At 44.1% G+C, this 1,062,644-nt stretch overlaps 3 protein-coding genes, 1 non-coding gene and 1 pseudogene across 6 annotated transcripts; 3 read left to right on the forward strand and 2 right to left on the reverse strand.

Annotated features, from left to right (window-relative positions):
* Positions 1 to 43,909: 43,909 nt before the first annotated feature.
* LOC129147182 (U1 spliceosomal RNA) lies at positions 43,910 to 44,073 on the forward strand. The gene has a single exon (XR_008554508.1). It is a non-coding gene; the product is annotated as a U1 spliceosomal RNA (small nuclear RNA).
* Positions 44,074 to 219,506: 175,433 nt separating this feature from the next.
* On the reverse strand, positions 219,507 to 225,623 carry LOC103290447 (cyclin-Y-like protein 1; annotated as a pseudogene).
* Positions 225,624 to 300,771: 75,148 nt separating this feature from the next.
* PTPRG (protein tyrosine phosphatase receptor type G) lies at positions 300,772 to 950,090 on the forward strand. Of its 2 annotated transcripts, XM_008146280.3 has the most exons (30): positions 300,772 to 301,044; positions 468,149 to 468,253; positions 676,099 to 676,278; positions 689,281 to 689,429; positions 758,499 to 758,594; positions 807,627 to 807,693; positions 824,469 to 824,626; positions 835,333 to 835,525; positions 858,802 to 858,986; positions 861,816 to 861,924; positions 868,219 to 868,268; positions 869,904 to 870,678; positions 880,149 to 880,281; positions 888,835 to 888,921; positions 899,634 to 899,725; positions 913,244 to 913,335; positions 920,328 to 920,424; positions 925,478 to 925,560; positions 925,746 to 925,880; positions 926,832 to 926,966; positions 929,330 to 929,502; positions 930,834 to 930,969; positions 931,522 to 931,668; positions 933,832 to 933,925; positions 934,743 to 934,819; positions 935,312 to 935,440; positions 938,823 to 938,969; positions 939,575 to 939,717; positions 948,526 to 948,661; positions 949,217 to 950,090. In XM_008146280.3, the coding sequence occupies exons 1-30, from the start codon at positions 300,960 to 300,962 to the stop codon at positions 949,361 to 949,363; spliced, it is 4,335 nt and encodes a 1,444-aa protein (XP_008144502.1). In that variant the 5' UTR covers positions 300,772 to 300,959; the 3' UTR covers positions 949,364 to 950,090. The 2 variants fall into 2 exon arrangements, with proteins under 2 accessions (XP_008144502.1, XP_008144503.1); XM_008146281.3 differs by lacking the exon at positions 888,835 to 888,921 and having other exon boundaries at positions 300,850 to 301,044.
* Positions 950,091 to 988,041: 37,951 nt separating this feature from the next.
* CEP15 (centrosomal protein 15) lies at positions 988,042 to 1,000,984 on the forward strand. Of its 2 annotated transcripts, none has more exons than XM_028152707.2 (6): positions 988,042 to 988,210; positions 988,785 to 988,881; positions 989,585 to 989,665; positions 991,321 to 991,444; positions 998,405 to 998,479; positions 1,000,585 to 1,000,984. In XM_028152707.2, exons 3-6 carry the CDS (start codon positions 989,613 to 989,615, stop codon positions 1,000,717 to 1,000,719), a joined length of 387 nt encoding a protein of 128 aa, XP_028008508.2. In that variant the 5' UTR covers positions 988,042 to 988,210; positions 988,785 to 988,881; positions 989,585 to 989,612; the 3' UTR covers positions 1,000,720 to 1,000,984. The 2 variants fall into 2 exon arrangements, with proteins under 2 accessions (XP_028008508.2, XP_028008506.2); XM_028152705.2 differs by having other exon boundaries at positions 988,043 to 988,210; positions 989,582 to 989,665.
* A 35,737-nt stretch (positions 1,000,985 to 1,036,721) lies between these two features.
* Positions 1,036,722 to 1,039,592, reverse strand: FEZF2 (FEZ family zinc finger 2). The gene is made up of 4 exons (XM_054729876.1): positions 1,038,762 to 1,039,592; positions 1,038,293 to 1,038,427; positions 1,037,958 to 1,038,090; positions 1,036,722 to 1,037,077 (listed from the first exon to the last, which is right to left on the reverse strand). The coding sequence occupies exons 1-4, from the start codon at positions 1,039,590 to 1,039,592 to the stop codon at positions 1,036,818 to 1,036,820; spliced, it is 1,359 nt and encodes a 452-aa protein (XP_054585851.1). The 3' UTR covers positions 1,036,722 to 1,036,817.
* Positions 1,039,593 to 1,062,644: the final 23,052 nt, after the last annotated feature.

Genomic DNA, 1,062,644 nt, shown 5'->3' on the forward strand with positions numbered 1-1,062,644 from the left:
TTAGGAGCTAGTGGTCCCAGATTGTGGGATCGGGCCTAAACCAGCTGTCAGACAAAAAAAAAAATTTTAAAGAAAACAAATCTGTATGATAGGTGCCCACTCTGACAGTGGTTCATCTCAAGCTGCATTGAATTAGAATGTAAGAATGTTACAAGTAAAACTGGGCTGTATTTTCTACGAAAAATAGTTTAAAAATTTAAACCTTTTCAATAACATGGACAAGCACAGCTCATGAAAGCATGCAATACATTCAGTTCCTTCTGAACATGTTTTTAATGGGTTAATACTTTTTTCAGCCATGACAAATGGAACAAACTAAATATCAGGAAGAGAAACACAGGTTTAACTCAATATTAAGGAGAATCCTGACTCGGGTAAGTACAGCTAGAGATACAAGGGAGTGGGGTGATCGGGGTCCTTGGTAATTAACCTAAAAGATATAACCCAGGACACAGCCTGTAGCTAGTTCAAATTCCATGAGAGCTTTGAGATGAGGCTTATCATCTCTTTCACTGCCAAAGCCTTCAAAATGCTACTTTCTAGATATCTCGTACACCACCAGGGCTTTCACCTGTTCAACTGTACCTGATTCATTTCATGTTCTGTTTTTAAAATCAGTGATTCTCATTCCTAAATGCACTTCAGAATCACCTGAGAAACTTAAAAAAGAAAATACTAATGACTGCCTCCCACACTCCACTTTTAATTCATCTGGATGGGACCACCCTGAGGTGATTCTAACTTGCAAGAAGGCTGAGAATCACTGGTTGGAAAGCAGTCCAAACAGGTTAAAGTTATGTAAAGAAGGAGGCACTATAATTTGGGCAAGGTGCCTCAAATTCCCATTTTAATCAGATATAATATGGTACTTTAAGGATCCCTGATTGTTTCCCCTCAAATTTAGATTAAATCAATTGCATGGGAGAAATACATCTATTGGCCCATAATACTTAAGTTTTTACAAAGGACTGAAGAAGTTCCAGACTTCACATGTGAGACAGAAACAAAAACCGTAGATGTAAAGGTAATCTGTTTCACCTAGTATTCAAATATGATAAACAAGGAAACAGAGAGGGGTGCATCAAGTTGTGATTTTTATTAATAACAATAAGATTAAAATCAAAGCTACCATTATTGAGTGGCAATTACTGTGTTCAAGCACTTTCCATAGATTACCTCACCGAAAACTTAAAACATCACTACACAATAGGAATTATTACCCCCGTTTCACAGATAAGGAAATTGAGGCTCAAAGAGATTGGGACACTTTTTCCTAGAGTCACACCGCAAGGAAGTCGTAGAACCAAGGTTAGAATCCAGGTCTTTTGCTCTCTTGAGTCCATTCTCTTAACCACATCATTTCTCACCTAGTTATACTCAAGGGTTTCCTAAGTACTTGTTATTCAAAGTAGAGTCCTTGGGCCAGCAGTATCAGCCTGTTAGAAATACTGAAATCTGGCCCATTCCAGATCTACTGAATCAGAATCCCCATTTCAAGAATTTCAAGATAAGCAGGAGATTCATATTTATACTAAAGTTAAAGAAGCACAGTCCTGTATCAACTATTACCTCTCTTTTTCCCATATCAACTATTACCTCTCACAAATTCATCATCCATACTGCATCCGTACTTTTTAGAAGACAAATCCAACCATTTCATTTCTCCACTTAAGATTGTTAAATGGTTTCCCAAATGCCCTTGGAATTAAGTCCAAAATTACTTTACAATACAGATAACTAGACTCTGCATAACATCACCCATGCTTGCCTCTGTAGTCTCATCTCCCCCACTTCCCCGCCCATTGGTTTTTATACCCCAGGCCCAGAGACCTTTTCTGCTTGTCAAATCCCAACACGCCTTTCCTTCTTCCTTTCCTCCCTCCCTTCCTTCCTCCCTTCCTCCCTTCCTCCCTTATTCTTTTCCTTCTTCCCTTCCTTCCATCCTTCCTGTAAGCTCTTCCCCAATTATAATGAACTACCACTAACCACCATTCACTGCTGCCTCTCCCATATGTAATGGCACAGAGCTAGGAGCAGGATAAAAGGAGCTGAACAAATATATTTAGGATACTGAGCACCTCAGCTCTATCTTTTGTCTGTCTACCCACAATTTGCTCTTGCTATGATCCGCATTCCCCTCTCTCCTTCCCTGTCCCCGCATCACCTCTTTTCTGTAACTCACCTCCTTATCAGTAACCTCATGGCTGTTGAAGTTGTCAGCTTTAGAAAGCACTGCCATGCCCACATGGCCACTGCCCTGGGATTAGTCACCATCTGGATGACAACTGCTCTGCTTTAACCCTGAGGCTCCTGGGATAGGCCCAAGCCTTTCTACAAGCGAACAGAAGGCCCCACTGACAGAAGCAGGCTGCTATTCAATCGAGATTTAATATATAGATGGAACTGTAGATCAGGGACCTCTCAGCTGGCAGTGCAGAGCCAAAAGCTTCACTATCTCTCTGCCCACACAAGAGAGTGTCACTGTGCTGACAAGATGGGTTATCAAGAGTGGTGGGTAACTTCATATTTCAAATGTGATGGCCAGGCTTACTATTCTAAGAAAACAAATGGCAAATCCTTTTATAAAATAGATATCTGACTCACGTTTAAATCTTGAGTAAATCTGATATATTTTCAAATATCAAGTTACATTTAATAAAAGTAAGAGCTACTATTCATCTATTGAATACAAGCTATTGAGTGCCTGACAACATGCTGAAAGCTTTAAGCACAGTATCTTATTTAATCTTTATCATCACTATATGAAGTAGAAATACTTATTATCTTATTTTATAGAAGAAACCAAGGGCTAAGTAACCTGCCTAAGAGGCAGGGCTGGGATTTAAATCATAGGCCTCCAGACTATACACACACACACACACACACACACACACACCTGCTACCTCTTATACAGGGTGGGGCAAAAGTAGGTTTATAGTTGCCTGTATGGAAAATGATACAATAATTAATAAATAATAATACAAGAATGAACTCTGTGTTGCCCATACTCACAACTGTAAACCTACTTTTGCCCCACCCTGTATTTCAAAGCGGTATTTGTACATTAAAAGAAAAAACTGAGATTCAAAGAAAAGATGTGGGAACATAGCTCAGGAGTGCTTATGAATGCAATTCCCCAAATATTTTTTCAGTGTCTACTAGTGGTCACGCACCATGCTGGAAGCTGAATGATTAGACAGTCAGTTGGGAGAGTGCTAAAGGGGGCAGGGTGAATAGGGGGTGATGGGAAGAATGTCTCCCATAGTGACTGTCTCAGGAATGTTTAGCCACTAATTTATAAATCTATTACCTTATTATGTAATTAGGTAGAAATTATCTTTCACACACAGATGTGAGAGTTGCCTACTTTATTATCTGTGAATATGTAATTGAAAGGGCCAATGTATCTTCTGAAACAAAACTTTTGTGTAATTCAAACAACTCATGTGGTCATTTCTGATACCCTATGTTATTTAGAGCATTAGATTTTAACATATGTAAATGCAAACAGTGTCATATTTTGTTCTCAAGTGTCTGAAAGAACAAAAGAGAAAAGTGTATTGGGAGCCAAAACAACACTAATTTCCAAAGTAGAAATGAAGCATACTGTAGCTGCATGTACACACAAATAGATGGGGACACAGAACATTTCCTAAAGCACTCCATCAAACATGCACAGGAATAAGGCGAGGACCAGTATCCCAAATAAAAGAAATCATGAGCCTAAAAGGCCACCTACAGTACTACAAGGCCTCCAAAATCCTGCCTGCTTGCAGAAACAGGATGCTTTTGACACAAGGGCTAAGCTGAAGACCACGGAGACTTTGTACCTCACTCCCCTCATTTATAAAATGAGAGTTACATTTGATGATTTCTAAGGCCTTTCCAGCCCTAACTCATTAGCAACTTTTCATCCAGGAGTCCCCTGCACCTAAAGAGAGATAAGTATATAAAAATGCTCAAACAAATCTGTTGAATTAATGAGTATTACAACCTTAGAATAGTAATAAAAGAGAGACTTTACAATTGGTCCTGGTCTGTGGCTTAGAGAGAACAAATTAGGGGAGAAGCCATTATCTAAACAGCTTCACATCTGGTGTTCCTGCTAGCTGACTGCTGGTAAAATGAAAATAACCCTGGACTTGGAAACAAGACATTTGGGTCTAGTCTCATCTCTGACCAACTATGTGACCTTGGGCAAACTGCTTTACCACCTGGGCCAGTTTCCTCATTTCTAACATAAAGGTATTATAAAGCTATATATAACTAACATTTGTAGAACCTTTACTATATGCCAGGATTTAAATGATCTCAAAGGTTTTTGCTGTTCTAATGTTAGTGTCTAACTGCAGAGGCAACATGGTATAATGGAAAAATTCCAAATCCTGAACTCAGAAAGGTTGGGCTCCTGCTCACTCTGTTAAGGTACTAAGATCTCTTTCTAAGCAGAGACAGCAGGTAGACTGGGTTACAATCCCAGTATTCTCTTCAGTAGCTGCCTTAAACTTGGACACGCTGATTAACTTTCCTAGTTTTCTAATATGCAAAATGCATATGAATATGGCTATCTCTTGCATGTAGCTTTTGAGAGGATTAAATTAAACTAGAAAGGCTAAAGTAATATACATTTATTTATATTTATTTGTTTAATATGCTAGATTTTATTACTAGGTGTGTGACCCTGGACAAATCATCTTTTCAAGTTGTTTTCCTCATCTTCAAATGAGAGATACAGTGGTATTAAAAGAGAGAATATGAACACACCCTGTAATCACACTGTTGGCTGTCAGGTGTGTTTGAAAGCATGCACAATCCCTAATACTTGAAAAACCATATACAATAATTCCCCATCTAGTACTTGGAACAGCATATACAATCCATGACGACAACAAAAGACATCTTTCCTGAACATATCTCTGTAGTGCCAGCTCACAGCAGGCGGACGCAAAGGCTGGCAGGCAGGACACAGGCCACAAGGAGTTGTATTTTCCAGGCAAGGACTGCTGCACAAAACCGCAGAGTGGAAACTTCATCTCCCAGGAGGCACCTCGCCCTGAAACGGCCCGCGGGGCGGTGGAGTACCGCCCTCCCGGAAGCAAGAAGCGGGGCTCTAACGCCGCAAGCCTCCCGCCCCGGCTGCCGGCCCTGAGGGGGAGCCGGAAGGGAGAGCTCGGGGACACCTCTCTGAACTGGTGCATATCGGGACGCTACCCAGGCCAGAGCTTTTCTGAAACAAGCACTGGACCCCTGCACATTTCTGAGAGACCCAGATCAACAAAGCAGTAAGCGGCAAGCTTTCACAAGCAGGACCTCATGTAGATTTGGGCTCCAGGTAGCACCCCTGGGCCACCCGGGCTGGGAGCTTTAAGCCCCTTTTCCCCAGATAAGCCCTGTGTGGCTGGTCCAAGGTCATGCAGAAGAGGCAGCTGTAAATCCTGCTCCACTTCCACTAACCTGCCTTCTTCCCCCCCGCAACGCCCCCGATGGATAAACCTTTAAAAACCCTTGCATATTTTCATGTAAAAAACATTCAGCCATAAAATAGGTGTAAAGAGGTCCAACAAAGCACTGATGAGTTCTTCCACCATAACGTTCGATGCTTTTTTGTGTTTTTTGAATATTAAGTGTCAAGTTCTCTCCCCAGATACTGCCTTCCCGGTGCCCTGCTTGGTTCCTGTCCGGACACGTGTTCAAAACCACACTCCCTTTGGGGAACCCAGAGCTGGGTGTTTTACACAGACCGGTTGGGGCAGAGATTCCTGCTACTTGCCTGTGAAACTGACAAGCCACCCAAAAGCGGCCAGTGCCAACGACACCCCCAGGGCCGGGAGCTGAGGCCGCCCGTGCCTCAGTTTACCCAATGACGAAATGGCGCGGAGGAAGGGCGGGTTTGAGTTGGGGGGTGGGGGGTGGGCTCAGTAACTGGCCCTGAAAGGGTCCGAGGGATGGGGGTGAGGGTCTTCCTGACAGACCCCCACCTCCCAACGAGCTGTGTGGGCCCAGTCCCCGCCCCACTGGGCCGCCAGGGTGAAGACTGGACGCGCGTGGAACCCAGACCCGCGTGCCCGAAACACTGTTCGACTAGTGCTTGCCCCCCCCGCCCCTACCTTCCAAGATGTTGGCAGCTGGGAAGTGAAAGGCAAAGGGAGGGAGCGCGGGGCAGGAGCAGCGCCTGCGCGTGTGCCCCCTGGGGTGGCTGCCTGAGGGGCCGGGAACAGAGGGCAACAACTCCCACGACCGGACGGAGCCCGACGGTGACTACAATTCCCAGACGGCCCGGCGGCCGGGGCGGGACCCAAGATGGCCGCTCGTCTGGGGACAGGCGCAGGGGCCAATAGGCACAGAGCACACGCATATGCCGGCCCAATCAAAAGCTATAGTGACAGAGGCGGGAACACGGTATCTCACAGCCGAGAGGCTGAGGTGAGAATCCCCCTGGAGAGGAATTTTTGTCGTAAATCGTACAATCATTTGTGGGGCTGTTTTCCCAGTGAAAAAAAACAACAGAATTCGTTACGCTATGTTACAGTTTTGCTTCCTTCTTTCCTCCCAAGCCAAAACTTCCTCAGTTTGTTTCTCTCAGGACAGGAGCTCACCGGCCCTTACTTGATGCAGGTTACTACTACACGCGGCCTACTTAGAAAGCAATTTTCCCTTGCTTTCTAAGTAAAATGCACCACAGGTTCCCTGCCCTTCCTTTTGATACAGGAATTTCAGGGGAATATAGGCAGGCTTAGGAAATTTTTAGAATTGGGGTCCGTGGAAAAACACGGGGCTACAGACTGGGAGAAAGTACTTCTCCATAACACAAGGAACCCAGGTGCAGTTACATCTCCATAAGACAAGGAAGCCAGGTGCTGGGAGCAGCAACAGTTGCATTTACATAAGACAAGGGAGCTAGAAGTAGCCAAAAAGGTCTATATTTACAAAATAAAGAAGAAGGAAGAAAGCCAGAAAGAAAAGAACAATGAGGGAGGAGGGCATCACATTGTCCCATGTGGTGCTTGACCTTTGAGTTCAGGAGTTACTATAGTAACCAGTCTAAGGGAGTAGTGACCAATCCGAGGGGATATCAAGGCACCAGGGTCTGCAGCCTTTATAAGCCACAGGGAAAAGGAACTCAGTGGGACCCTTTCCCCCTCCCCACGTGGGAGTCCATTCTGTGGGACTCTTCCCTCTCCCCACATGGGGGTCTGTACTTGTTCTTCAATAAATCTCCACCTTTACTATACTACTCTGTCCGTGGATTTATTCTTCGACCCTGGTGGACAAAGAATCCGGGTTGCAGTCCAAAAAATGTTTCACTTTCTCCCTTTTTAATGTAATTTTTCACCTTAGCACTTGTCATTTCCGAGCACTGTCTATAATTTATTTATCTTTCTTTATCCTCTTACCTACTAGAATGAAAGATCTGTGCAGGTGCGGGGATTTTTTGTTCTGGTCACTACAATATTGCTAACACCTAGAATATATAGGGTATCCCAAAAAATGTGCACACACACTTTGAATAATTATAAAGGCACTATTCATTAAAATACATTTCATTTTCAAAATTGAGCTATCAGCTGTTAACGTATATATTCATTTTGGCGGAGACACCCTGTATATTATACAGAGTATAATATATGTACATTTACAACTATATTTAATGTTAGTTTATATAGTAGGCACTCAGTATATCTTTAATAAATGAATGAATTATTCTCTATTCTCCCTTTCTTTGTTGCTACTCAATTAAATCCATCTATGACCACCAAGGGACCCTTGTGCCTCTTTTTTGTTTCAAACTCAAAGTCATTCTCTCAATACTAGTATATTCTATTCCAGATGCCATGTGGGTGCTGGAGAAATCATTGAATCAGACCCAATTTCCTGACCTCAATATGCTCCTGGACTAGGGAATTATGAGAGGTAAACTTAAATTACACAATAAATGCAATTGAAAATTGCAGAGCAGCCATATAATTTTCACAGTCATACAGCTTATGAGCAGGGAATAGAATCCTGCAGATTCTTGATACTACACCATGTTGCTTCTTATAGTGACCTCTCTTCTTCAAGATTGCCTCCTTTCCCTCCAATCCTAGTACCAAGGAAGAAGATACATTTGCCTGTCATCTCTTACTTTAAAAAGAAGAAACAAAGAGCAATTATACTTGAACAAACACTAAGATATGTCCCTACTTTCCATGGCACCATTTCCTTTTTTTGTTTTTTTCCTTACTTTTCTCTTTGGTTTGCTTTATTACCTGCAAGTGATTACATCTTTCTTAGATCTCTCATCCTTTCTGATGTTTGAATCCCACAGAGAGTAGCAAGGTGTCCTACAAAATGCCCTGATGTGAAATGCTGATGTCCTAGGAAGCTTGACTCTCAAAGATTGTCACAGTGGATTATGGTCATTTTATACGTCACCACACAGACACCAGGGCCACATAAAATATCACAGAATTGTGAATAACTAGGTAAAATTGAAAACAATTACAGATGGAACAGCAGGATCAATATGTGTGCAGACTAATTTTGTGCATAGGGATTAAAATTCCTGTTCAGGCTTCCTACTCTAATCTTCTGTCAATTTGGGGTTGTTTCCTATAATACAACAGTTCTTTTCTAGCCTTTACAGATTCAGCTCAGCAGTCCCAGCTTTTCTCAAGCTAATCGGCATGAGAGATTTCAACACATGTGTCAGCAGCCAGACTAAACAAAGAAGAAATCACTGAACCATATGATATTGGAAAGCTCAACAACTAGACTCTCCTGAGAAAGTATCAGCTTATAATCATTATATCTATTATTTATCAACAAAAGGCAAATGTCATGAACATACTCAAAATCTAAACAGTGGTGTGTAATGATTATTAAGCCATTGTTGGGCACCTTAGTCTGAGCATATAGGTGTTGCTTTAGCTGAAAGTCAGCTATGATCATCAGCAATACATACATTCATACTGAGCATTTAGACATGCACTTGCCTTGGACCCAGGATATCCAAGTGCCAAGACAATCAGTGGTGAGATATGACCTACAACTTGATTAATAATCACCTAGAGATAGTATCTTAGTTTGAGTTCTCCCAGACGTATATCCTGAGACAGATATTCCAGTGCAAGTAGTTTATGTGGCAGGTAACTGCAGGAAATATCAGTAAGAGTATAGGAACGTGAAATAGCGAAGGGAAGACAGACAAAAATGGTGCATTATCGTCCTAGCTGGTTTGGCTCAGTGGATAGGACTGAAGGGTCCTGGGTTCGATTCCACTCAAGGGCACATGCCTGGATTGCAGGCCCGATTCCCAGTAGCGGGTATGCAGGAGGCAACCGATCAATAATTCTCATCATTGATGTTTCTCTCTCTCTCTCTCCCTCTCCCTTCCTCTCTGAAATCAATAAAAATATATCTTTAAAAAAATGGTGCACTATCAAACATGTCACTACAAGGGGTGATTAGAGCTTCATCTTCCTGGAGAACATTAGGAAATGACGTGGAACACATGCTTTGGACTGACCTAATCCACCAAAGGGGCAAAACACCTAGGTTGTTTAAACACCAGCTCCCATCCATTTATCCACGATTAGGGGCTCATTTCGGAGGCTGTGAAGTCCCTGGCTCTCCTGGCATGCCATATGAGAGAGCAGAACTGCCATAGTGGCTAGAGATACAGGAGCTGCCGGTGGACGTCAAGCTAGTGCGCACTGAAATAGTAAGGCAATGGCGAGTACTGGCAGGGCACCAATAGTATCTGCTACAGGTGGCCGTGGTTCACCACAAGCTCAGCTCACTGAAACTAGTAGAATAAGTCAAAAATTTGATAAATACATTCCAAAAAAGTAAGCAGCCTACCACCTTATATGACTCATTATGTGAACAAGTAAAATAGACAATGTCTTCCAAATGCTCACTAAGACACACAAACCAAACAAAAGCTAAAACAACAAAAGCCTGTCTTATAGTGGGAAATATGAATGCTCTGGGGACTTAAGGAGAGGCTTCAGTGAGACTGGGGTTTGTTAGAGAGAAGAGCAAGGAGATCAAGAAAAGGGGAAAAGGAAATTTAAAGTAATATTGGTAGAGACAATATGTTGTTCATTTCATGATATTGAAGAAACACAAGTAAAGGTCTTGGGATTTTTGAGAAATGAGCATTAAGTGCATTGTGTTCACAAGACCCTAGAGGATGGTTTTGTGAAAGACCTCTGTGGATTGTGTCATTATAACACTTCATAGCAAATAGCCTTACTTGAAATTACAATCACCATTTATTTGCCTTTCTGTGTATCACCTGTCTTCTCCGAATAAAATGTAAGCTCCATGAAGGCAAGAACTTTTTGTCTTATTCGAAAATAGTTATTAAGTGAATGAATGCCACAAAAAGCAAACAGTAGTAGGAAAGCCTGATATTTGTACCACCCATTACATTCAGCTCAGCCATAAAGAGATAAAAATAACCTCCCATTATTATCACAAAGCTTGGGACCTTCCTGATGTGTGGAAAGCCTTATGGTTATATACTCTTCTGCTTTAGTCACAGACTCCCAACAGCATCCTCTTCAAGCACACAGGGCCTACTTTACCATGGAAACAGAATTTCAAAGCTAGAATGGCCTTACAGGTCAAAGAGTCCAATCCTCTGCATAATTAATCTCTGCTATAGATTACAGGTCATAATCCACACTTTCAGAAAAGAATATTGGGGCATTTATTTAACTGGAAAGAAGTCACTTCTAATATGAAAATATTATATTAGAAAAAAGAAAAATGAGACATTGTTTTTGCAATTCAAGGTATAAAAAGGTTGAGAAACTTAGCTGTACCTGAAAGCTCCAACCTCCTTCACAAGTTTCCCAGCCCATAATCATTCAGTTTTTTGGCTGTTATTGGAGAATTCTAGTTGCTAGTAAGCGCCATTTCACAATATACTGAAACATTTCTAAATGTTTCTCCTGTCCTTTTTTTTATTCTCTCATCTTATTTATCCCTTTGTTGTTCTGTGTTAAATGTAGCCCTTGGGTGGAGTTGTTCATCGGGTATTTAGAGATGGGTCTATTCCCTATAGTTAGTGAGCATATGCATGCTGTCTTCTTTTAACTATGTCTCATAAATAATCACACTTAATCCATCTTACTGCCATCTTTTGCAATCATCTTCCAGTTACCTAGAACATAAGGTGCATAAAACTAAGCTCAGTGTCCAAGCTGTGATCTCACTAGGGTGGCTCAGGGATAAGCTATGCTTTTTCATCACTCTCTTTCAAGAAATTATGCCTCTAAACACATGGCCCTCGTTTCACTGCAGCTCTAAAGGCATTTCATTATTCCAGAGGAAAATAACCATTAAAAGCATTTCTTAAAAATTAAAGAATGTCTTTCTTTAGTAGAGAACTTAGTGCAGAATGGGATGCAATTTCAATTCAGCTCTGTTTTTCATGTATTAAGGGTTACTCTGGACCAGCCACTGTGCTAGGGGCTGGGATTCACCGATGAATCAGACACAGTCCCTGGTATTATTGTACTGTCCTGGAGACCATAAACAAGTAAAAGAAGTGAACAAATCAATGTGATGCCATAGAAGTCAATAACAGAATGAGGCGATTTTACCTACAGTGAAGGAGAAAGGGAGTTCTAGGCAGAGGTACAGCACACAGCAAGTGCCAGAGCACAGACAAGGTAGAGTCATCAGTCCACAACCTAGAGCGCAGTAGGTTGGTGGTGAAAGAGGCTGGAAGTGTTCCAAGGACCACCTTCTGAAGGTTTTGTAGGCATGCTTCTTAGTTTGTCATAAAAGAGCCTTGTAACTATCAACTGATTTGCTTAATTTTGAGGTAAAGGAAAAATGCATTCAACAAAGATTTATGGACACCTACTGTGTGTCAGGCATTATTCAAGTACTAGGGGTATAGCAGTAAATGCCAGTGTGGCTCAGACCTATGAACCTGGAGGTCATGGTTCTATTCCCACTCAGGGCACATGCCTGGGTTGCAGGCTCAATCCCCAGTGTGGGGATGAGATCATATTTCTCATCATTGAAGTTTCTAGCTCTTTCTCCCTCTCCTTTCCTCTCTGAAATCTATAAAAATATATTTTTTTTAAAAAAAGAAAGAAAAATAGTCCTACCCTTCTAGTAGAGAGGACAGACCCAATATATAAGTTTATAATATATCATAGGTGTTAAGGAATGCTATTGGGGGTGGGGGGAGTAAAGTGAGGGGCTAGAAAATGATGGGCGGTCTTCCTTTGGGTAGGGTGCTCAGAAAGGGCTCTTTGAAGAGGTGTCATTAGAACAAAGATCTCAATGAAGTGAGAGGACCACCCATAAGGAAATCTGTGGAAGAATCTCCCAGACAGAGGAAACAGTCAGGTCAAAGGCCTAAAGATAGGAACAAGCTTGGCATGGTGGAAGAATAGCAAGGAGGCCCATGTGGCTGGAGAAGAGTGCGAGGGAAAGTCATGGGAAATGAGGTCAAAGGTAACAAAAAGCCAGATCATGTAGATCCACAGTAAGGTCTGGCGGGAAAATGTTTCATAAATGTACTTGCCAGACAGTATATATAGTATGATCCATTTGTGTAAACATAAAAAGATTGTTACATACATAATATTGAGGGTCATATCACTCATCCAAAATTTTTGGACAGATGTGTTTTGGATATTAATAATTTTTTTGTTCTGTTTTCCAGAAAGGTAATTCATGCCTGCGCCATCGAATGTATAACACTCCTAGAGCAGCCTTGGGAGAGCTCTGCAATCAAACTTCTTAATATTTCTGCAACAAAGTATATATGGGCTAAACAAACACTAAAAAAATAGCCCTGTATCAGGCTAGTCTTTTGGTTTTCAGAGCTTTTTGGATTTCAGAATTGCAGATAAGAGATTGTGGACCTAATCTGCACTTGTGTAGAAACCTGGGAGCCTCCCAAGTGACTGTGCGCCAAGATTGGAGGAATGAGATGGGATGGGTGGTAGGAGTGTCTTTTATTCTACTTTATACCATCCTGGACTTCTGCACTTTTTTTTTTTTTTTTTACCATGTATTAGTTATGTGATTAAAATAACACTAATTTAAATGTAAAAAATAAAATAAAATATGGATACTGATTTTCATTTCTTCATGTAGTCTTTAAGTATTCAACAGTATGGATGGTATTAAGGGAAAATACTTTAAACCAAAAATAAAGTAATAGGAAAGCTTTTGAATATGCATTACAAAATTGCTCCAAAATATAAGTGTTTTATTCATGACATTCAGCTTTTACTGTGTCCTTTGTTTGCTTTTCAGATTTTCATCTTTTAAATATATTTGTGGACTTGAGAGAGTCATAGATAGTATCAAGATTATTGTGTAAGTAGTAGGAAAATTCATTTCTGAAATTCAATATAAAATATATTTTTAAACTAATGGTAAATCATATTTTCATATATATATAATTTATTGTTGAGATTATTACAGTACAGATGTCCTTTTTTTTTCCTCCCATAGCTCCCTTCCACCCGGTTCCCACCCCACCCCTGGCCCTCGCCACCCTATTGTCTGTGTCCATAGGTAATGCATACATGCATATAAGATCTTTGTCTAATCTTTTCCCACACGCTCCCACACACACACCCCTTTCCCTCTGAGAATTTTCAGTCTGTTCCATTTCCATGCCCCTGATTCTATTCCATTCACTAGTTTATTCTGTTCATCAGATTTTTATTCATTTGATTGTTAGATTTACTTGTTGATAGATAAGTATTTGTTGTCACTTTGTTCTTCACAATTTTTTATCTTTAGCTTTTTCTTCTTCTTCCTCTTCTTAAAGAATACCCTTCAGCATTTCATATAATACTGGTTTGGTGGTGATGAACTCCTTTAGCTTTTTCTTGTCTGTGAAGCTCTTTATCTGACCTTCACATTCTAAATGATAGCTTTGCTGGTGGCAGTAATCTTGGTTGTAGGTTCTTGCTATTCATCACTTTGAATATTTCTTGCCACTCCCTTCTGGCCTGCATAGTTTCTGTTGAGAAATCAGCTGACAGTTGTATGGGTACTCCCTTGTAGGTAACTAACTGTTTTTCTCTTGCTCCTTTTAAGATCCTCTCTTTGTCTTTTGCCCTTGGCAGTTTAATTATGATATGTCTTGCTGTGGGCCTCTTTGGATTCCTCTTGTCTGGGGTTCTCTGTGCTTCCTGTACTTGTAAGTCTATTTCTTTCACCAGGTAGTGGAAGTTTTCTGTCATTATTTCTTCAAATAGGTTTTCAATATCTTTCTCTCTCTCTTCGTCTGGCACCCCCATAATTCAGATGTTGGTATGCTTGAAGTTGTCCCAGAGGCTCCTTACACTATCTTCATATATTTTGGATTCTTTTTTGGTTTTGCTCTTCTGGGTTGGGTATTTTTTGCTTCCTCATATTTCAAATCATTGACTTGATTCTTGGGATCCTCTAGTCTACTGTTGAATCCCTGTATATTAGTCTTTATTTCAGTTAATTTCTGACTTGTCTGTTTCCTTTTTTTTTTTTTTTTTTTTTTGGCATTCTCACTAAGATCCTTGAAGTTCTCACTAAGTTCCTTGGATGTTTCTAGAAGATTCTTGAGTAACCTTATAACTGTGGTTTTGAACTCTATATCCAGTAGTTTGCTTTCTTCCATTTATTTCATGACATGTTTCTTTGTTTCCACATTTTGGCTGCTTCCCTGTGTTTGTTTCTATGTATTGGGTAGCTGCTAAGTCTCCCTGAGTTGATAGAGTGGCCTTCTATAGTAGGTGTCATATAGGGCCCAGTGGCTCAGCCTCCCCAACCATCTAAGGTGAACACTCTTGGTGCACCCCTTTATGGGCTGTGTGCACAGTTTTGTTGTATTTGAGCCTTGATTGCTGTTGGTGTCACTGGGAGGAATTGAGCTCCAGGCCAATTGGCTGTGGGGACCAGTTGTGACTACAGTGGGAGAGCTGCTGTGCTGGGCAGGACTTGCTTCAGTGGGGCTTTGATGCTCATTGAGTCTTCCCCTTGAGTGTGTTGCTTATGGATGTGAAGAGTTGTAATCTGGTATGGTCTCACACTGACCACTGGGTACACTGGCTCTTGGGTCTCCAGGGAGTTGCAAAGTCAGCCACTGCCTAGGGCCACCCAGCAGGAACTACAGAGAGATCTGCAGATTCCTCCTCTTTGTATGGGGTTTGGAAATGACCAGACGAGGCCCAGCTGTGAAGCAAGGCAGGCTGGTGCTGGTGCCAGATCTTGGGCCTTTTATTGATAGGTTTGGAGTTCCCTGATCCAGTTGCAGCTTGTTTGACAGAGTTTTAGCATGAGAAAGAACAGACCATTCATATGCAAAACCTGCTGTGCACAGCTTGGGTGGGGTTGCAAATTGTGTGGGGCAGGGTCTCAGGGAATCCCCAAGGAGGAGCAAACAGAAATGGCTGCCAGTCAGCCCTGCACCTGGGAGGTCCCAACATGGGAACAATGACTGCTGCGAGCACCTCTGTCTGGAAGAAAGCCGCCCCCGAGTTCCTACACCAATGCCAGACAGTTCAGTTTCTCCCCATATGTGTCTGGGTCCCCCAGAGCCTCGCCCAGCACTGGAGCTCAGAGCAAGCAGGAGCTTGTAAATTCAGTTCATGGTGCCAGCCTTTTAAGAGGAGCAGCTGGGTCTCCAGCAGCCTGTGTCACTCAGCCCCAATCCGCACTGGTTTTTACAGCCCATAGTTCTTACTGCCAGTACAGACTTCTTTCCCCGGCACTGGAACCCTGGGCTGGGGGTTGGGTGTGGGGCTGGGACCCCTTGTTCCTCTGGGCAACCTCCACAGAGGTGATCTCCCTCCAGATTAAAAAAGCGGCACACCCGGGTGCCGGACCAGCCCGTTCTGTGCCCCCGCACCTCCTACCAGTCTCAATGTGCTTTCTTCTTTACCTCTCTAGTTGTAGTATTTCCACTCAGCCAGCTTTCAGGCAGTTCTGGATGATGGTTGATCTGTATTTTAGTTGTAATTTTGATGTGGTTGTGGGAGGCAGCAAGTACAGGCGTTTACCTATGCCGCCATCTTGGTTCTCTCCAAATCATATTTTCTAATGTTCCCAGAAGTTTCTTCTGTTTCCTTATAGAACGTGGTCCAGTCTCAGGACCTGTGGTTGTTTCTGTTTTGTTTGCTTTTGTTTTGTTGTTAAAGCAAATCTGTGGGGTTGTTGTCTATTTTGATAACAGGATGTCAGGTTTGTGATAAATACTTGCCTGAAAGAGATGTATAATGTACAAGCCCCTAAAATATTTAGACATTTTTAAATTGCAATTTGAAACCTCCCTATTTCCTACCACTCTCCCCTCAAAAAATTCAGAGAGATGTATTTAACAGACACCGTGTTTCATGGTGAATGTTATTGGCTGTGTGGCTGAAAACTGTAATTAGCCATGCCTCACTGATTCACACATGAATCGTTCTGAGGTTTATTATTCCACTGGAATGTTAATGAATATGAATACAAAATACTCTGAGAGATTTTCTTTTTATCTTGGTAAAGTACATATTGTAAGGGAAATTTTATTTAAAATAATTAATGAAAAAATACTCTGTGTATGTAACTAGGTCCTTGAGTTTTTGAATAGTAAATAAGACTATAATTTATTGCAGCCTCTTCTCTATGAAGCACACATTGACTTTACACACATTAATTAATTAAGCTTCAGGCCCCCTACCAGGTAAATGTTATTAAGTCCCAGGAGTCCTAACTTTCTGACCTTTGCTCCAATCTCCAGATAAGAAACCAGCTAAGATGCTACTACATCTTTGAAAACAGAATAGGCATGAAACCAACATTCAGCGTTCAGGTGTCATTTATGAGTAACGTTCTCTTATGAACCTAGTTGAAAATAAAAGTAATTTAGGGGAAATGATATTTCAGCACTGCCTTAATCTAGCAGGGATTTTCTTCATGAGAAAATGAAACCAAACACAAACTGGACATATGACTTAACTGGGCCTACTTCTGTATTTAGGGTCACCGAAGCATACAGTAAATGGAAATCAGATTGCTTTAGAATCCAAGATCAAACTCTACTTTTGACCTTTAGAAAGCTCATGATGTATATGTCCACAAAATAAACAAAATAATTTCAAAGTAAATTCGTTGAGTGCACCTGACCTTTGAAACAGAGCAGATGATGTTAATCAGATTTGTACAACTTTAATCTAGCTCAGCCTCCATCTCTCCGTGTAGTTTTTAAATATCATAAAGAGGAGTCTCACAACAGGGAATCTTTCAGATCGGAATAGATTTAGAAATAGAGCAGAATGTATGACCTTGCTTCAAGCAATGAAGTATAACTCAGACAATGCAAGAGAGCATTATGACTATAAACCAATACACAGTGCTCTTGAGGGAAAGTGACTTTTTAAAAATATTAACTTAAGCACATTGTAGGCAGCTTCTCAATATTACAACAAAATATGGTCTGAGTCCTGATACCAGGAGAGGTACCTTTGGGAAAACTTTGAGTTGAAAATGGCTTGCATGTTATAAAAAGGTGCTCCATCTGAACACTATATCATTTCTGCATTCTGGACTTCAAATATTTAAGACATGGCCTTTCTAGAACAGACTATTAAGTATTTTGATAGATGTCTGCTTGTCTTTCCAGGATCACCTCCTTGGGTAACCAACCCTGACCCCATTCCACAATCATCTTTCTCAATTCAAGTGGCTCTGTGGAGCTGATCACATTTATTCTTGCCTAAAGTGGTGGGGGAGGGGTGCGTTTCACAGGAAAAAGCTTGGCCAAAGCACTCCAAGCCACTTGGCCACACTGGACCCCAGCTGAGCCAGTATCCTCTGGTGTTTTGTCAGAGAGACCAAGAAAGATGATCCCTCTTTTCTATAATCACAAGCTGTAATGATGAGACAAGAGGGGGGGTGGGGGTAGTGGGGGAAGAAGATGGGGGAAGAAATGGTGGGGGTGGGGAAGTTTGCTCCCCAGAGGGAGAACACCAGCTGGGACCTTTGTCTTGAGGCTTTATCTCTTTCTTGTCCATGGGAATCTTAGGGGAGGTCTCAGGGGAGGGTTTTAGCAGAATATTTATCAGGGCCATGGTCAGTGTCAGGGCAGGAGATCATTATTCATCGGAGTTGGTGTCACCCACCTGATTTTGCTGCCTTTCTGGATCTGGGAGCTGAAATATAACCGAGACCTAAATGTTATTTCTAGGGAATGACCTTTGGTATCTGCTATAAATTGCTCTGCTAGTTTGTTCAGTTATCTGCTTCAGTTTCCCTATTCCACTTGTCCTGGCTTACTGGCCTGTCTCAGTACTATAAATAAATTTTTACATTCCCATGTCTTGAGTGTTTTTGTTTGTATATCAGATAGCCAATAAGCATTAGCACAACAATGTATACCAGACACTCCCAGCCAATGAATGTGAGTCCCCATTATTGCAAGTCTACCATTCAACTCTGAGTTGAGAGTGTATATTTTTGCTTCTCTTTCTGCCATTATTTTGTATACTGGTAATTTATTTTTTGTCCTCAAAAGCATTCTTGATACTCAATGCTTAACAAAGAATAACAAAGTGACAACACCATGCTAGGCAATAAATGCAGGTTTTAGAGAAGTTCAGGGAGCCTTTCAAGAAATGTTTGAGAAGAAGGAATCAGGCAAAGGGGGGCCAAAAGACATCCTTTAGCATTTACGAAGGACACTGGAAACACTACTGCAGAGAGAACCAACAAAAAGTATATGACAGCTACTTAAACAAAATTATTGTAAGAGGCACATCATGATATAAGGGGTTATAAAGAAGTGTAGTTGCCCTGTGAAGGGCGGGAACGTTCTGCATGGGCACAATGATAGGAAGAGCCAGTAAAACGCTAGCCACAGTAGTGCTCCTGTTCTCAGGAATGGAGCACCCTATCCACCTTCCGCCTTCTCTGTAAGCAGGCTCCTAGAGCTGTGAAGCAAGAGGGGAAGGCATTCATGGCAGAACAGCACGTGCAAAGGAAAAGAAGTGTAAACCATTTGAAATTGCCTGCTATGGACTGAACTGTGTCCCCTCGACATTCATATGCTGAATCCCTAACCCCCAATGTGATGGTACTTGGAGATGTGTGCGCAAAGAAGAGGTCATGTGAGCACAGCGAGATCGTGGCCATCTACAAGCAGGAAGAGAGTCTCCACAGAACTGTATCATTCTTGCACTTGATCATGCACTCTAGCCGCCAGAACTGAAACACTAAATCTCTGTTGTCGAAGCCACCTAGTCTATGGTGTTTGTTATGACAACCCAAGCTGACCAATACACTGCTCAAATTGACTCCGAAAATAACAATTCCACATGTTCAACCTACTTAAAAGAGAAATAAAACAAGAGACTGTTGTTGAAAATGTCTTTGCAATTAATGCTTAGGGGCAGACCTAAACCAATAATGATAAGATAAGCAGATCAAAGATGCAAAGGATATTAAAAGGGTAGGTTCTGTAACATGGTGATTGACAGGATTGATAGGCTAGTATGAGTGAGTAAGAAAGAGGATCTCAAAAATGAATCCAGTGTTTGCATTTAGAAACTGGGTGATAGTGATGGTACTATTCAAGACAAGGAATGATCAGAAAAACCTGTTTGGTACCTATCCTCTGCAGTGGTCCCCAATAATCCCAGCCTCCTTGTATACACACCCTTGAGTACTTCCCTTCCTCATACATAAGTTGGTCAGTATTCTATGTCATCTATAATGCAGCAGAAGCAGAGTGATGATACACCACGTCAGAGATGAGCACCCACTCTGGGAGGAGCCAGCTACTGGGTTGGAAGGGTACTCAGCCTACGGAGAGTTCCACATGTTGAGAAACTGAGTTCTGACAACAACCACGTGAGAGAGGCTGGAAGTAGATCCTCTAGCCCCAGGGAAGCCTTCAGTTGACTGCAGCCTGGCTGACACCTTACTCTAACCTCATAAGACACCCGGAGCCAAACTACCCTGCTAAGCTGTGCCTGGATTCCTGTCACACAAAAATGTGAGGTAGTAAATATTTGTTATTTTAAGCTACTAAATTATAAAGTAATCTTATTACACAGCAACAGGTAACTAATACAGTTTTGATTAATCTGTTGATTTAAAGAGCTGAATATTTCTTGAGGGCAGGAATCATGGCTCAATATCTACGGCTCTCATTGCATGTAGCATGCAGTCTATGTTCAGTAAATAAATATTGCAAGCTGGAAAGGTAGAAAGGAAACTGGAAAAGCTGGCAAAGTAGTTGGGACACATCTTAGTGGGGACCCACTGAAGGGTTATAAGCTATAACAGCTCAGGATAAAGATTTGTTTGAAAAGTAATTACTTTAGCGCTTGATGCTACTTTAAGGACTTGTATTGATTGCTTGTAGGTATACTTCAATAATCTGATGTGCTGCAGAAGCCCATAAATCCAAAATGACACCAAACTGTAGAACTCTACACCTGCAACTTATTTTTTTTTTAAGAACAAACTTTGGGAAAGTGTGGACTTAAAAATTTTTAACTATAGAAAAAGATTGAGCAAAATATTTTTCTCCAATTTTATTTCAGTACTTTAATTTGTAGGTAGGTAATTTGTAGGTAGCAATTTTCTGCCAGCTTTCCATTTTACTTTGGACTATTTTGACCTTGATTTAAAGCCTAAAGTTGGTGAAATTCAAATTTTATAGGATAAGTTACCAATTATATGATGCAATAGACAATACAAGAAAATTTTATCTCTCATTGCATCCATAACTGTTCTCTATTGTTATAAACAACTGACTGGTCCTCTTAATACTTGGACATGTTAGAGCCTCGGAGAAACAGAGGCAATGGACTGAATGGTTGTGTCACCCTAAAATTCATATGTTGAAATCCTAACTTTCAATGGGATTTATTAGGAAGTGGGGATTTATTTAGGAAGTAATTAGGAACCCTCATGAATGGGATCAGTGTTCTTAAAAAAGGGCCTCCAGAGACCTTCCAGCCCTCTCTGTCACGTGAGGATAAAGAAATCAGCAGTCTGCAACCTACAAGAGAGCCTCACCAGAACCTGACCATCTTGCACCCTGATCTCAGCCCTCCAGCCTCCAGAACAGTGTGAACAAATTTCTATTGTTTGTAAGCCACTGAGCCTATGGTACTTGTTATGGCTGTATGAACTAAGACACAGAAGACATAATAAAGAGGATCAGTCCATTTAAACCTCAGTGTACAGACAACAACATCTGGTCTCTATTTACTTTGAAATAATCCCACAAAAACACATGCATACACATCACAGGTTTTTAAAATCCAACTCATATTCTCTTCACCCCAGAGCTCAATGAAAATTAGAGGGAATTTGTGAATCTCTGGAATACACTGCATGCCTAGTGAGAATGAAAGCAGAAAAATCTCACAGATCCCTTTTGTTAAAAGGTAGAACATAAAAATCTTTCATACTAGCCAAATGTAAGCAAAGATTCACATGAAATTTATGTCTCTGGATAGAACCACAAAAGATGAGAAAGAAGGGCCAGGATGGCCAAGAAGTTAATCCCTCACACATCTGAGGAAGGACTGGATCTTACAATTCTTTCTCATTTACTATATAACCTGGTTTCATTTGACATCCTCTCAACCACCCAGCTGCCATAGCTCTTGCTTCCCAGACTACCGAATTAGGTATGGTAAATAAGAACTTTTTTCCAGAGCATGACCGGCCTTTCTCTATTTTATATCATTCTATAATTTACTTTGATATTCCTTGTACTACTTCCATATAATTTGTAACTTTCAGACATTATAAGATAGCATTACCATGAGATTTTACCTCCTTTAAAAAGAAATGGCAAGAACATCTTTGACCTTACATCTTAACTGTAATTAAGATATCATCTCCAATGTTTTCCTCTAGAAAATCAATAAATATGTATTCATACAACAAATTCATTCATACTGAAAAGCAAACAACAGAGTATTCCTCATCCTTCTGCTGCAGTCAAATGGAAGGATTCCTGGCTGTGTGACCTTTAGAAAAACGTTTAACCTTTCTATGCCTTTGCTTTCTAATATGAACTAGGATAATAGTTCCTACCCTGGGATTGTTGTGAGGACTAAGATAATGTGACCCTTTCCCAACAACATAGGTAGTATTATTTGTAACATCTCCCAGACATGAATAGAATTCTTTGGATTTCCTTTTTCAAAGGAAATAGTGCATAGCACTCAGTAAGCACATTATTTTTTGTGCCTCGCTACCTAAAACAAGCATTATAAAAGGGTTTGGTTGAATTGTTTTTAGATTTTTCATTATAAACAGCTACTGAGTTTAGCATCCCAAGATGCAATGGGCAACACCATGAGAGGAAATATGCAGGGATATTCATATATGTACACATATGTGAAAAATATATTTGTATATACCCACATTGGCATATATGCAAAACACTAACAAATAAAGCATGTGGTAAAGAAAGGAAGAAGTATTTATTCTGAGGCCCATTACTTGTATATTTACATATTTTTGTTATTCTGGTTTGAAGAAGACAATGTTATTCAGATATACAACCATGACTAAGAAAAAAATGGTGAGTCTTAGCACCTAAGAGCTGCCCTTTCTGCTGCCCAAGCAGCTCTTGCTGACAATTTGTTCCTCTGCCTCTTCTCTTTACTTGCTTCCTTCCATTTCCCTGATAGAAAGCTTGAGCTGAATTCATGTGAGACCGAAGAGTGAACTCAAATTGCTTGGGCTCTGAAGCCTTCAAATCCAAACCCTGCTACTTTCTAGCTGTGAAACCCAGGCTAAATTACTTACCTTCTCTGAGCTTCCTTTAACATTTGGCAAAATGGCAATAATGAGGACCTACCTCCATCCAGTTGTAATGAGGATTAAATGAGATAACATGTGTAAAGAACAGTGCCTGGCACTCAGTAAGCACTTAAAAAAAAATGGTGTTGATGGTTTTTGCAAGAGACAGAATATAGACTTTATCTGCTGCAGTGAATAACAAAAACCTAAATATAACAAAGGCTTAAATAAAACAGAATTTTGTTTCTCCTCACTCGGAACTGATATGGCAGCTCTATGGTATCAAGGACCCAGGCTCCTTTTATCTTATTACCTTGCCATAATCAAGTGGTATCTTCCGTGCCTGAGTCCAAGAAGGCTGCTGCCACTTCTGCCATCCCATCCACACGCCAGCCAAAGGGAAGGTAGAAAGAAGTTAGGTAATTATTGTTCATTTGTCATTCTGGCTACCTCTTTTGTGTAATAAACAAAAAGAAACACCTTAGTGACATAAAACAATTAATCATCTCTCATGGTTTCTGTGGCTTATCTTTGTTGTGCAATGTCACGGCGTGGATGAAAAAGAGGTTCTAGCCCTAACTGGTTTGGTTCAGTGGATAGAACATTGGCCTGTAGACTGAAGGGTCCCAGGTTCGATTCCAGTCAAGAACATATACCTTGGTTGCAGGCACATCCCCACTGGGGGATGTGCAGGAGGCAGCTGATCGATGTTTCTCTCTCATCGATGTTTCTAACTCTCTATCCCTCTCCCTTCCTCTCTGTAAAAAATCAATAAAATATATATTTTTTAAAAGAGGTTCTATGAAAAGTAACCTCACAAGGTGATCATAAATTCCTAATTGGGCAGGTCATGGTGGACAGTCATATAACTTCTTTAAAAAATCTTTATTGTTGAGAGTATTACAGATGCTACCCTTCTACCCCCCATTATTCCCCTCTATACAGTTCCTGCCCCAGGCCTTCACCACCCTACAGTTTGCATCCATAGGTATGCATATATGCACATGTTCTTGGCTTCATCTCCTTCTCTTCTACCTCCCCCCACCCCCTCCTCCTCCTTTTCCTTCTCCTTCAAGAATACCCTCAACATTTCATATAATACTGGTTTGGTATTAAATGAAATTCAAATTTTTATAGGATGAACTCCTTTAGATTTTTCTTGTCTGTGAAGCTCTTTATCTGACCTTTAACTCTAAATGATAGCTTTGCTTGGTAGAGTAATCTTGGTTGTAGGTCCTTGCTATTCATCACTTTGGATATTTCTTTCCACTCCCTTCTGGCCTGCAAAGTCTCTGTTGACAGTCCTATGGGTGTTCCCTTGTAGGTAACTAACTGCCTTTCTCTTGCTGCATTTATTAAAATTCTCTCTTTGGCCCAGCTGGTGTGGCTCAGTGGTTGAGCATCAATCTATGAACCAGGAAGTCATGGTTCAATTCCTGGTCAGGGTACATGCCCAGGTTGCGGGCTCGATCCCCAGTAGGGGGCATGCAGGAGGCAGTCGATCAATAATTCTCTCTCATCATTGATGCTTCTATTTCTCTCTCCCTCTCCCTTCCTCTCTGAAATCAATAAAAATATATATTTTTTAAAAAGACTCTTTGTCTTTAACCTTTGGTATTTTAATTATGATATGTCTTTGTGTGGGCCTCTTTAGATTTATCTTGTTTGGGACTCTCTGAGCTTCCTGGAATTGTAAGTCTATTTCTTTCACCAGGTTTGAGAAGTTTTCTGCCATTATTTCTTCAAGTAAGTTCTCAATATCTTCACTCTCTTTTCGCCTTCTGGCATCCCCATGATGCAAATGTCGATACTCTTGAAGTTATCCCAGAAGCTTCTTACACTATCTTCATATTTTTGGATTATTTTTTCTTTTTGCTCTTCTGATTGGGTGTTATTTGCTTCTTCATATTCCAAATCGCTTATTTTATTATCAGTATATTCTATTTTACTGTTGATTCCTTGTAAATTATTTTTCATATCAGTTAGTGTATCCTTCATCTCTTCCTGGTCCTTTTTATGTCTTTTATGTTCTTATTAATTTCCTTGAAATTCTCACTAAGATCCTTGAAAGTCTCACTAAGTCCCTTTAAGCTCTTATTAAGATCCTTGAGTATCCTTATAATCATTGTTTTGAACTCTGTACCTATTAGTTTACTTTCTTCCATTTCCTTTAGTTCTTTTTCTCAAGATTTCTTCTGTTTTTTCATTTTGACATCTTCCTTTATCTCTGCATTTTGGCTGCTTCCCTGTGTTTGTTTCTACATATTAGGTCTTCTGGAATTGGTAGAGTGGCCTTCTGTAGTAGGTGTCTTGTAGGGCCCAATGGCTCAGCCTCCCCAATAAACTGAGCTGGGCACTCTATGTGTGCCTCTGTGTGGGCTATTTACAGAGTCTTGTTGTAGTTGAGGCTTGAGTGTTATTGGAATCACTGGGAGGAATTGATCTCCAGTCCAATTGGCCGAGAGGACCTGCTGCAACTACAGTGGAAGAGATGCTGTGGAGGAGACACCTCTATGGAGCAGGACTTACTTCAGTGAGGCTTTGGTGCTCATTGTGTCTGCCCCTTAAGTGTGTCACTCATGGATGTGTAGAGTTGTAATCTGGAGTGGTCTGAAACTGTCCACCAGGTGCACTGGCTCTGGGGCCCCTCTGGAGGTGCAAAGTCAGCCATTGCCTGTGCCCTTCCTGGGGCCACCTGTCAGGAGCTACAAAGGAATCTGCAGATGGCTACTACTTGTGTTGGGCTTGGAAGTGCCCAGGAGAGGCCAAGCTACGAAACACGGTACGCTATGCTAGTGCCAGGCCTGGGGCCACTTATTGAGAGGAATGGGGCATGCTGACATCAACTGCTGCTTGTTTGAGAGATTTTAGGAATGTCTGAAGCCTGAGCCAGGACAGGCCATTCATATGGAAAAGCCACTGCAAACAGCTTCCATGGGGTTGCAAAATGGTTGGGCAGGATCTCAGGGAATCACTGGGGCAGAGCAAACAGTGTGAGCCAGGCTGATGGAAACTCAGATATGGCACCTACCTGCTGGTCAGGTCTGCAACATGGGTGGGTTTTGGGGAGGTTTCGGCATAGGAACAATGATCTCTGTGAGCACTTTTGTCTGGAAGAAAGCTGCCCAAGTTCTTGCCCTGATGCCAGACAATTTAGTTCCTCCCTGCATATCCCTGGATCCTTTCAAGCTGCTGCCCCAGCACTAAAGCTAGAGGGTGTGAGTCTGAGTAAGTCTGTGTGTGGACCCTCTAAGTCTTAGAGGAACTGCCTAGGTCTCCAGCAGTCTTTGTGTTACTCAGCCACAATCCCTGCTGGTTTTCACAGCCTGAAATTACAGAGGCTTCTCTTCCCAGCACTGGAACCTTGTGCTGAGGGGTCCGGTGTGGGGCTGGGATCCCTTGCTCTTCACAGTAGGTCTCCACAACCTAGATATCCCTCTGATTAAAAGCATGCCACACATGGGTGTCAGACCAGCCCATACCACGTCATATAACTTCTTAAGTGAACAGTTTATTTTTGTTTTAAGCAAGCTTTGTCCATTATTTCTGCACATCTAGGTTAACACACCTTTGAAACAACCACCCTCAAAATAGCACATAGTCTTGTTAACTATACTGTAATCCAACCCCCACCTTGCTTTCTCCTACCTTCATGTAATCTTCCTTCAATTCCCTCCTTAATTCCAAATGCAAAAAAGAAACTGCAAACTCATTCTCTGGAGCATTTGAGATCTAGTTCCCAGCAATGGTGATCAGTTTTGGCTCAAATAAAAGCTTATAAAAATTCTTTACAGGTTTGGATATTTCTTACATCAGCAGGGATCGCATCTGGAAGATTCAAAGGCTGGAGGTCACTCAAAGGCAGAGGGCCGCAGCCATCTCCAAGGATTCCTCACTTATATGTATGAGGGTTTATTTGGATTATTGGCTGGGATCTCAGCTGAGGTGAGGTTAGTCAGAACACCTACAGGTGGTCTCTCCTGTGGCTGCTTGGGATTCATAACTGAATCATGGCTGGACTATAGGAAAGAGTGACCCAAAGAGAACTCAGCGAAAGCTTTTTATGACCTAGCCTCAGTGGTCATAAATAGCGTCAGTTGTACTGCAGTCACAAACCTGCCCAGATTTAAGAGAGGTATTATAAACCCCACCTCTCAATGAGAGAAATTTTAGAGATAGTGTAAAAAGATCATGTGGGATGAAAGAATGTAGTGGGCATTTTTGGAAAGTACAATCTGACAATATAGCAACTTTATAGTAGGAATTATTTTGTTCATTTATGCTTTCAATAGATAATTTTTGAGTGCCCACAATACGTGAGGTACCATTCTAGGTTCTATGGATCAGTGGTGAACAAAACTGAGTCCCTGCCCTCATGGTAATTGTATTCTAGTGGGGAAGACAGACAATAAACAAATTTTAATACCTGATTGGGTAGTGTGACTTTGTAATAAATCAGTGACCAAAAGTAACCTCACAGGGTGAGCTGATCATAAATTGTTAACTTGGCAGGTCATGGTGGGTAGTCATGCCCCAGGGCTATAACTTCTTAATTAAAAGGTTTACCTTTGCCTTAAGTAAGCCCTGTCCATTGCTCTTGTGCATCTAGGAAGAGAGGAGAGAAATATCGGGAAATCTTCTTTTTCAGACCCCCCAGAGAGGTAACAGGGAGCACATAATCTTGCTAGCTATCATGTATAATAGTAAAGATTCCCCCGTCTTGTTTTCTCCCACTTTCTTGTAACCTTCCCGACATTTCCTCCTAATTCCAATGCATAAAAAAACACCTGCAAAACTGTCATTTGCCAGAGCAAGGTCTTGCTTCCTGGCATATCATCAGTTTGGCTCAGATAAACACTTATAAAAGTTCTCTACAGGTTTGGACATTCTTACATTGACAGTAGTTATGAATGTTATGAAGAAATTAAGGCAGAGTAAGGGTTTAGAAAATGACAGCATGTAAATGTTATTTAATAGTGTGGTTTTAAAAAAAGGCCTTTCTTTTTAGGAGGTGACATGTGAACAGAGACCCCAGTAGTCAGATGGACCAGCCACACAAGAGCTGAGAAAAGAGCATTCTAGGCAGACAGACTTGTCCTAGTAAAGATCCGAGGTGTAATATAGCTTGGCTCATTCACAGTCCAGCAACAAACACATAAACACATGTGGCTGGAGTATAAAGATTATGTAAGAGGGAGTCAGAGCCTACTAACAGGAACTATAGGCCAGGTAATTAGTCTTCATTTTTTTCAAGTTCTATTTAAAGCAGTGAGAGTGATGCAGCATATATATTTAAAGCTCATTCTACCCACTGTGTGGTGAACAGTGTGGAAGAGGTTCAAAGTGAAAGTAGAGATTATTCCAATAACCCAGGCAAAAGGTAGGAAATAGGGAGAAGTAGCCAGAATCGGAATCTGTTTGGAAGGTAGAGACAACAGGACCTGCTGATGGGTTGATGTGGGGTGGAAAAGAAAGAGGAACATAAAAGATGACTATTCTGTTTTAGGCTCCGGTTTGCATCAGAAATCTCCCTGACAGAGGTAGGTCAAAGTGTAAAGACTGAGACAACCTTGCAGTGACCTTCAGTACCTCCCATTCCCACCAACCAAGGACAGAACTAGCCCCACACACTGAAGGTTAGCTATCAGGGGGATTAGCTTCTCAGCTAAGGAGAGAAGAAGGAAGCAGCGGGTGGACCAGGAGCGGGAAGATTATTTTTGAAGTAGCAATGGCACAAAGGAATCAGGTACTCCCCCAGCACAAGCACAATGGAACCCTGAGGAAATCAGTCCTAGTAATTCTCTCAAAATCATGGCCTTTCCTTCATTTATGCCAGGCAACCAGTGGGCACTCCCTAAACACCACTGACAACAAAATTGATGTTGTTGGCTGGGCAGCACTGCCACTCATTTGACCAATTACTTATGAGCATTCAGCTGATTTTCCACTCTTGTAATAGTCTTCAATTTTACTGCAAACACAATTAGGGCACGCCAACGCAAATGCTTTACCACCACAAAAATAGATCATACCCCCCCACTGGATGTCTTTATGCATTAAATTTGTGTCTAACAGACCCATTATCGAAGTCCCAGGCAGGGTTCCCCTGCCTGCAGATGAAGACAGTTGTAGGAAAAGTCAATAGACCGAGGTCAATGTAGGATGGAGTCTACCTTTCCCCTCTTAGCAACCTGATTCCACCTGCTTCTTCCCCACCATTTTATTATAACCTCCTGATATATAAATATAAACATAAATATAAATACAAATACAAATATAAATATATTAAAAACAATTAATCCAGAATGGCACTCTTCTTACTATTTTTACTCTCTTAAGTCAAACTGGAGTGGAGGTTGGGGTTGAAATTACATCCTTTTTCAAAGTCATACAATTAAACCTTTTCTCCTTAGAATGTCTATTTTTCCTTTCTAGATATTCCACTAATGTTTATTTCATCATCATGGTTATGGAATACTAGTGGCCCAGTGCATGAAATTTGTGCATGGGGCAGGTGGGGGGTCCAGCCTGCAGAGGGTCTCCAATCATGGACCCCTTGGGGGATGTCTGACCGCCGGTTTAGGCCAGATCCCACAGGGAACAACTGGTCGTTGGACATCCCTCTCGCATTCTGGGACCGTTGGCTCCTAACCACTCACCTGCCTGCCTGCCTGCCTGATTGCCCCTAACTGCCTCTGCCTGCCTGCCTGATGCCCCTAACCCCTCTGCCTGCCTGATCACCCCCAACTGCTCTCCCCTGCTGGCCTGATCTCACCCCCAACTGCTTCTGCCTGCCTGATCACCCCTAACTGCCCTCCCTTGCCTGCCTGATCTCGCCCCCAACTGTCCTCCCCTGCCAGCCTGGTTGCCCCCAACTGCCCTCCCCTGACGGCCTGATCTCACCCCCAATGGCTCTCCCCTGCCAGCCTGATGGCCCCTAACGGCCTCTGCCTCAGCCCCCACCACCATGTTTATGTCCGAAAGAAAGTCAGATGTCCAGAAGCTAGCTAGTCGACCCAGTCTAATTAGCATATTACCCTTTTAGTAGTATAGATAAATTATATAGGATAGGGTTGCTTAAATGGGGGGAGAGCCTTTTTCATCAGGAGGAGATGCTTTGGCAGACAAAAATACATAATCCCTATATCTGTACTGATAGCCAGCCATATGCACTATACTGCCAAACTGGTCATTAAAAAATTGAACTGCTTTCTTACACTTTACACCAAACAGCTGTTGCCCTTAAAACCCCTCTTCAGCCCCTACCTTAGTTCACCCAGATTAGGTTTTGATTGGTCAGTTTCTATGCCAATCAGCATCAAAAGCTCCGCCTCCTAGGCAGCCATTGGCTCCTCACAATTCACCCAGATTTGGTTCTGATTGGTTGGTTTCTATTCCAGTCAGAGTCTCCAGGCCTATTAACGGGCTTGATCAGAGAGGCGGGGTTGATCTGCAGCCCCAGCAGAGGCCAGAGAGAAAGAGAGGCACAGCTGCTGGCCAGGCCCAGAGCGAAAGAGAGAGGCAAGTGCTGATCAACAGCTGCCATGGAGGCTACGGATCAGACCCTGCTTCTCTCTCCCCAGGCCTCTCTCCCAGCCTGATCTGCAGCACCCTCGGCAGTCAGTGCTGGGTCCAGCCTCCCACAGTCGAGGCAGTCAATGATCCAGCACTGACTTCCAGTTGGTTGAGTCTCCAGTTGTTGTGGATGTTATGGACCCTGGGTTTTTATATATTAGGATTGTTTTTTGATGTCAAAGATGTTGTGACTTAGACCCTACACATATTACTATGCTTCTCCACCAACAGCAACTGATGGAAAACAGAATGATAACAAGTGCAAATCCAAGTGAATAGTTTTGGAGTGGAGGTGGATGGCTGTTTCCCTTTGTGCTCCATTGCATCCATCCACCTCCACTTCAACCCCCTTAATTCAAACATAACAACAGAAAGCAAGCTCCTGATAATATTTCCAGAACACGTTTCAAACAAGAAAAAAATGTGCTTTCTCTAAATCGTAATGTCTAGGGCCAAATGGGGGGCTGGAGGGGACCAGGGGATAATCCAAACATCCTCAATTAGTACAGCTAATCAATATTTGATTTGTATTTTTTTGAGACACTTAAACCATTGATTTCCTTTCCTACCTCAGACATCTCTCAAACACAATGTTGCAAACCCATCCTATGTGTGACAGATAATCTCAAGTCTTTCTCCTCGATATGATGGTTTGAGCCTTTCCTTTCTAGGGCTTCACTGGTCCTCACTTAACTGTTTTTGGTTTTATTTTTAGGTCAACAATAAAGAAACATCTTGTCTCATTAAAATTGATTTATTAAATCTTTGTGAGTGAATAATTTACTGATTCTCTAATCTTAGAGACTGAAGGCTTGGTTGTTTTAACAAATTGAAACTCTAGTCCTCACCCTCTTCTTACTTTCCCACTTCCTAAGAAGTAACTCTTACCAGTTCCACTAAATCCTCATTGCCCTTTAAACCTAAATCTCATTTAACTTATTAATTGCATGTCAAAATAACAGTAAACTGAAAGAGAAAACACACAGCACCAAAGTACACTTTCCACAGACTGTTCAGGCTTTAACCTTTTGCACTCGGATGTCGAGTGTGACTCGACATGGTTAGCATCGAGATTAAAATTACTCTTTGAATGTATAAATAATTTGAAATATAAAAAAATCCAAATAAATACGTTTGTATGAAAAGAAACTCCAGTTTTTTATTCTACTGCCACGCTTTGTAAAATCTGGGGTATTTAAAAAATTAAATCCCGAGTAGAATAAAAGAATTGAGAAAAAAGCAAGCGAGTGCAAAGGGTTAAAATGTCCACAATGTCTTGATCTTCCTCCTTTGAATGTGGGTTGGACTTAGTGACTCACTTCTAACACATAAACTATGCAGAAGTGTCTGTAATTTTCAAGGTCAAGTCATGAAGGACATTGCAGCTTCCACTTGGCTCTCTCTTGCACGACTTCCTCTTGGGGAAAACCCAGCTGCCATGTTACAGACACTCAAGAATCCCTTTGGAGAGGTCCACATGAGAAGGAACTGAGGCCTGCTGCCAACAACCATGTAAATGAACCTCTTGGAAGTGGATCTTCCAGCCCTAATCAAGCTTTCAAATGATAGCAGTCCTGGACAATGTCTTGAATGCAACATCATGAGAGACCCTGAGCCAGAGCCACCCAGGTAAGCTGCTCCCTAATCTCGAACCCTCTGAAACTGTGATATGATAAATATTTTTTGTTTTAAGACGTTTTGAGATAATTTCTTAGGCAGCAATAGATAATTAATATACTGATTATTTCTCAGGTGTATTACCCTCTTCTCTACTTGATCTTACATAGGTAATTGCTATTTACACTTACTTTTCTGTAAGTCCCTCTACTCATGACAGTTGATTATTGCACAGAATATCTGTGCAACATATAATTGACTCAAAAATATATAGTAATCTGTGTGTTTTTTAAGAAAGAAAAATATTTGGGGGACTTCCAGTCAAGATAGTGGAGTCATGCCCTCCTTCTATGACCACATTAAGATTACAACTAATTATAGAACAATCACCCTTGAGAGCCACCTGAATACTAGTTTTAAAGAACTCCTATAACTAAGGATATAAAGAATAAGCCATGTTGAGACTAAATCCACAAAAGAAAAATATTTTTTAATTCATTTTAATCCTCACCCAAGGATATGTTGATAGATTTTTAATTTATTTTTTTAGAAAGAGGGAAAGAGAGAGAGAGAGGAAGAAAGACAGACAGAGAGAGAGAGAGGGAGAGAGAGAGAGAGAGAGAGAGAGAGAGAGAGAAACAGCAATGTGAGAGAGAAACATCAATTGGTTGCCTCCTTTCCCAACAAACCCCAACTGGGGATGTAACCCATAGCCTGGGCATGGGCCCTGACTAGGAATCAAACCCACAACCTTTTGGGACAATGTTCCAACCAACTGAACCACATTGGCCAGGGCAAGAAATATATGTTTAAAGTATCATCTCTCTGATGGAAAATATTTATATTAGTAAGTATAATTTACTGACTACCCATATGTATGAGACAATTATATTCATTTGACATACAGCATATACATTACAAACTACATTATATTTATATATATAATATATTATTTTACTTATTATATTACACTAGAAGCCCAGTGCACAAAAATTCATGCACTCGGCGGGAGGGGGGCGGTATTCCTCAGTCTGGCCTGTGCCCTCTCGCAGTCAGGAGGATTAGGCCTAAGCTGGCAGTCAGACATCCCTCTGGCAGCCCAGGAACCCTTGGGGGATGTCCAACTGCAGCTTAGGCCTGGGATGTCCGACTGCGGCTTAGGCCCGCTCCCTGTAGGGAGCGGGCCTAAGCCGCAGTAGGACATCCTTAGTGCTGCCGAGGAGGCAAGAGAGGATCCTGACACTGCCGCTACACTTGCAGCCATCAGCCCAGCTTGTGGCTGAGCGGAGTTCCCCCTGGGGAAGCACACTGACCACCAGGGGGCAGCTCCTGCATTGAGCATCTGCCCCCTGCTGGTCAGTGCACGTCATAGTGACTGGTTGTTCCACCATTAGGGTCAATTTGCACATTATCCTTTTATTATATAGGATTATAAAATTATTTCATTCCATGCACATCCTTTGCAACTCACATCTATATCCCCATTTTATAGAGGAGAAAAGTATCTCTGAGAAGTTGAGTAACTTATTAATAAATGGCAAAGATGGACCTCAAAACCATATCTTGGAAGATTAAATTTATGCTCTTTCTATGTGACCACAAAAGATTCTTTAAAATTTCTACCTCAAAGAATAATCCAGTAAATAGGTATATGTGGACTTTGAATTTAAACATGTATCAGGCAAGGTATCTCACAGTCTTCCAAAACCATATTATTCAAGAGCCTAAATTATTATATTATTGTCTTCATCCAGTTAGGTTATTTTTGCATCCCTTTTTTTTAACACATTAGAACATATCTAACTGATGTGAAAACTGATCATCTCAGATGTGCCTTAAATTTTCCTCCTGTGGTAAAATTCTTTTATGTTATAACTAGAGGCCCAATGCACAAAAATTTGTGTAAGAGTAGGCCTTCCTTCCCCTGGCTGCCTGCACTGGCTTCCCTCCGGCACCCGGGACCTGGGCTTCACTCCAGCTCTGGCTTCGTCTGGAAGGACGTCCGGAATGATGCCCAGAAGGATGTTCGGTCTAATTAGCATATTACCCTTTTATTATTATAGATGAGTTTACTGGTACCATTGCTTACCAATTTCATTCACCATTACTCTCACATCTATATATATAAAAGGCTAATATGCAAAGTGTTCCCTCAGGAGTTCGACCAGGAGACCGGAAGTTCTATCACTCGCTATGATGTCTGCTGACCAACAGGGGGTGACGCAGAACAAAGGAAGGCCCCAGCCAGCAGCTGGAAGCCAGGGGAAGGAAGGCCCTGATCAGCCCTGATCACTGGCCAGGCCTAGGGACCCTACCCATGCATGTATTTTGTACACCGGGCCTCTAGTAGGCTATAAAAATCTTAGTGAGTTGTTGGGGAAAATTAATTCAAACATCTATATCATTAAAGGTAAAATAATGTTTTCATAAAAAACTGTATCAACTTCTGAATAAGCTATGTGGAAGTGCACTCAATCACAGGCTCAATAGATGGTTGGGTGTTTTTCTTCACCATCTAAATGATCTGTCTGATCATTTAGATGAAAATAACAGAATAAAAATTGATTGGTAAAAAATTTTTTTCTCAAACTGCTATAATCTTTTTCATATCAAGACTAATTAGTAGCAATGGTTTTCTACATTCTCAGATGAATAATTTACTCTAATTTTTAAAAGAAGTGACCCAAAATGAATTATTTCCACAGAGGTATATTATTGTGTTTGTTTATGTAACTTTGCATTTTCTTAATTCAATCAAAGCTAAAGGATTTTATATATATTATATATAATTGGTTTCAGAGAGGAAGAGAGAGATAGAAACATCAATGATGAGAAAGAACCATTGATTGGCTGCCTCCTGCATGCCCCACACTGGGGATCAAGCCCACAATGTGGGTATGTGCTCTGACCTCCTGATTCATAGGTTGATGCTCAACCACTGAGCCACACTGGTTAGGCTAAAGGGATTTTTAAATTCCTCAACAATGGGTCTCATTGTCTTAAAATTTTATTGATATGATTCTTCATGGTAGCATTTTTTTTCTTTCTTTTAATTTGATACTCCAGACTGTTCAATTTGTTGAAAGACAGAAGGCTTAAGAAACACATTAATCTGTTTTTCTAAAAGTGTGGCACTCCTAAAATCTTCTCTTAAAATATGCATAATAAAAAGTAAATCTGTACTATTTCTGGGAAATAAAATTTTTCCCCAATTTAGGTATTTGGCAACTTTTTTAAAGATTTTTTTTCTTTATAGAAATTGAAACTGGGAAATCAAACCCAGAAAACCCAATTATTATATATTAAATCTCTCTACCGTTTTGCTTGCAATTGGTCTTTGAAGGACACTTACCATCTTACATGTTGGTATAGAATTAGTTATAGAAATGCCTTATTTTCTTCTCCAGCACATTATAATCAGTGTATAAGAAGGGCTTTTCTTTTAAATGTTTGGTTCTTTTTCAGGTCCTAACTGAATTTCTCAAATTAAATATCTCTAAAATTAAAAAACTTCTTTTATAGAAACTTTAGCCCTATAGAATTTCAAACACAATGTTAACAAAAGAGCAATGACTCTTTTGGTCTCTATATGAAACTTTTGAAATTTACTTTCTCATCCATCTTCAAAGGGATCTATGGTTCCCATTCTTCACTCTCTTGTGGTAGAATTATACATGTAATTTTACAGTTTTCTCCCATTGAGTGAAACATACATATTTCTCTGCCTTGTTGATATCAGACTTGGTCATTGGCATACTTGCTTTGGCCAATGAAATGTTAATGGAGACCATAGATGTTGCCCTCCATTAACATTAAATGGAAGTTTATTCCAAAATACACTTTATTTGCAAAGTGACATATGCATTGAGTGTTATGGATGGAATTGGGTCCCCCTCAAAATTTGTATATTAACATTTCTAAACTCCAGTACCTCAAATTGTGATCTTATTTGGAGATAGGGTTTGTATAAGGTAATCAAGTCAAAATGAAATAATTAGGGTAGACCTAATCCAATATGACTGGTTGCTGGAAGCCAGTTCCAGCATGTCATAATTGCAAGAGTTTCATCAAAAGGTTGATGGAACTTGGGGACTCAACAAGGCTGAGTCACATATGTTATCATCTGTTGGGAATGGCTAAAGGCATTTCCCCAAACCTGAAAAGGATGATTGTTTGCTGCCAGACAGCTCAGAGCATCTTAATCTACATGTTATTGCCTCCTACTGGCCAAACACCTGAAAAGCTGTAGGCTATTCCCCATTCTGACAATGGACTCTGTAGATGAAACCCTACCCTTTGAAGTGTATATCTCCACCTTGCCTTAGGACAATTTGTGTTAATAAAAAGCAAGGGGTCCTGAGACAAGGAGAACTTAGTTTCTTTAGCTAGGCTCCTCTGACCCCCAATGCCTTTCAAAATTATCTTTTGTCTTTGGATTCTTATTTCAGTTACACACAACCTTTCTCCAGATTGCCGAAACCCTTTCTAATGCCGGAACAAGAACCTGGGAACTGGTGTTCTTGTAAAAGGGGGAAATTTAAACACAGAGGCACACACACAAAAGAAAGATGATATGAAGAGACACAGGAAATTCCTGGCTGGTGTGTTCAGTGGTTAGAGCATTGGCCCATGCACCGAAGTGTCTCAGGTTCGATTCCTGGTCAATGGCATGCACCTGGGTTGCAGGTTCCAATCTGGCTCTGATCAGGGAGTGTGTGGGAGGCAACCAATTGGTGTGTCTGTCTCACATCAATGTTTCTCTCTCTCTCTCTCTCTCTCTCTCTCTCTCTCTCTCTCTCTCTCTCTCTTCTCTCTTCTCCTCCTCTTCCCTTCCACTCTTTCTAAAGATCAACAGAAAAAATATCCTCAGGTGAGGATTAGCATAAAAGAATAAGAGAGAGAGAGAGAGAGAGAGAGAGAGAGGATCATCTACAAACCAAGGACAGAAGTGTGGAACTAGAGCCTTCCCTAAAAAGGAACAAATGCTGAAGACACTTCTTTTTAGATTTCTAGCATAAGAACCATGAGACAATACATTTCTGTTGTTTAAGCCACCCAGTCTGTGGTACTTTGTTATAGAAGACCTAGTAAATTTATACACAAGATTGCTAATTATAAAATTGAAAAAACAGAAGATTGAAAACAATCTAAATAACCATTATTAGGAAAATAGGTAAATAAATTAAGATTATAATGAAGTTATTTATATATTTATACATATTGTTTATTTGTACATACTTATATATTAAATGCTATACATCATTTTTTAAAAAGATACATTTTGTATTAATATTGAAATGTTCCCAAGACAGATTTATAATGGAACGAAAAGCACAGAATAGTTTGAATATTAAGCTATGATTTGGGGGGGGGGGCGATGTACATATAATTGTTTGAATTTTCCTAAAATATTTCTGTGAGAAGAGAGAACAGAGAACATTGGGGGACTGTATGGAAAGGAACTGGACAGCTGAGGTCTGAAGTAGAAATATTTTTTATTTTATAACTTCTTTGCCTTTTGAATTTTGAACCATACCTAAGACTGCATGACTTTTTCAAATATAATTAATGTGTATGTATCTGTATGTGTGTATATATATATATATATATATATATATATATATATATATATTAGACAAATTAACCTAAAGCATATAAACATATTATCTTAGGGCAGTGAGATAAGAGTTTATATTTTTATTCTTATCTTTTTATGCTTAAAGTATTACCCTTGCAAGCACAAAAATCACATTTTAAAATTATGTCATTTTTAAAATGGAAACATAAAAACAACAGGGAGAGGACTGCTCTGTTTTGCTTTGCTTTTCAATCAACGTAATAGTAGGAAGCGCGTTAATAGAAGGACCTTAGAAAGAACCTGGCAGCCTTATGTTAGCCTGAGAACCAGAGAGGAAAGGCAATATTAAATAATTCTCATGGTTATCTTAATTTCCATTTGTAGTAAGTCAAGGAGAATTATTTTCTTTCAACAGAGACCAATGCAACAACATACTTTAATTTGCTTGCTTGAAATATAAGGCCCATTATTCATTAGGATGCATTAAAATAAAGCCTATATATGTCTATTCTTAGATTTAGTCCTCTCAGAGCCAGAAACAGTCCACTACTATAATTGTGTAGAAGCAGTTGTCTCACCATCATATGGAGAATAGCATTAACAAACTGTATCATATGTGAAAGACTGTCTCTGAGAGGAGATAAATGAAATTGAGGGCAGGTATTGGAGTCCTTATCAGTTCATTAATGAACTAGCAAACTTTCTGTATAATAAATAACACCACAGGGCCAACCCAGCTAACGCCAGCAATGATACTATTGTATGTGGAGCAAAACAGCTCCTATAGGCATGCTCTCAGATACACCATGAAAAAGAAAGCCCTGAATAATGTGAATTTTAATGTTGACTTTGAAAAGATTTTTCTATAGGATAATCTAGGTCAGCAAGAAACCTTTACAGATTTGCTAATATTAAAGGTCTATAGAAGGAAATTGCTTATTTTTTTAAAAAAAGGCTGCACAATTTGTATTCTCCTGATTTTACAAAGCAGACAACATATCATTCAAGGCTTCATATTTATCTTTAATATGTGGCTATTCAAGAATGAGGTAGTTCAAATGGGCTTTTCATTTGCTGGGTTAAAAATAAAATCTTGTCAAACTCAGCAGAGAATTAACAGAGCTCTGGGTAAGATTGGTTTTGCATTACAGGTGGATTTAACATCCCAATTTCTTGAGTCAGATCCAAATGCTTCTCAGTTTTTCTTCTCCCCCTACAGCAGTTAGGATAAAATTCTTGGCTCTGCTTCAGAAGAGAAATAATACATCAGTATTTGATGCTGGGCTTCAATGAGGAATACTGAGGCAAAATCATGTCTCCGTAATTCCCAGTGTTATAAAGAAAGTTGAAATATCTGGACAGTGGATACTCCTAGAAATTATCTTGGGCAACAAAAGGAAGATATTTCCAAGTATTCACTGAAGACCATTTGAGATCGTTTTAAAACATATGTATCACTTTTTTGGCACTCCTCTCTTGAGAGATGGGGGTCTATGTCCCCTCCCTCTGAATCTGGACTAGTCTTAGTGGCTTGTTTATCCCCAGGAAGGCAGGGGAAGGGATGCTGCATAATTCTGAGGCTAGGTCAGAAAAGGCCACGTAGCTTCCTCTTAACTCTCTTGGGAAGCTCACTCTGGGGAAAGCCAAATGCTGTGTAAGAAAGCTGACTACCCCGAGACCACCATGCTGGAGATGCCCTGCGTAGGCAGTCAGTGCACGGCCTTGCTGAGCTCCCAGCCAACAGTCAGCCATGTGAGTGAGTCATCTTAGATGCCCTGCCCAGTCAAGCCTCCAGATTTCTGTAGCTTCAGCCAACACCTGACTGTAAGCGCATGAGAGACCCTAAATGTGAACTGCCCAACTAAACTCTTCCCTATTTCTTGACCCACTCAATTGTGAACAAAACAAATTGGTTATATTAACCTCTGCAGTTTTGAGGCAATTTGTTATTCTTTAACTCGAATTATGAAAAAAATAGACATAGTGTTTCAGCCTCTTATGTCTATAAAATCAAGATCAGTAACCTACCTTTATTCCTTTAAAAGCCTTTGGTATCTTTCGAATCTGCTCTGATAATTCTGGTTCTCAACAGTCCATTGATACTAAAATCTAGAGTTTAGATTGGGCTAGAAAAGATTGGGCTGAGATGCCAATAACTTCAAGAACAATAGTTGGTCTCTTTACCAGTCAATACAATTGATTATTCATGAAAGCTGAACAAATGCCACTTTAAGGAGAAATCAGGGCAGAAGATGCCATCATTCAAGACACGCTCAAAGATCTGAGAATATTGACTACATACTAGTAGAAATACCTCACTTGAGGACAGAAATTATGCTCATGTCTGTTCTTATCCCTAAACATTTTTCATTCTCTACCTATATTATTCAAGGTCAGAATGAAATCTTGGGTGGTTGTTTTGTGTGTTTTTTGTTTTTTTGTTTTTTGTATTGTCCCCAAAGCACAGCCATTTTTAAGGCTAATAACCCAGGCACATCTGGAGACAGCAGGGTTTATGATAAAACTTAATTAATGGTCCACGTTCATCCATATAACTGATTGTTATAGAACATTTAAAACCCCAAACCTAAATTTATCTGGCATAAATGTGGGATGCTTAGATAGATTCAGTGAGCTTCGGTTCTCACTTGATTTGCCGATGAAGCTAAGAACTTCCCAAGACCGGTGAGCATTTTCAAATGATAAATGACAAAGCACCTTGACCACATCCATTTAGATAACCTCCACATGGCATTAAGGATGAACTCAGGCAAAACAGACTGACTGAATTTTACAGTTCTGGGTCCAGTTCACTCAAGACACTTGTCTCATCATAATGATAAATTTTCAAGTAGATAAGAAGGGGAGCCATACCTGTACCTTGGCTAAGGAGTGATTTTAAGAATCTTTCCTGAGTTGTAATATTCTATATGAATTATGCACTGCTTCAAAAATGTTCTGTTGCAAAGAAAATTCAAATTTCTTTCTTACAGACATTTTAATGATTTTCAATCATCCAACATATTCTTAGATCACTTTGTATATGAAACTAAGTTCAACTTACTGGTTAAGGAGGTTATTCAAAATTATTTAAAAGAAGTTAATCAAATGTATAAATTAGTTAAGGTGGTTGGAGATTTTAATAAGCCCTATATGATGTCTATTACATGCTCATTACCCTTAAATAAGTCATTTCCTGAGTGCCTATTGTATGTCCATGATGGTTGATGAAAGATGGACTGCAACTATGTTTTCCTGACCAGCATCCATTTCCCATTATTCTGGCAAGGGAACCCTTGTTTTCATTGGGGAGAATTACCCTTTCTTCATCTATAAACCCTACATTTTGTGTGAGGTAGACCCATCCCAACCCCCATTTTCAAGTATGGGCACATATTCCCTGTTTTGCCAATCAGAACATTTTAGGAAGGGGTGGGGAATTGCAAGTGGTAGGTAATGAATAAGCAGGTTATTAAAAGGGTTAGACTCCAGTGAGCACAGAATGAATTCCATGGAGTATGAAATTCAGGAGAGGAAATGGGAAAAGGTGAGGAATAGGGGCCTCCTCGATGCCTGCTGAGGAATTTGGGATTTTTCCTGGGAGCCTTCTGAGGGCTTTAAGCAGGGAAAATATGAGATCATATTTGTGTTTTTATAAAGTAACTCAGTCTGCATTGTGGAGAATGGATTTTAGAGACCTAAGATGGAATCAGGGAAACAAGTGGGAAGATAGCTTAGAAATCTCAGCATGTGATCATTATGTCCTGAACCAAGGTTGTGGTGATGGGTGGAAGAGAAGAAATTTAACAAGGTAAAAGCTGATTGCTGATTGACTGAGAAGAGGAGGATAGAGGAGGAGGAGGGAGACTTGGGCTGCCCATGTGCAAACCCTGTATTATGTTGTAAACATCTTGGGGTAGGACTCATGTCTGGTTCATTTCAGTATCTCTCACTTAGGAGGAAGGCTTATTTAAATTAAATATAGTATGATGGTTAAGAGCCGATTCCAAAGCCAAATGTTTGAGTCCCAGCTCTGCCACTTACTGTGTGATTTGGGCACTATAGCAGGCCCTTGGTGCCTCAGTTTCCTCATCTGCAAAATGGAGAAAATACCTGGACCTACCTCACACAGTTGTTGTGAGTACTAAATGAGCTATTCCATGTATAATACCGAGGATAGTTCTGGAACATTTCAAGTACTATATAAGTGATAGCTACTATTACTAATCTATAATAATAAAAGCGTAATATACTACTTAGACCGGATGACCTTCTGGACGACCTTCCGGACTAAGCCACAGCGCCACGGGGGCCGAGGCAAAGGCAGCCACCGTGGCAGCGGGGGGCTGAGCCCCTTGCACGAATTTTGTGCATCAGGCCTCTAATATAATCTCAATAAATATTATAATAATCAATTAGCATTTTTCCCAAATACATATCCCACAGGGACCTTAAAAATGTCTTTTGGCATCATGTATCTTGGTTATCTGCTCCTTGGTGCTGAAAATAAGAAGGGTTACAAGCTATTTTCTGGTGTGTGTTTGTTGCCTTGCTTGTTAATCCTCAGCCAAAGATATTTTTTTCCATTGATTTCTAGAGAGAGTGGAAAGGAGGGAGGGAGGGAGAGAGAGAGAGAGAGAGAGAGAGAGAGAGAGAGAAAGACACATCTATTGGTTGCCTCCTGAATGCTCCCTGACTGGGCCCAGGGATCGAACCTGCAACCCAGGCACATGCCCTTGACTGGAAATTACCCATGACCCTTAGGTGCTCAGGCTGACACTCTAACCACTTAACCACACCAGCCAGGGAAACTACTTTTTGTTTTTAATAAGAGTATATTATAACAGTTTTTTAACAAGAAAAAAACTGACAGAATAAAAAATAAGTATTAACAAGCCAGAGTCAAATTGGGAAAAGCAGGGTGCCGAAAGGCAAACACTGAAGTACATGCTATTTAATATCTTTATTAATGATCTGAAACACAAAGTAAATTGTACATTATTCTGCAGAAAATAATAAAGAGTGAAAAATAGACCAAAGGAATAATCTAGAGACCTTGGAGAGGCACGCAAGTTTAAGTGTGATGAGTTCAATTTACAAGAACATAAAACAATTCTCTTAAGGAAAAATACTATGAAGCATAGTCATAAACTGAGAATTCTCCTAAAGACCAAAAAGGCTTAAGAGGATTTGGGGGTGGAAGTCAATAACAAATTCACAGGAGCTTATAATGTGCTGCTAGTAGCAAAAAAAGGGGGGGGATGTGAATGTTCTAGAGGAGGAGCAATATGAAATTACTGGTACTGAGAGCAGAATTACACATGCAGTAACCTAGGTTATTCCAAGTTACCCCATGATTTTCCAATTTCTCCTTTAGAAAAGCATCTAGCAATATATCCCTCACTATGAAAATGTGTATCTTCATCTCTGAACCCCTGAAATAGCAAGGAAACATAAGAAATAAGCCTGAGCAAATGAAAATAAACAGGACTCTTTTCACAGTGGAAATAGGCTCCCTAATAAAAACTGTCTTTTAGTTTAAGGAATTTGGGTGAACAGTGAAAGCAAAGTTAGAAGCTAGCTAGCTTTTAAAAAGATGATGGCTACTACAGGTATCAGGCTGTGCCATTGTTATCTGTAAGGGAACATCGAGAAAAACTACATTTCAATCACTCATTTACTCTTTCAGCAAAATTTATGGAGAATATCCTACCTAATAAAAAGGTAATATTCAAATTGACCCATCGACACACCCACAAGCCACGCCCACAAGCCACGCCCACAAGCCAATCAGAGCAAGTATGCAAACTAACCCAACCAAGATGGCTACAGACACAGAGAGCAAGGTTTCCCAGGTAACAGAGCAAGCCAAGCTTTCCGCGAGCTCTTGCAGGCCTAAGCCTCCACTCAAGCTACAAAGTTTCAATTATAAAAGGTAAACAAATTCAAACAGAAATGGCGGCAGCACGGAGCTTGAGAGAGCAAGCCAGGGTTGCCGGCAGCAACAGGGGAAGCAAAGCTTTCTGCACACCCTGGCCGGGCCCAGCCTCCACTTAAGGCTACAAAGTTTCAATTATAGAAGGTGAATTAACTGCCACAGAAATGGCTGCCGGCCCCGGAGGGAGCAGCAGGCTTGGCTCTGCTCCAGGCTACAAAGTTTCAATTGTAGAAGGAAAATAAATTCCAGATACCAGGGCCTCCGCTTGGGTTGCCAGGGGGCGTGGCTGGCCTGCAAACCACCACAGGCCCCTCGCTCAGGCCGCCCCACGCCCCAAGGGAACCCCCACCCTGATCCGGGACACCCTTAAGGGCAAACCAGCTGGCCCCCACCTGTGCACCAGGCCTCTATCCTATCTAATAAAAGAGTAATATGCAGATTGATTTACCTGGCAGGGGAGATACCATGATCACGAAGGTGGTTTTCCCAGGGTGAGGCTTATCCATTGCACTCTGGATGTGCTGACCCCTGCGATTTCCCCAAATGTGGGAAACTCGACTGCATAATTTGTGGTAGTGGGGGACTGCGTTCGCGCTCTCCCCTGGGGGAAAAAAAAAAGAGTAATATGCAGATTGACCATCACTCCAACACACAATATGTCTGCCCCCATGTGGTCAAAGATCCTTCCTCCATGTGGACACAGGATGGCCACCACAAGATGGCCAGCAGGGGAGGGCAATTGGGAGGGACCAGGCTTGCAAGGGAGGGCAGTTGAGAGGAACCAGGCTTGCAAGGGAGGGCAGTTGGAGGTGATCAGCCCTGCAGGAGAGGGCAGTTAGGGGTGACCAGGCCGGCAGAGGAGGGAAGTTGGGGGCAAACAGGCTGGCAGGGGAGCAGTTAAGCATCAACCAGGCTGGCAGTGGAGTGGTTAGGGGGTGATCAGGCTGGCAGGCAGAAGCAGTTAGGGGCAATCAGGAAGGCAGGCAGGCAAGCAGTTGGGAGCCAGCAGTCCTGGATTGTGAGAGGGATGTCCAACTGCCCGTTTAGGCCTGATCCCACTGGGCAGTCAGACATCCCTCGAGGGGTCCCAGATTGGAGAGGGTACAGGCTGGGCTGAGGGACAACCCCCCTCCGTGCACAAATTTTGTGCACCGGGCTTCTAGTAAATAATAATGAAGCCAGGTGTTGTGCAATGCCTAAAGACACAAAAATGAATAATTCTCCTGCAAGAAACAGGCGCTTAAGCTGATTGTAAACCCAGGGATGGATGTACATACAGACAAGCACCCAGAGGATGAAAACTCAGACCTCATGGCTGGGAGAGCTAAGGCGGGAGATGCCCTAAGTAGTTTGTGAGGTTGGAGCATCAGGTTTAGGCTGCGAGAGGTGAGAAGTGACACCACAAATCACCAGGTTCTCAAGGAGTCACTGAAGAGTGTTAAGCCAGGAAAGATAAGAGTCAGTTTAAGGTTTTGTTTTATTTTAATCCTCACCTGAGAACATGCTTACAGAGATGAAAGGGGGGAGGGGGAGAGAGAGAGAGAGAGATCAGTTGCCTTCCATAGGTGCCCCAAGCAGGGTTCAAACCTGTGACCTAGGTATGTGCTTTGACCAGGAATTGAACCAGCAATCTTTTGGTGCACAGGACAACGCTCAATCAACTGAGCCTTTCCAACTGGGCATCACTCTGGCAACCAGCGTGGAGATTAAATTTGGAGAAACTGATTGGGAGATGAATGACATCTAAGCATCCAGGTGTAGAGTGCCATAAGTAACATCTGATGTTTTTACTCGGCTGCATCCATGAGTGGTCTCCTGCCTTTGAAAAGCGCACTTGGATTTCAGTTGGAGAAGACCCTTCCCCAATGTCTTCAGGCTTGATGGAAAGATGTGGGCAGGAGACTGGGGCTAGACTAACCATACTCACCCTTTCTCCCTGGATTTGAATCATGAGCCAAAGGACAGACAGACTGAAAACAAATTCATTCTTTATCTCTATGGCAGTGTCCTCAGGGGATCTCACTATTTCCTGTCCCCTGCATCCTCTGAACCCCTTATTACCCTTCTACACCCCTGCTTGCCCCTCATGAGGCTACACTTTTCCCCTGGAGTCTGAGATTCCATCCTCCCCTTTTTTGGCTTAAATTAGCCAAATTCCCATTCTGTTACTTCTTACTAAAGAAGTCAAACTAATAAAGGTCTGAGAAATAATTAGAAGTTAAAATAACTAGGAATAACTAGGGCATAGTTTCCAGGGTTCAAATGTTTTTTTATTAAGAAGTATGGCTAATATATATATATCTATATCTATATCTATATCTATATCTATATCTATATATCTATATATCTATATCTATATCTATATCTATATCTATATCTATATCTATATCTATATATATCTCTAGAGGCCAGTGCACAAAATTCATGCACTCAGGGGAAGGGGTCCCTCAGCCCGGCCTGTGCCCTCTCGCAGTCCGGGAGCCCTTGGGGGATGTCCAACTAACAGCTGAGACCCACTCCCCAGGGGGAGCCGGCCTAAGCCAGCAGTTGGACATCCTTAGTGCTGCCACGGAGGCAGAGAGACTCTCGCCACCACCACTGCGCTTGCCAACCATGAGCCCGGCTTCTGGCGCATTGACCTCCTATGTTGAGCATCTGCCCCCTGGTGGTCAGTGCACATCATAGCAACTGGTCATTCTGCCATTCAGTCAATTTGCATATTAGCCTTTTATTATATAGGATATTTCTGAAAAAGTGTGTACCCAATTGCAAATATTAAAAAGTTCTAAAACTGGCACAAAAAATTAACAATTATTTGTAACTACTTCAAGTGAAATCATTCCAAAAAAATTATTTGTGAAATTATTGTTTTTAAGGCACAAAGTAATTTAACTTTCATAGATACTGGGTTTCTGCCACTGGCATTTGAAGATGTTTAAAGCTCAACTTCAAATCCCTTAAAAACATATTGAAGAGGCATGTAAAATCAAGTCATGACATCAGGAAAACTATTGAAAGGAGGGCTCCCAAGCATTTTCCCTTAGGGGGAAAGGGGGGAGTACTTAAAATGATTTTTTCCATTAGGTATAGCAATGAAATCAATTTGAAATTATTGAGCAGCCTACATTATAGCACAGAGGAATAATGTTCTGGAAGTCTTACTTAAATTACTGAAATTACTGACATCAGATATTTGAAAATGAATGACTATGAAATCTGCCTTCAGGTAAGATACCATGTATGCAATTATTCTTTCAATTTCAACTAGAGAGACGTGCTTTTTAAAGCTTACTACGAAAGGTGTTTTCTTAAAATTACATTACCCATTATACATACCTGGTATAATTATACAATCATGGATGCAGGGCCTTCTTTTTTTCTAATAATTGAGGGTTATAAACTGAGGGTTTCCCCCATCCTGGAGTTAAGTACCAGCAAGATACATAATATCAGGTCATACTCCTGTTCAAAATCTTTAGGGATTCACCATTTCTCTTAGAATGAGTCGCACTCTTTATACGTAACTTTCAGGAACATCCGTCATCAACTTGCAAGGTCTTTCAAGTTTCAAGATGAGATGCTGACAAAAATGTGCTCAGTCTTCTCTACTCTTTTGTCCTTGTATATCTTTCTCCCACTGCCACCATTTCTGTCCCTCTGCCTGTCTGTCCAAATCCAGCCAGTGCTTAAAGATCACCTGAGTTTATTACCTCTACAAAGACCATGGCAGCCACCCAGACCACCCTCTTTCATGCTTCTCCTACCAGTAATCGGCATTGATCAAACATCATTTGTGTCATTACTTTTCTTGGTATATGTTCACCTACTATTTCCATGACTAAGGCATTCATCCATCCATCAAATATTCCCTGAATTCCTACTATGTGCAGACGTGGTTCTCCGTAGAGAGAACTGAATAGTGAGCAAATCAGACATAGATATGGTCTAGTTGGGGAGGAGGATGGGGACGGATCTTTTTGTTAATCAAATAATCATACAGTTTAAAATGAAATCATTGTGTCCATTAAGATAGCTCTAGCTGCTAGTGATAGAAAATCTTCACCTCAAAATGGCAGAAAGAGTATGGGCATTTGCCCCTCTCTCGGTAAGTCCAGCAGTAAGGTGAGACTTGCTTGCAGGTGTCTCAGTGCTGCCGACCACTTCCTGTGGTCTCAGTCCTCAGGCTCGTGGCAGGATGGCTGGAGCTGTTCCAGGCACTCCTCTTGGTCACCAGGGGCAGAAAATGGACTGTGTCCTTCTGAATCCTCATCTCCACAGCAAGAAATACCATCCCCACAGCCACCTGGCACACATCCCTTTTTGTTTCATTGGCCCAACCCCTAACCAGTCGTTGGCGAGGAGATTTACTATGAGATGGAAATATGGCCATCCTCTCCTAAGTCACATAGGGAGGGGCAGCCACCTGAACAAAATTCAGGCTTTGTTACTAAAGAAAAAGGTGGGCATGAATGATGAGCAGGCAATTAGCTGTGCCTAATGCAACTAACTACTAACTACTGACTGGGTGTTATGAAAGAGAAAACACAATTCCATGCAAGTACGTAACAAAGGAAGAGGACATAAAGTGCAGTACGGTGGAGAGAGGCAGTCGGATTTGCGAGGTATTTAGGAGGTAACAGCGACAGGCCCTGATGACGAATTAGACAGAGTCCTGAGGAGGATGGCAGCATCAGCAATGACCTCCAGTGTTCTGGCTTGCATCTGCCTTGAATAAGTCAGACAGATGCTGGGGCCATTTCCCAAGCTAAGAAATATTTGAAGGAGACTAAGTTTGGAAGAAAATGAAATCATAACCCCAGTTCGGTGCCTGTGTTTCTTTACCTTTGAGACAGCCAAGAAGCAATATCCATGGAGCAGTTGGCTATTTGGGTCTGGAGAGAGAGGCGTGATCTGAGCTGAACATGTAAATTTGTGAAAGCTACTTATAAGAGGTCACTGAAGCCATGGGCATGGAGGCAATGTTCCTAGACAGAGAAAGTAAAGACTGAGAAAAGGAGAGGAGTTAAGGAACTCCACCATTTAGTGGTTAAAGATAAAAGCTGAAAGGGGGCTAGAGAAGGAGTTGCAGAAGGTAGTAGTATATGTCCTATACATTGCAAGCATATTGTATCATATTTCATATTTCATGATTGGCTATAATTAGTCTTTCCATTTAAACTCCATTAATTAATCATAATCACAATTAGCACCTTTTAAAATTACCATTATTCTCAAATGATCTCCAACATACAATTTAGCACTTTATTTTATTGAACTATTTAGAATTGCACATCTACTGTACTAGTATACTTTTGTTTGGGTCCCCATTGGCAATGACCAGCTCTTGTATTTCTTTTGTTCTCAAGATCATAGCACAATATTCTTCCCACAGTAGTCAGTCATTCAGTAGATAAGTAAATTGATCCTGACAGTCCCCATTCATTTATTATATCCTTAATTCTAGGCTATGGAATAGGCTTACTGTTCTTGTACTGAGTTGAGTTCTAGGCCTAACCTTAGGCTGCAGTAAAAGGAACTAAGTTGAGGAACCAACAAGACTATTTCAATCCATACCTATTATGTTCCGAAGGTCAAAATTATCAAAAGACATTTTTACTAACTATTCCTTTGCCATTTAATCTGCAGCTCCTAATTATTTTTCTAATAGAATGGTTAATAATTCACAAAGTACAAAAATGAAGATTGTGACTTTGAAGAAACATGCTCCTCTCCCTATTTTAACTAGTTATGAATTGCTAATTACATCAGACTGCTGTCAATCAAGCAATACCATTCTAATTTTATGCTACTAAAATGCATTAGGATTCATTTATTCTCTGTCCCTTTAATGGCCAACATTTCAAATTAATTTTAGAAACTCAATGGATAATGACTGTAGGCTGACCCACTTCTAAGAAGTTGGGACTTAAACACAACCTGTAGTCAACCAGTGGACATCTGTCCACTTGGCATTTACAGTAGAGACATAACAAAAGCAATTGTCATTTGAGCCTATAGAATCATTTCAAGAGGCAAGTAAACCCCTATCCAAATGGGCAACATAAAATATCACTGCCTGAATATTATCAGGGAAGTATTTTCACATCCATCAACAGGAAAACAAAGGCATGGTCCCTAGTGAAGAAGAGAGTTGGTGACCACCAACAGCAAGTCTTGCCATGAAAGACCAGAAATTCCAGAATTCTCCCCACATCTGCCAGAATTTCATGTCAACATCTGTGACATTTCAATGGGAAAAAAAAAACGGCCCACACTTATTATTTGTGAAGACCCCAAAACAAAGGAGCTAGGTGTGTTTCAAGGTGCATTGAACCAATCTATACAAATTACCTGCTTTGTATCCTAAAGCTCTGTGCCCAACAAACAATCAGTTAGGCTGTCAATCAATCCCCAAACCCATATTGAGAAACTTCTGCAAGTCCATGTGGAGAGGAGGCGAAGCTGCAGAAGCAAGCTGCCCAATCTGGTGCCTTTCATTAAATTCTAAAGTCACTTGTCTCTGTCTCTGTATTAAAAGAAATGATTTCACATCCAGTCTCTCCTTTAGAAAGTGACAGAACTAAACCATTCAATATTTATTACTTCTTTTTGGCAATCCCATTTAGCTAATGGAAAATCAGGTACATTCATATATAATTATTAGAGATTGAAAAATTATAAAATCTCCAACTTTTCTTTCTATGGCACACACATACTCCCAGGTTTTACTTTACAGATATGAAATTAACACATGCAGCTGCGACATGTCAATAAACCTCATATAACTGACAAGTTTTCAGTTTGCTCTATCTACGTGTAGTGGGATAAATAGCCAGTTAGAACTTCTTTATTATTTTTAACTCTACCATACGTTGTTCACCAAAGCTATGCACCTACTAACCAGTAATTTACCCAAAGTAAGGAGAGTTTAGGAGGGTGGCCCAAACTGGGAAACCACATACCACTTCTACACTTTTTGGATATACTAGTAGCCACCAAAAGGCAGTGATTGGGAGCGAGATCTGCATTGGTGGTTGGGCTCACTCCAGCATTATCTGGGGTCACTATGTGACGTATAGCCATTAACCTCAAGCATCTGAGCCTCACTTTCTTCATCTGGAAGATGGGAATAATATTAGTACCAAGGCTGGGAGTAGGGAGCAGAATGTGGTAAATGAGGCACTAGCCTAAGAGCAAAATTTAAGAGTGTGCCAAAAACTCAGTAGTCAAGATAAATCAGACTTTAATGCTCTATTTTAGGAAATCAAGTTGACAATCGACATGTATTTTTATAAAGTTTTATTGGAACCAGAGTTTCCAGTTAGGCAAACAGAGTGAATGAGGCAGAGTCATGCAAATACGGGTTGGTTCTCTCTTTATTTAAAATGTTGATATTTGTTTAGCACAGTGTTTTGCATTAATTTTAGGTTTTGAAAGTATTGTATTAAAATATTACTTATCTTGATTACTGAAATTTTTGGCACTCATTCACCTTACCCTGGCCCCAACTCTCATTATACTTACCTTATTGGGAAGATTAAAATGAGACAATGATCTAGATATTGGCCACTGGTCACTCTGTCTATTCACCCTCATTCTGCATTTCCTTGGTCCACCTCAGCTACAGGGCACAGTCCCCTACATGCTGACAGATCCTGCCTCCTGTGCCCAGCCTCTCTACTTCTCTGTTGGTAGTTTTCTCCCACACAGAGGAGCTTCCACAGCCTTGAGCAAGGCGTTCAGAAATGCTGGGAATTTAACATCCTGGGGGGAACCCCCAAACAATGCAGATAGTAGTTGATGGATAAATACGCCCATTTACCACAGGGAGCTTTCTTCCCAAAGGCTGTTAGCAAGCAGAGACACGGTGACATAGGGTTTGGTAAAGGAGGCACTCCTTTCAGGAGCAAAGAAGTGACAAAAAACTCAGTCTAGAGATTGCTAATGTAAGAAACCTGTAGAGAATTGTTATGAGATTATTTGAGCCAAACTGACAACAATTGTCAGGAAGCAAAACCTCAATGCATTGAGAAAATGCTCTGGTAAATGGCAGTTTTGCACCTTATTTTATATATCAGAATTAAAGGAGAAGACATAAGGGGTTAGGGAGCAGGAGGGGTGGTCAATCGGGTCAAAAGAGGGACATCTGTAATACTTTCAACAATAAAGATAACTTTTTAAAAAAGTCATATGGGAGTTACATGAAATCCATTGGTGGATTAGGGAGGTGGGAGAAAGCAAAGTGGGGAAATCTCTGGAACTGGATAGGGTAAACTGGAGAGGCACACATTTCTTTTACATTGGTGGGTACAGAATAGTTAACAATGAGCATTTGCAGCACATAGAAATGGTTCTGTGGTCTCATGCTCAGGTGTGCCCTGATGGGTCTGTGAAAAGGGGCCTACTCTGACATTCCAAAGGAATGTTATTGTAGATGCAAAAAGATAGCAGACAGGCCCAGCCGGCGTGGCTCAGTGGTTGAGCGACCTATGAACCAGGAGGTCACAGTTCAATTCCAGGTCAGGGTATATGCTCTGGTTGCGGGCTCAATTCCCAGTGTGGGGCATGCAAGAGGCAGCCAATCAATGATTCTCTTTCATCATTGATGTTTCTATCTTTCTCCCTCTCCTTCCTCTCTGAAATCAATAAAAAAAATGTATTTTTTAAAGATAACAGACAGGCTTAGTTAAGGTCAATATTAACCTTTGTCAAGGAAGATACTAGCCTAGGACAGGACTCCCCTCTAGTTAGGAAGTTTGGTCTATGTGGTTACATGTGGTCTCTGAGTTTACAAGTCTGCCATGTAGGCCTCCCCTAAGCTTGTCAGGCTTAGTATGTGGCCCCTTTATTCATCCAAAGATAAATGTTGTCTTAAACCAATGCTTAAAAAATAATCAATGGTAAAGTTGAAAAATAGAAACTAAGATTGCTTGATTTGAAGAAAGTGAGTCTTAAGTTCCACATAATATCATCTCCATCCTGAAAGTGGAGATAGAAATTTAGAGTTTCATAATTTAACAGAAGAATGCAGCAGGAAGAAACAATGAGGAAAACGTTCTTCTCACATGAAATGAAGTTCCCACTTGCCAAGATCTCTTCATTTTCCATTCCTAGCATCATAATCCTTTTCCTTACCAACAGATTACTCATTACATATGAAAAGTATGACTACAATGTTATTGCAACACAGACAATGAGGTATAACCAAACACATTTGGCCCAAAACACATTTTTTCCTATAGCCAAAAATCATTTTTTACTTCCTTGTTAATAGAGAAAAACAAATTCATATATGTAAAGCAAACAAAGGATCTCTATGTGTTTTAATTAATTAGTTTCTAAAATTCAACCCAATTTTTAAAGAGAAGCCAACTCGAGTCTGTCAAGAGCACCAATGAGATGCCTAGTTCAGTGTCTGTTGGAAGAGCTATCTCTTTTCTTGTTTGTACTCAATGCTTCATGACTTCAAAAACCTAAACCTAAGATTTTCTTTCATAATCCTTCACTGCAGCACAGAATGCTACTATCTTCCTTGTTCTTGCCAGTTTACCTCCCTCCTTCATTGAGCCAAGTGCTGAGGAAAATCAGTGCTTTTGCTGCCAACAGGGATTGGAAAGGCTGTCTGTTACAGAGATGCATGGCCCCAACAGTTTGTTTTGTATTTAGCGCCAAGGCTTTCATAAAATCATGTTATCCTAAAATAAATAATCCTGGAGGGCTGGGAATGTAAAGTGTATCTTTGCTCTGTCAGAAGTGTGTTGTTTCTTGATCTTCATGCCATTGCCTCGGAGAACCTATATTCATGCCAGTAGCACCTCCTCCAGTTGTTTCTGTTCAACCTGGGACAATCTTCCTGGCTCCTCCACCTGCTTTTCAACACGGCTGGTTCCACCATTAGAACACACACACCAGCCAGCATTTCTTTCAACTCTACCCATAGCCACCAGTCAAGCAAATATTAGCTTCATCCTATTTGCACCTAAAATCTGAAGACCATTCTGAGAAGAGCCCATGCAGAAAATACTGGTGAAAGTCAATAACAAGTAAGAGTAGTCAGGATGGCCCACTACATTCAGCAAGACTCTGGTAACCTTCCTGAAAATAAATTCAGGCTCAAAGGGAGTATTTTTTTTTCCCTCCAAGTAAATTTCAAAGTATTTTGTTGAAACTCCATGCACAGCTCAATAAGAAATTAAAAGATGAGCAAGATTTTTTTTCCTCAGCAAATGTCATATCCCATTAAGCTATATTGATTTAATGTAAAATGAATCCTATTATAATGTTAGACATAAAAGTACATAATTTTTGTCCTGGCCAGCTTTCTCAGTGCTTAGAGTGTTGGCCCATGGACTGAAGGGTCACAGGTTTGATTCCTGGTAAAGGGCAAGTACCTGAGCTGCAGTTCATTCTGGCTCAGTCGGGGCACAGGTGGGAGGTAACCAATCGATGTCTCTCTCACATCAATGTTTCTCTCTCTCTCTCCTCCCTCCCTTTTACTCTCTCTAAAAATCAATGGGAAAATATCCTCACTCCTCAAGTGAGGATTAAAAAAATACATAATTTTTAAGGAGCTAAACAATATATTAGTCTAAGTGCCAACCACACTGTGTAAAACGCAAGTGGGTGGGTGTTGGATTGTTAAAAATGTGTAGAAGTTCAAGAAGCTTACTCAAGAACAAATGTCCCCTCTGAAGAAAATATTAAGCAATTATACACCTTGAAATGCAAGCCATTCCAATGGTGGTTTTAAATTGTTTGTGGAGAAGACAGTCGGAAAATTAGTCTGAAAAGCAAGTGATAGATTAGTGTTATTAGAATAAAATCTGAAATAGAACAAATTGGCCAGAAATTCAATTTTAGAAAATTGAATCAACATGATTATATTGAAAAACTTGTGCTTAGCTTTTATGCTTTAAAATTATATTTTCTTTAAACATTCCCAAAGTCTCTTGTGAATAGTTTTCAAAATATAGGTTGGGGCAAAAGCAGGTTTACAGTTGTGAGTACATGAAGCACAGAGTTTATTCCTGTATTATTACTTATTAATTATTGTATCATTTTCCATAAGAACAACTGTAAACCTACTTTTACCCAACCCTGTATATTAAGGAATGGATTAACCAGATAGCTTCAGAAATGACACATTTTGGTTAATCTAATTTGTTTCAACCCTGGGTCTTAAAATTCTTTCTTGAATGCCTTTTTAAGGGAAGTATACTGAACTTCATCATCCCTTGAGAATCTGTCATCTTGGATGATTGAGCATCCCACACAGCTCTGAAACCAAAGTAAAAATTCAATTGCATGGGTGCAGATAAGAGGCCCTATTTGGGGAAGGGGGTGGAATACAAGCCACACTCATGCCTCATCTCCTCCCTTGCCCAACTGACGTATAAAAAACCTGTCTAACCAAGTTTGGATCAGACTTTTAAAAGGTGGTGGTGGAGCCCTGGACACTGTGGCTAAGTGGTTAGAGCATTGGCCAACTCACCAAAGAGTCACAGGTTCGATTCCCAGTCAAAGGCAAATACCTGGGTTGCAGATTCATTCCCCAGCCCAGTTGGGGCATGTGTGGGAGGCAACCAATTGATGTGTCTCTCTCTTTCTTTCTCCCCCTCTATCCTCCTCTCCCATCTTCTACTCTATCTAAAAGCAATGGGGAAAAAATCCTGGGGTGAGGATTAAAAACAAAAAAGATGGGGGTTACCTCCACCATCTTTTTTGTTTTTAATCCTCACCCCAGGATTAGTCAGGGTTCTCCAGAGAAACAGATAGAATGTGGAGAGAGATTTGTTCTAAGAAATTGGCTCCCGCCGAAACCGGTTTGGCTCAGTGGATAGAGCGTCGGCCTGCGGACTCAAGGGTCCCAGGTTCGATTCCGGTCAAGGGCATGTACCTTGGTTGCGGACACATCCCCAGTGGGGGGTGTGCAAGTGGCAGCTGATCGATGTTTCTCTCTCATCGATGTTTCTAACTCTCTATCCCTCTCTCTTCCTCTCTGTAAAGAATCAATAAAATATATATTTTTTTAAAAAGAAATTGGCTCCCATCATTTTGGGGGCAGGCAAGTACAAAATCTGAGGCTAAGCAGGCATGACCCAGGGAAGACTCTGATGTGGGCCAAAAGTTTTGCCTTTTGGGATTCTGATAGTTAAGCTGGTTAGTAAGAACTAGATTCAGAAACTTTGGCCCTCTCCCCTTTTCTGCTTAGGAGATTCAGAGGGAAACACCTATTTCAGGAAGGAACTCTGAGGATGTCTGCCCCAGCAGCCTAATTTGAATTGAGTATGGTGAATGGGAGGGTGTCTAGCAGGGACCTGTTTACTCGATTACCCCTGTGTCTCATTGCTTCTGGGATGCCAGCAAGTTTACCAGCCATGCATGTCATATTCTTCCTCAACTGCCTGTAAATTGACTACTGCCTTTGAAATCCCATTAGTGCCCCACCTTCTCCTTTGTCCAAAATAACATACCCAATTTTCTCTCACAGTCCTTGGAATTTTCATGCTTATGTGCACATGTATTAAAATTTGATTTTCTCCTGTTAACCTGCCTCTGTTAATTTGATTACTAGCCCAGCTAGAAGAATTTAGAAAAACATAATGTTACACACACACACACACACACACACACACACACACACACACACACACACCTGTCTGAAGGCATTTGGAGGCAAATTTCCCTTTGAGGTCAGTCTTTTTTCTCAAGACCATCACCCAACTGGGTCTGGCCTGTTCACATTTTGGAGGGTAGTCTTCCTCACCCAATGTCTGTTAATGTTAATCTCATCTTTAAAAAAAAAAAAAAATACCTTCACAACAACATTTAGATTAGCATTTGGCCAACTATCTGGGTACTGTGGCCTAGCCAAGTTGACACATAAAATTAACCATCACAGATGGGTGGGACATTTTTGAACAAGTCACAAAATATTCAATAGGGCAATTAAAAATACATGGAAGAGTGATAAAGGGCAACATATCTGCCTTGCCTTAACATGTGAAGGGACCAAAGTCTTGCCACCTTGAAGCTGCCTTTTGGAATATTGATCTTAAGGAAGCTACTAAGAAACAAAAGACTCAGAAAGAACCTTTGACCCTCCCCCTTTCCTGCTCAAGAGATTCAGATAGAAAAACTTGCTTCAGGAAGGAGATCTGAGGATGTTCACCTTAGCATAATTGAATTAGGAATGGTAAATAGGAGGGCTTTGGGCACTGGCCTTTTAGCTGGGTACCCCTTGTGCCCCATGGGTTTCTGAGTTGCCTAGCAAGGGTTTGCCAGCCATGTGTGTTCTGTTCTTCCTCAACTATCTATAAATAGCCCATTCTACTTCTAACATCAAATTCCCATTTCCCCTTTTCTCCTTTTTCCAAAATGTCATATATACCTAATTGTCTCACTGCCTTTAGAATTTTCATGTATATGTGAATTCCCCCTGTAATTTGATTTTCTCCTGTTTACTGTCTCTGTTAATTTGATTTTTAGCCCAGCTAGAAGAACTTAGAAGGTAGGAGGAAAAGTATTAATTTTTTTTAGCCCCTACACATGTCAAGGCAAGAGGCAAGGGCATAAAGATTAATATTATGCATATTAGCTTAGGTCATTTTTCTTTCAATCAGAGAGTTGAAATATCTCCTTATGTGCCCCAAAGCTTCAGGTCCACATTCAATGGTCTAACTCCCATAGCTTTGCTTTAGGAACCTTGTGAAATGTCTGAAAGATATCTTAACAGATAATAATAGCTAATAATGATTGAGCACTAGACATTTTCCATGCATTAACTTATTTCATTCTCCTAACAACCCTCTAATGTAGATAGTAATCTATCATCATTTCACAGATGAGGAAACTGAGGACCAGAGAGGTAAAGTGACCAGTCTACGATCACCCAAAAAGGATGAGGCAGAATAGTAACTCCTAGTCAGGTCCACAGAATCCTGAAGCCCACATTCATACACATTGTGATAGATTGCATCTCTGATTTCCTTCATTAATTCTCAAGCACATATCTATTGTGTGCTACAAATAAATTGTGCTATTTAGGGCACAAATACATAGGAAATGACAAGCTGAGGATTGTTGCTGGTCTGCAACCTACCTCTCTCTCTTCTGCTTTCCCACTTACAAACCCACCTAAGCCATCTACTGCATGCCAATTATATTAAGTCATTTCCTTATATATTTCCTTGAATAGTTACTGAAAATAAAATAGCACAGAAAGGCAATCCTACCTAATAATAGACAAATATGCAAATTGACCGTACCTTCACTATGCCCGCGATTGGCCAGGAGGCGCGGGGGGGCAGGACTCGGGGTGGCTGGGGTAGCCGATTGGGCCGGCGGGACGCTGAGCTCGCGTCACCAGCAGCGGCTCGAGCTCAGCGTCTGCGCCATGGCTGTGCTGCGGCACAGAAGGGGCCTCTGGGGCAGCGAGCTCACGTCCCACCGCGGACCATCAAAAGCGGGGGAGCTGGATGCCTGTCTGCTCCGGCACCAGGCCTTTCAGAAGCCTCCGCCGGGCCAGAGGCTTCTGAAAGGCCTGGTGCACCAGCGGACAGACACCCAGTTCCCCCGGGATCGAAAGCAAAAGCGTAGGAGCTGGGTGCCTGTCCACTCAGGCACCAAGCCTCCGCCGCGCTAGAGGCTTCTGAAAGGCCTGGTGCACCAGCGAACAGGCACCCAGCACCCCTCCTAAATGTGCATAATTCAATCATGCACTGGGCCTCTAGTGTAGGTATAAACAGCCCAAACAGGCAATATTGACCAAATGGGCTAAATGTAACATATCTGATATGGGATACTGTACATGGAAAGGTATAAAAATTGTAATCACAAAAATCTTCTACGTAGCAAAAGAAACCCATCAACAAAATGCTAAGGCAACCAAATGAATGGGCGAAGATTTTGCAAACAATCTCTATATATTTATATATATAAAAGCCCAGCGACTGGAACAGTGCAATGACCAGAATGACCAGAACTACTGGTGGCTATGATGCGCACTACAGCAGCCAACCAGCCTGATCTGGGCCCTGATAGCCCCGCCCCCTGGCCGCCCCTGACACCCAGACTGGGGGCATGGCTGGCCAGCCAACTGCCCATGGTCCCTCTCCAATGCCAGCCTGGCCCAATGGGCCCCCATTGGGGTGGGCTGGCCAGACCTCACCCATGCACGAATTCATGCACCAGGCCTCTAGTACTTTCTGTAAGGGGCTAATATCTAAAATACATAAAGAAGTCATACAATTCAAAAACAATCTGATTAAAAATGGGTAGTGGAACTGATAGACACTTTTCCTAAGAAGACATACAGGTGGCCAACAGATATATGAAAAGATGCTCAATTTCACTAGCTATTAGGGAAATGCAAATCAAAACCACAATGAGATATCACCTCACACCTGTTAGAATGGCTATTATCAATAAGATAAAAAATAACAAGTGTTGAAAAAAATGTGCTGAACCCTTGTATACTTCTGGTGGGAAAGTAAATTGGTGCAGCCTCTATGGGGAACAGTATGGAAGTTCCTCAAAAACTTAAGAGTTGAGCTACCATATGACCCAGCAATCCCTCTTCTGAGTATCTACTTGAAAGTTTTGAAAACACTCATTTTTAAAGATATATATACCACCTTGTTCATTATAGCATTAGTCACAATAGCCAAGATATCAAAACAACCTAAGTGTCTTTTGACTGATGATTGGATAAAGAAGATGTGGTACATATAAAGATGAAATATTGCTATTTGTGGCAAAATAGATGACTCTTGAGTATCATGCTAAGTAAAATAAGTCAGACAGAAAAGGACATTATATGGGATTTAAAAGAAAAAGCAACAAACTAACAAACAAAACACAAAAACTCATACTAGTAGACAGACAACAGTACAGTGGTTACCAGAGGGGAAAGGGATAGGGAGGATGAAGAGGATAAAGGGAGTCAAATATTTAGTGACAGAAGACTAGACTTTGGGTGGTGAGCACACAATACAATATACAGATGATGTGTTATAAAACTGTACACCAGAAATATAAAATGTTATTAACCAATGTTACCCCAATAAACGTAATTTAAAAATTGCAATCACCCAAAGTCTAGATTGAAAATCAATGCAAATAGTTCCACTCCTTAAGCATTCATGTAAGAGTGAATCAAGGACACAATGTGCTCTATGCTCTCCAGAAGCTCAAACACTCATTGGAGAAACACAACTCTCCTGGATGAACCAGGAAGGGCAAAAAAAAATCATTCAAACATAATTAAGCACTGACAAGAAGTGTTTCGGGGGCCTCTGGGTGAGAAAGAAAATGCTGGTTAATAATTGGCTTCATTCTTTGAGCTCCTTCAAGAAAATTGTAAGAAAAGCTGGACTCCTGCCAAGGTAGTGAAAATCAGTTAATGCCACCTTTCAAAAGTAGCATACTTCAGCCAGGAACTTCCAACTCAATAAAGCCCTGACAATAACCTGTTATGACTTTCCAAATGGTTGCCTTCACAAGCTTTGCCTCCACAAGTGGCACCCAAAGAAATGAAAGCAACCACGAGATTCATCAATATAAGTAATAACACAGCCAAGTTGGCAATGGCAGCTGGCTCAGGTCTCCAGCACCTGTGGGATTTGGACACAGTCCAGGGTTATCCTGCCTTGTGCTTCTAAAGGTCCATGGCAGCAGGATCTATGTCTGGTTTGCTCTTGCACCCCCAGTGCCCAACACATTGCCTGGCAGACAGTGAGAGCTCAATAAATCATGCTAATGGATGAAAATCAAGCTAATACGATGAAAAATTAAAGATAATTTTGGGATGTATTGACTTCTGAAGGCTCTTCCTTTAATTTTATGATTCTCATTTCAAATAGAGAGCTAAGCTTTGGGAGACCTTTTTTTTTTTTTTCAGGGGAAGTCTGAAGTCAGCAGCAATTCCTGTCTTGTGTGGAAACCCAAAATCAGTGAGATGATTATTACAGGTTTTCTGAAGCTAGTGGGGAGAGAAGAGTACCTTTAAAGGTCAGAAGAGGGGAGAGGGCAGCATTTTCTCAGGGAATACGGGAAGAGGATAAATATTGGGGATCCTCTGAATAGGCAAGGATTTAAGGCCTAACCATGGCAGCACTCTGCAAGCACCAAAACCTCAGAAGGGACTACTCTGGGATGTTTAAAAAGGATGGAAACCAGGCACCCAAGTTCAACCTCTGCCCCACATCCAGTGTCTCAAGCCTGAGAAGGTCGTTCATGCGACAGAATGGTACCCCATGCTTTCTTGGGGACCATGTGAGACTCAGGAGACTTTTGCACAGCACCCTTGGTGGAGGGTGGGGGAAGAGAACATGGAGAAGAAAAGTGTTCTAATCATGACCAAGGTTGAAATCAGACTCATTTTATCAGAATGAGAAAACTTAAGCAAAGATGTAAGAAAATTAAGAAATGTAATCATTTTTTTCACCTGTAGGATTGTAGGTAGAGAGTCATGCCTGATACAACAGATTGGTTTACAAATTGTAAACAACAAGAATAAAGTCTTCAATCGGTAAATATCATCCAATAAAGCCAGGTGAGTTGGTAAATATCACTTAGCAGGAAGTGCATCCATGCAGAGCTGCGCAAGGGCCTGGGGATGCCATCGCCAACTCCGTCGGATGAGGTTTCTGACCTTGATCACATGGGGCTACCATTTGGAGCCTCCGGGCAGGATACCCCACAGATAGCCACATCCAGCAGTTTCTTCAGCTCCTTCTTACCTGACTACCCAAATTACATGTCAGCACCCCAGGTTTTAGACATTCATTTCAGTGTGGGATTTATGGTTCAGCTTTGTAGCCATCTCACTGCCTAATGACTGGTACCAAATTAGTCTTAATAACAGCAACAAAGCCAATAATAATAATGATGAAAATAATAAAAGCAACAATAGTGATCGCATTACTGACTTCTTACTTCTTAGAGAATGTACTCACCTCTTTACATGGATGAGAAGATTCTCATTTTACAGATGAGAAGATTCATATTATCACAGATGAGGGAATAGAGACAGAATGGTTTTAAAGTTACCCAAGATCCCAAAATAAGTAGGTGGTAAAGGATCAGGCAGGCTATCTCACTCCAGATCCCATGCTTTTCACTGTTACAGAATATCGCCTTAATATGCAGTTGTCAACAAGAAGTTCTAAGTGTTCAAAGATGGTCTCGGGTATGGTGTAACATACTCTCCAAACCACAGAGATCCAGACTGGCCAAACCTTGCCATGCCTTGTGATGTTCCAGTTTCCCACACCGGAGAGAAGACAACCACTATCCACTTCATCTCCCTGTCTGCGGGCAAACGCTCTTCAAGCTAAACACTATTCCCTTTCAGGCACACACCTTCCTCCTATGACCCAGGCCATTCTGCTGCAGTGACTGCCAAGAAGGGCCGGGGTGTGGGGTTGGGACAGCTCCCTAGGAAGAGATATCACACCTGCAGGAAGAAGTAGTTGATATATATAAATTACATAATATTTTTATATTCATATGTAAATAGATATTTTAATTATAGAGGTAGTTTGAAATATATATGTAATATTTTTCTTTGGTGCAGTACAAATTACATATTGTTTTATGATATAACCTATGTGATAGATAATGAAATCATCTAGGGTCCTGGGAAGGTGTGCAAGATGGGTGATTTTCAAAGAGGAGGAGAGTAAGTGTTAACAATGAACTAATTTATTTGCTCCTCAGAACACCTCTATGAGATGAGCCCTTATCTCAGTTTGGGTTCCCAAACTAAGAATTTGTGTGGAAGTGTTCAGACGTGTTCCCATGACAGGTGCGGTGAGGAGAGAAGGGAGAAAGCGGGACAGAGAAGGGAAGTGAAGGAGAGGGCGGCAAATAAGAGGGCCTCATAAGCAGTCTTTTTTAAGAATCTGGCTCAATCCAAGGAAACTCAGGAGGTAGTCAGTGGTTCTCAAAGACCACGAGTATTAGCATCACATGGGAATTTGTTAGCAGTGCAAATTCTCAGGCCCCACCTGCTGAATGAGAAACTCTGGGGTGGGGCCTAGTGTGTTGCATTTTTAATAAACCCTCCCGGGATTCTGATGCACACTAAAGTGTAGGTATAGCACAGAGTTGTTCTAATTGGGCAAGAGAGCCGAAGTATTTAGATCCCACACCTGTCAATCATTGGTTCAAGGCTGGGTGGCGGGGGTGAAGGAATGTGGATTCAGAGATGAAGGTGCTGGGAGAGAAATCTCACTGGCAGCTAGGGAGAGGGGGGAGCAAGGGGGCCTTTGGGAGTACTAACAGTGTCTGCTAGGGACATCACAGGGCATGTCCAAAGAGGTCAGTGAGGCCAGTGTGACTTGCCCAATTCCATACAGTTGATGAGTACCCACGTCAAGGTTTGAATCTAGGTTTGTCTGATTCCAGAAACAATCTCTGAAACCAAAATACAAAACCTTCCCCAAAATACAAAACTCAGAGCCCCTTCCTTTCTCTCATTTCCTCAAGTAAACATTCTCACTGGATGAAACCCTCACTTAGGTTAAAATAACAATCAAATAGGTTAGTGTACCAACCTGCCTATCAGCAATAAAACTTCATTCTACATTTAGAGGGTGTCATGGTCTCTAACTTAACAAATCAGGAAAGCCATAAGAACTTTTCTTAAAATTTTCTATGAGTAATGGATTCTAAATAGAACATAAAAAGTGGAAAAGCTTGCCTTCTAGTCCTATCTGTAGTGGTATCTATTTATATACCGATGAAAGGAAGCATGTAAAATGAAGATTATGTAAGTTTGTTTTGCAAGTAATCCAATATAACTGCTTGGAAAGAAGTTATCTGTGGAAGGTTTTCTAAATAATAACCTTTCTTTCTAATGTAGCAACAGCCAGGGAAACTGGGAGAACAGCTACTTAATGAATGTGGATTATTCAGTGCCATGGATTTACAAACTCCCATGTAACATGTAATGTACCGCTTCTCAATTTGGGTTTCATGAGCACCCCAAGAGTTCACAGACTTTACGTTGCAGTTCATGAGTTATACAACTATTTTATATTTTCAACAAAATTATAACCTAATTTTTTTTACCAATTATAAAAATAAAATTTAACTTTTGTGTGATATTTCCTAATTGAAAGACTGTTAATAGAATCAAACTCTAGTTTATGTCTGCTGTTTCTGCACTTACGGTCCTCAACTGTATTGCTAGGGGTCCACTGCTTTTCCCCGTACAAATAAAATACTCAAGCACAGGAACCATTGTGTAGTGGATCAGACCCTTTGCTACTCAAAGTATGGTCCCTGGACCAGCAGCATGTGGTTTATTAAAAATTTAGACTCTCATATGCTAAGTGAACTAAGCCAGCCAGAGATAGACAAATATCACATCATCTCACTTATATGTGAAATCTAAGGAACACAATAAACTGATGAATAAAATAGAACCAAAAGCATGGAAACATGGAACAGACTGAGAAATCTCAGAGGGAAAGGGGAAGAGGAGCGGGAAGAGATTAACCAAAGAACATATATGCGCGTATACATTGCCCATGGACACAGACAACAGGGGAGCGAAGGGGGAAAAGAAGGGGAAGACATTTGTAATACTCGCAACAATAAAGATAGAAAATTTTAAAAATTTAGACTCTCAGGCTCTACCCTACATCTACTGAATCAGACCCCAACACAGGTAGCAGCTGGTATTAGATCCCAACTCTAAAACTTACCACATGTGTTATTTATTTAACATTTCTGAGCCTCAGGTTCCTCATCTGTAAGTGAAGATAATATAAAATCATACCCCATAGCTTGGCTGTGGGCAATCAAATGAAAAATGCACATAAAATATGTCACCCTTACAGTAAAACCCAAAGCGCTCAATAAATAGTATACTATTTTCCTCAAAACGAATAATAGAAAAATCTTATCATAATGGTTGTTTTCTATTTTAGCCAATAAAATGATGCATCTTCAAAAATGCTCATGACTGACGTTGCCTTCAACATTTGGGGAAGACACACTCAGAAATTCTACTAATTTGTTAATGGACGATAGACTCAATATTGATTTGCTTAATGGCTATGTGTAACCTGATAGTTTATCAAATTGTGTGATGAAAGTAGATTTCCAGAAACAGCATTTAAGCTCTGCTTCTTAGAAAAATACTTCCGTTTGATGGAGAAATGGGGAGTGTAAGTGGGAAAGTCTCCTACTGGCAGACTTGCATGCAGAAGAGAACTCTACATCTTTTCTTCAAAACTTCTACAATATTGACTCATTTTAAAATACGACATCAAGCCCAATTGAATGTGACTGAAATTAAGCCACAGGGACAGCTTCATCATGGTTACAGCAACTTCTCACACAACTGTCTTTTTAGTCATTGAACAATTGCTAATTTTCTCACTTTGCAAGAGAGCCTGGGGTTGCTTTCTCAGAGGGCTTATCTGGTAGCAAAGGAAATTGTGTACGATGGTGATAGAAACATTCACAACAGTAACTTTTGGAAGAAAAACATTTTATTATTAGTCACACTTAGCATTTCAATGTGTTTTCCTGCTCAGCGTGCAGGTGATTTCCCACAGTTCCTCAGACTTTAGCAATAAAGGGACTGGGTAGAACTCTGCTTTCTTCCTAAACCCAGGCTAGCACAGAACATAAAAATGTTCCTTAAAAGGTATTTTACATCCACCTGAGAGGGAAGCTCTCTCTTCTGTGTCCATTCGTCTCACTAGCATGTTTACTAGATGAGTGACAGAGAATCATTGAAGTTCCAAGATGTATTTCATAACTATTTCCATCTTTTCCAAAGTGCATAAGAATTGCTTTAATATTTTACTTTCACAGGACTCGAATGGAATAATCCATGACACAAATCAGGGATTCAATGAGTGACAGTACCTAGAACCATGCTTGGAACTCAGAAGGCTCCATGATGATATCTGAAACAAAGACCTTTATTCATGAAACACTACAAAGTCTGAGGAACTGTTCTAGATTAAAGGGAACCAAAGAGGCATGATAACAATACAATTTGGTATCCTCAATTGAATCCTGGATTGGGGAAAAAAAGTGGTTATAAGGACATTATGGGAATAATTGGAGAAAGTTGAATATTAGAAGAATATTGAATGATCTTAAATTCAGTTTAAACATCCCAAATATAGACATCATATTGTGATTACGCAGAATTTAATTGTTTTCAAGAGATGACTATTAAAGTATTTGTTGCAATGTCTACAACTAATTCTCAAATGGTTCAGAAAAACTATATTTGTATTTATTTACATACATTATACACACATGCATATACAGTTATATACATATGCATATCTAAATAGAGGAAAGCAAATGTGGTAAGATGTTAACAATCGATGGATCTAGATGGAGTATAAAGTTGATTGTACTACTCTTTCAAAACTTATCTGTTATAAATAAAAGGCAGGGGTGTGAAGTCCTTTATGATGAAAAGCTTCAAGCTTCAAATCCTTAGGAAGAGAAAGGGCAAAAAACAAAGATCTGGTATTTGGGTAACAGGAGAATATGATGATCTGAGAGTGTATGAAATTGTACAAAAATTCTTTTGGGACCAAAAGCATACACATAAGATGAGTCTCCATAGAGATAATATTTGACCCTAAATATATAAATAGATTTTATTGCACATAAAAATACCTTTAAAATAATGGAACTGGAATGAAATGATCCAAGATAACTACAGAAGCACCAGGAATAGTTATTAAAGCAAGACAAAAGAGAGGAACAGATATCTTAGACCTGTCTTCTTAAGTGACGAGTCCACAACAGATGAGTGGCAGAACTGGGAACCTCAGCTTTCAAATGCTCGTGTGAGCATCAGCATCAATTGCATGATCTCTTGCAAAAATGCCTAATATCATGCAATTGCTAAACTCAGAAGCTTTCTAAACACCAGAAAGTTCCAATAAGCCAATATTGTTTCTCAAAATCATATTAATAATAGATGCAAATCTGACAAATATTCCTTACACTCGTGTCTGTTGTTCTTGTAAATTGTTTGCGGATTAAAAAAAAAATTGATTGGTCTATTTCTTCTTTCAGTTGCATTCTTCAAAAATCATTAATACACAATATAATGGACCGGTGAAGGGTGTGTGCTCTGAAGTCAGACTACCAGAGGTTGATATTTAGAAGCTATCTGATCTCTTAACTTGAGTTTTAGCATCCTCATCTGTATAGTGGGGAAAGGAATTACTTTGAATCTCACAGACTTCCTGTGCTAATTTAAAGTGATGATTTGGCATAAGACCAGGCACATTCTATACATCCAATAAACATCAGCTAATATTACTTATAACTCATTTAACTGTATCTACTTCACTTATTTCCTTGGGAAAATTATGAACACACAGTACAATATACAGATGCTATACCATATTAAAGAATTGTATACCTGAAACCTATATAATTTTATTCACCAATGTCACCCCAACAAATTCAATGAAAAAAGAAAAAAAGAAAGAAGAAAAAAGAAAACTAAACAAATACATTCGAAGATTTCCTAAAAGAACAGACAGGAATATGTAACAGCTGTGCATAGCAGAGTACTTTGCCTTTAGTAGAAAAGACTAATAAAATTACTAACTCATCATCATTTAGAATATCTGGATGCCACATAGAGAGGAAGAAAGCACATAAGCTCGGGATTTTTAGAAACCTGGGTTTAAAGCTCTAGTTTCTTCTCTTTAGCTATGAGTTCTTTGGCAATTACTTAAGATATTTCTGGCTTCACATGCTCATCTGCAAAGTGGGAATAATGTCACCTTCCCTATATTAGGATGACAAACTGTGGGTACAATGCCACTCACATGCAGGCATTCAGGAAATGGTAACCATGATCTTTCTCATTCTGCCAATCCACTGAACAGGAAAGTTTGTCCAATAACAAATGTATGTGGGTATATATCAAAATCTAAAAATAATCATTTTCAATCGGACATGTACATGCAAAAAAGTGAAACTAGACCACCAACTTACAATATATACAAGAATAAACTAAACACAAAATGGATAAAAGACTTAAATGTAAACTGTGAAGCCATAAAAATCTTAGAAGAAACAATAGGGAGCAAAATATAAGACATCTCTCATAGCAATGTGTTTGCCGAAACATCTCCTAGGGCAAGGCAAACAAAGGAGAAAATAAACAAATGGGACTACAACAAAATAAAAAGCTTCTGCACAGCAAAAGAAACCATCGACAAAACAAGAGAGCCCACTGCATAGGAGAACATATTTGCCAATGATACATCCGATAAGGGGTTTATTTCCAAAATTTAAAGGGAACTTATACAACTTAACAAAAGGAAGACAAACAATCCAATTAAAAAATGGGCAAAGGACCTAAATAGACACTTCTCTAAAGTGGACATAAGATGGCCAAGAGACATATGAAAAAATGCTCAATATCACTGATCATCAGAGAGATGCAAATTAAAATTACAATGAGGTATCACCTCATACCTGTCAGAATGGCTACCATCAACAAATCAACAAATGGCAAGTGTTGGCAGGGATATGAAGAAAAGGGAACCCTTGTACACTGCTGGTGGGAATGCCAACTGGTACAGCCACTGTGGAAAACAGTATGGAGTTTCCTCAAAAAATTAAATATGGAACTACCATTTGACCCGTGATCCGACTTCTAGGAATATATTCTAAGAAACCCAAAACACCAATCAGGAAGAATATATATATGTTCATAGTAGTGTAATTTACTATCGCTAAGATTTGGAAACAGCCCAAGTGCCCGTCAGCAGATGAGTGGATAAAAAAGTTGTGGTACATTTACACAATGGAATACTACACAGTTGTAAAAAAGAAAGAACTCTTAACATTTGCAACAGCATGGATGGTCCTGGAGAGTGTTGTGCTAAGCAAAATAAGCCAGTCAGAGAAAATAAGTATCACATGATCTCACTCATATATGGAATCTAATGAACAAAATAAACTGATGAATAAAATAGAACCAGAAACATAGAAGCATGGAACAGACTGATGAATTTCAGAGGGAAGGTGGGGGTGAGGGGGTAGGATGGAGTGATTAACCAGGAAACTTATGTGCATATATGCATAACCCATGCACACAGACAATAAAGTGGTGAAGGCCTGGGAGGGGCGGGAAAGGGGTGAAAGGAGTCAATGGGGAAAAAACCACAAACAAACAAAGGGGACATCTGTAATACTTTCAACAATAAAGATAAATTTTTTAAATCACAAAAATAAATAAAAATAATTATATTTCAGATAACCTCAGATATAGTCTATAATTACCACAAGTATATATTATATCATGTAGCAACTAGCTTTGTAAATACATTAATTGTTTTGTTTTACTTATTATTGAGGAATAACACAGTAAAGTGTACTAGTTTTTAAGTGCACTAACCACAAGTGTAGAGCTAGCAGAATTTTTACATGTATACATATGTACACATTCCTGTACCCAACACCCAGATCAAGATATAGAACATTTCCAGGATCATTAGACCTTTTCCAGTCAGTACTCGCCCCTAGAGGTAGCCATATCCTGATTTCTATCTTCATAGTTCAGTTTTGCCTAGTCTTGAAACTCACAAAATGGTAGTGTATACACTTTTTAAAAATTGCAGTAAACAGTACGTACTTTTTTTGAAAACACATTAAAACTTCCACTGCACTTCTGTTGAAGTATATTCCCGGACTCTTACCCCTTTGATTTTATTTTTTACTTGTAATTGGAAATCCCTTGTCTGGGTTTCATATTCACTTGTTTGCTTCAGGTCAATTTTCTGGACATGCTCTGAAATTAATGGACTGCATCCAACCATCTTTCAGGAACTAAATGATCACTACTTGTATTATTCCTTTGAAAGGAAAAGCATGGGTGTGGGCACTGCAGAACATCCTGTAGAAAAAGAACACACAAGTGGCTGGTGGAGCTATTATATAACCAACAAGCATATTCTGGTATACAAGGTTTAAAGCATAAATGTTTCCTATTGGAGGGAAATAAAGCAAAAATCCAATTGTGTAGAGTTTGGGGAAAAGATTCCGAAGTATGAAGAAAATACAACTCCAGGATACAGCTCAATGGGCAGAATTAGAGAAGCAACAGAAGCAAGAAATTATGGCAAAGCCTCTCAAAACACAAAAGGATGTTATGCCTAAGAAAACAATGGCTACTTTTGCTAAACCAGGGACTAGAACATATTATGAAAGATGCAGAGAAGAGTGAATATGAAACTCCTATTTTGTTTCTGCCTTTAACACAAAGAAGAAAGGAAGCAGGCGAGTGGTAAGATAAATATTAATGAGTCTCTGGGAATATCAAGAAACAGAATTAATAAGAGGCAGGTAAAAGAATATTTATACAATTTAAATATTTATAAATCACAGGGCTGGATGAGATTCATTTGAACATATTCAACGAGCTGGCTAAGGCCGGACATACCTCCCATACTAGTAGTGTCTGTCACGAAGACTTATGTACCAGGGAAATCTAAGCAGGCTGATTTAGTGTTGGAGATAAAGCAGCCAAAAGCAGATCCGGGAAAAGGTGGGCTAGTTAGCGTATCCAAACTACCAGTCAAGCCCCTAAATGAAATCATAAATCAGTCCATGAGCACCTTGAGGAAAATAACATAGTAAGTAATAGCCAAAGAGGTTTATAAAAAATAGAGCCTGTCAAAGCAACTTAATCCATTTTTGGATATGCTAAGGTATTTGGGGAAGGTAATGAATGTTATAGACATGGTTTAAGGAACCCTGCAGATACCACCAAATGATTCATTTTGGACCCATCTTTTGATGCAATGGCTGTTGTTCTCACCCTTTCCACAGAAAAGGGCAATTTCACTCGCACACTTAATATGTGGGGATAGGACTCTCTATAATAGACACTTCAGCATGAAATCTGACTGTTTGGTAAATGTAGTCAGTGCCCAGAAGTGCAAACTAAATTTTACCCAAATGAGAATGCGAGATATTGATAATATTGGAGCAAACTGGACTGATATGTGTGTGTGTGTGTGTGTGTGTGTGCATGCACACATTTATCTGCAATTATCAGCATAATTCAGGAAAAATGAATGTTTTTGCTTAATTTGCTCATATAATAACATAATAATGCAAAATATAAAAGGATGTGAAAACAAAGGTCCCTTTAATAATATGCAGATGTAAGTATGTCACTGTGCTGACCTGTTCATGACTCCCCACAGTTCTTACACCAGATCCCTTAGCTCACCCAAGAGGCCTGGCTAGTTTGCCTGTGCTCACCTCTGCAGCCTCACTCACCACACTCCTCCACACTCTGTGCAAGCCAGCTCCCCGGGCCTTCCTTCAATTCTTTCAAGGCATCCTGATGTCCTTGCCACCTGGCCTTTACACATGCTGCCTCTCCTTTTATTTACTTATTCATTCTTTAGCTTTCTATTCAAATCCTACTTTTGTGAGGAAACCTACTGTAACCTTCCAGACCGTATGATTTTCATTGTATTTTGCTCTAATAAAATCACATTTCCTTTTCAGAAGTGTTTACTTTAGAATGTGATTTGATGTTCATTTTAAATAACTAGCAAAGTCCTTTCCTAAGATGGTAAGCTCCACAACAGGAGAGACTGACCATGAGTTTTTCCAGGATTGTATCCTTAAGACCTAGCACAGTACCAAGCACAATAAATATTTGTGATCAGATAAAAAATAATTTATGGACTCCCTTCATAAAGGGGTAACTAGAAAGAACAACTCTTCAGCCTGGATATAATAATAATCTCTTCAGTTTTCTTTTCAAGTAGAATAAAATAGGGCAAAGTCTTTAATGGGGGTCTTGTTGACACAGGTGTAAAAACATGAGGCAGCTCAAACTTGAATTGCTGAATTCTACATTTGCACATTATATTTGCCTCTGATGCATCCCCAAATTCCATTTCACGGTGATAATGAAACTGTGGGAAATTAGCATTCTATCATTCTTCACACGAGAGCGTTAGGGAAGGTTTCCCAAGCCAAGTATCACGCAGAATACAAAATACATTGTAACACACCCTACTGCTTCAACAGTGGTATCTTTACACCTCAGAGAGACCAAACCTAGAATTAGAGAGAGCCATGAAGTTAGAGAACAATGTTTTATTCTTAGGTTAGTCATTGTTGGGAAATTTTCTCCTTTTGCAATTGCATTTGGATGTATAAATTTTATTTTTAGTACAAGTTTGTAATTTCCTAAGTAACCAGACCCTTATAGGCAAGGTTTTGATATATTCAAGGTCACACAGAAACTAGGGACTCATCAGGAACTAAAACTCAGAGGTTTCTGGTTTCAGTCTTTCTTCTTTCATTCGTTTCTTTATTCATTCAGTAAATGAGACCTGAAGGGCTCCCATGAGAATGGCACCATGCTAGGCACGGGGGAAACAGAGATGAAGAAGCTGTCCTTGACCTTATGGAATTCATTATGCCATGGAAGAAACCAAGCAAGAAGAAATGGTTACAATACAACTGTAATGAATGCTATTAGTCGCGCTGCTATTGGTGCCCCAGGCTAAAGGCGCCCAGCCTTTCTCTGACTTCAGCTGCAGCTGTAGTGGACAGCTCCCAGGCTACCAACAGCTTCCCTGGGGCCCAGACTTCGTGCCCAGTTCAGGACAGGGCAGACCAGGGGGAGTGGTGAGACTGCCCCTAAGAGTAATCCTCAAGTAAAGGGGGATGAGAGTTGTAGATAAGTGTCCCACGCTCCGATCCTGCAGAAGGACAATTCTGACAGATGTGCTACATAGTTCTCCAGAGTGCCCTGGAGATTGAGCCCAGGCACCCACTGCAATAAGCAGCTCAATAATGTAACTTTACAGGCTTTTTCTCTGACTCACTCTCCTCACTTTGTCACTTCTGTCTTCTAAGATCACCTCCCAAATAGACTCCCAGCACCCAAGCCCTTGTTTCAGGCTCTGCTTTTAGGGGAATTGATACCACTACACAATAAAAGTGAGTGGAAGAATGAACAAATGAGTGCATCAGAGCAGACACTAGGGCCCAGGTAAACTAGAGTGACTTTTGTTGGCTATACACAGGGTCACAGTCTGTAGTGCAATGGTTTGAGGGGTTTTTACCTATTTGAAGATCATATTATTAAATGTTGGGTGTGGGGATGCAAGATTGGAGCATACAGGTCAGAGCTGAATGACTTTCCTAAAGAAACAGAGATAAATGTGTGAGAGGAAGGGAAAATCCAGGAGCCGAGGGGGCCGGACTGGCACACCTGTGATCTAAATAATAAAAGAATGGAGAGGAAAATGGTGAGCAGAGGAGAAGGTGGGAAATATCTGGGTATTGAGAATTACTTTTAGAAAAGGGAATGTTGGGTGATGTGATATAAAATCTCCTGAGCTTTTCCCAGGCATAGAGTGGGCCCCTTTGCCTCCTAAGCTCCTGGGACCATGCACACAGGACCATGGTTCAGAGTCACATCTGTGACTCCAATCTGAGCTCCTACTCCTCGGAACTGTGTCACTCACAATGATCCCTATCAAACAGAGGACAGTAAATGAGAAGTCAAACAGCAGAGGTGGTATAAAATTTCTAGCTAGGGTTTTTCTTGAAAACCACTACTTATTTAGAACTGTGCCTTACAGGCAAGAAGAAAAATTTGGAGTTAGATCTGGTCATATTTAGAAATTCCCATCATATTGGGGTGATATCTGCATTGGAGCCTCAGCACCCAGCATAGTTAGTGCCTGGCACACAGCGGTACTCAATGCATCTATATATATAAAAGCCTAAGTGACTGGCCGACTGGCCAGTAGCTATGATGTGCACTGACCACCAGGGGGAAGACGCTCAGCAAAGGAGCTGCCGAGTGACAGCAACTTTGCAGAGCACCCTCTTGTGCTCCAGGACCCCTTGGGGGATGTCAGACTGCCAGTTTCAGCCCGATCCCCACAGGCCAGGCTGAGGGATCCCACCAGTGCACAAATCCGTGCACCGGGCCTCTAGTATTAATAAAAGAAAATCAGGAAGAAAAGAAGGAAGGGATAGAATTAGATAGATAATTGATCAATACACTATCAATTAAAAGATTTAACAATGGTGTAAAATCAGGATCGATGCACAGAACCCAGTAAATTAAGTATTTATGAGAATGAAGACAATTATGTAATTCAGGATCTCTCCTTTGGATCCTTGGCGGGTATGGACAGAGAGACTGGGGAGTGGGTGGAGAGAACATTATGTTCCCATCAAGGAAGTAGAAAAATTCTTTTTCCCCTTCGGAAACATCAGTGGATAAGAAGATGCTCTCTTATTGGTAATGAGATACGGGCTTCCTTCCAGAGTGACAAAGATGCTTCCAGCAAATCTTGTGGCCTTTGATGTGAGCACTGCTGAGAAAATACCTTCAGTTGAGCAAGTATGGAAGGGGAACTTGAAGAAGGCATTTCATGTACCCTTCTGTTACGTCTTTGATGTACACAAAGGATTTAGTCCTAGAAAATAAGACTTTCCTCTTTTCCTTTTCCTTGAGGATAGCTTTGTTCCACATTTCCCTTTGGGGGCATGATCCTGGTGAGTTTGTGACAGTAACAATAGGGTTCTCTCATGATCCCAGTTTTCATAACCCATCTCCACAGGCAACAGGTTGCATAGAAAAGTAAAAGTCATCGTAACACAAAATATTTTCTAATAATCATACTATTTATAACATTACCCTTGACAATACTTGTCAATTACAGAAACCCATATTGAACTATGAATCCAAAACAAACCAACTGCTGAGATCAATTGAAAATGTTCTAAAGAATACAGAGCTTTTCATGAAGTCAATAAAAGTGATCTGGAAGAAGTGCTCCAAGTACAGGCAAAGCCATTGGCAATGACAAATTGGCCTAGTTAAACTAGTTAACAGCTAAAAAATAAAAAATAAAGATGAAATGGATGGGTCAAGTGGGTCAAAAAATACAAACTTCTGCCCTATCCGGTTTGGCTCAGTGGATAGAGCGGTCAGCTTGTGGACTGAAGGATCCCAGGTTCCATTCCGGTCAAGGGCACATGCCAGGTTGCAGGTTCGATCCCCTGCAGGGGACATGCAGGAAGCAGCCAATCAATGATTCTCTCTCATCATTGATGTTTCTATTTCTCTCTCCCTCTTCCTTCCTCTCTGAAATCAATAAAAATATATTAAAAAAATACAAATTTCCAGTTATAAAATAGATAGGTCATGGGGATGTAATGTATAACATGGTGACTATAGTTAATAATGCTATGTTGCATATATGAAAATTGCTTAAAGGATAGATCTTAAAAGTTCTATCACAGGAAAAAATGTTGTAATCATGTATGGTGACAGTGTTAACCAGACTAATCCTATATAATAAAAGCCCAATATGCTAAGTGTCCAGTTGTCTAGTCGGCCATTCAACCAATCAAAGCATAATATGCTAATGATATGCTAAAGCTGCTCAACTGCTCGCTATGACGTGCACTGATCACCAGGGGGTGGACAGTTGACTGGTCGACCAGAAGCTATGATGTGCCCTGACCACCAGGGGGCAGACGCTCCAACCAGTAGGTTAGCTTGTTGCTGGGGTCCAGCCAATTGGGATTGAGTGAGTTGGGCCAGACATGCTTTGGAGCCCTCCCACAGTCCCTCCCCGGCCCCAATCATGCACTGGTGGGGTCTCTCAGCCTGGCCTGCGCCCTTTTGCAATCCAGGACCCCTTGGGGGATGTTGGAGAACCAGTTTTAGCCGGATAGCAGAATGACTGGTCACTATGATGCTCACTGACCACCAGGGGGCAGACACTCAATGCAGGAGTTTTCCCCTGGTGGTCAGTGTGCTCCCACAGGGGGAGTGCTGCTCAGCCAGAAGCTGGGCTCATGGCTGGTGAGCACAGTGGTGGTGGCGGGAGCCTCTTCTGTCTCCACGGCAGCACTAAGGATGTCCAACTGCTGGCTTGTCGGACATCCCCCGAGGGCTTCCGAACTGAACTGTGAGAGGGCACAGGCCAAGCTGAGGGACCCCCTCCCCCCGAGTGCATGAATTTCGTGCACCAGGCCTCTAGTTGTAATATAAGTAATGATATAATTATTCTTCTTTGTACACCTGAAACTAGTATAATGTGATATATCAATTATACCCATAGGTGGATGACATAACAGCATCCTAAAAGAAAATCATTTGAATGGCAAAATAAGATTCTCTTGGGAAAATTGACAAAGAGCAAATACTTCCAACAAAATGGTTTCTATTATGAACTTGCTAAAAACTTAAACCTGAAGCGAAAAATGTCATTATCATACTATCATAAAATTGTGTTAAAGTGATGTCTCCCAAACTCCTGATTCATTCTTTAATATAAACATTACTTCATAATTGTGGTTATAACTTAAATATTATTTATAATATTAAAATAGGGATTTAAAAACTAATTTTAGTTTAATTTTTCAAGTTAGAATCTTAAGTCTTTTGCCCTCACTATTTACTTGAAAAATTGGCCACTGGATCAAATGGCTGTATTTTCAGTGACTCCTTCCATGTATCAATTATCCTTGAATAAAGAAGACTTCTTTCACCAGCTGGCTGGTGTGGCTCAGTGGTTGAGTGTTGACCTTTGAACTAGGAGGTCACAGATGGATTCCCCATCAGGGCACATGCCTGAGTTGCAGGCTCCATCCCCAGTAAGGGGCATGCAGGAGGCAGCCGGTTGATGATTCTCTCTCATCACTGATGTTTCTATTTCTCTCTCCTTTTCCCTTCCTCTCTCTAAAATCAATTTTAAAAAAAAACATTAAAAAAAAGACTTTTTCCATTCTTGAATCTATCTCCTCCCACTCTCACTGCCACTTCCTTAATCCAGACGACCATCATTTCTCACTTAGGTTATCACAACCACTTCCTATTGTCCCTGCATCGTAGCTCACCCATTCCAGTTCTTCCTCCCTGTTGCAGGCAGATGGAGACTTCTCACACACAAACATGGCAATGTCACTCCCCTCGGTGTTCATTCGTCTTAGCATGTCTTGCAAAGCCATTCATGATTTAATCTCTTTCTTCTTCCTTCCAGTCTCATCCATTCCTCTCCTACATCCTCAGCCCTTGCTGCTATTCAGCTGTGCTCTTCTTTCCATCTTCTCAACATCCCCCAATATGCTATTGGCTACTGTACCAACCTAATGTCTATTCAGCTTTCAGTTCTTAACTAAGAAATCACTTCCTCCAGGAAGTCTTCCAAGATCACCTGGGTTTAGTGTCCCTCCCTTACAGTCCCACAGCATCCTGCACTAATTGACTATAATGAAGCACTTAAGGCACAGTATTATAATCAGCTGTAAGGGATGAGGACACCTGATGTTTCAAGAGTCTCTAGCACCTTCACCGGTGGTACCTGGCCAAGAGCAGGTATCTAGTATAGGCTTAATAAAGGAATGAACAGATGAGTGAATGCAGCTCCAAGCAAACCACAGCAAAATTAGTACTGTTGTGAAAAGAGTGAAACCTTGCAATTAAGCTGAGACTTTTCAAGTCTGGTAGGTAGAGAATATGATACTTAAGATAACAAAACTGTCCCAAGTGATTATTTCTGGGGAGTGGGGCTGGGAAAGTGTAAAAAGGGAATTTCATTTTTTTTTTACTCTATATACCTAATTGTTGGACATTTCTATAAGATTGCATTACTATTACAACAAAAAATTTTGAAAACAATTAATATCTATAAACAAATGTTTACTATTAGTTTTAAGATAGCCTCTAATAACCTTGTTAATTCAAAAAATTGTTTGAAAATAGAAAAATTTTTAAATAAAAGCTATCTTAATGAAACGAAACATTCTGACATTTTCCTTGCATGTTATATGATGTTTACACAGGACCCCAAGGATTTTTGCCTGTCATAAACCTCAGAGTATTCTTAATAATAACATGTCCTGAGAATTAATGTTTCTTCAGGGGAGTGAGGTTGATTTGGAAGGAAGAACAGGGTACATTTGGAGGGAAGATACTTCTAGTTTTTACTATACTGTTCTGTACTATACCCTTCTGTGCTGTTCAAAAATTTATAAGACGCTCATATTACTTTTACAATACAATAAAGACGGATTTAAATGAAAAAACAAATATTGGCAAGCATTTCTGAGTTTTTTAAGTACATATATTAATACTCTTGGTAACTGCATGGGAGATATTATCCTCATTTCGTTTTTTTAAATTTTTATTTAGTTATATATTTTATTGGGATGACATTGGTATTATTATCATTTTAAATATGAAGAAATCGAGACTCCAAGAAGTTCTGTGAATTATCCAAAATAAAAAGTGGCAGAATGAGGACTTAAACACAAATTTGATTTTAAGGTCAAGGTGTAGCTCTTGAAAAACGTAATACACCATGTTTTCCTGTTTTATTAAACAAACAGTGGGTGGTTTGCTTGGAGGATAAGTGTGTCATTTTAAGGATGGAGAGAGATTTGTTTTCTTAGTTTAGGGTAGTAATAAAGCTTAGGGATTCCAAATAAATGCTTTCCTGGATGAAGGTAGACAAAGGGGAATTGTATTAGCTGCCAAAATGAAAAAAAGAAAATTCTAACATCATTAGTCTCTTAAACACTATTTCCTAAATATTCCCTCTCAACTTAAGCAACAATAAAACTTTAGACATACAACCTTATATATAGGAAGCAGTCAATATTTATTTTAACTTTATTAAGTATGAATGTGCTTATAGTTACACACATCTAAATATGTGTTTTTCATTGTAAAGAAAGTGAAAAGGCAAGTCATAAGCAAGGAGAAAATATTGGCAATGATTTAACCACTGTGTTAGTCAGGGTTCTCCAACAGGAAGGAGAAATATATGTGTATGCATTATAGATATGAGATTTAGCACAGGAACCGGCTCACGTGATTGTGGAGGTGAGCCGTCCCACAGCCTGCCCTCTGTCCCAGAGACTGGAAAGCTGGTGGCAGGATTCAGCGGAGCCTGAAGGCCTGACCCGAAGCGCAGGGGGCTGAGCTCAGGAAAAGATGGGTGTCCGGGGTTCCTGTTCCAAACCGCAGCCTGGGAAGATCCTGAACTCACCTCTTCCCACAGACACACCAAATCTAGAGCTAAATATGGAACAGCTAGCTTTCTCTGACACAAAACTAAACCTGGAGGACCGACCCCTTCACATCTGGCCAAGGAGAGAGAACCGCATTTGAGCAAGTAGGGAGGCTGAGACACAATCCACAATCTCGCCATAACACACAGCGACCCACAGCAGGGAAGGAGTCAAAACCCCAGCTTCTCCCCCAGAAGCAAAGCGTCCATGGCCCACCCCGGCTGCCCCAAATTTCAGACCAGCACCTGAGCAAGGAGCCACGCAAGCACCCAGCCTTAAAGACCAACGGGCTCAGGCCCAGGAGACCTGCTGCAGAGATGAAGAGAGAAATGGCTCACAGAGGGACCAGGCACAGACTCCCCGCCTGGCCCAGTGCAGAAGAGCCCTCTGCAAAGCACCCAGATTTTATGTGAATAGGACTTATTTCCTGTGGGCAGGCTTGGAGGCTGGTGGGCCCTGGCTGCCTGGGCTCCCTCTGACTGCAACCGTTTTGTCTTTTTCTTTTCCTCTTTCTTCTTTTTTGATCTTTTTCTATATTTCTTTTTTTCCTCTTCTTTTTTTTTCAGTAAGTACCATTTTTGCACTCCCCTCCTGCCACGCTCCAGAGTGCCAGTGTTTTTCAGGGGGAACTTCTATAGGTCGGGGCCCCAGTTTTATATCTGGTGACTCAGTTTTGTGGCTGCATCTAGGAAACGCCCTTGGACTGCCTGGCTCTGGAGGCCCCGGGAGTATGTGTTCCTGGATCCCAGGATCCCAGGGGACTGGGACAATCAGAGACTTGGCATAGTACCACTCCCAGGGCCAGGAGAAGAAACATGATCAATTCACACACACACACACACACACACAAAAAAAAAAAAATACATCTATGGCCAATTAATATAGAGAGATTATAAATTTCATGAGTAATCAGAGAAATGCAGATCAAGGTCAAAATACCATTTTATATCCATTAATTTAGGCAAAATAAGCATGTCAAATGTAAGGGAGGATGTGGTTCAACAGGAAACTTCACATATTCTGGAGGGAGGATAAATTATAATGCACTTTGGAAAATAATTTCATGTTATCTGGTAAAGTTGAACATTTACATACCTTTAATCCAGTAGTTCTAGTCTCAGGCCAAGGGTCCCAAGAGAAAATCTTGTTCATGTGCATGAAGACATGTTCAAGAAGGGCTTCATAATAGCAAAAATAAATAAATAAATAAAAATTAAACAACTGAAATGCCCATTGACAAGAAGACGAAAATGTCTAAGGTAGTGCCTGGCATATAGTCCACACTCAATAAATGGTTATTAATACGAATACCTACTTTAAAGCACTGTATAAATAATTAAGTGAGAGGCATGTGTGAGCCTTGGCAACTAGAAGTCATGTGACAGAGGATATTGCCTCCTTATAGATCTGCGTGAAGGCTGGGAGTGACCATCAGGTTGGTAATGGAAGTTTGTATTTATGCAATGCTGTCAACCGAGACCTACCCTTTGCAGGCCTCCAAGGCTGGCTGTTTCATTTGGAATCAACATGCTAGTGCTTGTTCTATGCCAGGAAAGCACTAGATGAGGTGGTACTACTATTATCCCCATTTCACACATTTGGAAATCGAGCTCTGAGAGCTGAGATGCCTTGCCCAGGGCCACCCAGCTCAGAAGAATACATCTGGATTTGAACTCAGGTTGCCTGATCCCCTCTGAAAACCAGCACCTCTACTGCTTTCCAAATGCCACCAGAGCTAAACATCAACTCCAAGAGAAAATCAAACATAATCTCAACTGGCAGGAATTCCAGGATCCTCCTTGCATTCCTTATCCCCAACTGAGGAGTGCGTGCGTGTGCATACGTGTGTGTGTGTGTGTGTGTGTGTGTGTGTGTGTGTGTGTGTGTGTAGGGAGGTGGCCCAGTCTTGACAACCAATGGGAGACCTAGGACAAATGCCAGCTTGGAGGAGCAGAAGCCACAAATGGTTAATGGCATTATTCCCCAAAGGGCACCAGAAAGTCAAGTAAGCAATTCCTGACCTTTCGGAAGCTGTTATGGGGAAAACATAAAGAAACCATTCTGCAGGCTTAATGAAGGAACGCTGGGAGAAGTGTAATGGGCTATTTGCCCACATCTCAAAAGCATCATATAATTTGGCACACTTGGCAGCCTGTTCTCCAGCATGACCAAGCAGGGTGTTGCTACCTAAGCCCAAAGTGCCTTGGCACACCAAGTCTCCACCTACATCCCTTCTCTAAAACCCAGGGTGCCCATGATTTAATTTCAGCGGCTTAAACATCAGCTGCTGAAATAAAATGTAGCTCATCCATTTTTTTCCCGAGTGGAAAAATATGTTTTATGCTTCAAAATATGAGCCCTAGTTTGGTTTTGGTTTTTCTTGCTATACATACAGAGTTCTTTTATTTTTAAATTACATTTTCAGGCAATTAGTTCATTACATTGACTCAGCTCTTCATGCTTTTGGCGGGAGCTGGGAGAAGAGTGAGGTGGTAGAGTACTTCATTATTTTTAAAAATGGTTATTGGCTATGTTCAGGTCCCATATTTCATTCCCCATTTCAGAAGGGCATTTAGTATGCAAAGTCTCTGCATAAGATCATCAGCTGCTACATTAGCACAATGGCTCTTTGGAGCCATAACAATCTTCCACAGAAATGATCCATGGATTATATAGGTTTGTAAGGTCTGGTACACTTACAAACAAAGATTTTTTTTCACCCTTTTCTATTATTTATTCCTTATTGGGCTTCCCCTCCCTTTCTTTCTGCTCTTTAATACAAATGTACAAATAACATCCAAACCCAGGCAAATACACTCCGGATCACAGCGGGTCCTTGAATAACACTGTAACATTGATGATGAAAAACAACTGGTTCCCGGCCAGGCCCACTGTGTGAGTGGAGTTTGCACAGGCTCCCCATGTCTGCACAGGCTCCTCCCACATCCGAGAGATGTGCACGTTGGGTTATTTGGTGTGTCTAAATTGTCCCAATCTGAGTGAGTGTGAGTGTGCGTGATGCACCTTGCAATGGAAGGGCTTCCTGTCAGGGTTGAGTCCCACGTGCCTTGAGCTGCTGGGATAGGCTCTAGCCACCTGCAACCATGAACTGGAATCAGCATGTGGGAAAATATTTATCTGATTTGTTTTTATTCATCTAAATGTTTTTCACATTTATTTCATCATTTAATAATTGTGTTTGGGGATTTTATTTTTAAGTTTGGTGATATTTTTGTGACCAAGAATACACCGTGAGCATTAACTCTTATTTATATTAATTAGCCTATGGTGAAAATTGATTTTGTCATCTGTGATTTTGTTTGAAGTCAAAGTTTCCAAGAACATATCGATGATGTTAAGTGAGGGCTTACTATATGTTTCATTGAAACTCAGAGAAGGCTGAGGAATTGATTCCACAAAAGCAATGATTTTCAGTTAATGCTGGGCTTCTGCCTACGTTGTCTTCTTAACAGAGTTTCTGCTCACAGTTCAGACTGCCTCCCAAATAAATGAGTAAGTGTCTGACTGTGGGGGTCAGCATTCTCTAGCTTTTTTGTGGTCGTTCCCACAGTCTGGAGGACTGGCGCTCTGTTGGCTATGAGTGACTTGAATCTATTTCAGTTTCTTGGTTGTTCTAAAACTGAGTGGTAAAAGTTGGAAACAAAACTGTCAACTGTGTATTTGGAAAATGTGGGCATTTTTAATCAACTTAAAGATAGAAAACTTTGTCTTAGGCTGGCAGACATCAGTAGGCAGAGAGCAACTGAAATATCTTCAGTGGCCTGAACTATGCTGGAATTGGAGTCCATATGTGCTCAAGTCATAAACAAAAAAGCAGCAATGAAGTGAATTTAATGATAACAGAAACACCCTGGACAACTGTCACTGCTCATGTTTGATTTAGATAATTACTTACCAGCAGTATTAGCCTTGCCCTTCACTACTTACACCAAAGCATAGATTGTTTTCTAAGGAACTAAATATTCAAGTGAGAAGTATTTTTAGACATCTCCAGTGACTAAAAACAGAGGGCTGGCTATAAGCATTTATTGGGACTTCCTGCCAAAACCCAATAAATGATAGTAAACGGATGAACCCATAACCAAGACAAGCACAAAAGGTAAGTTATCAGTGAACAAGGCACCTCAACACATTTCGGATGGATGGATGGATGGATGGATGGATGGATGGATGGATGGAGGATGGAAGTGTATTGTTGGATGAAGGAGTGGGGGTAAGAAAGTAGCTGCAAAGTATGTAGGAGGAAGGAGACAAGTGGCTTAGGGGAGCCCTGGAGAAACTCTAGTCAGGTTGGGCAAAGTCAGCAGAGGCTAGGAATGAGAATGGAGTTAACTGAAATTTATCATTGAAGGGTAGTCCATCAGTTCCCTGGCTCACTTCCCCTTCCCAATCCTGCTGCAAACACGGCATAATTGGTTTATGGGACACCTGGGCAAGCAAACCTAGGTCTGGCCCTACTGCCACCTCCTTCCAACCCCAGTTTTACCCCTGGGATGGAAAACCATATGACTCTTGTCTAAAGAAGCTGAGTAGCGGCCTACAGAGGAAGGAATTCTGGATGTAGGCTCTCCCTCAGTACACACCTCCACCTCCTGGCATTTGGGAGCCTCCAGCTTAGAATCCAACTCCTTGCATGCTGAATTAATTCCCTCCATGAAGTGAAATCAGCTAAGCAGTAAACCTTGCCCTCATACTCAGAACTCCCAGGCAGCCTACCCAGTCTATGGCTAACAGTATAGAGACCTATCTAGGCCAGAGTCAATTCCACAGTTATCCTTCTAGTTGTCATTGACATTGCTTCCTTCATCATCATCATCATCAAACGTTTACTGAACACTAGCTGACATCACTTCTCAGATGGTTCAAAGGCAATACAAACTCTTACCCCAAACTGGGTTGATTATACTCTCCCCCAACTTTCATCCCCCAAACTCCTCCTCTTCCAATGCCCTCTTTCAGAGAATGGACCTACCAACCATCATAATTAACACTTATATAGCACTTACTCTACACAGGCACTGTTCTAAACACGTTACATATAATAACTCATTAAAACCTCACAACAACCCTAGGTGTTAGGGGAAGCCAGACTGAAATCAGCAAGGACGCCCATAAGCATTTCAGATCAACTGGCTAAAGAGGTCTCAGGAGACAGAAACTTGAATCTCCAAAAACTTTGGTAGTGTGCTGTGATTCTTTTCCCTCTGATTCTAAATAAATTTCATACCAAATTGTGTGTGCGTGCGTGTGTGTGTGTGTGTGTGTGTGTATATCTTGTTTTGTGGTCTTTTTAAAGTTTAGGGTCCTAAATTCTTGGATTCAGTCCTAGGCCATAGGACTAGATAGAACTAGAATCAAACTTATGTGAGAGTTCTCATGGGCAGCACTGATACCTGAAATATGTAGAACCAACATGTATAAATGTACTTAACATGGGCAGGCACTGCCTACAGTACTTTATACATATTAACTCATTTAGCCTCTTTTTCCATTTTACAGATGAGGAAACTGAGGCATAAGATTATTTCAGTGACCTGCCCAAGGTCTCAGGTAGCAAAGTTTAAAGACTCAGTGCAGTCTCTTGAGTTGTTATAAAGACTTGATGGAAAATTTTAGATGTGCAATAGAACTGTGGTTGTGGTTTATAAAATGTATGCTCACCTCAAAAAATTAAGCATAGAATTACCATATGACCCAGCAATTCCACTGCTATGTATATAGCCAAAAGAACTGAATGCAGGGACTCAAACAGATACTGTACACCCATGGTCATTACTCACAATAGCTAAAAGGTGGAAGCAATCCAAATGTCCATCGAGGGATAAATGGATAAATAAGTATAGTATATACACACAGCTTTAAAAAGGAAGGAAATTATGATGCATGCTATAACCTGGGTGACAGTCAAAGACATTCATCAAAGTGAAATACTACAAACATTGTATGATTCAATTTACATGAGGAACCTAGAGTAGTCAAATTCATACAAAAAGTAGAATGGTATTTTCCAGAGACTGGGAATTAGGGGAGATTAGAATTACTGTTTAATGGGCACAGAGTTCCAGTTTTGGAAGATAATGAAGTTCTGAAGATGAATGATGGTGATGTTTACACAACAATGTGAATGCATTTAATGCCACTGAATTATATACTTAAAATGGTTAAAATGGTAAATTTGTTATTTTACTACAATAAAAAACAGCAAACCAACACACCCACCAAAAATAAATAAGTATAATAATTTTTAAATGATGCTCATCTGTTAGAAATAAGACCTGAAGTATCCTACCTAATAATAGACAAATATGCAAATTGACCATACATCCGCTACACCCAAGCCACGCCCACCAGCCAATCAGGGCGAGTATGCAAAAAAACCGAACCAAGATTGCTACAGCGACCGAGAGCAAGGTTTCCCAGGCAACAGAGGGAAACAAGCTTTCTGCCTGCCCTTGACAGGCCTAAGCCTCCACTCAAGCTACAAAGTTTCAATTATAGAAGGTAAACAAATTCAAACAGAATGGCGGCAGCCACAGAGCTGGAGAGACCAGGCCAGGGTTGCCCACGGTAACAGAGAAAGCAAAGCTTTCTGCACACCCTGGCCGGGCTCAGGCCTCTGCTTAAGGCTACAAAGTTTCAATTATAGAAGGTGAATTAACTCAACAGAAATGGCTGCCGGCCCCGGAGGGAGCAGCAGGCTTGGCTCCACTCCAGGCTACAAAGTTTCAATTGTAGAAGGTAAATAAATTCCAGATATCAGTGCCTCAGCTTGGGTCGCCAGGGGGCGTGGCTGGCCTGCAAACCACCACAGGCCCCTTGCTCAGGCTGCCCCATGCCCCAAGGGAACCCCCACCCTTATCTGGGACACCCTTCAGGGCAAACCAGCTGGCCCCCACTCCTGCACCATGCCTCTATCCTATCTAATAAAAGAATAATATGCAGATTGACCACCACTCCAACACATAATATGTCTGCCCCCATGTGGTCAAAGATCCTGCCCCCATGTGGACACAAGATGGCCACTACAAGATGGCCAGCAGGGGAGGGCAGTTGGGAGGCACCCGGCCTGCAAGGGAGGGAAATAGGAGGCGATCAACCCTGCAGGGGAGGGCAGTTAGGGGTGACCAGGCCGGCAGAGGAGGGAAGTTGGGGGCAAACAGGCTGGCAGGGGAGCAATTAGGCATCAATCAGGCTGGCAGCGGAGTGGTTAGGGGGTGATCAGGCTGGCAGGCAGAAGCGGTTAGGGGCAATCAGGAAGGCAGGCAGGCAAGCAGTTGGGAGCCAGCAGTCCTGGATTGTGAGAGGGATAACCAACTGCCCACTGGGATCGGGCCTAAATGGGCAGTCGGACATCCCTCGAGGGGTCCCAGATTGGAGAGGGTACAGGCTGGGCTGAGGGACACCCTGCCCCTCCGTGCACGAATTTTGTGCACCAGGCCTCTAGTTAATAGATGAAAGATATGCTGCCTGAGACTGACTTTAAAAATAATCTAGTGAGGGGAGGGCTTGAGGAATGTAGGGGCAAGGGGAGAGACGGGTTAGAAATGAAACAAGATTGTCCAAATGTAAATAATTGTTAAAGCTAGGCAATGGTATATATGGGTGCACGACACAAATCTTTCTATTTTGTGTATGCTAGAAGTCTTCCATTAAAGAAAAACATTTTGAAAATGTCATCTCAGTAGGCAATGGGACAGCAGCTGCCATCGTAATTATTAATGTTCAGATAGACAGAGCCAGGGCCATGGAGAGGAGCTGCCCCCTCAGCTCACTCCATAAAGCTCCTGAGAAGACCTCCCTTTCCACCTACACAACTGCCACCAGTAAGGGATTCACCCTTTTTGTCCCTTAAAAACTCTCAGAGCCTTTACTGTCAGCAGTGTCACCATGGTGCTCTCCAAGGTGGAGGGAAATGAAAAGCAGCTCTTTCTGGGCCACAATGTACAGAAGTGTTCCATCTGCAATACAAAAATAAAATGCCAGAGAAGGCTCATGTCATCAAGAACCTCACCTACAAGCTGCATCTGCATCACCACACGGGACTTACCAACCCTCCAGCAAAAGAAACATGCATTTTAAATTATAAAATTAAGGAATCCATTTCCTCCAGGGCGATGTACAGATTTTTATCTGAGCTTACACATAAATGATCTCTCTCTCTCTCTCTCTCTCTCTCTCTCTCTCTCTCTCTCTCTCTCTCCACCTCTCCCCACCTGGGTCCAAGCAACCACAATGGAAGGCTGTTCCCTGTGAGCAAATGGTGAGCACTCTACTCACCACTTCATTTATTCGTGTTCCAACAAGGATCTGTTGAGTACCTACTAGGTCAGTGGTCGGCAAACTGCAGCTCGCGAGCCACATGCGGCTCTTTGGCCCCTTGAGTGTGGCTCTTCCACAAAATACCACGTGTGGGCGTGCATGTACAGTGCGATTGAAACTTCGTGGCCCGTGCGCAGAAGTTGGTTTTCGGTTCTCAAAAGAAATTTCAATCATTGTACTGCTGATATTTGGCTCTGTTGACTAATGGGTTTGCCGACCACTGTGCTAGGTGATGCAGGGACCCACTGGGTCTCTCAGAGTTGATATGAAGATTCATTTAAGCTAAAAACATTTGAGATTCACTGGATCCAGAAAGAAGCTTTTTTGGAGCTTCCATTACCTGACTAAAGGCAGAAATTTCTGGGACTGAGGCTGCCATAATTCCCCTCTTTGGGGCAGCCTCACTCCCACGAAGGAAACTGAGAGTAAAACTTCCATTAACTCTCCTCTCAGGGCAGAAAGACGAGGGAGCTAGGACTTGCACCTGCATAAACACCCACAATCACAAACGTCCTCCCCTCCCAATTTGTTCTCCTAAAAGCCCATTTGTCTTTTCTAAAGAAATTCCTTTGTTCTTCCCATAAAAGCCTTTTTTTCCCTCTTCCCTTTCCCCCGATTAAGTAAATATATAAGCCCCTATATTTAGCTATTTGGTGAGCCACATTTTTATATTAACTCTCACATCCATAAGTGAATAAAAATCTGTCTTTTGTCATGATAATCTTTGTCATTTCTAACCCGTCTCTCCCCTTGCCCCTACATTCCTCAACCCCTCCCCTCACTAGATTATTTTTCAAGTAAGTCTCAGGCAGCATATTCTTCCATATTCTAGGCCCTCGATCACTGGACCTAAGAGTATAGAGAAGACTTTTCTTCCCTAAAAGTGACAAACAGAAAAATTCTTGCTCTCATGGAAATTGCATTCTACCAGGGAATATACAAAGAGCAAATAAACAAATCAATATTTACACGTTGTAATTATTTCTGTGAGTCCAATAATCTGGTGGGTCAGCAAGAGCTGGTATTCACCTGGTTAACCCCAGGACAAAGATACTACTTGACAATACTGGAGTCTGATCTGATTTGTAGGTACCTTGGCCTAAGGGTGGTTAAATATGCACAGCATCACACTTGGTGGTTTAGGAGAGCCTCTCTAAGGAGACGACACTTAGGCTGAGTCCAAAAGCACGAGGAAGAACTCCCTCGGCATTGGGAGAATTGGGAGGAACATTCCAGGCAGAGGGAGAAGCACACACAAATGGCCCCTGCTCCTTAGAGCTCAAATTGCTCAAGTGTAAGTGTTACAGAAAACCGGACAAGAACCAAGCAATACTTAGAGAGATGGAGTTACATTTATTACGCGCGGGTCCTGAGGAAAATGTCTCTCAAATTCTGGGCCCCAACATGGAGGAATTTTCCCTACTTATATGTTTTTACCTACTTTGTCTCCCAAATATGGGGTGTTTCCGGCCTCCTTTGCAAGTTCTTAAAGAGCCCTTTGTGCTGGGGCCTTGAGACCTCAACCAAAGGCTTGGCCTGCTGCCAGCACTGATAATTTCATCCTGGGAAGGTTTAATGGCCTCTCTGAAGTGGGAGTAGTCTTATTTTCCTTATTATTTAAGCAAGCAAGCAAGCAAGCATTTACAGAAGCCAAATAGCAGGATTAAAATTTCAAACAGCAGTTTTTATATAAGATGGATGCTTCATAAGTAGAGCAGGAGGAAGGGTGGAGGAGTGGGCAAGACCACGTCTCACAAGACACGGCAATGCTTCCGTTTGTACAGGATTTCAGAACTGTGAGGGTCACCGCCAGACTCAGCTCTCTCCATGATGGCAGTGGGGGGAGAAACCAGTGCTTACAGACAAGGACAGAGAGACTTCAAGTTAAAAGAGTCAAGAGATGAATTAAGCACTATACACCAATTCCAGAGCAAAGACTGGGTGGTAGCCAGAGACATCAATTACAAAGTAGAAGCTCTCTGGCCTTTCAGAAACTGGCGGTGAGTGTGTGTGTGTGTGTGTGTGGGGGGGGGGGGGGCGTTGAAAAAGGGTCCCAATACTTATTTTGGCCACTTCATCCTGGGACCTTACCATTTCATCATGCTTGACTGCTGGGGAGCAGGTGAAGCTGAATCCAGAGGCAGAAATACACAGACCAAGTGTATTTACCAACCCAGGTAATACGGTTCCCAAACACCTGACCCACCATTGTGTTTTGGTTCTTTTTATGGGAAGAGTATAGAAGGGCAGAGTCACACTTAGTTCTGCAGTCAAGGAATGCCATTTAAAGGTCTCATCATTAAAGAAATTAAAAAAAAAAAGATATTTACATTAAAAAAATAAAATAAAATAAATAAATAAAAGGTCTCTTTAGTAAGTAAAGTTTCATCAAGTAAACAATGCCCTGACTTCCCCGGGGACAGGCCTTAACCCCAGAGCCGCCTGGAAGGTAGGCAGGGCTGTTTTAGCTGTATTTATAGGCAGCAACAAAGGGAAGAGCGTCCAAAATTACATGACTCCAATATTCCTAGAATGCTGTCTGGAGTCATTTATTGAAGGCTTGCAATTCTTTTCTCTAAAGGAGAATGAATTTTATGTCATTCTCGAGGAAATGCAGTATTTAAAGTTAACCTTATTATAGGAGGGGTTCCTGGAAAGATATAATAAAATCCAACAGTTGGTGGATTCAAGCTGGAGGTCACTCTAATTAACAAAGTAAAGAGTAAATGGAATGCAAACAATTCTATTTCACATTAAACAATTCAACGTGGGGAATCATTTTAACATAATGATTCAAGGGTAGATTACATTCTTCCATGCACAGGCATGGGGCCCAGAGGCTAGTGAAATAAATTGTGTGAATCAATTTAAAATGCGGCCAGATGTTTCTGACTCAGAAAGATGGGAAAGGGGAGGATCCAGAGATAGCCCATGTGGCAGACGACTGAGACAGGCAGTTTCTAAAAGTCAGCTACAAATCAGCTAACTTGACCTCTTTTCCTAATTGCATATCTTTTCATTCTGTTTAAGGAAGAATGCATGCAAATAAGCTTTTTTATTTGACAAGCATTTCAGAAGGCCTCCTCATTTCCAAGCACTCTGAGGAAACAGACATGGATTGCCCTGAATGCTGACCTCAAGTTCAAAGTTTGGTTAATAGGAGAAATGACTTGTGCGTGTACAAGTTTAAACAAGAGACCCTTTCAGAAAAAAATCACAGATGTGTGAAAAAAGTTGCCTACAGGGATTTCATGGGAGTATTGTCAGTGTAAGAAACATTCAAACTTGTAGAGAATTTTTGTGTTTATTTGATAATTGCCGGGAAGCAAAATCTCAAGGAACTGTGAAAATGCTCCACAGAATGGCAGTTTTGCACCTTATTTTATACATTACAATCAAAAGAGAAGAAATAAGTGGGTTACATGAAATCCATTGGTGTTAGATGAGGGAGAAAGCAAAGCACGGAAACCTCTGGGATTGGATAAAAAGTTAAATGATAGACACATATTATTTTTACACAGGTGGGTGCAGGATCATTAACAGTCAACAATTAATAACAATGAGGGGACTTGTGTTCTCTGGAGAGCTGTGTCTGTGCTTTGAGGGGTCTGGAAAAAGGAAATTACTTTGCCATCCCAGAGGTATTTTATCACAGATGCAGAAAGACAGGTTCTTTAAGGTGAAAATTGAACTTTGTCAGGGAAGATTCTAGCCTAGGACATGACTACCTGCCATAAACTAAAAGTTTTTAGTTTAAAAGTTTTAATTACAGACCATCCTTTGTGGTTACTGTAGGTCTCTGAGTTCGCAAGGTCGCCACACGGGCCTCCCCTGAGCTTGTCAGGTTAGCATGTGGCCCCTTTTCGTCCACAGTATTATTGTAGTGAAAAAATGTCTTAAACAGGGAGTAGTTAAGACTGATACCTTTTAAAAAGTACTTAATAATGATGAATAGTTTGCCATCATTATAAAAGATAAAGAAAATATTTAAGAATTTGGAACACTGTTGAAATATTATTAAATAAAAAACAGCTAACCAAATATTATGTACAGTGTGACTCCGTTTTTTAAATATAGGAGAGTAAAAGTAATTTTCCTCCTCCTTTCAAATTTTTTCTGACTGGACTATAAACAAATTATGAAACAGACTAACAGGAGAAATGCCCAAATTTATTACATATGCACACACATAAGACTGTGAGACCCCCAAGGGTAGAAGGGGCAGTTAAGGCTTCTATGCCATCGGAACTAAGAAGAGGGGGCTGTGGTTTGGGACTTCACAGGGAAGGAAGACAATTCACATGAAGAGAGAAGAGCAAATGTTTGATAAATAAATGTCTACTAGGCCTTCTTTAACAATGGGACACAGGACTCTGATCAAAGGGGCTTGGTGAGGTGCCCCTCTCTATCACCCACTGGTTAATAGTAAGCCACTAGAGGCCCGATGCACAAAATTTCATGCACTGGATGGTGTCCCTCAGCCCAGCCTGCGCCCTCTCGCAGTCCGGGACCCCTCGGGGGATGTCCACCGGCTTAGGGGAGTGGGCCTAAGCCATCAGTCGGACATCCTTAGCATTGCTGCCAAGGCAGGAGAGGCTCCCACCACCGCTGCTGCACTTGCCAGCGTGAACCCAGCTTCTGGCTGAGTGGTGCTCCCCCTGTGGGAGTGCACTGACCACTAGAGGGCAGCTCCTGCATTGAGCGTCTGCCCCCTGGTGGTCAGTGCGTGTCATAGCGACCATCGTTCCACCATCTGGTCGATTTGCATATTAGGGTTTTATTATGTAGGATAGTTACCTGGGATGCTCATTCCCTCTGGGAGCAGGCCCTGTGCCAGTTCTTTTAGGCAGGTAGGGGGAAGGGCATAGCTTCTTTCTGAGGCTTTATTTCCTAAAACACAAACCAAAAAACACTGCTTAAAATAATCAATATGCCAAAAGGCAAAAAAGAGTTTTTTTAAAAGGCAAAAACAGTTTAAAAAGAGAACAGAAAAGCAGTATAGAGAATTTAAAAGAGGGAGAGAATGTTAGTTGAGATGCAAATGGAATTCAGGGGGTGGAGTTGGAGGAGGTGGCATTGAAGCTGGTCAATGAAGGAAGGAGAAAACCAAAGTCAGAACATCCCACACTGATGCCTGTCACCATATTTCCAACTGTAAACTTTTTGTGGCCTTAATGTAGAAGCACACAGGGCCATACCATCACACAACCTGTAGGGGGCACCATTCGTAACGCATGCCATGTAAATGGCCACCCTGGAGTTGTGCAACTACTGCCCTGTGGGCAAAGTTCTCTTCCTCTTAGAACTTAGGGGGCTTGCCTTAAAAAAATAAATAGATAAATAAATGGATGGATAAAAGAAAGGAAGGAAAAAAAAAGAGAAAGAGAGAGAAAGGAAGAGAGAAAGGAAGGCCAGGGAAAAGCCAACCACTTTATTGCTGTAGATCAGTAGAGGCCTAGGATTTCACTGAGATGCTTCATGGGCATCTGACAGAGACAGGCTTAGTAACAGGGATTTGGGACTTTTCTAGCCTCCTCCGGCCCCATTCCGATGGCCAACTACACAGTTTGCAGGGTTCAGTGCAAAATGAAAATGTGAGGCCCCTTGTTAAAAAAGCAGGAAAAACACGCAAGTTATTTGAAAGGACCCAGAATATACCAAAAAGCTGGAAAAACAATCAAGTTATTTGAATGGACCCAGAATATACCACTGCAGCATAAAAATTATTTGGAGCTGAAGACACGTGAGAATCAACAGATGCAGGAAGAGGTATTTTATGTGCTTCCCTTTTCTGTCTAAAATCAGAGCTTTCGAAAGAACTCACCTGCTATAAAGCTCCCTCCAGGGGAGTTTGTGCAGAAGTTGGTGCAGGGGTGAGAGATTGCATAAACAGGCTTTTAGTAAAACAAACCTTAGTTTCCCCTACATATTTCTGTCATTACCCACCATTTATGGTCCCTTGAAATCCTAACCCCCTTCCCTGTTAAGATGGTATATATCCCCAAATTCTAAGCACTTCTTTGAGCCACAATATTCTGAGAACTCTCAAGTAGGCATGAGAATAAAAATGTGTATTTTCTCGTGCTAACCTGTCTATTGTCGGTTTAATTTGAGCCTAATAGTGTAAAGGAAGATTTTCCTCCCTAACAGAACTAAAATATAAAATGCTTCTCTTTCTTCTGAGGTTTCTCTTTTGACTTGTCATAGTGGTTTTTGTTTTTTAGTGCTGTTCTATGTAAAGAAAAAGGAAATAATTAAATTATTAGCATGACTTGTACCACTTGTCTTTATAATGTGCAATGCAGTTTTAGGACAAATATAAGAGCATTTGTGCAAAATCACACAATTTATGTTTTGTAGCTCATACATGCGTATGTAATTTTTTCTTAGAACAAAGGAATAGCTGCACAAAAATTAACATCTGTTTTCTACTTTACTTCTTGATTTGCACATCTTCTACCAATACTACGATTGTTTTATCTTTCCCTTTTTTTCATTTTCAGCATAAGGGGTTGGCTGATACAAAGAAATAACAGGAGCAAAAAAGGATATGACAGGATTCCTTGGTTGTGTGTGTTTCTTACAATTGCCTTCTTTCTATTTTAGCAAGTTCTGTTTTGAATGAAAGCTGTGACTTCAGGCCACATTTACCGAGTCATAGATATAACCCATTGACCTTGCAATGGTCTGAGTCTTGCTGAACTCCCCTGCACCCTGGGTCTACTAGCATTGTGTGCTAACAGAGGATCGCTGGATGCTCTGTGCAAATGAACAGCAAGAAGCTGAGTCTTCAGCCTGTCTCCTCTGCTCCTGGGTGTGCTCCACTGCCCCCTCAGACTCCACGTACAAAACGTAAGTTCAAAAATAAAAATATTAGTAATTTCAAGTTGGTGACAGCAGACCTTTAAACGCTGGGGCTCTTCTGAACACAGCACCTTGTGGGACTGCACAGTCCACACACCCAGGAAGGAGGCCCTGTCCACTTCCACCAGAACAGTTCCACGTGGGCTTCCACTTAGAATGCCATTCGAAAAGGATTTTTAGATAGCACTTAAAATGGTAGTCTAGACTAAGAGGCAGACTCAAACACCCATGGAGCTAGGGAGGCAACAGGAAGGCACAAGCAGACTTTCTCGGTCTCTCCTCCAATGTGGAGAGAGGCAGGGGGCAAGTTATTTCCATTTCCTCTTAACTCTACCTTAAGGAAAACAGCAAAGCACGTGCCATAACAAATGGCAGCCGACTCTCAGCTTCAGTGCCAGGAGCCACTGGGATTGTTGGGGACTGTAGGAGAATGAAGGTCTCCTGCCCTCCCCCTCCAAAGGAATGGCCAGCTGTGGGCTGCCTGAGGGAGCAAGCCCAGGGTTGTCAGGTCCTCCAATTTTTCAAGAGAAACTGAAAATCTAAACTCTGTGTGAGTGCCCATCAATGGATGAGTGGATAAAAAAAGTTGTGGCACATTTACACCATGGAATACTATGCAGCAGTAAGAAAGAAGGATCTCTTATCCTTTGAGAAAGCAGGGAGGGACCTGGAGAGTATTATGCTAAGCGAAATAAGCCAATCAGAGAAAGACAAGTATTACATGATGTCACTCATATGTGGAATCTAATTAACAAAATAAACTGACGAACAAAATAGATCCAGAGACATAGAAGCATAGAACAGACTGTTGAATCTCAGAGGAAAGGTGAGGGTGGGGTGGATAGGAAGAGATCAACCAAACAACTTGTAGCATATATGCATAACAAAACAGTGTGGTGAAGGCCTGGGGCTGGGTTGGGGGAAGGAGGGCTAGAAGGGGTCAATGGGGAAAAAAGAAGGCAAATGTAATACTTTTGACAATAAAGGGGTTTTTTTGTAAAGTAATTGGAGAAAAGGTAGGAAAAGAGCTTTGTGACCTAGGCATGGAAGCCTTGTTTACCAAAACTTAGCCCTGGCTGGTGTAGCTCAGTTGGTTGAGCATCTTCCCGTGCACTGAAAAGTGGACAGTTTGATTCCTGGTCAGGGCACATGCTTGATCCTGGGTAGGGGGCATGTGGGAGGCTGCTGATGGATGTTTTTTGAATTGATGTTTCTCTTTCTCTATCCCTTTTCCTTCCTCTCTAAAATCAATAAGAATATGTTTGAAAAAAAAAATTCCAAAGCACCAACTATAGGGCAAGATCACTGATGAATGTTGTTAAAACAGAATTAGAAAAGTAATGGAAACTGATATTAATTTTAATAATGTATTTTATTTATATTAATTTTTATTGTACAAATTATTGAAATATTATACATATGTATTCTAGGTCTATAAAATCCCTTGTGTATTTAAATTTTCAACATATTTCAAATCAGACCAGCCACAGTGTAACTGCTCAAAAGCCACATGTGGCTAGTAGTTACCATGTTGGACATCACGGGTCTAAAATACACAAGGAATTCCTTTAAATCAATAATAATAACTCCTAATATCAATTCCTATAGGGCAACATGCAAAGGATATGAATATGCAATCTGCAGGAAAGAAAATACTTCTAAGATACAGAGATGCTCAAAATCATTGCTAATAAGGAAAAATATGAAATAAAATCTATGAGTCCAGGGAAAAAAATCATCAAGTTGGATAATGCTAAGAGTTGGTGGAGATACAGGTGTATGGCATCCTCATTTGCCTGGGTAGGAGGGAGGGTAGACAGGTGTAGACATTATGAAGAGTGATTTAGTCAAAGTAAATAGATTACAGAAATTAATTCTGCTCCCAGATGTTTATCAGAAAGAAGTTCTTACACAACGTAGACATTTATTTTTCTGTTGATTGTTTCTTCCCCACTGGACTATAAGCAGGAATTTTATTTTGGTCATTTCTGTATCTCCAATGTTGGGATGAGGGCTGGTACATAGTAGGTGCTCAATAAATATTTGTAGAATGGATGACTGAATGCCATACTCATCACAGAGAGCCAATGAGGAGTGTGTTTTACAGATGAGGAAAATGAAACTTCCTCCAACTTCACATGTCCATCTGCCAGCAGAGCTGATGTTAGCACAAAGTCCAACAGGCCAGACTAACTCCCAGGCACCATTCATTCACTATTTCTTTTTCTTTCTTTTTTTTAACCCTCACCTGATGATATGTTTTTATTGATTTTAGAGTAAGAGAGAGAAACATCAGTGTGAGAGAGAAGCATCAATCGGTTGCCTCCCGAATGCAACCCAACCAGGGATTGAACACACAACCTAGGTATGTGCCCTGACCAGAATCAAACCCGCAATCTTTTTGTGTAGGGGATAATGCTCCAACCAACTGAGCCACTCGGCCAGGGCCCATTCATTTCATATCTCAACATTTCCATTGAGCATGTCATATGGAAAGTGAGCCCGTAAGTTACTGCTAAGAGCACCTACATAGCCACATTTTCAGGTTTTAAATTAGGGCATGTCTAAATACAGAAAGTGTCTGCTAGATAAAGATGCCCTCTAAATGTCTTCATGCATTCTTGGGTCATGTCTTTTCCAGGAGATGTTACTTAAAAAAAAAAAAAAGGAAGGAAAGAAAGAAAGGAAAAAAGGGAAGGAGAAGGAAAGGAGGTGGTCTAATAGATTTAAGGCTTTTGTTAACTACACATTTAACCGTTCAGGAACAGAACAGGCAGTCTCAGAGAAAATGAATTCACAGCTTCAAATTACAGCTTTACTGTTAAAAGGGGTTAACGTTTGCCCACCAGCTTGCATGCTTTTTGGGTTTTTGCCTTTTCTTTTTCTCCATAGCTTTGATGAGTTACCTTCAGAAAATAATTTGAGTACTTGCTTCAGCTTTCTCAGTTCTTTTTGGCCATCCATGCCTTGGCAGGTCTCACCTTATGTGGGTATAAGCATTCACTTTCCATCTCCACCCACTATGTCAGGAATCAAGTGTTAACTCACTTTGTAGCAAAACAAATCCATCTGGAAATTGGCATTTCTATGACATGTTCTCGCAACTGCTGTTCATCATTCCCGGCGTGTGCGCATGTGTGGAAAACTCAGAATTCATTTACAGCAGGACACTGGGCAAATCTTTATTTTATTTTTTAAGTGTATTTTATTGATTTTTTACAGAGAGGAAGGGAGAAGGATAGAGAGTTAAAAACATCAATGAGAGAGAAACATCGATCAGCTGCCTCCTGCACACCCTCTACTGGGGACGTGCCCACAACCAAGGTACATGCTCTTGACTGGAATCGAACCTGGGACCCTTCAGTCCGCAGGCCAATGCTCTATCCACTGAGCCAAACCGGTTAGGGCACTGGGCAAATCTTTAGAAGTCAGATGCATACTACACGGGGAGGGCATACTCTGAGAGCTCTAAAGGTTGACTATCGCTGGCCTCAGGCATGCTAAACATTTGACCATTTTGACTAAACGCTATTATTCTGAACATGTTCCAGCTTCTCTATTTACCAAAAGATGATTTCCCAATTGCAGGAGGGACTGCAATTATACCAAGTCAAAACACATAGCCCCTTTTCTTCATTAGTTCATTTACTTATCCCCAGCCCTGCCTGTAGCTAGGGAATTTGGGGTAGCTCAGACACGACTTGAATGACTGGATTATCCAGGAAGCTTTACTTCCCTATGCTGATTCCTACTTCCAAACGGACAATAGTAGCAAAATTAATAACAACATCAAATGATCCAGAATCACTAACATCCTTCCACTGCCTGCCATGTGCCAGACGCTTTGCCAAGTACTTTGCACGCATTTTCTCATTTAACCCTCAAAACAATTCTATGAGTAGACACTATTTTCCCATTTCACTGATAAGTAAAATGAGGTTTAGAGAAATGGAGTTATACAACAGCATTTAATTAGCGAGGGGTAAAGCTGGGATTGGAATGCAAAGCTTTTCCAGAAAGTTCCCTCCCTACCAACTGCTATTCACTACATTTCTGGTGGGAGGTGTCTGGGCTGGAGGAAAAATCACTTGAGTCCAGGGCACCTTAATAACAAGTTGGAGGAGATGAGTGACTAAGGCTAGAGGTATAGAGTCAAGATATGTGATTATCTCAAACTGCTCATATCCAGTGGAGATTTATAGTATAACGAGTTCCCATATACTGTTGTGCCCAAGGCATCACCCTGGACTTTAAAGCGTTGAAAGTTGACCAGGTCTATCATACTGACCTATCTTTCCCCAGGCTCTGGCACATAGATGTTCCTTGGGTATTTAAGTGAATGAATATACCATTGAGTTTACCAACTCAGAAACCTTCTTAGGAGGAGAGAATGCCTGAAGAGCTATTACCTTCAGGAATTAAATGGAGTAGGAATACAAATGAAATTTCCCTGTAGTAGGCAACCTCTAAGATGACCTGCAAAGATCTTACCTCCTGATCATCATACCCTGTGTAATCCTTCTCATGATTATAGGCTATGCTTATTGGTTTGCTTTTAATAAATAGAATACGACAGACGTGATAGGATGTCACTTCCAAGATTAGATTATAAAAAGACTGTGTCTTCTGGATCTCTCTCTCTCTCTCTCTCTCTCTCTCTCTCTCTCTCTCTCTCTCTCTCTCTCTCTCCCCCCCTCCCTCATTTAGATGACCAAATCCATGTCATGTGAACACTCAGGCAGCATACAGAGAGGCCCACATGGAGAAAAACTGAGGCCTGCCAGTAACTGAAAAGGGGAGCTTAGAAACAGATCTCAGAGGCCTGCCTGCAGCCATATGAGAGAGCTTGGAAACGGATTCTCCAGACCCCCAATTGAGCCTCGAAATGTCTGTTGCTCCAGCTGACAGATGGACCGTAACCTCCTGAGAGACCTGAGCCAGAAGCACCCAGCTAACCCATGCCTGTATTCCTGACCTGCAGAAACTGTGAAATAATAAACATTTATTGTTCTAGGGTGCTTGGTTTTGGGGTAATTTGTTATTCAGCAATAAATAAATGATACATTCCCTGATAACTTCCAATCAATTAAGGACTATAAAGAGGAACTGCAGCTATGAGAATGGTATAACACCACTTACAGCTGTCCTGTTTGTTACTTCCTGACTCCATGGTGATTATCTATAAACATCCACAACAGAAAGGGATCATATGCTTATTTTCAGGTGCAGCAAAGGAGTGCGGAGGACTGGGGACCCTTGGTCCCATGCCACAGTCAGTCCTATGAAGAGAAAACCCTAAAAAACTGAGTGGGTGGTGTTGTGAAGAGTTAACTGTCCAGGAGTAACAGTTAACTCTCTGGAAAATTCATCTTGGTTCCCCAGCACTCATAACACTAACATTGGGTGATGTATCAATTAGGATTAGGTTCAGCTACATAAATCAATAAACCACCAAAAAAACACTGGCATAAAGGAAAATGAGTTTTATTTTTCATGTGGAATTCTTGTGTAGGAGGAAGTCATTTTGAGGACTGGGTTGGCAGCTCTATGATGTCATCCAGGACCAGGCTCCTCCTATCCATCCTCAGGGAGATACCCAGAGGACAGCCCCCCAACCCTACCCCCATATATTCTCATTCTAGCAATAGTATGGAGGAAAGGGCAGGAGGAGCATGCCCATCCTTTTAAATCAATTTCCTAGAATCCCGCATGACTCTTCTGTTTACATCTCATTGACCAGACCTTATTCACATGCACATGAGCTAAAATCAAGGTTCTGTTAATAAATGGAAGGGGAAAACAGATACTAGGGAAGCAGGTAGTAACCTCCACACAGGTAACAAGACGGATAGAGCACCACAGGGTTTGTTAGTCTAAGATTTCATGAACAGACACATCTTACATTGTTGGCTTTATCACTCTTCTTTATCCATCAAACAGGACTAGACACCACTCTTTTTTTTAAATATATATTTTATTAATTTAAGAGAGGAAGGAAGAGGGAGAGAGATAGAAACATCAATGATGAGAGAGAATTATTAATTGGCTGCCTCCTGCATGCCCCCTGCTAGGGATCGAGCCTGCAATCCAGGCATGTGCCCTTGACCAGAATCGAACCTGGAACCCTTCAGTCCACAGGCTGACCCTCTATCCACTGAGCCAAACTGGCTAGGGCTCATAGGTGCAACTTTTGCTGACTGATTTACTTCTATGTCAACAATGTTGTATCAGGTGCCTTCCCTACCATCAAAGATAAAATTTTCAGATATGTTCATGATCCAGAGTGTATAGCAACAACTGGGAATGTTACAGGTTCAGTTACCACATCGCTTCCGCCATAACTTAGCACTGTTCATCCACCCACCATTTCTTTCAGGACTGAAATGTCCAAGGATGTACTTCCTGAGAAGGCTTTCAGTTGGACAGTCGCTATTTAAATATATAAAAGCCTAAGCTACTGTTACGACAGAATGACTGGAACAACCAGTCGCTATGATGCACACTGACCACCAGGGGCCAGATGCTCAATACAGGAGCTGCCCTCAGCCTGCAGGCCCCGATCGCCGATGGGGCCTGCCAGCCAACCTCCCAGTCCCTCCTCCTGGCTGGCAGGTCCCGATCACCTGATTGGGGCCAGGCCTCAGGCTGGAATGGGGAACCAGGGGTGAGTGGCAGCAGATGCAGGCGACGAGTGAAGGAGGAGGGGAGGAGGCAGGAAGGTAGGGAACCTAATTGGCCCTGATTGCTGGCCAGGCCTAGGGACCCCACCCATGCATGTATTTTGTGCACCGGGCCTCTAGTTGGAGAATAAAAATGCTAAAGGTGGTGCAGAAATTGTTCAAGGACCTACAGTCACTGGTAGATTTCCAATCATCAGCCTTGGTCAGGTACATGAATACACAAGTTGTACCACATTCTCTACAACATTGGGATGTATGGAGAGATATACCTCCCACTTTCTTTATTTTAAAGACAAGATCTTTAACCCTTTGCACTCGCTTGCTTTTTTTCTCTATTCCTTTACTCTAATGCTAACCGTGCAGAGTCACACTCGACATCCGAGTGCAAAAGGTTAATGTTGCCATTCCCCAATTCCATGTACATGTCCAACATTCAGGGGGTCAGCAGCTCCACTGGAAATGGGTCCTGATAAATATGAAGAGATGAAAGAGGGAGAAAAGGAGGAGGAAGACAATGATAATGATTCAGCAGAGATGGACAAATCTGAAGATGACGAGACAGGCCAAGGAGACTCTGATGTTCCCATTCACAGACGCTGCTACTCTGGCCTTTTTTAGCAAGCGTCTGTGGTGGAGGCACTGAAATGAATCCAACCTGTTAAACAGATTTCTGAATAATGTAAACAACTAAACTGCCCTAAGCATATAGTCAGAAAACTAGCATGAAATATTGTTCCAGGCCCTGTGTTCTATGTGCCTCTTCATGTGTTTTTGAGGTAGAGGAGAAATGGGGATCTTTTTTCTCTTCTAGAAGTCAATGAGGGAATAGTTCTCTAGCTAAGGAACTGACATCTCTTTGTTTAAAAATATTTAATACTTATACAAATATGAAAGTAGGAGGGAATTGTTTTTGAATGAGGATTTAAAACACAGCAGATACTACCTCAGGGTAGAGAGAAACTATGTGACTGAAAAATTCTGTGAAAAGACCTCTTGCAGTTGCAAGTTATTTAGAACTGAATATAATTTGTAATTAGGTTAATCCATTTAGTAATTCCTATATATTTTGTACTCACAGGGAACTAATTGACTAAACAGCTTGAATGCTAGTTGTTTTGTCCTTTCTTAGACAATCTACCCTTGAATTTAAAGTTTTTATCATGTGACCTTGACTTTAAATTTAGTGTTCAACTCTCCCAACATTAAATTTAATTTAAAATCTTCAACATAACGTTAAACTTAATTTAAAGCCTTCAACACTATGAGTTTTACCATATTGTTCACAGATGCATCATTTTGAAATGTGGAATGTAAAAGTATGTATTGTGTTGCTCATTAACAAAAAAGTCTTCACAATGTCTCATGGAATCTAAATTTGTAAATACCGCTTCTGTTTTGTTTCTTCTGTATGTACTTAACTGTCTAAGTTTGTGATAAATGTCATGAATTTCATGTTAAGACTAGAGGCCCAATGCACAATCGGGGCGGATCGGGGCTGGGCTTGTTGAGAGGAGGAGACAGCAGGAGGTTGGCTGGCCTGCCCACCCTGCTCGGGGCCTGATCAGGACCAGGCCGGCTGTGGGGAGGGGCTGTGGGCGACTGGTCAGCAGGCCCTGCTCCCGATTGGGGTTGGAGACCAATTGGGGGTGGGACCGGCCATGGGGAGGGGCTGTGGTCAGTGGGCTAGCCGGCCCCTCCCCTGAATGGGGTAGGGGGGCAATCAGGGGTGGGGCCAGCCGAGGGGAGGGGCTGCAGGCCAATTGGGGTGGTGGGGGCCCATCGGGGGCTGGACTGGCCGGGATAGTGGTTGCAGGAGGTTGGCTGGCCAGCCCCGCCCCCTATTAGGGTTGGGGGGCGATCAGGGGCAGGGCTGGTGCGGGGGAAGGGCTGCAGGCCAATCAGGGTGGGGCAGGCAGATCAGGGCCTGGGCTGGCCAAGGGAAGGGGCACGAGTTGGGGGAGGTTGGCCGGCCAGCCCCACCCCCCAATTGGGTGGTTCGTTGGCCACAGTGGGCATCATAGTGACCGGTTGTTCCGATTGTTATGGTGTTCCGGCTGCTGGCTTTTTATATACACTGAGTGGCCAGATTATTATGATCTCTGAACACATAATAATCTGGCCACTCAGTGTGTGTGTATATCTAATCTAATAATAGACAAATATGCAAATTGACCGCACCTTCGCTACACCTAAGCCACGCCCACCAGCCAAGCCACGCCCACCAACCAATCAGGACGAGTATGCAAATTGCCCCCAACAAAGATGGCGGCTGATTTGCATATCAAGACAGCGTCCAAAGAAGCCAAGAGCTGCAAAGGGGAGTAAAGCTTCGAAGAAGCAAGCAAGCCAGGGGGGCGGGGGGAGGAGAAGGGAGGAGCGAAGTCAGGGCCGTGGGCGAAGGGAAACGCGGGTGGGCTGGAGGAGAAGGCGGGGCCGGCGGCAAGGGCGGAGCGGAGGCGGGGCCGGGGCGAAGGGAAACGCGGGTGGGCTGGAGGAGAAGGCGGGGCCGGCGGCAAGGGCGGAGCGGAGGCGGGGCCGGGGGCGAAGGGAAACACAGGCGGTCTGGAGGAGAAGGCGGGGCCGGTGACAAGGGCGGGGCGGAGGCGGGGCCGGGGGCGAAGGGAAACGCGGGCGGTCTGGAGGAGAAGGCGAGGTGGGCGGCAAGGGCGGGGCGGAGGCGGGGCCGGGGCCGAAGGGAAACGTGGGCGGGCTGGAGGAGAAGGCGAGGCGGGTGACAAGGGCGGGTCGGAGGCGGGGCCGGGGCCAAAGGGAAACGCGGGCGGGCTGGAGGAGAAGGTGAGGCAGGTGATAAAGGCGGGGCGGAGGCGGGGCTGGGAGCGAAGGGAAACGCGGGCGGGCTGGAGGAGAAGGCGGGGCCGGTGACAAGGGCGGGGCGGAGGCGGGGCCGGGGGCGAAGGGAAACACGGGCGGGCTGGAGGAGAAGGCGAGGCGGGCGGCAAGGGCGGGGCGGAGGCGGGGCCGGGGGCGGAGGCGGGGCCGGGGGGGAAGGGAAAAGCAGGCGGGCCGGAGGAGAAGGTGAGGCGGGTGATAAAGGCGGAGCGGAGGCGGGGCCGGGGGCGAAGGGAAAAGCGGGAGGGCCGGAGGAGAAGGTGAGGCGGGTGATAAAGGCGGAGCGGAGGCGGGGCCGGGGGCGAAGGGAAATGCGGGAGGGCCGGAGGAGAAGGCGAGGCGGGCGGCAAGGGAGGAACGGAGGCGGGGTAGAGTGCAGCAGGAAATCCCATTGCAGGAATTTTCCTGCAACGGGAAAGCTAGTCCTATATAATAAAAGGCTAATATGCAAATTGTCCCCTCAACCAGGAGTTCGACCAGCAGGCAGGCCAGCCAATCACCCATGTCCCCTCCCCCTGGCCAGGCTGGCCAGACCCCACCCATACACAAATTCATGCACCAAGCCTCTAATATATATATATATATATATATATATATATATATGTATATACACACACACACGCGCGCGCGCACACACACACACACACACACACACACACACACACACTGAGTGGCCTGATTATTATGCGTTCAGAGATCATAATAATCTGGCCACTCAGTGTATATAGATTAAGTATTTTTTCCTAAAACATGGATATATTTGAGAGTTTGTAATTAAGTTCTCCAATTGTCAAAAGCTCAATTTTAAAAAATAAATTTTGGTTCTGATGCTATATAAAAGAAAAAGAACAAGGAAAGAAAGACAATTATTGGTTGGCATAATAGAAAAAGTGCAGTGGTAGGAAGGGCTTTGAGTGTAGTTTGAACCAGGCTCCTGTTTGTTGCTGCTACTTTCTATTCTGCTCTGTTCTGCGTAGCTTCACCCTCAGACTGCTTTCCATAGCAGCTTTATGGGGGTCCATCTCACCATCCTGGCATACAGCACAGTGCAGTGCTGTCATAGCTGGGAAAGGGGAGCAATCTACCCTGGGTGTAGACAATAGGAGGCGCATTATCTATAGAGAATTTTAAAACAATAATAAGACCAACAAAAGCAGGTCTATTAATTTCCTTACCATGAAGTCTGAAACAAAGTTAATGATGAAATGCTCATTCCAGCAAGGCTAACTGCAACCACATCCAATGCTTGGCACTCATGCACCTGTACTCCAGAATCTCCAAAGAAAGTCCTGAGAGCCACTCTGATTGGTCTAGATTAAGTCGTGTGCCTACACTTAACCAATCATAACCAGCAAAATCATGGGATGTGCTGATTGGCTTAGCTTAAGTTATAGGCTGATTCCGGAACTGAAATCAGCTTCCCTAAATTCCTACCAATTTCCAGTTGAAACCTGGCACAGAAGAGATAGGGAAAGATGAACCGATGCTGGTGTGCACCACACCTGTGACCTTCAGCAAGTTATTTGACCCAAGTCTCGATATGTGCTAGATACTGTCCTATCAGTTCTACATATGTGTAAATTCCAACCGGAAGCTCCTCTGATTATCCCCATGTGTCATTCAGGATCCTAACAGAAAACAAATAGCCACTCACATTAAAGTGCTCTGAGGAGGGCTTATCTGCAAAGAGGCTATTTACAAAGATGTAGACTGGGTGTGGGGAACGATACAGGAGAGTGCAGGGACCCAGGCTGGGAGCAGCAGAGCTGCCCTCCCCACCCCTCACCCGCCTAGTCCTGCAGGGCCAATGGGAGGGAAGAGCTCCCGGAAGCTGACAGACAGAGGGAGTTGTAGTGAGATAGTGAAGTTTGGCCAAGGGCTCAGTAACCAAAGCAACTTCAAAGAAAGAGAGCTAGGGAAACAAATACCCTAACGCACTCTTTGCCTTCTCGGCTAAGGCGTGGGCTCCCTGCTGACAACCTGAAGAGGAAGTACAGGGCCATCGCCTGCTGATGACATCCCTACAGCTAGCTTCTTGGAGCAGAAATCAGGGTAGAAAGTGTGAAGAGGAAGATTTCCAACACACTCCATTGTTCAGAGGAGGAAACTGAGGCTGGAGAGGTTAAGTCACTTGTCTGGTCCAGAGCATAAACTCTTTTTTTTTTTTCATCAGCTTTATTGAGTTACTAGAGGCCCAGTGTATGAAAATCCGTGCACTTCGGCGGGGAGGGGTGTCCCTCAGCCCAGCCTGCACCCTCTCACAGTCCGGAAGCCCTCGGGGGATGTCCTACTGTCAGACGGACATCCTTAGCGCTGCCACAGAGGCAGTAGAGGCTCCCGCTGCTGCTCTCTCCAGCCATGAGCCCAGCTCCTGGCTGAGCGGCGCTCCCCCTGTGGAAGCACACTAACCACCAGGGGGCAGCTCCTGTGTTGAGCATCTGCCCCCTAGTGGTCAGTGCACATGATAGTGACCAGTCGTTCTGCCATTCGGTCAATTTGCATATTAGGCTTTTATCATATAGGATAATTGCCAAATCAGAGCATATACTTTTAATCACTATACTATACAATATCTCAGAGCAAGTAAAGCACAGGCACATTGCTGTACACTATATTATATATGCTTCACAAATGTTACTTTTTCACTTCAGTTTAGCCGCCACTGATTAAATCAGTGTCCGAATCTTCCCCACGTGGGGCACTCCCACCAGCAAATGGACTAAGGCCCCCTGCCAGGGAGTCAGACCACATCTCTCAGTCGACACAGCTCTGAGCACCCCAAGGGAATACAATATAAATGTAAAAGACATGCTGCTTTTCCTCTCTGCATTTCTAAACTAACTTGAATTGCTGGCAGTACAACGAAAATAAATCAAAATGTGAGAGTCTGTGAACAGCTTCCATTCAAGGTGCAATTGATTTGTTACACAATGCACACGGCGACCAGAGCCACCAACTAAGTGGACAGGGAGCCTGACAATATGCACGCACTCCAGCAAGCAAGGCAAGGAAATCAAAGTGTTCGACTGGCTGCTTCTTAATCCAATTCATGCTCGCCTCACTCTTGTCAGAAAGGTGGGGGTGGCAGATATTATTTGTCACTCCAGTGTCACTGGTGGGCTCAGAAGGGTGACATGATTTACCTATTGTCAAACGAGTTTTCATAACAGCCTAACTCCATTTGACACATTCCTTTCAGCAAGCCAAACATGCTGTTGGTCCATACCTTAAATGTGTCGAAATAATTTGCAAGTAACACCCACATCCCCATTCTATTTGATAGAGTTGAGTTAGTCACTTGGAAGAGTTGCTAGGGAGGTTAGTCAGAAAGGAGGAATGCCAGGAAATTAGTGCTTCGAGGCTTCGCCTCACGTGGAAGAGGCCGATAATTAATTGTGTTACTGACATGTAAGAGAGATGACTGGGGGCAGGCCACTGCTGCTAAGCCTGATGCTTTCATGATCTCATTTAATGCCCACAAGCACCCGATGAGGAGGTTATTACTACCTTTACCATTACACAGAGGAGAAATTTGAGTCTAGAGAGATCATAATTTACCTGGAGGCCAGGTGAGCTTCATGGGCATGCAATTTGAGAAAGGACCTGTACTTGGTTCAATATTCTACTATCATCGTCTTGAAATTCTTAGTAACTTTTGAGCAAGGGGACCTGCATCTTCATTTTGCATTGAGCTTTGCAAATAATGTAGCGGGCCCTGCCTGGAGGCATCTAGCCTACAAATACTTCCACAGTGTGTACTAGGCACTGCATTAGGCCGAGGGGTCAACAATCCCATGATGTTCAAGTCCCCACTCTCATGGAGCTGCATTCCACTAGAGGAGAAGGATCACAATTAAAGATAACAATAAGGTCAGTACAGATTATGACAGAGCTCTGAAGAAAGTAAACGAGATGTACCCTGCTGGCATGTCTCAGTGGCTGAGCACCGACCTATGAACCAGGAGGTCATGGTTTGATTCCCAGTCAGGGCGCATGCCCGGGTTTACAGGCTCGATCCCCAAGTGTGGGGCATGCAGGAGGCAGCCAATCAATGATTCTCTCTCATCATTGATGTTTCTATCTCTCTCTCTCTCTCGCCTTTCCTCTCTGAAATCAATAAAAAATATATTTTTTAAAAGACAGTAAATAGGGTAATATGATAAAGTAAATGGGAGTGAGGGGGCACTACACTGCATAGGGTGGTCACCTCCAAGAAGTGACACTTAAATGAGGCCTGAGGCAGAGAATGAGCCAGGCTGGCAGGACCCTGGAGAGGGGCTCAGGCCCAGGAAGTGGCAACAGACCAAAGGAAATGCCCTGCTGAAGGGCCAGAAAGAGCACGTTACTTCACCTGAGTGATGGGCGCTGAGGGGCAGACAGTGAGAGGACAGGGGCCAGGGAAGTTGAGAGTCAGGTGGAAACCAGGTCACCGGGCCTTTTAGGCCGCGCTCACGATGGATTTGATGCCCCAGCACTGGGTGTGAGGGAACGAGAGGAGCTGAGACATTTCAATACTCAGCTATTGTATGTAGAACAGATAAAAGGCAGGCAGGAGATATGGGAACAAATCACAACTATACCCACCACCACACGTCACAGCCTCCAACAGGGCCAGCTGGATGAATTCCAGGAAGGCCTCCAGAGAATCAACACATAACTGATGCACATTGCATGTGCAGGCACGTGTGTGTGCAAATACATATGTGTACATTCATAAGGCATCTGGAGCACCACCATATAACTGGCTCTCATTTCATATGTGTGTATAAATATAAACATATTTTAAAACAAAATGTAAAAAAAAATATGCACACACAAATGTATCATGTTCCCAACTGACATCCAATGTATTAATTTGTGCAGCTGGATTAATTCATTTTAATATTATAAGCCTGAGATATAAGATTCCTTTGCCATATCTGCTTATTTGAAGAGTCTCTTGAGATTGCATAATGAAATGATTAACGACACCATCACGATTTATTTATTTATTTTAATATTATCTCTTTTTTTTATCCTCACCCAAGGATATGTTTTTATTGATTTTGAGAGAGAGAGAGGAGGGGCGAAGGAAAAGAGAGAAAGAGAGAGAGAAAGACCTCAATATGAGAGAGAAACATCGACTGGTTGTGTCCCATGCGTGCCCCAACTGGGAATTGAACCCAAAACCTAGGTGTGTGCCCTAACTAGGAATCAAACCCACAACCTTTGATGTCTGGTACAACCCTCCAACTAACTGCCAGGGCTATTTATTTTAACACTAGAGGCCCGGTGCACAAAATTTGTGCACAGAGGGAGGGGGGTTCCTCAGCCCGGCCTGCACCCTCTCCCAATCCGGGACCCCTCAGGGGCAATCCAGGACTGCTGGCTTCTAACCGCTTGCCTGCCTGCCTACCTCATTGCCCCTAACTGCTCACCTGCCTGCCTCATCGCCCCTAACCACTGCTGCCTGCCTGCCTCATCACCCCTAACCACTCGCCTGCCTCATCGCCCCTAACTGCCTCTGCCTCGGCCCCCGCCGCCATGGCTTTGTCCGGAAGGACGTCTGGAATGATGTCTGGAAGGTCGTTTGGCTGTCCTGTCTGATTAGCATATTATGTTGTTATTATTATAGATTATCTTTTAAAAAGAATTTTATTTATTTATTTTAGAGAGAAGATGGGAGGGAGGGGGAGAGGGAGAGGGAGAAGCATCTATTTGTTTTTTTACTTATTTATATATGCATTGGTTGATTCCAGTATTTGCCCTGACCAGGGATCAAACCCACATGATGCTCTAACCAACTGACCTACCAAGCCAGGACAATACCATTACTATTAAAACCATTATTAAGTGTTTCCTAACACTGTACAACCGGGACAAAATTAATGGAATGCTGGGGCCAATAGAAAACTAACAATTATCCAACATCTTCAAGTTCACATGTGTTGTTCCCCAGCTTGTCACTCACTCTCTTTAAAGAGAGTAAAATGCTATATAAAGGCATACTGTGTTTTGTATCTTAAGACTAATTTGTCTATTTGTTCTTGATTCAGCAAATAATAATAATAAATATTGACACACAAGGCAAATCTTTGTCCTAAAGCTTCACACCTATTCAGCATGAAACCTGACAACTACTGAAAAACTATTACCCCACTTTTCACAGGTGAAGAAACTGAGCCACAGAGAACTTAACAACTCCTCATATTAATAACTTAGTAGCAAGGTCATGCAGCTAATGGGGGGCAGTGCCAGGATAAAAACAGGCAGTCCAGCTCTAAACTAGAGGTTGGCAGATTGGGACAAATCTGATCCTTCATCTGTTTTTGTAAATAAAGTTTTATTGCAACAGCCACGCCCATTCATTTATGTGTTGTCTATGCTGCATTTGCTACAATAGTAGAGTTGAGTAGTTGTGGCAGAGACCATAAGCCCAAAAACCCTAAAATATTTACTACCTGGTCTTTTATAGAAACGTGTGCTGAGCCTGCTCTACACCACCAACCCATACTGCATCTACCTACTATGTGCCAGCCACTGATGTAGGTGCAAACAGAACCAATAAGGCTCCTGCAGTCATGGTGCTTAAAATTATATGATGGATTTTCCAAGATGGGGTGTGTGTGTGTGTGTGTGTGTGTGTGTGTGTGTGTGTATGTGTGTGTGTACATGCATGCACCTAAAGGGGCACCGAGAGGGGCAATGTTCTGCTGCTAAAAATGTTGACCATCCAAATATATATGCTCCCTTACATCTAGTCCTCTGTTTAACAAAATCGAGTAGCAGAGCCTTGCGTCTCTTAATTGCTTTGAAAGGGAAAACAATTGAGATGATTCTAGGACCTCTGTCACAAAGAGCATGGCTCTGACCCAGCAGGATAGTTCTCATGTATAAAATACACCTGCCTATTAGAATAGAACAGCGGGCTTGTTCTTGAAAAGTATGCCAATATAAGAATAATTAGTAGAAACAAAGATTGCTAACACTGATAAATGTTCATAATAACCAAACCTGAGCTTGCAACTGAAAAGAAAACCTGATTAACACCACATGAATTCAAATTTTTCTGAGTTGAAATCCTACCTGAAATATTTATTTTTTGCTCATGCCATCAATAGTCTCTATTACGAATTTGTGATTGTCAGCATTACCATGGCAACCTGTTTGAAAGGGGCTGCAAAAGATGCACCTCAGGCTTGCCTACAGTTGATACTCATCAATAATGCTCAATTTTAAATAAATGGGTAAAACACAAACTCTTGATGTAACTAGCATCCTACCCCAAAAGATTTCCTTTTTTTTTTTTTTGCAGGCTATCAGATAATTAAGAAACTCAGAAACTCATTGAATTCTTAATATGAGCTGAATTCTGATAGGATTTCACATTTGCAATCAAAATGTGGTGAAAATCCATCAATAGAAAACAGTTTGCCGATCATATTATCATAACTGAGTGATAGATGACATTAACAGTCTAAACACAGATTTTCTTCTCTTTTTAAAAATTCACTCTTAATTCTAACTTGTGGTCTTACCTCCTAAATTGTGAAGCCACTAATTTGGAATTTGTGATTCAAATTCAATCAACATGTATTGAGTAGCTACCAGGTGCCTTCACATGCATCTTTCATTTAATTCTCCAAGCTACACAACCATTCTTGGAAGTAGATATTATCACACCTATTTTGTAGAGAAGTAAACAGAAGATCAGAGAGGTTGAGTAACTTGTCTGAGGTTACCCAATGAGAAAAGGACAGAGCCAAGTGTCAAACATTAGTGTTCATATGATATTTCCAGGCTCAAGCCAATGTCAATCATTGCTTAGCAATATTTCTTCACAGACAGTTGATTATATATTGGTTGGGGAAAGGGCAGGTATTAAGATAAGTGAGGCAATTATTTTCAAGTAGCACAGGCTCTTCAAATTTTAACATTTCTATTCAAATCACTACATGTTTGATGATTACGAATAGCTGTCTTATTAAAGTAAACTAAAGATTTTTCTAGAAAATACTTGGCTTATACTTAAAGTTCTTGGATAACCTTGAAAGAAACTGTGCTGAATATTCTCCACCATTCACCCTATTCTATGTTCTTGGAGGTCCTTATGGAACAAGCCTCCTTTGCCCTCTGTCTTCCTTTTGGATTCAGTCAATGGGCAACACCATCGGAGGTCAGAGGACAGAGAGAGAGAGAAGCCAGGGTATTTATCCCCCTGGCTCCTTTCCCACAGTAGGCAGTGGCTGCATTTCTGTAACAAATGCCAAGTCCCTTCCAGGCTACCGTATCCTAGAGCTGCAGTTCTCACCAGGTTCCAGCAGAAACTCCCTCTTCTTGTGCCTTCAGGCCTAAAGGAGGGGAGTACTTTCCACCACTGCGGAACCTGAGGTGCTTCACCATGCCTTGTTAGTTCCCTTTAACCCTGCCCTCACCTTCAATAGCTACTTCACTGAGCACTCTTCAGCCCAGGCTGTTGAGGGAGAGCTCAGAATATTGATTGAGACCTTTCCCCTTTGCTAATAGAAGCATTAATGTTACAAGTTTTCCTCTCATCACTGTTCTTGCTATGTCCCGTAAATCTGGCATGAAGTACATCATTCACTTCAATTTTTTTGTGTGTGTTTTGTTTTTAATTTCCTTTGAGACTTCCTTTTTGGTTCTTGGATTATTTAGAAGTGTGTTGTTTAGTTTTCAAGTGTGGGGGTTTTTTCTGTTATCTTTCTGATATTCGTTTCTAGACTGATTTGTGGTCAAAGAACAAACTCTGTATGGTTTCAGTTCTTTTAAACATTTGAATCTGTTGAGGTTTGTTTTATGGCCCAATATATATAGCTCTATAAATGCCAATTAGGTTCTGTTGATCTACTTCCTTGCTGCTTTTCTGCCTAGGTGTTCTATCAGTTAAGTTTGCAACTACAGTTGTGGATTCATCCACTTCCTCGTTTCACTCTATCCCTTTTGTTCCACCTGCTTTGCAGCTCTGTTGTTTGGCATCTTAGTTACAGCCTGGCAAGGATGGGCGTGGCTTCCCAATCCATCTCTGCAAGTGGGGATAAGGGTAACACAACAATTTTTTCTGTACAGCAGTTGTTTCCTAAAAATTTTGTGTCTTATTAGGCTGCTATTTCCCTGATCCTGTGGTTAAAGAAAGCAGGCTTTGGTTGAGGTTCATTTTATCTGCACCCATTGGTGGTTTAACCCTGCCCTCACCTTCATCAATAGCTACTTCACTGAGCACTCTTCAGCCCAGGCTGTTGAGGGAGAACAGCCAGTTTCTCAGTAACCAGTTGGAATACCAGAGACAAAAAGAAAACCCAGGGGACTCACTGCCATGTTGTTATTAGAGTCCCGGAATCCTAGCCAATCTGCCTTCTCTCCACCTTGCAGTTTTCTTATATTTGTAAAATACTATAATAACAAGTATACAAAATATAATATTTATAACATATTTATAAATTATACCCTATATAATGGGTATTATATTGTATATTATATATAGTTATGATATTACATATATTATAATTTATTACATTATTTCCAAGGTTCTCATTTATACTCAGCAGAAGGAATAGGATAAAGTTTGTCTACTGCATCTTCTCAGAAGCAGAAGTCTTTGTGTCAGGTAATTTAAAAAAGAAAACTATTATACAGGGAACCAGTTACAAAAAGGTTGGATGAGCTGAAAAGAAACAGGGAACAGTGAGGCCACCCAAAGATTTGCAATAGCAGAAGGTGGCCAATACCCCAGGACAGGCAGCACGCGGAGAGGAGGGATGCTACCAGAGCCCAAGGCTGGAGCAGTTCGATGGGAGGCTGGACCAGAGGGCGGACTGCCCACAGAGTATTAACCCCACAGAGAATATGAACCGCAAGAAGATGCAGTCAGTGATGGAATCCCAATCCCAGGTAGAAAGAGAAAAAATACACTGGTCTCTTCAGTCCTCCCTCCCTCTATTCCCCCTCCATGCCTTCCAATGGCCACACTAGCCAGAAGTCACTTTTCAGGGGACCCAGGGAAATGTCATTTGCAGGGGGCATGACTTGAATTTGGAGTCAACAATCCCTAAAAGAAGTATGGGATGGCAGCAAGAACAGATAAAATATGTTAGAGGCCACAGAAAAATATAATTCCTGGGTGGCCCACTGTCATACCCTAAGACAGTGGTCAGCAAACTCATTAGTCAACAGAGCCAAATATTAACATTACAACGATTGAAATTTCTTTTGAGAGCCAAATTTTTTAAACTTAAACTTCTTCTAACGCCACTTCTTCAAAATAGACTCGCCCAGGCCGTGGTATTTTGTGGAAGAGCCACACTCAAGGGGCCAAAGAGCTGCATGTGGCTTGCGAGCCACCGTTTGCCGACCACGGCCCTAAGACATCCCGGTAATTTCCTTAAAATCCACCTACTTTCCTCTGGCTATAAGCACCTCACTTGAAAGATAATAAATCCCAAACATTTACTAGTATTCTTGTGACTGTTCCATCTTTAAACTCCAATGTTCTGATAATTGGGCCAAAAATGATCCTAAAGGTATTAGGTGCGCCTCCCTCTGCTTCTTCACTGGGCTAAAGTCCTTGTAATGTGTTTTCTTATCATTTGTTAATGAAAAGAACTCCCTGCGTAGTCATTTCCATGCACCTGGGTGATCCAAGTAGAAGTTGGCTACGATTCCCCTTTCAGATGGACCCATGGACTTAAACAGGGAAAAGTCAACACGGCTACAAATACATGCTCCGTGCCTACCAGTCCTGTGAGTAGACCAGTCCACGGGAAAGATCAACAAGCTTCAGACGAACAGCTACCACTGCACCGATGATGTTAAATAGGTGGCAACCCATGTGAAATTTCTTAAGAAAAAAGTAGGAAAAAATTTAATTCAGCAGAATCTGTGATGTGAATAATGAAGAATAATGAACGAAACAACTTAAGCCAAATGTTTTTAAAAATGCTTTTTAAAAATCCATTTTGGTGAACAAATACTGTCCTTGTTAAAATTCTGATCCTTTTACTATAATTTGGAAATGTATTTCTAAACCAGGAAGACAAAATTAACAATTCTTTAAAAATATTTTGTAACTCAGATTTGTTAGCATGTTTCTTTCCATTGTGTGTGTGTGTGGGGGGGGGGGAGTTAGTTCTATGCTATATGAAGGAATTTATATACAAGACAAATAAGCTATGTCTATTCTCACAAGTGAGTAAGTGCCCTGATTGACAGTTTTGTCCTAATTAGTATAGCAAACGATGGCTGACTGTACTAGATGCAGAAGCCCAGCACAATAAATTATCCTGCAATTGTCATTCAAAACAAAGTTCAAGAAAGAACTAAACATCAGGCAGGGAGGGAAAAAAAGCACAGTATGCCTGGTTTATTAATAATGTGCAAGGACGGCCAGCACAGTACTTGAGTGAGATGGGGGTGATAAAAGTCAATTAAAATCTCGAGACAGGTTTTGAGATTTGGAATATTAATTAGAGAAAACAACTACAGCATACTGGCATAACCAGGCACACATTTGAAATCTTGTTGGTAGTTCAAGAAGCCATTTTTAAAAGAGCACTTGAGAGACTGGAAAGATGCATCCAGCAAAGAAAGCAATTAAAATAATTCAGAGCTGGAAGACGGTAGGTCAACTCAGCGAGTGTCGCACAAAAGGAAACTGGTCAGGAGGACTCTCCAGGAGAACTAGCACAGCGCCTTTCATGGGACTCTTCAGTGTTTTTCTATTTTTCCTGGCAAAAGATACTTTAAAAACACAAATATGAGAAAGTCAGTTACAAGTGTGTAGCATTGCAGACTATTATGAATCGCCTCTTTCAAGCATAAGTGAAAGGCCATTTGTGCTCTGGTTAAGCCCATCACGCTTGTCTACAATAGGAGTAGACATGCCACAGACGGTAGCTTGGCTGTGTCTGTGACAGGATGGCTACTCTGCACAGATAAAAATGGCTAACATCTTTCGAGAGCCTTCTGGTGTGCAAGGACTGCAGTGTGCTTCTAAGTGCTTTAGCCCCTCCAGAATGCCCCTCCGGAATGGAAGCTGCAGGAAGGCAGGGCTTGTTTTGAATATTACTGCATCCCTCGTGCCTGGCACATAGTATGTACTCAATACATATTTTATCAGTGAATAGTGTTTCTCAATAGTTGAATTTTTATGTATGTATTACATTTTTAATTTTAAAAAATGAAATCGTGGTTGACTGCCTCTTGCTAGTCATGCCCCTCTGTAAGTAGCTCACTTCTAATAAATTAGAATACAATGAAAGTAATGGAGTGTCACTTGTAAGATTAGGTTATAAAATATCTCGAATTTCTATCGTGCCCTCTATTGCTCTCACATTTGCTCGTTCTGATGGAAACTGGCTGCCATGTTGTGAGCTACTCCTAGAAGGGTCCATGTGGCCAGGAACTGAGGGAGGCCTCTGGCCATAGCCAGGGAGGAACTGAGGCCCATCAGGAATGGGATCCTGCCACCAATCATATGACTGAGCTTAGAAGTAGATTCCCCAGCCTCCAGTGAGTCTAGAGGTAAGCGCATTGCTAACCATGTAATCTGGTGAGATCCTGAGCCAGAGTTACCCACCCAATCCATGCCTGGATTTTTAACACTTAGAAACTATGAGATAAAAATTGTGTGTTGTTTTAAGCTGATGAGTTTGTATAATTTATTACACAGCCATAGATAACAAATACATAAATTTATAGGACGTGGGTTTTTTTTAAGTTGTCAGTTTTTGTTTTGTTTTGTTTTGTTCAAAATATATTTTTATTGATTTCAGAGAGAAAGAGAGAGATAGAAACATCAGTGAGAGAGAATCATTGGTCATCTGTCTCCTGCATGCCCCCTACTGGGGATAGAGCCCACAACCCAGGTATGTGCCCTGATGAGGAATGGAACCATGACCTCCTGGTTCATAGGTTGATGCTCAACCACTAAGCAACACCAGCCAGGCAATTGTCAGGGTTTTTGTTGTTGTTGCTGCTGTTGCTGTTTGTTTTTCTAATGGCATTGTCAATTTTTTCTTTATGCCTTTCATGGAATGTGCTAGTGTCTCTCAAAAATTGACCCTACTTTTTGCCCTGGCTGAGTAGCTCAGTTGGTTAGAGCATCATCCTGATGCACCAAGGTTGTGGGATCAATCCCTGGTGAGAGCACATACAAAAATCAACCAATGGATGCATAAATAAGTGCAACAACAAATCAGTGTTTCTATCTCCCTTTCTCTCTCTCTAAAATCAATCGATAAAATTTTTTAATGACTGCTTTGGCAATGTGGTAGCAGCTGCTCCTCCCATGACCAAATGATAGAGGTAATGTTACAATGGAAAATGTCTTTACCCATTCTACTATGGTACCCTAGCATACTGACAAAGAGAGCTTTAAACAGTTCCTAGAAATTTATAATTAAATCAATGTCTTAAAAATACTTTAAAATCCATTAGATTTATTCAACACAATACTGTACATATCATAATGATACTAATTGCTAAAATTCATCTTTAGACATGTTCCATTGAGGTTAAAATGGGCTCTCTCTATCTAGTTCCATCTCTGGTATAATGACATCCATCTGTTTTTATTCTAAGCCAGACAACAGCTGTACAAACGAGTCCTAAGGATTCACACAACTTCACCATTCCATTCTAAGTATAGTTAACACCCTGTTGTCTGGCCTCCAAATCCCAATGATACCTACCCATGACAGCTTACTTCTGCACTACCAATGTATAAAACTTTAAATTCTGTAAGATATATCTAATACTACAAAGAAACCAAAATAATTTAATTTTTGAAATTGGAAGGGTCTTATGAGTTGCCATTATAAGTATCAAGTATTATTCTATTCAATTAATGTGGACCTCTTACATGTAGCTTTATCATAGCCCTTTTACTTATGTCCCCAGACTGTAGGTATTCTGTTTTAACACTGAGGAATACCTGGCATAGAGTATAAACTTGGAAGTATATGTCTAATGAAATAACACATGGGTGAACTGCACCCTCATTTGTCCATTCAAAGATACTTCAGCATAGTCCTAACCCTCAAAGATTGATGGGCAAAGGGAGGAAATATACAAATAATCATCATGTATGGCATGATAATTGCTTTGAAAAATATTCAAAATGCTAGTGGGAATTTATTTAAAATACATAAATCCCTGGTCCCCAGCCTCCAGTTGAATGTTTAATTTACTATGTGAGGGGTGCTGTAGGCAAACTTTTTCTATAAAGGGCCAAAGAATAAATGTTTTGGTCTTGGAAAGCCATATAATCTCTGTTGCGCTCTTTGACTATAATGCAAAAGCAGCCACAGACAACAAATAAATGAATGGACAAGGCATGTTCCAATAAAACATTACATATGAACAATGAAATTTGAATTTCAAGTAAGTTTCACATGTCACGAAATATTGTTCCTCTTTTCATTTTTTCAACCTCTTAAAAATATAATAATAATTCTTAGCCCTTTGACTGTACAAAACAGCTGGCCAGGTTTGGCCTGCAGGCTGTAGTTGGCCAACCCTTGGCATAGATGAAAGAACACAGACTCTGGAATCTTCTTGACCTAAGTTTGTATACCAGCTCTGCTCTTTACTAGCTGGTGACTTGTCAAGCTACCTACCCCATGTGAATCTGTTTCTTTTTTTTTATTTATTTTTTTAATTTCTTTATTGATTAAGGTGTCACATATTTGTCCTCATCCCCCCATTCCCATCCCACCCCTCTCCCCACGCATGCCCCAATCCCCTGTTGAACTTAACCGTTCAATAGGCTTATATGCATGCATACAGGTCCTTTGGTTGAACTCTCCCCGTCCCCCCACCCTCCCCCTACCCTCCCCTATCCTCCCTCTGAGGCCCGATAGTCCGATCGATGCCTCCTTGCTTCTGGTTCTGTTCTTGTTCCTCAGTCTATGTTGTTCATCATTTCCCCTAGATGAGCGAGATCATATGTCACTAGATAAATACTAATAAGAACTGAATGTGAGACGAGCAATAATAGTTATGCTGACAGGCAAATGAATCAATCTGTAGCGAGCTTCCCCCTGGACCAACAGTTCTTTTGAGACCCAATTTCAATGTCCAGTAGTTCCTTATGTGTACATGTCAGCACTGACCCCTCAGCTCTGGATGGTGGACAAATGGTGGTAATGGAGGTCCGACTCCCTCTGGTTTGGTCTCGGCCGAACCCAGGGGCACGGCGTCACCCAGACTAAGGGGCACGTGGCCTCACCCCTACCCAAGGGGCGCGTGGTCTCACCCGGGCCTGGGACCCAGCCTCACCCGGATGGATCCAGGGGCGCACAGCCTCACCCGGACCCAGGGTGAATCTGTTTCTTCACCAGAGAGATGAGCGACTTCAGTAATACCTACTTTATCCATGACGTGGCAAGAAATTTGAAGCTATAACAACAACAACAAAAGAGGCTAAAAGGCCTATGTGCTAAAACAACAATTGTGCTACTTGAACTATCATAGTAAACATGTTTTCTTTTAACATGCCAATCAGGAAACTAATTTGGACATGGGATTTAATTAAATGCAGTTGGCTGCACTACTAATCTACTCCTCTCTCTTCATCATATTCCATTACACAGTAGTCACTTCTTTTTGGCATTTGTTATTGTAATGTGATAAGACCTCACCATAACATGTCAGGGAGTGCACCAGGCAGCATCTTTTATTTTTATATGACTAGGTTTTAATGGGATTTTACAATTTAGCTCTAGGATGTCTAGCCTGCCAAATCATTCAGAAAATGCTAAGGAAATTGTCTTAACTAGCACACTGCAAGTAAATGGTTCAATTTAATACATCATAAAAATAATAAAAAGAGGAAAATAAAATGGATAGGAAAAAAAAGGATTTTGGAGAAAAGCCTAGCTTTCTCCTGAATTAAGATGTTAAGAAACACAGTTTACCTTTTACTTCTTTTTAAACAGGGACAGGCATTATAGTTACTGTGATCATGATTCCTGGCTCCCCTTCCCCCAAAAAGAGACATGTTCTTAGTTTAATCACATTTATTTCACATCATGCCTGATGAGTTGTCAATCATCTAGCCTCATTTCAGCAATCTGTCCCTGATAAAGGGGAATCTTAAAGCAATAATGCCTTAACCCAAGAGAATGAATATCTAGATAATAGAATATTATGCCATTAAACTAGAGGCAAGTGAGTAATTTTGGGAGTATTGAGGTAGTGGAGGTGTAGATAGAAACTAACTCACCCCTATTACTTGTGGGAGCCAGGAAAAGAATACAAATGGAGACCACATAGCATGTTGAAATATTCAGAAGTTATAAATTGACCTATCTCCAGCCAGGCTCTCTCCCAAAGCCCTGCAGCCTAATATCTTGGACTTGCCCTCCAGCCTGGATTTTAAACGCCCACTGGTAGCACAATATGCTGAGCAGGGCAGGATGGAAGGTAGGCCTTGGCTTTGACTCAGGACCTATGTTCGGTAATTGGACTAAAAAACTGTTAGAGCTCAGGATCAAGTTCAGCAAGGTTGCAGGATACAATATCAATATACAAAAATCAATTGTATTTATAGAAACTAAGACTGAACAATCCAAAATCAAAATTAAGAAAACAATTCCATTCACAGTAGCATCAAAAACAATAAAACACTTAGGCATAAATTTAACGAAAGAAGTATAAAATGTATACACCAAAAAATATAAAACATTTTGAAAGAAATTAAAGAAAACCTAAATAAATGGAAAGACATTTCATATTCATAAATTAGAAGACAATATTATTAAGATGGCAATACTTCCTAAACTGACCAACAGATTCAATGCGATCTATACCAAAATCTCAACTGGCTTTTTGCAGAATTTGACAAGCTGACCCCACAATTCACACGGAAATATAAGGGACTCAGAATAGTCAAAACAAGTTTGAAAAAAAGAGCAAAGTTGGAAGACTAATACTTCCCAATTTCAACAAAGTTATAGAAATCAGCCCTAGCCTGATATCCTCAGCTGGTTGGAGCGTGGTCCTCTACACCAAAAGGTTGTGGGTTTGATTCTGGGTCAGAGCACATACCTAGGTTGCAGATTCAACCCCTGGTCACAAACTGATGTTTCTCTTTTCTCTTTCTCTCTCTCTCTCTCTCTTTCTCTCCCTTCCTTACTCTATAAATCAATAAAAAATACCCTCAGATGAGGATTTTTTTAAAAAGTTGCAGTAATGAAGGTAATGTGCTATCTTACCTTATAATAGACAAATATGCAAATTGACTGCACCTTCGCTACGTCCAAGCCACGCCCAACAACCAAGCCACGCCCAACAACCACGCCCACCAGGAAAACGTTGCAGGGACGTTGGGGTGTGGCGGAGGCTTTCCCGGCCTTGGGCACCAGCGGGGAGCCTGCACGGATCACAGGAAACCACTGGGGGTCGGCTCCTGCGATCCTTAGCAAGGATGTTGGGTGCGGCCGAGCCCAAGGCCACCGCCCAAGGCCAAGCCCCGACCCTGAAAGAAGGCAGAAGGCGGTGGCCACAGCCAAGGCCTGGGTCCCCGGTGCTGGCAGAAAACTGGTGCAGGCAGCCAGGTGAATGAAGGTCTATTGCACGAATCTTCGTGCAAATGGGCTACTAGTATGACCATAAAAATAGACATAGAGTTCAATGAAATATCCTTTAAAATCCACAAATATAATCATAACATTTATGGTCAACTGATTTTCTACAAGATCTCCAAGACAATTTAATGGGGAAACAATAGCCTTTTCAACAAATGGTGTTGCAATCTCTATAAACAAAAGAATGATGTTTAATCTCTACCACATATAGAAACTTTGACTCAAAAATGGATAATGGACCTAAATTTAAGAGGTATAACTATAAAAGTATTAAAAGAAAACATAGGAGTAAATCTTCACAACCGTGGGTTTGGCAAAGCCTTCTTAGATACAACACCAAAAGCACAAATGACCAAAACAAAAAGATAAATTAGACCATCAAAAATTCAGACCTTCTGTGCTTCGAAGGACACCATCAAGAAAATGAAAACCCACAGAACGAAGAAAATATTTTCAAACCTATACCTGATAAGGAACTTGTATCCAGAATATATAAAAAACTCTTACAACTCAATTATAAAAAAAAAACAAACCTAATTTAAAGTGGTCAAAGATTCAAAGAGACACTTTTCCAAAAAAAAGATATACAAATAACCAATAAACACTTGAAAAAAATGCTCAACATTATTACTCATTAGGGAAATGTAAATCAAAGGTACAATGAGATACCACTTCATACGCGCTAGAATGGTTATAACCAAAAAGACTGGCAATAGTAAGTATTGACAAGGATGTGGAGAAATTGAAATTCTCATATATTTCTGGTGTGAATGTAAAATGGAGCAGCCACTTTGGAAAACAGTTTGGAACTTCCTCAAAAACTCAAACATGTAGATAACATATGACCCACAAATTCTACTCCTAGGGAACCAAGGGAAGTGAAAATACATGTCCACACAAAAATTTGTACATAAATGTTCGTATAGCAACATTATTCTTTTTTTTAAATATATTTTATTGATTTTTTACAGAGAGGAAGGGAGAGGGATAGAAAGCTAGAAACATCGATGAGAGAGAAACATCAACCAGCTGCCTCCTGCATGCCCCCTACCGGGGATGTGCCCGCAACCAATGTACATGCCCTTGACCGGAATCGAACCTGGGACCTTTCAGTCCGCAGACCGATGCTCTATCCACAGAGCCAAACCGGTTTCAGCAGCAACATTATTCTTAATAGACAAAAAGTGGAAACAAATCCAATGTTCATCAGCTGATCAGTGGACAATGAAATATTTGACAACAAGGAGTGAAGTACAAATGCATGCCCTGACATTGATGAGCCTTAAAAACACTGTGCTAAGTGAAAGAAGTCATTCACAAAATACCACACATTGTATGATCCATTTATATAAAATGTCTAAAATATGCAAAGCTATAAAAAAGATACAGCTCTAGGAACAGAAATTAGATTAGTGATTGCATAGGCAGAGGAGGTCGGGAGGAAATGGGGAGTGACTGCAAACAGGTATGGACTTCTTTTGGGTGTGATGAAATGTTCTAAAATGGATTGTGGTGTGTACACTTTAAATGAATGATTTGTGTGGTATATGAATATATCTCAAAAAGAAGTTTTTAAAAAGGCCAAAACTATACCACCAGTTTACACGAGGAACCCAGTCTGTCTAGACATCTATATATACATAAAAGGCTAAGTGACCATCGCACGACCAAGCAGCAGACTGCATGGGGTGACCAGGCCGACAGGGGGGTTAGTGAGAGTTGACCAAATGACTGAGCAGCAGCTGCCTGGAGCTACCATGCCCGCAGGCGGGGGGGAGGCAGTTGGGGACGACCAGAGCAGCAAGGGGGGCAGTGAGGGGTGTCCAGACTGGCAGAGGAGGGCAGTGAGGGGTGACCCCACTGGAAGGGGGTGCAGTAAGGGGCAACCAGGCTGGCACGGGGGCGGGGGGTCACTAAGGGGCAACCAGGCCGGCAGGGGGGGAGCAGTTGGGGGCGACCAGGCTGGTGGTGGGGGGCAGTTGAGGTGACTATGCCTGCAGGGGAGAGGGTAGCTAGGTGCGATCAGGCAGGCAGGCGAGCAGTTAGGAGCCAGTGGTCCCGGATTGTGAGAGAGATGTCTGACTGCTGGATCGAGCCTAAACCGGCAGTCGGACATCCCCCAAGAGGTCCCAGATTGGAGAGGGTGCAGCTGGGCTGAGGGGACCCCTCCCCCCATGCACGAATTTCATGCACAGGGCCTCTAGTCTGCTTATAATGACTCAGGACTGCCAACTTGAAACAAAAGCATAGAAGCTGTAATTTTTGCTCCCCATCCCACATGTCCCACACTTACAAGCCTTCAGTCTGGCATCCTCAGGCTTGGGAGAGGGGCACATAAATTCATAGGTCATTCTTCCTTAGTTACTGTACATTCAATTTTTCACTCAACTTTCTATTTTTGTTCATTAATCTATTTATTTTTAAACTAAATTTGTTGGGTGACAATATTAATAAAATTATATTGGTTTTAAGTGTAATCCTATGATACATCACCTGTATATTACATTGTGTGTATACCACCCAAAGTCAAATTTCCATCCATCACCATGTATTTGACCTCCTTTACCCTTTACTGCCCCCACCCACTATCCCTATGGTATCCACCATACTGAAGCCTGTTTCTGAGTTTTTGTTTGTCTTGTTCATTTTTCTTATAAGAGTGGAAAGAAATATTAACCATCTGTGGGGTCCTTTAAAACTCAGATTCTTCTCTTACCTGTGCCTAAGGGCAGAATCAGAAGAAGCTTTTGGGAAGCCCACTACAGCACATGGGCAGGGCAGTCAGGAAGCTCCTGAAATGCAGTCATTTCCTTTTAGCACTCAAAGGACATGAGAAACCTATCAATATCCTCCTCCTGTTTGAAGGATGAGCACTACCAAGTGGATCAGTTCCCACATTACTCACCCAAGCACCTGGGTCAAGATTTCAATGTTCTTAACTTAAACTAAAGACAAAATAAGTGGTCTGGGGTAGGAATCAGCAAACTTTTTCTTAAAGGGATAAATTCGATATTTTAGGCTTATGGGTCATGCATTTATATAGTCTATGGCTGCTTTCAAGCTACAACACAACTTAGACAAATGGGTGTGGCTGTATTCCAATAAAACTTTATTTATAAAATCAGGCAAGGGCCCACCAGCCTCATTTGCCAATTCCTGATTTAGGGCATGCTATATTATCTTAAAACCAAGCCTTCTAATGTGATAGGATAGATGTAGGTGGAGAAATAATCTGTCTTTAATTTTCACGGTATTTTTCTCCTCTTCCCAAGTATGAAACCAAGGCTTTGTACCCTGGAGAACTCAGGTTCTCTTGTTCCAAAGTAGTTAAAATTTTTGTTTTTTAAAACCCCAAATCACAGAGCAATCTATATATATGAAAGTGTAATATGCAAATCAATGGAACGACCAGTCGCTATGACGTGCACTGACCACCAGGGCACAGATGCTCAATGCAGGAGCTGACCCCAGCCCACAGGCCTTGATCGCCTCATCGGGGCCTGCCAGCCAACCTCTCAGTCCCTCCCCTGGCTGGCAGGCTCCGATAGCCCAATGGGGAACGGGGAACTGGAGATGGGTGGTGGTGGCAGACACGGGCAGCGGGGTGCGGGGCCAGCTGCTGGCAGCTGGGGAAGATGGGCCCTGATCACAGGCCAGGTCTAGGGATCCTACCCGTACACAAATTTCATGCACTGGGCCTCTAGTATAATAATAATTATTATAATAGCTGACATTAACTGAAGGTTTACAAATTGCCAGACACAGTGCAAAGCATGCTTTATGACAATTAAATTATTTCATCTTCACACAACCTTATGCAGTAGAATATATTATCATTCCCGTTATCTAGGAAACAGGCTCAGAGAACTGCAAAGCATACATAGCTCTGAAAGGAGTAAGATTTCAATCTGGGCAGAGCCTGCTGTTTTAACCGCTACATGTATTAAAATGCTAGAACCTGGTGGAAGGAAAGTAGACTGACCCCTTAGAAAGCCATGTTCCCATAAAACCAGGGAAATAGAAAGGCTCGATGAAGATGCAGACCCATGCCCCACACCCACACAGAATCCCTGGGTCAGCAAGAACTTTGATGGGGTTTGTGGATTTCTGGGGGACGAAGCACAAGTTAATGGTGTTGAAAGATGGTAATGAAGTACCAATAGCCAAGATTGGCATGAAAAAAAGGGAAGAGAGTGGCTTCAGAACTACCCTCCCTCAAATGAACCCAGGTTCAGGAGAAACAGAATAGCCACCAACTGGTTTTTCTGGACACTCATAAGTCCCTGAGACCATTTCTAGCCCTGGAAGGAGAGGTGCCCAAAAAAATAATGCTGATTAGACCTGGCTGGGTAGCTAAGTTGGTTAGAGTGTCATCCCAATATGCCAAGGTTTCAGGTTCAATCTCCAGTCAGGGCACATACAAGAATCAACCAACGAATGCATAAAAATGTCCAACAACAAATCGATGTTTCTCTCTCTCTCTCTCTCTCTCTCTCTCTCTCTCTCTCTCTCTCTCTCTCTCCCCCCCTTTATCTCACATCAATAAAAAATAATAATAACTCTGATTATACATCATGCCAACTAGATGTTGAGGTCTGGATTGGATGCAGTTTATTTTGGCAAACTAAAGAAATGTTTCCTTGTAACAAAGAAGAACCATAGAACAAATTCAAACTACAAAGTTGAGGGGCATGAGAAAGGATAGCAAAGAAATGCTATCTGGTCTGGTGATGGAACATAAAATAGGAAATTTAATTTCCTCATTTAAAGTAGAGTTGGTCATTGGAGGAACCAGTCTTGAGGAACAAGGCAAGGAGATGATGTAAATGATCTACTGCAACACTGTCCTAAAAATCCAGAACAATCTTGCTTTCCTTTTCTGTGCTAAGCAATTCTGGGACCAAACTATAAATAACTCCAGGGAATACCTGCTCCTAGAAGATAAGACTGTACTAACTACACCGCTTACTCATCAACATTTGCCTCAAAATATCATCTTGTGCCACCAATCCAAAATTAGTATCCCACAAACTCAGCCCAATTCCAATCAGTTTCTGCCTTGCAAGACTTGTCTTAAAATCACCCAAAACTATAAATATCCTTCTCTAACCTCCCCTTTCTGAGAAACTATTAAGATTGTGGGAGATTGTTCTGTCTACTGCAGTAAATCTAATAAACTTAGCTTTGCTTGATCAACAGGTTTTTCTGGTGATCTTTGAGTAGTCTGCAGTCAACAATCTAGAGTGGATAAATTAAAAAGTAGTCGGAAATTAATATCATATAGAGATACTTAAGTGAGCACCTGAATAAAGAAATGCTTAACAGATCTCCCTCTGGTGGTGGTGGTGAGGGCAGGGGGGTCAAGCAGGGGACAATTGCATTTCATGTTAAGTCTAATAAAAATATACTAAAACATTTTTTAAAAATTATTAACAGTTAACACAGTGACTATCCAGCCATTTCCCCAACTTCTGTGTATACCAGGAGGGCTGGCATTCCTCTTTCTGTGTTTAGCCCTGAAAACAACGTAATACTGAGTTAACAAAGAAACGTTACTAATTATGTCGATCCCCATTGCACAAACACAAATGTCACACCTTAATAGGCATATTCTACAGGCAGAGAGATGGTGTTGACAGAATCAAAAACATTTCCAAGATGCATAACACACTCTTCGTCTACTGCTGTAGGACTTTCTAGGTATTTGGTTATGTCTAAGAATTGATCTAAACAAGTTTAGGATTGGGTCCCATTCCCCAGCCTGCTCTCACTACACACATTCCCAGCCAACTCCTACTTTTAACCTTCAATAACAAAACATCACAAAGAAAAAGTCATTTTTCTTGTAGGACAGACCTTTTCCTGAGCCCCAATTATTTTCTAATTTTAAATCACAGAGAGGAAATTAACTTTTCATATAGAAACTGCAGTTTCTGCCTAGCTCCAGCCTGAGTTTACACATGAAGTACTTTGCTATGAGGGCACTGTGTTCCGAGTAAGCACTGGGAAGGCTGATGGGAGAACTTAGAGGTGGGTCATGGAAGTCCTTTGAGAGGTCTCAGCAGACCAAATGCAAAAACACTATAGTTCAAAGAATAAATAATGTATGTGAAGAACTTGCTTGAAGTACTTTTCTAGATACACACGCACAACTGGTATGTGTAAAGAGCCTCTTTCCATAGTCAAAGACCATAGTCAAAGCTGAGTCTGGATCTCAGCATGGCCTCTTTCCCAGACCTTGGAACAGAAAGAAGCCATCCATGAGTCAACCACCCACACTTCTGAATCCAATCCCAGCACTGCCCAAAGACACATTCATGGCAGGAAAGTGGCTTATTTTTCGAACACTTCAACCCTTGGTTGAGGTGGTACTAGTAGAAATACTATTAAGTGTTCACTCAATGATCATTCATCCAATAATACCTACTGAGCTTCTCTACATACCAGGCACAAGTGTAGGCACTAGGAATGGAGGTGAGCAAGACCAAAGTCCCTGTCACAAAAAGTCCCAATAGTGGACTTATGGTGTGCATGTAGTGGGCACATCACACGTATTTGATAATTAAATGAATCAGTAAATACTTTTTAAAAATTAAATCAAAAGATAATAAAATCACAATTCAGTGTTAGACTTCTTTAATTCACCCCAAACATATTTTTATTAATACTTTTTAATATATTTAAGAGAGAGAAAGAAGAAACATCAATTTGTTGTTCCACTTATTTATGACTTCATTGGTTGTCTCTTGTATTTGCCCTGACTAGGGATCAAACCTACAACCTTGGAGTATTGGGACGATGCTCTAACCAATTCAGCTACCTGGCCAGGGCCTTCAAATATATTTTTAAATGCCAATGAAAAGTAACTAAGGTGGGAAAGTATTCAATGATGAGAAATATCTATGATACTACCTTAGAGACAAAGACAATACAAACTCTATATATGATTTTGTTTGTTAACAAGGAAAAAAATATATATAGTTCCATAGGAGAGAAAAAAATATATATGCAATCATCTAAAGTGTTAACTATAATATTTTAAGAATTAGAATATATTTGTTTTTTGTTTTTGTTTGGATTTTTTTAAAGTATTTCTATCCTTTTACTTTTTAAATTTTTTTCTATACTAAATATACATTCTTCATATAAAAGGGGGAAACTATTATCTAAAAAGAAAAAATGTCTGTGGTAATTTTGCACTTAGCACTGGAACTAAGAGATCTTCAGAAAACATACTACATTGACAAGCTAACTGGTTTCTATCAACTTTGTCCTGTATTCCACAAAAGAGGGAGAGAGAAACTTATCATACTGCCCAACATAAAGTAAATGCTCAAAAAATGGTATCTTGCTGATATTAAATTATCATTTTAAAAGGGGAAGCTCCACAGCTCTAAAGCCCCCTGCTGTCATGCTCTCTACTTCTGAATCTCCTCTCAGGAATATTGATTCACCTTCTCATTTTCTCCTAGTTCAATCTTCCATTAGCATTAATCTTACCTTGCTTTGATCATGAGATCCCCAAATTTTGTAAAATCATTATTAGACATTCAAACAGTTATCTCTACATTTCAAAATATTAGAACATCAGGAGAGCCTATTGCCTATTTTGACCTTAGTTGATACAATAATTGTAAGTGGTCTCCCTGGATCCATTCATGTGGTGACTAAAATTAACCCCAAACCACTAATTAATTAATTAGTTATCAAAGTACTGTGCTAATGTTTTCTACTAAGAACATTCTATATATGTTTGATTTTTAAAGGATACACAAACACACATTCAATTATTGACACTAAACTGATTCTTTCCATTGTATACATATTGCTCAAATATTCTATTTCTCTACATTTCTTGTCTGAGAGAGATGTGTTAAAATCTCTCACTATTATGATTATGGATTTGTCTAGATCTCCTTTTATTTATAATCTGCTTTTGTTTTTACCTATTTGAGTTTATGTCATTAGGTGCATAAAATTTAAGATATAAGATATATCTTCCTGTTGCATTGTCCCTTTAATCATTATGAAATGACGCTTTTTATCTCTAGTAATAGTTCTTACATCAAAATTTATTTTGTCTACTACTGGAAGAGACAAACCACCTTTCTTTTGGTTAGTGTTTGCATGCCATATCATTTTCCATCTTTTTAATTTCAAGTTTTCAGTGACCTTATGTTTAAGATATTTCTTTTGTAATCTAGTATATATTTGGTTGTTTTTAAAATTCAGTGTAACAATATTTACCTTTAATTAAAATGTTGCACCATTTACATTTAATATAATTTGAGTTTAAACTTACGCATTACTGTTTTCCATTTGTCCCATATCTTTTATGCTCCTTTTTTCTCCTTTCTTGAATTCTTTTTTATTAATCAAGTAATTATTTTATCATTTCATTTTCTCCTTTTTTATTAGATTCTTATTCATACAGTATTTTGTTCATTTAGCACTAGTATTTACCCTAGATACTGAAACACACATCCAGGACTTATTAATTTGCTTTAAGTTGGTAATTGTACCACTTCTCAGTGCAATTATCTCACAACACTTTAAGTCCAATTACTCCACTCTTGCCGTTTGTGCAATTGTCATGTATTTTAATTCTGCATATAGTTTAAATCCACTCGATATTATTATTATCTTAAAGAGTCAGTATTTATTTAGACTTACCTATATATTCATCTTTTCTGCTGTTCTTCATTCCTTTCTGCATTTCCACACTTTCACTTAAGATCATTAACTTTCTGCTAAAGAACTCCTTTTACTGCTTATTTTAGTGTAGGTTTTCTGTCAACAATTTCTCTTCATTTTTATTTGAATGAAAATGTCTTTTATTTCACCTTTATTTCTGAAGGATATTTTCACTGGGCATAGGATTCGTTGGCAGTTTTTTTCTTTCAGCAGTTTATAGACAGACATTCCATTATCTGCTAGCTTTCATTATTTCTTTTGAAAGGTCAACTGTTTATTGTTGTTCTTTTAAAAAGCAATTTGTCCTTTTTCTCTGCATATGACTCATATTTTCTCATTATGCATTAGCACTTTTTGCTATGATAGTTTGTATTTATTTTGCTTGGGAGCTTCATGAATCTGTGGTTTGTTATCTTTCATTAGTTTTGCAAATTATTGATACCTTTCATTAGTTTTGCAAATTATTTGGCCAGCATATCTTTAAATATTTATTCTGCACTATTTTCTCCTCCTTTCCTTTTTGAATTCCAATTACACATATTAGACATTTTCACCAACTCTTATATGTGCACTATGCTCCTATCTTTGTTTTCCATTTATTTTTTCTCTCTGCACTTCAAACTTAGTATTTTCTACTTAACTACTTTCAGCTCCCTAATTTTCTGTTTTGCTGTGTCTAATCTGCAGTTAAACTCATCTTCTGATTTCATGATTCTTTCTCTCTAGAACTTCCATTTATTATACTTTCATAAATTCTAATTTTTTGGTGATGTTCTCTATTTTTATCTACTTTAACATATTAATCATATTTATTTTTAATTTAATATTTATGTTAACCCCAATATCTATATGACCTATAGCCTATTTTTTATTGTCACTTTTTCTCATAGTTGTGTCATTTGGTCCCATCTGCTGGCACAGCTGGTAATTTTGGATTGTCTGCTCACATTATGCATGGTGATTGTAGAAACTATGAATGATACTATATTTATCCAGGGAATATTTTATTTTCTTCTGCCTGAAAGGAGGAAGCCTTAATTCAATAAGAACTGAAATAACTAGAGGCTATTTTTTTTTCATTTCTTTATTGATTAAGGTATCACATAATTGTCCTCATCCCCCAATTCCCATCCCAAACCCTTCCCCACGTATGCCCCCATCCCCCTGTTGTCTGTGACCACTGGTTAGGCTTATATGCATGCATACAAGTCCTTTGTTTGATCTCTCCCCTTTCCCCCACCCTCCCCTACCTTCCCTCTGAGGTTTGACAGTCTGATCGATGCTTACCTGTCTCCGGTCTGTTTTTGTTCATCAGTTTATGTTGTTCATTATTTCCCTTAGATGCATGAGATCATGTGATAGAAGAAATATACTTATCAAGAACCAAAAATGAGACAAGCCATAATGGTTATGCTGAGAGGCAAATGAATCAGTCTGTAGTGAGTTTCTTTCTGGGCCAACAGTTCTTTTGAGTCCCAATTTCAATGTCAAACAGTTCCTTATATGTACATGTCAGCAATGATATTTCAGTTCTGGATGTGGACAAATGGTGGTGATGCAGGTCCGACCCTCTCTGATTTGGTCCTGGGCAACCTTCAGTGATGCACAGCTGCTGTCTGCTAGTATGGCAAGGCGTCGTCAGCGTCTTCCATCTCTGGACTGTTTCTCTTCTGTCTTCACGGCTAGAGCAGTCCTGTCAATTCCTCTCTGCTGCAGGAATCCACATGGTCTTGGAATTTTTAAGACTAATCTATCACTGATTTATCTGTATCATCAGCATAACACTTCAGAGGTCTATTTTATTTTATTTTTTCCATCACCATTTATCTCCCTTATACCCTCTTCTACCTCCAACCACTCCCTACCCCATGATCACCACATTGTTGACCATGTCCATGAGTTCTTTCTTTTTTGCTCAGTCCCTCTACCCCCTCCCCAACACCACCCCCTAACAGAGCTGTCTACCTACTCTCTTATCTATGAGTCTGTCTCTATTTTGCTTGTTAGTTTGTTCATTAAATTCCATATATAAGTGAAATCATACGGTATTTCTTTTTCTTTGATTAGGCATATTTTAAAAGCCTAGGAAATTTACTGGTATTTCTTGTCCTTGGCAGGAACTAAATTATAATTTTTGTCTCTCCTTAGCACTGTGAGACTGCCAAATGCTCTGATTAGCTTTTTAGCCCCTTAGTAATAACTTTTCTCTGGATTTCCTAACCTCTCACCCTTCTCATGCCCCAACTTAGGAATTTGCTAGTGCCTTAAAGAGAAATTGTATGGAGAACTCTAGGACCACTTTTCTGAAGTTCCCATTTCTTCAGGATCTTGGCCCTTAAGTCTTGGCTGCTTTAATAGCCTTGAAGTGAAATTTAGGTTCCCCATTCTAGTGATTATTGCTGCAAGCCACAGACCTCTGTTTTCTCTTCAGTCTCTATGCCTTGCAAGGTAAATTAGCAAATATCCCACAAGGAAAAGCCCCAGTAAATGAAGGACTCATATTATACTTTTCCCTTCTCTTTGAAATACTGGCCCTTCAACTTTTGCACACCTTGGTTATTGTCTGATGGCTTCAAACAGTTGTTATTTTGTATTTCACTGAAATTTTATAGTTGTTCTCAGTGAAGAAGATTAGTTTAATACTAAAGAATTGGGTTTTAATTTACCTTACTACTTTCTCAACCACTAAGGAAGTTGGAATCAACATTTGAATAGGGTGATACTATATCCCTGTTTGCCTGGGATGGTTCTGATTTATGACTTTTATCCTGGAGTAAATATTACTAGTGCCCCTTTCACTCATAAAAGTGTCCCGTATGTTCAATAAATTATATGATTACTTTACCTATAAAAGTGATTTTATCCTTCTTTGTGCCTTCATTAAAATAACTATTAAATAATTAGTTTTTAAGAATAAAAGATTTCATATGATTAAATAATAAAAAAGAACAGAGACTTCATATATATTATTTATACCTGGAATTACTACGTTTAAAATTCAAGGAGATTTCTACATCTTCAAGTAGATAATCAATTCCAATGTCTAAAAACTCATAATAGTATCATATGAACATGCATATACATATAAGTAAAATATGCTCACTCTCTCTCTCCATTAAATCCATAAATTAAAAATTTGCAAAAGTCAAATGTTTCAGCATACATAGTTTTCATACTCTCTTAGGACTAAAAGAAACCTTAAGGTGATTGAATTCAGCCATATATTCCTTTTACAATAAAGACATTCAGCTCTCAAAAGTTAGTTTAGGGTGACCTAAATTATTTATCCAATGTCACAGGTAGATTCTGAACTCTCTTAACTCCCAACCCAACACCATTCCCTCTCTACATACTACCCAACCCACTTTTTTTTTTTTTTTTTTTTTTTTTTTTTTACTTACAACAACAAACACCTCCTGCTCCTATGTCCTAGTACACAAGGATAAAAAGATCTTGGAATCCTTCCATATTGAGAAGGGCAAGATTCGGACGTTAATACTAGGATATACAGGGTCAGAGATTTCCTCTCTGTGAATTTCATAATGTAACCATTTATATTTTTATGCATTAAAAATTTACCAGAATACCTATTGGGTAGTCCCTAAGGATATGGAGTTGCAGATGGTTCATTAGGATTCCTTGTTTATTTCAAATGGAAGAATTTACAGAGCACACAATTTATTAGGTAGCTGCAGCAGACACATCTGGCGCCCTGAGTCACATCCACCTAGCTTTGCATCTGGTTTTAGCCAGGTTGGAATAGATAATTCAGTGCAAACTTAGATTTGCTTCACCTGATGGCATCCCACCTGCAGCCCACACAGTCTCTTTACTTTCTACCCCACTGCTGTCTTGGATATTAGCATGACTTTTCTGGGCCCTTACAAATGGGCATGGGAAGATCGGGGGACAATCTTGACCAATGAACAGGAGCTAAGGGTAAACATTCCTGCCTCTTAACCAATGAACAAGAGCTAATGGTAAACATTCCTGCCTTTTAACCAAATGAACAGGAGCTAAGGGTAAACATTCCTGCCTCTTAACCATTTACGTGGACAATTCTTAGAGGCATTCTATGTGCTTCTTAGGACATATTCGTAGGCTTTAGCCCTTTTGCCCAGTGATAGTCTTGAAAACATCACCCTTATGTTTCTACTTTCTCCTTTCCAATCTCTATCTTCCTGCTCTCTCATTCCTACCTCCAAAATCACCTCTCAAATCAAACATGTACACATTTCTTGTTTCAGAATATGCTTTTGGAATAATCCAAATCACATAATTCTTGAACATTAAATTCTTCCGCTTGTAAAATGTCCCTATTCCTAACCCATAAAATTTCAGTTTCACAGATGAAGTTGACACCTTAGCTCCCATTTCTATGGCATGTCTTCCTAGATAGTAAAAGACAACTATAACAAATGTGTTCTATTATAGTGCTATCTAGTGGCAAGGATGAATCAAAGCTCATGGCCTTTAATGACCATGTTGTAACTATTAAACTTAAATACTGGTAATTTCACATTACATGAGATAGATGTATTCAATAGCAGGCAATCTTTCCACAGTTCTATCATAGGTCAAAAAGAAAAATGTTTGTGACAAGATATTAAAAGGTTGGAATAATATTATGATATGTAGGTAACACAAGCTAAGACAATGGTAAAGATAATCAAATTTCATGCATGAAAAGGCAAAAGCTAATCACTGACAAGGTCAGGTAGATCTTTACCTCTGTGTTTTGATTTAGCTGAGCACAAAGCCTTATCAAATACACAAAGCTGGCTGACACAGTACAGAAATCTGCCCCAACAATACTAAAAAAACCTCAGGACAGGAATGAGCAGTAACATGAAAAAAATAATAGTAGCAATTACCATTAAATGAGTAGTTATTATTTTTATGTTGTTAATCCTCACCTGAGGATATTTTTCCCATTGATTTTCAGAGAGAGAGTAGAAAGAATGGAAGAGAGGGGGAGAGAAAGAGAGAAACATCAAGGTGAGAGACACATGGATTGGTTGCCTGGCGCAGGTGCCCAGACCAGGGACTGGGACAGAATGTGCAACCCAGGTACATGCCCTTGACCAGGAATTGAACCCGAGATTCTTTGGTGTGCACGCTGACGCTCTAACCACTTAGCAACACTGGCCAGGACTAATGAGCACTTATTATGCCCAGGCCCTGTGCTATACATTTTATGCCTATGATTTCATTTAATTTTCACAACAACTTTATAAGGGAGCTACTAATGATATCGTCATTTTTTCAGATAAAGAAAAAAAACGTAAAAAATTACTGAAGTTCTCAAAGTCACACACCCAGCAAAGAGCAGAGGGAGATTTAAATCCAGGTCTGTTATCTTATCCAGTTCACTATTCATGTTGCATCAGAAATCATGACTAATTTTATGTCAACTACAATTGTTAATGACAGTTATCAATAATGACCCTTCCCATTTCACAGATAGGATGCTGAAACAGTCATGGTTAAATATCTTTCCTCAGGTCACCCAGAAATCACGGGCCTGCCTGAATTAAGACTCCTTGGTCACTGAGCTCTAATCAAAACATATATTTTTTACTCTGGACTGACTTCTGCCAGCAATTAATTTATATCCTTAAGCAACAGATCTGATTGCTATATTATAGAGCATGTAGCTAACAATGCTATTACTAGATAAGATATTCTACAGAACTATGAAAATAATCTATCCTAGGGAATTTAATTCTGTGCCATCTTCTGATAGTGAGTTTCAAGTTTAACCAAGTTTTGGGTGACTCAAGACTCAGAATATATGTCCTAGCAGCAGTTCATACTAACACAAGAATCACGGATTTACAATCAAAGTGCATATGGAGCTTCATTGGGATAAAAAAAAAAAAATACAATCGCCCAGTTGTAGACATATCCCTCTTAAGAGAAAGAAAAAACATCTGGATTCTGTTGAGCAACCATTTGCACAAACTTGGCTGGAATATTTAACACTTTGAGTATTAGTTTTTAATCTTTAAATAAAGCAAAATGGTGGTGAGGATTCATCTACGTAAATAAGCAAGAATAACATGAAGATGTACAACCTTAAGTGATGTTTTTCCTCTTCTAACCTTCTTTGTTTCATAAAGAATTTTAAGTTGCATACGAAAATAGTCTCCAAAAAATGTTATTTCTCTTCTTCCTTCCTCTGGTCCAAAGAAGAAAAGTTCTTGCAGCAAGTAAAACACTACAAAAGACTTGAGAAATGAATACTTTTTAAATAAAATTTCAAGTAAAGATTTTGAAATATCTGAGATTGCCAATCAAGAACAATTTAGCAATATCTAAAAACTTACAAATGCAAATACTGTTTGATGTATCAATTCTACCTGCTGGAATTTATCTTCCAGATGAATGATTTATGTACAAGGCTATTCACTGCAGCATTAATTTTAATAGCAAAGTATTTTTACAAGTCTAAATGTCCATCAATAAAAAATTGGCTACATAAATGATCCATTGGCAACATGGTTCATTTATAAAAGGGACTAATATGCAGCTAGAAACATATTTCAGAATTTTTTAAGTGAGAAAGAAAGGTATAAAACATTATGCATAATTTACTTCTATTGTATAAAAAGGACATAAAATAAATATTAATATTTGGTGTATGTGCATAAGGAAACTCTGGAAAGACACCAAAAAATTGTGGTTTCTGGTGAACAGGATAGGGGAAAACTGGGTTTATGCATAAAATAGGTAGGAAGGTTCTCACTCTGGCAAAATTTTAATAAATTAACTGAATTTTTAAATATATTAACTGGACATGTACCCACTTTTTAAAGGTAAGAAGATCTTGAAATTTGCCATCCTATCTCATAAAGGTTCTAACAAAAAATTGGATGGACTGAGACATAAACAGGCTTTTCCACGTAAATCTCATCACATCCTGGAGATATAGAACTATTCACATCCATGACTGTTTCTATTTTGGTTACTATTTTATTTTTCTGGTGTTCTGCCAGTAACAGAACCATATGGTAGCCATTTGCACGTGGAGGGCAATAACAGCTTCACTACTGTCCTTTCGCATAATTGACAGCACATGCCACGTACCCTTTATTTCCTCTTCAAACAATCATATACACTTAATTGGGCTATGAATTACATCACTGATTTTTGAAAATGTCAAAATCTTGCACTCAGAATCAAACAGAAGTTGAGACCCACATGATAATTTTCTTCTGATGTTGTTATATTCAATGAGCACTTCTTTATTTGAACTCTTAATTTTCTACTTCATAAGTATGCTTTAGCATAACTAAAATAATAAATTTCTTTTAGGATATCAGAGGGTCATCCCCTAAATTTCATTATACACATTCAAAAAAGTGACTTAAATGTCGCAAACTGACTTTGTGATTTCCCATATTAAACATGCTTCTACCCAACATTCCCCATCACAGTACATTTTACTATCTTCACCTAGGTGCTCAAGCCAAAACCCTTACAGTCAACCTAGATTACTTCTTTCTTTCATGCACCACATCCAATCTATCAGCAATTCCTCTTAGCTCTACAATAAAATATAAAATAAAATAAATAAAATAAAATAAAATATATAAAATAAATAAAATAGCAAAATTTGAAATGAAACAATATACTTATTTTTTTTCTTGCATGTGCTCCAACTGGGGATCAAACACACAATGCAAGTATGTGCCCTGACTGGGAATCAAACCCACAGCCCTCTTGATGTACAGGATGATGTTCAAACCATCGAGCCACCTGGCCAGGGCTAAAACAATGCATTCTAAGTAACCCAGGAGTCAAAGAAGATACCTCAAAAGAAATTAGAAAATATTTCAAATAGAGATAATTAAAACATATGAAAGTTCGTTGGATACAACTAAAGCAGTGCTGAGAGGGAAATTTATAGCTTTAAATGATGGTATTGAACAGGAATTTTAGGGGGATATTGGCAGGCTTAGGGATTTTTTATAATTGGGGTCCATGGAAAAAAACTCATGGCCACAGACTGGGAGAAGGTACATTTCCATAACACAAGGAAGCCAGGTGCAGTTACATCTCCATAAGACAAGGAAGCAGCAACAGGTATATTTCCATAAGACAAGGGAACTGGAAGTCCATAAGACAAGGGAACTGGAAGTCCATAAGACAAGGGAACTGGAAGTAGCCAAGAAAGGTCTATATTTACAAAATAAAGAGAAGGAAGCCCTTCATTCATAAGAATAAGATAGCCCAAAGGGAATAGGAAAACAATAAGGAAGGAGAGGGGAGAACCTCACAGGTGTCATGTGAGGTTCAACCTTTGAGCTAAGTAACCAACTCGAAGGGGAATATTGACCAATCAGAGGGGATATCAGGCACCAGGATCTGCAGCCTTTATAAGCCATAGGGAAAGGAACCCAGTGGGACTCTTCCCCCTTCCTATGAGGGAGGCTGTACTTGTTCTTCAATAAATCTCCATCTTTGCTATACCACTTTCTGACTGTGGATTCATTCTTCGATTCCAGTGGACAAAGAATCCAGGTTCTAGTCCAAAAATTCGGTATCAGTATTAATTAAAAAGAAGTCTAATAGCAAAGAGTTACATTTATGTCTTCAGAATGTAAAGAAGAAGCAAGTTAAGTACAAAGTAAATAGAAGGAAGAAAACAATGATAATAAAAGAAAAAAATCAATGGCATAGAAAATGAAAAATAATTTTTAAAAATATTTCAAAAAGTTGGTTATTTGAAGAGATTGACCAGATTAATAAACCTCTTACAAGACTGACCATAAAAAGAAAAAGCCCAGAAACTGTCAATACCAGGAATGAAAAAAAAGAAAAGGTTATAACAGCAGATCCTATAGACATTAAGAGGATAATAAGTATATGTTACCAACTACTTTATGTTCATAACATTAATAAGTATATGAAATAAATAATTTCTCTAAAAATACAATTTAGGGGTGGTGGAAAGAAATCAACAAAAGAACTTGAATGAATATATGCATAGTCCATGAACACAGACAATAGGGTGGTGAATGCCTGGGAAGCAGGTGGGAACGGCCTAGAAGGGGTCAATGGAGAAAAAAAGGGGACATGTATAATACTTTCAACAATTAAAATTTTGAAAAAATAATAAAATAAAATAGTTCACTAAAAAAAAATACAACTTAAAAAATTGATAGAGAAAATTTGAACAGCACAATAAGTAGACACTAAAGCAGTGATGGGCAACCTTCTGAGCTTGGTGTGTCAAACTTCGCCAAAAAAATGAGCATAACTCGGGTAGTGTGTCACTTTGAGGAAAAAAACATTATTTCGCAAATGTTTCATCCTCAGGAGCAGCAAATGTTTCATCCTCGGCATGCGGCCGCCTCAGCGGCCGCGTGTCATCAGAAATGGCTACACGTGTCAGTGCTGACACGCGTGTCATAGGTTCGCCATCAATGCACTAAAGTAAGAGTACAGTCAGATCTTGGCTCTCCCATCTTGAACAATTCAGCACTTTACCACATTGTTCATGGAAAAAATGTCTTGGTTGTCAAACAAAACTTCAATTCTCAACTTGACAACCCTTTCATTCTGATACACCAACATGACAAAAAGCATCTCTCAGGCCTCAAACGAAAAAGAAAATGACCTTTTTTGAGTCAGTTTACCACTAAACCTCCCCTTGTTAACATCTCAGGAAATTGTGCTGTGAATATTGTTATGTTTTCTTTTCTATTCTTTCTTTTTTTTTTTTTCTTTTGTTGCTGGCAAAATGGATGATTAACAGAATTTTATAACATAAAAAGGCCATGAAGAGTGCTGATGTAGCTAAAGTCTTCACAAAACAATGATCATAGGCAATAGAAGAGGCAGAAAAACTGTTGATTTCAATAAACAAAAAGCAGTTAGCCAATGATAGCATTTCAGAGGCAATATGTGAAAAACCAAAGATGCTGCATGCTAACCTCCTGAAAGACACCTCTGGAATGAGTGCTGAAATAGATTTGTTTAAGGCTAGTAAGGGGGCAGGGGGTGACAGGGGTTAATAAATTTAAGAAAAGAAGTATTTGTTTATAGATTAAACAGTATATTTGACATGTATTGTTTATATAAGAAAGGTTAAAATAGGGAATCATTGGAGGTCTGAAAAAGATTAATTCAATTTACATTATTTTTAATAGAGAAAAATGATTCCATTTTTGAACAAATTGCTTCTCAAAGAGCCTTTTGGAATGAATTAATTTTGAGAACCAAGGTTCCACTATATTTATTCAAAGATGACTTGAATGTCTGCATGTAAAATTTTTTTAAAATCTATTTTTTTAAAAACTATTAGAATTAATAAGTAAATTTAGCAAGACTGGGATATAAGATCAATATACAAAAATGAATTACATTTCTCCATAGTATTAACAATAATCAGAATACTAAATTTTAGAGTACCATTTATAATAGCATAAAAACATAAACACTTAGAAATGAGTTTAAGGGAAAAATGTACAACCTATACATTGAAAAAAAAATACAACATTGCTGAGAGAAATTAAAGAAGGCATCTATATAATAAAAAGGTAATATGCAAATTGACCCTAATGGCAGAATGACCAGTAACGACCGGTCACTATGACAGGCACTGACCACCTGGGGGCAGACACTCAACACAGGAGCTGCCCCCTGGTGGTCAGTGGGCTCCCACAGAGAGAGCTCTGCTCAGCCACAAGCTGGGCTGACGGCTGCGAGCAGAGCAGTGGTGGCGGGAGCCTCTCCCGCCTCCTTGGCAGTGCTAAGGATGTCTGACTGTGGCTTAGGACATCCCCCGAGGGTTCCCGGGCTGCCAGAGGAATGTCTGACTGCCAGCTTAGGCCCAATCCCCCAGGAAGTGGGCCTAAGCTGGCAGGTGAACATCCCCCGAGGGTTCCTGGGCTACCAGAGGGATGTCTGACTGCCAGCTTAGGCCCGATCCCCCGGAGAGTGGTCCTAAGCTGGCAGGTGGGCATCCCCCAAGGGGTCTGGGACTGCCAGAGGGCACAGGCCGGGCTGACAGACTCTCCTCCTAAGTGCACTAATTTTCAAGCACCAAGCCTCTAGTACATAAGTAAAAAGGCATACCATCTTCATGGATTAGAAGATCCAATATTATTTAAATGTTAGCTCTTTTCAAATCATTCTGTAGATTCAACAATCCCAATCAAAATTTCATTAGAATTGTTCTTGTAGAAATTCACAAAATAATTATAAAATTTAATTTAAATTTCAAAGGGTTTAGAATAACCAAAATTAAAAAAAAAAAAAAAAACTAAATTGGGAGATTCATATCACCTGACTTCAAGACTTACTATCAGCCTACAGTAATTAAGGCAAATGTAGAAAGATAATTCAATTGGGAACAAACAGGTTTTTTCCCCCAACAAATTGTGCTGGATCAAATGAACATTGTATGGAAAAAAATAAAATGAAATCAACCTCTACAATATACATAAAAATGTAGTTGAAATGAAACACGGACCTAAACATAAAACTAAATTATGATACTTCTAGAAAAAAAACCTTCACAAGGTTTTGAGGCAGGTGAAGACTTCTTAGACAATATTAAAAAGGCATTAATTATAAGGGGGGGAATAAACTAGACTACAACAACATTTAGAACAAAAAGATTTTACAGAAGAATGGAAAAGGCAAGTCTCAGACTGGGTGAAAATATCTGTTAAAAATCTTGAATCAAGAATATCAAAAGTAGCCCTAGTGAGTGTTGCTCACTGGTTAGAGTGTCGGCCCACGCACCAAAGGGTCGCAGGTTTGAATCCTGGTGAAGCGTTCATATTTGGGTTGCATGTTAGCTCCCTGACACAGGTTGCAGCACATTCAGGAGACAACCAGTGATATGTCTCTCTCCTACTAATGTTTCTCTCTCTCTCCCTCTCCCCCCTTCCTCCCTTCCACTCTCACTGCATGGGATTGGAATGTACACCATTTTGGAGGATTTATAAAATCCTAGTCTGGAAGAAGCCACCAGGAGTGGCTATGACACAGAGCCCAGACTTGCCACCATTGCTCTCCACAGCTGGCCAGGCCATGTGGCCCCACTGCCAGAAGTCCTTGTCCCGTGCTGGGAACTGCGGTATTTGCCAGAAAGGGGGCTGTCACCTCCCAGCACCTGGTGCGACTGGACCCATGAGCTGAGAAAGCTGTGGAGAGACGTGGGTGGCCAGGGTGGTGCTGGCTCTGGAGACTGTGGCAGGAGTGCAATGGCGGGAGGCCAAAGCTGAGAATCATGAGGGAGCGGCACGCACTCCACCACCATCCTGCCTGGCAAGTTTACCCCAATCTGTGTCTACTGGAGGGGCCACATGATGGAACTCAGAGCCAGCAGAGGGGTGCACCCAGCAGTTAGTCTGAGGAACCCTTTATTTTCTGGAGGAACTTTGGGCGGAGAGCAGGACAGGGGCTGGACAGTGGAGCCTGGGAAAGAGGATCGATCCTGCCCACCTCCAGTGCAGGGGAGGTGAACCTTCCCCCACCTGTGGAATGGCTGGTTCTGCCCCATCCTGCAGCCAAGTGAGGCAAGGGGGAATAGTCAAGGCTGGGAATCTCCACCCCTGCAACTTGGTCTGGTGGTGCCAGAGTCTCAAACACTTGGCCTGAACCAAGGCGCTGCCCAGTGGGAGCCAGATGTGCTGAATGACTAGAGTGCCAAGAAGGGCTGATTTTTAAACTTGGTTTAGCCCCTTCTTCTTCAGCTGGTGAGAGGGTGCCAGCAAGCCAGGCAGAGCTGAAGCACTGGAAGGAGATAAAGTGCACTCCCCCCACCCCCCGCACACACACACGTTACGAGCACCACCACCAACGTCAGTCTGTTCAAACCATCCTGACCAAGACTAGGATACCCTCACAGAGCCCATGGGGTAAGGGAGAGCATCTCAGAACAGGGACATTCAAAGAATGAGACCCGGGCAGACCCAGCCTTTGAGCAATGGAGGCCCCGCCACCAGAATAATTGGGGCTCCACCCTGCTTTGCTTCAGTCAGGATGTCCAGAGATAAGCAGGGACAGCTACTCACATTGGCTTCAATATTTCAACCAAAAGACATAGGGTGGCTGAAAGCATAAGAAAAAATGACTCATATATATATATATATGGTTTCTTCAAAAGACCCACCTCAGAACAAAAGACTCACACAGGATGAAAGTGAAGGGATAGAAAAAAATTTTCATGCAAATGAAAACGAAAAACAAGTGGGGTCGCAATACTTATATCTGACAAAACAGACTTCAAAACAAAGGCCATACAAGAGACAAAGAAGGTCGCTACATAAAAGCAAAGGGATAGATCCAACTAGAGGATATAACCCTGGTAAACATAAATGCACCCAATATAGGAGCACCTAAATATATTTTTTAAAACTCTTAGAGGACTTTAAGGGAGAGATCAATAGCAATGCAGTCATAGTAAGAACTTTAATACCTACTGATATCACTGGATAGATCTCCTAGACAAAAAAAATCAACAAGGAAACATGACCTTAAATGACACACTAGATCAGATGGATTTAATTGACATTTACAGAATACTTCATCCCAAAGCTGAAGAATATACATTCTTCTCAAGTGCACATGAGACATTCTTAAAGTTAGACTACATGTTGGGATGCAAAATAATTCACTAAAAGTTCAAGAAGATTGAAATCATATCAAGCATCTTCTTGGATCACAATGGCATAAACTAGAAATCAACTACAATAAAAACATACAAAAAACATTCAAACACATGGAGGCTAAATAGCATGTTATTAAATAATGAATGGGTTACCAATGAGAACAAGGAAGAAACCAAAAACTTCCTGGAAACAAATGAAAATGAACACACAATAACCAAAATCTATGGGACACCGTGAAACAGTCCTGAGAGAGAAGTTGATAGCATTACAGACCTACCTGAAGGACCAAGAAAAATCTCAAGTAAACTATATAACCCTACAACTAAAAGAAACAAAACCCTAGAAAGAGAACAACAAGAAAAGCCCAAAGTAAGAGAAGGTAGGGAATAATAAAGATCATAGTGGAAATAAATAAATGACATAAAGACTAAAAATAAAAATACAAAAGCTCTATAAAACCAAGAGCTGGTTCTTTGAAAAGATAAACAAGATTGATGAACCTTTAGCCAGACTCATCAAGAAACTAAGAGGACCCAAATAAATAAAATCAGAAATGAAAGAGGTGAAATAACAACTGACACCACAGAAATACACAGGATTGTAAGAAAATACTATTAGCAATGATATGCCAGCAAATTGGCCAACCTGGGAGAAATGGGCAAATTCCTGGAAACATACAATCTTCCCAAACTGAATCAGGAAGAATCAGAAAATCTGAATAAACTGATAACAACTAAGGAAATTAAAGCATTAATAAAAAAAACTGCCAGCAGCACTGGCTTGTGTGGCTCAGTTGATTGGATGTTGTCCCATGCACGGCAGGGTTGTTGGTTCACTTCCAGGTCAGGACACATGCCCGGTTGTGGGCTCAATCCCTGGTGGGGTGCATGCAGAAAGCAGTTTTACCGAACATTCAAAGAACTAACATCTATCCTCCTTAAACTATTCCAAAAAATTCAAGAGGAAGAAAGGCTTCCAAGTCTATTTATGAGACCAGCATTATCCTAATTCCAAAAGCAGATAAAGATACCACATCAGGCCAATACCCCTGATGAACATAGATGCTAAAATCCCCAACAAAATGTCAGCAAATTGGATCCAGCAATATATTAAAAAGATCACATATCATGACCACTATCACCACTCTTATTCCACATCATTCTGAAAATCCTAACGACAGCGATCAGACAAAAATAAATAAAAGACAAGAAGAAGAAATAAAAGGCATCCAAATTGGAAAGGAGGAAGTAAAACTCTCATTATACGCAGATGACATGATATTGTACATAGAAAACCTAAAAGACTCCACCAAAAAAACTACTAGATTTAATAAATGAATGTGGCAATGTAGCAGGATACAAAAATCAACACCCAAAAATCGATGGCTTCTTTTTTATACACCAATAACAAATTCTCAAAAAGAAAAAACTAAACAAACAATCCCATTTACCATTGCAACAAAGAAATTAAGATAGCTAGGAATAAACTTAACTAAGGAGGTAAAAGACTTATATTTGGTAAACTACAGGACCTTGAAAAAAGAGATAGAGGAAGATAGAGGAAGAGGTAGTGGAAGAATATACTGTGTTCATGGATTGGTAGAATTAACATCATTAAAATATCCATACTATACAAGGCAATCTACAAATTCAATGCAATCCCTATTAAAATACCAAAAGCATATTTCACAGATCTAGAACAAATACTCAAAAATTTAAATGGGACCAAAAAAGACCCTGAATAGCTGCAGCAATCCTGAGAAAGAAGAATAAAGTTGGAGAAATCGCAATACTAGATATCAAATTATATTACAAAACCACTGTGCTCAAAATGGACTGGTACTGGCACAAGAACAGGCATATAGATCAATGGAACAGAACAGAGAACCCAGAAATCGACCCAAGCCATTGCGCTCAATTAATATTTGAGAAAGGAGGCAAGAGCATACAATAGAGTCAAGACAGTCTCTTCAATAAATGGTGTTGGGAAAGTTAGACAGGTACATGCAAAATAATGAAACTAGACCACAAACTTACACCATACACAAGAATAAACTCAAAATGGATAAAAGACTTAAATGTAAGTGGGGAAACCATAAAAATCCTAGAAGAAACTATAGGCAGGAAAATCTCAGACATCTCTCGTAGCAGTATGTTTATGAATACATCTCCTAGGGCAAAGGAAACTACGGAGAAAATACACAAATGGGACTACATCAAAATTAAAAGCTTCTGCACAGCAAGAGAAACGATCAACAAAATGAAAAGGGAGACCACTGTATGGAAGAACATATTTGTCAATGATACATCTGACAAAGGGTTACTATCCAAAATATATGAGGAACTCATACAACTTAACAAAAGGTAAACAAAACAATCCAATTAAAAAATGGCCAAAGGACCTAAATAGACACTTCTCCAAAGTGGACATACAGGCCCAGCTGGCGTGGCTCAGAGGTTAAGCGTTGCCCTATGAACCAGGAGGTCACAGTTTTATTCCAGGTTGGGGCACATGCCTGGGTTGTGGGCTCGATCTCCAGGGTGGGGCATGCAGGAGGCAGCTGATCATTGTTTCTCTCTCATCATTGATGTTTCTATCTCTCTCTCCCTCTCACTTCCTCTCTGAAATAAAAATAGATATGTATTTTTTAAAAGTGGACATACAGATGCCAAGAGACATGAAAAAATGCTCAAAGTCACTGATCATCAGAGAAATGCAAATTAAAACAACAATGACATATCACCTCACACCTTTCAGAATGGCTACCATCAACAAATCAACAAATGACAAGTGCTAGCGAGGATGTAGAGGAAAGGGAACTCTAGTACACTGCTGATGGGAATGCAGACTAGTGCAGCCATTATGGAAAACAGTATGGAGTTTCCTCAAAAAATTAAAAACGGGACTTCCACTTGACCCAGTGATCCCACTTCTAGAAATATACCCTAAGGAACCTGAAACACCAATCAGAGAGAACGTATGCACCCCTATGTTCATAGCAGCACAATTTACAATAGCTAAGATCTTTAAACAGCCCAAACGCCCATCAGTAGATGAGTGGATAAAAAAGCTGTGGTACTGCCGAAACCGGTTTGGCTCAGTGGATAGAGCGTCGGCCTGCGGACTCGGGGGTCCCAGGTTCGATTCCGGTCAAGGGCATGTGCCTTGGTTGCGGGCACATCCCCAGTGGGGGGTGTGCGGGAGGCAGCTGATCGATGTTTCTCTCTCATCGATGTTTCTAGCTCTCTATCCCTCTCTCTTCCTCTCTGTAAAAAATCAATAAAATATATTTAAAAAAAAAAAAAAAAAAAGCTGTGGTACCTTTATACCATGGAATTCTATGCAGCAGTAAAAAAGAAGAATCTCTTGCCGTAACCTGTTTGGCTCAGTGGATAGAGCATCAGCCTGCAGACTGAAGGGTCCCAGGTTCGATTCCAGTCAAGGGTATGTACCTTGGTTGCGGGTACATCCCCAGTAGGGGGTGTGCAGGAGGCAGCTGATCGATGTTTCTTTCTCATTGATGTTTCTAACTCTCTATCCCTCTCCCTTCCTCTCTGTAAAAAATCAATAAAATATTTTTTAAGAAGGAGAAGAGGAGGAGGAGGAGGAGGAGGAGGAGGAGGAGGAGGAGGAGGAGGAGGAGGAGGAGGAGGAGGAGGAGGAGGAGGAGGAGGAGGAGGAGGAGGAGGAGGAGGAGGAAGAAAAGAATCTCTTACTCTGTGGGGCAGCATGGAGGGACCTGGAGAGTATTATGCCTAGTGAAATAAGTCAGAGAAAGACAAGTATCACATGATCTCTCTCACTCATATGTGGAATCTAATGAACAAAATAAACTGATGAATGGAGTGGATCCAGAGACATGGAAGCATGGAACAGAGTGTGGAATCTCAGAGGGAAGGTGGAAGAGGATGGATGGGTGGGAGGTGGTCAACCAAAGAACTTGTATCCATGTATGTATAACCCATGGACACAGACAATAGGGGGTAAATGCCTGGGGTGGGAGGCAGGGTTGGCTGGAGGTGGTCAATTGGGGGAAAAAGGGACATATGTAATACTTTCAACAATAAAGATTTTAAAAAGGGTTTCAAAAGCATCACTAAACTGTACACTTGAAAGTAGTTAAAATTGTAAATTTAATGTTACATATATTTTAACACAATAAAAGAGGCCCCCAAAAAAGAATATTATATAAAGAACCCTCACATCTCTATAATAAAAAGATAAACAAAAAGTGCAAAAGATTTAACCAGATGTTTTACAATAAGGTATACCAATGACCAATAAGTACATTAAAAATGCTCAATTTCATTAGTCAATAAGGAAATGTACATTAAAATCCCAATAAAAATTCTACTCCCTGTAGAATGGCTAAAATTAAAAGCCTGATAATACCAAGAGTTGACAAGGTGTAGAGCAATTGGTACTCTAATCATTATTACAGGGAATGAAAAATTGTAGTTCCATTAGAAAAACAGTTTAGAAGTTGCCTTAAAATTTAAACATATATCTAATCTAAGTTTTTCAACCTCAACACTACTGTCATTTTTGGCCAGAAGGTTCTTTGCTTTGAAGACTATTCTGCGCATTATAGGATTGTTAGCAGTATTCCTAGCCTCTACCCACTAGATGCCAGAAGCATCTTCCCAGTCATTAAAAAGAAATGTCCTGCCCTAACCGGTTTGGCTCAATGGATAGAGCATCGGCCTGCAGACTGAAAGGTCCCAGGTTCAATTCTGGTCAAGGGCATGTACCTTGGTTGTGGGCACATCCCCAGTAGGGGGTGTGCAGGAGGCAGCTGATCAATGATTCTCTCTCATTCATGTTTCTAACTCTCTATCCCTCTTTCTTCCTCTCTGTAAAAAAATCAATAAGATATATATATTTAAAAAGAAATGTCCCCAAACATTGCCCACATCATCTCCAGTTGAGAACCACTTATCTACTCCATGACCCAGCCATTGCACAACTAGTTTCTCAGGAGAAATAAAAACATATGTCCAAAAAGACACTTGTGCACAAAAGTTCATGCTTATTCTTAACAACTAAGAAAAAGGAGAAAAACCCAAATGTCTCAACAGGTAAATGGTTAAACAAATTGTAATATATGCATACAATGAACTAATAATACATATATTTTCTTCTCAGTTCCCACCCCTCACCCTACCCAATCTCATGCCTAAATGAAATCTCCATGAGAAAAGCGATGACCAATTTTGTTCATCATTGTACATCCAGTGCCACAGTAGTGCCTGGAACATGGTAGACACTTATCAATTACTTAATTGAATGAGTAAGTTGTAACCAATTTTGTGGATTTAGTTTATGTTTCCTTTTGGCCTTTATGTATATTTCTTCCTCTCCTAGAACAGTGGCTCTGAAAATATGCAGACTTCTGGCAATCCATAAGGTCAAAAGTATTTTTATTATAGTACTAAAATGTCATGTGCTTTTTTCACTGTATTGACATTTGCACTATGATGCAAAAGCAAGGGTGGGGAGAACTGTCGGTGCCATAGCGTTAATCAAGGTAGTAGTACCAAGCAATTCTAGAAGTGGTTGTATTCTTTACTGCCATGTAATCCCAGTTTAAAAAAAAAAAAAAAGCCAGGTTCATTTAAGAATGTCTCCACTGAAAAAAATATATATAAATGATTAAGGCTTGACTCTTGAATACAAGTCTTTTTTATTTTGTGTGATAAAATGGGAAATATGCGAGTACTTCTGCTGCATAACCATGTTCAATGGCTGTGTCTGAGATGGGGAGCATTTGTGTTTGGGTTTGAATTGCAGGCTGAACTAACTGCTTTTCTCATGGAACAAACTGTGGTTATTTAGATTTAGGTGTTTGGCAGACATTTTGTGAAAACTTATCTCAAGAATGAACAGAGTGAGCCAGTCTCTTCAAAACAACTAACAGTATTTGCTGCCAATAATAAAACTTGTTTTCAAGTGAAAAATTAGAATGTTGGAAAATTTGTATCCTCCACTGTGAGCCAAATGGCTTCCAGTACTTTTCAAATGAGATTGGTGGTGATGGTAATATAGGTAATGTTTTATATATATTATGCAGTGAAACCTGTCAACATTTGGAAGATCTGCAAAAGGCAGTGATCCACTATTTCCCAAATAACCAATGCATGATGTTACAAAATCATGCATAAATAAAAAATCCTTTCAAAGTACAACATAGATCAATGAACTGTAATTAAACCAGATACAGAAAGTTCATTGATACAGGTTTAGATTCGACATTGCCAACACACCTTTAAAAAACTATGGCTTGTCCAGTTTTGATGTAATATGAAATATGAATACCCAAAACTATCTGAACAGGCTGTTAAAAATACCTCTCTTTTCTAATTACATATACTTGTGAAGCTGGATTTTCTTCTTATATTTCAACAAGGACAACATCACAATAAACAATACAGAAGCAGATAATAACCAGTTGTTATCTATTAAGCATAGATATTAAACTTAAAGTAATACAACTCTTGCCATTAATTTTATTGTTTTGGAAACTATAATTATTTTCACGAGAAATGTTATTTAACATGTGATGGGTTTATTATTTTATTTTTAAATGTATTAACAAATGCTTCTTAATTTCTCCATTTTAATTTTGAAATTTGTAAATATAGATAGGTATAATTCACATAAACAAAAGATATTTCGGGTTCTCAACTCTTTCTTCATTGTCGTAAAATACACATAACATGAAATTTACCCTTTTAATAGTTTTTAGGTGTACAATTTAGTGGCAATAAGAATATTCACAAATTTGTGCAACCATCACCACTATCTGTTTCAAGAACATTTTCATCATTCCAAACTAACACTCTATACTCATTAAACAAGAATTCCTCATTCCTCATTCCTCCCTGCCCTCCAACTCCTGGTAATCTCTATTCCACTTTCTGTCTCTATGAATTCGTCTATTCTAGATACACCATGTAAGAAGAACCATACAATATTTGTCCTCTTGTATCTGACTTATTTCACTTAGCATAATGTTTCAATATTCATTCATATTGTCACACATATCAGAATTTCATTCCTTTGTACTAGTAAAGCTGTTTATGCATTCATCTTGTTGATGATGTTCATAATGTTGCTATGAACATTGGTGTACAAGTATCTTTTTGAGACTACTCTCAGTTCCTTTGAAGTAGAATTGCTGGATTATATATTAACTAGAGGCCCAATGCACGAAATTCATGCAAGAGTAGGCCTTCCTTCCCCCGGCTGCTGGCACCGGCTTCCCTCTGGCACCCGGAACCCGGGCTTCCCTCACAGCCCCGGCTTCGTCCAGAAGGATGTCCGGTATAATGAGCATATTATACTTTTATTATTATAGATTCTATGTTTCACTTTTGAGGAATCCTCAATAACATTTAAGATTATAAAGGAATTTATGTCACACAAAAAAGGTTGAGAACAGCTGTCCTAGATCATTCAGCATTGCCTGTATAACTCCTATTCATTATTCAAGATAAAGGCAGGCATCATCTCTTAAGAAAACTATCAGTCCTGCCCTAGCTGGTTTGGCTCAGTGTATAGAGCGTTGGCCTGCAAACTGAAAAGTCCCAGGCTCGATTCCGGTCAAAGGCACATGCCTGGGTCATGGGCTCAAGCCCCAGTGGGGGATTTGCAGGAAGCAGCCGATCCATAATTCTCTCACATCATGGATGTTTCTATCTCTCCCTCTCCCTCTTCCTTCCTCTCTGAAATCAATAAAAATATATTGTTTAAAAAACCAAACACACAAATGTAAAAAAAGAAAAGAAAAATGTCAACTCCCATCCCAGGTTGTGTTATGAGGCTCTCCTATGTGAACCTCCATCTTTGCTCTTAGTACACTATATTTTAATCACCTGCTAACTTCACTTTCCCTCTTTGAGTATATGTCCAATGTCTAGAATATAATAATGCACACAAAATATTTGTGACATGTTTCTGAAGGAAGTTAAAGATTATATGAAATGCTCTGTAGAGGGAGTGATAAAGACTTCACTCATATGCAACCTCTAATTGCCTAGTAATGGCTATGATGTCTATGTTGGGAAGGATTTAGGGTCATCTAATGGTTTAGGACAGTGATGGCGAACCTATGACACGCGTGTCAGCACTGACACACGTAGCCATTTCTGATGACACGCGGCCGCATGCCGAGGATGAAACATTTGCTGCTCCTGAGGATGAAACATTTGTGAAATAATGTTTTTTCCTCAAAGTGACACACTACCCGAGTTATGCTCAGTTTTTTGGCAAAGTTTGACACACCAAGCTCAAAAGGTTGCCCATCACTGGTTTAGGAGGACGGAAAGCAGGGAGTAATTAGCAATATAAGGGGAATGAAGAAAGATCTATACCTAACCTAGATGCTAAGTCTCTTGTAGTTCTAACATTCCATGCAGGGAAATGCAAATAATTTTGTCTGCAAATCTCATTCTTATTACTTTAGTCTAAAAATCTGATACCTCTTTTATTAGCAAATTAAATGCGACTGTGTTGCAAAATCCACTGTATAAAAACACACAAATATTCCCTCTTCAGTTTTCATCTATCCCCCTATATCCTGCCAAGATCAAAAGGTCCTTATAGAATTCTTCAGGGATTTTAACAAATACATCAATGCAATTTTATGATAATATGAGGTTGTTAGATTTGAAATGACTCACACTGCTTTCATCTGGGGACTCATTCCTTACCCGAGTAGCATTCAGAGACAAATATATACAGCTCATATTGTCATTTTATTTCTAGTTTCATGTCTTTCGTTTTATTTATAAAAAGCTACACATTGTTAGATAATAAAAACCATTCAAATATGTATTATTTCTCCAATCTCTATTTTTATAAATGGACAGCTATTGGAGTTAAAGAAATTACTGACTAGGATAAAAAAATTAATGATGCCTTAGAAGAAAGACTAACAAGATACATTTGAATAGGGAGTCTGAAATGGTTATGGCCTCCATTTCAGAAAAAAAAAAAAAAGGGACATCTATAAATTAACTGTGGTTATGTTATTATTCAGGTAGCTGACATAATTATTAACAGTATTAATTTATCAACAGATTGATCCATACATTTCAAATTGGACTGGAGATGTTACTCCTACAGAGATCCTCTCATTTGTGCTGCTTAGATTTAGTCAAAGATTATCAGGCCTCAGAGAAAGAACTATGTCTTATTCTAAACTCACCCTGAATGATGTAAAAACAATAAGACTGAGAATTTCATGAAAATCTAAGTGATGCTAACTCCATAAAGGGACAAAAAAATTCTAATTTCTTGAGGTTAGAGAAAAAGGATCATAAGTGCTCTTTTACCAGTATATGTATATAAGTAGACGAGCTGATAAACAATGAATGTGATAGAAAACAATTTTACAACCAAGGCACAAAAAATACTACCTTGCATTTTATAGCACTCCCACGCCCCCCTCCCTTTTTTTTTTTTTTGGTGCACGCATTCTAATTTTATTACTTTTTTAATTTTTATTGTTGAGAGTATTACAGATGTCCCCTATTTTTTAATTATATATATATTACATATATTTTGTAATAATATATGTAATATATATATGTAATTATAATCTTTGACTAAATCTAAGCAGCACAAATGAGAGGACCTCTGTAGGAGTAACATCTCCAGTCCAATTTGAAATGTATGGATCAATCTGTTGATAAATTAATACTGTTAATAATTATGTCATATATAATTGCATATATATATTACATATATAATTACATATATTTTAATTACATATATATATATATATATATATATATATATATATATTACTTCAGAGACCTAGGAAAAGGTAGAAAGATAGAAACATCAATAATGAGAAGAATCATTGATCAGTAGCCTCTTGCACAACCTATACTGGGGATCAAGCCCACAACCCGTGCATGTGCCCTGACCAGGAATCGAACCATGACCTCCTGTTCATAGGTTGACACTCAACCACTGAGCCACACCACTGGGCCAGATGTCCCTCTTTTTTCCCCCACATTGCCTCCCTCCACCCAGTTCCTGCCCCACTCTAGGCCTTCACCACCCTATTGTCTGTGTCCATAGGTAATGCATATATGCATATAAGAGCTTTGCTTAATCTCTTCCTGCCCTCCCCACCCCCTTCCCTCTGAGATTCGTCAGTCTGTTCCATGTTTCTGGTTCTATTTTATTCATCAGTTTATTTTGTTAATTAGATTCCTTGTTCATTTATTTTGATTATTAAATTCAATTGTTGATATATAAGTCTTTATTGCCATTTTATTGTTCATATTTTTCTTCTTCTTCTTCCTCCTCCTCCTCCTCTTCTTCCTTTTCCTTCTCTTCTTAAAGATTACCCTTCAATATTTCATGTAATACTAGTTTTGTGGTGATAAACTTATTTAGCTTTTTCTTGTCTCTGTGGAGTTCTTTATCCAACCTTCAACTTTAAATGATAGCTTTGATGGGTACAGTAATCTTGGTTGTCAGTCCTTGCTATTCATCACTTTGAATATTTCTTGCCAATCCTTTCTGTCCTGCAAAGTTTCTGTTGAGAAATCAGCTGACAGTCATATGGGCACTCCCTTGTAGGTAACTAACTGCTTTTCTCTTGCTGCTTTTAAGATTCTCTCTTTGCCTATAACACTTAGCATTTTAATTATGATGTGTCTTGATGTGGGCCTCTTTAAGTTCCTCTTGTTTGGGGCTCTCTGTGCTTCCTGGACTTGTAAGTCTATTTCTCTCACCAGGTAGGGGAAATTTTCTGTCATTATGTTTTCAGTATCTTGCTCTCTCTCTTCTCCTTCTGGCACCCCCATAATGAAAATATTGGTACTCTTGAAGTTGTCCCAGAGACTCCTTATACTATCTTCTTTTTTTTTTTCTTTTTGCTGTTCTGATTGGGTACTTTTTCGTTCCTCATATTCCAAATCATTGATTTGATTCTCAGCATCCTCTACTCTACTATTGATTTCCTGTAAATTATTCTTCACTTCAGTTAGTGTATCCTTCATTTCTGACTGGTTCTTTTTCATGTCATTGGCATTCTCACTAAGATCCTTGAAAGTTTCACTAAGTCCCTTGAAGCTCTCATTAAGATCCTTGAGCAACTTTATAACCATTGTTTTGAATTCTGTATCCAGTAATTTGCTTGCTTCCATTTCATTTAGGTCTTTTTCTAGAGATTTCTTCTGTACTTTACTTGTGACATGTTTCTTTGTCTTTGCATTTTGGCTGCTTACCTCTGTTTGTTTCTATGTAATAGGTAGAGCTGCTAGGTCTCCTGGAATTGGTAGAGTGACCTTGTGTAGTAGATGTCCTGTAGGGACCAGGGACTCAGCCTCCCCAGTCACCTGAGCTGGGCAGTGTGGGCTGTGTACACAGTCTTGTTGTAGTTGAGCTTTGATTGCTGTTGATGTCATTGGAAGGAATTGACATCCAGCTGTGACTACAGTGGAAGAGCTGCTGTGCAGGAGACAGCCCTATGGAGCAGGACTTGCTTCAGTGGGGCCTTGGTGCTCACTGAGTCTGCCCCTTTAGTGTGTTGCTTGTGGATGTGTAGAGTTCTAACGTGGTATAGTCTGAAGCTCCACCAGGTGCACTGACTCTAAGGCCTCCCAGGAGGTTCAAAGTCAGCTATTGCCTAGGGCCACCAATCAGGAGCTACAGAGGTATCTGCAGATGGCTGTTACTTGTATTGGGCTTGGAAGTGCCCAGGCAAAGCCAAGCTCTGAAACAAGGCAGGCTGGTGCTAGTGCTGGGTCTTATGCCTCTTATTGATTGGTATGCGCTGACACCAGATGCTACTTGTCTGAGAGATTTTTAGGATTGTCTGAAGCCTGAGCCAGGACATGCCATGCATATGGAAAAGCCACTGTAAGCAGCTTGGGTGGGGCTGCAAACTAGGTGGAGCAGAATCTTCAGGGAATCACCAGGACAAAGTGAACAGTGTGAGACATACTAATGGAAACTCAGATATGACTGCTGGTCAGCTCTGCGAGGGGGGAGGTCTCAGCATAGGAACACTGACCCCTGCTAGCACCCATGTCTGGAAGAAAGCTGTCCCTGAGTCCTTGCTTTAATGCCAGACATCCAATTCCTCCCCAGATGTTCCTGAATCCTCCTCGAGCCATTGCCCCAGTGCTGGAGCTCAGAGGGATCAAGTTCGAGTTAGTCCGTGCACCTCCCCCTTTAAGAGGAACACCTAGGTCTCTAGCAGCCTCTGTGTCACTCAGCCACAATCCCCAATGGTTTTTACAGACTAAAGTTAGGGGAACTTCTCTTCTGAGCTCAGGAACCCGGGGCTGGGGATCTAGTGTGGAGCTAGGCTCCTCACAGGAGGCCTCTACAGTGGAAATATCCTTCCTGATTAAAAACATGCCACATGTGGGTATAGGACCAGCCTGATCTGGGCCTCCACCCCTCCTACCAGTCTTGATGTATCTTCTTCTTTACTTCTCTAGTTGTAGGACTTCCATTCAGACACATTTAAGATGGTTCTGAATGATGGTTATTCTGTATTTTCTTTGTAATTTTTTATGTGGTTGTGGGAAACAGTGAGTACCTGTGTGTTTACCTACATCACCATCTTGGTTCTTCTCCACATTCTAATTTTAAATTGCCTTTATCTAGCACTTTTTACTTTTTAAAAACACATTCACATCCATTATTTCGTTTTATCCTCCCAAGTTACCTATGAAGTTGGTAAGTCAGGTTTCATTATCTCTAAGATTTATCTAACACACTTGCCACTATTATTTTGAGACTAGAGGCCCAGTGCACAGAATCGTGCATGGGTGGGGTCCCTCAGCCTGGCCTGTGCCCCCTTGCAATCCAGGACCCCTCGGGGCCAAAACCAGCAGTCCAAATCCCCGAGGGATGTAGCAGTGCCGAAGTGGCAGGCAGCCAGGGAGGAGCCCCAGCCAGGGCCGGGCGCAGCTCCACTGCCGTTCATCTCCGCCAGCTGCGCTTGCCGCTGCCACTCAGTAGTGCTGCCGGAGGCAGGAGAGGCTCCCGCCACAGCAGCTGCACTAGCCAGCCATGAACAAAGCTTCTGGCTGAGCGATGCTCCCGCTGTGGGAGCGCACTGACCACCAAGGGCAGCTCCTACGTTTAGTGTCTGTCCCCTGGTGGTCAGTGCACATCAAAGCGACCGGTCGACCAGTCGTTCCGGTCTGTTTGGCCTTAACACTCGCTTAGGCTGTTATATGTATAGATAGGGTTCATGGATCTGGAGAGTAGCTTCTTATATTATGGCCATATCTGGTGACTCACAAGAACTGGAAAAATGAATTAATGAGTATGTCTTATGAGGGACAGAGACATTCTTTCTTAACTTGGGAGTTGGCTTTCCCTTATAAATATTCCACCAGCAAAATTAGCAACAAGCACATTTGTTCTGCTGTACTAAAGTGGAGATTTCCAGACAAACCAGTTTTGACTTGGCAGCACAGGGAATAACTATAAAAGACAGACCCCAATGCAATATGCAGCAAAAGCAATGCCTTATAATTTCTTACCCTTTTCTTATCTTCTCTTACTTAACTCTATTTCTGGTATCTTGAGAATCAAAAATTAAGAGGAGGGGGCAGGAACATTTTGGATATGACAAAGTGATAAACAAAAATTGCCCAGTGTAGACAGAGCTCATGTTTCTATTTTATTTAAAGCTAACGTATGCATTGTTTAGTCCATGCCTTATTAAAAGCATAAATGAATAACATTTATTGGATGCTAATAACAGACCAGGCAAATTAAGGAAATTAAAAAAAGTGTTACTTATAAACACACTATCTCAATGTATGTTCCTTTGTCACAGTGAGAGAATCATTTCTTTAGGAGAGGGGGTGGAAAGAGGTGCCATCAGCTGTGTTGATCAGTACAGCCCCTTGCTTATGGCCAACATTCTCCTGACTGCCCGATGACTGCTGCCTGTTATACATTTCACTTACCATCCCTGACATAAACATTTGTTATTACATTCTCTGTACTTTCTTGTATGCTTGAAATTATACACAGACCTGCAAACACACACATATATATAAATATATATAGGGTGTCACAAAAAAATGTATACACACTTAAGAGTTGATAGCTCAATTGATGTTTCTTTCTTTTCAGATTTAACCCATTGGTATTAGTAATTATTCAGAGTGTGAATACTTTTTTGGGACACCCTGTATAAATATATATTACTTATAGGCATATATGTGTATACAGACATACAGTATATAATACATGTATTATACAAATTTTTAAAAGAAAAACAGGTGTCTATAAATCATTTCATCTTGACTTGTAAAGTGGAGAAGACCACTACAACAGGGGTTCCTCTTCCAGGGCCCATTAGGTCCTGACCTCCACAATCTTTCTCACCAAGGTCATATCTTAAACTAACATGGCTGAGAGTCTATACTGAGTCTGAGGACCAAAGTCATTTCTTCTGTCAATGGCTTACATTTATTGGACGCAATGAGAATGTTATATACTATTATATAGTAAGACACAAATTTAAATTTGACAACATTGCAGAAAGCCTCTATTGACTGTTGTTTTACCTGTAGCTAAACAAACCTGGCCCACAGGAACTCTTACTCCTCTGTTACCCCTGCCAGCTCAGTCTGGATGGACAATGCTGTTTGGGGGACACAATGCAGCTGGAACTGGGTTCTAGTTAGCAGTAAGTAACTGTTAAACAATGATGGGAGTGGTCCTCTCCCCCTCCCTCCACCCACTATGTCTGTTGCCTCATGGTTACAGCCTGGGTTCTGAGCCCAGCATTTGTATTCCAGCACCTCTCCTTTCTGAGTACCCTGAGGGGAAAAAATGGTTTAACATGGGCCTTCGTTTCTTGCTTTATAAAATACTAGAGGCCCAGCCCACGAAATCGCATGAGACCCAGACCTGCCGTGCTGCCGCTGGACCCCAGACCCACCACATCGCGAGACCCATCAATGCATCTCCTGGTGACCAGTCATTTGGTTGTTACAGCGTTATGGCCACTGGCCTTTTATAATATAGACTAGAGGCCTGGTGCACAGATTCATGCACCGGTGGGGTCCCTTGGCCTGGCCTGCGGGGATTAGGCCAAAAACAGTTCTCTGACATCCCCCAATTGGTCCCGGATTGCGAGAGGGTGCAGGCCAGGCCGAGGGACCCCACCAGTGGATGATCGGGGCCAGGGAGGAACTGCGGGAGGGCTCCAGGGCGTGTCTGAACCATCTCGCCCAGTCCCAATTGGCTGGACCCCAGCAGCAAGCTAACATACCAGTCGGAGCGTCTGCCCCCTGGTGGTCAGTGCGCATCATAGCGACTGGTCGAACGGTCAAATGAACAGTCAGACACTTAGCATATTAGGCTTTTGTTATATAGGATGGATACTGAAAGAACTTACCTCACGGGGGCTTGTAAGAATTAAATGAGGTAATGCTTCAGATAATGCTCAAAATGTTATCAGTGCTTAATGTTAGTAGGCTATCCTATATAACAAAAGCCTAATATGCAAATTGCCCCTTCAACCGGGAGTTTGACCGGGAGTTTGACCAGGGGACAGGGCCAGCTGGCCAACCACCCATGACCTCTCCCCCAGGCCAGCCCCACCCTGGCTGGCAGCGATAGCAAGCAGCCAGGGGAAGGGAGACCCTGGCCGGCAGCTGGCAGCCGCTAGGAACCATATCCGTGCACAAATTTCGTGCACTGGGCCTCTAGTGGTTATACTAGTACTAGCTTTCCCGTTGCAGGAAAAATCCTGCAATAGGATTTCCTGCTGCACTCTACCCCGCCTCCGTTCCTCCCTTGTCCCCCGCCTCACCTTCTCCTCCAGCCGCCCGCGTTTCCCTTCGCCCCCAGCCCCGCCTCCGCCCCGCCCTTGCCGCCCGCCCCGCCTTCTCCTCCAGCCCGCCCGCATTTCCCTTCGCCCCCGGCCCCGCCTCCGCCCCGCCCTTGCCGCCCGCCCCGCCTTCTCCTCCAGCCCACCCGCGTTTCCCTTCGGCCCCGGCCCCGCCTCCGCTCCGCCCCCGGCCCCGCCTCCGCTCCTCCCTTGCCGCCCGCCCCGCCTTCTCCTCCAGTCCGCCCGCGTTTCCCTTTGCCCCCCGGCCCCGCCTCCGCCCTGCCCTTGTCACCCGCCCCGGCTTGCTTGCTTCTTCGAAGCTTTACTCCCTTCTGCAGTTCTTGGCTTCTTTGGACACTGTCTTGATATGCAAATTAGCCGCCATCTAATTTGCATACTCGTCCTGATTGGTTGGTGGGCGTGGCTTGGCTGGTGGGCGTGGCTTAGGTGTAGCGAAGGTGCGGTCAATTTGTATTTGTCTATTATTAGATTAGAAATTATAAACCATGGTTCTTGACCCCACCAGCAGGCAACTTTATGAAAAGTGAAATACACTACTCTAAAAGTCTTATTATCTGACACTTTTTCAGAGTCCAAGGAGAGTGTATACCTATATAGACTTCTGAAGCCACACTCAAATATAAAATTGCCTTTTTATCCTTTTTATAACTATTTCCAACCTCAGTTCTACCATTGTACCTCACAGTCACCTACACATTGTTTTGCACAGTTATTTGTCCTATCGGTTGTTTTGTCCTATCTCGGAGAATGGCACTAGAGAATGGGGATCTTTTACTTAACATTGGCTCTGCTACTTTAGCTCCACTGAAAGGCTCATACAATGATTGCCTCAGATTTCCACAGTGCCCATAACCAAAATATTCCCCAGACCTGATTTTCCTGGGCCTATTTCTCCATCAGACCCAGTTGATGACTAGGTCCTCTTGAAACGTTCCCTTTCAAGATGCTTCCCTTGGCTAATCTTCCTCCTTCTTACCACTCTATTTCTTCTCCTCCTTCTCTACCCAACTGATCACCAAACGTTGGTATTCCCACTAGGCAGCAGCTTAAAAGAAAGAGGTAATTACGCATGTTGACAGATTTCTAAAATAGCCAATGAAATTAAAAAAACAAGGTGTTTTACGTATAGCTTGTTGTCCTACTATCTTTCTTTATTGTTAAATATCCTAACCATTAGTTTCCTAGGGCAACTATAACAAATGGTCACAAACTAGGTGGCCTAAACAACAATAATTTATTCTCTCACAGTTCTGGAAACTACCACTCCAACATCAAGGTGTCAGCAGGAGTGGTTCCTTTTTGGAGGAGCTGAGGAAGACTCTCTTCCTTGCCTTCTTCCTAGCTTCTGGCCCTTGCTGGCAATCCCTGACATTCTTTGACTCATGGACTCATCACCCCAATCTGTGTCTCTGTTTTCACATGACATTGTCCCTGTGTCTCTATATTCACATGGCATTCCCCTCACTGCGTGTCTGTGTCCAAATTGTACTTATTTTATAAAGTCACAAGTTATTTGTTGCCCTGGCTGGTGTGCTCAGTTGTTAGAGCATTGGCCCACACACTGAAGGGTCACGTGTTTGATTCCCAGTCACAATCGATGTATCTCTATTACATCAATAACTCTCTCTCTCTCTCTCTCTCTCTCTCTCTCTCTCTCTCTCTCTCTCTCTCTTCTCCTTCTCCCTCTCTTTCTCCCTCCCTCCTTTCCATTCTCTCTTAAAAAATCAATGGAAAAACTATCCTCAGATGAGGAGTAACGAAAAAAAGACAACTTATTCGAGCCCTGGCCAGTGTGTTCAGAGGTTAGAGCGTCATCTGTGCACCAAAGGGTCATGCATTTGATTCCAGTCAGGGCATATACCCATGTTGAGGATTTTATCTCTGGTCAGGGCACAGGAGGCATTCAATCAATGTTTCTCTCTCGCATTGCTATTTGTCTCTCTCCCTCTCCTTTTCTCTCTCTCTAGAATCAATGAAAAAAGCATATCCTCCAGTGAGGATTTAAAAAAATAAGAAGACACAAGTTATTTGATTAGGATGCACCCTCCCTAAGCTTGTGTAACCTTTTAACATTTAAAAATAATTAAAATCAAAGTATAACATTAGTTGAATTTTGTCCCTCAGAAAGATATGTTGAAGTCCTAACCCCTAGAAACCTGTGAATGTGACCTTATTTGGAAATAGGGTCTTTGTAGATGCAATAACGTTAAGATGAGGTTGCACAGATCCCAGAGACAACCAAGCTAGAAACCTGAGAGTCCTCTCTGAGTGCTCCTTCTCCCTCGCCTTCAAGTCCAATCAATCACCACACTGATGATTACGTCTCATCGATCTCTCTCCATCCAAGTCCTTCTCTCTAGCCTACTGCTATTGCTTAAGTCCAAGAACTCATTATCTCCTACCTGGACTGTTGCAACAGCTTAGTCAATGGTCCCTCTCGATTCAATCTTGACCCCTTAAAATAATCATTTCCAGGGTAGCTAGAGTTATTTATTTAAGATGCAATCTGATTACATTGCTCTGCTGTTTAAAACCCATACCTTGCTTCCCCTTCCCTCTAGTTCCTCAATCTGCACACAAGAACTTCCATCCCCTGCCCTACCTATCCTTGAGCCTTACTTATCTCCTGCCTCTCCTTGCTTTCAGTGCTACACTACTAATATCCAACAGCTTGCAGATCCTGTTTCCCACTTCTCTTCCTCTGCTGTATTAGTCTCTCTGCCAGGAATGTCCTTTCTTCCTCTTCTCAACCTTCAGTACACATACCAGGTGTCTCAAGTCTTCCATTAAGCAAGCCTCTTTGAATCCCAGGCGAGCTATATGTTTCTCTGACTATGAGCACTCGAAAGTTGAATGCCATGTCTGTTAAACCATGTATCTGTTGTGCTTAGCCCAGTCCCTGGCATGAAGTCATTGCTAAATAAAGGCTGGTTGCATGAACAAAGGAAGATATGTCTTATTATTTAAGGACTAGAGGCCCGGTGCACGAAATTCGTGCACGGAGGGGGGTTGTCCCTCAGCCCAGCCTGTACCCTCTCCAATATGGGACCCCTTGAGGGATGTCCGACTGCCCGTTTAGGCCCGATCCCACCAGGATCGGGCCTAAACAGGCAGTCGGACATCCCTCTCACAATCCAGGACTGCTGGCTCCCAACTGCTTGCCTGCCTGCCTTCCTGATTGCCCCTAACCGCTTCTGCCTGCCAGCCTATCATCCCCTAACCACTCTGCTGCCAGCCTGTTTGCCCCCAACTTCCCTCCTCTGCCGGCCTGGTCACCCCTAACTGCCCTCTCCTGCAGGGTTGATCACCTCCAACTGCCCTCCCTTGCAGGATTGGTCTCTCTCAACTGCCCTCCCTTGCAGGCTGGGTGCCTCCCAACTGCCCTCTCCTGCTGGCCATCTTGTGGTGGCCATCTTGTGTCCACATGGGGGCAGGATCTTTGACCACATGGGGGCAGCTATATTGTGTGTTGCAGTGATGATCAATCTGCATATTACTCTTTTATTAGATAGATAGAGGTCTGGTACAGGGGTGGGGGCCAGCTGGTTTGCCCTGAAGGGCATCCTGGATCAGGTGGGGGTTCCCTTGGGGTGTGGGGCAGCCTGAGAGAGGGGCCTGTGGTGGTTTGCAGGTGGGCGACGGCCCCTGGCAATGCAAGCGGAGGCCCTGGTATCTGGAATTTATTTTCCTTCTACAATTGAAACTTTGTAGCCTGGAGCAGAGCCAAGCCTGGGGCTCCCTCCGAGGCCGGCAGCCATTTGTGTTGGGGTTATAATTGAAACTTTGTTGCCTTAAGCGGGTGGGCCCAGCCAGGGTGTGCGGAAAGCTTTGCTTCCCCTGTTGCTGGTGGCAACCCTGGCCTGCTCTCTCAAGCTCCATTCTGCCGCCATTTGTTTGAATTTGTTTACCTTCTATAACTGAAACTTTGTAGCTTGAGTGGAGGCTTAGGCCTGGCAAGGGCAGGCAGAAATCTTGGCTTCCTCTGTTACCTAGGAAACCTTGCTCTCTGTGACTGTAGCCATCTTGGTTTGGGTTAATTTGCATACTCGCTCTGATTGGATGGTGGGTGTGGCTTGTGGGTGTGTCAGAGGTATGGTCAATTTGCATATTTGTCTATTATTAGATAGGATTTCCACAAACTGTTCACTAACAAAGGAATAAAAGACAATTACCTATTTTTTTAAAACCCTAATTTTAAATAGTCTAGGTCTTCTCAAGCTTGGGCACTACTGGCATTGCGGCTGGATAATTCTTTGTGCAGGGGCTGTCCTGAACATTAGAGGTTGTTTAGCAGCATTGCTGGTCTCTGCCCACTAGACGCCAGTAGCTCCCCAAGTCTCAGTGTGACAACCAAAAATGTTTCCAAACATTGTCAAATACCCCCTGGCAGGGAAGGGGAGACAAAATTACCCTCACTTCAAAGCACTGATATAAATTGATGTTCAGTTTACATTTTGAATTTTGTAACTCCTGTGAAGGCAGGAATTCCCATAACACTTCATTTGGTCCCTCGGGATATCAATTATTCTCTGTAAGAGGAAATCTGCCATAGTTTATCATATGTTTTTAAAGGTACTTAAATCAACTGTATGTAAAACTTTTAAGAGATTTTCTAATATAATTACCTCGTAAAAAGATGATATCATGTCATTTATTGTTCTATTAAAATGTAGGTTTATTTAAAAATATATATATATATATATACTGATTCTCATTTGGAAAGGAGAGAGGTCTATAATTTAATTTGAAAGATGTTCTCCTCTGGCTGTGAGAGAAGCAGGGAGGGAGAGAAGGGGAAGGAAAGGAAAAGGGAGGGAGGGAGGGAGGGAGAGAAAGGAAGAAAGAGAGAGGGCGGGGAAAAAGGAGAGGGTTGTTTTAAAATAAAATTTGGGGAGCTTTTTATGTTAATTCTTCATTTCCTTTGCTCTCTGTATGATTCTAACCCACTGTTATTGACTAGTGTGGTCAACATTAAACAAAGAACAGTGAACTCTATTACACAGTCTGGTCAAAGGTCAATCCAATATTCTGGTTGACAGAGTTTTCAATATTCAAGGTATTCTACTATTCATAAATACACAATACATGAAAACTATATTAAAATATTTTAGAAATACTTTGAAGCAAAGAGAACACCTACTATGGGCCAGGAACTGTGATTTTTTTAAAAAATGAGCCACACAGGCATGATCTATGTTCTCTGAAAGTTTATGGTCTAGTAGGTGGATATAAAAATTAATGAAATAGTCACATTGATGGCAGTATAATTAGAAATTAAATAAATGCTACAAAGGAAAGTAATTAAGAAACATGACCTGAACTTGAGCAAATGACACCTGAGTTGAGTCTAAAAAATTAACTGAAAGAGACAGAAGAGCAGCCGAAGGTGGAGGGGGCAGTGTGGGTAGATGCCTGGGCTGGGCTGTTTTTTGAAAATGCTCTTATGTCTTAGGATAAAACAAATTCTATATTCCTAAGTAAAAATAAGTTTTAGAGCTGACTTTTAAAATTCTAATTTCAAAGTCATGTTCTTTAAAATGCCTCTTACATTGTAAAAGCCAATTAGCTAAAATTTAAGAATTGTATTGAAACAGAGGCATTTAAACAAGAACTGCTGATCAATGATTTAGAAAGAGCATCATAATTCCTAAATCATAGTTTTTGTTAAGAAAAATTATAAAAGCGCCAGCCACTAGAAATGAAATAAATTGTACTTTTACTATTTTGTCAATTCAGTCAAATAGTGGACTTTAACTTCCAGCACGATTTTCATTTTCTACCCAGACAGCCACTTAGCAGATATGTGATATCAATCTTGATTTCCAACCTCAGCTTTCTGTACGAATTTAACAGGGGAAGTAACTGTGCAAGAATGTGCCTTAGAACACAAACCCCAACTACCCCGTTATTACATTTATAGCTGATTGCCATGGGAATTGCTTTGATGCGCTACTAGAATATCCCTGGCACTGTTCTTTCAAGGAGTACAGCATAGAGAATAGGATTTATGGAACAGCCTCTAACAATGACACTGGCTAATATTTATTTTAAAACTCAGGTTTACATTAAAATTATTGCCTAGAAAGCAGGAACTAGTGCATTGGTTCATTTTCTACATCAGGACTCTTTTTGGTGTAAGTGACAGAAAATCTTACTTAAAACAGCACAAGTGAAAAGACAGATTTGGGCTTTTCAACGGTGGCGCTACCTTCAGGCACATCTGGATTCAGGCTCTCAGGCCAGTTTCTGCCAGATTGGTTTCATTTTCAGATTCGAAGTTGTCTCCTGATGGCAAGATGGGAGTCTCTCTCCCCAAAATCTTAGCACAAGACTCACTGTGGCTGTCGTGTGCTAACTGAGTCATGTTCTCAGTCCTGGTCCAACCACCACAGGCAGCAGGATCAAGCATGTTGAGTACCTTGGGTCTGGGTCACATGCTCACCCCGGCAGGGCAGAACCCCACTCAATCGTATAATACCAACAGCAGGGGGCGGTAGAAAAAAAGACAGCGGAGGCTGGCAGGGAAAAGCACTTACGTCCATTGACGTTTCCAATTAAAAGCTGGACCAGGAGATAGGGCAGTAGGTGGGCAAACTGACAAGGAGCTGGGAAGTCGAGTGGACCCTGCTGGGAGTATCTTCTCAGCCGATTACCCTTCTCTGAGAATTTCCCCGTTTTCCTCCTGAGTTGAGCCAAATTCCTTCCAGTTGCCCCTCTAGAGCCACTCTGACCCTTCTAACCCTGCTTTCTACCTAAGAAGGCTGAATTAAATGGATGAGAGGAATAGTTCCTGGGCCCCCTCACTTTTGGCTGGGTTTGGTGAGTAGGGAACACCACTTGGAATCTAAGGGAGAGATAAAGGGGTCCTTTCAGTCTAGTTATGTCCCTCAACCGACCATCACAGCCCCCACATTTCCCCAGCTTTATGGGGATACAACTGACCTGTAACACTGTATCAGTTTAAGGTGTACAACATGGTTTGACATAGTGTATATTGTGAAATATATATTACCACAATAAGGTTAGTTAACATCTTTCACCTCATACAATTACCTTTGTGGTGGTGGTAGTGAGAACATTTAAGATCTATTCCCTTGGCAACTTTCAAGTATACAATACAGTATTGTTAACTACTGTCACCGTGCTGTACAGAGATCCCTTTTACGACGCCCTCTCTACTCGAACTTTCCTTCCTGGCCCTGGTAACCACTCCCTGCTTATCCTTTTAAGCCTAGAGATGGTAAGGACTCCGGGGGTACTACGCTGTTCTTTGAGGGTTTCCATAAACCCTGCCCATATCTTTGAAAATAATTAAACCTTTTTTGTCCCATAATTAAACCTTGACTTATTATCATTTGAGTACATAGTCTGTTCCCTTCTGGAACCCTGGCAGATCTATGTAATGAACATGACAACAATGCACTTACTACATGACCTCACTTTATGTTATTTCTAATCTTCACATTTATTCTATGAAATAGGTATTCTTAATCTCTACAAGACAGATGAGGGAACTGAGGCTCAGAGAAGTTAAATAACTAGACTAAATCCCACAGCAGCAAGGGGCCCAGCTAACACTGGTCTAATTTCTCATTCCGTATGTCCATGCTGCATCATCTCTGACCTGGACTATGGCTTCTACTCTTCCTTCTTGTAGTTTTTCTCCATACAGCAGCCAAACATCATCTGTTCTATAGATGTGCCAAGGTTATTATGAGGAGTCAATGAAATAACAAGCAATAACACTTAGTAAAGAGCCTTAAAGATGTCACACACTAGCTCACTGAATATATATGTAGATCTTCTGGTCACTTTCAGAATTAAATTTCTTGAAGTTGGAGGATCCAGAGGAGACAATGGAGGAATTGAATCTAGGGATCCAATCCCTGTGGACTCAGCTCACCCATCCTCTTCTTCTAGGAAGTGTTTCTGAGCCTGGAGGAAGAGCGAGGTGCCCACTCTGCTCCCATAGTATTTATCCGACCATGGCATCACCCATGTGTTGTAATTATTATTTGCTTTCTCTTTATCTCACATCCTACTCCACTATAGTTGTCTATTTACTTCTCTTTCTAGACTCTTAAGTTTCTGAAAGGCAAGAGTCATATCTATTAGTTCTGTATCTCTCGTGTCTCACACACCTTTAGATAGGTGCTAAATACATATCTGCTGAATGACTGATGACCTAGTTCTGAATGAAAAACCATGCCAAGAGTTCCCAGGATGGAATGGCAGGGACAATGCTGAGAGGATCCCCTCAAGAGGAAGATGAACTGTGACTGCTAAGATTAGCGTCAAACTCTAAAAATCGTGATTCTGGATGATAGAGCTGTGATTTAGTCAGAAAATGTGTTTCTTCAGGGGTATGGGTTAATAATTTTAAAACCACCTTATGTAGTATCTACCAACATTGATCACATAACAAAATATATTGTAAATAATAAAATCCAGGTTTTCCTCTGTTAGAGAAAAGACTAGTGGGAGATCTGATGGAATTTAAGTAAGGTCTTCAATGTAGTTATCATACCATTGTTAATTTTGTGGTTCTGATCACTGCATATGTTTATGTAAGATATTAACATTAGGAGTAGCTGAGAGAGGAATAATGAAACTTCTGGACTATTTTTAAAACTTTTCTGTAAGTCTAAAATTAGTTCAAAGCACAACTATCCTATGGCACATTCTCTTAAAGCTATACTCTTAGAATCTAATAAGGTGATAAAATTTTACCAAGAAGTTCACTAGGCATATGACATTTTAACAGTGTGCTGTGCTGTGCTATTCAGAATCACAGAATTTTACAGTTTGGATGTAATCTTGGCAATCACAATCCATCGTTATACTCTTGAGGGACTGCCCTCAGTATTGTCCCTGACAGCCTAAAGCCTTTGAGGGACGTCTCCAGAGCAACGGTGTGCCACTGTCCCAAAAATGGATCGCTGGAAGAAGAGTTGGGTCGCTGGAAATGCCTTCCTCCTGCTCTCCACCAAGCTGACACCGGGCTCTTGTTGATTCCCTGGACCCACGCGGTGGCCCTTCAGATACATGAAGAGGCAGCAGCCTCTTTTCATGGTGTTTTTCTTCTTCAAGCAAAGTATCCTCAGTCCCTTTCCAGATGTGATCATGATGTTCTAGTATGGAGCTCTGATGCTTTGACGCAGCCATTTCTGAACTGCCTCTTCAGCCACAGAAACGCTTCAACAAAAAGGTTCTCATGTGGAAGGCAGTATGTAAAATAGACAGAAGTAAGACTCCTAGACTGGAGGTGATGAGGGAACCAAGGACCATCTAATCCCCTTCCCTGCGCTAGTGGTTCAAACACATCCTTGGAACTTTAAAAACTCGCAGAAAATGTAACAAAATCTTCCTTAAACCAAAGTTTTGAAGGGACATGGGAACCTTAGATCCCAAGGCAGGTCTGTGGACAAGATGTTTTTGAGAACATGCTTTCTACTGTCCCCAATTATACCACTCAGACAATCCTGTTAGCCCTCTGTACGGCCACACACAACAATTAAGACTTTAAATGGATTAATTTAAGAATGGTATAATGTAGATATGATCATTCCACTTTATAGATGAGGAAACAGAGACGTGGAGGAAAAACCAACTTATTCAAGGTCAACAGAAGTGGTAGAATAGGGCTTTTAACACAGACTTCTTTTTACTGAACCATGCCCTTAACCACTACTCTCCTGCCCCTCTGGAACAGAAATTGAGAAGAATTATGGGACTGAAGCCCTCTCACCTCTCATCCTTACCTGTACACTAGTCACTTTACCACCTGGAAGTCATCCCAGAGGATTCGACAGGGAGTGCACTATAAACAGTCTATTCCTGACATTTATGTAATACAACCTGCACCTCTTCCCTCAAATACACTTAACTTCTCATTCATACAGCATTATCTGGGGATGTAACTACTCTGAGGTCGTGAGAATTAAGCATTCTTAGAATAGCACATCTGCACATGAGAACGGGTCCTCTGCACACATACTCAAGCTAATGCCCATCAGAGCGGTGGTTTGTACCAAGCCCGAGTTCTCACCTGTGGCTGTTCTAGATGCTTTCATACAGGGCAGATCCTTGGAGAGCCTGGGTCAGCAGCCTCTCCTCCCCAAGTGAGGGCTGGGGCACTCATCTGTTGTGACTGACTGTCTGGCACCCACCCGCCTTTTGCTGATAGTAACAAGTCTCCTTCTGGGAGAACCCTTCACCCCGCCCTTCAGTATCTTGGCTTTGGGTCTACAGACCTCACTTCCCCAGCTCTGTTCCGGGGCAGACACCTGGCTGAGCCTGGGTAGTCAGCATCTTCCCAGGTCCACATGATCTAAGCTAGACCAATGAGACCCACTATCAGGACAGTTGTTGGAACCATTGGAGAAGATATCCGTTGGGTGGGTATAAACCTAGCAGCCATTTTGTCACCAGGAGACCACCAGCCAAGAAGAAGAAAGCAAAGACAAGAGATGAAAAGAAACAAATTCTAGAAATCTCCTTAGAAGCTGCATCCAGCTGTGCCTAGGGATGGACTTCCCACACTTCTGTGAAACAATGAATTCCCTTTGAGTATAAACCCATTCAAGTTGGAAGTATGGACTCTCTATAGGCCTCTCCTCTCCATTCTTTATGAAATTTAAATCACGCCATAAACTGGCACTCCTTAAGCTCCTCCCCTATTTATTTTTTTCCTGAGCACTTAACACACTATATATTACACATATTTGTCTTATTTCTTTCTAGACTCCCCAACTAAATGTAAACTCCATAAAGACAGAGGTTTCGCCTATTTGTTCATAGCTATACTTTGAATGGTACCTGGAATGATCCTGAAATAGTTGCTCTATAAATATTATATGTGAAATGAATGAATAAGAGAACTTACAACTACAAGGGTTCCAAATTGTTTATATGGAAATTCTTTTGACCATTATAGAAAAGGCCCAGCTAGAGAGAGCCACAATACAAGTTTTCCCTGTGGCCTAATATGAGGCAATTTCTCTCCCAAATTCACACATTTATTCAATAACCATTTATGAGCATCTACCAATGGTTATCAATGTGCTAAACACAAAGATAAATAAAAACCTAGTCCCTAACCTCCAGTAACTTTCAGTCTTGTACTACCCACACATCTTTACAATAGCCAGTAAACACAGTGGGAGAATAGCCAGCTTTGGAGTATGAACATCCCCTCTCTCCCTCCCTCCCTTCCTTCCTTCCTCTGTCCCTCCCTCCCTTCCTTCCTTCCTCTGTCCCTCCCTCCCTCCTCCTTCCTCTCTCCCTTCCTTCCTTCCTCTGTTCCTCTCTCCCTTCCTTCCTTCCTCTGTCCCTCTGTCCCTCCCTTCCTTCGTCCCTCTCTCCCTTCCTCTGTTCCTCTCTCCCTCCCTTCCTTCCTCTGTCCCTCCCGCCCTTCCTTCCTCCCTCCCTTCCTCTGTCCCTCTCTCCCTCCCTTCCTTCCTCTGTCCCTCCTTCCCTCCCTTCCTTCCTCTGTTCCTCTCTCCCTTCCTTCCTTCCTCTGTTCCTCTCTCCCTTCCTTCCTTCCTCTGTCCCTCTCTCCCTTCCTTCCTTCCTTCCTTCCTCTGTCCCTCCCTCCCTTCCTCTGTCCCTCCCTCTCCCTTCCTTCCTTCCTCTGTCCTTCCCTCCCTCCCTTCCTCTGTCCCTCCCTCTCCCTTCCTTCCTCTGTCCCTCTCTCCCTCCCTTCCTTCCTCTGTCCCTCTCTCCCTTCCTTCCTTCCTCTGTCCCTCTCTCCCTTCCTCTGTCCCTCCCTCTCTCCCTCCCTCCCTCCCTTCCTTCCTCTTCCTCCTTCCCTCCCTTCCTCTTCCTTCCTTCCTCCCTCCCTCTCTCCCTTCCTTCCTTCCTCTGTCCCTCCCTCCCTTCCTTCCTTCCTGTCCCTCTCTCCCTCCCTTCCTTCCTCTGTCCCTCCCTCTCCCTTCCTTCCTTCCTCTCTGTCCCTCTCCCTCCCTTCCTCTGTCCCTCCCTCTTCCTCCCTCCCTCCCTCCCTCCCTTCCTTCCTCTGTCCCTCCCTCCCTCCCTTCCTTCCTCTGTCCCTCCCTCCCTCCCTTCCTTCCTCTGTTCCTCTCCCTCTCTTCCTTCCTCTGTCCCTCCCTTCCTTCCTCTGTCCCTCCCTCCCTCCCTTCCTTCCTCAGTCCCTCCCTCCCTCCCTTCCTTCCTCAGTCCCTCCCTCCCTCCCTTCCTTCCTCTGTCCCTCCCTCCCTCCCTCCCTCCCTCCCTTCCTTCCTCTGTCCCTCCCTCCCTCCCTTCCTTCCTCTGTCCCTCCCTCCCTCCCTTCCTTCCTGTCCCTCCCTCCCTTCCTTCCTTCCTCTGTCCCTCTCTCCCTTCCTTCCTTCCTCTGTCCCTCCCTCCCTTCCTCTGTTCCTCTCTCCCTTCATTCCTTCCTCTGTTCCTCTCCCTCTCTTCCTTCCTCTGTCCCTCCCTTCCTTCCTCTGTCCCTCTCTCCCTTCCTTCCTTCCTCTGTCCCTCTCTCCCTTCCTTCCTTCCTCTGTCCCTCTCTCCCCTCCTTCCTTCCTCTGTCCCTCCCTCCCTTCCTTACTTCCTCTGTCCTTCTCTCCCCTCCTTCCTTCCCTTCCTCCCTCCCTCCCTTCATTGCTTCCCTTCCTCCCTTCCTTCCTCTGTCCCTCCCTTCCTTCCTTTCCTCCCTCCCTACCTTTCTTTCTTCTTTCTTCCTTCCTTCCCTTCGCTGAGGTATAATTGACATGTTTATAATTCACAGTTTGATAAGTTTTACATATGTTCACATCTGTGAATCCATCACTACAATCAAAAGAGTGAACACATCTGTCATCTCTGCCTCTCCCCACTCCCACTCCCTATCTCCAGGCAATTGCTCATATACTTTCTGTCACTAGGTTAGGTTGTATTTCCAAGAAATTTTTATGAATGGAATTATACAATATGTACTTTCTTTTACTCAGCATACATATTTTGAGGTCCATCTATGACATTGTGTGTATCAATACTCCAGCCATTTTTACTGTTAAGCAGTACTCCACTATAGGAATATACCACAATTTGTTTCTCTATTTACCTGTTTATGGCTATTTGGATTGTTTTCCATTTTTAACTAGTACAAATAAAGGTACTATGAGTATTTATGGACAAGTTTCTGTACAGATGTGTGCTTTCTCCTAGTAAGTGCATATTTAAATTTTTAAGAAAACACCAAACTGTTTTTCAAAGTGGTTGTACCATTTTATATTCCCAACAGCAGTGTATAAGGGTTCCTGTTCTTCCACATCCCCACCAACACTTGGTGTGTCCATCTTTTTAACGTTAGCCATTCTAACAGGAGTGATGGCATTTACTTGTGGTTTTAATTTGCATTTCTTGAATGAATAATAATGTATAGTAAATAATAAGAATATTTTCATGTGCTTATTTGCCATCCATACATCTTCTTTGGTGAAGTATTTGTTCAAATCCTTCCCCTCTTTTTTATTAGGTTGTTTGTGGTTCTTATTGTACTTGGAGAATTCTTTATGTATTTTGGATAAAAATAATATTTCTCACATATGTGATTTGCAGATACTTTCTCCAAGTCTCCAAGTCTTATGCTCTTTAACTGTGTTTTTTGATGGCAGGAATTTTTAATTTTGATAAAATCCAGTTTATTGACTTCATTATGGTTTGTGATTTTGATGTTATATCTAAAACATTTTGCTTTACTCAAAGTCACAGAGATTTCCTCCTGTTTACTTATAGAAGCTTTATATTTTGGGGTTTTACATTTAGGCCTATGGTTCATTTTGAGCCAATTTTTATATGGTGTGAAGTATGAATTGAGGTTCATTTTATTGCATATGAATGTACAGTACAGTTATTCTAGCACCATTTGTTGGGAAAACTATTCTTTCTCCACTGAATTGCCTTTGTCAAAAATATATTGACTAGATATGTGTGGGTCAATTTCTGAGCTCTCTATTCTTTTCCAGTAACCTATTGGTCTATCTTGATACCAATACCATGCTGTCTTGACTACTATAGCTTTATAGTATGTAAGTCTTTAAATCAGGGAGTGGTAGTTGTCCAAGTCTCTTTGTGGTTTTCAGCTGTTCTTACTCTCCGCCCCAGGACCAGGCTTAGAACACGTCTCTATTCAGCCGCCATTTTCTCCGTCCTCTTTGTGGTTTTCAAATGTTTGTTTTGATTTGGCTTTTTAAGTCTGTTGGAATTTTTATTGGAATTACATGGACTCCACAGTTTAATTTGGGGAGAAGCAACACTTTGATAGTGGTTTTCAATACTTGAATATCTTTCCATTTATTTGTCTATCTTCAGTTTCTCTCAGTAATGTTATATAGTTTTTCAGTTTACAGGTCTTGAACATCTTTTATCAAATTTCCCCTAAGTACTTTATTTTTCTGATACTATTGTAAATAGCATTGTTTTCATAATTTTAATTGTTTATTGTTTGTTGCTAATGGAGTTTCTTTTGTTTTATTTCTATTTAGGACAGATCTTACAAAGCCAGGCTATCTCTAAGGCACTGGCCTGAGCAGCTGTCCTAGGTGAGGAATCAGCCCAGTCCTGCAGCTGCAGCTGAGTCCAGAGTCATGTGGTGCAGATCATGCCCCTTGCCCACATCAGCATTAGCCTAGGATCGGGAAGCCTGACCCTCAGCAGGGATAACCTTTGACTAACCCACTCCAGACACAGGATGAAATTATCACTTATAAATCAGTAAACTGATATGAACCAAATGTTAGTTTTATGCTTTTAAATTTTATGGAGGATAATTCTGTATAGCTGGGGAGGGGGGTTGTGGGGGGAGGCCAGCAAAAAAAGAATCTTGCACTAGAAGTCAGATATTTATTTCTGCTGGCACCTCTAAATACAACCATATGGTCCTAGAGGCCAGAGTGTTACAAATTCCACCTACTACAAAAAGCTCTCAATTTCTAGGAGACCATATGTCTAATGATGCATCCCAGCCCTTTAATTTACACTTTGGTCTGTCAACAACTCTGCTTTTAACTGGTTTGTTGAGCACAGAAGGCAGTCCAGTCCAGGGGATGCTCAGAGTTAATAACAAGTATGTTTAGTGAACTCCTGTCTTTGAGGGGACTTAGAGCTTTGTGAGTAAGCCATTCACCACCCCCCAGAAAAGACATCTGAAGCCCGGAGCAATTTTAAAGGAAGGTATTTTTTAGATTCAGTTTACTTAATGAATTATAATATTTTTCAGCAAAACTTTGTCTTTTATTGTCATTCATTCAGCAGATATCGCTGAGGAACTACTTTGGATTTCAATGTAGCGTGCTGGTAGGGGTGAAAGAGAACACCAAGATTCATAACACAGGACTCCTGCATATAGGTGGGGAAACACACACACTAATTCAATACGATAAAGATTAAAAATGGAATATTTGGCACTGCGATTTGTAAAATATAAGGCACTATCTCAATTATTATTTAAAGATCAGGAGAGGAGACAGCACTGTAGAGAGTTGCAGAAGGCCTCAGAGGTTGGAGGAGGCTTTGATCTGGTTTCACAGTGAACAGCCATTCCTTCACCAGGTGGGAGAACACAGAAAGTCTCTGGTTTGCCCGCCCACTTCTCCACAGAACTGTGTGTATTACGTTGGAGAAAAGGACGTGGGAGGAGGGTGTGGCAACCTCATTTTCCAAAGACAGCCACATCTCTCATTAAAAGATGGAGTCTAATTACCTCTTCTTGAATGTGAGCTGCCTTTCGTGACTGTTTCAACCAATAGAATATGGCAGACACAATGCTACTTGCAAGATTAGGTGATAAAATTTCATTTCTGCCTCCTTCACCTGCACACTCCTGCTGGATCTACCATGTCAGCAGCCCATTTCCCTGAGGGTGCCATATTGTGAAGAAGCCCAACATAACCCAATAGAGATTGCTGGAGACGCCCTGAGACTACACAAACAGAGCGAGAAACATCCGCTATCCCCAGCCACCTTCTGACTTCAGCTGTATGGGCACCCAAACCAGAACTGCCAGCTGAGCCCTTCTCAAACTAGTGACCCACAGAAACCATGAAAGAAAAGGAAATTTATTGCGCTGTTAAGTCACGAAGTTTCAGCATGATTGGTTATACAGCAATGGATAAGCAGAACAAGGAGATAAGAAGTGGTGTGGCTATTTTCTTTTTTCTCATTTCATGTTAGATTTGGGTTTGATAGAACCAGCCAGACTGAAGCTGACTGGGACCTGGAGATGAGCCTGACCTCACAGTGCAAAAGAGGTAAGTGAGATTACACACAAGAGTAGGAGAAGAATCTAGAAAATTGGTCAAGGATGAAGAGTTGCTAAACTGAGGACCAAAGCAGGGACTCACATGCAGCAGGCAAAGGTAGGGAACTGCTACTCAAACCAGTGACAAGATCACATCAAAATAAACAAGTGAAGCTTGAAGATGAATAAGAAGTGTGGCTCCACACTGAGTTGTAAAGCTTTGACTACAGTGTTTCTCTCAACTAGGGAGTCTAGAATGTTCTCAGAACCTATGATACTACCTGTGTGAATTAGACGGAGGCAAGACCAGGGGCTGGGTGCCAGTCAGGTTATTTTGTTCCCAGCCAGCCCTGATTAACTGCCTGTCCCCCTCCACCCACCCTCCAGCAAAAGGGGGAAAAAGAGAGAGAGAGAGACCACTAAAGAAGTCTAAAAGAAAAAAAGCAAACGAGAAAACTGAAGAGATTATGATAGTATTCTGGAATAGTATGCATCCACTGAAAAATCCAATTAGGTACTTACCCCTAATTTGGCAACATATATTAAAACATGCCTGGCCTGGCTGGTGTGGCTCAGTGGTTGAGCACTGACCTATGAATCAGGAGGTCACCGTTCAATTCTCAGTCAGGGCATATGCCTGGGTTGTGGGCTTGATCCCCAGTGGGGGGTGTGCAGGAGGGAGCTGATCATGATTCTCTCTCATCATTGATATTTCTATCTCTTTCTCTCTCTCCCTCTCTGAAATCAATAGAAATATATATTTTTAAAACACACATGCCTGAAAATAGTTTAAGTCAGAGCAGCAATTAAAATGGGAGGAGGGACCCTAGGAATATTCTTTATTTACATTATGCATTATTTTCACTGGCCAGGAAAAATAGAGAATGGGATAGTGGGGAAACAAATTTGTTGTTAGATAATTTGATATCATGACACGGGAAAGATGTCAGTAAAAACCTTTTAAATCCATTATTCTGAGGTCTTCTACTTCTGGATCCATTTTATCTCTACTTATCTATATGCATTTGTTTCAGCACCTATTACAGGCATAATTTGTCATAAATTAAGTCTGTTCAGAAATTTTAAAGACTCTTCCCATCAAGAATTAAGAGAAACGAGAATAGACAAACAGCTGATAATCCATCCCCAAGAGACTCTCCCAAGCTGGTTTTCAGTTGTTGCTAGGGGCTGGGTAGGACCCCAACTCTGAAACAGGATTAATGCCACATGCACATTTGCTACTTGAAATGGGCACAGGACCAGCAAGCCGTTACTTCCCTCCCACACCTCTCCATTCCTCTGACAGCACTGGGAATTCAGACTGATTTGAAATGTGGGTGGTGGAAGAGTAGGAGGTGTTAAGGAAAAACCCCCACCCCCAACTTCTACACTAGGCCACTCTGCCTGGCTCTACAACGTCCACGGCAGAGCATATGGCGCTTCCAGGCGTGTTTGAGTTCATTCCTCCCTTCATTCTCACGCTCAGAAGGAAATGTGGAAGGTTAGATAAAACTGCTCCTTAATAAGGGGTTACTTTGTGTGTAGTTGCTCCCAGAGTGTTTTCAGAGTGATAGTCCTCTGGTAGGAGCCAAGCTTGCTATAAAGAATCTCACTAAATGGCCCAAAGACTGCAATTCCATTCATTTGTGGTTGAATAAGACACCAAAGATTACGGAGCATCATTTTCTAGAAGCCTTTCCTTCCTACTTCAGCTCAAACAGGTCAGCAAATTTAGAAGTTCAAGGTTCCAACCCCCGAATTGTGGAATGAACAGGTCCTAAAGTTAGCGCTGGGGTGACTCCAGACCCTTCTTTCCCGCTGCAGACTTGACGAGCAAGAAGAGCTCTCTGGCAGGGTTGTAGGCAGAACCACTGCACTATGTGCTTGTTTTAGAGCTCAAGAGACCTTAAGGGCCACAGCTGCATGCACCTGCCCTGTCTCACAAAGGTCGCCCGCTGGGAATGGAGGTTAGTTCTGCTGACCGGCTGCTCTGCCCATTTTTTTCCCAGACACCGGTGTGGCATAACCAGAACAAAATGCATGGTGGCTCAGGAGGGATGGGCACAACAGTCTGACTCAGAAGGTAGGCTCTGCCCAAGCTGATACAGTTCTCACTTAGTATTAGTGTTTCTTTTGATGAAAACTGTGCCAGCTTTCCCTTGTCCCAGAATTGGTGAGGTCTGCCCCCCCCCACCCCCCGCCCCCATCTTTTAGCAATATGTTGGCCAATACATCTCCCTAAGGCCAGGGAAACTAAGGAGAAAATAAATAAATGGGGCTACATCAAAATAAAAAGCTGCTGCAAAAGAAACCATCAACAAAATGAAAAGAGAGCCCACGGCATGGGAGAACATATTTGGCAATGATACATTTGATAAAAGGTTAATATTCAAAATATATAGGGAACTCATACAACTTAACAAAAGGAAGACAAACAACCCAATTACAAAATGGGAAAAGGACCTAAATAGACACTTCTCCAAAGTGGACATACACATGGCCAAGAGATATATGAAAAAAATGCTCAAAGTCACTGATCATCAGAGAAATGCAAATTAAAATGACAATGAGATATCACCTCATACCTTTCAGAATGGCTATCATCAACAAATCAACAAATGACAAGTGCTAGTGAGGATGTGGAGAAAAGGGAACCCTAGTATACTGCTGGTGGGAATGCAGATTGGTGCAGCCACTATGGAAAACAGTATGGAGTTTCCTCAAAAAGTTAAAAAGGAATTGCTATTTGGCTCAGTGATCCCACTTCTAGGAATATATCCTAAGGAACCCAAAATACCAATCAGAAAGAATGTATGCACCCCTATGTCCATAGCAGCACAGTTTCAACTTATATGTTTAATCTCTCTGTGTCACTCAATGTAAGGCTACCATCCAACAGAAAGCTCACTGAGAACCTGGACCACACCTTTCCAGTTATGGACAGTGTGCAGTTATGGACAGTTATGGACAGGTAGGCAGTCAACAACTGTTTGTTGAATGAATAATAGTGAAGTATTTAATAGATACGACTAATTATTTTTTAATCATTACAAAGTATACTATGAAATTTAAGAAGATGTGGCTTATATATTTCACTGTTTATCTTTATTAATATGGATAATTAAGCACTATCTGTGGGTCCATAGTCAGAAAGGAAAAAACAACAAATAATGATGAATTGGAAAGGTCTGTTTGCAAGGACCTAAGAGTGAGAATGTTCACAAAATGATCATGAGTTAGCATTATAGGTGTTCTTCTCAAAGCTCTTTTGATGATAAGCAACAGAAACTTACCCTTAGTAGCACAAGTGAAAATGGGAGGTGGGTTAATTGTAATGCTACAGATAACCTCAGAGAATACAAGAAGAGTTATGCAAACCAGAACATAAAGAGAACAACCAAGACTTTTTTATATGACTTTTCTCATTTCTTCATCTCAGAATTAGCTCCTTCCTCTTCCTCTTGCCTGGCTTCTTCTGCCTACTCATCTTAGGCACAGTCCAGCAGTGATATCCTCAGACTCTACATGATATGACTTGCTTACTCTATTGCTCATCTCATGAGAGGATATCTGAGCAACAAACTCATCTTACTTTTGGTAGTACTTTAGAAGTCACAGCTAGGCGGCCAACCAATAGAGGGGCCACCTTTGAGTCAGGTGTTCATCTCTAGTCTAACCTCTAGTTGCAGAGGACAAGGAAGGAAGATATATCACCTACAAAGCTTCAAGCATGGGGCAGACAATGAAACATATCTAGTACTTTTGTACTTCTAATAGCCTATGAACTATTAGTGTTAACATCAGTGTTAGAGATGTTACTTTATTCTTCACTGTACACTTGACACCTAGAATGGAGGCTGGTAATAGTAGATATTCAGTAATTATCTGATGAATTATTGAATGATTATGCATGAGAATGAATTTCCACCAAACCTTATGAGATACTGTCACACATGCAAGATTATCCTATACTAGAGGCCTGGTACATAAAATTTGTGCACGGGGGGGGGGGGGTAGGGGGGCCGGTATCCCTCAGCCCAGCCTGCACCCTCTCCAATCTGGAACCCCTCAGGGGATGTCGGACTGCCGCTCCCCTGCTGGCCTGATTGACACCTAACTGCTCCCCTGCCAGCCCGATCGCCCCCAACTGCCCTCACCTGCTGGCCATCTTGTGGCGGTCATCTTGTGGCGGCCATCTTGTGATGACGTGGGGGCGGCCATCTTGTGACAATGTGGGGGCAGCCATCATGTGATGATGTGAGGGCGCAAGGGCCACCTAGGCTTTTATTAGTATAGGTAATAAAAGCCTAATATGCTAAGTGTCCAGTTGTTTGGTCATCTGTTCAACCAATCAAAGTGTAATATGCTAATGATATGCTAAGGCTGCTCAACCACTCGCTATGACATGTACTGGCCACCAGGGGGCAGATAGTCGACTGGTCAATCAGTCGCTATGATGTGCACTGACCACCAGGGGGCAGACAGTCAACCAGTCAACCAGTCACTATGATGTGCACTGACTACCAGGGGGCAGAAGCTCTGACTGGTAGGTTAGCTTGCTGCTGGGGTCCAGCCGATTGGGACTGAGCGAGACAGGCCAGACATGCCCTGGAGCCCTCCCACAGTCCTTCCCTGGCTGGCCAACCTCCGTGACCCTCCCCAGCCCCGATCATGCACTGGGTCCCTTGGCCTGGCCTGCACCCTCTCGCAATCCGGGACACCTCAGGGGATGTTGGAAAGCCGGTTTCAGCCCAATACTGCAGGCCAGGCCGAGGGACCCCATTGGTGCATGAACTCGTCCACCGAGCCTCTAGTCTATAATAAAAAAAACACACACAATAACAAGTGTTGACAAGAATGCAGAGAAATTGGAACCATCATACATTGCTAGTGAGAAATGGTGTAACCTCTTTTAAAAATGTGAAATATAAATTTACCATATGACACAGCAAAATGACTCCTAGGTATCTAACCAGGAGAATTGAAAATATACGTCCATATAATTGCTTGCACATAAATATCCATAAGAGCAGGTGTCCTCAAACTACGGCCCACGGGCCACATGTGGGTGTTTTTGTCATTTTGTTTTTTTACTTCACAATAAGATATGTGCAGTGTGCATAGGAATTTGTTCATAGTTTTTTTTTAAACTATAATCCGGCCCTCCAATGGTCTGAGGGACAGTGAACTGGCCCCCTGTTTAAAAAGTTTGAGGACCCCTGCATAAGAGCATTATTTATTATAGCCAAAGAGTAGAAGTAATGCATACTTCTATCAACTGGTGAGTGAATAAACAAAATTTGTTCTATTTATACAAAAGAATAATATAAAAATGAACTAAGTATTGATAATGCTACAATGTGGATGAACCCAAAAAACATGTTGAGTGAAAATACCCAAATACAAAAGATCACATATTGTATGATTTTTTTTTTATGTGAAATGTTCAGAAAAGGCAAATCCATAGGGAACCAAGATGGCGCCATAGGTTAAACAACTAACCTGCAGCCGGGCACAACAATTTCAAAAATACAACTAGAGGTCAGAACGGACATCGTCCAGAACCACAGGAAAGTTGGTGGACTGAAATGCCCACAGCTGGGGGGAAGGAGAAGGCCACGGGGACAGTCGGGGAAGCCGTAAAAGCCTGAGGTATGGAGAAACGGGCGGAGACACGAGCACACGCGCCTGCGGGGAGGATGGAACCGGAGAGGAAGGGGCGGCTGATGACCTGGCCGGCGTTCACTGGCAGGAAGGAGATAAAGGCTCCGGAGTGCGCTGAGCGCCGGCTCCGATTGCACTGAACCCCATTCCGGGCGAAACCCTGGGAAACTCACTCACTTTCGCAACTCCGCCGCCCCCGCAGGCCGCCCGGCCCGGGACTCTGGGGACGCCGCCGCAGCGGCGGCGCCCAGAGCCCGGCGGCATCCCAGCACCCGTCCCCGCCGCACAGCCCCCGCGCACCTGGTGCCGCGGGCCGCGCGCCCCGCACACCGGACGGAGGCCCGGGTGCCCTCTCCGTGCACCTCCCGGCGGCGCTAGACTTCAGTAGAGTTGACTGAATTCAAGAGATTAAGAAGTACAAATTGGGGGGATGCCGCGGCGGCGACGCCCGGAACGCGGCGATGGCGGTGCCTGGAGCTCGGCGGCCGCCCAGCGCCCGTCCCCGCCGCGCGGCCCTCGCGCGCCTGGTTCCGCGGGACGCGCGCACCGCGCACCGGACGGAGGCCTGGGCGCCCTTTCCGTGCACCTCCCGGCGGCGCTAGACCTCAGTAGAGTAGACTGAAATGAAGGGATTAAGAAGTACAAATTGGGAAGTTTGAAAAAGATGGCGGCGGAGGTTAAAGGCTGTTCTGTTGCCTCGCACCCAGCGAAATCGGAGGGGATGAGGTGTGGAGGCGCGTGGGTCTGGCTGGCGGCAGGGGAAAGGGGCTTTTGTTCCAAACCTAGGGGAGATTAGCTCTCCATCACCCTGAAATCCATCTTCTGGCGAACCGCGGGAGACCCAGATGCCTGCGGGGAGAGGCGGGACTCTTGCGGAGGTGCGCCCAGCAATCAGTGTTTGCTGCGCTGGAGTGCGGAACGAGGGGACTTAGATACGTGGAAGGCAGAAGGACCAGGCTCACAGCCATCGCGGCTCGCCGCACCATGGCCTGTTGGCGCCCTGAGACCCCGCCCCGCCCTGGGACCCGCCCTGCACGTCTGGAAGACCTGCCCCGCAAGTCTTGCAGGCACACCTGCGCCCCAAGCAACGGCTTATGCATGTGGGTGGCCTGCCCTCTGGCAGCGGACCAGATGAACTGCTGTTCTAGTCGGACTGCTCCAGGGCCACTCAGACAGGAGGAAGAAACTACAGTTTTTGCTGTAATCCTTGCTGAGTGCCTAAGGCAGTAGCTGATCTACACCCCATTGGAGACCCAGAAACGAGGGCATCTAGTGGTCTGTGGGAGATGACACCAGATTTCAACCACGTGCATAAGGGACACATTCAACGGGAATATTCAGTGAGCACCAAAGCTTTGCTGCACCAAGACCCGGCCCATAAACGTGTCTCCTGCACAGCAACTCTTCCTTTATAGACAAAGAGAGCCCCCCAGTGACACCAACAACAATCAAGACTTAACTATACAAAGGAGGACCAAGATGGAGGCATAGGGCGGAAGCCTGATTGTTGCCTACCACAACAACTTTGAGACTACGACAAGAGAGCAGAGCAGACACCATCCAAGACCACCATAGGGCTGGCTGAGTAGATGCTCTACAACTAGAATAAAAGAGGGGTATGTGGGATGATGCTGATGCCGGTGACCCAAAGACCACACTTTAAGAACTACGGCTCAGGCGACACAAAAGAACTATGGCTCAGGCGATACAACAGTGGCCTAGAACGTGCTCGGCGCAGTTCCCCCGGCGGTCTCCGGCTGAGGGGACGGCTCCACTGGCAGCCAAGCACGGACAGACGAGCCCTTATGAGACATGGGGTGGGAGACTCCGCGCTTGCTGACCTCCGAGTCCGTCAAGAATCTCAACGCCCCGGAAGCAGCCAGGTGCGCATGCTCGGCGACCGGCCACCGATGCAGATCCAAGGGCCGACGCAGCGACGCCAGACCGGCCCACCGCCATGCACCGGGCGCACCGGACCTTCGCCGAGCCGCCGCCCGACGAGTTCTGCAGCAGCCATACTGGAGCTCTGGAAGGATGGCCAGGGGAATTGCTGAGGTGGGATTGACTGGCAGGAATTGGGATCGGGAAGACGGGGCCCCGCTGAGACCCGGGTGCGGGCGGGGTTGCGCGCCTCTGGGCTAGGGTGTGGTCACACGCCTCTGGGTATAAGTGAGGCCTCACGTCCCTGGGTCTAGGTGAGGCCACATGCCCCTGGGTCCAGGTGAGGCCGGACTCCGGGTCCGGGTGAGGCCATGTGCCCCTGGACCCGGATGACACTGGATCCCGTGCCCGGGCGAGGCCAAGCGCCCCTGGGTCTGGGAGAGCCCACACACCCCTGGGTCCAGGCGAGACCATGTGTCCCTGGATCCGGGTGAGACCTCGTGCACCTAGGCCTGGGTGAGGTCACGTGCCCTTGGGTCTGAGAGGCCAAGCGTCCCTGGGTCCGGGTGAGACCATGTGTCCCTGGATCCGGGTGAGGTCGCATGCACCTAGGCCCGGGTGAGCCCAAGTGGCCCTGGGTCTGGGAGAGGCCAAGCGTCCCTGGGTCCGGGTGCGACCATGTGTCCCTGGAGCCGGATGAGGCCTCGTGCACCTAGGCCCGGGTGAGGCCATGTGCCCCTGGGTCTGGGAGAGGCCAAGCGTCCCTGGGTCCGGGTGAGACCATGTGTCCCTGGATCCGGGCGAGGCCTCGTGCACCTAGGCCAGGGTGAGGCCACGTGCCCCTGGGTCTGGGAGAGGCCAAGCGTCCATGGGTCCGGGTGAGACCATGCGTCCCTGGATCCGGATGAGGCCTCGTGCACCTAGGCCCGGGTGAGCCCAAGTGGCCCTGGGTCTGGGAGAGGCCAAGCGTCCCTGGGTCCGGGTGAGACCATGTGTCCCAGGATCCGGGTGAGGCCTCGTGCACCTAGGCCCGGGTGAGCCCAAGTGGCCCTGGGTCTGGGAGAGGCCAAGCGTCCCTGGTCCGGGTGAGACCATGTGTCCCTGGATCCAGATGAGGCCTCGTGCACCTAGGCCCGGGTGAGCCCAAGTGGCCCTGGGTCTGGGAGAGGCCAAGCATCCCTGGGTCCGGGTGAGACCATGCGTCCCAGGATCCGGGTGAGGCCTCGTGCACCTGGGCCCGGGTGAGCCCAAGTGGCCCTGGGTCTGGGAGAGGCCAAGCGTCCCTGGGTCCGGGTGAGACCATGTGTCCCAGGATCCGGATGAGGCCTCGTGCACCTAGGCCCGGGTGAGCCCAAGTGGCCCTGGGTCTGGGAGAGGCCAAGCGTCCCTGGGTCCGGGTGAGACCATGTGTCCCTGGATCCGGGTGAGGCCTTGTGCACCTAGGCCCGGGTGAGCCCAAGTGGCCCTGGGTCTGGGAGAGGCCAAGCGTCCCTGGATCCGGGTGAGACCATGTGTCCCTGGATCCGGGTGAGGCCTCGTACACCTAGGCCCGGGTGAGCCCAAGTGGCCCTGGGTCTGGGAGAGGCCAAGCGTCCCTGGGTCCGGGTGCGACCATGTGTCCCTGGATCCGGATGAGGCCTCGTGCACCTAGGCCCGGGTGAGGCCACGTGCCCCTGGGTCTGGGAGAGGCTAAGCGTCCCTGGGTCCGGGTGAGACCATGTGTCCCTGGATCCGGGTGAGGCCTCGTGCACCTGGGCCCGGGTGAGCCCAAGTGGCCCTGGGTCTGGGAGAGGCCAAACGTTCCTGGGTCTGGGTGAGACCATGTGTCCCTGGATCCGGGTGAGGCCTCATGCACCTAGGCCCAGGTGAGGCCACGTGCCCCTGGGTCTGGGAGAGGCCAAGCGTCCCTGGGTCCAGGTGAGACCATGCGTCCCTGGATCCGGATGAGGCCTCGTGCACCTAGGCCCGGGTGAGCCCAAGTGGCCCTGGGTCTGGGAGAGGCCAAGCGTCCCTGGGTCCGGGAGAGACCATGTGTCCCTGGATCCAGGTGAGGCCTTGTGCAACTAAGCCCGGGTGAGGCCACGTGCCCCTGGGTCTGGGAGAGGCCAAGCGTCCCTGGGTACGGGTGAAGCCAGATCCTGGGTCCGGGTGAGGCCGTGCGCCCCTGGATCCATCCGGGTGAGGCTGGGTCCCAGGCCCGGGTGAGACCACGCGCCCCTTGGGTATGGGTGAGGCCACGTGCCCCTTAGTCCGGGTGACGCCGTGCCCCTGGGTTCGGCCGAGACCAAACCAGAGGGAGTCGGACCTCCATTACCACCATTTGTCCACCATCCAGAGCTGAGGGGTCAGTGCTGACATGTACACATAAGGAACTACTGGACATTGAAATTGGGTCTCAAAAGAACTGTTGGTCCAGGGGGAAGCTCGCTACAGATTGATTCATTTGCCTGTCAGCATAACTATTATTGCTCGTCTCACATTCAGTTCTTATTAGTATATATCTAGTGACATATGATCTCGCTCATCTAGGGGAAATGATGAACAACATAGACTGAGGAACAAGAACAGAACCAGAAGCAAGGAGGCATCGATCGGACTATCGGGCCTCAGAGGGAGGATAGGTGAGGGGAGGGGGAGGGTGGGGGGAGGGGGAGAGTTCAACCAAAGGACCTGTATGCATGCATATAAGCCTATCCAACGGTTAAGTTCAACAGTGGATTGGGGCATGCGTGGGGAGAGGGGTGGGATGGGAATGGGGGGATGAGGACAAATATGTGACACCTTAATCAATAAAGAAATTTAAAAAAAAAAAAAAAAGGCAAATCCATAGAAAGAGGAAGTAGATAAGCAGTTGTCTGAGGGTGTAGTGGGAAACAGGAAGCGACGCAAATGGGCACACACCTGCAAATTTATTAAAAATCATGGTATTATACATTTAAAATGAGTTAATTTTATGGTTTAAATTATACCTCAATAATGCTATTTTTTTTTAAATCTGTGAAACTAAAAATAGTCACGTAGGTTATCTTAGATAAACAAACCCCTTTGACTGATCTTTAATTTTATCCCCTTCTGCTTCTGAACAAATTTGCACCCAATCTACTGTTAGTTCCCCATCCTCTTGCAATCAACTTATACAGAAAACGATCTTAGCAAAATCAGAGTAGTTAACCCATTCATTCTGGGCAATAAAGAGTAACAGAATTGTGTCCAGATAACAGAATTATCTGTCTAAAGCTAAGATAGCATTGATTGTGATAGCCTCTTCTTCCTCTTCATGACCTGAATGACCAGCCAAACCATTCCCTGTCATGCAGACAACTGACTCATCTGGGGAGGTTTCACACACTTCTTTTCCTGTGGACTGTTTGCTCCAGAAAATAGAGCCAGCTGATCATTTCGGTATCCATAAAAACTATAATGTAATTGCTCAATATAGAATATAATATCACTGTTTGGAGAATGCTTAATGTTACATTCTTCACCAATACATATTGTGATGCTTACATTATCTCTTTAACATAATCTTTCCATGTGGTAGGGGTTTAGACTGCAGATGACAGGAAAATATAGGAATAGTCACAATATCTCTCAGCCACCGGTATCATCCTCTCTCCTGAGCGGTAAAGGGAGGATGATGTTCAGTAAATAACAATTTGAAAAATAAAAATATCATAAGTACATATTTTATAATACTTCTGCAATTCAATAAAAAATTAATCTTATACATTCAATTAACCATAACTCCATTCCTGCCATTCACATGATGCTTGGATACATGATTTGAAGTAAGGAATCACCCTGTCCCAAAGAGACTTGTGCTCTAAAAAAAGAAAAGTTAAGTTTTTTACAATCTCTGAAGTAGGATCATAAATCATAAAGTATGATTTAAAGAAAACTGACTTATTTTTGTCAACTACAGTGGGAAGGCAGGGGAGGGTTGGGGAGGGGGTAAGAGATCAACCAAAGGACTTGTATGCATGTATATAAGGATAACCAACGGACATAGACACTGGGGGGCGGGGGGAGGGCATGTGCCGGAGTATAGGAGGCTGGGGGGAGGTCAATGGGGAGAAAAGGAGACATATGTACTACTATTTGTAATATTTTAAACAATAAAAAAGAAAAAAAAACCTGACTTTTTAAAATACATTGTGGGTTCCCTAGATACGCTGATTGGCTCATTTTAAATTTTTTAATGTATAGATAAATATATAAATGGTGTACCTCTAAGATGTTTTTCTCTGATGATAAAATTGCACTAGTAAATATCTGATTTATCCCTACATTAACCCTCACACCACTAAGTACAGTCATAGACAGGAAGGTTAGTGATAGGAGCTGCTAGTTAATGGGATTTTTTAAGGCAATAGAGCAGGGCCCAGTCAGGTAGAAAAGAAAAGAATTAGTGCCAAAAGATAGCAAAAACCCAAAGGTACTAGCTGCATTCTCTAAAAATGCACAGGAAAAAAAAGTATTCTTAAATGCATAGTCAAATGATAAAATGTTTCCTAGTTAACCAGAGCCTTATAGAAGTATTGATTATAACTTAGGAAAATAATAAACTTGTGCAGCATAAATCATGCAGAACATGTTCCTTAAGGCATAATGGAAAACAATGGGTTGAACTTATTAAAAGTTCATTGCAAAAACAAAATGATTTCGATGATAAACTGTTTATAATTCCTGTTTATCATATGATCTTCCTAAATGCAATAGATCTTGAAACACATTTTTCAGAAGCTGAGATACTGATCTTCCTGCAGTAATAGAAAAAATGGGGGAGGGGGGGAACCATCACTCAGTCCAAAACATTACATGACTCAATGTCTCAGGCACATAATGGGATTATAAAAAATGAGATTTTGATGCTGATGTTATTTTGTGGAGGGGAGGAGGGCTGTAAACAAAATAAAGTCTTGAATTGAGGTGTCTATCTTTAAGGGTTTCTATGTACAATATTTATTTATATTTATCTTGGTCCATTTATAAGATACCTGAGCTTAAAATGGAAGAGTTGGAAATAATCACATTTTTTGAAAACTAAAGTAAGAAAATAGCTTTTAAATAGTGTGGAAATGGAAGAATAATTATTAAAGAGTGTGCATATTGTAAAATGGCACTAACTTGAATTAATGAAGACAAAGCCAGTATAAATTAATAAAATATGAACTGGAAAATATTTGGAAATAAAAATAAATGTTTTTCTAGGACAGGCCCCTGAAATTTAAAATAAAAAAGACTAACAAGGTATTGGAGCTGATGTTAGGTTAGTAACTGAGACTCATTTTTAAATGTGCTTTAGCCCTGGCTGGTGTGGCTCTGTTTGTTGGAGTGTCATCCCGTATACTGAAAGGCTGTGGGTTTGATTCCCAGTCAGGGCACATACCTATGTTGCAGGTTTGATCTCTGATTGAGTATGTGCTAAAGGCAACCAATCCATGTTCTCTCTCACCTAGATGTTTCTTTGTCTCTCTCTTTCTCTCTCTCAAATCAGTATGTCCTCATGTGAGGACTAAATAAATAAATATGCTTTAATTGCTTCTTTTTAACCTGTATTAATCTGTTTTAATCAACAAGTATTTATTGAACTCCTTACTTCATGCCCACCCATTTGCAAAATGCTAGGGAGGACACCAAAGATATGCAAGAGGACTTCATAAATCTGGCTTTCTTAGAAGATCCATTAATTTATTGAGCAGCCTACCAAATTATAGGGCCAAATATTTCTAAAATAGTCAGAGACCCCTCCCACATTATAAAATAACATATTTCATAAGGAGTCTTATTTGGGGCATTTGTTGTTAGCTTGTACTACCGTTCAATGACACTTTGAGGAACTGCTAAGGAGCAGGAAGTCCTTGAAGTAACATCAGCCACTCTGACTCAGGCTTCTCCCACTGCTGCTGGCAGGCCTTTGGTAACAACCTGCCCCTCCATTGCAATGGGAAACGGGATCATTTCCCATTTTATTTTCATTTCAGTCATCTTCATTCTTTTAATTTAACCATGATTTGATTTTAATTTATTTTCATTTTAATCATTCTCAAAGTAATAATTATAACAAACATTTCTATGCGCCAGCCTGTGAGTTAACCCTCTGGTGGACTCCTGATTTGCACCCATTTCCCTTTCTTTGGGCAATAGCATTCAGATTTTACTTTGAGGAACTTTTTTCACTCCCCATACCTACACACACACACACACTTATAGTACATTTGGTTTAGGTAAGTGGGCATGTGACCCAGGCAAAACCTCAAAAGATTCCATCTCCTTGTTTATGGTCATTGGTCAGGGATGACCCAAACTGATCCAATGAGAACTTGTCCCAGTTTTGCTGGAACTGGGAGGCCGGTCTCTTTCTGTTGTTGTGGTTATCTATAAGCATAATAGTGTAAAACTGGAGAGGACTTTTGGGGATGAAATAACACAGAGGAGAGCAAAATCCAGAGGTGGAAAAGGAGGCCGACTCTTGATAAAATTAAGTCCCCTGGTTTCAGCTGTACCTGGTATCCACTCCTAGACTTTACAGTTACCAGGTTCATTACAGACTTTTTTTCTTATGAGATTTGGGGTTCTATTTCTGACCCTTGCAACTAGAAATACAGTATCTGCTTAATAGACATATTCTATTTTATTTGATTTATATCTAATTCTCTGTGGAAGATATTATAATCCTCTACATTTTATCCATCAGAAACCTGAGGCTCACAGAGAATAAGAACTTTGCCCAGCGATTCAGCCATTCAATAATATAGTCAGGACTCAAATCCATGTCCCTCTAACATCAATGTTCATTCTCTTAATTCCTGCAGTCATTCGCCTGCATTTCACATTTCTCTCTTAGTCTCCAGCACTTAACATAGGCTATGACACATACTGGGTGTTCTGGCAATAGTCTATGAATTAGTTTGCATTAGAGGAGAGAGGAACAGGTTTTCCTACCTAATGGAAAAAAGCATAAAATAAAATAGCATGGAGGAAAATAAACTGGGTAGTGGGGGGTTGTAGGGGATGGGAGAGAGAAATGAGACAAATTTGACCAGAATAAAGGATTTGGGAGAATTCTTGGAAATTGGTTCAGTAAAATCCTTAAAAACAGCTGATTCTCAATAACAAATTAAACATTTATGTGAACTATCTTATTTCTGTGGTTCATTTACTTTATAACCCTATATTTCATTGCTAGTACAAAGGTAAACTGAATAATGATTAAATTTGCCCAAATTCCTAATGAGTAAAGGCAAATCAACATCTTCTTCATATTTAAGCTTTTCCACTTTGCTACTCAATCATGACAGCTTTTTTTTTTAACTCACACTAGTTTATGAACACAAAAAAAGCCTACATTCTGCTCATGTTCCAAAGGTTGCGATGCTTATCTAAGAACAGACCTCTCACAGAGTTCAAAGGGAACTCTGCCCTCATATATGCTCTGTGAAATGATGTAGTAAGACAAAAACAGCCTCTTAAATGACATGGAATCGTTATCTGTACTACTTAAATAACACCCCACATAGCCTCTGGCTAAATCATTTCACAAAACACACCCCAACAATCATTAGTCCCAATGTACACACAGACATATGAGGGTAAGCACCACTGTACAAGGCAAAAATGTGCAGTATGAAATGGCTATTAAATTATACCCATGTCGTGGATCTCTGCCAAGAATGATTGACAAGCCTCACCTATCTGGATCACTTATCCTTGGGAGGTCTGAGTCTATTAGGCAGATGATGAGGGAGTGAAGCTAAAGCAAACTGAAGATATTAAGACTCCCTAACATCCATGAAAATGAATAATTGCACAGAGATTCCACCCCAAGTGGTAGGCTGGGAGGCAAAGAACTCACTGAGAAATTCCATAAATTGTCCTCATTATTTAGCATATTTAAAATATGTGAAGTCATACTAATAGATTCAACTCTCAAGACTTGCTGTAGTCCAGGCACTTTGCTAAGCATCCTGCATTCTTTATCTCATCCTCATCACCACCCACGGGGTTGTTGCTGTTCTGAATCATGCTGATTCCTGAGCTAGAGAAAGTGAGGAACACAGTGAAGTAAGTAACCTGCCCCAAGTCACACAATGCATACGTGATGAGGCTGGGACTCAATCTATGGCTGGTTGGTTGTCTTGGGAATGTGGTACTTATCCGCCATGTTATACCACCACTACAAGAGACTATGCAGAACATTAAAGATAGCCTCTGGAATGCAATTTGGTTAAACTGCATTCCTTTTAATTTTTTATTGTGGTAAAATATCCTATGTACCTCATATAAGCAAAAATACACAATTATCATTTTGTATCTGGATTATTTATTTAGCATAATGTCTTCAAATTTTGTTCATTTTGCAGCATATATCAGAATTTCATTCCTTTCCCACAGCTGAATGATATTTGACTATACATATATACTACATTATGCTTATCCATTCATCTGTTGATGGACATTCAGGATGTTTCTACCAGTTGGCTATTGTGAATAATGCTATGAATATCTGTGTGTAAATATTTGTTCAAATCTCTGCTTTCCGTTCTTTTGGGTATACACCCAGAAGTGAAATTGCTGAATCATATGTTCTATGTTTAATTTATTTGAAGAACCACCATACTGTTTTCCATTTTATATTCCCACCAGCAGTTCACAAGGGTTCTAATCTCTCTACATGCTCATCAACATTTGTTATTTTCTGAGGGGGAAGGTGGCTTTTTTTATAGCTATCTAATAAATGTGAAGTGGTATCTCATTGGAGTTCTGATTTGCATTCCCCTGATGATTAGCGATGTTGAGCAACTTTTCATGTGCCTATTCACCATCTATATATTTTTGAAGAAATATATATTCAAGTTCATTGTTCATTTTGGAATTGGGTTATTTTGTTGTTGTTGAGTTATAGGACATCTTTATATATTCTTGATATTAATCCTGTATCAGATATGTGACTTGCAAATATTTTCTCCTATTCTGTGGGTTGATTGTATCTTCTTATGTTCAAAGGCTTTTAAGTTCAATTGCATTTTAATAAAAATAAATGTTTATCTTCTGAGTACACAGCATTGTGGTCAGGAAGAAAGGCAAAGATGGGTGACAGAGATCCTCTCCATCAGAGAGTGAAGCAAACAGGAGGCATCATATGATTAAAGCCATATGAGGACATTTTTTAAAAGTGCTGGGAAGAAGGGACAGAGGAAGTGATGGTTCACATCAACAGGGACCGGGAAACACTTCTAAGAGTTAGCGCAAGGGGAAACTATTGCCTGAGAAGGTAAAGACCCTTGAAGATGACCTTTATGTTGCCTTAGAGGAAGAACAGCACCTAGCCAGGGAGACTGAGAAGGATAAGTTAGAGGAAAAGAAAGAGAATGTGTTGATTGATATAAGATATCTACATGTACACTGGGCAAAAAGTTTTGACTTGGTATCAAAAAACCAGCATTCAAGTCCTACCTCTTCCAGATATCAAAGATCTGGAGCAAGTCATTTAATGTTTCTGAATGTCGGTCTCATCTCTAAAGTGGGGGTAAAAGGACCTATCCTTTCTATATTCTTATTTGCTGTAAGGATTAGGTGAGATAATATAATTGTCATAAACTGTCCTTACAGAATTATGAAAAATAAAAAAGGCATCAAGCTGGACATGCTCAAGTATTTAAAATTTGGCACAGTATATAAGAACTTAGAGATGTAGCAATCTAGAGGCCCTCAGAGTCCAAGAAAGCCTCTTTAGTGGTAGAAGAGGAATGGGGGTCAGATTGCCATGGTCTGAAGAGTGACTAGAAGAGGAAGGTGTCAGGCTGCCAAAAATGGAGAATGTTTTCAAGCTATTTGTCAATGGTAATTTATAAGGGAAAGAAGGTCATGAAAGTTGTATGGTTCTAATGGGGATGTCTAATTTATAGGATCCACTCTTCACAACTGCCACAGGAGTGTGGGGCCACAAGATTCTGGACTGGCTGGCTACTCGTTTATCTACAATGGTTGACCCATGATGATTATATATGTCAAACCAACCTAGTTAGACAGGGTTATATTTGTAGATACTGAGAGACAGAGAGGCACTCTTCCCTCTGAGGTAACTAAATTGAGATGGTAAGGCTGGAGTTTTTGTTGATCTCACTCCCCATCCCACTTCCACTCACTTGGTAATGTGGAGGAAGTCCATTCATACTGGGAAAGAATTAGACCAACACCAAAAGAGGAACAGAACCATCTGAGAAATAAACAAACACTTAATAACGCCTTCTGTGTCTAGACATGAGTCATCAAATAAACATCCGAAGGTCAAATCCAGCCCTCCCCCTGTTTTTATATGGCCTGAGAAATAAGTATGACTTACATTATTATATGGTTGGAAAAAAATCAAAGGAAGAATATTCCATGATACATGAAAATCCCATGAACCTGATACATAGTGTCCATAAATAAATTGTTATTGAAAAACTGCAATGCTCATTCATTTACATCTTATCAAACTTTTGAACATGGCCTTCGGATGTTTGTGCTTCAATGACGTTGTTGAATAGTTGTGACAGAGACGATAGGTCTGCTAAACTGAAACTATTGACCTTTGGCTATTTATAGAAAAAGTTCACTGATTCCTGCTCTAGAATAAGGCCAGTGCTAGCCCTGATCTTTTACGTGAGCCCCAAAATTTAAGTTATTAGAAGTTAGATCTCCATCACTTACAGCAAAGGATTTCCCCAAAAATTACCAAAGTAGGGGGGTGGGAATGGCTGGGGAGAGGTCAAGGGGGAAAAAAGGAGACATATGTAATACTTTAAACAATAAAGAATTTAAATTTTAAAAAAGTTACCAAAGTAATACATGTTTATTGTAGGATATTTTAAATATAAAGATAAGAATAAATATGAACACAAAATCACCATCACTTTACTACACAAGATAGCCAAGGCTAATATGAATTTTTGTCACTGATAACATTTATAATTATGATTTCCAATCAATCTTCTATGCACACATAAAACTTTAAAAAATTGAATCTCACTGTATACATGGTTAAGAATTTGTTTGTGAGCATTTCCCCATGTCTTCATTACTCTGTAGAGTCTGTATCATTGTGATGGTTAATTTTATGTCAGCTTGACTAGGCTAAGGGATGCCCACATAGGTGGTAAACACTATATCTGGGTAAACACTATATCTGTGAGGATGTTTCTGGAAGAGATTAACAACATTTGAATCAATAAACTGAGGAAAGAAGATCACCAAGGCAGCTGGGCAACATCCAATCTATTAAGGGCCTGAATAAAACAAAACGGCAGAGGAGGGGCAAACTCTCTCCCTTTCTTCTTAAGCTGACACATCCATCTTCTCCTGCCCAGGACATTAGAGCTCCTGGTTCTTGGACCTTCGGTTTTGGACTGAGAGTTACACCATCATTTCCCCTGGTTCTCAGATCTTCTCCCACAATAAATCTCCTCTTATACATTTATATAGATCCCTTTGATTCTATTTCTCTGGAGAATCCTGACTAACAGAATTATTTATTTATCGGCTGTTGGACATTTCAGTGGTTTCTAATTCCCAGGCATTTAAAACAACACTGTAATGAACATCTTTATAGCTATACTAGAGGCCCGTTGCACAAAATTCATGCACTCAGGGGGGGAGTCCCTCAGCCCGGCTCGGGAGCCCTCAGGGGAGGTCCTACTGCCAGCTTAGGCCTGCTCCCCAGCAGTCGGACATCCTTAGCGCTGCCGTGGAGGCAGGAAAGGGTCCCACCACTGCCACTGCACTTGCTAGCCGTGAGCCTGGATTCTGGCTAAGGGGCGTTCCCCTTGTAAGAGCGCACTGACCACCAGGGGGCAGCTCCTGCATTGAGCACCTGCCCCCTGGTGGTCAGTGCGCATCATAGAGACCGGTTGTTCCGGCATTTGGTTGATTTGCATATTAGCCTTTTATTATATAGGATTGATGAGTACACCTATATTCCTTTTTTTAATTTCACATTAAAGACTAAAAGAAATGATCCTTACCCTCTATGATTATATAGCTTCTCATTTCCATAACACTATTGACAAGGGAGCTTGGATGAAAGTATAATTTCAAACATTTCATAGAACAGTATATACATATAGTCTTGCTCAACAAATGATGACTATTAATATCACCAAGAGAGTATAGCCTCCATGATATCAAATTCAAAAAACAGTTTTCCTTAGATGCCATTTGTAAGCTTTGACGTAGCCTCTTTAAACAATTTATATGTTTGTGTTACATCCCTCAGCAAATGGGTTCCATTAGTTCAGTACTCATGTAAAAGCATAAATATTGCCCGGCTGGTGTGGCTCAGGGATTGAGCATTGATCTATGAACTAGGAGGTCACGGTTCAATTCCAGGTCAGGGTACATGCCCAGGTTGCAGGCTCAATCCCCAGTGTAGGGCATACAGGAGGCAGCTAATCAATGATTCTCTCTCATCACTGATATTTCTATCTCTCTCTCCCTCTCTCTTCCTATCTGAAATCAATAAAAATATACTTTTTAAAAATAGATATCCTTTTGTCCCACTTATATTTCAGTGACTCTCTCATCCCAATACTTCAGGATTAGTTAAATCCATTTAACTCAAAGTACACGTAAAACTTAACAAACTTACAGGGACGTACTGTATGCAAAACAGAGTTCACTACTGTTCTTTTAAAAAACAGATTATGATACTTTTAAAAACAAACACTCATTCACATCAATAAAAATTAATGGGACAAAAGGTTTTTACTCTCTGTTAAATACATCTAAAATATTTATTATAATGGCAGCTAACTTAATTTTTTAAAATAGATTAAATACTATAAGAGGACAAAATTTCTTTCCTACTTTGTTCAATATTCCACAAGGGACTTATGTCTTTTAGACTTTCAAGTAACCAAGCTTCCAACATGGCAAGTCTTCATTTAGATGTCAGCAGAGAATTCCTGTGTATTGCAGGTTTTTGATGAGTGTCTGAAATAATCATCACTTTAGGCACACTAAGGATTACCGTGGAGAGTGCTACAGCGTAGCACTCAGCTTAGGGCCTGGTATATAGGTGACAATTAAAATTGTATTAATAAATAAATGAATGAATCTATGTCATTAGATATTGCCTTTGACCATTAACATCCAGGACAACTTTTATTTCTTCTATTTATTTCTAATCACCATTGATTAATAACTTATCTTTGTTCCCTCATCTGTAAAATGGGAATAGCAACAGTACTTTGTACAATCATCATGAGGACTCAGTAATGTCAAATATGTAAAGCACAGCATCAAGCTCTTGGTAAACCCTCAACAAATAGTAGCTGTTCCCATTAACAGTAGCATAATCATCACCATTATCATCACCACCACCATCATCATTATCATTCTGAAGCACAAATGCCATCTGTCCTGCTCTCTTCTTAAGCAGGAATGAGCCTTATTTTCTCCTTGAGAAAAAGGTTATTCTACTATAGTTGAGTTTCCAATACATTCCCTGCCCGAGGGTATGAGGTAGAAGGGAGTTGAGAATGAGAGCTAGAAGAGAAAAGGAGCCCGTTAATATGGGAAAAGTAGCATGTTCCAGAAAACCTTGGCCAACTGTATGAAAAAAAAGAATTCAGCAATTACAACTGTTATGAAACTGTGTTTTCTGAAGCCAGAGGCTAGAACTGTACAATAAAACAACTCCAAAATATCAAAAGCCCACTTTGGGTGGCCTGCTAGTGGATTATAGACATGACTTTTGTACTGAGAGGGTTTGTCTGGCATTGAATCAGAGAAACTATTGGGTTGAGCAGCAGGATATCAGTAGCTAGTTTGGAATTAAATTTTAAAAAATCAAAAGTGGCAGATCAGTACAGCATAAGCAAAACCTAAGAGATTTGTTACGTGCAATATAATGCAAACACCCCACTCTGGAGACTTTTCTTTAAACCATTTCTCTCTGAGCACTGAAACTTTTCAGGGATTTAGTTGATTTTCAGGAAGACATTTAACATTGCAAACTGTATAGGAACATTCTTCACGTTAATTTAAGAGCAAGTTTATCATAAAAGCTCATTTTTCTAATTATTGAGGGGAGAGTAAAAATGGTTGCAGGTTGGAGCAGGACATGGCAGAGCCCAGGGGGAAAAATCTCTCCAATTTCCTAACACAAAAGGATAAGGGAATTGCATAAATGTCTTCTGTTGAACACCTGCAAAAGCAAATGAGAGCATGGCATGGCTGTGTCTATCAACCACCGATGGTTGATAAGCACCTAGCCTTATAAATGCTACCAGTTCAAAATGGAAACAACAGCATGCATAAGTTTTAGGCCATAATTGGTCAGAAAGACTACTGCTTGCTTCCATAACTCAGCAGCTTGCTGCTCCCTCCTTCAAGACAGATTAGGATCCACGTGCCATTCAAGTTCTAAATTCACTTTTGCAGCACCATGGCTGGCCATTTCTCATCCACTAGAATGCAATATATACAAAATGTACAGGTGGCAAAATGGAGCTGTGTCCTAGGATGCTTAGGAGCCAAGTGGTCTGTAAAAGCAGGTAAATTATGAAATAGAAGAGGATACCAGTGCTAAAACTGAACACAAACAATCTATCATTTCTCCTTGGAAACTTTCAAAAGGATTTTGCCAATGAGTTGCTCCATTCTAACAAAGAAGAGACTTCTGGGCATTGTAAATGATGTTGCTATACCTGCAGAAAACCATCTTTAAGAAATGGATTTTTAGAACATTAACACATTTGAAATATTTATGACTGGAGTCTGGTTCACCTAGGGCAGTGGTCGGCAAACTCATTAGCCAACAGAGCCAAATATCAACAGTACAACGATTGAAATTTCTTTTGAGAGCCAAATTTTTTAAACTTAAACTTCTTCTAAAGCCATTTCTTCAAAATAGACTTGCCCAGGCCGGGGTATTTTGTGGAAGAGCCACACTCAAGGGGCCAAAGAGCCGCATGTGGCTCGTGAGCCGCAGTTTGCCGACCACTGACGTAGGGGATGAAAAATGGAAGGCTTCTTTACATTAGAATCTTTTCCCAATCTTGTACACTAATGTGCTATAGCAAAACCTATTGACTGGTGATGGCACCACTGGCCTTCCAGTCTTCCCAGAAAGAATGTCTGAATGACTCTTGATTGCTACTAATTGTCTCAGCTCCAGTCAGTATGCAGGGTGGGGCAAAAGCAATTTACGGTTGCTCATATGGAAAATAATAAAATAACTAGTAAATAATAATACAAGAATAAACTTTGTGTTTCACACACTCAAACTGAAGTCAACTTTGCCCACCTGTGTATATATACATATCCAGCCCAGACTCCTCTGCTAGCGTCAGGGAAATCAGAACTCTCTTTCTAAACTCGGACTAATCTTGCTGTCAACAACCTCACCTCCTTGGATCAATCCTCCAAAGTACCATCCAAGACACCTTTCTAAAACATAAATCTGATATGGTCAGGACCCTGTTTTAAAAAATCTTCAGTGGCAAACCGCTTTCCTACTGAACTCATAATAACCATTAAGAAAACCTGTATGTCGGGCACTTTGTAAACATTTCATTTAATAGCATTACAATTACGATATTTTGTTAATTATTAAACAAAGATTTTTTTTTCATTTTCTCTTAAATGATGTGCCCTGTGGCTTTTTGTCTGCCGAGTAAATGGTTTCCGTTTTTCCTAAATAGAGCAGATATACAGTAGAATAGTAGCTTCCATCCAGGGGTGATTTGTCCCCCGGGGGACATGTGGCCGTGTCTAGAGACATTTTGACTATCACAACTGGGAAAGGACGACTTTCCCAGTTATCTAGTGGATAGAGGCAAGGATACTGTTCAACATCCTCCAGTGCACAGGACAACCCTGCATATCCAGGAATTATCCAACCCAAAATGTGACTAGTGCCAAGGTTGAGAAGCCCTATGCCAAAACAATAAAAAATAGTGCTCACTTATGACCACAAAATTCGGGTTTGGAGTCTCATGCTATAGGAATGGACCTCAGAGGCTGACGGGTGGGTCCCTCTGGGAATTGGCCTTCGCTTCATACAGGGTACAGTAAACATTAAGGAGGGAGTTGGGACTATATTGTAAAATATAGGGTGTCCCCAAAAATGTATGCACACACTTTAAATAATTATAAAGGCAGTGTTTATTAAAACACATTTCAATTTCAAAATTGAGCTATCAGCTGTTATAGTGAATATACAATTTTTGGGGACACCCTGTATATACGGCACAAGTGGTGGGCCAGAGTCCAAGTCAGACAGGAAAAAAAGTCAGAAGCATTTTTAAAAATTAGAATGATAAAGGAGCATCTCATACCTGGCAGACTCCTTACTCAGCACAGATACTAGTAACAACATTCATGGCTCTAGGTCCTTATGAAGAACTAAAGGGACCTGAGAAGCCATCCCCCTGAGAAGGTGCAGAGACAAATTCTGCTCTAACCAGCAGTCTGTTTCTGTATGCTTTGCCATTTAAGATTCTTACATCCTCCAACTTCATCTGTTGGGCTTCCATGAATCACCATCTCTAGGACAGTGATGCATCAGTGAAACAATAATTTTGGAAACTAGCTTTAGTTGAGAAAGGAAAAGCATTTCTAAAATCTCCCTTGAACATATCAAAAGTAAAGGTTTTTAGGATCTGAATGTACTTTTTTTTCCACCACAAGCCAGAGGAGCCTGAGAATCAAGATATGACATAAGGAACTGTCCCACTGCCCAGACAGGAAGTGGAGGGTATTTGCATGGTAAGGGAGTCTGGAGGGAACACAGAGGAAGAGGAAAAGAGGCCAGATCTGGGTCAGGCACAATGGTACTGACTTCCCTTCCTGATCAAGAGTTTAGGTGGAGCTGAGTGAAAGGCAGTAAAAATGCCGGATAGTATGAGGTGGGAGCTGAAAACCTCAGGGATTTGGGGCCAACTTTTCACTTGAATTCTAGGAGAATACTTTTAGGGTCCCTCTGACAAATGTGCAACAATAGAGGAAAAGGAAGCATGGCATATTTTTAGCAAAAAAAGGCATGGAAGAGCCCTGACCGGTGTGGCTCAGCTGGTTGAGCATCGTCCCATTTACCAAAATATCCCTCCCTGTTCAATTCTGGTCTGGGCACATGTGGGGGTTGCAGGCTCAATACCCAGTAGGCAGCATGCAGGAGGCAGTTGATCAGTGTTTCTCTCTAACATCTCTGTTTCTTTCTCTCTCTCTCCCTCTCTATCTCTCTTTCCCTCCTTCCCTCCCACTCTTCCTTCCACTATTTCTAAAATTAATAGAAAAAAATATCCTCGAGTGAGAATTAACAAAAAAATGAAAATAATTTTTAACAATCAATAAAAACACAGTTTTAAAAAGAAAAGGCACCCGGGTCTGGGTGAGGCCATGTGCCCCTGGGTCTGGGTGAGGCCACGCACCCCTGGGTCTGGGAGAGGCCACGCGCCCCAGGGTCCAGGTGAGGCCATGTGTCCCTGGATCCGGGTGAGGCTGGGTCCCAGGTCCGGGTGAGGCCATGCGCCCCTGGGTCTGGGAGAGGCCACGCGCCCCTGGGTCCAGGTGAGGCCATGTGTCCCTGGATCCGGGTGAGGCCTCGCGCACCTAGGTCCGGGTGAGGCCACGTGCCCCTGGGTCTGGGAGAGGCCACGCGCCCCTGGGTCCGGGTGAGGCCATGTGTCCCTGGATCCAGGTGAGGCTGGGTCCCGGGTCCGGGTGAGGCCTCGCGCACCCAGGTCCGGGTGAGGCCACGCGCCCCTGGGTCTGGGAGAGGCCACACGCCCCTGGGTCCGGGTGAGGCCATGTGTCCCTGGATCCGGGTGAGGCCTCGCGCACCTAGGCCCAGGTGAGGCCACGTGCCCCTGGGTCTGGGAGAGGCCACACGCCCCTGGGTCTGGGTGAGGCCATGTGTCCCTGGATCCAGGTGAGGCCTTGCGCACCCAGGTCCGGGTGAGGCCACGCGCCCCCGGGTCTGGGAGAGGCCACGCGCCCCCGCGTCCGGGTGAGGCCATGTGTCCCTGGATCCGGGTGAGGCTGGGTCCCAGGTCCGGGTGAGGCCACGCGCCCCTGGGTCTGGGAGAGGCCACGCACCCCTGGGTCCGGGAGAGGCCATGTGTCCCTGGATCCGGGTGAGGCCTCACGCACCTAGGTCCTGGTGAGGCCACGCGCCCCTGGGTCTGGGAGAGGCCACGCGCCCCTGGGTCCGGGTGAGGCCACGCGCCCCTGGACCCGGGTGAGACTGGGTCCCTGGGCCCGGGTGAGGCCACACGCCCCTGGGTCCAGGTGAGGCCTTGCGCCACTGGACCCGGATGAGGCTGGGTCCCTGGGCCCGGGTGAGGCCATGTGCCCCTGGGTCCGGGTGAGGCCTTGCGCCCCTGGGTACGGGTGAAGCCGGATCCTGGGTCCGGGTGAGGCCGTGTGCCCCTGGATCCATCCGGGTGAGGCTGGGTCCCGGGCCCAGGTGAGGCCACGCGCCCCTTGGGTCTGGGTGAGGCCACGTTCCCCTTAGTCTGGGTGAAGCTGTGCCCCTGGGTCCGGCCAAGACCAAACCAGAGGGAGTCGGACCTCCGTTACCACCATTTGTCCACCATCCAGAGCTGAGGGGTCAGTGCTGACATGTACACATAAGGAACTGGTGGACATTGAAATTGGGTCTCAAAAGAACTGTTGGTCCAGAAAGAAACTCACTACAGACTGATTCATTTGCCTGTCAGCATAACTATTATTGCTCGTCTCACATTCAGTTCTTATAAGTATATATCTAGTGACATATGATCTCGCTCATCTAGGGGAAATGATGAACAACATAGACTGAGGAACAACAGACCCAGAAACAAGGAGGCATCGATCGGACTACCGGGCCTCAGAGGGAGGATAGGGGAGGTTGGGAGGAGGGGGGAGAGATCAACCAAAGGACTTGTGTGCATGCATATGAGCCTATCCAACGGTTAAGTTCAACAGGGGGTTGGGGCATCTGTGGGGAGGGGTGTGGGATGGGAATGGGGGGATGAGGACAAATATGTGACACCTTAATCAATAAAGAAATTAAAAATAAATAAATAAATAAATAAAAATAAATAAAATAAAAAGAAAAGGCATGGAAGGAATACAGATGTTTCCCTATGCACCCAGTGAGAAATGTAAAAAGATGACTATTAGGATGAGAGTCAGCAGTCCTTTGAGAGGTGACTATGTGGTAGAGGCTAGAGATGGACCAGATCTTGGACTCAGATGCAAGTTATAGCTGAGATTCGGGAATCTGCAGCAAACAGGCCCACATCAGCATGGGAAGGAAGAAAAAGATACCAAAGAAAACAAACCAAGAAAATAGGACCAAAGTTTCACCATCTCTAAAATCCAGTGACAATTACCCAGTAAGATGAAGGATATTTTCATGAGCCAGCAAAGACCCGAGGGACCAGCCTTGTGGACCAGCAGTCCAGACTCCTGTTCATAGCAATGTATGGAATCTGTATACACAGGCTCCAGTTTAGGAGGAAGAAGAAAAGCAAGCCTTTAGGAGCAACAGAACTGAAGATCTACCCCAGGTCTATGCAAGGTTAAGGGAATGGGCACTCAAGATGTTTCGATAAACTATGGGAAATAAAGAAGCTATAATTTTTGGCACATCTAAACTGTACTATTTAAAATGTTGATACTCATTTCAGTAGGAAACCCCTACTTAAGAGTATAATCATGAGGGAACTGAAGCTCAAAAAAGTAATTTAACTCACCCAAGTTCACAGAGCCAGTAGATAGGAGACCTCCGGCCCCAAAGACCAGTACCTTTCCACTCTGCCTCTTGTTATCAGGACATCCCAGAAGACCCTTGGCAGTCTGGCCCACCCAAAATTACTGGCCTCATTTGCCACCACATTCTCCATCTTCTTTGTGTTTCAGTCGTAGGATTATTTCCCTCCTTCATGCTATTGAACAAATTTTTCCTGCTGCTTCAATGCACATCCAAGTTTACCCTTTTCTCTTCTCCCCAACTTAACACCTTTGGGTATGTTCCTTGTTGGTAGCAAAGGTGGGATGTACTGAGAAACACACTGACAACGCCTAGTTACCCCAGCCAGTTCCCAGGAAAGAGTGCTCCTGTCCCAGATGTTTCCTCTGGGCGGAGGCTGCCAGGTCAACAGGCGGGGCAGCCTGGGTTTACAACCTCCTACTTGGTTATTGGTGGCTGTGACCACAGCAACAGAATCACACCGGGTCTGCAATGCCCTCTACGTTCTCAAGCTCAGAGGCTGGATCCAGCCATTCTGTTTACAGCTCCACTGTTCCCTCGACTTTCATCCTTATTCCTCTAGCACACAACCCTCCCAATTTCTCCCCAACTTTCCTCTACAATGAAATCAGCCAGGCTACCCATAATCCCTGTTTATCTTTTTTTCACATAATCTCTTACAGTGTCATTAACATGAGAGGAAAACTCCTTTAGCCAGGACAATCAGAAGGGTCTCCACCAAATCCTCTGCTTCACTTGGTTTATCTCCAACTGACTCATCTCACCCTGGTCAAAAGAATCTAAACCCTCTACAACCTCTTCCCTTACTGATCCTTACCAAGGTCTTCCTATAACTACTCTGATCAATTTGTGTTCTCCTACAGCCAGTTAGGTTAGCACAGCTCTTTCCCACAGAACTTTCTGCGATGGGGTATTCCATATCTGTGCAGTCCAATATGGTACCCACTAGCCACATATGCCTATTGAGCCCTTGAAATGTGGCTCAGTGTTCCTGAGGAACTTTTTTTTTTAATTTTTATCAATTTCAATTAATTTAAATGTAAAAAGCTATGTGTGACTGGTGACTACCACACCGGACAAACACAGGATTAGGACATTTTATTTTGACCAATGTAACATACAGGGTATTTCCTAGCATATATCCAAAGCACACATGATATATTTACATACTTACAAACCAAATACATCTCATATACTTCACACTTAACTTAAAATATTCCTCCAACACAGTAGACTTTCCTTCTCTTCAATAATAGCTATAAACTATTGTAACGAAGCCAGAAATTAACCCCTCAGCAAAGCTTTTCCGGTCCCCTCTGTAGAAGCAATAACCGCTCCTTTTCCAAGCCTCGGGAGTATCTAAACAGCATCCATCACAGTGTATTAGTTCATTGTTGACATTTTGATCTCCACTCCTGTTAGAATGTGCTCTCTCTGAAGAAGGGAAGAGACTCTTTTATTCATATTTGAGTTACCAACACCTAGAACAAGAGTGGTCATAGTAAGCATACACTGTTGGATGAGTAAATGAGTGAAAAACAAAACTGGTAGAAAGGTTACAACTGTGTTGTTTTGCTTTTAACGAACATGGAAAGGATAAAATCTCACTGGGGCAGAGGTAATGAAAGTATCATCTGTTTTATGTTTTTTCCTTTCACATTTCTTTTTGTGGAAGTTGCTGTGATCTATTTGAGAAATAATGTAGAATACTAATTGCTAAGGAGGCCTCTGTGGAAGCCAGCATTAAACAGTATTTGAGTTGTCAGTTATCAGATGTTAGTAATAGATGGGAGACAACATGCCTGGTGGAACAGTTCTCACCACAGTTGTCATCTGCTACACACACCAACCCAAGATATGTCTCTGCAGAGTTGAGTCACAATTAATACACTGGAGTGTTGCCATCACCACTTCAGTAGTCTTTTTTTTTATTTTAATTTTTCAATTACAGTTGACATTCAATATTCTATCAGTTTCAGGTGTACAGCATAATATAACTTAGTAAGTGATCCCCCCATAAGTCTAGTACCCACCTGATCTCATACATAGTTATAATATTATTGACTATATTCCCTGTGCTGTACTTTACATTCCTGTGACTGTTTTGTAACTACCAATTTGTACTTTTAATCCCTTCTCCTTTGTTACCCAGGCCCCCAACCACCCTCCTTTCTGGCTACCATCAATTTGTTCTCTGTATCTATGAGTCTATTTCTGTTTTATTTGTTCATTTATTTTGTTTTAATCCTCACCGAAGGATATGTTTTTATTGATTTTTTTTAGAGAGAGAGGGGAAAGGGAGAGAGAGAGAGAGAAAGAGAGAGAGAGAGAGAGAGAGAGAGAGAGAGACATTGATCAGTTGACTCCTGTACATACTAACCAGGGATTGAGCCCATGACCTAGGTATATGCCCTGACTAGGAATCGAATCCACAGGAGGGCCCTCCAACCAATGAAGCACCCAGCTGGCGCATGGTCTTTTGTTTTTTAGATTCCACATGCAAGTGATATCATATGATATTTGTCTTTCTCTGTCTGACTTATTTCACTTAGCATACCTCTAGATCCATCCATGTTTCACATATAGTAAGATTTCATGCTTTTTTATGGCTGAGTAATATTCCATTGTACATATGGAACATTACCTTTCTTTATCTAATCATCTGTTGATGGGCATTTATGCTGCTACCATATCCTGGCTATCATAAATAATGCTGCAATAAACATAGGGAAACATATCTTTTTGAATTAACATTTTAGACTTCAGTAGTCATTTTAAATGCAAATAGTGTTGGGTCATGATCACGATTAAAATGCATTGCTGACCAAACTCTTTAACTTGACCTGTAAGACCCTATGTGAATTAACGCCCAACCCAACTCTCCAGCCGCAATCTAGAATGTGCTCCCTCAGTTCCCCACTCCAGCCACTCTGGCCTTTCCACCAAGTTCCTTCCGCCCTCCGAGTAAGTGCACTTTCAGCTCCTGCTCCCTGGAACTCTCTTTTCTCTCTCTCTCTTTCTTTCTCTCTCTCTCTCTCTCTCTCTCTCTCTCCAAATTAATGCCAACTCATCCATCAACACTCATCTCAAGCATCACTTAGTGGGGGGAAGATTTTCCTGATGTCCAGAGAAGGCCAGATCCATTTTATAGGCAAAATATATATATATCTCATTAATAACACCCATCACTGATGGTTTTACATGCATTTGTGAATATTTGACACTTACCCCCAAATGCTAAGTTCCAGGTGAGTCTGAGTATGTTTACTTTTTGTTCATTATATAACTCTCTGGCCCTTACCACTATCCATAGTACAAAGTGGACACTCAATAAATATCTGTTGGATGAATGAAGTATGAATAAATGATTGGTACAAAATCTTCTATTAAGACTGTAAGTCTAACAACTAAGTATTATTGAAGATCACAACTGAAGTGCCTAAATATCACAAGGATTAAGTCCCTGATAAAGAATAAACACGTCAAGCCCCAGCCGGTGTGGCTCAGTTGGTTGGAGTGTCATCCCATACACCAAGAGGTGGTGGGTTTGATTCCCAGGCAGGACACATACCCAGGTTTCAGGTCTGATCCCCATTTGGGGCACATGTGGGAAGCAACCTATCAATGTTTCTCTCTCTCTCTCTCTCTCTCTCTCTCTCTCTCTCTCCCCCTCCATCCCTCTCTAATAAATAAATAAATATACCCTTTCATTAAAAAAAGAAAAGAATAAACACATCAATCATGTCCTGACTTCCCTGTAGTAAAAACAATAATGACTCTCAAACAAAGGATAAGTGCCAAGATCATTTAACATATTCTATCTCATGCTAAGAAATAATCCACCTGGAGGTCACTCAGTCAGCACAGAACATCACCATCTGCAGTGACCAGCAGATGCTTCCAGGAGTAATTAGAAGCACTGATGTTAAAATATCAAGAGATTATCATTATGGGATTTACTTCAGAATCATGGATATAGACCTTTTAGCTTACATGTTTCCTTATCTTTAAACAAGCCAAGGGAAATAGTGTTTCACTTTTCACATTTTGTGTCTGGTTTTGGACATAGTATCCTATATAATAAAAGGCTAATATGCAAATCGACTGAATGACAGAACGACCAGTCGCTATGATGCGTACTGACCACCAGGGGGCAGACGCTCAATGCAGGAGCTGTCCCCTGGTGGTCAGTGCACTCCCACAGGGGGAGCGCCACTCAGCCATTAGCCAGGCTCATGGCTGGTGAGCACAGCAGTCATGGCAGGAGCCTTTCCTACCTCCGTGGCAGTACTAAGGATGTCTGACTGCTGGCTTAGGCCCATTCTCCGAGGGCTCGGACATCCCCCAAGGGCTCCCGGACTGTGTGAGGGCGCAGGCCGGGCTGAGGGACCCCCTAAATGCACGAATCTCGTACACCGGGCCTCTAGTGTAATTTATAAACATACAATAAAGCACATTAATTACACATTGATATTAACTCATCTGTTCATTCAACAGCTATCTAGCGACTCACTAACACTGCCCAGCAGCAGTGGACAAACATAGACACAATATCTGGCCTATGGAGCCTACACTCTAGTGAATAAGAGACTGAATATACTCAAGGTATACTCTTGTTCCAAGCACTGTGCTAAGAGCTTGAAATGCGTTATCTCGTTTTAATACTTACAAAATCACGTAAGTTAGCATAATGGGCATTTTTTGTTTGAGAACTTCCCAGATCCACAATTTTTAACAGCTAATGTTTCCCTTGAGAAACTATGTTCCCAGGAGATAGTCTCTATTTGGGCCTCTTAGACATAGGCCCCACCCTCCCCACTAAGTGTCAAGGTGTAACCCAGGCTTCTAGGCCACACAAGTGCTTCTTCCCTGGAATCTGAATAGAGAATGACAGGGACTCCATTCAGACCAGACTCCTCTGACCAGGAAACTGTCTAGGGTTTCCTTCTTCCTAACATTCTATACATGCTATCTTCAAATCCATGAGTCCCTGATATAATTCTAATAAACAATTTTTGCTTCAGCTACAGTTTCTTTGCTTACAACTTAATAATACTGTCATTGAGAAGATGACAAATGGCCCTGGCCAGTGTTGGTCAGTGGCTAGAGCTTTTCACTGCGATCCGAAGGGTCTCAGGTTTTATTCCCAGTCAAAGACATGTGCCTGGGTTGCAGGTTCCATCCTCAGCTCTGGTCAGCGCAAGTCAGGAAGCAACCAATCGATGTGTCTCTGTTTCTGTTTCTCTCCCACACACCCCCTTCCTTCCACTCTCTCTAAAAACTAATGGGGAAAAAATATCCTCAGGTGAGGATTTTAAAATTGAAGAAAAAGATGACAAGATGGGTTGAGAAATGTGCCCAAGGTCATACCACTAGAACACAGTAGAGGTAAGATTAGAACCCATGCAGTCTGATTCTAGAGGTATCCTTACTACTGAAAATGACGATGTGTCCCTGGGTGCCATTGCCCACAGGGTAATCTTCAGCAGGTCCTGTACTATACACCTCAATCAGGGCTTTACCTGTACCTACCACCTTCAGCTCATAATGAGTCCATGCCTCACACCTTTATTTGAAGTGGCTGAAGGGCCTCCTAGAGCAGAAACATGAAGGTTGCCTGTAAGCAGTGGGTTGTGAACAGAACCAGCCAGAGAACCAGGGCACCCTCTAGCACTTTAAGCTGGGCACAGGCAGATGGGCCGGCTACTGGCAGTTAGTGGTTTCCCCTAGATAGCACCCAAACTGACCTTGGAACTGAGAAAGCTTCTAGCCGGAGAGGCTTATCAAGTTTTGGGAAGTAGAATAGTTCACCCCCAAAACATACATCTGAAATCTTTGGGCCAGAAGCCTCTTTCTCGAGGGTGTAAGTCTTTGTTGCAGCTTCTAAAGTGAGTGAGTAAAGCCTGGGGGAGAAAAAGGCCCTCAGAGAACAAGAAAGAAATCACAGGGGAGGCACACCATCAAACTGGAGTTACAATTCTTCCCCATGACCTTGCCCCAAAGGTGCACAGTGTCAAGTAATCCTTGTATACTCACAAGTGAAATGTATATAATACATTATTGGGAGTCCACTGAAGAACCCAAGAGCACTTCTTTGGCTGTGTTGGTTGTGGATTTCTCACACATACAATAACAAGTTTCTGGCTTCCCTGGCACATATGCTTGAGCAATGTGTTGCTGTATTTCTGACAGTTGGTGACATTTCCTTTGCAGTCAGCAAGATTCGTACAGAGGCTGTGTGTCCAATAAAGAAATTAACATCCTGAGTCCCTATCTTTGCTATTAGTCATCATTTGAGCTTTCATCCAAAAAGCATTCAGTGAACACCTACTGTGTACCCAGCCCTAGGGGACAGAAAGATGAATATGAAGCAGTTGCTGCTCCCTCAAGGAGACGACACATGTACTCTAATGACTATATTATCCATTAGAGTACTCTAATGACTATATTATCCATTTAGATATTATTAACTAAAACAATTGCCATTAAAATTTGAAAACTTACATTGTTCCAGGAACTGTTCTAAAATATTTTGCATGTAATAGCTCCTCTAATCCTCATAGTAGCTCTGTTATTATGCCCATTTTATAGAGGAGAAGCATGGAAAAGTTATATAATTTCTCCAGATGACACTAGGACAATAAGAATGAGGGCAAAGTACTTCTGGATTCCAGAAAAGAGATGCCAATCACGCAGAAGAGTACTGGTAAGGTTTGATAGCAGAGATTGTGTGAGCTGGTCAGCTACTCTATTAAGGTGGTATTAAGGAAAGGTGATCATATTTCTCTTGTGATTGTCACCCTCAAGAATCATGGTTAACACACATCCATCATAGGACAGTTGCTTATGAATCTGCAGGGGCTAATAACAGACTTAAGATGAAGACTTTAGGCTTACATCGATCACTTTTCAAAGCTTGAAAAAAATCATTCTATTGGTCTATTGTGTTTGAGATCTGAGAATTCAGTAAATTGATTAAAAAATTAACACAGAGTTAGGAGATCAATTGAAGAAACTGATACGTTTTGGCCAAAAGGCCATTTAACAATCAGAATTTTTCAACTGGGTGAGACCTTCGACATCAGAAACTGATCAATCACTTTCAATTTTAAAGTGAAAGGATGAACTAAAAAAGACTGTCCAAGAGCACACACAGACTTTATATAGGAGCCAGGACTGGCACCCTTGCCTTCTGAATCCTAATCCAATATTCTTGTAATATTAAAACAACAACCTTATCAAGGCATAATTGAAATACACTAAATTATATATATTTAAAGTGTACAATTTGATCCATTTTGACACATGTATTCACCTGTGAAACCATCACTGCAATAAACATAAATATTAGCGCTCCCCATCCTTCCATTCCTAGACAACCACTGACTTGCTTTCTATCACTATAAGTTTGCATTTTCACACTTTTATGTAAATGGAAGCATACAGTATACACTCTTTTTGGCTGGCTTTTTTCATTCACACAATTACTTTGAGATCTATCTGTGTTGTGTGTATCCATAACTCACTCTTTTATTGTTTAATAATATCCTATTGTATGGGTATAAGACAAGTTGTTTAGCCATTCATCTGCTAATGGACACTGAGTTGTTTCCAGTTTTGAGCTAATAGAAGTAAATCTACCCTAAACATTCTTACACAGGTGTTTGTATGGACATATGCTTTTATTCACCGGACTAGATACCTGGGCGTGGACTGGATGGGTTGTATGGTAGGTGTATTATGTTCTTAAGAAATTGCCAAACTACTTTTCAAAATTGTTGTACCTTGTACATCCCCACCAGCAGTCCTTGTGAGTTCTAGCTATTCCACATCCTCTCCAACATTTAGTATCAACTTCCTTTTCTTATTGTTATTAGCTAGTAATGATTCCCATCACAACTAACTGGTAAATTCCTTAATTCCGCTGGTAGAGGAATGCCTCAGATGTCTAGGGCCTGATGTGATTCTCTTACCTCACCCCCATCCTTTTCCTTTCTCCCTGAGTCAGTCTTGTGGGATAGGCTTTGAGAAACAGTAAAAAGTGTAGACATTTTAGAGGAAATGTCAATGTGAAAACCTGGAAGGTCTAACTTTCTTAGAGGAGTTCCCTTTGGTGAACATACAGGAAGAGAGAGCTCCTCACACAGAGCACAGGAAGTACATGGCATTCCCACCTGACTGGAGGGAAACAGCTCTCTCAGAGGCTCCAGGACCTGATGCCACGACTGTGAATGGTCCAATGAAGGGGAAGAGGGAGGGAGACCAATGAGAAGCCTCTCCACCTCCTATTCTGGTGGGCTCTTTACGGATCACAGACTCTGAGAGTACCAACAGGCAACTTCTCTTGGTCACCCCCATAAATACCTGGTATTAGTTATTTAATTATTTAATTCAATTAGCAAGGACCTTATATCAGGAACTGTGCTAAGAATTTTACATGTTATCTCATTTTAATTCTCATAACCACCATGTGAGGTTGGCATTACTAGTCCCATTTTACATGTGAAGAAAGTCAGACGGAGAGAGATGTAACTTGTCCTCGATCACCAAACTAGTAACTGGCAGAGCAGAATTTGAACCTAGTTCTGTCTGACTTTAATCCCAAGCTCTTAACCACTGAACTCCTTTTAAATGACTACGGATGCTGTGAATCTAAGTGTGAAAAGAGAAACCCCTTTCAAACCTAACCCTCAATAAGTCGCTTCTGCCATACTATGCATTGATTGTAGACACGGCATGCTGAATACTCAAGGGATTTTTGCAATTCTTAAATGTTTGCCAAGAGTAGTTCCTTTGTGCTCCCTAGTAAATTTGGAGGAAAGGGGGAATCCATATTTAGAACTTTGATTACTAACTGCATTGGCTTTTCTTTTCTTTTCTGCCCACCCATTCAAGTTAATGTTGCAGTGATTGCTACAGGTTTTTCAGGTATGACACACAGGTATCCCTCTCCATGAGGTCCAGTGGTTCTACACCTTTGGTGTGTGTAATTCTCACCTGGGGAGCTTGTTAAAAACAGAAATGCCAGGGCTTCACATTTTGGGATTCTTATTCAGTAACATTGGTTCTGGCCTTTGCTGGGTAGCTCAGTTGGTTAGAGCATCTTCCCCATAGGCCAAGGATGGGGATTCAATCCCCCGTCAGAGTATATACAAGAATCAACCAATGAATTCATAAATAAGTGGAGCGACAAACTGATCTCTATCTCTCTCCCCCTACTCTCTAAATATCAATTTTTAAAAAAGATTGGTACTGAACCCAGCATCTGTATTTTCAACAAGCATCCTGGGCAGAGAGATCATTGTTACTTCATCCATTCATTCCCTGACCTAGAGCCAACCCAATTTTATTACAGGAGTTGCCTGTCCCCTGCTGGGCTTGGTCCTGGACAATCCATGCACGCACCTTCATACTTTGAAATTGCAGTGAAGGAACAAGTGCAGATAATGCAGCTCAGCAATGATGTCCTGTTCTAGCCATGGGGCAATTGTGTGCTTACTGCTTCTTGGACACAGTGTTTCCTGGGTTCTTATCTTGACCCTCAAGTCTATGAATCCCTATCCAACTTGTCCAAATATCTTTTCAATAAATACATTTTGGCTCAAGCTAGTTGGTCAGATGCCCATGTTTGCAACCAAAGAGATATTCCATGATACCTCAGGCAATTCCAACTCAAGAGATCCAAAGGCCAGCCTTTGAAAATATTGCTCTTGATTTTCAGCACTTCCCTACTTGACCATATGGGGAAAGGACATGTTACCACTATTAGCTATCTCCAGCCATCATTCCTCCATAAACTTGTTAAATCTGTTCAAAAGCCTAAGAAGACCCTGTCTTCATAATACAGGGTGAGGCAAAGTAGGTTTATAGTTGTTCATATGAAAAACACAATAATAAGTAATAACACAAGAATAAACTCTGTTTTGGGTGTTTTGTGTTTACTCACAACTGTAAACCTCCTTTTGCCCCACCCTGTATGTATTCATTCTTCTTTTGCATCCTATGCTAGTAGTCTCTGCATATAATAAGGGCCTTTTTTTTTCTTCACTATTAGAACTCCAAAATGCTGTTCGTAGGCTGGCAAACCGGAATTATCCTCACTAGATTTTCATTATTTGTGCATCTCAGGAGCCTCTGTCAGCCCACAAGTAGAGGGAGAGTTGGTAGAACCAAGTGAACATCTGACAAGCCACTAATGAGCTACCTGGTAGTGTGCTGATGTGGGCCACGACCTCAGGGAACTGATTGCAATGTGAAGATCCATAGGAAAGCAGAAAAACCAAAGAGCGCAATTAGAAACTCCTGATGAAATGCTGACATTCCAGTGATAACAATGGATGCTAACTGTCTCCTCAAAGGGAGTTTCTAAGGTAATAAGCCTTGGTCACAAATTTCTAGCTAAAGAGGTAGTCATTGAAGAACAAATTGTAGCAGAACAGAATAAGGGCTGTGACCATTTTTTCCCCAGCTAAGGCAATCCTCTATAGTGTTGTTAACAAACTAGTTCTAAATGCTACAGTTAGCTTGATCTTCAGAAGAATTAACTTCCAGTGGGGAGTGGCCCTCTGAGACTTTTGACTGACCAGCGTCATTATTATTCCCCTTCTCTGAGGACAGTATTCCAGTCTTCTGAGACCACCATTTCCCATTCCTGATCTGGGTCATTCCAATGGCACCACCTCCTTGGCTCCAGGGGAGACACAGAACCTAGGCCTGGCTAGTCAGGGCATTCAATCTTCCTGGCTACCATGACAGATTTGAAATGGACGTAAGACACAAGCTAGACCAGGGAAACTCAGATCTAGCCTTTTGCTGAATCTATGGGGAAGAATATACTTTCTGCTGAGTTTGTTAAGCTACTTAGATCCAGGCTGTTTTGGCCACCATTAAAGGAGAAGCAATTTAAGAATTGGAGCAACTCAGAGGAAAGCAGAGTCAAGAGACTAAGGAAGACAGATTCCTGATGTCCCTCCGAGAGCCTTTGAATCCAGTCATGACTGAAGGAGCACTAACCACTGAACTTTTCAATATTCCCCCTCTCCCCCCTCCCCCAATAAAGTCCTTTTGGTTTTGCTTAAGTTATTTTTGAATTGGGTTTCTGTCACTTGCAACCACAAAAATCTTGACTAATACACATGGGAAGCAGTAGACTGACCCCCACAAAGATTATTTGAGGTTGTTAGTCCATCCATCTGGAACTACTCTTTCTGTTTGAGGGAAAGTGATACAGCATAAGAGAAGGGCAGGAAGCTCTTGTGATTGAATCCTCCTGCTACAAACACATTCCCACACATTTCCCAAGCTATGCGGCAAAGTGTGTTTCCTTGCCTTCCTTCTGCACAGTGTTTTCAAATTCAGAACATATGCTGAAGCATTCTAAATGAACTTGACTTCTGCTGTTTCGTTTTCTTAAGGAAACCATTTCATTTTGTGTGGCCTCTCCTGTGACCTTGATGCCTTTCTTTCAGCTGTGATTCCTTTAAGAAACAAGAACACCTTCCTAGCACCACCATCCAATAATTCGAGCAAGTTCTCCATCAGAATAAATCACAAAGAAGATTTAAAGAAGACAGGTCAGGGTTGCCTCCTGGACCTCATGCCTATTTACACACTCAGCTTCTTCATGCATCAGCCTTCAGTGAGAGACTCCGGCCCATTAATACTGAATACCTTTCCGATGGGATGGGATGGAACTATGAGTACCCCAACATGCCTCACTAGTGTGAAGGTATAAAGTTGATTTACAGCTTATCACCATCCCCTTGACTCCCCACAAGTAGTTTATTGCCAAACCCTGTGATCTCTGCCCCCATGGAGCTTAAAACTCAGATTGCTTAAAAGAAAACACACAGAGGTTTTCAACACCACTGGACCAGGCTATGGGTAACCTGAAGATCCTCTGCTTTAGATAATATGACAAAAATCAAGTCTAAAACCTTGCAGAGAATGATTAGAGACAAAGAAAAAGGTTGAGGAAACGTGAAAGAAAACATAGTAAAATCTAGCAAAAATTGAATGTAGAAATACAAAGAAAGAGACCAACTGGAAATTGTGCTAGAATTTCTTGCTTAAGAAGTTAGACATGAAGGAGAAAATACCATGGATTAGAGCCGGTAAATGTAAAAGGCTAGAGGGTTCAATGGGGGGGGGGGGGGGGGTAAGACATATGTAATACTTTCAACAATAAAGATTTTTAAAGTATTACTTTTTATAAAAATAATACTGGTTCGCTGTAGCAATAGAAATCACCTGTAATCATACTGCCCAAGGATAAATACAATTAAAAGTTTAATGTGTTACTTCTATGCCGATATATAGACACTGATTTAGAACGTTGGGGTTTTATTAGTATTAGTATACAGCCTGTTTGTTTAAGGGTAATATTTTATTATTATTATTCCACCCCACTAAACATTCTAAACGTAATTTTAAAATCTACTTTTGCAGTTAATTACCCAATATTTCCAGACATACAAGGAGGTATAAGAAATAATATAAATACCCTATACATCACCCCCAGCTTAAGAAATAAACCATCAGGAACACAATTGAAGCTTTCTGATCTACCTCTGGAATAACAGTCTCTTCTTCTCCCCACTTGCTGATTAAGTATAATATTTTTCCTGGCTGCATAATGTTCCCTCAAAGAAATGAATCGTATTATATTTAATTCTTTATTGTTAGGCATGTAGGCTGTTGCACATTTTTCGTTATCCTACATAACACTGCAATGAGCATTAACATATATACATCTTTGCACACACATCTATGGTTATTTCCTTAACACAAACTCCTGGAAGTAAAACTGCTGTTGCCCAAAGGTAAGAACATTTTGCTGCCTATTGCCAAGTTGCCCTCCAGAAAAGTTCCGCTCAAGTGCACCCCACCCCACCCTCCAGCCTTCCAGGGAAGCGCGTGCTGCGCAGCCGCGCACGGAGCCCTGGGAAGCGTGAGAACTTGTTTCCAGTCCACACGTTCAGCGAGCTTACCTACCAGCCCGGGCCGGCCGGGCTCCGTGCGGCCACTGAGGAGCCTCGGCGAGGAACGGAGATCAGCTGGGAGTGGGAGGATCACGCGGGAGTGGGAGGATCACGCGGGAGTGGGAGGATCACGCGGGAGTGGGAGGGTCACGCGAGAGTGGGAGGATCACGCGAGAGTGGGAGGGTCACGCGGGAGTGGGAGAATCGCGCGGGAGTGGGAGGCGGAAGATGGCGACTGGGAAGGTACCCTCGCCCAGTGGTTAGAGAGCTGCTGTGGGTGCCTGACTCTTCCTTGGGCAGTTATTTAACTGTCTGTGCCTGTTTCCTCACCTGGAAAACAGGGGGCCTCAAACTTACTCAGCACACCCCGTAAATCTGAGACAAAAACGACGACGCACAGTGCCCCTCACCCGGACGCGGTGTTACTGACGTCCACACGCACAGCATCTCAGGAAAAAGCTGGGACAGCAGGGAGGGCAAAGGAGCAAGTCCGAAAATAGAAACGAGAAGGGGGGCTGAGCAGGGTGGAGAGCAGCAAGGTTTGGCTCGTAGCACACAAAAATACAATTACCTCTAAGTCAGAGGGCCCAGGCAATGCTGCATGCTGGCTTTGCTGCCTCGCGGCCTGTGGGTCGCCCCTAAATCGGATTAACGAAACGCTTGGAGACTGTGATCCACTCCTCCTGCCTGAGGCTACATCGGAGCCACACGGAGGCGAGTTACTACAAGGGCCTTGGCTCCTGTGCAGAGGGGTGAGTTTTCTGTGGCCAAGGAAGAAGGAAAACGCTCTGTCTCGTCGCATGTCCAATATTGATGTACCCCACATAGCATCATGTAGAGAAAAGCACGTGTAGAGGTGAAGCGGGGCGGCCGCAGTGGAAGTGACTGGCGGGCCAGGCCCCTGCCCACAGCATGCTCCTGTTGTCACTGCTGAAGGCGGCTCAGAATCACTCATGTTAGCGGAGCTTAAACACGGGAGACATACAATGGGCACATGGGGCAGCACCATCCAGTCCCTGCACATCCCTGATTAGGTCATTGACTTGGTCAAAGAGGTGGTGGCCTGCAGCAGCAGCAGCAGCAGCAGAAAGGCCGACCATGGGGGGTGCCGGGCGAGGCTGAGGCGGGATCCCAGGCACAGGCAGAGGGCAGCCATCAAAGAAGTCGGGCAGGCAGGCGGGCAAACAGTGAGCTGGCCCTGGTCCTCCAGAAACTCGAGCCCTCCCCCGACAGGCTGCATGTCTGCTCCAGTCCAGGAGTCTGTTCAGAACAGAAAAAAGAGGCAGGTGTTGGGGAGACCCCCACCTGTGCATTTGTGACCCTTCTCTTTATGTTAAGGCCTTTTTTTAAAATTGACTTTTGAGAGAGGAAGGGAGAAAGAGAGAAACATCAGTGTGAGAGAGAAACATTGATCTGCTGCCTCCCACATGCACCCTGACTGGGGATGGAACCTGCATCCTGGGTATGTGCCCTGACTGGGAATCGAAACAGCAGCCTTTTGGTGTAGGGGACCACGCTCCAACCAACCAAGTCACACTGGCCAGGGCATTAAGTCTTTTATTTTTAAAGCTGGCATTTCTAATTGGAAATGTTATTTGATGTTTTTTATTTTGTGAAGTCGCAGCCAACTTGACTCCTGGAAGGTTCTGTATGTGAATGCATCTGTAGAGCCTTCCCCCTTGTGTTAAGGGGGCGTTTTCCAAACAGGTTTGTTTTATATCTCTTGTTGGATCCCTGTGTGACAAACAGATGGGAGGTTTTCATTTTAAGGTCTTTGCACTGAGATTGACAGTCCAGAGATTTTTCCTGAAATTATCTTTTCAAAATAAATCCTCACAGACATGTGCCTCATGTTGTGGGGATGTGGTTGTGGGGATGTGGTTGGGCCCTGTTCCTTTGCCTCCTTTCTCCCTCTTTGTGTTACAAAAATAAAAACAAAACAACTACCCAAAAAGCACACATAGACAGTATATTACAAATATATAAATTCATAGAATCATTCATTAAAAGGAATTTACTGAGGGCTTACTTGTGCCTGCACTGTGCTGGGAGTGGAAGGAGGAAATGGTCACTCATTTTAAGGTCACTTCACTGTTCTCTGAAGTTTCCATCCCAATAGCAGAGACTAACATCTCTATCGTATATGCTTACATATTGTTTGATTTTTTAAAAGATAATGGCTAAGTACTACCCAACTATTACAAAAAACTAACTTATTTGGTTTTAGTATAATGAATGATCTGCAACAACTAAACAAATGAAAACATGAAACAAAACGAATAAACCAGGTCACCCTGACCCGTGTGGCTCAGTTGGTTGGAGCATCATCCCGTGCACCAAAAGGTTGCGGGTTGGATTCCCAGTCAGGTTTCCAGTTCCATCCCCAGTTAGGGCTCATGAGGGAGGCAACCAATTGATGTTTCTCTGTCTATCTCTCTCTCTTTCCCTCTCTCCCTCCCTCCTGATAGTAAATCTTCTAGGCTTTTTGGACCACACAGTCCCTGCCACAATTACGTTGCCGTGTAAAAGCAGCTGATGACAATACATTGAATTGGCATGGCTGTGTTAAAAACTTTTTTTTAAATATATGGACACAAATTTGAATTTCATAGGATTTTCACATGTTGTGAAATATTCACCTTTTAACTTTTTTTAAACACTTAAAACTATAAAAATCATTCTTAATTCATGGTGCAATTTTGGCCCATGATTTAAAACAGGTACATAATAGTCTATTACATAGATATTTCAAAATATTTTAATGAACCCCCAATTTGTGACCTTTAGATGGTTTCCAGTTTCCCCCCTGTTACACACAGGGCTGGGATGAACTTCCTTAGAGTGTGTCTTTGAATGTGTAAGTAACTGTATTCCATCTATCTCTGAGTCCACGCCCATATTGCCAGCAGGAGCCCATTTGAAAAAATTAAATGGGAGGGATTCTTGAGACAGCCCTGCTGAGCTCCCAATGAGAGGACCATATTGACTTTTTTACTCACCAACCTAATAATTCTGTTTTTTAAAGGGCTGTCAAATTGCCGACATGAGTTACTCTGAACAAACCCTGCTGCTTGTTTTCAGCGATCCATAGTTCTCAGAAGAATTCTCAAGACGGCCTTCGAGGCTTCCTCCAGGAGGCTGTCAGAAGCACTTGACAGCCCCTTGACAGCCACCCCACCTCGCTGAGAGACCCCTCCTCCCAGGGCCTCTGGCAGGATACTCACCCTGTCTTTGTTTTAGACATTCAGTCAACTTGATATAAGATTTCCTTCCTACCTCCACTGAAACTCAAATACTTGGTACATTTGTAGATTTTTTCCTTCCCAAGAATCCTCAACTTCTATATATCCATGGCTATCTCCATACTGTGTACACAATTTCTATTTTTGTTTTTGCTTGTTTCATTTCACTTTTAAAAAAAAAAAAGTTAATTTTAAAATTATCTTTGCAAAAGAAATACAGGCTGTTGTATGAAAAACAAATACAAGCTTATTAAACTCCATAAAATGTACTGTAAAATTCCTCCCTGCTATGTCCCACCAGCAACCCCCACCCCTAGAGGTAGCCTGGGTCTCCAGCTGCAGAACTGCTTGTTTGTGTGACCTTGGATAAGTCACTTAACTTCTCTGAGCCTCACAGTCTTCATCTGTAAAATGAGAGTGGTAATTCCTGTTACCTCAGCTGGAAACCGTGCTTATGAAACATTTAACATTTACTATAATGCCTGATCATAGTAAATGCTCAAGAAACAAGAGCTATGTTAGTATCATTTTTTTTTACAAAAGAATTTTAGTGTAAATATATAGAAGAGTACTTTCTACAGAACCACATCAACTTTTAAAGCTCTTGCATTCACACTGTGTTCCATCTTGTCCTCTGTAATCAGATGGATTTTTTCCCATGTCTTCTCTTGTGAAGGCTTTTTTTTTTTTTGTAAATTATAAGCCATTTTTTTCCTCTAATAGGGCTTCTTTAAATCCTTGACTGTAATGCCCTTGAAGATTCCACAGAATATCGAATTCCATATATCCAGATCCTGCCAGTACTGAAAGCAAGAACAATGGCACCCAAAACACTGCTTTTCCAGTTAGTTAGGCAAATGTCAATTTCAGCATAAATTAAAAGTCTTTCTATGTAAACCAAAGTTGATATTGTGTATCCAGCCATTACATTTATAGCAATAAAAAAAGGGTGAATAAACCAATAAATAAATTCAGGTTCAGGATTGTGTTTAAAGAGTTCCTCCTGAACCGTGTTCTGTGTGAAAGGATGGATCCTCTCATCAAAAATGTCCTTGGATGTATTTGCATCTCTGTTCTTTATGTGGTAATATATTGCTAATGCCAGGCACTGCACGGTGATTCTCAGATCAGACTGATAAATAGTGTTGTCTACAAATATTGTAGCGCATGAGTTATACTTTTCCCTAAGGTGACCAGGAGACACCATCAGTCATTCCCACAGGTCAGGTCAGTAGTTCTGTAGCTCAGCGCCCCCAACACAGGATGACAGGATCATGATCAACCAACTGAGCCACTCCAGCAGAGCTATGTTAATATTATTAAACCTTTGTATTATCATTACTCTGTGTGAATGTAGTCATAATTTTTTAACATAAATGATGTTTAACATCTGGTATCATTCTGTGCATAAGCTTTTATAATATTTTAAGTCACTTAATTTATCTGAAACATCCATCTTTTTTAATGACTTTATAGAATTCTAATGTGTCAGTATCCCATAATTTGTTTAATCATTTCACTATTGATGGTTTTTTAGTTTTCAATGCTGGAGGGAAAATCCATGAACATACAGGTTTGGGAATTTATGGGAGTATCTTCTTAGGATGAATTCACAATGGAATTGTGTGTCAACGATATAAACATTTTTTATTTTTAATAGTTGTGACCCAAAGCAGTCATCTGTTCAGTCCCAGAATATTTCCAGTTTTCGGTCTTCCACGGCCTCATAGGACTGCACCTCCTTGCCTATAGAGGGGCCATGTGACTTGGCCAATAAATTGGGAGTACAAGGGACATATGTCATTGCCATTTAATTGCCAGATTGAAACCTGCCAAATCATTCTTTATCTTCTACCACAGTGACCAGCAATATTCCAGATAGTGGCTGCTCCAAACAGCCTGAGTCCAATAGTGAGGTCAATGCTGGACAGAGCCTCAGCTGACCCACCACACCACATGGTATAAATGAGAAATTAACATTTGTTGTTTTAAGCCACCATCATTTCGGGGTTGTTAGTCACTGTGGTATAACCTGACTGATACACAAAAAAGTTTTCTTTTTATTTAATTTATTGGGGTTACATTGGTTAATAAAATCATATGGTTTCAAGTGTACATTTCTAAAATACATCAACAGTATATTGTATTGTGTGTTCACCACCCAAAGTGTAGTCTCCTTCCATCACCATTTATCCCCTCTTTACCCTCTTCTTCTTCCCCACCTCCTGTTCCCTTTAGTAATCACCATATTATTGTCTGTGTCTATGAGGTTTTTTGTTTGTTAGTTTGCTTAATCCCTTCACCTATTTCGCCCAGTCTCCCAACCCCCAAACACACACCTGTCAGTCTACTTTCTGTATCTATGAGTCTGTTCCAATTTTGTTTATTTTGTTTACTAAATTCCACATATAAGTGAAATCATGGTATTTGTCTTTCTCTGTCTGGCTTATTTAACTTAGCATAATACTCTCCAGGTTCATCCATGCTGTAACAAAAGGTAAGATTTTTCTTTTTTATGGCTGTGTAGTATTTCATTGTGTAAATGTGCCATTTCCTTTTTATCCATTCATCTACTGATTGCTTCCAAATCTTGCCTATTGTAAAAAGTGATGCAGTGAACACAGGGGTGCATATATTCTTTCAAATCAGTGTTTTGGGTTTCTTTGGATATATTCCCAGAAGTGGAATGGCTGGGTCATAAGGCAGCTCCATTTTTAATTTTTTGAGGAAACCCCATACTGTTTTCCACAGTGGCTACACCCGCCTGCATTCCCACCAGCAGTTCACAAGGGTTTTCTTTTCTCCACATCCTCCAACTTGTTTGTTGATTTGTTGATGATAGCCATTCTGACAGGTGTGAGGTGATATTTCATTGTGATTTTAATTTGCATTTCTGTAATGGTTAGTGATATTGACCATCTTTTCATATGTTTACTGGCCATCTCTATGTCCTCTTTGGAGAAGTGTCTATTTAGTTCCTTTGCCCATTTTTTAATTGGATTGTTTGTTTTCTTGGTGTTGAGTTGTTTGAGCTCTTTATAAATTTTAGATATTAACCCCTTACCAGAAGTTTCATTGACAAATATGTTCTCCCATTCAGTGGGTTGTCTTTTACTGTTTATGGTTACCTTTGCTGTGCAAAACCTTTTTAGTTTTCCCAGTCAGCCTGGCTCAGTAGTTGAGCATTGACCTATGAACCAGGAGATCATGGTTCGATTCCCGGTCAGGACACATGCCCAGGTTGCGGCTCGATTTCCATTGGGGAGCATGCAGGAGGCAGCCTATGAATGATTCTCTCTCATCATTGATCTATCTCTCTCCCTTTCTCTCTTAAATCAATAAAAAAATATTTTTTTAAAAAAAAAACGTTTTAGTTTTAGTCCCTTTTGTTCACTTTTTCTTTTGTTCCCTTGCCAGAGAAGATATATCAGAAAAAAATATTGCTACAAGAAATGTGTAAGGTTTTACTGTTTTCTTCTAGGATTTTTGTGGCTTTGAGACTTATAATTAATCCTTCCATCTATTTTGAGTTTATTTTTGTATATGGTATAATGAGGTGGTCTAGTTTCTTTCTTTTTTCTTTTTTTTTTTTTTTTTGCATGTATCAGTCTAATTTTTCCAATACCATTTATTGGATAGACTGTCTTAACCCCATTGTTTGTTCTTGCCTCCTTTGTCAAATACTAATTTGGATTTATTTCTGGGCTCCAGATCTCTTTTATTCCATTGATCTATAGGTCTGTTTTTATCCGGTACCATGGTTTTTGATTACTGTGGTCTTCTAGTATAATTTGATATTAGGTAGTGTGAGCCCTCCAACTTTGTTCTTTCTCAAGGTTGCAGAGGCTATTCAGGGTTTTTTGTGTTCCATATAAATTTTTGGAATATTTGTCCTATTTCTGTGAAATATGCCATTTTTACCAATTTATACTCCTACAAAAAGTGAGTCTACTTCATTGTATACCGTCTGTAATTTTTCCAAATTTTACAGATTTCTCATTTCCATTATTTTATTAGAGTTGAACAGGAAAAAAAGGTATATAATACTTCAGCCACTTACCAAAACTTGATTAATTTCATACTCTTCCTCATTTATTAGCAAATCCCATTTTCTCAAAAATACCCTCCATGCTAACATGCAACTAAAAAGCCCTTCTTATGCTCATGAATTGCTTTCCACCCCACCCCCCAACATTAGCTAATCCCCTTTTTGCTGGTCTCATCTAATGTTCACCATCCTTAACAAGTGCATTGTAATCCCATGCATCGTTTTTCCCGCCATCTTGATTTTCAGAAGAGTTTTTCTTCCTATTTTAGAGAAATGAGCAGTCATTCTATTATATATGTGACTATCTCAAATGGCCCTTTTGATAAAAAGCACATTAACAACTTCATATCTCTTACCTTTTTTTTGTTTGTTTTTGTTAATCCTCACCCGAGGATATTTTTCCATGGATATTTTTTAGATAGAGTGGAAGGGAGGGGGAGAGACAGAGAGAGGAGAAACATCGATGTGAGAGAGAGACACATGGATTGGTTGCCTTCCGCATGGACCCTGACCAGGGCCAGAGATCAAGCCTGCAATTGAGGTGCATGCCCTTGACTGGAATCAAACCCAGTCCGAGGGCCATTGCTCCCAGTGGTCGGCAAACTTCGGCTCTGTTGACTAATGAGTTTGCCGACCACTGCTCTATCCACTGAGCCAAACCAGCTAGGGCCACTTACCTTTTTTATAATAAAGATGAACAAATGTAAGTGTGTATTCAAGTCCTACCCACTGTTTAAGAACCAGCTCAAGGGAGAACCAAGATGGCGGCATAGGTTAAACACCTAACCTGCAGCCGGGCACAACAATTTTAAAAATACAACTAGAGGTCAGAACGGACATCGTCCAGAACCACAGGAAAGTTGGTGGACTGAAATGCCCACAGCTGGGGGGAAGGAGAAGGCCACGGGGACAGTTGGGGAAGCCGTAAAAGCCTGAGGTATGGAGAAACGGGCGGAGACACGAGCACACGCGCCTGCGGGGAGGATGGAACCGGAGAGGAGGGGGCGGCTGATGACCTGGCCGGAGTTCACTGGCAGGAAGGAGATAAAGGCTCCGGAGTGCGCTGAGCACCGGCTCCGATTGCACTAAACCCCATTCCGGGCGAAACCCTGGGAAACTCACTCACTTTCGCAACTCCGCTGCCCCCGCAGGCCGCCCGGCCCGGGACGCTGGGGACGCCGCCACAGCGGCGGCGCCCGGAGCCCAGCGGCCTCCCAGCACCCGTCCCCGCCGCGCAGCCCCCACGCGCCTGGTGCCGTGGGCCGCGCGCCCCACACACCGGACGGAGGCCCGGGCGCCCTCTCCGTGCACCTCCCGGCGGCGCTAGACTTCAGTAGAGTTGACTGAATTCAAGGGATTAAGAAGTATAAATTGGGGGGACGCCGCGGCGGCGACGTCCGGAACACGGCGATGGCGGTGCCTGGAGCTCGGCGGCCGCCCAGCGCCCGTCCCAGCCGTGCGGCCCTCGCGCGCCTGGTTCCGCGGGACGCGCGCACCGCGCACCGGACGGAGGCCCGGGCGCCCTTTCCGTGCACCTCCCGGCGGCGCTAGACTTCAGTAGAGTTGACTGAAATGAAGGGATTAAGAAGTACAAATTGAGAAGTTTGAAAAAGATGGCGGCGGAGGTTAAAGGCTGTTCTGTTGCCTCGCACCCAGCGAAATCGGAGGGGATGAGGTGTGGAGGTGCGTGGGTCTGGCTGGTGGCGGGGGAAAGGGGCTTTTGTTCCAAACCTAAGGAAGATTAGCTCTCCATCACCCTGAAACCCATCTTCTGGCGAACCCCGGGAGACCCAGATGCCTGCGGGGAGAGGCGGGACTCTTGCAGAGGTGCGCCCAGCAATCAGTGTTTGCTGCGCTGGAGTGCGGAACGAGGGGACTTAGATACATGGAAGGCAGAAGGACCAGACTCACAGCCATCGAGGCTCGCCGCACCATGGCCTGTTGGCGCCCTGAGACCCCGCCTCGCCCTGGGACCCGCCCCGCACATTTTGAAGACCTGCCCTGCAAGTCTTGCAGGCACACCTGCGCCCCAAGCAACGGCTTATGCATGTGGGTGGCCTGCCCTCTGGCAGCGGACCAGATGATCTGCTGTTCTAGTCGGACTGCTCCAGGGCCACTCAGACAGGAGGAAGAAACTACAGTTTTTGCTGTAATCCTTGCTGAGTGCCTAAGGCAGTAGCTGATCTACACCCCATTGGAGACTCAGAAACGAGGGCATCTAGTGGTCTGTGGGAGATGACACCAGATTTCAACCACGTGCATAAGGGACACATTCAACGGGAATATTCAGTGAGCGCCAAAGCTTTGCTGCACCAAGACCCGGCCCATAAACGTGTCTCCTGCACAGCAACTCTTCCTTTATAGACAAAGAGAGCCCCCCCAGTGACACCAACAACAATCAAGACTTAACTATACAAAGGAGGACCAAGATGGAGGCATAGGGCGGAAGCCTGATTGTTGCCTACCACAACAACTTTGAGACTACGACAAGAGAGCAGAGCAGACACCATCCAAGACCACCATAGGGCTGGCTGAGTAGATGCTCTACAACTAGAATAAAAGAGGGGTATGTGGGATGATCCTGATGCCAGTGACCCAAAGACCACACTTTAAGAACTACAGCGCAGGCGACACAAAAGAACTATGGCTCAGGCGATACAACAGCGGCCTGGAACGTGCTCGGCGCAGTTCCCCCGGCGGTCTCCGGCTGAGGGGACGGCTCCACTGGCAGCCAAGCACGGACAGACGAGCCCCTATGAGACATGGGGTGGGAGACTCTGCGCTTGCTGACCTCTGAGTCCGTCAAGAATCTCAACGCCCCGGAAGCGGCCAGGTGCGCATGCTTGGCGACCGGCCACCGATGCAGACCCAAGGGCCGACGCAGCGACGCCAGACTGGCCCACCGCCATGCACCGGGTGCACCGGAGCTTCGCCGAGCCGCCGCCCGACGAGTTCTGCAGCAGCCATACTGGAGCTCTGGAAGGATGGCCAGGAGAATTGCTGAGTGGGGATTGACCGGCAGGAATTGGGATCGGGAAGACGGGGCCCCGCTGAGACCCGGGTGCGGGCGGGGTTGCGCGCCTCTGGGCTCGGGTGTGGTCACACGCCTCTGGGTATAAGTGAGGCCTCACGTCCCTGGGTCTAGGTGAGGCCACATGCCCCTGGGTCCAGGTGAGGCCGGACTCCGGGTCCGGGTGAGGCCAAGTGCCCCTGGACCCGGATGACGCTGGATCCCGTGCCCGGGCGAGGCCAAGCGCCCCTGGGTCTGGGAGAGCCCACAGACCCCTGGGTCCAGGCGAGACCATGTGTCCCTGGATCCGGGTGAGGCCTCGTGCACCTAGGCCCGGGTGAGCCCAAGTGGCCCTGGGTCTGGGAGAGGCCAAGCATCCCTGGGTCGGGGTGAGACCATGTGTCCCAGGATCCGGGTGAGGCCTCGTGTACCTAGGCCCGGGTGAGCCCAAGTGGCCCTGGGTCTGGGAGAGGCCAAGCATCCCTGGGTCTGGGTGAGACCATGCGTCCCTGGATCTGGGTGAGGCCTCGTGCACCTAGGCCCGGGTGAGCCCAAGTGGCCCTGGGTCTGGGAGTGGCCAAACGTACCTGGGTCTGGGTGAGACCATGTGTCCCTGGATCCGGGTGAGGCCTCGTGCACCTAGGCCCGGGTGAGCCCAAGTGGCCCTGGGTCTGGGAGAGGCCAAGCGTCCCTGGGTCCGGGTGAGACCATGTGTCCCTGGATCCGGGTGAGGCCTCGTGCACCTAGGCCCGGGTGAGCCCAAGTGGCCCTGGGTCTGAGAGAGGCCAAGCGTCCCTGGGTCCGGGTGAGACCATGTGTCCCTGGATCCGGGTGAGGCCTCGTGCACCTAGGCCCGGGTGAGCCCAAGTGGCCCTGGGTCTGGGAGAGGCCAAGCATCCCTGGGTCCGGGTGAGACCATGTGTCCCAGGATCCGGGTGAGGCCTCGTGCACCTAGGCCCGGGTGAGCCCAAGTGGCCCTGGGTCTGGGAGAGGCCAAGCGTCCCTGGGTCCGGGTGAGACCATGCGTCCCTGGATCCGGATGAGGCCTCGTGCACCTAGGCCCGGGTGAGCCCAAGTGGCCCTGGGTCTGGGAGAGGCCAAGCGTCCCTGGGTCCGGGTGAGACCATGTGTCCCTGGATCCGGATGAGGCCTCGTGCACCTAGGCCCAGGTGAGCCCAAGTGGCCCTGGGTCTGGGAGTGGCCAAACGTTCCTGGGTCTGGGTGAGACCATGTGTCCCTGGATCCGGGTGAGGCCTCGTGAACCTAGGCCCGGGTGAGCCCAAGTGGCCCTGGGTCTGGGAGAGGCCAAGCGCCCCTGGGTCCGGGTCAGACCATGTGTCCCTGGATCCGGGTGAGGCCTCGTGAACCTAGGCCCGGGTGAGGCCACGTGCCCCTGGGTCTGGGAGAGGCCAAGCGTCCCTGGGTCCGGGTGAGACCATGCGTCCCTGGATCCGGATGAGGCCTCGTGCACCTAGGCCCGGGTGAGCCCAAGTGGCCCTGGGTCTGGGAGAGGCCAAGCGTCCCTGGGTCCGGGAGAGACCATATGTCCCTGGATCCAGGTGAGGCCTTGTGCAACTAAGCCCGGGTGAGGCCACGTGCCCCTGGGTCTGGGAGAGGCCAAGTGTCCCTGGGTACGGGTGAAGCCAGATCCTGGGTCCAGGTGAGGCCGTGCGCCCCTGGATCCATCCGGGTGAGGCTGGGTCCCAGGCCCGGGTGAGACCACGCGCCCCTTGGGTATGGGTGAGGCCACGTGCCCCTTAGTCCAGGTGACGCCGTGCCCCTGGGTTCGGCCGAGACCAAACCAGAGGGAGTCGGACCTCCATTACCACCATTTGTCCACCATCCAGAGCTGAGGGGTCAGTGCTGACATGTACACATAAGGAACTACTGGACATCGAAATTGGGTCTCAAAAGAACTGTTGGTCCAGGGGGAAGCTCGCTACAGATTGATTCATTTGCCTGTCAGCATAAATATTATTGCTCGTCTCACATTCAGTTCTTATTAGTATATATCTAGTGACATTTGATCTCGTTCATCTAGAGGAAATGATGAACAACATAGACTGAGGAACAAGAACAGAACCAGAAGCAAGGAGGCATCGATCGGACTATCGGGCCTCAGAGGGAGGATAGGGGAGAGTAGGGGGAGGGTGGGGGGGAGGGGGAGAGTTCACCCAAAGAACCTGTATGCATGCATATAAGCCTATCCAACGGTTAAGTTCAACAGGGGATTGGGGCATGCGTGGGGAGAGGGGTGGGATGGGAATGGGGGGATGAGGACAAATATGTGACACCTTAATCAATAAAGAAATTTAAAAAAAATAAAAAATAAAATAAAATAAAAAAGAACCAGCTCAAAACTTACTTAATGAAGCAGTTCACCATCATTTTCAGCTCAAGGTAATGACTCCCTTGTCTAAATACCCAGGTACTTTTGTAGTATCATTATCACAACCCTCTCTTTGTTGGGTGCAATTAGAGAGGTCTGCTCTGTGAACTGACTTTTCCTGTGTTTCTTTTGCAACGTGTCACTCATTCATTTGCAGCATATTTTGCTATCACTGCATTACAAAGTTATATTATTGGGAGAGAGGAAAGGCATGTGATCAGAGCGCACCAGTGTGAAAGCAAGACCTTCCCAAGAGATTATTTGAAAAAGCCTAGAAGCCTTAAAAATCTGAATGCTCAAATTCTCAAACCTCAAGTGCATTGTTGTATTTTTTTCTACAAGTTAAGCGATTCTTCTGATAAAATCCATGAATAAGGGGAATCAGAGGATGTATTTTATAACCATTGGCATCTGAACAAGCTCTCTGTTGGGATGTACATGTTTCTGCCTTGGAAGGACGGAGTAGGACAGTGTGAACTGACTTAGGCCAGTTTGGTTAAGTACAAACTACTAAGTATTTTTGTAGAATGTAAGTTCCAAGAGGGCATATTTGTTCATTGTTCAGTAAGCAACTGTTTAATGCATAGTTAGAGAAAGGTCAGTATAAACTACCCCTAAATGTTGCGGCAATAAAAGTGAATCTAGTACCAAATTTTGTCACACAGACAAACATTTATTAGAGAAATATTTATAAGCAAGCAGGACCCAAAACAGTCAACCAACCACCAAGCTTGATGACACCCCAGCTCAACTGTCTGTCCTTTCGTGTGCTCCAGCCATTCTTTATTTTATAAATATTTATTGTTGAGAGTATTACAGATGTCATCCATTTTTCCTCCTATTGCCCCCCTCCACCCAGTTCCGATCCCACCCCAGGCCTTCACCACCCTATTGTCTGTGTTCATAGGTAATGCGTACATGCAAATAAGATCTTTGGCAAATCTCTTCCCGCCCCCCTTCCCTCTTTCCCTCTGAGATTCATCAGTCTGTTCCATGTTTCCCTGCCTCTGGTTCTCTTTCATCAGTTTATTTTGTTCTTTGATTACTTGTTCATTTATTTTGATTTTTAGATACAGTTGTTGGTAGATATGTATTTATTGCCATTTTGTTCATATTTTTTTACCTTTTTTTCTTCCTCTTCTTAAAGAATACCCTTCAACATTTCATGTCATTCTAGTTTGGTAATGATGAACTCCTTTAGCTTTTTCTTATCTGTGGAGCTCTTTATTTGACCTTCAATTCTAAATGATAGCTTTACTGGTTAGAGTAATCTTGGTTATAGGTCCTTGCTATTCATCACTTTGAATATTTCTTGCCATTCCCTTCTAGCCTGCAAAGTTTCTGTTGAGAAATCAGCTGACAGTCATATGGGTGCACCCTGGTAGGTAACTAACTGCTTTTCTCTTGCTGCTTTTAAGATTCTCTCTTTGCCTTTAACCCTTGGCATTTCAATTATAATGTATCTTGGTGAGAGTCTCTTTGGGTTCCTCTTATTTGGGACTCTCTGCACTTCCTAGACTTGTAAGTCTATTTCTTTCACCAGGTAGGGGAAGTTTTCTATCATTATTTCTTCATATATGTTTTTAATAACTTGTTCTCTCTCTTCTCCTTCTGGCACCCCCCATAATGCAAATGTTGGTACGCTTGAAGTTGTCCCAGAGGCTCCTTACATGTCTCCATATTTTTGGATTCTTTTTTCATTTTGCTCTTCTGATTGGGTGTTTTTTGCTTCCTCATATTCCAGCTCATTGCTTTGATTCTCGGCATCCTCTACTCTACTATTAATTCCCTGTAAATTATTCTTCATTTCATTTAGTGGATGCTTAATTTCTGACTGGTCTTTTTCATGTCTTTGACATTATCACTAAGATCCTTGAAAGTCTGGGTACTAGTGCCAGGTCTTGGGTCTCTTATTGAGAGGTATGGGCAAGCTGACACCAGCTGCTGCTTCTTTGAGAGATTTTTGGAATGTCTGAAGCCTAAACCAGGACAGGCCATTCATATGGTAAAGCCACTGCAAACAACTTGGGCGGGGCTGCAAATTGGTTGGGGTGTGGTCTCAGGGAATAACCAGGGCCAGATCTCAGGGCACCTTATGAGCCAAGCTGATGGAAACTCAGATATGGCTGCCAGTCATATGGGGGAGATCTCAGCACATGAACACTGACCCCGCGAGCACCCTGTCTGAGAGAAAACTGCCCTTGAGTTCTTGCTCTAATGCCAGACAATCCAGTTCGTCCTCCTATGCCTCTGAATCCCCCCTAAGCTGTTGTCCCAGTGCTGGAGCTCAAAGGAATCAAATCCAAGTAAGTCCATGTGCTAGTCCTTGAAGAGGACTCCAGTAGCCTCAGTTTCACTCAGCCACAATCCCCTCTGGTTTTTACAGCCCAAAATTATGGGAACTTCTCTTCCCAACTCTGGAACCTTGGTTTGGGGCTCTGGTGTGGGACTGGGAACAGTTGCTTCTCACGGGAGGCCCCTGAAGCAGAGATATCCCTCCCAATTAAAGAAACTATTTTAAAAAGTCGCACATGGGTGTCGGACCAGCCCATTCCATGACTCTGCCCCTCCTACCAGTCTTAATGTACTTTCTTCTTTACTTCTCTATTTGTAAGACTTCCATTCAGCCAGATTTCAGGTGGTTCTGAATAATGATTATTTTGTATGTTAGTTGTAATTTTGATGTGGTTGTGGGAGGCAGCAAGTACTGGCGTGTACCTACACCGCCATCTTCTATCCACAGCCACTCTTTATATGACAAATTCTTGTGAGATAGACACAGAGACATCCATGAGGCAGGATTCACTTAGCCTCTTAGAATCTTCAGGCAACCAGAACCATTTAACTTCGTGGAGGTAGGTATCACCATATTAGAATCAAGCCATAGGCACCATCTGAAAGTTGGAGAGTAAAAGGCTCACTGGAGTTAAATGTCCTATTCATATGAGATTAGAAAATACCTCTAAAATATTTTAGCCAATCAACATCTGTTGAACACCATTCATTTCACTAATGAAAACCCACTTCTAACATTTAGTATGCTAATTAACAAGCCCTTTGTTATCCATCAAGGATAAATATAGAAAGGACTTGTAGCTAAATTCATCTGGAGTGTGGTCTTATGAATAAATGCAAACTGGCCATCTTCGGAGCATATTTCCAATCAGAGAGACTGACTGCTCTTAGGGTATAGCATAAAACTAATCAGCCACATGTTTATATCATACTATCTTTCTGGCATAATTTAAAATCAAAGACATCAAGAGGTTGCTCATATAAGTTTCTAAAGCATAAAAATTAGGGTATTTAACTCAGTTCTTGAAACCTGGGGTGGAGGTGAACAATACATAGACTCAGTAGGCACCTCTTTGGGTATCTCTGGTCATATTAACTTTCGTGACAGTATAGCAAAATGGAGAATTTGATTACCAGGAAGACATTTCTCCTGGTAGGTTGCCTGTGCATAGTAGGAACTGCTAAGAGGTGAGCCTCAGCTCTCCATACATGTCAGGAAGACTACCCCATATGCCTTTCTCCATGCCCATTTCATCCCAAGTCTCAGAAGACTTCTAATACACAGCTCTAAAATTGGGCATAAAAAGCAATAGATCCCTTATTCTGTCCTTATTGTCTTTAAGATGGGTATACAGGAGGCAAGACCTTCTCTTGGCCTTTCATTAAATTGTTCCTTCTCACCCCCATCTGCATTTTACCTCCCCAACAAAGACGTGGAGTTGATAGAGATGGAGAGTTGAAAGAGGTGACTTTGGACAGTCCTTATTTTGCTGCCTCCTTCTTCCTCTCATCACTCCTCTCACTGAAGAATAAACTCTTTGTGGCCATGCTATTTTAGGCAGCATCTTAATGTGTCCCTGTAATTTCTCCACCAGCCAAAGGTCGGTATTTGAAGGTATAAACAATTGCACATGGCCTTTTATTATTCCTTCAGTATTTACATAACGCCTTTTAAGTATTTTTTTAAATGTGTTTTAGGTCAGTGTTAATGGATTAAAAGTGTCGAATGGTAAAGCTCTGAGTATTTAGATTCTAGATTTCTTTTACAATAATTCTTATGGAAATATTGCTTGTTATAAGTCTTTGCATTGTACGTTGCATTCTTCCTCAGAGGTAGCCTTGACATATGCTGCAGACTCCCTGTGTTCTTAGGCATGTCTGATCTTCCCATTAGAGTACTCCGAGGGCAAGATCTACACCTCTTTCTTCTTTGCATGTCCAGCCTCTAGCACAGTACAGTGGAATACAATAGGCCTTCAAAGTGGACTTCCTGAGTAGGTGGGTGGGTATTTGAGTGATCATGAGGAGTTGGCAGCTATTTGAGCTTGGTCTGACTGTGATTCTGGTTGCATATAGATTTACCTTTGTTGTTAAATTACTTTAACTGTAAATACAAATACACATAGAAGAAAGTTAGAGTGTAGTTTATTTCATTTCTCCCTAGCACTAATTTTTCATTTTAACAGGAGGATGGTGGGTAGGCATTGTGCCAAGCCTACACATTTTTGCATAAAATTAAGTCAGTAGTTGCAATTTTTAAAACGATTCCTAATTGTGGGGATAATTTGCAGCTAAGTAATTTCATAACTAGAAGAAATATTAGAAATTATTTACTAATACTGTTTTATACAGATTGTGCATTTACTATGTGGAAGGCGTTGTGCTAAGTACCTTACAAGCATGGTCTCATGGTCTTATTTATCTTTTTTTCTCCTTGCCTTGAACTCCAATATGGCATGGCACAGCATTGTTACTGATCCATCCTTATTGAAAATGTTTATATTTTGTTCATCATGAACTTTTTGCATTAATTTTGTTTTTTTTCAATGTTATTAAATATTATTTATCTTGATTGCTGAGTTTTTGGGATCTCCTTAAATTTTGTACCCTATTCCTGGTAACAGCCTTAAAAGGTTAAGACTATTATTTTTCTCCCTTTAGAGATGAGGACACTGAAAATCAGAGTAGTTGCACTTGCCCAAGGCTTACAGGTGCCAGTAATGGTGGAACCAAGACTGGAATCCAGACCACCTGACCTATCAGCCCTCAGCTTAGGCACACAATTTCACAGATGAGGAAACTGAGGAGAAGAGGAGGGTGAGGATGCTGTGAGTCACTCAACAGCTCTGCAGTAGAACCAGTCTAGAACCCAAAATTCCTCACCTGTCACTAAAACAGCACTGTGAGCATTCATTGTAACTGCATCATACTTATTCTCCAGGCTGTACCAGGTTGCCCAATTCATTCATTCAATAACTATTAATCAGGCATCTCTAGGTGCTGTACACTTTGTACATGATATAATTACAGCTGACTTCCTTGGCAAAGAAGCTGAAAAGAGGTAGTCTTGAACAGGTAGTCATTCATTCATTCATTCATTCTAGAATCTGAGATACAGCAGAATAAGATTCCAAGGGGTTCACTGACAAAAGAAGGACACAGATATGCAACTAAAATTTGGCATAAGGTGTAATAAGCTCAACTTTTGAAGGCTCAACAGTTGTGGAGCCTCTGTTCCAGGTTCTGAAAGCTGGGTAGCCTTAGTAGAATGAGCAGCTTCAGAATTTAAAATACAATGATATATGCTGGCAGAGAAAATTCAGAGAAATATAAAATAAGCTTCCTGCCTTTCAGGAGTTTATAGTCGACTTGAAGAAAATTTCATATGCACACTGTATGTCCAGTATGCACCTGACCCCCTTAATAAGGTAGTGACCTTCTAAGGATTCTCATAGCTTACAGCAATTTCCTGTTGTGTAATCATTCCTTCCTTCCTTCATTCATTAAGAATGTATTGCATGCCTACTCTGTGCCAGGCATTTTTGTAGGTGTTGGAGATGTGAGCATGCATAGAATGAGCAGAGCTTCTGTTCTCATGAAGCTATATGAACAAAGAAACAAATGTTGCGTGGTAATGAAGACCTAAAACAGGGTAATGGGACAATGGTCAAGGAAGTTTCCAAGGCATTGGCATGGGAAAAGATCCATCAAGTGATGTTGTGGAGCAAGAGCAGAGGAGGCAGCAAATGCAAAGACCCTCAGTAAAAATGAAATTGACTCTTCTGGTAAGAGCAGGGAGGATGGTTCAAGACAAGGTAAGAGATACAGGGAGGCCAGACCACATGGTGTCTCATAGACCCTGGTAAAAAGTTAAGATTTTCATCAATGTATCCACCTTGTAATTATTTAACATCTGCCTTTCAAACTAGAAAAAAAAATCCACGAGGACAAGGGCTTTGTTCCTTTTGTTCTCCATGGCATTGTCAACACCCTGAATAACATATGGTGTGGAATTGGTGCTCTTTTAGTATTTTTGGAATGATGAAGAATAAACAGAAATAAGACTTTTATGAATTGTGTCATTTTGATTGAAATTTCTGATACATACTCCCTCATCTTTTTCTTAACCTCAGCCCCCAATTTGACTTCAGTAAGGAGGTATATGATTCTTTCCCAGTCTGAAGTTTTAAGCACCTAATAACTATTCAGTTCATGGGTTAATGTAATCCAGTGTAATGAAGCCCAGCTCTGGGAGTCAGGCAGATCTAGATAGATATCCTGGTTCCATCAGTTGGGCCTGTTACTTAACCCCTCTAAGCCACAATTCTTTCAACTGAAAAATGAGAAGATTAACAGTATCCAGCTATAAAGCTGTTGTGCTGATTAAATCCACTATGTATGCCATGGTAAACATGGAGATGGGCCACTTACAGCCCCCTTCAAGGGAGAACTAACTGTCCAGCTGCAGGGGTACAGGCCACAGATACTCCAGCTGTCAGCTCTCTGAGTTAGCCTCAGCATACAGCTCCCATCAATCAAGGACATGCCCTTCTTGAGGCAGCCTACACCTTGTGGCTGAGTGATACAATATAAAGGCTTATCGATTCAGCTTACTGCAGGATACCCTGATGGCCAATACCACAGAATTACCACCCCTGGTTAACTAGAATTTTGGGGGTGTCTTCCCTTGCCCAGTTTTTCTTCCTTCTCCTTCCTTTAAGTGTTGATCCCTAATAAACATCTTGCACCCAACTCCATTTTAGCATCTGCTTCTGAAGAACCCAACATCACATGAATCAAAAGCATTCAAAAATAATAATAGTAATTTTGCCCTTAATGAAGACAAGAGTAAAACTACTTGCTTCTTCTAGGTATGATCTTCTACAATGATACTGAGATTAAAATTTTTCGGTAGAGTTGCAAGGACTTTTGAACCTAATTCTTGCTCTCTTTGTCTCTTTCTCCTCTCTCTCTCTTTCTCTCTCTCTCTTTCTCTCTCTCTCTCTCTCTCTCTCTCTCTCTCTCTCCACACACACACACACACACACATAAATTCATTCATTTATTCTAAATTGTGACTGACTTCTATGTGTCAGGCTCTGAACTATATACTGGGAATGAGAATAATACAACCAGCCTTGCATTTTAACTGGCCCCAACTAGGAACAAAGGTGAGGGTGGGACTTAACTGCCCTCAGTAATGTATATGTAACTGTGAAACTGTTTATCCCTGAAACTGGGGCCCTGATAATGAAAGGGATGGAGGAGACACAGAAAGTAGCAACCGTAAATTATTCTACCTCTCAGCAGAAAGGAACAAGTTATAGTCAGCCAAGATGGGTGCATCTTTATACCACTTCTGTCAGTTTTCTCTCACGCTCATGCATAGATGATAGGGGAAATGCATAGCTCCCTGAGTAGATGGAAACTCTGGCTCCAACTATGGCCAAAATAGAAATAGTCAAGAATATACAAAACATGATAGAGAGATAGAAACAATTCTAAGTCAACCTGTTATTTCATTCAGTCATTTCCTGAGCAAGCTGAATGCTATGAGGCTGGGGGTAAGAGATAGCGAAATAAGTAAGACAGTCCCCAGCCCCAACATACTAAAGGCTTTGAGCAGCGACTAAGACCCATACAGACCAACTCTAAGTGTTTGTGTAAGCACACCTCATATGCATGAATATGAGGTAGGTTTTATTATCAAACATTTATCCACCAAAAAGAAGAGATGTGCCTTATATTTGAGTTTTTATCAAATTACAGGACATGTGCCCAAATATTTTAATTTGAAAAATGAATTACTGAACCAGCACCATCTTCAACAATGCTGATGTGGGATGGTTATGGAAGCTACCTGATATTGTTTTTAAAAATAAAGAGATTTAAGACAGATTTAGAAAGTGTTCCTTAATGTATAACCTCACAAATCCAAGTCATGTTATTTGTAAACAAATCTTATGAAAGACCATTTTAGAAAGCAATTCAGCACTTTCCTTTAGCAGAGCAGACACTAGATAAACAACATTGCTGAATAAAAGAAGTAAAGAGCTGGATTAAAAATATAAAAACATCTGTTTAAGTGCTTCGCTGGGCTGGGATGAAAGGATTCTCTAGAGGCCAGGAACCAAAACCAGGGTTTCTGGAGACATTCTTCTGAGATGAGAGACCTTGAACTATGGCACTGACAGCTGCTCAGAGCTGTGCCTGAAGGGTGGGTTTGGGGGGCGCAGGAGTGTTCTAATTTGGTATTCCCACATAAAGTAGAGACCTAACAAGGCTACTAGGAATCAGGAGAAATAAACCTCGTGTACTGAAAGGAACCACAAGAAAGCAGCTCTAAGTGAAGGGGGAAAAAATCCCCCCTGAGAAATTGTAAGTACAAGCCAGCCTTCACCAGGTTTGTAGTCTGAATTCTACCTGTGTGATCCCACAACACTTCCAGAATAAAATTTAACATAAAGTAGGACAGGATAACCTAAAGGTTGTCTTTCCACTCACAGAATTGCAACAATTTTTTTAAAAAAAACTTTTATTTCTTTATTACATAGGTATACTTAACTATTATATATTTTAAAAAGCTAAAAAGACAAAAAAAATAATAACATGAACAACTTTCCACAAACTCTTTGTATGCATTTGAATGAATAAAAATATCATAGAGAGTTTTAAGGACAGCAAAATGCTTATAAGTGGCTTAATGTAAAGAAATACTTGTTTTAACTATTTGCTTAACTCTGTTTTTCTTTTCACTATTTTGTTTTTTCATATGAAAACAAATGAGATAAAGCTTTTGGAGATACTTTGAAACAAAGTGATATGATGTTCCTTGTTAATTTGCTCAATTACTGAACCAGAACCAACTTCAACAATGCTGGTGTGGGATGGTTATGGAGGCCACCTGCTATTGTTTATAAAAATAAATCAAGAGAGAGAGATTTAAGACAGATTTACAAAGTGTTCCTAAATGCATAACCTCACACTAAAGGCTTCTAATTATATCAATGTCCAAGCTCACCAGAAATGGTATTAGACTTCTGCTGGATACCATGGGATGTAGGCATTTAACACTGAGAAGATCTCAAAAGTCTTTTGAAAGACAAATGGGGAAGAGGAAAAGAAGTTAGATCCTGGTAAGCATTCAGATCACCAGGGAAAAGTAGTGTAAGGAGAACAATTATCTTGATATATCAATGATTCCTGCTGATAATCAACCTCACTCTTCCAGATGTTCAAATTTGCTTTATTTGTTCAAAAGGAACCAATGAAGGCCATAAAGCACATCATTTAAATAGTCAGGCACCAAATTTCATCCAAATTGCTTTCCTCTGCTACAAAATTTGCCCATCCTTCAACATTTCTTTTTGCAGACATCCTACTATATATAATTTCAAGTAATTCTGGCATTGCCATAAATTTAGCTGTTGGCAGACAATGAGATGAGGCTAATGCTCACCAATGCCTAAATAATTAGTAGCTCTATTGTGGGAATTGGGCTTATTCAAGCTGGAACTATTTTAAATCCAAAATCAAGATGTCTCAGCATGATTCCCTTCAAATTATGAAAATAGGTCTACATAGTATTTCATTAGACATAAAGGTGCTTCTTTAATATATAAAAACTAGTCTGATCTTTCTGGTGGATGTTTTCAATAGGAAAAGCCAAAGCACACTCTTATTTCCAAGGCAACCAATAATAAGTGGGTAGATGATTGTTCTCTAACTTAAATCAGTCATCTAGCCACACTCGCCAAAAATTGGCAAAAAAAAAAAAAAAAAAAGATTATATTTCATTGCAACTTAGGGAAGAACATAAAATGAGTATACCTTGAAATAAAAAGAAGCATTTTGGAGACAATATTTGTTGGTTACCTCCCCATAAACCTTCTAGCCTTTCTCTTTTTAATAGGACTTCAAACTTCTCAGTCATAAGCTTTGTCTGGCATTGAACTCTCCCAAGAATCCAAGCGCAGGCCCTGACTGGCTTATGTCAAGCAGGGCCTGACTCTTCCTCCAGTCAGAGTGAATGTCTTTTTGGAAGAATTCTGAGAAAGAAGGGTTCTTTCTTCTCTGTAGAAGCTACCAAAAGAATACTTCCTTCTCTCTGGTCAAACAAACAAAGCAAGGCTCCTATTCCTGCTGTCAGCCTTTTATGGCAAAAAAAAAAAGCCAGTCTTTAAATGAAACTGATAATGGGGAAGGCAATGTGGAGAAACAAATAGAAACTGGAGCCCTAATGATAATGACTGAGCCACTAAATCAATCTATGCCTGGAAGCCTGCCCTACCACTGCTCTGTTCAGTTAAATGAGTTGATTAATTCCCCTTGTTGTCTAAGGTAGTTTAAGCTGGGTTTTCTGTTACTTATAACCAAACGACTGTAAGTAAAAAATACTTGCGACCTAGTTAATTAATAGAGGCTGAAATCAGATTAGAAGATAAACATCCTTTAAAAACCAGACTTGAATAAAATTATCCGGCTATCTTAGCAAATCACAGGTTAGACAATGTAGGGCATCTGACTCGACAAGAAAATGTAGCCTGGTGTTTAGTAAAAGTGCAATCTATTACAATAAAGAGTTTAACGTCAACATGTGGAGAAGTCTATTGCTGATAGAGTGGCAGAGTTTGTTAAAACAGTTCACTGTGGAGAAAGAGCTGAGGCTAATACCTGAGTCCTTCCTTCTCCATAGGCTGTGAAGAAAAAAAGAACAAGCGTATCGTTTTCTCCATGATCTCCAGTTTGCAAAGTCTCCATCATGAAATGTCTTATCCAAGAACATTATTTTTTTGTTGTTGCTTTAGGAAGAAAGGTGAGAATTCACAGAGATACTCTTTATAAAACCAAGATAAAGCAAAGACTGGTGGGTTGTTGTTTTTTGTTTTGTTTCATTTTTCCCTTTTCCTATTGAACACCACCAAGAAGTTGTACTTTTGGAGGTTTTCTTGGTATATTGTATGCTTCTAAGTTTATCTGGCCAATGTCCATGACCTGTCCTTCTTCCTTCTGTCTACGTAGTTACAACATTGGGTTCTTGGCTGTCATGGTTACTTAGTAGGTCCCTGTCGATTGGATTCAGTTTGTTGGATCAGGGATGGTTGCCTATTTCACAAAGCCAAGCAATCTCCTTTAGAAAGTTGGATTTGGAACCAAGAGAATGTCAAGTTAATTTGTTCACTGTGGCTGGACCAGGAACATATAAAATCAGTAGGATGAGTGCATCTTTAAACATGTGGACTAGAAAGTTAAGAAATCAAGTCTGCAGTGACATTATAATAAGAATTCAAACAACTAATAGTTACTGAGTGCTTGCTAAATAGCAAGCCTGTGATAAGTTCCTTACATGCATTAATGCTCAGAACCACCTATGAGAAGGGTAATGTTATACCCATTTAACAGATGAGCACACTGAGTGAGTGGTTAAGTAAATTGTCCAAGATCAGAAGGCTTATGTCAGAGCAAAGATTCAAGCTCATGTCTTCAGAGCATTGGCTCTAAACCACCAAGTCCCATCCCTGGTGCCATTTTGTGTCTAGGGTTCAGTATTTCTGTCATAAATTTTCCCTTTTTCTTTAGTTTAAGTTGGTTTCTGTTTCTTGCAACCGAAAAGTCTTAAGGAGCACCTTAGTGACAATCAAGGATCAACAGTTACAGTTCCCAGGAACTCAATAAGTAGTGAGTAAATGAGTAAATGAACAAATGAATGTCTGGTTACCACAAAGTTCCCTTTGCAGTGAGCTACTGAGCTCTTAATTCATGACAACTTCAGGCTCAGATTCTCTGAGCAATGTCTCTTATGTGTGCCCTGTACACAGCAGATGCTACATCTCTGGGCATTTTGATAGTAGGTGGATGATTTTCTGGAAATGCAGTGTATTCGTCATGTTCCTGAGATGTAGCACAAGACAGTGTCCTCCTCTGCAGTCTTGACATTTTGAAGGACAGATGTAGGACTCAGTCAGTAGTAGAATCTTGGGGGTGGAGAATGTGTTTAGGTTGAATTTTTGAAAAATAAAACCATGTTACTTACAGCAAGATTAACTCAAGGCTGAGAACTGAGGTGTAGATGATTTGCTTTGAACCGCTGCCAGCTCCACCCTTAACAGCTTTGTGACATTGGACAACTTTTCTGATGGTTCTCTAAGTTTTATGAATTTTTAAAATATTACTTTGGTAATTTAAAAAGTACCCCCAAAAGTAGAATAAATGAAATAATGGTTAACCATATTTATTCCAGAATTAATTGCCATTACATTTTGGCTTATTTGCCTTCATATTCTATTTTTGTTTGTTAGGCTAGTTGGTTGACTTAAGAAAAATCACACAATGATGTTCATAAAAATGATATGTGTTCAATATAAAGAAACTGAGCAATGCATAAAAATTAAAAGAAGTTTATTTAAATTACCAGAAATTCCACCATCCAGAGATTATTATTGTTTATATCAGATGAACATTATTATTGAAATTTGTCTATGTATGTACAGAGAGAATTGTAGCCTCATAGATAAGTTGCTTTATAAATAGATTAGATATATGGATAGAAATACTTTAGTAAAATCAGATGTTTTAAGTAAAATATTAAATTTTATTTTATTTTACTTTTATAGAAAAAAATAAATTGAAGGGACACTAAGGGCATTATTCCTGAAGTTTTTAACTTTTGATTTGTTTAACTTACAACCCAAATCTTATCAAATGCTTATGCAAATATCCCCATACTTCCTTGCATCCATGTATCCTAAATTTCAGAAGAAAAAAGATCTTCGTATAATGCCATGTATTTTTTGTGGTAAAATACACATACCATAAAATTTGCTATTTACCATTTTATTTTATTTTTATTACTTTAATCCTCACACAAAGATGTGTTTCTTTATTCATGAGAGAGAGAGACAGAGACAGAGACATTGATCAACTGCCTCCCGTATGTGCCCCAACCAGGAATTGAACACACCCCGTTTTGTTGTACAGGACAGTGCTCCAACCAACTAAGTCACACCAGCGAGGGCCATTTTAACCATTTTAAAGTACAGTTATACAATTCAGTAGCATTTATTACATTCACCATGTTGTACAACCACCACCATTTGAAATGCAAAACACTTTCATAAACTCAAAAGGAAATTCTATACCTCTTAAGTATTAACTCCCTCCGCACTCCTCCCTCTAGTCCCTGGCAACCACTAATCTGCTTTCTGTCTCTATGGATTTGCCTATTATGGACATTTCATATAAATGGAATCATACAATCTGAGGCATTTTATATCTGGCTTCCTTCATTTAGCATGTTTGTGAGGTCCATCCATGTTGTAGCAAGTATCGGTACCTCATTACTTCTTATGGTTGAATGATATCTACTACATGGATATACCACATGTTTTAAATCTGTTCATCAGTTGGGCATGTGGGTTGTTTCTACCTTTTGGCCATTTAGAATAGTGCTGTTATGAATGTTCATGTACAAACTTTTATTTGGAGATCTGCTTTCAATTCTTTGGGGTATTTACTTAGCAGTAGAATTGCTGGGTCATATGCTGTTTATATTCATGTTTAACTTACTGAAAAACCACGAGACTGTTTTCATGCTCAGGTGTGCCATTTTAAATCTGCTGCTATTTTCATCACTCACTCCACATCTTCAAAGGCTTCCTGATGAAAGGTTAAACACCCTAAGACCAGTTTCAATACCTTTCTAATCATATTCTGCCTATTGTTCTCTTTTACTTAGATGACTAGAGGCCCGGTGCACAAAATTCATGCATGGGGAGGTGTGTCCCTCAGCCCAGCCTGCACCCTCTCCAATCTGGGACCCCTCGAGGGATGTCCGACTGCCCGTTTAGGCCCGATCCCGGGATCGGGCCTAAACGGGCAGTCGGACATCCCTCTCACAATCCAGGACTGCTGGCTCCCAACTGCTCGCCTGCCTGCCTTCCTGATTGCCACTAACTGCTTCTGCCTGCCAGCCTGATTGATGCCTAACTGCTCCCCTGCCAGCCCGATTGCCCCTAACTGCCCTCCCCTGCAGGCCTGGTCACCCCTAACTGCCCTCCCCTGCAGGCTTGATCTCCCCCAACTGCCCTCCCTTGCAGGCCTGGTCCCTCCCAACTGCCCTCCCCTGCTGGCCATCTTGTGGTGGCCATCTTGTATCCACATGGGGGCAGCCATCTTTGACCATATGGGGGCAGCCATCTTGTGTGTTGGAGTGATGGTCAATTTGCATATTACTCTTTTATTAGATCGGATAGAGGCCTGGTGCATGGGTGGGGGATGACTGGTTTGTCCCGGATCAGGGTGGGGGTTCCCTTGGGGCATGGGGTGGCCTGGGTGAGGGGCCTGTGGTGGTTTGCAGGCCGACCACACACACCCCGGTGACCCAAGCGGAGGCCCTGGTATCTGGGATTTATTTATCTTCTATAATTGATACTTTGTAGCCTTGAGCGGAGGCCAGGGCCAGCCAGGGTGGGCGGGAAGCTTGGCTTCCTCCATCGCCGGGGGCAACCCAAGCCTCCGGCTGGCTCCAGCTCCATGGCTGCCACCATATTTGTTGGGTTGATTTGCATACTCGCTCCTGATTTGCTGATGGGCGTAGCTTGTGAGTGTAGCGGAGGTACAGTCAATTTGCATGTTTCTCTTTTATTAGATAGGATACCATCTCAGTCATTTAGAAAATTCCCTTTTTTGTTTATTTTTTAATTTTTCAATCACAGTTTATTTCCAATATTATTTTGTGTTAGTGTCAGGTATACAGCATAGCATTTAGACAACCATATACTTTACAAAGTGCCCCCCTTGATATTTTCAATACCCACCTGGCACCATACATAGTTATTGCAATATTATTGACTGTATTCCCTATGCTTTACTTTACATCCTCATTACTATTTTGTAACCACCAATTTGTACTTCTCAATCCCTTCCCCTCTTTCACCCAGTCCCCCAACTTCCCTCCTCTCTGGCAACTGCTAGTCCACTCTCTGTGCCTATGAGTATGTTTCCATTTGTTTGTTTTGTTCTTTAGATTCCACTTGAAAGTGAAATCATACAGTATTTCTTTAACTTATTTCACTTAACATAATTTCCTCTAGTTCCTTCCATGCTGTCACAAATGGTAAGATTTTATTCTTTTTTATGGCTGAATAATATCCCATTGTATATATGTACCAGAGCTTTTTTTCCACTTGTCTATGATGGGCACTTGGGTTGCTTCCACATGTAGCTATTGTAAATAATGCTGCAATGAACATGAGGGTGCATACATTCTTTCTGATCAATGTTTTGGGTTTCTGCAGATAAATACCCAGAAATGAATGCCTGGGTCATAAAGCAGTTCCATTCGTTTAGATAATTCTTAAATAAATGCATAACTTTTTATCTCAGAATTCCCAACCTAGTACCATTACCAATCAACCAATCAAAGAGGAACCATGGAAATTAAATCTTTTGTACCCCTTGCCTTAAGCCTCTTCTCATTCCTTTTTTGCTTAGGATGTCTTGCTAACTTGGAAAACCCTACCCATTTCTTTTTAGTGTCTGTAGGCTACTTGTTTTGAAGACCCAGATTAGATTTTATTTTCCATGAGTATTGCAGGCCCCCTACTGTGAGCTCCTACAGCTGCCATATTGTCTGTGCCCCATAGTTTGTGACCACTTTGTAGTGCTTAGCATTATAGCTTTTATTTATATGATGTAATAGCTTTCAGTCCCATCTCTCACCAACATATTCCAACATGAACAAAACCTGATGTGACTAAGTGGTCTTTTAATCTTTTAACCAACATTCATGGAACATTAGTCTGTGCCAGGCACTGTGCTGGGCAAGTGATACTTTTGAATCTGTTGAAAGAGAATTTATTCCACATATTTAACTATTAGATGTGCTGTATATCTTAGGAAGACCATTGGATATGTTATAGCCATTGCTTTGTTCTTCTGGGCAGCCTGCTAATTATCCACTAGGAATGAGGTTAAAGAGGAACTTGAGTTTGTATTTAAAACTTTGTCAGTATCTCCATCAATATTATTATAATTTAATTAATTCTTATCACTTTTATAATGTTAAAATTAAATGTCAGCTAAGCCTACGAATTTCACATTAGAAAAAAAAAATCATGTCAAGATGGAACAATTCAAGCATGTTATCAGAATGAGACCACACATACTTCATGTTCTTGCACCCTGGCTATGGGAGGCAGAATAATGGCCCGAAAAATCTCCTGAACCTGTGAACAAGGCAAAAGGGCCTTCGCAGATGTTATTACTAGTAAATACATTAAGTGTCCTGAAATGAAGAGGTTGTCCTGGGTACTCAGGTGGGCCCAGAGTAATCACAACTTGTCCTTATTAAGAGGGAGGCGGGCAGGTCAAAGTGAGAAGTAGATACAATGAAGGAAACAGATTGAAGTGGTGCAGGGTGATGGGTCGAGGATGCAGCAGCCTCTAGAAGCGGGAGAGGTAAGGACACAGATTTCCCCTAGCGTCTCCAGAGGGAGCGCAGCCCTGCTGGCACAGAGATTTTTGCCCATGGAGGCTGATTTCGGACCTACAGGACTGTAAGATAATAAGTTTGTATTCTTTTAAGCCACTAAATTGCGGTAATTTGTCACAACAGCAACGAGGAACTTACAGACAGACTTCCTGAATCACATGATAGCTAGATGTTAGATTACCTCTGAATGAAAGATAGGCTGGCACTTAAAAAAAAAAAAAAAAAAAAAAAAAAGGAAGCATCCTTTCATACTAGTGTTTTTTAAATCCTGAAAAAACTAAACATGGTTCCTTTTATGAAGGCAAAGGGGAGAAAGGAGGCAGAATGGTACAATGTGCAAGAGGTCAGGGCATCGTCTGTGAAATGGAAATAATGGGAATTCAAAAGGCTATTATGAGTGTAACTCATATAAAGTCTATGCAAACCTCTACCATGTTCTCAAGTTTCAACAGAGAATTGCATTCAAAGAGAGCAGATAGAAGAGCACAATTCAGATCAACTCAAATCTTGATTCAAGCTTTCATAAAAATGACCTAAGGGAAAATTCACTCTTCATAGTTCCTTCTTTAATATCCTTTGGCACTTCCTTCATTCTCTGCCTGTAGGAGTGGCTCAAAAAAAAATCTTTCTCTGTCCCCCCACACCCCACACCCCACACCTCACCCCCAAATTGTCCTCTACACCCAGCTCCACCACCTCTCTACTCTAGCTGGCCTCTCCGCTCTAAGCCTCAATCCTTTAAACATATGTCTATGATTCTCCAGTGGGGGCCAGGGATGCACAGGCCAGCTCCCAAAACGAAGAATTATTTGGCACGAAATGTCAAGGTGCAGATGATGTAGACCAACTGAGTCTCTCAATCTCTTGGTTTTCTTTCCAGTTAGGACTCCTAGATCCTGTACAACAAAGGTAGCTCCTTGGTGAATGCAGTACAAGACTCCTTCCCCTTTAGAAACAAGGAGAGGAAAATGCCTGCAGTCTCTTATAACTAAATATATTTTCTTTTAACTTTGTCCCATAAGAATTAAATGCAATAACATATACAAAGTGCCCAGCATGGTTTCTCAAACCATGCTAATGGATGCTCAAAAAAAATTAGTCCCCATTCCTTTCTCCAGAAGGGAATGAAGAATCCAATTTACTCTTATTTTGGTGTCCCAAGATAATAGCAGCTCTCCCCACTGTGTCCTCCCACCCCATAGCTGCCTCAAATTCTTGAATATTCAAGTTATAAAAACTATTCAAATTCTATAAGGGAGTAACACATTCCCCAGGAGAATTAGGTTTTAGAAATAAGAACATCAGACAAACAGCAGAGAAGAGGATTATTGAATCCCAGTGTTCAACTGCTGAATATTGCTGGCTCCAATTAATGTTTCAATATTCAAAATAAATAAAAATTTTATTAAGTAGCATTTACAACATGTAAGAAGGAAAATGACTTCTACCTATTTTTAAAAAATAACCTCATTTTTATTGTGATGACCATGAAGCCATTTGTATTTGGTTGAATACATGAATGTCAGCTTTCCTGTATGCATTGTTTTATTTAAAAACTTTAATGTTGACATAATTGCAGGTGTCCCCCATTGCCCCTCCTTTGACCACTTCTACCCCTTCCCTCACCCCCTCTCCCTTGACGTTCACCAAACTATTGTCCGCGTCCATGGGGTATGCATATATGTTCTTCAGCTAATCCCTTCACCTTCTTTATCTAGCCACTGGCATCCCCCTCCCCTCAGGCACTAGCCAGTCTGTTCCATGTATCCATGCTTCTGGTTCCATTTTGTTCATCGGTTTATGTATTCCTTAGACTCCACATAGTAGTGAGATCATACAGTATTTGTCTTTCTCTGACTGGCTATACACATTTTTTTAATTGTGGTAAAATATACATATATATTTTACAATTTCAATCATATTTTAATGTACAATTCAGTGGCATTAAATACATTCATATTGCTGTGTGGCCATCACCATCACCCAGCTCCAGAACTTTTTCATTTGCAGGACTGAAATTTGTGCCCATACAACAGTAACTCCCCATTCCTCACCCTTCAGCCCCTGGCCACCACCATTCTAGGTACAGTCACTATGAAATTGCTCCAGGTACCTCATATAAATTGAATATAGTGTCTGTCCTCTCATGAGTGGTTTAGCATAATGTCCTCAAGGTTCCTTCTTATTGTGGCATGTGATAGGATTGCCTTCCTTTTTAAATCTGAATAATATTCCATTGTGTGTGTAGACCTCATTTTGTTTATCCGTTCATTAGTTAATGGACACTTGGGTTGCTTCCACCTTTTGGCTGTTGTGAATAATGCTGCTATCAGCATAGGAATAGAATATATGTTTTTTTAAATGCTCAAGTCATGGGGATGAAAGAGTTCATCCATGTTTACTTTAGGTTTGTACATGCTTAACATGGAGTTCAAATTTTACTTTTACTAGGAGAGAGAGAGGGAGAGAGAGAGAGAGAAAATATCAATGATGAGAGAGGATCATTGATCAGCTGTCTCCTGCATGCCCCCTCCTGGGGATCAAGAGAGAGAACAATAATGTGAGAGAAAGACATCGACTGGTTGCCTCCCGCATACACTCAACCAGGGACTGGGGATCGAATCTGCAGCCAGGTATGTAACCCACAATCCTTTGGTGCTCAGGCCGACGCTCTAAACACTAAGCAAAACTGGCTAGGGCCCAATAATAGTTTTTATCATTTACTAAATATTAAATAAACACCAATATTGAGATAGGCACTTTACATGTCTTAACATATGAACTGATCATAATTCATTGAGAGATATACCATTATTATCCCAATTGTGCTTAGCCTAACAGCTGATAGTGTGTACTGAAGCCACATTGCCTAAGTTCAAATACTGGCTCCTCCACCTACTGTCTGTGGGACCATGGCCAAGTTAATTAACTGTGCATTAATTACCTCAGATTTAAAATAGAAATGAGAGCATCTATTTCAGAGTGCTGTTATAAGTATTGAAGTGATGTATGTGAACTCTTATCTCAGGACCTTGCATATAGTTAGCAGTCAATAAATATTACACGTCAATATTTGCATCTAATTTTCACTCAATAAATCCTGGTCCTTTTCTTCCCCATTCTTTTTTTTTTTTTTGTAATATATTTTTATTGATTTTAGAGAGGGAAGGAGGGAGGGAGGAAAGGAGAGAGAGAGAGAGAGAGAGAGAGAGAGAGAGAGAGAGGAGAGAGAGAGAGACATCAATGATGAGAGAATCATTGATCAGCTGTCTCCTGCACGCCCCCTACTGGGGATCAAGCCCGAAATCTGGGCATGTGCCCTATACCAGAACTGAACCTTTCAGTCGAAGCCAATACTCTATCCACTGAGCCAAACCAGCTAGGGCTCTTCCCCATTTTTTTTTTTCTCTTCCCCATTCTTAATGGTCATATCTGAAGAGTGAGTACAGAATTTATAAACTAACTGGTAGCCCGGTGCACAAAATTTGTGCACGCCCCCGGTGGGGCGGGGGGAGGGGGAGCGGTGTCCCTCAGCCGGGCCTGCACCCTCTCCAATCTGGGACCCCTTGGGGATGTCTGACTGCCGGTAAGTACAACACAAATGAGTAAGAGCCTATAATCTGATAAATAAAATTATTGGGAGGTACTGTTTTGAGGTATTATTACATATTCCCACACATTCTCCTTTGTTTTCTCTTTTTCCTCTCTCCAAGGTAAGTAGCTGGTTCTGCCTTTATTGCTAATGGAGAAAGATTCAACAGAACATTCTGGATGGTGGCTACCTGGGTGTAGACATAGGTAAACATTTATTGAGCTGTACAGTTGAGTTTTCTGTATTTTACCTGGACATTGGGCTCTTGCGTTTGTATAAACATAAGCATTGGCTTCTAACCCACAGGTTAGAATCATTCAGGGACACTTAAAATTTACTGTTGGCTGGATACTCTCCAAATCAGCAAAATCAGAATCTATGGAAATTGAGCAGAATTGGAACACTAATTTCTGAAGGGGTAAACTTGTTGTTTGGAATATTTTACACACACACACATACACACACACACACACACACACACACACACACACACACTTCTCAAGTAATTCCCATGAACAGCTATCATTGAAAATCAACCCCCAAGGGAATTTAGAGTCCTTATAAGGGGGCAGAAGAATTCAGGCACAATAAATAGACAATTGTGTTGCTAGAAACAGCAGGAAATGAGGGCCTTCCCTCATGCCATACAGCAATCTAAAAAGCCTCGCACTGCCTGCCTCGACTCCCCGGACCCCTGATGGACCGGGACCCGTGGTTGGGGCCTGGCACTGCCCACCCCGCCTCCCCGGGCCCCCGATGAAACAGGACTTTGTGGGCGGGGCCTGGCGCTGCCCGCCCCGCCTCCTCAGGCCCCCGGCCTGCCCCGCCTTCATATGCAAATTTACCCACCATTTTGGTTGGGTTAATTTGCATATCACTCCTGATTGGCTGGTGGAGTAGCAGAGGTACGGTCAATTTACATGTTTGTCTATTATTAGGTAAGATAGCTACTTGTAAGGTCTTTTCCCTCTTCAGAACTAACAGCATTGATTCAGACCCCTCTATTCATTTTTATCATATACTTTTTTTTTTAATATGTATGTCTGTCTCATCACTGGAGTCTTCATAGAGCTTAACCTGGCATGTTACAGATGCTCACTAAACATTGACTGGTTGGATGCTACCTAAAGACTATAGAATTGCCCTAGCCTTGTGTGTGTTTCCCTCAACCATCCTCAGAGTAGACAGTGTTGGACTGACTTATCTGAACAGGTTATTTCTTCTGCATTACCTTCATATTGTTTAAATATTCTTGGTCAGAAAATGTGAGACTGAGAAACCCAGAAAATCAAATAGGAGCATCTTGTTCATTATAGATAGAAAAAGCTTCCTGTATTTGACTTAATGCCATCCTAAATAACCTAATGAAAGGAAAGACAAGCTTTGACTGGGTTCACTTCAATAGTGTGCTATGAAGTTTCCTGAACATGAGCAATCAAATATCAAATGATTTCAAAAGCTCTTATGGATGATATCAATAGACACTAAGCTGGACCAACTATCCTTGCAAGTAAACAACTTTGATCTCTGTACACTGACTTTTAAAAGCTGTTTCATTAATTTCTATTTAAAATGACTGAAATTTAGTTTGAGATTGTGTTGAATCTATAGGTCAGCTTGGAGTAAATTGACATCAATATTTGGTTTCACAACCCATTAACATGGTATATATAAATATATTCATTTATTTGGGTCTTCTTTAAAATCTTGACAATATTTTCAGTGTAAAGTCTTGGACATTACTGGTAGATTTGTTTTAAGTATTTTGTGTTTGGGAGCACCACTGTATGTGAAATTTAAACTTTATTTTCTTACTTGTGGCTAGTGTATAAAAATACATTTCAAATATATTATAAATATGCTTTATATGTACATATATAGTACAGATATACATTATTATTTTTCCCTTGTAGTTTGTTGATATGGTAGATTATATTTACTGATTTCCAAATATTGAGTCAGCCTTGCATAGCTGGAATAAATTCACTAGTCACGGTGCATAATTTTTCACACATTGTTGGATTTGGTTTGGTAATATTTTGTTGAGGATTTTTAAAAGTTTATGAGAGACATTGGTTTGTAGGTTTGGGGGTTTTGTTTTTTGTTTATATTACATTTATCTGATTTTGGTATCATGGTAATACAGACATCATAAATCAGTGTTTCCTCTTCTACTTTCTGAAATACAGTTAATTCTTCTTCAAATGTTTCACAGAATTCTTCAATGAAAACATCTAGGCCTGTAGAGTATTTTTACATTATGAACTCAATTTTTAAAAAGTGCCTACAGGGCTATTCTGATTTTCTATTTCATATTAGTTGGGTTTGGGTAGTTTGTGGTTTTTGAGGAATTGGTCCATTTCTTATAAGTTGCCAAGTTTATAAGGATAAAGTTGTTCATAGTATTCTCTTATCTTTTAAATGGCTGTAGGATCTCTAGTGACATCCCCTCTTTCATTCCTAATGTAGAGAATTCCTTTCCTGTATATTTTTATTTTTGTCAGCCTTACCAAGGTTTATCCATTTTATTGGTTTTTCAAAAGGGCCACCTTTTTAAAAAAAAATTATCTTTGTTCTTGAAAGTATTACAGATGTCCCCTTTATTTTCCCCAATTGACCCCTTCCACCCTGCTCCCTTCCCTTCCCCAGGCCTTCAACACCCTATTGCCTGTCCTTGGACTATGCATATAAATTCACTCGTTAATCTCTTCCTGACTCCTGCCCTCTTCCCTCTGAAATACATCAGTCTGTTGCATGCTTCAATATCTCTGGATTTTGTTTGTTGTTGTTCATAAGTTTATTTTGTTCATTAGATTCCACATATGAGTGAGATCATGTGATACTTGTATTTCTCTCACTGGCTTATTTCACTTAGCCTAATACTCTCTAGGTCCCTCTACTAGTATACTGTCTCAAAGGGTAAAAGATTTTTTTTTTCACTGCTGGATAGTATTCCATGGTGTAAATGTATCACAGCTTTTTTTATTCACTCATTTAATAGGCACTTGGGCTGTTTTCATTGTGATCAAAACAGCCTGGTAATGGCACAAGAACAGGCATATGGATCAATGGAACAGAACAGAGAGCCCAGAAATCAACCCAAGCCATTATTATTAACTAGAGGCCCATTGCAGGAAGAATCCTGCAAGAATAGGGCTTCCTGTGGCCTCACTCCCTCCCATCTCTGTTGCCTCACTTCCCTCCCATCTCCACTGCCTCGCTTCCCTCCTATCTCCGCTGCCTCGCTCCCTTCTCTGTAGCTTCTCTCCCTTCTGCAGTGCTTGGCTTACTTCTATGCTGTCTTCAGTCTTCGCTCCGTGCCTGCGTATGCAAATTAACTGCCATCTTTGTTGGGTTGATTTGCATACTCACTCCTGATTGGCTGTGGGCATAGCAGAGGTACGGTCAATTTACATGTTTCTCTTTTATTAGTGTAGATTAATATTTTTCATGTGTTTCCTCTGGATTCTGTTTTTGTTTCTCTTGTTTTGATTTCTGTGTATTGCTTGATGACTTTTTAGGATTTTATCCTAATTTGTAGTGTTTTTGAATTCATATCTTTGTATAGTTTTTATAATGGTTATTCTGGGTATTTTAATATATATGTGACAGCATTTACTGGTATCAACCTTTTACCTCTTTGTGTGTAGAAATCGCAATTCTATTTAGATTCCTTTATTTTCTCCACTTTTAAATATCATTGCTTTGGACATCAAATGGTATAATTTTTGTTTCAATCATCAAATATTTTTTATAAAACTCCATTGTTTTCCTTCAGCACCTTAAAAATAATCTAATTCTGCCTTCCATGGTTTCTTTCTGCTCTCATTTGAATTGGTGGTCCCCTATACATACTAGGAATGCATTGTTTCTCTATGACTACTTTCAAGATCTTTTTTCTATACCTTTAGTTTGCAAAGTTAAATTATATGTATCATTGTATGGGGGTTTTTTATTTGTTATATTTGGGATTTGCTCAGCTTCTTGGATCTGTAGATTTGTTTCTTTTACCAAATTTGGGAAGTTTTTAACATTATTTCTTCAAATACTCTTTCAGCTCCCCTGCCCTATTGCCTTATCCTCAACTTCTGGGGCTCTGGTGATAAAAATGTTTGATCTTTCAATATTTCCACTGGTCTCTGAAGTGATTTTTATTTATTTTATTCTAGTCCCTCTTTGTTCAGATGGAATTAATTCTGTTGTTCTGTTCTCAAGTTCACTGATCCTATTCTCTCTCATCTCCACACCATTTTTAAGCCCATCCAGCAAGTTTTTTAAATGTCTGTTATTTTTATTTAGTTCTATCATTTTCATTTGGGTTTTTTTTTATAACTTCTATTTTTTTATTGAGATTTCCTATTTTTCCATTTTCATTTGTTTCAAGAGAATTTGTAATTGATTACTGAAAACTTTTATGTTGGATGCTTTAAAATCTGATTTATCTCAGTATTCGTGTCAGTTAATTGTTGTTTCTCATTCAAATTGTGATGTTCTTGGTTCTTGGTATGTTAGGAGATTTTCAATTTTATTCTGCACATTTTGTTCATTTTATTAGGAAACTCTGGGTCCTATGTAAATCTCATTTTAGCAGTCAGTCACCTTGCTTAGGATTAGAGTGTGGATCTTGGCCTACTTGCCTGGTTTCAAAGGCAGTTTAATTTTTAGAGCTATTGTAATGTTATTTTGGTCTGCTCTGTATATCTGATGTCTCTGGTGGTATCTGGGAGGCAGAAGAGGTTTCCCCAGGCAAAGCCACCAGGTGTCTCCTGGTGAGGGAGGGACGCAGCAGGATCTTCCTGTTGCTGACTTGGTGTCCTTGGGTGAGGGAGGAGACTTTTGAGCCCATGGAGACAAAGAATCTTTTGGAACCAGGCCTCCTGCTGTGGTGGATGCTCTCCTGCAAGCTCCACATGCCTGCCTCACATTTCTTGGCAAAAGTGGAGAGTATCAGGGCTGGCAGGAAAAAGGGACATCAGTTGAGTTTATAATGTTAAGTCAATCTTATATTTCTGGAATAAACCCTACTGGAACATGATATCTCATCCTTTTTATATTGTTGCACTTGATTTGCTAATTTTTTTGCTAAGGATTTTGCATCAATGTTTCTGAGGAATATTGATCTGTAACTAACTTTTTTGTAATGTCTGTCTCAGGTTTGGGTTTATGTTAGCCTCGTAAAATGAATGAGGATGTGTTCTCTCCTTTCTTTCCTGATAAAGATTATGTGATAGTGGTTTTAAATCTTACTTAAGGATTTGATAGAATTCACCAGTGAAACTATCTGGACCTGGTGTTTTATTTGTGGTAGAGTTTTTTATAATATAATTAATTTCTCTACTAGATATAGAGCTATTGAGATTTTCTGTTTCACCTGCTGTCAGTTTAGGTAACTTGTATTTTTCAAGAAATTTGTCAGTTTCATCTGGTCTGTTAAATATGCTTATTGCTTTTTGGCATTAAGTTGTTTAAAATATTATATTATACTTTGAATGCCTGTAAAATCTGTAATAAAAGCATCTATTTAACTCCTGATATAGGTGATTTGTGTTTTGTTTTTCCCTTCATCTTTCTAGCTAAGGGTTAGTCAATTTTGTTGGTAATTTCAAAGAACCAACTTTTTGATTGGTTAATTTTCCTTATTGTTTATCAGTTTGCATTTTATTGCTCCTCTCTTATCTTTATTATTTTTCCATTTTTCTTATTTGGGTTTACTTTAGTCCTCTTATTTTAGCTTCTTATGAATTTGCAATCTTTGGTCACTGATATAAGCATTTAAAATTTTATCCTTCCTTCAAAATGCTATTAGAGCTTTATTCCACAAAATTCTGACATATTATGTATTCTTTACCATATTGCTCAAAATACTTTCTAATTCCCCCTGTGATTTCTTCTTTGACTCATGAATTATTTAAAAGTATGTTATGTAAGTTCTAAATATTCAAGGTTTCCTAGATATTGTATTGTTATTAATTTTTAATTTAATTCTTCTATAGTCAGAAAACATACTTTGTGTGATTCTTTTTAAATTTATTGAGACTTGTTTATGACACACTTATTTTTATGATTTATCATGAGACCTTAAAAAGTATGTATTCTGGCCCTGACCGGTTTGGCTCAGTGGATAGAGTGTCGGTCTGCGGACTGAAGGGTCCCGGGTTCGATTCCAGTCAGGGGCATGTACCTTGGTTGCAGGCATATCCCCAGTGCGGGGTGTGCGGGAGGCGGCTGATCGGTGTTTCTCTCTCATTGATGTTTCTAACTCTCTATCCCTCTCCCTTTCTCTGTAAAAAATCAATAAAAATTTTTTTAAAAGTATGTATTCTGGTCATGGTATAGTATCCTATAAATATCAATCAGTCAAGGTGGTTGATAGTACTGTTCAGAATTTTCACATCTAGTTTTTATATTAATTCTTGTGATGGAGTATCAAAATCTAGTATTATAATTGTGCATTTGCTTTCTCCCTCTAATTTTTTCAATTTTTCCTCATGTATTTTGAAGCTGTTACATACTTTTGAAGTAGGAAACAGCAGGATATAGTGAGGAAGCCCACATTCAAACAGAGTAAGGCTGGGCATGAAGTAATGTCGGAGCTATTAATTTTCATCTATATTAAATACTGATTGCATGGTAGTAATAACAGCATTATCATGCTGTTCCAAGCTCAAGCTGTAACACTTTATTACAATAAAAATAGTTTTATCAGAAGAATCTGCAGGCACTTCCAGAACAAAATAGCATTAGATCTTTTAAATGAGATCCTTTATAGAAAATTATCTTAAAATGAATAAACACAAATAGGGGTTATCATAATCATCATCATTATAAAATTATAGAGTCCTCTTCTACCCAATTCCATGCTAAAGAAAGTTGTATTCTATAAAGACAAATATTCCTAAAGTTTATTAGAGCTATTTGTAAAACTCTTTAAATGGTCATTATAGTATTGGTCAAGGGGGAGCTTTTTTTCTATGGAAAAAAAGGAGAGCAAAATAAAAATGTGCTTAAAATTGCAAAAGGTACATTATATGAAATATAATGTGATAAAAACAAACATATGTAAGCATATGGAAAGTTGACTAGGATATATTATTAAATGAAAAAGAAAAGATGTAGAACAATACTGTATGTAATGTATGTGTGGTTTTTAAAAAGCTCACAAGTCTATATGTGCATATGTGTATATGTATATCTGTGTGGGCCTAGATCAAGAATGAAATGAACTATAGACAACTCTGGGGAGGGGTATTTCAGGATAGAGAAATGGTTAAGGGGCAGGAGAGGACAGGAGAGGGACACTTTCCCTTTTTGCTTCCTATAGTTTTATATTATTTGTATCTTATTTTACAACCAATTTACATTGTTAAATAATAATTATTTTTAAAAGCTTAGGAAAAAAAACAGATTAAAAAAATGAAATAAATGCAAAAAAAAGTTAGACTTTCTAATACTGACACAAAGCTAGAAGTAAGACAAAGAGGATCAACTCAGTGAATTTACCACCAAATGCAAGGCTGGATAAGAATACCGGAATATTTTTTCGTAAGTGCATGAAAATAATCTATTCTGAGCTTAACGATAATTATACATTATAATCTATTTGTTTTATTGGATTTTTAACCAAACTTTTAAAAAATAAGCAAATAGAGCTATCTCCTGAGCATTGCAGCACAATAGTAGCTTTCTCTGGTATTGTCCTTTATTAGATTAATTAAATTAAATTGGCTCTTAGGGGATCACAAATTCTACAGAAGCCTAAAGGAAGAAGACACATAGGGCTCCCTAGCCACAGCAATATTGAATCAGGACTCAGTTTGATGAGGGGGTCAGGGAGACACACTGGGATTTGCCTGTAGTCAGTAGCATCCTTAAACAAATCTATTTTGTCCCAACGACATATGTCAGCCTGCTCAAGTCTGTTCATATAACAGAAAGTAGTATTGGGTAGCAGACACTTACAGTTACTAACCTAAAAGCCATTACTACCCTTCTTTCTTGCTAGCAGAACCTTCCAAATGAAGCTGAAAATCCAGATACTCCATTTCTGAGCCTCCTATAAGTTAAGGGTAAACATGAGACCCAATTCTGTTCAATGAAATTTGAGAGGGAAGTTTCCTGGGATACAGAAAGAAATAAATCAGATCAATCTCCTTCTCTCTCCCTTCCTGCTTTTGGACATAGTTGATTTTTGCTGCTGCTGCTGCAGCCAACTTGTAACCTTGAAGGAACACATGTCGTTGATACACTGTGGATGGCAGAGGAGAAAGAAGGAACGAATCTGGGCCCATCAAACAGCTGGCAACCTCACATTGGAATCACTTACTTCTGTACTTCTGTCTTCTTTGCCTCAGTATATGGAAGGGTTGAGCAGCAATTGTGGACAAAGAGGAGGGGTCAGGTTTATCTACATCTTTGGCATAGTGAAGAGAATAGCCACAGTGTTGTAACAGTGGTAGTAGGCATGTAAACAAGGAAAGCTTGTGAGTCAACCACCCTGGCCTGGGAAGTGCTGGAGCCATGGCAACTGAAAACAGAGGATGAAATCCCTTTGGGAGGCCTGTTGTCTCTCTCTGTCCCCCAGACAGAACCACATTTACCAGGAAGAATTGCATCTGCCAGGCCAATCAATAGTGAGATAAAATCTACCTACCTGCTTGTTTAAAGTAGATGCCCGATCCATCCAATCTACCTCCTATGCAAGTCATTATTTGTGCAGAATTTCTCACTGATAGCATCAAGACCACACATCCTCCATGCTTCCTGCATGAACCCACTTTCAGAGATTTCCTCCTCTAGGGCCCTGAAGACTTCACTTCTGTGCCTCCTTGTTACTCCAACTGAGGCCTCTTAACTCCTGAGCACTAATATTACCTAATAATAGACAAACATGTAAATTGACTGTACCTCCACTATGCCACCAGCCAATCAGGGGTGATATGCAAATTAACCCAGCAAAGATGGCGGTTAATTTGCATACACAGGCGCCGAGTGACGGGGACAGGACAGTTGTGTCGTCTCCATGGCGGCGATGCAGGCGTTCTGCCCCACCCCCTGTCTCTCAGGGCCTCTGGGCAGCGAGAAAGGCTGGGCAGGAGCAGAAAGAGGTGGCTCCGGGGCATGAGCAGAAAGGGTCTGGGCCGGAGTGGAAAGGCAGTTCTGGCAGCCAGGGAAAGGAAAGCCCATTCTAGCACGAATCTTCATGCATCGGGCTTCTAGTAACAATATAACAATGAAATTGCTAACATTTACAGAGCACTCATTCTATGCAAGGAGCTATTTTAAGTGCGTTTATGTATTAACGCACAATAATTCTATAAAGAAGATACTATAATTTCCCCCATTTCACAAGTGAGCAAATCAAGGTGATAAGTAACTTTCCCAGAATTCCATATCTAATAGGTAGTGGAACTGGGCTATAATCCCTGGAAGTTTGGCTCCAAAGTCTGTGTGCCCCATCCCTACACAAAACTGCCTCTTAGAAGTAATCTTTTTTCAGAGGCTAAGGGACCAATCAGAGAAGAGGAATTAACCTAAGTGACAGATGTGCAGGAAAAGAGAGAGGCCACAAGTGTAAGAAGGAACACTGGAAAAATGATTAACACTGTGAGAGACTGTCCCTGCATCACCATATCATTCCAAATCCAATCCTCCTGTATCTTCATCTTTTTCTGCAAAAGCAAAGAAGGCATCACTATAGTCCAAATATCTCCCTTGCTAGCCTGCCAAGGCTACCAACCTCTTTGACAAAGCTCCCATTTTTACTCTATATATCCCTTGATTACCTTTTGTTGGTTTAATAACATATTTACCACCTGATGGAGTTGTGCTTTAGGTTGTGTCTTACTTGTCATTGTTTTGGAGACAACAGACTGCGTTATTCTTTTGCAACATATGAGAAGGACTCAGTTTCAGCTTTCTTAGACAGAAAGGAGCCACAGGGACGGGAAGATATATGAGAAAACTGTCCCTTTTTCCTAGTGTTTCTCTGACATAAGGGTACCCACAGTCAACATAAGACATTACATCTTTTCAATGATACCCACTCACAGCCACTTTTCCCAATGAAGATCCTGAAGCACCAGTGAGACTATCTCAGAAGTGGTTTTACTAGAACTTCCACTATGATAGTAATTCTCAACCTGGGTGCAGTTAGAATCATCTGGGAAACTGTAAAAAAAAAAAAAAAAAAAAAAAAATAGCCATGCTGTGCCCCAGATCATTACACCAGAATCTCTGGTGGTGGAACCCAACAGTATTGTGTTAACCTCCCCAAGTTACTCCAAAGTGATTGAACCACTTCCCTAAAATTAGTTATGACCTCATTGCTAAAACATAATTTTCAATGCAATTCCTATAAAAAATCTCTATCTTTTTTGCAGAAATAGAAAACCCGATCCTAAAATTCATATGGAATTGCAAGGAACCCTGAGTAGGCAAAACAATTGTGAAAAAGAAGAACAGAGTTAGAAGACTCTACTTGCTGATTCTAAAGCTTATTATAAAGCTATAGTAATCAAAACAATGTGAGACTAGTGTGCATGCAAGTCTCACGCGCACACACACACACAAATAGAATTGAACAGAGTCCCAGAAATAGACCCATACATTTGTATTTAGGTGATTTTTTACAAGAATGCCAAGGCCATTCAATGAAGTAAAAACAGTCTTTTAAACAAATGGTCCTGGGTAACTGGTTATCCACATGGAAAAGAATGAAGTTGGACCCTTAACTCATATCATATACAAAAATTAACTCAAAATGGATCAGAGACCAAAAGAGCTAAAACTATAAAACTTGGAAGAAAACATAGGAGTAACTCTTCATGACCTTGGATTTCACAATGTTTTTTAGATATGACATCAAGAAGACAAGCAACAAAAGAAAAATAAATAAATACACTGGCCCAAGCTGGTTTGGCTCAGTGGATAGAGGGTCGGCCTACTTACTGAAGGGTCCCAGTTTAATTCTGGTCAAGGGCACATGCCTGAGTTGCAGGATCCATCCCCAGTAGGGGGTGTGCAGGAGGTAGCCGATCAATGATTCTCTCTCATCATAGATGTTTCTATCTCTCTCTCTCCCTCTCCCTTCTTCTCTGAAATCAATTAAAATATATTTTAAATAAATAAATAAACAAACTGGACTTTATCAAGAGAGTGAAAAGACATCCACATAATGAGAGAAAATATTCTGACCACATATCTGATAAAGATTTATTTAATATCCAGAATATATAAAGAATTCATATAACAACATCAAAAAGAAAACCCAATTTAAAAATGGGCAAAGAATTTGAAGAGACATTTCTCCAAAGAAGATATACAAATGACCAACAAGCACATAAAAAGATGCTCAGTGTCATTAGGTAAATGCAAATCAAAACCACAGTAAGATCGCACTCACTAGGTTGGCCAAAACTCCCCAAAAATGGAAAATATATGTTGACAAGGATTAAAGAAATTGGATTCATTATATGTTTCTGTTGGAATGTAAAATAGGGTAGCCACATGAAAACCAGTTTGGCACTTCCTCAAACAGTTAAACATAAAATTACTATATGACCCATCTATTCCACTCCTAAATATATACCCAAAGGAATTAAAAACATATATTCAAACAAATACTTATGACAATGGTCATAGTATCAATTGTTCACAGTGCCCAAAAAGTGGAAACAACCTAAATGTTCATCAACTGGTAATGAATAAACAAATCCTATATAATAAAAGGCTAATATGCAAATCAACTAAACGACTAGTTGCTATGACACGCACTGACCACCAGGGGGAAGATGCTTAGCCAGAAGCCTGGCTCACGGCTGGGTGGTGGGAGCCTCTCCCACCTCCCCAGCAGCGCTAAGGGTGTCAATTGCCAGCTTAGGCCTGCTCCCCACGCCATCAGTCAGACATCCCCCAAGGGCTCCCGGACTATGAGAGGGCACAGGCCAGGCTGAGGGACCCCCCCCCCCCAAATGCAAGAATTGTGTGCACCAGGTCTCTAGTATGGTATATCCATACAGTGGAATATTACTCAGCCATAAAAAGGAATGACGGATCGATACATGCTACAGCATAGATGAACCTCAAAAACATTAAGCTGGCCCTAACTGGTTTGGCTCAGTGGATATAGCATCAGCCTGCGAACTGAAAGGTCCCAGGTTTGATTCCGGTCAAGGGCATATAACTTGGTTGCAGGCACATCCCCAGGAGGAGGTGTGCAGGAGGTAGCTGGTCAATGTTTCTCTCTCATTGATGTTTCCAACTCTCTCTCCCTCTCTGTAAAAAATCAATAAAAAAAACAACAACATTAAGCTAAATAAAAGAAGCCAGATACAAAAGGTCACGTATTGTAAAATTCCACTTACACAAAACATCCAGAAGAAGCAAATCCATAAAGACTGAAAGCAGATTAATGGTTGCCAGGAGCTAGGAGTATGGTGGAATAGGGAGTCGCTGCTTAATGGGTACAGAGTTTCCTTTGAGTTGATGAAAATGTTTTAGAGTAAGCCTACCCAGGTAGCTCAGTTGGTTAGAGTGTTGTCCTGATGCACCAAGGTTGTGAGTTTAATCCCTGGTCAGGACACATACAAGAAGCAACCAATGAATGCATAAATAAGTGGAACAACAAACTGATGTTTCTCTTTCTCTAAAAAAAATAAATAAATGAAAATTTAAAAAAGGTAATATTTTAGAGTAAATAAAAGTGATGGTTATACAACATTCTGAATGTACTAAATGCCAGTAAAGGTTACACTTTAAAATAGTTAATGGTTAATTTTATGTTATGTGAATTTTACCTCAATTTTTGAAAAGGATTTGTTAATGTCCAACATGATCATAAATTTAACCTTTATGGCTATCTGTTCTGCCATATATAATGGAATTTCTTCTGTCTAAAACCCCGTCAGACAAAAACCTGTAAGTTAACCTCTGCCTCCCTTGAGTTATAAAGTGGCCCTGGCAATAGAAAGGCAGCCCAGCACTGCCCTGAAGAACACCCACCAACCGTTTTCCTATTTCTAAGTTTTGGGTATCTTTTTCTGACGTTATATAGAGTCCAAGTTACCAGTTCTGACTTTGCTCTTCCTGGGGGTTCCTTTAACCTTTTGGAGAGGGCTAGCTTTTTTTTCTTTTTCTTTTTCTAGTCAGTTGGCCTCATTCAGGACCTCTCCACCCCATTAGCAATGTTATATTAAACTGGAAAAGGAAAGTACTGGGGCCTAGATTTCTTTCCTCCCTGGAGATTTCTTAGCCTTATGCAAATGTGCCCACCTCTTCCCTGCAACCAACAAGCCATCTGTATGTGTGTCTATCAGCTTGTCTGTAGTGTGTATCTGTCGGTGCCACTAATGGGTAAAGAATAAGTGTGGTGTCTTTTCCTCTGCTTACAGAGCTGGCTTTTCAGCCCCATCAAATCCTTTGGCCAAAAGGATTAGAGAAAGAGACAGAGAACTTTTCTCTAGCACTTCAATTTTTGCTAAACGTTTTGGGGTGATTGCACCCTCTGAAAACTTAAAGAAACCAAAGACTTTTTCCGCAGGAAAACACATAGATACAAACACAAAATTGTGCAGGTGGTTTCTAACTTTCAGGTGGTTTTGTACACCCAGAAAGTTTTCCAGGTAAAGAATTCCTACCCTGGGTGCCCAAAACCATCTGAAATGGCCCAAGTAAAGCATTTGAAAGTGCTCTGTTTGATCTAACTTGTCTGTCTGAGGACAAAGCCTCCAGTCTATAGCTTCCATCTTTTTGCAAAGACCCACAGAGTATCTGAAAGTGCCCCTCCACCTGCAGGCTCCTGAAATGAGGAAATGAAACTGTGAGTAGGGGAAGCATCAAAGAGGAAAACGTCTCCATAGGTTTGCTTGTCCAGTTCTTCTTACTAATTAGCCAACTGCAGTTAAAAGGCCTTTATTTTGAAAAACTTACTTATTTTGCTCCACGACATTTTTTTTGCTCATTGTCATTCTTATGTACATAGATTACTGGCTAATGAAGTCCAGAACAGCCTTATTCAGTATGCATTTCAGTTTTAGGCTGAAAATGCAGCGAGCTCTCTGTATCAGCTTCTACTGAAATAAACCGTCACTTTTTTCTCAGCTTGAGGACTTTTTATAGGTCTTTCTGCCTCTCTCACAAACTCATTATTATAATTTGCTAATTTACTTTTGAATTACTATTTCTACCATGCTATACAATTGTATTCAGTGGTTCTTGATTTAATAAGTCTTGGACTGTTTCAGAAAAAAATGTCAGAATGGTATATTTTCTTTTTGGGTCTAAAGTTAAAAATAAGATTTACTTTACATGCACCATTAAAGGTGATAAATCTCCCAGCTTCAGTTAGAACATAATGGCATCAAATGTCATAGAAATTCTTTCTTTATGCCATTTATTTCATTAAGAAATTTAAAGTAGAATTTAAAATGTCAGAGAATTGATGAACAGTGCTTCTGGAAAGATGAGGAAAGAGCTATAAAACCAGGCTGGTGATCAGTTGCCATGCCCCGGAACCTTGTGTGGTACCTCAAGCATCCCTTCTCTTTGGTCAGGGTTCAGTCTAATCGGTTGGGCAGGGACTGTTTGTATGGGACTTCCCTGGTTTTAACCCTGAAAGTCCAGCATCCTGGGAACCTCTTCAGTTCTGGGGAAACTGGGACAGCTGGTCACTCTAAAGAGCCCTTTCAGCAAAACCCAACATTATTCATTTAAAAACAGCTCAAGTCCACACTTTTAAAACAATTGATTCTCTTCACGTTTGGAATATACACCAGAATTTTTTTTTTAACACTCAACTTAAAACACATTCAAGAGCAGGATGGAAATTACATGAGTATCATGTTAGAGAAGCCTGGTAGCAGAAAGACTAATTTGCATTGGCATTTATAATGAAGATAATTTACATATTATTTGTGAAATTAAAATTATAGAGTTTTTTAAAAAAGACAGATTTGAAAATATGCCTACAGGATGTTAATCTAAGAAGAGTGTAGAATTTCTTCTGCAGCTGAGATTTTTTGTTTTTAAATTTGAATTGTATCGATTGAAATAGGCATTAATGTACATAGTACCAAAGTTCAAAAGGAACAAAAAGTGTATACACAATGAAGCGTATTCCTCCCACTCCTGTCTCCCAGCCATTCTACTGCCCAAGCAAGTGTTATTAATTTCTATTACATTGTCCAGTGATATTCCATGCCAATATAAATACATGAATAGAATTTTAGAGAGTAAAATGTTAATTCCTGAAGATGAGATCAGAGAGGTGTAAAACATATATACAGGTGTGTTCCCAGGGGACCTAACCTAGTGCCGGGTCAGGCCCTGGCCTGGTAGCTCAGTTGGTTAGAGCATCATTCCATACGCCAAGGTTGCAGGTTCGATCCCCAGTCAGGGCACCTATAAGAATCAACTAATGAATGCATAAAGAAGTGGAACAACAAATCCATGTTTCTCTCTCTCCCTTCCTCTCTCTCTCTAAAAATCAATTAAAATTTTTAAAAAATTAAAAAAAAAAAAAACACCTAGTGCCAGGTCAGAAAAGGCCTCCCTGTAGGCTGCCTTTGGAGTTGAAGGGTAGGAATTAACCAAGCCAAAAGGCATGGGAGACCAAAGGAGCAGCAGCATAGGTAAGGCACAGAGTATGGAGTAGCTTGGAGCATTCAAGGAGCTAGTTCAGGTCAGAGCTTACGGTGCAAAAACAGTAAGGGCAGTGAGAGGTCACTTTAGAGAGATAGGCAGGGCCAACACAATTGTTTTAAATGAGTGTGAGCCAGAGAAAAGTAGATTAAATTTCCATGGAAAAGGGGACTATCAAAGGTTTGATAGGCAGTTATCTTAATGCCAAGCTCAATTTGGACCAATCTCTGGATAATATTTTAGGTAGTGTTGGGTAGGGTGCGAGGTGGGGGAAGATATCTACATTCAAGACCAAACTGAGTTTCTTCCAAGACTGATGTCCACCTCTATTAAGTGAACCACAGGTGAGGCTTTGACAAAGGTAGACATTAGGGGAAACTATTCCAGCAATGGCTCTTACTTTTACCCAGATTTCCTTGACAAGCTCTGTGTGTCTTTTGATTGTTGGAAAGTGTTACTTTAATAGCCCTCACCAGTCCTGCCTCCTTCAGTCTTAGCTCAACAGATGCCCCAGCTGCCATCTCTTAGAAGGCGTTCTCTGTGGCTGACGCTCTCTCTTGGGGAAGCTTAAGGAACCCTGTGCTCCCTTGCACATTCCCTCTGCATGTCAATAGACTTCTGGCAACAGTAAACATGTTCTCAGTTGCTGAGCCAATAAATAGGGACACTCCTGTTCTAGAGAAAATGACTTGTACCATTGCATAATAATTTCTAAGAAGAAAAGAGAGAATTTCCAAACAGCGCAAGACAGGAGGAGCTTCCTAAGAAGGCTCTTGAGAATTAAAACAAAATGATTCAGGGCACCAATCTTGACTTATTGGGTCAGAATTGGGAGGAGCAATAGCGTAAGACTCTGACTTGTGTGTGTGTGTGTGTGTGTGTGTGAGAGAGAGAGAGAGAGAGAGAGAGAGAGAGAGAGAGAGAGAGAGAAGCCAGATCTCATACTGATCAACCAGATCAGATTTGGGAGACTCCATCTGCTAAGCTGGAATGGGACAGAGTCCTCGACAATCTTTTGTAATCAGACCTATTTCAAACAAGGCTGATTGCACTGAGGGTGTTGAAAGGTCTCTAATCACTTGGGTTGGGAGACTCTATCTCCCTGGCAATTTTAGTCTCCATAGAAGAGGAAATGGCCAGTGGAGAAGGAAGTCTTTATAGAAACCCATTGGTGATGGGTCATTTAACTGTATTGGTGTATCTTAATGCAGTAAATGTGTCCTAGAAAAAAGAGTGAATAAATCAAATTTTATAAATGGAATGTTTAAAAGTGTTCTAGGAGACCTAGAGATTTCAAGGGATCTTGTAGGGAATTTTTCAAATCAGTATTTTATTTTAAACTAGTAGCCCGTTTGCACGAAGATTCGTGCAATAGACCTTCATTCACCTGGCTGCCTGCACCGGGGACTCAGGCCTTGGCTGTGGCCACTGCCTTCTGCCTTCTTTCAGGTCGGGGCTTGGCCCCGGGCGGTGGCCTTGGGCTCGGCCGCACCCAACGTCCCTGCTACCGATCGCAGGAGCCGACCCCCAGTGGTTTCCTGCGATCGGGCGCAGGCTCCCCGCTGGTGCCCAAGGCTGGGAAAGCCTCGGGCGGCTTTCCCGGCCTTGGGCTCCGCCACACCCCAACATCCCTGCAACGGTTTCCTGGTGGGTGTGGTTGGTGGGCGTGGCTTGGGTGTAGCGAAGGTACGGTCAATTTGCATATTTGTCTATTATAAGGTAAGATGCTATGAGAAATACATGCTCGTGGTTTAAAGTAAACCTGCACATAGTAGAGAGGAAAATAATATGAAAGGTAGAAGTCATTCCTCTCCAATTTAATCCTTCCAGCCATTTTTGTTGTATATTGCAGCATGATTTTAGGTGCCTTTCATTTCTTCACTCATGAATACATGATGGACTCCACTTCGTGCTAGGAGACAGAGAGCTCCCTTTCTCTTGCAATTGCTGAATGGATGTATATATCTATGATCTACAGGGCTATCCCACTACTTATGGAAATTAGGTGATTTTCCACCATCTCACACACACACACACACACACACACACATACACACCAAAGCTCCAATGAACATCTTTGCATATGTATATACAAGTATGTCTATAGAATAATTTCCTAGTGAAATTTCTGAGTGGAAGAATATTTGCATCATAAATTTGGTAAATATTCTCAAAATCAACAAGTATACTAACTTCTATGTTCCCACGTCCTCACCTCCTCTTCATATTATCAAACTGCTTCATTTCATTGGTGAAAAATGGTATCTCAGTCTTACTTTAGCTAGTACTTCTTTTGTTAAAAGGGAGGTGGCCTGCATTTTTTTGTGTTTACTGACCACTTCGATTTTTTTCCAGTCTGTTGAGAATTCTTTTGCAAAACAGAGAATCATTTTTCAAAGTGACTCTTCAGCTGCCATGATTTCTCCCTTTTTACGTTTGAGTCGTCACAAATCAGCCTGAACCAGGCATTTCCAAGGGATAACCATACACAGGTCGCCAATATTCTGAAAAAGCCGCTACTTGATCCTGCTTACATCTCATTTCTCTGCTTTACTCTGCTGCCAAGAGGTTGATCCTTCTCTCCTCTCTCTCCTTACCTTCCGCAGTCCCCGAGGTGTGGGAGCCTCTCTCCCCACCACACTGGTGAGCGTGCTCTCTGGAAGGTCACCTCCTTATAGCCAAACCCACCACCTCTGCTCTGTAATCATTTCTCCTTGATTTGTGGGGGCACTTAGGTCCTCCTCTGTTCCCTGACCTCTCTGGGCCTCAAATTCCTCAGGAGATAGTAATAAGAATACCCTTTCTGCCTTGGGTTTGTTGGGAGGTTTAAAGGAAAACATATGAATGTGCTTTGTAAGCTATAAACTACTGCATAAATACAAAGTGTTATTATTGTTCGCCTGGGCCTCTGCAGTTCCCAGCACAGGCTTAAAGCTTAAGAGGAGATACTTCATTCTTAGCGATCAACAGATGCATTGCCTTCTCTCTCTCTCTCTCTCTCTGAGAGTGACTTTTATTAAGCACCTACTATGTGCCAAGCAGCATGCAGGGTGCTGGGGAAACTGGTAGTTTTGAAAATCTTCAGTGAGTGTTGACAGTGTGCCAGCATGGTGCTTAGAAGCTCTCAGGAATAATGACATTTAATCCTCATACCAATTCTCAGAGGCAGGTATTTATTTTTACCTCTGTTTTAAAGATAGGAATCTGAGCCCAGCCTGTGTGGCTCAGTGGTTGAGTGTCAACCTATAAACCAGGCAGTCGTGATTCTATTCCTGGTCAGGGCATATGCCTGGGTTGTGGGCTCAATCCCCTGTGTGGGGCATGCAGAAGAAAGCTAATCAATGATTCTCTCTCATCATTGATGTTTCTCTCTCTCTCACTCCCTTCCTCTCTCTGAAATCAATAAAAATATATTTAAAAAATAAAAATAAAGATAGGAATCTGAGACCCAAACAAGTTAAATAATTTACCCAAAGCTACACAGCTAGTAAGTGGGGAAGCCAGGGTTTGAACTCGGATCTCTAGGGCTGCTCCATATAATGTTCACTACAATACATCCTGTCTTATACAGCTACTAGTTAAATTTGTGCATATTAAAAGGGAATTAATTAGAGGAAATATTTTAATATTGCTATTTGCCCTTTCTCTATAATAGAAGTGTCAGAGATGAAAGAAAATTAGTAAAATGTATATGAAGCCGAAACCGGTTTGGCTCAGTGGATAGAGCGTCGGCCTGCGGACTCAAAGGTCCCAGGTTCGATTCCGGTCAAGGGCATGTGCCTTGGTTGCGGGCACATCCCCAATAGGGGGTGTGCAGGAGGCGGCTGATCGATGTTTCTCTCTCATCGATGTTTCTAACTCTCTGTCCCTCTCTCTTCCTCTCTGTAAAAAATCAATAAAATATATTTAAAAAAAAAAATGTATATGAAAATCTCCCTCCTGTCAGAGTCTGGGGCGCGCCCCAGGACCTAGAGTCAAGTCCCCGCCCACCACCCGCCCGTGCTTCGAAAACGCAGAAGACCCAGACCCGGCCATTCCCACCCCGTCAAGCCCCTCCAGGCAGGCGAGGAGCACAGCCTCAAGTCCCCTGGCCCGGTGCTGGGTGGGGGGTGCAGTCTCAGGTCCCCTGTCAAGCCCCACCGGGCAGGGGGTGCAGCCTCAGGTCCCCCCGGCCCGTTGGGGGCGGCGGGGGGGAGGGCGCGGGGGGCTGTGCGGCCTGAGGTCCCCCAGCCCAGCACTGGGGCTGGAGGCACAACATGAGGTCTCCCAGCCTGGCACTGGGGCGTGGGGCGTGGCCTGAGGTCCCTGTCAAGCCCTGAGAGCGGTGGGGGGGGGGGGGGGGGGGGCGGTGGTGGCAGGTGTGGCCTGAGGTCCCTCGCCCCAGCCAGGCACCATGCAGCCTCAGGTCCCTGCTGTTTGATCATGACATTACAGCGTCCCTGCTAAATTGCATATTCCTTTATTATATAGATAGATTGGGAGAGTTAATCGAAATCATGTAGATGCTTGATGATATTATGTAAATGGGGATGAGATTAGTAGGTGCTTAGTAAAGGAAGACTCTTACTAAAAACAGGACCAAGAATGCCAACATGGTTAACTCAAGGAAGAGCACATTCCAGACGGGATTGACAGGAACCAGTGCTCAGGCCTTGGGGCACGCCGATTTTCCAGGTGAGCACAGAAGTGGCACTGCACGGGGATCAATCTACGCCACAGTCAATTACCTACTTCCTCCTTCGCCACAGGGCTCCATAACAACTGGCTCTTACTCTTTTATTGGCCTCTTGCTGGCGGGAACAAGGAAACAGGTGTGATGCTACAGTCCTGAAACCCAAGAAAGACTTTGAAATCGGGTCCCTGCGGGCAGAAAGAGCAGTCTGCTTTTTTGAGATAGAAACTTAAGCACTTCAGTGTGTGGAAAGCATTCTCTTGAGAGAGGCACCCAGAATTAGGGACTCTGGGTCATTTTGCAGACTTTCCCGTTAGGTCAAAGAAAAAGTTCATTGGCCAGCCGTCATTCCAAAGGCTGAAAAAAAAAAATCACCTACACATTGCTTAAATGGTTCCATCAGAGAATACATATGGTCCCTGGGAAAATAACCCAAGCACTATTCTGACGACCATGGCCACACAATTTCCCCTCCAACCTAAAACAATATCAACTGTAAATCACACCACCTTTTAATGTGCCACCAAGAAAAAGTACTGTCAATTAAACTGTGACAAGCCACCAACTGTAATACACATCCTCATTTCTGAAGAGGTTAAAATTTGAAAAATTATGTGTACTAAGAATTGATACAATTGGCACTAGTAAGAACAGCTGAAACGTTAGTGTTTTCCACTGCAAAGCATTCCTTCAGGTGCTCTCTGCCCACTCACCTTACTCACTCTTCAGACCCCTTTGAGGGGAGCCCCACGGTCCCTCTTTCACAGGGGAGGAGGCTATGAGACTCGGAAACCCCCCAACACATACACCAGATCACAGGAGAGCCACTGGAGCCCGGATCTACCCGCACCCAAGTGTTCTTTCTATCGCCACCCTCTGTCAGTTTGGAAAAGGTCAGCGTGTCCTTCACAATGCTCAGCAGGCAACGCGGAGTGTCTGAGACCAAGTTCGAGAATGAGTGTTGGTGGGAACGGTGCCCAGAGCTGCCACCTGCCAAATAAGTCTGGGATGTGCTGCAGAAGGCATGTGTGGCTCCCCAAATGGCTTCACCAAGGTCATCTAACATCAAAGAACATAAGCAAAGGTCAAGAATGTAGTTTACCAACAGGCCACTATTAATCTCATTATTAATCTCAAGCAGTGAGCTGACACAGTGAGGGTGACAGCAAGCACAGTGGGTGAAAAGGACTCACTCAGCCCATCCTAACTGCACTTAATGTGGGTTAATTCTGGAATGCTCGTAGCGTTGGCAGACAAGCCTGGCTGGCCAAATCAGAAATGGAAGGAAGTGCTCCTTTAGAACATATTCTCTGAAAAACTGCAATGAATGCCCAAACACACTTATTAAAATCCTTTGCACTGTTATTATTAAACTAGAGGCCCGGTGCACTAAATTCATGCATGGGGGGAGGGGGGGTCCCGGGAGAGTCCCCTCAGCCCAGCCTGCACCCTCTTCAATCCAAGATCCCTCTCACAATCCTGGACTACTGGCTCCTAATTGCTCACCTGCCTGCCTGGTCACCCCCAACTGCCACCCTCTGCTGGCCTGGTTGCCCCTAACTGCCCCCCTACCAGCCTAGTCACCCCTAACTGCCCCCCCCCACCGGCCTGGTTACCCCCAACTGCCCCCAACTTCCCCCTCTGCCAGCCTGGTTGCCCCTAACTGACCCCCCCCCCCCACCAGCCTGGTAGCCCCACGCAGCCTGCTGTTCAGTTGTTTGGTTGTTCCTCACTAACCCCCTGCTGGCCTGGTCATATGCAGCCATCTTGCGAGGGTGTGAGGGTTAATTTGCATATTACCTCTTTATTATATAGGATGCCTACTCCTAGCTCAACTTCCTCACACTCTTGCATGGGGCCATCTTAGCCTCATTTTCACAGCTGAGAAGGGGGTCATCTAAGTAGGGGTCAAAGTCAAATAAAGTCAGCCCCCTGGTTGCTCAATCCCACTCAAGTCAGTTGGTCTCAGAAGAAAACAACTGGATATTTTTACCAAGTAAATCAGGTAGGTTTAAAAAAAAAAAAAAAAAGGACAGCTTTTTATTGATTTTAGAGAGGCAGGGAGAGAGAAAAGAAAACATTAATTTATTGTTCCACTTACTCTTTGTATGTGCTTTGACCCGGGATTGAACCAGTAACCCTGGTGTATAGGGACCAATGCTCTAACCAACTGAGCTACCCAGCCAGCACAGAAATCAGTGATGTGATTAATAAGGACAACAATGTCAGCCTAATCCCATTTTAGGTTTCCCCTGGGGAATCTTATTTAAAATTCTGATGCCTGCATCCTCTCTTCCTAGACATACTAAATTGGATTATCTAAAAATAGATCTAAAATTTGTTTGTTTGTTTTTTAAAAATGCCTTGGGTGATTCTGCTAAGCCTAATAGTTTGAAAAACCTGCCCTTTGGGCAGTTCTTATTTTAATGTTTGGAGAGCCATTAAAATAGGTGTTGCCTGAGTGGCAATTGCTGGAATGCATATTAACCCCTCGAGACAAAAGGATATTCTCTAAAAAACAACCTTCTAGTCATTAGTGAGAATGAGTTGCACCCTTAGTGGCTACAACAAGCATGTCAAACTCGAGGCCCATGGGCCACATGTGGCCCACAATGAATATTTTTGTGGCCCAGCCAATATAACGGTATGTAAGAAATGTTTTAATAAAAATTTTGTAACTTAATTTTTACATAATTATTAATAACAAACTACAATGCTCGCTAATGCCTGATTACTATAATCGTGTTGCTTTCATTGCTCTTGTTCTTTTTTTTATACTATTCTTTTCGAAATAAACCTACGTTTCTATGAAAATTGAAGCTTTTGGGTTTTTTGCGGCCCACATAAACTTAAACCTTGTTTATTTGGCCCGTGTTATCCTCTGAGTTTGACATGCGTGGGCTACAACATTAGAAGGAAATCCAAGACTGCAGATGAGAACAAAGAGAAAAAAAAAAAGACTGCAGATGAGGAACCATGTTTTAGTTGCTAATGATAATCTTCATGAAACAGTAGTTGGACTGCTCTGTTATTTATTCCCATTTTACAGACAAGGATTCCATTGCCCAAATAGATGAATAATTTGGTGAAGAATTAAGTATGAATGAGGCAAATGGGAGTTAAAGAGATAAGGAGTCTAAGCTTGAAATTGGCATTTAAGTAAATCCAACCTTAATTCAGAAATGATATCTCAGGCCTTTTAAAAATCATTAGGCTTTCAGCTAAGAGGAGAAAACCCTGCTCTAAAGAAATTAGCTTCCAGCTTTTTCTGCTATTTAAACTCAACCAAGAAGAGTTATCAAAGCCCAAATATACTCAAATATCATAAGTTTTCTACTGGTGTCACCTGACCAGTTTTTTTAAATTGTTCCACTGTCTTATTATCTTTATTAACAAAATGGAAAAATTTCAATGCACTTCAGCTATACCCATTGTGATTTTAATTGCAAACTTACAAGAAAGGGTTTAACTTCTACACAAATCCAAACAAGACTACTCCAGCCTTGTGAGTGTTGTTAAAATAATTCCTGAGTTCTGTTGATCATAAATCTATGCAGAAGAAACTTTTGTGCCATTTATTAAAAATGCAGATTCCTGGACCCCAGTTCCTGATATTTTAATTCAATAGTTGAGATCTGGGGTGAAGCCAGAAATGTGCAGAATGAACTGCTCAGTTGAATCTCATGAGAACCCATTTATGAGATTCCATATTAATCAAACTTCTTTATAAGTTCTTTCCACTCTTACTGTTCTCTTTCACTCCAAGAGAGACTGTTTTTAGATTCAATTCAGAATTGTCAGAGGTGGCAGAAAAGCTCCGGGTTTCAAGAAAAACAGGTGAATTACCAGCAGAGTGATTTATGAAGTGAAATAACTCACTCACTTAGGCATATCGGCTCCCCCTTGTGGAATGTGTTCTATGGCAGATACAGTCTCATAAATGAACCATACTAGTACATAGGTCGGTCTTGGTGCTGAGCTGACCAACACAACTCTAACAAGAATATTCTTGTTGCGTGAGCTGGAGTTGTGGGAAAGCCATTTGGTTTCCTGAGTCCTGCTTCACTTGATTCCTTGAATCTGATCAGATGCTTGGAGTTCCTGTTTCACTGATGGCATGAATAGAAATTAATTGAATTAGCCAGTCTCTAATTTTCATTTGCACAAACCCACTTAGAATTTAATTCTGCAATCTCTGCTTTCCTCAGAGCCCTCTCTTTTTAGAGGTAAAATCCCTAGATAAACAAACCACCAGCAGAGGGGTCTTCCCCTTGGCTATTTCCAAAGATAGATGAGCTAAATGGATTTTGTATAATAGGTCCCATCATCATTTCTAAAATCAACATTTTTTTCCCCAAAAATCTCTTAATTCTATGATAACCTCTTGTAATGTGTGTTTGCTATGATGTTATTTAAGATTATTCAACTCTGCAAGGCAAATAAGAAAAGCAAATAGAGAGAAGAGATGAAACCAAACATAGAAGCAGGTAGCTTGTGAGATACATTAGACACAGATAAACTAAGCAGAGGAACCCACGTGCCAAGCATAGGTAGGAAGGATGGGAAACCAAGAGGCACAGATAGACCTGCTGCATGTATTAAGACCAAGATTTTTCCTCTTCAGGATGTTGTATAGGAAATTCCATTAATGCAATGGTTACCTCCAAGTATATGAGTCATGCAATAGTCAATCTATGAGGTCTTAAATTGGCTCCTGTTGGTGACACACATCCTGGTTCCAGGGTTTCCTCCCAAGAAACACCAATGGCTTTTCATCTGGCTTTTTGGCAAGCTCAAGTGTTGACCCGGGGTACTGGTAGGCGTCTCAGTAGAGCAAGTGTGTGTGTTGGTCCATGGTACCATCTTTAGGACCTTGTTCAAACCTCACTTTTCGTTTTCATAGACATACCATCACCAGGAATATTGATTGTGTGTGTGTTTGTGGAGAAAGAGAGAGAGAGAGAGAGAGAGACAGAGAGAGAGAGAGTATGTAAACAGCCTCAGAATTCAAACACTGTGGGCCTTTCACCCATTGGTATTCTATGTTAAGTGTATTAACCTATCATCTCTTCCCGCTTGCTTTGCGATGTGTGTTTTAAATTGTTTCAATAACCTGTATGATTTGAACACCTTTTTGGTGTGTGAGCTTTTCAGTTAAGTAATCTCTGAGTTTGACTGGTAGTTATTCTGGAGGCTATCATTGCATCCAGGTCATTTCCCACATAACAGCCCTGTTTTCATATTGTCTATAACTTGTTTCACAATACATTAGAGGAGACATTAAGATACCTGTGCTGTGTATGTGCCCCACCTTAGGTATGGTGAATTAACACTAAAAGTGCCTTAAACAAGAATCCACGCTCAGTCAGCATCTGAAGGCTCTTTTTTAAAAATATATATTTTTATTGATTTCAGAGAGGAAGGGAGAGGGAGAGACAGAAACATCAATGATGAGAGAGAATCATTGATCGGCTGCTTCCTGCACACCCCTTACTGGGGATTGAGCCCGCAGCTGGGGCATGTGCCCTTGACCGGAATTGAGCCTGGGACCCTTCAGTCCGCAGGCCAATGCTCTGTCTACTGAGCCAGACCAGCTAGGGCAGCATATGAAGGCTCTTAATTGGGGACCAACACACCAGAGAAGCCCCTGCCCCAAGAGCTTCAAATGTCCCTATCTGCATCCGGCACCAGAAGTTTTATTAATTAGCATAAGAGATGTTAAAAAAGAAGTTCTCGTGTGAAATGATGTGAAATTGGCAGGAAATTTTGTTCAGTCACCTTCCTTGTGGCATGGATGAGGTGTAATTACCTAGTGAGCCAGAAGCCCAATGCCTCCTGAGTGACAGACACCTAAAGGTCACCACTCAGCTCAGTTCTGTGAGCCTCCTTTCATCTGATCCAAGGAGAAGGCTCGTAGGTCCTGCTGTCACAGCATGGTCACATTTGTCTGGAGTAAACCTTTCATGCAAAATGCCATCGAAGGGGCTAACCTGACAAAGAGCAGGGCTTTCACCGAGGTCACAGACTGGGTGTGTGACAGTTTGATGCCTGCTTGTTTGCATGGCCGAATTAGATCTGAGACTTGCTTTTGTTTCCTCATTCAATCATCTCGCCAGGCAGGAGACCGAGAGTCCTCACCTGTCCTGTCATGGGGGTTCTCAATAACAATGGAAAAGATCACAGGAGTTGTGAAGAGGCACATTTGCTGAGGTTCGCGTGAGGCATGTGTTAGATCTATTGCTGTATAACAAAGTGGCTTAAGAAAATAAGCATTTGTTATCTCACAGTTTCCCTGTCTCAGGAATTCAGGAGTGGCTTCGCTGGGAGGTTCTGGCTCAGAGCTTCTTAGGAGTCAAGATGTCAGAGCTGCAGGCACTTGAAGGCTTGACTGGGCTCGAGGGTCCACTTCGCAGGTAGCTCACTCACATGGCAGGATGGTGCTGGCTGGTGGCAGGAGGCCTCAGTTCATTGCCATATGACTCTCGCCATATGACTGCTTGCTTTGGTGTCCTCAGGATACTGAGGCTGGCTTTCCCCAGAGTGAGTGAGCCAAAAGGCAGCTAGGTGAAAGTGGCAGTATCTTTTATGATCAGCGCTCAAGAATCGCACAAACTTTCACTGCCACGCTCTGTTCTTTAGAAGTGAGTGACTAAGTCTGTCCCACATGGAAAGTAGAGGGGAATTAGTCTCCACCTTTTATGAAAAGAAGTGCAATCCTGGCTGGTTTGGCTCCGTGGATACAGGGTGGGCCTGCAGACTGAAAAGTCCTGGGTTCAATTCCGATCAAGGGTGCATGCCCAGGTTGCAGGCACAATCCCCAGTAGAGGGTGTGCAGGAGGCATTGGATCAATGACTCTCTCTCTCATCACTGATGTTTCTATCTCTGTCTTCCTCTCTCTTCCTCTCTGAAATAAATAATAATATATATCTATACATATTTTTTTAAAAGAAGTGCAAATAAACTGTGGGTATTTAAAACCTCTATAAGGCACTTCCTTGATCCTCATCTTTGCAAGTCAAATGGAATTTGTTCTATCCTCTCCATATTCTTATAATAAGTACAGGGTGGGGCAAAAGTAGGCTTACAGTTGTGAGTACGGGAAACATGGAGTTTATTCTTATATTATTCTATATTAATTATTGTATTACTAGTGGCCCGGTGCACAGATTCATGCACATTGAAAGGTAGTTAATTAGAAGAAATATTTTAATATCGCTATTTGCCCTTAGTTGGTCTTCAGATACATTCTGTCGACGACTACAGCTTCTTTCGTCTTCAGAGGTACGTTGTGCCAATAGTTGGTCTTCAGACATATTCTATCCATGACGCCGCTTTCTTTCAGCTTCAGAATGTCAACAAAAACAACCAAATTCATGATCAACAATGACAGATCGAAACACATGTGTCCAATTGGCGCCAGCAAGAGCTTTATATGTATCATGCATGCGCGAGTTAATGTTTATTTTTAATTTGCCAGTGTGCATCATATGTACCAGCAGGTCAGTCAGTCGGACAGTCGGATGGACGTACAGTGAGTCAGTTAGCCTTTTATAGATATAGATTTTTCATATGTACAACTGTAAACCTACTTTTGCCCCGCCATGCATTTATCAAGCACTTACTAAGTACCAGGCTTTGCTATAGATGTTAGGAATATAGCTCTGAACAAAGCAAATGAGGTGGAGGAAGAGGTGACACAGGATGGAGGAGATGGCCAGTCAACAGCAAACCTAAGTGAACTGAAGGGAGTTGCCAGATGTGAGAATATGGAATAGTGGGCACTCGAGGTGGGTACTTAACCTGTCGGAAGAAGGCATTCACTATCAAGCTGTGTCAGGGAAGATGGACTCAGTATATCCAGACCTTCTGATTTTTCAAGAGAAGGTAGAAATATGTGCATGTGTAAAATTTCCAGAATTTTAAAGTTAGTAATGAATTCAAATGTTAGCAAAAGGCTACAAGAAAAAAAATGACAGTAGGCCTAATTCAACCAAAGATCATCATTTTACAAACTCTATGTTTTTTATAAAAAAACAAAACTCTTACTCTAGCCGTTTTTCTGTGATCAGAGCGTTGGCCCTCGGATCAAAGAGTCGCGGTCCGATTCCCAGTCAAAAGCATGTACCTCCAGTACCTCCAGTCCCGGTTGGGACCCGAGGGGGAGGCAACCAATCGATGTGTCTCTCTCACGTGGATATTTTTTCTCTCTCTCTCCCTCCTCCCTCCCTTCCACTCTTTCTAAAAAAATCAATGGAAAAAAAATGTCCTCAGGTGAGGATTAAAAACAAACCAACAAACAGAAAGCCCGGATGGTTTCAAAATGATGTGAGCAAAAGTAGGGAAAAGATAATCAAGGTCTAAATGCTAGAGTAACACTTCAGTTAAGGGTTGAAAGATCAGACTTTCATATATAAATACCAAATAGACAAAATATTCACAGAAAGCTCTGCTATTTTCTTAGTGTTATCGATAAGCCTATATACTAATAGATACATATATCTTAAAATAATGTTAGTAATTTGTTATGGCTTAAAACAAAATCTCTGAGAAATAGAGTAGAAAAACATTGTATAATGGAGGAAATTGGAATTGCCTGCACTTAAATAAAACAAATTTACAGTCAAGTACACAATACCTTTTTGCCCTTTCCTCTTACTGAAAAGAAAGCAATTATGCTATATTTTTTAAAATAGATAGATAAAGCCTTGGCCAGTGGTTCTCAGTGGTTGGATCGTCAGCCCATGCACCAAAGGGTCTCAGGTTCGATTCCCTATCAGTTACTTGGGTTGCAGGTTTGACCCCCGACCCCCATGGGGCATGTGCAGGAGGCAACCAATCGATGTGTCTCTTTCACATTGATGTTTCTCTCTCCTCTCTCTCTCTCTCTCTCTCTCTCTCTCTCTCTCTCTCTCTCTCTTTCTCTCTCTCCCTCCCTTCTTCTCTCTCTAAAAATCAATGGAAAAAATACCCTCAGGTGAGGATTAACAAAGAAAAAGATAGAAAAGATGTAGAAATTGATAAAGATATACAGATACAGGTATGCCTTGAATTTAGCTTGTTGCTTTTGGTGATTTCAAAATAAGAGCTATCAATACTCTTAAAAAATTTTTTTTGCCATTATTAATCCTCACCTGAGGATTTTTTTTTATTGCTTTTTTAGAGAATGGTAGGGAGGGAGGGAGAGAAAGAGAAGAGGGAGAGAGAGGAAAAGAGAGAAACATTGATGTGAGAGAGACACATCCATTGGTCCAGCACCCACCCAGACCAGGGCGGGGATCGAACCTGCAACCCAAGTGCGTGGACCGAGAATGGAACCTGAGACCCTTTGGTGCCTGGGCTGATGCTCCAACCACTGAGCAACATGGGCCACGGCTTGCTATCAGTGCTCCTAATTAATCAATGCCCTTGTCATTCACTTTATCTCCAAACTGTTTATTCTGTTCTACAATGCAGTTTACCACTGAGAACTAGAAATAATGACGTAGCATGTCTAGATTTAATAATGTGAACTTTGAAGTCAGTAAGGTTCGTTTACCAGTCTTTCAAGCTTAAATAAGTCATTATGACTGACATCCTGTAAATGAAGCAGAGTGGGTGTGGCTATGTGGTTTTAGAAGGTGAATGACTTCTGCAGATTTAATTACAGGGTTAACGTTGGGAGGATATTGGTTAGAGCTTGAGTTTTTAACTTCAGATTCTTGGTTCAAATTTTAGCCTTTGACCTTAGACAAGTTATGACATCTCTCTGAGGTTTTTATTTATTATTTTGTAAAATAGAAATAATAAGATACACACGCCAACATATCGGAGAGATAATAAGATTATACAAGTAAGTTCCTGTGCATATTGTCACTGCTCCAAGAAATGTCAGCTTATCGTTATCACTGGCCCAATTGCCTTTCATATGGCACCTCCTGGGAGAGAAGTCAACCCACCTCATGTAGATCTTCCGGACCCTTAAAATCCACCGGATTCCAGGGGGCCTCCATTTTGGCCAACAGCTGTTTTCTTCAAAGGCAGTTGAACATCACCCGCTAAGTATTTGTGAAGTTCCTCAAAAATTGCCTTAATGGTCTTAGTACAGGCTCAAATCCTGGAATTCCGTCCCTGGCCTCCTCTCTCAGAAAGAGTAAATCACTTAAACTCTTAGCTTGTTTGCCTTGAGAAAAGCATAACAGTCACTTTCCCAGCTGTGATATTAATTGGTAGAAGTAAAGTGTCTTGGAAATGCAGAATATGGGCAATTTTTAAAGGATCAAGTATGAATGTTAAGTGCAGTGGAATTTTGTCACATTGTAGAGGGAATGTACCTGTTATAGCATTAAAAAAATATTTTTTTTTTGCAGGAAAACATTAGGTGGTGATGAAGCTTAGCTTTCAGAGGCCTGGGATCATCTTGAGCTCACGTTTTTAAAAACGGGAAGAAATAGGCACTATAATTTTATATGACTACTTCTCCATGAGATCTCTTTAGTAAAAATAAGTTTGGCCCTAGCTGATTTGGCTCAGTGGATAGAGCGTCAACCTATGGACTGAAGGGTCCCAGGTTCGATTCTGGTCAAGGGCACATGGCCAGTTTGTGGGCTCGTACAATGATCGATGATTCTCTCTCATCATTGATGTTTCTATCTCTCTCTCCCTCTTCCTCTCTGAAATCAATAACAAAAACATTTTTTTCAAAAAAGCGTTTGTTTCCAGTTTCCAAAGATTTCCACTACTGAACATTTCTAGCTTTAATATGGGCATAACAGCACTTAAATTTCCTCTTTGTCATGAAGGGGCTCTTTGTTGAGTATTAAATTGCTAGTTTCACTTGTGGAAGTGAGGGTCCCTGAGTCACCAAATCAAAGAAGTGGATTTTCGACCCAGTTTATATCAGTGAGCTGTTCTAGAACAGTGGTTCTCAACCTTTCTAATGCCATGACCCTTTAATACAGTTCCTCATGTTACGGTGACCCCCAACCATAAAATTATTTTCGTTGCTACTTCATAACTGTAATTTTGCTACTGTTATGAATCGTAATGTAAAATAGCTGTGTTTTCCGATGGTCTTAGGCGACCCTGCTAGCAGTTCTCAACCTGTGGGTCGCGACAGTTATGAAGTAGCAACGAAAATAATTTTATGGTTGGGGGTCACCACAACATGAGGAACTGTATTAAAGGGACGCACATTAGAAAGGTTGAGAACCACTGTTCTAGAAGGACGACTTGCTTAAAGGACTATTTAGCTTTTCAAAATGGAGGTACTATCCATTTGACCACCAAAATACATAGAAATACCAAACGGGGGAATAATTGTCAAGGCTCATGTTGAAGGAAATGTTGCTCATGAACAAGGACACTGGCTTCTTTTTATTTTTTAAAGAGTGCTCATTGTTACTTATTTATTTTGCATCCCAGTCTTTAAAGTTCCCTGTAGGGCCAAGGGAAACGCTGTCCCCATTGACTGGAGGAAATTGGGACCATTGGGCTGGGTGACTTTTCCTGAGTTTGTGATGAAAGCTAATGAAAGAGCCAAAATTAGAATCACTGAGTTCCTCCCGCATCCTCTCCTGCTCCTACAGGCGAATACACTGCACTTTACTGCTTCCTGTTTGGTCTCCCAGGAGCTCAGCCCCTCCCTGTCCTTTTCTTCTTTTGTCTGACCTTCCAAAGGCAGGAACATTTATCCGAGTCCTCTCTCCAAGTGACCTAACTGGCATCAGCCACCTTCAGCTTTCCCAGAAAGAACAAGCTGGTGACACCTGGCATTCAGGGGATTTGTTTGAGGGGGTCAGCGCCTCCGGAAAGGAGCCAACCATGGTTGGAGGGGCTGGGAAATGGGTCCTGTGAGAAACAGGGAATCAGCTGAAGAAAGAAGAACAACCTAAAGAAGGCCTGGAAGAGGAAGTATTAATGCGAAAGAGAGAAAAAAAAGTAACTGGCATGCTATAGTAATTGAGAACAGAGCTGGATATTAAAAGACTTAAATTGCAGGAAAGAGGTTAAAAGAGGCGGAAATTTGGTTTCCTGGCTCTGCACAAAAAGGTGGATAACTTGATGAGGAGGAGGATGTACTTAAGAGAAATTGAATGCAATGCTGTGTGGGACAGGGGAATGGACTAAATGAGTCAGCTGAGCCTCTCTGAGCCACAGGGTTTCAGACAGTGCAAAATGTGAAAGGTGAGAGCGAGCCCGAGAGGCAGGCAGAGGCGGAGGATCTCTGTGGGAGGCAGAGTCTGACGCTACTCCTAAATGGAGCTCAACCCTACATTTCTAACAAGCTCCCAGAGGACACGGTGGCTGCCGGTCAGTGGACTGCATTTTGAGTAGCAAAGCCTTAGAGTTAAGCTGTTAGGTAGAAATACAACACGAGCCACATATGTGATTTAAAATGTCCAGTAGCTATCTTACAAAGAAGAAACAAATCTATTTGAATAAATTTTATTGAACCCAATATATCTGAAATATCATATTTTACCATGTAATCAATATACACTTATTGATGGGACATTCTACTCCCTCCCTCCCCCAGTACTGTCTTTGCAATCTGGTGTCTCTTTTATATCTACAGGACAAAATTCGTGGCTGGTGGCTTCTGTATTGGGCAGTACAGATGTAGACAACCAGAAAAAATGTAGCCAGTCCAAATGCTGTTGGCAAACTGAAAAGAAATGTGTTTTTGCTCTGACCTGTGTGGCTCCGTTGTTTGGAGTGTTATCTGGCACACCCAAAGGTGGCAGTTTTGATTCCTGGTCAAGACAGGTTGCAGGTTCAATCCCCGGTTGGGGTGCCAGCGGGAGAAAACTGATCGATGTCTCTCTCTCTCTCTCTCTCTCTCTCTCTCTCTCTCTCTCTCTCTCTCTCTCTCTCTCCCTCTCTCTCTCTCTCTCTCTCTCTCTCTCTGTCCTCCCTCCCTCCCTTCTTCTCTCTAAAATTAAAAAAAAAAGAACTGTGCTTTTTGTACCAGAACCCACTTGAGTGGGAACAAGAAGCCCAGGGGCAGAGCAGGAGTCTTCAAAGTTTAATTCTACACCAGGAACCCCTGAAGACAGGGTTAAAATGCAGACTCCTGGGCTTCACCCCAGAGATTTTTTTTAACTTATTATTAAAAAGAAAGTGAAGACCTGACTCCAGAATAGAGATAGTACAGTATTAGATGTCTTCTCTTTAAAAAAAAATTATTTATTGTTGAAAGTATTATATATATCACCTTTTTTCCCCCATTGACCCCCTGGCCCCAGGCCCTCACAACCCCACTGTCTGTGGTCATGGGCCATACATATATGCATACAAGGTTCTTGCTTGATTACTTCCCACCCACCCACCCTCCCCCGCCTTCCCTCCGAGATTCCGCACTCTGTTCCATGCTTCCATGTCTCTGGATCCACTCTGTTTATCAGTTTATTTTGTTACTTAAATTCCACATATGAGTGAGATCATGTGATACCTCTCTTTCTCTGACTGACTTATTTCACTTAGCATGATACTCTCCAGGTCCCTCCATGCTGTCTCAAAGGGAACAGATCTTCTTTTTTACAGCTGCATAGTATTCCATGGTATAAATGTACCACAGCTTTTTTTATCCCCTCATCTCCTGACGGGCACTTGGGCTGTTTCCAAATCTTAGCTTTTGTAAATTGTGCTGCTATTAACATAGGGGTGCATATATCCTTTCTGATTGGTGTTTCAGGTTTCTTAGGATATATTCCTAAAAGTGGGATCACTGGGTCAAATGACAGTTCCATATTTAATTTTTTGCGGAAACTCCATACTGTTTTCCATAATGGCTGCACCAGTCTGCATTCCCACCAGCAGTGCACGAGGGTTCCCTTTCCTCCACATCCTCGCCAGCACTTGTCGTTTGTTGATGTGTTGATGGTAGCCATTCTGGGATGCCTTCCCTTTTGTAATGCCGCTGATGTGTTTGTTAGAGAAACTGGGTTGTCACTCCTTCTTGATTTGGCTGATTGCTTCATTTCACTTGTTCTTCTATTCCCCATATTTCATGCAAACTGGCATTTAATTGCTGGAGAGTTGATGAGACTTGGGACCCAGAGCCTAATTGGAGCTCCACATGGGAAACACCTGGGAGCTTTACAAATTACAGATGCCGGGGCCTCTTCCCTCCCCTCCCCCCTCCCCCAGCTTCTGATTTAATCTGTACTGCTAAATATCTGACAACGCACAGGACAGCCCCTCACAACAGAGAGTAATCCCGTCCAAAATGTTAATAGTGCCCAGGCTAAGAAACCCTGAGCCAGAGCAATGGGAAACTGCAAAGACCCTGAGTGGGAATTAAGTGTTAAGCCTGAGAAATAGACAAAAGGCAGGTGTGCATTACATATTCTGAGGCCTGGGAAGTGGACAGTGATGTGAGGCCCAAATCATATGATGGATGATGATGTAATGATTGATTTACCAGGCCTCGTGGCTGTAATGATGAGTGTCCCATTAGAGCAATTAACATAAACCCCTCAGCTGCTACAAGTTATGATTTTAAGTAGATAAAATATTTCCTTTAATAACTTCAAAATAAAGAAGTCATTGTTTGGGGTTGCTTTCCTCAGCTCTCAGCTATTCCAATAAGAGCAAAAAATGATTTCCGTCTGATTTTCTTCTGAGAACTTGTAGAAAAAACTTCCAAACAATTGGCTCCTTCATTCAGTGGATCAACCAAGTTCCTGCAGGGAAGAGGGACCCAGAAAGTGAAATCTTATTTAACTTTGTTTAATCCAATTCTTCAGTCTTCTGTCATACATCTTTATGGCTCTTTTGCTCACCCAAATTGCTAATGTGGAAAGAAAGACACCTTCATTACTGAGAGCTCAGACATGATGGATGATGATGTAATGATTGATTTGCCATTGTTGGGAAACTGAGCTGTACATGTTAAAACCTCCGTGAAGAGAAGCAAGATGGAATGGGAACGTGGCTGTTAATATGGTTGCAGGGAAACATGAAATAATGTGCCTTTCGAGGTTTTGATGTATACACAAATGTGTCGTTTTCTAAACATACTCATAAGCGCATAGTTATCACTCATTCTATCATTCATGCATACTACTAATACTGTTCTCACCTAATGTGTGGACGAAAATGCGCATGGTGTTGGAAGCTAAAAAAATAAATAAATAAGTCAGAGCCCTCGGTTTTAAGGAATTTATGGTTTATAGATAAGCTAGTACATAGTGAACAGGGTATAAAATAATCCAGAATTAAAGTACCAGGTGGGAGCCACAGATATCTATAGTTTCTGCCTGTCTAGCATATATTCTCTTTCTCTTTTAAGAACACACACACACACACACACACACACACACACACACAGAGAGAGAGAGAGAGAGAGAGAGAGAGAGAGATCAGCTGCCTCCTGTACACCCCCTACCAGAGATCAAGCCCCACAACCCGGGCATGTGCCCTGACTGGTACTCAAACGGGCCCGGGGACAACGTGCAACCAACTGAACCACACTGGCCAGAGCTAGCATGTATTCTCTTTATTCCAGTAACAGCAACTTTATTTTCCTTCAAGGAACAACATTTCCCTCATTTTCAGTCCCTGTAGAGAGGATCAGTTTGACCCATAGTCTGCCAGGGGTGCCCAGCTGATCCAATGACAGTAGGTCCCATCAAAGAGAAAACCTAGAATAAAAGAGACAAGAATTGGAGGGGGGCTAACTCTTGCTGACATGGTTTAGGCCCCTGTTCCCTGAACCACCATTTAAAAAAAAATTATATACAATAAAATTGATTTATTTTTTGGTGCATAGTTCTATGAGTTTTAACACATGTATATGAATATGTATATCTACCATCACAATCAGGACACAAAACAATTTCATTACCCTCCCACCCACCCCCTCCCCTGCTGCCTGTTTATAGTCAAACCCTCTCTATAAACCTGGCAACTACTGATCTGTTCTTTATTCCTATAGTTTTATCCTTTCCAGAATGTTACCGAAGTGGGACCATACAAATGTAACTTTTTGAGGCTGGGTTCTTTCACTCAGGATAATGTCTTTGAAATTCATCCAAGTTGTAGTGTGTATTAATAGTTCATACCTTTATATTGCTGAGTAGTATTCCATTGTCTAGATGTACCAGGATTTGTTTCCCATTCCCCACTGGAGGGCATTTGGGTTGTTTCCATTTTGATGGTTATGAATACAACTGCTGTAAACATTCTTATATAGAGTTTTGTGTGAACGTAAGTTTCATTTCACTTGGGTAAATACTAAAGTGGAATTACTGGGCCCTATGGTAAGTATGTGTTGAACTTTATAATATTTTCCATAGTGACTATATAATTTCATATCTTAAACAACAATGAAAGTTCCATATCCCAAACAACCATGCCTCCTACACAGCACTTGGTGTTGTCAGCTTTTTTGAAAAAAAAAGAGCCATTCTAATATGTGTGTAGTGATATTTTATTATAATTTAATTTGTATTTCTATAATGGATTGTGATATTGAACAATTTTCATGTATTTGTCATTCATATACATTCTTTGTTCAACGTTTTTGTCTGTTTTTGCTTGTTTTCTTATTTTGAGCTTTGAGTTCTTTAAATATTCTAGACCCAAGTATTTTATTGGGTATGTGATTTGCAAATATTTGCTCAGAATCTGTAGCTTGCCTTTTTATTCTCTTAACAGTATCTTTTGCAGAGCAAAAATTTTTTATTTTGATATAGTCATATTTATCAGTATTCTTCTTTTATAAATCTTGCTTTGGGTATCTTATTGAAGAACTCTGTCTAACTCAAGATCACAAAGATTTTCTCCTATGACTTATTCTACATTTTTAAATTTTTTTATATTGTACATTCAGATCTGTGATCCATTTGGAGTTAATTGTTGAAAAAACTGTAAGGTATAGGCTGAGCATTATTTTTTTGCATATAAATGCCCAATTGTTCCAATACCATTTGTTGAAAAAACTATCTTACTATATTACATTTGTTTGCACTTTTATAGAAATTGGCCATATTTATGTGTATCAGTTTCTGAGTTTTCTATTTTATTTCATTGCTCTTAGTGTGTCTATATCTCCACTAATAACATATTGACTTGATTAGTGTAGCTTTTTTCTTTTTTAATCCTCATCCAAGGACATGCTGGAAAAAGAAAAACAGGGGAGAGAGAGAGAGAGAGAGAGAGAGAGAGAGAGAGAGAGAGAGAGAGAGAGAGAGAGATGTGAGAGAGAAACATAAATCAGTTGCCTCCTGTACATGCCCCAACCAGGATGGACCACAACCTAGGTCCAGAGAACCCACGACCTTTTTGGTGTACAGAACAACACTGCAACCAACTGAGCCACCGACCGGCCAGGATCTTTGCACTATTTATTGAAGAGACTATCCTTTCCCATTGAGTATTCTTGGCTCCATAGTCAAATATTAGCTGACCAAATATGCAATGGTTTATTTCTGGGTTCTAAATTCTGTTCCATGAGTCTATGTGTCTACTTTTATGCCAGTACCGTGCTGTTTGATTGCTATAGCTGTGTAATACATTTTGAAATCAGGTAGTGTGATATCTCCAGATTTGTTTTCCTTGCTCGGATTGCAGTGACTATTCAGAGTCCTTTTGAGGTGCTATATAAATTTTAGAATTTTTTTTTCTATTTCTATGAAAAATGTTACTGGAATTTTGATAGGGATTGCATTAAATCTCTAGATGGCTTTTAATATAGATATTTTAATAATATTAATTCTTCTGATTCATGAACATGAGATATCTTTGCCTTTGTTTGTGTCTTTAATTTCTTTTATAAAAGTCTTAATAGTTTCACGTACAGATCTTTCACCTCCTTGGTTGAATTTATTCCTAAGTATTTTGTTGTTTGTTATGCTGTTTTGAATGGGATTGTTTTATTTTCTTTTGTATTTTGTTAGTGTATAGAAATGAAATTCTGTATGTTGAATTTGAATCCTGAAACCACTGAAGTAGTTAATTAGTTCTAATAGTTTTTTGGTGTAGTCTTTAGAATTTTCTTATATACAAACATCCCATCTATAAAGAAAGACAATTTTGCTGTTTCATTTCCAGTTTAGGTGCCTTATATTTCCTTTTCTTTCCTGATTGCTCTGGCTAGGACTTCCAGTACTATGTTGAATAGGAGTGAGGATGGGCACCTTCGTCTTGTTCCTGATCTTAGAAGGAAAGCTTTTAACCTCACCGTTGAGTCTGATGTTAACTGTGGGCCTGTTATATATGGCCTTCATTTGTTGATGTATGTTGCTTCTATGCACAATTTGTTGAGGGTTTTTATCATGAAAGAATATTGTATTTTGTCAAATGCTTTTTCTGCATCTATAGGGATGTCGCATATAATTTTTTACCTTTCATTCTATTAATGTGGTATAACACATTTATTAATTTGTGTATGTTGAACCACCCTTGCATCCTAGGGGTAAATCTCACTTGATCATACTGTATAATCCTTTTAATGTGTTGTTGAATTTAGTTAAGAATTTTCAAGCATCTGTATTCATCAGGAATATTAGCCTGTTTATTTTCTTGTAGTGTCCTTATCTGTCTTTGGTATCAGGATAATAGCTGGCCTCATAAAATGAGTTTGGGAGTTTTTCTTCCTCTTCATTTTTTAAAATATATATTTTTATTGATTTCAGAGAGAAAGGAAGAGGGAGAGAGAGATAGAAACATCAATGATGGGAGAGAATAATTGATTGGTTGCCTCCTGCACAAGACGAAGGTGCCCATCCACTGGGGATCAAGCCCACAACCCAGGCATGTGCCCTTGACTGGAATTGAACCTGGGACCCTTCAGTCCGCAGGCTGACGCTCTATCCACCGAGCCACACTGGCTAGGGCTTCCTCTTCATTTTTGGGGAAGAGTTTGTATTAATGCTTCTTTAAATGTTTGGTATAATTCATCAGGCAAACCATCTACTCATGGCTTTTCTTTGTTGGAAGGTTTTTTGGTGTTTTTTGTTGTTCATCCTCACCCAAGGATATTTTTCCATTGATTTTTTTACGGAGAGTAGGAGAGGAAAAGACAGAGAGAAACATCGATGTGAGAGAAACACATCAACTAGTTGCCTCCTGCACAAGCCCTGACCAGGGCCTGGGCCGGGGAGTTGCCTGCAATGGGCCCTTGAACGGAATCAAACCCGGGACCCTTTGGTCCACAGGCTGACACTCTATCCAGTGAGCCAAACTGGCTAGGGCTGTTGGGAGGTTTTTAATTACTGATTAATCTCCTTACTTGTTATAGGTCTGTTCATGTTTTCTATTTTTTGTGTGATTCAATCTTAGCAGGTTGCATGTTTCTAGAAATTTGTCCTTTTCTTCTAGGTTATCCAATTTGTCAGCCTGTAGTAGTTTCTTATACTTTGTATGTCTGATATTATTTGTTTGAGACTTCCTCTATTTTTCTTAGTCTAGGTAAAATAAAGGTTTGTCAATTTTGTTTATCTGTTCAAAATAAATAGCTCTTACTTTCATTGATCTTTTCTATTGTTTTTCTGTCTCTGTTTCATTTATTCCTACTCTGATCTTTGTTATTTCCTTCTTTTTGCTAACTTCGGGTTTAATTTGGGCTTCTTTTTATTGTTCCTTGAGGTGTTTGTTTATTTGAGATCTTTCTTTTTTCTAAATGTAGGTATTTATCACAGTTCTACCTTCTTAGAGCTGTTTTTGCAGCATCCTATAGGTTTTGGTATGTTGTTTTTCCATTTTTTTAAAGATTATTTTTATTTCTCTTTTTATTTATTCTTGGACCCATTGGTTGTTCAGAATGTGATGTTAAATTTCCACATATTTGTGAATTTTCCAGCTTTCCTCCTCTTACTGATCTCTTGTTTTATTTTTTTTTTCATTATTTAGAGAATACTTTATTAGTTTCTGTAATCAAACCCATGTAGATTAAGAACTTACATATTTAATACAGTGCGTTACCCCTGTACAAATGGAAAAAATTATGTTGAACGTTTCTAGACCAATATGGCTGTTAATTTCTGTACAATGCCAACCCAACACTGTACAACTGGGATAGTTTTTCCAAAGTTGACAGCACAGCTAAAGTTTCCAAAAATTCAAATTATATATATATTTATATAAAAAGACCAATAGCGGTATGTTATGCATCAATAGCAGCAACAGCCTTTCCAGGTTCTGCAGTCATCTGAACAAAATTATAGACATCCAGCACACTCCAATAAAAAAAAAAAAAAAAAGTAAAAAACAAATCTCCAGAAAACAGCAAAGTTCTGTTACTGTTGTGGTACCTGGCACCATTTTTTTTTAAGCTTCTCCATCATCATCTGGTGATCTCTTGTTTTATATCATTGTGGTCAGAAAAGATACTTGGTATAATTTCAATCTTCTTAAATTTGCCAAGACTTGTTTTAAGACCTATTGTATAACCTATCATGGATCATGTACAACGAGCGCTTGAGAAGAATATGTTTTCTGCTGCTGTTTGAATGTTCAAATGTTCTATATATGTCTTTTAGGTCCATTTGATTTAAAGTATGGTTCAAGTCCAATGTTTCCTTGTTGATTTTCCTGTGTGGATGATCTATTGATTGTTGGAATTTGGGCATTAAAGTGCTCTATCCTATATAATAAAGAGGTAATATGCAAATTTACCCTCACACCCTCGCACCACAAGATGGCTATCCCCACATTGTCACAAGATGGCTGCCACAAGATGGCCGCCCCCATGTCATCACAAGATGGCTGGCAGGGGAGGGCAGTTGGGGGGTACCAGACCTGCAGGGGAGGGCAGTTGGGGGGGACCAGGCCTGCAGAAGAGGGCATTTGGGGTGGACCAGACCTGCAGGGGAGGGCAGTTGGGAGTGATCGGGCCAGCAGGGGAGGGCAGTTGGGGGTGACCGGGCCTGCAGGGGAGGGCAGTTGGGGGTGATCAGGCCAGCAGGGGAGTGGTTAGGTGTCAATCAGGCTGGCAGGGGAGCATTAGGGGGCTATCAGGCTGGCAGGAAGAGTAGTTAGGGGCAATCAGGCAGCCAGGCAGGCAAGTGGTTAGGAGCCAGCAGTCCCGGATTGTGAAAGGGATGTCCGACTGTGGGATTGGGCCTAAACCGGCAGTTGGACATCCCCAAGGGGGTCCCAGATTGGAGAGGGTGCAGGCTGGGCTGAGGGACACCACTCCAGTGCACAAATTTCGTGCACTGGGCCTCCAGTTATTGTATAGTTGTCCATTTCTCCATTCAGATCTGTTCTTATTTCTTTAACCTATTTACATGCTCTGATGTAGGGTGTATATACACTGAGTGGCCAGATTATTATGATCTCTGAACGCATAGTAATCTGGCCACTCAGTGTAATGTATAGCATGTTTATGCTAGGTTTATATATGTATTATATATGTCACATATATATTACCTCTAATACTATTTGCATTAAGGTCTACTTTATTGGCTGATATATTGATATACTAACATACAAGCTTTATCAGTTTTTTTGTCCAGTGTTTGCATTATATATACACTGAGTGGCCAGATTATTATGCATTCAGAGATCATAATAATCTGGCCACTCAGTGTATATTTACAATTGTCATATTTTCTTAATGAATTGAGCCCTTTGTCATAATATAATGACTTTCTTTGTCTCTCGTTATCATTTTTGGCTTAAAGTCCATTTTGCCTGATATACATATAGCTACCCTTATTCTCTTTTCGTTTCCACTTGCACAGAATAATTTTTTCTACTCCTTCACTTTTAGCCTACTTATGTCCTTAGAGGTAAAGTGAGTTTCTTGTAGGCAGCATATAGTTGTCCTGTTTTTTGTTTGTTTGTTTGTTTGTTTAACCCATCCAGCCATTATATGTCTTTTGATTGAAGAATTTAATCCATTTACACAAGTCTAAGTAGTGATTAGTAAAGACTTATTAGTGCCTCTTACTCTTTTTGGCTGTCTTGTAGTTCTTTTGTTCCTTGCTTATTTTCTTGCTGCCTTTCTTTGTGATTTGATTATTTTCTCTGGTGGTATGTATGTTTTGATTCCCTTCTCTTTGTCTTTTGTGACTCTACTGTATGTTTTTGCTTTGTGTTCACCATGAGACATATAGAAAACATAGCTATAGCAGTTGATTTCATGCTTGATAACAACTTAAATTCAATCCCATACTAAAACTCTCCCCTTTTATTCCCTTTTATGTCTTTGATTTGAATTATGAATTTATCTCTTTTATACTGTACATCATTAACAAATTATTGTAGCTATAGTTATTTTTATACTAGTGTTAAATGATTAATACTCCACCAGATGACAATGTTATAGTATTCTGAATTTGACTATGCACTTATTTTTACCAATGTGTTGTATATTTTCATGTTACTAATTAGCACCCTTTCATGTCAGCTTGAAGAACTCCTTTCAGCATTTCTTGTGAAGCAGGTCTAGTGGTGATGAATTGCTTCAGCTTTTATTTGTCTGGGAAAGTCTTTATCTCTCTTATTTCTAGACAGCTTTTTTTGGATAAAATATTCTTGGTTGGCAGTTTTTTCTTTCATGACTTCAAATATATCATCCCACCCTCTCCTGGCCTGTAAGTTTTCTGCTGAAAATTTTGCTGATAACCTTATGGTGGTTCCTTGTAAGTTATAAGCTTTATTTTTCTTGTTGCTTTTGGAAATTCTCTGTTTATCTTTGATTTTTTGAAATTTTTATTAAATTATCTTGGAGAAGACCTCTTTAAGTTGATTTTGTTTGGTGACCTATGAACTTTATCAACTTGCATATCTAAATCCATCCCCAAATTTGGGAAGTTCTCAGACATTATTTCTCTAAATAAGCTTTTCTTGCTCCTTTCCCCTCTTTTATTCTGGAACTCCAATAATTTGCAATGTGATTTTTTTTTTTTTTAAATTTCAGAGAGGAAGGGAAAGGGAGAGAGAGATAGAAACATCAATGATGAGACAGAATCATAGATCGGCTGCCTCCTGCACACACCCCACTGGGGATCGAGCCCAGGCATGTGCCCTTGACCGGAATAGAACCCAGGACCCTTCAGTCCACAGGCCGACACTCTATCCACTGAGCCAAACCAGCAAAGGCTGCAATTTGATTCTTTTGTTGGTATCTCATAGATCACTCTTTTTCATTCTTTTTCCTTTGCATGTCTATGACTGGATAATGTCAGAGTTCCTATCTCCTATCTCACAGATTTTTTCTTCTGCTCGATCCAGTTGATGTTGGTGCTCTCTACTACTTTTTCTTTTTCATTTTATTCGTTGTGTTATTTAGCTCCAGAAATTATTTTTGATTCATTGTTATGATTTCTATCTCTTTGTTAGTTTTTGTTTTCCTGATTTTCTTGAATTTTCTTTGAGTTTTCTTGTAGCTCATAGATTGTCATTAAAACAGCTATTTTGAATTCTTTATCTGGTAAATTGCAGACCTCCATGTCTGTGGGCTTGGTTAGGGAAGATTATTGTGATCCTTTGGTAGTATGGTTATGTTGATTTTTCACATTCCTTGAAGTTTTGCATTGCTGTTTTTGCATTTGAAGTAGTAGTCACCACCTGTAGTCTTTACTTACTGCCCAGTCTAGTGTGTCCAAACTTCTATGTTTTTACTCCAATGGTATGCTGCAAATTCTCCTCTGGATACCTGGACTTCCACAAAGACTCTCATCCATGGGTTATGGTCTAAACCAGTGTTTGTTGGGGGCTCCTAGACTGTGTTGGAGAGGCACTGGAGCCAGTTCACAGGCCACTGCAGTCCACAGCCAGGAATGAGGTCTGTCTGCCTATCACCTGATGCACGGCTGGGCAAGACTCCTTCCAGTTATTTGGTGTATGGTGCTGGATCCCACAGCTTCTTAAATGACTTTTGTGTGTGTGTGTGTGTGTGTGTGTGTGTGGATGTGGATGAATGCCAAATTTTTGTCGTTGAAATGGGGGGGACAAAAACAAGGGACATATTATGCTACCATTTCCATAAATGTTTGTTTTAAAAAGTAAGTTAATTGTAGAAAGAAAATTTTAAAAGAAAATTAAAATAAATAAAAATTTAAGGAAGAAAATCACCATTTCAAGATAATCATTTTAAATATTTTAGTGTATTTCTTTCCAATTACTTCAATAAGTATATATTTTTATAAAGTTGAGCTAAGAGAATGTATTTAATTTTATGTTCTTATTTTTACATTACAAAATAAGGTAAGCATTTTTCTCATGTCTTCATAAACATCATTTAAATGGTTATTCTATTTCAGTAATAACCTACCTAATCAATGGTAGGTGTTTCATCATATTGTTTTGTTTGTTTTATTAGCTATTATAAATGTTACTAGAGGCCCAGTGCACGAATTTGTACATGGGTGGGGTCCCTCGGCCTGGCTGGTGATAGAAACCTATTGGGGACCTGCTGGCCGGGGGGAGGGACCAGGAGGTTGGGGGACCAGCCTCCTGATAGGGGCTATTGGAGGAAGGGACCACAGGAGATTGGCGGGCTGTGGGGGGAGCGACTGTGGGGAGGGGCTGCAGGAGATTGGCTGTGGGAGCGCACTGATCACCAGGGAGCAAATCCTGTGTTGAGCATCTGCCCCCTGGTGATCAGTGCGCATCATAGTGACTGGTTGACTGGTTGTTCCGGTCATTCGGTCATAATGGTCACTTAGACTTTTATAGATATAGATTGCAAGAAACAACTTCATAGATATTTTTGAGGGATTTCAATTTCTGATGGTCTTTGGTGAGAGACTACACAAAGTTTAATTTCTAGGCTAAAAGATACAGATGTCTTTGAGGTTCTTGATACATACTGACAAATTGTTTTTCAGAGCATTTATATCAATTTGTATTCCACTGGCAGCAAATGAGTACCCAGGTTTACCAGCAGTTAGTATTATCAAGGGATATTTTACATGTGAATTTTCTTCTTTTATTTTTAGTTTGCTTTTTAGGGAATTAGGTTGTAAATGAAAAATCAGCCATTTCAGCAAATTCTGAAGTCTTCTTCACTAGCAGAAAATCATAAACAGAAACTGTAACTCCATTGCTTTCACATATTTTATATTTATTTGAAGTCTTCTTGTTTTCTGAAATTGTGGAACACATTATTATAGCTGCATGAAATGATTTTAGGTTTTAACATGTTCAATTTCAGAAACATCACTGTGAATAACAGTATAATATTCCACTTAATGGCTATATAATTATTTAATTGATCCTTTATCTTTGAACATTTAATTTTTTTTTCACATGTTATCTGGAAAGATTGGGATGAAGGCTCTTGTTCATGAATTATTGTCACCATCTCTGACTACTATGGACCTACAACGTAAGTTATGTTATGATGCTCTGACTTTCGAACTTAGGTCTTGTAACTAGGTTTCAGGACTTATTTCTGAGCCTAGGGTACTTTATCAACTGAGCCCCTGCCTTATTCTCTATTCCTTCCCAGCAGGGACATGAATCAGTAACTTCCCCTCTTTGCTCCAGTTGGTTTATTTTGGGTTTCTGTCACATGCCACTAATATGTAATCCTACTTTTTATTATTACTACTAGATGCCCGGTGCATGAATTCATGCATAGGTGGGGTCCCTCGGCCTGGCCAGCAATCGGGGCTGATCAGGAGGTTGGCTGTGGGAGCACACTGACCACCAGGGGGCAGCTCCTGCACTGAGCATCTGCCCCCTGGTGATCAGTGTGTGTCATAGTGACCATTTGTCGGGTCATTTGGTCGCTTAGGTATATATATATATTTGTTAATCCCCATCCAAGGATATTTTTTTGCATTGCTTTTCAGAGAGTGGAGGTGGGGGATGGCGGTAGGGAAGTATGAAGGGGGAGAGAGAGAGAAACATCAATGTGAGAGAGACACATTGATAGGTTGCCTCCTGCATGACCCCTATTGGGGGCCGGGAGCAAACCTGCAACTCAGGTACATGCCCTTAACTGGGAATCAGACCTGAGATCCTTAGATATGCTGACTGAAGCTCTAACCACTGAGCTTACCGGCCAGGGCTTATCCTACTTTTTAAAAAGTATATTTACTTGTTCATTCTCTTAAGGCCACTGGATATAGGGTTTCATGTAATGACAAACATCATTATTTGGACGTTCAGGTTTTTCTTTGTTACATTTTTCAGAATAAAGGTGTTTTGCTAGTCTTAATTTCATTTACTCTAAAATAAACATTGCCCCAAACTGACAGTCAGAATGACTAGGAAAGCTTTGCTGTTGTTACTGTTTTGCAAGCATTCACTTGTGAGGTTGAAAACAGTCACAAGTGTGGTCTGTCTACACATTAAAACCATGTAGGGCAAAAGGTTAATGAGGTCTCTCTTAGTTTCCTAGGGTTGCTTAAGCAAAGTCCCACAGACTGGGTAGCTTGGAACAACAGAAATTTATTATCTCATACTTCTGGAGCCTAGGAGTCAAAAATCAAAGTGTTGGCTGGGCCACCCTTCCTCTGAAACGGGGAGGGGAACTCTTCCTTGCCTCTGCTGGTGTTTGCCATCAATCCTTGGTGTCCCTTGGCTTGTAGATGCTTCACTCCTATCACATGGCCATCTTCTTCCCACTGTGCTTATCTGTATCTATGTCCGAATTTCCCCTTTTTATAAGGACACCGATTTTATGGAGCTAGGACCCACCCTAATAACCTCATTTTAACTTGATTACCTCTGCAAAGACCCTGTTTCCCAATTAGGTCACTTATTGAGGTACTAAAGATTGGTACTTCAACATATCTTTTTTGGGGGACACCATTCCATCCATACAGGCATTGTTTAATTTTAATATGAAGTAGATTGTTTGCAAAGGCCACAATTTGTCCCACCCTTGTTTTAATGCTCCTTTGCAATGTAACTTTTCTGCTCCTCCCCTCAAGAACTAAAGTCTATTTCCCCATCCCCTTGAATCTGGCACATACAAGAAACAACCAATGAATGCATAAATAAGTGGAACAACAAATCTATGTTTCTCTATCTAAAATCAGTAAAATAATAATTTAAAAAAAGAATTAAAAAAAAAAAAAGAATATCTATTTAAGCCCAGCCCAAACTGCTGGTCTACAGAATCAAGAACAAATGAGTGGTTGTTGTTTGAAGCTACTAAGTTTTGGAATGATTTGTTACATGACAATAAATTATTGCATAATAAGTCATTGGCACAGTGGATCTGGCGTTAGAAGCTGGAGTCTTCTGTTGCTTACTATCTCAATTATCCCAGCTAATTCACTAATTCAAAGAGCTCCTGCTTCTTTCTTTGTAAAATATGAATACAGTATTTTACTTATCTTTCACCATCGGTTGTAGGTTTCAAGTTTTTAATTTCAACCTAATAAAAACCCAACTCAAAGAACCAAAAGGAATAAAAGGAATTTATCAGCTTAAGTAACTGAAAACTTCAGGGTCTGGTCTGGCTTCAGGTACGACATAATCCAAGGACTCAAGTGATGGTATCCGATGCTGCCTCCACTCTCTCCTCGGTTTTCCTCTGTGTGTCAACTTCATCCTCAAGCAGGCTCTTCCCAAGGGGAACTCCCCTTGCTTCTCAAGTCTCAAGTTTATCCAGCATAGCAAACCCAAGAAGAAGTTTGACTCATTGAATCGTGTGGAAACAAGTGGCCATCCCTAAGTCAAGCCGGCCAGAAGGCTGAGAGGCTCCAATTCGTCAGGGCTGGGACACATGTCCATTCGAAGCCAGGGAGGTGGAGAGGAAGAGGCAGAGGGTAGTGATGGAGGAACAAGGGGTCAAGTTCACCAAGACCATCTGGGGAGATTAGCACAAAGCAAAACTGGTCTGCTGTCACCAGAAGAAAAGAAATGGAAGCGGAGCAGGTAGAAAACAACAGATGTTCACTCCACATTGCATGGGCTTTTGGAGCAGATAATAGTAATAGCTTATGTTTATTAAATGCTTATGAGGTGTGGCTCTGCTCGAAGTACTTTACTCTTTTTAACTCCTTTGAATCTTCTCAAGTGAGGAGTAGACACAGCTACGATTCCTTCCTTACAAATTAGAAAACTGAGGCACAAAATGGGTAAGTTTCTGCAGTCAAGCAGGTATAAGTAACATCAGAACCCGACTATATTGGCTTTTACCCACCAGTCTATCCTCAAAATAGATCACCAGAGCTATGGTAGGCAGAATTCTAAGATTCCTACTCCCGGTATATAATCCCCTCTTCTGAGAGTGGGTAAGACCTGTGAATGTGATAAGACAGGCACTCTCTTCCGAGGGTTACATTATATGACAGAAGGGATGAGATGGTCACTCCCAAGACTCCTTTGTAGCTGACTACAGGGAGCCATTTGTTGGCTTTGGAGAGGTAAGTTGCCGTGTTGTGAGGGGGCCACGTGGCCTCCACTTGAGGCTGGCCTCTAGCTGAGATGGTCCCCTGGCCAACAGTTGGCAAGAGAATAGGGATCTGTCCTACAGCTACAAAGGACTCCATTCTGTCAGGAATCTGAAGGAGCTCTGAAGAGGACCCCAAGCTCTAGAATCTTAGGTGACCCTGCTAGCGGTTCTCAACCTGTGGGTCTCGACCCACAGGTTGAGAACCACTGCTGTAGAGCCTAAGACCATCGGAAAACACAGATATTTGCATTATGATTCATTAACAGTAGCAAAATTACAGTTATGAAGTAGCAACGAAAATAATTTTATGGTTGGGGGTCACCACAACATGAGGAACTGTATTAAAGGGTCGCGGCATTAGAAAGGTTGAGAACCACTGCTCTAGATGAGGATGTCTTGATTTCAGCCTAGGGAGGCCCAGAGCAGAGGACCCAGACACACCAAGCCCCGACGTCTGACTGACCCACGGAGCTGTGAGACTGTAAATGTGTATTGTTGTAAGCCACTGAGCTTGGGGGTAATGTTTTACACCAGAACCTCCCCTTTGTAGTCTTATCTTCCCATCACTCCCAGGCCCCTCACACCAACTCTCCTGGGGTGCTCACTGTGTTGTGCAGCCTGACATCCCCTGGGGGGTTGTAAGCATGACAGGTACCCGGCTGGCTCATTTTGTGCAGCAAAGACTTGACACAGTGTCTAATGTGTATGAGCTGTTCGGTAATTGGTTGTAGAATGAATGAAAAGGCCTCCAGTGCCGCGTGCCTATAAAATCTTACTTGGCTATGTGAACTGGTAGGCCTCGGTGGTGGGAGGGTGCTTGCAAGAACAGTTTGCCTTAAAGATCAGCCTAGGGCCCTAGGGCAGTGTCCAGGCCAGACCTAATTTGGTGTTCATTTTTAGTGTGGGCCTCCTGTACTATAAGAGTAGTAATTCACTCTCCAAACCCAGGTGAGGTTTCCCCCTCCTAAGCCATTTCCCCCCTCCCACAGTTCACTGTCTTTTCAAACCATCACTCCTTTCCCATCTGGGGAGGCAGACAGGCCTCAGAATCCTAACTCTGCTTACTCACCAGCTGGGGATCCATTATTTTGCTTCTCAGAGCAGGTTTCCTTGTCTATAAAACGGGGTTAATAATTCTTATGGCTGAGAGAATGTGTCCTTTATTTTGGGAGGTAAGCTCCACAAATGTCACAGGCCTTGTCCCTTTTATTTATACCTGTGTTCCCAGTATGCTCTGCACACAGTAAGTGCTCAGTAAATTCGCTGAATGAACACTTTATGAAAAGGATTCAGCACAATGCCCGGCAGAGAGTAAACATTCACAAATGTCAGTTTTTGTGATGTGCATTTTGCAAAGGAAGAAACTCACCTGGGGATATCTACCCAGGTGTTCTGTTCTGATTCAAATTCCACGGATTTCCCCATTTTATCCCTCAATTTCAATAAGGTAGTCAGACACACAGCGGTCATTCTAACCTCACTCAAAGCTCCCATTGAGGATGGACATCCCTTAAATACACTCCCCAAGAAAACTGACCCTGGCAAGCATTTAAGCGGGAGTAAGGATTTCAACAAAACCAGGAAGGGCCAAATTCCAAAGCAAACAAAGTCGACTCATTCCCCACCCTGGGGGAGGGTGTTCACTCCGGTCTGCTAAAGATAGAGGAGGGCCCTCCCCGGGAACTTCCTGGCTTTTATTAGTTTGTAATCCCAAAGGTAACTTTTCAAAGGCGTTTCTTTCGAAAGCGTGGGTGTGAAACTGCTTCCCTAATCACATCTTGCAGGAGGATCGCCGAACATCTGTATATTATTTGAAAATTTAGCATCCGGTTGGGATGTTTGGGTGGGTGGGGGACCCTGCATGGTGAGATGAAACAGCAGGCGCCGTTAAAAACACGTCAAGATGGTTTTAAATAGTGGCAGAAAAATTAGGCAAAAATTATAAATGGCTAATTACCTTGGCTCAATTACACGTTTAATCAAAAGCCCGCCTCCCCCACTTTTTGCACTAGAGTAAAAGAAAAATAGGGCGCATAAAAGTCTAAGCGATAAGAATCTTCTCACCAAGAGCCAAGGGACAAAACTCATTACAGATAAGCCCAGTTCCTCCCATTTCCCCCGGTCGCCTCTCTACGATGGCTAGAGGCTGCCGCTCCCCGGGTAGCTGCCAGGAAATCGGTGCTGCCCCGCGGGGCAGCTTTCACCTAGCCGGGGGTAGGAGGCGCACAGCCCGCGCCCTCGCCAGCGCCAGGCCGGAGTGCGGGAACCTTTCTTCCTCCCGTGGAGCGGCGAGTTGGAAAACTCTGCCACCGATCCACCGCGGCGCGGGGAAATGGGGGGCTGGATTTTGCCAGTCAAGGATCAATATCCTTCTCCCCCACCCCCACTCACCAGCTGTGGACCCGGCCAATGGAAGCCCGAAAATAAAATTTAAAAAAATCCTCTCGCAGCTCGAGTGCAAAGGCCGCTCGGCTTTGTTTCCAGGCGGGGGAATGGACCGGGCTGGGGGCGCGAGCAGGGAGTGAGCCGGGCGCGCCCCGCCGCGGTGCTGCCAGGGCGATGGAACACAAAAGGATACCCTGGAGCCCTAAAAAAAGGCAGCCTACCGCCCTCCTCCTCTCCTCAGACCCGAGCTACGGTCCCCCAAGTCCCGGATCCGCGAGCAACGAGGACAGGGGGAGACCTCGCCAAGCCCGCGCAAAGCACGGCGTCTTTAAGAGCTTGCAGAACGGGAATCTGGCAAAGCCTCGCCAGTCCCGGAAGGCAGCCTCCCTTCTCTCTTTCTCCAAGACCGGGCCAGAGCCGCCCCTCGCCTGCCCCGGGGAGCGCGCGGGAAGAACGGGGCTGTGGGACCCTTCCGAGGTGGTAGCAGAGCGCGGCTGCTTTAAGAACGTGGAGGGCGCGCGCCCGCCTCCTCTGGCAGCGCGCCCCCGCCGCCGCCGCCGCCGCGCGCCCTGCTCGCGCGCCCCCGCCCCCACCGCCGCCGCGCGCCCCCTGCTCGCTCTCTCACTCGCCGGCTTTAAAGTCTCTGCCAGGATCCATGCTCACATGTTACTTCCTGTATGGAGGCATGGCCAGTTTCCAGCCCCGCGCTCTCCGTTCCTCCCCAGCTTGCACCGGAGCCACAACTTTCAGGAGCATGGACTGAAGGCGCCCTGGCCCCAGCGTTCCTCTGAGATCCTTTGTGTTTTCCTCCTGCCGTTTCTGTTTTGGGGGGGCTCTTCGCTCCCCCCTCCTCTCTCCTCCCCTTCCCCGTTCGCAAACATGCCTCCTTCCTTCCCGGGGCCCTGGAAGGAGCTGCCTGCCTGAAGCCCGGAGACGCCGAGCCGCGCTCAGCCCTGCCGCCGCCCGCCGGCTCTCGGGCTGCGCTGCGCTGCCGACTCAACTTGGGGATCCTCGGCTGCTCGCCGCTGCCGCCTGCGGTCCCTGCCTGCCCCGGGCCCCAGGCATCGCCGCCGCCCGCCGACTCCTCGCCTGGCTCGCTCGCTTCTCTCCTTCTTGAACGGAAAGCAGCCCTTCTCCGCCGAGGATCGTCCCCAGCGTGGCTCCGCGTTCCGGTCACTTTTTGAGTTTTTTTTTTTTCCTGGGGACACTTGGCTTCCCGGATTCCAGAGGGACTCGGACCGCCGAGCGTAGAACGGGCGAGCAGGGGAAGAGCCCGGGTTTAGTGGAGGCTCACACGGAGGCGAGAACTTATTCAACAAGTTTACCCCCCTGCCATCCTCTTTTCGATGTGCGTTTTCGGACATGCGGAGGTTACTGGAACCGTGTTGGTGGATTTTGTTCCTGAAAATCACCAGTTCCGTGCTCCATTATGTCGTGTGCTTCCCGGGTGAGTGCCGGCCGCCGGGGGGACGCGGCCCTGGCCGGCGCGCGCGGGGGATGCGGAGTTGTCGCGGGGGCATGGAGCTCGGGCGCCGGTCCCGGGGACCCCGGAGACAGTGGAGGGTGGGGGGCGGACGCCCGGGGAGGAGAGAGGGATCTCCTCCGCTTGTTCTAATGGCGCAGGGAGGCTTGTGGTTGCGGAGGGTGGAAGAAGGGGCTGGCCGGGAAAGGGGGACAGGGGCAGTTAGGGGGTCTGCTCTCGCTCGGGTTTGGGAGGCCTGGGGAGCCAGAGTCGGGAGAGAAAAGGGACTTGTTCTGCTGATCCGCCGCCGTTCGTGAGAGCTCGATCTTTGGGGCTGTTGGGGGAGACTGGGACCATGGGAGAATGCCTCTGTGGGTTTGAGGGGTCCAGGGTGCGCCCCTCGCTCAGGCGGGTCTTAAAGGAGCTCAGAAAGGGGGGGTGGGAGGGACTTGCTTTGCTGCCCACCAACCCTTTGGGAAGGCTGGGTCCCAGGGGAGGGAAGCCGGAGGCTGGCCGTGGACGATGGGGAATGTTGGGAGCAGTCTGCATTCTAGTCTCGCGGGCCAGCGGCGACCCCCGCTCGGCACTGGAGCGCGGGCAGCCTCCCCGGGAGCGGGGGCCTGAGCACGGTGGGAGGGCAGGGAGCAGGCGGTTTGGGGAGATCTCTGGCTTCCCCAGCCCCGGCGCGCGGCCCCTTCACCCCGAAACTCTGCTCGGCGGGGCTGCTCCGGTCCGGGCGCGGGGGTCGGGGGGGCGTCGGCAACTCGGTTGCTGTTGGAGCCGGGGCGGATTTCTTTCCTTTCGCGCGCCTGCCTACCTTCATCTTTGCCCTTTTGCAGGCTGCTGGCGGCAGGCAGACCCGGACCCGCTCCTCTCTGGCCGGGTTAAGACAGGGACGTTATTGGCCGCTGTTGAGGATAATAAGGAACCGCATGTAGCAGTGTGCCCACTTCCAGCCCTCCACCAGCAGACTGCCCCCAGCCCGCCTGACTCTTTACCCTCGAGGAGGGCAGAGGCCAGCCGCCTCCCTCTACCCCCCTGCAGGCCCTCCGGGCTGCAGCCCCGAGCTCCCTTGAATCCGTCCAGCCGCCTCCTCCGGGGCGGAGGCCACGGTCTGTGCCCTAGCTGGGGAAGGGGTGGGGAGAAGGGGGCGATTCGCTTTTTTTTTTTTTGCCTTTTTGTCCCTAGGAGGCTTTTTATGCCCCTAAGAACAGAGAATCCCCTGTCTTTCTGCCTTCTCATCCACCAGCTCCACGATACCCGGAGGCGGGGGTTATCTGGGGGAAAAAAAAAAAAAAAAAAGGAAACGTGACTCGATGTTTTTTGCTCTCCCTGGTCACAGCCGCCTGCCCCCGGGCGTCCCGAGCGCTCGGTTTTGGTGCAGAGGGTCCCTCAGCTCCGTGGTGCGCCCTACAGAGGGCACGGGCGCGTTTGCTGCCCCCCGGGGACCAGTAGCGAGTGTCTCCTTGGCAGGCACCGGGGCGGCCTCGAGGGGCAGAGCGGCAGAGCATCGTCCTCTCCGGCACCCGCTGCTCCTGTGCGCATTCTCCTGCCCCTGGAGCTGCCCTGAGCCTCAGCCACAGCCCAGAGACCCAGCTCGAGGCCGAGAGGACGAGCGTCCACACGCGCCCTGAGGCCTGGGGTCTGCCCACTAGAGCCTGCCTCCATGGGGCTGGGCGGTGTGGACATGGCCCCCGAATGATGCCCTCTCCCCCTTCAAAGACCACTGCTTAGTGGCGCCGTTAGCCCTCTGCTCTTTCTAGACTTCTTTGCCGTGGGCCTGCCGGCTGAGTGAGCTCAGGTGCACACTGGGGTCGAGCCTTGTGCGGGTCACGCGGTCCTGGGGGCGGCGGGAGGCAGCAGGTGAGCAGCCTTGCGAATTAGGAGGAATTTTTAATTCCGCTCTGGCTTCTCCTTACGCTCGGCAGGCAGTCAGTGAGTGGGCCGGCCGTGATGTTCTTGTTCCTGCCCTGAGGACGCTTGAAATCCAAAATGGGACTCTCAGTCATGCCGCCTTCGTGGGCTGGCACAGTTTTCGTCGTCCACATTTTCTTTCCGTGCCCACGTTGCGAGGTAAATGGCCCATGGCCCGTTCCCCGCCCCGGAGCCGAACGGTGTCGAGTAGGGACAGGGCAGTGGTGTGAGTCGCGCGGAAGCGGAGCGGGGTGGGGGGGCGGGAGCGGGGTGTCGTGGTTTGGAAAAGTGCAGCCGGCAGTGGGAACCGGGCAAAGTTAAAATGTCAGAGCCTTGGGGGACTCCGGCTTTGCGTTTTCCGAAGGTGCGGTGACGCCGCTGGACCTCAGGGGGCGCCCCCGAACCACTGGTCGGGCTCCGCCACCTCCGTGCGGTAGGCCCCGGTGGGAGCGGGAATGGGGCGCTCGCGGCCGAGTCCCAGGCTCCGAGGTGCAGGGGCGCCTTCGCGGGGACCCGGCCTCACCTCTGCGCTGCTGCTTCTGGTCCGCTGTCAACCCCGTGGAGGCTGGAGCTCGTTTTGGGGCACCCTCTTTGCCCCCCTTACTTGCCGTAATCTGGGAGGCGTTTACCTGCTTGACACGAGGGATAAAAATGCTTCTGGTATTGGATTAGGGTTCTTGTGAGATTTTAACCAAAATCCCTTGTTAGTTGTTTTGTTTCTCAGAAACTCACTAACTTTTCAGTTGCATTTGAGCTCTCGGCTGCCGTCCTCAGGGGCTGTAACTCGGGAGGGTCTGGAACAGCCCTGGCTTGGTTTTGTCCCAGCAGACCTGAAACAGTGGCGTGTAGTCTCTCCACCAAAAAGTATGGCAGGTGTGGGACGCGCGTGGCTGTTAGTGTTTCAAGTGATAATTCCGCTTTCCAGAACAGAAGTGTTATTAAACACGATATAGTGCATACATAGTACATTCTTTTCATGCATCCCTGAAAAATACTCTATTATGGAAAAATATAGGAAAATGTAATGGACCCCGAAGGACCCCCACCTAGCTACAATGATCAACTCAGCCTTCCCTCTTTCACACCCCCACATCCTTCCCTGCACCGCCTCATTTTACAGCACATCTTACACCTAGTTCATTTAAGCGTTTGGTATTTTTTCGATAATCACTGAGAATGTAAGTGCCTCCTACAGGATATAAAATATAGATCCTGAGAGGGTTAACATTTTATGTATTTTACATTCTTAAGCTCTTCAGCAGAAAGTAAAAAAAAAATAAAATAAATATTTTTTATTGATTTCTTCTCTCTTTCGGTCCTCAGAGTGAAAGCCTTCTCTTTGACTCTGATACGTTTTGTGCCCTAATTAGATTACATCCAGGAGGCTGACGGTGGAAACACTTCAGATGGATAAGCTCTGCTGTGTGCTTTTGGAGATGTCAGAATCGGAGGATCCATGATTGATGTCTGGTGCCTCTCCCTCTAAGCTGTGTCTGTGTATTTGCATGTACATGCTTCAGTCCTGATGGGCATCCTTTATGGCCTTCTTAGAAAAATGTGAAAGTAATATTTGTAAGTCAGCTGTCTTAGGAATGGGGTGCGGGGGGGGGGGGGGGGGGAGAAATCATGCAGTACCCCCCCCACCCCCTTAAGAGTCTTGTTTGAAAATAAAGAATCTTCATTCAGTCATGAAACTGGTTCTTCTGACACAGTTAAGTAATAAAATCTTTGATGTTCCCCTCTAAACATTACCGAGTTGATGAAATTAGCACATTGCTACCTAACGGGGCTTTTTGGAAGTCGAGGAAGCTGCTGTGGCTGGAGGCAGAGGCGTTACAGGAAAGGGTGGCTGAAATGAGAAAAGAATGAGCCAATCGTGAAGCTGTGAGCATCTCCCCTTAATTATGGACCTGTTTTCACGGAGTGAAAACTGTTGTTTATATGAAGTGGTACGGGACAGGGAATGCTGATGATTTTACGCAGCCAAACAGAACAAAAACCCTTTCAGATATACTCATCCTTCTTTTCTGGAAAACTCCCAAGTTAATGTACTATAATCAGGTACGTATCCGTACACCAGTGGGAATGAACTTTCTTGCCATTCATGTAAGATCATTTAAGATGCCCGGGAGCCATTGTTACTAAGGCCCTCCTCTTCCCCCCTTCCCTCCCCCGTTTTCCTGGAAACTCCATGATCAGAAGGACAGTCTGGATCCTTACCTGAGCCGAATCTATATGGAGAAAGCAAATGAAGTGTTGCTTAGTGCTTGCTTGCTTTAACCTCTTCCCTTCTATGGTGAAAGGTTTCTCTCTCTTTTTTTTTAAAATCTGAATTTCCATTCAGCATTTAACTTGGAGCCTGAAGTGTGGGTGTGCATTCTGAGTTGACAGTGTAAAAAATTGACGACTGACTCTTTGATCCTGGGGCATATTTTTCATGTGGTCAATTTCACAAGTCAGAGCTTGTGGCAGAAATTCACAATGCCGAAAATCATCCCAAAAGTGCTTGCTGTCCTCCCCAATAAGCTCTCCGTATGCTTTGGTTACAGGTTGACCACTATCAGCTGACAGGTTGTAATCACTGCAACTGCATTTTTGACTGGATCTGTGTAGAGAATAAAAGGTCTGCCTGTCTAATGATAAAGGAGGCCAAGGGAGTGTGCCCCGCTCCCATTTGTAGGTCTCCTTGGGAGCCCGATCCAGGCAAAGCTGGTAGCTGCTGCCGAGGGGCTCAGGAAGGTGGGAGAGCCTGCCCCCCACAGGCACTGAGAGAGCTTATGTGGAATTCCGCAGCAGTCACTGAGTTTGCTCCGGAACGAGGTTGCCTGGGCACACTGTGAGGCCTTCAGTAAATATTTGCAAGTGATTAAAACATCTGATATCTGGGTTTCCCTGAGAATTGGGAGTGACCCGCTCACTTGCAAAGAACCAAACACATGGCGATGGCCGTATTCTGTGTGCTTACAAGATCAAATGCACATCTGACTAGAACTATTTTTTATTTTTTTTTGGTATTGTGTTTATGTGGAGTTGTGACCAAAAATTCCACTCCAAAAAAGATGTGTTTTAAAAACCCTTATTTGCCCCTACAATTCCTCTGTCTCAAATTTCCAATACCACAGAATTGTCTCTTAAAACAGGTCTGGAAGTAATGTAGGTGAATTTCATTTTCAGAAGTGGTTTGCTCCTATTAAGAAAAGGACTAAGGTTTATAGTGATGGCTGTGCAAGATTGTTTGAAGTAGCTAGAGGGCTCTGTGTGCTATTGTCTCCTTCTGTAGGGACACCTATAATTGGAGGGGCTGTTTCACCTGGCATCATTCATAGCAAAATGCTTGGTGTTTTGACTGACAGAAAACAGATCTATGTGAGATGACTTGCCAGGACTATGCAGGCTCCAAGTTTTAATGACTACACTTGATAAGACCATTTTAAAAATTGTACAAAGTGCCTTAGCTGGTTTGTTTAGTGGTTAGAACATCAGCCCGAAGACTGAAGGGTCTAGGGTTCGATTCTGGTCAAGGGCACATATCGGTTGCAGGTTCCATCCCTGCCTGGTTCAGGCACGGTGCCTGCGGGAGGCAACAAGTTGATGCGTCTCTCACATCAATGTTTCTCTCTCTGCCTCTACCCCTCCCTTCCACTCTCTCTAAAAAAAATCAATGGAAAACATACCCTCTGGTGAGGATTAACAAAACAGCAACAACAACAAAAATTATGACAAAACAAAAAAACCGTACAAAGTGCTTTTTAGGGCCAGCTGACCATGTTCCAGATGAGCCTGGTTTCTCTTTCGAAGCCCCCCCCTAACTGAATTGGGTAGTGTTACTGATGTACTTGGGGTGGGAGGTGGGAGGCGACTTTCACATTGAAGAAATTCAGTATCTGTCAACCAGTTTATGAGTGACTGTACTGGTTTATCTATACTAATAAAAGGGTAATATGCTAATTAGACCTGGAGACCTTCGGACGTCCTTCCAGACAAAGCCATGGTGGCGGGGCGGAGGCAGAGGTGGTTAGGGGTGATCAGGCCAGGAGGGGAGGGCAGTTGGGGGTGATCAGGCCAGCAGGAGGGACAGTGGGGGGCGATCTGGCTGGTGGGGGGGGCAGTTAGGGACGAGCAGACCTGCAGGCAGAGTGTTTAGGGGTGATCAGGCAGGCAGGCAGGTGAGTGGTTAGGAGCCAGAGGTCCCAGATTGCAAGCGGGTGCAGGCCAGGCTGAGGAATCCCCCTGCCCCCCGCACAAATTTTGTGCACTGGGCCACTAGTAAGTATATAACAAGGAGAAGACTTTTAGGAGCCTAGAACTTGTTAGTGCTTTTCATTTTCTCTCTCTGTGAAATGGCCTAGTGATTGTACCCTGATTCCTAAAGTCTTTGTGAGGGTTGATGAGAATGCCTGCTAAAGGACTTAGCACTGTGCGTGGTAAATAGTAAGTGCTCCATAAATTAACTGTTTTTGTTTTATGTGTACTAAAGAGATTTGAACAGGAGTATGTGGAAAGAAGAAAAGGAAAAGGACAACTGTATGCAAAGCAAAAACACTTACATTTTTTAATATAGACTCAAATGAAGGTTTTTGTAGGTAGCTTTGCTATTGAGGCGGAGGGGGAATAAGGACTGGCCTGAGGGCATCCCACGTAAAATTAGAAAGTTGGTTGCTTTTTGAGGCTTAAAGAAATGAGAAAGCCATGGTGAAGCCCACTTTTCCAGCTTGAAATGGGAGAGATGTTTTCCGCAGGTTAAAACGCTCGCGGGAGCCTCAAGCCTTTGTGACGGGTGAACACGCGAATATCCCTGTCTCCACATCGTCCTGGAATCAGACTGGCAGAGCATAGGAGAGAACCGCACACGTGCAGAGTACCTGCCCTCTAATCAGTTTTTTGCAAACTGAAATCAGCATGATGGTATTCTGGCCAAACGACAAAGTGCGATTTTAAATTACTCGACTTAGCTATTTTTGTAGCGAAGTGACACAGTTGGCTACAGAATCTAGCAACTGAAACCGAAGAAATGAAAGCACAGTTCATGGACTATGTGACACTTCCATGTAAGAAAAGAGGACAACTGGTCTTATTTTTGGGTCTGTGATACTATTTTTCTTTTTAAATTTAAATTTTTCCCTTCACCATTTACCCCCCCTCCCAATACCCTCTCCTACTCCTGTTTCCCTGCAATCACCACACTGTTGTCTACGTCCATGAATTCCTTTTATTTATTTATTATTTTTTGCTTAATCCCTCCACCCTCCCCAACACCCCTATGTAATACTATTTTCCTAATGAGAAGAGTGAAGCAGGTTGTTGATTAATATTGCCGAGGGTATACTTTTGTGGAATGTATTTATACCAGTTTTATATGAATCCAAGAGGTATTTGAGCTTTCACACTGCTGCAGCCCCATAAATTCCACAATGCACTTACATCAGATAAACTCAGCCCTTGCTGGTTTTGCTCAGTGGATAGAGCGCCGGCCTGCGGACTGAAGGGTCCCCAGGTTTGATTCTGGTCAAGGGCACATGCCCAGGTTGCCGGCTCGATCCCCAGTAGGGGGCATGCAGAAGGCAGCTGATCAATGATTCTCTCTCATCATTGATATTTCTCTCTCTCCCTCTCCCTTCCTCTCTGAAACCAATAAAAAAATATAAAAATAATCAGATAAGCTCATCCATTTGGAATGATTTGGATAAGGGGTACAGCCATAGGCAATTTACCGAATACAACAGCATAGCCTAAATGAGTGAGGAAACATCATTGACTTTTAAAGAGTCAAGTTTTAAGAGTCAAGTTAGTTCTGAATCGCCAAAGGATTTCTTTACAAAGCAGTGGTTATTTGTAAATGGGTTCTGTTAATTTTAAAAAATATGTCACTTGTCCTGAAGTTTTTGGATTTAGCGAGTGGGGAAGCTCTGAACCAGCCTAGGGCTTGGCTGTGTCACTGGCTAGCTGGGCTGCCTTGGACAAATGACCCAGCATCTTGTGGAAGTGGGGTTGGGTGGTGTTGGGGTCCTGGCAGTCCCAGATATACGCGTGTTATTCAGGGACCGCACTAGGACCCCAGGGTCCCAGGTTGAAACTCTTGATCTGTTGCAGCAGTGTTACCTGGGAAAAGTGGGCCTTGGTTTTTTAATCTCTAAAATGGGAACAATGGTTCTGATAGCCCACACTTACCAAGTGCTGTGCCTAAACCATGGCTGAGGCAGCTAAGGCTGAAGGAGGTGCTCACCGTGCAAGGTCACCCCTGTAATCAGTGGGGGTGGCTATAACATACCTCCCTCAGGATCACTTTGAATTTCAGACTGGTTGCTGTTTGATTGGAAGCTTTTTTTCCTACTTGCACAGGAAGGCCAATTAAAAGACCGACCCATGTAAGTATGTACCGTAAGCACTGGGTGAAGTAAAGGTGTCTTCCTGCTTGCTACAATTAAATAAGAGTAATGCAATTAGTATAGGATTTTATTTGATTATATTGAAGAGATGACCTTTCAGCAAACTACGTTAGCTTCTGAATAGGATGATAATAACTGTGGATAGAGTGAGTTTGTTGGTGGTGAGTTCTTCTGACTCCTCTTTAAAATGATCTAAATTGATTTAGTTTATAATTTGAGAACTTAGTTTGGGGCATTGAAAATGGTTTATAATAATGTGGTGTTATTATCACATATATCATTTAAGTGTGGTGTGGGCTGCAGGCTCTGAATCACGATTCGGGAAAAGATCTGAGGTAGTTGTACTTGCCGGAGTGGTTTGGGCTCTGGATTTTTCCTCTGGACTTTAGATCCAGCCATGGGAGCCAGCCAAGCCGGTGTGGGATCTGGCTGGGCAAGACCCTGGGTTCCTTTGGGGTTGTTTTCTTTACCCTGAACTAAACACTTCTGAAATTCTGCTGGAATTTTGGGATTGTTGATTCCAGGCGGGGCAGTTGGGAAGGCTTGTGATCTTCCTGCAACATGCAAGTCAAGGGCCCAGTGCATGTTCCGTTCTGATCTGTGAGTCTACTTCTCCTTGACTTTCCTCCGGGAGGTTTTGCCTCCTGAGGCGCTGTCTGAAACCCTTTGATGATCTTGCTAAGTTGGCTACAGAATAGCCTCAGGGAGCAGCCAACTGGGCTGTGAGTGGATCTTGGTTAATGGGATGCCTTTAAGTTCTTTTCCTTTTTTTTTTTAACATTAAACCTTGTTTCACCTGGAGTGCAGGTAAAAATCGGAGGTTTGCTCATGCCAACAAAGTTACTGTGTGGCCTTTAAAAATAATGTGGTGTATGAACAGGATAGCGGTGGCAGAATTTGTTACCTACAAAGAGAACAGGAGGCTGATTTTGGATCTTGGTCTTACACGGGTCGTGAGAAATGGGGAAGTAGTCATTTGACTTGCCTGGGGTTCTGCAGGGGCATCTGGCCAGCAGAGGCTGTCCGGGCCATATTGTGTTGAAAAGAAAACATTGAATTAAAAATTGGGGCAGTTCACATTCTTGCTCTCAACTGGCGTGGCACACTCTGGGTGGACAGTGACGACCCAAACAGATGGAAATTCCTGCCCTGGTCCGGGCTCACGTAGAAGTCTGAGCTACTCCTGAAGCAGCTGGAAGGCATTGCAGCTGAGGCCCTGTGTTCTTGCTTGGCAACAACAGTGACCTGGAATTAAATGGTGGCTTCCCCCTGAGACGGGGCACTCGCCTGGCCCACAGCGGTTATTTACAACACTCAGCTGGTCCCTGGAGGTGTTTGCCTCCCGCATGCAGGTGATTTCTAGATTTGCACCTGAGGGCCAGGTTATTTATTTATTTATTTATTTGCTTATTTGGGGTTTTGTATTACCTGAGTTGGGTGTGTGCAAATGTGTCTGTGTGTCCATGTGCTAGTGCGAGCAGGTGCATCAGTGGTTGATGAAATGACTTAATTCCTCTCAGTCTGATCTCAGTTATCCTGATTGTGTCTTTTTTTTTTTTTTTTGCTTTGCAAATGCTTGCTATTTGGATATTTCACAGTAATGCGGTGACTTCTATATGGCTGTTGGCTGTGCTTTGGAAAATCTCTTATTTAAGAAATAGCTGCCTTGGTCACTTTCTTGTTTTCAAATCACCTAAGAAGAAGGTGATATGGGGTGGGGATGGGAAGAGAGAAAAGGACACTGACCAATGTAGTAGGATTTGAGTAGATTAATATTCGAGATATCATCATATTAGTTGATCCCTCGGCAAAGATCTTAAATTTTTTCACATAACATTCCTGACCCACTAATTTTTTTGCACATGAAACCTATGGATTTCTCACATATGATAAAAACATCACATATCTTTTTAATATGCTTTTATTGATTTTTTTAGAGAGGCAGGAAGGGAGAGGGGACAGAGAGAGAAACATCATCTCCTGCTTCATCGGCACCTCCTGCCTGCCTCCTATTGGGGATCAAGTCCCAAACCCGGGCATGTGCCCTAATTGGGAATCAAAACATGGCCTCCTGCTTCATAGGTCGATGCTCAACCACTGAGCCACGCCGGCTGGGCAAGATATATTCTAATTAGAGTTCAGATGTTTATGAGGCAGTTGGGTTATGTTTTTATGGTTCAAACGTTTCTGTTTTTTTTTTTTTGTCTTATGAAATAATTTAGGCTACATTTTGTGAATATGGTTTTCATTGCATTAGAAGTGGCTTGGCTTTAGGGTTGACCCTGGAGAAGTAGGCATTCTCACTTGTGCTTTGGTTGTTATAGATATGAGGCGTTGTAGAGGGCAGCAGAGCTTGCATGAGCTGATTGTAGAACAAGAAGATGAATATTGATCTATTCCCTACTAAAGGCTTTGGGTAGGTTGGTTTACGACAGGGGCGGGGAATGTGCCATATGACACCTGCGAAATCATTTGGTCTGGCCCCGCCAAGGCATTAGGGGTGACTTAATTAAATGTTTGACCAAATAGAGCAGGCTGATTTTTAAGTGGATAATTTTGCATGGCCCTCGAATGATGTTAAAAATATCCAAATGGTTCTTGGCAGAAAAAGGCTCCCCACCCCTGCTCTAGGAGAAGGGCTTGCCTGGACTGGCTGTTTGTGCTTGCTTGACAAATGTTGGTTGACCACCTTGTCTAATGACCTCAATTAGACACATGTTGGCTGGTGCATCATGGAGCTAAGTTTTCTAGAACATGTCGCTAGTCGATGCCTGCCCTATTTTATTTCTCTCCCATCCAGTTGTTTTCTCTTTGAACCTAGTCATTTTCTCTGCTTATATGTGTACAAAGACTATGAGTGAAGGTTGCAGAAAATCACTTGACAGTTTTAGGCCCTCGTTTTCTCAGTTGGTCAGTTTGCACAGAAGTTGCTGAAATTATTGCATGCGATAGAGGGTGGATAACTTGGCATTCTAGTTCTTTCGTGACTTGTTGTTGTTAATCCTCACGCAAGGGTATTTTTCCATTGATTTTTTGTTTTGTTTTGTTTTGTTTTTTTAGAGAGATTGGAAGGAAGGGTGACAGAGAGAGAAACATTGACTGGTTGCTTCCTGCACGTGCCCCGACTGGGTCAGGGGATTGAGCGTGCCATCGAGGTACGTGCCCTTGACCAGAACTGAACCTGAGACTCTTCAGTCTGCAAGCAGATACTCTAACCACTAAGCCAAACGGGCTAGGATGTGGTTTAAAAATGTATTTTTATTTAAAAACATACATTTTTGTTGATTTCAGAGAAGAAGGGAGAAGGAGAGAGAGAAACAATGATGAGAGAGAATCAGTGATTGGTTGCCTCCTCCACGCCCCACATTGCGGATTGAGTCCACAACTGCGCATGTGCCCTGGTTGTGACCTCCTCAGTCTTAGGTCGATGCCCAACCACTGAGCCACACCAGCTGGGCTAGGTTGTGATTTTTAAAAGGAAAACTCTGTTGTTATTGAAGCATCTTAACGGATGTAAGGGAATTGCTTTGCTGGTTCTTGAGATTTCTGCCTTCACTCATTATGCTAAGTGGAAGGAAAATTGATTTCTGGAGAATCTGAGCGAATTGTAAGCACTCTGACTAGCTAAACAAAGGAGTTTGTGGAAATCACTCTTTTATGCCTTGGGACTTTAATAGGGTTTTGAGGAAATGAGACTTGAGACAGGTGGATTTTGATGAAAGAGGCTGTGGCAAATGCATGTTTTTTGAATTGCAAAGATCTGTCAATCAAGTTAAGTACCTGACCCAAGTTAATGAATCCTAGCTTTGTTCTTTACTAACTTGGGCCAGTTACTTAACTTTATTGGTTTTCTCATCTGTAAAATGGGGCGTTTAAACCCCCTAGAGTCCTTGGGAAGATTAAATGAAATGGCGCCTGCAGAGCATCAGACTAGCATTAGGTACACGGGATGTTACAAATGGTGCCTGTTTTTGTTTGTGTGTGTGTTTTTTAATATCCTCTCCTGAGGATATTTTTCCCATTGCTTAGCAGAGTGGATGGAAAGCTGGAGGTAGTGGGGAGGGAGAAGAGGAGAGAGAAACATTGATGTGAGAGAGATACATTGACCAGTTGCCTCCTGGACGCACCCCACCAGAGGTGGGAAGCAAACCCGAAACCCAGATACGTGCCCTTAACAGGGAATCCAACCTGCAACCCTTTGGTGTGTGAGGTGACGCTCTAACCACTGAACCACCGGCCAGGGCATGCTACCTGTTTTTAACAGCTGTTGCTTAAAGTTTATGAAATCAGTACTTGCATAAGTATGCTCTCAGTTAATGCCATGCAACTCTATGAAGACATAGGAGAGCTGGAGCTCAGGGAGAGTGGCGATCCCACAGTTAAAGAAGTGGTGGAATTGAAATTTGAATTTGGCTTTCTGGATGCTGTCATGTTTCTCAGATAGCAGAGCAGGTGGTGGATGAATTTAAGGTGTACATGGTTACTTAGGAACATTTTTTTTTTATGTTTCTTTTACCTTCATTTATAAAAAATTGTTTTTATTGATTTTAGAGATAGAGGAAGGGAGAGGAGAGATAGAAACATCAGTGATGAGAGAGAATCATTGATGGGCTGCCTTCTGCATGTCCCCCACCAGGGATCAAGCCCGGGTCAACCCGGGCACATGCCCTGACGGGGAATCGAAGTGGCGACCTCTTTGGTGGATGGGTCAACACTTAACCGCTGAGCAACACCGGCTGAGTATGGAATATGTTCTATTATCAGAGTTTTTTTTTTTTTAATGTATTTTTTAATTTTTGTTAATCCTCACCTGAGGATACCTTTCCATTGATTTTTAGAAAGGGTGGGAGGAAGAGGGAGAAACAGAGAGAAACATCGATGTGAGAGAGACACATCGATTGGTTGCCTCCTGTACACACCCAACCAGGGCTGGGAACCTGCAACCAAAGTACATGCCCTTGACCGGAATCGAACCCAGGACCCTTCAGTCCGTGGGCCAACACTCTAGCCATAGAGCCAAACCGGCTAGGGCTTGTCAGAGACTTCTTAAAGATGGTTATTAGGTTTTAATTTGCTCTCTATGGCCCAGCTTGAAGGAATAGGTTTAGAGCTACTTTTGGTATTTTCATTATTGCAATTAGTTGTGTGGGTATGATGTATATGCCTTGCTTTATATTTCTGTGTTAACGTGGGACCTGTCATGTCCCCTGTGTGCATGAAGACATTCAGTGAACATCTGCAGCACAGAGTTTGTCTTCTTGTCTCTGTGTTCTTTATATTTTTTCTACATAGGGATTGGAGATTGACATTTGAAGGTTCCCATGCCTATAGCTGTGGCAGACATTGCTAATGGATTACAGATTTCTTCCCCTCCTAACACCGGATCTGTGTCTTAGAATGTTTTGCAAGAGTTGGCCTGGGAGAGGACTTTTGTGCCATCTCTTGCTATACTGAGACACGTTAGCCAGTCTTCGAAAATATAAGGAGAAGCTATCCATGGGGGTTTTATATCCTTGCAAATAGGTTTGCTGCTACGTGGACAATTTTTAAGCCATAGAGCTATTTTGAAATTGACCTGAAAGAGCAGGTATCAATAGCAAGTACCATGCACAAAGGTTTCCTGATCCATGAAATTGATTTGGGCTCATATTAGACTCACATCCTATATAATAAAAGCCTAATATGCAAATTGTCCTCTCAGGCGGCCATTCAACAGGGAGTTCCACCATTTGCTATGACGTGTGCTCACCATCAGGGGGCGGGGCGGAACATGGTGGGCTTCGGTGACACAGTGCTGTCAGTGGGCGGCAGTGGAGGCGCTGCCAGTCCTGATGGGCCCCAATGAGAGCGGGACCATGGCGGGATGGTGGAGCAGGTGAGCGGGCGGTGCCAGGACAAGGCAGGGTGCCAGGCTGGGCTGTGGGGCTGCGAGGCTGGGGGCACGAGCTGGGGCCCAATCTCCGCAGGCTGCCCGGAGGGACCCCACCCTTGCACGAATTCGTCCACCCGGCCTCTAGTTCATTTATAAGGGGGGGTGGTGGGGGGAGAAATCCAGTCTTTTCATGGTGGTTGCATCATCGTCTAATAGGTGAGCTCTGTTAATGGCGGTTTAGGGATCTAAAATTAGTGGTTTATTTTTCCTTTCTTCAAAGCCCAGAGGTTTTGCATCAGATTATAGCTCTTGTAGGACTGTTTGCATTCCAAAGTGACACCTTTCTGAATTCTTAGCTATTTAAGTAGAAGCTTCAACCACTCATTGGTTGTGACTCAGGGTTGAGCCTCCTGGCTGCATGGCCAATAAAGGGCATCCCGGGCCTTGCAATTTTTCTTCTTTGAGCCCCAAGTTTTCATTTTTAGTTAATAATCAAGCCCATACCAGATCCAAGCGCTGGACTGCAGGTTATTCCCAGCGGGGCAGGCTTTCACACACTGGATTTGGTGAGGCGTGTTGGGCGGCAGTCTCTGCATCCCTACAGCCGAGCGATGTCCTTTTGGGATGTTTGGTTTCTTTGTCCAACGGAATGTCAAAAGGGTGGCTCTTCCAAGTGGAGTAAATACTCTGTTCTCCAACCTGCTACTTAATTTGAAATGGAAAATAAGGAGAAAGTGAGACAGACAAAACATTTTACCAGAAAGGTCAGGTCTGCCCAGAGGGATTCTAGCATTGGGTCCCGGTTGTCTGTTTGCAGCTGCAGGCGGAGAACTTGGGCCAGGGAGGCTGATGCTGGGGAGGGAAGCGGCAGGCCGGCTGGGAAGACCTGCCCCCCGGGAATTGTTTTCAGGTTCTGGATGGGAATGCTTCCTTGGCAGGCTGGACACATGCCTTTTGTTCGGTGCAGGTGATAAGAATCTGGGTTCTCTGAGGGATAAACAAGGATGTTGAAGTCTTCAAGTTAGGGTATTGAAGCCGCCTTCCTGGGTCCTCAGGCCCCACCCCACGCCTGCCTTGGAACCCAGGGGAGAGGTCAGGAGGGCAGCTGCGCCAGGACCACGTGGGAAAGGGGAGAAAAGGAGTTCTCCGAGGGCTTTCTCATAGTCTTCAGCTCAGGCAGATTTCAGCGTGACTCTTACAGGAAAGTAGTCTCCAGACCTATCCGTCCACAGCGCTTTAGCATTCCCCTTGCCAAGTTGTCAAGGCAAACTCCCTTTTAGGGATGGTGTGATCACCTGATTGACACCTGTGTCGGCCATTCCTGACAGCTGCCCCCTCCCCATCCTTCCATTGGATCTGGGGTTTCAATCCTGTGTAGTGTTTTCCACTGTGAGCCCTGATAGCGAGGAGGAACACCCCGCTCCCCAGCCAGCCCTGCAGGGGTGAGGCAGGGTATCCAGAAATTCTGCTGCTACTCCTTCTCCAGGCGTTTTTACAATGTGGCGTGGCTTACCTAAAGCACCGTTTATTGAGTACCTACTATGAGCACGGCAGGCCTCATGCTAGGGGCTGGACACGCCTTATCTGAAATCCATCCTTGTATTTCCCAGGTGTGCAAATACAATTTTTGCTCAGTTTAAGAGACTTGCCCAGCTGGGGTAGTTTTGAAAGTGGTAGAATCGGGCTTCTGACCCCAAAGCCAATGATCTTTTCCTTAACCTGGCGCTCCTGCTGATACACAGATGACCAGCTCTGTGCGCCTTGTGAAATGCCCTTAGTGGACTGGACTCTGGGTACTTTAAGGCTGATGGCTGGGTTCTGAAAAGGGCAAAGGCCGGGTACGTGAGGCCTGAAGTCTAACTTGAAGAGATCTCTTAATTTTTCCCTACTTGACCATTGTAGGGAAACGTAGAATAGGGTCAGTTCTTTTTTTGTATTCTGACACAGGGTTGATGAAATGCTAGAATGATTTTAAACCCAATAAATGCAACGTTAATAAAGGCAAGAGAGAAACAGCCTCCCTGGGTAAGAGTAAAGTAAAATGACTTAAAGATTATTACAGCAGTACCTCCCTATCTGAGGTTTTGCTTTCTGTGGTTTCAGTTACCCACCGTCAACTGCGGTTCGAAAAAATTAAATGGAAAATTCCAGAAACAATTGGTCAGTTTAACACTGTGCGGTTCTGAGTAGTGTGATGAAATCTCACACCATCTCGTGTGAATCATCCCTTTGTCCAGCCTATGAACACTGTGTACATGACCCACCTGTTAGTCACTGTAGCTGTCTCAGTTATCAGATTAGTTATCAGACTAGAGGCCCGGTACACGAATTTGTGCACAGATGGGGTCCCTCGGCCTGGCTGATGATCGGGGCCAATGGGGGGAGGGGCAGCCTGCTGAGGGGAGGGACAGTGGGAGGTTGGGTGGCCACGGGAGGTTGGCTATGGGAGTGCACTGACCACCAGGGGGCAGCTCCTGTGTTGAGCATCTGCCCCCTGGTGGTCAGTGCGTGTCATAGCAACCAGTCAACTGGTTGTTCGGTCGTTTGGTCGCTTAGGCTTTTATATATATAGATATTTTGAGAGAGACCACATTCACATAACTTGTGTTACAGTATATTTTTATAATTGTTTTATTATTAGTTACTGTTGTTAATCTCTTATTGTGCCTAATTTATAAATTAAACTTGATCATAGGTGTGTATGTATAGGAAAAAAAAATACTATATATGGGGTTCAGTACTGTCTGCGATTTCAGGCATCCACTAGGGGTCTTGGAACGGATTTCCCGTGGATAAGGAGGGACTACTATATTTCCTTTTGGCTTCAGAAGCCTTTCAGGAGCACTTCATGAATTACCTTGGGTAACAGGATATAATCCAGAGGACTTGTTTTCAAGGTACTGTGTGGTTTCTACTGGTTTATGGAGGTTTCTGGGTAGTTACAGAGAAGTGGTGTCTTTGATGTGGGGGAAATATTTGTGTTTCTCTGCTGTCTTGGTCCCAGAGCACAGCAAACACACGCTCTCTACCTCTGACTTTTCCAAGGCTTTGGGGCTCAGTCCACTCGTGTGTTTTTGTTGATGATGTTTTGGGCGCCATCTACAGCCAAGGAAGAAACCAGGTAGTTGGGGCTGAATTTGTACCTTTTCTTCCTTGGTGGTGGATATGTCTAAAGGCTGGGGAGTGGGACACTCTTGGAGGATCGAGCCCACCTCTCTGAGCTCTCGGTTAGTTCTGTCCTAGAGGATCTGCTGTAAATCTCGAGTCATCAGTTCCCTGCGAGAAAGCTGCCAAGGTTTGTTTTCTTTTTTTTCTTTCTTGCTATGCCAGCTAATTAGTTCCAGACACTAGCTAATCAGACAACAAGCGCAGGAGCTCAGGGGTGACAAGGAAGGTCAAATCGGTTGTCTTTCTCCACACAACCAAAGCCCCAGTTTTAAAGGCAAGTAATGGATCCCAGGCAAATATTAGTGGAAATTCTATGTGTTTAGTACTTTGCTTGATGCATGGGGGTTCTAAAAATGTGTGTGAATTGGGGAAATAAGATAAAGCCCCCTAAAACAGCTTGCCTAGATGTGTAAGACTGGAGATACACTAAAATGCTGAAATACTGATTCAGTTACTAAGTACTCAGGAACGACAGCGTATTGAGAAACATGCCTTCCTGGGAGTGGTTGCTTTATAAACCTTTGGAAGCCTCACTGGTATTTTCTACTAGAGGCCAGTGCCTGAGATTCGTGCACTGTGGCGGGGGCGGTCCCCTCAGCCTGGCCTGCACCCTCTCCAATCCAGGACCCCTCTGGGGATGTCTGACAGCCAGATGGCAGCAGTCAGACATCCCTCTCGCAATCCGGGACCGCTGGCTCCTAACCACCTCTGCCTGCCAGTCTGATTGCCCCTACCTGCTCCCCTGCTGGCCTGGTTGCCCCTACCTGCCCTCCCTATGCCGGCCTGATTGCCCCTAACTGCCTCTGCCTCAGCCCCTGCCACCGTGCCTTTGTCCAGAAGGACGTTCAGATGGATGTCCTGAAGACGTCTGGTCTAATTAGCATATTACCCTTTTATTAGTATAGATGTGCACATGGAATAGGGGGAACTAGTAAGCAGAGGCAATAATGAGCCTATTAAAGTGGTTGCCCCGTGGGTAAATGGGCTCATTCCAAAGGGGAGAAGTCATGCGGTTTCTGAGACTTGGACCCATGTCTGCCTTGTATCTTAGCTGCTTCCTCATGGCATCAAGCCGTTAGGGACCATCAGCTTGCAGATGGACACTGCAGAGGTTTGAGAGGCGTGGGAATCAATGGTGGATGCTTTGGCTGGCCCTTGAATGCCAGACAGAGGCATTTGGGCTTGATTTTGTTGTCAGGTAGCGCAGGGCAAGGTTGAATGACCTTTTCACGGTAGTCTTGTACTAGTGTCTTCTTGCTTTGTCAGGGACTAGCTTTGTGACCTCAGTCCCCAGTTCCTCATCCATAAGATGAGATAATGGTCGTTATCTCTTAGAGTTGCTGCGAAATGAAATGCCAGTGTAAGAAGGCACTGGTCCCTAGCAAGCACACAGCTGTTGGTATTGTTTTTACTATCTCGCTCTTGTTCTGCCTGCCCAGCACCCCATTACCATGTACTGCTAAGAGCATCTTTGCTACTCTTTGGGTGGCGATGCCTCATCCATGGTCTTAATGGGGCCTTTTACTGGTCTGTGCACCCCCATTTAAGGTACAAAATCCAGGCAAAGCTGTTCATACCTTTTCTCCCTGGAATTGGAGGCTCGAGCCCAGGGACACAAGGATTGACATTTCTCTCAGTTCCTGCTGCCTGAATCCCCAGAGCCGCTCTGATCCTTGCCCTTTCAGAAGCTGGACTGCTTGGCCGTTGATTGGATTCTTTGAAATGTCCAAGATTGGATTCTTTGAAATGTCCAAGATCCTTTCAGCGCTTTCTTTCTCTGCCCGTGTTAACCAAGGGCTGACTCAGTCATTTTCAATCAAAGGGCACCAGGATCATCTGGAAGCACATGAAAGATAGGTAACCAGGGGTATTGAGAAGGACAGGAGTCGTCTCCCCTGCCTGCCCAAAATAGTCCGTTGTTAATGGTTTGGTTTTTTTCGAGTTCATTCATTTTGAGCTTTTTAGCTGAAGAAATAACAGGACTTTTATTTTGGAGCTAGGGACAGCCTCTCTTGAGGAGACACGCTGATAATGCTTAGCCTTAATGGCTGCTCTTGATTTTATTTGTAAACGAGAATCCTAAGGATCTGTAAGGAAAGAAGTAAAACTTAATTGAACAACATTTAGAGCTGGAATAATAATAATTAAAAAAAAAAAGTCCATAATGGTAAGAGGCCCTGGAGGATGAGTTGAATGCAAAGCCGTGCGTCTGGCTGTATATTTTGCCCACCCCTGATCCTGCCTATCACTTTAACTACGGCTTCGACTGGAGGTCGGCGGAGTGTCTGATGGCTTCCAGAGTTCGTCTCTCTTATCATGTCCTGTCCCCACTCACAGCTTCCTTTGCTGGCATTATTGGACAGCAAGTGTTCCAACCTAAATTAAAATCAATAAGAAGCAATTTCATTTGTTTTTAACTGTGAAGATAAGAGCTTCCAACAGAGCACTGTACTTTCAAGTAAAGTTCAGTGTTGTTTTGTTTTTTCCTTTTTCTGTCTGGATCCCAAAATGCATTAATTTTTTCCAGTGTAAGACTTTGTTGATGTTGCCTTGTTTTGATTTAAGACCTTGTTACCATCATCACCTTCTTAGAACTGGGGTTGTGGGCATGTGAATTACTTGTGTTTTATAGGTATCTGGCAGGCAAAACGTCACTGGAATTGTCCAGCTGTCAGAGATGGAGTCACATGTCCAGCTGTCAGAGATGGAGTCACATGTCCAGCTGTCAGAGATGGAGTCCCTCGCCTCCCCCAGGCCAGTGGAACCAGACTTTGCCTTTCCGCAGGTGATCTGGAGCACCTTGACGTTTGAAGACTGCTCTGTGTGTTTGACTGGGGATGCTATTTTCATCTCCTTGTTTTTCACATTTTTGTTTTTCTAATTGAAGTGTAACAAATGTTTGTTGTAAAAAATAGAGGAGTTATAAAAGGTACGTAGAGGAAGGTAAAATCATCTGTAATGTCAACAGCAGACAGAACTAATGACTTACCATGTTGGTCTGTAGCTTTTTGGTGTGTCGTTGGAACATTAAAAAAAAATTTATTAAGTTGATGTTGTGAAATATATTAAAACATCTTTATTCAGCATAAAGCTTAATTCTTGGGAGATGAAAGATTAAGGTCAAAGATTTTTTTGGGGGGAGGGTGGTTAGTGACAGAAGATTCTTGAGGAAGACACCCCCCTTTCTTCCAAGCCCGTATCATTTGTTAGGGATCTGTTATGTGCCAGGTGCTGACCTGCCTGTGGGGCCCTAACGTCTGTAATCGCAGAGGAAGATGAAAGTTAAGGCACTGGGCTTTTGAATCCTAATATGCACTTTCTGGACAGTTGAGACAAAGGGAATTAATTATTAACATGGCTTGTTTTTTTGCTTAATTTTCCTCTTATTTTTTGTCTTGCTTTGCTAATATGAATTTTGAGTAATTGCTACTTTAATTGCTTTCATTAGGTGATAGATTCCTCTGATTAAACAGACCTTTCCATCTGAAAATTTCTGGGATTTGAAAGTTAAGGTCAGGAAGGACAGCTTCTTCAGCTGGGGGAAAAGGTGGTTGTCTTGGCAGCGGAAGCTTGCTAATTACACTGCCAGTTGTAGTATCTATTTATGATGGAGGCACTGGGGACCCAATTAGCAGGTCATTTTCATCTAAGCGTTTTGGGATTGGACTCTGGTGTGTGAAGCTGATATGGCAACCAGTGAGCACCTTCTCAGTGCAGGGAAATTGGGGATGGTGTTAGATCTTGTCTTGATTACCACAGGTCACTGGTAGGCAACTACACCTCTCCTGGTACTGAATTTCTGTTGTTCCTTCTGTTCATTGGAACTAACAGTTTCTAAAGTTAACCTGTCTACAGGGTGAATAGTACTAAAAATTGGTTCCTTCCTGGGAAGGAACTGCCACAGAGATGAGGCCAGGAGGGCTGTGACCGTGAGCAAATGGATGGGAGAGGTATGGTGTCGCCTCTTGACCATCCCTTTGGCCTGGATGCCCCCTCTGTCTTGGGGGCCTCTCCCTCCCTGGAAAGAGTCTACTTGGATTCTTTCACTAATGTTGATATAGAAGTGGCAGAACATCAAGAAACAGACTGGGCAACCGGTTTCTTTCTGTTTCTCCCTTAGTATTTGTAGGAGAAAGCATCGCCCCAGTGTGTCTGTACCAGGTGTCAGTCCTCTGCCCATAGGAGGGTTGTAGAGGGAATGTAATTCACCACTTGGGCGCCAAGGGCCAAGAGGCTGCCTGTTAACGGATGGGGCCACGGTTTCGTGGGTGGGGGAAGTGTTTTGACTCCTTTTGATGTTAGGTCCTTTAGTGACATCAGACATAATCTTGATTGTAGCTTACTATATCACCTTACACTATTTTGTAAAATAGAAACAGAAAGCAAATAGGCACACTTTCTAAGTAAGAGCTTTTTTTTTTTTTTTTTAAATATATTTTATTGATTTTTCACAGAGAGAAAGGGAGAGGGATAGAGAGCTAGAAACATCGATGAGAGAGATACATCGACCAGCTGCCTCCTGCACACCCCCCACCAGGGATGTGCCCGCAACCAAGGTACATGCCCTTGACCGGAATCGAACCTGGGACCTTTCAGTCCGCAGACCGACGCTCTATCCACTGAGCCAAACTGGTTTCGGCTAAGTAAGAGCTTTTAACACAGAACTTGTAGCTGTCATTTATTCTTGGTCCTTAAATTTTAAAAATTTTAAATACTTTCAAATTTCCAGAGAGGTTGCAAAAATAGTACAAAGACTTTCTGTCGAGATTCTCCAAATATTGTTTGCCACATTTGTTTTCTCTTTCTCTCTGTACACACCCACCCATCCATCCCCACACACCATTTTTTTTTTTTTTGGACAGTTTGAAAGAAAGTTGCAAACATGATGCTTCTTTACTTTTAATTACATCAAGGTGTACTTCCTCAAAATAAAGATGCTCTTACATAGGCATAATGCAATCATCAACAGAAAATGAACATATAGTTCTATTATATATAGACCTTATTCAAATTTAGTTAATTATCCCTCTAGTGTCCTTTATAGGAAAGTAAAACATTTTAAGTATTTAAAACGTTTCCCCTAGTCAGGATCCCAATACATGATCACATGTTGCATGGGGTTTCCCTGTCTCTGTAGCCTTCCTAAGTCTGGAACTTTCTTGGTCTTTCATGAGCTTGCCCTTTGAAGAGTATAGGCCACTTACTTTGTAAAATTTCTCTCACCTTGGATTTGTGTGATGTTTTCTCATGAGTCCCACAGCCTTAGCGGGGACTCTGAGGCAAGAAGTTCAGGAGTGAAGAATAAGAGGAGAGGCGTGAGTTCTCAGGTTTCCCAGATCTGCTGGTGAGTGGTAACTGAGGAGCGCATAGTCCTTCAGGAATGCCTGGGCTGTCTCCACGTCCCATGGGCTTCTGTCTTCTCGGGATGACATCATCTGCTTTTGATAGAGATGATGGGCCAGGAGCAAAGGAGCACCTACTGTTGGGGTAGGCACCACTGGCATTTTTTTCTTTAATTAACAAAATGCTGCATATAAAATATGCATTTGTTCTTTTTAAAATTATACTTTTTTTTGAATTTTTATTTTTTAAATATATTTTTATTGATTTCAGAGAGGAAGGAAGAGGGAGAGAGAGATAGAAACATCCATGATGAGTGAGAATCATGGATCGGCTGCCTCCTGTAAGTCCCTCACTGGGGATCGAGCCCACAACCCGGGCATGTGCCCTTGACCGGAATCGAACCTGGGACCCCTCAGTTCACAGGCCGACGCTCTATCCAGTGAGCCAAACCAGCTAGGGCTGAATTTGTTCTTTTTTAGGACAGACACTTCAGTTATAGCTTAAATCTACTGACTCTTTTTCCTCATCCTGCCTTCCCAGTATATGAACCTATTTTAATAGGTCTGCCATGTATATTTATATAAATACATAGATTATTTTTATATAAACAATATACTGTATATATTATTCTGCTTTTTTCATTCAACAGTAGTTTTCAAAATTATTGATACCTAATACATTTAACACATCCTTTTAGTTTCAATATAGTAGTCCATTGTTATGCATATCCTGCAGAGGCAATTGGCTGTTTTCCTGCTGATGGTTGTTACGGTCACTTCACAGAGAACAGTCTTTACCTGTACCTCCTTGCCCACAGTTGCCAGTATTTGTTTAGGGTCGGCACAGAGAAGGGGAACTGCTGGGTCAGAGGCAATCAGGTCTTGGCTTCCCTGTGCCTCCCTCTGGTCCTGGACACCCTAGGGTGTGCTTCCCTTTCCCTAGCTGGCCTGCTGGCCTGCCTTCTAGTGGGTATTGTTTCTGTTCTTTCTTTTTTGGGGTTGAGAGGGCAGGAGGAAAGCTTGCTCTGATAGCTGCAGGCCAGGTTCCTGACTTAAGGATGGTTTGACTTAATGATGGTTCGAGTTACAGTTTTTTGACTTGACTATGGTGAGAAGAAATCATACTTCCAATTTGATCTTTCCCAGGCTTGTGACATTTAGCCCAAAACGCTTCTGATGCTGGGCAGCGGCAGCGGGATTTTTGCCCAACTGTAGGCTAATGTAGGTGTCCTGAGCATGTGTAAGGTAGGCTGGGTGGAGCTGTGACGTTCGGTATGAAAACGATTTTCAACTTAATCGTTCATGGGAACGTAACCTCCTCGTAAGTTGAGGAGCATCTGTACGTCAATCCAAGGATGTCCCACGGGTTTTATTCCCTTGGTTTGTTGTGGAGTGACAGGGCGTCCTTGCCTTCATGCTAAACTGTGGTAGCAGGAGGGGCCAGTGGCATCCACCTCCAGGCACACGTTGTGGAAACTAACTGGAGAGGCAGTAGGGAGAAGGGAGGGTAGTGATGCTTGTGTGGGGGAACTAGAAAGAACCTGTGGGCGGTAGGTTTTGAACTTGGCAGTGAAAGTGAGATTTGTTCCTGTTTAGAAATACTCACTGAAGCATCATGAAATATGGGGGACGGGGGTGGGGGGGGGCAATAGGCTTTAGAACTGGGCCGAATCCAGCTAGGTTAGTCAGCCTGCTGTGAACACGGCTTTCTGTGAGGATCCTTGAGGTTCCGTCTTCAAAAGTGAGATTCTAGAAGATGATGGATGTGAAGGGCCACACACAGGGCCTGGCACTCACTAGGCACTAATTGTTCAGTCTCTACTGAGTCTCAGTTACTGAGGTTGGTGCCGAGACTAGAAAAGATGACTAAGACCAGGTCTTGTTTTCAGAGCAAGACGGGCATGCAAGTAAATGAGCATCAACAAAATGTTGAATGAGGCCCTAACCGGCTTGGCTCAGTGGATAGAGCGTCGGACTGCGGACTAAAGGGTCCCGGGTTCGATTCCGGTCAAGGGCATGTGCCTTGGTTGCGGGCACATCCCCAGTAAGGGGGTGTGCAGGAGGCAACTGATCAATGTTTCTCTCTCATCCACGTTTCTAACTCTCTCTCCCTCTCTCTCCCTCTCTGTAAAAAAATCAATAAAATAAAAAAAGAGAAAAATGTCGAATGAGCCCAAAGGAGGCAGGAGAAACCGCGTGGTTTCCTCAGTAAGAGGGACTGGGGGAGTGAAAACGTGGCTGACGCTCCCCTTTCTCTGGAGCTTAAACCGTGCTCGAGCTGGTGGGTATTGCAACATACCATTTTTGTTTTTATGTAAAGTCTGTGCCTAACAAATGATTTCTAATTGTTTTCGTAGTAGTCATTGTAAGAAATACCCATTTTTGGGGAAAGGGTGTGGCTCTCCTGACTTGTGTACTCGATACTCATGCCGCCTTTGAAAATCACTGCCTCTTTCTTCCTCAGCCCAGTAAAGCTGGGGAACAAAGGGAAAAATCACCCTCTGACCTCCCTGCAGTCTGGTTGGTCCTCTGCAGTCCCCCAGTGGATGCTGGGCCGGCAGAAGCAGCACATCTCTGAGTGGGTCCAGGGTTTCATGGTAGGATACTACATTTTACTATTCCAAGTGTCATCCTCTGACCAGCAGCATCCGCAACACCTGGGTTGTTGGGAATTCAGAATCTTAGAATTGCAGACATTACCCTGGATCTGTACTAAACAATACCCCAGTGATTCCAAATTTTGAGAAGTGACAAATCCAGGCAACTTGGTCTATATCTGTACACCCCTCTCTACAGCATTTCTCCACATACCTGGTACACCCCAGGCACTGCTGTCCCCATCAGTTCAGACACTTTTGGAACCCCAAAACAGTGTATGTGAGGAAAGGCCCCATTGTGGTGAATTGCTTATGAACCCTGAGAAAGAAGATACCTACTGGAAAGGGTTCCCAATGGCTAACTGGGCTCAAGTTAACAAAACAAAACAAAACACAGAGCCCGGCAGCCATTTCTACACAGGGACCTTTCATGCAAACTGCACTTCTGGGGGAAGCCTGCACTGAACTACCCACCTGTGCACCGAACTGCCTGCCTGCACTGTGTTGCTGCCATCTGAGCCAGCCCTCATAAAGGAGTTCCTGGAATCATATTTCAACCAATAGGACTGAGGCTTTCCGCATCCAATCAGAGCTGCACAAGGATAGCCCCATCGATAGCTTCACTGGCCAATCAGAGCAGCCCCATTCTGACCAATCAGGATTGTGCCTTTTGGATCAATCACACTAGAGGATTTGGAGTCCCTCTTTGCATGAGAACAGACCAACCAGGAACCAGGGGCAGGGACTTAATGTCTATAAATTAGCTACCCTCTGGCTGTGGGAGCACACTTTCCCTTTTCACCCAAAACTGTGTAGCTGAAACCAAAGATGTCTCACAGGAGCAGAGTGGAGCAGGCCTGAGCCGACTGGCACAGAGGGGAGCTGACCAATGCAGGCCAGAGCAGACTGGCCCAGAGGGGAGCAGGCCAGAGGGGGGCAAAGTCGACTGCCAAGGAGCAGACAGAGCTGTCTGGCCGGAGGGCCTGCTGTGTCACTGTTGAGCTGTTCCGAAGCTGTACTGCATGACACTGTTTTGCACTGAGTAAAGTTTTCTTCTTCACCACACCCAAATTGGGGATTCCTGTTGCTGTTGAATTGCTGCCAGTGACCATCGGTAGACAGCTTTTAGCGAGGCCTCTTACTTTCAGCCCAGGAATCAGCATTTCCTTTGTTAACTAGGTGAAGGTAGTCAGGTTAAAAAAGAGGGAGGACGGGGGTCCCCATTTTCCTCACGGTCAAAACAGCTGTGGTGTCCTGGCTGGGAAGTCATTCTTAAAAGTAAGCTGTGTATACAGCTTTCCTTTTCTTAGCTAAACAAAATGAAATGGGTTCTGGAAATTGGAGATAGATGAATGAGGCTTTTTATAATCACCACTTTTACTCATCAGCTCTTGTTCTTGTTCTGTTCATTTCCTCTTAGATCGAGGCATTTTTAATGAGGAGCGGAATTAAAAAGGGGGTCAGGGAAACCAAAACACACAGAGAAAAATTCTGCTGAGCTCTAGGATTTCTCAGTTCTTTAAAGTGCTTGGAAAGTAATATTTTGTTGTGACTAAATCTAATTAATAGCTAGCTGGTACTCATCAAAACCTCATTTCTTTCAACCTTGAAGGCAGTTGGAACGAGGCACAGATCTGTGTATTATCACAGCAAACGAATTCCCCTTTTTCCTTAATCACTTAGAGCTTTATCAGCAGTGTAAGCAGCAGATGGACAGCTGTGTTTAAAAAAATTAAACGCAGCTCAGAGTGTTCACTGTGGCATGTAATGAATGTGTATTGATTGATAGAATTACGTTAAATATATATATATGATTTTGGAAACAGTCTGAGCTAGGTAGTAGGTAGGCATGGTTCTTAACTGAGCGTCCAGCCTGTCCCTGAGTATTTGGAGGGAATCAACAAGCCTCTTCTCTCCCCAGCACAGACTCGTCGGCATGCCGCAGACCGAACGGATTTGAACACACCGAGAGGATGGGAGGATTACAGCGCAGGGGCTGCCTCTCTGCCTGTGCGGGGTGCAGCCGTGGGCCGTTAGTTACATGGGCATCTCTTCCATTCTGAGCAGACCACGTACGAATGGACCTGGTGGCCGAGGTGCTGATAGGCTTCAGTAAATTCGTCAGGACTTCGTTGTAACTGGCAGATGTTGGGCGTCCCAGGAGAAGGGAGGCCGTGATGGCGAATGCTGCTTATTTAGGGCAAGGGCTGCCTCCCAGGGCTGCCGAGCATATCCCCTCTCCGCCCCACCCCTCCTTCCCAGCCCCCGTCCAAATAAGCGATTTCTCTTGACGATGGACTTGATGATGTTTTGTGTGTGCTAGGTAGAGTGTTACTCAACTTGGCAAGTATTTATCAAGTATCTACTTTGCGCCAGGTCCTTGGTACAGCAGTTTAAGCCTCAAATCTGCGCTTTGATTGCTTGTGCGAGCAGAGCCAACAACCATCAGCACTTTGTATGTCCGTAACTTATACTATGCTAATAATCTGGCAGCCCCGCTTTCAAGCCTGACTTTCATCAAGAAAGCATGACAGAGAAATCTGCACAGTGTGTTTGGGGAAATAGCTTACAGGAAGAAACACGATGTTACAACAAAATTGGCCTGATTTGTGCATAGCTGAGGTCTGAGATTGACAGGGGATTGTTACAATTACTTAAGCCATTCTTAATCTGTTGTGGGAAAATGAAGGAGTTTTTCTTAATCAGGTGAAAAGTGAGAAAGCCTGTCTGTTTACTGATGTGGTCATTTAGTCAAAACACCCAGATGCCAGCCCAGGTTTTTTTTTTTTTTTGCTTTCCATCTGGACATGCTGCACGTGGTTGAGCCTGATCACCTCCCACCTCCCTGGACAGAGCCTTTGTGCCCAAGTGTAACAGCTTTGCCGTCAGTCCATGAACCATGTGCTTCCATCTTGGGTGGGTGTGGGACCAGTTTTTCAGATGGAGAGAAAAATCTGATTATATCGTGTTCCTGAGCCGCTTAAACAAGTTAATTAAAGTAAAACTATGGAAACTCCAAGGTGTCTTTACTTACAGCTGGGATGTGTCCTCAAAGTTTGGGTGTTCCCCAAAATGCGTCAACAGCATTGCAGATCCAGGAAAGGGGCTAGATGTCATTTGGGTAAAGAGGTATTTCCTATGGCTACTGGAGGGGAAGGTGTAAGAGAATTTCGTTTAACATCTGGAGGGCGTTGACCCTTCTACTAAATGAAATAAATAACGTCATACTCCTAAGCTGGTAGGCATAGTACCATTTACATAGACACTGCAGCTGTCAAGCTCTGGGTTTTAGAGCCTTGATTTGGGTTTTAGAGCCTTGATGGTTTTTGTGGGTTTGGGTAACTGGTTTATATAATGGGCAACAAGTCGTATTTCTTTTTATACTTCCTTTAAACAAAGTTTGAGGCAGCTACAAACATGTTAGCAGAGTTTTATTATTAATTTTTTAAGCAGTATTGGTCATGAGAGATTTACTTTCAGAAACAAAAGATAGATCAATCTTTTCTGATCCCCTTGAATTTTAGTAGACCGATGTATGGAAAATCTTCCTGACAGGGAAGCATGAAGAACCTGTCCAGCTAGGCTCACCCTGAGCACGGGTGTGCTGGTGTTCAGAGCGCCGGCCATTGCTTACTCGGCGTGTTCAGAAATGCAAAAAAGAAGTCGATCTAACATGTTAGGAACGGCTGATCCTGCCCACAAGAGGCAGATTCCAGGCTCTTCTCCAACTGCAGACAGGAGTGCCCTGACGGCAGAAGGTGCATCGGGCCTGTTCAGGGCCGCCTGTCCCTCTCCAGGCCCATGGGATGGAGGCAGAAAGGAAGAAAGGACACCAGAGCGACTTCGGGGCTCTGGCGGTCCCGCACGGTGGCCGCAGGAGCACAGGCTCAGTCCTCCTGCTTTTCTCCTCCTCCTCTGTGAAGTGACACTGCTTTTCCCTCCTGTCCCATGCAGATAGCGGTGACTCCCAGGGTCTCAGATGCAGATGGAGGGCGTGGGTAGCAAGACGTAGTGATGTTGATGCTCTCTCCTTGGCGGAGTGCTTGTCTCTTCCGTCAGTTGAAGGACACCCACCCAGTGTTTCTGGCTTCCGGTGACAGCATGATCTTGAGCTCATCCCCGGTGGGGACCACAGCGAGCAGGAATGACAGCGAGCTGGGGTAGATGGGCATCATCGTGATGGCCAACATGTTGAGTGGCTCATGGAGGCTCTAGCTGTGGCCGCATACACCGTGCTGCCCGTTGGGTGGAGATGATCACGTTGTTGCCATGCACCATGGTGATGAGATGCCAGTCTAGGTAGACGTCCATGTTGGATAGGTACGAGGCGGGGACCTCTGACCATCACCACCTCCTTCATGACATCGTACTGCATGACCTGCTTCCCGACCTCCTTGCCTGGGTCTGCAGCCAGCACCCTGTCCCGCTGATCTCGTTGGGTACAGCCACCTTCTTCTCTCCGAGCGCCTTCATGGCCCTGACTTCAGCTGGCTCCGAAGAACAGGAGCCGCATTTCCCTGTGACACGTGAATAACTTGGGACTGAAAGTTCTCAAAGTGGAAGGGGTCACGGAGCGGGAGTCCAGGTGGAGGGCGTGCTGCCCTGGGAAAGCAGGGCCCCGTCTCCTCCCCAGCATATGACAAAATTGATCTGATTGGACATGTCATCATAATGTTCTTCCTTTTCAGTGGTCCCAAGTTGTCATCACTCCGTATGGGGTCTTCGAGAACTTCCTTCTTCACAAACAATCATATTGTTCCCCCTCGTGTGCTTGCAGAGCTCCTTGAGGGCTGGAGCTGGCTGGATCTTCTTGATGACAAGAACACCGTGGGAACTTAATTCCAGGCCGCTGCTGGCTGGCAGGGCCTGATGTGCATGATGTCTGGGCTTCTGGAGCACACAGGCCCCTGGTTCAGAAGCGGGCTCTGGGCCCGCCTTGATGGGGGTGGCCGAGCCCCCAGTCCAAGACTGTGCTCAACTTCTTACTCTAATTGACTTTTTCTTGCTCCATTTCCATAGTTGATAAATGAGGACTTATGCCATTTGCTGCCAAAGCGGCCGCCAGGGTCGTCTCCTGACCCTGCCTCCCCGGCTGCCACTGAGTCACTAGCCTGCCTCCAGTGCCCTGGCCACACCCCTCCCCCACCCCTCTTTGCCACAGGGGCCATGGTGCTGGCCCACCCAGCAGCAATCAGCACCATCGTATTCTTTAGCAAAACTTGATCATATTTTTGAAAAGAAAGCTTTTTTCTACATAATTTATGCATAGATCACCTTCAAGGCAAAAGCTATTTAGGCAGGGGGCCAATGAGATTTGAAAATAAATAGGAACACTATCCATTTGTATTTTGTTTCAGCAGGTATGGAAAATAGATGCTTTTTAGATTCGTTTTCAGTAGTTTTGGCCAAAGATATCTTAAGACAAAGTATTCTTCAATAGTTGCTTATTTTGAAAAACTTAGATTAAGGCAAAAAATATGTGGTCAACTCCATATTCTTAAACCACCTAAAATTAGTCTCAACTTTGTTTTCCTTTGTATATGCTGGAATCCACATTGAGCTTAAAAATAAGTTCCATTTCATTTGACGTTTACATCACGTTTCTTGTGTGAGTGTGAAACAATGTAGATGTTCATTTCTACATGTAATGGGATTATTTTGAAAAACAAAACAAAAGACCAGATTTTACCAGTGGTTTTGAAACTTTCTTTAAACACAGAATCCTTTCTTCAAATTTGATTTTTCTGGTTGAGGCACAGAATGTGAAACATAGAATACCTTATTTATGTGACAAATGATTGGGAGGGGGTACATGAGGCCCTTGCCTGAGGCTTTGAAACAAGGTGTTTTGTTTTTTTTAATGGCGTCCATCCAACTCTTCTCTCATTCCTGATGCGAATCCTGAGGTCTGGGAGCCTGAGACCTCTTCAGGATGACAGGGAGTTAGTGGTAGAAGTGGGCTTGAAATCTACTTCTCTCGGTTGCTAGTTACTGATTTTTTCCTTTCTGATAGATAGAAAGAATGGTGAACAAAAATGATAATTGCATGCACGCGTTTGGAGTCTTAGCTGTTTTTCAGAATTGAATAATTTTCTCAAGATTTTTATTCCATTTAACCCAACTTTAGGTAACTCTATATATGATTAAAATAAATGGTATAGAACACTTAATGTCAAATTTCACTTTCCCCAGTCTTTTAGCCAAACTGCCCACCTTGTTAAAATGGCCAAGTGAATTTGTTAAAGGGTCTGATTTAATCTTTTTTTAAAAATCCTCACCCCAGGATATTTTTCCCATTGATTTTCAGAGAGAGTGGGAGGGAGGGAGGATGGAGAGAGGGAGAGAGAGGGAGAGAAGGAGAAGGAGATGGAGAGGTGGAGGGAGAAAGAGAAACATCGATATGAGAGAGAGAGAGAGAGAGCGAGAGAGAGAGGGAAACATCAATGAGTGTGTGTGAGAGAGAGAGAGACATCGATTGGTTGCCTCTCATATGCGCTCCAGTGGGGGCTGGGGATTGAGCCTGCAACCCAGGTATGTGCCCTTGACCGGAATAGAACTTGGGACCTTTTTGCTCTAACTACTTAGCACACTGGCCAGGGCTGATTTAATGTTGAATTTGGTGTTAGGTCATTGTCCTAAACTTAAAAAAAATTTGTTTTAACATTCTATTTGTTTGCTTATTTCATCTTTAGCCAATTAAAATGGATAAATTTTCAAGGACCTTGAAGATCCTGTATTTCTTAGATGGGTTTTGTGCATCATTTTATTTTTGCTACGTATTGATATTTATATGAAATGGATAGACACAGTGATTGTTTTAGTTGTAATTAGACTCTTTTTACTAATAGGAAGTTTATCCCCTTAAAGCACTTGGAACCATTATTGTGGAGTATAAAACAAAACAACACATTATTCTAGCATGCAAAAGCCACTTAAAGGGCATAGTCATTGCCACAGTTTGTTTTTCTAACAGCTAACATAGGGCTTTGAAATCAAGGGACATTGGCCATGGAAAGGAGCTGTTGGCATGGAATGAATAGGAATTTTGCTCAGGCTTATTTTGAAACTCAGCTACTTCTGTTGAGGGTTGACTGGTGTCAGTGGTAACAAGCTTAAAATGAAATAATGCCTTTTTGCCAACACCATCTCGATTCTTCCTGTATGGACTCCTCGAGCCAACGTAACACATAATGCAGAGCAAAACAAGGGATCGATAAAGCCATTAAGCAGCTGGCTGTCTGGCTAGGAATGTTGATGAAGAAGTCCGCATTTCCCCTTGGGCGTTTTTATTCACCAGGGAAGAAAAAGGAGTGGGCCAACAAAGTAGAGAAATTGCAAACAGCTTTTCTTGCTTGAGTGAGACGGCGCAGCTAGTGTCTCTGTCTTTTTACCGTGGAGACTCCCTTTCTTATCCATGAACCAGGACATGTGGCTGGTCATCCTTGCTGCCCCCTCCCCGTCTCTCAGTTTAGGGTGTATTAGGTGATGAGAGAGTGGAGAACTATGAGACACACTCATTAAACTTAGGAATCAGTTAAGTTGTAACTGCACTTAGAGTCGTGAGCCCAGGGCCAAGAGCCCTGGGTGCAATGGCCTGTAAAGGGCAGGTGGGGGGGGTGCATAGGAGAACATGTGAGCTTGGGTGTGGTATTAGTTTGCTAGTGCTGCTGTAACAAGGTACCACAGTCTGAGCAGCTTAAGCAACAGGAATTTGTCTCATAATTCTGGTGCCACAAGGCTGAGCTTATGGTGTGGACAGGGTTGGTTCCCCGAGGGCTCTGTGCGAGACTCTGACCCATGCCTCTCCTCGCTTCTGGTGGTTTGCTGCCAGTCTTTGGTGTTAACACTCTTGGCTTGTAGAAGCATCACCCTGATCTCGGCCTTCATCTTCACATGATGCTTTCCCTGTGTGCATGTCTATGTGCAAATTTCCCCTTTTGATAAGGATATTAGCCATATTGCATTAGGGTCAACCCTAATGACTTATCTTAAGTAATTACTTCTGCGATGACCCTATTGCTCATTAAGGTCACATTCTGGGGTTAGGATGTAAGGTTTTGGGGACACAATTCAACTCGTAATAGATGGTTAAGATGGCTGGTTTTGTGTCTCTAAAATCTCAACGAGGAGTGGTTTCAATCAAGCAGTCTACACAGATGAGTAAACATCTGTGTTTTACAGTTTTTCTCTAGGTACTTTCACATATCCTGTGTTCCTTACACAACAAAGGGATTCACGCTTATGAAGGTTGTAAGGCTTTATAATATAGAGTAAAATCGAGTAAGCCCTGTAGACGAGCAGGAACGCTTAGAGTCTTCTACTCATATTCTGTGTTCTTCTGGATGTGGAAGGGCATAGCAATTCTGATCCCCACACACCTGCATGAAGACTTTAATCAAGCTCAGTGGGTGGCAGATGTTGCCATCACACAATACATGTACTGAATCAGGAGACAACATGTTCTGTACTTTTTGGGTGATTCAGGGATTTGTCAAGGGTAATTGTGATTCTTGCTAAAACCTTGTACACTGACTATGGAATTTAAATCTTCTCACTACTCCAGATGGTAATCTACTCATTAAATGAAAGTTTGGACATGATATTGGTTTGAATTTTTTTTTTTTGCAAAAAGAAAATGTCTTGAGGTTAGGTGTTCTTGAATCCACCTTTACCAATGGAAACTATTTTGCAAATAAAATCTAACTTAATGAGAACTTTTAGATTTATTCTCTTAGCAGTCTTCAAATACAAAGTACAGTATTACTTTTGTTGCCATGCTGTACATTACATCTTCCTGACTCATCTACACTAATAAAAGAGTAAGATGCAAATTGATCGTATCTTCACAACGCCCACCAGCCAATCAAGAGTGAGTATTCAAATTAACTCAACAAAGATGGTGGGTTAAATTGCATACGCAGGTGCCAAGTGGCTGGGGGCGGTCCGCATCGCCCCAGCTGCTCCGGGCCTCTGGGCAGCACGGGAAAGCGGAAAGGCGGCTCCGGGCCAGAGTGAAAAGGTGGCTCCGGCCAGAGTGAAGGCGGTGCTGGCAGCCAGGGTAAGGAAGGCCCATTCTTGCACGAATCTTCGTGCATTGGGCCTCTAGTGTATTTCATAACTGTGAGTTTGTATCTTTTGTTCCCCTTCACCCATTTTGCTCACCCTCTGCCTCTGGCAAACACCAATCTGCTCTCTGTATCTATGAGCTTGATTTTTTTTGGAGGGAGAGTTTTTTTGTTTTTTTATAAAGACCTAACATGTAAGTATGTCAGTTATACCCCAACTAGAGGCCTGGTGCATAAAATTGGTGCACTGGGGAGGGGGCAGAGGGGTCCCTCAGCCTGGCCTGCGCCCTCTTGGGAGATGTCTGACTGCCAGCTTAGGCCCGCTTCCCTGGAGGAGGGGGCCTAAGCCGGCAGTCGGACATCCTTAGCGCTGCCATAGAGGCGGGAGAGGCTTTCACCGCTGCGCTCGCCAGCCGTGAGCCCGGCTTCTGGCTGAGCAGCGCACACTGACTACCAGGAGACAGCTCCTACATTGAGTATCTGCCCCCTGGTGGACAGTGCATGTCATAGCGACTGGTCGTTCTGATGTTCGGTCTATTTGCATATTAGCTTTTTATTATATAGGATTTAAAAAAGCATGTAGAGCCCTGGCCGGCTGGGTGGTTCAATTGGTTGTAGCATCATCATGTACACCAAAACACATTTCTGGTCAAGGCGTGTATGGGAGGCAACTAACTGATCCATGTTTCTCTGTCTGTCTGTCTCTCCCTCCCTCCCCGTCTCTTCCTTCCTGTCTCTCTGAAATCAATAAATATATCCACGGGTGAGGATTAAAAAAAAAAAAAGACATAAATACTTTTAAAAAGTATGTAGAAAAAAAAAGGTTCTCCTGTGCAAAAACAACAACAAAATCTTCCTTGAATTCTTAATATTGTACAAATTGGAAAAATAGATTTTAAAAAAGATCTCATTGAATAAGGATAGAGGCTTTGGTCAACCCTCCCCTCCCCCCCCGCCCCCTTCCTTGCTTGAGTTCTCTCCACTAGAGCACAGTTGGAAAGACACTGAAAAATGTCTGTAAATTGGCCATGTGATGAGAGTTTTTTTCATGTAGAGGGAAACTGGAAAATGTAAGGATATTCTATCCTTTGGGTAACGTCAGGTTATTTGTGGGCTCAAATCAGTGTTCATGGTTTATTCAACAAAAATTGGGAGTGATTTGTATTAGATGTTGGGAGATTCAAAGATCACTGAGATAAAGCCTCTTCCATAAGAATTTAATTTCCCTCCATGCATCCATCCAACCCTCATATTTATTGAGTACCTCCTGTTTGCTATACTCTGTTAAGGTGTTTGAAACAGTACAAAACTAACAAATGACACCTGACTTTTGGGGGCTTGTGTTTTCTTGTGTGTGGTGGCAGGGGTGGTGGTGGGGAACTAACATGTAAGAAGATAATGAGTGTCAGGAAAATGGAAAGAAGGTGAAGGGACATGGGGAGTTGGGTAGGAGTCACCTATTTAAAATAGACCTCATTGGGCCCTAGCTGGTTTGGCTCAGTGGATAGAGCATCGGCCTTCGGACTGAAGAGTCCCAGGTTCGATTCTGGGGGCGTGCGGAGGCAGCTGATCAATGATCCTCTCTCATCATTGATGTTTCTATCTCTCTCTGCCTTTACCTTCCTCTCTGAAATCAATAAAAATATATTTTAAAAAATAAAAAATAAATAAAATAGACCTCATTGGGGAAAGTTGCCATTGGGTAAAGGTGTGCAGGAGGTACAGTTTAGCATGTGGTACCAGAAGACAGACAACTCCCTCTCCTGTGCAATCTCCTTTGGACCCCACAGTAATGCTGCTAGAGGAGGTACTGTGGAGATCAGCATTAAGCTCAGGCTGCAGTTGTCCAGGATCAAGTGTAGGCAGTAGTGGTGGGATTCCAGCCTTTGGCTGTGGGATGCAGCTGGCTAATTGGACAAATGTCTCTCTGTGACTGTGTTTAATGGGGATCTTCTTAAGCTTCTCTTTCAGGCCTCCTAGCTTCTGCCCGGCTGTGTGTGCCAGAAGGGCCAAGGCTATATTATATCTGCCTTGCTCACGGAGCTCTCCAGAGCGCCTAGCTCATAGGTGTTGCTCATTATACCTGCTGATTGAATAAAAAGGATAAAATATGGTCTCTGCCCTCTTGTAATTAAGAGAGAGGATCACACACCACAGCTCAGAGAGGAACAAACAGCGTCCTCATGGTGCCAGCCAGGCATCAGCTTTGGGTTGGAATTGGGAAGCAGCCTTCAGCTTGGGCTCCAGTTAGCTGCCTCACGCACACGGCTTCTAATTTTCTCTGTGGGTCACGCTAAATAGTCCATTGTTCATCAAGGAGAGGAGAAATTGATTTCAAATTACTCCTGTATTGCTTAAAAACCAAACTGCCACGGATGCTTTATGGGAACAGGGAGAAGATCTGCCCAGGGTTTTAGCAGCACTAAAGCCTGCGTAATTAACTGGACACTGTCTGTTGCCATGTGACAGCAGGCGTGACCCCTCTCTGCAGAGGGGCTTGGTTTTGGAGACCACACTCCCAGACCGGGAGTGGCTGAGACCCGAGGCCAGAGGATTTATGCTTTGTGTGCGTTTTCTGCTGCACGCACCCTTTCCTGGGCCAGGGAGCTGCTTGTGCAGACTTAGGAGAACTGATGGTTTGATTTTCAGGAATTGTGTGAGCTGGTTATTAAAACAATCTTTTAAAGCACAAGATCATGTAAATTTACAATTAAATTGTATTCAAGAAGTAGTAAGTACCCCAAATGCATCACTTCTTAATTATTTTAATCCATTTCACTGTTATCTATGCTCTTGATCCACTGTCCTATTGTGTTTGTGTGGTGGAAATGCTGTGTGAGGATGAGCTACTATGATACAGCCTTTCCTACTTCGCATGTTGTGATAGCACATTGGGAGTTTGAAGTTAGCTGTGGTCGGACTGTTTACTCCATGGTAGTCAAATGATGCAGTTCTAGGGCTGAATGGTAAACATTTACAAATACATCACTGACTAGGACTGACATAACAAAGTTCCACAAACTACGTGGTTTAAAACAATAGAACTGTATTGTCTGATAGTTTTGAGGTCTAGCCTGGAGTCTGGAAGCCCAAGATCAAGTTGCTGGCAGAGTTGGTTTCTTTTTGGAGGCTGAGGGAGAATCTGTTCCTTACCACTTCCTAGGTTCTGGCCTTGCCTTCAGTCCTCGCTGTTCTTGGCTAGTAGGTACACCACTGCAATTTCTGCCTTCATCTTCACGTGGTGTCTCCCTGTTTCCATGTCTTCACAGGGCCGTCTTCCTGTCTGAGTAGATGAGAAGACGGAACTGTAGGTGAACTTTGTTCCCTGGGCAGGATCACAGAGCTGGTAAAATAGACAGCCAAGAGAGGGGTACAGGTCTCTCTGGACCAAAGACCCTTCTTGTTGTGCCCTACCATACTTTGTTCTTCAGCAAATCCCACATCTGGTAAATGGGCACATCCCATTCCTGATCCTTCTTGTTGGCTGCGGTGTTTAATAATGCAGACATTTATTTTCTCATTCAGTTAGTAAGTATTGAGAGAGCCCTGACGGTGCGCCAAGGACTATGATAAGGGATGGGTTGTGACCTGTAAGTAGATATTAACAGTTCAGGTCTCAGAACTAGACCTAGGGAAATACTGCATTCAATTTTCAGTTTAAAGGGGGAGAAATCAACACAAAGTAGCTGAAGCAGATAGAAGAACTGGATGGTGTTAAAATGCAAGTGTGTGGGGTTAGTCATGGCTAGATCCAGGTCATTCTCACTTCCCTAACACCTGCGGTACAGACTTATAGGGTATACAGATCTCCTACTTTTAAGGAAAGAAACTCTCCTTGAGTCTAGATATTATGCCTTACTCTTTTTATTTTATTTATTTATTAAAATATATTTTATCGATTTTTTTTTACAGAGAGGAAGGGAGAGGGATAGAGAGTTAGAAACATCGATGGGATGTGCCTGCAACTAAGGTACATGCCCTTGACCAGAATCGAACCTGGGACCTTTCAGTCTGCAGGCCAACGCTCTGTCCACTGAGCCAAACCAGTTAGGGCATGCCTTACTCTTATCAAGACTTGGGTCACAGGTGCCTGGACCAATAAGTGGACAGGCTCAGATAATGTTCCCATCACTGTCATTGATACAGGAGTGAAAGCCCCTACCATAGCCTCGTGGAATGGCTTTCTTTTAGGAAAGAGGGGTCTTTGACAAGATCATTGAACAGATGGAAATAACAGATAGCCACTTTGGAACCTGGAGTGGCAGGCAAATCCTAAATGGATCATCCTAGTATAATTTCGGGGGTTTAGAATTGGTATTTCTTATCCCTCCTTCCTCAACACCATAGCTGGTGAAACAGAACTGCTGTGGACAGCCATCTGTGAAATAAAAGCTTTGGGTAAGCGGCGGTCCTTACTTTGGGTAAGTAGGTTTTCATTTTAGTGTAAATCCCCTGTCTTCTTGAAATGGTCTCCTTTAAAGACTTATGGATATTGTCTTGAGAGAATGCCTCAAGAATTCAGAAGTCGTATCAAACTACGTTCTTTGGGATTCATTAAAACTGAAATGCCTGGGGCCAGATGCGCGCCAGATGCATCAAACGCCGCACTGAATCTGAGGCTGCACCAAGCTGATCTCTGTGATGCTCTCTCGCATTTGATAGTTTTTTCTTTACCATAAAAAGGCAGCTCCACACACTCTTCAAATCTTACATGACTTTTCTGGGGTGTGGGGAGGGGCACACTCTGAGAATATAGCTAGAAAATTTTGATTATTAACCTGACTCCCTTCTGTTGTTTCTCCTTGGAATTAAATTCTCTGAAAACACCTAGAGGTGGATGTGCCCCTGTTGGGTTTTCCCAGTTTGCAGGCCCACTTTCTTCAGCTGGTTTCTGTGATGACCAATACTGAGGTTGTAAACGAAATGCCCTCTGGGCTCAGCAACTGAAGGAAGGGAGTGAGGCGCAGGGAGTGGCCGGATTGGAGAACTGGTCACCTGGCCTCTCCTCCAGGAGGCCAGCTCTGTTTGGCTTGGCTGATGGTTGCACTGGGGGACTTGAGTCAGTGTTACATCATTCCAGTATTTCAAGAGAAAGTAGAGTTCTTAGATTTCACCTAACTACTCCCAATTTAAAAATTTTGCTAATGACTTCTGTTACTCTTGTACCATGAGGGCTGAAGTAATTGTCTTTGGCTAGGCTTGTCCTCTGGGTGTCCAATTTTCATCTCTGGTCTGCATCTTGCTCAGGTTGGAAGGCTGTCGAGGATGCTCTTCGATGCCTTGGCAGCATCCATCTCCTTCCGAAGAGAGCCTCAGTTTTACTTAGAGGCCACCCTCCTCTATGAAGCCAAACCTTCGCTTCAGGGACGGGTTTATTTGGTTTACATTCCCTCGTAGTGAGTGGTTCAGGACTGGCCATGTGATCTGACTCTGTCCAATAGAGTGAGAGGACGTGTGAGCAGGGCCCTCCCTGGAGAGCTGCATGTTTCCTTGAAGCCGGGGAAGCTGTGGTCTTCCTCCCTGCTCTGGGTGCTGTCGGGGTGTGCCACCACCGCTGCCCTCTCTCTCTGCCAGCTGAGGATGCAGTCAGATTGGAGGAGGGCCAGCCTGGAAAGGAAGGGAAGAATCGGAATTCCTGTTGCACGTGCTTGTGTGTGAGATCATTCATTCTTTATTGGTTAACACAGCATGAATCGGCCTGAGACGCAGACGAGGGGAGAAACCCCAGTCCGTTTCTAGACCCCATGAACTATTGGTGATAAAGAAGGTCTTTAAGCAATGAAAGGATTTCATCTTATGTCTTTACTCAGATCTATTGCTATTGGTCCCTTGAGTAATACTCCATCTTCCTGCTGAGAAGGGTGGACTCCATGGGGAAGAGGAGTATCATCCATTCCATCTGCCATGGGGCCTCAGACTGATTGGCAAGTGTACCATATGCTTACCATCAAGGGCTGTGGTCAGGGTCAGCCTGACATGTACTGAGGCCTCTGGTCTCTGTAAAGGGCTAGATATTGAATCCATAATAATTAAACTATTAAAGCATAGCATTAAAAAAAAAAGCATAGCATTTATGGAAATTATTCTTCAGGTTGATGCCTTCATTATAGAAAGAGCCTCATCCTTCAGCCAAAGACTGAATTGTGTTGAATAGAATTCAAAAAGTTTCAGAACCTTAGGGGCGTATGAAACAGAAAGGGGTCCCTGCCTGACCTTTGCTGTGAAGATACAGAAACTGGAATCACCCCACCATCTCTAAACATCACAGATGTTTCTTCTTCCTCCTTTTTAAAAAACAAGAAATAGCATTGCATTAAAAAATTCTCCCTCCCTCCCTCCCTCCCTCTCTCCCTCCTTCCCTTCCTCCCTCCCTTCCTTTTTGGTTGTTGTTAATCCTCACCCAAGGATATTTTTTTATTGATTTTTAGAGAGAGTGGAAGGGAAAGGGAGAGGCAGAGAGAGAGAGAAACATTGATGTGAGAGAGACATATCAATTGGTTGCCTCCTGCACGTGCCCTGACTGGGGCCAGAGATTGAGCCTGCAACCTAGGTACGTGCCGTTGACTAGAATCAAACCCGGGACCCTTCAGTCCACAGGCTGACACTCTATCCACTGAGCTAGATTGGCAAGGGCTAAAAATTTTTTATTTCTATCCATTTATGCAGGTTATTCTTCCCAACCTTTTTCAATTGTTAAAAATTAAAGGCTGCCCTTTGACTATTAATAGCACAGATAGGCTTGCTCATTGCTTTTCACATTTAAATGTTTGGATTTAATCTTGTGTGGAGAGGCAGGGAGATGTGTGGTAAGGAGTATGAACTCTGATGCCACGCTGCCTGGGTGTGGATCCCAGCTCTGCAACCGCCTGGCAATTAGATCTTGGCAAATTGCTTAATTTATTTGTGCCTCAATTTCCTGATCTGTAAAATAAAAGTAATTATAGTGCTGACCTTGTAGGGACGTGAGGTTTAACGATTTAATACACAAGTCCATTCAAAGTGCTCGGAACAGTGTCTGGCACATGGTGAATGCTGTGTGTGTTCCCTACGAGGCCTGGTCAGAACCACGGCAATAAAGTCCGCAATGCTACTACTGGCTGTGGCATCAGGCTCTGCTAAGAGGTTTTGAAAGACTTGAATCATTTGGTCGATGTAGTGTCACTGTCTCTGAGATTACAAGTGATTTATTGCTGGATGTAAAAAATTGCCCTGGGAGGTAAGCGTGGGGGAAGGAGTGTCCGTGGGGCAAGGCTGCTGGGCTGCAGCCAGCCGTCTTCACAGCAGATGGATAAAGAGATTATATAGTGTGTTTGCCTAGATGGATTGGCTGTACGCTGGGTGACAGTAAGTACCGGAGCCGGTTGTTACTTAAGAGCTCAACACCAAAGCATGCAGCATTTAATAAGACAAACATTCCCTGTTGGTGACCATTCCCTTCAGGGGTAGGTGGTTCCCTCAGGCCATTCACTTAAATGTTATTTATTCTCTTACGGCCTCAGTTCTCTTTTTCCGAGTGGCAAAAGCAGCATGAGTTTTTGAACAGGGGTCCTAATCGTCTTGTAATAGTTAAAAGTGTAGGGTTCGCGCCCATGAAACCTGGGCTTGAGCTCTGAAGAAACCACGTGCTGCTGTGATTTGTGAGGACCTTAGACAACCTCTCTGGGGCTCAGTCTCCTCATCTGTAAAATGGGGATAACCATTCTCAGAACATCAAATGGAATCATGCAGGTAAGGTGACCAGCACAGGCCTTCCTCATCACGTTTTACTGTCATCTTTTTCCGACTTTATTTGTAAGCACCATCTTGGCTACCAGGGCGACAAACTTGAAAGCTTTGTTGGGGACTTTGTGTACATTGTGCCATTTCTGCTGAGTTTTCAGAGAAGGAAGCCTTGCAGAAAAGGTAAACAAATTTCTCTCATCAGTCACTGCACTTTTCTAGTGGGCTTCCAGTTTATTTGGAGCCGCGTTCCTGGAATCTGTGGCTGAAGTAAGACAGGGATTGGCGCTTGGCTGGGTGGTTGGGTCCCCGGTTGGTTTGTGTACCGGAGGCAACCTCTCCATCTCTCTCTCTCTCTCTCTCTCCCTCTCTCTCTCTCCTTTCTCTCTCTCTCCCTTTCTTTCTCTCTAAAGTCAGTAAACATATCTTCAGCTGAGGATTAAAAAATTTAAAAAAGAAGAAGAGAAGAATAGACAGGAATTGGCAAACCTTTTCTGTGAAGAGCCAAATGGAGAATTGACCTTGTTGGCTTTGCGGGCCGGATATGGCAGGTGTAACTTCTCGCTGTGTTTGTTGTAGCTTGGAAGTAGCCCTACACAGTAGCCAGTGAACGGGCATAGCTGTGTTCCCATGAGACTTTGTTTATGGACCCTGAACTTGGAATTGCATATACTTTTCATTTGTCTCAAGATATTCTTCTTTTGATTTTTTTTTATAGTCATTTAAAAGAATAAAAACCATCCTTACAGTGAAGACCATACTACAAAGAGACAGCGGGCGGAGTTTGCCAACCCCAGCATTAAGGTCGTGATAAACCTTACGTTACGAATAATCCCCGCCACGGAGAAGGCTCTTATTGACGGAGCTGGTCCGGCCAGTGTCTGGGGATCCGGAGCATCTTCCTGCGACATTTGTAGTGACTCTGCGTTTTCATCAGGTCCAGGCACTTCCCCTGGGCTCTTTCCAGTTAGAGCTGTTAGCGCCGTGAGCCCCGGTCGGTCGCTGCTGGGCACGCGTTTTGCCTGATGGGCTCCCTGGGAGGCTGTTAACTTCTCCAGTGCTGTGGAGAGGAGCGTCGGCTTTCCGCACCGGCCAGCCCATTTTGTTCCTTGCGCGTTTCCCTGCCTTCTCTGCATTAAAGGTGCATTAGTGTATTCTCAGAGCAACACTTTCAGAGTTCTTGGAATGGGCAGAGAGCAGTTAAATCCCATAATGGCAGGATAATAAATGGACACAGATAGATTGCCAGGTTGTAAATCATGTGAGCAGTATTGATGATATCAGCTTGGGGGGAATGGGATCCTATTACTCCCATTCTGAATTCTCCGGTTCCTGGAATTACTTTTTTTTTTCTTTTTTGTACTTGTATTCATTGGACGGAACAGCCTTTGCGATGAATGAGAAGATGACAAAGAGCAGGTCAGCTGTGTCCCTCTCACTCCCTCCGGTCCTTGCTGTCTGCCTCACCCTGGATAATTTCAGACCCATGGTGTGGAACACTTTCTGTAGCCATAGTCAGCACTGCAGAATGAAATACACTTAGACGGGCAAAGAGTTGAAAGAACATTTATTCCATATTCAGAAGTGAAGAATATCACACCCGTTAGACGACACTCAAAAACCTAGCAGCATTCTTAGCAAATGCAATTATTGGCAATAGAAAGCAAAGAGCCTTAAAAAATTTTTTTTAAGAGAAATAAACTGTGCCTTATACTTTCTGACTTATTGCAGAGAGATAAAATATGCTAATTACATGTTTTTTTGAAAGCATAGACCAGAGACATTTGAAACCTTTTCATCTAGCGAATTCAGCTTCCCTTTAAGCAAAGCATCAGGATTGCTTCAATATTTAGGTATTAATGTTCCCTTGTGGCTCAATCAGCTCTTTGAAATGAAATTCTCGGCACTGCTGTCACAATTAAAGCAAGACATGCTGAGGTGAAAGGGAATTTGTGTGTTTCTTAGATTGGAAAGATGTGTTGAGTCGAATGAACATCCTCTCAAGGTTAAATTATCTATTTTAAGCCGTCTCAATTACAGTGCCAGGTACAATCTTTGATGAGATTCAGGGAGGACAAATGACTTAATCGGTAGGAGAGACATTCTCTTCGTATGAAGAAAAGCTGTGAAATCAGAATGAAGTGGACATTGTTTATTATTGTGGGAAAATGCTTATAAGTTGAACATGGTGTCGTCTCGGTAAAACATGAGCCAATATTGGGTTACTGAAGGACTTATAAGGAAGAGGAGAGAAGTGTGTTTTTTGCTGTTTGTGAGACTTATGAGGCGAACAAAATGGAAAACCACCAAACAATATACTACGACCTCTCCCCGTATGCAGTCTGATCCAAGGGATTTAGATGGTGAATACAGCTTTACTTAAAAGGTGGTTTCATGGCCTGGCTTTCTAGAGTAATCACCCAAGTTGTTAGGGTTACCTTGTTGGGGTAGTAGTTGAACACAGACCCTGGAGCCAGACTGGTAGGTTCAAACCCTGGCTGTACCGGTAACCAGCCTTGTGACCTGGGTGACTTACTGAAACCTTTCTGTTTTTCAGTGTCCTCGTTTTTAAGTTGGGCCTAGTAACAAGTCTGCTTGAGAATACCTAATAATAATTCTGCCTAAGGTGGTCGTGGGGAATAAATGAGTTGAAATACGGAAAGCACCTAGGCCATTGCTTTGCACTCAGTAAGTATTGCATACGCGTTAGATGGTGGTGCTATTTGTTTTAAAACCAGCATCACGAGTCTCTCCACCCTTTGGGTTTTTGCATGGCAGCTTCCTCTTTTGTACATCTCAGCTCAGGTATCTTTTCTGAGGGACCTTGCCCACCCACCTTCTGAAAGGGCCCACGCCTTCCACAGCCAACCTTCACTGTACCCATTACAAGTTAATTTTTTTTTTTAGACATAGAAAAGATTACAACGACCAGTAAAGGGAGTCCCCCTCTCCCCAGCCAGTTTGAATTCATTGCCAACCTGATGCCTGTCATCTCTGCCCATTTGTGTGTGTGCTTCCTACAAACAAGGCCATTCTCCTGTACTATCACGGCACTTCCAGCCAAACTGGGAAGTGAACTGCGATACAACACTACTCTCTAGTTCTCAGACGCCATTCACATTTCTCCTGATTGTCTCCTCTTTCCTCCCCCCGCCGCCCCCTGCCCCCCCCAAAAAGAAATAAAAAGCTGTTTGGGATCATGTGCTATTTTTTAGTCTCCTCCTTTTCTGGAGAAATTTCTTAGGCTTTCCTGGATTTTTATGACCTTGATAATTTTGAGGATAACAGACCAGTTATTTTGTAGACTATCGATTTGGGTTTGTCCGAGGCTTCCTCACGATTAGATTCAGGCTGTGCATCAGGGCAGAAATATCAGAAGTGACTCTGTTCCTTTCATCGCATCGGATCACCTGGTTCCCTGAGTGCCATTGCTGGCCGTGTTAACTTGGTTGGAGGAAGCGTCTGCCAGGCTTCTCCATGGTGAAGTTACTCTTTTCCCCCTCGTCGTATTTTGTGGGTAGGTACTTGAAGACCATTCTTAAACTTTCGTATTGTTTATTACATCAGATGGGACTCATGGATTTCTCTTTTATTTATTGAGTTATAAACTGTTACTACCATTATTTTGATGCTCAAATTCCCCCCACGTTTAGATAGTGGGATTCCTTCCAGCTAGTTCCTGCATCCTTTTGACATGTGTCACCATCATCATTTTACCATGTTCTTACTTTTTTAAACAATTCCAAACATTTCAACACCATGTAGTTCAATTTAGTTTTCTCCTTTCTGTATTTTTAACTCCCTTGTCTGACAGGAAGTAACCTGGCTTCCACTATCTCGAATGTATGTATTTATTCAGTCAGTTCCACCCGCTGTTGGGCCACTGTTCCGTGTAGACACCATCTTCAACTCTTCTAAGATGCCAACACTCCACACCACGCCCTTCTCCCTGCCAGATACAGAAGCCCGCCTCACTGTGCTTGGGTGCCCCTTCTGAACAAATGACACTTCTGTGCAAAGAAAACGGTACCTCTTCCTCCTGCCGGAGAGCCGCCCTATGCCAAGGTTCTCAGCTTGGCAAGATGGTTGGATGGGCTGGGTTTCACTTCTCTTGATTGACCTACATGCTGTGTATCAAGGACCCAATTTTTTTTTTTTTTTTTTGAAATGAATCTTTATTGTTCAGATTACAATTGTTTCTCCTTTTTCCCCACATATCTCCCCACCACCCAGTTCCCACCCCCCTCTGCCCTTATCTCCCCCCCTCCCCCCGACTGTCCTTATCCATAGGTGTATGATTTTTGTCCAGTCTCTTCCCATACTCCCCACACAGACACCCCTTTCCCCCTGAGAATTATCAATCCACTCCCATTCTAGGCCTCTGATTCTATTAAGTTCACCAGTTTATTCTGTTCCTCAGATTTTTAATTCACTTGACTTTTAGATTCACTTGTTGATAGATATGTATTTGTTGTTCATAATTTTTATCTTTCTTCTTCTTTTTCCTCTTTTTAAAGAATACCTTTCAGCATTTCATATAATGCTGGTTTGGTGGTGATGAACTCCTTTAGCTTTTTCTTATCTGTGAAGGTCTTTATCTGCCCTTCAATTCTGAATGATAACTTTGCTGGGTAGAGTAGTCTTGGTTGTAGGTTCCTGCTATTCATCACTTTGAATATTTCTTGCCACTCCCGTCTGGCCTGCATGGTTTCTGTTGAGAAATTAGCTGATAATCGTATGGGAGCTCCCTTGTAGGTAACTAACTGTTTTTCTCTTGCTGCTTGTAAGATTCTCTCTTTGTCTTTTGCTCTTGGCATTTTAATTATGATGTGTCTTGGTGTGGTCCTCTTTGGATTCCTTTTGTTTGGGGTTCTGTGCGCTTCCTGGACTTGTAAGTCTATTTCTTTCATCAGGTGGGGGAAGTTTTCGTTCATTATTTCTTCAAATAGGTTTTCAGCATCTTGCTCTCTCTCTTCTTCTGGTACCCCCATAATTCTGATGTTGGTTCGCTTGAAGTTGTCCCAGAGGCTTCTTACACTATCTTCAACTTTCTGAATTCTCTTCTCTTCATGCTTCTCTGGAGGAGTGTCCTTGGCCTCTTTGTATTCCAAATCTTTGAGTTGATTCTTGCAATCCTCTAGTCTGCTGTTGGGTCTCTGTATAATATTTTTTATCTCAGTCAGTGTATGTTTAATTTCTAGTTGGTCCTCATGGAATTTATTGGCCTTTTCCATGAAATTCTTGAAAAACCTTATAACCGTGGTTTTGAACTCTATGTCCAGTCGCTTGTTCTCCTCCATTTCTTTGGTTTGGGATCTGTTTCCTTGCCTTCTCATTTTCGCTGCTTCCCTGAGTTGGTAGGGTAGCTTTGTGTACTAGGTGTCCTATTGGTTCAACGGGTCAGCCTCCCAGTTACTTGAGGTGGACACTCTTGGTGTACCCTTGTGTACTGTGTGTCCCCCAGCAGGAGCTACAGCAAGGGCTAGATTTCTCCTCCTTTGCTTGGGCGGATTTGGAGCTACAGTTAATTTGGTTGAGCTGTCACAGAACAGGCCATTTATATGCAAAAGCCGCTGTGTGGAGCCTGGGCGGGTTTGTAGAATGTGCGGGGCGGGGCCTCAGGGCGGGGCGGGGTCTCAGGGCGTCACTAGGCTGGGGCGTGGCCAACGGCGATGGCTGCCGTCAGCCGTCTCTGCCTTTCCACGTTTCCAAGTCCCTGCGCCCCGCGCTCCAGCGCAGTAAACAATGATTGCTGGGCGCACCTCTGCAAAAAAGTCACTCTCACTTTCCGACCCGATGGCCGAGAGTCCAGCTTCTCCCCGTAGGTGTCTGGGTCCCCCGAGTGTCCCCAGAAACTGGATTTCAGAGTGATCGGGAGCTTGTCTCCCTGCGGGTTGAAGAAAAGCCGCGCACCCAGCCGCCCGCCGCCGGCCCGATTCGCGTGCCTCCGTACCTCAGCTTTTCAGCGTTTGTGCTCCTTTCTCTTCTTAGCTGTAAATCTTCCACTCAGCCAGCTTTCCCGTGGTTCTGCGTGGTAGATGTTTTGTCTTTTAGTTGTATTTTTGAAATTGTTGTGTGAGGCAGCAGATTAGTTGTTTAACTATGCCGCCATCTTGGTTCCTCTCTCCCAAGGACCCAATTTTATGTGACAGCCCTGGTGACTGCCCCTGACTGCACTGGATGGGTTGATGGTAGACTCCTCAGCTGCCCATGACCCACCGTGGGACGGAGGGCTGCTGCTCCTGGAGGTTGCTGCTGTGTGAACCACGGCGAGCTGACGTCAGGCTACCAAGTTAGCAGGTCACATGGCCACACCCCAAATCAAGGGACAGAGAAGTACACTTGGGAGCAGTTGCAGGTTGACTGGCAAAGGACTTGGATACAGGGACAATGATCCAGTTTACTATGGAGAAGGTCAAATTGTTTGCCAGAGACTAACCCGATGATAAGTGGCAGAGCTAGGAATCAAATGAGGTCTGTTCAGTTAGGGTGTTGGTATTTAGTCACTGTTCTATTGTTTTGGGATAAAATAGGCAGGGTCTTGATCCCCTTGTGGGTTTATCAGGGTCTATGGGCACTTTAAAAGGGTGTTCTTCTTGCTTTCTCCTGCCCTCTTGTACATAGAAAGTTTGCTTTCAAGAACATAGTGTTAATCAGATAAAGAACTACTTTCAAGAACCAGATGGCCTTCATTTCTTTCTTCCTGACTAGCTGTAGAAAGCTAATTGTCCAACTGAGAGAGGCTTAATTTTAGGGCTTACATGGGAGGCACACTCATTGTTTACAGCTTTCCACCCCCTCTCGCCTTCCTTGCCAGAGGCTCCGTTCCAGCAGCGCAACCTGCATCTAATACCAGCGAATTTTGGAAGAAGTGGATTTTTATAAGGAGTCCCACATAGTGGATACATAGGAGAACGCTTCTCTTTAATCTCGCAGGTTAAAGGCGTGCTTTTGTTGTTCTTAGCTCCTCTATTCTAGGTCTTCTTTGTATTTGTCTTATTTTAAAGGTTTTGACTGACAGCAGGAGTTTGTATAGTGGTTTTCAGGTAATGTCTGCATGCAAAGGGCTGATTGTACTGGAGACCATATTAAGGAATTGTAATGTGAAAATTAGACTGAATTATAAACATGCAGGGACACATTATTATAACTAACAATTAGGTTTACGAAGAGGTCAAGTGGTACTTGGTAAGTCTTATTATTTAGTGTGGTGGAAAAACTATTTTGCATCGGTGGAAATATTAGACTGAAGCGCTGTGCTTTTCACGCAGAGTAAACATGATAGTGGCTGGAACACTGGGTCAGCTGCACGCTATGTGAAAGGTGGCAGGCTAAAAAAAAATCCATTTGCATTTTTGGCAAATTATCTTAACATAATCCACACGCTTTTCTAATTTAAAATACTGAAGATTTTAAAATTTCTATTAAGAACTGGTAAAATCAAGTCTCCCAAGCCTAGACTCCAGTGTTAGGGGTGTGTGTGTGTGTGTGTGTGTGTGTGTGTGAGTGAGAGAGAGAGAGAGAGAGAGAGAGAGAGAGAGAGAGAGACTATACGTTGTGCTCACCTTTGAGTTTTGCATTCACAAATGCATTCCCTCGCAAGGATGTACCATTTTTAATTAAGACTAAAACATGGTGGGGTATTCTAAATTAGGCCTGATTATAATTGCAGATGGCAATTGAGCTTTTGGAAGCTGTTTATTTAACTGTTAAAGAAAAATTGTCTTTTTAAGTACTGGTTTGCAGAAGCTCAGTGGTGGTTATTTAGGAACAACACACACACCCTTTTACCTCTTTATTTCCATTGAACTAAATATCACAGCATATCCATTAAGGGGTTTTGACATTGAAGATATTTTTCTTAAGGCTTTTTTTGACAATAGATTAAATGAAAAATTTTGGCCCATAAAACTGAGCTTCCTGGAGGCTTTCTATTGATGAATATTGAAAACCCATGACAGGTATTTCCCAGGTGTTCTTCTTTGGATAGTTATTGAGCAGATGCAATAATAAAGTGGCAGAATTTATAAATATTATTTTATTATGTTGTTAGTAGGCTTTAAAAAGATATATATTTTTATTGATTTCAGAGACAAAGGGAGGGTGGGGGAGAGAGAGAGAGAGAGAGAGAGAGAGAGAGAGAGAGAAAGAGAAACGTCAATGATGAGAGAGAACCATTGATCAGCTGCCTCTTGCATGCCCCACACTGGGGAACAGAGTCTGCAACCCGGGCATGTGCCCTGACTGGGAATTGAACCATGACCTCTTGTTCACAGGTCGACACTCAAGCACTGAGCCACGCCGGCTGGGCAATTATTAGTAGACTTTTAATGATCCAAATTAGGACCTCAGCATAGCCTTCTCCTGTTTGGTAGGCAAACTTGACTTTGTTCAGTGTCCCATAGGTTTGTGGGCATGATTGACGATTGCCTGGGTGTGCAGTGCATTTATGCACGTTGTTCCCTGCTTAGATGAACCATATACATAAACCCACCAGACCAGTGGTTTGCCACTCCAGGCTCACCCCCTGCACCTGCTCCCACGACGTTTGGCAGTCTCTGGAAACAGTTTTGATTGTCAGGACTGGGAGGTGGTGCTGTCACTTGGTTGGTACAGGTCAGGGATGCTGCTGAATATCCTACCACACAGGACAGCCGCCCACAGGAAAGAATTAATCTGGTCCAAAATGTCAGTAGTGAGGCTATTGAGAAATCCAGCCCTCCGCAGTGACCTCATTGTGCCTCCCTTTGGCTCCCGCTGTAAAGATGCGCATGGATCCACCACGGATCTCCTGTATTTTATCCTCCCATCGCAGTACCAGTGGGTAGTATATTAAATTAACACGGAAGAATTCAACAAAAAGTCAGAGGTGAGCGATGGACCCGCCATGTGTTAGGTGGGTGATGTCTTGGACAGACCCAGAATTTGCAACAGGCCAGGTAGTGGATTTGCTTTGGGCTTTGGGGAAATTGAATTGCTTTATGTCCCCCCGCCCCTCCCTGGGAAGTTTACCTTTGTTAGCGTAGATGTTGTCCTGAAATATTAGCTCTAGGAGGTGATGGCTTCATAAAAAGTTGGTGGAAAAAGCCTCTTAATAAGCAACATCACACAGTTGTGTTACTCTTTCCCGCTGCTTCTGCCTAATGAAGATCGGCTGTGTACAGCCACCACTGCTTAATCTTGTTGCATTTTGTGTACACAGCTCAGAAATTTAAGAGACCAGGGAACTAGAATTGAGTAGAATAACAAAAGGACTTTCTTGAATGGAGGCACTTGTGATTTTTTTTTTTCCCTGCCTTATGTGACTGGGGGAACCGGGGGATGTCATGGGGCTTACAAACAGCTGATAACAACAGGCTGCATTTACATTTTGTGGCTTGTGTAGCCCCCCCTCCTTCAGGCACATGTGTAGGGAATTGAAATTGCAGTTTGCCTATTATGTGTTGGCAGTAATCTTTCAAAAAAATTTTTATGTTTCAAAATCAGGCAGCCAACAGCAGCAGCCAGTGATATATGGTGCTATTGATGGGAATTGAATTTGCAGAGGGAAAATGGGATTTGGTTGCAGTATGAACTCGTAATGAGGTGGCCCCACAGATTTGTAATGCTCAAACATTGTTTGTGCCCAGAATCAGCTAGGAATCAAATACCTTTCAAAGACAGACAGAAATGAAGCTTGATTTTGTTTGTTTTTTCCTCTCTAGCTAATGCAGTGCTTCCAAAGTGATGTCATTTCGTTTGGCTATTGAAGGTACTGGAAGTTAACTGATGACCCTTTTAATAAGTGTGGATCAGTGGTCTTCACTGTTCTCACTCATGTCTTATCAGTAAAGTTTGGACTTGTGCTCCCAATATATGTATATGTTTTTTAATCAATTTGGTATATGTGGTCTTATATGAAAATATTATCTACCTAATAAAAGAGTAACATGCTAATTGACCATACCTTTGTGACGCCCACCAGCTAATCAGGAGTGAGTATGCAAATTAACCCAACAAAGATGGTGGGCTAATTTGCATGCACAGGGCGCTGAGCAGCTGGCGGTGGGGCAGGATGCTTGCGTTGTCGCCATGGCGATGACACAGGCATTCCACACCACCCCAGCGGCTCCGGGCCTCTGGACAGCGCGGGAAGGCGGAAAGGCGGCTCTGGCCAGTGCGAAGGTGCTGCTGGCAGCCAGGGGAAGGGAGGCCCATTCTTGCACGAATCTTTGTGCATCGGGCCTCTAGTGTAAATTATAAAACATAAGAAATGCAAAGCATGAGGGAAAAACTATTACGATGGAAGGTTGAATATTTTTTCTCATCCCTGAGGAATCATCCTATGCACCTGTGGGTGCTCAGTGCTGGAAAAGACAGTTGTCGCTTTAGGTGACATTGTCAGGTTATGGGCAGTGTCAGGTGATGGAGAAAATTGGGCTTCTTTCCTTTCATATTGCAGGCATCTCAGTAAAATCGTTGTTCTTAATCTTGAACCTTGACTGTGTGTGGTGTGAGCTGCAAATGGGATTGGATTAATACGAACCATTGAGAAGTGGTTCTCTGCCCAAGGTGTGAAGTGCAGGAAAGAAATAGAGTGAGTCAAGTGACACCGACATCTAAGCTTTCTCTGGATGCTGTGCCTTAGAAGTTTTACTTCCTGATTTATCTTTGCTTCTTCCCCTCCCTCCATCCCTGCTTCCTTTCCTCCCTTCCTCCCTCCTTCCCTCCCTTTTTCTTTTATTGTTTTTCTGTGCCATGGGAAACTGGAACACAGTATTTTCCATGTATGTTTCTTCTCTGAGGTCTTTCAGTATGGGGTTTGAAGTTAGAATAATGATAGTATTTGAATGAGTGAATGAAAGGACCAATAGATTTAACTCTTAGTAAACTGTTCGGGTTAGGCAATCATGGTGGGCAAGTAAGTTTCTTGTTTTGTTTTCTTATCTGTGAAATGGGGATCACTGCTAACCATGAAGTTCTCTGTCAGATTAAGGAGGGTGCTTGTGAAGCATCAGCACAGGGCCCGGCATCAGGTCAGTGCCCTTTCAGTTATGGTATAATTACTATCTCAGCAGTCCCTGCCCTTCTTGGAATTCTTGAATGCATTTCTTGAAAGTCTTCACTGACTCTGGCCAGCACTGTTTTCCCCAACCTCAGAGCTCTTAGATACCGAAATGGCAAGTGGTACAGTATGTGCTGGGCACGGTTATATGCTTATTCACCAGTCCATTTGGTTTTTGAAGGGCGGAAACCAAGTCTTACCTTTGTTTTGTGGTTGGTTGCCTTTTTGCCTCCCTCCCCAATACCAAGCTGAGTGAGTTTAGAATCCAAGAACTAACTCTTAGTTGTTAGGTTAAAAGACATTTTTGTGTCAGATCAGAAGACAGCTTTCGGTTGAATCAGAATACTTGCTTTGGAATTAGAGGTGAACAAGGAAGGGGAGCTGGAAGGAATTCATAAAGGAGATTTTGCTAATTGTAATTAGTGCTGAACAGAAGTTAGTACATTTCTGTAGTTTTCCGTTGTCAATCACATTGGATGATAATTATTTTTGCTATTATTTTTAAGTGACAGATTGCAGAACATATTTTAAGAACTGCCACCCGTTTTGATTTGAAAGATTATGTTGTCGGAATCTTAAGACGTTGCAGGTAAAAGACCTAATTTTACTAAATAACAGGGGCTTATGAATCTTGTAAATTACTTTCCTCTTGCTACTGCAAGTGTTTTTCTCAGATTTATTATGCAAATAATTGTAAATCCTATAACTGAGCAAAGTAAAACTTTTCATGTCTTTTAGAATCTGTTTCCTGGCTTAGTTTATTCTGTAACAGGCTTACCTTAATAGGCAAGAAGTACAAATTGGCTTACTGAGCTAAGATGAAGGGCAGTCTATTTTGGTTATTTCAAGTTAGCAAACTGCCTCTTAATGAATCAGATTAAGTGCCTTAGTCGCTTCCTTGATAATTTGTTTCTAGGAAGGCATATTTGCACCCTAAGAACAACGAAGGGAGACTTATTTTACTACTTTAACTAAAAGTAATAATATCCTTATTTTTCTGATGCAGAATTTTAAGCATCACCCCTAAGGCTGAAGGAGAGGCTAGTTTTCCACTGTGTGTCTTAAAATTAGGGAAATATCTCGCATGTATGTCAAACTGATGCAGGAGGGTGTTCTTGATGGCTAGCAATGGGATGGATTCTGATTTCAGTCAGACCTCGGCTTTGGAAGGGTACTGTAGGTTTATTCTCAGGTTGGAGGAAAAGGGGGGTAGGAATCGGGACAGTGGGAGCTAACGGCCAAGTGGTGTTGGAATGAGTTGACCCCTTCCATGTCTTTGTTTTTAGGGATGACACTCCACTCAGGAACTGGAGCTGTCAATGGGGGAGATTCTGATTGGCTGGGCTGGGGAAGACTGGATGCCTGAATGGATAATGCAGAGGAAAATTGGAGGGTTATGACCTGGAGGAGCGGGAGGAAAGGACCTTGAGGTGAACTGCAGCCAGAGAGATCATTCTCTTCAGGCTATCTGTTACGTGGCTTCCATCAGAGAGCAGATTACCAAATGCTGGAGCAGGAAGGGGCTCCGAATGCTTCAAGAAAGCCCTGGTGAATGAGGGACTTGCTCAGGGGGTGCTGCCCCTGTGTGTGTGGCTGCTCAGGCTAGTTTTCCGCACCTTAGCATCAGGCTAGAGAATTTGGTTCCTGAGTGATGGTCATACCGTTTTAATTAGCTGGTTACTAATAATAGGAAAGGAGCCAAAGGAAGGCCAGACATTCTAGGCCTGTCATTCGGGCAGCTTCACCAGGAAGCTGCAACTTCACACTCCCCCGGGGAAGGGACTGAACGAAGGGAAAGATGGGCACATGTGCAGTGAGGCCAGGGGACGATGGGAAGATGCTTGCTGCCAGTCAAACTTGGGAACAGAGATCATTGGCTAGAGGGAGCAGGGCACTTCCCCCCAAATTTGGGAATACATAATCGCCTAGAGTCTAGGGCCTAGACAAAAGATCTCACTCTCTTGGCTCTCTGTTGGCTCTTTGGTTCCTTTGGCTTTGCTTCTGCCCAGCGTTCTCTCCTTTGCCAGGTGACCATGCAGACCCCACAGGCAGTGGGCTGATGGACCGCAGCTGGAAACGCAAGCTAAGCTAGCCTGATGCTGGATTGGACTCCGCCTTAACATGGAGTGAAAAACTCTGGACACTGGCTTTGATCTTAGCTCTGCTGAAAGCAAAATGGGACTTCTTCCTTGGCAGGACAAAGGGAAATGGGACTTTGGAAACTCAGGGGTGCCAGTCCACAGAAATAAAGCTTTCTACAATACCTCATCCTCCCGGGGGGGCGGGGGGGGGGGCGTTGAGGGTGCCTCCAGAAATTTTTATTCCAGCGGCACATCAGGAACCCCACGTCCTCCTATAACAGTGCTCTCTGACGCTGGGGGAAGAAAATCTCTTTCACTTAGCAGAGACTGTACTGACAATGGAGTGGAGCTGATGCCTATAGATACAGGCTTTCTATACTAGTAATAGGGAAGGAGCAATTAAAGACAAGGTGCATAAAAACAGCTGCTGTTGGTAGAAGCCAAGTAAAGGACTACCTGTGAAAGGCTTCATGAACTGTTTGGGAATTATAAGTATCATGCGAACAAACAAACATCTGGGGGGATAGATGTGAAATACAGATGTGAAGTGGGAACCTACAGCAGCCATATTGGGACCATGAGGGAAAGGCCAGGAGAACTGCAGAGACCGAGGTATCGGAGCTGCCGCGTGTCTACTTGTAGCCACCGACCTCCAGCCTTCTTGTTATTGGAAAGAAATCAACCCTTATCCGTTTAAGCCCTTGTAATGGGTCTCTGATAGCATCAGAACGCAGTTCCTGATACCAAGTTTTAGATTCGCCACCTACAAAATGCAGATTTAATGATCTCATGACTGGCAGCTGCTACTTTTCTTTTGAAATTACTGTCACCATGATCACATATTATATTTAGTTGGATGCGTTAGTTCCCTAGATTGCTGTACCACAAACGGGGTGGCTCAAACAGCAGAAATTTCCATCTCAGTTCTGGCGGCCGGAGTCCTAGATGAAGATGTTGGCAGGTGTGGTTCCTTCTGAGAGGGGTTGGGAGGTATTTTCCAGGCCTCTCTTCTTGGCTTATGGAAGGCCATCTTCCCTCTGCGTCTTCACAGCATCTTCCCTCTATGTCTGTGTGTCTGCTTTTCCCCTTTTTGTAAGGACAGCAGTCAAATCAGTGACACCGGGTTAGGGCTCACTCTAAGGAGGTCGCTGTAACTTGATTGTCTCTGTAAAGACTATCTCCAAATCTGGTCACATTCCGAGGTACCAGGAATTAGGACTTCAATACATCCTTTTGGTGGGTTACAGTTCAACCCATAACCACACATAACCAACTGGTGGGCGGAGTATGACATAACCTGCAGCCTGGAAATACCTGAGTGACTAACCATGTACCTTATATGGACTATACATTGAACCACCAGTCAGTACTGCCAAATACCCTAAGCCCTTGTTCTTATATGGACCATACATTAAGCCACCAATCAGTGTGTGCTGAGTACACAAAGCCCCCATTCCTTCCCATTCCTCCCCTCAAAAGGCGTGTTCACCTCTGCCTGGGTTGCTGTTCTCCCCTTGCGAGACAGCCCGGCAGGTCTCTTTCCCCTCATAAAGCCTGTAAGCCTGGTTTTCGGCTCCTGATTGGTCTCTCAATCATGTATTATCAATGAAGTTTTAGTCTCTCACCCTTTTTCTGACAAAACATTTTTTACAAAAATCAAATACTACGTCTTTTAAAAAAATATTTTTACTTACTTCAGAGAGGAAGGGAGAAGGAGAGAGAGAAACATCAACGATGAGAGAGAATCATTGATCGACTGCCTCCTACACACCCCTAACTGGGGATTGCACCCCCAAACAGGCATGTGCCCTGATCAGGAATCGAACCAAAACCACTGAGCCACACCGGCCGGACTTGACTGTACTTCTTTATGAAAAATTGTCTCCCCCCTTCCCCCCCTGCAAAGAACAGTGTTCTGTTTTACAAATGACTTCTAACTTACACTTCTGGATTCCAGAATCGGTCAGGCTGTGAAGGGGCCACCAGCTGTAGTTGCAGGGGGGCAACCATCAGGTTTCACGGCACACTTCCTAGTAGATTTAGGAGTTCACTTGGGTCGGTTTCAAGGCCATGACTGAGAAATACAAGGGCGCACTGTTTGTTATTCCACAGCCTTTAGAATGCAGTGTCAGTTGTGGGCCCTTTGCTGTTCGTGCTGAATGCACAGGACAGTGATGTCCGGAGGGTCCTCCCAGCTGTGCCCCCAGGACACCGCCTCATGCTGCGACAATAGAATTTCTGCATACCTCAGCCTCCCCAGCCAGTTCAGGAGGGTGGAACTGGTCACACCACATTCCAAGTAAAACATTTAAAAATGCTGAAATTTCCACTGTTTTCAACTCTTTTTAAATCTGGGCGGGGGGAGGAGATGTTAACCCAGTGTTTGTATAGCTGCTTTCCTTGTCTTTGCAAATATTTTATGCATTGAGACCATGATCTCCCAAATGAAGCAGAGTAGTTTCTGCATTAAATAATAACTAACCTGTCCCGACAGGGTTTTTTGATGATCACTTTTAGGTGACATTATGTGTTTGTAGGGACTTGTCTTCAAATAAAAGGCATAATTGAAATACAGCTGAGTAGGAATCAAGAGTGTGATTCGAGTGTAAGGTAAAATTGATGACATCCCTGAGAGCTTTATAGATGAATTACTTTATGGTGGCCTAGTTCCTGATAAAGCTTTTTTAAAACCTAAAAAATGTATTTTCCGACACTCTGATTGTCCATCCTCGACAGCGGCAAAAAAGAAAGGCTGTTCCCCCGCCCCCCTCCCTTAGCAGTGATAATGGAAATTGCTTATTGCTTGGAAATCTATATTTGCCTACTGGTGTGCCATTAAAAGGGGATTTTGTAGCGTGAATTCCATTTTTTATTTCACATAAGCCACAAGGGGTTATTTTCCATATTGGCAGGTGGTGGGATGGGCAGGTGACTTGAATGTGGTCTTTTTCATTTGGAGCGTTAACTTACTGTTCAAAACCTGTGTATGCCAAGGGATCGGAAATGTTTACATGTGAGACAGAAAGCGGATGGTGTTAGGGTTAGTTCTTTCCTCCACCAAGTTATTAGCTTTCCAGAGTCAGGAGCTCGGCCAAGGAACGAAGAAGCCCACTCTGACTGGTGCGCTTGTAGCCTGCGCTGGCTGCTGGCCTCCCAGCCATGTCAGGAATAAACCCCGGGGGTGGGGGACAGGGCGAGGGAGTCTGGTTGGCAAATCATTCAGCTGTCATCCAGTTTAATTTACGTGGCCCATCTCATCACCTATGATGTATTTTTGGGAAAAAGAACACTAATTCGAATCAGATCAAGCCTCTCCATCAAATGCTGGCGATGGTGCGTGATGTAAAGCGCCGCTGGGAGGGCGGTCAGCAGCGCCCAGAGTGAGGGGAGCTTCATTTCTACCCATTCATTCAGCAAATGTATGAAACCGTTTAAAGAGGCAAGGAGGAAGTTTTGGATTAAAAGATTAGAGACATCAACTAAATGCAATGTGTGGGCTGTAGATCCTTATTTGATCCAAATCACTGTTCTACTTTTTTTTTTTTTTTTTGAGGTGGGGGAATTTGGATACTGGATGCTACCTGATTTATGGCATTATTGTTACTTTTCAGGGATAGACAAGATAATCGTGTTGGGATTATATTTTAAAAAGAGCCCTTATCTTTTAGTGATAGATACTGATTTAGTTAAGGGGGAAATTATGTCTGGGGTTTGCTTTAAGCTAATCCAGTCGAGAGTGGGTGAAGGTAAAAAGAAATAAGATCGGAAACAGGTATGTGGGGTCTCTTCTATTTTTGACTGTTTGACATTTTCATAACAGAAAATTTAAAAATAATAATGACCTACCTGTGTCCTCTTCTTTATGATGACTGCTAACTTTATAAGTCCTACTTTTTAAATATTCTTGGGATAATAAATATTTTAATATGCTGAATAGCCTTTTACCTCGAAGTAAGCTAAATATAAGTACAGTCACTAACTACAGCAACCAAGCCTCAAAGAATTGACAAGTTTTGTTTAACGACCCATTTTTCTGTATTTGAACTCAACGCTGTGGAATAACGGGGATGTTTTATTCATCAGACTCCTCTTTCATTCTCGATTGCTGCCTGTGTAGGAATTAGCAGGTGTTTAATGAGCAATGGGAGGATTCTTTATTTGCTGAATGCAGTGGAAAGTCTTTAAGAGAAGTTGAAAATATGAAAGAGAGAAATGGGAGAACTTGGAGAAAATGAATGAATCTGTTCTCTTGTGTCCTGAGTTTATTAAGTTCAAATGAGGTGCAGTTTAATGTTTTGCAGTTTTATTGTACACTGAGCCAAAGGAAAACCTTTCTGCCCTTTGCTCAGACATTCCTGTGTGAAGGCAACACCAGCACGTGGACCACGGCCAAGGTGTTTCTGGGTCAGACCTTAGACCTCAAGTTTCGATAGTTGAGATAAGCCAGGATTTACCGACAAACCTCTTCAGCGTTGAGCCATTACTTCCATTATTGCATTTTATTTCAAGCTGCAAGGATTTCTCTGGAATGCATACTGTGTATTCAGCTCTGTGTTAGGCACTGAGGAGCAAGGCAACCCAGATTGACGGTTTTTACTCTTTTGTTTAACTTGACTATAAACTGTCTCCTGCTCCCACTTGAAAATCAGCCCCCTCCTACCCCCTAGTTCTCCTGTCTTTGTTACCTTTCTCTTTTTCTAGCAGCGTGGCCCTCTCGGCTTCTAATGATGTAATGCCCATGGTGATGGTAAATTATTTGGATCTGGGAGAAAGGTGTAATTACGTTGAAGCAGTTTGGAAGTGGGGTGAGGGAGGGTGGGGTGAATAGCTGCTATTAATGTGCACGAAGAAATGTCTAACCTAGTCCACTAAAAAATCCTGCCAGGTAAGAATCATTCCCATTTTAAATATATAGAAACATCAGTGCTGAGAGAGAATCACTGATGGGCTGCCTCCTGCACGCCCTTTACTGGGGATCGAGCACACAACCTAGGCATGTGCCCTTGACCGGAATTGAACCTGGGACCCTTCAGTCCGCAGGCCGACGCTCTATCCACTGAGCCAAACCAGCTAGGGCCATTCCCATTTTACAAGGAAGGAAGGAAGCCCAGAGAGCTTGAGTAACTTGATCAGGGTCTCGTGGCTCCTAAGCATCCTTGTTGGTCAGTGCACCCATGTCTATGGAACGTAAGATTGTAACTCACTGGCCATGTACATTTTCCAGGGTGTAGGTAATGAAGGCAGTTTCCAACGAACCATGGCCATCTATTTTGACTTTGATGTTGCTTCGTGTTTTTTTTTTTTCTTCAAGAATTTATTTTTCAAATATGTTTTTATTGATTTCAGAGAGGGAGAGGGAGAGAGATAGAAACATCAATGCCGAGAGAGAATCATTGATGGGCTTCCTCCTGCATACCCCCCACTGAGAATCGAGCCTGCCACTCAGGCATGTGACCTTGACTGGAACTGAACCTGGACCCTTCAGTCTGCAGGCTGATGCTCTACCCACTAAGCCAAACAGGCTAGGGCGATGTTGCTTCTTATTGGTTCCATATGGGAAGTTGAGGGACAGGGAGGAGGGACACTTGGGAGCCGGGCATTTGTGCTTTTAAGCAGTTCACGAACTTCAAGGTTGCCTAAATTAGACCGAGAGCTCAGGTATTTTCTGTATAAAAGAGGCACAGGAAGGACAGACAGCCCCTGGTAGGTTTGGTTACTCTGAAATGGCTTTGCTGGCTTTTTGTCTGCATTGCTGCTTTGAGCTTTGAGTTAAAACGGTCTCCATGATGTTATATATAGAGAGATCTTTGCGAACAAAGCTGCTATGAGCCCTGTGCATGGCAGGAAAGCTCTGTCTTCCCAAAGCTTGCAGCTGATGGCACTTTTGTGGTCTCAGATGAGAAGGAGATAAAAAGGGTAAAGGTTTACTGTAGATTCTTTTGAAGGCACATAGAATTTGTGAAGTAATAACGGCGGGCTCCAGTTGATCTGGAGGCTCTTTGGGTTAACCAGTGTTGTGTGTGTGTCCATCTTTGTCGGGTTCCTGGTTCCTCTTCTGTGAGGAGCACCATGCCAGGAAGGAAGTGTGGGGTTGGAGCAAACGTTTGAAAATAGAAGGTGGATGGAGAACAGCCTTTTTAAGTAATGGACAGTTACTCGGGCTGCGGTAATGTGCCCAAAGACTGAGCATGGGCTAATGACGGCGATGAGCATTTAAGTGGTATTTCTTGGCCATAGGGAGTCAGGAATTGGTCAACTGGATGTGATTTATTTATTTATTTATTAAATAAATTTTTATTTATTTATTTGAGAGAGAGAGAGAGAGAGAGATTTGAGAGAGAGAGAGAGAGAGAGAGGAAGGGGGAGAGAAAGAAAGAGAGAAACATTGGTTTGTTGTTCCACATATTTATGTATTCATTGGTTGATTATTGTATGTGCCCTGACCAGGGATCAAACCCTGCAATCTTGGCATATTGGAACGATGCTCTAACCAACTGAGCTACCTGGCCAGGGCTGGATGTGCGCTTTAAATGGACGATCTTATTGGTAGGATATGAAATGATTGGGAGAGAACCTAAGTTGGCTTCCTGGACCTTACTTCTGATCTTTTATATAGTTGTTGGTCAGAGCAGCTATAATATAAGTATTCATTTAAAGAGGTTTTCATGAACTTCATTCTGAAGTAGTTTACTTGAGCTAACTTGCTTAATATGGACAAATTCCACTGTCCTTCTTATGTGAATACAAAAGCCACATAGAAATAAAACCTTTAAGTTTCCTTCAGTGTTTTAGGTACTGCACTTTAGTATTTTATGCTTTCTTATTAGTAGCAAGTTTTTTTGAGTCAAAGATGTTTTGTCCTGACACCTACCCCACTCAGAAAAAGTTACTGTCTCTTTTTGGAGAGCCCATTGGAGGATCTTTCTAAAGCCAAAGGAATTTTCCAGCTCAGTTGACATTTTTTGCAGTGTGTTTGTTGTTTTGGCATGATTCAAATATTTATCATCTCAAGTTTCTTTGATAAGGGCAGAAAGAAATATTAGTGTAGTTTCCCTGAAGTACCATAGTAATTGTCAACCATTTAGAACATGTATCTTTAATGAGAAAAGAGGATATCTTGCCATTTGTGACAACATAGATGGATCTTGAGCACCTTAAGTCAGGCAAAGACAAGTATTGTATTATATCACTTACTAGAGGCCTGGTGCACGAATTTGTGTACTGGGGGTTGGGGGTGGTCCCTCAGCCTGGCCTGTACCCTCTTGCAGTCTGGGAACCCTCACTCCTTACTGCCCACCTGCTTGCTGCTCCTTAGCGCTGCCACTGAGGCAGGAGAGGCTCCTGCCACTGCCGCTGTGCTCGCCAGCTGTGAGCCCAGCTTCTGGCTGAGCGGCACTCCCCCTGTGTGAGCGCACTGACCACCAGGGGGTAGCTCCTACATTGAGTGTCTGCTCCCTGATGGTCAGTGCGCATCATAACGACCGGTCATTCTGCTGTTTGGTTGATTTGCATATTAGGGTTTTATAATATGGGATACTAGAGGCCTGGTACACAAATTTGTGCACAAGTGGGGTCCCTCAGACTGGCTGGTGATCGGGGCCGATGGGGTGGGGGGCCCGCCTGCAGGAGGGAGGGACTGCGGGAGGTTGGCTGGCCGTGGGAGGTTGGCTGTGGGAGTGCACTGACCACCAGGGGGCAGCTCCTGCATTAAGCATCTGCCCTCTGGTGGTCAGTGCACGGCATAGCTACTTGTCGTTCAGTCATTTGGTGGCTTAGGCTTTTATTTTTATATCCTACCTAATAAAAGAGTAATATGCAAATTGACCGCACCTTTGCTACGCCTAAGCCACGCCCGCCAGCCAATCAGGGTGCGTATGCAAATCAACCCAACCAAGATGGTGGTTAATTTGCATATCAAGACAGCCTAGGAAGAAGCCAAGTGCTGCAGAAGGGAGCGAAGCTTCGAAGAAGCAAGCAGGCGGGGCTGGCCGGCGGAGAAGGGAGGCAAGCAGGCGGGGCAGGGGAGAGCGCAGCAGGAAGCCCTATTGCAGGAATCTTCCTGCAAGGGGCTACTAATATATATATATATGGAATCTAAAAAAGCCAAACTCTTTATCTTAATTAATCATCCCAACAAGCAACAGCCCTATGGTATAGGGACTGTCATCTCTACTTATATGTAACTAACTAATAGAAATGATGCAACATGGTTGTGGACACAGAACTATTAACCATATCCAAGTATGAAGAACCAAGTACACAAAAATTACCATTTGTGCCAGTTCTTTCTCTGACTCAAACCTTGAACCCCTGTATTATATACTTCTGTCCTGTGGATTGTGGCTTCCTGCTTTGTTTTCTGGATATTCCCCAGTGTATTTTGTCAGATTTGATAAGTACTTAACTGTGAAGTTATGAAAACCAGATCAAGAGCAAAGGATTCTATAGAAGATTTAAAACATCAATTACCACAAAAGCTGTGCCCGATTATGATTTGAATCTTCTCATCCTGGTTTGGCCTAGAATGCCTGTTCCACTTGTTTTTTTTTTTTTTTGAAAACTACTCTCTTAGGTCTTAATGGAAGTGTTCGGAGGCTTCTCTTTTTTTGAAGTCTTTCTTATCTCTTGAGAAAAACAAGTTCGTTTTTCCCCTTAGGACCCTTGTATCTTGCACTTGGCTCCACTAAACATAAATGTTTTCACAATTATTTCAAAGTCTCTAAGTTCTGTGTGGAGTGTTTACGATGTCTTTTTAAGAGTTTTTGTAGCATAGTGGTTCTCTAACTTGGGAAGCACCTGGGACTCTCAGCCGAGCCCCACCCCCAGGTCTGGGGTGGGGCCCATGAATTTGCATTTCTAATGAGATCAAGTTGATATTGATACTTCTGGCCTGGTCCACAATTTGAGAAACACTCATGTATCAGCTGACACATTCACATGTTAAATGAACTCCTTCCTATAGACTGTTTATTCCTCAGGACAAGTTGCTCATAATTTTAAGTATGAAGAGAGATGAACTAGTGATCATCAGGTAGAGATTATAGAAATTACTGTGGGCTGTGTCTTCCCCGCCAGGATTGCTAACCAGCTATTTTGAATTGAGAGGAGGAAGCAGAAAGGCAGACTTTTAACTGTGAAAATGCAAAAGCTGATTTCAGTTTGTATTATTCCTGTGGGGTAGAGATCACACAATAAGAATTCTAGTTGGATTTTAAGCACTTTATGGAAAAAAAGCAAAAAAAAAAAAAAAAAAAGGAGATTTTAAAATAGTTGTCCGGTCCTATATGAAATCAAATTAATTGGTGTTCTTAAATAAAATAATTTCACATATTGTATTATTTAAAAAAATAAATAACCCAAACTCAAACTCGGAAAGTAACATGATGGTTACCCAGGGGCTGTGGGGTGGGTAATAGGACAGATGTTGTTTAAGGGTACAAATTTATGAGTTGTAAATAAACCCAATGCACAGTACAGTAAATGCAGACAATATTGTATTATAATCAATAAACTTTCTAAGAAACTAGAAGTTAATTATTCTAACCACTAAAAAAAAAAAGCATAGTTATGTAGTATCTGATACAGGTGCTAATTATTGTCTCAATCGCAATGGATATATTACAACATATTAATATAACATGTACACCTTAAATCTGCACAATGTTTATGTCAAATATATTGCAGTAATAAAAGGAAAATGCATCTTTAAGATAATCTAAAATCTAATCTTGAGACTATTTGAGGGCTGGAACTGTTATTGGGACTGAGGAATCCAAGCTAATGTTGTAGTTGTACTGCATTGAAATTGTACAGTAGAATAAAGACTAGCAACTGTTTGCCAAATATAAATATCTTCCCAGGTTTGTTAAATGAGTATGTTGTTTTCTAAAATTTTCATTTGTTACGTACAAATACATGTTGTGAAAGTCTTTAAATTATTAAGCCATTTGTTTTTGTGAATATTACAATGAAAGTGTTTATTCTACTCACATGTTGATACCATTTCTCTTTTTGTTGTTGTTAATCCTCATCTGAGGATATTTTTCCATTGATTGTTTTAGAGTTAGTGGAAGGGAGGGGGAGACACAGAAACTTCGATGTGAGAGAGACACATTGATTGGTTGCCTCCTGCACACGTCCCTGACCAGGCCTGGAATCGAACCTGGGACCCTTTAGTCTGCAGGCTGATGCTCTATCCCCTGAGCCAAACCAGCTAGGCCCTGGCGTGATACCATTCCTTGATCAATAGAGGAAGGAAATTGCAAACATTCAAAGCTTTCCCTTGATTTTTCTGTGATGTAATCACTGGAGGTACAGCTGTGGAACCCCCTTTTCAGGAATTTATGATCTAGTGACAAAGGTGGACATTTAACAGATCAGTTGCAATAAAACAAGGTAGATGGTGTGATTATAGTCTGGGTGGGGGCAGGGGAAGCCAGTGATAGAGTGGTCAGTTCTTCCGAGGTGAGATTGGCATCAACAGTCTAAATTCTAGAAGTGATAAGATACACAGATAATGTTTATAATGCTGGATAGGCAGTGATGTGTTAAAGGAAGCAGACAGATAAAGTGCTTTTTGTTTCTCGAGAAAGAAATTACGTGTTTTAGGAGACCAAGGAAGTCCTCGGTAAGGATGACGCAAAGCCCCGCCTGATCACCTCCTGTTCCCCACAGGACTAGGCCCCCTTGCTTACCCTGTGTGCTGGCTGTTTCAGGAACACACCAAACTTATTTCCACCCCGGGCTTCTTACATGCCAGTTGCATAGGAAGCCATCCCTAACCTCCTTCTTGATTTGGTTCATTGTCAGAATATCCCTCCTCAGGGAGGCTTTGCTGACCTCTGCATCTAAAGCATATACCCCTCCTCCCCATGAGTCTCCATTTCTCTTCTCTGTGTTATTTTTGTTATGACACTTAGCACTGTAAAGAAGTTAGGATGTTTTTGTTCATCTGTTGGTTGTCTTGTATTCCCAACTAGAATGTTAGTTTCATGATGGGAGGTGGCAGGGATTTTTTTTGTTTTGTTTTTTTGTTCACTACTGTTTTCCTAGTGCCTGTAATATGGGAAATTAATTGACAAATATTTATTAAATGAACAAATGAACCTTTAATTGCTTAAGGCATGAGTTCCCAAGAGCCAGAAAAGAGAATGATTGGAATGATTTTATAATTTCCAGCTTGGAGATTGGAAATCTAGAATTTATTTGGAACAGCCTAATGTGAAACACTAACTTCAAAAATATTTCTTTATTAAAACATAAAACTAATATTATATTAGTTTCAGGTGTGCCACATAATGATTTGATATTTATATACCATATGATTGTGAGACACAAACTTTTGACTTCATTTTTGGATTGCTCCTGCTAATGTATACTAGTAGAAATGTGTTCGATTTTTGTGTATTCATCATTCAACCGTGCTGAATTCCTTTATTAGCTCTACGAGGTTTTTCTTTTGTGTGTGAATAAATTCCTTAGACTCTTCTGTATACCAGCTCATGACACCTGCAAAGGAAGAAGAAATGGTTTTACTTCTTCCTTTCAAATTTGGATGTCTTTTATTTCTTTTTCTTGCCCAGTTGACCTGGCTAGAACTTTGAGCGCAGAAGTGAATAGAAGTGGTGAGAGCAGAGCCTTGATCTTGATCTTGATCTTAATCTTAGTGGGAAAGCATGCAGCCTTTTACCCTTGAGCATGATGTTAGCTGTGTGTTTTTCATAGATGCCCTTTATCAGGCTGAGGGAGTTCCTTTTATTCCTAGTTTGTTGAGTGTCTTTATTACCAAAGGATGTGGGATTTTGTCAAATGCCTTTTCTGTGGAAAATGAAACTTTTAGATTTGATTTCTTCTTTCTAGAGCACGGATTGCAAGACCAAACTCTCCTTCTGACCCCCACTGAGCAGGGGTTTGGGACTTTCCCACTTTCCTCCCTGAGCTCTCTGACTGCCTGGAGCTGTCTGTCCCAGGGTGAACTGCCCCAGATGCCTGCGATTGTCCTCAGGGAACAACTGATGACGGGTGTTCCCCTGTAAGTCTCAAACGGACTGCTGGAATGTGATGCCGTGTCTGATGTGCACACCATCGCCGTGTTTGCTTGGGGGTGTAATACTGTCAAAGCACTGTTGAATGAGCTGATTGCGAGCTGTTGATATAGTTCAGACCTTGGCAGTTCTCTAATCTCCTTGAAGCTTTAGTGTTTGATTGCATTCGTTTGCCCTGCAAATAGTCAATGATGTAAGTGATCTCAAAGTGAGAATATATCTAAAGCTGGTATTTATAATAGACAAGGTTCTATGGAGTGCTGAGACCTTGTAAAATACACAAATGGACTTCCTGAGCGTGTAATAAAGACTTCTACTCGTTGGGGCCTTGTCAAGCACAGCCATATTGCAGGCATGATTTGGTTGCATAGGACTTCTATTTTTGATGTTAAAATAACATCCCGTAAAGTGAGTTGGTGAAAAATATTAGCTATCAAGCATGAGAGGTGAAGGAAAAGGTAGGATATCTAAAAATTGTGTTGTGTTAATTAGTAAGTTCATTTTCCCTTGAACTTTGTTGGGAGAGTTCTACTGTCCAATATTACACCATGCCTTCATTAAGGTATTACAATAGCACTAATATTTCGTAGAACTTTTGGATATTTATTGGAAAACCACATACATGTTTGGATCTCTTTTTAGGAGGTGGTCCTATCCCTTTTAATCACTGAGTGCTGTTGGATGGTATTTTAGTTTTAGCTTGAAATTTTTATATTATAGTTCATCTAGTTACCAACAATGCTGAGAATCTATGGCTATGCTCATATGGCTCAAACTCCACTGAGATACTATGAAAAGGGCGTCATCATAATGTTGTTTGATTCTTACCAATTAGCCTGTAAAGTATTGATTTATGTTATTATTAATGACTTCATTTTATAAAAAAAAAAAATGGAGTCTTGGGCTGATTGCTCCCTAAAGCTATACTGTTAAATGGGGAGTATGGATTTCATTCCAGGCAGTCCACCTCCACATTTTGTACTTGTAAGCACATTCTAATTCAACGACTAATTCTTCAGTCACATTCATGACAAATACTAGGATTTTAGTATCTTAGAGATGGTTTTCTCAAGCTTTCAGCTCACAATTGAAATAAATCCCTTTGGTTATGTTCTTGACCAAAAAGACAGGTAGTCTGAGCTTGAATGTTTCCAGCACTGAAGAGCTTATTGCTTCACGTTGGCAATCTTTTCCTTTGTTGGGTAAGTTCTTCCTTATTTTGAGGCAATCTGAAGGTCAAGTTAGCTTTTCCAGTAATTATAGTATATTGCTATCTTTATTTAAACATGCAGGCAATTAAATGCCATACATATATGTGTATATATGTGTGTGTGTGTATATATATGTAACAGCTTTATTGATCTAGAATTCATATACCATGCAGTTTACCCATCTAAAGTGTTTTTCTTACATTCATTGAGTTGAGCAACCATCACAATCAATTTCAGAACGTTTTCATTACCCTGAAAAGAAGCCCATACCTTTTAGTAGTTACCTCCCCATTTTCCATCAACACCCCCTCGCTGTAGGCAACTACTACTCTTTTTTATTTTTATTTTTTAAAATGAATTTGCCTAATTAGGACACTATAGAAATGAAATGTTACAATATGTGGCCTTTTGTCACTGGCTTCTTTTACTTAACATAATGGTTTCAAGATTCATTTATCTTGTTGCATGTGTCAAAACTTCATTCCTTTTGATGGGCAAAAATAGTCCATTTATGAATATATACCACATTATGTTTATCCATTCATCATTTAATGGACATTTGAGTAGATTCTGCTTTTTGGCTGTTATGGATAATGCTGGGATAAACATTTGTTTTGCTCCAAATGCTTTGTTGACTGAACAGTCTGGTTTCTCTCTGCCCCTGTACTACCCTTTTTGCTTGTTGATTAATCTGAATGTAGTATTTTACATGGTAAAATCTTAGATAATTGGTTTCAGTTTGGTTCCACTTTGCTGGATGTTTGAAAAAAAATTTTTTTGATAGATTGTGTGATCTGTTCATTCCAACCGTTGTATATCTTGCCAATTGGTTAAATCTCCCGTCTCTGTCTTCAGCCACATCTTAGTTCGTAATACTGTACAGGTTGGGGGTGTCTTCTCTACCACAAGGCACCCCCTATGGAAGAGGCAGGGCCATCTCCTCCGAGCCACTGCTCTGTGTACAGTTAGGGGACTCACACATTTGTGTGTGTTATGAAGTTGTTCATATGAAGTATTTCAGGTTCTGAACACATCCTTTTATTTCTGCCAACGCCAGGGTGGTCTGGGATTACGGGATTATCCATGCCAATCTCTGTTTAGGTGAATTAGTTGTTTCATGTTCCAACGCAGATCAGAATTTGAATGGTGGCTCTTGCACCGCTTACTCTCAGATTGACCTTGGGCAAGTTAGCGGAAGCCCAACCTGGTTAATTTTCTCATGTGGAAAATGGGGGTAATAGAGGCACACGCTTCACGAAGTTATTGAGAGACTGAATGAAGGAATTCACGCAGACTGCTCATCGAGTGCAGGGCGTGCGGTTAAGGCTGCCTTTCAAGGAAGAGACTTCCTTGGTGCCAGAGCTGGAGCTCCACAGATCAAGTGCAGCCCTTCCTGTTCCTTCCAAGCTCCTTCCCTGGCGGTACCCGTTTCCCAAGGAAATGAAGCTGTGACGTTGCAGCACACACCTGTGGAACGTTAGATATCTTTGCGTTTGACCAGGTTCCTCAGCTGTGTAATCCAGCATTTTCGTGTGCACTCATCATTGTTGGCCAGGCACCGCAAGACAGATGTCAGTCACCGCTGAAACTGCTGGTCACCCTGCAGGGGACACTCCTGCCCAGGAACACAGCCCAGCCCTTTGGGGATCTGCCTACCTAGTGACGGTGATGAGGATAGCCATCTTATCATGCAAGTCTGTGGGTTCTTAGTTATCCGGACTGGAATCATCTTAAAGAGAACTGTGTGTAATCTCCACATCATAATCAGATTTCAGTTACCACTCAGAGCTATGACTCAGTCTTGTGGAACTTCAAGGACACAATTTAAATAAAACATTCCTGTTGCCTTTTAAAAGTTTTGTGTTTTTGTGTGTGTGTGTGTCTTTTGATTTGTCAAACTTTTTATTTTTAGTTTATCATGGATATAAAAGACCTTAAACTTGTTGACTTTGGAGAATGCCCTAGTGTTTTTCTAATCCCATTTTGAGAAACCTTGCCCAAAAGGTGAGCCAACTTGGTAGAAAGTGAGGGCTCTGATAGTTTCCAGAAGGTTGCAGTTGTATATTCATGAAGTTCTGGGTCAGGCTAAGAGATGCGATCTCTACTTCCGAGATTTTTGTTTGGTTGCAAGTTTGCAGGTAATTTTGTTTAAAAAAATTATGTCTACCGGTATATGTATATATAACTTAAATATACTGTATATATGAGATTTATCAGCTTTAAATATCAGGCAATCTTTTGTTTACAGCTGACATCCACGTTTTCCTTACACAGTTGATAACTGTGCTGTACTGTCCCTGCATTCTTTTTTAAAAAAATATATATTTTATTGATTTTTTACAGAGAGGAAGGGAGAAGGATAGAGAGCTAGAAACATCGATGAGAGAGAAACATCGATCAGCTGCCTCCTGCACATGTGCCCGCAACCAAGGTACATGCCCTTGACCAGAATCGAACCTGGTACCTTTCAGTCCGCAGGCTGACACTCTATCCACTGAGCCAAACCGGTTTTGGCTGTCCCTGCGTTCTTGCCTCGCTCCTGCTGCCTTGAGCTGCACTGTTGGTTCATTAGTTTCTGACATGGCTTCTTACTTGGTTCCATTTGTGGCTCCTGGACCACTTAAGCAGGAGGAGATGCTGACTCAACTCTGTTACCTGGGCCTGTGCTTACCTGTGAATGAGGTAAGTTTCCTAGGGCTGCCACAGCAAAACGTAAAACTACAGACATTGATTCTTTCACGGCCCTGGAACTCAGCCGTCAGAAATCCGGCAGGCCGTGATCTCTCTGAAGGCGCTAAAGGAAAATCTGTTCCTTTGCCTTTTCTAGCTTCCGGTGGCTGTGGGCATTCCTTGACTTGTGGCTCCATCTTGGTCTCTGTGGTCCCACTGCCTCTTCTGCCTGTCAAATCTCCCCGAGCCTCACCCTTGTAAGGATGCTTGTCATTGGATTTGGGATCCACCTGGATAATGTAGGATAAATATCTCCTCTCAAAATCCTTAAGTTAATAACATCTTTCGCCATGTTAAGTAATATTTACTCTTTGATCATATTAGATGATATTTACAAGTTCTGTGCATTAGGATATAGACGTATCTCTTTGGGCATTGGGGGCGCCATTCAGTCCACTACTGTAACCTAAAGCCCTTGATTGCTTCAGCTGACAAGAGCATGAATGTAAAATTCAGGATGCTAACTATGCAGAAGAAAATCACTCACTCTCGAGAGCTGGCACTTTTCCTTCCATTGAACTAGGTGATGTGTTGCATCATTCTCTGTTTTTCATTCAGTGAAAACTTAGCACGTACTAGGCACAGGGTAGGCAGGGGGGATAGATACCCTTCAAACATTAGGGTGCTAGGTCTGTCTTTACTTGGGTTTGCATGCCCCTGGAGACTCTCAGTGCGTGGCCTTCTACTTTGAGCACTGACCACCCACTAACCTAGATGTTTCCCTCGCTTGTCTGCCCTCGGAGATTCCTGCCCACAGTCCACATTTGAAAGCTTCATTTCCTGGTTGAGCGCTTTCTGTGAACATGAATATGCACCGTGGCCTTCTGGGAGGAAACGAAGCTAATGCAGTTGGTGGGCGAGGAACAAGCCATCCTTGTCTTCTCTTTCCCCAAAGCGAAAGCTACCCTCTGGAGAAATCAGAGTGGGACACGGGTGTGTAAACTGGCTACTCTCAACCCTAAAATGGGCTTCCTCTTCAGTGTGTGATGCATTGAACATCTTCATTAATCTCTCTCTCTCTCTCTGTCTCTCTCTCTCTCTCTCTCTTCCTCTTTCTTTCTCTCTCTCTCTCCTCATGTATACAACCTGTTGAGCATATACAAAGGACCTGACCCTGTGCCAGGTTTAGTCCTCATACAACCCCCAAAGGGAGCTACATACTATTATCATCCCATGTAACAGATGAGGCAAACGAGTCTCTGAGGAAAGAAGTTACCTGCTTAAATCCTGTGGCAAGCATGTATCTGATTGTCTGATCCAGAGCCCGAGTTTCACTGTTAAACCATCCTGCCCCTTTACTCAACCTACAAAATGGGGTTTCAGGTTTTGAGGAAACTGCAGTTACTTTAAAGGCCGTTAGTGACTGACTCAAGGTCCGTTGTCTTTGGTATCTCTGGCTCTTCTGGTTTCTTGTTCACTCACAGAGTATAATGGACCTGGAATGAACAGGTCCCCAGTCTTTTGAGTTTCTGTTCTTTTTCGCCATTGCTTTAAGCAGGAATGTGTTGGCAGAGGTTTGAGAGGTCTCCGAAGAACTCAGCGTGGAGATGTGGGGAGACCAGGAAAAGCCCCCCAGCTTTGGCCCCAGGAGATCCAGGCAGGCTGTTTTCCGCTGGTGCGGAATCAGGGGCATGTTTACCAAGAAGAGTCTGACACTTCAGTCTGCTCATCCCTTTGGAGTGTCCTGTCGCTCTGAGGCATCCAAGGTTCTAGAAAGTTCCTTTCTCTTTTTTTTCTCCTTCTCTCCCTTCCTCAAATACATATAGAGCCCTTACCATGAAACAGTATTCTTGGTGTTGGAGATACAGTGTGAACAGAAACCAGTGAAAACCCTTGTCCCTGGGGGTGCTTATATGTGGGACACAGGAAACCTCAGGAGAGCAAGAGGCCACAGCACGTGGTCATCATCTCATGGGCTACAGGTACCGGTGGGTAGGTCGTTAGGCAATAATTATTTTTATTAATCTGGGGAGAGAAATTTTGCAGATGTTTATTTCTCCTTGCTTTCTTCTGAGCCATCCTTTTTAATTAATGTACAGGGCCGGGTAAAAGTAGGTTTACAGTTGTGCGTACATGAAAGTTTATTGTTATATCATTATTTATTAATGTACTAGAGGCCCAGTGCAGGAAAATTTGTGCACGGAGCTGGGGGGGGGGGGTGGTGCCCCTCAGCCCAGCCTGCACCCTCTCACAGTCCAGGACCCCTCGGGGGATGTCCACCTAAGCTGGCAGTCAGGCATCCCTCTCATGTCCGGGAGACCTCGCTCCTTACCGCCTGCCTGCTCTCTGCTCCTTAGCGCTGCCTCAGAGGCCGGGGAGGCTCCTGCCAGCGTGGCTGCACTCACCCTGCTTCTGGCTGAGCGACGCTCCCCCTGTGGGAGTGCACTGACCACCAGGGGGCAGCTCCTGCATTGAGCGTCTGCCCCTTGGTGGTCAGTGCGAGTCATAGCAACCGTTCTGCCGTTCAGTCGATTTGCATATTACCCTTTTATTATATAGGATTATTTTCCATCTGAACAAGGGGCAAAAGTAGGTTTACAGTTGTTCAGATGGAAAATAATACATTAATAAATAATAGTATAACAACACTAGTAAACTGTTTCACATACTCACAACTGTAAACCGACTTTTGCGTTACCCTGCATTTTAAATGGGAAATCAATGAGTTAATGGTGACTCTCATTTAGGTACTGTTTCTAATTCATTTAAGGCTTATCAGCTTTTGTGTTTTGTCTCACCACAGATGGGCTGTGCTTCTGTTTAAAAGAGGGGCCATTAGTACTTGCAGAGAAACTTAATCCAGGTTTAGGACTGTCAACAGATGCTTTATGAAATCTGACAGCGATTAAGAAAAGAACTAATTCCTTTGTTTGGTTTGGGAGGGTTGGGGCCCAAATGCAGAAGCATAGTCACTGGCAGTCATTTCAGTGCTGATGCCTTTTAGGAAAATTAAAAGCCGGAAACCTTGCCTTCTGCAGAGATCGGAGATTTAGGATGGATGGGTCTAATTTGGATTTGCATTAGTATTTAATGGCCCAGGGCCCTTCCCTGTGGCCTGGTGCACATTTAGCTAATGAATCCCTCCAGAGGGGACCTTTTTGGCCACCGGAGGGCATGTCCAGCCTCCCAGTCTGCAAGTGCCAGAAGGAAATCGGGCTCAGCCATCGCAGGGCTCACCTGCGGGGCTGTGTTTGTGCTCCCCATTCCCCGGGATTGTTAGTTTATAGAAATCAAAGGGCTGAGGCAGAAGCCCTGGTGCAGAGCCCGAGTTATTAACTCTGCTCCTCTGGCCATTTTTCACAGCCTGCAGCCACCTTCCAGCCAGACCCTGCGCCCTGCTGCGGTGGGCGCCTTTCTCACCGCTGCCTGCAGGTCTGCCTGCATGTCTGCCTGCAAAGCCCTCGTTAAATTGAGTTCAGACTGTTGGTTCCACTTGCCCGTGTACAGCTTGTCAGTTCTCTCTGCTCTGCTGCCCTCGAGTGAGGACCTTTCTTGGCTGGCCTTGGGGGATCATCTCTTGGGTTCACAGATGCTGCTTTGTTTGGGGGTGGGGAGTGGCAGCCCTGGGGCCTCTGACCATTCTGGAAAGTAACTGAGGAGTGGTCTGGATCCCAGAGCCCGCTGGGCCGGAGCAGAGTGGTGGCCTGCTAACCCAGGACAGGGCCGCCTGGTGCGCAGGGAACTGCGGAGCCAGAGCGAGACCCGAGTTCCACGTGTGGACCCTGCGTGTGTGCTCTGTGCTCTCCTTTGTAACTGAGTGGATGTTAACCCAGCTGCACCATCCTGACCTTTTGGAGAACCCCCATACTCCAGATTTGACTTGACAATAATGAAGCTTTGATTGTGACTTCTGGTGATTTTATATGTGATGGAGGCTTAGATGTTTAAATGTGTATGGATTTTAAAAATTAAGAGTAGCTTTCAATACTTGAGTGACAGAGTAGAAGAGAAGGGTGGTTTTTTCCCTCTTTGAATTATAGCTAAAATTGAGGACTGAGTGATGAAAATAAAAGAAGGTTATTTTGCAGCTTGCTAATGAATCAAGGCATGTGGGCATCAACACTTAAATTTAATAACCTCACAAAAAGGGCCAGTCAGATGTTCGGAGCCCTGGTGGTAAAGCGTGTTACCTCTCAGGAAGTAGCCTTGCAACTCCCACCCTCCTCCCCCAAATGAAAACAAAACCAAAAAGACCTGAGTTTCTTCACGCGTCTAAGAACCAATTTTCAGGAATGACAAAGAAATAAAGCACATGATAAATAGCACCCATGGGAATAGCATAGGTAAATTCTAGACTGGCCAAAGATCTGGAGTTTTTAGTGAAAAATTTGCGAGCGGGAAGTAAAGAGAAATGGGAGGAGAACCTATAGATTAAAGATTTTAAAAGACCTGCCATCGAATCTCTGTATTGACGGTATTTGAGTCCTGATTCCATTTGGAAATTTTTACCTTTGATTGGAAATGGGACAGAATTAGGGAACTATTTTAAAATTTTTTAGGAGTGATAATAGTTTTATGGATGTTAAAAAAAAATAGCCCTACATTTAAAAATATTTGTGAATGAACTAATGTAATTAAGATTGGTTTCAAATAACAGGCCAGGGCATTGTGAAGTAATACTGGCCCTAGGCAGGCGGAGGGTCTCTGTTTATTTTAATGCTTGTTGGAAATTTTCCATAATTAGAAATAAAAGGGAGAGATATGTTAAGGTATCTCTGAAAATGCCTTTTCTAATATAAAAGCCACATATGTTCATCATAATAAATATAGGCAAAGTAATTCTGTCTTTGAGTTAGTTACCTTGAATATCTGTTTATATATGTGTATGTATATATGTCAGATTTTTTTGGATAAGAATGAATACTATTGTACTCTGTTGGAACTGTTGATTATTTAGCATGTTGTTCTAGGCGATTAAATACTCTTCTGAAGCCTTTAGAATTGACAGTAGAGAAATGTTTGATTTAATGCTTACATTAAATGTGATTTTTATTTAACTCTTTCCTTATTGTTAAATGGGTCCTTACAATTTTGGATCTTATGATGAATGCTATGATGAAAATACTTCTCACTAAATCTTAACACATATCCTTCTTTAAATGAATTCCTTGTGAGTGTTAAGGCACTATCCATCTCCAGTATTTTAGTTAGCTTTTGCTTATAGATATACTTAGTATAGTATACATATAGTAGAGATGCCATCTTTTTAACTTAGGTTTGGCCATGTAGCATCTGTAAAATACAATGACTATTCAGCATTTTCATCAAGCTAAAAACTGATCCCACCCTATGCTCTGACATTTATTAGTCTGAACGTAAAAATTCCTTGTAAGCAAGGAGCACTGAAATTGCAATAGAAGATGACTGTCAGTGCTCATATTCCATACAAGTTTGGAAAATAACGTGATTTTGTCCTCACCAGTGTTTTAAGATGCGTTGGGTTGGGAGTGTTGGGTGTAGCCATCTGCTAGGGTTGCTAAGGACCTCATAGAAACATGTATTTTGTAATTAGAGTGAAGGAGACTATAGGGGCCACCTGGGGGAGGGGGTGGGGCTAGCAACCTGAATCTGTGCCAGTGACCAGTACCCTCATGCACATTCTTGTTAGCCTATAATTAAGTCACTGCCCCTTCCTTAGGCAATAATCTGTTTTCCTAAGTACTCCCAGTTTACAAGGGCCACAAACCAAGAATTTAACAGCTTAGCCAGAGGGGAGGTCACTGGCACCACCCAGGCCAGGCCTTAGCTGTAATCTTACTTCCCCACTCTAACTAACTTGGGTAGGGCTGCAAAAGCCCACCACAAAAGTCCGGTAGTAAGGAAGCAAAGAATTTGGGAATATATATAAGGAGTAATATCATTGTATGGGCAGTGGTCGGCAAACTTATTAGTCAACAGAGCGGCAAACCATGGCTCGCGAGCCGCAGTTTGCTGACCACTGGTATAGGGGTTCAGGCTTTGTATCTTTGAATCTCCTGAGCCAGCAGTGCTGTTTTAAATAAAGGTTTCTTTTTTTCCCCCTGAATCTTCTGAGTACCCTTGTGTTTTTTCCGGTCGCCAGGTAAATTCTGCAACAAGAGGGTGGATTCTCCCTCTCCCATATTTCCATCCTCCTTCTTCTTTCCTTACTCCCACCAGCAGTGAGGGACTGGATCATCCTTGAAAGGATGGACAGGAAATTGATTTGTGTTTCCAAATTCCACACAAGAGCCTATACATTTCACATCTCTGGATAAGGGAACTTTTAGTAACTACAGAGTGAGATGTTTGATATTGGAGCAGGTAGGGGGTGTTGGGAGAGGTCTCTGTGCCTACAGATAACAGAAATATAAGTTTTATTCTTTTAATTTTATTTATTGTCTAAAGTTTTACATATGTCTCCTTTTCCCCCAATTGTCCCCTCTCCTCCCCGCCAGCCATTCCCACCCCAGGCAAGTCCCCACCGCCCCAGTGTCTGTGTCCATTGGTTATGCTAATATGCATGCATACAATCCTTTGGTTGCTTTCTAACCCCCCCACCCCCACACCCACCTCCCCTGCCATTTGTCTCTGAATCTATTTTGTTCATCAAATTATGTTGATCATTATATTCCACATATGAGTGAGATCATGTGCTATTTATCTTTCTCTGACTGGCTTTGCTTAGCATAATACTCTCCAGTTCCATCCCTGCTGTTGCAAATGGTAAGAATTCCTTCTTTTTTTACCGCGGCGTAGTATTCCATTGTGTGGATGTACCACAGTTTTTTAATCCACTCATCTGCTGAGGTTGTTTCCAAATCTTAGCTATGGTAAATTGTGCTGCTATGAACATAGGGGTGCATATATCCTTTCTGACTGGTGTTTCTGGTTTCTTGGGATATAGTCCTAGAAGTGGTATTACTGGGTCAAATGGGAGTTCCATTTTTAACTTTTTGAGATAAGTTTCATTCTTAAAATGAGAAACAATATGATGCAGAAATGAAGTAGCTCATCTAAAGTCAGTGCTAATGATGAAAACGAGACTCCCACCAGGCCCTGTGAAGCCAGCCCCAGGAACAGAAGTACCCTGGACCCCTCCTTTAGCCTTAGACCCACTGATGTGGAGTGTTGCACAAAGCCTTAGAGGACAGTTGTGAACTCCAGCTTAGTGGTTTAAAAGCCACGGCTGTACTGTGGCAGAACTGTGTTTGAAAACCACTGTGCTACATGTGGTTTTGTGATCTTTGGCAAATTACATGAACTTGTGTCTCCGTTCCCCCATTTGTAAAATGGTGGCTAGTAATTGGACCTACCTCATAAGGAGTAAATAATATAGGTAATAAATGAAATAATACATGGGTTTAAAGTGATTAGAGCAGTTCCTGGTGTGTAATAATGGCTTTATAAATAATTATTGGTATGTTAGCCTTCTTAGCAGCATTTTATTTTATTTATTTTTTTTTAAAATATATTTTATTGTTTTTTTTACAGAGAGGAAATGAGAGGGATAGAGAGTTAGAAACATCTATGAGAGAGAAGCATCGATCAGCTGCCTCCTGCACACTCCCTACTGGGTATGTGCCCCCAACCAAGGCACATGCCCTTGACCGGAATCAAACCCGGGATGCTTGAGTCCGCAGGCCGATGCTCTATCCACTGAGCCAAACCGGTCAGGGCCTTAGCAGCATTTTAAGGCATCTGTCTAATCTAGCACAGTGATTGCATTAATAGGCAGTCAGCAAATGCTTATTACCTGGCCGGTAGGATACCCTTTTTGCTGAGTTGACCACACCCTATAGTAGAGGACAGATTAGGCTTCTGATTTTCCCCCTCTTTGGGCGCTGCAGAATCAGATCCATTATGTATAGAGCCCCTACTCTGACACAGTCACATTTAAATCATACTGCGCACCTACAGAGTTTCAGCAGATGTGTTGGTATTAAGTTATTAATAACTAATTGGGTGCTAACTACGTGCCCTGGAGTTCTTGGAGCTGATAAAGAGGCGTCACCTACTGTGCCAGGCCTCTGTTCAGCTCTGGAAAATCATTTGTGGCAGCTGTGCCGAAGCTCACGTTTGAGCGTTAGGTTTCAAACATTGTCTCCCACAAGTCTTGGCTTTATTTTTGGTGCATTGTGAAACCTTTCTGTGAAACCGATGTGACTTGATGTAAGTAGAAATCCCATGTACTATTTCCAAAGAAAGGGGTGGCCAATATTTGACCATAGGTTTTCATCTCTGAGGGGGTAGAACTAAGTGAACTGTGTAATTCAGGGAGGACCTAAAAGCTGCTGAAGGGAAGTCAAAAGCGGCTCTAAAGCCCAGTGAGATTTTGGGAAGTGACTGTTGCTGATGGGCCTTTAACTGGGGTCTTACAAGATTTAGCTTCAGCACTAAGGATCTTCCCCCTCTCATACCCCCAATTGTTCAAACTCTATCCCAGTTAGTAATGGTTTGGCCTTCTTTAACTGTAAGAAATCTTGGAGTTGGAAATCCTGGGTGCAAGTTAGCATGCCAGGAATGATCCATGATATCCAAGATTTATGGAATATATAAAATCAAAAGAGATATTTTTGAATGAGATAATGATTGAAAATTTCCCCCTTTTATCTCTTATTGCTTGTAAGCTTTAGATTGCTGGAACTTTCTGCCTCCTGCTTTGAACAGGTAGGATACTCATTTGTCTTCAAGTCAACCCACGGAGAGAAGGTGGTGTTGCTTTATGGTTGACAGAATCCATTTTCTGCTAGGAAGTTGTTAGAACATTAGGGCTGCCTGGTTTGCTTTGTGTTTTAAAATTAGCTTCATAAATGCACACAGTTGAAGAGGATCCTGAGCTTGAGTATTTCATTTCCTCTACCAAACTAAGAGCATTAAAAAAAATTGAAGCATTTCCAGACCAGGCATAAAAATACTAGTATAGTATCAAAGATACAAGGGAAAACTGAAGATGAAAATAAATAAATAGAAGCCCAGGCTTAGCAAATATTGACAACGATTAACACCTCTTTTTGGTTAAGTTGGCAGAAAACCCAGTGTTTGGGTTGAACCACAGAAAATAAAAACTATCCAGTTGTGGTTGATGGCTTTGTCCACACTCCACATGTCCCTCCTATGCAGTGTTTGACTGCCAGCTGTCTGAAGCACCTTTCTGGGTTGGGCCTTTCTGCTCTGAGTCCTGGTGGAGACAGTCTGTCTGATGTACAGGTTTCCAGCTTCCCTTGCAGCTAGTGCCTGGAGCATGTGACCTGAACTCCATCAGTCACATACATCTGCGGCAGACTTTGTATCTGTTGCTGGTTTTGCAAAGACACAGGGACCATGGAAAAGCCATTTTGGCAGTGGCTACAGCTTCCTGTTGATAAGGACAGTGGTGGCAGTGGAGGGCTCTCAGCGCCTTAACTGGCTTAGTTCCTGAACTTGGTTATCTAGCCAGGTGCTGGCTAATTTTTTTATGTAAAAGGCCTGCTGGTAAATAGTACAGGCTCTATGGGACATACGTTCTTCTTTTGGAATTGCTCAACTCTGCTGAAAGCAGCCCTAGGCAATATGTGGTTTGGACTAGAGTTTGCCAATCTCTGATCTATCCTATGTAGTGATTTTGGGAGCTGAGCTACCTAATACTTTTCAATAATTTTTTTTTTCTTAAATCAGGCAAAGTAGGTTTATATTGGTTGCCTCTAGGATACTCACTCCTACTTCCAGACTCCTTAGTCCTAAATTACAGTGTGTAGGGGCTGTAAAATCCCACCTGGTTTATACAGACACAGGTAGGGATTGCATCTGTCTCCAAAGGAGAGGACAGCTCTTTTGGGGTAAATATGGCTTACTCCTGATTATCTGCAGTAGATCATTTAATTCTTAACTGAACTTAGCCTCTTTGTTCAAAACTCCTCTTAGCATTACACATCCCAAAACACTTCCATTTGAAACATTTTTTTTTTTTTTCCTCCAGGGGGATGCCGTATACCCTTTAACCAGTCTTTCCCAATGGTGCATTCTATAGGACCATATCAAAACCAGGAAATTGATGTTGTCAAATTCACAAACTTTATTCAGATTTCATCAGTTTTACACATACTCACTTATATATGTGGTGTTTGTATGTGTGTGTAGTTCTGTGCATTTTTATCATATGTGTCGATTCATGTAATCATCACCATAATCAAGACACAGGACTGTTCCATCACCACCAAGATCCCATGTGCTACCCCTTGATAGCCATAGGGAGCCCTCGACCTCCTCCCTTAGCCCTGGCTATCACGGATCCATTGTCATTTCAGGAATGTTACATGCTTGGTATATAACTTTTTGGGATTGGCTTTCTTTACTCATCCCCCCAACTCATCCAAGTTGTTGGCACCTTCTCATCGCTGAGCAGCATTCCATGGCATGGATGTAGCTGTTTGACCATTCATCTGTTGAAGGACATTTGGGTTTTTCCACTCTTGGGGGCTTTTACATATAAAGCTTCTGTGAATAATCATGTACAAGTTTCTGAGTGAACCTGAGTTTTCGTTTTTCTGAGATAAATGCCCAAGAGTGCAATTGCTGGGCCATGTGGTAAATGTGTGCTTTGTTTGATAGGAATCAGCTGAACTATTTTCCTTAACTAGACACAGACAACTTGGAATGGTAGCTTTTGGACAGTTCTCCAGCTTTCATTTTACTCTCATTCAAACCATAATGGGTATTAATTTTCCCCAAACAGTAATTGCAGTTCTCCTACATGCCAGGTATACCAAACACCATACTTTTTTATGTAATCCTCAGAACTCCCCAAAGGAAGGTCAACACCATTATTTCTGTAGAGAGGGAAACTGAGCCACAAAGTGTGTAATTAACTTGTTGAGTTCATCCAGGTCTTTAAGAGGCAGATACAGCAATTCAAACTCTTGACCGCTTTGGAGCTAGCGCTGTTAGCCACCCTGCTAGACTGCCTTTTAAGTACTGTTGTATGGCCGGTGTTGCTGAGTGGTTGGCTCTTGGGACCCATGCACTAAGGGTTGCTGGTTTGAATCCAATCAGGGCACATGCCTGGGTTGCGAGCTTGATCCCCAGGGGGGCATGCAGGAGGCAGCTGATCAATGTTTCCCCTCTCATCGATGTTTCTCTCTCTCTCTCTCCCTTCATCTCTCTGTAAATATCAATGAAATAAAAACAACAACACCCCACTGTATGTTTGATGCACTCGATGCCTTGAGGTGTTCCCTTACCAAGTGACCCAATTCTGATCATGGCTTTTTTTTTTTTTTTTAAGTGCCTGAGGAGCTCAATGTATGACTGAACTGATCTGTGCCTGGTCACCTGAGAATATTCTAACAGTGGAAGTAGTAAAGGAAACTGTTGTAGGGTATAATGAACCACAGTGGGAATGAAAACTTTCTGAGATTAAAGCAATCCCAACAGATACACGTAGCAGTGGGTTTATTACCCATGCCAACCTTGTCCCATGGCCAGGCCTTCATACTGGATCTTAGTTGGACTCAACAGCAACTACGCATTACAGATTCCCTGGCATCTGCAAGGAACCCATCCTTTCCATCCTCGAATGCCTTCATGTGTTCCAGGCACAGCCCTAGGCTCCAAGGTTGCAGATATAAGACACTTAGCCGGCCCCTATCAGGGTCCCTACGGTGCCCACAAGAAGGGGGGAAGGGTTTGACACTGGGCAGCAAGAGAGTATCCAGGGAAAGAATGACATACTCCCAACTTATTGTGGTGTAAGAGAAATTTTCTTCTGGAATACACATCTTGAAATTCCTAAATTCTTCCGTCCTGAAACAAAAAGCATTTCATTTTGTGCCAATAGCTAAGTGCAGGGTGCTTGCTTGGGTTGAGCCCAGGCTCATGTCCCAAGGGGATGCCTGCACCTCCTCGGCTTTCTGGTGCAGAGCCCGCCCTCCTGACACACCCACTTGGCTGCCATCTGGAATACACTTCTACAGAGAGGGGGAAGGAATTGTTCTATTAGGGCCCATTACCCTCTGTCGGAAGAATAATGGCATATTGCGTGAATGTTTCCCAAGAGAATGTTTTCATGTGCTCTTTGTGTATTTCAAACTCCAAATGAGAAGACGAGTAATGGTTGGCAGTAGGGGGTGGGGTGGGATTGGGCAGTGAAGTTCCACTTTGAAATTCTGATCTTTGCTGAAGCAATTATTTATTTAAACGAGAAAATAAAGGATGTTTTCCTTGAACTGCCTCAGCAAGCCCACAAGTTAAGAACTGCATACAGGTTCAACATAGCATATTGATGTACTGGTTCAATATAGCATAGTGAAGGAGCACCCAGATGTGAGTTTAAAAGAAACTAGTGCCAATTTTGGGGTTCTATCAGAATCACAACAAGGCTTTATTATGTTAAGTGTAGTGCAAGGTTCTTTGTATCTTGACTCCTCAGAAGTAGGTCGTCCTATTTTATATATGAGCAAAGTGACACTTCAAGTTTTACTTTTTTCTCAAGATCATATGGCTGGTGACAGCTTGTAATTGGTAGAGCCTGGGTTTGGTGTTTGGGTCCTGCTTTATGTCCCTAAGCCCGCTATTTTAGCCAGCGCGCTCTGTTCTGCTTGTCAGATCAGACTATGAATAAAGGACACCCTTTGTAAATAGTAGCCTGAAGGTCCTAATAGACAGGGCACTGGGTTTTACTACCAAACTTAATAAGGTTTCTCTCGATTTCTTCTTGTCCTTAGTTCTCCTCTCTTTCCAACCAAAAGGGAAAATAAAACCTGGACGCACCAGGGGTTTCGATACCTGCTGATTTTGTTTTTCCCTGTAGAAATGCGGTGTTACACAGTGAACGTATGAAACACAGTTGTACACGGCTGCTGAGAAATGTGATGCATGAGAGTGACAAAGCTGAGTCAAGGAAGCCAAGGGTGGGGACTGCGTCTACCGTAACCCTCAGTCACTGAGTGCCAGCGAAGTCTTCCGGAAATGGCCATCGCCACGTACCCCGGAACACGAGCGGGAATGTGTAATACAAGATTTTTGTGGAATGAGACTCATGTTTGAAGGGCAGAGTGGGGAGTTCTGCATAAAACTCCTGAGAAGCAGCCAAAAAAGAGCTGAGGAATGATTGAGCCCTGGCCAGGAGAAGGGGAATTTGGCGCCTGACTTAATAGGATGCAATAGTTATCCAACCCTGGGCTGCATCTGCCTTCTCCAGAGGAAGACCATGAGCCTGGGGGTGATGACTGAGTGAGGAAGAAGTTTTGTGTTGGAGTCCATGTGTTTCTAACCAGCAGTGTCCTTTTCTGAGGAATAAATATTTCTGAGCACTAGTGTGAACATTTATTCAAATTAAATAAACGTTTCATCATCAAACGCACCATCGAGTTTTATTTGGAAATTTACTAATGCAGTCATTGCGACTGCTTTGTGTTGTTTTAACTCTTGGTTTGCAAATGAGCATCTTTGTCAGATGTGAGCATTTGGAACGGGCTTTTACCGTTGGATTTATGGTTTGCTTTTCTTGTTTACTTTATGTTGTAAACTAATTTTAACTACCAATAAAAGTTTTAGGAATCCTATTTACATCTGAACAATGATTCAGCAACTTGAACCTGTATTTTTGGCTGTGGAGTTGTCTAGTAAAAAGTTTATATGATTCCATTGACTACTAATGGCTCACACAAATTATACATGTATCTGTGTGAATGTTTATATTTCTTTCCGCATTGCCCACATTTTTAGAACCGTACTCACCAATCTCAATTGCATGGGTGCATTTGGACAGTCTCTGTCTCCTTTTTTTTAAAAGAAAAACATAAATTTCTATACACTACCAGATGGGTGTGTTGCCCATAAGACAAAAATCCCAAAATACTTAACAGACCATCTGGTGTCTTGGTTCAGGGTTTAGCTGATTAAGTTCTTGCATCCTGATTTCCAGTCTCAGCAGAGGTAATCTAACCCCCTTTGGATTTCTACTAAAAAAGTGTTTGTACTTTGTCTTATTGTTAGATGGCACCAGCTATTCATTTCTGTGCCCATGCAGTTACCAGTTGACTGGTGCTGGCATGTCCCGAACAGGCCTGATGAGACGGGAGGACTAGGCGTCCCTGGGACACAGCTTTCTCCAGGAGATGGTAACTGGTGCACATGGGCATTGGCCTTCCCTGGATTCACTGGCAGTGAACTTGAAGCTTAAACAATAGCCACGAAACAACATGTCAGGAGTTTCTGAGTGTTCACGTTGTACTTAGCAGGTCACCTCGTGTGTGTCTGGGGCAGTGTTAAAAGCTTCATATACGTTGTCCTGTGTAAGTCATAGAACCATTAAATAAATAGCACCATAAACTTCATTTTGCAGGTGCCAAGAGTTAGCCATTGGCAGGGTTGATCTTCATGACGATCCGTGCCTGACTCTGCAGTTGGCATTTCCTCCCTGGGTTGGCTCTGTGTTCCCTCATGGACAGGGCACTTACTAACTCCTGCTCTGTGTCTGGGCAGTGCTGGGGTGAGGGGTCCCCAGAAGAACAGATGTTTCGCATCTCTGTGCTTGGTAACGAAACATTTTATGTGCTGCTAATTCTTCTCTTCGCTTTATATTTAGGATAGGCTTTGTGGCTCCTCACATGATGATTTTTATCCATAATACTCTAAAGCGGGGTTTCTCAACCTCATCACCATTGATATTTTGGGGCCAGATAATTCTGTGTTGTGGATGCTGGCCTGTGCGTTGTAGGGTGTTTAGCAGCCTCCCTGACCTCTACTCAATAGATTACACTGCACCCCGCCTCGTTGGGACAACAAAAAGTGTCTCCAGACATTGCCAGATGTTTCCTGGGGGACAAATTCCTGCACTCCTCACCCCACCCCAGTGGAGAACCACTGTTCTAAAGGAACTGCTAGCTCTGTCACTGGGTAAGGGGTCAGAAGCCTGGCGGGCCGCTGCAGAATCACCTTCTCAAAGGAAGGGAGGTTTACAGTACAAACTACCCCATGTCACAGAGTTAGAACGTAGGTTAACCAACAAATTCCTGTTGTAGAATATTTTATGAATACACGTAAGATAGGGAAGAGGCAGTTTCTAAAAAGTACTGATATGCCCTGGCTAGTGTGGCTTGCAACTTCGTCCCATGCATTGGAGGGTCATGGGTTCCATCCCTGGTCAGGGTGCATGGAGGAGGCAACCGATTGATGTTTCTCTCTCACATCAATGTTTCCCTCTCTCCCTCTTCCTTACCCTCTCTCTTTCTAAAAAAACACACACACACAACACACACACACACACACACACACACACTGGTAGGTTGTTGAATTATAATATCATGTACCTGAAACATATAATGAAAAAGTAATTTACAAACAAAGAAGAACATTAAAAAATTCATCTTATAATGTAAAAGAGAACAGACTGATGAAGGCCAAAGGGGTGGGGATGAGTCTCGGGGCTGGTGTAAAAGGTGAAGGGATTGAGAAGTACAAGCTGGTAGTTACAAAATAGTCACGGGCATGTCGAGTACAGCATAGGGAATATAGTCAATAATATCGTAATAACTATGGAGGGTGCCAGGTGGTATGAGACTTATCTGGGGGATGACTTTGTAAAGCATATGACAGTCTAACCAACATGTTGTACACCTGAGATCAATATGAAATAATATTGAATGTAAACTGTAATTGAAAAATAAAAGTTAAAGAAAAGGGGGAAAAATCACCTCATAATCTCGAGATAACTATGACTTGACATTTTTCTCTTCACCCTTGTAGATTTTTTTAAAAATTTATACATATTATATATAGGAAAGACAAGGCATACATCCAGGGGTAGAAAAAACATACTACTGTCTATGATGTTTCGTAGTCTACTATTTCACTTTATATTGTGAACGTTTCCCATTTCTTTAGGCCCCCTTTTCCATCATGTTTCATAATGGACAGTACCTCTTGTCTGCTATTCTACATAATTTTTTAACAACTGCAATAGTAGCCCTCAATTAATGGAACAATGTTTATTTTTCTATTATTTGGATGTTGCACATTTAACTTCTTTTCATTTTTCAATGCGTTGTTGTATTCTTCAAATATTTATTTATAATGTATTCTGTTTCAAACACTCATGTCTCTGGTAGCCAGGGTAGAACAAGTGAATAAAAAAGACCCCGGCCCTCATGGATCTCAGTCTGGCTCCATCCTTGAAGCTACATCATTGTATACGTCTTTGGTTTGCTTTTTTGGGACTCATTCTGCCCTGCTGTCATATGTGTTGTCTCCTCTACTTCAATTTTCTTCGTTCATCCAGGCAACCTCTTCCCAGTGTAAGGAGCCACTGGAGTCTGCTTGCCTATGAAACTAGAATTAACCTGAGGAGTCTGGCTCAGACTCCAACCAGTTTTCCGGTGAAATCAGCATGACCCAGAATCTTCTAGAAATAGCATGTGTGTGCTTTGTTAACTGGGGAAACTGTCAAGGAACATATAAGGCTAATTAAGGAATTGAATCTGTTACACAGAGAGTTGACAGAATGGTCTCTTTCTTGTCCTGTTTTTCATGGCTGGCCTTGTGGGAAGCCGGGTGCAGCACCGGGGGAGGCATAAAGGGGGTATGTACGAGATTGTGTACCTTTCCTAAGTCTTTGATCTTGGCAAATTACTAATATCTTTGGACCTCACTTTACTCTTGTGCCTCATAGAGTTGTGAGAAGTGGATCTGATGTGTGAGCAGATCATAGGATCTGGGAAGTGGTGGCCACGCAAGAGAATGGAGACTGCTCTTGTTCCCACCCCACCTTCAGACAGCCCTTTGAGTCATTCTGTAAGTGCCCGCTGTATGCCAGATACTTGACATGTGTTCTCAGGTCTTTAGCGCAGTTGGAGATAGAGGCAGGTAGAATTTTGTAGTTTTTGTTTTGTATATTTTGAGGTTTGGTCGTTAAATGAATATTGTATATAATAAAAGGCTAATATGCAAATTGTCCCCTTGACCGGGAGTTGCCTGCAGCCCCTCCCCCCGACCAGCCCTGCCCCTGACACCCCCCACCCCCAATCGGGGCAGGCCGGCTGGACCCCACCCGTGCACAAATTCGTGCACCAGGCCTCTAGTACATTTATAATATCTTTCAGGTCGATTCACCAGTCTGTTCTGGGTTCTTGCATTGGTTTAAACTTCCTGCTAGTGACTTCATGGAGGGTTCTTCCATACTTTCTTATCAGCTTATCAAGATGTGGTCACAAGATACTCATCCTGCAAGTGGGATGGTTGAATATTTGTCCCATGCCAGGTCCGTCCAGAGTTGCACATGGACACAGCACTGCTTCTCACTGACAGGAACTAGATATTATCTCTCCCTCCATTTCTCTTTATTTCATCATTGATTACTGCCTTCCTAGCATTCAACCACATTTGCAAATTACATTTTCATTTGTTTGTTGATCTGTTCATGATCTTCCTTTACTCTGTAGATTAAAGTGAGATTGACAGGGACTCTTTCAGTTTTATTCATCCTTATGTTATACGGTCCTAGAACAATGCTGGCACTTGGTAGGTGCTTTGAGATACGGGTTGAACGAATTTTATTATTGAAACACCTCAGTCAAGAAGGAATGTCAGTTATATGCAATTGTTTTTCTTGAAGGTATATCCAAGCTGGTAAGTGCTAATGAATAATTGCATAACTTGGCAATTTCACTTTAAATATATCATTTATTTCATGAACCGGGGTTCTTCCTTTTGAGTTTGTGTTTTCTGCTAAAAAGTTGAGGTGACACAGAAGTGGCCTTAGTCTTTGTTACTGGCAAATGTAGAACTGAAATGTTACTGTAGCCCACAATTTACATGTGCATAACTAAGAGCGGACTGTCTCACAAAGTAGGAGGTGGGATGGCTGAGTCTTGTCCAAAATTCTTGAATATTGAAGACACTTGTTTCTTTTCTTTAAATTTTCCACCCTCCCTTTGTCAACTATCAGCTTGTTCTCTGTATTTATTTATTCATTTGTTTAATCATTTGTTGTCTTTTTAGATTCCACATGTAAGTGAAATCATATGGTATTCATCTTTGTCTGACTTATTTCACTGAGCATAATATCCTCTTGCCAGGTTTTGTCACAAATGGCAAAACTTCTTTTTCTAACTTTATTCCACTTGATTATTATGTTTTCTCCATCAGAATGAAAGCTCCCCGAGGCAGGGACTGTCAGATCTTGGGGGCTTCTGCGGAAGCTGGTACAGGAAAGAGGGGGCGAGAGAGGAGCCCTGCTCCCTGCAACCTCCCATTTTCACCTTTCAGTGTTTTTTTTTTTTATTTTTTAATTTTTTATTAAGGAATTATATGTGTACATATCTTACCATTGTCCTCCCCACCCCACTCCCATACATGCCCTCACCCCCCAGAGTTTTGCGTCCATTGGTTATGCTTATATGTATGCATACAAGTCCTTCGGTTGATCTCTTATCTCCCCCACCTCTCCCTAACCTTCCCGCTGTAATTTGAAAGTCTGTTTGATGCTTTACTGTCTCTGTATCTATCTTTTTGTTCATCAGTTTATAATGTTCTTTATTATCCATGAATGAGTGAGATCATGTGGTATTTTTCTTCATTGACTGGCTTATTTCACTTAGCATAATATTCTCCAGTTCCATCCAGGTTGCTGCAAATGATGAGAATTCCTTCTTTTTTATGGCAGCATAGTATTCCATTGTGTAGATGTACCATAGTTTTCTGATCTAGTCATCTGCTGATGGGCACCTAGGCTGTTTCCAGATCTTAGCTATTGTAAATTGTGCTGCTATGAACATAGGGGTGCATATATCCTTTCTGATTGGTGTTCCCAGTTTCTTAGGATATACGTATTCCCAGGAGTGGGATTACTGGGTCAAATGGGAGTTCCATTTTTAGTTTTTTGAGGAAACTCCATACTGTTTTCCACAGTGGCTGCACCAGTCTGCATTCCCACCAGCAGTGCACGAGGGTTCCTTTTTCTCCGCATCCTCGCCAACACTTGTCGTTTGTTGATTTGTTGATGATAGCCATTCTGACAGGTGTGAGATGGTACCGCATTGTCGTTTTGATTTGCATCTCTCGGAGGATTAGTGACTTGGAGCATGTTTTCATGTGTCCCTTGGCCTTCCTTCTGTCTTCTTTTGCACCTTTCAGTGTTGAAAAGTGAATGGAGCTGGATTCGGTGGGAGTCAGTGGGGTCAGAGGTACCCAATGCAGCCTTTAGGAGGGTATGGGGAGCTGGACTCCTCCTGGTCTGGGATGGACCCAGAACCTTGAGATAGAACAAATACATTTGGGGGTCACCCTTCAGTTAGCAGCTCCCTGAGGAACCAGAAGAATTGACCCTCCTTGGTTTGAAGGCACTTAGAGAAGGAGGGAGAAGGAGAGAGGAGGGAGCTGAACCTCTTCTCTGCTCCCAGCCCCTAATCTCTGCCGGGCCCTGGCTCTGAGCTTCTGTCTTACAAGAACCTAAGAGCCCGCATAGGCTCACAGCCCCATCCAGAGTGGGTCCCTCATTTGGAGCCAGAGTGGGAGTGCGGGGTCCGGCCGTGACCGGTGGCCCCAGGTGCCGTGTGGTACTCGGTGGTTGGCTCCAGGTGGCCTCCGGGCTGTCCTGAGCTCAGACCTTGGCCGCCCCTGAGGCCGCAGCGGGGCCGGGCGTCCCGCTAGACTAGAGCTTGGGTTTCGGGTCACCTGCGCTCTCTGCTCGCGCTCGTTCCGTTCTCCAGCCGGCGTTTCAGGTTCCTGGCTCTGCCCTGTTCCTCCTGCTGCGCCTCTCCTCCTCCAGGCGCCGGGCAGTCCTCGGCCAGCTTCCTCCCCGCCGCTCCTGCTCCTCAGCTTCCGCTGCCAGGTGTGCGCAGGGGCTTGTCCGGAACCACCTGGGAGAACCTCTTCTTGGGGCGGCTTCCACACCCGCCGATTTGGGCTTTCCCTTCGGGATTAGAGGAACTTCACCTTCTCCGACTTCTTGGGCGCTGGGCCAGGGCTGAATGGAGATCCTTTTCGCTCTTTTGGCCAGAGGCCATCTCTCTCCACGCCCGGGCGGGAGGTGGCTTGCCGGGCTCATGCCGACCTGGGGGAGCCAGGCGACAGGTGTCAGCTCCTGCAGTGGCGAGGGCTCCACACCTGGGCTCTGGACTTGGGCTCTGGACCTGCGCTTGCTGACTAGGGTAAGGCTCTGGGGATCCTGGGCCCGGCTGCAGCTGATGTCGGAGGGACCCCCCACCAGCGCCGCCCTACTCTGGGCCAACTCTGCATTGGGTTCTTCTGGCTTTGGAGGACTTTGGTGAGCCCCCACTTGGCTTTGGCTGACGTTCGTGGAGGATGGGGGGGGGGAGATTCATGACTCAACTCTGGCTGCCTTCCGGGAGACTCCTGGGGGACCCTGGGCCCGGCTTGCCCCCTGCCCTAGACAGGGTGATTCCTGGCATGTCTCTGGCTGACGTGGGGTGGGGAGTGGGGGGACCCCAGGCCAGGCTCCCTCCTTTCTTCTGAGTTCGATTGGAACTCCACAAGGGCTCGTCTGGGGGCAAAGTTGAGGTGGGGCTCTGGTAGACGCAGGCTTTAGGCCTTCCAGCCCGGGGCTGGGCCTCAGCGGTGTTCCCATGGCCCAGCCTCAAGATTTCTTTTTTGTTGCTGAAAGACCCCATTGCATATATGCACCCCATCCTTATCCATTCATCTATTGATTGACACCCAGGTTGCTTCATATCTTGGCTATTCCTAGTAATGCTGCAGTGCACACAGAGGGGGCATATATCTTTTCAAATTAGTGCTTTTGTTTTCTTCAGATAAATCCCCACAAGTGGAATTGCTGGGTTGTATGGCAGCTGTAGTTTTTAATTTGTTGAGTGGCCTCCATCTTGTTTTTCCTTAGTTTCTTGATCTTTGCTTTCTGGTCTCAAAGCCTTTACTTTGTTTTACTTTTTTTGCTACTGTACAGAATTTTTATTTATCCCCCAAATACTATTCACAACCTACTACATTCTAGGCACCTCTGCTCACTGAGACTAGAACGGTGAGCAAAACAGATCCCTGGCCTCAGGGAGCTTACATTGTAGTTCACGCTTGCAGGGAACTCATTGCGTATGTCTTTGACTTATTTTGTTAGTGTTTCTCTAGTGTTCCTTGTATGTGCTGTGTCCCACCCCTCCAGCTTCCTAGCTCAAAGTGAGCTCAGTTGATTAAAAAGGAAATGACCACCGGAGGCTTTCAGGCAGTTATTCACAAAGAGCATTTGGACTTTCCCTTTGAAAATCAGTTGGCCCGGCTGCTGAGTGCTGTGCGTCTTTGTCTTTAAGTTGATTGATAACAGGCATCAGCTGGGAAGGTGCATGCACTTTGCTTGTTGAAAAGTGGGCTGCTGAGCAGCTGGGGTCCATGTGGCCTGGCCTTGCTGCTGCTGGTGAGTGTGCACTTACACAGCGGTTCCTGGGCTTTCCTGGGCACGCCCACTGCGTGCTCGCCCACGGACAGATACCCCATGGATAGGATGTTGGGGAAATACAGGCGTTTCAGGCCCTGCGGTGGGATGGAAAGAGGACCTAACGTTCAGGGGCTTCAGGACAGGAGTGTTCCAGCCTGGACCAAGCAGGTATCAGTGCCTCGAATCCATATGCCCCTGACAAGACGGTGTCCCAGGAGAGAGAGTAGGTGAGGTCTCAGGAGCAGGGCCCGGCATTAGTGGGGGGCGACGCGCCATCATGATCAAGAGCTTGGTTTGGCCCTACAGCCAAGTAGCTGTGGGTTCACATTCCAGCTCTGCCATTAACTCTTCCGCGTGACATTGGCAAAGTCGGATGACAATTCACCGTATTTTCCGGCGTATAAGACGACTGAGCATATAAGATTTTCCTGGGTTAAAAAGTCATCTTATATGTTGGAAAATACGGTAAATATCTATGCAGCTTTTAGCACAAGTCACTTCACCTCTAAGATGGAAATACCGTATTTTCCGGCGTATAAGACGACTTTTTAACCCAGGAAAATCTTATACGCCGGAAAATATGGTAAATGTATTTCTCCATCTCTAAAATAGGGGTCAGACGTCAACCTGAGCTACCCTGGTTTCTATTCCCCCTGCATCACCCTCATCACAAGAGAGTTTTCAAATATTGTTTTCCTTATATCACTTATGATGAGATGTGTTTTTCCTTCTTTTTATTTCCCAATCTAGCATACTAATTCTTTGAGAGTCAGGAACTTGATTCTTTTTTTTTTTTTTTTTGTCGTCACTGTTTTATCCCAGCACCCAGCACCTAAGAGATGAAATGTTTGCAGAATGAAAGAATAAATTTGCTAGAGGCTCATGGCCATTATCTTTTGTTCTTTGCTGCTTCCAAGAAAAGATCTCTGAGTAGGAACCCAGTAGGTGTGTTTTAGACATCCTGGATTCTGCCCACTGTGCCCGTGGCACTCAACTTCTGAGTCCTTTTCAGACCAGGAATTACACATTTGGTCCGTGGCTGTCTTTGGGGGTGTCTTTGGGAATTGCTGCTGACAGTCCTGTACTCAGGAGCATGAGCTCTGCTGTGCTTTCTCCTGCCTCTGCCCTGCTCCCTGGTCCCCTTTCTCTGACAGTGCCCAGTGCCTGGCAGGGGCACCTGGGGCTCCTGCAGCCTGAGAGACCGCTGATCTCTGCTTTTCTGGTTCCTGAGCCACGGCCTGATGAACATCAAAGACAGGATGCTGGCTGCTTTATTTATTTTTTAGCTCCACAACTAACTGTTGGTTTGAATAGATGTTCTCGGGGCTTTGTATAGGCATATAAAATGTATGTCTTCTTTCATCAACAAAGGCTATGATTGTGCAAGTCTAAACAGTGCTGCTTAGTTGAGTATTTTCTAGTTCAATTTTCGGTAGCTCTTGAGGGAGATTGCATTGTGCTTCATCGGAGAGGAAGATGGTTTGATGGTGCTGTGTGTGCTTCTTTTTTAATTTATTGATTTCAAGGGAGGAAAGGAGAGAGAGAGAAGAGAGAGAGAGAGAGAGAGAGAGAGAGAGAGAGAGAAAGAGAAATCCTCACCCAAGGACATGCTTAGAGAGAGAGATTGAGGGAGAGGGGGAAAGAGAAAGAAACATTGCCCCAGCTGGGGATCTAACCCAGAACTCAGGTATGTGCCCTGACTGGGAATCGAACTGGCAAGCTTTTGGTGCATAGAAAGACACTCCGACTAACTGAGCCACTCCAACTGGGCTTTTCCTATATATATATATATTTAAAAAAATAGAAGTTATTTCTGATGGAGGAGTAGCAAATCTTGACTTTGGTGAGTATGTTACTTCTCCCCTAGTTCTGTATGCTCTTTCTTGTGCTTGTGTATATCTTATTTATCTGGCTGCCTGAGGCAGTTTAAAATATGTAAGCATTTATGCAACTGACTATTTCTTAGAATTATGGCATCTTTGGTGAATGACTTTCTAGCCTGAGACATTTTATCATGCTATAAATATCAGAAACACCAGAAATTAAATAATAAGTTTGTTTCACTTTTGTTTATAAATTCTACTCTCTTTATTTTGCAGTGGATAAAGGACTTTATTTGTTTGTAAATCACCTAGTTGTTTTTTTTTTTTTTTTTGTATAGAGTAAGTAAAGGATAGATATTCATTTTTGCATAGATATCAACATTCTCATAGAAAGAATGCAGCCCTGGACACATGAAAACCAAGCACCTATGAGACAGTTTGGAAATGTTATTGTGGAAAAGAGAATAGTAATTTAGGAACACTGTGCATCAGAAAACCCAATCTCTTATAGTTCCTTTTCAAATATAATTTAAATTAGAATTAGTACCAGGCCTCATATCTCATCAAGTATGCTTTTGCAACTTCTGTGTTGCTGACCTGTTAACTAGATCCGTTAGCAGACCAACCAGTAGAAACCACCTTTAAACTTATTTTCTGGGTCTAGAGTTGTAGTTAATAAACCTGAGTTCTCCTGAGGATCTGATTTCTTCTCATCTTAAAGGACTGTAGGGGCTAAAGATGTAGACTACAGAAAATTGCTTCTGATTCATCTCCAAGTTGAGTAACTTTCGATGTGACTCATTTACTTAGTTTTCAAAGCCATTGGGAAGAGCAAAGACATTGGAATTCCACTCAGCTTTGGGTTTGAAATCCAACTTTGCCACTTTTAAGTCTGTAACCTCTACAAAGGCCAAGTTGTGTCTGTCATTCACTTCTGAATGCCTGGTGTCGTGGGACATGAAAGGTTCTTAGTAGATGCTGGCTGAGTCAGTGAATGAACATCATCATGTGATTTTGAGCCACAGTATCCTGCTCTGTATAATGGGGATAAATAACCCCTATATTACAAGGTTACTGTAAAGCTTGGAGGTGGTGTGTTTAAAGCACATGCTAGATTGTCTGGCCTATACGAGGTGGGCATGTATTTCTCAGAATCCTTCGATTTAATTCTGATTTTATTGGTTAGAGAATAAACGTGAAGTTCTGTTCATGTTGCACTTTCTGTTTTGGCAGAATTGGTCTGGGTAGTTCAGTTTCTAAATTGTCAGGGATGAATTCAGGAAGTGAACTGTTGGGTTGGGCTTCATTTCTGGATCATCTCTATTAAATGGATTTTCTCCAAGTCCCCACTCTCCATGCTCCTTATTGTCAAGCTGATGTCACACCTCCCTCCTTTCCAAGATGACGCTGCTGCAGTTGTGAGTCATAGTGATCCAGGAGGAAGCCACATTCCTGGGACTCACTCACACGGTGCTGGGTGGCAGAGCCCTGGGCACTGATGCCCATCCCTTCTTGTCTTGTAATCTTCAGTCCAGGAGTGTTTCAGAGTACCTTTCTTTTCACGGAGATTGTTTCACTGGTGTAAATCTGGATATTCATTAAACACAATTCCACCTTTGTGCTGTAAATAATACTTACGAATGATAGTTTGGGGCTTAACCGGGGCATTATGGGAAGATATTGAGTAGCAGTTTTCTGTCTGAAGGGTAGTATGAACTTAAACCAATTGGACATACCCTGTTTTTTCGTTACGCAAATGGAGTTTTCTGATAAATTTTAGTGCTACTATTAATATGACTCCTGTTTGAATGGAGGCTGTCACGAGGGAGGTCATATTTAATGTCAGGTTCTGTTTTTGAGTCGCTGTGCTGTTGTTGGGGGATGAGATTCTGGGGACGGGAAATCTTGTGTGGGAGGTTGGGGCAATCTTGACCATGTGAGCTCCCCCCACCTTTGCACCTTTCAGAACCTGAGACCTAGAAGAGCTGAGAAATAAACTGCCTGGCCTTCTGAAATACTTGCCTGTATGTACTTACACATATAAAGGACTTTATTTTTCAAAAAATGAAATATGCAGATGAAGCTCTTTTAGTGGGAATTGGGTATGTGAATTTGAGAAGTCCTGAAAATTAAATAAAATTAGATTATGATTTGACTGTGGGTGCTGGACACATAATGCAATATACAGGTCATGTATCATAGAGGTGTACACTTCAAATGTATAAGATCTCATTAACCAATATCACCTTGATAAATGTAGTTTTAAAAAAGGGGAAAAAAAAGATTATATTGGGAAGAGCTGAGGTCTAGCTCTTAAAGCCTTACTTTTTTTTTTTTTTGGCAAAAGAAAACGGCTAATTACACTGGGAGCCGGAGACAGGTGCCTGTGAGTGTTACTGGGTAAGTAAAGAATGATGTTAACCTCTCCAGAATGCTGGTGGCTGTAGTCTGGGTAGAAAATCCTATAAAGGAGAAAGCGCTGCCTCGTGTAATGAACTCCCAGGTGCTCAGTAAAACCCGCTCCCCTTCTGCTGGCCGGCCACGATCAAGGGCGCTGCTGCCCCGGGAGCGGGAGGCTCCTCGCTGGTGCGCAGGAGATGAGATTCTGCCTCTCCTGCTGTCTGTCTGAATTACTTCGGGGCCGACGGAGGTGGGCCTCTCGTCTGATAGCAGCTCAGAGACACGGATGTCTTATTTTCTTTAAGTTAAGCCTACCAGTCTTCATTTGCCAGATAATTTCCACTTCTGGGGAAGCCTGTGTGTGAAACCCGACGAGATTGCGTTCAGTTCATGGAGGCCCCGTGCCATCTTTTTTGTCGTCTGTCAGTGGACAGAGGAAGTGCAGCTTTAGAGACTTGTTTGAAGGCGAAACGAAATGAGAAACACGATGGACCTGCCGGGTGGCTTTACGGTTGCTGCGTTTCTCTCAGTCTAAGGCGGGGTTTCTCCATCTTGGCGCTATTGTTCTTTGGTTGTGGTGGGGACTGCCCTGCTCATTGTGGGATGTTTAGCAACGTTGCTGATCTCTGTCCCTAGATGCCAATAGCACCCCAGCCCCCCCTCCTTGTGACACCAAGTATGCCTCCAAATTTGCCCCTGACCATGATAGAAAGGTACTTAATGAAGCCTGACATCAGGTTTCTCCTTTGATCAGAAAGGTGTGGAATAGTACTTGGAATGAATGACCTCAATTTAACATGATCTCTTTTATGTAATAAAGAAATTATATGATGGTAGTGACTGTCCCTCCTTTTTCTTTCTCATTCATTGAATGGATGATTAAAATGGCGTTTTTGACATTTAGGCTCAGCCCTCTGCTCCTTCCTGTTGCCTTAAATCAGCACTAATCGCTTTAGAATGGCATGGAAAACAAGAGCAGAAGTGGTGTCCTGTGACATAAAAGGACTTGGATCCTAAGAGAACCACAAACGGTTCTTACAAATAAGCTCAAAACTTAAATGGGTCTTCAACAACCTAAATTTGATTGTATAGATTATGTATTTGATTTGACATTTTAACTTATATAAACCCCATTAAGTAGAACTGTGTTTCTAATATGCAAAGACATGGATGAAGGGATGAAGAGAAAATGTCTTTATAACTTTTCCTAGAATGTCTGGCATTTCTGACATAAGTATACTAGAAATAAAAATATGTATATTGGTACTGGATCTGGGATAATGATATTAGTCCTATTAAAAATAATATTTACTGTAAACTTTATGGTACTTAATATGTGCCAGCTACCGTTCCCATTTTAATTCACTTGCTCCTCAGAACAGTTTTGTGCATTCGGTTCTTTTCATGCCCACAACTCCCTCTGCATGTTGCAGACAGGACACTGGAGTGGAAAGTTAAGTAACTTGCCTAGAATAACCCAGCTAATGAGTGGTTGTCTGGTCTACTACTTGTCTCTAACTTCATTTCTGCAGATTCTAAGACTTGATCCTGAAGACAAGTACCAGCGGTTGGCAAACTAGAGCCCATGGGCAAACATCTGGCTCACTGCCTCCTTTTGTACATAAGTTTTTTTTGAGCACAGCCATGCTGTTTGTTAACGTACTGTCCATGGCTGTTTTCTTGATACAATGGCAGAGTTGAGTGGCTGCAACAGTTGAGTGGTTGCCAGCCAAGCCTAAAATGTTGACTATCTGCCCACCCCTGCATAAGTCCATTCTCACCCACATGTGTGGTCCAGAAAGGGAGGGAAATAAAAGGAATTATAATTCCATAAACTTCCAAATATGATTCACTTAACATTCATTCATGCATTGCATTTTTATTATTGATACCTCTTTCCAGCTACTCGTGAGTGAAGGATACCTGCACCTGCTGGGATGGGTTATTGAAAATGTTGATGTTAGGTTGAGAGTGGACTGGGCTTGTGTAGATCAAAACAGAAAGTATGAGCAGAAGTATTTGTTTCTGGCTGAGATTTCGCAGTGCCTCATTTCCTGTGGGGTGGGTGGATGACTTTTGCGGCTTAGGCTTCAGATGGTATGACTTACTTATTGAGACCCAGCATTGGGTTGGCAGGACCAATTCCAAACAATGTGGCGTGCCCGGATGCTGGTCTGAGTGAAGCTGGAAGGAACACGGAGCACACTCACAGCATAGTCACACCCATGGCTTCCGGTGTCTGTAGGAGCAGCTACTCCTGTCCTTCCTTTCTGCTCTTCACAGACTTACCGATACAGTTAACTACACTTCTGTGGCTATTTCAGATATAGTGTTAGTTTACAGTGGGACCCCAGTGCCTAGAATATATTGTTGAATGAATAAAAGTTTTGCTTTTTGCTTCTTTGAAGCAAGGAATTCCCTGCTTGGAACCACATCACTCAGGCTCATCTTAACATTCTGTGGGACACACATTACTCTTTGAGGTGTGTGTTCTCTCCCCTGCCACCAAAAAATCAGTTGTACTCGAGATAGACGGGCATAGGTTGAGAAGGGACCGTGGCATATCCCGGCATTGTGGATGACTAGTTGGGCAGCAAGGAGGTGGCAGGTGGGACTGGCGGTCCCACAGGCTAGAAGGTGTGCTGTCAGTGAGGTGGGGCTGCTCCTTTTGGGGAAGAGGCAGCTTGGTAAGGGAGTCCAGCTGACCTAGACTTCTGTTGGAATCCTGGCTTACTGGCTGTGTGATCTTGGATAACTTTATTCAACCCGTTTTAGTCTCTTGTTTTAGTCCTTTCAGGCTGCTATTAACAAAAATACCATAAACTAGGTGGCTGATAATTTTATATTTCATAGGTCTGGAGGCTAGGGAGTCTAAGATCAAAGTGCTGGCAGATTTGGTATTCGGTGAGGGCCATTTTCTAGGTCATAGATGGTGCCTTCTTGTTGTCTTCTCATATGATGGAAGGGACGAGTTAGCTCTGTGGGGTCTTTTTTGTAAGGGCACTTATCCCAATCTTGAGGGCCCCATCCTCATGACTTAATCACCTCCCAAGGCCTATCTCTTAATATCATCACCTTAAAGGTTAGGATTTCAATATAAGAATTTTGGGGGCACCAAAAATTTAGACCACAGCAGTCTCCTTGTCTCTTTGATGGGGATAAATACCAGCTTCATATATAATAGCCTCTTGGGAAGGTGTTGAAATGATCAACAGTTAGCATGGTATACAGGAAATTCTCTGTAATTGTTAACATTTTTTTGGTCACTTGAATCTGAATGAATTGAGTTGCATTGGGATTTAGTCAGTGTGGTTAATGTTCAAAATCTTGGGAAGATACAGAAGGGGTTTGACAAGCCGTAAGGGGTCATCTAAAGATGTTAGAGAATTAACTCTAGTTTCTAGGGCTCTTTAAATGTCACCGTGCCTTTCAGACATACCCAAGTTATTCTTAAAGAGCTCCTTGCCTGGTAGGAGTCCATTTTGTAATATTTGTTTAAATTATATTACAGAACATTGCAGACTTGTAATTTGTGCTCGGAATAGCATTATCTGCCCCATTGTTGATCAGCGCCACATCTTTTTACTTGTTTATCTCTGCTTCCCATATGGTCAGACTCCAAAGCTGGACCTAGAGGAGACCCACTAACTCATTAACCTCTGCGACATGAAATAGAAACCCTCCAGAAGGGAACTGGCCGTGGGAGGCATTGTGTTTAAGATCTCTCGGAGCCCCACTGCATTCACTTGCCCTAGTACACATTTTCATAGCGTGCAGGATTTGTCATGGTCCAGTCTGTGCTGTCATTTGAAAATTATTACCTAGTTCTCTGAGAAGTAATTAAGTAGAACGGTAGAAAAGACCTCATTAGTATTTAAAAAAAAATTATATGTTTTTATTGATTTTTTAAAGAGAGAGAGGAAGGGAGAGGGAGAGAAGGTAGAAATATCGATGAGCTGCCTCTATTGGGGATTGAGCCTGCAACCCAGGCATGATCCCTGACTGGGAATCGAACTAGCAACTTCTTGGTGCATCAGACATTGTTTAATCCACTGAGCCACACTGGCTGGGCTCATTTGTGTTGTTTTTTTAAAAAAGATGTTTTTATTCATTTCAGAGAGCAGAAGATAGAGGGAGAGAGAGAGAAACAACTAAGGATGAGAGAGAATCATGGATCAGCTGCCTCCTGCATGCCCCCTCCTGGGGATCAAGCCTGTAACCTGCTTGCATGTGCCCAGACTAGGGATCGAACCATGTCCTCCTGGTTCCTGGGTCGATGATGCTCAACCATCGTTTTTGAATTTTACTGTCACCTAACATAGAGCCATAAGGAACTCTATAAATGCCCTATTTTTTTTTAAAGGAAAGTAGGAGAAGTGTCCTCAGTTCTCCAAAAAGTTATTTTGATGTGCTTGCTTTAGTTTGATGTAGCAAATGTTATTGAGCAACTGTTGGTTGAATTTGTTGAAAATGAATTTAAAATAATTTCATCTGACCTTTCCTTTTTGCATTTTTTTGTTGTTGTTGTTAATCCTCACTGGAGGATATTTTTTCCATTGATTTTTTTTTTTTTTTTTAAGAGGGAGAGGAAGGGAGGAAGGGAGAGAGAAAGAGAGAGAGAAACAAGACATGAGAGAGGTTGCTGCTTCCTGCACCCACTCTGACCAGGGCCCCCAGGGCCCGGGATTGAACTTGCAACCAGGTAAGTGCCCTTGACCAGGAATCTAACCTGCCAACCCTTTCGTGCATGTGCTGATGCTCCAACCACTGAGAAACACCAGTCAGGGCCCTTTTTTTGCAATTTTTATATCACCTTAGGCGGTAGCTGGAGAAGTTCTGGAATGCCGTTAAACACTGGATGGGAATTAATGTTTATAAATTGTCAGATAGTGCCACTAGGTGATAATTCCCCTCTGTGTGAATGTCATGGTTACAGTCTGCTTTTTTGGCCTCTAAAAGAACAATTATATTCAAGAAATTTCTTAGTGCATTTAAAAACAGCTGGGTGAAAGTCATTTTAAATCCCCAAATCCAACACATTAGTTCTTTTATGCATTTAATTAAGCAGAAGTTAAAATAAATTAGAACAGAAGACATTCAGTGCTGATTGTTGAATCAACAAAGCAAGAAACAGCCTAGCATTACCCTACCGCAGATGTCTGTCACTCAGCACTGTTGCCCTAGAAATTTGCATCAACAAATTTTAACATTTTTTGAATAACTATTTCTTTTGTAGTAAAAACTGGCATGTGATGTATAGCAAGTAGTGTTCTTATATAACGTTTACTTCGCACGTACATGTCTGTGTGTGCATATGTGTGTTTGCGTAATTTTTTTCCTTTTATACCTTTATATTGTTGACTTGGATAAATTTTTTTGGGGGGAGGGGACTAGCCTAGAATGACAAAGTATAGGAAAATACAGGAAACAGTAAAATAAGGTTTAGCAATAAATTTGAATATTATTAGTAAAAATGACTTGAGATTGTTTCATTTTTAGTACTAAGATATTCTTAAGGATAGGGTGAGTTTGAGTTTTTTTTTTTTAACGAATATTCCATAAAAGCTGTGTTCATGTCTCACATTAAATGTATTGGTGCAACATTGGTTAATGACATGATACAGATTTCAGGTGTACATCATTATATCTGACATCTGTGTGTGCTCACCACCCAAGTCTAGTTTTCTTCCGTTTCTATATTTGACCTCCTTTACCCACTTCCCCTAGTTTGTCTTTATAATGCAAATAATGTATGCTTGGTTCATTGTTGAAATAGTTGATTAAAAACACAGCAGCCGGAAATGTACCCCTGTATTCTCATCATCTACAGACATTACTGCTACCTTTTGGGTGTTATAGACTTTTCCCTAATATGTATGTATGTATGTGTGTGTGTGTGTGTGTGTGTGTGTGTGTGTATATGTGTGTGTGTGTGTGTGTATATATATATATATATATATATATATATATATATATTTGGTTTTGTTTTCATAAACAGGATTCTGCCTTATAGGCAGTCTTGTAGTACCTTTCCCCCTCACATAATAGAATATCATGATTGATACAGTGTCTGGTATTGGTTCCAGATAACTGAGGGGGGAGAGGTGAGGTCAAGATTTAGTCTTAAATTTTTGAAAGTTTTGCCCCAGCTGGCTTGGCTCAGTGGATAGAGCGTCAGCCCGTGTTCGGTTCCAGTCAAGAGCACATACTGGTTGGGGCTTGATCCCAGCCCTGGTCAAGGGTGCATATGGGAGGCAACCAGTCGATGCGTCTCACATCAATGTTTTTCTCTTTTGCTCCACCTCCTTTCCACTTTCTCTAAAAATCAATTGAAAAATATCCTCAGGTGAGGATTAAATAAAAATAAAAATTTTGAAAGTTTCTGCTGGGTTATGGATACATGAAGATTCACGTTACTTGTAGTTTTGCATAATTTTTAAATTTTCCTTAATAAAAAGTTTACATATGTGTCAGTGAGTCCATAAAGATTGTCTCAGTTTTCCGGGTCAGCATCAATGTAATCATTCGTAGGAGTCACATATAGTGCCATTGTAGCATGGGCCCTAATTTATAGCATGGCCATAAAGTAACCAAGACCCTATTGTTGGATACCTTTGCTCTCAGTATTTTAGACCATTTTTGCAAATGGATGCAAACTTGTTTGGTCGTCTTCTTAGGTCTTTGTCATTTAAATTTTTTACTTCTGTAATGATTCAACAAGGAATGTTGAATTATAACCGAAGAGATGAGAATCAGAAATCTTTAATTAGAAAAGTTATTAAAGTACAATTAGTGTGTTCTTTGAATGCAGCATTGTAATTCAATGAATCTTACACACACACACACACACACACACACCCTTTAATCCACCAAATAACTTTTATTGCCAGAAGTCTTAGTGCACTGATATAGTTTAACTTGTGACATAGCTGCATTTGCTCTTCTGGACACATGTGTATTGTACATGAAGATTGAGTAGTTTATGTGTGTTCTATCATCTTTGTGTTGTTTATTCATCACAAGCTGCTGATTCCCATTCCTCGGCTGAGGGCTGTTCTAGGCCTTTCCCTGGTTAGGGGCAGACTCACTGGAAACTGGGTAACTGTGAACATGATCAACACTTTCTTTCTTACCTGCATCCACAGTTCATTCGATTGAGAATCCTGAGTGAGGAGGATCATCCGTTCTCTGAGCCTCCAGTTAATTTGAGTAAGAAGAATACATTTAATGCCCATCACCTCCTCTTTTGTGAGTGAAGTATGGGGCAGGTTCTGTAATATTATACCTGGTACCTACTTAATCTGATTGAATCCTTACAGCAACATACAAAGAGATTCTATTCTTCCCGTTTTATGAGTGAAGGAATGAGGTCTAGAGAGATCAAGTCACCAGCTAGTGAAAGTCCCACTGCTGGCTTCAGATTTTTGGACACCATCGTCAACCCATTGAGTAACTTGGATCAAGATCCCAAAGGATCATTGGTGAGATTTTGGTGAATGTGTATTCACTTATTAATCATAATGTATGCAAATGGAAAGCCCTAGGATATAGGCCTGTGACTAAAATCTGCCCGTTGTTATGTGTCTAAGAAGATGACCATGCCTCAGGGGGTACATTTTACCACCTTTCCATTTTCAGTCCATCTTACTTTGACTTGGAATAAACCCAGTTTCCAGTGTGCAGCGTTCCAGAGCGGTGGAGTGGCTTGCTTGTTTGATATATTTTTTTAAGTTAGCAATTTTTGGAAGCTGGCAGCCCCTTTGATGTGGAACACCATGAGCCGGTTAAGAAGAGTGTTCGTGAGGACTGGGCCTGGCCGGGAGGGTCGGGAAGGGACTGGCGGAGTTTGGAGAGGTAGCTTCTGTACAGCTCTTGCTCATGAATTACAGTTTATGAAAACTGTTAGGGAAACTCGAGACCCAGAGGTCCAGACACCTGTTTGGAAGGAAACACAACGTGCTCTGCGCAGAGCCCGAGCAGAGAGCCATCGGATGCCTAGTGGTTTTGGGTGCTTTACCATCCTTAGACAGGGGTGCCCCCAGGTGGTAAGGAGGGGCTGTGGCTGGGATCCAGGGCTCACTCTGTCAGCTCCTAGCTCTGTAGTCTCACAAGCAAGTCAAGGGCCTGGGTGCAGATGCGCTGCCCAAGCTAAAGGGACATGGATGATGGATGTAAGTGATTATCTTTTTGAAAGACACCTCCCCCCCCCCCCCCCCAACCAGAAGCTGAGGAAGCCATTTGGAATATCTAAAAGAGGTAGCCTGGTCAGTTTTCAAAAATGAAGGAAGGGGTAGACGTTAATGTGTGGCCTGGGAAAGCAATAGTCTACTTGTGTTTTAAATCGTCTGCTTAGAGCCTAATCTTCACAAATAATACCGACTGCAAACCTGGAGTGAGTGTCAAGAACAGGGAGGGGCAGGAGGGGTTGGAATTGATAGGTACCACCCGATGGTATTTCTCTTCTCATTTAGAAAGACGTGCAGTCCAGTGTAGCCTTTTCCTGTGTCTGCATCTTGGTCTCTCCAGCTTGGAGCATCGCCAGAGAAGGTGGTCACCTCCCTGATAAAACTGTCCTGGCTGAGAACCCAAAGCGAGTTTCCCATCCTGGCTTCCAGGTTTCTCAGCTTGGCATCTGCGTTGCTAGAACAGGATTACCTGCTAGAACAGGATTACCTGCTAGAACAGGATTACCTGCTAGAACAGGATTACCTGCGCTATTTCACAGTCCTGTTATAGCCATGTCTTGTGTTGATAACTACTGCGAATAACCCCAAACTCGCCCACTTTCCATTGGTTGGTTGACTGCAATGTTCTTTTTGTTCTCCAGAAGTAAATGCCCATTGCAATACCTAATATACTTTCCCAGGCTGCATCCCCATCCCTAAATTTTGGGGTGCCTTGGAATGCCCACCCCTCAGTAAGGATCTCTGTAGTGAATACATCCCTTTAAACTTTTCTGGAGTGGTGGTTTTTAAATTTTCTTCTTTTTCTTAAGACAATTATCCCTAAATTACGTTCACTTGACTAAGAAGGAGAGGCTGTTCGCTAGCGCACCAGCCCCCTGTGATGTGGAGACCGAGGGGAACGCTGCGAGACTCTGCCCCAGTCCAATGGGATGGTTTGGGAAGCTGCTGCCTCGGGTGTGGATATAAGTACAAAGTCCCAAACGGTAGATTAATTGATTTTGATTATGTGACTCCAAAGCTTGAGCATTTCATACTGTTTTCAAACTAATGGCTGCCACATTTGGCAACGAGCCCAGCTGCACACTGGGCTCATTTTAAACGCAGATCGTGACAGCGCACCAGGAGGAGGGGAAGCAGGGAGGCGTCTGGGTAGTTGCTCGTTCAGAGGAACTTGTATTGTTTTCCCTAAGAAGTACCGTAAATTAAGCACCTCCACCACCAGCCAGGCCGCAGTGCCTCTGGTCAGCCCTGGGAAAACCTTGTCAGTGTGGTCTCAAGGTCTCCTCGTTCGATGCCCGCTAACAAAACCTCTGGTGAGCAGAGAGTTCACGGGGTTCCATGAAATGCAGTGGGGCCCTGGCCGGTTTGGCTCAGTGGATAGAGCGTCGGCCTGCGGACTCAAGGGTCCCAGGTTCGATTCCGGTTAAGGGCATGTACCTTGGTTGCGGGCACATCCCCGGTGCGGGGTGTGCAGGAGGCAGCTGATAGATGTTTCTCTCTCATCGATGTTTCTGACTCTCTCTCCTTCTCCCTTCCTCTCTGTAAAAAAAGTCAATAAAATATACTTTAAAAAAATGCAGTGGGAAGTAGGGATGATCCCCAGGAGAAGTAAAATCCCTGACACCTTGCCCCCTTCAACTTGTCCTACTTTTCCTCAAATGCCCGCGCCTGGAACATTTTCTCTTTCTCGATTTTGATTGTCCCCTTAAGCAATTTACTAATTAGACATTAAAATTTCCCAGCCCCTCAATCCCAAGGCAAAACTGGTGAACACAGCAAACCAAAGCAGTTGGGCTAGAAAAGAACAAAGACGTACCTGCAGAGACTTGAAGCTGAGCCAAGGCTGGTACCCACACGTCCCGCTAATGCCATTTGTCCTGATGTATTATTAACGGTGCCCCCTGCACTCTCAGAAAGGCCCGTTTTAGGCATTTAGTTCTGAGGACACACAGCAGTGAGTGATGCGGGGGCGGGGGGGGGGGGTGGTGGAGGTGTGGGGAATGGGCAGGCCCTGGTCTCAGGGGGTGGCTGGTTCTCTGATCCACCAGCAATGCCTTGGGTGAATGTGCACCCACTATTGCCATAAGTGAGTCTCAAGAGAAACCAGAAATAGGGATTTTTAGCTGAATGTCCCAATTTAAAAATGTTGGCTTTATAATGAATATGTGGGAGCAAAACATGTGGGTGATCTGTTGGCTACTTTTGAAGGAATTCCTCTATTCTCTTTATTTTTTTAAACTCCAGGTGATAAGGAGGGATAAAGGGAAGACATGGAGATATGAGCCTCAAGTGTGGGCCGGGGGGATACATTGCTGAGCAAACTTTTCCTCTGGCTGTTCCCATCCAGGTTGCTGGGCAGGGATGACTAGGGATAGAGGATGCAATAGAAATTCGGTGTCTACACTGTGTAGCTTGGTGGGTAATGGAAATCTGTACATGACATATGTCTAGTGCAACATGGGATGCGTTTAATGGGGAACGAGTAGAATAGGACTTATTTCCAAATGTGGTCCTGGCTTTTAGGTCATGAATTTTGTTCCCTTCCATAACCAGTTTAGACGAATGGCTTTGGTTTTGAATCAGGTTGAGTTCATCTTATAGCTCTACATTCTCCTAAAAACAAGTAATAATGTCGGAGCTTCCCTTCAGCCACTTCTGTCTCTGTGAAATAGGCGATTTAAGGTCCGTCCCACCACGAAAGCTTTTAGCCCGTGAAAAGCTGCTTTTCTTGCTTTTAAAACCTCCCCTCTGTGTTTCGGATAAATGGCATTCCTGGATCTGTTAAATGGGCAGTTAATAACGCCAGGGAAGCTGCCCTCTGTACTGTCAACCCTAAAACTTGTTCAGGGGACAAGGCGTGTGTTGGAATATTCTGCAGTGATCCAAAGCTGAAGGGTCAGTCTGCCGTGGCCTGTGATCTGCGTGCTCAGGGGCATTGTCACACACGGGGAGTATTGATCTGCTTTCGGTTTGTCCTGAGGTTGACTGGGTATTGGTAGTCTATTCATGGTAGACTGCCCGCCAGGACCAGCTGGAATCAGGGTCATTAGAGGAAGCATTGTCATGGGGAGAAGTCTGGGATGTGTGTTTCCCCTTGACGTCGTTTTCAACGCGTCATTGTCCGGGACGGGTTTTCATGCCTCTTTTAGAAAATGTGGATGATGGGGACTCCCACTCCATGGAGTTTTTATGAGGCTTGAATGAGATTAATTCATGTCAGAAGCTTGATGAGAACATAGCACCAAATACATGATGGCCCTTACGATTTTTCTTACTCTGGATTTAAATTTTTTAAAAGTCTTGAATTTTGGAGTAGTCATTTTGTTGACCATTGAAGAGAGTTGAAAAAATATATTGCCTTTGTTTTCTTGATTATAGTAAAGCAAGCTAGTAATGAAAACAAATGACAGAATTTTTTTGGGGGGGGGGGGTAATTGCTGTAATTTGAATATGGACTGTAAGTTTGATTATGCTATAGCAATGTTAAGTTTCCTGAATTTGATCATCGTCCTATAGGTAGGTAAGAGAATGTCCTTGTTCTTAAGGAGGTTAAAGGGGCATGATATCTGCAACTTTCTCTCAGATGGTTGAGGAAAAAATGTGTACCCAGAGAATCATAAAGCACATGCAGCTAGCTGTTGCCAGTGATGGGTGTGGGTGAAGGATAAATAGGAATCTCTGTACTATTCAAAATAATTTTTTTAAAATAAAAGTGGGCTGGTGAGAAAAAAGGTAGCTAGTCAATGTTTTGTGAATCCAGGTAAAACTACTGGTGGAGTTCTCTTACTTTCCCACCCAAAGATCTTTCTCCCCCGTTAGAGAGCGCCGCCCTCACCTACTCTCTGTTCCCACGCTCCAGTTCCTGATGGCTGGGTATGGGTAGTTGAAAAGAGGAGCTTCCTGCCTACCAGTTAGTACTCCTGCTGTTTCCTTTCCAACTCCCTCTCATAATCCTTTGTTCATGACATTATAATCATCACCACAAGTGGCTAATTGTGATGTCACAATCATGACTCAATGAGGAATAAATAGCAGGGGTGGATGAATTTCTAAGCAAAGAAGAAGATTCTGTTTGGTGCAAATGCCCCAGGGCCGTGGTCGGCAAACTGTGGCCACATGCGGCTCTTTGGCCCCTTGAGTGTGGCTCTTCCACAAAATACCACAGCCTGGGCGAGTCTATTTTGAAGAAGTGGCGTTAGAAGAAGTTTAAGTTTAAAAAATTTGGCTCTCAAAAGAAATTTCAATCATTGTACTGTTGATATTTGGCTCTGTTGACTAATGAGTTTGCCGACCACTGCCCCAGGGTAATGAAACTGAAAACCCGAAAAAGGCAGCAGGAAGGCCAAGCTGAACATATGTGATCTATTAGCCAAATTGTCTTCAAGTGGAAAACTTTTTTCTCTCTCCTTCTTACTAAATCTTCCATGTGGCACGAATAGCTCCTCTATGGCAGATAAATGGACTTGGTTTTAGGTATAACAAAGCTCAAGGAGTCTGGCTGACTAATTACAGGGATGTCACACCTGGACTGAAGAGTGAGTCATTAGGGAGCCATGGATGTGGTTTTATTTTCCGTAAAGTTGAATTGCTCTTTGCAGCCTGCATTGCAAAAGTCAGGCTGTAAAGATCAGCACAGTGGCTGCGGACAGCTGTGCTGATTGACAGCTGCTCCATCCTGGAGCCCTGGGTAAGGCCGGGCAGAATGGGAATGGCATGGGTCGCTCAGGCCCAGGACAGTTTCTGAATGGGTTACATGTAAATGAAGCAGTGGTGACAGCTGTTGCTAGGGATTGGCCTAGAATTAGTAGTCAATTCTCCGCGGAACTGTAATTTTCAATTCCAAGTCAAGGATGTATTTTTTTCCCTTTTAGGAAATGTGTGGTTCCCATGCTATTTGGTTAACCAGATATCCAAATTCTCCCTTGCAAATGGCACTAACAGCGCCTGTATCCCTGGGTTATTTGGCTGTCTCAGGAGTACTTTTGAATTTGTGGCCTTTTCTAAAACCCTGGTTTCGGTAGCCAAACTAAACTGGAAATCCCTTTGAATTGTTTTCCTCCTCGCAGGACACAGTGTTCCCTTCTCCCGTGGCGTATATTTAGTTCTCTCGTGTGTGGCTGTGGGAGCCGGAGCCCTCTCCGGATGAACTTAACCCTCACTTCAATTTTGGAGGCCTCCATGAAAAACATGGGAGAAAGATTTGAGGCTACAGTTTGGCATTAGGAGCAAGCAAAGCCACATTTTAAAAACACGGTAAATTTAGTTATACTGGAGACTTCCCATTTGAGTCTAGGCATTTAATAATAGCCTTTATGCACAAAGTAGAAATTACGTGATTATCATCTCGGGGCTGTGATTAGAATGTGTTGCTCTATTGGTAGCATTCAGAAACGTGTAAGTTCATCCGTGGCTCAGGCGGCTCCGTGGTACCAGCAGGCGGGACAGCACGTGGCCTCGCAGTTGCACACCAGTTTGCAGTTCCCTGGAGACCACACAGCGACGAGAAAGTCGTGCCTCCATTTGCCACCGTTTTCTCCCTTGTTTCCTGAGGTGACGAGCGATGTTTTCTGTGTTTTAAGAGGAGCTCCGACCGAAGCGTTGCCCTGTTTCACACGGGGTGTGTGTGGTGGTGGTGGTGGGGGGGGGGTGTTTTTCCGGTTGTGTCCCTGCTCCTGCATGGCAGCGAGCCTTCTGCAGGAAGTGTTGTCTGGGTGCTGGGGTGTGCCTCTGTGTTCTTGCAGGAATGGCCCGCTCTTTCTTTTCTTTATTATTTTTTATTTATTGACAGTCAGCTCATCTTTCAAAGTGGGGGCACGTTGGGTTTAGTTTGTCCTTTGAGTGCCTTGCGTGAGCGTTTAAGGCCCTTCAGAAATGCAGTCATTTTTGTGTGTGTTTTCTCCGGGCCAGCATCTGCCACACACCAGTGGCCCTGGGAGAGGCACGGGTGCGACAGGCTCTGGAACCTGCTGTTGCCGTTCCCGAGTGCTGCCGCGGGAAGCACAGAAGCTGTGGAAGTGGTGGCCTCTGCTCCTGGCCTTCACGGCTCCGACTGGGAGCCAGACTGGGCCGCGTGAAATCACTCAGCAGTTCCCAAACCAGTCGGTGCATACGGACTAAAGCTGCTTCTGCTAGTCCAAGGGACCAGGAGAGTTACGTTTTATAATTTAGGGGAGAGGGATTCCTGGGGTAGTTGAGTTTGGGAACCAGGTTTAAAAAGAATCACTATAGCGTGGGGAACACCGATTTATGATAACAGAGGCACCTGGGTGAGTCCCTTCCCTGGCATTGACTGACGTTGGGACCAGTTATTTTACTAAGTCTAGTCTCTTGGCGATGACACCCCTTCCCCCCCCGCCTCTCGCCTTTTTTCTCTTAAATACAAGGGTACCTATCTACCCTGTAAGGTAACAGTCCTCCCTTTATTAATTGAGAATATGGAATTATCGGTGGAGGCAGAAAGTGTGCGAGCAACCTAGGGAGGTTGGCAGGTGAAGGCTCACTAATCCCTCTTGTGGAGGGCAGGTTAGTGAGTTTAGAAAGGAAGGTCTGATGAGGGAGGTGATGGAGTCGGTTAGGGTTAGGAATGCCCTTGATGATCCCAATAGGGTACCCTGCCCATCAGTTCAGGGATACAGACGCTGAATTAGCAGTGCACGGAGCTTGAGGGTTAATGCCTGTGACAAGTAAGGGGGAAGAGGCAGGACTGGACACTGGAACCTCAGACACGCTGCAGCTCTGACTCGGTCTCAGCCAAGACAGTGGGCAGCTGCAGAGCAAAGGTTGCCCGCTTTTAGCTTTGGGCAGAAATGGCCAGGCCCCAGGCCCCCACACCTTTTGCAGCCCTTGTCTGGGGGCTGTTGGAAGAGAGCCTCGCCTTGGCCCCAAAGCGGGTGGGATCCTGAAGGCTCCTTGCAGCTGAGCATCAAGATCTGACTCGCCACCTCCCAGCCAGGCTCCTCTACCATCTAAATGGGGCCCCCTGTCCTGTCTTATTTTCCATCTTGTTTATTTCCTTCGTGGTGTTGTATCATCAACTGTAATAAAAAGTGTGTACACTTTAATTGGCTGCCAGCATGCCAGTGGGCCAGAGGAGGGCATTTCCTGGCAGCCTGGCATACAGGGAATCAGGTGTCTCATTGCTGTGATCTCTCGTTTGGCCTTGGAAAGGGAGTGGGAATGCAGTCTTTGTGAACATTTGCTTAAGCATTCACAGGAAATGCATTGTGGATATCTCCGTTACTCTTTCCTGCGTTTCTGCATGGGGAGGGAGTAGCTTGTATTTTTTAATTTCTTAAACAAAGTTAAGCTTTTTATTGAATCCTAGAGGCCCGGTGCATGAAATTTCGTGCACGGGTAGGGTCCCTAGGCCTGTCCAGCGATCAGGGCCAATCTGTGGGGCGACCGGTGGGGCCTGGGGCCTGCGAGCTGGGGGAAGCTCCTGCGTTGAATGTCTGCCCCCTGGTAGTCAGTGCGCATCACAGCGACCATTTGTTTCACCTACCAGTTGTTCTTCCATTCGATCTGTTTGCATATTGGGCTTTTATTATATAGGATGTTACAAAAGAGGTTTATGCAAAAAGACCAAAGCCCATGTCATCATCAGATTCTTCTTTCTTCGCTTCCGCTGTCCTCTCCTCAGCTGGGCCACGGGTGGAGGGGCAGGACCTCCTGTTGGGGCAGCGCCAGCTGCTGGAGCAGGTCCACCAGCCCCTACATTGCAGGTGAGGCTCCCGATGTTGACATTGACCAGAGCCTTTGCAAACAAGCTGGCCAGAAAGTTCAACATTTACACTAGCAGCTTTAACAAGGGCATTGATACTATCCTCTGTCACTGTCACTTTGTCACTGTGTGAGCTCCGAGGCAGAGGCCATGGCGTGGGTGAGTGCTGGGCCAGCACTGCTGGGAGCATTGCTCATTGCTGGATGAAGTGAGGGCCTCACCCCAACGCGGCCCGAGCTTTCCCCGAAGGACTGAACACCTTCCCGGTCGCTGGGGGGAGGGGGCGCTTGTATTTTTTCAGTAGAAGAAGGCATGCATGCAGTCCACTTTATGGATGAGGAAACTGAGCTTAGGGACCTTAGATGTTAGGACTCTGCAGGGTCATTGAACTCAGGAGTAGCAGAGTTGGGGCAGCTCTTCTGCTCACCAAGCCTGTGATCTTCATTGCACCGCTACCACAGGGCAGAGAGAGGGGAGCTGGGAGTACTTGGCCCACTCCAGCCCCCTGATGCCTCATTGTTCAAGGTGCCAAGGGCAAGGGCCTTTAGAAATTGGCCTGTGCTGTAAATAGTTGGTAAGACTGGGGGAAATTGGCTAATCTTAGACCTCACTCTTGGGACTTGAAGTTGTTGCAGCTTCTATGAAATCTCAGGCTACTCCCTCACAATCACACACACACATGACCTTTGATCCTGCAGCTCTGCCCCCAGATGTGCATCCTACAGATGCACCTCCACAAGGCAGATGACCTGTGTCAGGGTTATTCATCACTGCAGAGTTTGGGTTTGGGAAGGATCGGAAACAACCCCGTGGTCCATGAACAGGGTTGTTGTAATAAATGACAATATGCTAAGTAATGGCGTGTGTACATTTGTTAAATGTGGTGTGTAAGTGAAACAACTCTGAACTGATAGATGTGCTTAATTCTACCTGCACCTGTATTTCCCTGGATATCTACTAGTGTATCCTGTTTATTAGGGGAAAAGCAAGGTGCACAACAGTATCTAGAGTAGGCCACCTTTTTCTGGGACATGCACAGGAGTGTCACTAGCATCGTGGTAATAGTGCTGCATTGGGAGGGTTCAGGAAGAGGTGAGGGAAGATGTAGTTTTCACTGTCCATCCTCTTGTACCTTTGACTTTGTTATAATAATATGCATTGTCATGTCAGGAAATTCAATAAAGAAGTCCCCCAAACCAATGAATCAAAAATGAATTATGGCCCTGGTTTGTGTGTTCAGTGGTTAGAGCGCCAGCCCTTGATCTGAAGGGTCTCGGGTTTGATTCCTGGTCAAGGACACGTACCTGGGTTGCAGGTTCGATCTCTTGCCCTGTTTGGGGCGTGTGCAGGAGGCAATCAGTCCATGGCTATCTCATCTATGTTTCTCTCTTTCTCTCTTTCCCTCTCTTTCCTTCTCCCTCTCTCACACCTTCCTCCTTCCCTACCTTCCACCCTCAAAATCAATGGAAAAAATATCCTTGGGTGAGGATTAACAAAAACAACAACAACAACAAGAACAAAAGAATTATGCATTGGCCATTAGGAACAGGAAGGAGAGATCTTATAAAGTTTACCAGTTAGACAATATCTATATTGAAATAAGACAAATATCTTTCTTATTGAGGGGAAACCACTAAAGAGATTTTCACTGAGTTTGGAGGAGATGTTGTAGAAGACCAGAGAAAAACCAAGCAACGCTTAGAGAAATGGAGTTACACAGCTTTATTACGCCGGCAGACTCAGAGGAGGTTGCCTCTCAAATTCTGAGCAAACCAGTATGGTGGAAGCCCCTCTTTTATCCCCTTTTGGTGTCTTTATCCCAAAAATATGGATTATACTTCCGGACCTTTTGCAGGCTTTGCAAAAAGCCCCAGGTGTTGGGGGTCTTGAGACCATACCTAAGGGCCTGGCCTGGCGCCAGCGCTGATAACCCCCCTCCTTGGGCCGTGTCATGGTTTATGGCCTTTGTAAGATGTGAGCATTTAGGTAACAGGTCTTGCAAGACCAGTTTGTGGAGAAAGGGGCAATGACTTAATTATAGGTTATCAAGAATGTACACTGGGCTTGCTGGCACAGATTCAGATTGCTAGCCCTCCCCCCTCCCCAAATATCAGGGTTATATTGAAATTAGCCTTTTAGCCTTCTCAGAAATGTTGGAAATACTTTGACTTGAAAATCTTACTATCTGCCTTATCTGGAATTTGCATTGGGGGACCTTCAGTGATACCTAAATTGGTACTTAGCCATTTATTGTCCAGAGCCCCCACAAACTGAGATTTGAAGTTATGGGGGGGCACATGTGCTGTCTGTGTTAGGTTTGCTTAGGGTAACAGCCAACATCTATTCATGAAAGGAAGGTTGATGATTCTTGTGGGCAGTGTGGGGGAGTCCACCATCCAATGTATTTGTCAAGGCTTTAAGTGGACCCCATCTTCTCCCGGGGTGGACATTAGGGGACCTGGCCGGACTTGACTAAATGTGGCTCTGGAACCTTTTTGGAAGTTCCTGGTTAATATTCTTTTTTTTCTTCCAAAGTGATTATAATGATAAGAAAATGAATCTGTTAACTTTAATACTTATACAAACACTAGAGGTCCGGTGCACAAATTTGTGCATGGGTGGGGTCCCTCTGGGTGGCCTGCAGGATTGGGCTGAAACTGGCTCTCCGACATCCCCTGAGGAGTCCCGGATTGTGAGAGGGTGTAGGCCAGGTTGAGGGACCCCACTGGTGCACAATTGGGCCGGGGAGAGACCGCAGGAGGGCTCCAGGGCGTGTCTGGCCAATCTCGCTCAGTCCCAATCAGCTGGACCCCAGCAGCAAGCTAACCTACTGGTCTGAGCATCTGCCCCCTGGTGGTCAGTGCACGTCATAATTGCTGGTCAACCAGTCGACTCTCTGCCCCCTGGTGGTCAGTGCACGTCATAATTGCTGGTCAACCAGTCGACTCTCTGCCCCCTAGTGGTCAGTGCACTTCTTCGTGAGCGGTTGAGAGGCCTTAGCATATCATTAGCATATTATGCTTTGATTGGTTGAACAGTTGACCAGTCACCGGACGACTGGGCACTTAGCATATTAGGCTTTCATTATATAGGATAGGAAAAAGAGTAAGTTAGGAGAGCATGAATTATTTCTTAAGTAGGACTTTGTAGCTTCAATAGTGGTCTTAGGAATCTTTATTCAACACATTAGACACATTCTTTAGAGGCCAATTTGCATTCACGTGCAAATTGAAACGTTTGTGGGGGTGGTGTATAATGTGCGACCATACCTGCTTCTTTTCGGGAAATCAGTATGTTAAATAGCCCTCAAATTATGGCAGTTTTATGGTAGGTGGGATTAGGACTTTTTTTGTTTCCAGGTCTGCTAAAGGGGTAACAGAATAAGACAGCTTAAATCACACCCCACTGTGTTGATAGGGGTGGGGGAAGCTCACGCCAGCTTCCAGAGGTGGAACTGGGTTACGGGTTTTTTAAAAGCAGCTTTGTAGCAGAAATCATTTAAGTGCGGCTCCTGGGTAAGTACGTGGTGCAGGGATGTGTCTACTGACCCTCTTCTTCTAAGGGCGTCTGACCTTCTTGGGGGGAGGCTGACATTCTTTCTCTACCTTGGCCCATTGAGGTGGTTGTCGGGGAAGGTGTGTTCCCAGATAGGGATGTTGTCTCCAGAGAGGGACGGAGAGAGAGGCCTCCCTGGAGTGACCCATGTTTCCAGCCAGATTTATGTTATGGACATGGGACTAGGCAGGGGCGGGATTTAGACCAGTGCTGCTCTGGAAAACTGTTTTCTGTCCTCAAATCACGCCAGTGGCTGTATGCAGCCAACCCGGAGAGCAGGTTCCCAGTGGCAGCCTCGCCTCGGGAGCCAGGCATTTGCCATCCCAGCTGGGGATCTTTGAGGAATCAGAGCTAGATAAAGCCCGAGCTCATCAGAGGCCCTCTTTCCTGGCTGCCACCATCTTTCCAGAGAGACTCCGAGGCCACCAGCCGGGGAAGCCGGGCTTGAGCTTTGTCAGTGATTAGCTGCGCGGCGGGAAGGCTCTTAGCGTCTTCCTGGTCCTGGAGCCCTTCGGTGGGTCGGAACAGCCTAGTCTGGCCCCGCGGGGAGCGGATGTGGCAACTCAGAGCAGAAGAGAGGCGCCCATTCTCCAGCCTTGTGCTTTTCATACCGAAGGATTTAGCGCTTATGTTTGCAAAGTTCAATCCTGAGTGCCCTGGTCCACTGCTGCTGACATTCCCTGTCCTTTTCCTGTTTCTGGGTCTTTGGCTGTAAACGGTGAGCATGGCCCTATCCATCCAGCTTTCTTTTCCTAGGTCCTCTGTCCGAGGCTGGCCAGTAGCAGAGTCTTAGATGGGGGAGGGGTGACGTTGACTTGTCTGCTGAGTTCCTGGACTGTGCTCTTGTCAGGGCCCCGGGAACTGGCCTGTGTCTGCTTATAATCTTCTCTTGACAGGGAGGGCGGAGCTTGAGCTTTGGCGATGGAATTGCAATTGGTTACCGTGCTGGCTGGCTGGTCGGACCTGACTTAGCCCAAGCATGATGACTTCGGTTGGAGGCCTCCTTTTACCATAATAACCCATCACTCTGGGTTTTATTTCTGGGAATGAGGATTATATTTACCATTAGCCTAAGGAGAGCATTTTGCAATTCATATTTGGGACTGCTATCACAAGGCCCCTAATGCCAGCAAGAAGCGACTTGGTGATTGGAGTGACCTATTCGGGGCAATGATTCATATACCCAACCACTCCCTATTGTCACCCATAATAAAAAGTTGAGATTATATGTATGAATTCACACATGTGTACACACACAATAGTATGTTTACTGGATTTGCAGAAACTCTAGGATTTTCAACAAGACTAGAGGCATATGTATGATGGTCTGACTTAAATGTAGACTGTATGGCATAAAAGAAATTCACTTTAGAGGGGGCCTTGGGGGAGCGCCTCAAATAGATGAATGGATACGTAATCATCCTCTCCTAGGGCAGCTGGAACGGAGCGAGACCCCGTGAGAGGCGATGAGGCTGCCTAGTCTCTGTTACAGGATGCCGAGCACCGGGGTGGCCTTGGAAATTTAGGCGCCGAAGGTGACATGGCAAGGGCCAAAGTGAACGGCAAGCATTGATTTGCATCAGATCTGCTTCTCTCGGGCACTGCTTAGCATCAGAAACCCCAGTCTTTCTGTGTGTTTACTTATTTTCTGTTAATCTCACCCGAGGATATTTTTCCATTGCTTTTAGATGGAGTGGGAGGGCGGGGGAGGGGGGTGATGCGTTAGTTGCCTTTCCCAAGTGCCCTGACCATGGTGGGGGTGGACCAGCAACCCAGGTACATGCCCTTGTCCAGGAATCAAACCCGAGCCCCTTCAGTGCATGGGCTGATGCTCTAACCATCGATCACACCGGCCAGGGCAGGTCTTTCTGTTTATTGATGGTAAATAATTTTCTTAAGACATGGAGGCAAACAAAATGGTATGATAATCATAAAGATGACAAAGTAGAAGTCTCTCATTATGTAGAGTGTGCTTATTCCATCACAAATTAGTTGGTCAGAGAAATTGAGGATTTAACCTGCGTTGTTTTCTCTTATCCTGAAGCGTTTTGGGAATCCCGGTTTGTTGTCTGAAAAGTCTCCAGCTGCTGAGCTTTGGTGCTCCTCTCAATGACAGCCCAGCAGAGGAAGGCCCCTCAGTAAGGCCAGGGGCGGACCCAGCAGGCGTCATTGTTCTCCCATAGGATTGTTCTGCTCCATCTCCCCCCTTCCTCTGGGCACAGTCCAGGTTCTCCCTGCAGGCCATGGGGGAGAGCTTTGCCAGACTTTGTTCTGGGTTAGCCCCAACCAGGCAGTGGTCCTCACCAGCTCTCATTGTACAGAGCAGAGGGCTTGGAATGCAAACCCTGTAGTCCCAGTGGCTGCTATCACTTCGAAATGTGCAGGGCTTCCTGGTTCTGTGAGACCATTAAACCCCGGAGGGAGGGAGACCCACCAAGGGGCAGAGTCACATCCCTTTCTGAGTGTTTGTTGCAGGCTAACTTATTAACTGGTTCTCTCCAGGATAAAAGGCAAACGCTTAATTGTCCCTATGCCCGATGGGGACATGTGTTACATACAGCACCTGTCTGCCTTGTTTTCCATCTCATTGACATCTGATACATGCAAAGCAGAAAGAATGTGCAAAAGAGTCGAAGACAGGTTGAAGAAACACACAACATCAGGGAAAGACTGGGACCCTTAAACACTTTTTGCTTTTGTTTTTAAATTCTCACCTGAGGATATGTTTTTATTCAATTTTGGGGAGGGAAGGGAGAGAGAGAGAGAGAGAAAGAGAGAGAGAGAGAGAGAGAGAGAGAGGGGAGAGAGAGAGAAACACGATTGATCGGTTGCCTCCTGTACTCACCCTTTCTGGGGATGAAACCCACAACCAGGCTTTGTCCTGACCAGGAATCGAACCTGAAACCTTTTGGTGTATGGGGGTGACGTTCCAACCATTTGAGCCACCCAGTTAGTGTGTTTTTACCCTGAAGGTCTCTGAAGGGATACATTCATCCTCCTTCCCCATCATCGCATATTAAGGCCAACATTGTGCCTTGTGCAGATTCCACATCCTAAGAGAAAACCATTTGCTCATACGGTTTCTGGTAGCTGACTTCTGTTCTTTGAAATGCCCTTCTAACTCTTTGACAAGAACAAAGCTCTTTGAATAACAGCAATTCTCTGTTGGCTTTTCAGTTTGTATCAGGCTTTTGCTAGAGAGTATCTTTTCTTCTTTTTTTTCCCCCCAAAGAAATTAATAGAATGAATGATACATGCAATGCCAGGCACTTTTAGATCTCCGCTATCTTCCTGGAAGGCACGTTAGATTATCTCTACATCTCTCAGATGAATCTGCTTTTAGAGAACGATTGATTTTTGGGCGAGAATTGCTGTGTTTTTACATAGACAAAATAAAATCACATTCTCTGTCAATAGAGGGAACGGTTGACTAAAATATGGCACAGCAAAACTATGGATCATTGGGCCCCTCAAATGATGTACGTCCATGTACACTGATGTGAAACATGTTTGCTGTATTGTTGGGTGATAAAAGCAAGATGCAGGACAGTATGGGGTGTTCTCCTACCTGTGTTTTTTAAAGGAGTGTATGGGCCAGCCTGTGGTATATGTGTGTCTTTGTGAATGTACATGTATCCACATCGAAACATGACTAAAAAGCTATAGACAAAACTGTGTTCCTTAGGGGCATGTAGTGGTATTGGGTGGCAGGGGGCAAAGGCTGACCATCGTGTTTTGTTTGGACCTACAGCCTGTCCTGACCTCGCACGAGAGTATGTTTGTACAACATGACGTACAAGTTCTGGAAAATATCCCAACAAGATCAGTGCAGACAGTATGTTGCCGGAGGTCACCATGGGAATTCCCAGCAGGAACATACATATAGCATCAAGTATTTCAGTAAAATTTTAATACCAAGAAAGGCAGGTGGGGCTTTTCCAAGGGCTGGTAGATATGGTACAGTGGAGTCACATAAAGTATGGAGGTCTTATGTTTCAACCCTGACTAATAAGGAACGTATTGATGGGGGCATGGACAGAGGATGATATGTCATGTATAGGTGGAAGATAAATACAGTTTAGGTTATGGAGGGTGTGTAAGGTAAGTAGGATGAAAAATGGGCATTTCATGCTGTATTTCGCTGTATTCTTCTTTGTATACATTCCAGTGCTAAACTGTGCCCACTATCTGATAAATAATGAATTTTCCTCTACCACCCTTGTGTCCTCCCATCCTTAAGGACTCAGCTGCCCTATAATATGTGTGGTGCTAGTTAATGGCTTGATGAAGAGTAGTTTTGAGTTGCACATAAGTTGCAAATGACATTTTTTTGAAATTTAAAACAGAGACATTGGTAATTTATAAGACACATGGAGTAGAAATGTACATAGTGATTAAAAAGCCTGCCCCATGGACCTGGACAACCCAGTGTTTAAGTTTCCACGGTACCACTTGGCAGTAACACATCCTCGTGTCATAAAATGGGACTAACACAATTAGTTCACTTCCTACAGTTGGTGTCAGGATTACGTGAAGCGGTGATAAAAACAGCCTAACTGCAGCTTGTGGTGCACATTTGGGAGCTATTACCTGCTGTTGCTGCATCCTACATAGCGGGAGTGATCAGAAGTGAAAAATTCTGCGTAAGCACATGTGAAACTTTTTAGTATGTTGTACATTTTATTCAATATCTTCCCAGCCTTTTTATTAACAATTGTTTTTATAGCTATTGGATATGATGTGAGACTAAGAATTTATATTAATTGGTTGCTGTTCCTTAGAATAAAATGAAAAAAAGATTAACAATGGAAGAATATTAAAAAATGCAATTTGGCCATTCATTACATCAGACAATTCATTTTTATGGAGAGGTAGGCGTAATTTTAACATCTAACTATTTAGCAAGATGTATAAATGATTAATGTATGAGAAATTTTGAATTTAATACCTGTTCAAAACTTGTTAAAATAAATGATTTCGATGTTTCTATTAGGTTTTGTGATAGGAAATAATGTATTTTACGTAAGGGAATATTGAGATGCTTCTACTTACTACCCATGAGCTGTCCTTAAACTAGGCATTGTATATATATATTTCCTAGTGCACTCCGAACACTTATGGTTAAATGCCCAGGTAATGTGTTATAATTGAGTAAATTCCTATCTGTAGTGTCTGTCAGGGGGAAGATAGTGAATGTTTTAGGCAGGTCGTGCCATCTCTGTCACAACTTACTCAACTCTGCCCTTAGGTAGCAGGAAAGCAGCCATAGATAATATGTAAATGAATGGTGTGACTTTGTCTTAGTAAAATTTTATTACTAAAACCATTTACAAAAGCTGGAATTGGCTGAGACACAATATGCAAACAAACATAGCTGTGTGTGCCAACAAAACCTGACTTACAAAACCAGGCAGGTTGGACTTAGCCGTGGGATGGTGCCTGCTGGTGTTTTTCCTGTGGTAGTGGTTCTCCAGCCTTTTAATCACAGGCCTCCTTTACACTCTTAAAAACGAGGGAGGACCCCTTAAGATATTTACACTTGTATGAAAATTTTAAACAGACATTAAAAAGCTATTAGTTAATTAGAAAGAACACTAATAAAACCATAGCATGTTAACATAACACTTCAGTGAAAATGAACTATTTTTCAAAATGCGAAATGCTAGTGGGAAGAGGGGCATTGCTTTACCCTTTTGCAAATCTCTTTAATGTCAGGCTCCACAGAAAACAGCTGGATTGTTGTAACTGCCTTTGCATCCAATCTGGTGTGTTGTTCCACGTCATGTCTCAGGGAAGCTGTCGCTGTTGGCAGTGGGTTCTTGGGGTGCTGCTGGAATAAGCATTTCTGGAGGCCCCCACGGGAGGTTGAGATAAGGCAGGAAGCTGTATTTTCATGGAATTCCATCCTGGTGTGTCATTTCCCTTTGTCTCGTCATGGGAGTGGAGCTGGGGTTCAGTAAAGCTAGAAGCAAAGCCAGTGTCCAGAGTTTCCTTTCCGGAGCTGGGTCCAGGTCAGCATCAGGCTGGTTACAGCCATTAATCCATTGAGGGCGAATGCAGGAGAGCGTGTCCCCAGCAACAAGAGTCCCAAGGGCCCTAGCCGTTTTGGTGCAGTTGACAGAGCATTGGCCTACGGACCAGAGGGTCCCGGGTTCGATTTCGGTCAAGGGGCATGTACCTTGGTTGCAGGTTCCTCTCCTGCCCGGGCCCTGGTTGGGTGTGTGCAGGAGGCAACATCTCACCTTGATGTTTCTATCTTTCCCTCTCTCTTCCACTCTCCCTACAAATCAATGGGAAAATATCCTTGGGTGAGGATTAACAACAACAACAACAACAACAACAACAACAACAGAAAAGCAGAGTCCCGGGGTCCAGAAAGTACAAGAGGGCTGAATTCCTTTGTTCAGGGGATTAAATATCTCCAACGGCCTCAAGCTCGCAGTGGCCATAGCCATTATGGCCAACCAGCTCTGTCCCCTGGTGTGGCTGACAGCAAGCACCTTCCCTAGTCTTACCAGCTTTACCAGGAAGCCTAAGAGAACGATTTGCATAAAACGGAAACACTTGAAAACTCCAGGAAGATAAGATTAAATATAAAAGGAGACTCAACTTTAGTGTGGCTGCTTTTGAAATAACATCTCAGGGTTTTGAAGAACAAATGTTTCATCCTTTCGTGTTGAGGGCCCTTGAACTCTAGGGCAGAAATACCTGGAACTCTGGATTCCTTGGTGGGGGAGGCTGTCTCCCTTGGAATCGATCATTACTCCGTGAACGGGTGGTTCAGGAAACCCTGGGAGCTTTGATACCCACTGAGTCCTGCTTCCTCTGTGCACTCTCTACCCCCCAGGGGTTTCCATATGCTTCTAAGACTTGACTTTTCAAGCAAGAAAAAAATTGAGTCACACATTGCTAAAACCATGCTGTGAGATCCTAATAAAAATACATATATGTGAGATTTTCCTCATTAAAAAAAAAGGCAAAACAACTTACCCAGATCTGTTTTGTTCAAAGACACCTGTGAATGAATAGATGGGGGGATAAAACTGCAATAAGCTGAGAATGTTCAGCAGTAAGATTTCTTGTAGCCCTGACTAGGTAGAAATGAATATTAAAATAATTCAGCATAGTGCTAAAAGCTTGTACCTAATTGCCTTTTCTTTATATTTAGCTTAACTTTAGGGGGGATTTATAACTAAATTGGGCTCAATGAATTCCCTGGTTGCATACTTTTATTACCCATTATAACATATTTCTGTTTAATTTACCTCTTAATAGCAGGGATAACTTTGGTGAGGATGTAACTACGTATTTGAAAGACGGTGACGTGAACTTGACTGCCTTTGTGTTAGCTGAGAAAATGGCGAGTCCTCTTCCCCACTGTGTGCTGGGGGTGGGGTCCTTGGGGTATCTTGAGGAAAAGAAACATGGGAGGATGAGCGATTTTTATTTGCTTGGAATTACATCCCTGGGCTTCCAGTCAAAGAAGAAGTGTCGCTGGGGGTTCAGCAGAGCTAAGAGCAAAGCCACTGTGCAGAGTTTGTGATCCATGTTGCAGCCAGGTCCAGCTCAGCATCAGGCTGGTTGCAGTCCATTAGTCCATTGTGTGTGTATGTGTGGGGGGGCATGTGGGCTAATGCAGGGGAGACAAGAGGCGTGCCCCCTGCAACAAGAGTTCCAACAGTACATTGCCCTAACCAGTTTGGCTCAGTGGATAGAGCGTCGGCCTGCAGACTCAGGGGTCCCGGGTTCAATTCCGGTCAAGGGCGTGTACCTTGGTTTCGGCCACATCCCCGGTGGGGTATGTGCAGGAGGCAGCTGATCTATGTTTCTCTCTCATCGATGTTTCTAACTCTCTATCCCTCTCCCTTCCTCTCTGTAAAAAATCAATAAAATATATATTAAAAAAAAAGAGTTCCAACAGTACAAGAGGAGCCAAGGGCATAAGAGAGTGAGTTCCTTTGTTTAGGGAATTAAGTATCCCAGATTTCCTCGTGCTTGCAGTGGCCACGCCCATTCTGGCCAATGACCTGCTCCCAGGTGTGACTGACAAGTACCTTCCTGAGGCCACCCTCATTTCACTGGGCATGTGTCTGTTCTGCCTGTCCAGCCCCTTCCCCCAGTGATCTGGGCCAATAGACTCGGTAGCTCCTTGGGGAATGTAAAGCCGCAGTTTCCTCGCAAAGCTGCCCAACTGACATGCCCAGATTTGGTCTTCCCTTTGCCCCTTTCCTGTTATTAATAACTAGTTAATTACAATGGTATCATTTGGAAGTTGAACTCCAAGGTTTCTCCCCAAACCCCAAACACACAAAAAACAAACAAAACCCAAAACAAATAAATAAAAAACCGGGCAGTGAAACAGTTTACCTCATTATCGAATGTTCACATTTTGGGTTTTCTCTTCTGAGTGTGGAAGGATGAATCACCCCATTTCTCAGAATCACGTTCTGCTGGGAGCATCCTATGTACTCCCCGTTAGCATGCCTGCCCCATGGCCTCTGTGAATCTGGAACTGCATGTGTCTGTACTGCACAGGAAATACATGTAAACATCCTGACAACTCTGATAGAAGTACATGCGTGTCCCTACCATTAAAGCTACCGCTGTAAGGAAGCTTTGCCTCTGTCCAGGTCAAAAGGCCCTGCCAGGTAAGGAGCCCCAGCAATTAGCAACCAAGTGCAAACAGTCCTGGAGGGTAAGGCTCCTGATTTCTGAAAACATGTGTAGTGGGAGATTCAGTAGTTGCTATTCGCCCACTCCAACCCCTCGCTTGACCCTCTGTTCTGTTTCCTGCCGGCTACATATATCTTTCTGCGTGTTCATAAGCACTGCACCATCACACCATATGGGCTTTTTCCTCTGGTGATTAATCAGGCGGCACGCTGGGCTCTCTGATTCCTTGGGGACTGTTTCCTCCTGGTCTTGTCAGAACATGCAGAGGAGCACTGTGATACTTCTCACAATCGCACCCGCTGCTAACAAGATCCCTGACAACTCCACCGGCACCTTGGAGGCGAGAGGCGGGATGCAGGTTGCAACGGGCCGAGTGCTGTTTCATTTTCAGATCTCCGGTAGGTCTGAGTTTGAGGAAGCCCAGGTCACATTTTCTAATTTATGTTGCAACCCTAGTTGCAGGTTTATTATCCTACGGGGTGGGCAAAAGTAGGCTTATAGTTGTTCATGTGGAAAAATAATACAATAATTAATAAGTAATAGTACAGGAATAAACTGTGTTTCGTGTATTCACAATTGTAAAGTTGCTTTTGCTTACCCCTTTAATACTATTCATTCTGTTTTTGTGGGGCTTTCGTGGGCTAAAAGGTGGGGGTTAAAAACAACCTAAGCCTGTCCTGGCTGGTGTGGCTCAGTTGGTTGGAGTGTTGTCCCATAGACAGACCTAAAGGTTGTGGCTTTGATTCCTGGTCAGGGCACATGTGGGTTTGAATCCCCAGTTGGGGCCTGCACAGGAGGCATCTGATCTACGTTTCTCTCTCTCTCTCTTCCTTCATCTCTCTCTAAAGTCAATACACACACACACGTATATCACAGCCCACACTCAGTGGCTAGTTCTTCCCTCTATAACATATGAATGAAGAGAACAAAGTGCAGACACATTTTTAAGAATTATTATCATCATAATGATGATGACAGAAATCATAGCAGCCTACGGGTTTTGAAGCATCGTGCTAAAATTGCACCCATCCTAACCTTGTTTCCTATTTTACTACAACTTGAGGAGAATAGGGATTATTTTATCTCCATTTTAGAGAAGAGGAATTTGAGGCCCAGGAAGTGAAATATCTGGCCTTCAGTACCTCATCTAATAAGTGGCAGAGTTGGAATTTTTAAATTTACTTTTTTAAAAAACAATTGAAAGCTTTTTGGTAATTAAGTTATATACAAATCAATACATAAGTTAGTTTATATATTAATTAACATGTAGTTTAATTATAACAATAATTACTACATTAAAATACTATACATAGATATACAATGTATTATAAATACATTTATAAATGTATCATAAATGCACTATTAAATATAATTATTTCATGGTCTAAATATATCTTGCACATATATTAATTGTAATACTTAATATTTTGTGCACATATATTAATTGTAATGTTTAATATATGTGCACAAATCTTAACTGTGTGGTTGGATATATTTACATAGGTGTGTTACTGTTTTCATCTGCGTGATCCCCTTCCGGATCAAGCCATAAGCTATCAGCATCCCATCCACATCAGCCATTTCTTCCTACTCCCAGTAAGATAACAACTATTATGATTTCACTCACCATACTCTTGCCTGTTTTGGAACTTCAGATAAATGGAACCATGCAGTTATATACTCTTTTGTGTCTGACTTGTCTACTTGTTCTTTAGTTTTCCTTGATTATATGAAACGTAACCACAGTTGATCCTCTTTCATATTGGTATATCTTGGGGTTCTTTCCAGTTTTAGGATTTCAGCTTTTTAGGAATAAAATCTCAAGAATATTCTTGTAAATACATGTTGGTGCACATTTGTAGGCAATTCTCTTGGGTCCCTACCAGGAAGGAATCATAGGTGGGTGCAGAGCTTGGATTTGAACCTTGGTCCTTTATCTGTCAAATGAAAAATCTAGGAGGCAATAATCAAACAAAAAGCTTTTATTTGGGATCAAATAATTGTAATTCAGGGAATACAGATTCGGGCAGTGGCCCAAATAGTGTCCCTCCCTGCAGGAGGGACTCATGCTTTTAAGGGAAAAGAGGAGGTAAGAAGAGTTATAATTGGTGCTAGGCAAGGTAGGGATAGATCTGTACTTCAAAGACTGGCTTGAGAGTTGAAAGGTTGGGTTTGTAATTGATTGATTTAACGATTTGGCCATCGGCAAAGTCCACATTTCATCAGCCCTTACAGGATATTCTTGTTCTTACTGACTGGGAGTGTTGGTGGTTTGGTCCAGTTAGGAAGATAAAGAAAACAAGGTGTGCAGAGCTGAAATGGCTCCTCCGGCCCCCTTGTAAGGCGGCTCCACTCATGTCACCCCTCACACCTCAGAGCTTGGGACTGTACCACTGCCCTTTCTTGCTGCCTCTACTTTAATAATCTCAGGTGATGAAGTTGTAGGTTTCCTGTGAAAGTTCAGTGAGCTGGTCCTTGGACTTGTGGAAAGATAAAGCTGTATTTCTTCCTCTAATCTCAGCTATTACCACACTTGTAGAACACCCCGACACAAGAGGAGTAGGTTTCCCACACCAGCCATTCTGCAGTTCTCTGCACACAATGCCTGGGTGTCCTCCAGGTTAGTCCCACCAGACTTCACCCCTGCACTTCTCTCTCTCTCTCTCTCTCTCTCTCTCTCTCTCTCTCTCTCTCTCTCTCTCTCTCCCCAGATGACAGTTGCATGGTAAGTCTCCAGGTTTACCCAGAACTGTCCAATTTGGCCACAACCCCTTCCTCAGATTCAGTCATTTGCTAGAATGGCTCACAGAACGGAGAAAACTAGATTGCTTCCTGGTTCATTACAAAGGACATATTACAGGACACACGTGAACAGCAGATAAGGGGATCAGAGGACGAGGTCGGGGTCTTGAGCAAGGGGGCTGCTGTCCCTGTGGAGCTTGGGGGGCTTTCTGGCTCCCCACCTGGAAGACGCTCTGCACCTGGCTTTCCCTGGAGGCTTTCTTTTCAAAAGCCACCTCATCACCACAATCTGAGGTGTGGGGGAAGGGGCATGCTTTCAGTAATGAAAGACCCTCCTTTGCTTTTAGGGGTTGAGTGTCAGGAACCTGGACAGTGTCTTATTCCAGGTCACAGTATCACAAGATGTTTCTCGGCCCCTTGTGTGTGGCCCACATATCCAGGTGCCAGACCATGACACTGCCCATCAGTTTCAGTTTGTTTTCAGCCCCGGGCCTTTTTGGAAAGTAGGTAAAGGACAGATGTCATTATTGCTTGCTTCACAAGTTTGTGAAGAAGCTCCCGTTAGAATAATGTCCGAGTCCACAGGATTGGGATTGAGAGGAGCCATGTTACCTGTCTGACACTTTTCCTGTTTGGACTTTATTTTACTTAATGTTACGCCTTGGCTCTAAAGGGTGAGTGATCCAAATTCAGAAACCAGGTGTATGTTTCTAAGAAGTTCCATAGTTGGGGGAATTGACATCTTTCACAGGCTTCCTTTGTGGCCTTGGGAAAGCCACATTCTCATGCCTTAATTCAGTTTAAGGGGGAGAGGGGATGCATGTGGGGATTGCATTAAGGGTTCTTAACCTTTTTGGGGTTTTTCAATCCCTTTGGTACTTGGAAGAATGACTCTCTCAGATTTGTGTCAAATTTTATATGGGTTGTTCATGCACATTTGCTCAGGTTTCCTTGATTATAAAGGTGTTTCCAATTTTAATATTAGATAAAAGTTCATCTCTCTGCATTTTGGAGGAGATAACTTTTATTGCATCAGGTTTATTGTCTGGATGCCAGTATATACTGTCATAGCCAAAAAAAAAAAAAAAAGATACTCTGAGGTCACCCTGTAATAAAAGTGGGCTGGATGCATGGTTGATCACAAGTTAAGTAATGTCTTTGTGGACAAGTCCCTAATATTATCTCCTCATCTGAGGCAGCCCTGTGCCCTGCGGGTGGAGAAGCCTCCTGGGCGTGCAGTGAGGGAACTGGGTGTGACTTGGTGGAGCGGAGAGGCACACATTGGTTGTGTGGGAGGCCAGGTAGTGTAACGATGGTGAAGAGGGCAGGTTCGGGAGGGAGACAGGGAGGCCAGATTGGAGTCTCAGATCTGCATGGGCCAGTTAACCTCTCTGTGCCCCACTTTGTCCATCTGCAAAAAGCGTGTAGTAACCGAATCCACCCTTGAGGATTGGTGGGGCTTTACGTGAGTCAATGCAGGCTTACTCAGCCTTGGAACTGTTGACTCTGGACCAGATAGATCATTGTTTGGGCGGACCGTCTTGTGCATTATAGGATGTTAGCAGCATCCTTGGCCTCTCCCCCGCAGATTCCTACAGTTTTATCAGCCAGAATGTCTTCTAGGGGTTGCCAGCTGTCGCATGGAGGAGGCCAAGCTTCCCCTTTCCCCCAGGGGTCTTACATGAAATCCAGTTTTATAAATGCTGTGGAAAAGCCCTCGGTGGCTGTTGTTGCTTTGAAGAAAAACTCCTGTGAATAAGCCATAATTCTCCAACCTGATGCCCTTAAGGTAGAAACAAAAAGAAAAAGCTAACAAAGCCCAGGTAACAAAAGTCTGTTCCCTGCTTGCTGAATTATTGATGCAGCTCTTTGAGATGAACTGCATTCATTCCGGTAGGATTAGCACCCACCTGCTTCGTGAGGAACTGCCCCTGGCCCCTGCAAAGTGATGGTTTCTCTCCCGGACCATTTGCAGCCCAGCTTCCTGGCATCCTGCAAACAGGCTGTTTATGGTCCTTGATCAGAGCAGACCTGTTAAGTCATGATAAAGCCAGGCATCCCTGCCAAGAGCAATAGCCGGCTGGGCGTGTGGGGACAGGTGCCAGGCAGTGGTGAGCTTGGCTGATGGTGATAAAAGATATGCAGGGAGGGCTTTGGGTGACTGAGACACAAGTCCTCCTCACCTGTCAATGACCACACACCTTAGAGGTCAACTAAGAAGAAGCTGTGTTTGGGGCACCTGAGGCTTAGAGTTGAGTTGATGAAGATGCCTGTGATGGGCGTGAAGAACAGGTGGAAATAACGCTGCTGAAACAGCACTTGGAAACTGGGGAGTGAAATAGCAGTGACTGACAGGTTTTGGGTGTTAGGGGAGGGAGTGGAGGTTGGAAAAAAGGGTAAATAGAGTCTCTTAAAAAAAAGGTATATTTTTATTGATTTCAGAGAGGAAGGAGAGAGATAGAAACATCAATGATGAGAGAATCATTGGTCGGCTGCCTTCTGCATGCCCCCTACTGGGGATTGAGCCCACAACCCAGGCATGTGCCCTTGACCGGAATTGAATCGAAGACCCTTCTGTCTGCAGGCCAGCGCTCTATCCACTGAGCCAAACCAGCTAGGACGATTCTTTTTTTTTTTTTTTTTAATATGTTTTTATTGATTTCAGAGAGAGGAAAGCAGAGGGAGAGAGAGATTGAAACAGCCATGATGACAGAGAATCATTGATTGACTGCCTCCTGTACTCCCCCTACTGGGGATGGAGCCCGCAACCTGGGCATGTGCCCTGACCAGGAAATGAACTGTGACCTCCTGGTTCATGGGTCAATGCTCAACCACTGAACCACAACAGCCAGGTGATTAGCTAGATTCTGGTTATTCTCCATTTATTTGTTCAGGGATGGATGTCATTTGCTTTCCGGCTTTGGATTTTTTATGCTATTGTAAAATAAGACGGGAGGGTTGATATAAAGTAGTTCCCTATAAAGTTGTCCAATAGGGTGTTTAAAGAAAATAGAAAGATATTTACTGTCACTTCCATTGCAAAAAATAAAAGGTGTTTTGTCACCAAAGAAGTAGGAGGAACACAAGCAGAGAACAAAGAGGAGTTGCTCATGTGGAATAAATTTGGGGTTACGGAAGGGTGCCCCTGGTCCTTATTTTCTCTTCTTTCTCCAGGGTCAGGAGCAGATGTTATCTTAGGCCACCACATTTGTTTTACTGCGCATAGTAGGGGTTTGATGCACATTGTTGAGTGACAACCGAATTCACGAATGGTGGTGTCTCACATTTGCCATTCTTGGTGAGGATGGTGGTGGAGCCAGAGGCCTTGTGGTGCCTTACGTTTGAGGTCAGGGGACTCATCTCTCATTTTCCCTACTCTTCTCTTCCCACCCTCTGCTTCTGACCTTCCCCTAAGTGGCTGGCTAGACTGCAGGAACACACAGTGTATTCCCACTTGCCAAGATGTTGCCCCTCTCTCTGCTTTTTGTTTTTTGTTTCATATTGTTTGTTTGCCTCCTAAGGGACAGTTCTGTTGTAGAAGAGCGAGTCCCCCAGTGACCTCCCCACCCCAAGTCTGAAGAGGGCTGGCTGATTGAAGGAGTGGGATGTGATCCCTGCTCATGCAGACTAGATTTTTAAGTGCTTGCAATCCACGGACATCCTGAAATTCTTTGGGCACTAAGTTTTAAAGAGAGCTTTTAGAATTGGGGACTACCTTTTCACTAAAACACACACACACACACACACACACACACACACACACACACACCTTTCTTAAAATATAAAACCTGGGAGAATACATAGGATGCAGCTGGGAGCCATCTCACTGAATAAGTATTCAATATGAGCTCCGTCTTCAATCTTACGGCCCTGACCTGTTTCTTTGACTGATAATTGCACAGTATATAGTGATATAGTATCTGTAAAGCTATCAGCGAAGGGAGACCTTAATTTCTTGCTTTGGAGAATGAGTGTAAAACTACATTAACTCAATATCTTTAATTTTTATCTTACTCTGCCATTGTATTGATATTTTAAATTTTCTTTTGTTAAAAAAATATGAATTCCAGACCCCTCTGAAAGATAAATGTTGTGAGTTTTGTGCATTTGCTGCACTTTTACATATGGAAAATAACTAATTTTCATATTACATAAAAGATATGTGTACTGTTAGATAACCTATATTTTCTCTATTAATATATCTTGGAGATCTGTACAGATCATTCCAGAAATAATGTCCTCATCCTTCTGAACTGCTGCATAGTATTCCATAGTAGAGCTCTTCCATAGTTTATAGAGCACATAGCTATTCATAGTTGTATGCTATTGCCAAAAAAAGCTGCAGTAAAGAAATAAAACAGCACATACATCTTCAAGCACATGTGTAAGCAGACTGGTAATATTTATATGTAGCAAAACTACAAACACATGCCTGGGAAATTATATAGCAACTTCAGAAATTATAATCAATCGTGTTGTGACCGATTATTGACTAAATTTTTCCAGGGAAAATGAGATTAGAGAATGATGTTCCTTGATATTCCTGGGGTTTTTGTATGCTCTGTATTAATAACATTTTATCAACTTTAGGAATTCCGATCCAGTACCCCAAGCCCTGCCTTTCATCCTCCAGGCATTTTGTTGTTTTGTTTTGATTTTCTATTTTCTTGCAAATTCTTTGAATGCTTGTCCTCCGAACTTTAAGTTCCTATCAGAATTTTGACAGATTCTTTGAAGCAACAAATACATTTTAAGTCCCTGTAGGTACTCCGCAAATACTTGGTAGGCCAGAGGGGTGGGTACAACAGAGAATGAGATACATAAATAACCTTCCCCATCGAACTTATATTCATAATCTATTTCTCATCCCCCCCTCCCATTTAGTATACTACGACTTTGAAAGTGATATTTGTAGTTCTATAGAGTCAGGTTTTACATGCTGGCCTCAGTGTTCAGCTGTGGTTACCGTCCACCCTGTGTGTGGCAGGCAGTGTGTCCCAGTGTTTGGTTTGTAGAAGGTGGTCACCTTATCTATTATGTGGCAATGAGGCATCCCCGCTCTTTTTCAATGGCCTGCGAAAGTTATGTGCCTCTTTTCACTTGCTATTAGACATTGTGCTAATTGCATGGGTGATTTAAATGTTAAAAAGGCATTAAAGCATTTGTTGTAATAATTAACAAAGGACTGGCAGGTTACAAATGAATGCATAATGCCATATTTTTAAAATACAGCATTAGATGTCTGTGCAAAGTGGTGTATGTTATGAAACATTAATATTCAAATGAGAGATTTGAGCGGAATGATCTCTAATATCCTTTCTAGTCAGTTCTTTCTGATTTTTCCAAAGTGTTAGCTCTCCCCCTACTAATATATTTTGTGAGGCTTCAACTGTGCCACACTTCTGGGAACCTCAAGGAGAGGCCGTGGCCTACCTTTTGTCATACAGCGGTGTGTTAATGGAGCCTTGGATCACGGGCCGGGGATTTCTGATTTTCTTCTTTTCTCAATAATAGAGGCTCTGTTTTCCTAGGTGGATGCAAAGCGGCATGGCATGAAGACCAGCTCTCAGCCTCTGAGTGAGGTGTGATTTAAATTTAGGCTGATGGGATATAAATGGAAATGACATGCGATTTCTAGGAAGTGTCCTTAAAGGGAAAGAGTCTGTTCTTCCTCGCTCTGGGCTGGAAGGTGGACACGGTGGTCGAGTCTGAGCAGTTGGCATTGTGTGCGGAAGAGGGCAGAGCCACACGGTGGAGGCAGTCTGGGCCGCACTGTAGATAGAGTTGTGCCGATTGTTTCTTAGAGAAGGGCCTCTGCCTGAGAGGTTAAGGGCCTGGAATTTGAATCTGGGCTCTGCCTCCCAAGTTATGTACCTGGGGAAAGGTTGGGCCTTTTACTTCCCATAAAAGGGTTATCTGTGTACTAAGCCACGTACCTACAAGGCTGCTTTCACCTGGAGGAGGGGGTACCTTTCCTAATTTATTCAAAGGTACCACATGAGCCCTGTTACTATGGAGGACGTCACCATCCCCAGACCTCCCTACCTCTGAATTTCATCAATGGCAGAGAGAAGTAACCCTTAATCTTTTTTTTTATTCTTTATCCAAGGATATGTTTATTATTTATTTATTTTACTTTTGAGAGAGAGAGAGAGAGAGAGAGAGAGAGAGAGAGAGAGAGAGAGAGAGAAAGAGAAAGAGAAATATCAATTCGTTGCCTCCTACGTATGCCCAAACTACCTGTCTGGGCAGTAACCCTCAATCCCTATGACCTACCCTGATAAATACTCACTGTGTTTTTCTTTGCAGGGCTCCCTTGGGGTTTGTTTGTTTGCACAGGAGATCCTTACTGCCCGCCCGCTGTGCACAGGGCCTGTGCTGGATAGGACAGGGGCCCAGTGACGTTGGCGGAGAGGGTCCTCCCCGTGGCGACGTAGCCCCGACGGCTGTGATTTGGTCTGTGCAGTGGCATCCAGAGTCCCATGGCAGCTGCAGAAATGGCTTTGCAGGCCCAGCCCACTGCCACCTGTCAGCCCGCTCTTGTGGAACTCTCTAGGAGTGGGGGGTCTGCTTTTTCTCCAGAGCTGGGGCTTACGCCTCAACTCTGAGGGCCTGATGTCATCCTGAGCCCTGCGGAGGCATGTTTCCGCCTCTGAAGTGCTATCTGGGGGTAATTTTATGGTTTTTCCCTACGAATAATTAATCTGTAGGGCCCCAATATCTTTGTGTGACAGTGAGTTTTCGTATTTATCACGGACATGTCTTCACTGGAGGAGAGAAATCAATTTCTTATTAGAAAGCACAGCAAAACATGAGCCCGTCTACCGTATGGGGAAGCAGCATGTTTTATGAGGCTTCTGGATTATTATTATTTACATCAGAAACCCGTGGGTATGCAAACAAAGTGTTGTCCCTTCTCATGAAGAAAATGGTGTATTTATTCTCTTTGTAGGTTTTCTCTATCTTGTTGTTGGGTTATGAAGTATCCTATATTCGCATTGCTTGAGGGCTAAAAAACACTCCTGTGCTTAAACCATCTTGTAAAAATGTTTGCCTAATCCCAGGGACATTGACTCCATAACCTACGTTGTTGGCTTATTTCTTTTTCTTAAGCTCTTCTAGCTCTTATTGCAAGAAATATATTGAGGCTCTGGTTCAATTTTCATAAATATTTCTTGGAGTCACACGTTGTAAAAAGTTTTTGTGCCTCTTAAGTCGAACAGTCCATACCAGCTGTTTCTGCGCCTCCTGTGAATAGTTGCCGAATGCCCAGCGGAAAGTAGGACAGTGGTAATGATGGTGATGCTCACAATTTACTAAGTGCTTCCTGAGTGCAGTGTATAATCCTGTCCACAACCCACTGAGGTGTATATTTCCATTCCCATTTTACAGATGAGGAAATCAAAACCCAAATTCTCAAGGCCAGAGGCAAACAGACCCAACACTTGGGAGATGGCTGCCTCAAAACTTGTTCTTTGGGAAATCAAAACCGCTTTTCTTTTTTCCCCCCACAAATAGTAAATTGATAAATACTCGACTTTTAAGCTTGATGGAGAAGCAGTAGGTGTAATTGTATGGGATGGCTTGCGTTTTATTATATGTATTAGAATATATTAAGCTCCTGTATGGCCCAAAGACAGCTTGTGAAAAGTATAAGACTCAGGGCCGTAACAGACTTAGAAACTCCAACTGCCTTCTCTTCCTGCTGACCTGGTACATTCAGGGAGGAATTTGTTAGATTAATGCTATTAGTTACTTTATTAAGAGATTTTTTCCCATATCCTGGGCTTCTTTTCACTTGAGCCCACAGGCTGTGGTAATGAATGGGAAATGCGGGTGGATTTGTGCTGCCTGCTGGAGAAGGCATGAATCCACATGAGGTATCCACTTGAATGCGTTTTTGGCTTTAGTGAACGAAAATGGTATGGTGTCTTTTTGTGTGTTTTTTTAAGAAATATTTTTTGTTGATTTCAGAGAAGAAGGGAGAGGAAGAGAGAGACAGAAACATCAATGATGAGAGAGAATCATTCATCCGCTGCCTCCTGCACTCCCTACACTGGGGATCAAGTCCACAACCTGGGCATGTGCCCCGACCAAGAATTGAGCCATGGCCTCCTGGTTCATAGGTCTATGCTCAACCACTGAGCCACACTGGCTGAGCTAAATGGTCTGATGTTTTGATGCCGTCTTTTAGTTTTAAAATCTGGACTCTTTTTTTAATTTGTTATTGGGGTTGAGGAACAAGCAGGGAATATGGAAATGTTGCCAGTATCTCTGTCGCTTTGAAACAAATCATGAAAATTCTTTGTGTCCTGAACAGCATCTTGGGAACTGAGTTGAGTGTCCATGCTCCTTGGATGCTTCTCTTGGGCAATTAGATTACCAGGGCGTTTGGAAGCAGAGGACACTGAAGGGACCCGGAGGCTCACACAACATGCTGATGAGTGAGCCATGGAGAGCCAGATGTTCAGCAAGGTTCTCATAGCCTTTGGTCCGGTGTCCTGTCCCCTCTCATCCTTTCCCATGTGTAATAGAAGCCTGTTGATTTCATGCAGTCATTGAATTGTGATGCCACAGTGCATTTGAAGTTTGGGTCTTAAATTGAAAGGGGATAAACAATCTACATTGAATTCTTACCTGTCACAGCTTTGTTGGCTTCATAAATTCTCCCCAACGACCCCTCAAGAATGGCACAGATACCAGCCATTACTGGCTTATTCAAAGCCATAGAATTCCCTGGACCTCGGTTTAGGCAAGGATTTCCACTTCTCCTCTGCTGAAGCTCTCATAAACAACAGGGATTTCATATATGAAACATTGCGTTGCTTTGCCTGCTACCGAGCCATAAAACCTTAACCTTGGAGAGAGAAAAAGGACAGGTAAGTGTGAACTGCAGAAATTTTGGGGAAAGAGTTTGTTTGTTGACTTGAGTTGTACATGAGGATGTAATTGAGCACTGGCCCTGGGATCAGTTTCTTTACCTAATCCCTTTATAAAAATACTTGACTTTTTTTTATAAAAAGAGATTAGGTAAAGAAAGACTACAGGTCTTTATCAAGGCCCCATGACCTTGGACATGAGAGCATGACTGAGGTATGGAGACCTTTTCCTACAGAAGTGCCTGGGGAGTGGCATCCTCAGAGCTCAGGACCTTCCTCTGGGTTCTTCCTCGAGCAGTGATGGCGAACCTATGACACGCGTGTCAGCACTGACACACGTAGCCGTTTCTGATGACACGCGGCCGCATGCCGAGGATGAAACATTTGCTGCTCCTGAGGATGAAACATTTGCGAAATAATGTTTTTTCCTCAAAGTGACACACTACCCGGGTTATGCTCAGTTTTTTGGCGAAGTTTGACACACCAAGCTCAGAAGGTTGCCCATCACTGCCCTATATGCTGTAAGGTCTCCTGGGCCTCCAAGCCTACAGTGCAGCCTGACGCAGGGTCTTTGGTGGCAGGCTCAGTAGTAGCAAAGAAAGGGAACCTGGATGAAGTGGAATAGACCTGCGTGGTGGCCCATGCTTACCCATTTTGATTCCCACCTTATTTTCCCTCCTCTCCACCCCCCATCCCATTTCCTCCTGGTAGCAGTTATCTCTCCCTCACCTCCAACCTGAAGTCTTGTCTGCGTTGACTCTGTGTTGTGTAAGACTTGGGGCTGACAGTGGGTTGGTTTTCTCTGACATCACCAACCCCACTGGCCGACCCAGAAGTGTCCCGGGTCAGGCAGGAGCAGCTGCTTCTCTCCGTTCTTGCTTCTGCTCTCCCGAGTGTTCCCTCAAACTCCCAGAGGCCTGTGGTTTCCTGTCTATTGCCGTGTTTCTCAACTGGAGGGCGGTTTTGCTACTCCCGGGACGTTTGGCAGTGTCTGGAGACATTTCGGGCTGTCACGTCTCTGGGGAAGGGTCTTGCTAATGGTATGTAGTGGGTACAGGCCAGCATCCTACAATGCACAGCCCCCATGAACATAATTATCCTGGCCCAGATGTCACTCATGTTCAGGGGCAGAAACCCTGCTCTCCTGAGACACCCCCCGGCCAGCATAGGAGCCTGCTTGCCTGGCCCATGCATCATTTGCTGATTTGTCTGTCTGAAGTGAATCAACCTGGTTTCCTCAACCAGTTAATCATGTTTCTTTTAATTTGGGTTGCAAACTGTTTTTCTAGACAAGATCAAACTAATTGCTGCCCCAAAGGATCACACGTTACAAAGCAGTGAAATCAGAATTAGAGATTTTATTTCGTGGGAGATGTGCCAGTTATAAATCATGTAGAGAAAGATGTTTGGATCATCCACGTAGTTTGACAGCATTCTATGGGATGGTGAGCAAGAGCAGGGATTTTGAAGTTACCTGGTGGTCCAGCTAGTAACTGTGATCACTGAGGTTGATCACTTAGTTTGGTCTGTTACTTTGCACCCAGCCATTTTTCCCTGTGGGAGGCCTCCCCTTGGCTGTCACTTTTTCCAGGAAGCCTTCAGGCCTCAAGGTCAGAGTCACAGGCCCCTCCCATGTACCTATCGATCTGGATCTGGTAACTTAACTCCCAGAATCACAGTGGTTTGTTGTTGACTTTGAGGGTCAGCCCCTCCCATCTAATAATTCACTTCTGCTGGGCCTCTGTAAATATAGGGTGTCCCCAAAAATATATATACACACACTTTGAATAATTGTAAAGGCAGTGTTTATTAAAATACATTTCATTTTCAAAATTGAACTATCAGCTATTAAAGTGCATACACATTTTTGGGGGGGAATACCCCGTACTTGGGAAATGACTGACTCAAGGAAAACGGAAAGTCAGCACTTTGCTTAATTACAAAAGGCATTTTAGTGGAAAAAATAGGAACTCAGAGTGAGAAAACGTGTCTTGGTGTTGGTTCTCTGACTTTCATTCATCAAACAAGTGGGTTGAATGAATGATTCTGAATGGGAAGCCTCTGTGTTTTTTGTAAGCATGGCGTGTGCACCGAGCTATCACTATGAAAGTTGAACTGCTTTTCTTCTTTAAAGGATTTCTGTGTATCTGGCGTGAGTAGCAGGCTGCGTATGAAGGCCTTAACTCAGATCTTGCCACTCCCGGTAGACACCCTCTTCCCAAGTGGAGTTCTGCCAGGAGCGCGGGTCCATCCCCTCTGACTTTTCCGCCCCTCGCTTCCTCTGCTCCGGCCACGCTGGCCTTCTTGCTGCTCCTCACACTTTCCCAGGCACCCTCGGGCCTCAGAGTTTTGTAAAGGCTTTTCCCTTTGCCTGGAATGTTCTTCCCCCAGAGACATTTGCATGTCCCCGACGGCCTGTGGCTCTCTGCTCAGATGCCCCATTTTTGTGAGGCTCCTCTGGCCACTCTGTCTCAGCCCACTCCTGACCTGCTCTGTCTCCTCTCCTTGATTTAGTTATTTTTCTCCTGAGCACCATTTGGCATTCTGTATATTTATTTTACTTTAATTGATCTCGCTTATGGTCTCTTCTCCTCATCCCCACCCCTCTTGGATTGCAGGCACCATGAAGGGAGAGGAATTTTTCCTTCATTTTCATTGAAGGGTAACTTGCTTGCGGAAAGGTGCACGCACACATTGCAGGGAACAGCTGGAGGAGTGATCACAATCTGAGTGTGTCCATGGAAACAGCTCCAGGTCAAGAAACAACATCACTAGCACTTCAGAAGGCCCCTTAATGTCCCCTTCCAGTCACTTTTCCCACTTGAAGGGCGTGAGTTCTGACATCATGGTGGAGATCCCGATGATAGGGACTTACATTTGTTTCTTTCACTGTTGTATCCAGAGCCCACCATACGCATGAAGTAAACACTGGTTGAGTGAATGAAAACAATATGATCTCTCTCTCTCTCTCTCTCTCTCTCTAATTGGTTTTAGAGAGAGGGAGGGAGAGAGAGAGAAACATTGATGTGAGAAACATTGATGTAGAAACATCAATCAGTTGCCTCCCGGATGTGGCCCAACAGGGAATCGAACCCGAAACCTTTCGGTGTACCAGACTAAGTTCCAACCAACTGAGCTCCCAGGCAAGGTTAAAGCTGATCTCTTTTGTGGATTAATCTCAGTCAATGGCAAATGCAATTAAGAGGCTTTTGAAGTATCTGGTTGTAAGACACTGGTTGCTATCACTTAGCCAATTTGATTTGTCACTTGTTTCTGCTGTGTTGGCCTTGATTATTTAAGCATTTTACCTGTGCTCTCTTTAAGTCCACCGTTCCTGCTTGTAATTTTAATTTATTGTCTACTAGAGGCCTGGTGCACGGATTTGTGCACCTGTGGGGGCCCTCAGCCTGGCCTGCGCCCTCTCGCAATCTGGGATCCCGGCATCCGGGACCCCGAAACTGGCAGTATGACATCCCCCGAGGGATGTAGTGGTGCGCAAAGTGGAAGGTGGCTGGGGAGGAGCCCGAGCCCGGGCCAGGTGCCGCGCCGCTCCCACTCATCCTGGCCCCGCTGCGCCTGGTGCTGCCACATCCAATCGCTTGGTAGCGCTGCCACAAAGGCGGGAGAGGCTCGTGCCACCACAGCTGCGCTCGCCAGCCTTGAGCCCGGCCTCTGGCGCCTGTTGGTCAGCTGAGTGGTGCTCCCGCTGTGGGAGCGCACTCACCACTAGGGGGCAGCTCCTGCACTGAGCGACTGCCCCCTGGTGGTCAGTGTGCATCATAGCGATCGGTTGAACGATTCTATTATGAATTCTATTTGCTAGGCACTTAGATATTTCTCTGGTGATGGCTTACAGGATTATTTAACTTCTTCTTATTTTGTGAAGTCTTTCCATTTATTTAGAGCTTTAATTTCCTTCAAGACTGTTTTTGCAATTTCCCCCCTTTGAATACAATTTATTAAATGCATTTAAACATGAAATAATCCTGCAATAATTTGATTTTCATGGGATAAAGTTTTTTAAAAAATACAAACATACAATTTTTATTAAAAAAGTCACATGTTCTTTGCATGATGCTTAACCCTTTGCACTCGCTTGCTTTTTTCTCTATTCCTTTATTCTAATGCTAACCGTGTCGAGTCACACTCGACATCCGAGTGCAAAAGGTTAAACTTGAACTGAAGGGCCACCTTGAAAACATTATGACATTATGTAACGCTGATAAAGCTCCTATTTAAACACAGAAACTATGAGGAATACATATGTTTTCTTTTTTCAAATTGAATTTATTGGGGTGACATTGGTTATTAACATTATATAGGTTTCAGGTGTACAGTTCTATAATACATCATCTGTATATGGTATTGTGTGTTCTACCACCCCAAGTCTTCTTCCATCACCATTTATCCTACCTTTACCCTCTTCTATCTCCCCATCCCCCTTTTCCTCTGGTAATCATACTATTGTCTGAGTCTGTGAGTTTTTTGTTTGTTCGTTTGCTTAATCCCTTCACCTGTTTCACCCACACCTGTCAGTCTGTTTTCTGTATCTATGAGTCTGTTCCTATTTTGATTATTTGTTTATTTTGTTCATTAGATCCCACATGTAAATGAAATAATATGGTATGTGTCTTTCTCTGTCTGGCTTATTTCACTTATGATAATATTCTCCAGGTCCATCCTTGCTGTCACAAAGGTAAGATTTTCTTCTTTTTAATAGCCAAATAGTATTCCCTTATGTAACTGTACCACAGCTTCTTTATTCACTCATCTACTAATGGACACGTGGGCTGCATACTTTTTTCTTTTTTTTTTTTTTGAATCAGTGTTTCGGGTTTTTTCAGGTAATTCCCCGAAGTGGAATCACTAAGTCATAAGGCAGTTCCATTTTTTAATTTTTGAGAAAACTCCATACTGTTTTCCATAGTGGCCGTACCAATCTGCATTCCCTCCAACAGTGCACGAGGGCTCCCTTTTCTCACATCCTCTCCAATGCTTGTTGTTTGTTGACTTTTTGATGATAGCCATTCTGACAGGTGTGAAGTGATATGTCATTGTGGTTTTAACTTGCATTTCTCTGATGGTTAATGATGTTGAGCACATTTTCATATGTCTATTGGCCATCTGTATATCCTCTTTGGAGAAGTGTCTGTTCAGGTCCTTTGCCCATTTTTTGATCAGATTGTTTTTTTGGTGTTGCGTTGTTTGAGTTCTTTATAAATTTTTGATATTAATCCCTTATCAGATATATCATTGGCAAATATGTTCTCCCATTCAGTGGGCTGTCTTTTCATTTTGTTGATGGTTTTGTTTGCCATACAAAAGCCTTTCAGTTTGATGTAGTACCATTTGTTTATTGTTTCCCTTGCCCGAGGAGATATAGCAGAAAAAATATTGCTACGAAAAATGCCTAAGATTTTACTGCCTATGTTTTCTTCTAGGATTTTTATGATTTTCTAACATTTTAGTCTTTAATCCATTTTGAGTTTATTCTTATGTATTGTATAAGAAGATTGTTTACTTTCACTTTTTTTGCATGTATCTGTCCAATTTTCTGAACACCATTTATTGAGTAAACTGTTTTTACCCCATTGTATGTTTTTGCCTCCTTTGTCAAATATTAATTGAACATAAAGGTGTGGGTTTATTTCTGGGCTCTCTATTCTGTTCTATTGAGCTATATGTCTGTTTTTATGTCAATATCATGCTGTTTTGATTACTATGGTCTTGTAGTTTGATATTAGGTAGCGTGATTCTTCCAACTTTATTCTTTCTCGAGATCGGTGTGGCTATTTGGTTATTATTTTTTTTTTAGTTCCATATACATTTTTGGAATATTTGTTCTAGAATTGTGAAATATGCAATTAGTATTTTGATAGGAATTTTGTTGAATATATAGATTGCTTTAGGTAGTATGGACATTTTAATGATGTTAATTCTTCCTATCTATGAACATGGTATATGCTTCTACTTATTTGTGTCTTCTTCAGTTTCTTTCTTCAATGTCTTTTAACTTTCTGTGTATAGGTTTTATACATCCTTGGTTAAGTTTATTCTTAGGTATTTTATTTTATTTTTTTGATGCAATTGTAAATAAGATTGTTTTCTTAGTTTCCCTTTCTAATAGTTCATTATTGGTATATAAAAATGAAACTCATTTATCATTGCTAGTAGTTTTCTGGTGAATCTTTAGGGTTCTCTGTATACAGAGTATTATGCCATCTGCTTAACTTATTTAAAAAATTTTTTTCTATTGTTTTCAGAGAGGAAGGGAGAGGGAGAGAGAGCTAGAAACATCAATGATGAGAAAGAATCACTGATGGGCTGCCTCCTGCACACCACCTACTGGGGATCGAGACCACAACCCGGGCATGTGTCCTTGACCGGAATCGAACACAGGACCCTTCAGTACACAGACTGATGCTCTACCCATTGAGCCAAACCGTAGAAACCTAAGGGGCCATCCCCTGGATCAGGCTAAGGCTGCTTAACTTCTTCTTGCCTTTCAGTTACATTGCAAATTAGCCAAGCATAATGCATTTGCACCAAATATTACCCTTAGGTCTTGATTCTTTCCTCGCGGGAATTGTACATTTTTGTTCCTGGTCACTGGCTACTCTCTGGGACTCCTGGCGCTTTGGTTACTGTTCCAGTTGGATGCCCACATTAGAAGTGCAGCCTGAATTATTTGGGGCTTTAAGTAATAGAGTGCCCTCAGATTTGATTGTTCGCTAATCATTTGAGATTTGATGAGTTTAAGGAGGCAGGTGCTTCCTAGAAGTTTGGTTTAGAGTTGTTTTCAGCTGTAGAGATGTCTACAAACTCAAGGATGTGCCATGTACTACAGAAGCTCTATGTGATTGATGAGTAAAGTTATTAGCTCTTTATTCTGGCAGATTGCCAAGAAATGTGGCGAGGAAGAGACGCGTTCTCTAACTCACACAAAGTAACCATGTCAGCTGATGGTAGTGCTCAGCTATCTATATGATGGAATATTATGCAATCATTAAAAATAAAGATGATGAGCATTTTATTTTAGGACAAATTTTGTGTTTTATTTCTCATGTCTAACACCACGTCCTAAATGCTTTCTAAATCAGGAATTGCTTGGAGGAATTGATTTCCTTAGAAGCCTAAGGGGCCATCCCCTGGGTCAGGCTGTCATATGAGTAACATCCATGTATCACTTAAGATGCTCTGAGCTGCGAGTGAGGATAGACACATGTCTGAGCAATGAGGAAAAAGAAGTGTTAGAGTCTCTAATAGAGATCCAGAGGTAGTGGACTTTCAGGTGATCAGTGGCCAACCAACTTTATTGGGAACTTTGGCTGTTTGCAATTGTCTGCTCTGCCATCTGTGTGTCAGATTTGTCATTGTAGTTCTCCTCAAGGTGGTAAAATGGAGCTACATAAAGTGTCAGGTCCAGACCAGCAGAAAGGTGGTTAGACCAGTCTGGACCACTTAGTGGGTGCTGTGAATTGAGGCACAGCCCGATTGAGGCTCACAGCTGGGTGGTGGAGGGAGAATCCGCAGAGTGTGGGTTCCCATGGGGAGGAGGAAGCAGCTGGTGAGGGTGGAGAACAGATTCAGTCTCATCACCACTTGCTGGACTTTGAACTGGGCTTTTGGAGATCTGTCCATGCAGAAATATCCCCTGTAAGTTTCAAATTCTAAGCAAATATTTGAAATACGAAAATCAATATCAAATTTATATTCCCGTTTTCCCTTAATTTTGTTACTACAACTTCAAAGTGTAACTATGAGTATAATTGGGGAATTAATAATGGTCAATTTTTAAATGTTAAGTCTGTTAATTTTGGTTAAAATTTTAAACTTAAAACAGATTGCTTTTATTAAAAAAAATATTTATTATACTGTGTGACACAACAGATGCCTAATACACAATTATTTGATCCTGAGTATATGAATAAATGTTTTCTTTTCTGGTCTTAAAAATTGTTTAAAAGTGCCAGCGCACTTTGTACAGTTATGACAGTAATGCTTCATTTGGAATGATTTGAGAGAACGAAATGGAACTTGGGTAGTGGGCTTGTGGGGAGGACATATGTGGATGATTAATTTGAAGGAAATGGTTTTATAACTTGTCTCTGGGTTAGAACTATTTGGTATTCAACCTAGGCCAAATATTTAGGAATGTGCTTAGTAGTATTATTTCCTTTCTCCTTTCTTTTCAGAAAATGTCTTTGTTTCAGAAATTACATAATCCGTCCCTTAATTGCTACATTGTCTAAAGGCCTGGTAATGCGTTAACAAACTTTTGTTTTATTTCCCAGTATTTTATCAGATGATAGACAGGAAATGACGAATTTAAATTAATGGTGGCTTTTCTATTTTTTTTTTTTCTTGATACAACACCATTAACTTTCATGGTCATATTGTCTGTGAGATACCTTCCCAAGAAGTTGCTAAGATTCTTGTACTGTGCACCCCCTCCCCAATATTGCTATTGTTAAATTTGGGGGAGAACAAGAAAAGGGAAGCCGAAACGGGTTTGGCTCAGTGGATAGAGCGTCGGCCTGCGGACTGAAAGGTCCCAGGTTCGATTCCGGTCAAGGGCATGTACCTTGGTTGCGGGCACATCCCCGGTAGGGGGTGTGCAGGAGGCAGCTGGTTGATGTTTCTCTCTCATCGATGTTTCTAGCTCTCTATCCCTCTCCCTTCCTCTCTGTAAGAAATCAATAAAATATATTTAAAAAGAAAGAAAGAAAAAAAAAAGAAAAGAAAAGGGAAGACTCTAATGGTCTTATTGTTTTTAAAGAAGCATTTTTCCCGTTATGATTTCCTAATTTTTATGTGGAGTTTCCAAAATGAATTGGCTAGAAAGCAAAAACAAAAACAAAAACCACGTGGCCATTGTTAGGGTGTCAGAGGTTCTCCCATTTTAACTTATAATTCTAAAATAATTGTAGCTTCACAGAAAGGTGCAAAATAGTACAGAGAGGTCCAAGTACCGTTTACCCAGTTTTCTTCACTGCTTTCGCCTTCCGTTCTTATCGTGCTGTTTCAAAGCCAGGAGTTTGACTTCGGTCCAAGGTGTCTGTACAGGTCTCGGCCATTGCATCACATGTGCAGACTGGTGTGGCCACCGCTGAAATCAAGGTACAGCCTGATCTCATCACCACAGAGATTGCCCACATTCTGCCCCTTTTCAGCCACACGCCTCCCCCCACCTTCCTCAGTTCTGGACATCCACTAGTCTGTTGTACGCCTGTACACCTGTGTCATTTCGAGAATGTTCCATGCATGGAATAACACAGTGCGTGACCTTTCGAGGCTGGCTTTTGTCCTGGTGTCCTCCAGGTGGCTGTGTCGCCGGCAGCTCGCTCACCCTCCCTGCGGAGTCGTGTTCCAGGGCCTGGCTGCCCCAGGGTTCCTTCACATTCACCTACTGAGCGAGGTTTTGTTTTTTTCCCAGTTCCTGGTTGCTTCAAAACAGTCAATTATTAACAGTCGTGTACAGGTTTTTGTGTGGACATTAGTTTGTACTTTTCTGGGATAAATACCTTGGAGCAGTGGTTCTCAACCTTCCTAATGCCGCGACCCTTTAATACAGTTCCTCATGTTGTGGTGACCCCCAACCATAAAGTTATTTTCGTTGCTACTTCATAACTGTAATTTTGCTACTGTTATGAATCGTAATGTAAATACCTGTGTTTTCCGATGGTCTTAGGCGACCCTGCTAGCAGTTCTCAACCTGTGGGTCGCGGCCCACAGGTTGAGAACTGCTGCCCACAGGTTGAGAACCACTGCTGTAGAGCCTAAGACCATCGGAAAACACAGCTATTTACATTATGATTCATTAACAGTAGCAAAATTACAGTTATGAAGTAGCAACGAAAATAATTTTATGGTTGGGGGTCACCACAACATGAGGAACTGTATTAAAGGGTCGCGGCATTAGGAAGGTTGAGAACCACTGCCTTGGAGTATGCTTACTGTGTCATATGGTAAATGTTTGTTTGATTTTCTTAAGAAACTGCCGAACTGTCTTCCAGAATTCTCATGCCATTTCCAGAATTCCCGTCTCCACCGCCATGCGGGAGACCCAGCCTCTCTGCGTCCCCATGCTCTGGGTGGCTGCTTTTGGAGCCGTTCTGACAGGCGTGCGGTGGTGCTCATCGTGGGGCAGGTGCACCTCCCTCCTGGCTGACGGTGATGAGTGGCCTCCCTGGCAGTCCTCGCTGGTAAAATGGCTCTTCTCGTCCCCAGCTCACTTTCTAATTAGAGTGTGTGTTTTTTTTACTGTTGAGTTTTGAGAGTTCTTCACGCAATCTAGATAGTAGTCCCCTATCGGATATGCGCTTTGCAGATGTTTTCTTATTCTGTAGTTTGCCCCCTCATCCTCCCAGCAAGGCCCCTTATAAAAAGTTCTTAATTTCCATGAAGTCTCATTTATTCACTTCTTTCCTGTGATGTCAGGGCTAAGAACCCTTGACCAAGCCTCCGGTCCAGCAGATTTTCTCCTTTTCTATTCCCTAAAAGTTTTATAGCTTCCCATTTTACATTTAAATTTATGAGCCATTTTGCATTGATATTTGTATAAGGCATGAGTTATAAGTGAAGATTCTGTTTCTTCCTCCCCCCCCCCCCCTTTTGAAGATTTGATTCTCACCCACCCCCCACCCCCCACTTTATGATTTGCGGTGGTGGTTGTTCGGAGTGTTCGGTGCAAACGAACTCAGTGCCCCTGAGAAGTCTTCACTTTAATGTTGCACATTTTATCCCGAGGATCAGTTCCACAGCCTGGTGATGTCTGCTTGTAATCTGTTTTATTTTATCCTCTTTCTGGAATCCAAGTTTGAGCAGCATTGAGCGGACAAGGCCTGGCTCAGCAGGAGAGTGCTGTGAAATTGGGCAGATATCTGCCTTGGATTTAGGATAAGCACATGGTGGCAACATGCTGGGTGCTTTTCTATTTTTTTTTTTTTTTAATTCCCACCTGAGGAGGATATGTTTTTTTTTTTATTAATTTGATAGAAAAAGAGAGAGAGAAAGAAACATTGATGTGAGAGAGAAACATCGATTGGTTGCCTCCCCTAGCATCCCGACCAAGGATTGAACCCGCAACCTTGGAGTGTGCCCTGACCAGGAATCGAATCGCACCCACAACCTTTTGGTATATGGGACGATGCTCCAACCAACTGAGCAACCGGGCCAGGACTGGGTGTTTTTCTTCCTGGCTTCAAATCGGCCCTGTTGCGTTTTCGTTTTAGCTGGAGAAGAGCCAGAGGTTTATGACGGGTTGGGATGGGTGGAGGACGGACCTTGCCCACACATGTAATCTATAACCTCTCTAGTTTAAACATGTCCAGTGAATCATCACGCTGTGTGACCTTGCAACGTAAATCTGAGAGGAGCTTCTGTTCTTATCTTCCAGCTTTCGCTGAGTGTCATGACTGTGGTTTCCTTGTAACCACATTGTCTTCTGGGCTCCGGGCCTCCTGCTGTCGGCTGTTACTCTCCCTTTCAGTGCGAGGATATCTTGATCTGTGATTTGGTGGATGTTTTTTCACCATGGGTGGAAATGTGCATGGGTTAATGGCTGAAAACATATGGGTTCAGATGTTAGAGTGTAACTGGGAGAATTGAATGAATAATGTTTGGGGAATATATTACTAAATCTTCTGTACTAAGGATTTTTATAATGGGAATATACTATCATTAAATGGAAAGCCCCATAAGCAGGTCCTTTCCTATCGAGGATGCGGCCATTCGGTAATCCACTAGAGACTGATGGTTGTATTGTATCTCCTTTAACACCTGCCTTTAACGCCTGCCTTCTGAACGGCCTGTTTAGATGCCTGAAGTTTCAGCATTAACGGTTGTTATTATTGTATATTGGCAACCCCAGAAATCTTCTGTATCAGATTGCTCCCCTGAGTTTGTGATGCGTTAAGCTTTTCCCATTCATTAAGATTGAGCTATAGGATTCAGGTTTGATTTTCTGTGCATGTTTCTTAGTGCAGTAATTTGAAAATGGGAAAGAGGGGAGGGGTAGGCCTGGAGCCCAATGTTCAGGAGAGGGGTTCAAGTCATTGTAGGCAAAATCGTAATTTTCACAAAATTAGTGACTCTTACACAAACAATACATATCAAATTCAAATCATTAAAGAGGCAAATAATAGCAATATGGCAAAGCTGGTTTGAAGAACTGGGTGTTTGTAGCTAATAAGGTATGCCAGAATATGATTGCTAGGTTAGAGCCAACACTGGTTAATATCCTGCAGAGTTGTGAAAAAGTAACCCATTTTTCTTTTTTGAAACTGGACACAAGTATACAGGTTAACGATTAATTTCTCTAAAGTCTGGCATTTAATCTTAGGGAATAACAAGTCAAACTATGGTGCCTTGCTCTAGGCAATTAAATAATTTTTGGTTGACTTTGTTAAATTTGACCCCAATATGGTGTTGAAAGGAAATGCTGCGTTCTCTTGACCTTATTTCTTGCTTGGGATCATTTTTCTTATCAGCTGTCTGTGAAGTTTCATGGAGACTGATAATTGCTGCTTTTTATCTACTGTATAGTATTGCTTTCGGCTAATGTCGACAGCTGATCTACCTGTCTCCAAGGAGAATCATTTTACAAACTTGTAATTGAACTATTGGTGATATTTTCTTTGCTTTTCTTCTCTATTGACATTTGGCACTTTTGGTCCCACCCCAGTCCTCACTTCTTTTCATCCTGTTGGCGTGCATGCCTGTCTAAGCTGTCTAGGGATGGATGACTGGAGAAGAAGGAATTATATACCTAGTCCTGACCTACGTACTGACTTGGATGCTCTGAGCTTGGACAAGACTCCCTATGTGACATTGAGCAAAGCAGTGAACCTCGAAACCCCCATTTTCATCTCCTAAAATGGGTCAAACAATGGTATTTGCTTTGTAGGGATGTAGTGAAGATTAAAAGATTAAATTAAAGGATTAAAATGGTGACCAGCATATAGTAAGTTTTCAATTAAGATTATTTCTAGGGTATATATAGTATATATACACATATACATATACACACATATATATACATATATACATATCTATATATATAAAAGCCAAGTGACCTGAATGACCGGAACAACTGTAATGACTGGTCGCTATGACTGGATGGGGGTGGGGATGGCCAGCCAACCTCCCATGGCCCCTCCCCCCAACTGGCCCAGCCCCTGATCAGTCTCCCCCACCCCCAATCAGGGGCAAGGCTGGCTGGCCCACCTCCCACGGCCCCTCCCTCAGGCCGGACCCCACCCGTGCACGAATTCGTGCACTGGGCCTCTAGCACGCACACACACACACACACACACACCCACACACGCACACACAATCTTGTTATTTTACTTAGCAGATGTTTACTTATGTTTTCTAGAGGATTTGCAAACCCTCTTATTTAAGAGGAACAGGGGGCACACTTTAAATAACTGAGACATCTGCCGAAACCGGTTTGGCTCAGTGGATAGAGCGTCGGTCTGCGGACTGGAAGGTCCCAGGTTCGATTCCGGTCGAGGGCATGTACATTGGTTGCGGGCACATCCCCGGTAGGGGGCGTGCAGGAGGCAGCCGGTCGATGTTTCTCTCTCATCGATGTTTCTAGGTCTCTATCCCTCTCCCTTCCTCTCTGTGAAAAATCAATAAAATATTATTAAAAAAATAAATAAATAAATAACTGAGACATCTTATAAAGTTAAGCATAGGAGCAGGGACAGCTGACAACTGTTACCTGGCATCTCAGCTGGGGACAGATTAGTGGCTGGTAGGGACAGTGGTAAAGTTTATATTGAGTGAAGGTGACCCAAACTGTGCATCTGGAGCAAATTGTTGCCATATGGTTCTGTATGGCTTGATATTAGAATTTTTTAAAGAGACTACTAAAGTCTGGATGGTCACATGTTGTCAGATGCTGGCGACTGATTGCCATGCTATGCCATGTTTATGGGGTCCTGGCTGATTTAGAATGCTCAATGTGAGATGCAGAGTTGTTCACATTAGAACACGTCAGAACTGGAAGTGACCGTGCAGTCATTTCCCCAGCCCCTGATTTTTACAAACAGTTGGACTTGGGCAAAGTCCCATGGCCTGTTAGTGATGGCAGTTTTTAATTTTTATGGAAAATGAGCTTTACTCTTGCATGATCTTCCACTTTGAGAGTTAATGCAGTTAAACACAGACTCCTTTTTGAAAGATTCACCATCCATTAAAAAAAAGACCCCATTGATTATTGGAACAGAGGAAGAAAATACACCCACATTTTAACAGTGCTTATGGTTATTTTTATTTTCTTTTTTATGCTTGTTATGTACTCTCCTGTCTGCTTAATGTACTCCGCTCATTAATGTACTTTACCTAATGGACTTGTACCACGAATATTTATTGCTTTTATAATCAGAAAAAGCAGTAAATGCTATTAAAAAAAGAATTTATAGTGGAAATGTGTACATGTGTGATATGATTATTGATCAGCTTCATGGCCCCAAGATTGTTGCCAGCACAGTAATGGTTCATTATTCATTTGTTCCAGCAAAATGATGGTGCATCTTGTTGTGCTGTTTAAATATGTTTAGATGGCTCTTCCTTAGGTCTGCAGTGGCTTCTTGGATGGAATGGGGTTTGCAACCACCAGGGGGTGGGGTGGGGGTGGGGGTATGGAAGTTGCTGGTCCCACCCCTGGGCAGCTGGCCTGCCAGGGATACAGTCTGTTTTGGCGGAGCCTGGGGCTTATCCCGCTGGGCTGGAGCCCACCAACTGTTGCAGCCACAGCGCCTCAGCTGTTAGGCTTTTACACTGACTGTTATTAGCCACGCAGACCTTTGTGGTTCAAACAAGGCCACATCTGTTGTGAGTCCCGTGACCTTCAAAACCCCGAGCAGAAAGAAATGCAAAACACACCTTCTTATCTCCAGTCTTTCTGCAGACGCATCAGTTTAGAGGGCTTAATTAAAATATTTTCTAAACTTGTTCTATAAAAGATTTTTATTTTCCTTGTCCTCCATTACCTGTGGATTTTCATTATTGATGATTTGAGCAAATCAGTGTTGCTCAGAATGTGGCCTGTTGACCACCTGCATCTGATCCCAGAAGGAGTTTTAAAAAAATGTGAGCGGGAGCCGCACTGTAGACGAAAAAGTCACGATCTCAGGGTGAACTGCTGCACCAGCTCGGTGTCAGTCATTTGGGTCCGGGGCCTTGTGCTCCTAGCCTGTCCTGTCCTCTCAGAGAGCAGGCCCGGGGTTAGAAAGAGTGGTTGTGGGGAACTGCGCACCCCCAGAATGCCTAGACCTCTTCGAATGGTTGCCATTGGATATAAAATTCGGGAAAGGTCCTAAAGTCATGTTACCTGGAAAATGTTCACGGTCATTGCGAGAAGGGGAACTGTATTTTCAGGTTCAACACAGTGATTTATTTGGTTTTGTTTTCCAGAGATAGTAATGTCTAAAATCAAACTGTTCTCTGCATGTGCTGTGGCCCCTGAACTTGGTCCCCTCTGAAGAATAGAATGGCCCGCATGCTGAACACTGTGATGTCGTTCCTGCATTCTTCAGTGCCCAGCCATTAGGCCTCCTGTTGATTTATGAGCCTTCCATTTCCATAGCTGAAGCAATGAAGAGATGAGACCAGCGGGCCATATGCCTCCATTAAAGTACCAACCCCTCCGCCCCCCACCTCCACACACACACCCCCTCTCCCTGCTGCTTTTGTCTCTTGTATAGAAGAGGGAAAACAACAGCAGTTGAGCCCCTAGTTTGTGGGAAGGGGTAGACAGACGGAAGAGGGAGGGTTTCACTGAAGTATTCTAGGTCACATTTTGTACTTGGGCCAGAGCATGATGGGAAATATGTCACAAAAAAAGACAAAGAAGCTGACTTCATAGTGCTAATGTAACGTGTTTCAGACGGGAACCTGGAGATTCCGGTTTTTATTTCATCCGGTATGTCCAAAATATCATTTTAACATGGAATTCAAGTGAAAAATGTTAATGAGCTACTTTACACTCACGTTTCTTGCTAAGAATTGAAATCCTGTGTGTATTTTACACTCACAGCACATCTCGGCTCAGGGTGGACCTGTGGCTGGAGGCCCTGCATTGGCCAGCAGTTCTTCTAAAGGCTCTGATCTCCCCAGTTCTCAGCTCAGATGTGAACATGTGTCTGCGTGGAACATTCTTTCCCTCTGTGTAGAGAAAGTATATTGTTTTCTCAGCAGTTAGCTGGTGTTAGTGTAATGCCTTCCTGTGTAGGCTGTAGTGTTAGGATTCTCTTTTGCAAGCCATATAATAATTTTCAGGAAGTATCACTTTTTGTTGTAGTATTTTTAGTTGCAACTAGAGAGGTTTAACAGTGGGAATCCTTCCAGTGTGAAATCTCCTTAAAGGACCATCGAAAGCACCCTGTTTCTTTTGGGGACACAGGATTGGACATCTAAGTGCCTAGTGGGGTCCCTGAGACGGAATAAGTGAAGTTAAAATCATCCATGGGAGTCCTGGTGCAAAGGTCCCTTTGAACCAGTGCAAATATATTCTGTGGTAACATTTTTATATTTGGGCCTTTGTGTATGTTTTTAAAAGAACCTATATTACGCCACCCATTTCCATATTGCAGACTCTGGATGTTCTATAGCCTTCTTTTCTCTGTCATGTACCGGGGAGCGGGACTGGGACAGGTGCTCCGTTACCTGCTCTGCCTGGGGAACCGGGAGTGCTGCGAGGACTTGCTTACCCCTCAGCATTCTGGTGAGGACGAAATGAGATAATCCCGCCGGAGAGCTCTGCACATAGTAAGCGCTAGAGAAATACTAGCTGTCTTCAGCATCGTTATCAATTTTCTTTGTTAAATGTGGAAACTAACGCAGGGCAGGAGGAATTTTCAGAATGAATTTATTTCTTTGACATTGAGAGAGAGAGTTTGAAAAGTATCCCTACTTCTTCCTGAAACATTTATTTAAAAAAACACACAACTTTGTTTCTGCCACAATTTCTTTAGCTCCATTTCTTTATCCCATCCACTGTTTTGTCTGGGGTTTGAGCATTTCTATTCGAGTCCTCTCCCCTGCAGAGTGAAGGGACATTTCTAAGTGAATTTCACAGAGTGCGTTTTCTTTTTCCGAAATATTGATTCCCAAATAAGCCTCAAATATCATGCATGATTTCTAACACACCTAAAATCTGCAGCAAATTTTTTTTTTAAAAGAACAGTTTATTGATTTTTAGAGAGAGAGGAAGGGAGAGAGAGAGAGAAATATCCACGTGAGAGCAAAACATCGATCCGCTGCCTCCTCCACCACCCCCAGGATCGAGCCCACAACCCGGCATGTGTCCTGATCAGGAATAGAATCAACAACCTTTGGGGCAGGAGACGATGCCCAACCAACCGAGCCACAGTGGCCAGGGCATAGCTGCAGCCTTTTTGGTTCCATCGTGTTAAGGATCAAAGAATGGATTGGCCTGAACACGGCCACGCCCGAAAGGAAGACTGAGGTTCCCCCCGCTTCCAAAGCCCTTCCTATTTCCCACCTTCCCACCTACCACGCACTGATTACAGAGTTGATCTGTCAGAGCAAGTGCGTTTAATAAGCCTTTGTACCTAATATGTTAAGAGTGTATTTTTCAGAATTCGCTCAGGATTTCTGCAGTCCGTGGTCCTATAGCTTGGTACGCAGGTTGTACCGATTTGTTCCTGAGGATGCACTGCAGATGCTGTGTCTCTCTCATCCGCTGTTTAAAAACCAGACCAACAATTTGTTTCATTCAATTTCACCTGAGAGGGAAGCTTCGAAAAATACAGAATTTCCTTTCAGCAGTCACTATATTTATAAAAGTAAAGGCAAGTCTTTTCATTCCTCTTCTGATCCCCACTTTGCGCTGTAGTCATAAAAGGAGTTAAATTCAGAGTTGAAATGTCTCTTTGCAGTTGATTTCATTCAGATTCTTGTAAACAAACAGTGAGAGGAACAAAAGGGAAAATTGAACGGAAACTTCCAATTTTGGATTTGCGCTTTCTAAAGTCATAAAACTGCTTTTCCATTTGACTCTTCAAATGTGTTTTTCGGTGTAATTGGTCAGAGTCAGAGAAGGTTTTAGAAAAAGCACAACCAAAAATGGAAAAAGAAGTCAACTCTTCGTATTTAATAGCTGCCATTTCTTTGTCAGGAGAAGACTTTTGGTTAAATAGCTCTTTTTCCAAAAAAGAACCCCCCCACCCCCAACACACAAACACACACACACATCCCCAATAATTAGTTCAATTTGGCCATCTTGATGTGACCTGGTGAACGTTTGTGTGCAGTTAGAGTTTTTAATTACATCATTGTGGTTAAGAGTCTAACAGCCCTTTTAAGTGATTCTGGTTGAGACAGGAGAATAATTCCTCTTCAAGGCAGAGTGCAAGCTCTTTCTTCTGAAGGAAGGTCTCTGTCTACAACCCAAGAGAACCAAGCAAACCTCATGCTTTCCGGAAAGGAAGGGAAACTGGCACCCAATGAAAACGGAGATAACAGAAATGAACTTGGAGCCCTGGGGTATTCTCACCAGCAACATGGAAGTGGTGGCCTGGGCAGTGCTACCCAATTCCTTGGGTTATTATTACTTTTTTCTTTCAGATTTCGGACAGGTCTACACTGATTGAATCAGACAAAGCCTATGGGAGGCCTGTTTTCCGAGTGTCAGGAGGGAGAATTGGTCCTATGGACATGGAATTACAGAGAGAGGGATATTTGGCAATTTATTTCCCTACCAGCCACAAAGCATATTTGTTTCTGAATATATTTTCATGACTAGAGACAGCTCTGAAGAGTTACTAAAGACAAACTCTTTGTCATCATTCAGACATGAATTGCCGTAGATTTCATTTATTAATTCCCCTTTACTTAGTTCACTTACTGTTCCATTGCTCACAGCTACCTGTGGAAGAGTTTCTTTTTCTTTATTTAAATAAAATATTATTTAGGGAGGCAATGAAAAACCAAGTTGAGTTTAAAGCCATCCACATGTATGTCTATATTTAAACAATGAAAAAATTGTTATTAAAATAATCCCTTACCTAATCTCCTCCAACATCCATAGTAGGTATTATACAGGTAGGTAGTTTTTTTCTCATATAATATTGAGGGTATAATTTTATGCACTGCATAGATCTAACAGAAAGTATAGTGATAATGTGTGGTGTTTTTTTTTTTTTTTTTGGAAGTTTTTCTCCTCATTTTGTTTGCCAATAGTTGTATCTTGCTTGCCTCTCACCAACTGTTGTTTTTTTTTTTTTTTAATTTTTATTGACATATATAAGCAATTAATTGCCTGGTATAATTAGTACAAATCCTAATTCAGGAGATAAAGGGCAAAGGGAAATGGCAGAAAATAATAGCAAATAAAACTAAAAAGCGAGATGGGTAGGCAGTTAGGTGAATGTCTGGAGACTGCTCTCCACAATTTGCATCCAGGAGCACGGGCTGCCTGCACACAGTTGCAAGTACACATTTCATGAATGATTGGTCTGGCCTCCCCCTGCGGCCACAGTTTTTGGCTCTCGCCTGCCTCCCTCCAGTCTGTTGCCTTCGTTAGCAGATCACCTTTTTAAAGCATACTTGGATACAAGTGTCCTAAAATTAGATTGCTGTTACGGTTGCACAACTCTGTAATTATACGACAAACCATTACATCTCAATAAAGCGGTTTTAAAGGAAAGCAGAAACTGGACCTGACTCCTCTTGGAGTCCTCCAAGTTCATGTCAAAGCCTGAAAGTCCTGCAGGATCCAGCCCCTGTTCCTTTTCAGCCCCTCTTCTCCACCAGGCAGCTCCCCACGCCCCCCAGGTGGCCTCCTGATGCCACGCCTTTCCTCACCTGCTGTCCTCACACCTGCTGTCCTCTCGTTTTGCACTCACTCTGTTGTCTCATCCTGCCAGTGCTTCCAACCAAAATGACATCTCCTGCCCTGTCTGCTGTCTCCAAGTACATTTCTTCCTTACTGCGTTCTCTGTGGCTCTGTCATGTTTGCTTCATTTACTGGTAATTGTCATGTTTGTTTCACCATGTGTACAAATGGTAATTTATGTAGTTATTGGGTGACGCACCTCGTGGCCTGATGGTCTGAGAGGACAGGAGCGATGTGGGGTGAAGGCTTCTGAATGCCTTTGTGCAGTAACGTCCGACCTTGGAGAGACCATGAATACTTGCGTACATTTTACCAAACTCCCTCGGAATTCTTCTGGCCAGGAGTTAGGAACTACTATGTGTGAAGGTGTAGATGCTTTGCTGACCAAACCCACAGAGTTTTGGGGAATAAATAGACAATTATAGGTCACCAGGTTGCCAGGATTTAACCTAAAAATCTAGGAGGCAATAATTGAACAAAAAGAGTTTATTTGAAATCAAAGGAATTGCAATTCAGAAAGTACAGATTCAGGCAGAAGCCCCAATAGTGGTACCTCACATTCCCCACAGGAGAGGGACTCAGGGTTTTTCTGGAAAAAGAGGAGGAAGATGACATAAGTTTTTTAACGAAGAGTTCATTGGTGTTGCCCTAGCTGGTTTGGCTCAGTAGATAAAGTGTCGGTCTGGGGACTGAAGGGTCCTGGGTTTGATTTGGGTCAAGGGCACATGCCCAGGTTACGAGATCCCCCTCAGTAGGGGGCGTGCAGGAGGCAGACAATCAATGATTCTCTTTCATCATTGATATTTCTATCTCATTCTCCCTCTCCCTTCCTCTCTGAAATAAAAAAATATATATGTATACATATATATGTGTGTGTGTATATATATATGTATATATATACACACACATATATGTATATATACAATTTTTTTTAAAGAGTTCATTGGTGCTAGATGAGTTAAGGATAGATCTGTACTTCATAGACTGCCTTGAGATTCCAAAGGCTACACTTGCACTTCATTGATTGGTTAACAACAATTTGGTCATCAGCAAAGTCCACTTTCTTACAGACACTATGTTGTCATTTTTACTGACTGGGCGTGTTGGTGGTTTGGTCCAGTTAGGAAGGTAAAGAAAACAAGGTGTGCAGGGCAGCCCCTCTGAAACGGCTCCTTCGGCCCTATTGTAACGTGGCTCCACTCATGTCACCCCTCACAGTGGTGTCCCTACTCGGGCCTGGAAGTCTCAGGTTTATGGGTTCACTAAGCCACTCAGCTCTATCCACAGTTGTGCTTGGTATCTTGAGCCAAGGAAGGGGTGTGATGGTTGGAGTGCTCTTTGTTTGTGACCCCAAACCAGGGCTTACAGCTTGTGACTCTGGTTTGGGAATTATCTTGGTGAGTATTTTTGTCACCAAGATGTTCACTACATCCAAGTTCTGAAACGTGAATCCTGTGCTCAGTGCTGGCACATTTTGCTGGGGTTGGTAGATGAGCCATGGTTTTAAAATGGGCACCCAGCAACATTTAAGTGGGGTTTTTTTGGTCCATTTCTTTTTGTTCTGTAAAAAAAAAAAATACTCATTTTATTAAATATTTTTATGCAGTATTTCACAGGGACTATGTGTATGCAAATGTCTTAACTGTAGTATAAGAAGCCCAAGTTATAAAGCTTATTCTTTATTTCTCAGGTATAAAAATTTATTGGGCAGTCACGATTACAAACCTTAAAGAGAAGACAAAGAGAATTTATTAATCAATGTGTCACTTTGTTTCTCTAACTCCAGTTGTAAGTTAATAATTTGTCTTGAAGTTACTTTCTTTTTTATAGACAATAACCAATGTTTGTATCATTGTAATTGGGTATTCTCCACATCATGTTAGAAAAATCACTCTCTATTTTTCTGTTAGGACTATTATAACATGGGTTTATATTAGACAATTGCCAATAGTGTTGGGAAGAGTAGACTTGAATTTGTTATATTATTAGTTTTCTGAGGCCTACGTATAAACTGGTTTTCACTTGTGATGGTTACTTTAGAGCAGGTGGAGTAGCTATTAACACAGATATTTTTATAATTCCTAAAATTGAAGTTCATGAAGAATAGTTTTACTATGGTGTCAATTATATAGGTTTGAGAGTAATATACATGGTTCCGCCTGTGTATTCTTGGGCAGGTTATACACCATTTCTGAATAATTGTACCTAACCCACAAGATTATTGGGAGAATTATATGAGCCTTTGTATTGATGATATGTTAATAGTGCCTACCTCATAGGCAATACTTGATTTAGTAAGCAATTTGTTATTGAGCCAGGTCATGGGTGGCAAACTTAGATGGCCATAAGGACTAGACAGGAAATAAAAAGGATCAAATGTGACTGGGTGGGGCCATGATTCTTCTGTAAAAAGCTAGTCGTTATTCACCTGGCATCTTGGTGCTATTTGGGAACAAAGTACAGCTCCTATTAAAAAAAAATACAGATATTGGAGCTCCCGCCTGGATTTTTTCATGTTGGCAATTAATTAAACACACGTGCAGACACGTACAGTGGGTGAAACAAAACTTCTGGGTTAATGGCTGAATTGAGCCTGGTGGCCACCAGAATGCAGTCGGGGAGCCGTATGATATGTATTTGCCCGTTCAGTTGATTATTAAGGATTCAAATGGTGCAACTCTCAGATTGAAAGTAAGACTTTGTGACAGTCGACATTAGCAGAACAATCCCCATGACTAACCCTCATTTTCGCAGGAATTTTATAAAATCGAGAGAGATGATTCTTTGAAAACCAAACAGTATTAAAATGGATTGGAAGAGTTGGTTGATTTATTTCTACCGGATGTTATAAAATATTTGAAGTCAGACATATAATTCTTTTTTAGGAGGGTGCCTCTGAGCTCCCGTATAAATCTGCTTTCTAGTGTACCTTTTCTGGGACCTGTTGGGAAACATGTGTTTGCGTGTCTGAAGTGTTAAAACTGTGATGCAGTGAAAATTGTGGAGGCATGGCTCTAGTTTTTTGTCCCTTTTAGTCCTGTCTGATTAAAAAAAAAAATGGTTTCCACCTTTTGGAGTCAGTACTTTAGAGGAAAACAACAAGGAGAAAATTACAGTGTTTTGCGTCTCCCCCTGACCCAAGTCCTTTTTACGAGCCTGTTGTGTGTTCTTTGCCCACTAGCATACTACACTGCGTGCGCTCCCCCTCCCCCTGGAGTGTCAATTACCTGTTTTACTTGAAAGAGTCGTGGCTCCGTGTGAGGTCTCTTTATCACTTCAGATGATGAAAAAATATATTTTTGTAGTTGGGACAATAAGTGCCTTTGAGTGTGATAAAATAGGCAATTTACTGTAATATAATCTATTATATCTGAGGTCAGTTCAGTATCACAAATATCTGAGGGACTATTTGTAAATGAAGTAGTTACAAAGGAATGAACCTTTTGATTCTGCTTTTATTTTTTGGGGACCCTAAGTACGTTTTACTACAATTAATTGAAAGCCAGGCACAAAGGAGATGAGGGGCTGATTGGAATATTGAATTACTTTGACTATAATTTGATACTTTTGCTCATTGTAGGCACAAAAAAGATAAAGATTTATTCATTTTAGACTATTGTGTGGTTTTAATGTTCTTAAATGCTCTTCAAAATGCAGAGAAAATTATGCTTGGTAGCGATTTCGCCATCCTTGAGGGATCTTTAATTAGTTTGTTGTATGAGCTGTTATAATAGAGACAAACAGCCTGCTTCACGGGTTGCCCGCCACTCTGGAAGCAGGCATCCTGGATTTGAAAGCTGGGGTGCTCTTACTGCTTTTCAGTGGGCAGGTTCCTGGCAGTGGCTCTGGTAGTGAACTAGGACTCTGTGTGGGAACCATCCATCCATCGTCCGAAGTAATTTCCATTCTGGCACCAGGGAACCAGAATTTCTTAGTTTTGAGGTTTTCAAGTTTGAATGGAAGCTGGCCAATTCTCCCAGGCGTCTAAGTCCTTTGGAATGACCTAGAATTGGACATGCAGTTGAAAGTAGAAATACCCTCAAGGGCCACTACACTGTTTTGCTTTGAGTATAAAGATGTGTGACCATGTTATGGATGGAACTTCGGGTGTTCTCATCTCAAACTTACTGGTTTCACCTCTCCATAACCTCTGCCATCGAATCACTTGATCCGGTGGCAGATCGGTGGGAGATCATGACATAGCGGGGGTCAATGGGCATTGCCGGTTCCACACGGCGAGATGACACCTCAGGTGGAGGAATGCCGTGGGTACATTGACATGCTTGTAGGGACCACGTCTTCCTTTCTTGGTGGGCACCTCAGACTCCCATTCGTTTTCAGGTGCACAAGTGCATATACCTGTATGTAAATATCCCACCTTTGTTAAAAGCAATAAGACATTAGTTCCACTCTGCAGTTTCAATTTCTACATTTGGAATTGTGGGCGAAATATGTTTATTTTCACCCCATGTGGATTCAGCGACCCTTGTCTCTGACAGTTAAACCGAAAAGCCATTTTTATCAGGAACGTTATCTAATGTAGTGCTTCCAGAGGAGCAGGTTTCTTTGCATGGAGAATGTTCAGCCTGCACATGAACACACACGAGTTACCACAACGGGAAACTCTTCCCCCCCTGCCCTCCCAGGTCAGTATTTCTGTGAAACCCAGAGTAAGGGTGATAGAGAGAACCCTCCTGAAGATTACGGTGGCGACAGATGGAGTACACATCTGCTTTTATACTCCCAGCATAAAAACATTTCTTCTTGGAAACTGTGTCCGCTGCTCTGGGAGATTAAGTCATGCACTTAGGAATCAGTTTCATTGACGTCTTCAGTGGAGGTAACTCTTAGGATGTTTTTGTAGGAAAGAATTGAGACTTTGGGTCTGGAAACTTTTGTCTTTTTCGCTCCAGGAAGGAAATGAGGGATGCTCGGTGGAAGTTTTCAGAGGTGGTGGTAGAGTTGATGAAAACTCCCTGACGAAAATACCCGCCACTGGCTTAGCTCTCTGCACAGGGACCAGATGCCTCCTGCTGAGTGAGATAGGAGCAGCAGCGGCTGCTTCATGCTCTTGGTTTTGTGATCTCCACTGTCACCCTGTCAGAACTGAGAGACTCAGATGGTCCTGGATGGTGGGAGTCGCTGGGGTTTTCCTTTCTAAACTCACTTTATGATTATAGTATCCAGACCTTTGAAGGCAGCCCAAGTTAGCTATTCCTCATGCCCAGGTTAGTCAACATGCGGGTGTGTGTACCTGTGGGTGTGCATGTGTGAGTGCGCTCCTGCTGGTTAAACTCACACTAGACAGGACCTCTTTGAGGAGGAGTCCACCTCAGTGTACAGGCTTGAACGGCCTCTGCCCTCTATCCTTGTCACATGACTGTGGCCCCAGTTCTTCGAAGCGTGGTGACCCCACTTAAGAGCCCCTCTGTGCTTTCTGCTGACCGACACTTTCAGCTCCTGCAGTGGCTTGGTGCTGTAGAACCTGGTAGTTTGTATAACAGCAGCTCCTCCTTCTTGTTAGACACACGATAATTAAGGGCAGATTTACACTTATTGTCTGTTCTGAAGAATGAAACTACATCTTTTCATAAGCATTCTCCATTTCTAATTGTGTAATTAAGTTGCTGACATAAACAGGGATGCAATTTTACATTAAGGTAAGGACCCGTAAAGGCATGCATTTGCATAATTTAATTTTCTGCAGAGAAGATATTGAAAATCAATAGCATGATTCATAGCCTTACCATACATATCATCGCCATGCCGCCGTTGGTTGGCTGTTGGAGTTTAGAAGATACAAAGAGTATTAAAATTGATTGAGTTTGGTGTGCTGAGTCTGTATCTTGGGAACCACGGATTGTTTCTCTTTGCAAATCTCTGCTCCTTGCCAGGAAAGTATTAAGTGCTTTAAGATACTAGATATATCTTTTTGAGTGCTGTTCAAATAATAATTTTAAAAAGTTTTTTAAAAGAAAAACTTTGTTATGCGATTAACATACATTTGGGAACTAAGAGTTTGTTTTGTTTTAAATGCAAGTGCCAGTCGTCCATGATTATGTTCTTATTCAGGGAAAAAGAAATCACACATTACTGACATAGAGGAAATGACAGGGAACGCTAAATATAGTCATCTCTATCGCATAGTTTACGTGCCAGGGGATAAAGTCCCCTGCTACCCTCTTCATTTCGGAGTTGCCGCCCCAAAGAACTGCTCTGAGGTCCTGGGGTCATTCCTTCCAGCTTCTCTTGTAGAAGTTTGTTGTTTCTGAGAGGGGGGGGAGTGTCTAGAAAGTGAGACAGTGGAGGAGAAGGCGGTGGTTCTGCTTGTGGTTTATATAAACACAGCATATACACATAATCTTACCCCCGACACACACAACCACCAGCCTCCCCACTTTTCATGTATTTATTAATGTAGTCACTCACAATTGAACAGCTGTCATCTGCAAGTTTCCACCGTGGGTGGTAGGTTGTGAGTTCCTAATCTCTAGGGAGCTCAGAGACTAGGCAGCATGCTCTTCAGAAGCAAGCTTTTTTTTGCCTGAGGACATGCAGAGAGAGAATGAGAGAGAGAGAGAGAGAGAGAGAGGAGAGAGAGAGAGAGAGAGAGAGAGCGCTATCAGTGTGAGAGAGAAACATCATTGGTTGCCTTCCCTACTGGCCCCAACTAGGGGTCTAACATGACGCTCAACCACCTGAGCTACTCCAGCCGGCTTCCTGCCCATTCCGACCCCACATTCTACCTCCGTACTCTGGGGAGTGAGATTAAGACAGGGGACCCACCTTCCTCGAGATGGCTCTGCCCCGGATGTTACTGCTTGTTCTTTGGTCCGTACACAGCAAAACCACACCTCTTACTTCTGTTCCGAGTTGAACTACCTGTAGACCGGCGGTTCCCCTGCTCACACCAGTGCGATGTGTGCAGCTGGCTGGGAAGGGGTCTGCTCTTGGGACATGGGTGCATTGATTTGCAGAGTCAGGGGAGGACCTCCTGATATGTAACCCCCTTGTTTCTTGGATGAAACAGATCTTTGTAGTTTTGCTTTTTCACTAATATTTAGTGGGTTGGGGAGCTGGCAGGTATTGGAGCCCCAAACCTACGGCCTCTGTCTAGTCCAGGTAAAGACTTTTGGCATCAGGGTCTGCTTCTCAGGACTGGCGGGTGGCGCGCTTACCTGATGCAGCTCCGGCCCTGTCTTTGCTGTCCAGCAGGATGGGTAATCCAGCTGCCAGTGTGGAAGCCACACAAATGGGAGACAGCCTGGCTGCCTGCATCCTACTCTGCCCCCGCCTGACATTCTCCAAGGTTCTGGGAAATGGAAAGCATCTCCTTTGCAGAAAAAAAAAAAAAAAAAGGAAAAGAAAAAAGGACGACTGGCTGTGGAGATTGTGATACTAGAGAACATCTCCTGTAAAAGGCATAGGAGTTAATATCCTTGAGTTTAACCTCATTCCCTTTACTGTGATACCTGGTTCATTTGTTTGTCAGTTTCCTGGCTAGAACTCTGGCTCCGTTCAGGTTTGTTGGTCTAAATTCTGAGGTTAACACCACACCCCGGTGATTTCTGCAGCATGTTGTTAGTTTCTGCGTGGCCAGCTCTTTACTCGTGTTATACTTAACATGTGAAGTTACAGGTTGCAGGGTAGAAGCTGAGAATGGACAGGACCCTAGGTCTGGCTTATCCAGGGAGGTTTGTGCTTCTTATCTCTGGATAACTTAAAAAAATACTGATATCTGTCTCCCCTCCCCCCAATTAAATTCCACTATCTGCAGGTAGGTCCAGGGTATAGGGTTCTTTATTATTATTGTTACTAGAGGCCCAATGCATGAAATTTGTGCAAGAGTAGGCCCTTGCAGCCCCGCCCCCCACCCAGTGGTCATTCCGTAAGGTCACTCAGGAAGGTCGTTCTGCTGTCGGTCTAATTAGCATATTAGCTCTTTATTATATAGGATTGTTGTTGTTGTTGTTGTTGTTATTATTAAAGCATCCAGAGTTGAGAGCCAGAGCTGGAGTTTAACATGGCCTTTATGGATGGAGAACTTGATGATCAGGAGTTGAAGTGCCTTGTTTGAAGGTCACCAGGTCACAATTTGTATCATTTGGGGATCTTTTGCATATAAGAGACAGAAAAGTAAACTTTGGCAGGTAGTTGGTTCATGTAGATTTAAAGCTTCCATGGGGTTGGTTTTAAATTGGCTTTGTCCCTGGCTTAAAATTTGGCAACAGAAATCATCCACAGATTTTGCTTCCTCTGGCTTGGTTCCATCATTGAGCTCCTCTGCTGACTCCTTGCTGGATCCTCAGCCCTCCCCCCCGCCCCCCCCCTCGCCCCCCAGGTTTCCAGCTCATGCCATAAGAGCTCAGGAAGAGAGGAGAATCTCTCTGATTGGTGGATGTCCCCATTTCTAAACACATTGTTGGGAGGCAGGGACATGGTCTGACTGGCTTAAGCCAAAGTAGTGTCATTCTGTTGTCTTGTCCTCGCCCCCCCCCCCCCCCCACACCCCCCATTACGCACACACGCGCACGCGCACATACATAGCTGGCAGGGAGACAGGAGAGGTAAGGGGGCAAGGCTCTCCAATGTCTGACTCTGGCTAAGGAAGTGGGGGCTATGGTGGTTTCACAAACGGTGACAGCCACAAATTGCCACTGTGTTATCAGGCATTTAAAAGCACCATATGCCCCATGCTCAGTTAGGTGCTCTGCTCACAATAACTTGTATTTCTAAATAACTATCCTATGGGGTTGGATTTTTTAGCTCTATGTTACAGATAAGGAAACTGAGGCTCAATCACATGCCCTAATGGAAGCCACATGGATTACTCCCAAGGTCAAGACACTCTTACTCATTGTCCTGATACTAAGAAGAAGAATTATTTGGGAATAATTAGAGTGAACTAGCTCTAAGATACACAGCAAACAGATACATTTAAAAAGCTTCCCCTATACATGGACAATTAACAGCTATTCACTTGGTGTGCTTTAGTATATGGACAAAAAGTAGATTAGGAAATGAGACATTTAATTTTGATCCCTAGAAGCTTAGAATGATCAACTTCCTGGGGCTTTGTATGGCTCATCTGCAAAAACTAGGATGGAGTAGATGGTAGGTACCTAAAACTTCAGCATACTTTAAAAATGAAAAGTGACTTAGATTTTTACTCTGTCATTCAGGACCAGTGAGCAGGTATAAATGACACCAATTTTGACACCAATTTTGCTTTTTCGATGTGTTTCCGGATTTTCAAAGATTCTTCTTTCCCTCGGAAGGGTTCATCTTGCTGGAATATCTTTGTTCTTTGTTTAAGCATGAAAGCCGGTCTTTGCAATTGACATGTATGCATAAAGTATTTTATATGTTTCCTCATTTACTTCACAACTGTCTCAGTGTCTGCATTGCTAATGCCATCATGGTGTGATTATTATTATTATTCCTTTGACTAATTTGGAATAGAAAATGTATTATGCTTTCCTGGTGCCATCTTAATTTTTAATTGACTGTACAGTTTCCCTAACCGCTTTCTTTGCTTTTTAAAAGCACATTCGATTTTGTTTGGATGCGTTTAAATGTTAACATAGACAGCTGGGATGTATTGTTTGAAGTGTAATTCCATTTCATTTTGGATTCTGGGCACCTGTGATATTTGTCTTTTTACACATCAGTGCACTCAGGTGTGGGCTCACAACAAAAGAGATTTGCATCCATGATGGGATGTGGGGGGGAGCTTTGAACACAAGAGCTGGCAGATGGCAGCCTCCACCATGGGGTCGAAGATCGGATTCAGTTTGAGTTTTCAAAAAATACATCATGAAGCAGTGTTTCTTTCTTTTTTTATTTTTTAAATCCTCACCTGAGAATATTTTTATTGGTTTTTTAAGGAGAGAGGGAGAGAAAAACTGATGTGAGAGAAACATCGATCAGTTGCTTCTCCTACACACCCTGACCAGGGACTGAACCCACAACCTAGGTATGTGCCCTGACTGGGATTCGAACCTGCAGCTTTTCGGTGTACAGGACGACGCCCCAGCCAGCGGAGCCCCCTGGCCAGGGCAGTGCTTTTTTTCTGTTGTCCTTGGAGGGTTTTACCTTTCATATTCGCACGTACAATGGGTGACTGGCTCCTTGGGGCCCGAAGGATGTGGAAGTCTGCTGCTCTGCCTTGGCAGCCTCCGAGGCTCAGGCGTGCTGCATGGGGGTGGCAGCAGCCCTGGCTGTGATGTAGGTGCTTAAGTTCGGGTCCGTGACCTGCTGCACACTTAACCTCAGTGACCTGGGCTCTGAGCCTCACTTGCTCCATCTGTACAAGAGATGGAGTGACCCTTGCCCTCTGAAGATCAACTGAGGCGAGAGGCCCTTTGCACCCACCACATAGGCTTGATGCAGGCTCCAGGTCTTCTAGCCGTACGTACGACCTTGAGCACGTTCGAGAACTTCTCTAAGGGCCAGTTGGACTGCCGTGCAGACTAACGAAGATAATGTATATAAAGTGCCTAGAGCATTGAGCTTCTTGGCTTGTTGTAAGCTGTGATTGATGTTAATAGTAACCACGGTAACGTCTCTAGAGTCTCCCGTAGCTGTTTTTCTGTAAAACCAATAGGTTCTATTCGTTATTCCAAGGCCTGCGCTTCCAAGAAGTCACTTACTGGTGTGCCTTTGACACCTTCCTGGGCTCAGTGGTGCTGCCTTTGTCTCACTGTGGCTCTCCTGTCTTCCTTCCAGCACTGACCGAAGGCTACGTCGGCTCCCTTCAGGACAGCAGACACAGCAGCTCCTCGCAGATCCGTAGGCGCAAGGCCTCTGGGGACCCGTACTGGGCCTACTCCGGTAAGTGACCGTTCTGAGCGGGATCTCACAGGTCAGTGGCCTCTCATTAAACTCACCGGAAGGTTCACTTGGAATCACCTTCATGCCAGGCTTCTGTCTGTTCATACCTTTTGTGATTCCCTAAAAGTTCAAATATTCTATCCTGTTTTGCCTCGAGGTTATTAAAGTGCCTTAAATGATCCCTCTTGCCTGTGTTCTCAATCTGTTTCCCCCTGAATTTATTTCCTGAACTTCACTTGTTAACGAGTTATTGCGCCAAACTTGTCATTTTCCAAAAGACGCAGCCTTTCCTTCCCTGTCTTTCCAGTGGCTGGGATTCCAGAGGCTAGTCTGGAGCTGCTAAATGTCTGCTGAATATCATAGAGCATCACATATCAAAATGATCATTTATGCTTTAATCTAAGAGATGCAACTTTAGTTTCAAGTCAGATCTTAGTCGAATAGACTTCAGCCCTCTCTACTATATAGTATTTTGCAGTTCTTTTTCCTTTTGGCCTTTGAGCCAGTGAAGAGAGCACTACAGGGCAGGTAGGTTTACAGTTGTAAACACAGTTTATTCTTTATTAATTACTAGAGGCCCGGTGCACGAAAATTCTAGTGTGGGGCAGGGGGGGGGGGGTCCCTCAGCCTGTCCTATGCCCTCTCCCAGTCTGGGAGCCCTCAGGGGATGTCTGACGGATGGGAGCGGGCCTAAGCCGTCAGTCTGGCCTTCCTCTGTGGGAGGCTACTGGCGGGCCGATCGGGGGACAGCGCTGGCCAGCGAGTGGCTGGTACCTCCTCCCCCCATCCCCATCACCCCTCCGCTGTCGCTGGTTGCTGCTGCTGCCCCTCTGATCGCCGTCTCCTCCCTCTTCCTGCTGGTACCCGCCTTGGCTGGCCTGGCGCAGCCCGCTCACCGGCCCTGCCCCCCACCGACGGGGCGTTCCACTGTTCTGTTCGGTCTATTTGCATATTAGGCTTTTATTATATAGGATTGTATTATGTCCTATACAGACAACTATAGACCTACTTTTGCCCCACCCTGTATTATAACCATCTTGAATATTCTATTGGAAGTAATTTTATTACATTATGGCGGGGGGGATGAAAACCTATAAGAATACACAAAACTTTCTAAATTAATGCCTCTAACAACTAACAGAGATATGATAGGTGATTGCTGTTTCTAAAACAGATTTAGATGCTCAATACATGGAACATGTAGCTAATTAAGGAGGAATACTTGAAGAAAATAGGCCACTTTGGAAATTTCTTTGGCACTGAATAATTTAAATTCTTTGTATGAAAGGGCTGGAAGGCACAGAGTATTAGTCTTAATAATAAACCTATATATTATAGAATGTGGTTGCATACAGAACTGAACGGTATTATTTTCATAATGATACTCAGGTTTTAAATCCTGAATTTCTACCTGCAAATCCTCTTAAATCTATGTCAGTGTAAAATTTATAGGCCTGATCTTTAATTACACCTTATCTATTGGCTTTTTGCATCCTTTTGTCTCTTGATAAATCTCCTGCCCCTACAGGGAGAATAGCCTATCTGTTTTGTTTTGCAAAGAACAGATAGTGATTCTGAAGTCTTCCATCACACCCAGTTTCTTGTGATTAGAATGATCTAATTAGAGCCTTTTTGTCAACATTTTTGATAAATGAAGGAAATTTGGAGACAAAAGCCAAAATTACATATATAGAGAGCTCCTTGCCAAGAAACCCAAAGAAAATTTATCTTTTTGTACTCTGTGGCTGCAGTTCAGTTAAGAAGCAGCAAAAAGTGGCCTGCTATTTACGGTTCATCAATCTAGGATACTAATGGTGCTAGTCGAGAGTTGGAAGTTACGTCTCATCTGCATCTCCAGTTGAAAATGGAGTGAAGGAACGCAAGGCTTATGCTCTCCTCATTGCTTAGCTAGGAGTGGACACAGTGTATGATCTCTCTTGGATGGTGTCATTGTGGATATCTGGTGGACTTAATGCGTCTCCATTTTGTATTTCTGGAGTGCCTTGTCTGGATTGGGAACGTCTTCTACTGATGGGAAGTCGAATAGTTCAACCTCAGGGGTTTCATGCTTTTCTGGAAAGATGCAGATAGTGAATATCTTAGGCTTTGCCGGGCGTTTGGTGTTTATTGCAACCACTCAGCTCTGCCATTTTAGTGCAAAAGCACCCATAGGTAATATGGACAGACTGGCTGTGTTCCCATAAAATTGTATTTATGAACACTGAAATTTTAATTCTATTTAATTTCCATGTGTCAGGAAATATTATACTTCTTTTTCTTTTTAAATATATTTTCTATTGTGGATAGTATTACAGGTATGTCCCATTTCCTCTCCCTTACCCTCTCCTCTTCCCAGCTCCTACTCATTCTCCCAGGATACTTCTTATTAATTTTTTTCCCCCTCAACCATTTAAAAAGATAGAAACCACTCCTGGCAGGTATGTTCAATGGTTTGAGCATCAGCCTGTGTACTAGAGGGTCTCAGGTTTGATTCCTGGTCAAGGGCATGTTACCTGGTTTGCAGATTTGATCCCTGTCCCAGTCAGTGCTCGTGTGCGAGGCAATCGATGTGTCTTTCTCACATTGATGTATCTCTCTCTCTCCTTCTCCCCATTACTCCCTCTCTGCTTCCTTCCCTCCCCCCCTCTAAAAATCAATGGGAAAAATATTCTCAGGTGAGGATGAACCAAAAATAACTAACTAACTAACTAACTAACTAAATAAATAACAATAATACGGAAATCATTCTTATTTGTAGGCCATATTCACATAGCTGGCCAGCTGGATAGGGCCCACAGGCTATAGTTTTTGTCAGTTCCTATTGTGTTTTCTTTTCTGAAATTGAGATAGGACAGTCATGGAAGGATGCCCAGAGAGATATGGACTGGTTTGGAAGAACCAGGGAGGTCACTTGTTGGCCCCAATTCAGCAAATAGAAGGAGAAGAAGAGAATGGAAAAGATATCCGTTAATGGTGTGCATTCCTTATGCTTTAAACAGTTCTTCCTGAAAAGTATACTGAGGTTCCTCCATCAGCAGTTGCTTCATAGCCTTAGAAAGTTCTCCTGGCCGGACAAGTAATCAAAATGACATAGGCAGATTAACAGGAGAAAATCAGGTTTTAATTCCATGTACAAGGGGAATTTACATCGACATAAAAATGTTAAAGACAATATGACAAAATGCGGTATACGTGTAGATTAGGACTAAGGAAGCGGGGAATTAGGGGTCTAGGACTTCAGAAGGAAGTAAGGAGATGAAAAGAGTTAATGTTTAGTAAACACATGTTTGTTGGGCCATCTTGAAACAATGGGCATAGGAAGGACTTTGCTCTCATGGGCCTTGCTAGGCTCCTCCCTGTCTATCCGTCTGCTTCATATTAAACTGTAGTTATCTATGATAGTATCTTTTTTTTTCATGGGGAAGGTCAAAGGTTTTTCCTGTCTTCTGTTTCTTAAAAAATAACCACCTTAAAGTAATCAATATCCCCAAAGACATATTTTGGGGAAGCAAATTCTGCTTCCCCTCATACTAAAGTGGTGGAATATTGGTTCTCATGTCCAGAAGACTTGGGGTCCATCAAAGACATTCCTTAGCAGATGGCAAATGGACAAAGAAAGGGCAGGAAGGAGAAAGAGTTGTCTATTACTTTTGGCACATCAGACCAAGGCCTTTATTTTATTAAAAATTTTAAAAATATTTCTTGATTTGAGAGAGAGAGAGAGAGAGAGAGAGAGAGAGAGAGAGAGAGAGAGAGAAACATTGATTTGTTCCATTTTTTTATGCACTCATTAGTTGATTTCTGTATGTGCCCTGACTGGAGATTGAACCCGCATCCTTGCTGTATCAGGACAATACTCGAACCAACTGAGCTACCCAGGCTGGGTCAGCCCTGGGCCTTGAAACTACAGTAAACCAGATGTTGTGAAAGTGGATAACGAATGGCTCCGGGCTGCCTGTCACTATTTGAGCCAATTAAGCAGAGACAGGGTGAATCCTACATGAGCATTTTACTTTCCAATATAGCCAGCAACATGGGAGAGCTGCAGGTCATCCACAAAAATATGCTCTAACTACCCCTCATTCTCCTCCCCTCCCCAGCCAGCTGCATATATTAGATAGAAGGCAAAGATTACATGAGGAAGTATGCAAAAGGAATTACAGGCTTGGGGGGTAGGCAAAAGGAATAAGAATAGGTATAATGATTACAGGTTACAGGCAATTCAGGCTGGGGGTTGCAAAGAGCAGGATTCCATTGTTTTGACAACAAGGTTGTTAATCTTTCTGTGATAATAGGCAGTTCTAGGACACTATAAGGAGAATGGACCACATTTCTAGGTTAACTCCCAGGTCCAGGACATAACTCCCAGCCAGGTCAGAATGTGCTTTTTTGTTTTTTGTTTTGTTAATCCTCATCTGAGAATATTTTTTTCCATTGATTTGTAGAGAGAGTGGAAGAGAGGGAATGAGAGAGAGAAACATCAATGTGAGAGAGCCACGTGCAACCTAGGTATGTGCCCTGACCGAGAATTGAACCCGGGACCCTTCAGTGACGGGGCCCACTTTCTAACCACTGAGCCACGCCGGTCAGGGCAGAGTGTGCTTTCTTTAATCAGAAAATTTAACAAGTTCCTGGCATAAAGTACCTAATATTACTTCGTGCTCTGTTTGCCACCTTTATTATTGTTGTGATTGGAACTCTCAGTGGGTAACTGGGATTGACAGTGGGTGGGGGTCACCAGGTAATACTGAGAGCTAAGCAAGCTAAATTCAATTATTTGTATTTCACCAGAATTTCCCATTTTGGATTTGAGAATAAGGGTTATGAAAACTACCCTCAAGTTCAGGAGTTGGTTGGTAAACTCTAAACCTCCTCCTATTTTTGAGAGTAAAGTTTTATTGGAACACAATAAACCATGCCTATTCTTTTGTGTATATTCTTTGGCTGGTTTCAGGCTACAGCTGAAGAGTTGAGTAGCTCACATAGACCTTTGACCAAAAAGTTTAGAATATTATTATCTGGTCCTTGATAGAAAAAGCTTGCCAACTTCTGCTCACACTGATACAGCTCGGGTTTTGGAGCAGATGTTAGCCTGGCTCACACAGAAGTGTTCAGAGATTTGGAACATATCTTTTTTCCTTTTCTCCCCCTTGGGTCCTGCATTTTCCCCTTAGCTGGAATATCCCTGGCAAGTGTTCAGTTGGCATTCCTTGTGATTCTGGTGGTCCTGTTTTGGAGAGGACTTGGCAGGAACAAAGATGAGGGAGTGGGATGGTGAGGAGATGGAGCAGGGAGATGAGTGGGTATTGGCCATTCTGGGCCCCCGGGTTACTATGCCCTGCTCCTTAGATCGCCCTCCTGTGGGGGTTTGGTGAATGATGCTGATCGGGTTATTCCAGTGGCATTCCATCCCGGTCACTTGAGGAGAGTTGTAAGTATTTAAGCTGTGTATGGCTTGCTTTTAGGATATTGTCATAACAGCAATTCGTTCATGTTAGTGTAACTTGGCACTTTAGAACTAGCCAAGTAGCATCATTCTGGATAATGCATTCATCCTATTTGTATTTGAAGAGCCAAAAACCTTCACTTCTGTAGGCTTATTAAACAGTGCCATTGTGAACACTCAGTTTTAGCATAGAGGGCTGGAGGAGCCTGGAGATGCGTGTTCTAGTCCCGTTGTGATCATCTGAAGACTGGTTATCTCTCTGGTTCTTAATTTGTCTGCTGTAAAAGGTGGGTCTTAATAGCTGAGTTCAATGGGGGAAATACCATGTATCAGAGACATGAAGCAGAATATAAATGTAAGATATTATTATTGTTAACTGGTAATAATAACAATGTAATTTCAAGATTGCTTTGTGTCTTTGGATTTATATTCTTTATACCAAGATAGGGAAAGAAGGGGAATGACCTTTTTATGTATTTTATGAAGAATTACACTAAAAAAAGCAGGCAGGGGAGGGGGGTAGTTCAAGTAAGAGTATCTTAATGGAAATATTAAACCAGTTTCTTTCCTATTAATTTTACTCAACTAACATACAGATACTTTTCTGTGTTACTTGAGGTGATGATAACATATGAATTTTGGAGTTTGCCCAGAACTTCTGTAGTTATTACACAGAAACGAACACATGTTAGGTAGGTCATCATTGTTGGAAAGGGAAATGAGAAACAAATCTGGACCAAGTTCAAGTGGAAATTTGAGGCATTTTCATAAAACTCTCTGTTCTCTCTCCTCCCCCTCAAAGACTTGGGAGAAAAACAGGCAGTGGTTTCTCCTCCCACCCCTTTTTTACGTATCCAATTTGGTGCTCTGCAGGTTCTATCTCTTGTTCCTTCTGTGTAGAAAGACTTCATGATTCAAAACAAGGGTAACGTTTCTCATGGTTAGAGGAATACAAAACTGAGACATGCAATGACCGAAATGTCTTATAAGAAGCACCTGGTGTTACGCTGGGTGAAGGTCAAGTAGGATTATTCTAGGAGGCATTCATGCTGTGGCCAGGAAATTGTGGGAGGAGATATATGCAAGGTCCTTTCTCATTGTCCCGGCGTTTGATGACTTGCCCAGCTGTAGAATGGAGATAAAAGGACAAACCTTGCAGGGTGGCTTTGAAGAGTAGAGGTGATGTATGTAATCACCTGGTATAATTCTTAGCCTCTATTCTGGAGTGGAATAGGTATTTACTCAGTTGGCTCTTAACTATATGTCACTGCACTACCCTATTCATATAAGCATCTGGCTTTATAACACACACCTGTGTTGTGTGTGTGGGTAGGTGTATGTCTCATTTCCCCAGCTAAATGTGGAATCCTTGGGGACAAGGATTGGTATAGCTTATAATTTTTTTTCCCTACTGTGCGCCAGCATATTTCATTTTGTGCATATTTGATGCATATTTTTCAAGTGGATGAGTGGATGGATGGATAAATGGACTCGTGCCAGAGTCTGTTCTTAGGAACTCACTCAGGGGATCCTGCCATGAAATTCAGATAAATTAGTGGGTGATTTACAAAAGGTTTCGCCGTTGGATCCTTTTAAGTAATGAGCTCCTCTGGTGAACTTAAGATATAATTAAGTTCCTAAAATAACATTTCCATGCCTATTTTTAATAATGTTTATACAGGGTAAAGCAAAATATACATGCCTGCAGAAGGCTGCTTTTGTCGTTAGAACCATGGAAGGCACTGTAGAACCTCAAAGTTTAGTATTAATATTGTATTATTTGCCCCCCCACCCCCCTCCTATGCCTTCTCCAAAGTCTCAAGGGAATCATTTTCCCAGAGACATTTCCTTTGCAACAGAGACCTTCTGATCTGATGGAACCACGCGGTTGGGGATGAATCAGCCTTGAGATTCATCTTCCCAAGCCCCAGTTTAAAGGTACTCCGCCTTCATGCTTAGCTTGGCCTTTCTCTCCCCAGCTCATTAGTCTCCCCTTTATTTTTTACAATTAAATTTTATCTTGACTCTATAGTTCCCTGTTAGCTTATTTACAGTTTATTAACAGTAGCTATTTACTTACTCATCCAACATAGTTATTAATGTGCTGTGCTATAATGTAATGGGAAGGGCCAGAAAAGCTCCTCAGAATTGCTATTGCCAGATCTCAGACCTTAAAGGTGGGCAGGTCTGGGAGGCCTTGGGGCATGAAGTGATCTGGCAGGGACCAGGGACCTGGGAGCAGCTCAGTGGGTCTAAGGGCATTTGGGAGGGTGGAGAGAGTTAGGAGAATAATAAAGAGTATTGGAGTTGGACCATGAAGGGCCCTGACAGGATCCTGCTCGTGTCCTAGACCATCTTTCTGAGGATGATAGGGAGTGGTTAAGGGTTTCACGGTGGAAGTGAACAAAGTTGGTTTTATGTTTGAGTGAAACCATTGGTTGTAGGCTCGGGAATGGTCAGTGAGGAAGAGGGTAGGATGAAAAATGATGTGGTTGTTTGTCAAGGATTTGAGAGGTGAAAGGAAAGAGCCCAGGGGAATTCATTACCACTAGTACACGGAAGAGAAAGCAGAATGTATTGCCTAGAATGATCCCAAGGTTGACAGGAGGTGGCATTGCTCTCAATTTAAAATGAGTGAGTGAGAAATGGTGGTGGGGTTCATACAGATAAAAAATATTTGGACTTGGTCCTATGAAGATGTGGCGTAATGTTTTATTCATATATTTGACACCTTTTAAACTTTATGTTCCTTTGTGTGTAATTAATCTTTGCATTCTCTGTTGTTACTTACATGTTTTGGAATAGGAGGGCCTCGGGTAGTGGATGTATTGTGGAACAACTGTTTTTTTCCTGTAGGTATGCTTTTTTTCTTTACACTTGATCGGTGATTACAAGGATAGATAGTGTGAGAAAAAACACATATGGTCACACACGAATCAGGACTTTATGTATAAAAGAGAAAAATGCGTTGCCATATGCTTAGGGCACCGTGAGCATTTTTCAGTACTTGGCTGAATCTGTTTTCCTTTCCGTACACTGTTTGAAATAAATTATTTGTACATTTTAGAGATGTCTTTTTTCTTTTAAAACTTTTATTTTAATCCTGGCTGCCTGAGTTCTAATGTTTCTTGGCATCTTCTCTCTGGAGATGGTTTCACAAGTGTTTGTGATGGTAATGGATGCCATTGTGCGTTTTAGGAGGACAGCAGTACATTTCCTAGGGCCCTTGAGACCTTTGAGAAAGCATATTAGGAAGGAAGACGGAATAGTATTCAACGCTGGGTTGATATCAAGTAATGGATATCCGTGATAACAATTTCAGTTGTTGCTATGATGGGACATTTAAAACTTGGGTAAATGGAAGCCTAAGAGGTAGGATTTAAAATTGGCTCTGGTGGTAGTGAGTTGATGGAGACTTTTTGATTTTTTAAAAAATTATTTTTAAATTATAGTTGATGTACAACATTATAATAGTTTCACGTATTCGGCTCAGTGATTAGACATTTATATGCCTTATGAAGTGAGCCCCATGATCAGCCCAGTCCTCACCTGGCACCATTCATAGTTATTAGGACATTGTTGACCGTATTCCCTATGCTGTACCTGACATCCCCATGGCTCATTTTATGACTGGCCCTTCATACTTCTTAATCCCCTTCACCTTTTTCACCCATCTCCGCCCCCCAACCCCCATCTGTCAACCATCAGTTTATGGGTTTGTTTTCTGTTTTGTTTGTTTATTTATTATGTTTCTTAGATTCTATATATAAGCCAAATCATATGGTATTTGTCAATACCCTAGAGCCGTGGTCAGCAAACTGCGGCTCGCGAGCCACATGCGGCTCTTTGGCCCCTTGAGTGTGGCTCTTCCACAAAATACCACGGCCTGGGCGAGTCTATTTTGAAGAAGTGGCGTTAGAAGAAGTTTAAGTTTAAAAACTTGGGCTCTCAAAAGAAATTTCAATCGTTGTACTGTTGATATTTGGCTCTGTTGACTAATGAGTTTGCCGAACACTGCCCTAGAGGGCCATCCATGTTGTCGCAAGTGGCAAGATTTCATTCCTTTTTTTAGGGCTGAGTAATATTTCATTGTATATCTGTACCACATCATCTTTACTGATGGAGCCTTTTTGGAGGACTCCTTTCCAATATGTGAGAAAATGTTAAATATCGATGGTCTTCCATCCAATATTTCTGCTTCTAGGACTCTGTCTTTCAGAAACTCTTGTGCATAGCCCCAAAGTGGTCTTGTAGCCACAGCCTAAATAACCAGCACTAGGTACTTGGGTAAATATAGTGCATCTTTATAATGGAATGCTTACTAAATACCTACCAAAGTGAAACAGGCTGAGCTGTAGATATAATAAAATAATAGGGGTAAGGAGGTCCCATTAATGAAGAGAGATTAGAAGTCTGGAACCTCTACACAAATGTTCATTGTGTTTCTCATTGAGAAATGAGAGCTACTGCCTTATATTTCCAAAATATTTTAATATCAGATAGAATTATATCGAGGATATTTCAATTTCTTATGCCAGTACCTTAACAATATTTTCTAAAATATTTTTGTTGTTGTTTAGTTTTGAATAGATGGCTGAATTGTATAGAATTCATGCAGTTTTCTTTGTAACCATTTTGAGGGAAGAGAAAGCCAGAAGGAAAGCAAAAGCCTTTATGTTTCTGTAATTGGCTGTATCTAAACTATTTTAGGTAAAACATTTTCCCTGGCATTTCAAATTTTATAAAATGCTGATATGAACCATGCAGAAGTTAATGAACTGCTATTGACTAAGTTTGAAAATGAACACCACGATTTATTGAACCAAGCAGTCAGTAAACAGGGACCTAGGCAGAGATGAGGTCAATATTTGCTTTGATATAACATAAATCCTAATATTCAGTAACCTATAAATTTAGTGGGTCTACAGAAGGCATACAGACATATCTATGAGTATATATTTTTCATATCTGTGATGGAACTGAAACATTTTTTTCCCCCTGGTCATAAATTTTGAAGGATGATTCTCTCTCCTTTGAAGCTATCTTCTTGGGGGCAGGGGTGGTGGAGGGAGTGTGGGTTAGTGGAGGGGCATGATTAATTTAAAGGTTTAAAAGGAAAATACACCCAGCCTCATACATGCCTGACAATTGGAGAGCATGATTTGCATGTGCTTTTTGATTTACTTAGAGGCTATTCATCTTCCTTCCTAACCTAACAAAATGTACTCATTCGTTATATCTGACTTGGTTCATAAAACCCACTCTCTGACTGTATGAAATGGGAACATTCTATCTTTCCCTTTGGTTATTGTTAAGCTGTTATGTGGAATTTTTTTTTGTTTTGGCAAATACAATACCATTGGTATGTATCATGTTCAGTAACACTTTATTGGCCTTTCCTTTGTTGAAAATATTAAGTTGAGTGTGGACTCTTATCGCTTATCCTGTCTCTTCTCTTGGTGGGATGAGCTAGGGAGCAATGCAAGCTAAGGGAGAGCTGTGTCTCTGGACTGTGAAGTTTTAGTAATGGGCGTACAAAGCAGGAGTAAGTGTCTAATGCGTGTGTAAACACTGAATTTCCTCTCGGTTTAAATGTAGAGGGGAACTCAGTTCACAAGGTTAAGTGTAATCTTGTACCTGAACAACAGTGTATGTCTCATATGGTCCCCCTGTGGTCAGTTCACCTTGAGTGTTCTTAGGTCAGGGGACAGTGTAGAGAGGAGATGTTAGTTGTCAGTGCTTCAAGTGAACTGAAATTAACCCCATCTCCATCTCCCAGCTGCTAATCTCCCAGGGCTCTGTTTGAGGTCAGCATCACTAAGGGTAGTGTGTCTTCTTGGTCATCTCTTTGGCTACTAAAACCTTTTGCGACTAGGACCTTGTTTAGGTTAAAAAAACAAAGCAGTGGTACGTATGTAATGTAGAACTATGCCTTCTCTAGAGATTCTTTCTAGCAACTGTAGAAACTTTATTAGATGCTTTCTAGTAATTTTACTTTTCACTAATAATACTATAGTGTATAATAACTCATGTTTTCCCCAAATGTAGTATTGAATATGATTTTATGTCATATAAAAAAACGACATAAAGGACTTGACTTTAACATAATAAAGTCATTTCTTGCTCAGATATTTATTAAGGAGAAACTCCAAATTTGGTGCTAATAGATTTGTAATACTCCTGTCACTTGACAGTATCTCTTTTAATGGAGGTAGATCTTGCCCAGAGACTTTAGCTGATAGAGTATTCATTCATTGATGGAGAATTTGATCTTGTGGTTTCATTGTTTCTTGGTAACTTTCATATCTGGCAGCCATGCTAATTTTCTATTTTAGTGTGTTAAGCTTCTTATTAATTCTTTGTTTAAGATTTTATAAAAACCAAGTCAGTTTAAAGGAAAAAAGTTAGCTCCGCATTTGTACAGCAGTGTTCCAGTGTGGAAAAATAAGTCTTCATCTCCTGGAGGTGTGATCACCACCTCAGAAGAATTGAAAGGCTTCTTCCATGCCGTACAGTTATCCTACATAAAGGGCACAGCGCTTCCTTGAACGGCTTAAGAATTAAGGAAATTATTCTGTGTCCTAATTTTAAAAAGCATAGCTCTTTATATGTCCTGTCTCTGTGACAGCCGTATAGATTATTACAAATCATCAAAGTAGACACTGGCCCAAATCCTGGACTTTCCTCCCCTCGCCTCCCTGGCTACTCCTCCCACTTTGGGACCTCCCCAGGATGCAACAGTGGCCTCTAACTCATCCTCCACCATCCACTGTTAGTGGCTGTTGCCTCTGACTTGTTAACTTTTTTTTTCTTTAATATATTTTATTGATTTTTTACAGAGAGGAAGAGAGAGGGATAGAGAGTCAGAAACATCGATGAGAGAGAAACATCGATCAGCTGCCTCTTGCACACCCCCTACTGGGGATGTGCCCGCAACCAAGGTACATGCCCTTGACCGGAATCGAACCTGGGACCCTTGAGTCCCCAGGCCGATGCTCTATCCACTGAGCCAAACCGGTTTCGGCAAATGTTTTAAACATTATCTCTGCTTAGCACAATGGAGGGGATTTTGCAGCGTACAAGGGCGGGCTGTGGCAGTATTGCAGGTCATGTCCTGTGCTCTGTGGCCCACTTGGTGGGTTTAGTTGACCTTGAGATCATCCTTGGGCCTGGGAAGCCACTTGGTCCAGATTTTCCGTTTTTGCTGATCCACATTCTTCCAGTTTGGAGGCCATTGTCTGGGAGGAAAACAAGCTCCTTCTTGAAGTTGCATGGAGATTTGCTGCTCCCGAAGGGATCATTTCGTTGCTCTGCCCCAATTATTGTTGGCCTCTTTCCCTCCTGGAGTCCGTTTTTCTCTGTCCCACCCTTCCCCCTCGTTCCAGGAGCGAGGCCTGTGTTCTTCCCTCGGCAGGGAGTGCACGCCATCGCTGCATTTGGTATTGATTGGGCGCCTGAGACATTTTAGCAGGGAGATGAAATATGAACCTGCGCTCGGCCGTCTGCGAAAAAGCGAGGAGCCGCTTCCAGCGGGTTTCTGCTTCTGGGGCCCGCTGTGACGATGGCAGGTATTTTCTCCTCGCAGCCGTGAACTGCGGAGTCCACGCTCTCCCGTTGGGGAGTGATTTTGACACCTTTGAAGGCCCTGTGGCTTTGATATTTTTACACCACCGCCTAATGCGCTATCTTACAACGTTTCCTTCTGGGGAAAGATTGCCCTTTCTCTCACCGTCCACTGGGGTGTGAAAAGGAAGTTTCCACACGCGGGGCCCGTTGGACCAAGTACCTGCTGTGCCAGAAGGAAGGACTCAAGGCTTGCGTCCCTTTGTGGTAACAATACCCCCGGTTGACAGTAATACCAGGACCCCCTCCCCTGTCCCCCCTCCCCCCCAAATTCACACCGAAGTCATTTCCAGGAGCTTGTTTGGGTGTGAGGATTGGTTTTTGTGTCAGTTGCCATGTTTTGTCTCTGGAAGAGACCTCCCGGCCCTCCTGGCGTGAGCATGAGGGCAGTTTACCCCTTTGCAGAGGCGTCCAGAGGCAGGCACCTCCGGGCAGCACCTTGGCGCCTCTGCCCTCTTTAGGGAACATTCCTGTTTCCGCGTTACCGTCCGTACTCAGGAGGCTGGGTGTGAGAACCACTTTCCCTGCGGCTTTCATGTTTCAGCAGTTCCAGAAGTCGGTGCTGAGGTATAACGCCCAGAGAAAGAAGAGAACGTCTCCCTTCCCTTTCCTGTATCTCTATTTAAGAACAAGAAAAACGTTACTCAGAGGACCCTACCTCGGGCCAATCAACCCTTCTGTTTCATTGGTCAGAGCTGGATCTCCTGTTCTTGCTTAATCCAGTCACTGGCAAGAGAAATGGGATTAGCCTGATGGGCTTAGGTCGATCAGGATTTACCCCGAAGTAGCAGGGGAATGGCGTTTGGATAAGTAGCCATGGTGCCCGCAGCCTGGTTACCTTTCTCAGGTATTAAAAGCTAAGCAACCTCATGGCTTAATAATAATACAAGAAGTTACAGGAAAGAAATTACGTTTGAAATGAAAATTTAATTTCAGAAGCCTGACATGGTTGCAAATAGAATGGGAAAGCTCCATGAATTTGGGGTTCTCTAGAGTACTCGGGGTTGCACTGTCCTGTTCTGTCGCCACTGGTCACACGTGGCTATTGACATTGAAATGATGAAAATTAGATAAAAATTACATTAGCCAGACTTCAAGTGTTTGGTAGCCGCAGATGGCTAATGGCCACCCTTTCATACAGCACAGAACTTCCCGGACTTAGACGCTCCAGGGAAGTCAGCAGGGAACATTTTCTGAGCGCCGAGACTCTGTCTGGGCTCAGGGCTTTGTCCGTCTTAATTGCCCTGCACACTCGCCCTCTGAGCGAGGCTGCTTTTGTCGGAAGGGAAACCTTCCTTCTGGGGAAGCGGCTCCCCAGTCAGAAACCTCTCCTGAGTGTTGACACCTGTCTGTGTGCTGCGCTCTCCAAGCCGCGGGCACTGAGTGTGGAAGGGAGACAACCAGGTATTTGCAAACAGTCTTCCAAGTGGAGAGCCTGCGGTGCAGGTGTGAGATCTCTGGGGAAAAACTTGCATGTGCTCCAGGTGTATTAGCTCCTCAAATCCGGGGAGACCCCGTGGAGGCCCCTCTTCCCTGTGGTGGTTCCAGAAGTTGTGCTGCGCTAGCTACTGAGCAACATTCTGGCCAAGGTTCTGTATCTTTGGCTACGTAGATCGGGGACTTAGAGGAGTGAGGTGTGCGTGTGCGTTTGCATGTGTGTTTGTTTGTGTGCCTCTCTCTAGTCTTCAGGACGTTGATCATTCACGGAAAGAGTATTTATCAGACACTGGCCACGAGCCGGGCTCAGTTCTAGACACAGGAGCTACAAAAAGAGAGCACAACGAACAAAATTCCCCTCCTGCCTGGTGGAGACCCACAGTGAGGCATGCTCACAGTAATAGGAAATCTCACTGGATAAAGCTATGGGGAAAGGAAGGTACGGTAAGGCAACCCAGAGGGATGAAGCCCGGTGAGGTACTATTTTGGGGTGGGGGTGGGGGCAGAAAAGGCCTCTCTGATGAGATGATATTTGAGGGGAGACCTGGATCTAATGCGAGACTGAGCCCTGTGGAGTGGGGGTAGGCCTTCCAGTCATAGGGAAGGGAGGAGATGGTGGAACTTGGAAAGACTTAAATCATGAACTGAACCTAAAATCACTCTGCTAATTTTAGTTGGTCTTATTCTAGGACAGTGATGGGCAACCTTTTGAGCTTGGTGTGTCAAACTTTGCCAAAAAACTGAGCATAACTCGGGTAGTGTGTCACTTTGAGGAAAAAAACATTATTTCATAAATGTTTCATCCTCGGCATGTGGCCGCCTCAGCGGCCGCATGTCATCAGAAATGGCTACGTGTGTCAGTGCTGACACGCGTGTCATAGGTTCGCCATCACTGATCTAGAACCTTGATTGGCCCGGGATGCGGTGCTACCTCTTACAGTGCACAGAACAGTGCTCCCAGTAAAGAATCATCGGACCCCAAATGTCAGCAGTGTCCAGGCTGAGAAAACCCAGTGCCAGAGGCTCAGCAGAGTTCGTTGCTTTGGCACTCTGTCACCATGATGCCGTGGGAGTCCCACCTTTCTAGCAGTTATTGATCCGAATTCTTAATTGAGCGAGCATCCCGTGGCAGGAACACGGCGGGCGGGGTGCGCAGGGTGGCTCAGGCATTACAGAGTCAAGCGAGTGGCATGGTGTTCGGCTCTCTGGGGACTGGGGAGGAGAAAGGGGCAGCGTGGCTACGTGCCCATCCCAGGTGTCTGTGCACGAAATCACAGAATCTCTGGTTGTGGTGAGCAGCCTGCCTCTCAGGTTGTGTGAAGGTGATGCGTGAGCCACGAAAGAGGTGGCGAGGTTGCTTTTATTATTGTTTTATTTTTGAGGTCCCTGCTGGCTACTCCACGTGTCCAACCTTTGGTCTAAGAGGCTGCTATGAAATCATATTTGTCTTAGTGTTGCTAACCATGAAGGACTCTCTAGAATGGTGGATCAAGCCACGGCAGCACCATGGAAAAGCCAGTTACCTGGTGTGAACCCTGACAAGTCACTTGAAAGCTGGGCAGAGCCCAGCACTCTTTCTTAAGTGGTCATTTTAAACAAAGCGAGTGGGAAGGAAAATAGAGGTGTGGATGGTGACTGACAGGTCATCATGATCCAGCTTTCTGTCAAGTGTTAGCCGCTTAGTATTTGATACGAGTTATGTAAATGTTGTAATAATGGTCACAGGTTTCACTTCTTTCTGGGTAGGGATTAAACCAAAATAACATTGTGTTGGGGTGTAAATGCGTATGTATTCACGCATGCTCTTAGCACTGGAGAGCAGGCGGTTGGTTATTCTGTGCTTGCTCTCGCCAAGACCTCTTGGACGCGTGTAGATGTAAAGACAAGTTCATGTGGGCCCTGCCCCCAGTAGGCAATTTTCCTCTTTCGCTTTTGAAAACAATTCCATTATTCCAGTGACTTTGAAGGTTAAATATGCCAAGATCTAATATATTTATCCTGACACACCTATTGTAGGCCTACTGAGAGTTTGAAAAGCCTGGCTCAGAAATACTCTTTGAAATCGGAATGATAACATCTTACCAAAGTATTGACATATCTACTTAAAGTCTTCCGACGTGTGTTATTCCAGTTCCCTTGGTCCCTATCGTATTGGAGCTCCAATCCAGACACCTCTTGATGGTGATGGTCATGTGAGACCCACTTTCTCCCCAAAGCGATGTTGGAATTATTGTAGCATCTTTTTTTTTTTTTTTTACATTCCAGACTAATTCCAAAGGACTTTCTTCAGTCATTGCTGTTGACAAGAGACTATTTAGTTTTTTTCCTTGGAGTTTAAGTCTGACATCTCTGATTGATAACACATTTTGCAGATCTCCATCTGTATATAAAAGTAGATTTGGGATTTCAAATCTCTCTGGTAGAAATACAGACTGCATTACAAAAAGAAGTATGTTCCTATCACAAATGATTTAACACCATTCCATTAAAATAGGCTTTCCTAATTAAAAGTGCTTAGTATAAAACACATTCATTATTAAAATATGTTACTTAGAAGAGGAGGATTGCCACACTCCATTTTTTAATACGTTTTATTTTAGTGGTATAAAGGTTACACCAGGCTCATTTACTTTATTTTATTTACTTATTCAAATATATAATGATTTCACTGTAGGAAACACTTTTCCCTAATTTTCCTCTTGTAGACAACTCCAAAATACATAGGTTCTCATTTAAGTCATTTGTCTCAAGGTAGCTCCAACTAAGTGCTGCCCTTTGCAGAAGATGTTTCACAGCTTATTAAGAGCTTTTAAAGTATTCTTTCATGTTAATTGCTTGGCATTTAGATGTCTTAGGTAATTAATAAATTAGGTACAGTTGTAATAGAAAAGGTGGAAAATACATGCATTCGGGGTCCAAAGGCACTGTAGTGGGTTGCAGAATTCTTAAAATACAAGTTCAGATAAATACTTGATACTTGATTTCTCATCACAGAACCGAATAGATTTATACATGCAGAGGACAGGAAATATAATAATTAAAAATATATCAATTGATTTCAGATTTTTGTCTGTAAAATACTAGTCATGAATACGGTTGTTAGAATCCATATTTATGATATTAGAATTTGATAGAGAGAGAGAGAGAAAGTTATTTATTCATCAGAAAAGCACTAGCCCTTCCATTGTTTATCGCAAGGAATTGTGAACTATATCTCTCTAACTCACAGGTGTGATGTCTGTCTTTTTTTTTTTAGGGGCATTTACTACAGGGACTAATTTTAGACATTGGGAGACTTTTGCAGCCATTTTAACTGTTAGTGACTTAAAGATTTAAATAATTTTACTGATTTCTCGATGTTAGCCTCTGGGAGTAGAGTTTCTGTGAGCAGAAACAGCATGATCTATCCAGAACTGATTATTTCTGTGTTCACCTCTGCCGAGTCTCAGTGTAAGAAGTCCTTGGCAAGGGGCTGTGTAAAAGATGGTTGCTGAGAGAGTGTTGTCCCAAAGTCGACCTGGAACACCTTGTAAAAAGTGCCTTTTAAAAAGTCAGAACAAATAGGCTGTTAAGAGGCTTTTTATGGCAGTAGATCCTGTGGCCAGGGAAAACTGGGAATTGCTGAGATAAACATAGTATTGCAGATTTCTTTACTGCGGGACTTTTAGAGCCTTTAACATTCCACTCTTAATATCGAATTGGACATCTCACCTTCACTGAGCACTCACACTGCATTAGGGAGGGAGGGGAAAGAAAAGAGGAAAGGGAGGAGTGTGTCGGCATGTGGGTAGGAGAGTGGTTCTGTTGTCTTCTGTCATCATTCTTTTCTAACAGCCTTGGGAGTTCTCTGCTGGTGTTGCAGAGTGTGGGTATAGGGAAATTTCACTCTGAAACGATGAGTTTCACACGATTCACATGTCAACGATGAAGTAAAATGTAGAGATATGCTTCATTAAAAGGGAAAGCCCTGCCAGCGTACATCAGAAATAGTTTCCTCTTCCTCACTTATTAGACATGGAACATTTGCATATGAAAGAATTCCTTGGGGGATATAACGCCATTTAGTTTAATGTGATAAAAATATGTATTTAAGTTACCATAAATGAACATATTTACTAGAAGTGACTACATTTAAATTGATGGACATTTGTTTTGTAGAATATCTTCCTAAAGAAGTATGGGATGGTTTTACATCATATTGAATTTGGGAATGATATAATTGTCACCAACAAATGGTTAGATGAAAGGAAGAAACCCACCAAGAACAATTGCCACAATAAAGAAGATTTTAGTCAAGCCAGACTACACATGCTTGGGCCTCGGCCATGAAGGTACTTAAAAAGGTTAAGGATGGAAATTAAGTTTTTAGAGAGAAGAGGGAATGACCTTGCCTGGAGAGTTTGGAGTTGTAACTGAAATCAAGGTTCTGCTGCCTGCTGCCACGAAACTCAAACTCCTGAGGTAGGTGCTGGTGAAAAAGGAAGGAGGTTCATTCAAGTGCCAGTCACCTGAGAAGATGGGGGACTCTTGTTGCAAGGCCCATCTTCACATCAGAGTGCAGACAGAGGTTTTCATAAGGAGGGAGAGGGAAAGTAGAACAAAGAGATCAAGTGGAAGGGGCTGAAAAGCTCTCTACGTGCCAGGCAGGCCAATACAGTCCATTCCGATAAGGACCTCGAAACTGGTCAAGTGATGGTCTAGTGTGTGTCATCCTGGTTCTATGGTTGAAGGTCAGCAATTCTAGAGCTGGGATGACTGAAGGTCAAAGTCTGTATCTTCTGAAGTTAGGTCCTAGGATCCTTATACAAACAAGCTGTTGATATACAAGCTACAGATTAGTCAGAGTCAGCATTTACAGAAACAATGTCAAAAGAATGGTGGGGTGGGTTACAATCACCACTGTTAGAGAGAAAGAAAGATGGTGGATGATTTTCTCACTGTCCTTTTGTTCTTTCTGACTGGAAAGAGTGACACCAATCAGGACAACCAGACAGTGCCATGTGTTTCCTCAGGGAGGCAGGAAAAATCGCGCTTGGTTGGAAATTACTGCTATAGAGCATGCAAGACGTATAATAATAGGTAGTAACAGTACATAATCGTGTAGATGTATTAGACAGTAAGGTTGTCCACGGTGTTTGAACTAACAGGTTTATTTAGGTAATTGTAAAAGGTTCCTTATTGCAAGTGGGTGGTTTTCAGTGTTTTTTTATTTTTTTACTATGTGTTGTAACAAATGGGCTTGTATGGAATTTGTCATTCTTTGAATGATTTTCTTAACTTCACATATACTTTTCCCCCTGAATTTAATTTTGTTTCATTCAGATGGTCTCTAATTTCTGTGTAAATGGCTTCACAAAAATATTTAAAATGAGCTGTGATTTGAGATCTTCTTTTAAAAAATGGAAATTGCATTTCTGCCGGTTAGAATTTTACCTAGACTTATAGCTTAAAAACTCTTAATATTAACTCAAATTCATATGTTAATCCAATCAAAGTTGCTTTTTTAAGTTTGGTGCAGAAAGGATGCTTTTTTTTAAAATCTGTCTCGTATCTGCGAAACAATTTATATATATATATTTGTGTGTGTGGACAGCTCTTTTTACCTTCTACCTTTCTGTCCTGAGCTTTTAAATACTATTTGGCAGAATTTTCTCCCTTCCCCCTTGACCTCCCATTGGAGCTAGACTAGGCATTTTTCCTCTGGCCCTTGTTTCTGGGACAGCTGAGCTCACCCCTTGCCTTGGCCTCCTCCATTTCTCCTTTGTTTGTGATTCATATTTGGCGAGGTTGGTCGGGTGGGGGTGGATTCAAGTTCAGTGAAAAGAAGTGGACTCATCGCTTTTTACACTGCACAGTGCCTTTAAAAAAGTCAGAACAAGGAGGAAATAAGATGCATTATGATGAAACTTTGACACTAGACCATAATGAAGCTTTTAATTTCCATGATGTTGAGTGGAGCCCAGAAAATGTGCCAAAACTCTGATTCTGTGTTCAGCTCAAGTTTTCTCTGCACCTAAAAGAGAGAAAAGGGGCTGTAGAAACCTGAGTGCTTTATCTTTTTTTCTTTTTACTTTCTACATAAGTTGAAAGTCTTTTTTAATTTCATAGTCTGGTAGTTCTTTGAGTTTCATTTTGACCATAAGAGCTGACCTTTACATGTGACTTTGGTCTATATGTTAACTTACATGTAAAGGTCATTAAGAAGCTTAGGGTTATTATTTGAATCCTTTAGCTTCCTTTCTTATTTTTGTTTTGAATTTTAATTACTATGGAGATGAGATGTAAATCCAGTACCAAAAGTAATTATTATGCATATAAAGTTTGTATTTTATACCTTGGCTTAGTGTGTCCCTATTTCAGAGAATTGTCTTTGGAACAATGTTAAAATGATACTCCCTTCCCTGGCCACCTTCTCTTTTCTTTCCTGAACTATTGGTAGTGTTGGGGTAGTTTGAACAGATATGAAAACTGCGACAACTATTCTAACCTTTGTTCATAAACAGACATGTGCACACACACACACACACACACACACACACCACTTATGTAGCATTCTTTTTTTAACCATTTTGTTTTTGATAATGTCATTCCTTTAACAATGTAGAGTAGCTATTCATCTGAGTTAATACATACAGATCCAAGATATTTTAATAACTGCATGTCATCCACAGTATAGGTACTCCATAAGTTATTCAAACATTTCTTATTGATGGGCATTTGCATTGTACCCAGCTTTTGACACTTCCAAAGTTCTCCAGTATTCATGCTTGTGTTCTGGTGCTTTTATTTTTGTAGAAGAGATTGTCAAAAATTGGGCTGGTAGATCAAAGAACATGGTGTTTCTTTTTCCTATGCCCTTTAGTTTAAGGCTTTTCAGCTTTGATTATTTCTCCATTACAAATGGGAGACATGAAAGAAACAACTCCATAATATATAGACTGAAAATAAGTGAATTGATCAACCGTAAAGGGATTGCTTTTATAGGCAAAGACAACATTTCAAACATCAGATATCGGCTTGCCGACTTTAAAATCAAAACATGCAGATGCATTTTCATGTGTTTTCTCTTAGTCTCTCATGGTGTAGGAGGAGAAGGTTCAGGAGTGAAAAACGTTAAAACTTCTACCTGTCACCTTGCTCATTTATCCCAGTCTTCGAGAGCAGTAAGTGATTGCAATCCTTCTGCAAACTTGACCACACAGAGCACAGTAGAGCGTGCTACCGGAGGAAGATTTTTCTCTAAAACCTAGTTAATTCACCAGGGCAAAGTCTAAACGAGCCTGGTGATGGAGGGTCTCCATAAAGTGAGAACTCACGCTGGTCTGGCCAGTACACTGGGAAAGTGCCCAGGACCAGATTGCGTAGTTATTCTTTTACATGCTTCAGCTATTTATTTGTTGCAGAAATTAGTAGGGATATAAATACCCCATTTGGAGTTGGCCTCCTGGCACTTGGAAATCTGGCTTTTCAAATGAGCGATGTGAGTTGGTCTTGGCACCGTTGCACGAGGACATGGGAGCAGGCAGATTCTGGCAGCTCACACTGATGCAGGTCTCAAGTCTGTTTCCGTTTGTTTCTGCTCATAAGGTTGAACGTGTCGTGACCACTCTTTTGGGAGACTTTAAAGTTGAAATTGGTTTATAATTAGCATGTATATAACCGACGCAGAAATGAATGGATTTGTGCATGCAGGCGGCTGAGAGTGCAGGACGCGTGCCTGCTCTTGCCTCTGCCTCACTCCCTGTCTGCGTGTGGCTGTTGCAGCTTCTGAGGTTATTATGAAAGCACAACCCTAGCCCTAACCGGTTTGGCTCAGTGGCTAGAGCGTCAGCCTGCGGACTGAAGGGTCCCAGGTTCGATTCCAGTCAAGGGCATGTACCTTGGTTGCAGGCACATCCCCAGTCGGGGGTGTGCAAGAGTCAGCTGATAGATGTCTCTCTCTCATCGATGTTTCTAACTCTCTATCCCTCTCCCTTCTTCTCTGTGAAAAATTAATAAAATATATTTAAAAAAAGAAAAAAGAAAAAAAAAGAAAGCACAACCCTGAAAAGGTTGTTGAAAACAAGATTGAAATGGATGCCTAGGTGACCAGGGACATCCCTGTGTCCGAACATCCCTGTGTCCGACCTGGCCCTTCTCCCTCCGGTTGCAGGTTGGGCCACTTTCCGTGCCTTCTATAGTTCTCAGCTCCCTGGGTATTCTCTTCCCTGACCACCAATTAATGGCGTTTACCAGCATGCGAGTGTGCATGACATTTTAGTCCTTAAAGAAAAGTCTTTCAATATTTGAAATTTGCAAGAGTATAGGAAAGCTCACAAAACAACATGACCTGCCCTGTTTGCTGAATATGGGGGTATCTTTTTAATAGTATTGATATAATGTTGCAAGAGAAATGTTTGCCTCTTAAAGAAAATCTTCCTTTTGATGATTTAGTGGATGTAAAAAAGATAAACGGTCTTATCAGGTGTTCAGCACGCTTCACATAATAAGAGGCTCATCTGTAACTAAAGCAAACGCTGAGGTCCTGGCTGAGAGTTGAGGGTCCTCATACCCGGACGAGGTTAGCCTGATAACTCCGCACCTCCTGATTTTTGTCTTTGACATGGGGAGTGATTTTGGGGCCAAGGGGTACTCTTTGTTAAGGGACTGGAACTGCTGTCCAGTCTAGAAGTGTTTTGCCAGTGTTTCCTTGGATGAATAAGGGCCATGAAGTTGACTTCCTTACTTACAAGGTTTAGATGATTTTTGGGGGTCCCCAAGTTCCCATCATTATTGGAATTTTAAATTTAGTTTTATCGAACAGATTAAGGCCAACACAGGTGGTTTCCCCTTTGCCAAACATGACTAGAAACCCCAAGTTTCGCTGGATGGTTATGGGAAGGACCAGCTTGCGTGTGTTTTCTCTTAGTCTCTCTGGATCAGACTCGTCCTCAGCCTGAAGCGCCCCTCACAGTGCGATGGGAAGGTGTCTTCTACTCTTGGGCCTTCCTGGGACCGTTCTGTGTTTTCCACACAAGAAATTCCTCCCTTGAACTGGAGGCTGCAGGTGCTTGATGTTCTCCGGTTGCCATGATCTCTGACTGTATATTTTTCCATTTTCTGTCTTCTACTTCATACTTCAGCACCAACAACATTTGTCATTCCCAAACTTTCTCTGATTTCTCCTGCGGCTGAATCCTAATTTACACAGATTGTGAACCTGGGATGGCCTCTTGTTGTCTGTTAAAATCCCCCCGTCTTCAAGATGTATCTCAAAAATCCCTTCTTTGCCCAACTGTTGCCAGGTTTTTAATTTTGCTCCACCCTCCCAACTTGGATTAATTATTGTGTGCCCCTATAACTTCCCTGGAGTATTATTTTTGCACTGATTTTCAGCTAACTATTGTATTGACTCATCTGCTTTGCTTTGCATACTGGTTTGTGAAATTATTTTTTAATTTTTTTTACTTTATTGACTTTTAGAGCGGGGGGAGAGATAGAGATAGATAGATAGATAGAAACATCAATGTGAGAGAGAAACATTAATTGGCTGCCACATGCGCCGGACTGAGAATAGAAGCCACAGCCTGGGTATGTGCCCCGAATGGGAATCGGATCCACCACCTTTTGGGGACGAGGCTCCACCCACCCGAGCCACCCAGCCAGGGCCTGGTTTGTGAGATTCTTGAGGGGCCAGCTGTGTGTGTCATTCCTCTTTGAATCTCTACTGGGCCTAACTTGGTACCACAGATACAGAGAAGGTCCTAAATAAATATTTGATGTATTTTATTGAATTACATGTCTCTGCGGAACACAGAAATAGCATTTCTTCTAGTCAATACGTAATAAAGTGTTTACTTTATAGCTTTATTTTGTAAAGAGCCATACTAGCGCTGTCCAGTCGAGTTCTTTATGATGATGGAAATGTCCCGTCCTGTGCTATCAATCACAGTAGCCATTAGGCACAAGTGGCCTTTGAGGACTTGAAATATGGCCAGTGTGGCCGAGGAACGGAATTTTAAATTAAATTTAATTTTAATTAGTTTAATCCACAATAGCCACCACTATTGTATTGGACAACACAGGCAGGGAAATAAGTTGCTTTAACCTCGATCTTTTCCTCTTTCATTTCAGCAGTCTTTATTAAGCACCTATTAGGTGACTGCATTTTCTAGGCCTGGGGATACCAGGAAGCATTTGTTAATTCCGGGACTCGAAAGCTTTCACAGTGCTGCAGAGAGACTAATAACCACGCATTAATCCAGGACGCCAAGTGTGATGCTGTCGGGTAATCAGAGGATTGGCCACAAGTGGAAAAGGGAGGTACAGAGCCAAGGACTGTTTGTAGCCAAAACCATGGAATCAGGGGTAAGACTGGGGAGGTCAAAGGTCCCTTGAGGTGAGCATATTTTGTGGGACATAGTGGGAGGGCATTAACAAAGATATGTTTCTGGATATGTGAAACATGGTAAAAGTAATCAAGTGATGTGTTAACCCAGTGGTTGGCAAACTGCGGCTTGTGAGCCGCGGTTTGCCGCTCTGTTGACGAATGAGTTTGCCAACCACTGTGTTAACCGAAGAAAGTCTCCCATAAAGGATAACACTCTTAAGTTCTGTTACTTTGTCAATTTTTTTTTTTTTTACTCTCAACCTTGACACTTAAATATCCAGGCTTTTAGGTACCAGGTGAAAAATTTAGCTTAAAGTTGACTCTCCACTGCCTAGCACAGTACCTGTCATGTGCGGAAGGTGTGCAGGAAACTTCCAGTCATTCGTTCATTGATTTATTCGTATAGCAAGTGTTTGGTGGCCTGCTCCATGCCAGGCACTGTGACCCTTTTAGTCCTTGTTCCCATGAGATCCCTCTAGTGGGGCAGTCAGGCAAGACATACCTAAAACTGATCTATTGTAGCCAGGAAGAAAGGAAGTGAATGGGCCAGTGATAGCTAGCAGAGGTAGGGATCTATTTTCAGTGGATGGTGAGTGTCTTCCAGTCATGTGATCATCAGGGGGCTGCATCATGGGGGGAGATCCCAGGCTGAAGGAATAGCAAGTACAATAAGGAGCATGGAGTGACGAAAGAACATGGCTTGCTCTGGCAACTGGCTGAAGGCCATGGAGCTCGGAGTAAAGTGAGACAGATGGGAGTCATGTGACATGAGGCCATGGAAGGAAGGAAGGAAGAAGGAAGGAGGAAGGAGGAAGAAGGAAGGAAGGGAGAAAAGAAGGGAGGGAGGGAGGGAGGAGGAGGAGGAGCAGGAAAGTGGGAACTAGATTCTACAAAGTAATGTAGGATGCCTCAAAGGTCCTCAGGATCATGAGCAATCACTAAAGATGGGCAATATTTATATTTATGAATGATTTATTTGCGCGCGCACACACACACACACACATACACTCACACTCTAAGGGAGGGAAATGTGTAAAGTTTTAGTCCGTCTTACGCATTACTGAACACTTCTTATGGTCAATCAGAATGCTATTTTGAGATTCTCTCCTTTTGGCCATAGATTAAAATCCATTAAGAGACTGCACGGAGTTCTATATTCTCCTGGGAGTGCTTGGAGCTAAGTAAACGGGGGGAACATCTGATGAATCCTTGGAGAGACGAAAGTGGAGAACTTAATGCTGCACAAGTAGGTTTCAACTCCAGGTCTAATTTTGAGAGTGAGCCTGCTGCGAGAGGCAGTAATTGGCCAGAAGAGTGTGATTGCTCCTAATTGCCTTCCTAATTACACACGCTGGTGTTGGGGGCTGACGGCCTGGTGCTTGGCACTGTACATCACAGATGACTTACCCCTGGAGAGGTGAGACTGAAATAGCTCCCAAGGATGAGCCTCTTTTTGTACCCCTCCAGGCAGTGGAGATGCAGATAGGAGAGGCTGAGGGGTGTGGGTTATATAAAGGGTCTTTTGTAGGCAGATTGGCATGAGCCAGCTCAGAGTGTCCAATTCCCACCAAACCTTGTAGCTTTAAGAAGGCTGATTTAATTAACTTTTCTTGTTTAAGCTTTTGCTCATTATCGGTATGCCAAGTGTTGTGGTAGCATAGATGCGGTTAGTACTCTGCCCATTATTTGCTTTTCTCCTTTTCAAGGACTTTTTAAAATTTTTGGCTCACTGGCCTGTTGTCCACCTGCTGGCTCTTGCAGGTCTTTGCTGGAAGATTCTCTATGGCCATGAGAACTTGCACTTGGAAAGGTGCGGTCAAGTTCATGTAGCTTAGCCAGCAGCGTTCAGCCGCGAATTGATCGTTTGAGTCATACTTTTTGTCTCTTCTCCCTTCCTTATTGTCCCTGGGTCACCTCCCAAATAAAGTACTAGTGCAGCTGGCCCTTGAACAGCCTGGGGGTAGGGGCACCGACCCCCAGCACAGCTGAAAATCCATGTAGAATTTCTGACTCCCCCTAAAACTTAACTACTAATAGCCCACTGTTGGCCTTGCTGATCATATAAACAGTTGATTGATACTTCATATTTTGTATATTTTATTCTTACAATAAAGCAAGCTTAGAGAAAGAAAATGTTACTAACTAAATCATAAAGAAAATACATTTACATTACTTATTGAACAAAAAAAATGTGTATAAGTGGACCCACACAGCTTAAACACATTTTGATCAAGGGCCGGCTGTTCTTAAGTCTTTGCCTCAGTATCTGTTTCTGGGTAACTCCAAACTAAGACACTCTTACCTTAAGAAAAGTTGGCATAACCAGTTAATGGCCAAAAAGCTTCTTTACCAGACATGGAAGTCACATATAAAACCCAAGTGTGTTTCCCTGAATGAGACCAAGTCAGGGCTATTAATAAGTGTAACAAGTGATGCTAACTAAGTTGCTTGAAATTAGTCACTTAATCTTCAGACGCTCTAGGTAATGACAGCCAGACCTGGTTTTGTTGTTTTGCAGAAGGACCTCATCTGAAGCTGGCCAATATCAGAATCTTGAGTGGTGGGCAGGCACACACTTAGGCCCTGAGTAAAAATGTTGGGAATGCTTAATGGAGACTATTGAGTGTTCCCTGCATCTGGCTAAATCAGCGACCAACTCGATTTGTCTCGATTTGGGCTACATTTCTAATACAGATATTTTGTTTGTTTACATGGTGTTTGTAATGTCTTTGAATTAGTTTCCAACACTTGAAAACTGGGGATTTTAATTTAAAAGATCAATGTATATACCTTCCTTAAATTAAAATCACAGTTCACACCTCTAATTGAAACTGTGGAATCGGGCTGTCTGGCAAAGCTGGGCCGGATGCCTGCTGAGAACAGAGCTTCCTTCGACCCTGCTGCTTGGTGATTCCTCGCACTCACTCGCCATTTATATTATGTGCCTGACCCACGAGACCGTTGGGTTTGCATCCACGATCTAAGAATTTGTTTTCAGTTCATTAACCATTTGAAAAACGTAATTCTTAGGCCCTCCTGCCAGTTAGCTTTAAATGTGAAGATAAAGGATCTATGAAATTAAAATGTGTGCTCGTGTCCATCCTCTGCTTTAGACAGGGGCGGACTTGATGGCGTGATATTGTAAGTTAATGGGATTTTGTTAACAAAAGCATTGATTAGCTCCGAGGTCTCCCAGAACGTGCCTCCAGGGGAACGGGAGGAGTTTTTGTAATTAATGTAGCTCTTAGAGTATCTGACTTGGGTCTCTGTAGTTATGTTAGCTGATTTCAGATGGCTTCGGAGTGTCTGCCAAAAGGTTGAGGGAACATGTGGATATTAAAAGGATTTGGGTAGGAAATTCTCAGCAATGACCTCTGTAGGCCGAAGGATGCCCTGTGACTATTGGGATATTCGCGATCGATTCGCTCCTTCCACCTACATTTAAAAAGTTCATACACCTTTAGGAGTAGAGGAAGCAGTGAAATGGAACTTGTAAAATAGGATTACTTGTGTGTGCTTTTCAGAGTAAACATTGAAGGATGAGGAGGTATTTGATTCCAGGTCTTTTTCCAGGAATAGATGGTAGGGAAAACCTGTAACTTCCGTTTGATGACTATCACTGGAAGAGAATTATTTGAGATCTGTTATGTCTTTTTGAAACGAATGAGGAAGATACTCGGTGGAACAATGAATTTGGGACATGTCATCTCTTCCATCTCCTGACCCCTCCACTGAGGACAGGTTTATCCATGATCAAGGCAGGCTTTTTCTCAGCACAGTTGAACCATCCAGCTTTAAATGTAGACAAACAGTATATTTTCAATTGCATTATTATGATAATTTTGATTACTTGAAATAACTGAATTTTTAAAATAATAATTACTCTTCCCATTTTTCTTACTAAGTGTGATTTAAACCTTTCTGAGGTTTCTGCCCAGCAGAAGCTGACTAATGTGCAATCTTATTGAATGGCTATAATTACAGTCGTAAGCAAAGACACCCACTAGGTAGGTAGTTTGTATAGGGTGTCTGTAATACTGGGAAGCAGCATCCCCACTATGACTTTCAGACTTCTAAGGCCAATGAGCAAGGTACTTCATGTTTCCATCTTCCTTTGACTTTCATTAAAATACTTTTTTAAAGAATTTTGAGAGAGAGAGAGAGAGAGAGAGAGAGAGAGAGAGAGAGAGAGAGACATATCCTGTATGCCTCCTCCTGGAGATCAGGGATTGACAACCTTTGGGTGCCTGGAACGATGCCCAAGCAACTGAGCCACACCGTCCAGGTCTAAAACTTGTTTTAATGAAACACATGTACCTGTCTCATTTACCATCTCCTCAATGTCTGGTGCTGTTTATTTTCCAGATATCACTAGGCTTACTTGACAGTCCAATCAGTGCTAATTTAGTGATAGATGAGGACAGTGCTTTACTCATCAATTGAGTCGTGTTAAATCAGTCCATAACTGAGTGTGAACTGTCAGCCAGCCCGATGATCCCTGCTTTCACACTTAGCTGGTATGAAAGACAGACATGAGACAAATAATTTCACCACTCATTGAGTTAAAAGTATGATGTATGCAAAGAAGAAGAAGTTAGTGTGCACGGAAGAAGGCTGTTGAGTGAGCTCGAGCTGTGAAGTTTGGGAGGGGAGTGATGGATGGTGTTCATTGAGGCAGTAGTCTGGAGAGACAAGGGCCAGAGAGGTTTAGGAGGAATTTGTAACTGGTTGCTCTGGGGGCATCATTGAGCTCTTCCTTGCTAATGTGATATTTAGGCTGAGGGTTATAGCCAGGAACTGCTCTTTTTTCCAAGGTAATAATTATGTGAGTGTTGTTGTTTATTTAATTTTGTAATTCCCCTTTTTGAGTATATTGATTGATAATCTACTTTGTGCTGAACACTGTCCTGAGTACTAAAGCACTTAAAGGCTGTTCATTGTAGTTGTGGTGGGAGAGACACATGACAATTCACGTGATGACCATGTGAGAACTGCAACGATGGGGAGTCTCGGTGTGCTCATGGGACTTAGCTGTAATCGTCCTAAGACGGGGTTTGGTGGACAGGTAGCTTTTATGGGTGGTGGTGTGATACTTGTGCTGAATCATAGGAATGCAGAGAGACCATCGGATGAGGAAGGTGTATTGAAGGTAGAGACTGAGATTGTTTGGGTGGGGTGGAGGCCCCTGGGGGCAGGTTGGTGCAGTGGACAGAGTGCCAGCCAGGTGTGGAATCAGTACTGGCCTGGCTCCTGCCAGAGCCACAGGCAGAGCCTGAGCCCTGGAAGGAAACTGAGGGCTGGGAGTGGGGATAGATGAGCTTGGATCGCCAGGCAGGGGCCTCATCATTTAGATCCTTTGTACCATGTTTTGAACTTGGAAATGGAGAGCCATTAGAGGGATCTGTGCCGGGGATGTCCTGTTGGTAAAGTGTAGTGGTTGTTGACTTTTTGAGTCTCCAGTTTGGGGTTAGCTGAGATCAATGTGCAGAGCAACATCCCCTTGAGAAACAACAGTTTTTACAGTAAAGTGGATCCAGTAAGGGAGAGGAACCCAGAAAGGGAAGGCTAGGAATGGTGGGAAGTATGCAGTGAAGTTAGCGTGTGCGATGAACCAAAAACTGCTTCCGAAGATTTCAGAACGATCGATCGTGTCAATGGGGCTTCACTCCCAGGAGCTTGACAGCCTATTCTTAGCAGCTTATCTGAACAGGGAAGCCGCATGCTGGTTGTGGTGAGAGGTTTGACTGGGCAAGAAGCAGCGTCCTTCAGCTAATGGTTTTCTTAATGTGTTCCATAACATGTCAACAACTTTGAAGACATATCTGCAAAGACATATTTATAACCTCGGGGTGTGTGTGTGTGTGTGTGTGTGTGTGTGTGTGTGTGTAAGGAATGGTGTAAGTTATTCCTGGGAGGGTACTGAGAAGGAGGCAGCTGAGACTGACTTAGAAGCTGACATCTGTGTTTCACTCTCATCTTCTATGAGGCGCACACTACATCCAGTTAGTCGATCTTCTGAGTAGTTAAGCTTTTTCAAGTTCTTGTGGATTGTACTGGGGAATTAGGAGCGTGATAATTTCATTCAGGGACCATGATCTGTTTCTTCGGCCTTCCCATTTTCCACGTAGAAGCAAACACCATTAACAACCAAAATGACCCATTTGCTCTCATTATGAGATACAATTCTTTTAAAGAATTTAGTATGCATATCCTTGACCTTTTTTGGAATTAAAAATTATCTTGAAAATTTACCTCTACATCTGTAATTTCTGTGGTGTGCTCAAGAACAGCTTAATAGTCTGAAAACGGATGAGTTTAAAATTAGAGAGTTGAAGGTCACAACCCAGCAGTGATAACCCGGCTAATGAAATATTCATTTCCAAGTACGGAGTGGCACTGTATATCAATATGTTGTCACTGTCTGCCATTGTTACGTAAAGCACGGGTATGTTTACGCATTTATAAATAGTTGAGGGGGGAAAAGAGGTTAATTACATGCAGAAATGAGACAGAAATTTTCATGGCTGTGCTCCTCATGGCAACTGCTAACCGTTTTTTCAAGCCACGTTTGTGAGTTAAGTATAGGTTCCACATATTAACCTCCGTGTTTGGATTTTAGAATGATGTAATTAGAGGGGGGCAATTCAGGGGATAGGCATGCTTTTTAGGTCATGTTCACACCAGGGGTTTGTTTATACAAATGTAAAATTAAGTGTAGAGTTTATTACTTAGCAAGAAAAATTAAATGAAAACCCCTTTTGTTTGAAAAAAATCTAGAAGAGAGACATATTTATATCATTCATGTTACCAATTAAGAATGAATGTACTTTAGCAAAAATCAATGTAATTATCCAGATAATTCGAGCTAATTAAAGTCCTTCCCAAATCCTCAGAGCTTCATTAGCTGCATGTATCTGGTAAAAGCATTTTTTGGTGTTCATTTAGCTTTATAATTCATGTTGGTCTTGCTCTGTTTTGCTGGTATAGACCTGGCTTCAGTTGGCAGTGCCCACTTGATAAACTGGTGTTCCTCAGGCAGAAAATGAAATGGGAAATATAAAACATGGCACTTCAAATTGAAAGCATGCGGGCATTCCTGGAGACCGATCTTGGAATCAGCATCTTTATATTCAGAAATACATGGATGACGGTAGAGAAATTATTAGAAATCATGTGAACTGTGTTGAACACATATGTAGGATCATGGTAATGATACTCTAGTGAACACCCTGTTTCACACACACACACACACACACACGTACACACACACACACACACACACCAAGCAGAGCCAGTCTGTGAAACCCCTTCCCTTCTTTTCATTTTTATACTTCCCTGGCCTATAAGGAACCCCTCCTTCTCCCCATTTCCACTATCCATTGCCCCTTTCCTCTAGAGCCTTTTTAAACAAAGTGACAGCCATTAATTAGATTTATAGCTAAATGTAGGTTCCCCAAATCCTATTTGCTTTTTTTAAATATTTTATTGATTTTTTACAGAGAGGAAGAGAGAGGGATAGAGAGTTAGAAACATCGATGAGAGAGAAACATCGATCAATTGCCTCCTGCACACCCCCTACTGGGGATGTGCCCGCAACCAAGGTACATGCCCTTGACCGGAATCGAACCTGGGACCTTTGAGTCCGCAGGCCGACGCTCTATCCACTGAGCCAAACCGGTTTCGGCTGGACTGTTTATATGGAAGAGTAAAACAATACATTCTTTAACTTGAGAAACTTGCTTGTTAAATTGCACTTCTCAGTGTGCTCACTTCCCGCCATTCACCTCCAATAATATGATTGCTACAGAAGGAATCGCAGTGATGAATAATTCTTAGTGGCTTTTCAGTGTTCATTTAGATTTCCTGTTGATGATGTAAGTTAAGGTAAGTTACTTGGGGAAGAATCCAGAAACAAGAACACCTTCCTACAAAGAATTATTTAACTTATGCTGTTGTTCCCTTTTCCGCCTTGTTCGTGACGGACCTCAGGCAGTGTTGATAGAACCATTTTCTCTTTGTTTGAGAAAACTGTCCTGCGTTTAGTTTTAGTGGATGGGTTATCTCACTGGTGTGCGAAACCGGAGGGGTTCCGGTGGTATCATTCCTGCTTTGATTTTCAGTGCACTGGGTAATCAGAGGTCGCTGTGCAGAGCAGGACAGCGAGGCAGTAACCCGCCTGCTTTTCAGGCCTTCTGGGAGCTCGTTCGTGATGCTTCATCACTGACCCCACGGACCATAACTGTCTCCCTTTGCCGGTTCTGGACCTTAATGTTCATTGCTTATTAGAAGCCTTTAATTTAGGTGTGATGGACACAATTAGATCACAATGGTTCCTATGGAGTTGTTAAAGTCAATTTGTTCTTAGAAACTTCTTAAAGGTCAATTTATTGACTTGATGGGCTGTAAAACGGTTTCCGTCTATTACAAGAAGTACCTTTTTTGGGTAGGCATTCGTACCCACGATGGTTGTAGTAATGCTCCTCGCTACTCTGTTAAGCCTTGAAATTGGGCCATTTGTTCCCCAGGAACATTGTCTCCACTGTTGTACTTTTGTCTTGAAGATGACGCCTGCTGTGAGCCTGTCTGAGAACATGTGAGCGTGTCTGAGAAAAAGAAAGGCTCTGTGGCAATGACCAAAGGCAGCAGCTCCCAGGTCCAGAACCTCCTAGTGCTAACTTCTAACTGTCCTCAGACTTGCCTTTGTTCACCAACTTCTTTCTCTTTCCCAGTTTAATAGCAGCTATTTATTTTCAGGTCACGTTTTGCACCCAGGATTACTGTATTTGTAGTCTGTATTTTAAATGGCATAAATCAGGCACATTGGATTACAGAGGGAACTAATTGTATTGATTGGGTAGGCTAAATCAGTTAAATATTATTAAAATTTGTGATTTGCAATACATGAACATTTTATTAACATACTAGTGGACTGGTGTATAAAATTTGTGCATGGAGGGGCGTTTCCCTCAGCCCAGCCTGCACCCTCTCCAATTGGACATCCCTCTCGCAATCTGGGACCGCTGGCTCCTAACTACTCGCCTGCCTGCCTGCCTGCCTGATTGCCCCTAACTGCCTCTGTCAGCCTGCCTGATCACCCCTAACTGCCCTCCCCTACCAGCCAATTTGGTTCTGATTGGTCGGTTTCTATGCCAGTCAGCGTCAAAAGCTCTGCCTCCTAGGCAGCCTGGCTCCTCACAGTTCACCCAGATTTGGTTCTGATTGGTTGGTTTCTATGCCAGTCCATGTCTCCGGGCCTATCAGCGGGCCTGATCAGAAAGGCAGGGCTGATCAGCAGCCCCTGCAGAGGCTGTGGCTCAGACCCTGACTCTCTTTTCGGGCCTCTCTCTGGGCCTGATCCACAGCCTCCTTGGCAGTCAGTGCTGGATCACCGTACCCACACTTGCGACAGTCACGTCAACCCAGCACTGATTGCAGGACTGACTTCTGGTGTTCGGTCAAGCCTTTGGTCAGTCGTTACGGACCCTGGGTTTTTATATATTAGGATTCCATAATAAGATCTAGTAGGCGGAACAACTTTTGTAATAATGAAGTTGTCATGAATGCATAGGACATTTTGAGATACTTGCAGCAACTGTCATGTGAGTGAATTCTGATGATTACATATTGTCAGGTACTGTTAATAGTACTGTGGTTTTGCCCATGTTTTTAAATTGAAGAAAATGCTGGATGCTGAATTCAGCAACCAGTTGACATTGTTGAATAGAAATATATATTTTTTTCTATTTCAAGTTTATAGATCGCTGGAATTTTAGCTACAGGTTGTTCTAAACCGAGGGCGGGGCGGGGGGAGGAGGGAGGTGTCACAAATTTTTTTCTGTAAAGAGCCACGTAATAAATAATTTTGGCTCTGTAGGGTGTATATAGTTCCTGTTGCAAGTATTCAGCTCTGCCACAGGAAAGCAGCCATAGACCATATCCAAAGAAATTGTCAGAGCTGTCTGTGTTCCGGTGAAGCTTTAGGTAAACAGAGAGCTGGGGTTGGCCCAGGGGCCTTCGTGTGCTGACCTCGTTCCTAGAAGACGGCTCTTCATGCCAAGACTCACTCCCCACCCTGGGAGACAAATGCTCACTTTGGGGCTTAATCACGAAAACCATTCTTTGTGATTCTGCATGTGTCTTTCTTATTCCTCATGTCCGGGTGCTGTGTCTTATATTACTTATATATTTGATTCAACCTAGTTAGTATATGTTTTGAGCACTAGTATGTCTGGTTTCTTATAATATAAATAATGACTTTTAAAGAATTTTTATTTTTCAAATGCAGTTTGCACTCAGTATTATTTTGTATTGGTCTCAGCAATAGTGGTTAGAAAATCATACCCTTTACAGAGTGGTCAAGACAAAGGTGAATAACACCTACTCTCTGCCCTTACAGAACCCCATTCTAGTTGGGGAAAGCAACACCTAAATCAGTCACTTTACCAGTGAATATAATGTTATCATTGTTACAGAAGTTAAGCATAAAATGTATTATAATAAAAATATCATTTCCCCCCTTCAGGAGACCTCTAAGTTTGCTTTGCACTCAGTCCTTTATGTAAATGTTTTTAGTTCTTTTCATGGCCTGCTATATCTGCAAATCACAGTGTCTATGTTTAAGTATTTTATTTGTATAGGGTAGAGAGTTCCTAAGTGTTTGATTATGGCAATAAAAGTTGGTTTCAGAGATAGTGAGAACATATTACTTCGGATGTACTTTTTTCAAGAGTTGCTTTTTATTTTAGGCTTCTGTTTTTTTTTTTAAAAATGTGTCTATATATTTATTTCATTAAAATTACAGTAATTTATTATATGTTAACATAAATGCTTATCACAAAAACATTTAGTGAGAGTTGTGGCATTATATTACATTCTTGCAAATAAATCTCTCCAATTTTTAGTTTAGGGGAAACTAGCTGGATTCTCATTTTTTTTTTTTTTTTGCATTCAATCTATTACAATAGGCTTTTTAAAAATTAAGATAACATTGGTTATTAACATTATGTAACTTTCAAGTGTACAACATTGTAATTCAGTACACACTATAGTGGTCTCACCACTCAGACTGGGGTGACAATACCCATCGTTACCCATCTGTCATGAGCAGTCAGGCACTGAGGGTGGCTGCCCTCTCCCTTCTCACACCTGCACTGGGCGAAGCCTGAGGACAGATTATTTCTCTATTAACTAATTAATGATCTAATTAATGAAAAAATATTTTTATTGATTTTACAGAGAAGAAAGGAGGGGGAGAGAGAGATAGAAACATAAATGAAGAGAGAGAATCATCCATCTGCTGCCTACTTCACACCCCCTACTGGGGATCGAGCTGAAACCCCCGTTACGTGCCCTGACCAGGAATCCAGTCATGACCTCCAGGTTCATAGGCTGGTGCTCAACCACTGAGCCACACCGGCTGGGCTCTCTTAATTTAGAAAGTCCTCCTCCTCTAAAATCCTGGACTTGCTGCTGGGTGGTGGACCCCGAGGGTTGGTGGCGTCCTCCCTGCGCTCTCCTTGTCTCCTCCTCAAGCACAGGGTGCCTGCCTGAGCCATCTCGTCCCCACAGCTCTCCCAAGAGCCTGTTTCTCATGAACCTGCAGCTGAATGAAAAGGGTTTTAGTTCAGCGATTTAGATTAAATCACACTTGATGACAAAACTCAGACCGTGCAATTTTACTGAAAACATCTACGCTCAGTGTATTTCAGCCTGTGCAGTTAGAATAAGAAGTTGCGTGAAGAACAGAATTGCGCCTGGTGTGTTATGGACCTGAATGGATAAAATATTCTTTTGTAAGTTCGTGCATGTGCACTTTCCTTTCATTACATGTGATGGAGTTTGGAACAGAAGCACCTTTATAGCTATTTACCCTGCTGTTGGTTTGACTTTAGCTTCACAAAGACAACTTCTTAGTTCAGAATCTCTTCCATCTCTAGAGTTCTTAGGCTTCTCTGATTTTTTTTTTTTTGGGGGGGGGAGATTTTTTCTTCTTCTGAAATTCATATTGTGATTTAATTATTTTTTTCTAGGTAAGTAGGTCTGAATAACTCATTCATCTCTGCCATAAGTAGGTACCATGATTGATTTGTGGAGTCTGTGTATGTCAATAAGATAAAGTATACGTGAAATCTGATCATTTGATCTGTTATATATTACCTAAGGAATGCTTGGCTGAAACACATTATAAATCAACACCTCTGTTTTTTCTCTTACCGTGTTAAGATGAGACATGGGTCATCAGTTTAAAACAACAACAATGCAATCAGTTGTTGCCCTGTTGCGAAATTATTTATGAAACGGGAAGAAATATGATGTAATTTTTATTTGACTTTACTTCCCTGTATATCTTTGTATATAATTAATCCTGAGCTGTTGCATTTGAAACACAGGATAGTTTCGGGCAGTCAGGAAGCGTCATTGGTGCGGGCAGGACAGAGGAAGTCAGCGTTTACGGAGTGTATTGGGCTGTTTTGTTTCTTAGGTTGGTATTCAGGCGGCTTTCGGAGGCTGGGGGTCCTTTCACGTTGTAATGCAGAACTCCTTGCCACACATCCCAGCCTTTGCTTTAGCATCATCACCAAGGAAGTCGAGGAACTGAAATGATCCTGTTATGAAGATAATTTGCTTGAGGCAGAGATTGGGCAGGAGTTTAACAGTTTCAGGTGCCCAGGCTGCTGTAGTTATACCAAATTTATTTGCAATCCTTATTCAATGATTTTTCTACAAACTGCACATCTCTGTGGTTGTTGGGGCATTTTTTAAGGTGCTGTCCGTGTTCAGAGGTCTTATTATTAACAAATTACGTTAATCTCATCGCACTTTTTTGACTTCATTAGCTATTTGCAGAGCTTTGAGAGGACACGAGGCAGAAGGGTACATATTTAATGCATCATCATGAATAATAAGTGGGGTCTTCATTTCCGGAGGCTGGAATTCCTCAATTATTAGAGCTCACCTTTCTGATGAGGTTGCTGTGACCTCAGAGATCGGAGGTTGTTTTGGGGAGAAGGGTGGGTGAAAGGGTCGGTGATCAACTCGTTGTTACAGTGTCACCAAAGGGGGCTCCGGCAAGCACATGGCTGCGTTCTCAGCACATAGTCCTTAAGGCCTCCTGTTGGCACACGCCATATTTCTCTTAGTTCTTGGCCTCTTCCCACCAATGAATTCAGGAATATGAGTTCAAATCTCAGGTGTGCTTCTCATATTTTCCTCAATCTTTTCCCCCCATGGTGTATTTTTCTCTCTTTTTCTCCCAGCACATAGCTTATCATTCATTTATAATATAAAAAAATGAAAGAGAGGCTTTGAGGTTGGCCCAAGAAATAGAAACAAGTGGAGAAAAGGTCTATGAGAATGAGTGGTTATCGTATTGGGGACATCTCAAGCTTAGTCTCCCTTGATCCCCTCCCATCCCTTCCCCGGGTCCCCTCCATCCCTTCCCCCGGGTCCTCTCCCATCCTGCCTCTGCACAGTTCTTGGGGGCAGTTCATCACAGTCATTCGAACAGGCCTGGGCCAACCTCCCTGGCTGGGCCTCTGTCACATGGATGGGTATGTCAACCTGGCTGTCAGAGTGCCTAGCCAGAGAATGGCTTCAGGAATGGTCCTGTGTCCTAAGCAAGACTAAGGAGTGTCTTCCCTTAGTTTACGAGACGAACCCCTCATCAACAGAGAGTTTCTCTTCTGGACGTGTTTCTCATCCAGAGGGAGGGTGTTGCAGATTCGGCCTTGTGATGGCAACTTGTTGGCTGAAAATTGAAGAGAGAATCAGAGACTTGATAACCTGCAGCGCCTGGAACCCGCTGTACCTAAAGCCTCATGCTTTAAACCTTCTAATTATTTAAGTCATTTACTTTCTTACCTCTTTATTCACTTGAGGGGCACAACAAGTCACTGATGGAAAAAAACAAAACAAAACAAAACAGCAAGCTCTGTCGGCCTGTGGACTGAAAGGTCCCAGGTTTGATTCCGGTCAAGGGCATGTACCTTGGTTTCGGGCACATCCCCAGTGGGGAGTGTGCAGGAGGCAGGTGATCAATGTTTCTCTCTCACTGATGTTTCTCTCTATCCCTCTCCCTTCCTCTCTATAAAAAATTAATAAAATATATTTTTTTAAAAAGAAAAAAAAAAACACAAAAAAACAGCAAGCTCTTTTTCCCAGCACTGGGCCTTCACCTGCAGGTTGACAGGAGCCCAGGGGCAGCTTTCTGGATGCTGTCTACTTGCCTCCTCTGTGCCCCTTGCCCGCCCTCCTGCACTCCTCACCCACCTTCCACCCCAGTTTCCTTTCAGGTGAAAGGATCGAAATTAATCCCAAAATTTGGTTGTAAAAAAGAAACCGTGCATATTCATCTACTCTCTGTTTCTATATGTCAGAAAGAGACATCTTTTCTTGACTCTTCAGTTATAGCAACACTGAAGCTTCCCATGCACGCTGACGTTTTCACCAGCTGTCTTGTTGGGGTGAACTGATTTCCGTGGAGGAGGTGACATCCTGAAGGTGGAGAGAGATGGCTTTGGTCGATTACTCCATGCTGAAGGCTCCCTTTTCTGTTTGGTTTGCTCACGTGTCTCAAGACTGTATGAGCACAGCCGATGCTTTTGGATAAATGCTGTGACCTAAATCCTATCTTTCCCACTACGTGCCCCTGTTTTCTACCCCTACCCCCATTTTACTTTTAAAAAACTCAGCATGCAATTTAGTCTCCTTAATTATTATGGACTTGCGTTTGGGATATCTCTTTTTTTTTAAAGGATGTGTTAGATTTACTATTATTTTAAAATTCTCCGTGTCTTCATTTTCCTGTTGCCATCTGTCCACTTACATCTCCTCAGCTGGTTCCTGGTTTCCGTCCTCCATGCATTCTCTGGCAGGCGGTTCTCCGTTTCTGACACGGTAGGTCAGGCTTTCAGAAATCTGGCCCCTATGCAATTTCACTTGCTCCGTAGTCAACACACCGCCTATGCTTTTCGTCTCTTAGGTCTCTGAGCAGATGTTAACTGTTTAAATATTTGGTTGTTTGGGTGTAAAGAAAATGGAAATGTAATACGTCAGAGAGCATGTTTTGCTTATACCAGAGCAGATTGCTGCCTGCAAACTGAATATGCAAAAGTCTGTAAAACATGGAGTGTTCGTTCCCCTTTTGCATCTGAACCATAATCTGCAGGTTGTGTACTCTGAAAAATGCTGCACTCATCAGGTTATAATGAAGGTTTTTGTGGCATCTGGAGCATATCTAACCACTGGTGTTATTCTCTGAATTAGTTTACAACAGTGGGACCTTAGTCTTCTCCATGGGAATGAAAAATGAATGGGGCGTGTTTTTATACTCCATAATTGTTGGTTCATGTTGTATTGATGATGGTATTTTGATTCATTTTGTTGTGATGTGAATGGCTAAAATAAATGATAGTAAGTTATTGGTATTTTAAAGTCAGGAATGTGAACTTGCTCTTAGTAGTAGTAGTGGCTTAAGTAGCATCAGTGACCGGCATTCATTGTATGCTTACTGTGTTCCTGACAGCGTGCCAGGAACATTTAGTCCTTCACCCCCCTCTATATGTTCATCCCTATGATGACCCATTTTACAGATGAGGGAACTGAGGCTGAGGAATGGTTAACTAGCTTTTCTAGGTCATGCAATGAATAAGTAGTGGAGCTGGAATTCCAGCCGTGATGGTCTGAGTCCTTTGCTCACAAATTGCCCTCTGAATTGCATTTCTTTGTGGTGTAGGCCTTAGGAGCACAGGCTGTGTAGGTCAAGAGGACTTAAAGTCACTAAATTTAGTTTCTTTCCTCAGTAGAAAGTAGGTGGGAACTGTATCTACATTCAAAGTGTTGACAAGTTCAGTGACAAAGGAAAAAAGCCTGGTTGGTAAGTGCTCAGTAAATACTAACTTTGATTATTATTAAGGCTGTTGATTAGTGTTATACTGTAGGATTTCTTGTATATTTTCTGTGTCCTCTTTCCTACCCCCTTCCCCCCGCCCCCGCCCCATGAACTAGCCTGAGGATAGTAAAGTTCATTATGGCTTTGAGTGTAATCATATCTGTAGGTCGATCATGCATCACTACTTCTGTCTTACATGATATAGTAAAAAACTTGAACAGCAGCAGATTTCCCCTTAACTTTATTCAGATTTCATCCTTGGCTCGTTCCTCACCAGCCAACATGAGGAGAAATTTGTAGCTCAGGCCCTCAAGTTGAAAGTGGGCATTAATATGAGCACATTCCCTTTAATAATCACCACATTAAATTTGATGACCAGAGGGGACGTCCCCATAGCTTATAACTGAAAATAATGTCTCTTGGAGACAAGGGAGAGTTTCCCAAATGTTAACCGCTGAGCAAGATGAAAGCGCCGGAGGACTCGCAGGCCGATGGCCGATGTTAATAATCCGATAGTCTGCACTCAGGTAACTCGCATTGGGTTTTCTGAGCATGTGTGGCCCTTTCATCTTAGCTGCAGAAATGAAGAAGATTGTAGAAACCTGTCCTAGGGCAAATATTAGTAATATTTTTTCCTCTTACATGATTCAAAACAAAAGAGGACAGTACTAAGTAATGGCTCTGCTCCTCGGTTATTGAAAAGGAATCGTTAAACCCAGCAGCCAGGAGACCTGAAGACCTGGTCGTTGCCAGTACAAGAGCCTGAAAGGGCAGAACTTGGTTCCTGGGGCAAATCAAGCTGTGTAGTCGCTTCGAGAGGACAAACGCCTGCATAGCCTCTGTGTGCGAGATGCACATTTGGGCAAGAATTAGAGGGCAGTGGAGGGTGGCTCCCACACGCTCTTGACCCAGCTTTGGACCCCTGGGTGCATGGTTCCCTCTGCCCTTTTCTTTTCATGGCTGAATCCTCTCTGTCCAGGTCACAGGTTCAATGTTGGTTCTTACGCGTGGCCCCTGCACAGCACTCGTATCTTAACACATCACCTTCTTTGTGTTCTTGCTCTGAGCTTGTGTATTGGTTTTGTCTCTCTTACTAGACACCAAGGCGAGGATTTTGTTCTCCACCATCTACTGAGGCTCAGCACAGGGCCCTGGGACACATACTAAGAACTCAAAACTTGTTAGCAAGCAAATGTCTTTGGCTTGGTTTATTCCATATAGCCATTGGTTTATCCCAGGTGACAGGGTAGATTTTGGACCCAACTTTATATGTGTGGAAATAAGAAATAAAGTTAAAGACTGACGGGAAAGGTAGAAAACACGTCCCGGATCTGTCAGGTATTGAAGGTCAGGGTCGTGGGCATGTTCCATCCCAGGGGCTAAGACGTCCATCATCCACTCTTTAAGTCTGGTTTCCATTTCGTCTGAGAACTGCAGAGGTGGTGTAGACTGTGTGGTTGGCTTCCCCTGAGGATTAAATGATGTAGATTTCATTTTTGTTGAGGTATTTTTTCTTCACCTTTTAACATGTCTGAAATCGGGATGTAATTTTCATTTTGTAGTGTTTAGAAACTAGTTCATCCTTTTGGTCAGTTCAGAAGAGTTCTTTGGGTGTTGAAAGTAATGTCAGGCATGAAATTACTTCTTCGGGGTAATTAATGCTGGTCAGCATCCTTTGCAACTTACTGCTCTTCCTCCGAGACTGTGCAAAAATATTTCCCAGAAAGGAATACAATTTTTTAGTCACTTTGCATTTTATAAAGCCCTTTTTTTTTTTTTACCACCCTCTTAAGGCCTTCTAAGTGTTGTTGCTATTTTTTTGTTTAACTTTTGCATGATTTTGAATGTTTTCATTTTTACCTTTGGAAGAGGCTTCTTAATGAAGTTTTTTTTTTTTTAATTTGTAAAATGTTTTCAGTTAATAATTGGTTCAAAAATAGCTAGTCTGATATCTCAAGAGTGGCATAACACAAGGATTTGCCTAGTGAATGAAATAATCTGCTTTTATGGATGAGTAGCAACTAGGGGATGGGGGTGTGTGTGAATGGACACACTAGAGGCATGTTGAGGGTTGGGTGCCTGTCCGGAGGCGGGGTTTCACAGCACACACAGACCAGCCTTCCGGTCCTGACCCCGCTCTCCTCATTGCAAGCTTTGAGGGTTCTTGGTCTTTTATACCTTGCCTCCAACTCTTAGGGGCATAAACACTTTTAAAAACAAGCCATTTATATTAAATAAACCCTTTTTTTGTTAAAAAAAATTATGTTCCCATAATTCCATACCCAGTTTTAAAAATACAGTGTTCCCATAATCCTATATCCAGTTTTTAAAAAAATATTTTTATTGATTTCAGAGATGAAGGGAGAGGGAGGGAGAGATAGAAACATCGATGATGAGAGAGAATCATTGATCGGCTGCCTCCTGCACGCCCTCCACAGGGAATCGAGCCTGCAATCCGGGCCTGTGCTCTGATTGGAAAGCGAACCATGAGCTCCTGGTTCATAGGTTGACGGCAGGCCCATAGCCAGTTTTCGTTGTTCCTGACCTTTTACATTGGTTTGGGAAATGTGTCACAACTAATGAGCCAAACTGATAGGTTGTTGCTCCAGTCCATACTTACTCAGCTTTGCTCGGGTTTTACCCAACATCCTTTCCTGTCCCAGGATCACATCCGGTTACATTTAGTTGTGTCGTCCCCTTGGGTTCTCCTGGGCTGGGACAGTTTCTCAGTCTTGGCTTATTTCTGATGATCGTGACAGTTTTGAGGAGTATTCACCGGGTACTTTGTAGAATGGCCTACAGGATCGGTTTGTGTGTTGTTTTCCTCAGGATTAGACTTGGGTTTCAGGTTCTGGGTAGGCGATACCAGAAGGAGAGTGCCATTTTCATCATATCTATCAAGGTACCAGGTTTCAGGTTCTGGGTAGGCGATACCAGAAGGAGAGTGCCATTTTCATCATATCTATCATGCCACCAGCACAATTTGTGACCACCTGGCTTGTGAGCTTTTGTTAGGTTTCTCCCTTGGCAAGTGCCCGCCCACCACACCTTCCCCACTGCGCTCATTGGAGGGAATTCACGCTGAGTAGCCCACACCTGAGGGCTAAGGAGGTAGGTAAGCTCTACCCCCATTGAGCAGGAGAGAACCTTCTCTCCCCAGGAGGGTAAGTGTGTTTATTATCAATGAATTGAATTCCTAATTTGAGAGATTGCACACTTTTTAATCTGCAAGATTGTATACTATCACAGTTAAAAGTGCAGACACTGAGGCCAGACCAACTCTGCTGCTTCCAAGCTGTGTGCCCTGGAGAAGTTACAATGGCCGGTCAATTCTAATTGTCCAATGAATATTGCTGGGATTATGTAAACAAACTAGTTCGTGTGTGGGGGACAAAGAATTGGTTTTCAATTTGGTGTTGTTTTCATAGATCCAGCTGTGTAGGAGGTGGTAGGGTTCCAGGTGAGGTCCGCCACAGGACCAACTTCAGCGATAAGAACAAACATGGTTAACGGCGATCCTGGGCCCCGGTAGAGGAAGAGGTTTCATTAGAAGCGGAGACGGTGTAGACTTGGGGATGTTCTTGGGGCCGCGTCTCGGTGGCGCTGCTGCTGGGAGGTTGGCTGCGCTTTGGGATGATGTCTGGGTCGCTGTGTGGCCATTGCACCCCTGTGTCTCAGGACTGGTGTGTCAAGCTGAAGGGAGAAGGAAGCGCTGTCCTGGGCCGCGTTAGGAGTGGAGAAAGGAGAGGGGCTTGTGGTGTGGACAGAGCTGCACAGTTCTCAGCGTCCCTCGGGGAAGTGGCTTCCTGGTGAGGCAAAAAGTGTGGAACCAGCTGCTTCTACAAAACAGATGCCCTGGCAGCTCCAGGAGTGTTTGCGAGGTGGGGGTGGCGGCTACTGCCTAGTTTAGCCTCCATGTCTCCTCCCCCGGGGTCTATACCTGGAGGGTAGATGGTGCGTGCTTGCCTGTGTGTGTGTGTGTGTGTACATGTGTGTGTACATGTGTGTACACACCCATATACCCTCCAGGCGAGGGCAGTAACGTATATTATATGTATTATTATTTTTGCACAGAGAAAGAGAAAAGAGGGAAAGAGGGGAGGAGGGGGAGGAGGTGGCTGAGGAAGGAGAAGGCAGGTGATGGTTAAAGGAATAACCATGTCAGGTGCAAGTAGCAGAAACTCAAGTTGGTTTCAACAGAAAAGGAAAAGAAAAAAGTGTGTGTTGTCCTCAGATTTGCTTTGGTTCTGCAGCCCAAGACAGAGGTCAAGGTTGCTGTTTATTTCTGTCCCTGGTTTCCGCCACCCACAGTATCAGCATTATCCTAATGCTGGCTGCCCACCGCAGTGGCGATGCCATGTCTGTGTCCGCAGCGAGGGGGCAGGGGGTGCTGGGGGAAGAACTGCCTCAGATCCCGGGAGCTCAGTGTTTCTGGCGGTGTCAGGTGCCTCCAGGCTCCACTGTTCATGCAGCTGGTTAGTAGGCTAACCGAGGTGCATGCTGTCACCCCGAGTCCCAGTATAACCTTTAAAAACATTTCTTAAACTCTGGAAATGATCCGTGATTCACAGAAGTAGAGGCAGTAGTATAATAAGCCCCAGGTACTGTACTCACTACCCAGCCTGGGTGGGACCTTTAAAAATCATTAGTCCGTGACTTGGATAGGGAAGGTGTGGACTGTTTTAGAGTCTAGACTCTAGACTAAGCCAGGATTGTTACTAGGGATGCGGAACTAGAGCGTGGGACGCGAGCAGAGAGCAGGGGAAGCCCACCGGTGTTCATTCCACAGACAGCGAGGGAGGCAGCCCTTACGCATGATCGACAGGGCTCGGTTAATTCAGTGTACTTCAGGGGAAGCGCCACCAACTCTTCCCATCCTTGTTTATGTCTGCATTTTGGAGAAAGTTGACCCAGTTTTTATTGTAGGCCTTGGTTCCTTATCAGTAGGATAACTGTACATTCTGGTGCACGCCTGCTGTCCAGATATAATTATTAATTATGTCTCCTTTCATTCTCAGAATTGATTTTGTTTGGATGATAAATTATATGGTCAACTAACTTGGCCCCCGATAGAAACTCCCATTATCTGATTCCATTACTGTCTGGCTCCTTGTATGACACCAGCTTTACAGCAGGAATGTAAATGCACTCAGCCATTGCACGGAGAAGGCCAGTTCTCTCGGGGAGTGATGGGGGCACTGGGGAGCGGATCACTCATGCCCAGTCTGAATGCATTCACGTTCAGATTTGCTTAAAGCCCCTGCCGGGTCCCAAAACATTATCTCCAGGCTGAATCCACCCCCGGGCCCCTGGTATTTGTCTTCCTCTCCTAGGAACTGCTAATGACCCGGACCTGAGGAGGTAAACCAGGGCTCACAGACCACATTCATCTGCCCTCTGGTAAATAAAATGCTGCTGGAATGCAGCCACACCGTGTGTTTTTATATTGTCTGTGGCTGCTTTGGCACCAGAGACAGAGCCCAAAATATGGACTGTCAGGCCCTTCCAGAAAGTTTGCTGACTCCTCTTCTAGAACAGCGCTGCCATTAGAAATATCCCGTGAGTCCTCAATGTGATTTACATATGTAATTTAAATGTTCTAGTGGCCACATTAAAAAAGTAAAAAAGAAGCAGGTGAAATGAAATTTAATAGTATCTTTTATTCAACTCAATATCTCCAAAATATTATTTCAGCATCTAATCAATAAAAAATTATTAGTGTGATATTTTACATCCTCTGTTCTTGCTAAGTCTTTGAAATCCAGTGTGTGTTATATACTGTAAGCACGTCTCAATTCTCAGCCACATTTCACGCGTCTCATTGGCCACACGTGGCGAGTGGCCACTGTACTGGACAACGTGGTTCTAGAAGGTGTGCCTGCAGCACTTCTCGGAGAATACTGCAACTCTCGGTACCGTGCTCTTTCCACTTACGTGCACGCTTTGTCACACACCCGGCATCTTTTTGCCCGAAGGATTTTCTTTGTTGCCTCCTGAATGTTGGAGTATGAACATCTCATCGGCTAGGCTCTCTCACCGGGTGGCATGTTTTGATGCTCCAGCTTCCAGGTCCTTGCGAGTTGTCCCTTTCTCAAGGGATTTCCAAACCTGTGCCGTCATCACCTGGGTCTGCTAGAACAACCGCCGAGCGTTTGGAAAGTTAAAAGTTGCAATGCCGGGGTCCTTTGCACTTCCTCTAGGACATAGCTGTCAGGTATGACAAATCTACTGTGGCTAAACCCATTCGTTGTATTAATCACTACCTTTCCCTTAGAGTTGATTTACGGTTCAGTGGGAAGTTATGGAAAATGCTTGGTGCAAACATGACCACGTTTATTCATGGAGAAAGAGTGGAATGCAGGTTTGAAGGAAAGAAAAATGACACTCTCCAAGGCCCCTGGGAGAAAGCGGTTGGTCACTTAAATTCCCGTGAGCTTCCTTTCCTGTAAGGAACATCAAACCACTGGCCTGCGGGTGGGTTTTCCAACACAGTCCTTACAACAGCAGGGGAGGAGTGTTAATTACCCCGGGCCAATCACTGTTGAAAGTAATTTTGGATTAGTCCCACGTTTCCACGGTCTGAGATTTCATGTAAGACTGACTGTCCAGGGTACCCCACAACTCCTGTTAGAAAGTTGCTAACTTCGTGGGCAATCTGGGGGCTCATGGCTCGACCTAGCTCAGCACCCTCTTTACTGTGGCGTGAGGAACCCAATTTCTTGGGCAAGGAATGGAATCTCAGGTTTTCGTGTTCAAGCTGCCACACTTGGTTTTGCTTTGATATCCCCAAGCAGTATGGAACCTTCTATAGCCCAAGGGAACCTTGTGACAGATAGACTGCATTCGGCAACCTCCTCCTGCCAAGGGGTTAAAATAAATCAGTCTCATCAGAGTCATTTTGTTTAAGGGCAGCTTGAAAGTGCTGATGGTTAGCTTTTCTTCTTCATATGCTCATTCTTTATTTTTATTCCAGGAGTTACTTTTTTTTCTGTCTCTCTAAAAAAAAAAAAACACCCTTCATTGATATGTCAAAAAGATTAAAAGATGTTATAAACATACTTTGACTTTCTTTGCTTCAACATGCCCCCCCCCCCCCCACCCACACACACACACACACACTTTTAAAAATAGGTCTCAAAGCATCAGGCATTTGCCAAAGCAGCAGTTTGGACGCGTAGGATTTTTTCCCTTCCCTGATGTATAAATAAATGCTAATTCTCCTCCCCCCTTTGCAGACACAGGCATTTTTCCTTCTGGGTTTTAGTTTTATGACAGCACATTATGAAGGGCTGACAGATCCCTCGAGACAAAGGTCTGTAGAAATAGGAGCAGGTGATCTTGGCTCCCAGCTTCATTGGTGATGGGGACACAGGCGCTGGAAACGCATGGAGGCTGGACAGGCCCACCGCCCTCCTACGCCAACGATGCCAGGTCTAACCTTAGTCATTGGCGATGGGCCATCTCTTTGCCTCTAAAGCCGTGGTTCTCAGCGGGGCAGTTTTATCTTCAAGGGGACATTTGACCATGTCTGGCGATATTTTTGGTTTTTACGGTAGGCCTGGAGCTCCCGGTCTCTACAGGATCGGGGCCAGGGATGTTGCTAAACATCCTACAATGTATAGGACAGCCTCCACAACAAAGAATTCTCCAGCTCACATTATCACTAGTGTCCAGAACCCTGCATTGAGGGATGCTTTCTAGGATTGAGCTGTGGCCTGTGTGTTCCTTTCTTCTCTCTTCCCCCCGGCCCCCCTTAGAAAATATGCAGTAAATGAAAAGCCACCAACTATATTCATAACAAATTGCCTCGTAAAGACAATCCCGTCTATTCTTTCTGCAAAAAGAAAAGAAAATCAGAGTGGTCCCCTGGTACGCGTTCCCCACTGATGATACCTCCCTCGGAGGACTGTTTTCTGGGCTGGGGTAATTAACAGGCCCAAGGTTGTGAAGTCTGTGCTAAAGGGTGTCTTAGAGCCAGTCCCCAGATGGGCCACCCCGCTGGGATGTATGACAGTATGAACTGCAGTTAAGGCTCATAGAGTTTTCACTTAGAAATGGGAAGAAGATAAAGGCGTGCTCTTTAGTTATTCTTTACCAGAGGAAAACGTGCATTTTTCATTTTGTTGTGATCTCTTATGAGGGATAGAGGCTGGGTAGTGGGGGAAGGGGGAAATGAATTTACAAATCTTGTACTTGGCAAAGTGTGACGTGACCTTTTGTTTTTATATTGTGAATTATGTTTTCTATTAAGGCGTCGATCGTATTTCCTCTTTGCCATTTAAGAAAAAGAAAACCCAGACCTTTTTGTGGACTCCAGTTCACGGTGGCAGCGTTTGGTGGGATGATTGCGTGAGATCCGGGGCAGGCCTTTGGAGCTAGTTTCTTTTGAATTGACAGGAATCACACGTACTGAAGACAATCTTGTGTGAGCCTAGGTCTCTTCTGGAGCTTGCATGCCATTTTCAGCCCTTGCTCATGGGGCAGGGGTAACGGAAATGCTATTTCAGCATGATCATTTCGGTCTTTCAGAATGAAGGGGGTGGGGAAGGGGACGACACAGAATCAATTACGGCAAGCCTGCTTGATTGGATAATCTTAGAATGGACTTTGTGAGCAGTAATGGTGTTGGTGAGAAACGAAGTTGGGTTTTGAAAGTGAGTGAGCCCTCGTACGAGTGCATCCGTCTAGACAAGGTCTCCCCAGGGTAACTGAAAGGGTATTGTGATGGGTGGGTGGAGATTCTGCTTCGCCATCCTCCTCATCCAAGTTCTACACACATATGCCCTCTCTGCTTCGGCACTCTTTTTAGATGCAACGAGTGGAAAATTGAGCTTAATGATTAAGGCCCTTTGATTTCCGAGTCGTGGAAATCCTTGTGCTAATTTTTGTACTGCTGGATTTACAGTGCATCTTAATGAATATCATTTTTTTTCTTCTTAAAGTATCTTACGGATGTGCTGGAGGAGTGAGGAGGTTGTGCTGGTTTACATCTGCAGGGGAAGGAAGGGAAAGGAGACAGCGTAGGTTCCCGAAGGCCCGGGGTAAACCACAGAGGGGTAGTTATTCTGTAAACACTAAAAGAGGGTTTTCCCCGTCAGAAGCCGCATAAAACCAGTGTCCACCCTCTATCTGATTTTTCTGTTGATGCAATTTTAGGAAATCGAATGAACCGAGATGGAAATTAGGTTTGGTTCGGGTGGCTTGTGTCCCCGGTACGTTCTATTAGATTTAATAGGGTTTTGCAGGTGGGGACACAGCAGGGCCGCAGCTTTCATCACTTCAGAGCGCAGGCCCTTCGGAGACACAGATTCAAAGTCTTGCCTTTTATCTTGCCTTTTAAAAATTCTTCATTTTCTGCGCCCGGGTTATTTATCACATGCATGGAGAGGACAATTCAGGATATTGTATTTCGAAAAAGGGAAAGAGAAGCCATTCAAATTCCTATTAAAGTGAATTGCATGAGCTGTACATCACTTTCTAATTTCTGATGCTGTTTGTAAATCATAGGGGAGAGGACATTCTACCACTGGTCAGGGGGGGAATGGGAAATTTAATACTTTGGCAGAGATTAATAAGAAAGGATTACTGCTTGGAAGAGACTGACTTGGTTTTGAACAAGTATGTTTTGAACTTCATTAAGCTTATAAGCAGATGGAGAGTTTAATTAAAGTTACTTGTCATTACTCAAGTTTGCCAATTTCACTGTGTCCTGGGGACAGAAGTTATGCCAGTGACATTGTCAAAACTTAGATTTGACCTTGAGAACTATGGATTGTTCTTTCACTCTCTTCCCATTTCTCTTTCATCATTTAGGAACTGACACATATCTTCCAGTTGTGGTCAGTTCTGTGTCACAGATCCTGAGCGTTTAAGTCCCAGTGGTTAACTTTATTTCTTTATTTTATTACTTTACTAGAGGCCCCGTGCACAATTTGGGATCTGGTTGCCCACCCAGATGGGGGCCTATTGAGGCTGGGCTGCTGGGGGCGGGGGCTGCTGCGGGGAGAGGACCACAGGAGGTTGGGAGGGGCCAGTTGGGCCAGTTGGCCACTGCAGTATGCATCATAGCTACTGGTCTTATGGTTGCTTGGCTTTTATATATATAGATGTTTTCATTACAATTTTTAAAAAATATATATTTTATTGATTTTTTTTAACAGAGAGGAAGGGAGAGGGATAGAGAGTTAGAAACATCGATGAGAGAGAAACATCAATCAGCTGCCTCTTGCACACCTCCTACTGGGGATGTGCCCACAACCAAGGTACATGCCCTTGACCGGAATCGAACCTGGGACCTTTCAGTCTGCAGGCCAATGCTCTATCCACTGAGCCAAACCAGTTAGGGCTGTTTTCATTAAATTTTTTAGCTGATGCTGATTCAAGTTGAAGTAGTCTTTAAGACTGCCAGAAAATAACTATTATATGTATGTATGCATGTATGTAAATCCTATAAGCACACACGTACACACATGTAAATACCATATTGATAAAAACCATATTGTAAACAGAATCAAATATGTGTGTACATATATATGTGAGTGTATGTGTGCATATGTGTGTGTGTGTGTGTGTGTGTGTATTATTGAATGTTACCAGGCTGTTTCTTCTTTTAAACTCTGAACTGCGTATTGAGATGTTTCATTCTCATAAGCAAAGCCCGTTCTTTCCCTGGGGTTCCGGGGAAGCTCAGGGAATCCTGCCTCGGGGAGGCTGCATTTGATCTTGCGGAGCTGGAGCGCCCTGATAGGGTTTGACAGCGGCGCGTGGGCTCCGGCGCCTTGCCCCTGTGGTGCTTCTGTTAATGCCTGTTTATCAGATTATTGAGAGGCAAGCTGCTTTCCTTGGAACACGCTTCCTCCTCCAGGGTTTGTGTAATCCTGCCCGGAAACCGTCCTCACCTCGCTGCACAAGCAGAACTCAGCAGGCACCGCCCAAAACCCGGGGTGGGCTCTGTGGGACCAGGCCTTTGTGTGGATGTCACCAAACAGGGAGGAGACGCCACAAGCGCAGCCAGGAGCACCTCAAAATCACAGTCAGTGGAGACTCAGGCCAAACACGACGAGAAAACCCACTGACTTTTTGTTGGGTTATTTTTAAACTACGTCCAGAGTGTTGGCACTTGAGGTGTGGACTGCACTTGAGTTCAGTGGTTCTCAAGTTTTACAGAAACCCGTGGGGGACCGTTCTAAGTCCCCCTCACCCTATTCGCTAACTGTGATATCGGGTATCCTTTTCAAGCACCCCAGACAATTCTTATTCAAGGGGTCCCTTGGTCCACTTTGGAAACTCCTAAAATAGGTTGTCTACGTACGGCATCATCACCTTCCCAAGGAGGAATCGGTTTCTTTGAATGTAAGTCATTTAAATTCCGCAATGTGATATTGGATGTTAAGGCAGGTTTAATTATGCAAGACAGACGGTCCTTTTCACAAAACACAGGATTTTAAGGGAGGCCTAAAGTCTGTGGAGCACATGTGCATCGGGCGCAGACCCGCTGCCTAGGTAGCACTAATTAAATGCCTCCCTCTCCTGCCCTCCCACGTACCCATCGGCCAGGGTGCCCCGAAGGTCCTCACACCCAGGCCTGTTGTTCAGATCTGGCCGTGAAAAGGGCTTTGAAACGTGGGTCCACGCCTGATGGAGACTTGATCCAAGCACTTTTGAGTTAGACCTTTTGAACTTCAGTGGATGAAAACTGAGGTGTAGCATCACATTTAAATTTTGTTCATGATTTCTTACTGAACTTCTTGGGTTTGAATCTGTTTTTGCTGCCTGTGAGGTGTGTGCCCTTAGGCAGGTGACTCAGTCTGGCCGCACGTTTTTCCTATCCTGGAAAACGAGGGTCATAGAATCCGTAACGTTACTGCAGGAATAACTATGAGACTGTGGAGTAGCATCAGCTCACCGACCTCCATGTAGTCAAGGCTCCATAACTGTGGTCGGTTATTATTACCATGGCGGGTGGAGAAAGTTACAAACGAATGAGCAGCAGATCTTACCTTAGTCAAGAGCTTGCAGCCTCAACTTCTGCAGGTGTGATTGCATTACCAGAGTACAAGTAGGGAGGACTGGCAGTCATAAGGGAAGAAGAAGGAAAAAACGATGGCACTGTTTTTGGGAGGAGAATGGGATTGCTTATGGCCTGTCTAGTCCTGCCTGCGCCCAGTGCTGTAAATGACCGCCTTCCACAGAGCAGCTTGGGCTTCCGTGTTCTGGCTGACAAAGGCGATATGCATTGTTAGACTTCATTTGAAGGTGTGATGGCTGTGTCAGTCAGATAAGGAAGAAATCGTACCATGGGCAGATTTAATTATGCAAGACAGACCGTCCTTTTCACAAAACACAGGATTTTAAGGGAGGCCTAACGTCTGGGAATGCCTGCCTCGGGGCCTTTTCCGAATTCCCACAGGCTTAAAGTACCCCCACCGCCTCACGCGCTGGCCCACGCCTTGCCCGGTGCCGGAGCTCACGCCGGTTTGCTCCTGTGCCGATGGGTGCCGGAAAAGCGCAGGTTATAGATCAGATCTATCGCTCATCATGCGCTTGGCACTTTCTCTCCATCAGTTGTGTCATAACAGAAATAATTTCATTTATTAGTGGGCCCATCTTCCAAAGGAGCTTTTATTTTAAAACGTGCTTGAGGCCACAGTGGGGACACTGCCGGCCTGCCCAGAGGTTTCAGAAGGTAAGCTTGTTCCGATGGCACAGGCTTGGAGTGCACATGGTTTTACAGCTGGAGAGGTGCCTGCACCCTGACACGGCACAACTTGGCTGCAAAGAACAGATTTCTGGCAACTTCTTTTGAGTATTTTAGTGTTTTTTTGTTTTTTGTTTTTTTAGGGTGTCATAACCATGATTTTAGATTTCCTGTCTGAGAGGTAATTGAGCAATGGTTCTGACATTCTTCACTCACTTTGTCAATCCATCTGTCATCCATTCAGCACATATTTATTCTCTGCTTTCTTTTCGGGTACGATCAATTTTCCTTTTGTACATAATAATTTTTCATACAAGGTTGAAGATTATTCAAAATGGATATGTACATTTTATAACACAATGAGAAATCATCATTTAAAACCCAGACGTGTTATTAAATTTCCTGTTTCCACCTGGTGCCTCAGTTAGCAGCCTTCTACATTAGAGTGAGGATTATTCTAAACAGACGTACACCTTTGCTTACCAATGTAAACTCCGAGTCATCACTCAGTTCCCAGGTTCCCAGGTAGCTCCACAATTAGCTGCTTTCCACAGTGGAGATTCTGTCAGCAAAATGGTTCTGGGTCTTAAACAATTCCTGTGCCCCGAGGGTTCCTCGAAAAGCCACGCTCAGTCCCGCCCATGTTGGTCCAGCCCCCAGGGACATCCAGTGATGGGGACAGGAGTGGAGGAAGTGTTTGATAGCAGTGAGGCAGATAAAAATGCTGTCAACAACTGTTTTGCTGGTTTGAGGACTATTTATTGTACTGGTTCAGGATGCTGGATTCAATTGTGCATACCTGCCTTAGGGTCTTAAATGCCCCATACTTTATGGGCACATTTAAATTTTAAATCCTATGATCAGCTTTGTTGTATGCAATGAATAATTGCTTAGAGCACCTTAAACGGCTTCCCATCCATTATTGTTTAGCAAAGAGCAGGGTCTTGACGTACCTGGTCAGGTAGTGAGGAAGAACATAGTAAAAACCTTCAGCATGAAGTATTGCACGGGCTCAACTTAATGGCAGAGGATGGGGTCCGAGACTTTGGAGAGAGTGAGGAATATAAGAACTAAAATCTGCCCGTGTGTGTGTGTGTGTGTGTGTGTGTGTGTGTGTGAGAAGGCATGCTGTATTCCTGGCCCAATACTATAATCGCTACATGAAATAACTTGTTCATTTATCCCTACAATCCTGCGATGAAGGAGCTGTCAATATTTTCACATCACAAAAGAAACAAGGTGGTGTCCCAAACATGTATGTAGTGTTTTTATCTGTGCCTCTTAGACATGAATCCTTACAGAACTCTTAAGAGATCACGTTCTTACAGGTGAGGACATTGAAGTGGAGCAAGTTAAGGCACCTGTCCAAAGGTCACATTCAGTAAGTGGTGGGGGAGGATTTGAACTTGGGCCTCCATCTCCTGCTGTGGGCTTCTTAACCGTGCCGGTGTTACCCAGCCTACCTGGTGGTGGGCTTCGGATGTGCGGTTGGACCATCTTGCTTATGAGTCCGTGCTTAGTAGCCATGACATTATTCCATGTCTTGTATAGAAGAACAGATTTAAAGACAAGCTATGCATGTTCTTAACAGAGAGCAGATCTGAATTCCACGGGAGAACTGTGCCTGGTGGTAAGTTGCTTTGTTGAGGTTCAGCCTCTTTCTAGAAGCCTCGCGTGTTTTCTACTTGTTGTTGTTTATAATTTAGGGTCTGGTCTTAAGTCTTCTCCCACCTCAGGGGACTGTGAGTTCCATGGAAGGCTGCATGCAGTTAGGATTAGCTTACCTAGGAGAAAGAACCTATATAAAAAATTGGATGCCCTTATGGGGTATCTCTCTCTTGGTCTCTCTCTCTCTCTCTCTCTCTCTCTCTCTCTCTCTCTCTCGACTGGGAGAGGCTCTGGAGAATAAATTTTATTGCTTTGCTGCTTTGTGCCTAGTTCTTTGCATGCCTGATCTCATTTACCCGAGCAGCAACTCTAGCAGAGAAGTCCCATTCTTATCCCTATTGTGCAAGTGAAGATGCTGAGGCTCAGGGTGGCCAGTCGTGGAGACAGGATTCCCATTCACATCTGCCTGGTTCGGAATCCAGTACTTGCCCCTCTGCAGGGCTGTCTCAGATTCAGGCTCTCTGTGACCTGCCTGCTAGTTTGGTTGTTAACAGCAGCCGCTTTCTCAGATTTGCTTTCATTTACTATTAAAAGAAATCCCATTTTGCTGGCTGTAATCCTGTTTCCAATGCAGCCTAGAGATGGAATACGTTATAATGAGGATAACCATTTTCCAGTGTCACCTCTCATTTGAGCTAATAGGAGAAAACGAGCTTATATATTGGCAAGATTGTAGGGACCCAGATGATGGGCTGCATTGTTTTGCTGAGCCAAAGTGGTTTATGCCTCCTTTATTGCCAGTGCTTATTGAGAACCGTATTGCTGTGGGTTCTCAGACATTACCAGGCGAGATGAAAGATACAGTGGCTGTATACAAGGTTAAGGGAGGCCCATGCATCCATACGACACATGTGTATAAAGTCCCTGTCACATGCCAGGCGCTGTCATAGGCACTGGGTGACCGCAGTGCACAGAGCAGGTCGGTTTCCTGGTTTTCCCTGGAAACAGAACTAGTGCTTAGAAATTCTAGAAGAGACCTGCCATTATTTTCATTGTTATTTAGTTGTAGGCTACATTACTTCATAAAATCACTGCTTACTGGCCATCGTTAACCCCTGGAAATATCACTGCAAGTGAAGATTTTTCTATAGCAAAACATGCCTTTAGTTTAACTTTGTTATGAAATCTGTAAGATAACGTCAGGGTCTCATATGCATTAGATGAGGAAATGGAGGCCCAGGGAGGTGAAGTTCAAATAGCCAGGTGACTTAGTTCAGAGTAGGACTTTAGACTTGCTGCTATTTTGTGTCTTGGCGTTCCTGAAGAGAATTCATGAACACAGAAAACCATGGTGGGCTGTTCACTGTATCCCGTCTACTAGTGTCTACTAGACTCTATAGCTCTATTGGTCCTTAAGGTTTTGGGGTCAAGGACACCTTGGACTCCTTTTCCCTAGAAAAATACCCATGGTCGCATATATTCAGGTTGTTTATACATTATTTGAAAATGGACTCATGAGGGACATCCATGGCCATGTTCGCAGTGGCCTCGGTAAGAGATGACAAAAGTTTGGTTGAGAATGATAATGGGGGAATGCAGAGAAGTGACCAGATCTGAAGGCTTTGCTGAGACAGCTCCCGAGTGGATTATATATCACTATTAGAGAAACTCAGAAAGGAAGATTAGAAATAATCAGGAAAAAATATAGAAATAAAACTGTGAATCTAGAGATTAAGAGTAAAAGTAGAAAAAATGTAAGGAAATGCAAGTGTTAATACTTAAAAGTAGAGGAGTAGATGGAACATTTTAATAATCAAAGACAAATGCAGAAATGAAAAAATGTTTGAGGAAAAGTTTTATCGAAACTGTCTAAAAGTGAACCAAACATATATATTAAGAGTCCTACAAGAAAAAATGGAAGGTTAAACAGAAAGAAACAATATAAAAGTCATAAACATTTACTGGAATAAGAGTCCTTGAAGCTACATATTGAAAGGACCTCTTTGTTCCTCACTGTATGGTCTTTAATGAAAGGAAAAAAAAACAAACAAAACACCTTTGAGCATCCAGGAAAAAGAACTTTATCACGATATAAGGGAAAAGACAATTAGATACTCATGAGATTTTTGGACAGCAATGCTTTATGCAAAAAAAAAAAAAAAAGAGTATCATATTTAAGATAGTCATGGAAAGAAAATGTTAGCCATGAAAGTTATAACTAGCTAAACTGATCCTTCAAAAATAAACCAGCAGGCAAATTGTTGTGAATGTTGCAGAAATCAGGAAATGTTTTTCCTGTGAGCTCTTCTTGAAGAATTCAATAGAGAATAAGCTTCAGACAACTTTAAAACTTGGGGAGGAAGCGTTGACGATCAGAGTACAGGCAGGTAACTAAATGGTTGATGAAGGACCTTTCTCTGTGTAGAAGTGTTTCAGCTTTATTAGCTTCATTCAGGTTTACCTTCGTGATCATAATTGCAGTTTCTGGCAAATTCAGGGACGCTTACACCAGTGGTGATGGTGGATTTACCACCGCGGGTAAATTCGTGGATCTAGGCTGTGATCCTTAATGGCCACTCGCATTACAGATACAGAGACACCTGGACACAATGTACTTCTTCATGGGTGTGCACAGCACTGCCTATGAAGTAGTCTTGTCAGAAAGATATGGAGCTTTACGTCTGATCAAGCTTCTAGATCTATATGTCACATACAGAACATTTTGGGGGGCTGTCATCAGCAAAACGGGTGAAATCAGACCACAGGAACCTTTAGAATACAAAAGATTTAGTTTTAAAACAAAAGGGGTAAAGGAAATGAAACGGGAACCTGTAGATTAAAAGGTTAACTTATCGTAACGTGTGGACCTTTTTTGGAACCTGAATCAAGCAACTAAATTGTAAAATAGAAAAATATATAATGTAATTGGGAAAATGTGAATACTGGATGTTTAGGACTTGACAATTCATATTTTAAGTGTCTTATGATATTTTGGCTTTGTTAGTAATAATTAAAAATAATAAATTAAGGGGAAAGCGTTTTGAGTAACAAAATAGAGAACATGGGATGCTGAATAACTCATTTGAAATTGTAGTATGTGTTAGAGTTCACCGGAGAAGCAGAACCAATAGTATACAGATAAATCAAACTAAAGCAAACCAAGCAAATCAAAATGAGAGATGTGTTATGTGGAGTTGGCTCAGGTGATTTCGGAGGCTGAAGAGTCCCAGGAGACGCAGAAGAGCAGGTGGTGTAAGTCCCATCTGAGTCCGAAGGCCTCAGAAGGCCAGTGTCTAAGCCCCCCACTCAGACAGAGGTTGACTTTATTCCTCTGCCTTTTTGTTCTGTCCAGGCCCTCAACAGATTGCAGGATGCTCACCCACCATGGGGAAGGCTGTCTGCTCTCCGAAGTCTATCCATTTAAATGCTAATCTCCTCTAGAAACACCTTAACAGACACACACACCTGGAAATAATGTTTCACCAAAATCTATGCAGTCACGTTGACACATAAAATTAATCATCACCCGTAGAAAGCACATTTTTTATTTTCCATCCCTGTGCCTTTGTCCCGTTGGCCGTAGGTGATCCAACAGTAATTCATTGGTGTTGAATCACTGTGGTCATCAAAATGGAAAACGCAGGTTTCCTGTTCTGTGCAGGGAGGCTCCTGGTCGCTGGGGATTGTGCAAATAACATCTACAGTATTCATCCGCAGGGGTTCCTTTTTTGCACTTCTTCTGTTAGGGTAGTGAGAAATTGTATGTGAGTGTGATTTCCTAGGGTTCGCGGGCCCTTTGAAGAACTTGATTACTTGTTACCTCTAACACCTTTATAAGACACAGATTTTCTTTCTTTTTTTTTAATTTTTTATTCACTGACTGTGAACACTTATGGGCTTATTCCTTTTTGTACACCAAAATTTAAAAAAAAATTTGCTTCTCTTAGTCAGATTTTTAAAATGCCGTGTTTCTTATGGAATCTGTCTACATTTTCTAGGGTCCATCTCAATGCAGATTTACTCTCAGCCTTAAGACTCTTAATTTTAAACATATATTAACAATGATAACAACAAGGAAATCATCCTTGTTTTGTCCTCATTTGTTTTCCATCAGTTCTCCTGTGTATGCTCTTCTCAGGTTGAAGGAAAACCAGAGCAGTTTTACATTTTCTGCATTTTTTAATCCTATTTCTTTCGTTTTGAATGTGCCAGAAAACTGATGCTTAGAAGATAACTGACTTGTTGTGAATCAAAAGATAAAGAGAGGAAAATTCAATGACTCCGGGGGTACAAGAAAGAGGCATAAGAAGGGGGAGAGACAGGAAGATTCTAGAGGTGTAAACAGTCGGGGGCAGTGAGCTGTGAGGTATTCTGACAACAGTAGGCGTGATGATGCTCTTAACGAACCTGCTGATAGAGAACATTCTCCCAGGAAGTGTGCTAAGAGCTTTGTAGTTTTGTGCCACTAGATTTCATAGCGCTTTTATGAGGGCATCATCATCATGTTCTCCATTTGACAGATGAGCAAACAGAGCCCCTAGGACATTGCACTGGGCAGGCTTAGCCAGTAATAATCACCTGCCTCCCACCCGTCCTAGGAATGCCTGACTCCCTCTCCCAGGGCTCAGCAACCCGGCCAGGCTGAGGAACGGCCCTAAGCACTTGCGTTTCAGTCAGTGGCAGAGCCAAGAAAAGAACCTCTGTTTTCTGACGGGGAAGCCTTGCGAGTTTGTTCAGTGAGTTTGTTTTTGGAATAGCTCCTCGAAGGCAGCATTCTTGTCTTTTCTGTCCTGTCTCTGTGACTTCCTTGCCCGGTTCTTATTGTTCACCTCTTCACTTGCCATCCACGTTCCCAAGTGTGAAGTGCGTCCCCGTTGGGGTTCACATTATAATTGGGGAAGATAGAAGGCGGCCTGAAAATCATCTGGCCCGTTGGGAATCTTGGCTTGATGCTTAGAGAATTTCTTTCTTGTCCCTGGCTTTCGACTTAACTTTCCCGCTAATGAGGAGTCACACGGTAATGTTGTCCCTGAACTTTATTCACTAATAATTCACCCATGGAAGCACTCACAGCCAGCTCTGGTAATGAATGTAGAACGGCGACCTTCTGTAGAAAAGGAAAGAAAAGAATCTTTTCTGTTCTCACAGGGATCCTTCCTGTGTGGAAAAACCAAACAGAACAAGAAAAATAAATCAGGCACTTGAAGGAAAGGAGCTACATCTTGAGAAAGTTACATTTGTAAAAATTCGAATAGCCCAGAGGTTACTTCCCAGTTTAAGCAATGAGGAATTTTCCAGTGTGAGATTATTTTTCACATGGCCTCTGAGAGGGTATTTTTGGTGCTAAAATAATTGCTGGTTCTTGGTGTAGTGATCTTGACCCTTCCAGCCACATGTAGTAGGCGGATTTTCTCTGAAACTGTGTCCTCAGACCTCCCGCCTTCCCCAAAAAAGACACAGGAAAAGCTATAGAGGGGAAAAAAACACCATAAAAAATACCATATTTAATGGTATTTGTTTTAGACAGATCCCTAACAAGGCGAGGCTGTTTGAGAACAACTTTGCTCTGTTTCTCTTCAAGGGAAAGAGGAGAGAGAACAAGGGTGAGTATCCATTCTCTCTGACAGTTAAGGGTCAACATCCCGGAGATACTCTGTGTTGTATTTCCAATCGGGAGTTCTTGAGGCATTTGATGAATATTTTCCACCTTCTCCCATTTGGTGCACTTGGCACCTGAAAGTTTGGGCACCCGGGGAGATTGATGGAGCTGCAGCTAGTGAGCCAGTTGCCCCAGGGTTATTAATTAGTGAAACGATGCTACTCAGTGCAAAGGAGTAAGTAGAGGTTAGCCGTGCTATGCATTTTTGGTGTAAGATATCTGTAATTAAAATGAAAAACGATTTTAACTGTACAGAAGTGATGGGAAAACAAAGCTATTGTGGTTGTTTATATTATTTTTATTTTGTTAGCTAGATATTAGGCGAAACAAAGGAAAACAAAAGAAAACCCACCCAAAAAATGCTGTTCCTCTTGGAGATAAAATTCACAATCCAAGTAGAAGTCGATAAAGTAGAACAACAGAGAAGTATCTTCAATTCTTCGGCTTGTGTATATCCAACAAATTTAAAATCTGTGTGACTTAAAAATTTTTATTCTTTAATTTCAGCTTTATTGAGGTATCACTGAAAAATAAAATCACAAGACATTTAAAATATATGTCATGATGATTTGGTATTTGATATACACATACTATATCAGTGTTTTAATGATTTTGGAAAATTTGTGACATTAGGAGATTGGGGTCAGAGAACTTGAATAGTTTCACAAACCAAACTATAGCAAGTATTCCTGTTGAATTATTTTAGACTATTTTGTAGCCTTCCCAGAGAAAATACTTGTTATATTTATAGGTGAGCATGTTCATTCTGCCTGGGAAGCCAGGTTGGATTTTCACTCGCTTGCTCCCTTGGCTGGTAAGATTGTACTGCACAAAACGGAGAGCCAGCCCATGGCAGGGCGGTGCTCCGCAGGTCAGTGATGCAGAAGCAAACCGAAATTCACAGCGGAGATGGCTCCCCTGCAGCACGGATACACAGCTGCCCGGTCATTCTCACTTTCTGCGAGATGTTGACGTAAAACGATGATTTTGTTGATTTTACACAATCAAGAACATTTTGCAGGAGGTAGACTAAAACCCCTTAACTAGCTGCTTCCCATGTTCAGAAGCCATAAAGCGTTCAGCTGGCTTCCTAGGTTTCGGGACCCACGGAAGACAGAGCCCGGGCAGAGGGGGAAATGCACTTGACCTCCAGGTGATGGATCAGGCGTGGCTCGGGCCTGTCCGGAGAGGTGGCAGCGACAAGCTGAAGGAGACAGTCTGGACTAGAGAGGGGGACTGTCTTCCCAGGCTGGCTCCTGTGTCTGCTCGGAGGGGGATTTGTGAGGAGGGTCAGGACAGGAAGATGCACCGGGAAACTGGAGAGACTTTCTGGGCTTTGTCAGAACTTGGTGACGTCACACATCACACAGGTCACCAGTTCAGGAGCCCAAAGGGCTTGCATCCTCTCAGCTTTCACTTTGAAACCTGTAAGTTAAAGGCTTCAAGTAGAAGATTGGTCATATTGAACACAATCATTAAAACGACAACAGAAAAGTGCAGGTTAGTGAAGAGATGAGTTTGCTTCTGGTCATAATCTGTGGAAATAGTAAGAACCAGAACATACAGAGGGGAAATGTGGGCATTTAAGTATTCCATATCTGCTGATTTGGTGATTTTATAATATGCATTATAGTTAATTTAAAAAACAACAACAACCAGATAACATTGTGTGGTAGCTAAATTTTACAGAATTGAAGTCAGACTATGATTTGATTATGGTTCTATTATTGCAGATTCCATGATCTTGTTAATAAAATGAGAATAATAATAACACTTTCATAAGATTCATAGAAATAATCCATGTAAATTACCAGCAGTGTGCCTGGCACATGGACAGTACTCACATTTTTGGGCCCTAATTGTTATTACCAACTGTCTGTATAGTTTTGAGAGGATTAAATAGATTTCTGAAAATTGAAAATTAAAAATATTGGTGAGTGTGGGTTTTGGAAAAGCCCCTTCCTTTGTTTTTCTTCTGGAGATTCAGTGTCTGTCTGCTAAAACATTCATCCTTTTTCTGTCAGAGGGACCTCTCTCCCCCATGGTGTCCTGCATCTGGGGCTATCACTGCAAGTACATTGTAATCATGGAGGCGCCGGGGGACGGCCCTGTGGTGTTGCTAAGTGGATGCAACATGACGGTGAGGTTATTGGTGATTAATGCCGGTCACTGGGGGTCACTGGGCAATGCATTTGTCCTTTCACTTGACCCTCTCACCATCACAGACATGTCTGGCAGTAATCCCGATGTCACCTCGTCCATTTCTCCCCACATTCCAGAACCTAAAGCGAATATCTGTACTGTTTTCCCCTTCCCACTTTTGCTGGCTGCTAATTTGTTAAAAACAGAAGAAACGTTAGATGTTTAATGTTTATGTTAGTGGCAACCTGGAATTAAGTACGGCATTTTTTTTTTTATGGTGATAAAAATAGTTGCCTCTCACCCTACCACTGATTGATTATTCCTCCAGCCTGCTTAACTTTTTCTAAGCAAAGACGAGTGACTCTTCTATTCTCCACCTGTTAAGTTCTGTAGGTCTAAAGTCTCTGAGATGCTCAAATATAAAATTTTCTGAAAATGGAAACTTTTTTTTTTTAATTGGTCAAATGATGGAGAAATCTAACGTGTCCTGAAATCATTTGGAGACTGAAGTAGTAATTACTGGGTTCAAAAAATAGTTTTAGCTGCACTCCGGTAGGCCGATGGTGGCATCACACTTCCCTGCTTTCTTCTCAGCTGGGCGTGGCCCTGAGACCTGGGCGGGCAGCTGGACTGTGAGCGGGTGTGAGCAGTGCTACCTGTAGGTGAGGCTCTAAGAGTGGCGCATGCTTTGCTGTGTCCTCCGTTTTCAGTTCTCTGCAGTCTGGCAGGTGGAAGGTCAAGCTTCCCTCAGCCCGAGCACCTGAGGGAGGGAGATGCTGAACCCAGACTCCTGGAGGGTGCATTCACAGCATTCGCAAGAAGACACCTGTTTTAGGTTTCTGCTTTGGAGGACTGATTGTTTGTAAATTAATAACTTAATTTACCATGAGAAATAGGGGTCAACAAAAAGGCTTCCATCTTTAGTCTTTAATATAATTCAGTCTACATTTTGGAGAAAAGGTTCAATTCCTGGTTCCCGGTGTGATCTTTCTACCCTTTGTTCCTAATTGGGCTCCATCATCTCCCTCCCCCACCAGCAGAGCAGCCCACGTCCCGTGGGAGGACAGAACCCGGGGATGCCAGTCTCACCCATAGATTCAAGGGCAGACGTTCTCTAGGTCCTGTCTAGCCACTGAGGACTCTCTCCTGGCTTCTTGGCATCCCGTGACAGCCCTGATCGTCCTTCAGTCCATGGAAATGTCCCTGGCTGTCGGGATAGTTTCTTAACATGTATATGTGTACAGTATATGTATGTGCTTATATATAAAAATTCTTCATAGATCTATATATCTAGAAGGACCTATCTAACCATTCATCTACTTCTTAGTATTAGATTGTACAATTATGAAAGGATATAAATATTAATACCAAGTACATAAAATGCAAAGATTTTCTATTCTAAAGTATAGGTTGTCACTGGTAGTCTTTTATATAGCTAGCTTAGCGATCCAAGGAAATATTATGTACATGGTAGGATTAGTTCAAGAATGGAGTATGTGCTGTGCCCATTTTGAGTACCTTAATAATGTCTATGTTAAGAGATAATAAAACATCATATTATCTCATGTGTACTATTTGAGGAGCTACTAGTATTGGTCTTATTTTACTTATTTGGACATGTTAGGTACTGTTCTTAACATTACAGTATATTTTTTCTTAAATCAACTCATGATTATTAAATCAAGGTAATTATGCATTTTTGGCTTAAGTTCCATGGACAAAACTTACTTTTTGTTTTGCCATTGTACTGAGTCATTGCTACATTTTTGTGGTAAGTATATGCTTTTACCCTCTACATGGCCTTTCTTCTCAGTGTATCAACTCAGGTTATATGAATTGTACACTCCAAGCGTTTCTATGAAGTAAAATATTTGTCAGTCTCATTTTAAAGGTTTAAAATCCTAGGCTGGAAAAGTGGTAAGTCAGGTTCTCACATGCAGTAATCAAACCTGGCGACACAGCAGGGACGGTATTTAAGGTCTGTGTGTACCTGCGTACAGCCTTTTGTATAGTTACATAGTCATGTGCGCCCCTACCATGGAGGCGGAGGCGGTAGCATCTGGGAATACACAGAGGAAGGAGTCAAAAGTCCTCCCTGCTCCAGGGGAGAATGGCACCAGACTGGGACACGGTGGACAGGGTCTGCTTGGACGTGGTGTGACCTCTCCTTTATGTGCACAGTGCCTGGCATCTGGTTAACAGCAAGTGGTGATTGAGTGAGTGCGTGGACCTGTCACCCACAACTGCCATGCGCCCAGCAGGTGCTGGAGCTAGTCTCTCAAGGAGCCATGCTGTGTGGTGGACCCAGAGGAGGGGTGGCAAAATGTGCATGGTTGGGTGGGGTGTGTTGGGAAGGTTTCAAGTTGGGTGCTGTTGGACTCGGGCCCGTGGGAGCTGGCTTGGTGAGGACTGGGGGAGGGGGCGTGGAGGGGGCGGAAGGGCATGCCTGGCCCACAGTGACAGCAGTTTGTGTGCAGAAGGCACCGTGGCAGGGACTCAGTGAATAGAGGCGAGCTGTGGTTGTCTTTTCCCTGAGAGATCTCTTTATTTGGGCCAACTTCTTTTGTGTTTCCTTTTTTTTCTTGTTTAATGTACTTACCTACACGACCAATCCTCTACTCAGAAGTGGATAAAGCCTGGAACGGACCATGTCTCCAGTATTTTCCGTGTTATATTGTGTTCGTATCAGCCTGCATTGATACAGATATACAGCCTTAGCACACGGAGTGTGTGTGTGATGCACGTGTGCGTACACGTGAGAGGAGGGAGAGACTCGGTGTGTATTATGAGAAATGAAGACATTAGCGTTTGCTCAGACCTGCGTCCCAACGAAGGAAGTAAATGTCTCTGGAATCCCACCCAAAACACAAGCCCTAAAGGATGCTGAGAGAGCCTCGCCGGGCCCTCCACCAGCAGCACATTCATGCTGAGCAAGTGTTGAGGAATTCCCAGAGAGCACTGCGGTTCTGGAAGGACCGTTCTCAGTCACACCTGCGCAATCTGTCCGCGTTGGGTGGTGAACGCCCTTCCTGTTTCCGTGGCCAAGGCCAGAGGACCTGCGTCGCCTCTGGTGCAGGCTGGGGTCGTTCAGTGAGCCGATCACTGCCTTAAAGGACACCACAGGGGTACACTCCCGCTTAAGGGATCAGTTACAAAGAAAGGCTTCGTGGCATAACTATCAAAAGCAAATACTGTCTGATCCTCCCTGCTTCGCCCCCTCCCCCGCATTTGACTCGACCAGAGTTTGAATGGAATCACTTAACCAGGAGAGTGTATTAAGCCACAAGTATGGGTTTTTCCAATGTTGATGACTGGCAGGGTTTCGTTGTCCTGTTTTGCAAACCTACCTTTTTTTAAAATTTTTAATACCAAAAATTTCCATCAGCCTTCAAGTAAGAGGCCTGCAGCCCACCGACTCACTGAGTAATTTTAATTCACTGGTCCTGAAGGTGGAGCGAAGGATTGTCATGCCCGCGATCGGTTTGGCTGTTGGTTCAGCCTGCACCTGAGGAAGACCATGTCATCCATTGTGGTTGGTGATGCCACGGGGCTCTCGCACCCTCCAGATGGTGCGTGTCCTATGGGAGGGCAGACAACACCTTTGTGTGGGACGATTATGATACTGCAGCGTGAAGAAGGTACCTTTGTTCAACACAGTAGTTGTTCAGAAAAGTTCGATCTACATCAAAGGCTGGTCAAATTTATCCTCTTAAAAATGTATTTCACAGTTGGCTCTGAGAAATGCTGTGATGTCACCTGGCGTAACCCTAGGAGCACTGCCAGTTCTGAAAACCTGTGTAGCAAATCAGAGTTGCAGTATTTCTGGAAACGTCACTGTGAATTTTCCTGTGCTTTGGAATTACACGGTGTGAGCCGTCTCACTGTCCTGGACTGAAGGATGCTGTTGTCTTTTAAGTTGATCCTGGTTTAGTTGTGTGTTTGTATATCAAACATAAAACCTATTTTCTCAATATATATACAAACATACACGTATGAAACACGAACCACATATGTTACATATACACATATGTATATTAATTTTTTAATGAAAAAACATACTTAGTGTCTTTTCTAGGTTAGCTGGCCCTTGTCAGGTTTGTTGACAGTTTTCTCTCCATTTTGACTGCATTGGTGAAAATTGGTGATGGGCCCAGCCGTCGTGGCTCAGTGGTTGAGCATCAACCTATGAACCAGGAGGTCAGGGTTCGATTCCCGGATGGGGCATATGCTGGGTGGCAGGCTCCGTCCCCAGTGTGGGGTGTGCAGGAGACAGCCAGTCAATGATTCTCCTCATTGATGTTTCTACCTCCCTCTCCCTCTCCCTTCCTCTCTGAAATCAATAACAAACAAACAAACAAACAAAACAACAACTGGTGATGGTTCTCTCCTCTTCAGGAGCAAACAGCACACCATGATTTATGGAGCCAAAGTGAAGTTTGGGCTTTGTCTTATTTTTAAAAAAATAAATATATTTTTTATTGGTTTCCTGGAGGCAGGGAGAGGGAGAGAGACATAAAAACATCAATGATGAGAGAGAATCATTGATCGGCTGCCACCTGCACACCCCACACTGGGGATCAAGCCCACAACCAGGGCATGTGCCCTTGACTGGAATCAAACCCAGGACCCTTCAGTCCGAAGGCCAATGCTCTATCCACTGAGCGAAGCCAGCTAGGGCTGGGCTTTGTCTTTGCTTAGTGGCTTCCTGTCATTATGACCCATTGGCCATGTGTAAGTAACAAACACTCCTGTTTGCCCTTTAAAGCCTTAACTTGCACAGCCTGGTGTCCTCAAGTTTTTGAGACATAGTAGGAGAGGGATGGACATTTTGCTGTGAAGTGTATTTCTTCGGTGATCTGTATACTTAAAGCTGAGGGAAGGCCATATGGTTTTCTATCATATTTTTATGGAGGGATCAAATTCAGGCACAGCTCAGCAAGCTCCTAGCTTTTGTTGCAAACTTTTTCACTGAAGTATATTAATAATGTGTGTAAACATCTGTCTCCCAAAACTTGTGTGAGAACACAAGATCCATTTATGGTGAAGAGAAGGAAGAAGCTGTTAAATAAAGCAGCTATGTGAACAATTTTAAGTCATGTAATTTTCAAAAAATCATAGGGTAATTTTTGCCCAATATAAATATGTCACAAATCGAACAAACGTTTTGCTCCATTTTTTAATTCTGGCAACGCCTGTCTTTTTTTACCCCATATCACTTCCTTTGCTGGACGGTTGACCCAGGTGAACGTGAAATCGGACTCAAGCTGCCATTCATTCTTCTTCTTGGCTCTCCATTTTCTCTCAAGGATTCCATCCACCTGTTACCTTTTTAATATGTTAATTTACTTGCTCCATCTATAAGTGTTTCTCACTTGGGGATTTCAAGAATGGATGAGTTGGGATAATGCCAGTAACCATCAAAACAGACAAGGTACTACCAAATTCTGGGTGTTTTCACTTCTCTCTTATGGGTGATGATTTTTTGGTGATGTTTTCCCCATTGAAAAAAGGAAATAATACAACTTTAGTAGTAATTATTGGTTCAAACATTGTGTGTGTATATACATATAGCTATACACAGACATACAATATACACACACACACACACATATATATATATATATATCCATATGAAGCATATTTATGTTGGTAAATTTTGTTAATTGCTTCAGAAAGGAGACTAAAAAAGTACTTATTAAATAAGAAAAGAGGATAAACTTACATCTTGTTTATAACTATTCTAGATAGAATGGTTTTTAAAAATTCAATATTTAAAAATATTCCCAGATGAAGAATTTTATTTATACATTGATTTCTACAGTTGTATCTTATAAAATACCCCAAGAAAGAGTCAATCATGAAATTATATCAGCCAAAATAAGTGTAATCATGTTTCCCAGCTTAACAAGAAGGAGGAGGTACTTTGCATGCACAATTCCATGCAAATGAATTCAATTTCCATCTAGCTGTAACAGGCATATTCTCTCCACAGCTGTGCTTTTCGTTTTGATGTGGTGATAGAAGCTCCACTTTCAAAATTACTGGATTTGGAAATAGGATTTGGAATATTGAATTTGCTGCCGAAAATAATGATGATATCTTTCTCCCTTTATTTTTCAAAAAATGTTCCTACCTAGAAGACATTGCTCGAAACCTTTTGCCTTTGCTAACTCATTTAATTCTAACAACAGCCCCATGAGTTAGGTACTGGTACAGTCTCATTTTTGATGGAAATCTTGAGGCACAGAGAGGTTAAGCCTTTGGCCCAGGGTCACACAGCTGGTAGGAGACTGAGTGGACTTTGAACCCAGGCCCTTTGGCTTCAGAGCTATCCCTGTGAACCACTGTGACTAACACGCAGCCTTCAGGGGATCAGCCCCTTACTTCACACTCTAGCCTCTTTCCGCCAGGCCTAATAGCTATTATCTTCACTTTACAGCTGAGAAAACTGAGACTCGGATGAATTCACTGGGACTAGAATACTCTTTTTTTAAAAAAATATGTTTTTATTTATTTCAAAGAGAGGAAGGGAGAGGGGGAGAGAGATAGAAACATCAAAGATAAGAGAATCATTGACCGGCTGCCTCCTGCACACCCTTACTGGGAATCGAGCCGGCAACCCAGGCATGTGCCTTGACCGGAAATGGAACCGTGACCTCCTGGTTCATGGATGGACACTCAACCACTGAGCCACACCAGTCGGGCAAGAGAGTTGGTACTCTTATCCTCCATTTTCTTGCTCTTTTTGTTGTTGTTGGACAGATGGAGTAGAATTGGTCTTAGGTGTAGGTGGAGTCTCTTGATGGGGAGTTTTTAAGTGAGTTCTACAGGAGTTCCTACATGTTCTACAGGCATGTACTTTCATACAATTTTTCAGGGCAGCTTGCTACACCTATTAAAATTTGGCATGCAGACTTCTGATTTTGAAAATCTACTTAGAAACTCACAAAAGAAATCATAAGAGCTTTTACTGGTTAAGTTCTGGTTAATTTCAGCAGTTTAGATTTTATGTCTGAGGTAGTGTTTGCACTTATTTATACCTAATACGAAGAGAGATCTGCTGGGTTATACCGATCACGTGTACCCTTTCCGAGATGTGTCCTTCATCAGATGTGTATTTGGTGACTTCAGTGCTGAGGTGCTCTCCAGGCAAGCTCCCCTGTGAAAGGAGAGCTCTGACTGAATGTTGGGTATTATTGTCCTCAAGGTTATGGGGTTCCTTTGTTTCTTATCTGCATGGCTGCTTCAGCTGGTCCCACCTCAGTAACAGGATGATTAATGAAATGAAGGTCAGCTTTAGGACTTCAGAGGGTGTTTTTCTTGGGCAGATAAACATTTCAGATAGTTTATTCTTATGTTCTTTCTTTTAGCTTATTTGTCAAAAAAGAGATTTGCCTTGAAAGGAAATGTTTGTTATAGCATCTTCTTTTGACAGGTTGCCTCTCTCAAGTCATTTCTGTCTGTCTGTCTGTCTCTCTCTCTCTCTCTCTCTCTCTCTCTCTCTCTCTCTCTCTCTCTCTCACACACACACACACACACACACACACACACCCCTACTGTGGTTACAATTGTTGGAATGAGCTTTGATAAAAATTGGTAAGAACCATCTGGGAGACTTATATTGTCAAGTTTGTTCATAAAGATTTTTTTATTTTGGCTTTCAGATTATTTTTCTCTCAAAAATATTCTCCCTAGTAAGGGGGCAGTTTATAGTACAAAGCTTTCTTTTCTGTTGGGTTTAATTTATTTAAAAATCCGGTTCTGACGTGTGATGCTGATTTTGGTTTCTCATCCTGAAACTTGTTCTAAAGTGGACATGCCAGCAGTGCCAGGCTCAGGGCGGCTCACACAGGTGGCTTTCATTTTAGGCAGACTGTCATTCCTAGCAATGAAGCCTTTATTTGTATATTTAGGGCTTTGTTTCATGTTGACATGTCCTTTGACTGCTTTCCATCTTTGATTCAGCTAAATAGAGAAGTACATCCTAAATGTCAGCTTGACTGAAAGATTATGTGCATTTGTATTCAGAATTCTGCTGTCACCTTCGGGCGTTTCCAGGTCTGTCTGGCTTGGGGGGAGAGGCAGGCTGTGCTGCCTTTGGTGGCTCTTTTACAGTGACTCTTCCTTAAAGCCTTCTTCCAAGAGAAGGGCTCAGGTTGTTGCATCAGCTTCTGGCCAGCCCTTCCCGTGACTAGTGTTCGGTGGTGGAGTCAGTTTTCTTCCTCCGTAGGGTCATGTCATTGTCACCATGCAAGTCACTGCCGGTCTGGCTTTGTTGGCAGCCCACATCAGTGGCTCTCACCCCTGGCTTTCCACCCCCGGGCCCCACTGCAGATGAATGGCCTTGTTCTTAGAGCGGTGACCGGGAACCACTGCCGAGTCTCCACCCTCACAGCCGCTTCTGCTGACACTCTTGTTCTTTGCGTGTGGCTCCGTGATGGCACGCACCTCTCACCTGTCTCATCCACCAGCCCCTGGCCTCTCTGGTACAGGCACACCTCCGCGCCGCCTGGGAAACAGTGGTTGAGATGAGTGCATTTGCGAGGGTGATATTCTGGGGCCTGCTGGTGGTGTAAAGGGAGGGAGGCTCAGTTCCAGAAAGAGCTGCTAGGTTTCCTCTCGCCTGCCTTTACGTGGTGTACTTAGTGGTACTATTTGCTGTGCTCTCTCTTCCAGTCACCCCGCTCCATGCCTTTACAAATATGTATATTGATTTCAGAGAGGAAGGGAGAGGGAGAGAGAGACAGAAACATCAGTGACGAGAGAGAATCACTGATTGTCTTCCTCCGGCGTGCCCCCTCCCGGGGATCGAGTCTGCAACCTGGGCAGGTGCCCTGACTGGGAATCGAACTGTGACCTCCTGGTTCATAGGTTGATGCTCAACCACGGAGCCACACCGGCCAGGCATGCTTCATGCCTTTTTAATTTTCAACGACGCGGTGCTTTCTGTGTTCCATTTTGAGGGATCATCCAAAATACATGAAGAAACCGAAGGCAGGTGTATTAACCTGCTAGGGCTGCAGTAACAAAACACAGCCGACCTAAACAACCAATTGTGTTTTTCCAGTTTGGGAGGCTGGAGTCCGAGGTCAGTTTGTGGGAAGGTTTGCGTTCTCCTGAGGCCTTCCTGCTAGGCTGGCAGACTGCCACCTTCACGCTGTGTCCTCATGTGTCCTCTTTCTATAGGGACACGAGTCCTATTGGATTAGGGCTGCACCCATTTGCCCTCATTTATCCTTCATTACCCCTTTAAGGGCCCTGTCTTCAAGTACTGTCACATTGGGAATTAGGGCTTCAATAGGTGAATTTGGGGGGACACAGATCAGTCCATAGCAGGAGGGGAGGTTAAATGATTGACCTGAGATTCCATATATGGTGAGCGGGAGGGAGGCAGACAGCAGAGAACTTGTCTTGAGCATGGTAAGTGAGGAGCAGCTCACAAGGAGGGGTGTGCTGTTGTGTTGGGTGGCCTACCTCAGATCAATTGCAGGGTTACTTTTATTTTAAATGATTAATTCTAGAGGTCGGTTCTGAATATAAATAAAGGCCACCAAATCTACACAGGAATATATACTTTTTTTTTTTTTTTCTTGGAAAGGACCATTTTAGATTTAATTACAAAATAAGGTCACCAGATTTAACCTCTAGTAAGTTGTAGCATGCCTTTGAATTTTCTACATTTTCGATTCAGTTAGCTTGACTGCCTCTGTCAGCCTGGTCTAAAAGGGACAGCAGAGTGCCTGCAATGCATATGCTGGCTTCCTGGTGATAAAAACAAGTCTTTCTCTTTAAACCTCTACCTAGCAGTTTATGGCTGTGAATTTCTATAGTAAAGATGATTCCTTAAGTAAGTGATGACTTACATTTGCTTGTGTGGACTGGACCTTTAGAATCAAATACCAACTAAGAAAAACTTAAAAAAATAGTTGACTAAGTTTTTTTTTTTCCCTTCTTTTTTTCCAATCATACCATAATATTCTATGTCAAACTATGTCCAATGACTGGTCAAAATTGAGTGTTTTTACGGTTCTCCATAAGCTTTTTCTTCATTTGCTTTCTCTTGCTAAAATTGTCATTTGGAATTAGTTCTTGTTTTGTGTTTCTGTAAATAAAATAGATAGCATGTTATCAGTGTCTTTGTTTCCAGGATTCTGAGAGATTGCACTTAAAAGGAGCTGTATAAAATCTAAGCTTTTCATGCTTCATGGGCTGGTCTTTAAGTGAACAGTAGTGTGAAGTTAGCACATATTCATTAAAATGTCTGGGAAACGGGTGCTTTATGTATTCAGTAATGGTTGAGGGAAGAACGCAGGGTTCTGATTTATGTGTTTTTATCAGAGAATTTTTAATGTTGTAAGCAAATCTAAAACCAACAGCATATATCTTCGGTAAGATAATAAGTACTTTTCATTTATGGGTTTTAAGAAGCTGAATTGTAAAATAAGGATGTTGGTTTCACAGAAAATTTTCATTTTTATTGGTGACAGGAAAAGCTTACAGGGTGTCCCTCCCAAAATGTATACACACGTAGCAGCTGAAAGCTCAATCGATGGTCCTTTCTTTTCAGATTTAACTCATTGGAGTGAATAATTATTCAAAGTGTGAATACATTTTTTGGGGACACCTTGTATTTGATGCGTTAACTATATTAGCTTGTGAGTTGATTACACCTGGAAATATTTATTGTTAGATAGATAGGCGTTTGGCCTCTGCAGAAAGTAGGACTGCTTTCAGATGTACAGACAGCAATGGACAGGCGAGTGTTCTACGGTATTGTTCTGTTTCTTTAAAAATGTGTCCAGCTGCTCCTGGACACCCGAGGTTATCAAGGAGCATAAAGGCAAAAACAAGCTAATGTAAAATGGCAAATATTCTCCAGCTGCCAGAACAGTGGAATTTCTAGGATGGACCAGCTCCAAAAGCTTGGCCTGAAATGTTTCAAACCGCCGATGACTGAATTGAGGCTTGAGCTGAAAAGATAGGAATTTGCCTAACGCAGCTTTATATAGCAACGTTGCTTTCTTGTTTGAAAGAAAAACTTCAGAAATGGTTGTGTTGACGTTCAAGATTATAGAGGCAATGTGTGCCCAATATAGAGAAGTTGCAAAATTTAAAAAAAGCAAGAAATAAAAATTGTTAATTATATTGAGGAAAAAGAATGACTTTTGACATTTTGTGTATTTTATTCCAGTACTGTTCTCCTACTGCGTTTTCTCTCAGCTCTCACCCTTGTACTCTGGCTTACACATTTTATTCATTATAAGATTCATCCTTCTCACACATTTGGGTTATTTTGTGGTCCTAGTGCATCTTGGAGTTATGTGTTTTTTCTGTGGTGCTATTTCTTTTTCCTCCAAAAAAGGTGCTGTTTAAATGACTGTATTTTAGAATTCATGCAGTCTTAGAATTTAGGGAATATAGCAAATATATATTTATGTATACATTTCTAAATCATATGCACATGTATGTTAGATGTGTGCTTGCATCACCCCTTGGATATTGAATTGTAAGCATTTCCTAGTTGTATCAAGGGGTTGGCACACATAATGGCTAAATCATATCACTTTGTACAATTGTGCCTTCATTGATATGATTTTGCTTTTGTTGTTTAGGTTGCCCTTAATATTTTGATTAAATATGATTGACTGTCTTAAGAATATTCTTTGTTAATTTTCTGCCTTAATATCTAGGACCTATTTTGATTTGTATTTTTCCAGTTATTAAATCTTCAAAGTTTAAAGTATTGAGGGGTTAAACCCATATTATCTAAAAAGTGACTGTCTTACATGTTGAATTATGATTTGGGCAAATGAATGTAATTATTCCAAGGAGACAAAACACTAGGCTTTTATCTCTTAAACTAAGTGATTTAATAAGCAGCGTATAGGGGGGGAAGGAGGATGATTTAGGTTTTATAATAAATGGTGTCAGAGTATTAATTGTGTATCTATTTTTTGCTTTGGTCATGATGATTTAAGCCTGAGGTAAGTAATCTTTTATTAATCAAAGAATCATTGAGTGCCTACACATTCTGGATGCAGGTGAATGGGACAGAGAAGATGTATTATTATTTGGAGCTTACATTGGAGGAGGGAGGGATGGCATTGAGATACTACATAAGTAAACAGATATACAAGACATAGTTAATTTCAGAGAGATATCTCTAAGTTTTCTATAATACCTTTGATACTTCCATTGATTATTTTTCCAACTACAAGGAAGAGAAAAAATAGAAAGACATCAACTCATACAGTGTTGCTGATATAGAAATTAAAACGAAACCTGTTCAGGAGATGTTTTATATATATTTAAGATAACCATATTACAGTGAGCTGGGAAACACATTTTATTTGGTTTCCCAAGTGAAATGCGTGTTGAAAAGACAGGAGTTAAAGTGAGGATTTCAGTGCATGCTCTACGGGGAGAAATTTAGAGCTTTTTTATAGTGATTTTAGTTTTGTGAGGTTAATTTTTTTATTTTTAAAGAAAGAGAAAAATAATCTTTGTCTTGTAAGTATAAAGTCATTACTCGGACTAATGGGCATTGAACTAACGAGAGGTACAAGATGGACTCTTTTTAAACCTTTTTATTGAATGCTTTTGACTGTTGGGTGGGATGGAAGGAGATGTGAGTAAAGTTAGACTCCCTCCCCTATCCTTTTGTTCCCAAGAAATGTTTTCATGGCTTAAGCAATGGCACCAAAAAGCAACAATTATGTGGTTCCATCCATTGGCAATATACTGAGTGAAATTAACTGAAAGTAAGAGACAAAGAGAATACCATGGAATGGTCAAGTTGCTTGGGTACAGGTAAGTGGGTGAACAAGGACTGTAAATGGATGTGCCACGTGGTGAGGGGAGCTCCGTGTAAGTTTGACTTAGGAGCTCTGATCTCCCTAAGAATCTACCCTGAGATGCTAGAGGCAAAGGAAGCCGGACCCCATGGAGCTTTCTTGAGGCACAGTTGGGGTAAATCAAGTATTCATTTTTGTGGAATCAAGAAGGGAGTGTGGGCTGCCAAGGGCTGTGCAGCTGGGGAGGTGCAGGAGTCCTGGGGAAGGCTGGGACCAACAGTGGGAACTGGAAGAGAAGGCTGTAGCCTTCTGGGATGCTCAAGGCTAATCTTCCCACATGTGGCGAGCAGGCATGGCCATGGCATACTTAGCCCCACGTTGGGCGCCTTATGTGCCGCGCCAGCTCAGCCAGGTTCAGTGACCCTGAGAGGGGGCAGTGACGGATTGAGAAAAGACAGACAAGAGAAGAAAGCTGGGTCTGGGTGGGACACTGTCCTCTCTGATGGAGAGCCTCTGATGGAGAGCTAGCGACAATGCCACGGACTACAAGCCGTATCTTTATTTTATAGCCAGATGCCAAGAGGCAAAGTAAGGGCGTGGTCAAGATGTTTACAACATTCTCGTGGGTTTCAATCCTACTCAATTACATGCACCTGAACTCTATCAAGCCCACATCGCTCAGACACGTGGGATCACGTGTTCGGACCATAGGTTCAAGCTTACTACTATAGCTCTGCCCTTCAAGCTGGGACTTGCACGTGGCCATGAGAGGACTGTGCCCTCTCATTAGACCGAGGCTTGAACTTGTCCAAACACTGTAGCCGCTCTCCACAACCACATGCTGGTTCGGTGGTGTAGGAGCCTCACCTCAATGTAGTGTCAGAGTGGACAGAGGCATGAGATGGAAGACAGGTTAGATTGGGAACCCACATATTGGAATCTCTTAAAATTATAGTTAGAAATTGGTATATACACTGAGTGGCCAGATTATTATGATGTCTGAACGCATAATAATCTGGCCACTGAGTGTGTGTGTGTGTGTGTGTGTGTGTGTGTGTGTGTGTGTGTGTGTGTGTTAATTAGAGGCCCGGTGCATGAATTCGTGCATGGGTGGGGTCCGGTTAGCCTGGCCAGGGGGAGGGGACATGGGCGGTTGGCCCGCCTGCCTGCTGGTCGAACTCCTGGTCGAGGGGACAATTTGTAAATTAGCCTTTTATTATATAGGATATATATATTCAGAGATCATAATAATCTGGCCACTCAGTAGATTTTAGGCAAACCCAGTCAAAATACTGCCAGGCTTTTTAAATAGAAATTGGCAACCCAGTTCTAAAATGCTTTGGAAGTATACAGAACCTAGGATAGCCAAACAAATTGGAAAAAGAGTTCGGGGACTGTAATGACCTGATTTCAAGACTTACTGTAAGGCTACAGTAATCACAACAGTGAGGTCTACAAAAAAATTTGAGTGTTTATCATTGCCAAAAACTGGAAGCGACTCAAATGTACATCAACTGCTGATAAATTTATACAGTGAAATTCAAGTCAGCGGTAGAACAAAACGTACTACAAGTACATGCAACAAATTGGATGAGCCTCAGAAACATGATGTTGAGTGAAAGAAGCCAGGCATAAAAGATGATGTAATGTATGATTCCATTTTTGCAAAATTCTGGAAAACATAACTAATGATGGAAATCACATGGGTAGTCTATAAGCACAGTGTTAGGGAAGAAATTGACTAAAAGTGGCTTGAAGGAACATGTTGGGGTTATGTAAATGTTATATAACTTGATTGTGGTGCCAATTATTTTGTAGTAAATAACCAAACTGTACACTTAAAATGAGTGGATTTTATTTTACATAAATTATACCTTAATTAAGTTGATTGGAAATTACAATGAGGAGTACTTAGATCTCCTACCTTCTCCTTTGAAGTTGTGCCTGAAAGGAAGGTTTGGAAAGGTATTCCTTTTAGTAGCTGTAGATATGAATTTCGCAAGCTATACAGGACATGAGCATAAACTACAGTGTTATTTTACTATGCCTGAGTTTGGTAGCATTTTACCTGCAAGGAATTGTTAACTTGGAGAACTTTATTTTTTTTTAAGAAGCATTCAATTTTTAAGAGATTTTTCTGCTCCAGTACCTTGGGTATCAGGTGTTGGTATCAACTAATAATGTATTTCACTTTATCCCTGTTAGAGGAGGATTCGAACTAACATTTCAGAGTTGTAAAGGAAAACTCTTTTCTAGTCAATGGAATCCTGCTGATAAAATAAATATTTTGGGGATGCTAGTTTAAAAAAAGAGAGGAAAATTGCCTCAAGATATATGCCTCTTGGATTTGGGAAGGACTGAAGAATTTGGGAACGGCCAAAGTTATTAAAATACATTAGATATAAGCTTAATCAGCATTTTAGCTTCTTCAATAAAATGTTTCAATTAATTTTTCCTACTGTGAGTTGTCTCAAAATACTCTCTGAGGACAGGTGCTATTTTATATTCATTTATATCTCTCTTAGTTTCCATTTGTACAGGGTCTGTTTTGAGGCCCTGCATGTATATTTTATTTTTCTCTATCATTTTGGTAGTACCACAATGGAGGGCATGCTTTTCTTGTAATGCAAACCCTTCGTCTTTATTTTTCTCCTTTCAAATTTTTCCTGGTGATTCTCATTCCAGATGAACTTTGTAAGCTTAACTTAGCCACTTCCACATACGATGATAACATAGCTTATGAAAGTTTAAATTGACATATTCAGCACAACTGGATTTTCTTTGCATAATGAGTCAACATAAAACTGAGATAAAGGATTTTTTCTAAAGTAGGGAAGTATTATAAATCAGGCTGGAGTGACACAGTTATAGAGATATTTCATTAAATTCCATTTCATTAAATATAATTGGGATTTCCATTTGCATTGCAGTGGCTTGGGTCCATATTAATAGAAATGTTAGCTGAAACATGATAAAATAGTTTGCTTTATGCTCATGCTAAGTTAGCCATTCAGGTCCAGGCTGTCCTTCATGGAGCCAGGCTCCTTCTGTCTTGTAGCTCTGCATCCCCGTCTAGCTTGGGTTGGGCCTAGAATTGCTGTACATCACTTGCCACATTCCATTGATCTACATGATTTCTGTGGTGCACTCCTGCCCTGGGATGAGGTTCTTTGGGAATTTCATTATAGTTGTGTCATCAGGAAGAAAGAGAAACAAGTTTTATTGTAGCAATGTAAGTCTTTGCTGCAGCATTTAAGGAAGTGCCCTGCACATATTAAATACAAACCTGGCTGCTTTAATGTGGGCCCTCCGAATATAGCCTTTGGAATACAGATGGCATGTAGTGAACGTGAACTTGGACCACCCTCCCATGGGGGCATTTCTGGTGCTTTCGAGGGTCAAGATTGAAGACTTGAGTCAAGAAATGATGCTTATCAGACTGATGAGAGGATGTGTTTGTGTCTGTGTATGCATGTATGTGCCACAATGAATCCACCACCTTTCAAATACCTGGCATTCCCTCTAGAAACAAGAAATGTTACTGCTGCTGAGTGATGGGTGCACGTAGAATTGATGGATGCTTGGAGGGGCAGGTTGCTAGCCTTGACTTTTTTGGATTAAATGTGATACAGGGTGTGATAGCATACGCGAAGACATGTTATTTATCTCTGGCCCTGTTCAACACTGCATTGTTTCCTGTAACTGTTTATCAGGTAAATCCAGAAGCCACAATCTCATAAGCCGAACTTTAGCTAAACCTTCCATTTTCTGTTCACTTAGGGGGTGCCATTCACAACTGTCCTGGAGTTGCATGGTGACCCAGGTTCTCTTCGTTGACACACTTTAACCCGAGGGTTGGAATGTGGTACTTAGCCGTAAGTTAGCAACTCTTAGAGCTCTGGTACAAAAAATCAACATTTCATATTTGTTCTGCAACTTAATATTAATGACCAGACCATATGCTATGTTTGCCAGGTAAAATAGAAGACCTACTTGTACTCAAAAATTAATTGTTTACCTGAAGTTCAAATTTAACTGGCCATTTGAATTTCATGTGCTAAATCTGGCAACTGTAGTTTCTGGAACTGTATCGTTATGTAACTAAAATAGGTATTAAGTGGTTCGATAGTTTGGGGATAACTACATTAAATAGTATAACATTGAAAGATTTTCAAGTCTCTATGTACTGGGTGAGGCTATAGCTGACTTATTTGTTGCTCTATTCCTAGTCTTATGAGTGATCGTCACCTAGAAAGTGCCCAGTATCCATTTCTTATTGGATTGTGTGTGAATAAAGGGAAAATTGATCCATTCATTCTGTGTGTGGTTTTGTTTTTTAGGTTTGTCACACTTTCCCTAAGCTCCCCCTTTTAAGCATCTTGCCTTTGGAGATTGTTTCATGTTCTTCTTTTGTGTTTTCGTATTAATGATTTGAAAGGCACCTTGTAGGTAACTGTTAGGGGCCCTGTGAAGGAACACATACCGATCCAGGGTTTTCAGTGGGTGCACGACGGTGAGGGAGGGCGGTTATTTGGGGGAGCAGCTTGTGGCTACCCTGTTGGAATTTAGCAGAAAGAATTTGCGACTATGGATGAGGCCGAAAAACCTGACAGTGAGGATGATTAAGCTGCAGGGTGGCCTCTTGAGGCAAACGGCAGAGACTGTTGCTTTAGTCAGGCGAAGGCAAATGCCTCCACTGGGAAGTTGTCTATTGATCTTATTATCTGGGGACTTGAAATAACATTTCAATTTTCCCCTTGAAAAGCCATGATGTTGTTATTTAAAATCACATGCTTCATCCTTAAACTCTCATGCAAACCTATTACTTGTGCCAAACCTTTGTCACCAGGAATCTCTACAAGGAACACACTTGGTGTAAGGCTGTAGCTCGTGGAATATTAGGAAAGAAAGGGTTTGCGTTTACGTGTTAACATGGCATGGAGTCTGTGAAAATCTTCATGTCACGTAACGTGTTTGCCATTATTTTTATTGGTACATAAGCATATGTATTAATAAGTTGCATGTACTCATATGGCAGAGTGGGTCAGGGAGAGAGGTTGGAATCCAGGCAGATGTGAGTTGGGGTCCATTCATTTGCTTTGTTATCTGAAGCCAATCGCTTAACCTTTCAAAGCCTCAGTTTGCTCGTCTATTAAATAGGGGTAATAACAGTAATTAGTGTCAGGATTGAAGACTATCTGCATAAAATGCGCATGTCAGTGTCTAACATCTGATAAACGCTGTAAAAATTTGAATTGTTATATTATTTATACATGTACTCTTTAAGAGATAATTATTGTTACATTACTAAGAGCCAACGTGGTACAATAGCAAGTAATTAATCCCTGTAATAGCAATTAATATCTGAGTGGTGAATTGTCTTCGCATAGAGGCAGCTAGGAATGCAATCATCTCTGGCACTGTGGCCTGTCCCAGGACAGGTCCGGAAGTTCAATCGTAAGGGAAGCGCTGCTGGGGAGGCTTTGAAGTGAGAAATCTCCAGGCCCTGATGCATGTCCTGACTTAGAGGCTCTCTTACCTTGAACAGATTACAAGTACTTACTCTGTGAACTGAGACTTCCTCCGTGGGTTACTGATGGTGACAGTACCTTCCCTGCGCAGAGCTGCAACCAGAGCCTGAGCCCCGGGTGCAGGAGGGCAGTCCAAGGGGAAGTGTTTTGGTGGCTGTGTTGTCCAGTGCAGTAGCTGCTAGCCACTTGGGCCATTTAAGTTCAAATTAATCTGCATGAGGTAAAAATGAGATCCTCAGTCTTTTATTTTGAATTCTGTTCTCCCCCAAATTTATATGTTGGGGTCCTAACCCCCAGTAGTGCAGAACGTAATCTTATTTGGAAATAGCACCATTGCGGATGTCATTAGTTAAGAGGAGATCATATTGGAGTACGGTGAGCCCCTAACACAGTTTGGCTAGCAGCTGTATAAAAGGGGAAATTTGGACACAGACGCACACACAGGGAGAACATTGGAACATGAAGGCGGAGGTTAGGGTGACGCTTCCATAAGCCCAGGAGTGCCAGAGATTGCCTGCAAGCCACCGGAGACGAGGAAAGAGGCCTGGGGCAGATCTCCTCTGGGTCCTCAGAAGAGCCAGCCCTGCCCACACCCTGAGCTGGGACTGCTAGGCCTGCAGAATTGTGCGGCAGTAGATTTCAGTTCTGTGAGTCCCCCACGTTGTACTTGTGTCATGCAGCCCTCGCAGTGAGTGCACAGAGTCCCGCCAGCTGTGTTGCTGGCCTTGCTCCCAAGTTCTGAGAGAACGGCCACACGTGGCTGGCGCTGCCGCATTGCATGGCTCTCCCTGCAGGCACTTCCACCGGACAGTACTTTTGGGGGCATTTCAGGCTGCTCATAGCTTTAAGAGCTTCAGCTAAAAACAGGACGAAAGGTTGGATGGGTTATATGAAGTATGTTCTTTGTCCTGAAATCCAGAGCAAAACACATAAATGATTTAAAGGAAAGAAGAAAAAAAGCTCTGCATTAACACTGGGCTGGTCAGCCAGCCAGATTTTGGCAGGACTTCCTGTTCTGGAGGCGATGGAGCACGTGGCCCAGAGCCTGGTCCTCTGTGCAGGAAGACGGTCTGCCCTGCTCTGCAGTCCAGTATCCAGCGCTGCTTTCCCGTTTGCTTCTGCAGAACGCAAAGTGTTTGCAGCGACTCCTTGCCCACTCCGTGAGCTGCACACAGACGGGCAGAGGAGGGTTTGCTGCTCGACTTTCCCAGCTGTTGCGGTGTGCACAACACCCTGGAGCCTTTTCGAGTTCCCAGCCATGGCCAAGGGCGCATTACCAAACTCTCTGTACCCCTTTTTTTTTTGGCTGGAGAGCGGGTGCCAGGGAAGCTGTCTGGGGTGGCTCAGGACTGGCTGCCAGTGCAAAGCCTTGCAGGCTGGCGGAGAGAGGTGAGCACCTCCCTGTGCGGGTGGGGATGTGGACTTGCCGGAGGCTGTTGCGACCTCTGATGGGGGACGTTACCATCCTCTCTGCAGTCTTTGCCCTTTTTTCAAGAGGCAGTGCCTTGGATGCGAGGCGGGCTCTCCCTGTCCCCGGTCAAGACAGAACTGTGTGCACCTGACCCCCAGCCGCTCCTCTCACTGAAATGCCTCCGTTGGCGAACGTGGCCTTCAGTGAGTCAGGGTGAAAGGGAAAATGCTGAAGGAATGTTGGCATTTTATACCTTTTATTTTTTTTAAATACTTTATCTTTATTGTTGAAAGTATTACAGATGTCCCCTTTATTTGTATTTTTTTTCCAATCGACCCCCCTTTACTCCGTACCCCATTTTTTTACCTTTTCAAATCAAGGATGTTCTTTTGAAAGTAGAGTTATACTTTAGAATATCTGTAGTATATATTTTATAGCAACTAATAGGATCTTGAACAATTATGTTATCTTTTCATATTAGAATTATTTCAGATTTTTTTTATTCATTAGGCACTCTAGTAAGCTGAAGTCATTGCTGTAGTGAATATGGAACAGAAAGCTGCTCTTTCCTACATAGCTCAGTGTACTGTGTCTTGAGCTGTGTTTGACTCAACCTAGTATCTATTTTTGAAAAATTATCTGTGTGTGTTATATATAAAACCATTATGGTGCCCTACTGTGTGCAGGGCACCTGCTAAGCACAGGGCATTCATTTTAATGCTTATAATACATCTTATGAAGAGGCAGATATAATCCCATTTTCTAGCCAACGTGAGGAGGAATCTGAGGAACTGATCTACTGACCAGCGAAGAACATGAAGCTCATCTGACGTCACCGCACAGGCCCCTGCTAGAGAGCTTGAGAAAGGGCGAGTTTGTGAAACACGGTTAAAAGCAAAGTTGTGTTTGTTCTTGCAGTCTTGGGAGCACACGGGGCCTTGTGCAGCCTGGACAAGCCCATTTCCTTTCTCAGCGGGAAACACTCCAATATTCCTCTGGAAACAAAACGCCACGGATTATTTTTGCAGACTTCTGTGGAGTCGTTTCTTGGACAACACCCTGGAACAGGAAACCACAGTTTCTCCTAAGTGTGTACAGGATGGAAGCAGATAACATTCTCCATGAAACCACTGCCACAATTAGTGCCTTCAAATCAGCTTAACGGCAGATGGTTTGATTTGTGTATTTCTCAACTGAATAAATTATTGGAACCTGCCACATAGGAAGTTCATGAATAATTTTACAGGGCTTTCCTTTATTAACTAGAAATGTAGCAAAAAGACATGTGCAGTTGAGGGAAAAGAGCACTCCATGATTTAAACTATTTGAGAACTTGGCCTGGAAAATGGATTTGAAATAAAATGAGGTATTGCACCATCCGTGCTGAGAACGCACTTGGCGGTGGCTTCCCGAGGCCCAGGTACTGCTCACTGTTAGCGGAGCGAATGCGATGTGCTCATAGGACACGAGGATGTGTGAGGGAAGCCTACACCTAGTCACAAGGTGACTGCGCTCAGCCAGAGCTCTTTCTAGAACAGTCCCAGGTTTACTTACCTCAGGACTGGGGCACGAGGGGCACCGTAGGCTTTGTGCCTGGACTCTGATGCTCTTTTAGTAGTTTCTTCCGCTTCCTGAAAAGTTCCAATAGCTGAGTTAACTTAAGCGGAATTAAACATGCTCAGGCTCAAAAAAAAAAAAAAAGTTTTTTTCTGGCTGTAATATTTTTAGGACTAATTTTTAATTATTGTAAGCAATACATGGTTCTATTCTCCTGGCTAAAAAAGAAACGTTTTGTACAAATCTCATTCCCTACTTGTTCCCTATCCCAGACCCTTCTCCTTGTTCCCTCTCCCAGGTGAAAACATCGCTGATTTTATGAATGTAGTTTGCTTTTAATGTGCATACAAAGTATCTTCATATCCCCTGGGGAAATATTTACATTGTTGTTCTTTTATTTTTAAAGATAGAAGGTATAACACGTGTGTGTGTATATATGTGTGTGTATAAATATCCTACTTTAAAAAACTGATGTCTGGCCCATTTGTGCCTTGTGTATGTTGTGTGCTTAGTTCTCATGTCTTTATTTTGAAAGTACTGCGACGTGGTACGTTGTCATTGTGGCTGTTCTGTGGCTGTGTATTTGCTTCTCCATCATTAGAGGTTTGGATTTTTTTTATATATTCTTGACATTAAGGTTGAGCCTTGACTGAACATCTGTCTGCAATGTTTCCTTGTACAGTTCAAACGTTAACAGACACTGCAGATGTTCCAGGAACCCTTTTTGCAAAGCAAAACCTTTGTATGAAATAGGACAGAAGGGAAAGTGGGTGCCATTTTGGGTTCCCTGTGATGGGCCGGTACACGGAAGCTGACGTGGGTGCGTGCTGTCAGTTGGTATCCAGAGGGCAGAGCACCGAGGCCTCGGTGCCACGTAGGGGCTCCTCTCAGCCTGGGAACAAGCAGGCCCCCTTCCTGCCGCTCACCCACAGCTCGGTGCCCGGCTGCTGGACAGCTGCTGCCTGGGACCCCACCGAGCCCACAGGTAATACCAGGTCATCTCAGCGCCGTGCCAGTCGGTGTCGCAGACAACCTGGCTAAGCATAAGCAGAGACGGACTTTGGTGCAGGAAGTCGGGGGAGCTGGTGAAATCTCGAGGAAAGCTGAAAACCCAGCTCAGAAAGGGCTCGATTCGGGGAACGGTCTGCTCCGAAGCTATTTTCACTGCTGGCCTTTAAAGGTCCCCGGGTTGTATGATGGGCCTGGTGAAGGGAAACGGGAATGCATACCTTGCTTAAATGGTCCATTAGGAAAAGGTCTCGTCGGGAAAACCTGGTACCGCCCAAGGAAACCCACCCGCTTTGAGCAGGAGGAGGGACACAGCTGCCCGCGGCCAGAAACCTGGTATCCGCCGCCCCTGACTGGTTTCCCCTCGCACCGCACAGCTGGTTTCATCGGCACCTGTCCTTTGCAGATTGGTTTTCCCATCTAACGCATGTTCACTCACGTGGTGGGGAACTGGGTTGTTTGAATTAAGTATGATACCCAGTTTGAAAAAAATTAGATTAAGGTGAAGTGTGTATAAATCACATTGGAATTTCAAAGTACCCGAGAACTGGCACCGGGCGGCCTGGCACCGGGAGGCTGTTCTTGATGGGTTCCTGGCCACGTCCTTCCGGTGACAGAGACGGATTCTGACGGGGGTTCTGGTTTGGCTCCACAACCAGTTTGTTCTCTTCTCTTTGGCTTTCGATGGCATCATTTTGAAAGTAAAAAATTGGAAGGTGTGCTTAAGAAATGATAACCTCGCATTATTTACTCATGTTTCCTGATTACGGTTATTTAGATTGGCTGGCGCTCAAAACATGGTGTAGCGCCCTAGCCGGTCTGGCTCAGTAGATTAGAGCATCAGCCTATGGACTGAAGGGTCCCAGGTTCGATTTCAGTCAAGGGCACGTACCTAAGTTGCAGACTCAGTAACCTGCCCTGGTCAGGGCACGTGCATGAGGCAACCAGTCGATGTGTTTCTCTCACATTGATGTCTCTCTCTCTCTCTCTCTCTCTCTCTCTCTCTCTCTCTCTCTCTCTCTGCCTCTCTCCCTCCCTTCCACTCTTTCTAAAAATCAATGGAAAAATATTCTCCAGTGAGGATTAACAACAAAACCGGGGGGGGGGGGGGAGGGGGAGAAAGAAACGTGTTGTAACAAATGTTAGTGGTTTTAAGCCACTCAATTTGAAGTAATTTGTTATGTAATAATTGATAACAAATACAGGACGGACACAATTGGACTGCATTTTTGGTCGATGGAAAAGACTTCTGATAAGCTTCTGACTAGATTTTGGAGAGTTTAGCAAAGCCCTCTGCACTGACAGCCTTCCTCCTACGACGTGTAAAGACAATGCTGGGTCCTGTCTTACTCTCTCTGCCTCCGCCCGGCGCTGAGCAAAACCTTGGCGAGGGCGGCTCTTTGCTGGTTGCTTACTTGCTTTTCCAAGGCTCCGACTTTCTCTTTTTGGGGCGAGTTCTAACATTGCACCGGGGTTCCCTTGACCTCTCCTGGGTGTCTGTCCTGGTGGGTGTTATTTCGAGCAGGTTGTACCGTGAGTAGAAGATGGGCCGAGTGCCCAGGAAAAGAATTTGAAAACGGAATCTGGCGTTCAGATGCAGGCCTATGTGCCGATGCAGCCACTTGCACAATTAGGATTTCCTCACCTGAACAGACTTCCCAAAAACCCAGTCAGATGCTGTCACCTCCAGCTTCGGCGATGCTATAATAGAGCTGAGTTCCTTGGTATAAATACGTTGCTTCTCATGAGCACTGACAGCGCAGTCCCACAGAGGGGAGGGGAAGGGCCTTCGGGTCACCCTGTTGGAAGTCACACGCTGTCACTCCTGCCATGTTCTGCCGGTCACACCGCCCAGCGGGGACTCTCGGTGGGAAGACACCAGGGCAGCGTGTGAATACTGGGAAGTGAGGATCAGCGCTGGCACACACCTCATTCAAAATTTCCCTTGTCTCGTAACTTCTGCTTTACTGTTTTCTCGGTTGAACTCAGCACTCATTTACTTACTCCTTCGTTTCCCTCAGTGGAATGTAAGCGGCAGGGACAGGGACTTGCGTGTGTTTTGTTCACTGTGCTGGCCCTTCTGAGACCAGGCCGGAGAGCGTGTGGCCACTCTCACTGGTTCTTTGCTCTGGAGCCAGCTGACCACCCATCAGGGCCCGTGGGAAGAAGTGAGGCTGCCGCCAGCGACCAGCACCGGTTTGCCAGCAGGTGACTGAGCCACTTCGGAGATGGATGGTCCGGTCCACGTTGAGCCTCAGGGGGTGGCAGGCCCAGCTGACATCTTGGTTGCAGCCTCATTAGAAACCCGGAGCCAGAAACAGCCAACTGAGCCGTTGCCAAATACCGACCTTACGGAGACGGTGACAGACAATAAACGTGCACTGACGTTTTAAGCTGCTGAGTTTGGGCGGATTTTGTTGCCCAGCAATTGAGAGCAATGGAGGGCGCCAGGCAGGCTGTGGCATGAAAAGGCTTTGAGAAACACCTGTGCCCTCCTGCCCTTTCCCTGGTCGCTGCGTCCTGGGTGAGCCGTTTCTTCTCTGGGGCTCGAATGGGTGAGGGACCCAGGCCTGGGCGTTCAGGGTCTTAGTGCTTTGACTGGAGACTCAGTTCTCTACTTTTCATCAAGTGACCGGGAGCCCTCTCTGCTGCGGGTCCTGTGACTGTTGGAGCGTCAGCTGGAGCTCTGGGGCTGCTCGCAGGGAAGGCCTGCCTACCAGCGCCTGGAAGCAGAAGTGAGGGGCAGGAGGAGGGCGCTGTGACGGGAGCCCAGCGGGATGGCGCAGTGCCAGGCTCACGCTGCTGGGGAGCCAGGCAGCCTTTGCCCCTTAGTTTTGTCTGCTTTAAGCCACTTTGAGGTGGATTTGTTGCATTTTTTTTCTCTTCTATAAAAAGGGTCTGATTTTACCTACTTCAGTCTATGTGTTGTGAGAAGTTAATGAGGGAAGGTGTATAAGACATTTCTCTGTTCCCTCTATTAATTCATTTCCCTTCCCCAACCCTATACTCCATTTCAGAACACGGAGATTTTTTTTCTCCTAAGGTTCATAACTTCATGAATGTGTGTGTGTGTGTGTGTGTGTGTGTGTGTGTGTGTGTGTCTCCCTATATATAGATAGAGATCTATAAATACATCTATGTCTATACACTTTTTTTAACGTGTTCTATTAGGAAGACTTCAGTGCACTGTTATGTAGCAATCTGCAGGCTTATGAAGAGCTGGTCTAGTGGACAGCTAATGGTCAGACACAGCTGTAATCCGAGCTATCTGAGTGGTCAGCACCCGACCAGCTTTAATCAGGTGTCAGGTACCGCTCCCTGGAGGAGCGCGCGTCCTGACAGGCAGTGATGTGGGGTGTGCAGAGGAAGAGAATGCGGCCAGGGCCACAGGGAGGGGTGGTTGACATTTCTGGCCTACCGAGAAAGCTGAAGCTGTGTCTGCATGCTACACTTGTGAATGTAAGATTAAACATTCCATCTGTTTTAGGTTTTTTTTTTCCTTTTTTCTGACAGAATTAAATATTTGCATTAATTTCTGTAGCGAAGCTGGGGAGATGCTGGTTTGTAGAGGTATGACGTGTTTTGGAGACGGCTGCGGCTGTTTTTGCCTATTTTCATGGTGCGGGAAGGAGCATGGTTACGGTACGGTTCTCACTTTGACAGTAAGCCTTGTCGTGTGTGTTCCTTGCCTCGATCTGTTTTTAGGGCCCTCGACAGATTGCTGAACTCTCTTGTCGTCATAGCTGCTGACCTCACTCCATGAACCCCGGGGCGGGGAGGGGGGACCGCAGTAGGATACAAAGATTTCACAGCTGGACAGTTGGACTCCATTCTTTCATCTCTGCCCTTCTTTTTCCTGTTAGAATTTCCCGAAGTGATTCCCTGAGAACCATGGGTTTTGAGGTCAACTCACTGCAACGCAGACCTTCAGTCTTTGGTAAACACGCCCCCTGCGCTGTCCTGGGGCCCGCGGAGGTGCTGTCACCCCCCTTCTAAACAGCAGGGCTCTTCCCGGGCCTGTTGGCTTTCAAAGTGTGTTCTAGAATTCTGTGGTTCCCCGGAGCCTTACAAATGTCACTTCTCTGTATTTTGGTCTTCCACGTGAAACTTCAAAACCCAGTCTGAAGAAAGACTTGAAATAGCTTTAAAAAGTTTGTCACGTACTCTTTATAGTTCTGTAATGCTTCAGATAGGGATATAAAATAATGTAATAGGGTAGACCTTTTAAAATAAAAGCACGTTTGCCATTACAGCAATTTCACACTTTTACTTCCCGAGTTCTTGGTTTGAAAAGTGCTCCAGGCCTCACGACAGGGAGCTCGCTGAGGCTGAAAGCTGCAGGTGGATTGAACCCTGTCTCGCTGGGGGTCCTGGGGACCTTGGGTTTGCCAGACATGAAACCAGGGAAGCTCGGGGCGAGACAGCTGCTGCACATCAGGTGGCGTGGCACCTGGGCTCGGGGTTCCCGTGAGTTAGGGAGGAGCTGATGTCCGTATCTCCCCGGGCACCCCTCCCCGTCGCATTCCTAGACGCTCGCAGAGTTCCCTTCCTTCTGTTCCAGCCGTTTCCTCTATTGCTGTGATATCCACGGGTGGAGGGCTGGCGCTGTTGGTCTCAGTCTCTCTGCCCATATAGAGCATTCAGAACAAGAATTTTTAAAATGGTCAAGTACACATAACATGAACTTTAACATTGTAACCATTCTACACTGTACAATTCAGTGGCACTCAGGACATGCACAGGCTGATGCACCGGCACCACTACCTAGCTCCAGATACTTCTTCATCCCCCACGTGGGAACTCCATGCTCATGAGCAGCCACTCCCCACTGCCTACTCCCCCACTCCCTGGCAGTCTCTAATCTAAGACCAAGAATTTTTGAAAATATTTTTAAAAGGATAAGATTGGTCTTCTAAGCTGTAGCATAAGAATAAGCCAAAAGGGTGAGTTATGCTGAAATGCACCCCCCAGTCTAATACACAATTTCATTCTTCTTTTTGCCACTCCTGCTGTTCCATTCAACCTCGGTGCTGAGCATTTTGGGGTGCGTCCTTCCACACTTTTTTCTCATTTCATGCGCACTTATGCGTTCACATGTCTTTGGTTCACTCCCTTATTGCTTATTACTATGGGGTTATGGTGTATCCTTCCCTCTGCAGCTAGCTTCCTGTGAACATGCTCTGAGCAGTACTGCGGGTTGTTGCCAACCCCTGGAACTCGCTTTGTAGCTCTGTGATACTTTGTAGTGCGGGGAATCCATCAATTACTCAGTCAGGCTGCCCTTGGGGCCGGTGAAGGTTTAGTAATTAATCTAGAGGAAGTCCTGTGAGGATGGTCAGGCAGGAGGAATCAGCCACTTTGTATGTTAGGACACTGACCCTCAGAGAGAGGTTAAATCACTTAAATCACAGACTCGGTACTGCTCCATGACAGTGTGATGCACGCTGAGGCCTTACGAAGCGAATTCCAGTGCATTTTCTCTATTATGCTACTAGAGGCCCGGTGTACTAATTTGTGCACCAGTGGGGTCCCTCAGCCTGACCTGCAGGATCGGGCCCAAACCGGCTCTCCAACATCCCAACATCCCCCCGAGGGGTCCCAGATTGCGAGAGGGTGCAGGCCAGGCCAAGGGACCCCACCGGTGCATGATCGGGGCCAGGGAGGGAAGCATGAGGTTGGCCAGCCGGGGAGGGACCACGGGAGGGCTCCAGGGTGTGTGTGGTCCTTCTCACTCAGTCCCGATTGGCCAGACCCCAGCAGCAAGCTAACCTACTGGTCGGAGTGTCTGCCCCCCTGGTGGTCAGTGCACGTCATAGCAACTGGTCGACCGGTCGACTGTCTGCCCCCTGGTGGCCAGTGCACATCATAGTGAGCGGTTGAGCGACCTTAGCATATCATTAGCATATTACTCTTTGATTGGTTGAACAGACGACTGGACACTTAGCATATTAGGCTTTTATTATATAGGATTCCTTTATTTCTAAAGATAAAACGCCTCTCCCTCTTTTTGTTGGCCATTTCTTTTTCCGGTCAATTCCCACCCTACTCTCATATTCCTGTGTGTGTCTAATAGTTCTTCTTCACTCCCTTCACATAGCTTCATACATTGAGCATTTGGCGGTTTGGCAGTTCATTACTCAAAAGGCTCTTAGTACAACATCTTGTTTGGAATTAGAATTAAAAGACCCTTACTGAGTGTTATGTAATGAGGGACATAGACCCAGAGGAGATTAAGTGACTTGCTTACATTGACACAGCCCTCCAGTGGCTAAGGCAGGACTTGAACCCATCCCTCCTGAAATCACATGTCATCACGAAGGCCAGATAAGACTGCATCTCCCACGCCAGTTCCATGGCCTGGAACACCATGGGAGGAAGATTCTGACTTTGATTAATGATGTCTGCTATCAATGGGAGGGAGGAGATGACCGAATGGTGATACAGATGCCCCATCACACCATGCTCACAGTGACAGTTCTTGAGTGTGGCTAAGGAATTCTGCTTCAAGAGTCAGCCTGGGAGCAGTCACAAATTCAGGTTGAGGTCTTATGGGTTGTAAAGCTGGGAGACTACTTACCCAGTGTTGCTTTATTTTCTCTAAGTGGTTGAATTCTAAGTTGCTAATTGGTGCTGCGCTGGTGTCTTCATACTAATCTCGGGAAGATTGATGTAGTCCCTAATGTTTTATGCACTTTGAATCAGTATATTGCTGGGGAATGTTGGGTTTCTGAAATTGGCTTTATGTTTTCTGCAGTCAAATATGGCTTTCTCTTTCCAGGAGAAGAGATGATACTGGTTTTGGTTAAACCTGGCTGCCTCAGCCTCAGCACTTGGGACCCTGGGCTGGATAGTCTTTGGGGGTGGGGCGGGGGGCTGTCCTGTGCATTGTAGGATGTTTAGCAGCATCTCTGACCTCTATCTGTTAGAATTCAGTAGCACACACACCTCAGTCTTGACAACTGCGAGTTCCTCCAGACTTTGCCAGATGCCTCAGGGGCAAAATCACCAATGTGTCAAGTCCAGTGGGTGAACTGGTGCAAGCTTTAAGTGGGTTGTAATACATTTTTAAAGGTCATGTTCTCTGTGGTCCATTTGTATTTTGGTGTGAGAAGTGCCAAGACAGCAGGAAGGAAAGTAAACACTCTGTCTTTGGGAAGACAGTGGGACGCTTGGCTTCCCTGCAGGACTGAGCAGGAAAACCACACACACAGATGCTGCTGTGCAACAATAGGTGGCACTGCTCTCAGGCGCTCCTGCAGGACTGGCCGGGGAGGTGCTTTTAGGAGACAATGCATTGCTGTCCATTTTTATTAACCGTATCACCAACTCTTTTATGTATTGTAAAAGGATATTCTGCTGTAACACTGCTTCTACCGCCAATTTTATTCTTAAAAGCGAGTACAAATTTGCTACTTAGTGTAAAAAACAAACCTATAATCAATACAGTGTTTTTAATACAAAGAGCCTAGCCTAGTTGGAGTAAACCAAGTAACATTATTTAATGTGTCGATTCCTTTCTCAGTGCAGTACAGAATAATGCCTTTTTTTTTTTTTTTTACATTTCCTAGGGTATTAGGTGTTACATGTGTGGTTTTTTTTTTGAAGAGGTACATGCTTTATTATTCTGGTTAAGAAGCTCACTGTTATTATCTGTGGCTTCTGTTGGAAATAGGTCATGAGATGCCCATTGTGGGAGCTGAAATTATGGCAGGCCAGTTCCTACTTTTACCAGGAAAAGTAAATACCCTACACTTTCAATTCTGATGCCTTCATGTGCCACTGGAGAAGACTGTAAGTTGAATTTTAAAGGTGATAACGACAGTGCTTATATCTAGCATGGAAAACTAGTTCATTACAAACTCCTTTTAATATGTTGTTCACTAGCATAAAAACTGTCCTTTGCTTTTCCTGAGTTAGGAAACATCACTTCCGGTGATTTGCATATGCAGGTTGTGATGAAAAAATTAGAAGATGGGGTCAAAAATTTCCCGAATGACTATTTATATTTTTATTGTTGTGTCTCTATAACTTTTTTAGGGGTTGGTTTGAAAAACAAAACTTTAAGTGGAATAAAGTCTAATCTATTGAAGAAAAAAAGAATGATAATCTACTTATTCAAAATAATTCTATTTTTAAATACATTTTAATAGTAATGCTTTTAAAAAATATTTAAAGATGCATAGGTTCTTTATTATCAGAATACTAGAGGCCCGATGCACAAAATGCATGCAAGAGTAGGCCTTCCTTTCCCCTGGCTGCCGGCACCAACTTCCCTCTGGCATCGGAATCCAGGCTTCCCTCCGGCCGCCAGCAGGCACCCGGGACCTGGGCTCTCCTCCGGCCACCAGCACCCGGGACCTGGGACCTGGCTTCCCCGCAGCCTGCTGGGGCAGCTTGCCTTGGCCCTCAGAGCCCTGGCTTTGTCCAGAAGGTCGTCCGGAAGGACGTCTGGTCTACCAGTAATTAGCATATTATGCTTTTATTATTATAGATTTTTATCATTTATACTTTTGATCATTGAGTACAGCGCTTGCCAACCTTTCAGACCTCACGGACCACCAGTGTTCTGCAGACCACCGGTTGGCGACCGCTGATTTAGTACATGCCGATTATGTGCCAGGCATTGTTTAACAAGGGTGGGGAACCTTTTTTCTGCCAAGGGCCATCTGGATATTTATAACATCATTCTCGGGCCATACAAAATTACCAACTTAAAAATTATGTTGCTATGAAAAAAGCTCCTAGGTTTATTGTATTGCGAGTCCCGCCTGCGGTTGCCTTGGCAGAACCAGACCAAATGACACGGCCTGCCGGATGGATGTTCCCACCCCTGGCTTAAGACCTGAAGGAGATTTTCCTCATTGTAATTAATAATCTATGTAAATTGGTAGGAATGAGGAAATGGAGTCCCAAGGATGATTATTAAGTAGCTCATGTCACAGTGTTACTACATCACAGAGTGGAGGTTTAAATCCAGGTCTGATTTTAAGTGATCCTTTACCTCAAATCATAGGATGTCACCTCCAGGACACATCAGAGCCGTCATGAAATAAGCCTTACCTATTCCCACACGCCTGTTCCCCTTCGCCTCCTTCCTTTAGGAATGCAGACCTTTGTTCAAGTAAAAGTCATAAGGGAGCCGGGAACACGGACACAGGAGAGCTTGTTGGTCCAGGCCGCGGTGGACAGCCCAGAGTGGCTGCTAGGTCCTGAGGAGTCTGGTTTGTCAACTACTGAACTGGTCAAGATTCTTGATTTTTTTTTTTTTTAAAGCACACAAGAAAATTTAGGAACGGAAAATTTGGTAAATGAGAAGCATATGGAACAGTGGTAGAACTGATGACCTGGACTCCGTAACTGCTCTTGTCTTGTGTCCTCAGTTTTGATCACAGGACACATTATCTGTTAACTATCATTTCCTTTTAAAACTCAGTAAACTCTGGAAAAACACTCAGGGATTCCAGTTTGGATATCAATGCATAAACTCAGGTGTGATTGTTTTGTCATGTTACTAAATATGCTGAGATACAGAGAAGGAAACATTCTATGCATATTTCAGACTAAAAAGCTCTGCCTCAAGGTAGGATGTGAAATTGAGACAGTTGATAAGAATGCTAGACTGAGAAGGAATCCTTTCCCTAAATGTTAATGTCCTTAATCACCATATTCCATCTCTTGACAGTTGGGCTTGTCTTTTCAGCTGTCATAGATTCTTAGATTATTCTTTTTCTGCTATTAGGGGAAAAATGCCCCCCCACCCCCCAGGGCATAGAAATGTAGCTCATTTTTTAAATTAAAACTTTTGAGATAACTGATGCTTTATGTGTAGTTGTATACCTTTGCTAGTTAACCGGGGAGTGCCTCCAGTGGAAACATTTGCAGAAGTATAGTGTAATATCACAACCAGGATAATTGACATTGATACAATCCAGCTGTTTTACTCAGATTCACATTTTCCCCGTTTTCTTATACCTGTGTGTGTGTGTGTGTGTGCGCGCGCTCATCTATACAGTTTTATCACCCCCCTTTCTTTTCTTTTCTTCTTTTTTTTTTTTTTTTTACCACTGTGGTCACGATACTGAATAGAATAGAATCATACAGTAAGTAACCTTTTGGAATTGCCTTTTTTTCATTCAGTCTGATTTTTCTGGTGAATCATCCAGATTGTTGAGTATATCATGTGTGTGTGTGTGTGTGTGTGTGTGTGTGTTGTGTGTTTGTTTTAATTACCAGCTATGCATGGTCATATTAAGACAGTCCTTTAGGAACCAAGCTTTAGTTATTGTATTTTTAGTGACCTAAGGTGCTGAAGGCAGAGTGTTTGCAAAAACTGTTGTTCTCCAGAGTTTCCACTAAGTAGCTTTATTTTTCCTTTTAGTAAAAAAAATAAAATAAATTGTCACAGACATTTGCTCCTAAAAGCTTTTGTCAAACTGTAGACTGAAAACAGAATCCAGGAAGACTGAGATCAAAGATATCTTTGTAGGCGGAGTCCTGGGGCAGAGAAGCGCTGTCTGCCTTTTGTGGCCCTGGCTGTCCCTGGAGTCCTGTCCTTTGTCTTCCAAGCCCAGGAGAAATGCTCCACATGAAAGAAATGACACGGGGCCACCATGGGGGCAGCCTTTGCTGTTGTTTAGTGGGACGTATTGTTCTGTGCTATTGGCAAAGTAATTTCCAGCTCAGGGCGAACCCACGGCAGCCACAGTGGTTTTCACAAGCCGGGGGGCAGGCCTGGAGTGGTGCTAATTGGGATGGGCAGGGGGGACATTGTTGGCATAATCACTGCGGCCCCCCAGGCTGGGCATCCTCAGTGCTTGCTACAGGAGCTCAGCCAGTGCTGTGGATTCCCATGGGTTTTACCAGTTACCAAAGTTTCCTGCCGCGCACGGTAGGCCTGCACTGCCTCTCAGACCTGCTTCCGAGTTGTGAAATTAGACTGAAAAAAACTTACGGGGCAGAATTACTTTATGGCACAAGCAGAGGCTAAGAGGGTAAAAGTTGTTATACTTTGAAGCTGTATCATCATGTGTTGAAACTTTTTGATATTGTCACCTACAAGAATGGTCTCCCTGGAACTTTGGCCAAGGAACCATTCTCAGTATTAGAAGGTAACGCGGGTGTTTCCCAGATTCAAAGAATGAAGGAATACAGCTACCCTTTACTCATCTGGACTCTGTTTTCTAGGCCTGCTTGGAACAATCAGTTTCAAGGGATTCCCTTCCTGATTTTCCTAGTTTCTGTCGGTCATCGACCAAAAAAGTATTGCTGGGGAGACTCAAGGTGGTTTATTGGAAGGTTCTACGCTCCCTGCTAACATGTGACTCTGGACATGGCATTTAGCGTCTTGGGTTTCACTCGCCTCAAGTGAAAAAATAAAAGATCACATTTCACTGGATGACCCCCAGGCTCCCCTCCGGTTCAGCAGTCAGTGAAATCCGTGGGCCTAAAGTCTAAACCTGGTGCCCGTTTCTGAAGCGAGATTGCAGAGACTGTGCGGGCCTGGGGCCGCCGGGGCCGCCTCGCAGCTGCCTGTGTAATGAACGGAGCCGAGTCCCAGGGTCCCCGCGCGCGGGGCCCAGCACAGCAAGGACTTCCCACGCTGTGAGGAACCGGTGGCCGTGGACTGGTGCTGTGGCCACAGTGCCGTGCCTCACCCTTCTCCTTTGGTGAGGAAGTTTCGCCTGCCTCACCCGTGTGCCTGCTGGTGATGGCAGTGAAAGCATTTAGGCGGTGAGCGTGCAGGTGTTGACTGTAAAATTCGTTTAACTTTATTGTACATTTGAACATTTTCTTAGTAAGATATAAGGAAAAAAAATCTAGTGGGAATTTACTGGTTAAACCTTGAGAGCAAATCAGAGTTGTGTGTTTAGCTGCAGGTTCCAGTAGCATAGACTTAATTTCAGCCCCCCTCAGGCCCATCAGGTATTCCTCCGGAGAGACCAGTGTCTACAGCAAGCATGTCAAACTCGCGGCCCACAACGAATATTTTTGCAGCCCAGCCAATATAACCGCAGTTATTTACAATTATGAAAGGAAATAAGTTTCCTGTCAGACCCAGAATTACTGACATTCACCGTGGGTCAGTTTTGAAAGTAATCGCTGTGAACAAGATTTCCCCCGAAGTAGGAAAGATAGAAGCAGAGAAGAGATGCCGCGTGTCAGGAAGAAAACATTATCCTCCTATATAAATAATAAAAGGCTAATATGCAAATTGTCCCTTCGACCAGGAGTTCAACCAGGAGTTCCACTGGGAGTTCGACCAGGGGGCAGGGCCAGCCAACCGCCTGTGGCCCCTCCCTCTGGCCGGCCCCCCCCCAATCAGGGCAGGACAGCCCAACCCCACCTGTGCACGAATTCATGCACCAGGCCTCTAGTAGTTTCTATGAAAATTGAAGCTTTTGTTTTTTGTGGCCCACATAAACTTTTAAACCTTGTTTATTTGGCCCATGTTAGCCTTTGAGTTTGATATGCTTGGTTTACAGGGCAGGAATGTGATGGGTCTTTGCCCATGTCCCCTCTCTCTGCTCTGCGTGCTTGCTGTGCAAGGGCCGGCATCCCAGCTTTCCATCCTGGGCTCGGGAGTTTCTGTGATTCCTGGGGCAGCGGGACACTGGGTTCCTAAGACAGGACTCCGATGCCGCCTGCTCTTTCCACACCCTGGATGCGTGCAGTTTTTCACGTAGGTTGCCTGACATTCAGAACGTGGCATTTAAGGCCAGCTTTGCATGAGTAGTGAATATGCAGTTCACCTTTTTTTTCGCTTTCACTGGAAAAGCCGCAGTGCAGCAGATTGGGAATTACCTGACATGAACCTCAGAGCTTTCTTCTGTGGTCAGCAGAGTTGACTCTGAGCAGGCTGCTCTAGGTCAGGTTCAAGCTGGTTAAGGAAAATGGCAGTTGAACTGGAGCTCTGGGTCCTGATCTTAGACTTGCCCTCTCCTCAGTGATGGACTTTAGCAAGTCATGTGACTTCTTTGAATCCCCAACTTCTCTTTGTAAGTCAGGGACAATAAAATTATCTACCACATGGGAATTATTATGAGAACAAAATCAGACCGTCATTTTAGTATTTCTTTGCACCTGCCATTGGTAATACCCAGTAAATGTTACCTGGGGTGGTAGAATTCATCCTGCTGCCTAATTAATTGAGACCTTTTGTATAATTTTAGCCCTTTAGTTGTTCACCCAGGTTTTACTCAATACCCCAGGAGATGAAGGTTTTCCATTCTCACAGCAACATAGGGACTATGTCTTGTGACAGAGCTCTCTAAAGACGTCCCTCTTTGTCTGGTAAATAGGTAAGAGGAGAGTGTTTCCCTGGACCCCTGGTCCCTGGGTGTGGAGGTTCCAAACCTTCTAATGCTGCTCAGTTGTAAGCAAAGCAGCCGAGGTTTCTGGGAGAATTAAGACACGTCCCAGGGGCATTGGGGAACCAGAGTCATTTGCTTGTCACTTGATCTTTCTCTAATGAACGATCAGGTTCAGCTCTGCGTGGTGAACCGCATTTGTTTCAGCTCCTGATTTGGCACCTTGAGCTCGGCTCCTCCGGCTGCCTTTGCTGTCTTTAGCTCTGGTTCACCAGCCGCCTAGAGCGTTCAGTAACCCAGGCGTTTTAAGGTTTCCCTCCAACATCTGTGCTCGGCGTGTTGCGAGGAGGCCACGGTGTTGGAATACACTGCGGAAGAGGCAGGGACGCCACGGGGCCCATCTCGTAATGTGCAGGGTCTGTTTTCTCAGGCTCCTCTCTGCCCTGAGATCTACATGGTTCTGCGGCAGCTCTGTGCTGAGGCTTACGTGTCTAGAAGGATCGCCTTGTAGCATGCCACTGTTACATGGGCGCACTCAGTCATTCTCTTGCTCGCATGCTTTGAGGCTGTTCCCTCCCTCGCTCCCTTGGGCTGCAAGCTTGAGCATTTTTTTAAAAATATATTTTTATTGATTTCAGAGAGGAAGGGAGAGGGAGAGAGAGATAGAAACATCAGTGATAAGAGAGAATCATTGATCGGCTGCCTCCTGCAGGCCCTCCACTGGGGATCGAGCCAGCAACCCCGGCATGTGCCCTTGACCGGAATCGAACCTGGGACCTTTCAGTCCACAGGCCGATGCTCTAGCCACTGAGCCAAACCGGCTAGGGCAGCTAGAGCATTTGGCAATGTCTGGGTGCGGATGATGGTGCTTTTGTCCAGGGGCAGACTGGGGAGCTGCTTTGTGTATGTGGCCAGCGTCTTTGTGGGGTCAGGACAGTGCAGAGGAGGGTGCACCATCATCGTGATAGTAACGAATGAAAGCAGAGCTCCCAGGGAGAGAGCTGCGTTGTTTCGTCGTCTCTTTCCTTCCCTAAAGAGTCCCGTGGGAAAGTACTCTTGTTTCTCCATGTTCTAGATGAGGAACCCCAGTGCTAGAGGTCTCCGTCCCAAACACATGACTAGTACGTGGTAAAGCCAGGACTTGAACCCAGACCTACGTTTGTGCCCCCGGTGCTTGGTTCCCTGACTACTATTCTCAGGGGTGGCGCCCGTGGGGGAGGGCTTGCTGACCTAATATGGATGGTCTCATGCTCCGTCATAATAAAATCATCCTGTTTGGGGCTCGGGCCCCCGCACACTGGCTGGGCAAGTGGCCGCTGCGGGAGCATGGCAGAACCCATTGGCCTCCTCACTGACTCAGTCCTCCTTTTCTGCCCGATTTCCGAGCCCACTGCCCCCAGGATCCAGTGTACTTCCTGTGAAGGTCCTGGAGCCAGAGCAGCCACAGGAGGCCTGGGTGCTGTCCACCTCGGCTTCCCTGTGTTCTTCTCGGCTGCTCAGAGGCCCAGCAGCTGTTCAAAGGCCCTGACATCTGACTATCTTCCTCTGGGCTGTTGCCATAACAAGTCTGCAGAGGTGAGTCCGTCCCGGGCTCTGTTTGTACGTAAGGACATTGGGAAGGCTCCCAGGACAGTTTTATACAAGAACCGGGAAACTCCTCTGGGCCTGCTTAACGGTGGCGTGGACGGTGCATGCACATGGCATTCCCCCTGCTTCCGGGAAGGGGCTGCCTTACATCTGTCCACTACTTAGGGACACTGCCTGCAGCTACTGCCACTGGATGTCATCTGGTTACTGTGCTGCCTGTTGAACACCTGTACGTCCCTTCTTAGCACACAGGGAGGAAAGCTCTTCACTTTGCCCACAGTGACACACGTCTATCTGCACTTGACCACGATCTCTGTCCTTAACTCACGAAGGAGCGGAAGGTGATGTTGGTCAGGAACTGAGAAGCTTCTGAGACTGTGCCCAGGTGGTGGGGCTGTGGCTGTGGCTGAGGACCAGCAGGAAAAGGAGGAACATGCCCCCGCTGTAGATCCCCTGGCAGGGAGGTGGGGGAGCGAGGGAGCTCCTTTCTATAAAAATTAACAGCTGTGCTCTTTTATCCCAGCAGAGACTGTTTGTACGGGAGAGAGGTGGGAGCGATCACGGTCAGAGAAGGGTTTGACAGGAGAATCCGGGTTCCTGTTGACGGGGTAGAACATCAGCCTCGGAGCCAGGATTGGAAAGGGAGCCGCAGCAGATGGCCTCCTGGCTCTGGGAGTTTGCTTGTCGCTGTGATTCAGCAGCAGTAAGCTCTGACGGCGCCCCTGCTGGGGGCCTGGCAGCCCTCCCACCTGCTGCTTCCCATTCTGCAGCCGTCCCCTGTGGCCAAGGAGTGACTGGGTGTGGAGACACACCAGCAGCCCCCACTGAGCTGACTTGGTGGCCTGAAGTGAGAATGGCAAATGGATGGAAGCAGAAAGCCAAGAGAAGGGCGCCCTGTTGGGTAACTGGTTAGTGACGAGGCTGTGAATAGATGGCGAGGCTGACGGCGGTGACATTTCCAGAAGCAGAAGTTCGTGAGTCTTCCCTCTTCTCTTCTTTCTCCCAGAGTGCTTTTGTTCCTCTGCGGCTCTCCTGTTGACGTGGTTGATGAGCAGGATCTGTGCTTAAAGGAAGGTCTCTGTTTACATAAGCCTCTTCCCTCCGCCTCTGGATTCTCCCTTAACCAGTGAAAAAGGGCAAAGAAGAGAGGGGACATGTCTTGAGACCTGGCTTTGTTCCAGGCTCTGGACTGTGCATTTCAGATCTTAGTAATCTCTTTCCACTCTCACTAAACCTCTGCAGTGGTTCGTGTTCAGTCTAATCTTGCGGGAGAAGAGCCCCAAGATCGAGAGTGTGAAGTATCTGTTGTTACTTCTCTGCTCACGACCCGCTGGTGATGCTGTGCCTCTCTGAAAATCCATTTCAGAATCCCTGCGTTCCAGGAGAAAGGCCTTCTAGAACCTTGCCCCTGGTTAGCTCCCTGACTTCACTTGCTGCCACTCTGCCGGCACCTGGCCTCTCTGCTGCCCCTCGACATGCTGTGGACTTCCCACGGGGGCCCCGGCTTTCCATGTCCTCTCCCCCTCTGGTTTCTCCTCCTTCTGTGACTTTGATTTTGAAGGTTTTGGTGGGCAAAGGGAACACATTTGGTTTATAGAATTACCCTGAGGTTAATTTGTAACAGAAAATTGTTTGTAAAGTGATGTTCTTTTTGGTTGAGTAAGCACAAGTAAGGCAAATAACCCAGGGTCAAGGTCAAATACAGTTTCTTACAGATTTTAGGTTTCTAGGGATAGGTACCCCGAGTGAAGATTGGGCCAGCCGAGAGAGACAGTAAGGTCCCATTGAGGCCATGTCCTTTTTGGGCCAGCCGAGAGAGACAGTAAGGTCCCATTGAGGCCATGTCCTTTTCCTCTGAGCTTGCACCAAGAACCGGCTGGCTCTGAATCTACCCGCTAGCCGTCTGCTGGCTGCATAGAAGGGCGATCTGAAGGCAATGTTGGTCCTGCCCCTGTCAGGACCCCTTGGCAGGCCCCACCCCAGCTGCCTGTCTAACTTCCTATCTAACAATGCTACACTAACTGATCGGGAAGGACTCGCTTGTCAATATTATGAATGAGCTTGAGAAGAAATAACTAAATGCGATATGGGATCCTGGAATTGGGTAAGGACATTAAAGGAAAAGCTGGTACAATTCAAATAAGCTCTGTCTTTCAGTTCAGTAATGCCCTGCCAGTGTGAATGCCCTAGTTTTAATCTTTGTATTGTGTTTATGTAAGATGACAGCATTTTGGGATGCTGAGGGATATATGGAAACTATATAATTTTACAACTTTCCTGTAATTCTAAAATATGTTCTATCCAAATTGGTTGTTTTAAAAAGCAGTATGTAGTAAGTATAACAAAACAAACAGATTCTGTTGTTTTTCCAATCTACATAGCAATTTCAATAGCATTTCACATAAATAGTTCACAAATGTGTTTTATGGATTACAAAACCATGAGTGTTGGATCCAAATATTAAATGGAAAATTAATGTATTAAATTGAAGGGATTTACATTAGTAAGCTTTTTGAGGTTAATGCTTAACATTTTAAAATATTATTCTGGCCCAGCTTACGTGGCTCAGTGGTTGAGCGTCCACCTATGAACCAGGAGGTCACAGTTCGATTCCCGGTAGGGCAATGCCTGGGACGTGCAGGAAGCAGCCGATCAATGATTCTCTTTTATCATTAATGTTTCTATCTATCTTTCCCTCTCCCTTCCTCTCTGAAATCAATAAAATATATTAAAAACATTATTCTGAAAGTAATAGACTTACAAAAGTCTATTTTGTAAGTGAAAAATTGAGTAATATAAAGTAGAAAAGAATATTTTCCTCCTAGTAAAATCCTATCTTCACTCCCTCTGACATTATCACCGTACCACCCCACTCTCCAGGAATTCAAGTTCACAAACCCGTGTCTTAGTAATATTTATTAATCAGAATGTGATCATTCTGTATAAGCCTTTCTAAAACTTGCCTCCTTCCTTCCCACTAATCAGTGACTCATGGCTTTCTTCAGTGCACAGATTTCTACCTATGTAATTTACCTGCTGTAAAACATTACATTTTTAATCTGTCATGATGTATTTATGGGAATTTCGGCTGTCTCAGAAATCATTCATAAAGTGTTGAACATGTCCTCTTCTCTGTGTATTCCCCCTTTTTTTGATATTAACAAATGTAGCTCTTAATTCGGGCCTACTTTTTTTTTTTAAAGATATTTTTATTGATTTCAGAGAGGAAGGGAGAGGGAGAGAGAGATAGAAACATCAATGATGAGAGAGAATTCTTGATTGGCTGCTTCCTGCACATCCCCTGCTCGGGATCGAGCCCACAACCCAGGCATATGCCCTTGACCGGAATCAAACTTGGGACCTTTCAGTTCGCAGGCCGACACTCTATCCATTGAGCCAAACCGGCTAGGGCGGGGCCTACATTTTTGTATCAGAAAGAGAATATGTAGTCTTTGCCTTTTGCAATCCTTTTAAATTATTTTATATCTAAAGTATAATTTCCAAGATATCAACTGTCTGGGTTCACATATGAAAACGTTTTACGTTTAACCTGCTAAGAAGAAAAGTCATCTTTTTTTTTCCTTCAATCTTTAATTTCTTTATTGATTAAGGTATTACATGTGTGTCCTCATCCCCCTCTTAACCCCCCAACACGCCCCCCTCACCTCATGCCCTCACCTCCCTGTTGTCTGTGTCCATTGGTTGGACTTATATGCATGCATACAAGTCCTTTGGTTGATCTCTCCCCCTTACAAGTCATCTTTAAATTCTGCAATTTTCAACTTTTATGCCATTTTTCGAAGTACTTTTATTTTTTAAATAGGTTTTATTTTATTTTATTTTTTTGAGAAAAAGAAGGGAGACAGGTAGAGAGACAGAAATACTGATCAGCTGCCTCCTGCAGACCCCCTACTGGGGATTGAGCATGTGACCTGGAATGGAACTGTGACCTCCTGGTTCATAGGTCAACACTCAACCACTGAGCACTCTGGCCAGGCTCCAGCTTTTATGCAATTTTTAGACCAGCAGGGAGCCCAGAAGCTGCCTTAAGTGTTTGGATACTTGCTCCCTGAGTGTTGAGACTGTGAGTGTCTGCCGCGGTGGAGAGGTGTATGGGAATGGAGGCCCATCCATCAGAAGTTAATTTTGTGTTTTTAAACTTTGCTACAAATGCTTAGGCCCCCAGCAGGGGGTTAGTAAGTCAACCACAGAGAAGCCACACGGGTGCCTAGTTTTGGTTTCTTTGTAGTTTATAGACCAGAACCAGGGATGGGGGTGGGATGGGGGGGGGGGGGGCTGCTTGAACACTTTGCAGAAATTTATCATATTTAAGTGGCTAGTAAAACTATTCTAAACAGAATAAACTTCAGTGGTTGTGTGCAGGCCTTGGTAGAAAAAGCAGTAACTATTTAATTGCGTGTCAGAAACACGCTCATGGGATGCTAAGGTATTTACACAGATAAATGTCTGCTGCAGTGGGACTGAAATAATGAAAATGCTGCCACTACGGAGAATATCTAATAGGAATGAATGCTTGTTGGTGAAAGAAAATTGTCTTTTTAGTTCCAAAATATTTAAACTCCGAACAAGCTGTGTGTGTTGTGCAATTTATTGGGTTATTGGTGACACCTTTCAAAATTACGAAGAAGTTGTGTTCTTGAATGTTAGAAGGACTGCATAATTACTGAGAGTACAGTAAATGTCCCCATCATTCCTTGGGTTTCATCTTAAGTAGCTCCTTGCACAATAGAGTATTTAATTTGAAATGCCGCCAACGCTTATTAAGTGAGAGAAGTACTTCCTGAGACCTCCGTTGTTAAATGTGGAACTTGCTGTATGAGATCATTTTCACGAGAAATGTCAGGGTATCAGAATTGTTGAGCATATTCTGGCATTTATCACTAAAACTCAGCAAAACACTTAACATTTTCTGTTTTATGGATGGGGCCTTTTATGAAGATTGGGAATGTACTGCATCACACGGACAGAAAGGAACTGGCGAGGCCTGACAAGTCTTCTGAGTGAGAGATCCATTTGCCCGTAGAGCTGCCTCGTTCAGTGACTGGGGTGGTAAACTGAGCCAGTTGGATTTAATTCTTTTATCTCTGGTTGTTGGTTTTCTATCATTGCTAATTGCTGAGTCAGGGTAGGAAATACAAAATGTGAACACCGGTTTTCTGCGGCTTGCATTTCTGTTTTGGTTGTGACTTGACATTTCCCTGAGTTTGTAACATACAATAGCCTTTCTACAACCTTTGGAGTTGGAGTGCAGGATGTTTTAATATGGTTTGACAGTTTGTAGATGTATCAGTGACATGGTTTAGCCGGTAATGCATGTTATGCCATAAGATCACTAACCTGTGTATATTAGGGTTCCTTGGTCTTTTCAACTATGTCCGTATAGTAATAGAAAGAAAATGAAAATCTAATCAAGAGTATCAAAGACTGAATAGCAGTCATCAAAAATCAACCTAAGTTCAGCAGAATAAATCCGGTGGAATTTATCTTATTTCCTTTTTTGATAAGAAATAAATTAAAGTTCTAAAATTTCTTTTACAAAAGTGATTGGGAAGTGGGAGCTGTATGTCCATAAGGCTGTTTACTTTCCACGGTGATCACACCTGAATGTTGATTAATACGGCAGTGAAAACCAAGATGGATGGGCAGCATTTTTGTTGGCTTCCAGCCTGCTTATCTGTGAGTCCTCAGGATCAGTTAGCTCCGACTGGAAGACTGGAACCATTTTAAGTCTTCTGATAGCTAAGCATGTGATGTCCTTCCATTTATTTAGGTCTAATTTCTTTCCATTAAACTTTGTAGTTTTCAGCATGCAAGTCTTAAACTTTTTAAATAAAATTTATTCTCATATATATATATATTTTTAACAGAATGTTTTTCTTAATTTCATTTTTTTGGATTATTTATTGCTTGTGTATAGAAAAACCACTGAGCTCTGTGTATTGATGTAACCTGCAAACTGCTGAATTTGTTTTTTAGCTCTCACTTGTGTTTTGATGGTTTTCTGTAGGATTTTCTATATATAAGATCACGCCATCTGCTAGCGGAGATAGATTGACTTACACATTTCTAGTCTGGATGCTTTTTATTTCTCCCTGTTGCCTAATTGCCCTGGTTAGAACTTCCAGTTCGGGGTTGACTAGAAGTGTTGAGACCGGGCCTCCTTGGCCTCTTACTGTTTTTCAGGGTGTATTTTCTTCTTCTTGGACTGTGTGTACAATCTTAGGTGCCTCTCCAAGTCTCTACATTATAACGAAACCAACTGCGATTCCTTCTACAGTTGAGGGAGGCTGAGGCGGAGGTTTCTCCCGCAGCAGCCTGACCTTTTCCGGACGGGGCTTGTTATGTTTACGGGAAAAGTGGTTCTGGTGGCGGTTTCTCTTCTGCATCTTCACTGCACTGCAGCGTGAAAAGGAGCTTCACATTCTCTGGCTCTATCAGGTGAACTAATAAGATATTTTAATTCATTTCTTCCCCAGATAGTTTTTGATTGCTTACCAAATACCAGGCCTAATTGATGTTCTGGAGAAATAGCAGCTCACAAGAAATTTAGAGTCTAGTTGCTAGAGGCAGACAAATTAACAGCTAAATTAATAAATATATAGTTTGTCTAGAATTCCTGTTTTATAATGCATTCAGCGACAGCCATGTGGCAGGGCGAGCAGGCCTGAAACCATGTGATATGAGAAGCGCCAGGAGGAGTGATTGTATGATGTCGAGCCAAGAATCTTGGGATATGGAAGAGGAAGGAAGGAAATTACAGGGTAGTAATTGCAAATATTTGTCCTCTGGACACAGTAGCATTTTGATCCGCATGTAGACTGATGGCCAGTAGGAGATGTCCGATGATTCTTTCACTGGAACAGGTTGAACTGGGTAGCCACTAACCTCTTTATTGCCACAGCCCTTTGAAACAAATGATCGATTTAAAGTTTTAATCACCTCTCATGGCACCCAGTGCTATGAAGCATATTCTTGCAAACCTCTACCGTCACCCACATGACCACAGACATAACACACAGGTATAACAACTGCTGCTTTCCCCTGGAGTCTCGTATTGGGCGTCAGACCTCTGCGGGATGGGAATTCCATGTTTGATTAACTCCCACTTACATGGCATCGGTCCTGACAGTGTCCCTCCTTCTCAATAAAGGACATGCCAGTCCAGATCTTTCATTTCCTGAGAACATAAGCTGGGAACAATTTTCCGAATGGAAAAACCATTTGGCATTTTGAAACATAATTAAAGAGCATCTGGGCAACTCATAAATTGTGGGTCAGTCACTGCATGTGCTTTTTACACAACGCCAGTAACGAGACGGAAAGCTGTTCTCCCTGAACTGAACGGCTTGCTCAGATGGATTTACTTCTGAAAGACTAAGTTTCGTAAAATAAGTTGATACACGTTGGGAGCCATAATGCCCTGCCTGGAACCGTACTTTCCTGATATGACATACTTTGAAGTTACATGAAAGCACTTACTATGGAGTTCTCCCAAGTGCATTAGGGAGATGAGTCAGCGATCTTGGAGGTGAGGATTGGGCTTGGCGCAATCTTGGTGACACGGTGAGCAGGAGGTACTCTGGGTTTTAAGCTTTGTGCCATTTCACTTATCTAGATTTTCCCAGAGAAGTTTAGACGTTCCACACACTCCTATGAATGTTAAAACTTAGATTTATGCATCTAAATACCTTCTACCTCATGCCAGTTGATATCTTAATTTTATTTTTTTAAAAGACTTTATTGATTTTTGGAGAGAGAGAGAGAGAGAGAGAGAGAGAGAGAGAGAGAGAGAGAGAGAGAGAGAGAAACATTAATGTGAGAGCAAAACATTAATACATTAATGGGGCCCTACTGGGCATGGAGCCACAACCCAGGCATGTACCCTGACTAGGAATCCAACCTGTGACCTTTAGATGCATGGGATGACACCCAACAAACTGAGCCACACTGGCCAGGGTGACATCTTAGTTTTTAGAGTATTTCTCTCTGAATTCAGGGTGTTCCGGGTTTACCTCTGTAAGAATCCCTGTTACACTGTGTTGCAATCGCCTGTTCACTTGTTCGTCTTTTCTACCAGATTGTGTTCTGCTAAGCACTTGTTTTTGTTTATTTCTATATCGTGCATGACCCTGCTAGCGGTTCTCAACCGCTGCTGTAGAGCCTAAGACCATCGGAAAACACAGCTATTTACATTACGATTCATTAACAGTAGCAAAATTACAGTTATGAAGTAGCAACGAAAATAATTTTATGGTTGGGGGTCACCACAACATGAGGAACTGTAGAAAGGTTGAGAACCACTGCCCTAAAGGAAGTACACACACAGGAAATGGTTGCTGATGCCATGAGCGCCCTGGTTCTTCCTTCTAAACCTCTTTCAGTACTTCCCCACCGTCTTCCTTTGCATCTGCTGCCAGCTCAGGTCTCTGCCATCCTGGCTGGGCAGTTCTAGTAGGTGCTGGATGGTCACCCTAATGCCAGTCTTCCTCTTAGCAGACACTTTACAACCTTCAACTCCAGTGTTCTGAGCTACTCGGGAAGGCTGTCCATGCCCACAGGTGGCCCCCAGCAGTTGAATGCTGTGGCTATTCATATGGACAGGTTTCTGAGGCTGGGCCACCAGGTTGTATATCCTTGTTAGGGATTTCCAAAAGGATTTCAATAATCACTGTAAAGGAATATGTGCCGTGGAGAAGAAAAGAAAAACTACATAAACCTTACATGCTGACCTACATATCTTGTCTTTTTACTAAATCACCCCTCCACTCTTTTCTGTTCCCATGAATTAGTACATCAGGGGCTTTTACACCCGTGTGCATGTGAGGGTCCTGTGTTCCCCTCTCTGTGTGTCCTTCCCTGTGGTTCTCCATCCGGGGAGCGCCAGCCCATTCCAAAGGTCCGACATCTGGAAAGCTCTTCATGATTCTCCAGGCATTTAGTAATGCAGAACTCACGTTGTTCCAGAAAATAAATTAAGGTTAACTTATAGGGATATGTAAGAGTCAGTAAGAATTCCTTGGGGACAAAAACCAGTAGTATTGTTGAGGATTAAGATCTGAAACATAGCCAGAAATGAGTTTACTATAAAAATGCATGTTTAAGTTTTCCGTTTTATTGAGATGGAATCCACATTCAGCACTCTGTAAGTTTAGGTTGTACAGCCTAACAATTTGACTTACGTGCAATAAGTACCGCAATATGTTTAGTTAACATCTGTCACTTCATATAAAAAAGAAACACTTTTCCCCTTAGGATGTGAACACTTTGGATCTATTCTCTTCACAACGTTCCCATATCACACGGTAGTATCGGCTATCATCATCATTTTGAAGCTGACACCCTTAGCGCTTTTTAAGCACACAACTGAAAGTTTGTTCCTTTTGACCACCTTTATCCATCTTAGTTGTATTCTTATTGTTTTCCCTCAGAAGCTTTTGGTGATTAAAATGGCAGAAAACACTAAAACATGTGGGCCAGCTTTGGGACATTTGTAGCCCTTTTCTCTTGCCTCTAAAATATTTTCTGGATTTTCACATCTTTTTCTCCTGCCGTTTCTCTCAACTGCCTTTTGGAACTTACCTGCATGGTCGCTAAGTTGATACCTACGTTCCTTCCCACCATCAAGTGCTGTAGGAGACAGAATATTGATTTAGTCACTGCAGCGAAGTTGGTGTTGTTCACCAGCGAAGTGTAATGAGTGTTAAAATAATGAGTCCAGTCAGAGAAACAAGGGCATTAAATGGTTAGAAACTGTGATAAGCCCTTTGGAGGACAGGAAGGTCTGAGACTGTTGATCTGTCGTGAATAGACGTTGTGAGAGAGATTCTTAGGATTGCGTTTAGGCTGCATCATGAACAAGTGAGACAACGTGAGGTTTTCTTTGGTTGTTGAGGTGGGGGGTGTTGTCTCAGGGGCCAGTTTACCCAAAGCCTCAGGGCTGGCATTACCTGCTGTGTTTGAAGAAGTGAGGAATATCTGTGAATTTGGGCTAATAATTAGAACTTTTTCTTGGGAATGTTGAAATTCTTCAAAGGCATGAACTTCGTTGCTTTGAAGATGCTCATCTCTTTTTGATTTGAAAGAGCAGGTGTGGTATACAAGGCTACATGGGGCTTCGAGGTTCCCACACGCCACTTCTACTAAACACTAAGGGAGCGAACCTCAAATCTGATTCTTGACAGATTTAAAATGCCCCTAGCAAGTGAAAACCCCAGAGAAAAACATGGTTAGAGCTTGGGAAAGTGGATGCTTCAGGTTTAATCAGAATGCCTGTGCCTCTGCCCAGGGCCGCGCAGAGATCTGTCCTGCATGTGTAGTCGGTAAATAATCTTGACATGTGGTGTTGGCTTTCATTGTTGGCTGGAGCAAAATGTCACTTATTTCACTCTGCCAATTTGAAACCCATGTTCTTTTATGAAAATACAAGTAGACGGGGTGTGGAGGTGGGGTTTTTGCTGTCTCTTCAACCAATTTGCAAATTTCATAGATCATATAACAGGCTAAACTCTGACAGTTTTGCTTAGACCGAGACACTGGGTAAAATTGGTTGTGAGTTTTTGCCTATAAATCTCCATTCTGCTGTTTGTCTCAAAAAAACACCTGTGTGAGTTTTTTTTCTTTTTAATACTATGGAATATTTGGAAAATACAATAAAGCATAAAGAAGCAAAAAAATGACTCCTCATTCTTTTGACTCTAAAAGCTAGCTATTATTCGAAGAATCTTTTTCACGTTTTTTCTATATGTGCACATTCACACTAATTGGTGCAGGAACTGGTGTGTGTGCAGCCTTATTATCCCTTTGTTAGGCTCACACCCTTCTCCCAGTCAATCTCCACAGTTGAGATGGAGACCAGGTGTCAGATCAGACTCTCCAGGTCATCAGTGGCGATGCTGAATTGGACAGCACCACTGCGATCACCAGACACACTGGAGCACCTTTCTACTTCTTCCTCGAGCCTGAGTTCTGGGACCTATCCATGGGGAGACAGGGTATGCAAGGCAGACCTAGAGCAGTTAGCTAGCAAGAACACTGCCCTACATGTCACATACTGGGGGATAGGGAGATGGGAGGGGGGTGTAGAGGGGCAGGGAGTAGATATTAGAACTTATCATGGACAAGCTATCCCTAAATTTAGAGAACCTGTAAGATACTTCAATATACCTATTAGGTCCCTCCTTCCAGTTACAAATCAGAAAAAGAATCTCCTTCCTTGGGCGAGAGGATGGAAATGGAGAAATTGTTACTTTCCTCTTATAGGGGACGGAGTATAAAAGCAATTCCTCCCGTGGCCCTTTAATGATACACATAAAAGTAGGCATTTCCTCTTTGAATTTTCAAATCTTAATGTTTGGTCGAATGGCTATCTAATTCATAGTTTTGTGCCTTTTTATGGTGAGTTATTTTTGTTTGTTTTATTTGGTTTGAGATGACAAGGGAACCATTGCAAAAATAGGTGAACTGGATATGTAGGATAGTGTTCAAGGACATCGATATCTGATGCTGGTTGTTCTACATCTGGTTCTACGTGTCTGCTAGAGCCCACGGTAGCTGTGAGGATGCGCGGAAGTCTAAGAGGGAAAGGTGGACCATTCCAATCAGGTAATCAGCAGGCTGAAGGGAAGGGGTATTTGACACAAGACATGCTGCTGGACAAATACTTTCTGGTGAGTCATGGCCCAAGACCATTTTGAGCTACATTCACTAGCCCTTCCTTTTTCCGTTTCTTTTCAGATTTGTGTTTTATAGATAATCTTCTTTCAAATAGAAGTGTTTTTATTTCCTGCTTAATTGAGTGTAAACAATTGATTACATGTTTGCTTCACAGGGTCTGAGTGTTGTGGCCTTTTTCTGTTGTTGGATAATTGATCAGTAAGAGGACTGGATTTCTCCTTTTTAAATTGGAAGTTTTTTGTGTTTTTTAAACATTTATTTTATTTTTTAATTCTTTATTGTTTAAAGTATTACATATGTCTCTTCCTACCCGTCCCCCACTCCCCCATTGACTTCTCCCCGGCCGTTCCTACCCCCCAGCACATGCCCTCATCCCCCCTACTGTCTGTGTCCATGGGTTGTGCTTATAGCATGCATACAAGTCCTTTGGTTGCTCTCTTCCCCCCCCACCCTCCCAAACCCCCCGCCTCTCCTCATAGAAGCATCAAACAGACCTTCCAACTTAAGTGAGGTTTTGATTAGGGATGAAGTCCAACAGCGTTCAGCGTCCATGGACGATCAAGCAAAGCAACGAAGCATCTGTGTGCTCCACTAATAAGAGGAAAAACTCTCTGGTTCCAATTTTCTGATTGTCTTCCTCTTCAACATTGTCTGTAAATACTATTTTTCAAGTATAAATAACTCTAGCATCTTATTTTTAAGTGCCTTCATTAAAGACTCATTTCAGCTGAGTAAAACAAATTCAGCCCTTCCTGAGGAGAGGAAGGAATGCTGGAAGCCAATCTACAGGATGAGACTCCGCTGTGATTTCTAAACCCCTGTTAGTCATTTTGTATTTCTAACCAAGAGCCATTAAACCAATTTTAACAAGACCTCTAGACATGGTGAAAAGCACATGCTAAGAATAAAGAGTCCAGCAAAACTTTAAAGATTTTCTCACTTAGAGATTTCCCAGTGCACTATTTACAAGTGTGTCCTCTCTCGATGAGTATTTAGATTATCTTAAGGCTAGTGGGGAAGCATGACATACACACACCAGAAGGGAAATTGATTTACCAATTAATGAAATTCTTGGAACTCTGGATGGGAACTGCTGTTCACCATTTTGTTGCTGTGTGGTGGCTTCGAGCAGTGACCACAGTATATGGTTGGACTGCTGTTGTTTTGCAAATTCTAAGCCATATGCTAACAGGCTTTAATTATAGATGATGGCTTTCAGTAGGCAAAAAAAAAAAAAAAAAAAGGAGGGGGGAATTAAAAAGAGCTGACTGGTAAATCATCTATATTTATTTAGGGCAAAAAAGAGGACTTCTGAGTATATTTGCATTTATTCTTTACTCCTAAACAAAAATGAATACATCACTTACCTAAATATTGCTGAGGTCACATTCCTGGAAATGTGAAGATATTAGAGGAAGATTACTCAAAATCTAATTTTTCATAGGAACAATGCTATAGATTCAGAGAGTTCTGGAGAATACTAAAATGGATTAAGGTGATATCAAATAAGTGAGATGTGTTAGGAAAAAAATAGAACCAAACAGAGTGAAAGAGATAGAAGGTACTTAAATAATGTGTTTTATGACCAAGTAAATTATTCATGTCTTTCTCTAGACTCAAGAATATTTTTGGGTACCTTTGCATTTTTACATAATTTCAAACTTAAAATTGAAAGAATAGTACAAAACCATCTCTGTACCTTTGATCCAGGTTCACCAATTTTATCATCAGGTTTTTTCCCTCTGTGTGTGTATTTATTTTATAAAGCTTTAAGCATTATCCCCCACTACTTATAAATATTTCACTGTCTATATCCTAGGACAGTGGTCGGCAAACTCATTAGTCAACAGAGCCAAATATCAACAGTACAACAATTGAAATTTCTTTTTCTGTGATTACCTGTCTTAGCCTTTTGGATTAGCCAAATTTTTTAAACTTAAACTTCTTCTAACGCCACTTCTTCAAAATAGACTCGCCCAGGCCGTGGTATTTTGTGGAAGAGCCACACTCAAGGGGCCAAAGAGCCGCATGTGGCTCGCGAGCTGCAGTTTGCTGACCACGGTCCTAGGAAAAGGATATTTTCTTACACAACATAAAAGTTTCTAAATTAGGAAGTCCAGTCTTTGCCTGATTCCATTATCTAAGTCCACATTCCATATTCACATTCTACCAGTCGCTTCTATTATGTCCTTCATGGCGGTTTTCATTCCAATCCAAGATGACTTACTGCATTTAGTTGTCACGCGTTTTTAGTCTTCTGTAATTTGAACAGTTTCTCAATCTGTCTTTGCATTTTATGAAATTGGCATCTTGCGAAGTAAAGGCTAGTTTGTTTTTTTGATTGTTTGCCTTTCTGTAGGATGTTTGCTTTTCTACAATGTCCCTTAAATTAGGCTTCTCTGATATTTCCTTGTAAGTAGATTTAAGTTATGCATTTTTTACTGGAATTATCACAGCTGATGTGTGTTTTTCAGTGCCTTGGATGTCAGGTGAAATCCATCAGGTTTCTCAGTTGTAAAGCTACCATTTTCCCGAGTTATTAATATGTATTTGTTGATGATGCTTTGCATCTGTGTAAATATGCCTTTTTTAGTCAAACCTCTACCCACTAGTTTTAACACCAATTGATAATTGTTGATGATACTATGATGGTTGCCAAAAGGTGACTTTCTAACTCTGTGATTCCTTTACACTATTTCTCCACATTGGCTGGCATGCTATTGGGAGGAAGTACTGCCCCCCTCCTCCCAATTATATATTTATTAACTCATTGATAAGCATGAATTCACTCACTGATGTTTATCATTAGGACTCATTACTCTCATTATTTTGGTGTTCAAATAGATTGTCCCCAATTTGCCTAGTGGGATCTCTTCCAGCTGATTCCTGGGTCATTAGTACATGTCCCCATCATGTCTAACATGATTAGGCAAGTTAAATCTTAACACAGTAGCGTAATATTTCTATGTGAAAATTTAAGGGCTGTAATGTTGTTGCTCTGTTCCCTCTACCAGTATTATTATGTCACTTGTACCAAAGGTTGTTATTATTTCTGGTGCATATATGCGAATTGTTAGCTGGTCTAGACATTATAGTTTACTTAAAGTTAATTAATCTTGTCTTAAAATGGAATCTTCCAATAAGTGGATGATTCTTGGGGGGATGGCATCCCAATCTACCCCAAATTAGCCATGCCGTCCTAAACTATGTGCGTAATGAACTGCAGATAAGATTTAGTGAGAATTTTCTTGTCATTTTAATATTTAGCTTATTTCCCTTGTCACTTCTGCAGCAGCCCATATTGATAATCTGGGCTTAATTAAAAACAGAGACTTACAGCCATACCTGCACTCAAGTCAAGAATAATGTCAGAGAAACAGAGGGAGGGTAGGGAGGAGTCTCGATGAAACATCTGGAATCGTTTTAGCAAGTGTTCTGTCAAGAGACCGCCAAATCTTGAGGTTTTGCACCTAAGTTTTCTCATACGTTTGGAAGAAAGTTATTTTCAGCTTTCCCACTTAAAGCTTTTCTGCCGGGTGCATGGGGACAGCTGTTGCATTCTTTTACTAGCAGAATAGGATGCCTATTGCTATCTGAAGTTCAGACTGGAAACTCAATTACTATCCTTAAGGTGTTTGTTGGATGGAAAATAATCCATAGCTTGGGATTTAAGATTAACTGCATTGCCTAATTTAACTGCAGGAACAATTTAGCAGAGGATGTTGTCCTTTCTACCCTCTTGATTCTATCTGTCTCCTTTTTCTGTGATTACCTGTCTTAGCCTTTTGGATTAACCAGCATTTTCCCACACAAGGTGCTTGGGGACGGAAATGTTTACGACGTTTTTGTTTTGTCTTTGTTCTTTTTAGCCTTTTCTTAGTCAGATTTTGTCAATGTTCTTTTCAGGTTCTAACTCAATAGCTCTGCAGTCTTTGAGCGAAGACATCTGGCCGCTCTAGCAGCAGTGAAATTACAGGCATTCCTTGAAATAGCTATGCTACTGCGCTCCATCCCTTTTTAGTTCCGAAGGTGCAGAGGGTTGAAATCCAGTCTCCATCTTGAACTCTTGAATTTGAGAAAGGGAATTTGGTATAAAAATTTGCTTTTTAAATCCAAACCCAACCTGAGTCCTATCAACCATTGAGATTCTAACAAAAGACATTGCTTATGTCTGTGTGAGAGAAGATGAGGAATGTTCTACAAATAGTGTTAAAACTGTTAAATCAGTATAAAAAGATAGCTCTTTGTTTGCTAATTAGTAATGTGCTTTCACAGACTTTGACCAGTTTAATATCATTTCATTGGTTCTTGAAAATCCACTGTTTTCATGGATAGAGAGCTGTTGCTTTTAGGTGTCCGTTTTATCTTTTTAAAATTTGATGTTACAGTGACCTTTCTCTTCCTTTGGCCCACCCTGCATTGGATCTCAGCTGACTCACATCTACGCCCTGAGAGACCTTTCCCTGAGTCCTCTGAATGACAGGAGGCCACATGGAGGTCCTATGTGCAATCCGTTTAATTGTGTCTAGTAGTGGAAACAGCTCCAGACTTAAAGTATTCTTTCAGTCTTATACATTTTTTGTGAATTGACCTGGTGATTGTCTAATGTTGGTGAATAAATACATGATTCAGAGAATAAAGTTATAGATCAAGATGTGCTTTTATGTAGACACTTGCCTTCTGGAAGGCAAAGGCAGTAGCGATGACTAGAAAAGACTATCATCTAAAGCAAGCATGTCAAACTTGTGGCCTGCGTGCCACATGTCTCGTTTATTTGGCCCGTGTTTACCTTTGAGTTTGACATGCTTGATCTAAAGTCTTTAAAGAGATGGCTTTAGTACAAGCCAGAGTGACTGGAAAATAAACGTGTATTTGCTTACTGATTGTTTTTGACCCTTTAACTTGCTATGGGAAGACACTTAGATCTCAATTTCATGGAATGTGTTCACCCACACGGTGTCCGTCCTTCTGGAAGTTAGCACTTTGCAGAGAACAGTTGTGTGATTTCACTAAGTTGTTAGCACAAACCAATCATTCATTTTCCATATACATGAATTTGGCTGATTTAAAAAATAATTTTCTAGCTGTCACTATGAAAATGATAATAGCTTAGTTTTACTGAGTGATGATAATGTGCCGAGGCATTGTGCTAGTTTTAAGAAGTTTCATTCATTGTTCTCAGTAGCTTTGTGCAGGAGTTAATATTGTGATCTCCATTTTATGGATGAGAAGGGTGTATCTCAGCTTGAGGAACATTCCCTGATCCATCTAGCTGAAGTTAAAGTAGTAGAAAGAAATTCACTGTATGTAGGTAGGTATCTGGACCCCCTAGCTTATGATCAATATCTACAGGTATTAATTAACGGGATAATATATCAGGGACACTTTGTTCAGTTTTTAATTACATGGCCTTAAGGTTGTAGACTGGCTAGTAACTAAGGAGAAGTTGTAATGCAGAATAAGAATCAACCTTGATGTGTTCAAAGCCTCCACTCCCAGTTTCCAGCCCAGGGACGTAACAGATGCTACTGTGTTTAGACTGTTATCTTGATAGGTGGCACGTCGTTATGGGCAACTGCTGATGAGGAGCAGATGAATGCTCCCAGGAGCCACGCGCAGCCGGGGAGGGCGTTCTAATTGGAGTGCTCAGAGTTCGGAAAATGTAAGAACTTAGGAGGTTTTAGGAGGTAGCATAGGGGGTCTGCAAGCTCCTGAAAGATGTTATAGTAGACACGTTGGAGAATCCAGAACTCTGAGACGCAAGGTTGCAGAATTCAAATTCCTTTGCTAATAAGGGTAATGGTAGCACCAGGCACCGTTCAACTGCATGGAACTCATTTAATCTTCCTAAGAACCCCATGAAGTAGGTACTGCTTTATCTCTTATTAGCATTCTGAGCAAATAAGACCCAGCGTGGTTAGGGTGTATGGATTGTAGGTGGAGGAGCCATTCAGTGTTTGAATTCTTAACTCCTATACTATAGTTCAGCTGGCACCGTGGCTTGATGGCTCCTGCAAAGATCCATTTGAAGATTGGATAATATTTCTTTTATCAGAAAGCGTTTCCTTCAGCTCTCTGATTAGACTACGGTGTGTTTTGGCGTCTTTAGGTACAAACAATTCCTTTTGAACCTTGAAGTGGTGCCTGTGTGTTCACTACTTTCTTCTGAGTGCCCAGCACAGCCAGGCCTCAGTGATGTGCAATGAGTATTTGTTGGCCAGACTCGCGTGCTTGAGCTAAGGCGTCTAGTTGATGTGGTTAGGAACCAAAGGAAACACTTTGATTATGCAAATACCCCTTAAGGAATAGATCTGCCAAACCTTTCTTTGGTGTCAGTCTCGTGAACTGCTGCGTGGATCACAGGAAAGGCGCTTTCCTCCGAATGCGGGTTACCCCCGCATGAGAGGAGTGGGAAGTGAATTAAGGGGCTGATGAGGATGCGGGGCAGGTTGTCCACAGAGAGAGCAGCTGGCACCGGGCACTGAGTTTATAGATCACTTAGAAATGGGCAGCCCTTGTCCAGTGCCAGAGGAGAGGAAACCAGTTTACAGATTAATGAAATTGAACCTGAGAAAGATGTAGAATCAGAAATGGTTCACCTCATTGGCAGTTAAAAAATAATAAAGATGGGGGTGATTAAGGGTGAGAGGTCATTGACAACAATAAAACACATTTATGCCTGGGGTCTATGCAGAGTCTCCGAGACAGCCATATCGTACTTATTTTCATTCTCCCACCAGCTCTTAGAGGGAAGAGCAGTTATGAATTCCCCTTTCAGATAATAAACGGATACCCACCAAAGGTAATTACCTACTTTAATGTCACCCAGATATTAAGCGGCAAAACGGAGATTCTGGCTTGGACTTTGTGGCTCTGGAATTGATGCTCTTAAATCTCAGTGGCCACCAAGAGAACCCTCTTCCTTGGACCAAATTGCCCGAAGAGGGTGAAGGGAGTAAGAACTACCTGTGCCCTTGGAGGGTGACCGCCACTTAGTAGCTCTGAGTTACTAAGCTTGTTGCACAGGTTTATAGTACATGAGTCTTCCTCTTGTTAAAGCCAATGCAAGTGTCCTCTGTGTCGGGAGTTTCAACCTCAGCACGAGTGGTTCTATGTCGTGACCGTCCTGTGCCTGTAGGACGGTTAGCAGCGCCCTGGCGTCCACCCACTGGCGGCCAGGAGCACAGCCACCTCACTCCACTCCCCAGTTGCGCCGACCAGAGTGTCTGCAGACTGCTCTGTGTGATGAAGAAAGCAATAAGCTGTAAGCGAGCCGTTATTTGAACAGGGGCTCTGAAACTTGCCGAGTGTGAAGTCACTCGATGTCTGGTGGCCAGCGTTTCTTTTCTAGCATTGCTCTGCCTTAGAAGGTCTGGGCAGGAGCCACGGAAACCTGCGGGGCGGTTGACCCGGCTTGTGTTGGAGCACACCTTCAGAGGAAGTGACCACAGGAGAGGGAGCTCCCGCGCTTCCCTAAAGGCCCGCTGTGCTTTCTGCTTGGCAACACAGGGGAGTGCCTTTGCGGGATTTATTTGCTTTTCTCTCTGTCCTTTTAATCTTCCTCTGATCTCCTGGCCTGTTTTGCCAGTGATTAAGTTTACAGTTCATCTAACGATGCGCTCTCCGTTTCCCAGCTTGTAAAATTGTATGCCGTGCATATAAATGTGTAGGATTTTGACCTTATAAACCAAGAAGCAATTATCTGCATATCTTTTGACTTTGAAAATATCACCAAGAAGGCATTTTATTTTAGGAAGTCAAGTTTTGTGTTCTTAAGTATCTGTTTATTGGACTTCTTGGTAGCAGTTTAAGGCAACGTTTTATTGCGAAGAGAGGCTCAAACCGTGGGTGAAAACGAACTTTGGGATTAAGCGATGCGACTTAGTTTTTAGGTGTCCTTCGTTCCTGTTGCTGCAGATAAGCAGGCCTGGTTCTCTGCGTGAGTTCTCCTGTTCAGTCTTCAGTGTGTTCTTATCAAAACCTCATTAGAAGGCATTGCCTTGGGAGGTGATCCTTCACCTTAAAAAGGTATCGTTTGCGCCCTGGCCGGGTAGCTCAGTTGGTTAAAGTGTCGTCAGGATACCCAAGGTTGCAGGTTCAATCCTGCATCTTTTAAGAAAATATATTTTATTGAGATATTAGATTCATATGTAATTGTACAAAATAATACAGAATAATCTCTTATATATAACCTCGTAATAAACTTTGCCCAGTTACCCCATCTTAACCTTTAATAAAACTTTATTATATTATAGGATCTATTACATATATATATTACATATATATGTTACATATATATCCCACTGATCTTATCTAGCTTTCTTGAGGTTAATTTATATTTAGTTGTGTGTGTGTGTGTGTGTTAAGTTCTATACAATTATATCGCCTGTGTACGGTCATGTACCCACCCGCATAATAGTCAAGATGCTCAGTAGTTCCAGCACCATGAGGATCCCTCATGATTCCTTTCTATACTCATACCCACCTCTCTTACCGCCATCCCCAACTCCTAGAAGCTTCTAATATGCCCTCCATTTCTAAAAGTGCTGTCACTTCAAAAATGTTGTGTACATGGAATCATACAGTATATATCTGAGGAATTGACTTTTTTCATCAGTAATTTGGGAGGATTCATCTAAGTTGTATTGTCACTCGTTTTGCTCTCTTTAGGGCTGAGTAATATTCCCAGGTCTGGCTATGCCGCAGTGTAGCCTTTTCCCTGTGGGAGGACATCTGGCTGACTTCAGCGTGGCTGTTACACATAAAGCTGCCGGGGACATTCCGGTGCAGGCTTCTGCCTGAGGCTGTTTCCATTCCGGGGATAAATGTCCAAGAGTGCAGCTGCCGGGTTGTGTGGTAGCTGCATGTGTCCGTGGTAAGAAACTGGGGCGTGGTTTTCCAGAGTAGCTGTTCTCTTTCACATTCTCACAGCTTTATGTGGGATCCAGTTGCTTTGCCTCTTTTCCAGTTTTTCTTTTGCCACTGTTTCTTTATTTTACCGTTTTGTTAGGAATATAGTGATAATCTCATTGTGATTTTAATTTTCATTGTGATGGCTAATGATATTGGTCTTCTTGTTATGTGCTTAATTGTATTTTTTCTGTGTTTTTTTTTTAAATTATTAAATTGATTTTAGAGAGAGAGGGATAAAGAGATAAAAACATCAGTGGGAAAGAGACATTAATCTGCTGCATCCTGCACGCCCCCCTACTGGGGATCAAGCCTGAAACCTGGGCATGTGCCCTGATTGGGAATGGAACCAGTGACCTCTTGGTTCATGTGTTGAGAACCACTGAGCCACACTGGCTGGGTTCATCTGTATATTCTTTTTTAGTGTAATATCTTTTCTTGTCTTCTTCCCATTTTCTCTTCTAATTGGACTATGTTTTTTCTTCTAAATTTTGAGTATATATATATATATATATATATATTCAGATTTTTGGTTTGGAGGTGATTTCCCTAGTCTGTAAGTTGTCTTTTTATCCTTTTCCTGTGGGCTTCCAAAGAGCAAAAGCTTTTAATTCTGATTATCTTCAATTTACCAGCTTTTCCTTTATAGATCACGCTGTTGGTTCAAGTCTGACAACTCCTTTCTCATGTGCTAGATCCCAAGACATTTCTCCCATGTGTGTTTTTTTTTTTAAGTGTTAGAGTTTTGCATTTTACCTTTAAATCCGTGATCCCTTTAGTGTTGATTTTTGTGTAAGGTCGATGTTTGTTTATTTCCTTTTCTTTGGCCTATGGATGTCTGGTTACTTTAGCACCATCTGTTGAAAAGGCTGTCCTTCCTGCATTAATTTTAAATCTTCATTAAAGAGTTGAGCATATTTGTGCTGGTCTCTTTCTGGGTTCTCTTTCCTGTTCCATTGAATTATGTGTCTGTCCCTCCTCCAATACCACGCCGTCTTGATTACTGTGACTCTATGGTAAGTGTTAATACCAGGCAGAGTCACGCCTCCCTCTTTATTCTTCAGTGTCAAGATTGTTTTAGCTGTGCTGTTTTAGTTGTGCCTTACCATATAAATTTTATAAGAAGCTACTTTACGTCCACAAAAACTTGGCTGAGATTTTTATGAGGATTTCATTAACACTATAGATCAGTTTGTGGGGCATCGGCATTTTTACTATCTTGTGTCACACTGTCCATGAACACTGTGTGTCTCCATTTATTGGGATCTTTTATTTCTGTCAACACCATTGGAATTTTCAGCATACAGATCCTGTACGTGTTTTGTTTAGTGTGTGCCTAAGTATTATTTCGTTTTCCTTGGAGCAATTGTAAACGGCATCATTTTTGTCTTGTTTGTTCACTGTTAGTGTGTAGAAATGTGAATTATTTTCATGTGCTGATCTGATACCTTACTGAACTCACTAGCTCTAGGAGGTTTTCCTTTGTAGATTCCTTGGGATTTTCTGTGTGGACAATCGTGTCTGCACATAGAGATCGTTTTACTTCTTTTTCTTTCGGTATGCTTTTAGTTCTTTTTCATGCTTTATTTTTGGGGCTAAAACTTCAGTACTATGTTGAAGGAGAGTGAAGGGAGCAGCCCTCCCTGCCTTGTGTCGTATCTTAGAGGGAAGACATTCAGTTCTTTGTGAGATGTGGTGCTAGCTGTAGGTTTTTCACAGGTGTGTTTTTAGATGCTTTTTATCACATTGAGGTAGTTCCTCTTTATTTGTAAGTTCCTGAGAATTCTTATCGTGAATGAATATTGGATTTTGTCATATGCTTTTTCTAAGGCCCTGATAAGATCATATGATTTTTCTTATTTAGGTTGTTGGTCTGTAGGGCTGCATAGCCTACATCGTTTTCTTTCTTTTTTACTCCTTCAATTTTATCTTTTATTTTCATGACATGGGGTCTGGGGAAGGAAAGGAGTCTTGAAGCCTCCCTCTTTTTAAACATCGCACGAGGTGCACATGCTCATGTTTGCCCTCGTGCCCTTCTATTTCTCTTGTCTCCCTCTTGCTCTGACTTTATCTTTCACGGCTTTACAGGTTCTGCCTCAGATAGTCCAGGCTGTACCTGCTGGAGCAGGTGCTATTGTCTGATGCATCGGATCGTCTGAGTTCATATTTAGACCTAGATTTTCCGATTTGGCAGCGGAAATAGCTGCTGCATGTGGCATATGCGTGGCTTTCCCAGGCATAGGCCCTCCTCATCCTATGAGTTTGCAATGGGTTCTCTTTTGTCATTGGCTGAAGCCTATGGGGAGGGACTTTACACGCAAAGAGGGCCGTTTCTTAATGGGTCACTTGCTGCTGAAGTGATTGAGTCAGAGAAATAAAGAGGAAAGGGTTAATTTAAATAAGAATACAAAAGAAAATGATTATTCATTCCGAGGTCAGAGGAACATATCTTGGACCTTGGTTCTGGGAATGAGTTTGTCCCTGGGCAACTTTCTCAGTCCCTTACAAAATTTTTAAATCTGTGAAATGGGGCATCGCTCTCAAGGTGGGTTAATGCAGGTCGCCCGCCCTGCCAGGTGCCTAGGAACCTGCGTGTCTCCAGAAATGGTGGTCAGCTCTGGCCCTGGGTGCTGTCCGCACGTGGATGGAATGGCTGAATGAAGAATCTTAACAGGGAAGAAGAATGACGCCTAGAAGGTGGTTGTGAAATGCTGACATGGAATTGTTGCTGTTTTGGGGTAAAAAGAACCCACAGGAACATTTTTCAGGGAAAAAAAGGCTAAAATGCCTGAAACTGCTGTGTTTGAGAGGGAACATGGTGGGCACTCTGAAAGGAACGTGGTTCCAAATGGTTTGTTAAGGCTGCTTCTTGAGAGAGAGCCGCCAGGGTCTGCTGTGCTGAGGTCACGCCTGGGTGCAGACTGCTGCCTGCTCTTCTGCCTGTTGTCAGCTGCCTGTTCTGCCTGTTGTCAGCTGCCTGTTCTGCCTGTTGTCAGCTGCCTGCTCTTCTGCCTGTTGTCAGCTGCCTGTTCTCCCTGTTGTCAGCTGCCTGTTCTGCCTGTTGTCAGCTGCCTGTTCTTCTGCCTGTTGTCAGCTGCCTGTTCTGCCTGTTGTCAGCTGCCTGCTCTTCTGCCTGTTGTCAGCTGCCTGTTCTGCCTGTTGTCAGCTGCCTGTTCTGCCTGTTGTCAGCTGCCTGTTCTGCCTGTTGTCAGCTGCCTGCTCTTCTGCCTGTTGTCAGCTGCCTGTTCTGCCTGTTGTCGGCTGCCTGCTCTTCCGCCTGTTGTCAGCTGCCTGCTCTTCTGCCTGTTGTCGGCTGCCTGCTCTTCTGCCTGTTGTCAGCTGCCTGTTCTGCCTGTTGTCAGCTGCCTGCTCTTCTGCCTGTTGTCAGCTGCCTGTTCTGCCTGTTGTCAGCTGCCTGTTCTGCCTGTTGTCAGCTGCTTGCTCTTCTGCCTGTTGTCAGCTGCCTGGAGGAGTGGGCTGAGCCTCAGGAAGACTCCCCAGCCCCGCGTCCAGCTGGAGAGCCCCGCAGGCTCCGCTGGGAAGAGCTGTTATAGGAGTAGATTTAGGGCCTGTTTCTTGGATCCTAAGTCAGCAGGTTTGGGGAGGGCTCAGAACTCTGTATATGTTCATCCTAAGTCAGCAGGTTTGGGGAGGGCCCAGAACTCTGTATATGTTCATTGAGACAAAGATCCCAGGAAATTCTGAAATGGAGTCAAAAGAGGAATGAGGACCAGCGGGATGAAGTCGCCGTCTGAGGTTTAACAGTGGTAGGAGCATTTGAAGTTCTGCTACCGATTGTGTGTGCACGCCCAGGAAAATCACTTCACCTTTTGGTACTTTCCTCGACTCAGCCTTTTGAGAAGGGAGGCATAAGGGGAAAAAACTCTGACCTACTTTACGTGGTTGTTGTTAAGATTTACTTTTATAAAAATAACTGGAAAGCATTTTGCAAATAGGAATTGCTCTGTAAATGCCTTTTTTAAAGAAATGTAATTTTCCAACACAGTTTTAAACACAAATAGTTTTGTTGGGTGCATCAGCTCAAATTACAAGCATCCGATGACCTGGTAGCATGATGCCTGGAACCCAGAGTTGGAGGCATTAAGCAAACGACGCAAGGTTGTAGTGTTTTCTTTTATCTGTATCATCGTTAAAAACATAGTGCTGACACTAACCTCTAAAATGCACATTTTCCCATTTGGTTTGTTCTGTATTTTTAATAGGATACTCCCACCAATTTGAGAATTTAATTAGAAAAATAAATGACGTTCTACCCTGGCTACTGTGATGTTTGTCCTCCCTCCCTCCCCCCGATCTCTCAATTAAAGGCCCGCTCCTTCTGTCCCAGACACGCCTGTGATCTGCCAGAGGGCTGGGAATTGGTGCCCACCTGCAGAGCTGGCGAGGACACTGTTAGTCTGGCCTCTGACGCCAGGTGTTCTGTCCTTCATCCATCCCAGCAGGTACGTGGCCTGCAGCGCCCAGACCGCCCTTCCTCCGACGTTAACACGATGAGGCCCATGCATGCAGAGGTACATGAGTTAAGTTTAAGATTTACAGCTTATAAACTCACTTTTAAAAAATACATATTTTTATGGATTTCAGAGAGGAAGGGAGAGGGAGAGAGAGAGAAACGGAAACATCAATGATGAGAGAGAACCATTGATCGCTGCCTTCTGTGCGCCCCACACCAGGGATTAAGCCCGCCACTCAGGCATGCGCCCTGACCGGGAATCGAGCCGTGACCTTCTGGTTCATGGGTCAGTGCTCAACCATTGAGCCATGCTGGCCGGGCTATAAACTCATTTTCCACCTCAAAAATTGATGACAGGATTGTTGAGTGGTAACAACTATCCGACAGGTTAGGGGGTAGAGTCCATGGGCATTCTGAATGCATTATTTTAGCAGCTGTTGGTATATTCATGTCCTGTAGTTTAACCCCTTGCACTCGCTTGCTTTTTTCTCGATTCCTTTATTCTACTCGGGATTTAATTTTTTAAATACCCCAGATTTTACAAAGCGCGGCAGTAGAATAAAAAAACTGAGTTTCTTTTCATACAAACTTATTTATTTGGATTTTTTAATATTTCAAATTATTGATACATTCTAAGAGTATAAAAAGTGCTGCTACCGATGCTACCCGTGTCGAGTCACACTCGACATCCGAGTGCAAAAGGTTAAAAAAATGAAGGTGGCAGTTCTGACTAATTGTTCTGGAGTTGGTCTGGCCTGTCCAAGTCTGCAGTCCGTTGTGGCCTTAGGCAAGGGAGCGGACCTCAGCAGTCTTCATCTTCAGCCTGAGGATGCTGTGCAGGGCGATGGAAATTGGCACAGAGAATCCCTAGCTGGGGCTTGGCTCATGTGCTGTGCTCCACCTCGCTGAGCAGCCTCCTCTGCTGATAAAGGCCACGGTGCCTTGTAGAAACCGAAAGCAAAGCAGGTGAATAAATGTGGATCTCAGAGGTTGTAGTAGCCTGCATTTAAATATTGTTAAGTCCAGAAACCAGTAAATTTGTCTATATGTGGTGTATACATGTTGTGGGATTTTCTCTTCAGTTATATTTTGCTACCATGTCGGTGTATGTTTGCAGTTCTTTGGTGTAGGTAAAACCACAGGAAGTGATGCTCGGTGGTTTTTCACAGTGTGTTTTTATAGGATAATGAGCTTGAACCTCGGTTTGGTAAGCAGAGAGCTGCCTCTGTCTTTGAGTTTTGTGCACAAAATTATTGGATGGCTTTCTACTCCTAATTGGTGGCTATGTCTGTGGACTGCTGATGATGGCAAAGTGAATTAATTGCCCAATCTGGGTAATACACCAGGAGGTTAGGTTGAATTGAAAATAAATAAGAAAAACGTTCAAGATCGTGTTTTAGGTTCCTTGGAAGCTGTAAATTGGGAGGTAAAGCTGCATGATGTGTACATGGTTTTTATGCTCCCCAACTTCAGCTGGAGAGCCCTCACCCCCAAAGAAGCGGCCCCCTGAGCACTGACAACGGAGATTGCAGAGTGCTAACAGCTTCCCGGGGCCTGCGGTCCCGGAGCTGAGATCAGCGGCAGGCCTTTCACACTGCCTGCGATAAGCCAACTGCTTTCCTAGGGTGCCCACCTGTTCCTGGGCCCGCTCCATCCTGTTTTAGCCCATTTCAGTATCCTTGTTTTGTGGAATGCCTTTTCTCTGTTTTCAGCATCGATATCCTTGCCCCATATTTGCACCAATAAAAAGGCAAAAGGAATTTTTATCTAGTAAAACTGACATTTTCAAGTAACATTACCTCATAGTTCTGATCGCCTGTTTTTATGCCTTTTTACTCCTCAGTGAAGATTGTTATCTTGGAATGAAACGTGGCAATAGGAGCAGATTGGATGAGAAGGTACTTTACCTCCCTACCAGCTCAGCGTGGAGAGAATGAAACGTTGAGTGTACCCGGATTGGTTGGTTATGACCCAGTGTGGGCTGTCCGTCTGTCCCTCTGTGCAGAGGTTCACATGCAGACCAGTTAGCCTGCCCGGAGGCCCGGGGAGACCCCCTCTGCTCTGTCTCCAGGCTGATGGGGACTGAGGAGGGGTCACGTGGCTCTCATGGGGCCTCACAGCCTTCCTGCCTGGTTGTGAGGAAAGGATTAGGTGGACAACATCCGGAGAGCAACTTTCCGAGGCGTGCTGCTAGCACTGTGGAGCTGAGCAGTGCTTGGAGACAGGTGCGTGGGGCCCAAGGGAGCAACCTTAAGTTCATGGAGCCTTAGTTTCCATCACCTGCACCCTGAGATTTCTAATTCTTTTCTTTTATCAAATTGAGTATTGCTCATATTTTTATTTCACTGTCGTTTGTAAAACTTACCACTTTTTTATGTACCAGTAGGGAAGAAATTTCATGTATTGCTAAGGATACCATCAACTATAAGCTCTCTCCTGATTTCAGAGAGATAAAGATATGAGTCGTAAAATAAGGAAGCAATCACAGGTTTTTATAATGACTGTAATAGCTAATACTTGTAAAATATGAGCCGTGTATTAACATATAGTGAGTGTTCAGTTATCATTACCTTCTTTCCTCCTCTCTCCCAGTGCTGTTTTCTTCCAAATCAATCAATAAATCTTTTTTTAAAAAGATTTTTTATTGATTTTTAAAGAAAGAGGAAGGGAGAGGAGGAGAGAGAGAAACCTTGATGTGAGAGTGGAACATCAATTGGCTGCCTCCTGCACACACCTCAGCGGGATCGAGCCCTCAACCCGGGCATGTACCCCCAACCAGGAATCTAACCATCAATCCTTCAGTGCATGGGACGCCGCCCAACCAACTGAGCCACATGGGCCATGTCTTTGGGACTTGAATATGTGTGTCAGTAGCATATACATACTAAAAGATCTACCAAACTCCTTAGAGTTCATTACCCTCCAGCATTTTTTTCTATGTACCTTGCACTCTGGCTAAGCTAATGGCTCATCTCAAATCTCAAACCATGCCATGCCATGCCTCCCTCTTCTCCCTTTTTTTTTTTTCTTTCTTTCCCTCTGGTATTTCCTTCCCTCAGCCATGAACATGCAGCTTCCCCAGCAATCCCAGAAGCCACCTCCTTCCTGATGCCTTTCCTAGGCCTACCATCTGAATATCATTTATCTCCTTACGTCTTTCCCACTGTGCGCTTGCGCATTTGCTGCTAATACAGTGCTGTACTGGAGATAGGCTCCCTAAGGGAAACTGAGTCAACAGCAATTGCCGGCCAGAGATACATGTTTTACTAATGCGCATCAGCAAGTCGGGTTGAATTACACAAATGCAGATTCTCTATTTTAAAGGAATTAAGTGCAAGGCCTTCTAGTTGGGCCATATGGCAGTCCTGCTCTTAATTATTTTTACATTTTATTAACGGGAAGCCTGTCATTAAAATCTGAAGGCTCTCCCCACCCCTTTCCTTCTAATATGTGTCTTTTCTATCCTTCTCGCATTTCTGGATCCACTTAAACTTGTCAGCCAGAAAGATGGATGTCACTCAGGTATTGGCAGGAGGCGATGCTTCTGTAAATAGTCTTTTTCACATCTGGGTGTTCAGTCCTCCGGCCCGGGCTGCGGGATCTGACGAGCTTTGTATGTTTTTTTCCGTCCCCGGGACAGACGGAGCCTGTGCTGCTCGGTGCCTCCGCTCTATAACCTCATCCTGTTCTTGCTCGTTTTCAACACCCAAGTGCAGCTGTGGGGCCCTGCATCCGCCCCAGCCTTGCCAGAACCCACCACTTGAAACTGGGCCCTGCTGTGATTCTATGTCTCCTTCCAGAAGGAGCTGGGTTTTTTTTTTTTTTTTCCTCAGGACTCAAGAGACTGTGAACGTCTCCTGAAAAGGAAAACTTCTGTGCCAAGAGAAGGAAGTGCAAACACCCTCTGTTTTCTGCCTTTAAAGCAGGGCCAGTGGTTTCCACTCCGTGTTTTTTTATGTCATTTGACTAACCATCTCCTTACCGGCCTGAGCACATGTGGGCAGTGCTGGCCCAGCCCCCAGGCCCCCTGGGAGTGACTGTGATACGGTATTTTACTGGATCATGGCTGTGGAGTTCCTCTTTACAGGATTTAAAACCTTCCTGTCCATGCCCACAGGCTTCCAGCTGGCTCATATCTCCCTACTTCTGTGGCCAGCTTTCTAACTCTTACATAATCTGCAAGCATACAGCTGCATTTTTCACTGCATTTAAATTCTTCCTCAGAATTTAATGTCATCTTTTCAAAAAGTCATCCCCCAGGTGGTTTCAAAAGGTGTAAATCCAGTCTATAAAAGCCTCGAAAGGCATGTATGTGAGTACAGTTAGCATTTATACACGTATATATTTATATTGGCAAGTCACATATTTTTTTCCCAGTTGACAAAATTCACCCCAGTACTTTTACACTGGGTTTTCCTCCCAGGAAAGGAAATTGTTAGGTATTACCAAAGTGTCCAGTGGTCTTTGATTTTAATCAGAAAGATGGTCTTTTTGATGCTCGAGCAAATTTGGGCAAAGCAGTTTACGTCGGTTCCTCTGTCTGCCTTCCCCACGCTGTGCCGAGGGGAGGGCTTTTCTCAGCACATGGAAGGCCTCAAAGAAGCTCTTTTTTTTTTTGTTTTTGTTTTTATGGTAAAGGAACAGGCTCCTCCGTGCTCAAAAAATTGCCGCACTATGTATAATTAGATAATTAAAAACCAGATGTAATAATTTAGGTTATTCTAATAATCTCACGGCATTGCCCCATGTCGTTTATATTAGACTCGTATGCATGTTACCCCATGAGAGCCAGGCAGGGAGGTAAACTGAGGTTAGAGAGGGCCCGTGATCTTATGATCAGTGTGTCATAAGATCTAGTTCCCCTCCTTTAGGGGCCTTGCCCCACACTTTCCAGGAGTCACGTCGAATCTGGTGGCTCAGACCAGATCTAGGGCTGGGCAGTCTTCTCAAGATCACCTCCCCGCCTTGACTCTTGACACTGTTTATCTGCTGCTCAGGATTCTGTGCCGCCCAGACTCCATTCCCGGGATTGGACGTTCCTCTTCTCAGGGTGTACATGCTCGTTCAACAGTTGCTGGGCATCGTTTACTAGTCCTGCCTTCCGTTTGTTAAACGCTTAACACAAATCCCGGGACTCCAGGGACGTCAGTGCACCTCCCAGAAGGCTCTCAGGCTTTGCTGGTCTCTGAGTGAAAGATCACATTCAAAGGAGGGCGCCTGGAAGTACACCAGGCGGGTCAGAGATCTGCCTGACTTGGCTGATTGTCAGTCTTGCTCTGCTGGAATAAACCGTGGTCAGGTTGGAAGTAATAAACCGTGGTCAGATTGGAAAACTTGGAACTGAGTTAATAACAATTAAAGCAAGGACCAAAGTGTATTCCCTCTTCATCTTTGTCCATTTGATTTTCCAAATACTTCTTCTACAGAGGAAATAGAACATATATGCTATTTAACACTCACTTAGATTCATTGTGTATCTAGGAAGGAGGTCCTTTGTGTTTTTCAGAAATAATTTTGGAATTATTAATGTTTTTCTTTTAACGTGTTTCATGTTGGAGGGTCATGAATGTATTAACCTTATTTTTAGGTTTTCATTTAGCTCCAGAGTAGCAAATGCAATGATTAAAGTTGGACACATTCTTTTTTGCCATGGAGAAAGTGAAGTCATATTTGAAGAAAACATTTGAACACCTGCTACGTAAAAGCTATGGGGTTGTATTTTTGTTGCAGACTTCTAACATATTTGAGTTTTCTTTCTAAAGTTCTATCTGGCTACTGTTGCTCCTAGCTAAAGATTTTAGAAAAAAATGTAGCTTTCTCCATTGCAAAGAGCTCGATTTTTCTTCCTTTATAGAACATGGAATTAATTGAGCCATTAAATGAAATTATTGCAGTTTTCATTTGGACAACTTAAAACATACAATATTGAAATTGTAAAGAATTTTCTTGGGGTAACATTTAGTTTCCCTCCTTTTTTACATTTAATAGCTATTATTTTACAGTATGCCTGCTTTGTACTGTTGCTAAGAAAAGCGTAAGGGTGGCTCTCAAATCTAAGACTACTTAAAAACCCAACGATTAGAAAGCCTTCATCTGGCGCAGCTGGTGTGGCTCAGTGGATTGAGGCTAATCCCATTGACCAAGCGGTCCCGGGTTCAGTTCTCAGTCAGGTCACATGCCCGGGTTGTGGGCTCGATCCTCAGTAGGGGGCATGCGGGAGGCAGCAGATCTATGTGTCTCTCTCATAGATGTTTCTATCTCTCCTCACTTCTTCTCTATCTACAAATAAATAAAAACATTAAAAAAAAAAAAAAAGAAGAAGAAAGCCTTTGTCTGGATCACAGGCACTTCCCCTGTGTCCACGCTCCTGGGAGACATCTCCCTGTCAGCCTCCCTGGCAGAGGCCAGAGGGGCCCCTGATCCCTTCCCCCAGGGCTCTGCCCGCTGCCTGCCTCCGCCAGGCCAGCGTACAATTTCTCTCCCGTCTTCGAATGAGAGTGTCTTTATTGAAGGTCCTTTTGCGGGCAACACCCTGTGCTGAAGGGAGGTACAGAAGACATTTTTTTTTTCTAGAAATTTATATTTCTGGTTGGGAAGGTTATTCCAACAACGGACAGAACCATAAGTGAAGCTCCTGTAATTGAGAGACACCGATGACCACTGTCTGCCCAGGAAAGTCCTGAGTTGCTATGATTTTATCCACAAACTGTGCTTTCTCAATTGTGGTCAGATGGAAAACCTGTTTTTGCTATAAGTTTTGGAGCAAGCACCAAGGTACAGGTTTGAACCAACATTTGGAATCAATATTTTAGAAATGGAAATTCTAGTTGTGATATAGACAGGGTGGGGCAAAAGTAGGTTTATAACTGTGAATACGCGAAACAGTTTATTCTTGTTTTACTTATTAGTTTTTGCATTTATTTTTCCATGTGAATAGCTGTAATCCTACTTTCGCCCCTTCCCTGTGTCTGTTGGGAGGCCACTGGCTGCATTTGGCTCCGGCTCTACACAGACACCGTGGTTGGAGTTTTCAATGGTTTAGGATCCACAGCTCACTCCTGTAGTCTTTAGTGACAGCACAGTAATAAAACCTGGAACCTCTGCTTCTGTGTCTCTTCTCTGCAGGAATTAAGGGCAGGCAGGAAGAAGGCAAACACAAGTTAATTTTATTTCATGTGCCTCAGCAGGCACGACGAGAATCTGTTGGTGTGGCAGAAGCTACCACCAGTCTGCATAAAAATGAAAAATACTGACATTCGATGAAAGAGCACTGGTTATGTTGTGATTGCAGACTGACAGCATTTCAGGGGCAGGGCGGGCACCGCAGGTGTCAGGTCCCCGGATTGGTTGGACATTACATGGCAGCCAGCCTTCTGGAGCATCTGAACATTGCCCTGCCTCTCGCGAGTGAAACTTCCTTCCACTTTGTTACCCTTCTCGAAATAATGCCATCTTTTCTCAGAAAGGCTAAAAGGGCTTTTGTGTTTTAAAGAATAGGAATAAACTGGGTTTTCCCACCCCTTGAATAACCAGGTGCTTTTAATAGTAAGGCTATTTTTGGCTTCATTTCTTGGCCAATATTGTGATTTTTTTTTTATTTTTGTAGCACGTTGGCACCCCCATGCTCAGTAGCAGCTCTTGACTAGAAAATTCAAAGATGAGTTACCAAGAATTCCAGATTTCCTGTTGCAAGAGGTCAATGATACAAGTTACCCAAGTATTTCTTGGAGAGAAAGGAGCTGTTCTCCAAGGCTCATGTGCCCTTCCAGCTAGCTGGCATGAATCTCTGTCCGCTCAGGTTCTAATCTGTAGTGCACTTCAGATGAAAGACGGCAAAATCACTAAAAAATACCCAGCTAGCCCAGCCGGCCTGACTCAGTGGTTGAGAGTTGACCTATTAACCAGGAAGATCATGGTTCGATTCCTGCTCAGGGCACATGCCCAGGTTGCTGGCTTGATCCCCAGTAGTGGGTGTGCAGGAGGGAGCCGATCAATGATTCTCTCATCATCGATGTTTACTCTCTCTCCCTCCCTCTCCCTTCCTCTCTGAAATCAATAAAAATATGTTAAAAATTTTAAAAATACCCAGCTAGAAATGATATTTGTTAGAAAATATAATTGCTAATATTGCTGCCATGAAATTTGTATATGATAAAATATCAAGTGAGGTTTTTTTTAAAAATCACTGATTGAGATTAAAGTTTGTTTCAAAATCATTTAGAAATTTTATTATAAAAATTTGGGTGTTAGATTCAAAGGGTATCATATACTTTCTGGTATATTATCATTTTTGGTTTGTGTAGAGGCCACTTGTGGCTTGTTTTATCTTTATTATTTTTCTCCTTCACTCTGCTTTCATTCCTTTTCCTCTAAAGATTGTTGCTTGTAATGTTTTTAATTCAGCTGAATGTCTTTGTACTATAGACCTCATTCTATTATTATGCATTTTTAATCAATGTAATCTTTGAAAATCTACTCACTTTGTTTCATGTACATCTTGTTAATTGCTTTTGGTTGCTATGTAGATTTCCAGGCATCCATCAGTCCCATTTCACTTATTCCCCCAGGGAAGAACACCTTGGTTGTCTGTAACCTGTTGCCTTTAGCATCCTTATACTAGGTGTACCAGTTAATAATGCAGATTTTTTCCAATAGATGGAGTTACACATATGTTGATATACTATATATAAATATGTGTATATATGTATATGTACCCATCCATACAAAAGTTAGTTTCTTGTATTTTTGGTGAATTGATGAATTTTGCACATTTAGTGAATTTGGTTACTGATACATTTCACCAAAATCTGCTCTCTCACCTGCTAGAATGACTTTTATTCTACACCACCATTGTTTGTATAAGGATTCACCAATAACTTGCATTATCTGAAATTCTAATTTTGCCAACCCAGTGGATAACTCACTCAGTTAAAAAGTGGATAACTCACTCTTCTAAAAAATATACATATATTTTTTATTGATTTCAGAGAGGAAGAGAGAGATAGAAATAGAAACATCAACGATGAGAGAGAATCATTGATCTGCTGCCTCCTGCACGCCTCACCTCGGGGATCGAGCCCGCAACCCCGGCATGTGCCCTGTGACATCTTGGTTCATAGGTCAACGCTCAACCACTCAGCCACCCGGCTGGACATACACTCTTTTAATTCTGCTTTTCTCTTATTGCGGTTGAACAATATTTTATATCTTTAACCTCCTAGAAATTGCCTATTCAAGTCTGTTTCTGTTCTACACTTTGTTTCCTTTTCTGTACTTGGAGTGGTTACTGTTTGCTTAACTGTTGAAGAAGTTGAGCATGAAGTGCTTCTTGCGGCCCTTGGGGCAGAGCCCGTGACTGAAATACCCCCGCGTTTACTCCTTCCGTTTCCTTTGCCTTTTAACGGCTCCAGTCTTGCCGGTCCCTGTGCACTGGTCCCCACCTGCTTTCCCAGAAGCTCCAGCCGCCCTGCAGTGCAGCCAAGGAAACACAAGCCGAATGACCCCTGTGGGCCCATTGCTTTGCTTAAAGCCTTCCGGGGGCTTCGTTGGCGTTTGGGAGAAAGGCCTGGATCTTTGCTGGGCCTCAGGCTCCCCTCGAGTTAATCCTTGACTCTGGGCACCCCTGTGCTGTGTCCCGCCTCTCTGGCCCAGCACATGCGGTTGGTCCCCTCTGCTCTCAGGGCTGCCTTTATCTACCGGGTAATGTTTACTCGCCAAGTTTCTCATGGCATCGTCACACTGTGTTAGAGCTCTCTGTGCCCCCCAGGACACCCCCTGCTTCCTTCCTTGGAACGCTTTCTGCACTTCAGTATTTAATACATTTTTGTTTAATGAAAGGGTGGGGGCGGAGGCATTTGGGGACTCCATAAGGTCAGGAACTGCATCTTTGTTTCTCTCTACTGTACCCCAAACATATAACCTAGCAGTTTAGACACGGAAGTGCCATTAATATTTGTTGACAGAGGGATAAACATGTATGCACATTAAATGCTAATTCTATGACTTCTGCTGTGCATCTCATTTTTACTAAAATATTGGGATCATTAGTCCATTTGGACCTACGTTTGATTCTGCCTTTTACATTCACAATATAAATACATTTAATTGCATTTTCTTGTTGATCAGATACTTATATTTAAATACATTTCTCCCTGTTCGCATTGTCTACAGGTTTATTTTTAATAGTGATGTGTGTGCTTCTTACTGGCTTACATATCCTATACTGTGCTGCTCTCTCATGGTTTGTACAATCGTTTCCTTATTTTGAAGCATTAGGTTGTTTCCAATTTCATTACTTTATAATGAAATATAATATTTCTTGGCATAAATTAATTTCCTTTTCCCGCAAGTTATTTCTTTGGAATTACTGCTTTCGAACAGCTCTTATTAAAGGCTGATAGATTGTTTGGAAAGATTGAAGTCAGTTTAATTGCGAGGCAGTCTATACCTGTTTACCCATAGTTCCACCAAAATTGAGTTTTAGAATTTCTTTGTATTTTAATAGCTCTGAATTATAACTTTAAAGCTGTTTCAGTTTGCATTCCTTTCTCTGCTAGTACGGCTGTGCATTTACACTGTGATGATTTACACCCTCAATTTCCTCTCGGAGCGCATCCTCGATGTCCTCCAATGTAATCAAATGTTGTCTCTCTGTGAGTGGCATAGAGACCAGGTAGCCAGGATCCAGCTAACTACTTTTTGGAGATTCAAATGATTTGCTTGTAAGAATATTATTTGATAGCCTTAGAAAATATGCAACAATGCAGAGTCACCTTCAGAAATACTTCGTTGTAAGTAATTCCCATTTAAATGTCCTTATGGCCCCTTAGCACTCTTAAAATCAAACCAGGACAGTAACACTTTTCTTCGTTTGGGTGAGAAATACTCCATTGAAAAGATAGGAATTCATATAATGGAGAGTGTTTTCTTGGTTCCCTTTAAAATGTGAAAGTTATGTATGGATTTGCATTCCATAATGTCCCACCATCATTTAGAATTAGACTTTGCTTTCTGAACTCAAACGCCACTTAAGCATGACTCAATTACCCTTTAATGTACAAAAAATAAAAAATCCATCAGCATTTGTGTCATTATGATTGATTCTTGTGCACAGAAGACTGGCAATCTTTCCCCAAACTTTCACGGTTGTTTTTTTGATCTTTTGCCTTTTTGTTTGATATACTTGAATAATCTACATGGTTTTGATATTTAATTCCCCTTGTTCTTGATCAGTGGGGAGCTAGGATTGGGAGACTGGCATTTATCCTCCATGCAGTTAGGGGTTTTCTCTAACATATTTAAATTATGCAGAGCCTAGAATTATTTCACGAGTGGTTTGACAAGGGTATTTGGATTTACTGGGAGGAATCAGACTTCATGATTTAAAGCAAGTCATAGCTTGATGTTTAGGTTTTAAGGTTTTTTTTTGTACCATTTAAAAATATTTTCTCTTCCAGGTTCTCTTCTTGCTGTTTTTTCTCAGGCAGCCCTTCAGGTGACCTTTCACACATGAAGGGCTGCTATGGAGGGCACTGGCCAAGGGCAAATGGCGGCTGCGTTCCCCAGCACACGTGGCCATCGCTGGAGACCTATGATGTTACTAGTTGCTGAGAGTTTTCTAGGTTTTGTGTTTCTATTTGAGTTTCTTTCCTTTGTCTTTGTCTGGCTTTGCTTTTGTGAGCTTCAGGTGTCTGGGCCTTTTATTCTTTCCTCTTATTTATAGCATGTTCCTCAAGAAGTGAGCACCGCGGCTGGATCACTGTTACCTGTTCATTTAACCTCAGGGGGGTGTGCCCCGTTGTGTTCACAAAGCTCCGAGGGAATGCTCCCCAGCGTTCCCTTCTCTCTGCGGCTTTCTTCTCACCAGTGGAAATGTCTGATTTTCCAAAGCCAGGTAAACTGAGAGGCACAGTTTTAGCAAAAAGCTCAGTTCTCAGATTAGCACACATATCCTAAAGAGTTTTCTTTTGTGTCTGCGCTGTAACAAAAGGAACACTCCCTTGCTTTTCAGCCTAATTGAGTGTATTTCACAGTGGGATCGCTGTGAATGAAGCGCTGGTTTATTTCCCATGGAGTGGGACACCTTGGGTCATGGAGTTGTCTTTCTTCTCGCCGAAGCTCTTGCGTTCCTCTCTGGAGTGGAACCGGAAGGACGGCAGGGCGGTGGTCCTGTAATTGACTTCCCAGTTAGAAATCAGATGAAGTCAAGGTAGAGAAACCACTGGCCCCTGTCTTTTTTACTTCCTTGGCCCACTTTCCCTGTGTTGGAAATGGTTAATTTTTCAGTGGCAAAGCATTTCTTTATGATCCCATGCTGGTTGCTGGCATCACATAGAAAGTTCATTGTTCTTGGAGACCTAGATCAAATCAACGCCCTCTGGGGACTTCACCTGTGTGCCTGCCGCCTGCTCAGTGTGCGGGAAATGTGCCGGGACGCAGCCACACCGGGCAGCTCTTTGCCGGCTGGTGGCCGTCACTGTCTACGTCCCCTCCATGCTGTGAAGACAGCTGTGGAGAAGGGGATGTTTGCCCCCCTCTGGTTTGCCTGTTCCACATTTAAGCATCTGAAAGCATTCTTCATGAGCAAGTCAGAATAGTCTTGGTCTTTATGAATAGAGATGTTGTTCGCAGATGACACTGTTTTTTGTTTTCTTTTTGGAATGCCATGTCTACCTGGTTTCATCAGATCCATTTTCTTCTTAGCGTATAACCAAGGAAATAAAAGGTTGTCCCTAAAGAGAAGGTCTGAGGGCCTCAGTATGTTAGTCAGTTACAGAAAGAGAACTGAAAGGGTATACATAGACCTGGAATTCACAAAGAGGAGGCATACCAGCTTTATCAGGGAAGTATTTTATTTCACCAAAATTACTGTATTGTTCGACTCATTGAAAATGAGAATCTAACTTACAAAATAAGTTTTTACATGGGCAAAAATTTTTAAAAAATCATTTTAATTTTAGCATCTCCTGCATTCCCTCTCTTTCGGGCATGTTCGCAGCAAGGCAGTACCTCCTAGCCACTCTGCCCACTGTTTCCGAATATTCCAGGACCCCTCTCCCTTCCTGGTGGCGTCAGCGTGGCAGAGGGGGAGCGGTGCCGGAGTCCTGGCTAATGTGGACGTATTGCTGTTTCTGTACCGCTTTTAACAAGGGAACATTGTAGGATGGCGGCGTTGTTCTGTAAATAGAGCTGCGGAATCTGTCTTATTTGTCAGCATCTTATTCCTGGGCCTGTTTCTGCGGATCGGTGGGATCAAGAGTGTGACTCCTTCTTCAGACGCTGCAGTGTGAGCCTCTGCTGATTGTGACGGGGCCTTACCGGAGTGTGCCTGTCCCCATCACCACACCCGATATTCAGGAAATGCTTGTGTCCGATTATCTGATTATTTTTCAGATATCCTATGTAAATGGGGATTACATTTTCAACAAGAGCTAAATCTTACGGGGTATTATTAGAGAACAAAGCATCATACCATCACTTGATTTAAAGTCAAATACCTGACCAGAATCATCTAGAAAATCCCAAACAGTGACAGTGTCCTAAGGCAGCCTGGGCTGCATTCAGGAGCAGCACGAATTGCAGGTCCTTGCTGAATGGATGTGTCTGGGCCCGTGTGCCTTAGCACAGAGGAGGGAAAAGTCGGCAAGGAACCGATCCCCCTGCTGTTGATTCTCTTGGACAGGAAATGTACAGAGCGCTGCGAAAGAAGCCAGGCAGGGCGCCACGGCACTAATTCCTCCGCCCAAACGGAGCGCCTGCACTTGACGCGGGAGAAATTTTAATTTACCTTTTAGTCGGGAAGCTGAAGAAACAGTCTCCTCTGGAGCCATTAAAACTTGGCTCACTATTTTTCTTCGCTGGCATTTGTAAATGGAGGTTTGCCTAGCATCCTGGACTGATTTTAGGCTTTATACAGAGAGCACTAATATCTAATGAAAATATAATTTGATTTAGAATCAGAGCAATGTTGAAAATTATTTTAGTAATAAGGTTATCACAGTTATAAATTAATCTTGAAAATCCTCATTTGAGTGCTAGATGGCACCCAAGAGACCATCTATTTGAACCCCTCTGTGTTTTTTAAAATTGATTTCTGGAAGCGGGGCTGGGGTAGAACTGTGCCGCGAGTAAAATCTCACTCTCAAACCAGGCACCTCTGTATGGGACTCTCATATGCGATGGTGGCCATTAGGTCACACATGGAGTTCCGTGGAAGCCTGTGTAATTAACTCTCTTTAAACCTGTTTGGGGAGAAAAGTGATAAGTATACATTATTATTATGTTTATCTATACATTTCAGTTATTATACATTTTTAGTCTTGAACTTGTATTGGGCTCCATACATATCCCAAATCCCAATTAAATTACATATATATTTAATTGTCATAATAGTCATGTGACATAGGCACTGAGATCAAGCCCATTTTAAAAACGAAGATACTGAGTTATAGGAATATTAAGTAACTTGCCTTGGGGTCAGTGAACTGCGGTTGAATGTGGTAAATGCATTTCCATTCCAGGTCTCAAGCTTTTAATCACTATTTATGAAACTTTGGCCGCTAGCAGTGTCTTTATATTTTAAAGATGATAACATTCTGAAAGTGTCAAAATAGGGGAATCAAAGCAGTGGTGAGTGATGCCCTTTCCTGTGGGTGAATTTCTCTGGTGTGCTGAGCCCTTCATTCCCCCATGCAGCCTTGGACCTGTCTTTGTCCCAGTGATGTGGGGACTGGGACTCCATGGAGTCAGTTGTACTGGCTGGTTGGTGGCAGTTGCATCTTGGGTCAAGGTGGCAGCCAATGCTTTTGGGGTCCCCACAGCGGTTGAGACGATATGAGTCTGTGCTGTGGAGGTCTGCCAAGTTGGACTCCCGGCTCCTCATTACGGCTCGGGAACTCACACTTTGCGCAAGCCTCCTGCCCTGCAGCGGCTCACATCAGTGCATTGCTATGTCAGGCTGAATAATTCGCAGCATTTAGCACTTAAATTGGCTCATTGCAGACAATCCAATTAGAATAAAGTCTATTATCGTTTTGGTACCTTGGAATGAAATGGAGTGTTTAAGCGATGAACATGCCACGTTGCCTGGCAGTCTCTCCACGTCTAACTCATCTTCGTCTTGCAGGTTCTTCGCGTCTTGCTAAAATGACGCCCTGCCTTGGTGCGAGCCAAGCATGAAGTTCGGTGACACGCCTTTCTCACCCAGGCTTCCTTTTGATGTGTCAGTTTTTGGAGGCTCCTCAGAGCTCGACAAACACCTCTCAGGAGCTCCATTCCATGTCTTGCTAACAAGGGACATTCAATTAAGGTTTATTTTCAGATTGAAGTCAAGAACCCAAACAGGCACTGATAAAAGAGGTAGCGCATCCGGCGACAAGGATGTCATGCTGCATCGAGATCACTAAAACAAAAGTTTAAAGTAGGAAGCAGTAGTGTAGACGCTTGTACTGTCTTTTCCCCTCTGTGACTTGGCCAGTAATAAATGAGAGAGGGGAGGAAGCGGGAGGAAGGGCAAGTGTGGTGGAGAGATGATCCAAGAAAGATGCTAAACAAAAAGCACCTGCATTTGGGTTCAGGATAGAACGCTGGTCTCTGGATGTGGTGGTCGGCTTAGGAGCAGAAATTCTGATGTCTTCATGAAAGTGTGGCTTTCTTGGGAGACTCACCCAGAAAGGAACAATCAGCTGTTCTAGTAAAGCGATGTCGTAAGGACACAGGGACATTTGGACTCATAAGGCCATAAATAAGAAAAGTAACCAATTATTGACTGGAGATATATTTTTATTTATTTATTTTTAATTGCCCTAAGAAGCATCACAGTACTCCGGAAAAGGATTGGGTTCCAGAACTGGATTTGACATTCATCTCCGTTGTTCTCTAGTTGGGTGACAGACCAGCTAGAGAGAGGCGTGCCAATGAACCCTTCAGACTTGATCTCCAAAGGAGTATGGCATCCCCCTGTACAACAGTAGTGAGGGTAGGAGGTGGTATGTAAATGCCACTTGCATTTAGTAGAATCCATAAATGTTGTCTGTTTATTTCAGCTGCAAGCTCAGAAATCACATCGACAGGAAGGTGCCGGGAATAGCTTCCTCTATCCTTTTAGGATTTTGAAAGGGCTGTATTTTAATCAGACACCCAGATCGGATTGGAGGGGGGAGGAGGGAAATGCCCTCGACATTCACTGAATGTGGCAGTGATTGGAACCATCTCTCTGTGCCTCCTTTTCCTTTTCGTCTGACATACGTTTTCTATCGCCGGCCAGCGGATCCTCATTGATTTCTTTGGCACTGAGTCGGAAAGGCCACCTCATTTCCTGGGGAGAGCCTGGTTCTGTAAATACCCTTTTATTTCTCTGTAAATGCTCTTAATGGCTTCTCGAGGAGAGTCCAGTGGTTGTGACCGGGGAGCTGGGAATCTGCAGTCAGCTCCCACACTGCAGCGGGCGAGCTGGTTGCTAACTTGGTTCTCGGTGGTGCAAAAGCCCCCCAAAAGGTCGGGACAGTGGTGCCCGAATTCTTGTGATCGCCTGCATTTGAAGTCAGAGGCCTCAACTGCCGTAGGCTGGGGCTGCCCTGGGGAGGCACAGCTCTGGGGTTGCAAAAGCGGGGGTTGCTTTTATGGAGCCTCTAAAAGGAGTGCTGCTTTGGGAAAGCCTGTTCTGGCTTCATTTCAGATGATGCTCGGAGGGCTGGAGGTGCACACGTGGTCATTTGTGCATGGATGAATTCGGGGAGTGTTTTGGGTCTTTCCAAAATAGGGATGCTACAGAAATACAGGACATTAAGAGAATGGTCAAATGGCTCCTTTCCGTCTATGTTGCAACAAGCAGAAAGCAAATGAAAAGCCAGACATTACCCATTTCCACTTGCCCACGGACCTACTTTTCCACTAATCCCGCTGTGGATTAAACCAGGAGGCCATGACCCTGAGGTGGCTCTAAGGCCTTGGCAGCCTGAGGACCGGCCCAAAGGAAAGGCGGTAAATGCCTCAAGGTTACAAACAAAGCACAGCCAATCACAACCGTGAAGGCCAACTAGCCGAGTAACTTTCCTGACTTTGCCTCCGCCTTTTCTCTATAAAAGTCTCTCCCAGCTTCTGTTGGTGGGTTGCTGGTAACCAGTATTCAGTTCGGTGCTGACCTGTTTAAAAATCTACCTTTGCTCAAATAAACCCTTAACATTTTTAACACGCTCCAGTCTATCTTTGAACACTCCCTGTCCACTGTGGGTGAGAAAGCAGCATTTTAAAAAAGAAATGCTTCACATTTTGGCTAAAATATTATTACCCCTGCTTTCCTTCACCCATCCCCATCAGCTCCGCTGCCTGGCCTGAGGGGACAGTCATCCTCACAGAGCCGGCCCTGAGAGCAGTCCCCATGGTGACTCTCTGTTAATCAGGTACCCCCGAGAAGAAGAAGGAATGGTGACTCTCTGTTAATCAGGTACCCCCGAGAAGAAGAAGGAATGGTGACTCTCTGTTAATCAGGTACCCCCGAGAAGAAGAAGGAATGGTGACTCTCTGTTAATCAGGTACCCCCGAGAAGAAGAAGGAAGGGTCCCATGGAGGTGCTGGGATCCAGGCCCGCTTAGGGAATTCTCTTGGTTTTTGCTCATAACAGGAGGGGTTGTGAGTGTGAAACTCCACTGCCCAGCCCAGAGGCGGCCTCAGAGTGTGAGGACCTCTGTGGGAAGGGGGGGGGGGGGTCCCCACATGAGTGGTTTTTCTCAGAAGGAGACGGAGCATGCCTGCGCTTGTCCCCCACATGTCAGTCCTGGAACAAACCCATCCTCACTTGACAAATGTGCTTTCCAGAGTATTTCCAACTCCGTGTAGGGGAGGACGTGTCCAGAAATCTTCTATATCCTCCGTCATTTGCAAGCTCCTCTCAAATGTGTGAATGTACATGGGTGAGTTTCTGCTGAGTATTTTAAAAATATTTCCCAAATACCACCTGTTCCGGCATACACATAGCCTCCCTCGTTCTGCACATCCCCCACCGGAGTGGAATGTTGGTTATAAATGGTGAGCCTACATTGATACATCATAATCACCCCAAGTCCACCGTTACATCAGGGCTCACTCTGGGTGTTGTCCATTCTGTGGATTTCTACAAATGGTAATGACATATATTCACCCTCACAGGGCCATACAGAGTGCTTTCACGGCCCTAAGTCATCTGTGCTCCTCCCGCTCACCCTCCCTGCCTCCCAAGCCCTAGCAAACTCTGACCATTTTTCCAGTCTCCATAGTTTTGCCTTTTCCAGAATGTCAGATAGTTGGAATTGTACACTATATTGCCTTTTCTGAGTGGCTTCTTTCACTTAGTAATATGCGTTAAAAGTTCCTCCATATCTCTTCATGGCTTGATAGTTCATTTCTGGTTAGTGCTGACTATTATTTCATTGTCTGAATGTATTACAGTGTATCTGTCCGTTCACCCACTGAAGGACATCCTGGTTGCTTTCAGGTTTTGGCAGTTACGAATAAAGTTGTTATAGACATTTGTGTGCAGGCTTTGGTGTGGACATAAGCTTTCAAATTTTGGGTGGAATATCAGTTAGTGTGATAGTTGGATGTTATGATAAGAGTATGTTTAGTTTTGTAAGAAACTGCCAACATGCCTTCCAGAGTGGCTGTATCCATTTGCCATTCCCACCGGCAATGAAGGAGAGTTCCTAGCTCCACATCTGTGTCAGCATTTGTTGTTATCAGGGTTTCAATTTAGGCTATTTTAATAGGTGTATTTGCTGAGTGTTTTGCTAGATGTATTCCATTTTAAGTTAGACATATTAAGATAATTACGGCATTTTAAGATGGAATTAGGGAGAGGTTGGTAAAGGGTACAAACTTTCAGCTAGAAGATGAATAACAATAAACAATTAGATGTACATTTTAACATTTAAAAAATAAGTGCATTTTTTAAACATTGGGGTGCTATTTATTAAAGAATTGGTAATACTTTAAGAATTATAATGATACAGTTAATAAAGGTGAATTTTGAACTGATGGCATTTTTTAGATTTGGTGAATTATGATGTTTTTCTTTGGCTTCTTCTGTTCAATTATAAGCCCCCTTCCACATCCCCACTGCCCTGAAAAAAAAAAAAAGTGCTCTTTTATTCCATTGAACACCACAAACCTCGGCTTACAGCAGGCAACTTTATGTCGCAGCACACTGAGAGGGTCTTGTTACAATAAAATAATTAAGAGTTGATTTCTTCTTCCTCCCTCTCTCCCTCCCTCCCACCCTCCCTCCCTCCCTCTCTCCTCTCCCTCCCTCCCACCCTCCCTCCCTCCCTCTCTCCTCTCCCTCCCTCTCTCCCCTCCTTCCAGTTAGTGCCTTATGAGAACAGATTAGAGGAAAAGCATTGGACAGTGTTCTCATTTGGTTTCAGGAAAGTGTCATTTTCTTTTGTGCTTTTAATTTAACCATAGGATCCTGATAAAGGTAAACCTGGATGAAAATAAAATCTGATGGAAATAAAGTAGTGAAGGAATGAGAAGGTACGTAGGTATAGTAGGTGATAGTAGAAACAGATCTGAAATGGCAAATGGCACATTGGAAGATCATGCCTCGCCGAGGGATATTCCTAGATTCTGTAATTATAGGTCAGAAAACTGGCTTCCTTCCATGAAGTCTTTATGTAAAGTGGAAAGCAGAGTGCCCGGGCACTGAGCTTAATTAAAACCTACCTTAACTTTCACATGTGACTTCACTTTGCCTCTGTGTGTTTAGCATGATAAATTAAACATTCAGACCTATTTTAAATTGTATCAAGCATGAATCTAGATTCATTATAAAAAAATCTCTTTCTAAAATGCAAACTGCACGTAATTAGACACCATGTCTGAGTTAGTAGGCGTGGTCTGCTACTGAGCGACTTCGTCCAGTGCATGGGATCTGCCTCTAGGGTGCTTCCCAGCATGCTGCCTGCCAGCCAGGGTTACACCGTCACCGTGATGGACTGGACTGGGGTAAAATTTACTTTACACATAGTTATTAAAAACATTCCTTTCCTGGACCACTCTCCTGCATATTCATCTGGAAAATTTTCTGTTATTCAACCAACATTTCATGTATGTTTGTGTCAGAATGCGAGGCAAACAAGCTTTGGGCTTTACGGGGTACATGGGCTGGAGTGGGAGATGGGGGAGAGCTCTGGGCACAGTAGAGGGGTTCCCAGGGAGGGAAACAGGGGCACGGAGGTAAAGATCCTCCCTGGTGAAGGAGTGAGTGTGTGTGTGTGTGTGTGTGTGTGTGTGAGAGAGAGAGGGGGGGGGGGAGGAGAGGAGTGTGTGTGTGTGTGAGTGTGAGTGGCTTTGAGTATTAGTGGATGTGAGTGAGTGTGTGTGTGTGTGTTAGTGTGAGTGGTTATGGGTGTGAGTGAGTGAGTGAGTGTGTGTGTGTGTGAGTGGTTATGGGTGTGAGTGTGTGTGTGTGAGTGTGAGTGGTTATGGGTGTGAGTGAGTGTGTGTGTGAGTGTGAGTGGTTATGGGTGTGAGTGAGTGAGTGAGTGTGTGAGTGTGAGTGTGAGTGGCTATGGGTGTGAGTGAGTGTGTGTGTGTGTGTGAGTGTGAGTGGTTATGGGTGTGAGTGTGTGCGTGTGAGTGGCTATGGGTGTGAGAGTGTGTGTGTGTGTGTGTGTGTGTGTGTGTGTGTGTGAGTGTGTTTGAGTGAGTGAGTGTGTGTGTGTGTGTGATGTTTTGGGACCGAAGGTAGGCCCTCCTTTGACACAGGCTCAGGGGCGTGCATGCCCTATTTTCTGCCTGGGACATGATTTTCTCTTTACCCCTCCTCCCCCACTCCACCCCCAGGCACATAACTTGCTCCTTCACTCCATTCTATGTTCAAACCTCACCTTCCCAGAGAGACCCACCAATACGCCCTTGTAAGTGCTCTCTCATGCCCGTTCCTTTCTCCCCACTTCCTGTAATTTTCTTCAGAAAACGTGTCCCACCAGCCATGTTGTCAGACTCCTCCAATAGACCTTAACCCTTTGAAGCCTGCTGTTTTCCCACTGCCTACAGCTTGGTAGGAACTGATTAAAATTTAAGTTACTTAATCCTGAGATGTCAGTTCAGTCTTCTTCATAAATCTGAGCCCTTCAACTATTTGTGTGTCTTTTCTGCATATATCACAAAACTAAGCTGTGTTTTGCAGGTGTGTAGGTGGAGGCCCTGGGCTACATAATGATAAATAACGATTTTACTGGTGGAATTGTGCTAAGGGTGGATTTAAAAGTACATTGTATTTCCTTACTTGCTGAGTGAAGTCACCTGGGTTTCCCAGAAGGAAAGGCCTCATATTGCACCTTTTTCTTATTCATGTTCCTTTGAGGAGCCTGCAATGGATTATTAATGATCAGCTTATATATTACTTGTAATATTTTTTTTCAGGCACAGGTAAATAGTATGGGATGGGAGGGGGTTGCAATATAGAAAATGAAGGGTTTGATGTCAAAATAGTGTAAGAGGAAAGGCACTCAGGTTTTTAAAAGGGTAAAAGATTGTTAGGTAATGTATTTGCATGATTTTCTACATTTTTACTTTAAAAATGAAACAGCAACCACAATATCTTTTTATCACCTAAGAAGTATTCATCTCACAAATATATAATAGAGGTCTTAGTATTATACCTATGTCATGGACTAGAAACGGAGGCTCAGAAAGTAAAAATAATGCCCCCAGGTCCCCATGCAGGAACTCCAGCAGGTTCTGACTCCACGGCCATGTGGTTTGTTTTGTCACTGTGCTCTTGTGCTATAAAATATAGTAGAAAGAATATGTATCAACTGCTTTTTTTTTTTTAATCCTCACCTGCGGTCATGCTTAGAGAAAGGAAGAGAGAAAGAGAAAGAGAGAAACAGCGATCAGTCGCCTTCTGTATGTGCCTCAAATGGGGGATCGAACCTGCAACCAGGTATGTACCATGACCAGATTCGAAATGGCAGCCTTTTGATGCACAGGATGACACTCAACCAACTGAGCCACACCAGCCAGGCTCAACTGCTGATTTTATCGAGGGCATTATTTCTCTTTGAAAATAACTAGTAAGCCATAACCGGTTTGGCTCAGTGGATAGAATATCGGCCTGCGGACTGAAGGGTCTCAGGTTCGATTCTGGTCAAGGGCATGTACCTTAGTTGGTGTGCAGGAGGCAGCTGATCAATGTTTCTCTCTCATCGATGTTTCTAACTTTCTACTCCTCTCTGTAAAAAATTAATAAAATGTATTTTTAAAAAAGGAAGAAAATAACTAGTAAACATAGTCTCCATCATACTAGTCTGCTCTAAGACAATTAGAGGTCTCTTTAAGATACTGTGTTGTAGCTCCAATGCTGTAGGATAGTAATTTTCAACTGGTTGCTGCAAGGATTTTTAAAACATGCAATAACCAACTATTTAATCAACTGGCCTCTTTTCCCTTAGATTGTCAAATAAATCAGTGACAACAGCCAACACAACCATAGCCATCTGGTGTGAATGCATCAAAATTATACTTATATTTTTGTGTCAGATTGACAAAAATATATTTTCTGGTGTGCGGCAGAGTTTTAGTAATTCGTTTATGTGTGCCATGAGATGTGAAAGGTTGAAAATCGCTGCTGTAGGAAGTTGAGGCTTTTATCATGGTTGGATCTTTGACTTCTTTTTTCTCTTCTTCCTTTATTCAAAGTTTATGTTTCCTCTTGGGCTCATAAAAAGCCACCCGCTGCTGTGCGTTGTCTCTGGTGTGCACTCAAGTTGGCCAGGGGCCTGGTGGTCATGCGACCTCCGACCTGGACTTCCAGGTCTCGGGGTGCCCTGCTGCTGGATGCAGGCAGTCCACATTTGGAAACTCCAGACTGTCCTGCCCGAAGAAGGAAGGAAACGGAGTTTGTGGAGGCTGAAGAGTGGGTTATTGTTAGTAATGGGGGTTATATGAAGAACTGTCATTTTTAGCATATTCTAAACGCCTTAAATTGAAGTGCCAGGTAAGGAAATGGAAACTTTAAGACATCTTGATTAAAAAGCATAGGCTTGATTATAATTTGTTCAACTTCCTGAGCATCTCCTATGTGCCTGGGACTGTGCTGAAGGCTGATGTATAGTAGTAAGCAAAGTAGCTAAGGAGTTTCCTCTGCAACAGGGAGGACAGCTCCTGAAGAAGAAATGCTGCTGCTGGATTGCTCCAAGGTGGGATGGAGGGTGGACTAAAGCACAGGGACGGCGGTGTAATGATCTTGGCTAAGGGTCAGCGAAGTTCGGAAGAGGGCCAGTGAGTACATATTTTAGGCTTCTAGAGCCATATGGTCTCTACCGCAGATACTCATTTTTGCAACCAAAGCACAACCACAACCACATACAGTCAGTAAGCAGATGAATGTGGCCCTGCTCCAATAAAACTTTATTTACAAAAGCACCTGGCAGTCTTCATTTGGCTTGTGGCTCACGGCTTGCTGTCCCCTGATCTTGGCTCTTTTTTTACTTTCACTCTGTTGTCCTCTGCTAGTATGTGTGCCCTTTCTCCCTCGTTCTCGTCACCTTGTGGTTCCAAGATCACTCGTAGAGCCTCTTTTAGCCCAGCCTCCCATGGCACCTCCCATGGCAGAGGCGAAGCAGGAGCTAAGGAAGGAGGGAATGGGACTTTTGCATCACAGGAACTCCAGTTGGCTTCTTTACAAGTCATTGGCCCAATGCTAGTGTGGAGCAGAGGGGACTCCCAGGACTGGTTGGTGCCAGATGAGTCATCCTGGGGTGGAATACATTGCCGTTCCAGTGGAATAAGGATCTCTGATGGAGGAGAAAGGAGAAAGCTGTTGGTTTGGTAGCCCGTCGCGTTTCCGTCTGAACCAGCTCCTGTCTGCTCTCAGCTTGACCCTCTGATGAGCGGAATCACATCCCTGGGAGCTTGTTAGAAGTGCACAGCCTCACAACCTGCCCACGGCCACCGAATCAGAGCCCAGCCTGCATTCTCACAAAATCCTCAGGTGATTTGCAGAGACATCCAAGTGTCAGAAGTGCCTCCGGGAGCATGCAAGGCCACCGTGAGGATGGCTGAACCGAGACTTGGAGAGAGTGGACTGGTAGCCCCTTCCTGACTCTTATTCGTATAATGCCGTTATAAATTCCAGTCTGTGGTGGTATTTCACAATTACCATCTTAACTTCATTTCATGGTGTTCAGTGTTCACAGTGGACCATGATTATTTAGGGCAGTGGTCGGCAAACTCATTAGTCAACAGAGCCAAATATCAACAGTACAACGATTGAAATTTCTCTTGAGAGCCAAATTTTTTAAACTTAAACTTCTTCTAACACCAATTCTTCAAAATAGACTCGCCCAGGCCATGGTATTTTGTGGAAGAGCCACACTCAAGGGGCCAAAGAGCTGCATGTGGCTCGCGAGCCGCAGTTTGCGGACCACGGATTTAGAGGACCCACCCCATTGCTCCCTCTCCCCGCCCCCTCAACAGGTCCTAGCAGTGTTCATGGTGTTATTAGGTTGGGGCGGGGTGGGGGAGTGGAACAAAGTCTAGGGGAGTAAGGCAAAGTCTGTAAACGTCCTTTTTACCCGTTTTCATATTATAGTGCACACAGGTGACCTGGCCCTTCCTTATTTGAGCAAAACTCGCCATCATCAGTGATAGGCAACTGCAAGAATGCACATGACTGTCAGGTGTCTGGATTCTATTTTTGACCACAGGAAACTCCACAGTTAAGCAACCCAATTCCATTTCAGAATTCTGTTTCTATTTTTTGTTCTGTTCATTTGATCTTTTCCTTCGGCAGACACATTAGCTTCCAAAGCAGGAGTATTTTTTTTCTACTCAAAACTCTGAGGGCTTTTCCAAGAACTAAAAGCCTGGCTAACAGGAAGTGTGGTTGGTCTCATGGTACATGTTTAGGTCCCAAACAACAGGTCTGTGCCAGGAGTTATCTTTGCAAGACTTGCTACACATTCTAAGGCAGAGCTCTCAGCGGTCCCTTGGAATTTCAATAACCGTGTGCTCTTGTGAGCTAAGTACGGGGAGAGGCCTATGGAAGACTGTCCTTGCCAGCTGGGCAGGTCTCCCACTTGGCTGTTCTGAGAATGGTTATATCCTGTCCTGTTGAAACAGGATGAACTTGGCCATGAGTGTCGGCCAAAAGCCCTCTATCCCATTTATGCGGCTGTGCTGGCTGGGTTCTGAGAAGTGCATGATTTCATTTGGGAACTCGCTGTGGTTTGCTGCTAACCTTCTGAGTCTGCAAAATGATGCCTTTTGAGCATGACCGGGACAAAATAACCCTGGGGCTGTGTTTGGTGTGGTTTGTCGCAGGGTTTAAAAGCTCGCTATAGGATTTTCTTGCTTTATAAAATTGAGGCCTTCTTTAAAGTTGTGTCCTTTCTATGGTTTATAAATCAGATTATCTTCCTTTTGTAATGGTGGTAGTCGAATGTTTAGTAGAAATTGGAGATAAGATGCCCCTGTAATTATTTCATAATTGTTTGGTGAAGTTGGATGTTGTCCCCACTCCAAGGGAAGCCACGTCCATTCAGTTAGCCTTGGGCTGGGGTCATTGGGAGGGAAAAGCGGTGTCAGGAAGCCATCTGTAACTCGGGGCATTTTTGTGTCTATTGGCCACCATCTGAATCTGAAGGAGAGTTTTCCGGGACGTTGTGGAGGAAGATAAGTTAGCCAGGTGATGGATTGTCCGCCATCTCCCTGCAGCTGTAAGGAATAGGAGGCGAGAGGTTAATTGACCAGCACGCAGTCACTTCATTTGTCAGGGGGAGGACACAGCGGCTCCCATGGCCCATCGGGGCTCCTCGTGCCCACACCCAGCTGCTCACCGTGTCCCCACCGGTTCCTTCTCTGTCTTGGCCTGGGAACTTGCCTGAGACACCTGAGCGGCAGGCAACAGATGCCCCCGATGAAGGCATCCCCACCCCAGAACTCACGGGACACCGAGGACCCCCAGTGTGTGTGTGAACCACACGAGTGTGACAGTTTCCCGTCTCCAGTGAATGTGGCATGGAACCCAACCCCATTTTCAAATCAGGCTTGTTACCTGGCCTCCCTGCTCATTTTTGTATCCCCTGCTTTCCACCGAAGGACTTGATTACATGAATTTACTGAAAGAAAATCAGAGCAGTTGTCACACTGCGCGAGGAGGGGTGTATGTATCTTTCATGGGTGGGGCCAATATTTTCTAGGATCGGTTTCTGAAATTTATGAGCTTTTAAATTATAGGCTGTTGTTTGGGAGTCTCTATAAACCTTAACGTTTCTACCCTGGGACTCTGAGAAGACCGAGGCAATGGTGGCTTAATTTTTTCCCCATTTTAGTTTTTACTCACATTTAAAAGTTTTAGGTTTATTTTTAAAATTACAAACATGTTGGAGTTAAGGAGGCTGAAAGGGTCTTACCTCTTTTCAGGTTTGATATGCTTATATAAAGGCGTCTCTGGTAGCGTAGCGATTCTCTCTGAAGGTGGGTTTTGTGTCCCCTCCTGGAACATTAGGCCATGTCTGGAGACTTCCGTGCTGTCACACAGGAGAAATGCTGCTGCTGGCATCTAGTGGGCAGAGGCCAGGGATGCTGCTAAAGTAAACATCCCACCTGGCACAGGGCGCCCGCATGCCAGTGAACTGCGTGGCCCGAAATGTCAGCAGGCCTGCTATTGAGAACCTGGCGTAACCAAACCCAAATGTGCTGTTATTTCATGTGGCCTTTCAGACAGTACCATGAACTTGTCTGAAGCGTTTCACCCATTCAGCCCATGCAAAAAGCATTGCTTTTTAAGAAGAACAAATGTGAGCCTTCGAGCTCAACTTTTTCCTAGAGATTGTTCGTACTTTAGGAATAGAGCCCGAGGAGTTATTTTCACAGGACAAAATCCTGGTTTTCGAAGGAGTGTTCTCTTTTAATTCAGTGATTTTCAAAGGATGCCATATTTAGTCCTATGGTTTCTTTCCGAGACTGGAACTCAACGTTCCATTGTAAAATGAATGGGCCGTTGTGCTTCTGTATGGTTTTCCTTGTGAGCTTCCTTTGAGACAAGCCCATTAATTGAGCCAGAGTGCCCTTTGTATGTGAGTTTTCCCTTGTGGATCACTGCCCAAAAGGTGACGAATTAATCGTTCTAGTTTTGACTGAGCTGAACACAGATGCATGGGATCAATGAAACACAGGTTGCTTACCAGCCCACGTGAGCCTCACCCTCAGGCTCCCTGCAGACCTCGCTGCATCCTCGCCCCTCCGGCCTGTGCCCATTGAGTAGAAGGAGCTGTTGCTGGGCTCTTTGCAAGGTGACCTCCTTTTGACCTTGAACTGCATTAAAGGTTTTTTGTGTACAGTTCCAGCTCTTTGATTTTTATTTTCCTCTGGTGCGTATCACATGAGTACAGATTCATATATACCAGTTTGTACTAAATAAAAGGCATTGAATTGTCAGTAATGATCTCTCAGGCTTTAAAGTTAGTAACCATGCCCTTTCTTGCTCTGGGTACTTAGCTATTGGAAATATTCTCAATGATGGAATAACAGCATGTGGTCTTACTTGAGTCGTACAAATGGCTTTCAATTCTTCATGATCAGGCTGACAAATGCCAGTGTACTTATGTATAGGCACAGAGGAAGATGGAGCTACCTACACTGCATCTGTAAATACAGCCGGATGTACAAAACGTGATGGCGGCAGTCTCCTTACTGTGTCAGATGCGCGTGTCTTTAGGATGTCTGAATATGAAACATTTATGTTTATATAAATTCATTTTTGTACTTTGTGTGGCTTTTTACTTTGAAGGGTGACTTTGAAAGACATTTTGACCCAAGGACACCAGAGAATTTGTCCCAATGAATTTCACCCTGAAGAATAAGAATGTTGGTGATTTTTTGATGATCGGAGTTGTGACTTGTTCTCTCCCTCTCTCTCTCCTCCTCCCCTCCCCTCCCCCTCCCCCTCCCCTCTCCCTCTCCCTCTCCCTCTTTTTTCTCTCCTGCTTCACAGTGTTCTCACCTTCCTTTTCGTTCTCTGCTTCTTGTGGCTGGGAGGCTCAGCTCCTGGCTTCTGTTCACCCTCAGTGCCTCTGCTTAAGGTTCATGCCTTTTTGGGACTAACTCCAAGTTATCTTGTTGACTTCTGAATTGGTTTTAGAATTATTCAGTACAGTTTCCACCTCGGGAATGTAAATCCTGAATGGAGAGAGCTTATCCCTCCCCACTCCCCTGTGCTCTACCCTCGCCCACCCCATGGAGTGAGTGCTCAGTAAATATTTGTTGAATGGGTGAAATATTTTGTACCCCAAATAATTTATGTGATTGCAAATGTAATGTTTAAAGGAGCAGACACCCATTTTCTGGAATTCTGCCTGACAGTGTTTGAGAAATGGACTGTGGTTTAGCACAGATTGCTTTTCCATTGCTTATGCTAACCAGGTGATGGCCTGTACCCAGTCAGTAGATTCCTTCCTTCCCAAGTTGTGACCACTCTGTCCTCCATGCTACCTCCGGAGATAAGCTAACGTTACTGGATCTTCTGGCCCCAACTGGGTTATTGCTCAGAGCACAAGCCCTCTGTCCCCTAGCCCCAGCTCGGGGAGCGAGCCACCCTGAGTGCATGGTTTGACGACAGCCAAACTAGCAATGGACTCCAGTCTGTTTACTTGTGGAAGCTTAAACACACAAGAGTATGCCCTCCATCAAGAACAAACAAACAAAGACAATGCCAGTAGATTGTTCAAGAGTGATGGTCACGTTAACCTTTTTCAGTGTTTAGTCCGTGAGAGTTGCTGGAGCATAGCATCTTTACTAACAACATCTGTCCTGTCCTTAGCGCCAAAGGGAGACCTTTGGGCCTGGAGGATTTTCTAAGATTGCCTTCGAAACATTACTCTTCCGTGCTGTCTCCCTTTCTCCTCAACCAGCACCATTTATTTTTCGCCCATTTTTTGCCATACAGTAAATATGGCAGTTTTTCTTTATTTGTATTTTTACTTTTTCACTTACATTTTTGTTATTTAAGACATATTCTCCCCACCCAAACCTGTTTGCTTTTAAAAATGAATAAGATCAGATTTCCCCACCAAGTGCATGTGAGAGGAGGTCTGAGGTTGTGGGGCTGGGGCCCTTCCCGAAGCCGCTATTTCGTAGAGCTTTGCCGGCCTGGGTGCTGCATCTTTGGGCTGGCTGTTGCATAAATTCTTGTTGCCAGTTCTGCATGGAATTACCCCCGTGTGGGCATCAGTGTTGAACACAGCAGACCATAAAATTCCATTTCGTTTCTGCTGCATAAACATAGGATCACAAATAGTGTGATTATTTCTGGCAGCCTCGGGCATCTTCGCTGGGAGGGAGATGTAGGAAAATATGAATACTTAAATGCATTAAGAGTTTCCCAGCATGAGCCGACAAAGTGCCTTTGGCACTCCCAGCCTTTAGGGGTCAAATATAAAAACGTCTAATTCCGTCATTTGCTGGGTTCTTAACCGTGTCAAGGCATGCTTTCATGGCTGCATGTGCCTTATCACAGCTTGCCTTCCACATTGTAGTATCTTCAGTTTCCTTTTGCAGCCGAGGGCGTGGAGGCCCACAGAGGTCGTGAGACTTGGCTCAGTGGCACAGGATCAGGAGGAGGTGGGATTTGAATCCATATCCGCTGACCCCCAAACTTGTAACCACAGAGTCAGAAATAGTCCACTGCCTCACTGTTTCTCTGACTGCATTGGCGCTCCCATGCAGACTTGCAGGGATTCCGTGTCCCAACTCTTCCTCGTCCCAGGTTCTCTCGAGAGGCAGGCCGCCCCTCAGAGGCATGTCCCGACGAAAATCAGAACTGGAAGAAACCAGTGAAAGCCCCCACCTGCTACTTGGAGCTCAAGAAGCTCAAGTCCAGAAAAGTTACTATGTTGGCCGTCTGGAGAGGCGACTGCCAATGAGGAAACCCATGTGGCTAAGACTTTGCGGTCAGACAAGCAAACCTCTTTGAGAAACCTCCCCCCCCCCCCAAAAAAAAAAAAAAAAAAACCACTATCTGCAGGAAACCAGTCAGGGGTTATGAATATGTCAAAGGGAGGTAGGAGATAGGAGATAATGGTGGCACTTGCGCTACTTGCTCCCTACATACCTTGGCCACCCGGTGCCACCCAGAGAGAAGCTGCGGGCAAATGTGTGGTGAAGACAAGGGGTTGATCAGAAGCTCATGCTCTCATCCGCTTCAGGTTAAGAAAGGAACAACAATGCATCTTAAAAACTTGGTGGCAATCAGAATGTTGCGGGGGTACGAGCTGTGCCTCTGCAGCTACAACGCTAGTCTGTAAGGCCTGTTTTTCACCTCCGTTAGTCCTTGCACACAGTATCCATAGGCACTGCATAAATTGTCAGCTGTAGTTGTCTCTCCTGAAAAATGGCCATGATAACACTTCACAGCTCAGATTTTTGAGGGATGAACTGAGATTCTCCAAGTGCACTTTGCTTATAGTGTCTGGTCAAGGGTACATGGTAACTAAAATGGTTGCTGTTAATTGTGTCCAGTGGTTGATTAATTGATTTCTGCCATGTTGCTTCCTTGCTTATTTGGCAGCGATAAAGCTTGGAAATGATCATCTAAGGTCCTTTCACATTCACAGTGGTGACTGTCTCCCATCTTCTGCTGCTCTTTTTTTTAAATTAAAACTTTTTTTAACAATTACACTTTGCATTTAATATTATTTTGTATTAGTTTCAGGTGTACAGCATAGTGGTCAATCACATCCTATATAATAAAAGGCTAATATTATGCAAATGACTGAATGGTGGGATGACCTGTTGCTATGATGCGCACTGATCAGCAGGGTGTGGACACTCAATGCAGGGGCTGCCCCCTGGTGGTCAGTGCACTCCCACAGGGGGAGCGCCGTTCAGCTAGAAGCTGGGCTCATGGCTGGCGAGCACAGCAGCAGTGGCAGGAGCCCCTCCCGCCTGAGTGGCAATGCTAAAGATGTCCAACTGATGACTTAGGCCCACTAAGCCTACAGTCAGACATCCCCCCAGGGCTCCCGGACTGCAAGAGGGCACAGGCCAGGCTGAGGACCCCCCACCCCCAAGTGCACGAATTTCGTGCACCGGGCCTCTAGTATCCTATAACATGTTCTCGCCAAAATCTCCAGTACCTAACTCACACCATACATAGTTATTTCAATATTACTGACTGTATTCCTTATGCTGTATTATACATCCTCATGACTGTTTTGTAACCACCAATCTGTATTTCTTAAAACCCTTGACCTTTTCCACCCAATTCCTCAATGTCTCTCCCCTCCCCTATGGCAACCACCAGTCTGTTCTCTGTATCTATGAGTCTGTTTCTATTTTGTTTATTTGTTTATATTGTCCTTTAGATTGTACATATAAGTGAAATCATATGGTATTTGTAGGTTTCTGACTGACTTATTTCACTGAGCATAATACCCTGTAGGTCCATCCATACTGTCACAAATGGAAAGATTTTGTTCTTTTTTATGGCTGAGTAATATTCCATTGTATGCATGTACCACAGCTTTTTAATCCACTCTTCTATTGATGGGCACTTGGGCTGCTTCCATAACATGGCTATTGTAAACAACACTGCAATGAACATAGGGATGCACCTATTCTTTCGAATTAGAGTTGTGGGCCGGCGCTCTATCCACTGAGCCAAACCCACCAGGGCTGTCTGTTTGATGAAGTTGTAAAAAGGGATTGTTTTCTTAGTTTCCCTTTCTGATAGTTCATTACTGGTTTATAAAAATGCAACTGGCTTCTGGGTATTTATTTTGTTTTGTGCTATTTATTGAATTTATTTATCAGTTCCAGTAGGTTTTTTTTTTTTTGGTGGAATCTTTAGGATTCTCTATGTACAGTATCATGTCATCTCCAAATAATGACAGTCTTACTTCTTCCTTTTCAATTTGGATGCCTTTTATTTCTTCTTTGTTGATTGCTGAGGCTAGGGCTTCTAGTACTATGTTGACTAAGAGTGGTGAAAGTGGGCATCCCTGTTTTGTTCCTGATCTTAAGGTAGGGTGAGGCTATTGCATTCCCCCATGCTGATGCTGTACGGAGGGTAGTGCTCCACCCAGAAAGGTGGCATCTGCCGTGTGGAGGAGGGACTCAGCACAGGGATCCTGGTGGCTGTCCCTTCAGCTCTCTCCTGAGAGCTACGAATTCCAATCTCTCCTCACAGGACTCTAGTCCACGCACCCTTTCTCCACCGGATCCAGGGTGAGTTGCTCTGAATGACATTCAAGAGGGGGCCTGTCTCTATTCTGGAAGACAGCATCCCTGCTGATTTTCACAGCCAGATGTTGTATAGGCACCCTTTCCTGACTGTGGGGCTCCCAGCTGGGTAGCTAGGTGTGGGGCTAAGACCCCACACTTCTCAGGTGGAAACTTTCAGCTGAGAGAGATATCCGTCCAAAATCTCAGCTGCAGCCCCTGGGTACAGACCCAGCCCTTTTTGTCTCTTTGCCCTTCTTACCAGTCTCATTATGGCTTCTTGTGTACATCCTTGGTTATGAGACTTCTGTTCAGCTGCTATTCAGTTGGTTATTCTGGTTGGTCGACTTATATTTTAGTTGTAAGTTTAGTTTGGTCCTGAAGGAGGTGAGTGCAACATTTCCTTACTCCCCTGCCATCTCGGGTCTCCTGCTGCTGCTCTTTTAATCCCATTGTTTCTGTACATTTTCTGGAGTGCTTTTCAGACTTATATCTCGCCTGTAGCAATGAGATAATCTCATAGGTTTTCCCCTTGTCTCCTCATTGAAACCAGTCTTTTCTTTATTGGCATTTATATTCTAGCATGTAATCAGTTGATCAGCCAGTTTGAAAATAGCCTCCATTTCTAAATTCACCCCATTAGATAGCTGAGCCATCACGCCCAGGGCAAGCAAATTTCCTCTCTCCAAGTGAGCCCCATGTGGATCAGGCTGGGGGGCCTGGCTTTCACTCCTGCACCTGTGTTTTCGTTCCTGAATATTTTATGGACTCAAAGATGCAGTTATATTATAGTTGCCTCGCTTTGTGAACACATTAGCTTGTTTTCTTGGGTGTTTTGAGTCTTAGTGTGTTCAAGTTATACAATATATCCTAGTTAGAGTAAAAGGAATGATGTCAGTCTTATACACAACTCTCATGACATATAACATATGAATTAGAACAGAATCACTGACATTGCTTATTCTGATGAATGTCAGATTGCCCCTGGAGGTGCCTGCTTAAGTGATCTACAAAGTGGAATATTCCCGCATTTGCTTTGAGACTTGGACTTTCTAATACTGATCTGCCATTCACAAAATCAACGTTTTTTTTTTGTAGGCACATGTATTTGGAATCCTGTTCATCTGCTACAATAATAGCCCAAGTAATAGTGGCCTAAACAATTTGGTGAATTTAATTCTCATGTAATAGTCTATACCCAAGTAATTTACCAAGTAATTTAGTGCCAATGTGGTAGCAATATAGAGTCCCAGGCTCCTTCTGTCCTATTACTCACCACCCACAGCATGTCTGATGATCTGAGGTGAGAACCCTAGCACCAGCTATTATAGTTGCTCTCTAGCCAGCTGGAAGGTGTGTGTAAAGGGGAAGTGGAGGGTATGTCCCACTCTCTTTAAGTATTACTACTTTGAGCTGTACATGCTGCTCCCACTCTTGTCCTATTGGTTAGAATTTATTCACATTTGCATACATAGCTGCAAGGGAAGCTGGGAAAAGTCAATTGGGTGGCCATTGGGGTTCTATTACTCACTTTTTTTTTTTCAGTTGAGTAAACATCGTCTATTATCTCACTATGAGTAGCCTGTTTGTTCTTTTGAATTCTCAGCTCAGTGGCTGGCACATCAGCAGTGCATTGCTTGAAGGAGTGAATAAAATGGACCCCATCTCATCTTTGGAACTTTCTGAATTCCACGTCATTCTCTTTCACCTCCCTCTCGTTGCTCTTCTTTGTGCTCCAGGGGTGCACAGAACAACCCCATTCCAAGTACTGTGCCTCTATTGCTTTGAAGACAACTGTCAGCTGCAGCCTCCCCCACCACCAGGCTCAGAAGGCTCTGGGGTGAGAACCCTAGCACCAGCTATTATTGGCATTTATATTGGCACCAGCTATTTATTGGCATTTATAAATAAATGGGCCCACCACCAGGCTCAGAAGGCTCTGGGCCCAAATTTCTTTTTAACTGTTGCATGTTTTCATAAACTGAGGCTCTTCCCCATACTTGTCTCTCACCTCCAAGCACCTTCCAGCTTTGCTCATTTCTCATTTAATGGTGTGATTGATCTACAGCATGGAGCACAGCTTCTCAGTTTTGCACGGAACAGATGGACAGAAAGCAGTCTGCTTCATGAGCTTTCGATGGGCACCCTGTCTTCTCCAAATTCTTATCCGCGGCTTCTTTTCTGTGTGGCACAGGTTGGCAAATATATGCACGTGCATACATACCCACCGACATGCTGCCTGACCAGAAGTACACATGAAATGAGGAATGAACTTTCCTGATCCTTCTCCAGAAGCTGGGAGAAGCCCATGCAGCACAGAGTCCAGGCACATTGCCTAGCTGGGTCAGGGATGTATTTGCACCACTCTCAGTGTGGTAGCACCAATGTAGGGGTTCATTTTGACCACTCTGTTTGCCGCTGTTAACTCTTTTTGCCTGCCCTCATTTTCAGATGCCCTCACCCCCCTTTTTTAATATGATGTTTTCTACATATTTGCAAGATGTTTCAATTTTATGAAGACACTGATTATATTAAGTGTGTATATTTAAAAATCATATTAGCCGAAACCGGTTTGGCTCAGTGGATAGAGCGTAGGTCTGCGGACTCAAGGGTCCCAGGTTCAATTCCGGTCAAAGGCATGTACCTTGGTTGCAGGCACATCCCCGGTAGGGGGTTGTGCAGGAGGCAGCTGGTCGATGTTTCTCTCTCATCGGTGTTTCTAGCTCTCTATCCCTCTCCCTTTCTCTCTGTAAAAAATCAATAAAATATATTTTTAAAAAATCATATTAAAATTAGCCACCCTCGCCTAATCCTTGTTCTGACCTGAGCATTGTTCTCTAAGCACTTTATTTAGAATATTTAATAACTCTTTGGAGTATTTTCCTCCTCCTCAAGAATATTGAGGTTGAGTTACTCAAGTAACTTGTCCCATTTTCCTAGTGGGAGATGAGACTCACTCCAGGTCTGATTCCAGATGTCTTACTCTTGAGCCATCATTAAGCTCTACTGTTTTCACTGTGACTCTGAAGCTTGGCTTTTACCAGGGCAACCTGTGGCTTGCATCACAGTTTAGTTTGCATTAAATAAATGATAAATAAAGCCAGAAAATAAATGCAGTCTCCCTTCCCCCCGCCACCCCTCCCCTCGTGCACACAGGGGCATGTATATACAAACACACTGGTCAAAACAGAATCATGTCCAATCTGCTGAGGTACAAATGCAGTCCCAGCGGGTTTGTTTTGATCCAAGGGTCTGTGTGGAAAAGGCCTTATTTCCATTGCAGCTATGTCGCTCAAATCATGCTTTTTTGCTTTTTCTTCGTGTGTCTTCAGCAAAGTGGGGATAATCACACTCGACTTCTGCCAACACAGTGAGGGCTCTGGGTTACATCTCAGTCCCTTAAGTTCTGGATGTGGGGATTGTGTCTTATTTTCAGCTGGCACGTGAAGAGAATGATCAGAAGTGATAATAGGGAAGGAATACCTTCTGTGGCTTTTCTTTATAAAAGGCAACTGCAAAAACATCCCCTTAACAAACTCATACAAAGGAGTAGGATTTTGCCTCAGAAGCCAAACTTGATCCTTGAAGAAGTTCAGAAAAGTAAGGCACACTCACTCAGAATTTCTTGCTTAAGCCTCTCAGGTATCTTGCAAATCCAGTGGCCAGGCGGGTTGAGGCTTTCTTTTTAGACATCCCTCTGCGTGTTCTGAGCTATAATAAGAAGCTTCTTCTCTGAAGACAGTGCATCAACCTGGCCAATGTGGCTCAGTTGGTTGGATGCCACTCTGTGCACGAAAGGTTGCTGGTTTGATTCCTGGTCAGGAAACATGACTAGGTTGTGGGCTTGATCCCTGGTAGGGGATGTGCAGGAGGCAGCAGACAGATGCTTCTCCCACATCGGTGGATCTCTCTCTCTTCTAAAAATCAATTACTTAATTTTTTTTTTAAAGGAATGCAGCACTGCCCAGTCACTTAACTTAGAAATAGGATCAATAGAAAGCACTCAGGACATTTCAGTTGCAAACGTCTTTCCTTAAAATACCTTGGTCTTGGAGGGAGACCTAACCTGGGAGAATCAGTCAGAAAGTAGAGGGCTTGAGTTTGCCCAAAAGACATGGCTCCTTTGCCAGTTCCTTCTCATGGAAAATTACCGGCCATTCATTTTCACCCTCCTCTCTCACTGCTGCAGGCTGGCCTTCTGCAAGGCTGGCTCATTCTCCCATCATGGCCATGCTGGGCCCCAGTCCCTGGAATTTACACTTGGATTCTGGGCCAGACCATCCTCAGATTGGTGATCAGATCCAGGGTCTTGGAAGCCGTTTGAAAAACCCTTATCCTCACGAAGGAGGTAAAGCTCATCATATGTCCATTATTCTGAGCAAACACTTACAAAGGCAAAACCAACTTGCCTCTGATGCAGGCAGCTGAAGCAGCCTCGCTTTCTGAGTTCTCTGTTCTCCTCTTTGAGGCCTGGAAACTTGGAACCATTTTCACAGCTTCTTGCTTATTTTAGAGGCAAGAAACATGCAGTCGGAGCGATCACATTTTTAGATTTATGACAGGTGACGGCAAAAGGACAACACTGTGCTCATCGAGCCTCCGCTGCCGCTCCCAACCAGCAGCCCCGGTATATTTATTAACATCTTCTGAGTAAAGTCTTAAAATTATCTATCAGGCATAATTTTTCACCCTTTCTGACAGATTACTGGTGCTGCCAAGAAGCTTTTAAGCTGTAAATGAAAAGGAAAAACAATCCTGCATTTGATCTTGGTTTCTTTTTCCCCCTCCTGTGAATTATCTGAGAATAGAATTTTGCTCTGGGTGCTTTTATTGGAATTTTTAACTATAATGCCACCTTTCCTTCTGTCTGGAATTAAGGTTTCCCACTGTTCTAAGACTGCGTGTGTTTGAAGTTATCTATCTTATCTTAGTAACGGCTTTAAAAATGCTCTTGCTTTTAATCTAAATTTCTCTTCTCTGTCGTTAACCAAACCTGAAGGGCTCATTTTAACAAAGCTTTAATATATATTTTTTTCTGGGCTTTTTTTTTGTCCCCCTCCCTTTTCCAATCTTTTTATTTTTTTGACATTTAAATTTTCTTTCCAGATTGGCTTGGATAACCACATGGTATGGGTGTAGAAACTTTTTTGTGTGGCCATAAAATTTGAAAATGGGTTTAAAGAAAGTATTTGCACCATCTTACTCTGCAAATTAGAGACTTTCTGATCTGGAAAAAGACTTTTGGTATGCCTCATATATTTCCCTGGAGTTTTATGCAAATTGAAATTTATTATGAATCAAGTTCTATTTTAGGTGTTCTTGAGGAATCTGTAAATGCCAGGAGAGAAGGGAAATTGATTTAGCTCTCAGCACTCTATGGTGAATATTGTGTTTGAAATGTGTAAAGGTTCCACTTCTATTAGTTATTTATTTTTAAATAACCTTTCAGACGAGCCTGCTAATGAAAAAGCTGTTACCAGTTTTTCATTTAGGGTGTGGTCATTCCCAGTATTTACTGTTGCTCTATACTTTGTACAAAATTGAGTATAAAATAAAAAAATAACAATGACTATGATATTGGTCTATTTTTTCTAGAAGAAATTCACAGTTAGATCTTCTGGAATGAGAATAGGTACCAGCATTAGTTAACCTTTTCATCACTCAGTGTCCAGGGTGATCAGTGTCCAGATTTTTGGTTTGTGTGTCAAAAATTTTATAAGGAGTTTTTAATGTTCAGTCATTAATGCAAAAACAGCTCTTTTTCTATGAATGGAAGCTAAATTCAGACATCAATAATAATTCCTTGAGATGGCCTGCTTATGTTGACTGTGAGGGTGTCATTCCAGTCATTCTATGTAGGAATCACCGAAGCCTGTGGCAAAACCCAAGCTGTTGGTTACAGCGGCGGGTCCACACTCTTGGTTTGGACAGTTGTTTGGATCCTGTGCCGATGAGGCCAAACATTTGCAGTGTGTTTGGAAGCATTTTTTTTTTTTTTTTGGTACAAATTGAGGAAACTTTTAAAAATAAAATGTTTACTGAGGCAGAGCAGCTCTGTTTACTCACTCTGGGCTTGCAAATCTCAGTGGGATAACTTGTCATAACGTGCCTCCAAGCTCACCTCAAACATGCTCCTTACCTGCAGTCAGTTTAGAGCGAGGAGGCTCGCATCTCCACACGGAGGAAACACCTGCAGAGCTCACGCAAAGTCATACGTGATTGGACCTAAGAAAAAGCCAGTGCTTGAGGAGGGCACCATGTGGATGGAGATACATGGCTACGTGTATTGTCAGAGCAAATTCCAAGGAAACGCAGGGAATTTGCCTACGATTTTTTGCGGCGTGGGCATTAACAGAAGTGAGGTGCTGCATTTTGGAGAAAGTAAATTACGCTCTGGTTCTGAAATCATGGGCTTCCATTTTGTTAGTAGTTCGTGAAAAGTTGGAGAGGTGTGTGTAGTCTCCTGTTTTGATCCGAGGGTCCAAATGGTGCTGACGTGTGTTTATGAAATAATAATGATCTCTTTTGGAAAGCCAAAGGAAACTCTAGCTTCCCCTCTCATGAAGAGAAGGAGTTTCTGAGGCTGTCCACCATGGTAGATGGAGACACGGAGCAAAAGAAAATGCGGAGACCTTTTGAATTGAAGGGGAAGGAGTCTGGGCCGGGTTCAAGTCTTGTCTTCGTCACTTTTTTTTTTTTTTTTAACAGAGGTCCACACCCATCTCCTGTGCATTGTGCCAGTAGAGTGTGTGTGCTGCTGAAGTGAGCACGTCGCTAATTTGGATTTGATGTCCTCTGATGTGTTGCTTATTTCCTCTGTGCACTCTTTAACTGTAAAAGAGAAAAGTTATGTATTTCATAGGCAGATACTGACTACATAGTTATCCAGGTCACAGGTTGATGTGGGGCAGTTTGGCTGACACTTTGTTGGTTTACGTTTCGTTTTTAAAGAAATGTTTGGTGTGCTGACATGTCAAAACCTATTTTGTGTTCTGGAAAAATCAGAACACGGTGCCTCATGACAAATATTAGCTAAAGCCAAGTCGGGGTTGTCCCCTCTCTTCATCTGGACGCGCGCGTTCGTGTTAGCCTTGCTCTGTTCCTGTCCCCCTCCCTGCCTTCCCACTCGGAGATCAGATGGGAGTGGCTTTGTCACCACCATTTGCTCTAGCTTTCCAAAAAGCAGAGCTAAGAAGCGAAATACCTGTTTTATTTATTTAGTAAGGGAGCTCAAAAATGAGACCAGGATCAGTTAGTATTTTCCTTGACCCTCTTACTGCCTGGCCTCTCTGGTCATTTTCAGTTTGCAGACTGCATTGGTAGAGGTCCAGTCAGGCCCAACAAATGTTTACTGTCCACCTTCTGCTAAGCACTGTGCTCGGTTCACTCACATATCTCCTTTAATTCTCCCAACCTGTCTTTGAGATAGTAATGATGATTTATCTTTGTTTCAGCTTTTTAACTTACTGCAAATATATTTTTATTGATTTCAGAGAGGAAGTAGAGAGGGAGAAAGAGATAGAAACACCAGTGATGAGAGGGAATAATTGATCGGCTGCCTCCTGCAGGCCCCCACTGGGGATCCAGCCTGCAACCTGGGCATGTGCCCTCACTGGGAAGCTAACCGTGACCTCCTGGTTCATAGGTTGACGCTCAATCACTGAGCCATGCCAGCTGGGCTTCAGTGTGTTTTTTTTTAGGAAATGAAGAAATTGAGCCTCAGAAAGGTTTGTGGATTAGCCTCAGTCCTCAGCTGTTAAGTAGGAGAGCCCGGCCTCTCAGCCAGCCATGGGCAGTTCCTGGTTATGGTTATCTCTGCTGCGCCATAGAAACTCTACCCCACATCTTGAAATGAAGATATGGTCGGTTTTCATTTAAATATGGAAAATAACCAGGAAAGTATTACTTCTCCATTAAATATCTTTTTAAATCTTTTTCTGTGTATAGAAAGTGTAATTTAAAAAATAAAACCCAGAGTAAGCTTTCTTCCCAAACGTAATTTATGATAAGAAGTGAAGAGTGGCATTTCCTTCAGGTGGCCAGGCCAGACTCTGGAGCACTGCTCACCAGGAGTAAGAAAGGCAGGGCTCAGACTTGGAACACGGGATCGGTGTGACCGATGTGTGTCCTGTGGCCGAGCAGGTCTGCTCTCCACGTGCATAGGGTTGGCTTTCCCTGCAGCATCCAATGGTCCAGCTATGCCAGTGGGTCATGGCGGGGTTCAAGTGCTTTGGGTATAAGTCACTGTGTTTCCATGACAGTTTTTGTGCCTGGTGTTCAGGTGCCAGACGCAGAAATTCCCTCCCGTAAAAAGCGGATACATTAAAAGTGATTATTTGTGGTATGAAGAAGTTGAATTGCGGCCCGATTTGGGTTTTTTTGGCCTAACCATAGTCTTAAGTTGGGAACGTGAGTATATCCTTTCATTATTCTGAGCCTTCTTTCTGAGAATGCTGATATATAGATATTGGTAAAAATACATATAATCTGCCCAGCCAGGGTGGCTCAGTGGTTGAGCGTTGACCTATGAATCCAAAGGTCAGGTTCAACTTCTGGTCAGGGCACATGTCTGGTTTTCGGCTCTATCCCCAGTAGGGGGCATGCAGGAGGCAGCCCATCACTGATTCTCTCTCATCATTGATGTTTCTCTCTCTTTCTCCCTCTCCCTTCCTTTCTGAAAAGAAGAAGAAGAAAGAGAATATATATATATATATATATGAAACATATAACCTAATAGTTTTTACCTTGTAGGGTTACAATGCCTGTGCAGTTCTGAAGAACACAGAACAGTTAATAAATTTTCAAGGAGTAGATTTCATCATGTCATTGATTTGCCACTGTCATCATCATGCCCTGAAATATTTTATTCTCTTGATGGGATCGTTCAAATTGTCAGTTTCTTAGAGTGGCCTTTTTAAAGAAAGCATGTAAAGAAACAAAGAAAGAAAAAAGAGAGCGTGGATGAAATGAGAGGAGCTAGGCTTTCAGAGGACTAACGTTCCACTGATCTGGGAGTCCTCACCAGTCCCAGGCCCGGAGGATAGAGCAAACCAGAAGCCGGCTTCAGTGGCAGGTTCCTATCTGGGGCCACCTCTGCTTCCTTTAGTTCCTTACACTAGAAGTTATTTTACAGGAGATACATATCGAGCAAGTACGATCTGCCTGGGCTACAATAGCAAACAAAATAACCACATTTCACGAGTAATGTGAGGGCTTCTCAGCCTCAGCCCCGCTGACATCTTGTGGGCTGTCCTGTGCATTGTCGGGGTTCAGCCACCGTCCTTGGCCTCCGCCCGCTAGATGCCAGGAGTCTCACCTCCCAGCTGTGACAGTCTGTGCGGACCTTGTACATAGGTGCCCTGGGGAACAAAATCACTCCGGGTGGAGAGCCACTGAGCTTAATGATGCGCAGTTTTCATGTATGAGGGTCCCTGTAATTAGGATGCATCTTATAACTGATGACCTTCTGTACTTAGGATTGGCAGTTGATTCTTTCTGATGTGTGGGTGGCACTGTAGGTTAGCTGGCGATGGGACTTCTGCCGTCGTCACCATTCCCTCCTCTCAGTTCTCAGAGCCCAGGGCCCTGGCTGCGGCGAGTCTGAGACCACACAGCAAGGGGGAGGTAAGTCCCTCTCAGGTTGACTCTCTGACAGACGGACTCTCCTTTTTCCAAGGGCCAGACCCCTCAGGCCTCACTGTAATCCGGTTGTCTGTGATTCCAGCCTTTTGAATTCATCAGCGAATGGCCGGGGTAGTTGTCAGGCTTTGTCTTCCCAAAATATAGTCTTGAAAAAAATTTTTTCCCAATTTTAATCGAAAATTTTTCTTCTGGAATGTGCTATTACCTGCGATAGACTGGCTCTGTGTTTTAAAAAAGTGGTTTTCCTTGCTTGGTCTAACCTGCATCTGCTGCTGTAGCTGCGGACGCAGGCGGCGCCTTTGCCAGCTGGCTCCCCACCCCTCTCTGAAGTTCCCTGGGGTTAAAGGTGGTGTTTGGTGAAGTTCGCGGAGATGTGTCCGGTAGATGGCAGTGGTTTTGCTGAGGAAGACGGGGATTGGATTACGTCACAGTGTGTGCTGCGAGGACCTGGCCGTTCTGAGAAGTGTGCCGCTGTGGACAGCCAAGCAGCTTGTGTTTTACGGTACACAGTCGTGGTCAACACAGTGTAAACCAAGCACTAGCAGCATCTTAGTCTCGAAGGGAGCTTGGTCTGCTCTCACAGACACCCATTGAGGCGCCTGATCCAGCTGACATTGAAGTCCTGAGGGAAATGTTACACTGAGGCCCTTCTGGGAGACCTCGGGACTCATCTGAGCCCCCAGGCTTTCATCCGCAGGCTTCTCTGGGCTACCTTGGTCAGACCCTATAACCGTACACTTGTTTCCTCTGTTCAAGTAATTTTGCTAATTTCGTAGAGTTAAAAAGGGCGACCTTTTATTGAGCACGTACTGTGTGTCCTGGCACTGTCCTGAGAATTCTGAATGTAGAATTAAAACTGCCAGGGACCATGAGGGTGGGCCCAGCAGTTGACATGGTTACTGTTTCTATCCCGGGTGATCAGGTAATTAATCATCGATCAGGTCATCAGTCATCACTAGCCAGGTCTTTTTGATTGACTCAGTCATTCATTGTTTTTTTTTTTAGGATCGTTTCTTCCCTTGTATGAACTATAAGTTGTCACTTAGAGCAGTGGACTTGTGGTTTAGTTACTAAATATTCAGACAGCACAAAATCCCAAACTCCTTTTGCTGGGAGGCCCTTAAGGGTCGGCTGGGGGTTAGTATTTTGTGTCCTCCTCTTGTAATTCCAAAAGCAGCCCCACCCTCACTCGTGGTAAATGAGAGCACACAGGATGAGTTTCAGATCCTCTGTCTACCAGATGCATAATCAGGGCTGGGCTCTGAGACTGACTCCACAACTGGCAGAAGCTACGAAGCAAAAGACATGTCTCAATGCGACAAAAATGTTAATTCCTACTGTGTTCGAGAGGTTTGGAATGAGGAACAGAAAGGGAATTAATGTAGGGAGCAGAGGAAGGTTTAGTTTGATTTCACAGAGACTTAGGTTATAATTAAGAAGAACGAAGGCCCACAACCCCACGCTGTTCTCTGGGGCCTTTAATAGCGGGTCTGCGGCTGCCTTCAGAAGTACCCTCCCTACCACACGAGTCGCGCTGAGATCTCATTCCCAATGGGACGCCAGTTTGCAGATATGCCAAGCGCAGGTATATTCCATCACCATGGATTTCGCTCTGTCTTGATTTTGTAAACAGGAGGCCAAAAACACCCGTGCTCAGCAATTAGTACCGCCTAGTGCATCCACACACTCCTCTGTTGCAGAAATTTGAAGACATCTGTTTACCTTCAACTCTGAAAGACCTTTGCAAGCATCCTCCATATGTAGGACACGAGCAGGTTCTGCCATTAGATTTCCTTTCGGTTTCTTATCTCTTCTAGAACGTTTCCCCCAAATTATTAGAAATTAGTGAAAACATTTGAACAGATTTAGACACGGTCTGATGAGAAATGACAGCTCCTCATAAAAGAACGGTGTTCTGCCAACATCTGTTCTTGGGGAGCGTGAGCCCTGGCTCCGTCGGGACGAGGTTCAGAGGTTTCCAGCAGAGATTCGTTTATAGAAAAGGCCCAGGTTCCTTTTAAAAATCACCAAAGCGAGCTGACCGGAATGACGGTGCTTTTATGAACTGGGATAATTAGTCCAGCTTAAGTATGTCAGCCTTTGGGCTTTTGATCCCATGCTTATCTGTGGGCCTGCAGATGGAGATTAGCTTTTGTGGACTAAAGGTCACTTCTGTGGTTGGCCTGTGTAATGAGCATCTCTTCAAAGTACATAGAATGACTGTGCAAAATTCACATCAGCTTTCAAAACTACCTCGCGATGGAATGGACATGGGTTGATTTATGCCTGAGGGATTACACGTATGAAATGCCTGATACTGGGGTGGATTAATTTCAGCAGCAGTGCTTCTGAGCAGTCCCTGGGCAATGTGGGAAGGACAGATTGAGACAGAACGCAACGAGGTATGCCGTGAAGGCATGCTGGTGACATTTAGGAAGGCTTCAGATTGGGGGTTGTCCAGATGAAGGTAAGGAGTTACATGAATCCTGTAGGCCTTGTTCGGGAGCATGTAACAGAACATCCAGAACAAACTGGACTGAAGCAAACATTGGAATTTATGGGCTGAAATGACATAAAAGTCTGGGGCTGGCCCTGGGTCTCAGCTTGACTGGGTCTTTGTGCATCTGGCCGCGGTGGCCCCCTTTCTGAGTGGGTTGTTTCAGTTCCATAGGTTGACTGAGACTATCCTTAGGGCTTGCAACCCTAATGCACCAGTAGCTCCTTTCCCTAACATTTCCTGTGAAGTTCTGATCCTTGGACTAGTCTCTCTGCAACCTAACGTGTGTCTAATTGTTCGGTCCGGATTTCTGTCTGCCTCTTTATTCAGAGGTCCTGACAGCTTGCTTGCCTTTTTCAGAAAGACTGGGTATGGATTGAGGCCATGGTTCCCCAAAAGGAAATGTGCGTGTGATCAATGCTGGCTAGGCAAGAGCTGTACCTCTTATGTAAGTACCTAGGATGGAAACTGTGGTTCATTCATTCATTCGTTTGTTCGTTTACTCTTCCTTTCAACCGAGAATTATTGAGCACCTACTCTATCTAGGCATCATTCTAGGTGCTGGGAGTTCAACAGTGCAGAGAACAACCCCAAATCTCTTTCTTCATTGAGCTTGTTACATCTTCATGCTATTGTTGGAGGCGTCAAGAATGGGGTATGTTCTTTAGATATGGAGTGATGGTTGCTGTAGATACAATAAAGAGCAGAGGGATTGACTGGTTCTGGGGTAGCAAAAACAATCCAGGGGAAAGTAGGCTGGGTGTATTCGACAAACAGAAATGATGGCGCGAGGTTTGACTACCTCTGAAGAGGAGGCTGATCCTAGATGCCTGGAGCAGTTCATACAGCACAGAGGGCGGTAGCTGATGTGTGAGGAGCCTTTTTGTTAATTGGTAGCGAGATTTAATGTATTTACCTTTGAGAATGCAGTCATGATACTGTGTTATTTTCGATGCTTTGCCCGCCCTGGGAGAAGCACCGAGTTGATGATCTAATAGCTTGTTACCACTGTTAATGTCTGTGATTATCTTTGTCACGGAGTAGGAATATAGCTGTCAGGGAAAGAAAAAGGCATTGCTTTTTCACTCTCAGTAACAGAGCTCAACTTGCGAACGCTCCAGAGACTCAAAGGCGCACTCAACAACAACAAAATAATAAGGAAAGTAATGCCATGAGATCGTAACGGGAATCTCAAATGGTCTCGCCAAAGGCCCGATTTTTTTCTCCCGAGGGCCTTTCTTGTGTAGAGTATTATTACCTGATGACTTTAAAAACAACAATAAAAAAGGTGTGATAGGGCTTTTTATCACTGAGGAAAAAATGGGACTTAAATGAGGAGGTGGAAAATTAAAGTAACACACTTTTTCTTACTGGTAGTAAAGCAATGAGGATTCTGTCGCTATTTATTTTTTGAGGGTACAGCTATGAAGGGGAGGATCTGAATCAGGCTGTCTGATGAAGCCTAGCAGCTTCAGGAATTAAGGATCTGCAAGACAACCAGGGTCTGGGCATTGTTGGGGGAGAATCTGTAATTCAGCAGAGACTTTGTGTACATTTACCACATGCTACTCGCTCGCAACGGTCCAGTATCTCCCCTTTCGCACAGCTCATGCTGCCTGGGAACCAATGTTGTCCTAAATTTACAAGTGCGGAGTTTGTGACAGAGAGGTGAAGGAAGGAAGTTTCCTAAGCCTTCTGTTTTTAACCACCCCCTGGACTATCTCAGATCGTCTGATAAACCTGGGAAAGGTGGTCAGGACCCTGCCTCCTGGATTCCCTGAGTGGCTGTGCATGTCTGCTAAGATAAAGCCTTAAATTCCTTTGCATGGATTACACAGTTCTTTCTGACCCTCAGCTCCTGCTCCTGCAGGCAGTCCCCTGGCCTGCAGGGAATTGGGCTGTCTGTCCTGACACTCATTTGGCTCCCTCCTCTCCTGCCCCTGAACTGCCCCACCTTGATTCCTGTGCGGTCTTCTCATACCTCTGGGGGGAGAATTATGCCTCCAGTTCTTTTTCCCTAATGCTTGACTGTGGGAACTTCTGGGAGTTTCAGTCTTGCAGAAGTTGTATCGTGTGATTTTTTTTTTCCCCTCCAGAGAGTAGGTGTTCAATGTAGTGAATGCTGAAAGAAAAAGTGTAAATGGTAGGTTTGCAAGAGCAGATAATTCTTTTCAGATTTGAGCCTGAAGAAGAACTTTAGAAGCAGCAATCATGTCTTAAATGGTTATTACTAATGAACTTAAAATCACTGACTACAGGGTTTTGTTTGTTTCATTTTGTATGGTTGGTTGTGTTAGGAACAGATTGCATTTGCTTTCTTATTCCCTAAGTATGGGAGTCCCCCTCCCCCCATTTATCCAGGGGTTCATGGTTTTAGTTATCCATGGTCCACCTTGGTCCAAAAATGTTAAATGGGAAAAAATTCTAGAAATAAACAATTCTTAAGTTTTAAATGGTTCACCGTTCTTAGTAGCATGATGGGATCTCATGCTCTCCTGCTCTGGCCCGCCTGGGGCGGGCAGCTCCAAGCCATTATATTCACCGCCCGCCTGCGGCACTTGGTGGCTATGTCCGTTATCAGATCTGCTGTCACGGATCACAGTGCTTGTGTTCAAGTGAGCCTTACTTTACTTAACAACGGCCTTAACGGGCAAGAGTAGGGATGCTGGCAATTCAGACGTGCCAGAGAGAAGCCGTAAAGTGCTTCCTCTCAAGTGAAAGGAAAGTTCTCAACTTAATAAGGAAAGAAGAAATATCGTAAGTAGAGCTTGTGACATCTATGGCAAGAACAGATCTTCTATCCATGAGATTGCCTAATGTATAAGTTAAACTTTAGCACAGGTATGTACGGATAGGAAACACCATAGACAGTAAATAGCGGCTTCGGTAATATCCGTAGTTTTAGGCACCCACTTTGGAACGTGTCCACAGACGATAAGGGGGTGCTGCTGTAATTGGGTGAAAAAGTCTTCACTCACCTGGGAAATCTTGGTTCATACCTGAACTGGCTGATGATGCAACCCTCATATTTATTTCACTGTATTTATATGTCTGCCACAGGAAATGTGAAATTGTTTAATTTTAGACTCAAAGGTTTAAATTATTAATAGAAGGAGTCACACATGGCAAGGGCTCAGTTGCTACTAGTATGCTATATTTGGAAACATCCTCATATTGAACAATGGAGTGTGGGATGAGCCCGGGCAAGCTGTGCAGCGGGCCCTGGGCCTGGGGTGGGGGTACGGCTCTCTGTGCAGGGACCCCCAGCTCCCAGCCATGCCACCTCTCCCTTCCAGGCCACTGTCCTGCAGGACTTGCATTGAGGAAACCTGGAACGTGGATAACAAGTCCTTTTCCTGAGGAGTGCAGGAGGCTACGGATGGCCCTGTGCTCTGGGGACAGCAGTCGCTGTCAGAGGCGATAATGCACGCCCACGCGGGAGGGGCCAATGCCTGGGCCTCTTTCAGCTCCTGAGCTTTTCTGTGACGAGTCTTCTCCCCTCCCAGCCGGGCTCCCTGTCCTAGCTCCTAGGATCGGAGGGGACAGTCATTGCTAATCGAGTCTGTCCCGTGCTTTTCATGAGGCCTCTTTTATAGCTATTTAGAAGTGTGATGCCCTTTTCTATTGGTTTCTTATGGGGCGCCTCAAACGGTAGTTTTTAGTGTTGTCTCATAATCTCTCTTTTCAGAATTTGCTTGGAATTCCTGTTTCTTTAACTTATTTTAGAAACATATCCTTTCACCCAGTGCTCGGTTTCCATCAAGGCTGCGTACTTTCTTCAAGCAGCCTTTCTGGACACATTTTTCCTCCGTGTCTGGTGGCAGGAATTCAAGTGCTGGTGTGTGGACCGTGCAGCAGCAGGATGCACCCCACTCTGCCATCTCTGGCCCTGGGAGCGTGGGGGGCCCTGCGGATTTCCTGTCTGGCCCCAGCGCCCGTTCCAGTGCCTGGCTCAGAGGCACCCTCAGGAAATGTTTGCGGGGATTGTGCGAGGATTTCTTCTTGGCAACAGCTTACTGACTGCTGGCTTCCCCCTAAGCGCAGAACGTGCGTGCTGTGTTACCCAGGGAGGTGTTTATTTGTTCCTAAGAAGTTCCCTTTGTCTCACTGTGACTGCTCAACCCAAATCAAAAGCAGTAGAATCAGAATCCCACTATTTTTTCAGCTCATTCTTAGCAGCCCGAGAGAGCACTTCAAGCCTGGGGCCCCAGAAAGCCAGCACTGACCTCAGGGTACCCCCTTTGGCCCCTGACCTGTCAGCCAGGATTTAAAAGTTTTTGCTTTGAGTGGTCAGGGGGGATTCTTTGCAGTTTTGTGATCTGTGAGTGACAAGCCATCATTTCAACCACATCAAGGCTCTGCATGATGAAAGGGTTGAATCGTTGTCATTCATGTAACTGTTGGAATTCCTCTAAGGATCCCTCCGGGGGCCCCTTCTCATCTCACTCTGTACACTCTTACCCAGCAGCCTCAGGATGGCCTGTTGCCATCTATTCTAAGAGCACTCTCAAGTTGGTATGTTTGGCTGAGCTCTCCCTTTTGATCCTAAGGCCTGGATAGCCTTCTTCCTTCTTGACATGGGACCATTGGGGTTCCTCGGGGGACCTTAAAGCTGAGCTCACACCCTCCGCTATTCTACCTCCAGCCTGTTGCTCACCCTGTGCTTCCTGTCCCAAGCATTAGCTCCAAACCTGGGGTTCCTTTGTCCCTCCATGTACATGAACCGTTGGCTGGCCATGCCAGTGCTGCCTCTGGATGTCTCCTGAATCCGGTTTTGCCCCTCCTCACTGCCACGGCTCTGTAAGTTCTTGCCTACGTGACTGTGGGAGCCTCAGGACGTCCCTCCAGGTTTACTTTTTTTGTGACGTCACTCGTTTGCACAGAAATCTGGGGCATCTTTTAAAATAGAAATATCACTGTGTTACTCCTTTGCTGACACCCTCCTCTTTGGTGGCTTTCCATTGGTCTGAGGATGCAATCCAGGGTCCAGAGTGGCTTTTCTTCTTGATCTCACCCTGCTTTCCTCCCTTGCCCCACACCACGCCCACACTTTTCCCAGCAAGCTCTAGTTCCACAGCCACATCTACTTGAACATCTTCTGCTCCCCAGCCTTACCTTTCACCCTCACTGGTTATCCTAACTCACGCAAGAGACCTGAACTTAAACTACTTCCGTTAGGAGGCTTCTCTCCCACGGAAGCCAGAGCCTTGCTTGACCTCCCAGCACCCTGTACCACCTTTGTTAGGATGGTTAAGGATTACTGGAGAGAGGCAAAAATACAGAGCAAAGAGGTGCCGGTGTAGGCATTCAGGCAAAAGGAATGGTGAGAGAAGGAATTGAGGGTAAGCCTTTCTTTAATGCATTTGTCTTTTGGTATTTAAAAACCTGGGCGTAACCTAAAGGACAACATACTACCTGACATTCTAGAACTCTTAGAGACAGTACAAAGACAGCTCAGTGGTTGACAGGTTGGGGGGAGGGGGGTGATGAATAGGCAGAGCACAGGGGATTTTTAGGGCAGTAAAGATACCCTGTGCTGCTATTATTGCCTGTGATTGCACCAAACCCATACACTGTGCAGCACTAAGAGGGAACCCTAAGGTGAACTGTGGCTTTTGGGTGATAATGATGAGTTGATATATGCTCAGCAGCTGTAACAAAGTCACCACCCTTGTGTGGGAGGTTGATGTTCGGAGAGGCTATGCACCTGTGGGACAGGGTGTATATGGGAAATCTCTGTATCTTCCTTACTTTCTTCTCTGTTTTGCTATGAACCTAAAACTGCTCTAAAAACCCCCACACAAAACAACAATAACAACTCTAAATCCAGGTAGAATCCCTAGTCTAACTCTGCAGGAGCCTGAACACTGCTGGTCCCAGGCAGCACTTCTAAGGGTTTTCATAAGGCTCCCTAGTAACCTATATTGGATATGGCCACGGCAGTTCGGCAGTGTAATAAGTAAAGCTGTTGTGGTTGTTCTGTAGGGGAGGGGAGACTCATCCTGCAGGCTGTGCTGGGCATATTCCCTCCTGCTCTTCTAATTAACATAACCTCTGCCCCAGGGCTCACTGCTGTGCTTTCACCTATGTAGGAGGACTATGGAGATAACATTTTTTTTAAACTTAAATGTATTGGGGTGACATTGGTTAATGCAGTTATATAGGTTTTCACTATACCAATTCTATACTGCATCATCTGCCTATTGTATTGTCTGTTTACTACCCAAAGTGAAATCTTCTATCACCATATATTTGACCCCCTTTACTAATCCCAAACCCCTTTCCTCCTGTGTCTGTGAAGTTCTGTCTGTCGTGTTGTTCATTTGTTGCTTTCAGTTTTATATCCCACATATCAATGAAATCATATGGTTCTTGACATTTTCTGTCCGACTTATTTCTCTTAGCATGGCATTTTATTTATTTATTTTTTATTTATTTTATTTATTTATTTTTATTGACTTTTTACAGAGAGGAAGGGAGAGGGATAGAGAGCTAGAAACATCGATGAGAGAGAAACATCGACCAGCTGCCTCCTGCACACCTCCTACCGGGGATGTGCCCGCAACCAATGTACATGCCCTTGACCGGAATCGAACCTGGGACCCTTCAGTCTGCAGGCCGACGCTCTATCCACTGAGCCAAACCGGTTTCGGCAGCATGGCATTTTAAGATCCAGCCATGTTGTGGCAAATGGCAATATTTCATATTTTCTTATGGTGCCATAGAAATCCATTGTATATATGTACCACATCTTCCTTATCCAATCATCTATCTAAGGACACTTGTGTTGTTTCTATGTCTTGGCCACCATGAATCATGCTGCATTGAACATAGGGGTGCATATAGCTTTACGGATAAATGTTTTCCAATTTTTAGGGTAGCTACCCAGAAGAGGGGTTTCTGGGTCATGTGGTAGCTCTGTTCTGAATTTTTTGAGGAACCCCCATACTGTTTTCCCCAGTGGCTGGTCCAGCATACCTTTTTTAAATCATGACATTCAGCTACACTGAGTGAGAGGCAGGGGAGAGGAAACAAAGGCCCTTGCATGTAAATAGTGCAAGTGGTTGAACCAACCACTCACCTCTGAAGCACATTGGTCTGAGGATACAATTTTCCGGAGAAGATCTGAGGGGCGATGTGTGAATCTGCTGCTCCCAGATAGTGCAACGTCTTCATACAGTGACTCTCACATGATTCTGAATTTAAAGACATGTCTAGTTCCTACACAAGGCCAACTTGTATTTAGTGCTCCCTGGACAAACAGTGATGGGTTGGATCACTGGGGAAAGCAAACCTTGTAGAGATTTTCTATTAATGAAGTAAGCAATAGGGTCCCGCAGAGATTCATGGGGAGAGTGATTCTTACGACCCTGAAAAATGGCACAGCTTGGGCAGGCGAGATTGGAGAGGGGAGACTGGACTCGAGATGCAGGCAGAAAATTTAAGGCAAAGATTTCTTGGATGCTGACACTCGTAACATACCTTCCTTTATTCTTTACGAAATCCCAACTACATCCATTTTTCTTTCTTGAGCTAAGTTATAGCAGAGGTCTGCTGGAAATATCTTGTGGTGAAATGATGGGAATTCTGCAGCATAAATTAGAAAGATCAGGAGATGTGCAGGAAAGAACATCTCAATGACACGAGGAGCAGAGGGCTTAACAAATCAGATGGGCCAGGGGACGCTTGCACGGAAATCAATTCAGGTGAAAGGGAGGCCTGCATCCAAGATTGATTGAACAACACCCACATGTCCTGGGAAACTCATCATAATGGTCTGATCGAATCTCCTTGATACACTGTTATAATCACAGGATTATTTCAATTTAATGACCATACATAATAGCATCTCCCAGCAATTAATCTAACATTAACCCCCACCTTAGTCCATGGATATAAACTATAGTTTGGGCTGAAAACATGATGGACAAGAATTACTGGCAGCTCTAGACCTGTGCACTGTCTGTCATCTCCTTCAACTTGATTGTTTTTTTCTACTTCAGTCTTTTTCAGACCTTCATCTTCTTTATTATTTGTGGCCCGCTGGGATGTTAGATGTTTTTAACTGAGAAAAAAAATGTTAATGATCATTTTTTATGAGAAGTAAATGTTTAGTATAAATTGAATTTTAATGCTTTTACTGTCCCAGAGAAAGATAAAAACCATTAGCTAATGACGATGTTAATGTCCAAATTGTTTTTAATTTTAAAATAATATTTATACCCTGTAATACTGTGCTGTTTCATTTTAGACTTAGGAAACACTTATGAACATCTACATAAATGTATGTGAATTAGGCATCAGGAAAAAATGGCTTCAAAAATGCAACCATGGCTTCAGTATATTTATGTGCATATTTGGAATCTGAGCGGCATAGGTAGTTATCTGGCTAGAAATCTGCCTGCTCAATTATAACTAAATGTCACATTTCCCTACAGTAACCCATTATTAAAAATATCTTTGTCTTAAATTTACTTTGGCAGGGACTGTGCTTGGTGATGAACATACTGTGTTACTCTGGGGAATTAAAGATTTATATAATGTTTCCGTTCCACTGAAGTAATAGCATTCCCAGGCACACACGTGTCTATGTGTATCTACAGATGGACTTGAGAAAGCTCTCCTTTAACAGAAGATGATTTAAATGTTGTCTGAAATTTAAAAAAAAAAAATTCTGTGGAATGTCCCAGAATTTTATTTTTTCTTCTCTCCTAAAATAGGTAACACAACATAATATGTTGTGCTCAATTAAAGAACAGAATTTTAGATTCAGAGAGAGGGTTGCCAAGCTTATTACTTCTGGGGAAAGGAGCAAATCTCAGCCCCTTAGTTTAACCTGAACAAATGAAATGTGTTTATTAAGAGATGGATTTAAAAAAATGGAATTTTTCTGTCTTAGAATTGTCTCGTCTGTCTTTATTTCTAGCAGACATGTGATTACCATCCTCCAAACAGGGCCTGGAGGAGTTATCTTATATTTTTGTTCCCTTGATTATTTGTATTGCATGCATCACCGTTTAACACCCATCCTTCATACACATACGCACATGCTCACTGCACACTGACACATTTATTTTATAGGGAGAGTAATGGAAGACACAATTACTGATACTAATATTCCAGCATATGCAGAGCCATTTCAGAATTTTCTTACTGAACAGACTTACTATTATTGCCTCTCAGTGTCGCTTTTTATTAAAAAAATTATTAATGAGGATCTCATACTTCAAGATCTGGTTAGTTTAGAGAGAACTAGAAAGACTGATCATTGACCAATCCCTTTTCTAAAATTGAGTTCAACATTAAACCCAGTGGATATACCAGACACTGGATCTAGAGTCCGAGGAGGGAAATTGAAAGCTAACGATGTGAGGAGGGTGAAGCCAAGCAAGAAGGGTTGCTATTGGTAGGTTAAAATGAAGGCATCTACTAAGACTCCCATACCCACATGTGGAGATTTTTCACTTGTCCACAACAGAAGGGTATAATTGCATACCTTTATTTTCAGAGCCATTTCCGGATGTTGCAACATTTCTGACCTGACTAGTTATGTGACATTCCGGAGGGGTTTTTAGTCATTGTCTACACAGCTATCGTTGTCTTCAGTAGTACCTCAGCGTGCCTCTCCCTCCTTAGGGAAACTGCGTCATGTCACACCAGCCCTCGGATTTGCTTCTTTTCATTCTGTGGACTTGCTTAAGGAAGTTGGGTTGAAAACTTGTTAGTATTCCACATTAATGTCAACTGCTCGGCGTCTCGCCCCTGTATCACTAAATCACCACAAATGAAAACTGGCTCTGTGACGCGTGTTGTTTGCCTATAAACATCACCTGAAACAGAGAGCAAATAAAGCCGTGTATGTTTAACGTGGAAGAGCTGAGAATTAATGCTAAATTAAAATATTGTCACACAGCTTAGTAGAGGCATCCTCACAGCCAGTCTCCGATGTCTCTCTCTCTCTACTGCGAACCCTGAATAATAATTATCTCATGAAGGTAGTGCATTGTAAATATTTATAAACAGAAATGTAAAACAGTGAGAACACAGTGAATAAATTATTTTGAAATATTTTAAAATCCAGTTTTTATATGCTTTTTTGTCAAAATTATTCATGGTGATCAATATTTCTTTCTCGCGTGCCATCTGCTCCGATGTGTGGCCGCGCCGCTCGAGGCGGATGAGGCACTGTGCTGCATAATGCCCTCCCCACACTCACTGACTCGGCTGCAGCGCTTTCATGGGGAGCACGCAGGCGCGCCATCACCGAACATGGGTCCTCTGGTGTAGGTAGTTGCCAATTCTTTGCATCTCATTTGGCTTGCAGCCGGATGCCTGGCCTCCTCCCTTCTGCCTGCAGGTGTGGTTGTGTAGGTCCTCTATCAGCAAGTGGAAGAAGTTCATTCATTCCACGCCGTCCTGGAGTGCCTGGTCAAAGGGAATTCATCCTGCCTCTCGCAGGCCATTTCCGTGTTTCTCCTTGGCGTCTGTTAGTGAAGAGCCCCTATTTGCATGCAACTCCATTTTAATGGGCTTTTCAGCAGCCAGTTGTGCACGATTGAATCGACCCACCTGCAAGCCGCAGAGAGGGTCTCTGGGCTGAAACAATGGCACTTAGGTGGGTAGGCCACCCCTTTCTTAATCTGAAAGCAGATGTCTGTAGCCAGTTAATAATCTGTGACTCTTGTACTTCCTCTCCTTATCGGGCTTGGAGGATTTTCCTTAATGAGGTTTATGTCTTTTGCTGGTTTATTGGATACACTTTCCATTTCCCCCAAGCAAACCGTGGCAGACCTTATTATTACCGCTTTTATTCTGCACGTCATTGGGCTGGCTGCAAATATTTAAGGAATTTTCTTGAGTCAGGTAAAATAATAGTAACCTAGCGATATTGCTGTGTCTGAGGACAGATGCGGGTCCAGGGTCCTTAATGCTGCCCCTCCTCTGAAGCCGCCTTTGATTCTCGTAGTCTAAGCGAATGGCCCTCTTTAGTATGCTCCCATAGTTCCGGGTTTTCGTTGGTTGTTTTCCTTTATGAGCCCACTCGGCGTAAGTTGCCTTAATGATTGTCTGTGTACCGGATGGCAGAGTCTTGGGAGACAGGAACTGAGTCTTACTCATCCTTGCTTTGCTCTGCTGATCACAGAATATGCACTTGATAATGACTTGTTAAATCGGAGATAGCCACATTTTCTAGACTAAATGCCCTCGGAACCCTCCTTGTATCAGTCAGGGATCATTGGGTAGGAGAATGGAAATCCACGTAAACTTTCTTTAGGCAAAGGCAGTTTATGTGGAAAATGCAGGTGTGTCTCTTAAGACTGGAGGCTGGGAACACCTCCAGCCAGGACTCAGGGCTGGAAGGGGCCACTGATGGGAATGTCCTGGGGAACCCCCCTCCACTCTGGAACTGATGGTGCCCCTGTGCCAGGGTCCCAGCATCTGTCTGTCTCTGTCAATAGATTTTTTTCTCTTCCTGGGCCACTAAAGCCCAGAGTGAGCTTGCTTTTCTTTATACTTTTTAAAGAGTCCTACATTCCGTTCATTTCACGTCTACTTGGGCCCAGCCCTGCCCTGCTCCCCTGCTGTCTGTGCTATGCTATTCTTACCCTTGTCTTCGGTGGTACAGCTTTTGTTCATGCTGTCCCATGGGCCTGCAATGCCTCCGCTCACCTTTTGTATCCATCAGGGCTGAGCTTAAATGTTCCCTCCTCAAGAGACCCTATATTTTGTAGAACTCCTGATCATTTTACTTTACATTTCGTTATTTCATATTCTTTTTCGCAAGTTGCATACATTTGTTCTTGTTTACTTTTTCATGCCTTTCTCTCCCACTAGAGTACAAGCTCCCCGCGGTTTGGGCCCTCTCTGCTTTGTTCACCTTGGTCCCTGGTGCTTGGTATTCAGTGGGAGCGCCATAGATGTCTCTTCCACGTGCAGTTTTCTGGCTGTCATACTCCTCCCAGAGGTGTGGTGCAACCGCTTCTTAAATGACTGACCCGGAGCCCTGCGTCAGGCCATCTGTATCAGGGTGATCAACTCCCTGTTTGTGTAGTCAGCTGCCCTGCCATGAACATGGCCTCTGCAATGTGCATAATAGAATCGTTCAGCTTTTGGGGTTGTTTTTCTGCATCATTTGATCAAGTCAAGTTATGAAGTCAACTGTAGAGACTCAGTCTAAGGAATACAAACCAATGAGATCTGTCTCAGGAAGAAGTAGACTCTGCTTGACAGCTGACAGGGGTCATTGTTTTTGCTTCCCCGTGCAGGACTAATCGTCCAGATGTGACAAAAGGTGGTTTGAGTTTGGTTTTGATGAACAAGGTAGGCAGTTTTGCCCCCTCTACTTCTGAATCAGAGGACAGGATGGGTTTTAGCTGGTTACGTTGCTGTAGTGCGCAATTACAGCTTTATTGTGACACATGGGAGGGGGGTCTTACATCCCTGTGTTCCGACTAGTGCCCCTTATCCTTAGGTCTGAAATTCCTACAATTAAGGTCAGCTAATGGTAGGGGTCCAAGCTTGCATACTACAGACTGAGTTCAAATACCAGCTCCTTCACTGGTCAGCTCCACCACATGGCTCAGTGGTATTACAGGGTTGGGTCTAGCCCTCTGCAGTAAAGCAAGTCACAGTCTTTTTGCTGGGGGAGGGTCTTGCCTTCAATTTGTAAGAAATGCAATATTTGTGAGGTGCAGTGAAGCGAAGCACAATGAAACAGGTGTGCCTGTATTATCTTGAGCAAGTTAATCCATTAGCTTCCACTTTTCATTTGTAATGTGGGCACAATAATAGTATTGTCTATGCTGGGATCTAGTAAGGATTCATTAGGATGATCTGTATTCTCAGCACAAAGCCAAACCGACAGTTAAGTGTGGTGTAAACTGTGTCATCACCATTGTCTTCATCATCTTCATCTCTCTAGGAGACCCTGAAGAGGTGCCACAGGTGTGACCTGGAAGGAGGCCGGGAAGGGAGAAAGGAGTTACTTAACACATGACCTTGGGCAAGATAAACACTTATCAACATGTGTTCATTGGTTATTTCTTGCTTTGAATTTAGCTTGCCTCCTTGTTTCCGAATGGCATCTTTAGGGGCTGAGTGTGGAGATGGGCCTGCACACAAGCTTCCCTCAGCAGTGGGAAGGCACCTATGGGCTGAGGTACATATGAGCATCTTAAAATTCTACACTTTGCTTGACGGAGTTCATTTCACTTCATTTTATTGCCCACATCAAATTGCGTTCTGTTTCTTGGGGAAAATGTGGCGTAATGCTTTGTTTCTGCCCCTAAATAATAAAGGTTGGACTAACTGGTCTTGATCTATTTGATTTACATACTATCCTAAAAATAGAATGGGAAAATCTAGCCTCAGTTGAAAAGTATTAGGGTTTCTGTGGATCTAAGTTTCTCCACTGCAACCATGGGCTGGAGCTGAGTGGAAATTACTCCCCTTAGACCAGCTGTTCTCAAAGTGTGGTCTCTGGACCTGCAGGCTCAGCATCGCCTGGGAGCTTGGAGGAGATGTAGATTTCCAGGTCCCACCCAAGGCCTCTACGTGAGGGAGTCTGAGGCTGGGCCAGAGGCCTCTATGGGTCCCTCTGCAGATGCTCCTTTAGTCTGAGGCTGAAGAGCAGGTCTGGGGCAGAGCTCGTGCCTTCCCTGTCATCATACCCCCATCTCCCCTCACTGAGTGAGGTTACCTCCCTGCTACCTGAGACTTTTTGTCTGGGAACTGGTGTGGATTTCAGGGTTGGGTTGAATGTGTGTTGATTTGTGTTCTGCCTCAGATAGATCTGACACTTTAAGCTTTTAAGTCCCCTAAGCTTCTGTAAGCCTGAGTAAGAAATTCACTTGGAGAGGATGTGCCTCTCAGAGTATGTTTAACATTATGGACAACTGTTGACAGCTGTGTTGACTCTCAAGACAAGATCTGGATAATAGACTGTCTAAAAGGAGAATGTTTTATTTTATTCCTTAAGATATAAGGGAATTAGCTCTAGTGACTAGAAAACCGGTTGCAGTTTTAGAATCGGGTGCCCCGGGTTGCAAAACCTCATCTTTGCTCCTGAAACTGACTGGCATGAACAAACATCTTTAACCTCTCTGAACACAGCTTTCCTCACCTGTGAAATGGGTTTAATACAACCCTGCTCAAAAAGTAATGGTGAGAGTTGTGTGATATGCATACAGGAAACTTGTTCTTCAAGATTCATTTTTCATATAATCAAGTTTATCAAGCTTTTCTGAAGAAAGAACACAGACTTTAGGAATATAGTCCAAATTGGTGAACTTATTTGTTGGTTAATGTCATTTATTTAACTATATTAGAGGCCTGGTGCATGAAAATTCATGGAGGGCAGGGGACATCCCTCTGCCCGGCCTGCCCCCTCTCACAATCTGGGAGCCCTCAGGGGTGGGAGGCGACCCGGTGATCAGGGGAAGGCGACGTCCCCATCACACCTCTGCTGCGGCCACTGCTGGCAGCACAAGCCACGGCCAGCCCTGGTTACCTGAGCCTCGGGTGGCCCTGGGCATCTGGGCAGCCACCATCCAAGGCTTGCTTGCACCTTGGATTGGCCCTGGGGGGCTGGACAGCCACCATCTGAGGCTTGCCTGAGCCTCAGGCTGGCCCTGGGCGGCTGGGGGCGCTGAGGGGGTTGGGGGACTCTGGAGGCAGGCCCGTGGCAGGGCTGAGGGAACTGGGCGCTGCCATCTTGTGGCTGTGGGCGCCACCATCTTTGAGGGTGTGGCAGTCAATTAGCATATTCCCTCCTTATTGGCTGTGGGTGCCACCATCTTTGAGGGTGGGGCAGTCAATTAGCATATTCCCTCCTTATTGGCTGTGGGTGCCACCATCTTTGAGGGTGGGGACAGTCAATTAGCATATTCCCTTCTTATTGGCTGTGGGTGCCGCCATCTTTGCGACAGTCTGAGGGCCAATTAGCATATTCCCTCTTTATTAGATAGGATTATTAGATAGGATGTTTATGTGTATGTAATAAATATAAAAATTATAAATCATATCAAATAATAATAAATGATGTGAGTCCTTTTTAGTTAGTTTTTCTAATGCTTAATATATGGAATAGGCACTGGTCTAGAATCTGGGACACAGAGAGCTCTCCAGATAAGATCCCTGTGTTTATGGTCATGTAGAGAGGAGACAGTAAACAGCATCTGAATAAAGGAATGTTGTGGTTTCACTGATTCTTCCAAATAGCATTCTATCTGGTACTTTAGTAACTGTAGCTTATTTAATGCTGCCAGGAACTAGCTGGAAAGCAGATTTTAGTATAAATAGAATTGCAAGTATCACGTAGAGTCCCCTTTAGGAGGTGTACACCACAGCGATTAACACACTATCTTTTCAGGAACGTAAAGCTAAGTTGATGGGACAGAGAGGACAATTTCATTCTATAATCACTAACGTGGTTTGGAGACTTTCCCAAAGGTATTGGCAGGATGGCTGTATAACATAAACCATGACTTGGAGAGGATAAAATCAATCAGCTCTTTCTGCTGAGGTAGAAAATGGTGATTGAGGTGGGAAATGTCATGGAAAGATCCTTTCGTGAACATTTGGGGAATTTTTTTGGATGGTTCTGCCATGGTGTCCAGTCCTGGGCAGCATTGCACCTGTATGTATTTACTGTGGGTTATGAGTTAACCCCCAACTCCAAGGCCTCTGCCACAGCAAAATTTACTTGGAGATCAAACCCCATGCCCGCCCTTGCTGGTTTGGCTCAGTGGATAGAGCATAGTCCTGTAGACCAAAAAGGTTCCGGGTTCAATTCCGGTCAAGGGCTTGTACCTTGGTTGCGGGGTCCACCTCCGTCCTGGGCCCTAGTCGGGGCGCGTGCTGGAAGCTACCAATCAATGTGTTTCTCTTTCATAGATGTTTCTTTCTAACTTTCCCTCTCTCTTCCACTCTCTCTAAAAGATCAATGGAAAAATATCCTCAGGTGAGGATTTAAAAAAAAAAAAGAACGCATACCCAATGTTGTTGAATTCCAAACCATGCGGCCTGTCCCGTGTTTCTCCATTTTCTCCACGTGCTCATAAAGCCAACGATCCTCCATCCTGTGCATCTCCTCTTGTCTTTCTGACCTCAGCCCCTTTCCACTCTTTACTGTACTAGTTGCTTTGTCCGTCCTTGCTGTTTAGTGGTGTGGCTCAGCCTAAGCGCCAGGCTGTGTTCCTTTTAATGCCTTTTTGGTGAGTTGCTGGGTCATTCCAACCCAGTATTGTCATTTGATTGCATGTTGTCTCATTGACCTTGAATTGTAGAAGAAAATGCAGTCTAGAGTAGCGTCTCTGAATTATTCAGCTTTTTAAAAAAATCCTACAAAAATGAAATGATTGTGTAGTTAGTAAGGAGCTGGGGATGAGTTGAAGCTTTTAGGAGCGGCCACCTTCATGAGTAGAGAATGTCTGAGTTGTTTGTAAGTGCCCCTCCTCCTAATGTATCTGCAGAAATCGCGTTTTCGGTGTGTCTGCAGTCGGCCAGTCATCCCGTGGGCCTTCCATGTGCTCAGTTTCGGGGAATAACAACGCACAGAGTGCTAACAGCTACTGTTTCATATGCAGCGTGCTCATTATTGGCAAGGCTTTGCTTTGAGCACTTTATTTCATCCCAGTGCTATGAGTTAGACACTGTCACTATCCCTATTGTTCCAAGACGGAGAATGAAGTGCAGAGGGTTCAGGTCATCTGCCCAGGGCGGCTCACCTACCAAATGGCCCAGGTGAGATTCAGAGTCCGGTTCTGGAGCTCCCGGCTTTTATCTCTGGGCTGTGTGTGCACGTGTGGCGTCCTTCCTTATGGAACTTGTCGTCTAGGCACACGTGACCCACACAGCTTTATTTTCGGGACTCTGAAAGCAAGCCTGTTTTCCACAGAAAAAGCAAGTCTTTCTCTTGTTCTGTCTACATGAACGCAGGACCCGAATGAATGGCGTTCAGAGGAGTGAGATTTAACTATAGTCACGGTGCCTCCGCACCTGACATGTGACTTGTATGTCAACAAGGCCTTCCATATTGACTTGGCACTTACATGTGATATTTGATTATTGAGTTCAACTTGGGACTCGGCTTGCTTGCTTTATCCCTGCCTGGGAATGTTCCGATGCCATGGAACGTGTCAGGGCCAGTGGAGCAGTGCGAGTTCATTACTCGTGTGCACAGCAGAAGGTGCCGCCAGCACGTAGCCACCTGCAATAGGAGGGCAGGGCATTGCTTGAGACCCTGAGATTGGGCTGTCAGTGAGTCATCCTGGTCAGGAGGCAGTGGGGATGTCAAGATGGCTCTGTTCTGATGGGGTGTTTAGCCAGGGAGCCAAACCATTGCTTTAGGGATGTGTGTTGATGTGAGGTTGCCTTCCGGTGGCACCAGTGGAGTTATATGACAGGGATTCAGAATTTATAATGCCACATCCGCTGCTTAGGGACAACATGCATTAAGATGTATGGAGCCACCAACTTAGTTCCCATTCATTTGTTAGTTCGTTCCTCACTTTACTCACTCAGGAAAGATAGTCTGGGTGCTGTTATGTGCCAGATGCTTTTTCTGCACTCTGTGGGAACAGTGGAGACCAAAACAGATAGGTGGGCTCTAGAATTTCTATGGAAGATTCAGCCACTGTAGTCTGGGTGCATGTTGGAGCTGTTGGGATCTGTATTGCAGCAATACTTGTGCAGCAAGCATGTTGCTTTTCCTTAACTTGTATGTTTAGTTAGGTGACTTCGGGAGCTCCATGGCCCAAGTTCTGGCCTAGCTCCTTGCTGGAGTGGCCATGAGACTTATTCTTGGGCTGGTGGACAAGCAACATAGGCTCAGATTCTTTGAAGCAAATGAAGAAAAGTGAGATGAGTGGTCCCAAAGGACAGCAGTGTGGTTGTCTGAAGCTTATGACAAAGTAAACTGACCTTAGAATGGGGGAAAAGGACCGATTTCTTGAAAAAAGTGGCTTTTCTGCTGCAATTTGTATGTGGCACTAACCTCAGCCTGACCTGGCCATTATGACACCACACCCAAGGCCTGCGCGGGTGTCAGGGGGCTTCTGCTGGTCTGTGATTTGATCTCTCACGTGGAGTTGTAAAGCCTTTCTAACAAAGTAGGCAGAATGAAGAGTTAACAACCTCCATTAGAAAAATATCATTACTCATTTTATCAGCAAGATCTTCAGTTCATCTCAGCGTTTTCAACTCCCTAATCTCTGCTCTACTTGTCAAAAGTAGTAAGAAATATTAGCCTGCCATAGGAATGCTCTCAGGCCTCAATTCAAATGTTAGTAATGCATCAAAACCCTTGGTCTTATATTAGCTGCCTTTCAGATGTCTACATTTATCCCCTTACAGAGAAGAAAAGGAATATAGCTAAAAGCAGAAAACGGCTAATGGCAATAACTGATAGTCATGGCATTCTGATCAGAAAAGAGTGGCATTCCCCCAGATTTAGTACACATGACTGTCATTGAACACTGATTATTCATCTATTTAATTTAAACAAATGCTTTCCATGTTGGTTAAGACAGCTATGTCTATCTCTGACTATTGCTGTAGGAAAACATTCTTTGAAAAGTAATTCTTACTCAAAGTAAGTGGATGTTTTTAAAGATGTATAATAAAAGGTTGTGTTTTGTGCATACATGTATATATATATATATATATATATTTTTTTTTTTTTTTTTTTAATACATTTTATTGATTTTTTACAGAGGAAGGGAGAGGGATAGAGAGTTAGAAACATCGATGAGAGAGAAACATCGATCAGCTGCCTCCTGCACACCCCGTACTGGGGATGTGCCCGCAACCAAGGTCCATGCCCTTGGCCGGAATCAAACCTGGCACCCTTCAGTCGGCAGGCAGACACTCTATCCACTGAGCCAAACCGGTTAGGGCCCTTGCAATGATACCTTATTTTTCCATGAAATAATTGCTTCCTACATTAAGGTAAATGCCATTCTGTCATGATCAAGTTCTACATTTCGCTAACAAAATGATCTGAATTTTTAAATGTAAAGAATTTATATCTACCCTTTGTGGTTGTTATAATCATGGTGGATTTTCAAATTTATTTATTTATTTGTTTATTTGTTTATTTATTTATTTATTTATTTATTTCCTCACCCAAGGATATATTTATTGATTTTAGAAAGAGTAAGGGAGGGAAGGAGAGAGAGGGAGAGGGATGTGGGAGAAGAGACAGAGAGGAGGATCAGGGATTGAACCCGTGACCTAGGTATGTGCTTTGACTGGAAATTGAACCTGCAACCTTTTGGTGTACAGGACAGTGCTTCAACCAACTGAGCCACCCAACCGGGCAAATCTGCATTTCGTAATCATTTCCTTTGTGGAATTGTCTTAACTGTTACGTTTCAGAGCTATGCTATCTTCCACCTGGTGAATGTACCTGCCCACTGTTGGGCCAGGAAGTGTGTCCTTCTTTTCTGGCCTAAGGAATAAGGATGTGAAGCCAATCTGTGCACAACTCTCTGCTTTCACTAAATTGGGCTTTCTTAGGTTCTGAGATCTTCACCTATAGACTCACTGGTTTTTTATGTGCAAATTGTTAACCCTTTTATACATATTGTGAGCATTCTCCCCCCAAAACAACATTGAACGAATTAGCAATATATCAATATAGGATTATCAGTATGTTACAATGAATTAATTCTTCTTCTTGGGGAATATTAATTAAATACATGAATTCAAAAATAGCAGTTGGCTCACTGTAGTCCAATACTGAATTGTGGGATGCAAATGATCTTTCTCAGAAAAGGATTGAAGAGGAGGGAAGGCTTCATATAGAGGAGCAGGATGTGGGCAGTTGGTTAGTGAGGGTGCTCAGGGAACAAGTTGAGGAGGTGGGGTGGATCTGGGCTTTCCAAAGCCCTCCTCTTAGAACGACTTTCCTGTCATGCCCTGCAGTCTCAGTGTCCTTCATTTCTTCCATTTTGCACGTGATTTGTGGACCCTGGTGAGGACATTGACCTCTCAGGACTACGCATGTGGCATCTTTCAGCTGCACACAGCCAACCTGGGTAGCAAGCCATGGGCCCAGCATGCCTCAGGGCTGTGATGGGGGAGGAGGAACAGGGGATGCAGGCTTCCCCCTCGGAAAGCTGCAGTGGGAGGTGGAACACGCCCTGTGCTCTGGCAGTTCTATCTGCAGGACAGATTTATTTACACTCGTGTGCAAATTAATCTGAAATCTCTGAGGTTGTTTTTAAGATTACCTTTCAAAATAAGGTTGAGGTAATGTTGAGGCAGATCTGTCTCCAGCTATGAGCTCCTGTTATTTCTTTTTAGCACGGATAATTGTTCACTTGACTTCAGTCATAAATATTCGTAAGCAGTGTAATGAAATGCCAATTTCTGGAGCCACGTGAAATATTTCTTCTGGTTGTTTGCATTAATAATGTCAATTCAGGTTAGTTTGTTTCACCAGCATGGAGTATCTGGGAGACTTCTGGACTGGGTTGAGAACCTCCAGCTCTCAAGAGGAAAAGAAAAACTGATTTATAATTCCTCTGTCATCTCCTGATTTCTGTCTGTGTTTTAGTGTTAGGAAAAAAATCATTTTTAAGGCGTTTTTCTTCTTTTATTTTAAAAATTACCATGAAATTCAAAATATAGAAACAAATTTGGTGTTGATGTTTGCAACTTTTGGAAGCTAATTTAATAGCTTTGTCTGCAAACTTAAGTAATATTTGAAAGGACAGATAGCCAAAGTGTGCTTTGCTTTGAGATTCTATTTGTTAATGTGTAACAGATTATCCATAATTTTGGAATTTGAAAAAATACCTTTGGGATTAGTAGTTTTTTGTTTTGTGGTTGTTGTTTTTTTAACATAATTAACAGTAAAGGCTGATTAGTAGTGGTGTCTTAATTGTGATTTTTTAGGGTGGATGTTCAGAATTTATTTTGAACTCTAAATGAAAATTTTTGGATCTGGTTCTGCATCTTAAAGTCATATTGAACTCTTGGCTTTGAACTCGGCAAGTTAGGAAAAAAACACCCACAAGGGAATTTGAGCCAGTTTGCTCATACATGGGAAGTTACACCTGCCACTTAGTCTAAGTTTCCTGAAAACTTGGGAAACCTAAGGTTAACAATGAGAGGTTGAGTCGCTTTTTTGTATTTTCTGTTCTGCCATTAATGTTAAAGGGTGGTTTAAATATTAGTGAATGGTAGTTTCAGAAAGTGCAGGTTGCTATTGTAGGCTCACCTGGAAGGACATGACTGGGACTCTATCACGCCATTCAAGTGGAGAAAATCCTTCCCCCCTGTGGTAGAGCTAGTGCCAGGAAATCAGAAATCAGTATTTGTATGTTGATTTCCTGTGTAGGTTACTTAATGTTTCTGGAGAAAGAACAGAATTCAAATTCCACTCATCTTATTTCAATTGCTCTCACAGTGCTGAGTACTGTGTATGAACTAAAAAAATGTTTGAATCAAAAGGAAATCATAGATGGATGATTAACAGGGGTCTAGGAGCAAGTACTTCACAAAAACGTGTTTCTAGACGTTTGATTGCATTGTACCACAAGAGAGGGGATGTAACGTAGATACGTTTCGACTTAAAAATTCCTCTCTGGACCAGTTGGTGGAGTGGAAGTGTTCTGAAACTGAATTGCCGGGATGGTTGTACAGCTTTATCAATTTACTAAAGAACATTCAATTGTACACTTGAGGTGATTAGATTTAAGCATGCATGTTATATATCAGGGAAGGTGTTGAAAGCCTCTCTTTCACACTGAGACTTCCTGGTCGTGTGTGGTGTTTGGAGTATTTGTGGGGCTCTGTGTATACAGCAGCAGGTCGGGGAGCATCGCTGTCCTTGGGAGCTCGCAATCTGGTGGGTGCCGTGGACAGACAACAGACGGTATACAAAACACGTCCGTGTGTAAAATTTTAGAAGGTGAGCGCCGTGGAGGAAAAAACATAAAGAGGAAGAAAGCACATTGAGATGAGGGGCCTTGCATAGAGAGAGGGGGCTGACCCTCGTTTGACCTTCTATACGGCAAATTCAGAATGAAATAGTAAGAGCAGTGCTGTCAGTGAGTCTCGGAGCCAGTGGTTAGACGCCTGTTCATGTGTCCCGTAGGCATGGCTAAGAGCCTGCGGTTTAAAGAAATGTTTGTTCTTTATCAAATGGGGCTTTTCGTCCTTGTCTTTCTGAGTTTGGTGTTTTGGGAGGGAGTTGGGACAACATTTAATGCTAATAAATGAAAAGAACCTCTCGCACCTGGAAAGGTCCGCAGTGGCCCCGGGGTGAGCACAAAGGCTGCAGAAAGAACGGAAGCGGGTGGGTGACAGCCGCCTCCTCCCCTTCGTCCAGTGTCTTCCGAAAAGGATTATTTTATGTTGAGGCTTTGTCTGCATTAGCGGTGTTACCTTCAAGGAAGAGCCTTCTAATTTGCTAATTACAGAGCCTGTTTTCCACAACCAGGATCCCGCTGACTGGGAAATCACAAACGCTTTCTGTGGGACGGGAGCTCCTGCACGGAAAAGCTGCAGCCAAGTTCATGGATGCGGCGAACCCTTCAGATCTGTCCTCTAGAACCCAGAGGGGAAAGTGCGACGTTCTGTCTTCTGCTCAGTCACAAGCTATGGGTCCGGACTTTTGTTTCTTATTAATTCTGTTCCTTTATGCATTTTGCTATATAGGGTTCTTCATTGTATTGTCTAAAAAAATGAGTACTTTCTTCTTCTCCCCCCCGCAGAGTTCCAGACCTTTTGGAGCCCGCCATGTAACTGTCTTCTTAGTGATGCATGGCGCATGTGGTCTGGGCTATTTTCCCCTCGTGGTATGAGTGATAGTTGATCAGCTGGTTGAATTATTTCTGAACCAGCACCACACAGCCCCACCTTCAGCCAGAGAGTTTTCTTTTCATCTCAGCGTGTCCTGGGCTTGTCTCCCCTGCTGCCCAGCCAGGGTTATCTTTAGCGTGAGTTGGCATTGTTTTAAAAACTTTTAAATCTTTTGTTACCTTAGTTGGGACAGACCCTCTTAAGAACACAAAGTTGTGTGATTGGAATTCGGTGTACATGTAGTTTCCCCACCAGTTTCTCCTTCCATCTTAGTCTCGCAAGGTGTATGGCACGGGTCTTCCCAAATGCAGTGTGGTGATTACGGGGCATTGTGTCTTCCTGTGAAAGGCTGCCTTCAGACAACAAAAGCACATGGCTACTCACTTCATTTTCCTTTATCTGCCCACTTAGCTTTGTGCCCCACCAGGCTGTTTTCCCTGCTTATCACCGTGGCCGAGAGATTCAGTTCTTTGTGGAACAGCATTTTGGACGTAGACATGCAATCCGAATCGATATTGATTTCCAGATTTGGCTAATATTAGAACTGCCCAGAAGTATCCAGCCATTTAGACTTTACTCTAGCGGGATGTTTCATCGGGTGTTTCTGGAGCCAACTATCTTGAGTTTGAATCCTGCCTCACTACGTGCTTAAATTAAAGGTGTGAGCTAAATACCAGATCATTAACCTTCCTAGGCTGCAGTATCTTCATCCTTAAAACAGGGATAGCATTGTCAGGAGCAAATAGCACCGCCCATGGACATTGGTTCATTGTCAGTGGCCTGGAACCGTTAGCTGTGTGTAAAGAATGGGCCGTCAACTGAGGGTTAAAAGCTGCTTGCTTGGAGGGCGATCGTGGACAGGTTACCCTCGGACCCTAAGCATTCCTCGTCTGTTTAACAGGGATGAAGTTTATAGCTTCCGCTGAAGTGAGAATTATGTGAGGTGATTCCTGTAAAGCGCTGAGCACCTCACTGTCACCTCTTAGTACTTACTCTTCATGGCTGTTTTCATTGTTCCCAAAGCGCACTTTCCCGGACCCCACTCTTGGAGATGCTGACAGGGGGGCTCAGAATGTTCATTTTTAATGCTGGTCTTTGGCTCAGCCTTTGGGAGCCATTGTTTTCATTGTTCACAGCCACATCTTGCCACTTAAATCCTGACACGAAAGCTTGCCTCACTTACAAAAACCATCCTGCTATCTTTAGATAGGAGGCCTTTTTCAAAATTATTTTTATGGTGACCACCTTCTTTGCTGTCAATGTAAATAGATCCCATCTACAACTCTTACAGTGGCGTTTGTTTCTTCTCCATCCAAGATCAGTCAAGTCCCTAAAAATATAATAGTGATCCTTTAATGAGGAGTTTTATCAAACATTTTATTTGACCCCGAATAAATGAATGAAAAAGAAGAAAGCTGGCCATTCTCGTGCTTTCACAGATTCGTATTTCCATATTTCCCTTGCATGCCTCATTTATTGCATGCAGCCCTTATTCATGCAGGGCCTGCTCTGCCGGGTGTGGGTAAGAAGGGTGAGGAGGTCCAGGTGTGCCTTGCCCTCAAAGCCCCGTGTGCTGGTGTTCTGCGAGGGGGCTCTTTGCTATCCCCGCCCCGTTTTAGAGTTCTGCCATGAGTTGAAAACATTATAAGATTTTCCAGTGCAACCAAGGTGGGCGTCTGGGTTTCAGAGAGAGCCTTGACACAGTGTGTCTTGAGATTCTCAGAGCTGAGGTGAGGAAAAGAGGATTTGCAGGAGATTGAAAAACTCTTCCCAGGGAGTCCTGACGCAGCCCGGTAATGATGGAGAGGTCTGTCACTGGCCCGGGCCTTTTGAGCCTTTTTATCCACCGCTGGACAAAGGAGATGGCTTTATTAGGTTTGTGAATGGCAGGTGGCTGGGAGGCAGAGGTGTGAAATTAGGTGACAAAAACGGGATCTCCCCAGTTCCCGAGTGGCAGGAATAATGGGTGAAAATTAAATATGACTTAGTGGAGAAGCAACAGGAGGGGCAGCCAAATGGAAGAGCTGTGCAGACTGGTGCAGATCCCAGCCGTGTTTGCTCAGCTAGTAAGCTGAGCCTCAGTTTTCCGTCGGTAACAATGGGTGTATTACTAACTTTTACAGGGTTTTCATATGGGGCAAAATATAAAATTCCAGTGAGAACCACAATGACTTCTGTAATATTGGCTTTCTAAAATACTTGTCTCATTTTAAGGTTAAAATAGACAATCTGCTTTAATATGGATCTGCCTGAACAGTCACATGAAAAAGACCAGAGGATCTTCGTGGCCCACATAATTCCAGAATCCTTTTTCCGCAAACTTGTTTTCTCCCCCAAATGCCTTTTTAGACGTATTTTTCCCCCTGGTCATCCCCTAGCCCATGAACTTTTAAGACCAGAGATCGGCTGTATATCTGATCACGGACTCTGCGCATATCTGTGCTTTAGAGTTAGGAAATGGTAACAAAGACCCCACTTCCACTCTCGGGGCACTGTTGCTCTGTTGAGAGTGCTGCCATGATTCACAGCCTCAGCGGTCCAGAGTTTATCCAGAAGGTGTTCAGGTCAAGGCTTTAAAAGGATTGTATGTGTCCACTTTTTAAAAATTAGTTGTTGTTGTTGCTGTTAATTACGGAAGTGCTACATGTATGTATTCACAAAAGAAAAATCTTTGAACCTCCCATCCCAAAGTAACCACCAGAAGCAGTTCAGCAAGTTTCCTCGTAATCTTTGTGTCCTTCCAGGCACTGGTTTGATTTGTATATAATTTTTCTTTACGTGACACCGTGTAATTTCGTAATAATCCCTTTGCCGCTAGCTTTCCCCCCACTGAAGGTGTCAGATACTTCTTCCTCCATTTAAAATGTCTATGAATTTTTGAAATGTCACTTTTAAATAACTATTAATATGGCTTAAGTTCGAAGAGTAAAAGGAAGGAAGTAGTGAAAAATCTCCCCCTTTCTCCATCATCTGCTGGCGTTATGGCTTCTTTTATGTGTATTATGGCCGTACAATAAATACATACGGGCATTTATCTTGTCATTGTTTAAACAGATGGTAGCATATTATTATGTATATTAGGTTTTACACTATAAAGTATAACTTTTAAGTTTTACCACTTTAGCTTAAGGAGGTTTCTTTTTCTTTTCCAGTTTTACACTGTTCTATTACACTAGTTTGCCAAAATGTAGCTGATTAGCCCATTGGTGATGGACATTAATCTTGTTTCCAACGTTGGAAGTTACCAACGATGCTGCCTTGACTAGCCTTATCCTTGCATGAATGCAAGTGTGTCTGTGTAATTAACACCAGGGGCACGGGAGTGCACATTTGTCATTTCAATAGTTGATGCCAAATTTTCTATTATAAAGATTGTATCAGTCTCTCAGGAGCCATAAATGGAAGTGCTCATATGAATACATCCTTGCTGACAGTGTGTATGGCATCAGACATCTTGATGTTTACATTTAGCATGTGAAAGAACACATCTACACAACTTTAATTTGTGTTTCTCATTACTAGTGACAACTCTTCCTGCATCAAGGGACCACTTGTATTTTTATTTTTTTTTTTGAACTGTTGGTTCATATCCCTTGCCCATTTTTAAGCAGTATTTTGGGCTTATCAATTACTAGAATCTCTTGATATATTAAAGAACTTTCCCTTTTGTGTTCTGAATTGCAAATGTTTTTGCTGTTTTTATTTGATGTTTTTGATGGTGCTTTCTGTAATCAGAAAATTAAATATTTCTTTAATGTATTTGATGTTGTCAGTAATTTCTGCCTTTGGGATATAGAGATACTTAAAAATGCTTTCCCAACTCCAAACTTTTTCACAACTGCTTATGTTACCACTCTGAAGGGGTCCGTTTGCCAGCAGGCATCTAAGCCCAATAAGACAGTAACAGGAGTTTGCACCCAGAAAGTAAGGATTTATTAAGGACAGAGCGCCTTGCCTGGAGTGACAGGTGAGCTCCTGCTCAAAGACGGGCTCCCTATTGGCTTCCAGGGGATGGGTGTCTAGGGGAAAACCATTAATCATGGGAACTAATGAAGTCTGGGGCCTGGCCTCTACGGGTTGGTTGGTACAGGGGTAATTGATCATTGCATCTGGTCCTGATGTCAGCCATGGAGTTGTTCTGTCCAATTTCAGAAGGATTTACTCTGTGGGCTCTTTTTGCTTTCCTGGGTCTGGATCTAAAACACAACTGAGTCAAAGACACTAAGTTTAGTTGTTTGAAAACTCAATGATCAGTAGACCCAGGACCTTGTTTCCAAGACTTCTGGGTGCTGACCAGAACCTCATTGTGCTGAGAGTTCAGTGATTAAGCAAGAGACTGGGAGATGGGTGGGCCAGGGTGCTAGGCGGGGCTGGTTGAGTCAAAGGGAAAAAAAAATCAAAATGAAAAGGCAGATTAAAGAAAATAAGGTTTCTGTGTGGTTACACTTTTTGTACTTTTATTTATTTATTCTAAATATTTACATTTGGATTCACTTGGAATTTATTCTCATGTAGGATTATCTACTATTTTTTATAGCTTTTGAACATATGTTTATATTGATTCTAGAGAGAGAAGAAGGGAGAGGGAGGGAGAGAAACATCAATGTGATATGAGAGAGAAACATTGATCAGTTGCCTCCTGTACCCACCCCAATCTGGACCAAACCCACAACCTGGGCTTGTGCCCTGGTGGGAATCGAACTGGTGAGCTTTAGGTGCTCAGGAGATGCTCAACCAATGGAGCCAGGGTTTAGGACTATCTACTTTTGAACCGTTGTATAGTATTAGGTAATGGATATTTTTTTGTTTAGCAAGTTCCTACTGATAGATATTTACGTTATTGCCAATGCTTTGATACTATAATATTGTAGGTTTTGTTTTCTCTTTCACAGCTGTTCAAGTATGGTGTTATAGCATGAAAGCAACCATAGATTATACTTGAATGGAGGAGTTGGTGTTTCAATAAAACTTTATTTGCAAGACAGGTGGTGGGCTTGGTTTGGCCCACATTGCCATAGTTTGGAATTTCTGTCTTAGAGGTTTCATATGTCTGGAATTCCCTTTTTTAAAAATATATTTTTATTGATTTCAGAGAGGAAGGGAGAAGGATAGACAGATAGAAACATCAATAATGAGAGAGAGTTATTGATCAGTTGCCTCCTACATACCCCCCACTGGGGATCAAGCCAGAAACCCAGGCATGTGCTCTTGGCCAGAATCGAGCCTGGGACCCTTCAGTCCACATGATGATGCTCTATCCACTGAGCCAAACCGGCTAGGGCCACTTTTTATCTTTTACTGTATGAGGGCATGTTTCTTGCTTCAGAACCTCAATTTATTCATGTGTGAAAGGGGAAACTAGTAAATTCTTGATATAAGTTGTTGGAAAGATTAAAGAAGATACAATGTGGTAAATTTTCATCTCAATGCCTGGCACATCGTGAGTTTTCTCCTAGTGGATGATGCCTTATTGGTGTCATTTTCTTGATGTGTGCTATTAAATGTCCCTCTCGCCCTAACCGGTTGGGCTCAGTGGCTAGAGCGTCAGCTTGCGGACTCAAGGGTCCCAGGTTTGATTCCGGTCAAGGGCATGTACCTTGGTTGCAGGCACATACCCAGTAGGGAGTTTGCAGGAGGCAGCTGATCGATGTTTCTAACTCTCTATCCCTCTCCCTTCCTCTCTGTAAAATTCAATAAAATATATATTTTTTTAAATGTCCCTCTCGTTTATAGTAGGGCTGGGACTAGGGTGTCAAAAAACTCATCAATCAAGATAAATTATATTTTAATGCAATATTTTTCATTACTGATTTTTCCTTTTGCCTGAGATTTCCATATGACTTTATACAAAACTGTTACTGGTATTAACTTTGTTTAAATTTTTAATGTTTTGTTTGTCATGGATTTTTTTTCTTTTGCATTCATTTTAAACTTTAGAATATTGCATTAAAGTCTTATTTGTCTTGATAACTGAATATTTGGTGAATGCCTCCCCTAACCCTAGACCCCAGGAAGAGATGTGACTGAGGTGAAGGACAGAGATGGGGGGTTGTGTTGGGTGGGTCAGTGGAGCCTCCTGGGTGAGTGGAATGGAGTTCTTTTGTCCTGTTACTTCTGCTCAGTCTCTCCAATCTTCCTGCAGATCCGCTTTATTGGGAGTTACTTACACTACACATTTATTGCCATAGAGAAACGTACGAGCGAAACACAGGCTCCATCCTGTGGTTTTGGCCCCACCTCGTAAATGTGGCGCTTTATGTCTAGACATTTCCGCAGAGAGCATTTAATAGTTAATACATTTTGGAGCATGCATTCCTCCTTTTATAGTTGTCTAGGGAGGGTGTTAATCATCCTGTCTGCACCCTCTGAAGTGTGCTCCAGCCCACGCCCTCCACGCCAGGCACCCTCAGCTGTTGAGTGAGTGCCTCATAAAACTGCCTTTAATATTTTTGTTCTTTTCCCTCAGCCCTTATGTCAGTAGGTTGGTATACAGACCATCATCCTCCCAAAGAGCAAACTCCCCAGTTCTGTCTCTGGGAATTTCCCCCTTTTCCTGCTTGTGACTGGAATTTCTCACGAGCTGGAGACTTTACCTTGTGGGGCATGACGCTGAAGACGGAGAGCGGTGGTGTGGGACAAGCCTTCCATGCAGAGACCGGAAATCCCAGCTGAGGGCCAGTTTTGTTTCCCTGCCTGGGGTGCAGCTGTGACCTTGGGGAATAAAGCGTGGCCCCCTCAGCGAGTCTTCCCTGCGCAAAAGCAGGTGCTGTGGCTCTGCTCAGAGGCAGGCCTGGTGCGAGGCCGAGGCAGCGGTTCCCATGAAGCCTTTTAGGGATTCTGAGCCTGTGACTCCGGTGTTACCTAGAGTAAGACTTTGCAGCCAGGGACTTGAGAGCCTGTTCTCTCTCCTTTTGTCTAAATGAGATCTTTAAACCCTTACCCAAGTTCATTCCTCTTCTATAGGGAGAAAGTAGGAAGAAAAAGAGGGGAGGGGAGAGGAATCGGGAGATGTTATCCTTATATATTTCATCCAGCATGCAGTCTTGATTTTTATCTTTATAATTTGACATTTTCGTCTAAGTGATGAATGTAGAAAGAATTGAATAATTTAATGTTGGTATTTTTAAACCAACATTCTGATTATATCATATATTTTTTAGTTGCAAATAGCAGAAGGCCTACTGGAGCTATTTTAAATACAAAGACAGGTCAAATTGAAAAGTCTAGAGATTAAATTTCAGGAATGGTTTGATCAGGTCCTACCTGTATGGTTTTTTTTTCCCTTTTTTTCCTACAGCCTCTTTACTTGTCAGCTTTAGCCTCCAGCTGCTTCCCTCTTGGTTTCTCCCCAGTCCACTTTCTTCCTCTTTCTTTACCTTCAGGGAGGAAGGTGGGGTCTTGCCTCAGGCTCTGAACAAGAGTCTGCTGTTTGGTTTTGCTTGTACCAACCTAATTGGCTTGTCCTGGCTTAACATCCCTTCCCAGCCTATCTCTTTGTCAAGGAGGGGAGGATTAAACTAATTGCCGAATACCAAGTGAGAGCTATTTCTGGGTACCAGGAGCAGGGTCACACCATCCAGAACTTAGGGTTTGATTGTGGTTCTCAAAAGAAAGTGTAGATAATCATATTTATTGAACAGTTAGTATGTGCCAAGTACTGTTGGGCGTGCTCTGTATGTAATAATTTACTTATTCCTCATCACGTCCCTGTGGTTACTTTTAGGGATGTATCCAGTGGGGTTGAATGTTGGCTAGACTATTAACAAGTGTTTTCTGTGCCTTTTGGGTTCTTCCAGGTGTTGTAAGAAGTGTTTCATAAAATTTAGAACTCTTCTGAATTTTAGAGATGTGATACAATCTTAGAATTTGTGTGGAAGGAATTTGAATCATTGTAAGACTTGTCACTGCCTCTTTCAACTCCACTTTCCGGAGCTGAAACTGGAATGGACAAGCTTTTTGTTTTTTGTGACGTGGCAGTCACCACTTGGCCTCTGGTATCCTTGACGGACATTGCCAGTCATCTTGTCTTTGTGGATCATATAGTCACTTAGCACTAGCGTGTCAGTAACAGTTTATTTACATGCTTGAACTAGAATTCAAGTCGCCAGTCTGGTGACCCAGTGTTCTTTCTACTATGCCATGTGACCCTCTTAGTCCCTGGGGGATAGTGTATGTCAGGTTTCGTGGGGACAGTCCATATTCTGAAGGAACAGGTCTTTGTCACATGGAGAGTGCTGACCACCTGAAGACAAACTTGACTTGAAGGTTGGAAACTTGAGGTCTGGAACAAACTCACCAACATTTTATAAACACTTAAGATGTTTGGCATTGGACAATAATTGTGACTTTTTTGTTTATAGCTCAGAAGATTTTTGTAACCAATTCCATGAACTATATGCACAAGGAAGCAAAAATAAAGTTGGCCCCACTTTAAACAGTATGTTAGATTTTGAGTGAAAAAATGATTCCAATTAGTAGTAGACATTTTGATTGCATGGTTGGAGCTGGGTAGATTCAACTTGAGAGAGATAACTTTTTAAACTCAAGATACATCCAAACATGGACAGGACTTTGTCTTTGAAGGATCTTTAGGATCCTCCAGACTGTGAATTGCATGCATGGGCAGGGTGCCTGCTTTACTATTGTCATCTCACTCGACCATGCAGACATTACTAATCAATCAGCCTCACCGTCTATGGCTCTATTTTTTTACTTTTTTTTTTTTTTTTTAACACAGTAAACTAAGCTCTAGAGAGATCTTCAGCATCAAGGTTAGAATCTGAGAATCCCTATTTAGAGATTTGCGCTGTTTCACATTTGACCTATAATTAATTTGAACATTCAGTCCTAAAATAGCGACCCTGGGAAATAAAACAAACAATAGTTGGTATTTAAAAAAATGAATAAAATGGTTCCCATTTCTGGTGTTATTCTATGATACATTTCTAGTATTATGGTTAGGTAATGTAACACACCATTTTTGTGAAATGGGGAAATTAAGTTTTTTTACCTAAAATTTAGAAATGAAAAATTTGCCAAACTATTTTATTATTTGGAAAATAAATTTACCTCCTTAACTGGCTTAAAAATTTGAATATTCCTATCAACAACATTGAGAAACTTCATAATTATACATGAATAAAATGAAAACAGTAGACATTAGCAATATGGATGCTTTTTAGCACTTTTTCTTTTCATATATGCAACAATTAGTACACAAAAGTTAATTAAGTTAGCAGTAATGGAAAATGCAAAAGAATTTTAAGCTAAATCCAATAAAGCTTTTTAATTAAGAAATGGAATAGTTTAAAGATGCATTTTTGATTTGGGAGAAAAAGCATTAATTGTGCTATTAAGTAACAAAATGAATACACATATTTTTGGACTGTTACTGTTGGTAAAGAGTAGACAACAAGATGCAGAGTAATAACCCTGAATCTAGGTAATATTTTCTATATAAATTCCTTAAGGAAGGCATTAATAGGCATATTTGACTAGAAACAGCACATAACATGTATATTAGTTTTGTTTTTAATTAGATTTAGACAGAATTCATTATTTTTAATGGCTTTTCATTAGTGAATAGAAACCATTATTTAAATGTATTATGACAAAATAAATTCAAGGTGTATGCATATTTTCTGCAAAGAACCTCTTATGTATTTAAAGAAACCATTGTTTGGGACACAAATCATAGGTCGACATTCGAAATTCCTTGCTTTTAGACAAAAGTGTGATTTATATGCTCTAAAAGTAGTCCTTTTATCTTTTTTCTCAGGTTAGGTATTAATAGCAAACTATATTAAAGTGAGACAGTTAAATTGTAAAGAAGTCTTTTACTAACCAGTTATATTTGTTCATATTTGGGTTTTTCATATAATATTGCTGAAGGTGGTAGGCAAAATGAACTGTTTCCCTCAGATTTTTATTTGAACAAAATAAATAGTTTGGCTCAAAATGTATGTCTGGCAATCAAGTTCTTTGGGTTAAATCTGCCTTAAAGAAGCAGGAACATCAAGTGGGGTCTCAGATGCGAGCCCAGATTTACAGTATTTGCCATTATTTGCACGTGGGGAATTCCGCCGCCCGAAACAGGCCAGTTAGAATCAATCTTCAGTTGCGTGATTTATTCACCCTCCTGTAGAAATATGTCTTCCTGTGGCTGGTCCACTGAGTTGGAACATCCGAAAATGGGAAAAATACAAGTGACTTGTTAATGGTGCACCAAGGAGGTAGAATTGGGTTCTTTTAATGGACAAATGAGCCATAAATTAAGGTAACAGCGTTGTTCCTTAAGTATAATTTTTAAAGGTGAATTTCTCCAACTTTATAAGGTGTTTATATGACCTTACCTAATGAAATGTCGGCCACAAGCGTGTTGTGTATTCCAGGCCAGCCTCACGTTTCCTTTGGCTTTGCTCTGTGCAACTGTTTTTATGAAAGAGGGTAGGACAACAGTCCCGGCGTTATCTGTAAATCGGTGCCATCTCCTTCATGTGTGAGGCTTTAGATCTGCCCCCAAGTGTGTAACAGTAAGTCCAGCAAAATCTGGATATTAAAATATAACCCACTTAACAAAACTCACAGTGTAGTAGGCTTCTGTATGGCTTTACAAACATTTCTTCATCTTGCTGTCAAAGTAACCACCAAAAATGACCATATAGACCAGGGTCAATGAGGAAACTAACAATGCTGTGTTCCCATTAACTGAATGAACTTCAAACTTTATTCAGGGCTCTTGAGTTTTCCCGCCAATTTCCATTTTGGTTCCACCGATCTAGAATACCACATTGCGTTTTGTTGCGACTCCTTAGCCTTCTTTGGTCTGGGACAGTTTTTTTGTTTTGTTCTGTTTTGTTTTTGGTTTTTTACTTGTTTTTCATGACCTTGGCATTTTGGAGGAGTGTCGGCCAAGCATTTTGTAGAACGTTCCTCCGTTGGGGTTTGTCTGCTGGTTCCCTCGTGATTGGACTAGGATTACGGATTTGGAGACAGAATCCCACAGGGGCCGTGAGCCTTCTTATCACTCCCTGCCAGGACGTGCGCGATGATCCACATTGCAAGTGCCCTCACCCTTCACCGCTTGGCGAGGCTGGCACGTATCCACTTCCTCCCCCAGAAGATGCTGATAGTCTGTTTCTCTGCTTTGGAAGCTGGTCTCTAAAGCAGCTGATGCTGGATCAGGTCCACCTCACAGGGGCCCAGTTGTATTGTTGATTCTTGTCCCCTGCCCAAGTGGGAAGCACCGGGGCCTGGTACACTTCTCCGCGCCTCAGGGAGTGAGTGCCCACAAGTGTCACCTCCTCTCTAAGTCCTGTCCTCTCTCTTTGCATGTCACCAGATGCCTGCCTCCTCCTGCCTCAGCCCCAGGTTGGACTGCACGTTTGCTCCCTCCATTGTGTAGCCAGGTGTGTAGCCAGGTTCGCCTGGGCTGAGCTCAGCTGTTCACAGTCACAGTGGCATGAACTGCAGCAGCAGCACGTTAGAGTTCCGTTGCTAAACGTCCTTTACGTGGATCAGCTCCTGTCACTCCAGCCACCCCCGAGGCAGTCACCTTAGTGCTCCCTGTTGTACCGATGAGAGGCCTGAGCCGCAGGCAGCGATCATTGCCCAAGGGAACTGGGACGGCCCTGCTCCCGAGCGCCCATTTCTCAGCCACGTGTCTGGTAACCAGCACGTGTGGACTCGGTATTTAAATGAATACAGTGATGAATTGATTAGCAGGACTGATTTTCCTCTTTGATTGACCTTGTTTGATTAGGGAACTCCGTTAAAACATAGAAAAAAAATAGAACTTTAAAAATAGTCATGCTTCATGAAAGGCACTGAAAGCAAACTTCTATCACATTCCTCTCCTTTAAACACTGCGGTCAGCCTTGGCGGGCTTGTTAAAGTGGCACGCTGGTTCCAGCATGCACGTAGCATATTTGCAGCTTATTTTACCTTATCACCGTTCAGACGAATTTAATGTATTAATAAATCGGGACAGGAAGATTTAGTTTTGAATTTAACATCCTGATTCTTGAGGTGAAGGGAATGAGCAAGAGTCGGTAAGAAGTCAGAAGGCAGTCTTAAAACCAAAATAATGCACAGGTAACATGCTATAGTATCATTAGAGGACAGAACTATACAATTCTTTAATTCCATCTTCTAATTCATTTATTTGTGCCAAAAAAAAATATCTTTATGCAAGGCCATGTGCTAGACTAGAATAAATGTGAACAAGATGGAGAAGGAACCTGTTCTCATAAAGTAACCACCTAGTGGGGAGACAGACACTAAGGGATAGAAGTAAATTGCATAGTAATAAGCTGTCCAGAGGAAACCAGCACTCATTGCCAGGATGGTGCAGACCCGCTGCAGCTGTGCGTTTCTCCCAGAAGCCTCCCCGACGGGGGGTCAAACCTTGATCCGGGGGTTTCAGATGCATTTGTTGAATTAAATACAAACAAAATATTTCTCAACATAGTTGAATGAGAAACTCAACCTAAACTGTTAGACTCTTAGTACTGATATGTTGGCCGTATGTCTCCATCAAGATCTCCTTCCGGCACGAGTCCCAACATGGGAAATTGCTTCAGGCCGTCCAAACTGCCTGTGGTTTCTATCCGGGGCCTCGCTGCCCCTGCCTTGTCGATTCGGTTGCCACGTCAAGAGTCGACGAGCTGTTCAAAATGGGTCCAGCTGCCAAAATGTGAATTTCCTGCTCCTTCAAGCAAGTCAGCGAGGAGAAGCTAAAGTGCAAACGCCTTTTCCTTCTCCTATTAGACGGGCAGAGTCATTCCTGAGAGAGGAAGGCTTCTTGCTGATTTGTGTCCCTCCCCCCCCAAAAAAAATCTAGGTTTAAGTTAACCACAATCTTTATTTAGTGTCATGTTTTTAACTTAAAAGCATTTATTCAAAGTTTTGAAAAACAAAGCATTCAATACTCTGAGACTTGTGCAACAGCAAATGATTAATGACACACTCCCCAGTCCTTTGTAAAGTGTCTTAACACTGAAGAGATTTATACAGTGTGGACTGGCCGGGGAGCTCCGATGTGAGAGTAGATAATCAATACCCACAAGCCTGGGAAAGGTGTTCTATTTCCTCCACTAATGACATTGGGGTTCTGCAAGGCAAGGGTGTCTGGAGCATGAAGCACTGCAAAGAAGAATTAATTTAAAATCTGAAGTGGAAGATCAGTTTCAATTAAAATTGCATTTGAACGTATATTGGGTGGAAGTGTGAAAGCAAGCATGCAGTCGGCTAAATCTCCAGATTGTTACCAGTGAATAAATGAAGCCACTGGTAGGAGCCCCGATTACGGTTTTATAGAGTGCTGAGGTGTATTTCACCCACGCTGGAAGGTGAGGAGAAGCAATATGGACAGCAAGTTCTTCTCAGAGGCTGCACGGGATCTTTTTTTTATTTGTTTGTTAATTATCAGATGTCTGTGTTTCTATAAGTGATAGGTTCCATGCTTTTTTTTTCCCCATTGCTTCTAATTTTATTGGACTAGTGAGTTTCCAAAAGGCACTACTCTCTCTCACATACACACACGATATGAAAACATTAGTTTCCATATTTCGAAAGTACAGGCCCAATTGTAGCTAACCACCATTTTGGTTAGCCACCAAATATATAAACTTTACATAGTTTTCCATTGTTGTGGGTTTTATTTCGTTTTTCAGTGTTGTGGGTTTTTTTGGCATCCGGAAGAAAACGTAAAGAGTGGTCAGGACAGTTGGAGCCATTCATTAAGGCCCTGTTTCCCCTCCTTTTTTCCTTCAAATATGTTGATGCAACATGAAAGGGAAGTTTTCTGGAACACATACAAATGCACTCAGTTCCTTTATGCCTCATCACAGTCTTCAGGGAATTGGACCAAGAAGCTAAGTGACATGAGTGAGAAGACCTTGATCATTCCAAATTTAGTGGAGTCTTGCAGTAACTACACGGTGCAGTTAGCTTTTGCTAGAGAGTGTTATGGCACTTGTAAATGATTTTGAAAAGTGCCCCAAGGTTGATAAGGCTTTGCCAATCATTGAACAAGTCTTTCTCTGATGGTGTCCTTTATCTTACTGTTTGGATGAGGATTAGGGAAAGGACCCAGGCATAGAATGAGACCAGAGTTACCGTATTTTCCAGCGTATAAGACGACTTTTTAACCCAGGAAAATTTTCTATACGCCCAGTCGTCTTATACGCCGGAAAATACGGGTAATTGCCAGATAGCAAGACTGAATCATATTTAGGGAGCTACTTCAATTGTTCTTGCAGCCATGAAGCTTCCATTAGCATGACCAAAAAGATTTTCTGTGTCTGTCCCTTTTTACATGGTTCCACTGTTTATATCACTTGTGAGCTCAATCAGACTTCTGGGGATGGGGAAACCCATCGCAAATAAGTATGTGGTGGTGGGTTGGGCACAGGTTTGGGCTCTTATTTAGTAGCTGAGAGACTTACCATGAGGTATTTTTGTGGTCCATCGTGCACGGCTAGGTATAGAGCAAGACTCAAAAATATGGGTTGTTGGATGGGTTGGTCTCATCTCCTAAAATCACTTTGGCCATTACCCTCTTCTGTCTGAGATGTGAAGAAATGTAAGGCTAAAGAACCCAGGAGCACATGTGCGTGTACCTGTATGTGTATACACACAGTACACTTCATTGAGTTGGGCAGCCTAATGCGATCTTCTAAATATTGTAAAGTTTAGACTTCACTTTGTATTAAACTCTGAAGAGATTTATTGTGATCTTTCTAGCAAAGGGATTTTTCTTTTTTTTTTTCCAACAAGGTACTCCTGGTTTGTCATGACAAGAAAGTTAAAGATCGGAGACAGAAAAATCTCAGAGCTAGTAATCAACTTAATAGACATCGCCGCCAGCATGGTTCATTTGCTCATGGGGCAGAGAAGCATGTGCAGTGTGTTTTCCTGTTCCTCACTGGTACCCATCAGGGCCAGCGTTAGAGTTGCATTCTCTTCCTTTATTTCTGAGTCTTTATCCGAGTGCTGAGTCTAACCTGAAGGGAACCTCAGCCCCATCTCCCGTGATGGAGGGGGATTGAGGAGAGTGCATGCCTTAATCCAGCAGTGCACAAACTCGGGCCAAAGTGAGCAATCTTTCAGTTAGCCAAGGGAAACCCTGTCATTGCCTACATTGTTCGTGATGCTTCTTGTCCAGTATTGTGTTCCTTTCACTTTTAATGTTTTCCTTTTCCAGTTCAGTAACTCCCAGAAACTAAGAAGAGAATTGTGTTTTGTGTTTTCTGGTGAATAACTCTGACAGCCTTTCTGTTCAACTCTTTTAATCTGATTACCGATAAACTTAGCAAATATTTGATGACAAATCACAAACCCAGCTATCTTAAGTCACTTATCTTTTCTGAAGTCTTCCTACCCCATCGAGCAAAGGACTTGGATCCACAGTTTCCAATGCACTGACGTCTTGGGAGCGGGGACATGTAGGAAAATGTACCGTGAGAGATGCAGGACCTGGCTCCCTATTTCCTATTTGTTCCATCACTGACCATTGAGCCCTGAGGATTGAAGTATTGTTTTCTTTCACAGGTGCCTATGGGCCTGAGCACTGGGTGACGTCCAGTGTCAGCTGCGGGGGCCATCACCAGTCTCCCATAGACATTTTAGACCAGCATGCTCGAGTCGGCGAGGAGTACCAGGAGCTGCAACTTGATGGCTTCGACAATGAGTCTTCTAACAAAACCTGGATGAAAAACACAGGGAAAACAGGTAGAACATGTCTTTACCTGTCCACAAACAACATGAAATGTTGCTGGATGTCTCCCTGAAGTACTGCACAGAGCTATAGAGAACGCATAGCTTAGCGAGAGCTTTACAAGCAGCCCTTAGTTAGAGAAACAGCCTCTTGCTTTACTAGCTGTGTGATTTGGGCAAATTCATTGACCACTTTGTGCCTCAGATTTTAAAAATATGATACATGTGGATAATAAAATTGTATCAGCCTCATAGGGTTGTAAGGATTAAATGAGTCAATATATGTAAAAAATATAGAATGGACTTTCAAAAATCTGTCCTGTCCAATATGGTGGCCATTGGCCACATGTGGATATTTAATTTTAAATTTTAATTCATTTAAAATAAGTAAGATTAAAATTCACTACTCCAGTTTTATTAGCCTAATATTGCCTCTCCCTACCAAGTTTTCTTAGGTTGTCCATTTGCAATGTTTTAAAGCAGAGATGATACACATTTAAATTTTTGTGGGTGTTTTTTTTTTTTAGGTGAATTCACTTCACTTATTTATTTTTTCCAGGCTTATTGAAATATAACTGACATATAACATTATGCCTATTTATTTATTTGTGGGTTGTTGTTGTTTTTTGTTTGTTTGTTTGTTTTTTATTGTTTTTTTTGCTGTTGTTAATCCTCACCTGAGGATATTTTTCCATTGATTTTTAGAGAGAATAGAAGAGAGGGTGAGAGACAGAGAGATAGAAACATTGATATGAGAGAAACCTATCTTTTTTACCCAGCCCCCCAACCCTAAGCCTTTACCCTAAGGCTTTAATCCATTTCAAATTAATTTTTGTGAGTGGTATAGGTAGGGGTTCATATTCATTCCTTGCATGTGAGTATCCCATTTTCCCATCATCTTTTATTAAAGAAACTATCCTGTCCACATTGAATATTCTTGGCTCCTTTGTCAAATATTAGTTGACTATTTATGTGAGGGTTCATTTCTGGCCTCTAGATTCTGTTCTGTTGGTCTGTTTGATTACCATACTATTTGATTACTGTAGCTTTTTAGTATAGTTTGAAATTAGGAAGTATAATACTTCCAGCTCTGTTCTTTTTTGTCAGGATTGTTTTGGCTATTTGGGATCATTTGTGATTCTATAGGAATTTTAGGATTGTTTTTACTATTTCTGTGAGAAATGCTGTTAGGATTTTGATAGGGATTGCATTGAATCTGTATAGCCCTGTGAATAGTATTTCACTAGCCACTTTTCAGGTGCTCAGTGGCCACATAGCTACTTTAATCATATCATGCAGCACAGATAGAGAGCATTCTATCATTGCAGAAATTTCTACTGGACAGTGCTGTGCAAGTGCACAAATTAAAATAAAATTCTTGGCCCGGCCAGTGTGACTCAGTGTTGACCCAGGAACCATGAGGTCATGGCTCAATTCCCAAGTTGTGGGCTCGATCCCCAATAGGGGGGGTGCAGGAGGCAGATGACCTATGATATTTCTCTCTCATCGATGTTTCCATCTTTCTATCTCTCTTCCTTCCTCTCTCTATAAAAATCAATATAAACATTTTTTTAAAAATTCTTATGTTCCTTGAGATTTTGCTTTATTGGTATTTCTTACCACATTAGAACGCATATGAACATTTCTTCATCCCCTTGGTGGTCTCATCCTTCAGACCAGCAATTTGATTCTCTTGTTTCTTTTACCCACCTCTGTGAATTGGGCTTTGGGCTCTGTGAATATGAAACATCATATTTTCACCATTTCTAATGCAAAGAGCTGGCTCCCTCTTAGTCACTATTATACAACTACTAGAGGCCCGGTGCATGAAATTCGTGCATGGGTGGGGTCCCTAGGCCTGGCCAGTGATCAGGGCCAATCAGGGCCTTCCTTCCGGCTGCTGGCTGCTGGCTGGGGCCTGCCGGATGGAGGGGTGGAGGGGACTGTAGGAGGTTGGCTGGCTGGGGGAAGGGACCAGGAGAGGTTGGACGACCATGGAAGGTTGGCTGTGGGAGCGCACTGACCACCAGGGGGTAGCTCCTGCATTGAGTGTCTGCCCCCTGGTGGTCAGTGCATGTCATAGTGACCGGTCATTCCAGTTGCTTAGGCTTTTACATATATAGATTATAGGTTGAAGTAGCAGAGTATGCTTTGCTGTGCCCCACTGTCTGGGCTGAAAACAAACATTGGGATCTTAAGATACATCTCTGCCTAGTGCTACCTAGGCTTTTGTTGGTGCTTAAGATATGCTTCATATCTTAATTCTGAACTCTTATAACCCTAACTCCTTAAAACAAACATGTGTGCTCTCGCTCTCTCTCCCTCATTCCCTCTCCGTCTCCCTCCCTCCCTCCCTCTCTCTCTCTCTCTCTCTCTCTCTCTCTCTCTCTCTCTCTCTCTCTCTCTCTGATTCCTTTGTTCTTACCCCTTTAGGAGCCCTGGCTGCCGGAAGCCCTTCTGCCTGGCTAAAGTGACTTCACCATCAGCCCCTTGGTCCCATTCATGTTGTGGATCACAGCATTACTTTTTCCTTTAACCTAACTGGCTACATGTGCAACTTTTAGGGTCCATTTTCTTTCTCCAAAGCAGCATTTGTCTGAGATTATCCGTGGTTGGTTGCTTTAGGTTGGCCTGATCTGCTCATAGAATTGCTCCCCAATCACTCAGCACAATGGTTCCTAGCTCTGGGCACTTTTTCATAATGTCCCCATAAACAGTTCCCATTCCTGCTTTTTGAGCAGGCCACCCTGTCATGTCCTTGTTTCGCCCATTTGAGTAGCTTTTCAGCACAAACATGTGAACTTGTATGTTATTTGTGCACAACTTTTCATGCCGCACCCTCCACTCTCCCAATGGAGATGCGTGCCTGTTGTTACAATTTGGAATTTCTCTACCAGTGGTCCTGCTTTGTATTTCACATAGGAGTGTCCTTTGGAGAACTGTGATGGGAGAGTGACCCCTCAGACTACCTGAATGCGGTAGATGGGAGCTTGGCCACATGATATAATCAGATCTTGGAGCTGAGCGCCACCTCAGTGCCACATCTTGGAAGCCTGCCAAGGCCAATTCACTGGGCTCTCTGATCTGGTTTTCTACTTGACTTGCGATGCTTGACAGCCTTCTGCAAAGATAACACATTCCTCTTACAGCTTTCAGCTTGGGATCTCCGGTGACAGGTTTTAGCCGAGTAGAGGGCTCCCTCAATGCAAGTTGATTCATGACCTTGGTCTTCCAGGGGCTGATGATCAATCAGTCTGTCACTCTGCTGGCTTCCTGGAGTGATCCACAACTTGTTGCGTGTCTACGAGTGCCGGTGCTTGATCTGATTTTAGACTCAGCTGTCCAAAAAGAGCAAACTCAGTCTCAGAAACGTCAGAAGCACGGCGCTGAGAAGTAGAAAGAAATTCTTGTTTCTTCCCAAACAGTACTTACTCCTATGAAATTCATGACCTCCAACTAGATGGGCCAATATCTCATAAATAATCTATGGGGGTGGCCTTTTTAAAGTGGCAGCCATTAAAAGGCAATTTTGAACAGGGACATGGAATTGTTTTCCCAGAAAGATTTCAGCATATGGTGGTTTAGAAACTTGGGTGCAGAGATCAACCTGCTTTGTTCTTTGTATTTATTTGATAAGCACAAACCTGAAAATCTTTTCTCATTTTGTAAACTTTAAAGAGTCAAGTGAGTTCATAAATTTTCCAGTATTTTAGAGAAATGACGATTCATTTGCTTTGTCTGTTAGGCACGGATTGCGTAAGTTCAGGTGAATGACTAGCCACATGTGGTTCAAGGTGCGGTGTGTCTAAATTAAAGGGGGAGGTTGCGCCCTAGCTGGTTTGGCTCAGTGGATAGAGCATTGGCGTATGGACTTAAGGGTCCCGAGTTCAATTCCGGTCAAAGGCACATGCCAGGGTTGCATGCTCGATCCCCAGTAGGAGGGGGTATGCAGGAATCAGCCGATCAATGATTCTCTCTCATCATTAATGTTTCTATCTCTCTCCCCCTCTCCCTTCTTCTCTCTGAAATCATAAAAATGTATTTAAAAACCAAAAATAAAATAAAGGGGGAGATTGCTAATATTACAGTGGGTAGTATTGACAGGCTGCCTGGAGAATATCAGTTTAAAAACACAACTGTTATTGTACTGTAGTTTTGTAAGATGTTACCATTTGTAGAAACGAGATAAGGAGACACAGGTCCTCTGTATTATTTCTTACAACTGCATGTGAATCTACAGTTATCAGAAAAATTAAGACTTTAATGAATAAAACCCCATGTCATAAGCCACATGGCCTGTCTTTGTTACAGTCATTGATTTTATATCTAAGTTGCCTGCTTAGATGAAGAAAAAACTTTAATCATTAATTTTTAAGCAACACATTTTTCTTCTCCAAATGTCTTTTCTTGAAACTTGTACTTTTAGAAAATAAATTAAGGAAGTAGTATTTGTTTCTTCTGATGGAAATTTACAGGCCACTTATCTGTAAAATAGACTGTCTTTTGGATATTAAAATAGGAAGTTAGAAAGTTAATATTTAAAGCGGCCTAGTGCATGCAGACAGTAACCCGCCCATCAAACAGCTTGAGGGCTCCTATCTGTCCTCCCGGGGCGGGTGCTCTATATCCGGTCCAGCATCATCAGTGGAGCGAGTTGGATGCAGGTAGCCCACTTCTCAAAAGCCGTCTAAAATGTCTTTACAAGACAGACAGCATCTCTCTGCTTCTTCCCGAGGAGCCATCACTGTCTCCTGTGCCAGTTCCCATTCGATTTCATCTGAAGTTATTTTCCTTTCATTTTTGTGGAATGAAAAAGATAATGCATTCATCAAGAACATTTCAAGATAATCTTGCTGTCTCTAGCATTAGCTTATAGCCAAGGATCACAACTCAAGACTTAGACGATGTTTCTGATGTATTTCATAAGCCATGGCCTCCTAGGCATTTTAACCATTTGAGGGCTTTTTGGGTTTGTTTGTTTTGGGGTTTTTTTACTGCTTTTTCTTTCATCCCACACAAAGAGCAAATAGTAAATGCATTTGTCATAATGCATGTTACTTCTACTTTCCCACTTTCTATTTGTCCTCTCTCTCTTTCTCTCCCTCTCTCTCTCTCTCTTCCTCTCCCTCTCTCTCTCTCCCTCTCCCTCTCACTCTCTCTCTCTCCCTCTCCTGCATTTTCTCCTGTTAGACAAATGCCATTACCACAGTGACTGGCTTACATGGATCAAGAAATAGTTGCTGACATTAATACAGTAGATCTGTGGTGTGGAAACTGGGTGTGGATTAATAGGTCAGGAACCATGTCCTAGACAGTGGTCGGCAAACTCATTAGTCAACAGAGCCAAATATCAACAGTACAACGATTGAAATTTCTTTTGAGAGCCAATTTTTTTATACTTAAACTTCTTCTAATGCCACTTCTTCAAAATAGACTCACCCAGGCCGTGGTATTTTGTGGAAGAGCCACACTCAAGGGGCCAAAGAGCCGCATGTGGCTCTCAAGCCACAGTTTGCCGACCACGGTCCTAGTATGTTAATGAGCCCAGAAAATGTAGACAAGGTTTAGAGGCCTGTCCCATTCACTTTATTTTACCTGGCCTTTGGAACTTTTTTTTTTTTTAAATCCTAACTCAAGGATATGGTTCTCCTTGATTCGGGAGAGAGAGGAAAGGAGAGGGAGAGGAAGGGATAATAGGAGAAAGGGAGAGAGAGAAAGAAACATCAATTGGTTGCCTCCCACTCACCCCCCCGGGATTGAATCTGCAACCTGGGTATGTGCCTTGACTGGGAATCAACCCCGCTACTTTTTGGTGCAGAGGACAATGCATCAACCAACTGAGCCACACTGGCCAGGGATGGCCCTTGGAACTGTTATCATACAGTAGCACCTAAGACCCCACGGACTTAACCTAAGAAATGCAAGCCATTTTTGGCTGGCATAAAGATAATTATAAGATCTTAACCTCAGTTTCCATGTGCTACTGCCCTAATTCAGCATGTGACCCCTGCCCTTGTGCAAGGAGCTTTTGGCCCTGTGCCTCTGCCCGTCCACAGGGCAAGGTTCCTCCAGGGCACGTAAAGGCCGGGCCTTCAAGGAAACCGTTGCGGGTCCCTGAGGTTCGCAGCTGAAGCTCACAGTGGCCTCTGCTGCCCTGGAGGTCAGTGTTCTGCCCCCAGGTGGGGACACTGATGCAGGTCTGAGGGTCAGCGCTGAAGGCCACTGCGAGCACCTTCCAGGGCAGTCAGTGGCCGTCTCCGTGAGGCCTGATTTCGCCCAAGTTGATGCACCTGAATGCTTAGCTCTCACTCAAGATGCAACTGCCCGAGGGTAACGCACGGAAAAGCCGTTAGCAATCTTGAAATTGGTAAGGAGGGAGTCTAGGACAGCGATTTCCAATGGGTGTGCCACAGGCAGTTTTAAAACATGCGGTTCCTTACTATTTAGTTAGGGGCACTTCCCTCTTTTCCCTTGGATTATCAAATAACAAAATGACCACAGCCAACACAATAATAGCCATTCGATGTGAATGAGTCAACAGTATACCAATTGGGGGGAGGGGCAGGAGTAGGGGGGAGGGAGTCAATGGGGGAGGGGGTGGGGACATCTATAATACATTTAACAATAAAGATTAAAAATAAAAATTTAAACAAAAATAGGGAAAAAAGAAAAAGTATACCCTTTTTGTGTCAGATGCGCAAAAAATAGACTATATTTTCTGTTTTGCTACAGAATGTTAGTAATTAGGTGCTGCGTGCCACGAGACGCGAAAGGGGTGCCGCTCACTGGTGGGAAAGTCTCTGGGTGGCGTGTTTGTCTTCCCATTGGGTTGCTCTTTCTGTTCCTATTCTGTTGATGGTGGAGATGTGGGTCTCTCCTTGTATCTCTCCACGAGCGTCCACTTCTTGGCTGTTTCCTTCTCTTGTCCTTCCTCCTGTGTCTCTCGAATGTCCCTCCCCTGTCCATCTCCTGTTCTCACTCTTTACTCCTGTCTTTGGTCCCTTCTCTCTCTGTTTCCTGTCCTCCTCCCTTCCATCTGGCAACTAATGAGAACCAGAGTTGTAAAAGCGTCTTTACTTACTATATTTATGGACTGGAGATTGTGATGTTGCTGGGGAGTATGTTCTCCTTTCAGTAAAACCTCTCTATCCCTGGCGTATTGATGGGGAGGGCCTGGGTGGTTGAAATGCACATGAGTCCCCAAGTATATGTTCTTGGAGTTTCCAAATATGTTTGATATCAAACCATGGAATTAGTTTCATCCTGTTGTTCTCCCCCCGCCCCCCTCGGCCCAGTTCTGAATGATCCTTCATAGGTGTAAATGTGGGCACTGAGGTTGGACTTGAACATCTAAATTCAATTTTAAAAGACTCGTTCTTCTTTGGGGGCATGCTAAGTGTGCTTGGCTCTTCACTTTTCAGATTTTCCTATTTTAAATGTCTTAATTTTTAGGTCTCTTCATCCTGTTACTGTTCAGTCTTGCCTGAACCCCGGATTTTAAATCAGAGCTATTTCACGGGGCCTCTTTTTGGCGAGGCACACTCTGAGGTTTGTTTCATGTTTGCTAAGCTCATGTCCTTCCTCTCATTCCCACAGCGCCAGGCCCTGCATTCACATGATAGAAACTAATTTCTGGGTAAACAGAAGTCTCATTTACCAATTACATCATGGGAAGACAAGTGCTATATTGCACAGATAGACTTTGGTAAGTTTAGAATTTTGAGGGTTATTTCTAAAGCCCATCTTCCTTTGTGGGGCACAGAACCCTCTGCCAGACTGTCATCTGTCTTATCTTCTATGATTAAAGGGTCACTTTGTTCATCTTGCTCCGTTTAGTATTGAGTTCACCCAGACCCAGGATAACCCTGCGATGTGACCTCGCTTGGGATCTGAGCTTGTTCCAACGCCCCAGGCCCAGCCTCTCTACCAAATGACTGCGGTAACTTACATCCAGGGCTGCTTTCCACAGGCCTGCTGCACCAGGCCGCCAGAATACTCTCCTTAATTTTAATCTAATCACATCTGTCTCTCGCTCCCTATCATATCAAGGCTTTTCTCTCAGCCATTTCTCTTGGGGATAAAGACAGACTGCTCACTGTTCCCACCTCATTCTCTAGTCTCTAGTTTATTCTCTGGGCAGTATTCACCCTGATCTCCTACTTACTTCCCCTGCCACAGGGCCTTTGCATGAGCTCCCGTCTGGTCAGCACTGCCCAACGTGGCTCCTTTAATTCTCAGGGGATTCCGTCAGTCCTTCTCCTGTTTGGGGTTGGAAGTTCGCCTGTTACCAACCTGTGCCACTTGCAGGTCTGCATCTGTTGGTTGAGCCGTTGGGTCCTATCCTTCCTACAAACACATACTTCCTGAGGCAGGTGCTGGGTCTGACTTACTTACCTTTGGTTCCCTAGTAATTACTTGGTCAGCACTTGGAAAAGTAAATATCTGTGCCCCCAGGGAAGTGAGGAGAAGGCTGGAGTTAGAGCTCATGTGTCTTGACATCCAAGTCAGCGTGTTTCCCTTTTCACCAGGGACCCAACGTGTCCCCTGGCGGACACTGGTATTGCGGGTGGTCTGGGCCCCACTGGTCAGGTCCGATAATGGTAGTCTCTTCCCACCTTAGTGTTAAAACCCGGTCGGAGACGGTGGAGAAGGTATTAAGCAGCTCGTTTTCTGTCTCATGAATTTTTATTTAACTTCTGACACCTGCTGCTGTTGACTGAGATTTTGTTGTGAACATGTGTTTAGCCCACATTACATAGACATGTTGAGCTAAATTTGTAAGCGGTTGGTGGATGCCCTGCAAAGCATGCCACGAATGCCAGGTCCTCATCCTCCCTTAAAGCTCAGGAGGCAACTAAATTCTTTTCCATGGTGAAACGCTACCTGACACTGCCCCTGCCCCTGTCCCTGTCCCTGCTCCTGCCCCTGCCCCTGTCCCTGTCCCTGCTCCTGCCCCTGCCCCGCCCCTGCCCCGCCCCTACCCTGCCCCTGTCCCTGTCCCTGCCACGCCCCTGCCCCTGCCCCTGTCCCTGTCCCTGCCCCGCCCCTGCCCTGCCCCTGCCCCTGTCCCTGGCCCTGCCCTGGCCCTGCCCCTGTCCCTACCCCTGCCCTGCCCCTGCCCTGCCCCTGTCCCTGCTCCTACCCCTGTCCCTGTCCCTGCCCCGCCCCTGCCCTGCCCCTGCCTCTACCCCTACCCCAACCCCTACCCCTGTCCTGCCCCTGCCCCTGCCCCTGGGCACAGCAGTTTCACATGATAAGGGCCTAGACACGGGCATGTGTAGAAGCTACAGCTCCTCTCCCCGGGGTGATAACCTTTCTGAGCAGCACAGCAAATGCAATCTTTATGCCATGAAGTCCCGTGTGAATTACTGTTCTGAACAGTCTGCCTAAGTCAACCCTTGCGATCTCATGGCAGATGGATGAGTGAGGTTACTACTGTACTTTTTCCGTTTTGTGGACCTAGACCGAGGCACCAAGGACTGCAGCGCGTTTTCCACAACCGGACAGTGGTCAGTCTAGACTGAAGATCACACTCGCTGGGTCTAGAGTCTCTCTCTCTCTCTCCCTCTCCCCCCTCTCTCCCCCCTTCTCTCCCCCTCTCTCCCCCTTCTCTCTCTCTCTCTCTCCATATATATATATCCATGCTCAGAATTTTACCTTCTGGGTCAGGAGAGTGCAGCCTGAGTCCGTGGGTGGCTATGAGATGGGCTTGGCCTCTGGGTTAAGGAATCCTGAATTTGAAGTCCAAGCTCTTCCCTCGCCCTCCATCCTTCTGGTTTGGTGTCATCACAACCCATGCCAGCAGTTTAAGAGCTGGAGGGCCTAGTTCTAGAAAGTTCACTCCCAGGTACCTTTCCTTCCCCCGCTCCTATCCCATTGTTCTTCAGTCTTTAGCTGTTGCCTGTTAGCTTCCCAATCGTCACCTTATCCAAATTCAACTCTTACTGCTGTTTTAAAATTTGAATGTTCCCTTCAGTTCACTCACAGTATTTTAAATGAACAAATTGGTTTTAAGAGAAAACTTTTGATCAGCACCATAAAGGGAAAACCTATGCTATATGGCATGGATAGACTTACGTAAAAAATGTCTATAATCAATGAAAATAAGTCATATTTACGACAGTTAGTAAGTTCTAGCATAATATCTACTCTTCGGTGGAAGGCGGAAATGAGTGAGCATCAGGGGAGTGAGGAGGACATATTAGCACCACATTAGGATGTTATTTTCTTGATGTGACTCTTGGCTAGGAGTAACAAAGAAAAGGAAAACCACTTTTCTCTGGGTTTTACTGATCTCAGAACATCTCCTCAGCACTGAAGATCTCCTCCCAGAGTGTGGGCCCCTCCTCCCTGGTGTGCCCCCGCCCGGCACACTGCTCACCGCATGGCTTTACCATTTCGCTCCCCGAACATGGAGCGGATTCCTGTGTGGTCATGCCCTGCTGGGCTTGAGCTCGTCCACATCTCGAGAAATGAGCTCGACAGTCACCGCCATGGAGTGTGTGCACGCCGAGTGTCTGTCACTGTGCTACATGCTTCCCGCGTGGGATTTCTCGGCGTGATTTCCTTCCGGTCTGATTGCCAGAGAGGCGCTGTTGGGACAGTCTCCGAAGCCGAGGCCAGAGGACTGGGGCAGCTTCCCAAGGTCACACCACTTCCGTGACAGGATTGGACTCCAGCCCAGGCCGATCCATCCCCTGAGCTCATGGTGCCCAGTACCCCTGTGCTCTGAGGTGACTGCCTCTGGTGCATTTGGTGTGGAAACAGAGCCCTGTCATCAGAAAGTTGTTCCACAGCAGCTGGGAAAGTTCTCTGTTCCCAGTTTCATTTGTGAACAAAAATATAAGCCACTTTCCGAGCGGGGTGTGTGCATGTAGCATGCCGTGTGCTCCAGTGAGAAGTACTGTGAAATGAAAAATGAGATTAATGTTTCAGATTGTACGGTTTCCTAATTATGCTTTAATTATTCATATAAAACAAGGAAAATGACCCCTGACAGAGACATAAATGATTTAGGTAAAATCAAATATTAATAAGATGCTGCGTGTCCCTGGGTGTATTGTAACAGATGCACTCAAAATGCTTTACCTTCGTCCTTCAGATGTAAAATATGATCTATAGGATTTATAGCAGACTGAGAGTAATCAATGGTATTGAAGACACTGCTGAGCTAATTCCTAGGCATTTTGGCTTTGAAACTAAAGGTGTATGACTAGTTTAATATTATATTTTATTTTCTAAAATATCATATTGTATTTTAGAGATCACCAAGTGACACCCCCCCTCCCGTTTTTGTTTCTGCATTTTTTTTAGTGGTTGAAAAAACAATCAAAAGGATGATAATATTTCATGACACATGAAAATATATCCAAATTTCAGTGTGGATAAATAAAGTTTTATTCAGCATATCCTGACCCATTCACTTATGTAGTATGTTTGGCTACAAAGATGAGGTTGAGTAGTTGCAACAGGAACCATAGAGCCCAGAAAGCCTTAAATATTTCCCATCCCACCCTTTACAGGAACAGTTTTCCAGCTCTTGATCTAAAGCTCACATAGCGTGCCCTAAAGGGGGAGCAGTCCCTTGGCGTGTTAAATCAGCATAAGAAACACTTGCATTTTATTCTTTAATTTGCAATCCCACTAACTGAACAGTCATTGTATATTTTTCAGAAGTTCGAGAAATACTGCCTTTTGAAATGCCATAAAAAAGGGGTTTATATGAGCAGGGTTCCTGCACTTGCATTTAATGCTTCCTTTATATGGAGAAGTGCTGAAAATAATTGCATTGTTTCAGAAATAGGTTCCTAGTCTAGTTTCTATCTTTCATGAAGACCTAATTTTCATGCAGGATTGGTCTTTAGAGAGGAAGGGAGAGGGATAGAGAGATAGAAACATCAATGAGAGGGAATCATTGATTGGCTGCCTCCTGCATGCCTCCTACTGGGGATCAAGCCCAAAACCTAGGCATGTGCCCTTGGCCGGAATCTAACCTGGGACTCTTAGGAAGAGGGGACCGTGAGGCTATGAGAGCGTCTCCTGGGCTTCAGCAGGCTTGGCCTTTGATCATAAACCATTCGATATTGGTTGGCATCTTACATGTAGTTAGCAGCCAGTAAGTGTTTGAATGAATGAATGAATGAATTCACCTTAGAAATCAAGAAAGGGGGAGATGTATCACTTACAAAATAAAACCTGTCTTTTATGCATTTGGATATCACATTCCTTTTGGAAAACATAATTTTTTGTTAGTGTAAGTCCAAGTTGTTTGGTTTTGAATTCTCTTTCCCATGTTTCAAGGAAGAGTTTTTCAGGTTGAAGTTGATTGCGGCTCCCTGTGGACGTGGACATTCATATGTGTTCTTCTAGGTGGGCGAAGGGAATTTTCTTATACTTGGAATGAATAGAAACGGTAAAGTAAGCCTAATCTGCAGTGATTTCAGTGACTTAATGAGTAGTTTGCGCTATACTTTTCTGAGCACAGTTATCAAATGCAATGAATGCTTTACCCAACCCCGCTCCCTTTTCACTGTTGTTGCCGTAATAATTGGAAGAACCTGCACATTTTTTTTTCTGATATCTTGCCTCTTTCTGATTAAAGAAATGTGCCTCTCGCCTTCAGCTTATCAGATATATTTCCCATCTCATTCCAGATCTTGAATCTTGGGGTAGACCCAGGAATCTCACTCTCCACATCATTTTGATCATCAATCAGTTTTAGGAGACGCTGATTCAGAGTGACTTACTCTGTCATTGTCTCAAATTTTCCGTCTGTTAAATGGATAAGACATTTTGAGACCATTCCCTGGGAATTTCCATGATTTAGAGTCAACTGGTGCTTGAGAGCAGTCTGCAGCTACAATGTGGTAATTTATTCAGATGGCCTGTTTTTTGTTGTTGTTTTTAAACGGGCACACGAGGAACGGTAATCATAAACTTTATTTGAAGCAACAGAAGAAACCTATTGAATTTGCTTTGGAAACTCACTTTGTCTCTCTCCCCTTTCATTTTCTACAGTTGCCATCCTTCTGAAAGACGACTATTTCGTCAGCGGCGCCGGCCTGCCAGGCAGATTCAAAGCGGAGAAGGTGGAGTTTCACTGGGGCCACAGCAATGGCTCTGCGGGCTCGGAGCACAGCATCAATGGCAGGCGCTTCCCTGTGGAGGTGAGAGAACGGGAACCTCCAGGCGGCGAAGGGCAGCTGTGCCTGGAGCCTTTCCATTAGTGAGAGGCTGTGTCTGTACTCCCAGTCACTTTGCAAACCAAACGTGTACTGTCTCTCCCTTTGTCTGTGGAACTCCTTCCTGTACGCATGACAGGTGACTCTCCATCCTCACGTTTCCCACCCTGTCTAACCAGAGATGCATGTAGACGTCACGGACATCTGGATTGAGTAGGTTCAGGTCTGGGCGATGATTTGCAAGCATTTGTTTCATCTGACACAGTCTTTTCCCTGTCCATTTCAGAAACCCTGCTTTTTAAAAATATATGTTTTTATTGATTTTTTTAGAGGGAAAGGAAGGGTGAGGGAGAGACAGAAACATCGATGATGAGAGAGAATTATCTATTGGCTACCTCCTGCACACCCTCTAGTGGGTATGGTGCCTACAACCCAGGCGTGTGTCCTGCCTGGGAATCGAACCAGTGACCTCCTGGTCCCTGGGTCGATGCCCAACCTCTGAGCTGAAACCCTGCTTTCTAAAGGTGCAATTTTGTAGGAAACTCAGATGACTCCATGTTTGCCCTTTGGAATATAGAAAAGCTGGTTGCTCTGTGAAGAACAGTCTCAGAAGCTTCTCTCCGTAGGGAAGCTGTTTGAAGGTTTGCTTGCTCCTATCAGCTGTTAAGACAAGGCTGTGGCTATTGGTGGCCTGACAGCCGGTTAACTCTGCTGGGATCGATGGTGACATTTTGCCTCCCCGTGTCAGTTTTCTGAAAGATCCCTGCTGCTAGGCAGGAAAAACGCCTGGGTGCAGTGGGTCATGTGTGTCTTTTTGGTGAAGTTTGGAGGGGAAAGAGCAAATCTCCAAACCTTTTTTCGTGTTGGAGGGAGGACAGGACACCTGCCCGTGGCTAACCTTATTTTTGCTTTTAATAATGGTCAGGCTGATAGTCTTGTGTTGGACAAACATGTTTGTGGGTCGTTTGGTTCCCGTGCTGTAAGCTCTACAGGTTTGTGGGAGAGCTGAACGGCTGTGCATCCAAGCCTGTGGCGGGATGCAAACATGGGACAGCTCTTAGTGTGTTGTAACTTCTCTTAAGTCGTGACCTACTTTGATAATCTGATGAATGCTGGAGACCCCTCCCTCCATAGAGAAAATACACGTGTGTACACACAGATTTGCATATAATTTGTAGGATTTCATCACTCACCTTAGCTCCTCAAGCCCTTTAAATATCCTTAACCTGAGGTGAAAATCCCTACAAGATGAGAAAATCTGTATTATTTCTTTATAGATACGTGTGTGTGTGTGTGTGTGTGTGTGTGTGTGTATGTGTGTGTGTGTGTTTGTTTCTTATCCATGATTCCTGGAGAAACCAGATATAGCTACTTCTGTGAATGCTTCATACTTTTTCTGGTTTAGCTGAGAAATTCTCACTATCAACATTTTCCAGTACTAGGATGCATCTGTCTGTGGGTCTTCTTGTCCTACTCACACTAATTATAATTCTCATGAGTAGGGTTTCTGCTTAATGGGCTCTCCTCTCCCCTTTAAATTGAGTGAATCATTTCTTAGAAGTCTTAGCTTTATTTCTGCGTGGAAGGCTTGATTCCTAGAAACAAGATTGCATCATATTTTTCAGCTTGGGTTTTCTCTTGTGCTCCTGCTGAACATTTCCCATGAGTGGTTTGAGTGGAAGGGATAGTTTGTACCCAACCAGGTTTGCTCCAAAGCTTCTTTATCTTAGAATCGGGTTGCAATTTGTTCAGTTAATGTTGTTCCAGACAAGAGACTTGTGCTGAAAAGTTTGAAAACTTATTTTGGCATCTGCTGTGGAAAGGAAGAACTCTGGAGCTGGCAACTACAACTTCTTCCTTTTCCCTAATCACATCCACTCATGCCAAGATGGGCCTGTCTTCTCATCGAATTTGCTTCTGGAAAAATGCATAGACTAGATGCATGTTCTTTAGGAAACATTACTTTAAATGAATATTTTGGTTTTCTTTTGCTCAAAGAGTGCCATGAAGTTTAAAACTAATTAGCAATGGAAGCTGCAACGCCCAGACTTACTGTTTGACCAAGTTGTTTCAATTTATGTCTTTCAAGTAATGTCAGATGCTCAGGCTGCCGGTATTAATTGGGTTTCTCATCCAGTCCCATCTAGTTCATAGTTTGCTTTATAAATATGATAAACATGTTAAATTACTTAGTGGATATGCTTAGAGGAACTTGAATTTCAGAGATCAAAGGTAATGGGATCAAATTTAACTTCAAAATATGCAAAGAAAAATAGCTCACTTTTGCCCAAAACATGTCTGTAATATTTAATGTTATACTAGAGGCCTGGTGCATGGATTCTTGCACATTGAAAGTAAATTAAGTAGAAGGTGGCTGGCGGGGAGGGACTGGGTGAGATGGGCCGGACACGCCCTGGAGCCAACTTCCGCAAGTCTCTCCCCAGCCGGCCGCACCGGGGGCAACGCCGGGGCTCACAGGGCGTCTGCAGAGTGAGCGGGGTCCCTCCTGCAGGTGGGGTCATTCGACCTGGCCTGTGGGGATTGGGCCCAAACCGGCAGTCCCACAATCCTTGAGGGGTCCCTGAGTGCGAGAGGGCACTCTGCAAAGTTGCTGTTGCTTGGCAGCTCCTGTGTTGAGCATATGCCCCTGGTGGTCAGTGTGCATCATAGCTACTGGCCGGTTGGCTGGTCAGCTGGTCACTTAGGCTTTTATATATATAGATTGCTTTTTTTGAGCTCTTTATTAATACCAGCGTTCCCTGAGATGTTCCCACTCTTTGAACATCTCAGACTTGATTTGTTTCTCTCCATATAACTACATTTTTAATGGAATTAAAATAAAAGTGTGAAAAATTGTAATGTATCAAGTAGTAATTTATCAGCTTTGGGGACATTATTTCTTTGTCTTGTATGTGGTGTCAGAGAAGAGTCATTGTTGAGGGTTGCACTGGGATTGGCAGAATACAGCATTGTTCCTAACAGAGTTGTCACTATTGTGGGCAATGGTAAGGTACTCACATTTACTGGGTAATGGCCAGGGACACGGCTAAAAATTTCAGTTCATAGGACAGCCCCCACAGTGAGTCTGGAGCATAGGAAGCTTTGCGTTCAGTGGAATCGAACCTTCCTTTATGTGTGTGGCATTGTTTTAAGTACAATTGAATCATGAGGACTCCCAGCTTGAGAAGTGTCCCATCCTCTCGTGGTTTTGCGGGAGGAAATGGTGCTTGTCTTGTGGGGACACGCACCGCTGGGCCAGGTTCCTCTCCGTTCCTCCCAGATAGTCAGGGTGCGGTTTTCAGCTGCTGCCCTGGCTGTGCTCTGCAGGTGGAATTTGAAGCATCTGCCCCACAAGAATCTGGATCTGCTCCCCGAGGGTAAATTGCAACAAACCCAATTTTGTAGGTTTTGCTGCTTCCCAGGAATTCTTTGAGGTCATCCACAACTTTGTCCACATCCAGAAATTAGACCTCTCCACATTTTCCTGGCCGAAATCCTAGACTTGTTCTCCTAGTTCCTACACTTAAAAATGTCCAGTCTAATAGAAAAATAATGTCCTTGTAAAAATGAAATCAAAGCCCTTCAATAGCCAACATTCTTTACAGCTCAATTAATGCTAGAAAAGAAATTAGGAATTAAATTACCAGCCATACCTAGGAGACTAGACCCAGTTTGGATTCTCAGATGTCCCCACCTCCTCTTATTCAGCTTTATTCCTTGCCCTGCAGCAATTTTCCCCTAAGTGCCTTTTGTTCTGAAGGTGCTGGGTTGGGTTACAAAGGTAAACCAGAAGGACTGAGTCCCTACCCTTAAGGTATTTACAGTCTAGTCATGACACAGAAACCGAACAAGCAGTAGTGTAAGTAGCTGTGTAATATCAGTAGTGATCTCTGAACGAGGGACATTTGTCACAAGCTGGAAGACCTCTGTGGAGGCAGATGTTTATTAAGATAAAAGATTTTTACTGAACGATTTTGACTCAGATAGAAGAGATGAATTGGAGCCTGCCTGTCGAACAAGGATAAGCAAAGGCAAGTTAATGCTTGACAAATTTAAGGAATAAAAATCAGTGGCGGGTTTTGGTGGGCAGGATAATGGTCCCCCCAAAAACCGTCCACCCCAAAATCCCAGGAGCTGTGGATGTATTCGTTTACATGATAAAAGAACCATTGAATATGTCATTCCGGATCCTGAAGTCAGAAGGCTCAGGATAAGCCAGGGGTTAAAACAGTGAGGTCAGAGTGTCCAGTTCCAGTTCTTGCTTGGCTTGGTGTTACCTGTCTAATCACAGTTATCTAGTGTGCCTTCCAGGCTGTCCTAAGTCTTCTCCCTACCCCATACTCATTCCCTGTCCTGTGGTTGGTAACTTAAGTAAATGTTCATGTGACACTAATAGGGATTGAATCATGTGGTGTTTCCACTAATAGCTCAAGTTGGAGTTAATGCAAAGAGAAATCTCCAGGTAAAGCCTCTGAGAGCTCCATTAAAGTGCAGGTTCATTGCATGCTTGTTGTCTGAGGTAATTAAAATCTTGTTTATTACAATAAGAGATCACAGGAGTTGTTGATTTAGACTTATTGGTGCTTTATGAGTTGAAGTCTTCAATAAGCTTAAATGATCCAAATTGATTGTGTGTGCCCTTTCCAGTGAAACTCACAGCTGGTTCATTTCAGCTCTGTTTAGAGCATCGCAGTAAGTGAACAGAGGCAACGACTTTTTTCCTAATAACATACCAAGTACACATTACCATCTGGCACAAGTCTGCAGTCCCTTCGCTGAGAGCCTTGAGGCCAGATGTTTTAGACTTCAGAATCTCTTTTCCAGAAAGGTTTTATGTGCTTATGCCCTGTATATTACAGAGGACACATAGTAGGGTCTGGTATTATACCCCTTGAATACATTAATATTTCTGCAACATGCAGGTGAATGTTTACACTAAGTAGGAAATATCAATATTTGAAATAGCTTCATATCTCTTCACATCAGGTTTTATCCCCGGATTACTTTTTGCACCAAAATCATAAATAACAACAGTAACAAAACAAACACCTTCGGTATTAGAAGCTTTTGAGATTCATAATTGCTGATAAAGGGTTTGTGGACCTGTGTTTTAAAAACTGTTTCCCTAGCACGGCACCACCGATTTATGTCCCAAAGAGCCCGGGTTAGTTGCAGCCATGACACCAGCACGTTAAATTACTTGTCTACCTGGTAGGTGAGGCGTGTCCAGGTTTGTTCAGAGGCAAGAAGTCGCTAGTCTGAGGCGGGCCTTTGCTGTGCTTTCCGTTGTGGCATCCGTTTGGGGCTGCGGTTGTCTTCAGTAACCGCAGCCTTGCTATGCTTCCTTGACCTGCTCCTGTATTCTTCCTTCCCCCAGCTCCTACCTTCCTGCCCAGATCACACTAATGATGTGTCTTGTGTTTTGTGAAATGGATCTTGGTTCTGCTTCTGTTACAATTTGGTTAGAAGATAATCTTGCACTGGAGTTCCAGGTTGTGTCTCAGTGACCTACATCTGCCTTCCTTCTCCCAGGTGAGCTCACGCACTTGTGACACACGCTAGGGTGTCACACAGCGTCCCCCTGGCTACACTGATGCAAGCATGGCAGGTAGATCTGCCAGAGACTGAGCTCCCACACTGGTCCCTGTTTCTGTGGCCTCAGCTTCTAGAGCAGGGACTGAATGTTCAGTTTGTCCAGCACTTCTTATGTATCTCTTCTGTTTTGCAGGAGATAAATTTAGACTTGTTAAGTGCCTTCTTGGAGATTTATTTTGTACATATTATAAAAAAGCTTTGAAGAATCCTCCATGGAAGGATTCAGTTTATCTTGGTCTAACTCAGAGTGTTTCCAAACGTATTTGGCCACGCCCCCTCTCCTATTTTCATGGAAGTTAGTGATACCAGTCATTTGGAAACAAGGCTTATAACTTTCTTCTCTCCTCCCTTAGTCCATATTCCTTGCAAGACATGGAGTCCTGTTCAAGTAAATGTTTCCAGGGGACACGGATGATGATTTGGGTTTTCATTATCTTGAAAATTATAGCACCTGCTTGTCTTGTTCACAGGAAAGTTGTCCAGTGTCTGTGGACTGGATACCATGTTGCTTTGTCAGTAGAGAGAACTGTCATAAAAGGGAGGCTGAGCACTTTGTATTAAAAATAGATTTTGCAGTATCACACATTTTCTTTGGCCCTGCCTTGCCCTTTCCTTAAAGTCCTGGGATTTATGTCACATGTTCTTTGAAGCATTGCTTTGTTCATGCAGAGGCCTGGGCCCATGGCTCTCACGGCAGAGTCTGGTTTCCTGGCCCTGCCCCTCCCGGAAGGGGGGGAGGTTGTCCCCTGGTTTTGTGGTGTGTTATTCTGTGGGGCAGTCGATCATGTTTACCTCCGCAGTGATTTCCATCAAGTGGCAAGGGAATTGGTTGAAATTTGCTTAATGGCTTTATTGAAATAATGATTCCATTTTAGAGCAGAACGTTTCACCCTTTACTCGTGAGATATTTAATTTCCATCTGGCTGATGTTTTATGGGTCTGTCCTGTGTCAGTTAAGAACACGTGAGGAGGCCCCGTCTTTTGGAGTGCGAGGCCGGAGAAGTTGGTGCCTGACTGTGCAAAGCTGAAGAACTGGTCTGTGAGTTCAAAGCAGCCCTGGCCCCTGGTGGGGTGCGTCTCTGTGAGGTCAGAGGGTCCTCTGCACACGCCACCGTCCTTAGGTGTGAACTTGGCTCGGGCTGTTCGTTGTTGTGTCACTGACATGTGTGTGCGGATAACTGATCAGCACTGAGAACTGCAGACAAGCAGATGACATACATTCTCTAAAATGAAAACCGGTTAAATTCGAGATATTCCCGATAGAGAAACAGGGAGCCCTCAGACAGCCAAAGGGGTGCAGGGATGTGTTGGAGCAGTGCTGGTGGTGTGACTGTACGGACAGTACTGTGGACACCAGGTGATAAGCATTACCTGTGTCAGGAACGTGCCAGATGTGACCTCACTGATTTTCTCACCAGCCTGATGAGAGAGGTGTTCTGGGAAGGTGATTAGTTTGGCTGAGGTGGCTGCTAAGTCCCACGGGACCTAAGCTCCAGTGTCTCCAAAACCTGAACCAGGTTGCTTTTTATTTGAGAGGTGATTTCGTTGCTTTTCTTGTCCTGGGTCTAAGTTGCTTTTCGAATCACTGATGTAGCGGAAATAATTTTGTTGGAAGCCTAACTGTTGACTATTGTATAGCGGGAAAGAAAAAAACATTAAAGAGCTGCAGTTGTTCAGAGATGGTTGAACCAGCAGTAAAACGCAGAGAGAGGCGAGGGCAGGGAACAGAAGATGCTCTGGCTCTTGGCCTAGAGATATCTATGGTCCCAAGTAGATCCCAGGAAAGGATCGGGGGTGTTTATCTAAGGCGTCCCTTTTGATAAACTTTAACCGTGCAGGTGTTGGGACATTCAAGTAGTTGCTAGCGAAGAGGCTACTCTACGCAAGCAGGACCAAGGGCAGGCCTAGGACCGAAAAGGCCCGAAGCTTTAATTTCAGTTTTAAGCGTACGCAAAATGATTCACCTAACTGCCGGAGGAATTACACCACATGAAACATATGCAGTCACAAATCGCACAGCACTTGATCACTCACACAAGTTCCTGATGCTGTGGGTATAGGCTTAACGGGATCCTGGTGATGTTGGTCTCTGGGGTCCAGCAGCTGGGCTGGGCTGGTCCAGATGCAGGGGGCTGGCGTTCCTCACCCGAGAGCTCGGTCGCCTCTCGATCGGGAGTATTAGCCGTTCTTCTGTCGTCTGGCAGGGAGAGGAGTGTGGAGCGGCGTTGCTTGTGGGACTGACAAAAGGACGTGCCTTTGTGGCTGTCTCCACAGGCGAGCACTGTTGGCTGGCCAGGACCCATTTTTAAAGCCTGTTTCGTACCCGCAGCAGTTCAGGCGGCTGTCAATGAATTACGTCAATGCACACATGTTGATCTCAAACAGGGCGAGGGGCTGCATGTGGTTATCCAGGGAGAGTACATCACTCACACCAATGGTTACCTTAGCAAGTCACTCTGAGTCAGTAATCCAAGTTCAAATCCTTACCAATGGGGGGTACACACGCTTCAGGGCAGATGGGAATGTGTCCTTAATATCACACTTTAAGTTTCAAGAAAGTTAACTCAAACATTTTAAAACCTTTTTAACATTTTTTAGACATTTTTAAACTTTTTTAAACATTTCTATATTTTACTACAGCATCCGTGGAAAATGCGGCACACTTGTCGGGACGGAGCACTGCAGCCTGTTGTTAATGACACAGAGAACACTGTCTGATAGCAAATCTAATGTGAGCCATACGTGGTCATCTTAAATTTTTGGTAGCCACATTAAAAGATGTGAAAAGAAACAAGTCATTCTATTTGACTTGAATAATTTATTTTATACAATTTATAGTATATAATAATTATTATAAAATCAATTTAAATTTAATTAATTTTAATGATCTGTTTTTACCCTAATACACTAAATGTTAGTATGTCAACATGTAATCAATCTAAAAAGTTATTACCAAGACATTTCTTTTTTTTTTTTAAATATATTTTTATTGATTTCAGAGAGGAGAGGAAGAGAGAGAAACATCAATGATGAGAGAGAATCATGAATCGGCTGCCTCCTGCACACCCCCTACTGGGGATCGAGCCTCAAGCCAGGCAGGTGCCCTGACTGGGAATCAAATCCTGACTCCTGCTTCATAGGTCTATGCTCATCCCCTGAGCCATGCCCGCCAAGCTGGAGACAGTTTATTCTTCGGTTGTACTGTCTTTGAATCAGATATGGATCTTACAGCGTATCTCAGCTGAAACTGGCCACATTGCCCATGCTCCAGCCATGCAGCCCATGGTTACTTTACCGAAACACGCAGACGCACTCTAACTGGGTTTAGAGAATAAACTCGCCTAAAGACTAACAAATTCTTTAGGGGGAATTTTTTTGCTGAGTTTGTGGTAATTATCACACTTTTTCACTATCAACAAAGAAACACATAGAATACTTCAGTTTTGTATTGGGATCTGACTTGCTTATTGAAAAGCCTTCACTGGATTGGGTACAGATTTTATTCTTTATAAATAACTAAGTTCTTTCTATCTCTCTATCTCTCTATCTATCTATCTATCTATCTATCTATCAATCATCTATTGAACATTTGTTCCCGGGGCTTTGAACACTGTTCTTCTTCGAATCCATTTCCAAGCTGTGGGACTCACACAAAGCTGGCTGGGGAGCCCTTTGTGCACAGAACTAGAGACCTCAGGTGGCCAAAGCAGATGTATTGTAAGATGGTCGGGGGCTTTATGGGCATATGGCTCAGGACTGCCCCTCCTCCCACTTTTTTTTGTCCTGTCAAAATTTGAGCAGGAAGGTTTCAAACCATCTTAAATCTAAAGCCTTTCGCAAGTACTTTTGTGTCATCGTCACTCAGAAAGGACAGTCAGAAAGATTTATAAGGAATAGAAAGAAGTCAAGATTGAATGAAAGTCTATTTCCTGGCTCCCCTTTCAATCCCCGGCTTAGTATGTCACAGTGCCCCCCACTTACGGGGATGTGGGAGGAATTCTTAAAGCGGACCTCCGGATGCGTGGCTTGGCACTGTCTGGACCACAGCTATTGCTCTGGGTCCCTTTAACTGTGATATCACAGACCAGCTGGGCAAATTCACCAAGACCCTATTTTATTTAAAGATAAAAATTTCATCTCATGGATGTTAGAAAAAAGGGCTTTCAAACCCTGGTTAATACATGAAAGATATTTGGGTTAATAGTAAAATAACTTCTAAATCCCAGCTTTTGCTACACGGGTAGAGCTTACAGTTCTGAATCTCCCCATTAACACCTTCACGGCATTGCTTTATAAAGTCCAGTATTTCAGGAACTTTTCCTGATTTATGCCTCAGTGTTCACCCCAAGGTTTGCGGTGAAAGAAAATTCACCCCAGGATCTTCTGATATTTCTGCCTTTGAATTTGCTTCTCTCTCCCTCTTTCTCTTTTTCACCACTTTATTTATTTAAATTAATTTATTGTCAGGGTGAGTGTGGGTGGAGATATCATAACCATACATAGGCAGCACCCTTAGAAAATTATGCTCCCAGTATATTTTTCTGGATTCTTGTTAGTTGGTCAAAATGTTCTGCATAAAAAAGTGACCTGTGGTCAGATACGTTTAAGAAATGCTGTATAATATGTCTTCCTCTTACAGCTTGATATTGGGCTAACAGTAAAATTTTAAAGGAATATCTCATCAGAGCAGCGACGTAATTGCCATTTAACCAGGAATCTCCCAAACTCAGCTGGCCACGGAAATCTTCTTATTTGCATATCCTGAGAGGCTACTGATGAGGTGAATACATAGTGATTTCCAATCGCATGTTGAATAAATGCATGAATACACTACAGTGCTGCCCCAGTAGTTCAGTGGAGAGCCTTCTTCAATGCTGGTGCTCTGAAGAATATTTAAATTACTTCCTTACACCTCTCCAGTTTCTGAGTTATCAACAGTGTTTGCTCATTCAGTGGATTAACAGAGCCTTGATGCAAACTGCCCCGGTCTCAAGGAACTTTTATTTGAGCAGGTGCTAAGGCAGAAGCCCTGAGGCAGAAGCCTGCCTGGCCTGTTAGCGCAAGGGAAGGGCAGAGTGATGGGAATGCAGTGCCTTGTGGACCATGGGAAGCTCTGTGCTTTTACTCCAGGAGAGATAGGAAGCCCTTGGAAGAGTGATGTAATATCTCCCTAATATGCAAATAGACCGAACAACTGGTCACTATAACGAGTGCTGACCACCAGGGGGAACGCCCACGGAACGTGGTGGGCGTTGGCCACGGTGGGATGGTGGAGCAGGTGAGCGGGGGTGCCAGACCAAGGTGGGGCGCCCGTCACTGTCATCGCTGCGAGCCTCCGGTGGTTACTGAAAATTCTTTGCTCCTGCGCGCCGTGGTCCTGCCGGGCGCTCGCACCCACTGACAGCACCCGCCCCAATCGCTCTGTGCTGTCAGTGGGTGGAGTGGGGCTTCTGGCCGACGGGATCAGGGCGCGGCAGGAGGGGCCCGGCAGGGGCGTGGAGGATGGGCTGAGACCTGCCCCTGTACCCACCACAGCCTCATGGCCCACAGTTCCTTTCAAGTTGCACGAATTCGTGCACTGGGCCCCTAGTATATATATAAAATGTATTATATATATTATTTTTATTTCTTTTCCTCACCAGAGGTGATGTGTGGTTTTTAAATTATTATTATTGATTTTAAAGAAAGAGGAAGGGAGGGAGAGAAAGAGAAAAATATTGATGTGAGAGAGAAATATTGATCGGTTGTGTCATGCACACACCCTGACCAGGGATCAAACCCACAACCTGGGTATGTGCCCTGACTGGTAATGGGACCCATGACCCTTGGATGCACGGGGTAACCCTCCAACCAAGTGAGCCATACCAACCACTTGGTATATTTCTATATTTTAGAAGGATCCCATTGGCTGCACTCGAGCCATAGGAAGGCCTGTGGGCACTGAAGTCAGAGAATGATGGCAATATTTCAAGAGATGATGGTGGCTGGGACCAGGGTTAGTGCAGTGGGAAGAGGTTGAATTCTGATTGTTTAAGGGAAGAACATGCTAATCGAGGTAGAAATGATAGTGATGTTATCTCAGGTGATAAATTTTGTATTTCTTCATTTTTAACAAATCAAGGGGAGAAAGTCATAGATAACTGATCTGTAATATTTTATAGAAATATTTCATTCAGTTTTAAAATTTTCTTTTAAATTTTTGATTATGTCATATTCAAAATTTATTGTGTAATATGTATTACATATCAATTTTCCTTACATAATGATACACACTAAAGGAGAATGTAACATAGATAAATGATTAAACACAATGATGATAAACCTCCCTGAATGCTTATTTGTGTAAATAGACGTAGAGTGCTTTGAGCATCTTCCAAGTTCATCAGTGTTGCTCATTAATATTGTGTCCACATCCTCTCGTTCCATTAGATAGCAGATCCTGGATCCATCCCTCCTTCTGTTTCTTTCTTTCCCACTATTTCCATCCTGGTTCCTTTCTTTCCCACTATTTCCATTCTGTTTCTTTCTTTCCCACTTTTTCCATCCTGGTCCGAGCCTTCAGCATCAGGTAGAGTCCTAAACCGTTTCTGTTGACCCCACAATTTACTTCTTACCCAGGAACCAAAGTTTGAAGTACTCGAATTGCGTTACACTTTCCCTTTGCTTAAAATCTTCCCGTGATTTCCAGTCACATGTTGAATAACTGCAAAGATCCTCGCTCTATAAGGCCCCCTTGGTCTTGCTCCTAAATCTCCCCACACCCATGCTCCCCCCCTCATTTTCACTGGCTGTTTCCTCAATCCAGAATGTTCTCCCCTGCTTATTCCTCCTTGTGGCTCGTTCCTTTCCAAATCCCATTAGAACATTGCACGCTCTCTCCCTTTCCAGCTGTCACATTCCTTCCTGTTACCCAGTTTCATTTTCTTCAGAGCACCCATCACTTTTAGAAATTACTTATTGATTTGTTTACTTGTTTATTAACTCGCCTCCTCCTCCCACGCACATACACTGCATGTAATCTTCTGGAGGAGAGAGGCGTCCGTCTGTCTTGTTCACTGCTGCATCTCGGCTGCTGATGGATGCGGTCCCATAAAAGGGAAAGCCGTGGTACGTGTTAGGGACCGACTTGCTCGTATTCCATCTTCATCTTGTTGTCTCGGTGTAGAAGGCAAGGAGCTCTAATCCCTGAGATGGAAAAACCTGTCATTCGTTCATGAAAGAGTCGCTTAACGAAGCAAGTCCTCCCCCAAAACTACCTCTTATATTAAGGATGCGAAAGACCCAAATAAATTAGTTACTCCCAAATAAACACATTCATCCTGAGGCTGAGGGTTGGCTGTGCAGCTAGCAAAGTGATCTTTTAAAGGTGTCTTCTTCCAGCGTGCAGCTAGTATTAACTACCATTACATCTGCATATCAAGACAGATGATTGCAATTAGTTGATGAGGCCCACGTTGTTTGAGAGCCGCTAACATGTGCATGAGCAATTCCTGGAGCAGAGTTAAAAGGCTCGCCTGTGGGGATTTTACGTTGAGATGATCAGTTTCCTCCATAGGCCCTGCGAATTGGAATTGTTTGCCGCATTTCTCTGCAGGTCCATTCACCAGAAGGTGCTCCAGCGCCCATCCATGGAGAGTGAGGACATTCCAGGCCTGTGCCCCACCCTCACCTTAGCCAGACTTCACCTGTGCTCACTGAAAACGAGGCATTGTGATCAGCGTTTCGGAGTTTCAGAGTGAACAAGAAAAACAAGCTTGTTGACTTGATGGCACCTGAGAGGCCAGCAGAGTGAATCTTAGCGAGAATTTATGTCAAAATTAAGTGAGCATTTTTCCCCCCAAAACCAAATTCAAGTAATTTTGACTCGTTCCTTATTAAGTGGAAAACAAAACTAAACTTTGTAAACAAACAAACAAAGAAGCTCTCACGTGATAGTCTGTTTTCCACATTCAGGTAAAATGCTGTCCGTCCTCAAGGTGAACACCCTGCCTCTCCACTGTGCTCACTCTCCCTGTTCTCTCCATCAGTTCATAGAACTCATGATGTAAGCAGCAGCTGGATGGAGTCAGGCAATAGGTTTATAGACTGTGGGGTGTTGCCCCCCACCCCCTTTTTAAAAAATATATCTTTATTGATTTCAGAGAGGAAGGGAGAGGGAAAGAGAGATAGAAACATCAATGATGAGAGAGAATCACCGATCATCTGCCTCCTGCACGTCCCCCGCCAGGAATCAAGCCCACAACCTAGGCACATGCCCTTGATCAGAATCGAACCTGGCCGACGCTCTATCCACTGAGCTAAACCAGCCAGGGCAGCCCCCTTTTTTTAGTAGGTCAATATCTTTGAATGCTTCATTTAGGGCAGCCAAATTGATCTCAAAGATGCCTGAAATTCCACCAGTTGAGTTCAGGTATTGCTGCCTCATCCAGTGCTAACAGAAGGGAAAGAGCAAAATGAAAAAGTTCCGTCTTTATTGAACACGCTGATAAAACTCCTCAGATCCTGCTCCAGGGGGAGCTTGTGAAGAGCACGCATCACTAGAACAAGATGCATAGGAGTACACTGTGGGAGGACGCAGGTGGGATGGCGGAGACGCTTCCCGGGAAGGAGGAGGGCCGGACACCACGCGAAGGAGGGTGTGGGCCAGGGAGAGGAAGTGTTAGAGCAGGAGGCGCCCTGGTGTGTACCTTGTCTGGGGAGCACGTGATTGGGGTGAGCAGTGGTGTGCAGAGAGAGTGGTAGTGGGTCTGGATAGTTTTGAAGGGGTGCTTGTGGAAGAAGGTATCAACTTGGTCTTTGGGGACCCAGCATGGAACTAGGACCTATAAAAGCAGACTCTATACGGAAACTGGTAACCACTGGGGCACAGCTCCCAGGTGCTTATCAGGGCCTTGTCCCTTTCAGGTAATTCAGGGGAGATTTTTCAAAATCTCACTTTTTTTTCAGTTCCCTTGGGGACCTCCTGAATCAGGTGTCCGGAAATAAACAACATTCCCCCATAGTTCTTCTATCAACAACAACTCCTGGGACAACAATAATAGTTATGTTTTCAAAAAGTACTTACTATGTGAACTTAGAGCACTCAACACATTGTGTCATTCAGCCATCACTTATAAATACATCTCTTTATGAAACCAGCAGGTAATAACCAGTGTCTCTATTTGTCAGACAAAACTGAGGTAAGAAGGAGAGTCCCTCTGATGGGAATCTCAGTAGCGCCTAATGTTTGTTGACTTGGCAGAAATCACTGAAGAGCCTGAGTGTGAGCTCTGCTGGCGCAGTGAGCCCTGTTAGCATTTTCTGACCGCATTGTACTGATCGCAGTGAGCCCTGTTAGTGTTTTCATCTATTTTCTCCCCAGGCGTGGCCGGGGGTAAGGGAAAGATGAAAATATACTTAGTATCAAAGTGAATATGATCGTACCTGCTGTATCACTATGCAGATTATGAATATTTTCCATATTTAGCAATACTCTTCACTTCAAAAATGAAACCTAATTTTCTCTCTTGCGTCTTGCTTCATTCTACAATTGTTTTTACAATTAATACATTTTACTTTAGGGTTAGAGAAGAGCCCTGGCCGGTGGCTCAGTTGGTTGGAGCATCGTTCCGTACACCAAAAGGTTGCACATACAACTGATGGATGTTTCACATCAATGTTTCTCGCGCTCTAAAATCTGTAAAAATATATTTGAAAAAAAGATTAGGGAAGAAATAATAGAATAATGAGCCTAACTTAATGTCATTTCTGAGACCTTAATTTTCTAAGCAGAAAGAAGTACAAAGTTAGCATATGAAAGCATAAAAAATAATTTTCTTCAAAATGCAAATGGTTTCATAGCCTTTTGATTATTAAAGTAATATATGTTTATTATGTAGTTGTGAGTTACCAAATACTTACTACATAGTGAGATTATGAATTATGCAATAATTCAAACAGTGTATGAACTAAGAAGAAAGTATGTGTTTTTTCTGCAAAGTATGTGTTATTACTGCAAATATGTAGCACTCTATAGAAATGTCAGTTTGCTGCATATAGTTTTATAGGCTCATTTTCACATCCTAGAGGATAGAATCTTCCATTGTCAATAAGCAGTTATCTACACTCTGAGCCAGAGTATAAGGGTCCAAATTTCATTATTAACTATGAGATTTGGGGCATCTATTTAACCTGTTTCTTTATCTATAGACTTATGTTTAATATCCACCTGATGAGAGTTTTTATATCTATAATAATAAGAGCATAATATGCTAATTAGACTGGACATCCATCCTTCCGGATGAAGCCAGGGCTGTGACCGACCAGCAGGCTGTGGTGGGTGGACGGGGCCTCCCTCTGCAAGGGAAACCTGGGTCCTGGGTGCTAGAGGGAAGCTGGAGGAGGCAGCCGGGGAAAGGAAGGCCTACTCTTGCAGGAATTTGGTGCATTGGGCCTGTAGTTTGTGTGTGTGTGTGTGTGTGTGTGTGTGTACATATACATATATATGTATATATGTGTGTGTGCGTGTGTGTGTATTGATTGAGGAGAGGAGAGGGAGAGAGAGATAGAAAAAATAATGATGAAAGAGAATCATTGATTGGCTGCCTCCTGCACGCTGCATGCCAGGAATCGAGCCTGCAACCCTGGTATGTGCCCTGACCGGGAATCAAACTGTGACCTCCTCATTCCTAGGTCGACACTTAACCACTGTGCCACACTGGCTGGGCGAGAGTTTTTAGATGAGTTAAAAGTTTAATGTTTATAAAATGCCTAGTTTCGCATCACTTAGTAGGTGATCAGTACATTTTTGCTTCTCCTTATGATGTGGATATGACAATTTATTTTAGCAATGCCTTGTTGATGGACATTTTGGCTCCTTCTGTTTTCCCTGGTTTCCCCTGTTATAAATGTCACAGCTATGTGCAGTATGTATTTGGGATAAACTCGGATTCTCTAGGGACCAGCCAGATGACATGAAGGTGAAAGGTAGGAATTATTTCAATTGCTATTTGGTTTGTTGACATTTGGGAAAATAAGCCAATATTAGTCAGGAGTTCTGGCTTTTTCAGAAGAACCTGGAAATCTCTGTTTGAAAAAGCCCAAGTCTCTGTATTTATGTGTATACTACACACTTTATGTCAAACACACGGTCTTGGCCTTCACAAGTGATGGTGGCCTAGGATTGGTGATCAGTTAGCCAGTATGTTCCATCTCAAAGCCAAAGGCATTTGGGTTACAGCTCCCTATGTTTGTTTTTACTTCATGAATTAAGAATGTTCCGGATGCCATATGGAGTTAATTGGTTTTGTATTCTATATAATATAATTTGGTGGCTTTGTATATAAATTCTGCAGCTGTCTGCAATAATAATTACTTTTCCCCACCAGGTAGCAAAGTTACTAATCTGAGGTTAATAAACCTCCTGAAATTGCATGTGAAATTTTGTATATTTAGGAGTCTTTTTATTTTTTGCATTTAATGCTTCATTCAGACTCTAGTATTATGTTCTGATACTCCTTGTCCCATCCCACTCCCCAAATAGGAAAGAATCTGGAGAGAAAGAAACCGTTTTTTTCTATAGCAGTAATTTGTCTTTTACTACCTAATGTACAGAAAATATAAAATGTACATAAAGTTTTATTCAGTCCCTCGTGACTAGTCTCAGGAATTTTCTAGAATTCTGAAAGCCCACAGTGCAGGCTGCCGGAAGTGACCGTCCTCCCAGCCTCAGTGGTCAGGGACAAAGCCGGTCTCCCGTTAGCTTCTAAGGCCTCAGAGTCAAGCGCAGCTGCTGGAACCTTGTAGGTGACATATTTAAATTTTTGGTAAAGTAAAAGAATGAATCTGCTGCTCTTAGTTAATTTGGACATATAAGGGTTCTTTGAGCTTAGGTTTATAAGAGCTAGCTCACAAACTGTCCATCTTTTAGTCAAATCTGGTTCTAATGCCAGCCCTGGGCAGACCAGAAGCAGTATTGATGGGCATTTTGCTTTGACATACTGACTGGCAGACACAATGCTTGTCACCTCCCCTTGGCTTAGGAGAGGGTAGAAAGTTCAGCAGGTTTTACCCAACAGGCTTTGTTCAATTTAAGTAGATTATGGTGTGAACGATGGAGTTGGAGATCAGAGCTGGCAGGGAGCTGGGGTTTGAATAGGACCCTCAATTTGTTTGACATGTCTAATGTTCTTATGAATGGGATGGAACCCTCGTTTTCGGTGATTGGTAGAAAGATTGGCTCCAGGATTGATAAGAGTCTTGGGTGGATTAGTCAATTGATTTGCTAAGAGCTAGAATGATACGCCCTTTGAATCTGACATTCGCCCAGCAACAGCTTAAGATAAAAAACCTAGTGGCACTAGTGTTTCAAAGGTATTTTGCACATAAACTACAAGAGGTTTTTCTGTAGGACTGTTATTCCTGCAAAAATGAAAACCATTATTTTAGTTAGTAAAAACAGGTAGTTAATTGCTCGGTGATAAGTTGTTTATTTGAAGCCTGTTATTTTTTGGCTGTTCTCTTTTAAAATTTGTTCTTCAACCTTATTGCATGTTTATTAAAACAATGTGATCAATAAACTCAAAACAAAACGAACATATTACTTAGGAAGATGCTTCATTAATGAATTAAATGTAACCTCAAAAGGCTGCAGTTTAATTGTATTGCTTACATGTGTAACCTCTTCTAAATAGTTTAATTAAATAGAAAAAATGACAACAGTGCCTATTTTCTGTTCAGTAAATTATACCTCTGTGTTGTACTTACACATAATCCCGAATCAACCTCAAATATAAACATGTTAATAAACAGACATTGAGGTTTTTGTCTTCATAGTCCTGATGGAAACATCAGGAAATCAGGACGTTCCCTGACTAAAGATGGATTTGATTGAAAACAGAGTGGGATGGCGTTGCCCTGGCTGGCCGTGAGCACTGCTAATAGGAATGTGTATGTCCCCAGTGCAGCCATTTGGACATTCAGCCAAAGCCCTGCCTCGCCCACTTCTTACAGCGTCTTGCTGGCTTTCTGCAGCATTTTTTCTCCTACTTATTAGACAGTGCTTCATTTGGTTTGGACTATTTCTTCTTGCTATGCATGTCTCCAAGTGTTATCTTTGAATGTATTTCTTTTGTCACTCTTCATCATTCTTGTTTATTTACATGTAAGTAAACAAACAAAATTACAATTCTCAGGCACAGTTACCAAAAATGACTAAACTTTCTGGAATTTAGATGTGTTTAACATCGTCTCTTTTACACTGACATGGAAACCCAGAGAGACGGATTGTTCTGAATCCGGGTCCAACGTTGGCAATGCCAGGGCTGAATATGAAGAGATTAAAAATCTGCTTTCCTGGCCTATGGCAAACGTTACAGAATGTACTGGTTGTCACGGTGTCTTAGAACATAGTAAACCCAGGAATGTAAGGTTTTTAAAAAATACTAACAAATTAGAACATACTGGGCAAAAATCAATAATGCTGTTACTAACCACATTTCTACTGGGGAATAATTGAATCTGAGGTTTCTCTTAGGACATAGAGTTGCTTTCTCAGTCAGCAAGAGGTTCAAAGAAGTCTAACTTCGGTCATTATTAGAAAGACAGATGAAATAAGGGTGTTTGGAGAGTGTCTCTTTCGTGGTTACCAACTCAGTTTCATCCTTCTCCAAGTCCTCTTTGCCTTGATTCAAATAGGTACTTTATTTTAACTCGGCCTGGTGGTAGTAATGAATGAATTCCTGCTTCTATCAAGACGCTGTTCCTCTTTCCCCACTTTTCCAGCATGAACTTTATTGTTATTTTAGCCATAGCTATAATGAAAATCCACTGCTTTATCTTTGTGGTATATTTACTAGGAAAAACTGTATAGAACTTGTGCTGTTTGAATGCCAAGCAACTTCAGGAGAACATTTGGTGGCCTGCACTGCCTGCCTTTACGCAGTGATGGGATGGGATGGATACTCAACTCGGAGCAGAGCTGCTCTGGGTTCCATTCGCTGTGTGTGGATTTTCCAGGGGAATCATTTTGGCCATTTCACCACTTACTACTCTCGATCAAGTGGGTATCTGAAGAAAGAAAGGAAAAGTTTTTGGACACAAATCATCCTTCTCTAACGCGTTATCTGATAAAGATTGATCGACTTATGAATAAATTTAAACTCAGTAAATCTGATACATGTTTTAGACTTTAATTTACATTTCTGGCCGTGGGACCTTGCATAGGGCTTTGCTTTGTGTTTTGTGACATGAGACTTTCCAGTTTGCCAGCATGGGATAATAGGAAGTTATTCCTCATTTTCAGCAAGCACCGGTCTGTAAAAGTAAGTCCTGTGTTGTTTTCACCTACGCTCCACAATTTCCCTGTTGTTTATTAGCGTGAGCATTATCTTCCTGGCGTGTGTGAACTTTGTTGTGAGGTCAGTTAGAAGGAAGATGCTTAGGTAGTAGGCTCGGAGTTAGACCAGAGGTTTTCATAGGTGGGCAGTGAGGTCAGAGTTAGACACCAACAGGTAGAGGGATGAAGCACTAAGAAATTTTAATACGTGGTGTCTTAGCTGTCACTACCCGCCTCTGTGCTTAAGAACTTAATTGTAAAAAACAAACAAAAAAACCCCACAAAAATTAGAGGTCTGGCCCTGGCTGGTGTGGCTCATTTGGTTGGAGTGTCGTCCTGGGCACTGAAGGGATGTATGTTTGATTTCCCAGTCGGGGCACATACCCATGTTACGAGGAGGCAACCAATGGGTGTTTCTCGCTCTCTCTCTCTCTCTCTCTAAAAATCAATTAAAACATATCTTTGAGTGAGGATTAGGCAAAAAATATTTTAAATGATTTTAAAATAATTATAGGTCTGAATATTATATATATATATATATATATATATATATATATATATATATATATATAGCAACACATATGTTCTTGATGCAGACGCACTAATCTTACTGTGGGGAGCCTTGCTTTTCATTTTTGCTTTGGCATTTGAGAGCTTAGTTCTGCAACCTCGGCAGAAGGACCTGGAAGGACTGAGAATGTTTGGTGCCTGTGTTCCTCTATAATTAATTTTTTATGAATTCTCCATTCAATACTATGGAAAATTATTTTTCTAGTTCTTTTGATACTGTTTTTCCTTTATCTCACTAACCAATCCATGCTTTTTTTAATTGACACCACCTGGCTTTAAGTTATTAGAGCTTCCAAAGGGATCCAGGATTTTGTCTTGTTGACAAGTATAAAATGTAACCATTCTGGAGTAATATTTTCCCCTTTGAATTCTTTTCATGACTCCAGGTATTCTAGTGGTTTTTCCCTTGAGTTTCTCTCTATCCTTCAAATTCACCACGTTTCAGAATAACTCTCTTTTGAACTAATGTAAAACACCCATGTGTTAGCATAAAGACACAATGAAAATTAATCTGATTGGAAATAGTGGCTGGGATAGGTTATGTAGAGTCTTCAGTGTTGACCTGGCTGTCATCAGAGTTCCAAGAGCAAACCTCAAGTGGTGTCTTCCGCAGGTGTTGGCTTTTAGGAGGCAAAACCATTTTTATATTCATTCTCGGATTTTACTGATGCATTTCTAATCACAAGTTTTTCAAAAGGTTAATAGAACTTGCCATGCTTTATTGTCATGATGTTTAAATGATTTCTTTTTCAATAAAGGGTACGCTATTAAAGAGAGAAATGATTTTGCAGCCCATGCATTAAACTATGCAATGCCATTTGTCTTAAGTCTTGGTAATCAATGGTGCGAGTGGGGCTGGTTTATTTCCCTTAGTTACTAGCATCGCTGCATAAATAGCCACAATGGAATTGATCTCTGAGGCTGACGCAGATTTTACCACATACAAGGGTTTGATGATGACTGTATTAAACGTTGGGCTTGGATTAGTGTTAGTTGTCATTGAACACAGAGGTTTTAGAAACTTCATACTTACAGATTGAAAATACAATATTATGGGCATGACAATTCTTTTACATTAACTACTTGTCCATGTATTTTACTTCCTAGACAAGTCCTTGTGCTGCATGTATCTTGACTTTTCTGAAGCTCAGTAAAGTATTGTGGTTACCATAGGCACTCCCTTTGTGCACATCTCAGAGGCACGAAGAATGATGTGGTCAGTGAGTGAGTAAGATGTGAACTCAGACATGTGCCTGGGTTTGGATGCAGCTCCTTCACCCCCACCTGCAGGGTGCCTGATAGATGGCCAAATAAGTGGTAACAGTGACTAGATCTGTTCTTATTGTCACGACTGCTGAGTCAAAACGAGACTCATTCCAGTCGTCATTTGGAATGAGCATAGGTATTGAGGAAAAGGGGCCCCTTACTGTTTAAATTTTGTTTCTTTTTCCTTTTTTTCATATTGTTTATTTCTCAGTGGCTCTTTTATAGGGTAATTGGGGAATGAAGCTTAGTATATTCATTCAAAATTGTTTTCCTGCAGAAGATTAAAAATCGGTAATTAATAGGGCAGAGGAGATAAGACCTCCCTTGTGGGCCTGGGGAACATTTGAGGGCAGAAAGGTCTGCGTTCCATGCAGCGCCCTCGCTCTCTCCAGAGCAGTCCCCCTTAAACCGGCCTCCACTGCCTATTACTCCCTTCTGATTGTGGTGATAGAGGTGACTGGCTGCTTCACCTCTGCTGGAGAGCCACAGCCTGCTTATACTCCTCCCCCTCCCCAGGAAAATGCGGTTTCCACCCAGGGGGCTTGTGTCAGAGTAAACCAGTTCCTCAGACACCCATCCCACAACCAGGGTCTTAGATGTGCAGAACCGAGGCTGAAAGCAAGTGTCTGCTTACAAATAATTTGTCCCTTGCCTGAAAAGGCCTCGACGCCATGCTAAATCGAATTTCTCCAAATATTTTCCAGGGCCGACTCATATTTTAAGCCAAGCAGCTGACAGAAAATTTACCTGTAGGCTAGTTCAGTCAGATTTTAACCTAGTCAGAGGCTGCACCGAAGAAATAAACTTACTTCGTGAGCACAGATTTTCAAATCCATCAGAAAAAACACGCCCCGGAGCCAATGTGATTTTTAAAGAAAGGATTTTCTAAACGGTCATCTGGGAAATGTGTGCTCATCTATCGGACAAGGCCCGGGTGAGAAGGCAGGCACGTTTTTGTGTTTCAGTAAGTCATTTCCTTGTTACAATAACAAGTCACATCCGTTGTTGGGAACCTGGTTGGTGCCCAAATGCTCCGCACAGTGTTTGCGACTCGTGATTACTTATGCCCCGGTCTTTTTAGATGTGCTCTCTGTGAATCAGCCCAGCCTGCATTTAAGCTTGAAAAATGTTCCTTAGGAGTCCTTGCTATCAAAGCATCCATTAATTACCGAACGGATAAAAGATAGTGGTTTACTGGAAGTCAGGATCTGCACGGCTCCTTGTTCTGAAGGGGAGGAGAGAAGTCCCTGTAGAAAGGAGATCCACTTTTAAAGGTACCCTTTTAATGTCCTTTTGAAAGATCATCAGCATTTTAAAACTTTTTATAGATAGTTCTTTCAAAATGATCTTTCTCTGGTGACATCCACATTCTACTGGAAAGCATTCTTGCGTTTCTAGCAATGATACATTAATTACTGCCTATACATTTTAATAGTTTAATCTGTCATATTCTATGAGAGAAGTGTTTCTGATTCCAAACAAAAATGGAAATGCATGCGCAAACACATTATGAAATGCGTGGTTTCATTAAATCCTGTTGTTAATTCGGTCAGGAGAAAATTGTTTCATTCAAACAGAGAACAGGAGGCTGAGGTATTGTGATTGCATTTCCAAATCTGCACACACCTTACTGTTCGTAGTCAAGCCTCGCTGCCATATTAGGTTTTGTTGTCTGGTAGCCATCAAACGAGGATGTCACGTCAGGATCCGAGAGCAGAATGCTGTTGTGTGCCGTAGCTTTGTTAGCACTCACGGGGTGCATTGAACAGAAACCAACTCAAGTCAGCTTAAACATAAAAGGACAGTTTCTTATAAAGATATAGGGGTGTCTCGTGCAACTCAAGGGCACACATGTGGCTAGAAAGGGCTGGCGGGCAGATAGAAAGCTTCCTTTGCATCCGCAGTTTCTGTTTGTCTTCAGGTTGCTTCTGTTGTATCTTGTCCATCAGCAGGTTCTCGCAGTAAGCGTGATGCATTCTGGTTCCCGATACTTTTTGTATTTGTAGGTTATAAGTTAAGATTCCAAAGACCCAGGAAAGACACCTGATTGGTCCAGTGATCAAGTGGCCCATATCTGGTCCAGATGGCTCTGCTCATGTTATAGAGAACTAATATGGCCGACCAGGGCCTACTCCAGTGATTCTCTGTATGGGTGTTTCCAGTGAGATGGGAGCTGGCTAAGTCCCTAAAATGATTTTTCTCTCACATACTAAGAACCTATTCATTTTTTCCTTTGCAAGACTATTTGCATCAAATCTCAAGAGTGGTGGTCTTGCAAGAGCTCTCTGTTATCTTCTGGACATGGCTTAGAAGCGTACTCACGGGTCTGCATGAGACTCTATTTGGACACACTTCTTGTCACTTCATTCTCCTAGATCTCCCATCTTCAGAAGTTTCAACTTTGCCTCCCACAACGGGAGAGATCGGTGTCTATTATTTAACAACAGGCTCATTATCAAAAGGTGACCAGAGGTGTCTCAGCTACAATTCACATTCCTAGCACGCCCTTAAAAACGGCTAAAACACCAGGTATTATTTATGAACGAGTCACTTTAGCAGCATGTCCTCTGAAGGGATGCCTGGGTTATTTATTTATTAATTTACCCATCTCCGTTGGAAAACGTACCATCTGGATGCTGTCCACATTTTAAAATCACATAAATTAAAATCCAAGGCAAATTGACTACAACGTGGGTGACCTTCAAACCGCCTCTTGTCCCAGCCAGCTAGTTCCCATTCTGATTGTTCTGAAAGGCGGGGTAGGGGGTAGTGTGAAAAAGGGAAGATGCACACACACACACACACACACATATATATATATATACCCTCCCGTTTACTTGGTGAGATTAGGTCTTCTTTCATAAGACCTTGCATTTTAGACTTTATTATAGGTGATGATAAAATGTGAACTATGAATCTCGTGCAAGGGTAACATTTATTAAATAACACAGTGCATGCCTCTTGCCTTCCACCTTCCACCTGTCACAAGGCACTGTCCATTCTGATTTTCCAGCTTGCCTTTTCTGGCTCTGGTTGAGTGACTTTATAAATTGCTTTCATGATAATTCTTACATTACTTTTAAAGGATATAGGTTTGATGAGTAAATATATTGTTTACAATTTACCTCAATCATCCGTGTATTCTGAGTGACTTCAGTTTTAAATTGCAGGAGGCTTTTAATGAAATCATGTGTATCCAAACACATATATGTGTTCTAAATATATTCACAGTTCTAAAAAGATAGAAAAATTCTCCCTGTATTTTTCTAACTTAAGTCACTTTTTTACACTTATGTAAGTCCATTTTGATGCGTTACCAAAAAAGTTTATTAAAATTTTTTTGTTGTTACTGATATTTTACATGGTAACCTAATGTTAACCAGTCAAAATCCTCATAAATTACTTGTAAAGACAGTCTAATTGAAATATTGCCTTAGGGAATTATTAGAGGTAGGTATGAGGACAAAATATACAGAAGATGAATTAGTATTTTTAATGAATGGTACAACATTTCTATAAGTAAAGACTTTAGCCGAGGGATTTATTGTAGAGTTGTGGTTAAATGGGTATTAGCTTGAGCATGTTTCATAATTACGGGTAAAGGGAATCGGGCTTTTACTGGAAATGCCATCATTGGTCAGTCAGTTGACTTTCAAATGAATGCTGAGGAGGCGTAGGTCTTGGAGTGGTGGGGGATTCATAAATCATAAAATCCGGTTTGGGATGTGAGATGCGTTCGTGAACCGTCAAAAAACAGCAAACATGAAATGAAAAATGTTGAGTTACAGACAAACCCAAGGATATGGTGTGAGTGTCTATAATGGAATTAACTGCAAAATCTGAACAAGACAAGGAGTTGTCATTGGCTGCATTGGGGATGAAGGCTGATTCGCCTCTGGAATGGGGCAGGAATTTAGACAGAGCTTCACTGCCTTTGTAACAGTTAACAAAGGGGTATTGAGCGCTGAGCTTATCCTGGTCTCCATGCTAGGTGCATGAGGCAGAGCAGGAACCCTAAATACAGTTAGAGGGACACAGTGGACCTACAGGCGACATTGGCAGAAAATGAGCTAAGTGGTTTACCTAGCCTGGAAGCTTCCTGAGAGGAGTTACATGTTCTGTGAAACCTAAAGAATGTAGAAGAGTTGGATAAGAGGACCTGGGGGAGGTGTGTTCCAGGGACAGGGAACAGCATATCAAGGCCCAGAGTTTAGGGAGTGAATGGCACTTTGAGGAGACGTTCAGGATAGTGAATGGGCCAAGTAAAAGCATAATAAGATAGTGCTGGCCAGGTGGCTCATTTGATTTGAGCCTAGTCCCAATACTCCAAGGTGGTGGGTTTGATCCTCAGTCAGAGCACATACAAGAATCATCCGTTGAATACATGAATAAGTGGAACAACAAATTGATGTTTCTCTCTCTCACTCTCTCTCTCCCTTCTCCCCAAAACCAGTCAATCAATAATTTTTTAAATAAAGCATAATAAGAGGGAAGACTACTGATGGTGTCAGAGGATATGGCAGTACTGAGTTAGGATTTTATCCTGAGGGAAATGAGAATCCTTGAAAGTGATTTGTAGAGGGCGAGTGATGTGAACAGTTACCTACCAGGCAGTGACTAGGACTGTGGTGGGGACGGGCGAATGGACTGAGAAGGCCTACAATTTGAGGTTACCTACAATTTGAGGTCACCTCGGGAGGCTCATGAAGTTATACAGTAAGTGATGATGGTTACTTACCTAGATCTGACAGGGGCAGGGACCAGGGGAAGTAGTGAGCTGATGTGAGGGATATTTGGGACATGAGGGTGACAACTCTTAGTCCTGGAGTGGAGAGAAGATCGAGATGACGTGAAGGTTTGGGCTTGCACAGCTGGGTCCCAGGCCTTGCTCCCTTGAGTCAGTGAGCCCAGTGAGGGGCGGGATGCATTCTGTAGGAGACACACAAGTAATATCCATTGAAGATGTCTAACAAACCAATTGGTTTGATGGAGCTGCCTCTCAGGAGACATCTGAACTGGAAATAATGATGTGAGAGGCGTTGCATGCATGCAGAAATCAAATGCCTTTGTGATGAGAGTGTCTGGGGACAGTTGGGTTGAGTGAGGACTGGTCATCCTGAGCTGGGACTCACAGCCTTGAGGAGGCTCCGAGGAGAAGAGGGGCCTACGGTGAAGACACAAGTGAAATAGCCAGAGAAGTGGACAGAGACCTGTGCTCACACAGCGAGAGGCACGTTTGTTTTGAGAGATGCAGGAGCAGTCAGCAGCCTCAGGTGTTCCCTCAAAGTCACGTGAGGATAAGGTCTGTAAGGGAATTCAGCTATGAGAAAACTTACTGATGGCCTTCCCACAATCAGTTGCTTTATTCAGATTTCATAGATATAAATTTAAATAGAAATATCCAACATCCATTTGCTGAACAATCCTGAATACTGATATACCATGACAGGAAATTCTGAAGTCTCCAATGGCTAAATTGGCAACACTAATAGACCTTTTGTGGCCCAGGAAGGAATGAAACAACTGGCTTTTATGAAGAGCATTTCCATTTTACAAAAGTATTGAAGGAAGGAGGGAAGCAACAAATCTGATTTAGTGAAGACATTTTCCTTGACAGCAAGATTTACTCCTGGGTTATAAATTCGCTATGATCGAGACTCAAATGCAGCGAAAGTTAAATTCCACCTATATCTCACTCAACGCCTAACATGATTTAAATGACAAGATTTTAGAAGTGACATGTAGCCTTGGATCTAAATATATTTTTTATGGCTGGAAATTTTAATTTCAGATCAGTGAAAAATCATGACGCCTCTCCATGTGTGAGAGACTTAGAGTGGAGTGGTCCCGGGCGTTGGCCAGTCAGGCAGAGCCACGCGCGCTGAGGCCAGTGGATGGCAGACTTTGCACGGGCTCATCTGCAGACTCCTCCTGCAAGATAATGTGGAGATGGTTGGATGACCCACCTAGTTCTGAGACAGACGTGAGGAGTTCATCTTGTTTTAATTTCACAGTGCATGTTCGGTTTGCCAGTGATGCGCTGGCGTAGGACCCTATAAAGCATCAGATGCGCACGCCCGGCCCCTGCCTTCTGCCCCGGCTGCCTCTAGAAACACTCCTTCCCAGTTCGGGTCACTCCAGTGTCCCTGTTACTCTCATTGCCCCCTGTACTTTTTTGAGGAAATGCAAATTAGGGAGGGAGGGGCAAAGGGAGACAATTTGGTAACAGCCACCTTGACTGCCCTTGAGGCTTCCAGAGACCCTTCTTGTTAATTAATTGGTGATTCTCTCTGAGAAAATGAGAATACTAGTTAGTGTGTCTGGGTGCTCCTTGGATTATTTTAATTCTCACAGGCACCGGTGATGACACTGTTATCTTCATGTACCTTTTATGTGAGGAAACTGAGGTACAAAGAGGTTCCGTCACCAGCCCCGGATCACCCAGCCAGGAAGTGCCCCCGAGTGGCTCCCTGAGGTCTGAGGGTGGGGTCTCTTGGGAGGGTGTCTCTCGGGCCCCTCTTCCAGTCTCCCCGTTTGTCAGTTACACTCGCTAAGCAGTAGGTGCGTATTGAGAGTCCTCCCAGCTGGTGTAGGTTTCTGTTGTGATGGTGACCAGTCTAGTCAGGTGATTGAGAGAAAGGAATTAGGGCCAAGTCAGCACCCCTACCCCCAAAAGCAAGTTGAAAAATAGCCTTTCCAGCAGAATAAAACTATGAGCAACTTAAAAATACATATAATCAACACCATGGCTTTGCTGTGTTTCCCCGATGGTGGTCTGCGGTGGGCGTGGCCTCCACAGCAGCCAGTCCTTGGAGGGGCTGGTTCCATAAAAGCAATGCGAGCATCCTCGCCTGTTCCTTTTAAATTAGTTTGGTCCCTATGGCTGACCTTGTCCATGGCTCCTTCGTGGGGAGCGGGACTGTGCTGTCCTGACTCAGGTGATGGGTGAGAATGTTAAACGTTCTGAGGCAGGACAGGAGCCCCGTGTCCTGGGCTTCACCCCCTGGCCTCCGAGTAAGTTAGTGTCCTCAGGTGGGAACAGCACAATCCTGGGGTCGATTTAAAGTTGGCATCTGAACATCGGGGCTCTGCTTGGAGCTTGAAAATGGCCCTGTTTCGACACCGCATCTGAAGACTTGTTCTCAGTCCAAGGCCAAGCCCCAGCCAGAAGAGGGTGGCGTGCATTCCCGTCTGCCAGGCCAGCCTGCTCTTTCCAAAGCTCAGCAGCACCTCAACACAGAGGCGGCTCCCTCCAACCTGAACCCAGCAGAAAGGTTGCAGCTCCGAGTTCTTGCCCTGAAAATGGATGGGGTGGGGTGGGGTGAGAACATGGAAGGATCCTCCCAGGTCATTTCAGAGTAATTGTAACAATAGTGCATTAAAGTGTCAGTAGGGGAATGACTGATGGAATTTGCCTTCATTTTTCTCGTTTATTTGCTTTCGGTCCTGTCTTCACCATCCTCCATTTAAAAAATACAGGCAGCGCTGCCCTGCCCCATCCCCAGCGCTTTCTCTGAAGTCCTTTATTACTGCAAAGTGACATGTGAAACCTTGCCACTGACATTCATAGACTCGGAATCCGACTCCTTCAATTGCTTTATTAATGCATTGGCTTTCAGCAGAAAAGCCAGCACATTGCAACGCACGGGACATTTCTGATTATGACAATGACATTTATCATTCTCTAATGGAAGAGCTGTGGCTTCTAGGCGGAAAGTTGGCGGGTGCATCCAGTGCGAAATTCTCATTTTAGATGCAGTCCTTGCTGAGTAGCTGTTCTCTCGGGCCCTAGAAAACTGCAGCCTCGCACCGTCTGTAAGTGCACGCCCAGCAGTGGGTGGGGGCTCTGTTACTGCTCTTTAACTGCACCCTTCATGAGTGAAGGATTCATGCCGTATGGATTCGGTGATATGTTCAACACACCACCTTTGCTCTCTGTAAGTCAGACACTGTCTGTGCCCTTGAGATGATAGATCAGCGAATAGATAAAAATTCTTGGCATCATGGCGCTTACATTCTAGCAAGGGGTAGGCAAACCAAAAAACATCACAAATACCATATGTTAGAAAGGTGCGAAATACTTGGGAAAAATAAGGTAGGTGAAGGGGGATCAGTTTGGCCATGGATTTGTTGGGGGTCGGGGTTGAGCTTTAAGGGGCCTCACTGGAAAGTGACTTTGACGCAAAGCCTGGAAGGTGAGTCTGCTCTGGAACATCTCAGAGCTCACAGGAACTCCAGACTAGCTTGGCAAGAAATCCACATTGGAGGAGAAGAGATCCTGAGTTAGTGGAAACTAAAAATGCTTCTTCTTTTTTTCTGTTCAACTTCTGAGTCTTGTTTCCTTCTGTCCATAGCCTGGCACTGCTCAGGGACCAAGACTGACCCTCCTTCCATTCCTCACTCCACTGGGAATTGGATTGAATTGGGGGAATTCAGAATGTGGCACCTATGTGTGGGTGACATTTACAGTGTATCATGAAATCCATTCGAGAGTTAAGCAAAGGGAGGGTGTTGGCTTCCGGCAGGCTTTGCCTCGCTTTTATGCCGTCAGTGTGATTCACTGGCCTAATTCAGTTCTAATGGTTCACTTATATATGCAACTTCTTGGGAAGGAAAGAGATAAAGATGTCCCCAGAGCAGTTTTACTGAGATGTTGGTCCAAAAAGAAACAGGGTAAATAAACAGCAAGAATAGCAGTCGCGAAGGCAGCATGCTCAGAACGAGCCGGAAGACAAATGCTGGGTCCTTTGACCATCCTCTGATTACGTGGCCATGAGCAAGTCCGAGCCTCCGGGCTCGCTCCATTCCTCTTGGCTGTGGCTGTGGGACGACACAGGCAAGCGCAGAGCCCTGCACCTGCACTCCGATAACTCCGCCTGCATTTGCCAACCCTTCCCACCACCCTCGCTCAGTGCTGCCCCACAGTGTCCCTCAGGTACAGGAGCTGGAAATGGTGATTATCTAGTGATAATATTGTTCCACTGCATTGCCTCATCTCATCCGATTAGAGAACTGCTTTTTATCTTCAGTTTACGGCTGTAGAAACCGAGGCCATGGGTGGTTACCTCAGTGAGCCCTGGTGCTTACAGCTAATTAGGTGATGACATGAGGGTGGGAGGCAGGCAGTCTGGCTGCAGAGGGCAAGAATTATATACAGTTCCATCTAGATAGGTCCTTACTGGCATGATGCCAGATTATGGAGTTGATGCAGTTTGTTTCTTGATGTTCAAGTTAACAACATCTCCAATCCTCACCTCTTACCTTAATCTCTCCTTGCCCATGTGCCCTTCTGCTAGGATGTCCCCTCTCTAAAAACCTGGAGAGTTTATGCCTGTTTATAAAATAGGTCACCTTTCCTGCCGTAATTTTCTCAGTGTTTCTGGGAAATTTATGTCCTTTTGTTGAATATGAACGCATCTGGAGAAGGACCAGTAACCTGATTTTTTCTTTGTAGACACCGCAGTATCTGGCCAAGGGGGAGCTCAGTAAGTACTTATGGAATTCATCCAGGCATTTATTCAACAGCATTTATTGAGGACCTATTATATGCCAGGCAGTGCTCCAGGTTCACAAACTCAGCAACACTGACCTTTTGGGTGGGGTAATTCTGTGTTGTGGGGCACAGTCCTGTGATTGTGGGGTGTCTAGTGGCATCCCTGGCCTCTACTCACTGGATGCCAATAGCACCCCCTCTAAGTTTTGACAATCAAACGTGTCTCCAGATACTACTATCTGTCCCTTGGGGGTGACATCACTCCTGTTTGAGAACCTCTGGTTGAGATGCTCAGGCTGCACAGACCTGCCCTCCCTCATGTGCCAAAATCTAAGTCTTCATCTCTGGTCAAAATTCTGGTCCATCTAGGAACTGTGCAGCGTGACTGAGTGTATTAGTCAGCTCGGTTGCCATAACAGAATACCAGAGACCAAAAGGCTTCACCAGCAGAAATTTACTTCTCACAGATTGGCAGGCTTGTGGTTGTGAGAATTAAATGAACCGATGCTGAAGTTTTCTGCTCAGCATGCACAGGTATTAAGTATTCATTAAGTACTTACTGTCCATATTTGGTATGTGTGCAGTTGAATAGCAGAGTTAAGGTACCTATCGGCAAGATGAGTTTCCTTCCGACGCCTCTTCTCGTGGCTTCTGGTAGCATCCATGTCCGTTTGCTCACGTGAGCTCTTCTCCAGGCCCTTGGATGGAGCGAGCAAGCTGGCTGTCTTATACGGGCGTCTGAGAGCCTTACCCTCATGACATCGATCCTAATTACCCCTCCAAAGATGCCACCTCCAAGTGCCATCTCTCTGGGTGTTAGGGATTCAACATAGGAATTTAAGGGGGGACACAGACATTCATTCTGAATGTGAGCATGAGTCAGGCAGACGAGATGACTCATGTTCCAGCTTATTATATGGACACATTAGTTAGCCTAATTCCTGACCTGCTAAATGACAATAATTGCCTTATGGGTTTGTTTTGGAGAGTAAATGAAACAATCTGTCTTAAGAAGTGTAATTTTTAACAGGAAAGAGGTTTTTGTTTTTCCTTTTTTCTCCAGAAGTCTCTCCATACATACCCTTGGGTGGTTGATACAGGCCTCCCTCCCTTCAAGATTAGGAAAACACGTTAAAGTAAGTTTGTAGCACTTGGTGTAGTGTTTTCCAGAGCATTTGATTAAATGTATTATAATTTATCCAGCGAATAATGATGTTTATTTCTTAGTTGCCAAAATTATCACAATTGAAATGAGGGAGAGGTGTGTGTGTGAGAGAGGGGGGGGGGAGGAGGGAGGGAGGAAGAGAGAGAAAGAGGAGAAAAAAAGGGAAGTGTTTATTTGAACTACTGAAGTAAAAGAAAAAAAATTAAGTTAGAAACTTCTGGAAAGTTCCTCACCATATCTGGTAAGAATCAGTGTGTTCATGCAATTTTCCTCTAATAAAATTGTGGAAACAAGATGAGTAATAGCAACATGAAAGCAGAAAATGTTTTTCCAAAGACTCTGCTGTTTGTCCCACATTTCCCTTCACTTGGGGCACAGCGTGGCCTTGACACAAACTTGAACTTCAGATGGGTTTTTGGTAGAGCTGAAGTGTGTCCTTGTACAGACTGTCATTTGCCATCCTGGCCAGTGAATTTCATAGATGATGGTTAAACCAGTGTGGCTGTGTGTTAAATTGATTTCAGAATCCGTGTGGGGTCATCAGCCACGTGGGGACCCCTGCGGCTGGTGGTGGCCCTAACTCTGCTGCACGGAGACCCGTCCACACCCGAGCAGCTGTAAACACTTGGCGCCTGGGCTTGTGGTAGCTGCCGCACTCGCCTTCCCCCCCCCCCCCCCCCCGGCCCCCGCGTCAGAGCGTCGCGTTAAATATTTTAAAACGTTGTTTTACTCAGTGAGACGCGCTTGACGTTAAACAGATTAAATAAGAAATTGTTGGTTTCTGGTGGTTTTCAGCGTTAAGTATTTTTTATAGGTAGTTACTTTTCCAGCTGACAACCAGCTTCACGTCGTTAATATTTAAAAAGTTGCTTTTATAGCTGCTTGGCGCATCTGTGTATAAACCATAATGTGAGGATTGCCTCTACATTTTGAAAGACTCCTCCTAATGAACACGAGAAGAAAGTGTTTTTATTTTCTAAGCATATTTATATTTCATCCACCAAAGTGGATTCTGAGTTTCACAAATTGGAGACAGTTTCCCCCCAAAATCAGTTTTAATGTCTTGTAAGATGCCAGGCACAAAGGCACACTTGGAGAGAGATGTTTATTTCGCATTGAGCAACTACAAGGAATGCGCTGTGGGTGATGATTAAGACATCATTCTGTTTCCCTCGGAAGCTCTCTGAGACATTAGCGATGAGTCGATCTGCCTTCACAGTTTATTTGTAGTTGTGCATGGCTCCCATGAGTAGAGTTTTAAAGGGGAACGTAGGGTAGGGAAGTACCGCCATTCAGCCCCTGCTCAGTGACGTCAGGTGGAGCCCGGTCCACACATGGGCTTCAGTTCTGGGAGCGCTTCATTCAGGCCGCTGCAGTGTAGAGCTCGTAACCCGGGGTGTGTGCTCTGTACATTTACCAGTTTCAGTCGTTTTGCAGACTCTGATTGGGAGGCCTCCTTAGGCAAGCGCTGGGGTTGCCAGGATGCAGGAGACGGATGCAGAGGTGAGGCGGAGGGGATGATGCTGGACAGACCAAGCCTGGCTCTGTCCTTTTGGCTAAGCCTGAGTCAAAACACTTCAGCTCTCAGTGTGTCAGTCTCTTCCTGTAAAGCGTGGATAGGAACATCTCATTCGTGTCTTGGTTATGAGAATTAAATGAGCTGAGGCATATTGGAGCTTTCTGCTCAGCACCCACCGATCTTGAGTATTCATTAAATACTCACTGTCTTTATTTTGTGTGTGTGCAGTTGAATAGCAGAGTTAACTCCTTGCAGCAATGGTGCAGAGAAGGGTTGACTTGGAAACCTAGAAGCCTCTTCGGATGCCACGTTTGATAAATCTGGAACGCAGAATGTTGTTTCTTCTCTTCTGGCACTCGAAGAACGCCAGCATAGTCCCCACGTGTGAGTGGGTTGGTGTCAGAAGGTGGAGATGATGCCATTCATGAACTCTGGAATAGTCCGGTTTCTATCACTGTGTTTAGAAACCACCTTTTGGCCTGTATTCTCCCTCCTACACCCTCCCCCCCATCTGAAATTCTGAGAGATTCTCTTGGATGAAAGTGGTGAGCTGCAAGGAACTTCTGATTTCTGCCTGCAAAACCTTCCACTGGACCTTGGTGCCCAGATATGATGGGGGTGGTGATGGTTGCTATGGTGATGGTTGTGACTGGATGGAGACCGTGGTGATGGTGATGGTGATGGTGATGGCAGTGGTGGTAGTGATGAGGATTTTTATGATGACGACTTTGGTGATGGTGGTGGTTTTGGTGATGCTGGTGAATGTGAGGGTGGTCCTTCCTTTGAGCTGACTGTTACCGTGTCAGTGGCACAGTGCTAAGGACTTAGCCTGCGTTATCTCATTTCACCTTCAGAGCCTCTTCTTAATTCGGCACCGTCATCATCATCCCTCTCAGGACAGGCTTTCGTTTACCCAAAGCTTTACCCCGGGAAATGGGGAACCGAGGTCGGAACCAGACCTGCCCTAGCTCTGGGCGGCTGAGTGTGCTGCCTCTAAGTGTCACTGGGATCGGGCACAGCTGGCCGCCAGTTATTTCCGGGACTCCCAGGATTTGAGGTCAACCCGGAGATGAGCCAATTTGGGCTGCAGTTTCCCCTCCAGGTGTGGAGGCTGAGGTGCGAACAGTGTCTCCAGCACGAGCGCGGCCTCTCCAGGGACTGGTGAGGGTAAACCTAGACTTGGAGGGTCGGATCCCATGACCATTTGCCTTCAGAACAAGTCCCAGGCTGGTTCACTGTCCATGTTTTAAAGACATGATCTCTACAGTATGCCCTTGTGCTGGAACCCTTTCTGCATTTAAGCCGTTCTGGTGTCTTCCTCTATAACGTCATGAAGCATGATGTTTCTTTGCCTGAAACTTTCTTCCTTCTACTCCCCTACACAACATGGCTGGTCTTGACTGTTGATTATCCTCGGGTGTCATCCTAATTGCTTTGTGCCAGAAGCCTTTAGACTTCCGACTTCCCACTCTGTGCCTAGTCCTAGGGGTAATCCCGGCAGCTTCCCCTCGTCCGAGCCCCTTTTCCCCTTTCCTAGCCACACTGTTGGGGGAGGGCTTGTTTTCTTCTGTCTTTCTCTTGAGACCATGAGCTTCCAGAGATGGGAACTCTTCCCGGAGATGCTCCCCCTTTCTGCTCCGCCTCAGCCACAGGCCTCGGCACGGGATAGGTGCTCTGTAAATATTAGTGGCCTTGCTTGAATGAATTCCTGTCATATTTGCACATCAGAACCGCGTCAGGGATCACAGGATAGGAGTTAGGGGTATGACCTTTTTACCGTTTGACCTGCATCTTAACCTTTTGCACTCGGATGTCGAGTGTGACTCAACACGGTTAGCATCGATAGCAGCTCTTTTTATACTCTTTGAATGTATCAATAATTTGAAATATAAAAAAATCCAAATGAATAAGTTTATATGAAAAGAAACTCCAGTTTTTTATTCTATTGCCTCACTTTGTAAAATCTGGGGTATTTAAAAAATTAAATCCCGAGTAGAATAAAGGAATCGAGAAAAAAGTGAGTGCAAAGGGTTAAAAGGGTCAGATCCTTTACTTACGTATAATTAACCACCTTGTAGTAAATATAAACTTCCTTATAGATAGTACTCTTTAGGGTACACTTTGTTGTTGTTGGGCGACATGTGTCAGGGAGGTTGTTAGGCAGGTGGGGTAATGAGTTCATCAGTTTGAAATTTTTGTTCACAGAGAGAAGGCTTTCATAAAGAAAGGCAAAACTCCTTTCCCTATTCTGTTTAATTTGACCTCATAAAATTACATCAACAAATAGAAGGAAGCCCAATATGTCTCTTCATAAGGCTTCAATATTTATTTTGTAGAATCCAGACTATAGGTATCCCTCCATCGTCCTGTCTGCCAAAACACAGAATTGTTTATTTTCATATGCCGTTTCCTTCTCTCCGGTAGCACACATCAAGATTTTCAATTCAGCATGCATTTATCACCAAATGACTTCTCTGCCTACTTCAGAATGATGTTCATGTGGCGGTATTTACTTTATTAAAGAATTTTTTTATCTGCCTTGGGATAATGCAATTAGAATTGTTCCCTATGCCATCACTTAGAACCCTTTGCACCAGAGAATGAAGACAACAGTGAGGGAAAGCCTTTATTTTTAAAGGGCATTGTTCTCTGTTTTAAAAGGTCTTTTTTGGCCCTGTGTTGAAAATTTAGTCAAACAGGGCAGTACATTATACGTTTAAAATTCAGGGCATCTTGATTAAGGTGTAGAAAAAGGAGCTTTAGTCACGGCACAATTTTTTCCCTCAAGTTCTGTCGGTTTTACTATTGGAATTGGGATAGCTTCTCGTGGGTTTCAAAAAAGTAAAAGACCCACCCCTTGCCCAAGTGTGGTGTAATTTACTCAGGAAGAAAATGCAAGAAAGAGGATGGAACATTGTCAGTGAAAGTTCTGACATCTCCATCAGAGGCCGTTAGAACACAGGGCAGCCTTTCCACAAATTGTCATGGCTTGGTGCAGACAGTTGTATGTACAAAAAGCTAGAGGCAGCATGGAAGGTGAGGGTGGAAATTTTCTGTTTTCTTGGGTAAGGCATTTGGAGAATAATTTGTTCCCAGTGATAATGGAGCCAGCACCTGCTTGCCTGGCCATGAGCCCCTCTTACCTTTCTTCGCATCTCTCTCTGGAACCTTTCTATTCTATGGCCACATTTCAGATGCTTGCCATTTTCAGAGGCAGAATGGCCAGCATCTTATTATGAATGTGGATTCTCAGCTTTGCGCCTTACTAGCTGTGCAGTATTGAGCAAGTCGCATAACCTCTCTGCACTTTCTGCCCGTCTTTAAAAATGAGTTAATAGTGATGCTTAGCTTTTGAGATTATTGTGAGGTTAAATGACTATTGCATTTAAAGCAATTAGTTCAGGGTGTCAGTAAATATTCCTGAAATCTTAGCTGTGGCTATTAATAAAAAAGAAAGAGAATCAGTAACATATATTATGCAGCCAAATTGTCATCATTGTTAACCTTTTGCACTCGGATGTTGAGTGTGACTCGACATGGTTAGCATTAGAATAAAGGAATCGAGAAAAAAGCAAGAGAGTGCAAAGGGTTAATATCCTTCTAATCTTAGATATGTCAGCCCTTCTATTAAGCTTTCCCTCTTCACCCATTGGATTAATTGCCGTCCTGTATTTTTATTTACTTATTCCTGTATGTTTATTGTAGCCCTTAATATTTAATGCATTTTATTATGTATGCCCTGGAAACTTGGGACCATTTCTTACTCATCCTTTTAATCAAGCCTGAACATAACGATTATTTTACATTGAACTGCATTGTAGAGCAGAGGATAAAGGAGTGTGACCAGAGTGAGTGATTTAACTTGCAAGAATGGTGGAGGGGCGTTTCCAGATGAAAGGAGCCATTTGGTGAACTCACAGGAGTTGCCTCAGAATGCTACCTTGACTCTTAGCTGTGTGTTTGGATGTTAGCTTAGATTCCTTGTTGCTTTTCAAATGATGCAAACTCTGCCTTTGGTCCGGGGAATATTCGTTATCCAATTCAGGAAGAAGTTTCCCCAGATGGGGAGCCTTGAATTATTTATGCAGTGTTTATCTCTGCGTTTACTTCCCATCACAACCAATTAAGGCTATTTGGTTTCATTAAAAATAGCATTTTCTCAGTTGGGAAAACATTTATCTAAAGGAAATTTAAATTTACCCACTTGGAGGCTCCAAAGCTGGTGTTGAGTTAGCTATACAGCCCTTAGCCAAGAAACAGAAAACGGATGCATTTTTTTGCTTGCTGGACTTCTTTTTTAAAAAAAAATTCTTGCAATGACATGAATTATGTGGAGTCCAACCTCATTTTGTCCAACATTTAGATTTAAAACCCTACAAATCGGAAGCATACACATTGCACACGTAAGTAGATTGCCTTACCCTGGAAGCTCTTGTTTCCTGTACACGTCAGTGCCCTTAGCAGTGAGTTACAATGCCTTAATACGTGTGGAGTAGGACCCGTCACTCAGCGCTTGCCATCATTCTGCAGTCATTACCGTGAATGAAATATGCTAGGTCTTGTCTTAGTAGGCCGAGGCCTCTGTCAGTCATGGTTCTGCGCTCCTCCCTCCCCCAGGCCTAGTGGTATACCATTGAAAATTGTTTTCAAAATTTACCTGTATTTATGCAAGCTGTGCATTAATTCGTAAACAGAATTTTTTAAATGAGGCTGAGTTTTAACAAGACCAAGCCATAGGGCCAGAGGCTGAGTGCCTCCTCAGCCAGGGCATCTCAAGGACAGTGCTCTCAAGATGTGGTCTGCCCCCTCACCTCTCACAGGATACAATGACATAAAGCAGCATTCACCCCTCCAGGTTACTGAAGGCCATAGTTACCAACTGTGGGGTGCTCCAGTGACCTCATCAGGCACCCTCTCCCCTCTGTAAACCTACAGAAGGCCAGTTATAACCTGTTAGGTAAGAATGGAATTGGAGCAAGACATACATTGGCTGATGACTGGTGACACCCGGTGGTCTCCCCCAAAGGACATCCTTGTGTGCTCTCATCCACCCTGCCACATCCATGCTGTGAAGGTGCACGTGGGGATAGGCCCTGCCGGGTTTCTACTGCTCTTCTGCCTGCCATGTGATTGTCCATCTGCCATTGACCTTTTCTTTCCTTAGGGAAAATGACAGCATTATCTATACTAATAAAAGGGTAATATGCTAATTAGACCGGGAGAACTTCTGGACGTCCTTCTGGACAAAGCCATGGTGGTGGGGCCCAGGCAGAGGCGGTTAGGGGCAATCAGGCCGGGAGGGGAGGGTGGTTGGGGGTGATCAGGTTGGCAGGGGGGGCATTTGGGGGTGAGCAGGCTGGCAGGAGGGGTCAGTTGGGGGCATGCAGGCCAGCAGTGGGGGGCAGTTGGTGGTGATCAGGCCGGCAGGGGTGGGCAGTTGAGGGCAAGCAGGCTGGTGTGGGGGGGCAGTTGGGGACAATCAGGCTGGTGGGGGGGGTAGTTGGGGGTGAGCAGGCCAGCAAGGGGGGGCAGTTGGGGGCAAGAAGGCCAGCGGGGGGAGCAGTTGGGGGCGAGCAGGCCAGTAGGCAGAGTGGTTAGGGCTATCAGGCAGGCAGACAGGTGAGCGGTTAGGAGCCAGCAGTCCCGGATTGCGAGAGGGATGTCCAACTGCCGGTTTAGGCCCGATCCCTAAACCGGCAGTCGGACCTTCCCCAGGGGTCCCAGATTGGAGAGGGTGCAGGCTGGGCTGAGGGACACCCCTCCACCCCATGCACGAATTTTGTGCACCATGTCACTAGTACTAGTATAATGAAGGAATAACAAGCACCATATGAGTGCACCTTCTGGGCCCATGCTAGACCTCACTAATTGACTATAGGATCCTCTGCTCTGAGACTGATGGGATTTCCTAATGCCTCATAGATTGGAGCCAAGCAGCCACCACCAATTAGGCAGCTTTCAATGCTACATTAAACCTATTTGCTACCTTCAGTTTAAGTTCAAGTCTTTCTTCTCATTCAGCCTGGGGAAGTTTCTTTCTCTTCCCATTATGTGCTGATTTTTTTTAAATCAAACTTTCAAAATTCATGTCTGAACTAGACACATTTTCTCATGCAAAAATCTTTGTATGACTTCCTTCAAAGGAAAAATATTTTTTAAAAATCTTTTGGGAAGTTACCCTTACGTTTAGTGGTAGATGTTTATTTATCTGGATTGTTTTGACCCTCCCTTAAAGGATGTTTTAGACCTGCTGTATGCATTGGGAAAATATGCTAATAATTGCTCTAGCCAGTTTGGCTGAGTGGATAGTGTTGGCCTATGGACCAAAGGGTCCTGGGTTCAATTCCAGTCAAAGACATGTACCTCGGTTGCAGGCTCCTCCTCCCCTGCCAGGGCCCTGATCAGGGCTCATGCAGGAGGCAACCAATCGATGTGTTTCTATCACATCAATATTTCTGTCTTCCCCTCTCTCTTCCACTCTCTCTAAAAATCAATGGAAAAATATCCTCAGGTGAGGATTTTTAAAAATGCTAATAATTTATTGGGCACTTACCTGGGTGCAAGGTGATGTGCTGAGCTAATTATGAACATTATGTCATTTAATTCTCATAAATGTGCTAAGTTGGTATTATTACCACCATCCCATATTATGGATGCTGTAGGTGGGTTGGACAGGGTTATTTGCCCATGTGTGTTAAGTGCCAGAGTCACAAACAGAGCTCAGAAGTAGAACCCATTTCTGCTGAATTTGTAAGCTTTATCTCAAACTTAAATCATACTCCTTCTGTTTAAAATATGCTGCCTGATATGACCCCAAGTACTTCTATATAATTGCCCTATGCTGCTTTAAAAGTAGCTTCGGGAATGTAGGGAATATTTGGATCCCTTGGTTCACATGCCCAACTTCCTGTTTTTAAAATCGTTTCCCTGAATGCCTTGCTCACCGTTTGGCTTGCATGGAGTCCCAGTTTTATAGGAGACTTTGTGACCCCACTCAGCTGTCTCCTTCTGTAACATGCATTTCCTCCTCTCTATAATGCTGGATGTCAATGAGGAGTTCCTCGGAGATAGCAAGTGCCCCAGGATGGTGGGACCACTTCATCCTAGATTGAAATCACCCAGAGGCCTTTGTGTTCACAAATGCAGTAAGCTTTTCTCTTTTCCTGACCCCACCAATCCCTCCACCACCTTTGAAAAGTGGATTTCAGGTTTAGATTTACATGAATGCAAAGAAGCCAGCACAGTTTTTTAGCTCCAGTCTGCACTTAAAACAGTGGGATACAAGGCTAATTTCACTCATATTTTTTCACATGTGCATTAGTGACCTGACACTCCACTAATTACTGTATTTCATATTGAGAAGCTAAGCTTGCTTTTCTTAGAAGCCTGCTGAAAGGAAGACCATTTACCTCTGCAAGCCACCTCTGAGCGTTTCATATTTAATGTAACATGTTAACATAATAACGCTGTTTTATGGAGAAAAAGGATGAATTTATATGCTGATGATAGAAAGCCTGCTCTGAAGTTTTCTTTTTTTAAAAGAAAAGAAGGCAATTTGAGATTACACAGGATTAAAGCAAACACACCCACGTGAGACAGGATCTACACACATGCCCCCCAAAAAACCAAAGAACTAAGCAGGTGCAAGTGGGTAATGCATTTTATAACCTACTTGTTTGTCATTTTATAAAGTCTCTGCTCCTTGCCTTTGGCTCTGAGGGAGTGCAGGTGAGAGGAGCAAAACGGCCTAGAGCAGCGGTCACCAACCTCTCTAGAGGGCACCCTTATTTCTCCCAAGGTGCAGGTCTTGAGATGGCTCGGTGTAGACGAGAAGGTGGAAAGTAAGTCCCCCTGTCTGAGTGGGAAACTGCCATAGCTGGGAATCACCTCTCGGAAAGTGGAGACAGGGGAAGGCACGGTGGCGCTGCCAGTGGGAAGGACAGCCTCTTATGAAAACGTTTGTAGACGGAGATGGAAGGAAAAGGGTGCGGCTTAATGCTCCCCCTAGAATCGTGACATGATTGCTGTGTCATCACATTTCACCTGAGCTGCAAAGGTGAATGTGGGCGAATGTGTTCTTCTCCCCCTCCTGCAAGGAATAGAGCTGGAGGGTATGTATAACTCAAAAATAGATCCCACGAAGGCACATAGCTTTCATTTAATTAAAGGCTCCCAGCAAAGGAAGTCTGAGATAAGCGTGAACCAGTGGCCTGCTGCCCGTTCCTCTCTGGCCTTTTCAAAGGGGATACAATGTACAGCTGAATACTCTGTGAGGTGAATGAGGAAATATCAAAAAGGAGAAATGGCTCTAACACGAATTTGAAGTTGATAACCTTGAAAGTGAGTGAGAAGGTGAAGAGCCTAAGAAAGGAGTTCTTTAAAACAAACCAGAATCTGGGAAAAGAAAATTCTCTCGTTGTTCCCCTTTGTACCTGCGGCTAACTCGGTGCTCAGGCTGTTACCTGCCCATCTGAGAGCCAGGCAGTGTGAGCAAGCACCTGTGCCATTTTTAGGTTTTTTCCCTGGGTTATGTGAGCCTCGTGTCACTTTGAAAATGAGTGTTTGGTTATAGAATTTCTCCATTTCCAAATGCAGTAAGTCAATGAGGTGTTTGTTCAGAAGTAATTTTCAAGTCCCGGTGTGATAAAACGGTCTCTCCCGGTTGGTACATTGACATGGAAGTGCGTGTATAATGGAAGTTGACTTTGGAGGTGATCGCTGTTTTGCATAATCGGCTGTTTCTTTCCTCAGTAACTTTCCAAGTGATGTGTAGGATTTTCATTGTTTTGTGCCCATTAAAACCATCTATTGGAGTGGAACGGCTAGATAAGTCCCAGAAGATGCTGGGAGATAATTTGTTCTTGAACTTGCATAGGTTTTGAGTATCACAACATGTTGATGGGAAAACTTCTGGGGAAACTTACAAGGGAACATTTTGTGAATTCCACAGCCCTCAGCCTTCATGATAAGCCAGGGAATTCAGAGCAGCGAAGGAATATATCTGAGCTGTTCGGATAAACTCTGAGGAAAGCCAGTATTTGTTAGTTGAAGTGAAATGGTGTTAGGGAGTAATTTTCATGTGGCTTTCTATGGAATTATTTCTCCTGGACCCTGAAAAACATCAAAAATTAAGTGTTAAATTTGGAGAAATATTAGAAATAATTGAATATCTGCTTAAAGTGATACCAAGGAGTTTTTTGAAGCTGTCAATTGATTGGAAAAATTAAGCTTGTTGAGGTCTTAGTGAATGTCAACAGTATCAGAAAAAAGATAATATCTAAATAGGGAAATTGTTAAAAAGGAGGTAAAGCAATAAATCTGTCATATGAAAAAAAATTGTATATAGAGGCTCTTGACTTATGTAGAACGTAATAGAAACACAGGCTTGACCGGTTTTGCTGGACAGCCCAGCGGCCTTGGTTTTTACAGAAGCAAAGGGAGAAGTAGGTGGTTTGCGCAGGTGTGTCGTTCTGTTTTGATTGGGAACTTCAGAATCTGTCTCCATCTAACTGAAGAACGGTGTGCAGATTTAGTGGCTCAGCTCTGAAAAGGGTGGGGGTCGGGCTGATTTATGGTAATAAACACAAGTTATCCGGACCCCTCTCCTTGGCCTGGCTCCTCTTTCTGAAGCTGCCTGTCTTCTGGGTTCCCTCCTGTACCTCCAGCCTCCATCCTCCCGGGTTCAATCCCAAAGGAAAAGAGTACTTGTCCACTGTCCCCTGGAAAATCACCCCTTAATTGCTCCTGTGTCTGAATGGATCACATTTCCATCCCTGTAGCCCAGGCTTCACAGGAAGCTTTTCTTCTAAGGATGGGGAAGGAGTTGTTATCCAAAGAAAACTGGGATTTGGTTCCCAGAGGTGGGTGGTCAAACCCACAGGTGTCCCGTAGGCAGCACGTAGAGGCCGGCAGCGCACGGAGGCCGGCGAGTGCTTGCGCAGGACTGGGACTCCCCTCCAGGCTCCTGACTCCACAGCAGCTGCCCTTCCTTCCATTGGTCCCTTTAACCCAGCAGCTAAGTATTTATTGTCACCCAGGAGCCAGACAGAGAAAGTAGCAACAGTGCCCAGTCAGTGTGGCTCAGTGGTTGAGCACTGACCTATGAACAAGAAGGTCAGGGTTCGATTCCTGGTCAGGGCATATGCCCGGGTTACTGGCTCGATCCCCAGTGTGGGGCATGAAGGAGGCAGATGATCGATGACTCTCTCTCTTCATTGATGTTTCTATCTCTCCCCCCCTCTCCATTTCTCTCTGAAATCAATAAAAAAATTTTAAAAAAAAAAAAAGAAAGTAGCAACGGTTTCACTCCAAATGGATTCCAGGTTGAACTGGAGTGGCAGTAGGGCACTTGGTCCTACTGGGTGCCTTGGAATTTGTGGGCTCCACTGCTGTGGACCCACTTGATCAGGATTTCTGGCCTGAGAGCCCAGGCCCTGACGTGCAGCCAGGTGAGGACCCACTGTGCCAGGAAGGAGTGCTCTGACTGAGCAGGCGCCTTCCTACTAGGCATGTGCCTATGATTTCTGTCATACCTGCAAGCCAAGGTGAAATTCCTCAAAGCTCGGGGCACGGAGCGCCTGGTGTGGGGTTCCTCAGAGCTAGGGGCACGGAGCGCCTGGTGTGGGATTCCTCAGAGCTAGGGGCACGGAGCGCCTGGTGTGGGGTTCCTCAAAGCTAGGGGCACGGAGCGCCTGGTGTGGGGTTCCTCAAAGCTCGGGGCACGGAGCGCCTGGTGTGGGGTTCCTCAAAGCTAGGGGCACGGAGCGCCTGGTGTGGGATCATGATGTTAAACTCTTCAGACTCAAGGGCCCACTGTGGACCTATTGGAATTTCCGATCTTGGGCCAAGGAATCTGTATTTACTTTAAACTACCCCAGGGGGTTTCTGACCTGTGATAAAATTATTCTCCAGAATGGGTTGCATAGCATTGAACCATTGGGGTCAAGGAAGAGTGTTTGTTAGAGTGTTACTTTTATGTTTTGTCAGTTACAGAAAGCATCATTAATATTTGGTAGATATGTGACAGCTGGCACCTTCACCTGGTCTGTGTGCCAGGAGGTCACACGTCTTCTGTGCGAGTATCCAGTAGAGAGAATGGGAATGGCATTCGGTAGCTTTCAGCATATTGCAATCAGTTGCATTTTATGTTTGCCTAAATAAGTGAGTGTATATGTTAATATTATGTTTTAACTAAACCACCGCTCCCAAAATAGACAATGACTTCATCAACATGCCTCTGGCAGCCACCTTATGGGTAAAAATGAATGAGGATCTAATCAGTTCTGACACGAAAATTATAAATGATCAAGATAATTTTGTTGTGTGCTTTTAAGTTCCTTGTCATTAACCATCAAACTCACCTGAAATATATTTTGTAAATTATTATCAAATGGTAAAGATATAGCATGCTATTTTAAAATAATGTTTATCTTTCCCTCACTGCATCCATTTTTTATTTCTACTTTTGTATATTTTAGAAGCATGTATTGTGTTATTTAGTACTGCAACCCAAATATATAATTTATCAGTAAACAAAAGCAGTGGGAATGCATGCGCACACAAAGGCACTTGATCTGAAAAAATAGAGAGTGCTTTTCTGCAAAAGAAGACATGGGCAAGCTTTGGAACTCTGGCTCCCGCATCTATAATAATAAAAGTGTAATATGCTAATTAGACCGGATGTCCTTCCAGACGACCTTCTGGGTGAAGCTGGGGCTGTGAGGGAAGCCCGGGTCCCAGGTGTCTGCCGGCAGACAGAGGGAAGCCCGGGTCCTGGGTGCCAGAGGGAAGCCGGTGCCGGCAGCCAGGGGAAGGAAAGCCTACTCTTGCATGAATTTCATGCATCGGGCCTCTAGTTATGGTATATTTGATTTGCCTTTCATTTCCTTATTGCTTGATTTTTCAAAAGACAAAACAGCCTAACTGGTGTGGCGTTCAGGAAGCAGTTGATCAATGATTCTGTCTCATCATTGATGTTTCTATCTCTCTTCCTCTCCCTTCCTCTCTTTGAAATCAATAAAAACATATTTTTAAAAATTTTTAAAGGACAAAAGAGAAGAAGAAATAAATTGTCATTTAGTGTTAGATTTAAGACATAAGGAAAATACCTCACCTGTATTTACACCTTCGTAAGTTGCCTTCATCCTCTCAGATTTACATATTGTTTTGTTGATAGCATAGGCAGGGGTCGGCAAACTCATTAGTCAACAGAGCGGCAAACCGCGGCTCATGAGCCGCAGTTTGCCAACCACTGGCATAGAGGGCGATACCCAGAGTAGCCAATAAGCTCTGCTTATGCCACACATTAATTTTAAACTATTCCTTAGATCAGAATCTCTTCAATCCATGTGCATTTGCAGTTTCAATAGCTATTGACAGAAGGAGATGTTAGTGTGCTTTCTCTGGCTTCGAAAAATTTGTTCTAAGGCTACATCAAACTTGACAGCTACTTGAGTGTCATTTTTCATGGTTTAATATAGACTGTATTCATATTTATAAATGTAATTGCTCTCTAAAGGAAATCAGTAATTTGTAAGCGATTATCTGTATTTTGAATTTCACTGCTTGCGTTTAAATATTTGAAACTTCTCTAGCTGTTGCTTAATATTCTGAAGGCGTGACTTTGTTTGCCATAAGAAAGATAAGCATGACATCGGGTTCACAGCTGCCGTGTTGGGATCAGAGGTGTCGCAGTGTCTCCAGGGAATGGTCTCTGTTCTGAGGTTCCGTCTCATCTAAACGTAAACGAAAATATAGACACCCCTGTGTTCTCCCTCACCCCCAGGGCTTCTAAAAGGGTGGTAATTTGATGAAGAGGACAGAATCAGGAGAGTCCTGCTTCTTCTGGTGTCTCTTGACTTCACCTGATCTCCAGAGAAGACTCTGTCGGGAGGACGAGGCAACATTAACAGTGAAGGTCAAGGCCTGGTCACCATATCCTTGGGACTTTTGAATTATTTCAGGTTTATGGAAATGGAAATAAATGTGGGAATTCCTAGTATGTTTGTACCTTTTAAAAATCACATTTAACAGCCTAAACAACCCGCATTATTCCTTCCTGTACTGAGCGCACGGCAGCATGTGACAGGCTTTGTGGCTCTGACTAGCCAGTGCCCACCACACAGGAGAGGCCTGAGTGCTGCCCTTCAGGGTCACAGACGAGTTATTAAGGCTGAATAACTGCCGATATTGGGAGCAGAAAGTAGTCCCTGCCTCTGGGGGTCAGGTCGTGGGAATGATTGCTCATTGCTCAGGAGATGCTTCACAGAGCAGCTGATACTTAGAGTCCTGAAAGATGAGTAGGAGTTGCCCAGGTAGATGAAGCTCTCCTGTTTCTGGTTGTTCTGAAATGATACACTCACATCATACATTGCTATTGTGGCTAATACTGTAATTAAGGCCCAATTATGTTTCAAGTATTAGTGGAATTGAGTCCATACTTTTACAGCATTGCAAAATTTAAAGCTGTAATTAATATAGGGCTATTATTTAGCACTAGAGGCCCAATGCATGAATTCATGCACACGTGGGGTCCCTCGGCCTGGCTGATCAGGGCATCTCACCCAGTCTTGATCAGGCGATTGGGGCTGGCCAGCTGGGGGGTAGGGGAGGGCCATGGGAGGTTGGCCACTGGCTGGGGGGTGGGGGGATGGCAGGAGGTTGGCTGTGGGAGCACACTGACCACCAGGGGGCAGCTCCTGCATTGATCATCTGCCCCCCGGTAGTGAGTGCAGGTCATAGTGACTGGTCGTTCCAGTTGTTCCCATCGTTCGGTTGTAATGGTCGCTTAGGCTTTTATATCTATAGATTACACTCATTTTCAAGATGACGCTGTACTTACATTTTTACATTTTCTATTAGATCTGGGAAATGTGTTAGGAAAAAAGGTGAAGTTGCAGCAGACGTAGCCCTAAAAGCACTCAGAGCACTGAGGCCGGATGTCCTTATGGGAGGGCAGCTGTTGCTTGTTGAGCATCTAAGGCAGGTAATCACTCTGATTCGCTTTGTCGCATCTGCTTTCCAAAGCAACCGTAAGAAGTACATATTATTGTGTTTCATTTCATTTCATATAGAAAATTAGGCACTTATGGAGTTGCCTGTGTTGGTTTGCTAGGCTGCCATAGCAAAGTGCCATCAGCAGGAGAGCTTAAAACCACAGGAATGCATTATCTCTCAGTCCTGGAGGCTGGAAGTTAGAGATCCCAGGTGTCCGCAGGGGTGGTTTTTCCTGAGTGTTGTGGGGGAAAATCTGATTGGGCTCCTCTCTCAGCTTCTGCTGATTTTCTGGAAATCATTGGCATTCCCCTGCTGGTGGTTGCATCATCTGCCTTCCTCTTCACATAGCGTGCTCCCTGTGTCTTTGTGTCTACTTTTCTTCTTTCGGAAAGAATTGGGTTAGAGCCATCCTAATGACCCGTCATTACTTGATCATCTGCAAAGACCCTATTTCTAAATAAAGTCACATTGACAAGCACTGGTGTGTAGGATTACAATATCTTTCTTAGGGGGGACAGTTCAAACCATAACATTGCATAAGCTCACCCAGCTCATAAGCAGTAGAGACGGAATTCAAACTCAACTCCATGTGACATCACAGCCCAAGGCTCTTACAGCGAGGCCTTCACCCATAGGGAATGTGTCCATATCCAAGTATGTGTGCAGTCTTAACCCAACAGTCCGTAGGCAGACTTCATGATCTGAACATCTTGTTCAGACAGGTGGGAATGTGTCCTGGGGAGAAGTGTGAGACTGTTCCTCCAGCTGTCATGGGACTGGAGGTGTGTGATCTGCACTGAGACAGGAGTTCCATGCCCTGTGTTGATATGCCCTGTGTTGTGTCCAGAAGCATATCCATCATCGTCTCTTTAGTCTAAGTAGAACATGGTACCTCAGCCTTGGCACCCACGGGCTGGATAATTCTTCATTGTGTCATGTACACTGGAATGTGTTTACTGCCAGCCTGGACCTCTATTACTACATGCCAGTAGCACCCCTGCCACAGTTATGATGACCAGAAATGTCTCCAAACTTTGCCAAATCCTCCAGAGTGCCAGGGTGGGTGAGGGCACCATTTGAGAACCACTGGTTGGAAAGGTAGGAATGGCATCGTGGCTACACCGCTGGCCTGGCCCTTGCTGAGCTTTGCTTAGACTTCCTGTTTATGTAGGCTGGCTGCGGTGATGTGTGTGCGGAGGACAAGCCATCCTTGTGGGATTTGCTGGAGGCTCTGTGACATCTGTGGACACGGGGCGGACAACGGAGAAAATGGAGAGTTAAAGACCAAAGCATCTTCTACATGCTTTCTGTCCAGTTTGCGATTTTTCAAAGCATGCTAGTGGTTTGGGCATAAATGTGAAATATAAGTAAAGATATTTCATCAGGTCAGCAAGGGATTACCCGTGTTTCCAGAAAAAAGCAAGTGATTCTTATGGAAGACCAGAACGTAATGTTTTTATTTACTGTTTTCGGAGATATTTGCCATTAAGATCAGGGTTTTAATGGGCCTTCCGTTTTAGGGAGAAGGGGCGGGGAACCCTGGTTACACCTGTGGGACAGCTTGTGAGGTTTTTATCCCGCTCTTCATGGTGAGAAGCTCTAGCCATTGTCAGCTGGACCTGGGAGCGTTGCCCAGGAATCCTGACTTAAGGCTCCCCCGCAGCCTGCAGCCTTCAGCTCCTGCTGTTTCCCTTTCTACTGCGCAAGGAGCTGGAGAAGTATTGAGCTTCCGTTCGGAAAAATGTTTCTGTGTGGGCTGATTTGCCAGGGCACCCACGGGACTGTTTCCTGCAACGTGTTGGTGGATCTACACCTTGGGGTATCCTCATGCCCCCACACCAGTCAGTCCTTTTCTCCTGTTCCCGACCCTAACGTGGTTGGGGAGCACTGCTAACACCCCACAAAACGAAACTGCACTCTCTACTGCAGGGGAATGCCAACCAACAGAGAAAACTGCCCACGCAGCGTCCGGACATGTGCCCGGCTCTGGTCCCGCTGACAGCCTGGGAGTCCAGTAGAATGGGCTTGAAAAAGGAAGAAATGCATGCCCTGTGCTGTTAACGTTCCAAGCAGATAATGCCCACAAACTCCAGGGTCGTGATGTGCTGCTTAAGACCCGGGAATCTCCACCCTGCGCTCTCAGGCAGGGACAAGAAATAGATCTCCGCGAGCACAAATCCAGGGTCATGTGGAGGGATCCGTGGGCAGAACTATTGAGCCAGCACGTTAAAAGCACTCGCGGTGTAGGCGTCTGAAGAAATAATAAAGCTCAGTACTCCAACCTTCAGACCAGGACCTGGGGCTGTATTAAGATGGAATACAATGCTCTGAATAAAAATAAAACCCCTACGGAAGACCCCTTTGAAAATTCAACAATGTGTGTGCGGATGCATTTCCCCTGCATGCACATCCCAGGGGCCCAGCCTTTCCCTCTGCAGCTCAGAGTGGGGATGGGAAAGTGTTCACCCGCCCTAGTTCCTCACGGAAGCTGTGTCTTTATTGTGCTGTGTCGGTGCAACCCCATTCCTAACTTCCACTTAGGGACTTTAGATGTTCAGTTTAAATAAGTCTGTTCTTTTATTCTAAAGCCCCCCCCCGCGCCCCCCCCCCCCCCCATTTGTTAAGGTTTAGGGCAGGCGTCCTCAAACTACGGCCCGCCGGCCACATGCGGGTGTTTTTGTCGTTTTGTTTTTTTACTTCAAAATAAAAGTTTGAGGACCCCTGGTCTAGGTAATATCTCCTAGGGAATCTGCTGGCCCTTGTTCTTGCCCTGTGTGTATGCCCCTGGGGAGTGTGTTTGCCAGGTCTGTGGGCAGTGGGTCTGTGCTGGGCTGCAGAGCATGCCTTGGTGCTGCTGGTTGGCGTGACCCTAATAGAGGGTAGGGACCAGAGTCGCTAACTGCATCTGGCAGATGGGACAAGCTTGAAGTCTGACCGTAGATGTTGTGAGACAAACCAGGTCCAAGCTCCGTAAAGAAAGGAAACAGCCCCGGTGATCAGAAATTGTCTGCCTGGTGTGTCCTGCCATTTGCAGGCTTCCTGGTAGCATGCTGCTCTTGATGGGCCAAGTTAATAATCCTCTGATGGAGCACATCCCCAGGTGTCTGATCTGTTGAGGAGGAGCAATCTGGAGCATTAATGGGGGATGTGCAAGTCCATGGGGCTGTGCATGCAGGGGAAACACATCTGTACACGCATTGTTGAATTTTCAAAGGTGTCTCCTGCACACAGTTCCTGCAGTTTTCTAAGCCTCCCTTTCCCAGTCTGTAAAATGGGGATAACATCACACCACCCCCATGAATTGTCATAAAGATAAAATTCCTTTATCTTTGGGAAGCCCATGGCCTGGCAACTATTTCATGAATGGAGCTCACAAAGACTTGCAATTTTTCAAATTCTGGTTCCTTGGAACCCCATTCCATCTGCCTTACCAGCAGTCACCTTGGAAATAGCTGTATAGGTTGCCCTCTGAAGACTCTGATGCCACTTCCTACAGAGCCCCCAACATCCATAAAACAAGCCAGGGCGCAAGAGATAACTGGTCAACCTTGTCACGTTGGTCAGAATGTGGGCGGAGGCCTGCTAGGAAAATAGGATGTACTTGAAAGCATTGTAGAATCTCTGGCTTAGAATGAGGTCAGGAGAATGAATCTTGGCTGGTGGAAGTAAGAAGATGGTTACTCCTGGTTGAGGATAGTGACCAGATAGGAGCGCGTGAGCTTCTGGGCCACATGAGTATGGCCCCTCTGAAACTCCATCAAGATTACTTACCTTGAGCGTCCCTGGGTCCGGGTGAGACCATGTGTCCCAGGATCCGGGTGAGGCCTCGTGCACCTAGGCCCGGGTGAGCCCAAGTGGCCCTGGGTCTGGGAGAGGCCAAGCGTCCCTGGATCCGGGTGAGACCATGTGTCCCTGGATCCGGGTGAGGCCTCGTGCACCTAGGCCCAGGTGAGCCCAAGTGGCCCTGGGTCTGGGAGAGGCCAAGCGTCCCTGGGTCCGGGTGAGACCATGTGTCCCAGGATCCGGGTGAGGCCTCGTGAACCTAAGCCCGGGTGAGCCCAAGTGGCCCTGGGTCTGGGAGAGGCCAAGCGTCCCTGGATCCGGATGAGACCATGTGTCCCTGGATCCGGGTGAGGCCTCGTGCACCTAGGCCCGGGTGAGCCCAAGTGGCCCTGGGTCTGGGAGAGGCCAAGCGTCCCTGGGTCCGGGTGAGACCATGTGTCCCAGGATCCGGGTGAGGCCTCGTGCACCTAGGCCCGGGTGAGCCCAAGTGGCCCTGGGTCTGGGAGAGGCCAAGCGTCCCTCGGTCCGGGTGAGACCATGTGTCCCTGGATCCGGGTGAGGCCGCGTGCACCTAGGCCCGGGTGAGCCCAAGTGGCCCTGGGTCTGGGAGAGGCCAAGCGTCCCTGGATCCGGGTGAGACCATGTGTCCCTGGATCCAGGTGAGGCCTCGTGCACCTAGGCCCGGGTGAGCCCAAGTGGCCCTGGGTCTGGGAGAGGCCAAGCGTCCCTCGGTCCGGGTGAGACCATGTGTCCCAGGATCCGGGTGAGGCCTCGTGAACCTAAGCCCGGGTGAGCCCAAGTGGCCCTGGGTCTGGGAGAGGCCAAGCGTCCCTGGATCCGGGTGAGACCATGTGTCCCTGGATCCGGGTGAGGCCTCGTGCACCTAGGCCCGGGTGAGCCCAAGTGGCCCTGGGTCTGGGAGAGGCCAAGCGTCCCTGGGTCCGGGTGAGACCATGTGTCCCAGGATCCGGGTGAGGCCTCGTGCACCTAGGCCCGGGTGAGCCCAAGTGGCCCTGGGTCTGGGAGAGGCCAAGCGTCCCTCGGTCCGGGTGAGACCATGTGTCCCTGGATCCGGGTGAGGCCGCGTGCACCTAGGCCCGGGTGAGCCCAAGTGGCCCTGGGTCTGGGAGAGGCCAAGCGTCCCTCGGTCCGGGTGCGACCATGTGTCCCTGGATCCGGGTGAGGCCTCGTGCACCTAGGCCCGGGTGAGCCCAAGTGGCCCTGGGTCTGGGAGAAGCCAAGCGTCCCTGGGTCCGGGTGCGACCATGTGTCCCTGGATCCGGATGAGGCCTCGTGCACCTAGGCCCGGGTGAGGCCACGTGCCCCTGGGTCTGGGAGAGGCCAAGCATCCCTGGGTACGGGTGAAGCCAGATCCTGGGTCCGGGTGAGGCCGTGCGCCCCTGGATCCATCCGGATGAGGCTGGGTCCCAGGCCCGGGTGAGACCACGCGCCCCTTGGGTATGGGTGAGGCCACGTGCCCCTTAGTCCGGGTGACGCCGTGCCCCTGGGTTCGGCCGAGACCAAACCAGAGGGAGTCGGACCTCCATTACCACCATTTGTCCACCATCCAGAGCTGAGGGGTCAGTTCTGACATGTACACATAAGGAACTACTGGACATTGAAATTGGGTCTCAAAAGAACTGTTGGTCCAGGGGGAAGCTCGCTACAGATTGATTCATTTGCCTGTCAGCATAACTATTATTGCTCTTCTCACATTCATTTCTTATTAGTATATATCTAGTGACATATGATCTCGCTCATCTAGGGGAAATGATGAACAACATAGACTGAGGAACAAGAACAGAACCAGAAGCAAGGAGGCATCGATCGGACTATCAGGCCTCAGAGGGAGGATAGGGGAGGGTAGGGGGGGGGTGGGGGGGAGGGGGAAGAGTTCAACCAAAGGACCTGTATGCATGCATATAAGCCTATCCAACGGTTAAGTTCAACAGGGGATTGGGGCATGCGTGGGGAGAGGGGTGGGATGGGAATGGGGGGATGAGGACAAATATGTGACACCTTAATCAATAAAGAAATTAAAAAAATAATAAAAAAAAATAAAATAAAAAATAAAAATAATAATAAAAACACGGGAAAGAGCATGGTTGGAGAGAATTGCTGTCCCAGCAAGAAGACAGGCAAGGTTTACAACGGCCTGAGGGTACTTCTGTGCCCCCTTGTAACTTCTTTACTGTGATGGATTTGTTTGTTGACACCTTTAGAAGATAAATTCTTACTTTTTTTTTTTTTCAATACAGATGCTTTTGATGACTGTGAAAAAAAAAAAAAAGATTACTTACCTTGTGTGCTTACGATGTGCATTGTCCTGTATGTACGTCAGTACTTTGTAAAGTTTGATATCAAATCTTGTCATCCATGTGCTGTTTGGTTCCGTTTTAATCTTTCTTTGAGGTTGTTCTCATTTACTGATTATTTCAAGTATTTACAATAGAAATTCTTCTCCTTGAAAAATCCTTAAATAGTACTGATGGTATGACGTAAAAGTTGAAGCCATTGATTCACCCCTCTCTCTTCGTTTCCGGAGCTCACCACATTTTAATTTCCTGTGGATTGTCCCAGTTCTTTTCCTCCCTATGTCTTTCTGTATTTTTTCCCCTTTACTTGAAAATCGAGATGATCATGTTCATAGTGTTTCATAACTTGCCTTTTAAACTCAATAATATATTGTGGGCTTAATCCTTGCATATCAGATCTAGAACTCACATCATTCTTTTTTAAGAGTTGCGTGATATTCCACAGTATGGATGCACCCAGTTTATTTAGTCATTCTATTGATTGACAGTGAACTTGTCTACAGTACTTTGCTATTATAAATAATGCCTCTTGAACGCCATGAATCTTCCTAGTAACACTTCGAATTCCAGCTAAGGCCACCAATTTTAACCTAAAATATCTTCATTTAGACGATTTTGGGGCTGGAGTTTAGTGGGGGTGACTATGGTGGCTGAATCTCAAATTTAGAGATAATGAACCAGGCTCACTGGGTAGACTTTTGGTGTGTTCACTGTTACATTATATTCTGTAGGTTCCAGACAAATAAAACAAACAAGTATTAGAGCACAATTATATTTAATGTATAGTTTCTCTGAATGTGTTCTGATATTAGCTAATCAAGATGAGATGTGAATGGAGCCAATCAATAACATGATTATTAGTTGACACTTTCTCCTGTAGACTCTTGGTTTCATAAAGCCATCGCTTTGATATTTTGTTGTTTTTAATCCCCTACCTTAAACTCTGTCTTTATTCCAAATTATTAACAATTTCCCGCTGAGCTGTAGCTATCAGAATCTCAAGATGTTCTCATTAATAGAGTTATTAACCCACTTGCAAACCAGCAAGGCTTTCTCTGGCTTGGACTCAAAGCCTGAAACACATTGCTTGGCCTTCTCTTCATGCTGAGGTTACTAGTTTGACAATGGCTTCCTGTCAGAGTTTTTTTCTTTAAAACTCAGTATCAGATTAAATGGAAGGATAGAAAAATGGACTGTTGTTAGATAAAGCAAGCATATTAAAATATAAATGGTGATGATATATAGGTGTTCAAAGTAATATTTTTTCAACTTTGATCTTATATTTAAGATTTTTCACAATGTTGGGGCAGAGGAAAAATACGAAACAGGATGGGAAATAGAAAAATCTAATCAACAAAGCACTTGATCTAAAGTCATACAATCAGTGAAGTCAGTACCAACTAATGTATTGACAGAGACACTTAATTCTTTGAAAAGGAGGTTTATATAATAATTGTAATAGTTATAGGAATAATGAGGGAGCAAATATTGATAATATCTCATGGTTTTGTGGCATTCTTATTTTCCTGTGGTGTTTAATCCTAACACCAAACCTGTAAGGTTATATTCGATCATCAAACCTTTTTTTAATTCATCATCATCCAAACTAACCTAGTAACATTGTCTCAAATTTCCATCTTTGGAAATGGGAACTTAGAATTACATATATTTTAAACATATTATTGATTTCAGAGAGAAGAAGGGAGCGGGAGAGAGAGATAGGAACATCTATGAGAGAGAAACATCGATCAACTGCCTCCTGCACACCCACTACTGGGGATTGAGTCCCCAATCCAGGCATATATGCCCTGACTTGCAGTAACCTCCAAGCAATAACCTCCTAATGCATGGGTCAACACCCAACCACTGAGCCAAATGTACCTAGAAATATTAAGTGATTTGTCTAAGGTCTTAATACCAGATGAGGCAGAGCTTGAACTTGAACTTACATTTTCTAATCATATCTTTGCTACTCCATCATGTGTTTGCTCTAATTGTAAGGTTCTAACATTTAAAATCATACTCTGGGGAATTCATGAAGAGGAGGATCTCTTAGCCAAGAGTGTTTTGAACTATGGTCAAAGCAATGCTGGTGGCAGATTCTCCCCCCTCTTTACCCGGGGGGTCTTCAGCCCTAAACCCTTCCTTTCAGATTGTGCCCAGTCATCATCAAAATTGCTGCTTTGCCCAGCTTTGCGCAGCCTTATTTTACTCCCTAATTGGCTGGTGTTTTCTGACCAAAGGTGTATGGTCTGGGAGAATTCGCAATTTGTGTTTACTAGGTGTGCACATTGTAATTTTATGGCTAGGTAGTCTAAATAAATATATTTTGAAACAGATTGGTTGGTGGTTGCATTACCAGTAAATGAGTTGAGTAGTCTGTGTAGATCAGAAACAGTAGCTCAGTCTTTTGTGTTTGTCCTCCCTCATTTGGAGTGTTAGTGAGCTTGAGTCATTGCAGCAGAAATATAGGTGGAGAGTGAATTGTGTCAATGTGAGGTCAGGAGTGGGGAGGATCCTAGCCTGTGTGATGTTGGGCTGTCTGTTGCTTTGGAGCACTTGGCTGATGGACCCGCCTTCTGAGTTGGGTCCCCAAATGAACCCATTACCTTCACTTTCTCCCTCTGCAGCGGTGGTGGGGATTTTGGTTTTGTTCGTTTCTTTTTCAGTTTTTCTCATTTTAAAGGAGATTCCTACCCCCACTCCCCCCCCCCCCCCCCCCAAGAGGAGTTATTATTTAGAACCAGCAATTACTTATTTTATTTTTTGTTAATCTTCACCCAAGGATATTTTTTCCATTGATTTTTAGAGAGAGTGGAAGGGAGGGGAAGAGACCGGAAGAAAGAAACCTGGATGTGAGAGAGACAGATTGATTGGTTGCCTCCTGCACATGTCCCAATCGGGGGCTGGGATCAAGCCTGCAACCGAGGTGAATGCCCTTGACTGGAACTGAAATCGTAATCCTTCAGTCCACAGGCTGACGCTCTATCCACTGAGCCAAACTGGCCAGGGCAGAATCAGCAAATATTTTAAACAGTTGAGATAAGACAAACCAGCTTTCTTGGCCCCAAAGCAATCCAAATCCCCTCCCTAGAGAGAACCACTCTTAGAGTTATGTTCCTTTCAGAGCCTTCTTTCCCTCCCTTAGTTCTGTGTTTCTGTGTGGCTGCGTATATCGCATGTACAGTGCTTTGTTGTAGGGCTTCTTTTCTCATTCAAATGTGTATTTACTTTGCATCCTCACTTTCTTCATTAACAATATATCTTCGAGAACTTTCCTTCATCGCTGCTTTTTTTGTCAATTTCTTTTCTCCCCTCTATAGGTTATTTTACCAGTTCACCTCTATACCACTTGTGACTTTTTTTTTTCCTGATACTGACAATGGTGGGGCAAATGTACTTGTATGTTTGTCTTTGTATTTGCAACACTTGTGACAAAGCTTTAATTTTCTGAATAATGAGCCTCCTTAAATTATAAAAAAAGAAAATAATTAGAAAAATTAAGCACAGATCCTCGATTCTTTATTGGTTACTAGAAAAATTAAAAGAGAGAATGTAGGTATCCATCCAGTGGGTAAAAAAGAAGGATCCATAAACCCATGGGTAGCGATGGTGTGGGAAGATTGGTTCTCAGACTGTGCAGTCTAGAGTGCAAACGGTGTGGACCCTTTCGGGGCAGGGCTGGAACCAGGTCTAGCATCTGTCTCAGCCAAGCATTTTGTGCTCCGAGAGGCATATTCTCACATGTTCTCTGTAGCAATGATTCCTAACCTTCCTGGCTTGCAGAGCCCTTGAAGGGTTTGATGGAAGCCACAGACCGTGGCTCAGGGCTGACGATCTGTCGCGAGGAGCCGTCAGCCTGCGGTAATAGATGGGCCGTGAGAGTTCACCTGGTGCCAAGTGATAGACACTGTCCAGTGCACACCTGCACGCCCTTGGCAGATTACAGATGTGCAGTCCTTCTGGACGCCAAGTCCATGGCTCCATGACGCTTCCCCCTCTACCTGTCAGCTCCCAGAGCTGTGGTCTATACGGGAGACTTAGTAATGAGAGACGTTCCAAATGGAGGTTATGTGATGCATTTCCTCCCTTGATGCAGAGGAGATATAACTTCCACCTATTTATTCCACAGCCATTTAATGAGTGTCCCTCTACTATATGCTTGGTCCCAGGGCCAGCCCCGCCCAGTGGGAGAGGGCCCTGCATACTGTACCTGGACGGAAGGGTGCATCGTAAGGGAGTTCCCTCCAGAATGAAACACCTGACGGGCAGAGAGCTGTTTGAAGAACAGATATTCTGGCTCAGTAGGCCCAGCTCGTTTTACAAAGGCTGCGCAGGGAAGCTCATCCTGAGAACAGGGCAGGGTGTGGTTTTGATGTATAGAACTCCAAAGCATTTGGCAGCAACTAATACTGCCATTAATTTGGAAATGTGGGTGTTTTGTGTGGTTTTTTTTTCTCGTTTTTTTTTTTTTTTTTTAAGAAGCATCTGGGAAGTGTCCAGGTTGTCTTGCAGATGTGTTCTCAGAAATGTTTTGCATAAGCCTTTTCTTATGGCGCCCCAGATTTGGCAACATTCGGCTGTGCAGGGAAAATGCAGTTTTCTGGGTAAAACTACCTATCTTGGTGCACAAGCCTTCTTGTGGGCTCCAGGCCGGGAGAAGGGGAGGAATGCAACCGACTCTACCTGTGCTCATTTTATGTAGCTTAATTGCAAATTCTTGGCATCATCATTTCCCCAAAGCCTATTATGGGCTAGAAATACAATACCAGAAGTGAGAAAAGGAACTCTAATGGGAACTTTGGGTGAGTTAGGAACAAATAAACTGCATTTCAGGTTCCTTGTATTTTAAAACGGGAGACATATTGCTGATTCCTAGTTGGTTTTGAATGATTTATCACCTTTTATTTGTGGTTGAGTGTCGCAGTCTATGTTGTCATGGAAATTCTATTGAATTTATAGGTCCATTTATCCAAAATGATTTTCCAGACTTCATTTCATGGTGAATCATGTGGCTGTTACTCCCAAGTACAAAGCAATTTCTAAAAAGTTTCATATTACAAAGAGCACAAACACCGCGGTGGTTATTTTCGTGTTTTTGAAATACAAATGAGTTCCAGAGGCACCTGGGGACCCTCCCTCTCCACTGTGTCCAAGGTGTTCAGCTCCACTGCGTTTCAGAAACAACCGGATGTATAAAATCGCTATGCAAGCAAGGAAAGCTTGTTTTAATAGAAGAGATGGTTATTACAGTAACTGTGGAAAGAAGGAAAGTGGTCTGGAAGTTACTGTTTTATGGGAGGGGGCCGTCTGCGCTCCCAGGCTTTGGGCCCCAATTACAGCTTTGTACCTGTCCCCGTAAAGTTCAGGAGCGAGAATGAGAAAGAAAAACGAAGTGCTTTACCAGTCCCATCGACTAGATTTCATGTGACAGAGGGTGTAGACAAGGTTTCTACACCTCGGCTCTATAGGCAGTTTGGGCGGGATAATTGTTTGTTTGGGGGGAGAGGGTCTGCCCTGCGCACTGTAGGGTGTTTAGCTGCCTCCCTGACCTCTACCCACTAGATACCAGTGGCATCTCCTGCCCAGTTATGATAACCAAAAATGTCTCCAGATCGTCCAAATCGTCCCTGGTTGAGAACCTTGGGTCTGCAAGCCCTGCGCTAAGGCCTAGAGATAATGGATGGGGAGTTCCCATGGCCCGTGGGCATTCTGGGCAGGATGCTGTGCGGAGAGGATTTTAAAGGTGTGGGCTCTGCAGTCAGATGCCTGAGTTGAGTCCCAGCTTTATTACTTCAGAGACAAGACCTAGTAATCTCAGCCTTAACTCCCTTTTGTATAAAATGAGGAAAAGACTAGTAACGACCCCAAAAGGTGATGATAAGGATTGAAGGAATTCATGAAAGTATTGTAAGGGTGGGACGCAGCCCTCCTGGGACATTTCGTGGAGGAGGCTGCCTGCCTCGTGGCTGCATTTGCAGTGTCTGCCTGCAGGTACCGCCTGGAGGAAGCAGGGCTTGGTCCGTGATTGCTGTTAGGTCCTGGGCCAGCGAGATCCCCCACCCCAGATGCAGTCCCCTTCATTTCCGCCAACAGATTGCCTCTTGGACCCTGCCCTGTGGTTCCGAGCGGCCTGGATGGCATCCAGTGGTGCAGGGCCCAGAAGCAGCCTCAGCCTGCCCTACCTCAGGAGACCTGGCACTTTCGTTTATCCCAGTTTTAAAGCGCAGCTATTTCACCAAGTTTATTTATTATTAAAGTGCAATATGCCAAGAGGAAAATTCACACATATTGAGTGTACAACTGAACGAACTTCTATACTCTTGCAGCCAGGCCCCAGATCGAGAAAGAGCACTCACTGGCAGCCCCAGAACCCACTTCCCGTACTGCCCCCCAGGGGTGACCACTGTGTGGGCTGCTGGCTGCAGGAGTTCCCGGTTTTGTGGGTCATTCCAGGGGACTCATATGGTGTATCTTTTTTCTTTTTTTTTAACTAGCTTTTAGGCTCCACATTGAGATATGTGTGTATCGTCACCTGTACCAAGTTGGGGCTACTGCAAATAGCCCTTTCACTGATTTATTCATGTTTTTTCCTTTCTTTTTCCCCTTTAACTAATTTTTAAAGACGTGAATTGGACCTACAGTGTGTAGGCCTAGGAGGTGTTTATTTGAGTATTTTTGGTTTACACTTGCTGTAACCAGCGGCATAGTTCTTTTTGTTTGTTTGTTTGTTTGTTGTTGTTGTTAATCCTCACCGGAGGATATATTTTTCCATTGATTTTTAGGAAAAGTGGAAGAGAGAGGGAAAGACAGAGAGAAACATCAGTGTGAGAGAGACAGATCGATTGGTTGCCTCCTGCACACACCCTGGCCAGAGCCAGGGATCGAGCCTGCAACCGAAGTATGTGCCCTTGAGCGGAATTGAACCGGCACCCTTTGGTCCGCAGGCTGACGCTCTATCCACTGAGCCAAACTGGCGAGGAGGGCACCAGCGATGTATTTCTTATCCTCACTTTACTCATGGGACTACTAAGGCTCAGGGTGACCAACTAAACCTGATCACACAGCAGTTAGGTTCAACCGGATACTGAACCTACGTGGCTTGTGTCCAAACTTCCGCTGAACTGTTAGAAATAACTCATGAATTACACATAGACCCTGACAAACTCAAGCTACTGTGAGCAAAGGCCCGAAGTCTTCCCCACCAAGGAGAAATTCCAAAGATTCGACGTCCATTTGAGTAATCAGATGGCATCTCCGAACCAGAAATTCCAAAAATCAACTAATTAATAGACTTACAGTGGCATAAAGAAGCTACACACAAAGGCCTCTAAAAGGGCTCCCCAAACTTCGCCACGCCTGAGTGTGTATGAGCCCTAGCCCTGCTGTGCACGTGGGTCTTCCTCCAAAATGCCCGGCTCCGGCCGGAGGGAGTTGGAGACAATTCCATGGTGTCGGTGAAGTGAAAAGGGGAAATGATGAAGGAGTAGTGTGCTCTGGGATTCCTGAGGTTGTATAAAGCAGACACTTCAGCATGTTCATCTCAGTGCTACCTTGCCTGCACAGGTGCTAAATCCCGGCTATTCTTCTCAGAAGCTTCTTCCGGTGAAGGCTGCGTGGAGCCCACACACAGGCTTCTTGGCTACACCTTGTGGCATGACTCACACTGGGATGTTGGCTGGCCCGTGAAACAATTTGTTTGCATCTGGTCATGAAGAAAGTAACAAAGATACGTAATAATAAAAAGTGAGAGCTGTTTAGTTGGTTCTTACTTTTCCAGAGCATGTGAGTAGGGAACCTGTATTGCAGCGATGCCATGAGGTAAGCATTGCCTCTGTGTACAGAAGAGGACACTGAGCCTTGGAGATCTGCAGTGTCTTCAGTGGACAAACCAGGTCTCCTGCTGTAGCCCACATTGCTTGGTCTTCATTTAATATCACCCAGCCGCGTTGGCCACCAACTTCATGGACATTTCCTATGAGTGGCAAGAGGGTGAAGTGGGTTGTCACAGGGGCTCCATTCTCTAGGGGGAAGTCTGTTAGAGGAAGTGAATGAGAAGGACAGAGCTCAAAGGAGCTCAAAAAGTAACGGTGCAAAATGGTTTTATATTGTGATGCACAGACACATATACATCTATCTGGGTATGTTTGCTTCAAATCAGCAGTGACCTTGGGAGTGTACTGGTCAGGGTTATAGACACATAGTTATATAGACCTAAAGGAGGCTGGTGCTGAGAGCTGTATATCTTGTGTGGGATAGGGGATGACGAGAAAGAGAGATTGGGATTGTAAAGGATCGGCTAACTCGTTTGTGGAGGTGGGCAAGAATGAAATTTGCAGAAGAGGCTGAGAATTCTAGAAAGGGTTTGATTTCCATTGCAGTCGTAAGTCCAAAGGCTGGAAACTCAGGGATAATTTCTGTGTTGCAGGAATAACCTTTACAAATCACCTTTACAACATCTATTCAAACATCTAGAATAATGCTTGACTAAACAACTGGGCACGATGGCCTAGCCAAGTTGACACATAAAATTAACTATCAAGCTAACCATCATGGGGGTAAAAGTATAATAATGATCTTGTAAATAGAAAACTAGGAGTAAAAAATGTTCAGAATACCAGTATTATCATTCTAAATTGTGTTATATGTTTTTATATAATACATATGTGTTTTTATCCTTTTCCTCCATAATATAAATCAAAAGATTTTCTTTTGTTGGAGCATTAAAATTTCAGGCTGGAGTTGCTTGGATAGGAAATTATTTAAACTGCCTGCAGATTAAAGAGAAAGTAATATAACCTGTGTTTAGCATAACCACACCTGGGGCCACTTAGCCATTTCACAGTGACTTTGGCGTATATGAGCATTTTCTCTTTAAATCCACCTGTTCACTTCATATTCTGATCTGTCCTTGCTGCTCACCTTGTTCTGTATTCCTAGAGGTAGCAAGAACCTCATTATAGTGTTTGGGCTTTATCATTTGCCAGTCCTTGCTTCCAGTCACTCAGGGCCCCCACTCATTTTATTGACTCCAAATATAAGTGACTAGTGTTTACAATGAGCATCACTGTTCAAGACCAGCCTTGAACTAGGAAGATAGATGTCCTGCCTGCATTGATCTTCCTGTCTGATGGCAATGGCAGAACTAAATGATTAGAGCAGGCTGCGTTAAGTATGTGATCTGGTCAATAGCAGTAAAGGTACACCGTAATCCAAAACTCAAGTAATATTAACAACCTTTACCAAAACCTTCATTCTGGCTTTATCCTGTACAAATCCCCCAGCAAAGTGGCACCTGCAGGTCCCTAACTGTGTTGGATTTCCACTGTGCCTTCACGACACATCTTTATTCTTAGGCAACTATTTCTCGTCCACCTCCACGTGCCCAACTGGCCTTCTGCAGGTGAGTGCCAAGTATGATTAGAAAAACACATCTCACCCCTTTCTTTTCTTATCTGCTGCCTCCGATGTGATAGGCAAGCCTTGCTGTTGCCTTTTTAGTGACCACCTTCACTTTATGCTATTCACATCTCATCTGTTACTTTCCTGTGGCTTTTCCTTGGGGTTCTTTCACTCTTATTATAGGCACCCAAAGTATGCTGGAAATGTCTTGTGAATTATCAGTAGATTGCTGTTTCCTTACTTACTTCATCATGAGTTTTTCTTGGGCCATGTATGGGGGGGGGGATGCATGTGAGGAAGTATACGTTTTTTGAGAGGAAATGAAAATGTAGGATCTTCTAAATCACAAAAGAAGGTCCCGTTGGATTGTCCATTGTGCTGGGATAGTTCCTCTTGCCACCATTGTCACAGAGATGTGAGAGCTGACAATATGTGCAGGTGTCACAATGCAGAATAGGAAGTCCACCTTCAATGAAATGTCCCCTCTTGCCCATTGCCATTAATATTTTAGTATTCATTTAACATATGCTTCACTTGACCATGAGCCATTTTTGCCTTATGCTTTTTTTCTGATGCATTTGCCTATGACTCAGCTTTGGCATTCAAGGGGGGAAAAGTTAACCTTGTCTTCTTATTGATATTTTGGTCTTCCTAAGAGCAATCATGTCTTAATCTGCCATAGCTCCCTATGCATAATACACAGTAAGTAAAAGTTTGCCTTTTGGAAGGAAGCACAGTGATGAAGGTCTTGATCAACTAGGATTGGAGAGATGAGGTTTCTCTCACAATCCCACCCTCTATCCTTATGAGCCTGTCAAGTTAGAAATTCTTGGCTCCTTTGGCTGTGAAGTGAGGATCGTGGTGGTACCCACCTCAGTGAGTGTTAAAGGATAATAGTACAGTGCCTGGCATGCAGTGGGAACTCACTAACTGTTTGAAAACTAGCATTAATAAAAATATAGAAGACTTCAGTGCACAGATTTGTTGTTTTCTATTCATTCAGCTCAATACAGAGAGAGATACAAATTGGAAACCAGGGATATACATGGTTTTTAAATCAAGTTACAACTAGAGTTATTTTACAGTAAGACAGATGAAAGGGGAAACTAAGCAGACATTTTGTCATGACTCTATATGTATCATATTAGTACCCAAACCAATAAAACATTGACCGCCAACAACCCTAGGCTCACAGTACCCATTTCATCTCCTTCCCATTACTTGGTAATGTTACCATTTGTTTAGGCATTTTCCATATCTGTATTTTAGCACATGCTTCCTGCTCTGTCGTAGGGCTTTTCCCACTGTAAATTTGGTTTTCCAACGGTCAGGTTAGGCCATATTATACTCTACGTTATCTGCCACCTTGATCTGGCTGGAGAAATGCCTGGAGTTTTTTCCTTTGCAGCCATTTCATCAGGTAGAAATGAATGATGTATCCAGGCCTGTGATTCTTGCTCCTGTATTTGAAAGGTTGCTTAGAACTCGTCCCTTGATTGTGGCCTGGTACACAACCGTCTGCAGTGCCTTTGTAGTTGAGTTTCATGCAGTGTGTTTGTGGTGATGGGAGATTTACATACTCCACAGCACTGTGCCTGGTGAGGGACACACACTCATTAAACAAAGTTGATCCCACTTTCTTTCCTTGCAAAAAAGGGTCCTGCTTGGAATAGACTCGCACAGCCTCAAGGTATATAGTTATCTTGAAGAACTGAAGTATTCTAATCTCAAAAATATTTGGAAAGCACTGAATTAATGATATTTGGTCTTTAAATACCATTCCTCATTAAAAGGGACCAGGGTTCATTCCAGAAATGACCAATTTTAGGACCAAAGCAGGGAAAATACATAATGAGCTGATGAGGAGGTCTTAACTAATGGAAACGGTAAGAACGTGGCAGTATGATCAAGGAATCTGTTTGAAGTCTCCTACTGGGCAAATCTGAGACAGTTTGGGCATCAGCAATACTGATAGTGATGGATTATAACCCGCTGAATACAATAAAAACAAAAACAAATGATTCCTTATTGATATAGACCAGTGGTCGGCAAACTCATTAGTCAACAGAGCCAAATAGCAACAGTACAACGATTAAAATTTCTTTTGAGAGCCAAATTTTTTAAACTTAAACTTCTTCTAACGCCACTTCTTCAAAATAGACTTGCCCAGGCCGTGGTATTTTGTGGAAGAGCCGCACTCAAGGGGTCAAAGAGCCGCATGTGGCTCGCGAGCCGCAGTTTTCCGACCATGGATATAGACGAATGAAGGAGTAAATAAACTGGAGAAGGAAAGGTGATTTCTTACACTAGAATGCCATGAATGGATATAGGAAAATGGCCGAGTGAGAAAATCATCAATGGATACTAAAGTTGGTAGGTTAAGGTTGGCTGAGGAAGAGGATATTTATGTAATCTCAAAATATCTCCCTACAAAGTACTTTTTAATTACAAAAGGAGAATTAATAACCTGATAGTAATCACCTTAACCAGGTGATTAAGTTCAACACCCAGTTACTGTGCTACCTGGCATCTATAATCTACCCTGTAATCTAATCCTAAAAACTATGAGACAGGCCTCAATTCTGCATGATAACGGCCTGTACACTTCACACTACCAGAGTGAAAAAAGGCTGAGGGGCTGCTCCAGATGACGGTAGGGGGTGGGAGGGGTCAGTATAGAGACATGACAGCTAATGCAAAGTTTGATCATAGATTGGATTCCTGGGCTGAGAACCCATATAATGACCCACAATGGGCTTATTAGGGCACTTGCCAGAAAAATGCACTATAATGAGATAATAGTGTTGCATCAAAGTGAAATTTTCTAATTTTATAATTATGCTGTAGTTATATTTAAGAGAACATCCTTATTCTTAGAAATGATGCACTTAAGTATTTATAGGTGAAGGGGTATATTATCTCCCATTTAGTATGAAATTACTCAGAAAAAGTCTTGCATGTGAGGAGATAGGGAGGATGCAAGTGGAGTAAAATGTGAATAGTTGGTTGCAGTGGGTGAAAAATATGTGTGTGCAACAGTTAATCGATCTCTTTATTGCTGCGTTTTCCACATCCTTGCAGCTTATGTGCACCATGGTTTTTCAGGAGGATGATTGCTGGGCAGTGGGCGTCACTTACATTCACACCATTAGGAAGAACGCACTTTGGAGAATGCTCTGAGTGTGGCTCTTGAGAGCAGGTACAGAATGTTGATGGACTACTCAAGGTATTTAGTAGCCACCCAGCTCCTTCCAAAGGTATTTTTGGAAAATTGGTTTCTAGCCTCTTCTCAAATATGTCTCATCAAGAATAAAACTAAGATAACTTAAAGGCCATTTCACTCAGCAAAACTCCATCTACTTATTTATTCTCCTATTTAAGATAGCTTCAAACGTTAGCATAATTCAGTAGACTACAGCTCGAGAGAACTAGCCAGGAAAATTGATATTTCCGACTTGTGCTCCTTTCTTTTTATGAGACATTGCATTATCCTGATGGGTGGAGCCATGACTCAAAGACATTTTCTAAAAAATGAATTTTCTCACCCAGTTGTAAATGAAAGTGCCCTTGAAGAAGACTTAAAGTATTTTGTATCACACACTATTCAGGTGATGCATTACACAATGCCCCCTTGCTCATATGCTGAAGAAGAAGAAAACCTTCTGCGAACTTACTTAATTTGAGGGCCTGAGTTTTAAAAGGAAAGTGAAGTGTGATTTTTCTGAATATACTTCTGTGGAGTATCTTCCTTGGGATAGTAGCCATGTACCCAAAGCAATTCACCCAGTATTAAACTGTTTTAATCTTCACCTCATTGAATGGATTTTTCTCAGTATAAATTCATGATGTCTAAAGCTGTCCAAACCTACACACAACACATTTGTAAGAAGCTGCAGTCTCAGTGGGAATTCACAGTCTGAGAAAAATAATTCACTGTAAGAAAGAAAATCCCGGAAAAGAATCTACCCGTTCTTCTACCATCCATCGGGTACCTGTGTTCTTCTAGACAATGTCTTAATTTAGATACCAGATTTCACCCTTCAGAAAAGAAATGTCACCTTGTTCTTATTGGTGAACTCAATTAACATATTGGTTAAATCAGTCGACAGGACTCTGTTTACCTTTGACCTGTACTTCTGCTAGTCTCTATGATTACGCTTTCCCCACTGGGAATTTATCATTATTCAAGGTAACTCTCCAAACTCCATCTGGGGTGTGGTTGTTCAGTCTGTTAGAGAAAATAGCATCATGTCATTTGGAAAAATGGGGAAAAGAGGTCATGGAAGAGATCCAATGATATAGGAGATTTGGTTTACTGTAAGGAGCAGGGTCAATCTGTAAGATTCAGTGGAATCACATTCTTGCTAGAAATTTTAAGATGTCTACCAATCATTAACTTTACAATATGTGGTGGTGGTAGTAGTGACGATGATGATGGTAGTGATCATGGTGGTGGTGGTGGTGGTGGTGATGGTGATGTTAGTGATAGTGGTGGTGGTTTAGAGAGTGGTGGTAGTGGTGATGACGGTGATGGTAGTGATGATGATAACGGTGGTTATGGTAATGGTGGTGGTAGTGATGGTGATGTTGGTGGTGCTGATAGTGGTAGTGGTGGTGGTGATAATGACTTGTTAAGCACTGATGAGGTCTAGGTGTGGTGCTACATGTGCTAACTTGTTTGGTCCCCATACCCATCCTACCAAGGATAAATACTTGATTCTGTACATGAGGAAGCTGATGCTCAGAAATTAGCTGGCTTACCTGAGGTCTCACAGGCAGGTAATTGAGGAAACTGGAATAGAAACCCAGATCTGTTATTTTTATCATAAGTGAGTTCTCAGGAGAATACTCTGTGGTCTCTTTTTGTTCTCTGACTTGTGTGAATTATCAGAGTGTTCAAGCATTAAAATTTCATAATGATTTAAGTTGATTTATCTCTATTCTGCTTTTTGAATAAGAAATCCTAGCCAAATGTAAGAGAAATTATCTAAGGTTGGGCTGAGAGCATCTGGATTTTACATTCTTCCTCTGATGTTTAATCTTAGCCAAGATAACATCAACTTTCTGAAGCCCTAGTTCCTCATTTATAACTGAGTGCAGTAATTTCTGCTCTATCTTCACAGGCATTGTTAGATGAATTGAGTGAAATAATGAATGAGATGGCTTTTCCCAAACTGTGAAGGCATCATTATTATCATTACCATTATTTTTTTTTTCAGTCCCTGAAATTTAGGCTATTTCTCAAGGTTGCTGAGAGACCCCTTCAAATTCTCATCGTTAGAACGGGTGGTGTTTATACAGATGTGCCCATTTGAGCATTTATAATTTTAACATGTGGACTGAATCTCACAGCTTAGTTTTTTACTTCAAGATGTATAACTCCATTAAAAATTTGCTTCTCAATCAGGAACTTCCACCATAACATGAGCATCAGATAAGAAGGTGCCGGTGTTTTTATGTTGTCGTTATGTGAGAAGATGTGTGTTTTGGTGGTGCCTGCTGAAGTAATTTTGTAATGAACAAACATGGGTAGACGAATAATCTTAGTAAGTGGGGAACTGATTCATTGTATTGTTCTCTCTACTTTGGTGTAGGTGTGGAAATGTTACTAATCCACTTTTAATTGTTCTTTTTCAGATGCAGCTTTTCTTTTACAATCCAGACGACTTTGACAGCTTTCAAACTGCCATTTCTGAAAACAGAATAATCGGAGCCATGGCCATATTTTTCCAAGTAAGTTAACAGTGGCCCAAGTACTTCATCCAGAGAATTCTCTGAGTATTTTTTTTTAATTCACCGAATTGTTCTGTGTATAATGAACGCATCTGTTTTCTAGTTCACACCTGTCTAAATGAAAGATATTTCATATTGTCTAATGTGTGATTTAAAATGTAAATAAGTATGTTTAGAAACATAATGAAAATTTTTGCATGAATTATCCTGATTTTATTGCCACTTGACTGGTACACAGATTGAAGAACACATTTATCATCTAAGTTACTTTCCCTGCTGAAGCGTTTTGAACAGGTTCCTTCAGCATATTAAGAGGCCGATGCAAAGAAAAAAAGTGGTTTTCTTTGGAACAACTTCAAAATTTGACATTACGTGCAAGTAGATTAATAAACAGCATCAGTCACTTCTCTGAAGAAACCCCACTTCATTCCCTCCCAGAAATCCCCAACTGAAGTATATATTGAGACCATTCCACTTATGATTTGCCATCGTTTCTTTCTCTTTTTAAATGTGGGCTGTGTTGGCATTAAGGAGTGTCCTGGCCCCTGTATGGATTTTGTACCTAGAAGCCAAACTTTTCATCCTTCCGTAGGTAATGTTGTCGAGACTAGTTAATGTCAAATCAAATCAGAATTGACCAAGTAGCCTGGAGAGACCTGGTGCTTTGTTGTGTGGAAGGTAACCTGAGTAGTAGGTATGTGACTTGTCTTTCAGTCTTAAAATTTGCCAAAGACTACATACAGGTGTTCCTTTTACCAGTGACTAATTCTATCTTCCTGACAAGTCAAAGGAACATCAAAGACATCAGAACCTTCCCTGGCCTGGTCCTTTAACCTCTGCCTTTTGGGGCAAGCTCCTTTGTCATCGAGATGGAGCTATTCTTGTTTCCAGTGTGTTCATTTCACTACTCTTTTTCGTATAAAAATAAAATGATGGAAAATTCTCTCCACTGCTTCTCTCTCCCTCTTAACTACCCTCTCTCCCTTTCCTTCTTTTGAATAAAGACACAAATTGGAGGAGACTATATGTAAAAAATTGAAAAGCCTAGTATTCTACTCAAACATCAAAAACAATAACCGTGGTTGGTGGTCATGAACTTGGTCATGGTACTTGTTTTCAGACTGGGTTCTGACCTTCTGGTGGGCTGTGAAGTCATGTACGTGAGACCTGACCAGCATTTTAAAAGTACTGACAAAGAATAGAAAAACATCAGAAAATATTAGTATGTCACACATAGTAAGGTTAAGTATGTTTGTAACACTTTTCTTTAGTTGTTTATATCCAGAGCGATGCAGTGACTATGTACTGGATTGTGTTATGAAATGTGTGTGTTATGGTGGTTAATCCACAGATGTTTTGGAAATCATCTTTTTTATTGTACATTGGGCTGATCTCCCCCGTCCCCATTGTTCTCCCCACATACTTTTTCCCTGTACTTTTCATGAACCGTAGTAGAGTGTAGCGTTTTAAGAGTTTATTCACTGGAGGAAAAACTGTTTGCTTTGAATCCCGTCTCTTCTACTTAACATCTGTACAATGGCGACTTAGTAATTTAAACTTTCCAACCTCAGTATCCTTATCTGTGAGGTAGGGGTGGCAATTTCTACAGAATCAAGATTGTAAAAGTCATTACATGGAGTCCATAGTATTGGTCCTGGCACATAGTCAACACTGGGACATGAAAAATACTCTGTGTCCATGTCCATCCATCTCTGTCACTAAGGGATAGAGACCCCATGGTGTGCGAGTCTTCTTTGCATGAACAGAAGACTGTTCTGGACCCTGTCCTGTTGGCAGCTCATTTGGGTTCTGGCAGGTCCCCTTCTGCTTCTAAGCCATGATTAGGTTGCCTTTGACAATACTGGGGTCACTTGAAACATTCCTAAACAGTGCCCAGCTACGTGGTTAATCCCTTGTTTTCTGTTACTGTCTTCTTGGCATGGTGCTTTGCAGGTAGTTGGAACTCTACTCCCCTAGCCTTGCCCTCAAATCTAAACCTCTCCTCCCCTGTCATGCCCACCATGACCAGCTCAGACAGGACCTGGGTCATCTTTCTTGTGGGAAAATGCATTTTTAAAATGTTTTTAGGACCACTAACAGGGCTGGTTCACACATGCTCTACCCCAAAGCATTTTATTTTTCTAGTTCTGTAAACTCTTGTTAAATATAAGACCAATTAGTCTCAGGCAGGGAAAGCACATTGGTATACAAACCGAAAAACACCTCCGTGGGAAATCCAGGCTTTGAATTTTAAAGGATTTGTAGGGCAGGACTACTAGCTCACATGCAAAGAAATTTAAATGCATTTTATCTAGTAAGTTCTTCTCTGAATTTTGGCTTCCTGTCCTCTAGACACAAAATAGCGGGCAGATAACCTGGAATGGGGCAGAATTGCTGTGGTGAGCTGCCCCCATAGTTTCCCTTAGAAATGCAGTGGTACCTCAGTTCATTTGTACATCTGAGTTCAGACTGTGACATGCAGTGGAAAGGGAAACTTTGTTTTTGTTATTTTAATTTCACAGTCCAGTTAGATCCCATTCTGTGAGGTCTTTGTATTTTGAGTCTTTCCATAGGAATGATAAATTTGGGAGTTTGCTATTTCTCCCCCAAGTAGTCAGTTAAATCTTGGCATATATTTCCCTATTCAAACCTGGCATCGCACATTTTGGCATTGAAGGAGTATTTACCATCCCCTCAGCCCTGATTCCGGAGCCAGGAACACTACCAGGTACGCCATTAGGTAAAATAAATGTGATCAGCACCTGCCCACTAGGACCCCACAGTCCCACGTGGTCATGGCCAGAAAGAGGGGCGTGGAGAAGCTTCCCCACTTGTGACGAGGCTGTGCTCTGACTTGGTGCTCAGGAGCCCACCTGTTCATTATCCCGAGGGCCATGATGCCAGCGGCCCGAGCTCATGCCTAGGCAAGGCTAGGCCCACGCAGATGTAGCCTTGATGCTGACTCACATTAGAATAATTTTTTTTACATTCATTTTTTCAGTATATTTGTTTCTTTTTCCTTCCTCATCATGTGCCCATTATTCCATGTCATTTTAGCTCTCTCGCTGCCTTTGCTATGATGAGATAGGATGGAGCTCATGTTTCCAAAACACCAAAACAAACACAAACCGAAGGGGCACATAGTTGACCAAACCATATGGTGACCTAGAGTCGAGGTGGTCTGCAGGCAGGCCTCTTGTGGCTCACGGGAGTAAGGACCGAACAGACATAGCATTTACAATTCTTTTCTCTAGTTAAACATGGAAGGTTTCACACAGGACACCCAGATGACATAGCAGCCAGCAGAATCTGAGTAGAGGCTGTTGGTCTACTTTGAAGGGGCCTTGCTTTCCCATTGCAGCAGTCTTCCTCATGCCTTCATGTCAGCATGACCTTCCGATCAGGATCCCAACCTGGACCCCAGTAACTCTGAGTGGCAGTGGACATCTTTCAGTTGCAGGCAGAGTTGAAGGTCAGTGTCAATGCTGAACGGTGAGCCAGGTCTTTCCTGAGTGCTTAGTGTGAACACCAGTGAAGGAAGGTATGACCTCCTTCATGTATGGAAGATAGCGAACCTTGGCAGCCATAAATGATTGTGTGCATTTGGGCCCACAGAGCTCTCCAAGGTGCATTCACTCCATAGCCACTGCGGGGTGGAATATTTATTATAATTTTCCCACTCCTGTTAGTAGTGTGTCTGAAAGAAAGAATGCCTTGTTTTCCAGTTCATATACACCTTTGGGCCAGCAACCCACTGGAAGATACAGTGGAAAAGTAAGCATAGCATTTGATTTTAAAGGATTGTTAAATTAATTATGTTAAGAAATTGGCAAGGGATGACATTTGTAGTTAATCCACTGAAGAAATGATTAAATGCTTGTTTAACTAAGTTATGTAAGGCAAAAATTAAAATGATTATTTTCTGTTTGTTAAAGTAGAATCTCCAGTATTCTTTACCATTAGTCTGATTTGAATTCCTGTAAAAATGTAAAATACCAAATATCATTAAAATGCTCTTTTAAAATATTGTATTATTCTGACAATACATGGGTTTAAAGAAGTAAAAAATAAGAAAACAATGTTTACAGGAAAGCTAAATATAGCAGTGGAATGATTAGACAATTTGTTAAGGATACTTCACTTTGAAAATAACTGAAAATATTGCATTAGTTCTGATTTAAGATTATGGAGTAAAAAGTACCAGTACTCCCAATGACCTTACTTTTAAGTAGGCCTATGTGTTTTAGACCAAGAATCTTCCCTCATAACTCTCTGAATTGGATTCTGATTTGTTTTTCTTCTCCATTCCTCATGAACACTTCCCTCCATTTATGCACCAGAACTGAAATGCCTTCAAACCATGCAACTGTTTTACTGGCTTTTCAGTCTGATGCTCATAGATGCTGGGTAACCCCAAACTTCTTATCGTTTTGATTATTGTAGTTTTTTCAAGAAGTTCATAATCATCTTTGAATTTTAGTTTGGAGGGAACGTCTCATTACTGTTATGGCTCAGTTGGCATTATTATTTGAAGACCTAAATTTTTATTTCTATTTCCTCATTCCATTGAACTCCGAGTTATAAATGCATGATTCTTTAAGAGCACCTACATTTAGAAACTTTTCTTTTGTGATATTCTTTGCGGCTTCCTTGTTAGACGTGTTTGGGTGTAGTCACTTCTGAAAATTTGCATCAGACTCAAAGATAAAATATTTTCGTCATGTCTCCATCCAGAGGTCCAGTCATTGGCATCGTTCTTGTACATTTCAGAAATAAATAAATTGCATCCTGCTTTATTTAAAGGTTGTCTGAAAGGATATCTTTTGAAGACTCAACAGTTCTATTGAGGTTTCTTCATTCAATGTTAACAGCTTTTCTTCTACTGGGAGAGTTGAGCCCCTTTGCACCAGTATTTTTTTTTTTTTTTAATATCTTTTTAAATTTTTACCCAGAATCTGCCTGTGGTCATTTGGTCTTCCCTAAGGTCCGTAACTCAGTCATTTGCCCCCTGTTCATTTCTGCCCTTATTTCAGAGTTGAAAGCAAACTTAAAAACTGAAATGTTTCTCAAGTTGCTGCCACATTCTTTATGTCATGTCGGTCCAGACTGCTTAATTATTTCCCTCCATCTGGAGCAGCTTCGTAATTAAATGAAATGGCAGCACCTGGGATTATTTATAGACACTGAGAAGGCAAGGGGAGTTCTTGATGACTCATCCATCCAGGGCTGGCCAGGAACCCTTCTCTCCACCTCCCTGCATTTCACCTTCCCTCTACCCACCCCCGCCCACCCTAGGTAGATGTGATTTGTCCTTCCTTTAACCCCTGTTTCTCTTAGCTGCCATTGTGCACTAAGCCTATAGTTTTACGTGCCTTCTTCTGCCCTTGTACTGTGCGCTCATTGAGGACTTGGGGTCTTAACTTACTCCTCACTTTCGTTCTCTTACAGGAGGCTAACTCTGGGGCTTGGTTGTGCAAATACTGAACTGAATTTTGTGAAAACATATTTAGATTCTATAGTCTTGATTACAAAGGAACAACTTGACAAGCTAGCAGCTAAGGCGTGTGAGAAGTAGGCACTAGGAGCTGTGGGGTTGGCAGTCTGAGTCTTGTTTCTCTTCTCTTTGTATCCCATCACCAACCTTCCCCTAGCCCTCACATCAGTATCTCAACCTAAATTACACCTCAGGGCTGAGTTATAGGGAACTTCTCAGGATGCTTACCACAACATTAATGATCTGAATCTTGGAAAAGCATATCTAGGTGGATATATCAGCATCGTCTAAAAACGAGGTTATATCAGACGGATAAGACCCTTGAGATGGCCAAGGAAGGACATGAACCTGAGGAGCATAGGTCCGCTGATTTACTGAGGATGGTAACTTTCTGACATGGTTCCATTGGGTGTAACATGCTGTTAAAGGGATGTGTCTTCTTTTATGCTTGTAGTTGTGAAAAAGCAACAGAGCCTTAAAAATCTGAAAGTAGTAGTGTCATTCAGAGACTTTATTTCCAAGACTATCTGGGTATGTCTGTGATCTGGATGTTTTAATAAAGTTTTCTATCAAAATGCTTTTATCTTAGTACATAGCGGCTGGAGAGACACTGATTTTTTGCTCTTTGTCTTTCTAGCTTGCCTCTGTCTCTAGTATTTCCTTCCTAGGGTCTGTCTGTGAAGGTTAATGGAGTAGTTTCTGTGTGCTTCAGCAAACATGTATGTATGTTCCTTGGTATTGGTATTCTTTACATGTCTATGTTTTTCTCCCCCCCTTTTTCCCATCAGATTCTCTAAGTAAACAAAATGTAATATTTTCTTATCTATTTATTCATGTTCTCATTTGCTAACTCATTTGTTCATTCTGCAATATTTATAAAGCATCTTCTTTCTACCATTCTCCATGAACATTACAAATGTAGCCTCAGATTTGTAGCCTGACCTCAGAGTTTATGAGAAACTTTGAGTCGGCTTTTGAGTTCTTTCATTGACAGTAGCATTATTTTGTCATTGGGAGGTAGGGGAAGATGAAATGTCAAGAAATTAATACAAGAATTGTATCTTGTGTATAATTTCAAAGTGATAAATATTTTATTTTGTTAGTATGAAGTTCCTATTTGTAAATTTTAGATATGGACTCTCCTTTCTCTATTTGTCTTCACCTTCTTCCATTTTTTTTTTTACATAGCAAACCACTATTAAAGTATCAATTGTCCCATGGTGACCTAAATTGACCTCGTTGATTTTTTTTAACCATCCTGAGGAATCTTTTTCTTTTTTAAATGAAGAATAATTTAATTCTATCCTTACTATAGGTTTACTTATTTTATTTTATTTTTATTATTTTACTTTTGACTGATCCTCTTGGCAAGGTGAAACAAGGATCACTACTCCATAGGACGGAGGGGAAGAAAGGACACAGAGATAAGAAGGAGGGAGGGCCTTGACCAGTGTTTCTAAGTGGCCCACACACCAGAAGGTCTCAGATTCAATTCCTGGTCAAGGACACATACCTGGGTTGCAGGCTCAATCCCTGGCCCTGGTCAGGGCTTGTGGAGGAGGCAACCAATTGATGGGTCTCTCTCACATGGATTTTTTTTTCTTTCTCTCTCTCATACTCTCCCTTAAAAAAAAAAAAATCAATGGAAAAATATCCTTGGGTGAGGATTAAGAAAAAAGAGGGAGGGAAGGAAGAAAGAAAAAAAAAAAAAGTAATTATACTCATCTACCCACCACCCACCACAGAAAAACGAATAATTATTTCAAATTGGAAAACATATGAATTGATGCCAGAGAGTAGTGATAGGCTGTTAAAACCTCCTTCTTACACTGCTTTTCAGGATAATTGCAATAAACTAATATGATTCTTAATTTATTCCTTCCCAGTTGCTGCTGTTTGAATATCATCTTTCTCACATTTTCCACATCCTTGGTTTTATCCAGTTATAAGTTCAATTCTTTCACTACATTACCTAAAAGTGTAATTTCAGAATGTTTTGGGTTGATTAAGAAGACTTTTTTAATACACACACAAAAATTAAAATACATATGTTCCAATTAAACTATTTTAACAGCTAATTGGTTTCATAGGACTTGTCATTAAGTGAAGGTCTGAGTCATTTTTAATGTTCAGATGCAATTTTGGAGCAGATTTGTGGATGTACAACATTGAATTTATAGTCTATCAGGTGTTTTCAGTGCATCTCCTGGCTGCAAATGGCCTGTAATTCAAACTTCCTCTTAACGAACATTACCGAAGACTATTTAATAATTGGCGAAGCATTACATAGTTAAGAAGCTTTGAGTTCTTTGAATGTGACCATGTGAAAATCTTCTTTAATTAAATCATTGCACTTCAAGGACAGTTAGCAAGTACTTTGCCTTCATCATAACCAGACAGTAGTTTAGTATCTTCATTTAATTTAGAATTTACTTGTTTTGACCATTAGTTTTGATACACGTCCTATAATTTTTCATAGTCTCAGAGAAAATATTAGGAACTCCATGGTGATCTCCCTAAAATGAAGTGAGATACCTGGCTTCTAAGGGGTTAAGTGGTTGACCATGATCCCGTAGCTCTGGAATATACCAAGCTGAGGATTCTAGTTTCATGACTGTCAATCCAGTTGTCTTGTTTTTCCTAAGTGTGTCCTCTCTGGAATGTGAACTAGTAGATTCCTTAGTTGATTAGACCTCTTGGGAGAACTCTACCCATAAAGCACTTTGCATCCCAAGAGTAGAAGCGATTGGCAACTCTCCTCTCCCCACTCTTCCTCTCCAAGATAAACTAGTTGGGAAAAATGCTTCTAGATAGAATACAAATAGTGTTAATAACCATTAGCATTTATTGTGGACTTATTTTATGTAAAATGCTAAAATGAAGTCCCTACATTAAGTACCATCTGATTTAATCTTCTCTTCAGACCCTCTCAAGGTGTTATTACGCCCATTTCACAGGTGCAGAAGCTAAGGCAGGGAGCTTTTTCAGTGTAAATTCCTTAAGATTCCACAGCCAAATAAATGTTGGAGCCAGTATTGAACAGAAGCAGTATATCTCCAGGGTCTGTGCTCTTAGAGTAGTACCATATGGGAAACGTTGGGTATTCAGTTGAAGAGGATAAAGAAGGAAGTCTGTATCACTTGGTCCCTGTTATTATCATCTATATATAGAAAAGCCCAGCGACCCTATGACACGCACTGTGGCAGCCAACCAGCCTGACCTGGGGCCAGATCAGCCCCCACACCCTGCCCCCAATCAGCCCCCGACAACCTGATCGGGGGCGGGGCAGGCCTGCCAACCACCCTCGGCCCCTCCCCCTTGCTGTCCCAGCCCGATGGGTTCCATTGGGGAAGGCCAGCAGGACCCCACCTGTGCACAAATTCATGCACCGGGCTTATAGTGTGTATGTAAGTGCTTTAGGGACTTGTCAATTATGCTGGAACCTGAAGAGCTATTTTCTTGTAACCTAAAATTGTGTTCTTATTCTTTTCCCCCATAATTAAATCCTTTGATCCTATTCTAAATTCTCTCTGGCTCTGCACCTGTAATTATTTTATAGATCTTAAAACAAGTTTGTTGGTTTGGTTTTTCTTTTTCTTTTTTTCATGAAAAGGCTATGAAGAATATTTAATGGATTGCGTGGTTAGATAAGGGCAGTGTGAATGAATGGGGTAAAGCTTTAAACAGTGATTTAAGTACTTTTTAAATGGAAGTAGTTCTTATGGAGAGGAGGAGAAGGGAGGAGAGAACAGAGGATTTTGCCCCCCGAGGGACATGTGGCCATGCCTGAAGACACTTGTCACACTGGGGTGGTCATTGTTATGGTGGTGGAGACTGGAAATTCTGCTCAGCACCCTACAATGGGCAGGATGCCCCACAGTGGAAAACTAACTGTCTGGCCTAAAATGTCCCTGGTGAGGTTGATACACCCTGCTTTAAGGTACTTAACTGTTTGAGGGCACCTGAATGTTTTAATCTCAGTAGATTGGGGAGCGGGAGGGGGCATAGTGGTGGCTATTTGGGTTATGTATAGGCTGCTAGGAATAACTAATAATAATAATAACTACAGTATCATGTCTGAGAAGCCCCTAGGCCCTGGCCAACCAAGGTTTAGTCAACTGGAATCTAAGATCAGGTGTAAAGATTTAAATGCAATTTAAATGGATGTCCCCCACAGTTGTATGGAGGACAGTTTGGAGGAGGTGAAAGAGAAGGGCAGAGGCGCAGAACAAGCAGAGCCAGAAAACCACTTAGGATTCTGGCTCAGCATCCCTAGCAAGAATGGCGGATGAGGCAATAGGAACTATAGCAATAGCGGATTCAAGACGTATTTAGCAAATAAAATCGGCCAGGTTTGGTGACCGCTTGGCTATGGATGTCAGAGTGGAGAAGGATCCCTGGGTGAAGTGAGGGGCACAGGAGCAGCAGCTGTGCAGGAAAGAATGACCTGAGATGCTGGGGAGGTTTCTAAATACAGATGCTCTGTAGATATGTGCAGGTGTGAATTTTAATCTCGGGGGGGGGGGGGGAAATCAGGGCTAGAAAATAATACGGAATCATTAGCCTATCTGTATGTGTCAGCTGAGATCAGGAGAATTTTTGAAGTCAAACAAAACAGGTTTAAGTCTAGAACATTCTGGAACAGCAATATTATGGGACAGAATTCAGTTAAATTGTAAGGAGATTTTGCTAGCCTGTTGCTAAATGCGGCCATTATAAAATATCAAATTGTACAAACTTAAAACTATAACTTAATTTTTTTAAAAAGATAATAAGTAGGGGGAAAATTAAATTTACATGCCAAAATGCTGAAGTTGGCATTTTCTGGGTATTCCAGCTTCATCTTGGTGCCCTTCAATTAAACTCATATGGGTGTTCATTCCCCAGACACTGCAACGATTTGTGAAATAAGCACCAATTTCGTAGAACACTCATCTAGTCATAAAAATGGTAAACAAAGATAAGAACATGTGCAGATGCCTTTGAACTCCATATCAGAGGGAGCTGGTGGGAAAAACTGGAAGATCAATGCAACTCCCTTTGGCAGTGGTAGGAAAATCTGCCCCGACACCCACATCTCTGCACTGCCCGGTTCCCGTGGCATCACAGAAGTCGTTCGTTCCCCAGGGCAGACTTTTAAAGCTATTCCTGCTGGTTTTACTTCAGAGGTTTGTGACTGTGTCTTTCGAGATCTGTTTTCTCTCTGGCCATGTAGGCATTGTCTCAGAAATGATTGACCACCTTTCACTGCGTGAAGCTTGCTGCTCCGCACTCGGGGTGCTGCTTCGTGGGGCTGCCCTTACTGCAAGAAGCTTGCCAGCTCTCTTATATTGAGGGTTTACACTGACGGCTGCTGTTTGTTTTTTCTGTCTGTAGTATCTTAAAGTCTGTGCTGCGTTTGCACCACCCGAAGCCCCGTGCTCTTGCTCAGTATATTCTGGATGATGCCTGCCTGTTTCTTGCGTGGACCTCTGACCTCCCAAAGCACTTGTCACGTGCACCACGTGGCCTAACTATAAAGACGGAGAGCAGTTTGTGTGCACAGATCTCTCCTGGGTGGTGGACCGATTCAATCACTCATTCACGACTTGGCAGCAGACTGGGAAGAAACTTAATTTGTCCATCTATGTGGAACCTTTTGTGATTTACCCAGTACCCCTTTCTTCTCTAACACCTTGATCGTGGTAAGGCTGCTTGGCCAACTGTGCTATTTTTCAGGAGTGAGATTCCTGTGTTTGTGAGGGATTAGGAAACAGAGACTGTGGGAGAAATTCCATAATAGAAATATTTTATCCTTCATGCCTTTTCACTTGCAACAAATGTGATACCGTGAAAGGCACAGTAGTTGGGACTCGTACTGTTTCTTTATGTTGCCTGCCCAGGTGTCTTTTGAGAAAAGTATTAGCACAGGATCTTCCTGTTTGGGGTTTTCTAGGGGCTGAGAAGTGTACCTAGGCACCGACTGGCATGGCACATTTGGGCATTAGATTCTGTGCCCAGCCCTTCTTGTTCTCTGAATATGCACTACATTACGTGATTTTGGTGTTTGTTTGCAAATTCCTATGTAGCTATGTATACAATGATGAGTGAAGCTAAGTAACTTTATATCTTGCTTGTTCGGAATTTGGGTTTGTCCAAAATTGAAATAAGCCAGGACTTACTTAAGAAAGTGTTAATTGGGTACATCAATACTATAAATCACTTTGCAATGGAAGGGATTTGCTCAATTTTTGTGTATCAGTTGGGTATTATCAACTGATTTCATTTGATATTAGTCCTTTGGTTATAACAGAGAACTCATATCACACATATGGATTTGGTGAGGGACCTCCTAGAATTACAGTGCTAGTGTGAACCACATATAATCCTATCTAATAAAGAGGGAATATGCAAATTGACTGTCATGCCATAACAAAAATGGCTGCTCCCACAGTGGAGGCAGGGATTCTGTAACACAAGATGGCTGAGCCCACAGCAGAGGCTGAGTTCCTGTAACAAGGCTTAATGAGCAATCAGCAGGGACCTGAGACTGCTTGGAGCTGGGTGGGGCAGGGGACCTGAGGCTGCGCCCCCTGCCTGGTGGGGCTTGATAGGGAGCCTCAGGCCATGCCCCCCACCCCGGCGCTAGGCTGGGGGACCTCAGGCCATACCCCCCGCCCTGGTGCCAGGCCGTGGGACCTCAGGCCGCGCCCCTTGCCATGCGGGGCTTGATGGGGGACCTCGGGCCGCGCCTCCCCCCACCCCCCGCCCAGCAGGGCTTGACAGGGGACCTCAGGCTGTGTCCACCGCCTGGCAGAGCTTGACAGGGGACCTCAAGGTGTGCCCTTTGCCCAGGCCCAGGATGGGGACCTGAGGCTGTGACCCCCCACCTGGCGGGGCTTGACGGGGGCCCTCAGACCATACCCTGACAGGGTTTGATGGCGGTGGGGCCAGCCGGGTCTGGATCTAGCCCAATGGGGGTGGGGCCGGCCGGGTCTGGGTGTCACACGATTTCGAGGCACACGTGGGTGGGCGGGGACTTGACTCTGGGTCCCATGGTGCGCCCCAGACTCTGACAGGAGGAAGATTTTCATATATATTTTACTAATTTCCTTTCATCTCTAACACTTCTATTATAGAGAAAGGGCAAACAGCAATATTAAAATATTTCCTCTAATTAATTCCCTTTTAATGTGCAAGAATTTTTGTGCACCGGAAAATATAATTGCTTATCTCAAAAGCGATAACCAGTTCTGACTCTGATCATTTAATTCTGGGATTTCTCAATCCGTATTATTGTGGTCTAGGCATCCTTGGGCACCATTCTAATGTGGTTTCAACCAATTATTTCTATTTTTAGGCACTTTCCAAAGGTGGCTGCCAGGCACTGGTTCAATTTTTTATTTTACAGGCACACCTCACTGTATGGCATTTCGCTGAGAATGCATTTTCATCAATATTGAGGCAAAAGGCCCCACCAACAAAAAGATTACAACTCACTGAAGGCTCAGATGATGTTTAGAATTTTTTAGCAAGAAAGCATTTTCAGTTGAGGTACATATATTGTGTTTTTAGACATAATGCTGTTGCACATTTAATAGTACCGTCTAGTGTACCTATAACTTTGATATGTACTGAAAAAACAAAAACTTTGTGACGTGCTTTGTCGCGATACTCACTTTGTTGCGGTGGCCTGAGACCACATTCACAATATCTCTGAGGTATGTCAGTGTAGGGCTACCACCAGATGGCTTAGCAATGTTAGCAGCTAGCGGACACAACGCCAGTTCCTAAATCTTTCAAGACAGGAAGGGAATGGTTAGGGCCACATCTGAACTTTTTTTTTTCTTTCTTTTTCATGGAAATCAGCCTAACGCTAAGGTTCCTCCATATTTTGAGTTGAACAGGCCAAACATGTCCTCATCCCAGTGAACACTGCAGACAGGTGAACCCCAGGCCTTCTAACAAAAGAGTTCCAGTTTCTGATTTTCTTTGAATATAAACAATAATTTTTTAAAAAAGCAATAGGTGATAGTTACGGACGTTGGTCATGTATCAAGCCTGCTGCCCGTTTTGCCAAGCGCCCCACATGCATTCTCCTACCTGATGCTCATGGCACTTCTCTGAGAAGGAGCATCTGCTCCCAGTTCTTCCCAGAGGCTGTGATGCCCTGTAGTACGAAATCACTGCCTAGAGAGCCAGGAAAGGCTTGAGGTTTGGACTGAGAAGGTCTGTGCTAAAATCCTGTCTTTCTGCTTACTGCCTTCGTTCCTTTGTGTATCGCATGGAAATGTTGATATCTGCCTGCTTTGCTGTGGACTTGGGGTGGAAGTGTGTATGTGAGAACACTATAGAGCAGACTGAAGCACTAAACATTTGTCAAAATAATAAGTCTGATAATGATGATAATTACTCACAGGTGGAGGTGAAATGCTGCAATAAAAGGGGTTAGTTTGAATGGTTGCTTTCCCAGAAGCCTGGCCTGGAATGGGCATGTTAAGGTAAACACATTGTGTTGGTGCATCGAGTATGTGCACCTTCTCCATCCGCCTGCGTTGTGGTTCCGTTGCTTCAGCTCCCTGGTCGCCTGGCTGGGGGACGAGGTTCTAAAGTGTTGTTGGTGGTGCTGTGACCCATGTCTCTCTTGGCTTTGCAGAGGAGCTCAAGTAATTGGTCATAACACCCTGGATGGTGAGATAAATAGTCACTTAATTGGAGGGGCTGGTCAGCTGGAGAGAAGAAGGTAACACATTGACATGGGCCCAGAGGCCGCACATGGTGGGGACACCATTTGGAAGGAAGGGTCCCCATCACCGTTTTTTCTGGCCCCCAAGTGCCTGCCTACTTCTTAGTAGTGAATCCCTTTCCAGTGGTGAAGTTGTAAGCCAGGCGGCCTTTTTGTGGCCTTGCTGGTGCTGGGAACGCGTTCTCTTTTATGCGTGTCTTCTTGGTTACAGGTGATGCCAGCCATAACGCTGTGGTCGGCAGAGGTTTTACCTCCTGTGGTGTGTGAGGTATTGCCTGACCTGGCGATTCATCCCACTCGTCCCCTTGTTAATGTGGACCGATGGTCGGGGTTGTAAGTGGGAGGTGCATTCCCTTCTGCACTTCGGCAGCTGTGACTGTTCCCCTTATCTGAAGGGATGAGATCACCCCATGTGCACACCCCTCCCGCCTTCGCTCTTGATGCCCTTCCATTGCCTTCTGTGTTCATTCCTTTTGCAAAGTCCCTGTGGTGTCCCGTACACAATGGTCAGCACAGTGTCCAGAGGATAACTAATGAATACAGCACGATCCCTGTCATCCAGGAGGTTTCTTCCTACACACACACACACACACACACACACACACACACCCTGTAAGCTCTCTGAGACCAGGGCCTGTGCTTGTGGGACGCTGTAATCTCAGTGCTTACAGAGACCGAATGAAAGCAGAGATCACGTGAGAGTCTGCGGAGTGAAGAAGAGCCTCTAGCTCCACACGGTTTGATTAAGTCCCAGTTTTCCCCATTGGGAGTAGCAGTCGTCAGCCACGTGCACCTCACCTTCCCATCCCTCAGTTCTCACCTGGAGAATGGAGAAAGCCAGGAAAGACCAGCCTTGGAGAGCTGGCGTGCGGCTTGTATCCGTTCATGCAGGTGAAGTGGACATGTCCCTGGCCCGTAGTACTGTTAGCGCTCATAACGTACACACTAGCAGGCACTGTCATGGATGCTGGCGAGCAGCAGCCACCAGGTGCAGCGAAGGTCGGTCGTGTGGAAGTTCGTGTGAGGAACCTGCCTGTGTGAGAGGCAAGGCGTTCCCGCCTCAGTATTGTGTCACCTGGCATTTGGGCTGAGAGCGCCTGGAGCAGTCGTCCTCAACAGTGGCTGCTGTTGGGGTCACGGAGCCAGCTTTAAGTCGTTCTCACGCTGGAGGCACACCCCAGAATCAGGGTAGAGCTGCTCAGGAAATTCTTCAGGGCAGCGCAGGCTGAGATCTGCTAGTGCGGCCAGGCCCACCCCTCCCCACCAGCTCTCTGCCTGGACAGTCCGTTCATTTGGGTCTTACTCTCTGGGGTTCCAGTCTGCCTGTGAGGGGGGACGCTGATGCCCCTCCCTGCCTCCACATCTCAGGGGCCCCCCAGTCCCGCTTGGATCCTGTTCCTATTTTGTAAGGAAGGGTTTCAGGACATGCCCTTGTCTGTCGCTGACTTGGCCTTGCTGTATTATGCAAATAGCAACATTCTCCTAGGTGTCAGGGAGCCTCATCATTTGTCCCACCTCCTCGTTTGAGCCAGGAGAAAGCCAAGGGTGAGATCTGTGGGCGATGAGGGGGATGGAGGAGGACCGCTGGCCCCAGAGCTCACCTGAGTCTCCGAATTTCTCCCCTGCGGAGGATGAGCCAGCAGAGGACGGCCAAGCCCTTTACTAACCCCAGGACAGGGGCCCTGCCGGGGGTCTTGGGCTGGCCCTGCATGTGCTCAATGCTGGCGGCGGAAGCCAGGGCATCCTCTCCGTAGGCTGCGGCTGGGAGCTGGGCAGGCACAGGGCTGGGCTTGCTTTCCTTTGAGAGGCCTGGGTGTAAGGGCTCCCCCTTCCTTGGGGGGGTGGGGGGGGTGGAGCAGAGCTGGGAGCTGGAGGGGGGAGAACTTCTTCCCAAAAGCTGTTACTAAGTGTGTGTTGGTCCGAATTCCTGCTTCTGTGAGCCCAGGAGGCAATGTGGAGGGAGGGGAGCAGGTTTGTACAACCCCCGCCCTGCTCCTTCTGTCTCTCCTATTAGTTAGAGAGGAGACTTATGCATCTGTGGGCCCGTTTACACCCATTCCCGCCTTCCATGCCTCAGACTTGTGTGCCAGGAACTCCTGTTTCTAACTGATGAATGGGGAAACCAAGTCACAGACCTACTCAGAATTGCCCAAAGTCACAGGACTCAAAAATGGCATCATTTGAACCCACGTCTTTCTTTCTCTGGTCCTCTTCCCCTCCTCCTAACCTCAGTCTTGCATTGCTCCCCGGAGTATGACCTGGGGTGGTGCCCTAGTAGCAGTACTTGGGACCTGAGGCAATTGGGCCTTTAAGGAAAAGTCTATTGGGGAAACCTGTATTGTTGAACTACTTTTCCTGTCAGCAGATCTCTTAAAATGTGGAGGTTCTGGGAGTTTCATGTTCTCACCAGCCTGCCTAGGGAACCTGGCGTCAAGCTTATCACACTTGGCTTTTTATGGTTTTGGCCATGCTGCTCCCCCAGTCCTGCTGCTTCAGTAAAAGATGTGCTAGAATGTTCCAAGTCCAGGCAGCATCTGCTAGAGGTCTCAGTGGCAAAGCCAGGCCTCCCCCAGCCTGAGGTCCCACCGAGGCCATCCAGGGGCCGTGCTGGGGACCCACCAATGGCCTGGGCCAAGGGGGCATTTGCCTGGTGAGACCGGGAGGCTCAGGGGGTTCTCCGTTGGCTGGCACACCCCTTGGCTGCCGCTGAAACGTTCTGGAAGCTCAGGAGCAGTTCCGCGCACATCTGGCTGTGTTCTACCGGAGTATGTTGGACCTTCCCAGACCGGGAAGGCAGGACCTGCGCACCGGAGCGCGTCTATCCACCCGCCGCTTATGGAGCAAAATGATCACCACCTTCCCTGCGGCCTCCTCCAGAGCCGGCGGCGCAGTCATCCTCTCCTCTCCCGCGTTATAAATGATGAAACGTCGCACAGCGCTCTTCTGTCGGGCAAATGTGTAAAATCAGCCTGGGTACCCGGCAAAGTACCGTCACTTACATCCTTGTTATGAAAGCTTCATTTACAAAGCCCTGGGCCATAAAGCAACGCGAGAGCAGTTGTTAGGCAGGCAGTCTGTGTCAGAGGGGGCCCTTCTAGGCAGCGTGGCTATCAGTTATCCGGGAGGTCAAAGCTATGGCCGCGCCCCATCTCCCCCCCACCCCGGGGGCCTGGAGTGAGGCCACCAGCGGCCGTCCAAGAGGAAATTTTGCGACTTGGTTTAGGTGCCACCTGCCCAAGGCTCTCTGGATACACATGACAGTGGTTGGACATTACAGCTGTGCCGCGGCCTTGGGAGAAGAATGTAGCTATCCAGCCCTTCCCACTTTACGCAGAGAATGCTCTGGCCTCTCGGTAGTCATTCACCAAATGGTCCTGGTAGCCCAGTTTGTGCCCGGCGCTCTGCCAGGCTCCCGGCTGCCCTGCTGGGACAGCCACGTGGCCTTGGTCCTTCTGGAACCACAGTCGGCCAGGGGACTTGGTGCTGATCACATAGAGGTGCCGATGGACCTGTGATTTCACATGTTGTGTCACTGCCCAGAGAGCATGTGGCGGGGGTCACGCCCAGTTTGGGGTCACGAAAGGCTACAGAGACACGAGTGAGCAGCATTTAGCTGGATGGAGATGTTCTCAGCACAGGAGACAGCGTGTGAGATGCCCCAAGGCAGGAGAACTGAGCGTCCAGGGACCTGAAAGATGCCAGTAGGGCTGCAGCTGGACCCCACGGGGCCTTGAAGGCCATCGGCTCTGGACTCTTATGGGGGAGCCAATGCAGGACTGGCTGGGTGGGGACTAACTTGGCCAGCATTTGGGAGCAGATCAGGAAGGATGTGGTAAGCAGACTGAGCTGGAAAGAAGCTGGGAGGTTGCACTGCCATCCGTTTGTCATAAAGAAAAGAGATGGTGGGAGCTGGGACCTGGGGAAAAATGATCTCTTTCTATTACCGAGATTGTAGGAATTTTATGTTCTTATGTAGGAGGAAGAAAATTAGTTTCAGGCTCTGGGAACATGCATTTTGAAGCAACTTGGTGACTAATGAAAATAATACTCTGGGGTAAGAAAGCTGGTCAGACCGGGTTTTATAAATGCCGCTCACGATCGAGTTTGTAGGAACATCCTCATTTTTGTTTTGATACTGGCAATTTTTCTGCGCTCACTTTTTGCAGCTTTTTACATTTGCTGTTTTCTCCTCTTGTGTTTATTTCCTTACGTGTTTTGTGTGCGGTGTGTGAGTGTATTGAGTGGGCCTACTGTCTTCTTCGGGTTCCATTTTAATTTTGGAAAGTTGGGTAGGAGTGTGATGAGGATTGTTGGGGAACTGGACAGGAGGGTGATCAGGATTGTTGGGGAGCCGGATAGGAGGGTGGTCAGGATTGTTGGGGAGCCGGACAGGAGGGTGATCAGGATTGTTGGGGAGCCGGATAGGAGGGTGGTCAGGATTGTTGGGGAGCCGGGCAGAAGGGTGGTCAGGATTGTTGGGGAGCTGGACAGGAGGGTGGTCAGGATTGTTGGGGAGCCGGACAGGAGGGTGGTCAGGATTGTTGGGGAGCCGGGCAGGAGGGTGAGAAGGACTGTCCGTTCCTGTGCACATTTTGCTGTTTGTGGTCTCTGCAAATGTATCTGGCTGTTTCCACTGCGGAAGTTAATTTTGCAGCCATATTGTAAGATCTGTAAACCTATAGATCAAACTTCTTGGGGATTTCATTAGTGTGTTTGCAAGTAGTCCTAGGATGTCTAATATATAAAAATTACAGCCATCATTTATAGAATCGCATCATGTCTCCACTCTGTGTGTTTCACGACAGATTGACGATGACCAGGCAGAAGCCTGCTTATCCTATATAATAATAGACAAATATGCAAATTGACCATACCTCCGACACACCCACAAGCCACGCCCACAAGCCACGCCCACCATCCAATCAGAGCGAGTATGCAAATTAACCCAAACCAAGATGGCTACAGCCACAGAGAGCAAGGTTTCCTAGGTAACAGAGGAAGCCAAGCTTTCTGCCAGCCGTTGCAGGCCTAAGCCTCCACTCAAGCTACAAAGTTTCAATTATAGAAGGTAAACAAATTCAAACAAATGGCGGCAGAATGGAGCTTGAGAGAGCAGGCCAGGGTTGTCGCCGGCAACAGGGGAAGCAAAGCTTTCCGCACACCCTGGCCAGGCCCACCCGCTTAAGGCAACAAAGTTTCAATTATAACCCCAATATAAATGCCTGCAGGCCTTGGAGGGAGCCCCAGGCTTGGCTCTGCTCCAGGCTACAAAGTTTCAATTGTAGAAGGAAAATAAATTCCAGATACCAGGGCATCCGCTTGCGTTGCCAGGGGGCGTGGCCCGCCTGCAAACCACCACAGGCCCCTCACTCAGGCCGACCCATGCCCCAAGGGTACCCCACCCTGATCAGGGACACCCTTCAGGGGAAACCAGCTGTCCTGCCCCCATGTGGACACAGGATGGCCACCATAAGATGGCCAGCAGGAGAGGGCAGTTGGGAGGCACCTGGCCTGCAAGGGAGGGCAGTTGAGAGGGACCAAGCCTGCAAGGGAGGGCAGTTGGAGGTGGTCAACCCTGCAGGAGAGGGCAGTTAGGAGTGACCAGGCTGGCAGAGGAGGGAAGTTGGGGGCAAACAGGCTGGCAGCAGAGTGGTTAGGGGGTGATCAGGCTGGCAGGCAGAAGCGGTTAGGGGCAATCAGGAACAGGCAGGCAAGCAGTTGGGAGCCAGCAGTCCTGAATTGTGAGAGGGATGTCTGACTGCCCGTTCAGGGATCGGGCCTAAACGGGCAGTCGGACATCCCTTGAGGGGTCCCAGATTGGAGAGGGTACAGGCTGGGCTGAGGGACAACCCCCCTCCGTGCACGAATTTCGTGCACCGGGCCTCTAGTAATCTATAATGATAAAAGCGTAACATGCTAATTAGACCAGACAGCCAAACGACCTCCAGACATCATTCCGAACGAAGCTGCGGTGGCAGGGGCTGAGGCAGAGGTGGTTAGGGGCGATCAGGCAAGCAGGTAGGCAGAGGGGTTAGGGGCAATCAGGCAGGCAGGCAGGCAAGCGGTTAGGAGCCAGTGGTCCCGAATTGCAAGAGGGTGCAGGCCTGGCTGAGAAACACTCCCCCACACACACACCTCACTCCGCTGTGCACGAATTTCGTGCACCGGGCCTCTAGTTATTAGAATAAAAGAACAAATTGAGTGGATGGTCCCCAGCTGGAGGGCCCTTTACTGCTGATCACATTTTATTTCCATTTACAGTTTACAGTTCAGAGACCTTCCATGTAGGTTTCATTGATAGTACACAAGAAAACACAGTTTACCAGCTCATCTTAAAAACACAAAGAAAAAAGCCATTCATCTTCAATGTGAAATCCTCGGGCCAATCCAGCGTACGATTAGGAACCTACTGTCAAACAGAAAAGCCCCCAGCTGGCCCTTACGATCACTGTGCATTTACGCAAAGGGTGAACTCAGATCCTCTCTGTTACTGATTGCCTTGTTCCACTTAGAACTGTAAAAACCCAATGGTGTGAAACAGACTTGGTAAAGGGTGGCCTTCCCGGGTCCGGTAGCTCTTCCAGCTGAGAAGTGAGAATAGGATTCCTGTAAAGTGCAGGCCGGGATGTTCAGCCAAAGGCGATGTCGCTCCAGATCTGAGACTGTTTCAGCAAATGGAAACCCAGGTAAACCCACAACAGTACCTGGTGTTCTCTCAAGGACTCCTGGCTGAGCATGTCCACAGAAACCAACTCTCGGGAGTAATGGTGCGTTTTTACACGCTCATGTTACTGGTAGGTAAGTGTGGACGGGGTGCACACCTCTTTTAGAGGCAGAATTCCTCTACACCCCTTCCCCAAGTTAGAAAACACCCAAGCATAGTAGGGATCTGTTAAAAAAAAAACACACAAATTGCTAGAGGGTATCCCTTGCATGAAATTAAGTTCACTCCATCTTTTTGTACTATCTGTATCTAGAATGCTCAGGAAACAGAATTTCCAAGAATCTCCACATCCCATAGTTAAATTCACTGCGTATGTGTATTAAATAATAATGAAAATATTTAAGTTATATATTTAGTAAATAATAAATATTGAATAACGTGATCAGAAAATACCTAAAAAGTAGAAATTCATTTTCCTAAAGAATCTCTCCTGTGGGATTTTTATTGTACCATAGTCTTTTCTGGTTTGAAACCTGGGTTAAATGAAATGATGCATTTTTAATACAGAGATATGGTATTAATTTTCTTCTCTAGTTCTCTTTCAGTTTTCCATTATTTTATAAGGTGCACCAAGCATATCATTGGTGTTTTTAGAAAGATTTTAATGGGATGACCAGCATGGCCAAACATATGCCCTCACAAAACACTCTCCGAAAGAGGAGGCATTTTAGATCCTCAGAAACACATTTTTTGCAAAACACTTTCAAATCCACAGTATAATGCTAGGAAATTAACTCCACTCATTAAAGTGAGGTATAAATATCTCAGAATATTAATTACCACCATCCTAGTTTCCCAGGTTTGAATGGTTGCTGTCTTAGAGATTTACTAATTCTAATTAGAGATTATCTTCATTATGAATATTAAGCTTTTGAAAGATTACATGGCTAATTGATAAAAGAACTAGAACAAATATTTTAATATCAATTTACCTTTGTACAAGGCTTGGCAATTTATCCCATGCCTTTACGTACATATTTGAGCTGTAAGACAAGTAGACAGATAGGCTCTGTGCATCCCATTCCATCCTGCATCCTGGCCCCAACTTTCTCCTGGTCAGTTTTCCTAACAGACTTGGGGAAAGGAAAGAACAGAAGTCACGTGACTTGCTCAGGTTCACCATGCTGGAGTTAGCACCCAGACCTCTCGTTTTTATGTGTGTTCTTTACTGCCTTCCAGGAAAGCTTTTGGCCTTCTCTTAGGTGTCACGGGTGGACAGGTCAGGGGAACATGAGGCCCTTGTCTTGGATTTGACTGGATAAGGAGGATTTGCTTGTACTTGTGACTAGAACTCAAGGCTGGATTAGCGTGGGATTTTCATAAGCATCTTTCATCTTTCAACATAGATTGTGGTCTAAGCAAACACTTATTGTAGAATCTAATTTTTTGAAATCTTATCATCCATCACTACTTACCTTAGTCTTTCAAAATGGTATTTTAGGCCTGAAATGTAATCCTAAAAGAATAATTCAAATATTGGAAAAGTTTTCGGCACAGAAGTGTTGATTAGACTATTGTTTATGGTAGCGCAATAGATGGAACAAACCCAAATTCCCACCATTTGAGGAAGGGTAAGTGAATTAGGCGAATCCTGAAACTGGAATATCATGTAGCCATTAAAAGTTATGCTTATGGAGACTTTTAATGACTTAAGGCACATTATTAATTAATACTATTATGATAAAATGTTAATACTATACGTGAACAAAGCAATTCGGAATCACAAGCACATACATGGTGACTGTCACCAGGCAGTCATCCCTGCACTTGACATGTATCAAGTAACTTTGAGGTGCGTGCTCATCGTACTTACAGGGGAAGTACTTTTTTTGGTAACTTCGTGTTCAGATGCAGAAAAGGGAGTCCAGATACCAGGTCACACATCTAGTAAGTGGAGAAGGGGGCATTTGAACCCCTGACCTTAGCCACTACTGCTGTTCTGCCCCGTGGAGCACACAGGCTGTGAAATACGTTCATGAGGGGAAAGTTTGGAAGGGCATATGACCCAGTTTCTAGCACTGGTGACCTATGTTCTAGACTTCCCTGTATCTTATATAGAGTGTGTGATATGTGTGTTACAGAACAAAAGGCAGGTTTAAATAAATTGATAGGTGGGAGGCTTCTTTATACCTCCCAGCATTTCCTTGTCACTGAGTGAAAACCCACTGTAGGTGACATTTCTGTGACTTCCAGCTTCTGCGCAGTCAAACCACAGCGGCCGGGCTTCCTCCCGCTCCGACTTGGCATCGCTTTAGTGAGAAAGGGGATGCGGACACATACCAAACGGGCCTGGACCCTTTCCTGCTCGCCAGCCATAAAGCAAACGCCCAGGAGACGCACAGAAATGTATGATCTGAATTCCTCACCCCTCAGTTCTCATCTCATAAGTTTTTAGCTGGTTTGGCTACGTGCTTGGGCATTTTAGCTGTGGAATAAATACCCGTAAAGGCTTTATGGAATAAACAGTGGGAAGCATTTTCAAATGGTGCACGCTTTTTATTGAGCTGTGGACAGATGGGTTGTTTATGCTGTTGCAAATAGTTTTCTGTATTTTTTGTTTGTTTGTTTGTTTGTTTGGGGTGGGGGGATGTCTTTTGCTGTTGAAAGTAGAACCAGAGGACCAGGGTTCTTTAGGGGTTTTTCCATACCTCCCTGCTAAAGCATATTAAAACGTTTGCCTCTATACACTATAATTTGGAACGGTAAAGTAGTATTTCAAATGTTAAAGGAATCTGTTTCTTTTAAAAATACATATATGAAAGTGTTTACCAATAAAATAATGATTGACAATTTACTTCAACATAATCGAAGGAGTGTGAAGCTACAGACGGAAAGAAGAATGGTCATGGAGCTGGGTGATGGGTACATGGAGGCCAGCAGGCCATTCTTTCTGCTTCGTTTATGTTGAAAAATTATCACAAGAAACTGAAGCAGACACCTAACTGCTATCTCAGTGATTCTATTGCATCATGAAAAGAAACAAATTTGATTTGAATGGGAAATTTTCAGAGAAGTTTCATAGGACTTTATAGAATCACAAAACAAGCAGTTGACACGTGAGAACTTCTGACAGTCTATCACATTTTTGCATACAGGGCTGAGACCAGGCCAGAGAACAATTTGACTGTTTTGTTCAATCTTACAATAATAAGATTAATGGGTTGGGACATGTGTAAGTCTGGCTTTGAGCTGGAAGCCTTACTATCTTATCTCTGGACTTTGGTAAAGTGTCTGAAATGTTCGCTTTGACTTCAGACTCAGCCTTCCAAGTCCCATCCTAAATGGTCCCTCAAAACTGGTAGCTCTTGGCCTTGATGCTTCTCCTCGTCTAGAACTTCGCAGGGGATCTGGGCACCTGTGAAGGAAATCCATAGGTTTTCGTCTGGCCCAGACCTGCAGCTGATTTCTTCTCCTACAAACCACTTCCCAGAGATGGGACCACATAGTCAAGGAGAATGAGCTACTTAAACATTCTTGAGACTTATTTCCAAACCATCTTCTGAAAGAGTTGTGTCAGTCTGTGCTCCCACCACGTGTGTAACAGCCCCTTTCACCCTAAGCAAGTAAAGAGTGGGGCATTAGTAGTTTTCAAAAATGTCTCCTTATATGACAGGCAAAAAAAAAAAAATCTTTTAAAAAGTATCGCTGAGGGTGGACATTTTTCAAATTTCTATTGGCATGTATTGTTTTTTATTTAAAATGTATTTGTTCATACCTCCTTCTATTTTATCATTACCATACTCTACACTAACATTTCACAGCAGGATACAGGTTCATCCTTCATTCTCAAGTGTAAACCTCCTCAGGGGAACTGTTATCTGACGTATTTTTGCATCCTCGGTACCTGGTCTAGTGCCTAATGCAGGGTAGGTCCTGAAATATCTGTCCTTAGCTTTTAACACCTCCTTTAAAAATGAAAAGAATGGAATCGTGGCCGTCTTGAGTAGGAATTTCTGTAATACTCGTTGCTAGGAAACCTTTTATTTTTCATTTCGACTCCCGAGAGGTGGCCTCTGGAGAAGTCTGAGCGGGCAGGGCAGTGGCTGTGCCTCCGAGTGATTGCTCCTCTCATTTGTAAGCTCGCTCCCCATCCGGGGTGTGTTATGTGGGAGGAGGAAGTGTGTGGGGCTGAGATGTGGGAATCAGTCGGTCATACTTCGTGGCCATCATCTATATTGAAGGCTCAGTGTGATTGGCACGTTTTCAGACTTTTTATAGCTTGTTGCTCTGGATGGTTTCAGTGGCATTGTTTTTTCCATTTCTCGATTTTGGTACTAAAAATTAGGGATTAAATTGCAGCCTTTCTCTTGCATCCTGCTGGCCATCTTTTGTGGTACCCTGCTTCCCTGCTTTCCTCCAGGACTTTTGGTCCCATAAAATCACTTTAAAAATAGGCATTGTTTCATAAATCCTGTTTCTCGGCTATTTCCCATCAAATTTTCTTGGTTTTATATTTCCAGTCGTTACATACTTACCCTGAAGACTGTGGTCTCCCTGCGGTGTGCTTGGGCTCCCACCACACGGGGAAGCCAGTCTTTTGCGTCTGATTGTTCTGGGTAGACGTCCATTAGCTCCACCTCCGAGTGAGATTGAGGCTCTCGGCTCTCACAGTTCACTGCCAGTTACAGTGCCCAGCAGAGTTTTGCCTTCTCTTCCCACACATGTCTACAATGAATCCTAAAGGAGGAAAATAAGATGGATACACCTAAAACACCCGAGATTCCAATCTCAACTTTTAAAAGGTATCTTTCCTGTTTCCATAGTCTGAAATGTACCTGGAAAGGCCATCCCCAGAAAGGAATATTTAATACCCCCAATTTGTTCCATCTCCTCGGTCCCCATGAAGAAATTCAAGCCTAAGGTGCTTTCTCCTTTTTATTCTGGTGTCATTCTGTGACAGATGGTCAGTGAAAGCAGCAAGCCCAGGCCAGGTGGCAGAGTATCTGTGTCTGCATGTTGATGTCACCTGTCACTGGAGAATCCAGGCACACAGACTGAGATAGTGTTCAGGGACAAGGCAGAGGAAGTGGGCAGCTGAGTTGTATTAGGGCCCTGCCCAGGTGGCTCAGTTGGTCGGAGCATCGTCCCATACACTGAAAGGCTGTAGCTTCAATTACCAGCCAGGGCATATACCTAGGTTGCAGGTTTGATCCCCGGTCAGGTGAGGATGGGAAGAGGCAAATGATCAATGTTTCTCTCTCCCTTCCTGTCTCTCTTAAAAAAAAAAAAAAAAAAATCAAAGAAAACATATCTTCAGGTGAGGATAAAAATAAATCAAAAAATAATTTTGAAAATTAAAAAAATAAGCTTATGTTATTTTTAAAATCAGACCCAAACGTTTAATTAAGCAACCTGCATTTTGCAAGAGTTAGTCATAATTTGAGTCATGTTTTCTCTCACTTGACTTGTTCACCATCAGGTGCAGGATCTACTGCAGTACAATCATCAGTGCATTAAAGGTGCCATCAGCATCCTTCCAATTGCCCAGTGTGGTTAGCTCGGGTTCTAGAGGACTAGGTGTACTTGTGATTCTCCAGCACAGCTGCTCAGGACTCTGCTTTGGTAGAGAGTTGGTTGAAATTTCCCCCTAGATCTGTTAGCAAATCCACATGGTATTTTCAAGTCCTTTGGACTAGCCAACCTAGACTGATCCACCAGCAAAGTTCTGCCCTTAACTGCTTGCCAAGCTAACATTCAGGGGGGGAGGGGCGTGCAAAAATAGAACAGCTGATAATTAATTTTGACCTTTTGACATTATAGGCTTTTCTGACACAAGGCAAAGAAGGAAGAGTATGCTTCAGTGTTCTCTGTGATCAGCTGTGTCTTTCTGTTGGCCTCCTGGTACTCTCTCCCTCTCCCTGTCTCTCTCCACTCCCTTCTCTCATAATTGTATGTATATATTATTTAGCTACTCAAAGTCTCTTGAATGTCACCAATAATCCATTCTAAGATGCTCAGATTACAGCAACGATCTTCCAGCTCTGCCCAGTAAAACGGACATGGTGTGGCTGCTGTACCCTGACCATCTGGGCAGAGAGTGAGCTTTGCCCGGTTGGGACTAGGAAGGAAGCTATGTGGCATGTTGGTCTCACTCGGGTTATCATTTGCATGTCGCCGTTGGCTTCAGGGCACACACCATACCACAGCCTATACTCTTGGGTGCATTGCTTTTTTCCTGCCAAACACAAAGTGCACTTTATGACAAACCTAGGTTGGAATCTTGCAGGGATTTTCTTATTATTATAAATGCCAGAAGGACATTGTCATGGTGCTGTTTCAGCAGCTCCTGGACTCGGGTGCCGTGTCATGGTGGAGCACCGTTCTTCTCCATCCTGTGCTGCCTTGTTTTGTGAGCCAGATGTGAGACTTGGACATGAAGTCCCATAGCTTTGGAAATTCCAGATTCCCTCTCTAATAGCCAAATTAAGTTGCAATCTACATGATGCCGAGAAGTCTGACCTAAAGGGCTTTCAGGCCGTTGCCTTGTTAGCTGGAAATTGTCTTTCTCTTGGTAATTGCCTTGGCTTTCCTCATTTGTGATTTGTTTATTCACTAAGTAAATTCTGATGACATGCCGGGTGTGCACCAGGCATGCTAAACTGTCTCACAGTGTCCGTGCCCAGCGGAGAAGTGCGGATGGTGTGTGTGTTTATGCTCCGAGGACCATTTGAAATCGGGGACATCAGCATGATTCTCGGTGACTTCTTTAGGTTGCTTTTGGTAAGGAGCAGAGGTCACGCGAACAAACGCTTCATTAGGATGGACCTCCCGTACACAGCTCACGGGAGTGGAATCAGGAACAGAGTGGGTGTGTGCCAGTGTGGCCATCTGAGTCCAAAACTGTAGAGCTTTGCAGATGTTTTTGAATCTAAAAAATCTAACTCTAAGAAATTTATTCTAAGGAAATTAATATGAATGTGCACATAGCTGTACAGCTGTTCACTCAAACTCTAAAAATTAATAGTGAAAACTTATAAATAATCTATGTATTCCAACAGTGGGATGAGCTACATACATTTGGTCCATCTATGCAGTGGAATCATAAGCAACTACTAAAAGTGACATTGAAAAATATTTAATAACCTGAAAATGAAATGTTTATGCACATACTTTTAATACATCTGGGAAACAGGATAATGTAGGGGACTCTTGGGAATCTGACTTTTCTGTTGACCCTTGGCAAGTCTTAACATCCATACACCTGAATTTCCTTATCCATAAAATGGCAATACTTTATCAATTGCCTAGGGTCATTGTGAAAATTAATGAGATAATTCTTATAAAGAGCTTAGCATAGTAGTTGCCACACAATGATTGGATGTTGCATTGAATAAAGACTGGAAGTCTATATATCAAAATATTAATGTTGTTTATATCTAGAGGATAGGATAAACTTAGATTTTGATATTTTTCTTATTTACCTATAAGTAGTTTCTAAATTTTTTGCAATTAACACGTCTTAGTTAATGATGATTATTATAAAGAAATGATTCTTTTAACTATAGTTTAGGGGGAAACACCTCAGTTAGAGAAGCATGGTCATTTTGGAGTTAAGAGTACCTGTATTTTTTATTGATAAATGTAGGAATGTTAGTATTGTAGTGGAACTGGAGGGCTGAAACCATTGTCCACTGAAATTTATGGCTAGAGTTTCACTAAGACAAATAACATGCCTTAGTCATTGTCGGTGGGAAAATTCATTGTATTTCTGGGGCATCTGTATTAGCATTGGCCGAAGAGCTACGTTAATGTTCTGGTGTGTGAGTTGGGTTAATTACTGTCATAGTTTTATTAGGCTTTGACATGACTTTAGTTTTCAGCAAATAAAACTTGAGGAAATTCAAGATTAGCATTAACTATCATACTGCAAATGAATTTCTAATAGGGACACCTAAAACCAACAGCTATAAAACTGCACTGCCAATGGAAGAGGGAAGAGTTCCTGGTACAGACTCAGCATAGAAAGCCTCATTTTGATGTTGACTTCCCTTTGGAAATGTGTGAGTTCACTTGCCTAGAGTGGCATGTAAGACCAGAAGGTTCTGGGAAGACCATCTGGAGAAGGGACTGGTGGAGTTATGTCCAGGTGGATAAGAAACCAGCTTAAGGGAGCACCTGGTAGCGACTTAATTTGGGTGGATTCAATATTTTCAGTTTGGCAGTAGAGGGTCTACAGTTACAAATACACTGAGTGGCCAGATTATTATGATTTCTGAAAGCATAATAATCTGGCCACTCAGTGTATATCCTATATAATAAAAGGCTAATATGCAAATTGTCCCCTCGACCAGGAGTTCAACCAACAGGCATGCTGGCCAACCGCCCATGTCCCCTCCCCCTGGCCAGGCTGGCTGGACCCCATCCATGCACGAATTCATGCACTGGGCCTGTAATATATATACACACACTGAGTGTCCAGATTATTATGCATTCAGAGATCATAATAATCTGGCCACTCAGTGTATTATGACTTTTAGAGATAACATGGAACTACTCAATCACTTCGTAGCAAGTCGTCCATCATTCGCACATCAGCTTGGAACTGGGTCTCTTCTGAGGTTTATTAATTCATTCATTTAATAATCGTTCCATGAACACTACACGATCTGCTAATTATACAGCAGTGAACATGGCGGGTGCAATTTCTGCTTCAATGTGAGTGTTTCTGGTACAATGACTTTCTGAAGTAATAGTCACAAATTTAGAGATTATTGCTACTTTTCTTATAGATGTCAAGGCTGTGTCACAGTAACCGATCTTTGTCATCATGTATCTAAAATAGAATTCCCAGATTTTTCCAATCAATTGAGGCTAATTATATTCCTTATAGATATGCATTTATTTTTTATCCAGGTAAAATCACATTCTCTATTTAAAAACTGAAAAGGAGGTGATATGGGCACATTTTCTACCACCTCTATGCTTTTGTCATTATGGGCACAGAAATGGAATCTAGAGAGGGGCAGGGACGAGCCACTGGCTCGTGTGGGTGTTCTGCTTAAATGTTAGGTGGACTCTAGCATCGGCGTTAGGTAGCAGGTTTGAGGACCATTTCAGTGGATACCACACACTAGACAGAGAAGCACTGACAGCCCACCTCAGGCAGGAACGTGAGACCAGGCAGGGGAGACTCCGTGAGGTGTCTAGGACCGAGTGTGGTCTCGCTTGGGGTGTCGGTGTGATTCCCTTCCAGTCCTAGTTCTGACTTTACCTGGTCCCCTGCAATGCCTTTAGTAAAACGGCTGTGCCCTGAGACAGATACTGATGTTTCAGGCCGCATGGTTCTGGGATGTGGAAGTTTCATAAGGAAAAGATCTTTTTAATTTGATCTGTTTGTTGCACTGAATTTTGGGCGGGTATACAACTTATGCCCGGTCTCCCTTCTAAGGGTCCATGTGGTTTTCTGAGAAGAATTTAATAATTGATATTAATATTTGAATGTTGTTGAAAAGAGAACTGTCAGCTGTCTCTATTCTTGGTTATCTTCACTAGAAATAATCGATGTTAGACTCCTCTCAGCATTTAGTACTTAATTTCCTATACAGTATTAAACCATGATCTCTCTTACCTATAAATGAACGGTGTTCTAATTAATTTTGAGAATAGGAGTAGTGTGAAACAGCTAGTGGTAGAAATAGAAATTCCAGGCGTTGGTTGCTTATATCTCACCTTTCACGTGGACATGCCTGAGCTGGATTATGTCTCAATAAAAATTTTGTCAATAGAATTAGATTCTTAGGTGCATCATGGGAGTCTGCTGTTCCAATGATTTGTATAGTAGAGCATTTGTACAAGGAAGCATACTTCTGTAAAATGATTACTCGCTTCCAAACTTCAGTGGAGATTTTTGTGTCCCCTTGTTTTCATAAAAAGGAGGTTTCTGGACCACTGAAGATGTACTGACATGCTTATACCATAAAGGCACGTGTATGAAATACTGCTGCAGCACATATGGTGATACAGAACAGCCTTTTAACATTGCACCAAAATGTATCTCAGTTCCAAGCGATAACCTATATTAACGTGAAGAAATGTTTATTTTGGCTATCCATTTTTAAAAAATGGGTCAAAACCTCTAGAGATTTTTTCCATGTGTATTGAGTTTTGAGTAATATGTTACATGTTAAGAAAACTTGCTCTTGTAACAAAGAAAGTGTGCAAAATACAATTTCTTGGATTGGAGTCCTGACATTCCCTCCAGAATCTGGCAGACTAATCAGAGTCATGGTCAAAGGTAAGACACTAAGAACATTTACTCATTTGTTGACTACATACTTACTGAGCACCTGCTCGTATCAGGCATTGTACTAAGTACTTACTGTTTCTTACTTCTCCTGTTACAGAGAAAACACTTTGAGTCGGTGTCTTGCAGAATTTTTGGCATCTGTTGATGATAAATCAATGGCAATCCCCACCTTCTCACTCAAGCTCTAATGGGAAGCGTGCCACTTAGCCATTTATTGCCTCTCAGCTTCAGATCTACCTTTCTTTGCCCATTGTTGTGATATTTGAGCCCTATAAACACATTTCCTTTGGTAACTGGCACAGTGGTAAGCTCTGTCGATGGAGGGCACTGCCAGGGCGAGGGTTCTCCTGCGTCTGTGGGCATGTGGCATGGCAGGCAGCTGATCAGCAGTAGGGAGGCCTGATGGCAATGCTCACGACAGCGGCAGCCGCATACTCCAGCAGATTTTTTCCATGTGTATTGAGTTTTGAGTAATATGTTACCAAAGAATGTAGGCTGCTACCTACATTCTTAGCATTTTATGCGTAAATCTCTCCACCACCCACACACCCGTCTTCCAGGGTGGCCAGGCCAGTCCCCTGGGTCATTGTCAGCCCATGCCCTCTGGCAGGTTCCTTGGCCTGGACTGCATGTCCCGTCATACCCATGTCCTCCCTAAAGAGGTCTGAATGCCAACCTCATGGGCAGGGTCCTCTTTCCTGAGTTCTTAATTTCATTCTTGCTCACTCCCTCTCTGTTCCTGAGCAAGTGGCCTTTGCTTTTCCTATTCCCCTTACACCCTCTTTATTTTCCATTGTGCTAGCCCCCTTTTACATGCTCACAATTCTTAACATTCAAACTGCTGATGTGATTTCTGTCTCCTGACTGGACTCTGGCTGAAAGAGAAGGGACGAGAAAGGAGCCACTTGCAAAAAGAATTACTTGCCACTGAACTGCCAACTCGTGACCAACACCCTGTTTCCTTCGGCGTGCTCAGTGACTGATTTTATTTCACTATGGATTGCATCTGACATTCCAGAATCAGGTGCTGAATATTCCCCCCAAGCGTTACTGCATCGAGAGCAGAATGAGTACACACTCCTTTATGCCTCCATCATATGAAGCCATTTATCCACTCAGCAGAGATTTATTCAGCACCGTCAGCGGGCTGGGCACTGGAGTGGGTGCTAAAAATAGAACCATGCCTCGGCCCTGCCTCACAAGGGTGTCGGGGAGATAGGACCTGGGTGTGTGCAAAGTGGACCAACAGTGCGTCGCGTTTGCACAGCCCATTAGCATTTGTATAGCTTCCTATTTCTAGACTCTCAGTGATGCTGCAGAACACGGGTTTCTGTTCTGTGCAGTCCGGCCACACTTCTAAGGGCATGGGCGTTCATTTGTCTTCTCAGTTGTTTCCCGTTTTCTGTATGTACACAGTACTTGCTGGTGGGAATTTCAGGGGCTGCAAATTGGCAGGTCCTCTGTAATCAGTGAAAATAGTTTATGCACAGTCTTTGGAATGGTGTCTGAATATGCACACTTTGGGCTTGCGGAGGCATGTCTTTTACCCAGTGAATTGCTGGGGGCCAGCTGTGCGGATGGAGTGCGGTGCTTTGTGCAATGTCATTGGTTCGGAGATTGTAAGGCTCCCTGTGAGGAGGTTCTAGTTTTGGGAGCTTTACACAGGCGACATTCACGGAGCCAGAGTGAGAGCCTGGCCCCTTCATACAGGTATATGCAGAATAATATTGAAGGCGTTATCCTTCCAGATTGTTCTAGAGAGGCCCTCCAGTGGAATTGTGTGCCTTGCCTTGGAGGGACATTAAATCCCACTGACAGACATTGCCCTTGCCTTCTAGAATTCTGTATGTTGCTCTGAATCCTTTAGACCAGCCTTTCCCACAGTGACCTCTGAGGGAACCTGTCATTTTTCACCATGGAATTCCTGAAATATTGTTCACCCTGGTTACTGTTTCCCCTTAAATATCTGTTGTTCTACCGAAATATTGTTTCCCCTACAATAATTAGGACACCTGTTGTTTGTGCAGATCTGTCTGTAAAGCCTTCGTGTGTGTGTGTGTGTGTGTGTGTGTGTGTGTGTGTGAACCTGTATGGCTTTTTAAAGGATTTTTGGTGGTTCCCGCCATCCTTAAGAATGAGAAGGATTGGATACCTGGTCATGGGGCCTGGGAGGGGGACAGTGCACCTGCGGTGTCGCAGTTATGATGTAGGCAATGACTTAGGTCAGTGGTCGCCAACCTTTCGGACCCCGCGGACCACCGGTTGGTGACTGCTGGCTTAGGTTGAAACAGAAAGTCCATGACCTTGAGTTTGAAACCTACACTGCCACTTTCTAGCTGTGGCTTTTGGCAATTTACTTGTTCTCACAAAAACTTCGTTGCCAGATCTGTGCTATGAGAATAATTACTTGATCTTACCTCCTAGGGTTGTTGCAAGCAAAATGAAAGAGTGAATGGAAAGCACGTGGTGTAGTGTGTGGCACATTATAACTCCCCAGTGGGTACTACGATACTAACTGATCCTATTTTGAAGAAGATTAGATTGTGGTCAGCACTTGGGACGGTCCTCTGCGGATCTTGCCTGGGTGTGCAGAGCCAATGATGGAAATCAGTTTGAACTTGGTTTGCCCAGGGCCTGCTGGGGAATTGGGAGAGACTGTAACTGACACCAGAGAAAGCCAGAAACATTGCTATGTCCCTGCGATGTGTGTGTGTTCATGTCGGCAATGAGGGATCCTTGGGGACACGGAGAAACGACTCACATTGAGGTTGCTCCTCCAGTTTGGGGTCACTTGTCAACTCGTCATCCGCTGCTCTGACTCTCCTGACACCCACTTTGAGCGTCGCTCTTCAGGTCTTCCCTGCCTGTAGTGGACCCTGTCTCCTTAAACCCCTCTCCAGTATAAAGGACCACATGCATCTCAATACAGGATGAGCATTGATTTCAGCCTGGGCCTGTTTGGGAAAACATTTTCTGCTCTCCTTGCCCAGGTCACGGGGCGACCAGGCTCCCTAATGTCTACAGAGCTCTTCAGTGTGGGCATTTTCTTCCCCATCCAGGCCCACGTGGAGGAGAGGGGATTAGAGATCAGTGGCGTGGGACTGTGGTCTGTTCCCGGCCACGGAGAAGGCATGCTCCGGTTTGACAACCTCTGGCCTGTCAGACAGATAGCAACACAGTGGGAACCACGGAGCCTGTTGCCCTCACTGGCCCTGGGTTGTCTTTGCCAGGTGCTTGCTGTAATACAGGCGTGTGTTGCTTAATTCCTTTATCATTTATAGATTTGATACAAATATGCCAAATTTGAAAAATACATAAATCAAAATCACAAAATATACACATCAAGTTGGATGTGTATACAAGTATTATCATAACTTATATATACAGGTCTATCAGCATTTGAATACAATGTTTTTGCAAAATGCAATTAATTTTTTTTTCTGGTTCTAAACATAATTATATTGTACAAATTTCAAGCAGCATGGGGGTCCATTAAGAAGAAGGGAAAAGTAAGATGCCTTGATCCCAACCTCCAGAGGGAACCAGCGATGTTTGTGCAGATCTCATACGTTTTAAAATCTTTCATTCATTGCATCACCTAAATAGGATGAAACTACTATAAAGTGGTTTTGACCCTAATAATGTGTCCTAGTCATGTCTTGATGCTGGTAGATATAGCTTTTCCTTATCCTTTTAGCCATTTTATAGTGTTACAATGAACAGATGATACCATAATTTGTTTAACTTCTTAGCTATTAATGGGGTGTTTTTATTTTTATTTTGTTGTTCTTTCTAATCTTTTCCGGTAATGAATTATACCAAAGTGTTGTATTCACATGTGTGTGCCTTTTTTCATTTACCCAAGGTTTTTCTCCACATAAACTTTTTTAAGTAAATTTCCCGGGTCAATGAGCATGCCCAGTATTAATTTTGATAGGCTGTTCCAGAAGAATACTACTCTAGCCAAGTATGCCTGTACGCCTTTGACAAGTGGCTCATCAGCACGGGGCAGCTTGATTTGGAGTCACTATTTTAACTCAGGAGGTTTTGTGCTATTATTGAGTCTTATTCTCCTCCTTCCAATCTGCAGCAGCCGAATGATTCCAAGCACTTCAACTGTTTGTTATATAAGAAAGTCAGTAGGAAACAAAACAGAAATGTTGAACTCTAAGGATACTGAGTTAATTTAAAAGCTAACTATTTTTTAAACAGAAAGTAAATATGGCCATTTATACTCTTGGGCAGGTAGTAGTGGATATATCCTTGCTAAAATGGCACTCAACCGAATGCTTCAGTTATGCACAGCATTTTCAGAGCCAGTAGAGTTTTAGGCCATCATCACATAGTATGTCTCTTCTTTTATTGTCCTACCTCCTCATTATTCTGTCTCCCAGTGGCCTGACCTCCAACCAGGGAGGATTTGAATCTCCCTCTGGTTTCAGGGAGGTTGTAGACAGAGTATCTAAAGTTCATAGATAAGCCTTCTGCTGGTTTATCTTCTGCACACTTGCAAATGACTGGAAGTCACAAACAAGCCCTTTCCCTTTCCCTCAGGAGACTGAAAAGAGTCATTCCCAACTAAAACTTTGTTCTCTAGTTTTGAGAAATATCAACAGATTTTCAGGGGGTTGGGGATATAAGCAGGTGGGTTACTGCTCTGTGAAAAGTCGTTGATAGTGGAGGAAAGACTCTGAAACTCAGTTTGGGCTTCACTGATAGGTAAGCTCAAAGGAAAGAATTAGCATGTCACTTACATATGTGCTTGAAGTCAGTGATACTGTTTATCTTTATTATCTGAGAAAGCACCTTAGATTATAGAGTGTTACTGTACCAGGCACAGTATTGAGTGACCCAAGGTATTTTCTAATAGTGGGAGGGAATGTAAGCAAGGGGATTGTTCACCTAGAAGCTTACTGTGATGTTTTTAATTAGCCAATCATGGTTTGCATGTATTGAAATAAATTTTCTGAGCATATTATATTATATACACTGAGTGGCCAGATTATTATGATCTCTGAATGCATAATTATCTGGCCACTCAGTGTATATTCTATATAATAAAAGGCTAATATGCAAATTGTCCCCTCGACCAGGAGTTCGACCAGCAGGCAGGCCGGCTGGCCAACCACCCATGTCCCCTCCCCCTGGCCAGGCTAGCCAGATCCCACCCATGCACGAATTCATGCACTGGGCCTCTAATATATATATACATACATACATATATATATCCTACCTAATAAAATGGTAATATGTAAATTACCATCACTCCGCTACGCCCACGATTGGGCCAGAGGGAGGCGCAGGGGGCAGGACTCGGGGTGGCCGGGGTAGCCAATTGGGCCTGCAGGACGCTGAGCTCGTGTCGCCAGTGGCGGCGCGAGCTCAGCGTCTGTGCCATGGCTGTGCTGCGGAACAGAAGGGGCCTCTGGGGCAGCGAGCTCACGTCCCGCCGCGGACCATCAAAAGCGGGGGAGCTGGGTGCCTGTCCTGTCTGCTCTGGCACCAGGCGACAGGTACCCAGTTCCCCCGCGACCGAAAGTGAAAGCGTGGGAGCTGGGTGCCTGTCCGCTCCTGCACCAGGCCTTTTGGAAGCCGCGGCGGAGGCTTCCAAAAGGCCTGGTGCACCAGCGGACAGGCACCCAGCTCCACCACGATCGAAAGCAAAAGCGTGTAGGGGACCCTACACGTGCATGATTCAATCATGCACTGGGCCTCTAGTATACACACACACACACACACACACACACACACACACACACAGTGGCCAGATAATTATGCATTCAGAGATCATAATAATCTGGCCACTCAGTGTATATTGCAGTGTTATAACACAGTAATAACTAGTGTGTTGGGGTGTTATTCAGTGTGTGGGTCATTGTATCAGTTTTCATGGCTATGATAAGAGGTGATTGATGCTGTCTTTATTTCAAAGTTGAAGGAATTGAATCTCAAGGAGGTTAAGTGACTTGCCCAAAAGTCTATCAGGCAGGTAGATAGAACTCAAACCTGAAGGTCTGCTGGATTCTTAAAGTCCTTGCACTTGACCATAATGCTCTGCTGATTCCTCTGGTCATGGGACAGAATGAGAGTCTATCAGGGTATTGGCCGTGCCTTTTTGGTACCATTTGAATGAAATTCAACTTCAGTGTCATTTCTGTACGTCCTGCATTCCTGAAACGTGGCATCCTTTCTGATGTGCTGTATTGGCTGTGGACCTTCCCATAACTGCATCATGTTGGTGATAGTTTATATGACAGGAAGAGAAATAATTTCTCAATAAAACAACAAATCGATGGATAAAAAGAACAAACCACTGCTACCTGGAACATTGATGACTCTCAGAGATGCAGTGGTAAGTGAAAGCAGATAAAACAGGAGACTGGTGTAGGGTTCCATTATTATTTATATGGAGATATCAGCTGGGGGCGGGGCATACGGGAGGCTTCTGGGGTACTTCCAGTGTTTTCCATCTGGACTGAGGTTGCATCTGAGCAAATTCATACAGCTGTACACTTAAGATGTGTGCACTTTACTATTTTATGGTATTCTTGAATTAAAAATGAGCATAATAAGTAAATAACAACTCATTTCATCCAGGGCCTCAGTGTCTATAGGAGGGTCCTTTTAATTTAAGGACCTGCATCTTAGAGTTGATGCTTAATGAAACTAACTTACATGTCAGCCAGTTACCTGGCAATCTTGAGAAGGTCATACACAGGCAGTAACTTAAAAATAACTTTGAGGCCCTGGCTGGTGTGGCTCATGTGGTTGGGGCATCTTCCTGGGCACCGAAGAGTTGCTGATTGGATTCCTGATCGGGGTACATCCCCATGAGCACACAGCTGTCCAGTTTACCAGCCTGGTTTCCGGAACTCTGCACTTCCCCACCACACTGGTCTTTCCTACCCAAGTGGCTGTTCCAAACGAGCTCATCACACCGAACTCCAGGAGCTCGTTTCCGAAGGAGCGACTTCCTCTCGATTGCCTTCGCCGGCAGCTTTCGTAAGATAAGCTTCTGCCTGCTTAAGTGCTACCTACACCTCCCGCGCGGGGGCCGTTTTCTTCCAACCGAGCTGCTAAAAGGAATTGAACGCTGCCGAGCACAAGTTAGTAGACTACATGCTCTATGAAGAAATCATACTATTTTCTCAAAGGAGAGAAAGTTGGCCCAGTGAGCCAATGATGGCTGGGAACAAACTTTTCTGGCTTTCCATTTTGTTCCGCTACAAGTGGCACATTCTATCAATCAGGGCCTGCTGGGAAAGATTTTGTCTTTCTTCCTTGCAATTTAATTTTACCCTCTGTTGAACTCAGGTGCATTTTAAATGCAAAGCCGAGCCGTTCAGTTAGCATTAATCTGTATCCTCCTGGAGGTGGCCTGGCATTTGTTTAGACTGCCACTTGCTTGCAAGGAATGTCCCTAATTCGTGTATTTGAAGACATTTGTCCACTTTAAGCTTTTTGTGTCCCCCACCTCTCCTCCCCGCCACCCCCCACCCCCCGACCTTGCTTTCCAAAGGCTCTTAAATCAGCTGCTCGGATGGCTCTAAGGCTGTCGAGAGAAAACATTGCTCATTGCTTTGTCAGTGGATGAAGTGGAATGTTTCGGTGAGGTAATGGGTTGATTTCAGAAGGACAGTGACAGGGACCTGAAGTCCCCCTTATAGTAATAGGATCAGGCACCGGAGTCCTCACGTGAGCGTGGTTTGGGATAGAGGAAGCCCTGTGAGGTATTGCCTGGGAGAGCGGATTGATACGTAGTCATCAATCTTCAGAGGCGATCGTGCGGTAGCTAGCGGTCATGCGGTACTCCGGCAAACACAGAGCAAAGAGCCCCTCCCAAAAAGGCATTGGGGTGTGTAATTAGTTGGCACTCAGCTTGGTTGCTATGAATTAGAAACCACAGCTGCTCACGCCAGTGCATTTTGCTACACACCTTGCCCAGGGACATCTTTCATTAAGAAGGTTTGATGCTGTAATTTATTGTCTTTTTATGTTTGTTTAAACACAGAAGCTACTAAAGCTCTTTGTCCCTGAATTATCGATGTCTGTTTGCATCATTTGGGGTTTGCACATTATTTTTGCCAGGTTTTCCCAGTTGGAACTTGGATTCTGAACCTATCATGTCCCTTCAAACTCTAGAAACTGTGAATTAACATAGCAGCTCAGGTTTGTGAGGGGAAAGCGTTTATTCACAAGGATTGGAATCGACTTTTAATAGCTGATCCACCAGAGTAAGGAAAATGGTGGGGCGTGGACTCTTCATCCCTCTGTGGGAGCTAAAACTGCCCTTTCAGCTCTGAAGGAGGAACGCTGATTTGTTTGGTATATCCTGGTGCCCAGTTTTTGGCACGTGGTTATCTATTGCTGTGCAGCATATTTCTGCAGGCTTAGCAGCTAAAACAACACACATTTACCATCCCATGTTTATTGTGGGCCCTCTGCCTCCTGGTTTCTCACGAGGCTGCAGGCCAGGTTTCAGCCGGGTGGGGTCTCATCTGAAAGTCAAGTGGGGAAGGGCCCGCTTCCATGCTCACTCGGGTTGTTGGCAGAATTCAGTTGCTCAAGGACCTCAGTTTCCCTTCAGTTCCCAGATGGGCTTTTCTAGCATGGCCATTTGCTTCACCATGGTGTGTAAGCTGAGTAGACAGTGAAATGGAGATTAGACTCTCCTGTAACCTAATCACTGAAGTGATTTCCCTCTGCCTTTGCCACGTTCTGCGGGCTAAAAGTTAGCTACTCGATCAGCCCACCCTCCAGGGGAGGAGCTTACATGGGGCTTGAATACCTGGAGTAAGGGATCCTGGGAGACTTCTTTAGTCGGCCCGCCACAGCATATGGTGGGCCCCCTGTGAATATTGGTTGTGAGTGGGTGCTAAGACTAGGTTCATGTGATTTGAACTAAGGACACCATACCATTTTCTCCCTGTCACCTCTTTATACAACTATCAGAAAAAGCAAGGTTGTAATATTTTATATACTAGAGGCCTGGTGCATGAAATTTATGCATGGGTAGGATTCCTAGGCCTGGCTGGTGATCAAGGCGGATTGGGGCCTTCCTTCCCCCGGATGCCAGCTGCCGGCCGGGGCCTGCTTTCGTTATGTGCTGCCCCCTGGTGGTCAGCACACGTCATAGTGGGTGGTTGAACTCTCGGTCAGTCGAACTCCCGAGGGGACAATTTGCATAGTGGCCTTTTATTATATAGGACTAGAGGCTTAGTGCATGAATTCATGCACCTTGAAAGGAACCGTGGGCCACGAGGCTGCGGTAGGCACAGGGGCGGGTCTTGACCCATCCTCTGTGCCCCCGTCAGGCCTCTCCCACCACGGCCCCCGGTCCCCTATCTGCTGACAGCTGTTGCCCCTATTGCCCCTCAGGAGCAAGGGGAGGTGGAAAAGCCCTCAGGGGCGATCAGGACCAGTAGCTGCTGCTCGCACCTGCTGATGGTGCCGGGCAGTTGGGACCAGTGCCAGGCACTGGCAGCGAGTGCGAGTGGCAGCTCCGGCACTGGCTGCGGGTGCAAGAGGGGCTGGCACTGGCAGTGGGTGTGAGCGGCAGCTCAGGCACCAGCAACGGGTGCGAGAGGTGGGTGCCGGCCCTTATCTCCCCTCAGGAACAGGGGGAGGTTGAGAAGCCCAGAGGGGCAACTGGGGCTGGTAGTTGCTGTTCACACCCATTGACGGCACCAAGCGATCATGGCTGTCGCTGGCCACTGGCAATGGGTGCAAGTGGCTGCTCTGGCAGCGGTAGCAGGTCTGAGGGGGGCCAGCTCTGGCATCGGCAGCAGGTGCAAGCGCTGGGCAGGACTGCGGCGTGCGGGAGCAAAGAATTTTCAGTAACCACCAGAGGCTCACCCCAATGGCAGTGACCAGCGCCCCGCCTTGGTCTGGTGCCCCTGCTCACCTGCTCCACCATCCCACTGTGGCCAATGCCCGCCATGTTCTGCACACACCCCCTGGTGGTCAGCGCATGTCATAGCGACCGGTTATGTGGTTGTTTTGGTTGTTCTGCTGTTCAGTCTATTTGTGTATTAGCCTTTTATTATATAGGACTAGAGGCCCAGTGCATGGTTAAATCATGCACATGTAGGGTCCCCTACACGCTTTTGCTTTCGATCACGGGGAAGCTGGGTGCCTGTCCGCTCAGGCAACAGGCCTTTCAGAAGCCTCCGCCGCCAGAGGCTTCTGAAAGGCCTGTTGCCAGAGCGGACAGGCACCCAGCTCCCCCGCTTTTGATGGTCCGCGGCGGGACGTGAGCTCGCTGCCCCAGAGGCTCCTTCTGTGCCGCAGCACAGCCATGGCACAGACGCTGAGCTCGGGCCGCTGCTGGCAACGCAGCTCAGCATCCCGCCAGCCCAATCGGCCACCCTGGCCCTCCCGTGTCCCACCCCCCCGCCCCCGCGCCTACTGGCCAATCGTGAGCATAGCGAAGGTACAGTCAATTTGCATATTTTTCTATTATTAGGTAGGATGATACTACATGATATTTACATAGTCCTCCCCATCCCTCATAATGACATCTGGATGCTTGGTTACTGAACTTCAGTTGTAACCTAAGTGATGACCCAACTGCTGCTAAGAGAAAATTTTTTTTCAAGAGAAGGATCAATCCAGTGACCCCTTTGATGCTATACGCCTGGTCTCTTGATATTTTTCTTACTGCATACCTGGTGGAGATTTAAAACAGTCCTCACACAGTGCTTTTTTTGATTCTCAGTCTGTTGTAAACGGAGTGCCCTGAGCAGCTTTTTGCTTGGGGGGAATGAAAAGGCAAGGGTGAGAGTTCACGTCTAATGTGTTTTGGTTGAAGTCACTTGCTACGTGTGGCCAAGCAGCTCTGCTTTCTCCCCTAAGCCTTTGATACTGTTGGGGCTTTTCAGTGCACGGCCGGATTATTAAGGAGAGAAAGCCAGAGCTGTCCACATCACCACACAGATCGAGAGAAACTCAGGCGAGTCGCGGAACCTGAAATAAGCTTCTCTTGCCCCCGGCTCCCCCAGATGGCGTGCTTTTTTATATTATTATTCAAAGGTCATGACAATATCTGTGTGAAATGGTTTGCACTGTAGCTTAAGACTCTAGGTTGTAGTTTGCTAAGTTAGAATTTCCTTTTTGCTTCTTCACGTGGAGTGGCCTGGCAGGGGTGTGCAGGTGGGGTCTGAGACGCTCTTGAACTGCTGTGACAAGGCTTCCCGCTAGCTGCCTGGCCCTCAGCACGACGCCTTAGAAAGACAACGGAGGATGGAAATCGCCAGGTGGGCCCCTGGGAGAGTTCCATTTGCCAGGTGCCCCAGCCTGCCCACCCCGCTTCCTGCTTTGGCTTTGAAAGTGAGGGCTGGGACAAAGCCAGGGGAAACAGCCTTGTACACCCAGCCCGGGACAGTTCGATCCTGGTGAACATGAGAATGGCCTGTATTGACAGTAGGTGAGCCCAGTGCTGGCAGGTGGGCCTCACTGTCACCCCGTGGCTTGTTTTTTTTTTTTTTTTTTTTTGTTCAGCAATAGGCTCTTCCCAGCCGAGTCTGAGGATTAAATAATAAATACCCTCGTGGGCTGGAGATGTGGGGGCAGAGGGCTAGAGAATGGTCGGTTTAGGTAAACCAAGAGCATTAAATTCATTTCCTCCGTGGCCTTCTCTGACTACGAATCTCGATTCTCTGGAGATGAGTAACTTGTGCATTGACTAGTTTCCACTGATATTATGAGTTAACTAGAGGCCCGGTGCACAAAATTCGTGCACGGAGGGGGGTTGTCCCTCAGCCCAGCCTGTACCCTATCCAATCTGGGACCCCTCAAGGGATGTCCGACTGCCCGTTTAGGCCCGATCCCTGGGCAGTCGGACATCCCTCTCACAATCCAGGACTGCTGGCTCCCAACTGCTTGCCTGCCTGCCTTCCTGATTGCCCCTAACCGCTTCTGCCTGCCAGCCTGATCACCCCCTAACCACTCTGCTGCCAGCCTGTTTGCCCCCAACTTCCCTCCTCTGCCGGCCTGGTCACCCCTAACTGCCCTCTCCTGCAGGGTTGATCACCTCCAACTGCCCTCCCTTGCAGGCTTGGTCCCTCTCAACTGCCCTCCCTTGCAGGCCGGGTGCCTCCCAACTGCCCTCTCCTGCTGGCCATCTTGTGGTGGCCATCTTGTGTCCACATGGGGGCAGGATCTTTGACCACATGGGGGCAGACATATTGTGTGTTGGAGTGGTGGTCAATCTGCATATTACTCTTTTATTAGATAGGATAGAGGCCTGGTACAGGGGTGGGGGCCAGCTGGTTTGCCCTGAAGGGTGTCCCTGATCAGGGTGGGGTTCCCTTGGGGCGTGGGGCGGCCTGAGCAAGGGGCCTGTGGTGGTTTGCAGGCAGGCCACGCCCCCTGGCAACGAAAGCGGAGGCCCTGGTATCTGGAATTTATTTTCCTTCTACAATTGAAACTTTGTAGCCTGGAGCAGAGCCAAGCCTGGGGCTCCCTCCGAGGCCCGCAGCCATTTGTGTTGGGGTTATAATTGAAACTTTGTTGCCTTAAGCGGGTGGGCCTGGCCAGGGTGTGTGGAAAGCTTTGCTTCCCCTGTTGCTGGCAGCAACCCTGGCCTGCTCTCTCAAGCTCCATTCTGCCACCATTTGTTTGAATTTGTTTACCTTCTAAAATTGAAACTTTGTAGCTTGAGTGGAGGCTTAGGCCTGCAACGGCTGGCGGAAAGCTTGGCTTCCTCTGTTACCTAGGAAACCTTGCTCTCTGTGGCTGTAGCCATCTTGGTTTGGGTTAATTTGCATACTCGCTCTGATGGGATGATAGGCGTGGCTTGTGGGCGTGGCTTGTGGGTGTGTCAGAGGTATGGTCAATTTGCATATTTGTCTATTATTAGATAGGATTGTTAGTAAGCGTGACCTTACTCAAGCTCCATGGGAAGGGGGGAAGGATGAATGCTGTTAGCAGTTACAATCGTGTTGCCTTTTCATATGAATCGCGTCCCGTGGCTGAGGAATTTGGAGTTTTCTCGTCTGTGGGCGGAAACCAGCCCCAGAGAGTGTGTGTCAAGTGCCTGGGATGGATGAGGATCGCCGTACCCAGTCTTCTGACAGGCTCTCTGTCTCCTGTGAGCTGCCTCTGGCGTGCTTTGCATATCTCTGGACCAGGCTGAAAGCGCGTGCTGGAAGTTGATTAGTGGAAGTTAGACCAAGCCTCCTGGCCAGGAGTCCACACTTGGTCGCTTGCCTTTAGCTGATTGGGAGACCTCAGTCCTTCATTTCCTGAGACGGCCCAGCTTCCCGGGCCGCGCCCCACTCTAGGCACAGCTCGCTCTTCTCTGAGTTTATTCCGGGCGGTTTGCGATGCTTAGTGCCCCAACCCCTCTGATTCCGCTTTATGTCATCCCTCTGCAGCAGTGACAGGAGAGAAGAGAAAATGTTGTCGGGTGTCCAAAAGGACAAAAAGAAACTTATGCTTCAGAAATAGTGAGACAAGAAGGAAAATCATATTTGTGAGTATTAAAAAAAAAAAAAGGAAATTAGGAAAAGAACAATGCTGTCAGTATAGGTCAATGGTTGGTGGTTTATGCTATTATTGCCTTCTTGTACATAGGCACCTTCCCTAAATGATTGACAAGTGTTTAATTTATGAACAAAGGAATCTGTGCTCTGTCTCAAGTAAGGTCTGACTGAAATGCAGGGGTGTGAACATAGCCAAGTTGTAAATGGTTTGTGCCAGGAAGTTCTTGACAGCAACTTGAACCCAGGTCTGGTGAATGGTAGCCGAGGTGTTAAAGTGAGAATGGGGGAGGATGCAGCATCCTGGCCACGTGGCTCTCGAGGGAGGAGCAGGTTCAGGAGGGGAGCATCAGATCTGAAATCCGATCTGATGAGAAGTGCTGGCCCTTGTCCTGATCAGACACTTAGCTTCTAAACGCACAGTGACCTGCTAACCATCAGCGAGGACAGATCGTCGGCTCTGCCATTCTGGAAGGCCGTACTGAGTCTCCGGTCCTGCTGTTTGTCCCTATCCTCTGCAGCCATGGCTAATGGTGCAGCCATCACCCGCAGCAGGCATAAATCCTTCCTCCCACAAGAGGGTCTTGGCTGGATGTGACGTTTATAGGACTACAGGAGCAGCTGGCGATGTCGGATTCAAGGCAAGTAGGTTGTCTTGGATGGCCTATTTAGCAGATGGCCAGGACTTGATAGATTGAAGATTATTAGGATCCCAGTCAAGGGCCAAATGGCACCGTGGGCAGGAAAAGTAAATGGCAGTGCGTATCTGAGCCCAGGCACGGGCAGTCTGCGAGGGCTCTCGGCCTCCCTTTCATTTTGCTTCAAGCATGAATAAGCACAGGCCCTCCTAGAGCCTGGATTATAGACACATCTTCAGAGATTACTGATAACTTGGTTATTAATGTGATCGTTGGTTGGACCCTTCTGGTGAGCTATTATTTGGAAAGAAAATTTTATGAAGTTTAGATTTCATCAGCCTTTATATACACTTGACCTTTTACCAAACCTGCGTGTCATGGTTTCCTGTATGGCTGATGTCCGTATGGATTTGGGTTCTATCTAAACATACTTTAAAGCTTTAACTCAAGCCCTAGGTTGCATTTGTGTGCCGTCCTTTTTGAAGATGACAAGTGTCATGGAAGCTGCGCCGAAATGGGAGTTTTGCAGCGAGAGCACCCGACTGCCGGGAAAGGGGTGTCCATTTCTCCTCGTCCATCCGAAGCTCATTTGTGCAATCGCTGCCTCCTCGGCATTGCTACATAACTCCTTTGATCTTAAAGTGGGAGGAAGCAAATTTCAAGAGCCAGGAACATGCCTCATGTGGCTTGAAAAGGAGTAGCATAATAGGACATTGAGCGGATGTCAAATAAAACATAACTTTGGATTTTATTTTTTTTTTTAATTTGAACTCAAGTAGGTACTACTTCTAGAGCTAAGTGCACTGAGAAGTCCAGGGATAAAATTGCTGTTGTTTGACATTGATTCAAATTTGAGTGTTTGGGTCAAGTTGTTTCCCAATCATATCTACCCCTATTGAATGTTGCATCTGTACTCAGCTTTATGCCCTTTGCTTTACACATTTACTCTCAGTTAGGGTCGTGCCTTACTGGAACAGATCCACTTATGAGCATGCTATTTGGGTCCTCACCCTGAGTTTTGCAACCAAGACATCAACTAGAGAATGAGCTTAGTATTATTACTAAGTTACCTTCACCGGCCAATAATCTCCATTTTCCTCACCCATTTTCTCAACCCCAGCCACATAAATTAGCAATGGAGGTAGTGGAGGTGAATGGGCATTGCAGGAGGCATTCCATGTATGGGCTTGTTTTGAATCTGGGGTCAGGCCCTTGAGCTTGAATGAGACTAGGCCTGAGTAATCAGGCACAAGGATACTGTAGTCAGAAGTGACCAGAAATTGAACTTGGATTTGGTGGTCTGCTTATTTCCCTCTTGCATGAGCTACAGATTTGATCGGTGGGTGTAGTCATGGAGGATTGGGAACACTATTTTTGAGCTTTCACATTATCATATAAGACTAAATGCACTTAAGGGTCCCCATAAATACAAAATATTCCCCTGCAGATGGGATGGGAAATCAGAGTATCTCTGAAATGTTCCCATTGGAGAGGGGGATGACTCAGTTTTAGAGAAGTACATGAGTTGATCAGGTTGACAGCAGATGCTCTGTCTTGTGACATTGAATTCCACTGAGAAACCTTGAGGACAAACCATAAGCAAAGTGTATTGGTTATAAAAATTAATTGATATCTTAGCCTGTCCCCTATCCTCTAACTCTACATATTCATAGAAACTCTAACAGCTAAGTTTTGCTCTGTAACAAATGATCCCAAATAATTAAAACAATAATTATGTAATGACTCTATGATTCCCATTTGGCTGGTCAGGTCTTCCTGTCGGGGTCAGCTTGACTGGTGTCTGCAGACTGAAGTTCTTCTGAGGCTGGGTGGTCTCGGATGGACTGGTGGGTCTAGAACCACCTTGGCTGAGTCTGCCTGTGTCTGCTCCATGTGGTCTCTCATCCTCCAGTAGGCTGGCCTGGGATTGTTCACCTGGCGGTCTCAGGATTTCAAAGAGTAACAAGAGAGTATAAACCCCTTCACTTAAGTCCTATAGAAACCTCTTCCTGTATCATGTTTGCTAACATTCACAATGGCCAAAACAAGTCGTGTGATCAAGCCCACTTTCAGAGAGAGATTTACTATGTAGGACCAAATCCCACATCATTTTATTAGTCTATAAACATAACACCCTACATAATGACACCCAAAGATCCAGACATTAATAATCACTGTTAACTTATAGAGCATCTAACCCGGTTCCTGCACCCCAGCTTCCACACTGTTATCTGGAATACCGCTATTGGGGGTGGGGGGCCCCTTCTCAGCATTATGGGATGTTTAGCAGCAGCCCTGCCTCTACCCACTTGATGCTAGTAGCCCCTCCTCACCCACTGCTGCTTGTGACAACCAGCAGTGTTTGTGGACATGGCCCAGTGTCCCCCGTAGGGATGGGGAGTGGGAGATAGGTAAGAGTGCCTCCAGTTGAGAACCACTGCTCTAACCCGGAGATGCTGAAGCGGAAGAAAAAGAGAAACGTGTGAAGTACAGGTTATTATCAAAGAGCAAACCGGGAGCAGCAGCCCAGCAGGGAGACTGTAAGTGGGGGAGGAGAGGAGACACTTTTCAGTTACCTTAAAGTTTAACCTAAGATGGCCCTGGGTTCCTCTGGATAACTAGGAAACATCACGTTGGGTCTTGCTGCACATTGAAAGGTTCATCAATATCTCCACTTCATTATGTTAAAAGTGGATTAAAAGTACATACCTTCCCTGAAAAAAAATTCCGGAGCTATGCTGGCCGCAGATAATGGATTTTGAAAAACTCTTTATTTGGGAGAAGCTAAACATACACAAAAGTAGAGAAAATTGTATCATGATCCATCCAATACTCACCACCCAAGGTCATAAATGATGGATGGGTGGCCAGTCTTGTTATATCTATATTCTGCTCACTTCCCCTACTATTCACTCCTGCATTATTTTGAAGTAAATTCCAGTCATTTCATTTCACTGGTAAATATTCAATGTGTCTTAAAGAAAATACCTAAAACCCAGAATTATAATATGCTGGTGGAATTTTAATCTTCTAAAAAGGGCAGGAATGAGAATTTATACTGAATAATATCAGAAAATTAAGGGAAAGAGTGGGTGAGGGTCAAGATCAAGAGGCTTGGCTTATGGGGAGATTAAAAACCCTGGAAGGAAATGAAGGTGGGAGACACTGTCTCTTCGAACTCTTCTGTCCTCTCCTCTCCTCTCACCTCTCCTACTCGGAGTGACTCTTAGAAATGCCCTTTGTAGGATGTGATAAGACACAGGAGACCTGGGTTCTTAGAAGGAGAGTAAGCTGGCAGGGAACAGATCATTTTCTTAAAAGAAAAGAAATAAACACAATCACAATAAGGCATTGAAATATTCGTCAGTGATGGATTACTCTCTGACGACTTTCAATGACTTTAGCCCATCAGGGTCTATCTACTTTTAATAAACAAAGGAGGAGGACAAAGTCTTGCTGTTGCTTTTTTACATTTTGCTAGGACTATGGTATTTCTCTCCTGTTCTCATGTATTCTGAGAAGTTTCTTTCTTTTGATTTAGACTTCCTCACTTGATTTTATTATGCCATAAATCTATGCTTGGCGAGAGCCAGGGTATATGTGAGACCTAAGCAGCTTGCTAGATAACATCTATTTCCCCCTCCTTCTCTTTAGAAGATTAAACTGAGACTGTTGTGTCTGATGCCAGAATAGATTTAACCAATCATGTTTCCTTTACATGTAGGTCAGTCCAAGGGACAATTCTGCGCTGGATCCTATTATCCATGGGTTGAAGGGCGTCGTACATCATGGTAAGTAAGCCACGTACACTTCCTTTTGCTGGGAGGTGAAGGGCTAAGATCTTCCTACAGAAATGGGTTATCTTGCAGAGGACAGAGGGTGACACTCATTCCTCATCCCCCGATGTTGAAGGGCATTAGAGCCATTATTTGATGGGTAAGGAGCACGCCCATTTATTACCTACAAATGGATCTGGGTTAACAGTAAGCAATTTATTTCTTTTCAGGTATCACTCTGAATGCCTGTGTCATAAATCAAAATGCCCTGAGATGTACCTACCATTCCTATGCTTTGAGCCCGCCACTTGTCTCATATGTCTTCAAAAAGTAGTCTTCTTTCAAGTATCTTTTAATTTATAAATTTCTTGATTTGCCTCTCAGATTGAGGGGGAAAATTTAAGTAGCTGTGACAAGTCATTAAACTTTGCCGCATGTGAGCAGGCACCATCAGCTCCTCGAATGGAGAGAGCCCGGCCGTAGTTCTGTGCTGCAGACGTCTTATCCTGGGGCATAAAACGGGGAGAGAAAGTAAGATAAATGGGTTCTGTCTTTCCCAACTGGTTTTTATTGGAGAGATTTTCCTGCAACTTTATTATCGGTAATACATCATTACCTGTGACATCAGGATCCTCTAATTTCAAAAGTACCCCTGTCGCAGGGAGGGGCGGAGTCTGGATGTAATGTAATGATTTTCAAAGGTTTAATAATCTAAGTAGAATTTCCAAGACATTGACGGAAATAGCATTAGTAATCATAATAAATCTCCCCTTATCTCCACGCTGTGATAAAATGTCTTGCACCTCTGGGAGGATTGTCTTTAGACATTAGCCACCTCTGCAGAATTTAACAAGTCCCCCCCACCCCCTTTTTAAGGGAAATTAAAACCAGTTGTCAGTGTTTGGATGGAGCAGGTGACATGTTGGATCAATCTGCTCCTGTATCACACAGCAGGTGACAAGAGTAAACCTCATCGCAGTAGTGAAAAGACCCCATAGAGGCTTTCATTGTAGGAAGTGTCCAGGGCTTCTTCTCAGTTTCAGTTTGTTGTGTCTTTGAAGCAGACCTCACAGAGCTGCGAAGTAGGTCGTATGACAGGCCCCCTAGGGAACAAGGCACCGTTGCCAAAACTGCTTCTGTCTGCACATTTGTGTGTGAGGTTGGTCGCGGAGTGGAGTGTGGGCAGCTTGGGCGGTGCAGAGAAGGCTGGTGCGTGGGCAACACGTTGTGTATTCTGAGCTCCTTTCCTTTATTAGTACACACGCCAATGATCACACGCCATTGATCAGACTCCTTCTTGACATTCCGGTCCATAGTGTAGATTCTGAGTTTGGGTGTTTGAGAAACATAGTAAATGATAGATTACATAGTAAATGATAGATTAGGTCTTCCTTCCCCAGATTAGTCTTCCTTTTTTTAAACAAACACAGTGGAAAGAGTTCTGGAAACTTCAAAACAGGTACCTGTTCTTCAGCCAGAGAGGACGCACTCCACCTGCTGTAGCTTCTGAGTAGCCCTGGCAGATAACGGAAGGAAATCCCCTATGTTACCCCCAGCAGTGGGCTCCCTTGAACTCTCAGATCCCCAAATCTCAGCACACTCACTGCACGGTCACCCTTCAGTTCATCAGCTGCGTCCTGGCACAATCCTGGCGTCTTTCCTCCTTACCCACCATGGCCTCCAAGGGGCTGTCATTTGTAGGGAGACTCTCCCGGGCAGCAGGAGGCCGGCAGGCGCCTGGGCTGCAGTTTCTGCCGTAGCTTCGGATTGACAGCCCAGAGGAGACCTGCAAAAAAGCAATGACCTGCAAAGGCCGTCGCTGACTTTTTCAGTGAGAGTGTGCACGTCTCCTCTGAGATCGCAGGGCTGGCCCTTGCCTAGGACCCACACAGGCCAGCCCGCGGGGACCTGGCAGGGAGGCCAAGTGCTGCCTTCCCGGGGCCCAGTTCACCCCTTTCAGCCTGTGCACTGGCTGTTTGTTTCCTCTGTCAGGAAGGTTCTAGAAGCCCCTTAGCTCACAGCAAGGGGGTCACCCTCTTACTATTTCAGTTCTCAGTTCAGACCTTGCCTCCTCAGAAAGTTCTTAACCACCTTGTCAAATTACCCACCCTCTCCCCGCTCCCTGTCACATCATCCTAGGTTTCTTTCCTCAAAGCACTTAAAGGTATCTGTAATTACCTTGTTTGCTCATCACGCACAGATTACCTACTAAAGCACACGCTTCATGAGGGCGAGAACCCGTGCATGTGCGGCAAATAGTGGATGCTCAGCAAATATTACCCAAATGAGCGAATCAAGTAAGCATACACATAAGAGAAAATATCAAAACGTAAAACTGGAAGAAGGGGAGGAGACACCAGAGGGCTCTTGGGTTTGGCTTCGATTGGGAAGCAAAGGAGTGGAGATTCTGCCCTCGGTTCTCAGGCTGTTGCTGACTTCCGGGGTGACAGCCCTCATCACTTCTGTCATTCTTGCGAAGGAGAATGGGCTTCAGACGGCTAAAAAGGGATGTTGTCGTTGTGGGAACTAGAAGCATTTTCAGGTGCAGGCCCAGTGAGGGATTGGAATGCTCTGCTAATTTGATGGGACATGAGTAATCGTGCCGTTCCCAGAATCTCTGGCTTGGGAATGATGACAGAGATGTGTAAAGAAGAAAAAGTCAATATGGATTTTTGTTGTAGTTCAGGATTGGCTTTGATTTCTTCAGCTCGGGGAGTCATATCGTAGAATATTGATGTCTCATTAAGTGAATGTTTTATTAATAGGAGGAGTCTTCTGTTCCTTCACTGAGATGGGAATGAGGAATCTGGTCCCTCCAGCCAGTCACCCCTGGCACTCGGTCACTCGGGTTCTCTGTGAAGCAGACACCGAGGCGGAGTTTTAAAGGCAGGAGGGTGTTTGTGGGGAGGGACCTCCTGCAAAGGATGAAGAGGAGAGGGAGCAGGGGCAGGTGGGGCGAGTGTGGGAGCACGGCGCAGGTCTGGCACCTCTGAGAGGGGTCAGGGAGCCAGGAGGATGGCTGAGCAAGTCCTGGCCAGGCTGTTGGAGAACCGCAGGGCAAGGCTGCGGGAAGGAGCTGTACGTTGGGCGGGAGCGGCCCAGCCCTGGTCCCCAGCGAGTTGTCATTGGCTGAAGCACCCAGCGGCGTGGTGTCCACGTGGGCGCAGTGGTGGGTCCCCAGGCCCGGCCTACAGGCACTCGGCGGGCAAGCTCCTCCGGCTCTCTGCCCCGGGAAGGAGGGTCTGCGGGGAGCATTCCACACCTGGCACGAGGTTCCCGTCCTTCCCAAGACATTTTCCTAATCACCTCCTGGTCCTCTCTCTCGCTTTTAAAAGACTCCGTGGTTGCCCTAGCTGGCTTGCCATATCTGTAATATTATCAACAATAGAAAATATATTAAGAAGAATAAAACATAAAAAATGTATGTAAATAAATAAAAGGCTCCGAGGTTCGTACAGCAGCGCTACTCCCAGGAGAAATACCCACACGGGACTTGTACCTGGGAGCTTTGTTCCTCGCCGCCCCACAGTGGAAATGTGGCCAGGGCTAAGAAATGGACATGATCTCCCATGTCAATTAAAAAGTGTTTACTTTTTTCTTTCCAGTTTTTGGATTCCCTACTCTCGTTCTTTGTCATGGTGGCCACCCAAACAGCAGGCATCGAAACACTAGCCACTCCCCCTGTCCGTTATGTCAGAAAGACCAGTTTTTTATTTTTGAAAGGAAACTTGCTGTTGAGCTTTGACTACCTGTCCTCTTTTCCTGTCTCCCTCCTTGCCATCACTTCCCACTTCCCCAACGGACCACTTTGTGGTGCATGGGGGCGGGGGGGCAGTTAGAAATGGCCTCAGGTACTGGCCAAAGTGAGATGACTCGGCGTCCTGTCCTTGCTTCTGAGAAAGCCATCAGTGAGAGCACAAGTAAATGATTACCTGAGAACACTCTTGTGAATGTCAGAAAATGAGGCTCTTGGAAGCTTCTGTTAACACTCTGTGCAAGTTGGGGCTATGACAAGATCAAAAGTTTCTTTGTAGCTTGGCCTGTGTCCTCAGTGGTTGAGTGCCGGACCCCATGAACCAGGAGGTCAAGGTTCGATTCCCAGTCTGGGCACATGCCTGGGCTGTGGGCTCTATCCCCAGTAGGGGGCGTGCAGGAGGCAGCCCATCAACGATTTTCTCTCATCATTGATGTTTCTATCCCTCTCTTCCTCTCCCTTCCTCTTTCTGAAATCATCAATGGAGACATATTTAAAAAAATGTTTTTTCTTTGCAAAATAGCTTCCCTAACTGACGGGTTTATTCCCTGGGCTCACTTCTGTGGTGTTTTCCACCCATTTTCTCGCCTGCCCCGGGTGCTTATCATCAACTCCCCACACCTATGGACAAGGTCATGGCACAGCTGGAGTCAGTCCAGGCATCTGGCAGGCAGGGAAGAGAGGGAGTAAATCTGCCAAGTGCCTACCTGGCCAAGCGGTTTCGTGTGGTGTCAGAGCTGGTGCCGCCTCGCCTGTCCCACCTGCTGGCGTGGAGGTTCCTACAACCAGGCACGTCCTGTGAGCGTCTCTAGACCCGGAGCAATCTGCAGTCCTTCTAACGCGGTGGGTGGGCTTTACCTATCCAGCTGCCCTGCCTCACCGGCCACCAGCCCCAGGGTGTGGGCTCCTGGCACCCCACCCTGCTGTGCGGATGCAGGTGGTGCCGCCACTCAAGGGCCACGTGGGCCTTTTCTGCCAGAGTCACACATGTCGTACCCGCCGAGCCAACAATGGCACATGTACTAGTAGGTAGATATCCAGGAGAAATACCCACACGAGACTTGTACAGGGGAGCTTTGTTCCTAACCGGCCCACAATGGAAACAGCCCAGATGTCTACCAGTGGGGGCTGGGTATACAGGTTGTAGTGTAGTCATTCCGGGGAATGTTATCACCCAGCAATCCTATATAATAAAGAGTTAATATGCTAATTAGACTGGATGGCAGAACGACTTCCAGAATGACCAATGGGTGAGGGGCGGGGCCATGAGGCAGCCGGGGCAGCAAGGCAGCCGGGGCCACAAAGGCCTACTCTTGCACGAATTTCGTGCATTGGGCCTCTAGTTAAAACTAATGAACTATGTGATTTACACAAGTGCAAATAACACATGCTGCATAGTTCATTTATGTCAAGTTCAGGAACAGGCAAAACTAATCTATGGTGACAAAAGTCAGAAAGTGGGATGAAGGGGTATATGGAATGAGAAAGGGATATGAGGGAACCTTTTTAGGTGATAAAAATAGTATATATCTTGATCTGGACTATGGCTACCTAGGTAGAATATAAAAATATATAAAATATCCCCTTAGATTTGTGCATTTGACTATTTGTAAATTAAAGAATAGCCTATATGTATTATACATGAATTTCTCAATGATATTTCATGCCAGAGCTCAAAAATAATCTAGCAGCCCACACCACATAGTTAACTATGGAAAGTCCTGACAGTGGCAAGTGTTGGCAGGGTATGAATGCCAGGATCTCTAACACTTGCTGGAAACAGTGTGGCAGGATCTGGCCAACTTCATTCAGCAGTGCCCTCCCGTGTGTGTCCCCTAGAGCAGCGGTCAGTTGGCGACCGCTGCCCTAGAGAAACCCAGACCGGAGTGTGCCAGGGGAAGTGTACAGAGATGTCTGTGGCATTGTGTTGCCTAACTGCCCAAACCTGGAAACGCCCCACGTGGCTGTGGTTAGCAAGCTGGACAGACACAGCACAGTGCCATCGTACAAGAACATTTCACCGATGGATGGAAAGGGCGAGAATCTGCCTCCCCGCCACATGGGCACCTCCGAGAGCACAGAGTGAAGGCGAGTCTGAAGGCCACATCGAGTGTTCAAAAAATGAGAAACCCTCTCCTGTGTGGTTGAAGGGTGCACCTGTAGGTGTAAAACTAAAAGATACGCTAAGCACTGAGGATTTAAAGAGAGGCCAGTGGTTACTTCTTAGGGTGGGATGGGATGAGGAAGAGTTGAGGGTCTGGACTGGCCCAGGGCTCCCCCTGTTCTGAGTGGAGGTCACACTGGGCTTCACTTGGTCATTTGTCCCCAGTGCATTTGTTTTGTGCAGCTTTCTGCACGTGTGTTGAGTTTCACCATCAAAGACGACAGTGAGTATTAGCCTTGCAAAGTAGGAGATTCAGACAGTGCTTTCCTCTGGGACAGGCAAGTACCGAGTGGCCCACCAACAAGCAGAGGGGAGCGACAGGACTTCTTAATGAACGTTCGCCCACAAGCAGCCTCGGCAGGCCGTTTGTTCTCTCTACGACTTGACTGCAGCCCAAAGAAGGACCTGCTGCTGCCTCGGGATTGTGTCGTTAAGAGGTGAATTGGGGAGCCAATACCTCCTTTCAGACTTAGAAAAAGGGAGTCAGAAGCCAAGGGGGTGGGATGTTGGGTGACGGGACCGAAGACAAAGGCCTCTCGCTGCTGCTGTGCTGGTGGCTGGCTCTGCTGAGTGAGGGTCTAGTTAGCCCGGAAGGCATCAGAGTCCTCCTGCAACCCTCTGAGATACTGTCACACCCCCCCCCCCCCAATACAGAACGAGGAAAGCAGGCCGCCCCTGGGGGCTTGAACCAGAGTCTTTGTGATGTCAGACCGGCCCTCACGACTCCCACACCACCTCCTCTGTTCCCTGCCAGTCACTCCGCATCTTTCGGCCTCGATGGAGGCTCACCATATAGACTGTTGACGGGCCAGTGGGGAAATACGTGGACCGGGTCTGTCCTCACTCCAGCACCAGCGGGATTACCCCTGGGCTCGAACATCTTGGCATCCACTTTCTGTCTGAGGCTAAATGGCTCAAGTCTCTAAAAAAGATCTTACCTGGACTTCAGGAGAAGAGGACAAATCCTAGAATAAGGGGCTTCTGGGGAAAAAATGAACCACTGGGCAGAAATAGGGGTCTGCATCTGCACAGGCTGGCAACAAGAAGAGGGGGCGGAGCTGAATTAGGGGTTTGAGCGTTTCTGGCCTGTTTTGCGCTTGTGAACTTGAGGCTCCTTTAATCACGGCGTCTGTTCTTCCTCCCGTCCATCCGGTGCCTGATAAGTGCTGGTCAGGGTGTTGAAGGAAAGCTGTGAACAAGATTGCCCCTCCCTTTGGGAAATTTTTAATCTCATGAATTTTTTTTGGGGGGGGGGGGCCTTGCTATTCTTGGTGCTAAAGGTCAAAAAGACTAATATTATTTGCCTGCAGAGTAATCTTGTGTGCACATGAATAAGCAGGTGGGACTTCGGAATGAGTTTTTATAAAAAGCCTGCATTATGGAGTACTCGTAAAGAAATGGAATTTGTTAACACCACTAAACAAGGAATCTGGGACCGGCTGCCTGGGGTTTGACTCCCAGCTCGGGAGCTGTGTGATCCTGTACAAACTGCTGCACCTCTCTGTCCCCGAGGTCCCACCTTGGGGATAACGAAAGTACCTGCCTCGTGGGTATTCGTGCTGAATGAATAGGACAAGGACAGTACCTACAGGAAGGGGGCCTGGCATGTGTTCACTGTCCTTCAAATCACAGGTCAGCAAGCACAATCTGCAGTCTATTGTGGTAAATAAAGTTTTATTGGAACTCAACCACACTCATTTATTTACATATGTCTATGACTGCTTTCACGCTACAAGGGCAGAGTGCTTGCGAAAGTACTCCGACACTATCTGGCCTGAAAAGCCTTAAATATTTACTTTCCTACTTTTTTTTTTATGATAAAGGGTTTTTTTGTTGTTGTTGTTTTAATGTTTTTATTGATTTTTTTAGAGAGAGAAGAAGGGAGAAGGAGAGATAGATGCACTGATGAGAGAGAAATAACGATCAGCTGCCTCCTCTATGCCTTCTACTGGGGGGTTGAGCCAGCAACTTGGGCCTGTGGCCTGACTGGGAATCCATCTGGTGGCCTCCTGGTTCAGGGGCCAGTGCTGCACCACTGAGCCACACCAGCAGGCTACTCTCTGACTCTTTACACAAAATGTTTGTCCACCTGCCTTGTCTGTGTAGAAGCTGTTATAGTAGCTCTGCTGTCACTGTTGTCTCCACACAGTGGCTTGTTAATGCCGGGACAGTGTGAACACCCTCTCAGGTCCTCCGTACCATTCGATAGACTTGACAGAGATGGATTTGATTTTGCCCAAATCACCATGTGATCAAAATGTGTTTCAACGAACTCAGGAGGATTCTATTTTAGTGTTTACCTTAAAGAGAGAAATCATTCAAACTCCTGTCTCCCTTTTGAGTGGGGAAGGTCATGCTGCATTATCTACAGCCCACCGGTAGTGTTGAACATCTTATCACGTGACCGTTTCCCATGTGAAGTTTATGTTTGCCTCATTGAATTATATGGAACTTTCCTGAAGTGTGCTAAAAATATGAGCTCCGTGGTCTTGACTAATTGGCTCATGTCTGTTATGGATTCAGGAAGGGCAGATGCTTATCTGGACACTTTTGATCTCAGAATCTTCTAGAAACAGGCGCACTTAGGCCATTTCCACAGTTTCCTGGGTTTCGGTGAGTCCAAACCTTCCACCGTAGCTATTAAGTATTTCCATTTCTTTTCTTAGCCACAGACAGGAAACGGGATGCTGGGAGGCTTCTGTTCTATCATTAATAGTGTTGCTAACAATAGTGTTAAGACAGAAAAATACTTCAAAAGTGACTCCTTTGGGGCTTCATTTGAATTCGAGGCTGGTGCTCGTTTGGCCAGCCTTCTCTGTCAATAGTTTGTCTTTGCACAAAGTTACAAGAGCCCGGGGAAATGTGCTTTTCCTGGCCGTTTCGATGGGATGTGGAGAGCAGAGAGAGTGGGAACATAGGTGCCCAGTTGCCTTTGCAGGAGTGCTTGCTGGAGCACTCGAGGCTGCCGCGTGACGCTCTGACCCGCTGCCCGCGGACCCCGAGGTGTAGGAGACCTGCTGTGTAGCGGCCAAGAGCACAGACTCCGGGTTTGAATGTCAGCTCTGCTTTTCACTAGTTGTACAACCTGCTCTTTGTGGCTCAGTTTTCTCAACTGTATCATGAGGTAATAATAATAATAATATAATAATAATAATAATAATGCCAAACCTATTGGTTTGTCCTGAGGAGCCAGTGACTCACTGTATGTACTTGTGCCTGGGCAGGTCAGCCCTCCCACCACCACCAGCATTGCTCCTGTTTCTTGTTGACCTGACTAGAGAGGCCGTGTGGCGGCAGGAGATGACGGTGGAGCTCCGAGTTCTGTCTCCATCGCTGCCTGGCTATTGAAATAGAATGTGTGCTGCTTGACTCACTTGGGTCAGACAAAAATGAAATGACATGATGGAGACAATGGTGAGAAAGATGGTTTGAGGTTTGGTGAAGGTCAGGAGAAAAAGGGTAGGGGATACGGAACCAGAAAGTGGGAGGAAGGAAGAAGCAGAGGCCTCTGCGGGTCACCCCTGGCCCGGCTGGGTGCCTGGCCAGGCCGGGAGGGTCTGTACATGCAGTCTTGTTCAGTCCACAGCAGCACAGTGAGAGAAGAGTTTTTAATCCCATAGGAAGGATGGGTAAACTGATGTTCAGAGAGATTGGCTCATTTGTCCCTGCTCATGCCGCAGAGCGATGATTTGAGCCCAGTGTTACTGGACTCCAGCATGCCCTCTCACATTGACGTAACTTCCTAATCATTGTCAAAATCACTGAACTGTTGTGTGCCTCAGTTTCCCCTCTGTGAATTAAGTCATTGAACCGAGCATCAGAAGGAAGCTACAAGAATGCACACACCATGTCAGTTATGCCACGAGAGAGAGGCAAAGAATGGAACTGTTCAGGGATAACATTGATTTTGTCACTAGATGACTCTGTATCAGGCCAGCCCTACCCAGTAATTTTAAGTGTTTAAAGAAAAATTGATAGTTTTTTCTTATAAGAAGTTTTGGGGAGTCCTGAAGAGCTAAACAATCATGGGGCTAATAGCAAGTTTGAGCTTTCTATTGTTAGTTTAGCTTATACACTTCACTAAAACTGGTTGATTCCTTATTTTTGGTGTTTTCCTCTAACGACCACCACGTTCCAAGTTTGGCTCAGTGGATAGAGCATCGGCCTGCGGACTCAAGGGTCCCCGGGTTCGATTCCGGTCAAGGGCATGTACCTTGGTTGCAGGCACATTCCCGGTGGGGGGTGTGCAGGAGGCAGCTGATCGATGTTTCTCTCTCATCGGTGTTTCTGACTCTCTATCCCTCTCTCTTCCTCTCTGTAAAAAAATCAATAAAATATATTTAAAAAAAAAAAGATTAAAGACCACCACGTTCTGACCATACACCTTCCCGTGTAATACTTTGTTCATTGGTGTGTGTGTGTGTGTGTGTGTGCATGTTTTCAGGGTAATTCCATAATCTTTAGTTACTGCTGCATAGTCTTGTCTATATGTTGATTGTTCATCATATCTTATAAAGGGTTTTCTTTTTTTCCTATATAACTAAAGCATTGAAAATATTAGGTTATTAACACACTGAAAATGCAATCAATCAGATGATTATCATCTAATGTTTTAATGATCACATTTTTAATCCAATTATGCATGTTTGAATCTTTCAAATTTTCTTTAATTAAAGATTGCCTCCTGGCACTGCTATCAGAAATAAGAAATTGAACAGAATTGAGCCAGATATAATTGAATGTTGAAAGGAAGCTGCCAGGATAACTGGGCTGCGCTGGGCTTAATGGCTGACCATGACTTGAAAGCCCTCATACAAAATTTTCTAATTGATAAGAAAAATTTAATCATCTTCGGATAGACTCCGTTTGCATTCAAATAGCTATTTCTTGTTCTAAATAAACCTCCCTTAACTGATTATTCATATTGTCGTTTAGAATGCTTAAAAGTGAAAGACAGAGTTGGGTGAAATGTAGACTCCTTAATACAGTGTGTATTTAATATAAAAGTCATACATTATTCATTTTTGCAATTTGAATAACTTTGAATTTAGCATCCCTGTTCCTCATCTTTCTCTTTGATGAACAATTAATTATTAAAATATAATATTGTCTGCACACGGCACTGGGATCCTTGAGAGGGGGATATGAGATGCACTTCTCTTCAGTTCTTTTATCTAGTAACACACAGCACCTGCTCATCATGATATCGTGGAACGAGTGTAGTATAAGTAGAGCGTTTCAGATATTTTTCTCTAGTTAAGTGGCTGGGATAGGAATGTTTTGACTTCAAATTACTAATTAGGATAGAAATTGAAAGCAGAAGGCTCTGATCAGGATGGGTTTGAAGTCAAACTGGCCTTTTATAGTGAGACTAGTAGCCCTGCGCACGAATCCGTGCGCCAGTAGCTCTCTGCTGCCCTCCTGTAGCTCCCCTCTTCCCCCTCCCCACCTCATAGCTTGCTGCCCTGCCTCCTCCTGTAGCTTTTCGCCGCCTGCTTGTAGTTCAATGACCCACCCTCCTGCAGACCCCTCATCTGGTCATTATGTGATTGGTCGTTACGCTCAAGGCGTAACGAATAATTAGCATATTCCTCTCTTATTATATAGGATTCCTTTAACAAGCACTTATATGTGCTATTCCTGTGCCTCAGCCTGGAACTACTGTTAATTCATTCAATATTCAGAATCTCCTTATGAAGTTGATAATATGAGAATCCCAGTTTACAGATGAGGGTTCAGTTACAGGGAGGTTCGGTAACTTGTCTTAGGTCAGACCTTTAAGTAGACAAGTTAGGATTCAAACCTGGGGACCTGGTTCTAGCACTTCTCTCCATTTTACAATATCTACATTTATTACAACTTTCTGGAGTTTTTAAGGGGAAAGTGCATTCCTTCTTCTTCCCATGAGCTGTATGTCTGGAACTCTCCGTTTGGGGTCCAGCCGTTGAGCACCGTGGCTTAGGTGAGCTTTGTGGACAGCGCCGGAAATGCGGGCCACCGTGTCTGAAACTGTGTCTGACTTAGAATGGAGCACCATGGGCACCCCATCTGTCAGCGGACACCGTCTGTGGCACTGAGCAGGAAATGGCATTTTGAGGCAGATCAGTAAAAATTGACGTTAAATTTGAACTTTAAATCTCAAGGGGGAAAGAAAGCAACCCAAGATTTAATTCTCTAATGTTTGTTCACAAAAGAAATTCTCATTAGTGATGGAGGCACCTGAACATGTTGTAGTTATGATATCTAGGTGGCTTTCTAACATTTACCCCCAGCCCCCAGCAGGGCTTAAAATAAGGGAGGTGCCCCGGCCGGGTGGCTCAGTTAGTTGACGTGTCGTCTCATGCACCACAGGGTTTCCAGTTCAATCCCTGGTTGGGGTGGGGAGTGGGGCAGTCAATCTATGTCTCTCACTCACATCAGTGTTCTCTCTCTCTTTCTCCTCTCTTTCTTATCAGTGAACATACCCTTGGGAGAGGATAATAATAATAATAATAATAATAACGAGCGTAAAATATGCTCTGGGGGCCAAATCAGTTCTACTGCCTGTTTCTATATGGCCCTAAACTCAGGATGGTTCTTATATTTGAACCCTAATTAAATGAAATGGCGTTTCTCCCCAAAAGAATTCCATTTTTATTATAGAAGACCCAGATTTTAAAAACTGTCCTCAGTGATTATTAGCATTTTGAATAATGTTAATAAAGTTGCGGAAATGTTGGTTATATAAGTATCCCCTTGGCCTGCAAAACCTAAAGTACTTATTACCTGGCACTTCACAGAAAACATGTGCTAATCCCTGGGGTCAGACAGGGTGAGCCGGCCTGCTCTCAGCCAAGTGCTGGCCTTGATAAGTCGGGGTGTACAGGGCACGGTGCCAGGCCTCTCACATTGATTAGCTTGCTTAATTTTCACAGCCACCCTGAGCAGTAAATGCTCTCAGTGTCCCCATTTTGCAGATAAGGGAACTACCGGCGAGGTTAAGCTCTTTCCCTGAAGTCACACACAGCTGTTTCCAAAACTATGCTAGAGCTTCGGCAAAGAAAACTCGAAAATTCCACCCTGGACTCCTGAGGTGGATGAAGAATGTGGCAGGTGGGAGGTGCCTTTAAGGCACTCGTCATCCAGTACTTTAAAAAGTAAGACACGTGCGCAAGCACTTAAAGGAAACACAGGGTTATGGTTATGTAAGATGTACGTGGGTAGGCTTCGGTAGTTTAGAGGAGTAATAATAACAATACAAGTAGTAATTAAAATAAGAATGATATTAATTGTTTACGACATGTTTGCTATGTCCCACGCTCTTCCTGAACCCCTTTCTGGTAATGATTTATTTAATTTTCTCGACAGCCTGGGAAGGTTTGGTAACAGATCACGCGGCTCCCAGGTAGAAGAGCCGGGACTTGAACCGGGGGACTGAGACGCTGCTCCCTTCTCCAGCCCCTGGAGGGATGGAGTGAAGCGCCAAGGAGGGCAGTGGTGCGACTGGGGTTTTCAGCCCTCGGTGGCTTTCCCTGCTCCCAGGCTCACTGCTCCAGATTCTCAGGGGTTTCCCTGAAGAAAGAATCCCATCCGAGTGTCTGTCTTCTCCCCCAGTTTTAACTTTGGCTCCATGACTTCACCCTGGTCTTCCACTTCCCTAGCAGTAAAATTAAAGAATTAGACCAACGTGGTGCTTTCCAGTATCCTGGGCTCCCAGCTCAGCTTCAGCCCGGGTGGCTGCTCGTTCAGCCGTGGGAGGTGCCCAGCTCCTGCGTGGATTTTGTTTGTAAAAAGGGGCTCTTTCAAAAGGGGTTCTTTCGCTCCTGAAGCCACTGAACTGGGGACCTTCCGGGTCTCAGAGCTCCGAGATCCAAGTGGATGACGGTAGTGGAAGGAACAAGAACAAAGCCACCTCTCTGTGCCCCTTCGCCAGGTCTGCCCCCCCTCCCCCCATCTGATGCACCTTCTAACCAGTAAAGCCAGCACCTGCCCTTGTCGGTCAAGGACAGAGAAGCCCTCGCATCTGTAGCAGTGGTCACGGCAGCAGTTTCCACGTGTCCCTGTTGAAGTCACGGGCCTCTACGGGAACAGTTCCCTTTGAAATCTGGCCTCTGAGCTGGCAGCACAGGCCTTTCTGCCATAGCTTTTATGTTCCTTAAAGCCCGGCCTCTTCCTCGCGTGGGTGCTTCGTGGGGCTTTGCCTCGCCGTGGCTTGCAGGGACTTCTGCTCACTCCCTGTCTGCCTGCAGCGTTCTCAACTGCAGCCCTAACGTAGGGTCAGGCCCCCGGGAAAACTAAAGATTTTCTGCTCCTTCCGTCCCAAGCCCTTGATCCTGAGGAAGGCTGTGTGCTGTGCTGGGAAGCCAAGTTCACCTTCAGCATGAGGGAGAAATGAAGGTGGTGATTTTCTGGCCTCCAGTGTCAAGCCCTACGCACCCTCAGTTGCTTACACGGCTCAGGAGGTACAAGCAGAGGCCAGAATAGTTCCTGCTCTTAGGCCGGCAGGCCCAGCCAAGCGCGCTTGCAGGGATCCCCCATCATTAGGCGGCGGGAACCAGGTTTAAATGAAAGCCCAGACTTGCCAGAGGGCACAGGGACAATCCCATTGTGTCGGCCTTTTGTCGAACAGAAACCGCTTTTGTCGTTTTGATTATGGAGCCCTGTAACTTGGAGGACTTTTGCCTTGATTGTTAATATTTAATATTTCCTTCAGAAAAGCGAATGGAAAACCCATGTCAGAAACCAGCCAAGGTTTCTGAGCCTCATGGATAACTGCAGCCCCCTCGCTGTTCCCCGGTGACCTTGGCTTTAGTTATTGAACCTCTAGGTGCCTTGTTTCCATGGGTGTGAAATGGTCGGACTAAAAGTATGTATTTTACAGGGTCGTGAAGCGAGAGAGTGCAGTGATGGTTCGTTAGAACGGAAGCCTGCCCGGTGGTGTGGCTCAGTTGGATGGGCATCATTCCATGCACCGAAAAGTTGCGGGTTTGATTCCTGGTCAGGGCATGTGCCCGGGCTGCGGACTTAATCCCCAGTAGGGGGCGTGCAGGAGGTAGCCCATAGATGTTCCCTTCCTCTCTCTCTAAAAATCAATTAAAAATCTTTTCAGAAGAAGAAGAATGGAAGCCTGGATTCTGAACTGCCTGGTTCTGCAATCCAGCTGTGTAAATCGTTAGTAATAATAGGACCCACTTCACAGGGCTATTTTGAGTATTAGATAAATTAGTCTTTATAAAGGTCTCAGACCAATGCCTGGCACATATAGTAAGTGCTATTTAAATGTGTTCAACATATAAAAACTCAGACTAGAGCCTGGCATATAGTAAATGTTTTGTTCGACTAATTTCTGCCAAGAGGAAATGCAATTTTAATTATTCTAATGTAATCTATTTCTGTTGGGGGTTTTGTATCATTCCCAGTTACCTATGCCTCTTTTTTAAAAGTATATATTTTTATTGATTTTTTTACAGAGAGGAAGGGAGAGGGAGAGGGATAGAGAGTTAGAAACATCGATGAGAGAGAAACATCGATCAACTGCCTCCCGCACACTCCCCACTGGGGATGTGCCCGCAACCAAGGTACATGCCCTTGACCAGAAACGAACCTTCAGTTCGCAGGCTAACGCTCTAACCACTTAGCAAAACCGGTTAGGGCTACCTATGCCTCCTGAGTTTAGGGATACACATTTGCCCAAAAACCTGCACTATTTGTTCTGTAAGAAAGAAGAAGGAGGAGGCATGAGGCTTGGGACAAATGTTCCTGTAGGCACAGGTGTGTCCATGAAGTAACCTGGGTCCCTGAAGTCCCCCAGGAATGTGCTGGGGTCCAGGGATGGAGTTAAGGCAAGACGTTAGCAGATGCAGTAGCCTAAAAGGGATGAGGAAGAAACCCCAGACTTAACCTCAGGTCAGGGCTAGACCTTTGGAGCCCCAGGTAGAGACTAGAACTTTCTCTGATTGTGAAAGAAGCTGGATGACCTGGGAGCCTGATTGGGAGAATTACAACCCTGAGCCCTCGCCCATGTTGCACTGTTCCTTCCTGCCTCAGGACCTTCGCACATGCTGTTCCCAGGCCTAAAATGCTCTTCTTCTCTCCCGCCCCCTCCCTTCAACACGCCCCTAGCTCACTTCAACTCCTTTGGCTGAGTCAGACCGTGCAAGCTCCGGGGTCCCCCTGCCTCTGCTCTTACCCCAGCTCTGCCACCTGGAAGCTCTGTGACCTTGGGAAGGTACTCGCCCCTTCGGCGCCTGTTTCCTCGTAGAGTGACTGTGAGGGATCGGTGCTGGGTCCCAGCTGAGATGCCATTTCTTCCACATCAGGGAAGACCCTTCCCCTCCCCTTTTATAAAAGAAAGAAGCCTGTTGTCAGGGCGACCACTTCGTAAGTTCAGGGTCGTTCCTAGTTAGGTTTCACTTCCGTCTCCCCAGGCCCTGGGTGAAAGCAAAGTGATGTAACCGACGCTGGAGCTGCACCTTGACCCACGGTTCCTTCTCCACCCGGTTCTCTCATGGGTGCCCCCACGTGGGCTCCTGTGGTTATTCGTCCTGAAGTATTGTATAGGGAAGGGCTCTCTGGTGAAATGAGATTGTGAGGGTTTGGATTAAACAAAGTCAAGCCCATTGCTCCTCTCAGGGCTGCTCAGGGACTTGACTGTACCATTTCCTGGGGAACATCGCTCACCGTGGAACCTGTTTTCATGAGACGCAGCGCAGCCCTCAGAACATGCCCTGGGCCCCGCTGCTCTGTTTCCTGTGGCTTTCCCACCAGGCTGTGCCTCCCGGGATGTGAGCAGACAAGCGTGTGATGTGGCACCAGCATGCAGGGGTTTGCCTGTGGGTCTGCGGTATGCTACGACTGACAGTTGTCTTCTCTTTTGCCTCTTCCCCCAAACAGAGAAGGAGACCTTTCTGGATCCTTTCATCCTCCGGGACCTCCTGCCGGCATCCCTGGGCAGCTATTACCGGTACACAGGTTCTCTGACCACCCCTCCGTGTAGCGAAATTGTGGAATGGATAGTCTTCCGGAAGCCCGTGCCCATCTCCTACCACCAGGTAGACACCCAGTCCCCAAAGGGGCTTCTGTGTTTGTTGGTTTGCTTTGTATTGTCTTAACTAGCTAACGTGGCTAGATAGGGTTTGTTTTTTTAATATTTTGGACCTTCTGATCCTCATTGATTCACTTTCCAACCAACATGTTTTTGAAACTAAGAATTGTAAAATATAAAACACAGTTTTTCAGCTATAAATTAACTAGCTAGAGAGACTTGCAGGCATGAAATTGGATGGTATTTCGACTGCAAGCAGCTAACAGCTCTCCTCAGTGGTGATAGGATCTTGTGCCAGGAACTCGTCTACGCCCCTGACATGTGGTAACACACTTCATCCTCATGAACAACAGCCTCATGAGGGAGCTACTGTTGGTACCCCTACTCCACAGAGGAGAGACACAGAAGTGCAGTTACTTGCCCAAGGTCACACACCGATTACCCAGCCATGGTGGCAAAGATCATGCTCAGAACCACTAACCCTACCCAACATTCAGAAAAGGGAGAGATTTGTATACATGAAGAAAGAAAAGGAAAACACCCTTGATGGAGTTCTCTGTGTGCCAAGCACGCCACTAAATACATTATATATGTTCAATCTAATTGCAAAACAATGTTGAGAGATGGTTTTGACACTAAGATTGGACACATAAGGCCATCAAGGTGTGGAAAGTCTGGGTAACATGCCCCAGTATTCATGGTTCGTGAATGTTGAAGCCAGAAACCAAGCCTGGCTTTGTCTGATTTCAAAACCCGTGCTGCTAACCTCGACACTGAACTGCTTATCTCTGAGTGTGGCCTGGGCAGTTTTCATAGGAAGCTGAATTTAGGCTGAGCCGATAACTGTGGGCAGGAATTGCTGAAATGGACATGGGGCTGGGGGCAATGTCAGAGGAAGTGGAGCCTCCAGGGGAGGCTGGGGTCTTGCAATCACCTCATCAGGAATAAGAGATGAATGAAGAAAGCTCTCAGAGGGATTATCTTAGTTGCCAAAGAAAGCAGCATACACTGAGGTAGCAGAAGCATCGGCTTCTTCTCCATAATTCTAGGAATAATGGGAAGGATTTGTAAGAAAGGCATTTGAGCCATTAACCAGCAATGTCTAAAAATGGGACGTTCCCATCTGGCTGTTCCTAGAAAGGCCTCCCCAGAGCCTGACAGCAGGGGTAGGGATGTAGCACAGGGAATCGCGAGGTTTGGGAATGATGTGATAATTCAGTAATATAACTGAAGACACCAGCAACAAGATTATGAACCTGACTGGCCTGGAAAAGAGTCCAAAGATGTTCCAAGAGCAGAGGATGGAATAGGGAGTAGGGGCAGTTGGTGGATGGTGTGCTGGTCAGGTCTCTTATGGAGTAAGAAACAGAAACCCCTTTCAGGGGTAGCTCAGTGCGGGGGAGTATTTTCAGGAAACAATGGTGCGGGGGATCCTGAAGCCATCCTGACCAGGAATATAACTAGCAAGTGAGGTTCATGCTTCACTCTCTCTGGGGCCACGCAGGCTCTTACATCTCGGAGTTTCTGCTATGGCTTTGTGATTCGGTACTTTTGCAAAATTCTGGTCTCTTCTCTCCCAGGATTTTGTTTGAAAAAAGGGGCTCTTTCGCTTTTGAAGCCACTGAACTGGGATTATATTTTGTTTTTTTTCTTTTCCAATATGGTTAGTGTAGTACCTATTGACCTTTCACCTCAAGGTTAGTTACCAGCCGACAACAGTCTTGATCTTATGTCAGACTAGTAGCCCTGCGCACGAATCCGTGCACCAGTAGCTCTCTGCGGGGCCTGGCCGCTCCGCGCCCGCTGCCCAGAGGCCCATCCGCAGCTGGGCGCAGAACACTTGCCTTGTCACCAGGGCGATGACACAAGCGTTCTACGCCCTGGCCTGGCCAGAGGCCCTCCGTGGCCAGGGTGGAATGCTTGCCTCATCACCGCGGCGATGAAGCAAGCATTCCGCCAGGCCGCTTGCGCTGCCCACTCTCAGCGGCCGCCCCCCCAGGACTGGGGGACTCCGTCAAGGCTGAGAGGACTGGGCGCCACCATCTTGTTGCTATGGGCGCCGCCACCTTTGTGACGGTTAATTTGCATATTACCCTTTTATTAGATAGGATAGTATTCAAGAAGATAGGTCCAATAGACATTGGCCAACCAACGAGTTGGTGGGTCTTGGGTCATATGCCCGATTTGAATAAGTCAGCAGTCACTTCCTGAGACATGAGGGTTGCCCCTGGGGATAAAAGGAGCAGTTTGTTCAGGAGCTTCGTGCAGGAGAGACACCACGTCTCAGTAAAGAAGTTAGGTGGCGTGGACCCAGGCCAAGCAGATGTATTTGGCCTCACTGCTGTTGGCTAACATTTGACTTACAGAGTTTTTTCTTTTAATTCTGCCCTTATCAAAAACGAAGGACTAGTGCCCTGGCCATTGTGGCTCAGTTGGTTGAGCGTCATCCCATGCACCGAAAGGTCGCCGATTCAATTTCCCGGTCAGGGCACATGCCCAGGTTGTGGGTTCCATCCCAGGTCGGGGTGCGTACTGGAGGCAGCCGATCGATGCTTCTCTCTATCTAAAATAAATAAAAGCATACTGCAGGAAAGAAGGACTAGCAATTTGGTTTCCGAACAGGATCTGCCAGCCTCAAGGAGATAATGAACTATGAAGCGAATTTTCTTCCTAATGGTGAAGCCAGCATCGTTTTATCAAAATGAAATTCCAGTCCATGTGTTTGCATCCTCAGGACTGGGGGAGGAGCTTTGTGGATTAAGATACATGCTTTGTCTTCAGAGATAAAAAGGCTTGGGATAAGGAGGTTAAGAAAGCCAAGCCTGGCCGTGTGAGGGGCAGAGGCAGAGCGCGGTGGTTGCCAGGTTGGGAAGCCATCGGACGCAGGCTGGGTTTTACTGCGGTCTCTGGGTTTCGGCTTGCGTCTTGCCAAGTGTGTGTCGGGTAGAAGCATTTTGACATTTGGTAACTGGGCCTTCGTCTTTGTTAAGACTGGTTTACCCTCAAACTCCCTGCCACCCATGCACTCGAAGAGAAGACATGAGGGCAGAGTTTTCCTCTCTGACTTTCAATAGATGACTTCTCTGTAGCTATTAATTATTGTTTCAAGAAAATAGTGAAGAAATAAATTAATCATATCGGCTCCCTTGTGTCTTTACTATAAACCATCTTCAGATAAGACTTGACTTGATCAGGCACAGCTTCGTAGATCCCTGTCTGTCTCCCAGGGGAGGAAACAGCTCGTTTCTATGTGGCCACGCTGGGTCCCTGCTGGCCCGCTGCATGAGGTCACAGCGTGTCTGCCCTGGGAAGGAAGGCATTCGCCGTCGCAGTGGTAGCGCGGCAGACCTCCCGGCCCTGCCAACATTCTTTCTGAAGTTAGCACAACATGTTCATTTCAGAAGGGCAGCTGGCCAATTTGGAGGAGCCAGGCAGACAATTCCATGTCTGCGTCTGTCGGAAAGGGGACGTCCCCAATCCTTCATCCTTCTCGCTGTCTCCTCTCCTCTCTCACACAGTGCGTGCCTGAAGCAGCAAAAATGAGAGCATGTTCACCATGAAGTATTGTGGTTGGCGCAGACTGTTGGCTGGTAGGATGTGGGTTTCTTTGAAATCTTCCAGAGCAAATAGGAGCAATTACTTATTTTTTTTTCTCCTTTGTGAGTCTACTTGGACCTTCAAACCAGGCTCGGAGCCAGTGAACCCTGACTCTGCCTCGTGTGACCGCCTAGAACTGAACACGGTGTTGCCGATGAAATCACACGCGGGCTTCGGTGGCCAGCACACAGGGTAGCTTGTGTGGCTCCATTAAACATCCACCGTTAATACCAGGCAGAAACGGTGCCACGGCTCAGTCACCCAGACACTGTGGTGACACTCAGTCCTGGTGTCGAAGGTCAGAGAGCAGGCCTGGCACGTTGGGAAGGTGCCAGCTGTGTCCTGACCAGGCAGAGGACGTGGTGCGGATGTGCTTTATTCTAGGACAGTGGCTCTCAAATGCTGGTGCTTGGGCCTTTGAAGACCATCCCAGCCTTCCCTTTCCAGGACTGTTTGCTTCCTGTAGTTTAAAATATGACGCCACCTGTCATTTTCCTGAGCGTGCATTTTATCTTAGTGCTTTTTGGGGACACTATCAGAAAGGCAGTAAATGTCTAAATATGTCCAGTTTGTTTACTTTTATTGTGTGTTTTTTAATATATTTTTATTATTCTCAGAGAGGAAAGGAGAGGGAGAGAGAGATAGAAACATCAATGATGAGAGAGAATCATTGATCAGCTGCCTCCTGTACACCCCACACCAGGGATTGAGCCCACAACCCAGGCATATGCCCGGACCAGGAATGGAACCATGACCTCCTGGTTCGTAAATCGATGCTCAATCACTGAGGCAAGCCAGTCGGGCAAGTTTGTTTACTTTTGGATGCTTGATTTTTTTTCCCCCCTAAGAATAAGTTGGAGTGGATAGGGAAGGTTTATTTGCATGACTTTTTTTTTTTTAAATCAGTGTTGTCTCTTTCATAAACAATGGAGCAACTCTTTTGAATTAACACCATTTACCATTTGGAGGCAAACTGCGTGGGGTTCCACTCCTGGCGCTAGTCCTCAGACTCTCTGCCTCGGTTTCCGCCTGTAAAAGGGGAGTGACAATAATGCCCATGATGGAGTCATTCCAAAGCTTCCGTGGTGGAATGTGTGTGGAGCGCTGGGCCCGGCCCTGGCACCGCAGGAGGGGCTCGGGAGACACTGGGCGGGGCTTGTGGCTGTTCCCACCTGCTCACCAAGGCTCTAGGGCAGCACTGTCGGTATAAATAAAACAAAAACCATGTACATCATTCAAAATTTTCTAGTAACCACCACAAAAATGTAAAGAGAAACAGGTGAAATTCATTTTACTGTATTTTATTTAGCCCAATTTTCCCCAGTTATTATTATTATTATTGCAACATGTAGGGCTAGCCCCATTCCTGGCGGAATAGCCACATGTGGTTACTGGCTGTGAGGCTCTTAATATTTATCTCAAGGCCATAATCACCAACGAATCGCTTCCTTCAGAACGTTTCTATTCCAGCACTCCATGATGGGCAGTGCGAGTGCATAAAGGTTCTTTTAAATAGTGGGTGACGGGGTCATTATTAATCCACAGCACATGGCTTTCTTTGTTCATTGTGGTTCAGTCCTTCCCCGTCTGCAAGGATTTCTATAATCACCTTCATGAAAAGCTGTCTGGAGCTATGGGGTCGGGAGGGGGTAGGCGGTGGTCCCGTGGTTAGCTGGCTATTCTTGGATTTTATTTTGCAGCCATGTTTCAGTAAGTAAATGTTTGGATGCTCCAGGCTATTGAGAATTTAATATTCCATCATGACTTGTTTAGTAATGAGCCAACAACACAGCACCTCCCCGTCACCTCTCAAATGCATGGTGAAAAGCGTTTCCGTGACCCTAGGCGTGACATTTCAGTTCCCGGTACATGTCCTGGGGGTTCTTCTTCTGCTTATAGTGGCCGCTGGCATTGTTTCATTGCCATCACCTACCCGTTCCGTGAAATACTGTGCGCCTCGCCTCTCCACGGCTCAGAATGTCGCTCAGGCTTTCCCTCACGTCCCCCTTCAGCCACAATGGTCCGCTCCCACGTCCCGTGGACCAGCGCTCTGGCTGCGCACGGCGGCATGAATACATTTCAGCTTTCCTTTCATTCGAACCAACAGATTAAAAACTAATTATTCTCTGTAATATTTTTATAATAAAAACTAAGCTGAAATGATTTATATACACTTCCAGCTAAGACATTTGCAATTCAAGGTTAAAATTGTTCTTGAAACAGCACCAGTTAAAATGCAATTACAGCTCCCCGAGCAGGGATAAAAGGAAGAGATGTTTTACATGGTCACTTCCAAAGTTAAAAAGTCCATTTAATGTTACAGAAATAAAAACTTTCATTTAGCTTTGCTCCATGATAAAGGCTTCATTAGTTTTAGTAAAGATAAACTCAAGCATGTTTGTTAGCTGTGCCTGGCAAAGAGCGAGTGACTAAAACGCAGGCTTGGTGAGGGGGGCGGCATCTTCGCCTGGTGCCGCCGTCCTGGCCACACAGCCGGCCTCCTGTGCTGGCCGGAGGCTGGCCTCCCAGAGCTCCCCGAGTACAGTCAGTGTCCTGCAGAAGCGGTATTTGGGGATTAGCTAAGGGGAATTGTTGGGGGGGGTCTCTGATCACCACCTCAGTTTCCCCCACAGTGTGACCCCGTGAGGAATGCTGTGGGCCCAAATGCGTTTGGCATGAAGCCGCTGAGAGCAAGAAAAAGAGTCACCCCTTGGTTCCTGGGTGACCTTGGGCAGGTGATTTCATGTCTCTAAGCCCAGTTTCCTCACCAGTCAAGAATCATAACGATACGATAGTACCCCAACCCTATGGGTGGGATTTCTGTGAGGAGTAAAGAAGAGAAAGCACATGACCCGCTTAGCACAAAGCCTTGCTCGTAATAAACACTCAACAAGTATAAGAGGCTAGTGTTAATGATGTCATAATGCTATTAATAACGTCACTTTAATGTTAATTAAACTAAAAATAAGTTAAGCACCAAAATAGTGATTGTAAAGTACTAGTAACCAAGTACTAGTACATGTCACATAATGGGTGTGACGGCCACACCTGATAAAGAGGAAGAGAAGGGAGAAGCAGATGGCACTAGGTTGTTGGGAGCTTAGAGTACAATCATGATGACCACATTCCCATAAAGCAGTAATAATAGTAATCATAGCAGTGATAATAGTTATTTAGTATCTACTGTGAGCCAGGAATTGTGCCAAAACCACCAGGTAGGTCATGATGTTGTCTCCATTATCCAAGTAAGAGAACTGAAGCTCAGAAACACCACATACTTGGACCAGGGTCACCCATTAGCAAGTAGGGGTTACAAACAGGGTTTCGAACCCAGGCAGCATAGTAGGAGTTTTGCGGTTGGAGATTAGAGTCAGGCCAGATCCTTAGGGCCCCACAGTGCGAATGGGAGGTGGCTGAGAAGCACTGGTCGGGTAATATGATCTCCTGTGCATGCTACAAGGACCATCGGGTGGCTGCTGACTGGGTCTAGAAGACTTGAAACACGGCTTTGTATAGTTTGCGCTGTGGCCCCAGCCTTATGCGGGGCTGCTGTGTTGCACACCCCCAGTCGGCACCCTCTCATTACAGTCTCTGTAGATGGCATCCCTGGGAATCAAAAACTGCAGTGGAGGCCCAGGTGGTGGTCACTTGCACCTTTAGTGAGTGAGTATGTTTCTAAGGGTAATACGGACCAGGGAAAACCTGAAGCATCTGTGTGGTGACATACAGCAGTCGCCCCTTACCTGCGGGGGTATGCTCCAAGACCCCGGTGGGTGCCTAAGGCCGCGGATAGCACCAAACCCTACATACACTATGGTGTGTTTTTTTCTATCTATGCATACCTTTCACATAAAGGATGCACTTTACGGCCTCTCTTTGGCATGTCTGAGTTGCCAGCATCGCTCCTCCTGTGCTTAGGGCCATTATTAAGTAAAGTAAGGGTGACGTGAACAAAGGGCAGCTCTGTATGCAGCGTGGAGACGCGGACAAAGGGATGACTCGTGCCCCGAGCTGGACAGCAGGGTGCCACATGATTTCATCCCACAACTCAGAATATACACAAGTCAAAACTCACAAATTGTTTACTTCTGGGATTTTTTATTTCGGGTTTTCAGACTGCAGTTGACCACAAGTAACTGAAACCTCAGAAAGCGAAACTGCTGGTCAGGCGGAGGCACTGTTTCAGCAGGTTTCTGGCCCAGATGGTCGCTGCTTCCCTGCCAGAGTGGAAAATACGGGCTCCCCTCGCCAACCCAGGGACCAGGGGCGGGTTTCCAGTCCCTACTCAGGCGTGCCAGTTACCAACGAGAGGCCACTGCAGTTTTCACTCACCGTACAGGAATGAGAGGGTTTTCCTGAACGCTGCCCACCTACCGAAGGACCGTGGCTGAGTCTGCTAAGTCTTTTGTGTGACCGTGGAGCGAAGGTGTGATCCAGTTGACAATATAATATCGTTCAGGTCAGTAGTTCACTCTGCGAGAACCATCGCATCCTGCCTTTGAAATCTTAGGGCAAGTTGAGTTAATGACAAGGAAGTGGCCGAGCTTTTAAGCCATAGCATGCCATTAAGCTGTGAGAAGCAATTTAAGCAAAAGCATTTTTGTGTTAAGTTCAGAACCTGCCTGTTTTCATAGTTCTATGACATATTCTTTCCTGAGGCATCAGAAATAAACTTTTTAGGAGAACTAAATGCTGTCTTGTGAAAGAAGCAACTATTCTAGAGAAGGAACACACCTCAGATCGAATTGCTGAGACATCTCGCAGGCCATCCTGTCCTGGCATCTCGATGATTACACTATTTCAGGACAGATGGCTGTCTTTTCCAGAAAATTTCCGGTCTAATGTGCTATGTATGGCCGCCCAGTCTATTTTCTTTGAAAATCACTCTGAAAGTTAAGGAATTCCTTCCTCTATTCAACTCGCATCTCTAAGGCTGTAATTTAAACCAATTCCCTCTTATTCGGCCTTCTCTGGCCACGGAGAAGAGCTGGTCAGCATCTTCCACATTCAAGGGCCTTTAATCAAATTCCTCCTTATTCCCGGTTCTGCAGGCTACACTATCCCACTTCCTCTGACCTTTGACACAGGACTTACTCTCCGTCCCTTTAATCATTTTGGTTAGTCTTTCCCTAGACTGTCTCCAAGAGGGTCTTTACTTCCCTTTATGTAATTTTAAGAAGCTATTTTCTCTAAGAAAATCTGAAACCTTCTCTCATTTTGGGGTGCATTCAGTCCGGATTTTGGTCGTCCCGACGTGGGTGTACCGTGCCTGGGGATTTTCTTTCCAGCACCTCCCGTCATCTTGCATCTGAGAGGGTCACATTTGGACAGAGTAAGCCATCTGATCTTTGATTGCCTCTCTCCCTTCACTATAAACACAGAAGGAACATCTGAAGGGAGGGTTGGGGGGAGGGGAGGCACATTCTGCCTGGCAACGCTGGGAGTTGTTAGAGGAGACGCTGTGTGAATAGCAGAGAATTGGAGTAACTCGAGAATAATGTGCTACTTTTACGTTGAGGCTGGTTGAGAGCCCGTCTGGTTCTATTACTTTGATGAAAAAGCAGAGAGGTTTCACGGTTTATTATCACTTCACATTTGCAGAATTGGAGGGAAGGTGGCATGATAGGTGAACCCATATACTTGAATGATTCTTGGCTAAAATCACTCTGTACTGCACTTACGTATTCATTACTTTCTGATGCAAAGAGAGGGAGTTTCAGAAGGAAGCAGGCTATTCTCGGCCTACTTCTGCGAGGCTGTTTGAGAAACACTGGGGTTAGTTCCGGGCTTCAGTATGACCATCCGGAAACCGAGGTGGTAATTCTCTTGTTTGTTTATGCACTGGTGGTAGCCACCTCCTGGCCCCGAGGCCGCGGGCAGCCACTCTGTGTGCCAGGGAGGCATCGTCTACCCCATCACACCTGGGCTCTCCTGCAGACAGCGTTCTGACGGCATTCAAGGGGCCAGGTGGGCCAGGAAGAGTTGGTTCGATTTCTCTCTTCTTCACCCCATTCCTTCCCCCACATCAAGGAGTTAGTATTTTCGGTGGCTGGTGATGTTTGGCTACGGTCCATTTCTTTGGTGACAAGAATAGCTCCGTGGCCCGTTGGGAGCTAACCTCTGCCACCCAACCCCTGCCCTTCCTGCGACCTGCTTCCATGAGTGGAATGCTGAGGGCCAGTGGGGATGCTTTTTGTCATAGAAATAGGATCCTGGAGTTCAGAGTGGTTTTTTTTTCCCTTTGCTTTCCCATCAAAGTTTGGTCAGCAGTCTTATGGGAAATGTTCCTTAATAATGTTAGTAATGATGATAGCTGCGGATCTTGACTGAGGGCTCTCCGGGGGCTAAGTGATTAACATCGATTTTAATCTTTTCCATCACCTGGTAAGATAGATGCTAGTATTGTGTCTGTTTTACAGATGAGGAAACTTGAGGTGCAGAAAGCTTGAATATCTGACTGTGCTGGCCCGCCTGGTGACTGCTGACCTCGGAGGGCAGTTTAACTGGCAAGCCATGCACTTAGCATCATTGTGACTTAGCGACTCGGATGCCCTGGATCCCCCGGATATAAGGAGAAGCTTAGGACGAATTAGATCATTGACATTTATTGAGGCCTATGTGCCAGGAACCTGGCACTGTACATGGATGATCTCATTTGATGTGAACTTGAACCCTGTCACGTGGATGAGGATGCTGCTGTAATTATCGCCACTTTATTGAGGAAATTTTGAGGCTCAGAGAAGTTGAGCATCTTTCTCGGCGTCACAGAGTGGTGGAGCCATGGAGCTAGAATTCCCACCCAAGCAGTCTGGCTCCAGAGCCTCCCGGTTTCACCAAAACTCAATGTTCCCATAATATTGAAGGCCGTGGCCGGGGACCAGGGCTGCAGAAAACGTGGGACTCTGAGACATGGACTAAGAGTTCTCTACACCCTCCGATGAAGGGTTTTCCTGGTTAGTTGGTGGGACCGAAGCCTCAGCCCGATGAGCCAGAGCCTGTGTCCCTCGAGTGTGTCAGGCTTGGCCTATCATCATTGTGTTCTTGTCACCCCCACCCGCTTTGGACCACGGAGCTTTTCTAACCGATGTTCTTTTTTTCCTCCCCTCTCCGGTGCAGCTCGAGGCTTTCTATTCTATCTTCACCACGGAGCAGCAAGACCACGTGAAGTCAGTGGAGTATCTGAGAAATAACTTCCGACCACAGCAGGGTCTGAACGGCAGGGTGGTGTCCAAGTCCGCCGTCCGCGACGCCTGGAACCATGACATGACAGACTTCCTCGATAACCCGCTGGGGACGGAGGCCTCTAAAGGTACCTTCGGGCAAAGTGCCCTTGCCCCGGGGAGATTCCTGATCCTCAACTACTTCAAATGAAAAGGAGTTCAAAACCAGCCCAGACCTGGGATTTGGTGTTAAGAGTATGCCTCTCTGCTGGAGGGACCGGGTCATTGCTTAGGAGAAACAGGTGTGGGAATAGCTTCAGGTAACTAGATGTGTTCAAAACTGCCCTTTGACTAGGAATATAGTAGTCCTTCTCTCGGATTCTGTACCTCGCGACATCAGCACCAGTCCGGTCATGTCTAAAGAAAGCGTTGGGGTGTCTTACTCTGTCCCTGTTTCCCTGTCGGGATCAGGAGTTTGTCTCGGGGCCTGGACTTGCTCCCAGGACCCCTGTCTGCAGCGTCCTTACCAACGTGCAGCCCAGGCCAGGACTCCAGGCGGCTCTGCCCCTCTAGGCACCACCTGGCCTTTTGAAACTAGCACTTCGCAGTTTAGTGTCTGTGTCCGATAAACCTAAGTTCGTAATTATCAGCCGTCGAATCTTTTCCCTTTCTGCTTTCTCAGTGTGACATGAGCATGAGTTTCTCTCCCAGGAAACGAGAAAGTCGACTCTACCCTGGCAGCCCGCCCTCCCCGCTCTGTGACTTGTCGTAATGGTGGCTCAGAGACTGGGAAACGCTTAGCGGAGTAAGGCTGATCACAGCCCGAGTGCCTGGAAGGGAGGAAGGAATAACAGTGCGCTCCTTCTTCAAAACTGTGAACTTGGGTAACGCAGGGTGAGCTTGGATCGTCAGTGCGGGGAGTTACATGGAGAAGTTTGACACGCGTGCCCCCACCCCCAGAGAAGGGGGCCTGGCTAGTGGCCCACGGCCTTTGTGGGAACAGGGGGGCTGAGATTCCGTCCACAAATAACCGCATTGTCTCGCACTTTGATGGTCAGAATGAGCCCATTTTCCAGGCACGTAGCTTGAAAGGGAGCTAAAAGGAGAGGCGAGGATGTTTAAGAGTGTGACCCTCTCCCTCCTGTCTGGTTTGTGTGGGGATGGTGAGGAGGAGCTGGTCTGGCCAGGTTCTGTCAAGAACCGCTGGAGATGACGGTCATACGGGGCTGACACCTCGTCAAGGGCATCATTTGTCAGCTTGGAACAATGGGAGAGCTAAGAAGCACACAAACCTTAAAATACCTTCAGCTGGGCCGCCATAGAAAACCACGCGGGCTCATTTTTTTTTCCACCAAGCTAAAAATAAAAGAAAACCACTGAACTCCAGCGCTTTCTCCCGAGGGAACTGGCTTGGGAAATAGCTCGTGGAGGCTGACTGTCTTGTGAGACGTGAATGTGGAGGACGAGTGGGGGGTGAGGAATTTATATCCCAAGGGAGCTCCGGATCTGGGAGCTCGGAGCTGCTAAGGATGTGACAGTTGCAAAGTCCTTTCCTTAAAAACGGGCTGAGGATGCGACGTTTGTCAGCCGTGCAAAGAGAATGCATGGCCCTTCATGCCCAGGAAGTGGAGATCGAGGTTTCCCCTTGCACTAAATTGTCGAAGCGGGCAAGAGCCTCCGCTGAAAGGACTTCCGCTGAATTTGAGCGGAGCCCTGGACCCGTCCCTCCATGTAAGGGCCAGTTCTTCATTCTGCAGGTTGGTGGCAATTATCACAGTGTCCATTGCTGACTCCTAAGGTGTGTGAATGTGAAGATGAGATGTTGGTGATCTTTCGAGAAGCAGAGAGAGATGTAGGTGCAGTCCTATATCTTCTTTTTTAATCCTTACCCAAGGATATTTTTCCATTGATTTTTTTTAATGTTCCCATGTTTTTAACAGTTTTTTCTTTTTTTAAAAAACAAATAATGTTTTTAATATATTTTATTGATTTTTAACAGAGAGGAAGGGAGAGGAATAGAGAGTTAGAAACATCGATGAGAGAGAAACATTGATCAGCTGCCTCCCGCACACCTCCTACAGGGGATGTGCCCGCAACCAAGGTACATGCCCTTGACCTTTCAGTCCGCAGGCCGACACTCTGTCCACTGAGCCAAACCGGTTAGGGCTTCCCATTGATTTTTAGAGAGAGTGGGAGAGAGAAAGACAGAGAAATATCAATGTAAGAGAAACACATCGATTGGTTGCCTCCTGCACGAACCCCAACCATGGCCCAGGCCAGTGAGGAGCCTGCAACCGAAGTACACACCCTTGACTGGAATCGAACCCAGGACTCTTTGGTCTGCAGGCCAACACTCTATCCAATGAGCCAAAATGGCTAGGACCCTACATCTTTTTAAACAGAGTATCAGTGTTAACACACAGAAAAACCCGCATATAATACGTGGACAGCTTGATGAGTTTTCACAAACTGGATGCACTTGAGTCACAAACACCCAGATCCAGAAGCTCACACCACCAGCTTCCCAGGAGCACCCGCGCCTCTTGTTCCTGGTCATGGACTGTGCCCAAGGGCAGCCATGGCCGTCAGCTAGCCTTTCCTGCTGGTCGGTTTCATGGCAACAGCCATGCAGGTGACCTTTTTGTGTCTCGCCCCTTGTGCTCTTCTGGTTTTGAGTGTCATCTATGCTGTCACATGCAGTTCTAGTTTGTTCTTTCTTATTGCTGAATTCATAGTGTGACTGTACCTGACTTATTTCTCTTTTTCAATAGACATGGGTGTATGGATTATTCCTGCACTTTGGTGATTATGAAAATTCTTGAACATGTTTTGTAATGAGGGTATGGACACATCTCTGCAGGATATGCACCCAGGAGTAAAGGCTGCACTCAGCGTACACATACATGTTCCGGTTTGGTTACTTATGGCCAGACAGTTCCCCAAAGGGATTGTATGTGCCAACAGTGTATGAAGTTCCTGTTTTACAGCTTTTGGGTGTCTTTTATTTTTAAGGCATAATCTACATACCATAAAATTTAGCAATTGAACAAGTCAATAATTTTTAGCAAATTTATAGCTTTACAGCCATTTTTATCGCCCCAGAAAGATCGTCATGTCCACGTGCAGCCAATTCTTCCTCCTGTGGTCTCTTCCAGCCACCGCTGATGTGCTTCATCTTTCCCTTGGTGTTAGGAGCTTAAGATTTATCCAGGATGTATATGCATGTATCGTAGCTTATTGCTTTTTATTGCTAATAGTCTATTTGTTTTATATTTTTAATAACAGCTTTATTGAGATTTAATCCACATACCATAAAGTTCATTCTTTTTAAGTGTACACTTCATTGGTTTTTAGTATTTTCACAAAGTTGTACAGTCATCCAGTCATCACAACTCTATCTGCTTTCAGAACATTTTCATCACCTCATGAAGAAACCCCGTGCCCACCAGCTGTCACTCCTGTTCTCCATCCTCTCCTTTTCCCCGCCTCCCCTCAAGTTCCCCAGCCCCAGCCAACCACTATTGTGCTTTCTGTCTGTCTGGACTCGGCTATTCTGGGTCATTCATATAAATGAAATCATGCAATATATGGCTTTTTCTTCTCGAGCCTACTTCACTTAGCATCATATTTTCAAGGTTCGCCCATATTCAAGCACGTATCAGAATTGCATTTCATTTTACTACTAAATACTGTACCATTGTATAGATATGCCACATTTTTTATCCATTTATCAATCGATAGACATTTGAGTTTTTTCCACTTCTTGGCCATTATGAACAGTGCTGTTCGGAGCATTCATATTTAAGTTTTTGTAAGGACACAGTTATTCTCCTGGATATAACCCAGGAGTAGAGTTGCTGAGTCATACTCTGTGCTTACTGTTTTGAAGAACTGACAAACTGTCCCAAGTGGCTGCCCCTGCTGCCTTTCCCATCAGCAGTGCAGGAGGCTCTGACTTCTCCACATCCTCACCAGATCTTCCACCTCTCATTTTGCCATCCTACAGGAGGGGGAGTAGTCTCTCTTTGGGGTTTTGATTTGCACTGCCCTAATGACTCATGATGTCCTATTTGCTATTCAGTGCACATACCATGGAACCATGGTCCCCGTGCCCAATGTTTCTGCTTCCTTCCGCCCCAGAAGACTCGGTTCCAGGGCAACACAGGCCAAAGGCCACCCGCAGGTGCTGGCATCACCAGGCAGGGGGAGGACTGAGATTGTTGACTTTAGAGAATAAATAGCCAAGACAGGAAGAGTTCCTTCTCTTCAATCTTCTGCGCAAAAAAAAAAAAAAAAAAAAAAGATTTCAAAGAGAGAAGGATGGTATTTTGTAATTTTCAGGTAATTCAAAAGGAACCGATCCTGTCTGATTGACAGTCTCTATCTGGTCATTACGGGGAAGCTCTCAGTGCCTGGGAGAGCCATGATGTTGAGCATGGAGCTATGCTTTTATTGGGCTATTGTCACAGAAGAAAGAAAAATCAACTAATCACATAGGACAAGAGTCAGTGAACGTCTTTGTCTGAGTACCAGACAGTGGGTCCTGTGGTCTCTGTTGCAACTACTTAGTTCTGCCGCTGCAGCATGAAGGCAGCCAGCGTCAGTATATAAAAACGGCTGGATGTAGAAATAAAAAACTTAACTGTGCCCTGGCTGATTTGGTTCAGTGGATAGAGCATTGGCCAGTGGACTGAAGGGTCCCGGGTTCGATTCCGGTCAAGGGCACATATTCGGGTTGTGGGCTCCATCCCCAGTAAGGGGCGTGCAGGAGGCAGACGATGAATGATTCTCTCTCATCATTGATGTTTCTATCTATCTCTTCCTCTCCCTTACTCTCTGAAATCAATAACAATATATATATTTATATATATATATTTTTTTTATTTTTTTTAAAAAAAAACACCTTAACTTACAAAAAATAGGTGACAGGCTGGATTTGGCTTGGGAACCACAGTTTAGTGACCCCTGCTCTAATGGATGGCTTTAAATTTGCTTTAAAGTAACCATTTTCTTGAAGATGATAGTAGCTGTGACTGTGAGTGCCCATCGGTTGGTTTTATTCTTCCATCCCCCTACAAGACCCTAGGACTAATGTTAACTTGGTAACCAACCACCCAGCAGTTCGCCTTAGCACCTGGTCACCTTTGCCACCAGAAGTGTAAGCAGAGCCGCAGCAGGCCGAGTACAGCACCCACCTCCTCGTTCCCCTGCTGCGATGTTCAGTTCGTGTGCACTGAGCAGCCTGGGGGGACTGCCTGCGCTTACGCGCCCGTCCTGCCCTCTGTCAGGGTGATTGGATGTACTGGAATAGAGAAAGCGGAATCAAGCCTTTTGATGCCAAGAATGAGACACATTGGTCGTGTGAGACACCAAAGACAAGGGGGCAAAGTCATCTTAACATTGTATTCTTGCCGAAGAAGGACTTCTAATGGATGTCACCCAAAAAACGTCTAAAGCTTTCGTTCCAGTAAATGGAAACAGTATTTAGGCTTGTTTAAGGGCCATGGAGTTGGCCAGCCTGCCCTGTATCGGTAAATAACGTGGGCAGACTTTAGGATTTAATGGGCTGTCATTTCTGTTATTCTGCAACACACCCGGGGCACACGGAAGAGCATTTGGTGATTAAGTGCCGAGTACTGCCCATTGTGAAGACGCTTGGAACAGCGAACAGAGAGAAATAGCTTTCCTCCCAACAACATGAAACATATGGTTTATTAATTTAATGAAGCCTGTTCGAATCACAGTGGGATCAAAACCACTTGATGTGATAAATTGATTGGATGAATTAATTCAAGTGACACCGAATGACGTAATGAAAGCAGAGGAAGTGGCGGGGGCACTGGGCTGCCTGTGGACCCCCGTTCTCCTAAGCCAGTGCCGCGCTTTTGGGAAAATGGTCTTTGCTTCTGTCGATGGAGGCATCCCTTTTTTAGCCACACTTCCGGTTCGTGTTTTGGTTAGCAGCAGTGTGAGAATGCTGAGGGTCTAGCCTGCTCCCAGTCGGCACACACTGAGAGCGAGCGTTACACTTCCACCCAAATTAACGAAGCAGTAAATCCGCAATTGCTTTTCCAGACGTGGACATTGAAATCGAGGTTGTCTGCAGTTTGGGGAGAACATATTAACGTTGTTCTATTTTCGGTTTGATCATTTCCACTCCTCGTGCTAATGAGCTTGCGTTACTTGCCCTCACTAAGAGAAGCTCTGATAGGGGCACTTAATTCCTTGGGAGGAGCTGCCCGCCCAAAACTCGTCCCTGCGTTGGCTCGCTCCTTGCAGACACTTTCACACGGAAAAGTGCAGGGAAGCTCGTGGTAGTGCCGCCGATGCCATGTTTTATGCCTCCTCCTTTTACAAATAACGGTCATTTAGCTGTTACCTTTTCCCCTTAGGAGTGATCAGGAAGGAAGGCAGAAAGTAGGGCTGGTTTTAAGGCTGTCCACACTTCTGGGTCCCCCCCAGTTTTGAAGGTCATGCCGTGTTACATCAAACGTTTGTACATGCTCGGACATCCCGTGAGTTACTATAATTTTATGTTCTTCTTATTTTGTTTATTTTTATTTTTATGCAAGCCATACGTAGCAGTTTATTCTGAATTGAACAGCATTTGGCACTATGAACATCGTTTTATTCCTTGAGATATGTTCCTTATGAAAAACGGGATTCTAGAGAATGTGCATTCTAAACTATTGCAGACTTTTCTTTTTTAAGATCTTTATTGTTGGAAGTGTTACAAATGTCCCCTTATAAAGGAAGGTGCCTTTGATGATTGGCATAAAGTTGATATTCCACAGACACCTCATGGAGCATTAACTGCTTCGGCTTCCTGTTTGTAGCCAGTGCGTTTCTTTTCAGCTGTTGGGCATCTCCGTTCCCGACTCCAGGCTGTGCCCGAAGCACCTGCAGCTAACGGGCTGTGGGAGGGGTGCGTGTGCCTGATGCTGTGCCAGCCTCCTTCGCGCTAGTGTTTCATTTACTCCCCCAAACAACCTCTGGCAGGACTCAGTTTCCTTTTTTTAAATTTCCTAATTCTCACCTGAAGATATGTTTATTGATTTTTATTTCTTTATAGACAGAGAGACAGAGAGACTGACTGGGGATCGAACCTACAACCTAGTTTTGTGCCCTGACCGGGAATTAAACCTGCAACCTTTTGGTGTACTGGATGACGCTGGCCAGGGCAGAACTCACTTTCCATTTACCAAGTATTTGTTGAGCATCTCCTATGGCACTAGAAATGAGGGAGAGGAGTTCCTCATCTTGAGAGGACATTTTAGTGGCGAGAAAGAAATGCACACGTCAACCAATGAAAGAACTTCATGTTGTTGCGAGATGACGTCAGGTGGTGTACTAAGAGTGATAGGAGTGGGGAGGCCGTGGGAAAGGGACCAGGGATCTGCCCTGGACAGGACAGGTGGTGCCAGGGAGCCAGCCCTGCAACGTTCTTAGAGGGAGAGGTCATTTGCAAAGGCCCTGGGGCATGGGAAGCAGCGTGGAGAGGTGGGCGAGTGAGGGCAAAGGGTGGGAAAGACTTTCCTTGCTAAGGATCTAAGGTGGTATTCTTACAGCAGTGGGAGGCCTTGGGAGGGTCCATAGCAGAACTACAGAATGATCTGAACAGGTTTGTGAGCCCTCACTCTGGGATGTGAGGAGTGTTGGCAGAGGACGTGGGGTGGAGTCTGATAGAAATATTCCGGGCAGGATGCCAGTGGTTGGATGCCGGCGATCCTGGCGAAGGTAGAAGTGATCCTTAGGGATGGGTTTTGGACTAGAGCCTCTGAGGTTTCTAACAGTTTGGATGGAAGGTTGTGGGGGTGCAAAGAGAGGAATGCAGTGTTATTGTTTCTCTTTAATAGATGCGGGGACTGGGACTCAGAGAGAGCAAGCGATTGTCCAGAGCCTTTCAGCCAGGAAGTGACAGAGCTGCGATGTGCGCCGAGATCCTCTCCTGTGCAAAGGCAGCATCCGCTCAGCTTCCAGGGCCTGCCAGGTTCCGATGAACCCACAGCGGCGGCCTCTTTGTTCTGGCTTCAGCAGTGGCTCCAACAGCAGTTGACTCCTCCTTCCCCGCACGAAGGAGCTTCACAACTACGTGTGCTTGTGGGGAGAGGGTGCTCTTCCTAAAGGCCCAGTGTATCTTCAAAGGAATCGGTCTTTATTTGCCTGGCGTGCTTTTGGCACCGATGTTGGGTGCTCAGGGCACAGGCTACTGAGGCCTTATCATAGGCTCAGTCACTGGGAGGGCCGGTGCACGGCCGTGGGGCCTTCTAGGCTGACGACCTTGTGCATCCATGACTCAGCAGAGCATAACACAGTGCCTAGGGCCGTGGTCGGCAAACTGCGGCTCGCGAGCCACATGCGGCTCTTTGGCCCCTTGAGTGTGGCTCTTCCACAAAATACCACAGCCTGGGCGAGTCTATTTTGAAGAAGTGGCGTTAGAAGAAGTTTAAGTTTTAAAAATTTGGCTCTCAAAAGAAATTTCAATCTGTTGTACTGTTGATATTTGGCTCTGTTGACTAATGAGTTTGCTGACCACTGGCCTAGGGCATAGTAGGTGAACAGTCATTGTTCATTGAATGAATAAATGAGTGAGTGAATGAGTTGAATTAATGATGAGACAATATAAGATACTGGGTAAGAATATAGATTTTGTAGTCAAGCATACCTGGACTCAAGTCAACCATTAACTTTTAAGTCTTTTTTGCCCTAGTTAATATCTAAGTCTTGGTTTCCTTGTCTGTAAATGAAGATCATAATTACAGTTCCCTCCTTGGCTTGTGGCCCTTTAAGTGAATCAGTGTAGGGAACATATATGATAGAGCCTGGGGTATGGGAAGTACTCTGCAAATAATTGTACTTTCTTTTTTATTGTTGTTAATCCTCACTCGAGGATATTTTTTCCATTGATTTTCAAAGAGATTGGAAGGGAGGGGGAGAGACGCACACAGAGAAACATCAGTGTGAGAGAGACACATCTATTGGTTGCCTCCCAACCAGGGCCAGAGATCGAACCCACCATTGAGGTACGTGCCCTTGACTAGAATCAAACCCTCAGTCCAAGGGCCGATGCTCAATCCACTGAGCCAACACCAGCGAGGGCTAATTGTACTCTCTCGTTTGTAGGTCAGCAGTGGCTTCTTTGTATGTTTCAGAACAACCTGCTACATGTGACATGGTCACTGGAGAATAACTTTCAGAACAGGGGACCATGCTCTCTTCCTGGTGGAAGTGCACAGCCAGGTTGTTGGAAATTGCTAAAACCTTTCCAGTGAAATCCACAGTCATCCATGTGGCCTCCACACCCTGTCTCCCTCCCCAGCCCCATCTTGCACTTGACTCGCCTTGGCACCCAACCCTTCAGTCCACCAGCTGTTTCTTCTGCCTGGAAGGCCCTGCCCGTCTCTGTGCCTAAGCAGCCCCTCCTCAGCCTCCATAGCTCAGCTCCAGGGTCCCGTCCCAGGGAGGTTTCCTGGCGGCCTTCGCCCAGCCCTTGTGTCTAAACGCCAGTGCTTTTCTCTTTCAGCACTCATGTACATGCATGTGTGTGATTGTCCCTAACATCTAGCTCTCCCATTACCACATAAGCTCCATGCGGGGTGAGACTGTCTTTTTGTCTTTTTTTGTTGGAAGCCAGTGCAGTGTTCACTATTAGCTTCTCAGTAAATATTGGATGGATGGAAGGAAGGATGAATGCAGGGAGGAAGGAAGGTGTGGAGGGAGGGAAGGGGGGACAGATGGACTGAGCTAACCCACATGTGCCACGTGGCCAGGAGTAAAAAGATTCCTTTCACAAGAGGAGACAGAGTGGGGCATTGGATCTCGCCGGGCTGCGTGCTCCCATGGGAAAAGGCTGGCCAGGCGTTTGGAGTAGGATTCCACGTCCCTTCCCGGAAAGGCTCCTAGGACTGGGGAAGCCATCTTCCCTCTTACCATAAGCCACTTGGATGGGAGCGTTCATCTCAAAAACCATGGAGAGAGGGCGTTCCTCTCCATCCCAGGGAGCACCGCGCTGCCCTCCTCACAGTGAGGATGAGGCATTTAGAGCTGCAGGCGCCAAGGCAGGCCGCCCCCCCCCCCCACCCCCCGGCAGCCCTGATCGTGGCTGGGAGCCGTTGCACTGATATCTGTAACAGGTGCCAAGGGCGTCTGTCGTCTTCGCACTATAAATATTACCTAACTAGAGGCCCGGTGCACGAAATTCGTGCACGGAGGGGGGTTGTCCCTCAGCCCAGCCTGTACCCTCTCCAATCTGGGGCCCCTTGAGGGATGTCCGACGCCCGTTTAGGCCCGATCCCAGGGATCCCTCTCACAATCCAGGACTGCTGGCTCCCAACTGCTTGCCTGCCTGCCTTCCTGATTGCCCCTAACCACTTCTGCCTGCCAGCCTGATCACCCCCTAACCACGCTGCTGCCAGCCTGTTTGCCCCCAACTTCCCTCCTCTGCCGACCTGGTTACCCCTAACTGCCCTCTCCTGCAGGGTTGATCACTTCCAACTGCCCTGCCTTGCAGGCCGGGTGCCTCCCAACTGCCCTCTCCTGCTGGCCATCTTGTGGTGGCCATCTTGTGTCCACATGGGGGCAGGATCTTTGACCACATGGGGGCAGCAATATTGTGTGTTGCAGTGATGATCAATCTGCATAGTACTCTTTTATTAGATAGGATAGAGGCCTGGGTACAGGGGTGGGGGCCAGCTGGTTTGCCCTGAAGGGTGTCCCTGATCAGGGTGGGGTTCCCTTGGGGTGTGGGGCGGCCTGAGCGAGGGGCCTGTGGTGGTTTGCAGGCCGGCCACGCCCCCTGGCAACGCAAGCTGAGGCCCTGGTATCTGGAATTTATTTTCCTTCTATAATTGAAACTTTGTAGCCTGGAGCAGAGCCAAGCCTGGGGCTCCCTCCGAGGCCAGCAGCCATTCATTTGTGTTGGGGTTATAATTGAAACTTTGTTGCCTTAAGCGGGTGGGCCCGGCCAGGGTGTGCGGAAAGCTTTGCTTCCCCTGTTGCCGGTGGCAACCCTGGCCTGCTCTCTCAAGCTCCATTCTGCCACCTTTTGTTTGAATTTGTTTACCTTCTATAATTGAAACTTTGTAGCTTGAGTGGAGGCTTAGGCCTGCAACAGCTGGCAGAAAGCTTGGCTTCCTCTGTTACCTAGGAAACCTTGCTCTCTGTGGCTGTAGCCATCTTGGTTTGGGTTAATTTGCATACTCGCTCTGATTGGATGGTGGGCGTGGCTTGTGGCCGTGGCTTGTGGGTGTGTCAGGTATGGTCAATTTGCATATTTGTCTATTATTAGATAGGGTTACTTAAGCCTCTGTCTCCAGGCAGGTGTGGCAGTTTGATCTTCCAGGCCGACTTAGCCACCCTCCCACGGCTTCAGCTTTTCTTTGCTCCAGAAGAATCTTCCATAGCATTGGCTTGGTGTGGGCGCCGTGGTGCTCCCGGGCAGCAGTCTGGAAATGAACCAAGGCCACCAGCACTCTTTCCCACGGTGACTCACTTCCCGTCTCGCTAACTAGGGGGCATGAGGCCCGAGGTGTGTGTGCGTCTCCTGGGAATCGCAGGAGGAGCCCCGCGGGAGACGAGTCTGTCCTCCCCCCTCTCCCGCTCACTCCACAGACACCCGCTGGTCCAGGTTGTTTTCCTTCAGGGACAGTCACTTGGACAGAACCCTGGCCTTCTCCTGTCACAAGAAAGTCTCACCCTGGCCAGCGGCTGGTTTGAGCAAGCATCGTCCCATACACTGAAAGGTTGCGGATTCGATCCCTGTCAGGGCACATACGGGAGGCAGCTGATCCATGTTTCTCTCTCACATCGATGTTTCTCTCTCTCTTCCTCTCCCTCTGAAAATCAGTGAACATATCCTCGGGTGAGGATAAAAAAAAGAAAAAAAAGAAAGAAAGAAACTGTCTCACCTCATCAGCCCTGAGGCCTGAGATTCAAAGACCATCTGTAAATTGGAAGCCTGCATCGAGTCCTCCCAAGTCATCCTTTCTTCTCAGCACAGCTAGTGGTTGTCATGGTTGCCACATCACTCTTGGGCCCTCTCCGGACTGGTCGTGTGATTCCCAAGCACTGGCGTGGACCAGAATGAGTGTCTTGGCTGTTTTGTTTACCATCTATGCCTGTGTTCCGAAAGCGCTGTCTGTATGTCTGACACTAAGTGCTAACAGGGGTTCTTTATCGTGCACGGTGCCTGCAATATCCTTCCCCCCGAGCTGGCCCCTGCAGAGGCTTCCCGGGAGAGAGAGGAGGAGAGACCCTTCTCAGAGAAGAGAGCGGTAGCCACTGAGAGCTGGGCACTCCAGCCAGCCAGAGCCCAGGCTCCTCGGAGCACAGGGACCCTGATTCCGGAGGGTGAGTGGCCGGTCCCGCCCAGATGCTGCACATGTGAGTCCCCATGAGGGGCGCTGCCTGCGCATAGCCTGGTCTGTCCATGCAGTGGCAGCCTCCCCCCCACCCCCCATTTTCCTCTGGGTCCTCTTCACCAAGCCCAAGCGGAGCCGCTTGACGCCAGTTCCCAGGTGAGGGAGACCCTGGAGCTATATATACACCATTGAGGGCATCCTTACCACATGGCCATTGGGGGGCAGGTGCCACATCTAGGCGTCAGACCCCGGCTGGATTCCCAACAATCAGGCTCATCCTGCGGCCTCCCTGAGCCAGAACTGATAACCGAGGCAGGTGCCAAAGCTTATTAGTCGAATGTCAGGCAAGACCCAGGACGCTCTTTTTAAATGTATTAGGTAGCAGGCCTCAGTGATACCCAATTCTAAGAGAGAAATTATTTTAGAGCCAAATAAGAAACAGACGAGGGCACCCTGGCCTCTGTCTCATAATCACCTAACGTCAGTGGTTTAATGAAGCCTGGCCACCCCGTCCGTGCGGATCACTGATGATCGCTCGCCATGGCCATGGGGATTGCGGACAGACAGCTCCTGAGGCCGTCGATCTGGGGTGGGGTGTAGGTGACAGTCTCGAGTTCCCGAGGGCAGCTGTGGGGCCCTAAGTGTCCCAGGTGTTTCTTCAGGAGAAACGGGCCATAACCTCATCTCAGTGGTGGGAAATGGGAGACTCAGCTAGAGAAAACCCAGCTCCGGTGCAGGGCGCCGGCATGTGCCCGCCCAGCCTGCACCAGTCTCTGGCACAGACTCTCGGTAGCTCAGACTACCTCAAGGCAGTGGGGAGCCTTGGCAATTAAAAGGCATCACGTGGCGAGGATGCTGTGTTCAGTGAGAGAGGGAGACGTCTACTTGGCCCTTTCAGCAGGAAATCACAGCACCTTCAAGTGAAAGGAGGGAAGTGCCCTCGGGTACATGGGACCCAGCCCTCCACCCAGGATTCCAGAGGCAGCTGTCGTCAGGTGGAGCCGGGAAGACACATCATTCTGAACTTTGCCACCTCCCTTAGCGTCAAGCTGAACAATGCATTTTCCTGCACAGGACATGGACACCTCCCCTGGCCATTGGCTCGCAGAGGAAGAGGGAGATGGCGTAGGAAAGAAGACTTTATGGAGGTGGGAGAGGTCAGGAATAGTGTCATGTGGGAGAGTCAGCCACGAGTCCACCTCTGCCTCCCCACACAGGCTGTTGCTGTGGGATTGAACGTGTGGCTCTGTTACGTGCACAGCAGACACAGTGCCCAGTGCCCTGACGGGATAAGGAAGTTTTCGGACTTGCTGTCTTCCATGGCAGTTGCTACACAGAGCTCGAATATCCAGTCATTGGCTGGGAAGCAGAATTGCACACCAGGGCTTGTTCCTGGAATGGAGCGGGTGCTGTTGGTGGTGTGGAGGAAACTCCACAATGTTCTTCCTCCTGAGAAGGGAAATCGCAGCTGTCCATCTCCTGTGTCTTCTTCACTTTCACACAGAACACTGCACTTCTGACACTTCTGGTCACCACATGTGACCAGCAATTCTCTGCGACACCAGCTGGGGGTCCTACAGTTCATCTCAGTTCTGACCCCATCTGCCTGGAGATAGTGTCAGATCCCACAAGGTTCTGTGTGAGGTTGAGGCCTCAGTCCCACAAGACTCCTCCCACCCACGTCAGATGCCAATCACAAGTAACAGATCCCCAGGTTACCCACAACTTCTGTCTCACTTGGGTAATGTTAACATAAAAAAAACCATTGAAACCTGTAAAGAATTTTTGTGAGTTTATTTGAGCCAAACTGTCGACATATGCCAGGAAGCAGAACCTCAACGAATTGAGATAATGCTCCGGAGAATGGCGGGTTACGTTTGTATTTATACATTGCCATCAAAGGAGGGACATAGGTGGGCTACATGAAATTCATTGGTGATAGATTAAGGAGGTGGGATAAAGTAAAGCGGTGGGAAACCCCTGGGATTGGATAAAAAGTAAAATGATGGACACATAGTTAGGTGGGTGCAGGAACAATTAACATGATAATGAAGGAATTTGTGGTATCTGTCCTGGCGCCCACCACATTTGGTTGTGCCCCAGGGGCTCCAGACAAAGGGAAGTTACAAGTTACCCAGACATTTCAAGGGTATGTTATCATAGATGCAAAAAGACAGATGGGCTCAGTTAAGGTAAAGGTTGACCTTGTCAGTGGAGATACCGGCCTAGGGTGTAACTGCCCACCATAACTGCGTTTAGTTAAAGTTTAATTTCAGACCATCCTTTGTGGTTCCTTTAGGTCTCTGAGTTTGCAAGACCGCCATGCAGGCCTCCCCTGAGCTTGTCAGGTCAGCATGTGGCCCCTTTCGTCCACAGTACACATCAGAGGTTCCCACAAGACCCTCTTTGGGTTCCATTAATTTGTTAGAGTGGCTCACAGAACTCAGGGAAACGCCATCACCAGTTCATTAAAGGATATGATAAAGGAAACAGATGAACAGCCAGATTGGAAGCTCCCTGAACCCCATACTTTTGGGATTATTATGGAGGCTTTGTCACATAAGCATATCAATTATTACCTATTTCCAGAGCCCCTGCCCTCTCTGGAAAAGGAGGGAGGGGCTGAAAATGTCCAGTTTCTAACCATGGCTTGGTTTGTCCAGTGACAGCCTTAACCCAGAAGGTATCCAAGCCCCCGCCGTCAGCTCCATGGAACAAAAGATGCTTCTAGTGCTCTGATCACTGGGAATTCACAAGGGGTTTGGGAGCCCTGTGTCAGGGACTGGGGACAAAGACCAAGTATTAGAACAAGAGAAGGCATGCAAATAGCCGACAGGTACATGGAAAGAAGATACGCAGCATCATTAATCATCAGGAAATGCAAATCAAAACGACAATGAGCTATCACCTCAGGCCTGTTTGAATGGCCATCATCAGAAAGACAAGAAATAGCCCTAGCTGGTTTGGCTCCGTGGATAGAGTGGTTTCCTTTGGACTAAAACAGTGATGGGCAACCTTTTGAGCTTGGTATGTCAAACTTCGCCAAAAAAACTGAGCCTAACTTGGGTAGTGTGTCACTTTGAGGAAAAAACATTATTTCGCAAATGTTTCATCCTCAGGAGCAGCAAATGTTTCATCCTCGGCATGCGGCCGCCTTAGCGGCCGCGTGTCATCAGAAATGGCTACGTGTGTCAGTGCTGACACGCGTGTCATAGGTTTGCCATCACTGGACTAAAAGGTCCTCCAGTCAAGGGCACATTCCTGGGTTACCGGCCCAATCCCCAGGAGCAGGTGGGCCAGAGGCAGCCGATCAATGATTCTCTCTCATCATTAATGTTTCTCTCTCTCCCTCTCCCTTCCTCTCTGAAATCAATAAAAATAAAAAAAAGACACAAGAAATAACAAGTACTGGCAAGGATGCAGGTGGCAATGCAAATTGATGCATCCTCTGTGGAAAACAGTATGGAGGTTCCTCAAAAAAGTAAAAGTAGAACTACCATATGATCCAGCACTCCCACTTCTGGGTACTTACTAGAAGGAAACTAAAATCCTGACAATGAAAGATACCTGCACTCCAGTGTTCACTGCACAATTAGTTAAAATTAGCAAGACCTGGAAACAACCTAAGTGTCCATGGATGGATGGAAGGATAAAGACATTGTGGCATATGTACAGTAGCCTATTATTCAGCCATGAAAAAAGAATGAAATCGTGCGACAACACGGATGGACCAGAGGGTATTGTGCTAAGTGAAATAAGTTAGACAGAGAAGATCCATACTATAAGAGTTCTCTTACATGTGGAATCTAACAAGAAACACATTTATAGATACAGAACTGATTGGCGGGGGTTGAGTGGTGGGTGCGTTTCCCCCACGGGCCGTAATCTCCAGAAGGTCAAGAGCCATGTCAACTTGTGTTCACCTTTGTGGCTAGTTCCTGGGCAGGGTCCTGGCGTATAGTAGGTGCTCACTAACTGTTTAACAATAGCTACTCCTTACACTTCCTACACGGCGGCCAGCAGTTGCTTGGGCATGTCACGCATTTATCCAAGACCACGTAGCTGGCACTTCCAGAACTGAAGTAGTCTGACTCCCGAGTGATTACGAGGATGAGTGACCCCCTTGAATCTCGGTCTCTAAAACAGATGTGAGCAGACGTGATGATGGAGCCAGCAGCCCCACTGAATTGCAGTGAGGACTTGATGACATAATTGGTGAAATGCGCTAACTCAGCCCGGAGCCAGGCTTGGACTTGGTGCTATTGCTGTGTCAGCGCAGACTGGCACCGAGGGAAGGCCTGGGGCGTGGTCAGCCTGTAGGCTGCCTGTATTTCCAGTCTCCCTGTGAGAGCTTGAGGGACCTGGAACTTAGTTGGCATTTCTGATGGGGGAGGATGGTGAGTGGGCCGCAGCCGGTGTTGGAGGAAGGCCTTGGAGGAGGTGAGGGCTGGAAATTGCAGACCCTGCACTGTCCTCTGTCACTGAGAACAGAGAAGCTGGGAAGACCCAGAGGAGGAGTGGGAAGGAAGCTTTTTTCGAAAAGCGTTGTTAACCCGCAGAAGAAGCCATGGACCTGGGGCTACAACAGGTGCATAGCCCGTGGTGGGGCCGTGTTCGTCCTTTAAGCACTTTGACTAACCCTCCTGACATCTTTATTCCCACCTGCAGGTAGGAAGGCAGATGTGGGAGGTGTCTGAGGCTGGAATGCACATGACCCTCCGGTGTGGGATGTGACAGATGGGGTCCCCGCTCTGAACCCTCCTCCCCACTGTGTCCTTGGCCAGCCTGGGACCCCAGTGTTCTCACTCATCTTGAGTGGGGAGAGAAATTGAAGGCGCCTCCTGGATCACCTGAGAGGAACCCCCGGCTCGGTCCATGGGTGTCCTGGGCAGCTGGCAGCTTCAGCCAGATCCTGTTGGGAGCTGAAACTCCCCGGATGCTGGAGCGGTCCCGCTGCGATCTCCTCCCTCTGGATCTGGCACCTGGCCCTGCACAGTCCCTCTCGGGAGACCTCGGGCAGGAGGGGAGGGAGGGGACCAGATTCCAGGTTTGCAGTTCTGCGTGGCCGGCTGGAGGATTTCGTGTTCACGGAGCCCTCTTTATACAGCCCTGCAAAAGGGACGTCCTTCCTGGAGGCCATTTCTTTGGAAGCTTCCCCTAACCGGCTCCATATTCAAGGGTTCGAGCTGAGCTGGGGCGAGAAAGGAAACACAGGCATTTGAGCTGTGGGAGGGGCTGAGCGCTGTTCCATTGGAATGGTCCCTCTGCCTGAGAAGGGACAGTGCCCGCTCTCTCCCTGCCTGGTCCCCTCCCCTGGCTCAGGCCAGGCTGGCTGGACAACACCCTCGGGGTGTATGATCTCACACCCCACCCCCAGTTCCATTCTGCTGACAGGCTTGGTGGAATAGTGGCACCGCGTGGCTGGGTTTGAGCTGTGCTATCTCTCTCTCGGACTCTGACCAATAATTGGCCTGTTGCCTCAGGAGAGAAAAGGAGGAGGCAGGGCGCCTGGGAGGACCTTCAACTCAATAGTTTAAGGCACTTGGAAATTACACCGACGTCACACCACGGATCACAGTGGGGTATCTAACACCCCAAATGAAGAGGGGTGGGGTGGGGTGGGGTGGGCACCTCCCATGCACTTGTGGAGCCGCTGAGAAAACACCCTTGACGTTGCTTTAGAGCCAGGGGATCATGGGCTCTGCTAGAAGCCTCTTCACCATTTAGGAAAGTCTAGGATCACAGTCAAAGATGGTACAGAATGAAGGCAGACCTTCTCAGGGCTGGCGTGGGCATCGTCCGAGGGCTGTGGGAAGCAGGCAGACACCAGCGGGAATGGAAGCAGCCCGGAGGGGAGGCTGGTGCAGGGAGCACCTCTCGGGGGATGGGGGGGGGGAGGGGACGTGTGTTTAGAGAGGCTGCCAGGTGTGCTGGGGACAGAGGTCAGTGCTGAGGACACACGTTTCAGGCAAAGGTGTGGCCTCCCTGTACCTTTGAGGCCTGGGATCAGCAAACCCAGACTCACCACCACCGTTTGTACGGCTGTAAGCTGGGAATGGTTTTCATGTTTTAAACGGTTGAAAGGTCACAGGCAGTGGAAGACTTAATAACACGTGACCAGGATGTGAAATTGACATGCAGCGTCCATGGGAGAAGTTTGAATGGCGCACAGCCTCACTCATCCCCATGCCTGTCGCCTGGGCTGCTTTGTGCTTCGAAGGCACAGTTGCATATTTGTGACAGCGACTGTTTGGCCCGAAAAATGAAAATATTTACTACCGATTTACTACCGGCTCTTGACAGAACCACTTGGCCAGGCCAGCTCCGAGTCCTCCTGGTGCTCTGCAAATGCCTCCTCCAAGTCTGGCCGCACGGCTCCTCCCCCTCGGCGAGGTGGTGGAGGGAGACTGACAGCAGGAGGGAAATTTCTGTTCCACCTGCCCGCCCTACAGATCTGGATGCCACTCCCCCACCTGCAGACCCCCTGCCCGCAGCTCAGAAGTGGTCTGTGCGGCCAATGGGGAACTGAATTCCTGCCCTGGTCGGTGGTCCTGTCAGAGGGAGAACAGACCTGCCTCCTTCCTGGGCTCAGCGCAGTGCGTTCTGGTACATGGAGATGGTGGAGTTCTGTCTCTTCATTCGAAGCAGGGATACCAGGCTCCATTCGCTGACCAGGAAGCATCTGCATGACTTACGGAGCAGAGCGCACAGCAGCAATGAAAACCCAGCTGCGATGCTGTAACACAGCATCCCCCTTTACATCAGATCGTGCGTCTGCTTTTCCACGGCCACGGGTCGGAAGAGATACCTGTGCGCCGACTCCCCAGCTAGCTAACAATACTCATCTCTGGGCGCTGGGATTTGGGGTGATTTTTAAAAAAAAAAACTTTCTTCTTACTTTTTTTATACTACTTGGGTTTCTTTTTAAAAACATTACCATGATCATCTTAATAGCAAAGAGAACCCAGCTATTTTGATTTTAAGGAATAAATAACAGTGGTTGCATCTGCTTTGTGTGGGTGATGGAATTATTTAGGTGGTGATGATGTAACCCTTAGACGCGCAGCCCATGCAGCCCACTGCTGATCAGAATAAGGGGGTGAATGGGAATCCGGCAGGAGCTGAGAGGAGGTGCCGAAGTCAGGGAGTCTGACATGGTCGTCACTGCATGGAACCGGAGCTCCCAGCGTATAAATCTTGGTTCGTTATTGGCGTGTGGAAGGACGGGGTGCGGGTCTCCTGACTTTCCCCTGCTCTGCCTTCCGGAGAAACTTAAGGCCGGGGTGTTTTAACTTTTTAACGGTGTGTCAGTGCCACCTAGTGTCCACACTGTCACTCAGCCTCGTCTCTGTGGAGCCTTCGTTCACACTCTTTGTTTGATGTCCCGGCTCTGGTGGCATTTGTGTGGCAGGCGGCGCGATGCCCCCGGGGCTCTCTGGGGCAGTGGGGATGCCTCATTAATTTATCCTTCCTCCTGTCGCAGCCACAAAGCAGAGCCCTCGGCTGCAGCGCGATTTGGCAGTTGAAGAGCGCGCGGATGCCGCCCTGTCAGAACCGATGTCCTCTTTTCTCGGGCGGCCAGCGCCTTACGGCAGGGCCCGTGCCTCCGGGGGGACGGGGACGCCGTCCTGCTCCCCGGGGCGGCCTGCGGCTCGGAGTTCTTGGGAAAGCTGCTATGGTGGGCTCCTGGGAGACACCACAGCCACGCCACGGTCCCCTGGCTTACCTCCTCCCCTCCACCACCCCTCCCCTGCCCCCAGTGCCGTCCTCGCTCTAACCGTTCACTCTAGAACCGCAGTTCTTCGTCCCCCCCTCCCTGGCCTCCAGCAGTGAGCAGCCGGCAGCACCTGCCCCCCGGCCCCCTCCTCACTCCAGTCCCCCCAGGTTCCGGCTCAGATGGAGCTCGAGGGATCTGTGCAGAGGGCAAACCCGTCCTTCTCGGCTCCGGTCTTTCCCGTGGCTTCCGGGTACCCTTAGGATGAAGGCCGGACGTCTCAGCTGGGCCTCTGCAGCTCCCACTGAGCTGCACGGTTTCCTCCCGCCTCTCTCTCTGAGCCTTGGCCCAGGCCTGGCTTCCCTCAGCCCCTCAGGCCCCTCCCTCCTGCGGTCCCTGGGCCTGCCCTCCTCTCTCCCGCTGCCTCTGCTCCCAGGGTGCCTTCCGCAGTCTTCCCAGGCCCAGAGCTGGGTCCACGCCTTCTATGCTGTGCCTGGACAGTACTGAGTGCCTCTCTCCGCCCGTCCTCCCATCCAGGCAGTAACATCAGCTCCACGTGTGGGATCCTTTGGTGAACCCCCATCTCCCCATTTAGACCCCTGGTTCTCAGCTGGGGGCAATTGCCTCCACCCTCACCCCCCCCCCCCACCGGGGACATTTGGCATTACTGGGGCATTATTGATTGTTATAATTTGGGGGGGAGGTGCTAATGGCATCTAATGAGTGGAGGCTAAGGATGCTGCTAAACACCCTACAATGTCAGCCCCCCAAGAGCAAACAGTGGTCTGGCCCAAAATATCAATAGTATCATCAAGGTGAGAAACCCAGCCCAGACTCTGAGCCCAGTGGCGGCAGGAACCCCAGCCGCGGGGAAAGCGCACACTTGGAACTAAAATGTCGCTATCAAAGGCTGACTTGATAGCTCAGCGCTTTCGCAGGTGGATGTAGAGCCCATGTCCCTTCAAACCTGCCGCCACAGGAAGAGGAAGGAGGGTGGGCCTGCCTTCCCTATGCCCACGTCGGGCAATTATTCCATGAGGTCCTGCTGGGCCAGCCCTTTTGTGTGTGTGTGTGCGTGCGTGTGTGTGTGTGTGTGTGTGTGTGTGTACATGTGTGTGTGTTTGCTTTAAACTTACTTAAGGTCTCATTTTAAACTTATTTCCTCTGATCTGTTTACAGTGGTGTTTGAGCAACAATTTTAGTTTGTTGGGGTACCCCACAGGTCCAATGGCCTGGTTTCTACAAAAAGTCATCAAGGGAAAAAGGTCAGATGACTATGCTAGATTAAAAGAGGCTAAAGCTGCCCTGGCCGGTGGCTCAGGGGGTCGAAGCATCGTCCCATACACCGGAAGGTCGTGGATTTGACTCCTGGTCAGAGCATATACCTAGGTTGTAGGTTCAGTCCAGGCAACCTATCAATGTTTCTCTCTCACATACATGTTTCTCTCTCTCTCTCTCCCTTTCTCTCTCTAAATAATCAATGAAAATGTCCTCAGGTGAGGGTAAAACAATAAATAAATAAATACAATTTTTAAAAAGAGACTAAAGCCTTATATAATGAAACTAGAGGCCTGGTGCACAAAATTCATGCACGCGGGGGAGGGAAGTGTCCCTCAGCCCAGCCTGCACCCTCTCCAATCTGGGACATCCCTCTCACAATCCAGGACTGCTGACTCCCAACTGCTCACCTGTCTGCCTTCCTGATTGCCCCTAACCGCTTCTGCCTGCCAGCCTGATCACCCCCTAACCACTCCGCTGCCAGCCTGATTGATGCCTAACTGCTCCCCTGCCAGCCTGTTTGCCCCTAACTGCCCTCCCCTGCAGGCCTGGGTCCCCCCCAACTGCCCTTCCCTGTAGGTCCGGTCACCCCCAACTTCCCTCCTCTGCCAGTCTGGTCATCCCTAACTGTTCTCCCCTGCAGGCTTGATCGCCCCCAACTGTCCTCCCTTGCAGGCCTGGTTCCCCCCAAATGCTCTCTCCTCCTGGCCTGATTGCACACAAGTGCCCTCCCTTGCAGGCCTGGTCCCTCCCAAGTGCCCTCCCATGCTGGCCTGATCGCCCACAACTGCCCTCCCTTGCAGGCCTGGTCCCTCCCAACTGCCCTCCCCTCCTGGCCATCTTATGGCGGCCATCTTGTGTCCACATGGGGGCAGCCATCTTTGACCACATGGGGTCAGCCATCTTGTGTGTTGGAGTGATGGTCAGTTTGCATATTACTCTTTTATTAGATAGGATGCAACTCTGGTAAGTGGGGACATGGCTATAAACAATCTTTAAACAATCTTTTGGAGACAATTGGGGAAATTTGAATATTGGACTGTGCATCAGATAGTACTATTGAATTAATGTTTATTTTCTTAGGCATGATCACGGTTTTAGGGTTTTTGTCTTCGCTCGGGTTTGTAACAAACTCCTGTAGGCTGGGTGGCTTACAAACAACAGAAGTTTGTTTCTTGGGTCCTGGAGGCTGGCAAGTCCAAGATCAAGCCCCGCAGGTACCCTGCCTGGTGAGAGCCCACCTCCTGGTGCACAGTGCTGCGTCCTCACTGTGTCCTCCCTGAGAAGGGCAGGGAGCTCTCTGGGACCTCTTTTATAAGGACACTAATCCCACTCATGAGGGCTCCACCCTCATGACCTAATCGATTTCCAAAGCCCCACCTCCAAATGCCATCACATTTGGGATTAGGTTTCAACATGAATTTGGGGGCACAAAACCTTCGGTCTCTTGCAGTCAGACGGGAGAATGTCCTTAGTCTTAGCAGGGGCAGGGTGGGCTATGGAGGAGTGAAGTGTCAGGGGATCTGCAACTTGCTTATGATGCCTTCGCAGGAAAACAGTTGTATGTGTGATTGTGTGTGTGTGTGTGTGTGATCGTGTGTGTGTGTGATTGTGTGTGTGTGTGTGTGTGTGATTGTGTGTGTAGAAAGAGGGAGGGAGCCCTAGCCGGTTTGGCTCAGTGGATAGAGCGTCGGCCTGCAGACCAAAGGGTCCTGGGTTCGATTCCAGTCAAGGGCACGTTGCAGGCACCTCCCCAGTCCAGGCCCTGGTCAGGGCTCATGCAGAAAGCAACCAATCAATGTGTTTCTCTCACATCAATATTTCCGTCTTTCCCTCTCTCTTCCACTCTCTAAAAATAAATCAATGGCAAAATATCCTTGGGTGAGGATTTAAAAATAATAATAATTTTTTAAAAAGAAAGAGAGAGGGAGGAGAGAGGTGGCAAAATGTTGAGGGCAGGTTCAGGTGACGGGAGTTGCTCTGTGGGGTTTTCGGGGCTGGGCTCTGGGACACAGGGCGGGCCAGTGAGGGTGTGGTGTCGAGGGAGCCCACTGAGTTTGCCGTCTGTCTTCAGTCTGCAGCTCCCCGCCCGTCCACATGAAGGTGCAGCCCCTGAACCAGACGGCGCTGCAGGTGTCCTGGAGCCAGCCCGAGACCATCTACCACCCGCCCATCATGAACTACATGATCTCCTACAGCTGGACCAAGAACGAAGACGAGAAGGAGAAGACCTTCACGAAGGACAGCGACAAAGACTTGGTAAAAGTCGGGGCGCCTGCTGCCCTTGCAGTTAGGAGAGGGACCCCCGCCGCATCTCTGCCAGGCACTGCAGGCAGGCCCCCACCTCACGCTGCCGCCGGGCAGCAGCTCCCCGGTGTGGACTGTGGCCGAGCCTGCCTGGGCCCCATCCGCCCTCACACTTACCCCCCAATGCCACCCAGAAAAGCTAGTTCCTTTTTTTATAATCGGGCCCTTTAAACTGACTCCTCTGTCTTTTGTTAGTATAGAAACAGAAAGCTGCTGTTAAGGCCTTTTCGTCTGACAGGGTTATTGTGGAGACGAGATGCCGTGTGCATGGGCAACAGACTCTGGCCCTGGAAGCAGTGTGTAAGGACCCGCTGTTACTGCTGCAGCTATTCCTCCTCTTGCTCTTTCCTGCTGTCCCCGCCACCGTGCAGCCGTCCACTGCCCGCACTTCCTTTCACGTCGGATCCCCTCACATTCCTACCGGGAGGATCCCTGGGACCATGTCATTTTTAGCCACTGTTCTCAGTCTCTCAGACACTATGGCATCGGACCTCACCGATGCACAATTCCGCAGCTCTCCTTAAAATGGCATAAGTGTCTAGTGGCCGACACCCAAAACAGCCCTTCCGAACAGATGTTTGTGGCAGCTCTTCCTCCCCTGTGAAAGCAAACCCTCCAGCGAGCACTAGTCTTCACGTCTCTGCAGAGAAACTCAACGTGACACAGTCGGAGGGGAGCGCCTCTGCTTTCATTGTTAATCAAAGGGAGGCTTTGGAATAATGAAATCCGTAATCGGATGTGCACGTGGCAAATGCCGTCGCACAGAGTGGGATTCTTAATGATCGTTACCACCTTTTCTCTCCCAGCAGAGTCCCCGGGGCCCATTCAATCAGTGACAGAATAAAACTTGGCGTATTCCTTTAGATGAAGATTCTTTTTCTTCATTCTCATTTATATCTTCAATTTCCCCACTAGACATAGTTAGCTGGGTCCCATTAGGGAACGAGGAGCTTCACGAAATCAGAGAGGAACCTACCGAGAATTCCCCGAGGTTGTGATGTGTTTTGACCTTTCTCTTGTCGCCGCTGGGAGCCCACGAGGGGTTTTCTCTCTGAAGTAAAGATGGCTGCATTAATCAGCAGAGGCTGTGTAGGCGCTTAGGCAGGTCTTGTTCTAAGTGAAAAATAATTAAACACACAAAGATGAATAGATACTGGCTTGGAGTGAATCCAATCAATCTCTGTGTCGGTGGAGCGGAGACTTTGCCCTGAACAGGAGACGGGGTCAGAGGTTTGGAGAAAGAGGCGTGAATTGGGTTCAGAGAACGAGAGCGATGCAGAGAAAAATATGCTCTGATAGCGAGGTGTTTTTTTCCGAGAATTTCTAGGGGTGGCTAGTTTCTTTTGGGACACACAAGATTAATTTTCTTAATTCCTCCGGAAGTCAAGTGTGCTGACTTGGCAGCAACAAAACTATTCTCCAACGGATGGTTGCTGTGGCCTGGAAACCTCAGAGGAATATTTAAGGTCAGTGCAGCCTTTTCCAGGTCACGTGCCCCTTCCCCATCCTCTTACAGACCTGGGGGCGGATGTTACCATTACCTTCTCCAAAAGAGATAAATGAGGCTCACAGTTCACTAACGTGATGTCACCTGCTGCCCTAACCAGGAGCCGGTTTCTAGGCCACAGCAGCAGGTGTGGCCACGGTGCCACTTAACGCCCGATCAGAGGTTTCGGTGGCTGCCACGGGGTTAAGGCTGCTTTTGATACTTGGCCCAGAATCCACGTTTCAGTGGCAAGACATTCATCCATTAGGGAAGTCTTTGAAATCAGTTGCTTTTTTTGTTTCTTCACAAAGCAAGCTCTGCCTGCTTTTCAGGTACTTTTTCTCTTTTCTCATTTTTAAAGGCCCTTGGAATAAATCTCTGAGGAATGGGGACCTGGAGTTGGCAGGTGTCTAATGACTAGGGATTGGCAAACTTTTTCTAGAAAGTCCCAGGTAGTAAAGATTTTATGGGACATGGGATCTCAGGTTGCTGTGGCAACAACTCAGCCCTGCCATTGTAGATACCATAGGTACATGTAAAGGAATGGGCGTGGCTGTGTGCCAATAAAACTTTATTGACAAAAACAGACAGGGGGCCGGATTTGGCCTGTGGGCTACCTATGAACAGGTTTCCCTGGCTTTCACAAGGACCCTGTGAGGTAGCTGTTTCTCTCCCCATTTTACCCGGGAGGGCAGCAGAGGCCAAAGACTGAACACCTGGCCCAGGATCAGCCTGTAAGTGGGTGGAAAGGCCGCATCGCACCTTTCCTGACCTTTAGCCAGGTGTCCTTCCTGGCATCTTGCCCCATATTCCCCATGGAGAATGTATGACAAGACCTTAACACTGCAAAGACAGACATGCAGAGATCTTGTTGCGGATGTTTAAACTCGGCGTGGCTCTGGAAAGCAGTCCACTTGGTAATTTGAGAGGCCATCTCGGGTACATAATTGCAGTCTATAAGGGATATTAGTGATGAAAGGAGTCCAAGACTCGTGAGTATAAAGGGGGCCTAAGACACAGTCCAAGCCTCAGTTAAGCATCGGAGTCCAGACTGATTTGGTCCCGTCTTATCCTGCCGATTTCAGTGTTGAAAGCAGATTCCCAGGCCAGGTTATCTCTGAGCACTCTTTCCTTCCAGAGGGAGCCTTTGGTCCGTGGGAGCATTGTGTCCAGCAGCTGTTGCTGTGGCAGCACAGACCTGGACGTGGTTCTTAGCATGACTTTAGGTTTGGCTTAGACGGTGGGCGTGTGCTGGCCTCCACACCTGCTCACTGCTTTTCTTTCTTCACCTACAGAAAGCCACCATTAGCCATGTCTCACCTGATAGCCTTTACCTGTTCCGCGTCCAGGCCGTGTGCCGGAACGACATGCGCAGCGACTTCAGCCAGACGATGCTCTTTCAAGGTAAGGCGGCTGCCCTGAGCCCCGCCCCTGGTGCTTGGTTTTTCCTGCTCAGGTGCTTGGGCGGAAGGACACAAGCCTGGCCTAGGAACCCGTGGGGCTTTAAGTCCCACCTTTTAGAGCTTCATAGGCCCGAAGAGGGAAGAAGAGCAAAGTGGTGATTTTTACTATCCTTGCGTGTCTGGCTGTGTCAGGTCACAGAATCCCTCTTGGATCTAGCGTGACCCTAGGACCAGAGCCCAGACACACACCGCTCACCTTCCAGCTGGCGAGCCACACTCGGGCCCTGCTTGTGGGACCTTTGAGCATCTTGAGAAATAGGTGTTTGTTCCTGTGGATTTGGGGGACTGGCAGAAAGTTCTAGGGTGAGGCAAGGGAGGCATTCATGTAGGTGCAAAATTTAAAGGGCTGCAAAAAAACGCAGTAATTAAGACACATGATATTTTAATGGAGTATTTTTTAAAAGCAAAGTCAATAAAAAAAATGCATGAGCAACGTATCAGAATTTTATGTTGGACCCGCACACCTCCCACAGGATCCACTCTGACTTACTCGCCCTAACCCGGTTATTTTCAACCCGTGTGCTAGGAGAAATTTTAAAACAACGCAATACCTGAGGAATTAGTCAGGGGCACTGACCTCCTTTTCCTTAGATTGTCAAATAAAAAGATGAAAACAGCCAACACAACCATGGCCGTCCTGTGTGAATGAATCAAAATTATACCTATTTTTTTTTTTGTCAGATTGGTAAAAATATAGTTTTTGGTGGCCTGCAGAATTTTAGCAATTAGCTTGTGTGTGCCAGGAGATGAAAAAGGTAGAAAATCACTGCCCTAACCCCATTCTAGTCCTAGTTCCAATAAAACTTTATTTACAAAGCCGGCTGCCAGCCTGTGGGCCATGGTTGAGGACTTGGGCTTAGGCCAGCATGGAGGGACCAGGGTGTGGGCTTCGCTCGGCCAGACCGAGGTCCTCCCCATGAGGCCCTCCTCTCGGGTCCTCAGTTTCAGGGAACCCTCCTACCAGGCCAGTGGTCCTTCACCGTTTTGAGTCCTGTATCTGGTGAAGGCTTTTCCCTGGAAAATGCCAACACTGAGCATTTTCAGGGGCCCTGGAAAGCCTGTAGGACCGGCTGCAACCTTGGCTGAAGCCTGTGAGAAATGCCCATTCGGGACCCTCCCAGATCAGTCCCCTCGGCCTTTCTGGGGGAGTGGGGTTGGTCTGAGTCCTAACCAGACGTCTGGGTGACTGGCAGGCACACTGAAGGCGGGAGTCCTGGTTGAGAACTGGGGCCCTGGAGGGAGGGCCCCAAGTTTGAGTTCCAGCTGCACTTTGTATTTCTGCAATCCTGAGCATGTTAGCTTTTCTAAGCTTCAGTTTCACAGTCCAACACGTGGTTGTGTTAATAGTACCGACCTCACAGCATCCTTACGGAATGCCACGGGCTGATGCCTGTTAAGTAGTTTGCATAGTGTCTCTGGTACCAACTCTAAATATCCCCTTAGTGTTAGGTTTGACTTAAAGAGTACTAAATGCTAAACCCCGGGTAAGCAGCCCTCCAGCCTAGATGCCCTCCACGGATCCCTTCCAGCCCTACAATTTTGCATTTAGTATTTAGATGTTCTTTGCTAAGGTTTGCATTATCTCATCCTTCTGTTTAAACTAATTGAAGTTAGCATGCTGTGTTTTTTCACAAATAACTCATGCTCACGTGTCCACCTGGGCTCTGAACACATTGGCCCCTTGCCTATGCTGAGGAGGGAGCTCAGGCCATGGCCATGCTTGTGCTGGCCCTGGGGAGAGAGAGCAGGCCGGAGTGGGTACCTGCTGCAGGCAGGGCGGGAACCTTGGACGCATACATCGTGATCGGGTTGCATGCATCTGGATGTGGTCTCTGTGGGCTCCGGCTGGGCACTGGGATCCGCAGAGCTGCCTTTCCTGACTAATAGGCCCCCTGAGCTTGCTGGCTTCTGTGTGGACTTTGAAAAATCAAGTGTTTGTAATCTACACTAATAAAAGAAATATGCAAATTGACCATACCTCCGCGACACCCACCAGCCTCAGGAGCAAGTATGCAAATTAACCCAACAAAAAATGGCAGGTTAATTTGCATATGCAGGCTTGGAGTGGCTGGGCGGGGCAGGACACCTGCTATGAGGGGGAGGGCTGGAGGCAGAGAGAACTACAGGAGCGGCACTCTGGCTGTAAGCGAGGACTTGCAGGCTCCCAGGAGGCAGCCAGGAGCGAAGACTTGCAAAGGCTCCCGGGCGGCCAGGAGCGAAGTCAGGGGAAAGAAGGCCTATTCTTGCACAAATCTTTGTGCAACAGGCCTCTAGTGTAATATAATTCCAAAAGGCCTGGTCAGCTATAAGCTGTAAGTGTGGAGTATTTAAAACGTCAGCTCACTAGGCTTGTTGAAATGGCTGCTGTCTCGAGTGTCTGTGGACTCCTTTGTTCAGCAATGGACAGGAGCTCGCTGCCTCTCTGTGCTGTGTTTGTCCCCACTGGGGGACGAGGGCCGCGGACCCTCACTCCTCCCACAGCGGCTTCACATGTGCCCCACAGCATCCCGGGGAAAGTTCATGAAAATGAAGTCTTAGGGGAACCAGCAGGCTCACCTTTCCTGATGGGCCGGGGAGGTGCTGTGGGCAGTAGAGGCCAGTGCAGAAAACTAACTCGCAGGACGTAAGCTTTAACAGGGAAAGGGAAAAGCTTAGAGGATTTATGGATGCCTTCTTTGGGTAAATTTTACCTGTGGGTTGGTAAGAATACATTTTTTTACATGAGGAAGCCATATGGAATGTTTTTCTTATGATAGTAAATATACCAACACTTAAGTTCTAAATATGTTACATTTACCTTACTGTGGTCAATATAATAGTAACAATAGCAAGCAGCAGCTACAGAATGAGTCACAGTTAGAGCGTTTGCCCATAAGTTATGTCATCTGACCTCATGGCAGGTGTAACGCAGGTGGTATTGTTCAGAAGGGGAATGGTGCTGGGGCAGGTGAGTAACCTGTGAAAAATCACTTGGCTGCTACACCAGGGCTGGATTCCTTTTTCCAAAGCCGATTATTTCTGCACAGCAATGAACCATCCCCAAAGAGTAAGCATCATCTACGTGCCCCAGACTCCAACAAACACGTAACGTCCTGATTTATTGTTCAAAGCCTCTCTGTAACTCTCCACAGTCATGGAAAATAGGGGTTCCTGAGATTCTGTGTGAGCCACGGGCCTGTAGGCAGCCTGCTGCAAAGCTGACGGATTCTCTCTTAAGATGATCCTACATAATAAAAACCTAATATGCTAAGTGTTCGGTCGTCCAGTTGGCTGTTCAACCAATCAAAGCGTAATATGCTAATGAAATGCTAAGGCTGCTCAACTGCTCGCTATGACATGCACTGACCACCAGGGGGCAAACTCTCCAACCGGTAGCTTGCTGCTGGGGTCTGGCTGATCAGGACTGAGCAAGAGGGGCCGGACACACCCTGTAGCCCTCCTGCGATCCCTCCCTGGCTGGCCAACCTCCCACGTACCTTCCCGGCCTCAATCGTGCACTAGTGGGGTCCCTCAGCCTGGCCTACACCCTCTTGCAATCTGGGACCCCTCAGGGGATGTCGGAGAGCCGGTTTCAGCCCCACGGTGGAATGACCGGTTGCTATGACACACGCTGACCACCAGGGGGCAGACATTCAATGCAGGATCTGCCCCCTGGTGGCCAGTGCGCTCCCACAGGGGGAGCGCCGCTCAGCCACAAGCCGAGCTCATGGCTGGCGAGGGCAGCGGCGGTGGCAGAAGTGGAAGCAGGACTAAGCCATCAATCAGACATCCCCTGAGGGCTCCTGGCCTGCGAGAGGGCACAGGCTGGGCAGAGGGACCCCCCACACACACACTGAGTGCACGAATTTCATGCACTGGGCCTCTAGTTTTAAATTAAAAAGTAAAATACACAGCAGCACAAAAATCTCCACTTTCAGTCAGAGACAGAGTCCCAGGTCCTGCCGTGCCGCTGAGGTCCGCGGCTCTGTTCACAGGGAAGGAAGGGCTGCGTCTGAGGAGAGCTTAGGGACAGTGCCGTGTCAGTGTCCCCGCCCTGAGTTCCCTGAGGTCTGTGGACCGGGTGAAGGGAAAAGGACTGTAGGAATGTCCTGGTCACCACGGCCAGAGCTGTCCCCGCTGGAAATTGTTCAGGATTAATGAGAAGCGGGCTGCTGGTGGAGTGGCTGCGGAGTTGGTCGGCCTTAATCCAAGCCTTTGGGAAGGGCAGGCAAGCAGGTCTCCTGGGAACTTGCGTTCTGTCCTAAAGGGAGGTGCACGTGCAGGCCTGTCTGAGGCCCCCGTGCAGCACCATGAGGGGCAGCATAAAGGAAGGTGGGAGGTCGGCTTGTCCTGGCCAGGCCCGTTGCTTCCTGGGCTGCCTCGTGTGACCTGGTGGTGGTGACTTCTCCAGTCTGTTCTCCAGCTGTCCCTTTGCACCTTTCACGTTCAGCTATGCAAAAGGAATGGATGGTTAGGTCAGGGGCTGCAAACTCGGGTGCCCGGGGCCAGGCAGGGCACATGGACAGAGGAGGGCAGGCTGTGGGTGAGAAAGGGGAGGTCCTGTGCCCACTGAGCAGGGGTGATGGACACTCAGCTCCGGTTGAATGTTGCTTCTCAGGACGGCGGGCTCAGTTTTGACACATTTTGTGATTTTGCAGGATAAGCCAGAATTTAGGATTTCTTTTTTTAGATGAAAGCAGCAGTTCAGTGCTTACAAACTTACTGTAAACAGTGGCAACAAAGTTAGTTGTTTTTTTTAAATAGCTTGCAGGCCAAACAGAAGTTGTGTTGGTCATCTGCTACTTCTGGTTTAGATACAAATAACAGCAGGTTCAAATGTTTTTTATCGTGGTATTTAGCGTGTTTTTTGCTAATTCCTCAGGGCCATGTATGGTATAGGAAGCAGACTTTTAGTATATATAGCCCTATTGGTTTTTTGAGATAAAGACAAAGACACAGTTTGATATGTTCTTTTAAAAAAAAAAAAAAAGTTACATTGTTTAGCATTATTTACCATAGCGAAAAGGTGGAAATAGCCCCAACGCTCAACAGTAAAGAATGAGTAAATTAAATGTGGTACACGTACCGTGCAATGTTGTTCAGCCTTAAAAAGGGATGGGGTTCTGACACTTGGAGGCACCGTGAGGATACTGTGCTAAGTGCAATAAGCCAGCCACCAAAAGGCAACCCTGTAGGACTCCCTTTCTGGGAGGCACTAGAGCAGTCAGACTTCCAGAAACAGTACAATGGGCGTTTCCGGGCTCTGGGGACAGGGGACGGGGATGTTTCATGGGGGCAGAGTTTCAGGTTTACAAGATGAGAAGTCTGCACAGCAGTGTGGACCCACTTAACGCTACTGAACTGGGCACCCAACGGGGGTTAAGGTGGTAAGTTTTGTGTTGTGGTAAAGTCATCGTGTTACATTGTTCAACAATAGTCACACACGGGCGAACAGAACTTCAGGAAGGAACGAACACCAGGGAGAGTAATGCGTGGTTCGTATAAAAGAATTTGACCACTTAAAGCAACGACAGGTTTTAAAACTTACGTGGAAATAAAATACGTGACGATACACAAAACGTGAGGTAGGCCAATGGAGTTTAAAAATTGTATATTTCTTCCATTCTTAGGAGGTATTAAAAGTGCTCATTTAAGGTAAACTATAATAAATTTAGGATGTATATTGTAATCACTGAAAGGATCGTGTAAGAAATTATAAACAAAAAACAAATAGAGCGGAACAATGAAATAATATGATTCCACTTCTATGACGTTCTAAACTAGAATTCTGACCTAGGTCAGAGTGTGGGTGCCTTTGGGAAAGGGGGTGGGTGTTGAGTGGGTGGGGCACAGGCAGACCGGCTGGGGGCGGGGGCGTGCCTGTACTCAGTGTGGGTGTAAGCACACAGGTGTTTACAGGGGTAAACATTAATTGGACTATACACTTAAGACTTGTACATTTTTCTCTATGTAAGCTTTACCTCAGTAAGTCAGAAATCAGTAACAACTTTAAAAATTTTCAAAACAAGATTCAGCAAACTATGGCCCACAGGCCAAATGCAGCCCTCTGTGTGTTTTTTAATGACTCAGAGTCTGAGAAGGGTTTGTCGTTCTTAAGTGGTTGGGAGAAAAATTTTAAAAGGAATGATATTTCATTCCATGCAAATTATATGTAATTCACATTTATGTCTGTAAGTAAGGTTGTTTAGAACCAAAAAAAAAAAATGGTTTATAATGTAATTTCTTTGTTTCTCAGCTAATACCACTCGAATATTCCAAGGGACCAGAATTGTGAAAACAGGAGTGGTAAGTAGAGAATGTTTTGTAAGTAGTTAATTGTTTTGTCCTGGTTGCTCATTTGCATGCAGTTGAAACTGTCACCACGAGGTGGCAGTATGATGTTGTGAAACTGCTTAATGGGAAAAAGTGAAGATACAGAAAAATTTACATTATTCACTGTTTATAATTCAATCCATTAGGAAAACAAGTTGTGCAGCACAATTAAAGCAGTAGTATTATACAGTATAATTTTTGTCAAGGTGAAAAATTCTCCGGTTTTTAATTCTTTATTATCTGTAGGTTCATAGGATGTAGAGATTGCACAGACGCTGGAATTCCCAGCGGTTGTCATTTGTCCAAAGTTATGTGGATTTTCAAATTTCCGGAGCCTCGATCAATATCTGAGTTTTCCCATTTCTAGTGCAACTAATAATCACAATTGTGATCACATTGTTGACGATAACAACAATAGCCTAACATTGACTAAGCATTTCCTGGGTTTCAAGCACAGGTTATTTTATTATTTTATTTACTCCTCACAGCCTCCCACAAGATTAGTGTTACCATTATTCCCCTTTTATGGTTCAGGAAACCGAGGCTCAGAGCGCGCGAGGGGTCTTCGCTCAGCCCGAGCTGCCTGACTTCATTGATTGAGTGCTCCATCGTGTGTGGCATCGGGCATTTCATTAACCAACTTAAGAACTCAACATTTGCTAACTTGATCCTCTTTAAATTACAAAGTTTTCGAATTAAAACCTCGCGATAAAACGCTAAAATCTAAGGTGTCCTGGCCATATTGCTTTGAACGGATTTCTGGCTGTCAGAACCGACAGTAAGCTCAGAGCTCAGCGGCCCCGGCTGTTTCCTGAGCGCCCGCCCATAGTGCAGGCCCAATGTTGAGCACCAGGTTAGCACGGCGGGGAGCGTGAGCTGCGGCTTGGACACAAGCTGCCCTTGACATCTCTGAGCCTCAGTTTCCCCCTCTGTAAAACTGGGTGATGACCATCCCGGAGAGTGTGGGAAGCCCTGGCACGTTGCTGGCAGCGGTTAAACGGAGCAGTGATTGTTGTCGTGTCCGTGGGCAAAGTTTTTGCCCTGGAGAGGCCCAGAGACTCTGAAGGGTGCAGGACGCGGGCTGCGGGCTGTGCAGAGGTCCCAGAGCCTGCAGAGTGGCCCCGCCCTGTGGGCGTGGACGGGACACTCCCCTGTCCCTCTACTTCCTCCCTGTCAGATGGCGGGACCAGATCCCGGAGGGCCTTCTGGACCCAAGCACGGGGTCTTGTCCACAGACGCCGGAGACATAAGAAAGCGAGGCCTCCCGCCGCGTCCGGGGCCACCCAAGAGCAGCTGACCAGCTGGTGTTGCCAACGGACCGCTCATTTGATATTTGTCTTTCAGCCTAATTTAATGCTCCTCCCTTTGGGGCCACTTAGCTGGGCTTGCTCTGTGTGAGAAGGGACCAAAAGCCATCAAAGCAGCGGTGGCCATCCATGGTCACCTGAGTCAGCTTTGGTGCCGAGCTTTGGGAAAGCCCACGGGTAAAATAAAAACCCGTAAAACCCTCTGCAGGTCAGAACCAGGACCTCCCTCCCAACCCAATGACTGACGCTTCTCTGCTCTCTCTTCTTTGTTCCTCCCCCGACCCCCTGTGGCCCTTTCAAGCCCACAGCGTCTCCTGCCTCTTCGGCCGACATGGCCCCCATCAGCTCGGGGTCTTCGACCTGGACCTCCTCGGGCATCCCCTTCTCATTCGTTTCCATGGCGACTGGGATGGGCCCATCCTCCAGCGGCAGCCAGGCGACGGTGGCCTCGGTGGTCACCAGCACGCTCCTGGCCGGCCTGGGCTTCGGCGGCGGCGGCATCTCCTCCTTCCCCAGCACCGTGTGGCCCACGCGCCTCCCCACGGCCGCAGCGGCCAGCAAGCAGGCCGGCAGGCCGGTCCTGGCCACCACCGAGGCCGTGGCTTCTCCGGCCCCGGATGGCGACTCTGCACCGAGCAAGGACGGCGAGGGCGCCGAGGAAGGGGCAAAGGATGAGAAAAGTGAGAGCGAGGACGGGGAGCGGGAGCACGAGGAGGAGGGGGAGAAGGACTCCGAGAAGAAGGAGAAGAGCGGGGTGACCCACGCCGCCCAGGGCCGGAGCCAGGCCGAGCCCACCCCCGCGCCCTCGTCTCCCGGTAGAACTGCCCAGGACGGGGGGCATCAGACTATACCTGGGCCCCAGCAAGACCGCACTGCCGTCCCCACTGACCAGCCCGATGACACGAGGGGTGCCCGCCTGGACTCCGAGTCGGTCACCTCCACCCAAGTGCCCCCCACAGCCACCGAGGAACCACATGAAGGGAGTGATCACAAGAGTCCTGAACTGCCGTCTAAAAAGCCCGGGTCCCGAGGGGACCGCTTTTCCGAGGATAGCAAGTTTATCACTGTCAACCCAGGTAGGTGGCATCCCCATCCGGGCCCCGGGCTCTGGGAAGAGTCTTGCCCTTTAAAAATAATTGGGTTAGGAGTGCAGATCGAGAACGTGCCCGTGTTCCCGAATGCTGTGCCAGGGACGGAAGGTGTGTGTGTGTGTGTGTGTGTGTGTGTGTGTGTGTCTGTCTGTGTTTTACTCCAGTAAGAGTAACCTGCTTCTTCACTGTTGCTGGAATAAGTCTTGCCTTGATCTTTGTTCCTGGTAAAATCTCCTTTCCTCAAAGTAACTCCCAAGGATTTCAACTGCGCAAGGAAGTAAATGACTAAAGATGACGTCAATATTAAATTTATCTATTAAGATTTAATTCCTTATTCACTTATTCAACCTGTGATGACGGACTGCCTGCTCGGTGGCAGACACGGGGCTGGGGGCTAACCCAGGTGAGCCTGGCCCCGCCCCGTGAAGTTCCCGGTGCAGACGGGGAGACGGAGGTGCAGCAGGTAGCCGGGGTGCACGCCAGGAAGCGGGAAGCGGGATGGTAGAGAGCAAGAAGGGCGGCTGGCTGAGGGTGGAGGTTGTGAAGTGGGAACAGAGGGAAGAGGGTGCTGTGGGAGAGGATAGTGAGCAGGGCAGGGGCTGTGGGGAAGTGACATTCACCTGGAACCTAACGGATGAGAGACTCACGTCGGGAGAGCTGGTACCCACGGTCCCACCCCGAGAAACAGGGCTCTCCACCCAGAGCCCCAGGTTCTGGAGGGTGAGGCGAGGGCGTGGCCGGTCAGCCCTCCGCGTGCGGATGTGATCTGTCACCCTGACCGGTGGCAGTTCTGCTTGGTCATGTGTTCAAATGTTAATGAACCCTCCACGGGTGTCTCTGAGGAAGCCTTGAGCATCAGGGGTTGTTATTGTTGTGAGGTGTTTTCTTAATAAGAAACCCTTCCTTTTGCCAGACTACAAGATGTTTAACAACAATTTTTTGCATCTAAGCTGTTTGGGAGTTATAAGAGTGCAAAAAAAAAAAAAAAGCAACTGGTAAATATTTATTTGCTTTTGCACTTGTAAACATTAAAATTCATCTAAAGCTGAGATCTCGTATGTTAAGATACAACTTAGAATAAATTTTCATGTTTTGGATTGCGTGCTCCCGAAAGCTGGGCTGGCCTCCTTTCTGGAAGCGGCTTCCTGTGGGGGCCGCGCAGTGGGTCCCGGTGGAGGGGACGGTGCCGAGCAGCTTCTGCGGAGGTGAGCGCAGGAGAGACCAGGCCACACGTGAGGCTGTTTGAAGCCATGCCTACACGAGCGGTGACATTCCCTCTAGGAATCGCTGCGAAGAAGCCGAATTTCTTAGACTGGAAGGTATTACAGAAATATTTACCAGGCACTGAACTAGGCGGTGGGAATAGAACACAGATCAGAACGGGCCTCTGCTCTTGTGGCGTTTAGGTCCTGGCGAGGGAGCTTGAATATTCCAGTCAACAAATGCATAACTTCACAGAGTGGTAAGAGCCAGAGTGGGCACAGCGGCCGTGGAGCCTCGAGTGGTGAAGGAGAGACGTTTGAGCAGAGACCCCAAGTGATGAGAAGGAGCTGGCCATGCAGAGATCCATGTAGGAACCTTCCAGAGACCCCACAGCGCGGGCTACTTGGAGCAGTCGGGGAGCCGTCAGAAGGCCAGTGTGGCCACCAGTCAGGAGGGGGATATGGGATGGCTCAGAGCGGGAAGGGGCTCGTCAGCCAGGCTGAGGACCGGACTCTAAGGGATGGAAAACTAGCGGTGGGTTTCCGTAGAAGACAGTCATCTGTGAGCTTTTGGGGGAGATGACTCAGGCCTCCGTGTGGAGATTATACGGGAGGGGGTGGTGCACAAAAGTGGACACAGGAATCCCAGTTCAGAGGTGATGGTGATGGTGACGGTGACGGTGATGGTGATGGTGATGACGGTGGCTGGCCAGCGTGGTTCTCCGAAGACGAGTGGTGGCCCTGGAACGGATGCTCGAGCTTGAGCGGTTCAGGCTCTGCACCGAGGGCTGGCAGAGCATGATCTGGGCGGCTCCTCGTAAGCACTGCTCGCCCGCATCCTGAGACAGGTGACTGCCGAGGGCGTCGGTGGAGTGCTCACACTGAGAGGCTGCGGCGGGGCGCGTCCCAGGTGAGGGAACGAGTCACTGCAGCTGGACTCCAATCCCAGCTCCCAGGGAGAGTGGCGAAGGAACAGATGTACGCCCGGGGGGGTCCCAGCTCCAGGTGCGGGCGTCTGGGTCCCCAGCTTCCACCATCAGGAGTCGGAGCGTCTGCGATCTTGGCAGATTCGCTTTTGGAGTCAGATCACCCGGAAGGCTCTGTCCCTTGTCCACTCAGGGTCCTCGGGCCAGTCTTCGCTCAGTGTCCTGTGCAGAGGGGGGTCCTAACAGCCGTTAGTGCAGGAGGAGGTGTAGCTAAACGGAGTCTCCTGTCTGTGACGAGGCGGGAGGAGCCCAGTCGAGATGGTGGCTACGAGGAGGCCCCAGCGGGTCTGCGTTTCACGGGCGAACTGGACCTTAGGGAGCATGAGAAGACTGGTCCCCAGCGAACCGGCATTGAAAACGACATCCAAGAACTCGACTCCGTCCCCAGCACTGCCGCTCAGAGCGCCTCCCCGGACACCCTCCTTTCAGTGGGAAGGTTCGCTGCTTCGAGCGGAAAGCCATCTTGCCTTAGAATTCCAGGCAATTCAAACTTCAGAGTGGGGTGGTGATTGCGTAAGCCAGAGGCCGGCCAGCTTTTCCTGCAAAGGGCCGGGCAGTCACATTTTCAGGTTTGAGGGCCATGGGTCTGTGTTGCGCCCACTCCACGCCTCCGTGGGGCCCAGAAGTAACCGAACAGCACTGAGCAGGGGCGGTCAGTTCCACCCGAACTGCTCACAAAAACAGACGGCGGGCCAGGTTTGACCTGCGAGCCGTCCGTTGCTGACCGACCCCCATTTAAGCAGCAATGTCTGTGCCTGTTTGTCAGGAAAGGGTGTAAGTTGAGGGTAAAACCCACAAATCCCCCTCAGTTCGCTTCCATCCATCCCACCCTTTTCCCTGTCTACCTCCTCCCGCTTGGTACTTATTTTTGAAATGAAATCACTGTCCTTCTTATCTTAGTTGTGACTTATTTTAAAGACCTTTTGCAAGTACATTTTAAAAAATCTCTTCCACATGTTTTTCTTCACGTTAAGTAAAAACAACTATTGCGATCAATATTTACTATGTGAAAAAAAAGTGTTAACATTTAAAGTTACAAACTATGTTTTTACCAGAATCTCCAAGAGACTTGTCTAAATTCACTTGAGGTTTGGTAGCATCTTTTCAAGGCCTGTGAGTAGTAGCTTTACTATATTAATTCACAAGGAAAGAGGGGAGGAGGAATTTTTCTGTTGATGAAATGGCACAAACTTAGGCACCTACAGAAATCAGACAGGTGATATCCATGAGAGAAGAGGGCCAGGTGCTAGACATTAGGGAGTGGTGAGGACTACGGCAAACTAGCCAGCACATGCCCTTCCTAAAGAGGGCCACCTCGCTCGGTTCCAGCCGGTTGTAGTCAGTGGGAATGCCTAGTGAGCCAGAAACCCAGGTCTTTGTGCAGCGTCTCCCAGTGTTTCAGTGAGTTCAAATTTTTAAAACAATGTCATTTTTGTCTTTCTTATTTTTCCCCCCTCACGTGTGCCAACAGGTAGGAACCGTGGTGCTTGGCCTCTGCTGTAGCGTTGATTGCTATAGTTGCACCGGCCCTAGAAGCTGATCAGACGGATTGGATGGAGGCCTCCATGCCGTCACTCTGCCTCTCACCAAGCGTTTTGTCAGCATCTGTTTAGTGTGATGCCTTCAGTGGGATGCGTGCTGCATGGAAATCCAACATGGTCCCTCTGTCTGCAGCCACAGCCTGAATGTGGTAGAGACACCCCCAAAATTCACTAGACATGGGAAGACGTTCTTGGGTTGGGGTGCCCTGCAGGAGCCGTCTGCACACCCACCACTTAGTGCCAGGGTTTCCTTTCTGGTCTCTACAAATCAAGGAAACCAGACTGAATCCTGCTCAGAACCCCAGTTTCAACAGCCCCTCCCCGAAAGCTCCTCCGGGCCATCCCTGAGCCAGTGCTGAAGGAGGGGTCCGGTTCAGGGGTCAGCAAACAGTCTCCGGGGCACACCTGGCCCATGGGAGATGTTGTCCGGCTCAGGAGCTAAGACCGGACAGAGCTGGTCAGAGCCTGGGGCTGCTGCGCTGCCCTCAGCCCGAGTGGGGGGCCCTGAGCCCCAGCCACCCCTCCGCTCTGCTGGGCAAAGCCTGAGTACCTCTGGAGCTCTCCAGCTCTGGGGAACCCCGCTGAGAACCTCTGATTATGGAAACAGTGACACCCCAGGTAGCATTTGTTCCGGGCTGTACCAGTTACCCTACAGCGCCCCCGCCAGGGCTGTGCTGGCATTGCTGCCGTTGGGCCAGTGAGGAAACAGGCCCAGAGGCTAAGGAAGGTGCCCTGGACGACACAGCCCGTGGCAGACGGGGCTCAAACAGGCCGAGTCCACGGGTCCAGGAGGCCACATGGTGCTCCTTCCCCGTGCTTTCGGCTTTTCCCCGAGGGGGCAACACGGGACGATTGCAGATGAAATGCTCGTTATTTAGTGAACATTTGAATGTGTGCTTTACAAAACCATCGCAGTTTCCCATTTATGGCAGAGGTTCTCAACCACCTATGATCCCCCGCCCGCCCCCTCAGGACATGTGGCAACATCTGTGAACGTTTGGGGGGTCCTCACGGGAGGGGTGGCTGCACCCTACGGTGCGCAGGGCAGTCCCCACGGCACAGACTCCCTCGTCCTGAATGTCGGCGGGGCTGTGGTTCAGAGCCTGACTCACAGGATTAACAGGAAGTTTCCTTTGCCGAGAAGCTGATGTGAGGGAAAACGAGGAGTTCATGCAAGGACAAAGACAGGTAGTGGTCCAGGTCCCTGGAGATAGGGGAGAAACCAACAGCCTCCTTTACCTGAACCCCCGCAAACCCTTGTGTGATCACCGCCTGAAGCAGTTTCAGCCGGGCTAGTGCTGTTGGCCAGCTCCCTTGGTGGGAGATGCTTCCTGGGAGTGCGAGGAGGAGCCAGCCTGGAGTGTTTTGGGGGCCCCTCGGGGCCAGTGTGGCTCGGTTTCCTCCCAGAAGGTAGCTGGGTCCTTGGAAGTTCGCACCCCTGCTGGGGGCTCTTCGACGGAGGGCAGATTGCGTGTCTCACTGTGTGGGAACCCAGGCGCGTGCAGAGTTCGGGGTCTCGGAGCGCACAGTCAGGAGCGCTTAGTCAGGAGCGCGCAGTCAGGAGCCAGGGTGAAGGGGTGTTTGACCTGCGGCGTTAGGCACGCAGCTTCCGTCAGGCTGATGGCAGAGCATCTGCGTCTGCGGTGCCGGGTGGGTCGGGACCAGCCTGGAAGTCACCGGACACCCTGGTTTTCCAGCACCCCGTCAAAGTAGACATGCCAGGCTGCGGTTGATTGTCCGAGTGTGATGAGGTGGCTCCGTGGGATGTCAGGAATGGGGTTCACGGGAACTCCAGGGGTGGTGGGGATGGGAACGCGGGGCTCTGATCCCGCGTAGGGGACGAGAACCCGGAACCAGGGCCCCGTCACAGGGGAGTGTGTGCATTTGTCACTGGCAGTCGTGTCGCTGCAGCAGTGGTTTAGAGAATGTCGGGGCCCGAGAGTAACCCGGACAAAGGCCACGGCCCCTGAAAGAAGCAGCCGCCTCTTTACCTCACACCCGTTGGGGGGGCTACTATCAAAACGCAAAACAGGAAGGAACAAGTGCTGGCGAGGACGTGGAGAACGGAGCCCTGGGCGCTGTGGGCGGGGAGGCAGGGTGGTGCAGTCACTATGGAAAACAGCATGGTGGTTCCTCAAAACATCAAAACTAGAACTACCCTGTGATCCAACTTCAGGGTCCCCTCCCGAAAGAACGGCAGGCGGGGTCCTGAGACACTGGTGCTCGTGTTCCTAGCAGCAGTCTTTACAGGAGCCAAGGGGTAGAAGCAACCCAGAGGCCCACCGACGGATGAATGGATAGACACAGTGTGGGATGTACGTCTAATGGATATTACTCTGCCTTTAAAAAGCACATGCTACAGTGTGGGTGAGCCGCAAGGAAATCACGCTAAGTGACACGAGCCGGTCACAAAAAGACAAGTGCATGTGATTCCACTTACCCGAGGTGCCCAGAGCAGCCCAGAGCAGCGACAGGAAGTAGAGTGGTGGCTGGGGTGGGGAGCGGGGGAGATAATGGGGACAGACTTTCAGTTTTTCGATTAAAACAGATGCTGGAGACTGGTTGCACAGCAGTGTGGATATACGCCACACCACTAAGCTGGCCTCTTAGAAAGGGCTCGAATGGGAACTGTTACGTGTTTTTACCACCGTTGTAGTAAAAAGCAGCCGCCTTCCTTCACGGGTGAGGGTGGTTTTTCACTCAGAACAGATGCGGTCAAATTGCCCGCCATCCAGCCAGGCTAGAGAGTTACGCGTGGGCAGCTTGTCCGTCTCTGGATCTTTCTGGAAAAGGGGAGGAATCCTGCGTCCTGCACCGGGTCAGTGGCCCGCGGGCGCCAAGCTGCTTCAGTCCTGCGGCCGTCTGGGTGGCTGTCCTGCCGCGGAGGCCCGCCTCCCTGCGGCGCGGGCAGCGTGCAGAGGGTCCATCCGACGCCCCCGCCCGCAGCACCCACGGTGCAGTGCACTCGCTTTCATGTGCTGCTACTGGGCCGACAGCCAAGCCAGGAAAAGGCAAGCAGCATTAATTCAGCGGTGACATATGCCACTGAAAACTGTTTTTCTTTTCTTTTTTTTTTAATTTTTTTAAAAGGCAGAGTGGAGGCACTTGACTGGGTTCTGAAATGGAACCTGGAGGAAGGAGAGCTGTCTGCCGCGGGGGTGCCACTTCCCTCGCCCCTGCAGGTGCTCTCGGGGGTTAGCCTGCCCCTTCCTCACTGGGAAGGCGTTTCGGACGCAGGCTCTCTCTCTGAGTCCCGGCCCCTCTGGCCCACCAGCAGCCCTTCATCTGCACCCCACAGAGATGTGCACCCCACAGAGAGAGATGTCCGCGTGAAGGGACTGTTTGGGCCAAGAGCCCTTGTCAGTGGTAAGATGAGTAGGACGTGGGGTTTGCATTCGGCCCCCTGCCCACCGTCTACCCTGTAGTGTAAGGAGGTGGGGAGGAGATGTGACACTGGGGGTCCTTCCGGGACGCAAGGCCCTCCCCGGGTGGAATCTGAGGTCACTGGATGCGTGGCCTATAGCGTCAGCCTCCTGCCCTATTTTCCTTGCACAGGAGCTCCGGTCTTTGAGAGACTTGCCTGTCTGTCTGGCTCCCCCTGCTGGGGCCCCGCAAAGTCTTCCCATTTGCAGCTGATTCTCTGGCCCGTCCCCAGAGCTTTGCTCTGAGAGGGTTACCTGGAGGGAGGGTGAACGCTTCCATTGCCCTGGGACTAAACCCTGTTCTTATTTCAGCCAGCAAAGCCCTGGCTGACGTGGCCTCCGACTCTCCAGCTGGCCCCTTCTCCTCGTTCCCATACTCCCACCCCTTTAGTTCTCTGTCCGGACCCTGTCCTTCCTGCCCTCGGCCTGGCTCACGCCCAGATCTCACCCTCACGTCCGGGAGCCCCCTCCAGAGTCCCTGGCCTGGAACAGCTGTTCCCCCTTCCCTTTCTTCTAATTGCTCGCTCCTGTGTCTGCCTCTCCCCCTTTAAATGATTTGCACTCCTCCCCCTGCCCCCCTGGGTCTTTCTGCTGCTTCTGCAGCCCTGAGCACCAGGCCCTGCACACAGTAGGACTTGGCAAATACAGGCAGGCGTCATTTCGTGCGATTCGCTTTATTGCTCTTCAGGGTTACTACTGTGTCTTTTACAAGTTGAAGGCAAGACTCTGCACCAGCAGGAAGACTGCGACTCGCTTTATTGTGATGCTTCCTTAGTTTGGGGGTCTGGACCGAACCCGTAGTGCCTGCAGCTGTCTAAAAAACGTGTGCAGCTGTGGGTCCGGAGGACGGCCTGCCCCTCTGGGAAGGCAGGTAGGAACGTGGAGGGCTCTCTGTGGTTTCATCGGGTGTGCCCACCCGCCTGGCCTCCTCCCCGTGAGCTGGGCAGAAACGGGGCGCTGCGTGCGCACAGGGCCCTGCAGGAGACGAAGGAGGGGACCCGGGCCAGCCGCGCTCCAGGGAACCCCGTGGAGGCTATGACACACTCCCGTACTCCGGAGCCTGACCTCTTTAAAACTGTGCGCCCCAGGCCACTGCCCCTCTCTGCCCGGCCCACCTTCTCTCGCCCGGAAACCCGGCCTGATGAGCCCTCCCTCCAGTCCGTCCCGAGAGGGACTCCGCTGGCGGGGGCTGGCCTCGTTTTTCCGGCGCAGGAGTCCTGGCCGAGCGGCCTTGGGTCTGTCCGGCGGCTTCTCCGCGGTCACAGTTAAGCTTTGCTTTCTCGCCACCCGCCTCCCACCGTCGCCTCTGCTCCCTGCGCGCCCCCCCCCCAGCCCCGCACCACACCTGCGCTCCATTCGGGCCCCCTGGAGGCTTCCAGGCACCTGCCCTCGCCACGCGGGAGCCGGCTCTCGCCGAGGCTCCCGGGCCTGAGACGGGCAGGCGCTGCCGGTAAGAGCAGGCTCAGCTCCCCTGTGCACCCCTCGCCTGGCTGCTGCTCCGAGGCAGGCTTGCTGGGCAGCGTGGGGCGTCCTCCAGGTTAGAGCTCTCGGGCGGGTGGGGGAGGGTGCTGCAATCAAAGGCAACGCCGGAGAACCTGGTCTGAGGAGAGACGGGAGCTCCAGGCTCTGGGTGCTGAGGACCGAGGGCCACCCGGGGTGGGGGCTCCTGCCGGGCTGGGTGCTGTGCAGACCCAGTGGCTGAGGTTCCAGGGCGGGTGCACCCTTGTCCTCGCTGCAGCCACGCTCGCCTCGGCTGGGACACTGGGGGCCTCTCCATGACTGTGAGGGAGAAGCTGCTCCCCACCGCAGAATTGGGGTGCTCTTATTAGGGGAAGGGTGAGGGCTGCTGAGCTCCCAGAGAATATTCATAACCATTGTCTTCAGAGCCAGTTCCCTGTAGCAAAGCCGTCCCGCCCTGCGCCAGCGAGCCCCGAGGCGCCGGCCCCGCCAGAGGTGAGGGTGGTGCTGCCTTCAGGCGCCTCGCCTCCTCAGTGTCCGGGCCGCTCTGGCTCAGCGACGTCCTTGCAGCAAAGCGGGGTGCCTGTCTCCACCGCTCCCTTTACCACCACCTTGAACTCTACCTGCAAACCCATCCCACTGGTGGTGCAGGTGCCGCCCGCACAAAAGGCCGGGTTTGGTTGGACTCGGTAGGACCTGGTGTGGGCTGCAGGTGCCCCTCCTGTCACCGGGCCGTCCGCGCGGGAGCCCAGGCCTGTGTGGGCACCCGCCCCGGAGCGGAACTCGGCCACACTGGCGCCCCTCTCTGCCGGCCTGTCCTCCAACTGGCATGGTCTCTCTTTGCAGCAGAAAAGAACACCTCGGGGATGATAAGCCGCCCTTCCCCGGGGAGGATGGAGTGGATCATCCCCCTGATTGTGGTGTCGGCCTTGACCTTCGTGTGCCTCATCCTTCTCATCGCTGTGCTGGTTTACTGGAGGTGAGTGAGCTGGGAAGCACCTGTGTGTAGGGAGGGGTGGGGGGTGGGGGGGAGGGGGGTGTCTGCTGGAAGCGCGCTGCCCTGGGGGTGGGGGTGGGGGAGGAGCAGAAGCCCGTGGCCCCTTCACTCTGAAAGGAGAGGCATCTGGAGAGCTGCTCCCGCCAACACCTGGGAGAGCGGCTGGTGGCAGGAGGAAGCCAGGGGCAGAGCCGCTCTGAGGTCAGGGCACTTAGGGGGAGCTTCTGGGATTTAGTGCCCAAGGGGCCGAGCTTGGGAACCAGGGGGAGGCAGGCCCGGATCCCAGCCCTGCTACCTCCTGGTGCTCCCGTCCCCACGTGGAGCTTTCGTGTCTAACCCCGCCACACGAGCTGATAAGCTCCCTGGCGTTTCTGGTTCCCCTGAGGCCGTGACTCACTGTCACACCCGCATAAGACCTCCGCACCTTGATTTTCCGATAGCTGTTGCTGAAATTGAGTGATAGGAACACGTTGAGCATATTCTGTGGCACTTACGACGTGTAAGATAAAAATGGCTGATGGTGAGCCATCCTTGTACACCATTGTCCTGGACCAGGTCTCACTGCTTCCCCGGGGGAGCCTGCTGGCAGCTTCCACGTGGAAGGTGGGTGTTTCTCAGCTACCCCCTCAGCCAGGTGAGGTGCAGCTGCGGGAGGAGGCGGCCCACGTGGTTGCCTGGCTGCTTTCACCTCTCAGACAAGGTGGAGGCTCCTGCCCTTTATCGAACGGCTCCCTCAGTGAGGAGCAGGTGTCTCCCTCCCTCCCTCCCTCCCTCCCTCCCCTTCATTCATCCATTGTGAGCCCCCACTGTGTGCAGGCGCTCTTCTGGGCCCTGGTGATACCAAATGAGCCAAACCAGACAAAAATCCCTGCTCTCGTGGAGCTTACGTTCCAGTGAGGGAGACAGGCTAAACTACACTAGTGCGTAAAGTCTGTAACACCCAAGATGGTGTTGCACTTGATGGAGAAAATGAAATATGGAAAGGGAGGGGCATGTGGGCCTCAGGGACCAGTGTTCAGAGCAGATAAGGGAGGTGTGACTGGCGGGTGGTATTTGAGCAGAGACCTAAAGGGGGAGGGAAATGTGCTCCAAATGGGACACGTTCCAAGCAGGGAAACGGCATGTGCAAAGGCCCTGAGGCAGGAGCGTGCCTGGCATGTTATGGGAAGAGCAAGGGACCTCCTGCCACTCTCCCCGTACTCCCTGTGGTAGGAGAGGGTGTCAGGAAGAAAGAGTAGAGAGGAGTCAGGTTGAGTGTGGCCTTGTGGGCCATGGTAAACGCATTGCCTTTCGCTCCAAGATGAGTAGGGTTTGGTACCCAAGAATGTTGCCATCTGGCTTCAGGATTCCTTGGTTGCTGTGTTGCGAAGAGACTGAGTTGGATCAAGGGCAGAAGGGGAGAGGCCAGCGAGGAGACCACTACACTAGTCCAAGAAGGAAGTGATGGCGGCTTAGATGAGGGTCGCAGGCCAGGTGATGGGAACTGGTTAAAGGTCAACAGAAACTGCTGGCAGACTGACCGTGCATCCTCGGTCTGCTCTCAGTGGGTAGAACAAGGGAACAGGCTTCGCAGTGTCCAGCAGCAGCCCCAGCACAGGTAATGCTACAGGCCAGCCAGGTTAGGCGGGACACCGTGTTTCGGGGTGAGCCTGGGAACACTCGGTTCACCTCTGGGTCCTCCTCCTCCAGAACAAAGCGGTTTGCAGGCCAGCCTGGGGAGCCCGTTGGTGAGCGGGAGGCTGCTGGCGTGGGTGTGACTGAGCACGTGCCGTGGAGGCAGGTCCGCAGGAGCAGCTCTGCTCTGTGCCGCGGCGCGTGGTTTCCTCTCAGACTCCCACGCAGGACGGAGAGGCCGCAGCTGCCACAGGCTGCGTGACCCTCACTTAGCAGCCTCAGCATGAAAAACTCACGGTCCAAGCAAATCTAGCCAAAACCTCAGGCTTGTTTCTGATGGGCCCACCTGGTCCTTTGCCCACCCCAGAACAGATCTCCGCGGCCGAGCAGACGAAACCAGGCTGCCCCAGCGTGCATGCTGACTGCAGGCTGCTCGTGGGAAGGGCTGTGAAATGGACGACAGAGAGGTCTTAGAGCCGTCCACTCAAGATGTGCTTTTCTCATTAGAAAGTGACAACTGTTTGTATTTTGTTATATATATATACATACATATGCACACACATACATATATACATACATACACACACACACACACACACGTGTCAATCTGTTCATACATTCAGAGCTTGGTTTCAAGGAACCAGAGCTTTAAACATCATCCAATAGATGCGGCCTCTGAGCTCTCCCCGAATTCCTCAGGCCGGTGCTCAGTGAGTGTGAAGGAGGACCTTCTCAGAGGATGGGAAGCAGAGCGGAACTGCCACTGGGCCGGACGAGGGGCTCAGCGTGAGAACAGCCTCGGGGGACAGGGACCTGTTTCTGTCCCTTTTCTCATTGATGTGAAGGAAGGGAGTGTTGGGGGCTCACCCAGAAAATCGGTAAACGCGGACGAGCTGGGCGCTTCCCCTTGGCGGTGCAGTTTGGACGGGACGGCGACGGCGCGTCTCTTCACCATGGGAGGCCCAGGGAGAGCGGGTGACCGACGGACAGACTTGCCAGAGCAGGGCACTGAGGCGGGTCAAAGCCTCCTGGCGTGTCCTCGGTGGGCAGGCCTGGCACCCGGGGGGTTGAAACCAGGTCGCGGTGGTGCCAGTCCCTGCAACCAAGGCCTGACCCTGGGCAGCTCTTGTCCTGGTCCTGAGTGCGTTCGCGCAGAAGTGTCTGTACTGCCGTTTCACGGGGTCAGGAGAGAGGAAAACGAAACCCCACGTCGCCGAGTTCTGGGCCTCCACTGGGCCTCCACGGCACGACGGTGCTAGTGCTTGCGAGTGTCCCCCGAGCTCTCGGTTAGTGCCAGGCACCGTGCCACGCCTCTGGGTGGCACCATCTCGTGTGGTCCTTCCCACAGGCCTGTGTGGGGGGACGGTGGCTGTCCCCCCGTGCAATGTGCGGTGGGTGCTGGGAGAAGCGCCATGTGCAGGGTGTCCATTCCGCACGGAAGGACACGCAGCTCGTTTACTTGGTAACCTGTCCCGGAGAACAGCGGCGTCCCCTTAGGTTGGGAGCGCTGCGAAGGCGTTTGTAAGCCGGTGGGCTTCTCTGTCGTCTGGAGGAACACGCTGTGAGTGTCGCGCTCTCTCTGGTCGCAGTCTCACCCCTGGAGAGGTTTTGCGTACCTGAAGGCCTACCAGCCAGCAATCTTTTATTGGATATTTGTCATACGAGACACGTGCTGAGCTGACTGGTTCCTACCTGATCCGCATTCAGATTCTAGGGCAGGCGTCCTCAAACTACGGCCCGCGGGCCACATGCGGGTGTTTTTGCCGTTTTGTTTTTTTTACTTCAAAATAAGATGCAGTGTGCATAGGAATTTGTTCATAGTTTTTTTTTAAACTATAGTCCGGCCCTCCAGCGGTCTGAGGGACAGTGAACTGGCCCCCTGTTTAAAAAGTTTGAGGATCCCTGTTCTAGGGATTCTGGCTCCACTGGGCAGGTCAGAAAACAGGCTTGGTGCCATGCCCACGTCAGAGGCTGCTCTCTGGTGGGTCCCGATTCGAAGCCAGCCAGTCTGACAGCACAGCCCCCGCCTTCCTCTTGACGTGGCTCTGCCTGGATGGGGCGTGGCCTGCCGAAGGCACGTGCCTCCTCCCACAGCCCGTGTTTGTGGTGCTTGTGTTTGCGTGTCTCAAGCTCCCATGGTTTGGAATTTCTGGAAGAAAACGTCAGAGGACCCACTGTATGTCCGGTGTTCTAGAAGCTGAATAGATTTTTTTTAATGTATTTTATTGATTTTTTTACAGAGAGGAAGAGAGAGGGATAGAGAGTTAGAAACATCGATGAGAGAGAAACATCGATCAGCTGCCTCTTGCACACCCCCTACTGGGGATGTGCCCGTAACCAAGGTACATGCCCTTGACCGGAATCGAACCCTGGACCCTTGAGTCCGCAGGCCGACGCTCTATCCACTGAGCCAAACCGGTGAGGGCAGTGGTCGGCAAACTCATTAGTCAACAGAGCCAAATATCAACAGTACAACCATTGAAATTTCTTTTGAGAGCCAAATTTTTTAAACTTCTTCTAACGCCACTTCTTCAAAATAGACTCGCCCAGGCCGTGGTATTTTGTGGAAGAGCCACACTCAAGGGGCCAAAGAGCCTCATGTGGCTCTCGAGCCGCAGTTTGCCGACCACAGGGTTAGGGCGAAGCTGAGTAGATTTTGATGTTAAATAATATAACCTGTTTGTTTTATCTTAGCCCCAGCTGTTCCGTGCTGGTTCCCTGGGTGACACAGATTGAGCGCCTCATGGACCATAATGCTAGCCTAGGAAAGAACTTTCTGGAAGGGTAGAGACTCGATAGGGCTGATCGAACTGCACAGACTCAGGAACAGGAAACTAGAAGCTCCTAAGTGGGAGTTGTGACATCTGACCTAGGTTTGTTGACGTTTGGAGCCAGAGGAAGCTCGGACTGAGACATTCATGTCCCGCTCAGCGCATGACGGAGCCCCCTGTAAATTCCCTAGTACGTTGGTCCATACCAATTTAGCTTCAGAGGCAGAGAGAAAAAGGTGTCTCTTTACTCCATCTTCAGACTCTCAGAAGTGCTGCCATGTGTTGGTGTTGCCTCATTAAGGATGCTGCTCATGGAAACAAGTGGGTTCTGTTGACGTTGCCATTTTTCCTCCCCTGGCTGTTCAGGGGGAGCCGGCAGCAGACACACGAAGGGTGCGGACTGCGGGTGTGGGCGGGCTGTGTCCTGGCGGAGGCTCCAGCCAACAGACGGACGCCCGTGGAGGGTGGGCACGTGCTCACACCCCTCCCGCTCACGGAATGCCTGGCCACGCGGGCCCCCGTGGAGCGCGGGCCCCGCCTGTGTTCCCGGGGAGGCAGCAGTGACCCGGAGCTGCTGCGGCCGGCCGGGGCACGCCCTCCGCCATCCGCTCCGGCCGCCGACACTCAGTTCGCTCGGGGAGCCTGGGTTAGTGCGGACACCTGCTCCTCTTCCCCCAGCGAAGCCACGGAGGAGACAAGTGCAGCTGGAAGGGTTCTCCGTGCAGGTGACTGAACACTCGGCCCAGGGGAAACGCCGCTAATCACAGCAACCCACAGGGTAGAATGAATACAAAGCACGGGTCACACACACACAGTAACACCAAGCCCGCACACGCACATCACATGGTTTTAACAGCCAGGTGTGAGAGCCGAGGCGGCGGGACCGCGCCCCCTTCGTCCCCACGGAGGGAGATCCCCGCGGGGACGTGGCGTGCCCAGGCTCACACGGCTGGTGTGCTTTGGAGGTGCGCACACCTCGAGTTTTGTTGTGTGTGTTGACCTAAGGCCCTTTCTGGCTGCCCCAGGTATGCCTCCTCTGCTCAGTCATTCGGAGACATTTCTCGGCCATCAGTGTGTGGCAGGCACGGGGGGGGGGGGGAGGTTCGGTGAGGAGACGGACCTCCTGTCTTCAGGGAGCTTGTAGCTCCTGGAGGAGACGAGCAGGTAACAGAAGTTATCCCAAATGGGGGTGAGACTCTGGGGGCCTCCAGACCTGTTGCTTTGGCTGGCATTAAAAATCTGGATTGATAGGATTTTACATAGAACCTCAGCTGTCTGGGTGTGATAGTGGGAGAGCTGGCAGCATTGTTCTCCCATCCTGTGGCACTGGGGGGCGGGCCGAGTGCCCCGTGGTGGCCCTTTTCCGGGCACCCCCTCTGTGGACAGTCTGCCTCCTCTGCCCCCCCCCCCCCCACCACACACACACACACCGACCCCGGCCGGCCCGGCCTCCCTCTGTGGGTAGTTAAGTTCTCGAGTCGCCGTGGTGGGTGGTGACAACCAGAGACACTGCTCTGGGAGGGACTCTGGCCACCACCAGGGTGGGGTGGGAGGAGACCGAGCCAGGAAAGGCTTGGGGGAGGGAAGGTCTGGCTGTGATTTTCACAGAACAAAGGACAAATGCTCTGGGCAGAGGGCACTGTGCCGGGACTGACCACGAGGCACACAGTCGTGGGTGTTCAGGATGGTCAGAGAGAACACGCCCTCAAACTGCCCTTCTCTATGCGAAATGAAGTCCCGTCCTGGGCAGAACCAGACCCTCTCCTAGGATTCCGCCTGCGCTGGCTCAGTCCCAGCCGCTCCTGCGAGGGCGGGAATAGGAAAGGGAAGGTAGGCTCGTATGCAACTTTGCTCAGGTCTAGAAAAGTCCGAGCATTCAATCATACTTTCTGTGGTTTTGTGTGATCACCTTTATTTTTTCTGCAAACAGACTATTCACAGAACCACAGGTATTCCGGCACCGTTTTTTTCTGTTAAAGCTGGTGAGGGACCTGACACTCCTCTCTTTAGGGAACCCCTCTTCCTGTGGCCCCATTTCAGTAATTTCTTCATCATTAGGAGTCATTTTTATAATCCAGCTCTCCCAAACCTGACAGTGTGTGAAGCCCGTGGGGACAGCTAAGGTGCCTTTTCATGATGTCAGAGCCGGGCTTGCCCGGGGTCTGAGTTCAGCACGGTTACCCTGCCTTCCTCCGAGACCTGGCGGCTGGGGGGCGGAGCCTGGGTTTGCCCAGCTGCGCCTGGAGGTGGGCACCTCCCTCTTCTTCCTCCCGCAGCCCCGCCGGGCGATCCGGGCCACGTGGCAGCTCATGCCGCCGATCCGGCAACTTTTTGTTCAATAACTGCCTCGCAAATGGCTACTCGGGGGGCCTTTCAGTTTTCAAGAGAACTGCCCGTTGTTATAGTAACCGGCCCCCTGCTGCCGCCGTGGCCCTGAGATACAGTCACCGCTCTTGGAGCCGCTGACACGTGGTCACTAGACAAAAGCAGGGAGAGAGTCGCCGCGAAGGTTTCCACTTAAACCTAATCGTGATGTTTGAAAGTCGGGCTGATCCTGGGCAGGAGAAGTGGAGGGCATGTTTGTAACCCCGGCTCGCTCTCCCGGAGAGGCAAACCCCGTGCATGCTCGTTGGATGCCCAGAACCAACACCTTTCCTGGGATTTCTCAGAGTGAAACTTCCTCTCTCCCGGGACTGACGGTGTCGGCGGTGGGTTTGCTCAGGTAGCCCCCGCGATTGTTCGCGGTATTAGTTACCGGTTGGCTGGCAGTTGCTTCGCAGCGAAGTGTTGTCAGTTGCCGGTGGGAGTTTTGAGCCTGTGATTGTGTGTGAGGGAAACTGCGGAGATGCCGGCGCCGCTCCAAACTCCCGCAACAGCGAGTCTGGCAGGATTCGGAGGAGGCTAAGGGTTGCGAAGAAGTCTAAATATTTTAGGAAGCTGCAGATTTCAAGTTTTTATGAAAATTTGCAAAAACACTCCAACAACACACTCGTGATTTCTTCAGATTAGTGTTTGTAGCCGCACGGAGTATGGAGTGTGGTCCTGGTGTGTGGGGACAGCTGTAGTTCCAGAATGTGCTCAGTAGAGGGAGACAAGAGTTCTGAATTACACCCCCCCCACCCCCCCCCACCCCCTCCAATTCATCAGATTCCCAAGTTTTTATTTTCCCCAACTTGGGTTCCTTTGCCAAGCACTTTTATCCAACATGGAGCCTAATAATTATCAAAATAAAGGAACGCTTGTGTCAAGGGAGAATAAACTCCCAACACTTGAGAATCAGAGGAGCCTCATTCCGGAAGTAAAAAGCCACCAGGTCCATCAGAAGGTAGCCGTGTTCTTTGGAATTCACACCTGAACTCAGAGTTGTGCAGGGGATTCATCAGAGCGGCCCAAAAAGAGAACCTGCAAGAGACCCCAGTCTGTCTTTGCTGGTCTCGTGCTGGAGATTAGGAGTCATGGGAATGCTATCAGTGGTGGTTAGGGGTTCAAATGAAATGAAAGAAGTGCTTTCCAGTGTTCTTGCAACAAAGAGGCGTCTCTCCAACACTAGAGCCAAGTCTCGGGGCTACGTTAGTGCATCGTTGTGATAAGGTAGCAGCTGCTTACCCCCTTCCCTGAGTGCCGCCAGGCCTCCCGGTCGGTGTTGGGAGTCAGGAACCACTTTGTCCAGCAGGGAGAGGGCTGCCTGGGGAAAAGACATCAAACCCGGGGAAATCTGTGCCGGCCGGGAGGTCAGATGGTGCCGCCTGGATGCCTGCTACGTCCTGTTCATTCCCGGGGTGTTTGACGCCGCCCGGTTTGCCAGGACAGCATGTCTAAGGTGGAAAGACAGGAATACGAGTTAGAAAGGGCATTATTGGGTTTGTGATGGTCTACCCTTCTGTGAACCCGGGGGGTGGGGGGAGGATGCAGGTTTCTAACATGTGACGATGGCTTTTTAAGAGCAAAGCTCCCACTTTGTGTTTCTTAACCTCAGCGTAAAAAAAGTAAAATAAACCCAGCCCCCTAGTGTACGCTTTCTTTACACGGGAGGCCTGATGCGGGGGGTGCCCGTGTTAGAAGGCGGGAGGGCATTTGTGTGGAACTCTTGGTGGTCAATTGAAAATGCTGTCTTCTACACCTGTTCTTTTTTTTTTTTTTGTCCATTTAGAGGGTGTAACAAAATAAAGTCGAAGGGCTTTCCCAGACGCTTCCGAGAAGTGCCTTCTTCTGGGGAGAGAGGAGAGAAGGGGAGCAGGTGAGGGGCGGTCAAGCTTCCGGGGGCTCTCTGTGCTGGGACTGGCTTGCTGGATTTTTGTTTTGTTGCCATGGCGATTAAAGTCCTCTTGACAGCACATGCTCAAACTCACCTGTTTCTAACCCACCCAGCCCCAAAGTAAGACTTGCAAACACCGTTGCAGCTTTGCGGGCAGCTGGTACCAATTCACGTGTGTGCTGTGCGGGCTTGCTTTGCTTTGTTGTGCTGTTTTATGGGGCGTTTTTTGTTTCTAAGATGGTACATAATGGGGGTGTTCTTTGTTTGTGTGTCTGTGTGTCTATTGCATCCATTTTCTTTCCAGAATTTCAGATGTTTGCATGTTTTGCGAGTTAAAAAATAACCCAATGCATGCATTTAGCTGTACAAGTGAAAAATGCCTTTTAGAAACCTAAATGTATAGATAAGTCAGGGAAGAAGAGTAGGAAGGGGAGAGTGAAGTGAGCAAATGGGGACATATCATGTGTTTTTCCATAAGGCTGAAATGTAAAAATGAAATAAAGGCTTAAATAACTGAGGAAATGCGTGTCCTGGAAAATTTATAGGAAAACCTTTAGAAGTCGTGATTATGCAATCTTAGTCACCACACACGAGCCTCTTGAGGGGATTTCTATAGGGCTTATCACTATTAATACTGCAATTAATACTTTCCTTATCTTAATTGGCAATTTAATATTAATCAATATTGTGAGTAATCCCTTATAACTGTCAATGAACCAGTTGGTAGAATTTATATTAGAATTCTTACATGGAATGGTTTGTCTCCATGTGAAATCTGTAGGTAAATCAGATTATTGGTGAAGTGTTTGCTATCCACGCTCTAATCGGGTCTGCCTCTGAGATCTGAGGGGTACCGTACAGAACTATGGAAGGTGGACGGGAAACTCTGCTCTGCCTACTGTTAGGCTACATGGGGCCGGGCCGGCCTTGCAGGGCGAGGCCGCAGCCGCTGACACTGACACCACTCTCTTCCTATGACCTCTTTTCACTTACTGAAGTCTTCAATGTCTAATCCATTCTCAAAGCTCTAGGGGTGAAAACAGAAATAGAAGCCCCTCGGTATAGCTTTAGAGTCAGAGATCTAATCTTCACAGAGAGAACCTTGGACATCTCGTCGGTGCCTAACTTTCGTGCTTAGTCCGTTACGAATATAACGAGCTTTTTACTGTAACTCAAAAAGGCCCGCGTCACCTCCCGCACGGCACAAGGATGAGCGCACGCCCGATTGCTACGTCCGCTCCGGAAATGATGCCATGGCCGGGGACTGGATTCACTCCCACGTACGTGCTGGCCCAGGAGCAGGAGCGCACCTGTTATAGTAGCTGTGCTTGCGGTCCTGAGGGGCTGTACTTTGTTACAGCCGCTCAGTCCCTCTGGCATCGTTCCTCAGAGGCTTGGAGGAAGCACCTTTCTTGTAGGTCTAGCAATTGAGAACCCTCTCGGGAACCAGAGTGTCTCTAGAACCCACCAGGCTGTGAGCATGTAACTTCCTTCTTTAATGTAGTAGCTTGGAAGCACAGGCTTCAGCTTCAGAGACATGGGATCTAACTGCAGTTCTCCCTGGCTCTGTGACCTTGAGCAGCTTACCAAAGCCCTCCGGGTCTCAATTTTCTCATCTCGAAAATGGGTCTAATGATAGTTCCTTCTCTGAGTGCGGTCATGAACATAGAATGCTTTGTGTGTGGAATAGATGACCCCCCCTGAGAAGACGAGGAAGCTGAGGCTCTGAGAAGTCCTCGGCTGGGCCTCCCCACTTAGGTGGCCTGTCCTGAGCCGTGCCCCTCCGCACAGCGCCACGCTCTGTGACCACTCCAGATCCTGCCCTCCGTCTCCGCGCTTCCTTAGGGGGCTACCCGGCCGGCCGTGCTGTCTTCCTCCAGGGCCACAGCCCGCGTTCCTCCTGAGGGCTCTGTGCACTGAGCACCACCCACCCACCTCCCCCTGGCCGCTCCCACCGTGCCCAGGAGCTTCCGTGGCAGCCTCCTGACCAGTTCCATCCTCCACTGCTCTGGGAAAAGCCTTCAGACGGGCCGTTTCCTCCTCCACCAGGCCGTGCAGGAGGCTGGGGTGCTGGAGGCTGGGGTGCGGGAGGGAGGCATTCCCGTGTCCACTCCCCCTTCCTCTCCAGGCCTGTGGCTCCCTCCACAAAGTGGCAGGGAACCAGGGGAAGAGCCTCAAGAGCCGCCTAAATGACAACCCTGCAAACATTTAAAATAGCTGTTGGCAAGCCCATGCCCATGTCCCCAAGGGCAGTGCCCACTTGCTCGTTTGTCGAATCTCACGTGCCTAACCCTCTCCCACTCGGAGGACGGGCTGCAAGAAGTAGTAGCCGATGATCCCCAGGAGGGAGAAGAAAGCAGACCCAAGTATTTAATTTTTCAAAAAGTTGTTACATTTTGAATAGTTAGTATTAGACACAGCTCAGAAAGGAAGAAGTTTAAAATTATATGTATGTCCCTAGATCTCCACCGTCACCCACCGCCCTGCCCCACCTCCTCGCAGACAGGTGACCTCTCCTACTAGTTTGCTGTCTGTCCTTCCAGCCACTGTGTGTGCGCCCAGTCGGGGCGGGGCAGAAGTTGGCTTACAGTTGTGAGTGCTCGAAACAGTATATTCTTATATTATTATTATTTTTTTAATATATTTTTATTGATTTCAGAGAGGAAGGGAGAGAGAAAGAGAGATAGAAACATCAATGATGAGAGAGAATCATGGATTGGCCGCCCCCTGCCAGTCCCCCACTGGGGATCGAGCCCGCAACCCAGGCACGTGCCCTTGACCAGAATCAAACCTGGGATGCCTCAGTCCGCAGGCTGACGCTCCATCCACTGAGCCAAACCAGCTAGGGCTCTTGTATTATTATTTATTAATTATTGTATTACTGTCCACCAAACAACTGTAACCCTATTGTGCCCTGCCCTGTATGAACCCGTATCCCCTTCTCTACGCGGCACAACACTCACTCACTGCCACAGACCTTTCCCGTCCGTCCGCATGGAGTTCTCCTCCGGGCGCGGGTGGTTTTGCATTCGTTTCTACAGACGCGTGCCATCCCTCTGCGCAGAGGTGTGGTGACCCACTTAACCCGTCCCCGGTGGCTGTCACTGTGGTGGTTGGCAGTCGTTTGTTATTGCAGACAGCACCCTGGTGGATAACTTGACGTGTCATTTCCAAATAGGTAAGTTCAACTGTCGGATAAATTCAAGACATTGGCGGTGTCACGAGCCACACGCATTTTACTTCTTTTTTTTCCCTTAACGTAAGCATTTTTAATACTTTTTAAAATTTATTTCAGAGAGGAAGGGAGCAGGGAGAGAAAGATAGAAACATCAACGATGAGAGAGAATGATTGATTAGCTGCCTCCTGCACACCCCCTACTGGGGATTGACCCCCTGCAACCCGGGCATGTGCCCTTGACCGGAATCGAACCTGAGACCCTTCAGCCTGCAGGCCGACGCTGTATCCACTGAGCCAAACCGGCTAGGGCCGTTTTACTTTGGATGGATGGTGCCACACTGCCCCGGGGTGGGTTACCGAGGCGGCCTCTACCAGAGACGCAGGAGCCTGCCTGTTTCCGTGCAGCTTCCCCCGCGCCGTGCATTGTCGGGCTTTGGTGCTCTTGCTCACCTCGGTGGTGAGAACAGTGGGGTCTCAGTGTAGTTCCCATGGGTTTGCTCTTGGTGATGCGTGAGGTCGAGCAGCTCTCACGTGTGGGTCATTTGTCTTTCTTTCGCTGTAAACCGTTTGTCTTTTGCTCATTCTTCTTTTGCGTTGTTGGTCTTTTTCTAATAGCGAGAGAGATCCATCGTCAGCAATATGGTTGCAAAAGTTCTTTCCTAATCTGTGCTTTCCCTTTAACTGTGTTTATGCTGCTGCTTTCATGGAGTCGGATGTCGCCATAAATTTCTCTTCTGGTTTCTGAGTCATCATTAGAAAGTTAGAGGTTACTTTTTGTTTTAGGTACTTTTATGGTTTCCAATGTTAATATTAACTTCTTAAACCATTTGGAATATAACCTGGTTGATGGTGTGATGTCTGAATCAACTTTTTCCCCCAGATGGTCCCGAGTATTTAAAAAGTACTACAATCTGGGGCTGCCGAAGGAGGAGGCCCGTAAATCCTCCTCAAAATAGCACTCAGCGCGCACGTCTGACTGACTTATCTCAGTCAGTATGCTAATGAAATACGTAGTTGCCAACGGTTTTTTACCAGGCCATTCTCAGCTATAGATACGGAATCATCTGTGCAGTACAGAAAACGTGCATTTCCATTTCCCACCGCCTGCCTAAAAGGAGTGGGACCATCAGGCCCCCATTACCTCCCCAGTTAGAGGGGGGTTGTGTCCATGCCCTCACATAGTGGCAGGATGCACTGGAGGAGCCTTCAAGCCTCAGTCAGAAAGTCAGAGCACTCCAGGGTCTGACTGAGTGTGTGAGGCTCCCGAAGGTCCCCCCACCCCCGAAGCCCCGCCTGCAAGTGTCTTTTCTGCTCACAGCTGGGCACACTGGGACAGCTGTCCAGAGCTCACTGCTCAAAGCCAGCTGTCACGTCAGAACTTCCTGCTCGGGCGCTTGGTCTTTGAATCCCTGGAAAGTATGACCAGTACTTCAGTCACTCCCAGGTGCCTGCAAGGACTTCTTGGCAAGCTTAATGCTTAGCAAGAATGTTGCCCAAGACCTCTTATGCGTATATGATTTGTTCATTTTCTCCCACTTTCCTGAGATGTTCCTTGCAGACAGTTTGTATCCTCCTATGAGACTGTCACTGCAGAAATCCGATTGTTGTCACTTCCAGGGGTAACGCAATGGACTGGGGCGTCTCTCCTCCCCATGTGAGATCCGGCATTTTGAAGTGTTTTCTCCTCATCTGGTATCTGTGTCCTCTCACACCCCATGCATCTCATTTTGTTCGCTTCCCCTTCCCTTCCCCCTCATCTCCTCACATCTGACGAGCCCCGTGTGTCCAAGGTATGACAACCAGATGTCCCAGGGCCTCCAGCTCAGCCCTCCCGTGAAAGATGTCGTTTGATTATCCCCGAACGCACCTTCGTAGTTGTCAGCTCACATGTCCCTTGAATGGCTTGGGCAGTAAGCAGATGCGAAGAGCAGCTCTGCTTTCTCTTTGTGGACGATTCCTTCCGGAAAAAGACCCTGCAAGTGCACACCGAGCCTGTGAAGCCATTTAACCAACAGGAAGGAGACGGAACAGCACGCGCATGGGGCTGCGCGTGAAAAATCTCAGCTCGGAACTCACTTTCCAAGCGGGACCCGAGTTATTTCGAGCAGTGACTCCTCTTCGAGGAAAAGCCCAAGCCGCAAGGTGGCGGGTTCCATTCCCGGTCAGGGCGCATTCCCAGGTGGTAGGTTCATTCCCCAGCCGGGAGGCAACCTATCGATGTTTCTCTCTCCCTTCCTCGCTCTAAAATCAATTAAACGAGAGGAAAGGAAAGCCCAACAACGCCCACAGCCTTTTCCTCCGATGGTTGTCTTCGGCGCTTCAGTTTCTGGAAACGTTTTGCCCTCGTAAGCAATCCGCGTCTCCCTAACTCGGCACTGTCGTCCTCCTCGAAGGCATGAGGGCGGCTTCAGCGTCTGTTTGCAGGTGGCTCTTGTGCATCCATGGTTTACTACAGCAGATCCCCTTACAAAAGTAAATATTAATGTGATTCCTGTGCTCGACAGCCTGGGAGTAAATGGGAGTATTAGCGGGTGTGCCACGGCACACTTAAATGAGGGCAGTCTATAAATCAGTTAAGATTGCTTAATTAAGATTCAGCAGCCGCTCCGCCAACTGCCCGTCCTAGCCTGCAATTAGCATTTTGAGCTGCACAGCCCTGACAAACACCTTGTCACCCTGCTGCGACTCCAGACCCACTGAGCTGAATGTGAGGACGGTGACTTGGTCCCTAATCCGTATGTCCTCACTTGGGTCTTTGGTCGTCGTGGGCTTCCGTAGGAGCTTGGGCATGGTGTTGGGATCCTGCTCTCGTCACGCCCAGCAGTCACGGTGACGTCGAGGGCAGTGCTGTTAAGCCATGGACCCTGGCGGAGGACACTGGCCTCTCAGGCTCGCCAGAGGGATGTGCGTGTTGACCCGCACGTCTGTAAGACCTCGAACCCCCCTCCTGTCCGCAGGATGGGATGCCCCCGCTGGGGGAGCCGCGGGGCAGCCCAGGCATTCCGAATACTGGTTTTCTGGACTCAAGATCAGCACTTTTTGATTTTGAAAAGTATCAGCCACCGGAATTGTTCCCAGATTCTTGTGGGAGGGGCCGGAAGGGATAGAAGGAGGAAATCGTTAGGACATTCCAGGGGGCATCTGAGCAGTTACCTGGAAAACAGGAGCAGCAGCAGGAAAGTCTGCAGAAGCTTAAGCTTGTTCACTCCTGAGGGGGTGCCGGTTCCTGGGGACTCGAGGAGGCTGCAGGTCTGGAGGTTCCTGCTTGTCTTTGCAGTTTGCTGCATTTCGTGCGACTCGGAAGCCTCTGTAACTTGAGTATTTACAATGCTTAGGAAGCACTGTCCGCAGCTGCGGGTGTGCGTGTGCGGGTGTGTGTGTGTGTGTGCGGGTGCGGTGTGTGTGTGTGTGTGTGTGATCAGTCATCAGGGCCTGTCACGTGCTGGCAGAGTGCGTGACCCAGTGCGGAGCCCGGGGAATTGACGCTGACGGCTTTACTGGTTTGGGCCGCTGTTTACTGCATCCCAACTAGAGGATGCACGCTGGTGTGTGCTGTGCTTTCTCAGGTGCAGAGTTTCTTATTTTTGAGAAAGGATCTCTCTTCAGAATACCTCCCTAGTGAAAGAATGAAAAAAATTACTTTTAGAAATTTCAGTCGAAGACCAAATACTCACTACTGTAAGCATAAAGCGTCCGTGGGCTTTATAGAAGCCAGACTGGTCCATGGACCACACCCCGCCCTCAAGGCCCTCAGGCACCCTGTGGTCTGGGCCTTCGGTCGAGGGGCGTAGACTGGTGACCAGGGAGCTGTGAGCACAGTGCACGTTGCCTTGATCAGCTACTGGAGAGGATATCGCACATGACCCTCCTGACTCCCAGCAAGCTGTCTCAGAAATCGTAAAATACGGAGCCCATGAGGTTTTCTTAGAAGGGATGAATGAATGGAGAGTAATTGGAAAGCTGGTTTCCGTCTTGCTGCTTAGAGCATTCTGTGGGATGCACATAGATTTAATATGTTGGCCAAATGTGGTCAAGCACCAGAGCATTTGGCCCTGCACAGGTTACCATATTATGTGCTGCAGTCTGCATCTCAGTGATTATTCTGTAACTACCAATGTGAACTGCTTGGTCCCTTCACATTTGGATTTTTAAAGCTCCCCAAACCAAAGAGTTAAGCACTGCTGGTCGATAACCACAACTTAATTGAAACTTTACGTGTGTGTGTGTGTGTGTGTGTGTGTGTGAGAGAGAGAGAGAGAGAGAGAGAGAGAGAGAGAGAGAGAGAGAGAGAGAGAAGGAGAAGGAAGGCACATATGCACCATGTGGGCAGGGACCTTTTGCACCTCATCGTCAGTGATCAAGAAATAGTAATAAATAAGGAAAAGGGTGGAGCAATATATCCCAAAATGTTAATATGATGATCACAGTGAAGAGGATTTAGGATAATTTCAATAGACCTTTTTCGTTGTGTTCGTCTGTATTTCTTGGTTTCTCTGCACAGATCATGTATGATGCAGAGAACTCTTTCTAAATTGCTTGTTTTAGGAAGTGGCTTTAAGGCTCCTGGGCCGCTGCTGTGCAGTGGGCGCTGAATGAATGTTTCCCGAGTCCGCGGACACCTTTCTCTAAGGGAGGACGCTTCCCCGAGGCTGTGGAGTTAGGTGCCCGCACCAGCCCTGCGGGTCCCGGGAGGCGGGCGTGTGGGGCATGAGGTGCCGCTGCGGAGAGCCGGCTGCCTCTGCCCTCATCCCCAGGCCGTGCTCCTCTCTGCAGGCACATCCTGCTGCTCCAGGAGAGTCCAGGACTGGCAGCACCTGGGCACAGAGTGGGCCTGGCTTTTGTACACACAGGTTTTTTCCAAAGAGGAGGAGATGGAGCCTGTGGTTCCACCAGTGACCGCGACCCGAGGACTGCCTGCCGTCCTCTTCCAGAGAGAGATGGACGGGCCCGGTGGCCTTCCTAAGCCACACGACGCCCAAGTTCCCTGGCCAGTACCGGTCCTTTGGACTTCTCGCTTTATGTTTTAGAAATTTAGGTCCTGAAACGGAAGACTTACTTTTTGTGGGATTTTTTTTTCCAGTTAGTTGAAGTGTGACCTGGTAAACTGGGAGGTGTTCATTTCAGGGGCGTAGAACATTCCTTTGGGTCAGTAAATACTTTTGAGTGGTCCAGTAGCTCAATAAGAGCAGGTTGTTCTTAGCTCTGACTCTGAGTCGTTCAAGTTCTAGTTCATTGATGAAGTCCATAGGCTGTGTTTTAACTGTAATGTTACATTCTGGAAACTGGTGCAAATTGGGTTGCGAGGGAGTACTCAAGAATAGAAAACTTCATTACTAATTTAGAAACAGAAGATTTACCTCAAACATCAAAATGATGGGATTTTTTTTTTCTCGTGGCTTTCTATACTTTCACATTCAGCAGATTACCACTGGAAACAACATATTTTGTGCATTTCATATCCTGGAGCTTAAGTTAGCCTGACTGATTTTCCAAATTTAGGTAAAGGCAGCTAAACAAGTGATGAACACTTGTTATTTATATTACCAATTCCAGGTAATTCATAGAAATATATTACTGTTCAGTGCTATGCAAGAGCAGTCCTCTGAGACATGTGCCAAGAGTGGGAGGATGTATGTTAGAGCCCGGGTGTCATGGACCAGCATCCAGGTGCTTCCAGAGCAGGGCCCGAGGGGAGTGGACCAGCATCCAGGTGCTTCCAGAGCAGGGCCTGAGGGGAGTGGACCAGGGTCCCGGGCTTCCAGAGCAGGGCCTGAGGGGAGTGGACCAGGGTCCAGGTGCTTCCAGAGCAGGGCCCGAGGGGAGTGGACCAGGGTCCAGGTGTTTCCAGAGCAGGGCCTGAGGGGAGTGGACCAGGGTCCAGGTGCTTCCAGAGCAGGGCCTGAGGGGAGTGGACCAGGGTCCAGGTGTTTCCAGAGCAGGGCCTGAGGGGTGTGGACCAGGGTCCAGGTGCTTCCAGAGCAGGGCCCGAGGGGAGTGGACCAGCATCCAGGTGCTTCCAGAGCAGGGCCTGAGGGGAGTGGACCAGGGTCCAGGTGTTTCCAGAGCAGGGCCTGAGGGGAGTGGACCAGGGTCCAGGTGCTTCCAGAGCAGGGCCTGGGGGGAGTGGATTAGAGTCCAGGTGCTTCCAGAGCAGGGCCTGAGGGGTGTGGACCAGGGTCCAGGTGCCTCCAGAGCAGAGCCTGATGTACAGTCGCTCAGAGCTTTCTTCCATCTGAGACGAGGCACCGCTCACAGAAAACCACTGCACAGTGAGACGTGATTCTTTCTGACGGCGCGTGGGATGACAGCTAAGGTGTGACACCTGTGTGGCCTGGAGGCTCCCCTCCCACCTGTGCAGCTCAGAGATGTTGGGTTTTCCAGCTCCCCGAACCCCACCCCCCCTGGCGTCATAGAAACACAATGTACCCGACAGAGCATCCCAGGCCACCTCTGGTTAGATGAGCAGAGACGACTCGGGAGACGAGTTGACTTAGGCCCGTGGCTGGAGTACGGGAAGCGAAGCGTGGTGCTGTGCGCCTGGGCTGGGTGTGCGATGCTGGGGTGGACGCATCCCAGTGACAGGGCACCAGACGGAGGCCGCCTGCTGGGCTGAAAGGCCCGGCAGTCGGCCCGCTATTGTGCAGCCCCTCCGCCAGATGAACGGGGACCCTTCCCTGGTCACAATAGCCATTCACGCTGAGCAGCCTCATTAAATATTCAGCCCGTGCTTCCGGCAGCTCATTAGGGCCGCAGTGAGCAGTGACGTGGGTGCTGGGAAGCCCAGGCCGCGGCTTCGGAGCGGAGGCTGAGTGAGCGGCGGTGGCTTCTCCGTGCGCAGCCTGTCCCGTGATGACCGGAGTGTGCTCCCTGCTGTGCCTGAAGTACAGGTAAAGACCGAGCAGACCCAGCCAAGCAGATGACATTCGGGGGCTGGGTCCTCATCTCCGATGGTCTCAGGGGCCTCGGATTTTGAGCATTTGCGCACCGGCCCCCCCCCCCCTCCCCCCCCCCAAGCCCTCTGACCCCTTAGGGAACTGTCTGCAGCTTTGGGAGTCTTTGCGGAGCCCCGACAATGTGGTGCTATTGTGTTCTCGGCTGTGTGATGACTGTGTTCCAAGTGTGGTTTTGAACTTGGTGCTGGGGGTTTCGAATAGCAAATTCTTCCTCTGTAACACGTCAGATTTAGACATGTGGTGGGGTATAAATCCTAGCAGTTTGTGGAGCAAGTTGACTCCATCCGAGCCAAGTTTTCCTGCATCTGAGGGGTTCCTTACTAAGCCTCTCCCTTTGGACGATCAGGATAGGTAGGCATCCTACAAAGTAAATACTCATCAGCTGCTCGGGCTCTTCCAATGGGCGAGTGTTGTCCTTCTGTGGAGCCCGTTACTTTGTTGCTCGGAGCTGTGCGGCATTGGAAGCTGGAAGGTCTGCGAGGGGAGCGCTGAACAATGACGAACTCGGACAAAGTGCATTTCTTTGGTCTCACTGTGGGCATGTGTTTCTCTTTCCTGCACAGAAAATGCTTCCAGACGGCTCACTTCTACGTGGAAGACAGCAGCTCCCCGCGGGTGGTCCCCAACGAGAGCATCCCTATTATCCCCATCCCGGGTGAGTGAGGCCCTGCGCTTCTGTCCAGGGGCTAATTGTTCCTCTCTTTTGTTCGCTGCCGTGGTGACAGCCATGACAAGTTATTATTTGCACAGCCTTGTGAGGCTTGCCCAGTTTCAGAGATCTTAACTCGGGGCAAGTTAATGAAATCTCTGCTCCTTTCCCTGTCTGCTAAGGAATGAAATCCTCCTTCCGAGGAGCAAGCGACTCTGACCAGCTGCGTAGCAGGGAGGGAGGCAACGGCAGAAAAAGGGAGAAACGTGTACTTTTGCGATCTACTTGGACTGCATCTCATTTCATAGGTGGTTGTGTTTAGATTTTTCTTTTTAATCATTATGTGCAGTACATTTTTAACATCGACTTTCCTCCCCTGATTCCTTACTCCGAAAGTCATGTGTGTCAGAGTTGGACGTTTGGGTTCTTAAGGTGTTCGCGTGGAGGTCGAGGGCTATGTGCTTGGTCTGGATGTATTTCATTTGTCCTCCGGTAGAAAGAGCGAGCACTCGGTCAGGGCGAGGGGTGGAGGGGGTGGTGGGGAGCCCTGTGGTAAATGCGTGGCCTTCAGGAGTTCCGCGGGGGCTGAGCCGGGATGGTCAGCCTGTGGGATTTGAAGGCGTCCCCACTCTAGGAGAGCTTCATAAAGGCACGTGGGGCCTCCCTCGTGTAGAAGAATACCTGGCACATAGTAGGCATTCTTTATCTCTGTGAGAGAGAGGAGAGAAAGAGGGGGGGAAGGGAGGGAGGGAGAGAGAGAGAGAGAGAGAGGGAGGGAGGAAGGGAGAGAGAAAGAGAGAGAGAGAGAGAGAGAGAGAGAGAGAGAGAGAGAGAGAAAGTCAGAAAACCTTCCTGAAAGGCCACAGCTGCGAAGCTCCGAGGCAGTCGGCCGTTCTGCGAGCGCCAGGGAGGAGGCTGCTATTGTCTGCAAACCCTCACCAGGTGCAGTTACAGCCGGGGCCTTCCCTGCCCTGTATGTGTCTGCGTGTGTTTACTCACTAGATGTTGTTGGAATTGGCCATGTGCTCCCCATCTAGTCAGCTTCTCTCACTAAAGCCTGTCCCCCAGAAACAAGTGGGGAGCAGAAAGTCTCTGATTACTTCTCCATGGACCATTTTGTGGCCTCGGGATCTGTCTTGTGTTAGCCCGGGACTTCTCTGCTCACCCTGCCCCTCCTCCTTGGTGGAGGGAACTGCACTCTGGCATTGGGAGGAGAGGGAGCGGGCAGGAGGCGCCAGGCTCCCACCTGCCAGGAGGAAGTCGTTCTGTCGGGTCTGCGAGTCTGCGCAGTCGTGTGTGGATAAGCCTTTCCTCCTGCATCACCTGGAATATCTGTTGACCTGGGGAAATTGCCCGGGAGCCTCTCTCCCCTGAACTGATTCATGTGGCAAGCAGCTGTTGGGTAGCTGTGCAGTTGAAACCCGTTTTCAAAGGTTAAATGGTGAGATACTTCCCGTGCTGTCTTCGTTTTTCTTTTCTTCTCCCGCGGGGTTAGGAATTAGAAAACGGAGGATCTCGCCCTGTGTCCACCGTGAGGCCTTTGGTCTCAGGATCTGTGAAGTGAGCAGCTGCCTGCCCGATGCACCGGGGCAGCGTCAAAGCTCACCTGGGGGGTGGCGAAGCACTTGGGCGCAGCGTGAGCCGTGTCCGCTGGACCCTGTGCTGTCATCCCGCAGCCCTGCAGGGCCAGCTCTCACGGGTTCTCAGGTTGGGATCCCCCTCCCACGGGCCACCCCCACTGGGTGTGCCCACCGTGCCACGCTCTTCGGCTTGGGCTTTAGACTTCCGAACCCCCAGGATCCTAGGACATGCCATCAGTCATGCCAGCCTTGCCACCCACACCTCGGAGGAGTCTTAGACCAGAGACACTTTTGAATCTTTCCTGATTCATGTCCCAGCTCCCTATTCATGACCAAGTAAAATCCAACCCAAAGGCCTTCCTTAAACACGACTTTCTGCCAGTTCTTACTCATGGTAGCACATGGGAATACATGTCTTCAAATTCTCCACTGGCCGAGGAACCCATGTGCCTGGCGGTACCTCAGTTGGCATCGTAGATGCATCCTTGACAAGTTGTTGCCCGTTTGTGAAACTGAATGACCTTAGCTTTAATGCGTGTGGTGGTCAAGGACTTACCTAGGTCAGTGGTCGGCAAACTCATTAGTCAACAGAGCGGCAAACCACGGCTCGCAAGCCGCATGTGGCTCGCGAGCCGCAGTTTGCCGACCACTGACCTAGTGAAACCAAGAGAGATTCCTCTCTGTTTTCCCAGGTAGGATAGCCTTCCTAACTGTGAAGAGATGCCTGGGTAAACTCATTTCACCCTCGACTGGGAAGGAGTTACCCTCTATGACCTTTCTTTAAAGAGTTTTCAACTTGATCCCAATTTCTTATTTTTCTTAAATAAAACCCCACCATCCTATTCAATGATTAAATTTGTAGGCCAGCTGGTGTGGTACAGAAGGTGAGCGTTGACCTATGAACCAGGAGGTCACAGGTTCCATTCCCCGTCAGGGCACAAGCCTGGGTTGTGGGCTCGATCCCCAGTAGGGGGCGTGCAGGAGGCAGCCCATCAGTGATCCTCTCTCATCATTGATGATTCTATCTCTGACTCCCTCTCCCTTCCTCTCTGAAATCAATATATTATATCTTACCTTATAATAGACAAATATGCAAATTGCCTGCACCTTCGCTACGCCCAAGCCACGCCCACCAACCAAGCCACGCCCATCAACCACGCCCACCAGGAAACCGTTGCAGGCACCCCGATCGCAGGAGCGAGCCGACCTGGGGGTCGGCTCGCTCCTGCGATCGGGTCACAGGGACGCTGGGGTGCGGCGGAGCCCAAGGCCGGGAAAGCCGCCCTAGGCTTTCCCGGCCTTGGGAGCCAGCGGGGTGCCTTCGCAGATACTCGGAGCGAGCCGACCTGGGGGTCGGCTCGCTCCTGAGATCGGGTAGCCGGGACGCTGGGTGCAGCCGAGCCCAAGGCCACCGCCCAGGGCCAAGCCGGGACCCTGAAAGAAGGCAGAAGGCGGTGGCCACAGCCAAGGTCTGGGTCCCCGGTGCCGGCAGAAAACTGGTGCAGGCAGCCAGGTGAATGAAGATCTATTGCACAAATCTTCGTGCAAACGGGCTACTAGTTAAATAATAATAACAATTAAATTTGTTAAATGTAATTTATGAAGCACTTTAACCATCGTTATTCTCTTTATTCTTGTGGTTTCTTTTAGTTATTACAGTACAAACTCTCTCTTACGTGAGGAAATTAATTATAAGAAAAACACAATTTAAATAAATTTCTGAGTTATTTTCATTCTGTTTAAATCTCGGTCCAACTTTTTTCTACTGGAGACCTCCTTGGGATGATTTTAAGTCATTTACCTTGGGAATTTTCTAATTGTTCTTGTTTCTAAAAACAATAGGATATTTATAGAGATCACATAGAATACTTATTTTGCCCATTGGATCTCAGTTACATCTCATCCTTATCCAAAACCTAATAATGGGTCTACAGGCCCAGATTTATCAACTTATTGTATCACTGGAATGCCTCATATTTATAATTGACTTTTAAAAATATATTTATAGACAACTACCTGGACACTGAATCACCGTGCTGGTTAAAAATGTGTGCAACAGGGTAAGATGGAAAATTCAGGTGCCAAACTGTTACAAAATAGAGCTCCTGAGCCAGCAATGTGGAATGTGGAATATACAGGACCATACATATACAGCAATGTGGAATGTGGAATATACTCTGTTCCTAGAACTTATTTTACATTTAACCTTTTTTTAGAAAACATCATCATCACCATCTAATATGTGAGCATTTACCAACTTCATGCTTTGTGTTTATTTCCACTGTACTCCTGTAGAGACTGGTGCAGTTGATATCCCCATTTCACAGGTGAAGAAACTGAGGCTCAGAGTTGTTACTTAATTTGCCCATGGTGACACTGATAAATGGTGGAGAGAGCGCTATAATTCTGTGAGACTTCGGGGCACAGATGCTTAGAAATGGCCCTGCCCCCTCTTGGGGTGCTGTTTTGGCAGTTCTCAGATCTCAGGTCTTGGGGCTCCTCATTTGGATATTGCTTCATTCAAGCAAGGCCTCTTCAAATTCAAAATGTGAATATTCTCTAGGTTTTTTTTCTGAGTTGTTCTTTGTCATTACTTTCACTAACTATTAGCTTCGGCACTAAATTCTCGCTCATTGTCTTGGAATTCATCATCCTGCTGTTAACCATTTGTACGCCATAAGTGTCTATAGACACAAGCGGCGAACCTTTTTTAATTAAATTCAAAATATGCTGGCAGTCAGCTGGTTAAAGTTTCCTCCATATCAAAGACCCTCTCCCCTTACCTTTGTTCTCTGGTCATTTTTATTCTCTTCCTTCCTAAGGAAGAGACTCAGCCCACTAGTACTTTTATTCCCTGTGTGATTTAAATGACTCCAGGAGGATTCATAAACATGTTGAATGTTGACTAAATTTATACATTAAATCAGCAATTTTGGGATGATTCTGCTGTGGTTAAAATTCATAAATAAATAGTTCTGATCTTTCTATTCCAAAGCATAAGGAGAATCAGTAAGTTATGCTGACTTCAGAGAAGTTATATAAAATAGACAAATGGTTAAGGAAAGCTTTGGTAACCTTTCTAGAGTAAGCAGTTCTTACTCATGGTAGCACATGGGAATATGGGTTTATGGGTTGTTTATGGGTTGTTTTTTTAAATATATTTTTATTGATTTCAGAGAGGAAGGGAGAGGGAGAGGGAGGAAGGGAGAGAGAGAGAGAGAGAGAGAGAGAGAGAGAGAGAGAGAGAAACATCAATGATGAGAGATAATCATTGATTGACTGCCTCCTGCACGCCCCCCTACCCCCCCCCCCCCCGCCACTGGGTATTAAGCCTGCAACCCGGGTATGTGCCCTTGACCAGAATCGAACCCGGGACCCTTCAGTCCCCAGGCTGACGCTCTATCCACTGAGCCAAACTGGCTAGGGCTATAGGTATTTTTGAGAATTTTAAGTTGATCCATTATACAAAGTTTAACATATTTAGGAATTTAGACTCTGCAGTGTACACAGTCTTATAAGAGCATAGATAGTTTTTCCTGGTCTCACCTACACTTAAGTAAAATGTGGTGGCTAATGCAACAGGATTTATCCAACATGAAAGAAGTGCTTTTGAGGTCACGTTCCAATCACTGTAGAAATGACATCAATTCTTTATCACAAAAATTGTGAATTGCAGTGTCTGCTCCCTCCCTATATGATGTTTGGGGAAAGTGGGCCTCCCCCTCCCCCAGATAAGTTAAATTGTACATGGGAATATTGTTTTGAAACAAAAAAATTGAATAATATTTTTGCTGCAGTTATTAATGAAGCCTTGTGTACATATGTCATCTACAAATTATATTCACTGTATTTTCAAAAAATATTATGTTTTTATTGACTTCAGAGAGAGGAAGGGAGAGGGATAGAGAGATAAAAACATCAATGATGAGAATCATCGATCAGCTGCCTCCTGCACACCCCCTACTAGTGATCGAGCCCACAACCTGGGCATGTGCCCTGACCAGGAATCGTACCGTGACCTCCTGGTTCATGGGTCGACACTCAACCACTGAGCCACACTGGTGGGGCTATTCACTATACTGTATTACTTATTCTTTTATACTTTCGTTATATATAGCTTTTTAAAGTCAGAACTTAGCTATGCTTTTCTCTGGAAGTTAGAAAATCTCACTTTCTAATGAGAGTATTACAATACAAAATGTTGTTGCTAACCAGTAGCTTAGAAATCCAGAAGTGGTTCATGCCTCCGGTAGTTAAACAGACCTTAGTGGAAGGTCCCCAGCTTCAGCAGGTGCCAGCGTATGAAAGGGTTTTAAAGGTGCTGTTTAAAGCAATCTTGTTGGCATATTTTATTTATGCAGAGATTATCTCCAAAGAAGATTTATTGGTCTTTTGACTATAATGAAACCCTTTCTTTATTGACTTCACTGTGTCACAAATGAAAAGAGATTTCTTTTGATGGCAGGAAATAAAATGTTCCAATCTCCCCAACACTCCTTGCCTCCTCAGAGTCCGGACAAAACTCCGCTGTTGTGTCCCGACTCGGGGACTGAAATCTCGGTATTGTCCTCGTGTTTCATAGTTGCCTAAATGTATCTTCCTAAGTGGATACAGAGGTATTACCGGCACAGAGAGGCCTGAGCGTGGCCTTGGGGCCCCGGGGCAGGCAAGAAGGACATTGCGTTCCACACTGTCTGCTCACAGCCCAGTCCTGGGACGTGGCGCTGGGGAGGGTCTGAGCAGGAGTGACCTCAGCCACGCATTGTGCTGGGACTTTGTAGGTTCTCTTTGCCCACGGACAGGTCTGGCTGGAATCTGGAACAGGGCTGAGGGAACCACTACGGGCTAAATGAACTTGACAGATTGATCACAGAGTGAGTGACTTAGCCCCTTGGACTCTTAACGGTAATGATGGACCCTCACACTGCCCGAGTAAGCAAGCAGGAGTGTGTGTTCAGCAGCCCTGCAGCCGGCAGCCCAGGCAGCTAACTGATGGGTTCTCTGCTCTCTCTAACCCCGTATTTCCTTTTTCTGTTGTTTTGTTACTCCTCACCCAAGGATACTTTTTCCATTGGTTTTTAGAGAAAGTGGAAGGGAGGGAGAGGGAGAGAGAGAGGGAGAGAGAAAGAAACATCGATGTGGGAGAGACACATTGATCGGTTGCCTCCCGCACGCACCCCATGGGGCCAGGGATTGAACCTGCAACCATGTATGTGTCCTTGACCGGGAATCAAACCTTCGACCCTTTGGTGCACAGGCCAACGCTCAACCACTGCTCAGGGCTAACCATGTATTTTCAGTTGAAGGTCTAGAGAGGTCCTATCACGGGAAGAAGCCAGCCTTGGGGTCAGCTTTGACCCCATCCGTGATAATGACAGTGGACCTTGGTCTCTGAGCCCATGTTCCCATCTATTAAATGAAGGTGATGACAGCCTCTAGATCTCAGAGGGATCATATGCATAAGCAGTTAGCACCGGACAGTAAGTCACAGTCATTACGTATTTGCTAAAGGCCAAGCGCTCTTACAAGGACTTGTGTTATCTAGTTTACTTTTCATAACACTCTGTTAGGTCCTGTCATCACCCCCATGTTAGAGATGCCGAAGGGGAGTCGCACAGAGGGGGGCACACCATGCTCGGGTGCCCGGCACTCGGGCGTGTCCGTCACCGTGGCTGGCAGCCAGACAGCTGCACAATATCCCGGACTCGCAGGCTGGAGCGCCTCCCGGAGGTGTCCCGGGCTGGGCCTCGGCAGTGCCCCCTGGTGGCTGATTTTTCCTTTCGGATATTGCCGACAAGAAAGCTGTTTTTCCACGTGTGTTTGATGACCAGCAAATTCAGCACCCGCGAGCGGGTTAGAAGCGTAGACCGAGTCCGGGCGCTCCCCGCATGGCCTTGAACGTGTGAGCACAGCAGAGACATGGCCGCAGGTTTTGGAACCGCTTTCTTTGTGTGTTCAAACCCACTTCCCCGTATCTCCCCCGGTGCTGCCTTTGCGGTCACGCTGCTCCGCTCCTTTCCCTCCTGAGAAGCCTTGGCCTCGGCACCTTCTCTGAGGGGGTGCTCACCTCTGCCTCCGGTGCCTCCGGTGCCTGCGAACCAGAGGTTAATCTCAACTTCCTCGGAAGTGGTCCACGGGGCGTTTTGTTGCCGACTGGCCAAAATAAACGGCCTCTTCCTACAGAGTTTAGTTCCAGCCACAAAGGGCTAAAGTCTGGGGGAAAGTATAAATAGTGTCATTTAACAGCAAGCCCACGTTGCAGGTGCTGATTTGCAACAGACTCTCAAACATTTTATAATGGGGTGCTTGCGTGATGACAGTAGCAGCCCCGTTTTTGCCCAATGGAGTATACCTTTGTGATGTGAAAACCCAGCAAGTAACATTTTTGGCACAAAATGAGGAAGTGCCCTTTCATCGGGTTGCTGAGCTGTTCTCGTGCCTTGCTCTTCCTGACGCCGTGGGGCTTGGAGAGTGCATCTCGGCGCACAGGAGCGCAGGTTTGGGCTCAGTGCACCTGATTCGAATCTCGGCTCTACCACTGAGGAATGGTGTCACTAGAGACAAGTCCCCTCGGTTTCCTTGTGTGTGATGGGGGATAGAAAGGTCCCCTTTGCCTAGTTCTTACAAAGATAAGTCTGTGAAAAAGCATGAGGCACAGTCCCTAGAAGCCAGTGAGGGCTTAATAAATGGTGGCTGCCTTCTCTTTATACCGACTGCCCTCAGACCGTAACCATCTCCTGTGTGGCAGGGGGCTAGTGCGAGCATCCTCGCTGGGATTCCACTCAGCTCTTGGTCTCTGTTTCTCCCCCATCACCACTGCATCAGGGACAGGTGCCCTCACCTGATGGAGTCACCACTGCATCAGGGACAGGCGCCCTCACCTGACTGAGCCACCACTGCATCAGGGACCGGTACCCTCACCTGACTGAGCCACCACTGCATCAGGGACAGGCGCCCTCACCTGGCTGAGCCACCACTGCATCAGGGACAGGCGCCCTCACCTGGCTGAGCCACCACTGCATCAGGGACAGGCGCCCTCACCTGACTGAGCCACCACTGCATCAGGGACAGGCGCCCTCACCTGATGGAGCCCCCACTGCATCAGGGACCAGTACTCTCACCTGATGGAGCCCCCACTGCATCAGGGACAGGCGCCCTCACCTGGCTGAGCCACCACGGCTTCAGGGACAGGCGCCCTCACCTGGCTGAGCCCCCACTGCATCAGGGACAGGCGCCCTCACCTGGCTGAGCCACCACTGCATCAGGGACAGGCGCCCTCACCTGACTGAGCCCCCACTGCATCAGGGACAGGTGCCCTCACCTGACTGAGCCCCCACTGCATCAGGGACAGGCGCCCTCACCTGACTGAGCCACCACGGCTTCAGGGACAGGTACCCTCACCTGACTGAGCCACCACTGCATCAGGGACAGGTACCCTCACCTGACTGAGCCACCACTGCATCAGGGACAGGTGCCCTCACCTGATGGAGCCACCACGGCTTCAGGGACAGGTGCCCTCACCTGACTGAGCCCCCACTGCATCAGGGACCGGTACCCTCACCTGACTGAGCCCCCACTGCATCAGGGACAGGCGCCCTCACCTGACGGAGCCCCCACTGCATCAGGGACAGGCGCCCTCACCTGGCTGAGCCACCACTGCATCAGGGACAGGCGCCCTCACCTGATGGAGCGACCACTGCATCAGGGACAGGTACCCTCACCTGACTGAGCCACCACTGCATCAGGGACCGGTACCCTCACCTGACTGAGCCCCCACTGCATCAGGGACAGGCGCCCTCACCTGGCTGAGCCACCACTGCATCAGGGACAGGTGCCCTCACCTGATGGAGTCACCACTGCATCAGGGACAGGCGCCCTCACCTGATGGAGTCACCACTGCATCAGGGACAGGTGCCCTCACCTGATGGAGCCCCCACTGCATCAGGGACAGGTGCCCTCACCTGACTGAGCCACCACGGCTTCAGGGACAGGTGCCCTCACCTGACTGAGCCACCACTGCATCAGGGACCGGTACCCTCACCTGACTGAGCCACCACTGCATCAGGGACAGGCGCCCTCACCTGACTGAGCCACCACTGCATCAGGGACAGGCGCCCTCACCTGACTGAGCCACCACTGCATCAGGGACAGGCGCCCTCACCTGGCTGAGCCACCACTGCATCAGGGACAGGCGCCCTCACCTGGCTGAGCCACCACGGCTTCAGGGACAGGTGCCCTCACCTGACTGAGCCACCACTGCATCAGGGACAGGCGCCCTCACCTGACTGAGCCACCACGGCTTCAGGGACAGGTGCCCTCACCTGACTGAGCCACCACTGCATCAGGGACAGGTGCCCTCACCTGCCTGAGCCACCACGGCTTCAGGGACAGGTGCCCTCACCTGCCTGAGCCACCACGGCTTCAGGGACAGGTGCCCTCACCTGCCTGAGCCACCACGGCTTCAGGGACAGGTGCCCTCACCTGACTGAGCCACCACTGCATCAGGGACAGGCGCCCTCACCTGCCTGAGCCACCACTGCATCAGGGACAGGTGCCCTCACCTGATGGAGCCCCCACTGCATCAGGGACCGGTGCCCTCACCTGCCTGAGCCCCCACTGCATCAGGGACAGGTGCCCTCACCTGACTGAGCCACCACTGCATCAGGGACAGGCGCCCTCACCTGACTGAGCCACCACTGCATCAGGGACCGGTGCCCTCACCTGGCTGAGCCACCACTGCATCAGGGACAGGTGCCCTCACCTGACTGAGCCACCACTGCATCAGGGACAGGCGCCCTCACCTGACTGAGCCACCACTGCATCAGGGACAGGTGCCCTCACCTGATGGAGTCACCACTGCATCAGGGACAGGCGCCCTCACCTGGCTGAGCCACCACTGCATCAGGGACAGGCGCCCTCACCTGGCTGAGCCACCACGGCTTCAGGGACAGGTGCCCTCACCTGAGTCACAGCTCCATCCCTTGGATGGCACTTCTCGTCCTCACCATGTGCTTGAATGCAGTCCCCGCGTTCACTTTCCCACACACAGGCTCCATTGGGCAGAGGCCTCCTCACTCCCTCTGGCTGGGTCCTGGGTGCTCAGTCAGTGCCTCATCCAGGGGTTCCCATTCACTCTGCCCCGACATACCCGGTCTCTGAGCCGGAGCGTCTGGACCTTGGGTCGGTGGCCAGCTTTTGCAGCCATACTGCAGCCTTCAGTTAATCTTTCTGAGCTTGTCTCTCCACTCTAAGATGAGTATGAAAATCATACATGTTCATGCATGCGCTACATAAAAGGGCACAGAAAGCACCTGGTCCGTGGTTTTGCCTAATATGCGCTGCACTCGTTAATGAGACTCCGATGTTTCGTGGAAATAACATCTTTCAGGTGGACGTGCTCCTGTAACAGAGGGTCCGTCCAGATGAAAATCGAGCAGCTCAGGTCTGGGATGGTGCCCTAATTGCCTGGCCTTCTGCTGGATACAGCAATTTTATAATTATCTGGCTCATGCTGACAGACATTTAATAGAAAAACTGTATAAGAGGAAAACTATTAGGACTTCTAATTAGTCATAGCCTTATATTCATCTTCATATCGAGAAAAAAGATTTATGGCCCCTCAGTTTCATTTATCTTGATTAAAAGACAAATAATGTGTAATCTGTGTAGCTGATGGTGGCCAGTACAGCGTGCATGTGGGGCGTGTGTGTGTGTGTGTGTGTGTGTGTGTGTGTCTGTGTCTGGCTGGCTGGCTGCCAGTTTCATGGCGTTTCCAGTGATGCCTGGTAACCCAAGGGGAGTGATTAGACTTCCTTGGATAAAGAAGAGAATTGGAGAGGCTAGTGAGTCATCTCTTGCCAGGATGAGCCTGCTGAGCCCTGCTGGGTTTCTGCTGCATCTAGCCCTGGAGCAGCGGGTAGCCCGGTTCCTGGGCATGTATGGCATTAGCCTGGGTGTTACAGATGAGCACTTTCCAGGGGAAAAAAGAGGACTGTTAACATTAAAGCATGGTTTTAATGACCTGAGGTAGGCTGTGACCTCTAAAATGCTGTGGCTTGTCCCTTGCGGAGAAAAAGAGCTTTAAAGCGAACATGTCTTTTTCTTATTTTGAACTAGAGTCCATGTGCTCACCATACCTTTATTAGGAATCTACAGTTCTCACCTGTCATTGTCCTCCACCTCTGACACTGTTAACGATGACACTCTGCCCTTGCAAACAGGAATGTCTCATTTGACAGTGAACAGGAGAGAAAGGCTGCCGTCGGTATCCGGGAGCGTTTGAGGGGCTAACTTATTGCCATCTCTCTTATTTTGCCTCTTGTCTGAAGATGAGCCTATTCTTGGGTTCCTCTTTTAGAGACTCTCCAATTTTGTACATAATTAACCCCTTTTCCAGCCCAAGCTGATGTATTTGCCATTTGATCATTATTTTAGAATTTGCTTACTTCTGAACATTTTAAGTGAACTGATCAGATAATGTGGGGAACGTTTTTTTTAAACTGTGCATTCTGCTAAATATTCTGGGGAAACGTTTTGGCTCTGCTTACTTAGTTAATGCCGGTTACATCATCACGGAGCTATAGATTTCTTGGGCGTGCAGCGTGATTGCATATTCATGAACAGCTTCAATCCTGGAATATTGGTAAATAACTTGGCAATTTTTTCATAAGGTGGCCAATTAAAATGATCAGGTCTTTAATTGTTCGCACAGAAAGGATGTGCGCTTACAGAGCAGCACCTGTTTCACAAGGAGCGTGTCTCGTGCTAAGCAGTTTGGATTATGAGCACATAAATCACCTTCCTTAAACGAAATATAAGAGATGCTATTTTCCGCTTAAGAATGATTCAAGTTTGAAAATGTCAATAGATGCAAAAAGCCACCCTGGAGCTTTGCTCTCTCGAAAGAAAGTAGAGGAGGAATGACATAGTCAATGTTAGCTGTCACCAGCTGAAGGGGAATCAGATTGTCAGGCCTGGATCTCTAACATTCTTGCCAAAGTAGGACCTCATTTACACATACAGATCTTCATACCCTTTGCTAAGAAAAGCATCTGTGGCAGTTTAGATGTTTGTGCGTTTGCCAAAGATCTTTCACTCTGAATAAAGTAAATGTCATGTCTGTTGTTTATCTCAAATTCAGCGGAGTCTTTTTTAAAGGAAATATTGGTGGGGGAGGGGAGAGGTTGGGGCTCTCCGGTTAGCGGGGCGTGGCCGTTTCTCCAGGGCCCTCAAGCATCGGCTGGGATCTGGGTGGAGCAGCTTGAGGCACGTGTGGGTCAGGAACTGAGAGCGGCCTCGTGGAGTGACAACATAACAAATTGGAACGGGGTGTCTTCCTGAATCCATACCTAGGCTGTCGGCACCAAAAAAACTCCCGTTACTTCAGCCAAACTGATTACTTGGCATCATGCGGACACAGCTGTCTTGAACTAAAATCTTGAATACTTTACATAGATGGCATTGAACCCTAAGGCGGCTTGTACGTGGCATCTATCTGTAATGGTGTATATAGATTGCTTAGCCTGCAGAGATTGCAAGGAGAACTTAATCGCCCCAACTTCAAGCTGGGCCCCATTGAGTAGCAATTTAAAAAAGCCAACGAGGTTGTGATAAAATGTATTGACAAATGGGTACCCTTGATAAGATCAGACTTTTAGTTAAGAGTATGTGGCAATTTGACTAGGTAAATTGCCTTGAATATAAAAATAGAGGTAATTTTTATGATGTACCTTTTTTTAAAACCACGTTTAACCCTAAACATTCAAAATCGTAATGAGACCCCAACGTAAAGTGAACCCCGATGCTTGTCTCGGGGACGTCTATTTCAGGGGGCACGTGGTGTCCCTCCTTCCGAGAACCACGCGTTTGTCTTCCGTCCCCCTCACCGGAGCTGCTTGTTCTGTGGAGACAGACTGTGTGACTCTGAGTGTCGTTCTCTTCCCAGATGACATGGAGGCCATCCCGGTGAAACAGTTTGTGAAACACATCGGGGAGCTCTATTCCAATAACCAGCATGGCTTCTCCGAGGATTTTGAGGTATGTTTCAGAGGGAACTGTCCAGGGACCTCGTTCGCGTTTGACAGGGGTTTTTTTAAGCCTGAAATGAATGGACTTCAAGCATAACCATGAGGAAAGCGGAGATTGTGTATCATTGTCTTTTTTTTCCTTACACTTCCCATTTTCACAGGCATTTTTGTCTGAATGAAAATTAGGCGTCACATGCCCCCAGCATGCACTTCCGTGAAAGAACGGGCTGAGAGGTGGAGAGGCGAACTCGGGCTCTGTCTTCACTTTAATCCTAAGTGGGCTGCAGCCATCACGAGGACAGGGCTCATTGTCTCCGTCCCCCCCGACCCCCATGTCCAGGGTGCGCAGCTGTGGCGGGGCCTGCAGATTTGGAATCTGAGGATGGCGATGCTGGCTCCGCCCTAATGAGCTGTGCCACCCTTGGGCCAGTCACTGCGTCTCTGGGCCCAGTATCCTCGTTTCTAAAATGGCCCCAGCGTCACTGACATCCTCAAATTGGGGAAAATGAATGATGAACTTTCATCTTTGAAAGTGCTGGGGTCATGGCGAGGGAGGCCTGCGCAGGTCGATGCTGCCTGGACTAGGAATCCTGGGAGAGGAGACGGGCTCCCAGCCGCCTGGCTCCCAGCACTGGGTACGGGAAGGAAGGTAGTGCGCAGCTCGCAGCAGCCTGCCAGCTCTGGGGTCCCTGCCAGTTCACAGTGACAGGGTGGCGATGGGAGCGATTAAACAGACTAGACTGCCCTTTTCCCCACCGAGGCGCCGCGCTAGGCACATCCCTGGCAGCGGGAGCCGTGCCGCGGAGGCCAAGTGTGCACGGCAGCTCAGCTGTCTGCTGGCGTTCTGGGCAAGTCGGCTCCTCCCTCTGTCTCATTTCTGCTTGAAAACGGAAAGGACGATGAGGATGCTAACCTGCCCACCTCTTGTCCCAAATGGAAAAAGTGATGGAAGGCAAGCCCTGTGACATTCTCTCGGGCCGCACAGCTGGGGGGTGCGGCGATTCCGCGTGGAGGATGAGCAATGGCAGGAGGGCCAGAGCCCGTCTCTGTGCAGATTCCGAGTCCGAAGGCCGTCCCCAGGCCGTGACAGCGACAACTCGTGTGAAAGAAAGCCTTTCTCTTAGTGTCTGTTTAGCTTTGTTTTTTTGAGGGGTATCAAAGCAGAGGTGGTAGAGCGATTTTTACCCTGCCCAGCCCTGTGTTTCATGGAACAAATAAAAACATGTCAAGTATGTAATGTGCCTGACGCTTACCCCAAAAGGAGCCTATTCAACTGCAGAGAACATGGTTTAAAGTCAAACGTTTTGTATTCATGAGGACAGCAACTGTGTGTGGTGTTAGAGTGATTGAGTTCAATTGCCTGCTGGCTGGATGACTGAGCGAGAATATTGAGGCATTTAACAATGCGGATGGTATTCAGCACAAACATTTATCCTCCGGAGAACAGAATTTGATCAGGATGATCAAATGCAACTCCAGTTTCTCAATTATTTATGATTTGAGACCCCAGTGCTATTCATCACAGCTGGTTTCGACACCATTTAATTATTCAAAATAATCAGCTACACCTCTGTAAACTTGATGGGACTTAAAATGGCTTTGCTGCAGCACCAAAACCATGCCTCTTATCAAATCCTGGGCATCTGCACCCTATTTCTAGCCTGAAAAAAAGGCGGAGGCCAGCAGCTTTTGGAGCCTGTATTGAACTTTAGAGCTTAAATCTTATGAGCAGGTCGTGGGGGAGGGAGGGGGTAGGCGTTGTTCTGCTGGTGTCATTTCACAGTCTGTCCGGTTTGAAAGGTTGAAAACCAGAGCTGCTCAGAACAGGAGGCATCTCCTTCCTTCTCAAGAGAACAGTAAGGGAGCCACGCGAAGGGGAATGAGACACAGCACGAGAACTCACGGATACACTGTCAGCTTGTAACGTAGGGGCAATGGGCAGTATTTAAAAACAGTAATAGTATTGCTTTTGGCTGGCTCTGCTGAAAAGGAAAACTGGTAACAGGCTATGGAAGGAGATACTGAGGCTGGTTTAGAAACAGGAGATCATAATGGGCTATAAAAGGAAGGTCAGAAAAGGAGATCGTGTGTGATTTTAAAAACACAACACAAAACCCTCCTCGTGGTAAGGGAGCAGTAACCTCACCCCGGATTGCCAGGTCTTCTCACGTGGCACGACGCCGGCCGGCCTGTGCCTCCCTCGTTAGGACCACCCAGGAGGGGGCTGCTTTATTGTCCCCGTTTTACAGATGAGGACACTTGGCCCAGGAGAAAACGAAGGCTTTGGGAGGCTTCGTTTTGAAATGACAGCCTTAGGTGTTAAGTCCCGGCTTTCTGAAGCGAGCCCACAGGCTGAACCTCGACACCCTCCAGACTTCCCTCAGTGTCTGCCATGAGCTGACGTCAGCGGAGAAAAACCAGGAATGCCAGCGATTGTCTGAGACCCGTCATGCCGCTGAGGGGCCAGCCATCGCCTTGGCGATTGAAGACGGGGCAGGGGCAGGAGCCAGAATTCAGGGGCCCCCACCGAGAATGCCAGCAGCCCACGACATGGTCTTTTTGGTCTAGAGCCTTCCCAGATTTCTGGGAAGGTGACTTATAAAAATCTTATGTAACATCTGAATAAAGCCCTAAAATCAAAGAACTAATCTTAAGATTATAGAGAAATATCTCAATGGCTATTTGGCCATTGAGAATAGAACAGCTCATGTATCAGGGACGAGTGCCTGGTAATCTCTGCCACAATGTAAAGTACAAGGGGGAGTTAAAGAGCGGCCCTGCCCTCAAGTTCAATGTGCTGGGCGCGGGCCAAGCAACGTACATGCTCACACAGACACGGCGTCCCGGGGAGCGCGGAAGAGCGGATCCCTGTGGAATGATTGGGTATTTCACCGGAAGTTCTGTTTGCCCCATCTTCTTAAAAAATCATGGATGGCAGTGGGGGGAAAATAGTGGAGAATAGCTGTTACATTCTCATACTGTGCTGCTTGGAGGAGGAGGAGAAAAACGGTTCAGTGGTCATTCTGCTGATGCTGAACGCAAGCTTTTTGTCTAGTCGGGTAAATTTTGGAGCCTGTGAGAAGCTGGCCACATTATACCTCTAGCGGCTTTTGCAGTCACTGGGCATAACATCAGTCATTGTCTCGGGAGGCCGTCAGTGACTCTGTTCCCTTGGCTGCCTGAACCGGCTTCAGCCTCAGTCCCCAGGCCCCACCGTCATCATCCAGGGGCTCCCTCGGGCGCAGTGCTCGCGTGACCCTTCCTAAAGGGGAGCTCGGGCCCTGGGGTCGTCAGGATTAATTGGCCGGGGCAGGAGAGTGCAGGATGGGGCCAGAGGTCCAGGACCCTGGACCAGATCCTTGGGGGCATTGCCTCGGTTACAATTAACTCCAGCTGAGCTAAATTTGGGCCCGTTGCTCATCTTGAATCCAGAGAACAAAGCCGTGTCCACCTGAGCCCCTGCGCTGAGGGACCGGCGGCCCCAGTCACTTTATGTGAGATGCGGAGTGCGTGTGGCCGGGGCCATCGGGGGAACAGGGGTGATGCTGCGTGCAGACCGCCCCCTGCAGGGAAAGACCCTGTCGAGTTTCCTGAGCCTCAGGGACAAAATGCCAGTTTGGATCTTCAAGGTCCTGAAGAAAAGCATTTTTAAACCCTTATTATGAAGAAAATCATAGTTGACTAAGTTGAGGTTCATACGAAGGGTGAGACGAAAGTGAGTGAGCCAAGTTCCACAAATTGCGTAGAAAAGATCATTTTATCTTACGATGACACTCAAAGACGGGCTGGCTTTCTGGAGCCGTGAGGCGGTGCCTTTCCTTAGACATCTGGGTGGCGGGGGCAGAGGACGGCCTGGGGAGCTAGGGGCGAGGGAAGTGGCAGGAAACTGAGCACAGGAGTCAGAGGAGAACAGGAGTCAGAGGGCACAGAGCTAACACTATCTGGGAATGGGAAGGGGTTGGTGAGGGGCGGGATGGGCCCTGGGGAGGCTGGCTAGGAATGTGGAAACCACCCCCCGCCCCCCCGTCCTCCGGGGGTTCTGAGGGCGAGGATGCAATGTCAGGGCAGCGTTGGAAGGAAATCGTGGGCAGCAGTTTGCGGCCTGAGCGGAGTCCAGGCGGGACGCGGCAGTGTGACCAGCAGCTGGCTGAGCCCGGCCCCGAGAATGGTACACACTCGGTCTCACACGGGTCAGCAGGCCCCGATATTCTCCTCGGCCTGCTTGTGACGCGGAGGCAGCCGAGAGAAGTCCAGATGTGTTTTCGTCCAGTCATTTGTTCCAATTGTGCCTCCGATGGCAGGACAGCAGGCCTCCACGCAGAGGGGGATTGTGCTGCTTCACCTCCCAGCAATCCTGAGACTGTCAGCTCTTAGTGTGTGTGTTTGTTCATTTTTGAAGTTTCACCGTATTTTAAATCTCTCGTCTTCTGTGGCTGTGTACCTCTTAGTACTAAGGATGTCGTTTTGAGAATTCCAGCTTTGTTATGTAGACAGTAAAATACTTACAAGCTCAAATCCTAAACTATTTGTCAGAGGGCTAAGTAGGTAACTCTCCTACACACACTCCATCCGCCACTGTCACTGGAAGGTTTCAGCACCTATTAAAATCGCACTGAGTTTGAAACGCCCGTTCTGATGGGGAAAGCCGCTCTCCGAGATCAGACGATGTTATCATCTGAGTGAGGCAGGCAGCACTGCAAGGAATTACAGATGACATCACTATCAACAAGACAAAGTCGCAAGGCCTTGGGCAAACGCCCTGGTTTCTAATAAAATCAGATTTCACATGGTTTATGACTATTCTTTGTTTTCTGTCATTCACATAATTGGAAAAGTGAAATAGAGGCAACAGATCCGATGGAGGGTTTTAGACAACCACGAGTCTGATTGGCCATATCGGATGACTGCTGTAAGCGGTGCAGACAGCTGCTCCCAAGCAGGCTCGGTCAATTGCATTACATTATAATAGAGGCTCAACCTCAGTGCATGGCTGGGGTGGTCAGACTTACACAGTGGGGGGAACACCAGCAAATGAAGCACATCCCAGACTACAGCACTGGAAGCTGGGGTCTCTCGGCACACTATTTCAGCAGCTCAGCCCTGCAGAGGTACATGCCAGCCCATGACCTTCAAAACCCAGAAGCAAAGGGTGTCATGTTTTTCAGGGATTTGTGCATAGATTGAATTCATGTTTTCTGGAAGACAGATCCATTTTCAAAGGCTCTCTGCCCTGATACTGTTCAGAAGAGTATTCCCCGGGCTTTCTAGGCCATTCTGAAGGCCCAGCTCCCCAGGTGCGCGGAGTATGGCGAGCATTGCTGTGCTCTTGACCATGTTGAGATCTCAAGACTCATCGCTCTGTGCCCAACACTTTATCTTGTTTTAGAGGAAAGAGCCGAAGGCAGCCTTAGGCCTCTTTAAACCAGCATTTGCCAAGCCATAGGATATAAACCACGAGAATAGAAATGATCAGAGTTTATCACACTTAGTAAGAGTAAGGAAAGGGTAAGCATTGTCATGAAACACACAGAGGAGTGTTGAATTCATGCCTGTGGGCTTTTCTTCTCTTTTTAATGGACAACTGGGAGGGCCCATAATTATGAAAAATTCCATTTACAGCGCCCCAGAACCAGGAGCCACGAATGTGGTTTCTTTCACTAGATGGCGCCCCTTTGTACACCTGGGCTGCTTTGACTAAAGTGGGTTCCTCCTCGAGAAGAGAGGAGAGGCCTCGTCACCGGAAGTCCTCTGTGAATGTGCAAGTCGTGTGTTTGTGATGCCCGACGTGAACACTGGAAAACATCCACAATGCTCTGCAGCTCCTCTGTGACAGAAAGCCTGCGCGCTCCTACACGCCGCTACAGCTGCCGCGTGGAAAACTGCCTCCCGATTATCCGGCCACTGCTCCTGCTCCGGAGCAGCTGCGCGCTGCCAAGGACTTCCCTTACTAGTTAGCTCCCGCACTTTCTTGGGTTTGAAGCATGACAGTGCAGAAAAATTTGACTTTACAGCAACCTGGTTTAGGCTAATGGATGATGTTTAGACCCATGGCACAGGTAGCCAATGAGAATTGCTGCTTCTGCTGTTTTTCTAAAGAAGGGTGATTTAAATAGAGTTCACAAATAATTATCAGAGACATATATTTGAGCCAGATATGACGATTGGGCTATATATCAGTGTCATTTCAGGACTGAGTCATTATAGTCCATTTGCAATCTGATAGTTACAAAATGAGGCTATGTAGCCCTGACCAGGTAGCTCAGTTGGTTAGACCGTCGTCCTAATACGCCAAGGTTGTGGATTTGATCCCTGGTCAGGGCACATCCAAGAAGCTACCAATGAATGTATAAATAAGTGAAACAACAAATCAATGTCTCTCTCTCTCTCTCTCTCTCTCTCTCTCTCTCAACAAATCAATTTCTCTCTCTCCCTCCTCCTCTCTCTCTCCCTATCCCTCTCCCTCCCTCCTTCTACCGTTTCCTCCCCCCTCTCTCAAATAAATAAATAATTTTTTAAATGAGACTATATAATTGATAAGCATATTGCAGCTCATGGTGGGGCTTTATACATCTGCCTGGAAAATGCTGGCTCATTCTTCAGGACCCGTGAATGATCTCCCATCTGACATTCCTCTATGTTCCGACCCTAATTTCTTCAGGCCTCTTTTCTGTGAATCAGGCTTGATTATCATTATCTTTTTGCATGGTTTTCTCCCCCGTGAGACTGTGACAGACTTAAAAAGAGATACTCTTTTGTAATCCCCATGTCTAGGGACAAATCTGTATTAAAGAAGATGATTGATGAATTAGTAAAGAATGAAATCCTTTTATCTTGTTCACATCCCTCCTACCTTTGTTAGGAATATGTCAGTACTAATTATTTCTGAAGTTGTTTGGGGAGGTAACAGTGACAGTGGCTAGGGACTGAGTGAATACTTTGTGCTTGTTGTTCAACGTCTCAGGTGTGTCTAAAACCTCTGAAATCTTGCGCTTTCTTCACTAGGAAGTCCAACGCTGTACGGCTGACATGAACATCACCGCAGAACATTCCAATCATCCAGATAACAAGCACAAAAACAGATACATCAACATTTTAGCATGTGAGTAATCAACTTCAAGCTCTCTTCGACTGCGAGGAGATTAAATCTTCATGCCGGGTATAAGCTGAAAGCCAAGCAGTCAGATTCAGGGTGCCAACAAAGAACTACCCTTGCAAGTTATCTGTCATTCACCCGTCTTCAGCAGGACCCAGGAAAAAATGGGGACATTTTCTGCCCCCTTAGTCTTCCATTAGCTGTAGGATCGCTTTTATTAATCTTAATAATAAGATGATTAAAAGAAAATGTTCTGAGCTTCACTGTTTTCACATGTGACTCCATATGTGAAACCAAAAAATTTTAATGTCATGTGGCTATCTTGACATGATTTTAACCTGTGAGAGCCAAATCTTTTAATACAAATAGAAATTCTGAAATTGAATCAAGTAAGTTGACTTTCAAAGCCATCTTTCTAAGACGAGGTAATTGGTCTCTGCCCTAAGTGGTGAGCCTCCAGTCCTTGTGGCCCACGTGTTTAATCCTAGCCAACATATTTCCGGGGTCAAGAGTATCCTGAAGATCCCAGACTCAAATATGTGTTATTCTTTTTTTTTTAAATATATTTTTATTGATTTCAGAAAGGAAGGGAGAGGGAGATAGAAACATCAATGCTGAGAGAGAATCATTGATCGGCTGCCTCCTGCATGCCCCCCACTGGAGATTGAGCCTGCAATCCGGCATGTGCCCTTGACTGGAATCGAACCTGAGACCCTTCAATCCGCAGGCCGACACTCTATCCACTGAGCCAAACCGGCTAGGACAATTAAGTGTTATTCTTATGGAGCCCAGGAATACCTAGGAGCACAGGCCACTTCTATGGCCAGATCACCACTTTTCGTAGACATCGGTGCTTGGGTCACTGGCAGATAATATATGCTGTGCTATTAATGGCAGGAGCACAGGTGTTTATGGTTAACATACATGATGGTAAGGAACACATTATAGAGTTTTATGTAATAGTGCATTTAAATTGGACCACTTAAATTTGAACAGTGCTGGAGTCTGTAATACTTCAGTGAGATATAATTCACATACCATTAAATTCACCCATTTAGAGCTAGTTTACATTCCATTGCTTTTTAGTGGAGTCAGAGTTGTACGACCATCACCACTATCTAGCTATAGAACATTCTTAGCACCCAACAAGAAACCCATTACCCAGCCACGCCCAGTTCATCCCTTTCCCCCTAAATCCCTAGAAACCATGTACCTACTTTCTGTCTCTCTGGGTTTGCCTATGTTGACATTTTATATAAAGGCATTCAGACAACATGTAGCCCTCTGTGTCTGGCTTCTTCTACATAGCATGATGTTTTCAAGATTTATCCATGTTGTAGCTGTATCAGTATTTAAGTCCTTCTTATAAATAATACCCTGTGCTATAGATATACCACATTTTGCTTACTCATTTATCATTTAATGGACATTTGTATTATTTCAAATTTTTTATTGTGAATAATGCTGCTATGAACATTTGTATATATGGCTTTGAGTAGACATATATCTTTAATTCTCTTGGGATTACACTTAGGAATGCAATAGCTAGGTCATGTGGTAAGTGTATGTTTAAAATGTTTAAGAACTCCCAAACTGTTTTGCAAAGTGGCTGCACCACTTTACATTCCAGCCAGCAATATGTTAGGGTTTCAGTGTCTCCACACCCTCATCAACACTTGTTACTTTTTTTTTTTTTTAAGAGCCATCCTAATGCATGTGAAGTGGTGTCTCACCGTGATTTTGACTTCCATTTCCCTAGTGATTAGTGATGTTGGCCATCTTTTCATGTACTTATTGGCCATTTGTATATTTCTTTTGGAGAAATATCTATTCACATTCTTTATCCGTTTTTAAAATGATTACTTATCCTTTTTTTTTTTTTCCAGTTTGAGTTCTTTAGACATTCTGGATACAAATCCCTGATCGGACAGATTTGCAAGCATTTTCTCATTCTGTGCATTGCCTTCTTTCTTAATGGTGTCCTCCTTTGATGCACATACAAGAGTGTCCCCAAAAAATGTATACACACTGTAACAGCTGGTAGCTCAATTCTGAGAATGTACTTTAATAAACAGTTAAAGTACATTTAACTGCCTTTATAATTATTTAAAGTGTGTGTATACATTTATGGGTCACACTAGTTTTTTAAAATTATGGTGAAATCCTATGTATTTTTTTTATTTTGTTGCCTATGCTTTTGGTGTCATACCTAAGAAATCATTGCCTAATCCACAGTCATGAATATGGTTTTAGCTTTTACATTTAGTCTTTGATCAATTTTAAATTAATATTTGTATACGGTTTGACGTAGGGATCAACTTCATTCTTTGTATATTGATATCCAGTTGTCCCAGTACTCTGTTGAAAAGACTCTTCTTTTCCCCCATTGAATTGTCTTAGGACCTTTAATGCAAATTAACTGACCATAGGTGTAAGGGTTTATTTCTGGACTCTCAATTCTATTCCATTAACGTCTATCCTTATGTCGGTACTACACTGTCTTGATTACTGATTATAGCTTTGTAACAAGCTTTTGAAGTTGGGGAAGTGTGAGTCTTCCAACTTTGTTCTTCTTCAAGATTTTGTCCCCGGCTAATCTGGGTCCCTTGTGTTTCCACATGACTTGGCTAAAGGATCAGCTTATTCCTGTAAGAAAAAGCGTAGCTGGGATTTTGATATGGATTGCATCAAATCTGTAGATTAATTTGGGAAGCACTGCCATCTTAACAATAGTCTTTCAATTCATTAAGATGGGATGTCTTTCCATTTTACTTAAGTCATCTTTCATTTCTTTCAACAATGTTTTATAGTCTGCATTTTAAAGGTGCTACATTTTTATGCAATATATTGCTGGGTATTTTATTCTTTTTCATGCTATTATAAATGGAATTGTCTACTTTTATGTTCAGATTGTTCACTGAATATATAGAAAGAGTTGATTTTTGTATGTTTATATGGTGTCTTACAACCGTGGCTGAACTAATTTATTCTAATAGTTATTTTTGTGTGGATTCCTTAGAATTTCTAAACACAAGATTGTGTCATCTATGAAAGTAGTTTTACTTCTTCCTCTAGATAAAGTTTTAAAAGAACCACAGTCATTTTTTTGATAAAGAGTGTCTGTGTCAGCTATCTGAGAGAAGGAGCAGGTAAACAAGAGAATAAGGAAGAAGAGTCAGACTTTTCTTTTCTCTCCATCCTGGAGCGAATTGGCTCTGGTAGTATTTGTTGGCCAATCCAGTCAAGGCTCATTGTGCTGAGATTGTGAGGATTTGTAGCTCATATGACTGCTCTCCACCACAGCAACCTTTACTTCTAGTGACTTCACTGTCTTGGCTAAACATTTGTGGCAAAGCAAAGGGAGGAAATCAAAGCAACTTCTGTGTGACGTGAGCAAGGGTCCTGGTTTTGCTGGGAAACCACCGTCTCCAGGTAGATGTGGTTATGCTTTCACAGGTCCATTGTGATTTTATTTGCACAAATTCAAATCATGCGGTTCCATTGTCTTGAGTTCAGAGAGTTGGGTTTTGGTGGCCTCCTGGCCATTTGGCCAGGTTCTGGGCATATTACTTATCAGCTTGGTCTACCCCTATGTTAATACCTCTGCATAGCAGAGGTAAGCATGGAAATGTCATGGAACAAGTAAAATTTGTCCTTGAATGTGCTGGAAAAACAACTTTCTCACAAAGCATCACAACTTTTAAGGTAAATGTGGATGCCAGCTCGTGCATTGATCTGCTTAACCATTCTATTACCTTATTAATTAAATGTGAAATTGCCACTTGAAGGATTTTTTTTTTCATTTGTCCCTCTGAAAAATAATTGACAATATAATGCTAAGAACCCAGAACAGGTTGTATCCAGGTGCCTTATTGAATTTTTTCATTCGGGGCCTATTTCTATCAGGCAGTCCTGTTCATGTCAACTATAGTCTGAGTTTGTCAGAACAAGCAATTCACGGTTCCCAGAAGGTAGACGGCTATCAAAAGGTGTTTGATACAGTCAGTCAGTCGTGTCTGGGCTAATCCATTCATTGGACTTCTTTTTGAACTAGCCTTGGATGGCCATGACTATAAACAGAAATGTAAATTTTGCCCATTTCTAGCTAGGGAAAATAAAATTTTGACCTCAGCTTTATTTTATTTAGTTTGTTATCCTAAAAATCACAAGCTCACTCTTTTGGGCAACTAGAGGCACATAGCATCACCCCCTTTTGGTCACAGCTAAAGTTAAGTGGATCCTAAAATCTGGTCATTGACTTCAGGGCTGTGCAAGGACAGTGCCCTTTCAGGCAGCTCTAGCTCCCTCAATGGCGTAAGCTCTGTTGGGGTGGCAGGGACTCCAATTTAATTTAGCCGTAAAAACTGCTGAAAATAGATGCTATGGACTTGATAGAACAAAAAATCACTGTATACAAAAATATTGCAAAGACAATATTCTATCCAATAAGAGGGTTTTTCCCCCCAGTTTTAAAATAACTGCATTTTGATACCACACTTAACAATTAAATAATTCAACAGTACCTGGGAACTTTTAAAAATTAGCATAGCAAAAAAATGTAATAGTGGATTCATCAAAATCAAAAGCATTCCCAAGTACATTATTTTAAAACAGAGGTCATTTCTAAAGTGTGCCTGTGGTCTGAGCCATGCATTTAAGAAGGCCCATTACCCAAAAACTTGGTTGTGTTTCTAACAATCACTTTTTAATATTTGTAGTAATGGGGAGGGGATGGGGGCGTGGGTTAATCAAAGGCCTTGGAAGTTGGTTTTAAAGTGTCGGACCAGGAAATTTTGGAGGGTCGCAACTTGCAGGGGGTTAGATGAACTAACAAGGCCCTCAGTCTGCCTTGTGGGGCGCTCACAGGTCAGAGCATGAGGCTGTGTTTTTCCCCTGAGGTTCAGATGCTGGGTCTTTCAATGTTTGTTCTTCTGACAGAGATTTCAGGGGTCTTCTGGGAGATGCCACAGAACCTGTTGGCCTGTTTTGTGCTTCAAAATGCTGCTGCTTTCGGAATTGTACATTTTGGTTTGCTCTTCTGTCTTCTTATCCTCCACAGATGATCACAGCAGGGTGAAGTTAAGACCTCTGCCGGGAAAAGACTCTAAGCACAGCGACTACATTAATGCGAACTATGTCGATGTAAGTCCAGCTGTTTTTATACGCCTGTTTCTGACCATCGGAGAGGGCCGGGGAGGGGTGCGGGGGTGTTGTCATGCTGCACAGAGCTTTCCCTAGAAGCACAGCCTGTCCTGCATGGCTGGCACTTGAAGTAACTGCTCTGTGACACCGCTTCCATCTGACTTGGTGCTGTGTCGTCTTCGAAGGGTTACAACAAAGCAAAAGCCTACATCGCCACCCAGGGACCTTTAAAGTCTACATTTGAAGATTTCTGGAGGATGATTTGGGAACAAAACACTGGAATCATCATCATGATTACAAACCTTGTGGAAAAAGGAAGAGTAAGAGCCTCTTAATCATATATCCTTGTTCAAAAACCATATTTATGGAGCACCTGCTTGGGGGGGTGGGGAGTGTGGAGCTTGACCAGGCGCAGAGTTACAGGAACGAGTAGCGTCCCTGCCCTCACCTGGCTTCACCTGTGCTCTGGTGCAGAGTGAGGTGCACTGGTAGGCATGGGTCACCTGGGATACGAGAGGAGCAGGTATTGGGGCGATGTTGGAAATGGATGGCTGTCTTCTCGCACAGACATTTTGTAAGGAAACCAGTATTTGAAGTGAGATTTGAACAGTGAGTGAGGAGGAGAGTTGCACAGGCTGAAAAGGACAGGAGGGGCGGCCACGTGTCGGGGTGGAGAGAACAAAAGCTGGGGAGTTGGAGGAACGGTGTAGCCAGAGAACTAGTAACAGTTCAGACGGGAGGTGAAGAGACCGCCTTAGCACCGGGTCGGCATAAAGGGACCTTGTGAAAGATGATGGTCAGTGTTCTAGCGCGTTAGATGATGAACTCACAACCGATGGTGCTGATCTGGGCTGGAGTGAGGGCTAAGTTGCAGGCTCGGTGCTTGAATCACTGCAGCTTCGCTTTGGCTGCTGGAGTCCCCGTTAAGCCTTTGGCGGCCCCAGCTGTGCGTGCGTCGGCGCCTTCCTCCAGCTCCTTTATAACGTCCCACCCACATTTCTCACGGTCCGACATGCAGATCTCTTCTTAAGCCCGCATGGTAGTACATCATGTGTTGAAAGATGATCGTTTCTCTAGTGATCTTGTCCGAGAGGAACCTCTTCAGAGGTCCTGCCGGCCCGTGGCTTGCAGCCCGTGAGTTCCTTTTCTGTCGGCTGCATGCGATACTACCTGCGCTTTAACGCCGTCTCTTGAAGTTACATTATCAACAGTACAATTGTGGCAAAAATGGCATATGCCATTTACAACTCCTTTTTTTTTTTTTTTTGCAGCGAAAATGTGATCAGTATTGGCCGACAGAGAACAGTGAGGAGTATGGAAACATTATCGTCACACTGAAGAGCACAAAAGTCCACGCCTGCTACACTGTCCGTCGCTTCTCAGTCAGAAACGCAAAAGTGAAGAAGGTATCAAGGCGGAGGGGGGGAGGGGGGGGCTGCCAGGCGGCTCTTTATAAACTTGCATGGAAATGACCACACAACCAAGGCCAGTTCTCAGAACCAGCTTGGGGTTTTCACAACTCTTTTGATTGTCACCACTGTGTGGTGTGAAAGATGTTGGCAAAGCACAGAATAGGGTTTAACTGGCCTGAGTTCTTAACCTCTCTCTGAAGGCGGCTTCATTTTAGAAAAGGCCCTCTTAGGTTTTGTACCCGGCAGATACGTCAGCGTCTGTGTTGAGTTAGCTTTTGTTTTGTTTTGTTGTTGTTGTTAATCCTCACCAGAAAGAGTGGGAGGGGAAAAGAGAGAAAGAAACATCGATGTGAGAGAGACGCATCTATCGGTTGCCTCCCGCACCTGCCCCCACCAGGCCTGGGGCCTGAGCCTGCAGCCGGCACCTGCCCTGGACCGGAATCAAACCCGGGATCCTTCAGTCCGCAGGCTGACACTCCAGCCACTGAGCCAGTCCGGCCAGGGCTTGCGTTAGCTTTTTAATTCCAATTTTCTGACAGCTTTCAAGGAACACTAAGCCTACAGGATGCTACTAATAAGTGTGGAAAACGAATGCTACATAACCCAAACCCCCCCTTAGAAAGGTGCAGCGGCACGAGTGGTCAGAGGGCTGGAGTGAAGAAACCGCCTCACTTGGTTTTGCCCCGCGGAGTTTGGGCAAGAGGAACAGATTACCTGAAGGCAGGCTTTCCACGGGCTGGGAGTCTTCGGATGTTCAAACTCCACGGTCCCAGCGAGACTCCGATCAGGACGGCAGCACTGGGTCCTCTGGACCGATGCCCATCGCGAATGTGGACTAGTTACTCTGTGGAGACTTGGAGTGTTGGCTGTTTGTAGCAGTGGGTCTTGACCGGTTTTTGTTTTTTTTTTTTTTGAGTCTTGGGCATCGTTGAGAATGTGATAGAGCTGTAGCCCCCTTACTCCAAAAGAATTTATTTATTCAAATTATTATATACAATTTGTTGCTCTGAAGACCATCTGGGGTCCAAGGTTATTGAGTCCTTTCTTCGTTTAGTTTTTTCCCCCAAGAATGGCAGAGTATATAAAAGTGAGCAGCACTGCATTATCTGTGTTCTCTCTAATAGAACTGAGCTGGTGCAAGCCAACAATCGATTTATACTTGCAAAGCCCATTACTCAGGGAAACCCTTCCGGTATTTAAACATGGCCCACTTACTCTTAATTTTAGAAACAGCGTAAGGCAGAGGAGGACGTACATAAGAACTTGAGATGTTTTGCACACTGATAAGAGGATAAAGTAGTAATTGAAAATGAGGACGAGACAGGAAAATGAGAGTTCACAGGAGAATGAAGAAATCAGAGCCATCGGGGGCCTTGGAGCGCAGGGCCGAGTACCCCGCAGGCCGCAGTGCTGATTTAGTGATGACCCTGAGCCAGCAAACCTTTTTGTTTTGTTTTGTTCGTTTGTTTTTTAGTTTTTGGAGGTATATAAGAAAAGCAGTATCATAGTAAGTAATCTGTTTGGGGAAATTTTTTATCTAAAGTAGTTAAAATGTAAAAAGTTCAACCACTTAAAGGAAAAGTACTCTGAAAAATCCTATATCATAAAAGGGTAATATGCAAATTGACCAAACAGCGGAAGGGTGGGGCCAGGCCAGCCAAGGCAGGTGCCAGCAGGCAGAGGGAGGGGATGGCACCGTCCCCCAATTGGCCTGCCCAGTCGCCACCCACAGAGGGAGGCCAGACTGCAGCTTAGGCCCGCTCCCCGGGGGATAGCGCTGGCTGGTGAGCAGGCCTAAGCTGTCAGTTGGACATCCCCTGAGGGTTCCCAGACTGCAAGAGGGTACAGGCCGGGCTGAGGGACCCACCCGAGGGCATGAATTTTTGTGCACCGGGCCTCTAGTTAATTTATAAAATGATAAATTTATAGAGATTGAGACTCAGTTGTCACTCAGGGTCCACCTGCACTTGGGCTCCTGAAGGTCCCCCTGGGCGTGGAGCGAAAGGGGGGGTCCTGGTCACTGTCAGCGAACAGCAAGGCACGAGGAGGCCTCTGGAGGTGGAGCAGGAAGTCAGGAATGAGGCCAGTGGGCAAATTACAAAGTGCTTTGTATGGTTCCAAGTCCAAAAAACGGATTTTAAGCATTCATTCTTGGTACCCGCCTTAACCATTCTTTCTCCTAAGCGATGTCTGATACTTCTCATCCAGCCGGGAAAATGTCTCCATTTCCGGCATGAGATGCCACAGAGAGGAAATAACCTGGCCAGGAGCAGCAGCTGGGGCGAGCGAGGCCAGAGGTCCTGTTGCCCAGAATGCTCACACTCAGTGTAAAGATGTGTGTGTTCACCTTTCTCTAGGGTCAGAAGGGAAATCCCAAGGGCCGCCAGAACGAGAGGGTGGTGATCCAGTACCACTACACGCAGTGGCCTGACATGGGCGTCCCCGAGTACGCCCTCCCCGTCCTGACCTTCGTGCGGAGGTCCTCGGCCGCCCGCACGCCGGAGATGGGCCCGGTGCTGGTGCACTGCAGGTAGGCCGGGGCTTCCTTTCTCCTGCCTGGATGCCCTGCGAAGAGGGCAGAGCGGGGCTGTGGGCTTGGGAATCCGGACCGCTGTGGTCCTGCTGCTGTTTGATTTAGAAACTGAGTCTTCGTTGAAGACGGGGACCAGTAAGAACTGTTACATAAAACAACCATATTCCCACGATATTAAGAAAGCATCTGCTGCTTTTAAGGTTAAAACTAAATCTACTCTTACATACTCTGATTTGTATCACATGATTGTATTAATAAAATCTCCATTATGTATAGGGAAGCTGCAGGCTGCTCATATGTAAAAATCTGACCTTAAACACAGTTTTACAGCTTCCCACCCTAGAGATTTTGAGTTTCTGTCTGTGGCTTTTCTTGTGTGTTCCAGGAAATAATTACAGTGTATGAAAGGATTATATTTTCAAAACTTCTCTCCTGCACTACCTTAAACGGCCTTAGTTGGTTGTTTAGAAAGTGCTCTTGCTGAGTTTTGTTTGTGATTGTATTCTTGGCCTTTTTTTCACTTTGGTATTCAGGTGGATGTTGCTTACTCTGGGATTTATCTTCCTAGCTGCACAGCATTTTCTCAGTACTTGTTCGGGCTGATCTCAGGCTCTGCAACGTCCTCTGCAGAAGTTGGAACCCATCTTCTGTTTAAAATCCCATGAGAACTCTGCATGTTTGCTAACCAAGTTAGGAATCACTAAAATAGAGATGAATGGCTGTCGAGGGCTTGGGGGTCACACACCAGTGTGAGATGGGGACCTGCTGTGGGGGTACTGCCTAAAGATGCTTGCTACTCAGGACACAGGGCTTAGATCTTCCCATTTTTGTTTAAATGTGAAGAGGAGGCTGGATTTTCCAGATGTGACATTCTTACTCTATACCTGGCTTATTAAAGGAAAGCACCCCTTTAAATAGGAGCTTTCTAATACTGGCAGGGAGCGTTGGGCAGAAAGGGGATTTACTGAAAGGACAGTGGGCACCCCCAGAATAACAGGGAGTGTTGGGGGTACCAGGCACAGGCCGAACCAGCAAGGGAAACTCCCCCGTCCTGCTGCAGCAGCTGTGGAGCTGACTGCCGGGGAGGCTGAGAGAGCCAGGTCGCCACTTCCTGGGGCTCCTGTGGTAGGAAGGCAGGCTGGGCCCCCATCGAGACTCGGGACGTGGGGCCTGTCCTCAGAAACTGTTTGGATGCCATGCGGGATGAACAACGTGTCTAAACAACAGGGTGATTCTATGCTCATTGGCACCTGAGGTGGTAATTTTTCCCGTCGCGCTTCATGACATGAGAAAGCAAGAGGTCCTACCGAGTGCCCCCTCTCTTCCAGCGCCGGCGTGGGCAGGACGGGCACCTACATAGTGATAGACAGCATGCTGCAGCAGATCAAGGACAAAAGCACAGTGAACGTCCTGGGCTTCCTGAAGCATATCAGGACGCAGCGCAACTACCTCGTCCAAACGGAGGTAAGCCGGCTGCCGGGCTCCGCAAGCGGAATGGTGTTGAGGAGACAGATTCATTCTCTCAGGGCCTGGAAGAATTCACTGGTTTGTATTAGAAGGTATCCTGGCCGTGATACCATCCTTGGGCTCCCCCCGTTTTCCATTTCTGTGTGGAACTTAAATGTGGAATTCTCCGTAACTACACAAGCACTTATGTAGCCAATTCAGTTGGATCTAGGGCTGTGGAGAGTGAAAAATAGATGTATAGTATGTGAAAGAACGGTTCTAAAGTCCATCATTGAACTCCCATTTCTCCATCGCGTGTACATTGAACCTGTCGTTTGGGGCACGGTAGGGAGTATAGAACTACACTCAGCACAGTCTTACCCTAAACTAAGTTACAGTGGGTAAGCAAGTACGTATGGGGGCAAACCAGATTGGGGTAAGTGCTTGAGAAATCCAGGGGGAGGTCCCTGCTAGGGGAAGAGCTCATCCAAGGTGGGTTTTAGGGATGGGGTAGAGGTGCCCACCCCTTGGCGGCCCTGCTCAGTGACTGCCATATATTGTGTCTGTTAGGAGCAGTACATTTTCATCCATGATGCCTTGTTGGAAGCCATTCTTGGAAAAGAGACTGAAGTATCTTCAAATCAACTGCATAGCTATGTAAACAGCATCCTCATACCAGGAGTAGGAGGAAAGACACGACTGGAAAAACAGTTCAAGGTAGCCTTTTCATACATTTCTTTGGTTAAAAAAGCAAGGAATTAAGAAATGCCACGAGTTTGGGGTCATGTCTTTTTTTGCATGAACATACACACTAAAATGGATTACTGTTTATACTCCTCAAGTGTAATGCAAAGAAATAGAAAGTTCGACCTCTGTATGCATTGTTGGGGCCCAAGTAGATAGTGCGGTGCTGTATTTTCTTCTGCACTATTTACAGCTTTATCTGAACATGGGCATCAGCCCCTGACCACAATGACATAATGCTTTGGAATCAGTCCTCACTGTCTAAAAAATACCCTACCATATCTTATCCTTATTAAGAACAGTTATTGAAGACTATCCTAGCAGATAATTTAGAAACTAGGAAAGAGCTGCTCAAGAACACTAGAGAAAAGTTAACTTTTCCTAAACGGTTGTTCTTTTTTCTTTGAAAGGGACATGAAATTTAAAGGCAGTTAAGGTTTATATGGAATTGACTTGGAGTAAAGGTAGAAAAAGAGACTATAAGGGCTGTTAACATAATTAAGACCAGAAAAGCTGTTATCTCAAAGGATTTATTATAACTTTCCAATGTTGTCTGTCTCTCTAATCTCTAAGTGCTTTTCTGTTTCCTAGTCTCTCAGTCTTTTAAATTCTCTTTTTTTGCACACTGTTCCATGTGTAATTTCTCATTTTGTATCAAGGTGGAAAGAATGAGATGAATCTGTACAGTTTTGGTTTTCATGGTAAAACTTTGATAGACTCTGAAACCTTCATTTGACTCTCCCCAAAATAAATGAGACAGCCAGGCAAATTATAGCACGTGATGTGAAGTGAGGAAGATGAATTTCAGAGTTCAGTCATGACAATTTCATATTTCTAGCTCTCCTTCCATAACATCCAAAGTTCTCTAAAAACCATTTGAGGTAATTAGTGTCTCACTTTAAATGTTTAAAATGAATTCCTGAAAAATAATTAAATACCAACATTTCTTAAATGCTGCCTTTTCTATTTCTGTAATATTTTACATGTACTTTTTTTTTTTTTTTTTGCAAACCATATTTCTGGCAAAGGACTTGTGTCCAGAATGTACAAAGAGCTTTCACAACTCAACAATAAGATAAACAACTCAGTCAAAAATGGGCAAAAGTTTTGAATACACATTTTATCAAAGAAAATATACAAATGACCAATAAGCACATGAAAAGATGCTCTACCTCGTTCATCTTTAGGGAAATGGAAATAAAAACCACAGGAAACCATTTCATACCTATTACAGTGTTGGTGCAGTACATGTACTTTTTAAAAAATTCATCAAAGAAATCCGTTCATTCCATTGGGAACCAGGTAATTGGACCTTTTACAGGCACTAACCACTTTAGAACTTGAAGGGGAAAAAAATAAGAATCAGAAACTTAACGACATCCAGGGCCTTTGACATTAGTATTTGGAGGAGGCCATTCCCATATATTCTATTAACATGAGCCAGAGTGTTTGTGTGTGTATAAACATATATATATGATAAAGTGGTTCAACCAATTTTTATATATATATATATGTGTGTGTGTGTGTATGTGTATATATATATATATATATATATACATATATATGATTGATAAAGTGGTTCAACCAATTTATATAAACAGGAAGAATAACCAAACTACTGGGGCTAATTATTTATAACAATCTTACAAAAATGTCAGTTCTTTGAGAAATTGATTAGCGCTTTCTAGCATAGCTCTTGTACCTGAAAAATTCCAAGAAAAAATTTCACAAAACCAATGACATCAACAGGAAAAAAATCCACATTCATTCGGTAATTATCTATTACCTAGTACCTGTCACAAAGGAGCCAAACCCCTGGTAGAAGAAATAAGCATACAGACAACCAAGATAATATAGAGAAACTCATGAAACAAAAAATAGTCTCCTACTTTCTAAATTATCTGCTAGGTAATAATCTGATTATTGGTATTTTTTTCCCAGATCATCAGGCAAATGCTATCAATTATATTTGGTTGTTTGTTTTATTTTTTTTTACCTTTATTGATAAAATTTAACATTGTAGTTCAAGGTATTTTGATGAACATATGTATTGCGAAATGATTATCACAACAAGGTTAGTTTGCATGTCTACAACTCTGCCCTTGAATGAAGACTGAAATGTGGTTTTTCTTTCAGCTGGTTACACAGTGTAATGCAAAATATGTGGAATGCTTCAGTGCTCAGAAAGAGTGCAACAAAGAAAAGAACAGAAACTCTTCGGTAGTGCCATGTAAGATCTTACAGTCAGTTTGACTTGGTTGGGTGTGTTATGTCTTTTCCAGTGGATATTACGTAGCACTACTATGTAATCGGATACTCCCCGGGGGAAGGTTATGCACAGGACAACAAAGGCAATTGGGTCAAATTGGGGAGGGCTGGCTCTCAGTGCCAGCAAGTCACTGCAGCTGCATGACATGAAGCCTAGTTTCAGTTCACCTCAAAATGCAAGAACTGGGTCACTTCTACCGTAGGGTAACTATAAACAAGTGAAGCTGTTATCACTGTGGCATTAACACTCCTTTAAAACTTGGATTCCCAGATGAGCCTGCACAGTGGTGACTGTACCCCTGAAGTAGTCTGCCTCTTGAGATCAAAGCGCTGTTGCTGGGCGGTGACCTTTGTATAAATAACTCAGGACACAGGCACAGGCGCTCACTGGAGAGATGATCTCCACTGGGAAAGGCCACTGAGTTTTAAGCCCTTCATAGGGAGAGCGGTATGGATAAGCGAATGGCAAAAGAGCGAAGTGAGATAGAGTGGTGCACTTGTGGGACTATGAAGCCAGAAAAAACTTGATCTGAAACCTGTCATCTCTGCCAGAGTATCAGTGATGTGCTGTGAAAATGCCTCCCACAGTAAAACTGTTCCCACACTGCCCGTGTCCTGGGAATGTGGAGCACATTTTACATGCTGCTAAGCTGATAACTCTTTAGCTTGGCCGAAAAGAAAGGGCAGCCAGGAGGATGTTACCAGGTAAATTTTAGGACGTGCTGTTGGTTCCATGTGTGTAAGAGGCAAATGTGGCGTTTTGTTTTCTCATGTGACAGCTGAGCGCGCTCGAGTGGGCCTTGCACCGTTGCCTGGAATGAAAGGAACAGATTACATTAATGCTTCTTATATCATGGTGAGAGTCAACCATTAATTATAAATAAAGTCAATTAAACTGAAAGGTGCTAAAGAGCAGATACCACCTATGTAACTGATTTCATTTTTCAAAGAATTTCTCAGTGTGTAATATCAAAATTATAGAGATTTCCGTGTCTTGGAACCTCTAACAAAAGACCCCTAATCGTTGGGAGTACAAAAATGCTTACACTAAGAAAAGCGCTTGTTAAGGAATTAATTTTATTGTTAATTCCACCCATCTCGTCTTGAAATAAATGTTGAAATTACTTTTAAGTAAAAACAGCAGGGGCAACTAGAAGTGAATTGTACATGGAGAGAAAATTGTCTACACGTGTTAGCAGAAGTGCATCTAAAAATTAGCCAAATGCACTGAATGCCTTTTTTCAATTATTTCAGTGCAGTGCTACCTTGTTTCATGAATATGTTTTACTTCTGCAAAGTTAGAATAAAATACTCATAAATCAATAACTGTTTGTCTTCCTAACCGAAGGGCTATTACAGGAGTAATGAATTTATTATAACCCAGCATCCTCTGCCACATACTACGAAAGATTTCTGGCGAATGATTTGGGATCACAATGCACAGATCATTGTCATGCTGCCAGACAACCAGAGCTTGGTAAGTGAAGCACATCTGCTATATGTTAACGAGCCGGTGTGGCCAGAAGCATGAATTCCTTTGGTGCCTTGCCACAGGGCTGTATAGTGTCTATAGATGCTAGGGAGGGAACCCAGACCTTTCATCGTTAATATTCCTTTTGCAGCCTCAGTTACCCTCCCTGTCAGTTCATTACCTGATTCTCTAATGCTGGTGGTATCGCCCCTCAGTTACACTGTGCATGGCAGCGCAGCAGCAGGTTTTGAAAAAGGCCTTTTTATTAACCTCATTAATGCATAACCTTCACTGACCTCTATAAATAATAGCAGCTAACATTTGAGAATGTAGCTGTACTTACCACTCTACACGTATTTTTTTTAACTTATTGGGGTGGCACTGGTTATTAACTCATTCATTCTCCTCTACAATTGCATAACATGGGTACTACTATCTCATTTAATAGCTGGGGAAACTGAGGGAAGTAAGTTGCTCAAGGGCATACATGAATGATCAATCAGAGTCAAGATTTAAACCCGAGTCGCCTGAGCTCATGCTTTCAATCATTTTTGCTGTAGTGTGAGTCCCACCCACATCATAGAAGTATCTCCCAGCCACCCCCCAAAAAATTGTATAAAAAGTAATAACATGTGGCTTTTCCCTGCCATCGGTAAGGCAGAGCCATTACAGGGAAGGAGGTAAGGCAAGGCTCTCCCATTCCCACTTAAAGGTGTTTAAGAACTTCACCAAACTATTACCTCTTTCTCCTCTCTTTAGTCCTTCCCTGTTGAGCTCTCTAAACTACATAAGAGAAGGGTCAGCAAGTATGCATAGATAAGCTTAAATTTCTGTGCTTAGATCTCTACATTTCAAAATTACTTGGGTTCAAAAGTTACTGTAAGGACACGTGAGCACATGAAGTCAAAACAAAAACACGATGAGGATCTGCCTCATGAGTGTCAGATTAGTGAGGTTTTCAGTCAGGAAAGAACAGTGTGATTGAACCCTAGTCTGGGTGACATGCATTTGACTGTGTGCCCAGTCAGTGGGAACTTCGCTGTCGCATTCTGCTCCAGCTCCAGAATACCAAGACTGCTTCTGCACCAGAGAGTGGCAACCAAGTTGAGAAGCTGAAGCCGAAAACCGAGTGTAAATTTTCAAATTAGCTGGCAGTAGGGGGTCTGTTCTGTTGGCATGAGGCATTTGGAGGCATTTAGGGCTGTTAAGACATTCATTTGTTGGATGAATTAGTATTTTATTTTCACTTAACAGAGGACAGTCACCAAAAGCATGTACCCACAAGCTCATTGGTATGGGGAGGCTGGACCAAATGAGTGGACACATGGACTGCAGACAGTGAGGCTATAGGAACTGCCCTGGACCATGTCATCTCAGTGTCGCTGAGGCGTAGGGGGGCTGCAGTAGCATCACACTTGTCTGTACTCTCAGCTCCAGTGCCCCAAGTCAGATTCATTTATTGTAGTTTTTCCTAAAAACAGTGTCTCTGGCCAGTGCTCTCAGTGGTTAGGGCATCAGCCAAAGGGCCTTGGGTTCAATCCCCAGCCCTGGTCAAGGTGTGTGCAGGAGGCAACCAATCTAGGCATCTTTCTCACATTGATGTTTCTCTCTCTCTCTCTCTCACTCCCCCTTCCACTCTTTCTATCCTTGGGTGAGGATTAACAACAAAAAATTTAAAAATGTTTCTGGACTCCTGTTTACTCTATTGTTTCTTACTAGTATAATTTTACAAGACTACAATTCTGTGACTAGCCCGGAAGTCACTGGTTCCTGATGCAGAAAGCTCTGTTAGAGGTGCCTAGACATCGCTGACCTCTGCAAATATATTTGTCACAAAATAAGCAGGAGGCCAGGGTGCCTACTGAATTAATGAGTAGCATTTGTTTTTCTCAGTCTTTCAAGATGACCCATTATTCCCGTTTACTACCTGTATTCAAACGTTTCTCTCTGCCTTTCTGTCACCATAACTACATCCCTCTGGCAGCCTTTAGACCAACTCCGTAATTTACTCTTCATGTTGCCCTCATACGAGTTCTCTGAGATAGGGAGTGATACTATTCCCACTTCGCAGCCATGGAGTGTAAGGCTCGGCGACAAGGATTGGATTCAGGATCACATCCACCCTAAATCCTATGCACAGTCTGTGCATATTGGTTAGTGGCCTTGTCCATCATCAGTGACCTTGTTTTTAATATCTGTTAAAAGGGCCCTACTTCCGTCTCCTTTGGATGAAGTTTTCTGAAACACTGACAGTTACAGACTTCTTTTGTATAGCCTGAACCCCATCGCTAATCTGCTTCCCCTTATGCCGAGCTTTAAAAATAAAAACGTACTTGGCAATAGCTGTATTGAAACTTGAAAGGGTGATAAGTCTTATTGGACTGTTGGCTCATTTCTAATGCAACATTGTAATATTAAACAAAACCCTCTTTGTTTTGAACACTATTCAGAATTATTTCTGACTTCACTAGCAGTATCTTAGCATTTTCAGGAAAATGCCCAAAGAAAGTTTAGTTGGCCTTAGGAACTGATTAGGGAAGGGAGGAGGGCTTATTGTCAAAATCATTGTATTTCTCAGTCTCCAACCTCTGCAACAATTAACTTTTTTTTAGGTCTCCATAGTTTTCAAGGATAGAATTCAAGTATGAAGCCTGAATGTTTACTTTTAATTTTAAAATAGATGAACGTTTTAAAGCTTGCCTGATTCAAGGCTAAAAGGCTTTCTATGTTATCCCCTTTTGAAACCTAACATCATGTACTAACTTTTCTTTTAAAGAACACCTTGTAACTACAGCCAAATGCTTATCTATGTACAGCCTCTTTCCCTTAACATTTATCAGAGATTTTGGACAACTCATGGACCTCTCTTGAGTCCTGGTGTTGTCCTGTAAAGGCCGATGAGAAAAATCCCTTCCCTCACTAGTATACTGTAATCATTAAATAAGATAGATAATGTTAACCAACTGTAAACTATTATTAACATAATCCACAGGAAATGACAATTAGCCTGTCTTAGTTGCTTAAACAATTATGAATAATAGCTTAGAATTAACTGACCTAAATCCCGTCTCCTTTTCCATGACAATATATTACAGACCACTTCTCAGCTGCGGCCAATGCATCCCCCATAGATGCATTTTGGTTGTTACAGTGACATAGGTGAGAATTGGTAGAAATGGTTATGATCACATATGCTTTACAGTAGAATACAATAAATAACCAATGAACTCAGCATGATTAGGTAAGGATATAATTCTATGAACCTAATTTAAAAGATGACGTGAGAGGTACGGCAAACGTAAGAAATCATTTTGCAAGAAAATTCATAAACAAATGTTTGACAGCACTGCAGAGGATTTTATCTACGTATGTATTTTGGTTCCCATAGGCAGAAGATGAGTTTGTGTACTGGCCAAGTCGAGAAGAATCCATGAACTGTGAGGCCTTTACCGTCACCCTTATCAGCAAAGACAGACTGTGCCTCTCCAATGAAGAACAGATTATCATCCACGACTTTATTCTGGAAGCCACACAGGTAACCTAACCCTCAGTGCTGAGGAATAGCTATATCTGGGCAGATTGGCCTGAGTAACTGAAGTAATTGACCACCCTCCAGGCAGGTCCAGGCCTGTGAGTATGACTTCATTTTAAATATGTATACTCCCCTTTTTCCACCTGCCAGTATTTGCTTTCCCAGCTGGGTGGATGAAACGTAACCAGCGCCTCTGAGTGGCACATACAAATGGGTCTGCTGACATAATTGGAACAAACAGTATTCTAGAGCTCAGTGTTTTCTTTGCCATCAGAAATGGAAAGCTTGTGGTGTGTTGCAGGTTTGATAAGAATTTTGGTTACACAGTATTTTGATGTGTAGTAACTGCCTTCTTAAGGGGCAGGTAAGAGGGAACCTGGCTTATATTAGTAACTGAAATGATCTCCTAACCTCTTCCTCTTCTTTAATTTTAAAGATGAGAAAAGTTGTCACATGAAATTTTTGCCTGAACAAAATAGGATTCTACTGTTTCACTGTCATGAGGGGCTCGCTCTGGATTCTTTAGCTGTCTGTCTGCAAGAAGTGCTTTCTCGGGAGCAGGTTCAGGCCACTGGATGGCAGAGATGAACTCTGTTGTCTCGTTGTAGGATGACTACGTCCTGGAAGTCCGGCACTTTCAGTGTCCCAAGTGGCCTAACCCAGACGCCCCCATCAGCAGTACCTTTGAACTTGTCAACGTCATCAAGGAAGAGGCCTTGACAAGGGATGGCCCCACCATTGTCCACGATGAGTATGTATCTGCTTCTTAAGTTCCAAGTTCACACGGTTTCCTGTTGCATTGCTCCGGAAAGGGAAGGCATTTTAGAAACCTGTCCCCTCTCAGGACGATTCTGTGTCATTTCTAACTTGTACCTGTGCAGGGTGTTGTGGTCCTGTCTGCATTTTAACGTGTCGAACCCTTCAAGGCTTCAGGTTCTAGAATGTGTGCTCTAGAAAGGGGAAAGTCCTGTATCTGAGCCCAGAAAAATAGATTTGCATGCTTGCCAAGGTTTTATGTTTCAGTAATGCAAATAATCAGTTAAATTACTAATTATCTATGTCGATTGGATAGTTATCTTTATTTTAACACTCCTACACTGAATTTTCAAAAACACCTATTAGGGAAGAAACCTTTTTAAATTTAGCTGATTAGCAGTAAAGTTGAACTACTAGAGTTTACAGTGTGCTTTGAAGTTTAGAGTTCTGTCTTTGGGGTTTTAAAGGTAAAGAATGTAGGTCTCAAAGAGAAGAAGTTGCTCCTGGCTCAGAGATTTTAAGGTACAAACAGTGTTCAAACCCAGCTCCGTCCACTTTCCTAAGAGGGAAAGGGCCACAGACAGGCCTCATGGTGTATGGGTCTCTGGCCAAACCTGCGAGTCAGCTGTATCGAACCTCACCAACCTTTAGCCAGCATGGCACTAGTTACACCTCCTCATCTCTAGTTTAGTTCCCAGGGATCTAGCTTTCTTGGCCAGTGCATCCATCATGCTCATTAAATTACCAACTACTTCAACAGCATAGGTATTAGTCCATTTGAAAGTAAAGCTTATGTTGTCTTTCCCCACACCACCCCCTTGAACTTATAATTGAAAGTGCACAAAGATTTTTGGCCTAGATCAATACCTTTACCTCAAATCCAGAGTTCTCTTCTATTTGAAGGAAGCCAATTTACTGGCTGCTTCCTTAGGAAATAGTGACTATTGCAGAACGTTGGCCTTAGATTAAGAATTAAGATTAGAAGAGCATTATAGTCCAAACTTCAGTTAATGTGAAAACCACCAACAGTGTATAAAAACAGCACACAGACAGCCTCAAAATTACTGGGTATGAAACTTTAGGGTAGGCAGTTATACATAAATTTAGGGCTGATTCTAGAGGGGTTCTCCCCTCCCCCCCTAAAGTGAATAATTTTTAAATTACTACTAGGTGTTACCATCTCCTATTAATTCAGGCCAAATCCTAATGTTGCTGCCCAAGTTCGAAGACTCACTTGGATGGTATGGTAATACTCCAAGGAATTTTGTCCTAAAATCAGTAAAACACTTCATCTTATAGTTTTATGGTAAGGGAAGGAGAAAAGAAAAAAACACCACCGCCTAGTTAAACAGTATTAGTATTAGCAGAACTGTTTCATTCACTTACTTATATTCAGCTTTTGAGTGTATTATTCAATGATTTTTATTTTATTCCACCTCTGAAATTATCAAAGGTAGCTGTTCCTAGGCCTAAATAAGAAAAGATAAAGTTAACCCTAAACCAATGGGTCTACAAATATCATAGCGGGATGAAAACCACCTAAAGCAGTGTGTTCATTCATTTCTCCATCCACCATCATTAGGCGATAAGCGATTCCATAGAAATTCCTTTTCCACATTACTCAGGGACAACTTTAAACTTTTAAACAGCTGCTAGCTCTAGTGCAATACTCTGAATGCCAGTGACCTTTCAGTACCTATAAATATCCCTTCATGATGGCCTACAAACCCCTTATATGTAGCTTATCTAAAACCAAACCTGTCCTCTTCCAGCTGGCCCCATCTACCACCTCTTGTTGCTGCTCCCCACTCTTCCAGCACACTTTCCAAATTCTTCGCAATCTGGCCTGCTTCCTTTTCCAGCTGCCAGCCCATCCTCCTACTGGCCACTTTCCCTGCAAAGACTTTCCTCTGAGTGCCCCTTCATTCAACACACTGTTCAAAATGTCTATAACTCATTTCAGAGGTTTCAAAAGTCATTTATAAACATCACATCCTTACCAGAGCCATTCCTATTTATCATAAACTAGAGGCCTGGTGCATGAATTCGTACACCAGTGGGGTCCCTCAGCCTGGCTTGCAGGATCAGGCTGAAATTGGCTCTCTGACATCCCCCAAGGGGTCCCGGATTGCAAGAGGGTGCAGGCCAGGCCAAGGGACCCCCACCAGTGCACTATCGGGGCCCGGGAGGGCTCCAGGGTGTGCCCAGCCCATCTCGCTCAGTTCTAATCGGCTGGACCCCAGCAGCAAGCTAACCTACCAGTCAGAGCACCTGCCCATAGCGACCGGTCAACTATCTGCCTCCTGGTGGTCAGTACATGTCATAGTGAGCGGTTGAGTGGCCTTAGCATATCATTAGCATTACCAGACACCTGGACACTCAGCATATTAGGCTTTTATTATATATGATTGTAACTATCTGTCCACATGACTGTTGAGACCAGCAGTGGTAACTTTCTCATCCCAGTCTCCACAGGGTGAAGCCCAGTGCCTGGCACATAGTGGGTGCTCGGCAAGTATTGGCATTAGTGGGCACTATGCTTCAGACTGTGATGACCTACAAAAATTCAAGGTTATGTACCCCGATAGGAATTTTCCCCAGAGAGCCTTGCACCTTGTTTTTTTGTTGCGTTTGTCAATTCTTCTGTGAACAGTAAAGCCAATTTACAAAGTGTTTTAAGCTCAAAATTAGAAGTGAGCAGACCTGAGCGCTTCCACTGTAAGTCGAGTTCAGCTCTCAGTGCACAGACTCCACAATATCTCTGGTCTTCACAGCGATCTTTTAACACCTGCTTTCAGGGTCCTCAGCTGTGAGCCAGGTAGATGACATTTCTAGATAAATGACAAAATTCCTCACCAAAAAGTAAACTGATGCTCTTCGAGGGCAGGCTGATTAATGAAGAATTTCTACACGGCTACAACAGAGCACTAAACTTAAGCATCCTGTATTCATCTGTTTCAGTCAGTTCTGTTCAGAGCTGAGCCGTATCATTACTGTCACGTTTTTACAAGGGCGTCTGTGTCTACAGAAGTTGGAAGATAGGCCTGGTTCTTACACAGTCTTGTGAGACAATAGATGAGGCCCTCACTCACAGCACATTCACTCTGGGGGTGTATCTGTCACCCTGTTGGATATCACAGTAGCCTAATTCCACTGAACAGTTCTCGAAGTGTGTTCTAAGGACACTTGATTGGGGGATTGGAGGGGAAAGGGAAGCAGTCTTCAAGGCCCTTCCATCCTTCTGCCCCGAGCGTCCAGTACAGCGCTCCTGGGCTGTGTGACCTGGGAGGCATCCTCGCTCTGATGCTTAATGGAATGTTGTGCTTGCATGGTTTTCCTCAGTTCTGATTTCTGATATTGACAGATATAGCCCAAGTAAGCAAAAGCTCTCCCTGGCCCCGATCGTGCACCGGGTTTTCAATAACTTACTTTAATTTGGTCCTGAGATAGTCTCCTAAGAGCAAAGCTGTAACAATTGTGAGTAGTTATATGAAATAGTAGAAAGTAATTAAATGGCCATATAGATGTTATTATATACACTGACTATGCACGGAACTCCGGTGTGTTATAAAATGTGTATCAGCAGAGCACCTACAAACATGGCATTGGTTGGTAACTTAAAGTGCTTGCATTTCTTTTGATGTCTTTGTGGCCTAGGAAGGGAAAGATGAAAATGTTTTGTTAACAGCACTAATTAAACAAGCATTGCTTTGAGGGAGTGCAGACTGACTGCCAGAGCCGGGACTTTGTATACTATTCTTACTGCTCTAGCTTATAAATGACCTGCCTCATTTTTTACCACGGCCCTATAATTTTAAATGCAGATCCAGGAAACTTGACAAACATCCTTTAATCCTACTTAACTCCTAAACTGCTTTAAAAAAATGGCCTTTCAATCTTTATTCTTTCATATTCATGCTTGGTTTATAGAAGGTACTTAAAAATATCTGTGCGTTTGATTGATTTGACTTAGTTTTTAGTCATGTTCAATGTCTTCTTGCATAGATACTTCATTTTAATTTAGATACTGATTTAAGAGTGGCTAAATATAGGCAAGGCCAGAGCAACCCCACTTGGTTTGGATAACTTTAAGAAAGAACAAAGGAAGAGGAAAGGGATCCCCAAGTTTAACAGTTTCTCTAGAACCGTGGTCGTCAAATTGTGGCTCGCGAGCCACATGCGGCTCTTTGGCCCCTTGAGTGTGGCTCTTCCACAAAATACCACGGCCTGGGCAAGTCTATTTTGAAGAAGTGGCGTTAGAAGAAGTTTAAGTTGAAAAAATTTGGCTCTCAAAAGAAATTTCAATCGTTGTACTGTTGATATTTGGCTCTGTTGACTAAGGAGTTTGCCGACCACTACTCTAGAACAGACTAGCAAAGGTTAAATTCTCCCCCTGGAAAACATTGGTATCATGCTAAAATGAGAAAGTAGTAAACTCAGTACAACTTAGCATCTGAGGAAAGAGCAATCATAATAGGATTATAAAATATGCTCATAAAATATGCTCAGAGATCTGAAGGAAGACTCTGTGAAATGAATTAAAAACCTGTGTTGTGTGTCAGGAACAAATTAGAGTCTAGGAAATGGAAAGATGTGCTGGTAGTAAAATGGACAAAGCTGAAATCAAATTCAAACTGGATACAAAAGTTTCAACGTATGTCTAAGAGGTGATCCCATGGAGAGATGCAAGAGGAAGAAATAATGGCTGAGGTTTTTCCGAGAACTGAATAAAGAGATAAATTCTTAACATGGAATGATCAGGATACATTGGAACAATAAGAGACCTGAATACCACAATTAACAATGACATTTAATTGTTAATTTACATATCACTGATCTAATAGTGATATGTAAAAGTTTACCTAAGAGACTGTATCGAGAGACCATATAGTCTCTTCACATGCAAATAGTTTATTTAGATAAATTGACCATAAATGGAATTTCAGTACATTAAAAAAAATGATGCCACTTCCTTGATCACAATGCATTAATATTAAAAACCAATAATGAAATGAGACCCCAAATCTTTAAGACACTGAAGTCCTTATATCTAGAATTGTAGATAACTGATGGGTTAAAGAGGTATTGAAAATAGAAATTACAAAATACTTAAAATTAAATGTAGCCAAACTACACTGAGAAAAAAAAATTCTAGCCTAAGCTGTTATTTATTGCAGAAAAGATTAAAAATAAGGCTGTTTCATATCAAGAAAATAGGAAAAAATAGGTAAATTTTTAAAAAGTTCAAGGAATTAAAAGATAAAAGCCAGCAGTAATGAAATGGGGTCAGGGAGGAGATATAAGTCTAATGATAAAGATAGAACTTTGAAAAATGGTGAGGAAAAAAATCTACCATATATCTGTAATTACATGAAAACATTTGAGAATTGTTAATATCCTTAGGTGTGATGATAATGTTTATTTTTTTCAAATCCTTATAAGAAAATATTAATGAATAAAATACTTGGGATTTCCTTCAATGTACATGGGGGAGGAAGTAAGAGATAAAACAAGATTTCCCTTGAGCTGGTGACTGTTGTGATTTATTGATGGCTACAGTACTATTGCACTTTTATGTAGGTTTGATATTTTCTATAATAAAAGGCTAAAAGAAGTATTTTAAAGGACATAAATATTTAAAATTATTTATAATTCCATACTAGTCAACTCTTTTATAACTTACCTTTATTGTTGAAAGTACGGCCGATATACCACCCTTTTTTCCCTGTTGACCTCCTCCACCCCGCTTCCTACCCCCAGGCTTTCACTGCACTGTTGTCGGCATCCACGGGTTATGCATGTGCATATAAGTTCTTTGGTTAATCTCTTCCTGACCCTCTCCCTTCAAGCATAAGCATACTAAATAATACTTTTTGAACATATGGTAGATGTGCTAGTCTCTGTTCCTAGCCATTTACATGTATCAGCTCAAATCTAGGCTCTAGTCACCAGCTATGAGGCTTTGGCCAGTTAATTCACCTGAATGTGCCTTGTTCTTCAACCTCAAAATGTGGATAATAACAGTACCTGAAAATAGGTTATTGTGAAGGTTAAGTTGATGCATGTAAAATATCTAAAAAAGAGCCTAGCAACATAGTAAGAGCACACCACACATTAGGGATCTAGACCAAGAACTGAATAAAAGGATGAGTTCTCAAAACTGTTAAGGCCACTAAGTTCTGACAGGCTGCATTTAACACACAGAACAGACATTAGAATGTGGATAAAAATGTCTAAATACTGTTAAATAAAACCAGTGTGTTATATTCAAAGAATTATACATCATGAAAAAGGTTGATTCTGGGAATGAAGAGCTGGTTAAATATTACCAAAAAACTCAGTGAATTCAGAGCATTATTATTAAAGGTATTGCTAAAAAAACAATAGATGTTACAAAGCCAAAATAGCACCTATTCATAATCCCCATCCCCCAAAGAAAAACTCAGCAAACTAAAAGTATAAAGCATCCTCTTTAACTTGATCAATGTTATTTATCAGAAACCTATACCATTTTTATTTAATGTTAAAAACTTAGAAGCTTTACCATTAAAGAATACAGCATGATGTATCCTTGTAGTGCTAGAGTACAAAACTATGGAGGCCCTGACCAACACAGTAAAGCAAAATACATAAGAGTTGAAAAGAGGCAAAACTGGCATTACTAGCAGATGAAGATGTAGCCAACCTCGAGAAATGTTTCACAGATTATTAGACCTTAAAGAGTTCTGCCGTGTAGCCGGATACAAGTTCACCATGTGAAAATGAACTTTCTATCAACTGAAACCAAACAGAAAATGTCGTGAGTCCTTTCTCAGTAACAAACTCTAAAACACCTAGGAGTTAAACCCAGAATGAAATTAGCCAAGACTATGAAGAAAACTATAAACTCTAATTGAAAGCATTAAAAATAAGCTGGAGCAATTAGTTACCCATAGAAAAAATAACTAAAATCAGACCTTACCTTACACCAAAACCAGAATAAAATTCAGATGAATTCATTAAATGTGAAAACAATGTAAAATACTGGACTAGAGAAAGCATTCTCAAACAAGATTCCAAAAAAGCCAAAAATGAGAATATGATAAACTTGATTACATCTAAACTTCAGTACAACATAAACAACCACAATGTGAACAGAAACTAGAGATTGGACAAAACTACTTGCAACATGTGCCACAGGTAATATAAAATAACTAATATGAATCCATTTCAAAGAGACAAAACTATTAGAGAAATGTCCAAAGTATATTAATAGTCAGTTTCCGAAGAGGAAATATAGATGGTCAATAAGCAAAAAGATATTCAACTTCCCTGATAATCAAGAAATACAAATGAAAACAATAGTAAGATACAGTTTTTCACCCACCAGATTGGCAAAAGAATTGAACTTTAAATTGATGAGGAAAGCCCTGGCTGGTGTTGCTCGATGGTTATAGCGTAGGGTCCGCACATCAAAGGGTCTGATTCCTGGTCAAGGGCATGTGCCTGGGTTGCAAGTTCGACCCCCAACCTGGTGGGGTTGGTATGGGAGGCAACCAATCGATGTGTCTCTCTCACATCGATGTTTTTCTCTCTTTCTTTCTCCCCTCCCCCTTCCATTCTCTCTAATCGGGTGAGGATTAACCAAAAAATAAATTAAATTAATTAAATGATGAGGAAAAACAAATATTCTCATGCTGGGAGAAGTGTAAATCGGTAACAACCACTCGCGAGAGAAACGGGCAGTATGTTGAAACCGGAAACAGGCATACCTGTGACCCGGCGCTTCTCCACAGGGCTCCTCTGGCGATGCACACAAGACACACACGTCACCTAAATGCCTGTCCTTGGGCGATGAGCGAGTCTGGTACGCCTGTGGCGGATGAAAGAATGAGCTGGTTGAAATGCACTGACATACTGACATCTGGAAGGCTGCATCCAAAATTGCAGCCGTTTTTATCTGTGGATACTATACCTCTAAAGTTGGAGTGATGGTTAAGAGGACATTGGTCTTACTTGTATTCAAGATGTAAAAATCTGTAATGTTTTAATTTCATGTAAGAATAATGCAGAAACTGCGTATTTAATAGTTTGTAACAGGACAGTAAACACAGGGCATCTAAGTTCTAGTCTCATTTCTACCAGAAACACCACCTTGAACAATTGTATTTAAGCCTCTGTTTGCTCATCGTCAGTGTGGAAACTGTGCGTCACGGTTCATAGAGAAATGGAGCCGCCAGCCTGGTGAAAAGTCTTCTTCTTCCAAGACTTTAAGCAAAGAGAACCATATATTTCAAAGAATTTTATAGAAGATGCCCTTATTTAGAAAGTTTAGTGCCAAAAATAATTACTTAATATAGAACTTGTTTTGAGAATTCTGATTGCATTTGAGCATTGTATTTCCATTTTTATTCATATTTTGTAAGTTCAATTTAGCTGTTTGGGATTGTTAAAAAAACATACACTTGTAGAGCCTTTCACCTTTCTACTTGTTGAAGGGCTTACAGTTAAACTTCTCATATTATTGTTCCTACCATATTACCTAACCCATCCCGACATCAGGTCTTCTCTCTCTCTCCAAAGTCTAATTTTGAACGTCTCCTTTCGTCTTAAACATCAAGCTAAGTATCTGATAAAACCAGTTTGGGAGGTTTCACACTCATAAACAACTGTCATCTTTAAATGTCTTCCCCTGTCCAGTATTTCATTCATTTTTTGTGTTCTAGAGTAAGTGTCAATACCGTCTGCTTAGCTTCTATGAAAATATGTGAGGGTCATTCCAGCCCCTCAGTAGATCTGAACTAGCCTTTTCTTTCTTCCCGAGGTATGGAGCGGTTTCCGCAGGAATGCTGTGTGCCCTCACCACCCTGTCCCAGCAGCTGGAGAACGAAAACGCCGTGGATGTTTTCCAGGTTGCAAAAATGATCAACCTTATGAGGCCTGGCGTCTTCACAGACATTGTAAGTACTCGGCTTATGTATGAAGGCTACACAACATCAGTCACAACTCAGGCTGTGGAGCAGAGGTTCTCAGCCGGGGGTGATTTGGGCCCCCTCCTCACCCCCAGGGGACATTGGCAATGTCGAGAGACTTTTTGGGTTGTCGCCACTGGAGTTGGAGAGAAGTGCTCTGGCGTCTAGTGAGTCCAGGGATGCTGCAGTGAAGAAGCAGACCTCCAAGACAAAGAATCGTCTGGCCCAGACTGTCCGTGGTGCGGGGCTGGAGAAACCCTGCTTTCTAGGGTGCAGGGTTCTCTAGTTACAATAGGCGGATACCCTGTTATCTTAACTGACTCTCAGCAGTGGGAATTAGTTCCAAGCTAGCAGAAATCTAAAGGATGTGAAGAAAGCACATGTCTTGTTTATAAAGGATTCATGTGATTTTTTTAGACAGCATAAATGTCCATTCCTGTTTCTCGAGTATGTTTTCCAGTTACATTTCTAATTAGTATTCCTGCCTTAGATGAAATGCCTAAGCTGCCCTCTGGCTCACGCCGTCTTCCTCTTGTTTTTCAGGAACAATACCAGTTTGTCTACAAAGCAATGCTCAGCCTGGTCAGCACTAAAGAAAATGGAAACGGTCCCATGGCAGTGGACAAAAATGGTGCTGTTCTCATTGCAGATGAATCGGACCCTGCCGAGAGCATGGAATCTCTGGTGTGACTGCGACCCTGCCAGGGCACCTAATTTGTAAAACTTCTGAAGACTGAGAACTTTTTTGAGGCCTTTTTTGCCAGACTCTAGGTTATACGATAACCCAGTTACTTTTTTACACTGATAAAAGTTTTGATATTTATTTTTTGCCATTTTATGTCTTAATGGTATCCTACTGAGCATTTGCACCTCTGTTCATCCCCCCCCCTCCACCCCCGTGAAACGCAATTTGACCTAGTTTGCACTATCTGATCAGTGTTACTGCCTATAACCTAATACTAAAGCAAACCCTGGTGTGACATTCCGTAACAACATACATGCTACTTTTTTAGTTCAGTACAGTGAAGGTCTTTGTTCTGACAGTGAATCTTGGTTCTATTATTATTATTGCTAAAGCAGTTACATTCTACTAGCAGGCAATGCTGTATTTTTCCTCAGCCCTCCTCTGCTATTTTTTAGACATTGTTCAGTACTGTATGCCTTCTATATTTTAGTGGATGAGCATTGTTTTCTTTTAAAGAATAGTAGGTTGTTGGGAGCTACTAAGAAGGTTGGTCGACCTCATGGCCTTGAAACAGTTCCATGTATGATGGGGAAGACATCCATTAAGAAACTAGAAGGTTTCAAAGTTGCTCCATGTGAACATCACCTATTAGTTACGAACGTATATTCATAGCTTAAAAATGCCCAACTGTGTCAAAATAAAGGATATCTCTGTATTACAGTTTTCACAATAGCTATGTGGACAGTGTGTGTTATTTCCATTTGACTCTGCAATAGCTCCACCCTAAAAGCAGGGCTATCTTTTACAATAGAGGGATGGCAATATTTTACACAACTCCATTAAGAAACCCTTTAGTGAATCTCCGTTAATGTTTCTTGGTTTATAATACCATACCTCACGGCAAGTGGAATATGAACATCTTTGCAGGTGTGTCATTTTGAAACTAGTCCTCTAAAATTCCTATTACCCATCTAGCAACCTAATAAAAACTACCTATCTAGCTAACATTCTTTTCTTTCCTTTTTTTGCCAGACGTTTCATGATAAATCTCATAATTACATACATTCTTCTACTTAGAATTAGAATGAAAATACTGTATTAGCATAAATCTTAGGACTATCTAGACTCCCACATGTGGACAAATTAGATTTGGAGAGAGGAAAATAGAATCTTGAATAAAACATGATATCTACGTTTTCAAATAGCTTTTAAAAGAGAGAGATGGCTTTGTATGTTTTTGTGTAGTTTAGCCTCAAGAACAGACATATGTCAGTAAAAGAGGCGGCTGGTCATCACACGGAGCCCAGGGCCTAGCCTCGAGCCACATTCACCCCACTGTACATAATGGGAAAATTAGGAACATGAGGAGGAATTTCAGTTCCGTTAGAAAAAAAATAACCTACCTACTGAGATCTGTTTCTCCTAGTGCTTATTCGCTTTCGAGGGACAACTTCTGTCCGGAGTGAAATCGTGGCCAGAACTGGACCTGTTAAGAAAAAAAGTGGGTTTTGATTATTTTTATGTCAATAAACTTCAACAAAAAGTCCCCACTGGCAATTTTACTGTCTTGGTAGGCAGTCGAACATGAATGATCATCGGCACTGAGGCCCTATTTCTCTTGCACTGGCTTTCCATGAAGTTTGTCAGAACGGAGCTGAGCGGCCAAAGCCCCTAAGCAGAGAGAGGTCACAGGCCACGCCCAGGAGTTCTAATGCACAGGCCCAGTCAATGGAGGGCTCAGGAACTACGACGTAATTTTCAGGGCTAGGTTAATCTCATCTATCACATAGATTCAGCAACATAGGACAGTCCTTGAGAAAAGATGTGAAAATGAGCCACGTTTGCTAACTTTGCATGTGCTAGATGATTAAGACCCCGTTACAGTCCCCCTGCTCCCATCAGAGGTGATACAAGGGAGCTCTACCTAGCACTCAAGAACAAAGCTTGAACACTGAAGCACTACCACTGCCCGGAGGCCACAGGTTTCATGTCTTTACGAGCTAGATCATTGTAGTCAATTAAGTAGGTCACTGGCTGTATAGACTAGAGCGGGGGTCGGCAAACTGCGGCTCGAGAGCCACATGCAGCTCGCAAGCCGCAGTTTGCCGCTCTGTTGACTAATGAGTTTGCTGACCACTGGGATAGGGGCTTAATCACAAGGAACAATAGCCTGTAATTATTGGAATCGAGAGTCTAGGTCAGTGGTCAGCAAACTCATTAGTCAACAGTGGCAAACTGCGGCTCACGAGCCACATGTGGCTCTCGAGCCGCAGTTTGCCGACCACTGGACTAGAGTATTGACATGAGTTAACGACAGTAGTTGGCACAGTGGACTTTACTTTCAGAAGTAATGTCCAAGTTGGGGCTCATGATCCCTCAGTAATTTTTTCTTAATATAAAAGTAAGCATTGGTTAGGAGACACACAGCAAGTATTCCCTTCTGTGCTATTTACAGAGGCCTCAATTCATGGAACTGCACACCCTCCAACACAACTCTGTGACCCTCTCTTCTATGGCCACCAGAATCACGATGAAAGAGGTAGCTAGGAAATAGAAGAGAAACATTACAAGGATGGTTTAGAAGTTCTCTGTGAGCCAGTTGTTGATTTACAGAGGGCTTGAACCAAAGTCTACAAATCCTGACCCACTGAACTAGGAGCAGTTGCTATTTGCCAGTCTTGCCAAAGCCATCCAAGCATACTTCACCGAGGACAGTGATGCAGCAGATCCTCACTTGCACCACAGAGTGTACCCGCCTAGTCTTCATTTGTTTGGGGCAGAAGCATGCTTGCAGCTTTTCCGGGGCAGAGCTTCAAAGATGGCATTTTCTTTGAAACATAAGCACATTGCTTAACGAGGTCATCACCACTGCACTCGGGGGAAGGAAATAGCCTTTGCAAATTAGGGTGTGCTATTTTGTAAAATAAGCGTATTGGGTACTTGACTTCAGCTCTAGGTAAACAGAATGCGCACATCATACAAAATTGAATTGCAATGACCAGGCCCAGTGTCCGTGCTGGACATCAGAGAAAAGACACCTTATTTCCATCAGGAGAACTCTCTTGCATCCAAAAGCCACAATATCTTTTTTATATACAAAAAAGTTAACGTCTGAATTTCAGGAAGAATAAGATCAATTGAATTGGTTTTCTGAATTTTTATTCATTGTAGCTTTTAGTCTATTTCAAGTTGGAGAGTCCAGCAAGGTCAGAGAAAGGTAATGGTATTCAAGGTCTGGCTGTTGGGAGTTTTTAGCCCAGAGTGACATATTTAAATCAACTAACCTTAATTATTTCTTAATGACACAGCACAACTGCCTTGTTATGAATTTTTTTCTTGAATGCTTACATACTGTATTTAAAAATTAAAATATAGTACCAATTTACCAAAGATACATAGTACTAATTCAAAGCAAAAAAATAAAAAAAAATAAAACAAACCCAAACTCATCATAATTTAAGAAATAATAATAAAAATGTAGTTTGTCTTAAGAATTTAGCAGTTATATTGGAAAATGCATTTCAACTCCTTATGTTCCAAAGTTCATGTTCCAATGGTGTCAGTGAATTTTTATATGAAGGGAAATGCCTGCTTTTTTTTTTTTTTTTAACAGCTGTAATTTCACTTACCCCTTTGCACTTTCCCTGAACATGTTGCCACTTAACATCCGATATTGGCTTTACTTATCTCTAGAAAGAAGGCATGCTACAAATAGGAAGGAATTGTAATAATGATATTTGGCCTCTACTTTGTCGTAGCTGTTAAACTGTTTTTAGTATTTTTGTTAAATATTTGCAAAGGGAAGAATTTTCTACAGAGGATAATTAATTTCGAGAAAAATATCTTGAGTTTTAAGAAATAAACATCTCCAGAAAAGGAGACCGCCGATTTTATAAAATGTCGCAACTCTCCAACATTTGGGGTAGTGACTCTTTTGTTAAAGACATTTGAAACTAGCAAGCAGCCATTGTTTCTAAAAACTAAAAACAAACAAAAAAAATCACTTAGCCTTCATGTTGATTCGTGTTTCTTTCACTTCGTTTTGAAATAGCTAAACACATTAAGACTGTAAATATTTTGTTGCTTGGATAAGCATCTTCTGGGAACTTTGTATCTATGGTATATAATCATAGAATTTTATATTTTCATATAAAGCTAATTTTTTTCTAGTTTCAACTCCGTCATAGTTTTGGTTTTGATTTTTCTTTTTTGGTTTTTTTTTTGTGTGTGTGTGGTGGATATGTGAATTCAATTTTCTGTGTATTGAAGTAGAAAGAATCATCTTTGCATTCCAAAAGAATCTAACATGTGTTATTTCTTTGAGGCAGTGATTGTGACAGTTGGGTTTTTTTTTTTTAATTCCATTGACCATTTGTGCAAAGGAATTAGACATAGTCACTGAAGACATTTGCTGCATTGACCCATTTGGAAAAAGTGTTTTGGGGTTTTTTTAATTTGTTCCAGGGGGAGGGGTTTTGTAACCTGAAATTTTTCCCTTTTACCTTCTGTTTAAAACTATATCAAATCATTCTATTATAGTGTTATTTAATATGTAAATTGTATTGCTATACATAAAATAAAGTATGGTTTTTGATGTATTCATTAGTGACGAGCATTTCTATGAAAATATATCAAATAAAAAATCAGGTTGCTAGTCTGATTTACACCCACTGACCCTTCATCGTAGTTTCCATGTCAGTACAATGAATATTAGGAGTCTTTACACAGCCAGAAAGCCAAAAAGAAACATCCTTTCTGAGTTTTTCCTCCTTTAAAGACTAAAATGACAAAGCTTTAGCTGCATATTGAATTAAACTGTTTTCACTTTATGAGTCTGCTAAGAAGTGCTATTTTCCCCAGTGTATTGACTACCGTTGTAGCAACTTCTCCCTCTTAACCTTTTGCACTCGGATGTCAAGTGTGACTCGACACGGTTAGCATTAGAATAAAGGAATCAAGAAAAAAAGCAAGCGAGTGCAAAGGGTTAATATTTACTGTGAGGATGAAGACTGGAAAGACTTGGAGAATCTGAAATATATAGGATCAGTACAATTGCTTCTACTTACAAGGAATTTTGACATTTCCAAATAGGGGGACCCGAAACTGGCAGCTTTAAACCACCATTCTTTTTTAACCTTAGGTGGCCCCACATTCAGGAATTCAACTCTTAATACCACAGTTCCAATTTTTCTTTCCATGGAGATTAAAGAGCTGATATTTCATTCCCCCTAAGTAATGGAACTTAAGAAATAATGTGTTAATAGTTTCCAGTACTATCTGGAAGAAAGACCAATTTCAGCACACACAAAAATGAATCTCTGATTATATAACCCTAGTCTTCCTCCAATTACACTCATTGGGACTCCATATGTGCTGAAACTGGAGTAACAGCTGGAGAGGAGTAGCAGTTAGTTGCCTTTTTCAGGTGAGGCATGTACTCTCCAGTTCACTGGAGTCTGCATCTCTTCCATCACCTGTGTCTGCCCATCATCAGTCGTTTAAACCTGCTTGGATCCTACGAGCAGTTGCTTAAGAATTTTGAGACCATTTTCCACCACCAACAACCAAGAGCAGCAGAAGAATTTATATTGATCTTGCATCAAAATCCTGGGAAGAAGCATGGGGCGTACAGGGTTCCCACATTCCTAATTACTTCTTTAAAATATACAGAAAAAATAAATATATATGTGTATGTGTGTGTGTGTGTGTGTGTGTGTGTGTGTGTGTGTATTACGTGTGTCCCTCAGCCCAGCCTGCACCCTCTTCAATCTGGGACCCCTTGAGGGATGTCCGACTGCCCGTTTAGGCCCGATCCCGGTCCGAGCCTAAACAGGCAGTTGGACATCCCTCTCACAATCCAGGACTGCTGGCTCCCAACTGCTCGCCTGCCTGCCTGCCTGCCTGATTACCCCTAATCGCTTCTGCCTGCCAGATGGATCAACCCCTAACCACTCCCCTGCCAACCTGATCGACACCTAACTGTCCTCCCCTGCCGGTCACCCCCAACTGCCCTCCTTTGCTGTCCCGGTCACCCCTAACTGCCTTCCCTTGCCAGCCTGGTCGCCCCAAATTGCCCTCCCCTGCAGGCCTGGTCACCCCTAACTGCCCTCCCCTGCAGGCCTGGTCCCCCCTAACTGCCCTCCCCTGCTGGCCATCTTGTGGCAGCCATCTTGTGTCCACATCAGGGCAGCCATCTTTGACCACATGGTGGTGGCCATCTTGTGTGTTGGAGTGATGGTCAATTTGCATATTACCTCTTTATTATATAGGAATATATAGAGATTTCAGAGAGAAAGGAGAGGGAGAGAGATAGAATCATCAATGGTGAGAGAGAATCATTGGCTGCCTCCTACATACCCCACTCTGGTGATCTAGCTCGCAACCTGGGCATGTGCCCTGACCAGGAATCAAATCGTGACCTGGTTCATAGGTCAATGCTCAACCACTGAGCCATGCCAACTGGGCCCTAATTACTTCTAAGTCCACCCAAGATGGTTCCATGAAGCAGCAGCTCTGAATGTTCAAAATAACTAACAAATCCATTCTCTACTCCATGGCTTTTTCTGTCCAGAATATAACCCTAGACTAGGAAGCTTCATTTCTGTTACCAAGAACGGGGCAAAGAAACAAGAGTGCAAAGAGCCACTAACCCAAAACTCCATTTTCTGACAGTGAATTTAGACTGTTGAGAACTTGTAGGAACAAGTCATTATTCATCATGCCTGGATTCAAAGACATGCTTCATTTCTGCCTGTGTTGGTGAAACAGCGTAAGTCACCAGAAGGTAGGAACTAGGAGTCAGGTACCAGCACGGTAAAATTGACTTTTGTGATTATGAAGTTTGCCAGAAAGGTAGACCAGCAGTTTATCTAATTTAATAATCATGTTGTTTCAACATTGAAATATAGGAAATTGACTGATTTGTGGTAATTTGAAATAATTGGTATCTTTTCTTCCCTTCCCCATACTATTTCTGCATGGTGTAAAGTCGGGCTTGGAGGCAACAACCTTGCGGAGCTCAGGAGAATGTTCTAAATAGCAGATATCTTGAGCTTGTCATTAGAACTCACTCCACAAGCATTTGCTGAATGTCTACCACAGGCCACATGTTAGCTATGCTCTATACAGAATGTGAACTTGTTGGCAAAGGCACTTCAAAAGTCAGATGAGGCAAAGATTACAATTGAATCTTAAAAATTAATTTATGCAAAAATATTTATTTGGTACAATAGTAGAGATAAGCAAACAAGTAAAGGCTATAACCATGGATGTTACCTAACTTATAGACTGTGCTCCCCAAATTCTGCATTAAATTTGTTAACACCTGGAATTCATTTCCCCATAGTGAAAAAAAAAAAAATGTTGAAGAATGAGGACTATGGGATCAAGCAGCCAAGTGTTCCAGTCAGTTCTGCCACTTTCTGGGCAGAATTGCCCAGTAATTTACTGGGTGATTTGGGATAAGTTACTTCACTGCTTTATGTGTGATTTGCATCAGCTTGAAAATAGAGAAATTAATGTTTACCGAATTGGATTGCTGTGACCAGTGAATGAGAAGATGCATGCAAAGCTCTTGGGAGAGTCAATATTAGCCATTATAATTATCCTATAATCTTTATTTTTTAATTGCTTAGCAGACCTCTTGTCAATCATGAAACAAAAAGTCAACTACCTTAGTGTGCCCAATTGAATAGTAATATTGAGATATTCCCTTCACTGATGAGGAAACTCACTGCATCAAATTAGATGCAAGGCAGGTGAATGGGGATGAATCCATATATTCTGCTGTCCAGAAACAAGTGTGGCAGAAGCACAAATGGACAACCATACACAGTGCCCAAAGCTTTAGTATTTCTCTTTTAATGGTTTAAATATCTCAGTGTATTAAAAAAAAAAAAGCTTCATAATTTCAGAAAAGTGAAACAGTTATATTTGCTACTGTCAAACACCAAACACAGAGTATTGTAGAGTACTATGAAAGAGATGAACTTCGTTTCTATTGCTAGCTATACTGCCCTATCTCAACCCCCAAACTCTATAAACTAATATAAACAGTGATTATTCCTTTTCTTCAGACAATTTTTTTATTTTTATTTATTTATTTATTTATTTTTACAGAGAGGAAGGGAGAGGGATAGAGAGTTAGAAACTCAATGAGAGAAACACCAATCAGCTGCCTCCTACACACCTCCTATTGGGGATGTGCCCACAACCAAGGTACATGCCCTTGACCGGAATTGAATCTGGGACCTTTCAGTTCACAGGCCGACACTCTATCCACTGAGCCAAACCGGGTAGGACTCCAGACAATTTTTATATCCTGCATCATCTCTCACTGCGTGCAATATATCGCTGTTATTATCAACCATCACCTTTCCTCCCCCTAGAGGTCTATTTGGCCTCTTTAGCTATTGCGAAGAAGGATGTGCCATAATACTCTCTAATAAAAGAGAAATACGCAAATTGACCATACCTTCTCTACACCCACAAGCCATGCCCACCAGCCAATCAGGGCGAGTATGCAAATTAACCCAACCAAGATGGCGGTTAATTTGCATATCCAGGCCAGAGCGAAGACTGAAGACAGCGTAGAAAGAAACCAAGCGCTGCAGAAGGAAGCGAAGCTATGGAGAAGCAAGCAAGTGGGGCGGGGGAGAAGGAAAGGAAGCAGGCGGGGCCGGGAGAAGGGAGAGAAGCCAGCGGGGCTGCGGAGAAGGGAGGGAAGCAGGCGGGGCAGCGGAGACTGCAGCAGGAAGCCCTATTGCAGGAATCTTCCTGCAAGGGGCCTCTAGTTAGAAATATATCCTGTTGGTAAAGCCCATAAAGAACATTATTTCAGAGTATCTCACTACATAAGTAAGATCATCTGTTCCCTCTGCCAAAGCTTTATTGATTGTTGAAGAAAGAAAAAATTAGAATAAATAAATTAAGGTTACTTATCTTAGAACCCTTGGTACTTTAACAATAAATTAAAATATATATTCCAATATTTAACATGTTTATGACTCATGAATCCTATAAATGTTTCAAAATTGATCATTTAAAAATAATATGGGATGGGCAATTAGAATACTAGATTTTAAAAATAATTTTTCATGGAAAGATGGACAATAAAACTGAACTTATCAATATGGCTTATTAAGACACCTCTTGTTGACACAAAATTCTCACATTGCTTAAGAATATGTAAACTGGATTCTGTGTCAGAACATCCCAGCACGTGGTATAATATTCTTTACTTTTAAGCTTTCACCATACTAATAATCAGATATCTTCCATTAGATAGAGAAAGCATTTCCTGTTTCTTCCCTTCATTTCACTTCTTAAATGCCTCGTGGATGCATGCATGTGAGCACCCAGATTACACAGTTCCAAAATCATCCCTTGGCTTTTAAAAATTCCCCCAGTCTTTAAAAAATGATAAGGAGTCCTTGCTCTTCTTAAAAGGATTTAGGCCTGAGGATTTGAAGATGACGACATAGGTAAATACCTATACTCGCTGCCTCTCACAACCACATCAAAATTACAACTAAAAGGCAAAACAACTACCTCCTAGAACCTTGGGAAGGCTGGCTGAGTGGAAGTTCCACAACTAGAGAGGTGAAGAAAGCGCATTGAGACTGGTAAGATATGCGGAGGCACAGAAAGTGCTGACACCTGGATGTGCTGCTCTTTTAATCGGGAGGGAGATACAAGCTCCCACTTGCTCTGAACTCCAGTTCTGGGCAAGACTCTGGGGGACCCAGGCACATATGGGGAGAAACTGGACTGTCTGGCATCGGGACAGGAACACGAGGGTGGCTTTCTCTCAAGAGGTACATGCAGCGATCATTGTTCCTACACGGAGGTGTGGGACGGGAGACCTGGGGACCTCTCAGGTGCAGGGTTGACTGGCAGCCATTGCTGTTTGCTCTGCCCTGGTGATTCCCAGAGTCCCTGCCCCACCCAATTTACAACCCCACCCAAGCTGTGCCCAGTGGCTTTTGCATATGAATGGCCTGTCCATTCTCCGCCTAAAACCTGTCAAACTGCAGCTGGGTCAGAGAGCTCCAGAGCTTCCAAAAAAATGCCCAAGGCCTGGCAGCGGCAGCAGCAGCAACCTGCATTGCTTCACAGCTGGGCCTTATCTGGGCACTTCCAAACCCCATACAAAGAGGAGGAATCTGCAGATGTCTCTGTAGCTCCTGCTGGGTGGCCCTAGACAGTGGCTGACCTTGCACCTCCTTGGAGATCCAAGAGCCAGTGTACCCAGTGGTCAGAGTGAGAACATACCAGATTACAACTCTTCACATCCATAAGAGACACACTCAAGGGACAGACTCAGTGAGCACCAAAGCCCCACTGAAGCAAGTCCTGCCCCATAAGGGTGTCTCCTGCGCAACAGATCTTCCAGTGTAGACACAGCTGGTCATCACAGCCAATTGGCCTGGATGTCAATTCCTCCCAGTGATACCAACAGCAATCAAGGGTTAACTACAACAAGACTGTGCAAACAGCCCACAAAGGGGTGTACAAAGAGTGTCTACTTCAGGTGACTGGGGATGCTGAGCCACTGGACCCTATAGGACACCTACCACACAAGGCCACTCTATCAACTCAAGGAGACTTAGCAGCTACCCAGTACATAGAAACAAACACAGGGCAGCAGCCAAAATGCGGAAACAAAGAAACGAGTCACAAATGAAAGAAATGAATGAAAGCAAAATACTGGATACAGAGTTCAAAACCATGGTTATAAGGTTTCTCAAGAATCTTCTAGAAACCTCTAAGAAATTTAGTGAGACCCTCAAGGATATGAAAAAGGACCAATCAGAAATTGAGAATACACTAACTGAAATAAAGAATAATATACAGAGATTCAACAGCAGACTAGAGAATCCCAAGAATCAAGTCAAAGATTTAAAATACAAAGAAGCAAAAAACACCCAACTGGAAAAGAAAAAAGAATCCAAAAATATGAAGACAGTGTAAGGAGCCTCTGGGACAACTTCAAGTGTACCAACATCCAAATTATGGGGGTGCCAAAAGAAGAGAGAGAGAAAGATATTGAAAACCTATTTGAAGAAATAATGACAGAAAACTTCCCCTACCTGGTGAAAGAAATAGACTTACAAGTCCAGGAAGTGCAGAGAACTCCAAACAAGAGGAATCCAAAGAGGCCCACACTAAGACACATCATAATTAAAATGCCAAGGGCAAAAGACAAAGAGAGAATCTTGAAAGCAGCAAGAGAAAAACAGTTAGTTACCTACAAGGGAGTACCCATACGACTGTCAGCTGATTTCTCAACAGAAACTATGCAGGCCAGAAGGGAGTGGCAAGAAATATTCAAAGTGATGAATAGCAAGAACCTATAACCAAGATTACTCTACCCAGAAAAGCTATCATTTAGAATTGAAGGTCAGATAAAGAGCTTCACAGACAAGAAAAAGCTAAAGGAGTTCATCACCACTAAACCAGTATTATATGAAATGCTGAAGGGTATTCTCTAAGAAGAGAAAGAAGAAAAAGGTAAAGTTAAAAAATTTTGAACAAAGTGACAACAAATACATATCTATTAACAAGTGAACCTAAAAATCAAATGAATAAAAAACTTGATGAACAGAACAGACTGGTGAATGTAATAGAACCAGGGGCATGGAAAGGGAGCAGAATGACAATTCTAGGGGGGAGGGGTTGTGTGGAGTGTGGGAAAAGATTGGACAAAGAGCTTACACCTATGGACAAGGTCAGTTGGGGGCGGGGGGAAGGCCTGGAGTGGGGTAGGAACCAGGTGGAGGGGAGCTATGGCGGGGAAAAAAGAGGAACATCTGTAATAATCTGAAAGAAGAAGAAAGAAGAAGAAAGAAGAGGGAGGAGGAGGAGGAGGAGGAGGAGGAGGAGGAGGAGGAGGGGGAGGAGGAGGAGAAGGAGGAGGAGGAGAAGAAGAAGAAGAAGAAGAAAATGATGATTTAGGGCTAAATATCTCCTCAAATTCAGAACACTGACACCCTGGCTGGTATGGCTTGGTTGGCTGGAGCATCGTCCCCTACACCAAAGGTTGGTGGGTTCAGTTCCCAGTCAGGACACATACCCAGGTTGCAGGTTCAATCCCCAGTTGGGGTGTGCATGCAGGAGGCAACCAATCAATGTCTGTCTGTCTCTCTCTCTCTCTCTCTCTCTCTCTCTCTCTTTCTCCCTCCCTCTCTCTAAAATAAAAATAATAAAATTAAAATTCTGAACACTGAGGAAAACATAAAACACTGTAGCAGCTAACCTCACCCTCATCTCCCTCAAGAGCTCCCCTTTTGCTCAGTGTTATAAAATTTGTCTGTGTTAGATTCATAAGTTAGCCAAGTCTTAAAAGAAGAGTATGCATCAAAGCGAGTGGATTATGATTACCCCGCTGGCAGTGGCTGTAGTCTACCTTTAGCATCCCTATCATATTTTCTACTTATTAAACACTAGAGGTCCAATGCACGAAATTCATGCAAGAGTAGGCCTTCCTTCCCTCGGCTGCTGGCACTGGCTTCCAGAACTCTGGCACCCAGGACCCGGGCTTCCCTCACAGCCCCGGCTTCGTCCGGAAGGTCGTCTGGTCTAATTAGCATATTGTGCTTCTATTATTATAGACTAGAGACCCAATGCACAGGATTTGTGCATGGCAGGGGGGAGGGGAGGTCCTTCAGCCTGGACTGTGCCCTCTTGCAATCCAGAACCCCTCGCAGGATGTCCACCTGCTGGATTAGGCCCACAGTTGGACATCCCTCTCGCAATCCAGGACCCCTCGCTCCTAACCGTTGGCTGCTCACTCCTTATGGCTTGGCTTGCCGCTCCTTTGTGCTGCAGTGGAGGTGGGAGAGGCTCCCGCCACTGCCGCTGCACTCGCCAGCCTTGAGCCTGGCTTCTGGCTGTGTGGTGGCTCCAGCTGTGGGAGCACACTGACCACCAGGGGGCAGCTCCTGCATTGAGCGTCTGCCCCTGGTGGTCAGTGCAAGTCATAGTGACCAGTCATTCTGGTTGTTCTGCTGGGCTTTTATTATATAGATAACCCCCAATGGAAGGCATGGTTTTGTACACTGTAAAAACATTCCAAATAGGAATGCAGACAGCCTCTAGAACTTTATGATTTACTGTGACACCTTCTCTGACAACTAAGGTGTTTACATAAGAAAACTTCAAGGATTTGGGGTTGCCCTATTCTAATAATTCAGGAAAAAGTCAATAATCTTTGACATCTGAAACTCACACTCTTTACCTACCCCTTGTTACAGCAAAAGTGTCCTTGCTCCTATGTAAGGCCAACCATTCTATCTCCCATTACTTATAGATGGCTCATGCCTTCTTGTCCTCCTGAGAACTTTATTTGTGTAACTAGCCCTCCTCTCATTTGAATGAAAAACTTATCTTTCTCTACTGAATCATTCATTTTGGTATATAAATATGCTCTACTATCACCAACTTAGAAAAATCTCTTGATACCAAGACACCTTTGACTCCCATCTCATTTTGGCGTTTTACTCTGACTATAAATCTTCTTGATAGAGTTGTCTATAGTCACAAGATCCATTCCTTTCTTCCATTCTCTCAATCTGTTTAAGTTGGGGTTTCATCATCATTATCCACATTTTTTTAAATATGTTTTTATTGATTTCAGAGAGAAAAGGAGAGGGAGAGAGAAATAAACATCAATGATGAGAGAGAACCATCGATCAGCTGCCTCCTGCAAACCCCTCACTGGGGACCTAGCCTGCAACCCAGGCATGTGCCCCTGACCAGAATCGAACCCGGGACCCTTCAGCCCGAAGGCCAACGCTCCATCCACTGATCCAGACCAGCGAGGGCTTATCCAGCACCTCCTCCTTTCAGCACAAAATAAGTATTTACACACCAACCACTATGTACAAGAAGGAGTTCTAGGTGCTAGGGATAAATAAAGTAGCTCACAAAACAAAGTCCTTGACCTCATGAAACTTACAGTTGATAGACAACCAATACATAAATAATATTTAATCTAATGTCAAGTAAAAAGGCAAAGAAGAAAAGCAAAAATCAGAGAGGGGGACAGAGAGTAATGGGGGATGGCAGATAAAGTGGTCAGGCCTAACTACTGAGCAAAAAAAAACCAAAATGTAGAAGTTGAAACAGCTCTTCATTTCTGTGATTTTCCTTGTGATGTTTCCCTTACCTCACTGGTAAAAAGGTTCTGAGAACAACTTGGGGTCACAGAACTGTGGCTCCTTTAGGTACTTCTGGAAAGTGAAAATTACTCAGGGTGTGAAGGCAGGATTTTTCTCCTACCTCAACATCTTCTATTTCTCAAGCCTCCATTGTTGCATTTACTTCCTATGTACAACCTCTAAATGCTGGCATGCCCAGGCTTCCATTAACCCTTTGCACTTGCTTGCTTTTTTCTTGATTCCTTTATTCTACTAGGGATTTAATTTTTTTAAATACCCCAGATTTTACAAAGTGCGGCAGTAGAATAAAAAACTGGAGTTTCTTTTCATACAAACGTATTTATTTGGATTTTTTAATATTTCAAATTATTGATACATTCAAAGAGTAATTTTAATCTCTATAATTGTTCATGGTGTGATATTTTTTGAAACATTCACCCACATGAAGACCTGGTTTACATTCACATGTTTCGCAAATATAAATCGTCTCTCTTCTTCCTCCTTTGATTTTTCTGTTAGAACAAACAACACAATCTTTGTGTTTTTTGTTAGGGTGAGGTGTGATTATATGGAGCTTTCCATCTAAACGTTGCTCTAAGTTAGTGGATAATAATCTACCCCTGGAAGTTACTGTGCCATCTCTGAATTCTCCAACAAGATCATGTACTAGTTTCCTAATAAATTTCACATGCGTTATCAGTTTTTCATTTTTTCTTTTTTGGCATCAGTTGAGACGGCATTTACATTTTATTTGTCCTTTCATGCTAATGAAAACAAGAAAAGATACTGGAAAAATAGACAAAAATCCCCCTTCCCCCCCGCGGTGAAACTACGTGTCGAGTGTGGCTCGACATATGAGCTGCTACCGATGCTAACCGTGTCGAGTCACACTCGACATCCAAGTGCAAAAGGTTAAAGTAGCTCCTTTTTCTTCATTTACAGCCTCTGTCATTCCACCCAACCCCAAGGAATTAAATATTTTATATGCTAATAACTACCTCTATATATCTCTAGTCCCAACCTATAACTGAACTAGAGATTAATACCCAATTGAATATTTAACATCTCAATTTGTATGCCTAATAAGGATCCCAAACTTAACATGATAAAAGCACAACTCTGATTTTTTCCGCCTAACCTACTCCTTCCTCAGTCTTCTACCATCTCAGGGGTGGGGAACCTTTTTTTCTGCCAAGGGCCATTTGGATATTTATATCATCATTTGCAGGACATACAAAATTATCAACTTAAAAATTAGCCTGCTCTATTTGGTCAAACATTTAATTAACTCACCTCTAGTGCTTTGGCAGGGCCAGACCAAATGATTTCTGCGGGCCAGACATTCCCAACCTCTGATGTAAATAAACAGCAATAGCATCTACTCAGTAAGACAAGCTAAAAACCTAGCTAGATATCTTGATTTCTGTTTATTTCCTGCCATTTAATAATAGGAAACAATCCAACTTTAAACACAGGCAAAATGCTGAACAGGTTCTTCATCAAAGATGTTTGGTATCATTAGTCATTTATATGCAACTAAAACCACAATGCAATATACTTATTAGAATCAGTGAACTTGAAGACAGGTTAATAGATGTGACCCCAAAAGAGAAAAAGAATGAACAAAAATGCTACAAAAATAATCCAAGTGCTATGGGCAATATCAAATACTGTAACATATATATTCTTGCAATTACAGAAGGAGAAGAAAGAGAGAAAGAAGTTTAAAAAGTATTTCAGGAAATAAATGCCAAGATTTTCCTATATTGGTAACACTGAACTACAGATCCTAATGGCATAGAGAACACCAAGCAAAATCAATTTAAAAAAATTTTAAAAATCAAACCAATCACACCTAGGCATATCCTATTCAAAGTGCTAGAAAACCAGTTAAAGAAGAAACCCAACACACACATTACCCGAGAGGGAGGGAGATAGGAATTACAGCTACCTTCTGGTCAGAAACCATATAACAGAGTGACATATATAAAGTGATGAAAGAAAAAAAAACTGTCAACCTACAATTCAATATCCATAAATAGGTTATTCTTGCCAAATGATTTATGTAAATGGGTAGAATACATTTCTATTTAGAACCCTACCCTTTTTTTATTTTCCAAAATTTTTCAAAATCAACACTTGCTGTATGTAAGTATGTTTTCCTGGTGACATTCCACAAATATGAGTTAATGATAACCTAGTTAAGAGTTGTTAATGAATTTTGTTTAGGGAAAAGTTTAGGAGATTAGTACAATCCCTATGTAAAATCACTGAACAAAAACTGAGTCAGCCCAGCCGGAGTGGCTCAGGTGGTTAAGTGTCGTCTTATGCACCAGAACCATTGCTGGTTTGATTCCTGGTCAACCCAGTCGGGGCATGTGCGGAAGGCAACAAATCAATGTTTCTCATCGATGTTTCTCTCCTCTCCCCCCTCTCTCTTTCTCTTTCTCCACCTCCCCTCTGCCGCCGCCGCCCCCCCCCCCCGCCCCTGCCAACCCCTGTCCTCTCTCTTTTTTTAAATCTTTGGTGAGGATTTTAAAAAAACTGAGTTAAAATTATCAAGCATGATAATTATATTATCATATATATCTCTTAGATAAGATTATGTTGCTTTGTTGAAGAGTCCAATAAACCACAGAACACTACACTCAGATTCACATCTACATTATGCAACAACAGAAACAGAAATCAAAAAGGAAAAATTAAATCTATTACTGGAGAATAACCAGTGTGTCTACAAAAACTGACTTTAGAGTGTCCAAAGAAATCAAACTACTGTACATTGTTGAGTTTGCATCACGCAGACTATGTACAAACCACATGTGATATGGAGCAAAAGGGGTAAAAGAGAATATGTTTAACGACTGTATTCAAAAACATTTTTAAAGAATGCAAGTACAAAGCTCTGTTAATTAAGCTCTCTTAAAAATCAGCCACATCTTCCTTAGGACACTTAATGGTCCTCTTTCTGAATCACAAAATGTCAACTCTTGGTTTAAAGATATCTTCATCCCTCCCTTGACTACTACCATTTATCTAACCTTATACTTCTCTTCAACTCACACCTTTGCTCCAGGCAACCCAATCTATTCACTCACTTAGACTGTCACTCCCCTCACCTGAATGCCCTCTCCTTTACTCCTATGCAAAGCTCAGATGGTGACTTTCTCCTGGAAACGGTTTCTGACTAGCTAAGCTATAACTTTTAATAGTAAGATGAACCACTTTGCTTTTATACTCTTGTTATGACAACTTATCAAAAATCTGTTCTTTATCTGATTAAGCTGGAGTTCTTCCTGAGAAAATAAAGGCGGTGGATAAAGATAAAGTTGATGGAAGACATGAGATCCATGTTCCCCGGTAAGGAGAAATCAGCACTAGAAAAGAAAATGGCCAACACCCCCCAACAGCCTCAGATGCAGTGGTGTTCCTTTAACATAATTAAGTTGGCTGGTAGATAACCTCTCATAATTAACTCTGAGGTGGGGGCTTTCAGAAACTGAGAGCCTTAAAAGAAGAATACATAATGGCTAAAGATTGTTTCCTACAGAGTCTGTTTAACACTGTTATTTTTTTTAGTCAGAGTTTTTTGAAAATGAGAGTATTATTCTGCATAGAGACTACTCAAGCTCCAAGAGTCTATGCCCCAGTTTCTAGGAGTGGATTGGGGGTCAGTCCATCTTTAAATGTTAAGTCAGACTTCAAACCAAGAACTGTAATAAGGGAAAGCAACCAGCATAAGCATTTTAGCATTTACTGAGCATATGTCTATGCCTGTCTCTGTATTCTAAGCCCTACAGAAGAAGAAATCATGTAAAAAATATGTAGTCTCTCTACATACAGACTAATGTGCCAAAAATATAACAACACATGACAGTATACCATTAGGTCCCACATAGATTAGTATTATTAACATAAATAAGTGCCACAGGAGTTCAGAGCAAAAGTTCAAGAAGGAAATGAAAATTCAGTTGAAGCTTGAGAGATGGATAGATTTGGAGTGACAAAGTAGGTAATAAAGGCAATGCTGTTTATGTCAATGTTGTAGAAATTCCTGCATAAACAAAATTTTCATCTTAGAAAATTAGATGAAAAGATGAGAGCTATAACATGGACGACCTTAAACATCAAGCTAAAGAGTTTGTTTTTTTACTTTGCCACCTCAGGTATAGTTATATTAATAATGTTACTGCCAAAGGAAGATTACAAAACAGGCTACTTGTCTGAATCCAGGTGTGTTTTTTTTTCAGTTTTCCTAAAAACATATATCTCTTCTCCAAGACAGATAAGATTTTCTTGCACAGCTTTGATAAGGCTCACTCTTACTTGAAGTGTCCCTAAGAATAATTACAAAGTTTAAATACAAATAGTACAACTCTCTTTTAAATAGTCACTTAGTAATAACCAAATCTTTTTCACATATCTGGGGATTCAATAGGATTATAATTTTGTGCTTCCAAGGAATACTTCAAATTCCGATTGATTTGTTAATTCTACTTTCCTGAGAACCTTTACTCTGTGGGTTTAAAAACATTTTTAAATTAACTTTAAATTATTTACTTATCAGTGACTTTTGAGAATTAATTTTTGGAAGTTTCAGAATGAAAAATGGAGAGAAACCAAGATGGCGGCATAGGTTAAACACCTAACCTGCAGCCGGGCACAACAATTTCAAAAATACAACTAGAGGTCAGAACGGACATCGTCCAGAACCACAGGAGAGCTGGCGGACTGAAATGCCCACAGCTGGGGGGAAGGAGAAGGCCACGGGGACAGTCGGGGAAGCCGTAAAAGCCTGAGGTATGGAGAAACGGGCGGAGACACGAGCACACGCGCCTGCGGGGAGGATGGAACCGGAGAGGAGGGGGCGGCTGATGACCTGGCCGGAGTTCACTGGCAGGAAGGAGATAAAGGCTCCGGAGTGCGCTGAGCACCGGCTCCGATTGCACTGAACCCCATTCCGGGCGAAACCCTGGGAAACTCACTCACTTTCGCAACTCCGCCGCCCCCGCAGGCTGCCCGGCCCGGGACGCTGGGGACGCCGCCGCAGCGGCGGCGCCCGGAGCCCGGCGGCCTCCCAGCACCCGTCCCCGCCGCGCAGCCCCCGCGCGCCTGGTGCCGCGGGCCGCGCGCCCCGCACACCGGACGGAGGCCCGGGCGCCCTCTCCGTGCACCTCCCGGCGGCGCTAGACTTCAGTAGAGTTGACTGAATTCAAGGGGTTAAGAAGTATAAATTGGGGGGACGCCGCGGCGGCGACGTCCGGAACAAGGCGATGGCGGTGCCTGGAGCTCGGCGGCCGCCCAGCGCCCGTCCCAGCCGCGCGGCCCTCGCGCGCCTGGTTTCGCGGGACGCGCGCACCGCGCACCGGACGGAGGCCCGGGCGCCCTTTCCGTGCACCTCCCGGCGGCGCTAGACTTCAGTAAAGTTGACTGAAATGAAGGGATTAAGAAGTACAAATTGAGAAGTTTGAAAAAGATGGCGGCGGAGGTTAAAGGCTGTTCTGTTGCCTCGCACCCAGCGAAATCGGAGGGGATGAGGTGTGGAGGTGCGTGGGTCTGGCTGGTGGCGGGGGAAAGGGGCTTTTGTTCCAAACCTAAGGGAGATTAGCTCTCCATCACCCTGAAACCCATCTTCTGGCGAACCCCGGGAGACCCAGATGCCTGCGGGGAGAGGCGGGACTCTTGCAGAGGTGCGCCCAGCAATCAGTGTTTGCTGCGCTGGAGTGCGGAACGAGGGGACTTAGATACATGGAAGGCAGAAGGACCAGACTCACAGCCATCGAGGCTCGCCGCACCATGGCCTGTTGGCGCCCTGAGACCCCGCCCCGCCCTGGGACCCGCCCCGCACGTCTTGAAGACCTGCCCCGCAAGTCTTGCAGGCACACCTGCGCCCCAAGCAACGGCTTATGCATGTGGGTGGACTGCCCTCTGGCAGCGGACCAGATGATCTGCTGTTCTAGTCGGACTGCTCCAGGGCCACTCAGACAGGAGGAAGAAACTACAGTTTTTGCTGTAATCCTTGCTGAGTGCCTAAGGCAGTAGCTGATCTACACCCCATTGGAGACCCAGAAACGAGGGCATCTAGTGGTCTGTGGGAGATGACACCAGATTTCAACCACGTGCATAAGGGACACATTCAACGGGAATATTCAGTGAGCGCCAAAGCTTTGCTGCACCAAGACCCGGCCCATAAACGTGTCTCCTGCACAGCAACTCTTCCTTTATAGACAAAGAGAGCCCCCCCAGTGACACCAACAACAATCAAGACTTAACTATACAAAGGAGGACCAAGATGGAGGCATAGGGCGGAAGCCTGATTGTTGCCTACCACAACAACTTTGAGACTACGACAAGAGAGCAGAGCAGACACCATCCAAGACCACCATAGGGCTGGCTGAGTAGATGCTCTACAACTAGAATAAAAGAGGGGGATGTGGGATGATGCTGATGCCGGTGACCCAAAGACCACACTTTAAGAACTACAGCTCAGGCGACACAAAAGAACTATGGCTCAGGCGATACAACAGCGGCCTGGAACGTGCCCGGCGCAGTTCCCCCGGCGGTCTCCGGCTGAGGGGACGGCTCCACTGGCAGCCAAGCACGGACAGACGAGCCCCTATGAGACATGGGGTGGGAGACTCCGCGCTTGCTGACCTCTGAGTCCGTCAAGAATCTCAACGCCCCGGAAGCGGCCAGGTGCGCATGCTCGGCGACCGGCCACCGATGCAGACCCAAGGGCCGACACAGCGACGCCAGACTGGCCCACCGCCATGCACCGGGTGCACCGGAGCTTCGCCGAGCCGCCGCCCGACGAGTTCTGCAGCAGCCATACTGGAGCTCCGGAAGGATGGCCAGGGGAATTGCTGAGGGGGGATTGACCGGCAGGAATTGGGATCGGGAAGACGGGGCCCCGCTGAGACCCGGGTGCGGGCGGGGTTGCGCGCCTCTGGGCTCGGGTGTGGTCACACGCCTCTGGGTATAAGTGAGGCCTCACGTCCCTGGGTCTAGGTGAGGCCACATGCCCCTGGGTCCAGGTGAGGCCGGACTCCGGGTCTGGGTGAGGCCAAGTGCCCCTGGACCCGGATTATGCTGGATCCCGTGCCCGGGCGAGGCCAAGCGCCCCTGGGTCTGGGAGAGCCCACACACCCCTGGGTCCAGGCGAGACCATGTGTCCCTGGATCCGGGTGAGGCCGCGTGCACCTAGGCCCGGGTGAGCCCAAGTGGCCCTGGGTCTGGGAGAGGCCAAGCATCCCTGGGTCCGGGTGAGACCATGTGTCCCTGGATCCGGGTGAGGCCTCGGGCACCTAGGCCCGGGTGAGGCCACGTGCCCCTGGGTCTGGGAGAGGCCAAGCGTCCCTGGGTCCGGGTGAGACCATGTGTCCCTGGATCCGGATGAGGCCTCGTGCACCTAGGCCCGGGTGAGCCCAAGTGGCCCTGGGTCTGGGAGAGGCCAAGCGTCCCTGGATCCGGGTGAGACCATGTGTCCCAGGATCTGGGTGAAGCCTCGTGCACCTAGGCCCGGGTGAGCCCAAGTGGCCCTGGGTCGGGGAGAGGCCAAGCGTCCCTGGATCCGGGTGAGACCATGTGTCCCTGGATCCGGGTGAGGCCTCGTGCACCTAGGCCCGGGTGAGCCCAAGTGGCCCTGGGTCTGGGAGAGGCCAAGCATCCCTGGGTCCGGGTGAGACAATGTGTCCCAGTATCCGGGTGAGGCCTCGTGCACCTAGGCCCGGGTGAGCCCAAGTGGCCCTGGGTCTGGGAGAGGCCAAGCGTCCCTGGGTCCGGGTGAGACCATGTGTCCCTGGATCCGGGTGAGGCCTCGTGCACCTAGGCCCGGGTGAGCCCAAGTGGCCCTGGGTCTGGGAGAGGCCAAGCATCCCTGGGTCCGGGTGAGACCATGTGTCCCAGGATCCGGGTGAGGCCTCGTGCACCTAGGCCCGGGTGAGCCCAAGTGGCCCTGGGTCTGGGAGAGGCCAAGCGTCCCTGGGTCCGGGTGAGACCATGTGTCCCTGGATCCGGGTGAGGCCTCGGGCACCTAGGCCCGGGTGAGGCCACGTGCCCCTGGGTCGGGGAGAGGCCAAGCGTCCCTGGGTCCGGGTGAGACCATGTGTCCCTGGATCCGGGTGAGGCCTCGTGCACCTAGGCCCGGGTGAGGCCACATGCCCCTGGGGCTGGGAGAGGCCAAGCGTCCCTGGGTCCGGGTGAGACCATATGTCCCTGGATCCGGGTGAGGCCTCGTGCACCTAGGCCCGGGTGAGCCCAAGTGGCCCTGGGTCTGGGAGTGGCCAAACGTTCCTGGGTCTGGGTGAGACCATGTGTCCCTGGATCCAGGTGAGGCCTTGTGCAACTAAGCCCGGGTGAGGCCACGTGCCCCTGGGTCTGGGAGAGGCCAAGCATCCCTGGGTACGGGTGAAGCCAGATCCTGGGTCCGGGTGAGGCCGTGCGCCCCTGGATCCATCCGGGTGAGGCTGGGTCCCAGGCCCGGGTGAGACCACGCGCCCCTTGGGTATGGGTGAGGCCACGTGCCCCTTAGTCCAGGTGACGCCGTGCCCCTGGGTTCGGCCGAGACCAAACCAGAGGGAGTCGGACCTCCATTACCACCATTTGTCCACCATCCAGAGCTGAGGGGTCAGTGCTGACATGTACACATAAGGAACTACTGGACATCGAAATTGGGTCTCAAAAGAACTGTTGGTCCAGGGGGAAGCTCGCTACAGATTGATTCATTTGCCTGTCAGCATAAATATTATTGCTCGTCTCACATTCAGTTCTTATTAGTATATATCTAGTGACATTTGATCTCATTCATCTAGAGGAAATGATGAACAACATAAACTGAGGAACAAGAACAGAACCAGAATCAAGGAGGCATCGATCGGACTATCGGGCCTCAGAGGGAGGATAGGGGAGGGTAGGGGGAGGGTGGGGGGAGGGGGAGAGTTCAACCAAAGGACCTGTATGCATGCATATAAGCCTATCCAACGGTTAAGTTCAACAGGGGATTGGGGCATGCGTGGGGAGAGGGGTGGGATGGGAATGGGGGGATGAGGACAAATATGTGACACCTTAATCAATAAAGAAATTAAAAAAAAAAAAAAAGAAATAGCACCTACTAAAAAAAAAAAAAAAAAAAAAAAGAATGAAAAATGAAGACTCAGTTCTTTGAGTCTAAAAAGCCTGAGGACATTAATTCATAATGCCTAATAAAAAAAAAAAGATGTAGAGCTAAGGATAAGGTTTCAAGATTTGCTGTAAAAAAATCAACCTTTATTTTCATGTTAAATACATGCATAAATACCTTTATTCACATGCTAAATACTAGTAAATTTAGCAATTATCAGTCTATTCAGCTCATGTTATTTCAGAGATGAGAAAAAATACTATCTTTGAAAAGATATGAACTGGAGCCCTGGCCAGTGTTGCTCAGTAGTAGAGCATAGGCCTGCGTAATGAATGGTTGTGGGTTCGATTCCCCGTTAAGGGCAGGTACCTTGGTTGCAGGTTCATCCCTGGCCTCTGTCAAGGCTCATGCGGGAGGCAACCAATTGATGTGAGAGAAATACATTGATTTCTCCCTCACCCTCCCTTTCCCTCTCTTTCATCCTCTCTCTCTCCCTCCCTTTCTCCCTTTCTCCCTTCTTCCCTACTTTGCCTCTGCTGCCCTTTCTAAACTTGTGACCTCTCTTTCTCCCTTCCTCCCTCCCTTCTATTCCACTCCCTTCCACTCTCTGAGCATCAATCAGGAAAAATAGCCTCGGGTGAGGATTAAAAAAAAAAGATATGAACTGGAAATTTATAGAATAAACTAGAACTAAAATACAGTAGGTTCTCAGGTTACGTCGGAGATCTATTCCTACCAAGCAACATAACACGATTTTTGCCATAATTCAGAACCCACCTACATAAGCACCCATGTCACTCAACATGGAACACATACACAGCAGTAATGAAGTGAAACAGTAAAAAAAAAAATTAAAAAGAATAATAATCCCTGACCTTTACTTGTGGTAAATAAATAATAAAGAACATAAAGCACATATGTACATATGTCAAAATGATGGAACTTTTCTTTTTATAAATAAACTAGAGGCCCGGTGCATGAAATTTGTGCACAGGGATGTGTGTCCCTCAGCCCAGCCTGCACCCTCTCCAATCCAGGACTGCTGGCTCCCAACTGCTTGCCTGCCTTCCTGATTGCCCCTAACTGCTTCTGCCTGCCAGCCTGATCACCCCCTAACCACTCTCCTGCTAGCCTGTTTGCCCTAACTGCCCTCCCCTGCCAGCCTGTTTGCCCCTAACTGCCCTCCCTTGCAGGCCTGGTCCCTCCCAACTGCCCTCCCCTGCTGGCCTGATCGCCCACAACTCTCCTCCCTTGCAGGCCTGGTCCCTCCTGACTACCCTTCCCTGCTGGCCATCTTTTGGCGGCCATCTTGTGTCCACATGGGGGCAGCCATCTTTGACCATATGGGGGTGGCCATCTTGTGTGTTGGAGTGATGGTCAATTTGCATATTACTCTTTTATTAGATAGAATGGGAAATGGCGACATAACCACAAAACGACGTACGTCGAGTCCGACGTAACCCGAGGACTGCCTGTACACCAGAGCCGTGTTATCAAGGAAACTGAGTCCACGAGATAGAACCATGTCCCAAGTTAAACAATCCTATCTAAGAAAGATAGAATATGCTAATTGACTGCCATGCCCTCAAAAATGGCGGCGCCCACAGACACAAGATGGCGGCGCCCAGTCCCCTCAGCCCCGCTGGGGTGGCAGGTGCGCGGCACGGCCGTGCCTGCCCCTAGGCTGGTCCGGCCACTCCGTGCACCTACCTCCAGAGTCCCCCAATTCCCTCAGCCCCCCAGCCACCCAGGGCCAGCCTGAGGCACAGGCAAGCCTCAGATGGCGGCTGCCCGGCCGCCCGAGGCTCAGGTAACCAAGGCCAGCCGAGGCAGCAGCAGAGGTGTGATGGGGGCGTCGCCTTCCCCTGATCACCGGTCGCCTCCCACCCCTGAGGTCTCCTGGACTATGAGAAGGGGCAGGCTGGGCTGAGGGATCCCCCACTCCAATGCATGAATTTTCATGCACCGGTACTGTAGTTAGTTTATAATAAGGATATTAACTCACTTAACAAGACTGTGTAATACAGTCTAATAAAAATAGGTCTACTTTATCATTAATGCTGCTCAGAAGTGAAAATCATACTTTTTATCGTGTATATCAATTCTGAAACCATGTCATATGCATTATTTTATTTGGCCCTCACAAGTATCCTGTGAAATAAAGAAGGCAATATTTCCCCTTTCTTGTCAATATGAAACTGCATTCTCAGGTAGGAAATTTGGAGCTAGAATCCATGTGCTGTAACTTGGCAACAGCACCACCTCACCACACTGCCCCTCCAGCCAATCGGGGCACAGCACCACTTCACCACACTGCCCCTCCAGCCAATCGGGGCAACAGCACCACTTCACCACACTGCCCCTCCAGCCAATCAGTGCAACAGTACCATTTCACCACACTGCCCCTCCAGCCAATCAGGGCACAGCACCACTTCACCACACTGCCCCTCCAGCCAATCGGGGCACAGCACCACTTCACCACACTGCCCCTCCAGCCAATCGGGGCAACAGCACCACTTCACCACACTGCCCCTCCTGCCAATCGGGGCAACAGCACCGCTTCACCACACTGCCCCTCCAGCCAATCAGCGCAAGCTCCAGTGCCTTCAGTTGTAAAGGTCAGAGGGCTTACCATTATTCCCAGCATAAACTGCGTTAAAATATCTAATTAGGTCTCGGATAGGAAGATGAACTTACTACTTTGTATTTCTTTTTCTATGTATGCTAAGCATGGTCTACTTTTAATCAAGGTGGACATTTTATATGGATATATATATCTTACCTAATAAAAGAGAAAATGCTAATTGACCATATCTTCGCTACACCCACAGCCAATCAGAGCGAGTATGCAAATTAACCCAACAAAGATGGCGGTTATTTGCATACACAGGTGCAGAGTGGAGTGAAGCCTGCTATGAGGGGAAGGGGGGCGGCAGAGGGAGCTACTCAAGTGGTGCTTCAGACAGAAGTGAGGGTGTGCCGGCTCTGGGCGGCCCAGAGCGGGGAGCGGGGACTTGCTGGCTCTGGGCGGCCAGGGAGCGGGGTCGTGCTGGCTCCCAAGCACTGGGGAGCGGGGACTTGCCGGCTCCGGGGCGGCTGGGAGTGAAGCCAGGGGCCTATTCTTGCATGAATATCGTGCAATGGGCCTCTAGTATGTGTGTGTGTGTGTGTGTGTATGTATGTATATATGTGTGTGTGTGTGTGTGTGTGTGTGTGTATGTATGTATATATATATATATATATAGGCAGATAAATGAATTCATATAAAATAAGGTGCTTTTTTCACAGAACTTTCCATAAACTCACATTAAGTCTCAACAGACTATATTTACCCTATCAATGGAAACAAAATAATGATCTTAAAGGGAATTTGAAAGTATTCAACAGCCGTAATTCATTTGAACCAAAAAAGTCATCTAGCTTTGGGAAATAATATAATGTTCATTGTCATACTTCTAAGTCATCTTTTTAGAAAAGTTATCTTACACAAATAGATTAAAAGTTCACATGCAAAACAAAATTACTTAAGAAAAACTACTCAAAAAATCCTTGATCTCAACAATGCTAGAATACTTTTAACAAGTTAACATATTTTCTGTTGTCTCTACTGTGAATTACTTCTCTCCCAAGAAATTCTATACGCTAAGGATATACAAAAAGAAAATACTACTTAGTCATTATTTAATTTTATTTCTTTGAATCGGTAGTCATTTGATAGCAATTTGAAGCATTATTATGAGGCACATCTGCAGGATTATTTTTGCAAACTTCAGATTTAACATTATAGTGTAGATTCAGAAACAACAACTTTCTAATAGATTTTATATTATTATAGTACTAGAGGCCCGGTGCACGAAATTTGTGCACGGAGGGGAGTTGTCCCTCAGCCCAGCCTGTACCCTCCTCAATCTCGGACCCCTCAAGGGATGTCCGACCGCCCGTTTAGGCCCAATCCCACTGGGATCGGGCCTAAACGGGCGGTCAGACATCCCTCTCACAATCCAGGAATGCTGGCTCCCAACTGCTTGCCTGCCTGCCTTCCTGATTGCCCCTAACTGCTTCTGCCTGCTAGCCTGATCACCCCCTAACCACTCCCCTGCCAGCCTGTTTGCCCCCAACTTCCCTCCTCTGCCGGCCTGGTCACTCCTAACTGCCCTCTCCTGCAGGGTTGATCACCTCCAACTGCCCTCCCTTGCAGGCCTGGTCCCTCTCAACTGCCCTCCCTTGCAGGCCTGGTCCCTCTCAACTGCCCTCCCTTGCAGGCCTGGTCCTTCTCAACTGCCCTCCCTTGCAGGCCGGGTGCCTCCCAACTGCCCTCTCCTGCTGGCCATCTGTGGTGGCCATCTTGTGTCCACATGGGGGCAGGATCTTTGACCACATGGGGACAGCTATATTGTGTGTTGCAGTGATAATCAATCTGCATATTACTCTTTTATTAGATAGGATAGAGTCCTGGTACAGGTGTGGGGGCCAGCTGGTTTGCCCTGAAGGGTGTCCTAGATTAGGGTGGGGTTCCCTTGGGGCATGGGGCGGCCTGAGCGAGGGGCCTGTGGTGGTTTGCAGGCTGGCCACGCCCCCTGGCAACCCAAGCGGAGGCCCTGGTATCTGGAATTTATTTTCCTTCTACAATTGAAACTTTGTAGCCTGGAGCAGAGCCAAGCCTGGGGCTCCCTCCGAGGCTGGCAGCCATTTGTGTTGAGGTTATAATTGAAACTTTGTTGCCTTAAGCGGGTGGGCCCGGCCACGATGTGCGGAAAGCTTTGCTTCCCCTGTTGCTGGCGGCAACCCTGGCCTGCTCTCTCAAGCTCCATTCTGCCACCATTTGTTTGAATTTATTTACCTTCTATAATTGAAACTTTGTAGCTTGAGTGGAGGCTTAGGCCTGGCAAGGGCAGGCTGAAAGCTTGGCTTCCTCTGTTACCTAGGAAACCTTACTCTCTGTGGCTGTAGCCATCTTGGTTTGGGTTAATTTGCATACTCGCCCTGATTGGATGGTGGGCATGGTTTGTGGGCGTGGCTTGTGGGTGTGTCAGAGGTATGGTCAATTTGCATATTTGTCTATTATTAGATAGGATTAGAGGCCCAGTGCACAAAATTCATGCACGAATAGGGTCCCTAGTGGCTGCCGGCTGCCAGCCGGGGCCTCCCTTCCCCCGGCTGCTGGCTGGGGCTTCCCTTCTCACCTGCCTTGGCCTGGCACTGCCTGCTCACCTGCTCCACCATCCTGCCACGGTCCTGCTCTCATCAGGGCCCATTGGGGCTGGTAGCGCCTCCACTGCCGCCCGCTGCCAGCACCACGTCTCCAATGCCCGCCATGTTCCACACCGCCCCCGATGGACAGCGCACGTCTAATTCCTGGTTGGTCAAACTCCCGCCCATAGGGACAATTTGCATATTAGCCTTTTATTATATAGGATAGTCCATATGCAAAAATCACACCATGAATTTAGTAAGTCATTTATATGAATGTAGTTCTACAAAGCATGTTTAACATATCCTTTTTAATTCTACCATACAATATAGAAAGTCAAATTTCTAAAACTGAAAAAAAAAAAGTGATTGGGGTCATAGGCTACAATGAAGAGCACATATATCAAATGTACTGTACTGAGGAACCTGATACATAACTTCCCTACTTTGCCTCTGCTGCCCTTTCTAAACTTGAGATCTCTCTTCTACCACTGAATACCACAGTGGCTACTAGGTCTTATTTATTCATTTATTTTACAGTTCTGTTATAAAGAATAGGGCTAGGTGCTATTTTAGGTATTTAAGGATACAGCAATCAGCAAGATAGATAGGGTTCCTGCCATCATGAAATTTATATTTTAGTGGGAGAGAAAGATAATAAACAAGTAAGCAAATATACCAGATATGTATGCATGTATATATGTGTATACACACACATGCAAATATATACTAGGTAGAGGTAAGTACTATAAAAAATAAGGTGAAAAAATAGAAAGTGATGGTGAAAGGGATTATTTTTGATAAGGTGAGCAAGAAAGGACTGTCTCAGAGAATGACAGGTGAGAAATATGTGAAGCTATGTGGAAGATGCTCGGGGAGGGGCAACATCAAATGCAAAAGTTTTTGAGACAGGACTGTGCTTGGTGTGCATGAGCAAACCTGACTGGACGAGGGGACCTGGTAAGGATGAGATGGGAGAGGGAAGCAGTGCCTGATCAAGCAGGACCATGTGAAGGAGTGTGGGTTTTACTCTAATGGTAGTGGGAAGCCACCACAGGGTTTGAGGAGGGGGAGTTACAAGTTCTGATTTATGTTTTGAAAAAAATCACTCTGACTGTAAAGAAGATTGTAGAAAGGAAGAAAGCAGAAGAAAAATTAGTGAAGAGGCTATCATACATTTCTTTATTATTTTCATTTTTAGACCCCAAGTAAGTGCCACAAAGTACCTATAGCAACTTACTCCCAAAACTAAATTTAAGGTTATTCTTCAAGAATAAAATTAGGAAGGATCAAAATGCAAAAGATAGGAGCACGTATCTGTAGATATCACCTAAGAGACTGATGGTGCATACGAAATTAAAGACTTTGAGATAGAACCCAAAATCTAATTTTAAGATAACTAAAGTATAACCTCAAGAAAAGTATAATTGGATTACAACCATAAATAAAAGATTCAAGTTAACATGTTAACCGCCCAGCCTGTTTTGTCTTCCAGACAGAAAGTATAGTGTCAGTCACCTGTGACTGACTGGGCACTTAAAGTGTTAATCAAATTTGTAACATGTAAAATATAATGAGCTAAATATGACAGTGGTATAATTGAAGATAGCAAGCCATTCATCTGCTGGTGTATCTATATATATATAAAACCCTAATATGCAAATAGACCGAACAACCAAACAACCCGTCGGTATGATGTGTGCTGACCACCAGGGGGTGCACGTGGAACATGGCAGGCATTGGCCACGGTGGGATGGTTGAGCAGGTGAGTGGGGGCACCAGACCAAGGTTGGAGCACTGGTTGCTGTCATTGGGGTGAGCCTTTGGTGGTTACTGAAAATTCTTTGCTCCCACACACTGCGGTACCGCCCGGCGCTCGCACCTGCTGCTGGCGCTGTCCCCGCTCGCACCCGCTGCCGGTGCCTGGCGGTGGCCCCGATTGCTTGGCACCGTCAGCAGCGGCTGCCAGCCCTGATTATCCCTGAGGGCTTCTCCACCTCCCACTGCTCCTGAGGGGCGATCAGGGCAGCAGCCACCACTAGCACCCACTGCTGGCGCCAGCCCCAATCACTCCATGCTGTCAGCTGGTGCAAGCAGGGAGTGGTAGCAGCAGGAGCAAGGGCTGCCGGCAGACAGGGCACTGGGGCCATGGCGGGAGTGGCATGGAGGATGGCCCGAGACCCACCCCTATGCCCACAGCAGCCTTGTGGCCCACAGTTCCTTTCAAGGTGCACGAATTCATGCACTGGGCCCCTAGTATGTATATATTTTGCATTGTTTTTTTTTTATTTGAATTAGTTGCTAAAACTGAAAAAATCAGAAGATTTTATGTGAAAATCCAAATTTCTGTCTTCACTTAAAAAATCAGAAGCTCTGGCAACTTTGTATTCATGCAAAGCAACAATCTGTTAGAGATGAGTGGCAAGTACATTAATCATTATAAAATTCTAGCAGAAACTTCTCTAAAATAAATGGATAAATTCTTTTACTTCAGTTTTTTTAGTGACATGGGACTTCTTTTATGTTGCTTAAAAAACAAAGCATTTATCCTGTTGCCAACTTATATTCAATGAGCATTTATCAAGAACCTATCATAAACCAACACCTGCTATTCGGAGTTTGAAGTCTAGGGAATTACTCCAAAGACACAGTAACTCCACAGCGTGATTCCACCTCTTGGAACATTTATTGCACCAACTCAAAGGTAAATGCTTCTTCCAGGATCTGCAGTATTCAAAGTTCACCTTCCAGTAGGCTGCCCTGACTCTCCACCTCTGTGGCTGAGAGGCACACCATCAAGTGCAAGGCCTACAAAGTTTTGGAACAACAGGCGGCTCCCTCATCCTGGTATTCAGCCAACCCCAGATACAAAACAGTATTTTCAATCCACATTTAGGAATCCAAGGTTGCAGAGGGCCAACTCCAAGCACTGTTTTACACCAATTTACAGAGGAACTTGAGCACCCGCAGATTTCGGTATCCGTGGGGGTCCTGGAACCAATTCCCTGCAGATACTGAGGAAACAAGATAAACCTATAAACCCTAGTGAGGCTCCTGTGCAGGGCCTTTGCCCGGGGCATTAGCTGCTGCCTATGCAATAATCCATTGTTTGGAAATGGACTCAGTGCATAAATTGCTAAATACGAGAAAAAAAAGTCTATCAAATAAGTCCTCTCCAAAGGATTTCATTATTTTATATAAAATCTACAATCAATTATTTAAAAATATTGCATCCTTTCCTTTTCTAAGCCACCTGACAAATCAGAAGAGCCTAATTAGGTATACTTTCAGTTCTTCTTGTCCTGCCAAACATCATATCAATGTAGATTATAAACCAGAGTGAGTTGCCCTCTACAAATCTATAGAAAGACAGACTATTCAAGCAGCTGAGGCCATGAGATGAGAACACAGTACGATCTGACAAGCTTTTCCTTTCCCTCATAAATATTATCAGAAACATAATTGGTACTTTAAAAAGCAACAAGCTAACAGTGTGAATTAAATGCTTATATGTAAAAGTATTTTTTAATGTACAGCAAAGTAACGTAAAAGCAATCTCAACTGTACATGCATCAATATCTATCCCAGACTTTGGAGTGGATTTAATATATATATATATATTTCAGAGAAAGGAAAGGAGAGGAAGAGAGAAATAGAAACATCAATGAAGAGAGAGAATCATTGATTGGCTGCTTCCTGCAAGCACCACACTGGGAATCAAGCCTGCAACCCAGGCATATGCCCTGATCAGGAATTGAACCATGACCTCCTGGTTCATAGGTCGAAGCTCAACTACTGAGCCATGCCAGCAGGCAGAGTGGATTTTTATAGAACACATTTCTTCACGAAAATAGGCTTTGCTTGTATTTAAAATTTTCAAGACATTAAACATGTAATAGTTTTCCCAACGGCATATGGTTTGAATTGATATTGGTAAATAATTGTGTATAAAATGAAACTACACTGAATTAAATGTTAGTAAAAATGACAAAATAAAATATGAGCAATATAAACCATTGCACAGGTGTATGCCATATTACTAGCTGAAAAAAATCTTGCAATTACAGGCCTACACTATTTATTCCACTTGTGTGTAATTACACTTTATATATGTTTGTTTAGTAATATCAATCCAAGACATCATTTTGAGAATATAATTAACTGGATGGTAGAACAGAATGTGTGTGTGTTTTACTATTTTTGTGTTTCTGTATTTCAAACAAGTTGATCTTTGTTAGCTGTGTTTAACTGCCATCTAGAGTTAAAATGAATCCATTTCTTTTCCCCTCCACTCCCTTTCTTCAAAATTTAAACAAATAAGCCAACATGTTTAACTCCTATTTCATATCAAACAAAAATTCTTCAGACAAAGAAATTGTAAAAGAATAATTTATCCAATTTTTCAAAGTACAATTAACATTTCCATTTAAATGAGGTCATTTAAAGTTGACTAAAAAAATGAGGCTCACATTTAATCTAATGAAAACATTATTTTTGAATGTATAAACAAGCCAATGAGCAAACCAATACACGTTTGGACTTGGGGAAATACATTAAAGTTTAAATAAAATTAATCTGCCATTTATTTCTATGGCCATCTATTTGTATTTTTCTTATAGCTTAAGAAAAGCTGACCCATACATAAAGATACTAAAATATTCTTTTTTTACCTCTACAAAACATGATTATTGAAATTAGCCAAATCCCAAATATATATTTAACTAAAGGTTTTAATAGTCTTACATTAAAAATGCCATTTTATCCAAATTTGAGGCTTGTAAAAATAAACCACCAGTACAATAGCTCAGATTTTGATTTAAGAAAGTCATTACTGAAAAGCAATACCAAAGGGATGCTTGAGAAAAATAAAATCAGATTTGAAAACAAGACCTGATGCTCTAGCCCAGTGGTTCTCAACCTTCCTAATGCCGTGACCCTTTAATACAGTTCCTCATGTTGTGGTGACCTCCAACCATAAAATTATTTTCGTTGCTACTTCATAACTGTAATTTTGCTACTGTTAATGAATCATAATGTAAATATCTGTGTTTTCCGATAGTCGCGACCCACAGGTGGAGAACCGCTGCTGTAGAGCCTAAGACCATCAGAAAACACAGATATTTACATTACGATTCATTAACAGTAGCAAAATTACAGTTATGAAGTAGCAACGAAAATAATTTTATGGTTGGAGGTCACCACAACATGAGGAACTGTATTAAAGGGTCGCGGCATTAGAAAGGTTGAGAACCACTGCTCTAGCCAAAGAAGAAATGTATTCACATGAAATGTTAAAAAGAAAGTTAGGTTAAAACATTTTCTCATGCTATTCTCATGTAAGTGAAGGATATGGATTTTTTAAAAATTATCCGTCCCAAAAGCATCAAATCACACAATATTTTACATTAGATCCTGAAACAAAGAAGTTGCAATACAGTAAAACTGCAACTCTTGTTCTTTCAAAGGAAATTATATAAGTTTTCAAATGGATGGATATAGCAAACAATAATGATAAAAAATGGCTGCTGCAAAGTCTTCAGTGGCAGAGCATTACAAAAAGATGAGAACAGCAGAATGCAATGCTCACCAGTAGTCAAGGATGCATTTAAGGTTTTTATTTTATTTTTTATTTTAATTTAAATTCTTTATTGTTTAAAGTATTACATGTCTCCTTCTTCCCCCATTGACCTCTCCTTGGTCACTCCCACTCCCTAGCACATGCCCTCACCCCCTACTGTCTGTGTCCGTTGGTGATGCTTACATGCATGCATACAAGTCCTTTGGTTGATCTCACCCCATCCCCTGTCTTCCCTCTGAGGTTTGGCAGTCTGTTCAATGCTTCTGTGTCTCTGGATTTATTTTTGTTCATCAGTTTATGTTGTTCATTATATTCCACAAATGAGTGAGATCATGTGATATTATCTGCATTTAAGGTTTTTAATTGCTTACTCAATAGTAAACTAAGGATAAGGTTATTACAGTTCTCTAAAGGCAAAAGGGAAAAAATCATGAAGAAATAAAGAATCAGCAGGAAGGCTATGAAAGAGAAAATTCTTACTTCAAGAAAAGCCTGAGTTAAAGAGTTAGAGAGAGACCAGTGAGTGTGATGAGAGCTGCTGGGAAATCGAGAAGATGGTGCTGGGGGAAAAAAAAAAAAAAAAAGCCTTTATAAATTATACACAAAAGGGTGTCAGTTAAAAAAAAAAAAAGGATCTGTGAGCTTTAAATTAGTGATATTATGGAAGTAAAAAAGTATACATATTTACTGTGTATACAACATACAAATGATTTGCTAAGAATTACCAGTATGTGACCTCAATTTTAAAATGCTAATGTTCTCTCAATGATTTTTAGAACTAGTGAGGTTTTTAATTTGCTCTCTCAAGAAGGAAAGGCATATGCAAATTCTCACTGGAAATGTCTAAGATTGGCAGGTTATCAGTATGGCCTTGTTCTCTCAGCCAAGAGTATCTACAATATAGGTACCAGCTGTGATAATGATTTCTCTATTGCAGAGTTTTATCTGATTGGACCTAGATTGATAGCTGATTCATTGACAAAGGATCCTAAAGAGGCATCTGGTTGTAAATTCTCTCTGGTCAAAATCCATCAAGGGCCAATTTAAAGCATTTCAGATATATTTTCAGTGTAGAATATTTTTCCATAGCAAAATAGACAGTCTACAATTATGGAAAAAGGTAAAATTCTAATGATTTTATTTCAAAGTGAAGAAAAGCAGAAGTGCAGGCAATTGGATCCACTTTACCAAATTTCTTCTGGGATTTCCTGCAACAGGAAGATAAACGAACTCCATTTCAGGCATGAGTTTTTTATTTTCTTAGTAATTGTCTGTCCAAAGTAAACCCAAAGGAGGTATAAAAAGACTATAAACTATAACAGAGTTTTCTGATAGTAATTTGGAGTCATTGAAATTGTCAAAGATTCTGAGATTCTTTTATATCTTACTCTTACTCTATAAAGCTTGTCTTTCCTTTTCCATCCTCAAGCCTTCCTTCTCTGTCCTCATTCTATTCTCTACTTACCAGTCTCACCTCCAATAACTCCTTCTCCTTATTACTGTCAAACCTCTATTTTAAAGTTCTCTGACACCAGAAATGAAATCTTCAAAACTGGGGGAAATGAGGAGAACACATTCTTCTCAATGCTCCCTTTCCACTGGCCCTCTCCCCAGATGGGGTCTCATCGCACACCTCTGTACACACTGCCTCCTTCACTTGGAAGACTTCACCCTCCCTTCGCCTGCCCTCTGATACAAGGGATTACAAAACCAGGCCTCCAAATCCTATCCAGTTTTCAAAATCCACCTCCCAGTCTTTTAAGCTGTCTAGACAATTCCAACTCATAGTGCTCTCTTTCTTCTCCAGCACCCTTATTGTCTGCATGATACTTTTTCATTGCACCTTCTCAATATTACATACATAATTACTTGACTACTAACAGCAAACAAACTGGGGTTCATTTACTAGCAGTGTGATCTTAAGTCATTTCTCTAAGTCTCAGTGTTCTCAGTTATAAAAATAGGGTTAGTAAGAGTTCAGTACCCTTGCTCACAGGGTTGCTAGAGGATTAGGTGAGGTAATTCATGCAAAGTGCCTAGTACAGAATGAACACGCAATAAATATTAGTCATTTTTGTTTTCAGCAGTCATCCTCTAGGGTTTTTTTTTTTTTTAATACCTTAAGAGCCTAGACAGGTTCTAGGCTCTTGAGGACAGAGACTACATCTTATAGATTTTTAATAAACATATCCTTATAGAATTTATGACTAAACTAGAGGCCCAGTGCACGAAATTCCTGCAAGGGTAGGGTCCCTAGGCCTAGCCGGCAACCAGGGCCGATCAGGGCCTTTGGCTGCCGGCTGGGGCCTCCCTTCATTCCGAACCGCCCCCTGGTGGTCAGGGCAAGTCATAGCGAGTGATCGAACTCCCAGTCTCCTGGTTGAACTCCTGAGGGGACACTTTGCATATTAGCCTTTTATATATATAGAAGAGGACAGTACTTTCTCAATAATGAGGCTAAGGGGACAATGATATCAAGCTGATGAACAGAACTAGTCCAAGGTTAGGAAATATAAACCTCACGACACATTTAAGAATGCCCCATTATGGGCCGGGCATTACTCAGAAGGTTGCAATGATTCACAGAATAGACCATGAATATCTCACCCAGGAAGTACCCAAATTTATCTAATAAATACAGAAGTGGTACAGTAATAGATAGCCTGCAATTGCCAGAGTCTTCACTAACTCTGTGTCTCACAGAAAGTCTTAGCTGTGGCCTATGACCTGAGGAGGGGCAACCTATATAATATTATTAGCCAATGTCAACCCAATAGGTTTAATTTAAACAAATAAAGTGAAGATAGTGATCCAAATTTCCTCCTATCACCACAGACCTTTAAGTAGAGCGTAAGTACTTTTCTGGAGGCTGGAAATTATCACTGTCTATGTAGATAACCTCTAAGTGTCTGTGAGACACTAAGAATATTTCAACTACTATTCTCCTAAAACCTGCATGAAAATTTCTAAGGCAGGTAGGTGAGCAAAGCTTGTTTTAAGCAACATACAAATATTTAATGTACACTCTCAGTTCTCTATTTCATGCAACCCATTACCAACTTAAGAAAATCCTTAAATTAGGTAAAAGATAAACAAGAATGCCTTGTAACCTCTATTTCAGTCCTAGAACACAGGGCCAATCAAGGGTCTATTTTTCATGTTTACTAAGTAATACTATGGAAGAGCTAAGTCAAAGGTCCTATTACCTGAAGACAGACCACTATGACTTATGATGGAATTTCATTTGGGGAATTATTTCATCTGTTCATTCAAAAAATATTTGCTGAGCACTTACATGTCAGGCAGTTCAAGTTGCTAAGAACAGGACAGCAAATAAAAGGTAAAAATATCTGTTCTTTAAAAACTCAAAGACACAGACCATAGTATGGTGGTTACCAGAAGGAAGGGAGTTCAGAGTAGTAAAGGGTAAAGGAGGGTCAAATATAGGGTGATGGGCTCATAATCTAATCTATAGATGACCTATCATAGAATTGTACACTTGAAACCTATATAATATTAACCAATGTCACCCCACTAGATTTAATCGAAGTGAAAATGAAGATCCAGATTTCCTCCTAAGAAAATACTTGTTCTTAGGGCATTCACATTCTAGTAGGGGGTACACTGGTAAACGAATGAACAAGTGACTATAAGATATGCAGGGGCCGGTGGGGGCCAGCAAAGGGGGAGAAGTGGAGACATCTGTAACAGTGTCAACAATAAAAATAAATAGAGGAAAAGAAAGATGTGACTGGTGCTGTGTGGTGGAGAACAACAAAGCAGGAGGAGGAGGACAGAGAGAGGAGAGGGGGAGCTGTAGTCTTAGGTCAGGGGGTGCTTCTGTAGAGAGAAGGAGCCTAGTCTATGCAAGTACCTGGGAAGTGCCATCGTCCCCAAGTGAGAGCTAAGTGTTTGGTAGATATTTAGGAAGAACAAAAGACCCCTGGATTGGAGTCTTGGCTCTTTGCCTTTCACCAACTCAGAAGCCTTTAGGAGAAACCTGCTTTACGTCTCCTGAACCTCAGTTTCTCCCTCTGTGATGATGTTAGCATTATGTACCACACAAAGCGATTTCAAGGGGGAAGGGATGTTTAAGAATGCTCCTTACGGCACTTGGGGGCCATTCCCAGGTTGTGTGTCCTGAGGGCAGTGGGGAATTTAACAAACTCTCTGCTGGTTTCAAGCCATGACCTCAACAAACGACCAAGCTTGTTTCTTCTCCTGCCCAATGAGGATACTGGGACGTATCTCATCCGTCTTAATGGGATTCGATGAATGGGATCATCCACATAAATGCTGCGACTGGGACACAAACTCAAGACGTGAAAAGCCATCTCACTGCCCCTCTGGGTGTGCGAGCTGCGCGGGGGCAGGGGCCCCGCCCGCGCTCAGCATGGGACACCCACGGTGAGGCTGCCAAGTCCATTGGAACGTGCTGGACTATCCGGACTGTTTCCTCACACCCACATTGTGACACTGGGGCTTCTAAGAGGTCAGCTACACATTCAGATCCCATTTTAAACGACCTTGAAACTGAGCCACCACGAAACGCAGTTAGCTCTCAGCAAGGGGCTCCGAGAGCTCACCGCTCAGAGTAGCGCCACCTCGCTGACCTGGAGCGCAGAGGCCGCCTTTTATACCGCCGTGATGACGTCACTTGGAGACGGCTGCGTGGCCACGCCCAGTCCGTCCTGAGACCCGGCCTCTGCGCAGACGCCGTGCTTCTCCGGAAGAGGTCGGAGTGGGGTCCCACGGCATCGCAGCGCGTGGGTCGCTGGACTTTGCCGAGTGGCCCGAGGCGGCGCAGGTGCCCGCAGGGCCGGAGGGGACATGTTGCTCGGGGGGAAGAGCGGGGCTGAGGAAAGTTCCCGAGTCCTGTGGGTGTGTAGGCAGCACGTGGGGTGGTCGGAGGGCTGAGGGCCGTGAAACGGTGCGGGTCTTGGGTTCAAAAGGCCCAATTCGTGTGGGGTTTGCCTGAAGTGCTGATGGCAGGCGTTAACGGAAGAGAGGTGACCCTGGATCAACTTTCTGGGGTTTCCTTGACTCGGCACTGGAAACTGGGAGGAAGGCAGCGAGGACTGGGCTGCAGGGATTTTAGGGGGAAATATCTGTAACTCCATCCTTGGGGGGCAGGGGTGGGGATCCTGGGGAGATTGCTGTCCCCGGTGCTGAAGACAAGGCAGTGGTCCCTGGAGGAGGAAACCTGCCGAGGGCAGGGCAGGCAGGGCGGGGTTACCATCCCGTGGCCTGGCTCCCTGCCCTACACTCTCTTTCCACAGCGCGGGCCACTTGGGCGATTAGCAGTGTGTCATTTCATACCATTTAGGAGAGCCAGCGCTTCATTGCAGGGAGGCATTTTACTCCTGCCTTTTGTCCCTTAGGGGCGGGCCCCCTCAGCTTGTGCACCCAATCAGATGACAGCCTTGCAGAGCACTTCGCTGCACCTCCGCCGGCACTGGCCCGGGCTCTTCAGCCAAGGTGAGCTTGCTCACGGGCCATGAAAATGGCCTTCCCAGACTTCCCAAGTGTGAGTCCTGAGCAGCCAGGGTGGAGTCGAGGGGCCAATGGTGCTTTTCCCCCAGTTACACATAAAAAACACTTTCCTATTTGGAAAAGAGGTGGTGGGACAGGGCAGTCTTCCAATAAAGGGAGTTTTCAGTGGTTCTAATACTTGTTTGCCTTTCTCTCTCCCTCTCTCTCTCTCTCTCTCTCTCTCTCTCTCTCTTTCTCTCTCTCTCTCTCTCTCTCTCTCTGTGTGTGTGTGTGTGTGTGTGCGCGCGCGCGCGCGCGCGCATGAGGGATGGTGTTCCTGTGATGAATTTTACAGAGTATTTTTCTTTCTGTTGATTCAATAAAATGTTTACTAGTCTTAGTACCAGCTGCTTGTTTATTTTTAATTCTGTTTAAGGTTAAAATGTGTGTGTGTGTGGGGGGGGGGATAGGGAGAGGGGAAAATGTGAAATGTGTTGAATTTACCTGATTCACAGTATTTTTAGGTGCATCTGGTATAAGAAAAACTATGCATTGTAAGTAAAAATGTTTTTAGATGCAGTCTTATACATTATTACATCTCAAGTTTTATTTTTTTCTTCTGAGAGAACCAATGGGTTGAGGTACTAAAATGATCAAATGTTGAGGACATGTGGTGGAAGTAACTCTAAATGTTTTTATTATTTAGCAGAAAGCTCATAAGGCAGCTTTAACTAACGATGACTTCCTTGTTCGCTCAAGAAATTCGCCTTTCTAAAAGACATGAAGAAATGTAAGTTTTTTAAAAGGCTAATTAATCGAAATGTATAAATTACACTGACTCTTTAGTGAAGCATTGTGTGCACAGGAAGACCTAAAGATCTGAAAGTGTGTCATTTCACTTTTCTGACACTTGAGTGATTTTGGTCTTAGAGAATGTCATTGTTTCAAGAATAACAAAAATTAAAAGGTATAATTATGTTCTATATGTTTTTATTTTTATTGCTAATAGTTAGATAACTTCACCCCTCCTCTCACCCTTTCTAGACTACACACCGATAATTAATGGGCTTCTCTGGGCCTCTTACCTTGGGCCACTTCCTGGGGTATGTGCCCTGCGCAGCCACAGCCCCCACACTTGGCTTAATTCTCTAATGTTGCACTCCTGAAATTCCTAGTACTTTTTAACAAGGGGTCTCACGTTTTCACTCTGCACTGGGCCCTGCAATGATATAGTCAGTCTTGCACTTACATTTGGTATTAACCCTTCTCCACCTCTGACTGCAGGTTCTCATGTTTTCCTTTCTTCTAATTAATTACCAGGCCCTCTTCCTTGGCCTTTAACACATTGCGGACCAGTAGTTTTATTGCTAGTTTTACCCAGTGGCCAGATAAGTTTCTATTGAACGAGTACAAAAAACGTTTTACATAAATGTTAAAGGCACACTTTAAAATTAAATACCCATTGCATTTTGAAGTTATTACTTGTTCTTACAAGCTAATATCTTCTTAAAGTATGATACTTTGTAAAACACTGTGTAATATGAAGCGAGAATTCTCATGATCCGTCCGCAATGTGTTAAGAAATTTTGTTTATGAAAATAACTGTTCAAATACCAAATTCTAGCTCTACCTTCAATAACAGCCCTATGAAGCAGTGTTTCTTGACAATCACCACACTTATCTGGGAAATGGTTAGACTATTATATATACCACTGACTTATTTTTTATCATCTGACATCTTTACTTACGAATCATTTAAGAGGACCAAAAACTTGTAAACTGAGCATCGGACCAGTGAGAAACTTTTAAAGTATATTATGTATAACAAAGTAGTTTGATAATTCACTTACAACTTTTTACATCTTTCTTCAATTGCTGATTTACCTTGTGGATATGCATACATACAGCCTCTCACTCATCTTTCTCTTGGCAAAAGAGGGAAAAAATATTTTTATTGCTTCTTCAAACATATGGAAGTTTAGCACAATTTTAAATGTGTAACATGAGCTTCAGGGGTATTGAAGTGTTAAGCAGAAGGTTTTGTATAGCAAGTTATATCAATGTATGTGTGTGTGGAGGTGTATATATAATCATATACAAAGTATGTATAAAGGGATGTGTATTACAGTTTACATTTTCACCAAAAATGAAAACATATTTTCACATTTTAATATAATTTCAGAAGTCCAGAGAGGCTAAAAAAACAGAAGCATGTACTTATGGTATACCAGTATATGTTAATAAAAATAAAAATAATTTTATCCAGATTTAAGACTTAATGAACTACCTAAGTTTTTCACTATCTTATTAATTGACATAATAATTGGCTTTCAAAATAGGTTGAACTTGAAGTGAAGTACAATTAAGAAATGAATGTTTTATATTGGTCAAGCAATAAAATGTCTCCTTCTAAAAGAACTTTATATAATCTCCATTTTTTTCTAGAGTATCACAAAGATTAAAGTTACTTCAACAAATGAAGAGTCAAGTTGGAGATCAAAACAAGGAAAAGGCATCTCAGATTCAAGCAGCTGAGGCTGCTTTTAAAAGGAACCTTAGCCTTTTAAAGGTAAGTTTCCATGACTTGAGTATAGAGATTTTGCCCACCTTTGCAAAAATGTTTCAAGCGAAGTTCATAATTTTGATTTATATAATGTCTTTGTTGTGAGTAAAAAATAGAATTAATGAAGCATCATCTACTTTTTAGACCCATGTTAGTTAGATAAATAACATATGGACTCTTCTTTTTTAAATGAAAAAAAGTGAAGTTTGCTTAAGCTAAATGTTCTCAATCAACCAGAAAAATCAATGACTACAGAAGGAATTTTACGGTCGTCTTTTGTGCAATAAGTAATAAATACAAGATGTAGCTTTCCCTCTTTTCTCTGTAGGGAGATCTTGAAATACCATAAAGTACCTATAATATATTTAGATCCAACTCAAAACTATTTTAACATCATAAAAACAGGAACGATTTGATTTTGCCTTACTGGGGCCACAGTCAACACACAGATTCATATCTCAGATAACAGATTTTCAAGATCCCTTTTGATGGTGATGGAGGGGGTGGTCAAAGTGTGTAATTGCGCAGGGCCTCACCATTTGGCCAATGTGCCCACTTGGAGTAAAATCATATGTGTAACATTTTTGGCTGCTTGCTATACTTTGCTTCCAGAATTGTATGGCTTCATCCATAATTAAAACCCTAAAAGTTTGCTTCCAGTCAAGCTTCCAAGAGAGCCTATGACTAAAACATTTGGTGGTAAGGCTATATTATTTAAGTTATAAAGCAGTGTTTTCAGTTTTTATTGTTAAATATTTTCATCGATAGGCATGATATAGCTATCTTCTGTCCTCACTAGAGGATAAAGGAAGAGGAAAATTCAGTTATCTTCTCAGCTTCTGGCAGTTTGAGCCACAGTAATTTAAGTCACAGCCATAGTGCTACCAAAGCATTCTATATTGCCATATGTCTTACTTGCCCAATGGTTTTTGCAATATTTATTTTTAAATGGAAAAATATAGGATAATCTGGAATTTGCTGTGAAAAGTCAGAAAAACCAATTAGAAGGCTTGAAGGCTTGGTTGCCACTTCCTGGTACTTCCTGTAAGTGCAGGTAATATTTGGTTTTCAGGCATCTTTTAATGAGGGAGTATTTGATGAATACCCAGAGGGTCCTTACAATTGAGCTAGTTCTAGTTAGGAAGTGGGGACAACAAAATAATATAAATCAGAGTTCTTCACCTCAAGAAGCTAACAGGCTTAGTTGATGAGGTAAAGTTGTCACACATAAAATATGAGACTTTATATGATCAAACAGTAAGTTATGTGGTCTACTCAGCACTCATATTCTAGGAGTAAGTGTACAAAATCTTGGAGAGCTCGAATCTTTGAAGGGTCTCAGAGGAGGTGTGTGTAAACAGGCAGAAGGCGATGCATTCCGCTGGATGGTTGCAGGAGAGCCAATAGCAGAAGAATGAGTGGCCCTAAGAGCGTTTGTGGGGCCATGAGCTAACTAGCTTGGCAAGTCACAGGAAAAGGTTGGATATGTACTGTGAGTCCAAATGAGTAAATTGAGACTTGATATGTACAGGTAATATCATAGTGAAAGTGTGTGAGCAAAAGAAAAATAGAGACTTATGTAAGGAACGTGTGAGTGAGTATTTGAGGAGGATTCATTTGTTATTTAGATGTAACGTGATTTCAAGAATGGAGAGATTGGATCTAATAGGTATGAAATTAACTGTCATATCTAGAAGGAAAATAATGAACTGTTTCATAGCCATCAGAAACCAGTGTGATATGGTATTTACCCCCTGATTATCAAAATAATATATTCTCACTGCAAAAATCTTGAAAGAGCAAAGAAGATGAAATAACTTCCTTATCCTGCCCATCTAGGAATTAATATATTTTTGTAGAGTTCCTTACAGTCTTTTAATAAACATTTATTGAGCACCTATTACATCCCAGATACAGTCTCTTCCCTGTCTTTGTTTTATATATTTTGAATAACTGTGTACACAGTTTTTTATTCTGTTTTCTCTCATATTTTCTTAACTTTGGAAATAATTTTAATGACTCATAAAAATTATCGTGAAAGTAAAATAGGACTTGATTATAGAATTTTGAGTTGGAAGAGACTTTAAACAGCATATATATTAGATTGTAATCTAAAGGTTTTTAATATTTTTCACCATATACCTTTTCCAAAGATGTAAAATAGATAAAAATGGACAGCCTTGGTCCAAAGCCCCACCCACTTTTTTTTTTTTTTTTGCCTGCCCTGCTGTGTCTCTAAGGAACTGTGAAAACCACTAATCTGCTCTAATTCCTTTATGTAGAGATCAGGAAACCATAATAACTACTCCTAAGAACAGGTTGAGTTACATCAGGATATGTACTTAGTACAGAATGTGCTTCAAAAATGGTTCCATTAAAACTTGGGAGCATTCCTATAAATACAGTAGTAACAAAATAAGGATGACCTAGCTCACCATCCGTTACTTGATCTTATTTAGATGTTCTGGCCAATATAATAAACACTAAAAGGGAATGAGCTTTAACTTTTAGAAAGGAAGGTACAACACTAGCATTCTAAAATGGTATGGTTATATACTAAGAAAAGCCAAAATTGTTTTAAAACTAGTATATTATGAGTTGAGAAAAATAAATAAAAGATAAACATATAAAATCAACATCAATCCTATAGATACAGTTGTAAAATATAAGAGATAACTTCCACATTAGCAATAAAACTATAAAATACTTGGGAATGCTCTTAACAAAGGGCATGATCTGTATAAAAACAATTACGTTTTAGTGGGAGATTAAAGAGAAAACTTAAGTGGAGATACATACCTTAATCCTGTCTGGGCAGTATTATTTTTCTAAGGTCAGTTGTCACAAAGTTATTTTAAACATTTTTAAAAATATATTTTTATTGACTTCAGAGAGGAAGGGAGAGGGAGAGATAGAAACATCAATGATGAGAGAGAATCACTGATAGGCTGCCTCCTGCATGCCCCACACTGGGGATCGAGCCCGCAACCCCAGGTTATGCCCTTGACTGGAATCAAACCCGGGACCCTTCAGTCCACAGGCCACCTATCCACTGAGCCAAATCAGCTAGGGCTATTTTTAAATGTAATAAAATCCCAACAAAATGAATATGAAACTCAATAAAATTTCTCTAAATGCATTTGTAAAAATAAATTAGCCAGTTGACAGAGCCTTTCACAAACTGCTTGTCACCCACGATGGCCAGTGACTTACAGGTCCATGTTGGTCCTCTTTCCTCCTCACATTTCTCATTTTCTCCAATTCAATGAAGAATTAAGTGAATATGAAGAATATATGAATACTTAAGTATTCCTTGTAACAATGACCCTGTATCTCCTGCTTTATTGTCTTATTTTTCCTATTCCAGAAATTGCACCTCCAGCAGCTTAAAAGATTAAACCCAGCCCAGCCCCAGCTGGGTTCACTATACATTTGTAGGGAGATGTCTGTTGCTGGGTTGGAGGGAGGAGCGTCTGTGAGGAGGGGAAGATCTCTGTCCATGAGCTTCTGTGTTTGAGTTTTACCTTTCCTGATCATGTCAGCTGTCCATGAGCTTCTGTGTTTGAGTTTTACCTTTCCTGATCATGTCAGCTCATCTCTACTGGCTGCCCCTGTGTAACACACCGTCATGCACATTGGAAGCTTGTGTTTTAATTGTCATGAGAAGAATGTACTTCCATGTGCATATCACCAGATTCAATGATTATCAAACACAGCCAATCATGTTTCATCCATGCCCCTCACCTCCAATCCCAGCCCCTCAGATTATTTTGAAGCTAATCTTTAGCAACACATTGTTTCATCTGCTCAGTTTATTACCTCTGTATTATTTCAGTGTTTATCAGTAAAAGAGAAAGACTATTTTAAGCAAAGTCACAATATCATTATCAACCTAAGAAAATGACAGTAATTCCTTAAATAGCCAGTGAGGATTCAGATTTCCCTGATTTACTTATAAACATGTTTTTACATTTGTTTGAATCAGGATCCAAATAAAATCCACCATTAACACAACAGTGAGGTGATTGTGGGGGGGGGGGGGTGGGGGTGGAAGAGGGTATGGGGGATAAATGGTGATGGGAAAAAATTAAGTTAACAAAATATAATCCTCTAAAAACACAAATAAAATCCAATTTTTAATTGATTGATTGCAGTCCTGAATCTCTAAAAGCCTCCCTGCGCTTTTAATTTCTTTGTTGAAGGAATCAGGTCATTTGTCCCACAGAGGTTTCCAGAGCCCAGGTATTGCCAACTACATTGCTGAGGTATCACTGGGTATGTCCCTTTGACTCCCAGAATTCCTAGGAACTGATACGCTTAAGTTGTGCTATGCAGCAGAATGAGAGCCACATATGTAATTTTAGATTTTCTGGTAAACACTTCCAATAAAATCACATGAAATAGATTAAGTAAAATGCTATTAAAATTAATTCCATCATACATAAAGCAGCATTTCAAGTGTAATTGCTGATCCTTTCCTTCTGGCAGCGTGTAGTCAGACATTTTCCCGTCAGGCTAAGAAATTCATACTTCATCCTCTGGGTAGTGGGTATCAGTTACTCTTTTAATCTAGGTAAGGACATATTTAAAGTTTTTTAGCAAGATTAATCCATTTCAGTATGGACTGAAGTAAGTGGGATGTAGTCTAGGCATAGTCCAAGAAAGCATTCAGTAAGGATCTGTTGAATGGTAAGTGTAATAAGCCCATCGAATTGGGAATGACGCAGAAAGGCAGAGAGACATCCCGAAGCGCTGAACTTTCAATGGCCGAGAGTGAAAGAGTTGAAGATAAAGGGCAGCTGGGTGAACAGAATTCCCACTGTTATACATTCAGTACCTTCAGTAGCAAGAAGATGAGTTTGGTTTATTAGGCTGAGAAGTAAGGGCTAGGAAGAAAAATCCTTGTACATGAATGGTTGAAACAGAAGAGAAGAGACCATTTTGGAGGGTGAAACAGTAAAAAGACGACAACAGATGTCACAAATCTTAAGCAAGCCCGCACTTGGGATAAAAGAGAAAGGAGCCAGCTAAGAAGACAAGGAGTCAGAGAGGTAAGCAGGACATCCACAGAGTGAGCCTCCCCTCAGGAAGATGCCCTCTGGAGGTGATGACATCCTGTGGACATGCTGCAGAGGTGACCGTCCAGTCCCTAGCCCCGGCCTGCCTTCCAGGCCATGCCTCCCCGTACGGATCCGCTCTTCTGTGAGAGAGATTCAGTGTCCTTACTTTCTGATCTTTAAGAAAAGTATTTGTAATCCTATCTATAGGTACCAGTGACACCTAGATCTACCATTAACAATAACTATGCCCTGGCCGGTGTTGCTCAGTGGTTGCACACTGCAGGGTTGCAGGTTCAATACCCAGTCCAGGTTGGGGTGTGTGCAGGAGGCAATCAAGCTATGTGTCTCTCTCACATAGATGTTTCTCTCTCTTCCCCTTCCACTCTCTATTAAAAAAAAATATATCCTCAGGTGAGGATTAACAAAAAAATACAAACAACTTTATAACTGTTCTTAGAATAATGGCATAATTAGGGTTGTGATTTTATTCTATTTGTCTTATAAAAATAAAACATTATTTTCCCAGGACTCTGTAAAATCTCAGTGTAATCACAGAAGAGTTAGTGTTCTCTCTCTGCTGTAGCATTGCCATCAAATCTCCTCAGCATGTGTCTTAGCTGTAAACTTCTGGGACGGGATCACCATGCTAATAGATGGGCTTTTTATCCCTAAATTTATGTTTTTCCCCTTCAAATCACCTTCCTCTAGACAGCAGGTGCATCAATGGCTGTGCAACTTTGGGGAGTCCCTTTAGGGAATTTCCTGTTTTTCCCTTTTACATTTCACACCCATCCCGTGCTCCCCGCCGCTGCCATCTGCTATCTCTTTTCTCCTGTTCAGCACTGGCTTCTTCACACCCACGCCCACGCCCTTCTCCATCTCCCTCCGTCTGTCCAACAGCCCTGTACTTAGATTGCTCCAATGCTTGTACCAGGATCAGGGAACTTTCCTTTTTTCTAAGCTCAAAGGAGAGACAGAATTTACATGGCCTTCAGCCAAGGCCTCTGTGAACCTGACAAACATAAGCAAGCACCAGACACACAGGTGCTGATGGGAGCGTTCATTTAAACAGAACTCACATGTTTCAGGAACAACTCGGAGGTGCTACGTTTCTGGGCATGAAATTCATACATGCATCAAGGTAAAGTCTTTCCCAGGGTATGGCTTAAGTTAATTACCCTGGTGTTGCTACAATCATAAGAGAAAATACACACGTCTACAAGTTAAGCTCCAAATTAAAGCAGAGCTTGAATGCCGTCGGCTGAATGATACACTGCCGAGCAGTAAAACCTGCCATCGAGGTTACCTTAGAAATCTAGTTCTAAAGATCTAGATAAAGTGAACAGGTTCTTATTGCAAAGGTACCTTACTGACCTTCTTTTAAATATGAGGAGTATTTGCGTAAGTATAAAATTTTACAAGAGTGGAATACTGAACAAATGAAATGTGTCATTAATATACCATTTACATGATCCAGACAGAATCAATCTCTTTACTTTTAAGGTTAGCTCAGTGTGGGGCTGGGTAACTGACTGTTTTTGTATCTGAATATTTGACTATTTTATCCATCTGGCTGTTTTTAATGATTTTAGAGCTAAGTCGGTGCTCTGAGCAGTTTTAGAGGAAGGTTTTTTTTGTTTGTTTGTTTTCTGCAAAAATTACTGACACTATTTAAAATAAGGCAGAACTTAGAAGTACCCCCCGCCCCACACCTTTTGTTTTTTAAAAAAGCCCTGCGTTTTGTATCTGAAATGGTCAGTCAAGCAATGAGCAGCTCTCCTACTTCAGTGCTCCATCAGTTCAAACCGTATCCGGAGAGCCCAAGTGAGGGGCTTGGGACATCCCTGTAGCTACCGCAGGTGCGTGCTATGTAAGTGCATGTTTTCAATGCTGATGTCTGTTACAGGATATAGAAGCCGCAGAAAAGTCTCTGCAGACCCGGAGTTGCCCACTTCCACCGCCTGAGTTGGTGTCTCTTGAGGTGAGAATCTTAAGAAACAAAGGTAGAGACCCTGTCATTGTAAATTACATTGTAAATTAACTAGTGGTTACATGTGTGTATTTCCAAGATGTATTTATTCAGTTAAAATAAACAAGATATGACTGATCATTATATGTCCACAGAGCCATACTTTGTACATAGTAGGTAATTGATGAGATCTTAATTAAAAAATTTTTTTTCAAGTGAAAATTTTATAAAGATCCTGTGTCTTCACCTAGTCACTTAGAAACGACCGTCCTGTTAAACCCCGGCAGACAATACGCACTAACGGTTAAGGTGACAACATGCCGAACCGAAGTGCTTTTCCTGTTGGCTGGAGTTACAAGGAGCAAGTGGTTCAGCCCTCCACCGAACATTCAGCCGATGCTACATAATGCATCTTATGCAGCATAGTGTGGCTTTTGTCTGTTTTATTTTGCTCAGTTCAAGAACAGATTGGGAAGATGGTTGGCAAAAATAAACCATCTTTGGCATATGAATGTATTTTTGATGAAAGGGAATTTAACCACATATAGAATAGTTTGATTTGATATTTTTAATGACCTTTTTCAAATATAATTTTGCTTGCCTAACCAGGGATGAGAATGGACTCAAATGTCAAGGCTGAGGATCTGCCCCTCAGTGTTCTGAAAAGCCAGTGATCGAGGAGAGAAAACCCTCTGGGACAGATTGTGCCCCAGGCATGTCTTTTTCTTTGTTGAAGGCTCCAGGACCTCACTCAGGCCCACACAATAGGGTTCATCTAGCCTCGAATGGTGGAGAAGCTCCCAACCGCAGGCCTCCATGGTATTTCCCTTAGCTGGTCTCGCCCGGCAAGGTGACCTCTAGTTTAAGGTCGTCAGGCTTGCCAAAACTGGTTTGGCTCAGTGGATAGAGTGTTGGCCTGCGGACTGAAAGGTCCCAGGTTCGATTCCGGTCAAGGGCATGTACCTTGGTTGCGGGCACATCCCCAGTAGGGGGTGTGCAAGAGGCAGCTGATCGATGATTCTCTCTCATCGATGTTTCTAACTCTCTATCCCTCTCTCTTCCTCTCTGTAAAAAATCAATAAAATATATATATTTTTTTTTAAAAAAAAGGTCGTCAGGCTGTTTCTCCGACCACATGCACTCATGCAGGGCTATGGAGACCCCTCGCCAGTTTCAACTCTCAGACCCCCTGGAGCTTTCTCATGCTCAGAGTGAATCATTCTGTGTTCTTAATGCTGTCCAACTGGCTGAACTTCCCAAAATGGCATTGCTAGTGATGACCTAATACAAAATGCCCTCCCGTGACGAGGAGCTTGGGCAGTTACTTTTCTTGACCTCCTTAGGACAGTCAGCCCAGAAACCATTAAAGCTCTCACACGGAATACGGTGATGTTGCAGGAGCTTCCAGAGCTTGCAGACTGCTAGAGGCTGGCCAATCATACAAACACTTCAACTTCCAAGTTAGTTAAATTAAAAAATTGTTAGGTAATCTTGCCTTTTTTTTTATTATACAAAAAAAAGATATTAAAATCCGTCATATCATGTGCTTTGTTCAAAGATACAGTGCATTTTTAAAAAAATGTTTTCCCCATGCAAATAAGGGGTCAATTCACCTGAATCCTATAGTAACATACAAATTATATTTCAGTTCCTGACTTCATCCCAGGTGAAATCTTTTTATGTTAATTTTAAAGCAATTCATTTTTAATCATTTTTTGACTGTTAATTTTATTGAATAATAATTTTGGTGTGGGTAATCACTTAGTATGGGATTTGTAACATTAAACAACAACATTTAACGACTGTAGCCATAAATGATAATACTGGTAATAATCACAAGGTTGGCCACAAGAGGGCGTGCAAAATCACAATAAAGTTCTGAAATCTGTAATTCTGCCAGGCTCTGGTTTTACTGAGAAATTTGAAAATTAACACTAGTAAGTAGCCAGATTTTTTTTTCTAAAATTAACATAAAATATTCTGTAGAGGAAGTGCATTCTACATGTATGTGTGTACACGCACACACACATTTAAGTGAATAAACATTTAGACTATTATGAAGAGCCAAGTTCAATTGCTTGATATGTTTTTTTTCTTTTGCATGTTTTTTCTCCTAGACTCTTTACTGGGCATCAGTGGAAGAATATATTCCCAAATGGGAACAGTTTCTTTTAGGAAGAGCACCATATCCTATTGGTGTTGAAAATCAAAATGAAGCAGAAAATACCATTCGGAACAAGGCACAGCGATGACTTCTTCTCATACTAGCTTAAAAAACGTGTTTAGTACAGCTGAATATTAAAGTATTTGCAGGTTGTAGGAACCGAGTATATGCTTATGCCCCATCACTTCCTCAATGATAGTAAAGACATGAGAGTCTACGGGCCAGTCTCAGATTGTCCCTTAGAGACCCACTACTTTCTCAAGGTCATGAATTAGCTTTTGACCAAATCCATGCAAGTATTAGAAACTAATATTGAAAGGTAGACTGTTTATTAAATAAATTGCTAAATTAGTGCTGTGTATGTTATTTTTAAAAAAATCATTTAGTCATTCTCATTTACTGAGTCCCAGTTGTTAGTTCTGACTTTACATTTTCTAGAATCCTTACTTTTCAGTTATTTTATTATGGGGACAAGGCTCACTATTTTAGTTTCTTCTAACAAATGAAAAGACAGTGGCACTTAGCTGCTCTAGTATAGTAATATTGATCAAAAAATAGATTCAAAGGATTTTGCTCCTTGGCAATAATCAAAGCTCTGCAAGTTCTGCAGGAACAACGAGTACAAAGCGTTTGGTCAGTAGCCAGTTACCTCAGCGAGGACTCGGTTTGGGAAAAGGACGCCCTCCTAGAGCCGGGATGGCTATTGGGTTTTGACTTGCCAACCCTGTGCGTGCAAACAGCTCCTCCCTTGTCTTTTCCTCTTTAAACTTGCCCTTCCCTCTCCCTTCTACTTTTATTATTTCTGAAACAACTGTCAGTCAGAAAGCTTTGGGTCACACCCCTGAACAGCTCTGAGGTTCCTCAATGCACTGCAGCTTGCACACAAAAATTATAACCTTTCTAACTATAGAAGCAGCTCCTGCTACTGAAGGGAGTCTATGCTACCGTACAATGAAAGATTGTGTAGTTCAAACTGGTTTGTGTTTTTAAAGGAAGATAACAGGACAAACTAAACAAACTAGATTGAAACATCCATTGTGCCGACACGTTCCATTACACTACCATCTTGGAAATATCCTGTTGAGTGGGTGTTGGTGTGGATAACAATAACGTTGTTTTCATAATACGCACTGGCAGATTAGCATACTTCTCTACAGTGTTAACAGTTGTAATTAAGGACTAAACAGTACAGAGTGTCAGTCCGATGACAATTTCATCTATAGTGTCACAATACAAAATGTCACAAAATATTAGAACTGTTAGATAACTATAAAGAGTATCACCATCAAAGCTGAAAGCCTTTAAAAATGGAAGACAGAGAAAGGAAGAAAAAAGAAAACTTGGCATAGCGACCAGAAAAATTTTATACCTCCTCAAGAATGTTCTGCCATGAAGATAAATGGATAATTTTTTCCCTTGTTGCATTACAGTTTGGTTTCTAGCCATGCAGTTGATTTAGCAGGAGAATGCAGCGCTTTCTAGCAGCTTGGAGTTGGTAAACAGACTTCGATGTAGGAGAAAGGAACATGAAGTTTTTTTTAACATCCAGTCTTCCCCGGCATATGCACAGAAGAAGGTGAATGAGGCAATGTGAAACTTATTTCTCTTTAGTCAAGTGAAAAAAAGGCTAAACATTTGTTGAGATGGTAAAATATTGTGTCAAGCAAGTAGACACATTCCAAAATTAAACAGTGGTTGATACGTTAACGTCCTCAAATATTTGAGCGTACACTTCCTTTGGGTTTTGTAAATTAAATCACCAGTAGGTTAGATTAAAATACAAAATGAATGGCAATTTAACCATCTCAAAAATGATTCAGGTTTTTCTCCCTTAAACTAACTTGCTAAATAGTTTTTAAAGAGCGCATGCATTTAATATAGTCTGGGTTAGGACTGAGGGCAGAAGGGAAGGTATTTCTAGATGTAAGCTGTGTCATCTCTCCCGCTTTAGTTAATACTCCAAAAGTCCCAGAGATGACTTTGTTCCTGGCCCCACAGAGCATGCTCCACCCTCCCCTTCTTGTAGGCTGTAACAGATTGCACCACATGGTGTGTTTATAAAAAAAATCCCATAGGGACCTGGATACCCCACTAAAGGTCTTTATATTCCTCATGACAAATTAGCTTTACACAGGGATTTCCAAACATTGTTTTTGTAAGGAGGGGAGAAATGCCATATCTAATGTATATTTTTGTACACAATTAGTAGGAATCAGACAAGAAAGGAAATGTCAACTACTCACACCTCCACCCCCTAATTTAGTCCCCTCTCCATACCCTACATTGTACCTACTATTTATTCTTCATGAAAACTATGTCATTATTTTAGTAGTGGGTTTTCAAAATAAAGGTTGTTTCCAGAATTTTCCACAGCCTTTCTTGGATTGCTGCTAACCTATAAATAGTCAAAGCTCATTTTCTGCTGAAACGCTTTGAGTATATGAAATTATTAAGCTATACAATGCTAAGGATCGGGAAAAGCTGCAGTTTTTCTCCAGACGTTAAAAAGTAAATTTTACTAAGCACGAAGGAAAAAAGCCCTGTACTCTGGACAGCAGACATCTGGTCTCCCCGTGCGTAGGGAGCAGTGTGAATGAAATACAAGGCAAACGGTTTTTCTCTGCATTGTGCACGAGGTGTTTTAACTTTTGTCACCTTGGGACTTAGATGAGGATACTAAACTTTCACTTTCTTTACACTTTTGTCATTCTCCCTTTCCATCAAACAAAAAAATAAGGTGAATATGTTGTTAAGTCAAAAGTAAACTTATTTGGAGGTCATTTTGTCACTTCTGAGATCATTGGAGAGAGGCCGAGGGGGAGGTGAGGATGGGGTATGTGAAAAACCAGAGTTTGCAATCGCCAGTTTTAGACAAGAGGAAGATATTAAACTTTAAACCACTGTCAGATGAGTTTTAGTGTATAAAATTTGATGCACAAGACCATGAATTTAGTTTATTTACAAAATATATCCTTTTATTTTCCTTCCTTACTCTATTAATTTGTCTTTTTACTCTAAGCCAATTTGCATCCTTTTATTTTATTTTTTGAAGTTTTATTTGAAGCAACGTTTTAAATCTCCCTAAAGAGTTTCTTCCCCCTTTTTAAGAATTGCCCAAATATAATAGCTACGTGGTTGAAAAACTCTTCATTTCAATAGTCTACTTTGACCTCTCCACTTTAATTAGGTTGCCGAGCAAAGTCTCCTCTTCAGAGAAGGCAACTGCCACGTGGTGAGTTCAGACAGGGAAAGAAATGGCGGAAAATGTGGAGAAGGGAGAGAGGAGAGAAACTGCTTTTAGAAAGCTTTGAGTTGGAACGAGGGGTCTTGCTCTCTCGCTGGTGGTGTTTTTGTTTCTCTTATAATTTAGAAGTTAATTTGTCTACATAGGAAATCTAATTCCCTATCGCTAATAAAAGAACGTGTAGGGTTTTCTGGAGCCAACATGGGGAATGTGTCAAACGTCAGCAATTAGGAGAGGATTGGTTTTCGGATTTGACACCTGGCATTGTGACTCCCTTTCTAACTGGAACTGAGATTATATACCGACTAAAACCCAAGACAAGGGAAATGACTCCAACAAAGACAGAGGCTAAACAATGTTTCCGGACATCATCTTACCTCTCAGAGTCAAGTTTTCCTTGCTTGCAAGAAAAAGGACCAGGTCCCTTGCCTATAGTAATGTTTTAAAGTTCTTGCTAAATTGTGTCTCAGACAAAGACTAGGACAGAAACTCTGCTAACGTAGTGTAGATTGACTACAATCAAATCAATAAATAGAGCCATTGAGAGCAGTGTTCTTTAGAAAGTGGTGATTTAGCGTGTTTTTATCTTATTGATGATAATTAGGTCATTTAACCTCCACTGTAAGGAAGGAATAATAAAGAATGCTTTGACCTAAGTCTAGGTTATTAATGTACACGGGTTTTTTTTTTTTTTTTTTTAATGTTTTAGGCAATTCCACTTTGGGGGCAATTCAGTCAAATTAAAGGGAGATAACATTCAATTTATATATTTTCTCTAGTCCATCTCTATCTCGTTTCATCTCCCAATGCAACATAATTATTTTCCATACTCTGTCTCCAACTATTTATAAGATATATAATACTTATAAACATATCCTTGTAGTAGCATGCTCTACCCAAAACAAATACTCAGATATGCAAAAGAAGCCAAATCGAAAGCCTTTTAAAATGCTATCCAGTAAACATAGAGGTGGCATCATTCAAGCACCGCTCCTTCGTTCAGCAGATCTTAGTGACTGCCTACATGGAGCAGGTGCAGTTTCAACACCAGAAATACAGCAGTAAACAAAACACCCCCCAAAATCCATGTCCTCACGGAATTCACTGTCTGGAGGGGCAGTGGGTGGATGGGATTGAAGGTAGTGATGAACCAAAGGTAATACTTGATATAGTAAATGGTGACAAGGTCTAACATAGTATGAAGATCTAAATGTCTTCTCAATGCAAGAAAGCAGAGCAGTTTTCGTAGTTTCTCAGAGAATGACTAGAACAAAGAGACTTCTTTCTCTATTCAAAGGTCTTGAGTGGGGGTTTTCCATCGAAGCAGCGTTTCCACGGCTGCCGATTTGGACACCGTGTAAGCTTAGTGAATAGTTAGGCTTGTGATAAAGAATGAAGAAAGCAATCCTCCCTGCTTCAACAGATATCTGTACATCAACATTCACATCAGCATTAATCACTACAGCCAACGGTGGAAAGAACCTGGCTGAATGTGTAAAGGAGACGTGGTGTACCAAAGCAAGCGAGGGTAGCTATGCTTCTATCAGACAAACTACACTTTAAGCGACAAACAGTAACAAGAGACAAAGAAGGTCAGTGTATCATGACTAGAGGCCCAATGCATGAAATTCATGCAAGAGTAGGCCTTCCTTCACCCGGCTGCAGGCACCGGCTTCCCTCTGGCACCTAGGACCTGGGGTTCCCTTGTACCCCCGGCTTTGTCTGGAAGGTTGTCTGGTCTAATTAGCATATTATGCTTTTATTATTATAGATAATGGTTGATTCATCAAGAAGATTTACCCATCAGTAGATGATTGGATAAAAAAGATGTGGTATATTTACAAAATGGAATATTACGCAGCTGTAAAAAAGGATCCATTACCCTTTGAGACAGCATGGAGGGACCTAGAGAGTATTATGCTAAGCAAAATAAGCCACTCACACAAAGACAAATATCACATGATCTCACTTATATGTGAAATCTAATGAACAAAATAAACTGATGAATAAAATAGAAAAAAAAAGATATAACAACAAATATATATGTAACCAACATCAGAGCACCTACATATATTAAGCAAATATTAACATATCTGAAGGGAGAAATAGAAAACAATACAATAATAGTAGGGGACTTCAATAGCCTACTTTCAGCAATGGATAGATCACCCAGGCAGAAAATGAACAAAGAAACATTGGACTTGAGTCACATATTAGACCAGATGAACCCAACAGATATTTAGAGAACACTCCACCCAACAGCAGCAGAATACACATTCTCCTCCAGTGCACACAGAACATTCTCAGGAGAGATCATAGGATAGGCCACAAAACAGACCTTAAAAGATTTAAAGATAGAAATCATACCAAGTATCTTTTCTAAACACAATGGAATGAAACTAGAAATCAACAAGAGAACAGCTAGAAAATTTATAAACGTGGGAACTGAACAACACACGCCTGAACAACCCATGGGTCAAAGAAGGAATCAAAACAGACATAAAAAATACCTTGAAACAAATGAAAATAGACACACACATCCAAAACGATGGGATGTTGCAAAAGCAGTTCTCAGAGGAAAATTGACAGGTTCCCCTCGCTATCTGAAAGCACAGTGTCCTATGAAGCCTTTCGTAAATCGAAATGGCTTAAAGCAAAGAATTCCTCCCCCGCTTTACAAAAGTTTGAATTATGTCACTTCGCTTTTACAAAAGAACTACCTTAATACTTGCTTTCGCTAACTGGAAGAAATCTCAAGAGGATTTTTGCTTTTACAAACTAAGCCATTACTGTTTTAATGTAGGTCTTTCATAGAAGTGAAGGTGGTGCAATGCAAACTTTCAGAAAGTGGGGGATTTCTAGGTAGTGGCACATGCATATATTAAGAAAATAGAAAGGTCTCAAATAACCTAACTTGACACCTCAAGGAACTAGTAAGAGAAGAAAAAAACAAGCCAAAAGTTAGCAGAAGGAATGAAATAACCAAGATTAGAACAAAAATAAGCGAATTAGAGCCCTGGTAGGTAGTTCAGTTGGTTGGAGTGCTGTCCCCATTCACCAAGGTTTTGGGTTCCATCCCCAGTCAGGGCACATACAAAAAAAATCAACCAAGGAAGCATGAAATAGACTGATCAATCTGAGAGAGAAGGGGGGAGGGGGCTGGGAAGAGATTAACTGAAGAACTTATATGCATAACCCATGGACACAGACAATAGTGCAGTGAAGGCCTGGGGGGAGGGCTTGGGCAGGGGGGATGCGGTCAATGGGGGGAAGGGGGAATATTTGTAATACTTTCAACAATAAAGATACATTTAAAAACAACAACAATAATAAAAAGCAGTTGCTGAAAAGAAATCAACCAATGAATGCATAACTATGTGGAATCACAAATTGATGTTTGTCTTTCTCTCTCCCCTTTCCTCTCTCTAAAAAAATCAATTAATTGAATGAATGAATGAATGAATGAATGAATTGGAGACCAGAAAAACAATAGGAAAGATCAACAAAATTAAGAACTGATTTCATCAAAAGACCAAGAAAATTGACAAACCATTAGCTAGACTAAGAAAAAAAAAAAAGAGAGGAATCTCAAATAAATGAAATCAGAAATGAAAGGAGACATTACAACTGATACCACAAAAATCCATAGGATCATAAGAAACTACTATGAACAATTATAACCAACAAACTGGATAATCTAGAGGAAAAGGATAAATTCTTAGAAATATGCAACCTACCAAAATTGAATCATAAAGAAATAGAAAATTCGAACATACCGGTAATCAGTAAGGAAATTAAATCTGTAGTCAAAAACCTCCCAACACACAAAAAAAATCCCAGGACCAGATGGCTTCACTGGTGAATTCTACCACACATTGAAAGACTAATTAACATCAATTCTTCCCAAATGCTTTTCAAAATTCTAAAAGGAGAGAATATTCCCAAAGTCATTGTATGAGGTCAACATTGCCTTAATACCAAAGCCAGATAAAGACACTAAATGAAAACTATAGACCACTAACTCTGATGAATACAGATGCAAAAATTCTCAATAAAATATTAGCAAACTGAATTTAATACATCATTAAAAGAATCATACATCATAATCAAATTGATTTATCTGTGGGATACAAGGATGATTCAACATACACAAATCAATAAATGTAATACACCACATTAATGAAAGACAAAAACCATATATTATCTCAATGATTCATAAAAAACATTTACAAAATATGACATCTTTTTATGATAAAAACCCTCAAGAAACTGGGTATAGAAGGAACACACCTCAACATAATAAAGCCACATATAACAAAGTCGCAGCTAACATCATACTCAATGGTGAAAGACCGAAAGATTTACTTCTAAGATCAGGAACAAGACAAGAATGCCCATTCTCACTTCTCTTATTCAACATAGTACTGGAAGTCCTAGCTGTAGCAAGTAGGCAAAATAAATGAAAGGTATTTAAATTGGAAAGGAAGAAGTAAAATTGCCATTCTCAGTAGATTATACAATCTTATATAGAGGAAATCCTAAAGAAAACAAAAAAGCTGTTGGAACCAATCAATGAATTCAGTACAATTGCAGTATATAAAAATCAATATTTGGAAATCAGTTGTATTTCTATATACTAACAATAAAGTATCTGAGAAAGAAATGAAAATTATTCCATTTGCGGTATCACCTAAAACAATCAAATAACTTAGAAATAAATTCAACAAAGGAAACAAAAGATCTGAACAATAAAAACTGTAAGACTTTATTGAAAGAAACTGAAGAGACACAAACAAATGGAAAGATAGCCCATGTTCATGATAACAAGAATTAATATTATTAAAATGTCCATAATACCCAAAGCTATCTATCGATTTAATGGAATCCCTATAAAAATTCAAATGGCATTTTCCCCAAAATTAGAAAAAACAAACCTAAACTTTATATGGAACCACAAAAGACTCCCAAAAGTCAAAACAATCCTAAGAAAGATCAAAACCAGAGGCATCACATTTCCTGACATCAAAGTATACTACAAAGCTACATTAGAACAGTATGGTACTGGCATAAAACTAGACACCTAGTCCAAAAGAACAGAACTGAGAACCCAGAAATAAACCCTTGCATATACAGTCAACTAATATTTGACAAGGGAGCCAGGAAGCAATAGGAAAAGGATAGTCTCTTCAACAAATGATGTTGGAAAGACTGGAAAACCACATGTAGGAAAATGGAATTGGACTCCAATCTTACAACACTCTCAAAACTTAACTCAGCAGCGATTAAAGACTGAAACATAAGATCTGACATGGCAAAACTCCTAGAAGAAAACATAGGGGAAAAGCTCCTTGACATTGGTCATGGCAATGTTATTTTAGATATAACACCAAAAGCACAAAGAGCAAAAATTAACAAGTGGAACTATATCAAACTAAAAAGTTTCTGCATAGCAAAAAAAAAAAAAAAAAAAAAAAAAAAAGGCAGCACACACAATGGGAAAAATTTTTGTAAACCATATATCAAATAATGGATTAATATCCAAAATATATAAAGAACTCAGACAGCTTAGTAATAAAATCACACAAACAATCCTATTAAAAAATGGGCAAAGGAATTGAATAGACATTTTCCCAGAGAGGACATCCACATGGCCAATGGGTACATCAAAAAGTGCTTAACATCACTAATCATCAGGGAAATGCAAATCCAAATGGCTATTATCAAGAAGACAAGAGACAAGCTTTGGGTGGGAAGGATGTGGAGAAAAGGAAACTCTTGTACATTGTTGGTGGGAATGTAAGCGTTCAGCCACTATGGAAAGCAGTATGGAGGTCCTCCCAAAATTACAACTATGATATGATCCAGCAATCCCACTTCGGAATATATATTCCCAAAATAACTGAAAACAGGTATTGAAAAGATATTTGTACTCCCACATTCACTGCAGCATTATTCACAATAGACAAGATATGGAAATATCCCAAGTGTCTATCAACAGATAAATAGATAAAAATCTACAATGAAATATTATTCAACCATAAGGAAGAAGGAAATCTTGCCATTTGTGATAATATGAATGGACCTTGAGGGTATTATGCTTAGTGAGATAAGCCAGACATGGAAAGCCAAATATTGCATGGTATCACTTATATATGTGAAACATAAAAAAGTCAAACTCATAGAAAGAGTAGTATGGTGGTTACCAGGGCATGGAGGGCTGAGGAAGTTGGGGAGATATTGTTAAAGAGTGCAAACCTGCAACTGGAAAATAAATTCTGGAGATCGAATTCACAGCATAGTGATTATATTAAACAATTACATGCTTCTAACTTGCTAAGAGACTAGATCTTAAATGATCTCATATCAAGAAAGAAATGATAATTATGTGATGTATAGAGGTGGTAGCTAAAGCTATGCTGGTAATCATATTGCAATATATAAATGTATCAAATCAACATGTCATACACCTTAAACTTATACAATGTTATATGTCAACTTTATCTCAATCTTTAGAATGTGACATATACATCCAATGGAATATTACTCAGCATTTAAAAGAAAATTCCAACATAGGCTACAACATGTATGAACCTTGATGACATTATGCTAAGTGAAATAAGCAAGACAGAAAAGGACAGATACTCTATGATTCCACTTATATGAGGTACCAAATTCAGAGACATAAAGTAGAATGATGGTTGCTGGGGATGGGGGAGGGATGAGGAATTAATGTTTAACGGGCACAGAGTTTCAGTTTGGGAATATGGAAAAGGTCTGAGACGGATGGTGACAATGATTCAGCAACAGTGTGAATGTGCTTAATGCCACTGAAATGTACACTTAGAAAAGGTTAAAATGGTAAATGTTATGTTCTGTATATGTTGCCATAATACAAAAAACTCCCACTGAACATAACCTGAATACTTCTATGGTGTAAGTATTTGATTTAAATCTTCTGTGTGACAACCAAGTGTGTATATAAGCAGGTTTATTCCTAGAAAGCTTCTCTATCAATAAACAATGCATTAAACTCAATGTGTTGACATTCATTTGACCACCTATCTTCTGAAAGGTTGGTATTCTGGGTGTTTTGTTTGTTTGTTTGTTTGTTTTTCATATCTACAAAACTCCTTACAAACAAGGTTCTAGTCCCAGGTCTGCTACTGATTGCCACTCAGTTTCCTCAGTGAGTTGAATTTAACCTGTGTTAAACAACAGAACTTCCGGCAATGGTAGAAATGTTCTGTATCCGCCCTGTCCAATATGGCAGCCACTACCACAGGTGGCTACTGAGCACTTGAATGAGGCTAGTGCAACTAAGAAACTTAACTTTAATTTAATTTCAAATATTGAAAAAAGTTTAGCCCTGGCCAGTGTGACTCGGCTGACTGGAGTGTCGTCCTGTGCACTGGTCAAGGGTCAGATTCCCAGTCAGGGCACATGCCTGGGTTGCGAGTTTGATCTCTGGTTGGGACATGTAGTGGGAGGTAGCTGACTGACATCTCTCCTGCATCGATTTTCCCCCCCTCTTTCTTTCCCTTCCCCTCTCTCTAATAATCAACAACAAAAAAGCATATTCTCAGGTGAGGATAAAAAACATGTAAGGAAAGCAGGAGGATGCAAGATTAAAAACCTTTTTTAAGTATGTTTGAAACAACTCTTTCAAATTTAACTGTTATGAAATCTAAGTAGATATCCAATGAAAATTTAGCATTCAAATGGAAATATGTTACAAGTGTAAAGTACACATTGGATTTTAAAGACAGTACGACTAAAGAATAGTTTATTAATAATTTTGCATTGTTCACATATTGAAATAGTTTCAATATATTAGATTAAATATATTAACATTAACTTAACTTGTTTCTGTTTACTTTTTCTGAAGAAGCTATTAAAAATTCAAAATTACATATGGACCTTCATTATATTTAATTGAACAGCCTAGAAAACCAATTAAACTAGAAAACCAATCCTAAGAGCCCTTGTAATTCCTGGAATCAATAACTTTACAAACATTTTTAAAAATCTACTCTAATATTTAGCAATGAAAACTACAATTACTGAATTTGGGGGGAAACTTAAGATTAAGTAGTCAATTGACATTTCCACACTTTACTTCCAACATAATACTTCAGAAGGTAAGTGAAAGTTTAGAATATTGTTTTGACTTCAGAGCTGTATTTATTTATTTTTAAATGTATCCATTGATGACACTTTATTTTTTTTTACATATGTTTTTATTTATTTTAGAGAGAGAGGAAAGGAGAGAGTGAAACATCAACATAAGAGATCAATTGGCTATCTCCTTCATGCACCCCACCGAGAATCGAGCCCTTAACCTGGGCATGTGCCCTGACCAGAAATCGAACCAGCAATCTTTTGGTGCATGGGGCAATGCTCAGCTAACTGAGCCACACTGGCCAGGGCTCAGAGTTGTAGTTAGATGTGTTCAAGTCCAATGCCTAGGAGATATTGGATGCTCAATAAATATTTTTGGATGAATATTAAAACCAGGACTTGCATTTTGACCAGACTCTTAATTAAAGCACATTTGGTAAGAACACTTACTAAAAATGAAACAGTATGAGGCCGCAAGCCAGATAAAGTAATTTGGCACTGGTTTTCTCAGTACAAGATAAAGAGAAGCTGGGTACTGAGATAAAAGGTTTGATTTTCCTCAAAGGACCTTGATAATCATTGGAAGCAATATTAATACCAGTAATAAAGCATCTTCATAGGAAAAGGACATTACCAATACTATCAATCATCCAATTATAGATAGTGAAATGGAAGCAGTGTGACATTAGTGACACCAGGGGCTCCCCTCTTGTACTTAAAGACTCAGCATTCTTCGTTTCTGCTTCTCCCCTATTCCCCCTGCCACACCAACAGGTTCTCCAGAGAAACCGCAGAGAAGCAATTACCAGTTAAAATTAGATTGAAAGGAAACACTACTTTCAAGAAGCATGTATTTTAACTTCATAAACTTCATAGGCTGAGTCCAAACTGGAACTGACATCATTGCCACTCACTAGGAAAAGGCTGTGAGCAAAAACCTCTGTATTAACCTTCATTCAAAATTCACTTTGTTTTTTAGCAGATACACCAGGTTCTTGAAGTGCTCTGCTATACCAATGTCATGAGAAATGGTATCAATTATGCAGTTGCTTGCTCATCTAATGGGATGTCTTTTCTTTGTTCCCAACATGATCATCAAATTCAGACTCTCCTCTAATTAGAACAAAACTTCCTTTAACCTCTTCCTTTTCAAATTGTATCAGAAGTGAAGTTCAATTCAACAAATATTAGTGAAACCCAGAATGGACTAGAAATTATGGATAGAGGTAAACAACGTGGTTGCCTCAGAGCCTCTTGTCTATGGGGGATTCAGCTGTATGAAGAAGTAAAGTAGAGTGTTATAAAAAGACCAAGGTAAGACTTCTAATACAGCCAAGGAAATGGGGGTGATGAGCATGGGGAGATAAGGAATCTTGGAGAAAGGGAAACAGTGTTCATTTTAAATAGCTCTAAGTAGAGGAATAGAAATTAGCCAAGGGACTTCCAATTTCAAGATAGCAGAAAAGCAATACTGACAGCTCTCGCTGCACCCAACACTTACAAATGAGGGGCATCTCCACCTCCTCACCTCCAATTTTCTCCCCAACTCTCTACTGAGACTGCTCAAGTTGAGGTCACCAATGTCGTCTTACTAAGCCCAAAGTTTGTCCTAAGCACGCACCTTTCTCAACCTGTTGGCAGCATTCGACACAATTAGTCCCTCCCTCATTCTTGAAATGCCCTTGGTTTCCAGAGCCTTGGCACCTCCTGTCTACTGCAGGGGTCCTCAAACTTTTTAATCAGGGGGCCAGTTCACTGTCCCTCAGACCATTGGAGGGCCGGACTATAGTTTAAAAAAAATGAAGGCTAAACCATGAGTCATGAAATGGTCCGATGAGTGGAGATTGCTTGGGATGAAATATTGTGTTTGTGGATGATGGAGCTGATGTGTTTTTGGGAAATGGCACCTGAGGATGACTTCCCCCTCAGCCTCAGTCTCCTACATAAACTGATTGCCAATTGATTGGAGATCTTTGACATTTATTCTCATTTCTGGATGTTTTCTTTTAATGAGTGGTGGTTATTCAACACACACACACACACACACACACACACACACACACACACACACACACGTTTCCTGTTCCACATAACTGAAAACACTTTTTCCAGTAACTACGCATTCAGATTCTAGATTTTGATTGCCTGGTCTTGAATCCTGGCCCTTCCAACTCCAAGCTGTGTGAGTTTGGGCAAGTTATATTCTCACTACATATTGGATATGTCCAATTACTATTAGTTGTGATTTAACCATGATGATGGTGATGATGATGATGATGATGATGATGAGTAGGAGAAGGATGATGATGGTGAGTGACGATGATGATGATGTTGGTGGGGAATTCCTATGCACACTGCACATATCTTATTTTGAAGTAAAAAAACAAAAGGGCAAAAACACCCGCATGTGGCCCGCGGGCCGTAGTTTGAGGACGCCTGGTCTACTGGCTCCTCTTCCTTGTGCCCGACTCCCAGATACTGGAGTGACTCTTGGCTTAGCCTTTGACCCTATTTCCTCTCTAGCTGTTCCCTCAGTGATATCATCTGGTGCATGGTGTTAAATATGATCCCCCTAAGAAGACAACCCCCAGATACATATTCTCAATTCTAATTTTTCCCTTGAGCTGAATACCCACCCAATACTTGGATATCTAATAAGCATCTCAAATTTAACGTGTCCAATACAGAGCTCTAGATTTCCCCCCTCAAACCTACCCTCACCCACAGTGTTCTCCATCTTTGTAAGTGCCATCACTACCCCTCCAGTAGCTCAGGTCAAAATCTTAGAGTCACCCCCAAATCTTTTCCCCCCTTCCACCATACATATAACCCATCAGCAAGTCATGCTGGCTCCACCTTCAGAATTATGTCCCATATCGTACTATCCCTCACCACCCTGATCACCATGATGCTGGAGATCCTTGTCTAGTCTACTGCTATACGCATGTGACTGTTGTCCATACTTCCACACTGTCCCTCTTTTCACTATAGAGCACCTAGAATCATCTACTAGTAAATGACACTTTACTGCCCATGAACCTCAAAAGCTTCCCATTACCCTTGGAATAAAATAAAGAGTCTTGATCATGGCCTTCAAAGGCCTTCATGATCTGGATCCTGGCCCCCTTTTCAACATCATTTCCTACACCACTGAGCTCCAGACACACCAGCTTTCTTCCCGTTTCTCACTTTTGCTCAGTGCTTTTGTACTCTCCAATCCATCTCCTCAGAAGACTCTTCTCTCCCTCCCTTCAGTAATGTCTCTGCTTAAATCTCACCTCTCAGTTAGAGGCCTTCCATGACCCCCTTGGCTAAAATAAGTCACTTCCTCCCTTATGCCCCAGGACCTCTATCATCACACCTGCTTTATCTTTGCGGTACATGACATTGTACTAAGTACCTCTTATTAACATGCTGTCCATTTTCCCACGGAAATGCAAGCCCCATGATGGCAGAAACTCTGTCTTGTCACCACCATACCATCGACACCTATCACAGTGCACCTGGCGAATGTACTAGTATTTTGAATAAACTAAAAGAGAAGTTAATACCTAGACAGGCCTGCTCAAAAACAAGAGGAGAAGAAACCAGCAAAGAGCCGGAAACAATGAGAGCAGAGAAGCCACAACAGTGAACCAAGGCCCAGACAAGAAGCAGGCAGAGAGGGCAGCCAGGGGCAAGAGCTTTGCAGAAAGTAACTACAACCGGCCAAGCTAAGAAACGACACTAGATCTCCACAGTGATCAGGGGAACATGAATGAGACCAAGATGCCATTTCTTACCCATCAGATTGGAAAAAGCAACGAAGGGTGATATCATTAAGTGCCGGTAAAGATACGGGAGAAATGTCCTCTCATATACTGCTGGTGGGAATGTAAATAGTTGAAGCCACTTTGCTGGGCAATTTTTAAAAATTAAATGTATTGGGGTTAATAGGATCATATAGGTTTCAAGTATACATTTCCATGACACATGATCTGGATATTGCATTGTGTGCCCACCACCCAAAGTCAAACCATCTTCCATCACCATATATTTGGCCCCCTTTCTCCTTTGTAAACACAATATTGTCCATGTCTGAGTTTTAGTTTTATATGAATGAAATCATATGATCTTAGCTTTTTCTGACATTTCGCTTAGCATAATATTCTCAAGGTCTGTCCACATGTTGTCACAAATGGCAATACTTCATATTTTCTTATGCCCGAGTAGTAATCCATTGTATATGTGTACCACATCTTTATTCACTCCCCTATCAAAGGACATTTTGGTTGTCCCCATGTCCTGGCCACTGTAAATAATGTGGCAATGAACGCAGGGGTGCATATATCTTTGCGGATAAATGTTTTTGAGATTTTGGGGTAGGTACCCAGAAGAGGGATTGCTGGGTCATATGCTAACTCTATTCTTAATTTTTTGAGGAACTGCTGTAGTGTTTCCCATAGTGGCTGTACCAGTTTACATTCCCACCAGCAGCAAACGAGGGTTCCCTTTTCTCCGTAACCTCTCCAACTCTTGTTAGTACTTGTCTTGTGGTAATAAGTCATTCTAATAAGGGTGAGGTGGTATCTCACTGTAGTTTTGATTTGCATTTCCCTAGTAGCTAGTAAAATTGAGCATCTTTTCATATATCTATTGGTCGTTTGTATGTCTTCATGGGAGAGGTGTCTGTTCAGGTGCTATGCCCACTTTTTAACTGGATTGTTTGTGTTTTGGTGTTGAGTTGTAGGAGTTCTTTATGTATTTCATATATTAACCCCTTGTTGGAGCTGTTGTTTGCATCTATAGAAACTGCCCATCTACAAGAAGAAAAATTCGCTTCCGAGTCCTCCACCAAAAGTTCTCAGTGCCCTCAGCGTGGCTTTCCAGAATGTTTTTGACAAGAACCCACATTAAGAAACCTATTTCACATTGTAATTTCCCACAAACAGATTATATAGACACATAAACAAAAGTTTTATGTTTCAAATAAAGCAACTGAATTAAGATTTATTTTTAAAATTAGTTCATTGGGGGAAATTGGAATATTTCAATGTTTTGGTGATTTGATATTATATGATATCAAATAATTATTAATTTTATTAGGAATGATAATGATCGTGTTGTGGTTATGTAAGAAAACATCTATACTTAAAAAATACATCTTGAAATATATGGCAGTGAAATGAAGTAATGTCTGGGATCTGCTTTAAAATATATCAGTAAAAAAAGAAAAAGAAGAAGCTGGGATGGCACAAATCTTGATAGTTGTTGAATCTGAGTGATGGGTACATGTGGGTTCAGTATAGTATTCTTTCTACCTTTGTATATGCTTGAAATTTTTCATAATAAAAAATTAAGTCCAAATAAAATGAATCTACTCTTTCTCTTACTACATAAAATGCTCTTTGATATATTTTAACTAAATCATAGAAGGGAAAAAGAATATAGGTAATGACCCCCTAAGTTGATTTTGAGATGTGCGAGACTTCTAGCTACCTTGGTCTTTGCCCTGCCCATATGGAGTCATTCTAACCCAAAAGACACTTTTCGGTCACTTGAATGCAAATTAATAATGAAAAGCCTAATTCTTCTCAATGTTTCCAAACTCCCAAAATGTAATGCTTCTTGACATTTCCATAGTTGCCTGTTCAAGTTCAATGTAAATAGCTGCTGCTACTTTGGGATGCCTGAGAAAGTCTATCACCGTGCAAGGCTGCATGTCTCCCTGATGACATCTCCATGCTGATCTTGTAAATCCTACAGCAACACATAACGTAGTACAAAGATATGCCAAGCAGCATCAAAAACATTTTTTTTTTCAAAATCTGGGTTTAATATAAATGTCAAATCACATTTAGAGGAAAACAAATTACAGAGTATTCAGACGACTTTAGCTAATTAATTCTCTCCAGTGATAATATTTTGAACTTTGGACACAGAGGTTTAAGTGCTTTATTTCTGTTGTTTCTTACAACTGCTAATTTACAAAGCAAGTTAACTAAGCTGCTAATTTTTTAACAGAGACAAATTCTAATTTTTGTACTAAGTGGGAATTTCCAACATCAAATAAATTTATCTATACCCAGTGTTTTTCTTGGTCTGAGATGTGGATTTAAACACACACACACACACACACACACACACACACACACACACACACACCCTATGATCCAAAAGAGAAATATCACTTTCTACCTTTTGCTAACCTGGGGGAAAGTGTCCTAATTTAGTTCTAAAATGCCACTGACTTTGTGAATACCTTTCTTCCCTTTTCCCCCAAAAATCATATATACCTCACACTACTGTCTTAGCATCCATGTCGCTGCTTCCTCCACACCCTTCTTTTTTTTTTTAAACATATTTTATTGATTTTTTTACAGAGAGGAAGATAGAGGGATAGAGAGTCAGAAACATCAATCAGCTGCCTCCTGCACACCCCCTACTGGGGATGTGCCCGCAACCAAGGTATATGCCCTTGACCGAAATCGAAGCTGGGACCTTACAGTTCAAAGGCCGACGCTCTATCCACTGAGCCAAACCGGCTTTGGCTCCACACCCTTCTTAACTGCATCTTGATTTTATTCAGATCTCACCTTTCTCCAAGCCTTTCCTGCTTCAGGGAAGTTGCCCCGCCCAAACTGGTGGTAGGTACCAAGGGATATGCTCCTGTTGATCTAAAGCAGCCCTGCTAATCCCCTTCTCCTTGCTGTTGATTGGTGTAGGTTGAACATGTGATACAATTCTGGCCAATGAGACAGGAGAGCAAGTCAGCCGGGAGGGTTTCTGGGAAAGTTTCTCCTGCTCTCAAGAACAGAAGATGGTTCCTTTGGACACTGTCAGAACTGCACTCGAGGCTGCAGCATCTCTCTGCCAGCCTCGAGGAAAACACACAGACAGCCCATCTAAGCCACACAGACACAGAGCTGGCTCCTCGCTGTGAGTTTATTAGGGGGAAAGTGAACCATTTCCTCATCATTAAGGAACATGCATGCTACTAGCAACTAGGAGCTCTAAAGGATACAGCAGCTTTTCAGAATTTCAGGGAAAACTTCACATCCATTATTTGTTAAACAATTTGTGAACTTCAACCAAGAGTGGATCTGTGTGACTCCAAACAGCCCCAAACAAAATCTAAGTGTATGAATTGGTATGGAATCAAGGAAAAACCCTAACAGTGCAAGTCTGAGAGGTTTAGGGGTGCTCTCTAGCAAATGGGGTGAAGTTGAATAGCGAGAGCACATAGGTAGACAAGAGAATTGCTGCCTAGGTTAACCCTCTTAGGAAAGGGGGTGGGGACACCCACACATCTCGATTTCTCAGGTCGTTATCCCCAGCGCATGGAGGCATGACTACCAGGTAGCAGCTGACACTGAGAAAGATCTTAGCATTCTGGCTAATTAGGAGACAAGCTGTACACGTACAAGGATGTGCAAATGGCTAAAGTTCTGCACACAGACAGGATGGGCTGAACTGCTTCCGTTCATGATACTGCACATGTATATAAACAGGTGCCTGAGGTTAAGTATCAGCAGAGGGAGAGATGCTGATCTAATGCAAGGCCTGGGGAAAGAGAGGAAAAAGGAGAGCTTTAGTGGGGGAAGTGGAGGCTAGGCACTCTCCCTGTGCAACTGATGAGATTACCGGGCAAGGAACTGGTAGAATGGACTGTATAAGGGTCCATTTTTAACTTTTTAGAAAGGCATGCCTGGTGCAAGAAAAGGTAGGTAGACTTGGTTTCCATTAAGTTCCAGAGGGTAATGTGAAGGTAATTGGTTTGATTCTAAACATCCTGAGTCCTTGAAATGCGAATAATTATGTATTTTATGTTAAGAAGTTACATGCTTGGCTTATGATATTTAAAGCAAAAGTCACAGCATATGTTTGCTTCATATTATTTGAGAAGTGACATTCGATTTTAGAATAGCGCCTAGCACACAGTAGGCATACAATTACTGTCTGAAGGAATATTTGTTGATTACTTGCTAGAAAAAAATTAAAAGGATGAAGGTAAATTGTTCATTCATCTGAACAGAGGGGAAAGCCTTTTTAACTTCTAAAAGTTCTAAATAAATTTAGAGACTTTTTTTGCATGGTATATCTTTAGGATAGATTATTTCTATTATTACCTTTGGGTTTTTTAAAGCTCACCATTTTTTAAACTAGCAAATATATTTTTAAACAGTTTCTAAAACTAAATAAAGGTTGATAATTAGGTGTAAATGGAGATGTGAGTGGCAATTCTATTTAAATTCTTTAAAATCTATTCTATACTTGTTAGTGTTTTTAATAAAACATTTGAATTTTAGAAGAATTTGAATGGAGATAATGTGTAGGCATATCTGCCTGCTACAGACGTTTCCATGGATTTATTTCCTATACGTTTTTAATTTATTTTTTTAATCTCATAAAATAACTCTAAAAATTCAACAGTATTTTCATTAATAAAGGGGCCAAAATTATAAGCTACATTTAAAAAATATACAAAGTACATTTTATTCTAATCTGACCCACACATGTACTACTTCTTAGAAGCTTATCGAATCCAAGCCTTTGAAAATGCATACACTGTAACAGATTTTTCAAAAACATGATGGAAAATATATACCACCCAGCTAAACACTCTCTTGATTTAGAATCCAGGCCTATATGTTTCTATTTCCATAGTGACTATTGCTGTGGAATCGACATGTTTTAATTTAGATTTGAGATTATAAACATCATTTGGAGACAGAATTTATTTTCTCTCCTACAACTTCTGAAAATCGATCCATGTAAGTACTGCAGCACAGAAGCAAATTCGGGGACAGGATTTACAAATTATTTGGCTTCAAGGGCATCTGTGACTAACAAAAGGTGAGTTTTTATAGAAACTCGTGGCTGTTTAGTCCTTAAAAATATTGTTGTGGCTTTTCATACTTTATAAAATAAGCTAAAGAAAGGCTCTCTAATTAGGCCTCCCTCAGATGCTTTTAAATTGTAATGACATGTAATTTTTTTTTTTTTTTAAATCAGGGTGACTAGAGAAATACAGATTCTACAAATATTTCTGCCTAAATTATCTAAAAAGTGGAAATAAGACATTGTAGCTTCCTCAAGTATCTCAGAAGAGCAGGGAGGGGTGAAGCACAGTGAGGTCAAATAACAGTGAGCAGACCACACTGCTGATGCCAGGGAACCAGGAGAGCCTCCTGTATTCATCCTCCTTTGCTCGGTGAACTTCTGGGGAGGCCTCCTCTCCCTGCTCAGGAAGCCTGTGAATAAGGGGGCCGAGAGGAGGGACTGGGCCGGCAGGTGAAGGGGAGGCTGGTCAGCTGCATCTGGAAGAACCTCTCACAGCACCAGCAGAACAGAGAGAGAGGCTGGCTGCCTACCAGAGGCGGAACTCAGCGGGTGGCCTCGGTGTCCTGCTATCCAGGCCAAAGGGAAAAGGTTTCTACACGAAAAGGAGGGGCTGCTTCTTAAACAAAAACAGAAAACTCAGCCCCAATATGGTGGCTCACAGCCCAGCTGGCAGGAAGGGGCACCTCCCCACACCTGTGACCTGCAGCTACTAAAAAGCCACGCTCATTAAGGTCACCCTTGAACCGCAGCGCTTAGCTGTGGATGAATAAGGTGGAAAACGCTTTATGCATCCAACCTCTCCAACTCCTTCTGTCTCTCTCTTAATCGTGGAGCTAAACCACGGTTATATGCCCCCAGGATTGCTTAGCTGCCTCACCTTTAGAAGCCACTCCTCGCCCGGAGAGGGTCTATGATGAAAAGCAGGGAAACTATGAGAGACGTCAGCAGTGAGAGGGAAAAACAAACGCAAGGAAAGACATTTTCTTCCATTAATGATTAGCTACACTCAACAATGAGAGCAGGAAGCAAAAAGCTAAGGCTTTGCAGTGTTATTCCAGTATTATTTTTCTGAAGGTCTGGCAGATGTTTGCTGAAGATTTGCAGTTTCTTCAAATGTGTCTGGTTTCCTCTTTGCAGGGACCATGTTTAGCACCCAGTAACAGATGCCTCCATTCTTTGAAGCGATATTCAGTGGAGGCTTGCTGGCTCCAAGGGCAATGAAGAACAATGGGGCAAGCCAGCAGGGGAAAGATCGCCACCCGTGCCATATTTACTGAACACCTACTGTGTGCTAGGTGCTGTTCTGGGGTCAGAGGGATGCAGCAGTGAGGAAATATATAAAGACACCTGCCTCATGGAGGTTATACTCTAGTAGGGGAAGAGAGACAATGAATAAAGCAGGGAAGGGGCGAGGGAAAGGGTGGGAGTGAGTGTCCGCATGAGTGAGTGAGTGTGTGTGTGTGTGTGTATGTGTGTGTGTGTGTGTGTGTGTGTGTGTAAGGGGAAGCTCCACATTTCAAATAGATTGGTAGGGGAAGGCCTCCCTTAGAGAACAAGATCTGAGCAAAGATCTGAAGGAAGAAGGGATAATGGAGAAAATGGTTCCAGAGGCGGTATAGTAAATGCCAAGGTCCTGAGGCAGGAACTTGCTTGGCATGTGTGGGAAACATCAAGAAGGCCTGTGTAGCTGGAGTAGAGTGAGTGAGGGGAAGAAGGCAGATGAGTTCAGAGCTGCCAATTCAAGGGGGTGGGGTAGAGGCCTTGTAAGTCACAGTAAGGCTTTTACTCTGAGTGGTAGGTGGTAAAGCGTTAGAGGGTTTTGAGGAGAGGAGTGACACAATCCACTGTTTTTCAACAAATATTTGTTGAGTACCTACTGTGGTGTGGGCGAAGCCATACACTTGGGTGCCGAGGGCAGACGAATGAACATGACAGACATGGTCCCTGCCTCATGGAGCTTATGTCTAAGTGGGAAAGAAAGAAAAGCAAGTGAACCTGCTCACAAAAATAATTCTAGTTGGGATGATGCTGAAAACTAAATCAAGGACCCAGGAGCTTATGTCTCTCCGTGTCATGGCATTAAGGAGACTTCTCTAAGGAGGCAATACTGTAGGTTGGTCTTAAGACAAGGAAGCGAGTGAAATATAACCCTGAGGGAAAGAATGCACCAGGCAGAGGGAACTACATGTTCAAGGGCTCAAGAGAGGAAAGGATGTGGCCTGTTGCAAGGACAGAAAGAAACTGGCCCAGCTGGTCCCCAAAGCAGGAAGGGGTGAGTGAGCGACAGGATGAGACTGTGGCATCGGCTGGAACCAGACCAGGCTGGAAGAGTCACTTGGTAAAGGGATGTGAATAAGAAACCGGTGACCCATGATAGAAAAATACCAGACATCATAGAGAGAAAAAGCGGTGAGAGGTGCCCGCCCTGGCGTGGCTCAGTGGTTGAGCATCGATCGACCTATGAACCAGGAGTTCACAGTTCTATTCAGTCAGGGCACATGCCCAGGTTTCGGGCTCAATCCCCAGTAGGGGGCGTGCAGGAGGCAGCCAATCAATGATTCTCTCTCATCATTGATGTTTCTATCTCTCTCTCTCCCTCTTCATGGGAATAAAAAAAAATAACACACACACACACAAACACACATATATATATATAAAGCTGTAAGAGGTTGGAGGAAAGAGAACTCACCTGGAACTTTGGAGGAAGTAGGCAGTGTTTACCTGAGCTTTGAGGGTGCCTGGTTTAGCCATGTCCCGAAGGGGAGATGACATCCTGGGAAGTCAGATCAGCCTCAAATGCCTGCTCAGCCAGCAACAGCTGGGCCAAGCTAGAGCCTTTAGGAGCCTTTTTCTCCAAATGAAATGACATGTGCCTTGCAGGTTTGAGAGAATTAAAAAGTGTTCATAAAATTCCCTTTTGCATAGTAAATGCCACACACTTGTCCTCATGATAGAATATACATTCTGTGGGTTTGAGTTTTTGATCCCCAGTTTGAGTGAGAGCACAGAACCAGAGACAGTTACACTTTGAAATCTAGGTATCATTTTCAACACTTGATTTGTGTGTTCGATTTTTAGAGAGAGAGCGGGGAGAGGGAGAGAGAAACATTGATCAGTTTGCCTTTTGTACGTACCCCGACTGGGGGATCAAACCCGCAACCTGGGTACGTACCCTGACTGGGAATCAAACCTGAGATCCTTCGGTGCATGGGACAATGCTCCAACCAACTGAGCCACACGGGCCAGGGCCCAACGTGTGTTTTTTTAAGGCAAAGGTACATAACTTCATTCATATCTAAATGAGCACCTACTACGTGCCAGGCACGGAGCTGGGCACTGGACACACACTGGTGACAACATGACCCCACATCTGGTACTGCAGGTGTACTTGGGGAGCAAACAAGACAGGAACAAGTGAATAGTGACGTCTAGGAAAAGAAGGGAGTAAAGGTGGAGTGAGAGGGAGAACAGAGGAAGGACATCTAGAATAAGGAGTGGGGGAGTGGGGGTTAAGGCCCTTTCCAAGGATAGGGTTTGTAGGCCAAACCCACCTGAGTGTGGCTAGTTAGTCTGGATAATTTAACTCCTTTTCCAAGAAATAACTTTCCAAAGTGAACTATACTCTGAGGATGAGAAGGAGGCAGGCACAAGAAGAATTAGGTGGAGGAAGAAGGAGACCATGGGCCGAGTAAAGGAAACAGCAATTGGGAAAGGTAAAAACGGAGATCAAATCAGCTGTCGTTAAAAAACAAAACAAAAAACCCCACCTCACTACTCCCCCCCCCCCCCCCCAAAACAAAACAAAAGAAAACAAAACAAAAAAACAACGCATGGGGAAATTAAAACCTCCTTTCTCTCGAGAGCAGACACTGGCATTTCTTTTCCCAGAAGATGGAATGTATAACACTGACTTAAAGCTACTGATTTCCCGTGATTTAACCAGAAGTGATGTGATGAGCACTATAAGCTGTGAGCAGCCACTTGTGAGTTCTATGAAGCACCCTCGAGGATGCAATTGCAAACACCAGGACATTCTTTTTCTATCACAATATTCCTTTGCAGTAGATAGTCAATGGTTTTGTCAATTTTATAGATTTCAAAGAAAACCACGGAGACCCTGTGCATCTTGTTCAAATTAATCTTAGACCTACAGTGTATATCCCACGTTTACTCTGGCTCACTCAAGACATCCAACTCCACTCCGCCTTCATCCCCAGAGAAAACCTGCAAATCTTACTGCAGATGTATAATGCATGAGAACATTCCATCCAGGAGGCAATTTTACGGAAAGCCCTGTGTTTTCATGAATGGGCCACAATAGTCAGGGCATGGGCTTCTCCATTTCTTTCTATAAGAACCCTTGTGCCTTGACTGAAGTTGGCTTGCACCTTGAGAACGTGATCAATAAGCAGACTTATGAGTACATAGTTCTTAATATTCAAGATTGAAGAGGTAACTTGAAAGGAAACCTATAAGAAAAAATCTGATCAAGGAAGCTATTCTACTTGTTTTCTGGTGTCTTTCGAAGAGTATCAGTACAACATAACCCACTGTCTTTCCCTTTTCGATTTAGCTACCGGGAAACTCCGTGTCTGTCCAAGCCAGTCCTCCCTCTCAGCAATCCTTGTAGCTTAGCATATTTTTCTCCTATTGTTTTTCTATTTATATTGACCACCTGGTTTGAATATATAGGTTTGTGGTTAATTTATATCATTCATTTTGAAAGGGGACAAATAATAAATACTGCTTCTTACTCCAAATGTGCACCAGATTTTAGGATCCGTGTTCTTCAATAAACAAAGCACAGACTTCTAGGCTGAGACCCCCCAGAATTAACACCAGACTCCTTCCCATCTCCCTGCTTGACCTCAGCCAATTCTCTTCCGAAAATCTATGTTGAGATGTGTGTCGTCCTTTTTAGTAGACTACACTTAACAAGTTATTCCTGCATCAGAAAGTGCTGGGAAAAATAACCACAGTATATCCGGAAAACTATTTTTCGGGGTGTGTGTGTGTGTTATTTTTTGTTATTTTTTACAGGTTTATTAAAATAGAATTTATATATTGTGTAAGTTTAAGGTACACAACCTGTTGATTTGATAACATATATTGCAATATGGTTACCATGGTAGCATTAGCTGATACCTTCATCGTATCACATAATTACCATTTCTTTTTTGTGGGGAGAACATTTAAGATAAACTTTTTTAGCAACTTTCAAGTATAAAATACAGTCCTGTCAACTATATTCACAATGCTGTGCATTAGCTCCCTCGAGCTTATTCATCTTCTAACTGGAAGTTTGTACCTTTGACAAACATATCCCCATTCCTTCCCTGACTCCTAGCCAGAGCTCTTCCTAAGCAAAGCAAAGCAAAACAAACAAACAAAAAACCCTAAATCTCATCATCATTGTTTTTAACTTCCCTCTTGTCTGAGTTGCTTGCCTTAGCCCTAACTCAACCTGAAGACATTTTTATTCTGAATATGTGGGTAGGTTATATGGTTTTCTTCCTCCAAAATTTTTTCATGTAGCAAAGTAGTCCATGTCAACTTGACAGAGTCTCAGAACTAAAAGAAGGGACTGTACAAGATAGTTTTATTGCCCTGGTAGACAATAAAAATGCTGGGCAGGAAAATCCAATCTTGATCTTCAGATGTTGTTTCTAAGGACCAGAAGGAGAAGGTAGGTCATGTGTTGGAAGATTACTGCACTTGTCAACATCTTTGGTTGGAAACCACAGGAAACAACTCTGTCCAATTTATGTGGGAAATTAACTCATTGGAATGCTATGGGGGAGATAATAGAACAAACGGAAGGTTATAATACCAGGTGTGGAAGGGCGGGGATTGGGGTAGCTCAGGATGTGTAAGTAACAGGATGACCTACAGTCTCCTTAGGATGAATGCCCATCTGTTATGTGTAGTCCTATCCCTCTGCTCAAGGGCCAACCTCCAAAGAAAGCATCTGCACACCCCAGCTTATGCCCAGGTCTGTCTCTCAGCCAGTGCAGGGGGCCTTCTTCCCAGTCCAGTGTCTGTGCTCAGCGGAGAAGGGCAGCTCCCTCAAAGCAAAGTCAGAATGCCCAGAACCAGAAGACGGGACGTGGATGATGGTCAGGCAAAAACAAACAACGGAGCCAACCTTATGCTTACGAATTGTTCGTTAGTGACAGTCATTGGCACTAAGACTTCCAACAAACCTGATCATTCTGAGCCGCACCATAGTTCACTCTATTATCCCCTCTTGTGACACCACAGCTAGGTCTCTGACTTCTGTGACTTCAGGAAGCAATGAGAGACAGAGTGGTATCCTGGAAAGCTCTTACCCAAAAGTTAAGAGTCTCAAGTTCCTAAGACAAGCAAGCACTTCCTTGTGGAAAAATATGGCCTACCCAATATAACTGTTAAACAGTCACATTTAAGTCAAGGATGTGTTGCTTCGGTGATTCCATCTGGAGACTTGGCTGGGAAACACATGCTTTAAAAACATGGCAGCAGTATCTCTTTCTATAAAATTTTTCACTTTGATCAATTACCAGTGGGAAAGTGGTATGTGGGTCAATGGCCTAGAGTAGCCCCTGCCCAGTGGTACCCTTTGTTTTCTGAGCATACCTTGGAAATCCCCTTTTCTGAGCCCCAAGCAGATTTGAGCTGGGCCAACCAATGGGTAATTTGGAGCTGTGGGGAGGAGAGGCTTTTTGATGAAGTTCAAGTGGGTTAATCCTAGGGGCCAATTTGAGGTGTGGTGTACTTCTTAGTTCCTGGGTGCAACAGGGACATTAATTGCACCAACACTAGTACTGACGACCTATTTCAGGCAGCCTTTCCCCACATACGTTCTCTAAGGTCACTCTCTTATTTCCTTCCTGGTGTTTACCATAATCTGAAATGATTTCCTGTTTCTTGGCTTTATTAAAGAGAAAACCGCAGCCCCCAAATGCCAAAACGTGTGCTTTATCATGATGATTTAGCCAGTGACACCAAACATACATTTAATACCTGACCCAATTGCTATTTCAACCTTTCCTAGAAATATCATGTTAATCAACCAGTCTCGAATTTTCTGGTCAAGCACTAGTAAGGCTCTCTGTCACACGGGCCCTCTCTATTTCCCTAATCATCTCCATGGGAGTGGGATGGGAGGGGGGGAAGAGACAAAAAACAAACCTTCAAGGGTCTCCTCCCTCAAAATAAATTGTTTTGGTCTAAAAACAATCCTTTCTTTGGTTAATAGCTCCATGCCCCACCCTTCTTTCTATAAAAATCTTCCATTTTGTACAACCCCTAGTTGCCCCCTTCTAGTTGCTGGATGAGATGCGTCCCAATTCATGAATCACTTAATAAAGCCAAAGAGATCTTCACATTTACTCGGTTGCATTTCATTTTTTTTAACAGGTTACAAAGCACCTACCTGTCTCCCATCGTTAAGATGTAAAACCACAAGGTCAAAGTCTGTGTTGCTCAGTTATATCCCCACCTCCGAACCTGGCACACAGCAGGCCTCCAATAAACATTTGTTTTATGACTGAAGTGCTACAGATGGGAGTGCACGTGGCTACCCAGAAGACTGAGCAGGGTAACCTTTTGCCCATGGGAGGAGAAGCTGATCTCTATTCTTCATTTCAGTGTACCTACTATGTGCTAAGCATTGGACACACAACCGTGAACAAAGCCAAGACAGTCCCTGCCCTCATGCTACTTACAACGCTTTATTTACTAAAGGATCATGAGTCCTACTTGCTCTGCTGACCAAAGATTTGAAAATTATTTGAATGGTAACAATTGTAATAGCAGTAATTAGTAAGAATAAATATCCATAATTTACTAAACACTATGTGCCAGACACTTTGCACATATTACCAAATTCAAATCCTTCTAACAACTTTGTTAAGCTTTAAAATATGAAGCAACTGGGTCTCAGAAGGTTAGGTGGAAAAAGACCCATGGTCACACAGCTGGTGAGTGTTGAAATCAGCTGGTCTATGTGACTCCGAAGCCTACAGTATCCACCTACATCTCCTGCTTCACTCACAAACAGGTAGGACACATACTGATAGAGCACCAGGGCACTGATCTCGTCCCTAAGACACCTCTAGCTCCAGTAGACCACTCCATTGAACCATGCAGGATGCGACCAGGCCTTCACGCCCTGTCCAGGTGCCTCACCTCCCGGTGATAATTGCAGTCATTTACCTGAATGCCTGCAATGGATCAGGTGTTCGACTTGCCTCATTACATTGAATCATAACAGCTCCGGGCGGCTGATGATATGTTTGTACTCATTCTGCAGAGAAATCTGAGGCTTAGAGAAGGCAAGCCTCTAGCTCAGAGCCCCACAGCTGCTCGGAAGTAGCACGAGGCTTCAAGTCACACCTACTGATATTAACCCAGCCAGCCATACCAACCCCCTCAAAGCTGCATCAACTCACCGTCTCTCTCCCACCTCTGGGCGTTCACGTGGGCTCCTTGAGAGAGCTCTTCCTCGGTTTCTCCACAGCAAACACCGCCTGCTTTTTGAAGACTCAACACGGGCACCATTTCCTAGAGAAGCATCTCAGACCTTCCTTTCTCCTGCCAGTTATCGGTCAGGAGTCTGGGGGTGAGAGCAGAGACTCCATGTAGAGCAAATAGCTAAGAAGTCCACGTGTGCCTCGGGCTTCACCCCCGCAGCAGGGCCAGTGAGGTCTTCAGGGCGAGCTCTCAATTCCGCTGCCTCTCCACCTCTAATACCAGAACAGGACGGTCTTCCCTAACATGGTAACAAACACGACCACACGGATCCTCGTACTAACATCCGAACGGCCCATGAGCCCCGGAGGTAAAGGCTCCTACTCTGGCCTAAGCCCAGGGCACGACTTTTATCGGCCCAATTTGGGTCAGGTGCCCAGTCCGGGAAGGTGCTGTGCTCTGATTGGCCAGGCCTGGGTCACATGCTCACCGTGGAGGCATGGAATAGCCCCCACCTTAACCATATGGACTGAGAGTGGGGGAGGGGTGACATCTCCAGAGGAAATGTTAGAATTGAGATGTTGTTACCAGACGGGAGAATGATGATCAGCAGACAAAAAGAACAGATGTCCACTACACACCCCAACCCAGACTGATCGGATGCCCAATTTCATCTTCATAACCGAGATGCATGTGGGGTACTTGTGTGATTTTCCTCCCCCACAAAACTGTAAACTCAAAGGCACAGGCGGGCCCGCCTCTTCCTTGTAACGCCAGCGCCCAGCACAGTGTCGGACACACTAGAGGTGTCCACATCATGTTTGTTGAATGATCAAATGTATTCATTAATTTATAAGGAGCTAGTGGTGTTATTTTAACTTTCGAAGGCAGCATCATGGGAAGGTAGAAAGAACACAGATGCTAATCAGTGTTTCTCAAAGTACAGTCTGGGGAACCAACTGCTTCTGGTTGAAATGCAGATTCCTGGGCCCGAGACTGGATCTATTGACTCGGCGTCTCAGTAAATGGGATTCAGGTGCGTTTTAAGCGATCCTTATGCACATTCCTGTTAGAACCGTGGCCCCACACGCAATCTGAATCATCTGAGTGTGAGGCCCCAGGACCATCTTCAGCAGCTCAGTTCGTTCCTCTTTAAAATGGGGCTAAGAAAGCCTACATAGTAATATATAATGAAAAGTCAGTAAGATAACACAGGTGACGTTTCTTTATAAAGTGCTAAATTAAAGTTTTTCTAATAATGACTGCTAACTTCTGGAATGTTTACTATGCATGTGTCTGGTACTGTTCTAAGTTCTAATTATATGTATTAATTCACTTAATACATATAACTCAAAACAACCCTATGAGACAGATACTCAGTATTCCCGTTTTGCTGATGAGGAAACAGACACAAAATTGTTTTCCCTGATAAGTGGCTAAACTAGGATTTAAACTTGCACTCAGCCAGACATCAGGCTCCTAACCACTCACTCTACTTTTTTCTGATAGATAATATTATTTCTTTCCTACAGAATTCATCCCCATCCACTTTTAAGGGTAAAATAAAGACGGTGAAACTCTCTAAGGAAAAAGAGCTCTAAATATGACCTAAAACTACAAAACTTCGTTGGAAGGAGAGAAGCAATGATGATGGTGTATCATCTTGGTGAAGAACTGGCTATAGCAGCGTGTAGTCTATTTGCAATAGAAAAGTCTCATTCCTAAAACGCACCTTGCTAGATTTTATAACACCTCTGTGCTTTGAAAACCAGAACTAGTCTGTACTCTTCGATGACTGTTTTTATTTTGAATTGGTATATTTCTTCTTCCTCATTCTTTAGTTCTAGACACCAATATATTTTTTTTCCACGAAGCATGAGCACAGCCTGAAGTGCAAGCCAAGCCCTCAGAAATGTGATAGTTGTTACCAAGGATTTGAGAGGAAGATACAAAACCTAGAATCAAGATTTAAATGCTGCACTCTAGTATCTGAGATGGCAGCGGTCCCACGGCAAATGGAATAAATAAGGCATTAAGGAAACCACAGAATTTGTTCTGGTTCCTTAGCTGGTGGACTCGGCTGAAAACCCCAGCACACTGCTCGATTCTGTCCACCTGGCTGTCCCGGACTTTGTAAAATAACCCCCAAACGCTTCTGCTGTGGATGCCTGGATGTTTAGGTTTAAGATGTACTGCTTGACTCAGATCCATACCCTTGGTCTACTGTGATCAAAAAAGGAAACATTAAAATGACGTTGTCCCTGAAAGCCAGATGAACAACCCCGAGAAATAATTTAACTACTCTGTGTGTGACCTGTTTCACAAAGCCGTGTATCCTCAGCCTTCATTTCCTTGCCCGCTCTGCTCCACGCAGAATTAGGGAGACAGTCACCTGCGGGGAGGGTTTTGAATGGTCACCGAGAGGGAGAGGAGAACTGAATGTGAACTGGTGGATATGGTACCCCTGGGGGTGGGGGCTGTGACTCTAGAAGAGAGGAATAGTTTGGTGAATGCCCAGATTACCAGAACTTTCAGGAAGCCCTCAAAGGCTAGCCTGATCCATTTTTCACTCGTGAAAGCAACAACCAGAGTGTAGGGGTGGGGACACCAACAGCTTCAAATCAGCCCCTTCAAAAGGGCCGGTGGCTGCGTTTGCTTGGCGGTGGAGAGCCCGCCTTTTCCCTCTTTCCTAGCTGGTGGCCTGCTGAGCTCTGCCTCTGTCTGTCCAGTGTCCACCGCGGAGCCCGGCCAGGGCTCCCTTTTCTTGGGCTGTGTACTTTCAACCAGTTTTGAGCAGCCCCGTTTCAGATTGGCCTTTTTATGTTTGATATAAAGAATAGTTGTTGGCCAATTTCATCTTTTCATCGCTGTTCTCTAGGCCTGAATCCAAGCAGTTTGTCAGATGCTCATTAACTCCCCCTTTGGCTCTTTCTAGTGTGTCTCCTAAGCTCATTGTGCCAAGAACTAACGCTTTCTTTTACACGATTCTCTTTCTCTGCTCCATCAGGGAGACAAATTACTTTCCAAAAGGGATCGCCAGGGATGGTTTAATGAGAATTTCTTTGGGGCTAGGCATGGAACGCAATGTAGTTAACATTCGGTGGACTTAATTGGACTTTTCTTTTCTGCCTCTTTTAAAAAAAAATCTGAAGCTATCCTGTTAATCTCTCATTTGTAATCAATTGTGTTGACTAAACAAAAGTCTAGGTCGTCTTTTCTTCCTGTCCCAGACAATCCTTTGTTGCCTCTAAATGCCTCATTCTTGAGTGATCCTGGTCTCGTAGATGGGCCCGATTGTTGACAGTTCATTATTGCGCTTTTGTCCATTTAATCTTTCTTGCTGTGTTTTGCATGTGCATGCCTTAATGAGCTCCGTTGGCAATTAACATGTTTCTAGGAGCAAACTGGTTGCTCAGACGGTTGAGAGGGAAGTGCAGGGAAAAGGGCAACGCAGCTGCCTTGAGGTTGTTTATTTCCCAGCATTTTCTCAAGACTCCTGTCCCCTCTTTGGCAGCCCCCCACTCCTCCCTCTCACTCCTCCCCTCCCCTCCCCCAGCCCCTTCAGCACCGGCACACCTGGATGCCTTGTTGCTGTAACTCTTGCGCCTGGCTCAGGCAGCCCTCCATCCTCTTGTGAGCCAAACAGCAAAATGGGGACCTTACAGACCCACTTCTGCAGCCAAGGCAAGGAGCACAGTGCTCCCCCAAATGTGTCTGGATGCTGGCAACTTCTCTGTGTCGCTCTCTGCAGAGAGGAACCTCTAACCCGCCTAAGGCAACAGGACTGTACAATCTGTTATGTACAAGGCTGTGGCTTTGGAACAAGGGGAGGGTTTTTTTTTTTTTTTTTTGAGTTTTGCTGGCAAGATTGCTGAAGTGTGAGCAGTCATGGACAGAACAAACATCTTGTAGGGGAAAAGATAATTGGAGTCTTTTTGTGTCTGTGACAGGGTCCCCCCTCCCCCGCAATTTGATGTTTCCCCCCCCCCCAAATATTTTTAAGGGTGGCCTCTTCAATTTAATCAAGGTTAGAATATTAATATGCAGCTGATGGCTACCTTGTTTAAGTCATTTAAGGATATTGCAAACTACAAGTCACGCCAACAGTTTAATATTAAGAGGGGGGAAATCTGAAAGACAGAGCCTGTCACCCATCAATTCCGATGCACGGGGAATAGCTGAGAAGGGCCCCAGTTAAGATGGTTGCCTTCAGAACCTGCACTGTCTGTGAACGGTATTCAGTAATTCAGACAAAAGGTTCCCTTTCTCGTGCTGCTACTTTTCAGGTGAAGGAATCCTTGACGGCATCCCCCATCTGAAGGAAACAGGCATCTTAAACCTGGGAGGAATGACTTGAAACCTGTGGGAGGCAGAGCGAAGCCCTATAGACACAGAATCATTCTGTTTACCTACAATTACCACCAGATGTGAAATAACACCTTCTCAGGTGAGAGCGATTGACAGGTTAAGTAACAATCAGGTTATGAGGAAACCACCTCGAGGAGGTTGGGGTAAGCAAGACGCTGCTCCGTTGTGCCCCAGAGCCCCAGCTTCCGCAGAGAAGAGCCGTCCGAGAGAGAAATGCCTGCTGCTGCTGCACTCATGGGTGTCATCTCATCTGCTGTCTGGTTTGCAAGCAGGCCCCCTTCACCCTCCTCAGAACGGTACCCGAAACACATCTCGCCAGTTTTATGAGCTGGGGACCCTCTCAGTGTTTCTCCTGTGAAGAGAGGAATTTCTGAAAGATCGTTCTCTCACTTGATGGTTAGAAAGTTATTTCCCCCGATGGGGACATCCCCCCTATTTTTTACTTATATTTTCTCCTTAAAGGAGCACTTGAACACTATTTCCACACGCAGGCCAACCTTTAAACCCAATTCTCTGAGAGGATGCGTTCGCACCACATTTTGTGATGTTTACCCCTTGCCCAGAGTTCTGGAACTGCTCAGAAAGAATGTGGGCTTGCCCTGGCCATTGGTTGGGCTCCAAGAAGCACATCTGCAAAGGATCCTGTCAGGAATGCAAGAAGGAAGGGATTCTGATGGAGACCATGGTCAGGGGCACCCAAGGTCTCGCAGAAATGGGGGCGGGCTGTGCGGAGGAGGCGGGGCTAATAAAACCTATTCTGAGAACAGGGGAAGGCGCCCACTCCCCCCCACCCCACACAAACACCAGCCCTGGAGATGGGTGTCTGGGAAAGGCTAGGCGGTGTTTCCACATCCTTAGCCGCCAAGCCGTCCTCGCCCGTCCCGGGGTTTCCTGGGGTTTGTGGCATCTACCGAAATCTCCGAAGTTAAATCTGCATCTCCCTCTGGGTCCCAATCTCCCCTCAGCGAACTGCAGCCAGAACGAGCTAACATTTAAATTCCTCCTCGCTTCCTCCTCCCCTCCTCCCCCGGCTGCATCTTCCCAGACTTGGGGAGGTGGGGGGGGGGGGGGCCTACAGAAACGAGGACGCTCTCCTTTCAGGAAATGGAATTCTAATGTACACGTTCCTATTTCTGAATCGGAGGCACTAAAAATAACCCCGCGACAGCCTGAGGAAGCTGTCGCCTTCCTCTGTGCAAACAAAATCGACGCTTCTCCTTCCCCGCGCAATGGGTCTGCGGGTTGGAAAGGCGGCCGGGACCCCCACCTCGGGCGGTGACCAGGGCGACGCATCCACCTAGCAGCCGAACGTCTTCGCTTGGGCCCCAACTGGACGATTTCTCCTCCAAGGACAAGAACTGGCGGCAATTTAATTCCCGTCTAGCCCGGAGTTCGAATCCCAGCCCCACCTGGCCCCCATAGCCCTAGGCAGGTCCTTTGGCTTATCTCTGCCTCAACTAGTCAGTCCGCCAAGTGGGCATAATCCTCCCCATAGCGAGCTGTGATCATTCGGAAGAACGTGTGTCGAGGGCCTGGCCTGGAACAGGCGCTCCGGAAATGCCAGCTTTTAGAATCCTGTAAGCCCCAGCCGCACTGACCGCCTACTGTGCACCGGGCTCTGGGATAACCAGACGACAAACCACGCTCAGAGTTACTTGGGGATTTCCTCCCCCCATTCATTCTCTTTCCCTCCCAAGAGCCTGCACCTGCCGTGGGAACCCGCGTCGCAGCCGCGCAGCTCCGCCGCCCTCGCGCTCGCGAAGGCAGGACCGCGGGGGCGCACGCCCAGGCCCGCGCCGCGCCTCCTCCCCGCGCCGGGGCCTGGAGACGTGGGCGGCAGCGCCGCGCGAATATTAAGATTGGGGGGGGCGGGGGGGGAGGGGAGCTCGGCGCGCCCAGCCAGTAATCCGAGCTCGTTGATTATCCAGATTCGGATCAAACGGGGCGCGGCGGCCGGCCCCCTCCTGGGAATGATTAGATGATTAATGTAATGCTGTTTGAAGGGTCTCTGTTTTCTCTCTTAATTTGGGTCATTACTTAGGAAGCAAGCGTGAGATCATTTCATCAGCGCGCTCGGGCGGCGGAGAGGAGATAGCTAGCGACTCAGGAAATGGGCTGACGGCGCGGCGATCCGGGTGCGGGAGGCGGCGGCGGCGGCGGCGGCTCGGGGTGTGCCCCCCGCGGCAGGCCCCCCCCCCCCGCCCCCCGCACGCAGAGCGCGGCCCCAGATCAGCCGCGCGGACCAGGGAGTCCCAGAGCGCGGGCTGGGCGGGGACCCTGGGCCTCAGCCCTCGCCTCCAGGAAAGACTGGGAGGGACAGCTGCCCCATCAGGTCGCCCAGAGAAGGGCACAGCCCAGAAGCGCCCCGACTGGGCTAGTGCCGGACCGTTTACCCCGCGCGAGGAGGCGCTTTGCTCGAGGACGCACCCCAAATTTGCTCCCCAACATCCAGCCACTTGGGACCCCTCTTTAAAAAAAAAAAAAGTCATCCAAATAAAGCAACACCCAGAATTCCAAGCGTCGGAACAGTCACCAAAGAGAAAAATTTCATCACGTGGAGGCCTTTTCACCCAAGCTTTGGGTGGGGGGACTGGGGGAGGGTCTTAGTGCGCAGGCGCAGTAGGAACACTGGTTTGGCCTCCCAGGGGTCCCAGCGCCCCAGGGAAGTCGCATTTGGGCAGGGAAATGCTATACGCGTGTATTGCCTGCTCCTTCTTCAGCGTTGCTGAGCTGATGGCGCCGCGAGGGGACAGGGGGCGGGAAAAAGAACGCGCACAATGACCTGTTTATTGAGTCACATATGTGTGTATTCCGTGTTCGGGTGGACAGGAGGGTTTACATGGCTGTAGAACGACGGCCGAGGCGCCTGGCTCTTCCCCGGCGTCCCGGTCCCAGGCCGGCGTCCACCCCGCCGCCCGAGGAGAAGCCGAGGCCCGGAATTAAATACGTTTCGGCGCACAGGGTTTAAATAAGTTTCCCGAATACACAAAGGTGGGAGCCGCGCTGCTCGCTGCCAGTCCTCGAGGAAACGTTTAACTTTCCAAAAAAATATGCTGGTTTCGATAAATAGATTTTAGCCTCTCTGCTATAGTCTCTTTCCCTCTCAGTTTTAGACACGAGTTTATAGGTGTGAGCTGCTTGGGGGCTGGAGAGGGCCGGAAGGGAGGGCGAGGCCGTCGCTCTCAGCTCTGCACTGTCCGAGCCAGGTCCTTCGTGGACGGGGTGGCAGGGCCCGCGCTGTCGTGGAGTTTGCGCACGTGTTTCTTTAAGTCAAAGTTCCTGCAGAACCCTTTGCCGCAGGTGGCGCAGGTGAAGGGCTTCTTGTCGTTGTGGGTGTGCATGTGGAAGGTCAGGTTGTAGACCTGGTGGAAGGCCTTGTTGCAGATGGTGCACTTGTACTGCTTCTCGCCGCTGTGGGTCAGCTTGTGGTTCTTGTAGTTCCCTGCAAAGACGCACAACAACAGAGTTCGGGGGTGCAGTGGCAAGGGGAGGGGTGCCCGCGCTCCGAAGGCGACGCTTGGCTAAGCGGGCGCGACCCCTGCGAGAGAAGAAGTTGTCAAACTTCGTCAGCGTCAGGCCCGCAGCTCTCAGGACTGGCTGGACGGCCGAGCCCCCGCCTCAGCCCGCGCCCTGCTCCCCCCACCCCCCCCCCGCCTCCCTCCGCCCCGGGCCCCGGGCCCGCCCCGCATCCCTCCCGCGGTGCTCGGCCGGCCCGGAAACTTGCGCGCCCCCAGAGACACTTGGGGTCCAACTCTGGCTTGCTACTTCGCTCCAAGAAATTCTCTCGAACCCAGGCTTCGTCCCTCATTCCCCCCCCCCCTTGCCTTTTCATTAAAAATTTTACTCCCTCTTGTCCCCTAACTACCACCTGGACAGTCGACATGCTTTGGAAGATCAAGAGAAACGCCGAGGTTGGGGGTTCTGGGGATAATAGCGGTTTCCCCGAGTCTTAAGTCGTTCCCACGTGGTGGATTTTGCCTAGGTTTTTTTTTTTAATTATTAGAAAGGGGAGTTCCGGCTACAAAGGGAACCTTTTTCTGTAAGGCAACACTCTCTCCTGCCTTCTTTCCCTCTGTCCCTGCCTTCCTCACTCCCCAGCTCCCCAATGCGGAGCCTCTGTGCAACCAGCAGACCAGAATCCGGCGAGGTCTGCTAGCCGCCCGGCAGCTCCCACCCAAACCCGGCACCACCCGATTCTAAAGAAACGCTGCGCGAGCCTGCGGCGCTCACGCTCCCTCTCGCCGGATCGCTCTGCCTTTCCGCTAGCGTGGCCCACCGACACCCCAGGTGAGAGGAGCGGAGGGCTTCGCCCCGCACGTTACCTTTCTGGTGAAAGCCTTTGCCGCAGAACTCGCAGACGAAGGGCTTGTAGCCCGCGTGGATGCGGATGTGCGTGTTGAGCGTGGAGCTGCGGTTGAAAGCTTTGCCGCACTGGTTGCATTTATGAGGCTTTTCCTGCGGAGAGGGGCGCGCACACAGTGAGGCTGAGTGCCAGGCAGGGAAAGGCCACCTCGGGGGGTACCTTGAAGGAGCACCTTGGAGGGGCACGGGCTCTCGGAGCGGGGTACGGGGGAACCCTTGGCCATCCTCTCCCCAGCGGCGTCGCTCAGGCGCGGGGTGCTGCGCGCGGGCCAGGCTGGAACCCGGGGCCACGTACCTGGGTGTGGATAATTTTGTGTCTGCACAGCGTGCTGGCCTGGCGGAAGCCTTTGCCGCAGACTTTGCACACGAACGGTCTGGCTCCGGTGTGGACCGGCATGTGGCGGGTGAGGTTATAGTGAGCGTTAAACACCTAGGGAAGGACACGAGGGGGCCTTGTGGTGTGTCCAGGGGAGAGCCTAGCCTCAGCCCAGGGAGGCCACGGCTAACCCTGCCCAGGCAACACCCCTCCCCCCAACCCGAGCCCCTTTCCTTCTGCAAAGGGCTTCCCGACCCTCTGCCCTCGCCAGCTGTGTGTGGCCAGTGACCACGGCACCCCCATTTTACAGAACAGGAAACTGAGGCCCCAGACTTGAGTAGACAGCTATTGGGGAGCTCCTAAACCAGAGAAAGGGGAGTGCCAGGCATCCCCAAGCAAGCAGCCGCCGCTGCTCACACCTCCCAGACCCCAGGGACCCAGGCCTCACCTTGCCGCACACCTCGCAGGTGAAGTTTTTCGGCTTGCCGTCCGCGGAGGCACCGGGCAGCTTGCTGTGGCCCTTGACGCCGCCGCGCTCGGCGGTCAGGGCCGAGTTCTCTTTCAGCACCTGCTCCAGCGGCGCGGGCAAGCGCTCCTTGTGGGCGTAGGGGGCCGGATGGGGGAACTTGTCCGCGGCCAGGCCGGCCAACTTGGCGTTCTCCAGCAGAAAGAGCTTGGGGTGCGCGGCCAGGGCGGCGGGGGCCTGCGCCGCGTTGAGGAGGCCGGATGGGAAGAGGTGGCCGCCGAGAAGCTCAGATGGCGGGTACGCGGCCGAGTCCAGGTAGTTGAAGTAGTAGAGCGAGCCGCTGGCCGGCAGCCCCACCGCGTGGTTGATGACCTGCGGCTTGATGACCCTGCCCGCGGGCAGCGCGGCCGGCGCCAGGCCCAGCTCGGCTTTGCAGCACACGCCACAGTTGGTTTTGCACAAGCCGCTGGCGCCGCACACCGAAGCCCCCCCGCCCCCGCCGCCGCCCCCCGCCCGGAGGCTGCTTTTCCAGAGCTCCGAGTAACTGAGCAGCGTCTTGGACGGCAGGTCGTAGCCCAGGGGCTGGAGGGGGATCATGCAGGGCAGCGGCGAGCAGAGGTTGAGCAATTTCTTGCCCTGGCCGCTGTCTGCCTCCAGTGCCCCCGGCCGGGGCTCAAAGGGCGCACGCGGCTCCGACGTCTTCGCCATGATGCGCTCGATGGAGAAGGCCAGCGTCTTGGAAGTGGCCGGGGACGCTCCGGCTCGGGGACAGGCCGGGGGCACCATGGTCTCCAGGGAAGCCGAGCTCGCCATGGCGCTCCGAGCCGCGCCGCGCAGACTGGGCCAGGGCGCAGCCTCTCTCCTCTAAGTCTGCATTCCGGGAAAGGCAGGGAGGGGAACCGCAGTTTAATAAGCACCTAGTCGGGTCCGGGTCACCCATTTGCATTCAAATGAACAGGGGCCGAACAAAGTGCACCCAAGGGTACCAAATTACCGCCCATTAATCCAGCGCGCAAAGGGACCCACCAGCCCTGCCCTGGGACTTTCAAAGGGGGAGCGGGGAGGGTTTACAAAGGACGAGGAAAGAGAGAGAGGAAGAGAGAAAGGGAGGAAGAAAGAAAAGAGCCTCACATTAACCCCCCTGAGCTGTTCCCTAGACCCCGGCCTCCGGCACGCGTGCTGGGAGCTGGACGGTGAAGGGGCCAAGTTCCGGAGGACCGGAAAGCCACCACGCATTTACCTCTTTGCCCCACCGCCGCGGAGATGCCTTCCGAGCCATGCAGCGCGCTTCCTCTGTCACATTTTGATGGCAAACATCTTCCCCTCCGCGTGAGATCACTGTCTTTTACATGCAGCTGACATCACATGAAGTCACTTCAAGTGGAGTGACTCGGGCGGCGGCGCGGCTCCGCCAGCGGCCCCTGTGTCCCCCGCGCCTGCCGGCCGCCGCCGCCGCCGCCCCTCAAACTTTAAAAGGAGGCAACTGGCGCCCGCGCTCCCCTTGGGAAAGTGCGAGCGGTTCGCGAATCGGGAAGGAGGGGAGAGATGGGAGGGGGAGGGGGAGGAATCGTGATGGTTTTGCCGGTGGAAAAAAAAAAAGGGGGGGGGGGGAGTCCAAACCCAGGCAGAGTTCCGTGCGTGGTTCACAACTTTGGGGGCCTATAGGTTTGGGGGACGCGGGGAGGACAGGGGGTCCTGGTCTCGCCGCCCCAAAGGGCCCCTGAGTGTCCATCGAGTTGCCGAAGTATCCCTTCGCCCTCTGCAGCCGAGCCGGCCACCGCGCTAATCAGCTGCCATTTACCCACGGAGCCGGCGCCAGCCCCGAACACGCGCAAAGGATAATTACCTCATTAGGATGTGGCGCATGGACGCGAGCGCCGCGTTTGGAGGGCGAACTTGTTAATGGGGAAATATTAATTTATGCAAAAACAACGAGCTCGCCTCGGCTGGCGTCGGAGGTCGGGAGGGAGCTCCCGCCGCCTACGGACGACCCCGAAGCACCGGGCAGGGCAAGGCCGCGCGCGCCCAGGTCCCCTGGACCAGGGCGGCCGGCGGGGGCGCCTCCCCCTCTCTGGCCAGCTCCCTGCCCTCGGCTGCGGGAGACTGCGCGGCCAGCTGGAGGACGGTTTGAGATCCTAATCGATCAGGATCGCTGATGTGCGATCGGGTGTCGGAGGCAAAGCCCGGCTCTGCTGTTGGTTTAGGGCTGCGTGCGGGGAGAGTGCGGAGGGCAGCTCTCCCCGCTGATGGGGACTTGCTGTTTGTATAATTGAGAAGGTCCAGTCTCCACCTGTTTAAGGAGCAGATTGAAACAGCAGAACCTCCCCTGGATCCTATTAAAACGCTTTTCCTCCTAAGGCCATTCAGTCGAACCAATTTTCCGAAGTGATTCATAGAGCTGAATTCTGCCAAGGCAGCGCTTTCACTTTTAGCCACTAAAGCACCGCGTGGAACCGGGTTTTGTGTTTTTCTAAAATAAAGAGAAGGATTATCAGAGGGGAGAGGGAAGGGGCCTGGAGGGGGGCGGGAGAGACTTAGTGTGGCCAGAGGTACAAGCAGAGGGAAGAAAAGGCCCTTTTCTAGACAGGCCCCAACTAAGTTCGGAGGAATTCAGCGTTTTGTGCCTGGCGCACAAAAGCAGCGCGCTCCGAGCCCGGTTTGGAGCGGCTGAATTCATCTGTTTGCAGACCATTCCACCTGCGTATCACAACAAACTGCTCCAAGACGCTCCAGCACTTTCAACGGGACGGATGCTCCTGGCGACAACAAAAGTGGTGGAGGCTGAGGGCTCTTATGGGGCGGAGGACGGCTCGCAGGAGAGTTAGGGAGAGAATGAGGTTTGGGGAAGGAGGAGGGGGGCGGGTGTGTGCGTGGTTGTTTTTTTTTTTTAAACTTTTGGATGGTTTTGTTTTCGGGACAATTATATCTTGCCTGCCAGCTTTTGCAAGACCACCAGCTTTGTGGCCGCAACCAGAGTTTAAGAGGATTATGGTGGGTATAATATGAGCAAACAGGGTTGAGGGTTTGACAGTGAATTCCATCTCCAAAGACACAGGACTTGGTGGCGCTCAGGAAATGGTTGGGGGACACAAACCCTCTCCCTTTTCACCCAGGGAAGGCCTGGAGGCACTGAGCACCCCACCCCAGGCCTCTGCTGCCAGACATCCCCGGGGGAACCATGAGGGGAAGAGACTGGGAACCGTTTAGTTTAACTTCAGGCAGACCGCTCCTTTTTTCCTTCAGAACTTCTTCTTCTGCCCACTCCTCCTCCGAGTGTATTTTCAGACAGGACATCCACGGCAGGTAAGGAAAGGAAAAGTGTGCTTGGAGAGCAGGGAGCAGGAACAAAGAAAGGTCTCCAAGGGAAAGCTGCCCAGAGGGGGCCTGCTGTGGGTTCCCGTCTCACCCTGCCAAGCTCAGAAAGTACCCCTAAATTCTGCAGTCAGGAGTCTGTTCCCCTCAACCCCTCCCCTTTTCCAGGTTTCAAACCTAGAAAGGGGCTTGTTCCTCTGGAGGGGACATGTCCATACAGCCCATTGAATTCCGAGGTTCAGAGAGGCAGAATTCCAGACCCAATGTACCCCCACCCTGTGTTAATGTGAAAGCAATAACAAAGATGACCCCCCCCCCCCCGCCCCCGCCACCACCACCAAAACAAGAAACAAACCAACAACTCACCCCGGCATTGAAACAGTATCACTACAGTCTCAAAACCTGAATTTCTCTCCCGACTTTCCTGGGAATCCCATTCAGCCACCAGCCCCGTACCCCAAACCCCTTTCCGAATTGGGTAATTGTGGATCTCAGAAGCAGCTTGCGGGATCTGCCGGTTGGAAGGCTGGAGGAGGCTGAAAGGCTGCCCGTGAACCTGCCTCGCCATCCCTCCCGCTTTCTGTAGCTGCAGAAGCCATCTCCCTGCCCGGCGTCACAAAGGAGCGCTACCTCCACAGAAAGAGAACGTGTGGGCAAAAGCAAGTTGCTCCTAATGTGCCTCTCTTTCCAAAGGTTGGGTGAATACACTGGCTTTTAGGAAAGTATTTAATTAGCTTCCACAAACTTCTCCTTCCCTTGTCTGCAGATTACACTGAAGTGGAGGGTTGGAAACTATTTTACACCTTGCCACTCACATGTTAATTAATCTCTATCTAACCCTAATTGCAGTTTATTCAAGCACCGCTCAACAGCTCACCCACACAATAAACACTGGTCCTACTTTTATACATATTACTTCACGTTAACACATTGAGTAATTAACTCCAGTACCAACTAATAGTGCAAACAAATATTTTCTGTAAACGAGATGATTTCAGGCAGAAGAATAGAGGACTGGGGAAACGGGGAGCTTGGAGGAGGGAGCGCTGAGATTTCACTTTGCTGCCCCCAACCTTCCAAATTCCTCCTCAGTTGCAGTATTTCCCCCCCCCCTTTAGGGCCAAAATGCTTTATTTTATTTTTTTTTTTTTAAAAAGAGGGACAACCAAAGGAATTAAAATATCACAATTTTAGGGAGTTGATGGAGGGGTTCTGTGAGATCATGTAACGTTTTTCTACCTTACACATTTTCGGTGAGGGGGAAAAAAATCCAAATAACATAAAGGGCAAGAGGACGGTCCAGGGGTAAGATGTTTCAAGAATGTGGATCCATTCATGGAAAATAAAGCTTGCCAAACCCCTCCTCTCTAAACAGTCCTGTCCTTGAAAGCGATGGTTTCCCCATCCAAGTGAGCCGAGATCGTGGCGGCAGATGGGAAGGCTCAGGCTCTCTCCCAAACTGGTGTACAAGCTCCACTTTGGGGGTTCGCTGCCCCCAGGCCCACAGCTAGACCAGAGAGCCACTTGACCTGGAGGGCGCGGTCGGCCCCCCCCACCCCCCCGCAAAGCCCGCTAGGCCTCAGCGCACTCCGCCCCGGGGACGGGATTCCCAGGCAACGCTCCTGCAGTTTCGGGGAACCCAGGGCCCTCGCGGGCAGCCTCCCTGGACGGCGCGGGCTGGAACCCACCGCGCATGGCCTGCCAGGCCTGGACCCACCCTGGGCTCCCCCTCCGCCCTGAGGACTCATCTCCCGGCCCATCTCATTCCTGGTGCATCAGCCCAAAGACAGACGCTTCCCCCGCAGCCCGTCTGGCCCGCGCCCAGGCCTCCACACTGCGGCTGCGGCGGGGAAACGCTGCCGGAGCGAAGCCTGAGCCCTCCCCACGGGGCCAAGCCCAGCGCTTCTGTGGCTCCGCTGGGCCTGACCCAGACCGCGACCTCGGGGATCTGGGGCGGTGGGTCGCCGGACCCCGGCCAAGCCACTCGCACGGGGGAGCCAGGCTCAACCCCAAGGACTGGAGCTCAACGTTTTAATTGAAATCGCAGTTTAGGCTCAGCTGGTGGCTGGCTGTGGATTTTGCTGGGGCCTCTCTGGTGGGAAGCATAGGAAATATGACTGGCCGGCCAGCCTCCCGCCCGCCCCCTCCCTCCAGCCTTTTCATGGTCAGTAACCCAAACATGGTAATGATGACTTTTGTTTAAAAAAATGTAATGCCAGAAAGCGCCCTCCCGTCAGGACACATTGCTGAGCAGACGCCTTGCGAAGGTGAAGCCAACCTCAGAGGCAAACCCCTTTCTTGAGCGAAAGCTCACACGGTTGCATCACTTCTGGGATCCCCCAGGGGCAAGCATCTCTACTCCAGAAAGGTGTCATTCCAGCCCTGGCGGCTTGTAGCTCTTGGTTCTAGATGATATTAATTAAAATACTATCATTATTTTATTTCTGATGATTAGATCACAATACATTACGCACCATCCCATGCCACCTTCCCAGGGGGTGAGCAGCGTCGGGGCAGACGGCAGGCTCAAGGTTGCTGAGTAGACCTGATGTTATTTCTTCTGGCTACTCTAACTTGTTCGGAAAACAAAACAGAACCCCCCAAACTAAACAAACTTTATGGTTTAAGAAGTCTTCCTCCCTCCCTTTCTTCCTTACTTCTTTCTAAAGGGACATTTAGGATCTGATTTACATGGTGCCGAGATTCAACGCTGAAAATAGATTAACTCCTGAAGACGAATTCTTCTGCGATCGCCCCCCTCCCACCCCCAGGAAGCATTTTATTGAAAACATTCCAACCGGCTTGCCAGAGGCGGGCTCGTCCCAGGCGCACAGAGCCTTGGCCTGGGGTGTGCACGGTTGGTTTGCAGGATTAGCTCTTGCGAGAGACAAAGAGCCCCAGATACCCAGGCGAGGTGAGGCTGGGTGCCCGGAGAGCTCCTGGGCTCCGGATACCCGCTGGGAGGTGAGAGCAGTCTCGGGCCTGGCCTGGGGGACAGGTGGGCCAGAGCCGTCTGCATCTGCCCGAGTCCGGGGAGGCCCGTCCCACTACACCCGGTGGCTGTTCTGCAAAGGGAACTGGTTTGTAAAATCAATGCACCGGCTTGGTTTCACCCTCAAACAGGAGAGACGCCTATAAGCCAAGGGCAGCGGGGTATCATGGTTTCCAGAATTCCCCCAACCTTCTCTGTGACAACTCAGAGCACATTCACTGCGTCTTGGGAAACCTGGGCCTCCAGCGCGCTCCTAGGCCAGAGGGAGTCCTCTCCAAAGAGCAGGTCTGCAGTGTGCCCTGCAGCGAGGTGTGCTCTCCCCTCTGCTTGATGCATATATAATCGCACATATATTTTAAATGTATTTAAATATATATCCTATATGCATATGCATGCATATTGTGTATATCTCTATGTGTACATGTATATATAGCCCTGCTATTGACAACCCTCTGCTTAGAAATGCCATTTGATTAGGAATCTGATCCAATACCCGGGCTCAGCGATTTGCCGGCAAACGTGTCATTTTGATAGGCGCAGTGGGGAAGGCAGTCGCCTCATGCAAACGTATTTTTTTTTGTTTTTTTTTTGCTCCTGTCATGCCGTTTTGTTGTGCAACCCAAAGGAAACAATCGTTTATAGAGAACAATTATTCTATATTAAATATATATTATACACACAAATACATATAAGTGCGTATAATATATAATGAAAACACATACGTAATTAAAAAAAAAAAGACGTTTTGGTGAGTGACAGGCCCTGCCTAGTGGGGGTGATGGGGATTTCTGACTCCCTGGGAAGCAGGCTTAGGACCATCCGGGTTATTTCACTTGGCAGCTAGTTAAACTCCGTGGTGGAGCCTGCCCAAAGGTATTAGTGTTAAGTGCTGAGAGCTGGAGTTAGGGCGAGACGGGGAAAGGAGGGCCTGGAAGGGGCGATGGGGGCAGAGGACCTGATTTCAGGTTCGCCCAGACTTCTGGAAGTTTGCCGGTCAGCGTAGGTGTGACCTGGCTGGTGCTTTGGCTGAGAATCTGAAAGGCTGGGGTCGCTTGACAAGTGAACCCCTGGGTTCTGTTCAGTGTGGCTTGGATAGCAGCTTCTCAGGTGTGCCTGCTAACGAAATGTTCCTCCGGGCCCTGAGCTTCCCGGAGCTCGCCTGTGTTCAGCCCAAACCCACCTTCTCACCTGGGTAAAGACTTCTGTCTGCGTGCCTCACACCAGGAGTTTGTAGTTTGACTCAGGTAAAAACAAAATGGAAACTGCAAAAATGCTGAATAGAGAGCCACCCGAACCGGTCAGTTTCTATCTCTGTCTCCCTCCCACACAGACCCGCCCGCTTTGCAGCTTAAATGAGGGCCATCCGTGGGTTACTTATTACCAAGGGCCTATTGCATGCCAAACACAGCAGTAAGCTAAATCCCCACTTGTCCTATGAAGTCAGTGTCTATAATCGATATGCCCAGTACAGAGACCTGAAAATTGAGGCTGTTGGAGACTAGACAAGATGTCTAAGGCCATGTCACTGGCGGTTTCAGGAACCTGTGCTCCTAACCACCTGCTAAAAAACCGGAGGTAGCAACTAGCCCCAACTGCTGACAGAGTGTAAGTTGGGACAAACACTGAAAAACTGTTTGGCAGCATCTACTAAAATTGAAAACTTGCATTCCTCATGACCCAACGATCCCACTCGTAACTAGAACATGCCCAACAGAAATGTGTGTTTATGTCACCAAAAGACATGTACTAGACTGTGCACAGCGGCGGTATTTGTCATAGTCTTAAACTGGAAATTGTCTGAATAACGAGCAAGAGGGACGCCATAAATACAGAGTGGTATGTTCACAAAATGAAATACTACCCAGCAATAGGAATCCACAAATCACAGCCACACTAAACAACATCAACGAGTCTCACAAACATGATATTGAGCAAAAGCAGCCAGATCCAAAAGACTGTATTTTGCATGATTCCATTTAAATTAAGTTCAGTAATAGGCAAAATTTGGGGGCAAGAAGGGGGCTTATGGGGTGCTGGTGAGGGTCTATTTTCTGATCTGGGTTCTGATTTATGAATATCTTCAAGCCGTGTATGCTTACTATTGGGATATTTTTCTATATATTTGAGACATGTCTAAATACATTTATTTGTTCACATTCTGTATACCTATTATATCTCTATATGTGTTAAATAAGTGACTAATCAGCATGAATTTATCTGCCTTGCCCCCCACTCCCCCCCAGTTCCCCAAAGAGATACTGCTCCTCACCTGTCTTTTGAGTACTGCGTCTTGGATTTCTTTCTCTGAACCAGAAAACCACATAAATTAATTGGCATTTCCTATAGACTTTTAAAAACAAGCTGCATCTAAATTTCTAACATCATTGTCTTTGGAGTTTGCACAGTTGATCCATTTTCCCAGGGCTCAATGCTTAATCAGGGGAGCTCATTTGAAGCATTCTTCTCATCTAAGACCTCAGCAGAGGAGTGGCAACTTTGAACTTGGACTTGTACTCTTTGCCGAGGGCTCCAGGTGAAGAACCCCAGGCCAGGAACTGCTTCAAACTTTCCAGACACACAATCTGGCAGGCTGCCTTGGGAGGTGGAGGGTCTGGTTGAAGGCAGGATGGGGTATGGGGTGTTTGCAGGAACTGGCACTAATAGAAAGCCTTGGCAAGTCTTAGAGCTCAACTCCCTGGGTCTTGGCCCTAGACAAGACCAGGGGGAAAGACAGGATCTTGGCTCTCTGGCAAGTGACCCAGTTAGCAGAACTAACGGTTTTGCTCTGGGAGATTTCCTATCTTAGCAGGAAAAAGCCCTGGGGCACAGAAATCAAACCTAATACATCCCCTTAGTCAAATCCACGCTGAACTCTGCCAGGGGCACTGGGGGCAAATCTGATGTCAGCACTTTTAGAAAGTTAAGAACCCACAATTAAGCAATTAAGGTGGGGGTGAGGAGGTAAGAGCAGGCGCTCTAAGTTAGCGACATGAAAAAGGTAAGAATTCTCTGGTATTGAAAGAGTGAGAGGAGGGAAGACCCCAGGTGATGGAATTCATTCATTAGTTAGCCAGCACACCTGCTCTGAGGCTTTCTATCCTGGGCACTACCTCCATGCCAGGAACACAGTGCTTGCTAGATCGCTACAATCTCTGCCCTCATGCAGCTTACGGGCCTTCATGCAACCAATAGGTAGGCACACATCCCTTCTGCAAACCGTGTTCCAGGAATGAGGCATGGACGATGGGCATGGCTGGGATGGTCTAAGACAGTGGTCGGCAAACTCATTAGTCAACAGAGCCAAATATCAACAGTACAACGATTGAAATTTCTTTTGAGAGCCAAATTTTTTAAACTTAAACTTCTTCTAACGCCACTTCTTCAAAATAGACCCGCCCAGGCCGTGGTATTTTGTGGAAGAGCCACACTCAAGGGGCCAAAGAGCCGCCTGTGGCTCGAGAGCCGCATTTTGCCAACCACTGGTCTAAGACTCTCAAAGAGGACAAAATTAGAGGGGAAAAGTAAACAAACAGAAAACATAGCCCAAAAACCTCCCTGATGGTGAAGTTAAAATCCATCGAGGCCACAGGCTAAACTAATAAACAAAGGGTTTCTGGAGGCATTTGCATGATATGGGGGAGACTCCCCCCGGCAGCTCATCGCCCAGTGCTCTTCTGGAGAGAGAATGCGGTCCCGGTGGACGTGGGTCTCCCTGGAGCACAGCATTTCTTAAGATGTTACGACACCACATGAAACTCCTTGCTGGGCTTTGTTGGGCTGAGTGTCTGAGGCAGAGTGGGTTCTGGAATCAGATCAAGTTAGAAGCCTGGCTCCACAGTTAGCTCTGCGCACAGGCAGGTTACGAACCCTTTCTGCAAGCCTGAGTGCTCACTCTGATGGATGAACATGGACTTCAGCACAGGGTGGTACGAGGTAAATGAGAAAATGCATAGACGGGTTCAGCACCAGCCAAAGGAAAGCCCTCAGAGAACGCTTGCTGTTGTTATTAAAATTCCCTTGTTATTCCTAACTGCGGTCCTTCAGTCTGATGGGGGGTGGGGGAGAGGGGAGACATGCAACAAAATTTCTTATTTTGCTTTTCACTTGTTTTTGTAAATAAAATGAGTTTTTTTTCTGATTAAAAGGCATTAATGGAGAAATTTTGGGAAAAGCAGAGAATTACAAAGGACACAGTTAAAATTGTGCAAATCCCACTACCCAGAAATCAAAGACAATGCTTTGGCATATATTCTTTCTATGCATTTACAGGGCTGACATCATATGGTATACACTATTTTATAATCTGCTTTCCCACTAAAACAGCGTGAATATTTCCTCATCTTTTAAATATGCAACCAAGACATACTTTTAATGTCTCTGTAGTACTCCACTATATGGTTTAACATGAGTTAAAGGAGCCTTTGTTAGAGACTTAGGATTGTTCACAATTTTGTGCAATATCCCATTAGGAACATTCTCACACATAAGTTTTGTGTGAGGGAGAACTGTCCAGAGACAGGGGAGGCCAGTGTCACATATTTTTGGGTGTCCAGATGGTTCCAGCTTGCGTTAGATTTTGAACATTTCCCTGAGAAACCTCCCTACTCCCTGCTCTTCAGAAGCCTCAGTGAGAAAGGGAGCTGCTGTGCCCTCTATGCCTTCTAGACCTTCTTGTCCCTCCATGGGCAAGCTAGCTCCTAGGTCCTGCATGTGGGTGCCTCCCTGGAGCTGGAGGTCTGGACCTGTAGGGAGAACCGTGGGCTAATGAGGCCAAAGTGGTCTATGCCTCTCCCAAGGGCTCTCAAAGGACCTTGCTCTGGCCTTGGCCAGATGTTTTGCAAATGCAAGCTGGCTGGCCAGGAGGGGACACTGCTGAGAACAGCGGGACCAGTTGGAATCTCTCACCACGCCTAGAAGAAGAATCAGAGGTTCCAGGGGGAGGAAGTACTAGAAACGAAAAGAGGGTTTCTGTCCACACAACAAACTAGGAGAGAAGGCGCAAAGTTCTTTACTCACAGGAGCTAGATTTTCATGTTGGATGTGAGTTTCTCTCTAGCAGGGAACTGCAAGCTTTTCATTACCTCTCTGATTTCCACTGATCACTGGTGATTGAAAAATAGCCAAGCCTTACTATGAGTTTTGAATAGACACAAAGTACAGAATAGTGTAATGAACCCATATATCAGCACCTAGCCCCCAAAAGATCAATCCATGGCCAATTCTAATTCATCTACATCCCCATCTACCCCCCCTTCATATTATTCTAAAGCAAGTCCCAGGCATAATATTTTTATCTATAAATAAGTACCACCATGATATATATTAATAATAAGTCGTTAACATCATCAAATAGCCTGTCAGTGTTCACATTTCCAATTTTCTTATGAATGTCATGATTTATAATAACCCTATGCTTAAATTATGGCCCATGTAAGGCCCATGCATTATGGTTGGTTACTATGCCTTTAAGTCTGTTAATGTATATGTTTCTCTCCATCTTTCTCTTTTTTCCCTTGTAATTTATTTCTTAAAAAAAAACAAACAACACCCACCAAAACAAATCAGGTTTTTGTTTTTGTTTTTGTCCTGTGGACTTTTCCACAGTCTGCGTTTTGCTGACAGCATCACATGGTGTCGGCAATTTAAAAGCTCCCTTCTGAAGATGCTGCCCTTCCTCCTGGCACGCCTCGAACATTCCTGTGAGAGTAAACTGCGCTAAGCCCCCTGCCCGTGACCTCCAGGAGGCAGTGGCCGCTCCGGCTCAGCCTTGGAACCAGCTGGCCACACACCAGCTGGACCCAGGCACACGGTTTGTTGGCTGAATCAAAGGACGGAAAGAGAAGAATCATGCTCTCTTTTGTTTATGTTCCTGACAGTTAAAGGCAGACTACCTTCTCATTCTCTCTGGTTCTGGACGGTAGGCTGGTGCGTTACCTTACTCGTATTTAGAAAGGTATCTAGTTTTTAACGGAAGAGAAGGGAGCCATCCCAGACTTTCCCTGGATATTGAGAAGGTATTTATTTCAATTCCAGAATAAAGACTTCCTGCAGAGCTCCTCACTCCCACCCTTCCCCCAACCCCTTGGGGATTGAAGCAGAGGGAGTGCAGTGTAATGCACAGGAGAAACTTACCAATCTGCAAGGGAGAGCCCTTTGGGGGATGAAAGAGGAGCCATGGCAAGTAAGTCTCTGTCCCCCTAAGTTAAATTGGAGCACATGCTTATATAACATAGTTCGGTGTGGGAAGTTTCTCTTGGTTTATGTTTGCAGATTAGATTAAGTTCTCACCTAGAGAACATGAAGGAGTAAATAAATTAATATTGATCACTTTGGAGGTTATTAGTAGATCAGAGTTTTGTGTTTCTTCATTCAAGGACTTTTTTTTTCTGAGAATTTATTTTTTTATTGTTTAAAGTATTACATATAGTAGTACATATATCTCCTTTTTTTCCCCCATTGACCTTCCCCCATCCTCCCCTACCCCCTGTCGCATGCCCTCATCCCACCCCTCCACAGTGTCTTGTGTCCATTGGTTGTGCTTATGTGCATGCATACAAGTCCTGTGGTTGATCTCTTTCCCCCGCTGCCCAACACTCCCTAGCCTTCCCACTGTAATTTGACAGTCTGTTCGGTGCTTTACGGCCTCTGTATCTCTCAATGACTTTTGGCTGCAGTAAGAATAGCTGCTGACACTGAGTTCAAGCAACATAATACAGTAGGCCGTGAGAATCAAGTCTCCCTTCCACCCGAAAGCTCTAGTCTGCTTTCCCTGAGGCAACCACTGTTACTGGTTCCCTTCTATGTACAAGGCCCTGTGAGCTTAGTAATTATTAGTGATTACTGTTATTATTCCACTAACAATGTGACCCTACAAAGCAGGTGGGGCGGCTATCCCTGTCTTCACATGGAATAAATGGGCTTGGCGGGTGCTAGTGGTTAGTCGAACGCCACATGGTTAGGTGAGTGGCAAGAGCCTGAATGCATAGCTAGCCGGCGCAGGACCCCACACGCATTGCTCTTCACCATCATTTCATCCTGTCTGGGAACACAAAAACATGACTGACTAATATCCTCAAACAGTAGACTGTGGACTATCATGTGTCAAATAGTTTTGACCAGTTTGATGGTTTGACTTTCTTTCAAAAAGTTAAAAATGTATAGCTCACATGGTTTATATAAAAAGGAAAAGACACTGTCCCCATTTTATCGGTAAGAAAATTAGGAAGAGAGACAATGGACAGAGCAAGGGGTAGGATGGGGAAGTGAAAGGTGAAGAACTTTGGCAAGGGTTCTCAGTCTCTCTCTCTCTCTCTCTCTCTCCCTCTTTCCCTCCCTCCCTCCCTCTCTCTCCCCACAGACCCCTTTGACAGTCTGGTAAGACTGTGGACCCCTTCTCAGAATAATGTATAAGATAAAATATGTGCAATTCCAAAGGAGACCAATCATATTGATATCTAGTTGTCAAAATCTTAACTAAACACTATTACCAGCTTCTTCTGAGTCCCTCCTACACCACTCAGTGCTCTTGGTTGCCAACAACAGAAATAGACAGCGGAATAGGAGTTCGTGGAGTAGCTCACATAACCTATCGAAGGCTGGGAAACAGGCTCAGTCAGGAACTGAGAGACAAGGGAAGTGAGACACAGTCAAAGAGCCACAGGGTCGGCTCTGCTTGGGCGCCACTGCTGCTGGGCCACAGCCCTGTCCCTCGATGCCCTGGAATGGCCGCTCCTGCTGGCACCTCAGGTCCTTCTCCTAAGGGTCAAAGTTCTGAGCTAGAATGTCTGTTCATTAGCCTCATTCTAGCTGTCAGGGCGGGAGGAAGGGACAGCCTTTTCCCTTCAATTTCCATGGGTTTTGACTTAGATTCTGGGAAGGCAAAATGACAAATGTCTATTTAATCTCTTGAAAGTGTGTGTGTGTGTGTGTGTGTGTGTGTGTGTGTGTGTGTGTATTACTTAAAAAAAAATTTTAAAGGCGGTTTGCCCTTGATTTTTTAAAAGACTCAACAATGTATCTTGGATATTTTGCAGAACCAGCACAGATAAATCCACTGTATTCTTTCCCCCAGCTCCATTGTATTCCATTGTGGTGAAGGCTGGGATTTATTTCACTGCTCTTGGGGGGCCTCCAGTCCAGCCTGGTGAGGCAACGTTCCTGGTATAAGACATGATGTTTCTCTCTTGCTGTCCTCAGGCCAACGTGGACCACAGTCTGTGCCCTGGGATGTGGAAGGGCGATTGTAACAGAGGCTGTTGGTGCTGTACCCACTCCCCTGGGCCTTACCACTTCATTGCAGCTAGTCCTGATTTCCCCACTGCTGTTCTTGCATTTATTTGCCTGAGGGCTTTCTGTGGTGACCAGTTTTCTCTGTCCACCTGCCCTGCAGGCCTGAGTGCTGGAGAATTACCTTCCCTGCCCTCACCTCTCAGCTGCCCTCGATGATAAGAAGGATTTGGGTATAAATACCCCAGCTCTCTCACCTCTCAGGAGGGATAACTCTAAAATGTATGTTCTAGCCTGGCCCCCTATACTCTAGGGCAATCAATGCCCAGCTACCAGTGGCTGCCTTTCCTTCCCAAGCATCCCTCCCCATTCCTCTATTCCAGTGATGGCGAACCTATGACATGCGTGTCAGCACTGACACGCGTAGCCATTTCTGATGACACGCGGCCGCTGAGGCGGCCGCATGCCGAGGATGAAACATTTGCTGCTCCCGAGGATGAAACATTTGCGAAATAATGTTTTTTCCTCAAAGTGACACACTACCCGAGTTATGCTCAGTTTTTTGGCGAAGTTTGACACACCAAGCTCAAAAGGTTGCCCATTACTGGCTATTCATTTTTCCTGGGATCACCTCCCAAGAAAACTGTTTGCATTAGAATCCCTGTCTCAGGGTCTGTTTCTAGGGAACCCAAATTAAGGCAGTGATGATGAAGAGGAGACATGGAAAGAAATTCATTTATTCATTAATTCATTTCTTCAATAATTATTTACTGAGATCCATGTCAAAGGAAAGTAGAGTACACATAAATGTAGACAAGGGAGATCAATCCTTCTTCTCCAAAGCACAAAATCAAATGGTAAAAGAGGACTTAGGTGTCAAGAATACCTTGCTCGGTACATGCAAAAATATGAAAATAGACCAGCAACTTAAACCATACACAAGAATAAACTTAGAATGGATAAAATACTTAAATGGAAGTCATGAAATCATAATGATCTTATAAGAAACCATAGGCAGCAAAATCTCAGACACCTCTCATAGCAACATGCTTGCCAATACATCTCCTAAAGCAAGGGAAACGGAGGAGAAAATAAGCAAATGGGACCACATCAAAATAAAAAAGCTTCTGTACAGCAAAAGAAACCATCAACAAAATGAAGAGGGAGCCCACTGCATGGGAGAACATATTTTACCAACGATGCATCCGATAAGGGGTTAATTCCCAAAATATATAAGGAACTCATACAACTTAACAAAAAGAAGACAAACAATCAAATAAAAAAATGGGCAAAGGACCTAATAGACACTTCTCCAAAGTGGACATACAGATGGCCAAGAGACATATGAAAAAATGCTCAAAGTCACTAATCATCCGAGAGATGAAAATTAAAATGACAACGAGGTATCACCACACACCTGTTGGAATGCTTATCACCAGCAAATCAACAAATGATAAGTATTGGCGAGGATGTGGAGAAAAGGGAATGATAGGACAGTGCTGGTGGGAATGCAGACTGGTGCAGCCACTATGGAAAAACAGTATGGAGTTTCCTCAAAAAATTAAAAATGGAACTGCCATTTGACCCAGTGATCCCACTTCTAGGAATATATCCTAAGAAACCAGAAACACCAATCAGAAAGGATATATGCACCCCTATGTTCATAGCAGCACAATTTACAATAGCTGAGATCTGGAAACAGCCCAAGTATTCATCAGTAGGGGAGTGGATAAAAAAGCTGTGGTACATGGACACAGACAACAGGGGGGTGAAGGCATGAGGGGGGGTAGGGGGGTAATGGGGGAATAAGGACACATATGTAACACCGTAATCAATAAAGAAATTAAAAAAAAAAGCTGTGGTACATTTACACCATGGAATACTATGCTGCTGTAAAAAGGAAGGATCTCTTACCCTTTGAGAAAACATGGAGGGACCCGAAGAGTATTATGCTAAGGAAATAAACCAGTCAGAGAAAGACAAGTATCACATGATCTCACTCATATGGGAAATCTAATGAACAAAAATAAACTGATGAACAAAATAGATCCAGAGACAGAAACATGGAACAGACTGATGACTCTGAGAGGGAAGGCAGGGGTGGGGAGTTATTAAATGGGGAACTTTTATGCCTATATGCATAGCCCAGGGACACAGACAACAGTGTGGTAAAGGCTGAGGTGGGGGGGGGAGGGTGACGGGGGTCAATGGGAAAAAAAGGGGGCATCTGTAATACTTTAAACAATAAAGATAAATTAAAAAAAAAAAAGAATGCCTTGCTCAACCCGTTGTGGCCAATGTGCAGCTGGTTCTGAGTTGGTTTTTGGGAGGAGGTGGAACAGGAACAGGGAGGAGCAGAGCCCAGCTTCTAAAGGCTGAGATCTGTTCGGAGCCTAAAACGCGCAGCAGGCTCTTGAGAGCTTAGTAACAGTAAAATGTTAGCTAACATTTACTGAGCACTTAGTTTTTTGTTTTTTTTTTAATAAAATCACTTTACATGTATCAACACATTTCATTTAACCCAATGAGTTTATAAATATAGGTCACATTGGGGGTATATTATTCTGATTATTTCTTTTTTTACAGATGAGTAAACTGAGGCCTGGGGAAATTAAGTAATTTGGCCAAGATCGGAGGGCTAGTGATTGCCACTGATTGTCTGAAATCGGCGCCAAGGTCAGCCTGACTGCAAGCCTGGCCCGCCGTCCTCAGCTTCCATCACCCCTGCACACCAGCCACCCAGGGGCTACAGTCCTGGTCCCTGCTTCCACCTTTACTTGAACATTTAACTGCAGTGGTTTGCGCCTCCATTCTTTATACCAACAGGATCTAGGTCCCTTCCACCTCTTCTTTCTCAAATAGAGTGGGGGATAGAGGGGGAGCATGAGCATGTGTTTCATGTCCACTCCTGGGTCAGCCCCTGGTTCTGCCCCTGCCCTCCGTTCCCTGTGTGGAAGGCTCTTCCCTGGGACACAGACCTCCTTTCCTTGCATTCTCCAAAGGAACATTAACCCACGACTGTGTGTAGGCACAGTAGCTGCAGAGGGCAGATGCAATGTGACTTTGTTTCCTGACAGTGGGAGAGATCCCAATTTCAGAGATGTTAAAAGTGAAGAACGTTTTATTTTAGAATCAGTGAAGTAGAAGAATTAATTTGACTATAAGTTGGAAAAGAAGTGTATCAGAGATGGCTTTACTTGCTATCAATGCAGAAGGAAATCCACTTTCTTGATTCAGAGATCATTAGTCTACGTTAATGTCTCTGGAATTATCAGAACTATTCTGAGTTTTGGAGAGAAACTCATCTCCGCACCCTGCCACACATCATTTCAGAGGAGTTCAGCTTTCAACATCAGACAACTAGAGATGGTTGTGTCATTGAGCATCTTCTAGAGTTCAACTTCCCAAGGACATTGCAATGTCAATATTCTCCATACGCTCTGGAATTTTTAGTCTATAATCTTGATCTTTGATTTTTCTGAAGGGTACTTTTAATTCAAAATGAAATTAATTACACCAAAGGATACTGTGGGGGAATTTATTGTGTTCAAAACCCTGTTTCAGGAGGTATTTGAGGAGACTGAGTGAGTTGCATAGTTCAGTAAGTAGTCCCATTCACAATAATATAGTGACATTAAGCCCTGGCCGGTGTGGCTCAGTTGGTTGAGCATTGGCCTATGAAAGGTCACTGGTTCAATTCCTGGTCAGGGTACATGCCCAGGTTGCAGGTTCGGTCCCCAGTTATGGTGGGGTGGGGCATGTACATGAGGGCAACCGCTTGATGTTTCTCTTTCTCTTCCTTCCTCTCTCTCTAAAATAAAAAAAAAAAACATAGTGACATTAAAATTTGAAACTTAGTCATAGCTTCCATATAAACTTTACTTTTCTATGCACCAAATACCAGTATTTGTCTTGTTAGGTTGCCTTTGATTTTCTTTTAAGTACATTCCAAATTTCCAACACTTTCTCTGAAATTTGTACCATCTTCAATTACATGTTTCCTGCTTGAAGATTTAAGCAAAGCCTTGTTTATTCTTTGAAATTGTGTTCACCATCCAGGAAACAAGCCAACTTGCTTCTGATGGACAGAGGGAAATATGCCAACTCAACCATGTTTACAGTTGCTTTTTGCCATCACGCTCTCAATTCTTAGGAAATGAGAAAAAAATCTGATGTGTGTAGTTCTTTGGCTCATTGTTGCCTTTGCATTCCTGAGCTTGCCGTCCTGTGGGTGAATTGTGATCATTTCATCCCCTGTTCGCTGGGGGCCCTGATCACTTTGCCATGCAGCGTTCCTCGCTGACCTCAGCGTGCTGTCGTCAGGGTAGAGAGCTCTGCTGCAGGTCGCACGGTCACTGGTTCTTTTCTCATGTTTTGCTTAGTTACAACAAATGCAGATTTACAACTTTAGATGAAATGCATGGTCTCATGAGAAGGAAAACAGATGATAATTTTAGTATTTAAGTAAAGAAACAAAATCTTGAATAAAAGATGACTATTGATTTTTTAAAAAATTTGTTTATCAAGAATTACAGAATTGTGCATAATTTGCTTTTAGTTCAGATTTTTAAATCATGTGCTGATGGAAATTGGCCGTGAAGAACACATTTATTTTGGAGTTTAAAATTTAAGTAAAATGAACTTACTAAAATTTATGCCGAAACAATAATGATGGAACCCTTGTCATGCCATGACTGCTCATACCTAACTGGAAATTCAGGCCGTGATAGTGAGAGGTGGATAGTTTTCCTAAAGTTGCTGAGATTCTTCACTTCATTTAGTGATTGTTTCTTTATCGATGAAGTACTGTATATTGCAATAAATTCAGTTTATGCTTTCTTGATCATACTCAGGTGTGCCTCTAATGTTCACTCATTCAATTCAACCAACATTATTGAGTGCCTACTATATCCAAGGCATCAGGTTGGTAAACACAAATGGATACAGAGTCCCTGACCTCAGAAGCGGGCCGTCGAGCGGGGAGACATGTACATAAATAGATAATTATAATGCAGTGCAGTTAGATGGAGATTGAATTTGGGGGGTTTCAGAAATTCTTCAGTCACACATTCCAAACAGTCTTCGGGGTCACTTCCACAGATGGCCATTTCCTCCATTGTGTTCAGTCCGTCCTGATTTCATCCTGGGCTTTCAGTTCGCCTTGCTTTCTTCTTGTTTCTTCTTTGACCAGACAATCTCCTTAAATATGGCACAACCATGAAAAGCAATATGGAAAATCTATATGTGCAGACATGGAAATGATTTTACCTTGATAAATGAAAAATATAGTTTGCCTTAGTGGGCTGAGGATGGATCCCATTTGTGAAAATACATTTAAAAATATAAATACATAAAATATATAAGTACATCCAACTGGATATTGGATGGTGGAGATTGGAGATATATATATATATATATATACATATATATATATATATATATCTCCAATATACTTGTATGTGATTTGAACATATGTGGGAGAATATGTGCCCATCTGTTAGCCATGGCTACTTTGGGGAAATGGGTTGGGGAAGGAAGTGGCTTCAACTTTTTGTTTCATATAATTCTTCTCTATTTGATTTTTTAAACTTAAAAAATGTCTTTAAATATTTTGAAAAAATAAAAATACTGGTTAGCTCTGTTATTCAGACAGACCAACCCAAACTCAGTGAAACTAAATGTCCTCATTTGAAACCTGAGTCTACCTTTCCCACCCTAGTCTTTCCAAATCCCTTGCACAAATCTCTAGCACACTGAGCAGAGTCATTGCCGTCTTAAGTCAACATGTATTTGTTGAGCGTTTACTAGCTGCACTGGGAATGCAGCAAAGAACACAGCTTCAGCCAGGGGGCACATCCCCTCCGCTCTGCTTTAGGTTACACCCTTCCCTATCTTCTCTCTGTGCTCTTCAAGGCCGCCTCTGCTAGAAGCCGTCCTTCCTTCTCCCTCCTCTGAATCTTCTAGTAGTTAATCTACTTGAATCTTTTGAAGATTCATATTACCTTTCCTAGACTAAAGGTTCTAAGAGAATAGTAAGCGGATCATCTATGGTTTTGTACTTGTAGATTTCACGTATTAGTCGTATATTTAGTGACCGCAATGAAGGTAGAGTAGGGGAAATGGTAAAGGCCACTCCTTCCTGAGTCGGAGAAATGCTGCATGAAACATGCAATTCCGCAAATACCCGGCAAGAAGAGTGTGATGAAAACCGAGAGAAGTAGAGTGTTGGGAGGGTATTTGCCAGGGAAATGGACACAGACTCGAGGGTGGGTTTGGAAAGGCTTTCTGGGGAAGCCAAATGTAGCTGGGCTCGAAGGATGAGATGAGGTGCTTAGGGGGAGGGTCACAGGTGGGAAGAACCAGGGTGCACAGGAGGAAGTGAAAGATGATGGCGGATGCTGACATCTAGAGCAAGAGGAGCAGAGTTAACAGAGGAAGCTGGAGGGGTGGGCAAGGCCGTGCCCACCACCTTAGGATCCATTCTATGAGCGAGGGGAGCCACTGGGTGCTTTTAACTGGAGGGACAGGTGACACTGGCCTTTTAGAAAGGTCCTGCTGGCTGATGAGAGAGAGGGGTTAGAGAGAGCCAGCTGTTTCTGGCAGTGCCGATCAGTATGTGCCCTGAATGTTATACGGTTAACATTTCCATCAACACCTCTATGCCTCACTGTGCACCGAAAGGTCGAGGGTTCGAGTCCCAGTCAGGGCACTTGCCTGCATGGAGGGTTCGATCCCCAGTCAGGGTGCATTCGGGAGGCAAATGATCAATGTTTGTATCGCTCTTTCACCCTCTACCTTCCTCTCTTTCTAAAATAAAAAAAGGGGGAAAGAAACATGAGTTTCCCAAGAGAGCCTACCCAAATTGCCCATACATATGTTAAAAAGCATATGTATGGACTCCATTTTTATAATCAAGTGAACTACAATTATACACCACTTACCAAAACGATAAAAATTAAAAAGAGTGGCAATACCTAGTGTTGCCAGGACGTTGCTACCCTGCTGGTGAGAGTATAACTCTGTTCACCTCCATGGAAAACTGGCAGTGTCTCCTAAAACGAACATGCCTTTACCCATCACCTGGCAATTGCATCCGAAGACATGTGCAAGGAAATTCATGGCAGCATTCTTCATAATAGCCCCAAACTAAAAAACAACAGCACATTTTAACATAAATGAATACACTTGTGGTAATGTCATACTTTGGAATATAGAGTAGTGAAAGGAAATGAACCACAGCTACACCAACAATCTAATGTAGAACAAAAAGAAAACAGATACTACAGAATATATGCTGTGATTCTAATGATGTATGGGTTCAATTCAATGAGTGCAACTGGAAGTCAGGATGGTAGTTACCCCTGGAGAGTAAGGAGGTGGTAGAGATGGGGAAAGGGCCTGGGCATCAGTATGCCTGGGGGTGTTCTTACCTTCTGTTTATGACCTGGTGTTGTTCCATGAATGTGTTCTGTTTGTGGTAAATCACTGAGCTGTACACTTAAGATTTGTGCACTCTTCTGTATGTATATTATATTTTAATAAAAAATAATAAAAAGGGAAGAACAGAAAACTTAAGATTTTGTCCCAAAGGAATAAAAAAGAAAGATCAAGATACCAAAACTGCCTCCTTCTCAGCTTTGAGTGTCTAGGATAATCTTGACTTAACCTTGGCCAGTTCTTCCTCTGTGATCTCTTCTGATGCCATGTCCTCCCCACAGCCCCCTCCGGGACCACTACTCACCACGCCCCTCACTGGTAGGCTGTGAGGAAGTCTCCTCTTGAAGGAAATGTGTTAACCTTGGTTTTAGAGAGAGTCTTTATGACTTGCGTCTCTTTCTGCCTCCTGGATCGTGTCTTTTGGTTAGTTATCTGACTCGCTCAGTTTGTTCTCTCCCAGAGTTCCTGAGCATCTTTTTCTTTTCCACTTTCATACGCAGGCAGATGCTTCCTCTTTACTTGCAATTTTTTAAAATTGTTTGTTATTGTTGCAGGAAATATGCTTTACTTTGCAACTCAGAACATAATACAAATAACTTTATAAAAATGTTGTCACACTGACTCACCACGGGAGAGCGTGGTGCCATTGGGCAAAGATTGTTCCCACCTGAATGATGCATCCCACCACTCATAGCACTAGGTCCTCTGGATTCACGTTTCTACAGGGAGCTGGGCCAAGGCTGGGCAAGTTACCTTAACCTGTCTCACTTCAACGTTCTCATTTACAATCAGGATAATAACAGTCCTCTCCTCTCAAGTTTGTTGTGATATTTAAATGAGGTAATAGACGCAGCTTGCCTGGCATAGAAGAGCTGCTCAATAAGAGGGAGTTGTTCTTATAATCCCACCGAGGGCAAGGGGTACTGTGATTTGCACCTGCAGACGTCGAGGATTAAACCAGAGTGGGAGGTGCTTTTCAGAGGGGTTGGTTTGTAGAGAGCAAGTGGTGAGCACTGTGCCTGGTCCCATTGGAAAAGCGGTCATTTCGCCTAAACCTCGGTCAGCCCCCGGCAAGGTCAGCCCGTTTAGGGACAATCACAGATGAAAGAGACCAGGCAACGCCGCCCTGGCGTCTTTCAGACCCAGGTGATGACAGTGCTGACAAGGCTGGGGAAAGAGAGACGTGCTCCACGTCGTAGAGAATCCTGTAAAATGCTGTAACAAATATATAAGAATCATATATAATTGGCACACGCTTTGTTTGAATGCAAACACTGCTGTTAAAGTGGTGCTTAAAAACAGTTTGTTGGCCTTCTCTGCGCACAGGAGAAACATTTCTCTCGTTTACACGACTCCCTTGCTTAGCAAACCCTTATTTATCCTATAATGCAAGTGTAATCTGCCCAACATGTCCAAATGCCCGCAGACTCTGCATCGGTGGAGGCTGAATTCACGAAGTTTCCGGCCGTCCCCCGTGAAGACGAGCTCGGAGAACGACCCGGTCCAGCAGGCGGGAGAGCGTGCTGAGAAAACCACTCCTCCCTCCCGCCCCGCCTCTGCCTGCTTCGTGTGTTCCAGTTCTGACGTGCACAGGAGACAGAGGAAGAAAGACTCAAACGTGGATTCTTCGGACGTTTGAATAGTTCTTTATTGAGAAGCCCCAGTTGTTCACACTTTCATAACTGTAGGCTTTATATAAGGCAAAAGCAGGATGGATCCACTAGTTTACACAGAAAGAGGGAGCTCTGCAGCGGACCCCAGGGTCGTGCAGTTACAGGTCAAAATGCAATGTACATGACGGATATAAAAAACAGGTGGAACAAAACCATTGAAGTCATGGTTACAGTCTACTGAAGGAAATACCCATATCTTATTATAAACACAGGTATAGTCTAGGG

Source organism: Eptesicus fuscus, chromosome 18, assembly GCF_027574615.1.
Source record: "Eptesicus fuscus isolate TK198812 chromosome 18, DD_ASM_mEF_20220401, whole genome shotgun sequence".
NCBI classification, from domain to species: domain Eukaryota; kingdom Metazoa; phylum Chordata; class Mammalia; order Chiroptera; family Vespertilionidae; genus Eptesicus; species Eptesicus fuscus.

Bases quoted from the DNA above. Each gene is read 5' to 3' on its own strand.
- FEZF2 (XM_054729876.1), bottom strand. From the start codon at position 1,039,592: ATGGCGAGCTCGGCTTCCCTGGAGACCATGGTGCCCCCGGCCTGTCCC. The intron at 1,038,428-1,038,761 runs GTGAGGCCTGGG...GTCCTTCCCTAG, and splicing joins CCTGCGAGGTGTGCGGCAAG to GTGTTTAACGCTCACTATAA. The intron at 1,037,078-1,037,957 runs GTAACGTGCGGG...GCGTCTTTGCAG, and splicing joins CAAAGGCTTTCACCAGAAAG to GGAACTACAAGAACCACAAG.
- PTPRG (XM_008146280.3), top strand. From the start codon at position 300,960: ATGCGGAGGTTACTGGAACCGTGTTGGTGGATTTTGTTCCTGAAAATC. The intron at 861,925-868,218 runs GTAAGGCGGCTG...TTTGTTTCTCAG, and splicing joins CCAGACGATGCTCTTTCAAG to CTAATACCACTCGAATATTC. The intron at 948,662-949,216 runs GTAAGTACTCGG...CTTGTTTTTCAG, and splicing joins CTGGCGTCTTCACAGACATT to GAACAATACCAGTTTGTCTA.
- CEP15 (XM_028152707.2), top strand. From the start codon at position 989,613: ATGACTTCCTTGTTCGCTCAAGAAATTCGCCTTTCTAAAAGACATGAA. The intron at 991,445-998,404 runs GTAAGTTTCCAT...TGTCTGTTACAG, and splicing joins GGAACCTTAGCCTTTTAAAG to GATATAGAAGCCGCAGAAAA. The intron at 998,480-1,000,584 runs GTGAGAATCTTA...TTTTTCTCCTAG, and splicing joins CTGAGTTGGTGTCTCTTGAG to ACTCTTTACTGGGCATCAGT.